Source organism: Chlorocebus sabaeus, chromosome 9 (genome assembly GCF_047675955.1).
Source record: "Chlorocebus sabaeus isolate Y175 chromosome 9, mChlSab1.0.hap1, whole genome shotgun sequence".
NCBI lineage: Eukaryota > Metazoa > Chordata > Mammalia > Primates > Cercopithecidae > Chlorocebus > Chlorocebus sabaeus.
The window spans coordinates 117646063-118703727 of record NC_132912.1 but is presented as its reverse complement, the minus strand read 5'-3'; the positions used below and the strand labels follow the sequence as shown (position 1 = coordinate 118703727).

General features: G+C 36.7%; 2 protein-coding genes and 1 non-coding gene across 5 annotated transcripts; 1 reads left to right on the top strand and 2 right to left on the bottom strand.

The window, feature by feature from the left end:
• Nucleotides 1-93890: 93890 nt before the first annotated feature.
• ATRNL1 (attractin like 1) lies at nucleotides 93891-903619 on the bottom strand. Of its 3 annotated transcripts, XM_007964178.3 has the most exons (29): nucleotides 902900-903608; nucleotides 877026-877109; nucleotides 875470-875583; nucleotides 869566-869694; nucleotides 868045-868253; nucleotides 846947-847121; nucleotides 841563-841650; nucleotides 835916-836171; nucleotides 786653-786836; nucleotides 759033-759187; nucleotides 739741-739825; nucleotides 738001-738209; nucleotides 736568-736686; nucleotides 720846-720978; nucleotides 716410-716591; nucleotides 704538-704751; nucleotides 702716-702904; nucleotides 684987-685205; nucleotides 668005-668142; nucleotides 615342-615435; nucleotides 581309-581361; nucleotides 549356-549450; nucleotides 544127-544205; nucleotides 542030-542187; nucleotides 501121-501182; nucleotides 477167-477245; nucleotides 315016-315123; nucleotides 194731-194845; nucleotides 93891-98245 (listed from the first exon to the last, which is right to left on the bottom strand). In XM_007964178.3, the coding sequence occupies exons 1-29, from the start codon at nucleotides 903187-903189 to the stop codon at nucleotides 98124-98126; spliced, it is 4137 nt and encodes a 1378-aa protein (XP_007962369.1). In that variant the 5' UTR covers nucleotides 903190-903608; the 3' UTR covers nucleotides 93891-98123. The 3 variants fall into 3 exon arrangements, with proteins under 3 accessions (XP_007962369.1, XP_037864747.1, XP_072875490.1); XM_038008819.2 differs by lacking the exon at nucleotides 668005-668142 and having other exon boundaries at nucleotides 902900-903619; XM_073019389.1 differs by lacking the exon at nucleotides 684987-685205 and having other exon boundaries at nucleotides 902900-903618.
• A 109844-nt stretch (nucleotides 903620-1013463) lies between these two features.
• On the bottom strand, nucleotides 1013464-1052655 carry TRUB1 (TruB pseudouridine synthase family member 1). Its single transcript, XM_007964170.3, has 8 exons — nucleotides 1052311-1052655; nucleotides 1048456-1048554; nucleotides 1039777-1039832; nucleotides 1031216-1031297; nucleotides 1020673-1020745; nucleotides 1018827-1018966; nucleotides 1016740-1016796; nucleotides 1013464-1016006 (listed from the first exon to the last, which is right to left on the bottom strand). The coding sequence occupies exons 1-8, from the start codon at nucleotides 1052594-1052596 to the stop codon at nucleotides 1015747-1015749; spliced, it is 1053 nt and encodes a 350-aa protein (XP_007962361.3). The 5' UTR covers nucleotides 1052597-1052655; the 3' UTR covers nucleotides 1013464-1015746.
• Nucleotides 1021548-1021655, top strand: LOC119628176 (U6 spliceosomal RNA). Its single transcript, XR_005244482.1, has one exon. It is a non-coding gene; the product is annotated as a U6 spliceosomal RNA (small nuclear RNA).
• Nucleotides 1052656-1057665: the final 5010 nt, after the last annotated feature.

Genomic DNA, 1057665 nt, shown 5'->3' with positions numbered 1-1057665 from the left:
GCAGAGTACCTGGTAAAAATGACACTTGGTGACATAAGAATGATCAATGTGCTCAACAACATCCCTACTCTATGTCAGCCATGCTTCTCAGGGGGATTCTCTTACAGAAAAAGGCATCGCTCCAACACACTGTTCAGGAAATGAAATTCTAATGGGCCATGCAATTGGGTCCAAGACCTTTATTCATTAGTTGTCTGAATTAATGTAGGTTTTAGGGTATCTTGAGCAATAGCACCCCAGGAGGTATGCAAATGTTTATTTTAAATTTTACCTGCAATATCTTTTAAATATCATAAATCTTTCAAATCATATCATAAATATAATCAAATTACCTCGACTCAAATGTGCTATATAATAAATTCTAACATTTTGGAAACTACTAAATTGATGAATCATGCATCTGGGTTGATGTGTTCTTTTGTAGCCCGGACAATGAGGCCCTTACCATACTGGTTTAATTGAAAGGTTTCCTGAGATGGCCAGGTACACTGTGGAAGAAATAAGTATTGCCAAGTGTACCCTCTTATCTATGTGAATTGTGACATTCTTAACCCACATGAACAAAACCTAATGTAGTTACAAATTAGATGGGAAGGTGGATGTTAGAACGCGGCTGTCCCCTTAACTCTTAATTTCAGTTTTGGAGTCATTAAAGCAACCTCTTTGACTAGGAAGACATAATAACTAAATGCTATGTGGTTCTCAGATCCTGGAGCCAAAAAAGAATATTAATGGAAATACTAGTAAAATCTAAAGAAAGTCTATAGTTTAGTTAATTTTATTATAATAATGTCAGTTTTGAAAGTGTACCAGTTATATAAGATGTCAACATTGAAAGAAATTGGTAAAGAATATACTTCTCTCTATACTATCTTTGCAAATCTAAAATTATTGCAAAATAAAGAGTTTAAAAACACTCTCATTGTTTTCATTTATTAACTTTGTAAGAGCATATTATACATTTGAGTTAACAACATGGTTACATAATACATTACAATGCCATGTGACTCTGTTTCATATATTAATGATCCATACAAGATTTCATTTGAAGAAAGGATTCTGTGGTATAAATTTGATAAATTGTCCTTCCCCTTTACCAATAATTTAGTCCAAAAGACATTAGAGGGAATTGAGCAAGGAAGGTGAGCTTGCCAATGTGGTGGGGGGAGCCTGGGTGGTGCAGGACATGGGCAGGGTGTCAAATGACAGCTGGAGTAAGGAGGATGTTCACACAGAGGGGCAGCTTTGTGCATGGAGTCAGGTCCAAGTGGGGAAGAAACGCTACCCAGTGCAGAACGTCAGAACTGAGAGGAGCAAGGGGAGATTTCACGTGCAGGGGTGGCTCAGCATGGAGAGTCAATGCTCAAGAGGGTTGAGCAAAGCGTCCATGCAAGCAGGCAGGATGGGGGTGCACCCTGGTGTGGGGAAGCAGAGGCCAAACAGAGTGACCGAGGAGAGCTTCTGTGTAAGGGTGCAGCCAGCATGGGGAGTCAGAGCCTACATACGGTGAGCAGGGGCACCCCAGCAGAGGACTTTTGTATGGCAGGGCACCATGGCAAGGGGACAGTTAGAGAGGAGGATGAGGCCAGTTGGAGAGGAGGCCATGCTTGGGATAGGGGTGCAGTAGGCACCAGTGACAGGAGACTGGATGCATACATGTTACTCATCAAAGAAGTTGATATACTAAGGATAATAAGAGTCAAGTTTCTTATTGTCAGAGAGTTACAAATAAAGGGAGACAATTAGAAGGAATTTTGTGGTATTACATCAGAATTGGAAGTGTCACTGTAAACTCTTGTTTTTCAACATACAATGTTGAAATAAATAAAAATGTAAATATGCATGTGTCTGTATTACACATACATATAACCCCTTGCTCTGTCCATGAGAAGGCTGGGAACAGCAATATCCCAACAGCCGTGAATACACCTACTGGTCAGACCTCGTTTTTGAAATACCATCCTCTATTAAAAGAAACCAGGCATCCCTGGAGAAACAGCTGATTCTAGGGCTGGAAATGCGAGGAGTCTGGAATATTTTGTCATGTCAAAAGTTAGGAAATAGTCAAAGAATAATGGGAATGTGTCAAACGAAAGGGCAACCACTGGTCACATCTGGAAAATTTGGATATCAAAATATATAAATAGGAATAAAATAGGAAACTATGGGCCCATACTGGCTTAACTACAGGAATAAATTCAAAGTTTGATACAGAGTGGGGTGTTTACATAGTTTCAGAGAATGTCTCCATAAATTAATACTTTCTAATTACAAGCAAGTGTCAAGGGAGTAACTTTATACTAGAGAACCTTGACAGATACCTTAAATAGTGATTTAATTTAACACTGTTAGAAATAGGAGGAGTCAACATTTGGAGTCACCTGATTGGAGGCTTAGGAAGAACTCATTGTTGCTTCTGTAACATTCCCACTGAAGATGCATCGCCTAAATCTAATCATAAGGAAATATCAAACAAACCCAAATTGAGATACATTCCCCAAAACATCTGACCTGTAATTTTCAGAAGCTTCACTGTCATAAAAGCTTCAGAAAGACTAAGTAAAAAGACAGCAAAAAGGCAGGACAACAAAATGCAACACGTGTTCCCGAAATTAATCTTTTTGCATAAAAGACATTATTGGGACACTTCACAAAATGTGAATGAGGCCTGAGGATTTGATGGTAGGAATTTAGCAAAACCAACTTTCTGATCTTGTTGGTTATATTGTAGTAATGTGGAAGAATGTCCTGATGTATAGGAGGTGCACAAAAATGGTATCCAGGAGTGATGGGGTATTCATGTCAGCAACTTATTCTCAACTCTTCAGGAACAAAAAAAACGTATTTGTAAAACTTTTCAGTAGGCTTGAAATTGATTCACAAAAATATGTGAAAATCATTGAGGTAGCAGAACAGATAAGATACACGTCAAGGTCCCAAACCTACAAGAGGAGGTCACTCCATCTCTACTCAGAGATGACCATCTGAGTGGACATATTGCAGAATGAAGAATTCCTTAGAGTACACCCCAAAAGATCTTCTCTTACAGACCTATAGATACTGATGAGTTTCATGTCATAGAGCATAATTATGATCATCTTATCTTAGAACATTTTTGTAGTAAGAGAACTATACACCCACCTTATCCATAGGAATGCACCATTGAAAGGTCCATGAAGTACAAGGCTGATGGTCCCACCTACAAGAGCTACTTGCCAAAACTGATGCCAAGAGGACTGAATGAGGTGAATTGCTGAAGTGTTTATTAGCTATAAAGAAATTATTAATGAGTTTTGATTCTGGCAATAATTAAATAGCAGGGGCAGTTGTTTATGAGATTAGATGAGATCATCTGAATCCATTAATCCAAGTAAGTGCTGAGCATGGTGAATGGTACAAAGTACAGGAACACCACTGTCGTCACCATCCTCATTACGATTATTATTATTGCTGTTACTGGTCATCCACAGCTAGTAACAGCAAACTATCTCCATGGCAAATTTTTATATTATTCATCACAGGTGTGCATACTCCAAGCTCATTCAAAAGTAGCATGCAATCACCAAGAAACAAGCTAACAACTGTTTCCTCAATTTTTGAAATCATTAACTGATCAGCCCAGCAACGATTTGTGCTGAGACAGTGATTTACGTGGGGTTATCCCAGTGCAAGCCTCAGTAACTGGGGGACAACATTATGTTCACACACATTGGCCTATAATTGGTTCCAGCCAGAGAGTCAAAGGCGAAGGAAAGGTCTGTGAAAACAGCAATCTAATAGTGCTTCTAGTTTATTTCTCCATCTGAAACTCCTGTAAAACACTGACCTAAGAAATTCAGGCTAGCTGTGTACTGAGGATAAGACAGACAGAGTCTTAAATGGCACACCAAATAAACTAATTTGTTTGTAACTGGGAAAAGAACAAAGAGGTAACTCAATATCTATGCTAGCAAAATAACAAACTAGGTACTTTGACCAATTTTCTCACTGAAAATAACTAAAAATGCTGGCAAAAATGGTAAACACCTTCTGAAGGGCATTGATGAGCTGGCAAGGAAATAAGAAACATTAAGAAAAAAAGTAAAGTGAAGGTCTGAACCCAAGAATTAGGCAGAAAATGGACTAGCTTTCACCCTGGGGGCATTTGCAGAACCAAGAATATTGAGCTTAGAGTTTCGCAGCCTCACGAGGCACCAGAGAAAAAATACAAGGTCCACCTGGGATGAGAAAGTCAAATAAGAGACCTTAATTAGTAAAATCCGGATCCCACAAGCAGGATTTTCAGAGTAGAATGGATTATATGTAAGTCCACTACCTCTTTACCACCAATGGGGCTACCAGAAATGTTACCATTCTTGAACCTCAAAACAGAGGAAAAAGGGAAAACAGTCCCTGAGAACTGATACCCACAAGCTGGCCCTCACTCAGGTTTGCAGCCTAAATTCTTATGACCTGGGAGTCTGAAAATCCTGAAACCAACAATTTAAGTGGTTCTACAGTAGTAGTGATCCCAGGCATCCAGCAGAAGCTAAATGAAATCCTCTCTGAAGAAAACCATCTTCATCTCACAGATAAAGAATTGCCACAAAGTTCCAAGGAAAATGAGCAAGTCTTGCTCAGCACACAGGAAAATAAAGGACCATAAATAAGAATCAGCAAGAGCAAAAATCAGTAACGACGACTTCAGATCCTGAAATTAGCCACAGAACATAAAATCATTGTTCATAGAAATTAAAGATAAATTTGAATATAAGCAGAGACAAAGAAACTGACAAAAATATAAAACTATAAAACTTTGTAAACATAGACTATAAAAATAAACTAAGAAAGCTGAAGATAGAAGTAGTGAAGAAATTATCCAAATTTCTGTTCAGAGATGACAACAGTTTGGAATGCACGAATGAAACATGAAGAAACAGGAAACACGGATTAAAAAGTTTAAGATATGTCTAAATGAATGGTGTTCAACCAGGGGCAACTTTGCCTTCCAGGGAACATTTGGCAATGTCTGGAGACATTTTTGGTTGTCACAGCTGGCAGGGGTGGTGGGTGTGTGCTACTAGCATACAGTGAATAGAGGCCAGGAATGTTGCCAAACATCCTACAATATTTTGGACAGCCCTGCACAAACACGAATTACGTCAACAGTGCTGAGGTTGAAAAATTGTGGTCCACGTGGAGTTCTGGTATTAAAGTATCGTGAAAATGGGGCAAAAATATCTGAAGAAGTTAAAAGAATCAATTCCACTGAATCCCCCCCAAAAAGATATACATAAAAAATACACATATAAAACTTTAATACATCAAAGGGAAAGAGCAAATGTTTTAAGAACCAGAGTACACTAGGGGTCTTTATACTATTCTATGTTCTCAAAAATGTTCCATATTAAGAAGTTAAAATTTTTTTGTAAGACCAGCCAAAGAACAAAGACAGACTACCTTTAAAGAACTGATAGCTAACTTTTCAACAGCAAAAATGAAAACAAAAACGCAATAGAATGATATTGTCAATGTACTCAGAGAAAGATTTTACTGTCAACTATAATTTCATACCTCGTGAAAATATATTTCAAGATTGAGGGAAAAAGCACTTTCAGATAAACAAAAATGGAGTTTTTTGACTACAGACCTTCAATAAAGGAAATTCTGAGGGATATACTTCAGGAAGAAGAAAAGAGATTCCACATAGAAGGCCTGAGATCCAAGAAGAAATAGAGGGAAAAAATTTTGATTATTCAAAATGATAATAATAATAATAATTCCCTGAGGGTTAAACTGTCACCAAATAGTTACTTGAAGAAAGTTTGTGTATAAAGCACTGCACCAGGCAAATGCATAATATGTATTCTTTTCAAATGCACATGAAACATTTAAAAATTTGATCACATACTCAGCCATAAATAGGGTAAGATACATTGTAGTTTCAGGGTAGTATCAATTGCCTTAACATAAGGCCGGGCTCGGTGGCTCAAGCCTGTAATCCCAGCACTTTGGGAGGCCGAGACGGGCGGATCACGAGGTCAGGAGATCGAGACCATCCTGGCTAACACGGTGAAACCCTGTCTCTACTAAAAAATACAAAAAAAACTAGCCGGGCGAGGTGGCGGCGCCTGTAGTCCCAGCTACTTGGGAGGCTGAGGCAGAAGAATGGCATAAACCCAGGAGGCGGAGCTTGCAGTGAGCTGAGATCCGGCCACTGCACTCCAGCCTGGGCGACAGAGCCAGACTCTGTCTCAAAAAAAAAAAAAAAAAAAAAAAAACATCTCTTGCCTTAACATCTATCTGTTGTCATAGATAGCAATCCAAAGACCAAGAGATCCAAAGACACATCAGAGATAAAATGTTAAAATAAAAACACAAAGGCAAATCTTAAAAGCAGAAAGAGGAAAGAGACTCGTTACATATAAAGGAACCTCAATGAGATTAATGGCTAATTTCTCATCTGAAACAATGGAGGTCAGAAGTCTGTGATATGACATATTTGAAAGGCTGAAAAAAATTTTAAATTGTCAACCAAAGATTTTATGTCTAGCAAAACTATCTAGCAAAAATGAAGGGGAAATGCATTCCTAGATAAATAAATACGGAGATAATTTGTTGCTAGCAGAACTGCCTTATAAGAAATGCTGAAGTTAGTTCTTCAACTTTGCTGAGAGCAAGTGACCTTAGATGGTAATTAGAATCAATGTGAAAAAAATAAAGAATGTCAATAAAGGTAATTATGTATGTAATTATAAAAGACAGTATAATTGTATATACTTTCTACATTCTATTTTAGACTAATATAAAATGTACTTGTATAAACCATGTACATAATTGCATTGTTGGGGCTACAACATAAAGAAATATAAAATATTTGACAATAACAGCTCAAAGAAGTGAGTGGAAACAAAGCTGCATCAGAGTAAGAAAATGACAGCAGTTAGTCAAATCCACAGGAAAAAAGAAAGAGAACCAGAAACAGTAAGTAAGAAGGTTAATATAATCAACTCTGTAAATATATATTTGTGATTCACTCTTATTTTTAAGGACATATTATAAAATTATTACAGTATATTGCAGAGTTTATAACATAGATGTAATATGCATAATAATAATAGTACAAAAAAGCAGAGGAATGAATAGAGATATCTAGGAGCAACATTTGTGTATCTCATTGGAATTTAGTTAGTATAATTGTGACATAGGTTATAAAAAGATGTATATGGCAAGACCTAGAACAACTGCTAATAAAATAACCTTTAAAATATGGTAAAATAAATCATAAAAAGAGTTAAGATTATACACTAGAAAATATTCACTTAATGCAAAAGAAATCAAAAGGTGGAACAGAGGAATAAAAAAGGCATAAGACATATAGGAACAGAAATCTAAATGGCAGACATATATCCAATTATGTCAACAGTAACATTAAATGAAAATAGACAAAACAATCTAATCAAAAGGCAGAGGTTGTCGGACTGGATAAAACAGACAAGATCTATTTGCTGTCTATCTACAGAAGACACATTTTAGGTTCAAAGACACAAAGAGATGGAAAGTTAAAGGATGGCAAAAAAGATATAATATAAACAACAATTCCATGAAAGCTGGGGTTGCTAGACTACTAGCAGGCAAAGTAGAATTTAAGACAAAAAAAGTTACTAGTAATAAAAAGGGGCATTTTATAATGTAAAAAAGTCAATCCATCACAAAGATATAAGAATTATAAACACATACGCACTTGACAACAAAGCCCCAAAATAACTGAAGCAAAAACTGACAATAATGAAGGGAGAATAGACAGTTCAACAAAAATAGCTGGAGACTTTACTACCCCACTTTCAATAATGGATAACATCTAGGCACAATATCAGTGAGGAAACAGAAGATTTGAACAACACTATAGATAAACTAGATATAAAAGGCATCTGTAGAATATTCTACCCCAAAATAGTAGAATATACATTTTTTTCACAAATGCACATAGAACATTCTTCAGGATAGAACACAAGCCCTGATATAAAACAAACCTCAATTAATTTAAAATGATTGCAATCACACAAAGTATGTTCTCTGACTGTAATGGAATGAAATTTAAAAGCAATGATAAAAATAAGTTCAGGAAATGTATAAGTATGCATAAATCAAACTACAAACTCCTAAACAACCAATTGATCAAAGAAATAAATCAAAAAAGAAACCTGAGAATACTTTGAAATGAATGAAAATGAAAACACAACATACTGAAATTTATGGGATGCAGCTCAATCAGTGGTTACAGGAAAATTTATAGCTCTAAAATGTCTATATTTTAAAAAAGGAGAAAGACTTCAAATCAATTATCTAACTTACCACCCTGAGACACTAGAAAAGAACCAAATAAACTGATAGCAAACAAGAGGAAAGAAAAAATAAAGATTAGAGTGAAAATTAATAAAATATTATGGAGTTACTTCTCTGTTTACAGCCTTTCTGTGTCTCCTCAGTGCTTTTAGGATAAAATCCAAACTCCCAGGTCATTCAAATCTCTTCAGAATCTGACCTTTGCTGACCTCACCGACATTATCTCCCATCACTCCCCATTTTTATCCTGGGACTCAGCCATCCTGAGTGAGTTATGAGCCATCTTTCAGATACTGTATATTGAAGTGTAGTGGTTAAGTATAATCTCTGAAGAAGTGAAGAGTGATTGCTAATGGGTACAGAATTTCTTTTGGCAGGTAACAAAATATTCTACAATTGATTGTGATGGTGGTCGAACAACTTTGTGAACACACTAAAAGTCACTGAATTATACACTTTAAATGAGTGAATATGAATATGAGGGATGTGGCAGCAGACCCAGAGCAGAGCCACACAGTCCACAGGGATGAACTGCCAACAGATGACTAGCTGGAGAGCCATAAGGCTCCTTCACCTGTTCTCTGTGTACTGTCTTTAGGGGTTGCATAGAGGGGATGCCCACATTGGGTATACTTCAGGAGGCATCTGACCTTCCTGTAAGTAAAGGTCCCATTGGGCAGGTCTGGTTCTTCACCAGTGTATTCCTCATTATGGCTAGTTGAAATAATTACCAAATGAATGCAATGTCAGGTTAGAGTTGAGGATTCCTGGGGAAACTGCCTCCCCCTACACTGACAGACCTTCCCTAATGACTTTCCAACCTGAGCCTCCCCATAGCTCACATTTGAATACATGCTATTTGCTCCATACTATCTTAGGAGATTTGTAAATATCAACTCATGCAATCCTCAAAACAACTCTAGGAGCTAGATATTATTCTTATCCCATTTATGCACGAGGAAATTGAGGCACAAAGAGGAAAATAAACATGCCCATACCTAAGAAGTGGTGAATGTGAGATCTAAACCTAGACGCACTAACTCTGGGGCCCATGTTTTTCACTTCTTCACAGTGCCTGCAATTTTACTATGCAAGATTGTGTTTCCAGATTCCTCTGCCTAGGGTTTTTTTTTTTTTTTTAATCTTAGCAATATTCCTAAAGACTAACATATTAAATTGTTACCTATTCAGGTTTACTCTTTTTTTTTTTTTGAGATAGAGTCTCGCTCTGTCGCCCAGGCTGAAGTGTAGTGGTGTGATCTCAGTTCACTGCAACCTCTGCCTCTAGGATTCAAGCAATTCTCCTGCCTCAGCCTCCAGAGTAGCAGGGATTACAGGCACGCACCACCATAGCCAGCTAATTTTTGTACTTTTTGTAGAGATGGGGTTTCACTACATTGGCCAGGCTAGTCTCGAACTCCTGATGCCAAGTGATTCACTTACCTCGGCCTCCCAAAGTGCTGGGATTACAGGCATGAGCCACTGCGCCCAGGCCAGATTTACTTTTTTGTTTTTCAAGGACCATGTCACTTAAGGAGGCCCAGGGAGAGTGTGGGCAAGGGACCCCTGGCACAGTTAGTGTCATCTTAAGGTGGACTGAGCCAGAGGGTAATTATAAATTCAGTCTTTAGTGGGGAGGCAGTGGTCAGAAAGGTTGTATCAGTTCTGAGCTTTAAAGGCTAGGGCAGGCTTAGCCTATTGTTTGGTGGGGTAGATTAATTGCAAACATGGCCCCAGTTTGCCATGTGTCCCATGTATGTCCTTTGTAAGGTGACTTTGTAGCTTCTTCATCAAGAAATGGCATCTACTTCTTCACAAGAGCTGGTCTCGTGATGCACTTTAGCCAGTAGAGCTTCGTGGCTCAAAGTTCTGAGTCTAGGCTTCCAGTGGCCTTAAACACTTTAGCACTCTCCTGGATGTCTGCCAGCTGACCCACACACATGGTCAGCTGGCCTGATGGGGGATGACAGATCATGTAGAGTTCAGTTGTTCCAGCTGAGGCCATTCTAGACTAGCAAGACCCCAGCTGACCTATCAGCTGACTGCATGAGTAAGCCCACCCAACACCACAAGAAGTATCCAGTTGAGACCAGCCCAAATTACCAACTGCTAATAGTAATTGTTTTCTGCAATCATGTAGGGTGTGGTTTGTAATACAGCAACATTTATTTGATCCCATTGGTGAGGAGCAAGGTTTGGAAGTGGGAATATGCAGGAACAGAACAGGAAGTGAGGCACAGACTGAGGCCCTATGGGAGGCTGAGGACCCAGCCCCTGCAATGTGGGGTGCAGTGGGAAGCATTAGAAGGGAAAAATCCCAGGGTCTGGGTTCAATTTTCTTCCAACTGGATGGACTGCAAGGATCTGATATCCTCTCCAAGGTGCACAAGAACAACTCTAATGCTGGTCTGGAATCTTCAGGAAATAGAGTGCTTAGGGCAGGGAAGTGGGAGGATATGGATGGGATGGCAGAAGCGGATGGACGGGCAAAGACTGAAGCAACTCCTACTTTCCAGATGTGCCACAGGCAGACTCTATCAGATTAACCTCCCCCAGCTCCAACCCTGGGTGGAAGACCTGCTGGATATGCTAAGTGGAGGCTGCAGAGAGCCAGGGGCCAGGGACGCCACCCGTCACTCATTCAGGGGCGCTTTTCCTGAAACTAGTGGAATGGAAATGTGCTACTAACAATCAGCAAGATCAAAGGAGGAGGTCTGCCCTGTGCAGGTGCTCTTCTGAAGTGCCATCTGTTGGCCCTGGCTTCTCTTATCAGGGCAAAGCATTCCCACAGAAAGGATTGCAAAGAAGTGGAACCTGGAACATATTTATGATCTAATGCAAACAGCAGGTGGGGTCTGTCAGTTCTGTGAAGCCCCGAGGAGCAAGGGGAAGGACAGGCCAGGCTTCTCATTTGTCCCCAGACAATGGCAGCTGGGGATGGGGGATAGAGGGTGGGCTTAGCCAACATTCACAGGTACCAGCCTTAATTTCCCAGTTCTCCCAAATCCTCCTGTGGACAGCAAGCCCCCTGGGGCTTCACTTCTCTCCTTTACAACTCTGCCCACTCCCAGACACCAAGAAATCCACATCAACAAAATTAACCCAATATTCATTCATCCTGGAGTCAGACAGACTGGATTAGAATCTTGACCCAACCAGATATTTACTGAGTGACACTGGGCAGGTTACTTCTCAGGTTCTGTTTCCCTTATCCAACAAAGGACTTGGAAGATGGCAGTCCCTCCACCTCCTGGGGCTGTGGTGAAGAGGTGACATGCTCAGCACAGGGTCCAGCACGGAGTAAACCTGCCCATAGTAAGTATCCTTGTCATTGTCATCATTCAAACACTCACTGAACATCTGCAGAGGGCCAGGAATTGGGGGCTTGGGGTGCATCAGAATGGCTCCTACTCCTGAAGGACTCAACAGAATGAATGAAAGGTTTACAAAGCAGATAAGAGCACCTTACCCTCAGAGACCTCAGAATGGTAACCAGGCAAGGGGTTCCCCTCATTCCTGGAGCAGAAAGAGCAGATGGAGCCTTTCCATGAGGCCATCTCTGTTTCTCCTCTGCCCTCTCACTGCTCATCCCCCAAGAGTTAAAAACTGGCGGAAGCATCATCTCTACAAATTAAAGTCACCTAAGTACACTATAAAGTTTTCCTGCACATTATACTCAGGGAAGCAGGTCCAAGCCGAACTTCCTCCCTCTTGGAGAAGCATCCAAGAGGGAGGAAGCTTCCCAAAACATCCGGAAGATTCAGCTGCTGAGGATGAGGCTCTTAGAGCAGACAGAGGCAACAGACAATTCCAGAGGCCTGGTGGGGGTCTATTAGAGAAGCCGCTTCTCAAACGTGAGTGTGCTCAGGAAGCACCTGGAGCTCTTGTTAAAATGCAGATGCTGATCCAGTAGGTCTGGGGCAGTGCCTGAGAACCTGCATTTCTAACAGACTCCCCTGTGAGGCCAGTGCTGCAGCTCTGTGGACCACACTTTGAGTAGCTAGTGTTTATCTAATCTAGGCTACAAGAGAATCACCTGAGAAACTTTTTTTAACAGCTTTATTGGGGCATAATTTACGTACAGTGTGTACAAAGAGACACATTTTACCATTCATCCATTTAAAGTGTACGATTCAATAGTTTTTAGCAGATTCACAGTTGTGCAATGATTACCATAAATAATTTTAGAACCAATCTTGGGTTGGGCCAAGATTCTAATCCAGTCTGTCTGACTACCCTGGATGGGTGAATATTGGGTTAATCTTGTTGATGTGGGTTTCTTGGTCTCTGGGAGTAGACAGAGTTATAAAGGTGAGGTGTGAAGCCCTGTGGGCCTGCTGTCCACGGGGGGATTCGGGAGAACTGGGAAGCCGAAGCTGGTACCCATGAAGGTTGGCTAAGCCCACCCTCCATGTCTCATGCCCAGCTGCCATTGTCTGGGGACAAAAGAGAAGCCTGGCCTGGCCTTCCCCCTACTCATCAGGGCTTCGCAGAACACCTGACAGATCCCCGCTGCTGCTTGCATCTACACAGCAAGACCCAAAGAATATCAGTACCAGGTGGTGTTTGTCTAGGTGGCACAAATAGTCTTACATTCAGAGCAATTTCATGTGCTAAGTCACCGCCACAGCCATCCTATGGTGCACCCCAAAAATAAAACTACTCTTTTTGTTCAAGCATCTCCTTCCAATTTTCTTTCAGGCCTCGGTAGTCACTAATCTATGCTCTGTCTCTACAGATTTTCCTCTTCTGGACACTTCACATAAATGAGTAATACAATATGTGTCCTTCCTGTTTTGCTTCCTTCGCTTAGCATAATATTTTCAAAGATGCATCCATATTATAGCATGGATCAGTACTGAGACCATCTTTATCGCCAAATAATAGTCCATTGTACAGATATACTATGTTTTACTTATCCCTTCATCAGTTGATGGACATTTGTGTTGCTTACACACACACACAAACACAGAGTACATATGATTTTGGAGGCTTTGCAAGTTTAAAATCTGCAGGATAGGCCAGCAGGCCAGAGACCCAGGGAAGAGTTTCAATTTCAGTCCAAAGGCCATCTGCTTATACAATTAATTTTGGCTTGAAGAAGTCAGTCTTATCCTATTAAGTACTTCAACTGATTAGATGAGGCACACCCACATTATGGAGAGTAATCTGCTTTACTCAAAGGCCAACAATTAAATTAGTCTCATCCAAATAACACCTTCACAGAAATATCTGGTTTAGTGTTTGACCAAACATCTGGGTACTGTGGCCCAGACAAGTTGACACATGAAATTAACCAATACAGGTCACTCATTCATTACGAAGCTACAATAACGAACCCCTTACTGTGAACTGCCCCAGGCACTGGGGATACTGAAATGGAGACATGGCCCCTACCCCCAGGAAGGTCACAGTGTAAAATGGGGACACTCACAGTGCCCACCTCACTGGCAGACCATGAGGAATAAATGGAAAAATAATGCATGCGTAGTAACCAGCATCGTGCCTGGCATCAGTAGGTGTCCAGAGCAGCATCCATACATCGGAACCCACAGAATATCAGTACCAGGTAGTATTCTCTTAGATGATACAAATAGTCTTACATTCAGAGCAATTTCATACACGAAGCCACTGCCACAGTCATTCCCTGGTGCAGGGTAAGACACCCTCACTCGAGAGAGATTTACTGCCATAAAAAATATTGCCCTGCTGGCCAGGAAAGCCGCAGTGCCTGCTGTACCCGTCGGAGGCCCGCTGCCCACGGCCACACACACCAATCTAAGCAGGATTATTAAAGCATAAATCCCTATCGCTTGTCTCCCTCTCATTGGGCTGAAGCATCGCCGTGTTCATTAACAGGAAATGTGAGGTTATATAACGTAATTTTTATAACTCTCCAAGGATAGTGCGGGTCATACATTAGGCTGAGATTTCAACCTTTAAAGATAAGGAGAATGTCATTTTTATTAAAAAGGACCACAAAGCATAATGAGAATTATTATCCCAAATAGCCAAAATAACCCAGAATCCATAGAAAGGAATGCTGATAATTCTGTCTAATACTATGGTCTCTGAAGCAGGTGTGCAAATTAAGCAGCTCAAGGGCATTTGCCAGGGATGCCCAAACAGCACCCAGCCCCACACACAGATGGAGGGATGTATGGCGCCATGAATCCTGATGCCTGCTGGCCAGGGACTGCCCAGGCTCCATCTGCATTCCCTGCCTGGGCCGGGGAGGGGTAAATCCTGTGGCTGCCCTGGCTACCCTCACCCTGGAAGACCTGGGCTGGCACCAAGGAACACTCAGCCTGAAAAACCCAGGTGGCTCAGGAGAGAAGGCCAGGCCTCTGTGACTGCTCTAGATCTCCAAGTTTGGGTGCTTGACTTCTCTCCCTCCCCTAGATGCTCCTCTCAGCCCTCTGTGAGCTGCCAGAGCCAATGACAGTGCACCAGGGTCAGACGAAAGTGCTCTAGGGTCCGAAACCACCTCATACACATGGACTCTGAAGCATCAGCCAAAGTCACCAGCACTTGCCCCATCTGCCATATATTTAAGGGATCCCAGAATAGGTTTACAGGGGCTGGGTGCAGTGGCTCATACCTGGAATTCCAGTGCTTTGGGAGGCCAAGGCGAGAGTATTGCTTGAGACCAGGAGTTCGAGACCAGCCTGGGCAATATAGTGAGACCCAATTTCTACAAAAAAAATTTTTAAATTAGCCAGATGTGGTGGTGTGTGCCTTAGTCTCAGTTACTCAGGAGGCTGAGGTGAGAGGATTGCTTGAGTCCAGTAGTTGAAGGCTGCAGTGAGCTATGATCATGCCACTGCACTCCAGCCTGGGCAACAGAGCAAGACCCTGCCTCTCTAAAAAAGAAAAGAAAAGAAATGAAATAGGTTTCATGGCACATTAGCTGTGTAGAGAATGGGCCATGGGTGGCCAAGATGTTCTTGACTACAGAGTTTCAAGAGATTTGAGAAAACACTGAAGAGTCCAAAGTTTTGACCTGAGATTGCAAATTGCTGGTTTCCCTAGTAAGCCCAGTCTCCCTAGGTCTGCATACGGTTAATGCCCCGCCATGCTCAGGATGTTAAGTGTTCCTAGCTGGGCGGTTTCCCTCATTGACTCTTCCTGTCTCCTGACCTCCATCCTGCAAACAGGGATTGGGAACTTCTGAACTGGAGTCTGGCTATTCACTCACCCATCCCTTTGCTCCAGGTACTCCTTGGTCCTCTGCCTACCTGTCTTTGAAGATGTCCTACTCTGTGGGTGAAATCTCTTCCTGGTTCCCACTGCCTGCCCTTCCCCTTCTTTGCACTTTCCTGCAGCTCTGCCTTGGGGGTAAGGTTGCTGTGCTGCCCATGGCTTGACCCCTTGGCCAGATGTTGAGGGCAGACACACAGTACCCAGACCAGTGCCCTGCATCGTGGAGAAGGTCTCAGTCACTCCTTCAGAATCCATCGCAGTTGCACAAATAGGAAGTGAGGAAGCCAGCCAAGCTCCTTCAAATTCATTTTCCCACATGTCCAATTATGCTGGAGACAGTAATGACCCATCTACTCTATAGCTCAAGGAGAAGTTCAAGGCCCAAAGAGAAGAAGGGATGAAAATCTGAAGACACACAGGCCCCATTCAGAGTGCACCCCCAGCCCCTCACCCTCACCAACAAGAGTTGCTCAGGCAGGAAGTTCTGCTTCAGCTAATCTCAATCTTTCTTGTTGCAGTTTAAGCCAATTTCCTGGGCAGCGTGATGCACTTTTCATCAAGGACACATGGGTGGATATTATCTTTGAGAGTGGCTATTACGGGTAGGCTTAGCGGATGACAGCCTTTTAAGTTTTCAGAAGTGTGTGTGTCTTTATTCTATCCCATATGGACTTCCTGCTTTGTTGTTCTGCATATTTAAAAACTCATCTTCTAGCTTATCTATTTGAAATACATGTAATTCATTGGAACAGTCAGGACATCAAATAAAAACATGTTTGCAGTTTCTGATCAATACCGCAGCAAGGGAAGTACTTAAGCAAAGACGACTTACACTACAACCTCAGAGCAAACCTCACTCAAGAATGTTCCAAAGCTTCACTTCTCCAACTCCCTAAAATCCTGAACTCCTGAGATTTCTGATAAAACACAGAAACAGGTGTTTATAATCAGGTTGTTTTAAAAGTATGTTTAAAAAAAAATTGTGCAGTTTTATCGATGTTTGTAATCCGGTATCCTAAGCTGGAAAAGTGTTTCCTTAAGACAGTATGTGCAATTTAGATCATATATTCTTATGTATGATTTAAAATGTCATCCTTAGAGAATGACTGTAGCTGGGATTTTGGTAGCTCCTTTCTTGTAAAGAGCTCCAGGCCCTTGAACTTAGACCTTGTGGAAATAAACATTGAAGGAGATGCTGGTATTACGTTATCTTTACAAAATACCCATAGTGAAACCAAGTGTTAAAAAAAGTAATCAAATCCTTAACACAGATCTGGATGGAGTACTGAAACTTTAATTAGAAGTGGCTCCTCCACCCCTCATTTAGTACAGGAGGCATTTTTCTGTGTGTGTGTGGTCTGATTTGGGATGATATTAACTTTTTATAAAATGTGCATATGGGAATGTCCTCTCTTCCTATAACCTTCCAGTTCTCATTATGTTGGGCATGAGTAAAATACTTAAGTTTTAAAATGCCCCTCTGAGGAAGGAGGACAGACAGCTCTTCGCTGATGTATATCAAATCTTTGCTTACAATTAAAAACAAGGAGCATGCAGATATTTCAAAACAAGTTGTGGGGGTTTGCCAAGGCAGACTTTCAATTTCTAGATGCTAGATCCGACAGACCCTCACAACAAGGTGCTCTGCTACAAACCGTGGGGCCCCAGTAGGGCTGATGACATCCTGATAAGGGAAGGTCTTCTTAGGGTCATGGAGAAGTGCTGTGGGTCATGGAGAAATGACATGAGACACTATGGTGGCAGGGGAGAGGCTGGTGAGTGGTTTTTGAACCCCAGTTCTGGGACTTGTGGATCCCAAAATGTTCCCTAAGTGAAAAGCCAGAAACACAGGTATCTGCAGCTTCTGTGAATGACTGACCCATTCTCCTAATGATTCCATGGGAACAAAATGCCTATGGAACAGTGGCAGAAAGAAAACTAATTCTGAGCAGGAAACCGAGGATCTCAAAGAGTTGAGGGAAAGAACAGAAATTCATTATTTTCCTAATGGGGCAAGAAAGTATTTTTCATCCAGTTATGACTGATAAAACAGACAACCTAATTGTTATTAAAAATCAAAGGATTCATTGGCCTCTGGAAAGGCACAATTGCCATGTTTCAGATCTGAACAAAAGGGTTTGGTCTTCATCATTTCAACTGACATGACAATTTTTAACTTCAGTGACAATTTTTTTAAAAATATGTATACTGTCCAGATTTTCCTTTTAATTTTCAATGCTTTTTCTATCCTCAGAATGAGCACAAAATCAACAGATATTAGAATCAAAAATTCACTACAAAACCCCTTGAAAAACTGAATGCATTTTATTTTTGTCAACTCTCTAATAACTAAATCTATTTGCTAATACAAATAGAAAAATATTAAAATAAAAATCATTATATACCAAAAGATTCCATTATTTTCTCTCAGCCTCACCCCCCTTCCATTCTACTTTATTGTCTTTATTATAATAAGCACCGGAAGATAGAAGATGTGAAAGCAAGAAATCCTGGTTCCAGGGAGGCAATTGCATTTCCAAGCACAAGAATTGATCATCTACTTTTCCTATTCATGCTGTTCAAACTCATATTGGTCTTTCTAATTTTAACAGCAAAAGTCAGCTTGGAAAGAATGATTTTGTGCGTATTTTCCCAATATGTTAACAATTCCAACAGTGAGAAGTCAATAGCTACAGCATATATCATAATCATCAAGACTGCATTAAGATGGGATAATTATGAAAGAAAAAATATATATTACTTGTGTCTAATAGCATCTCTGAATGATGAGAATAGGGCCTTGCTCATGAGAACACATGTTGGGTAATTGAGCTCTCATTTTGAAGATTAATTGTTCAGTGACAGCTGTCTGAGACACAGTCTCTTATCACTGATGGAAAATGGTCCCCCTGAGTCAGTCCTTCTGGAGTCCTAGGCTGGGCTGACAATATAGGAAAAGTAAAAAGCTCAGGGCTGTGGTTCTGTAAGGGTGTTCGGTCATGGTTCTGCCTCAAATAGATCAATCCTTCTTAAGAAATTCAATCTCCCACCAGACTTAGGGCTGTGATTCCCCAAAGGGTGCTTTGTATCCCAAAGGTGGCAGGTAAGTTCATTTTAGGTGAGATAGATGTGGAATTTATTTTAATCATTATGTAGTTACTTTCTTGTGTATTATTAAAAATACAATTAGCACATTCAAATGCAATTTTAGAGGTAGGATTACTTAGAATGAAGCAGAGTGACAGAAGTCAGTGTATTTAGGTACATGTAAAGAATAACAATAAGTACAGCTGCCCTTGGTATACGTGGGGTATTGGTTCCAGGTCCCACGTGAATACCAAAATCTGTGCATACTTAAGCCCTGCAGTCAGCCCTGTGGAGCCTGCATATGCAAAAGTTGGCCTTCAATATATGTGGATTTTGCCTCCCCTGATTATGTGAAAAAGTTCATGTATAAGTGGACCTGTGCAGTTCAAACCCACATTGTTCAGGAGTCAACTGTAAATTATAATGCAGGCATTGCTCTGATATGGCAGGAGACAAGAAGATGGTTTGCAAATGACTAAGGTTTGGAAACCAGGCTGTGAAATTTTATTTCTTCCTACACAGATAAGACAGAAACCCTGACTCTTTTCACCGGAAGAAAGGTCCAGAATGAGGGGAGAGGGTTTTGACTGCATATGTCCAACACTCAAATTGAATTCAGATACAGCAATGCTCCCTAGTGGGCTTAAAAACAACACAAGTTTATGTTTCCAGGGTTCTCCACATGCAGTCCTCAAAATTACAATCCAGCCTTCAACTTTGGCACAGAAGTAAGAAAGGTAGAAGCTAAACAATGTGCACATCTCTGAATTCTATGCCTTAAAAGTCTCCCAAGCCCTGCTTTTAAGAATCCTGCTGATATGGTTTGGCTGATATGGTCCCTATCCAAATCTCATCTTGAAATGTAGCTCCCATAATTCCCCATGTGTTGTGGGAGGGACCTGGTGGGAGATAAATGAATCATGGGGGCAGCTTCTCCCATACTGTTCTCATGGTAGTAAGTCTCACAAAATCTGATGGTTTTATAAGGGGTTTCTCCTTTTGCTCGTCTTTCATTCTCTCTTGCCTGCTGCCATGTAAGATGTGCCTTTTGCTTTCCACCATGATTGTGAGGCCTCCCAGTCAAATGGAACTATGAGTTCATTAAATCTCTTTTTCTTTGTAAATTACCCAGTCTTGGGTGTGTCTTTATCAATAGTGTGAAAATGGACTAATACACCTGTTCTCTCAGATCCAAAGACTTGGAATTATAGATACTACTGGGATCTGCAACAACCACCACCACCACATCTGCACTGTCCATGCTCAGGTCCTGTTCCAAGATCTTGACCCAAATTATCCCATTTCAGCCTCTAACACTCCTGGGGGATGAATTATTATCCCCACTTTATAAACGAAGCAACTGAGATGTGAGGAACTAACAGCTAGCACAAGAAGCTAGATTTGGACCCATGTCCAGAGGCTGACCTCTTAACTGTTACAAATATTATAGTGCCTTGAACTTTCTATCACTCAGTGCAATCCCATCATCAAACACTCTGGACTATGAAGATTCACAACAAAGACCAAGTCCAGAGAGATTGAGCCAGGAACGTGGAGGTTGCTGAAATATCACCTCTTCACCCAATTGCTTGCTCCCTCTCCTGAAGGTTGTGGCCCTAGCTTGCCATCTGTTTTTGAGAAAAGAGTAAAGGTGTTGTCATTATAAAGTGAGATGCTTGTAAGAAACTGATAGGTAATTGCTTTCTTTCATTTTTACTTAAATTTCTGGTAAGAAAGAAATGTAATGTTCGGTGATAGCATGGTAGAAAAAAGTCTGATCACTACATCTCAACTTGATCACAGAAATGAAACACTTTTAGTCTTTTCTTTTTTCAAACTTGATCTTCTCTCCCAGGCTCCATCACTTCAAGATCAGATATGCCTTATGAGAAAACATGATTGAAGATAGTCTACTCATCATTTCTCAGCCTTCCTTGGTTTTTCCCAAAGAGAGCGCCTGTTAGGATGCACAGAGGTGATTTTTCAAATCTACTGTCAAATTGCCTATGAGAACGACTCCTCTTCTCAAGGTCAAATTAGTCTTTGAAGAATATTTGGAATCACTGAAGGAGAATTACTTTTAGGCATCATAATGATAGGCAATAGCGAAAGAACTCCAATCCCTTTTAGGGTGATTATGAGAATTAATCAAATGCTAAACTCAGAAAATGAGAAAAATATGCACTGTGTGAAGACAGACACACATTATTTGAGATGGGTAGGGTGCGGGTGTGGAGTTTCTTCTGCTTTTTTGCCGATGCTACTTAATGCCAAATTTCTGACGTACGTGTGGGAAAGCTGCTAGGTCAAAGGCCCTGAGTGTGTTTTCCAGTTACAATAAACCCTGTTAAGTTAGGTTGCAAGAAACACATGTGTACTTAGCATGGGAACAAGACAGAAAACCATCAAACACTGCAAGTGCCAGCTCCTTCTCCACGTCTGAACAAAGGCACGAAAAGAATACTTAACACTTGAAAAAAGCAAACTGTATAATTAAACAACCTAACAGGGACATCCCCAAAATGAAACCACTCAAAAATTCAACCAAGCAGCTTTTGACACTGTCATTTTTTCTTTCTCTTCTATTATCTCCATTAGGCCAGCACCAAAACCAATGGCAAACCCAGAACCACCATCTGCAACTCCAGCTGGGATCTGGGGGACAACCAGCTATAGGACAGGCCTGAGTGAAGGGCATGGCCACATTCCTGTCTCTAATCCTGACTGACACCCTATAGAACAGTCATTACAATATCCCGTCCCATTCACATTGGAGTTTCAGAACAACAAAAACCACGGGCGTCCATATTCTCTAAGTCATGAACTAGATCATTCAAAGAGCCATCACTAACCCGCTGTATACACTGCAGGCTGAGAGCTTACCAGAGCCATCTCGTCCACTTCAGGAATGACTAACGGTGACTGGGCACTCACTGTGTGCCAGGCACTGTGTTTGCAACTCTGCTGTGTCTTCTTTTGGACAGTGAAGATTCTCATTTTGCAGGTGAAAAAACTGAGGCTGGGAGAGGTCCACCCGGCCAAAAGGCATGTAGATAGACCAGCCCTGGCCCCTGGGTGAGGCTGCAGACTCCATACCTCATGCTGTCTATCCTGGCTAGTTCAACTCCTGCTGAAGCTGGGCCTCTGAAGTTGATGCTGACAACCACCACTCTGCTGCACAAGTCCCTCGAGAGGGACCCACACGAAGGGGAAAGCTGCCCTGAAAAGCATGCCTTTTCATTCATTAATTTGGCAAATATATGAGCACCTCCCATGATCCAGACCTGTTTTGGACACTCCAATAAAGCAGTGAACAAAAGAGATCAGCTCTGTAAGTTAAGGAGCTTATATTCTAGTGAGGGGTGGCAGACATACCCATAAACAAATAGGAACTTCGGTGGTTAGTTTTAGGGAAGAATGAAACACAGTGTTATGTGTTGGAAGGGTGTTATTTCATACAAAATGGTCAGGAAAGTCCTCTCTGATGAGAGGACTGAGTAGAGACCTGAAGGAAGCAAGGGAGAGAATCATGCAGACCACTGAGAGCAGAGTATTCCAGACAGCGGGGACAGTGAGGGAAGCCTCTGAGCATGGGTGTGCCTGGAGGAACATCAGGAAAGAACAACTGGGTTTAGGGGACAGGGAGCAGTGGGAATCTGACAAACACTCATTTAGTGGAACACACACTGAGAACCCACTCTGAGATACCAGGCCCGGGGAAGACACAAAGAAGCAATCCCAGCCTTCAAGGAGGTAATAATCCCATGGGTGATTCAGGATACCTGAAAGAATTACTTGGAGAACAAGAGACAATGAAGCAAAATGAGCTGCAAGGGGAATGTCGAGGAGACAGAAGCATGTCGAGGAGTCACAGAGCATCTCTGTGGCCGGGGAGCATCTGAGAAGGCATAAGAGGTGCAAATGTCTCTTGGCCTTCAAGAATAGCAGAATTCAAAAAGGTAGGGAAACGGGGGAGGATTATTTACTCCACAGCACGTGCTGGGCACATAGCATTTACTCAGTGAATCCTGGTCACACAAGCAATAAATTATCAGCAAATAAGGAAGCAGTGGGAGGTGAAACTGGAAGGCTAATTGAGATCATACCTTAGAAAGAGCTGAATACCATCCTACAGGAATTCGTGGACAATTAGTGTGTTTCCTGCATGTTCTCGCTTATAAGTGGGAGCTGAACAATGAGAACACATGGACACAGGGAGGGAAACAACACACCCTGAGGCCTGTCCAAAGGGTTGTGGGGGTGGGGGAGCATCAGGAAAAATAGCTAATGCATGCAGGACTTGATACCTAGGTGATAAGTTGATAGGTGCAGCAAACCACCATGGCACACATTTACCTATGTAGCAAACCTGCACATGTACCCCAGAACCTAAAATAAAATAAAATAAAATATTTTAAAAAGAATTGGCATGTTTGTGTTCATTCTTACCTTAAGAACAATTATAAATGCACTATGTAAACTGCAGCCTTATTTTTCATTATCAACCACTTTGGAACACATTGGCTTAACTTCGATGGAGCTAAGAAGATACAGAGTACATAAGTTTAAATTTTTCTTTCACTGGCTTTGGCACCAGCCAGCCTGACATTAACAAGACTGGTCTATAAAAGCATGTCATCAAGTTGCATTTTTCACAAAGAGATGGGAGGCCAGGCAGAGCCTAGATCTCCTGAAGGAGAAACTCAAAAATTCACAGGTAATTGCTTCAGTAACCCCAGATTCTTCCTAACATTACGGATGCATGCCAATGTAGGTTTAAAGTGCTAATGGGCTTGTTTTGTTGGGAAATGTCTGAAGAATTTTCACACAGCCCTATTGCACTAAAGCACTTGAAGGAGACTAGTAAATGACATCACATTGGTTGGGGAAATTTTGTTTTTGTTGTGGAAAAAGTCTCAGGGTAGGTGAGCTGTTCCATTTTTTTCCTCAAGAACCAGGGCAACATGTACACTTCAAAAATGGACTATCCACGTCCAACTGTCAGGAGAATCAGTTTTGATGTAAAATTGCAATTCGAACTGAAGACCAATATCTTGCATGCCATATTAAATAAAACATCACATGAAGCTTAGAAGCAGTAGGATAGAGGGGAACAAAGTTTGTAAAAATTTAGCAGAGTCACAGATGCCAGTGAAACCCAAGACAGAAGCTAACTTCCCAAGACACTGTATTATAGCCTATTGCTTCTAAAAAGGAATGCATAAACAAGTGGAATTAAGCCACCATAGAGCTAGCAACTATTATAGGAAAAACTGATTTGTTTATTTGATCAACAGAACTCTAACAGCAGCATCTGTGCTGCAAAAGGTAATTCACAATCAACATTGCTTGGCACCATTGCTGAATTTATTACAAATTTCAAATATATCAACCTTTGTCGGCTTCTACTGAGAAAACAAGACTGGGGTTCAGAATTTCCAGCTTGTGAGGTGGGGTGACCATGACAGCTCAGAGAGAATTAGCCAGGAAGGGCAGAGCCCTGGCTTTAATTCCCCCTTCAAATCCATTGGCTTCTTCTGCCAGAGTTTACCTAACCCAAGCCCACCCTGGCAGGCTAAAATGCACACCATCCCCAAGATGGTGGCATGGGTGCAGATGGAAGTGGGGGAAGTTGTCTTTTTTTTTTTTTTTTTTTTTGAGACAGTGTCTCACTCTGTCACCCAGGCTGGAGTGCAGTGGCATGATCTCGGCTCACTGCAACCTCTCCCTCCTGGGTTCAAACGATTCTCCTCCCTCAGCCTCCCGAGTAGCTGGGATTACACCATGCCCAGCTATTTTTTTTTTTTTTTATTTTTTATTTTTTTCAGTAGAGACAGGGTTTCACCATGTTGGCCAGGCTGGTCTTGAACTCCTGACCTCGCGATCCACCTGCCTCAGCCTCCCAAAGTGCTGGGATTACAGGCATGAGCCACCATGCCCGGCCAGGTTTTCTAGTCTCTTCCTTTAATCCTACACACTCTTTCGTAAGCAGCCAGTCAAGGTGTGGGAACTTATTCCCTGTTGTGCACCACTGCCCCAGCAACAGCACAGGGATGCCTGGAAGTGAGGGTTCCACAGGTGGTGGAAAGCTTGATCTGCCTGGGAAAGATTAAGTATCTCCTATTTTTTCAAAATTTGCATTAAAAGGCCAATGAATGGACACCTCCCTGTACCTCCTCAGGGCAATGACTCAAGCCCTGAAGCTGGGAGACACAAGTTTGATGAATTTTCAGGAGATGAGAGCAGTAGCTGCTGTGATCGATATCCCAGAACCATGCATCGTGTGGGATGGAAATGGTCATATTTCCTGTGCTCTGATGAGGACTTTATCTTCTCAGGTCCAGGAGGAGGAAGAAAAGCTTGACTGATCTTTCTGATGACTGCATTATTAAAACTTCCTATCTCTCACCATTCCGTTTCTTTCTCATAGTCTGGTGACCTTTGTTATTAGATGGTGAAGACAGAGCCTCGTTGCCTTAAACCTATGATCCATTGCCTCGATTTAGTATTCTATTTACTCAAAAGCGTATCTATGGCCCAGAACCTCTGGCAATGTGTTGGAAATACAGATGGGAAAAATATGACTCTTATCAGCTTAAGTGCTTGGTTTAAAAAATAGCCCAGAGCATTATCTAGCAGAAAATATCAGACAATAGATGCAATGTGTTGTATCCCAGGCAAAAAGGTTAAGAAAATGGGAAGGTGGCCAGGTATGGGGCTGCTATGTTTACCAAGGACACAGGTAAAGTCCAAGTACTGAGAATACCAAAACTGAAGGCAAGGATTGAAGCCCATGTGGGTAAATCTTTATTTCCCAATTCTTCCCTCCTTGATGCAGTTGTCCCATTTACATATTGGCTTTGATGAATTATAATAATGGCTCTGAATGGTACAAGAGTGCTTGCAACACGTATTTATAGAAGACTAATTTATTCAACACATAGTCTCCAGGGAAGAGGGCTTGACTGATGGTGTGTAAATCTGCACATGTGAACAAGCAGCTTTCTTTTTCCTCGTAATGGAAAAGAAGCATGCATTTCCATAACTGACATATGGACTCTGAGGTCCCAGGTAGAGAAATGCAACTTGAAAGGTCCACCTCCTCATAAGAATATCTTCTGTGGAATCTAAAACTTGGAAACGTGTGATTTTTTAGTCCATTTAGTTGAACTTCTGGTGACCTCAGAGAGAGAGCCAGCAGGCCCAGATCATCATAACATCCAGGTCTAAGGGAACCGTGGTCTTCAGGGGCAGCCATGAGGAAATGAAACCAAAGACTCTAAACTCCTGGAGGTTGTCAAGCTTCTGTTTAACATCAGCTCTGACAAGCAGGTCTCAAGTTCTTAAATGCCTGCGGTAGGAGGTGCTGTGAAAACAGAACTTCATGGCTTTTATCTTTGCCGTCTTGGTGATTATAGTGTTAGAGAAAAATGTACTGAGGTTTTCGTTGGTGGTTTGTTTTTCCCTGAATTAAGATTCCGCAAAGAGCTAGGGAAGGACTTTTTGTCTCAGACTTCTCTTTGTTTTTGTTTGTTTGTTTTTAACTGGCTGGCCAGCTATCCAAATCATGTCAGGATCTAAGAAGCTAGCAGTAGTCAAGAAAAACAAGACCATTTTTGGCAAACATGAGTACTATTCCAGATTCAAGGCAAGTTCATGAGCCAGCTTAAAGGTCAAAAAAGAAAGAAAGAAGTTAGCTGCAAGTACCAGGAGTTCTAAAAAGTGATGGTATGGAACCAAAAAGGTGGCATGCAAACTAATCACTGTCCAGGGTTTGTAGCAAACCTGCACTCCGTCTAAAATACTGGGTGACATCAGCACCAGTTTGGAATGTTGAGCTGAAACTCCATGTCTAGACCTGAATCCTTTGGTATGCACATTCCTTCAACAGGGAAGGGTAAGACCCGAGACCAGAGGTTCGCCTGGCCTTCCCACCAAGATTGCAGTTAAATCTAAAGCAGGCGAATCCTTCAGAAGAAAAGCACATCTGACATCAAAACCTCTTTTTGGTAGGTATATTTAAGGGGCTGCATTGAGAGGTGGAGTTCAGTTTCCCTCACCTGAACTGGGGCCCTGTGACTGCTTAACCAACAGAAGGCGTGGAGGTGAAGCTCCTGAGCCCTTTCTAGCCTTCAGTAGGGCTGGCATCTTCAGATTCTTTCCTCCTGCAATGTGTGTGCTTGAGAGAAGCTGGGCTTTCATGTACATAGTCCAGCTACCGAGCTGGAGAGAACATGCAGAAACACTGTGCAGAGAGAGGCCCTGAGACCACACAGAGAGTGAGAGAAGACCAGACATCCCAGCATCTCAGGTGGCCTCCAGACAACTCCTGCCCCATTTTACTTCAACTAGCAGGAAGATCCAAGTAAGATCAAAATAACTTCCAGGTTGAACCAAGTCTAACCCCAGAACTGTGCAATATAAGAAAATGTTTGTTGTTTTAAACAGCTAAACTCTGGGGTAATTGGTTATATAACAGTGAATAACTACAACACAAAAGCATCTGAATGTATTTTTCATCCACGTATTGATTTATTCATCTATTTGTCCATTTTAACAAATACTTGCCTGATTCTCTGCAATAGACCCGGCACTCTGCTAGTTACTGGGGAATCAGTAGGAACATGACATTCCTGGTTTTTTTCTCCCTTGGAGCCTCCAGCATCAGAGACAACCATGACCTTCAAACAAGGAATTATAGCCATGATGGATGGCATAAAGTGCTAGGACCAGGATGCTGTGATTGGAGTACAAAATAGCCAGCACCAAACAATTGGTAAAATGTACAATGCCCGGCATCCACTCACAAATTACCAAGCATGTAAAGAATTCGAAAAAAGTAACCCATATTGATGTTGAAAAACATCAACAATTAAAACAGACTCACAAATGACACAGATGATTGAGTTAAAAGGCAAGAGCATTAAAACAGCTATAATTATATTCCTTGCCAAGGCAAGACATGGAAGGAAAAAGAAAAGACCCAAACTAAGCTTCTAGAGATGAAAACTACCATGAGATGGAAAACACACTAGATAATATTAACAGCAGATTAGATAGAGCAATTGGGAATACATAAAATGAAGCACAGAGAGAGAAAAAAGATTAAAAACAAAACAAACAAAAAGCAGTGATCTGTGGAACAATATCAAATTCTCTGGGTTGGGGGAGATGGATACAATATTTGAAGAAATAATAACCAATTTTCCCTGAATGTGATGACAACTATAAATCTACAGATCCAAGATGCTCAGGAAATCCCAAGCCCAAGAAATATGCAGATAATCTTTGACTTATAGTGGGTGTATGTCTTGATAAACCCATCCCAAGTTGAAAATATTTTAAGTAAAAAATGCATTTAATACACCTAATCTACCGAACATCACAGCTTAGCCTAGCCTACCTTAAACATGCTCAGAACATTTACGTCAGCTTACAGTTGGGCAAAATCATCTAATGCAAAGCCTATTTTATCATAAAGTATTATTGGGAACAGGCCCCCAAATCTGGCCATAAACTGGCCCCAAAACTGGCCATAAACAAAATCTCTGCAGCACTGTGACATGCTCTTGATGGCCTTGACACCCATGCTGAAAGGTTGTTGGTTTACCAGAATGAGAGCAAGGAACACCTGGCCCACTAAGGGTGGAAAATCACTTAAGGCATTCTTAAACCACAAACAATAGCATGAGTTATCTGTGCCTTAAGGACACGTTCATGCTGCAGATAACTAACCAGAGCCCATCCTTTTATTTTGGCCCATCCCTTTATTTCCTGTAAGGAATACTTTTAGTAAATATTATGACTGGCTTGCTGTCAATAAATATGTGGGTAAATCTCTGTTCAAGGCTCTCAGCTCTGAAGGCTGTGAGACCCCTGATTTTCCACTCCACACCCTATATTTCTGTGTGTGTGTCTTTAAATCGTCTAGCTCCACTGGGTGAGGTCTCCATGATCAAGCTGGTCTCAGTAAAGTATTGAATATCTGATATAATTTATTGAATACCATACTGAAAGTGAAAAACAGAATGGTTGTATGGGTTCTCAAAGTATGGTTTCAACTAAATGTGTATTGCTTTTGCACTGCCATGAAGTTGAAAAATCATAAGTCAATCCAGCATAAGTCAGGGACCCATCTGTATATAAAAATATATACCAACATATTTCATAATCGGATTGTTTAAAATGAGTTATACCAAGAAAAATCTTAAAACTAGCCAGAGGAAAAAAATACGTTATGTACAGAGGAACAAAAATAAGACTAGCAAAAATAAGAAATAGCAAATTTCTTGTCTAAGTAATGTAAGACAGAAGATAGTGGATTCACATCTTTAAAGTCCTGGATGAGGGTGGGTATGAGAGACAGGACTAGCTGGATTTCCTAGGTGGACTAAGAATTCCTAAGCCTAGCTGGGGAAGGTGACCACACCCACCTTTAAACATGGGGCTTGCAACTTAGTTCACACCCGACTAATCAGGTAGTAAAGAGAGCTCACTAAAATGCTAATTAGGCAAAAATAGGAGGTAAAGAAATAGCAAATCATATATCGTCTGAGAGCACAGGGGGAGGGACAATGATCGGGATATAAACTCAGGCATTCGAGCGGGGAGTGGCAACGCCCTTTGGGTTGCCTCCCATTGTATGGGAGCTCTGTTTTCACTCTACTAAATCTTGCAACTGCACACTCTTCTGGTCCATGTTTGTTCCAGCTCAAGCAGAGCTTTTGCTCACCGTCTACCACTGCTGTTTGCTGCTGTCGCAGACTCATCATTGACTTCCACCCCTACAGATCCAGCAGGGGCACTGTGCTCCTGATCCAGCGAGGCACCCATTGCTGCTCCCAATCGGGCTAAAGGCTTGCCATTGTTCCTGCATGGCTAAGTGCCTGGGTTCGTCCTAATTGAGCTGAACACTAGTTGCTGGGTTCCACAGTTCTCTTCTGTGATCTATGGCTTCTAACAGAGCTATAACATTCACTGCATGGCCCAAGGTTCCATTCCTTGGAATGCATGAGGCCAAGAAACCCAGGTCAGAGAACAAAAGGCTTGCTGCCATATTGGGAGCAGCCTGCCCCATCTTGGGAGCTCTAAGAACAAAGACCCACCTGTAACAGGTGGAAGGAAGCTCCAAACTCCCAACCTAGAATTCTATAGCCAGCAAAAATATCATTCATAAATAACAATGAGAAGCTGAGTCAGCTTTTCACCTCACATTTTCTGGATTCATAATTTAATTTGGTTGTCCAGAACTGACAAGTTGATTGTAAAATTTATATAGAAATGCTAAGGACCTAGAATAATCAAAATTACTTTGAACAAGAACAAAGTACGAAGACACACTAAATTATTTCAAGGCTTATTATAAAGTTATGATAATTACAACAATGTGGTACCAATATAAAACAGTTAAAAAGAAATGATCTAGGCAGATAGTGAGGGTAAGGAAGTCCTTGGTAAGGTTTCCCTTTTAATAAAAAGCAGCCCCAAAATTACTTCTTTTCTAACAAAAAGCAGCCTGTAAAATTGAGCTGCAGACATTGATAAGCAAGCTGGAAGCCTGTACGGGTGAATGTCTGCAGGTATGACCATAAGAAAAGGCTACATGGGGGCATGTTCAACATGGCGGCCCCATCTTCCCTTTTCTCTGTCAACTAAAGGAAATTAAAGGAAATTTTTTACAACAACGTATACAATAAGAAGCAGACAACATGGTGCCAACCAGGTAGAAAACTCATTTGCATAATAAAAGATTAGGGTGGGGTGGCTAGCTTCTTCACATGCTACATACACATCACACCTGGTCCAACCAATCTTTGGGCTCTATGTAAATCAGACACCGCCTCCTCAAGCCAGTCTATAAAATCCCACACACTTCACCACAGGACCAGAAGACCCACTTGGGAATTCCTCTCTCTCTGCAGGAGAGAGAGCTTTTCTCTTTCTCTCTATTAAAACTCTTTCTCCATTAAGCCTGTGCTCTTAAACTCACTTCTTGTGTGTCTGCATCCTTGATTTTCTTGGTGTGAGATGACGAACCTTGGGCATTTACCCCAGACAATGACATTGCTTCAGTACTGGTGCAAAATGGAAATACAGATTAATGTAACAGGATACAGTTTAATTAAAAAGCACTTTATTGGTAAAAAAAATTGAACAATCATGTGAACCTTCAAGGAGTTATATAGTCTTTTTGCTGGTGGAGGATCTTGCCTCAATGTTGAGGGCTGCTGACTGATCAAGGTAGTAGTTGCTGAAGGATGGAATGGCTATGACAACTTCTAACTTTTTTTTTTCGTTTGAGACAGTTTCACTCTTGTTGCCCAGGCTGGAGTACAATGGTGCCATCTCAGCTCACCGCAACCTCCGCCTCCCAGGTTCAAGCAATTCTCCTGCCTTAGCCTCCCGAGTAGCTGGGATTACAGGCATGTGCCACTGTGCCTGGCCGACAACTTTTTAAAATAAGACAGCAGTGAAGTTTGCTGCATTGATTGACTCTTCCCTTCAGAAAATCTTTCTCTTCAGCATGCCATGCTATTTGATAGCATTTCACCCACTGTAGAACTTCTTTGAAAGTTTGTGTCAATCCTTTCAAAACTTTGCTCCATTATCTACTATGTTTATGTAATATTCCAAATTTTTTGTTGTCATTTCAACAATATTTATAGCATCTTCAGTAGGAGTCAATTTCATTTCAAGAAAACTTATTTTTGGCTCGTTTGTAAGAAGCATCTCCTCATCCACTAAAGCTTTATCATGAGATTGAAGCAACTCAGTCACATCAGGCTTCACTACTAATTCTTGTTAACCTTGCTGCTATTTCCACTACATCTGCAATTACTTCCAAGTCTTGAACTCCTACAAGTCATTCATAAGGGCTGGAATTAACGTCTTCCAACTCCTGCTAATGTTGATATTTCAACCTCCTCTCATGAATCACAAATTTTATCAATGGCATCCAGAATGGTGAATCCTTTCTAGAAGGTTTTAAATTTACCCAGATCCATCAGAGGAATCACTAGCTATGGCAGCTACAGCCATATGAAATGTTTTTCTTTTTCTTTTTTTTTAAGAGACAGGGTCTGACTCCATTACCCATGCTGGAGTATTGTGGCAAAATAATGGCTTGCTGCAGCCTCAAACTCCTGGGCTCAAATGATCCTCCTGCCTCAGCCTCCCAAGTATCTGGGACTATGGGCTCACACCACCATGCCTGGCTGATTTTTAAAATTTGTCCTTATATTTTTTAGAGAGAAGGTCTCACTATGTTGCTCAGGCTGCTCTTGAGCTCCTGGCCTCAAGCAATCCTCCTGCCTCAGCCACCCAAAGTGATAGGGTTATAGGTATGTGCAACCATGCCTTGCCAATATCTATTTCTTAGATAACAAAACCTGAAAGTCAAAATTACTCCTTGATCCATGAGCTGCAGAAGGAATGTCGTGTTAACAGACATAAAAACAATATTAATTTCCTCGTGCATCTCCATCAGAGTTCTTGGGTGGCTAGGTGCATTGTCAATGAACACTAATATTTTGAAAGGCAACCTTCCTTCTGAGCAGTAGTTCTCAACATTAGGCTCAAATTATTCAGAAAACCATACAATAAACAGATGTGTTGCTATCCAGGCTTTGTTGTTCCCATTATAGAGCACAGGCAGAGTAGATTTAGTGTAATTGGTAAGGGTCCTAGTAGTTTTGGAATGGTGAATGAGCATTGGCTTCAACTGAAAGTCACCAGCTGCATTTGCTTCTAATGAAGAGTTAGCTTGTCCTTTGAAGCTTTGAAGCTAGACATTGACTTCTCCTCTCTAACCATGAAAGTCCTAGATGGCATCTTCCTCCAAAAGAAGGTTGTTTCGTTTACACTGAAAATCTATTGTTTGGTGTAGTCACCCTCTTCAATTATCTTAGTTAGGTCTTCCAAATGACTTCATGTAGCTTCTACATTAGCACCTGCTGCTTCACCTTGCCCTTTAATGTTATAAAGATGACTTATTTCCTTAAACCCCCTAAACCAACCTCTGCTAGCTTAAAACTTTTATTCTGCATCTTTACCACCTGTCTTAGCCTTCACAGAACTGAAAAGAGTTAGAGCCTTGCTCAGGATTAGGCTTTGGCTTAAGGGAATGTTGTGGCTGGTTTGATCTTCTTTCCAGACCACTTTATATCAGCAATTAAGTCATTTTACTTTCTTATCATTCATGTGTTCACTGGAGTAGCAGTTTCAATTCCCTTCAAGAACTTTTACTTTGAATTTACAACTTGGCTAACTGCTGCAAAAGGCCTAGCATTTGGCCTACCTCAGCATTCAACATACCTTACTCACTAAGCTTAATCATTTCTAACTTTTGATTTAAAGTGAGAGATGTATGACTCTTCCCTTGAACATTTAGAAGCATTTGTGCATTGTTAGTTGACCCAATTTCAATATTGTTGTGTTACAGGGAATAGGGAGGTCTGAGAAGAGGGCGAGAGACAGGGAAATGGCTGGTCAGTACAGCAGCCAGCACACATGCAACATTTATCTATTAAGTTTATCATGTTATATGGGCATGGTTTGTGGCACCCTAAAACTATTACAATAGTAAAATTAAAGATAACTGATCACAAATAACCATAACAGATATAATCATCATGAAAATGTTTGAAATATTGTAAGAATTACCAAAATATGACTCAGAGACACAAAGTGAGTACATGCTGTTGGAAAAAAATGGCACCCATAGGTTTGTTCAATGCAAGGTTACTACAAACCTTTAATTTTTAGAAAATGCAATATCTGTGATGTGCAAAACAGCAAAGTACAATAAAATGAGTATAAAATGAGTATATAAAATGCCTGTTTGTTTCACCACAATAAGAAAAGGAAAAAGCTATTCATATAAGATATCCCTTGCAGTGTTGTGTGTAATAGAAAAACGACCAAAAACAATCTAAGTACCTGTGGATTGGGGGCTGGTATAAAAATTATAGCACATTTTTTAAATGTAGCTATTAAAAATAATTAGATGGTTTCCTATATATAGGAGATGCTCCCCAAAGCTTATTTGTAAAATAGACATAAGCAAGACACAGAACAGTGTGTGCTCCCAATTGTGTAAATAAAAAGGAAGAAGGAAGGGGCTAGGATTATGCACATACATCCAGACACACACAGTTGCATATGCATAGGGTATTTCTGGAAAGATATATAAAGAACTGGCACCAACAGTTGCCTCTGGAAAGGGTGAGAGAGACACCTTTTAATTCTCTGAATTTTTACCATGAGCATGCATAACTTTTTCATTTTAAAAAGTTGTTAAAACAACTGGTCACCTACGCACTAGAAGATTTCATCCTTTTGCAGCTTCCAGTGAACATCACTCCCACACCGAGCTCCTCCCTCTTCAGTAACTTACCCAGCTTATTCCTCACTTCAAAGCCTCTCCTCAAATCTGCTGCCTCCGAATCTGCTGCCTCCTGTAGAGATCCTTTCTCCCTTCTTCCTCTTCCTGATAAGCCTCTGGAAATGGTGGTGATGCCTGCCATCCCTGCTTTCTTGACTGCCAATCACTCCTCAGTCTTCTGCCCTCTCGCTGTCCCTGACTGCTGTCACTCCATGCCCTGCAACTACTGCCTTCTTGCCTAACTCAAATGCTTTCCTCACTGCTGCTTTTCCTCACTGACTTCCTGGCAGTATTCAGTAATGCTGATTGCTTCTCTGTCCCCAAATTCTATCTTCTTCCCTTCCTAAACCATAGCACCATGAGTCTAAGAGCTGCTTGATCACCACCGCCCTATCCTTGGTACTACACAACACCTGGCGCACACCAGGAGCTCAATGCATGTTTCCTGAATGAACTGGCTCTCCTCCCCCTCCTACTTGTCCACTTACCCCTTTTCTTCTGCAGACTCTTTTCTTTCTCCCTAACTGTGCACATTCTTCAATGCTCACACTTTACCTTTCTGCTCTTCTCTCTGTTGACACAGCGTACCAACAGACACAGCGTACCTACCCAGCCATTGATAAAATATTCCCATATGTTGCTTATTCTCCAACTCCTACCTCCAAGACTTTGTAGAAAACATTCCTTGGATGGCATACCACCAATTCAGAGTCAGGAGCTTGTTTGAACTCATTTGCTTCTCCAAACCGGTCACCTCTCCACTTTTCAGCAATTTGTGATTGTTAATTCTCACTTATTCTTCTATGTAGTTGATAAGGCTGACTGGCTCTTCCTAGAAATGTGGCTGCCCCTTCCTCACTCACCTCGCCCCACTGCTGCATCCCTGATACAAGCCTCACCCTCTCAAACCCAGTGCCCTACAGCAGACTTCCAACTGGCCGTCCTATCTTGTATCTCTTGCCTTATTAATATCCTTCACACAGCCATCAGATTACTACTTTAAAAACTTTTTCTCAACCACAACTAAAAATTAAGCTACTCGCTTAAAAATGGTTAACTCTATGTTATGTGAATTCACTTTAATTTTAAAAAATCAATTGCTGAACCATTGTAACATCTTACTAGTTCCCTCATTAATTAATGAGTAAATAAAATCTCGAACAGGTATTCATTAAAAAATTAAGCCACTTTACCCTCATGCAACCTGCATAAAATACTGTAAATGGTTCTTCAACACCCTCATGAAAAAGTCCATTTTCCTCAGATTGGAAGTCAGCATCCTGGGATGTCCATTAGAACTTTCTGCTGCGAAGGAAATGCTCTATAACTGCAGTGCCCAATAGAACAGGCACTAGATACATGTGACTATTGAGCACTTGCAGTGTGACTAGTGCAATCAAGAAACTGCATTTTTATTTGTTTAGTTTTAATTAAGGAGACTTTAAATAAAGATACGTGCATTCTGACTCTCATTTTGGACAGCACACTCCTAGACAATGTGAGGAACCCTGGTCTTTCCTTCTAATGTTTTCTCCCACTTGTCTTCAGTGTGAACTCCCTTTGCAGCCAGGCTGGTGTCTTCTTTCTCTTTGGAATGGGTTATGTCACTGAAGATTTTCATTCTTTGCTTATTCCTTTCCTCTATATCCCTTCTTGCTCTCTTTCACTTATCAAAACCTTCTCCACGTCCAATCCTTATCACATCTTCTCCTGGAAGCTTCACTGATGGTCAACAGTGCTTTCCTTGGCTCAGTTCCCTGGAGATTCCATCTGCAGTGCTTACTCTGGTGTTCAATGAAACTGCTCCTGAAGAATGGCATCCTCTGGGTTTGTCTAGATCCCCTCTCTAGATGGTGAGCTCTTGATCAAGAATACTTTGTATTGTTTTCTTGTCTCCATCTCCAGCTCATCTTATGCCTCACCCATACTCAAAGCATGGTAACAAGACAGCAGCGAAGTGACCAGATGACAACAGTGAGACCATATGCTCACTTCTCCATTAACATTGGCCACTGTGATATTCAAATGAGCATGAGCTGATAATATGAGAAGACTTGCCTGAGCTTTCATATCCAGGAGGAAAAATATTTTATAGTATCACACATGGTCTTCATGTTTTTTTCCAGTGGAAGATTTCTCTTTCAGTCTAAACCCCAAAATTTGTTGAACATATCTCACCAATCGTGTCATTGGGCCATGTAAAGAAAACAAAGGCAACTCAAGGGGACTTAGGTAGAGTTGTGTATCAAGCCAAGAGAGTGAAAAGCTGTGCCTGGAGTAATGAGATAAGCAGGCAGTGGCACTTTGGAAGGGTGTTTTTGAGGAAAACCCAGTTTCTTGTGCAATGGAATTGATCACTCTATACGTAAATTTGAGCAAGTTCAAACACAGAGGCTGAGTGTAAGCTGCTTAGTATGATGAAGTAAAATCCGAGTGTTAGGTAGGAAAACATAAGCGCAGATTAATGCATAAAGAGAGAATCTGAGAACTCGGACAGTGCCTGAAAATATGTACCATGCTTTGATAATAAACTCTCTTCTCTTTTTGGCCATTTTTGTTAAAAAAAATTTACCAGTTCTTTAGTGTAAAAGAACTAGAAATTAATCAGACCCTGGCTATATACTACTGCTAGTAACAATACTAAGGAGGAGGAAAAAGAGAAAGAAGAGGAGAAATAAAAAAAGAAGGAAGAGAAAGAGGAGGAGGAGAAAAAGGAGGAGGAGGAGGAAGAAGGGGAAGGGAGAAGGAAAGAAACAGGAGGAAGAGGAGATGGAGAGAAGAGACATCAAAAATAGCAGTGGTAATAAATATTATAATTGACTATGATAAAATATATATAGTTTTCCTCCGCACTGTAGTTTCAGTTGTTCTCCACTAATTTGTTGGGCTGTCTTTGTAAAGCCTCCAGTGAAAGAACATTTCTACTTGCTGTTACAGATAAGTATCTGAACTGAGCAGACCTTGCCTGACTTTGCAGTCAAAATTATAGTGCCCAGAGCAGATAAACGCAGGGAAGCAGTCAATTCCCCTACAGAATTGTGTCTTAACAGAGCTTATTTCTCTGTGGATAAGTTCAGCTCAGGCTAGAAGTGAGTGGCCCCAGAATATAACGGATCATTCCCGCAGTCAAAGACCTATGTCATGGGTATAACAATCCTGCGCAACTATTATAAAGACTAGAGAAAATGAACATAGCTTAATCAATGGTGGAGATGATAATGACAATGAAGATTATAGGGACTTGGCAAAGGAGTGGTAAAGGCCTTTGTGGCCTGAGATCCTGGAGAAACGGGCCAGCTCTCTTGGCTCTGAAGGGTTTGGCCAGGCCTTCCTCATGTTCTGGGACAGGGGCCAAGCTATAGAAAGGATCTTCCATAGGGAGAAGGAGTCTGCCTCAATCTTCCTCCCTCCCACCCAGGGCTACATATAGGTGCCATTGTGGATGGAGACATGGAGGTTGGACCAAGCTTCCAATGCAATTATAGCCCTACAAATGAATGGAAAACTAAATTCAAAGAAATACAGAAGAAATACAAATATTGTGAAAAATATTATAACCCCCAGGGCTCAGTTTCTGTCTTAGAAACACAAACATGGCCAGGTGCAGTCGCTCACACCTGTAATCCCAGCACTTTGGGAGGACAAGGTGGGCGGATCATGAGGTCAAGAGATCAAGGCCATCCTGGCCAACATGGTGAAGCCCTGTTTCTACTGAAAACACACACACACACAAATTTGCTGGGCATGGTGGTACATGCCGGTATTCCTAGCTATTTGGGAGGCTGAGGCAAAAGAATCACTTGAACCCAGGAGGCAGAGGTTGCAGTGAGCCGAGATCACGACACTGTACTTCAACCTGGTGACAGAGCGAGACTCTGTCTCAAAAAAATAAAAATAAAAATGAAAAGAAACATAAACACACACACACTCTCTCTCTCTCATATAAACACACACATACACACACACACACAGTGATTATACCAGAATGATCATTCCCAACACTCCTTTTCCTTTCAGTAAAGAAGAATTGCAGGCCATACATTTCTCTAGCTGGGTTATTGATTTTTGAAGACAGCAGTATGACAAAGGGAGGGCCTGATCAGGACTGAGGTGATCAGAAATATGGTTGAGGTACAAAATGGACAAGCCTGGAAGGAAGAAAGCCATGTATCAGCTGAATAGTCCAAGCGACCCTTTCCACCCAAACAAACAGGAGCTACCTCTGACCTGGCTCTCTCCTCTTCTCTAATATAATTCAGGTTTGAAAACATCTGACCATGACCAGAAAGAAGCATGCACTGTACCTGCTAACGCTGCCTATAACAGAAACCAACTCTTCTTTTTTCCGGTTCTGAACAATAAACAACAGTTAGGGGGCCAAGGACTCCATGTAATCCTGTCAATTGCCTTAGGACGTAGGTATCACTATTGTCCTCATCTTTCAGATGAGACAAACCTACTCAGAGAACTTAAACCATTTACCCAAAGTCCACACATGCTAAGTGGCAAAGCCAGAATTTATACCAAAGACGACTGGAGGTGAAGCCCCTGCCTGTGACCACTATGCTGTGCTGCATGCAAGCAATGTCTCCAAGGGCTGTGGTCACACTGGCCAAGTCCTCAGCATCTCCCTGTATGGAGAGGTTGCCCCCGACTACTTATCATGTGCCCAAGGCATTCCCTGGGCTGCAGGGAAGTTGACTCAGGGTTGAGAGTGTATGGGAGGGAGGGAGTCCTACCTCAATTTCTCTGGCACTGGAGATGCTACTGCTTCCAGCCTACATTATAGTTTCCCCTGTCCTCTATCTGTGATTAAATCATGGCATCTTCTATGTCCTGTCTCCTCTGGAACTATTTTGGTAACTCTAGTCGCCAACCCCTATTGCCTTAATCGTTTCTCCCTAGTAATTCAATCCAGGAATGTGTTGTCTACATCCCATGCTGACTCAGCACAATCCTCCTTCAACCCTCACATGGCTATTCTGGACACTGAGCGGGTGGGGCCTTGTATTAGTCTGTTTTCACACTGCTACAAAGAAATATCTGAGACTGGGTAATTTATAAAGGCAAAAGGTGTAATTGACTCACAGTTCCTCATGGCTGGGGAGGCTTAAGGAAACTTACAATCATGGTGGAAGGGGAAGCAGGCATGTCTTACATGGCAGCAGGCACATCTTACATGGTGGCAGGCATGTCTTATATGGTGGCAAGCAAGAGAGAGTGAGAGCAGGGAAAATTGCCTTATAAAACCATCAGATCTGGTAAGAACTCACTCATATCACAACAACAGCATGGAGGAAATCACCCCCAGGATCCAATCACCTCCCTCCCTCGACACATGGGGATTACAATTCAAGATGAGATGCAGGTGGACACACGGCCAAACCATATCAGGCCTGTTAACTTAGAAATGGGCTGCCCAACATGGTAGCCACTGGCCACATGTGGCTCAAGAGCACTTGCAATGTGGCTAGGCTGACTTGAGATGTGCTATCAGTAATAAATGCACAGAAGTTTCCAGACTTCCTACAAAAAAATTAAAATATCACGTTAATAATGTGTTTATATTTATTCCGTGTTGAAATAATATTTGAATATATTGTGTTTCATATGTTATTAAAATAATGTCACAGATTTCTTTTTTACCTTTTTATGTAGCTGTGAAAAAAATGCTAATTTCATATGTGGTTGATATTAATTTTCAACAGGGCAGCTGTGACTTTAGCCTTGGCATCTCCACCATCCCCCTACCGGCCCTGGCTCCCAGTTCCTGCTAGGTGAGTGTTTGAAGACCCGACTCGGTTGTCACAGCCTTGCCCTCTACCCTGGGAGTTCAAGGGGACAGACAGCTCAGGGTGACAGGCCCCTAGGGCCAAGAAATTAACCTAAAGCACTTTTAAGGGGCAGCTTCCAGGTTAGCTTGGCTTAAGGTCCCGTTGGAAGCTGTTTTCTCAGCACTCAGAGCCAGAGGGGAGCAATGGGCAGGGCAGCATCTGGTTAAAAACCAGAAAAATCCACCTGAGGCTCTCACAAACTTTGTCTCCGAAGGAATTTTGAATAATGAACAAGGGAAATAAAAACTCAATTTTCAAAAATAAAAAAAAACAGAGTCAAATTAAACTAAATTGAAAAAAAAAAAAAACAACTTCTCGGAGCCGTCAAACAACAGAAGAGAATTTGCGAAAACATATTATTCTTGTTTCAGGGGTTTACCAGATAGATTGATTTGGTGATAAGGGGCTCCGAAAGCTATTTTCTCAGCTTCAGCAGAAGTTAACCACCTCAGAATGCCTCAGTATTTAGCTCTGCAGCTGACAGCAACCATGTCGGGGAAAAGCAAGATAAATGAATGAACATACTGGATCAGAGCCCCTAGCAATCTGTACAGCTCTGTCCCCGGCGGCCACGATTAACATCGAGGCCAGTTTAGAAGTCTCACATTGTTATTCCGGGAACAGGACGGCAGCCAAAGTTCAGTGACATGGAACCTGTTGTCAGCAGCCCTACAAATGGCCAGGAAAGTTTTAATTGGTTTTTCAGCCAGAGAGACAAAGGGGGAAATGGGGAGTGGGGGCGGGGTGGGGACAGACATTTTTTCTAATGTTCTGCTGTAAGCAACTTCCAGCCTCCAGGCTCCAACCCCCAAAACATACACACGGTTTTCACTCGTTTTTGCTCTGGGTGCAAAGCAAAGCAAAATCGTTTATTTATGTTTCTCACCATGAGACCGAGCCAATGACACACTTGTAAACATTTGTTCTTGCAGGGAAAAAGAGAAACCTAATTTCTTGTGTGACACTTGTACAACCTCACTGTGTTTGGATATTTTTGAGACAAGCAATAAAGGCTCTGTCTTCAAAGACTGGTTTGTTCCTGCCGTTTCTGAAAACAAAGGTGTTCTCGAAAACATGTCTAGAAAATGCTCCCAAATTCCAGGTGGTGCTTCTGTTCTCTCTTCCCTCCCCCTGCTCAGCTTCCCTGAGGCCATTACTAATTTCCCGTCACATCCCAAACCACAGATATATAATATTGCTGTTCCAGTCACCGGGGAGAAGGAAATGCCTTTTATTAAAAGCTGATAAATAGAAGTGACAGATTGGAAGGTCTTGATGGGATGCGCAAGTCAGAGTGTGTCCCTGGCCCGGTCATTCTGTCGGCTCAGGAAGGTTGTCGTTCTGACCTCTGTCTGACCTCAAGAATATATCAGAGCAAAATTCGCTCAGCTCCATCCTCCATCAATCAACAAACTCACACGGAGTGACAACTGTGTACTGTGCTCCTGGAAGAAGACACCGAACAAGCCAGCCAACCTCCTGTGGTGGGGTGGGCTGTGCAGGGTGTACAGGCTGGGGCCCCGGTGGTTGAGCTTGGACACCAAGAGCTCCCAGCTCGGGCCAAGGAGTACTGAGGTTTTTACAATATATGTGATCCTGGTAGACAAAACATGCACACACACCTTCCTCTATCAGCCCGTGGGTGGCTCTACTCTCTTGTTTGGAATGAAAGTACACTTAGTCATAAATTTGAGTGACAGTAAAATGCAGCGGTCATATGTATAGTGTCTAGAGCCAGACGGGCCTAGGGTCAAATGCTAGCTCCTGCAGATACTGACCATATGACCTCAAGTCATTTGTTAACCTCTTTGAGCTCAATCGTCCTCACCTGCAAAATGAAAATAACACCTGTGATTATTGCTATACTGCAGTTCTATCCAACAGGAATAGACTGAAAGTCACCAATGTAAACAATGTATGTAATTTTAAATTTTCTAGTAACAACACTTTAGAAGGTAAAAATAAAACAGGTGAATTAAATTACATTTGTATCTAACCCAATAGATCCAGAATGTAGCCTTTCAAGTCTTTGAAATTCAGTGTCTATTTTATACTGAAAGTGCATCTCAATTCAGATTCACCAGTAGTCACAAGTGGTTAGTGGCTACCATATTGGATAGCTCAGCTCTAGGGGGTAAATAAGTCAGCACAAGCCCAGATGCATAGAGAATGTTCAGCAAATGCTGGTCACTATGACTGTTATTAACACATCTGCTTAGGAAACCATAGATGAGGAAGTCAGAACTTTCTTCCATCATGGCTGCACTGAGTTAAAGCTCGTTCATTCACAAGTCAGCCAGCAAGGGTTTGTGTGGTATATCTAGTGTGCTTTGCACCTGGCTAGGTCTTACAGGGTGAATATATACCCATAACCAATAAATCCATCATTCCTGCCTCCAGGAAACTTGCAGATGAGCTGATCACAGGAGTTAAAGTATCACAGAAATGTCATTAAAGATGAAAAAATAGAGCTAGACAGGGGAAGGGACTAACTTAAGGAAGCAAAAATAGCCAGGACCAATGATCTCCATGTATGAAACGATCAATTCATTAAGTGCTTGGTGAAAGGCTTAGGGCTATAAGTCGGAGAGGGTAAGGTCAGACAGGGCTGTAAGACTCTGGAAAATTTCACCCTTGAGGCATGAGGAGAGGGGCAGGCTGTGCCAGCAAAAGTCACTTAGGTTGAGAGCACATGGATTCTCCTTTCATCAAAACTCACCTATCCTAGCCTTATACTGGGGCATGCCTTGGCACTGTATGGCGAAGGACCAATGACTTCAGCAACTATCCCAAATATAAGAACATATATTTGTCCCTCTCCACAAACATGATAGCCCATTAATGAACCCCAAATCTCACCATGTTAGTGAGAATTCTGTCCCTGTTACAAATCTGTGGGTGGTATGTCTGGGGTGAGGGAGAGGCTACAATCCTGTTCCATGGTTTGCTACTCTGAGAGGCCCAGGTAGGTCAGCAGGCAGGCATCTTCCTCCGTACCTGGAAGGTTAAGCATCACCTTCAATGGGGGTCAATGCTCTCTTGAATTCCTGTAAGTCCTGAACAAATAATGATGCCTTACCAGCAGCCAACTACGACGACCAGGCAAATGTGAAAAGAGACAGCCAACACAAGAAGAGAGTGTAGACCATTGATGATGCTACCTGGTAAGGGTGTATTCTGCCAACCACCAATTCCTTATATGTGCACAGCATCTTGTAAATTGCAATGGGTTTTATTTGAGCCTCACAAACACTTTGTTTGACAACGGAGCAGGTAATGAGGACCTTTTTAACTCCCACATCTTCTGGCTCTGACTTCCAGTCCTCTAGTCATGAGTCAAATACATGTGTAATTATATTGAATGATACATATAATAAGCTTTATTGAAGAGTGAGAATAACCTAAAATCAGGGCTTTCCTATAATAGCCATGCAGTAAGACCAGTTCAGGATGTCACAGGGCAGTGGATAACCATCTGCCTGACTCATCAGCCCAGCAAGTAGCACTCACTAAGAGTCAGGCGATCTCATAACTGGGGATAGATGAAGTTGTTAAAAGGTGATTCTCCTGAGCCAAGGTCAAGGTAACCATTGCCAGAAGCTCACACAGACCCAAATCCTTGGGGAGAGGTCTTCAAAAGGCCCCTTCTGACAGATCTCCAGGCCTACTCTGCACTCCCTTTTCTTCCCTTCTCTATTTGTCAATTAAAGGGAAGAGACTAAGTCAGGAATAAGGCACTCAGATCAGTGAGGTCTCCTTTTGACATGGTCAACAAATTGAATAGAAAAACCAGAGGAGCCCTGAGTAGAAGTGCTGTCCAGTCACCACCTCATCTCATTGGTGAGTGCATAGTGGCCTTGAGAGCTCAGCAGCAAGGTGCAGGCTAGACTCCAGATGATGATAACCCAGGGCTCCTGAGTAATCCCTGCTCAGAGGCCAAATCACTTTTCCAGGAAATTTTGTGCTTTAAGCAAGGGCAGGCTCCTGAGTGACTGGATGTATGGCCCGGGTTGGGTGACTTGAGCTGCCTGGCATGTCTACCATGTCCTACCCTACAACTCCTAAACAACGATAAAACCCAGTCTTTCTCACCCTCCCTGACTCATCCTATGCATTCACTGTCCAACCCAAGAGCATTTACTGGACATCAACCATGGGGAGCTCAGGATCGCGTCCCCAGGGCTTCTGAGCTCATTTCTGCCCCATCTCTTCTCATGCTAAACACACTGTATAATAGCAACAAATGGATTTCCTAAAATACTTTTGTTTTGCCACTGTGAAGTTTGAATTTTTCCTATGTTCTACCATAAGAGTTATTTAAAATATTAGAATTCCTTTTTCAAACAACTTCCTGTAGAATCCCAATAGATTATGGACTTGGACCTTGAATCTCCAGCCTTGTGCTCAAGTCCCTCCGAACTTTCCCTCATGGGCTGACCGTCTCCTAGCCACAGGGCCTCAGATCCTGTCTAATGGACTAGGTGAGCAACAGATGCCATGACACCTCCATCATTACAAAATCAGCCCTGGCCTACTCTTTTGTGTCCTGGGGCTATTGTAACAAGCACCACAAACTGAATAACTTAACAGAAATGTGTTGGAGGCCAGCAGCCTGAATTGAAGTATCAACAGGGCGATGCTTCCTCTGAAGGTTCTTGGATAGTATCTGTCCTAGTTTCTGGTAGTTCCTTGGCTTGTGGCAACATAATTGTAATCTCTACATGGTGATCTCCCTGTGTGTATGTCTTATTTCTGTCCCCACATTTCCCCTTTTCAGGAAGAAGCCAATCATATTGGAATGGAATCTATCCTAACAATCTCATCTAAACCAGAGCAACTCCATCTTGAATAGGGGCTGAGTAAAATAAGGCTAAGACCTGCTGGGCTGCATTCCTAGGTTAAAGGATTCTAAGTCACAGGATGAGATAGGAGGTCAGCACAAGGTAAAGGTCATAAAGACCTTGCTGATAAAATGGGTTGCAGTAAAGAAGCCAGCCAAAACCCACTAAAACCAAGATGGCAATGAGAGTGACTTCTGGTCGTGCTCACTGCTATACTCCCACCAGCACTATGAGAGTTTACGAATGCCATGGCAACATCAGGAAGTTATCCTATATGGTCTAAAAAGGGGAGGCATAAATAATCCACTCCTTGCTTAGCATATAATAAAAAAACTATAAAAATGGGCAACCAGCAGTCCTTGGGGCTGCTCTGTCTATGGAGTAGCCATTCTTTATTCCTTTACTTTCCTAATAAACTTGCCTTCACTTTACTCTATGGATTTGCCTCGAATTCTTTCCTGCACAAGATCCAAGAGCCCTCTCTTGGGGTCTGGATTAGGACCCCTTTCCAGTAACATCTTTCTGGTGACCACAAAAGGTACAATACCGAGAAAACCCCCAACCCAAAGGCTAACTTTGGGTAAGTGGTGGGGTCTGGTAACACCTCTGTGAAGACCCTATTTCCAAATTCGCTCCATTTGAAAGTACAGGAGGTTAGGAATTCAACATATATTTTGGGGGACATGATTTAATCCATAATATCTACCCAGAAGCATCTTTGTGTCTGCCCCCGGAACCCAGGCCAACTTCCCTCTGTGCTCCCAAAGCAGTTTTTAGCTTCTTAAAGCCACAGCTTGAATCTCAAGCATTTCCATTTCAGAAGAGAGTTTTGTCTTGACATTTCCATAACTAAAGGCTCCAGTTTGGTGTTTTTCCAAAAACAAAGAAACCATTTAGCCCATCACCACTTCTTATAAGATGGCAAGTTTTGGCTTTTTAAAGGCAAATTGGGTTTCCTTCTTTGCTTTTTTAGCTTTAGCCCAGTAAGATTTCAAAAATTTTAATGTCTGTGTTTCTGCTTAGGTACTGTGCAATATTAATATACATTTATTTCATGAGTTCAAATGATTAAATGTTTGTGAATATAATGAAGTCAGTCAATGAGAAAAATGAACCTAAAACTTTGAAATCTGGGCCTATGGAAGAAAATGGCAATCTGATATCAGCCTCAACATGAAGTTTATTTGTATATGTGGTTTAAATTGTACAAAATGGAAAAAACCTTGATTCGCTCCAGTAAAACTGGGACCATTTACAGTTTAATAGCACATACTACAATCTCAGAAGTGCCTTCCATTAAACAGTTATGGCCAGAGTTTTATTCAGAGAGCTGTTCTAGTAGCACAAGTTAACCCACTGGAGGTCAACAATGTGTTAGAATTTAGTGTAAATCAAATTTGCATGTGCCAATGTAATTGTATTACTGTATAAAATATGTAATTTGGAAAATTAAATTTAAATTATTTACAGAACTCCTGAAGTGCCTCTGTGGTTCTCTGGGCTTCTTTGGAAGAACATAATTAGAATATCTCTGACCTACTCAGCCAGATCCAAGCTCCTCTGTGTCTTACCATCCCCTTCCACCTCATTCTCTTTTGCTCCTCCAACATGCAGCAGGCACATCTAGCTTCAGGCAGATCAACTTCTCAAGGATCCTGGTTCAAGTTCAGTGTTAAGTCTTTTTCAAGTGTTTTGTTTACTCTGTTACCACCCCAGCTCCACCTATGTTCCTGACTCTGTTTCTTGACTTTTGAGTCCTTTTCACTTTTCAGTGTCCACTTACCCCTCCACCAGACATCTGCTGCAAACTGCGATGTACAGAGTGTGGCTATAAAGACAATCAGACCACAGTGCTATCCTGTGGAGCTCCAGGGGCAGGTGCAGGGGAGACACAGTGTGAACAGGACATTAGAATACAGTGAGGTTGCTGGTGGAATGAATGGAGGGCAGGCATCTGCAGGATCACAGAGGAGCAAGGAATTCCCTTGGAGGCCTCCAGTATACCCTGGTTTCTGTCATTTATGAACATCATGTTGCTGCCAGTTTTCATTTTGTTGTTCATGAATGTGTTCATAGGCATTAGCTCTGTTTTCCCCCATCCCAATTCCATTAGAGACAAGCCTCAAACACCTTTGCAAGCCCCTCAGTGCCAGGCACAAGGATAGGCACATAAACATTCAGGAAATGTATGTTGGTTGATCAATAAAATAAATAAAAGGATAAATGTAGATGAGGTCAGAGGAGGGGAAGATTGTAGGCAGAAAAGTGTCCAGGGGTGCCCATAAGGCTCTACAGTATAGCGCAGAAGGTCATATTAGCCCTGCCAGCATGGCATCCTGCAGGGACCATATGGTTGTGCATTTAGCCCTGGCCCCAGTGATGATGTGGCCTTGTTCTGGTAGCTTTCTGCTGTCACTCCCTGGAACTGCAAAGTAAGACTTTGCACCTTCAGAGCAGATGTGACTGGTCAGGCCAAAGCCAATAGTGTTTTGCTAGAGGATTAACAAAAGCTCTGGTTTATAACACTTGCCAATTGCTGTAGTGTAAATATTCCCATCATGGTTAATTTCAAGCTACCAATGTGACTTCACTGAACAGGGAGCTGAGAAGAAATGCACACAATTGGCCAGTATGAGCTAGCTCAGATACAACATTGCTTGAAGTTAATGTTTCATGCAAGGGATCTCATTCAAGGATGGCTCCTATAATCAAATAGGACATCCTGTCTTTGATTAATTTCTATTTCACTGTCAAAATTAGAATATACAAGAGCTTATTCATAGTACAAGACAGAAAGACAGCCGAATGCCTCCCTTCCTTCTAACTGTCTGTTTTGATGAGTAAATAGTGATTGACTGGCTTACAGATGAGACAGATCAAAACCAAGAACAAGATGCTATGCTTTGCAGGACTCTGAAGGTTCTGGCTCCTGAGTGTCTCATTACATTTGCATTCCAGAAATAAAGCCCATCCTAAGATCCTATGCAATGTTTCTAAAAGTAGGGTCTGCAGACCAGCCTATGAAGCTGTGAAAATGAAGATTTTAGTCCCATTCAAACTCCACTCTCAGATTGCAATGTGATAGCTCTGTGGTAAGGCCGCTGAATGAGCACTAAGGTATAAAAACTATTACTCTACAAAAGATTTTGGGGAGAGATGCAAGACTGCTCAGGCAACAACTTACTATGGGCCAGTATCTGTTCTAGGTGCTGGGCAAACAATGACAAACAAACCAGATGCAGCCCTTAAACTTTAATGGACAGGTTTCCCCTTTCCAACTTACCTCCCACACTCCCTTCCTCTCCTCACTTACCCCATCTATTCTTATTGTAGGATCCTTCCTCCCCAGATGACAGCTGATCTGCCTTCCCAAGCCATAGGGCTAGACCTGGCACGTGTGGCCCCTTGGAGCTAAGACCCTGCTCAGGGGAGGGAGCAGAGGGTGTGCACGGCCCTTTAGACCCTCCATCATCTTACTGTGGGCATTGGGGTAAACAGGAATCTCAGACTCCAGAATACTAGAACATTTCAGAGACACACACCTTGGAAAAGAGTAGAACTTTGTGAATGCCCATCCATCTGTCAAAGAGGAACATTCTCTCAGAAAGATCCTGTGACCCCAAAGCCTCAGTGTCCCCACCTTTTACTAGGTCAGCATAGTTCTTTTATTAGTGTCATCATTCTCCTTTCTCAAGGTCACCAGTTTCCACTCACTGGGAGTAGCTTAATGGGCTGACATAAGTTCAAAGGGATAGGGGTCTCTTGGCTACGCTTTAGTACCAAATTTATGAATGCTGTATGTCAGTAACAGTTGTTGCTTTGACTGATTAGCCAGCCTGTAAGAGCAATGAGTAAAAGTGACTTTCATGAGATAGTTATTCAAACTTCTCTTCCAATTCCTGAGCCATGTCTGCAGTGACTTTGAAATGCAGATGGTGGACATTATTGTTCTGCATCCAGATTCTCTCCTTAGAGAGCCTGGTGGATTTGCTTTTCCTGCCATGGAGGAAGAAACACTTCTCTAAAGTGCATGCATTGGAAGCCCATCTGTTGGAGTCCTCTGACAAGCATCATGGGGGTAGACACCCCTAATTTGCCTCTGTCTTTGCCACTGCATGGTCCGAAATTCATGAATGGGGTTCTTTGCTTACCTCTTGTAATTAATCTATGTCTCATTGGGAGAAAAACCCAGCTAGCAAAAGTGCAGCTTGTGTATCTGCAGGCAGCAGACATTACACCTATTAGAAGTTCATGCACCAAGTTTATTTTTCCATCATTAACTCTTCAGGTTTCTAAAACCAGACAGCTGGGTGAGCAAACAAATGAGCCTATGATTGGCAACCGGGCCACTTGGTGTGGTCTGGGGGAGGACACCGGGTCAGTGAGCAATGAATGGGATGCATCAGGTCTAAGGGCTTTCTGTTGAATGCCTGCCCTAGGGAGCACTTTCCTCCTCAGCAAGTGTCTGCAGTTGAGTGGAGTGGTATGACGAGCAGCCTTTTTTCAGAAGCAGGCGACCACAGCTCCCTTCTGCGTGTAATGGTCTCTGTTTTCCCCTCCCTATTGGCAATTAATACTGATGCCACACTGGTTTTTAGGAGGTGCCATTTTCCTTAAGCGGGCTCCATCTGTGAACTTTGCTGAGTTCTGGCACCCTCCATGGGGGCTGGGAATAGCACCAGGCTTGGCCATTAACTTCCTTGTTGGCGATTTCTGTTCTCTGCTGTTCTGCAGAATTACATATGTGATGGGAAGTACAAGCACACATGGCCCTACTCCAGAACTTGGTTCTCAGTGGTTTGGACACTGTATTAGTCCATTCTCACACTGCTATAAAGAACTGCCCAAGACTAGGTAAATTATAAAGAAAAGAGGTTTAATTGCCTCACAGTTCCGCAGGGTTGGAGAGGCCTTAGGAAACTCACAATCATGACAGAAGGGGAAGCAAACATGTCTTTCCTCACATGGTGGCAGGAAGGAGAAGAAAGAACTGAGCAAAGGGGGAAGCCCCTTATCAAACCACCAGATCTCATGAGAACTTACTCACTATCATGAGAATACCATGGGGGAAAGCAACCCCCAGTTACCTCCCACTGGGCCCCTCCCACAACACATGGGGATTATAGGAACCACAATTCAAGATGAGATTTGGGTGGGGACACAGCCAAACCATATTAAACACATCTGCTTTCCTGGTTTGTGGGTGCTGGTCTCCTTCTAGATGATGCTCTAAGTGGAATCTCTTGGCTTGTGGTATCTTAAGAGCAAAACATATGGGGCATAGGTGAGAGGAGGGGAAAAGAAGCAGGCTTTTCAAAATGTGGATGCTCATTACTTGAGGCCAACACATGCAAATTACCTTTTGGATGAAGGTTAAAATACAGTTTTTAGAGGAAGTGTTCACCTCCTTAACTTCTGTGGGCCTAATGTACCTGTGGTTGTGGGCACCTGTTCTTCTCTCTCGCTAGCCATTCCTTCTCAATTTTTATCTGAAGACTCACTTGTTACTGCCTTGGTAGCGCGGCTTACCCACTGTAGTCTGAATGTGTCCCTCCAGAATTCATGTCCACTTTATGGTGATATTAAGAAGTAGAGTCTTTGGGGAAGTGATTAAGTCATGAGGGCTCCGCCCTTATGAATCAGATTAGTGCCCTTATAAAAGCGGTTTAAAGGTGCCCCTTTCCACCTTGTGAGGATGAGCCTAGAAGATGCCATCTTTGACAGCCCTTATCTGACACCAAAGCTGCTGGCACCTGCATCTTGGACTTCCCAGCCTCCAGAGCAGTGAGCAAGAAATTTCTGTTGTTTAGAAATTACCCAGTGTGAAGTGTTTTGTTACAGCAACCCAAATAGACTGAGATACTGCCTAAAACTGAGTGTACAAAAATCATTCTGTATTTAAATCAGAGTGAAGATCTCTGTGCTTTCTCTTTGTGACCCACCAGATTCATCAGCACATACATGCTCTGGGTAGATGGGTTGACTTCCAGACATTTGTTCCATCCCTGCCTCAATCCCCCTACCTGATGATTGGTCCAAGAAAGTCATACTAATTCATTCCCTTTGCTATTGACTGGTTCAAGAACAGGTTTGTAGCCCAATCAGAGAACAAAATTTGAGGGGATGAGAAAGCTTTAGAAAGAAGCAGTTTCTTCCCTACATTCATCCAAGTTTCCACCCTGGTCAGCCAAGATATCCCCGTCCAAATCTACGTTTTTAGTCTGTTTCTTTCCTGAGCTCCAACTCCCTGTATCCAGTTGCCCACAGGAATCCCAGTGCGGTGGAGTGTCATGAGCAAAGCCCTGGGTAGGCATTCAGGAGAACTGTTGTTCCCTGACCTCCGAAACTGTTGACTTATTGGGTTGTACCACATGACTCATGCTAGGTAAGATTCAATTTTTACAACCAAATTTGACTCCAACCTTCTGAGCCCTGAGCCCCTAAAGTAGTTAGCTGCTCCTCCTGCCTACCAACTCTATTGGTTAATATCATCACTAGTCATCCTGTAATCAGGCTGCAAATGTCAGATTTACCTTCAATTCTGCCTTTCTTTTATTCTACCACTTGCACTAAGCTATCCAACCAGTGCCCTTTCTCATAATTCAGTCTTGCTCCTGCCCCTGCCTGTGGGATCTGCCTCCTTGAGTATAAGGAGGATAATTATATTAGTTCCAGATCCTAGGTGCTTTGTACAGTCTCTTTCCTCTGAATTGATCTACCATGTGGATATCACACAATTTCTAAAGGTACTGATTTAACTCCCCCTGCCCTCTGCTCAGAAAGATGAAAAGGCAACTGATTGCCTTTAGAATAATTACACAACTTTGGCCCACTGTTCATGGATCAGCATGATCTAGCACTAAATTCAATTTTCAGCCTTATGACTCACTATTCTCATGTTTTCTTGATGCATATTTTACAGAGCTTGGATTGGGTTAAATTGTATCCCCCCAAAATTTGTTTCTACCTAGAATCTCAGAATGTTCCCTTATTTGAAAATAGGGTCTTTGAAAATGTAATTAGTTAAGATGAGGTCATACTGGATTACAGTGGGTATTAATCCAAAGACTGGTGTCTTTATACAAAAGCCATGTGGAGACACAGATACACACAGAGGGAAACACTGTGTGCAAATGGGGGCAGAAGTCAAAGTTATGCTTCCACAAGCTAAAGAACACTAAGGACTGCTGAAAGCCACCATAAGCTAAAATAAGCAAGAAAGAATCCTCCCCAACAGGCTTCAGAGAGATTATGGCCCTGCCAACACCTTGATTTTGCACATCTAAATTCCAGAATTATGAAGTTAGTGCTCTAGGCTAAATTGCTACTATTTCAAGTCAGTTAGTTTACGTCATGGCAGCCCAAGGAAACCAACATAGGGCCTTTCCACAAACTATTCTCTGTTGTCCCATCTCCATGCCTTAGTCCACATTTCCAAAAATCCCTTCTCTCACCTCTTGTCCTTTGACATCCGTAGATTTCTAGGAATTCAACTGATAAGTTACCATAAGCAGCCCTACAAGGCCTGGAAGGGATTCTCTGCCCACTTGTCTCACGAGTACTTTGCACGATGGTTTTCCAAGCTATCTCCCCCTAGACTGGGAATCAGATAACCCTAACCTGGTGCTCTTCCTCTTTGGTGCTCTGCCACCCAATGCAATAGGCCATGGGCCATGGTAGGATCTCAAATGTTAAGGGAAAGATGGAAAGAATGAATGAGTGAATGTACTCCTTGACAAAAGTTTGTACTGGACTTCCTTTTGTGGAAAAGGGAATGGCATATTTGTGAGGCAGTTAGCAAGCTGGGGAGGGCTATGCCCACTTGTTTATTCTTCCAGGTGAACTTTAAGATAATATTTCAAACTCATAAAAACATACATGAGGACTTCATAAGAATTCCTGTCTTTACATTATGTATTCAAGTATTCTTTTTATTAAATTTTTCTAAACAGCTTTGAGATATTTTGAGATGTAATTAACACATAATCTATACTTTTGTTTTTTTTGGACAGGGCCCCACTTCCTTTTCCCAGGCTGGAGTGGGGTGGCATGATCACAGCTCACTGCAGCCTCGACTTCCCAGGCTCAGGTGATTCTCCCATCCTAGCCTTCTGAGTAGCTTGGACTACAGGGGCACCCAACCACGCCCAGATAATTTTTTGTATTTTTAGTAGAGATGGGGTTTTGCCATGTTGCCCAGGCTGGTCTTGAACTCCTGGGCTCAAGCCATTCACCCACCTCACCATCCCAAAGGGCTGGGATTACAGGCATGAGCCACCATGCCCAACGAAAATGTACATGTTTAAAGTGGCATTCAAATTGATGTTTTGACATTTGTATATAGCAATGAAATCATCACTATAATCAAGATAATGAAAAAAATTGCCCCATAAGTTTCCTTGTGCCCGTTTAAAAAATTGTGATAAAATTTGTATAACATAATATTTACCATCTTAACTATTTTTCAGTGTCTAGTTCAGTGACATTAAGTACATTCACATTGTTGTACTGCTACCACCCATCTCCAGAACTTTTGCATCTTCCAAAACAGAAACTCGGTTCCCATTAAATATATCACTTCCATCCTACTCCCCTCTAGCCTCCAGTAATCACCATTCTACCTTCTGTCACTATGAGCTTGACTACCATAGGTACTTCATATACATAGAATCATACAATATTTGACCTTTTGTGACTGACTTGTTTCACTTAGTATAATGTCCTCAGGGTTTATTCATGTTTTAACCTGTGTCAGAATGTCTTTCATTTTTATGGCTGAGTAATATTCTATCTTATGCATATGCCACATTTCCTTTATCCATTCATCTGTCAATGGATACTTGTGCTACTTCTGCCATTTGACTATTGTAAATAATGCTTCTGTGAACATGGCTATACAAATATCTGTTTGCAACTCTGCTTTCAATTATTTTAGGCATATACCCAGACATGGAATTAAGGAACTGTTACTTGTGTCCTTATGAAATTCTACTCTTCAGCTCCCTCAACCCCCATTCCCAGGCAATTGCTGATGTACTTTGTCACTATAGGTTAGTTTGCATTTTCAAGAATTTTAAATAAGTAGAATAATACAGTATGTGCTTTGTCTTCTTTCACTCAGCATATTTATTTTGAGGTGCATTCATGCTGTTGGGTTTACCCCCTCCTTTTTATTGCTAAGTAGTTTTCCATTATATAACTATATCACAATTTCTTCATGTATTTACCTGTTGAAAGCCATTTGGGTTATTTCTAGTGATTATAAACAGAGCTGGTATGAATGTACATGTACAAGTCTTCCTATGGACATGCTTTCGTTTCTCTGAGGTAAATAGCTATGAGTGGAGTAGTTGGATCACATGATAGGTATATGTTTCACATTTTAAGAAACAGTCAAACTATTTTTTAAGTGATTGCATCATTTAACATTTCCATCAAGGTATGAAAGTTTCAATTGCTCCACATTCTTACCAACACTTGCATTGGGTGATCTTTTAAATTTAGGCCTTTCCAGTAGGTGTGCTGTGGTGATATGGTTTGACTGTGTGTGCCACCCAAATCTCAACTTGAATTGTAATCTCAATTGTAATCCCTACATGTCAAGGGAAAAAGGGAGAGAACCGGTAGGAGGTGATAGGATCATGGGAGCATTTTTCCCCATGCTTTTCTTATGAGATCTGATGGTTTTATAAAGTACACTTTCACCCGTGCTTGCTCTCTCTCTCTCTCTCTCTCTCTCACCTGCTGCCACGTAAGATGTGCTGGCTTCCCCTTTGCCTTCTGCCATGATTGTAAGTTTTCTGAAGCCTCTTAGCTATGCTTCCTGTTAAGCCTGTGGAACTGTGAGTCAATTAAACCTCTTTTCTTTATGAATTACACAGTCTCAGGTATTCTTTATAACAGCGTGAAAATGGACTAATACAAGTGGGATCTCACTGAGGCTCAATTTGCATTTTCCTATTGACTAATAATGTTGAACATCTTTTAATCTTTATCTGCCATCTGTATGTCATCTTTGGTGAAGCATCTGTTAAAGTCTTTTGCCCTTTTAATTGGATTACTTGCTTTTTGTATTGAGTTTTAACGTGTCTTTATATATTCTGGATGAAAGTCCTTTAACACATATATACTATTTTCTACCACTCTGTGACTTGTCTTTTCATTCTCTTTACCGTGTCTTTTGAAGAGCAGTAGTTCTTAATTTTTATGAAGTCTTATTTATCAATTTTGCTTTTATGGGTCATCTTTTCAGTGATTCATATAGCTCTGTCTAACCAAGGTAACAATTATTTGCTTGTGTGTTTCATTCTGGAAGTTTTATAGTTTCAGGTTTTACATTTTGGTCTGTGATCCACCATGAGTTAATTTTTTTATATAGTGTGAGGTAGGGATCCAAGTTTATTTTTTGGAAGGGCCTATCAAATTGTTTCTGCAACATTTGTTAAAAAGACTATTCTTTTTCCACTGAATTGCCTTTGTATCTTTATCAAAAATCAATTGACAATAAATATGTGGGCCTTTTCCTGGACTCCTTTCTCTGTTTCATTGATCCATTTATCTATCTTTACACCAATACCATACCATCTTGGTGAAGTCTTGAACACAGACAGTATATGTCTTCTTTGTTATTTTTTAGGGTTTTGTTTTTCCCTTTTTCCGATTCTAAGGTCCTTTGAATTTCCATACATATTTTAGAATCAGCTTGCCAATTGTATTAGTTTTCTATTATTTCTGTAACAAATTACCACAAAATCAGCAGCTTACACCAACCTAAGTTTATTATCTCACAGTTCTTCCAAAGCTTTACCTGCATCCTACTGGGCTAAAATCAAAGTGTCAGCCAGGCTGTGTTCCTTGTTAGAGACTCTAGGGAATGCTCTGCTTCTAAGATCATGCAAGCTGCTCGTGGAATCCAGTTCCCTGCATTAGGAAAAAAGCTCCCCACTGCCTTGTTGGCTGTCATCTGGAGGCTGCCCTTAACTTCTTTATGCCTCTCTCATTCTTTCCACATGGGCCTCTACATCTCAGAGCCAGCAATGGTACACTGAAACTTTCTCATGTCTGGAATCTCTCTGACTTTTCCTTTTGCCACCTCTTTCTACTGTTGCCTCTTCTTTCAGTTCAAGACAGTTATTTGCTTTTAGGAACACATGTGATTAGTTTAGATGGGCCTGTGGCTGGAGAAGAGGGTTTGGGGACAGGGAATATAAGAACTTCCTAGAAGTAAATCAAATGGAAACACTTCAGCTATAACAAGAAATATCCTCTCCATTTACATAGGGTGTCTGCCAAGTAAATGACTTGTAACTTTACTTCACCCACTTCATTTACATAAGGTGTACACCATGTAACCAGTGGAAACCTATAGAGGATGTTTAAACCCAAAAAAATTCTGTAACAGGGCTCTTGAGCCCCTGTGCTCAGGCCTGCTCCCATCCTGTGGAGTGTACTTTCATTTTCAATAAATCTCTGCGTTTGTTGCTTAATTCTTTCCTTGCTTTGTTTGTATGTTTTGCCAGTTCTTTGTTCAAGATGCCAAGAACCTGGAAACCCTTAACTGGCAAGAAGTCTACCTGAATAATCCATAACTTCCCTACGTTAAGGCCCATAACCTTAATTATATATAAAAAAATCCCTATTGCATGCAACATAACATATTAATCTAGGGATATGGGCATTATTGAGGGGTTATTCTGCCTACTCAATTAAAAAGAAAAGCCTGTTAGTTAAGATTTTGATTAAGATTGCATCGAATCTATGTTTCAATTCGGGGAGAATTGACTTCTTAATGACATTGAGTCATCTGATTCGCTAACAAAGTATCATTCTCCATTTATTTAGGATTTAATTTCTCTCATGGATGTTTATATTTTCAGTATACAGGTCTCACACATCTTTTGGTAAGATTTATCCCTAAGTGTTTCATGTTTTGATGATGTTATAAGTGACATTTTTATTGTAATTTTAATGATTTGTTCCTAGTAATAACAATCTAATCAATACTTTATATTGACCTTGCCTCTTGCAAACTTCCTATACTCACTTATTAATTCTAGCAAGATTTTTTGGTTTTTTTGTTTCTGGTAGATTTCTTAAGGAGATAATCATATCGACTGTGAATAAAGACAGTTTCAGTGCTTCATTTCTAATCTGAATACCTTTTATACTCTACCTTTCTTGTGTTATTGCACTGGCTACAATGTCCAGTACAATGTTTAATAAAAGTAATGAGATCAGTCATCTTTGCCTTGTTCAAGTGTTAGGGGCAAACAATCATTCTGTCACCATTTAGTGTGATGTTACCTATAGGTTTTTCGTAGATGCTCTGTTATTCTTAGTTCGTTGACATCTTTCATTAGGAATACTGGATTTTGACAAATATCTCTTTTTTTGCATCCACTGAGAGGATTAGTTTTCTTTTCCAGTCTGTTAATATGATGAATTAAATTGATTAATTTTCAAATGTTAAACCTATCTTGTATTCCTAGTATAAATCCCACTTGCTGTGATGTATTATTCTTTTGATATATTGTTTAATTCTATTTGTTAATGTTTCGTTAAGAGCTTTTACTTATATGTTCATGAGGGATATGTCTTTGTCTAATTTTGGTATCAGAGTAATGGTGGTTTTACACAATGATATGGGAAGTAGTTCCTCCTCTTTTATTACCTGGAAGAGTTTGCATAGAATATAATTTGTTCCTTAAATGTTGGGTTATAATTCACTAGTGAAGCCATCTGGGCCTGAAGCTTTTGATTTGCTTTCTTATTACACATTTAATTTATTTAATAGATAAAGGACTATTCAAAACATCTATTTCTTCCTGAGTGAGCATTGGTAGTTTGTGTCTTTCAAAAATTTTTTCTGTTCATCAAAGGTGTTACATTTATTGGCATAAATTTGTTCATAATATTCTTTTATCTTTGTAATATCTAGTAGGATCTATTATAATATCATCTCTCTCATTCCTGATATTGGTAATTTGCGTTCTCTCTCTTCCTCTTTCACCTAATTAGTCTAGCTAGAAGTATATTCATTTTATTGATGCTCTCAAAGAACTTGACTTTTATTTTATTGGTTTTATTGTTTATCTGTTTCCTATCTCATTGATTGCCACTCTGATCTTTATTATTTCATTTCTTCTGCTTATTTTTTGTTCAGTTTGCTGTTATTTTTCCATTTTTTAAGGTGGAAACTGAGGTCATTTATTTTAGACTTTTCTCTTTTTTTATGTATTTCATGCTACAAATGTCCTTCTCAATAATGCTTTAGTTGGATTCCACAGATTTTGTTTGTATTTTTATCCTGTTCAAAGTATTTTCTAGCTTCTATTTGATTTCTTCTTTGATCTGTATGATATTTAGAGGTGTATTATTTAGTTTCCAAGTATTTGGGAATTTTCCAAATTTCTTTTTATAATTGATTTCTAATTTAATTCCATTGTGATCAGAGAAATGCTCTGTATGGCTTGAATCCTTTTATATTTATTGAGACTTGTTTTGTAACCCAGAATGTAATTTATCTTGGTAAATGTTCCATGCATATTTGAAAATAATTTGTATATTTCTATTTGGGGCTCAAGTGTCCTATAAATGTCAACTGGGTCAAGTTGGGTGATATTGTTGTCTTTTATATCTTCATTAATATTCTGGATTTTTTTCCCGTCTTCTAACAATTATTAAGAGAGGGTTGATGAAATCTCTGCCAATAACTGTGGATATGTCTATTACCTGCAGTTTTTTGGAGTAAGGGGAGTATGGAGGTCAGGAGGCTGAGCGCTATCCCTGGCCAAGAGCTAAGAACAAAGCATCACAGTTGAACATAGCAGAGAAGGGCAGCAGTTTGACAAAAAACAAACAAACAAACAACAACAACAACAACAAAAACCAGGGAATCCAAAGTACAAGAAGGGGCCCTGTTACAGTGGCCAGGATAGAGGGAATGTCTCTTCCAGAAGGAAAGATGCTCAGATGGACTGACCTCTTCGCTAACTTCCTCTAACACAGAGGTTCTCAGACTAAGGTGTGAATCAGAATCACTAAAGGCCTTGTTCAAACTGACTGCTGAGCCCTACCCTTAGAGCATCTGGTTCACCGAGTTTGATTTGCTTGTGATGCTGGTCTGGGAATCGCCCTTTGAGAAGCACTGCTCATGCAGCAGGCTCTGCCTTCACTTTGAGTCTTATACCTGCTCCCCTCTGTCTTGAACACTCCTCTACCCCCACAGCCACCCAGCCCTGGCTAGTATTTCATCAGCTTCTCCAATTCTTCATAACCAGGTTAGTTGCCTCCTCTGGGTGCTCCTAAAGCCCCTGTACATCTCCTTGTCACATTCTGCAGTGATTGCTATCATCCACCATCTGTCCTCTCCCCCCAGGGCTGTCAGATCCCTGGAACAAAGGCTCTGTCTTGCTTGTTCACCATCGTACTCTCAGAGTGGAGCACTTGCTCAAATATTCACTGCACAAATGATGTGTAATTCCCCAACGTTTGAGTAGTCACACAAAGCCTTACCTGAGCTTTCCATAAATTCTGTGAACCAAATAAGAATTATAATGTCGACACTATAAGCTATCTGGGAATGGGACCAGAGTCTGCGGAGACTTTTCTTTCCTTCTTGGGTGTTAGACTTGGGAAAGAAATACACAGAACCAAAGTGGAGGTTTGCAGTAATTTCAAATGTGCCTTCTCTTTGCAGTTTCTTCCTGGAATACACACATAACAAGTCACAGGGTGCTGTGGCTCCCTCTCAGAGGAGCTGTTTCTGTCATTTCTTAGCCCTTCAGGGCGGCATCTGCTTTGTGTTGGTGGCAGCAGCCAGGTCTAAAGATAAATGATCCAGGTTCTGCCTTGATGGATAGCTGTCCCCAACAAATTGGCATATGATCTGCAGAGGTATTCTTTAGAAAATGTGACAAATGGTGACAGATGAGGAAGGTGAGCTGTACTTCTGTTGCCAGATACACCAGCTCTGAAGAAACTTCCTGTAGTGGATGAAAACTCGCCCACCAAAGATTTAAAGGCGGGGGGGAAAAACACCTAGTTCGAATCGCGAAATTAGGAACACAATGAATTTGAATAATTTTGCACTTCTCAGAGATGCTTTCACTCAATTTTTAACATTACCCAGTGAGAGAGTCTGGAGTGGGGGTAGCATTTCCATTATTCTGATGCACAAATTGAGGCTAGAAGAGGTTCAATGTCAACCCCAAGGTCACAGGGAGCAGAGACAGGGCCACAGACCATTCTTTGCGATCCCGCATCCAGGGCTCGTCTTAAACACTAACAAGGCAGTGGGGTGAGGACAATGCTTTCATTTATGTTGCTACAAAGTAGTAAAGGAAAGGCTGACTGGTAAGAAATGTTTGTGTACACATGCTTTATTCTTGAGGCTGATTTATGGGAGAAAAGCATCGTGGGAAAGCATATGGTTACAGCTGAGAATGAAAGAGAATCGTGTTTTTTGTCATTTCAGGTACTCGGGCATGCCACATTGCCCAGCAAGCCCGAGGTGCATGGCGGGCGGGTGGTCTCTGCTGAATGCCTTTGATGCAGCTTTATCCCCACTGTAAAGGGGCCTTGAGGAAGCCGCTCATCCACTCTCAGACTGAATTGTGACATGCATCACTTTAGGGGACAAAGCTGGGGACCATGTACCAGCCTCGGGCCAATTAAGCCTAAAACAAATTCTTAGGCTGCCAGAGCACAGATTACACTTGAAGTGCCGTGGACTCCAACCCACAGTGTAAAGCCTGGACGCGCCCCAGTAATTGGGCTGATGCACCGGCTCCATCAAAGGCCTCCCTAATGACCAGTAGAGCTGGCTGTTTGTTTAGGAGCATTTAAAAGCGAAAGTACTAGAAAATGCAGTCAGGGAGCCCACAAGCCTGCCCCCCTTCACTTCCCCGGAAGTCATTTGCTGGACACACACTCTGGATTTTTCTATCAAATCTAGGGACATGGGTAGAGGAGCAGAGATGAAAGGTCAGAGAAGCCAGAGTTATTAAAGCAAGAGCTGAGAAGCCTTCCAGTATGAACAGCAGCCTCAAATCAGGTGGGAGAAAAACCATGGATTTTTCATCAAGAAAATACAAGCTCAGCATTGAAGAGGAAACAATTATTCATGAAGTCCACATGTTGTAAATGCACGACCCCTCGTCCCATTGGGGAGAGATTCCAAATGCCTAATAGCTTCAGGATGATTAATTTGGGCTAGATTAACTTTGTGTTATAAATGGATCAAATCCACACAGTTTAGAGGTTACAAAGTAGTCCCTTCCCTGCAGTGCATTTTCATACACAGAAATAAGAAAGTGAGACTCAAGGAGGAGATAACTTCACCTGCTGGATTCCACAGATGTTTTCTGAGTGCCTGCTATATGCCGATGAGGAATACGCCTACCCCCAGGAAGACACAATCTCCTAGGGGTTTGCCCCTTGGGCAGGAGATGCACAGTGGCCAAGTTTCTGGATCAGAGGGGTCCTAACAGTCATCACTGTCTAGACTAAGGGTTGCACACCAAAACACACAGACTGGCTGGGTATGGTGGTTCAAGCACTTTGGGAGGCTGAGCAGGTGGATCCCTTGAGCCCAGGAGTTTTGAGACTAGCCTGGCCAACATGGTGAAACCCCGTCTCCACTAAAAATACAAAACTTACCTGGGTGTGCTGGTGCACACATGTAATCCCAGCTACTTGGGAGGCTGAGGCAGGAGAATAACTTGGACCCAGGGGGAGGAGGTTGCAGTGAGCCGAGATCATGCCTCTGCATGGGTGACAGAGCAAGACTTCGTCTCAAAAAAAAAAAAAAAAAAAAAAAAAAAAAAATACACAGGCTGCCTCTCCCTCTGACCCAACCAAATTTGAGGCTGGTACCAGACACGTGTGTTGTTAAAAAGCTCCCCAGGTGAATCAGTTGGAAACCAGCCTAGTCTAATTCTCCCATTGTCCTGATGAAACTGAGGCCCAGACTAGGGAAGGACCATTCCTGGCGTGAACCGCAGCCCTGCTGGGGTGAGGAATCCACAGCTCCCAGCATCCCCAGCAATGCTTTTTCTCCTGTACCTTCTGGTCACTCACTGGTCATCAGGAAGATTATGATGTCCACAGAGGTGTGCCCTGGCCATGGATAACAATCATTCCAACTGGGCAGATCTGGGAATGTTTCTCGGCAGAGGTGGGATCTGAGCTGAGCCTTGACACATACGCAGTGATAACAACAACTTGTTATTACTAACAACACCTGCCTGTCCAGCCCCCGGCCTCTGTTGGATTTCCCCTCCCCTACATCTCTGCCAACACCTCTGCTGACAGGTGGCTCTCTCCCTCCCTCTTCCTCTGATTAGACAGAGATAATCTTCTTAATAGAAAACCATCCTCTGGAAATCAAGAAGGAAACTAAAAACAACCACTCAACTAGAAAATGGACAAAATACATGAACATCTAAATCACAGAAAAAGAAGTGCTAATGACTTGTGCACCGGTACACTTAGGAATAAGAGAAAGATTGACATCATGCCGGGGAAACCTCTTCTTCCCTAATAGGCCAGGAAATCCCAGACCCTGAAAGCAGTTGGGGAACCTGTGGTAAAATAGACATTTGAAGGCTTTTTTTTTTTTTTTTTAAAGACAGGGTTTGCTCTGTTGCTCAAGCTGGAGTGCACTGGTGCAATCATAGCTCACTGTAGCCTGAAAATCCTGGCTTCATGTGATCCTCCTGCCTTAACCTCCCCAGTAGCTGTGATTAGAGGTATGCACCACACTCAGCTAATGTTTTCATTTTTTGTAGCGACAGGGTCTCACTATGGTTCCAAGGCTGGTCTTGAACTTTTGGCTTCAAGCAATCCTCTCACCTCAGCCTCCCAAAGCGCTGGGATTGCAGGCAGGAGCCACCATGCCCATCCTGAGTGCATTTTTTATGGGAGTACAAAATGGCACAACCCATGTGTAGTCAATCTGGCAACATCTATTAAAATCACAGTATTGCTTTAACTTGTGATTCAGCAACCCCACTTTTGGGTCCGAATCTTTCTAATCTCCACCCCCTCCAAACAGATACAAAATCACACACATACAGTCAAGGCAATGGGTCCACGGCAAGTCAAGGTTGGGTAGTGAAGCATTATTTGTAGTCATAAAAGACTGGAAACAGCTAAAGAATTCGTCTATAGAGAACAATGGAATCATGGCACGTTTGCCCAGTGCATCTACCACATTGCTAAGGAAGAATCAAGAATCTCACATGGAGAGATCTCCAGATATATTTTAAGAAATGAAAGGGAAAAAATGTGTAAAACAGTACATAATGCATGCTACATTTTGCATTAAAAGGGGGAAATAATACATATTTGTGTTTGCATGTGTTTGCACGAGGTAGCACTGTGAGAATTCTTAATAAATTAATAAAAGTCAATGTGGGTATGGTAGACCCCGTGTGACAGACAAAGCAGGTGTGAGCACAATTTGTCTGTGTATCCTTCCTTATGTCCTCTTTGATTTTTTGAACCTTGTGAATATATCACTTTCTCCAAAAAATTAAATGTAATGTTTACAAGTTCTTCCTCACATTCAGTCCACACCTGTGCCCCCAACTTCTGGCGCTGCCCAGCTCTGACGCTGAGCAATGCACACATAGCCCTTCAGAACCTGGGGTGGATGTTAGGGTCCCTTTTCAAGGCCTTCCTCACACCGCCCGACCAACTCAAGCAGAGAGGGTCCCTTTCTCACCCACTGTGTGTCCTCAGGGAATCGTTGGTGTTCGCATCCACTTGCCTTTATAATTCTAAGGCTGTTCCTTGACTTGGACCCTGTGAATATCATTAAAGAACCACCCTCGGAGCCGATATTTACAGAGCCTTTGCTGTGTGTCAGGACCACTGAGAGCACTCACAGCATCACCTCATTTCATCTTTGCTGCAGTCCTGTGGAGTAAGTATGATGCATATACCAATTTTGCAGAAGAGAAAACTGAGGCCTGGAGAGTTCAATCACTTGTCTGAAGACACAAAGCCATCTCAGCCCCGAGACAGGGCTCCTGGATGCTGTCTCTGCTGTCACAGTAACCTTCAACCCGCCTGCATCAAAATGAATGATAGTAAAAAATAATAGCCAGGACCTGCCAAGAGTCACTATTCACCAAGCTCCGTGTTAAACACATGTGTTCCTTCATGTCATCCTTAGAACAAACCTGAGCAGTGGACGCAGTCTCCCTTGTACACAGGTGGAAACTGAGACCCAGAGAGGTTAAGAAATGTGCTGTGGTCACAAGCTAGTGAGAGCAGAAACTGCCTGGACTTTCAGTCTCCTGGTGCCCGCTACACTCCCCCAATTTCAATGTGCTTCTGGTTTCTCTTTCTATACTCCAGCTCATGATGTTGATAGGATTATGGGCCTTTCTCCAAGTGTCATCTGCCCCCCACCTGTGTCATGTCCCCACATCTAGTGAATTCTCAGCACACAGGCGGGCAATCAAAGGTCTGTGCCCCTTCTTGCTACCTCTTAATCACTACTCTTTTACTGCCTCCCTGACGCTCATCTCCCGTGCTGGGAGTGAGACAGGAGGGAGAGAAGGAAGAAATCTCTTTTGGCTACTTGCATTGGCTTGGATGCGTGGGAAGGACTGAGTTTAAAGGGTCACCTCTCCTCCGGGACCTTCATCTTTTCTGCATCTGTGTCACAGTGACAGGGAGCAGCCCCTCCCAAAGGAGACCCCAGGGCAGAATTGGGATCAATTGACTTTTGAGCTGGCCTGTTGCACCCACAGTTTTCCGTGGTGGCATAAGGTTTTATTGTTGTTTTACTGCTCGGACATTAAAGTGTTTATACACAGAGCCTGGCTGGGGCAGCCCCAGTGCACGCAAGGCTCATTTCTTCTTTCTTTCTCCATTTACCATCAATGTTCTAAATTGCAGTGACCCATTAGGACTATTAGGACTGAAAATCAGAAGGAACATAATGTAAGTCTTTCCCATGATCTGGGACTGTCAAAGTCAGAGCCACAGCAAGCTCCAAGCCCATGAGAGCAGAAAAAACCTGGGGACACAGAGTCAGCTTTAAGAAACGAAATTCAAGAAAAAGCCCAGCGTTAAGAGAAAACTGCATTTGTTAGGAGAATTCATGGGGAAAGAAAAAAAAAAGTTGTCACAGGAACATTTTTTTTTTTATAACTCAAAATTTTCCAAGTTTGTGGAGCTCAGTGTCTGATTCTCATCCAAGGGGAATTTCAGAAAGTGCTGGATTAGGGAAACGCGACTGAGAAGCAGCAGAGCTGCTGGGAGGCTGCTGGTCATTACTGAGGCAGGAGATGGAAGGTGTCAGGGATCAGAATATCATCTGAACAGCTTGGGAAAATCTCAGAGGGAAAGAGGTGTGTGATCCCTTCACTGGCACACACCCCCACCTTCCTCCACCTCTCCTGTGGCGTCTGGTGTGGGTGTAGCTCAGCAGCCCAGCTGTGCGAGTGGGGGGCGCTTCTTCCCCTGTGATGCGCAGCCCGAGGGCAGGATGCACACACTGAAGTCTGCAGTGAAGTTGCTGGTTCCACCCAAGTCAGAGGAGCTCATTGTCCACAAAAGCCCTACCAGCCAGGGATCAGACGCCATCCTAGCCACACACTGAGGAACCCCGAGAGACCACTAAAGCTCGTAAACCTCTGTTTCCTCATCTGCTAAGATTCCTTACAAGCAATCTCTGCTGGGCAGATGAAAAGAGGAAATGCGAAAGCCCTTGACCCAATACCTGTCCCTTCCAGAAATTCAGTGTCCATCAGTTCATACGTTCATTCCTTGTCAATAACTTAACCATCTTTATTTCACTCATAGAACCCTGCAGTGCATTCTACACACAAAGGTGCCAAATAAAGAAGTTAAATTGATAGAAAACTAATCAACTAGAAATAAACCAAACCTTATACAAAACCCTCCCTCCCAAAACACAGCCAAAATCTTAGGCAATAGGTGAGGTTGCTTCAAACTTCGCCATTCTCCCCAGTTCTTTTCTGACTTCAGCCTGTCTTTTTTGCATATCTGAAATTAATCTGTTGCTGAGCATAAAAAGAATAAGAAGTGCTTCTGTTCGTCGAGTGCTGCCCGAGCTATGTATCCCCAAGCCCTGTGAGTTGCCTGCCAGTTACTGATGGGGAAACAGAACGGGCAAAATTTGAAGATTCACTGCCTCACCCCCCATGAGGAAGTCAGCAGCCCAGATTCACAGCCGGTTTTGCAGTGGTCCCTCTGCCCCACAAATGCTCTGGCCTCCCTGAGCAGAGTCATCTTATAGGGATGCAGGAGTGTCAGACTAGGAGTGGATTCTTTTCTCTCTCCCAGTAGCACCTACTTAACACATCCTTAACAATAGCACTTCACAACTGGTTTCCAACACAGAGGGTGAAACTGATCACATTGTTGCATCTTTAAATCTCTGTTTGCAGATCATTAAATACTTAATCTGGGGTGAATTGGAGATGTTCTAAACAAATAAAGCAACAGTCAGACATTTTCCAAAAAATAAATCTGACTCCATAGTGACAACAAGATACACTCACGCATGGAGAGGACATTGTATTCTGCTGTTTGTTTTTAATGTTTGATTTACTAGATAGAAAACACAGCCCTTGTGGGTGTCTCCAGGGCTTTGAGGGGGGGTCTCCCTGTAGCCCTAATCCCTGGCCCTCACCAACCTGCCCAAGATTCAACGCCCCCCTCCCCACCAAGGCCAAGACCGAGCCCCCAGCCTGCCCAGGGAAGCTGCTTTTGTGCCACCGCTGCCCCAAGAAGGGCCTTTGAAAGCCCTCGAGCTGAGATGCACTCAGAGCCGCTTGAGACTGCTTCACAGTAAGGGTTTATAAAGCCCTTTTCCCAGAGACAGGCATAGCCTGAGAAGTGTTTCCAAAATTGGTGCAATTTGGGACAGTGCAATGTTTAGTCTAACAGGCCCTGCTTCTCACGAGTCCGCTTCCAAAAGTAGGGAAGATTCTGGCTGCCTCTAAAAGGGCCTGCTGTAGGCTTTCTCTCCCCTGGGCTCCACATTCTTCCACAGTAGACAGGATCCTTAGAAAGAACTGGAAGGCCCTTACCCTACAGCCCCCATGGTGGCCCCAAGCCCTCTGATCTCTCTACAGAGTGGAGGGAGGCCGCTCAGACCGGGCAGGGAAACAGGTAAGCAGGAGGCAGCAAGGGTCAGTTTGGAGAGGAAGCAGAGCTAAGCCCCCTCCTCCAGCAGAGATGGGGAGCCCAGGGACCTGCCAGAACCCCAGGCCTCCCACTGCCCAGGCAGCTGCCTGACGAAAAAGAAATTAGTCAAGGGCAAGAACTGAGGGCTGGAGTCTCCTGCAGTCCATCAACAAGCACTTTTGGAGCATGCACTAGCATGTCAGGGACCTTTCCAGACACCCTGTCCTGACGGAGTAAGACTGAAACTTGTAAGATAAATGAAGACCATTTAAATGAGAACAGGCAGAGGCATGCAGAGCTTGCTAGAGCAAGGGAGTCAGCCACTGACACTGGTGTTTGGCAGAGGCTCCAAGGCAGGCAGGGGAGTGGGAAGGCTTTACAGCAGAAAAGAGGAAGGCATGCTTGGATTGGAGGCTATTGGTATGGGCAAGATGGAGGCACCTAGAAAAGAGGCATCCTATGCAACTGATTAGGGGTGTATTCTGGGCTGTCTCTGGTTGGTCCTGAGTTGGAGTTTGCACTCACAGACCAAGTCCTGCCCAACCTTGGTAGGTTGCTGCAGAGGCTGTGGGTCAGAGTGCTATTGTCATGTATGGTCTGGTCACTGTCCATTTGTATATTCGGTCTCTTAGGAATCAATGTCTAATGATGGGACCATAAGATACTACTACACACCGGTTAGAATGGCTAAATACAATGAAACAAAAAGTGACAACATGAAGTGCTGATGAGCAGGTGGAGCAACTGCAGCTCGCATCTATTGCTGGTGGGAACGTCAAATGGTACGACCACCTTGGAAAAAAGATCGTCGGAACCCAACTAGCCCACTCCTAGATACCTATCCAAGAGAAATGAGGACGTATGTGTACACAAAAACTTGATCACAAGGGGTTATAGCAGCTTTATTCATAGTCACACAAAACTAGAAACAACCCAAATATCCTCAACAGAGAATGGATATACAAACTATGGTATATGTTTGCAACAGAATACTATGCAGCAATCAAAAGGAATGAACTACTGATACCCAGCAATGTGAATCCTGCATGTATTATTAAAAACTTTTTAAAAGGAGATGGGAATCTTGCTGTGTTGCCCAGGCTGGCTCAAACTCCTGGGCTCGAGTGATACTCCCACCTCAGCCTCCTGAGTAGCTGGGACGACAAGCGTGCACCACCACACCTGACTTCCCAAATGCATTATTCTAAGGGAAAGAAGGTATACTCAAAATGCCACATACTATATAATTCCATTTATATGATATTATGGAAAAGGCAAAACTGTAAGGACAGAAAAGCAATCTGAAAAGAGAGTGGTTATTAAAGGGCTGGGAAGGGGCTGAGTCCAAAGGGGGGCAAGTGCATTTTGAGGGCGATGGAATTGTTCTCTGTCTTGATTGTAGTGGTGCCTATAGGGCCGTGTGATTTTGTCAACACCCAGAGTAAATTTTATTGTACATAGGTTATATCAAAAAGATGAAAAAAATATAATTATGGGAAGTTATAACTGCTCTGAAGAAAAAACAATGCAGAGGCCAGGCTTGGTGGCTTACGCCTGTAATCCCAGCACTTTGGGAGGCCGAAGTGGGCAGATCACTCGAGGTCAGGAGTTTGAGACCAGCCTGGCCAACAGGGTAAAACCCTCATCTCTACTAAAAATACTAAAATTAGCTGGGTGTGGTGGTGGGTGTCTGTAATCCAGCTACTCAGGAGGCTGAGACAGGAGAATCACTTGAACCTGGGAGGTGGAGGTTGCAATGAGCTGAATCAGAAAAAAAAAAAAAAGTGAAAATAATGCAGGGGAAAGAGGAGGAGAGAGATACAGGGGGTACGGTTTAGTTGGGTTTCCCGAGAGGAACTGGGAAATGACATTAGATCAGAGACATTTGATTTGGGGAGGATATGACTCTCTAGTGGAGACTGTTCTGGGCTGAGGGACACAGGATAGAGGTGCGGACAAGTGTTGCAGGGAGGTGAGTGAGAGAGGGGACACCGGTGCTGCAGGCACATCATGGGGCCTGAAACCCAGGACACACTTTAGATTTGAAGGTGGCTGGGGAATGCCAGAGGGTTTTATGCAAGAGAAGAACTTGATCCAGCGGACACCTGCCAAGGCTGGCCCTGGCTGAAGTGTGGAGTGTGGAGCACACGGGCAAGCCGGGAGGCCAGCAGGTGTCCATGGCCCATGTCCAGGTGGCGGGTGATGTTGGCTTCACTCAGCAGGGGACTGTGAAGGCCTGAGCTGCAGTTCCATTTGGGGCAGCTTGGGCGATAGAGACAGTATTTGCTAATTGATTCTCAATGAGTTGTGAGAAAATACAAGAGAAGGGCATCTGGGGTGAATTGAATAGTGAGGCAGGCGGGCCCAGTTGAGTGTCAGAAACAGTCAGAGAAGGAGCCATGAGATATTAGATTGGTACAAAAGTAATTGTGGTTTTTGCCATTGAAAGTAAGGGTAAGTACTACAATTAACTTTGCAGCAGCCCAGGGAGAGCCTCTGGATTCCCAGGCTCCTGGCTCCACAGACCCCCTCCCTTGACAATCCCTAAAGAAGCTTGGAAGCCCTCTGTCCCCAGGTCTCCACCTCTGCCTCTGCCTCCTCCCATGGCTCACCCACAGCCTGCAGTTCCTGCGCAGCCCTGGGCCATAGACCACCTCTGACTGCACTGCCAGCTCTCTGTCCCGCGGCTCCCACACCACTCATGCTGGAGCCTCTCCAAGGGCTTTGTCCAGCATCCTGGCCTGGCCTCTGTCCTGGCTGCACTGTCTCTCCACTATTCCATGCCTTCCTTCCATTTCAAATGTCTGTCTCTCCATTGGCCACTCTCAAACTGGTCTGGCTTCTTGCCTATCAGCTGCCTTGCATTTCCTTCTGCCTGTAAGATGCTCCTTGGAGCCTCTCATTTAAGAGTTTGAAAGCCAAGCCAGTTGTCTTTTCTGGTGTCCCTCTCTGTGATGGGTGTCCACTCAACCCACATTAGACACCTAGGGCCTCTCCTGCACCGAAAAGTTCCATTGTCACCTCAACTGGCCTCCGGGCATCTCTCATCTAGAGCCTGGCTCCTTCCTGCCATTCCCACTGCCATTGCCTAGACTCTGGCTACGACCTCCTCTGCCCCCAGTGGAGTCTCTCTGTCTCCTTATTTTCTTCTCCATCCCCCTCCTCCATGCTACTGGGACAACCTTTCCAAAGCTTACATGGCTATCGGGGCCTTCCTTATAAGCTCCAGCCATCCCCACCTGCAGGACCAAAGCCTTGCTCTTTGGAAAGCACCCACTGCCCCCCCAGACTCTTTCTGGCACAGGGTGATCATGGAATTTATCATCTAAACCAGGCCACTTCTGAGCGCAAAGGTCACTACTAGAAGTCACGCTGTGACAACGGGCACGCATTGGGACATGTAGGGTCCTGGCTCTGGCCTCATCTGCAGCCCTGTTTCCCACCTCTAGCCCCAACATGATGCTCACAGGGTCATCTCATCAGACCAGTGACACCTCAGGCCAGCCTTGGTGCCCATGGGCTGTGTTTTTCCTTTTGTTTGAAATGACATTCTTCCTCCCCAGCTAAACTCAACCTCGCTTCTCACTCAGACACAGCTCTCTCCCCACTTGTCTGGAAAAGTCTGCAAAAACCGTTAAGAGTGCCCTCAAAATCCATCCTGCTCCCTCTGGCTCTGTATTGGTGAGCACTCCAGCCCTGATGACTGGCAGACAAAGCAGCAACTTTGAGCAGTCCCGTAAGATTCATCTCAGTTTCCAAATCCGTGAAATGGGTATAATTGCATTACATGTCCCATTCTCACGCAGGCTGCTGTGGGCACTGAATAAAGGGTACGAGGGAGTCACCCAGTGCTGTGCCTGATGGATGGGAGCATTTGGGTCCTCAATTCAATTGTTTTCTCGTGGTATTGTAGACAGCAGCTTCCCTCATTAAAAAGTAAGAAGTGGCCAGGCACAGTGGCTCAGACCTATAATCCCATCAGTTTGGGATGCCCAGGTAAGCAGATCACTGGAGGTTAGAAGTTTAAGACCAGCCTGGCCAATGTGGCAAAACACTGTCTTTACTAAAAATAAAACTTAAAAAAGGCCAGGCGTGGTGGCTCATGCCTGAAATCCCAGCACTTTGGGAGGCTGAGGTGGGAGGATGACCAGGTCAGGAGATTGAGACCATCCTGGCCAACACGGTGAAAACCCATCTCTACTAAAATACAAAAAATTAGCCAGGCATGGTGGCAGGTGCCTGTAATCCCAGCTACTCAGGGGGCTGAGGCAGGAGAATCGCTTGAACATGGGAGGTACCACTGCACTCCAGCCTGGTGACAGAGCAAGACTCCATCTCAAAAAAAATAAAAAAGAAACAATAATAATAATAAAAAAATAAGCTGCGCCAGTGGTGCGCTCCTGTAATCCTAGCTACTTGGGAAGGCTGAGGCACGAGAATTGCTTGAACCCAGGAGGCAGAGGTTGCAGTGAGCCAGGACTGCAGTATTGCATTCCAACCTGGGCAACAGAGTGAGACTCTGTCTTAAACAAAACAAAACAAAACAAACAAAACAATACAACAACAACAAAAAAAGAAGAAGCATAAAGTCATGGTTTCCTCTTCTCTACGACCCTAGGTAAAGGCCCGACTTCTCCGCAAGTGCCCCAAAAACATCTGAATAATGGATGACACTGGAGGACGAGCAAAGAAGGCCGGCATCTGAGCAATTTAGAGACATGCTCCAGGGCCAAGCAGAGTAATTAGCTACTCCTTTGCAAGGGTCCCCAGGAGAAGCCAGGCTCCTAGGAAGGCCTGGGGAGAAGGGGCGGCCCAGCCGGTGCAGGCTTGGATGAAAAGTCTCGCAGGATCACTCCCGCCCAGGCGACAGAGCCGTCACCTCCTCTGACTCCTCTTCCAAGTGTTGCGGCTGGGTGTACTGTGAGCTCATTAGTAGGAGGCTCCTGTCATCGGTCTTTAATAATTGAGTGTTTCCCCACCTCCTGGCACATCTTGTATACGTGTTAAACTCCCATTGAACACCACGCTTGGCTGCTCTGCTCTTCAGCAGCCTGTGCCAGTGAGCTGGAGTGAACAGAATTTGGGAGCATTTCGCACCAACTCCTGTCTCCCCAAGCCCATTGTGTCTTAGTGGGTTACAAGGTGTCCAGTGCATCAGGCCAGTTCAGAGGCTGGTGTCTTGACAGTTCCGCATCGCCATAGACCACACAAACCCCCTACCCCAAAAGAAAGGGAAAAAAGAGAGCACACGGAGCTTTAAATAGAACCAAAAGCTGTTTGCTATTATGCTGAAGCTGGAACAAGGGGGTTTCTTTCACGGAGGATAAAAGACTAAAAATCGATGGCAGGGTTGTCTGAAGACTCAGGTTTCATTTCATTTCAAGGGGGGAAGAAACCAACAGGAATCAGTTATTCCAGGATTTCTCTATTAGATTTAGTTCAAAGATACCACTCATGTTGGCAGTCAAGTGGTATAGGCTATTTATCTGAAGGATGCTTGATGATCCATTTGTTTATTGATTTAGTTAAGCAGGTGTAGGTAACCTTGTTTACTTGGAAGAAAAAGAGGTCTTGCTGTGAGAAAGAAACTGTGTATGGGTTAAAAAAGAGTTCTGCTAACATAAATTAGAAAGAAAGTTGGAGTAGAATAACAAAACTTAGTACTGTCTAAGCTCTCAGTCAATTCAGAAGAATCTGAAATATTATGTCAAAATGATGGTTTGCAAAGAGGGGGAGACGTTCTCCTAAAACCCAGAGGTGGAGAAAAATGAACCCAAGCGCCTGGAAGTAATGGGTAGTCAGGGAGTTAGAGAGAGAATGGTCCATGTGTTTTGTGTTTGATGCCTGCAGATTTGAAACCTTGTCAGGAACACGGGAGGGAGTTGGAGATTCAACCAGAAAGACGGCTTTTTATCCTCAGGCAAACAGATATGTTAGTGTATACAAAAGAGGGAGCATGCTTGAGGAAAACCAGGGCGTCTTCTAAAGAGTCAGGTATTTTAGGGAACAATGGGTTTCTGGTTGCTTACAAAACTCTAGGACAAGGAGCTAAACATGGACAGAGTTATAAGTTGGTACTTCAGACATGAGCAGATAATCTTACAAACAAATGTGTAACTATGAAAGCAGTTGTGGTGCATAAGCAGTAGGCTCTCTCGGAAGAAAACCATTTAAAAAGGTACTCTCCAATCTAGCTCTCTCTCTGGAGCCTTCCAGGGTAATTTTCCTGTTTGGCTGGAGGTTGGCAGCTGCAGTCATTGTGGCTACCATGTGAAGGAATGGGCCTTGCACATGGCACAGCACATGCGAATGTTTTTCTGTGCCCTCCTGACAGGATCCTGCATTCCTTCACCACCGGAGGCACCACTTCTGATGTCACAGGCCAAATGCTTGGTGACTTCCCACCAGCACGACCACATGGGACTTTCAAAATCCATCCAGACCTAACCACCCTTTACCACTCAGACTGCTTCCATTCTGATCCAATCAACCCTCACCTCCCCCAGATTGTCCCCAAGCCTTGTCATTCATGTCCTATGTCCATTCCTGTCCTTTGGCACTTTTTAATCCATACTTAACTCAGCAAGCCAGAGTGGTTCTCTTAAAACATGTAACGGAACTCAAGCTAAACAGCACATGTCTTGATACCACTTGGAAATGTGTGCACAGTCCCCTGAAAACCTGTGTAAGGATGCTCATGGCAGCACTATTCAAGAGCACTCAACAGAGCCCATTAACAACAGAACGGATACACACATAGATATGGTTTTGCTCCACATCTCATCTGGAATTGTAGTTCCCATAATCTCCACATGTCACGGGAGGGACCTAGTGGGAGGTAACTGAATCATGGGGATGATTTCCACCATGCTGTTCTTGTGCTAGTGAGTTTTCACCAGATCTGATGGTTTTATAAGGGGCTTTTCCCCTCCTTTGCTCTGCACTTCTCCTTGCTGCTGCCATGTGAAGGACATGTTTGCTTCCCCTTCTGCTATGATTGTAAGTTTCCTGAGACCTCCCCAGCCATGCTAAACTGTGAGTCAATTAAACCTCTTTCCTTTATAAATCACCCAGTCTCAAGTATGTCTTCATTAGCAGTGTGGGAACGGACTAATACACACACTATAGTCCTTCTGCACGATGACACAGCACGGAGAACAAACCACTCCTCGCCACAACATAGGTGAATCTCACGAACATAATGTTGAGCAAAAGAAGCCAGACAGGAAAGAGAAAATATGTCATCATCCATTTACATGAAGTTTACAAGTAGACCAGTCTAGAATATGGAGATAGAAGTCAAGAAAGTAGTTACCCTTGGGTGGGAGGCAGAGTAGCAACAAGGAGGAAGAAGTCACAGGGTTGCTCTGGTGAGGCCAATATGCTGATTCTTGGTCTGGTCCTGGCTAAAGAGGCTCGCTTTGAGAAATTTCATCCAGCTGTACTTTAATTAATTACATGCTTTTCTCTATGCTATACTTTAGTAAAGTGTAAAACATTTCAGATAGTTGCATAAAGTGAGATTTAAGAATGGACAGTAATGAAGATCATGAGAACTGTTTTATATGCTATGGGCATAGAATATTTAGTGCAAATTTTGAGTACTTTGTATTGGTGATATGAAAGAATTACTGTTAAATTAGAGCCGTTAAAGGTTATAAAAGAAAATTGGTACTGATATTACCATCTCCACACCATTTTTTTCACCAAAGGTATTTGGTACTTGTATTCTAGATAAAGTTTTTAATGGAAGTTTTTGAGGTTGTTTTATACTCTTCAATTGAGGGCATAGTAAGACCAACTTATGGATATCTTTATCCCAAATATCACCGGTACAGTGGGGAGCAGGTCAGATAATACAACTGTTATCTTCCAAACCTTTCAATGGTCCCATCTCACTCAGAGTCAAAAGTTAAGTGCAAAATGTCCTCAAGGCCCACAAAGCTCTGCTTGGCCGACATGCCCTCCCCTTATTTACTGGGCTTTGGGCACACCAAAGACTCCAGCACACCAGGTGTACAGTAACCTCAGGGCCTTTGTACCAGTTGCCTTGCCATCTGGCTGTCCTTCTAGAACATTCTTCCAGATGAAGGCAAGCTTTGTTTCCTCACCTTTTTCCATTTTTGTTTAAATGTCACTATATTAGTTCATTTTCACACTGCTATAAAGACATTCCTGAGACTGGGTAATTTATAAAGAAAAGAGGTTTAATTGACTCACAGTTCTGCATGGCTGGGGAGGCCTCAGGAAACTTACAATCATGGCAGAAGGGGAAGCAGGCATGCCTTTTTATACTTGGTGGCAGGTGAGAGACATCCAGCAAGAGCAGGGAAAACTGCCTTATAAAACCATCAGATTTGGTGAGGACTCACTCACTATCATGAGAACAGCATGGGGGAAACAATCCCCATGATCCAATAACCTCCCTCCCTCAACACCTGGGGATTATAATTTGAGATGAGATTTGGGTGGGGACACAGCCAAACCATATCAGTCACTGTCTCTGTGAGTCTCTTCCTGACCACCAGCCATCCGCACCCTCCTCTGCTTTTCCTCCTCATAGCACTTACCTTTCATTACACTACATTATTTAGTTACTTATATTTATTATCTGTTTCTTTCCATTAGAATGTAAACTCCATGAATAAATGAATTTTCATCTATTTTGTTCACTGCTTATGTCCTTGTGCCTAGAAAAGGACTTGGCAGGTAGCAGAATTATCAGGGGAATCTACCCCTGATGATTCAATGTGAGTCCTTTTCTATTTTCCCTAAGTGTTGGTCGGTCTGAGAAATAAAGGGAAAGCGTACAAAAGAGAGGAATTTTAAAGCTGGGTGTCCGTGGGAGACATCATATGTTGGGAGGTTCCAGGATACCCCCTGAGCCGTAAAACCAGCAAGTTTTTATTAGCACTCTTCAGAGGGGAGGGGGTGTACAAATAGGGTGTGGGTCACAGAAATCACATGCTTTAAGGGAAACAAAAAATCACAAGGCAGAAGGTCAGGGCAAGATCACAGGTCAGGGCGAAACTAGAATCACTAATGAACTTCCATGTCCCACGGTGCACACAGTGTCATCTTAACACGGTTCAAAAGCAGAGAACCGGTCTGACTAGAATTTGCCAGGCTGGAATTTCCTAATCCTAGGAAGCCTGGGGGTGCTGCAGGAGACTGGGGCGTGTTTCATCCCTATCTACATTTGCATAAAGGCAGACACTCCCAGAGCGGTCATTTTAGAGGCCCCACCCTGGGAATGCATTCTTTTCCCAGGGCTGTTAATTATTAATATTTCTTACTGGGGAAAGAATTCAGTGATATTTCTCTTACCCATATTCAGTAATGAGAGAAATATGGCTCTGTCCTGCCCAGCCCACAGGCAGCCAGACTTTAAGGCTATCTCCCTTGTTCTCTGAAAATGGTGTTATCCTGTTCTTAAGGTGCCCAGATTTCATATTGTTCAAACACACATCCTCTACAAACAATTTGTGCAGTTAACACAATCATCACAGGGTCCTGAGGGGACATACATCCTCAGCTTGCAAAGATGATGGGATTAAGAGATTAAAGTAAAGACAGGCATAGGAAATCACAAGAGTATTGACTGGGGAATTGATAAATGTCCATGAAACCTTCACAATTTATGTTCTACTGCCATGGCTTCAGCTGGTCCCTCCGTTCGGGGTCCCTGACTTCCCTGACTTCCCACAACAGCAGAAGTTTAGTATTCCATGAATGCAAGGGTGAAGGAATTAATGAATTTACAAAACTTGCTTTGAATCCCATATGGTGTGAAGCAAACTAGAAATGCAGGCAACATCCTGGTCAATAAAACTCGGTTGTAGGAATTCCTCGAGCCAAGTTTAAAGTCAGATCAGGACTAAAGAAAGGGGGAAAGGCTTATTTCCCTGAATATTCCCTGCCTCCAGTCTCCCTGTGTTCTTATTTGGGTGCACCAGCTCACTCCTTCATTCACACTAAACAATATTGGTGCACCTACTATGTGCTAGGCTGTGCTGGTTGCAGGATCCCTGGTTAAATGGCATCATGATGAAAGATGATGAAGGATAAGAATCATTTTTAAGGTTTAAGCATTACTGGTATTATCTCAAAACATCATCACTGAAACCATCACAAGAAACTACTATCTCCTAATTTTATATCCTAATTTTACAAAGAGGCTTTCTGAGGTTAAGTGACTTGCCCAATTTATTGGCGCCAGGAAATGGTAGAATGGGGATTTGCACTAGCCTGCTGGGCTCCAGCCTGCACTCTGCTTTCTTCAGTGAGAGACGAGACTTCAGCCAGAGCTCATCAGGACGTGAGTGTTTAAACCAAATCACACAAGCACAGACCAAAGAATCAAAGCACTGGCCATGGGGATGTTGTCAGGACATGCATCATGGGGCCTTTGAGGCGATCCTAAAAGACCGGCTGCATTTTGGCAGGTAGGGCAGAGGACTGGGTGCAGAATCAAGGAGGGCAAAATCTGAGCAAATGGATTGCAAATGAGTCAACCACAGGGAAAAGCAATTCAAGGAACTTTCTCTGCCACCCATCCTACGGCAGACAAGATGATCAAGCTCTTTTTCTGAGACTATGATGGTGGATGTGAAAAGGGTCTGGGATATACTAGGTTTGCAATAAATGTCAGTTTCCCCTCTTACTATGCCCAGGGGTTGGGGAGTCATAGAAAGAACATAGACATGGAGTATTCTATTTCTTCTAAGTAGGCCTGGCTCTGACAAACTCTTTAGACTGATTGCATTTCCACAATAGTGATGTCACAATCTTCTCCTTGCTGGGGATAACCCCCCTCTGCTATAATCAAAGAATCACAGTGTATGAGGACTAAGAGTGGCCCCAGCTCTCCCAAGACTCTCCTCTTCAGAGTAAGACAGGAGAGGACAGGTAACTGTTTCCTGATCACACAGCTAGTTGCTCAGAAGTAACTAATTTATGATTACACAGCTAGCTGCTGGCACCCTGAGAACTATACTAGGTGGTTCAAATGTGTGTGCACGCAAATGATGGCCACCAGGGTAAGGGAAAGGTCATTTGAGGGAATGATGCCCTCCCGCCTTGCCCTTTACCCCACAAACCCCCTCCCTCACAGCATCCCTTAATAGCTATGGTTAGGAAAGTCAGCTGTCAGTGACAGTTGGGCCATGGCTGGTTCTTTCTCCTGCAAACAGCATCTCTTTGGGATTTCTGGGTTCACAGATAGTCAAAGAATAAGATGCATAGTAGAATACTAGATTACTTGACTATCTGTGGGCTTATGATTTTCCATGTGACATGTACTTAATCAGACTATTCAGTGCTCTGGAATCTGCTATTTACTGATTATGCCTCATTTAAAATCATTTTCTCCACTGCCATCTACCAGACTGAATTCAAGCCCCTGGAGAGGCAGTTCCCCGGGTGGAGGCATATCGAATGTCTCTGGGGAGTCTAATATTTTACCTACTTGCATAAACTATTGTGAGTGACTTTTTTGAAGTGGCTTTCTCAGGAGTGGGAAGAAAATAAGCTGGCTAACAGTGGGATCTCAAATACCACCAGGCACAACTGAGAGACTGTCCTGAACAATGAAGGAGGAATAGAGCTGGAAAGAGGGTCAGGCAGTGAAGTGTGGAGTGGCTGGGGTGTAAGCATCCCTGACACAGAGAAAGGAGAAACACCCACGGAGTCAGGGGAAGGCCTGACGCTTTGCCATCTGGCAGACCTGGGTGTGAATGTAGCCCCACTTACCAGCAGGTGGCCTTTGAGAGTGACTTAACCCCTTTGAAGTTTCTGTTTCTTTCTTTATACAAATGAGGCCAATGATTCTGCACACCGAGTTGTCAGGAGGGTGAGTAGAACTGAGTCTGGCATGTAGTAGGTGTTTCACTGAGCTGGCACCCTGCCTTCCATGTTAAAGCAGATGACACCATTTACCAGCCTTGGCTCCATTAGCCTGGAAGGTGGATTGATTGCCAGGAAAATGCCTCAGTTCTCCAAAGCCTCTTGAATAATTATCTCAGAGCAAATGAGGTCTTGCCATACTGTTTCCAAAGAAGCAAAACAGGGATGCATTAGAGGCCCATTTTATTCAAGAGACCTTCTTTTACCACCAGACATCACAGAGTAATGGGGAAACTAGGTTTGGAGTTAAACTATGAACTGGATTCTTGGGGAAACTTTCCCAGCTTGGATAATGATGAGAGCTAATGTCTTTACAGCACCACCATGTGCCAGGCCTGTCCTGAGTACTTTATGCCTATAACTCATGCGCTCATCTCCAATTGTAGAGAAGTCTTGAAGTAGATACCATTATTATCTGTGTTTTGCAGATCAAGCAACTGAAGCACAGAGAGGCTGAATCACTTGCCCACAGTCAGTCCAGGACATGAACCCAGACTACTTGGTTCCACAGGTCACGAGTGCAGCCGCTGTGCCACACTGCCTTCCAGTGCCTCAAAGGGCACAGGTTAAGTGACCCAGATTGGACAAATCTGAGGGTTCAGCCCAGCACTCTGGGCTTCTATGCTATCTGAGGACTGCCAAGGATTTCAGTGCCAGGGAATAAGCCCGGACCCTCTTTTCTCCAGGAAGAATGGGGGTTCAGGACCGAGGGCTGTGGTCCCTGCACCCTCCAGGGTCTGTTGCCCGCGTGCCCTTTCAACATCAGCTCTCCGCCTTTGCCAAAGCAATTTGATGGCTATGTTTTTAGGGAGGAAACGGAGGCACAGGGAAAGTGGTAGTCAAAGGTTAAATTCATTTAGAGCCAGCATTTTCTGCCTTCTAACTCTTAGGTCTCTTATATATCTTGTATTCAGTGTATTTCTTTGTTTATTTGATGAGGCAGTTCAGTATGACAAGTGCACCCTTGGGGAGGTACTTCTTCCTCCTCTGTAGGTGGAGAATATGGCAGCCACATCACAGGTGACAAGAGAGAACTGAGTTGAGTAAGGTTCTACATACCACATCCCTAGGACAATGCACCACAGCAAGTATTTAATGAGTGGTAGTCCTTTTTGGATGGTGTTTATTTGTATCATAAATAAATTTAGTCACGCATGAACCATATTCAATGAGTCTGCGGGATGAGTGAGATCATTCATAGGAAGTCATCATTGGTTCAGATCAGCTCCACTGGGAATGACAGAGAAGGAAGTAGTAGTGAATAAAATGTCCAAGCTAAATCCCTCCAAACAATGAGCTGAAATCCAGAGCTGAAGGTGTATTTCTAGTTCATGGCAGGCTGAATCAATTTGGCATATTGGCTATATTTCACAATCCACATACCCAAATGTGAAAAGAAAATATTCTCTAATTGAACCATTTTCTTCTCAACCTTCCACTCCAACTGTGGCAGGATAGTAGGCAAGAAAAGAAAACTCAGCCACTTGAAGGTTTCCCTGAAGGTTTCCAGTCGTTTCAGCCCTCCACTCTTCCCTAAGCCACATCTACATTCTTGTGGGGCAGGGTGATGGCAGAGATGGGGGTCGAGCCTCTATATCATTTGGGAAGGTGTTTCCCGTTCCCACCAACTTTTGTCCATAGTGGCATCTCTGGTGATGGCCACTGCATGGTTTTGCTCTGATAATCAGCCTCTGTCCCCTTTGGTATCTGTTGAGACAGCTGGGTCCTTCACTGGCCATGGGCTTGCAGAATCTACAGGCTACTTCCAATAGCCAAGACCTCAAGACACCCCAATTTGCACGTGCACATACACCATGCACACACACATCAAACACACACACATATGTATCCCCCTTGGTGTTGGTCCAAGGAGAGGGGCAAGGGGGCAGGGCCTGGACTCCCTTCCATACATTCTTCCTGCCTCCATCTGGCCATCTACCATCATCTCTTTCCATGACTAAGAGGAGTGGCCTTTGGCTAAATATTCTGTTCAACCTATTGCTTATGCTAGGACTTGGGCCTTTGTAACCTCAAAATCCAGAATTGAATATTACTGTATTATTTCTTTTTGTATTTTAACTTGGGCCTTCTTTCTTTTGAGATAAGGAGCCAAGCTGTGGTTTTCTTGAGGATGTGTTTTATTTTCAGAGGGGCACCACCAAGATGATGTAAATAAGGGGAATGTTAAAGTGCATGCATGCACACAGGTGTAAACACACACACACACAACCACTCTAAACTTCATATATCAGTCCTCGCCATTGGCAAAAGGTTGCACCACAAGGCTCAGATGTACCAGTGAGGCAGTGCTGAATATTCCTTTATTTCCAAATAAAGAAGTCAAGGGCCAGAGGATCAGGCTCTGTACCCAGCAGACCTGGAGGCGGAAAAGATGGCTCTGCAGCACGGTGGCCCCCCAGCAGCGGAAAGAGCCACAAAGGTGGCTGCGTTGCAATGAGCACCATTTAGAAGAACATGAGCAGCTTAGGAGCAGACGGCAGGTCTGCGAGCACATTTCTGAGAAGAAGCTGTGCTTGCAAGATTGTGACAGCTTCTTCCCCCTCCTTCCCAGCAGTGAAAACAATTATTCTTCACATTAGTCTCCCTCAGTTCAGACCCTCATCCATCTCTATCCAAATGGCCTGAGATGAACAGTCCAAAGAGCTTCTTTAAAAGCCTCCATCAGCACAAACGTGCCAACGCCAGGAATGGCTTCTTCTCTTTCTTGGAGGTCAGGCCTTCCCATCTGCAGAATTATGGCCTCCCCCGGGCTGGCCTGAGCTGTGGCCTCTGCCCATGGCCATGGCTGTGCATGAGACCTTCCCGTCCCCTCTGAGTCTTTTCCCGAGTCAGCTCGTGTCCCTTCAAGGTTGCTAATGGCTGCCCTTTATTCACTCCGGCGGCACGTTTAGTCTCCTCAGAGCTGGCGCCTTGACCTTTCTCTGTCTTTATTGTCCTGTCAAATGGTTTTGGTGGAGCAAAGTACAATTTACTCAAATCACTGTAGAAAGGAATCAGAAAAGCATCTGTAAAGTTGGTTGACTAATTGTGCTCCTTCCTTTCTATTCTATGAGCAGCTGAAGTGAAGCTGTGTGTGTGTGAGGGAGGAGGGGTGCGAATCTCAGGCCCACCCTCCCGTTACCACGTCTTGCAGGTGGGCAAGGTAATGATGGTAACCAATGACCTGCAAGTAAGATGGCGCAGGACAACTGCCTCTGTGAGCTTCCTGGAGTCTAAATGTTATCCTAACCCAACTGGGACTGTATTCTAACAGGTTTTGAATGTCTTGTCAAAAAAAAAAAAAAAAAAAAAAAAAAAAAATCTATATAATGTCATTTGTATTTATACTAAAATAATTAAAAACAACATTGCTGGGTTTAAAGTTGTCAAATAGGGAATGTCGAGGGTTGCAACATGGGCATGTTCATTTCTTGGTGGCTGCTGTAACAAATTATCACAAACCTAGTGGCTTAAAACAATAGAAATGTGCTCTTTTATAGCTCTGGAGGCCAGAGGTCCAAAATGAGGCTAAAATTAAATTACTGGCAGGTCTTGTTCCTTCTAGAAACTCCAGAGGAAAATTGATTCTGGTTCCTTCTAGAAACTCCAGAGGAGAATCCATCCTGTAGCCTCTCTGGTGGCTGATGACATTCCTTGGCTTATAGTGTCCTCACTCCAGTCTTTGCCTCTGTTGTCGCATTGCCATCTCCTCTGCAGTCAGTCAAATCTTCCTCTGCTTCACTCACAAAGACACTTGTGATCACATTTAGGGCCCAAGTGGATAACCCAGGTTAACCTTCCCATCCTCATATCTTTACCTTAATCACATTTGCAAAGTCTCTTTTGCCATATCTGCTAACATCCACAGGTTCCTGGGATTAGGACATGAATATTTGTCCTAATATTCCATCTGTCATAGTGAGGGGCCAGTTTCAGCTTGGACTCTATTCAGAAAGTGATGCTTCCTGCCAAAGGGAGTGGAAGACACATGTGCCCTTTGTCTCAGCACCCAGAGAATACTAAAATGGTCAAAGTGCCAGTAGACAGGGGACATAGCTGCAGGGCCATCCAAGTGCACCAAAACCATTCCCTGGGTTAGCAGTAACATAAACAGCCAGTATTTTGCAGAACATTTTGGAGAGAAAAGTAGTGGTTGCCAAAACAGGTGACAATCCCAGTCTAAGTGATGAGGAATTTTAAGACTGCACAGGCCAGGCGCGGTGGCTCAAGCCTGTAATCCCAGCACTTTGGGAGGCCGAGATGGGCGGATCACGAGGTCAGGAGATCGAGACCATCCCAACATGGGCTAACATGGTGAAACCCCGTCTCCACTAAAAAATACAAAAAACTAGCCGGGCGAGGTGGCGGGCGCCCGTAGTCCCAGCTGCTCGGGAGGCTGAGGCAGGAGAATGGCGTGAACCCGGGAGGCGGAGCTTGCAGTGAGCTGAGATCCGGCCACTGCACTCCACCCTGGGCGACAGAGCGAGACTCCGTCTCAAAAAAAAAAAAAAAAAAAAAAAAAAGACTGCACAGACACTGATGGGTTGCCTACCCTAAAGCCATTTCCACTTATCTTGCTAACATAATCTTGATTTTCCCAAGTTGCAGTGTGCTAAGCCCAGGAAACAACTCCTTTGGATCACACTTTGGATAGAGAGGGTCTAGACTGATCCCATTCCCCCTTGCCAGAAGAGTCATTGGTCTAGGGTAAGCATGTGGCTCAGTCTCAGCTCATGAAAGCTAAAAGAGGATATGCTGAAGGGCAGGTGGGCTTCTGAAGATTTCCCTTCCTGATGAAAGACAAGAGGGTTTTAAAGAGAAAGCAAGATCGCCCCTTCCCTGCCTTCTTGCTTTGCACAGTCATGTGAGGAGGTAAGGCCCAGAGCCATGGTGGCCATTTTGTGACCGAGATGGACACATTGGTGGATAAAAGCCAATCCACTGAGGGTGAGAAGCAGAGCAGGGAAACACCTTTGAAACATCAAAACAACCTCAGGACTGCCCACTGCCATATTGTCTTGTTAAGTGAACTATAAATTCCCCTTATGGTTCATTCCACTACTACTCAAATTGTCTGTTATTTGGAGCTCAATGCACCCTAAGTGATGAAACAAACATAAGGTCCTCAGAAGGAACCAACAGAACAGGGACAAGGCACAGAAAACTGGAGTTCAGATGCAGCCTCCTGGATACTAAAGACCCACCCATTCTTCCCAGTGAAGAGCAACCTTACATTGCTGTCCGAACCCCAGTGCATGGCAGTGTATCACTAAGCATCTTCCTGAGGAGTTACTATATGGCGATGTGCCTAGAGCACTCACTCTTGAGTTTGTAACAGAATCTTAAGAGCCCTTTAATCATCTTCAAATGTCACAAACTCAACATTCCCTTCAAGTGCCATGATACCTGAATTGGGTAGATGCTATTGATAATAGTTAGGACTCTGATGCTTACACTGAACTACTAAACTAGGTAAGTCTCATCTCCTCAGCCCCTCCATTTAGAGATACTTAGGCGTGTCCTTTTTGGGATACTTATTTCAGGCTGGTTATATCACGTCTCCTGCACGTACCTTCCAAATCAGAGGGATGTCCCTCAGCTCCAAGCATCACAGCAATCAACCACACGATTAATTAATCTTGAGTGTAACTTAAGCTACTTTAAAGCAAATTCCAGGCAAACAGACATAAAATACCTATCTTTCTTGCTGAATTGCTTGTTTCAATTCCCTCATTGATATCAGACTTAATTATGCAATATCTTAGAAATACACAAACATCTGCGATTTTATTTCAGAGCGTATTTGAAAGACAAAGATTTCAATGCCCTGTGTGGTTTCAGGCACATGATGGATCTTACTGAGGCTGAGGTGGGGAAAAAAGAAGAAGAAATAAACCAAACTCCCTTATTCAGGTGAAATAGAATTCAAGCTATGTCGAATAATCTAAGGAGGACGACACTGACTCATTTCACAATGTAGATTCTAGGTCCTATACTGATTTTTAAGGAATACACCTTTAAAAAGTCACCTCCTCTGTTGGGACATGGTTGAAGTATGTCTGTACCACTGATTAGCTACATAACTTTTAATCTAGGAGGTTACTAATTTGTCTGACAACTCCCTGACCATCCGGCTCTGTCCTTCTTTTTTCTGAGTCAGCACACTCACTCTTAGAGAAGCCTGCATCTTGCAGAGCTGTCACTTCTATCAAACACAATGCCCTCAGGGTTTATGCTCATCATTAAAGAAAAAAAAAACTTGTTAGAGTATTAGCCAGACCCAGTGCAGCGCCGTTAAATTAATTTTAGAGATGTATCTAGGTCAGACATCTATCTGCATGTTGCATACAAACACACCAGCTAGTTACTTAGTATTTGCATGTTTCTAGGCTGTTAGGGCCATGCTTGATGGAGAATTACCCTTTATTTTGGCCCCAGATGGAAAAATGGTTGTTCCTGTTCAATATAACCATAAAGTAATTGTGGTATTTCTTCTGAAAGTTGGCCACCGCAAAATATTTCCAATAATCTTTTTAGAAGACTGTTTCTACAGGGCATCAACATTCCTGTCTCTGTTAACTGGCAATTTTTACACAGAATCGTTTGGTGCCCAAATAATTTATGAATCCTCCACATCTCATTTTATCTTCTGTGTGGAAAGAATGTGTTTCATAAAATCCCTTTAGAGGTAACGAAGTTTCAACACAAAGCTGAGATGATGAAGTTACAATATACAGTCCTTTGGCTACCCAAATTGAGCTTCACTGAGAAATAAGAATTTAGTATTTTGGTGCTGGTGGATAAAGAATATTTAAAGTATGTATGATGCAGAGGATCTGTATGAGAAAAGATAAAATCTCTGAGAAGAGTCTGCAATACCCATGTTCTTTCAATATGCTAGGATGCCAACCCAAGCATAACCAAAGGAGACCAAAAATATTACAGAAGGAAACCTTTTGACCTTGCACATCACATTCCTAGGATGACTCGTGTGCCATTTTAAGAACATGTATTTCTTGTGGAATTGAATGAAGCTGATAGGTCCTCACAGTCTTCTCAGAGCTATTTCATAAAAGCCATGGCAATGCAGGTAAGCACAATAGCATTATCACCAGCTGAGAATTCAGACAGAATCAGCCAGTATGTCCTGAAAAAGGCCCTTGTTAGACAAATGAGGAAACCAAGGTTGGGACAAAAAAAAAAAAAAAAAAAAAAAGGTAAGCGACCTAGTCCCACAAGCATGCTTTAACTGAAAAGTGCTGTGTGTGAATTCCTGTTAGTATGCAATCTGTATAAAGAAGACCTCCATGCTTAGATAGTGTTTATGATAGCAACACTAGAGTTCTAGGAAGGAATGTTAATGCCTTTCATAACAACTTGTACTGTGACTTGACCCGATACAAATACTATCTAGAGGACACATGATAACTGGTGCTTTGTTTCTCCAAAGCTTAAGAGTCGGGGAAAAGCTGGGTAAATGACAGCAGAAGACACGGTCCACTGCTCAGTAAGCCCAAGGAGTAGAGAAGGGAGGTGTGCTTAACACTATCCAAGGTAAGTAATAACGAAGCATAAGTGTCACTAGATTGGACTATTGTGCTGATGACTTTTTACACTGGACTGAAACAAGCATTGCAACTACAGCCTAGAGATCTGAAAATCCCAACGACGTGGAATACGGACGAAATGATGGCATCAAGATATAATAGCAAGTCACTTTTGATTAGATCACTAGCACTTTTGTGACCCAATGATGTGACATGATTAGGTCTGAAGCCAGCCCAGGAACACGCACAGTGATGACTGTGTGATTAACCAGGCTGACTCATGGGCATGGTGGGTCACGGGCAACTGAAAGTCTAAGACTTCCGGAAGCTGGAGAGAGCTAGAGCTCATTTACTTCACATGGGAGACTGAGGACAACTTGAAAAATGAAGGGTGCCAATTAGAAAAGGGAGACTATGTCTTGGATTAAAAAGGTTTCTGTCATTGGAAAATATGATAAAGGAATGGTGGTCAGAGTTTCTGACATCATTTTTTCTGACACTGTATGAAGGTTGTATGTTAATCACAGCAGGTTTGGGGGAAGCAGCACATGGTGGATTTTTCCCCTGTCTGCACTTGCTAGCCATGTGAGCTTAGACAGGTCAATGCTCTAAGCCTCAGTAAAATGGGGACTCTAATATTCTTCTTTTACTGGTTATGGGAGGATTAAATAACATGGCATGGTGTGTAGCCCATAGTAGGTGCTACCAAATACTCGAACTTTCAGAAGATGCATTTCACTACAGGATCATCTTTTGACTTGATTGCATGTCTACTAATTAATTCTATGTCCACTAATGAATTTTAAGGGCAAATGTAAATGCAATTAAATAATCAATGAAACCAGTATGAGGACCTTCTCACTTCTCACTCTCGTAAAACTACCTACGAGAGTCAGAAAAAAATAAACCAGCATTGACAGAACAAAAACGAGTCATAATTGAATGTATCACACTGTGCATGAAGATTATACAACTGAGAGGCACACTGGGCCAATTCACAGCCACCAAGGAAATTATGCCACACGTCAGGGAAAGCCCCAGCAGAGGAGGTTAGCGTGGGCAGCAAGGGGGCACGTGCCCCAGACAGAGGCTTGATGTGAATGGCCTTCTCCCTGAAGCTCCATGAGCAATTTAGCAACTCCGTGAAGAATAGTTCCAAAGAAAACCGATTGCGTCCTTCAATAGAGCTCCCCAAACTTATCTGTTAAGAATCAATTGCAGCCTTATTTAAACTACTCATGTCCAACAGAACACCAGATCATTCTTATTAACAGCAGGGCTGAGAAATGTCTCCCTGGTCTAGCTTTTCACAAGTCAGTTTGGTGCTAGCATTGCCCATTTGCACAGGTGTACCACGACACTATTTCCATTTAAAAGTTTGTTTTCAGGTGTTTGTTATTCCAGCAAAGCCCTCCAAGGAGCACTCCATGAATTAAAATACAGACAATAACGTCATCCCACTTACCCAACTCCACCACTTAGCCCCTGCCCAGAAATTCACCCTGGAGCCACTTCAGAGACACACGAGGACTGCCTACTTTCTGGCAGAGACCCTGTGGAAAATATGCTGAAATATATGAGGAAAGCAGATTCTTTGCTCAGTGCTGCATTCAAACCACGCCCGCCTTATTTTTGATTTGTTTCTAACAGTTCTCACATGGTGATCCTCGAGTTCCAGCATCACTTGAGAATTTGTTGGAAATAAACATTCTGGCCCAACCCCAGACCTACTGAATGAGAAACTCTGGGAGTGGGCCCCAGCAATCTGTTTTAGCACACCTTCAGAAGATTCTAACGTACTCTAAAGTTTGAGAGCTACTGGTTAAAAAACAGACAAACAGGCTGGGCACGGTGGCTCACGCCTATAATCCTAGCACTTTGGGAGGCCGAGGCAAGCAGATCATTTGAGGTCAGGAGTTGGAGACCAGCCTGGTCAACATGGTTTCACTGTCTCCACTAAGAAAAAAAAAAAAAAAAAAAAAAATAGCTGGGTGTGGTGGCAAGTGCCTGTAATCCCAGCTACTGGGTAGGCTGAGGCAGGAGAATTGCTTGAACCTGGGAGGTGGAAGTTGCAGTGAGCCGAGACTGCACCATTGCACCCCAACCTGGGTGACAGAGCAAGACTGACTCAAAACAAAAACAAAAAACAGACAAACAAAAAAGCAGGCCATTTCCCCACTTATTTCAATACAGCGACCCACTAAGTTTGTAACTAGTTAGGCCTCCCAAACATTTGTTGAGATTTTTCTACATTCAGTTAGAGGAAGGTTAAAAAAAATAAACATTATTTTCACATGATTGGCATTCTGTAAAGTAGCTATGATTTGAAAACATCAGAGTGAGACAAAAGCTGATCATTAGAAAAGAAAAGCAGTTTTTCTAATTTCACCACTTTGAGTATTTACTTTCGTAAGGGCAAAGTCACCTGGTGAAGTCATTTTTCACACAAACTAGGATCTAATCAGGCTGCCATGCCTCTTCGAGGCACAACGGCTGCAGAACTTATGAATGTTTGTGTACATTGTAGGGTTTGATTTTAGCTGCTCAAAATATGAACAGTCACTCAGTGACAGTTGTCCAAGGGATAAAAAGAATGTTTTAAATGTAATGCTTATTTGTAATGTATCCTCCAGCATTCTTTCGCTATATATATATATGTATACTCTTACATACATGTTTCCTACTTTTCCTAGTGTATATAACAATTAGGAGGATTAAGATGTATGTATAAACATATTCTATATACAGAGAGAAATAAAGGTTGAATGTAAGCAGGCTTTAAATGGGAGAAATTGAAGTCCATTATATTTACACACAAATATATAAGGAAAAAGTGTACTATGGAATACAACATACTCTATTTCTTAATTCTCGCATTGGTTTAGAAAACTCAAAAGAACACAGTTAAATGAACAGGAATTGAAGGCGCATGATGGATGCATCCCTCATAGCATTTAAATCTCTTCCACTTGATTAAAAATTCCTAGTTCCTCTTCACTGAATTGTTTAGAGTTTTTGAGAAGCCTCTGCCCTGATTAAAACAAATTAGCATCAAAGATCCCCTGTTGAATGAGAAATCATTAATTGAGAAACATGCAATGCTCCTTAATTACCTTTAGAACAGTGAGAGAACAAATAATCTCAGGTTCCAGGGGGCCCTGCCTGCTCTGCACCGTGGACTCATTTCGTGTAGCTGTTGGAATAAAACTCAAGCAGCAAACACTATTGGGGAATATCAATGCAAGCTTCAGTAAACACACTGTAGATTGTTTATCTAAAAGAAAAATATCTATCTAGGTAATGACTAACCGGAAGAGAGGAAAACGTTTTAGTCCGTTATTTCGACGAGAGCTTTAAAAGTGTTTTTTACATATGCCAATATTGATTGAGAAAGAATGTGAGCTCTTTCTGATACAAATTTTAATGCTTTGTGTAACACACTTCATTTATGCAATTACCTGATAAGATTTCAGATTCTTAGGTACAGATGTGTAAACTTTATCATTTAACAGTGGAACGGAAAGCTACAAAGTGTTAAACTGTACAAAATCCAGCTACAGATGGAAATTCAAATTATGATAGGGCACCATATTTCTTCCTTCCTTTATATACCAATATAATGATTATGATAGCTTAGGTAGGTCAGTGATAAATGATGCATCCCTCCACCTTTAAAATCTGGTAAACCTTTCAGAAGACCCCATGGGAACGTCAATAGAAAATCTAATTGTTACAGATATTATGACAATGTAAAGAATGTTGCTGAATGCTTGTACACACAGTGCCATATGGAGAGGCCTCTGACAAGAGGGGCTTGGCACTGGGTGTGAGGCTGTGAAGATTCTAGAAGCACATTCCTCCCAAGCACCCTGGCAGATAGCAATGTTATCATTTTTCTACATGGGGTAAATAAAGCATAGTAAAATATAATTATTCAGCTAAGGGTAGAATTTTGGTTTTATTCTAGTTTTCCCAGGCCTCCGTTTTAACCACTAGATCATGCTTCCTCAGCAGTCTTTGAAAAAATTGACAGAATTGATTTAACGATCTCTATTTTTTGGATATTTTGGTTCACCATACAGTTTACAGACTGATTCAGATAAAATAAAGCACAAAACTTCCCAAACAATGTTGCCATAGAAGATCTATATTAATGTGATTAAGATCCAATTTGGGGAATTTGCATTTTTTAGTGGCATGAAGTGACATATTTTACAAGTTGAATTACACTTTTTACCAACAGTCTTAGATTTCAAACTTTGTAGAGATTATTAATCACTATTCTTTGTCTTGCATCCCACCAAGACAATAAACTTGATGTTGCTACAATCTTTGCTAATATCTCAAATAGTCCCTTAGTGCCTACATTATAAGGGCAATTATCAAGACTCCATCAAGAATATGTACACAAAGTAATTTGCACCAAAAAAAAAGAATGTTATTAACTGTCTTAATGCAGTATAGAGGACTATAAACATGGTCGTAATATTTTGAAACAGTAGGGAAATTGTTTTTTCTCAAAGGGTTCCCAGGAAGGTATATGCTTTTTGGGATATCCACAATAATGATCAATCCAGTAATGTGCAAAATGAAAATGGTTCAGATATATTATCACTTATAAGAATTACTAAAAAAAAAAAGGCCATCACATAACTGTCTTCTACACATTGCGCATAAAAAGAAAAATCATTTAATTTAAACATTGCACATTATGTATGAAAACACAACCAAGGCATCCTTCTACGTCGTTACAAATTTCTAGTTTGTAAAGCTCATCATAGACACAGCCTCCTGAGAAACTATTCTGTAGTTCTCCCTTCTAGAAAGGCTGCTTCAGTTAACAGCCTGCACTGGTAGAGTTTTGGTTTTGTTTTGTTTTTGGCTTTGGAAGGTCACATTGGAGCTATCACTTCAGAAATCAACAATGAGTGAACACTGGATTCTCAGAGTTTTTTCCCTCTTCTGATTAGTTCATCTGCCCCTAAATGTTTGGGGAGATCATATTCTTTTATCCTTACATGGAAACAAGTTTCAAAGGAACTTGGAGATCTGACTCTCAAAAGGGAATAGTCTTGATAAGTAGCATATCCTGTTTGCCATTATCTATTTGTGTTGCAAGGTAATTCATTTCAGGTTGAAATCAAATTGCTTTAAGCTGAGCTGGTGTTTTTATTGGTGTCCTTCCAGTCGGCCTTCCCTTTTAAGTGCCATCGTATTTCAAACAAGCTGATCTAAAGGAAAAGATTACTGCTGCCAACGTGCATTGTAACAAGGGAATGAAGATGTGTAAGACCTATTTGATGTTATTTATTTATATTTAAAACATTGGTAGAGGTATGAGAGAACTAGTCTGCCACTGGGGGAATGAGCTGACTAGTTGGTGAAGGGTTAGGAGAGGTGTGTGAAGATGAGAAAGAACATCGAGCACAATTTGTTAGTATTTACTATAAAACTGTCATTTAAAGTTGAGGAAGGTAATATTTAAAATATGTAAGAGACATTGTAAAAATCTTGAAAAGCACAACTCTAAATCACCAGGCAACACATACCATTGGTTCCAATTGCAATTGAATTATTTGGGAACTTTGGCACGTATATGCACTTTAGTGTTACTGCCACAAAAAAAAAAAAAAAAAAAAGGGAAAAAATCAACGCTCATGATTCACTGAATTTAAATGTGGACCTTTTCATAGTAAAAGGAGAGAACATTTAACTATGATCTACTTATCATTTCAAAAACAACAAAAACCCATCGCAAAGCCTACATGAGGTAGTGAGTATTTTTATCTTAAAAATTTAGATAACTGGCCCATGGCATTAAAAAAAAAAAAAAAAAAAAAAAAACTCAGCATTTAAGTTAAAATTCGAGTATTTCTTCACATAGGACCTGTTCTAAGAAAACGTATATGTCACTGGAAAGAACAAAATTTAAAATATCTTTGGGCAATAGAGGCTATAGAAAGACAATTATAAAAGAATGTGCTCGCTAATGCTATTTTCCTAGGCAGATTTTCTAGAGTGAGATTTCCTGACTGTGCACACAGCCAGGTTAAAGAAACTTACGTTTAAACAACCATCTTCTCTGAGCGAAAATACCACTCAGGCCAGATACCACTTCTGCCAAAAATAACCAGAAAGTACCACTTCTGCCAAAAATAACACGGGTTAAAGCTTTTGAGGGTGAGAAGAATACAGTGTTCCTGCAATGGTCTTTCAAGCGTTTGGTTTCTTGTTCAACTAAAACTACTCTGTACCTAATCCCTGAAGAGTGAGAAGGTTGGAATGGGAGTCAGGGTGGGGTGGGGGTGTAGTTTACAGAAGCTCATTTAAAATTATACTGTTGTTTCATATTTGGAAAACAAAAAAATACTAGCTGTTTTCATAGTAGGGCTGGAGAAAGTAAAGCTTGATACTATCTTGGCTGCCATGGCCATGCCAGATACCCTGATTCTAAACAATTGAGGAAGCATGTAAGAATCTGGAGAGGGAATTGTGTGTTTACCAAAAGGGTTATAGGTTGGAGCTGAAAGAACGCCTATCACACACACCCGCCACTCACAGGTGATTTCTCTGAGCAAATCCTTTTAGGCCAGAGAAAAGTCAGTTTTAAGCTCAACTCTCCGAATCTCGTTATAACCACTGATCCACCATCAAAAAACTGAAAAGGAGAGTAAGGCTTAGATGTTCACAGAGCAGCTGCTGCTCTCTGTTGCCACAGTCCACCCATCACCCTACCTACTTTGGGCACATCTTCATCCAGGACCCTCCAAAAGCTTCTTTCTTCTCGGACGTTCCTGGGAGACGGCAGCCAGGCTGGGCGTGTTTCTCAAGGTTCGGCGGTCCTCTAATCTTCCCAGCCCCTTCCTGGCCTGGCCTCTTGGAGGTGGGATGGGGAGGAGACCACCATTCCATCCCCCGGAGCACAGGCAGAGCCAGCTTCAGGGTTAGGGCTCAGGTCAGGTTCTTGGCAGAGCCTATTTGAAGCCCTGAGCCCAGGAAGTATCCCACGTGCTGGGCCCAGGTGCTGTGGGGGAAGGAGGCTGGAGAGAAGTTTAGATCCTCCTTGGTTTTCTCCTTCTCGGTGAGACCTGACAGAGGCCTAGCAGAGCCACGCCACTGAAAGAAGGCTGGGCCCCAGATGACCACATGGGGACCAAGCCCAGAGCTTGCCAGAGAACGTGCAGGCTTTCCCCAGAAGACCCAGCTATGCCAGAGCTGCCCTTGTCTCAGATAGCTGACTTTTACTCTAAGAGCAATTTCTATAACACATGTCCTGTGGCGTAGACCCTCATTATAGCTAGAATCTCAGCTGCTAGGCCTTGTGAGTTTTGCCTTTAATTCTCAGGAACATTCCAAGTGCTCAGCACGCCCTTCACAGAGAACATGCAGGAAAGGTCAGTGCAAATCTGGTGAAGAGGAGAAGAGGGGAAAATGTATTTTGAATGTCAAAATTCAGTAACAAATTTTATAATCACCTCTTCGATGAAGAGAGACTTTTTCAAGTTCTCAGAGTGCTTTTTCCTGTGCGACCATGAAAGGATTAAAAGAGAAAAAAAAACTAAAAACAAAACAAAACTGCATTTGGCAGTGGGGGTTGGAAGAGCCAATGTTTTTATTTCAATAAAGTCCTGATTAACAGCACATTATAACATAAAATGTTGGCTTTCTAAAATGGGCTTGAACTTTTACACAATCTGTTTTTAACCCTGGCATGCACACCGGCGTACATATGTACTGATAGGAGCTCTGGTTCTAATGCTTAATTTCAAAAACTTTTGATAAAACGAAAATGTTAAATGTACACTCTAATGAAAACACTGCTGTAACACCAACCAGATGGCTTGTATTCCTTGGAAAATTCTTTAACGCATTTTGAATTAGAGCAATAACTTCGTTATTTAAAGAACTCCCTCTAATGGTCGATAAAGGCAGCACTTTGACCCAATGCCGTTTCCCTAATTTGCCTAATGGTAAGAAGCACTGAGGAGCTTATTAAGAGTACTGCTCTCCAGGGCCTACCCCAGTGTTTCTGAATCTAAATCTCTAGAGGTGAAAGTGGGAATCTGCCTGATCCCAAGCAATTCCTGTAATCAGGTAAATTTCAATCTCACCCTAGTGTATGAAAAACGGGTTTTGAAACTTGACATTTAAAAAGAGCATAGGCGGGTAGAAATAGTTCCTTTGATCAGTTTTTTTTTTTAAAAAAGATTTTTTAAAAAAGATTTTAAAATCTTTTTAAAATATAAGACACCTTTCAAATCATAGTTTTATCTTCACTGAAAAAAGATGTATCATGTATAACCACAAAATGTAAGCACGGACCCTGTCTTGCCTAATTTGTATGTGAAAGGTGATCATTGATGCTCTTGTCTCAATGTCATCAGTCAGTAATTTTATGAAATACTCTCCTAAAACTGTAGAGATTTAAGAAGAGTTTAAGTCTTTATTGACCAAATGTCAAATTCGTTTCGTAGAAATCCCTGTATCTTAGATATACAGGAACTTAAGTTATTCAGGGAGTCTTTTTGAAAAACCTGATTGACCTTTACCTATGAGGAAAAGACGGATGAAAATTAATAGGTGGATTCATAAAACAACTGGTAGAAAAAGAGTGGCCCGGTGTCCCCACAGTTGTTAATGCCAGCTATGCTGCATCAAGGTCCCAGTGTGGGAGCTTTTTGTGTGTTACCATCTAGCCTCGCAATGCCTCGAAAGGTGGGCACCATTGCCGCCCTTTACAGATGGAAGGCTGCGTTTCAAAGGTGAAACGCACCCAGCACCACACACCTGAAAGCTGGGTCCCGTGCCTGTTTTCCAGCCTATGTGCCAGTGTGCACCCTAAATGACCTTATGCCATGAACTGCAGTCGTACAGTCACCCCTATCTTACTGCAGCCAAAAGAAAATGAGATGTTGGGAAGTAAAGCAAGGATCAATTACCTTTTTAAACATGTCCTATTTGAAGTTTTCCTATTGAACATAATACTATAGTATATGGCATCTCTGTGTATCACTAAAATGTATTTTCATTTAAAGCAATTATGAGAATCTTAATCCTCTTAAAATTTATTAGCTGAATCTGTATGTGCAAATTCTTTTCCAATAGGAATTTTCTAGTTCAAATAGAATCCTCAGGTTAATTTTTTAAAACTCCATTGTATTTAACCAATTTTTTTTTCATATTTGGTAGAATAAAACATCCTAAAATCTAAGGAATTTTTCAAAGTCATTCTGAACTGAAATGTTTACAATTCCATTAAGGTTAGTTTTCAAGAGAATCAGCCATTTAACTGAGAAATTCTGGGAAAGTATCTGCATATTTGTGTGGTTTTATTTTTAAAAAATGAAAACATCCAAATTTAAAGTGTCTGGAATGTAGGGGGAAAAACCAAGACACAGACTCAAAGTGATTATCCTTGATCCTTGATGTCTTTTCAATCCACTTCACCTGAGGGCAAAGAATTTATTGCCAGTAAAAAGCTTTGATAAGTTGAGAATTAATTGCATAATTAGCCACAGAGTTAGCAATATTTGGCCCAGAAAGGTATAGTATGACTTTAAGTTAACATTGCATTGTGTCTCATAATCCTCTACAATTTGAATTTTCAAGTTTTAAGAACCCAGTGGGATTTGAGGTGAATAAAACTTGATAATTCTTCCACAGTAATACCATCTGCTTAGCCTCCCTAAAAATATAACTGATATAGATTTTACATCTAAATCTGTATGTTTTTATATTTTTATTATGTATGCTTTCTCTTGTGACAATTGTTAGAGAATTAAATACATTGGGCCATCACTTTTAAAAAATGATTATATGTTTGTAATCACTAGTTATATCAATTTATTTTTTAATGGGAGAAGTCAACATTTAAAGGGTCCAAAAGAAGCTAATAAAATTACTTGATTGTTTTTAGGAGACATTTACAAACTTAGCTCATTCCTTTACTGAGAGAGAAAATATCATAGGGAAGTAGAAACAACCAGTGGCCTCCCCCTCCAAAACCCCCCACAGATTATAGATAAAATTACTAAAATTATTCTAAGAATTTGTCTTATTTTTAATGCATGGAAAATAGCAAAATTATCATGCCAACATGAGGAATATATACTATAATTCATAAATGCCTAATTATCAAAATAATGACATAGTCATGGTAAGATGCAACCTAGCAATCTTATATAAGATGCAACTACATATTGTATAATCATTCCTGTTATATATTACATTCAATCCTCATCAAATTAAGCTATGTATAGATGGCATTATGAAATAAACATTTAATATCACGATAGGGTCGTAGTCTGCTACTGTACAACCATGGCATGCAAGTAACTATGCATTAGCTGTAAACAGTAAGGTGTCATTACCTTCCAGAAATCCAAAGAATGTGAAAAGTACATATATAGTACTAAACATCAATTGTATTTAAATGACCTTCATATTTAACAAAGCTATATCATATACAGCAGCTTTGGAGATTTCTGTCACTGTTATACATACCTTGTCGTCACCCTGAAGTTAGGAAAGTGCAATTCCAAACTACATCTGTTAATGCTACTGAGCTTTAGTGAACTGTGGTCAGTATTAGGATGTAAATGATTCTATGTTCTAGTGTGAAGTCTGTTTTATTTTTCCCTTCTGCCATAATTCAGAATTTTGAGTCATTAAGGGTATGCTGACTGTGGGCAACCATGATCATATTTTCTAAACCACAGACTTTTTCTCATGGCAGGGATGTGCTCATGTTAGGAAGAAGACTCTGTTGATGCTTGCCAGCCAGTGCTCTTCTCTACTTGTATTCTACGTGGAACAGTTGGCAGGAAGGAACTCAGGTCATCTTGAGAGATGTTGCCTCTAAAATACATTTTGTAACATTTGTAAAAGGTAGTTCAAATCTAGCAGCTAGGAGAGGAAGGGCAAAGAAAGATCCATTCTTATAAAAATGCAGATGGATCATTTAGGTCTGATCCAGGGATTCTTAGGCAACTAAAAATTATCATACTGGAGCAGAAGCTTGTATGCTGTAAAATAACCATTTCGGCTCTCTTCAGGTCGTGGCATTGGAGGCTGTTTTTGGAAGGAGGGGAACAACTGACTGCTGGACAGGCTTTTCCATGCTCTATCAGCTCTGATAATGAGTTAGGCAGTTGGCATGGATGACAGGAATGTCCTCTACACTGAGCATTCTAATAAACCTCCTGTGAAGTTGCACAGAATGAGTTGAACTCATTCTGATCTGCATTCCAGTTAGATGGAAAGCGGTCACATTCTCAGACTGAGTTTGGACATGATATGGTCATGTGAAATATTTAAATACATTACCTACATCCTACTACATCAAAATCTTGCCTTCACATTTACGACGAGATAAAAGAGCATTTAAAGCCATTGCAATGTGTTCATTCCCTATTCATATACAGGTGATTCAAGTTGGCTTATGAGGCAAAAACTATACAATTCTCAACATTCAGGCATTAAAAAATGTCTTTCTTTAAAGTCTTGGGATATAAACAGTTGATTTATATGAATTACATATTTTTCATCTTCATTAAGAAACAATATACATCTTTTTCCGAGTAGTTTAATGTTAGCTATAATAAGCCTAAGATAGTGGTAAAAACAGACTTTATCGCCTGTGACCATCAATACTTTTATAAAACTCATGAACATTCTTTGGCCACCTGGGTCACTGCCCATTTGGAAGGAAACTGTACTCAGGCTCGGGATGATACAGAGATTTGCCTCCATAAAATCCGAGGCCACAGAACAGCTTTAACAGAAGCCCAGAGTAAAACAGTACAGAATATACAGGAGCGGTTTCCATTTCTCAGACACAAGTTCCTTGACGTGTTGAAAGGTGTTTTCGATTCCGGACTCCAGAAGTCTTATCTTTACTATCTGAAGCTTTCTGTTGTGAAATATCTATTAGGGCACTGGCAATTGCAAGGCCTGGAAGAAAAGAGAAAAGCATTTAAATGCTTGCTTAGACATTTCTGGGATGGCAACAGTGGTGGTGAAGGGCCCTGTTTGTTAGTGCTTTTCATTCAGTCATCATACATTTGGCTGTTACTGGAAGTTTTCAAGTAGTTTGCCCTTCACCTAAAATGTTTCTTGACTTGGGCATGTGAACTTCACAAAGGAAGAAGAACAAAGGTCTAAGAAAGTTAACTGACTCTGACTTAGAACAATCAAATCAGTGTTTGACAAATTATCACATCTAGTTGTGCATAGGACCCTAAGCCTTCCTCTCTATGTCTGAACACAAGTTTGCTGTGGAGGTACTAGAAATTTTCAATGTTACTATTTTTTTTGGAACAAAACTAGTCATGTTAAGATTTTTAAAAACATTTCAAGCAGTTTTAGGTTTACAGAAAAGTTGAACCAATATTGAGATAAAATTACCAACTAAAGTCCATCATTTAAATTACGGTTTACTCTTTCTGTTGCATAGTTCCGTTGGTTTTGACAACTGCATAATGCAGGGTATCCACCACTAAAGTATCATACAAAATAGTTTCACTGCCCTAAAATACCCCCGGCACTTCACCAATTTATCCTTCTCTTTTCCCAAGTCTCTGGCAACCACTGATCTTTCTTTAATGTCTCTGTAGTTTAGCCTTTTCCAGAATGTTGTATGGTTGGAATCACACAGTACATAGCCTTTCAGATGGTCTCCTTTCACTTACAAATATATATTTAACATAGCTCCATCTCTCTTTTTTTGGTTTGATAACTCATTTCCTTTTATTGCTGAATTATATTCCATTGTGCGGATGTGCCATAGTTTGTTTATGCACTCCCTACTGAAGGACATCTTGATTGTCCTTGCTTCCAATTTTTGGTAATTGTGAATAAAGCTGTTAAAAACATCTGTGTGCAGGTTTTTATGTGAACATAACATTTCAATTCATAAGTACCTAGGAGCCTGATTGCTGGATAATATGGTAAGCTTATGTTTTTGTTTAGTAAAAAAAAATTACCAAACTGTATTTCACAGTGGCTGTGCCATTGTGTATTTCCACCAGCAATGAATGAGTTTTTATTGCTTCACAACCGCACCAGCATTTGTTGTTGTCAGTGTTTTTGGGGTTAGCCGTTCTAATAGGTGTGTGGCAGTATCTTACGGTTGTTTAAATTTGCAGTTCTCTAATGACATATGATGCTGAGCAACTCTTGATATATTTCTTTGCCAAATGTATATCTTCTTTAGTGAGGTGCCTGCTCAGATCTTTTGCCTGTTTTTCATTGGGTTGTTTGTTTTCTTTCTGTTGAGTGTTAAGAGTTCTTTGAAGATTTTGGATAACAGTTCTTTACCAGATATGTGTTTTGTAAATATTTTCTCTCAGTCTATGGCTTGTCTTTTCATTCTCACAAACTGTTTTAAAAAGTATAAAAGCACTCCATGGATAGAGTTATGCTATGTACAAATGGACATGGAAGAAAGCTCACTTGACATGTAGCTGACAAGTGTCTTAAGTATTAGAAACGGACCTTGAGTATTATTAACAGAACGTGACCACAAACGCAGAGCTGTAGCTATCATAGGTAATTTTAAAAGTATATTGTTTAATTATGTTGATCTGCTTTGTTACATTGTTTGTCCAATGATGGACAGGAACACTTGGTAAGATGCTCAGGGATAGTAAATTTATATTGAAATTTATAGAAGCAATGGCTCAACCAGATAATTTGGCTTATCATAGCTACATATGAATCATTTTCATATATGTTGAGTCCCATGTAATTCTCGGGTAAAACCAAATGTATCAAATCACCATACTAAACCATGAGGCCAGATTGTTTGGCCTTGCTTAAGAAAAGGCCACAAAAGGACTTTTGGCTGATTTTCCTTTCTCCAAGATCTTGAAGACCTGATTTTGAATTGAGCTGACCTCTTCTCCACATGTTACTCTTAGAGGAAGATCATTTTCAGATCTTATCCTACATAGAATATCATTGAATTATTTTGTTCCTGTGGGTCGGTTAATTCTAGGTAAGATTCACATATTTCCTGGCAGGAACAGAATTCAGAGATTCATGGACAGAAAGAAATGCCAGTAAAGGGACGTGGGCACGGTAAGAGGAAAGCAAACTAGCCTAATGCAGTGTTGTGGGAGTCAAGGGAGGGCCAAGCCCATGGAGTCTGTAAAAAGTGGCAAATGGGCCAGCAGGGTAAGGCCTGTGGCAAAGGCCATTAGACTTCCTCAGAGAAGATTCTGGTGATCTTTGAGTCATTTCTGTATCTATCTGAGGATGGAAGCCTGAAAGTTAAGCAAGGAACGGAGTGACGGGAAGTGCGGCCAGCAGGCGTTAAGTTCCATGTTTAAGATGCTCAGCAATGGGAAGAGATAAGTAAGCTTATCTACATAACGGAAGTAGCAGTGTCAGATGGAATATATGTGGATGCATGGGATTATGTAAGTGTATTATTTAAAGGAAAAGGGAGCCTTGGGTACATTTGAAAACAGAAGAGAAGAGATTTGTGGAGAAGGAGAAATTTATGGTGTTAGCAAGGAAAGAAATTACAAAATTACAATAAGCACTGGCTAACCTGATAAATGTACAGATTCACCTGTAAGGGTTGCTCTTAAGTAATTTGCTCTTTCAGGATATTAAATATCATCCTGAATTTTTTAGAGTTATTACAAGTTCAAAGTTTAAATAAAAACTGTTTTCTTGACCTTTGAAGAGCACATGGGAACTTCTGAAGAGTCCAACATAGATGTTTTAAACACTTATTCTGCGGTAGTTAATAATTATTTCATTATTTGTTTAATTAACGGAGTCGAAGGACCTTGTTGTTATTTTTAAACTCACAGACTGTGGTGGTGCTAACTAAGAGTTCAAGCTGACCATAAGTTTCCACTGATCTTCTGGCACACTTCTGTCATTATTTACAACTTCCTGCTATTTTATTCCTGGCACCAACTAATCCAGAGACAGCCAAGCATGACAACTAATATATGTCTCCTTTAATGTGGACAGAGACTACTTACACTAATTTCAATGATCACAACATCCAAGTATGAAATCATGTTATTCATTAAACTACTGCATGATGTAGTCCAAATAAGCTCTGAAAAAATAATACTTTCCGTTTACATGTGAATGCAAATGTTTTCGTTACAGAAGATATATCATCAGGAGAGGAGGAAACAGTTTGAGTTGCCAAAACAGGAAATTCTATGCTAATTCAAAACTGCCACTGTATCGCTGTATTTCATGAAGTCCAGAACCTAATTGAAGCAACGTCTCTCACAACATGTCCTGGGTTTACTAATGATTCTGAAACTTGGAAACACATTCAGTTGAAAATCATAAATCATATTTCAGTTCTTAATTTACAAATAAAATTGCAAATCATACTTATTTTTAATGTGACAGCTTTTTGTCATTTCTTATGAAAATGTAACAATCAACTGCATTTTCAGATCCGTGTAAATGGCAATGTGTATGTAGAAAGACTTGCACTTCTCTAGGCAGAGATATTTAAGTGTTCACCATGGTGCACTCACAGAGAACACTCAGGGCCACTTGCCCAAAGTCTTGTCTGCCCATTTGATGGGTCAAACGACGTTTCATTTGGCTTAGGTCCTTTACTGGACCCCACCGCTTGTGGCCCATCATGAGTTACTCTTCTTTATAACTCTTGTAATTTAATTATGAACAGGATAATAATCATAATAACTGCATTTATATGTGTGTGTGCCTTAAATATCAAGTTATTACCACTTTTGCATTTCTTCATGTTAAATATAAGGTGAACCTTAAAAAAAATTCAGAAGTTGCTATGTTCTTGTTCAACCTACAAGAGAACCTAGATACAAGAATGAAAAAAAAGAGACAAAGCCCCTATCTTATTGAATTCGATAGTGTGTATGGAAGACTCACTAAAAGAGAGAGAGAGAGAGAGAGAGAGAGAGAGAGAGAAAGAGAAAGTAATCGCTGTCATTGCCTTTCAGCACATTTTGTTATTGTAGGGAATCTACTTTTCTTAATTGATAAAAAGTCAAGTCAATAGCTTTTTTACAAAGACAGTATTACCTCCCCTATCCCCTAAATGTAGCAGTTATATTCTGGTAAGAGACTGAACATATAGATAATGCCCAGACCATGTATAAATAGAATTCTGACCCACAACTTGTGGCAACCTGCTCAGGAAACCAAGCTATGATCTGCAATAACCAGCCCAGGAAGCCAGCTTTCTATGTCTACTTGTAAGAAGTCAGACTGCTATCTCTAGTAATAACTCACGAAGTTAAACTGTAATCCCTGTCATGAATGGCTCCAAATGGCCAGGACTTGATTAATAAATAACAGCTTCCCTAATTTGTGTCCTCACTTCCAGCCAGAGGAAGCCAAATATGTACCCCTAACCACGTAGGATGCCCCACTTCTAGTTAGCCTGTCTACAGCTCCCACAAGCCAACAGCCTCTAATCACGGCACACCTGAAGCTTCCCTTTTTTCACGATAAAGCTTTCCCACTCCTGCCTGTCTTTGAGTTTCCACCAAAACACAAGTGAAAGTGGTTGACTCTCTTGCTATAGCAAGCTCAGAATACACAGCTTTTGCTTATTTTCATTTGCTTGGTCTTGGTTTATTTTCACACTGGCAGTGAAGACATAAGGGTCGTTTGTGATCTCTTCTGGGTTTTAAAAAAGATACGTATCAATAAAAGAAAAGCAACCTATCAATAGGTTCTTTGTGTTGCCATTTTCGGCACACACTTTCTCTTGTCTTTCCTGAGAATTTTTCCCAGTGAGAGGTCCTCTGGGGATGATCCCGCACTCCTTGTGCCATAGGAGGAAGCGCTTCCTCCTAGTCGGATGCTGGGCAGCGGCCCATGCTGCATGCCACTAGAGTTCCGTTAAAATCAGGTCACTCCAGAAGATAATTTTTCAAAACGTCACACAAATCATCTGATGAAATTCACTTACTGGGTTCTCTAGGCCTAGCACAGTTCCGTGTTATCAAAGCAATACAATTAACTGGGGGAACAATTCATTATTTTAGACTGGTGGTCCAAAGGAATTTCATTTACCATCTAAAGATGATGCACAGATGCTGCAGGCTAGCAGGATTTACATAAAAATATATCAGTAGATTTAAACAAAAGCTGGGGTTTCAATAGTTATTATAAGCTTTACCTTTTTGTACTTTTAGTGCTTAAACACCAGACACTATGACATTTAGATGATTAAAATAGGAAGTATAAACCGCATAGGAAGGAACATACCATCCCTCTGTTTCCTGTTCCATTATCCATAGTCTCTTGGTGTTTCAAACTGGTCCTTGCTAACAGAGAGTAGCCCCAGTGACTGCTCTTGTTCACCCAGGGCAGGACAAGCCCTAAAGAAGCAGGCTCCTTTAGGACCATAGTAATTTCCCTCAGAAAATGGGCACAACTCAGTGGTCCCTGGGTTGGATGCCAAGACTTACCACAGCTATTTTTAAACCTTATTTTTAATTGACAAATAATTGTGGATATTTATGTGATACAATGTGGTGTTTTGACCTATGTATATGTTGTGGAAAGATTCAATCAAGCTAATCAACATATCCATCACCTCTCCAACTTACCATCTTTTTTTGTGGTGAGAATGTTAAAAATCTATTCTTTTAGTAGTTTTGAAATATATAATACATGTTATTAACTGTGGTCACCATGTAGTGCAATAGATCATTAAAACTTACTCCTCCAGTCTAACTGGAGTTTATACCCTTAGATCAACACCTTCCCTTACACCATCCTTCCCCCTTCCCCTAGCCTCTGGTAATTAGCTTCCTACTCTGAATTTCTGAGATCATCTTTGTTAGATTCTACATATAAGTGAAGTCATACAGTATTTGTTTTTCTGTACCTGGCTTATTTCATTTAATGTAATATGCTCCAGTTCCATTCATGTGTTGCAAATGACGTAATTTCCTTCTTTTTAAGGCTGTATAATATTCCATTGTTTATAAAGACCACATTCTCTTTATTTATTTTTTCCCTTTATCCATTGATGGACATATAGCTGCTTCTATATCTCGACTATTGTGAATAATGCTGAAATGAATGTGGGAGTACCCCACAGCTATTTTGTAAATAAGTAGAACATACACCAAAATCAGACCTGCACTTGCAACCTTAGGAAAAAACAATATATGACTCCTGAAATTTAAGAATTTTATTTATCTTTAAACATGTGAAAACATGACCTGAAGAGACAGCAATGTAAATAACAGCTAAATAATTAAATGGTAAACATGTCTTTTTAAACCACTAAATTTGCAATGAAAACCACCAAGGAGAAACATCAGGAATTTAGTTATTGTTAGCAAAACTCTAGTTTTCCCTAATGGAAGTGAAATGGTAATAGTAGACTTCAGCAGTAACAATCTAATCATAAAATTACTGATGTGTGTTTTTTACAATTATGCAGAACAATTAATAAGTACAGTAATAAAATACTGCACATCAAATGAAATTGCCTTGGAAAGAACATTCCTGCTTTATATACAAACAGAGCACTTCCATTTTACATTTGAACAAAAGCCTCAGAAAAGTCATTCATTTTGAAATGCTCTCCTCCGAAGCCTGTGTAAAAGCAGGCACCACTATATATTTTAATTTTCCAGGAAAACAGCTTCATTAGGCGTGAAAGGTTAATTGTAGGTTTAAGTGGAGTTCAGGGAATGGTGCCGGGTCTGTAGTGAATTGTACAGTCTGCTTCAGGACGACTGAATGAGTGCTATAAACTGTTTGCCCTGCCGAAATGTTTTACTACCTCATTTACTATCTGTCTTCTTTTACTGCTTGTATTTGTAGTTCTTCTAAACCTTTAATGGCTACAGTTTTATTTCACTGTAATCAGATTTAAATGGAAATACCATGCTGGGATGTTTAAATGTTTTTCCTCTGATCGTATATAGCTGCATACTACTGATCAGAGTCTTGGCTATCCTTCACATGATTAAGAAAGTGACTTTGGGAAACTTTGATGTTACATAGACTCTAACTATTGTGCAGACTTAATTTAACATTCAGTGTGGCCACCCTCGCCAATATGCAACTAAGGCTGGATGCATAATTAGAAAATATGCATTTCCATTTTCATTTTTCTGTTGGAAGGCCAGCACAAGTGAAGTCATTATTAGGCAAAACTCCAAAGGTTACATTGTTGAACAAAAATGGAAAAACTTCAAGTGCCGAAGACACTGGAATGACAAGTGCTCTAGTCAGACTTGTCTGATCATTTGAAGAGGTACTTCCCCTCACCTACTAAAAACCAGCTACAGATGCCAATGTTTACATATAAATGATCATTGTATTCTGGTCATAAAATTTTGCTTGGCCTTTAACATATCATAATATTTTACAATTTCATTTAAAGACACACTGTTCAAGTTATAGAAAATGTTATCCTACTCTAGCACCACAGACACTTTATCCAACACTTTCTATAACATTGCTGAGCACTCCCTCACTTTGATACGAATTGTTCTCTCATTGAGTAGAATGTGCTGAGTAAATCATGACCATGACTGTCTCAAATCATTGTTTTTAATGCAAATCCTCACTGTTCTTGGCAAGTGATCTCATCAGTTCTATTTTCTAATTACATACTCAAAACTTCACTTGGTTTATTTAAAACATTTTGTTGCCATTGATTTTGGAGACACAAATACTTACCAGAATCAGACTTGCAGCTACCTTTCCAGATGGTTAAGTAAATTTGGAACTCAAATGGAAATTCCTTCTTTCTAAGCCAAGTGGAGAAATATTTTCTAGTATTTTCTTCTTTTAATTAAAAAAAACCCAACAATTCTGATACTTGACAATCCTTATTGTAAACCCTAGTCATTCTTAATTTAAATGCTTACTGCTCATTGAAGAAATGGAATGATGGTGGTATTGTAATAATGGCTATGTTTTATTTTTCATTTGGTAGAGACATCGTATTTCGGTGTTTCTAGTGGAAAAATGTCGTTGGCTGCTTTAAGTGAGGTTATGTATGTGAAAGTGTTTTATAAACTATAATGTATTATATAAATTTAGTTAATAATTTCAATAATAATCTGTTACTACCAATAAGCAATCACAGTCAAAATATAAATGCTCAGAAAACTCCAAAGACTTGAGGATTAAAAAATCATTTGAGAAGTAACTTCACTCGACAAGTGTTTCCTGAGCACCTGCTATATGCCAGGCGCTGCTTTAGTCCCCAAGGATTTATCAGTGAAAAAAACCGATGATATATGAAAGATTCTGTACCCCTTGGAGTTTACATTATAGTGGATCTAGCACATGAATTCTTTTGACCAAGTCATTATGAGGATTAAATGTAAAAGGGCTTAAAAATGCCTGGTATATAAGAGTTCAAAAATGTCAATCTTCATCATCATCATCGTCATTCTCACTAACATCAAGTGAGAAGCTTGAAGTCAAATAGGAAATAGTAGACAAAACTCTAGGCACTCAAAGATTTTGCCTGTATCTGTGAAAGCCTTCATTCATGCAAAAATCAGTATGTCTACCATGGGTTGAAATGCCGTGTAAGGAAAAAATTATTAGAAAGATAGACTCAAAGACAGACAATGCCAATTTACAGCAACATCATCAATGAGGTGATTCTGTATACAGCCCTCAAAGCAGAAATTATGTGATGCCTGGGATGATGAAAATGAGAATTTGTTCATGCGGAAATACATGACTTATGTGTGTTGTCCACTCATTAGGAAATGCAAAAATAACCGAAAGTGATAATGGCAAAAAAAAGGAACAACAACATTCAACAGAGAAAGCATTTGTTTAGACTAATATTGCCCTCGTCATTGGAAATACTACTAATCATGGACTTTTATCATTTTTCAGAGTTACAAAATGCTTTTACATTCATTATCTAGGTTGTTTCTCAAAACTATTCTGTTGAAGTGGGTCAGGAAGCTATTTTTGTCCTGATGTCACAGATGGCCAAAATGAGGCAGGGAGCGGTTAAATGACTAGTTCATGCCCACACAGCTGGTGACAGTGGTGGCACCTGAACCCACGACTCCAGATCCCTTGACCTGCACTCTGCTCATTTGCAGCCAGAAGAACGAAGTCGCTACTTTGGTGCAAATGTCTCCCACGTGATTGTGAAACAGAAGAAAAAGAAAAACAAAACTTAGTAGAGATGTGAAATCAGCTATGGTCAAAAACATTGAGTAATTGCTGATAGTAATAAAAACAGTAATGATAACAATACAACAAACCATGATTGATTCTGTTAACATCAACTGAATGCTTGCAATAAGCCAGGCATTACCGTCAGCACTATATATGCATTATTTTATCAAGATATGCAGTTAGGAGTGGGTGACAATACAGGTTAAATTGAGAAACACGTATTGAGGGCATATTGCAGGCAGTGTTGTTGTAGCTGGCTGTTCTCAAAGAACATCAAACTAGGGCAAAGATGCAAGAGCTCCTAGATTTGCTGACAATGGCGCAGAGACTAACTCTGTGAAGTAGGCAGAAGCCACAAGGAAAAGAAAGATAGAGGTGTGATCTCTAAGGGGAATGTGGAGGTTGACGATTCCCAAGAGACATGATCTCTGAACTGAGATTTGAATGATGAAGAGGAAGAAGTACACTGGCAGGAGGGGTGTAATGTGTTCTGGATACTGGAAACTGCAAAATCAGCAGCATGGAGAGAAGGAATATTTGAGAAACTTCGGGACATACGTTGTAAACGGAACGATGGGAGAATGGTAAGAGAGAAGACAGAAGGTCAGCAGCAAAGGGTCCATAAAGCGGCCTTAGGTGTTACACTAGGACTTTTATTTTTAATCTGCAAGGCAGAAAGAGCCATGGAAGGATTTTAAGGAGTAGAGAGGCATAATCAGATTTTCATTTCAAAGAGACAGTGTAGCATGGAGGACAGACTGGAGTAGGGGGTGAGGCTACTATTATTGAAACCAGATAAGAATATGGCAATAAGGATAGATAAAGGGGATGGACAGGATAGATATTTAGGAGAGAGTACTATGGGAGATAAAATAGGGCACTCTTGAGTGCCTGGGTACATACAATTGGTATTCACAAGCATATGATGGAACAGGAATGGCCAGGGTGTGTGGGAAAGCAGTGGATCATTTGTTTGGCTTCAGACATACTGAATTTGGTAACCTGCAGGTCATTATAGTGGACCTGTCTACTTGAATATGCAGGTGTGAAGCTTAGGAATAAAATCTATGCCAGAGATGCAGAATTGGGAGTAATTAGCATAGATGGAATCTGAAGATTTTATAATTATATAGGTGGGGAATGCTAGCTGTTGCAATAGTTAAAGCCTGAAATCTCAAGGGTTTAACAAAATCGAAGTTTGTTTCTCATGACGTAAAGTGTTCCTGATTGGTGGCAGGCTGTCTGGAAGGGGATAGAGAGGAACACAGCTTAGCTCTGGTCTATGGCATTATTTAGGGTCTCAGACCGATGACACTTCTGTCATCCTTATTCCAGGGCATCCACCAATGCGTTGAGCGTTGGCATCTACATGGTAGGCAGAAGATAAGCAGGTGGAAAAGGTACCCCCACTCTAAAACACTTTGTTCCCATGCCATTAGCAAGAACTGCTGCCGGGCAACACCTCTCCACCATTCAGCTGGGGCGGGGGTGTGTGTGCAAATCTTGGGTGGAAAACTAGCACTCTGCCATTAGAGTGGATGAGGCTTCCCTAGTAAAAAGAATAGAGTAAGAAAGGGAGAATACCCAGAGGAGGGCTGATGGTGAAGAACACAGGAAAATGAAGAGAGGCAGGAGAAACCAGGAATGAGACTGTCCACAAGCTCTATAACACTGGTCAGTAGCTAGTTATAACCTGTGGATCCTGTTTCTGTTTGCAGCAAATAGTCCCAAAATTCCATGGCAACTGTAAGCCAGCTTAGTTTGTGGCTTCCAAGCTGTTCTTGACTTGAAATTCAGCATGTCTCTTGAGAAATTTCTCTTGGAAACCAGTTAGAGTAGGTGACTGCTAAGGTCACTTCTGGTTCTACGAATTCATGACTGCAGCTGCCTTTCTTCATCAGCCCATGGGCGAGGACCATCCCTGATGGCTTCCCCTCCATGTGCGCTTGCAGGCGGCAGCAGAGTGGGCTGCCACAGCATTGCTGTGAAGTCAGGGGATTGGATGGGCTCAAGGACTCCCTGGCTAGAAATGTGCATTTGGTCTTGTTAGTTAATGACTTGAGAAGGACTGAACATAGTTCTACAAGAATGAGAACTGCACTGGTAGTATCAGCTATGGTTTGTATTTATGGTTAGGTGCCGTTTCTATGATGCCAAAAACACTAGTGAAGAAGCTGACTCTAAGTTTCACATTACAAGAGTAAAGAGACTGGGCAATGTCAAACACCTGGCTGGGACTTGATCTTGTGTTTAGCCATCTCTGAACAGCCTGGTTGTTTGTTTGTTTTACAATTTCCTTTTCTAATTGGAAGTCCCACCATAAGCGTAACTCAGTTCCTGAAGGAATTGCTTGCCAAATGGAAGAATCAGTTCACCTTCCATATGAGTTCTGATCTCTTTCAAGGGATCTGTGCAAAGTTAGAACCAACAGGAATGTGTTCTTATTTGTTGTTTTTTTAAGCTCAGATACCTATTTATAAGAAATTATATTACAATTTTAAGTCAAGGCTAAAGTGTTGGGTAGGGATGCACATAATAATTTCCCATAGTATTTATGTGAGGATATAGGAAAGTATAGGAGACAGATACAAGGCTTATAATATTACATAGCACAGATATACCACAATGAATATTAAAAGACAAGGTATCAACTAGAAAAAATGAATGTTAGTATTTTTCAAAGTGATATTTCTGCTCTCTTAAGTTCCTAGCAGTCAATATTTTTAAAAGTTTGACATCAAAATAAATAGAAAATATACAATGATCTCTGCAAAGTCAAAATATTGTTTTAACAAACTCCATTGGTAGAACAAATTTGTGACTTCCATATAAAACTAGATCATGGCAAAATGGGAGGAAAAAAAACTAGAAAAAATTATGCAAACACTCACTTGTAGCCATTCAGATGAAATGGAAGGAAAAATGCTGTAGAGAATCATGATTTTTTTCTATTAATATTATTATAAATTGCTTAGACCTTACTGAAAGTTATTATAGATAATGTAATGGCCAAAGGCATTTTAACGAAAACAGGTATGTCTGTAGCCAAATTGATCCTTGATAAATCTCCTTTGCTGAAGGAAAAAGCAGTAGACTTGGACAGTACATTTCTCAAAACAGACTTGAAACCTTTCCTCTGATGTCTGCTAAGTGATCCGGGACCCTGAGAGTACACATGCTCTCCAGTAATTCAAAACAGGGACTTTTGGAAAGTTGTTTGATTAAATGACCTCCTTTAATCTAACAGAGGATTCTCTGAAGCAATTTTGAGAATCTGACTGAGTATATCCCATAAATGCTGGCCCTTTTGAGTGAAAAAAGTGTTATGGTGCCCCATTTTGCCTTTGGGAGCAATCAAAGTGGCCTCTGAGCTACTATAGATTGAGAAGTGTCAGAAAGAGTCAGCACTAGTGAGGACCTTTCAAACTCCACAGGCAGGTAAATCATAGAGAGAACAGACTTCAGAGTGATCTGGAACTTTCTGATGTTATATCCAGGGGGGTAAATACTGCCCTGCATCCACTCCATGGTATTTTCAGACACAAAGTGAATTCTCATAGATTGGTTCCACAATCCCTGCCGGCATGTTTCCTCGGTCATTTGACATGTGTATCTGCAGAAAGGGGCCCTTGTTAACCATAGGTTCCCCATAGGATGGCAACATGATGAGTTAAGGGATGGATGGAGATAGAAACTATTAGCACATGTCATTACAGAATGTTATTTGTGGGGAGAGATGGAAAACTTGATTCTCTTTATTAGGCATATTCACTTTGGATGCTGTGTACCTACTTTCAGTAAGTGCCTTAGCTGGCATGAAGATGAAAACACCTTTCTTTCAGGTCAATAAAGGGAATCTCTTATGATCAATGGCTGATTAAAGCAAGATCTTCTGAGCAGTAGGCTCTGGGCTGTGTTCTGTAAAGAGTTTTCAAATTAATCTTCCTCTGAGGTCTGGGCAAGGGGCCAGTTCACCATCCAGCTGTCTCTGACTTTCAGCCCAATGGTACATGAGTTCCCATAATTAGAGTAATCATTTTATTTTTAAATAAAGAAAAGAAACTTATATTATCATTATACTTTAGAGGCATTAAAGCTAAGACAGTGCAGTGCAGCAGAAGTAAGGTACTGTCAGGTTTCAAAAAGTATAATTTAATCAGATTTAGTTTCATATTCTCTTAAACCCAACTTTCACTTACTAAAATTGGAGAAATGCAGATTACAATTTGTGTTTGCAAAGATATTTATCATTTGCCCTACAGCAATGTAAAAGCAAATCTTGAAAAGACAAATAAATGGCTTATAATTAACCTGGATGTTCACCTCTCCCCCCTCCCTTAGTAAAAGGCTGTAAGACTGTTGTTAAAGCATTTGACAAATTGGGATCCTCATTATAAGAACAAAAGCAAATCCTCTGTGAATAACTGCATATTTAAATTAATTATATTTTGTCCCTCTTTCACTTTTAGGAGTTGGAAATAGCAGACCAGTTTTCTTTGTTCAAGTGCTAACTGAGAAGAGGATGGAGAAGTAAAAATACTGACCCTGAGCCAGTGAGCCACAGTGCCAAAGGGCTACCCATTACTTCTAGAGAGTTAGAATAATCTGCAAAGATGAAAAGTCAGTGAACAAAAACACATTAACTCATAATGCTCATGCCCAGACATTTACCATCCACCAGTATGACTCTTAGTTGTAATTTTAATGCACTCTTTGTAGCAGATTTTAAAAAATGCTATCTTTAAAAATGTTGAGTGAGATGCCTGAGATAAAATGTGGTTATATCTTTGTGCAGAATCACTTATGTGACCAAAATTGACTCAGGTGAATATTTTAGCTAAGCCAATTATACCCCAAATTTGATTTTCATTCAAATAAAACCAATAGTTGAATTGTAGGCGGCTGAATCGCCTGGCTGTTGGACTGAACTGTTCAGATCAGTATCAGTTAAGATGCTCTTCGTGGGATGTATGACTAGTTCTGAAGCTTATGTATGGCTAGTTCTGAAGTTTATGGGATGTGTGACACGTTCTGAGGCTTATGATCTGACCTGAAGAGGTTTACACTTCAACTCTGAGCATGGTCTCTATTGAGATGTGCAATCAAAAATGATCGAAGCAACTTCTGGGGAAGGAAAAAACCAAATAAATCTCTAGAATGACTGTGGTTAAAAACACAACGTTTAGTAATTTTAACTAATTTGGGAAAAGTACGGCTTAGAAGAAATAAACAAGGCATTCAATGTCACATTAAAATAATGTTAAAATACAGACACTGGCATTAAAGTGTGAACTGGGCGTAGCTTATCAACCATAGCTACAGCCCCAGAGTTCAAGTTCAGAGGAAATATTTCCTAAACTTCCTAGAATGTCAATATTTTAATATGTAAGCATCTATACCACATTCTTTGGAAAGATTTTAGGAACTGCACCATCAAATTTCAAATGGTGCTTCTTTCACAGGTTGCTTAACCTTCCTCAAACATTGAGATTGGGTTAGTATTTGAAAAGAAGGTGAACGTAGAGAAAAAATATTTTTATATAGGAAAGTAATCTGTTCAACTTCCCATCTTTAACATATTGGCATATGTTTTGTTCTAGTATTAGTCAAAATTAGCTTTGAGAGTTCATATGAATTATCCCATAATGTAGCCTAATCACTGCTGACATTTTGAAGGAAGATGTTAAGGCAGCCAAGATAAAAACTAAAAAGTGGACACAAAAATATTACACATGTTCATCACAAAAATTATAATGGTCCTCCGTGAAGTTATTTTTTCTTAAAGTAAAATCCGAAAGTGACCATGTCTGGAGGATGGATAAACTCATCGGACCCTCTGACCTACCCAAGCCTTGGGTTCCTTCATACCTGGCATGTCTCTGGTTTGTAAGTAGATAAGGCAAAAACATTTTGATATGTTTCAGTTTCAATTTTATTGTTTTGTCCATTTTTATGACTTTTAATATGACATAAATATAAGATAGAATGAGTCAAAGGATGTATGCTTTAGTTTTCACTTTTTCAACTACAAAGATTAGACCCAGAATTAAGTGAACATTAACTCCAATCAGGCATTACCTTCAGAATTTGGTGAACCTTGCAAATTTTAATGTTAAAAATGAGAAGTGTTTATTATTACACAAATTCCTAAATACCAGTAAGAAATAAGTGTAATCAAACATAGCATCTATAAATTTTTCCTTTTTAAAAACATAAATTAGCCCCTACAGTTTGTTTATTTAGTCAATATAAAAAGTTGAGATTTCCCCTTTTTGAAATGAGTAAAAATGCAATCATGATGCAAAAATCAAAAGAAAACACAGATTTCAATTCTCTCATGTTTTCCCGGATCAGTATTCAAAATGGGATTTGTGAATAGTTACACTAAAGAAGAATATAAGGATTCAGTGAGTTTGAAAATAACTTTGTTTTGGACAATCACATTGAAGTGAACTTAAACAATCTTAAAAGTATGAGAGAATCAAGTTTAAAGGACATGTTTCTAAAATCATTCTTAAAATCTTATTCCCAGTAATAAAGGTGCTTTTCATACCCACATACATGAAACACTGATTAAGTACTATGAACCAAGAAGTTGAAAAATATTTTATCATATGTATACTAGTACTCTTTGTATTATCAATATGAACAGAAGCAAAATACATCTCTATTTTTTAAAAAATCTGTTTTACTTCTGGTTTTGATCAGAATATTCAAACAGGAAAAAGATAAGAAAGTGATCACCAAAAACTGAACCTGGGACCCTTGGTTTGAGATAATTAACTAATCAATAGACAATTCTTCTCTCCAGGGAATGCATAGAAACAGACATTTATTCAGTAACTTTTCAGACTTTCATACAAGGTAATTAATACAAGCTTCACATAGAAAATTACATTTTAATGACTTTCTGTTCAAATTACATGAATTTTATGTAAGGAAAAGCTTATGAAGTCTAAGATTTTCTTTCCACCCAAGTTATTAAAATTTGTGTTTGAATATACTTCCTTTCATTAACATTAAATCAGTTAGCTTTAATTTATAAAAAAAGACTGCTAAGTTTTACCACAATAGTTTGCACAGCTTTAATTTGCATTCATGAAAAAACACAATAAATTAATTTGCTACTTGGAACGAATTTGACAAATGCATTAATCATGAAGAAACCAAATTCAGTTTTCTTTACTCTTTCTCACAAAGATAGATGTAAGATACAAGACTACTGATGTTAGCATTCTTTAAGCAAAATGAGATGTAATGATAATAATGAGGATATTCATAGAACTAGAGAATTGGAGAGCTGGAAGGAGCCGTAGAAATTTCCTGGTTTAACAAATGGGAAAAGAACAATTCAGTCTCCCAAACAGTCCATAGAGCCGAATTCTGAAGAGGGATTATTTTCATTTTCTCCATTGGAAACCACCACAAAAGTTAGACTTTTTCAAGTACTGACTAGTTTGGCTTTGAAATTACTTTGGTTCTTCCTGAACCGTGCTACTTCTTGTCCCTAAAGTTTTGAGAGTACAGTTTGAGCCCAGAGATTATGCTAAATCATAACATGAAAAACTTACAGCAAAATTTAGGTTTTTTAACAAATAGCATGAAAACAGCACTAAAACGATTCCCAACACCTACACTGTGCACTGATTCTCTTGACAAGTCAATAAAATATTATCAAACACATTTACAAGTTTGTATCTCTGTGAAAGGTTTGGATAAAGAAGCATTTAACAACAATATACTGTATTGCAAATATTTCTCTTATTTGCTAGTTGTCATTTCATGCTTATTTTTTAAGCTTCAAACTTTTGCTTTTATATATAGTTCAAACTAAAGATCATCTAAATGTTTATATGGTGTTTGGAAAGGACTTCCCTACTCTTAGATCATAGCAAGATTCTCCCATGTTATCTTCTAATGTTTTTTTTTAAATTTAATTTTTTGGTATTATTGAGAAAATTCAAAGGAAGCAACAGTACTCACAGTACTGTTACTGAAAACAACAGTAATCACAGTATTCTTAGCAAATGTTCAAACATTATTAATCATTTTTGAATGAAATAGACTTCTACCAGTTTTCAAAGAGAATGCTTCCAGGTTTTGCCCATTCAATATGATACTGGCTGTGGATTTGTAATAAATAGCTCTTATGATTTTGAGATATGTTCCATCAATACCTGAGAGCTTTTAACATGAAGGGATGTTGAATTTTCTCAAAGGCCTTTTCTGTATCTATTGAGATAATCATGTGGTTTTTGTCTTTAGTTCTGTTTATGTGATGGATTATATTTATTGATTTGTGTTTGTTGAACCAGCTTGCATCCCAGGGATGAAGGTGACTTGATCGTGGTGGATACGTTTTTTGATGTGCTGCTGGATTTGGTTTGCCAGTATTTTATTGAGGATTTTTGCATCGATGTTCATCAGTGATATTGGCCTAAAGTTTTCTTTTTTTGTTGTGTCTCTGCCGGACTTTGGTATCAGGATGATGCTGGCTTCATAAAATGAGTTAGGGGAGGGTCCCTCCTTTTCAGTTGTTTGGAATAGTTTCAGAAGGAATGGTACTGGCTCCTCTTCGTACCTCTGGTAGAATCAGGCTGTGAATCCTTCTGGTCCTAGGCTTTTTTTTTTTTTTTTTTTTGGTTGGTAGGCTATTAATTACTGCCTCAGTTTCAGAACTTGTTATTGGTCTATTCAGGGATTCAACTTCTTCCTGGTTTAGTATTGGGAAGGTGTATGTGTTCAGGAATTTATCCATTTCTTCTAGATTTTCTAGTTTATTTGCATAGAGGTGTTTATAGTATTCTCTGATGGTAGTTTGTATGTCTGTGAGGTTAGTGGTGATATTCCCTTTATCATTTTTACTGTGTCTATTTGATTCTTCTCTCTTTTCTTGTTTATTAGTTTAGTTATGGTCTATCTATTTTGTTAATTTTTTCAAAAAACCAGCTCCTGGATTCATTGATTTTTTGGAGGGTTTTTTTGTGTCTCTATCTCCTTCAATTCTGCTCTGATCTTAGTTATTTCTTGTCTACTGCTAGCTTTGGATTAGTTTGCTCTTGACTCTCTAGCTCTTTTAATTGTGATGTTAGGGTGTTGAGTTGAGATCTTTATAACTTTCTGATGTGGGCATTTAGTGCTATAAATTCGATTTGAGATCTTTATAGCTTTCTGATGTGGGCATTTAGTGCTATAAATTTCCCTGTTAATACTGCTTTAGCTGTGTCTCAGAGATTCTGGTATGATGTCTCTTTGTTCTCATTGGTTTTCAAAAAACTTCTTAATTTCTGCCTTAATTTCATTATTTACCCAGCAGTCACTCAGGAGCAGGTTCTTCAGTTTCCATGTAGTTGTGCAGTTTTGAGTGAGTTTCTTAATCCTGAGTTCTAATTTGATTGCACTATGGTTTGAGAGACTGTCATGATTTTAGTTCTTTTGCATTTGTTGAGGAGTGTTTTACTTCTGATTATGTGGTCAATTTTAGAATAAGTGCCATGTGGCACTGAGAAGAATGTATATTCTGTTGATTTGGGGTGGAGAGTTCTGCAGATGTCTATTAGGTCCACTTGATCCAGAGCTGAATTCAGGTCCTGAATATCCTTGCTAATTTTCTGTCTCATTGTTCTAATATTGAAAGTGTGTTAAAATCTCCCATTATTATTGTGTGGGAGTTTAAGTCTCTTTACAGGTTTCTGAGAACTTGTTTTATGAATCTGGCTGCTCCTTTATTGGGTGCATATATACTTAGAATAGTTAGCTCTTCTTGTTGCATTGATCCCTTTACCATTATGTAATGCCCTTCTTTGTCTTTTTTGATGTTTGTTGGTTTAAAGTCTGTTTCATCAGAGACTAGGATTGCAACCCCTGCCTTTTTTTTTTTTTTTTTTTTTTTTTTTTTGCTTTCCATGTATTTGGTAAATTTTCCTGCACCACTTTATTGTGAGCCTATGTGTGTCTTTGCACATGAGATGGGTCTCCTGAATACAGCACACTGATGGTTCTTGACTCTTTATCCAATTTGCCAGTCTGTGTCTTTTAATTGGGGCATTTAGCTCATTTACATTTAAGGTTAGTATTGTTATGTGTGAACTTGATCCTGTCATCATGATGCTATCCGGTTATTTTGCACACTAGTTGATTCAGTTTCTTCATAGTGTCATTAATCTTTATATTTTGCCCTCTCTCACCACTCCTATGCAACATAGTATTGGAAGTTCTGGCCAGCGCAATCAGGCAAGAGAAAGAAATAAAGGGTATTCAAATAGGAAGAGAGGAAGTAAAATTGTCTCTGTTTGCAGAGGACATGATTTTATACTTAGAAAGCCCCATCATCTCAGCCCCAAAACATCTTAAACTGACAAGCAACTTCAGCAAAGTCTCAGGATACAAAATAAATGTGCAAAAATCACTAGCATTCCTTTACACTAACAACAGACAAGCAGGGGACCAAATCATAAATGTACTCTCATTCACAATTGCTACAAAGAGAATCAAATACCTAGGAATACAGCTAACAAGGGATGTGAAGGATCTCTTCAAGGAGAACTACAAACCACTGCTCAAGGAAATAAAAGAGGCCATAAGCAAATGTAAAAACATTCCATGTTCATGGATAGGAAGAATCAATATCATGAAAATGGCCATACTGCCCAAAGTAATTTACAGAGTCAATGCTATTCCCATCAAACTAACATTGACATTTTCACAGAATTAGAAAAAACTACTTTAATTTCATATGGAACTAAAAAAGAGCCCGCATTGCCAAGACAATCCTAAGCCAAAAGAACAAAGCTGGAAGCATCACCCTACCTGACTTCAAACTATACTACAAGGCTACAGTAACCAAAACAGCATGGTACTGGTACCAAAACAGACACATAGACCAACAGAACAGAACAGAGACCTCAGAAATAATGCCACACATCTACAACCATCTGATCTGCAACAAACCTGACAAAAACAAACAATGGGGAAAGGATCTCCTATTCAATAAATGGTGCTGGAAAAACTGGTTAGCCATATGCAGAAAACTGAAACAGGACCCCTTCCTTACATCTTATACAAAAATTAATTCAAGAATGATTAAAAACTTAAATGTAAAACCCAATCCATACAAAAACCCTAGAAAACCTAGGCAATAACATTCAGGACATAGGCATGGGAAAAAACTTCGTGACAGAAATGTCAAAAGCAATTGTAACAAAAGCCAAAATTCACAAATAGGATCTAATTAAACTAAAGAGCGTCTGCACAGCAAAATAAACTATCATCAGAGTGAACAGTCAACCTACAGAATGGGAGAAAACTTTTGCAATCTACCCATATGACAAAGATCTAATATCCAGATTTTACAAGGAACTTAAGCAAATTTACAAGAAAAAAAAAAACCCATAAAAAAGTGGCAAAGGGTATGAACAAACACTTCTCAAAAGAAGACATTTCTGCAGCCAACAGATATGTGAAAAAAGCTCAACATCAATGATCATTAAAGAAATGCAAATCAAAACCACAATGAGATACCATATCACGCCAGTCAGAATGGTGATTATTAAAAAGTCAAGAAACAATAGATGCTGGTGAGGCTGTGGAGAAATAGGAACGCTTTTACACTGTTGGTGGGAATGTACATTAGTTCAACCATTGTGGAAGACAGTATGGCGATTCCTCAAGAATCTGGAACCAGAAATACCATTTGACCCAGAAATCCCATTACTGGGAATATACCCAAAGTAATATATATCATTCTACTATAAAGACACACATATGTTTATTGTGGCACTATTTACAACAGCAGAGTCATGGAACCAACCCAAATGCCTACTAATGATAGACTGGATAAAGAAAATGTGGTACATATACACCATGGGATACTACACAGCCATAAAAAGGAGTGAGATCATGTCCTTTGCAGGGACATGGATGAAGCTGAAAGCCATCATCCTCAGCAAACTAACACAGCAACAGAAAACCAAACACCACATGTTCCCACCCATAAGTGGGAGTTGAACAGTGAGAACACTTGGACACAAAGTGGGGAACAACACACACCAGGGCCTGTTGTGAGGGGTTGGGCGCGAGGGGAGGGAACTTAGAGATGGGTCAATAGGTGCAGCAAACCACCATGGCACAGGTATATCTACGTAATAAACCTGTACATTCTACATATGTGTCCCAGAACTTAAAGTTTAAAAAAAATAGAATTCTAATTTTTGATCTACTACATACATATATACATATATGTTTTGTGTATATATGTGTACACACATATATTTTGTTGCTGGGTTACATGAAGATATTGATACAATAATTTAAATCAGGAGATCACTTCATTAGAGCCACTTCACTGTTATTAGAAACACTTCAATCCTTCAGCTAAGGCTTGGACAAGAAGATACTGTAAGGGACTACAGAATAATCTTTTAAAAATTAAAAATCTTTTGGAGACTTATACATTATGTTGATTCATGGAAATTATATTCCCCCTTTACTGTGGGCTAAAGTAACACTGATATCTTAGGAATAGGAAGAGAATAACCCATCTGCTACCTCACCATGCATGGTATTTTCCGTGTGCTAAAAATTCTAAATTCTTTTGATCCCATTGGGTCTTTGTTTCTGTAGAAATAAATTTATTTCTTCTCCTCTTAACGTATTGTTCTTTCCTCTATACATTGTTTTTATATGAAGAACTTGCCTTACTTATTTTCTTATTAGATTTTAAAACTTAAAACATGTTCCTGTACTACTACATATGTCAGATGGGAAAACTCAGCATTGATGGAGTATTTCTGCTAAAGATAATCTTAACTGACTTATGAAAATGAAAACTATCGCAGGCTTCCCAGGCTGGGTACAGTGACTCATGCCTGTGATCCCAACACTTTGGGAGGCCAAGGTGAGAGGATCACTTGAGCCCAGAGTTTGAGGCTGCAGTGAGCTTATGATTGTACCACTGCACTCTATCCTGGGCGACAGAGCAAAAACCTGTCTCTAAAAAAAGAAATTAAAATATAATAAGTTTTAATAAAAAGAGATTGAAGATTGGGGTGATGAAAATGTTATGGAAATATATAGTGCTGATGACTGCACAATTGTGACAATATGAAGCCACTGAATTGTACAATTAAAATGGTTAAAATGGCAATAAATAAATAAATAGGTAGATAGAATGAAAACTATCCTGGTTTCTTATTTATTTATATGAAAGGATTTTATTACTTTATGTTAAGTATATTTAATTTTTCTGGGTTACTCATAATCAGAAAATGTAAATGACATGAAATTTTAGCTAAGTGACTACATGCAAACCACCCTTTATCTGCTTTCTTTATTAAAACATACAGATCCCTGTTGACAAGTGATAGTTTTTCTAAAAGACAAGTATTAAAATCAAAATATTTTCCCATACTCAGATAATGTCAAACTGTCCATATGTATTTAGAGTATTTCTTCACTTCAAGCAGATCTTAGTGCTGAAAACCAGTGAACATGGGGGCAGGGTTCAGAGTAGTTTCAGGCCCTGGTCTGGCACCTCCTTGACCTACAGCCCTGGGTAATGAGGCTGGCAGCAGTCTCAATAGCTGAGCTATCCTTCATCCTACAACTGGAGGTGAGTCAACAATCCCTAAGGCAGGGAAGCCAACTAATGTTTAAGAAACATTTTCAGTCATATGTTTAAAATACAATAATTTTTGGTTAACTCTCGATTAGTCACAATATTAAGTTAATCTGTTTTTATTTTCTAATACTTGAAAATGTGGTGTTATAAAAAGGTTATGTAAATCGGGATAATCCCATGTAAAAATGAGTGGATTCACCAACACTTTATGCTAACACAATTTTTAAAAAAGATTAGCTACTACATGAAGTGAAATTGACTAACATGGTATTTCTTCTGGGATTAATACTGGGTATACTAATTGTTCTCAACACCTGAGCAATCTCCTTAAGAATCAAGCCCTAACAAGGAAGAAGAGCTATAGCTCAAAGGTAAATTAGGGCTGTATTATCAAACTATAATACAGTGAAAACCAGAAATATGGGGGTAAGAGGTGTAAAAGAATGTAAGAACCTTAACAGTTACTGTAACTGGAGCCTCTTTTCTCATCCTTTAAAAAAGGTGCTAATTCCTAGAGTTTTCTTCTTTATCTTTTTTTAAAAAACCGCTTTATTGAGGCATGACTGACATACAAAAAGTTGTACATATTGCTTCTTTACCCTTTAATACATTTTAGTTCATATATAAACTTCTGAGACAAAAAAATACTGCTTAAATGCAACCTACCTCCATATCCTTTAGACTCTCTATAATTAATTTTTTCTCTTCTTTTTGTCATTTATTCTTCCTCTGTCTCTTTTTAAACCACCCCCTTTAGTTCCGAGTTTCCTTTACTTTCAAAAGCAGGTGGTGTGATTGCTGGTATTTGACATTTTTGATTAAATAATAGCATTATCTAAACCATCTTCTATTCTTCAGGGACCTCCTTTTGTGAAACTCCAAAAATGTCTTCTAAAATCTTCCTAACGCTATCTTATTCTGTGAGCAACTCAGACTGTCATCATGATTTGATACTGTAGAAGAGAAGGAAATTTCAGATGATTTCAATAACTATTTCTGTTATTGTACTATTTCTAACTTCTCATTTTAGTTCACAGATAATTTCCATTTAAATATCTTCTATATATACATTAGTTATAGAAATAAGTGCTGATATTTTGATACTTCTTAACTTCTTTTTTCTCTTAAAAACTGTTTTTTTGCAATTTTAGTGTTAATATCTATGTAATATTGGGTTTAAACGACCTCTTTTTATGTGTATTGACTAGAAGAGCTCCTGCTTTCATTAATGGTTCTATCTAATGCTGTGAAGGTGACTGTTGTAAAAGACACAGTAAAAATGAATCCAGATTTTGGTTAACCAGGCAAGGTCATTTCAAGGGACAGCTTAAATCTATTCCACGCACTTTTGGGCTCCCCTTCTCCTTATACAAATCCACCTGGGGGCCTTTAGCAAATGAGTCTCAAGCCAGATCTGGCTAGATGGGGTCTTGTGCCTCTCTTAGATTCTGGGTGTCTGTAACACAGGTAAACAATTATATTATTCCCCAGCAGGGGATGGGTGACTGTCTCACAATTACAGTCTTCATATTACTCCCTCTTGCTCACAACCAGTCATTTGCCATTTCTTTGGAGGTGCTTGTACGAGCTCTGGCTTTCCTGGTCTGAGTTGCATGAGTAGCAGCAACAATGACAGAGGTGAGGACAGAACACATTTTACCACAACTCCACGTGCCTGATATGATCAGAATAAACTGGTAAGGCAGAGTTTAGAGTGACCTGCTGGACATCCATGAAGGTGAAAATAAAAAGAGCTCAAAATATGTTTGTTTACAAAATCATGAGTCTAACATAACATGGGCATGGAGTAGTGGGGAATAATGTGGCAAGAATGCTGTCCATGAGTCTAAATTTTGAGTTGTTAGGAAGGATGAGACTGGACTTCAATGACAAGAGGATACTGGGGGACACAGGCAGGTGAGCAGACTCTTAAAACAACGATAAATTTCAATTTATAGGGTTATGGAGTGAATATGTCCCCCCCAAATCCACATGTTGAAATCTTAGCCCACATGTGATGATATTAGTAGGTGGTGCCTTTTGGTGGTGATTAGGTCATGAGGGTGGAGCCCTCATGTATAGGATTTGTGCCCTTATAAAAGAGATTCCAGAGAGCTTTCTCACTGCTTTCCACCACGTGACAACACAGCAAGAAGACAGTATCCATGAATCATCAAGAAGGCCCTCACCAGACACCAAATCTTCTAGCACCTTGATCTTGGATGCCTCAGCCTCCAGAATTGTGAGAAATAAATGTTTGCTCTTTAAGCCACCAGTGATATTTTTGTTGTAACAGCCCCATGGACTAAGACTATATATATATATGTGTATGCATCATGTACATATGTATACATATTAATTATGTATACACATTCAGTATGGCATCTATAGCACAGAATGTTAATACCTTCATCATCATTTTATCTAAAGAAAACCAGCCAACATTCACTGTGATTTTTAAATGTTTGTACTTTTTGATAGACTTAGTGGGAAATAATTAGACATGTGGGAAGTTTCCAATATGCCTTCTGTACCTATCACTGAGGAACTTTGAGCTGAGATCATAATGAGTAGAGCTATATTAGAAAACATTCTCCATTCTGCTGCACTTCCTCCGGGCTGAGTGAACACACCGCTTCTTACTGAGTATGTTTCATTTAGCATTTCAGCCAGCTTTCCAATTTAGCTAACTTTCAGGTTCTCTTGTTAACGTATTTACTTGTGTGCCCAAGTAGAATTGGAACACTTCTTTTGCATAATCACAATCAGTAGAATTGGAACACCTCTTTTGCATAATCACAATCTGTTGACCCCTTATCTTTTGAAGATCTGATGCACAAACTCAGGGCAATGCTGGTTCCCACTGGAAATGTGGACCTCAGTGGTGGTATTTCTTCTTCCTATGGGGTTATGTCTGCGAAATTTTATTGCTGAGTCAGGGCTTTGAGATGGGTTTTATTATGTCTAGAAGTTTTATTGCTGAATCATTTTAGGCAGTCACAGTCAAGTTCTTAGTTTTGCTAGTTATTTGGAAATACATTACATCCTTATAATGTGAAAGAATTTGCAGATTCCCACTGCAGATCAGCGGTATTAAACACTAAGGAACATTTATTATCTCTGCCTATCCAAATTCTGTTCATCCCTTCAGACCCAGATCAAGACCCAGCTTCACCAGCAAGCTTCTCTGATTACCAAAGACTGCACTAAAATTTCTCTCCTTCTGAACTTCTTTAGCACCTAAAGCCCATACTACATAATTCGACCCCTGGTGGTTTTGTTGTTTATTGCTGTTTTAGCAGTTACCACTGAAGAGGGTCTGGCTGTGTGTTTTATCCCCTTTTGTCATTCCCAAATCCCTAACCCCATTACATCTCTACTATATAAATACTTATTGGTTACTTCTAAAAATTCTAATTATTTCTTCAAAGTTACTGAAATAATTGCCTCAAAATTATTTAAACTTTTCCTGGGAATTTCTTAACCTTATATTCCACAAGGAATGTAGCTAGCACTACTTCTTGATCTGTACAACTACTTAGAAGGCAAAGAAAAGACACTAAAAAGGCCGGGTGCAGTGGCTCATACCTGTAATCCTAGGACTTTGGGAGGCCGAGACGGGCAGATTACCTGAGGTCAGGAGTTCAAGACCAGCCTGGTCAATATGGTGAAACCCCGTCTCTACTACAAATACAAAAAAATTAGCCGGGTACAGTGGTGCATGCCTGTAATCCCAGTTACTGGGGAGGCTAATGCAAGAGAATTGCTTGAACCTGGGAGGTGGAGGTTGCGGTGAGGCGAGATTGTGCCACTGCACTCCAGCCTGGGCTACAGAGCAAGACTTCATCACAAAAAAAAAAAAAAAAAAAAAAAAAAGAAAAAAAAAGACACTAAAAAATAGATTGCTATAAGCTAGGACACATGTCACATAAATCTGAGATTTTTTTAATTCTACAGCAAGGCAATAAACATTTTGAAATGGAGTTTAAACATGATATAAATCTTATTTCTGGGACCTCTTATTTACTATTTTAACAACTATTAGAAATAGAATTTTACAAAAGGAAAGCCAATCATCCAAAGAATACTTGTTAATAATTACAATAGCAGTGACTTTTGTTGCCCCCACTTATTTTGTTACTTGTTAATATGGAAAATACCAGGTGAGGGAGTGCTGAGTTGACCTGAAATACTGTAGTAAGAATCAAGCCCTACAGAAAATTTTCATTGGAGCATAATTATGAACAAAATGTGGTTAGCATAAATATCTTAAATATCCGGTGAGCTTTTTCAAGGGGTCATTGTTCCTTACAAAATGAACTATGAGAAAAGCAAATAATAATTTTTCCTTCAAAATATTAATCACATATGAATTTTTACTCCATGGTAAGGATGTTTAAAGAACCTCTCTCATTGAAAACACCACAAACAAAAATCCAAAAACCACTACATAGTGAGCAGACATTTTGCTTACTTTGTCTAATGTCCACATGATCACTCTAAAAGGTGAATATCATGGCCCTGTTTTACAGAGGAAGAAAGTCAGGATCCAGAGAGTGCCCGAGATAGCACAGCTACGAAACTGGCAGTTAGAGTTAGACGCCATCTCAAAGCCCTGACAAGGTTCAGCTTTGGCAGTGTTGCCACATTTGTGATTTGGACTGTACGACCTCTATGGTTGTATATAGCAGCTCTCTTCACTTGCATTGCAAAAGCGAAAACTTGGAACTTAATTTTTGTACCATACCTAGAGGCAGTTCCTGACGGGGGGCCGATCCTGAGCCTGGTCCTCCTAAGCAAAATAAATACCCAGACAGAAGGAAAAGGGAGATGTTGGAAACACAGATTCAGGGTATCTCAAAGTGGGATACAAATAACTTTTTCTTGGTCAGAGAAAGAGCTCCCAGTAAACAGAAGACCCTGAGCTCCCAAGGCTGCAGCTTGTATCAGCACTGAGACGTCTGGACAGACGCAGAGTAGTTGGGGAGTTGGATGTCTGGCAGTCTACATTGTCGGGATCTTTCTCCTGAAGAAATATTCAAATAAGACTTTCATGAATTCTAATGCATGTGGGGTTACACAATGAAAATCAGGACAAAAATAGGATTTGCTTTACAGAAATTTACCGTGCAGTCACGTGCTATACCTATATAGTCCGTGAGACGAGGGAGAGCTGAAATCATAGCACGATGTTCCCTGTCTGTGCAAGTTCACTTGCTTTAAGCGTTCTATTTACAGCCATTTTGCTTCTTTGCCTCTGCGTTGGTGCATGACCAATAGACCGAGACTATTTCAAACAAAAGGTCTCTGAGGGCCAAGGCTATGTAGACTTGACTTGATGTGTGGAACAGCAGTCAGAGCCCAACAGGCCTTGTAGGAATTTATAATGTTATTTGGGGCTGGTAATCATGATTAGGCTACAGCTTAAATCTGAAGCAATTTGGCAGTAAAGTTGTGACCAAAACATGGAGTCACTGCCTTCCAGCAGTCACAGTCCAGTATGCGGTGCATGAGTATGATGCTGCAATTTTAGGGAAGATGACTGCCCTTTAAGATGGTCCATTCAAACTGGAAAGCCTTCTAGACAATATTGTGAGAAGGAGTTGACTCACCAATGTGCCTGCGAACACTTTCAAACTATACTTTAAACGATGCTTTGCTTTGAACAAATCACTGGCCCAATTCTTCCCTTTCTCTGAGTCTGTAACTCCCATTGAAATCAATGAGAACTGAATATTCAAAAGGGACCAGAGAACAAAGTTGCAGGTTGAATTAATGGGAAAAAGGAATGCAGATCTCTTAAAGCCTCTGCAATTAAATTGTGGCCTTATACAATCCTCTAGGGTCACCAGCAATTTGCTGGCCTAGGAAAGCCAGCTGACTTCACTTTTAGAGGTGTCACAATTTATAGCATGCATTTTCTTAGACATTAATGCATGATCCTTCTTAGCTCAAAATCTACCTCCTCACTTTAATCTCTTTAGAACCTGATACCTTGGAGTCTGGGATTTCATTCACATGTCCTTATCACCAGCTAAGATAATCAATCAAGAGGCAAGACATTCATTTAAAAGTGCACAGCTAAGCACATGTGGATATACTATTTTTCTATGCATATATTAGTTTATGTATCTTATCTATATCTGTACCAATACATATATTGATATATACCTATGTATGTTAATTATCTGATGTTTTTCCCAACTAGAATCAAAGCTCCAACTGACAAGAACTTTGTCTTATTTAATCATTACATCCTTAGCACTTGGCTTCACTGTAACTGTCAAAGATTTTTGATCATCGAGACATTTACAAACATATTTCACTAGATATTCGTAATGCCACAAGAAGAATATTTCAGTAATTCTCTTAAATTTTTGTCCAAAGAGAAAAACAGTATCACTTACTAACCATATACTGTATTCTAGCTTCTTTCCAGTATTCCGAAGAAATACTTTTCTTTCTCAGTAAATTTTTACAACAGTGGAATGTGATGTAATATTTTTATATTTTTGTTACAAATAGTTTAGAAATGGAGGTTTAGAGAAATTAAACAACTTTGCCAAGGACATAGAACTAGGAAGGGGCACAGTAGAAGGATGAATCCTCTTCTGATTGCAAAGCCCATACTCATTTCCCTTATGTCACTTCTTAACATTTGAACAATTGGGAAAAGAAACATACTTATAAAATGGAAAGGTCTCCACCAGTCAACCATAAGAAATAGTGATGACTATGAAGTGGCCTTCAGTATGGGGAAATATGAAGTAGGTGTCCAGATAAGCTGAAAGGGAATGAAGTGACAGGAAGGAAAAGTCTGGGACTTCCTCACCAGCAGAATACACCAGGCACCTGGAAGTCCTTGCTGGTTACTTGCTCACTGCTCAGGACAAGACCACTCAAGCTGGGTACGTATGTGGCATAAACCAATCTCCATCTGCCTTGACTCATTTGGTGGCCTATTCCATACAACCAAATCTCTGCTCTTTGGTCAACATGACCTCAGAATCCCATCATTTTCACAGGTGTAATAGACCACACCAGATTTCTTCCTCTCTATCCTATCCTTCTCTGGTGATTTCTATCTTCCCTGATATACCATCTGTATTAGGTCATTTTCACACTACTATGAAGAAATACCTGAGATTGGGTAAATTACAAAGAAAAGAGGTTTAATTGACTCACAGTTCTACATGGCTTGGGAGGCCTCAAGAAACTTACAATCATGGTGGAAGGGGAAGCAAACACCTTCTTCCTCACATGGTGGCAGGAGAGAGAAGTGCCAAGTGAAGCAGAGAAAACCCCTTATAAAACCATCAGATCTCCTGAGAACTCACTTACTATCACGAGAACAGCATGGGGGAACTTCCCCATGATCCAATCACCTCCCACGAGGTCCCTCCCCCAAAACGTGGGGATTATAATTTGTGTTACAATTCAAGATGAGATTTGGGTGGGGACACAGGGCTAAGTCATATCACCACCCCTTCCAATATCTTCATGAAGTGTTTCAAATGCTAACTACATTCCCAATTTGTACCTATTCCCAAAACCTACATCAAGGTAGGTTGAGATGCCCCCAGTCACAGTTTGGGGGCATCCATGAGCAGTCTGGATAGCCCCAAAGGCTGTGAGCCATGCATTGTGACTCCATCCATGCTTTCTGCACCGGCTGACATTGTCCTACACTCTGGAGGCTGCTTCTATTGCCCTTAACCAAACATGTGAGCAGTGCTGGGAGGCACAGCATTGTGTAACTGGAAGCTGAAAGCCATCTATGAGTTAGAGGCAGTAGTAGTAACAAAACCTACCATGTACTGTTTCCTCTGTGCCAGGTATTGCACAGATGATTAAATGAAATAATCCAAATAAAAGCAATCCAAATAAAAGCTTACCACCCCAGGAGGTAGAAGCTGCTATCCCCATTTTATAGTTGAGGAAACTGTAGATTTACAGTAGTTAAGCACTTTGGCTAAAGGTTTGCAACTGAATGTGACAAAACTGGGCTTTGAATCAGGTCTTCTGGCCCTAGAGCTAGTCCTTTGCCATAGCGCTACCCTGCAGGGGTCTAGGTGATTTTTGGAGCCACCTTTGGGGGCTGGTGTGGATGGGGATGATCAAACGACTTGGGACTGTGTTGGTGGAGGACATCTGCATAATTAGGCAATTGGAATGTTTAAGATACTGAGGGCAGCTGGGGATATGAATGTTCTGTATGTGAAAAAGAATGAAAATTTGTAATCAGTTAAAATATTGCTTTAGACACATACTGCAATTTAGTTCATAAAGTACTTTTGCAGCCTGTTATCCATCCCACTAATCGTTTTTTCTCTCCAGTGCCTGCATTCTATGCTACCAGCAGCAGCTGCCCCAGCTTCTTTACCGCATCAAAGTTTTCATACACATTATCTCACAGTTTGTCTGCTGAGGCAGGTGTAGGGGACACTGGGGGGAATTGGGAGCTCCGGGCAGTCTAGTGACTTTGCCATGGCCACACAGTTAGTAAGTGGTGGCAGCCAGGTCTGGTCCTCAGTCCCATGCTCCCTCCCTGACTTGTGTGGAGGAAGACCCTTGTCACTTCACCATTGCTACCATATGAAGAGTGATGACATTCTTCCAAGATTTCAGGAGAATTAATTGTGGTTGACATTTTGTGACATCCTTAAATATTCTTTGCATTACTATGATATAGCACAGAGCTTTGTGATAATTCAAGGAATTTTTTTTTAACCATTCATCTAAGCTGTCAGTTTTCTACTTTTATAAATCATGTTGTGTTGAGCATTTCTGTTTTGAGTATTTGACCAAATTTCTAATTATTTCTTTAAGGAAATTCCTAAAAATGAAATTACTGGCCAGGTGCGATGGCTCACGCCTGTAATCCCAGCACTTTGGGAGGCCGAGGCGGGCGGATCACAAGGTCAGGAGATCGAGACCATCATGGCTAACACGGTGAAACCCCGTCTCTACTAAAAATACAAAAAATTAGCCAGGCATGGTGATGCGAGCCTATAGTCCCAGCTACTCGGAGGCTGAGGCAGGAGAATGGTGTGAACCCGGGAGGCGAAGCTTGCAGTGAGCCGAAATCGCGCCACTGCACTCCAGCTTGGGTGACAAAGCGAGACTCTGTCTCAAAAAAAAAAAAAAAAAAAAAAAAATTGAAATTACTGAACCTGAATATGAACTCTTTCGAAGCTCTTGATACAGAGCTCCAGTTGCTTTTACTGAAAGACCTATCACACTGTTCCTCCACCAGCAGTATTTAAAATGTGCCTATTTCATCACATGCACACACACACACACAGATATATATATGTATTTCACTAATTTGACAGGCGAAGATTATTGTTTTAATATCGATTTTATGGACTACTAGTTAGACTACATTTTGATTAGTCATTAGTTTGTTTATCAAGTTTATATTTTGTCCCTTCATTGTATAGATATGTTAATTTCCTTCATTGATTTCTGTGAGCTTTTCCTATAATCAACAATCAATGGTTTATCATTTGTTTGTAGTATTTCCCTGGATTTCCCCCTTGCTTTGGCGGCATTGTTGTATCTTCATTATTGATGATGACTTCTAGAACTCGGCTGCCCTGTCTCCTGTAGTTCTTCCCCGCAAATGCTTCTCGATGTCCCAATGTGTGGGAAGCTGTTTAAGCCACAAGCCTGAGATTCAATCATTAATAGTCTTGTGTTAGTACATGGTGTAGCGGTGAGAAACATAGTACATAAAGGAAGCACACCATACAGGGTTCTATTAAGGTATGCAGACGCAGGAAATGAATCATAAATCATGGCTTTCCAGGCTTCAAACCTTCCAAATGGGACTACAGGCACGCACCACCATGCTCGGCTAGTTTTTTGTGTTTATACAAAAATGGCAGCTGCCTGCTAAGGGCTTGGTGGAGGATGAATAGATGGATGACCATACTCTTCTCTCCTGATTGCCACGCCCACTGGCTCTGTAACTTTAGACAAGTCAATTGCCTCAACTGATGAAATCAGGCCTCAATTTCATGATCTATAAAATGGGTTTTAGTCAGGTGCGGTGGCTCACGCCTTTAATCCCAGCACTTTGGGAAGCCAAGGTGGGTGGACCACCTGAGGAGTTCGGGACCAGCCTGGCCAACATGGTGAAATCCTATCTCTACTAAAAATACAAAAAATTAGCTGGGCATGGTGCTGGGCAACTGTAATCCCAGCTGCTCGGGAGGCTAAGGCAGGAGAATTGCTTGAACACAGGAGGTTGCAGTCAGCCAAGATTGAGCCATTGCCCTCCAGCCTGGGCAACAAGAGTGAAACTCCATCCTGAGAATAAATGAATAAATAAATAAATAAAATAGGTTTTAGGCCGGGCATGGTGGCTCACGTCTGTAATCCTAGCACTTTCGGAGCCTGAGGCAGTCGGATTGCCTGAGCTCAGGAGTTTGAGACCAGCCCAGGCAACATGGCTGAACCCCGTATCCACTATAAATACAAAAAATTAGCCGAGCATGGTGGTGCGTGCTTGTAGATCCAGCAAAGGCTGAGGCATGAGAATCGTTAGAACCTGGGAGGCGGAGGTTGCAGGGAGCTGAGATCGCACCATTGCACTCCAGCCTGGGCGATAAAGTGAGACTCTGTCTCCAAAATAAATAAATAAATAAATAAATAAATAAATAAATAAATAAAAATAAAATGAGTTTTACGCTGGGTTATTGCCAAGATCCACTGAGATAACGAATATGAAAACAACTTGTAAACTAGAAAGCAAAAAAGGAAATGTCAGTCATGCATTTTAGTAGAAGTTTTGCTGTAGTTATTTGCTATCTTATAGGAAAAAAATACTGGCAGGCAGGATGAGAAGTTAGGATTTTTCTCAGAGGGTTACTCTCGTTTCTTTGTGTGCCCGTCTCCCTGCTATGGTGTACATTCAAATGTCTCTAAAAGGCAGGCACCGTAGTCATTTAACTTGATTTCTATGGTGACCAGCACAGCCCAGTGACTGAAATATTTTCATGAAAAGTCTGCAGGAAAATTCTGTTCTACACACATATATGTCCTGTATAGTCCATTAAAGGTTAGCATAAAATATTAATGAATGGCCTTTCCTTGCTTGTGTTGGGCGTGGCAGCCGCTAGGAAGAGCCTCACAGATGGGCTGCTGAGTACGGACAATGGGCAGGAACTGCCTGGTGAGCACATAAAGAGGGTGGGGGGTGGCTCAGTTACTGGAACAGCATGTATAGTGGTCAGGAGGTGTGACAGGGTGACAGGGCATGGCCTGGGTCCCAGAAGGCTTCTCTGAGATGGGGAGACAGATGTTGACAAAAACCACCTATCAAAAATTCATGCACTCAGAATAGTCAAATTGAGTGCCCTTGACACAGCATTTAAGAAGTAAAAGAGGTCTATGTAAAGGGTATCACGACCAAGAGTGCGGCTGGGAATGTGGTAACAGCAGCCTCTCCGCTGACCTTGTGGCTTTCAGTCCTGTGGGTTTAGTCATTCTTCCTCCATATGGAGGTGACTTGGGGAGGATGTAATGTCAATGGCCCTTCTCAGGCTGGTTTCAGTTGCTTTCTTACCACCTAGTGGTGCTAAGGGATCAGGTGAATAAAAAGTGGAACCCTTCTGGAGTGCCAAGCCCTGTCCAGAGGTGAGAGTTCTCATGGTCTCCTCCTCCACTCCTCCCCAAATCAGGTTGCAACATCCCTAGTAACAGCCAACTTTCAATTTATTTAGTTACTCCTAATGCCCATTGAGTAAAATGAGGACTCAGTTATTTGTGGGTATCCCATTTACTTTATTTAGGGAAAGTAAGATTTAATAATGCCAAAAACATCATTCTGATTGGAATTATTGACTGCTAGAAAGTTATCTCTGATTAACTGTATGTTGTAAAAGGAAATACACATTTAATCTGAATTTAAACATATTCAGTATATGTCCTCCCCTTTTTCAAGGCATGATAATTCTCCTTGGGAGTTCTAGAAAATCCCTCTCTAACACTGGCTGGCATTTGTCCTCCCACCACATTATCAAAGTGGAAAAAACCAAAACAACAAAAAAACATGAAGCTAACCTGAAGTCGTGTTCTGTCTTCAGTATGTCTGGCGCCTGGCAAGCAGATCTGGTTTGGGGAGGGTGAGATGCAATAGAAGCAATGGAAGACGAAGCTGGAAGGTCAGGATGGGATCTGATTTGGAAGAGCCCTGTATCTATGCTGAGGAGTTTAGCCTGTATCTTATAGGGGCTTTGTCTTAGCCTTGATGGCAGTTTAAAACTCAAATGAAATACTGAATCCTGAGTACAGTGTGAAGTGGAAAAGCTGCCACTATTTGCATTTAATCTATAAAGAAACTGACGCATACAGAGATTAAGGAATATGCGGAGGAGGATATCACAGCTGCTAAGTGGCAGATCTGAGTCTGACAAGTCTATGCTACTGTTGCTTCTTGTACCTTTAACTGACAGGGCACGAGGAGGAAGGGGAGGGGGATTGCGCCTAGGGAGAGAGAGAAAACAAGTTCACTACAGCCGTGTAAATTATTATTTCACACAAAGTCTTGAATGAATTCCTTGCATGTGGCAATTCTCTAAAGAATATATGTCTATTTTCTGAATAAACAGTAGTGAAAACCCAGAGGTAAAGATGGAAAATAAAAATGACAGGGGTGTGCAGGCATGACGTGCGCACGTGTGCCTACATCCACTGCTCTGCCCACCAAGGGTCTACCGCACAGGGCATTATTACCAAGAGAATCAAAGGGAGGTAGTGAATCATACATTCCCTGTTATTAGGTTTAAGAAAAAAGTAATGAGTAGGAAGAGAGGCAGCAGCAACTTTAGAAGCAGAATGTAAGGTGCATTAGGGAACCAGTAGCAGGAGCAGAGTGAGATGAACCGAATATACCTCTGAGAATCACTAACAGCGTGTGCTAGGCAGCAGCTTAGGTGCCCTGAGAAATCTATTCTTCTAGATTTTGCCATGTGCCTCTGTGGCAGGCAAAATAATGGCCCCTCAAGGATGCACATGTACTAAGCCTTGGAATTTCTACATGGCAACAGGGACTTTACAAAAGTAAAGTGAAGGCCCTTCCAATGGAGAGATTATCCTGGACTACCGAGGTGGGACCAATGTCATCATAAGCATTCTTCAAAGTGGAAGAGGGAGGCAGAAGAAGAGGTCAGAGGGGTGCAGGGTGAGAAATCGACCAACCAGATCCTGCTAGTGTTGAAGATGCAGGAAGGTGGGCATGAACTAAGGAATACAGGCAGCCTTGAAAAGCTGGAAAAAGGCAAGGAAACAGATTCTTCCCCAGAGTCCCCAGAAAAAAAAAATGAAGCTTTGCAGATCCATTTTAGACTTCTGACCTCCAGAACTGTAAGGTAATACATTTGTGTTATGTTTGAAGCTGCCTAGGTCGTGGCAATTTGCTAGGGCTTCCTATATCCCCAGAATTGTACTCCATGGAGAGAAGGAGTCAAGGAAGATTCAAAATCAAGCAAGCAGCCAAAGGGTTCTGGTCTTATGTGTTCACAGAATCTACATTTCCTCTTCTCTGCTGTTTCTTGTAGGAAGTAGAGCTCAAAATGACCAAATCAGAAAAACGAGAATTAGAAATAATTCAGGAATTTGCATGGTAATGGATAGGAAAAATAGCTATTACTTTTAAAAAGTTGATTACTTACAAAACTCATAAATAAGACAGTGTATGCTTTCTCCTTTGCCTTGTTCAGTATACCTAGTGCGTACAGAGAAGTAGGTAGGCAGCTTGCTGGTTAGTTTGTCAAGGATTAAAATGAAGTAAATCCTAACAGGGCCTTTAAGACCTTCATCAGATCTTCAACATGTCATGTCAGAGTAAAAGGTACTCACATTAAGTATAACATTTTATTATAAAATATTTTAAAAGTTTTTTATAATTTTATTTTAAAATATTTGCTCTAAGTATCTTATATAATGTATGATTGGTTACGATTATTCTGCAATGATCCTGCTTACTTGGGAATTCTAATGAAGTGGGCAATTAAACATACAGACTACAAGTGTATTGAAATGTGTATGAAAACTACACTTAACAATAATGTGGGCATTATATTACATGTTGTAGCTATTAAATTAAGGGATTTCTTAATTTTAATTTTGCTGCTTTCTTATTTTGGAGTAAAAATTTTGTTTTCATTCTCAAACATGTTCATAGGCCCATGGCCTTTTGCTCATAGTGCTTGATGGATAAAGTAGCCCTGTGAGATGAAATAGCAAAACAACACCTGCAACTAACTGAGCTCAACTGTATGAATGAGCACATACCGAAAGGGAAGAGTTAAGGTTACCATAGAAACTGTAATACGAAAATTCTGGAGCTAAATTATTACCAATCCAATCAGCTTGCTACCGCAGCTTCCTTTTTGATGATGATAAGCATTGTCATTAACGGGAGGCAGAATGGTACAAGGATGAAGAGAATGGACATTAAAGCAAGACAATGATGAGCTCCAAGCCGGACTCTACCACTTAGAAGATGTGTAACTTTGGCCAGGTCACTTGGACTCTCTAGACCTCAAATTCCTCATCTAGGAAATGGGGATTGTAACAGTACGGGTTGAGCATCTCTAATCTGAAAATTCAAACTCCAAAATGCTTCAAAATCTAAAACCCTTTGAGCGCTGACTTGACACTCAAAGATCATATTTAAAGGAAATGCACATTGAAGCATTTCGGATTTTGAATTCCTTGATAAGGGATATTCAACCTGTACCAACCTCAGGGGATTATAAGGATTAAGTGAGTTAATATTTACAAAGCACTGGTACATAAGTAGTTTTATATACATGTTTCTGATTTTTTTAAAAAAGTATTTGTTCAAAATTTACGAAGTTCAACTATATGGCCTTCACTGTAAAGATGAAGTCTAAGATATAATCCTGTACTCTAGGCACTGAAATTCTAGGGGGAGGCATGTACTGGAATCCAGGTATGAATAAAGTAATATGAAAACTTTGAAGAAAGTAGTCAATTCTAATAATGAAAACTGTTTAACCCACTTATAGTTAACATTGTTTAATTAAAATATATCCAAATATTGAAAAATGAAATTAATCAGCAGATTTACTAAATGTCTATTTTGTCTGTAGGCCTGTGTAATCTACTGTGACTGTTTGGAATAAAGGCATTTGTTAAGAGAGGAGGAAAACAAGACAGAGGGCCTGCTCTGTGCCAGGGCCTTTTAAGATTTTCTTACTGAACTTTCTCAATCCTGCAACAAACTTTGAGGTATGTATAATCATTCCCATTTTACGAAATAGTTACCTGGGTCTAAAATATGTTAAGGCAGAGAGAAATCTGAATCCAGATAAAATTCTCACCCTCAAAGCCAAATTTACTTTTGCCAAGCCAGTGTTTTCAAACTTCATTAGCAGAAACCGAGCTTTAAAATAAAATCATGCATTGTTAAGTGTATTATTTTATTAGTGTAAATATAAGTTATGTTTATAGTTTTTAAAACAGAGTCATAACAGTAAATATTTACTTGTTGTAAAGTCAATCAATGAGAATAATGTGGGTATAGTGATTAACATAGAAATTGGAAATCAAAGGTTATGGAAGTTAGTTGCAGTTATGCTAGTCTCAGAGCTTGATTTATTTTTTTGTTATTGTTACATAGTATTAAGAAAACCCTGCATCACACAGTTGTAAATTTTAAAAGAGTTCACCCTATAAACCAGGCTATTCTTCAACTAAGCTGATATAGAGGCTTGAATGACATGAGTAGGAATTAACTTCTACTAAATTCTATTTCTTTCTTTTTTTTTTTTTTTTTGAGACGGAGTCTTGCTCTGTCGCCCGGGTTGGAGTGCAGTGGCCGGATCTCAGCTCACTGCAAGCTCCGCCTCCCGGGTTTACGCCATTCTCCTGCCTCAGCCTCCCGAGTAGCGGGGACTACAGGCGCCCGCCACCTCGCCTGGCTAGTTTTTTGTGTTTTTAGTAGAGATGGGGTTTCACTGTGTTAGCCAGGATGGTCTCAATCTCCTGACCTCGTGATCCGCCCGTCTCGGCCTCCCAAAGTGCTGGGATTACAGGCTTGAGCCACCGCGCCCGGCCCTAAATTCTATTTCATAAAAACAATTATTTATCACGTCCCTCCTTTATGTTAGGCATGGGGCTGGATGCCAGGGATTCCATGGTGCTCATGACAGATGTGGTTCTTGGCCTCCAGATAAGTGCTTTGAAAGAGGAATAACCAGGTCCAGAACATTTACTGGAGCTGACCATTTTCAAGAACATTTACTGGAGTAGACCATTTTCAAGAACATTTACCGGAGCAGACCATTTTCAAGAACACTTACTGGAGTTGACCATTTACATGGATGGCTTTTTCCCATAAATATAAATATAGGGTCTAGTTAACCTCTTACAGAAAGATTTCTTTCAGTTGAATTTATATTCACAGGTCATAGATTCTTGGCATCAAGTACAGCCTGACTGGAATTATTGGAAGACTAAAACCAGCCAGGCACAGTGGCTCAGGCCTGTAATCCCTGTACTTTGGGAGGTCAAGGTGGGTGGATCACTTGAGCCCAGGGTAACATAGGAAGACACTGCCTCTACAAAACTGAAAAAAAATTAGCTGGGTGTGGTGGTAAAGGCCTATGGTCCCAGCTACTCGGGAGGCTGAGGTAGGAGGATCACTTGAGCCTGGCAGGTTGAGGTTGCAGTGAGCCATGACTGCACCACTGTACTCTAGCCTGGATGACAGAGTAGGACCCTGTCTTCAAAGGAAAAAAAGACTAAAACCAATATTTTCTCCCTCTACTCTCCTTCACTCACTTAGCACTCAATCTCTGCTACAGTTTTAGTAACCCTGGGCACTAGACTAATTACTTTAGTAGCTGGGGACTAGCTCACTTTCTCGTTTGGGTAAGTGCCAGGCCAATAATAATCTTGAGATTTTTAAGGATTTATTTTGAAGTCTTTCAGACTTCAGCTGTAATTTATGAAGCACTGAAGGGACTACATCCATGCGAGTGACAGAAACTCCAGGCTGAAGCTGCTCAAGCAATCCTAACTCGTCCTATGTATCAATAACTCCAGTACCTGGCACTCAGAAATTATCACAAATTGGAGAGAATAAACTGTGGATATATATTTTTAAAATTTAGCTCACTAGGACAAGAGAATCTGATGGCAGACTTGATGTTCTTTGGACTTTAATTTGTAAAGTGATTGAATATTCGGACTTAAATTTCTCTCCAGGAATTTGAAAATGGTAGGGAGTTTGTATTCAAACTTAGGGCATCTTTATGTTGACAGTCGATTAAGTATCTTAGCTTATTCAGGTTGTTTGATCTCTACAACCTGTTATGCTGTCTTTTAGAAACATGACTATATATAATTTGAAATGGGGAACAGGAAATAGATTTTGAGCCTTGGCCACAGCATAGTCTTGGAGCTAATTTCATGGATGTACAGGTGTCATTAATCTCAGAGCTTGCGAGGGGGAAATCTACACTGTCTATAGTGATCCCATGGTGACTTCCAAAGCAGCATTAGTTGGCACTGGGAGAAGGGCCAGGTTACTGATCTCTTTTCCTGAGGGCAACAGCCACACTGCAGGTAGGAAAACAAACAGCTAAGAGTGGTGGCCTAAAAAGGTGCTAATCAGATTTCCTGTGAAGGTGAACATAGTTGACTCAAAACCCAAATGCCACCCCTCTGGATCCAGCACCATGTGCAGTGCTGCCAAATTCTTCCAGGATGGTCCCAGCCAGTGCTGAGCTTGGTGGGAGTAATGGTACAGGTCCATTCCTGCCTGATGTGGCACTTCGCTGGCAGGTGATTGGCTTGAGGACTTTCCATCAGTCTTTCCGAAACTTTCTTAGGACTGCACCATGGTACCCAGTCATTGTTCCTTCCTTTAGCCTTCCCCCTACTGCCTCCCACAGGTGCCAGACTTACATCCTGCTCTGAGGCTGTCCTTACTTACTCATGCTTCCTCCCTATACCCTTCGTAGGCATGTCCCCCAATAAAGCTCTTGCACATTTCACCTCATCTTGGTGTCAGCTTCTCAGAGGTCCTGAACTAACACACTAAAAAATCTTAGAGGGATGAAAGGATTTTTAAAATGCAAAGTTAAAATGAAATGCTTATGGGATCTCCTCGCCATTACCTTCTCCTTCTCCTCCAGCCCAAGTTCCTCTGGATACATTTTGCAAACCACTTCACAACATAGGAAGTATGGAGGAAAATGCGGTTTTACTGTGAGAAGAAAAATATAGATGATTCTTTAGGAAATTCTGACGAGAGGAGATGAAGGCTGAATTGGATCCCAAGACAGGAGAAGGTATTAAAGCTGATAAATATAACACAGGAAAAGTCACGCTTTAAGCTGAACAAAGAACTCTGGCTAAAGGATTTGAATCTCTTTTGGCTCCAAAGAAAGTTGCAGGTAAGGTTCTGAAGCAGGGAGTTTGTCATAGTTAAGAAAGGAAGCAATTAAAGTGAGAAAGTATCTCAGAAGCATTTTCCAGGTCAGTATGAATAGTAACAACATTCCAGAGATAGTGCTAACCAGACAGGGGGAGGGAGAGACTGGAGGCAAAATATAATGCTCCTGAGCCTGATTTAAGCAGCTAAAGCAAAGTCCAGGCCAGGGAAATGGAGGCCAGTGACAAGATACCACAGAGAGGTTTGTTGCTCAGAAGACTGTTTGTATTTTTGAAGTACATTTTCAAAGGGTAAAAAGCAATTTGAACTTAGCACCCACCAGATGCAAAATGAATATATCAATATTTTAAAACAATATACAGCATGGAGAGCTAGTCACACTTTAAATAATTCATTTCCTGGTAATTAAACCAAGAATGATATGATAAAAGAGAAACTTCCCCAGTTTGTGTCAGATAATGTATGCTTAAAATTTAAAACTTTCCTAAGGTACACAAGGGGGCCAAGAGGATCACAGATTCAGAGGCTATCCTGAAAAGTCAGAAGCAGTCTCCAGATTTTGATAGATTTCTGGAAAGAACTGTCAAAAGATCAGCTTGACACGGACAGCTGGTCTTCCTTGAAAATTAAGTTTCTGTGTACAGCGTTCTTTGGGTATCCAATTTCTACTCTCACCTCTGCCTCCAAAAGCAGGTACATAGGACTCCACTGCAGCAAAGACCTGTCAAATCCCCCCGTTGCTTTTCATTGCTGAGTTCCTCCTGTAAGTTGTGTCATTCGTGTTACAATAACAAATTCACATCCAATTGATTTTTGAAGGAAGGAACTGCCTCCAAATTATTCGCTGATTTTCCTCAATATACAAACAAGCAGAAAGCGTAGGGGGAAAACACATTTGTGAATTGAGCTATTTGCTTTTTGTGTAGCTTCTGTCGTCAAAAACGTGGGGACATTCACTCCAGACTCTGCTGTTTTCACTTTCTAATATGAGGTCTCCACTCATCTCCATGCAAGTATTTCCCTTCCATTAATGTTAATGGAAGTCACTCTGGTGTATCAAGGGGAGAATAGATCCCTTTGTCTTTTTAATTAGTCCTATAAAAAATAAATGAATGCACTATGTGAGTTCTATCGAGAAATAAATTTTGGCCATCCACATTATGCTGCTTTTAAAAAAACATTTTTTTTTAAAGAAGATAATACGTAGCTTCCTGGTTGGACACTAGCTAGGAACCAAACACATAAAAAAGTACATCAAGATTAAAGGGATAATAGGTAATTTTGTTCTTTAGGAAGATGATGTTACTAAGTGTGTCTGCAGAGCATGGGGCAGAATACAAAGCACAAGGCGCCTTTTAAGATGAAGCAATTGCAACCGCAATTTAATGGAGGACAAGAAAGCAATTAACAGTGTAAAGTCATTGATGCGAAGGACAGACCTCAGGATTAGAATCTTATTAAAACAAAGGCTGTACAACTTGATTATAATGAGCTAAGTTAAAAGATCTCCAAAACAATCTCAGCATGCAGATGTGAAAAAGAAAACATAATTTACGCTATTATTACATTTTGGGCCCTATAAGGTGTTGGTAAGCACTGAGATCTTTCACAGGTCAATCTCTGACAAACTGGACAGCTGCTGTTCACACGACTTAATTCTTCAGGACTGAACTGAGGGGATAGAGGGCATTTTCTCGCTATCATGATTATCTAGTCAAAACATGATAGTTCAAAGCATGATGGTTTTTAGCACTGATGTTAGAAACTGTTCTAGAAAAGCAAAGCTTCCCCCCGCCCCCCCCCCCCCGCCCCCAGTTCTGTTCCTCTCTGGTGTTTTTATAATAACATCACTAAGACTGTCCTGCTGGTCAGTGTAAAGATAAGCTGTGGTTTGCAATGAACTAATCTGTAATCTTCTGACACTTTCCTTGCTGATTTAATGTTTTAAGATAAAAGCATACAAGGGACAGTGAGAAATGAGACAAAGGGCACCATATTAAATGAAAAAAAAAAAAACAACAAAACCCCACTGCCTAAAAACCTGCCATCAATTAACAGTTACCATTTTGATTTGTCAATGTCTCCAAGATGGAATAAAAATCTGTCTTAAATAGGCCCTTAAGAACAAGTTAAATAATTTTTTTCACTCAAATATGTACTATCTTTTTAATCAAAATAGACTTGAGTGAGGATCATACTTTCCTTCAAGTTTTCAAGATGAATTTTATATTTTACAAACCATTTAATAAACTCCATATACATATTTTATCAATTGAGACATATTTGCTTCTATTTTTAATAGAACTGTTTCATGTGTCCATATGGGAGAAAAATGTGACCTAAAGAGATGACTTTTTCCATAAAATTTTTACATAGTAGGACTAAAATATAAATTCAGTAACTCTTAAGAGAATGATGACATTAATATAGTTGTCAATCTATGCTCCTTCCAGCAGTGTAGAGGAGTCCATATCTGTGCCATTATTTCACACTGGCAAGGAAGCAGACTCTCCTACATCATTGTAAATCAGGTGGATGTAAAGTTGTAGCTATAATTTGCATTTCACTGATTACTAGTGAAATTGACTACTAGTCATATATTTACTGACCATTTATTTTTCTTCTTCTGTAAAATGACCCTTAAATCTTTTGCTATTTTTTCACTGTACTGCTAGTCTTTTTTATTGTTGATTATAGGTGCTCTTCATATATTTTGAATGATCATCCTTTGTTTAATATAGCTGAGGCAGTATAGTGTAATGTTGGAGTGATTAAAATAACAGACTTTGAAGCCAGTCAGCCTGGGTTCCAATTCCAGCTCTGCTACTTCCTAACTACATGGGCATGAGCAAGTTCCCTAACTTCTTTGTGCCTCAGTGCTATCTACAAAATGGGAATGACAATACTACTTGTCTCATGGGTTTGTTGTGAAATTAGCTGCATTAATATATGTAAAAGCTTAATATAGCATCTGACACATAATAAGCACTCAAAAATAACTAAATATTATTTGCCTTTTGCAGGTTTTAAAAATATTATCTCCTGTTTTGTAGCTTATCTTCTAAACTTTTTAAATGAAATCTTTTGATGAACAGAAGTTCTCAACTTCAATGTAGTTGAATTAATTTTTTCATGGTATGAGATTTATATTAAAGAAACCTTTCTCTTCCTTTAAAGTCATTAAGATCTTTTGTAGACTGTCTTCTAAATGTTTTATGATATTACCTTTCATATTAAAATTTTAAGCCAAGAGGCATTAATTTTTGAGTTATAATGGGAGGTATGGGCCCAATTTCTCTTTTTTAAAAAATATGGACAACCAATTTTCCAGCACAATTTATTGGAAACTGTTTCTTTCCAACTTGTCTACAATGCCAACTACATCATGAATCAAGTTTCTGGATATGTGTAGACTCTCCACTTTTTAAAATTGGTTCATATACTTGTATTATGCCAGTAGCACATTGCCTTAATTAGTATAGCTTTACAATAATTCCTGAAATCCTGATAAGCAAATCTTTGCTCTTTGATCTTCATTTTCAGGAGTGCCTTGGCTAGTCTTGGCTCTATAATCAAGTTTTTATGAGATGAAGATATTTACTTTCTTGAGGGTGAAAAATTATTCTGGTGGAATCATTTTATGTTCTATATGGCTCTTGAGATCCTTTTAACCATCGGTCATGTAGAAATATTAATTTCTTTTTACAAAGATGATTTGTTACAGGAAATCAAGGATACAGGAAACTGGAAAAACTAGAGTAAAATCTGTCCCAAGTCCAGCGTCTCAAGACAATCACTATTAACAATTTTGCATATCTAACAGGCTTTTCTTTAATGCATCTAGCTATATGGAGGTATATTAATATGCAACATTTTACTTTAAAAGTTTTATATAATGGCCCTGGCACAGTGGCTCACACTTGTAATCCCAACACTTAGGGAGGCTGAGGTGAGTGGATCACCTGAGGTCGCGAGTTCGAGACCAGCCTGGCCAACGTGGAGAAACCTTGTCTCTACTAAAAATACAAAATTAGCCGGGCGTGGTGTCGCATGCCTGTAATCCCAGCTTCTTGGTAGGCTGAGGCAGGAGAATTGCTTGAACCTGGGAGGTGGAGGTTGCGGTGAGCTGAGATCGCACCATTGCCTTCCAGTCTGGGCAATAAGAGTGAAACTCCGTCTCAATTAAAAAAAAAAAAAAGTTTCAGGTTATGTATTCTGTTTTGCTGCTTATTGTTTTCCTCCACTCAGCCATACAACGTAGAGATCTTTTCATGTCAGTGAAAATTGCCATATTTTAAACAATTTTAAAAATTAGTCAGCTTTGCTACAATAACAAACCCAACAGTTTCAGTGACTTGTAACTACAAGTATTGATTTCTTGTTTACACAACATATCAGGGGTTGGTCATTCATTACGGTTCTGCTTCATGTGCTATCTCTTTCCAGGATTCAGGTGGTCCCTGTTTAGGACAGAGGCAGAGTGTGGAACAGCAGAGTAGAGACCTGTTATAGCCTTAAGGTCTCCTAGACAAAGTGTGTGTCACCTCCACTCATATGTGTTTGGCCAAAAGGAAACACATGCTTGGCCCCACATTAACAGGCTGGGCCAGTGCAATGCTCATACAGCAGCACTGCTAGGCACACAGTAGAGCATGGGGTAGACACTCCTGTCTCGGAGATGGAGAAGCCCATGCGGGGGCAGCAGAACAGCCTGCCACAATGATGGCCTGGAAGTCTTTCACTGCAGAAATCACATGGTGCGAACCGGATTTTGAAAGCTAAATTTGGCATTTGATTAATTAATTTTAAAGTAAATTTGTCAATAGGAAACTAAGAAAAGGAAGTGAATAGACAATTCACATACATACATACATACCTATCAAAGAAAAAAAAGGGGGCTGGGCATAGTGGTTGATGCCTGTAATCCCAGCACTTTGGGAGGCCAAGGATGGTCTTGATCAAGACATCCTGGCCAACATGGTGAAACCCCATCTCTACTAAAAATACAAAAATTAGCTGGGCGTGGTGGTGTGTGCCTGTAGTCCCAGCTACTTGGGAGGCTGAGGCAGGAGAATCGCTTGAATCTGGGAGGTGGAGGGTGCAGTGAGCTGAGAGCATGCCATTGCACTCCAGCCAGGTAACAGAGTGAGAGACTCTGTCTCACCAAAAAAAAAAAAAAAAAAAAAAAAGTAACGCCCTATTTGAGAATATATTTAATGTTGCTAATAATTTTAAAGAAATGCAAGTTATGACTAACATGAACAATCACTTATGACATATTAGATAAACAAAGAAGAAACAAATTTATGATATCCAGAGTTGGCAAAAGTATTGGTTATATATATGATCCACATTGTGTTTTCTTTTATATTTTAGTTTAAAAATCCGAGGACTGCATCCTCAAATTTCGATTTTCAACCTCTCTTCCACAAAAATCTGGCAGCCTGGGCTCATCATTCCCTACTGGTGACAAATAGCTGGAGCAGAGAGTGCCTGTCCCTTTGTGAGGACACTCCCTGATTCTCTATGATCCCATCCCTCCCTATTGTCTTCCACCTGAACTATTCCTTCATTTAACTAGCTCCATGATCCCCAAGCATTTAAGCCTTGTAAGTCTGCATAGATCAACTGTCTCTCCTTCCGATTCACATTGAAAATATTTCAATTTTCATTAGGATCAAAAAAGCTGAAATCAATACCCTTGAATACTTCTTCAGATATCTTTAATTCCTAAGAGTGGTTGCTAGATAAAGTACCTTCCAAATTTAGATTAAAAATTACCCCACTGTCCCTGCAACAATGCATGAGCATGCCCGTTTTGTCAGATACTGCCAACATATGATATTATGGATTTGTTTCATCTTTAATCATAAATGATAATTCACTATAGCCATAACTTGCATTTCTTCAATTATTAGAAAGATTGAATATATTTTCATGTTCATATAGGCCATTCCTATTGCTTTCTTTGGGATGTATGTATGTATGTATGTATGCATGTATGTATGTATGTATAACTGCCCATTCACTTCCTTTGCCTAGTTTCCTATTGGCACATTAAAAAAATTAGTTAATCAGGACTCTTTATGTTAGGGATACTGATTCTAAGTGATATAGTGTGCTAGTTTGATTTAGTCTTTCACTGAGGTTTTGGTTATAGGATTTATGTGTCAGTGTTGCAGTCACCAGCGATTAGCCTTTTTCTTTGTGGGTCCTCCTTATTACGAGCTTCTAAAAATGTTTATTCATATTTCGATCTTATGTATTTATGTATGCCTTTTTATAGTACACTATTTTATCTATCTGGAACTTAAAAATTAATATAAAGAGTAATGGTTGAATTCATATTTTTTGAACAGCTTCTAGCCAACTCTCCCCATACTATTATTGAAAAGTCATCCTTCTTCCATTTATTTTATATTCTTTATTATGGCGCTAAATTACCACATATATTTGAGTCTATTTCTGTATTCTTTTTCTTTTTAACTAATTTGTGTAGTGAGGCCAAGGCCCATATTGTTTTAATCTCTATAGTTTTATGCTTTAATATCTTGGATAATTATTCATGCTCCATTAGACTTTTCATTATTATTTTTTCCAGACTTTTACCAGATATTTTTATACCTTTATTGTCTTGAATAAACGATATCACCATTTTTTCAAGGCATCGTTTTACTGTGCTATCTTTGTCAGGTTTTGCATTCTATAATAAAAGTGTAACTATTTACACTTGCTTAAGAAAACATTGAGTTTTTTCTCTATGCTGGGAAACTGTTTAATTAGCACAGGAATTACTGATTTCTTTGAAATATAAAAAAGTGATATCCTTAAATAATTTTGTGATTATTGGTCACTTTCAGCTTTCCAACTTGTGAATCATTACATACTTTATAATTTAATAGTACAGGCAGAACCATAATCAAAGAATACATATTAGGAAGACAGCACATTACTGAATCTTCATAGAATGGGCAATACGGTTTTACAGTTCTTTTATAAAATCAATCTGCTGAACGTGTTAGAAGAATTTTACAAACATGGTTTGATGATGATGATGATGATGATGATAATGACAGCGACAACAATACAGAAAACGCTAACGGGGCTCCTTGTACATATCCCCTTCTCTCCTTTTGTATTCCTTTTCTTGGATTAAGGCAACCTCATTCACCTGGTAGATCAAATTAGTAAACACAAAGCCATCCTTTCCACATTCATATATTTTCTTTCCCCTGTCTGCTACTATCTTGACTTCTCATTTGAACCAGTTGGCAAATTCCTTGCATCTTTCTAGACCCAGTTCAAACATCAGCTCCTCTGTAAAGGCCTCCCTGATTCCTCTTCTGTACATCACTCTTGGATACAATTAGGCGTTCCCTCTTTGATTAAGAGTTCTTACACTTTATTGTAATTACTTGTCTAAATGTCTGTCTTCTTCACAGGACATTAGCACCTTTGAACACAGGGCCCACGTCTTACTCACTTTTACATCCCTGGAATTCAGCAATGTCCAGTATTCAGTGGATGTTCCGTAACTGTTTGCTGAATGCACAAACAAGGTCTGTGGTTTTCCTGAGTGGAGGGGGACTGTGACAGGTAGAAGATGTTTCACTGAGGGTTTGTCAGATGGAGGAGTCATAGTCAAGAACGAGTAGAAAGCAATTATAAATGTGCTGGAGCTTCCACAAGGCTGGAAATAATGCATTCACACTAGAACGGCAGGATGAGCACAGTCCGTGTGCAACACGCTGCTGTATGCCTAACCCTGCGGCAGCTGAGAAGGTACTGCTACTGCACCCGAGAATACTGAATGACAACAAATACCTCCAGGTTATTCAGCTGTATCCCTGGTAGACCAGTGCAGTGTTGTTCCTTCAACACACACGACCACCTTGGACTGTGCACCTCTTGTTTAATTGTAGATCATGCAAATATCTGATTATTTGTGCTAGTTATGAAGGTAAAATATTCTTTTTATTTTTTATTTTTTTTAGAAATGGTCTTTGGAGGAACCAAGAGAACATTACCAATATAATGGCAACTTAAAATACAAAGCTTTTGATGAAACTGCTTTAATTACATAGCCCACTTCAGCATACTTCAGTCTTGATCATTATTCTGGATCTCATGCACACGGCAATTTGAGTTTTACTTAAGAAAACAAGTAAACTAGAATCACCACACACAGCTTGTGAGTGAAACCACAGTTACAACTGAGCGATTGAGAGCCATGTAATTGACCTAGAGGTATAGTAATTAACTACCAGGGGATAAACTAAAAGCTCATTTTGTAGACTCCAAGTGTTTCTACAGAGACCCCACATGTTATTTCAGTCTGCCGGAAGCAAAAGCCATTATGGTTGCCTTTGTACAAACAGAAGGAGGGATATATTTGTGTTGGATTTTAAAGAACTGATATTGTCATTCTCTCCGTCCAGGATTGTTATTGTGGGTAGCATAACAGACACCCTGCAATTTTGCTGCTAACTTAAACAATTATGATAAAAATGTCTTTCATAAGAATATATTCTAGATCTTTACAAGAATGCAACAATGGTCAATATCTTGGCACCAATTTCAGAAACTAATATTCCTTGGGATTTTTTGGTGCTTCCCAGCACATTTATGTTATAACTCCAGCAATTTTTTTCAAAGGTCTGGTAAATATTTTGTTATCTTACAGAAAAAAAAAATTCTCTTGGGTGCTACCTTCCTTACATACATTGCACCTGTATGTAGCCAATTTCAAAGCTCTTAGATTTCTGTAAAGGTGAGAGTAAAACATTGCTTACTGGATAAATTGTGGCAAGGCTAGCAAGTTCATGACCGATGCTCAGGAATTAGGGAAACGCAACACAAGAGCCGAAATTCTGCTGCAGTCATTAATTGAATGTCCTATAAAGAAAAGAAACTCAGCCATCATCTCAGTCCCATTCCTCCAACCACTTTGTGGACAGTGGACCTACAACAATGACCTTTGGTACATCTTCGATCAAAGATTATGCTAATTAGCATCACCGATTCCATGTCAGTTATGTTCAAGACACCTGGTTTTATATGTGGTCCAGGAGTCAGCTCAGGGCTTCCTTGCCACCTGAAGTCTCATTGAAATTTCCATCTATTCCCCTTGCCTCTTTCCTCATCCTGTAGAAGCACAAAGTCTTTCCAAAGACTTTTTTTTTTTTGGTTCATTTTTGAATAACAAGTTGTGATGGTCTTTTGAATTTTGTCTTCCCTGAGAAACTTTCCTTTAACCTACTGACCCTGGCATGAAACAAAGGTCCTTAACTGGCTCCCATTATATCCACACCAAACATTTGTGAGTTCAACAGAAATTATTGTTTGCATGGGGGCCCTGTGGAAGTAGTCACGTTTCATGCCAGGCATCTGTCTCATTAGCTAGCCCTTCACTGCCCACTGCCACCTCTGCTACCCAGCCGCAGGCTCCTGAATCATCGGGAGGAGTGGCTGGATCTCTGTTCTCTGAATCCAGGGCTATTCAGCTTTTCCCAGGCCTGCACCCAAAGTGCTTATGCTAACCCATCAACATGCTCAGTAGAATACAGTCTTCCAACAGAAGATAAGATATAAAGAAAAAGAACAAACTATGCTATATCATCTACATTTAACTTTATTCACCCAAAATCTTTTGAGTCTTATATTATTTCAGTTTTATAGAAGGAGCAGCTAGATGCTCAAGGGTTAAATACATTACTAAAAGGCACACAGATTGCAAACCCAAAACCTTGCTCTTTCCTCTGCATCATACTCATTAAACACCTCTTGCTCTTTTAAAATCTTTTTCTCTCATACATATTCTTTTAAAGTCCTTCTAGCGATAGACTATCAACTTCTCCATAACTCCTTCCTCTCCACCTCACCTGGCTGCTGAATGATGCCACACAATCATGATCTTCATGTCCTGTCCCCATTTCCCTCCACCTCATGCCTAAAATCTTGAAATCCAGCCTTTGCCCTTATCTATATGATGAAACTTGAACCTGCACTGTCAGCAGTGGCTCCTGAGTTGCCAAGCCCATGGCCTCTTCACATTCTTTATTTTCCTCCTATTCTTGAGGCACTGGCACACAGTGGAGCATAGTCTGTTTATGGAAATTCTCTTCTCCCTAGGTTTCCATGACATATATGTTTATAAAGAATTCAATAGCAGTTTTTAAAAGCAACTTGTCTTGAGTCTCTCTAAAGTATTAATATAATTTTAATAGAAACAACTTTTGAGCTAATATTTTATCAACTTATGGAACATTTAGTTAAATTAGTTCATTTAATACAGTACAAATATAATTAGAGTTACAATCACAAACACCGGGGCATAAGCAGGCTTGTGAAACAACTCGATCCCTTCTCTTTTCCCAGCTGCCTGAATTTTCTATATCTAGAGTAAATATTCCCTGATCATGAATGATTTCAATCAGAATTCAAATCCATTATGTAGTATGCAGTGCTATGACTTAATAAGATGGGTGACTTGAGGAAACTCAGGCCCTCTGTAATCTCTAATGCATGCAGTAGAGTTTAAATTATATGCTTGCTATGCCTGCTTTCAAAAAGTTCATAGTCTTACAAGATATGTATCATCAGCATGAAATATTGCTAGCCTAGAATCCACTATTCTTATTAGAAGGTAACAAAAAGTGGTGTATCATATAAAAGTTTTTAAGAGCAACTATATATATTAAAATCGCTGGTAGCTACACAGGACAGAAAGTATATTACTAGATATATACATAACATGGGGAAACTGAAGATTGTTTTTATATTACACTTTTGGAAACTATAAATCCCCCCTTATTGGGTAAAGAGTGTCTTACACAAAAATTTACCATATTCCTTCTAAAGGAAATAGTAACTGTGTTTGCACTGTTTGGCAGGTCTCCTAAACAAAAGCCATCAAATTTTGCTTTAATAACAGTCACCATTACAATGTCATGAAATTCCAGAAGTATCTTTCTGAGGAGACAAAAAAGCCTCAGATGCTTGATTTTAAAATAAACAGAGTAATATAACAACAACAACAACAAAAACCCAAAATATTTGAAAGGGTTTCAGCAGACTCAGTAGACTCTTCTCCATATTCACCTTAATATATATCTTGACCACAGATATCATGAAGCTGGTTTTGCTTTTCTTACCCTGCATCTGTCATTCAGGAAGTAAATGTGTGAGCATTTGTGCGGCACCTTTGTAATGAATTGAGGAACTGGATTAACAATGTCCTATTTAAACTGCACAAAATTTAGAATATACAAGATTGTTTGATTAAATGCAACAAAAAATCAGTCTTATTAAGCAAAGACAAACTTTTACTAGCTTACCTGACTGAGTTAAATCAACCTCAGCCAGATTATCTAACTGGTAAAACAAAAGAAAACTAAAGCTACCTTTTCTTGTGATATTTGAAGTTCCTGTCCATTTCGAAGATACAAATTCTCTACAAAAAGGAACTTCTAGTATTTGGAGAAGAGTCATTTTAAAACAGAAGACATTGAAAAATAAATGTATAATGACTAGATCCAGGGCAGAGGAGTAACTGACAGATGATTCACGATCATTCTACCTTGAAACTCAGTCATCTGCTCCAAACATGGCATTATATATGCACGATATAATTTGCTATACTGTTCACATGAAATATTTGCTTGAAGATAATTAAGTATTCCCTTATTTATTTGCCAAACTCTGTATTTCCAAAGAGAAAGACAAAGCTAGTGAGCCTGGTTTTTGGATGTTCTGTTCTTAGATGAAGTTCACAGGCATAGGCAGTTCAGAGATAACAATTGGCCTCCCTTTTCCTTCCAGAACACTATCTTTTGCATTCTCTGCTTCCTGACCCCACGTTTTCCTTCTTTTATAAGTGTCCTCACTCTCGATTTTCTTCTGTGGTTGCCCAAGTTTTGAATATAAAGATAAATGCTATTTTACAGGTTACAAGCTTTCATTTACCACTAAAAGAATCTGTTTAAAATAAGATGAGCATATGATATTTTTTTTAACCTGGGGAAGATAGAACATACTTCACAAAATAAAATGTCTGTTAATGCTGTAGGCAAGAGATGCCTACTCACCTGCCCACACATCTTGATTTGCACCCTCACAGCCAAACAAGAGTTTCTTGGGCATTTCATGAGTCCCCAGTCAGTCTCTGCAGTAAAAGATACCATCTGAGATAGACCAGGCTGACCGCCTCCAACTTGACGGCCATGACTCTAATATCCAAACTGAATATTCTTCTCATCGGAAACCTCCCTCAACACTAATTTGGCACAGAAGCAAACAGGCCATCAAGCAGACCTGTAAACTGAAGGTGTCAGACACTAAAAGGTACCATTAAGCTGATAAAATATCTCTGCATATGAGGAGGCATCATTTTGGGGCTATATTTCTTAGTACCTAAAGTTTATTGGCTCATTCTCCAAATCTGACAGTGTCCTTCATGAACTATCAAACATATCATAACACAAGCTATTAAAGGAAATAGAAAGTGTACGTTTCTCTAAACAATCTTTTCCCGTTGCAGGTAAACTTAATGCACTTGGAAAAAAATGTGTGAAATAACAAGCAGCAGCAGTTTTCAAAAGATGATCTGAAGAAAAAAAATCGTATTTTATAGGGACTGTGAGTCACATAAAGGCCCTTTTATACAGCACCATTACTGCAAATTTTAACAAAGATTTGGTGAAAATAGGTGATGAATGAGAGTGGTAGAGAAAGATTCATACTACTAAGTGCTCAATCAAATGTCTTTGTGTTCAATAAATAGCTTTAAAGATTAACCATGTTAGAGCTGGTGAAAAATGGAATCCTTCAACTTCTCATTCTCTGCTTAATAGGTTCCACATTCTTAACATAACACAGACTGCCACTTGGTCCCCATGTGCTCTGATGGTCTACCACCCACAGTGAGCTGGATGTACAGACAATGATTTATAAGGCTTACGAGGGCTTCTTTGGTTTTCCTGTGATGAACACCTTCACGATTTAATGTTTGTACTGTACATAAAACTAAGCATAAAGCCAAAAGCTAGTCTTATTTGTGTAAACATATATAAGCATATGTATCAATGGAAGAAATGACAAGGTACTTTGAGGCCATTGTCTCATCTGGAAACCACCACTCCCTCGATGCACACATGACAGAAACATTATCCAAATTGCTCATCACCCTAGCTTTAGAATATGTGACTTAATTAAATACACATATATTCTCTGGAATTTGGCTACTGTCTTGGCAAAATTCTACAAGCGTTTCCTTAGAGTCTATTTCCAAGGCTAAGTCACAGGGATTATAATGGGTAGATTAATCACATTACTTACATGTGCTCATTCTTGGGGTTGATAAATACTTGGATGTTTAATAAACTTCATTGTGGTATCGTGGTTAAGAACATAGGTTTTAGAGGCAGACAGAGTTCAATGCACATTCTGAGGCAGAAAATTGTGAGTTCTGTGACAAGAACGCCTGTACTGCAGAATTGTTCAAAGAATTACTGTATAGCAGTATATGTAAAACACCTTGCACACTGTTCAGCACAAGGGCGTTATTCTGAAACGTTTCAATAATATCACATATAGGAAGCCATGCTATTACAACAAAAACTGACTTTGGGCCATGCATGGTGACACATGCCTGTTTTCCTATCTACTCGGGTGGCTGAGGGCATGAGAATTGCTTGAACCTAGGAGGCTGAGGTTGCAGTGAGCGCCACTGCACTCCAGCCTGGGTGACAGAGCAAGACTCTGTCTCAAAAACAAACAAAAACCCCAAAAAACTGACTTTGGGAGGTGGGGGTGGGGATGGGGTCTTCTGTTTATCAATTTAGTTAACACTGCCCAAAAGTGTGTCAGTAGCTGAAACAAACAGTAATGGACTAAGAGAGAGACGCTGTCTTCTCGCACTGCTCTGTATCTGCCTTTTTGCTTCTCTCTGCTTTTGTCGCCCCTCTTCTGAAATCCTGAGCCATTCATTGAATCAGCAATTTGTATTAACTGGCAAACATGGGAGAGGTTGAGTACTTCAGTGTTCTGAAAGTGACTCGGGCTTAGATCTTGTCCTCTTTCAAGAGTTTACATACAGCTTGGTAGAGATGACGAGTTTTCACTCATAGCTGGCTCTGTGCATCCTCCTGGGCATGTAGGAGACTACATTCCATGGCACCATTCATTTAGGAGGAGTCAGATTACTAGTTCCAGCCAATGAAATGCCATTTCTGTGCCCCGTCATTGAAGAGACTGTGAGTCCTCTCCATGCTTTGTGGCTGCCTTATGAGCCACATGCGAGGCAAATGGCCTAATAAGATGAAGGGGGCCTAAGAGTGCTTCAGTTAGCCCATGTTGAACTGGGTGTGATTGAAATTCAACTTCTGTTTATCTTTTGCAGCAACTAATGGTTACTTACATTGATTGATACAGAGAGAGAAAAATGCATAGTAATTATTGTAGAAGGTAACAAGGACCTTATAAGAGGATTTGAAGAGGACTTCAGCCAGGAAGATCATATTGAGGAGTTGTTCCTTTAATTCAATCTTGAAAGACAGGTATTATTTATTTAAGTGACAATGGAGGAAAAGGGCATTCCATGTGGAAGAACCACTCATGAAGAGAGCCAGAGCAGTAAGAACCTGTAAGACATCACCTGCCATCCTCTAGGCCCCCAAAAAAACAGATGTGGTCTCTGACCTAATGAAGCTTGCACTGTCTTGGGGTGTCAGATATTAATCAAAGACACCAAAAATGAATGCTGAGTTACAACAGTGATAAAAACGCAGGGGAATAAGTGGTATAATTTGAGATCACAGAACAGGAGGAATGAATCTAATTAGGGAGATCAGGGAAGGTTTTCTGAGGAAGAAATGATTGAGCTACAGTCTAAGGAACAATAGAAGTTCACTAGGTAAACTGAAGGGTGAGGAGAACACAATGAGAGAGGACTGCTACCTTACAGAACTCGGCACGGGACAAGTCCAGAGAGCAAGCAGGACTCCATCTCGTGGGACCATCTTACAGATTTCTGTCTTTATCATGAGAGCAATGGGAGGTCCTTGGGATGTTTTAGGCAAGCTGGTGATAAGTTCCAATATGCCTACCCAAAAGATTACTCTTTTCCACAACTTGTTGTGGAAAATAAACTAGAGGGGATAAGAATGGAAGCAGGGGGACCAGTTCAGAAGATACTGCAAAATATCCAGGTAATACACAGGAGTAGCTTAGACAAGGATGGTGGCAGTGGAGAGAAAGAGCAAAAAAATAGGAGGGATGTGAGAGATAGTGAACTCGGTGATAGATTAGATATGGGGGGTAAAGTAGAGGAAGGTTTGTGGTTTGCATGAGAGAGTGGATGGTGATGCCACTCACTGAGATGAGGAAAACTGGAAAAATAAATAGGTATGGTGGAAAAAGAACTCTATGTTGAGCATTGTTCATGGTCTGAATGTTTGTGCCCCTCCCCGCCCCCTAAATTCATGTAGTGAAACCTAATCACCAATGTGATGGTATTAGGAGATGAGGCCTTTAGGAGATAATTAGGTCACAAGGGCAGAGCCCTCATGAATGGCTCTTATAAAAGAGACCTCAGAAAGCTGTCTTGTACCTTCTACTGTGTGTCGTTACAGTGAGACATCCATCTAGGAAGAAGCTGCCCCTCACTAGACAGCAAATCTGCTGGTGCCTTGATCTTGTACTTCCTAACTTCAGAACTGAGGGTAATAAATGTTTGTTGTTTATAAGCTACCCAGTTTATGATATTTTGTAATATTTTATAATAGCAGCTTCCAAAACTAAGACAAACATATTGTGTTTGGGGTACCTTTGAGATGGTCAAGAGGAAGTGACAGAGAGACAGTCTACCTCCAGGTCTAGTTCTTAGAACAGTGCATCTCAAACTTGGATATGCAATCGTATCACCTAGGGATCTTGTGAAAATGCAGATTCTGATTCAGTGGGTCTGGTGTGGGGTCCATGATGATGCATTTTTAACATGTTCACTAGTCAATGCCAATACATGATGCCTGCACATGGTTAGCACTCAATAAATATTTGGCAAACTAGAATGAATGTACTACTGCAGAAAGTATTACAAATGAAGGGTAAACTAAAGGGAGCAAAGTAACTTGAACAGTCTGTACTCAAATTTAACAGAAACATCAAAAGCCTTAGAATGTTTATAACATTTGACAATAATTTTATGTTTAAGAAATTTCCCTAAGGAAATAATTTATTCCAAGGCTATGCATAATGATGTAGTTATGAGGACAGTGTAACCCAAATTGAGAAAATGTATGGATCTGTTTTAAAATGAAAACTTCTTACAGACCCTCATTTTTGACTTAAATTAATTTTACTGTTACCTAGATGTGTGAAAATATGAAATTACATAGTAGCTGTTTAGGATTATGGTTCTTATACAACTATACAACCCAAACAAACGTAAAACAAATCTACAAACTAAATACAACATTTACAAAACACATGACATTCAAAACAACAACATTAATTTAGGGTTACTAATGTTTTTGTTCTTGTTTTTGAGGCAGAGTTTCGCTCTTGTTGCCCAGGCTGGAGTGCAATGGTGCAATCTTGATTGACTGCAACCTCCACCTCATGGGTTCAACGATTCTCCTGCCTCAGCCTCCCGAGTAGCTGGGATTACAGGCATGTGCCACCACAGCCGGCTAATTTTGCATTTTTAGTAGAGATGGCGTTTCTCCATGTTAGTCAGGCTGGTCTCGAAACTAATGACTTTTATGAGAGCCTTGATTGCTGTCTGCTGTGAATATGATATCAACTTATTGGGTTTCTATTTTCTTTTTTAGTTTTGAGTTTTATGTATCTCTGCTACCTCCAAGTGATGGCTCAGTCCTATCACTGCTTTTTGGTATTTGAGCTTCCATTTGTTCTGCATACTATAAGGTCTTTTGGTTTCACTTGGTGGAACCAACTATATGATCATTTACTTATTAAGCAGACCTCTGTCCTTTCTCATCAGCTCACAACAATGAAAGCGACACACAGCACAGCACACTGTGAATACAGATGCGAACGCAGGCACTGGCATTGTCACAAGGTAATAATTTAGAATGAATGACCTTTAATATGTTTTCATGAAAACAACATTTAAAAATTCTTTTAGAGAACCCTCACATGGTGAATAGTAAAATAATAGCAATTAATGTTGAAAAACTAGCCTAAATGTCCATCAAAACTGGTTAAATAATTTAGGGACTATCAACATTACAGAATATAATGGAGTTGTGAGAAATATGATAAAAGACAATAATACTTCATTAGAATGTTTACAATATACCGCTTCTAAAAAGCAGGTTGCAAGAAGTATACATATATATGTATATACAGTGAGATTCATCTACAAGAGAGACTGACAGCATATATGGACAAAAGTTAACATTGATAAGGAATTACAAGTGATTTCTATTTTCTTCTGTGTGTTTTTCAATATTTTACAAACTTTCCACAATGAATATATATTAGCATTGTGATCAGATGAAAACATTATTTTTTAAAAGAATTCTTGCACAAAGCATCTGACATAAAACTACTGGATTTCGTAGCTTAGAGACAGGTCAGATTTAGTAAGACAGTATCTAAGTACTTGTTATTTGATGCACGCCGAGAAAAATACCATGAGACTTGCTTGGTGCCGCTCATCCCTGGTGGTAAGATGAACCACAGTGGGCATCTTCCTGACAGAGGGGCAGGACTATCATCTTCCCACCTTCAAGGAGCTAACAGTATTATTATCAATTCTTGACATGCTATACAATCTCCCTGAGAACAATGGAATTTCAAATGAGACATGAGTCTTTGAACCTGTTTATTTATTTATTTTTGATAAGACACAAATTTTACAGAAGTACTCTCTACTTATACAGTCACTGTTCATCATTTAATTACATAGCTAATGCCACGGATTACAATAGTGAGTGCACAAAGATGTAATTATGGGATAAGTACCTGGTAATTTCTATTCTCTAAAGTGAAGACTGAATGTTAATTAGCTTTAAGCATATTACAGTAGGTGCAATTATCAGGTAATCTTTGGGAATGTGTACTTTTTGGATCAGCATTTATTAAGGAAGTCCCATGCAGTTACCAAGGAATGCTACAAAAAGCTGCAGACCTTTGTGCATGGATAAAAAGAAAGTGTAATTAGAGAAGTCGATTCCACTGTCACCTGATTGGTATTACTGCATTCCCATTGTTCCCTTGTAATTCTGTCCCTGCAAATGCTCAGTTATTCACTATTCGCAGGTACCTGGGATATTTGGAAAACCTGTACATGTGATGCATAGCTAAGTACGAAATGCCTGAAGAAGCCAAGTCCATCAAATAGAACCTCTCTTCTGTGGTTTTTTTGCATTTAAATATGAAATCATAATGAAGTGTCCAGGTGGCAGAATTTTTTGCTCCAGCAGCTGCAGTACCGACTCAGGAATTCGAAAGCAGAAGCCCAACAGATTAACGATTCCCCATAATATTATCTCTGTAACATGCAATTTGTTCTCAATGATAATTAGATATTTAGAGAGAGACATAATTAGGAAGAAGCGGCCTAATGCTTTTTGTTGTTGTTGTTGTTTGTTGAGAATCTCCTGACAGTCAGATGATCCACTATGGGAGCAATGTGATTCCGGTATTGGAATTTGCAGTAGCTGGCTATGTTGATATATGGCTTCAACATTCTGCATGGTGAAATAAAACCACCCTATATTCAAACCTTCCTAGAGTTAATTGGTGTGTCATATCTCCCATTCTTGAAAATAGGCCAGGATTCTGCTTATAAGGGCTTCACAGCCATGGATTACCAAAAGAAATATTGGGCCAGATATAAAGAGAAATGAGGTAAAATGTGATTTCAAATGCATTTTGGAATGCTGATGGCTAAAACAGCCATGTAAAGGTAAGGTCCAGATGGAAACTGCTATTATGACAGCTTGTTCCCTTTTTCCTCAGCTCTAGCACTGTTGCCACAGAAGCCCATATTTAAATGCATGCCATTCCTTCCTGAAATTTTACTTACTGAATCAATCATTAAGTCCCTTCCTATGAGCAGAGTGGACACCAAGCTATTCAAAATACCCTTCTTCATATCCACTCCCAATGCCCCCACTGCAGGCTGAACGGACAGTTTGCAAAGGCTGCCTCTGCATCTGATGAATGTAGGCCATTTCTGAACTGCTCAGAGATTCTTACCCAGGCAGAAGGCCTTCGTCAGAACATTCACCTCCAAATCAGTCATTTCTACACCAAAGCTCTAGAAGATCCCCTCTGCTCTCTCCTCCTGAAATATAACTACTAAACGGACTCCTAGCACTATTAATTAGTTGTCCTTTTAAAAAACTTCATGTGAAACCATATAGTTCATAGTCTTTTGTGGCTGGGTTTTTTGGCTCAACCTTATGCGCACAGGATCCATCTGCACTGCTGCATGTAGCAGTAGTTCATTCCATTACTATATACCATACCTGGGTATCAGTACACTACAGTTTATCTATCCATGTTGTTATTGATGGTTATCTGGATTGTTTCCAGTTTTCAGCTATAAAAATTATGCTGCCATGAACGTTCCTTTGGTACACATATCCACCCATTTCTGTGGGGTGTTTATCTAAAGATAGGATTGTCCTGCTCACTCCCAACAGCTGTAGCTCATTCACTCATCTGCACAAGAGCTTTGTTTTCCTAATAGAAGAGTTTTATTAAAGACAGGTCTTAGATGGAGTGGGAAGGATAGTGGGGGAAGAAATAGAACCTATTCTCCATTGGAGTTTGCAGACTGGATGTGCAGGAGGGGTAAAGAGGTTCTTGCATGGGTGTTGTTCTTGGATGGGTGTAAAGAGAGTTGTCCAGGGTCCAGAAGGTGCACTCCTACCATCTGCGCAAAGCCCTGCCCAGCGCTGGTGCCTTAGAGAACAGGAGTTTGGGATTATCAAGAGGCTGCAGGCTTGGATAGCTACTGGCATCTGCTCCCCTGATAGACCATGGCAGTGGTGAGGCATCTGTAAAGGCTTTATGGGCAGGGAACATGGGCAAGGATAGCTAGAGCCAGAAAGTTCAAACAGCTGGAATTACATCGTAACTGGTTTATTCCTTCTAGAAATAACTAGCGGCCCACTGGGAGCAGGGAGCACTAAAAGCTTGCTCTAAGGCCAGGCTGAAGTACCTGTAGACATCTTTCTATTTTACAAAACTAGTCACCATACAAAGTGGCTAATGCCATTGCAGCAGAATGAGCAAAGACCCAAGAGCCCTGGGGGGAATAGATGCCATTCTACTCCTAATCCTGCTTCGCACTCTCCAACTCAGACTCCTTCTTTACCAAAACATTCTCCCTTTCTCTATAAAACCACAAAGGAGAGTTGTAACGCTGCCTACAAGGAGTCTGGAAGGCTTCACAGACAAGATGACAATAATGTGTGACCCTGGAGAGGGGAAAATTTCTCCAGGTGACAACAAATCTTACAGGCTGAAAACATAGCACATGTGCAGGAATGGAAGTACGAAAATACAGGGTACCTACGGGAAAGAACAACTAACTCAATGTGACTAGGAAGTGCAGTGTGGGTGTCAGAGCCTGGGATGGGGGCATCTTAAGGCCACTTATTTGGGCAGTTCGGTGAAAATCTTCCCAGCAGCCCTCAGTGGGGCAGACCTGACCATTGGCCTTTCTCCCAAAGCCTGCCACACCCCTAACTAGTCTGGGCACCCCGCAGGCATTCTAATGCACATGCTTATTTGTTCAGCTCTCAGTGTTTATTCAAGGCCTTTTGTGGCTCAGCTTTCCCACCCACAAATCTCTTCCCCAGAGACAACAACTGTTTTTGAATGCTGAGTGTCAATCATGCAACATCTTCCCATTACCATTTATGCCCAGGGCCTGGATGTGTTGGTCTCAGTCTGATGGTGTTGGAGATGGGACATGAGTGTTAGGAACCAAGGCTGGGGAAATAAGTAAGGGCTGCATATGACAGGCCGGGAAGGGTGAACTTTACCTGTCAGAAATGGCTAGTCCTCAAAGATCTACAGGTGACAGAAGAGGTGGTATGCATTTAAGGGAGCCACCTCCAGCACCAGTGTGGAAGATAGGCTGGTGGACGGAAAGTGCGAGGTTGGCAAAGCCATTTAATGGTGGGTCCTGGAGCAGATTGATGAGCACAGTGTGATGCAGCGCAGGTGAGCCTGGAATTTAGAAGCAGACAGACCTGGGTAGGCAGCACTTACTAACTTGGGGCCATGATACTTAAACTCTCCCAGCCTTGCTTTCCATGTTTATGAAATGAACACAACGGATGAGGAAGATAGCCTATAATGAGTAAAAGAGACCTAATATGGCATATGGCAGGGCTCTGTCAATGTTACTTCTCTCGGTTTTTGAACTACAGAAATAGTCTGAGAAATCAGAGGTGGGATCAACACTAGTATTTAACTGAATGTAAAGGTTGAGGGAGGAGTCAAAGAGGACTTCAATATTTTGGTTAGGTAAGCCAGAGAGAATATAGGAAACAAAGCTTTGTGGCTGAAAGCTGTTGAGCTACAGAGTGGATGTGTTGGAGCACCCCTTCATCACCATCTGGCAGAAACAGAAGCAATCCACAGGGGCACAGCAAACTGCAAATGGCTGTGCGAGTTCCTCACTGCACAAGACTCCCGGCTGAGGGCTGGGCGCCGGCTGCAATGCAGATTCCACTCGGTGCCAAGCCATAAACTCTGGAGCAGGACAGCATTTGCTCAAAGGCAATGAAAGCTACTGGTGGCCCTGGAACTATGGTACTCCCATGTATTGCTGGGTACGCAGCCTAGCCTCAGTGGAAGTACCCAGAGATAGGCTCATGTTAGCTAGGCAATGCCCTGAGCACAAAACAGAGAAAGCCCTTCATAGCAAGAGGCTGAAGTCCCAGAAAAGACAGGCCACGCATTGAGGGCACATGCCCCAGTACAGCTCCACAAAAATACAGTAGGTAGCACCTGCCTCTGTGAGTTATTTTCACCCTGGGGGGATTAGGACATTCAGAGACTCATAGAATGTTAAAGTGGGAAGGGGCATTGCACCTCTATTCAAAGCTTGTTCTTTTTGGTTTCTCAAGGGGAAAACAACTCTTATGATTCCCTGCTTCTCCTCTTTCTCTTCTAAAGCAGTCCTTTCAAACCTCATTGACTACCATACATTGCAGCAAGGTAAATACTTAAGAGCATACAGGGTTTAACTACTTTTACATGCACAAAAGACTCAGGATGAAAAACCCAATACTGATTAGGTAAATGACAGGGGCACAATTGGCCTAGATGTTCTACAGCATCCATCAAATTCTTCCAGGCTCTTCCAGTTCCACAGTACCAGTCCTTTTCTTTCTTTCTTTTTTTAAATTGCTTTTGTTTTTGAGATGGAGTCTCACTCAGTCACCCAGGCTAGAGTGCAGTGGTGAGATCTCGGCTCACTGCAACCTCTGCCCCCTGGGTTCAAGCGATTCTCCTCAGCCTCCCAAGTAGCTGGGATTACAGGTGCCTGTCACCATGCCTGGCTATTTTTATTAGTAGAGACTGGGTTTCACCACATTGGCCAGGCTAGTCTCGAACTTCTGACCTCAGGTGATCCACCCACCTTGGCCTCCCAAAGTGTTAGGATTACAGGCGTGAGCCACCGCGCCTGGCCCCTTTCTGTTTATCACAGTTCTTCTTCTCTAGCCAAAGCCTGGGATTCCTTCACTTTTCTCCATAGTTCACCCTCTCCCATGGCCAGGCTCAGGTTGACCCCAGTGTCTCAGATCTCTGGGTCCTTGTAAAAGCAGGCTTTTCAGTTAGAGCTACAGCGTGCTTCTGCTTCTCCTTGGCTGACAGCCAGTGCCAGTTGAGGTGAAGCACTCTCCTGAAAGGCTCCAGCAGGATGACTTTATCCTGGGAAATAACTTCGGTTCCTAGTCCAGCATAGAAGCTGCTTCCTCCTGTCTGAAGCTGTTCTTGCCTTGTTTCCAGGTGCTTTTGGCATCATCTCTGCTGTGTTGGCTTCTACCATCTGGTGACTTTTGATTTCTAGCTTCTGAAACATTTCCTGGCTCCTGAGCTCAGCTTTTACTGCTCCACCCTGACCCCAGGCTTCTGCATACTGTTCTTTCAACTTGTTCCCCTCCATCACCCACAGCCTCTCCGAGGCTCCCCTGATTTCCTGATGCCCGCGAATGACTGCAGCCTCTGCTGCTGGTTGAAAATGCTTTTCTTGCAGCCACTTGAACCACAGTTGGACCAGAATCTCTAGTATTCCCTTCAAAAAAACTCACAGTGATTATCATTGTATCCACCATCTATTGCTAACAGGGGATTTAAAGTGGCTAAGTGACTACTATTGTTTTTATTTTGTTTATTCATCACAGTCAGGATCTCGCCCAGTTCAGCTTCCATTCAGCCCTCTATTCCTTTCAAAATTCTCAGTTCCCTTTCTCACAGCTCCTTTTACCCCATTATACAGATTCACTGAGTCTACACCCACCTTTTGGTTTATAAAGAAATCTTCCCTCTATCTGCATGTAGGGCTCTCCTATGGCTGCATAGTCCCAGGCTTTGAGCATTGACTTGACAGCTGGACTGTCTGGGTTGAAGTCCTCACTCTGTCACTTGTTAGCCATATCATCTTGGCCAAGGCACTTTACTTTGGTGTCCGGAATCTGTACAATTTCTTTTTCTTTTCTTTTTCTTTTTTTGAGATAGAGTGTTGCACATCACTCAGGCTGCAGTGCAGTGGCATGATCATGGCTCACTGCAACATGGAGCTCCTGGGTTCAAGCAATTCTCTAACTTCAGCCTCCTGAGTAGCTGGGACTACAGGCATGCATCACCATGCTGAGCTATTTTTTTTAAAATGTAATTTTTAGTAGAAACAGGATCTTGCTATGTTGCACAGACTGAAATTTCAGTAAGTATGTTTATCCCATGGGGTTGCTGTAATATTTAGATGAGTGTGTGAATGCATATACATAAACCTTTTTAACACTACCTGGCATAGAATATGCAACACATATGTGATGCCATTATAATTTTTCTCTTCCTTATACTATTTTTATGCCTACACATTTTCATCTTTTCTGGTTCCCGTCACTGGAATCTCTCAATTCTCCAATCAAACAATCAATATTTAAGGGGTCAGGAGGTAAATTTTTCTACAGGTACAGACCATGTTGCTGCTGGGTGAAGGAGCTATTTGTATGCCTCATTTATACACAGTATCAGGGGCACTAGTATTACATGGTATTAACGGTATTAACAAAACACATGCATTATGCAGCAGAGTCTTGAAACTGTAAGGCTCCAATACAACATCAAGCAGGACTTTCTTGCTCTAATTATAAATGAAGCAGATCCCCAGGTCCCTGTTTTGCACAGAGGAAATGCAAAAGGAAACTGCTTGTAGAAACAACAACAACAACAACAACAACAACAACCACCAGAGAAAATACACTCGTACCCCGGATTAATCTACCCAGACTAGAGATGCACTGATATGTCTAATTATCTGATACTCTGCAAGTCCAGAACCCTTCATGAGGTTCAAAGTACTTGGCTGATGTGTGTGTGTGTAGACAGGTAAGTATATTGAGGCTTCTTGTCCACATCTATTTATTTCTTATGGTTTCTTATAATCTATTTATTTCCTGGGAGAAGAGTCTTCCTACTGGCATTCTCTCTGGCCTAAGCTATGCAATAAGTAAATTATGCCTTTCATTGTAATGAGCAAATTGTGTGGCTTTAGGTTGGTTGGAATGAAGGCTTTTTCTTGCATGTGTGTGGCCAGTATGGCAAGGCTGGCCAGTAAGATCTGAAACAGATTTAATACAAATGAAATAGATTCAGCAAAGATTCTTCTATTTTTCTGCACATCAGAATCATATGTAAAGCAATCTTCAAACTAGATCTGCAGAGCCCTACAGAGGAGCTCTAAGAGTGCAGCGGGGAGAAGGGGAGTGGCAGGTCTCCTAGCCCTGGGCCACTTCTACCAGAGCTGTTCCCCTCTGATCAGGGAGTTGTCCTAAGAGGGGAGGATACTGCAGACAGAATACTGAGACACTATTTGGTTCCTGTCTGAATCCCACACAAGACTCTTAAGTGTCCATTTAGTGCAGGGCCGTTTGGCACTAGTGCCTAGCACAGTGCTTAGGAATTTTCTTGGACTTAGTTAAAATTTTTGAGTAAATGAATAAAATATATGTGAAATCCACCTATCAAGAAAAAAATATTGCCAAGTCCCTAGAGAGATTAAACGAACATAGGATTTATATAGTTATGAGGTTGGTTGAACTATTTAAAGTTAATTGTAAAATTTGCTTACTGTTTGTATTTACTAGGATTTAAATATTGCCAAACAATGCTTTTGTTCCCAAAATCTAAATAAAATAATCTCATCCAGGTATTATTGCAAGGGAAATATTTAAACATCAGTGTACTTTACCCATTTATTGTCACTAACCTATTTCTGATCTACCTGTTTATACAAATAAGTAAAGCTTTTATGTAGGTAAACGTAGGGACCCTCTGGAGTGGGCTTTCCCAAACTTCCATATTCTGGAGAAGCGTAAGGAGAGGTTCCAGTAACTCCCATAGATGTACTTGATTTGAGCAAACCTGTAGCTTCCCACTGCGATGACCAGAACAGCGTCCTAGGGCCTGATCAGATTCAGGGAGGTCTAAGGCTATATGGGTAGCTTTGTTTCTAGCCTTGTGTATAGGCTGTAGATATTTTTTTTGCAGGCTACATTCGAAAGAGAAGTGATATCTCTTTTCACATTAATAGCAAATAAAATGACTGCCTTTCTACCTAAAGTGAAGTACAATGCAAGTAGCATCCTAGCTTCAATCAGATAAATGCCTTCTTCCCAATTTCGTTCTCGTGCTTCTAAGAAAGCCGGAAAAGTATTCTATGGTAATAGCAGCTCAAAGCAGAGTCTATTACAATATACCAGTTACTCATTTTCATTTACAATTGCTTATAAAGCACAAAAGTTCTATGGTTTTTGGCTTGGATCCATAAGGCAGAAAATTTACTGTACTATGCTTCTAATTGTCTGCTATTCCTTTTAAAGGGAAAGCCATTCTAGATAAATTGTTTGGCTGAAATGCTAGAAATGTTTTAAACAGAAAAAATGTTTCCTTTCCTGGAACTGTCAGAACATTTCTCTGATTAAAACATGGTAGATTTATAGTTAAGAGAATATTCAGAGAACAAAAGGTTGCAATTCAGTTTACTAACAACTTAAAAACACCAATTACTAAAAAATGCTTTAAAATTATTTTTTAATGTACATGATCTTAGCAATTAATTAACTATGCTTATCACTGTCAAATCTCTATAATTATACAGTAATCATTCATTCATCAAATCTTAAGTGAGCACACACTGAATTCTATGTCTATTTACATATGAATCCCTTAACCCTTTCCCAATCTGGAGACTTCACTTCAGAGAGCCTCAAAGATATGAAACAATTACAAACCAGGAAATAGGTGGAAAAGACTCAGATAAGAATCTGAGCAGCAAAGAAAATGCCTGTTATAAAGTTTCTACATTTTGCTAGGTATGTGGGTATCTTCATGTTGTTAGGTCTCCTAGCCCTGGGCCACTTCTACCAGAGCTGCTCCCCTCTGATCTGGGAGTCATCCTAAGAGGGGAGGATACTGCAGAGAGATGCAGAGATCCAAATAAATATGAATTAAATAGAATAACAAAAGAATTGGTGACATGCGAAGAAGAGCATATATTGTCTGTCAGGTACTGAATTAAGTATATTATAGACATTATCTCATTTGAGCCTTTCACAATCCCCAAGAGATAAGTAGTATTAGTCCCATTGTACAGATTGAAAAATTAAAGCTAAGAAAGGGCAAGTGTCTTTCCAGGATAAAACACCCAAGAAAGGGTCCACATTCATCTAACTGCAAATCCAATGTTGTGATGTTCTGACCATTAAATATGCTGCCTTTTTCATTTAGCGTGTGTCTGTAGGTTCTGAGCTGGGTAATCTGAGGACAATTTGTAATTACATCCATTCCAAGTTCCAGTTTCACCTTGTTCCAAAGCTTAAGCCAAACACCCACTTCCTACTCCAAGATTCCCAGTATTTGATCTACTTTGCCTTTCAATGTACCCAACACTGAACCTTTTAGTCTTTGCCTGGCTAATTCCCAGTCACCCTTCAAAGTTTCTGCTAGAATATTATTTACTCAGGAACACCATCTTTGACTGTGAAATCTAAGTGGGGAACCCTTGTTATACTCCCATGCCACTCTATATTTCCCTTTACTGCAATGGTCACAATTTGTAACTAAGTATGTATTTGTATAATTATTTGTTCGATGACTATCTCCCATACCAGAATATAAGCTCCATAAGGGCTAGGAACATACTTGCTATGCTCTTTGCTCAGCCAATACCTAGTAAGTACTCAATACATACAAGTAAAACCAGTGACCTATGCAAAGCTTTCAGCACGGAAGCAGGTACTCAATGCACATAAGTCATATTATTTCATTAATGAATGGACTACTTAGATCCTTGAATCTGTATCCTCATTTCATGTTCCATTTTGTCTCAGAGACTGATGTCTTAGTTGGGGGAATTTCTTTTGGAAGCCCCCCTCCTGTTCTTAGAAAAAGTGCCCCTGAATTTGTTTCTCCATTTGTCCCTCAGGATAACTTAACCACAAAATGGTATCTGATCTGGCCAGTCCCTCTGGACTGCCTCCCCAAACTGGGCAATGACAGCAAGCTTCAATTGTCTAAATATTTTATTTATTTAGACTACCTAATTGTAATGATGCCAGATAAATGTGGCCTTGCCTACTAACATCTTTAGGGTAAATCCAACAGCCTTCCAACTGTATTCAACCAGAAAAGAGCTCTCAAATCAACTTACATTAAAAACTTTGCTATTAACATAAAAATCTCTTTAATGAGTTCACTGGTGGAGATGTAGAATGCTGAGATGCGCAAAAGAATAAATGATTTATTAGTCAATTTAATTCAATTTGTCACGAAGTCCTATCAATTTCCACTTTGCAATAACTTTTGAATTCATCAGAGTCTCTCCTTTTCTGCTGCAATCTAGACCCTCACCTGCCTGGATTACTGTAATTTTTCCTAGCTAATCTTTAGTTTCTGATCCCACTCTTTTACAGCTGAGTTTGTATACTCCAGAAAAGTAAATTTTCTTAAAACTGTGCATTATAAGCTTGGGTCCCTGCTCAAAAATCCAAAATGGTTTCCCAATTCCTACCAGATCAAATTCAAGCTCATCTTGGAAGTAAGGGCCTTCCTAGCATCTTTGATCTTTCTCAGCAACCTCCTACTTCCAAAGAGCTCTGATTTCTGAGTCTCCTTTGCTCATGTGACTCTCCACTTAGATTGTCATTGTCCCTCTATGCTGCCTGTCCAGGTTTCCATCATGTGAAAATCTCAGGTTCTGCTGACTCCATTTAACTTTTAGTAAGTGTTCTTTCTCTCTCACCTACATTTTTATCTTTTGTAGAAATGGAAGATACCCATATTATCTGTTATCTGCCTGAAGAGATTGTAGTTTCCTTCAGAGAAGTGATTATCTAAATGTTCTTTTGTATTCCTGCGGTTTGTATATAATTAACATTAATTTCTTTCTCTGATAGTGCCTAGTACTTGAGAAACAAACTCAAGAAACACCTGTAAAGAAAAACAACATTTTATAAATTCTCAAGTTGTTACTGGATGGCAACCTAAGACAAGGCAGGGACCTGATTACCAGTAGGTGATGCTATCTCCTTCAATTAGTATTGGTCAGTGTGAGAATGGAAACTGCAATGGAGAGGCAGGGCAATCAGGGAGGTCAGCTTCAAGCTGAAAGGACTCAGCCCAGTGAGCTCAAGACTCCTCCAGCTATGGATGCTGCTTTCTAAGAAAGCCACAGAGCAAAGCCCAGTTGTGGCAGAAGACGTCACTGACTGCCGGAAAAGGCAACAGATCTTCTCCAGCAGGCTGTCAGAAGGGCATCAACCATGACTTTCCCCAAGTTGACAAGCAAGAAGAGCTGTGGAGGAGATAGGAAGATGGAAACAGTGAAAGAGGGGAGAGTGGTGGTGCCATTTCTGGGTACCAATTTTGATCCTCTCAGACCTTCTGTCTCGAGTAATTCCTAGTACATCCAGAACCTTGTCATTAGTCATTCCAGCAGTTAGTTGCATCTGGATCAACACCTTTAATTGATCGATGCAATTACTGAAAGGCTTCTTCGAGAATTCTCAGTATCATTTCTCCTGCCTGAACACTAAAATTAATGAAGTCATTCAATAAAATATTAGAGAATAGTCCATAGGTATTGTCTCAGTCTCACTGGTCTTTGAATACATGACTGAAAAGTGGACAATATATTTCCCTCTGCCCTTTTGACTGAAAATCAAAATGCTAATCTAAATAGACAATCAATACAGTAAACCACAGACCAAAGCTTTGGAGAAACGAGGTATCTTCTCCTTCTGGTCCAAAGGGTCCTCACTCCTCCCTTTCTGAAACCAGAAATCACCTTAAAGAAAGGGTTAGATAAACTATATATACCTATATGTTAAAAGGTTAAAAGCTTAAGACAAATAAATAAATTGTTAATCATAGAATTTCAGCAAGTTAGAGCAAGTATTTTGTGGTTGACTAGGGTGGTAAAGACCAAAAGGCACAACTTTTAAAATCATACAGTATATAGCTTCTCACTCTGAACAAGAGGTTGAGTATTTTTCAATCCTAGTAACATTTACTTTTGGATGAATTTAGTAGGTTGTGAGAGTACTCCCAGGAGACACTTCCCCGCAATGTTTGCTACTTTAGGGTCTAGGTCCTGGTTCCTTGTCATCCTTGCCTTGGCAATATTTTTCTTTCATTGTGGCATCACCAGTGACACAAAAACAGCATCTCTGCTGACAGTACAGGTAGAAGTTATATGAAGGTCACAGGAAGCAAACAGGTAGACAGACAAATGAATATCTTTCTGAAACCGGCTATCTGGCATGTAAATCTCAATTGATTATGCTCAGCTACCGCATGGCTATTGTCTCCCATTTCAGGGTACTTATCTTACTATGAGGAAAACAAAGAAAGGAAACTGTGAAATATGATCGGAAAGATCTTCTTAAATGCTCAATAAATAGTGTGTACAGCTAGAATTTCACAAGGAGCAGCTATGCTGTAATTCTTGAAGATTCCCAGAAAACCTGGGTTTCCCAGAATTCTGGCCTGATTTACATAAACAAATCAAGGAAATGTTTTCCTGATGGGTTCTTCATTATTTCTCTGACAAATGCTAAAAAAATTGGCAAACTGAAGCATCTGCCTGATTTACAGTTGCTCTTTCTCTGGGGCTCCTGCAGTCAGGATATAACAGTATCTCCCGGAAACTGCAAATATTCACTTTATTTCAATTAGTTTTCTCCACACAGTCCACTGCTTCTTCAGCCAGCTCAGAAAACATGACTTTTAGCCTTGCTTAAGCTGCTTGACTTGTGAGATAAGCACTGGACTTCTACCTAGTCATTCCCTAGCAAGATTGGATCCTTTGTGTCTTATCAGTTTACCTGCTGGTATTTATTTAACACCGTTTGTGATGAGCTCTCACTTTTTTTGTCCGTTTGAATTTTGACTTGATATTAATTTATCTTTATCTTCTGATTAACACAATTCTACCTTTGTGACCTAGAGTCAAATTTTTCTTTGAATAGGCTAATCTAAACACAAACGTTGAAATTGGACAGTACCCACTTTTGAATAAGACCTTTAAGCTGACATAGTCCCTATTAGGCTTTTGAACTTTTAACAACAGAAAGCACTGACATCTTTCTGTCAACATTTTCCTGAACCACAAATTGTGCATACATTAGAAATTCTCTAGAAATGACACAGAAAGGCTAGGAAGCAAATGTATTCTTGTAGTGCAGGTTTGCAAGTCCGGGTAATTTCAGAATATACCACATAAGCTGAAAAGATGGCAGATGCAAGAATTGGATTTAACCATAGATGATAACCCAATTTTCTTCATAGCACTGTAACTCAATAAGTCTTTAATGGCTTCTTAGATAAACAGATGGATGTCATCAAAAGGCACAGGATGATAAATCTGATTGGTGTCTGAATAATTTGCACTGCTTCATCCCCAAAACAAGTAGCAAGAGAAAAATGGGAGAACACACACTTAAGCCGCAGCATGGGAGTTTAAATTATTTGATTAGAAACAGTTGTATTTTCCCAGTGGCATAATATTGAAAACAACCAGAATGGCAAAGTCCAGGAAGTGCAATCTATCTTTTTAATTAGGGTTCTTCTTTTGAAGATTTATATTGTTTAGTTTAGCTGTGTTTATTCTTATTTAGTTGACTCGGTTTATTTTCACACAAATTTTCAAATATCCAATTAAGCCCTTTGGAAAACTATGACTTTCAATTATCCATGATAGCCCAGAGTTTATAGACCCTCATGTCCATGGTCCAATTTCTGCTGGTCAAGCAGTTCCTGCTTCTTTGAGTAGTTCCTTTCCTTGGATGCTTTTCATTTAGCTTATGTATTTATCTGGATCATTCAGTGGAATTAGATTTCAGATGGTTCATTGTCAAAAGTCACATATATATATATAATCTGACCAGGTCTTTCCAGGACTGGTACTGTCGAATTCTAGACACACTCTGATAACCTCAACCTATCAGTGAGATTTATCCAGATGAATCCAAGAGAAAGGCTATGGTGCCAAAAAAAAAAGTCCTAAAAGGAAATATGCCTTTTGTTGTCATTGTCATTGTTATATCTGGGTTGTAAGATTATGGGAAAAATGCCTTAGTGTAAAGGGGAAAGTACCAGATGGGTGGTAATGCTAATGGTCCTTGTCCCCAGTATAAGATACTGCTTTCAAATATGTCTGAGAGATTCAAAAGTTTACTAACTACAGTCATTCCAAAAAAAAAAAAAAAAAAACTTTTCAAGGACGGAACTGAAATATAATTGAGATCCTAGTTGAAGAAAAGCATTCCTTTTATTCCCCAAGCTCAAGCAAATGCTTTAAAATATTTGCATTATCCAATGTTAGTTTCTCTGCTGAAGTTAATTCTTAGCAACTTGAAATTATAATAGTAGGAAATTTGTATATAGCATTTACTATGGGCCTGATATTGTTCCTAGAACTTCATATATTTTAACTCACTTATTCTTCATGACAACTACAAAGAAAAGACTATTATTATCTTCAATTTATGGATGAGAAAACTAAGGCACAGATAGATTAAGTAACCTGCCGAAGATCACACAGCTACTAAATTGTAGAGCTAGGAATTAAATCTCAGACAGCTTGGCTCAGAGTCTATGCTCTTAGCCAGTTTAATGTTTTCCTGCTTTTCATAAAAGCTTGATTGATGTATAAAAATATCCATGATATTATCAGAAGTAATGTCAAAATGGATTGGTTAGGTCACACTGAATATGAGGATAATAATCTCTGCTTTGGAATCTGGTTACTTAGTCGTGCAGGCTGGGGAGTTCAGGGGTTAGTCCTTCAGGAACAGCTGGGTCCCAGATAAGCAGTGCTTACCTCAAATGCTCTTAGGACGCAGGTTATGCATCAAATAATGAACTGCATATTCCAAAAGCACTGGCTATATATTGGTACCCTTTGCTACCTGGTCCTTCATATGCAAAAGGGTGGCCTTGTCTTAATTTCAGATGATTTCTGCTAGACTCTTCCTCTATTAAGCCTTTGCCAGGCTTCTGGTTTGCCAAAGGCAGGAGCCAACAGCTAGTCAATTGTGATCAACCCCTTGATTTGGAAAATTGGACTGCCTTTCTATGTCCCACTGCCATTTTCTTTAGGGAGAGAGTATGACCAATTACCACGATTTACTATAGTGGTTTTTATGACATTCAAAATACCTCAGTTGGCTGAAAACACTTGGTAAAATTTTCCTGAAAAGCAATTTAGCAATATGTATTGATAAACCTAAGTATGGTTCATACATACTAGCTTCAGAACAAGTATGTATCCCAAGGAAATAATCAGAGATGTGGACAAAAGTTTTACCCAGAAATCTTTTTCACGGCGTTATTTATAACACCAAAAAAAAAAAAAAAAAAAAAAAAAAAAAAAAAAAAAAAAGTCTGGGAACAACATAAATAGCCAAGAAGAGGAGAATAATTAAGAAGTTTATGATACATCCATAAAATGCAATATGCAGTCATTAAAATTATGTTTCTGAAGAATTTTTAATGACATGGAGAAATACTCATTTTATAACATTCAGCAAAAATGCAGAACACAGAACCTCATTAAAAAACGATGCCACTTATGTAAAAGGAAATCTAAATATGTCTAAAGTCCTGAATAAAATATGTGTTTTATTGGTTATCTCAGGGTTGTAAGATTTTTGTTTCTGTTTTCTAAATTTTAAACAATGAAAACATTAATTTTATAATCAGAAAATCAATCTATAAAACATAAATAGCCATGAGCTATGGGGGGGACTAGCAGATGTTTGTGTGTGGTGGTGGGAGATGAGTGGAAGTGAACAGTAGAAGAGAATGGGTCCTCCTTTCCCACAAGGAATATCCCAACTCCCCTGGCCCCTCTTCCACCTCCACCATCCATAGGACCTGTGCATGCAGGCCTGCACTCACAGGCACACACACGCAGACAAACATCTGACTGCCCAAGGAGCCTAGCTCTTTCCCACTCATGTTGGGGATTCCTGGCTACTACAGATGAGAAGAGAGTCAACGCCTCCCATTGTATATTTTTATGCAAATTGCTCTGGCTAATAATGCTCCCACTATGAGGTCTTAAATTATTTAGGCTAAAAGTAGACTGAACAGCTCTTTTAATACCCCTTTGCAGAGATTGTAATGCCTTATAGGTTGTGACACATGTGTGTCCTGGTAGCTTTAGGATAATTCCAAAAATAAAACCCACCAACTAAAAGAATAAAGACTTGCCACCAAATATATTCAATAGAATATATTGTGGGCTTTGAAAACAATTTAAAAGGAGTCAAAACCTCTTTTGAGCACACACATCAGTATTATATGAAACCAGTTGACACTGGCCTGGGAGTTAGGAGACCTGAGGTCTCATGCTGGTTTTCCTAATAATCAGCTGTATAACCTTGGGCGAACTGCATGCCTTCTTTAGGGCTTCTGTGTCTGTATGTGTAAAATGAGAGGGGGAGAGTATGCATTCATTCATTCATTCATTCAGTGAAGCATTGAGGGTAGGTGATATCAGGTGTGTGCTGGACATAGAGGATACTGTGATAAAGAAAGATGGCCCTCGTCTCCATGGTGCTCCTAGTTTAGTTAAGGAGGCAGATGATAACTCTTAGTGTAATGAGTGGGCTGGAGAAAATGACAGTGCACCCAATTGTCCCTATTAAGAGACATGGAGGTCACAGCTAACCTCATTGGTGAGAGTTTTAATAGGGAAGTGAGTGCTGAAGTCAGATTACAATGGGCTAGGGGATAAATGAAGATGGCAGTAATAGATGCTAATGTAAGAAATTTTGGAAGAAGATGAAAGAGAAGGCACAGGAGCTAAAATAAGTTGTAAATCTCAGAGTCTTCTCTGTACCTAAAATACTAAGGTGCATATCACTCAAACATGTACATTTAACCTTCCAAGGTAACAGTCTTGAACACGGCAGCAACCAATTCAATGTATAAGCTCTATGTTTGTATAAAAGTCACATGATGGTCTGGGCATGGTGGCTCAAGCCTGTAATCCCAACACTTTGGGAGGCTGAGGAGGGTGGATAGCTTGAGGCCAGGAGTTCAAGACCAGCCTCACCAACATGACAAAGCCCCATCACTACTAAAATACAAAATAAATAAATAAATAAATAAAATATGATAAAATAAATAAATAAATAGCTGGGAGTGGTGGCACACATCTGTGATCCCAGTTACTTGAAAGGCTGAGACAGGAGAATCACTTGAACCGGGAGGTGGAGGTTGCAGAGTCAAGATCGTGCCATTGCACTCCAGCCTGAGTGACAGAGTGAGAGTTTGTCTCAAAAAATTTAAAAAAGAAATTCACACGGTGGCCTCATTCCAAATACTAAAAGGAAATTAAGCTGTGGAATTATTACTGTGAGAAACTGTGTATTCTCAATCTGTGGCTATGTTAAAAAATACAAGATGGAAGCAGCACAAGACAGAGGGCTGAACAAGATGAACTCTAGTTGTCTGATCCTGTTATGCTAATGACACTGAACTTGGACGAGAGGAAAGAGGACCCCTTCAGTGAGAGGAAAAAGCATACGAGGAACCCTAAGAAGCCTGCCAGGCTGCTGCTTCCAGTAAGGAGACTTTGACCTTGGCTCGTACCATTCTTTTCTACTGAAGATGGTATAAGTAAATGGAAACTTCCTCTTATTATATGACATAGAAAAGACATTAATGCTTAAGCAGTTAGTCGCTTGGTATTCCTAGATGTGTTATCAAGATGACATTAAAGTCCACAGTGACAGCATGGAATTCTATTGCTCTAAAAAAAGAAATGCAAAAATTGAATTTAATTCAATTTTTGATAAAACAGTTAATATTTTCAATTAAAATTTCTAGGTAATTCTTACATTACCAGTTTAACATTAATACTTTCTTAAAGGACAAATATGGTTTTATTTTTTAAAGAAAAAATATGTTTTTTACTCTGTGAAAAATAAGACTTTCAGAAAGGCAGTTACATTCATCTCTACTGGTCAGAATTCAGATTTATTATGGTAAAGGTTTGAATTTATTTTCTCATTAGCATTTTATCAATTGGACCAATTAGTCTGAGCAAGACTGAAATTCCCAGGATTTCCTAAAACTGACATCTGTTCCCTTCTTAAGCTGCTGGTGACACACATGATGTAAATTTACCAATTACGGACTCAGAGGCGGATACGCATCAGCAGCAGTGAAGCCTTGGGTTTGAATCTGAAGGGCTCTGGGACAAAAGATAAAATCATGTTTGATCTTTGAATTACTCTTTAAAATCCCTGGTAGCTTTTCTTAAAAAAAAAAAAAAAAACTCATAAAACAGCAGATTAAATGTAAGCTTAACATATTTCATGTTGGTGCCATTTTTCCTTCTTAGTTTTCTATGCTGTATTTCATGCTTTCCTGTCAGGAAACACTAGAGTACTGTACAAGGATTAAAGGCATAAACTGTAGAGTAAACACAAAAATTAGGTTCATATCTTGGTCCTGTCAGTTATGAGCTCTCTAACTACTGGTAGGTTTTTGACCTTTGATTTTGCTAATTTGTAAAATACACACAGCAGTATACAGGGTTACTCCAAGATTAAATGAAAAAACATAAGAATATACGTATGATAGTGATACCTGATAAATGGTGGTTTTTGTTTGTTTTTGTTTTGGTTTGTGTGTATCTTTTGGACAGTTTCATAGACTACTTGAATATATTTTCTAAGTTCAGAAAAAGTCATAATAGGAGTGACATTTGCATTAGGAGCCCCTCTCCTCATAATTGTTCAGAACACCATGTTCATGTCAACATAATTTATGAATGTTTTAATAGGAAAGAGCTTCTTACTCTAATATTATAGTCTTGAGATGCTTAATTATCCAAAGCATTTAGAAAATTTTAACAAAAATATGGTAGCACATTATAAGCACAGTAGAATGTAGTAAATATATATCATCTTGTTTTATAATTTTATTAACTTTGCTCCAAATGTTGCATTAGGACTTCTACACTTTTTGATTTATCTATAAAATATGGTTTTAAAACGGTAGGCATAATTAGAGAAAAAAATCCACAAACTATTTAAAAGCCAATATTTTTAAAAAAAGGCAATTCTCATAAACAAAATAAAGATGAACATTTTGTTCAACAATCCAGGAAAAGAAAAAGAATCAAGGGAAAGATTCCAGAGGACAGCACAGAAGCGTCCATAAGATTTGCTCATTTTCAGCGGCTAATATGTGAGTGAGTGGCCTAGCAGACGAAGCCTCATATACCTCAGTATGGAAACTCAGCGTACGGCATCACACAGACCTGGCTCTAAAATCAGGTCTGCAACTCGCTTGCTCTAAAATCTTAAAATAAAAAATGTGGGGCAAGTAAAGAAACCTTTCTGTAACCTCATTTCTTTACCTGTAAGATAGGGGTATTTTTCTATAATGGGAACATGGCTATACTATGTTATGTTCAAGAGTACAGTGAGACTACTTAATAAATAGAGATACACATACATATATAAAAATTGTAGGTGAAGTAAGCTTTTGAGGCTGGCCCAGAAACCATACAATGAAATAAATATGATTTCTATGAAAAAATAGAGCCTGTAAACTATAGATTGAACTTTGGAATATGACCAACTTATAAAAGAGTCCTGACAAAATACTTCTATTAACTTTTTACTTTGAGATAAATTTAGACATACGGGAACACTGCAAATGAGTACAGAGATCTCATTTGTTCTTCATTCAGCTTCCCCAAACGAAAACATTTTACACAACCAGAGTACAATGATCAAAATCAGAAAATCAACATTGATATACTATTATTGAATAATCAACAAACCCTATTTGAATTTTACCAGTTTTCTCAGTTATGTCTCATTTTTGGTCCAGGATTTAATTCAGGATTTCATTGCATGTATATGTTATTAGACTCTAATGTGCTATTTCCTCAGTCTTTCTTTGTCTTTTATGACCTTGGCACTTTTGAAGAGTTTTGGTGGTTTGGTTTTGTAAACTGTCCCTCAATTTGGATTCATCTGGTCTTTTCTTATGATTACATTGGTGTTACACATTTAACAAGAATACCACAGAAGTGATATTTTGCTCTTCTCCATGCAGTATGTCAGGGGGCATATGATTTCTCTGTTTTATTACCAGTTATATTGACCTTGGTCATTTGGATAAGTTGTGTCTGCTGGGGTTATTACAAATTTACTGCTTTCCCCTTTGTAATCAATAAATGTCTTGTGGGAAGATACTCTGACTATACAAATGTGTTGTTTTACAACATATTTTGCCCTATTAACTTTATATTTCATCAGTGGTTCTTGCCTTTAACAATTACTACTGTGGTATTTGTCTAATGGCGATTTTTCTATTTCCCTTACTTCCACATCCATTAATTAGAATTCTACTATAAGAAAGTACTGCTCTCTTCTCTCCCACTTCTTTTTTTTTTTTTTTTTCCTTGTGATACTGGGCCTCACTCTGTTACCAAGGCTCTGAGGCTGGAGTGCAGTGGTGCAATCTCAGCTTACTGCAGCCTCAATCTCTTGGGATCAAGCGATCCTCCCACTTCAGCCTCCTGAATAGCTGGACCTATAGGCACACGCCACCATGGCTGGCTAATTTTTGTATTTTTTGTAGAGACAGGTTTTTATCATATTGACCAGGCTGGTCTCAAACTATCTATTCTTTATCTATTCAATCTTTCAGTGTGGACTCATAGATCTTACATTTATTGAGTACTAATCCAATACTATACTTATTTATTTTGTTCGAGTTGTTCCAACTTTGGCCGTTAGCTGCTCCTTCAGGTTGGCTCCTAAGTCCTTTTAACATGTCTTCGTAAGTTTTTGAGTACTTATTTTCTGGAACCATTAGATATTCCAAGCTTATCTTGTGTTGGCCCTTCTTAGCCCTGGAATCGACCATATACTCAAAAATCCTGGTTCATTTTATTGGAGAATGGTGTTAAGAAACCAAGAGATGAGTGCTAAGTACATTTATTGCTACTGAGATATCATTGCTTCTAGGACCTCTCAGCAGGCAGCATTAAGAAACATACAGTTGTATACCAATACATACGCATACATCTATATTTCTGTGTGCATCCACCTATATGTGAATAAACTCATACTGATCCCTCTAATTCCAAGCCAGCGCCACAGGGTTCATTCTAGTCTTCTCACTTTCCTCATATGTATCATTTTTCTCTGACAGTGAGAAAACTAGCTCTCATCATCCAGAAAATATTTACTTTGTTCCATCCTAGCATGGACATTAAATAGTGTTAGAATTGCTGGTCCATGCTCCTGTTTGTAGAAGCAAATATACAACTATAGTACATTCATATATATATTTTTGGTTGCCTTTAGTGTTACAGTATATAGTCAAAATAATCATTTTCTAAAGATACTTAGGTTGCTCTTTTCTTCTCTATACCCCTAGCATAGTTATTTATTCATTTGAATCCATTTAGGTTCATGTTTTACAGTTTGTATTTCATTTTGGGTTCTCCCACATCCTAACTGATTGGGTAGGTGAAAGGTCAGGTTTTTTTAAGGGTCAGAGTTATATACAAAGGTGTACTCAAAGAAGGGTCCCTCCAACTCCCCCTTTCATTGCTCCATTTTTATACTCCATCTCGCTTTATTTCCTGTAGGTAACCAGTCTTGTTGGTTTCTGACTTATCTTTCTATACATCTTTTGCAAAATGAGTAGACATTTGTAGATTTCCTTATAGTCCCTATTTCTTACATTAGGGACAGACACTCTAGATATCTGTATGCACTTTACTTTTCTCACTTACTACATTTTGAAAATAATTTCATATGAGTGTCTCAAGGTCTTCCTCATTCTTTCGTACAGATACATTATATTCCATTTATGCATGCATCAACTTCATTTTACTGCTTCTCTATGTATGGTCATTCAGGTTATTTCCAACATTTTGTGATTACAAAAAAGTACTAAAATAAATAACTCATGCATATGTAGTTTCATATTGCTGGAGGTGTATTTTAGGGTAAATTCCTAGAAGTGGGACTCCTGGGTCAAAAGAGTACAAGTGAGGCTGTGTTAGGTTTTGTCAAATTCCTCTCCAGCAGGGTTGCTGTACCAGTTTGCATTCTTGCCAGCACTAGGTTGCCACACTTTTTAAATTTCACCAACATAAGAGGTAAAAATAATATTTCAGTAGTGTTTTAATTTGCATTTCTGAAAAATACTTTTAACGCAGATGAAAAAAGCTGGTTGAGGGAAAGTTCAGATGGACAGGCAAGAGCAGCACAAAGAGTTAAAATGGAACTTAGGAGTGCTCTAACAAGACTATAAGTCACCTAAGAAGCCGAGCAAAACACAATGATTCTGAAGCATCAGGGAAGGTGAAAAGCAATAATGAGAGAACTGAAGTGATCCACTGGAAACATAAAGGGAAACTGAATATAACCTGTAATGCAGTAGGCACTAGGTTTAAAAATTTGGCTTGTTTTTATATGTAACAGAAAATAGTAATAACAAATAATGCTTAAAAGAGACTTTCAAAGTGCTTGAAAATTTTCAGTCTTAAAGAACAACTGTGATCTAAAAATCCACAACAAAGGATACAGGAGCCAGATAGCCTAGCAAGAATCAGCAGAAACTATAAATGGACGGTCCAACCAGCAGAAGCACAGTCTGGTGACTCATACCTAGGCCATCAAGAAAAGTGGTAGGAGCTCTGATCCTGCTTAAAGCACTGATAATAAACAATCTATGAAACATTATTTTTTTCTTTTCTAATTTTTGTATAGATGGGTGTCTCACTATGTTTCCTGGGTTTGTTTCAAACTCCTGGCCTCAAGCCATCCTCATATCTTGGCCTCCCAAAGCACTGGGATTACAGGTGTGAGCTACTGCGCCTGGCCTCATTTTTGAGAAAAGGAAAAAGAATGGTGTTAAAAATGATCAAACAATGATCTTATGAATGACCAGAGTATCAAAGTGGTATTTTTATATCTGGAAAAAAATAACAAAAGACTGAAAGAAATTTGTTAAACATAGAAAAAATCATGTATTGCAAAATGACTACTAAGACTTGAAACAAATAGGTCACAAGGATGGGGCTGAGACAACAGGCCTAGTTAGTAATAAGGAACTGATTTAACCTCAACAAGTTTTCATTTCTATTTCATAAACCAAATTGCAGGCCATAGATTAGGGTGGTTTATCATTTTTAAAACCTGAGAAGCATCTATAATTAATTTATAGCAAGGTACATGACAAAGGGCAGTAGAAAGTGTGAATTTACAGCTAGCTTAAGCGTTGGACTCTGGGAAGGTAGCACCAACACGCACAGGTGAGTAAGAGAAGTGGGGGAAATAATTAAGCAAATATACTGGTCTTTTGCTATGTTGTTGGCACCATTTAGCCCCTACAGATATAATACGGGAAACATCCCTGCCCTTAGCTCACCTGGGTGGGACGGAGACAGCGTAAGAAAAATTTTATAACAGTAAATGAAAAAAAACAAAGCAGAGGACTGAGGATGGGTACACATAGGGACAAGTTTCATGAAGAGGTGACCTTTTAATTCGAAATACTCTTGGTGCAAAAGGGGAGGTGTGTATATTGGAGAGGTGCTGATGGGTAGGACAACCTAGGCAGAGGCAATGGTACCTGCAAAGGGACAGAGGTATGGTGCATTCATAACAAATAGCATTTTAAAAGTCCCTTTGGAATCCAGCACTGTGAGGCATCAAACATCTCCCTAAAATTATCGTATTTTCAGAAAATATCAAATGGGTCACAGGGCACTAGAAAGGCATTTAAAAGGACAGGATTAAGCTTCAAATATGACCTTGAAACATAAGAGAAACTAACAAACTAACTGCTCCCTTTTTTTGTGCAAGAAAAACCGTGGGCATAGATACACAATGCAGAAAGGCAGAAAAGGTCAGGCAGGGACAAAGGAGTCCTACCGAACTGCAAGTGGGGAAGTGGCCAACAGGTCAGGGCAGCTGGTTGAAAAGAGAGGTTAGGCACTGAGAAACAAATAAGGAGAGGAAAGCCCAAGAGGGCTCTTGGATTGGCTCTTCCATACAGTAGATGGTGGACTCCGAGGATATCTTTGGAGATCTTTTCCGATAAGCCCCAGTTTCCTCAACTGTCAAACAAATGGACAGAGTCCCTTTGTACTTCATGTCTCTTGAATCGATAATATTTGGGAAGGTTGAAGAGCATTCTGAGAGTCACCAGATGACTCAAGCTAGAAGCCAGGCTCTTTAAAGGCCCAGATGGAAGGACTGGGAGTGCTGTATTGAACCTGAACTGAAGGCTGGGTGGTGATTTCAAAACTGCCTTCTACCACATGATGGATTATTATAGGAAGTATAATTAGCTGTTCTCTATTTCTAGAGAGATGAGAACAAGAAGAAAGAGAACAAAAGAAAATGGAATAAAATTGCAGTGAAGACTGTTAAATAACAGAATGAATTGGTCCCGGAAGTCATCAGCATGACTTCTGGGAATGTCTTTAGAAACAGTCTGTCTGTCCAAGATGATTCTGGACAGGGTCGCCAGCTGTGACTGCACACAGTTGGAGGAGCCGTATGTCATTTCAGTGCCCTTCCTAGCTCTGTGTTTCTGCAGTTGTATAATATTATGCATAAATAGAGTAATATCAAATTACCCCATTTATACATTTTATGTATCTATTAATATGGACAACAGCTTCCTTTCCATTTTACCAGTAAAGTTTTGAATACAAATGTAACTCAGCCTCTCTCCATTACAGCTCTGCCTTCAGAGTTAATTGCCTTGCAGAACACTTAAGGAGTCATTTTTCATTGTGATGGTGAGCAAAGGGAAGGCAGATGGCACAGTCATGTTATTGATTTGATGATCCTTGCCTGGCTTGTTGAATAAATGGAACTGAATGTACGGTCACTGCATCCAGACTTTTAGGGGCTTCAAGGCTCAATTCAAATTATATCAGACAGCAGGTTCAGAGAACAAGAATCCATTTATTCCCTCAAGGCTTCTAAATGATGATCCCAGGGACCATGTAGGATTCTTCAAACCACCTCCCTGAAGTCCTATGGACCAGTTTCAGTCCCAGCTCCTAAGGAAGAGGATGAGCTCTCTCAGGTTTATTCCAGTGCTTTTACCTGCATGAAAGCTTTGGATATGCCACCCATCAGGGAGAGAAGCCTGCTCAACTTGCATGGGCTATGCTCACTTGCAAATTATAAAGTGGATAAAAGGAGATAAATTACTCTCTTTTCAGTGGGCCATTAACTTTTTCCCTACAAGCTCTTAGAGAAAGATCACTGTGGCCTTAAGGAGTTAATATAATTGTAATCAACATTTACCTTTTATAGAATTACATTTCTACTGCTGGCACTTGCTCCTTCACCAGGACTTTCATTAAGAGTAAGGGGATATTCACACTCAAAAATGCCTTCGGTTAGATAATATGACGCCATTAAACAGTCTATGGCAGGACCCAAGATTAAACCAGCTATCAGTATAACATGGAGTTTTGATCAAAATTTGACCACACTTCTGGATTTGCTGAGGGACCACTGGCCCTATGAGGTGACCCCCAGAAAAATGTTTCTGTGACTAGAAGGAATTTGCAGGGCCACTTACCCACTCTTAACCTTTTACATATTTTCTCAAGTCACTGAATTTTCCTTTTTGGATCTAAGGAGTTCCCCTCTGTCTGCCTTTTGAGGGCTCTGGGTGGCAGAATTGTGCAGTACTGCCTGCTGGTGAATTATATTATTTTCTTTCTCTGGTTAGGTTTGTGCAACATGTTACAATAAATATGAAGGAGGGGTAATATGAGCAGGGACTAGAACCAAGGTCTCTGGATCTCACACTCCCTGCTTGAGAGATTCAGATACCTTGGTTCTAGTCATTCTGAGACTCAGAACCCATCCATTCTTTTTAACTACAGAAGGAGGCTGCTATGGCCTGAATGTTTGTGCCCCGCCTCCTGCCAAATTTATACATGGAAGCACTAATCCCTGATATAATGGTATTTGGAGGTGGGGGTCTTTGGGGAGGACTAATTAGGTTTAGATCAGGTCAAAAGGGTGGAGCTTCATGATGAGATTAGTGCCCTTATAAGAAGAAATCAGAGTCCTTTCTCTCCGCTATGTGAGGATATAGCTAGAAGGTGGTCATCTGCAAACCAGGAAAAGGGCCCTTACCAGACACCAAATTGGCCAGGCATCTTGGTTTTGGACTTTCCAGCCTCCAGAACTGTGAGAAACAAATGTTTGTTGTTTAGATCACCTAGACTCTAATATTTTATTTGTGTCTATAAGCAGCCTGATGTAATGAAGGCAGCAACCTTCTTTTAAATTCTCCCAAACCTATGTAAAGCAGGACCATTTAATTCATAACCAATTAAAAGTAATTTTTTTTTTTTACTAATTGGCAGTTTTATATAAACCAAGGTGTTAGCTATCACAAGAAATAATGGAGGAACTCACAAACTTACCCTTAACATTTATATTATTTTATTTTAAGTTCTGGGGTACATGTTGCAGATGTGCAGGTTTGTTACATAGGTAAATGTGTGCCATGGTGGTTTGCTGAACCTATCAACCCATTACCTAGGTTTTAAGCCCAGCATGAGTTAGCTATTTTTCCTAATGCTCTTCCCCCACCTTTCCCTCCCCCAACAGTCCCCAGTATATGTTGTTCTCCTCACTGTTTCCATATGTTCTCATTGTTCAGCTTTCAGTTATAAGTAAGAACATGCAGTAATTGGTTTTCTGTTCCTGTGTTATTTTGCTGAGGATAATGGCTTCCAGTTTCATCCATGTCCCTGAAAAGGACATAATCTCATTCCTTTTTATGGCTATATAGTACTCTATGGTGTATATGTACCACATTTTCTTTATCTAGTCTATCATTGATGGGCATTTGGGTTGATTCCATGTCTTTGCTATTATGAACAGTGCAATGAACATATGCATGCGTGTATCTTTATAATAGAATGATATATATTTCTTGGGATAAACACTCAGTAATGGGCTTGCTGGGTTAAATGGTATTTCCGGTTCTAAATCTCTGAGGAATTGCCATGCTGTCTTTCACAATGGTTGACCCTTAACATTTTATTCATACCCACAACATTCTTGTTGTATTGTTTTGTTGCTTCAAAGGCAGCTTGGTTATTGCAACACATTTTGATTTTCCTCTTTGGTTTTGTAAGTTGTCTTGATGAGTTCTAATTTTTTCCTATTTTTCTCTTTGACCACATTAATTATTTGCCAGTCAATTCCAGCAATACCAGAAAGAGGTGGCAGGTGGGAAAGAAGAAAAAAAAAAGAAAAATGTGTTGGTCATGTTTCAGTGCTGGCGGTCTCATTTTTCATTTCCATGAATTCTGATTTTTCATGTGAGTTTGTTTCTAATTGCTCAGCCTTGAAAGTATTCTTGAGTTAACTTTTAAGACTGACTTATTTCTGCAGCATGTTTAATTAGCCATGTTCATTATTCTTTTTTTTTTTTTTTTTTTTTTGAGACAGGAGTCTTGCTCTGTCGCCCAGACTGGAGTGCAGTGGCGTGATCTTGGCTCACTGCAAGCTCTGCCTCCCGGTTCACGCCATTCTCCTGTCTCAGCCTCCCAAGTAGCTGGGACTACAGGCACCAGCCACCATGCCCGGCTAGTGTTTTGTATTTTTAGTAGAGACAGGGTTTCACTGTATTAGCCAGGATGTTCTCGATCTTCCTGACCTTGTGATCCGGCTGCCATGGCCTCCCAAAGTGCTGGGATTATAGGCGGGAGCCACCGCGCCGGGCCCATGTTCACTATTCTTTAAGCTTCTCATCCTTATTTTCGTCTTTGTTTCCTTTACATATTAATCAATTTCTCACAATTAAAAGTGACAGAAAGATAAATTTAAAAGTCTGAAATGGGAGGACCATGAGCATGTCATTTTACAGCGACAGTGGTCAGTAAAAGAAAACCCTTGTGCTATCCTCAAAACACAAACAGCTAATGGTCTTTCTTATAGCTAAGAAATGAAAAAGCAAAACAAAAACAAAAACACCTATAAAAAGCACTGTGATGTAAAACTTTCCTGGTTTTAAATTCTTGCTCCATAATTCTTTACTATGTGGCTGTAAGCAAGTTACTTAATATCCACGAGTTCATTTTTCTCATATGTGAAAGAAAAGTGGTAACACAGTTGATCTTTGAACAAGACATTCAGGTTAAAGTCCCTGTATAACTTTTCACTCCCTGAACACTTAACTACTAATAGCCTACTGTTGACCAGAAGCCTTATGAACAATATAAACAGTTGATTAACACACATTTTGTATGTTGTATATGTTATATATTGTATAATTATAATAAAGTAAACTAGAAAAAGGAAAATGTTATTAAGAAAATCATAAAGAAGAGAAAATATACTTACTATTCATTACGTGGAAATAGGTCATTATAAAGATTTTTATCCTAATTGTCTTCATTTTTTAGTAAGTGGAGGAGGAGGAAAAGGAGAGGCTGGTCTTGGTGTCTCAGGGTGGCAGAGACAGAAGAAAATCTGCATATGAATGAGCCCACACAGTTCAAACCCATGTTGTTCAAGGGTCAACTGTACCTACCTCATAGCAAGGACCTCCAACCCCAGGCTGCATGTCAGTACCAGTCTGTAGCCTATTGAGAAGAGGGCCTCACAGCAGGAGGTGAGCCATGGGTGGGCGTGAGTGAGCATCACAGCCTGCGCTCCACCTCCTGTTGGATCAGCAGAGGCATTAGATTCTCATAGGAACACGAACCCTATTGTGAGCTGCACATGTGAGGGATCTAGGTTGCAAACTCCTTATGAGAATGTAACTAATGCCTGATGACCTGAAGTGGAACAGTTTAATCCCAAAACCATCAACCCTGCCGCTGATCCCCAGGTCTGTGGGAAAATTGTCTTCCATGAAACCCATCCCTGGTGCCAAAAGGTTGGGGTTTATTGCCCTGTAGGGTTATAGTAACTCAAAGAACACTATGGTGCAAAGAATAGATTCACAACAAACAGTATTTATGGCTTTTTTGTTTTTATGTTTTGTTTTGTTTTGTTTTTTGGGACGGAGTTTCACTCTTGTTGCCCAGGCTGCAGTGCAATGGCACGATCTTGGCTCACCGCAACCTCTGCCTCCTGGGTTCAAGCATTTCTCCTGCCTCAGCCTCCCCAGTAGCTGGGATTACAGGCATCTGCCACCACACCTGGCTAATTTTTGTATTTTTAGTAGAGATGGGTTTCACTGTGTTGGCGAGGCTAGTCCTGAACTCCTGACCTCAGTAGATCCACCCGCCTTGGCCTCCCAAAGTGCTGGGATTACAGGCGCGAGCTACCACGCCCAGTCTTCCAACCAGTATGTTTTAATGACAACACCAACAATTGATGCTTTTTATTTGCCAGTTATCTTTTGTGAGGTTATCTGTCCTGAGTATAACTAATATGTGGACATTTCCATGAAATTCAAAGTAATTTATTTTTCTGGTCATAAAGGGTAGAACTGAGTTGGGCTCTTTCAAACTTAAATAAAATAGTTAAAAAAATTACTATCCAAGGAATAAATCAGTATTCAAATCATGAAAACAGAAGATCTCTATGATTGGTTTCAGACATGCTACATTGGAAATATAAATTGCTTTATTGTTTTGTGTCATCTTTCCCTAATATTTTCATGTTCATTGAACCTTAAACCTAAACAAGTTAGTTTTCATAGATGTATTCCATTGAAAGTACAGTTTGGGGCTTGATTTCTATCCCTGAGACATGTAGCTTGATCCATCTTACATGAAATATAAAAACACAAAATCCAGTCTATAGGGGTTATGGGCTTGAAGCGAAATTTTACGTTGTAAAGTAGACATTTGTGGAGTATACATCTTTTGCATATCTTTTTTGGTGAAGAGTCTCCAAAATTGTAAGATAATTTTATTCATCAATTAAATATTTATCAAGCAACTATTAAGTACCAGAAACTTGTTAGCAGCTAGGGATTCAAAGATAAAATAAGATACAGCCACTGCCTTCAGAGAGCTTACTACCGGGGAATAATGAAAAGAATATAACAAGTTTGATATATGTTAGAAGGTGCAGATATATGTTAGAAGGTGTGGGATTTCAAGACAGTGAGGTCACATTTATACGGAGGGGACTGAAAAGGTCTCACGGAAGAGGAAATACCATTTGAATCAGGCTTTGAAAACAAGCAGCTAACAGAGAGGATTTCAGGTACAAGAAACAACAGTATGGCAGACCACACCTGCACTCAGAGAATCATAAGAAAAATATGTATGGAATGATAGGCCCAGCAGCCATCACAAAGATATTTATCTAGTCATTTTTCTCATGTTGTAGATGAAGAAACTGAAGGCCTGAGAGTTTAAAATAATTGTCCAAGGACCCCCATGTAGTCAGTGGTGCTGCGCAGGAAGGCTTAGGACTCTGAGGTGCTAAACCCGGACGGGAAGTTGAGGAGAGGTCAGAGAGGACCCTTCATTCCAGAGTAAACGTCTGGACCTATTTCAACAGGCAATGAAAAGTCTGCAAAAGTATGAGGAAGTGGTATGATTAGAGCTGTGCTTTCCTTTGGGAGCAACCCAGGTGAGAAGCAACCACTCCCAGAACAAAGCATGGAGGGAATAAGAATGGAAAAAATAAGATGTCTTCTCTGTCCGCTCCAGGGATAAAATCTATGGAGCTTCATGATCACTGAGATGTAAAAGGGCAGAAAGAGAGAGAAGACAGGCTAATTTGAAGGTTTCAAACTTGACCCACTCCAAAACAGACTTTACAAAAACAGGCAAGTCAGGGGAGAAGAGCTGGTCTGGGGAATGGTGGGAGGTGATAGAGGAAAGGGGGAAGGAAGGCTGACTTTTTATCTGAACGGGAGGAAATCCAGGTTGAGATGCCGGTGCTCAGCATGTGAGAGGTGTTGGCTGAAGACCCACAGGATTGGCAGTTAGCTGCAGAGAAGTTTTCCCTAAGTGAGTGGAGAGGGCAAACGAAGCTGGCTAAGGATCAGACCTGGGGGAAAGCCTGTATGCAAGGGGCAGACGAAGCTGAGAATGCACAGAAAGGAGGTGCTCTACAGCCATTGCCGCTAAGTGAATTCTAAGTGGGTACCTGTGATGGGTCAAGGCACAAAACAACAGAGGAAGGGAAAGTTTCCAGAACGTGGGGAGGTGAAGTGGGGAATAATTGACAGTCAAACACTACAGAGATGTTAGAATTGAGGAAAGGGCATTTTAATGACTATGTTTATCACTCGATTACTGCTGTAGACAAATATTAAACTTAGCAATTGTACATCTGTTTTATTTCACCTCTCTATTCTTTGTTCATAGCACTTTAACACAACTTGTAAGTATGAGTTGATTTGCATGCGTTGATTTGCATGAATGTTTGTCTCTGCATAGGCTGTAACCTCTAAGAGGGCAGGAACTCTGTTTGGTTCACTATAGTATATCCAGTGCTGCCATATAATAGATACGTTTACACGTTTCTTGAATGAGTAAGAGTAGCAAGGGAGGATTCACAATAACTGTATTTTGGAAACAAGGGAAAATTATTTCCTTCTGTTGATTTTAAGGTCTTTTAATATCAGATATTTTTTGACACAGAGTCATATTTATTAACAAGAATCTCAGATATTTGTTCTTATCTCTGTTGTTTCCTGGGCTATCTGCCTAATTTTCTAGTTTATTTTACCATGAATGCCACTTTTTCTTTCTTCTTTGTGAAGACACATACACTGGCTATAAACAATATTTGTATTTGAGGTTAAAGGGCAACTAACATGCCAGATTTTTATAATGAAGTTTTGATGTAATTCAGTAGTTCTATTTCTTATTCTAGCCACCTCTAACAAAGAAAGTGCTAAGATCATATCAACAGATGTATTTCTACAAGTGTGAAGATATGGTGGCAGAATTATAAAAGAAAAACAAAGTCTGAAGGGATAGAAATTTCAGAGGCTGCTAGAAACTGGAAATTTGCTTTAAAAAACTGTCTTCAGAGGAGAAAGTACTACACTGTGAGCCAGCAGACCTGGACTCCATTTCCCATCCATCTCTGAGATTACGGGAAATGTACCTCTCACTGGTAGTGTTAGCTTCTTTTTACTCACTTTGAAAATGGGGGCACTCTAAACCACCTACCTCTTTCAAACATGCTAAGATTTCATTAACACAATTTTAAGATTTTTTTAAATTTAAGGAGCAATGCTAACTATTTTTAGTCACTAATAATCAATACATATGAAAATAAAGTTTCCCAATGGCTCTGAGCAGCTGAAAAGATAAAGTACCACTCAGACGCGAGTTATTTGCTCTCCCCACCCCAAACTGGCATGACTTAGCATAATTTGCAGTATTAAACCGTGCAATGGGGTTAGAGTGAAACGCATCCTAGGAATCTAATCCAACCCCATCATTTTTTGCATGGGAAAACAGAAGACCCAGAGACTAAAAGACTTGCCCATGGTCCCACTGCTAGTTAGTGACAGAGCTAGGTCTAGATCTTAGGGCTTGTGGCTCCAAGTCCAGAGCTCAGATGTACGAGTTTAATTTCTTTTCCTGTGAGTTCATGGGCTTCTTCCTATTACATATGCTGAGTCATAGTTTCATTAGTAGATGCGCCATGGCATGCAGAGATTTGCATTTTACCAAATTTCTGAAGTCACCGGCAAAGATAAAATTGTCCTTACTACCATAAGCCCACTGCTTAGCAGAGACCCTCTAGGGCCTTCCTCCTTGACTTTGGGTTTAAAGGTTTTTTAGGAATAAGGGCTATGCTCCATTATCTTTATCCACAAGAGCACAGTGACGAGGGAGAGTCACACAGGCTGAGGAGCCAATGTCCCTGGGTTTGAATTCTGGCTCACTCACTCACTAGCTGTATTTACCCTGGGGAAGTCATTTAATCTCTCTAGAGTTTTGGTTTTCTCAATAGTAAAAGTGGGATAATCATCTCCACAGAATCATTAAGAGGGTTACACCAATGAATATATAAAGCACTTAATATAATGCCTGGTTCTCTTTCCTTTTCCTCTTTTCATGAAATTAAACCAAAGTTCTCTTATTGTTATCATTATAAACAAGAAAGACATCCATGACACTGTGGGAAAACGATTATTTTAAACATTATGTAATATTTCTAGATTATTCAAAATAATCTAATCATCCTGCCCAAACTTCTAAGGCTAATGTAGAAAACTTAAAAATTTCAAAACCTTAGACTTTCTAGTAGTATTCTTTTGGTAATGGTATAGTCAATCATATATGAGGCAGGATCATGGCAAAATTCTACTTCCAGTTGTAGCACATAGCTTCTTTTCAGCAGTGGAGATTTGGGCCATTGGGATTTTTGATCCAGTGAGAAAAGTTAATCCGCTTCTCATTAGGAAGAATCCATAAACTATGAAATCCATAATCTTCCATCACAAAGTGACAGCAATCATTATCATTTTCAATTTATGCTTCTGAAGAGCTCTATTTACTCTGTCCACATTTCATCTTAATGTGCCTCTAAAACGCTCGGGGACCATGCTGTCCGGGGTGACTGGAGACATGCTTGGTTGTTTAGTGTCATGCAGGAGAGTTACTTAATGTGTCCTGTTTTCATGGAGATGTCAATCTTTCAACCACTTTGAGATCAGAAGACAAAGTGGCCGCACAGTGAACACAGGCATAAACAACAGCATAAATCCCACCTTAACCAAAGAGTCTGGCATGGCTGCTCACAGAAAATACAGAAATGAAGCAGCAGGTTTACTGGGCGGGGGAGCAGGAAACCTAATTAGTCCAGCTCTAGGAATGCCAAAAAACCTACTTAATAACTTTTGCCTTACTATTCTAAGCCCCCTAAAGGGAGAATTTCTCCCAAGCACCTAAATGTATTATATTAAAAAGAGATTAGTGCATGGGTAATCTAAGGGATGAGTCGGCACAGTTTTTCTTTCGACCTCTGGTTAAGACAAGAGCCATAAAGAAGGGAGTTCACACATTTCAGAAAGAAACTAAAATGGCCACGTCTAAGTATTACTTGCCACATATTGCTGAAGCAATTGCTGGTGGAAAGAAAATCAAATCCAAAGATAATGCTATTTTTTAAATTAAAAAAAAAATCACTAGCTGCTCCTGAAAAGAGATGGCCAAAGTAGTTCCTGTGCATTTCTGTCACTCATTTTCAGGGTTGAAATGCACTGTATGAGAGAAATCCACCATGCTCATAGGATGCTTCTGCCTTTGCCGATCCTCAGGCTCAACCTTCTTAAATGCTCTTATTCATGCCAACGGAGAGTACACATGACACTGACATTTAGTAAGTTACATTTCAAACAAAGAGTCTGATAAAAAAAATTTAGTAAGCTACATTTCAAACAAGGAGCCTGATAAAAAAAATTTGAGATTATGCAAAGTACTACAAGAAGACTTTTAATCTATAAGAAGACTCTTAATGAATGCTAATTTAATAACTGAACAGAAACACTAACATTTGGAGAAATAAATAGCTCAACAGCCAAGAGAAGACCCCTGGCACCCTGTCCTTCACACAGTGGGGGTGGGGTCAGGAGCCTGCCAATGAAGCTCTGCCTCTACCTCCTCCTCAACTCCCCCAACCTGTCACCCTGCACAAATAGTGGAGGAGGTTCAAGAGAACGCAGGGTTTCTAGTAGAGGAATCTGGGAAAGGGTAAATTAATTTGACCCAGTCGCTCATTTTACTGAAATTAACTGAAGCTCATAGAGTCAAGTGGTTGCTAAAGGTCACATTTCCCAAGCCTCCTATCATTGTCATCATCATCACCAAAATAACCTATGAACTGATTTCTATGTGTAGGGCACTGGGATAAGCACAGGCATATACAAGGACTTTCTGTAAAGATATAGAATAAACTAAACTTCAACAACGAGATAACCAGTGTCAGCATTTGGTTCCCAAGAGCCAATATGGTTCCCAAATAATCATTGGAATATATTTCCTCTCAAATGTGTTAAGTTTTAATTGGCTGTGTATACACTAAATGTTTGGATGAGGAGTGAAAAAATAGTCATTTAGTTCATATATCGGTGTCAGTATTTTTCTTGTTCAGGGAAAACCTAGATGATGATATTGGAAAAAATTTTCTCTACAGATACTGCCTTTTTTCTTGCAGTGAAGTCAAGATATTTTATTTTATTGTTTCCCAACATTTTATTATTAAATATTTAAACATGTATCAAAGTTAAAAGAATTTTATAATGAATACCAGTATTCCTAGCACCTAGATCCTACCATTAACATTTTACTTTACTTGCTTTATGACATATCAGTCCATCTACCCATCTTACCCATCTTCCAAATTGATGGAGATAACAGATAATGCTGCAATTTAAAGAGTAGAACCACTGTCTTACTTCTGTAAGAGCTTGAAAAATCTACTAGATTGTTTTTAGAAAACAAAGAACAAGCTCATCCTGAATTATGTACACAAATACTCATCATAGTTTAATCCTCAGGCTCTGTAAAAAGTATAGTAAACTATTTCAATCTTTTGTCTAGCTCTATCAACCCTGTAGACATTTTCAGTATTCATCCAAATGCTTGCTTTTGTAAAGACATGGGCTGTTTATTATAGACAGGCTCTCTGCTACAGATCATCAGGAAAAATTACCTGGAATGCTAGCAGTAAGTAATTTTTATTCTTTTGCTCTACACTCTAGTATCCTGTCTCCCAATTATTCCTTGAGTGCAGATATACAGTGCTTTCTACATCTCACTCCCCTTTTATAACACCTATCTCACAGCCCTGTCATGAGGATCACATGTGAAAAATAGAAGAACATTTTAGAAAGAGTAAAGTACTATGCATGTCTAAGATAACATTACCATTAGTAATCATAATCCAGTTGTTAGAAAACACAGCTGAGGTAATGGTTCTCACTGCTACTTGTCTCTTTCATATAAGTCAAAAAGGACTTCAAAGGTTAAAGGGACAGAGAATTGGCAGTTGCCTTCAGTCTGCCCATCTCATGAAGGATCGAGAAAAACCTTGATGTATATCACACAGACTTGTTTTCATTAGTGAAGTGTTTGTTTTGGAAATCATCCCAGTTTTAAAACAATACTTCCATTAGCTGTGCAAGTACCTATAATTATCCATCTTATCTGACCAGTGCCAAACTATTTTACTTATTGCATCCCATTTACCTCGGAGGTGCTGAAAGGAAAAGAACAAGACATTCATTCAATGTATGAAAAAGTGCAGAAAATGTTTATTTCTTTGAATAAACATCCATAAATGAACTTTGGATAGAAATTCCTGCAATAAGATATCATCAGGTACCATGAATGATGAATCTGAAGGTGTTGGAAACTCTCTGCTCCCATATATGGGAAAAATTCTGTTACATGAATACCTAACGTTTACAAGGCATAAAGTAGTACATTTTTCATTTTTTGTGTCTGGTTGGACACAAGTCAAGAAAGTGAGGAACAAATTCAAAGCCAAGTAGGGAAGTAAGAAAAGATAAAATAAGCAAGGAGGCCAGTTCATCATCAATTACTGTTATTGAGAACTTGCCAGATTGCTGGCATTTTATTTTATGCTTAAGGGGAATTGAAGAGAAAAACAGATTTGAAATCACCCTTGCCCTCAAAAAGCATTCATTCCAGAGTGGTTGGAGAGAGAAAATAATCAGGAGACAGAAAAATTCAAAATTATAAAGATGGAATAGTGTATGCAAAAAGAGAGAAATAAGTGTGGTCTGCAATTTAAGTATGATTTATATTCAACATTGAGCATGCTTAGAATGTGGACAACACCACCACAATGAGCAGACGTCTAAGAGGACAGGTATAATTATCCTCAAATCATGCTTTTCCTACAGGAAAAGGCTCAGAACAAAGGCTGGCTGTGCCCACCTAAGACAGAGGGTTCCCCTGGCCCATGAACTCCAGTTGGTGCTGAAAGCAAGGGCATATCTTAAACCTACTGAGAGGATTGCATGAAGCTGTCATCCTCTGATGCCACTCAACATTCCAAACATACATGTTCCCTAGTTTGGTTCCATATTCACAAAGCAAATTTCTAATCATATTTATAATTTGGTTTCCAACATGCCACACATACTGGAAGAAAGGAAGCTGGCTGGAAGGATCTAGAACACGGTGGCCCTGCTAATGAGATTTCTCATTGGAATTCCAGCAGTTAATGCAGGTGTATGTGTGAACATTCATACTTGTGTGTATTATACAGAAATATACACATATTCAACACGTGTTTTTCAGAGAAACACTGGGAAATCTCCATTTATAACAATGCAGATATTTAGATAGTTGGATAAAAGTTTGTATTCTCATAAAATTTTACCATGCTCTAAATTAGAACCCTGTAAAGATCCTTACTGTGCTATTTAGTGGTATTGTTTATTTCTACTGTTCAGTCTACAAGTTCTGCTTAACTGCTGAAGCCTCCTCATTTATCATACCTGACTGCCCAGGGGGAGGGGCACCTGATGATCCTCGTGGTAGACAAAGAAACACAGTCAGAACAGCAGCTCTGTTCCCAGCACAAGGTTCAATGGCGATTGGCTTGGGTGCCCCCTGAAAAAGAAAACCAACTTTAAGTTTGCAAAATTGACATAGCATTGCTATTTTAATTTTCAACTTATCTATCCTTTAGGTAGCTGTGCTGTACATTCCTACTTGTTCAGGACATACCATGTGTTATTTTAACACTAGCTCCTTGCACACGATAGATGTGCACTTGGCCTACATATGAATAAATCAACAAATTTCACTATATTTGACGAGCAGCTTGTGAGCCACAAAGTTATGCAACTTTTGTTCCTTTTTCCCAATTTTTTCCTCTCACCAATGATGTACAACATAGCGTAGTTTATCTAAGTGATCACAATTCAAAACACGCTGTTGGCATATCTTAATTTTCTTATTTTTACTGTCTACAGAGTGTACAACATGATGTTTTGATATATGTATACATACTGAAATTATTACTACAGTCAATCCAAGTAACATATTCATCACCTGATACAGTTACCTATTTTTTGGTGGGAAGAGCACCTAAAATACACTTTCTTAGCAAATTTTCAGTATACAATACAACAGTATTAACTAGAGTCCTCCTGCTTACATTAGATCTATAGACTTATTAATCCCACATAAGTGCAAGTTTGTACCCTTTGACCCACATTTCCTCATATCCTCCCCCTCCCTGTCCCTGGTGACTATTGTTCTATTCTCTGTTTCTATGTCTTTGACTTTTTTTAAGAATCCACATGTAAAAGTGAGATCAGGTTGGCATATCTTTAATACTGTTTTATTGAAATACCTACTTACTAATCACCCACCAAGGCACTTGTATAAATAACTTTAGAAATAACATAGAGTAAATATATAATAATAATAATAGCAATAGCTAGTATTTTATTAAGTTGTTACTATGGATTAGGTGTTCAAAGTGCATTACATATATTGACTTATTTAAACTCACAACAACTCTGTAACATGAGAACACTGAAGCAAGAGGTTAAAAAAGCTTGCTAGGATTCATATGGCTAGGAAGAAGTAGTTGGGCTAGCATTTAAGCTCAGGCAGGTTGCCTCCTGAGTTCACATTCTTAATCACACAATGCATGCTTATGACATGTGTGCATATGCAAACATGCACCTCCACACATGTATACATAAATGTATGCACAAGTACACACATGTGTATACAAATCCACATATGAAATTTGGAATTAAACACAATGTGATCTTTGGAATAGTGAGGCTATCAATTTAGCCTAGGGATGTTAGTTTTGGCCATTATTTAAAGAGCTGTAGAAGAGACATGGTTGATATATCAAAGCAACATTACTGAGTAAAGGCAAAATTAAATGGAAGAACAAGTACCACCACTTTAATTATTAGAACAAATGATTTGTTCAGGTTTTTTTCATTGATGATATTTAAACTTTTCAGAAGAAATACAGACATATGCAGTCATTCACCTAGAATATTCTAGAATACTGCCGTTTCTAAAAAGTTTAATGAGGCATTAAAGATAAAATATGTCTGCTTTCATGTAAAACTTAGACTGAAATTTCTGGTGACAACGGTTTTATGTGGTTATAAAGGATTTCTCCTTTATAGCAACATAAATCTCATGTTTTAAAATTACCCTCATATAGATACATTTTGGGAGTATTCAATATAAAGGTGAAAGTGGACATGGTGGTGGAAGTAAAGGGCATAAAAATGTTCCAAGAAAATGCTGTAAGCCATGTTGCAATACTTGTATCAAGTTACATGATCTATGGTTTTACACTTTAAAGCTTACATTTAATTTAACAGACTTATTTTTGAAAATGTTAAGTCAAAATCAGCATAAGTACATAGATATTCTCCAATGATGTAAATATTTAGAGAATAGGTTTGTCATATTCCAAGGCTAAAAGAAAAATACTATGAAATGTTTCCAATCATATTTACAGGCTACTAAAAGTTATTTTAATGTAATAAATGCAAACAATATATAAAGGTCAATTGATTAAAATATACTAACAGAACATAAAATAAACTCAGGGTTTAAATGATAGTGATATATTGGAAAAACCATACCTAAGAAACAAGCAATCATTTCTACCAACGGGCAAGCTTTTCTTTGTTTTTCTTTTTAAACTCTCAACATATTAACTGATACTATTCAGCATATCCAAAGGCATGTTAAAAAAAAAAACTTGACTGCAAAAATTAGAACAGTAGAATTATATGTTTATATAAAAAAGTTGAGAAACAGTGGGTCTTGCTTTAGGAGACTGAGCAAAACAACAAATGGTTCAGTAGTACATCACTTTGATCTTTTTGCCAGGCTATCTTTCTGCAGCTTTTAACACAAGCAGAAAACATTTTAAAACATCAACTACTGGTGTTTAAACATCAACAGCATCAATGGAGAAAAAAATTAATAAAAAATAACTAATCTTCAGGTGGAATATGGCCTAATGAACACTTTAAACTTCAGAGACTTAGCAACAAATAAGGACAGTGCAGAAGAATATCTCAAAAGTGGAAAGGAAATTATGCCTGCATAAAAGCTACTTCTATAAAATCTTCCTTTAAAAAATTACTCTCTCATTCTTAGTTCTACTGCTATTGTAAAGAAAACATTCAGAAATTTCTGTATATTGATAAACTATATAAAAGGAGATTATACTTCTATTTAAAAAAATCAAATTGACTTACAACTTGGTCTATTTTTAGGTAAAAGAATTTTAATAAAAGAATATTAACAAAAATGTGAATTATTCATCCTTTTTAAAATATTAGTTACTAGCTCAGCTCTTTGATAACTTCTGGAAGAAATTCACATAATTTAAAAATTATTTCCAGAGAGTGTGTGGCAAATATCACTTTCAATACAGAATTTTATATACAAAAAAACCAAACAAATCACTTTATAGCACTTGAATTTTACAACAGAAAATAGCAAAACCCCACGAATGATAATGTTTCTGATACCCTGAGGTTTGTCAGTTGTTTCGTGATAACTACATAACCATGAATCAAAATCATTTCACAATGACATAACATGTTCACTGAGCTGTGCAATTTATCATGTACTTTCCATTGCTGCCTTTCAAAGAGATAAAGCCTGGGTTTGTTTGCCCACAGCACTCAGCAACTGTGATTTACTTCGAGGCATTTTCATATTTGTTGTACTGCAAGAAGTTGGTGTTAGGCTCTGCCAGAAAACATCACTGACAGTTATGTAATTAGCAGTCCTTGTGTATTAAGCCCACAGCACTTTTAAAAAGACTTATTTTGTTCACTCTAGTGTTTTTAAAGCTATTGTACTCTTATTTTCAAGTTGCTGTTTTAGGGGCAAAAATTCTATATTAAATGCTTTCCATTTTTCAGCTCTTACAAACAGAAAAAAAATTACCAGAGAAGCTTCTAGAGTCATGGAGATTTTCAAGATTATAGTTCTTAAAACTCATAATAATTTGTTATGAAAATGAGGCCTTCATTTGAGCTCAAGATCAATCCTGGGAAATTGCTGCTACGTGAATCACTGCACCTTTGGAAAACATCAATGGGTAAAGCTGGTTACTTGCTTCTTCTTCCACTGGCCCTCTCCAATGGTGAGTGAGGGATTCACTTCTGTAAATCACACTGAGACCCATCACTAGAAACCATATTCCGGCAGCTGAGGGCTTAACAGAATTATCTGATGTCCTTGGACCAGTCATTACAATTTAAGTGGGGTTTAGTAGAACATTCAAGGACTCAAGATTAAAAAGATGTCATATCCTTTCTCAAAAACGTTTTCCGTAGTTCCAAAGTAGAACTTGTAAACTAAGTCACTTCAAGGCACAGGTGGGTAACAGAGTAATAATAGTTAACATTTATTAAGCACTTACTATATGCCTGGTGTCAATACCTATCCAATGAGGCATTGACTATTTCCATTTTACAGATGATGAAACTGAAGGTCTAAGAGTTCAAGTGACATAAATAAAGTTGTAGACCTAATGGTGGCGTAACCAGGATTTGGACCAATGTAGTCTATCTTCTGAGCTTGTATGCTTAACTTTATGCTATATTACCTGTAATAGGTAGGAAGACTGACTTATCCTCTAGAGTAAGACAATAAAACGTAGTGGGTACTAACTAGAAAGTATAACTTTTTAAAAGACATTAATTCTTAAAATGTGTGCTGACCAACAGAACATGTCTGTGGGTCAAAAGAGGCTTGAGTCCAAAATGACATTCCCTACATACTCATCTAATCACATCCTTTATTCTGCACAAGCTCTATGTTTTAGTCAAATTAAGTGCTATTAGTAACTGTTCAACAACTGTTCCCAGGATTTTCAGAGTCATCTGTGCCTTCTTCACTCTTAGTCTTCCTACTGTCTAAGGCATCTTTCCCACAGGTCTCCAATGTTCCTGATCTTACGCATCCCTCAAAGCCAACTCGTGTCACTTCATCTATAAAGCCTTCTCTGATCTGAGATATTTAGTTTCTCCCTCTTTAGTTCTTTAACTTTACTTTTTGTGGCCCTCTTTATTTTCTACTTTGAATAACAGCTGGGTAAATGTCTATTTCCCATTGCATCAAGCTCCTTGAGAACAGGTCTTGTTCCTTATTCATCCCTATATCCCCTGTGCTCACTTCCTTTCTTTGAAATGTCCAAGCATGGTGCTTGTGCCGCCTTTTTGGGACCTATGTCTACCAACGTTTTATTGTACTTATTGATATACATGTTGTATAGCCCTGCTTCTGCAAGGCATATATTATGTTAGATTTTTCTTTGTCTTACCTATAGCATCTACTAGAGTGCATTGCACATGGTAAGTGAAAGAGTCAATGAATGAGTAAATCAAGTTGTCACAGAGGTCACATGGTGAAATAAGCGATAAGGCATGACCAAGTTTCTCTCCAAATTTGGATATTAAAGCGATAATAAAACACTAACAATAATAATATGTAACGTTTACTGAGTGCTTACTAGATGCCTAGTGCTATGCTAAGCTTTTTACATGCATTATTGTATGTAATCTAAATAGCAACCTTATTAGCAGGATACTGTTATTTTCCATTTCCTATAGATGAAGTAATTGAAATTCAGAGAGGTCAGATGGTATTCTCAGGGTAAGACAGCTAGTGAGGGGCAGATCCAGGATTGAAACTCTGATTCTACAATCTAGGCTTTCAGCCACTGTACAATATTACTAAAAAATATAGCTTAAGAAGCTAAGGAGTCTCTCATTCTATCGGCCTGACTATTAACAGTAAAAATCAATTTAGAATACCAGTTATAACAATTATATGCAGATACTTACCCCGTTTCTGACTAGTGATCAGAACATATGAGTCCTCAGACTAGCTCTCCCACTATCTAGCTGTGTGATCCTGGGCTTGTTACTAAGTCAGTTTGCCCAGTTGGAAAACTAAGTCAGTTTTCCCCAACAGGTAGGTTGGATGATTTTTAAGGTCCCTTTCCTCTTTAACATTCTGTGACTATGGTTTATGGAAAACCTCCAGAATCTGTGACATACCAATATCTAACAGTTTGTCTAAGTATGGTGAAATTTAAAATTTCCATTCCTTAGTATTTTTTTCTTCCTGCTCAGTTACTTTAAATGGCACATCTAATTTTTAAAGAACAGTTTTATACCATATGATGAATACATCACATAAGACTAAATGGCCACCATCGCATGCCAAAAAAGCAATTAGAAAATTGAATCAAGGAATTAAGGATTAATGTGGGTATGTTATACCTGTCAGCAGTAAGAAGTATTTTGACAAGAACAGAATAAATTCTGACAGTATGCACAAATACTAATCTGATAGATGAGTGAAATATTAAAAATGCAAACAACTACACATTAATCACTCTAACATTTCCCTACTAAAATACTTTTAATGCTATTCTTATCAGAATTCATCTATAAATAAAAATGAGTCTTTTTCAACAGCTTGCATGACTTGGTATTTGCGGTTTAATGAGTGTTTATATTGATACGAAATTTAGTTTTTAGTCACATTAGTAAAACTGAATGAATTTACTGAGTATTGTATTAAGTGAGCCTGATGGCTTTTGGCTCGCAGCTAATCAAGCGTGCTGATTCCATAGGATCAGCAAATACTAAGATTCCAGATTTCAAAAACAGATTCTCTGATTCCATTGTTTAGGCTTGGGGAAAAAAATGAAAGCGAAAATCACATTGTTTCCTTATTTACTTTTTGTTTTGCATGAACTGATGAAGGAGAAAAAACACATTAGCTGGGTTTACTCAGTAGGAAGGAGAAGAATTCATATTAATAAAAGAAATTAAGCTGATGGACACTCTCAAAAACAGGGTTAAATTGCATTAGAAGCCAATTCAAAGAGAATAAAGTATTACATGTGGGAATAGGTAAAGGAGTAAAACATAATCTTCATGGAATCAGGATGCTGCACTTGAGGTTCTGAAGGTATTCCAACCATAAACTTCATTTTCATATCCTACTAAATATCTCTCCTTGCTAAAATGCCTCCATGTTCAATCTGTGTTCAAAATTTCTAACTAAACACACGCATGCACACAAACACAGACACTCATATATACCCATATTTAAGGATTATCTTTATAGTATACTATCTAGATAAAATGAGTTTTGTAGTTATTTTAATTGTATGGCACTGACTTTGGGAGTCAAGTGGCTGGATTGTGACAGCTTCAGTTTTATCATGTATTTTTCCCTAGGTGTTTAGGTACCAGAAAGTAAAATGAGACAACACTACCTCTTCTTGAGCTATTATACAATCAAAGTTGATTCCTGTTAGCATTTTTCAAAACTTTAAAATAGATTTTCTATTAAATCATTATCTTAATTAGATTTGTAACAACCTGTACTTTTCTCCACAACTCAGTGCAAAAAGCAACCTAACCACTATACTTTATGTATGAATTTCAAAATTGAGAACATCCTTTCTGGCCTTGAGAAGTACTGTTAAGTGTGAGAGACAACTGTGCCTGCCAAATCAGTCACTTCTCATCTTGCTCATGCCCAGACTTAGGCTTTTTTTCAGGCCCCTCCATTCACAGAGACTTCTTGCCAACATCTACCATTCCTGCCATATTGGCTTAAACCTCTCTACCTGCAAGAAGCTATGCCAGGTCATGCTAGGCCACTCCAGGACCTCTTTGCTCTACTCTCTCTCAATACTTCCGAGTAAATCACTTTTCCTTTCTAACCATTGAGAAGAAGTGCAACGTGGTGGTTATGAGAACAACCTTTAGCACCCAACTTCCTGGGTTCAAGGCCATGCTCTCATCCAAGCATGAGTTTGGTTAAAGCACTTAACCTTCCTGTGCCTGAAGTTCTTCATCTGTAAAATAGAGCTAAAAATACCTTACTCATATTGTTATCATAATGATTAAAGGAGTAATATATATATACATGAAGTATAGCACACAGTAAGTACTAAGTCAGTGATTATTATTACACCATTCTGTCCAGTTTTCACTTTGCTTTAGAGTTGTTCTTTGTTCTGTATGAAGAATATGCTCAACTCAAAAGATAGATATCTGAGGACACAGACCATATTTTTTAAAGTCTCTGTTAATGGCTTGATATGAATTAATCAAGACATTCAGCCTTGAGGAGAGATTTTTTATTGATGGTTTTCAGGGTAGGAAAAATCTAATCCCAATGCCAAACTTCCCACACTTCCACATCAATACTGCCCCTGAACGCCTGCCTGTTCTTCCCATTTTTGTTCCCTGCTTTTATCAAGGAATCTGACCTGACTGCAAGCATTATATGTTGCAGAGAATAGACTTTCCCTGGCACCTAAGACTGAGGCATTTAAGAAATATTTTATGAATACATGGATATTTGTTTTCCCTTTTCCAAAGTGTGCACAAGGTAACTCTCAAAGATAGAAACAAAATCTCATTCTAGAATAGATAGATGTAAACCAGCAGGAAAGTTAGAAAAATCAAGATCTTGGTATTACTTCCCAGGCTAGTCCATTCTAAAACACGTTATGCCATTCATTAATGTAGAATGCTACCATAAGAATATAGCTGGTAGATAAATTCTTTTTAAAATGTAAATGTGCTCATTACTGGTGGTTGAGTGCTATATAGGCACAGTACCCACTCTGGTGAAGCATCATTTTAAGCTAAATGCAACCCTGACTAATTTAGAGCCAAATGCACTGGAAGAATTATGCACAGAGTCCTGGGGGTAGTAGCGGAGGGAGGCAGGCAGGAGAGGGTATGTGAAGTTCTGGAGAACTTTACCTTGCAGAAGATGACTAGGAGTTCACCAGGAGAATGATGAAGGAGGATTTCTGGCAGAAGTAAAGGCATGCACACAGAGGTGCAAAGACATATGGGTTGTATTGGAAACTGATAGAAGTTCATTGGGGAGGTTAAGTGTTAGGAAATATTCTGTAAAGAGGGATGAGAAGAGGCAATAGAGCAAGACTGAGGCCCTTCAAAATATCCAGGTTCCCCGTTAGCCCTTCTCATCCTTCCTGACCATGGCTGGAATTCTCACTACCTGCTTAAAATGCGCTGAGATGCCCAGACAGAACCTGACATGTGCAGCACACGGTGGGTCATGGGCAGCCTTCATCGAGACGTGGTGTGCATCATCCCTCATGAACACGAGCAAACCTCTCCCTATTAGGAACTTGCGGTGTCCCTTTATTAAACTATTAGTCAAATCTGTTATACTGAAGGAACATTAAATTAAAACATTTATTCCTGAAACTTCAATCATAAAAGTAAATCAAGAAGCACTGTGAAAACTAACTGTCAGCAGAAAGAATAAAAGTGCAGATTTGGCAATATTCTTAATGAAGAATCAGATGTTCATAGATTCACATAATAAATGACTTGCTACTGTAATTATCATACCAGTCGCAACCTATTATAAGTACAAAAGCATGGACAAAACTTTGAATGAAAGAGTTTAATATGACTTGGTACAAAAGCATGTGTGTAATTACCTGGATTTCTCAGAGAATAAGTCATTCTGGATTGCAGAGTTTTCCCAGAAAGCTGAACATTAACTCTACAAGAGCTAAAACTTTGCCGTTTTAGGGTATTAAAAAAATACTGCAAAGTTGCTTGAAATAAATATCATTTTCTCTGCTTCTCAACAAGTCTGTAATATATTAAACATAATTTTACATTGTCTTGATGTTCCATGATCAACATTATGAACATCAGTTTTCACAGAATGCTAAAGACACACAGAGTTGCAAATGTGTGAATGAATAAATATGTTACAGCTACAGCCCTAGGGGTTTCTTTTCCCTCCTCTTCCCCAGTCCCAGAAACCACCAATGCCAGCTTGCTTGTTACGTATTTGTTTCTTTACATAAATGCAACCTAAAACTTATGCAGCTGCCAGTGGATAAAGTGACTGCTTTTCTGTAAACCCCATCAGTGATACAAATACTGAAATGACCTTCTCAAGAGGTTGTCTTATTTTCCACAACATCTTCTTCCCTGTTGCTGTCAGTGTGCTGTGACCTGTCAGTAACATTCAAAGTACTGCCTAATTTCTACATTACCAATCCCATGTACCACAGACATCCTCTTGACAGTCTGTAACCATCCTCCTATGTCCCTTGAAGTTCGTAGACAGAGTAGCCTTTGCAATTTCAAGAATTTTGACAATAGAGTTTGGAAATAATCTTACTACAAAGTCTAGAAATACTTCAGCAGACCCAAATGACATTACTTGACATGAAGTGGGTGGGGGTTCAAATATTATGGGATTTTGAATAAATTACTGAACTTTTCTGTGCCACAGCTTTTCTATATAGAAAATAGAGATTATAACGCCAATCTTGCAAGTTTACATTGAGGATTATAAAGAATAATATAAGATTAAGGCAGTTAGTATAGAGCCTGGCAAAAAGTAGTTGTTTAAATACAATTTTATATTAGGTCAAATCACTTGCCAATGCAATTTTTAAAAGTCAAAACCAACTGAATATCAGCAATTTTATATGGATCAATGTTAATAGTTCCCTTTCCCTTCCTTCCACTTTGCTTTGGTGATTGATGGCAGGTAAATAAAGGAGGCTTACACATCAAGATCTTTTCTTATCTTTCTCTCCTGGGTGATGTCATTCTCTCAGGATTGGTCCGAAAGTATGGTTCCAGTATTCTAGTGTCTGGTCTAGAACTGAGTTCCAAGTTCAAACATTAGTCTATTGTGGAGAAGATGATATTTGATCAACGCTAGTGTTAGAAAGCTCAGAGGCCAAAGCCATTAAAAAGGACATATTCTACACAAACCTTTCAGCTCACACAGCAAACAGAAGAATATTTTATGGATGGATAGGCATAGAAACGCCTCCTAAGGGTGTTCTGGTGTATCTGTGTGTGGCTTGGGAAGCCTCTTTGCTCACTGGCTGTCTCCTCATTATTTCCTAAATTTAAATATCCCTAATTTTATATTCAAGTCAGGTCAGAGGGAAAAAATGAGAGAAAGGATGGTAGTAGACAGAGGATGCTTTTTGCAGGTTTCTGGGGTCTTCCTGCAGGGATCAAAGTTATTTCTAGGTTCTCTGGAACTCACAAGATAGGACTTGCTACCCTTGCGTATGACCTGAGATATGTAGAGTCCTTGTGTGGCCAAACTAAATATACTTGTGTGGCATTCCTTTAGGTCTTTTCCTCAAATTATCTAATATGTGATTGTGTGAACTCAACTACCACATGAGAGGTTGCTTTAGAAAATGAAGTAGATGAGAGTGAATAAAATATCTCTTCAAATCTGTCTTTTCCCCAAAGCTCCTTTTTCAGTATGACTAAAAATTAATGGTCAGAGTCTGTGTAACGATCGTTTCCCTGGTTTTACTTATGCTGCTTTACCAACTCCCTGTTGGTCCTACTAATTATCTAATTGATTAAGCCTTCAAGGAGCCTTCTGTCATTGGGTGGCGCCCACTGCACACATCTGGCTCACTGTATTTTCTTTTAAAAGGACAACAGTTAATTAAAAGATCCACAGCACAAATGCAGGTATCAACTGGGAAGCAGACGTTGGTTGTTTCCTCAGTTGTTCTCTGCAGAGGGTTGAATAGCATCTCCTAAAAGTTCATGTTCATCCAGAACCTCAGAATGTGACCTCTTGTGGAAATAGGTCCTTTGCCAATGTAATTAGTTAAGATTAGGTGAGAGGTCGTACTCCATTAGGGTAGGCCTGGCCTACTTTTGATACAAGGAGATTCCACACGGGAGAGTCACTGAAGAGTTCACCATATGAAGACAGAGGCAGAGACTGCAGTGATGCATCTACAAGCCAAGGAGCACCAAGATTTGCAGGCAATGCCAGAAGCGAGGGGAGGGGCACAGAGAAACACTCTCCTTTAGGGTGTCAGAGGAATCAACTCTGCCAACACCTTCATCCCAGACTTCTGGCCCCAGACTGTTTTTTTAAGCCACCAACTTTGTGGTAATTTAGCCCTCAGGAGCTACTACAGTCTCCCTAGTCACAAACCAACCTTTAACAGAATGGCCAAGGAGTATTGATTGCTCGCCATCTTCCTCTTTTGTTTTGGAAACGATCATAAGTATAATACGGTAACTTACCAGTCTCAACACCTCAGAATATTTCCCCTCTTTGGGGGCGATTCAAGCCACTTTCACTTCAGAAGTTAGCTACGTATCACATAGCATGGCAAATGCAGCTCACACAAAGGTCAATGGGGAAATTCACTTAGTTATGGGAATTTTGTGATCATTGTATGATTGATGATGTTCCTAAAATGGAAAATGGTGGTAATTGCTCCTTAGAACGAAAATGTAGTATATGTTGTATGTTGAATTCCCCAGGAAATAGATTCTGAGATTCTGAGACATGTGTGCAGGAGGTTCATTGGTAAGTAGCCACAGGAACAACATCGGTGTGGGGTGACAGAGCAGAGCGTGGCAGAGGGTGAAGTTCACCTGTGGTGCGGCAGCCTCTGCCCGAGTGGGTGGTCCTTTAGAGTTGTATCACATTGAGACAAGAGGCTAAGCCTTTGAACCTATCCATGGATGGAGGCTGTCCTCGGGGGGCGGGGAATGACCATTGTGAGTGGCAGCTTCTGTTAGCAGCGGGTGATTCCTGGAGAAGGACCGGGCTCAGAGCTGGGAAAATGAGAGGCTCAGTCTCGAAGTGGGAATGCAGGCAGCACATCCCAGTCGTACTATAATATTCACAGTTCTGAAGAGAAATTTCCTTATTAGCTAAGAGTGACTGGGCCAAGGCCCGATTTAATATGTTATGGTCTAGATAAGGTTATTGGTCATTTATACTTTTGTTCCTCACCAAGCTTCTGAGGCCGCTATATATTGCCCTTCCTAATTCTCCCATATGAGTGTTTGCTCTTCAGGACTGTAACCTTCCTCTTCAATTTTCCTACCTTGGCTGGCAACTCTGATGGTGATTTTTATCTTCAAGAAAGGGCAGAAAGTATGATCTGGTGCTAACTCCATGGCTAGGTCAATAGTCTAAAGAACTGAGTAAGCATTACTCAATATTTTATTCTTCACAGTTGGTATTCAAATGATTCAATGTATCTTACTTTTTGTTAAGTCATGGAGCTTTCAGAGGAAGAGGTCACCTTTCCTCTGAAATGAGGTCACCCTTATTTTGCATTCAGGGACAGTGGAAGATGAGTAATTAATTAATCTCACCAAGGTTCTGTAAGAAGTCAAAAGGGATGGCAGAGAAGACGCCAATATCCTCTGTTTGCCTGTGAAGTCATATTCTGTCTTGGAAAACGCAAGTTTATATGTCTTTTCTCTAATAATAATAATGTCAACTATTATTAATTGAGCATGTATTATTTACTGAACACTCCCTTGAGAAGTGGAAGGTGAACTAAAAGCAGTTGCAGGACACTGTACTAATTACTAATACATGTTCCAAGTATTAGCAAGATTACAAGGTTTTTGAACCCAGAACATGAATATGTCATATTAGTTGTAAAAACTGCTGCAACAAAGCAAACTAAACCCTTTGGATGGAACATTTACATCAATACTTTGAAGATCAATATTTGTCCTTATCACACTAAGGCAAGAAAATACACAGCAGAGAAGAATTCATTATCTTGAAGATTAACACAGGGTGGAAGGTACTAGGGGAAGGTGTGAGGTGACAACACTGCAGTTCTACATGTAGACATCCCATTGGAGTACAAACCAGGAAGATGCTTTGCTAATACAGATTCCAAATCCGTCAATAGCTGCCTGTTTGTTGGCAATCTCATTCTATTCAAAACAAGTAGAAACTGATCATGTTACCTAACCAGAGCAAAATGGTAAAGGGAACATTCTAATTGGTTGAAGAGACCAAAATATAGGGGTTTGCCTAGAGACAGGCAAACAAGCTTTGAAAACGAAGTGGAAGAGTTTGAGGGGCAAAGGAGAAGTAGGCAATTGGGTCAGAAGAGAGGAGTTGTGGAGCCTTATGGATTCAGACATATACTAAACTTAGGAAAGTGGGTTTCAAAAAGTTCAGAAAAAAAATACAGGTATAATCCCACCACTACAGAATCTAAAATAATATGGTGCAAAGGACAGGAAGTTTTAAAATATCTTGTTGAAATCCAAAGTGACAAAATAAAAAAGGAATATTGGAGCCACAGAAAGTAGTTTCTAATGGGATGCCAGTAGAATAAGAGTATACAGGCTGGGCATGGTGGCTCACACCTGTAATCCCCGCACTTTGGGAGGCCGAGGCGGGCGGATCACAAGGTCAGGAGATTGAGACCACGGTGAAACCCTGTCTCTACTAAAAATACAAAAAATTAGCCAGGCATGGTGGTGGGTACCTGTAGTCCCAGCTACTCAGGAGGCTGAGGTAGGAGAATGGCGTGAACCTGGGAGGCAGAGCTTGCAGTGAGCCAAGATAGCGACACTGCACTCCAGCCTGGGCGACAGAGTGAGACTCCGTCTCCAAAAAAAAAAAGAGTATACAACCTCAGACTCACAGGCCTACTGTGGGCAGCAAGTTCTTGGAGTGGACTAAAGGTGTGGGGAATGCAGGGATATGATAGACAACTGGCTCCTGAGAGCATAGTAGTAGCCACCAAATTAACTGTAGATAGAAAGACAGTCAGTCGCCGGCATTCCATTGAGGTAGAGCAGTGAAGTGCTCCAGTGGTTGCGCATAGCACAGTCATGGAAAACATTCCGTAAGAAATGTTTGCTCCAAAGGATCCCCATCAGGGAATTATCCAGACTGTGAACACATATGGTGAAGAGCAGGCCCTGTTGCTTATGAGGCAGACCTTTAAACTAAAACTTTACAAGATAATGTACTTTATATTAGAATTCAAAAGAATTACAACACAGGATTAAATTAGGCAGTTTGTATTGGATACAGGGTAAACATGTGGGCTCTGGTACAATACCACCTAGAATTAATTCTTAACTGCCACTTATTTGAGCATGTTTCTTAACTCTCTGTGCTCAATTTCCTCATCTGTAAAATGGCAATAATCATAATATGTACTTCACTGGATTGTTGTAAGGATAAACTAAATTGATACTTACAAAGCATTTAGAATACTGCCTGGCATAGGGCAAGTGTTCAACAAATGTCAGTGATTATCATTTAATTTTATCATTTTTAATGGTCTGTTTAACTTAGCATACATTTTTACTATAATAATAGCTTATTCTTATAACTTAGCCTATATCTTCTGATTCATGTTAGAATAGCCCAGGAGCTTATATGTGGCCCTGGTGTGACACAGACTTTGAGGAAACTCTTGCAGGCAGGTTCTACATTCAGTACACTATGCCATGAAAAGTAAAATCAAGTTTGAATCTTGGCTCTACCACATACAGATCACGTGACTTTAGGTAACTAGACTAATCTCTCTAGGCCCAGGTTTCTTCACCTGTAAAAGAGAATAATAATAGTGCTAATCACACATAAGGTTTTTGCAACGAGTAAACTCAATAACTTATTTAAAGCACCTGGTATATTGCATTGCATAGAGTAGGCATTCAATAAATAGCAGCTATATTATGATTTAGTTCCTTTATCGCCTCAAAAATATATTTAACTTTCCTGCTTATTACAAATGAACACCATACATTCTTAGTTTGCTATTTCAATTTCTTTTTTTTCTCCTCTTATATGTCCTGAAGGAATTTTTTAAAGTATCACTAAAAAGAAATACTGAGACATAAAAATACTTGTGATGGTCATTTTCCATTTAGAAAGGAATTACCTTGATACTTCACTGCATCTCTTCACCATAGATCTTTCTACAATGAAACTCTAATTCACGATCTTGTCAGAGCTGGGGCAGGGGATTCAGGGGTGAGTATCAGATAAAAGATTGAGACAGAGATGCAGGATCAAGAAGGGGTGGCTTTGAAGAAAGCAAGCAAGCAAGCAAGGACGGCAAAAGTAAAGGGTTAGAGAATGGATAAATCAGTTGTGGGTTCAGAAGTGACATACATAATAATAATGGCCATTTTTGAATACCTAATGTTTCCTTTACCTGTGCAAGGAAAGTGGAAGAGTTGAGACTTGGACTCAGAGTTATCATAATTCCGATGCCTAATTCTTCCCTACTTTCCATACTAGCATCTAGCAGTAATGAGATGCCACGGGAGACAGACAGACACATGTATCGTAGTTCAAGGTCTGAGACTCAGAATCCAGAGAGTCTATGAGATTTGAAGGAATGAAGTGAGAGCAAACACAATATCAAATGATGAGCAAGTATAGAAGAAACACAACAGAAATGGTTTTCTATCCTTCCCTTAGCATTCTGCTCTGCTTCTTGGTAACAGAAGTCAATCTTCCCACATAGGTTGGTGGAGGCTCTGCAGGTGAGAAAAGGTGAGTGGCAGCTCCTGACCAAGATGAGGCCCACAAGGCAGGAGTCAACAGCACGAGTGAATGGTGGGAAAATCCTGGATTCCTCCCTATTTTACCTTGGCTATCTGATAGCTTTCTGACCCAGACTACAGTTTTAATTTGAAAAGTTCCCCTTTCCACAGAAACTAAACAGGTTTCAAAGCAGAAATATAAATTAATTTTGCCAATCCTGGCAACCACTAACCCTCAAATTTTCTATGACCTTAGCTTTTTCCCCCTTTATTTACCTCATAAAAGGGAAGTTAGGACATATTAATCTCTGTAAATAGCTCCATATTTTCTGAGATCACCTCAGAAGAAGACTATTTGAGTAAGATGAAATTACTATTTGTCAGGGAATTTAATCATACTCTCTTTCTTGGTGTTGGTTTTCAAGTTTCTTAATGCCTTTAGTTAATAGCAGGTAGCTATAGCAATTTTAAAGTATCTCTTTCAGTTATAACACTCTCTGTTGACTTTTTTAAAGCACCTAACAATTGACAAAACTCTAAAAATCTCACTTGGAAAAAAAAAAGGTCTCACTTGGAAAAAAAAAAAGATCTCACTTGACTGTTGCAGCTACTATGTGAGGTAGTGAGAGCAGCCTTTACTACCCAAACTTTACAAATGACAAAACTAAGGTTTTGAGAGTTAACAGACTCGCTTGAGGACACAAAGTAGCTATGTCATGTTAGCTGGTGCAAGAAGTGAACATCTAAACACTGACTCCTGGGCTCTTCGTAATACAGGGAACACCTTTGCAATTGGTTTGCTTTCCATGCTCCACTCCACCCTCACCCCAGCGTGCTTTTCACTGGGGAGATTTTCTCATGAGCTCAGGTGGGCTCTGGGCTGTAGCGTGCTCATCCATATACACTCATCTATGAGATGCTCATTCCTCTTTATTAAGGAATTATGACAAGTATAATCTGTTGAAAAAAGTTCTAGATCTCCAGTTCTCTCTCCTCATATTTGAGAGTTCTGTACACTCTTGCAAATATGAAAGATGTAAGATTGAGAGATTAAAGGGAAACACATACAAGGAAGGAGGCCAGGAGGTGCTAGGAGGGGAGAGGGGTGTGAACAGGCCTCCTCTGGCCTTCACATGCTCATTCTCTCCTGGGAGCAAAGAGTCAGCGATGCACTTAGGGACAAGGGAAGCAAACTGGCCAATACCAACAAACCAACCAGGCCATCTGTGTTTCTGGAAGAACAAGGGCAGGTGGGAGTATTTATCTCAGGAAATTGCTTTTCTTGAATTTTTATTTTTTTATTTTTTTTTTCAGAAAACGTGGAAAAATCTATGAAGAATGTGGGACAGGGAAGGGAGCAGAACACAAGAGAATGTATGTGGCTAAGGACTGGTGTCCACGGCCGGGGGATAAAAAGGCAAGGCCTGCTCTGTGCTGTAAAGCTGTAAAACTTTCCTTCTGCATATTTTCATATGAACTGGAGAAAAGTCACTCAGGCCCTGAGGACTGATGGACAGAAATTAGCTGACATCAGAGAGGCCAAGAAGTTATCTTTGCACAACTGGCCAAAGGCACATAGTTTTCCATGGGAAATGACCACTGAGCTTTGGTCGAGGTTCCCCAAGAGGAAAAGCTCAATTGTGACAGCTTCTTCAATATGCCGCCAAGTGCTTGTGGTTCCATCAGAAACCAACAGTGCAAAAACAGTCACACCTCTGCACCTTTTATTTGAAAAGTAATACATTTTCAGATAATGCTATTTTTTTCTAACAGAGGGTCTACATCTGAACACACTTGAATTTTAGGAATTGGTGAACACAAGTTCAATGTGAACTATCATCACGACTCACCCCAGCCAAACAGATGGTCCGACTAAAACCCCTAAAGCTTATTGCTACAAAGTCTTGGTAACAAGACAGTCATTCAATAAATGTTTATTGAGCATGGCCTATGTGCAAGATACTGTAGCCATGCCAGATTTCTTATTACTCAGTGTGCTGCTCCATATAATGAGAAGGTTGATCTTGCTGAATTTCTAATGAAGAAATACATCAAATCTTACCTCAAAGGTTGCCAATGATCCATTTATAAAGAGCAAACAAGAATTTATTCTGGTTATAACTTTTCTCCTACATATTCTTAGGTTATTTAGCCAGATGAATTAGTTTCTGCTAAAAAACAAAAACAAAAACAAAAACAAAAACAAAAAAAAAACAAAACCAAAGCCCTTTGTTCATTTGTATATCCACAAACAAAGTAATATTGAGATCCGCCAATGCACCAGGAACTGCATATATGCAGCTAGGACTGCAGACTTTAGGTAGTATTAGGGCAGGAGAATTTTGTAGTAACAAAGGACTCTCTTGTTGCAGGTCTGCAGATTAAGTAATAGTAGCTAACACTTACTGCACTTACTGTAGAATAGTGTCAGCCCCTACAGTAAGTGTTTTGCACTGCACAGACCAAGATAAAGGTGAGTTCCTATTATGTAATTACAATTATGAGACATTAGTCACGTAAAATCCTGAAAAAGTGGGGCTAAAAAGTGGCAGTGCTGTGTTTGGAAACGCCTAAGGAACTCTCTCAGGGCAGTCAGACGAGAGGTAAAACCATTAAGAGTACATCTTCTGGGGCCATCTAGTGTTGATTTTTTTCTGGTTTAGCTCTTGGGGAGTCTCCAAAACCAAAACGAAAAGAAAATCCCTTGATGCTGCAACTACTGAAGTGGAATTCCTTGGTGGCATAAGACAGAGAAGGTCTTGGAAAAGGGTATAGCTTTTTTTTGGCTTAAAAGAATATGCTAGCTCAGGAAGGGAAATGAGTTATAAATACCAAGAAGCGCTGTGCTGCTCAGCTCGCATGGCAGATAAGGAATACTTTACTTTCTTTTTTTTTTTTTTTTCTTTTTGAAAAAGAAAATTTAAAAAGAAAGCCTACTGAAATTTCCTGAAGAGACTGCAAAGTGAAAATCGACATAAGCTTGATCATGTAATACAGAATTAATCTTCCTAAAAAGTTGTTTTTATCTACCTATGTGTCTTACCTGCTTAAAATCTCTTTGCTCTCTTCTCTACATAAACTCTAACCCAGTCATGGCTGGTCTGCTCTACTGGTCTTCGTCCTGACACCTCTGATGCTCTCAACTCCTATCTGCCATACATTTCCCTTTTCTTTTCCTAAAGTAGAAATAATCTGTAGAGATAAAGGATTATCTTCCTGTAGGTCTGGTCATTCAGTGCATTTTTTTTTTCCCTCAAATGCTATGTGGCATATCACTCTTATGATCAAAATATTTTATAAATCATCACTTATGGCTTTTGGTCTTCATGTGATATTTATGGAGGGAAATTCTACAGATAGGAAAACTGAAGAAAAGGATGATTATAAAATATTGCCCATCTGCAGAAGTTAGGACTCTTTATCTTGAATCCAAGGCCCTTTCCCCTAAAAATGCTATCAGCACGTAGACACCTTGAGGTTTCTAATGACATTGGGAATTTGGAGAGAGCTAATAATGGGACATTACATTTTTTAAAGAGGAATTTAGTAATGCTCTTTTAAATTTATTTATATTTTAAATTTATTTATAATGTTCTTTTAAATTTATTAGGAGACTCTTAGATTTGTCCTGCACAGGCTGAGAAATGCATACTTATTTCACTACTTGCACAGACTAGATCAAGGTGAAACTTGGCAGCCATTTAATAGACTATTCAGAAGGTTAGATTTGCAAACAACTCCCCCTAGTCCACTGAAATAGTAATAAAATTTAGGGAGGTAAGTATAATGATTATAATTTGAGCTTGTCTAAATAATACTGAATATAAAACATTAATTAAATCCTAAGGAATTAGAAAACAACAACAACAAAAACAGGTAGACAACTGCCACCATGCTGTGTACCAGAGTGAGAAGCAAACATCATACTGTAGCTACCTGTCTATTTAAACCTTTCATTGCAATTGAAATATCCTTTAGAGTAAAATAACTGACAAGCCATGAAGAATCTCTGCTTTATTTCCTTGATTTCCATTTTCCACAGTGCCTTTCCACACAGCTTTAACAGCTGCAGGCAGTCTGCTCTTCCAAGCCTTGCACCAGGCTTGGTGTTTCTTTTCTTTTCTTTCTTTTTTTTTTTTTTTTGAGACAGAGTTTCGCTCTTGTTGCCCAGGCTGGAGTGCAGTGGCATGATCTTGGCTCACCGCAACCTCTGCCTCCTGGGTTCAAGCGATTCTCCTGCCTCAGCCTCCCGAGTAGCTGGGATTACAGGCATGTGCCACCACGCCCAGCTAATTTTGTATTTTTAGTAGAGACAGGGTTTCTCCATGTTGGTCAGGTTGGTATCGAACTCCCGACCTCAGGTGATCCGCCCACCTTGGTCTCCCAAAGTGCTAGGATTACAGGCGTGAGCCACTGCACCTAGCCTCAGGCTTGGTGTTTCTTGAAGCATTCATTCCATTCCATGTGAGTTGGGGCCTTTGTTAATGGATCTGCCCTCGGCTCCATTTGGGCTGCTGCAGTTCTCTGTGGTCCACTTGTCTCGGGTGCTGAGCAAGAAAGAGCTCTGGGGTACTGCCTTCAGAGACAGCCCCATGGAAACATTCTTTAGCCATGATTTCATTGTGATCACTGCTTAAGGCTAGTCTATTTCATGCTCACTGAGTCCAGGAAAGCTCCCTTGTGTCAGTATTCAACAACTGCCTTTGTTCTTATGTCATCTCTTACCTATGCCAACATGCGGCACGTGGAGCCAATCTGTTGACAAGGCAGCTCTCATCTCTTCTCTAAATTTCATATCTATCCCAGGCAGAAGTTTGGTACAGTCGTTAGGATGTTATTAGAATTCTTTTGTCCGTATGAAGAGTGAAACCCCCATCACATTGTGTAATATGTTCATGATGTGGTCATTCTTCTGGATAATCATCAACATTAAAATCGACCAATATCCTGCCTGTGACCTCAAAGGGATTTAGACTGATGCAACACAACATGGGACATTGTCTGAGACACCTTATGTCCTGCCAGCATTATCTGCTAAACTGGTATAGGCTTCCTTAGATAACACATTAATCATAGGCACTAATCATGCATATTTTAAACTGTGAAATCTCAGCACACAAGCCAATGTTATGACTGTTTTATCCAGAAACAGTTTGCAGGGGGTGTGGCCTGACTGAGCTGTAATACTTCGGCTCTTGCCTCATGGGCTTAGTTGTTTATAGTTTTTATAAAGAAATGAGTTAGAGTCAATGCTCTTGGACTTTCAGACGTTGGAGGCTCCCTCTATGGCAGGGACACTGTCATCTAGAGATCTGGCTTTGGGCATGTTTATGGTCTGTCACACAGCACAAGACGGCCAGTCATGATGTTCACTCCCATCCAGTTTTGCAAAGGAATCTGTCTGTGGGGAAACACACTTTGATAATATGTAGCTTTTTGATGTATGGGAGGTGATAGAAACAGGAGACAGATTTCTAGGCAGACAGGGATGGGTCCCTGGTGAAACTTGACCTATAAGCCAAGGATCCTCTGAAGTCTGAAAACCAAACCACCAATTCTGGATAGAGTCCATGGACTAGAGTGAGAACTTCTATTCCTGTTACCCACTCTTTCCCAATTGGTTCTTTCTGAATAATGCTATTTAATCAATCGAATGTTGCCTTTTCCAAGATTACCTATAGCCTGCACTTCCTCATTCCAAATGCATATAAAACCCCGGACTCAGCTTCACAGATGGCTACCCATTTTCAGGTGCCCACTTACTGTCGAGAGCTTTTCTTTCGCTCAATAAAATTCTATTCTGCCTTACTCACTCTCTGGCGTCCATGACCTCATTCCTCTTAGTCATGGGACAAGAACCCAGAACTTGTTGAACGGTGGGAGCAAAAAGAGCTGTAACACCCCTGCTCACCAAGCTGCAGGAGGTGAGAGTAAAAGGGTTGTAACATTGTTTCCCACACACCAAACCACGGGAGTTACAAAGCTGCTGGGTGCCACTCCCTCCAGGTCACCGAGCTGTAGGCAGCGGGAGAAGCCACTCCTTCCTGCTTGCCAAACTGTGGGAGCAAGAAAGCTGCAACAGAGGGTGCCAGTGTCCAGCAACTCAAGAGAAATTCAGAGGGAAATCGATTTGAAAAAAAATGGGATAGTATATTGTTTGATCCATTTCCAAAAATATACTGGAGAACAGTCATAGCTAGCATGACCATCTATAGATTCCCCAGGAAACAGCTCTCCAAGGAGGTAGTTTTTATCATAGGTGTATATTTCATGTGAGTTCACCCTTGCAAAAACTTCAAGATGTATAACACTAAATGACCAAAAGCTTAATTAATAAAAGCTAAAATCCCATGTCTACATATATAATACCAATTTCTGTTTATAGCACTCATTCATTCAGCAGTGCACCACTGTGCTAGGCACTGAGCTTAACAGCTGGAATAGTTCATGTGGGAAAGACACTAAGGAAAAAAAAAGGTCACAATGCAATGATACATAGGCTATACAAGCTTGCACAGCTTGATTAAGTATACGAAGTTGACTAACTGCTAGAGCTAGGAATCTTCCAGGAGAAGACAGCATTTGGCCAGAAAGCTGGGTCACAAAGGATTAGCATTTATTATTGTTTGGGAAGTCCAGAGAGAGTCTGTCATGCAGCTTGACATGGTTAAAACACACTGACAATTAACAGGAAAAAGTTGAGAGATACAGACAGAGAGGCACAGTGTGGACAGATCTCAAAGGGCCTGTGTGCTATTTGTCGGTAAAGGATTTGTAACTTTAAGCATATTGTAGGTAGTGAGATGCCATGTTGGGGGTGGGGGTGGCAGATTAGGGCAACTTCAAGCACGGGTGTACCAAGTTAATAATGTCTAAATACATAGAAAGTCTACTATATGCTAGGTCCTTTATTATTATTATATGTTAAGTTCCGGGATGCATGTGCAGAACGTGCAGGTTTGTTACATAGGTATATACGTGTCATGCGGTTTGCTGTACCCATCAACCTGTCATCAACCCGTCATCTACATTAGGTATTTCTCCTAATGCTGTCCCTCCCATAGTCCGCCACCTATCAACAGGCCCTGGTGTGAGATGTTCCCCTCTCTATATCCATGTGTTCTCATTGTTCAACTCCCACTCATGAATGAGAACATGCGGTGTTTGGTTTTCTGTTCCTGTGTTATTTTGTTGAGAATGATGGTTTCCAGTTTCATCCATGTCCCTGCAAAGGACAAGAACTCACCCTTTTTTGTGGCTGCATAGTATTCCATGGTGTACATGTGCCACATTTTTTTATACAGTTTATCATTGATGGACATTTGTGTTGGTTCCAAGTCTTTGCTATTGTGAATAGTGCTGCAATAAACATGCATGTGCATGTGTCTTTATAGCAGAATGATTTAAACTCCTTTGGGAATATACCCAGTAATGAGATTGCTGGCTCTAGATCCTTGAGGAATCACCACACTGTCTTCCACAATGGTTGAACTAATTTACACACCCACCAACAGTGTAAAAGTGTTCCTATTTCTCCACATCTTCTCCAGCATCTGTTGTTTCCTGACTTTTTAATGAGTGCCATTCTAACTGGCGTGAGATGGTATCTCATGGTGGTTTCGATTTGCATTTCTCTAATCACCATTGATGATGAGCTTTTTTTCATATGTTTGTTGGCAGCATAAATGTCTTCTTTTGAGACGTCTGTTCATATCCTTCGCCCACTTTTTGATGGGGTTGTTTTCTTCTTGTAAATTTCTTTAAGTTCCTTGTAGATTCTGGATATTAGCCCTTTGTCAGATGGATAGAGTGCAAAAATTTTCTCCCATTTTGTAGGTTGTCTGTTCACTCTGATGGTTTCTTTTGCTGTGCAGAAACTCTTTAGTTTAATTAGATCCCATTTTTCAATTTTGGCTTTTGTTGCCATTGCTTTTGGTGTTTTAGTCATGAAGTCTTTGCCCATGCCTATGTCCTAAATGGTATCCCCTACGTTTTCTTCTAGGGTTTCTATGGGTTTCGGTCTTATGTTTAAGTCTTTAATCCATCTTGAGTTAATTTCTGTATAAGGTGTAAGGAAGGGGTCCAGTTTCAGTTTTCTGCATATGACTAGCCAGTTTTCCCAAAAACATTTATTAAATAGGGAATCCTTTCCCCATTGCTTGTTTTTGTTAGGTTTGTCAAACATCAGATGGTTGTAGAGGTGTGGTGTTATTTCTGAGGCCTCTGTTCTGTTCCATTGGTCTATATATTGGTTTTGGTACCAGTATCATGCTGTTTGGTTACTGTAGCCTTGTAGTATAGTTTAAAGTCAGGTAGCGTGATGCCTGCAGCTTTGTTCTTTTTGACTAGGATTGTCTTGGCCATACGGGCTCTTTTTTTCATTCCATATGAGATTTAAAGTAGTTTTTTCTAATTAAGTGAAGAAAGTCAATGGTAACTTGATGTGGATGGCATTGAATCTATAAATTACTTTGGGCAGTATGACCATATTCACAATATTGATTCTTCCTATCCATGAGCATGGAATGTTTTTCCATTCATTTGTGTCCTCTCCTATTTCCTTGAGCAGTGGTTTGTCATTCTCCTTGAAGAGCTCCTTCACATCCTTTGTAAGTTGTATGCCTAGGTATTTCATTCTCTTTGTAGCAATTGTGAATGGGAATTCACTCATGATTTGGCTCTCTGTCTGTTATTGGTGTATGGAATGCTTGTGAGTTTGGCACATTGATTTTGTATCCTGAGACTTTGCTGAAGTTGCTTATCAGCTTAAAGTGATTTGGGGCTGAGACTGGGGTTTTCTAAATATACAATCATGTCATCTGCAAACACAGAAAATATGACTTCCTCTCTTCTGAAATGAATACCCTTTATTTCTTTCTCTTGCCTGATTGCCCTGGCCAGAACTTCCAATACTGTGTTGAAGAGGAGTGGTACGAGAAGACATCCTTGTCTTGTACCAGTTTTCAAAGGGAATGCTTCCAGCTTTTGCCCATTTCAGTATGATACTGGCAGTGGGTCTGTCATAAATAGCTCTTATTATTTTGAGATACGTTCTATCAATACCTACTTTATTGAGAGTTTTTAGCATAAAGGGATGTTGAATTTTGTCAAAGGCCTTTTCTGCATCTACTGAGATAAAGATAATCATGTTGTTTTTGTCATTTGTTCTGTTTATGTGATGGATTACGTTTATTGATTAGCATATGTAGAACCAGTCTTGCATCCCAGGTATGAAGTTGACTTGATCGTGGTGAATAAGCTTTCTGATGTGCTGCTGGATTCAGTTTGCCAGTATTCTATTGAGGATTTTCGCATTGACATTCATCAGGGATATTAGCCTGAAATTTTCTTTTCTTGTTGTGTCTCTGCTAGGTTTTGGCATCGGGATGACGGTGGCCTCAAAAAATGAATTAGGGAGGAGTCCCCTTTTTCTGTTGTTTGAAATAGTTTCAGAAGGAATGGTACCAGATCCTTTTTGTACCTCTGGTAGAATTCGGCTGTGAATCCATCTGTTCCGGGGTTTTTTTTTTTTTGGTTGGTAGGCTATTAGTTACTGCCTCAATTTCAGAACTTGTTATTGGTCTATTCAGGGATTCGACTTCTTCCTGGTTTAGTCTTGGAAGAGTGTATGTGTCCAGGAATTTATCCATTTCTTCTAGATTTTCTAGTTTATTTGCATAGAGGTGTTTATAGTATTCTCTGTTGGTAGTTTGTATTTTTGTGCAATCAGTGGTGATATTCCCTTTATCATTTTTTATTGTGTCTATTTGATTCTTCTTTCCTTTCTTCTTTATTAGTCTGGCTAGTGGTCTATTTTGTTATTCTTTTCAAAAAACAAGCTCCTGGATTCATTGATTTTTTGAAGGGTTTTTCTTGTCTCTATCTCCTTCAGTTCTGCTCTGATCTTAGTTATTTCTTATCTTTTCCTAGCTTTTGAATTTGTTTGCTCTTGCTTCTCTAGTTCTTTTACTTGTGATGTTAGTGTGTTGATTTTAGATCTTTCCTGCTTTCTCTTGTGGGCATTTAGTGTTATAAATTTCCCTCTAAACACTGCTTTAGCTGTGTTCCAGAGATTCTGGTATGCTATGTCTTTGTTCTCATTGGTTTCAAAGAACTTATTTATTTCTGCCTTTATTTTGTTATTTACCCAGTAGTCACTCAAGAGCAGGTTGCTCAGTTTCTATGTAGTTGTGTGGTTTTGAGTGAGTTCCTTATTTGATTGCACTGTGGTCTGAGACACTGTTTGTTATGATTTCCATTCTTTTGCATTTGCTGAGGAGTGTTTTACTTCGAATTATGCAGTCAACTTTAGAATAAATGTGATGTAGTGCTGAGTAGAATGTATATTCTGTTGATTTGGGGTGGGGAGTTCTGTAGATTTCTATTATCTCCACTTGGTCCAGAGCTGAGTTCAAGTCCTGAATATCCTTATTAATTTTCTGTCTTGTTAATCTGTCTAGTATTGGCAGTGGGGTGTTAAAGTGTCCCACTATTTTTTTGTGAGAGTCTAAGTCTCTTTATAGGTCTCTAAGAACTTGCTTTATGTATCTGGGCACTCCTGTATTGGGTGCATATTTATTTAGGATAGTTACCTCTTCTTGTTGCATCAATCCCTTTACCATTATGTAATGCCCTTCTTTATCTTTTTTGATCTTTGTTGGTTTAAAGTCTGTTTTATCAGAGGCTAGGATTGCAACCCCTGCTTTTTTTTTTTTTTTTTTGGCTTTCCAGTTTGATAAATCTTCCTCCATCCCTTTATTTTGAGCCTATGTGTGTCTTTGCACGTGAGATGGGTCTCCTGAATATAGCACACCAATGGGTCTTGAGTCTTCATCCAACTTGCCAGTCTATCTTTGAATTGGGAGCATTTAGCCCATTTACATTTAAGGTTAATATGGTTATGTGGAAGCACTAAAAATGGAAAGCAAAAACTGGTACCAACCACTGCAAAAACATACAAATTGTAAAGACCATTGACACTACAGAGAAACTGCATCAACTAACTGGCAAAATGACCAGTAGCATCATAATGACAGGATCAAATTCACACTAGGTACTTTTCTAAGAAAGATTGAATAACACATATTTAATCTTTGCAACTATTTATGAGGTAGGTGCTTTTATCTCCTGTATTAGTCTGTTCACACACTGCTATAAAGATATACCTGAGACTGGATAATTTATAAAGGAAAGAGGTTTAACTGACTCACAGTTCTACATGGCTAGGGAGGCCTCAGGAAATTTATAATCATTCTGGAAGGTGAGAGAGAGGCAAAGCCATGTATTACATGGCAGCAGGCTTGGGAAAGTGACTGAGCAAAGGGGAAAGAGCTCCTTATAAAACCATGAGATCTCATGAGGACTCACCCACTATCATCAGAACAGCATGGGCAAACCACTCCCACGATCCCATCACCTCCCACCAGGTCCTGCTCTAGACACTGGGGATTATGGGGATTACAATTCAAGATGAGATTTGGGGGGGGACACAGAGCCAAACCATATCATCTCCCCATTATAAAATGAGGAAATGGAGGCACAGTGGGGTGAGACAGAAGTGACAAAGTTAGTCTACGATAGAGCCAAGTCGGTGCGACTTCAGAGTACGAACTCTTTACCACGACTTTGTACTGCCTCTCAGATGAGGACTGAAGGGGTGCTCTAGAGACTGTGAGAAATGGACTGAATAGAGAAAACACTGGAACCAGAGCCCTTTGTCTGACAGGCTGTAGTCACTGGATGTGATATAGTGCAGGCCGACCTGTCTTCATTAGGAAAAAACAAACTGTCAGAGATCAGTTTTTAAATCATGAATATCCAAAGTCTTGATATATGTTGCAAAAACGTGCTTAGTAATTTCCCCCAAAGATGGTTCCATCTCCTTTCTGTATCCTGATGGAGGACTTACTTGAAGCATTACAGTTCTGGACCACTCAGGTAATGGGGTTCCCTGCCATAAACACCGTGTAAAGCTGGAGATATGTATAACTAGGAAAGACAACCAATATACTCTATACTCTAATAACAGAAACTTATTAATCAGTAGTACAGGAAACTTGATGGGCATGAAGATGACATTTACTTATGTGTGACAGAATGAAATGATGAAGGGGAAAATTAATATCATGTTCCAATAAATTATGAAATTTCTGGCAATGTCAAAACTTCAGTGATTTTTAGAGTAAGGCTCAGAGAAAAAGCTGTGTCCTACTCATTCTTTGAAAGAAGATGTACATAAATGATAAAAAGAGAGCAACCTAATATTGAGCTGTTTTTTGAGGCCATTTTCACAGGTGGATTTGGGGCTGTAGTAACATAGCAGTGTTAGAGCATTTCCTGGTTTCATCTCCAAGGAAACACCCTCACTGCCACCTCTCCCACCTAGTCCTATTCCTCCACTTTAGCCAGGTGTTAGGATTTTTTTTTGACTTATTTCTTGGAAATAGAATTCTAGTTTATAAATGAATGAAAGGGGTGAGGAGAAAAAGACCTGCTTTGAGATAAGGCAATGTTTCAGGTTTAGTTTAGTGTTTAGTGGCAAGGGCCAGTGACTTGGAGTGGAAGAACATGAAAAACTCTGCCTATTTCAAGAACTTGCATCTATACTGGGTATTTTATGAAGTAAAACTTAATTTTCATATAAAGTATGGGGTGCTACTCAGAGAGAGAGATAGAAACAGTGATACAGAGGCAGAAACAGTATGTCAAAAGTATGAAAGGGCTTGAATTAGGCAGAATGATAATAAAAAAGGGATGGATTTGGTGAGAGAATTTGGTGGTATAATTTGCAGGACTAGGGGATCACTTGAATAAATCATACTAGTGGTGAGGAAGTCAGAAGAGTCAAGAAAACCTCTTAATTTACTTAACAGACATTTTGAATTCCTAAATTTCTTTAAACCTAGAGATATAGGCCTGATCAGAAAAGTTCTCCATCCTCACAGAACTTAGTAGTGAAAATATTCTAGGTAGATAGTAACGCAATTAACCAAGATATCAAGTATTACTGGAGGGGGAAAACAGTATAAAGAGTACACATATTAAAGTTAATGAGTTCAATTTTGAACAAGCTTCATTTAAGATGCCAAAGGGACACTGAATGGGAGATGTCTAGTGAGCTGGTGGCTGATGGGCTTGTAGATTCAGAGAACCGGCATCACAGGCATATGGAGTGTGGCTGAAATCTGAAGAGGAGCTGAAATTATCTGTAGAGAACAGGTGGAGTGAAAAGAGAGCCTAGGAGGGATGCAACAGTCATCCTTAATACAAGGGACAAGCAGCCAGCAAATGATACTGTGATAGAGAAGTCTGATAAGGTAGATAAAATCTGGATTGAATATAATCATGACATGAAAGGGAAGAGAGTTTTGTGGGGTGTAATTGCCTGTTTTCTTTGAATCTGTCACTGGACAAGAGACTCTGTGTGGGCGATGACCATGGCTCTCTTGCTCACCTTGTCTTCCCAGTGACTAGCATGGCATCTGGTACAAGGGTAGGACTCAATATATATTTTTGAATGACTTAGTGAAGGAGGAACTGGAAGTACAAAATGCTACAGTCGGTCAAGTCAGATAAGGACTGGAAAGCCTCTTCCAGATTTGCCAATTAGGAGATTCCTGGTAGTGCGAGGAAAGTGGAATTTAAGTGATTAGAGGGAAAATAACATCATAAATATCACTGGCTTTTAAAATATTAGAGATGTGAAGAACTGTTAGGAAGGGCACAGCCAACATAGTTTCTAGAAAATAACCTTTTTTTCTGACAACAGTTTAACTACAATGGAGTCGCGTCATATTAACGACTGCTGATTGCTAGACTAACATGAGAGCAGGATGCAGATTAAAATCCTTATAATAAAAGTATTAAACATTTTTAAATAGGGCATTAAGCCATCAGTATAATGCCAAGTCATTTTAAAATCCTGAATAACACAACAAGCCGAATGAGTTCCAACTGTTGCTTAACCCGAAAGCAGTTTAGGGACAGAACAGGCAAGCCTTGCTTGCAGTGTGGCTTCACGGTAAGAGAAGTCTATTCCTTTTCAGAAAGCTCAGCAGCTCCATGCTTCTGGTACTTATTCACAGAAACTGAAACTAGTGAGTACAGTATTGGCTGACTATCCAAAAAAAAAAAAAAAAAAACAAACAAACTGAATCAAACCAACCCTGGACTTTAGCTTGGACTTAAGAAAATTTGTTTCCAAACAAGCACTTAGAAGCCCTGGAAAGCAATAAAATGAAAGGCAATTTGCACAGACTAATGGAGCAGCTAAAAGAGGAGGGAGTGGAGAATGAGTACTGTGTAATAAAGGAAAAGTTTTGTTTTGGAATTTTGTTGTAAAATAATCTCTCCCTGATGATAAAACACTGGCTAATGACATCTAGAATTTTCTATTGGAGCCATGATAACTTCAAGTTTGTGTGACTAAACATGAAAACAGAAAAAAAAAAAAAAAAAAAAAAAAAAAAAAAACCACAACATAAAATCAAAGCCATATGTTAAAATTTTGTATTTGGGAAAGTAGCCGATGTCACAAGCTCTATTAAAATAGCTCTCAATTAAAAACAAACACAACAAAAATCTACTTTTTTATGGGCCAGTTAGCATAGACATTTATTGCTAAGTGTTAATTCAGCACATGAAACATCTTGACAGTTTCTTTTCCTTCTTGTATAAGAGATGATTTATTTTTCCTAGTGAAACAAAAAGGTAGAAGAAGGAAAATTAAGATTGCTAAGCTGTACCTCAACATAATCACCCTTAAGTGTTTCTCAGTGGGTCCACACAGGTGGCTCACTCTTCTTTCATGTCCTTCTATCATATATGGATGCATCTGGCTTTATTATATTGTAAATAACTTTCAGGTAAAAGGCTGTGTCTCTTTTTCCTTTTTTGCCTGAGCCCTAGTGCTGTATTTTATATTTAGTGCTTAATAAATATTGGTTAAATAAATTATGGTCTTTCAGGTGCTAGAAGTCTTCAGAGAATTTAGTCTCATGAAACTCATGCTGGGAATGTAAACCATGTTTATCATGACCTCAAAAATAATTTCATGATTTTTTAATGAAAAATTTTAAAATAGTAGTAGTACAGGATAATCATATTGATCCTCAATTCAAAGAGTCAAGGAAAACCTATGTTCTTGGTTATTCAAATCAGACCAGGAGATGGAGCTTAAATTCTTGGTTTTAATGAGGATGTCTTTATATCTCTATGTTTCACTGGCTCTAGGGCCAAAGTTGTGTAAGTAAACACGCAGACGGAGGCCTAGGGAATGGGGATGCTGAAGGGTCTAAAAGCTCTTTACTTCCAATCTAGCCTGAGAGTTGGGTTTAGGGAATCAATTTTCTTGCAAATTATCCAGCAACGCAGTAGGAAAAGGAACAGTTAGGTTAAAAAGTAGAATTTTTATTTGATGAAATAGAAAAATAAGGTTTGGTAAATACCTATTCTAACCCACATGTAGCTCCAGACATGATTCTATTCCAATTGTTGCTAAAAGATTTCAGAGGCATAGTATGGATCAGAGTTACCAGTTTTCTTTCTTCGATTCCTCACAGTGATGAGGGCATATGATACAGATGAAAGAGACAGGCATTATGTCAAGAAACACCTTAACATCTTATAAGGCGGTTCTGCTAAAAAATAGGAAAGTAGTTAAAGTGCCTAGTAGAGGACAGAAACTTAACAGGTAAGGCTGTTTTCTTCCTTCGTGTGTGTGTGTGTGTGTGTGTGTGTGTGTGTGTGTGTGTGTCTGTCTATAAGTGGGTCTAAACAGGTTGCTTACTCTTCTTCATGTCCTTCTGTAATATATGTATGTGTCTATCCCTGATGATAAGACACTGGCTAATGACAATATATGGCCTTACTTGTTAGGTATATATACATTACTAATGATGTCAAATCTATAGAAATTCTTATGAGTGCCCCAGTATCTGGCACAGAGTAACTTCTCCCTAGGTATTTGTTGAATTAATGAACTAATGAATGAATGACTTATATAATATCTGATTCTTAAGCCAATGGAATGTTTCACTGGATTTCTCATTGTTTAGCAACATTCACGTGGAGTAAGAGCTAAAAGAACTTAGGGAAACAATGTACGCAGACTTTCCTTGCAGAACAAAGTGGCCGGCTGTGAGAAACTGCGGTTGGCAGATCACATTGTGTGACCATAGACTCAAAGAATCTGACCAATTTGGAAGGTAGAGCTAGATGTGCAGTGATTAACATCTGCACTTGCTGAATTTCAGTGATAAGATTGACGTTTCTTATGTTCTAATTAGAGAGGGTTTTTTTTTTGTTTTTTTTTGTTTTGTTTTGTTTTTTTTTTTTTTTTTGCTTAAAATTGTCTTGGTTAGTCCTAAGACTGTAATTCACTGAATGTGTTTCTGGACAGTGTTTGCAGAGAACATAATCAGGCCCCAAATGCATGCTTATGTGGGACAATACTAAAGGTTTTTGAAATCAGACTGGTTTCCTGCTTATTCTCCTCTCACTTGGCAATTTGAGGCTGTAAGGGATTTTTTCAAACAATGATAAGGCAGGAAATCACTGAGAAGATAAAATATATAGTACCTATTCAGGGTTCTACTATTTTCTTATTTTTCAGCCTTTCTAAATAGACACAGATCTAGAGGCTTTTCCCACTACTGCCACTTATTCTTTGCACACATTTCTACTCCTGGATACATATACTTTTGTTACATCTTTCCTGATAAAAGACCAAAGAGAAAAGATAAATTAAAAAAGGAAAAACCAAAGCCTGTGTTCTGAAGTCAACCTCCACTTGAAGATAGTCCACTAACATTGACCTAAAGATGGTAGAATATTTTGCAGCTAGGTTAGTGTTTTTGGATATCTGTTAAGCTTTGCAAAATTTGTGATTTAAGAAAAGTACTGAAAAAAACACAATGGAAACTTACAAATTTAGCATATTCTATACTAGAATACACACACAGACAAACACACACACACACACACACACACACACACACACACACACACCCCACATACCAGCATCTGGATCTGTGGTGGTAAAACTCAATAGTAACTTCATTTTAGGTACTTTAATTCAAGTATTAATACATGAACAGAAGAGGTCTATTCCTCTCAAATAATAAAACCTGACTTTTCTACAATGTAGAGCTCTCACAATACGGGAGGAGATCCTTAGCCCCAAGTCTTAGCTTGTGAGTCTCTATTATATTCAGTTAGAAGTGAGAATAAGTGAAGCCTGAAATAAGTATAGAAATAAACTATGCATTTCATACTACCATTACCTGGGACTAATTTTGTGGTGTTTGTTTATTTGTTTAGCAGCTACTGTCTATTCATATCAGAAATCTGTAGGTGGGTTATCTTGGAAATGTGCTCCTCAGATTTTCTTCTAACTTGATCGGGTATGTTAACTGAAACTAAGATATGTAATACTCTTTGCCATTTGAAAACGTTCATTTCACATAATTATGGAATTTAGGTAGCATAGTAATTCTGTGGTGTAGACATTACAATCATCTTTTTAATGGATTGAGCCACTGGGGCCCAGAGAAACTTGGTAACTTGCCACAGATTTTATACCAAGTGGCTACAAGAGCTGGAACTCAAACTCAGGTCCCATGACTAACTTTTTGTGTTTTCTGACCAAGCTGGACAGTAAGATGGGCTGCATAAAATGAAAGTGCTTTGTCAATGACCAAACCAGTGCTGCTTCTTCCTCTCGGTCTTTCTGCCTTACCCTCTCAACTGAAGCCCTTCCTGAGACATGAACGTTAAGAAGAAACCCTTAGGAAGAAAACATTTCGTCTGCCTTGTCCAGTAAGCAATTGCTCATTTTAATACTTGGATCTCTGTGGGACTGGTAACTTACTATCACATATGTCTCTATAACTGAAATTCTTCTTGTACTTCAAAAATTTATTTTCAAAATTTAAACTTTCGCTTTCAAAAGTTGAACTCTATCATTTGATTATAATGAGTGTATAAAAGTATTATTATTAAAGGAACCACTGGAATATTCTGATTTTCAGCCAAGAATGAGTCTTGAAAATTCTCTTTGGAAATTATTTTTTACTTAAAAACATTTTGTGGGACAAGTAACTTGCCATTGCCTACCATATCAAGATCATGATATTTTCTTCAATACAGTTACTATCATGACTCAAGGTTAAAAGTATGAACTGATCCATTAATTTTACTTTCATATGTGCTCCTTAAATTGAAATACAGGAATATTTAGAAGGCTGAACATTAGGTCATTCACTTACTTAATCTTACATTTATGTGATGTCAGGGAGTGAGCTGGGTGTTGACCTAATTTACTCATTTTTTAAACAAGACATAATTTTAATTTTCTTTCCACAAAACAAAACACAATGGTAGATTCTTAGCACCAACATAATGAGATTCACTGTCATTATGTCAATGAAAGAAAATGAAAAAAGATAACTTATAAGGTTCTTCTTTTCAGAGTGTACTTGGTTGTCAAATAATATCTTTTTGTAGGTACAAGATGATCTATGAATGTCCAAATAAACTTCATTAAAGGAGAAATGAAAAATATTACTTTAAAATGTCTGCTATAGTTAGCTTTTCTATAAATAGACCAACCACATTTTTTCATCAATACCCATTACTGTTTATCTTTTAAGGATTTACAAAAACTACATATTATTATTCAGGCATCTATTCTATTATTTAATACCATTTTATAATTGCCACTAACTTGATATTTTAATGGTGATGAACTTTGTTGTGGAAATTTAAAAAATTAATTTAGAGAAGGCTATTTAAATGTTAGTGATAATCTAATGCCAAAAGAATGTTTCATAAGCATACCAAGTACAACCAGCAGCTATCTTATTGCAATAGCATAAAATCAGTTTTTGATATTCTGCCAGTGATATAATCCGGCAACTATTAGTGAAAAACAACAGCACGGTATTTTCACCATCTCAGCTTCAGTTTTCTAAACTTACAGACATGCTTTTTTGGTTTGATACATATAGAAATTATGTGAAATAGACCCCTCTTTTGGGTATTAATCTCTAAGAAACAATGAAACACAAATGCAACATTATAGTTGAACAGACTATACATAATAACTTACATCCCTGCAGGGATGTCAGGGACCTCTCTCATATTTTTAAGTGAGATGATCCCAGGCAGGGTGGGCAAAAGAACCCCAGAGAGGCGCTTCAAAATGACATTCTAACAGTGTGAAAGAATGGTTTGCTGTCACGGCAATTTGGCTAGGGCATTCTCCGTTTAAAGAGGAAGAGAAGACATCCACATTCACCCTCTAGCATACTTTCTTCTATTCACAGTTTAAACTAAATAATTAATATTGATGTTAATTCTATTAATTCTAGGGATGGTGAAGCAAAAGTAGGAAAAGACACTTACTCTAGATTTGAAATATAAGAAAAACTTCTTAGAGGAATACAATATACTGAGATCTGAAGGATGAGCAATAACTCGTTAAGTGTGGTTGAGAACAAGGGGAAGTGTGGTTGTGAACCACAGTGGTTCACGCCCATAATCCCAGCACTTTGAGAGGCCAAGGTGGGTGGATCACCTGAGGTCAGGAGTTTGAGACCAGCCTGGTTAGCATGGTGAAACCCCGTTTATACTAAAAATACAAAAAAATTAGCTGGGTGTGGTGGTGTGCACCTGTAATCCCAGTTACTTGGGAGGCTGAGGCAGGAGAATCACTTGAACCCAGGAGGCAGAGATTACAGTGAGCTGAAATCGTGCCATTGCACTCCAGCTTGGGTAACAAGAGGGAAACTCCGTCTGCTTAAGTAGGCAGAGAATAGCTTGTGAAAATATCAGTGGGGTATAAAAAATCGGCCCTGTGAAGGTATTAGAATAAGCTTATGAAGGCTACATATAGAGTAGAAGAAAAGAAGTGTGAAATATGTGAGACTATAGAGATTGCAACAAGATCCAAACGAGAACCTTGTAAACAAATAATAATGTAACAGTACTATACTGATAGTTACACTAAATGCAAATGGTCCCAACAGATGAATTAAAAGGTAGAGATTGCCATTTTGGATACAAAAGTAAAAGCCAATTATAGTTGTCCATATGAAACCCATTTTAAATAAAAATATGTAACATAGATTAAAAATAAAAAGGTAAAAGAGAAATTTCATGCAAACACAAAAGAAAGCTGGAGTGATGGATGTGCAACATTATGAATGTATTTAATACCACTGAACTGTATGCTAAAATAGAATTAAGATAGTAAATTTTAAGTCATGTGTATTTTATCATAAAAATAATACTTTTAAAAATAAGTATATACACCAAGTTGTTAACAGTGATTACTTTTGGGTAGTGAGCTTATGGCTGATTTTATCTTCCTATTTTTGATTATCAGTATTTTCAAATTTCACATATTTTTATAATTAAATGTTTGTTACCTGTATAATAAAAAAGAAATCTAAAAATTTTTAATTAAAGAAAGAAAGCTACAGTGGCTATTTTAAAGGCACAAAGAGACAACTTCAGATCCAGGAATAGTACCAGAAAATACATAACATTATATAATGATAATGAAGTCAATTCATCAAGAAGACCTATCAGCTTCTAGCTAACAGTAGACAGCTAAATGTGTATGTGCTTAAAGATAACAGAGCTTCAAAACACATGAAGCAAAAACGGATAGAATATAAAGCAGAAATAAGTAAGACTACAATTATAGTTGGAGATTTTTAACACTTCTCTCTGAAGAAGAATCAGTAAGAATGTAGAACTAAGTATGTGGAACACATAATGGCATTATCAATGAAACTAATCTAATTGACAATTCTAGAACTCCATACAAGAGCAGACACCTTCAATTCAAATCTACATGAATTTTTCACCAAACAGTCCATACTCTCAGCCATAAAACAAACCTTAACAAATTAAAAAAGATAAAAACCATACAATAGTATTTGCTGACCATAATAGAAATAAACTAAAAATGAATTTAAAAATCTGGAAAACTGTGAAACGTTTAGAAACAACACACTTGTAAATAATGTACAGATCAAAGAAATAGTCACAAGGAAAATTGAAAAAAGTTTTGAATTGAATAAAAATGAAAATATAACAAGTCAAAATTTATGCAATGCAGCTAAAGGGTGCTTGAAGGGAAATTTATAGCTTCAAATGCTTATGTTAAGAAAGAAAAAATGTCTCTCATCAATGTTCCAAGCTTCCCTCCCAGGACACTAACAAATAGTAAATTAAACCTAAACAGAGAAAAGGAAATAATAAAGATACAAATATCGATAACATGCAAAATAGAAAAACAAAGGAAAAAAAATCGATAAAGCCCAAAAGCTATTTCTCAGACAATATCAATAAATATGATAAATCTCTAGCCAGACAGACCAAGAAAAAGAAACAACATATATCAAGAATGAAAGAGAAGACATCACTATAGTTCCTATAGACATTTTAAAAAATAATAAGGGAATATTTAAAAGATAAGAGACTGCCAATAAATTTGACAACTTAGATAAAACAATAAATTCCTGGAAAATCTAAAACTACCAAAACTCATTCAAGAACTATGTAACTTGAACAGCCATAGATCTACTAAAGAAATAGAATTTATTAAAGAATATCATATATATTCACATATATAAACACTTGTGTTTTTACTTCCAAGAATTAACAAGTATTCTTTTTTATGTTAAAGGTGCTTTAAATCAAGCTTACTACTATAATTGCCACTTTATTATCTTACAAACACTGTCAAAATCACCCTCGCCGAAGGTTAATATGTCAAATAAAAGCCATCAAGTTCTTTTATGGAAAAACAAAAGAATATGTCATTAAAACTATTCCACAGAGAACCCCAAGGACTAGGCAGCTTCGGTGGGCAATTTCTACCAAATACATTTGAGGATGATATAATACCAATTCTATGCAAACTCTCCAGAAAACAGATGAGGAGGAAATATGTCCCCAGTCATTTCATGAAACCAGCATTCTTCTGATATTAAAGTTGCAAAAGAAATGGCAAGTAATAAAAATTACTGACTAGTATACTTTATGAACATCTCAATAAAAATCCTTTTACAAATTGACAAATTGAATCTAGCCATGCACAAAAAAGATATGTCATGACAAGTGAGGTTAATCCTAAAAAGGCAATGTCAATTTGACATTGGAAAAACCAATCAATTTAATTTACCATAACAACAAACTATATGAAGTAAAAAACCACAAGATTTTCTCAAAAATAAGAAAAAATAATGTTAAAAGTCAATATCCATTCCTGAAAAAAAATTGCAGCAAACTAAGAATAGAAAATTTCCTAAACTCTGATAAAGACCATTTTACAAAACCTAAAGTTAACATCATACTTAATGGTAAAAGACTGAATGTTTCCCCCCAATATATGAAAATAAGGGTATCATTTCAATTCAACAGTGTACTAGACATCCTAGTCAGTGCAACAAGGCAAGTAAAAGAAATAATAGGCATACAGATGGAAAAGGAAGAACTAAAATTCTGTTTATTTGAAGATGACAATGTTGTTTCATAGGAAACCCTAAGGAATATACAAAAAAGCTATTAAAATTAATAACTTGAGTGTTGCAGTGTCACAAGATAAAAAGATAAATACACAAAAATTAATTGCATTTCAGTATTGAGTGGTAACAAACAATTGGAAATTGAGATGAAAAAAGCTACCATTTATAGTGGTATCAAAAATTTAAATAGGTACAAATTTATTGAAGTAGTTCACTAAAAATCCATTACTGACAGAAGTTAAAGAAAATCTAAATAAAAGAAGTAACATTATTTAACTTGTAGATTAGTAGAGACACAAGACTGAAGATATCAATTCCCCCATATTGATCCATAGATTCAACCCAATCTCAATCATAATCTGATTTTTTTTATAAATTGAAAAGTTGATTCTAAAATTTATATGGAAATGCAGAGGATCTAGAATAGCCAAAACAAATTTGGAAAAGAAGTACAAATTGGAGGCTTCACACTACTTTAAGACCGAATATTAAGTTACAATAACCAAGACACTGTGGGAGTGGTATTAGGATAAACCTATAAATTGATGAAACAGAATGAAGTCAACAAATAGAATCATACATATATAGTTGATTGATTTGCAACAAAGTGGTTAAGGTAACCTAATGGGGGCAAAATAAATGCTGGAACAATGAGGAATTCTTATGGAAAAAAACCCTTCAGCCCTTATCACATACAACATTAAGAAAAACAAACAGACAAAACACATGTCAAAATACAATACAGACCTAAATGTAAAAATAAAAGCAATAAAACTCCTGGAAGGAAGCATAAGAAAATCCTTGGTACCTTGAGTTAGGCAAAAAATTATTCAATTTGACATCAAAGCATGATTCATAAAAGGAGAAAAAGTCAATAAACTGAACATCATTAAAATTAACAGACACATTGCCAAAGTTGTATCAGTTGTCAATAAGCAAATGAAAAGATGCTCAACCCCGGAAGTCATGAGGGAAACGGAAAAACAAACCACGGTAAGGTACCCAATAGAATGGCTAACATTAAGAATGCTGACTAGTTCAAGAGTTAAAGGTGTGTGGAGCAGCTGGAAATTTTGCAAATTGCTAGTGGGAATGCGTAGTGGTGCCGCCCCTTTGAGAACAGTTTGGCAGTTTCTCATAAAGTTATACGTATACCTAGTCATACAATCTAGCAGTACTATTCCTGGACTTTTACCCAAGAGAAATGAAAACATGTGTCTACAAAAAGACCTATAAACACATGTTCATAGCAGCTTTTATTCATAATAGCTCCAAACTAGAAACAAGCCAAAAGTCCATAAACTGATGAATGAATGATGAAATATTCATAATCAAGATATTTTTGTTTACTTATAATAAAAAGAAATCTACTTTCTTACAATAAAAAAATTTCTTCCTAGCACTGGTTTAAGTATTCTACACTGAAAAAGACATCATTTGGAAAAAGTCGTTTATGTCATTTCCAACATGAAAACATAAATTTGCAACATCATTTGAATAATGTCTTTCTCACTGTAGTCCACTTAAACCAGTACTAGAAAGGGGGGAAAAAACAGATAAATTTGTTACCAAATATATTTTAATCATTTTATTAACATTTGTTTCAATCACTTATTGTTACTTAATGAAAAATAATAGCTGAATAATACACACAGCAAGGATAAATTATATAAGGTGGAATGATAAAAAGTAGTACTCTTCCGACTGCCTTCTCCCCAACTTCACATACACACAAAAAGAACAAACCTCTGAAAACTAGGGAGCCTGTAATTGTAAGGGAAACCTTTAATTAACTTGGGAAATTAAAAACGACTTTTATAAGGCAGTCCTAGTAACAAGACATGCTCAGATGAGCACATAAACACATAATAAAGAACAAGAAGCTATTTCAGGTATGTCATCGACTAGGCGGCATTTACATGCAGTTCAAAGGAAGCTAGAACTAAAATTTGTTAATGCTATTAACTAGATAAACAATAGAGTCAAAGTAGTGGGCCTTAATTCTATCTTGCATTATGTCTTTATTTAAGTGGCAATACATATTGATTGTAGAATGAACATAAGCATGACAATGAAGAGGCAACCACATTCTGAAAAGCCTGCCACCCTTTCAATGTGGTTGAGGTGCAGATTTAAATGCGAGTAATTTCTGTGTTTCTTTTTATATCCTGGTCAATTGCTAATATTCTTCCAAATATTTTCTCAATAATTTCTGAAATCTCAGTAAGAGAAATCCTTTTACTCATGTGGTAAAATTATCAGACACTTGGAATTTGGTACCCATAATATTCATTTAAAAGTACATTGAGTAGGCCAGGTGCAATGGCTCACACCTGTAATCCCAGCACTTTGGGGGCTGAGGTGGATGGACAGCTTGAGGCCAGGAGTTCGAGAACAGCCTGGCTAACATGATGAAGCCCCGTCTCTGCTACAATTACAAAAATTAGTCAGGTGTGGTTACACACACTTGTAATCCCAGCTACTCAGGAGGCTGAGGTATGAGAATCACTTGAACCCAGGAGGCAGAGTTTGCAGTGAGCTGAGATCACGCCACTACACCACTGCACTCCAACCTGGGCAACAGAGCGAGACTCCATCTCAAAGAAAAAAAAAAAAAAACCTGAGTACAACTACATGCGTCCGTTGGAGTTAATGGTAACTCACTTAAAAACGACTCAGAAAAATGAAGCAAAATTTGCGAATATTTTAAAAACTTAAATTTGTCATCTTAAGATTTGACTCCAGAGGTTGTAGAAGGGAATAGCTAAAGTAAGGTGATTTTCCTTCAATTTTAATACTGAGGAAAAAACAGATGCTAATTGCCATCAATGCCTATGTAGTACTTTCTATATACCAGGTACTATGCATATTAACTCATTTAATCCTCATATCAACTCTATAAGTGTTATTATAATTTGCATTTTAAACATAAAGAGGTATAGCAGGTTAAGTAAATTGTTCAGTCTCATGCTAGTAATGGAAGAGCCAGATTTTAAACTCAGGCAGTCTGTTTCTAGAATCTACCTTCTTAACCATTAAACAACACTGATCTGACAAATTTCATATTCTAAACAATTAATTAATGTCTTGTATATTATATAAAAGTTGATCATTTTTAGATAGCCCTGTTTATTTGTCAAACTTACCTTAAGAATTGAGAAGCTTTATAGAATTAAAAAAAGGAAACCTGTGCAGTTTAATTTATTCTGATGAATTTTAGTGACTTGCAACCGTAGCATATATTTATTCTTGCCGGCCACCCCCTCTTTCATTTTATTAATTTCCTACAGGAAATTGCAAGTTAATAGAAAAAGCAGCACTGGAACTGCCTCACATCCTATAGTTATTAATTAAAGCAAAGTCTGGTTCAGTAACTTTGGATACTAAAAATATAGAGTTAAACAAAGCTGACTGCCTCTTGAAATGAAATTTCAACTTCAATAGTCTGTCTAAAAAATTTATGCATTAAAATTCACATCTTCCCTTAAAGAAATTCTCCACAAAATATTTAGTGAATACAGCAACTCAATATCTGACCGTTCCTCACTAAGACTTCAGAAGTAAAAGGAATCCAAGAAACACAGAAATACATTACTGAAGTTTAAATAAGTTCTTTTAAAGGCAGTTAGGCACATTATTCCACTATATTCCCATCTACAGGTTATTACCCACAATCAATAAAGCAAGGAACTGTATAAACTATCTTATTAATTTTATATAATGGTTAGTAAACTTTAAAATACTGTACTATAAAACTTTTAAATGTTTCTGATGGCTTTAGATCACACTAGATAATTTATCGTTTTATGTGGCATAAAGTGTTAGGTAAGTGGATACCATGCTGGGGAAAATGCGCGTAATTTCTGAATGCAAAGATCTATTCCATTGTAGAGTTTTCTGACATGATTTGAGGTTATTATTGGGATGATTTTTAGAATCTAGTTCCATAAAAGTCCCTAAGTGACAAACATGCCAGATACAACTTTTAGTCACACAGGCTGCCTACTTGTGCTTGTATTATCTTCCCCACAGCCCCCAACCCTAACCCTGGTTTCTTCTACAGCTGAAGAAACAGGACCCTGACAAGTTTAAGGTGCTTTTTGGTTCTGTGATATTACATAGAACTAAGCTCCCTGATGCCCTCTCACTGAACTCTTAGCGTAACAGAGTCAAGTAGGTGATGCTGTCATGGAGTGAAACAGATGGAAATAGTAGTAAATGTTCGATTTAATACAAGTAAAATATGAGTGGCAGTAAGTTCCAATTTATGTAACCATTGTTTTATGAGTTTATGAAAACTTACCTTACGTAATTCTAAATGGTGACAGAGAATGGACCTGCACAAGTGGGTCACTCCAAGACGTAAAGAAATGAAAAAGTCATGGCATTGTTTTAAAAAATGTATCATCTTGAAATCAACACAATTTGCTTTCACAAGTGAGTGAATTATCCAAGAATAACCTCAGAATGGCCTCTTTGGGGACAGGCAAAACTTCCCAATATCAAGGGAACAGATGGACTAATATGATTACAGATACGGCCACATTGGATTCTTGGGCTAAATAACCAAGGGGCTTCTTCTTCTACGATTAGGAGGTAGACGGGGAATGTTTGGGTGTAGAATTGTACCCCTTGAAAAATAACTCCTAGAATTTTACATATTTACCTAAGACGCATGCCGTGCTGCACTCGATCTTCACCCACTCAACACACAAATATAACACATACACACAGTTTGCAAATTATTCTTTAGACTTAACCAAAATGTTGTTAGACTAACCTACAAAACTATAGACTATAATTTAGACTAATCTTCTTAAAAAGAAATTAAGATATATTCCCAAGAAGTTATAAAGAATAAATTATTTACATATGAAATAATATTTAAAAGTTGACTCCCCAGTGATCTTAATACATTTCCCACTTGGGAGAGGTATAGATGAGAGGAAACCTACCTCCACTACATGATGTTACAACCCACTCAAAGTCTTGGTTTTTATTAAGGATCCTTGAGCCTTTGCTGTTTGTGGTATGCATGTGTCTTCATCAGTTCAGGCTATCATAACAATTTACCATAAACTGGGTGGTTTAAACAACAAACATCTATTTTTCACAGTTTTAGAGGCTGAGAAGACCAAGATCAAAGCACCCGTAGGTTCGGTGTCTTGCAAGGGCACTTGTCCTACTTTGCACATGGCTGTCTTCTCATTGTTTCTTCACGTGGCAAAGAGCAAAGAGCAGGAGCAAGGTCTCTGTCTCTATCAGTAAGGGCACTAATGCCATTTATGAGGTCCCCTACCTCATGACCTAACCACCTCCCAGAGGCCCTGATTCCTAATGCCATCACATTGAGGGTTGGGATTTCAACACATACACTGTAAAGGGACACAAACATTCAGGCCATGGTAGCATGAATTCAGTATTTTGTGTGTCCTGGGGAGATGTTAATCAAATAGATAATCAAGAAAGCAAGTTTAAAAGGCAATGCATCAAAGTAGTTAAGAGCCCCAATTGGGGAGTAGTATACAAACTTGGATCTAAGTCCTGGATATTTTTTACTTGCTACATGTTTTGGACCTTCTATTTAACTTCTCTAAATGTAGTTTTGTTCCTTTCTGAAGTACTGATAACAGTTACTGTAAACATTAAAGAAGGTAATTATGCAACATTCTCGTATGTACCTGGAACATAGTAAAAACTAATTAAATGTCAGTGGTATGAGTCAAAATCATTTACAATGCATAACAATTACTAATTATTAAACAGATGTACCCTAGTCCATAGATATCTCGTCATCTTTATGTGTATTGGTCAGGCCATGATCCCAAGTACCAAGGAGATGTTAAGGTGTGCAGAAAAACACAAGACATAAAACTGGAATAAGTTAATATGTTCATAACAAAGTATACCCATTCTGACTTTGCAGTTAAAAGAGTTTATTTATATGTTAGTAACCATGGTTGAAATTTCCATAAAAGAAAAAAACATGCAAAAATGGCCTATAGTGAGAATTTCACTAGGATTCAATCTGTAGTAAAGAATGCACCTAATCAAAAAGATATATAAAATGCCCATTTGCTTAAAATGTAAAACAAAAAAAAAAAAAAAAAAAGAGAAAAAACCCAAACTACTAAAACAAAAATTATGCAAGAATAAACTTCCCTCCATATCTCTAGCGGAAACTACACCTCAGGAGAAACTAAAAATAGAATGTGATTCTACTTGTCCTCATCAACAATTTACACAGTGATGTTTACCTGCAAGGCCACATAAAATCATCAATGTAGTCTATATAAAATGCAGTCCTTATTCATATTTCAGAAATGGCTTAATTTACCTTTTACTTTCATGGCTGTTGTAAATTTGTGTTAATGCAATATATTATATCCTTCGGGAAAAAAAAATGCACCATTTAAAAATATTAACATATAAATTTTATTGAATGAGGATTTGAACCAAAATAATCTTGCAAAATTAATTTAGGTAAGTATAGTAGGTAAATAAATCAGCACCCTTTTACTTCTAGAAAGCATTCCAAGCAATTTCAAGTCATTAAAAATACTTTCAGCTGCAGCATTTTGCCTTTTAGTGTGGTCTTAGTGGTTACATGACAGCATTTTTTAGTACTGGCTGTATGGCTTTTATTATGTCCTGATAGCAGCAGCATTTTAGAAAACTACAAAGAAAATGAAAATCAGGTATAATTTTGGAACAAGTCTTCTAAAATTGTTAAATCAAAAATGACATAAATGTTGTAAGCTCTTGAAAATTCTAATTTCATATATTCTTTTTGCCTGTCAATGGGAGATGAACCCTTCCTAAAAGGACATATAAAACAGGTAACAAATTGCAAAGGAGTAAGGAGCCCCTGGATAGTATTCTGGAAAAGTTTTACTAATTTATCTGATTTGCTGATTTATGGATTAGCCTTATAGGCTTCTGACTTAATTTCTCTTACGTTAACAAATGTCTCATATAGATGAATGTCATTTTGTTTCATATCTATTTAGATTAAAAGCCAAGTCCCACAAGGCAAGAGATAGTCAATTATTTTCATTTTATACTGTTATTATGAAATATTGCCATTTTTAAAATGTACTTCTGGAGAATGAGATTTGTTCACCAACGTATTTTAAAGTGAATTTTAGGTGTCTAAATGCCAGAGAGAAAATAATGTAATCTCAAAACAGAACTTCAAATGAATTGTATTTATAATGATTTTGTAATTTTTTTCACTAAGTTTTCCCTGACAAAAATGATCAATTCTTTTTTTCCACTTCTGTGCTTACTATTATAAGCTTCTGAGAGTTAGCATCCCTTCTTTCCAAAGAAAAGTATGATGGACATATGGATTCTATATGATAAAGCAGAGAAAATTCCTCCCTGGGCAGAATCAGACCTTTAGTTTACTTTCATAAGTTTGAGAGGAAATGGCTTCAATCACTTGCCTGCTGAATGGTAGCTTTCCCAAAATATCAACATAATCAGCTTTTTATAGCCTATCATATGACAAAGCTGAGTCCATTGTTTACCACCATAGGGGAGACAGCTTCCTTGACATGGCCTTAGTACTCTCTGGGAAGAGGAAGGCAAAGTTGGGATATTTAAGAGAATTTGGGTTTGGGTGTGTGTGTGTGGTGGGGGGGGGGCGGAAGGCAGACATTCTGGTTTTTTTATTTTTTATTTTTTTAGGTAGGTTTTTCCATAGGGGAGCATTTGATTGTGTGTCACTAATGTTGTGTCACTAATAATAATTTAAGATTGGAAGACACACAAGATGAAGGTTTCACAATGAATTCTGGAGCATAAACATTCATCTGATGCTAACTGTGAAAGTAGAATTATTTAATATTCCTTTAAATGAATTTTCAAAAAGTTTCTGAAAGGGACAAGAAAATCATTTGCACTTTTTATCTTCCTAGGCAAGAGTTTCTCGGAATAGTAAAATCATGTTGATGAAGACAGTAGAACAGTAAAGTCATGTTAACAAAGACAGCTAAAAAGTAAAGTCATGTTAATGTTGACACTAAGCTGTGTGAGTGTAGATCATTTTGGTTTATAACCAATATAGTCCTAAACAATATTCCCCATCCACAATTTAAACACTTACAGAGTTTATAAAACGAACAATAGTTAACCACATAATTTGCATTTCAAAGACAACAATACCCCAATATTTTTATTGCAAATAAAGGGCAGAATAGTTTGTTGGTTTATTAAACACAGTTGGAAGCAAAATAATTTGTTGAAATTTGAGAACTTTGTATACTACTAGTTTGATTTTTCTCTTCCTCTCACTGATCTTTACTCTCTTTCTCTCCTCATTTGTTTCCTCTGTGGCAAGGTACCCTATTCCACCTTAAGGTTTTTCAAGTGGCCATAAAGATTGTAGTTCCTAGTGGACTCATATTTCCTCAAGGTCAAAACAAGCAATCATTTAAAGTCAGATGAGACAGGGGGTTAACTAGCATACCATTACCAGAGGTCTGAGTCACTAATGAATGGAAAATACAGGGTGTTAAAGCAAGAGAGGAAGGGTTATCCTCACCAAAGAAAAGGAACAGACTAGGACTACAGATGGGCAAGCCTGTGTTTAGGTGCAGATAATGACTAGGAAGACAAAAACTTTTCCATTTAGGTCAATGACTGGAAGATGGGGATGTGAACCTGTTTCTGAAGACAGGTTTGAGAAGAAGACCTCTATTTTCCTTAGAGAATAACAAGTTAACAGTCTTCACCTGCTCTGACTGCTACAACACAATGTCATAGACTGGGATGGCTTAAACAACAGACATTTATTTCTCGCAGTTCTGGAGGCTGGGAAGTCCTAGGTCAGGGAACCTGTGTGGCTAGGGGCTGGTGATGACTCTCTTCCTGGCTTGCAGATGGCTGCCTTCTTGCTGTGTCCTCACATGGCAGAAAGAGAGAGAGAAAATTCACCCTCATGACCTCATCTAAACCTAATTACCTTCCCGAAGCCCCACTTCTTAATACCATCACATTGGGGATTAGAGCTTCAAGCTATGCATTTTGTGGGGACACAAAAACTCAGTCCATTAATGGTCATGGTAGGAGCCTCTGGTGCTGGAGATAAGCAGGGCAGGTGCAGAGATAAAGGACAGGCTAGAAGCAGCTCTTTCCTGGGGGGGAGTCAGACCTCTGGGGTTGAAAAAAACAGATGGTAACATACTTCATTTACTTCTCTTTCAAACATATATTTCTCCCCTTCTCTTTCTGTTTCTTTCCCTAATCATCTTCTCAACTGTCTCTTTCCTTCCTTTCTTTGATCATTAAACTGAAGTACAGTGGAAATATGACAAGTACGGCATTAAAGTCAGACAGGCTTGAATGTAATTCTTAGGTCTGTCACTTGTAACTTAGCTGTACAAGAGACAGCTCTTGGGCAAGAGACATTTCTTCTCTTGGCATCAGATTTTTTTTTTTTTTTTTTTTTTTTTTTTTTTTTTTTGAGACGGAGTTTTGTTCTTGTTGCCCAGGCTGGAGTGCAATGGAGCCATCTTGGCTCACCACAACTTTTGCCTCCTGGGGTTCAAGCGATTCTCCTGCCTCAGTCCCTGAGTAGCTGGGATTACAGGCATGTACCACCATGCCCAGCTAATTTTGTATTTTTAGTAGAGATGGGGTTTCTCCGTGTTGGTCAGGCTGGTCTGGAACTCCCGACCTCAGGTGATCCACCCGTCTCGGCCTCCCAAAGTGTTGGGATTACAGGTGTGAGCCACCGTGCCTGGCCCAGATTCTTTGCTAAAAGAAGAAAAGTATCAGTACCTATTACCTTACAGGTTACTGTGAGCATTAGAGATAAAGCCTGTAAAGTGGCTGGCAGAGTATCTGTATTGTAAGATTTTAGAAAATGATATAACAAAATTCTGCCATAATGCAATAAGTAGTGCCCCAGAAATTCAGCTGTGTAAAATGTAGGGTTGTGTTATTATGAGATTAGCTAAATGGTAAAGGTCAGCCTGTGCAACTGGCTGTCTGAAGTTCTGAGTCTATTTGATGCAAATTTCACCTACCCTGGGCTGAAGTTCGGCGCCACCTAGTGGTGGCTGCTCTAACATAAAAATTGATGGGGAGAATTCTGGGGCCTGGCTGGGACTTCTGGGAGAGCAACTGTGATTCCAGGAATCTCTTCGTTAACTGGTGAATGTTTTGTTGGCCTGATCCAGAGAGAATGGGCTGGGAGAATACGGGGGACCAACCCCCACCTCTCTGCTTCCTGAAATAGGATTGTCTGATTTTTCCCTGTCCAGCACCACCATGAGGGAGAGGCCTCCATGTTCCCTTCTCCTTCCTGAGAAAAGGAATCTGGTAGAGGACAAAAAGCTGCTGGTCAATCATTCTATGTTTGAATTCAAGCTATTCTAATTTGCATCATTGCCAGGTGTGTTACTGTAGAATTTACTACTATTACAATTAATAATACGAGTTGCATTCATAACATTAAATTCAACAAGCGTGTATTAAGTCCATATTGTGTGCAAAGCAAAGAGACAGGTATTGACAGGATCTCTGACTTAAAGAAAGCTTGTTACTGGTGGTTCATGCCTATAATCCCAGCACTTTGGAAGGCTGAGGTGGGCGGATCACAACGTCAGGAGTTCAAGACCAGCCTGGCCAACACAGTGAAATCCCATCTCTGCTAAAAATAAAAAAATTAGCCAGGCATGGTGGCATGCGCCTGTCGTCCCAGCTACTCGGGAGGCTGAGACAGGAGAATCGCTTGAGCTCGGGAGGCGGAGGTTGTGGTGAGCTGAGATCGTGCCACTGCACTCTGGCCTGGGCAACAGAGCGAGGCTCCAACTCAAGAAAAAAAAAAAAAAAGCTTATTACCTGGTGGGCAAAGAGGTATTTAAGTAAAACTAAAACCAGGTAAGTAGTTTATTCTAATTGGAGAGATCAAGAAACATTTCAAGGAGAAGACTCAATAGTTCTGCAACTGAACAAATATCCTCCAGGATGAGCAAAGGCATGGAGGTGTAGATGAGCAGGTGGTGGTCCGTATCAGGACAAAACCAGTTTGGTCAGCATATGGGGCAGATCATTTTATGGCATTTCTGAACATAACATAGGGTCCTAATACTTCTGCATTTTGGTATGGTACAAGAAAGCCACACAACAGGTCTTCTGAGTGAGAACACACAGTCAGCTACGTTTGAGACTTGAGCTCCAGCAGTGATGAGGGCAACAGGCAGTGGTATGGGGAGCAGACAGCTTTGAGGCAGGAAGTTAGAAGCCTCCTGTAACAGGTGACAGATAGCAGGAATCTCACCTAGGCTAACTAAATTTGGAAAAGAGAAGATGGAACAAATTCCAGAAACAAGATTAGTGACATGGGGAAAGGTAGGTGGGGGGGATGGAGTAAAAAAAAAATCTGAGAAAATTGGACTGTCTCACTGAAGTATTTGCAGCACTGACTGAGAAGAATTTGCATTTGTTCCTCCCTCTGCTTGCAACATGCTGGCCCAGAGAGCCCTCTGGTTGGCTCCTGTACTTCTCCCAGATCTTTGCTTGAATGTCATCTTATTAGTGAAGCCTTTCCTAACCTACTTTAAATTGGAGCCCATTTCTATCCACTACACTGAGTACTTTAAACCCCACTTTCTTGCTTTGTTTATTGATTGTCACAGGATTTATCACTACCTAACAGATACTACAGGCACATGGACACAATTTTTTTTTTTTTTACCTGAGTCTTCTGCTGACATGTACATTCCATGATGCAGGGACTTTTTGTTTGTTTTGTTCATTCTAATATCCCCAGTGTCAGTCCAAAAACTGGCAGAAGAAGCCTTGCACTTGATGGGCTGCATAGGCCTGCACCCCAGCCCCTCCTTCTGCCCCAGGTGAGCCTCCAGGTGCCTATAAAAGTTGGTATCTGCTTGGTGAGTATCCCAGTGCCTGAGTGTAAAATTGAATTGCAAATTAAAAAACACTGTTCAGGCTGAAAGAGAGGCCACGGAAGAAAGGAAAAGGTGTTATATTTTAGGACTTTTAAAGGCCTATTTTTCCTACTTTTTGAACAAGAGGCCCTGCATTTTCATTTTGTACTGGGCCCCACAAATTATGTTGTTGGCCTCAGTTGTCTAATAATTACATTTTGAATAAATGAACAAACTTCCCAGAAAAGATGCAAATAAAAGCTTGTTCCTGCCATTAACAGGAACGAAAAGTCCAGGTCCCTATATTTTAGAATAAAGCCTTTATGTTTGTTATTCCTATGTAATGCTTCAGTTCAAATATCATTTAATTCTCTTTTCATTTATTATATTTCTTGGATTACCTATAAGGTTGAAACTATATAGAAACTACTTCACTTGCCTATATTATGAAAATGGAAGAAATAAGGCGAAATTCTGGTCAATGATTTTTGATACTAATTAAGAATAAAAACTCTACATTTAATGAACATTGCTCTTTTTAAGTTTATGATTTCAAAATAAATCAATAGATTTAATTTATATTATTAGCGAATTGTATATAGAAGGGTTAGCCCCCATGAAAAAGCTTCATTTTGTTATACTTTTTTCAGAAAGATCCTCTTTGGAGGACAACTGGCCAAACTGCTTATGATTTACTTTCCTTTCTATAATAGTGCTCAAAGGGTTTGACTGAGATCACTGATAAGAGCCAAAGACTGGAATTGCTTAAGTTCTCAGCTTTCCACTTGAATGAGGTTAATTTAACAAGCATTTATTGCATTGCTACCTACCTCTATGTATCAGATACTTTGTTAAGAGCTGAGAATAAAAAGATGGAAAAAGTGTGGTTCCTTCTGCCATGAACTTCAGTCTAGTGGGTGAGAAAGACATGTTAATTTAAAATATTGCGTGAGCTTTTCTCCTTCCTCTTCTCTTTTGCTTACCTGTTTCAACAATGTAGTCCTAAAGCCATTGGGGCAGCAGAGCAAGGTAGGTGTCCATATTAGGGGGAAGGGGAAACCATGGTGTGCCAGAACAGGGCATTAGAGCGCCAGTGGGGTGAGGAGGTACTTGTGAAGGAGGGCAGATGTGGCATCAGAACATGAGTGGGGTGAAAAAGGCATCCACATGTGGTAGTTGCCTGGTTTAAAGCTGTCCCAAGCAGGGTGATGATGGCATCTCCAGAGAGAGGCAGCTTGGCATGAAGTGTCTGAGAGCCAGCAGAGTGCAGCATGTTGTGGCCCATGTGGGGATCCAAAGCCTGAGTGAGGTGAGACATGTGCGCATTCAGGGGGACATCTCTGCACAAGGATTTGGAGTTCAGGTGCCCAGGTAGAGTGAGGAGGGAATCTAGATGTGGGAGTGATCTGGCACTCAGCACAAGGGCATTAGCAGGATAAGGAGGAATCTGTGTGGGGCAGAAGCCAGCCCAGCATGGGTGCTGGAGATTGAATGGGGGATGATATGGTTTGGCTCTGTGTCCCCACCCAAATCTCATGTTGAATTGTGATCCCGAGTGTTGAAGGTGGGGCCTGGTGGGAGGTGATTGGATCATGGGGGTGGTTTCCAGTGGTTTAGCACTTTGCATCATCCCTCTAGTGCTGTCTCATGATAGAGTTTGCAAGAGACCTGGTTGTTTCAAAGTATTTAGCATCTCCTCCTTTGCTGTCTGTCTCCCTCTCCTGCCAGTCACGTAAAGATGTGCTTGCTTCCCCTTAGCCTTCCACCATGATTGTAAGTTTCCTGAGGCCTCCCCAGAAGCAGAAGTCTGTATAGCGCACAGAACCATGAGCCAATTAAACTTCTTTTCTTTATAAATTACACAGTCTCAGGATGTCTTTATAGCAGTGTAAGAATGGACTAATACATGGGAGACTGGAATCTGTACTGAGGAGGGGAGGAAAGCTGAGATCAGGAGACTGGTCACATCAAAGGAGGCTTTATTTTTGACTCCATACATTAAGGATAATGGAAACCAGGTTCATCACCTAGTTAGGTAAAGGAGTTATAAGTATGAGAACAGATAAATGAACCTTGGATTCTGGATCAGAATTTTAGCCATTTATATATACTCATGGTGTTCAGTATATAGACAGAGAAATAAATATACATGTAAATGTATATATACATATGTTTTCCAGCTCTGTCTACAGAGAGGCCTGGGAGCAGCAATACCTCAATAGCAATGAGCACACCTAATGTCAGATTGTGGCTTCTAAATACCATTTTCCACTAAAAGAAACCAGGACTTTCTGGAGAAATCACTGAGGCATAGAAGTACAAGATGAAAGTGGAATATCTTGTGCCAGAAAGTAAAGAGGGCAGATGAGGGCAGATGTGAGATGTGGCCTCAAAGAATATAGAGACTTTTCAAAAGGACCCAGAAGCCATCTTAAATGGGCCTCTCAGATCTGGGACAATTTGAGCATCAAAATAATGATAGTAACAGATTATTTTTCAGTGAATAAAATAGGAAGGTGTCATATAAATAAGGAAATATTAAATTGAAAGTTTGATAAGGAATGGGAGGTTTACATAGTTTAATAGTACTTCCCATAAAGTACTTATTAATTGTACAAAGGAAAATAATAATTTTATATTGAAGAAAACACTACCTTATGCAATGATTAAAGCAAACATCATCAGCAATGCACAAGATGAAACTGTGCACATCCCAATAGGATGCAATGAAAAGAATATAGAATCACTTTTGCTGAAGTGACTGTCACCACTAAAGATTACATTACCTGGATATAATCATGAGGAAACACTGAACAAATCCAAATTGAAGGACATTCTAAAATCCATTATAAAATAATTATTCAAAATTATCAAGCCCATGAAAGTCAAGGAAAGACCAAGAAACTGTTCTATACTGAGGAAACTAAATGCAATGCATGATTCTAAACTGGATTCTTTTGCTATAATTTTGCTGTAAATGGAAAAATTGCTATAACTTGAATGGAGTCTCAGGACTAGGTGTAGTCACACATTATTGTTAATTTCTCCATTTTGATGGCTACATTTTGGTTATGTGGAAAAATGTTTTTTTAGGACATGCCCATTAAAGTATTAGGAGATAAAAGCGTGTCAAGTGGCAAATTACTCTGAAATGGTGTGAGGAAAAATATTCTTTACATATACTTGTAAATACTTCTTTGTAAATTTGTGATTGTTTAAAAACAAGCATGCATATTGTGTCACAAAGCCTGAGTTTTCTTGTGCATGCAAAGGACAGCAAATGTTAATCCCAAATCCAAATAGTCCGACTTCTTTAGGATTGTCTCATAAACTGTTTGATGCACACTTGCCTACTTGTTCAACACTGACTGAGAGCCAATAACTTTATGATCAATATCATTATGACATTGTTGTCTTCCATCAATAAAGCTTTGTTTTGCTAAGTAGCTTTACTGAGATTTAATTCACATACCATAAAAATCAACGTGTTTAGAGTGGATGCACATAGTTCATTGATTTTTAGTACAGTCACAGAATTGTGCAACCATTTTTGTCATCTAATTCTAGAACATTTTCATCACTCACCACAAAGAAAAATTCCACACTCATTGGGATTATCAATCAGTCATTCCTCATTTGTACCCTTATTCATCGTATTTTTAAAACTTTATTCAGTTTCTACTGGTCCAAGGTGTGATGGTACATAAATATAGTTGGTAGTCAATAAATATTTGATGAATGAATCAATTGCCAACTAATTGGTATTACAGCTATTCGACTGGCATCTTTATGGTTCTTTCTCATCTGCTACTTTCCATGTTTTTATTAAAACCAAAGTGGTCCTCAAGCATCTTATTACTAAATTAAATGAAGCTTTCAGCTTCTTCAAAGTTATTTTATAAAATCCATGGTATTAATATTAACTTTATTGTGGTTTAATAGAATATAGATGATGAGCTCCTATTATATCAATGTATTTTGGAAAGTGTTGAGGTCACTTTAACACAGATAATAATCATCAGCATATCTAAACTTACAGCCTTTGCCACATGGGCAACCTACCACCATTTTCTATGATGAGAGACTACATAAAATTCTTCACAGGCTGGATAAATTTATTACATGATTGAGTTGAAGTCGAATATATAAAAGAAGATGTTTCTTCAAATATAACCTTATGACCAAAAATCAGTAGGGGTACAGATAATGACTAACCATACAATTATTTTTTTAAAAGCTATATTTTATTTTCATTGAAGTCTTGCAACAAGACTCTCTTTTCATAGTCAGTTCAGTGCAGAACCCTTAAAAATGGTGAAATTATTATTTTGTGGTAGTGATGAAAAAGTGTTTGAGCCTCTTCTTTAAAGTATCTCCTTAAAGTTTTACTACCTATATGGAAACAATCATTTGTATATTTGTATTCTTCCAAATACTACTTATTCTAAATACCTGGCAATAACATGTCTCTCAAAGAACTGGATCAGTTTGCCACTGAAGCTAGGTACCCTCTAGAAAGAATGATTATTTTTTTCAAACTGAAAATAGATATTTCAATTATATTTTTAGAAGTAGAATTTTGTGTATATTTTTGCCTATTTAAACTTAGCCTTTTTGAGCAGATGATATAGTAGTTTTAGCTATCAGTTAAAAACCTGTTCGAAGAAAGAAATGAAAAATGCTGAAGCTAATAAGTGAAAAAACTACAGAAAAAGTTATATTTTTTCATATAACATTTTGAATATCCTTTATCAAAAGAGCTTCTAGACTATGTATGGATAATTCATTGCTCCACAACTTTTGTTTCTGGTAAAATGCAGTCAATGTAGAGAAAAGGCAGAACACTGAAAAAATGCTACAAAAGACGTTAATTTAGATATATACTAACTGCACTTACTGCATACTGCTTTAGATAAGTAAAATGGCAATATTCTCAACAGAAGATTTAGATGCTACACCTAATATATGTTGATAGTTTAGTGATTGTCCAATCTAAGAATTCATTTCAGGGGCCAGTGACACAGTGATTACAGCTATTGTAGAACTCAGATTATAGCTGAATGATACATCTAGTTCTAACAACATAAAAAGAAAATGAGTACAGTTCTTTGGACTCTGTAGCATACAAAAGAAAGGTGGACATTGTTCCACTGAAAATTCTGTAGAAGAGAATAATAGCTAACTTCAACTAGATGAGGATGAAGGATACTTGCAAATAGGCAGCAGTCCCAATGATGATAAAGTTTCATTTGCATAACCTCTGATTACTCATTTTGATTGTATATGAAATGATTGAGCACATTACCAAAACAAAATGAGATCATCTGTGAAGCAGTATGCTTTCTGAAGTCTTTGGAATAGATCTAAATGGAAATTGTACATGGGATAATTCTAAGCAAAGCAAAGTCACTCTGAGGATTGTACCAGAGAACAAAAAGTTTGGCTGTCCGGATAAGCATGAGGCTTTCTGTTACCAGAATAGGTAACAAATAGCAGAAACTCTGTAACCATTGAAATTTGTTTCAGGAATGAAAGAAATTATCTGCTATTTTCAGTAAAATTCGATTACCTTGGTCAGTTGATTTTGACTTATGTCAAAAGTGGAGACTGTCCTGTTAAGAGAGTTGGAGAAGAACCTAAAAATCTAGTAGGGGTATGCCAAACTAGGGAAGGAAGGTTGGAAAGAGATGGAAGGTTGGGGGTAAAATAGACAGAGCTAAGAGAGCTGGTGAAGGAAGAGGCAAGTTGATTGGGCTGAGAATAAGTTTTGGAGTATTCTGGAATAGGTCTAGGAACTCATCTATATATAAAGAGTGCTAGATATCTTAGCCTGTTGTTTTTACTAGAATAAATGACTAAATTATATATTATTATTTGCAAATATACATAATTGAAAAAACAATATGAAAACATAAGGGAATGACTATCATAAAAGTTGGAATAGTGGTTACCTTTCAGAACACCGAGGGAGCTTTTTATTTCTTAACCTTTAACCTGGGTGGTGATTAGACAGGTGTTTGCTTACTCAGGTGTTTGTTCTAAACTGTACATATGTATTTTGTATACTCTCCTGTACACACGATATATTTCACAAATAATAATGAGAAAAGGCATAGGTAAGATGATGATAGATGTTATGGAGAAAAATAAGGTAGGAAATGTTGGTGGTTAGTATGTTGGCATGAGGAAAGGGAAAATACAATTTTAAAGGGTCTGGCTCTTCAAGGCCTCACTGAAAAGGTGACATTTGAGTAAAGACTTGAAGCAGGTAAGGAAGTAAGCTATGTGGACCTCTGGGAGAAAAGATTTTCAGCAAAAAAGAGAAGGATATTAAAAAGTCCTGAGACAGGAACATGTCATAATATATTCTTCCAAACATCACCATTTTCATTAGATTCTAATTACCATTGATGGAATTTTAGTTTTTATTTATGTCTCTGACTCTTCTGGGTTATCTCATGTAAATCATATAGAAACTGCATTGGTTTGGCAGATGGTAGAGTAAGAGAAAATGTGTTCAGTTCAAAACCCCCGAACATTTTTAATGCTAACAAGCATCTACATGAAGCTCGAAGTATGTGTAAGAAACTGAGTAAAGAAAATAGGCACCTTTTAATTCTTTCTATTTAAGCTTATTAAAATAAAGCAGTAGAAGATAGAAAAAGGAGAATAAAGCTAGAAAAGCAGACGAAATATTACCTTAGGTATGGAATTTCTAAAAGCATTCTGGTCTAGATCTCTCTGACACCAATATATTCAGTTTAAAAGGGTTTTTTTTTTTTTTTTTTTTTTGAAGTCAAATTACAAGTTTTTAAAGCTAAATGAGGCAGAATATTTCGTTTTCCTTCCCTCTCTCTATCCTCACCCAAATTTGAATAATGTTCCTCTGGTTGGACATAAGCTTAACTGAATTATTGTTTGGTCACTGTTTAGGAACAGATATTAAATCAGCTAAAATTCAATCGTAACAGAAAGGCCGTAGAGGCCTTGGGGATTTGGAGGAAAGATTTAGTATATGAGCCTTTTGATATCTGAGAGGTTGCCATTTTTTCAGGGTCAGAACCTCCCTGTGGCAGTTTTGGGGAATAGAAACTGTGGGTGGAAGTTACAATGAGCAAGTCAATTCAAGGAAAGAAGGCTCTTTCAAATAATAAGAGATTTTTTTTTTTTCTTTTTAAACTAACAAGGCTGCTTTGGGGGCCACCGCTGGGTAGAGGCTGGGTGCCCACTTGTCAGATTGTCCTGCTCTGGAGAGGCAGGGTAAATGACAGACCACGCAGTCTGTGATCTCAGAACTGATTTGGGAAACACATCCCAAATGTGTTCTCCCAGAACGCACAAGAAAATGTGTTTGAAAAAAATACAAGCATGGAATATTTAATGGAACAAACATATCTTTATTCTCTGGCTAACAAAACTGTTTTATACTACATTTTAAGAAAAGTCTGCTTATTCTTTGTCTCTTGTATAATTAATGCCTTTAATCCTTCTTCTGCACTATCCTTCAATCATGGTTCATTAAAAAAATAACCTCTTGGTTGTATGTTTATGTTGGATACCCTTTTCCAAAATTTAATCCTCACTTGTGCTGGAGCATTTAAACTGCTCAACTCTAATAGCAGATTTGCATTTGTTTTGACTTTTACTTCGAGGCAAAATTTTCCCATAGTTCTAGATATTTTGCCCTGCTTAGGAAGCAGGGGGTCCTGATTAAAGTAAATGACTAAGACTGGGCAGGAGGAATGATGGGAAAATACAGAGTAGGGCAAAGAAATTTTAAAATAGGAAAAAATGACAAAAGCATTTTCCCAGTGAAATCATTAATTCTTCTGGCATATTTGCTCTGTTCTTGGAAACTCTGACCTAACAGTCCTTTGCTCTCCCAGGCAACTATCTGTGCACAACCCCCACAGTTGAACCCTTTTAGCAGTAGTGCTTGCTGCCCTGGGAGGAGCGCTGCGTGCTGTTATCACCAGCACCATCAAGCACACTATAATTTGTGCTATGTATCCCCATTTTGAAATGTGTCAGGAGATGCAGCGATTCAGGCTTTTTCATTTCTCTTGACAGCAGATTTAAATTTTTCAGACAGAGTACCAACTTTCTCAACAAGTTTTATTTTCTTTTTTCTTGAGAGCTAAATTGTTTGACATGCTGTCAGATAAAACAAATTTTCCTATTTCTACCCTTTCTCATTTACATGGGATAAATAGTTGGGTAATAAAGAACAAAGAGCCCAATCAGAAGCTTAATCGGGCATAAAACCTGCAGGGATTTCGACAACAAAACCTGCTAACCACAGGAAGCTTTCTGCAAAGATGAATTCACTGAAACATTTAACTGAAGTTCTGTTACTTAAAGAACTGGTCAGATGCAGTTGAAAAGCAACTAAAAACGAGCAGTGTTCCCCACAGAATCCTGTATTTTATAACGTGTGAAAAATAGATACTGATAACACAACATCATAAAAAATGGCCACTCGAGAATGGATTTCATAATACGTTATTTCTAGGAATGAAAGAACTTTGAAGATCACAATGCTCCTGACAGGGATACAAGTTCATGTGCAGGTTATTACTGGCAATAGGGAAACTGCCCCAGCTGCCGCCCTTTGCCACAGTTAGAAAGGCTTTTGACAGCCCTCTCACAGGAGGTTGCTTATAGAATATGTAGGTCTAGTTGATTATTTGTTTTACTGCCTGCCATTCTAACACTGCCAGATGCATTAAGTCTCCTGTCACTTTCCAGAGACTGGTTTTCTGCCCAGTAGACAGTGGTACCATTTTGGTGGGGACAATTTTCATTCTTGTAATTAGCTGTGGGCATTACTAATTGCTTTACTAATTACCTGCTTGAGAATGCCAATTATCTCTTTGCCCCCACAAAAGCATATGCAATTGGCTAATTAGACCTTCAAGTAGGCAACTAGAAATATAATTAGCCATTTGAGAGAACAATTCGTTGTACCATCAATTTTGCACCCATAAAGGAGGGAAGCTTTGGTTTAATCTGTAATTTATGATGTGAAATGAAAACTGAACAGAAGTTGAGGCTTTATAAAGAAATACGAATGTTTACAGAGGGGGCAAATCAGAAATACACTATTTAGATAGGAAAAGATGTGCCTCGTTTTAAAAGACATCACTGAAGTAGTCTCCCAATTTAAAAATCTATTCTATGGGGAAGTTCAGAATTAATTTGACAGGTTAAGTATTTCACTTAAGGACAAAGTGGAGGAATGTTACCTGAAACCCAGTATCAACTCAGAGGATGCGCTTTCTGCATAGAACTACTGAGAAACATAACTACTACATATAAATCCAGCAGCCTATTACATTTTTGTTGGGAGCATGGTGTATCTCATATTTTCCAAGGGAAAATGTTACATACCTGTATTATTTTCCTGAGGCTACTGTAATAGATTACACAAATTTGGTGGCTTAAAACAATAGAAATGGATTTTCTCACAATTTTGGAGGCCAGTGATTAGAAATCAGTTTGTGTCTAAACTGCTCAAATCTCTGCATCTACTATCATATTGCCTTTTTCTTTTCTGTCTGTTTTCAAATCTTCCCCTAACTCTTCTTCATAAGGACACTGGTGATTGCACTGAGGATTTATGTAATAATCCAGGTTAATCTTCCATCTCAAGGTCCTTAACCTAATCACATGTGCAAAGATTCTTTTACCAAGTAAGATAATATTCACAGGTCCCAGGGATTAGGACATGATATCTTTTGGGGCAAATGGGGGTGCTGAAGAGGATTTTTTTAGCCAACAACAAACCCAAATGAAATAGGAGCTCAGATCATATTTTCAAAATAAACTTCAAGAAATAACACTCCAATACAGTTAATAAGTAGTGGGACATGAAGTTTCTGAATACAATATCCCTAGTATGTGGATTACTATGAAGGTAAGACAAGTAAAATCTTACAAGTATATGATGAGAAAAAAGCCTGCACAAAAACCAAAAGGATATTGTTTCATAAGTTTCAAAATGATAAAATAGACATATCTTCTAACAGCCAAGTAAGTAAAGAATAGTATTCCTGGAATTAGCTTCATCAAGTGAAAATAATTAAAGCTATGAGTATCAGGCTTAGTGGCCCGAATGGGTAAAGCCTGGCTATGTATTGATGTTGCAAATCTCTACTCTCAAGAGCTTAGAAAGTACAATGAATTTACAGTCTTAGATATCATTCTTTTCTTAAAGAATGACCTTCAATCACAAATAAGGTACAAGACTATTGAATACAAAGATGCTTCCAAAATCACTAGCAGCTTACACATTGACTTTGCAATTGATTGATGTGTTAAAGTAACAAATCCCAGGCTGGGTAACCATGGCAGACCATGTATTAAATATCAATTCACAGAATCAGTTAAAGAACTTTTGATATTTTCAACTTGAGCATGTAATTAACTATGAATAAAAACAAACATTATTATTTAACCACAGTTAGTAGCAGGCAGACATATTAATCCAATAACTTAAATACAATGTTTTACTGTTTCTGACAAAAAACAAAATGGCAAAAACATAATGTTTAGATTTCTGTGGGTGTTGCCGCAGTCTGACATAGTAAAAGTTTAACATGTAAGAAACACATTTGGAAAAGAAATAGAATGCAGATAGTAGGTCAAATAAATAAACTATCACCATAGCAACTTAATATTAGTGTCTTGTCACCAAAAAGAGAAGATGAGGAAGAATTAGAGGTCTATAAGAACTCAGACTGGGTTGAATAGTGTCCCCTTTAAAATTCTTGTCCATCTAGAACTTCAGAATGTGACCTCACTAGGAAATATAGTCTTTGCAGATATAATTCATTAAGATGAGGTTCAATTGTGTTAGGATGAGCCTTAAATCCAATGACTTACATCTTTGTAAGAAGGCCATATGAAGACACATAAGGAGGAAGAGGAAGCACATGTGATGATGAAGGCAGAGATGGGAGTGATACAACTACAAGCCGAAGAACGCTAGGATTGCCAGGAACCACCCGAAGGTAGAAAGAGGTAGTGATTCTTCCCTAGAGTCTTCCAAGGAAGCATGGCTGACACCTAGATTTCAGACTTCTGGCCTCCAGAATAGTGAAACCACACATTTCTGTTGGTATAAGCCACGTAGTCTGTGGTAATTGGTCATGGCAGCCCTAGGAAACTAACACACATTTTGGTATCAAGTAAGGGGTAATAATACCTTAAAAAAATCTGCAAATGGCTTTGGAATTTGGAATTGGGTAATGGGTGGAGGCTAGAAAAATTATGAAGCACATGACTGGAAAAGCCTTGATGACTTAAAAAGAATATTAGTAGAAATAAAAATGTTAAAAGTGATTTTGGTGAGGGTTCAAAAAGGAATGAGGGAAGCTGTAGAGAAAGCTTCTATGCGCTTAAAGAATATATATATATATAGTCATGAACAGAATGTTTCTAGAAATAAGAACATTAGAGGTGCCTCTGATAAGGTCTCATATAAAATGAAGAACATATTATGGGAAACTGGAGGAAAGTCAGTACTTGTTACAAAGAAATGAGTTGTGTTCAACTCAATTGTGTTGTGTGGAAGGTGAAACATGTAAAGGATGAATCTGGATACTCAGCTGAGGAGATTTTGAAGCAAAGTATGAGAAGTCTGGCCTGCTTTCTTCTTGTTGCTTATAGTAAAATGCGAGAGGGAAGAGGTAAATTGAGGCACAAACTGTTAAGCAAAAACAAACCAGCACTTTATGATTTGGGAAATTCTCAGTGTATTTGGATAGCAAAAGATGAGAAAACATGCTCTGGAGAGAATGTGAAGGCTGTAGCTGGATGTTTTGTTGAAGAGATTAGGTATGTGGTTAACAGATCTAATAACCAATCTCAGCAGAAGCCAGCAATAGACATGAGGTCATCTAGAAAAGATCTGTGGAGGACCTTCTTGCGTAATGGCATAGATTCCCATGAATTGCATGAGCAATCAACACGGTTTTTGAGAATTTTATTCCAGCAAGCACTGCTAGGCTTGGACTGAAAGGGACACAGATGAGAGAAAACGGAGGAGGAATGACTCTAAGGGTGGAGCCACGGATGAAGAGGCCATACAGGGTGGGAATGCCCCAACAAGGGCCCACAAGATAGAATATCGTACGAGAGGATTATTCCCAAGCCTTGAAACCTGATGGAACTTTCTCTGCCTGGTTTCAGATTTGCTTGGAACCAGTGATCTCTTTACTCCTTTCATTTTCTCCCTTTTGGAATGGGAATGTCTAAATCTATGCCTCTCTCACCATTGTATTTTGAAAGCAGATACTTTGTTTTCTAGTTTCACATATCCACCGATGGAGAGGGGTTTTGCCCCAGGATAGATCATACTCACAGTCTTACCTACACCTGATTTAGATGATGAGATTTGGGACTTTTTGAATTTTTAGATGAAAATTTGGATTTAGATTTAGTGCTGGAATGGGTTAAGACTTTGGGAGATGTTGAAATGGGGCGAATGTATTCTGCACATGAAATAGAACTTAACTTGGGGGAACCAGAGGTTGAATAGTGTGCCTCCAAATTTCATGCCCACCCAAAATGTGACCTTACTTGGAAAGAGGTCCTTTGCAAATATAATTAGTTAAAATGAGGTCATACCAGATGAGGGTGGGCCTAATCCAATGACTGCTATCTTTATACGAAGGCTGTGTGAAAACACATAGGGAAGAAGGCCATGTGAGGACTGATGCAGAAACCGCAGCTGTAAGCTAGGGAACACCAAGGATGCCCAGAAACCACCAACAGCTAAGACAGAGGCATGGGATGGTTTCTCCCTCAGAGCCTCCAAAAGAAACCAACCCTGTTGACATCTTGATTTTGGCTTCCAGGACTGAGACAGGACACATTTTTATTGTTTAAAGTCACCAAGTTTATGCCAATCTGTTATGGCAGTTCTAGAAAACTAACACAGAATCCGCCTTGCAAATGATACACATCTAACTCATTTGTTTTACCTGTGGAAATCTTTTTGGATTCTACTACTACTCCATGAACCTTGGGCATACCTGTATCATGGGAATTATCATTTTTTATTGACATTATGTCTTAATATGTGATTCCCCCCACGATAGTTTATGGATTTGAAGGCAAGACTCATGTCTTTTCCTATGTATCCACAGCATCTAGGACTATGCCTGGCATGCAAAATAAATCTTAATCCTAAGAGCCAATAAGCCCTGCGTGTAGTGATTATATAGTCTCATTGAAGTTTTACAACACTCTATAAGGCATATTATTCCAATTTTACAGAAAAGAAAAGTAACATTCAGAGAATTTAATCTCTTGTTTTAGTTCACAAAACAAGAGATAAAGCTAGGTCTTCAACACAGTTCTGACTCAGTATCTTTTTTTTTTTTTGAGATGGAGTCTCACTCTGTCACCAGACTGCAGAGTGGCACGATCTCCGCTCACTGCAACCTCAGCCTCCCGGGTTCAAGTGATTCTCCTGCCTCAGCCTCCCAAGTAGCTGGGACTACAGGCGCCCACCACCACGCTCGGCTAATTTTTGTACTTTTAGTAGAGACGGGGTTTCACCATGTTGGCCAGGATGGTCTCAATCTCTTGACCTCGTGATCTGCCTGCCTCGGCCTCCCAAAGTGCTGGGATTACAGGCATAAGCCACTGTGCCCGGCCCCAAATCACTTTATACTTCTTTCTCCTTACTATCTGAGCTAAAGAATTCCTGCCGATCTCCTGTAATTCACTTACAAGAATCAGAGAAAGAGTAACTACTCTATGAGCCTAAATGACATTATATTTGAATGTGAAAACCCAAAGGTTATCTCAATAATATCTTAAATGTGTAGGTACTTTGCAATTTATACATATTTTAACATTTATTATCATACTTAATAGTCACAGTAAGCTCTTAGGTATTATTGTTCTATTTTTCCAAATGAACCTGCTGAGGTGAATGGAAGTTAAATGACATGTTCATAGTTATTTAGCTAGTAAGTCTAAGGGACTTGAACCTCTACTTCCATCTCCAAAATTGAACTCTTTTTATTTGATCATGACAGAGGCCCATATGTCTATGGATTTTTATCAGTCTAATTTAGAACTTTAAAAGCATTTTTTGTCTCTTTACTACAGGCCCTTAATACACACTTAAATGTGTGTGTGTGTGTTTGGCATCATATAGACAAATATGAATCCATAGCCTCTAGTTTTTCATCCTGTTCATAAACTATTGAGAGGGGCTAACAATTCACCATCACCTCTGCAGTGCTATTAGACTTTAGATGTCCACAATACATTATATTCATTGTCTGCTTTTAGAAAAAAATTAATCCATGCTGAATAATACTGACCAGATCACCAAGCACTTTTAATATCCTTAAATGAAGTATTTAAGATTTGAAGACATTGTTTAAAAGAGGCTGAGTCATGTGTACTGATTAATAAAAATGCCCCTAACAAATATACTTGATCAATAAACATGACAACGCTCTCCAGAATCTTTCGTAACTGTCCTGTCCGTTTAAAAAATATTATGTGGCAAAACGATTTGCCCCAAGAGTAAGCTCCTAGAAACCCTTTTATATAGTTATCATCTTATCTTTTTATGACTGCTGCTATGTTAAAAGTCACCATTCAAGACATTTCACTGCCAAGGGTTATTATTAAGTTACAGATTGAAACTCTGAAGGTCAGAGAGGTAAAATGATTTTCCTAAAAGATCCAATAGAGTGACCAATAGAATCAAGAACATGACAGACTCCCAGTTTCAACTTCTCAGCCCTTTTCTCTTTTCAGAGCACTAAAGAGTCATGCTGTAGGATAGGCACAGCTGCTTTACAGGTGGCCTACTACGGCCAGGTGAATGAAATCAGCCACTTAATAATCAATTAGATGATGTGAGGCGGTTTAACAAAATGAGGAGGCTTAACAATTACCAAAATGTCAAGTTGTGATTACATCAACCTTTTTTCTTTTCATCATAATTATTTAACAGAAACTACAATCAACATTAGGGATAAAATAATGTTAATTGAATGTAAAAGTTCAATTTCATTTTGCCCTGTTTATTTCTTTAAAAACAGATTTTGCTGTGCCTGCTGTTAGTTTCTAAGGAGCTTGGTTAAATAAACCATAAAGTTGAGGTGGTTAAGGTTTGAAGCAGTTAAGAAAAGCTAAAGATCTTACCTGCTTCAGATTGAAGAATGTTTACTGGTTCAAGAACATCTGGACTCTGTGGCATATGGCCTCCTTACACACCACTTTATATAAGTTAAAACAGTGTAAAGACACTGAGACATTTGCAGTCTTCCCATTTTCAAAAGCATAGTGATATTAACTCTTTCTTTAATCCTTTCTTGGGTTCATGGGTCATCATTTGGAACAAATATCCTAAATTATCGAAATATATCCATGGAGCTACAGGAATTACCATTCAGGGTAAAAAGCGAAGAGAATAAAAAACATGGTGGATAAGAGTTGATACTATATAACAGCTGACAATAATTACCCAATCTGGCTGATTTCAGCCAATGGAGAAAGATTACTTTTCTTTAAATGGATGGGTTATTATTGAAATATAGCTTATACGGAAAACTGTAAAAATATTAAATGTATAGCTTGGTGAATTTTTATGAAGGGAACAGACCTACATAACTGTTACCCATATTAAAGGAGAAAAATAAAAGATTTTCATCATCCCAGAAACTTGCCTTATTCCCTCTTCCAGGCACTTGCCCCACATTCCCCAGGGTAACCACTATGCTAGCTTGTATTATCATAGATTAGTCTTTCCTGTTACTGAATTTGATATAAGTAGGATACTCTTTTAGTGTCTGGCTTCTTTCGTTCAACATTATGTTTGTGGGATTCACCCATATGGTTGCATATAGTTGTGATTTGTTCACTTCAGTATTCCATTATGTGACTATACTAAAATATATTTTTCCTAATCTTGATTGACTTTTGACTGTCATACAGAGTGCTGCCAGAAACCATCTCGTACATGGTTTTTTTTTTTTGGTGAGCACTTGTACTCATTTCTGTTAGGCTTATATCTAGGAGAATTGCTTGGTCATAGAGTATGTATATGTTTAGCTTTAGAATATACGACCAAATTGTTTCTCCAAATGGTTGTACCAATGGATATTCCCAAAAGTAATGTGTGAGATTTATGGTTGTTTCACATCCTTGCTAGGATTTGGTGATGCCTGTCTTTACTTTTAGCCATTCTTGTGGATATGTAATGACATTGCCTTGTGGTTTCAATTTGTTTTTCTCTGATGACTAAACGAAGTCGAGCACCTTTATATATGCTCATTGGCTATTTGCAGATCCTCTTGCGAAGTGTCTCCTCAAGTATATTGCCATTTCTCTATCGAGTTGACTGTGCCTTTTAAAAATTGATTTGGAGTTTACATATATAGATGTATATGAGAACTCGCATACATATTCCCTCTTCCGGTCTCCCTCCACTTTTCTGAAGCGGAAGTCTCGCATTGTAGCTGCCACAGCTGGGAATGTGCTGGGTCTCACCTGAAGCCAGTACATCTGAGTCTCTCTCAAAGCCCGTAGCATTCTACCCAAAGCCCACAGCATCACTGCTGGTTTTTAAGGGCCCAAAGACTCTTTAGTCAGCAGGTGAGGAATCTTGTCTGGCCTGGGTCCTTCCTTTCAAGGCCAGCAGGTTCCCTTCTGGCCCAGGATATATCTAGAAATGTCATCCAGGAGCTAGGGCCTGAAAAGGTGGCCTCATGACTCTGAACAATGCCCTACTCTACTGTTGCTGAGCTGGTAACCAAGTTGCAAGACAAAGTCCTCTTTACTCTTCCCTCTCCTCTCCTCAAACAGAAAGGAATCACTTTCATTGCCATGAGCTGTGCAGCCTGGGGTTTGGGGAGGGATGGCACAAGCGCTTCCTCAGCAGCCCCGACTAGTGTCTCACTAGGTCCTGTGCCCCCAGCCAAGGTCTACTGGCCCAGCACAGCACTAGGACTTGCCTAGGAATTGCCGTCCTCGCGGCCTAGACTATGTTTTAAGTTTGTTGGAACCCCAGAGCACTTCAGCCTGTGGTGTTGAGGCTTGCTAATACTCAAGTTCTGACCACTGGAACAGGTGATTCCCCTCTGGCTAGGGCTGGTCTAAATGCCCCCTCTGTGGGTGCTGGTTTTTCTGCATCCTGTGACAGAGCAGCACTGAGTTCAATCACTGCGCTCTCCTTCTCCCCATCAAACAGATTCTCCATGCATGTGGCTGCTGATGAAGGAGGAGTGGCAGTGGCAATTTAAGACTGTATTTCCTACTCTCTTCAGTGCCTCTTTCAGCAATATGAAGTTAAAACCAGCAAACGTGATTGCTCACCTGATTTCTGGTACTTAAAAGGGTGCTCTTCTTGTGTGTAGAAAGTTGTTAAATTTGGTGTTCCTGCAGTAGGGATGATCAATGGCCATCTTGCTTTGCCCCTTTCAAAGAATCATTTTTCCAGGACATATCATGTGTGTATAAGACAATATGTTTCATACTAGTTTTATAGACTACATTGGCATTTTCTAAATGTTTTATACGAACCCTCGAGGAAGGCTAAGGCAGAACATTACCTTGTAAATCATTGAGCGTATTTCCTGTAAAAGCTAAGTTCTAATGTATTCAGTGTAATCTATTTTCTGATATTTATGGTTATTTAGACACAAATAATTAAGTTGTAGTGATAGAATTTAGAAAAAATAAAAAAGGATATATGCACAATCCTCCTAATATTAAGCTTTTAAGTGCCAATTATCTCAACTATTTTTGGCAGGAGCCTAAAGGAAGGAAATTCAATATGGAAATTTCTGGTAGGTGCCCTTCATTGTGTATATTGAGTATTGTTTGCCTTAAGATCCACTCGCTTTACAGACCAGATATGTGAGTGACATTGTAGATACTCAATTATAAATATTAACTCCCTCAGAGCTAGAGGCATTCCACTAGCCTTAATTACCACCTCTAAACAGAGGACTCGCTGACCTAGAGCTCTGTCCTAACTTCTCAGCTGACTTACATCCACTATCACATTGAGAATGTTAGGCATTATCAATTGGCCAGCCAACCACAACTCACATGTATAAAACTGAACTCATTCCCAAATTTGCTTTTATCTTCCTGATTTCCATTTCTGTTAGAAGCACCATCAAACTCCCAGGTGCTAAGCTTGAATTTCTGAAGCTTCTTTAAGTGCTTCTACTTCCATGCAATGGCCTACCAGGTGGGGGACACTGGGAGCAAGCTGCCGTGGGTGTAGGCAGCAAAAGGATCATTGTTTCCAGGGAATTTAAGAACAATAATATAACTAAAAACTTGTCAATTCTAAGCAATGTCAATATTTTACTGAACCCCACTTTGGTACACTCTGCTGTCCTGTTGCTCTTGACACTGAATTGGTTGCAAGGTTATATCATTTTATCCTCTGAAATAGCTCCTTCTATGTCCTTGGTTCAGGTCCTCATTGCCTTGAGGTCATTTTGCCTCAAGATTTTTCTTCCTCCAGTTCCTCCTACACAAGCTACCAGACTAACACCAAACAAAAAAAACAAAAAAGCTCTCAACTTTTCATTCCTCAGGTCATAATCCTTTAATGGCTTCCTGTTGCCAGCAGAATAAAGCCCAAGACACTCAGCATGGTATTCAAGGCCTAGGTGATCTGGCCCAATTTCCCTTTCAATCATCCTTCTCTCCATACAGTCTGCACTGTAGCTGGAAAGAATCACATATTCGATGTAATGCCTAAGATTTAGTTTCATTCACTGGATCATTCTTATCCCTTTCCTTACTCTTTTACTATATCTCTGTTCACAATCTACTCATTCCTCTTTAAAGACCAACTCAGTGCTACCTCCTGCATAAATACTTATCCTCCTTTACACAACTATAAGAAAACTCTTCTCTGAATTCACTTTGCATTTTATCTGGTCTTTATTACAGTTTTTTTTTCCTTACCTCTTCTAATAGGGCATAAACTTCAACTAGCCCAGCATACTCTTATCATCTAGTAGATAGCTCTTGTTATTGTTACTCTTAAACCTCTTGAAGTTAGGGTCAAATTTCATTCATAGTAACCCTTAGCACCTATCTCAATGCTTTATATGAAGCAGACAATAAACAAGCACCTCTTGAAAGGAAGAAAGGTTGTAATATTCAGCTACAATTTCTAGCTGATTGTGGCTAAAAGTTCTGTTTTTATTCTTCCCTCTCTCCATAATTCTCAAAGTCCTGCCTCTGAACATTATTCTTTATTCAACTGGGTTTTGTCTTCCATCAAAACCACATGTTCCCAATAAGTTTCTTTCATGTTCCAAAGGGCTTAAATAGGCAGTGAAACTCCCAAACTTTTCATTTCAAGGCCATAATGATTTTTTTCATCTTCTGAACTCTCAGCTCATATTATCTATATTATTCACTTGATTCTTAATCATTTACTTCTTTGTTACATTTAATATTTTTAACTCATGCATTGTTCCTATTTTCCCCAAGGGTTGCATATTTCTTCCTAACCACATTGAAAGTCTTTTGTGGGTGAGGGCCTTGTGTTAAGCAGCTCAATTTTCCCTCCCACAGCATCTAGCACAGGGCCAGTTTTTGTTAAATGAACTGTTTATTTGAAAACAGTATATTCAGTTAGAATTGTATGCTGGATATCTTCTTTCTCGTGTTAAACTAGAGTTAAATTTAAATTTAGTAAAACTCATCTTAAAATACATCTAATATTATGGAATTTGGGTCAATTAATTTTTCTGAGTGTCACAGGATTATTACTGAATTTCAAGATCTACTATAGGAAATATACTATTTGCTTAGCAAGACTTTACATTTCTTGATATAACAAAGTCAAAATTGGTATACTAAAATTAATATTTTAGAAGAATTTTTCAAGAAAATGAAGCTGTATAAATATTTCATTCGGTTACTAGTAAATATAAAACTAGTGACAATTTTAAAAACCTTGTACTTTTTGAATGTTTACTAGGTGTCAAACACCTCACATCTTTGTTTTTCACAACATTTCATAAAGAAAATGTTCAAGCATGCAAAAATGTAGAATTGTATATTAACTACCATATGCCTGTCACCTCAATTCTACAATTCTTAATATTTTGCTACATTTGCTCTATCACAGCCTCATCACAGATCAGTTTGTTCCTTTATTAATCCACCTTTTCTTTTGAGACAAGCACATTTCATCCTTAAAACCTTCAGCATGTATTACAATTAATGTTTATGCTTATCTGTACCGAGAAGAACTCCTGGCCTCAAGTGATCTGCCCGCCTCAGCCTCCCAAAGTGCTGGGATTATAGGTGTGAGCCACTGCGCCTGGCCCTTCTCATGCACTCTTAAGATGCTAACCACTGCTGCAAACGGCGGCGGCAATCAATCCCAGAATTCCCAATACAACTGAATCTAATTTGAGTAGGGCTTGGAGGTGTGGCTCATCTCTCAAGATCTTTTCCAAGATATTCCTATGCCTAGAATGGTAGTGCTGGCTGTCAGCTGTCAGCTCATCAAGGGCGGTCAGCAGGGACATTGGTTCCTTTCCACATGGGTCTCTTCAAACATGAGCTTCCTTACAGCATGATAGCTTAGTTTCAAGAATGAATATTACAAGAGACAGGAGGGGAATCTGCCATTGTCTTCAAGCCTGGACCCCAAAACTGATAAACTTCACTTCCACTATATTCTATTAGTCAGACAGTCAGATCCCACCCAGATTCAAGAGGAAGAGACCTAGACCCCACCTCTTAACAGAAGAAGTGTCAAAGAATCTGAAACCACCTTTAATCTGCCAAAAGAGGTAAGATTATCTAGCAACTGTACATTATTATGAAAGATTCTTTATTCTTCATCAGGTCACATTTTTCCAGGGAGGCCAAATGGCACTTGGTAGTGGCATATACTATCTAGCTACAGATACTCCATGTCCAGATTAACATATGCTTTACATACTTTGGAGAAGATCCTAGCGACTGATTTTGGTACTGAATTTACTTGCTAGATAATATACCACTTATTCCTGAACTATCTCATTTATTTTAAATATGTATCATCTTCCATTTGTGATTAAGCTCGATATCTGCCTAGATTACAAACTAATTGGCTATGTCATCAAGAAAGCAGACAGCCTATAACAGTGTTACCTCTTGTATAATGGAGCTGCTTTAATAAAAGAGTATTTAACTTTTCTGTAAATTCATTTTCTCCTTTTTTTTTTTTTTTTTTTTTTTTGAGATGGAGTTTCATTCTCATTGCCCAGGCTGGAGTGCCATGGCATGATCTCGGCTCACTGCAACCTCCATCTCCCGGGTTAAAGCAATTCTCCTGCCTTAGCCTCCTGAGTAGCTGGGATTACAGGTGCATGCCACCATGCCTGGCTAATTTTTGTATTTTTTTTAGTAGAGTCAGGATTTCACCATGTTGGCCAGGCTGGTCTTGAACCCCTAACTTTGTGATCTGCCCAGCTCAGCCTCCCAAAGTGCTGGGATTACAGGTATGAGCCACCGCGCCTGGCCCATTTTCTCCTTCTTAAACATTTATCGTAACTTAAATAAAATTGTGCTTTTAAAAAATTATTGCACTGACTCCTTAAGATATATTACATATTTTGAAGTCCATATAGGATATTTGTCTTTTTAAGTTCAAATATTACAACTTTTGCTATAGAGTTTTGGTTTCATGTTAATTTTGTTATATTGGGTAATAATTGGAAGGCTTTAAATCTTATAAAGATTCAATTCAGAGGAATAACCCAATATTTTCTAATTGAAGGAAAAATGTTGTTTCTTGAAGTCAAAGTAATCTATTAAGAAAGAAAGCTTTGTATACAATAAGTTGAGGTTTGAAAATGAATACTATTTTACTTAGGTGTTTTCTATAAGTAAGATGAAAGGATAATACTATTCTAAAAAATCCGGCCAAGTATTGCAAAGCTGATTCAACATATTTTAACTTAAGTATTGAAATTCAATGCCAGTAAACTGACAAGCTAAAGCTGTATGTTTTAGAAAGGATCATTCGGGGGTAAACATTTCAGAAGTATGCAGTGAGAATTACATTGGACAGAATGTAGTTACTCAAAATATATTACTTTTAAAATAAGTTTTTTAATGAACAACTCATGAAAAGCAGGATTTATTATTATTTTCTAAAGTATAATCTTAAAAATTAACAGCTGATCATTCAGAACCTCAATGGTATTCATTTCTTAGCTAACATCTTATGACTATTAGTCAATGTCACAATAGCCATTCTTTTATTTAACTTCCTTTGATGCCTGTGGGATGGTGGTGGGAAGAAGAAAAGATAGCTTTTCATTAAATTAAAAAAAAACATGACTTCATTTACTCCAAATATAACTGAGTGAAATATTAGCAAGAAGTGTTATCAGTGCTACCTGATCTTGAAAAAAAATATAAGAGAAAATATTCTGTCAGTGGTAGGAATTATGTGATACTGATTATAGTGCTGTGTGAACAAAAGATGAAGAGGGAGATTTTAATAGAGAATACGTATCTTATTGTTGGACTGTACTAAAGTTGAAATAGATGCTAAGAGAAAATAAATCTTGGCTTAAACCACAGCATACTCAAGATTGAATTGGAATATAAAAAGTGTTTTTTATAGTTTAGGTGACCAAGAATCTTATAGGCTTAATTACCCTATTATATAGGCCCTTAAAGCACCTTGACCAAAGCTACCCCTAGCTTTCATTAATCTTTTTTTTTTTTTTTTTTTTTTTTTTTTTTGAGACGGAGTCTCGCTCTTGTTGCCCAGAATGGAGTGCAGTGGTGTGATCTCAGCTCACTGCAACTTTCAAGGCCTGGGTTTAAGCTTCTCCTGCCTCAGCCTCTTGAGTAGCTGGGATTACAGGTGCCTGCCATCATGCCTGGCTAATTTTTGTACTTTTAGTAGAGACGGGGTTTTGCCACATTGGCCAGGCTGGTCTCAAACTCCTGACCTCAGGTGATCTGCCCGTCTCAGCCTCCCAAAGTGAATCTACCTTTAGTGTTTGGCATAACCAGGTATTATCCACACTCATCCTAACTATAAACCTGGGGCTGGGGAAATTATTGGTTATTCTAGGATGAGTGCTGGTTTGGGGTGTCTGTTAGAGAGCAGTCTTTGGCTATTTTCAGCTAGATGGTTCATGAGTTAGGAATAGAAAGTGAAGATTAGGCTCTTGAACCTCAGGGTTAAGGGAGAGGGGACGAGGTCCAAATCTGAAACGATAATGTGGAACCTCATAAATCCTATACCTTCCCATAGAAGATCACACGAAAAGGGAGGCATACAGGAAAAAATAGTTAAATTTAATGATTTGCAAAGCCTCTAATTAACCCAAAAAGAATTTGGGTTTGAATTTCCGGTGTTAATATTAGTGTTGACCATTCACAAGCCAAAATATTTAGGTAATCTGTAAGGAAACACTTGCGTTAACTAAGTTTGGAATTCACTCAGTCCTCTACTATCAAATAAAATGAAGGCTGATTTCATGAGCATGTGATCTGTACAGGTGCAGGGGTCCCCAGTCTTAGAAGGGCTCTCAGCTTGGCTGAATGCTCTGCTGACATTCTTAATAATTTGTTTAACAAGTGGCTCCTACTTACATTCTGTACCATAGATAACACAGCCACACCTGAATAAGATCCACTGTGACTGGGCTATATCTTATATATTACTAGTGAGACAGAATAAAATAAATATTAAGCAAAAATGAGGTGTTGGCTAGCATAAGCTGTATAGTAATCTTTTTTAAACACTTTATTTTCCTGAGGCCTGATCTTCCCAAAGCAATTTTCTTGTGCTCCCTTTGTAGTCCAGATAGGAAATAACTTCATGTAGGAAGATTTTTACTCCTCTGGGCATATGAATTTTAAGGGCAACTGAGGAATGAACTCAATGAAGAAATCTAAAAGGAATGAATTGCTAATGGTAGACATTTAGGAGAAAGTTTTTGGGAATGGATTTTTTGCCACTTTTCCTTTTATATACAATGTGCACTTCCCTTCAATATTTGAGCTGACAGCTGTTAAAAAGAGCCATTCTCCCTGCTCTTGCTCCCTACTGCAATTTCATTTCTCATAGGAAAGTCCCTCTTTTTCTGCTTCCCTAGTAGTTTTCTTCACTAAAATTTCTCTAATGTTCTTTGTATAAAGAGGGTAGCAAGAAAACACCTCCCCAGTCAAATATCAGTTGAAACCGCCTATTGGCTGTGGTTGATTTTTACCTCAGTCAGTAGCCACAATTTCCAAGACAATTTCCCTCCATGCTCTTTTATACCACACCCCCAAATTTCTCTGCTCACAGCATTATGAATCTCAATACAGCTGAATCATGCAGGTCTGATTTAGCCTGCAAAAATGTCAGTCAAAGCAAGCAAGAAGTACTCTTTGGCCTTGAGTGCTCTAAGCTGCTATGAATCACAGGTTTAGTTTTTGCCAAATGAAAAGCAATTTCACTTGCAAAAAATATCTGTAGGGATACTTACAGCTTTTAGCTTATAGGGAAAATGTACTTAAATTGTCCGGGAAAAGGAGTTTGTGTAATACACATACACACACACACATACACACAAACACGGAGTATATATTTTGTATATTTATACAGTATATATACAGAATATTGAATATATATTCAATCTTTTATGAAACCAGATAAAAGCTAGCATTTACTGCATTTGCTTTTAATTAAATCTTTTTCATTTTTGAGCTTCATCTATATAACCATTAGACTAATAAATTGCTTCTTCAGATGGACCATGTCAATGAGTTGATACCTAATAAAGTTCACGTTTTCGTAAGGGAACACTTCAGTGAGACTTGTTAATCGAGAATTTTGTAATTAGTTGCCAAAATATTAAGCAACATGATATTTTCTCTGACTCCTATTTAAAAGCACCAGGCACAGTATGAAATGCCATTGTGAATATTGTAATCAATAATTTTGGAATTTCTGTTCTTGAGGGAGAAGGATTTTACACAAATTGCTAACCTTCTTTTTCACCTTGGAATTCAATTCCACAAACTGCAAGCTCTGTTCTGTAGTGTGGCACTTCATCTCTAGCCACAGAACACCTATAATGGTCAAAGAAGCAGCTTTCATTTCTTGTAAGGACTGTCTATCCTGACTTAAAGTACAACTTAAGATGGTGTTCAATATGTTCAGTCAACACTAGCCTTCAGCTAATCCAAGACAGCTCTAAACAATGGTTATCCAAGACAGTGGCAGCCCCATTAAGCTGTCTAAAACATCTCATCTTATTTTTCCCCCAAGATTGTTCTTGTTATGAACAATTTTTGTGGTGTAGAAAAGAATGTGAAGAAGTAAGCATTTCGGATAACATTTCAGATTAGGCTATTATAGTAAAATTGAGCATCCCAATCAAGTCATTGAGCTTCTAAACTGATTTACCACATCTGTGATCTCTTATGTTTTTAACTATTGGGAAGAGACAGAAAACTATAACTGATTTCTCTCCTGAAAGTGTTCTCAAGGAAGGAAAGCATAGAAAAGGGTAACGCTGGTATATTAGATTCACAATCTGCTATAATTCAAAAAGCATTTTCTAAATATGCTGAGAGATTTTGACCTAACAGGATTAAGAGGCAGAGAAGAAGTAAGAATTCTATGAATTCTAGTCCTGGTTGTAATAGTAACTTTGGTAAAGTCATTTAACCCTGGTTGCTCTGATATTTCTTTGTCTGTAAAATGGGAATGATGTTTCTTATCATAATGCCAGGGAAACATATTTGATAAATGGTAGCAAATCCTTTCTGTTATTAACTGTGAGCTTCAATTTCTACATTTGACTTCCTCAAAAGTTAATATTGTTTGTTTCATAAAATTGCAATTTTGTTTTAAGATGAAACAATGTTAATATACTTTATATATTTTGAGTAGATATATACTTTTCAAGGGGAAGCCACATTTTTTTTTTTTTTTTTTTTTGAGACGGAGTCTCGCTCTGTCGCCCAGGCTGGAGTGCAGTGGTGCGATCTCTGCTCACCGCAAGCTCCGCCTCCTGGGTTTATGCCATTCTCCTGCCTCAGCCTCCTGAGTAGCTGGGACTACAGGTGCCTGCCACCACGCTTGGCTAATTTTTTTGTATTTTTAGTAGGGATGGGGTTTCATCATGTTAGCCAGGATGGTCTTGATCTCCTGACCTTGTGATCCGCCTGTGTCGGCCTCCCAAAGTGCTGGGATTACAGGTGTGAGCCACCGTGCCTGGCTGGAAGCCACATATTTTAAAAGCACCTGACTTAAAAATGCTTTGGATATTTTTCATATTTTATACTGAACATGTAGTTATAATGAGAAAATCAATAAATTCTTTTAAAGAATGAGATGAGCAATGCAAATTACAAAGTATTTTTACTGGTTTTATTAAGGTTTTATTCAAACTTACCAACTGATGTTACCAGAAAAACCTTGAAGTATTTTTTTCTGAAAAATTTGAAGCTAACCATTTTAAATATGAATATATCTTCTGTGAATTACAGTGCATTTATATAATACCAGAGTTTGTTTTATTGATTTCAATTATGTAATTTTCTCAACTTCAATTTTTGCATGTGTGAGTAATGGACATTTAATTTATAATTTGTTGGAAGATTTATGCCTCAATATGCTTTTGACACAGTCTGCCTTGAGGAAGACAGATATTTATTTTGAATAAACTTAATCAGTTACCTTTCTCACTGATTGGTTAAAACTATGTTTTTTTCTTTTGAAAAGTAGCTTAGAAAATATTGAGTATATAAAATTACATAATTCTATATCACTGATTACATTTCCTTTGAGTTTTATTGCTGTACTCAAGTTATCTCTTATTTTCATTGTTTAGTATGCCATTTGTATTACTGGTAGAATCATTTTGAAGCTGAATGTACAAAATAGAACTTACAGGATTTAGGCTTAAAATAGCAATTTAATATAAATATTGCTCTCAATATATTCATTTGATGGTATACATTTTTGTGCTTCTTTATAGACTTTCCCTTGATTTTTTTAGTTAAAAAAAAAAAAAAAACCCTTCAGGTAGTAGTATAACCTAGACCCAGGTTTTCTGGAACCTGAAATTTTTGGAGCTTCGGAGGTCTTCTTTAAGAAAGAGAATATAAAATTAAGAAGAGTATTAAGTGTTAGTTTGGAAGGGACTTGTGCAAATGAGGGGCCCTTTGGCTTAAGCTGCACTAGCTTCAAAGTCAATATACTCCTGGCATAATAGTTGTCTGACCCTTCCACATTGTTCAAAGGCATATTTATAAAGAAGTCAAGAACCTAAGACACAGTTTTCAGCAGTAAGAATAAGAGTAATAAGAGCTACTACTTATTGAATGCTTATGCTATGTAACAGGCATTGGAAGCCCTTTATATGTATGATCTTATTAAATCCTCAGAACCACCCTATGAGGTTGTTGTTATTTCACTTTAGCTTATTGTCAAGGAAACTAAGTTCAGAGAAGTAATTTGATCCAAATCAGCCGGTTATCAGATGATAGATCTGGAATATAAAAGCAGGCATGAATAACTCCAAAGTCAGTGATATCCTGTCTCTACACAATCTTCTCAAAACAGCATAGCCCATTACTACGATGTATGGAGCACTATGTGCCAGGCACCATGGTGAATGCATGTAATCCTTTCAATAATTTTATAAAGTAAGTATCAATATATTCATGTTACGGATGAAATGAGAATCAAACATATGTCTTTTTGCCTCCATAAATATACTGTAAGAAAGGTAATTCACACAAGGTCTCAAGCACTTTCATTTTAATTCTGAGCCCACAGTATTGTTGAGATCTGTATAAATTGCAGCTACAAATATTCAGGGAACGGAAAATGTGCACTATTTAGCAACACTTTTTCTTTAGCTTTGACTAATTTACGGGAGCAACTAGCATGATTAATAGGCATTCCAAAGAAACCTATACAGTTTCTTGTTTTAGTGCAGGAGAAGATAGCCTCCATACATTACTTTTACAACTTCGAAACTAAAAAAACAGTATAAATGTCCATGGTTGAACAAATAATTTCTTTCCTTTAATTGCTCTGGAAACTTTCTCCGGTCTTATGATTGACAATGTGCCACTTTGGTTAACTCCTTTTTTATTGTTTTCATCTAACTTAATGAAGACAAGTTATTAATTAATACTTTCTCGTTCATATGTCTATGTTTTCATTTAATAATACAATTTAAAGTTTTTCACTAGTAAGAAAAAAAAAAGATTTAAAAGTGACTCATTTAAAGATACAGAACTTAATAATAAAAATAATTTATATAGGAAGTGTCTTTTGTGGAAACAAAGTACTTTATGTTTTCTTGCTGATCACAGGAGCACAATCTATGTATGAGTCTAAATTTAATAGAATAGTATTATATTCCTTTAATTTTAAAATTAAATGGGATAGTTATAAACTATGAAATTAAAATGAGCTAAGTTAAAAATAAATATTCTCTTTTAAAGTACAGTTAGGAGGAAGAAACACCTACTTGGCCATGTCAGGTAAAATAAAGAAGATACATAAACTTAGTGTGTTCATGGCTTGGAGTTGCTGCTGACAAGAAAAAACTGTAATAGTGCATATTCTCTTATAACCAAGAAAACAGTCAGTAGAACGATGATCAAAAAATAGAATACTCATTTGCTCCTTAAAATATGAAATTGTAATTAGGTTTCAAAGACATAAAAATTACATAGTGATTTGACAGGGCCTTGATATCCTGTCTTCTTAATTCCAACAGTAATATAAATAAGTAAATCTACTAAGTCATAAAATAGCAAATCATAAAGCAAGAAAGAAAAGGATTTTTTTTAAGAATCTCTGCAAGAGCAGAGAGACTATATAATATTAATAGTAATAAAAACGGCCACCATGTAGCTCTGATGATTTATTTACATTAGCTCTACTTCTCATAATAATTAGCAACATATATGTTATTATTCTCACTTTACATATGAAGAAACATGAGCCTGAAAGAGATTCAGCAATTTATATGAAGTCACGGAGCCAGAAACTGGAAGAGGCAGGACACAACTTATAGGCTGTGCAAGAAATGAATAAGAAATATTTTTATATCACACTATCAGTTAGTCAATTATTGAGCAATGGGTATACTGATGTCTTTGACATTCTTACTACCAGTAAATTTATAAATCTGTGGTCTGGAAGAGAAAAATGACCTGCTTAAAATATCCATGAAGATGTTCAAACCACTCAGTATTAAAATTATAATGACAAAGCTCTGTCTAGAATTAGAATCCTCAATCACGGTCCTGGGATTATATTAAGACAACAAAGAAAACTCTACTGAGGTGTTTCTGATATGCAGTCAGGATTGGGATTCACTATGATACATTAAGTTAAACTGACCAATAACAATGAGTGAAGTGACAAAAGAGATTAGAGTAAGCTAAACTATTAAGAAAAAGAGAAACATAGAGTAATAGGGATGATAGAGGTCTTGAAAGTTGGTGCTGGTTGATAGGTAAAGGAACAGGTGAAGAAAATTCTAGGGAGAAATACATGATGAACAAAAACATAGGTCCAAGAATGACTCTGGTAAAAGGAAAGAAAAAGTAGTTAGGAGAATATGGGTAATAAGGAGTGCTACTGAAAAATAATTTGGATTTGATGTGGCACTCAACAGGGGACTCTCAGCTTATAATCACAAGAAGGGACCTGTAGTCCACAGTAGTCTACTGTAACTAATCTGGTTGTGGTATGCAGGATCCATGGGACAGGGAGCACAAGCACAGTCAATGACTGCAAAGTTCCCACCCTTAAGACTAGAATAATGATGGCATTGACAAAAATGGGGCTGTTGGGAGGAAAAGGCAGTTTGGGGGAAGACAATGGTACTTATTTAAGGAATGTTGAATGAATGATGAGTCTACCTGGGACTTGTTCAGTTAGGAGGAGAATTGTTCTGAAATTATTTAGGCAACAGAGGTGGAGATATGGCAAGGGTATACAATGCCTGTGTTTAATAAATAAATGAGTGAGAATAGTTTGAGGTGATTGCAGAAGCACTGAGAAGAGATAAACTCTCGGGACACTGTGAGTCATGAGATAAAGCAGTGGGTCATAAAACCTTCATAATAATTATCATAAACCCTTGCAATTGTGAAAGGCTTTGCAGTCTAAAAAAATAATTCTTACAATAACCCAGTGATGTAGAGAGAGCGAATGTTATTATCCACAATTTTCAGATGGGTAAATTACAGCTCAGAGTTTATGTGACTTCCCCAAGGTAACACAACTAGTAATTAGGAGAGCCTGCACTCAAATTCCAAGGCTTTTGACTCCAAATTCTGTTCATTAATCAAGGCCAGTTTATATAATTCTAGAGAAGATTCAACCCATGAGTGCATAATGGTCTGAAGATAAGAAAGGATTTATAAAACAGATATTTTAACAAAGAAAAATAAGGGCAAAAAGCCCTTTTTCTACACTTGATTGTGGATTTCATATCTTCACTCTATCCACTTCCCTCTACAATGGAAAATCAAACTTACCTCCATCATTACAATGTGCAGTGCTGGGGATTTGTTACAGCCAAGTTCCATCAAAATGTGAATTCATAATACTAGTTAAAACTATGAGATACTACTTTTCTCCATTAGATTTTCAGAGTGAACTGTTTCCTAAAAGATGATATTGGCAAGGCTGTGGGGACATTTTCATAATTGTCAGTAAGAGTCAAAGGTTATGTAACAATCGGTGCTTCCTAACAAGGGACATTTAGTAATGTCTGGAAACATTTTTGATTGTCACAACTGGAGGATCTGTTAAACAACCTACAGCACATACCTTCACACAATAAAGAATTATCAGGCCAAAATGTCAGTAGTGTCAAGGTTGAAATACTCTGTTCTATAAAGATCAATTTGGCAATATCTGTCAAAATTACAAATGCCTATCCCTTTTGAACTAGCAATTTGACTTCTATGATTTTTTCCTCTAGATGTACTTGTGTAAGAGGCATTCAATCAACAAATATTCACTAAACACTTATTCTATGAGCTAGGATTACAGTAGGAAACAAATAAAAAATATCTCTGCTTTTTGGATCTAACATGCTAGTATGTGAAAGGAATGAAGTTTGATAATGAAAGCAATAAAGAAAATACATAGTATGTCAGATGATGATAAGATCTTTAGTGAGCAGGAGGGGAAAGGATGGTTAATAAGGAGAGCTGGACAAAAATATTCACTGTTGCATTGTTTGCAATAGCTAAAGATTGGAAAAAGTCTAATTGTACATCAATGGGAGACTAGTTGAATATAGTACTGTGGAACACTATGCAGTCATTAAAAATGAGGTAGTACCCTCCACAAAAATTAACTCAAAATGAATTGTGGACCTAAGTGTAAAATGCAAAATGTTACAACCTGTAGAAGATAACATAGGAGAAAACCTAGATGACCTGGGGTACTGTAATAACTTTTTACATAAAACACCAAAGGCTTAATTCAGGAAAGAAATTATTGATAAATTAGACTTTATTAAAATTAAAGATTTGTGCTCTGTGAAAGACAATGTAAGAGAATAAGAAGATAAGTTACAGGCTGGGAGAAAATATTTGCAAAAGACATCTGATAAAGGCATGTTATCCAAAACATATGAAGAACTCTTAAAACTCAACAATAAGAAACAGTGGGTGAAAGACTGTTAACAGATACCTTACCAAAGATGATACACACATGGCAAAGAAGCATATGAGATGATGTTCTATAGATCAGAGAAATGCAAAGTAAAACAGCAGTGAGATACTATTTCACATCTCTTAAACTGACCAAAATCCAAAACACTGACAACACCAAATCCTGGCAAATACATAAAATAACAGGAACTCTCATTCTTTCTTTGCTCATGGGAATGCAAAATGGTAAAGTCATTTTGGAAGGCAGTTTGGCAGTTTCTTACAAAACTAAACTACCTTGACCCTATGATCCAGCAGTTGTGCTCCCTGATACCTACCCAAAGGAGCTGAAAACTTATATCCATACAAAAATCTGCACATGGATGTTTGTAGCAGCATAATTCATAATTGCCAAAACTTGAAGCAACCAAGACTCCCTTTAGTAGTTGAATGAATAAGTAAACTGTGATATATCCAGACAATGGGATATTATTTAGCTCTAAGAAGAAATTAGCTATCAAGACAAAAAAAAACATGGAGGAGACTGGGCACGGTGGCTCACACCTATAATCCTAGCACTTCGGGAGGCCAAGGCGGGCGGATTGCCTGAGGTCAGGAGCTCGAGACCAGCCTGGCCAACATGGCGAAACCCCGTCTCTACTAAAAATACAAAAAATCAGCTGGGTGTGTTGGCAGGCACTTGTAATCCCAGTTACTCAGGAGGCTGAGGCAGGGAGAATCACTTGCACACGAGAGGCGGAGGTTGCAGTGAGCCGAGATTGCACCACTGCACTCCAGCCTGGGCAACAGAGCGAGACTCCATCTCAAAAAAAAAAAAAAAAATGGAGGAAACTTAAATGCATATTTCTCTGTAAATATACATTTAACAGTCTGAAAAGTCTACATACCATCACAATAATCATAGAAATGTATGATTCAAACTATATTACATTCTGGAAAAGGCAAAATTATGGAGACAGTAAAAAGATCAGTGTTTGCCAGGGGTTGGTGGGAGTGGGGGCAGGAATGGGTGTGGGGATGATGCATAGGCAGAGCACAGAGGATTTTTAGGGCATTGGACATACTCTGTATATTATAATGGTAAATACATGTCATTACACATTTGCCCAAACCCACAGAATGTAAAACACAAAGAGTGAACTCTAGTGTAAACAATGGACTTTGGATGATTGTGATGTGTCAATGTGGATTCATCAACTCTAACAACTGTATTACTCTGGTGGGGATGCTGACAATGATGAAGGCTGTGCCTGTAGAGGCAGGATGTATACAGGAAATCTCAGTACCTACCTCTAAATTTTGCTGTGAACCTAAAACTGCTCTAAAAAAATAGTATTTAATTTTTTAAAAATGTAGTAGTTCCATAATTGCTGATATGGAATTATCTAGCAAGGTGAGAACACTGTATCTATAAAGGAGATAACACAAATACTAATACCTATATACAATACCTCAAAGGAACACAAAAATCCCAAAAACAGTGATTGCCTCTAGGAAGGCAAGTAGGTGACTAGAAAATTGAGATGGAAGAATGGCTTGGTTTTCATTTTCACCGTATCCTCTTCTGTTTCTTTTGAACTTTGAATGTAAATGTTATGTAGTAGGCATTTAATATCTACTAAAACAATTCAGGATTTTTTCTAAAACTGTTTTCATGCTATAGAATTTTTAAAAATATACATACACGTGTATATGTCTGTATATATACATTAATGGATATTGTGTGTATACGCACACATACACAGACATCTTTCTAAATACATGTAACAGATACACACACATTTTCTTAATTTATTAAAAACACAACCTGACACAAAGATTTCCCTAGGAACCACCCTTATCCTGAATACATGACTGAGGTCAGGTGGGAAAAGAGTCCCTGAGGCCTTTCATGCATAGGATATAAAAATCCATGAGCACAGAAATTGTGTCTGCTTTTTCAAACTCTAAGCAAATATCTGTTGGATTAAATAATAAATAAATGAATAGTCATTGGTTACTCCTATTTCTTCTCTGACCTAACTCATAGCATCCTACCATTTTTCTCTGCCTTCTTTTTCTTCCAATATATTCCCCATAATATCTCCAGAGAGTTTTATTCAAAACACATATTGATTGTGCTTAGAAGTCTTCTCCAGTTCTCCACTGTCTACATGATTCAGAATCTGTGTGTCCATCCCCGACTCCCCTCCCTTGCCTCTCATTTTCCTCAGGCTCCATGTCACAACTAGGCCAACTAGACCATGTTCCCTCTTGAATGGAATGCCCTCTGCTCACTAGGGAAATTTATCTTTTTTTTTTTTTCTCAAGATTCTGCTCAAATACTGTCCTCTTATTGAATAATTACCCCACTTATTCTGAGCATAGTTTCTATTTTCTTTTTGTTCACGAGAATACGTACATTCTCTATGTATGTACTATGTCACGTGGTCTAGTATTTGTGTCTCTCCCTTAGTAGACTAGAGAGTCTCAGGGGGAAGGCCTGTGTTATATTCATGTTTGCAATTCCAGATTTAACATAGAACTTGGTCTAAAAGAGTTGTTCAATAAATATTTTTGAATGATGGATAAATGAATGAATAAATAAATACATTAATTCATGGATTAATCTTAACCTTTGATACAAACTGCATAGAGTAATAGGATTAAAATATACATGCAAAACAAAAAAACTCACTGATAAGAATTTGAGTATATTTATTGCAATGATAACTTTTATAACTTATATAAATTATTTAAACCTTCCCAATCCACCTGAAATTTTATGAAATATTATACAAATGCCATAAAAAGTGATTATCACATTTTAACATACCTTTATATTTTATCTATTAGTGTTTCTAAATAATTTTCATTTAAGGTAAGAGAGAACATTTCAAAAATTTAAACAAAAATGAGTAAAGATATTTCAACAGTTAGAAAAATTATATGCTTTCATTTTCTAAGCCACCGAAGAAATTCAAAAGTAAAGTTATGAAAGAATAATTAAGCCGGGTGCGGTGGCTCACACCTGTAATCCCAGCACTTTGGGAGGCTGAGGCGGGCGGATCACAAGGTCAGGAGATCGAGACCATCCTGGCTAACACAGTGAAACCCTGTCTCTACTAAAAATGCAAAAAATTAGCCGGGTGTGGTGGTGCACACCTGTAGTCCCAGCTACTCGGGAGGCTGAGGCAGGAGAATAGCTTGAACCCGGAAGGTGGAGGTTGCAGTGAGCTGAGACTGCGCCACTGTACTCCAGCCTGGGCAACAGAGCGAGACTTCGTCTCAAAAAAAAAAAAAAAAAAAAAAAAAAGAATAATTACGTTAATCATTAACTAGTTACATGTAAAACTTTATGTCATTAGAATCTGTCAATGTAAATTATTGATAGTAACTTCCTAAAGCGTGGAGTCATTTGTATTATTATAATTTATATGTTATATACTATTTTTGGGAGGTTAGTTTTAGGTGGGATGTAAATGTACCCTTTCTCCCCAAATCATGTTACAATCTAGATAAATCACATGGCAGATTTCAGTTCTCCAAGTTAATCCTTAAGAAAATAATTCATAAGTCCTGATTAGTTTTTAAATACTGAGTTCTATATTACTGTGTTGTTTCTTTTCACATTAAATGTCTGTTCTATCAATGAATTTTTAATTTTGAACTTTTCATTATTTTCTAGGATGTACTAGATTTTCTGCATTAAATTAATCTGACCCTTCTATATACTTTTAGCTATCATAGATGAGGTCATACAAATCCTAACAAATCTGCCAAAAGACCAGGCAGGCTTTCTGAAGAAGTCATCAGTGCAGTCTGAGCCAGGAGGAATAAAACGTTCAGGCTTACTGACATACCTATTAATAGGTTTTGAAACAGGAAGAAAGAAGGAAACTTAGTTTTTTGAATTCCTTTTTCCAAGCAGCAAAGAGCCTTCTGCTGGGGCTGGGGCGTGCCAGCTACTTCTCCTCTTCCCCAGAATTCATGTGTGACGTGTCATACGTGGAGCAAGTGCTCAAAGAATCTTTGGTGAATAATGAATTCTGACAATGGTCAATTCCTTTTTTATATAATTTGGATACTTTTATTGTGATCTTAGATACTTAAAAGACAATAAGTTGACAGAGAAAGAGAAAAGAGCCCTTGTGGATAAGCTTCCTTAAAATCTCCATCTTCTTAAGGGAGGAAAAACCAGAGGGAAATTAGTGGTTATTGCTGAGCCCCGACTTTGTTTCAGGTAGTATGCTAGGTGTTGTACCTACTTTAGCTCATTTATTTCTCACAACAATCCTGAATTAGTCATTATTGTGCCTGATTTTATTTAAGGAAACAAAGTGCAAAGAACTGAATTAACCTACCCAAGTCAACATCTTATAAGAGAAAAAGCTAGGATTTTTATCCAAGCTGGTTTGACTCCAAAGTTTATTCTAACACACCACTCACAAAACCCAACACCAACACCACCAGCAACAACAAATGTGTTGTTATTTTGTCCTTTCTTTTAATTGTATGTCATCTCAATTCTTTTTTGGAAGTAGGTGAGGCCATAGTAATAAATGCTGTCAACAAGGGCATCACTCTTCAATCCTATTTTCTCAAATGAAGAATTTAATTGCAGCAATATTTAACCGGGGGGAAGTTATTTATGATTTTTGTGTCTCCACCATCCACATATCTGGATCAGCAGGTGGTCCAATGAGGTCTTAGAGCACTAGAATGTGTGTTCTAACTTTTTGCTTATCTCGTCCAATGTCTATGCGTCTCCTCCACCTCTCAAATTATTCCACAACGAGATGACAAAGAGTGCCTACAAAGAGGCAAACTTACAAAGTGCAATTATTGGCTTCTTTAATATGTGTTTTAACAGTATTTGAGGCCAATTCCAAGCACTTCACATAATGCGTTATTATTACAGAACAAAAGTTTTCTTATAAAACCAGCCTTTTGCTATTATTTTCAGCTTTCTTTTGATAACGTGATTTGATTTTTTAAAAAAGGGCTCCAACAGTGCAGTCTTTGAAACTCTACCTCAAATAGGTCAGAGTCTGACTTCCCTAGTTGTGTTGTGCAGCATGAAAGGCTGCCTGTGTTTTCTCATGACTTTACTCCTCAGGAGACCTCCCATGGATCATTTCTCTTAGTAAAAAAGAATCTATTGACTGAGCCTATCCTAAAGCTAGCAAACTGGGCTTTCCATGGGGAAATAACAGCAAATTGAGTGCAGCTATTGACCAGCCTTCTGTAGTTAAAAATACAACAAACTATACCTTGTCTGATTTACTTTTAAATTACTGGTCATTTTCATGCTCTGCTGGCATTACTTACTACTTGACAACCTTTCAGACAAGTAGAACAAAAATACTGGACACTATCTGCTATCTGTTTTTGTCATCTGATATCCTGTGTATATGTACTAATGTATTTATTCATAACTGATAAAAAGAATATTGTGTTATATATGTGTGTGTGTGTATTGTTTCAGAAGAAAGATGTTTAAAATTCAATGGTTTCATTATACCAATAATAACCCAACATTTATATTTATCTTTCAATCAGGGTAATAGGATAATAGGAAATAATGTGTTCTACTAAGTCATATAATTAAACTCTAAACTGTTTTATTCAATTTTTAAAAGTCTGCTAGACATACTATTTAGGAATGTTTAAAATTAGTTATAAATCATTTTTATTTAAAATTCAGTACCAGTGAATATAAAAAAATATATTTTTCATTCATCTGCTATCTTTTTGAAGGAGGAAAATGTCATGTCATCACAATAAAATTTATAGAATATTACATGTACTATAGTAAAAAATAAAACTAACTTCTTCCCTACTAACATTTAATCAGTATTTGTAAAACCAAAACGGCAACCATTAAAACCAAAACCACAAATATATTTAGTACGAGTTTAGTCTTTTTTTTTTCTGGAAAGGGGAGTAATGAACAGTGTTTTGTAGAAAGTGTTAATTGAAATCATATGTAATGAGCTATATGGAAATACATATATTATATATCATTCTCTTTGTTCTGACTAAAATTCACATTTTTCTTTCTGTAAATTTTATCAGATCAATGTAAAATGTTCACAATTAGAAACTTTTATTTACTCAGGCTGGATGCAGTGGCTCATGCCTGTAATCCCAGCACTTTGGGAGGCCAGGGTGGGCAGATCACAATGTCAGGAGTTTGAGATCAGTCTGACCAACAATGTGAAACCCGGTCTCTATTAAAATTCAAAAAAAAATTAGCCAGGTGTGGTGATGCATGCCTGTAATCCTAGTTACTCAGGAGGCTGAGGCAGGAGAATCACTTGAACCTGGGAGGCAGAGGTTGCAGTGAGCCGAGATCGCGCCACTGCACTCTAGCCTGGGTGACAGGGAGAGACTCTGTCTTAAAAAAAAAAAAAAGAAAAAAAAAAGTTTTACTTACTCAAATATTTAGTGACTATACCATAAAATGCTTTAAAATTATCATCTTTACTTTTTAATACAAAAGAAAACATCAGTCAAAACCTAACTAATTAAAATTTTGCTCTACTGTAGTTTAACACATCTCACTAATTCTCACTTTTTCCTCACTCACTTGTTCTCACAAATGTACCCTGGTCACTTCCCCAGGGGCCGTCTGACAATACGTGTAGGAGACATTTTTGGTTATCACAAATGGAGCAAGTGGGTTACTGGCATCTAGTGGGTCGTGGCCAGAGAGGGTGCTAAACATCCTACGATTCACAGATCGGTCCTCCACAACAATGGATCACCAGTGCAAAATGTCACTACTGCCTATGTTTTCTCATAGAACAACCCAAATATGTATTCACTAGTGCCAACTGTCACTAGTGTCACTAGTTGAGAAACCCTGATTTAAAGAGAAAGGTAAATCAAAACAGAAATTTATTTAAAAATGCCAGTTTCCTCAAGACAAAATACATTCAGTCTAACCCAGACTTCCTGCATCTGTATAAACACAATAATACAATAAAATCAGCACTAATTTTTGTATTTCTGAGCTCCTTTTATTGCTCTATATGATTAAGGTAGTATAAATGCCTATACTAATGGGCTGTTGCAAAGACTGAATGAAGTATTTTAAAATTGTAATACAAATATTTTGTTATTGATACTATTACATAACAAAAAGTGTTTTTATAAAAACAAAATTGATTCTGTTGCATCTGCTCTACATAGTAAAGTACAAAAATAAGCTAATGTATTTTAACATTTATGTACAACCATTAGAATTAAAAGTATTCTGCCATTGCTGAGGCTTGAGTATGTGATTTTACCCTTACAGTGCGGACAAAGCCCCAGGAAGTTCGGACTGGGTGGAGCCCACTTTAGCTCCCTGGGACAAAGCACCTGGGGAAAGGTGCGGCTGTGGGTGCAGCTTCGGCAGATTTAAACATCCCTGCCTGGCAGCTCTGAAGAGAGCAGCAGTTCTCCCAGAAGAGCGTTCGAGCTCTGATAAGGGACAGACTGCCTCCTCAAGTGGGTCCCTGACTGCCCCCTCCATGTATCCAGACTGGGAGACACCTCCCAGTAAGAGCTGACAGACACCTCATAGAGGAGAGCTCTGGCTGGCATCTGGTGGGTTCCCCTCTGGGATGAAGCTTCCAGAGGTAGGAACAGGTAGCAATCTTTGTTGTTCTGCAGCCTCCACTGGTGACACCCAGGCAAACAGAGTCTGGAGTGGACCTCCAGCAAACTCCAGCAGACCTGTAGCAGAGGGGCCTTACTGTTAGAAGGAAAACTATCAAACAGAAAGGAATAGTATCAAAATCACCAACATCAAAGACCAAAGGTAGATAAATCCACGAACATGGGGAGAAACCAGTGCAAAAAGGCTGAAAATTCCGAAAACCAAAATGCCTCTCCTACACCAAAGGATCACAACTTTTCGCCAGCAAGGGAACAAAACGGGATGGAGAATGAGTCCGATGAATTGCAGAAGTAGGCTTCAGAAGGTGGGTAATAACAAATTCCTTTGAGCTAAAGGATCACGTTCTAACCCAATGCAAGGAAGCTAAGAACCTGTAAAAAAAAGGTTAGACAAATTGCTAACTAGAATAACCAGCTTAGAGAAGAACATAAATGACCTGATGGAGCTGAAAAACACAGCATGAGAACTTCGTGATGCATACACAAGTATCAATAACCAAATTGCAAGTGGAAGAAAGGATATCAGAGATTGAAGATCAACCCAAAGAAATGAAGCAAGAAGAAAAGATTAGAGAAAAAAGAGAGAAAAGAAACGAACAAAGCCTCCAAGAAATACGGGACTATGTGAAAAGACCAAATCTACATTTGATTGTTGTACCTGAGAATGACGGGGAGAATGGACCCAAGTTGGAAAACACCCTTCAGGATATTATCCAAGAGACCTTCCCCACCCTAGCAAGGCAGGCCAGCATTCAAATTCAGGAAATACAGAGAACACCACAAAAATATTCCTCGAGAAGAGCAACCCCAAGTCACATAATTGTCAGATTTACCAAAGTTGAAATGAAGGAAAAAATGTTAAGGGCAGCCAGAGAGAAAGGTTGGGTTACCCACAAAGGAAAGCCCATCAGACTATCAGCGGATCTCTTGACAGAAACCCTACAAGCCAGAAGAGAGTGGGGGCCAATATTCAACATTCTTCAAGGAAAGAATTTTCAACCCAGAATTTCATATCCAGCCAAACTAAGCTTCATAAGTGAAGGAGAAATAAAATCTTTTACAGACAAGCAAACGCTGAGAGATTTTGTCCCCACCACACCTGCCTTACAAGAGCTCCTGAAGGAAGCACTACACATGGAAAGAAACAATTGGTACCAGCCACTGCAAAAACATACCAAATTATAAAGAACATTGATGCTATGAAGAAACTGCATGAACCAATGGGCAAAATAACCAGCTAGCATCATAATGACAGGATCAAATTCACACATAACAATATTAAACTTAAATGTAAACAGGCTAAACGCCCCAATTAAAGGACACAGACTGGCAAATTGGATAAAGAGTCAAGAACCATCAGTGTGCTGTATTCAGGAGACTCATCTCATGTGTAGGGACACACATAGGCTCAAAATAAAGGGATGGAGGAAGATTTACCAAACAAATGGAAAGCAAAAAAAAAAAAAAAGCAGGAGTTGCAATACCAGTCTCTAATAAAACAGACATTAAACCAACAAAGATGAAAAGAGACAAAGAAGAGCATTACATAATGGTAAAGGGATCAATGCAACAAGAAGAGCTAACTATCCTAAATATATATGCACTCAATATAGGAGCACCCAGATTCATAAAGCAAGTTCTTAGAGACCTACAAAGAGACTTAGACTCCCACACAATAATAGTGGGACACTTTAACACCCCACTATCAATATTAGACACATCAATGAGACAGATAATTAACATGGATATACAGGACTTGAACTCAGCTCTGGACCAAGCAGACCTAACAGACATCTACAGAACTCTCCACCTCAAATCAACAGAATATACATTCTTCTCAGCACCACATTGAACTTATTCTAAAATTGACCACATAATTGGAAGTAAAACACTCCTCAGCAGATGCAAAAGATCAGAAATCATAACAAACAGTTTCTGAGACCACAGTGCAATCAAATTAGAACTCAAGATTAAGAAACTCACTCAAAACCGCACAACCACATGTAAACTGAACAACCTGCTCCTGAATGACTACTGGGTAAGTAACGAAATTAAGGCAGAAATAAAGATATTCTTTGAAACCAATGAGAACAGAGACACAACATACCAGAATCTCTGGGATACAGCAAAAGCAGTGTGTAGAGGGAAATTTATAGCACTAAATACCCACAAGAGAAAGCAGGAAAGATCTAAAATTGACACCCTAACATCACAATTAAAAGAACTAGAGAAGCAAGCGCAAACAAATTCAAAAGCTAGCAGAAGACAAGAAATAAGATCAGAGCAGAACTGAAGGAGACAGAGACATGAAAAACCCTTCAAAAAAATCAATGAAACCAGGAGCTGGTTTTTTTGAAAAGATCAATAAAATAGACAGACCTCTAGCCAGACTAATAAAGAAGAAAAGAGAGAAGGATCAAATAGACACAATAAAAATGATAAAGAGGATATCACCACTGACCCCACAGAAATACAAACTACCATCAGAGAATACTATAATCACCTCTATGCAAATAAACTAGAAAATCTAGAAGAAATGGATAAATTCCTGGACACATACACCCTCCCAAGACAAAACCAGGAAGAAGTCAAATCCCTGAATAGACCAATAACAAGTTTTGAAATTGAGGCAGTAGTTAATAGCCTACCAACAAAAACGTCCAGGACCAGACAGATTCACAGCCGAATTCTACCAGAGGAACAAAGAATAGTTTCCTTTTGAAACTATTCCAAAAAATAGAAAAAGAGGGAATCCTCCCTAACTCATTTTATGAGGCCAGCATCATCCAGATACCAAAACCTGGCAGAGACACAACAAAAAAAGAAAATTTCAGGCCAATATCCAAGATGAACATTGATGCAAAAATCCTCAATAAAATACTGGCAAACTGAATCTAGCAGCACATTGTAAAGCTTATCCACCACAATGAAATTGGCTTCAACCCTGGGATGCAAGGCTAGTTCAACATACACTAATCAATAAAGGTAATCCATCACATAAACACAACCAATTTCAAAAACCACATGATTATCTCAATAGATGCAGAAAAGGCCTTTGAAAAAATTCAACAGCCCTTTATGCTAAAAACTCTCAATAAACTAGGTATTGATGGAACATATCTCAAAATAATAAGAGCTATTTATGACAAGCCCACAGCCAATATCATACTGAATGGGTAAAAACTGGAAGCATTCCTTCTGAAAACTGGCAGAAGACAAGGATGCTCTCTCTCACCACTCCTCTTCAACATTGTATCGGAAGTTCTGGCCAGGGCAATCAGGCAAGAGAAAGAAATAAAGGGTATTCAATCAGGAAAAGAGAAAGTCAAATTGTCTCCGTTTGCAGATGACATGATTGTATATTTAGAAAACCCCATCGTCTCAGCCCAAAATCTCCTTAAGCTGATAAGCAACTTCAGCAAAGTCTCAGGATACAAAATCAATGTGCAAAAATCACAAGCATTCCTATACACCAATAACAGACAAACAGAGAGCCAAATCATGAGTGAATTCCCATTCACAGCTGCTACAAAGAGAATAAAATACCTAGGAATCCAACTTACAAGGGATGTGAAGGACCTCTTCAAGGAGAATAACAAACCACTGCTCAAGGAAATAAGAGAGGACACAAACAAATGGAAAAACATTCCATGCTCATGGATAGGAAGAATCAATATTCTGAAAATGGTCATACTGCCCAAGGCAATTTATAGATTCAATGTCATCCCCATCAAGCTACCAATGATTTTCTTCACAGAATTGGAAAACACTACTTTGAAGTTCAGATGAAACCAAAAAAGTGCCCGCACTGCCAAGACAATCCTAATCAAAAAGAACAAAGATGGAAGTATCACGCTACCTGACTTCAAACTATACTACAAGGCAAAGCAAAACAGCATGGTAGTGGTACCAAAACAGATATATAAACCAATGTAACAGAACCAGAGGCCTCAGAACTAACACAAACATATGAAAAAATGGTCATCATCACTGGTCATTAGAGAAATGCAAATCAAAACCACAATGAGATACCATCTCACACCAGTTAGAATGGCAATCATTAAAAAGTGAGGAAACACAAGATGCTGGAGAGGATGTGGAGAAAGAGGAATGCTTTTACACTGTTGGTGGGAGTGTAAATTAGTTCAACCATTGTGGAAGACAGTGTGGTAATTCCTCAAGGATTTAGAACCAGAAATACCATTTGACCCAGCAATCCCATTACTGGGTGTATTCCCAAAGGATTATAAGTCATTCGACTATAAAGACATGTGCACACCTATGTTTATTACAGCACTGTTCACAGTAGCAAAGATTTGGAACCAACCCAAATGCCCATCAATGATAGACTGGATAAAGAAAATGTGGCAGATACACACCATGGAATACTATGCAGCCCTAAAAAAGGATAAGTTCATGTCCTTTGCAGGGACATGGATGAAACGGGAAACCATTATTCTCAGCAAACTAACACAAGAACAGAAAACCAAACACTGCATGTTCTCACTCATAAGTGGGAGCTGAACAATGAGAACACATGGACACAGGGAGCAGAACATTGCACACTGGGGCCTGTTGGAGGTGAGGGGTTAGGAGAGGGATAGCATCAGGAGAAATACCTAATGTAGATGACAGGTTGATGGGTGCAACAAACCACTATGGCACATGTATACCTATGTAACAAACCTGCACATTCTGCACAAGTACCCCAGAACTTAAAGTATAATAAAAAAGACACTTCTGGCCGGGTGAGGTGGCTTACGCCTGTAATCCTAGCACTTTGGGGGGGCCGAGGCGGGTGGATCATGAGGTCAGGAGATCAAGACCATCTGGCTAACACGATGAAACCCCGTCTCTGCTAAAAATACAAAAAATTAACCAGGTATGGTGGCGGGCACCTGTAGTCCCAGCTACTTGGGAGGCTGAGGCAGCAGAATGGCACGAACCTGGGAGGTGGAGCTTGCAGTGAGCTGAGATTGTGCCACTGCACTCCAGCCTGGGCGACAGTGTGAGACTCCGTCTCAAAAAAAACCAAAAACAAAAACAAAAAAACAAACAAGGGACTTCTAGTTAAAGAGAATTTTTATTATCAAAAATATGAAAAATATGTGAATAACATAAAATATTCCACATTTGCATCCCATTTCATGTTTACAACATCACTGAACACAGGTATTATTATTCCTATCTTCTAGATGGAGAAATTGAGCTGTAGGTAAACTAATTCACCTAGTGTCATGCCACTATTACATGGGATGTAATAGTGAAGGGAGTCCCCCAAATTTGACCTTAGCCTTTGACCAAACTCACGCAGAACAGTCCTCACGCAATATAGGACAGCTTAATTGACAAAAGTGTTGGAAATACTTTGTTTCTATGGAATTTCATTGGTAAAGTAAATAAAATGAAAGAATGCTACTTACTTAAAATACTAGGCATAAATATATCAGAGGCTGGACAGTCTAAGTACAAAATAATTGCTAACATTAGTTTGCATAACTCTATCATTTTCTTGTCTATTTATGGAGCACTCACTGTCTATTAAAGTGCACAATATACTGTAAGCTCTATAGAGGCTTCTTTAAAATAGGTATGATATATCATACAGCATAGTACTTGCTTATGTAAATGTCTGTCTTCATCTAGGGGGACTATGAATGTCCTGGTGATAGGAATGTGCAGGCTCTTGCCATGGTCAACACCTATCTTCACTACACCAAATGTAATGGTCAATTCTCAGTTCTTCTCATCTTTTATTTATTGTCTGTTACCTTCATTCTTATAAGAATGTAAGCTCTATGAAGGTAGCAGTTTTTGACTGTTTTAAAAATCACTGAACCCTACTGCCTATAACAGAGTTTGCTCATAGTAAGTGCTCAGTACATATTTGTTGAATACATAACTAACTCAATGAGCACAAAATCTTTCTTAGTCTCCTAGGTGGAAGTACACTCTCATTTCTCTGAAATCCCTTTAAATCTCTCTTTCAGATGTTTCACCATCTTCCTTGCAGTATAACTATATATCATCTGATTCCCCTACTTGATGATGAGGCCATAATGAATTCTGAATAAATATTTTTAACGAACTCCATCCTCTATCAGTTTTGAAAACTGCTTTCTGTAAATTAGGAAATTCTCATAAGATTCAGTCATTCATATTTATATTCATTCACATATTAATTCTAACTTTCGCACATTTCAAATATTTTGACTTCCTAAATCAGTAAAACTTTATAGCTGTAATACATTCATAGGGCTATAGGGTCAGATCTACAAAGTAAAGTACACTTAGATCTACCTACCATCCCTCCTTCCTTTATGCTGTTCTTCTCAGTCCTATGAATAACCACCAAAAAAGAAAAGAAAACCCAAATAATACTTTTTAGTTTATCATTTTATTGTTAAAAAACATATATATATGTAAGTAAATGTGTACTTATAGTCTCCCTCTTCTTCGTGAAATAGTAATATACATTTGTTTTCAACTTGCCACTTTCACTTAACAATATTGCCTGAGATCATTCCACAGCAAAATATGAAAACTTTAATATTTTTACAACTGCATAGTACAACATAATGCCACACTTCATTCAACCAATTTCTATTAATACATATTTGGGTTGTTCCCAGTATTTTTTGCTATTACAAACATGGCTGAAAAATATTTTTACAATATTTGACAGTGACAGAGATGAGTTTGTGGGATCTAAGTATTTACATATACACTCACGTATATGTAAACACAGTAAAAATTTCCTCCATAGAGGCTGTACAGTTTGCATTCCGAACAATAAATGAAAGTGCCTGTTTTCTCACAACCTTCCTCTTAAGAGTATTGTATTTGTCGTCTAGTGCTATAGCAACAAGTTACCACACATTTAGTAGATTAAAAACACAAATTTCTTATATTACAATTGTGGGAATCAGAAGTCAAAAATGGTTCTCACAGAGCTAAAATCAGGGCGACAGCAGATTTGTACTCCTTTCAGAGGCTCCAGGAGAAAATCCATTTCATTGCCTTTTCCAGCTTGTAGAGGTTGCCCACATTCCTTGGCTTGCAGCCCCCTTCTACCTTCAAAGGCACTGACCACACCACTCTGACCTCTGCTTCCATCACCAGATACATCTTCTCCTCTGACTGACTCCTCTTTCACTGGTAAGGACCTTTGTGATTACTTTGGTCCCATCTGAGTAATCCAGGATAATCTTCATCTCTCATAATCCTGAGTTTAATATATTCAAAATCTCTTTTGTCATGTGAAGTTCTGGGAACTAGGATGTATGTGTCTTTGGGGGTCATTTTTCTGCTGACCACAAGTATGTTTTCAATCTTTTGTACTTTTGCCAATCTTATTGATAAACAATAGTAATTTCAGTGATTTCAATTAGCACTTTTATGAATGAATTGGAACATCTTTACCTATATTTAAGGGCCCTTTGCATTTATGTTATGCAAACTATCTTTTGATGTCTCTTGCCCATTTTTATAGAGTTGTTGGTCTTCTTTTAATTTTCAAAGTGTTTTATATTTTAGGGATAACAACGCTTTGTTTATGACAAAAATTGCAAATATTTTCCATTTGTTATTTTGCATTAACAAGTGGAAAATATTTGCAATTCTTTTAGTACCAAAATTTTTTTTCTAAATTTTCATATTGTCACCTTTGTTAGCCTTTTCCTTTATTGCTTCTGGATTTAGAATCATGAGGTTACAGAGTAATTCACCTTTGTTTTCTTCTAGTAACGTAACAGCTTCTGAATTTAAATGTTTGATCTTTTTAGAATTTGATTCTGTTACATTTGGAACAGATTCAGTTTTCTCTTTTCCTGTAATAGCTGTTCAGCTATCCCAATACCACTTGCTGAGAAGCCCATCTTTTTCCTACTGATTAATGCCAATTTTTTCATTTACTACATTTCCACACTTAATTTGATCTATATATATTTTAATTCTGTTTTTATTAATAGATCTTTCTTTAAAACTATTATATTTTATTATAAAACAACTACTTAGAGTTGGCAAACATTCTATTAACAACCTGCCAGTTAGTGACTGTAACTGAAATTAAAGTATTTTATTATGTGTTCACGTGTTCTTGCCCATGAGGATTTGAAGTGTTTGGGTACTACCTTAATTCCCTTTTATTTCCCTAGTGTCTAGCAGTGCTCTTTGCATATTGAAGATAATCAATAAATCACTATTTAAAATGTACAAATGAAAATGGTGGACAGTAATTCCCTGCTGGAATACTTTATGTTTAGATAACAATGTTGAGTTTTCCAACTAAATGTACAAATCTTGTTTGATCCAACAAGAACTCTGAGTGCTAGGCATAGAAGGTATTTCTTGCTTTGACTTTATAAATGAGAAACTTGAAGCTCAGAAATGCTTAAGTAACTTTCTCAAGGTCACATAAGCTAAAAGTAGAACTGGAACTGAAATTGTGACTACAAATTTAATTTTTTTTATGTTAGAGATAAGATGTTTGGCATGATTTCATCCCTTTTTAGATATCTCTCTTTCCATTCTGAAATAATTTTCATCATAGGGATGTACATGTTACTAAGGTCTAAAGCTGACTAATAATGAGATGAATCAATTATTCTCCACCAAAAAGAATGCATGAGAGCTGAAATAACAGCTATAAGAGATCAGTTTTAAACATTATTCTGAGGATAATATTAATTACATGCCTGAGGGTGGTATTAAATAATAAAAACATGTGAGTTTTTGTTCGTCATCTTTACTATACACGTCTTTTACCTGTTTTTCTACTTTACTTATTTTTTTACTAATATATAATGAAAACTATGTATAAATTTATATGTTTAGATATCAGCACAAGGCTCTACACAAAAGCAGCGCAGGAAATGTCAATACTGTATTTCTAAGTACAATTAACAGGACAAAAAGGAATGAACAAGAACAAAAAGAATTAGTAAGTTTTCTTTGTTTTGGAATTATTGGTTTATTGTTTCTAATGATAAAGAGAGAAAACAAAATATATACAATAAAAATACATAAAATTATTATAAAAAGATGGTTGAAATCCACTATGTTCTTGTACTTAAAAAGTTGAATACCTATTTAACAAAATTGCTCTGATAATATAGTATTATATTCTAGTTTGTTTGGCAATATATTAACTAACTGATTAACTTAAGAACATCAATTTTGTACTTGAGCTCTGTGGTTCATCTTGAAAGATTTACAGTAATATTTTTAATTTAAACACATTTCATTGTGATTATATTGAAAATCATCATAGACCCTAGTAAAATGTCTTACACATTTCATTGTTACTCTGGATCATTAAAAATATATTATTTAAACTAAATACATTTGCATTTAATAAATAAGCATTCTGAATCTAGATAAAATGTTCATTTCCAGAATTAAGATTCCTAAGGGAGAACACAAAATTGCTGCTCTGGAAGCTAAACATAATGCTCTATAATCGATTGGTTCACTAAAAGGCATCAGCCACGCTCCCTTTGATGACAGATTAAGTAAATATGAGAGTAGACAGCACAAACATTATGGTATTCTACAACATATTGTAGCAAAGACTATGAACATTGGTCATGCTCTATAGCAAGCAATATGGGTGAAAATGTTTTATGAGAAATGTGCTTATAAAGAAATTGAGGAAAAATATTTACATTAATGATATAAATGGTGAGTAAATAGTGATATACAGCAAAGGGTGATTGAAATCAAAATGGTCTCCAGGGCTTTCAGAGACAGAGAAAAGTTCGACTTTTAAAAATAACCACAATGATCATAAAGATTTATTTATGTAAAGAACAATCTCCACTTGCATGTATAATGGAAAAATCCAAAGTGAACAAGAAACTACAATCCCTACCAATTTACAACAGAGAGGCAAAATATATGCAGCTGACCACTAACATTAATCAAATGAATTATAGATCAGGGAAGCATGATGGCCTGTTATCCTTCCTTCGTTGTATAAAACAGCCTGGAAGCTTCAGGAGAGGTCAAATTGTTATCAACATTGCTGGCTGCCTTGGGAGTAGGTGTCTTTGTTAAATAATATCAGAAAAGCAATAGCAGTACATTCTACATGACTTACAGGCTTCACTAGCAAGGCCAGTAGATACAGCCACTGTAGGAATGGTTACATGCTTACAGGCAACAAAGAATATGTAGCTCCTGCTATAGTCTGAATGTTTGTGTCCTCCCCCAAATTCATATGAAATCTAATCCACCAAGTGCTGGTGTTACCTACCAGGTGAAGTCTTTGGGATGTAATTAGGTTGTAAGAGCCAGACTCTCAAGAATGAGATTAGTGTCCTTATGAAAGAAGGCCAGCGGAGTGTTCGCACCTTTCACCATAAGAGGATACAGCAAGAAGGCACTATTTATGAACCAGAAAGTGGGGCCCTCACCAGATACTGAATGTGCCAGTGCCTTAATCTTGAACTTATCAGACCCTGGAACTGTGAGAAATAAATTTCTGTTGTTTATAAGTCAACAGAAGTTTACGGTATTTTTGTTGTAGCAGTCCAAATGGAATAACACACCTCTCACTAGTTGGAATAGTGAAGATCACTAGTGGGAACAATAAGATCAGAGGAAAAGAAGGCTGTCATTCCAGAGTCAAAAACAAGATCATGTCACTCTCTACCACTCTAGATTCAAAAACAAGAGCATGTCTCATACAACCACAATGAATGATACCGTATTTGCGTTCTATTCATTACATATTCCTTGGTTAAAATCGGCCTCCTGAATAAGCATTTGGTTGATCTTTCAAGTAATCTGAATCTGTTCCCAGTATTACCACTGAATTATTGACCCAGTTTTACCTGCAAGATGCGGCCAATATCTTGATTGCCTTTCTTTCTTAACCAAGATGTGATGAGAGCAAGTAAGATAACATGCTGTCAGCTATTTGGAAGAATGAAGCAATGCAGAATTTGAAGGTGTTCTAATTGCATATGTAAGATAACAGGATCATCATTCTAGCACAGGTTGGGAGAATGAGTAGAAATGAATTGGAACCCAAAGCTGTTATCAATAGAGGGTGATATGACACAATAAGAAAAGGCTGCAGGCTGTATTTTGTTTCTTTTCTATCTATGATAACTATGTTCCTTATCAAAGTGAATCCCAACTCCTATTGCTCATTAAAGCTGTCATGTTTTCACAGTCTCATCTGCCTTATAATTGAAATTCTTATTTTAACAGCATTATCTTAATGTTATTGCTAGCTATGGAATGTCTTGTGAAGAGTGCAACATTAAAGTTAATTTGGCCCTACATCTTTGGTAATGTACATTGTCTGGAATATAATAAACTACAGATACTCATACTTCAACTGAAATGTGTCAAGGTTACTTTCTCAATTATTGTAATTTGTTATAGGTGACCCCTAACATGGTTAGTTATCATTTCTCACATCTGACTAATCTCACATTGCTTGTGGTCTTTTTTGTTAGAGCAGCAAAAATCAGAATTCCTAATGATGTGAAGTTTTGTTTTCTTTCCTTTTTTTATTCTTAATTAAAACCTGTTATGCACTTCAGCTGAGCTTCCCAGTAAGAAAAATTAGATCAGTATTATAAGAATTAAGAAAGTACTCCTAGGATTATAGTCAATATGTAACTCAAAAATACAACATAGTGAATAAAAAATAGGGGCCAATATTGTTAAGTGGCAACTTCTATTAAGCAAAACCTACAGTTCATATAATTTAATGTTTATTAAGTGCTATTAAAGAAACTATATACACAGTATGCTAATAAGCAAAACAATCTCACTTAATGAGCTTTTATTCCCATTCAGGTATAATGATTTTCCTATTGCTTATTGAATAAATGCCTGGACTAGCAAATACTTCACATGTAAACAGGTCAAATCAAAAGACTACTAAAACCTTAGGGATTAATACTAAAAGTTTAAAAATTCAAACATTTTAAGATAATTATTTCCAATATTAATATGATAAATCAAAATATCTGAGATTCAATTAAAAGTTAATCTTTGATGCCTGGGATTTGCTTCAAAATAATCAATGCTGAAGCTCGGGGTAAGAGAGCATAAAGATGAAACAAGATTGGCCATGAGTCAGCAATTCTTGAAGTTGAGTGATATGATTTATCTCTCTATTTCTATGTATGCTCAGTTTTCTTTCTTATAAAAGTTAAAAATTAACCTTTGATATTAATATTTCCTTCCTTATTTAATGGAGTTATTTCACTAAGAAGGCCTCATAAGAACTGGAAAATACAGCCGTTTATTTTATGAAGATATTTTCCAAAATTCAATTTTTGGATTCTTGTTTTATAAGTACATATTATATACCTCCTACCCCTTGTCTTTCATTAAAGAATATTCCTCAGTTAATATCTATGCATATATAGCTATGGTAAAATTAACATTTGAAGATATGCATACCTATAAATGGGTAGCCAGACCTCACCAATGTTGGAAATTAATTTAGGTCTCTTCAAAATCAAATTTTGGGTTGGTGCAAAAGTAATTGCAGTTTTTGACATTACTTCCGCACCAATCTACTACAACAAGATACCATCACACAGTCATTAGAATAACAAAACAAAAGACCAAATCTCAACAATACCTAGTGCTGGTGAGGCTGTGAAGCAACTGGAACTCTCATGTGTTGTAGAGAGAAATACAAAACGGCATATACACTTTGGAAAATTGCTAAAGTTAAACATACTTTTACCACATGGCCCAGAAATCCTATTGATAGCTTTTCACCTGAGAGAAACAAAAATATATTTTATTAGAAAGACCTGTATACAAACATTAATGATGGCTTTATTTACAGTAGCTCCAGGCTGGGAAAAATACAAATGTCTACTATCTGGTGACTGGATAAACAAACTGTGGTGCATATCCAATGGAATAAACTTAGCAATAGAATAAACTACTGATATATTTAATGGCATGGTTGGAGCTCATTGAAAGTCTGTGCTAAGTGAAAGAAACAAGACATAGAAGTCTGCATAAAATGTGGTTCCCCAGGAGGCAGAGGTTGCAGTGAGCCAAGATCATGCCACTGCCCTCCAGCCTGGCAACAGAGTGAGACTCTGTCACAAAAAAAAAAAAAAAAGGTTCCATTTTCATGATGTTCTGGGGAAAGGCCAAACTATAAAGACACAAATAAGTGGTTGTAAGGGTCTATGGGCACAGGGATGGGCCTTGCTTTCCATGGTGATGAGCACATTGTATATCTTGATTGGTGTGATCACTATATGACTGCACACACTTGTAGAACAAAGAGTGATGGAGTATGAATGAGGCTTTTCATTTGTATAATATATTTTTCTGTATTTTACGAAATTTTACAATTAAGATATATTAATTTTCTTAGAGAAATTGCTAACATTATTTAAAAATTAATAACCGATGTTATAACTATATTGCTTCATAATTCAAGAATATGTAGGAAAATAATTATTGCAACAATCACATTGTCCTTCGTTGCTTGATGAAAACTGTGTATATGTATTATGCGTGCATTTACAAATTCATACATTCACATTACATTTAATACAGTGGGAGGCTGATTGGAGGTATCTAGTTAATCAAATATTATGGTGAAAAGAGGGTTTATATATTAATATAAATATAATGAAGTATCTTTATTACTAATTATACTAACATTAAACTTACTTAGATGAATCAAAAGTATTCGAGATCCTATGGTGCTTTGGGTTTATCATTATATGCATGTTAATATAACACATGAGAAATAGTGTGTAGTAAGAGAACTAGACTGAAAGAGAATGAAATAAGAAGCAGTAGTAGAAGAAGAAAGAGATGATTCAAGGAGTGATATAATTAATGTCACTCAACAGCAGATTCTAAGTTATTCTAGAGTATCAATTATGTCATAAGCACCTTGTGCTATCTGGAATGTCTAGTATAGTGCACTGTACATTTTTTTGCTTAAGGAATGAGGTCATCAAAATTTAATGTACTTTTAATAAAATGTTATTTGGAACTGTTTGAAATTCAATTTATATAGGCATAATTATTCTATTTTGTGAATGTAGTTTCTAAAAATTTCCAAAATTCCTCCAAACACATAGATGTTATAATGTATCCTTCAAAGAGATTCAAGAGGCCACATATGCAATACATTTTTATAAGTTTTGAAAGAATGATTCTTCTAATAGGAAGTTATAATTTATGTAAGTTTATTAATACTCAATATTTACTCACATTTATTCAAGTTGAATACATATTCATTTATATTTACTCTTAGAATAAAAACATATGTGTAGATGTGTATAATATACTGGCTGAACAACTTCTTTCAATGTGGTTACCAAAAGATTTTTCCTGTTCACTTAAAATCTGTATTTTTTCTAAACAAATTTCTTTTTATTTTTTTAAGTCTGAGGTACTGTATGTGTATTTTAATGTACATATATTTTATTGCATTAAAATACAATAAGCTGCAAAATTGAGCAATGAAAACATAGATTTACCTAATTGAGAATAATCAATAAATAAAGAAAAATCAGGCAGTCCTAATTACTTTGTAACTCAAATATTTTTTAAGATCTTAAACATCAGTTTCCCCCTCACTTCTACTTGAATTGTTATTCACAAGAGTAGGGACTATGCTCCTACATAATTTCTATATCCTCAATACTTCACTGTTGCTCAGCAATCCTTTTTATCACCTTAAGATAATGTTTCTTATTCATTTTTTCTTTATTATTTCTTTCTTTTGTTTCAAACTTCAATAATTAGTTAAACTCTACTATTTTAGGCAATTTCCTCTAGGACAAGAGAACAACAGAGACTGACTCAGAGGCAAGGGCAGGGATGTTACGTGGAGTCAGTTTATTGGGGTGAAATAAGAAATGGCTGGATAGGAATGGTGGTATCAGATCCATGTAGGGTATATAGTATATTATGTAGAGGAGTTATATATATACATTTTTTTTTTTTACTATAAGAGATAGGAAGCTAATATGGTTTGGCTGTGTCCCCACCCAAATCTCATCTTGAATAGTAGTTCCCATAATCCCCATGTGTAGTGTCCTGGGAGGGACCTGGTGGGAGGTAACTGAATCAGGGAGCGGTTACCTCCATGCTGTTCTCATGATAGTGAGTGAGTTATCATGAGATCTGACGGTTTTATATGGGACTTTTCTCCTTTTACTCGGCACTTCTCCTTCCTGCTGCCATGTAGAGAAGGACATATTTGCTTCCCCTTCCTCTTTGATTGTAACTTTCCTGAAGCCTCCCCAGCCATGCTGAACTGTGAGTCAATTAAACCTCTTTCCTTTATAAATTACCCAGTCTTGGTTGTCTTTATTAGCAGCATGACAATGGACTAATACAGAAGCCATTGGGGAATTTTGAGCAAGGTGATATGAGAAGATTTGCATGCTAGAAAGATCACTTTAGTAGCAATGTGGAAAATAGCCTGGAAGAGTGAAGGCAGGGAAACCAGTAAGGAGGATAATGTAACAGAGCAGAAAAAAAAATCATGAAGGCTTGAAACATAGGGCAGTAGTGAGAATAAAGAGATTCATTTAAGATATACTTAGGCTGTAGAACAGACAGGGCTCAATGTCAGATAGAAAATGAAGAATCGAGTAAAAGGAGATGGATAACTCAGTTTTTGTCTTAACCATCACAGCCTTTGAAACAAATGTTCTACATCTCTTACTACTCTTAAGCCTCAACCTTATACATCAAGTTCACTCTCTGCAAGTGACCTTACTTCTAAATTATCATGAAAAACTAGGAGATCACTGAAGGTAAACTCCTATCAAATAGAACGGCTCAAAATTTCCTTTGATCTTTACCCATCATTTTATTATCCTTTTTCATCTTTCTAAAATTAATACTTACACTTGACTTCTTGACACCTTCTCTGCTTTCACCTCCCCTTTATCCTACTACATATCTTTTCCCTTGAATATTTCTTCCCCCAAAAAACTTTCTCTTGAAACCGCCAATTTCTTAAATTACAATCTCACATCCTTCCTTCCTTTAAATATTGTCAGTTTCGAGATGGTCATCTATCCTTGTTGCATCCACTTTCTCATTTTCACACATCTCTTGTGGTCTGGCTTCTGCCATTCAATACAAACTACTTCCTTAAAAGCCACCGATGACTGCATAATTACCAAATTCCATCTTCTCTCCTAGTGCTTGTCTTCATTGACTGCTTTGAAATGGATGACATATTTTACCACACCATCCTTCTTGGCGTGCTGTCTTATTCTTAATTCTAATGGTTCTAAAACTCTTCAATCTTCTTAATTCTGTACTCTTTCTCAGCCTGTCATTTGAATCTTTGTTTCCTTATAGCAATTTTCCTAGATTCTACCTTCAATTCTCTTTTCTCATTCCCATGACTTCAAGTACATAGGAAGAAGATCCAACCTTCTGACCCCTCCCTCTTTTTGACCCAGACTATCCCTATATTCAGTTACTTACGTTCTGTATATTCTACATTGTCAAAGTTTTCAGTGATATTTGCACCTTAACATTTTGAGAATCACTAGTTCAGGGCCTGCCCTTTCAAATTGTTTCTCTACCTCAATTATTCTTCAATCCAATTGATGCTACAAAATGCTGCCAGTGTAATCTTTCTAAAATTAATCATAAAACTCTTCTCAAAAACCTTCTGTGTGATCCTCAGCATCTTGTTTAAATTGTCTTCCATGATGTGCTCCTACATTTGCTACCTTAACTCTCACAGCTGTTTCCTCACTGGGTGAATGTGGCCTTCACACTGCCTCACTCACATACCACCCTGTTTTCTCTCTCCGTCCCTTGCTCACCTTGCTCTCTCAACTTGGCATGCTTCTTACTTGTCTCCATCCTCACCTATTTGTATCTCTGCCTACTGACATTTTATGTACCTTTAAAGGCCAAGATAAATTACCACAACCTTTCCTGAAACATTCAGCAATACATTGAGTATTGTATTCCTTTTTCCTCTTCTTCATGCTTATTGCCCTTTTGGTATTAATAACATATTTTTATTAGAGGTATTTTTACAGTTACATATCTTTCCTGTTAGTCTGTAAGTTTCTGAAAGGTAAAGATAACATATTTTCCATATCTACCTCCCATACTGCTTTGCATATAGGTGAATATTTGTGGAGCCAATTGTTCATAGTATATAGAGTTTGTTTTTAAGGTAGAATTTGCAGTTTAAAATATGGAAAAATAAAACTGAGCTGTTGTAACTTTTATTTTCTAAGATATGCTTGGATGAATGAAAAATCAAGAAATAAAAACTCCTTCATAAACAATTACACTTAAACTTTACATATTTGATAGTCTGTTCCATAACATTGTGTGTGTGTGTGTGTGTGTGTGTGTGTGTGTGTGTGTGTGTGTTTAAAGACATAGGATTGGCTGGGTGTGGTGGCTCACACCTGTAATCCCAGCACTTCGGGAGGCTAAGGCAGGTAGATGACTTGAGGTCAGGAGTTTGAGACCAGCCTGGCCGACATGGTGAATCATCATCTCTACTAAAAATACAAAAATTAGCAAGGCATGGTGGTGTGTGCCTGTATTCCCAGCTACTCAAGAGGCTGAGGCAGAAGAATTGCATTAACCCGGGAGGTGGAGGTTGCAGTGAGCCAAGATTGTGCCATTGTACTCCAGCCTGGGTGACAGAGCAAGATTCCATCTCAAAAAAATAAGATAGATAGATAGATAGATAGACAGATAGATAGACAGATAGACAGACAGATAGATAGGATCTTGCTATTGCTCAGCCTGGCCTGGAACTTCTGGCCTCATGATTCTCCCACCTCAGTCTCACAAGTAGCTGGGACTACAGGTGTGTCCCGCTGCACACAACTTTCTGCCCCACTTTTATATGTCATTAATGGTAAATCCAGAGCTTTTCTCTACAAAGCAAATTTTAAAAGGCATATAATAATATAAACAAAATTATCAAGTGTAAATATAAGAAAAGGTCTCTGGTATGAAATAGGTAAGAACTATGACCTTTGATGAAAAAAATCTATATTAAGATTTGAGGTAATTTGCATATTTAATACTCTAAATTTTGACCTAGTTGCTATTTTATTTTCTAAGAAAGTAAAATATGGGAACACATGAAAATATTTATTTAGCTAAAGTATAACATTATTGATTTCTTAGATTCTACATATAAAATATCTAGCTTTACATTTTTAATATCTGGTATTTCACTTCATAAGATTCTATTTGATTTAACAGCATTTTATAGGATTCTTACAGTCAGTTATTCCATTGAGGATATAAACCTGATGAGATTATCTCCTACTGCATGTAACAGAAAAAAGGAAATACAAGTTAAGTTAGTAACTGATTTTATGTGAAACATGAGCAAAAAATATATTAAACAAACTCATAAATTTAGTGTAAAAGTAACTGTTATAGGCAACAATAGCCTAATAAAATATTTAAACAAAAACTAGGAAATAACTACTGCATACTACCAGACATACAATGAATGCTTCAAGACAATCTTAGAAAAAGGTTTTTCAAAAAGTTAGAAAAAGGAGCCAAAAATATGACTAGCTGATTGCTGTTACTGAGAAAGTTGTATTAATTAAGATGTTAATACTAGTTTCGTGTTAATGATTTAAACACAATCATTTAAAAATACATAGGAGTATCCAAAGGGTTTGACAATACTCAAATTTACCCTACTATGTTTCATAGCTTGTGGAATGTTCTTTGGTGCAGGAGATACAATCTGCCAATTCTGTTGAGCGCAGTTATTTTTGGTGGATTCAATATGTTACCTCTTTTATCTGAGAGTAGGTGAAGGGTGGAGGACAGTGTGGCAATTCAGTCTTGTTTATCCAAAGCTATTAACACTGTTCCCAAGCATTGTTAAAACTGTATTCATAACTTTCCAATAAAGGATATTATAATCTTACTTTACATAGCCATTTATTACTTGCAAGGATACTATATAAAAATAGTTTATGCTAGATTGATTCAGCTGTGATATGACCATAACCTTAAATAATACATTATTCTCTTGAATGGCAGCCAGTATGAATAAGGTTGATCAGCCTTTTGTACATCCAAATGTTTCTATTTATTATGTCAGACACAGTGAAGAGAAACCAGTTTTTTGTTGTTGCTATTGTTCATTTTCATCTTTACATTTTTCTCCATCATAGATTATATTCATCTTAAATGATTTAAGATAAGATAAAAATAATATTTCCATAGCATCTTAAATGATTTAAGATAAAAATAAAATTTCGATAGCACAATGAAAAATTTCATTTGTAAAATTTTAACTTGGGATGTATACAATAATTATAAATATATATATTTAGCTTTGGACACAGTGAATTCTGAATGAAAGATGCTAGCAGTATTTTACTTTATAAGGACAGTTAACCTAGGGCATTTATCAAATTATTTATTAAAAATGTAAACAAATGACTTTTATCATGCTTAAACTTTGGATTATATTAACTTAAAACCATGTAGATTTCAATAATTTCAGTAATACATTATATTCATACCATTTTAATAGTTCTATTTATATCATGTTAATATTGAAGAAGCACCATTACTTAATTCTTATTTCATGCTTCAATCAATCATGAAACTCATGATATTTATGTTACTATTACAAATCTGACATCTTCAAAAAATTTTTTTCAAAACATTGTCTGCTAAATGGTTTTGGTGAAGAAAGGTCTTTTTATAATTTTAAATGAAAGATGAAGAAAATTCCAAAGTGCTGCTGGGAAACTAGATCTTTCCTCACTTCAAGAACAAAAGGTGTGCCTATAAAACTCTCTTATTTATTGTCAATAATTTTCTTAAAATAAAAAATCGTGGCTGGGCACAGTGGCTCACATCTGTAATCCCAGCACTTTGGGAGGCTGTGATGGGTGGATCACCTGAGGTCGGGAGTTCCAGACCAGACTGACCAACATGGTGAAACCCTGTCTCTACCAAAAATACAAAAATCAGCTGGGTGTGGTGGTGCATGTCTGTAATCCCAGCTACTCAGGAGGCTGAGGCAGAAGAATTGCTTGAGTCTGGGAGGCAGAGGTTGCAGTGAGCTGAGATCATGCCACTGCACTCCACAGCCTGGGTGACAGAGCAAGACTCCATCTCAAAAAAAAAAAAAAAAAAAAAAAAAAATCTTCTAAATCATTTATTACGAAGAATTTGGTAATTTCCTTACAATTTCTTTCTGTCTACTACCAAGTGAAAATCAGCTCCCTCTCTTAAGGAAAATGGCTAATGGGGCCTATAGGCAACTATGTGCAATTAGGGATTGGGTCCTATAGAAATTCTGGTGGAGGGAACTTATGCCTTACTTTCTCCCCTTTGGACTGGCCAAGCGCATAGAAACCAGCATCAAGACCCAGTGTAAGAATTTTACAGAGGCTTGCTCTAGAGAGAACTGTAAACACCAAGAGAAAAGTCAATATAATTCCTAAAAGACTGTACGTGGACTCTCTGGTCCCCAAGAGGCTTAGAAAAAAGCAGAATTGAGGGTCTGGATCCTCCTTTTCCCTGAAACTGGGGGAGTACCAAAAGGTCAGTAGGAAATGGGTGGTGTGACTGTTTCTATGCCACTAGCACATTAGCAAGTGAAGAGGACCTCCCTTCCCACCCCTTTCGACTTGCCAAAGCCTGAGTCTTAAATCGGTGACAATGAAAATACCGAGCCAAGGCCAGGAAGAGGAATGGCAATCCAAAGAGAACCTGTGCTCAGTAAAATAGAGTTGCCAGAGGAGACAGCTATAGATAGCGTAAGCAAGGCCTTCCCACTTCAGAATAACCAAATGCTTAATGAAGTATGCTTTTTTCTTTGTTTTTAGACAGGGTCTTGCTCTGTTCAACCAGGCTGGAGTGCAGTGTACGATCATGGCTCACTGCAGCCTCAAACTCCCAGGCTCATGCACTTCTTCCACCTCAGGCTCCCGAGCAGCTGAAACCACAGATGCATGCCACCATGCCCGGCTATTTTTTTTGTTTTTTTGTTTTTTGCATTTTTTGTAGAGACAGCGTTTTGCCATGTTGCCCAAGTGGGTTTTGACCTCCTAAGCTTAAGGAATCCTCCTGCCTAGGCCTCCCAAAGTGCTGGGATTACAAGCATGAACCACCATGCCTAGCAAATGAAATATACCTTGTAATGTATTGCAGAGAATGCAGCCAGTAAGGGAATGCTCCAAGGCAACCAGATAAAACTAGAGAGGGTGCAATGAACAGCAAGCAAATATGACAGCAGAGTGGCCCTGAGGGTAAAAGCTAATATCAGCAACTCACACGGTAAGAAAACTGAGTTTGAAAATACAAAAATTAGCCAGGCATGGTGGCGCACACCTGTAGTCCCAGCTACTCGAGGGGCTGAGGCAGGAGAATCGCTTGAACCTGGGAGGCAGAGGTTGTAGTGAGCTGAAATCGTGCCACTGTACTCCATCCTGGGTGACAGAGCAAGACTCTGTCTTATAAATAAATAAATAAATAAATAAATAAATAAATAAATAAAAGGAAAACTGAGTTTGAGATTCCTGCCCTATTCCAGAAACCCTGGAAGAAGAGACTAAAGAATAAGGAGAGGCCCTTGGTTTTTAGTAGAAGCAGTCCTCTATGAAGGAAAGCATTATTTAGGTCACTGGCAAACCACAAAATAAGATCAAATAGGAGCTCATAAAGATCACCAGATACACAAGGAAATCAGTCATAATGAGTGAGAGCCAGCAGAAATAATCAACAGATTTAGATTTCCAAGGATTTCAGATATTGAAATGATCAGATACAACGTAAAAATAACTTTGTTTGGAATGAAAAATGAAGTAATGAAAATAGTAAGGAAGAAGAGACTTTCAAAAACTGTCAGACTTAAAAAAAGAACCAAATAGAACTTTAAAAAATAATAAATAAATCATAAAATATAACTTTAAAAAGTAATACAAATATGTGTTGAAAGTAATCCAAATGGATATAGTAGAAAGCAGGTCAAAAACAGATTTTATACACTTAAAATAATTAGTGAATTGGAACAATGTTCAGAATAAGCAAAAGAAACAGCAGAGAGAAGTAAATAGAAAACAGAAGAGAAAGACTCAGAGATTGTGAAGATGGAAAGAGGTTTAACATGTATCTAAGAGTCTTAGGAGAGGAATAAAGAAAATGGAGAAGAAAATACAAATGGGATAATGACTCAAGAATTTTTAGAAATAACCAAAGACTTGGATTCTCAAATATAGGAAGCACAAAATATGCCAAGCTGGTTAAATATAAATAAATGTATACTTTGTTCAATTGTCATAAAACTGCTGAACACCAAACCCAGGGAATTTGGAGAGAAAAGCTAGATTATAAAGGAGTGACAATTATACTGAAGGAAAGTTTTTAGTACAGTAGTTTTCCCTTATCCATGGGTTCACTTTCCATGGTTTCAGTTATCTGTAGTCAACTGTGGTCTGAAAATATCAAATGGAAAAATTCCAGGAGAAAAAGATTAAATTGCACATAATTCAGACTTGGAAAAAGATGCGAATCATCTCTGTCTAGCATATTCAGCCTGCATCTACACTGTACAAACTACTTGCCCATTAATCACCGAGTAGCCGTCTTGGTTATCACATCGGCTTTGTAGAATCACAGCACTTGTGTTCAAGTACCCTTATTTTATTTAATAATGGCCCCAAAGTGCAAGAGTGGTGACGCTGGCATGTTATTATAATTGTTCTAGTTTATTATTAGTTATGGCTGTTAATCGCTTGTTGTGCCTAATTTATAAATTACACTTTATTGTAGGTATATATGTCTCGGTTTGGTACTATCCCATATTTCAGGCATCCACGGGGGCTCTTGGAACATATTCCCTGGGGAAGGGACTTACTATAGCAACAGTGGAAATCAGAAGCCAGCCATTGTTTTCACATGAACACAATGTTTGAGTATGGTTCTCCCACTGAAAGATAACTAGAATGCTTGATAAAGTATATTTTAAATAATTTCTTAGATTGTAAAGAGTAAGAGGATACTGAAACTGGAGACGGGAATAGGAAGACTAAGAGTTTATAATCAAAAGACATATGCTAAAGGGATTTCTTAAAGACACAGAGCAGGAAAGTGGAAACATTTTAAGAGGAAGCTCTGAAGGCAAAGAACAACTGTGAGCAGAGATGTGTACACATGCAACAAACCTGCATGCTATGCACATGTACCCTAGAACTTAAAGCATAATAATAATAATTAAAAAACAAATAAAATAAAATAGACAGTATGTCAGTAAATTTAAACACATATTGATCATATAATACAACAACAATAATATTTAATTCAAGGGATGACAAAACTCATAGAACTTAACAAAGGTAACTAAAACAATGAAAACTGGAAGCAAGATTTAAATTGTTCTTACATGGGGAAGAGGGAAAAATGTTCATTAATTTTTGACTTAAACTATGCCTGTTAAAATGTTAAGAATAACAACTAAAAGAAAAGAAATACAATTTTATAATCCCAGCACTTTGGGAGGCCGAGACAGGTGGATCATGAGGTCAGGAGATCGAGACCATCCTGGGTAACACAGTGAAACCCTGTCTCTACTAAAAAATACAAAAAAAAAAAAACCCAAAAAAACAAAAAAACAAAAAACTAGCCGGGCGAGGTGGCGGGTGCCTGTAGTCCCAGCTACTCAGGAGGCTGAGGCAGGAAAATGGTGTGAACCCGGGAGGCGGAGCTTGCAGTGAGCTGAGATCCGGCCACCGCACTCCAGCCTGGGCAACAGAGCGAGACTCCGTCTCAAAAAAAAAAAAAAAAAAAAGAAATACAATTTTATAACATCAATTGAGGAAAAAAGGGAATATTTTTTAAAGAGGGAAAAGTAATAGGAAATTCAGGATGAAAAGAAAGCAAATGGTCTTTGCTTTGGTCTGAAAATATTACCAAAAGACACAATAAGCTGATTAATTAAAGTAGAGAAAATACAGCATTTAAAATCAATATCCAAAGACAGAAAACATTTATAGCAGGTAATTTACAAATGTTTAATATATTTAATCTAGAAGTAAAAAGGCAAGGAATGTTCCAATAGAAGGATGAAGAAAGATATCAAATGAGTTATTCTATCATTTCTAATTTTTCTAGAATTAATACAGTATTTCTTATATAATCAGATGACTATCAATAAATGCTATTAAAATAGAAAAGGATAAGAGAATAATGGTCAACAAATGAACATCTAGGAAAAATACAAGTGGTTACTGACAATACAAAAATACTCAATTTTACTAACAATAAAAATTTGATTGAAAGAAGAAAGAAGGCAACATTTCTTGTATCAAATTAATAAAGTTGTAACAATGCTAAACAATCATGTCTGACAAGGATGCAGGAAAATAGAAATTCTCATACTTTGCTAAAGATAGTGTGAACAGAGACATTTCTAGAAAGTAAATAAGCAATATACCTCAAGATCCTAAAAGTTAATAACTTTCGATTCAGTAGGTTTTTTTCATAAACTAAGGTCGAGTTATATACAAAAATTAAGTACAGTCTTATTTATAATAGTGTGAAATTAGAATAATGCTAATTGAAAATAAAATAGGCAAGTAAATGATGATATACCACAAAATAATTAAAACATATTTTTGAATCAAACTTAGAAGTGAAAAATGTTCTTATTCTAATACTGACAAAAACAGAATGCAAAATCACATATAAAATATGCTCTTAATTTTGTAAAAATACAAATATGCAAAATGAAAATGTTATTGGAAGGAAATAAATGTTCTGGCACTGAATATTTATGGGTAATGGGATAACGAAATATTTTAATTTGTATTGTATCTGCATTAATATTTATCTATAATGAGGATGTATTCTTTACATAATCAGAACATTGATAGTAAATGATAATAATTAAAAATATAAAACATCACAAATCAGTTATAAGAAAAAAGGAAACCTGGGGAAAAGTAAATAAGCTAGCTTAGGCCAGTCACTGGAACTACTGTCCATGGATATGGCAGGACAAGAATGAGGAACCAGGGGGACCTCTGGCTGTGCCCAAGAGCAGAGGACTGGGGTCATCCTGCTCTAGGAATGAGGCCAGCAATGCTCTTAACAGGACAGCTGCTTCACTTCGACTGCCTTAGACTTTAACAATGTGTTTTTCACCTTGGGAGAGAGGTTTCTTACATAAGATATGAGGTTGAACTGTCCCAATAAACAGAGAATGAACTTCAGTGTGATGTCAAAATTAGTAGTTAAAACTACCAAATAGAAAGTAGACTCCAAATTAATTTTTTCTAGGTTAGGGGGCATTGAATTCACGTATGCTTCTCCATTGTCCAATGCCTTTTTGAAAACTCTACTTTATAGCACTCTTTATATGTGGAGAGAATACAAACATTACAAATTTGTAAAATGAAAATTCTGGTATAAAGTAGTTAAATATATACACAGAATACTAATGAAATTATTAGTCTGGTAAAAATTAATCATGCTGTAAACATTGTCTTTAAAATTATTAATTAGCCTACTTGACTATAATTACCAAATAAAACCATCTTAAATTACTTTGTTTCTACAGAACTCTGTTACTTTATTAGCATAGCAAAACTACAAAAGTTATTTTTATAAGAAACTTCTAATATAAAAATAACAGAAAGCTTGTGTGCTGAGTTTATTGCAGTTTAGTAAATCACTTTGATTTCTTTATAGCAATTTAGATTACAATGGATAACTGCTGGAATACTCTGATATACTAAGAGAGCCTATAACTTTCCAAGTGAAAGTTCTTCCTTAATATCCGCAATTATCTATGACTATTTGAACACCTGGAATCAAAGTATGCTATATGAACTTTAACTCTATGATTTAAGGAACTCTATTCTTTACCAAAAAAATTCTATAGATATATTAAGGTCTAAGATGTATCAATTTGAACTAAAACCAGCACATATAAAAAGTAATGTGGGAAAGAAACCCTTGGGCCAATATGAGATTTGAACCCTGGTTCTTGCTCTAGGTGACCAAAATTGTGATCTTCAGCATAGGTCTGAAGCTCTCAGAGTCTCAGTTTCCTCAATAGTAAACAGAAAATAAAAGATGAAATATGCTCTGCCTATTTTATATGATTGACTTGAGACTCAAATGAGATTGAGATAGTGTATGTAAAGGAATTTTGAAAAATAATGTTTTAAACTCAATTTAAACATTTCGATCATTCCCAAGACCTAGCAAGTTCAAATTCAACCTCCAAAACAATCTTTAAAAAGAACAAAGTTGGCTGTAATCTCAGCACTTTGGGAGGCCGAAGTGGGCGGATCATGAGGTCAGGAGATTGAGACCATTCTGGCTAACAGGGTGAAACCCCGTCTCTACCAAAAATACAAAAAATTAGCTGGGCGTGGTGGCAGGCGTCTGTGTCCCAGCTACTCGGGAGGTTGAGGCAGGAGAATGGCGTGAACCCAGGAGGCGGAGCTTGCAGTGAGCCCAGAGGGCGCCACTGCACTCCAGCCTGGGCGACAGAATGAGACTCCGTCTTGGAAAAAAAAAAAAAAGAAGAACAAAGTTGGATGACTTACACTGTTCGATTCCAAAACTTGCTACAAAGGTAGAGTCATCAAGACAGTGTGGTACTGTCATAAGAATAGATAAATAGATTGGTGGAGTAATATTGAGAGTCCAGAAATAAATCCTCATGGTTATGGTAAATTGATTTTCAACAAGGGTCTCTAGACTATTCAATGGAGAAAGAAAGTCCTTTTCAACAAGATATAATCCAGCAATTCCACTCTTAGACATATATCCAAAAGAAATGTAAACATGTTTATACAATGTTTTTACACAAATGTTCACAGTGGCACCATTCATAGTATCCAAAAAGTGGAAACAACTCAAGTAACCAACTAATTAATGTATAAACAAAGTGTGCCACATCCATACAATGGAATATCATTTGACAACAGAAATGACTGAAGCACTGACACGTGCTACAACATGTATCAACTTTAAAGACATTATGCTAAGTGAAAGAAGCCAATCACAAAAGATCACATTGTATATAGTTTTATTTGTATGAAATGTCCAAAACAGTAAAATCTATAAAGATAGTAGATTAATTCTTGCCTAGGGCTAGGAGATGGGTGTCATGGGGAGGGGCTGAAGAAAAATGTGGGGTACGGGGACTGCTAAAAGGCATAGGATTTATTTCAGAGGTGATGACAGTTTCCAAAATTTACTTTGGTAGTGGTTACATAACTGTGTATACCAAAAATCACTGCTATATTTCAATAAAGCTATTTCCATAAAAATACCATATATTCATAACTAGATCTTGATCCCCAAATATAAAGGCCTTTCCTAAATGAGAAGTTACATGTAATTATTTTTCCTTTCACATACTCAATTGAAATTTCTGAAAAAGAGGGACACAAAAGAAATAGAGGCATGCCAGTTATTAAGAGAACTGAGTAAAAATTAAAAATAGTAAGAATTCCAACAATTAATATAATGCTTTATGTTGATACCAAGTATTTGCAAAAACGGCCCCACAGACAACAAAACAGTAAATCGGAATGAGTCATTTGTTCCCTCTCCTGATTTTAAACATGGAGATAAGTTCTCAAAGAGAATGTCATACAAAGTTTCTCTCTCTCTCTCTTTTTTTTATTTTTGAGGAGTCCTACTCTGTTGCTCAGGCTGGAGTGCAGTGGTGCAATCTTGGCTCACTGCAATTTTGGCTCACTGCAACTTCGCCTCACTGCAACTTCGCCTCACTGCAACTTCCATCTCCTGGGTTCAAGCAATTCTCCTGCCTCATTTTCCAGAGTAACTGAGATTACAAGCGTGCACCACCATGCCCAGCTAATTTTTTGTATTTTCTGTAGAGATAGCGTTTCACTATATTGGCCAGGCAGGTCTTGAACTCCTAACCTCAAACGATCTACCCGCCTTGGCCTCCCAAACTGCTGGGATTACAGGAGTAAGCCACAGTGCTGGACCCAAAGTATCTGTTTGAAAAAAATCTTTTAGAGAGGTTATCTTAGTGAAAAATAAAAGAAATGCATGAGCAAACAACTAGATATCAAAAGTAAAGGAGAACAAAGAAAGTTCACTGTTCTTTACATAGGCCATAATAAAGAAAGAAGTGCATCCATAATGTTTGGATAAAAATTACAGGTGGTACTAATATACGGAAGGAGAAACAAAGGGAAGTTGAGAGCATGTTAAAGTATTAATTTTATTTGAGATGGGCAGTGGAGGAAAATGTTTTAAAAAGCTTTAAGCATAGCTAGGGAAAAATCACTATGAATCTTGATAAGGAAAGGGTAGCTATCAGCAACATAAAAATAGAATATGCAATATTCTGTTTAGTAGATGAAAATCAGTTTATGGACAGAAGCTGGGGAAAAAACCCAAAAAGAAGCAAGGCTGGTAACAACACACACACACACACACACACACACACACACACACACACACACACACAAAATGGGGTAGCTGAAATAAGCCTTGGTAGAACAGTAGTTCATGTTAGTGTTAATATCAATTAAAAAAAAAAAAAAAAAAAAAAAAAAACAGGCCTGGCGCGGTGGCTCAGGCCTGTAATCCCAGCACTTTGGGAGGCTGAGACGGGCGGATCACGAGGTCAGGAGATCGAGACCATCCTGGCTAACCTGGTGAAACCCCGTCTCTACTAAAAAATACAAAAAAACTAGCCGGGCGAGGTGGCGGGCCCCTATAGTCCCAGCTACTCGGGAGGCTGAGGCAGGAGAATGGCGGGAACCCGGGAGGCGGAGCTTCAGTGAGCTGAGATCCGGCCACTGCACGCCAGCCTGCGACAGAGCAAGACTGTCTCAAAAGAACAAAAAAAAAAAAAAAAAAAAAAAAAAAAGGCTAACAGTTTTTTTCCAGAAAGTACAGGTGTAAAACAAAACGATATAGTGCAATTGGAAATGAAAGAATGAAATAAGGAATATCAGAGAATATGAACTAAAAATAAGTAGGGAAGTAGGGCTAGACTTTTTTTTAACTCTACAAAATAAAATTTAACGTTAAAAATTCACAATGATAAAGAAGGAACCAAAATTTGGAAAAAATAGAACATGAAGATGTAATGATTATGAACACATGGGCACCTAACAATACATTATTGAACACTATTAATGTGCAACTGACAGACTATGGTGACACAGTCTGTGTCATATTTGTTCCTTAAGTTTGTGAATTTTCTAGTTCTTTGATTATGTCTTTTCTTCTTTAGTCTGTGCATTACAGACATTTTTTTCTCTTGTTACTCGATTTTTAGCAGTATTTGAGAATGTTTTAAACAGATGGGGAAAAAAAAATTTATAATAGTCCAAGAATAGTCTAAGTTTTCTCTGTGTTAAAGGTTTTTTACAAAAGTTATCTGAAACAAGGAACCAAAATGAAATTAGAGCACTTGCTGTACTTTTCATTTAATCATTCTCTTTTGTAATTTTTCCCCAAGAAGATATACACATACATTTCCTAATGTTCTAAGCTTCCATGGCAACCTGTGATCTAGAGTAGTAAAAAATCAAAATGTCTTAAAAATCATAGGGGAACATGCACCCAATATTTCCTTTCCTCTAAAAACTGACCCTTTGTGCATCCATGAGTTGTGATTTTGTCTTATTTTTTCAGAAAAACCAAAAATGCTACAGAGAGAATCAATTATATGTATACCTAGGTTTTTGAAGGATTCTATTTTTCCATTCCTTATTTCCCTTGACAAAAAATAAAATCTGAAAATGGCAACATAAAATTAGTCAAATAAACGCATTTTTGGCGTTCCGGTCATGGCATGACGCAGGGATTGGCCAGCACTTAAAAAAAAAAAAAAAAAAAAAAAAAAAAAGCATCTAAAAAAGAATAAAATGCTTCAATTCCACAGTTTCTTAACCTTTCTACTTAAATATATTTTACCACATATAAAATGTAAATAAAAGTAATAAACATACAATTAAATTAGTATGCATCATAATGCTTTGAATTTTGCACCTTTAGGGGTTATTATTTTCAGAAACCACTTCATGGATTACTTTTGGATTCTAATACCATATTTAGTTGCATATGATTTCTTTTTCATCATACTCTATTTCTGCCTTTGCAATAAAGGAATGTAATAATACAGCAATTAACCACAAATAAAAATATTCATTTTATATGTGAGAAACATTCACTTTTCAACATTCAAAAATGAAGCTATGTAATTAAAATGCAACTCATCTCCACCCACGTTTTCTAAGTAAACTTTGTTAATAAAGATAGATGTGAATTGTTAACTAGGGGCACAGAGTACTCCAAAGACTAAATATAGGTGCTTTGTTTCTCCTATCATACCTATATCTTAAATTCCCTCAGCTCCTATCTGTCAGAGAACGGCTGCCAGGTGAGCAGTCTGTCACTCTTGCCTAGGCTAATAGATTCTCCAGTGGCTTTGGTTACAGCTCATGTCATACTATTAAAACTATGTGCCTTGAAAATGGCATAACATATGTAGCTGAATCTTGTCAACTCTAGATAATCAGACTCTGTTTGGCTTCTTAAGCAGATGTAGATTAGAGAAGCAATATAATAAATATGCAAACACAGTGGTCCTCTTTCAGCACCGCTGTTCCTACCTCTAATGGCCCTCGCAGAAACTCTGTTTGTTCAGCTCCCACTTCCAGAGCTACATCAACAGAAGCAAAGGGACGGCTGGCCATCTGCTGTCGTTCTCGAAGCAGTTGCTGGAGGGGGTTAAAAATGATTTGTCTTAAAATAGGTTTAAATGCTCATGAAATTCAACAATATCTGGTTCCCTTTTTTAACAAGTGGCATTGAAAAGTTAGGAATCATGTTACACGCATATCCATATCTCGAGTACTAAAGATGAAAATTACTTTCTCCCCATGGCCTCAGTTATATGTCCACAGAGGCTTTTAATGTATGGTGCCTACAAATAACTTTTCCCTTGACCTCCATCCTGTAGGTCTAATACAATGTACTCAAAACCACTTTGAAAGTCTCAGGTGAGAGGTGCTACTTGAGTAAAAAGCGTTATTACAATGATGGCTATGCCAAATTTTCCTACTCAAAAAAACTCCTACTTTTGTCTTAGCTTGAAAAGAAAAAAACAGTAAAAATATTTAAGAAAAGATAATGAAAAGTTGCCAAAATGCATTAATAGAAATTAAAGGAACATATACCTGACAAGGCTAAGTTTTGTAAGTCATCAGAATCTCCTGTCAACTGCTATGGAACCAGAAGGAATTATTATTGGCAGTGTTTATAATTTTGGTCAAAGCCTTTGTTTATTATTCAAAATGAGGCATGATTAGTAAGTTGAGAAATTGTGTGCAAGAACTTCTACAGCACCCCCACATACTTGTTTCTTTCTCTTTGTGACTATTCTGGGCTTTGCCCAAGCTAAAACCAATAAACTAGCAAGTCCCAACCAACTACTAAGCTAATTTATCTTTTTGCCTCTCTTTGTAATTATAATATTCATTAAGTCATGATAAAAAAAAATTGATGACCAGCACTAGATATTGCAATTTTTGCCCTTCTCATTCTATACAGCTAATAAAATTATTAAATATTAAAATAGGACATGTGATGCAATTAAATACTCTTTAAAATGAGAAGAAAATTATATTATTGAAGAAAGGCAAAATTCTTGAACACAACGAATGGCTTCATTATTCACAGATATTTTTAAAGATTCTCTGTCATTAACTTAAAATGTTAACTACTCATCTCTGAATGTAAATGGATGTAGTGCTGTGAGTGAACATTCATAAAACTCCCTTGTAGATGATAAAGGAACACGGGCCAAATTATTTAAACACAAGTTTATTTATTTAAGCAGAAGTTTAGATAATAAACTGCCATCACACTTTATTATTTAAAATTTTTGTTTTAATACCTGGTTTTTATTATTAAAAGAGAACAGTCACATGACAATATGGGATAGAAATAATGCAACTGTTAATGAGTAACAATTTAAGTTTGTAGATTACATTTTTTTGAAGTAATAAATTCATTTTAAAAACACATATTCAAAGTAAAAAGTGAATGTGATCTAAATTTTCAAATTATTCACTTTAATATAACTTCAAAATTATATTATTAAAAATACAGTTCCTGGCAAATAGAATCTGTTTCTGCCTCTCTCAATAGGAATGGGTAATTGATCTGAATAGTATTTCTATGCAAAATGCAAACATAATGTTATTTCAGATGCTGAGGGATAGTAAATGCGGAAGACACCAGGTTCTTCGTCTTTGGTAACAACACATACACCAACATGCCCAGACAACACACACACGAATATACAATCTACCCTTCCTATGATCATGTACAAATAGTCTTGAGAAAATTGTAAATTCCACTTTGTGTTTGAACACAATTTTCTAAGATTTGTATTATCAATTTTCTCCATTTGTATTAGCTCTCCTCAGCATACAAATGGCATCTCATATGACAAGTGATTGCTAGACAAAATAAACAGTTTCTTTTTCCTCATCTTGCCTTTTCCTTACATCTAAAAGTAAAAGGTCTACAAAATAGAATTAATGAATACTCAATATCACACATTGTAATATAAATCAACAAATATTCCAAACTCACAATCGTTGACAAAAAATAGAGTGCCATGGACTATAATCTGTTACTGTGCCTCCCAAAACTCATAAAAAAAATCAGTGACTGATACTTTTGTTCAATTTTTAAATTTTTAGAATGTAAAAGTATATTTAAAAATTCTAGTTTGTTTTCTGAGCTTTGTGTTTCCATCACTTTTTAGGAACAGAATGTCTACTAAATTACTTTATATAAAGAACAAGAAAAATATTCTTCCTGCCGAGGACTTTACTACTATAGCTTGTAAAGCAAGTCTGGTAAAATGGAAATAATTAGGGCACAATATAGAGTATCAGTAAAGTTACAAATAAAGAATTAGACAAATAAATTTATTCTGGGTCACCTAGTGAAGACTGGCGAGAGAGCCCTTGCTGAAACAGCTGAGTTTCTGCCTCTGGGAGACTAATGCAAATGTTCTTACTGTGAAATTTAGGAAGAGAAAATCATTTTCCCCTGTAACACTCTTGCTTTAGTGTGATAGCCCTAAAATAATCAAATGGAGTAAATTGTGATTATCTTTGCAAATGATTTCTGCCCTCCTCCCCTATTCTTAACAATTGTCCTACTTTTATATACCAGTCTCTCCACTTTTTAGCTGTTTGAGCTTAACCAAATTATTTAGACCTCTCTAAGCCTCAATTTTTCTCATCTATAAATAATAACAGTACCTACACTATGCCTATACCTTAGAGGACCTGTTTTAAAGCCCAGCTGTTGCACTTACTAGCAATTGGATCATAATCTCATTACTGAGGCCTTTCACTCATTCTTTCTCTCTATAAAATGGGAATAGCAATAATATCTTTAAGTCATAAGGTTGAGACTAAAGAGATCACACACTTGGGCTGTTCCGCACAGAGGCTGGCACATTGTGAGCACTCAATAACTGCTAATTGGTACAATTATAATGTTAAATTTCAAGCACTATTTTTGTCTCCGAAGATGGCACACTAATTACCACAGGCCCATTTTCTTCAGCAATAGTGACACATTTTGCTCTACTAGTCTCCCTTTTAACAAATGTTGCAAATTTATGAGACAGTTGGAAAATGTCATTATTGTGGTAAAATGAATTTAGATTTGGAACTGCCTTCCACCATTTGTGACTAAGAGTGATAAAAACTCAACCTGAAAATTAGGAAAAAATATAGAGTATTTTCTTAAGAAATTTTGAAAATTAATCTATTCTCTAGGATTATGTTTTATATAAAATGAAGTTTAACATTTTGTATACCCATAAGAAGCCATATAGCAGATGCGTCTGTTTTATAACTAATCTGCTATTGCCAATTATTCAGCAGAACAATAAAGCCAAGAGAACAAATTGATCATAATACAATAGATTATAATCATACTGCCATACACATTGTTGTGAAGAAAATTTAAAAATTAAAGAGATGTTAGTATCTTATTAGTTGTACATAGTAACTGTTTTGCTATTCAAAATCTCATATAAAACAAACCATGGAATTAAAAATGATATGAAAATCAGGCTGGGTGCAGCGGCTCACGCCTGTAAGAACTTTGGGAGGCCGAGGCAGGTGGATCACCTGAGGTCAAGATTTCAAGACCAGCCTGACCAACATAGTGAAATCCTGTCTCTGCTAAAAAATAAAATAAAATAAAATTAGCCAGGCATGGTGGCACATGCCTGTAGTCCCAGCTACTCAGGAGGCTGAGGCATGAGAATCACTTGAACCCGGGAGGTGGAGGTTGTAGTGAGCCGAGATTGCGTCATTGCACTCCAGCCTGGGCAACAAGAGCGAAACTCTGTCTCAAAAAAAAAAAAAAAGAAAAAAGAAAAAAAGAAAAGAAAAGAATATCTATGCTTAAATTTGACTACCGGGTAGAGTCGTTGATTCTATCAAACATGAATACAGATAATTCTTCAACTTAATACTATTACTTCAAATATGGTATCATTCCCCAAACTTCATACTCGCTACCTTTCCAAATACCACAAGGCATACAACTCTTTGAATGACTTTAGGATAATAATCCTTAAAACTACACATACATAAAAAACAAAGCAGTAACTAACTCTGCCTGCAATTGTCTTCTAAAATGTTAATAGCATATATAAGTGATATGGGTTGACTGTGTCCCCACCCAAATTTCAACTTGAATTGTATCTCCCAGAAATCTCCCATGTTGCAGGAGGGACCCAGTGGGAGGTAACTGAATCGTGGAGGCTGGTCTTTCCCGTGGTATTCTCACGACAGTGAATAAGTCTCATGAAACTGATGGGTTTATCAGGGCTTTCTGCTTCTGCTTCTTCCTCATTTTCTCTTACCGCCACCATGTAAGAAGTGCCTTTGGCCCCCACCATGATTCTGAGACCTCCTCAGTCATGTGGAACTGTAAGTCCAATTAAACCTCTTTTTCTTCCCAATCTCAAGTATGTCTTTATTAGTAGTGTGAAAATAGACTAATACAATAAGGTTATATATATGTATATACCCATGCATATATAGTACATGTTCATGTCAATGTATGTAGAAAGTATAAGCATGACTATGCATATACATTAAGTAAATTACCATTGAAAGTAAATATATTATCACTCAAAGTAAAATTAAAACAAAAAGGCCAAAATAAGGGATTAAATGATGTCAACAAATGAGGGTCTTGTTGGCATCTGGATAACACTGATTATATAATTCATATGACCAAGACACAGTCTCCACAGATTTTTAGACCTGGCAGGAACCTCACAGATCCTCTAGGCAGGAAATTCTTCAACCTGCAGATCAAGGACCTCTAAAGGGCAAATAGATGAGGACTAGAAAAGTTATGAACCTGTCACTAATAGATGATACTTTTAATTTTTTCCCTGTAATTTCAGTGGATTAAATCATCAACTTACTGCTGTCTTCAGAAGTTAACAGCCCCTCATCCTGAACCAAAATGTAACTCTACTTCCTTAAATTATTTCAAGAAATAAATCAATCAACTCATATTAATGCTTAAAAATAAAACAAAAGGGAGTAAATTCTAAAGGCCAGCAAAACTACTTTAGATTTACTGACACATTCCTATTTGCTAGACAAGAATTTGAAAATTATCTTCAAGGCAGAATTAGTTCAAAGCTCAGACATTTAATTGGAAACATTTCATTTATTTGTTTTCTTCATGTAGCTCAGTGGTTCCCAAACTTTGTTTTTTCTGTAAACTGGCGTATATGCAATGCCACCCATACTCTATACTGAACGATCTTGTTTCTTAAAGATACTAGCCTTACATACTGATTGTAGATCATATTTTGATCATAGATCAAAAGAAAAGAAAAGAAAAAAAAAGGGGGGGGTGGGGGATAGAATTTTACCAAAATTTGAATTTTTCTCAACACAAAAGCTGTGTCTTGAAGCATATCACAAAGTTGTTAATCAAATCGGTTACGCTTTATATCTTTGGATAGACCTTGGTAAAATCATTTTTTGGTCGGGGATATGATCATGCTAATTTGCAGTGTGGAGCAAACAAAGAAAAGTAAAATAATATCCCTATTTAATTATCACATCCATTCCAGAAATTTCTAATGTTTGCTAACACTGAGTATTTTGAAATACTTCAACGTAAAATTAGTCTCCTGGAACTCTGGAAATTGTCAATATTAACAAGAGCAGGGGGCTACAAACTATATGACCTGATAGCATCAACATCATTTCCTTGTAATAAGGTATTTTTAAAAGGTTTCTACTGACAGGAATTAAATAAAATATACCTTACTTTTATAAGTATGGTCCTTTTAAGCATGGACTGTCATTGTTTAGGTTAATTCAGGAAATGTCAAAGAAAATGAATAACCTTCATTAGCAAATCTTCCTTATCTTTACATATCCATGTTATCCATTCCTACTTACACATCATGGGAGACAAAACAGTACTTCTTACAAGGGCAATTCTTTGTAATTAAGTTTTGAAGTCAAGAAAATGGAAGGGGTGCCTGACATCTGTCCATTGATAAGTCTTCGTGAAAATAAGTTTAATTTAAAAGGGATAGGAGCCAGACACAGTGGCTCATGCCTATAATCCCAGCAGTTTGGGAGGCCAAGGCAGGCAGACCACCTGAGGTCAGGTGTTCAAGACCAGCCTAGCCTAGCCAACATGGCAAAACTCTGTCTCTACTAAAAAATACAAAAAACGTATCCAGGCCTGGTGGTACACACCTGTAATCCCAGCTACTCAGGAGGTTGAGGTAGGAGAATGGCTTGAATCTGGGAGGCAGAGGTTGCAGTGAGCCAAGACCGCCACTGCACTCCAGCCTGGGACAACAGAGCAAGACTCCACCTCAAAAAAAAAAAAAAAAAAAAAAAAAAGAAAAGAAAAGAAAAGAAAAGAAAAGAAAAGAAAAAAAAAAGGGGGGTGGGGGATAGAATTTTACCAAAATTTGAATTTTTCTCAACACAAAAGCTGTGTCTTGAAGCATATCACAAAGTTGTTAATCAAATCGGTTACGCTTTATATCTTTGGATAGACCTTGGTAAAATCATTTTTTGGTCGGGGGTATGATCATGCTAATTTGCAGTGTGGAGCAAACAAAGAAAAGTAAAATAATATCCCTATTTAATTATCACATCGATTCCAGAAATTTCTAATGTTTGCTAACACTGAGTATTTTGAAATAAATCAGGAAAGGATTAGAATTTCATCATTTCTTTTTAGTCTAAGTGAAACACTAACATGATCCAGCATAGACAATCCCTGGTTTTTCTCAACTGTGTGCTTGCTGACTTCTCATTAACAAAGAATTCCAACTTGTGAACACTTTTCCAAAAGAAAATCACTTAAATCTTCATAATACTGAAGAGTTAATATTGCATGCAAAACTTTGATTATGCAGATGATATACCTGTGTATACCTGTTTTTATCTTATACCTGATCACATACCTCATTTTGTTCCCTAATGAGAAATGAAGCTCTGTATGTCATGTGGCACATCTCTTCATGCTTTAGCAATAAGAAAATAATTTTCAGTAAAGTCTTAATGCCTTGTCAAGAAACTTCATTAAGGACTGGAAGCAAATTATGACGTTCTTTACTTCAAATTCCAAAGGATGATCTTGAATAGTTTAGACTAAAATTCTAGGAAAAAAAGAATTTTTTTCCTTTTTTAAAAAAAAAATAAATAAAAGCCTATTTGTAGAAAAATTTGATAGAGTTTGCTCATATCAAGATTTCCATGGTGAATAAGTTTGCTTGTAATAATTAATTGAATGAATTTTTACTGAGCTCTAACTGCATGCCGTTTTTCTAGGAACTGATGTATAGGGTAACCCTTTTGATTCTATTCAGCAAGCTTCTCCATGCCAGCAAAAAAAATACCAGGGACTCTTCTGAACCTTGTGCCAGGAAACTGGAAGTTGGCAAACTGGCAGATAGTATAGTCTGATATTGCAGGAAGTATTTATGTAGCCTGAAGTTAAAAGCAACAAAGCTATTTGTTAGTGGATGAAGACCTCCATATATGTAAAAATATTGCAGAAGTTTTGAAGGTGACTCTGAGAAATTTTAAAATTAAAATATGGACTCGAAATATTTTCTGTGTTGACACAGATAGCATCACTGATAAAGACTTTGCCAAAGATGATCTCATTTCAGGATAAAAGAAATAATGCAAAATGGATTTATGTAGGAGAGTCTTATAAACTGTGCTATGGCTTGATACAGGCTATGCTTCCTGGTGACCAACAGGAAATTCAATGGGCCTTTGCAAGGTAGTATTTTACCTTGCTTTTTGTACTTGTTTACATTAAAACGAAATGTTGAAAAATGAATGCTTATTGACAACTTTAAAGAATACTCTGGGCACTTAAGAATCATAATTAACAGCACATGGAAGTCTTGTTTGTTTGACATTGACTTACATAAACAAATAAATAAAAGTATTACAGAAAAAATTGCTGTGGGAAACAAAATGGTCAGGGGAAAGGTACCGTGCAGAGAGAAAGTGCTTTAGATGGAGTGGTTACAAAAGGGAAATGATATTTGCCCTGAAACCCTAAACAGTTAATCAGAATAGGCACACATCCCCAAAAGCTCAGTAGTTGAACACAGTAAAGTTTATTTTTTGCTCACACAAAATCCTCTGGTCTAGGTAACTTCCCATCTGGTAATTCAGCAATATAGATTGCTTCAATCTTGTCACTTTCCACCTCAACCCAAGACTTCCCGAAGAATCATGGCAGAAAAGGGACTAGTGAATTGTGTATGGACTTTTCAGTGCTTCAGCCCACAAGTGACATACTTCATTATCAGAAATAGTCACACAGTCCAACCTAATTACACAGAAGTCAGAAAATGTATGGTGGCAAATGGAATATTAGGTGAATGGAACAAAGGACGCTAGAAAAGAACTTTTCAGGCAGGGTCCGGGGGCTCATGCCTGTAATCCCAGCACTTTGGGAGGCCGAGGCAGGCGGATCATGATGTCAAGAGATCGAGACCATCCTGGCCAACCAACATGGTGAAATCCCATCTCTACTAAAAATACAAAAATTAGCTGGGTGTAGTGGCACACACCTGTAGTCCCAGCTACTTGGGAGGCTGAGGCAGGAGAATCGCTTTAACCCAGGATGTAGAGATTGCAGTGAGCTGGGATTGCGCCGCTGCACACCAGCCCAGGTGACAGAGTGAGACTCCAATTCAAAAAAAAAAAAAAAAAAAAAAAAGAACATTTCAGGCAGAGGGAAAAGCAAGCGCCACATTTTGAGGCAAGCCTGAGCTTAAAATATTCAAGAAACAGACAGAAAGAAGCCGGAATCTTAATAAGCAAGATGGTGAAGGGCAGACTGGCCAAAGGAGAATATTGGGTTTATCAAGATTAAGATACACTGAAATCACATCTGTAAATCATTAGGCACATAGGAGCTAAATAAATTCGATTCAATGTTTTCTAAAACATAATTTTCTTTGTATTTCTCAGACAGTCCATTCCTATGGTGTTAGAATTAGCTTGGAACAAAATGGCACAAGAAATAGGTTTTACCATCCTCAAGTAAAGTTATTTAACACATCATTCAGAAAACAGCAACAGCAGTTAATCTCAAATACAATGAACCTAGCTCTCTCAATAAGTATCGAAAGGTCAATTTTGTATGTAACCTTTTTTAATACAAAAGGCCAGGTGGTTGTAATTTATCTGAGCAAATCAAAATGAGCAAAAGGATGAGTACTGAAAAGGTCATTTAAAAGCTAGATCCTCAGAATGGATTTTAATACATATTACTCCTCAAAGAGTAAAAATGAGAACCTGGTTAATTTCAAATTTTGAAATCTGCACTTGAAAAAAATTTTCACACATAGAATACCCCCACAGTCATACTATGGAGTATATTTCTTCTCAAACTTAGAGGTTTAAGTTGTGAAAGAAATACCTGTCCTGCTCTCAAAGAGAAGGACAAATGAATGCTATGTCTTTGACATCCAGGAAGTACACAATATGATCAAGTCAACCTTGACAAGTGGAAATATAAAAGCATCTGACCACAATAGAAATGACACACTGACTTCTGCTGTGTGCCAGTAATTTATGACTTGAGGCTCTTGCTACAATAAAGCTCAGATCAATCTCTCAGTAGTTCTCCCCACCCTAAGAAGTAATTTACTAAAGAAAGATTTCTTTTCTCCCTGATTCTGGGAATTAATGCAAAGCTAATGATTCAATTCTGAACCACAACATGCTAGTTTCTAGGTTAAAAAATTCTAAATGCAACATAATCCAGTTAGCTTTTACATTTAGTGTATAAGGAGTTCGTGTTGAACATTTCAGTAGTTTATGACTATAATTTTGAAGTTCTTCAAGAGGTTCTTAAATCTTCCTGGCTACGTAAATGACCCAAACACTGGCATTTTCCATTTAATCAATACATATTTTTTTCTTTGAGGAAATGGGATTATTTTGCTATTAGCTAATGGAGTCATTTTTAGTTCAATATTGCAAAATGCTAAGAAATGGTTCTTCAGTAAAATGCTCCTTTGTGAAGACATCTGCTAAACATAATTTTTTAAGTCTCCAATGGAAGATACCTATAATGACCATTGACTAACTGGTGTGATAAATGAATAGGCAATCTGACTTGTTTTCAATATTTTGTGAGAGGAGACATGACAGGCATTTTTTATAAAAAATGAATTTCAATTGTTTGAATTTTTTTAATGTGAAGGGCAGTTTGATGTAGCATAGATTACTCATGACTGATAAAAATCAGCTTTCTTATGTACTTGGAACAATGTGTTAAACCACAAAAATCAAAATGTGAGAAAGTCACAGACTCATTGGAATAACTCATTCTCAGATTTGGAAGCAATACTGGAGCTTACTTAGTCCAATGTTCCTATTAAAGCAGGCTCAGAAGTACTGTGACTTACCTGACAGATGGTCATCTAGGGCCCTTGAATACCCTGATATGAACTTTGATCAAGACAAGTCTTCTCTATTTAGCATGTCTATAAGTAAATTTTTGAAACTAAATTCAGAACTTCACATTGGTATTTATTATAAATTTTTCATGTTTTACTGTTGTGATTGTTTGTAACCTATTTTTATTTTTATGGAGTGCAGAATTCTCTTTGAACTTTTAAACTTCCAATGTGTTAGTTATCTCTCTGCATGTGGTCTTTCACGTTGACCCCATTCCATTTCCCTGAACAGGTCAGTGCCCTTTGGGGGCAAAGAGAATAATCAAGATAGTGAGTTGCCATACTTGCTAGTAATTCAACTCAAATCATAAAAGCCACCACAAGAATGAGTTTTGCCTTTTCATATTCCAGGGTTCCCTCCATGTAGTATATCAAAAGATAGGACAGATAAGGTATATGGATTTAGAAACATTCAGTTTATTTTCAAACACTATGTCCACTCAAGGTGGCAAGAGGTATGTAGGTACATGATACCCAAGAAGTTCCCTAGCTAGCAGACTGGGCATGTTTTCCCTTATTTTCAAACTTCATGAAACCATCTTTTGTACACTGCAAAACTTCTCCAAAACTTAACACTACTTAGCCCTTGCCCTGGAATACAACTTTTTGGACCATATATTATTGAATTCTAATTTCTGTACTTTGTATACATTTTTATAAGGAGTGGGTTCTAAACTTGGGGCAACCGAGAAAGGCATCTGTGTATTTCTGACTTAGCTGGCCCCTCTCTAACTGATGACCAGACAGATTTCTCGGCTCATTCAACTTCTCGTGGTCCAATGATGCTCCCAAGAACTTTGCAGCCTCTTCCTCTATGTCTTCTCTGCTTCACCAATCAACTGGTACATTTTTCTGAATGTGTTGGCTTATGATATATTCCTGCTAAGAAGACACATCTAACCCTACAGTTATCTTCCCTTTACCAAAAGCATTTTAACTTTCACCAAATATATTCTATATACTTCACACTTAATCTACAAATTCCCTTTATTCTAATATATTTCCTTTCTATGAATTTTCCCATAAATATCTAAATTTGATAATCAGGCCATTTATTTCTCGGTTGATGAAAATTTTAAGTGGATCAGAGAAAAGAAATAAATGCTTCATTACCCTTTCTCCAGAAATGGACACTTACCTAGCAATCAATAATGAATTTATTGAACTGTTGGGGGTCTCTGATAAAGTTTCTATTATTAAGTAGACCTTTCTCATCTGCTTGAGACTCCGAACAAGTTAAAAAGTAAAAAGTGAAGATAAACAACATAATATCATTGAGACAGCCACGTAAAATAGGCCGCCTGGCAGAATCTCTGATAGGCCTGCACAATGGGAGGAGTGCACACTGGGTGGAGCCTTGGGAAGTTCCTGCTGTTTGCAGCTGGAGAAACCTGGCCTCTCCTGTTCTGGGGTGGTACCTGGGAGTCAATTGGTGAGATGAGGGCCTGTTAACAGGAAATTCTCTCACTTTGCTGAGTTTTTTTTTTCTTTTTGCCCAATAAATTCCATTTTTCCCACCCTTCAATGTATCTGTGAGCCTAACCTTTCACGGTCATGGGATAAAGATCCCATTTTTAGCTGAACTAAAGAGAAAGTCCTACAACATCATCTTTATTACTGATGCTGTTTATTTCACTTAAATTTAGAAATCAAATAAGCCACTCCATTTCCTTAAGGATAGAACAAGTAACGGGGCAATCCAGAAAACAAAAATGAAGATCACTGGACTTCAACTAGGGCCAAGGCCTTAATTACTGTTTACTATGCAAGTGCAACTATTCCTAAGCTTCGTGGAGGCAGTGACTTAATTATATGGAAAAAAAGGCTTTGGAAATTGTTGAGCAGAATATTTGCTGTTATTCAACATATTAAACTACAAAGAAGTTCTAAATTTATAGAACTCGAATTTTAATTTTTGTACTTTGTATACATATATATGAGCAGTGAGTCCCAAACTTGGGGCAACTGAGAAAGGTATCTGTGTATTTCTGTCTTAGCCAGTCCCTCAGCAACTGATGACTAGACAGCTTTCTTGGCTCATTCAATCTCTTATGGAGAGCTGATAGATAGATAGATACATACATAGATACATAGATAGATAGATAGATAGATAGATATAAAATAGAACCCGAATGAGCTTTAAATGTTTACTGTGTATATAAATATGTATCTGTGTGTATATATATAAACAGAATGTGAATGAGCTTTAAATGGTTAGTGTTAGGCTTAAGTAGCCAACACTAGTTCCTTTACCTAAAATTTCATTTTCTACTTCTTCCCTGATCACCTCAATTAAAATGCCAATCATCTTCACATAGACACACACACAAACACACACACACTGCCACTTTCCCTCTTCCTTGCTTTGTTTTTCCCCACATTATTCTTTATCATCTAATATGCTATATATTTTGCTTATTTGTTTAAAGTTTGTCTCTATTGATAGTATTGGGATTTTTATATATGTTAATCTCAGCATCTAGAAAGTATTTGGTAGATGGAAGATATTCAATAAATATTTATTGAATTTAAAAATTAATTTAGGACCAAGATAGGGCCTATGGATGAAACTTACAATCATTTAGTTTGAACACAAGCTCAAGGTCACTCTCTACCATGTGGTGTTAGATTGTCTCTGAATTGGCTAATGACAGAGGAGAGACAAATACTTCCTGGGAAGTGAAGTCATAGAGACATATAGTGGCAACAGCCACAGCAAAATACGACTGAAATGCCTTCTGGTTAGTCACAAAAGCATGGGTGCTATTCACCAAACACAGTCACTCTCAATTTAGAGTTGGGATATATGGAAACCAAAAAATTCTTAAAATACTGTCTTGGAGGAGAAGGCTTGAATAAGATGTGCTTGGGGCTGACATAATTACAAATTTCTAATTTTTTTCTTTTTCCTTTTTTTTTTTTTTTTGAAACACTGTCTTGCTCTGTCGCCCAGCCTGGAGTGCAGTGGCACAATCTTGGCTCACTGCAACCTCCGTCTCCTGGGTTCAAGCGATTCTCGTGCCTCAGCCTCCCGAGTAGCTGGGACTACAGGTGCATGTCACCACGCCCAGCTAATTTTTGTGTTTTTAGTAGAGACAGTGTTTGCACCATGTTGGCCAGGCTGGTCTCGAACTCCTGACCTCAAGTGACCCACCTGCCTTGGCCTCCCAAAGTGCTGGGATTACAAGCATGAGCCACTGCGCCTAGACACAAATTTCTAAATTTTGCAAGAAGGCAGCAATGTCTCTCTAAGAGATAAGTATGCATAATACCGAAATCAACCATTTGCTTATGGATTTCTCCCACTGAGATTTAAACTCATAGCTCATGAATTCTGGACAACTTGTATAGACTTATAGGTATCATGGCAAGATGAAAATCAGGGTTTCACAATCTACCCTTCTTTCCTTAGACACCACTGAGTCTCTGTTATGGTGTCTGGCCACACTAAGAACTAGGTTTAGGCATATCATTTTGCCTGAGATAACTCATTTAAAGGGTAAAAATTGGTCTGTTTTTTAAATTTGATGACTGCGTGGCCAGTGCTCTGAACATTTTCCATGTATTATTAATAATTTGTATTATTTAAAATTAGGTCCATGGAAGGCTTGGCATTGAACTAATATAGCAGTGTTGACGCTGAAGGAGCTTTATGCATTCTGGTGAGAAACAGACAATCCCAACTCTTCCTGTGAATGGTGAATGCTTATGGCTGAGATTAATATTGAAGAATGGTTAATATTTTAATAAGAAATATTGAAGAATGGTTTTGGAATTTATTTGAAGAATTTTTAACTCACAAAGGCAAAATAATTTTAGACTTTACTTATGGTTTTAACTTGCCAACAAATATAATCTTTTAAACTTTAATGACTGTTCCCTGGAAATTTGATAAAGTGAGGAGATTTTATTTAATTAGGGCATTTCTGTGTTTTTGGAATTTTATTACTGATGTATCTTTATGCATTCTAGTATTAGAGTTATTTAATATGGCCATAGAGTTATATATAATTTAAGACAAGAAACAAGTTGGTGGTAAATTTCCAGCTTCGGATACAGAGTGTCATTGAAGCTGATTTGATATATGTCCTGTTTCAACCCATTTCAGAATCTTCTCAATGTAGAATCAAAACTGACCACCATGGATCTCAGGATAATGCTCAAAGCAGCTGACCTTAGAATTGGCCTCCTGCCCAAATAAACTGCTGATCTCCTCTCTCACATAGTTGACCACAGGCTTTATGGTTAAACTCAGTGGCCTAAGAGAACAGATGCAAGGCAAAGTTAGAGGGGAAAGAAAACCTTTTGCCCTTCCTAATTTTGATGAGTGGGTATTTTCCATAGTCTCCTAGCTTCTCTCCTGCTCTTACTCATTGTGCTCCAAGGAGGTGAAGTGATTAATTCTACAGATGAATCTGCCTGTCTTCCTTTTAGAAGCAAATCTGCCTGCAGATGATGTGAATTTGATTTGGATCCTCTCTCTCATAACTTACCTGGGAAGGCTACCCACAGGAGGCAGCATATCTTAATGTATTATCCATGGCAGGTGACAAAATCTACCTAATTCTGGAGTTCAGAATTAGCAAAATAATTTGGTTCATGGACCCGAAGTTATGTCCTTCAGCATGAGTTTTATCAATAATAAAAATGATATATTGACCAGTATTTTCAAATTAACTGTTTAGTTCCTATTTGTTTAGAACCCAGAGAAAGCAAAGAGTGCTAATTATTGGCCCCTCTCAGAAGCCACCACCAACAACTATGCTATTACCCAGTGTCCATTTTTCGATCAACTTCAAAAGAACACCAGATATTCATAAATGCCATTATAAAGTTAGGATATATCATATCTGCAGCATAACATTGCTGTATCAGTCAGGTTATCCTTACAAAAAAGAACAAAAGTTCATTTTGAAGCCTTAACTCACTTGTAGCTTTACACTTTCTAACACCATTACTTAAACTGAATAAATGAATGAACAATTTATTGGGGTATTTTATTTTAGCTCTCTTGCCACAGAATCAAAATAGCTTTCCTGTAAACATTTTGGAATAAAGTTGCTAAAATCTGGGGGTATGTAAATGCTTCTCTTCGCTATTCTCTTTCCTTTCTATTCTATACTCTCAAATGGCATGATGGTTTTCTCTCTCCCAGGACTCCTACATCCCCCGCCTGTTGGTTGTTCATCTTACTATTCTCTCTGTCTTCTCAAAGTTAGAGCTATTAGCAAAGCAAATCAAGAATGGATCACATCTTCAGCTTTCAGTGGAATATCCAGACAGTTTCTGCTTCCCTATAATTACTCTATCTTGATGCAGTGCCAATTTTGTAACCTGTCTGTGGGACAAAGACAATGTGTCACAGGTCATGCAATTATGACTACACATACTTTCAGCTCAAGGGAGATCTTTTGGAATTAATTCAAGTGCAGTACTCACTGCAGTCACCATCTCCAAAATGTAAATAATCTGATTCATGTACCCCTTTTCTATTTATTATACTCTTTCTGCCAATACTATCTTGGCTTACACTGATCTTCCATGTCAGGACTATCACATAAACAAAGTAAATAACTTACTGATGAAATACATGTTCCAAAGCTTCTAAATTTCACCCAAGTCTCTGCATGCTTTCAGTGTTATTTTATAGTTTTCTTTGAGTATAGGATAAATGACTCTTTCATTTGAAAAATGCTGTATATTATACTAAGTCATTAAAGAATTAAGATCCCTCTACAATGCAAGATGCTTTGCTAAAACTACAGAAACTAGTAAGAAATAGGACAGAGTGCTTGTCTTCCAGATTTGTATCCTACTTGGAAAATTGAGATTTAAAGCATAAAATGTTAACTTATAATAGAAGATTTTAATCACAGAACAATTCAGAAATGCAAATGTGCAATCAGTTGTCAAGTAAGTGGCATAAACAAGTGATGAGATTTTAGGAAAATATATTGTCATGGACTGGACTGGTACTAAAGGCCTTAGATGTCTGTGAGACAAAGGATGTGTAGAATTTGAATAACAACATTGTAATAATTAAATAATAATTTGGGTTACAATAATTCTTTTATTATACAATTCTAGTTTTGTGAGACTAAATGTACCCTTTTATCCTTCTTCTTTATACTACAAATTCCTGTTCATTATTTCTTCTCATTTGTCCAAGTCTATACATTGCTCTTCTTTTCTAACTTCTTTTTCTTCAAATCTCTCACATTTTCTCATCTCTGAATCCCATAAATCTTTTCCTGCCCTGCCTTTTCCATTCCCTTTTAGTTACAGTAACCACAGGAACAAGATTTTACTCTTCAGATATATTGGAATAAGTTTGTGATACTAGAATTAAAAAAAAAACAGAACTACATTTGTGTCAATCATTTACTTGACACAAACTTTGCTCACTCAATATGTATTTTTCTCACTATATTTGCTCTTCATTACATATATTTCAGTATGTAATAGTTAGACATGCAAGGTATCTGAATGTGTGACATGCCAACAAATACCAATTGAATTCTAGCACTGTAGTGAGTGTTTTGGGCTTTCTTCAGAAACTGCCTTATATTCACTGACAATTCTAAGGCCAAGTAGGTCAAAATTCAAATAAATATGCAAATTATTATAAAGTGAATGAATTTGTAAATATTATTAAAATAGATCTGAACGTTTAACTGGTCTCTGCTACCTTTTAACCAGGTCTTCTTTCCATCAGTAATAAAAAAGTAATGAATAAAGGATAAATTATTATTCAATCTACTGAATGCCACTGTTGTCAACAAAGCACGTGTGTTCCCTTTCTAAGAATCCTAAGTAAACAATTATAATTTATTTTCCCGATTCATTGCTTACTTGCTTCAAAAAAAGTGAGATGACTAACTAAGCAAATTATATTCTAATTTAAATTTTGTCTTGACCTTAAAAGGATTGACCAAAACTGTATTTTAATTCAAGTTAGAAGTCACTGTAAGCTCGTCAAAGTAATATACACCACAGACATTAGCAAATACACAGAACCAATAAGAGCTTAAATGATATCCTTTACCAATTTTCTTGCTAACACTTCAGCTTGAACTTACAATAACATTTATGATAATTTACTGTATACTGCTGACTTAAAACATTTAATTGGAAATGATGCAAGCATACCTTCAGAGAATGATGCATCAGATATGGCAAGGCTCTCTCTAGTGCAAACAAAAGAGGAACAGGAAATATAATGTCACTGGAAATTATGTCCCCTTCCTATACAAAGAACTTAGCCGTTTCCAATAAACAGTATTAACAATGAAGAGTTTACACATTTTCATATGTTTTAAAATTATCAACGTATGTAGATTTTGTTAAAACAATAATTCCCTTTAGGAAGATCACACTTTTTAAAGTGATTGTATCTTCCTAAGAACCCTGTGAGTTCAGGCTCCAATTTTCTCAGGGAAAAGAAGCTACAAAGTAAACACGGGACTTACTAAAAGCTAAAGGCACAAAATATTCTAGTTAATAGTGCTACTTTTATTCTCACTATCTTTCTATTGCAGTATTGACAACACTAATCTATGTGAAGAAAGAAGCCAGAGAACCCTATTTTAAAAGATAAAGAGGACTCTGAATTCCATCCGGTAATTCCTGCCACCTTTAGAAATTATATTCATCATCCCAAATGCTTATGTTCCTTTTTAATAGTGCAGTAGGCTGGATAATGATGATTTTATATAAATTTCATTATATATAATTTACATACCTTAAAAGGAAAGGGATTCATAAGATAAATTAGTAAACAGGAGCACATCAAGGAATATTTTTACCTAGTTGGCAAAAATTAAATTAGTGAAGCACTTTGGCAAAAGTATTATTAAGAGAATGCCACTGGTTTGGCCCTTCGGGAAAGCTATTCGCTAACAGATATCAGAAACATCAAAAGTCCACATATCCTTTGACCTAGTAGTTCCACTGCTAGGAATCTATATTAATGAAATACATAATGAGAGATATAAGCAAGATTTAAAAGTTTCTATGAAAGTGTCATTTATAATAGTGAAAAATTGGAGACAATTTGGTCTATTTGGCTAAATTTGAATACAAAAAAGATAAAATATCATACGACCATTAAAAATTTTTCAAGGAATTTTAATAACATTGGAAAATGTTAAGAACATAATTTTTTGAAAAAATCAGAATAATAAATGAATGTGTATATATATGTATATGTAAATGCACATATATATATAATTGCATATATATAAAATAAAAATAAGATTTGGAATAATGTTTATTTTGGCTTGAGGGATACAGGGAGATGGAATAGGGTAGGGCCAACAAACTTAACATGATATTGTGAATGAGGTTCAAAAGAAGAAAAAACTCACTGTAAGAATGATCCCAATTATATTTCTATATCACTGATGTCCACATCTATACCTATATCTTTATGCCTGGGAAATACAAAAAGTGTTATCTTTAGAACACAAATTTTAATTTACTTAAATATACATTTTCTGAACTTTTCTATAAAAGTTTCTGTAAGAGGGAAAGAAGAAGAATATTAGCTGTTATTTTGATATCTCTGAATTGTTTAGACTGATACCATAGAGTGCAATGATTTTGGAAAACAGTAGAACAATAAAATAATAATTTTTGCTATTTTAGAAAGCTGCCTTATTTGTACCCATTATTTATATTATATATTATGTGATACTACAGGATAAAAGTGACATGGATTAGTATCTGCCTGAGTTGAATTCATTAATGAAACAAGTTCTAGGAGAAATCCTGTAATAAAGTAATTAAAATTGAGATGAATAATTCATCATATCAATTAAAGTTTAGAATTTATAAGAAATTACCCAAAAACTAAGAGAGATAGTGTTGGAAGAATTTTCTGTGAAACAGAAGCATGCTTAGTTGATGTTAGAGCTAGTTAAGGAAGTAATCTTTCTCAGAAACCATTAAAGTAGCTCAGATTAATATCTGATTGTGTGTAGTTGTTCTCATAAAAAATGATCTAGTGTGACAAAACTTCAGTTGATCTAAACTGCATGGCACTATACGGGACTTTAAATTGGCATATTTAACTACTCAGGCTGTCAAATTAATTTAGATTAGGACTAAAAATATAATGATAAAGTTTGCCATCTGGTGGTCAGTGTGATAAAAGTCGGATGTCTGCACTTAACATATTTCTATTTCAGAGTTTTGAACTGAGTGTAAAAATCTGAAGACAATATCGGTATTAAATAAATTCATGGATGAAATTAAAGCTGTGGCAGAGAAAAGTGCATTGTGTGATTTGGTCAGATAGTAGCTGTGGTGGGCTGAATAATGCCCCCCAAAAATCTCCAGGTCCTAATCTCTAGAATCTGTGAAAGTTTTTTCATATGGCAAAAGAGATTCTGCATATGTGATCAAATTAAGTCTTAAGATGGGGATATTTTCCTGGATCATCCTGATGGGCTCTAACTGTAATCACAGTGCCCTTATAAGATAGAGGCATAGGGAGATTTAACTAGAGAAGAAGTCAAGGTAATGTGGCCACTAAGGCAAGATGTGATAATACTGGTTTTGAAAAGGGCCAGGAGCCAAGGAATGCAAGAAATGTAGTTTTAGAAGCTAAAAAAGGCAAGAACATGAATTCTCCCCTACAGCCTCTAGCAGAGGCGTGGCTACAGAGACCTTGATTTCAGCAAGGTAGGACTAATTTCAGACTTCTGACCTTCAGAACTGCAAGGGAATAAATTGTTTTAAGCCAATGAGTTTACAGTAATTGTGTTGTACTAGTCACAGGGAACTAATACGACAGCTAAGTGGAAGACAGCTTGAGGCCGGGATGATATACGAAAATAAAAGAAGTATGAAAAAATTAACTCTGTCCACTAATTAGATGTTAAATATGACCACGTCTGTCAATAAGTAATGCATTAGCACACAAACTAATTTTTTTAAGCCTAGAAAAAGTTAAAATTGTTTAGAAAGAAATCAAACAGAATGCACAAAAATAAACTACTTTCTGCATAATCCCTGTGGTCCGACCTGATAATTCAAAGGCACAGAATAGTGAAAGTATTTTATTCTATAAATCTTTTGGGAGATAGTAATCTTATAGTACATGCATATTTTACTGTGACAGTAGTCTTATAGTAATCTTATAGTAAAAGTAATCTTATAGTACATGCATAATTTTATAGTGACAGTAATCTTACAGTACATGAATATTTTGCTCACCAGGGTAATGTGATATATTTTAAAAAGTTAAATATTAACCAAAGCAAGGAGCTCTCCTGTAGTAGAGAACAGATTTAGAGTAAAATGAGGCTTGGGATAAAATTCACTAAGGAAAACGAAATGAAAAAACACCACTGATCTGGGAAGTAATAAATATACAGCATATTCCCTCCTTTTTTAAAAAAATAAATACCTCTATTATTTTAACCAACCTTGTTTTCTGGGAAGTGAAGAAAATCTCCAGATATAATGCTAAAATATCTGTTAGTATTTGAATCACTATAATGTGTACTTGTGCTTGAAAAACAGAAGCATACAGACAGTATTTTTACTTCTCAGGATCCAGAGGAGGCAGGTAATCTGATGGCCAAGGTCATAGTCAGGCATAGATAAAACATAAATGAGATATTTATGGTTTGGTTCAATTAACATTTACTGAGTACAGATCAGATTTCGGGGACCATGCTAGGCATTGAGATTCTCTGTCTTCAGTACACATAAATCAAACAGGCAATGAAAGAGAAATCCACATGCAGCCATGGGAGCCAAAGAGGAGGGCTGTCTCATATGAGAGCAACTGGACAGTGGGGCCAGGAAGGCTTCCACGTGAAATGTGAGGCAGAAGAAGGAGTTAACTAGGAGAAGAAAGAGAACGAGAAGAGGGTTATGGAAGAAGAAAGGAGGAGAAAGAGAGACAGAAGAAGAAAGATGAGGACATAATAAGCAGAAAGACTATAATAGGAAATAGACACCAATATTTCTATAAACTAGCATAGAACAGTCAATATTTTGCTTTCCTTTGAATATAAGAAAATGTATTGGGAATGAAGCTATATAGGTAGGCAAGACCTTATACCCCATATCACAAAAAGTATTCTATAGGGATGGTGAATGTAGGTGTGTTAGCTTTTATTTTTTATCTTAAAAATTTTAGTTCAAGGCACAAAATAGTTATTGTTCATATTTATTCTGCTTAATATTTTTCCTAAAAATAAAATTAGTAAATGTATCCTGAAAATAGTACATATAACTCATACATACAATTTAAAAATAACGGTTACATGGGTTGAAAATACGTCTCCCCAAAAAGGTAATGTTAAAGTCCTAAACCCTAGTATGTCAGAGTGCGGCCTTATTTGGTAATAGGGGTATTGCAGATATAATTAGTTAATACAAGGTCACAATAAAATAGGGTGGGCCCCTAATTCAAGGTGGCCAGTTTCTTTATAAAGAGAATTCAGTCTAGAGAGACAGGGACATAGGGAGAATGCCACATGAATAAGAAGGCAAAGATCAAAGGGATGCATTTGTAAGTCAAGAAATGTCCAATATTGCCAGCAACCCACCAGAAGCTAGGAAGAGGCACACACAGCTCTCAGAAGGAATCAACCCTACTGATATTTTGATCTTAGACTTACAGTCTCCAGAATTGTAAGATAATATATTTCTGTTGTCTCAAATATTCTCCTATACTTTTTCAAGTTTAAAAATTGTCTTTAAGTCAAAACTGATTGTCTTTAATAAATCTGGGATTCATTTTTGTGCATGTGCAAATTGGGATTCTATTTCATTTTTTCCACAGTGAGTTGTCCCACCATCATTAATTAAATATTCTATCATTTTCCCACTGACTTAAAAATTAAGAAAACCTAAGTGATGCCATTCAGGACATAGGCATGGGCAGGGACTTCATGTCTAAAACACCAAAAGCAATGGCAACAGAAGCCAAAATTGACAAATGGGATCTAATTAAACTAAAGAGCTTCTGCACAGCAAAAGAAACTACCATCAGAGTGAAGAGGCAACCTACAGAAGGGGAGAAAATGTTTGCAATCTACTCATCTGACAAAGGGCTAATACCCAGAACCTGTAAAGAACTCAATCAAATTTACAAGAAAAAAACAACCCCATCAAAAAGTGGGCAAAGGATATGAACAGACACTTCTCAAAAGAAGACATGCATACAGCCAACAGACACATGAAAAAATGCTCATCATCACTCGCCATCAGAGAAATGCAAATCAAAACCACAATGAGATACCATCTCACACCAGTTAGAATGGCAATCATTAAAAAATCAGGAAAAAACAGGTGCTGGAGAGGATGTGGAGAAATAAGAATACTTTTACACTGTTGGTGGGACTGTAAACTAGTTCAACCATTGTGGAAAACAGTGTGGCGATTCCTCAAGGATCTAGAACGAGAAATACCATTTGACCCAGCCATCCCATTACTGGGTATATACCCAAAGGATTATATAAGTCATGCTGCTATAAAGACACATGCACACGTATGTTTATTGTGGCACTATTCACAATAGCAAAGACTTGGAATCATCCCAAATGTCCATCAGTGACAGACTGGATTAAGAAAATCTGGCACATATACACCATGGAATACTATGCAGCCATAAAAAAGGATGAGTTTGTGTCCTTTGTAGGGACATGAATGCAGCTGGAAACCATCATTCTCAGCAAACTATCACAAGAACAGAAAACCAAACACTGCATGTTCTCACTCATAGGTGGGAATTGAACAATGAGATCACTTGGACACAGGAAGGGGAACATCACACACTGGGTCCTATTATGGGGAGGGGGGTGCAGGGAGGGATAGCATTAGGAGATATATGTAATGTAAATGACGAGTTAATGGGTGCAGCACACCAACATGGCTCATGTATACATATGTAACAAACCTGCACATTGTGCACATGTACCCTAGAACTTAAAGTATAATAATAAAAAAAAGTTTTATTTTAAAAAAAATCAAGCCATAGATCAAATTTCCATATAATGAACATCCATGAACCTACCACTTAACCTAAAAACTAGAATGTTACTAGATCATTCGTCAACCTATGTGCTACTTCCTCATTTTATCTCCCTGCTTATCACTCCAGAGATAACCACTGTCATAAGTAGTTTTGGTACTTTTTGATATTTTTAACAATGTTCTCTTTTGCTGTGCAGAAGCTCTTTAGTTTAGCTAGCTCTGACTTGTCAATTTTTGTTTTTGTTGCAATCGCTTTTGAAGACTTAGTCATAAATTCTTTCCCAGGGTCAATGTCTAGAATGGTGTTTCCTAAGCTGTCTTCCAGGTTGTCTTCTAGGATTCTTACAGTTTGAGGTCTTACATATAAATCTTTAATTCATCTTGCATTAATTTTTGTACATGGTGAAAGGTAGGGGTCTGGTTTCATTCTTCTGCATGTGGTTAGCCAGCTATGCCAGCATCATTTATTGAATAGGGAGTCATTTATTCATTGCTTATTTTTGTTGACTCCGTTGAAGACTACAGGGCCATAAGTGTGTGGCTTTATTTCTGTGATTTCTATCTTGTTCCACTGGTCTATGTGTCACTCTTTGCACCAGTACCATCCTGTTTTGATTATTGTACTCTTGTAGTATAGTTTGAAGTCTATAGTTTGTTCTTTTTGCTTAGGATTGCCTTGCCTATTTGGGCTTAATTTTTTTTTTTTTTTTTTTTTTTTGTTCCATAGGAAATTTAAAATAGCTTTTTCTAATTCTGTGAAAAATGACTGGTAGTTTGATAGGAATAGTGTTGAATCTGTAGATTATTTTGGGCAGTAGATATTGATTCTTCCAATCCATGAGTACAGAATGTTTTTCATTAGTTTGTGTCATCTATGACTTCTTTCAGCAGTGTTTTGTAGTTCTCCTCGTAGAGATCTTTCACCTCCTTGGTTACGCGGATTCCTAGGTATTTTTTGTGTGTGACTATTGTAAACAATATTCTATTCTTGGTTTGGCTCTCAGCTTAATGTTACTGGTGTATAGAAATCCTGCTGATTTGTGTACATTAATTTTGTGTCCTGGAACCTTGCTGAAGTTGTTTATTAGTTCCAGGAGCATTTTGGTGGAGTCTTTAGTGTTTTCTAAGTATAGAGTCATTAGTGTTTCCTAAGTATAGAATTATATCATCAGCAAAGCAAGGTGATTTGACTTATTCTTTTACTATTTAGATGCCTTTTATTTCTTTTCCTTGCCTGATTGCTCTGGCTAGGACTTCCAGAACTATGTTGAATAGGAATGGTGAGAGTGGGCATCCTTGTCTTATTCCAGTTATCAAAGAAAAAGCTTCCAGCTTTTGCCCATTCAGTATGATGTTGGCTGTGGGTTTGTCACAGATGGCCCTTATTATTTTGAGGTACGTTCCTTTGATGACTAGATTTTTGAGGATTTTTATCATGAAGGGAAGTTAGACTTTATTGAAAACTTTTCTGTGTCTGTTGAGATGATCATAAACTTTTGTTTTTCATTCTGTTTACGTGGTGAATCACATTTATTTATTTGCATATGTTGAACCAACCTTGCATGGCAGGAATGTTGGTACTCAATTGTGGTGAATTAACTTTTTGATGCGCTGCTGGATTCAATTTGCTAGTATTTTGTTGAGGACTTTTGAATAACTTTCTTTTTTTGTTGTGTCTCTTCCAGGTTTTGGTATCAGGGTGATGCTGGCTTCATAGAATGCTTAGGGAAGAGTCTCTCCTGCTGTATTTTTTGGAACAGTTTCAGTAGAATGAATACCAGCTCTCCTTTGTATGTCTGGTGGAATTCAGCTGTGAATCCATCTAGCCCAGGGCTTTTTTTGGTTTGTAGGTTTTTATTACTGATTCAGTTTTAGAACTCAATATTGGTCTGTTCAGGGTTTCATTTCTTCCTGATACAATCTTGGGGAAATTGTGTGTTTCTAGAAATTTATCAGTTTTCTCTAGATTTTCTAATTTGTGTGCATAGAGGTGCTCATAATATTCTCTGAGGAACTTTTATATTTTCGTGGGATTGGCTGTAATATCATCTTTGTTATTTCTGATTTTGGTTATTTGGATCTTCTTCAATTTGTTTGCTAATCTATCTAGCAGTCTATCAATCTTCTTTATCCTTCCAAATAACTTTTGGTTTCGTTGATTCTTTGTATGGATTTTTGTGTCTCAACTTTATTCAGCTATGCTCTGATTTCAGTTATTTCTTTTCTTCTTCTGGCTTTGGGGTTAGTTTTTGTTTTTCTAGTTCCTCTAGCTGTGATGTTAGATAATTAATTAGAGATATTTCTAATTTTTTGAGGTAGGTTTTTAGCACTATAAACTTCCTGTGAATACTGCTTTTGCTGCATCCCAGAAATTTTGGTATGTTGTATCTATATTTTCACTTATTTCCAATAATTTTTTGATTCCTGCCTTAATTTTGTTGCTTATCCAAAAGTCATTCAAGGACAAATTTTTAAATTTCCATGTAATTGTGTGGTTTTGAGAGATCTTATTGCTATTGATTTCTACTTTTATTCTACTGTGGATTGAGAGTATGGTTGTTATATTTTCAATTTTAAAAAATTTATTGAGACTTGTTTTATGGACAAGCATGGGGTTGATCTTAGAGTACGTTTCATGGGCAGATGAAAAGAACGTATATTCTGTGGCTAATAGGTATAGTTTTCTATAGATATCTTTTAGGTCCAAATGGCCAAGTATAGAATTTAAGTCCAGAAATTCTTTGTTAGTCTTATGCCTTGATGATCTATCTAATCCTGTCAGTGGGGTGTTGCACTCACCCACTATTATTGTTCAGCTATCTATGTATTTTCATAGGTCTAGAAGGACTTGTTTTATGACTCTGGGTGCTCAATGTTGGGTGCATATATATTTAGAATAGTTAAGTCTTTTGTTGAATTGAACTCTTTATCAATATATAGTGCCCTTCTTTGTCCTTCTTTACTGTTATTGGTTTAAAGCCTGAAACTATCAACAAAGAATAACAGAAAACATACAGCACGGGAGAAAATATTCACAAGCTATGCATCCAATAAAGGTCTAATATCCAGAATCTTTAAGGAATTTAAACAATTCAACAAGCAAAAGTCAACTAACCCCAGTAAAAAGTGGGCAAAAGAGGTGAACAGATACTTCTCAAAAGATGACATATATGTGGCTAAAATACATACGAAAAATGCTTCCTATCACTCACCATCAGAGAAATGGAAATCAAAACCACAATGAGATACCATCTCACACCAGCCAGAATGTATATTTTTAAAAAGTCAAACAACAGTAGATGCTGGTGAGGCTGCAGAGAAAAAGAAACACTTATATCATGTTGGTAGGAGTGTAAATTAGCTCAGCCACTGTGGAAAGCAGTTTGAAGATTTCTCAAAGAATTTAAAACAGAACTACAATTTGACCCAGCAATCCCATTACTGGGTATATATCCAAAAGAAATAAATCATTTAACAAAAAAAGGCACACACATTTGTGTTTTTATTCCAGTACAATTCACAATGGTAAAGACATCGAGTCAACTTAAGTGTCCATCAATGATGGATGAATAAAGAAAATGTGGTACATATACATCATGGAAGTCTACATAGCCATAAAAATGAATGAAATCTTGTCCTTTGCAGCAACATGGATGTAGCCAAAGGTCGTTATCAGCTTATTAAGTAATAATAACATAGGAACAGATTAAGCAAATTAACATAGGAACAGAAAACCAAATATCACGTGGTCTCATTTAAAAGTGGGAGCTAAACATTGAGTACTCATGGACATAATAGTAGCAGCAACAGACACAGGAGGCTACTAGAGATGAGAGGGGAGGAGGAAAGGGCTGAAAAAGTAACTATGGGATACTATGCTCACTACCTGGATGATGGGGTCAATGGTACCCCAAACCTCAGAGTCATGTAATGTACCCACGTAAGAAACCTGCACATGTATCCTTGAATCTAGAATAAAAGCTGTAATTATTTAAAATAAATGATAAATAAACAAATCAATGTTCTCTGACTGTGAATGATCCTTTATATCTTACTTTTTTCACTTCACCTTAGGTTTCTAACATCCATTTATGTTTCTGTGTGAAGCTCTCATTTATTAACTTTCATTTTACTCCCAATAATTTGCAGTGACACATATCAAGTTTTTAATTCTGTGTGAGTTTGTTGTTGAACTCTTTATTCTGTTTCTTGATCTAATTGCCTATCCTTACACAAAAACATCACACTTCTTAATTACTCTAGTTTTATTTTAAAAAAAAAAACAAAAAAACTTGGTATCTTGAAAGGCAAGTCATCTAATCTTATACTTCCTGGTCAACAGTGTCTTGGATATTCTTGATACTTTGCTTTTCCATGTAAATTTTAGAACTATCTTTATATTTTATAAAAACCTGTTGCAATGGGAATTTTTTAAATCTATAGATCTATTTGATAACTTTACTACACTGAATCCTCTTAGATTCAGTAGAATTGATAACTTTACTATACTAGATCTTCTTATTCATAAAGTTGCTATTCCTCTCCATTTGGTTGAGTCATCATTAATGCCTCTCAATAAAGCTTTACAAAACTTTATAATTTTATAACTTCATAATTTTCTACATAACAATCTTGAGCATCTGTTAAAATTATTCCTAAATAGCCATTTTTGTTGCTAACATAGATATTTTTTTTAAAAAATCACATTTACTATTTGTTGCTGGTGTATGTATATATGAAATTTCCTTTAATGTATTTAGTTTATCTGCCTACTTTGTTAACTTTTAAATATTACTAAAATTTAATAATACAAAAAGCACTGAGAAGAATATTGCTAGTAATGGCCATTTCTGGATAGCTGCTCTTTTTTATTTTTTTATTTTTTTTGTCTACTCACATTTCTTCTTCTTCTCCTTTCTTCTTTCTTCTTTCTTCTTCTTAAATGAGACGGAGTCTCACTCTGTTGCCAGGCTGGAGTGCAGTGTCACCAACTCGACTCACTGCAACCTCTGCCTTCCAGGTTCAAGTGATTCTCCTGCCTCAGCCTCCCAAGTAGTTGGGACTACAGGCCTACACCACCACGCCCAGCTAATTTTTGTATTTTTGGTAGAGATGGGGTTTCACCATGTTGGTCAGGATGGTCTGGATCTCTTTACCTCGTGATCTGCCTGCCTCGGACTCCGAAAGTGCTGGGATTACAGGCTTGAGGCACCGCACCCAGCCCACATTTCTTCTTGACACTAGTAACAACTGCAGCATCTTTACGTTCAACTGAACTCTATCAGTGTGACATACGTTAAGAAAATTCATTGTGTTAAAATGCCTCCATGATTTCCCCTGTCCTTACTTGTAAATTCTCCATGTATTCTGGTTCAAGGGCATCAGATTTAGCAAAATTCACAAAAATCATGTGGATACAAATCCACTATTTTACTTGGACTTAATTTGATTTTTTTTTTCTGTTACAGTTGCTTGTTTTCATATCATTTAACTAGTTGCATTAGCATTAAATTAGTAAGCCTCTTCATTACATTTCATCTTATTATTATTTAATGCTTATTCTGGTAGTATATTTAAACTGGGTCCATTTCTCTGATTGTTGTGCAGCCAAATATACATACAGAAACTATGAAAGTATCCCTAAAGAGTTAATTCCCATTTCTCTATCACTACAATGAGTTTTTCAGTATTAATGTGACAAAGAATATAAATCAAAATACTCTGTCTGGCATTTTAAGCTCTACTTAGTGTGCTTCAAAAGGGAAAAGTGGAACAATTTAGAGTTCATCAATTATATCGCATTAAATTAGCCTCCATCATTGGCTTGGCTCGACAGCCTTCATCTATTTTAATTTATAACAGAAAGGACAGCCAAGTACAGAATAGTAGCAAAGACACGGTCAAAAGCAGGCTCTGTCTTCTTAGTTATAAAAAATGCTTTGTTTTTATAGCATTAAGATAGGCATTAAGATAAAGACCTCTAACTCAAATGACATTCCAAAATAGCATATCATATATGTCATAATATTTACATTAATAAAAGTAAATTATAATAGAATTCTATATGTAACACACATAAATATTTTATTGATTTAAAAAATAGGCCAGGTACAGTGGTTTATGCCTGTAATCTAATACTTTGGGAGGCTGAGGCAGGTAGATCACTTGAGCTCAGGAGTTTGAGACCAGCCTGGGCATTATGGTGAAACCTTGTCTTTACAAAAAATACAAAAATTAGCTGGGTGTGGTGGTATGCATCTGTAGTCCCAGCTACTCAGGAGGGTGAGGTGGCAGAATCACTTTAGCCCAGAAGGTGGAGGCTGCAGTGAGCCATAATCACTCCAGCCTGAGGAACAGAGCAAGACCTTCTCTCAAAAAAACACATAATATGCTTGTATGTAAAGTATAAATTCCAACTGTGATATTCTGTTAACATGGCAGAATATATTGGTTCTTTAAACAAATTTATAAGGAAAAAAACACACTAAAAAGTGGGGAAAGGACATGAACACTTTTCAAAAGACATACATGTGGTCAACAATTACATGAAAAAAAGTTCAACGTCACTGATCTTTAGAGAAATGCAAATGAAAACCACCATGAGACACCGTCACACACCAGTCAGAATGGCTATGACATAGTTTGGCTTTGTGTTCCCACCCAAATCTTATCTCAAATTGTAATCCCCACATGTCAGAGAAGGGGCAAGGTGGGAAGTGACTGGATCATGGGGGTGGATTTTCCCCCTTGCTGTTCTCGTGATAGTGACTGTGTTCTCATGAGATCTGACGGTTTTAAAGTGTGGCATTTCCCCTCCCAGCTCTCTCTCTCTCTCTTGCTCTGACATGTGATGACTGCACCTGCTTCCCCTTTGCCTTCTGCCATGATTATAAGTTTCCTGAAGCCTCTCAGCCATGTGGAACTGAGCGTCAATTAAACCTCTTTTCATCATAAATTACCCAGTCTCAAGTAGTTCTTTATAGCAGTGTGAAAACGGACTGATACAGGCTATTATTAGAAAGTCAAAAAATAACAGATGCTAGCAAGGTTGTGGACAAAAAGGAATGCTTATACACTGTTGGGAGTGTAAGATAGTTCAACCATTGTGGAAGACAGTATGGAGACTCCTCAAAGACCTAAAAGTAAAAATATCATTCGATCCAGCAATCCTGCTACCGGGCATATACCCAAAGGAACATAAATCGTCCTATTATTTTGTTTTGTTTTGGTTTTTGAGACAGGGTCTCTTTCTGTCAACCAGGCTGGAGTGCAGTGGCACGATCTTGGCTCACTGAAACCTCTGCCACCCAGGCTCAAGCAATCCTTCTACTTCAGCTTCCTGAGTAGCTGGAATTATAGGCACCAGGTCCAGCTAATTAAATCATTCCATTATAAAAACCATGCACACATATGCTTATCACAGCACTGTTCACAATAGCAAAGACACGGAATCAAACTAAATGAGCATCAGTGCTAGACTGGATAAAGAAAATGTTATACATATACACCATGGAATACCATGCAGCCATAAAAATTGAATAGAGTTGTATCCTTTCAGGAACATGGATGAAGCTGCAGGACATTATCCTTAGCAAACTAAACTAATGCATTCATTCTTCAACTATTGTGATGTTACCATTAAATGGCTGAGAATAGTCAAGGAATTTCTTATTATTTTATAATCTTTATCATTACCTAAGCATCAACAGGTAAATGTTCTTTATTTTTATTCAATTTAATATCCTTAGTATTTTCTTTGTTTATAGTATAGAAAATGATGATATTGTTCTAACATATAAGGTTATCAACATAATGAATGTGCAATTCATACTGAATGTAGATTACAATACAAATCACATTGACTCTTCATGCGTTTTAGAATGACATCATGTTAGGTTTAAAATATTGAAAGTTTGGACTGAATGCTAGGAGATTCAAATAATAACTTACCCATTACTAACTTCACCTTCCATCTTTGAAAAAAAAGAATGTTGAAATATTATTTATAAATACTTCATACTTTTCAGAATAAAACTCCTATAAAAATAAGCAGTAGTATTATCACATTATTGAATTCCAGTGCTGTTTAAATTCCTAACTTTGATAATGGCTCCTTGAATTTGGACCTGACTGATGAGCATAAAAAATTCTCCTTCAGATTTGTACTAAATAGCCAAAATTGAATTTGGGAGAACTCAGGGTATTGACAATGGTCCTTTTCTAAATTAATAAAGGGTTTGGAATTTTTCGTTTTTGTTTTTCTTTTCTTTAAAAAAATGTGTTAGTTGATTTTTCTCTGAGCACTGTTTTGAAAGTATCACTCTTATTTCATGAAAATCAGTATTCTTTCGGTATTTAGGAAATATTAACTAAAACCAAACCATGTTTCTCAACCCCTTTTATCTCTAAGGATTCATAAAAATGGATGAAGATTGTGTGTGTGTGTGTGTGTGTGTATGTGTGTGTGATAACATTTGTAAAAAAAAAAAAAAACAGGAAAAATAGAATGCACTCAATCACTTGAAATTACATTTCTACCATCCTCCACCCTCCCAAAATAAAGCAAGAAAAAGTGAATCTATTATTTAGACTAGTCATAGAAAGTGCCTTATTCCCACCTGGGGAAATGCCTTACCAAATGAAGCTTCATTTTTATAGTATCATTGTGTTCCACTCACAATTTTGTTAGTTGTATTGAACATCAAATCATGTTTAAATAAGCTTTAGTACTCTCCAAAATATCATTTATTTGCTATCAAGAATCTAAAAGGATGTCAGAAATAACATTCAGTATACACAAAATGGATATAGCAGTATCTGTGTCTTTGAAAATGTATTTTATATATAAATTCAAAAGTCATGCTTTGCATAGCTGTTTACATTATGAAAAGTTTTAACACTGCTACCTGGATTTTACTTTAATTAAGTTATTTGTATAGTATTTACTTCCTAAGAACTCATCCACATTAGTTCCATAATGTTAGAACATCTAAAGCCTTTCTATAATAAATTTTATGTATTCAGAACATGCTTTTACATATTAAACGTTTTATTTTTTGAATTCATATATGCCTATATTTTTCAGTAACTTATTACTATAAATATGAACATATTTGTATACACAACCAATCACCAGACAGGTCTAGTTTTTATACATAGAGTGGGAAGTGTGTGCGTGTGTGCGTCTGCATAGACTGTGGGAGTAGAAGTGAAAAATAGGGAAGTTATGTTTGGGAACAGAAAATGGCAAATAGAAAGAGGCATAGATAAGGAACAAGTACTATGACTTAGGGATTATACAGGGGTTACTATACAGATAGTCATTTAGGTATTATGAATATAGGTATTATGACTTCATACTATATGGATAGTCATTTGACTTACATTATATTTTTCATTCATAGGAGAATTAAAAGCCAGTAGGCTTCTGGCCCCTTATGCCTAGCACCCTCCTGTCAAAGACAGCCATGTGATGTTTAATTATGTTTCTGGTCAATGATGGACTGTATATATTACAGGGCTCCTATGAAATTATAATGGAGCTACCCTATGTATGTGTGCCCAATTTTTATCTTATATAATGCATTATTGCATTTTTACTCTACTTAGTTTTTATATTTAGATACACAAATACTTATCATTGTGTTCTAATTGTTTACAGTATTCAGTAGAGCAACACGCAACACAGGTTTGTCGCCCGAGAGCAATAGGCCATACCGTATAGCCTAGGTGTGTAGTAGGCTATCCCATCTGAGTTTCTTCAAGGAAACTCTATGATGTTCACACTATGATGAACTTGCCTAATGAGGCATTTCTCAGAAGGTATCTTTTCATTAAGCAATGCATGATTGTATAGCGTTTTTAATGTTGAAATTGTCCTACATTTCAGCTTGTGAGTAATTTGGTTTGGACAAAAGATACGGAAGCTAACAAAAAGCATGAAGCCAATACTCTGTAGAAGAAACGTAGAACAGCCATTGGAAAAATAGATTTGCCTGGTTCAATAGCTCTGCTAAATCTCAGCCAATATTTGCTTACATGAAATAGTGATGCATTTAGAACTCTTAAGACTATTGGTAACAACCTGAATTTAAGTCCCATTTCATTTCTGCCCATAATAGGATATTAAACCAGAAATATATGTAAAAACATTTTTAAAAAAGTGGTTACCTTTCAGCCATTTAAATAGTAGCAAAACTATTACTATATATAATCATAAAGGGGCTGGTGAAATGCCCTTATTTGAACGAAATCTTTCCTTTTTATTGTGTTACATATAAACTTATCTAATTAATTTAGGGAAGAATTTTCCACAAAAATGCTCTTCAGTACATAAATATATCAAATATCAATGATCTTGCTCAGTGCCTTTTTAAAGATATGGCGACTTGGAAGCAATATCGCCTATTATAAAGAGGGAGTTTGCATTCAAAAGAGGTTATAAAAAAACAAGGACTCTTCTTTACTCATAGGTTATATCTTTGGCCAAATGGTAATGATCTTAGCATCACACATACATTGAACAATAAGCTAGAAATACTCTGTTCTAAAATATCAACGTCTTCTACAACTATGACTTGTTTTTTATAACTATTTTCTACATATTATTTATACTGGATTTCAGTATGTTAAAAATACATTCTAAATAAGTAAATAAAATGTTTTAAAAATACATTCTATGAATCTCTTATAGGATTATATTTCATTTTATTTCAAATTTTTAAAAAAATATTTTATGGATTTAGGAATACAAGTGCTATTGTATGACATAGATATGTTAAGGGATCATTTTTAGAGTACTAGAACAATCTAACATCTGTTGTCAAGTTAAACTTTTCAGGGCCCATAGGCTCATAAATGTAATACAGTGACCTTCACCTGTAATGTACCTAGAACAATATATGCTTTGGGTTCATGGCTCCTGACTGAAACTTTGTATACTTTCAGTGATATATGTCAATTTATTCTTCCTGCACAATCTTGTTTGCTAATCATTATTCCTGAACTCCTGCTTTACAAGTCTAGTAATCAAAGAATAAATAGTTCTGTGTGCAATTAGATCCTCAAAGCAATAGGGTCCCATCAGGCACCTATTAGCTTCACACATTATTAACAAGAGTTCAGTTGTTTAATAGCCAAAACTTTGCCTTACTATAGTTGGAGGAAATAGTTTTTCTTTAATTTGTTAAAGAATTAGGGATTTAAATTGTATTATTTGATTCAACTCTAGGAAAAAGTTTCAGAACCTCACCACATCAAAACTGCCTCAATGGTGAAGTGAAGAATTTTATATTTGGCTTTGTCAATGATTTCTTGGAAACGACACAAAAGAGCACTGGCAACAAAACTAAAATTGTCAAGTGGGATTACATCAAACTAAGAAACTTCTGCACAGCAAAGGAAACAATCAGCAAAATGAAAAGGCATAGTTTTGGAGAAAATATTTGCAAACTATGTATCTGGTAAATGACTAATATCCACAAAATATAAACAAAATCGACAACTTAATAACAAAAACAACAACAAAATTTAAAAATGAAAAATAAGAAAAAAGAAAAGAAATTTAAAAATGAACAAAGGAACTGAATCGATTTTTTTTTTTTTTTTTTCAGACAGGGTCTGCCTCTGTCACTCAGGCGGAAGTGCAGTAGCGTGATGATGTCAGCTCACTGCAACCTCTGCTTCCAGGGCTCAAGCCATCCTCTCAACTCAGCCTCCCAAATAGCTGGGACTACAGGCATGCACCACCATGCCCAGCTAATTTTTGTATTTTTATAGAGAGGGAGTTTTGCCATGTTGCCCAGGATGGTCTCCAATTCCTGAACTCAGGTGATCCACCTGCCTTGGCCTCCCAAAGTGCTGGAATTACAGGCGTGAGCCACCACACCCGGCCTGAATAGATATTTTTTCAAAGAAGGTATACAAATGGCCAAAATGTATATGAAAGGGTGCTCAACTTTAGTACCCATCAGGGAAATACAAATCAAAATAATGAACTATCACCTCATACCTGTTAGGATGCCTATTACCCAAAAAGCAAAAGATAATCAATGTTGGTAAGGAAGTGGAGAAAAAGGAACCCTTGTACCTTGTTTGTGGGAATGTAAATTGGTACAGGCACTATGGAAAACACTATGGAAGTTCCTTAAGGTTAAAAATAAGAACACTGGTTCAAGTGGGCTAACGACAGACATTGGACACCTGTTCTCTCCAGAAGAAAGCACCAAAATTATGAATAGTCATACCTTGAATAGAACATCTAGGAAAGAACACTAATGATCAACAGAGATGCCACAGGAAACACCTGAGGCAGAGAAGGAAAAGGCACCCAGCAGCCAGATCAGAGAAGGTCGGCTTGGGAGCCCCAAGGGGCTTAGTATTACAGGTAAAGAGTAATTCAGCAGTCCACATCTCTACTGTGGACTGCTGCAATTTGAGCCATGGGAGAGTTCTTATACCCACACAAATCCTGACACTAGCATGGGGAGTGATTTGCAGGGTCCATGAGGGCAATGCTCCAGAAAAAGGACTTGCACATGGTCACTCATTCCTGTCCCTGCCAAGACCTAAGCAGCAGCAGCAGCTGGGCACACTTGTGAGGGCACAGTTGCCATGGGACTGCATCCTGCTCTGGGCATCATAGCCCCCATATCTCTACATCCCATGAGCCCCAACTGACATCTCTCAGTGTCCACCCAGAGAACTAAAGTGACACAGTGTTGGCTGGATCCAAAGATTCTGTAGAGTCCCCAATACTCTGGTCCAGACGTCTCCAACCTCTGGGCCACAGGCTGGTACCTGACCATGGCTTGTTAGAAACCAGGCCACACAGCAAGAGATGAACAGTAGGTGAGTGAGCATTACCACCTGAGCCCCACTTCTTGTCAGATCAGCAAGGGCATTAGATTCTCACAGGAGTGAGAACGCTATTGCAAACTGTGCCTTTGAGGGATCCAGGTTGTGTGCTCCTTATGAAAATCTAACTAATGCCTGATAATCTGAGGTGGAACAGTTTCATCCTGAAAGTATCTCCCCACCTACTCATCCCCATCTGTAGAAAAAATGTCTTCCAGGAAAAATGTTCCGGGTTCCAAAAAGGTTGGGGACCGCTGCTGTAATCCACAGGGAGCACTATTACCTGGGGGAAAGGATGATACAGCGTACCATCCGTGGGGCAAAGGAAACAAAGCACATGCTTTTCAGAGGCCAAGACCTCCATGTCTGGGACTATGAGAAGTGACTCTGTCTCCAGCAGTAGTGCAAATTTTGTACTTGGCCTTGCAAGCAGAGAGTGAGATCCCCTCTCACCAGCAAAGTGACCTCTCTGCTAGGGCTCATATGTAGGGAGTAGGACACCTTCTTTCCCTCTGCACACTGTTACAAGTACAGCCATTGCTGCTGCCACTGGAGGCTGAGGTGCATGAACAGAGGCTGCCTGTGTGGGGCTATGAATGGCAACTGTGGTCCCACTGATGGTGTGGCCCCAGTGTCCAGGACAGCGTGTGACATGCAGGGTCCCTCCCCACCTCTACAGCATCATTGCTGCAGAGAGCAGGACAGCCTGAGAGATGTGTGTCTGGGGCTATGAATGGTGACCCCACACTACAGCCACTATCAACACCAGTGCACACTGATCAAGACCCAGAGATACATACTTTCCTGGCCCACTGCTGCCACTACCAGCATCCAAGCAAGCAGCCACCTAGAGGCCTAAGAGTCAATCTGTCTGGTCCTGCTAATACTGGTGCCAGTGTATGCTGCTCTGTGGTCCAAGATCAAGCATGCTTGTCCCACTGCTGCCAATATGGGCATAGCAAGATGAGGACAGTTCTTAGAGGAAAATTTCTTTAAGCAAATGCAAATGAAAACATAACATATGAAAGCATAACATACTTTGTTTTGTGGGACACAAAAACAAAGCAGTGCTAAGAGGCAAGTTTTTAGCAATAAATGCCTACACAAAAAAGCCAAAAAGATTTCAAATAAACAATCTAATAATGCATCCCTACAATCTAATGATGCATCTCAAGGAGCTAGAAAAGCAAGAACAAACCACACAAAAAATCTGTAAGAGCCAAGTTGATGGCATCATATTACTTGACTTCAAAACACATTATAAGGCTATGGTAAACAAGGCAGCATGGTATTGGTATAAAAACAGACACATAGACCCATAGAACAGAATAGAGAACCCAGAAACAAATGGAAATATTTACAGCCAACTGATCCTCAACAAAGCTACCAAGAACATACACTAGGGAAAGGATACTCTCTTCAATAAATGGTATTGGGAAAGCTGGATAACTGTCTGCAGAAGAAGGAAACTTACACCCCTATCTCTCCTCATACACAAAAGTAAACTCAGGCTGGATTAATGACTTAAATGAAGACCCAAAACTATAAACTACCAGAAAAAACATAGAGAAAAATCTTTAGGACATTGGTATAGGCAAAGATTTTATGGCAAAGCCCTCAAAAGCACAAGCATTAAAAGGCGGGGGGGGGGGGGGGGGGGGGATCATCCTAAATTTAAAAGTTTCTGCATAGCAAAGGAAACAATCAGCAGAGTGAATAGACAACCCTTTGAATGGAAGAAAATATTGGCAAATTACTAACTGACAGGGGACTAATATACAGAATATATAAGGAATTCAAACAACTCAACAGTTTCCAAAAAAAAAAAAAAAAACTCATTAAAACATGAGAAAAGGACATGAATAGTTGTTTCTCCAAAAAGACATAAAGATGGCCAATGGGTATATGAAAAAAATACCCCAGCATCACTAATCATCAGGAAAATCCAAATCAAAACCACAATCAGATACCATCTCACTCAAGTTAGAATAGCTATGACTAAAAAAACAAAAAATAATAGATGCTGGTGAGGATACAGAGAACAGGTAACTTATATATTGTTGGTGGGGATGTAAATTAATACAGCCACTGTGGAAACAGTATAGAGGTTTCTCATAAAACTTAAAGTAGTCCAACCTTATAATCCAACAATCCCACTACTGGGTATCTATTCAAAGGAAATCAGTATATCAAGGGGATACCTGGACTCTCACGGTTACTGCCAGCACTGTTCATGATAGCAAAGCTACAGAATCAACCTGCATGCTCATCAATGGATGAATGAATAAAGGAAATGTAATATATATACACAATGGAATACTACTCAGCCATAACAAGGAACAAAATCATGTCATTTGCAGCAACATTGATGGAATTGGAGGACATTATGTTAAGTGAAACAAGCCAGGCACAGAAAGACAAATACTGCATGTTCTCACTTACGGAAGATAAAAGACTTGATTTCATGGGCATAGGGAATAAAACCGTAGATACCAGAGTCTGGGAAGGGATGCAATGGGGAGCGGGGGAGTGAATGAAGACAGGTTGATTAGGGGTAAAAACATACAGTTAGATAAAATAAGTTCTAATCTAATATTTGGTAGTAGGCTAGGGTGACTAAGCAATAATATGATGTATATTTGAAAAAAGTACAAGAGAGAACTAAAAGAATACCAATACACTAAAAATGATAAACATTCAAGGTGACTGATACCCCAATTACCCTGAATTGAACATCACACAATTTTTGCATGCAACAAACACTTCCATGGACTCTGTAACTATATAAATTATGATATATCAATGAAAAGGGAAAAATTAAAAATAGAACTATCATTTGATGGAGCAATCCTGCTTCCAAAGGGGCAATGAAATTAGTATCTCAAAGAGGTACCTGTATTCCTATGTTTATTTCAGCATTGCTTACAATACTAACAACCATGTCCATGTCCAACCTAAAGGTCCATTAAATTTGAATGGATAAAGAAAATGTGGTATATACACACAATGGAATATTACTTAGCCTCAAGAAATAAGGCAATCTTGCAATTTGCAACAACACAGATGTACCCAGAGGATATCATGCTAAGTAAAATAAGCCAGATACCAAAGGACAAATACTACATGGTACCACTTATATGAGTAATCTAAAATGGCCGAACTCATAAAAGCAAGAGAGTAGAATGGTGATTTTCCAGGAAATGGGGGAAGATGGAAATGGAGAAGTGTGAGTCAAAGTGTACAAAGTTTCAGTTAAGCAAGATGAACAAGTCCTAGAGACCTACTATACAACACAATTGTATGTATAATTATAGCATAATGTGTATAATGATAAAGTATTATACACTTAACATTTTGCTAAGAGACTAGATTTTACATTGCATTATGTAAAACATCATAATCCAAATCAAAATTGTTAACCATCAGGAAAATCCAAATCAAAACCACAATCACCTAAATCAATAAATAAATAAGGTGGAAGGAAATTTCTGGAGGTAATGAATAGGTTTATAGCATAGATTCTGTTGATGGTTCCATGGCTGTATACTTATCTCCAAACTCATCAAGTATATACATTAAATATACACAGTTTTTTGAATATGTCATCCTTAAATATAGTGGTTTAACAAAACTTTATATTATTACTCAATAAGGTGCTTAGCCAACTTCTACTCCAAATGTAGTAGTCAAGGTTTCTTATCAGTTTTTTAATAGGTGTAATGCAAAATGATGGAAGATAACTTGGATATCAAGCCTAAGAGTGTGAAACATGAATTAAGTGACTCATTTGATACATGACTCCTTAAAAGTAATCATATATTTGATATGTGCTGGTTTGGTTAGCTGACTTGAAATCTGTTCAGTTTACAAATGCTCACTGAGCACCTATTAATGTGCCTTGTAAGCATCATACTAAGTAAAAGTGATGAAAAGATAAATAAGATAGAGTATCTGCCACTTAGATTTTACATTCTAGGAATGGGATTTTGTTACTGTTCTAAAAACGCAGATACATGAAGGTTAATAGCAGGTCCTACCAAACTCTCTCATTTTCCCATAAAGACAAAGGGTAAATCTTTCACGTTTAGAAAAAGTCAGACTGAGGTTTTTAAGTAGGTGTAGCTCAAGAAATGGTGAGGCTAGAATTCTCTAGAACTATCTAAGGAAGCAGAGTCTTTTGCTGTAAGGAACTATTTGCAGTACTGTACTGTTTTCTTTCTCAAAAGGCAATGCTTCGTCTTCAACCATTTAAACGTGGATGTACTTTTTGCTTACAGTGTGGCATTAATAATTCAGAATTTAGATAAAAATAGCACTTCCTTCTGAGAAAAGAGAATAAATACTATTCATATTCAAATAAAATGCTAAGCTATTTTAAAAACGTTATTCAATTATTGGATAAATAGTAAATAAATAAATAAATTATAAACATTGTTCTAATTTTCCTAAACATCTATAAATAAAGTTTATAGAGGATTCTAGAGTTCTATGTACGGTAACTCAAAAGTGAACAAAAGTGATACTTGATGAGACTGTGACTTAAGGTCTACAGCTTCTGAGAGCTAGCAGTTGCCAACTATTTTGTTCCTTTAGAGGGAGAGTTCCACTGGTGGAGGCACAAGAGCATGCAGGTAGGAAACTGGTTGGTTCTCCTATCATCATCATCATCATCATCATCATAGATATGCATTATTATCTATTGAATGTTTACTATCAAATAGGTACATTTCTATACAGTTTACAAATAGGCATTATTTGGTTACCATAGCAACATATGAAGTATATATTCCTTTTTGTTTGTTTGTTTCGTTTGAGACAGCATCCTACTCTGTTGCCCAGGGTGGAGTGCAGTGGTGTGATCTTGGCTCACTGCAACCTCTGCCTCCACACTGGTTTCAAGCAATTCCCCTGTCTCAGCCTCCTGAGTAGCTGAGATTACAGGAACCTACCACCACGCCAGCTAATTTTTGTATTTTTAGTAGAGATGGGGTTTCACCATGTTGGCCAGGCTGGTTTTGAACTCCTGACCTCAAGTGATTCACCCGCCCTGGCCTCCCAAAGTGCTGGGATTACAGGCATGAGCCACCATGCCCGGTCCACATTCCTTTTTTTTTTTTTTTTTTTTTTTTTCCTGTTTCACAGATTAGGAAACAAAGGCACAGGATCATAAGGTAATTTGCCTAAATCCACACAGTAAGTTGTGGAACTAGGGTGAGACCTGTGTTCAGTTTATCTATCCTGCTAATCAAAGGGAACAAGAAAGGAAAACCCAATAGACTTATTTTCATAGCTAGAGTAAGAACTGGTGTTAGACATCTATCAAGTCTAAAACAGTCTTAAAAAAAAATCACTACAACTATAAAGGGCTGCACACCAAATTCACACCTTGTTTGACCATGAATCCTTTACTTTTAACCACTGCATTGTATTTCAGGATCAATTTATGGTAATGTGTTTCAGAAAAATTACCTACATTTCTTTTACATGTCACCTTTATCCTTACACAGCAAAAACAGTTACCAATATAACCAAGAGCAGTGGTTCTCAAAAAGAGGTGGCGGGTGGGATGGTGTATTAAAATTACATGAACGTTCTTTTTTAGTTATATATTCACCCAGGTAAATATGTGAGAATGAATGACCGACTCTGAGGCAAGGGAGAAGAGCAGGCAAAAGATCTACGTAGCTTGGAGAATTCCCCTCAGTTGACTATGACATGATAACTACTGAGTTACAGTCTAACAACACAAATACACTCTCAGATGGTTTAATTTGATGATCTAATAAAAACATAACCTTCTATCATATGGAAGGAGACTAGTATACAGCTGGAATTAAGAATGTGGTCTTTTGGAGTCAGACTGCTTGGGTTTGAATACCGGTCCTGCTACTTTTTGTGTGACACTGGGTCAGCTGCTGAACCTACTGCTATCAGTTCTGACATCTTTAAAGTGGGGATAATAATTTTACTGCCTCATTGGATTATTATGAGAAATAAATGATATAATGCAGGTAAAAGTCCTTACATGATAACTCAATGAACAGCATTATAACTACAGCAACTTTGTTCAATACTTACTCTGTATTACTTTTGATCTATTAACTTTTCAAGCACTTAGTCTCTAATTAACACATGACATAGAAGGACCAAACAAATCTATTTTTAATAGTCCTATTAATTGACATTCAAAGCTAGATTTTAAATCCTTCTATTTCGTATATGAGAAAGATGTATTCATCATAATCCATTCCCTAGTAATAGCAGAATCCCATTCCACATGTCTGGAAAGAGGTATGTAATGTAAATTTTGATAATTTAAAAAGGGATATTATTCATAGACTGCCAACTAAAGCAGAACCACACTCGACTTCAAATACGGATACACTATAGGTATAAATCATTTCTCCTGAAACACAAAAACTGCTATGGCAGGTCAGACAAGTGTTCTCTCAAGTCCATCATTCAGTCTAATAAATGTCCCAAGAGTCTCCCTGTTAAAGAGTATGGTATTCACATGATTATCTTTCCAAAGCTCAAGGATACACTTCAAGGATACCACTTGTTTTCTAGAGTCCACTTGCTATATATATAGCTATTGCTTTGAATACATCTCTTTTGTGAATGTATTTTAAAATTTGTGTCCACATCATTCTTTAATGTGTTTGATAAATATATTATTAACCCACTGAAAGAAGAATTAGTTTTGTTTATCTGATCTAGTGTTCCAAGACTTCAAAGCTCAGGATTTCTAACAGCTCTGGAACTATAGCCTTAGCAAATACATACAGCCGTTAATTTACATAGACTTTTCATAACTGCATATACTTTAATAAGAGTTTTCTCTGCAGAAGAGACTGCAATGCTCACCAAATATTTCATATGATCTCCTATAGTTACTAGGCATCTTCAAGTTAGGCAGGGCCATGTAACTAATTTTGCCAATAAACTGTGAGTGGAAATAACATCTATTAATTCTGGGTCAAAGCAGAGAAGATGTCAACTCTCCATGCACTCTCTCTACATCTGCTTTGGTGATCAATGAGGATCTAGATGTGGCTCTTCTGTTAGCTTAGGTCTCTGAGTAACTAGATGGAAGAGAGAACCTTTGCTGATCTGTCTTACATATGCCTTAGAAGTGAGATATAAACCCTTGTCATATAAAGCCATTGATATTTCAAGGTTAATTTGCCATCACGGCATAACAAAGTCTACCTTGACTAGTCCAGAAATTGGTATCAGGAGTAGAGTGTGCTGTTACAAAAACCTAAACTACGTGGCATTGACTTAGCAGGCAGATTATGAGAAAATTGATACTGGAAGCTGAACAGCTAGCAATCTATGTTATGCAGTACAAAAACATTTGGTTAAATGTTGTCTTTGATGAAGTGGGAGACAGATCACATATCTCATGTGTTTAAGTTCTAGGAGAAGATAGTGGAAAACAGAATATTAGTAGAGTATGTTGACTACTTTTAACAGGGTATTAAGGAAAGACCTTTAATCAAAAAGTATGTCAGTTTGCAAAGAGAAATGAAATGGAATTCAGAGAGTCCAAAAATTTGAGGCCTTGCAATTTTGGAAAAGTTAACTACTGAAGACCCTAAACAGTAGCTGAGAAAGACTTTGAATGACAGAAGCCCATTAAAATTTAATCAGTACCAAAGATATGATTAAAGGTATAGCCTTCATGCCTATTGTTAAAATTGTTGAGCTCATTATGATGTCTCAGGGCAAATACCAAATTAGGGGTTATTACCCAGAAACATTTCAACTGGATAAAATGACTCAGGGTAAAGATCAGAATGAAAGTTTAACCTTTCCACAGAAGTCAGATAGTCTCAATGTAACTCTCACTGAGTCTAGAGAGTGAAGCATGGGGAGCGAAAGCAAAGCAATACAGCAGATCTGAGAATTACATCTCTAAAAAAAAACCTGCAGGCAGGGTAATTGGCACATAGGACTCACTGTAACCAAACAGATAAGAAACTCAGTGAGTTTCAGAGAGAGTTGTACTGCAAAAGGAACAACAAACTTGTAATTGTTAAAACCAACCAAACAAACAAAAACTAGTACTGTTCAAGATTTAAAATTACACTTGGGCTACCAACTTGCTTTAAGCAGGAAGTAGGAAGAAAATCCTTCAATGAAGCCCCCAAGTAAGGGATATTCCACCACACGTACTTCAGATATGGCCAAAGAGGATAATAGAAAAGAAGTACCTTCCAGAGAGTACATGCCATGCAGGGACTCTAGGAAACAGTAAGGGAAGGACCTTCTCCCAGGCATCAGGATCCTTCACTTTCACTGGTGCCTGCCATTTTTCCCATTTTTGAATGGAGGTTTTACAGCATTTAACCTATTCCTCTTCTACCATTGTCTATTGGGTATGGAGTGAGGAGATACTTTCTTTTATCAGTTCACAGGTTTCAGGACCAAGAAAACCAAGTCAGAACATATTGTGCAGACTGTATCATATGACCAGGTTTCTAAACTTGAGCCAGTTGCAGTGACTGGATGGGACTTTTGGGTTGTTCTCCCTTGCTGGCATCTATGATATGCGTATGACATCTTTAGTAACAAAAATGATATAAATAACCTACAGGCACTTACAGCATTTGACTTAATATTTAAGTTCCTTTTGGAAGGAGACAGATAATATAAGATAAATATAACCTTTTGTCTTTAATGTTAATACTTATTATTATGGTATGTGCATAAGAATGATTATAGGTATTCAAATGATATTAAACACAGTTACAAACTGTTTCCCAAAACAGAAGCCAGAACTGAGTTTACCTAATGAGCAGAGTGGTAATAAAAGAAAATGTAATGATGATTTACTTTTCTTCAGAGTTTAATTCATTTTAACTACTCCACATAAATTTTTAAAATATTAACAAAAGTGGGAGAGTTCATTTCATAATCAATTTTATAAAAAGATTCGTAGTTTATTTCTTACCCTATAGAGATTGGTGTTTATTGTTCAGTTGTACTTACATTAGTTAAATCATAGAAATGATCCTTAATTTTTGTACATGTACAGTGGTGTACACCTGTTTCTTAATGTAATGTTTTAGCTTGATGTGCCTGAAGAAATTTAGTATATGAAATAATGCTTGGTAAAAGCCAATAAACTCACTTCCTCTCTTTGTTGAATTATTATTTTTTATATCATGCTTATTTATTGTTACATAAATCAGTCAAAGACGGCACCTGTATATTGGTCCATAGATTGTTTATTTCTTCACAGTAGGCTGAGACCTGGTAGTTCAAAAGTAAACCTGTACCAAACTCAAATTTTCATTCGTTTCACTATGTTTTCAACATAGACTAAATAAGTAGATATTTAGGTAGTTAGAAGTAGCCTACTTTGCATACCCCATGAAACTGTGCCCAATATCTCCTGGCCCCAGGCTATAGATAAGCCCTGGGCTATAAATATGTCAAGCCACTGATGCCCTTTGGAGCTCTCTGACGAAGAGACTCAATGTAGTGCTGCTGAGGAAAATCACTTAGACAGGTAAGCCCCCTCCCTATCCTCCCCCTCCTCTGGGAGTTTCCTTGCTGTATTAGTCTGTTTTCATGTTGCTGATAAAGTCATACCCAAGACTGGAAAGAAAAAGAGGTTTAATTGGACTTACAGTTCCACATGGCTGGGGAGGCCTCAGAATCACGGCAGGAGGCAAAAGGCACTTCTTATATGGTGGCAGCAAAAGAAAAATGAGGAAGCAGCAAAAGCAGAAACCCCTGATAAACCCATCAGATCTCGTGAGACTTGTTCACTATCATGAGACTAGCATGGGAAAGACAAGCTCCCATGATTCAATTACTCCTTGTGTCCCTCCCACAACACGTGGGAATTCTGGGGAGACAATTCAAGTCGAAATTTGGGTGGGGGCACAGCCAAACCATATCACTTGCCATCCTCCCCTACTGAATGGTGGCTCCCATGTAGTAACTTCTGGACAGTTCCGTGCTATGAGGGACTTTTCTGTATGCAAACCTGTCAAAGTGCTAGCAAAATAAAGCTTATGTATGCTACCTCTACCTGTGGCCGTATCTTTTTCATTGACCAGTCCTGAAATTCCTGGAACCCTTTATATTTGCATTTAGAGCTTTTAGCCCATGAGACTACATATACACATCAACAGCCCTCTAGTGACTTGTTTTCTTTTATTCATTCTTTCATAAATGCATTTATTCAACAGTTATTAACCAAATGTGTACTATATGTAAGACACTATGCTGAGTACTCAGAAATAAGTAACACTGCCAGAAATAAAACCAAGTACAGCAACAGAAGAAGTACTGTAAATAAGAGGTATGTATCAGGAAACATAAACGTTTGTTTGTCTTTTGTCTCTGCTTTCTTTAACTGAGACGTTGGTCATGGGTGTTGTAGAAAAAACACAAACTCAGAAGTAAGTTCGGTATTTAAGCATATCTGACATGATGTTCCCTGTGAGTGTCTCCATTCAACAGATGCTGTAAGTAATCAGCCATCCTGCTCTGCTTGTTTATCCATTTCCTGTCCCTCTTTCTCCATTGTTACTCCTTATTTTCATTCCCCCTCCACTCTATATGCTCCTTTCCCCCTGACTTATGTTTGCCTCTTCTTCATCTTTTTTTAAAAAAATACATTTGACACAGCATAAACTGGACATTAGATGTTAGAAAGTTCAGAACTGTGTTCTTAACTTCATACTTACTGAATCATAGATACATATAAAGATACAGTTGTAGATAATACAGATATACATACCGGATATAGACAGAGATCTCAGTCACTCACTCCAGATTATATATAACAAATCTGCTGTTTTTTCTCATTTGGAAAGTGAAGTTGCATGTGGATTAGAATTACTTAGACAACTGAGTATATAATTCTACTAAATTTTGCATACAAGATATGTATTGCAGACTGTTATGCCACGGTATTGCTGAATAAACATACACTTCTCCAGAAGTATTATTGACTGTTTTCTTTAATGAGTTAAGCTATGGTCAATCTCTAGTAAAATGTACAATATCTTTGAAACTGTTTTTGTGTTTTCTCCTGCCATGATTACTGAGAAACTTGCTTTCTTTAGTTTTTGTGATTAAAGTTTTGTGCATCACAACATCCTTCCCTTATTGTCACTGTATATGGTTTCATATGCTAGAGTAAATTTCATCTAACATTAAGAATTATCCTTAGGAAACTATAATTAAATGGACTGTTAACTTTTGGCTATTAACTATATATATTATTAACTATTATATATATAGTTAACTATTATATACACACATATATAAATATATAATATAATATAGTTATCTATCATATATGTATATATGTGTATATATGTGTGTATATATAGTTAACTATATATATAAAATTAACCATTATTAACTATTGGTTAATAGTCACTGAAACGACTATTAGATTTTCTTTCCAGATAGATTGATTTGCAAAACTTTGTCCCGTGTTATTTAGGAACAACTACAAAGGGCTTGGAACTTCCTTTCTTGCTGAGAGCATTGCCAGCACAGCTCTGGAGACAGACAGCCTGGGATCCTGCAATCTTGACTTACTGTTTTCTAGCTCACTAGCTTTTTGACCTTTCTTTATGCTTCATCTTTAAGATATGAGCATAATAATAACCTATTTAATAAGGTTGTTATAAGAATTAAATTGAATATATGTAAAGTATATAAAAGACTATCTGGCACACAGTAAGCAAACATTAAATATTACACCATTATTAAAAACATCTTGCCAGGTATGTAATCACAGTGGGTACCCAAGTAGAAGTCCTATGGCCTTCTGCATTTTTCCATTCTTATTTGCTGTAATAAAAATAACTGCAGTGAATAAAATGAACACTGAACCCTGGAAGATAGCATGCCTAGAGAAATATCTGTTAAAAGGACCTTCATTACAATGTATTTCTAGAGAAGCAAGAACATAAGGCAAGACAGAAGCTCCTAAAATGTCTGTCTGGCTTAAGCAGATAAATAATATACCCCATGACAGAAAATGAACTTTTCTTCTTCTTCTTTTTCTTTTCTTCTTCCTCTTCCTCCTCTTCTTCCTCTTCTGCTTCTTGTTCTTCTTCTACTCCTTCTTCTTCTTTTTTAAGAGACAGGGTCTTGCTCTGTTGCCCAGGCTGGAGCTGGAGTGTGCAGTGTCACAATCATAGCTCACTGCAACCTTAAACTACTGGGCTCATGAGATCCTCCTCTCTCAGCCTCCCAACTAGCTAGGACTATAGGCTAATCTTTTCAGTTTTTGTATAGATTAGGTCTTGCTATCTTGCCCAGGCGGGTCTCCAATTCCTGGCTGCAAGCAATCCTCCCACCTAGGCCTCCTAAAGTGCTGCAATTACAGGCATAAGCCAGCATGTGCAGCCCAAAATGAGATTTTAAATGCATTCTAAACTGTGTGTAGGTTCAGCAGAAATAAGTAAGTAGTTCTTGTTCTCAAGGAACCCACAGTCTAATGGAGAGAGAGTAAAAAGAAATGAACATAAACTATCACTAAGGTTTTAGGAGAGAAATGTATCATATTTGGTGATACAGTCATGACATATTTCATAAAGAGGTGGTATTTTAACTGGGTTGTAAAGGCTGGGTTGAATTTTGATGAACGGAGATAATTTACATCATTTTATGCAAAGTTGCTAGCATATGCAAGAATCACAGTGGTCTAGAAATACAGTCCATTTTTTTAGAAAAGTGAGATTTGTGGTGTGGTTGGAACTTGTGAAAAATAATACATGTATGACAAGCAAAATCAGATTTGAAAGGCTTTGCATTCCAGGCTAAATAATCTGAATTTTCCAAGAATATCTCTTTTGGAGAAAGTCTATAAATGGGCAAATAAACAGTCAAGTACTTAGAAAAAGTTCACCACTAGACTTGGAGCTCCTTGAGAACTGGGACTACATCTTATTCATCTTTGTATTCCCAGGATGTAGCTGACATGCAGTAGAAGCTCAGTAAGTGTAATAAATCAATGATTAAGTAAAATGGAATTTTTAAAAAATGAAGAAAGTATATTATTCAAGAATAGGCCAGGTAGTAAAATAACTCCAAAATCTCAGTGGCTTGCCATAAGAATGTCTATTTTTCACTTACACTACATGATGTCTAACAGGTGGGCAGGGCTTTCTCTTCCACATAGTGACTTAAGGATCTAGGCTATCTAAAATTCTGGCATCAGAAATGTCATGTTTATTCATACTTGATCTTCTCCGTTATGGTTGGGAAGTGAAATTTATCATGAAGCTCATAGCTTACTCTTCAAGAATAATTACTTGGTCTCAATAACTGCAAAGGGCCTAAAAATGTGAAGGTGTGCATAGAATATTTGGTAAGCATTATTGTCTCTGCTGCAATATATTATTCTGGCCATCGAAGATCTCTTTGCTTTCTCCTTTGCACATAAAGACCTTCACTCGTAAGTCTAGCACCTGAGTTGGGATGACTTGGAGGCTGGGCCCAGTTAGATATATTAAGTGTAGTGTTGGCTTGTAGCCTTTTTATGTAGCCTGGGGTTCTGACAACATGGCAGCTCCCATGAGGAAGCATGCTGAGGGGGAATTTTCCAGAGAGACAGTGTTACAGAACAGTACACCAAGGACGAAGTTACACATCTTCTGATCTAGCCATGGAAGAAACACACATGACTTCTTTTGCATCCCAATGGTTGTAAGTGAGTTGGTTAGTCCACATTCAAAAAGAGGGGAATAAGATTACCTGTTTATGGGGAAGTAGCAAAGTCACACTACAGAAGAATATATGGGATAGGAGATATTGTGGCCATTGCTGGAAAACATAAACTGTCACAGATGTTGAAATTGGTTTTATTAATTTGCTTTACTTTTATATTATCTAGTGTTTGGTTGCATATAGTTCTTGATCTTAACATAACTGTACTTGACTTAAAAATCACTGGTATATATTAAGGGCCTCTCCTACCATTCCAATCATCTTTACCAATGGAGGTACCACTAATTTCTAGAAAATGCTGCTGTCACTGGGACTCAGATGCCTATCTGATATTGCAGTTCAGCAACCCTTACATGCCAGCTATTACTGTAGTTGCTTCTGACTCTGGGATTTGCAAGACGCTCATGGGGCCAGTTGCCCATCAATGGTAGACTGGATGAAGGAAATGTGGTACATATATACCATAAAATACTACACAGCCATAAAAAAGAATGAAATAATGTCTTTTGCACATTTCTTATTTTTACTTCCCTTAAAGGAGGGCCACTATCTCACTCAGATTTGAAACTACTGTCTTAAATAGGATCCTAAATTCTGACCTCCCAGGGACAATCTCAAACACCTGCTGGGTATCTCCATCAGAATGTCCTGGTAATACTTCAATATCCACAAGCTTTACTGAACACTAGAAAACAACACAAACTTCTGGGACACGCTTTAGTAAATAAGGGGACCATATTCATTCCTAAAATCAGTATGATAAAAGATGAGCTGGATTGGATATGGGAGTGGAAAAAAGGGAAAAGTGGCAGGATTTGGCAATGAACTAAGTTGCTAAAACAAGGTGTGGTGAGGGTGGAGGAAAAAATACTATAACGTCATACACTGAAGAAATAGTTATTAGTTTACTATGAATGTAAAACTTCAATGTGTATGGAGATTCAGAAAGGAAATTCTTTTGCCTTTTTTCTTTTTTCCCCCAAATGAGATAGAAACATTAAGATTAAAAGTAATTTAAGAAATACAAAAATTGGCCAATGTAACAACTTAGTAAGTTGGTGAAATTAATGACAGATAATTAATCTTTTTGTAGTAATAAGGATCATACATAAAAAACACTTTCTGTAATAAGACAGGTTATTATTTTGAAAATCTAAATCTAAGAAGCCTATATTCTTAACTTCTCAATGTACAGCTTACATTTGCCTAACTTAATACTATTGCCTTGGGCTATTTTTATTCTCTTAATCATTTTCTTTGCACCAGTCCAAATGTTTTCCACTTTTTTATACATTATATTCTAAAACACTGTAATTTAAGTTTCAATTTATGAGACTATAAATATCGAATTAATAGAAGATGCTTCTATGAGTAATTCCTAAAGTAAGTTTTGTTCTTTCAAAAGGAATACAATAAGTTGGAAAAAGAATAGACTTCGGAGGCAACCTCAATTGAAATTCCAGCTCAGCAACTTCCTAGGTTGTTTAATCTAGGGCAAGTCACTTAACCCCTGAGGTTCCTTTTTCTAATATTAAAAATAAGGCTATCAATATCTACCATGTTTCAAGTTACTGTCAGGGTTAGATCATATAAATGCATTTAGAATATATCCTGCCTGGGCATATATAAATGCTAGTAGTAATTGGTTTTATCATTAAAAGTACAATGTGTTATATACAATTATGTTATTTGTTTTTCTTTCAATTATTGACTTGTTTAGAGGTTGTGACCAATAATATTTACAATTAAAATGTTATTTAAAGTGAATATTATGTAAAAATCTAGTGGCAGTGTCCCTGTATTTTGTTCATTTCTTTATAAATCTGTATGCAAAATTTATTGGGACATCTTGTTTCTCTCACCTTATGGGGAGTGTCAAGATAATATCATATCCAAAAATAACTCTATATACCCACAACTTCAACTCAAATAGATTGAAATGAAATACGGAAGTTCAGAGACACTTTCTTAGGATAAGAAGAGAAGGGCACATTACTTACAAACAAACTTTATAAAAAACCTTTAAATCTCTTGCCTCAAAGATCCCTTTCCTTTGGAGGCTGCCCTAATTGTTCCCTGCCAAGGCAGTGGTCTGGCTGCCCTCACCTATTCCACAGATTCTATTACTCAGGCTGTCATCTTTGTCCTTACCAAACAACCTGATTAGGGAAACAGTGGAACTCTTTCAGATAGCTTGAGGAGAAATGTAGATACTTTCCTTGATAGATGTCTTTCCTCAACTAGTTGAAGAATCTCAAAGACAAGGCAGGTCTAATCATGATTGGAATGCTATCAAAATGTGTAGCGCAATAAATGTTAGTTAAAAATATCAAATATTTTTCCTTTTTCTTATATAGCACTCAGCCTATTGGAAATCTTTTATATTAGAAGCATCTACTCTATCCATTGCTTTTTCTTTTCTTCTCTTTCCTTTAGGCTGTATTCTGGAGTCTATCTTGGAGAGTAAGGATGAAAAGGAGATACAACTGAAATCTGTTAATTTTGACATTTATTAATAGTTCTTAGAAAAATACTTGATAGAAAATTTGTCAAAAGGCATTGGACCAAAAGAAGACTTCTAGGTCATCTTTTGGACACCATGGATCTGACCTCTAGGTTGGATCACTTCTGCCAAATGCAGCCTGTGTTTCACGACCACACAGTCCTTCTGAGACTTGGCTAGAAATCATTGTCCCTCTCCCTAAGCATGTACATCAGCATGTTCTGCAGTACTCCAACCCCACTACCATAGAATGCATATTCAAAACCAACTGAATCCTTAACCTCTTCAGTAGGATAAAGGTAGAGTGGCTTCAATAATACTGCTTTTTATTTCTGTAATATTTTCAGCATCTAAAGTGTTTAATCATTATTTCTCATATTTGATTTTTATACTAATCACAGAATTAGCTGATAAAGAAACTGTGAGTCACAAAGGTAAGAGATCAACATAGCAAATAAATGGCAGTGACCTTGACCTGAACTCAGGTGTTCCATACCTTATTGAAACACAGGGCACTCTCTCCTTCTCCCTCTTAAAGAAATATATTTTATAGTCAAATCAAGGTCTTAGTCTCTAATCAATGTGAGAAACAGTAAAGTATTAACCTTATATGCTTTAAAGAGTAACATGTATATGGCACCCACAAAATGGGCTGATTGCAAAGAGACTACTTGCTTAGTAGTTAAGAGAGTGATTTACTTTGTCTAGTTAAGAAAGTGTTAGAGTCTCTAAGACTAGAGACATTGCTCACCAAAGTTGTTATTAAAGTCCCAATATATCATATATTATGAAATATTGTAGAATATGTTATATATAAACTTAAAAATGCAACTTAAAATATCAAATAATGGCAAAGGGATCCATTGCATTCTTTTTCACTGCAGGAAAAATTAAATGATATACATTAATAACAATGATTGGAACTCATTAAATGAGCAAATGTGCTTTCATTTTCTTTCAACAGCAACAATGATAGCAAACACACCAAATGTATTATATGACAGTCTTTTTTTAAGCACTTTACATATATTAACTCTTAATCCTCACTATAACTTTATAAAGTATGATTACCTCTATGTATATGGATATTATTTCCATTTTAAAGATGAAGAAATTGAGGCATTGAGACAACATGTACAGTATTAAAAGCAAGTAAGAAACAGAGATGAAATATAAAACCCAGTTCTCTGGCTCCAGAGTCTGAGCTCTTAACCACTATGCTAGAATAATCCCTCTCAAAGTATTCAATTTTTTACATATATCGAATGTGAAAAGTTCCAGGAGTGTAACACATTTCTAAATCAAAGAAAAGGGAAGTGACAAGTTATGAAATTGGAGAGCTGTTAAAAACACCTCTAAGTAATAACACCTTTTCTTGTTCTGAGTTTTTACATTCAGCTGGGAATTCAGGTGAAAAACCTAACAATGTATATTGAAGTTCACAAACACCATCATATATGGGAATTAAACACCCGAAATTTTACCAAAGTTGTAGAAGAAAGGGCATTTAATCAAAATCTCCCTACTAGAATACCAATTTTACCTGGTATATCACCAAAATATTTTTGTGCTCCAGTGAATATATACATGATTTATTGCTTGGCAGAATGTACCTGGTCTACTGTTACAAAGTAATGCTCTGTTGCAAAGCTTCTGCGCTTGCAGTATGTCAATAAAAAAGTCACTGTAGTTCACAAGAAAGGGATTCTCCCAGGAAAGGAAATGATGGGAATATATCAGGAGCACAATGAACCTGAACATAAAATGTCAGTTGCAAAGAAAAAAGATAAATTTTGCAAAGTTGGCATTTACCTTATGATAAGTCATAAAAATTTATGATAGCTGCAATGAAATATCACAGTAATGTGATCTCAATATTAGAAATCTAGTATTTCTATATCAGATACACTGTAACTCTAGGGTGTATCATATTAATGGGTTGCATCTGCTATATTCCCATTTATAAATATTACATATCCTTCAGACAGCTATCATGTTCTGTCAGAAAAATAAGTAAAAAAGTAAAAATTCATATTTTCAATGATATGACATATTATTAAATTTGTTTAGTATAAAATTTTCTTAAGTCTCGGGGTAGTAGGCCACTTTAAATTTGCTAAAGCCTTTTATTTCTTTAAACAGAATCAAAAATAAATTATAAAAGAAAACAACATGGTATCAGATATCTACAAATAATCATTTGGAAACCCATTTTAGGTAAATTAAAGGTGGAAAGCCCTCTTCCTTCTAGAACAGGAAGCATTTTTTTCTGGATCTAGTTCTATAAACCTTAAAATAATTTAATATCAATAAATCAGTATGTCTGAGGGGAATAATGAAATTTAGTTTTTAAAATCCTCAATCCTGAAAAGACTGAGCAATCATATGACCATCTGGTTTAAATCTCAATTGTTAAAACAAGCTCATTAATTTATTAATAAGTCAGAAGAGAAGCATTGATGAGAGTAGCAAAAGTAGTGAATTCTATTGAACATAAATGATATAAAAAGGTTAAAGTTAAATGCCTGGTGAACTGTTTAAGACACAAATGTAAAAGATTTATGTAATCCTAGAAAAAAATGGACATTTTAATATACTACTGACATTGAAGCTGAACACAGAACTGAGTCATACAATTAGAGATTGTTATTCTGGTCACTGGAGGTTGCAGATGCTACCAAAATCAGAAGATTTCATTTTGAAATATGGTTTACAGATATGTTAGTTAAATTTAATATTCATTCTCCATTCTCCATCAAGATTAAATCCTAATGTAAGAAATCATAAAGACTAAATGTAAAGCTAACTGAGTAAAACAAAATTTTAAATGCTTTGTGATTGCAAAAAAAATTAATAGAATATTACGGAAAATTTCAGGCATAAGGTAGTAATATAAAGCAATATAAATAATTTTTGAGAATAGATGAAATAAGATCAAGCAGGAAAATAATTCTCCATTCAGGTATTTTGAAGTTAACAAAAGGACTATTGACCATTGGGGTAGACAGGCACAGGAAATTCACAAGGTATAATTCAGTAAGAACTGGGGAGTCACACCACCCCTAAGCTTGGAGGGGTAACGGGAACAAGTGGTTACCAAGAAATCAAAAGCAAGAGAGTCATGTACAAAGGTCCCTAGACAGAATCCGTGACTTTGAATGGTGGAGATGGCTACCAGCAATCCCTCCTGTATTTGTAGGTACATGCTACTTCTCCCATTAAGTCTCATCTCCATCCTTTGAAACTAAGTTGATTCATGACTTGCTTTGGCTAATAAAATGCAGTGGATGGTCCAGGTGTGGTGGCTCACACCTGTAATCCCAGCACTTTGGGAGGCAGAGGCAGGTTGATTGCTTGAGCCCAGGAGTTTGAGACAAGCCCGTGCAACATAGTGAGACCTCGCCTCTACAAAAAAAAAAAAAAAAAAAAAAAAAAAAAAAAAAAAATTAAAAAATTAGCTGGTCATGGTAGCACACACCTGTAGTCCCAGCTACTGGGGAGGTTAAGGTAGGAGGATAACTTGAGCCCCCAGTAGTTTGAGGCTGCACTGAGTTTTGATCACACCACTGCACTCCAGCCTGGGTGACAGAGCAAGACCCTGTCTCAAAGAAAAAAAAAAAAAAAGGAAGATGCAGTGAATGTAATGTTGTGGATGTAATGCTGGATCAGTTCCAGGCCTAGACTTTCAGAGGCCTAGAAACTTGTACTTTCCTCTTCTTGAACCCCTGAGCAATGATGTAGTGTTATTCAACTATAATAATACATAGAGAAAAGATCAGCCACCCTGAGCTGTTCTAGCTACTCCAACTGAGATGCCAGACAGGTTCTGACTTCAGCTGACCTCCCAGTTTAACGTAATCGCATAAGCCAACACAACACGGAAAAGAGGAACTTCTCAGGTTATTTATTAATGCAGAAAACCCATCAAATTGTGAGAACGAATATATTACTGTTTTAAGCCACTAAATTTTGAGATGGTTAATTACACCACAATAGGTAACTGATATACCTTGGGTTGTGCAGCACAGTCAGCCTTTGAGACCTTGCTAAGAAGGGAGTTGGAGACATAATATCCTGATCTCATACTCTATACCAAACCTACTGGAAGAAAAAGTGCAACGAAGTCTATTGGCACAGTAACTACAGTCAGCTTCTGGGGCAGAAAGCAGGGTAGACAGGGGTGAAGAGTGGACCTGGAGGGGCATGCAGAATATACCTAGCACACTACCAAAATGTACATATTCATATAAAAGCTGTGCTATTCATCTATAGTCATCCATAGTCCCTAAACTGCATGTATTTGAGATAATGGTTAAAATACAAGCACTGTACTTTCCCTTAGATCCTAAGGAAAAATTATTTGACTATCTTTATTGTTGGCAAATTCTTTTACCCTTTAAAAGTGGATGTGAGTATTGCAAATAATTAAAATAATTAAAAGTTCTACAGACTAGTCTTGTGAATAGGGTAGGTGATCATTCTAGATGAGTGCTGTCCAATAGAACTTTTTGCTTTACATTTATGCTGTTTAATATCGAGAGGTTAAATACCAAGTATTTACTGTGCCTACTGAGGATTTGATATGACGCTGGTATGACTGGGGAACTAGATTTTAAGTTGTATTTAATTTTAACTAACTTTAAATAGCCATATGTTGCTAGTGGCTGTCATATTGGATGTCTCAGATCGAGAGATCATTTTGGGGAAAAATATGAGGCATAGTTATAGCAGTGAGGCTAATTTCTTTATGTGTTTTGCCAATTACCCCTGAAGGTAGTTCCAAATAATAAGTCTGAACTCTATTTTAATTATAAAAGTATGGAGTTGTAGAATTGCAGAAATACAGCTTTCCACAGCAACCGAGCCAACTCTCAATAAACTCAGGTAATGGGAGTCAAGGAAGCTATGAATAATCCAAACACAGAGTAAAAGCATAAAACACACACATAAAAGCAACAACAAACTACTCACAACATGATACACAATGAATTGAATATAAACTTCATCAGGTAATCATAACAGCCGATATTTAGACAGTATAAGTCAGTGTTTTTCAAACCTTGGATAACCTTTAAAATACTCTGGAAGTTTCTTTTAAAATTGTATATTCCTACATCAGAATTTCTGAAGATGAGGCTTAAGAATCCATATTTTTGTGAGCGCAACTTTTTACAGCTATCTTTCCACTTTCTTATAGGTGTCCTCTGAATTTCACTATGTCTTAGAACATTTAACTTTATTTATATTTATCACAATCAAATTACCATACCAATGTTATTTTCACCAACTTTTCACCCTGAAACCTAAGCAAATAAACAAAACCAAAACTGCAAAACAGAAGATGCCTCAAAGTTACAACCCATTTAAGAATCCTTAAGATTTAATGAGTCTGACAGTAAGGACCAGGTACCACTTTCTGAACAAAAATATACAGGAAGCACAACTTATTGAAATCGAGTCCTAGTCACAGGGTGGGGCTGCTTTGGTCCAAAGTCTGCCTTATTCGGTTGAATCTTTCTAGATATGACTCTGTACAGGTTGCTCTGGATGAGCAACAGTGGTCAAACTATGACTTAAGGGCAGTCACAAGTTATGTTTTTGTTTGATTTCTAACATTTATTTAGTAATTCTTAAATATATGCGGTGAAGAAAGAAAATTTCCAGATAGCAATAGATTTAAATTGGTGTCCATTTTTTATTAGAAGTTGTCACTGATTCTCAGTAGCTTTTTCATGGATTTCTTCTTCCTCCTCCTCGTCATCTGCCTCTTCCTCCTTATATATTTTTCCCAAATATTTGTGCATATTAATGCTTATGTAGGTTTGCATTCTTTCAAAGGCCAAAAGAGTACTGGCTGAAAGTCATGAGATGACATCCTAGTCTTGGCTAATTATTAATTTTTTGGATTATATAGGGTTAAGTCACTTACTTTCTTTTTGCCTTAGTTTTTTCTAGGAAAGTGAGGAGTGATCTTTGTATTAGTAATCTTTAAATATCTTCATAGTTTAATAATCAATGACTCTGTTATATATTTCTATTAAAAATAGTGCCTAAAAGCCCTCTCCCCAACTCCTGTCTCCCAACCTACATCAGTAGTCTTTACCTTCTTGATTACTTTTATTTTAATGCTGGCCACAACAACAAACATATTGCCTCTTCTATTGAACTACATTCTCTGGATTAATGAGAAACTATTAGATGTTTTCCCATCTGGTCTTCAGTTTCAGTGGCCAAATGACCAGGTAGTAACAACATTTCTGGGATAATGTTCCTATGTTGAACCATTTTATCTGTGGCTTCAAAATTAAATAAACACAAACTCAGAATTTAATATCAAATGACATAGATTTTTAAGTACAGAAACAGTTAAGAAGTGGAATAGCTTGACATAGGGCAAGGTGACCCTGATCCTGTAGATTTTCACTGCTGGATAAAATTACAGTTAGGTAAATTTAAAAGTAAGCATTAAAAGAAATACCTACAAATGATTTGGATTCTAATTCTAGAAGTGAAAACAAGAAAAAAAATACTGAAGTTTTTCTGTATCTAAAAAATAAACTTTAAAATGTGAAGAGAGCAGAGTCTTCTATTAAAGTATTTAAATGATAATTTTCATGTACTGGAAAGTGATTATAAACCTTGATAAAAATAGACTAACTTGAAAAATGTATAACTATTTTATATCTGAATTTTATTTTATTGCAAAACATTCAATTGTTTCAAAGTGGTATGCTTATCTATACACAGTGATGACATTAATAAGCAAAATACTGACTCATTATCTTGAACACAAATATTTTCTTTTCACATATATATTATTCATAGCAAATTAAAAATAGAAATTATCAAAAGCCTACATATATCCTCATAAACTATTATTGCTCATATCTAATAGCACAGCAAGAAAGAATACATTTGGGATTCATAATGGTGTCACGATTTACTGCCTTTCTTTGCAATGCTTTTGCTATGGTGAAGCTGTTACTGCTTTTAAAACACAAGTTCTGAATATCTGACTCAGCCATGGAGAACACAGCATAATACTGACTGTGAGGCTTCCTACAGATTGGTACAGGGAGTTAGTAAGTTCTAGAAAAGTCAGCCACAGAAGCTGTGTGGAACATCTCTTCAGTGGAGAACAGTGGCAAAGGGACCAGGAAGGTAGTCTCAATGAGAACAGGAATCAGGGAAGGATGCTATTGTAGGAAGACTGGATTTAGGTGAGAGCATGGTGGGAAAGACCATCTAGGATGAAACTCAGGGAAAGGGGGAGCTGTGGGAAAATGGTATGGGTCAAACAGTGGGATTTGCCAGTGAGCCAAGGCAGGTGCTAGAATTCCAAGTAAACTTCTTTGGCTACATCAGAGAAATATAAAGCAGTCATAGGGCATACAGATTCACAGAGGCCACTGTGCCTGAAAATAACACTGTGGTATTTTCAGAACCAGAAAACTCCCGGCGCTATTCAGTTTTAGAGAAACCCTACTCCTAAAGCAGATGGATCTCAGCAGGTCCAGTTTGTGTGTGCACAAGCCAATGTGATTATTTGGCATCTATCCATGTTTAGTCCTCATCTCCCCCAAGAAGCTCTACTTGATGATATATGCCTACATTGAACTCATTTTTAACAAAACTCCTATAGGATTTGCGGCCTCTAACACACACTTTTTGTATATTATACTATTATATGATAAAGTATATCATACAATTTGAATTATATCACTCACTATTTTATTCATATATGTCATCCTTTTCCAAGCAGAATGAAAGGTAGATAGCATATTATACATGCTTGTAAATCATAATTCCTATAGCTGTTCTAGGCATAATAACAGGTACCACATATTCTTTTAATGAATTTAAGATGTATAAACAGATATAGCCTATTTGATTATGTATGCACAAATATTACACTTAAAGTATAGTAAAAATGTTGCAAATGGCTGAGATTATAATATACATAGTAAGGGTTTAGTGCATGGGCTTTCAAGTTAGAGAAAACCAGATTTGAATCGTGTTTTGCCTAGTTACTAGCCTGTGAGCATATCAAGTTATCTAAGTTCTTTGAACCTCAGTTTACTCACTGGATAAGTGGAAATAATAATAATTCATAGTATTGCATAAATTAAATAATACAATGTATATTGAGTACTTAACACAGGCCTTGGCATATACTAACCAGTTACAAAGGGACAACCAGATTTTAAAATTACACTAAATTTTAATTTATATTACAATTAAAATTTGAATAACTCTTCAGAAGAGATAACAGTAGATATTTCCTTACTTGATAGTTTTCATGTTTAACATTATTTACTTTAGATGTTAATATAAAGTAATCTAATTTTTAGTAGCAGATGTCAAGGATATATCAACTATTTCCTTTTTCCCTTAAATACTTTGAACATATGAATTTTAAAGTTTGTATAAGATCAATGGCAAAATTATTATGATTTTAAGTAAAACTTTTCTATTTGGAGCATCATTTTTTATAATATATGAAAGTTAATTTGCCATCAAATTAATAATGCTGCCTTTGGAATGATCAGATAGGTGAAATTTATCTTCTATCATTAAAAATTAATTTTTAAAATGTATTTTGAAATTCTATTATGAGGGTTATCATATAAATTCATGAATCAGATGTTACTGCCAACTAAGTATTCTACCAAAAATTCTGAAAAGATAAAATATCTTTTAAAAAATATTCAATAAGTTATAGAAATAAAGTATGACAAATTGGCTACAGGTGACTGGTCAAAGAGTACACATCTGACTACCACCAGCATAATTAGATAAAATTTAATGTTAATTGAGTCACAGCCAAACTCTACAGCATATGTCATGACTTTTATTATAGAATCTAGATTACTTCTGATCTTAAGTTTGACATTTTAGTATGACAGAAAACCATGTGGCTGGTATATAGTCTAATCTAATGTAAACAGATTCGAGTCTCTTGAAATATAATCAACCAATAAAAAAGAACAGGTGAGATATAGGGTCACAAAAGCAAAAGCTTTCTGCACATAATCATCTTATGACTGGAACTTATACATTGAGGGAGTTATTATCACATATCATAGTGATATCACCATAGAAATAATGCAGATTCTTTAGTTTGAATTTAATTAAATTTAACCATATTGATCTAACTCATCTCTCCCATTTATCATTTTCTGTTTTCATTTAGTATATATCAGGAGAGCACTTAAATGGCAGTTAGTACTAATTCAAAATTATTAAAACTGTTATTTAATGTCCAAAAGGGATCATTTAAAAAACATTTCTATGGATAAAACACCTAAAGGACAAATTTTTGATAGTTTTTAAAGGCAGGATATAATGCAAATGTTGGTTGAGGATCTTGGAAGAGTTCTGAGGTAAATTAACTATTTTATTTTAGCAAGCTATTATTCCTTTTTCCTAAAACTAAAATATGGAAGATCCCAGTATTCCCTAGGTAATGTCTTAGATGCTGAGGATACAAAGAAATATATAGTCTTTGCCTTTTTAGGGATCAAGCTAGTAAGAAAGAACAATATACATTAATAATAATGATCTTGCTCCTATCCTACCTTCCTATAAATCTAAATCTAATGATTATTCTCATTTCCCTATACCTTTAATCCACTCCCTACTGCCTGTTTCCATCAGCATTTAAACCACTTTAAGAGACCCCCATTAACATACATAGAATTCTACTCTTCATATGTGTACTTACATATGTAAATACATGCATGCATGCAATCCATGCCCCCCAGCCACCACCATATTTACCCAAACTACAACCTTTTCCCTTCTCTTTCAGGGAGAAAAATACTTGAAAGAGTTATTTATACTCACTCTACTTTCTCATCTCTTACTTCTCTAATCTAGGCTTTCTTCCCCACTTCACCATGGAAACTGTCTCAGTTAAGGTTTGTCATCTTGTTCATTTCTTTCTCTGAGCCCTTCTCAGTCCTTACTTATGTGTCATCCTGAAGCATTCTTAAAATATCCTTGCCTTAGAATGTGATACATTATAGTCTGACTTACCGCCCCCACTGCTTCATCTTATCTCCTTTGCTTTAATGGTCAGCTTATGTTGATGACTTCTAAAACCATACTACCAATACTCATCTCTCTCATAAAACTCAAGCCCACTTATCTATATAATTAGCAGACATCTCCACTTAGATTTATCTATTGCCGCCTTCATGGTTTCTCCTCCAAAACTTGCTCACGGTTCACCCTCTCTATTTTGTTGACGATCACTACCAGCCAACTGGTTGCCTGGTCATAAACTTGGAGGTTTAGCCTTGAAATCTCCCACTGTCTGTAGGATGAGGGATTCAGAGCCCCAAATACCAGTAAATTACCCTGTCTTGTAGGTGCTACCTGTAAAACCTCTCTGAAATCTGATCAGTCTTATTCTTCCCCACCAGGTGAATATACATTGGTTCAATCCCCTATCATGGCCATACATCCAGTCTCCCTCCCTCCATTCTTATTCTCCTCTTACCTATGTTGTACAACTAATCAGAACAACATTTCCAAAATAACAACCTGTTCATTTCATGCTTCCTGCTTCAGGGGATCCTCATTAGAATAAAGGTAAACTTCTTAGCACAGTTTATAATGTCCTTTATAATCTGACCCATATTCTCCAGACTGATCTCTTGAAACACCCTCACTCATCATAAACAAGTCGTCTGTTACTTTCCGTTACTCCAATATGCCATGTCTTCCTGTTTTGGTTTTATAAGTATGTTTTTCTTGAGCTGGAACACTCCCTTCTCACCGTCAGCCCTCTCTGCAGGTCTAATTCTTACTCACCTTTCTGGTCTCAGCTTAGATTTCACATTCTTTGAGACAATGTCTCCAATGATTATGCGTAAGTTAGGAACCTTTTTTTTTAAAAATAAAGTTCCATAGGACTATAAACTTCTGTATGTGTAGGACTCATTACATTAAATAACTGCCTATCTCAATAGCATATAACTGCCTAACTAATGCCGGCATAACTTATATGGATATATTTTCCATGTAGGCCCAGGAGACTGCCTGGCACTTAGTGGATGCACAATAAATATATGTTGAATTATGTAATAAACAAATGAATAAAGAAGCTATATGCACAATATCATGGGAACACCAAGCAGAGAATTAACTGTGCCTGGGGGTTATATCAGTCAGTGCCTAAGAGGAAAGAGATGACACATTCAAATTAGGATAATTTGAGGAAGGTCCACAAAAGGATTATTTACAAAGGTGTGGGCAGAGTGCAGGGAAACTATATTGGGTTGTGTAGGACCCTTCACAAGCCAAAAACAGAAAAGGAGGGAGAGGTTATTAGAAGCTAGAGGAGAAAGTTGTGTAGAGACGGAGATATGTTCTGGCTGTGTCCCCACCCAAATCTCATCTTGAACTGCAATTCCCATAAACCCCATGTGTGGTGGAAGACACCCAGTAGGAGGTAATTAAATCATGGGGCAGTTTCCCCCATGTTATTCTCGACAGTGAGTACATTCTCATGAGAGCTTATGATTTTATAAGCGGCTTCCCCCATGGCCCAGCTCTTATACTTCTTGCTGCCGCCATATGAAGAAGAAATGTGTTTTCTTCCCCTTCTGCCATGATCGTAAGTTTCCTGAGGCCTCCACAGCCATGCTGAACTGTGTGTCAATTAAACCTGCTCCTTTATAAATTACCCAGTCTTGAGTATGTCTTTATTAGCAGTATGAGAATGGACTGATACAGATGGCTACCTTGAGAAAGACTCTGACCTTATAGCAAAGGACACAGCCAGCTTGAGGCAACCCTGCAGGGAAGAGGCAGACGGAATAAAACCCTTATCTCACTAGTGTGCTTTACAAAACTCCAAGCTGATGCCTGACCTGATATCCTCCTGAGCACACAGGGAGGATATTATACCCCCTGGTACTCTCCCTCCTTCAGTGGAGAATGCTGCTAATTTGAAACACGTTGCTTAAAAGTTTATCAAATTATTCCTACCATTAAAAAAGGCTGAAACTTCCAAGACTCATAATTATCCATAGAAGAAGGATACTAATAGAATAGTCTGTTTTTCATTCATTCAACAAATATAACAAATACCATAAACATATATCTACCTATTTTGGGTAAGAGACCCCTAAAGACAAAAATCTGCTCTTTCCCTTAAGGGGCTTTGTATGATTACAAATGAGTAGACTCATATATCGATAGAAAAGGAAAAAAATTACTAAGAGTATAAATTGAGAATTATAAAATATGATGAGTAACATTAGTTAAAAGGTATAATATTAAAAATAGGGTATAGTTTAACATTTATATGTCAAGATTTATGTATATAGAATATATTTGGTAAGACAGTTCATTAAGAAAGAGTTACGATTATGTTATTACATCAGTTTGATAACATTTTGTGGTATGTTCAGTTAGGATACATTTTATGTATTAATCCAGAGAATTCAGGAAACATGTACTGTCAGCAAGATACCAGGGTAGAAACAGAAAAGATAAAAAAGAAAAGCGAGAGTGTTTAAAGCAAAGATTTTTAATTGGTGAAAGTGACATCCCAAAGGGATGTTATGGAAATTTCTTGTGTGTGTGTCAGTGAGGGCGTTATGACAATGAATAGGGAAACAGCTGGGCTGGCATTTAATGGGCTGGGAATTCTAAAGATCCTGCAATGCTCAAGATATTTCCCCCACCGTGAACCGTCTTGACTCCTGCATGACATTCAAATGTCTAACCAAGTACTCACCCATTCATAATTATCTAAATCCAATCCCTAACTATATTTTTATGTAAACACTAAGTACATTTTGCACAGTTATTAACAGTGAATTTTTGAAGAATGCAATTGCCATGTGAATTTTAAGAGAAGAAGACTTCCCTTCACTTTATTTCTAAATTTATCATGAGTCATTTATCCTTTCAAAAAATGTCACTGTACTGCAATGCTGCCCGTGGTGGATGAGTCATCAAAACAACAAGCATCTATTTGTCAGCATCTGTAGTCATCACATTTCTGCTAATTCTATGAATAGAAGCAAGCATCTAACTATATCATTATGTCTATAGCACAGTCATATAAGCATTTAGCTATTAAATATATATTGATTTATTATAAATTACCTTCATTTTATGTATCTTTTACATTAGGGCACTTTACTGTTATTTTTTAAATCATGTATATTAAGTCCTCACCTAACATTATTGATAGGTTCTTAGAAACTGAGTTTAAGCAAAAATGATGTATAATGAAACCAACCTTACTGTAGGCTAATTGATATAAACAAGAGTTAAGTTTCTGTGGTATATTTCTAATTACATAACATCATCAATTGTAACTAAAGACCTCAAACACTTCTAATATTAAACATTGAAACAAATGTGAGCTATATATATATTTAAGAAGGAGTAATTAAAGCAAGTAAGATAATGATTTACCCAATTTTTCGTGAGTCAGTGAGTGACAGTAATCATAGTGGTGGCAGAATATATCAGGGAATAAATGTTTGTGAAGTGAAAATTATAAGGAGAACCTCCCACCACCACTCAGTTCAAAAACAAACCATCACAAGATGGGGGGTCAGTGAACACTCTCCTACCACATCATGTACTGCCATACACTTGCATGACTATAGTAAACTTTATGAAATTTTATTTTACAATCATTTTTATTCATTCATTCATTCATATTCCAACCAACTTATTCAAGTTCAGGGTGGTGGGTGGCCAGAGCCTATTCAGCTCAGGACAGCAATGCAGGTACCCACCCTGGACAGGGTGCTATCCCTTCGCAGGGGACACTCACACACACACCCATACTTATTCAGATTGGGACTAGTTAGACAGGCCAATGAACCTAACATGCACATCTTTTGGATGTGGGAATAAACTGGAGTAGCCAATACATACCCATACAGATATGGGGAGAATGTGCAAACTCTATAAAGATACTGGCTTCATCCAGGAAGTAATTTTTTTCTCTTTAATATTATATCAAAACAACATTGAATGAAAAGAAGTAATTTTAGGAGCTATATATATATAAGTCATGCTGGTGATGAGTTTCATTTCATGCTAATAAACAGGACATTGCAAAGTATTTGTTATAATGGCACGTAATTCAGAATCACTGGTTTACATTCATGGAAGCACAAGAGTGAAACGAGCCAATAATACTGTTGGAGATCAATTAAGTATAGCAGAAGGCCTGGCTAATATCAAAGAGCAGAGGTGCTAATTTCAGTTGTCCTGGTCATGGGGATCCTGATTTATGTTAATAACATAATAAAGAGAAAACTTATGTGCAAATAAAGAGTATTTAGGGGCAGCAGCACATATGGTCACGCTTATTTTCCTATTTAGCACATGGTGCAAGTAGGAGTTTGGGGAGGAAGTTTTTGCAGTAGACAAAGGACAAAATAACAGGGCAAAGATCTTAGTTATAAATTAGAGAAAATATATTGACCCTAATAGCTCAAAGTATTCTTGCTTCTCCTATTGACATGATCATTGGTAGGATAAATAAACAGAACTTTGATTAAGTCACATTTGAATTAATTTTAAGTTTTAAGTTTTATTCATTAATGTATGGAAAAACTTAAACTGATTTGGATTAGTAGCTCTTTGTAGTGGCTTGTTGTTCTTGCTGCCACCTAAGTGAGCTGGGCTTGCCCAAAAGGTAAAAGTAAGCCTAAAAAATCAACACGCATATCAAAAAAACTGTTTACAAAATTTAGAAGAAGTAGTTATCACAGAATGATATGATCATCTTGAATTCTACTTTATTTACTAAAATTTTATTCCTTAGGGTCCTTCAAACATTTTCATGTCAATCTATGAATAAAAAATAACTTGAATAATTAATTAGTAAGGAATATGAAAAGAAATTTTGGCAACATATGCCTATTACCAAGGATGCTCAAGATGTAATTCACAATCCACTCTTTATATGTACTATTCATAAATTAGAGATTAAACTTTGTTAAACTTCCGTATTTGTATAAAGTGATCGCCCTTTTTTTCTGATTATCAATTGCTTAACAAACCATACCCATAGTTAAATCACAACTGTGAGTCAGGAATCTTGGAAGAACTTGGATAGGTGGTTCATCTTTGACTCATGTCGTGGCAGCTAGAGAAATGAGGACTGGAAAATCGACTCCCAAGATGGATTCACATTCTTCATTCATTTATCTGGTATCCTGGTGTCCTTGGTCTCTCTCCATCTTTCTCTCTCCCTTCTCTTTTCCCTCTTTCATTCCCCCTCACTCAGGGAAGATAGACTGCAATACATGGTAGCTGGCTTACCCAGAACAAACATTCTAAGAGCAAGAGCTCTAAGAGACAATAAGTGGAAATTGTCAATCTCTCAAGGTCTCAGCTAAGAAACTGGCACAGCATCACTTCTACTGTACACGACTGGACAAAGCCTTCTTAGAGTCCCTTAGGATTCAAGGGTAGGGGACATAAATCTCACCTTTCTTTGAGAGTAATGTCAAAGAATCTGTGGTCATCTCAAATCCACCACATCTGGTCTGCAGCAATAATAAAAATGACTCTATTTCCATCAATAATTTTCATTACTCATCCAAACATGAACACCAACACCATGTACAGTTAAGGAGCTATGTAAAACACAGTCTCCTAAAGGAATTAAAATTTTTACTCAAAAAACGTAAAATGCAACTGTTGACAGTTAAACAATCAGTTTCCGAGGTAGCATTTTAAATTAGTCAATGAGAAAAGAAGAATGATGGGAATGATAGTCGCTCATGTCTGTAATCCCAGCACTTTGGGAGGCTGAGGCGGGTGGATCACCTGAGATCAGGAGTTGGAGAGCAGCCTGGCCAACATGGTGAAACACCGTCTCTACTAAAAATACAAAAAAGAGCTGGGTGTGGTGGCCGGTGCCTATAATCCCAGCTACTTGGGAGGCGGAGGCAGGAGAATCACTTGAACCTGGGAGGCAGAGGATGCAGTGAGCCGAGATCGTGCCATTACACTCCAGTCTGGGTGACAGAGCCAGACTCCAACTCAAAAAATAAAAAAAAAAAAAAAAAAGGAAATTCACAGATTTTCATTCTGTCTACAATAGCAATGCCAGTCTCTCAAATAACTGGAAAACACTTCCTGTTTTGAGAAAACGTCAATAATGAATATTTTCAGACTGCATATATTTCAATATATATTCCAGACTGCATATATTGTATTTAGTTCTGAGGATAAAATATAGTTTTAGAGACAAATATGGTGGGTTATTTCACTTTCTCACAGGAGATACCTGAGATAATCATATTTAATATCAGTATTCATGGTACATTGTTAATTCCAGAAGTTACACACAAAAAAGGATGTGATCACAGGCACATTTAAGATTTCATTTGTAGGTGAACCTCATGAGTGATTTTGTTTGACAACCACTAATGAAACAAACATTTATTTTGTGTCTGCTATGAGCCAGGGCACTATGCAGGATTGTTTTGGAGATAAAAAGATAAATAAGACACAATATTTGCAAACAATGAGCTTAGAGTGTTGGGGAGAGAAATGAACAAACAGGAAATTCCATAACAGCATGACCAGTCGCATCACAGAGGTAAACACAGGCTGCTAGAGAACACAGAGAAAATACTTAGCCTGGACTGAGGGTTAACGTGCATTGGAAGACCTTCCAGAAAACAATGATAACCAGAGGGCTAAAGGTCCATCAGAAGAATATTGGTACTGTTGTTTGAAAATAGGGGCCAGTTTTTGGTAACAGAGAACTTAGCAAACATTCCAAACAGAAAGGCAAAGTTTGCAAACAGATCTAGAAAACAAAAATCATGGTGGGTTCAGGGCAAAGGCAGTTGGGGTGAAGAGAAAATCTGGGGCAAGAAGTCACATTGAAAGATAGGCCTAGGGAGATTCCTGTGATCACATCACTTAGTGCCTTGTATTAGATGCTAATGAGTATGGATTTCATACTGAAAGCCACGAGGAGGCACTCATGACCAAAATAAATGTACACGATAATTTCAGATGAATACTTACATGTGCACAGCTACATATATAAAAGCTATTTGTAAACAGCCAATATAAGACTTTTGAAAAGTGACATATCAGAGCTTAAAAATAAAAGCATGTGAAAGCCTTTTACATTTAATGTCATAAATCTGAAGGGTTTTACTTACCAGCCAAATGTGTCTTTTCAGTTGCTTACATTTATTAGATTACCTATTGATTTAGTTTACAGTTTTAGTGTTGTAATTATTTTATGCAATGACAAATAAAAACTATTATTTAAAAAGTAACTAAATCAAAATCTTCAGTTCTAGTTTTTAACTAGAAACTACATAACTGACAATATATAAATTAGTAATAAACTTTCCTTTTTACTAAATTGAGGGAAAATCTACATGCATTATACATCTCTTAATAATTCATGTATAATAAATGACAAATATTTAGTTAAAAAATAAGATAACCTCAGAAAAATTATTTTTATCCAAGTAAAATTTAAATAAATAGCAAATGTTCTCTTGTCTAATGGCTTTTAGGATTAATAATATACAATGTTCTCTTAAAAGTAAAATGTATGCAGAATGGTATGCGCTCATTCTGATGCTTTTACAATATATGAGACTTCAAATATATACTGCTTCTTTAAGGTGCTGCCCTCAAAAAAGATCAATGACATTTTCTTATCAATTAATAGTAAAGGTTATTAACATGTCCATTTCTTCTAGTTATCATAAATATGTTCTCCATTCTTTAAGCCATCTGTTAATGTTCACACTGGTTTGGTATATCTCAGTAATAATTCAATAGAAAATAGGTATGTTATTAATATGTTAGGGATAAAATGTGCATCAGAACTTCTTATTATTGGTCAGTGCAAGAATTTATAGGTATCTGGCTTTTAACTCACATGGAATTCAGTAAATTACTTTCTAGTAATTGAGAATGATGAATGATTTTGTCATCTCAAATATAATGAGAAAAATACAAAATAGAAAAACTGCTAACTTTCCTTACACTATGTCAGTCTAATGGGGACAAAAAAAATGATTTCTGGCAGGTATATTTGGATAGAGAAATGCTAACAATCCCCTTTACAGCTATGAATATAGGAAAAATTATATACAAAATTAAAACTGCATAAATCTTTACTAACAATTATTTAGGATTCTACTTTGCAGCATAAATTTACTACAATCCATAACAAATTTGTGAACAAAATGGTCATTTGATGTATAGAACAATTCTTTTTTTTTTTTGAGACGGAGTCTCGCTTTGTCGCCCAGGCTGGAGTGCAGTGGCGAGATCTCAGCTCACTGCAAGCTCCGCCTCCCGGGTTCACGCCATTCTCCTGCCTCAGCCTCCGAGTAGCTGGGACTACAGGCGCCCGCCACCATGCCCAGCTAATTTTTTGTATTTTTAGTAGAGAACGGGGTTTCACCGTGTTAGCCAGGATGGTCTCGATCTCCTGACCTCGTGATCCGCCCGCCTTGGCCTCCCAAAGTGCTGGGATTACAGGCGTGAGTGACCGCGCCCGGCCTAGAACAATTCTTATAACCTATTTTATAAATCCTTTAAACAAGGAAACTACAGTTGTTTTCATGATCATAATAGTAGTTAACTAAACAGTTCATTCTAACATATATTTTCTACGAGTATCTTTTCGTTGGCCGATTACATATTTATTTACTGTTGCCATATAGGAGGATGATAAATTTATCACTAACCAATCATCGGTAAACAAAAAGCCAACCTCAAAATACATAATTAAAGCAAACTAACCAAACATGCCATTGCATCTTCTTATTAATCCCAATAGAAACACATTTAATAACTTCTAGCAAGATGCTTATGTAAAGATCCCCCTCTCTAATTTCTCATAAGTTGTATTAGTTTCACGAATGCTGGGCTCACATTTTTATTTTCTTTAAATTCCCAAATTTATTGAAGAACGTTAATCTACACATCCAGGAAGCTAAACAAACATGAAGTAGGATAAATGCATAGAGATCCACATATAGACACATCATGATTAAATTGCTGAAAGTCAAAGAAAGAAAAGGAGAAAATCTTGAAAGCAGTAAAAGGAAATGACTTGTCAGTTACAACTGAAACCCAACAGTATTAATGACTAATTTCCTCTTTTTGATATTAGTATTTATTTATTTTTAAAATAATTTCAACTTTTATTTTAGATTTAAGGGGCATATGTGCAAGTTTTTGTTACATAGGCTAATTCGGGACGCTGAAGTTTAGGGAACAAATGATCCCGTCACCCAGGTAGTGAGCATTGTACCCAATAGACAGTTATTCAGCCCTTTCCTCTTCTCTCACTCACCGTCTAGTAGCATGAATAAAAAGACTGGATCACATTTTCAAAGATACACTGTCTTTTAATTCATGCAGAATCTAGGAACATTGATCACCCCTTATAAATTAAGTGGTGGCCAATAGCTGAATAGGGCTTGTAGTTGTGTGTTTCCAAAGCAAGTCAGCAGAACATTCAAATTGACTCTCATTCTGCCTAGAACTACGTATATGTATTGAAGCACGTGTAGATATTCTTAGCAGCACATATTCCACAAGGGGCAAATGAAAATATATTCAGAGTTATAAATTAGGAGACTTACTTTAGTGATTGGTACAAAAAGCCTCCTGCAGAAAGAAATTATTCAAGTGGGAATAATCAATGAACCAAAACGCAGAAATGCCTTTGGGACAAGTCAATAAGGAAAAAATAAAACATAAAAAACACAAAAAAATGAACAACAAAACATTCTATAAGCTCTTTCTCTTATTTAGCAGAAGTCAGTGCTTCTAAAATGGTTGACTTAAGTATGCCATTTAATTTTTTTTGGCAAAAGAAAGCAAAGTGATAGAAGAAAAAAAAAAGGAAGACAAAACAACAAATTCAATCCCCTTCCTCTCCAGTTTCTCTGAAAATCTTTTTAAATCGACATGATCAGTTTTTCTATTCAAACAAACGTATCTGTGTGCATGGGTGTGCATTTCACTGGAAGTTACTTATTTGTTTTGCTTTACCATTTCATTAGGTATCAAATTATCATCCAGATTTGATGCCTCCATAATCATTAATAATTAGTGCCTTATACTCAACCAGTAATTTGACTTGGGAAAGTCTTCTGACTAATAAAATTTTATTTATATATAAATCATGATAAACAATATAAGATAAACAATGCCTCCATGATTTGAACAAACAGCATCTGAATTACCAAGATGTTGAGCAATCATGTCCAATCGTGTCAGCTCTGCATACACTGAGATTTTGACATCTTTGAACATATTGGGAAGAAGGTCATTGAACTGATTTATCCTGCATGTGCACAGCTTAAGTACTATAATAATGAAATCACGTTTGCTTGGAAGAAAATTGCCCAGTGTTAAGTTGCCAGTGGCCATGTTAATAAGGCTTTCTACCTAACTTAGCTGATAGAAGCTTCCAGATCCAATACTATATATTCAGTAATTGTAAAACTCATAAGCGCAGAAATGAGAAAAGATACTTTGTAAAGAAACATAGATAATTCAGGTCTATTGTTGTTCTTTACAACAATAGAGCTTTTAGTTCTATTCTCTAATTTACTGTCACTTTATCACTTTTATCTTCCACTTTAAGTCTGTTTCTTTTATTGGACTATCTATTCAACTGATAATTCATTTAGACTTTTGAAGTTCCATGCCATAAAAACTCCACTTAAATGCTTCCTAAACGGTGGTTAATCTGCACAAATTTAAAATTTGACCTTAATGCAACAGCTTATTTCTGAAGTTATTAGGACACTGGGAAAACAGATCATGTCCTTACGAGTGTACTTATTTTAAAGGTTTTCTTCTTTTCATTCACAAAATGAATTTTGCACAGAGATATTTGCAAAGTGCCTTTTACAATAAAATGCACAGTCATTTTCCCATTTGAATTCCATCTAGACAGTTCAGAATCTCACTCAAGCATCAGATGAGGTGTCAAAGTGCTTTGTTAACGAACTTATTTCCCAGATGCAGATAGAACAAGGACAGAAGGCTCAAATGCTCTAACATACCTAACAATTCAATTACAGTTATCTTATGGTGCCATCACATATTTTTCTTCAACAATCAAACAACCTCAGCTGGAAACCTCTAGCAATAACATAAATAAAGGACCATCTGGCTAGAATAATTAAGGAAGGCTGGAAATAAAACATTAATTAGTGCAGTATTTCAAATGACCTTCAGAGGCCTTATTATGAAATTATATCTAAAACAGGTAATCATTTATTTCATGTTGCTATTAAATTTAACTAGGCCTGAATAAATACAAATAGCAAATTTTTACTGTATTAGTGAGGACTGTTGACTCAAAATGATAACATATTTCTTAAGCACAATAATTAAAGCAACAAATAAATAAAACAAAATGTCACTACAAATTTTATGATTTATGTAACTCAAATATCATATAATTTTAACATTTAAAGGTCCTTTGGGGATCATAACCCCTTATCTAACCTCCTTGATTTATGGATGAGGAAAGACAGGCTCAGAGAAATTAAGTGATTCCCTAAGGCCTCACAACTAGAGAGTTACAGAGGCTAGAGGTGAACACAGACCTGATTCTCACTCAAGAAATACTCTGCATTGCAATGAGAATTCACACACAAATGTTCTACCGCAAAATGGCACAAAACAAAGTGTGGTGGTTATTTTGCCACTTCAGTGAATTAAAATACAAATTTCACAAAACCTACCAACATATTAAATTTCAGGGCCACATAATGAAACACCACCAAAAGTAATAAACTACCTTAAATGGAGTTTGTGCAGAGATGAATAGCTATTTATCAATGGTTCCCTTTCTTTGGGGAGGAGTTAATGGTAGGAAGTAGTTGCCTAGAAAAGGACTACATATCACTGAGGGCTTTTTTCTGTTCCATTGGTCTATATCTCCATTTTGGTACTAGTACCATGCTGTTTTAGTTACTGTAGCCTTGTAGTATAGTTTGAAGTCAGGTAGTGTGATGTCTCCAGCTTTGTTCTTTTGGCTTAGGATTGTCTTGGCAATGTGGGCTCCTTTTTGGTTCCATATGAACTTTAAAGTAGTTTTTTCCAATTCTGTGAAGAAAGTCATTGGCAGCTTGATGGGGATGGCATTGAATCTATAAATTACCTTGGGCAGTATGGCCATTTTCACAATATTGAGTCTTCCTATCCACGAGTATGGATTGTTCTTCCATTTGTTTGTGTCCTCTTTTATTTCGTTGAGCAGTGGTTTGTAGTTCTCCTTGAAGAGGTCCTTCACATCCCTTGTAAGTTGGATTCCTAGGTATTTTATTCTCTTTGAAGCAATTGTGAATGGGAGTTCACTCATGATTTTGCTCTCTGTCTATTATTGGTGTATAGGAATGCTTGTGATTTTGGCACATTGACTTTGTATCCTGAACATCTACAACCATCTAATAAAAACAAGAAATGGGAAAGGATTTCCTATTAAATAAATGGTGCTGGGAAAATTGGCTAGCCATATGTAGAAAGCTGAAACTGGATCCCTTCCTTACACCTGATACAAAAATTAATTCAAGATGGATTAAAGACTTAAATGTTAGACCTAAAACCATAAAAACTCTAGAAGAAAACCTCAGCAATACTATTCAGGACATAGGCATGGGCAAGGACTTCATGACTAAAACACCAAAAGCAATTGCAACAAAAGCCAAAGTTGACAAATGGGATGTAATTTAAAAAAAGAACTTCTGCATAGCAAAAAATCTACCATTAGAGTGAACAGGCAAACTACAGAATGGGAGAAAAATTTTACATCTGACAAAGGGCTAATATCCAGAATCTACAAAGAACTTAAATTTATAAGAAAAAATCAAACAAGCCCATCAAAAATTTTTGCAATCTACTCATCTGACAAAGGGCTAATACCCAGAAACTATAAAGAACTCAATCAACTTTACAAGAAAAAAACAACCCCGTCAAAAAGTGGGCAAACGATATGAATAGACACTTCTCAAAAGAAGACATTCATGCAGCCAAGAGACACATGAAAAAATGCTCATCATCACTGGCCATCAGAGAAATGCAAATCAAAACCACAATGAGATACCATCTCACACCATTTAGAATGATGATCATTAAAAAGTCAGGAAACAACAGATGCTGGAGAGGATGTGGAGAAACAGGAACACTTTTACACTGTTGGTGGGACCATAAACTAGTTTAAACATTGTGAAAGACAGTGTGGCAATTCCTCAAGGATCTAGAACTAGAAATATCATTTGACCCAGCCATCCCATTACTGGGTATATACCCAAAGGATTATAAATCATGCTGCTATAAAGACACATGCATACGTATGTTTATTGCGGCACTCTTCACAATAGCAAAAACTTGGGACCAACCCAAATGTCCATCAATGATAGACTGGATTAAGAAAATGTGATACATATACACCATGGAATACTATGCAGCCATAAAAAAGGATGAGTTCATGTCCTTTGTAGGGACGTGGATGAAGCTGGAAACCATCATTCTCAGCAAACTATTGCAAGGACAGAAAACCAAACACTGCATGTTCTCACTCATAGGTGGGAACTGAACAATGAAAACACTTGGACACAGGGTGTGGAACATCACACACTGGGGCCTGTCGTGGGATGGGGGGAGGGGGGAGGGATAGCATTAGGAGATATAACTAATATAAATGATGAGTTAATGGGCATAGCACACTAACATGACACACGTATACATACGTAACAAACCTGCACATTGTGTACATGTACCCTAGAACTTGAAGTATAATAATAAAACAAAAATTCATAACATGCTATTCAGTGAAAAATAAAGCAGATTATAGTATGAATAGTATTATGCCCTACCTAATACACATGCATGGATATATATATATATATGTATTTATTTATTTTAGTCCATAGGGAAAAGTATGGGAGGGCTTATAATAAAATATTAACAATGGTAATCTCAAAAAAAAAGAAAAAGAAAAGGACTACATATCTCAGTCCTCTTCCAATCAGGTATGACTATATGCAACTATTTCTCGTTGCTGAAATGCAGCAGATGTGGTTATGAACCAGTTCAAGGCCATAGTTTTTATGAAGCCATAGAACCAGATGTCTTCTTCGCTGTCTCTTTAACATTCTGCTAGTCACAGAGTCTAGAAAATGAGGTAGTCATAAAATGGAAAGAAAAGGTGTCTTTAACTTACTCTCTGGAGGAAAACATCTTACTGGTGCGAACATCCGCATTAAACTGGTCCATGAGAAGTAAACACATTCCTTTGGTTATTATAATCAGTATTACTATAGTATCTAATAAAGGGTCCAAAGCAGACCTTATGGACAAAATGTTCACACTACAGCAGCAATTATTATAAAATAATATCAATGCACAGTGTTAAATGAATATTAGAATAAAGTTATTCTTCGTTAAAAAAATCGTATAATTTTAAGACTCTTTCAATAAAGATCATCTCCTTTATACAGATCATCCATAACTTCTAGTATTCCCTTGGCTTAAATGGGTGTGTGTGTGTGTGTGTGTGTGTGTGTGTGTGTGTAAATTTTAAAATTTTGTAAAAACATAGCAAAGATGATGAAATGGACTAGAGCAAGGTATAGGTGAAAGAATATGGGATCTAAAGGCTGATATCTGGTTTCAAGTACCAGTTTTGCCTTGAGATGCCAAGGACTAAAACATGTCTGCGTTCCTCTTCACCATCTTATAACACTTTAGCTTTCTACTTCAAATACAATAGGGATGGCGTGTCAGGAAATGAGTGGAGCTTCAAGAACAGTAACAATGAAGTTCAACAACAGCTCCAGACTAACTCCATTCTGAATCACTGCCAGAGACAAACAGATTAAGTAAAACTAGTAAACATTCAGAGTATGTTTCTAACGTCTGTTATTGTCAATCCTCTTAGCAGACATACTAGGGATCCACATGGAACAAACACATCTATTCATCTAAATGGTGTGCCAAGAACTCAGTTTGGTTAAATGACAAAATTCTTGGCAAATTCTGTAGTGCTTCTATATGCATTCAAAAAAGAAGAAATATCCAGAGGGAGATATATACACACACACACATATGTATATATACACACACATGTGTATATACCTGTATATATGTGTGTATGTATATATACACATATATAGTGTATATATATATACACATATATAGTGTATATATACACTATATACATATACACACACACACACATATATATATCCCCTATATATATTATATATATAGAAAACCCATTGAGAATGGAATAGGAACAGTGTAGATGAGGAACAAGGGAGAAAGATCAATTTTCACTGCATTAGTTTTTGGAAATTTTTTTTTCAAGAAAGACAATGTATTTAAATGAAAATAATACATGTGTTTAAAAAATGAGTCATGGGCTTAAACAGAAGTATCCCATACAGTTTCTCATTTATATTATAAAATATCATGTAAGGGAATGAACTGGACAAGCTTGATATATACCCTTCTATTTTTGAACACAGAACAGACAGTAAACAATGCAAACCTTAAGTGTGCTTCAGTCTCTTCGAAAAATAAACTATTTCAGCTTGTCCATTAGTCTTGAGTAATGAAGCAAAATCTTGGTATCTTGATAGCATCTCTGACCATATATGCTCCAAACTCAACTGAGAATGAGTGTCAGAAGTGATATACGCCATTCTATCTTGCAAGTGACTGGTTCACAAATGGAACTGTTTCACAAGAAATTTTAGATAGAATGCAAAGCACATTTTGAGAATGAACTTACTGGAATCAAAGAGGTTTCCCCAATAAAGCATGTTTAACAAGTAAAATAATAATAATTAAAGCTAACAACATCCCAGATACATTGCTTCTAAGCACCTTATATGTAGTTTTATAATTACTGCAAAATCCCTACTATGTATACAGATGAGGAGAGGCACTGAGGCATAATAACAGTCAGCATTTATTTAGTGTTTACTTTGGACCAAATTGTATATCCTTTTATTTCTTAAATTCTCACAGCACTGTGAAATAGCCATATCCAAATTTATCTTTCACATCTATCAAATCTTAAGAGGAGTAAATTGCTAAACGAGGATTTGAACCCAGGTCTGTCTGACTCACAACCCTATAAATGGCAAAAGTATACAGACTTTGGAATTGATCTGAATACAAAACGTTTGGGCTATGTGACCTTGAGCAAGTTACTCTATCTCTTTGAGATTCATTTTCTTCTGTAAAAATGAGTTTTAAATGCCTACATACAATATTGTCGTGGGAACTAAATGTGAGAGTGCAGCAGTGTTTGGTATACATTGTGCGTAGTTAAGGTAAAGTTGGCCATTGTAACAGAGGCCTCCAAGAACACACAGACTAAAGAGCAAAAAAACGTTTTTCTGTAACACAAAACAAGCTCAATGTGATTGGTTCAGGCTGCTAGGGCAGCTCTTGTGATCATTCAGGATCCCAGTTTCTTTCCAAGTTCTTGCTCTTTCACTTCCTTGAGCAATGTTTCTCAAACTTTTTGGTATCTGAATCCCTTTTTCCTCTTAAAATACGCAGAGGATCCCAAAAGAGCTTTTTAAAAAATGTAGGTTATTGCCATAGCTTGATAAATCATTCCACAATGTATACATATATAAAGACATCACATTGTACCCTGTAAATATATACAATTACTTGTCAATTAAAAATAAGTTTAAATAAAAAACATTAAAAATGAGCATCTAAAAATATTAATTCATTTAGAATAACAATAATTTCTAGTGAAAAACTATATTTAACAGAACCAAAAATTTGTGTCAAGAATGGCATTGTTTTATGTTCGCAAATCTCTTTAATGTCTAGCTGAATAAAGGATGATTGAATTCTCATATCTCTTTCTACTTTCAATGGTTATGAAATGTTTTAATTGAAATAGATGAATAAAATTCAGATACACACAGACATGTAGTTGTAAAGGGGAGGAAAGATTTTACTTATTTCATTTTTATTTTAATAAAATAGAGGACATTGGATGAGGTGTAATTTTTGTTATTATTTAAATTTTAGGGTTGGTTTTCAGGTAAAACTAACACACTGTAACATTCACTCTTTATAGATTTATGAATTTTGATAAACATATACAGTTGTCTAACAACAACCATAATCAAGAAACACAAAAGTTTTCTTCCATCAAATATTCTCTCTCTCAGGGACCATTTTTAGCTAATATGTCTCTATATGAGTCCCTGGTAATGACTATGTATTGAATATCTATTTTTGTGGCCATAGTTTGTCTTTTCCAAATTTTCATATAAAAGGAATCAAATAAAATCTTCTGAGTTTTTAAAATTTTGCTTCTTTTGTTTAGTATAATGCATTTGAGATTCATCCATGCTGTTATCAGTAGTTTAGTTCATTTTAGTACCAGGTAGTGTTCCAGTAGGTAGATGTACCACTCTTTGTTTACATATTCACCAGGTGATGAATATTAGATTGTTCCCAGGTTTTGGTGTTTATGAATAAAGCCACTCTAAATGCTGACATACAGCTTTTGTGTGCACATAAGTTCTTGCTTGCTTGGGGTAAAGACGAAGAAATGAGATTATGTCATTGGTACGTATATACTTAACTATACTTAAAAACTGCCTGTTTTTTCAAAGTGACTGTATCATTTTGTATTCCCAAAAGCAAGGTACAGGAATTGTAGAAGTTCTGTGTTCTCATATGGTATTTTAAGGGGCTTTTGTTTGCTTGTTTGTTTCAGGGTGTGCGTGTGTGTGTGTAGTAGTAGTAGAATTGGGAGCAGCAGTGGTGTCATACTGCATTCTTAATTTGTATTTGTCTAAGACTAATGATATTGAGTACCATCCTATTCTTATTGGTCATCCATGTATCTTCTTTGTTGAAGTGTCTACTCAAATCTTTTGCCCTTTTTAAAAACTGCATCATTTTTGTTTTCTTGAGATTTGAGAATCCTTTATAAATTTTAGATTCAAGTTCTTTGTCAGGTATGTGGCTCCACACATTTTTATCCCTGTCTGTGGCTTATTCATTCACTTTTACTTTGTAATTCTAATTTATCAATATGTTCTTACAAGGATCATGGTTTTGACATCGTCTCTAGAAAGTCTTTGCCTGGCCCAGGTCACAAAGATTTTCTCCTGTTTTGTTTAGGTATTTTATGATTTTCAGTTGTATGTTTAGGTTTATAATCAATTTTGAGTTAATTATTGGATATGAATGTGAAGTATGAGGTTAAAGTTATAATTTTTTCATTTGCATATTTCTACCCAATTGTTCCAGCGCAATCTGAAGGGTTTATCTATTCTCCATTGAAACATCTTTGCATCTTGGTTAAAAATCAGTTGATCATATATATGTGGGTATATTTATGTTTTATTGATATATGGACCTATCCTTTAATGAATGCTGCACTGTCTTGATTACTGGAGCTTAGACCAGGGTTTTTCAACTTTGCCAATATTAACATTTTGGGCAGGATAATTTGTTTGAGTGCCATACTTTGCATTGCAAATGTTTATCAGATTCCCTACCCTCTATCCACTAGATGCCAGTAGAAACCTCGAAGCTATGAGAAGCAAAATGTCCCCAGACATTGCCAAATGTTTCCTGAGGGTGTAAAAGAGTCCCCTGTTGAGAGCCACTGCTTTAGAATAAGCCTCGAAATCAAGTGTTACAAATCCTCCAACTTCATTCTTTCTCAAAATTGTTCAGGCTATTTTCATTCCTTTGCATTTCCATATACATTTTATCAGCCTACTAATTCATAAAAAAGAGGTCCTTCACATCCCTTGTAAGTTGGCCAGGTGCAGTGGCTCATGCCTGTAATCCCAGCACTTTGGGAGGCCAAGGAGGGCAGATCACCTGAGGTCAGGAGTTCGAGACCAGCCTGCTCAGCATGGCGAATCCCCATCTCTACTAAAAATACAAATAGCCTGGCATATCGGCGGACACCTGTAACCCCAACTACTAGGGAGGCTGAGACAGGAGAATCACTTGAACCTGGGAGGCGGAGGTTGCAGTGAGCCAAGATTGCACCATTGCACTCTAGCCTGGGCAACAAGAGCAAAACTCATCTCAAAAAAAAAAAAAAAAAAAAAAAAAAAAAGCACTAGAATTTTTATTAGGAGTATGTTGAATCTATTGATCAATTTGAGGAAGATTAACAACATTAATTCTTCTAATTCAAAAAATGCCTATTTCTTCATTAGTTAGGTATCATCAGTGTTTTGTAGTTTTCAGAACACTTTATTAAATTCATATGTAAGTGTTTCCTATGTTAGGAGGTATTACGAATTGTACTCTATTGATTTCAATTTCTTACTGTTCATTGTGAATATATGGAAATACCCTTGATTTTATATTTTGGCCTTGTATTTGCTACCCTTGCTAACGTCACTGAGTTTGAAAACTTTTGTTATTATGCTGCACAATGTAATTTAAAATATTAGTAATATTATGATACTAAAATCTCTAGGTTCAAATATATAGTAATAACTCTATTTCTCTGTGTGTTTATTTTATAATAGTGCCAGCTTACCTTATAGTTCACCTGTTTAAGTAATTAATTACGTACTTTTCAAATATTCTATAGAGAGCTCATGAAATGATTATAATAATCAAGTTGAAATCAGATTGAGAAAGGAGTCTATGATTATTACATGGGTAAAGAATATTAAAATATTTTATATATAATAATTTTATAATTATCTACAATAATGAATTACCTTGTTTTTCTGTCCCTTCAATAGATATGATTGAATATCTAATAAATATGTTTCTTATCTAGTTGTATTGGCTTATCTTACAGAACAGTGCAAAATTAAAACAATTAATTGTAACATAAAAGGTTTAAATAAGCATGTTGTTAGCTAATGTTTTATGAGAAAATTATGTAAATAGTTAAATGAAATAATACAGAATTTAGTAGAGTAGTAATATCACATAGGTGCAAACAATCCTCCATCTGTGGAGTCTAGTTTTTTTATCTAGGAACATCTTCCTCTTAAACAACCTGATTTGTTTTCTCAAATATTAAGAACCATATCTACAAAGATGATTGGTTTTGGCACTGTAACAATATTTCAGGAACTTAACTGGACAGTTTAACTAGGGCAATGTGTGACTTCCTTAGAGTAAAAGCTTCTCCTGTGAAAGCATGACAGAAATAGAGACTCTCAAACAAGTAAATGGTAGCTCCTATTATATTCCAGTCTGGAAGGGTACAGAGAAGTCATCAAATGATTACACTATCAAGTTGAAATCAGACTTAGAAAGGAGGCTATAATTATTCCACAGTCAAAGAATTTTAAAAGCTTTTATATAATGTTATAACTATCTACAATAATGAATTATATTATTGTTTTGCTGTTTCTTCAATAGATATGATTGCATTTCTAATAAATATACTTCTTATCTGCTTGCATTGGCTCATCTTCCAGACCAGGGCAAAATAACAATAGTGGTTGTAAGGAACTACATTTTGTTCCTACCTTTAAAAGCAATGTAAAGGAAGGGATCCAGTTTCAGCTTTCTACATATGCTAGCCAGTTTTCCCAGCATCATTTATTAAATAGGGAATCCATTCCCCATTTCTTGTTTTTGTCAGGTTTGTCAAAGATCAGATGGTTGGAGATGTGTGGTATTATTTCTGAGGGCTCTGTTCTGTTCCATTGGTCTATATCTCTGTTTTGGTACCAGTACCATGCTGTTTTGGTTACTGTAGCCTTAGTTTGAAGTCAGGTAGCATGATGCCTCCAGCTTTGTTCTTTTGGCTTAGGACTGACTTGGCAATGCGGGCTCCTTTTTGGTTCCATATGAACTTTAAAGTGGTTTTTTCCAATTCTGTGAAGAAAGTCATTGGTAGCTTGATGGAGATGGCATTGAATCTATAAATTACCTTGGGCAGTATGGCCATTTTCACGATATTGAATCTTCCTATCCATGAGTATGGAATGTTCTTCCATTTGTTTGTGTCCTCTTTTATTTCGTGGTTTGTAGTTCTCCTTGAAGAGGTCCTTCACATGCCTTGTAAGTTGGATTCCTAGGTATTTTATTCTCTTTGAAGCAATTGTGAATGGGAGTTCACTCAAGATTTGGCTCTCTCTTTGTCTGTTATTGGTGTACAAGAATGCTTGTGATTTCTGCACATTGATTTTGTATCCTGAGACTTTGCTGAAGTTGCTTATCAGCTTAAGGAGATTTTGGGCTGAGATGATGGGGTTTTCTAAATATACAATCATATCATCTGCAAACAGGGACAATTTGATTTCCTCTTTTTCTAATTGAATACCCTTTATTTCTTTCTCCTGCTTGATTGCCCTGGCCAGAACTTCCAACACTATGTTGAACAGGAGTGGTGAGAGAGGGCATCCCTGTCTTGTGCCAGTTTTCAAAGGGAATGCTTCCAATTTTTGCCCATTCAGTATGATATTGGCTGTGGGTTTGTCATAAGTAGCTCTTATTATTTTGAGATACGTCCCATCAATACCTAATTATCACTAATTTAATAATGGACTTTGACAAAGATATGTTCTTACTTTAATATGGTCCAGGTTATTAGTTTTTTCTTTTATGATTAATGATTTGAAAAGTCTCATTTAGAAAACTTTGCCTATTCTAAGATCATGAAAATATATGTTGATAAATATTTTGTTTTCACATTTAGATTTACAAAGTCTTTTAGAGAATCTAAGATAGCATTTATTAAAATTTCTACAGGAAAATATAACTTTATTTTTGTAATTTTTTCAAACTCTTTAGGCCCTAAGGCCCTTTTGTTCTAGTGGATACAGCAATTGTTATAACACAGCTTTTGAAAATTCCAGGTTTTCTAGGAACTACACTATCAGGTGGTGGCAGACCAGATGCCATCTTGCTGGCACATCTAGAGACTGACAATATTTGCATTGTAGACTTATAACCTCTTTAGAAGTGATCATCTATTTTTAAACTCTTGAGCATGTTTATTTTTATCTAGTAAAATATCATATAAATATTTTAAACATTTTAGATTAAGCATTTTTCTAAGTTACATTAAAACAGTAAAGAACTAAGCATTTTTCTAAATTATATTCAAATAGTAATGGGTGATTATCCAAAATAGAATTCTACTTGAATCCTTTGGCTTATGTGGGATATAACTCCATTAGGCTTAATGGACTACTAAATTATATGAATTTTTGACATTTTATTTGCATACTGTCTAGTGGTCAATTAAACTCATTGTTCCAGTATTAATTTCATCAGTCATAAAATACATTACCTTTTACCAGAATCTAAGACTATCAATATCTAAATGTATGTATCACCATTCTTTGAACCATCCTGTAAATAGGTCAGTTCTTAATATGGTTGATTGAATTCAAGTGCCATTATAGACACTAATGAATTGCCACTGTGTAGCATGAAGTGGAAAATCTGTTTCATTGTAGTGACCTGGAAAATCGTAAGGATAATTCGGCAAAGATATAAAAGTGCATAATAACCATGGTAGGTTGTATATATCAAAAGTTGATTTTAGATGTTTTAGTGAATAACATTAGTTTGGCTTACTTTTTCCATAGATACTAATTTTAATTTTCAGAGTCTGGTATCAATATTTCCTTATAAAGATGTTACATATAACACTTGCTTTTTTATTCTTAAGAGTAAGCAAAATTTCAAAGTTCTCAGACTCAAGAACCCTCTTTTCCCTATGATAGTACTGGCAATCCACTTGAAGATAATAAAACATAATAATTATAATAAAGGTAAATTTATTTTATAATAAAGGAATTTACTTACAGCTATGAACAAACATAGCCCTGCTAATATGTCTGTCAAGGGAAATATCAAATTGCTCACTTTCCAAGAAATCATTGGTGTCAAAATACTTTGGGATAGCTATGTTTTATTATTCTTAGAAATAATCTATGATCAAAGGACTTGTTAGATAGCTAAACGTGTTTTAAAAATTCCATATTAGATATTGCTTTCAGTATCTGTAACTCTTAAAATGCACATGTCACATATCCAAATAGGATGGTTTGGGAGTCAATAATGATAAACCATTACTAATTGCATTTATCTTGCAAAAAATTAACGACAAGTTAATTAACAACTCATAGCAAGTAACTACGAGTATTACTGACTGGACTTATTTTTGAATGAGAACCCATGGTTATGTAGTCTTCTATCAAAACATTTCAACTCATAACTTTGAAATTACTATAAATTCTTACAGAAGAAAATAATAAACTTGTTTCCTTATAGTGTAAATCTATAGACAAAATTCAAACACACAGTAAGAAACTGTCCAAGACAAGTCCCAAACAATCAAATGTACAAACTTACAGTGATAAAAATACTTACATTAGCACAGACAGAATCAAGACTCACATACCTTTATTTCATGATAGAAGGGGTTATCCCATTAGAGGTATGTGCATTTTTGCAATGACAAATGGGCAAGAAGATTGTCTCTTAAAATGCTAACTTTAGGCCAGGCACAGTGGCCTATAATCCCAGCACTTTGGGTGGCCGAGGTGGGAGGATCATTTGAGGTGAGGAGTTCGAGGCCAGCCTGGCCAACATGGTAAAACCCTGTCTCTACTAAAGGAAAAAAAAAAAAAAATATATATATATATATATATATATATACACACACACACATACACACACACACACACAAATTAGCTGGGTGTGGCAGCACATGTCTGTAATCTCAGCTACTTGGGAGACTGAGGCATGAGAACCATTTAAGCCCGGGAGGCAGAGGTTGCAGTGAGCTGGGATTGCGCCACTGCACCACACCAGCCTGGGAGACAGAGTAAGACTCTGTCTCAAAAAAAAAAAAAAAAAAAGAGAGAGAGAAAAAAAAGAAAGTTAATGTTAGGTCCTAGAATTTGTATTTGTAATATTGACTCTTTTTTTTTTTAAAGTTAGTTTTACATTATTCGTGTATTGTGACTTAGCAAAAAATTTTGTGTTTGTGTGTGTGATAATCTCACCAGTCTTTACCCTCTAGGATTTTCCAGTATGATGAATAACAAATAAATAATGGAGTACATTCATTCGCCTGATGCATTTTCCTTTTATATTATTAGTTCTTTAGACCTCTCACAGAATATCAAGTATATCACGACATGTAAAATTAGGTTGCTTGTCAAGATAATCAAAATCTGCTACATATTTGAGTGAAATTCGTAAGAGAAAGACAGTTGTTGTCCTTTACAAAATAGATTCTTTAAAACTCTAAACCATGTATTTTTAAAAAGAACCATCCTCTTTCTGATCCCTATTATTACTGTTAATATAACAGGAGTTCTTATTTACAACCAACTTGATTATTCACTGAAGATCATATAAAAATAATCAAGCATTGATTTTTATTTATTTCTTTTTTTTCCAGTCATGAAGTTATAGTGCTGCTTTCCTTGCAACATTTATTGGATCCACCCAATCCTTTTCAGCTCCAACCTCATAAGTCTCGTAGCATTATTTATTACTTCACATCTAGATAACTGGATTACTTGCCTATGTGGTCTCCTTGCCTCTGCCTAGTTCCTAGGCTAAATAACTTTTGTTGGGGATTTATATAATTCCACAGTTAATTGTTATCCAGAATTAATTCTTCCTTCCTTCCTTTTAGTAATAAAACATCCTGAGTTTTAGACAGGTACAAGGATGCAAAACTAAAACCCATGCTTCCCAGAATCCTTTTTAGCTAGCATTTAAATTTTGGTCAGCAGAGTATGAACACAGTGATGAGTACAACTATTGATATATATTCTTGATAGATGAATTTCCAAAGTGCCAAAACTTATTTCCCCCTAAATATGGGTTGGAATATAGACTTGACTTGCCATTGTTTTCAGATTACCACTATTCACAGCTCAGTCCTAGAAAACCACTGAAAATGGTCTCTAGGCATTTTCTTCCTTTCAAAATGTGATCTTGATAATATCAGAAGGTATCAATATCTTAGATCTGGTAACAGCACTGTAGTTTACAGATTTAATACGCTACTATAGGCAGTAATTAACTAGACCATACCATGATCTGTTTATTATAACTTTGATGCTTTGAAAACTCCTCAAGGTGTGGTATCAACACATCTGGCCTCAACAATTATATGCTTTTTAAATTATGTTGCTGTTGAGTTACAGCATTTCCAAGTGTCTCTCCCATCTATTCCCCTGTATTCAATTATCTTCCTAAGAGGATTGATGTGAAACCTAGAAAACACATTACATATGACAGCATACATTGTCTATTTCTATATTCTATTATCCTATTTATACTGTAAAATCTTTGTTACCGTGTATAATATCTTAAGACTCTTTTTACCATTTGTGCTTCCTATTTAATTACTGTTCATTTATTTTTATAAAATTTATATGTGTTTAAGGTATGTAACATATTTTGATATACATAGTGAACTACAGTCACGCTAATTAATAAATCTATCCTTTCATGTAGTTACCATTTTTTTGATGTGGTAGGAACATTTGGGATCTAGCCTCTTAGTAAGTTTCAAGTATAAAATATTAGTAACTATACTCTCCATGCTGCACATTAGATCTCTAGAATACAGTCATTCTAGTATATGAATCGTTGTGCCGTTTGACCAACATCTCCCCATTTCCCATACACACTCCCTCCCCACCCCTGGTAAGCACAGTTTTACCTTCTTCTATTAATTAGACCTTTTTTCTTTCCACATATAAGTAAGATCCTGCAATATTTTTCTTTGGTATCTGGCTTATTTCACTTAGCATAATATACTCTAGGTTCATCCAGGTTGTTGCAAATGACAGGATCTCCTTTTTCAAGGCTGAAAAAATTCCAGTGGGGGGGTGTGTGTGTATAATATATATATTATATATCTATTAAATATAGAGGTATACTATATATTAAATATATATAAAATACAGATCTATTAAATATAGTAAATATTAAATATAGATACATAATATCTATTAAATATCTATTCAATATGGATATATAATACACATACAAATACTAAATTTATAAATACATATTTAAATATTTAAATATATATTCTTTATCCATTCATCTATCAATAGACAAACGGGTTGTTTGCATATTTTGACCATTGGGAATAACGCTGTAATGGGCGTGCAAATATCTCTTGGAGAGACTTATTTCAGTTCCTTTGAATACATACCCAGAAGGAGATTTGTTGGATCGTATGATATTTTTATTTCTAATTTTCTGGGGAATCTCCATATTTTTCCTATAATGGCTGTACCAACTGACACTCACTAACAGTGCTTCAAGTTTCCCTTTTCTCCACATCCTCGCCAACACTTGTACTTTTTATTTTTTGATAACAGGCATCCCATCATATATAAGATAATATCTCATTGTGGTTTTAATTTTCATTTCCCTGATGCTTAGTAATGTTGAGCACATTTTCATATACCTATTGTCCTTCTGTATGTTTTCTTTGGGAAAATGCCCATTCAAGTCTTTTGTCCATTTTAAAATTGTTTTTGTATTAAGTTGTATGAGAACTGAAACCATAAAATTCTGATAATTAAACAAAGGGAAAAAGCTCCTTGACACTAGTCTTGGTAAAGATATTTTGGACATGACACCAAACACAGCCAACAAAAGTAAAAATAAATAAGTGGGACTGTACCAGACTAAAAGGCTTTTGCACAGTACAGGAAACAAACAAAATGAAAAGGCCACCTGTAAGTTGAGAGAAAATATTTTAAAAATCATGCTGCTTCTTACAGTACCTCCTTCTGTCTTTGATTAGCTAACTACTACTTGTTCTTTAATATTCAATTCAAAAGTCAACATTCAACCCAAATACCATCTTCTCTGAGAAGCCATTTAAGTATTCCTTAATCTCATTTAGATGTACTTCTAATACTGTGTTCCTTACAGGATTTTTTATCTTCAGGAAACAGAATTCCATGTTTAAACTATAATAAAGAGTTAAGGATATGATAAGTTCACATAAAAGGAAGACTAAAGATGGCTCTGACTTCAGAGTTGGGTCAGGCAAAGATTCAGTGATGCCATCAGAAGATAGTTCAGTCTTGACTCTCTGCAGTCTCCAGTATGGCTTCATACAACAATTACCATTTTGGAACACATTTTCTCATTTATTTTCACTGGGAAGAGAGAAGCTTCCTATCGCTTTCTCTTAAGAGCAATAAAAACATATCCAGAACTCCTCAGTAACCTCTCCTGGGGACTCTCATGGCTTAAATTGACTTAGGCATACCTATCCTTGAAAAAATCATGCCTGGCAAGGAGAATAGGGTTCATGATTACTTCAGACTAATTACTTGGAGTAGAATAGACACTGGTGAGTACCAGTTATGTCCCCTACACTCCTATAACATCCTGTATTCTATTTGAGCATTTATCAGACTGAACTTAAATTGTTGATTTACTAATGTTGGACCCGCACTAAACATTAAGCTCTTTTTTGAGAGTAGGGACAGTATCATATTCAGTATCATATGTTTGTTCTACCTAGCACAGTGCCTACAACATATTATCTACATAATTATATCTTAATTTTAAATTCCAGATTAATCATTTAAAAACATTTTGGATAATGCCCAATTCCTAGCTTATTTAGCTTTGAAATGTTTGTAAAGATAAACATATAAAGTAATGGAATAAAAGTGAGAGTCCAGAGATAAACCCATACATCTACAGCCAATTGATTTTAGACATCAGGGCCAAGAATATTCAATCGGGAAAGAATAGACTCTTCAAAAAAATTGTACTGGGACAACTGGATATATTAGATTGCTGCAAAAATAATTGCAGTTTTTGCCATAAAAGTAATACCAAAACCACCATTACTTTTGCACCACCCAAATACTAATGCAAAAGTAAAATGAAGTTGGACTCACACCATATATGAAAATTACCTCAAAGTTGATCAAAAACCTGATTACAAGAGCTAAAGCAAAACTGTTAGAAGAAAACAGAGGGGTAAATCTTTATGATGTTGGACTTGGCAATCAGTTCGTAGACATGGCACCAAAAGTACAAGCAACAAAAGAAAAAAAGTATAAACTGAACATCATCAAAATTTAAAACCTTTGTGCATTAAATAATATGTTTAAAAAAGTGAAAAGACAATCTACCGAATGGGAGAAAATACTTGCAAATTATTTATCTGATAGGGATCTAGCATCTAGACTATATAAAGAACCCTTACAATGCAACAACAACAAATCATCAGTCCAACTAAGAAATGGGCAAAGAACTCAAATAGACGTTTCTGCAAAAAAGATACACAAATGGCCAGAACCATATTAAAAGATGTTCAACATTATTAATTATTAGGGATAGCCAAAATGAGATACGCCTTCACACCCATGAGGATGGCTGTAAAATTTTAAAAATCAAAAATAAATGATGGCAAAAATGTGAAGAGATCGAAACTCACATACATTGCTGGTGGAAATACTATAAAATGATTCTTTTCTTTTCTTTTCTTTTCTTTTCTTTTCTTTTCTTTGTTTAAGACAGAGTCTTGCTCTGTTGCCCTGGCTGGAGTACAGTGGTGCGATCTCGGCTCACTGAACCTCCGCCTCCTGGGTTCATGCAATTCTCCTGCCTCAGTCTCCCAAGTAGCTGGAATTACAGGTGCACACCACCATGCCCAGATAATTTTTGTATTTTTTTAGTAGAGACTGGGTTTCACCATGTTGGCTAGCCTGGTCTCAAATTCCTGACCTTGCGATCTACCCACCTCAGCCAACATGATTCATTTCGAACTGTGGAAAACATTTTGGTGGTGTCTCAAAAAATAGAACAACCATATTAACCGGCAATTCCACTCCTAGGAGTATACCCAAAAGAAGTGAAAACAGGTTATCAAACAAATACACTCGTGTTCTTAGCAGCACTATTCACAATTGTCAAAAGATAGAAACAGCCCAAATATCAATCAAGGGATGAAGTGACAAATAAATTGTGTTATGAAAATACAATGAGGTGGGGTGTGGTGGCTCACGCCTGAATTCCAACACTTTGGGAGGCTGAGGGGAGTGCATCACTTGAGGTCAGGAGTTCCAGACCAGCCTGGCCAAGTTGGTGAAACCCTTTCTCTACTAAAAATACAAAAAATTAGCCAGGCACAGTTGTGTGTGCCTGTAATCTCAGTTACTCAGGAGGCTGAGGCAAGAGAATAGCTAGAACCCAGGAGGCAGAGGTTGCAATGAGCTGAGGTCTTACCACTGCACTCCAGTCTTAGAGACAGAGTGAGACTGTCTCAAAAAAACAGAAGTACTAATACATGACATAATCTGAAAAAACTTCAAAAACATAAAGATAAGTGAAAGAAGCCAAACACAAAAAGTCACATATTGTGTAATTCTATTTATTTGAAATATGCAGAATAGGTAAATACAAAGATACACTTCAGGTTGGTGACTGCCAGGGATCTGGCCGAGGAGAGAATGAGGAGCAACTGCTTAGTGGGTAGAGGGTTTTACTTTGTGGTGCTGAAATGTTTTGAAACTAGATGGAAGCAGTGGGTGCCCATCTTTGTGAATACACAAAATGACACTGGGCTGTTTAAAATGGTTGATTTAAAGTTTTGTGAATTTTATCTCACTAAAAAATATTTTGTAAAAATTACCTCATTTATGTGCCTAATTATATTTCTATCATCTAATCATAAAATATGGAGGTTATATGCAGGCAAAAATCATATCAAATATTAGGAGACAGAAATATATATGTGCTGAGGATATTCACAAGGCTAATCAACAGCATACCCTCTCTGTTGATGATTTCTGCATGAGGAAACAGCTCATATGCAGATGCTACTCTGGAATTCATATGTAAATCAACAATAATATAATAACTTGAGTTAGAAAAATAAATTTTATATATCTATATGAATAAGTAATAAATATTTTCTTTTCTGTGACAATCCACCTATTTTTCTTTCAAATCTAACCTAATGTATTCCGTAAAACACGAAAAAATCATTTGCAAGTTCATTGCTAGTATCGAATTTGAATAAGATGAAAAGTAGATTAAGAAGCACTTAAAACGATTTAAATTGCTGCCTGTCTAAGGAAACATATTAAACATTATCCAAGGACTACTTTGAAAATCTATGGTATTAACTTACTGTAACAGAACCAAATATACCCAACATGAACCAGAACATATTGAAACATTTCAAAAGCTAATTCATGGACAGATGCTTAAGCAATATAGAGACCAAAAATGAAGTATTTGAGCCAAATTACTATTACATCTAAGTATGATAATTACCAGAACAGCTGATGTTTAAAATGAACCTATGCTGATTTGGCCACTGAGCAACATATAAAATAAAGAATAATTATTCATAATTCCCTCTTCCACCTTCCAGAAACAACAAGTGACATGGGAAATGAAAACAAATACTTCATCTGACAATTTATAGATTACGTATGCCATTGTTTTTAAGTTCTCTTTATTTTCAACAAAGTGAGTGTATGTATATGAGTGTGTGTGTGTGTGTGTGTTATAAAAATGGTGAATGATAAGTAACCAAACTATCTGAGAAGGGTTTAATATTTTGGAGTATTTTGTTTCAGGTCAATACCAGTCTTAGGGGTCACAGAGCTACACCATGTGGTAGAAATTATTATTAGAAAAATATTTACTCTGCAAGGCAGGCTGGAGAAAATTCAGGAGATGATGGGGAAAGTGTGAGGATTGATTAAGTAAGGGTATAGATTCAAGGATAATCTTCATACTGACAGCAGAACGAACAAGTTGGGGCTGCTTGAGGGGCTTAGATTCACAGGCTTGGAAATGTCATCTAGAGAAAGAAGAGTTTGTTCACTGAGATTGGAAATACAGGCATATAGGGTCATTCCTATGCACCTTAGCATCCAATTCTAGGTTCTTGATTAAATTGCATGAATGGAGTTCTGGGAATAGGTTCTTGATTAAATTGTGTGAATGGAGTTCTGGGAACTCAGGGACTGAATGTGTAAAGTTTCCTTTCTTTCAACCCTCATTTTTCTGTATTTATGTACAGATAAACACTTGCAAAGGTGTTTCCAGAATGTTATGTATAAAAATTTCCAGATAGAATATTTGGGTTATATTTTTTCTTTCTTTTCTAAACTTTTTTGTTTGAATATTTTCAATAAACATGTATAATACTTTTCAGTAACAATAGTGATTTTTCTTAACAAAAAAGGTATAAAATTACAAGCAACTATGCCAAGAAAGTAATAGCATTAAATTATGAATGTGGAAATACAAATTATTATTTGCTTCTTAGTATTTTTGAAAATTTCTGAAGTAAAAAATTCAATCAGAAATTTCTATAAGCTCAACAAATTTACAGTGACAATTCTTCCATTTTGAATTTCACCCACACAATTTCGAATGAAATTCTAATAATCAATGTTTGCGGCTACCAAAGAACCTTGTACTGAAAAACAAAATGTACTGTTCCAGATATATTTATATTTTCCTTATTAAAGGCAGCATCCACTAACACTGTGAAATATCAAATAAGACACTGTTACAAAACTCAAGATCTTATTCAGCTTTTAGGGAAGGTATATAATTTTTGTTTCTGCCAGTCTACACTGCTTGTTTTCCAATCTCCCTTCCACAAAGTATCACACTGAATTTTAAAGGCCATACCTGTTTTGGTTTTAATTTAGTATTGTGATAGTAAAATAATATTGCCTGAAAACATTTGAAATCATCTAAGCGGAATTAAAAAGTAATTCTGGTTACAAATTCTAAAGATACTGCAGATCCAACTTAGAAACTTAAAGAAAAGGAAATATATCCTGTAACGATGAGTATAAGCTATACAAAGATAATCTCCTATCACCCCCTAATTATTTTATATAGGAGTATTATAAACACTACTACTACTTTTATGTATCATATAGTCCACACAGTGATGTGGTAGTAAATGTTTAACAGCCAGCTGTCCAAACAGTGGGTAGGGGTCCTGATTTGCTGGGTTTGCAGGTTCCTATGTTGTAAACCCTCTCATTATGGCCTACTTCAAAATATCAAGGTGATGACACTGAAGACAGAGTTGGGAAGAGGTGCACACAATAGACTCCTACAAATCAGCTCCATGCAGCTTCTGCATACCACTCTCACATTGCTTTTATATCTTATTGTTAAGTTTTATAACAGAAGATGATATTGCTTAGCTTTTCCAAAACAATTATGTCATTCCAATAATGTTAATATTCAAGTCTTATATTTACAACTATGTAACATATATGCTTCTTGCTGACAATTTGTTTTGCTGTAAAAATTAAAAACTGATTCTTAAGAGGACCTTAATAAAATATGGTTTAATATTTTTCTATCTTTAGAAAACATAATTTAAACGTGTAGCTGCAAAGCATACTATGAGGCATAATTATATTATTATAAAATCATATAATATATATTGTACTTAATATAATGAGGTATTTTAAAATTGATTATTGTATGCTATTGAATTCAGGGCTGTATCATGACTTTAGTAGGCCCAAAGCACTTTTGCCTTTGTTAGCTCCTTCTTTCCTAAACATATATTAAAAATAAATACATAAATTCAACAAGAGATATAGAAAAATTATATTTCATGACTTTGTAGGTATAGAAACAAATATAATCCTGCCTGGATTCATTATTAGATATTCATTATGATCATATTCATTTTTTTTTTTGCAATTTGAAAAGTAAAATTAAATCCTTTCATGAGTCCCTAAAAATATCCTGAGCCCTAGGCCCTGTACCCACTATGACTAATAGACTGCTTGGCCCTGTCGAAATGCAGCAAATTTGTAAACACATTATTTCATTAAATATCTATATTTTTATATTGTAAGAGTCAAGAAAATGCATAGTATTTTACTATGTTTACCTTTTCAAACCTATCATTAATTATGTATACCTTCTCTTTCATCTCTTTAATAATCCAGCCAGTCTCTCTCATATATTAGTATTTTTTAAAAAACTGATTGTATTATTTGTTTACCCTCTCTATTTAATTTTTTAAAAATTTTTGTTACTTCATTATTTTTTCTTTGTAATTTATTTGGGTTTATTTTGTTGTTCTTAAATTTCATACATGAGATATACAGCTCATTAATGTTCAGCTTCTGTATTTGTTTTAAATATGAACAGTTAAGACTATAGAGTTTTCTTTAAGTACTGGTACTGCTTTTTCCATATTTCAGAAGGTTTGGTAAGTAATATTTCCAGTATTATTCAACTCCAAGTATTTTCTAATTTCTACCTGAATTACCTCTTTGTCATATTAGATAGTGCTTGCATTTTAAAATTTGCTAACTCCTGGCATTTCAAGTTAAATTTTTTAATGTCAGTTTGAAACTTTTTGCATTACACTAACAGAATGCGGTCTGTCTGAAACTGATTCTTTAAAACATTCAGAAACTTGCCTTTTGGTGTCATATATAGTTAATATTCACAAATGTTGTATGTGCACATACTTTTTTTGTTCCCTTTTTGATCAGGGTTCCATATACCTCATAAATCAAGGTGATTCATTACATTGTACAATTTTTAAATGATTTTTATATGCTTGACCTATCATTTACTGAGAAAGTTATATCAAAATTTCTCACCAATGGTAGATCTAATTTTGTCATTTTTAAAAATACAATGAGGCTATGCTATTAGGGAATTATAAATTATAATTTATTACACCTTTGTGATAAAGACAACCTATTAGCAGTGAAGATTTTCTATCTTTGCTTTCTGTTGTAAATTCTATTTTACATAATATTAACACCACTACATCCATTTTCTTTTGCTTAGAATTTGTTTGATATTGTAAAAGTTATCAAACTCAAAATGGAGATGCTTGGGTCAAACCCCAACAAAACATAAAGATAAGAGGTTAAGAAGGGAGGACCCTCACACATACATGCTTATGATCAGAACAATTACAAATGCCTGTAACAAAAACTTTTGCCAATGACTTTTCAAACTTGAGCTTGCCACATGAGTTAAAGGACAGCTAGCTGGATGTATAAGAACACTTGCCTAACACTGTCTCCCTAATGAACTGGTATCAACTACTGAGATAAGCCCTTATCACCAATACTCTCTTTGCTTCAAAACAAATTACATGTTCTTTTTCCTTTTGTCTTTAAAAGTTTATCCTTCCCTCAATGTCTTTGGATAGGTCTATGAATCCTACAGCCTGCATATCCTGGAAGTGCAAATTCCTTGCACACTCCTGAATAAACTCAGTGTTTTTGGAGACTCTCTCTTTGTCTTTTATTTAAGTTGACATATCTAGAATCAGAAGTGGAGCAAGATTACCTGCAAGGAGACCCTCTGAAACTGTTGCTATGGGATAAAAGATGAAATGCTCCTGATTATTGCAAGTACAAAATTGCATGTAGGATTGTGTAAAGACAATGCCAAGTTGGACTGCCAGAATGAGCCAACAGTGCGTGACATGCTTCCCCCTGCAGAGAGCCTACAAATGGACGTACAGTCAGGGAGGTTTCACATCACCAATATTCCTATCCCAGAAAAGCAGATGTTCATAGCTCTGGGAATGGAATGCGACCCTAGAGGAGAGCCTATAAATGGACGCGTGAGGGGCGTCTGTCCTTGTGGATAAGATAGGGCTATAAACGCCCCCATCTCGCCACAGCTCTTCTAGGCCTCTTTAGGGTTAAGGCATACTTCTTTCTGAGAATTTCTGGTCTAACCAGTTGTCTAGCTTCATGTCCTGTTACTATGGATTGTTTGTAACCAGTTTTTGCTGCAACTTTTACTGCTGATTAATATCTTGCTAATCATAGGTTATGGAAAGACTGTGTTTCTGTTTTAAGGCTCTGTTAGAAATTACTGATGCACATACTATATTGTAAATTCTTACCTCTGTATACTGTACTTCTGCATACAGATGTTATGTTAAAGAACTACTTCATCCCCATGTGACCATCTCACCTCAAATCAAATGATTCTAAATCCCTCACTAACCTACCCCTGCCCTCACTAAACTTAATAATAAATGCTGGCATATCCAGTGCATTGTGGGCACCACGGAACCAGAAGGCGGTGACCCCCCTGGACCCAGCTTTCACTATCTTGTGTGTGTCTATTAGTTCTCGACCTGCCAATCCGCCTGGGAGCAAAGAGAGAGCCCCATTGCATTGCAGGCTGCTGGCCAGACCCCGCAATTCTTACCTTTGGAAAAAAGCAGTAAATTCTTAAAAACAGTATGCAGCAGTCACCTGAGCCCTCTGCTCTCCCCTTCCACACCTCACCGTTAGTGTCTGGTGAGTCTCCTCTTAGGCCAAGATGCCCTATTTTTGGTAGATGTTTCCTGCTGACTTTATTTTAGATCTGATTTAGATAAGCCCACTTGAATAAGGAACCTGCATTTCTCCTAGGATGACAAAAGACTTTTTGCATCTTTAAAACAAGTCCTTTCTATTACAAGGACATTTTGAGTTTCTGGTAAGTATACACTTTAAATTTTCATACAGCAGGGAAAATGATTTTCTTTGCTCTGAAAGATTAATAAAGATATTCAAATTCTAAAGGCATTCCAGAACAACCTTCCTTCGGGGATTCTAGGAGGGCTATATTATAGCACATTCTTGTACACATTTTTAAACTGATGAGGAAATTACACAAGAAAAATCAGAGCTTGTCCAGGAGCAGTGGCTCACACATTTAAACCCAGCACTATGGGAAGCTGAGGTGGGTGGATTGCTTGAGCCCAGGAGTTCAAGATCAGCCTGGGCAATATGACAAAATCCCATCTCTACAAAAAATTCAAAAATTAGCCAGGCAGGGTGGTATGGGCCTGTGGCCTCAGTTACTCAGCACACAGGAGGAGGATTCCCTGAGCCCAGGAGGCCAAGGCTGCAGTGAGCCATGATTATGCTACTTCACTCCAGCCTGGGTGACAGAGTAAGACCCTGACTCTCTGTCTCTGTCTCTCTCTCTCTCTCTCTCTCTATATATATATATATACATATATATATATTTTTTTTTTCAGAGCTCAATGGCCATTATTTGAACTCTATAAGAAAACTGCACCTATAAGATTTACATGTAAGGCTTTCAAGTCCTCTATGTATTGATTTTCTTCTGCCTACTCTGAATCTGATTTTTTTTTGCTTGTATTAAAATAAAAACTGAATGCTTCAACAGTCTTTGTAGTTACAAATTTAAATAAAAACAAGGAAAATCTCACTCAAAGATTGTTTTTCTAATGGCATTCCAATGATAGAAGGTGGCAAGGAATTAACCGCTAACTCATTTGAAAAAGAAAAAAAGGGGAAATGGAGTAAAATATGCATTTTTTTAGAAAAGAATTTCTATGAAAACTGCTTTACCCAAAATTTGGTTTACAGCCATGATAAGATTACAGATCAGGACATATTAATATCTCATGTCTAAAATTCTAAAATGAAAGCTATAATATCTTTGTGTGTATATGTGTGTTCATGTGTGTTTTACACTTGTGCTATGTTGTGTCTACAGGGTAAAATCTAGCATAATTGGTCAGAAATGCCTTAAGAAATTCTATTAAGATTGGTTTTAATAAATGAGAACTCATATAATTTAATACTTAAGACTTTTAAAATATTTACTAATTTACCCAAAAGCCTTTTAGTTCACATGCTTTGAGTAAATCTTTAATAAATAAGGTGGCTTTAAAATTGTTGGTAAAATAAAAATAAAATTATCTTTAGAATTGTTAGCATATATTTTTTAGCCTGGGTGTAATGGCCAGACAGTTTTATATTTGTCTCTAAAATGTTTTAAGGTCATAAAATTATATAAGCAGCTTAAAAGCAAAATGATCATCCTTTATGCAACTCCTTGATAAGCAAGACTGACATATTTTGGATATCTGTCCCTCCACTTCTCTGGTGAAATGTGATTTTCCAGCGTTGGAAGTGGGGCCTGGTGAGAGGTACTTGGGTCAAGAGGGTGGATCCTTCATGAACGGCTTGGTGTCCTTCCTGAGGTAATGAATTACCATGAGATCTGGTTCTTGAAAAGAATTTGAGACCTCTCCCACTCACATCTTACCTATGTGACAGGCATGCTTCCCTTTCCTCTTCTGCCATGATTGTAAGCCTCCTGAGGCTTTACCAGAAGCAGACGCTACTGTCATACTTCTACAGACTGCAGAACTGTGAGCGAAATAAACCTCTTTTATTTATAAGTTATCCAGCCTTAGGTATTCTTCTATAACGTAAAATGGATTAACAAAAAGACTAATTAAATATTGCTGGCTTAATGAAAACACCTCTATCTTATTAATTATCAGCAAAATACCAATACATTAAACCTTAAGATTCATACTTGGGTGATAAACATCTGATCTTGACAGGCTGTAACAAAAAGATAATTAGAAATGATGACTATCTTTGTCTAATATCTCAGTTTTTATAAGTAATCCAAGTATAGTTGTTAAAAATAAATACATCAGGTAAATATAAATGAGATAAACTTTATAAATGAACTTTTTATGTAATTTAAAAATTAAAGTTACATTAAATTAAGCAATAGATATTCATAAAAAGTCTGGGTCATATCCAAATGAAATAAAATACTGAAAAATAAATGGTTAAACACAAAGTTAAAATTTCTATACTTTTAAATTCATATTACAAAAGTATCATAGCACCCATGCATGTTGCCCAGAGGCCTCAGGATCAGACTGCCTGGAGTCTGTCAATAGCACTATGGATGCCTGCAAGTGTGGCCTAGGGGCCTGAAGACTGGCCCACCCAGCACCCACTCCTGACACAATCAAAGCTCATGTGTACTCACCAGGGGCCTGAGAATCAGTTTGCTCAGGGCACACAGTCCACTTCACTGGTGGAGCTGCTATGAACCTGTGGAACTAGGGGCTGTGGGGTCAGCCTGCACAGGGCTCACAGTGGACCCTCCAGTGTTCACATGTGTCATTGATGGCCCCATGGAATGGCTCACCACACGTGGGACTCACCACTGCTGCTACCAGCAAACCCACCCTCTTCAGTAGAGGGGCAACCACGTACTTATACATGACCTCAGAGACCCAAGGATTGGCCTGCCTGATGTGCCTGTCCCCAGCAAAACCACTCCACGACCTACACAAACAACCATGACCTAAACCATGAGGAATACACAGACATAACTGATGTTGATTACAGCCAAAGAAATCATATGAAGAGTACCTTACTGTACAGTCACAGAACCAAAGCCAAAGTACCCTATTCAACTGACACTATAAATACATCTAAAGGAAAAATACATCCTATGAAAGCTATTTCATAACACTGGAAGAAACAACAGTTACACCAGATGCACAGATATCCAGGTATGAACACAAGAAACATTAAAGGGCAAAGAAACATTGCATCACCCAAGGAACATAATATTACTCCAAGAACCACAGAAGAAAATGTCTTAAATGCATGAAAACCAAATAACAATCTTAAGAAACCTCAGTGAGACAAAGGAGCAAAAAATTACCCAATAAATAGAAATCAAGGAAGAATTGATGATCTAAATAATTCAACAAAATAATAGATATCATTACAAAAATCCAAATCTTGAAAATGAAGAATTTAATGAACAAAATAAAAAATACAAAAGATAGCTTCAACAACACTGTAGATCAAGCAGAAGAAAGAATTAACTATCTTGAAGAAAGGTATTTTGAAATAAACCAGTCTGAAAAAAGGAAAAGGAAAAAAAAAATTTAAAAAGACCAATGTGACATATGAGATATCATTATTCAAATAAGTTCAAATATTTGCATTAAGTGAGTTCCAGAAAGGGAAGAAATGGAAAGCTGCATAAAAAGTTCTTATTTAATACAGTAACAACTGAATACTTTCCAAGTCTTGGAAAAGATACAGATAATCATGGCAGAAGACAAAGGGGAAGCCGAAACTTTACAAAGCCAAAACAGGAGAAAGAGAGATAGGGGAGGTGCTATACACTTTTAAAAGACCAGATCTAATGAGAACTCACTATCACAAGAATGGCAACAATGAGGAAATCTACCCTATGATCCAATAACCTTCCATAAGACCCCACCTATAATATTAGGAAGTAGTTTTCAAGATGAGATTTGGGTAAGAACACAGATTCAAAGAAAGTAAGTCCACCCCAGGCCCTCCCAAATCTTATGTCCTTCTCACATTTCGAAATATAGTAATGCCTTTCCAACAATCTCCATGCTTTAACTCATTCCAGCACTAACTCAAAAGCCCACAGTCCAGTCTCATCTGAGACAAGGTTTGTCCCTTCTGCCTACGAGTGTGTAAAATAAAAACAAGATAGTTGACTGGGTGTGGTGGCTCATGCCTGTAATCCTAGCATCTTGGGAGGCTGAGGCAGGTGGATCATGAGGTGAGGAAATGGAGACCATCTCAGCTAACATGGTGAAACCCCGTCTCTACAAAAAATACAAAAATTAGCTGGGTGTGGTAGCACATGCCTGTAATCCCAGCTGCTTGAGAGGCTGAGGCACGAGAATTGCTTGAACCCAGGAGGCCGAGGTTGCAGTGAGCCAAGATTGCATCATTGCACTCCAGCCTGGTGACAGGGCAAGACTCTGTTTAAAAACAAAACAAAACAAAACAAAAAACCAAAAAAACAAGTTAGTTACTTCCAAGACACAATGGGATTATAGGCACTGACTAAATACTCCCATTCCAAAATGGAGAAATTGACCAAAAGAAAGTGGTTACAAGCCCCTTGCCAGTCTGAAGCCAAGTAGGACAGTCATTAAATCATAAGACTTCAAAATAATATCCCTTGACTGCACGTCTCACATCCAGAGCACACTGGTGCAAGAGGTGGGCTCCCAAGGTGGCTTTTCAGGAGTTAGTCCACATGACTAATCTCATGGGCTGCTGTTGAGTGTTTGTGGCTTTTCCAAGCACACGGTGCAAGTTACAGTTGGCTCTAACATTCTGGGGTCTGAAGGATGGTGGCCCTCTTCTCACAGCTCCCCTAGGCAGTGCCCCAGTGAGGACTCTGTGTAGGAGCTCCAACCCGACATATCCCCTCTGCAGTGCCCTAGGAGAGTTTCTACATGAGGGCTCCAACCTGCAGTCCAGCCAGCTTCTGCCTGGACATCCAAGCTTTCTCACACATCCTCTGAAATCTAGGCAGAGGCTCCCAAGCCTCAAATCTTGCACTGTGTACATCTACAGGCTTGAAACCATTTGGAAGCCACCAAGGCTTATGGCTTGCACCCTCTGTAGCAGTGGCATGAGCTGTACCTGGGTCCTTTTAGCCATGGCTAGAGCTGGAGTGACTAGGATGTGGGGAGCAGTGTCCCGAGGTTGCACAAGGCTATAAGCCTGGGCCTCACCCATGGAAGCACACTTTCCTCTTAGGCCTCTAGGCCTGTGATAGGAGGGGTTTCCATGAAGGTCTCTGAAATGCCTTTGAGGCATTTTCCCCATGGTCTTGGCTACTAGTAAGTGGCTCCTCTTTACTTCTGCAAATTTCTGTAGTCTGCTTGAATCCCCCTACCTGCCCAAAAATGGGTTTTTCTTTTCTACCACATGGTTGGGCTATAAATTTTCCCAAATTGTATGCCCTGCTTTCTTTGTAAATATAACTTCCAGTTTCAAGTCATTTATTTGTTTATGCATATGAGTGTAGGTGATTAGCTGCAGCCAGGCCACAACTTGAATGCTTTGTTGCTTAGAAATTTCTCCCACCAGATAACCTAAATCATCATTACAAAGTTCAAAGTTCCACAGATCACTAGGGCAGCAACACAATGCAGTTAATTTCTTTGCTAAGGAACAAAAGTGAACTTTGCTCCAGTTCTCAATGAGTTTCTCATTTCCAACTGAGATCTCATCAGTCTCACCTTTACTGTCCATATCACTATCATCATTTTTGTCATAACAGTTTAAAAAGTCTCTAGGAAGTTCCAAACTTTCCTTCAACTTCCTGTCTTCTGAGGCCTCCACACTCTTTCAACCACTGCCCATTACCCAATCCCAAAGTTCCTTCCACATTTTCAGGTATCTTTATAGCAATGCCTCCTTTGATACCAATTTTCTGTATTAGTCCATTCTCATATTGCTATAAAGAAATACCTGTGACTGGGTAATTTATAAAGTAAAAGGGTTTACTTGGCTCATAGTTCTGCAGGTTGTACAGGAAGATTGGTAGCATCTGCTTGGCTACAATCATAGCAAAAGCTGAAGGGGAACTGGTGCCTTGCAAAGCTGAAACAGGAGGAAGAAAGACAGTGAGGAGGTCCTACACATTTTTAAATGGCAAGATCTCGTGAGCACTCACTATCATGAGTATGGCACTGATGAGGAAATCTACCTCCATGCTCCAATCACCTCCAACCAGGCCCTACCTCCAACAATGGGGAATACATTTCAACATTAGATTTGGATGGGGACACAGATCCAAATCATATCAAGTATCAAGTCATATCTAAAGGAATCTCTATCAGACTAACAGCAGATTTCTCAACAGAAACTGCACACTCCAGAAGAGAATGAGATTATATATTATATATATAATTATACATTATATTCAAAAGAAAAAAAAGCATTCAACCAAGAATATTATACCTGACAAAGCTGTCTCTTCAGAAATGTGCAGAGATTTGCTTGTTGATAGCTCAGACAAGCAAAAACTGAGGGAATTCATCACAACTGGACCAGCCCTACAAGAAATTATTTTTAAAATCCTATATCTGGAAGCAAGAAGACAATATATATTATTATAAAAACACCCAAAAAGCGTAAAAAATACTGGTATAGCAGATACCCAAATGAGAAAGAAAAAGGAATCAAATGTTATCATTGCAGAAAACCACCAAACCACAAAAATAATAAAAGGAAGAAAAAAACAAAGGATATACACAATAATCAGAAAATGATTAACAAAATGACAGGAATATGTTTCAACAGAAAAGTAAAAACCTTGAATGTAAACACTTTAAATTCCCAACAGAACTGCTGAATTGACTTAAAAAAAAAACAAGACCCAACAATATTATGGCTATGAGGAACTCACTTCACCTACAAAGGCACACATAGACTTAAAGTGAAGAGATGAAAAAAAGATATTCCAGGCAAATGGAAAACAAAAGCATGCAGGAGTACTATACTTACATCAGACAAAATAGATATTTTAAGTCAAAGAACAAAAGGGACAAATAAGGTAATCATATAATGATAAAGAGATCAGTTTGGCAAGAAAATACAACAATTGTAAATGCATGCACACACACACACGGGAGCACACAGATGTATAAAGCAAATATTATTAGAATCAAAGACAGATATAGACAGCAATATAGTAACAGTTGGGAACTTGAACACTCTACTTTCAGCATTGGACAGATTATCTAGACAGAAAATCAAAAAATAATCATCAGACTTAAACTGCATTATAGACCAAATAAACCTAACAGACATATACAGAATATTTCAGCCAAGAGCTGCAGAAAACAATCTTCTCTTCAGTGCATCAAACATTCTCCAGGAGAGAACATATGTTAGGCCATGAAACAAGCAGCAACAAATATTGAAAAATCAAAAATCAAAATCACATCACATATTTTCTTAGATCACAAAGGAGTAAAACTGGAAACGAATAACGTGAAGAACTCTGGAAATTGTAGAAATACACTGAAATTAAACGACATGCTCCAGAATGACTGATGGGTCATGGAAGACATTAAGGAGAAAAAAAATCTTGAAACAAGTGAAAATAGAAAACAACATCCCAAAACCTAGAGGATACAGCAAAAGCAGTACTATGAGGGATGTTTATAGCAATAGAAACCTACATCATAAAAGTAGAAAGATTTTAAATAAATGATGTAGAGATGCACCTCAAGGAACGAAAAAAGCAAGAAGAAACCAAACCCCAAATTAGTAGAAAAAAATAAATAATAAAGATCAGAACAGAACTAAACAAAAGACAAAAAAAAAAAAAAACAAACCACATAATACAAGATCAGCAAAACAAAAATCTGGTTATTTGAAAAGATAAACAAAAATCAATAAATTATTAGCCAGAGTAAGAAAAAAACAGTGGAGATCCAAATAAATACAATCAGAAATGAAACAGGAGATATTACAACTGATATCATAGAATTGCAAAAACATCCTGTAGAAAAAAATATGAACTAGAAAACCTCAAGAAAATGAATAAATTCTGGGACACATAAAACTTACCAAGATTGAACCAAGAAGAAATAGAAAACCCGAACATATATAAAATCAGTAACTGGATTGAACCAGTAATAGTCTTCTAATAACAAAATACTCAGTACCTGATGGGTTCACTGCTGATTTCTAAACAAACTTTAAAAAATAACTAACACAAATTCTTCTCTAATTATTCCAAAAAACTGATGAAGAAGGAATTTTTTCTAATTCATTTTATGAGGCTAGCATTAGCCTGAAACTAAAAATAAACAAGAATACAACAAAATAAGAAAACTATAGGCAAAAACCCCTGATGAATACAGATGCAAAAATCAATAGAAATACTAGCAAAGTGAATCTAACACAGCATCAACAAGATTATACACAATAATACAGTGGGATTTATATGAGGGATGTAGGGGTGTTTCAACATGTGCAAATAATTAAACATGGAACATCACATCAGAGAATAAAGAACAAACAACACAATAATCTCAACAGACATAGGCAAAACATTTGATAAAGATATCTCTTTATTGCCTGTCTAACATCTGCAACAGCAAGACTCCTAATAGAATAATATTGGTTCAGTTTTGTTAAAATGATAGCCAACACCTTTGGAACTGACAAAATGGTACTTCCCAATAGACTTCAGGCAAAATTTAACCAGAGATCCACGGCTTTCAAACATCCTTGTTGCTCTATTTTGCTAAAATGTTTTTAAAACTGACTCAAAATTTGCTGACCATCCTCACTGATGTGAGACGAGATGAACAATCAGGACAAGATCATCGCAGCACTGAGAAATAAAACCTAACTATGAGATGCTTGAGATGGTTGATCAGCAACGCTTTTAGAGAAAGACCTTGATCAAATGAGGAAATGTGAAAGTTGTCAGGATCAAAATGGAGTCATTTGTGTCAAACTTGGACTCCACAAATGGAGTCATTTGTGTCAAAAATCAAGCTGGTAGGTTAGGAAAGGAGGGCCCTCATGCACGCATGCCTGTGATAAGAACTATTACAAATAACATCTGAAAGTCTCTTACTTATACATATGCCTGTAACAAGAACTTTTGCCAAGGACTTTTCAAACTGCATCTTGCTATATGAGTCACAAGGACAGCTAGCTGAATACATAAGAAGACTTGCCTAACACACTGTCTCCACAGTGACCTGGCATCAACTCCTGTGATAAGCCACTGTCATCAATATTTTCTTTGTTTTAAAACAAATTACGTTCACTTTTTCCTTAGAAAGTTTCCTCTTGTCTCAAACTCTTTGGCTATGCCTATGATTCCCCATAGTCCACATATCCTGGATTAGCATCTATACTGCACACTCCGGAATAGAATGAGTATCTTTAGATAATCTCTGTTATTTAGGTTGACAGTATGTTAGTAAACATTGCAGCAAGAAAAAAGTTGCACACTAAAACTGGTTATTATGGTGAGTTTATTGAAAGAACAGTTTTAACAAAGGCCAAACTTCCTTGCTTGTCTTTTTTTTTTTTCTTTTGAGATGGAGTTTCACTCTTGTTGCCCTGGCTAGAGTGCAATGACACAATCTCAGCTCACTCAACCTCTGCCTCCCAGGTTCAAGCGATTCTCCTGCCTCAGCCTCCCAAGTAGCTGGGATTACAGGCATCCACCACAACACCTGGCTAATTTTTTGTATTTTTAGTAGAGATGGGGTTTCACCATGTTGGTCAGGCTGGTCTCGAACTCCTAACCTCAGGTGATCCACTTGCCTCGGCCTCCCAAAGTGCTGGAATTACAGGTGTGGGCCACCGTGACCAGCCCTCAGTTGTTTTCTTATTTTCCAATTCCCCCTTCCTCTTAGTTTTTGGCCTTGTAATTACTATCTCTCTTGTCAATTTAGTTCTTTGATGCTATTAATAAATTTTTAAAAATTGCATCCAGTATTTTAAAATTTACTGGAAAGGTTGCTCTGATTAACGTATCCCATCAATAAAATTCCCTACATTACTGGCCTTGATTTTTTTGGGATGAAATATTATCCTAAATTATAAATTATGTTTTGAAGAATATTAATCATCTTAATATTAATAAACTTTCATGTCTATATGCATTAGATGACAACTGATAGCATTTAAGGAAATATATCACACCATTTAACTATTAAAATTGGCTTTTTAAATCAATTAAAAATGAGTTATAAAAAATACTTATTTCCTCACTACAAATATCTTCACAGTAGAATATAAACACCTGAAAGACAGTAGTTAATAAATAATTTATAAGTTTACTTAATATATATGCTAAACCTATTGAATCATATAATCCTAAGAGGAAACAAGATAACTATTCTATTGATTTATGTTTTCTAAAATATCTAACTCTGTTTAACTTTAAATGTTCTATTTTGACAATACCCAACCAATAATATCCGAAGTAGAATCTAAACAAGCCAAGATAAGTTAAACAAAAATTGCTCTCCAAAGGAAATGTATGTATTGTGTAACCCTGAAATACTCCTTATAATTAAGGATTGCACATTAGATATAAAATTATTTTTCCATTGTTCTTATGATTTACCTTATTTATGTCACATGTATTAATCTGCTTATTTAACAACTCAATTTCATGGGCAATTAAACAATACCCACAGAGGTATACAAATGTCCAGTCCAGTCAGTTCCATTTTAAGCTGTTCTTTCACTAATTTTATCAAGAGGTATATAGTTAAAAAAAGAAAAGCCCTTTGAAAATTACTGTGTTGGCTGGAAAAGATTCATATTTTGAAACTCTAAATTTGTGTAATATATCATGTACATGTTTAAAATTTTTGAACAAATTAATGTTTATATTTGTTATTTTCCCTTCAGGGTAATCTCTATTAATTTAAAAAGTTATAATGATAATAGTCTTCATTCTGCCATTTTGAAGGTTCCTTAAGTATATAACTCAAGTCGATGATATTTAGTTGAACTTCAATAAAAAAGAATCAACTTTGGTTTCCTTAGCTTTGACATGCAATCCGATTTAACAATAATTGCTAAATAACATTTATCATGTGCTTAGACAAGGTAAGCACTGTTCTAAGACCTCTACATACAACAATTTATTTATTGTTGACACAACTTTATAACTGAGGTACTATTATTTTCCCTGATTCATAGACTTAAAAAATGGGCATAAAAGACATTTAATAACATGATTGAAAAACTGGTTCTAAGCCACCATGCTATTCTGTCTCTATTAAAGGTTAATCATAACCAAAATTAATTCACTCATAAGAATAAAATTATAAATAGCTGCAAGTATCATTCTGGGGAGTGCTCAGGCAAGAAATGAAAAATTCTTGATGAGGCACTGACTCACCACTTCTATAGAAATAAGCTACCAAGAGAAAAAATAAAGGTTTTTTTTTTTGTAGTCATATAGATTTGATAATGCAAAACTATTATCATAGAAATCAATTGCTGTCATTCGTTTATTAAATTTCCTCTATTTGCTACTAAAATTTGGTTTTACTGCAAGTTTGGAAAGGCCACAGACTGTATGAGAGTGTAGCAGTTAAGAGCATAGTTTCTAAAATAGTGACACCCTGGGTTTGCATTGTGGTTGCTCCATTACTACCTATGTTATCTTGATAGTTACATAACCTCTACAAGCTTCATTTATAAAATGAGGATAATAATTTTATTCATCTCACAAACTGAAAGTTTTAGAAAGTTGAAAGAAAAATGAAAGTTTATTTTAGAAAGTATTTAGCATAGAATATAGCATAATACAAGGTAAGAGTAAGTTTATTTCTATTGTCAGTTATCTATTCTATGGTCAGTTATCTTATGTCCACATGATTATACTCACAAAAAATACATCTCACAAAATCAGCATCCATAAACCTACTTGTCCCAAATGTACAGAGTGGGCCACAGATATTGTAAGAACAAATCTATCCTCCTTCCACTTATGTTGAGGGATCTACAGATGCCAGATCTTTTACCCTTTACCTCTCCTCAGTGTAACCAACTATTTGAATCTCAGATTCACTCCTTTCTGTCTCATATTAACAGTGCCAAAATTTGAGATTTTATCCCCTGCTTCCCCCCACAACACACTGCCCATTTCCCTATTTTCAGGCACTGTGTTAAAAAAAATGAATAGGAGAAAGCAGGCAAAATAATCACACTTGTGCAGAGTAGGTGTAATAAAATACATTTGTGTAAGGCTGGGCGCGGTGGCTCAAGCCTATAATCCCAGCACTTTGGGAGGCCGAGATGGGCAGATCACGAGGTCAGGAGATCGAGACCATCCTGGCTAACACGGTGAAATCCCGTCTCTACTAAAAAATAAAAAAAACTAGCCGGGCGAGGTGGCGGGCACCTGTAGTCCCAGCTACTCGGGAGGCTGAGGCAGGAGAATAGCGTGAACCCGGGGAGCGGAACTAGCAGTGAGCTGAGATCCGGCCACTGCACTCCAGCCAGGGCGACACAGTGAGACTCCGTCTCAAAAAAAAAAAAAAAAAAAAAAAAAAAAAAAAATACATTTGTGTATATTTCAGAACATAGAAAGAAAAAATGTGAGTTCTTAAAGGACTAACACCATTTTAATGATTATTACAAAATAGTGATTCATAAAAACAAAGATTTATTTGGTTATTTAATATTTTTAACTCTAAATTAAGCATTCTTAATTTATAATAATGGCCTATATTACTTCTACTCAGGAGTCAGGGTAAAGTTCCCTGTGGGTGTAACTTCCGGGGCTTCACAGCAGAGTGTCTTTCCTTGAAAGTTCCTCAGCAGTGCTCTCAACTGCATCCATCCTGGCTACTCCGCTGACAAATACTCAGTGTACTCCACATCATGTCAGCAGGGTGCGGGAGAACTAAAGAAACGGTGATGCTTCTGGAGACAGCTCTGTAATTTTGACCGAGTGAAGACTCTACAGCCCTATTACAATTATAGCTTTAACAAATAATTCGGAATTTTCACCAACCATAACTCACATGAATTAGTGTTAACCCATTTTAATAACATTAAAATAGATAAACATTTCAACTTAACTTGCGTATTTTATTTAAAGATATTTATTAGCAATAAAATATTTAAATTAATAATACAAGTATAGTATTTAGATATACATAATCAGTAAGCTCATGCTATCCAAACAATTGGAAATTTAAAAATAATCCCCAGTAACTATTACAATTTGAATACAGCAAAGTAAACAAAAGCTTGAAGCGATTTTTTTTTTCAATTTTGTCTACTAGGAGTTATAACTATTGAGGAACTTACTATTTCCAAATAAAAGTCCAAAGCGTATTTTTGACAGTGAGAACAGAGAAAAGCCAAAGTTGTCTAGCTTTAACCTGTGGGTACTCTTGCTGAACCTAATCCTTTTAAGAACTAACGTTTTCATAACAGGTAAATAATTTTAATTTTCCAACAATGAAAACACTTCTATTAAGTGGCAGTGATGTATATTCTTGATATATTATGTATTTTACTTTACATATCCTTAATAATAAAAAATCTAATGATTATCCATGTATGATAATTAAAGTGACCGAAAATATGAATGCATACTTTTAGTAATAACCATGAATCCACTGTGATATATCTGGCCTACTATAACATGTGGTTATAATAAACTTTTGTCCAAAAGTATGGTATGTGGTGTTTTTGATTCTTCTTATTTGACCTATAAAAATTTTTCAAAATCAAAATTCTGATACAGAACTTCATAGTTCAGATCTGTTTTTCAAATGGTAGTAGCTCTAATAATCTGGAGAATTTCTGAACACCAGAGTTCAGATTTCTGAACTGTACATTTTACTCTTTAAGACTCTTTGTAGATGAGTAGCTATCGGTTATGGATGTGAACTGATGTATATCACATTGCTAGTAACACAGAATTTAAAAGATTTGCAGAGTTTTCTTGAAAAATATCACTGAGTAGTGTAACTTTCAATGCAAATTACCATGTCCTTAAAAACTCTGAAAATGCTAAGGGGAAAGAATAAAGACAATTTACGACATATAAAGGTGGGCTCCAATTGGAAAGGCAGTTGCTACTAAACCAATAGCATATATACTGGTTCCTATTTGACCAATAAAATGTAATTATCCCATGTAAACATTTACAATCAATATGTACCCTCCTAGGTGAAATTAGATCAACTACAGTAATTGAAAATCTATGAACAATGGCATCTCTAACCTGAGAAAATATATCCAGTGGAAGAAGATGGTGATTTCCATATATGAAGAAGGAATAGGGTTGGCAATGAACCACGAAGTTTTGTGAATAATGAAATTACATCACTAGAATGGTGACTTAGAAATGCTAATCCAAAAGCAGTGAATATTTAATTATATTAGCAGTAACTTAGTTATTCTATAACACACTGCAATATTTATATCAGTGATATGCAATCTGCAGAATCTCTATAAATATGAATAAGAATGGAATTGAAGAAAAGATACTGGAATTGGGGTCCAAAAGTCTAGATTTCAGTTCAGTATCTGTGACCTTAGGGTACTAACAACAATGAGCTCAATTTCCTCAACTGTAAAAAGAGGGTTATATTTCCTAAACTCTCTACCATATAGAATTGGTATTAGGGCAAACATAACTATTGCTTGTGAAATCAAGCAATTTAAAGTTGTAAATGTTAAAGGATTATATGAATAGGACACAATTACTAAATACATAGCATGAATGGTTATCATATAATGATTATCATTTTTTAAGTAAGTTTTATATCCAGAGATCATAAACAGAAAGAGAATTCAAATAGATCAGAGAAATCTAGAGTCTATCTCAAGTTATATTTTCATAGGTAGCAACAAAAAGAATAGTAACTAGATGCTATTTTATTTATTTTAAAAGATGAATTGAAAAACAATAGTTGGTTATTTAAAATACAATTAAATGTAAAAATATGACAGCGTCTTCTTTAAATTTTAATATACATTTGTCTCGAATTTAAAAATGTACCTTAAAAACTTGAAGGAACAGGCTAAGATGACAAGATATTGATTAATAAACAAATTATTGAAAAGTACAGATGAATTTCATCATTTTGACCTTGAGTAGAAAGTCATTGAGAAATATCATCACTGCATTAATACATTTAGCAGTGCAAGAAGACAATGTCCCTCATACTTTATCATGCATCACTGAACTGTAACAAGCGCTGACAGTTAGAGAGCATATCTCTAAACATTATGACACCATCTTAGTGACAGCTGAAGAAGAAAACTGAGTACAATCATTGTTTCATATTTACTAGAACAGGCATGGCTAGAAAATATAAAATAAACTGATTTAAAGCATTTGGATAAACGTTTTTAATTCTGGCACTGTAGAAATAAAAATGGTGGGTTCATTTGTTTCGTCTTTTACCATCAGCAATTTATTTTCAAGTCTTATGTATAATACTGTCATGGAAACATCTTTTTAAAAAGTAGTGCTCAATAACCTTGCCCCATTACAAAGCAATTCATGACAAAGATCTTTTGCAGTAGCAATAATATTTGCATAATAATTGCAAGCAAGGAAGAAAAGATTGAAATGCTACAACTGTATTCTAAGAGTTTTCTTTTTCATAAATTAAATTTTCCCAAAAAGCACTTCAAAACCTCATTATTTTATTTCTGAAATTTGTTACTTAAACATTCACTTTTAATGGAATATAATATTCTTGTGTTATACCTTGAAAATGAAAAGCAGATAAGACTACTTCTTAATGAACATTATTGATTGAATATGTTGAACAAGAAGGGATATATTTTCAATGTAGCAATAAATCCAGCATGCAGCTCCCATTAACAGTTTGGCAGCTGTGCATTATTTTTCTATGAGTGTGTTGCTGAAAATGTACATTCCTAGAATCAAATATGCAAGCCTAATGTGTACAATTGCTATCTGAACTTTTGCCTCTCAATTAAAGCGTCTATATGAAAAATATTTGCAAAATATACAACAGTGTACATTTGCAAAAATAACAATCCAAATCATCCCTAATACATTTCAATTCATGTCAGAACAATGTCAGAAAATGAATCTTAGGCTTCTGATACGTAGGAATACAATAAACTCAGATAAAAATATCCTTAATTTTCTTCTTTTTCTCCCTATCCCCACATTTTTTGTTCATTATGCATGCATCTTTCTTACTGATATAGTAAAGATCATCTCACTCATATTTTTGTTTCCAAAAGCTAAGTTATATAGTAACTCAGTCTGTAGGAATTAGGATTACAAATGTTGGAAATACTTAGCATAGGATAAACAGATTGAATTATTATTATTATCATTATTTTGAGACTGATTGTACTCTGTTGCCTAGGTGAATACAGTGGTGCAATCATGTCTTGAATATTTTGATGAATGAGAGTCACTGATATTTTTTCGATCAATTTCTGTATGTGCATACTAAAAGGCACATGTCTATTTAATTATTCACTGTTGTATAATAAAACATGCTGAAATATAAGATGATCTTCGACTTACAATGAGGTTATTTCCCAATAAACCTGCTGTAAATTGAAAATATTGTAAGTTGAAATATATTTAATGCCCTCATAAACCCTTTGCAAAGTCGAAAAAATCAGAAATCAAACTATCATAAGTTAGGGGTCATATGTATAAACATGAAAATAAATGGAAGTAATCTATGCAAAGGTGTATTATTAAAATATGTATGCTAACTGTAGTTGCAGAAATTTCTATTATTAGTTGTCATGTTTGCACATTCCTCAAGAAGTAAGCTTATTCCATCATCAAGATCTAGTATATTATTTGTAAGTAAGAAAGACAAATTACTAACATCAGATGGAGAGTGAAACCAAAAATCCTGCTCCATTTCCAGGGATCAGAACAGATTGCTCCTCGTGAACAAAAGATGATAGCAACATTGGACGCAGAAAAACTTTGGCAGTCGAGGTATTATAAGGAGATAACTGTAGTAAAAACATTTAAATTGATGGATGCCTATAAACTTTGTAAAAATGACACTAAATATATATAATCTACATTTGGTATGGAGTTGTTATGCATAATTAGCCATCTTCTAATATATCTCTCATGTTAATTTACGTTAAAATTTAATATTTTAAATAATACAAAATGTTACGATCCTCTATTACTTAGGACCTGTATAAAGCTCATAATTGAGATAAATATCTTTGGTAACATATATTTCAAGTACTCATTTAAGAAAGGAAGAAAATTGCAAATACAAAAATGAAGCAAACTAAGATCTCCACATCTGGCCTTAATTGAGTAACAGAGATCAGATTTAACCTCCTGCCATAAATAACTAGAAAAGTGGAAAGCATCTATGAAAGGCTTGCTTCCGGGTTTTGGACAATAGGCAGAGAAGCACAGTGATTCTTTAGAGAAGGGAAGCAAATAAAGTGAGTCAACAATTGGCCTAGTTCTCTGTCTCGCAGCATGGTACAGCCTGTGATGTAGGAAGGGTAGCCTAAATGGGAACTGACTTAAGGAGTAAAAAGGTCTAAGTGCAGAAAGGCTGAGTTGTAGGGTGTCAATCAGAAGAGGAGGGATATATGCTGAAAAAGAGCTCTAAATCTCTCTTTGAATTTTTACCGAATCCTAAAAGGCACAAAGGCAGACAAAGGGTGACCAAAAAATGGTGACTTGCACAGTTTCTGAGCTCAGAAAGGGCAGGAAGACAGTGGAGCTCCAACTAGCCACAGTGGAGTCTTTGCTGATCATTCAGAGTACTCAATAGAGTACTTTTGCTGATCATTCAGAAAATTCAAAAAGTATATACCTCAATAGTAGGCTGAATTCTAGGAAAAAAGGACAGTCAAGGCTTTCAAAAACAAGCCGCAAAAGAATTAAACCTAATCACAAGTAACTTCACTGTCTAGCAGAAAAAAATTCAATGCTTATTAAAAATACAACCAAAATCATACACTCAGTAATGCAATGTAAAAATATAGAATGTCTTGAATCAAATAAAAGTTTCTTTGACCAAGAAGCAGGAAATTGACTATAATGAGGGAAAAATAAATCAGTAAAAAAAAATAGACCCAGGAATGACATCTAAAGAATGACATATTATGTGCAGATGAAAAGATACAAGATAGAAGACATTTTTCAAGAAAAACTAGACAAAGATGAAAAAGAAAAGACATTTTTAAGGACCTCCAAGAGGTCTGCCTAGAATTCTATAATAATAAAAATATCTTTGAAAACTGAAGGCAAAATAAAATATTTTCCATATTAAGTGGAAAGAATCTGTTGCCAACCTATCTGAACTAATGAAAACACCAAAGAAACTTTTTCACGAGTAAGGAAAATGATTCTAGCTAAAATCATTTTTAGCTGGACAAAGCAATGGAGACCAAAGGATAGGGTAAATATTTAGATAAATATAAAAACTTTTTCATCTCAAAATTTCACTTGAATGAGATTTGATGCCTGTTTATTATGATGCTTGTAACACATATATAAGTTAAACGTATGACACAATGGTATAAGGTACAGGTGGGCGAAATAAATTGTCAGAAGTTTAATACACTGAAATGTAAATAAATTATAAGTTTCTTACAATTTTAAATATGAGGGTAGACTCTAGTGATATAATAATAAATATGTGTAAAATTTTTTACACATATTGACATTACACCATAAAACTCTTGTAATTTTTTAAGTGATATGGGTACTAGAAGCATCGCTTGCTCTAATGTTTGGTCTTTAGCTATAGTACCTAAAACAGCTTCTAAAATCCTTATAATTTCCTGATTGATGGGGTGCGGGAGTGTCTTAATGTAAAGCTCCTAAATCCCTTGGTATTTCCCAGGTGATATTAGCAGCTTTTGTTCTAATGAAGTAATTCTTGGTGGGCTTTTGGGTAACTTCAGGAAGGCTGGTCATGAGAATGACTAACTTATCATTAGCTTGTAATTTTCAGTCCTATCCCCTGTCCTCCAGGGAGGGCAGCAGGGCTGAAGACTGAGTTAATTCATTATGCCTATGAAATGAAACCTCCATTAAATCTCAAAACTGCACTTTAAAGAGCTTCCAGGTTGGCGAACATCCACGTGCTGGGAGAGTGGCACACCCCCACTACATGGAGACAGAAGCTACTCCACTCAGGAACTTTTCAGACCTTGCCCTATGTACCTCTTCATCTGGCTGTTCATTTGTATCTGTTTTAATATTCCTTATAATAAACCAGTAAATTTAAGTAAAGTGTATCCCTGAGTTATGTGAGTCATCCTAGCAAATTACCAGATGATAGAAAGGGGCTATAGGAAGTTCCAATTTATAGCCATTTGGGACTGGACTTGTGATTGCTATTTTTTTTTTTTTTTTTCTGAGACAGAGTCTCACTCTGGCACCCAGGCTGGAGTGCAGTGGTGCGATCTCTGCTCACTGCAAACTTCACCCCCTGGGTTCACGCCATTCTCCTGCCTCAATAGCTGGGACTACAGGCGCCCACCACCACGCCTGGATAATTTTTTGTATATTTAATAGAGACGGGGTTTCACTGTGTTAGCCAGGATGGTCTCGATCTCCTGACCTCGTGATCCACCCACCTCGGCCTCCCAAAGTGCTTGGATTACAGGCGTGAGCCACCGCGCCCAGCCATGATTGCTATTTCAAGTGAGGGGCAGGCCTGTAGGACAGAGCCTCTAACCTTGTCGAGTCTGACACTAATTCTGAATAGCGTCAAAATTGAGTAAGCATATAAAACACTAAGTTGATGTCCAGAGAGTTGATTTCTTTGTGTGTGTAAACAAAAAAATCCCAAACATTTAGTGTCAGAAGTATTGTGAGTAAAGAAACAGTTTTCCTTTTACTTTGTTTATTTATTTGAGACTGAGTTTTGCTCTTTTGCCCAGGCTGGAGTGAAGTGGCACCATCTCGGCTCACTGCAACCTCTGATCCCAGGGTTCAAGAGATTCTCCTGCCTCAGCCTCCCAAGTAGGTGGGATTATAGGTGCCCACCACCATGCCCAGTTAATTTTTGCATCTGTAGTAGAGACGGGGTTTCGCCACATTGGCCAGGCTGGTCTTGAACTCCTCACCCTAGTTGACCACCTGCCTCAGGCTCCCAAAGTGCTAGGGTTACAGGTGTTAGCCACTAAGCCAGGTCTCCTTTTACTTCAATAAGTTCAAAATGCATGTTGTAAACTCTAGAGCCACTGTCAAAAAGAAAAGTAGATCTAGTAAGAAAATAGTAAAAAAAAAAAAAAAAAAAAAAAGAAAAAATCCAAACAGTACTTAATTAGCCTGAAAAAAGGAGGGAAATGAGGAAAAAGTGAGCAATGAAAACATAGAGAAAAAATTCAGATGGGAGACACATAGTATTGATAATTACATTAAAGTGATGTAGTCTAAACACTGCAATTAGAAATGCAGGTAGAAATTACTGTGCTGGAGTAACGAAAGAGATACAATTATAAGCTGTCCATAAGAAACTACTTTTAAATTAAATAAACAGACAAGTTAGAAAGAAAGAAAAATGATATGTTGTGCAACTAGCATAAAAAGCTAGTTGGTTACACTAATATCATAAAAATAGACTTCAGAACATGAGTTAATACTACAAATAAAAAGGGATATTCATCATAATAAGATGTCAAATCATAAACAAGTCATACCAATCCTAAAACTGCATGCATGCAATAACAAAACTTCAAAGTACATGAAGCAAAACTGACAGAACTGAAAGGAGCAATAGATATATCCACAATTATAGATGGATGTTTCAACACTTCTCTGTCACATTATAGAATAAGCAGACAGAACATTAGCCAGAATACAGAAGACATGAAACTACAAGCAAACATTGTCTAATCTAATTGACATTACAATAATTAACCCAATAATTGCGATTTTTCTAACATATATGGGACATGCATGAATGTAGATCATATTCTGAGCCATAAAACACATTTCCAATAGCAATGCGATGATATGTATATGGTCTATGTATGTGGTCTATGTATGCAGTCTAATACAGAACTAATTAGAATTCAAAAGCAGAAATATATGTGGGAAACAATGTCAAATATTTGGAAATTATACAAAATACTTTTAAGTAAATAAATCATGAGCCAAAGAAGAAATTAAAAGGGCAAATATAACTTATTTTGAAATGAAAAAAAATGAAAATGCAACATATCAAAATTGTGAGATGCTACAAAAGCAGAAAAAGAGCAGACTGTAGGAAATGCAATGCGGAAAGGATAATGTTTTCCACAATGGTTCTGGAAAATGTGGACATCCATACAGAGCAAAATAAATAAATAAATAAATAACCTCAATCCTTACCTTATACCAGACTCTGAAATTAACTTGAACTAATCATATACTCAAATATAAAAGCTAAAACCATAAAGTTTTAAAAATGGGAGAAACATCTTTGTAACCATCAAATAGACGTTTCCTTAAGTAGAACAAAGAAAACACAAACCACAGAATATTTTGTCAAATTCATCAAAATTAAAACACCTGCACTTTGAAAGGTAGTAAAAATATACAAAGCAAGCATACAGACCTGGGGGAAAACACTTGCATCGCATAAAACTGACAAGGGATTTATAACCCAGAACATACCATATAAGAGCCCTTTACATCTCAATAATAAGAATACTTCGCCAATTTTAAAAATGAGCAAGAAAATTGAAGACATATATGACAAAAGAGAAACAGATGAAAAGATATACAATATCATTAGACAACAAAAACTGGAAATTATAACCATGAGATACTAGAGTAAAACTACTAGAATAGTTACAGTGAAAAATACTGAGAATACTACATGCTGGCAAGGATGTGGAGAAACTGGAACTCTCACATGGAGTAGGTGAAATGTGGTATTATACAATCCTTTTGGAAGAGGGTTTGGCATTTCTAATAAAATCAAACACATATTTACACTAAAATCCATAAATTCTACTATTAGGCATTTACTCAAGTTAAAATTTTTAAAATGTCACAAAAGGTTCTAAACAAACATTTATAAGAGTTTTGGAAGAGAACTTGGTGAAATAAATGAATGAAGTGGTATAACACATAAAATTACTTACATATCTCAATATCGTTAAGGTGGGTCAAAGAAGGGAGACAGGAAAAAATACACACACACACATGCTGCATGGTTCTATTTAAATGAAACTCTGGGAAAGACAAAATAAAATCCTTAGTGATAGAAAGCACATGCATGGTTGCCTGGGTGGAGATGGGAGTGAGGAGTGAATGAAAAGGGTCATGAGGGAATCTTTTGGGATTATGAAAATGTTCTTTACCTCGATTGTGTTGGTGGTTAATTGGATACATACTTTTGTCCAAATTCATTAAGCTATACAGTTAAAATTAATTGCTTTATCGTATATAAGTTATATTTTTATAATACTGATTTTTGAAGTTAGCACATTGCTATAGAGCGACAGTTTTCGTAGTGTAGACAGTGGGTGTTGGGGAGTTCTAAAGAATCTTTTTGAGGTTATAACTAAGTCAAAACTATTTTAATAGTCATTCCAAATTTCCATTTGCCTTTTGCACAGTGATGACGTTTGCCATGATGGTGAAAAAGCAATGATGGGTAAAACTGCTGGAACCTTAGCACAAATCAAAGCAGTGTTAGCAAACTACTAGTAGTCACTGAATTTTCACTGCTAAGCCCCTGTAGAATAACAAAAAAATCCAGGTTTACTTTACTTAAAAATATCCTTGATGCATCAGTAAAATTATTAATTTTATTAAATCTTGACTCAAATACACCAAATGGGAAGTACAAATACAGCACTTCTGTAACTAATGAAGTGTCTCCTGGAAACGCATTTATGAGACTGAGTTGCATGCTGATTTAGCTGCCTTTTGTGAAGCACCATTTTTAGTTGAAAGCACAAGTGACACAAACTATTCACACTAGATATTTTACAGATATTTTCACAAAAATGAATAAAGTCTGTCACTTGAAGAAAAATAACTGACTGTATTTGTCGGCAATGACAAAATAGGAAGGTAAAGCAAAAATCACAGTTTGGGAAAAATTGTATAGTACACTGTGAGCTTGATAGCTTTCCAATACAGTACTTAAAGCTTGTTCTTATTATATTGGTGGTGATTTCTTGGTATTACAAAATGAAATGGGTCAATATTCAGAAGACCTGCATAACTTAGTGAATCAATATTTTCCAGAGGACCAATGCATGATGCTAGCAAATCTTGCATGGGTACAAAAATATGGAAATAAACTTCAAGAAATTACCACTTGTCAACTTTCAATAAAGTATAACAGAAAACTATCCGCAACTATGTGTAAATACTTTAAAAATACTCCTCTCTTTTCTAACTATGTATTTGTGTGAGGCTGGATTTTCTTTATACACCTCAACTCGACGAACATATTAAAACAGATTAAATGTGAGAATCAGGTATGAGAATTTAGCTGACTTCTATTGAGCCAGGTATTAAAGAAACTTGTAAAGAGTGAAACAAAACCACTCTTCTAGCTTTAAAAATATATAGTTACTTTTATAAATAATATGTTATTTATTATAACAGATACGAGTTTTTCATTATTTTAAAACTGATTTTTACTTTGAGAGGTTGAGGCAGGTGGATCACGAGGTCAGCAAATCGAGACCATTCTGGTCAACAGGGTGAAACCCCGTTTCTACTAAAAATACAAAAAGTAGCCAGGCATGGTGGTGTGTGCCTGTAGTACTGGCTACTCAGGAGGCTGAGGCAGGAGAACAGCTTCAGCCTGGGAGGTGGAGGTTGCCGTGAGCCGAGATCACGCTTCTGCACCCCAGCCAGGGTGACAGAGAGAGATTCTGTCACAAATAATAATAATAATAATAAATGTTTAAAATAAATAATGTAAAATGTTCTCAATTTAAATTTCCAAAATAGTAAATTTCTAAATTTCTAAATTTAAATTTCTATATTTCTAAAGTTGTAAATATCTATAGTTATACCCTCAGACCATCCAGCTGCTATACTGGATAAAGGAATATTGCTGTTAATATGCTGATGCTATTGCTTATTGCTTGCCTGGGCTTGCTCTCAGCCTGCTTCCCCATTTCTTCCTTCCTCACCTATGATGCAACAATTATATAACTATTCACCTCTAGTTAACTTACTATGTTCAAATTAGGTCTATTGCTCTTAGTCTTACAATTTTTCAATAGCAGCTAAATATCTGGATTTGTATGTGAAGATTTTAAATTTTTAAAACACTGTTTAGGCCAAAAATAATCTACGTATCGTGAGTTTAGAAGTTCAGTTATATGAACACACCTCAATTTACTACAGAAATGAACAGCAATGTTGTTGAAAACGTCTTAATCTAAAGAGTTCACATAGTGGCCCAGCACAGTGGCTCACGCCTGTAATCCCAGCACTTCGGGAGGCCGAGGTGGGCAGATCACCTGAGGTCCAGTCTGGCCAACATGGTGAAACCCCGTCTCTACTAAAAAATACAAAAATTAGCTGAGTGTGGTGGTGGGCACCTGTAATGGAAAATTGCTTGACCCAGGATGCGGAGGTTGCAGTGAGCTGAGATCTCCACACTGCATGCCAGCCTGGGTGACAAGAGTGTTACTCCGTCTCAAAAAAAAAATAATTAAAATTTCATCATTATTAACCCACACTTGTATTCAATTGCCATTTTAATTCACACAACAGATATTTAGTAAACCTAAAAATACAATTCTCTAAAATTGTGTCATCAACAAAAACAGGTACATAGATAGACACTATTGTATATTACATTTACTTTATTTCTCAACCTTTCATAAAATTAAGAATTTTGTGTAATTATGAATAAATTATAATTTGAACTAGTTTTAAAATTTACTTATGAATATTTGTTACAGAACTTACATGATTCACCACAGCCTTGAATTATTTTGGTATTACGGAAGAGAAGAACTAATTTCATTTCTCTACTGAGGAAAAAATTTTAGTAAGCATAGAGAAAAATTATTACCTTACATTTAAAATAATTTAATGATGTATCCTTTGAAGTAAATATAATCAAAATGTTTTACCAGACTATTTAAACTAGAAGAAACTCATTTAGGACTGACATATTTTGTTAAATGCAAGCTGTGAATACCAAAGGAAATTAACAATATAGTGAAGGATTTTTTTTACTTTTTTGGTTGTTCATAATTATTGGCAACCAAAATAAATAGGAAATACATGTAACATTATAAATCAATTATTGTAGTAACAATAAATTTCACTTGATTTTAGGATACCAATAATTAGTCCTATTTGATAAAGATTGATGTCTCAGATTTATAAATAATATTCTTAAACTAATATTCCTAAAAATAAATGGATTTATAACAATAAGTAATACTCGTATATTACCTTAAGGCTTAACAAAGTACATTTTCACATACAATCTTCCCATAGTCTACCATGTTAAATGTCAATTAATCTGACTGTCACGGGTTTCCAATACTGTCCTAGCTCTACCTTTTAGCCAATTCCAACTAAACACCCCTTCAGCTCACTGATATTTGCCCATTTTCCCTACTGTAAGATGTCAGGTGAAATTACTAAGATAAAAGCACAAAGACCTTCCTTTCCATTTGTGACTACTTTAACTTGTTCATGATAATAAATGAATGTCATTGTGTTTACCATAAGTTGAAAATTGTATGTAGTCATATATTTATTTAAATGATAATTTATGCCAACTGATTCAAATGAGAATAAGGACTGGGCCGGCGTGGTGGCTCATGCCTGTAATCCCAGTATTTTGGGAGGCCGAGGCAGGTGGATCATTTGAGGTCAGGAGTTCAAGACCAGCCTTGACAACATGGTGAAACCCCGCATCTACTAAAAGTACAAAAATTAGCTGGGTGTAGTGGCAGGTGCCTGTAATTCCAGCTACTCAGGAGGCTGAGGCAGGAGAATCGCTTGAACCCAGGAGGCGGAGGTTGCAGTGAGCCAAGATCATGTCATTGCACTCCTGCTTGGGTGACAAGAGCAAAACTCTCTCAAAAAAAAAAAAAAAAAAAAAAGAATAATGACATAATTTGGGAGTAACATTTCCAAACACCAATATACATACAAACCATTATGTAACTTTTACTAATAACACTTATTATAGCTCATAGCTGTTTTCTAGTTACGAAACCATGGAGATGAAATCTTGGAACATACCTTTAAAAGTTGTTATCTTTTGACTTGAGATGAAGTAGTTATGACTGGTGATACATTAGTGAAATTATCAGCCAATTCAAGCAATTTCACAATAAATATAATGACATTTTGATTTTAAGTTCTAATGATTAATCGCTAATGCTTCATTATAATTAATCCTAACCTTTCAAATTGAGACCAAATTGTAACATTTCAAGTGAAGAATAATCAATCTATAAAATACTGAGTCATAAATATAAAAAACTGAACAACTGCCATATTGCCATTTTCATGTATAAAAAGATTCAAATGAATCAAATATTATTGTGCACTCAGATCTTAAAAGGAAAAGATAATAAATAGATCCAGCCACTCAAAGTAAGTGTGAGTGTAATATATGAGCAAACAAGGAAATGAAAATCCCTGTTTTTCTTTTTGCACAATTAAGCTCTTAACTACTGCCTTAATACATTTAACATATTAAGAGAAAAATGTAAATGGAAAGTAAATTACCAAACTCGAAGTGAAAGCACAACAGCTTTCAATAACTATTTTCACTAGTTAGTATGTAATATTACAAATCTCATGGCAGTCTATACTCAAAGTAGAAATATAATTCATGTGTGCTTGATATTTTCCAGTTGAAAACTAGTAATTTTATATAGATTATATCAGTGTCTCACACTTGACCCCTTTTAAAGCTAAAGAGAAGTAAGGAAAAAGGGAAGGAAGGAAGAATATGAAGGAAGAAAGGAAGCGGGGAGGAAGGAAAAAAATTCAAACACCCAAAGTAACCCATAGAAGACTTTAATTAAAATGTCAGAACGGCTATCATTTTGGACAGGCCTGTGATTGGGAGGAGACTTAGTGGATCTTCCATGATGCTAGTAAGTTTCTATTGATTTACACAAATGTTTATGGATGATGGTTACACAGAATTGTCCATTCTGTGAAAATTTATCAAGCTATATATTTCTGATTTGTTTACTGTTCTGTATGCAAATTACACCTCAATGTTTATCTAATGAAAAATTTATGACTAGAGACTTGAAAAGAAGGCTCAAGAAGGATGTCATGTGCCTCTAAGAGCTCTGTTTGACTTGGAGCCACAAACCACCTGATCTCTTTAGAGACACAGAGAATTTAGTTGAAATAGTGTTACTGGCCTGGTGCGGTGGCTCACGTCTGTAATTCCAGCACTTTGGGAGGACAAGGCAGGCTGATCAGTTGAAGTCAGGAGTTTAAGACCAGCCTGGCCAACATGGGGAAACCTTGTCTCCATGAAATATACAAAAATTAGCCAGTTGGTTGTGTACGTCTGTAATCCCAGCTATTTGGTAGGCTGATACAGGAGAATCACTTGAACCCCGGAGGCGGAGGTTGCAGTGAGCCATGATCGTGCCACTGCACTCCAGCCTGGGTGAAAGAGTGAGACACAGTCTCAGAAAAACAAAACAAAACAAAAAACAAGTATTAGTGAAGAATTATTTTCTTATCCTAGAGTTCCTCATTAGGATATGCAAATTAAGACCCACCCATAGTCACACTATACCTAACTCAAATTTTGAGTTCTTGAGCAAGTTTATTAAAGCAAAGATGAAATTTCCCAGATTAAAAAAGGAAAGCTCATAAAATCTGCTTAAATTTAGCTTAAAAACACATCAATTATATAATCTGTAATATGTGAGAAATATAAAATATTAGGTAATGATTTATAATATAGAAGTCACATATGATATGCATATATATGTATAGATTATAGTACTTAGAATTCTTGAAGTATTATTGCTTTTGGATATCAAAGAATAATAAGTGTTTCTCCCTCTTCCAAGAAGAATTCTAAATCACTCATAGGTATACAAAAGTAGAGTTTTATTTCTTCTGAATCAATAAAAGAAATATGAATTATGTCACAGCTGATAGAAATAGATCAAATATAAAGATATCTGAAATTTTACTGACGTATTAATATGTTTTAGAGTTTATTTTCTAGCAAGGTATGAAAACTCATCTGTCTTGGGTCAGTTAAATAGATTAAATAAAGTATATACATTTGGAAGAAAATAATTGTACGCTACCTGTAGAAAAAACAAGATAATTAAATTTTCATTTTAAAACAGGATAATCATAATAAGTGTAAGCAAAATTCTTATTTAAACAACAAAACTACCCATTTGACAACCATCTCAGAATTATGACAAGGAAGTGTCTACACTAATTTTGTTTCAATGCAAATTTTAGATATAATTGTTCAATTATATCATTAAAATAGAGATGAATTGAGAATGTCTATGATATAGTGTTAACTGAAAAAATACTATAATATCCACACATACAATGATCTCAACAATGTATTATGAGGTACAAAGGCATTTGTGGTAAAGTGATAAAATAAGAGTCCAATTTCGTTCTTCTCCATTTGGGCATCAAGTTTTCTCAGCACCAACTAGTGAAGAGACTGTCCTTCCCCCATTGTGTGTTCTTGTCACCTTTGCCAAAGATCAGTTGACCATAGATGTGCAGATTTACTTAAGGGATCTCTATTCTGTTCCATTGGTCTATAAGTCTGCTTTTGTGCCAATATCATGCTGTTTTAATTATTGTAGCTTTGTATAGATTTTGGAATTAGGATGTGAGAAGCCTCAGCTTTGCTCTTTTTGCTCAAGATCGCTTTGGCTATTTAGCATCTTTTGTGGTGATTAGGTCATGAGGTCCCTGGCCCCATAAATAGATTGATGTTGATATCAAGGGAGTGGGCTAGTTGAGTTCAGCCCCTTCTGGCTCCCTTACTCTTGCATTATTTTGCCCTTCTGCCTTCTGCCACGGGATGATGCAGCAATAAAGCCCTCGCTAGATGCACACTCCTCAACCTTGAACTTTTCAGGCTCTAGAATTCTAAGAAATACATTTCTACTCATCACAAATTACCCAGTCTGGGTTATAGTGACACAAAATGGACATAGATAGATAGATAGATAGATAGATAGATAGATAGATAGATAAGAAAGAGGGACAGAGAAACAGAGAAATCAGGAACTCACATTCCCTAAAAAGAATTGCAAGCAGGCACATGTGGCTGACTATAATCAAATATATAGAGTTTCAACAACAAAAGCAATTATGTTTTGAGGAAGCTGTGCTGTTAAAAGTGCCACCATCCTGGATAAATAGAAACTGATTGCTAGAGAAAGAAAACAGATGATTTGTAGTATTATTTGGCAATAAAATGTACTTGGATCAATGTTGAAAATATACCAAGTGAATAATGCTAGTCATAAAGGACCACATATTATATGAGTTCACTAACATGAAACGTCCAGAATAGGCAAACCCATAGAGGCAAAAAGTAGAGGTGGCTACCTAGGACTTAGCGGGATGGATCAAGGTAGAGATGGGTGGGTCTGCTAATGGTTACATTGTTTCTTTTTAGGATGATGAAAATGTTCTGAAACTGTAGTGACAGTTGTAGAGTTGTAGAACTTTGTGACTACAGTAAAAGCTGCTGAATCGTACACTAAATGAATAAAATGTATGGTGTATAAATTATATTTTAAGAAACACCATCATTGGCAATCTCGTTTGTTTGTTTCAACTTTTAGATACAGGAGATACATGTGCAGGATTGTTCCATGGATATATTGCACAACGCTAAGGTTTGGGGTATACTGATTCCATCATCCAGGCAGTGAGCATAATACCCAACAGTTTTTCACACCTTGCCTCTCCATCCCTCACTCCACCCCGGTAGTCCCCAGTATCTACTGTTGCCATCTTTATGACCTTGTGTATCAAATGTTTAGCTCCCACTTAGAAGTGAGACTATCCAGTATTTGGTTTCTGTTCCTGTGCTAATGAGCTTAGGAAAATGGCCACCAGCTACATACATGCTACTGCAAAGGGTATGATTTTTTCTTTTTTATGGCTGCATAGTATTCCATGCTGTATATGTACTACATTTTCTTTATCTACTCTAATTTTGATGTGCACTTAGGTTGATACTATGTCTTTGCTATTGTGAATAGTACTGTGATGAAAATAAGAGTGCATGTGTCTTTTTGGTAGAACAATTTATTTTCTTTTGGATACATGTGCAGTAATGGGATATATACCCAATCATCAAATGGTAGTTACAAGTTATTTGAGTAATCAGCTACTTTCCATGTAGTTGAAATAATTGAGATTTCCACCAAAGTATATAAGCATTTTGGACCTTCTTTGGACCAATGTTATAGGTAGAGGAAAGGTTGAGAAAGCTACACAGTGTCAGGAGACAATGCTCCATGAATATTTCATGTTTCTGCATGGTCAGAGCTTCCTGAACAAAAATTCCAAGTAACATGGGTTAAAAATGATTGGACAGCAAATAAGTCTTGTACAATAAAGATAGAAATTTCCAAGAAAATTTATGGACATCTCCCTCAGAGAGTTTTATTTACACTCCAGAGTGGTGAAGTAGAGATCTCTCCATCTTCTCCCCAGAGAGGACTTGCTTACATTCTAGAGAAGGTTCCCTCTCTCTAGAGGGAGTATGTCCCTCTCTCTAGAGGCAGTAGGGCCACATGTGCCAAGTACCCTATATAGGCTCCAAGATTCATAATTTCAGAGTTCCTCTCCTGTGTCATAAACCCCATTTTCTGGGCACGATATATCTGGTACTATGTTATCTTGTGGGAAACTGAGGTATAGGGAAGTGACACAGGTTACTTTGTGAGTAAAGAGTCTAGCTCCAAACCAGAGGTCTCAAGATATTGCTAATATGTGTGTGTGTGTGTGTATTTTTGTGTATGTGTATTCATATATGCTAGTGTGTGTATTCAACATATGTATTAATATATACACGTATACGTGCATATCTTATATGTGCAAGTACAGTGGTACCTAGAACCTTTCATGGTTTCAGACTCAGTGCTCAGATCCAAAAAAGGCAGATTCTCAGATGCCCTGTTCAGATATAAGGAAGTGAGATAATTGAAACAGACGGATTTGCCAGAGGCCAGAGCCAAGAGTCATGAACTATAACTAGGGAGTTGTTCCCAGAAAACCTAAGCAAAGATTTCCCACTCACACAGGAAGGGGGATGGTGAAACCTCTGACCAACAGAAGTTCAGAAATGCTAGTATTCAGGGACTACTATATGCATCCATCCTTCTATTTCCAATTGAAGTGTTTATTATTATTATCTTCTTCTGTTTCCCCATTGAATGTTGAATGTGGTGAGTGAGGAGCCAGATAACTTGCATTTTTACTTCAAGGCTATTAAGATTAGACAATTAGATGAGATTTTGAGTTTCTTCCTGGAGGAGGCAGGTGGGAAGTGACTACATTCTATATACAAAAGGAAGGAAAGTATGTATGATAAAATAGACTGTAGTAGATTTATTAATATTCATAAATATTCCTCTTCCCTTCCTCCACTCCATAGTAGTAGTATGTTTTCTTCATATATTTACTTACTGGACAAGCAATGGACCTAGAACACAAATAATAAAGAGCACAAGCAGAAAAAAATATTAAATGTGTACCAAAGCAAACAATAACTAGACAACCAAAGGTTAATACACAGAAAGAAAGCAAACTGCTAAAGAAAATAACTTTTAAGATGATGATTAAAAACAGGTTGACACTAAAGATTCAAGCCTCTTCAACATGAAGAACAAAAGTCAGTCATGTGCTTAATAAGCCTACTCATCTTCTTAGGCTATGTATTCGTTTAAAATTCGTTAAAATTTCTGCATCTCTATCTGAAAGAAGCACTCAGACCTTTTAAATTTCTGTGGCCTATGGCAGTAAATGATCGTTATCTTTTAACGATCAGGCTCTACAATTCAGATTTATTCTTAAGGCTGGAGGAGTCAATGCTTTTAATGTAACTAACACTACATTGTAATTATTTTGCAGCAGTATATTTTGCATTGTGAATCTGACAATGCTAAAACAAACTGCTATATTAAAGCTAACTTACAGAGAACCATCACAAAGGTGTGTCAGATAGAATTCAGTTTCACACAGAAAATAATAAACAAGAGCAACGAAGATGCCCTCTCACCAGCGGAACTGTCTGACAAAACTGGTACTAACCATGATGAGCTCCTGACCTTTCTTGTGGAAGACTAACAGTAACCTATCGTTAATAACCAATTCGACATTTCTCATGAAAAGACTTTTGGGAAAAATTATGTGTTATATAAATAATTTTAAATCAAAGCAATGTAATTCAAAGTTACAATCAAAATTAATGAGATTTGCTAAATTTTTGTCAAAAATTATCGCTAAAAAGACAGACATAACTGTGTATCATGATCTAGGCCAAGGAAATATACCATCCTAACACTCAAACAATTAGGGGGTGAGGGAAATTTTATTTGTGTTTTTGGAAGCATTTGAAAGTAGACTTTGTACACTGAGAATTTAAGCTTTGTGAGGTCTGGAACTCTAACACAATTACTGTCAAAGGAACAGATATCAAAATATAGTTCCTGTAACAATTTAATGTGTTTTCTTTATTAAGCAAATGAGAATCCAATGACAAAGCAAGGATAATTATAAAATACTGTGAATAAATAAAATATTTTCCATACTGATATAGTAAGCCCTAAGAACTTTTTGACCAAGATTATTGATCAAAGAGTAATTAATTTTAAATAGGTTATTTAAATATTCCTCCAGCTTTATATAAGTAATAACCATTGCACATAATCCCTGAAATTATTGGCAGAAGTTAGTTTATGTTTTTCTTTTGCTTTTTGTTTTTTGTTTTGAGACAGTCTCGCTTTGTTGCCCAGGCTGGAGTGCAGTGGTGCGACTTCGGCTCACTACAAGCTCCGCCTCCCGGGTTCATGCCATTCTCCTGCCTCAGCCTCCCGAGTAGCTGGGACTGCAGGCGCCCACCACCATGCCCAGGTAATTTTTTGTATTTTTAGTAGAGACGGGGTTTCACCATGTTAGCCAGGATGGTCTCAATCCCCTGACCTCATGACCCGCCCATCTCGGCCTCCCAAAGTGCTGGGATTACAGGTGTGAGCCACCGCGCCCGGCCTCAAAAATATCTTAATATGTTATAGTCAAAGTCTAATTATATCCTAAATTATTCTTTCTTTCCAGTATCTACCATCACAAATCATTGAGATATGCATTTTTATTATATTTCTTATCAAATCTCTGTATCTTATCTATTTGCCATTCTCACAACCACTACTGATCAATATATTACCAGCTGGAATGATAGTCATAACTTATTTAGCACTGAAAATTCAGTCTAATCCTCTGAAAAAAATGCTAAACATGGAAAATGCAACAACTGCAAGGAAATTACATATACTTGTTTTATATCTACCATTCTGTTCCAAGGACATTTGCAGTGGTAATATCTGCAAGATGGAAGAATAGGAAGCTCTTGATTTTCCCTCCTTCCATAGATGCACCAAATAAATATCTACACATTGGTCAATCCCTCTAGGAGAAAACCAGAATCTAGTTGAGAGACTTCTACATACTGGGAAAATAAGAATATACCCACATCAATACAGGTAGGAAAATCTGGGACACACTCACACACAAACCTTACCTAGGGATAGTTAGTACTTTATGACCGGGAAGGAATCCTGAACTCCCAGCTTTTCCGTGAGTAGTAAAGGGCTTAAACCACACATACAGCACTCCAATTTTAGTTGTTTCTCCCAAAGGGTTTGGTTCTTAAAACACGTAGCTTTGAAAGCAGAAAGAACTTTGCATTCATAAGTCTTCCTGGGCCACAGAATACTGTGGAAGGCCATCTTACTAAATTTGTGGCTTTTGACAGAAGAACACAGATACTGCCATTCTGTGTCTCTCAGGAAGGGACTTGGGAGAACAATGCTCTGACCTTTCTATCTGCCAATTGTCTAAGCTCCAGAGTGTGTCCCCCACCGGTTGAGACCATCAGAAGCTGCAGGGCAAAAGAGGCTCATTGATGTAGTCCACAGATAAATCACCATCCATGGCACAGAGCTGAGGTCAGAGTTGGGGGTAGGAGAGGGATGGGAAGGGAGGATGGTCTAGAATGGTTCTGGAGAGCCAAACTGATCCTACATATTGGATTTAACATTTTCCATCCTTTCATTTTCAACAGTACTGTCTCTTTATGTTTTAGGGGTGTTTTAGTAAAAAAAAAAAAGAGGCAAATTTCCATTTATTACCCAGTCTGATAGTCCCTGTGTAACCTAGTGAATTTGCATTTATCATGTTTATATTATGCTTGAATTTGCTTTTCATTTCTTAATCCTTTCTCTTTTTTTTTTTTTCATTTCATTTGAATTAATAAATTCCTCTCCTTTCTCCATTACTTCTTCTATTCTATTTCTTTTCTCTACTGGTTTGGAAGATAAACTTTGTTATTTTATTGGTTAAAATGGATATTTTTTACATCTACTTTAAAAGTTTAGTGTCAATGGTTTCTTTACATACCTTCCAAATTTTGTAAGAATGGAAGACCTGTTTACCTTGGATCAATCTCTGTCCTGACTTACATCTGATTATTATCCACTACTTTAGCTATATCCTTTTTACAATAGTTTGAAATTATCATACATATACACACATATATTTTAATTTATATATATCAAACTAGACTTTTCATATTTAATTTTTACATTTCTATGAGTTTTACTGCATGTGATTTTTGAATGGGTGCACTTCCAATAGCTATGCCGCTAGGTCAGAGTGTGTAGTTCAAATGAGATGCAGGAATTTCCCACAGATCCTCTTCCTGGCTTAGTGCAGAATGAGTAAGGGGTAAACTCCTGTCCTCAGCTTCTCCCTGAGAATACACATCTAATATGCCAACTTTTCCAGATACATCTCAAGGGACTGGCTTCTATCTTGTCTGTCTTGGGGCACTGACAAAACTTGGCACATATGAATTGGGGATCACTAAAAAAAAGATAGAGATGAAGATAAGCATAAAAGTTGGGGCACCTAGAATCTCTTGCTGATTAGTGAGGTACATCTCTTACAAGACACCAGTCTGATAACACAGGGAGAGACAGTTGTCTTAGCGAATGTGCAGAAACCAACACAGGGTGTCAATAAAAGTGAAGAAACAAAGAAATATGCTCCAAATAAAAAACCAAGAAAAATCTCCAGAAACCAGCCTTAATGAAATAAAGCTATGTGATTTACCCAAGAGAAAATTCAAAGAAACAGTCATAAGGGTGTTCACAACAAGGTCAGGAAAACAATGCATGACAACCTGAGAATTTCAACAAAATGATAGAAAATATTAAAATGCACCAAACAGAAATCATAGAGTTGAAGATTACAATAACTGAACTGAAAAAATCAATAGAGGAATCTATTGATCAGCAAAACTGAAGACAGGTCATTGGAAATTAATCTAAGTAGAAAATAATGAAAAAGACTGAAGACAGCTTATGGGAAACAATTATATAAATTATAGGAGGATGAGAAGGAGAAAAAAAGAAAAAGGGACAAAAAGAGGATTCAAAGAAATAATGGCTGAAAACTTTCCAAACCAGGGAAAGAAAACAGAAATCCAGATTCAGGAAACCTAAGGCACACCACATAATATGAATCCAAAGATTTCCACACTAAAACACATTGTAATTGATTTGACAAAAGTTAAAGACAGAGAGAATTTTGAAAGCAGTGAGAGAAAAAAGGCTTGTTACTCAGAAAATGCCATCAGATTATCAGTTGATTTTTCAGTAGAAATAATGCAGGCCAGAAGGGAGCAGAATAATATATTCAAAATGCTAAAAGAAACAAATTGCCAACTAAGAATTCTATACCCAGCAAACCAGCCTTTCAAAAACAAAGGGAAGATAAAGACTTCCACAGACACACAAAAGCTGAGGGAGTTTATCACCAGTAGACATGTCTTATGAGAAATGCTGTAGGAAGTCACTGAAGTTGAAACAGCACAATGCTGAACAGCAACATGAATGAACACCAAAGTATGAAACTTATTAGCAAAGGTAAATATATAGGAACAGAAAGAATATTGTATTACTGTAAGAGTGGTAGATAGATATATGGTAATTTGCTATAAAAAGTAAAAGAGAAAAGTTTCAAATACAACTATAACTAAATTGGGTGAATGGTTCTACAATATAAGTAGTTGTAAATTGTGACATCAGCAGTGTATAATGTGAGGAAAAGAAAAGTAAAATCAGTGAATTATGGCATGCAAGTGAAGTTAAGTTGTTATCAGCTAAGCACAGACTGTTTTAACTACTAGATATTTAAGCCCCTTGATAACCACAAAGAAAATACCTATAAAAGTTACACAAAAGAAAAAGGAACTGCAATTAAAATCTAGCAATATAAACAATAAAACAAAAAAGAGGCAGGAAGTAAGAGGAACAAAAGAACCACAACACAAAAAGAAAACAGTCAACAAAATGGCAATAGTAAATCATTCCTTGTTAATTATCACTTTAAATATAAATGGTTTAAGCTACCCAATTAAAAGATATAGACTGGCCGTATGAATTTTAAAATCCAAGATTCAACTATATTCATCTATAAGACACTCACTTTTGATTCAAGAACACACATTGGCTGAAAGTGAAGGGATGGAAAAAGACATTTCACACAAATGGAAACCAAAAGAAAGCAGGGAAGCTAAGATAATATCCGACAATAGATTCTAAGTCACAAACTGTAGCAAGTGACAAAGAAGATCAATGATAATTACAGAAAGTCAATATAATTATAGAAGGTCAATATAATAATAAAGAGATTATTCCATCAAGAAGACATATTATACACATATATGCATCTTAGATCAGAGAATATAAACATATAAAGCAAACATTAACAACTAAAGAGAGAAATAGACAGCAATAATGATAGAGAACTTTGATACTACACTTTCAATAATGGATAGATCATCCAGATGAAAATTCAATAAAGGAACATTAAACTTAAGCTATACCTTAGACTTAATCAACATATATAGGACATTCTATTCAACAGTAATGGAATACACATTCCTATTAAGTACACATGTAATAGTCTCTAGGATAGATCACGTTAGACCACAAAACAATTCTTAACAAATTTAAGAAGATCAAAATCATATCAAGAATCTTTACTGACAACAATGGTATGAAAATAGAAATCAATGAGAGTAGAAAAATGGAAAATTCACAAATATGTGTAAATGAAACCAAATGCTTCTGAAAATGCAGTCAAGAAAAAAACTCAAAAGTATGTTGAGACAAATGAAAATGGAAATACAACATAAGAAAACTTATGGGACACAGCAAAAGCAATCTAACAAGAAAGCTTAAAGTGAAAAATGTTTACTTTAAAACAGAAGAAAGATCTCAAACAACACACCTCACATCAAGAAACTAGAAAAAGAACAAATTGAACCAAAAGCTAGCAGAATGAAGACACTAATAAAGACAAGCATAGGAATCAAATAGAAAATTGAAAAACTATATAAAATATTAACAAAACTAAAAATTTTTTGAAAATATAAACAAAACCAATAAACCCTCAGCTAGAAGAAGAAAGAGAGAGGATGACATTAAAATTAGATATGAAAGAGGAAACATTATAAGGGATACCTCAGAAACAAAAAAGGATTATAAGAAATATTATGAACAATTACTTGCCAAAAATTGGATAATCTAGAGGAAATAAATTCCTGGAAACATACAACATAAAAAGACTGAAGAGAGAAGAAATAGCCTGAAAAGACCAATGACAAAAAAAGTGATTGAAGTGGTAATCGAAATCCTCCTAACAACAACAAAAGCCTCAAATCAGAATTTACAGCAGAATTCTGCCAATTATTAAAAGAAGAATTAATATCAGCAATTCTTAAACACCTCCAAAAAATGAAAATAGAGGGAATACCTCCAAACTCATTTTATGAAACTAGTATCACCCTCACATCAAAGCTGACAGAGACACCATGAGAAAACTATACGCCAATGTTGCTGCTGAACATAGATGCAAAAATCTTCAACAAAAAACTCGCAATCTAAATACAACAACATATCAAAAAGATTATTCACCATGACTAAGTGGAATTTATTCTTGGGAAGCAAGTGTGCTTTAACATACATGAATCAATACATGTGACATACCACATTAAAGGATGAAAGATAAAAACCACAGGATCAAGTCAAAGATACAATAAAAGCATTTGACAAAGTCAATACCTGTTCATGATTTTTTTTAATCTTAAAAAATTAGGTACAGAAGGAAATGTCTTGAACATAATAAAGGTCATTGATGAAAAGCCCAAAACTAATATCATAATCAATGGGAAAAAACTGAAAGCTTTGCCTCTAATATACAGTACAATGTAAGGATTTCCACTGTCTCTGCTTCTATTAAACATAGTACTGATAGTACTAGCAGGAGCAATCAGACAAGAAAAAGAAATTAAAGGTATCAAAATTGAAAAGGAAGAATAAAATTATAACTGCTTATAGACTGATCATGATTATACATGTAAAATACCCTATAAGACTACACACACACGCACGCGCGCACACACACACACACACACAACCTGTTAGAACTAACAAAACTAACAAATTCAGTAAAGTAGTAGCATACAAAATTAACATGGTAAGATCAGTTGCATTTCTTTATATCAACAATGATCTATTAGACACACAATTAAGAAAACAATTCCATTTATAATGTCATCAAAAAAATAAACTACTTAGGAATAAATTAAACAAGAAAGTAAAAGATCTGAACAATAAAAACTATAAAATATTGATTAAAGAAACTGAATAATAAATGGAAAGTTCTGTGTTAATGGATTAAAGAATTAATATTGTCAAACTATCCATACTACCCAAAGAGCTCTGCAGATTCAACAGAATCCCTATTAAAATTCCAATGATATTTTTCATAGAAATAGAAAAAAACAATATCAAAGTTTGACTAGAACCACAGACTCTAAATAGCCAAAACAATCTTAGAAAGAAAAACAAAGTTGGAAACATACCACTTTCTGATTTCAAATTATATTATGAAACCATAGTGATTAAATATTATGATACTGGCATTAAAACACACAGACCAATGGAACCAAAAAGAGAGCTTCAGAAATAAATCCGAGCACATATAGTAAGTTATTTTCCAGAAGGCCACCAAGAGGACACAATAGGGAATGGATAGTCTCTTCCATAAATGGTGGTGGGAAAACTGAATGTCAACATGCAAAGAAATGAAAATGACCATTATCTTACAGCATTCACAAAAATCAACTTAAAATGAATTAAAGACCTAAATACAAGACCTCAAACTGAAAAACTCTTAGATGAAAATATAAGGAAAACCTCTCAGATATAAACCTAGGAAATAATTTTTTGGGGTATCACAGCAAAAGCTCAGGCAACAAAACCAAAATTAAGAAATGAGACTAAACCACAATGAGATACCATCTCACACCAGTTAGAATGGCGATCATTAAAAAGTCAGGAAACAACAGGTGCTGGAGAGGATGTGGAGAAATAGGAACACTTTTACACTGTTGGTGGGATTGTAAACTAGTTCAACCATTATGGAAAACAGTATGGCGATTCCTCAAAGATCTAGAACTAGAAGTACCATATGACCCAGCCATCCCATTATTGGGTATATACCCAAAGGATTATAAATCATGCTGCTATAAAGACACATGCACACGTATGTTTATTGCGGCACTATTCACAATAGCAAAGACTTGGAATCAACCCAAATGTCCATCAGTGACAGACTGGATTAAGAAAATGTGGCACATACACACCGTGGAATACTATGCAGCCATAAAAAAGGATGAGTTTGTGTCCTTTGGATGCAGCTGGAAACCATCATTCTTAGCAAACTATTACAAGAACAGAAAACCAAACACCGCATGTTCTCACTCATAGGTGGGAACTGAACAATGAGATCACTTGGACTCCGGAAGGGGAACATCACACACCAGGGCCTATCATGGGGAGGGGGGAGGAGGGAGGGGGAAGGGATTGCATTGGGAGTTATACCTGATGTAAATGACAAGTTGATGGGTGCTGACGAGTTGATGGGTGCAGCACACCAACATGGCACATGTATACATATGTAACAAACCTGCACGTTATGCACATGTACCCTAGAACTTAAAGTATAATAATAATAATAATAAAGAAATTTGGGAAACAAAAAAAAAGAAATGAGACTATATCATACTAAGTTACTTCTGCATAGCAGAATAAACAATCAACAAAAGAAAAGGCAGCTAAGGACTGGGAGAAAACATTTGCAAACCATGTATGTGTAAGCGGTTCATATCCAAAATATGTAAGAAATTCATACAACTCAATAGTAAAAAAAAAAAAAACACCTAATTTTAAAAAGGGGAAAGAACATAAATAGACATTTCTCTAAATAAGACATAGAAATGACTAATGGATATATGGAAAGGTGCTCAACAACACTAATCATCAGGGAAATGCAAATCAAAACCATAATGAGATATCACCTGACACATGTTATGATGGCTATTACAAAAAAGACCAGAGATAAAAATGTTGGCAAAGATTTGGAGAAAAGTGAACTCTGTACACTATTAATTGAAATGTAAATTAGCACAGCTATTACTGAAAACTGTATCGAGATTCCTCAAAAAATGAAAAAAAGAAATACCATATGGCTCAGAAATCTCTCCACTTTGTATATGTACATCCAAAGGAAACGAAATCAGCACTTCACAGAGCTATCTGTGATCTACGTTCACTGCGGCATTATCCACAACAGCCTGGATATGGAAACAACTCAGGTGTCCATCAATGCATGAATGGATAAAGAAATTGTGGTGTATATACCACGGAATATATTTAGTCTTAAAAAAAGAGATACTGGCATTTGTGGCAACATAGATGAGCCAGGAGGATATTATGCTGCGTGAAATGAACCAGACACAGAAAGAAAAGTACTGCATGATCTCACCTATATGTGAAATCTAAAAAAAATTCAAATATATACAAATAGGGAGAATAACAGTGGTTTTCAGGGGGAGAGAGGCAGAGCAAAAGGAGAGATATTCATCAAAGTACAAACTTGAAGTTACATAGGATGACTAATTATAGAGATCTGATGTATAGTTGAAGAATTATAGCTAAAAATACTGTATTGTATATTGAAAAATTGCTAAGAGAGTAGATTTCAGGTGCTCTTACCACAAAAAAGGTGAGAGCTTACTTATAATAATCATTTCACTATGTATATGTATATCAAAACATTATCTTATACACCTTAAATATATGCAATGAAAAATAAATAAAAAATAAAAAATAATATTTGCAAAAATGCAACTGTGGCAAGTAGGTGACATTAGCATGCAGAAAGAAAAAGGTTTCTAACACTTGGGAAACACTAACAGAAATGGCAAATGACTATGTGATGAACAATGAAATGAAAGTAAAACACATTATAAAACATGTTGAAAAACACTCCAGATGTCAACAACACTAAAACTTCAGACATTCAGATAATAAATGCAAGAAAGTATACAGAGTTTACTTCTCAACTTAATCCTAGTTAGGGCAGAATTCTGACACTATTCTCTGCTTCATTGCAAATGAGCATGAACATTCTTTAATGCAATGCATTCTGTTTTAAAGGTTTTACTACACACATAATTGCTCAAATCTCAGTTCTAGCTTAGTAAACAAAATGACTTGAAAGTCGATGGTCCATTAACAACACATATTTTCTAAAACTCAACATTAAGTGGTAAAAGATGAATATATATTACATGCTCAACTTAAATCATTTTTAAAATATGATATTTTAAAATAATATATTTTATAAATTCTTGGGATAAAGAGTGTTTAAGCACTTTCCATTATAACAACGAGTTTAAAAGGTGCAAGGAAAAAGCAACGATGTTTACTAAAATTCTATTTTAAAATATCTATAAGTTCAGTTACATCATATTATGCACATTGAGTCAGACCTAAAATGCCATAACCTGTTTTGAAATATTGTCTCAACCAATTTCCACAAGTTATAACCATTTCAAAGTGATTTACATTTGTCTATTAGCAATTTTATTTAATTAAGAGATGTTTCTAATATTTTACAAAGAAAATAGGCTAGGTTTAACATTAATAAGTAAAAAGGCAGAGAGGTGGAAAGTTTTGTGCCAGCACCCTATGTGTAGGAAATTGGTAGTCAATAACAGGGCTGAGCAAACCTTAACTGCCTTTGGTATCAGCAATGGCCAGAGAATTTCTAGGGCTCCTGAAATCAGCATGCAGAAATCAACTAAGGAGCATCTGGTGCCCAAGTAACATAGGATTTAAATGTGATTGAGACGGAAGTAGATGGGAACACATTTAGCAAGGAATTTCAGCCAAATATTCAGTACAAGTTGCGGCAAATATAAAAGATTAAGATACATGGTAGATTTGATATTAAATATTTTTGATAATGAAATACTAGTTACTGTCTTTTGATATAAGTTCCTAAAAACAAGTGAAGTAAATTTGAAGGAATTAGTTTTAGTGGAATAGCATTGGCAACTACAGTCTTTTTTCTTGAATAATTTCATTCATGCTTCATGTGTGTGTATATATACATTTATATATATGTAGTTATATATATAACTACATGTACATATGTAGATATAGATATCTGCATATAGATATAGATATACATGTACATATGTAGTTATGTATATATAGCTGTAGTTATATATATATAGCTGTAGTTCTATATATAGCTTTCATTATATATGTATATATAGATACACAATATATGTATTATATACAATTATATATAATGGCTGTAGTTATACATATAAAACTGCAGTTGTAGTTTGCTAGTTTGCTTTTTATCATAAGCAAGACAATGGAATCATGATTTTGCAAGAAATAATTGAGATAACCACTTCCCAAAGAATGTTCTGCTTTAAGTGGTTTACACAAGTTTAGGTTACCCATTTCTTTCCTGTCACAGGTTCTCCTACAATCAGACACAGAAGTATCTTTTCAGCTTTGTCTTTCAGCTCTTTTCTTAATTACATACCTGGCATTTGATCATTCAGTATTTTGAAAACAATGGTACTGTCATAACTGCTAGTATTTTCCAAGTACCTTCTCTGTGCCCATACTGACTTTTAATAACATCCTAACCAATTTATCCATCGAGCAAAGGGCTACATATTCTTGATAGTTCAAATGGCACCTATTTGATGAGGGCTATTCTAACCATCTACTTTCACCTGGTGTAGGAATTTAACACTTTGTGTTACCCATTGATCTTGCTCACTGAGTTGTAACATTCCCAAGGACACTGTGACTTCTGCTCTGAAAATGATAGACAGGAGACAGGGAAATACTGGGTAGAAGAGGGCAGTTTTCCGACAAAGACCCTACCCTCAAGCCTGGATACCCGTGGCCCTAAATGAGAACAGGTATTTCTGTTTTCGTGCCCCAAAAGTCACTTTTGGCCTGCCACACTCCCTATCCTACCCCTAACCATGCCCCCCATCCTGCCCCTATATAAACCCTGAACCCCAAGCTCCAGAGCAGACCAGCAGGTGAGGAGATGAGGAGGCAAGCAGACAGACAGTGGAACAATGTGAGGGAGAAAGAGAGAAGAGGGACATCTGAATACTGAGAAGAATTTGGCTGGGGGAAGTCAGGAAAGAGTCCGGCCACTGGGTGGCCCAACTCCAGAGGAAGATCACCTTCCCACTCCATCCCTGTTTCCGGCTCCCCATCCTTATCACTGAGAGCCACCTCTACCACTCAATAAAACCTTGCATTCACCTTTGAGCCCACATGTCTTCCAATTCTTCCAAGATGCCTGGCAAGAACTCAGGATACAGAAATCTGTCACACTGGCTCTTTACCCTGGCAATAGGGCAGAAGGTCCATTGAACTGATTAACACTCAAGCCTTCTGCGGAAGGCAAAGCTGAAAGAGCTTGGTGACACTGGGGTTGCAGACACTCCCCGCTAGACACTACAGTGGAGCTGGAGCCCAAAGCGCTCGCCTGGCCTCTGCATCTGCCCATCTGTACGCTCCCCTTCCTTCAAGGGGTCTGAGCTGCAGGGCGACCAAACAGGCAAGCCACACTCCAGTCATACATCCTGCAAGGGGAATCAGGGAACTCTCCCATTTCCAAAACAACTCCTGACAAACAGTATTTAACATTAATCAAGACTTAGACCTTGAATATCAATTTTATGGTATTAATTAGGAAAGTTATAGATTCAGCCCAGACCTCTCTCTGGAAACCCAGACTTGTATATCCGAATGTCTTTATGTCCAACTGCTATGTGAACCTTCTCCCCCTGCATCTCTTTTAGGCATTTCAAACTTAACCTCAAATAATGCTCTTGGCTGCTGTCTAACTTCCCTCACGTTTTTGTCTTTCCCAGTTCTTATGGTTTAGGTTAAGGTACCACCATGTATCTAGTTGTTGAAGGCAAAACCCTAGATTGTAGAGTGAGAATTAGTCTTCTTTTTCCCACCGATTGCATCCAGTCTATCAGCAGTGACAATATATTCTACCTCAAAAACAAATCCTAAATTTTCCTCTGTCTCTCCACCTCTATTGCCACCTATGTAGTCCAAACAACTATTTTCTCTTATACCCTAGCCTCCAAATTGTTCTACTTCTTCCCTTGTTCCCCTATAATCCATTCTCCACACTGCAGCCAGAGCTATGATTTTCTTTTAACAATTTTACTGTAATACCATATCTAGGGTAAAATTTACTGTGATGTACAATGAAATGAATTTTAGTATATTTAGAGTCATATAACTGTCATTACACAATCTAATTTTAGAACATTTCCATCACCCCCAAAACCAAACTTCTGTCCATTTGCAGTAATTCTTTATTCCAACATCCATCTCTAGGTAGTCTCTTTATATTTCCCTTTTTCTTCACATTTCATATCAACAGTATCATATAATACATGGCTTTTTCTATGTGTCTATATAAACTTGAAAGAGAATATACAAAACCTACTTGCGGAAAACATTTTTAAATTCCCTAAAGTCACAAAAGTAGAACAGAAGGTAAGACGTAGAAACACGTCTTATATGAATAGGAATATTTTATAATTTTATAAATAACATTTTATAATAGAAATATTAGTTTATTATGAATAGTAATAGAAATACATGAATATGAATTAGAAGGTTCAATATCATAAAGGTAATAGTTGAAAATAAGTTAATTTATAATTTTAACTCTAACAATAAATATACCAACAAGCTATTTTCTCCAGAAAGTCACACTCTTTATAAAATCTATTTAGCAGAATAGTTATAGCAAAATAATACATAATAAAATTATGCAAGCAAAAAATGAGAAGGAGCCAGCCTACTAGAGAGAAAATATATTGTAAGGTCTCAATACTTACAACAATGTTGTAGTAGTGCCTGGATGGGTAATCCAACAGAAACTAACAGCCCCAAAATATATGGGAATATAATATGCAGTAATAACAGCATCTCAAAATATGGGGGTAAAGAATGTATTAATAAATAAATAGTGTTAGAATGACCTAATAGCTATCTGGAAAACAGTAACTTGAAGCAAATATTTAAATGTGTGATGGATCAAAGATAGAAATTCTTCATCACTGCTTCCGTCCATGAAAAAATAGGACAATCCATTTTTCCATACTTTTATGTCTGAGCTGGTCCTATACTGATTTTGCCAATATAATACAGGTACAGGTGACACTGTGGAAATTATAGGTCTAGTCTATAAAAGGACTATAAGCTGCCACTTCCCTCCTCTTAAAACAGCTGCCATGGTATAAGAAAAGCCAGCAGCTATATGGATAGACCCATATGGAGGAAAATTGAGGTCCTTAGCCAACAGCCTGAGCTGAACTCTTAGTTAATGGGGGTAGAAGATTCTCCAACTCCAGTGAAGCTGACCCAGCTGATGCCAGGTTGGGGAGAGATAAGCTATCCCTGCTGAGCACTGTTCAAACTATGAATAAACCCTATACTTGGGTTGCTCGGGATGGCTGAAATCAACCAAAGGCTCAAATGAGAGCTCATGTGGAGTCCTAACTGAGAGTTCAGTTGAGGTCACTCTCTAGTAGTGTCAACTCTCTGGATATAGGCCTCTTCACTGAGGAAGCCTTCATACATGGTAGCTAGATTCCAAAAAGGAGCATCTCATTAGTAAGCTCCGAAGAGGGAAGAAAAAGAACTGTCAGTATAATTAAGGGCTAAACGTAAAACTACCAACACATCACTCCAACCACAGTTGACTGGTCAAAGCACTCACAGCCCCCATCTACAGTCAACATAGCACAGATGGGCATGAAAATCTGGATATTGAGGTCACTGTGGGGTGACCAAACTAACAGTATACACAAAATGTAAAAATGAAGCCGTAACTGGGTAAAATCCTGTGTAAACTTGAAGTTAGCTGAGTCTTTCTACCTATGACTCAAATTCCAGAAACCATAAAAGAAGTTTACAAAATTTGAAATCAAGCATAAATATATCTTCATGTTTGCTATGATCAGAAAGTCTGTATCCTTCAAAATTTCATATGCTGAAATCTTAATCCCCAGCGTGATGGTGTTAGGAGGTGGGGTCTTTGGGGAGGTGTTTCGATCATAAGGGCAGAGCCCTCATGACTGGAATTAGTGCTTTAATAAAAGAGATGGCAGAGGCCAGGTGCGGTGGCTCATGCCTGAAATCCCAGCACTTTGGGAAACCGAGGTTGGGGATCACAAGGTCAGGAGTTCGAGATCAGCCTGGGCAATATGGTGAAACCTCACCTCTACTAATAAAAAAGAATACAAAAATTAGCCGGGCATGGTGGCATGCACCTGCAATTCCAGATACTCTGGAGGCTGAGGCAGGAGAATTGCTGGAACCCGGAAGGCGGAGGTTGCAGTGAGCTGAGATCGCACCACTGCACTCCAACAGAAAGCTAGCTAGCTCCTTTCACCATGTGATGATACAGCTGTAAGGTGCCATCTATCAACCAGGAAATAGCCCCTCGCCAGACACCAAATCTGCTGATGCCTAGATCTTAGACGTCCCGCCCTCCAGAACTGTATGAAATACACTTCTGTTTTTATAAGCTACCCAGTTTATGGTATTTTTTTACAGCAACCTTAATAGAGTAATACATTGTTTTTAAAAAAAGTATTTAAAGAATTAAATGGTAAACTGAGAAAAAATATTTACAACTCATACCAGAGACAAACGGTTATCCTACTCAAGGTTAAAGAGCTTCTAGAAATAAAGAATAAAAAGATCAACAATCTAAAAGAAAAATGAGTAAAGGACATGAATAGTTTGCAGAGAAAGAAAATACTGCCCTAGAACACTGGAAAATATTTTTGGCTTTGCTCTTCTTCAGGATGTGCAAATTAGAACCACTTCAAAACATCATTTCTCACTTATCAGATGGCAAAAATCCAAAGTTTGACAAAATACTCTTCATGCAGTTGGTAGGAAAATAATGTGGTAAAACCCTATAGAGGGCAATCTGCTAATAGCTATAAAAATTACAAATATATTTTCCATTAAGCAAGCAATTCCATTTGCAATATATCCTATAATTATATCTGCACACATACAAAATGAACAATGTACAAAGTTCATAACAATGAAAAAGAAAAACATCAAGAGTCTGTTTATAGGGACTAAATAAGTTGGGGTATGATCATACTGCAAAATAGAATGCATTTATAATAAAAGAAACAAAAGAGGTTGGCAATGGAAAGATATCCAGTTATACTGGCAAGTCACAAGAGGAATGTGTAGTAGATGGTACATACCATATTTCTTCAACTCTAACAGATGAGGTTTTTCACATTTTAATATTTCTAACATTGCAATGTACTTTATAATCAATGTTGTCACCCTTTAATTGCCAAGACTTTTTCTTTCTTCGTGTTACATAAAAATGTGCAAATTGTCTGAACTCAGGTTTAATGAAATAAGGAAATATATTATTTTTGTATAATAAAGGAGGGATACAAGTTTACATATTTGCATATGTTGATATTGGAATATGCAATATCATGATAAAGGAAACCTGGAAGGATAGATAATAAACAAGTGTTTATCTATGAAGGCAGGGAGGGAAAGTGTGGACTAGGTTATAGATAAATGTAAAACTTTTAAATTTATAACTTTTTATTTTTTCCTAAATTTGAATTATGTTAATATATTACTTATTTTAAAAATTAAATTAAATTGAAATAAAATCTAACACTCCAAAATCAAATTTCGTTTTTAGAAATCTAGTATAGAAGAACCTACATTTGTTTTTTATGTACTACCTCATATTCTAGCTAAGATGAAAGCTGAGTTTTTTCCAAGCATTAAGAACTTGCTGAGAGCTTTATATTTAGAATCTAAATTCTGGCAAAGATATTTAAGATAGTATCCAGTTCACGTAGACACGAACATATATGCTTTATGATCAATATTACCTGAAAATATTACTACCAAAGTGATGTTGCTGGCATTTAAAATCTTTAATAAAGCAAAAAGAACATAGCTTTAGTAATTGGGCATCCTATTTTCAATGGATATACTTAAATTGTTTAGTAATCCTGTATTCAGGTAATTAAATTAACGTTAAATATTAAATTTTTAACATAAAAAGATGAAGCCAATTATAATTTATTCTGTATCTTGTGAATTTCAATATTGAGTAAGGACTTCTCTTTTTCCTCTAGCTGAAATAACACATATCAACGTGATTCAATAGCCTGAACAAAAGTGCACTGGCCACTTACTATGTATGACAATAACTTCTGCCAGGCGTGATTCTATGTACCCACATTCACAAAATGTTTTATTCCACTGTTATCGTTAACTGCCAGCTTTCAGCAACAAAGTCACCTTCATTGGAAATCCAACAAACATTTATACTAAGAAAAAATAGGAAGTAATTCTAAGCACAATAATTAGACATATTAAGTAGAATAACAACTAGATAAAGGATGGCAGTACTCAGGCTGCCACCAAATATTTCACTCATCAGGTAGCAAAACTATACAGGTTTTATAAAGGTTAAACAAAAAGAGATCATAGACATTGTGACTGTTGCTTAATGCATTATTCTCCTTGCCAAGATTTTTCTGGAGAGTGTATTTAGTTTTCACCATTCACATTAAACTAACTGTTATTAAAATACCTCCTAGTTGTTCACTAATGAGCAGGTAATTCACTAATTAGGAAACATTAAAAATAAGTACATTTTAACAAAATAAAAATGTTCCTGCATTATTCTAAAATTACATCTCAACATAGAATTTGAATCAGTATATGATTAAAATTTTGGATTAAAAATAGACTAAAACTATCAACAATGACAGCAAAAGTGAAATGAATCTTAAAATTCTTCATTTTTTTAATAGGTTGCCAGCATGCATGGCATCCCTCGCTAAATCATGTGATATGTACTTTTAATTAATATAAATTTCTTTATAAAATAGATCTGCAAAATTAAGTGGAAAACAGTTTTCACCAGGCAAACTCTAATTTTGAATTCATCTTCAGGACAAAATGAGATACATTTTCATTTAGAAAAACTTATTCCAATACACATCAAAGAGTAGCTAAAACACAGTAGTTCACTTTACCACACATATTAAAAGGAAAAGAAGGACAGTAGTCTAAAAAAGCATTACTTTTAATTTGTAAAATATTAACCTCACTAAACTGTGATTTAATACATTAAGATTCTGGATAATAATCAACTAGCTACATAACATTTCACAGCTACCATAAGATTCCACACTCAATCTTTATTATAAAATTAGGAAATTTTCAGTTTTAAAACTAAATACAACAGTTGTTTACTCAATATTGGGTACTTGCTGAACAAGTGTGTTAAGCAAATAGGAGGTTCTTGACAAGTACTTATTGTTTGTCCTGGCTGGACAAACAGGTATATCATTTACCATGCCTTCTACAAAACTGAATTTCAGTTGCTAGTAATTGGAATATGATTCATTAACAAGTGTGCCATTAAGTGATTATAAATGTGTTGATACTCATTGTTCTTGAGCAGCCTCCTGGGGTGTGTGTGAAAGCCCCTAGGCAGAATACCTACAGCCACAATCAGCCTCCTCTACTAACCTTAGTGTATCTTGCAAACATTATTTTAATATGTACCTTAATGTGAAATTGTCTAGGTATCATAATACAGTAACAATTGCATTATTTCTAAATATAGTATATGTAAAAAAAAAAATTCAATCATCTAAGTATCTAGGCAGTTTTTCTTGTTTCAGCTGACTGCTAAAGTAACCTAAAGTAGTCCACAGAGGTTATAATTTAGCTTTCTTACATACTCCACTCAGATTCCTAAAATATTCATAATAGTCTCCATAGTATCATTTAGCAACTCAACTGTCCTAAAATAGTGCATTTTAATTAGATTTTACATTTCAAAGCACATTCTACATAGAAAACAATTTTATGCAACTTATATCAATACCCTAAGATAAAAGAATAGCCAAAGGTTATATGTAAATTACTAATTATCTAAAGGAAGCAAAACTGATTTACTGCTTAATTTATGTTAGCTCATCTGTTAGGCAAATAACTATTCTGAAAGTAATAATAAATTGTCCACACCTACAGGAGATACGTGTTTCATATTAAACGATATAATACAAAACCAGCTTCTAAGAATAGCATATTTCTTGCACTATGATTAGAAAACTACGGCTCTTGCCCAGGTGCAATGACTTACACCTGTAATCCCAACAATTTGGGAAGCTGAGGTAGTAGGACTGCTTAAGCCTAGGCGTTCAAGACCAGCCTGGGCCATACAGCAAGATACCATCTCTAATAATAATAAAAAAGAAGAAGAAGAAAAAAGAAAACTATAGCTATCATATAGAATTGTTTAAACAATTATGTGTTTTCTAAAAGTCAAAGACAGTTTACCAATTATAGACCTCATTGGAGTTCACAATGTCAGTACTTCAGCATGAACAGAAATAAGAAATAAGAAGCTGACATTTTTACTCAAACAATTTTAGAGAAATAGACTGAGTAGAATCTTGCTAACCTGTATGTTTAAGGAAATTAATGTTATTTTATGGCAATAACCTGGCATTTTTAAGGACAAAATATACTTTTATACTAGTAGAAAAATTTAGGATGGCAATAATAAATAATAAAAATAATCAAATGGTAAATTTGCCAAATATATAATGATTTTTAAAGTTTTTAATTATAATCTTATATACTTTGATTGAAAATACTTACCATGTATAGATTTGAAATTTGGATGCTATTGTACCATAAGCTATTACTAGTTGATGAGTGTGTGCTTCTAAGTCATTCTAAGTCAATTTCCAAAGCAAGCCATTAGGACCAAAGTAGTAAATATTAATTGCTGTAAATGCATAGGTGGAAAGCTAGAACTTGAAGGCTCTAAGTCTGTACCGTTACTTAACACAATAATACAGTACAAAATTTACACTTGCATAATACAATAACCATGCAATTACATAGTCTTTCTACACTAATATAAAAAGCAGTTACACACACACACACACACACACACAAACTCACACACACAATTCGTTTAAATGAAGGAAAAAGTAGCAGAAGACTTTCTTTATTATTTTATATTAGTCATATTTTATAGAATTTATAACATGATCTAAAGCAGTTTGCCAACATTTTAATTTAATTCTCTAAGACTGTAATTTAGCTTGCTGTGTCTTAAATTTCCTACTGAAATTCTCAGTCATTTTCCTTATATTACTGTTATAAACTTGAGTTAGAGCCATGTAGTTTTTGAGAATACTCCACTGTAGTGTGGTTCTAAAAATTATTTCTCAGAATTACATAGCTGGATTGGTATCCTGGAATTCTTTTTTTTTTTTTTTTTTTTTTTTTTAGACGGAGTCTCGCTCTGTCGCCCAGGCTGGAGTGCAGTGGCCGGATCTCAGCTCACTGCAAGCTCCGCCTCCCGCGTTTACGCCATTCTCCTGCCTCAGCCTCCCGAGTAGCTGGGACTACAGGCACCCGCCACCTCGCCCGGCTAGTTTTTTGTATTTTTAGTAGAGACGGGGTTTCACCGTGTTAGCCAAGATGGTCTCGATCTCCTGACCTCGTGATCCGCCCGTCTCGGCCTCCCAAAGTGCTGGGATTACAGGGTTGAGCCACCGCGCTTGCTGTGTCTTAAATTTCCTACTGAAATTCTCAGTCATTTTCCTTATATTACTGTTATAAACTTGAGTTAGAGCCATGTAGTTTTTGAGAATACTCCACTGTAGTGTGGTTCTAAAAATTATTTCTCAGAATTACATAGCTGGATTGGTATCCTGGAATTCTTAAAAATATCTCTCTAAAAGACTATTCTAAGTGCATTAGAAATGCTCCACTGTAGAAATGAATAGTAAAGAGAAATAAAGATATAAAGTGGTCAAAATGTGACTATAATGAAAAAAATACATTTTTGGCTTCTCATCAATAGATGTGAAATATTTTTATGTTGCTAAATAATTCAGAATTATAACAATTTATTAGAACTTTACAGTTACAATAAAAAATATACAAAAACAGGGTATAAAGAATATGTTATTATTAGTGTAAGTAATGTAGAAAAAGATGTGTATTCATATTGCTTCGATATGTATAAAATAACTTCAGAAGAATGTATCACAAAAAAAACCCTGATAACACTGATTGGCTATAGAGGGGAGGGAATAATTGAGTGGGTGGGTAATGCTGGTGGAAATGTTGAACTCTGAAACCTACAGACATAGCACCTATTAAAAATAGATATGAAAACATGTACAAGGTATAAAAATAATGCTTGATTTCATAGCAAACTGTCCATGTTTATTTCTAATAAAGAGGAGATGACTTCTAAAAATCTCTTCCATTAATAGAATAAAGTTTTATAATACCAAATTGCCAAGGAAAGGAAATACATAAATCTATTAAAAAGAGATATAAGAAAAAAATTATCTTCAATTCTAGCTACTCTAGGAACTAGAACAAATTGGCCACAGCAAATGAGTTTGAATGGGCTGTGGGAACACAGAATCAAGCTCTGGTTGACTGCCCCTGTTCAAAGTATTGGTTACAACGCTTCATAATTGTTACAATATAATAACAGTCGATTTCAGACTTGAAATAATTAATATACTATAATAGTTAACATTTTCACTACTACATTCATGCATGAATCTAATACCATGTTCATTCAATATACTCTAATAATGCTTTACCTAAATATCATGGCTAAAGTAAATGAATCATTTCAGTGAATGACAATAAACTAAATTAGACCATAATTATGCTGGCATCAAAATGATTTAAAAATAAGTAAATATACTATACAGCAGGAATACCCGGTAATTTATAGATAAGGACAGTACAGGCTGAACACCAGTTCAGCATGATTTCCAGTACAGATGTGATTCTTGGACATGAGGAGAACAGGATTACTTATCTAATGGGGATATCAAAATCAACCAGACTAGGCTTCATTTTCTAATTATATTTTAAGACATCCTCTTTGGTTGAGAACCACTGTTATAGTGAACCACTGCTAGTGATGGAGTATGCACAATATCTATCATTCAGTACATTACCTATTTCCATGTTCCTTATAATGTGATTGAATTATTGTGAAAGCCAATTATCCAGGATGCTATTATTGCAAACATATTTTTATTCTGAGATAAAATACCAAATAGTTACTAAGACAACTACGTATTGTTAAATGACTAAATTTATTTTCAGAAAATTAATAAAGCATTATAATAACTATGTTCAAATCACAGTAAAATTATTTTGCTTAAGGTTTTTTTTTCCTTAAATTAGAACCAGTAGAATATATTTTAAAAGTTCACATGACAAGAAACTTTAGTTCATAAATAATACATACTGCTGAATTCTGTATTAGGTTTAAATCTGTATATAAATGCCTAACTGTTAACAGTATATACCTAGCAAACAAATTCCCCTGCAAGGGGAGGTGGGTGGTGGTAGGAAGAGAATTGCTCAACACGGATGTGCGAATTATGGCATAATTCTTTTTTTTTTTTTTTTTTTTTTTTTTTTTTTTTTTTTTTTGAGACGGAGTCTCGCTCTGTCACCCAGGCTGGAGTGCAGTGGCCGGATCTCAGCTCACTGCAAGCTCCGCCGCCCGGGTTTACGCCATTCTCCTGCCTCAGCCTCCCGAGCAGCTGGGACTACAGGCGCCCGCCACCACGCCCGGCTAGTTTTTTTGTATTTTTTAGTAGAGACGAGGTTTCACCGGGTTAGCCAGGATGGTCTCGATCTCCTGACCTCGTGATCCGCCCGCCTCGGCCTCCCAAAGTGCTGGGATTACAGGCTTGAGCCACCGCGCCCGGCCGGCATAATTCTTTAAATGAAGGAAATTCTATATTTTAAGCAACAATTTACAGAATGATGACTGAAGTTAATATGGAATGTAGGTAGCATTATCACCTGCAAACTCAACTTTTAACATGTCAAATCCTGTCAACAAAATTCAGGGAAACTATATTACTATCATTCCACAATAATTTATGCAATATAAAGAATCTTACACTATTGCTTTAACAGGCGCTCACCAGAAGCAGATACTGGTCCCATGCTTCTGGTACAGCCTGTGGGACCATGAGGCAAATAAACCTTCTTCCTTTAGGTATGGTCCTTCATAGCAACACAAAAGAACTAAGAAATATACTGTGTAGCATAATAATACCATCTTGATTACCATAACTTTGTAGTAAGTTTGAATTCAGGAAATGTAAATTTGTTCTTTTTCAAAAATGTTTCTGCTAGTTAGGGTCCTTTGCATTTCCATATAAGTTTTTGAATCTACCTGTCAATTTCTAGAAATGCATTAGCCCATTCGCACACTGGTTATGAACTTAAGCCCAATTTGTGCAAGACATACCTGAGACTGGTAGAGGCTTCATTGACTTACAGGTCAGCATGGCTAGGGAGGCCTCAGGAAACTTACAATCATGGCAGAAGGAGAACCAAACACGTCCTTATTCACATGGGGACAGGAGAGAGAATGAGTGCCCAGTGAAGGGGGAATCCCTGTATAAAACCATCTGATCTCAGCCGGGCGCAGTGGCTCATGCCTGTAATCCCAGCACTCTGGGAGGCCGAGGAGGGTGGATCACCTGAGGTCATGAGTTCAAGACCAGCCTGACCATGGTGAAACCCTGTCTCTACTAAAAATACAAAAAATTAACTGGGCATGGTGGTGTGTGCCTGTAATCCCAGCTACTCGGGAGGCTGAGGCAGGAGAATCACTTGAACCCAGGAGGCAGAGGTTGCAGTGAGCCGAGATCACGCCATTGCACTCCAGCCTGGGCAACAAAGGTGAAACTCTGTATTGGAAAAAAATTAAAAAAAAAAGAAAAGAATAGGAAAAAAAAAAAAAACAAAAACACCATCTGATCTCAAGAGAACTAACTCACTATCATGAGAACAGGATGGTGGAAACCTCACTCATGATTCAATTATCTCCATCTGGTCCCTCCCACGACATGTGGGGATTATGGGAACTACAATTCAAAATGAAATTTGGGTGGGACACAGACAAACCATTTCAACAAAGAAGCTTGTCAATTTCTACAAAGAAATTTGTAAATCACCCATTTAGAGCATAAGATTCAATAATATTTAAATTTTTCATAAAGCTGTACAACAATTACCACAGTCTAATTTTAAAACATTTTCATCATCCCAGAAAGAACCCATGTACCCATTAATAATCATTCTCCATCTGGCCCCACATTCCATCAAATACCCAAGCACAGCCCAAGGCAACCGTGAATTTACTTACTGTCTCTTTAGATTTGCCTAATATTTTCAAGGCTCTTTCACTGTTATAACATGCATCAGTACTTCACTCCCTTTTAATGTAGAATAATATTCCATTTACATATATATATATCACCTTTTATTTGTCCATTCATCAGTTGCTGGGCATTTGGGATATTTCTACTTTAAAGCTGTAATGAATAATGGTGCTATGAACATTAATGTAAAAGTTTTATGTAGACCTATGTTTTCATTTTTCTTCAGTATTCACCTAAGAGTGGAAGTTTTTGGACAACTGATAACTCTGTTCCTTTTTATACAGTGTTTCCTTGGCTTCCAGAAGCTCAGGGTTTTTTTCCACCTTCATTTGTAGTTGCTTTCCAGTATTCATGCTGGTTGCTTGTCTTCTCTCTGACTTCTTAAATTTGAATGCCTCAGGGCTTAATCCTCCTCTCTGTGTAAATTTATCTAGTCCCAGGGTTTCAAATGCCATCTACATGCTGAGATTCCCAAATTTAACTTCCTACTCAGCTCTGTTTCCTCATGCCAGATGCAACTCCTGCCTCCTCGATAGATCTAATTAGATGTCTAGTAGATGTACCAAACTTAACATTAAAAATTAAACTCCTTTCCCTAAACCAATTTTACTTGGACTAACCACAGAAGCACAGTGATCAGCTTAAAATCAGATCCTTTTAACTTAGATATCTTTACAAGTTTGTTGGAAACCCTTCAATAGTTCCCAGTTCTGTCAGAGTAGAAGCTAAAGCAGTGTTTCTAGGCCAATAGTGCATATTAGAACATTTGAGGGCTTTAAAAATAAACACACTTGGCTGAGCCTCACACATAGAAATTCTGATTTTGTATATCCAATGGGGATGGAACAGTAGAATGGCATGCAAATACACACACACACACACACATACACGCACACACACATTTTAAAGATCCACAGGTGATTCTCAAGGGTCTACTAGATTGAGAACCATCGCATTACAGTAGAAATGGAGGGGGAGTCCAAGATACACAGGAGTTGTTAGTAATATTAATGTATAATGCTGATCATTCTTTGTATGACATATCAATTACAGCTAACATTTATTGAAGTCTGTTAGGTAAAATGCAGTGGGGTTATGCATTAATTCGCTTAGTCTTAAACACCTTATAAAGAAAGTTCTACCATATTTGATTGATTCTAAGAAACATTATTTCACATTTTAATATCTCTAAACTCTAATGTGTTTTAAAATCAATGACATTGTATAATCACTGCTGGCCAGATGACAGTTGTGATGTAGTTCTCATTGCCTGCACAGACATAAACTTGATTATTGTAGTCAATGATACTATGTGAAACATACAATATATTTAGCTTAACTCAAAAAGTGATTTTTAAAACTTGGACTATGAAGGTGAATACGTTATAGCAAAACTTTACCCAATTTATTTTGCTTTTATTTTCCTCTCTGTATAAATATGAATGACATACAACAAAACTATATCTAAATAATTACATAAGAGCTCTTTCAATATGTAGAAAATAAATATTCTCAGTGGGAAGTGAACATTGTGCAATAGTTGAATAAGTGTCATGTTTTCTTTGTAACTGGTACATCAAATAATGATTGATCGTGTCATAATATTAGATGAAATACAACATATTTCCTGTACAACAAACAGATGCATAAGTTACATTATAAGTGGTCCATTATGAAACCAACTTGTTCAAACTCAGGCTATCTGTAAAGTTCTCTGTATGATTCAGTCTGACAGACTTGGTTTTAAGTTACAGCTTCTTCTTTTACTAGTTGTAAGCTTTGAGCATTGCACTCTAGTCTCCTCAAATTCCTTATATAGGTAAAGGGCAAATATACATATTTTTAGTGTGAAAATTAAATACTATTTTTATTAAGTGCCTAACTTAAAATGTTAGGTCATGTTCTCTCAACTTGCCCATTATTTGACTATTTGTTTGCATTATAGTTATCAAATAACATAGTCATTCTTCTTTATCAAATACCAACAGACCCATAATTTCCATGCACGTTATGCTTGTGCATGTGTGATTGATACAAATAGCAACATCAAAAAAACTATGTCATGTATTTTCCAGTTAATAATATAGATTTTCAGATCTGTAAACATTTTTGAGGGCTGGGATTTTATTTGGCTTGTTCATTGCTGTACTTGTCTAAAAATGTGCTTGAAACAACAATAGTTGTTCAATAAATATTTGTTGAAGGAAGGAATAAACTAATTTAATATTAACACAAATATGTCTCATTCTTTTTTTCAGTTACCTAATAAGAACACAGAACTTCTTTCTAGAATCTTTTTGAATGATATGAAATAGTTTTGATATACAAAAATCTCTCTGTAAGTATCTATAAATGAGTATACTCTGAAAAGGTAGGCAGGTACACATCTTTAAGATATATTTTCAGAAATCTAACTAGTGAGCCAAAGAGTTTTTAATTTTGATAGATAATATATGGAGTAAACATCTTTTATTTTTGCTTGCCCAGTATAACTCTCCCTTATTTTGAAAACAAATCAAGATTCTACTTTAGAGAATTATTCCTTTTTACTTCTCTCTGAGTTCCTGTGGATTTTATGAGGTTGAACCCACCCCTGAGCTCCAGGGTGAGCATTTGTGTTGAAAATAAGGTTGCCAGATTGAGCAAATAAAAATACAGAACACTTGGTTAAGTTTGAATTTTAGATAAAAAATGAACTTTTTAGCATAAAAACACATATATACACATAAACATCAGACACATATATCGAGATATACATTCGTTTGAGTATATAAGACAGATAAGATGTTGTGGTTAGTGAGACTACATTTTTTAGAATAAATCAATATAATGTTTTAGTCTAAGTGACTGGGTCTAAATATAAAGATAATAGCATAAAATAAAGAAAAAGTGATTTGAGACAAATCTGTTATATTGCACATATAGTAAAAACAGTGTCCAAAGTTTTTTGGTTTAGGGTTTTGTTTTTTTTTTAAATTAATCCTGTGTATAATTATGAAACAGTTCACATTTACTTCCATTACTAATCTGATTTCCAGAAAACTTTTCAATATATTCTATCTCCCTATGCATGACATCACAATAAAGTAAATCCAGGTGCTCCCCTAAGAACTCTGTACGTGTATGTGTATGTGTCTGTCTGCCTCACGGAAATGTTTTAAAACTACAAATTCCCCAATAATGGGGTCAATGTCTTTTTCTTTATATCCTCAGTATTTATCAATTTGCTTATAATATAGCAAGAAACTGATATACCTTTGTTAAACAGAGCAAAATGGAAGCACTATATTTACCATAAGGTCTTTGGAAACAGGTTTAAAAGGCATATATCAGTTATTTTTCAAATCTCAGCCCCATACATATTTGACTTCTCAATTCAAGTTATTTTAAAGTACATTTATGTTAAAATTTTCAAAGTATGATAACACAATAGGCATGCTGAAGACCTGTAATTTCTGGTCTCACAGGATAAAGGAAGAAAATTAATACAATAATAATCATTTTAGTTTGCAATTCAATAAAAAGCAAATGACAAGCAACAGTAAGTTGACATTGTGGCCATTAACTGCAAAGACATTTATTTGAGCGAAATATTTACTAATGAGTTTTAAAAAGTATGTGTTTAATGGAAAGCTTTATCTATATGTTAAAATGTTTAAACATTTACAAAATACAGAGCTTTGAAGTGCTATGAAACTCTACAAAAGGTTGCAGGCAGTACCTAATGAGTTAATTTGAATTTATCCACCTAAAATAACACTTTGTTTCCTTAATGTTTTTATTCCGTGCCCAGTCCTCTTTCTGTAAATATATTTAGTGTCTCAGGAGAAAAGAGTAGTTCAATTTGTAAAACACGGCTACATTGCATTAATATTACTTAGATGAGAGTCTATTTACCACTATTTACCACGTCAGAGAATATTTTATAACTAATTGGTTTATATACCCATAAAATGTCATTATTAAAGTACAGTTTAATATTATTACTTATGTCTGGTTCTGTAACAATAAAACAGGTATAGAAGGAAAGAACTAACATATTTACCTCTGGAAAACTAGTTTGTTACTCAAAGCTACTAAAACTCTACTTGTGGATATTGGTTTATTATTTTTAACTCAAATTTAAGGGTGATAATAAAAAATACAAATCTAGGTTTATGCTTCATGATTACAAACTGTGCAGGGAGATAGGGTATTATGAACATAAATGCAATCCCTCATTGGACATGTCTTATCCTCCAAATTCTCCTGTATTGATTTTGAAGCAGAAGAGAAGTCTAATATGTGAGAAATAGTAAAAAGTAGTGTGGTCGCCCGGCGCGGTGGCTCACGCCTGTAATACCAGCACTTTGGGAGGCCAAGGCGGGTGGATCATGAGGTCAGGAGATGGAGAGCATTCTGGCTAACACGGTGAAACCCCGTCTCTACTAAAAATACAAAAAAATTAACCAGGCGTGATGGCGGGCGCCTGTAGTCCCAGCTACTCTGGAGGCTGAGGCAGGGGAATGGTGTGAACCCGGGAGGTGAAGCCTGCAGTGAGCCAAGATTGCACCACGGCATTCCAGCCTGGGCCACAGAGCAAGACTCCGTATCAGGAAAAAAAACAAAAACAAAAAACGTAGTGTGGTAAAGTTCTACATTAAAATATTTTTAAACTTTAAAAAACTTTAAATTTACAAGAATTAAAAAGGAAAAAATTGCTATCACATGAAATGGAGTGATCATTCAATATGAAGTTAATGCAAAAATAACCCTTCCTTTGCCTATGGATCTTTTATTTTACAGATTTTGCAGTTAAAGTTTCACTGAGACATGCTACAGTTAAACAACTCAAAATGGAAAAAATTAGCTTCTTGTAACTATTAAAATATGCATCATATTTGCACACATCATAGTCAAATGTATGATCAAATCTCTTCATTGCAGTGAACAATTAAATATCTTCAACAATTAAATATCTTTACACCGTATGATACCTATTAAAATTCAAATTTCAGATTAAGAATGAAGATTATCGAGCATAAAAACAACTCAATAGACTCCTTTTTACATATACTTGCTCCTGACAAATATTTTAATAATGTGATGACTATAACTGAATGTGCCACTGAAGCTAAATGTTTTTAACACCTCTGTAAAAAGGACAAGCTATATAAATGAATTCATCTTTCTAGTGTATTATAATATTTCCACTTATCAATATACACTTATTGTTTCCATTCATTAGCGCATCCCAAAAGAAAGTTTTCATCTTTTTAACAGGGTTACCATAGAAATTTGTTTGGGGTTAGTGTATGAAGGGGTCATATCAAAACTGAAGCCTTTTGTAGTTTCATTTTTTTTAATGTGTGTTTAAGAGCCCCTGAATTCTCAAGGGTGTTATTCAAAAGTCATCACATGACTGTCCTCTGAATTTAAAATTATGCCACAATAAGTATATCTGTGTTTATGAGAAAACAAAACTTTAGTTAAAAAAGTAACACACCTAGTTGAAGGAACACAATATGTTAAAACATTTCCAAAGATTATTTTCATTTTAAACTTTCATTACATTTGGAAATGCAACTAGTACAACTGCTGTAATAAAACTAAATAAATTCTAAAAAGAAAGAATCCTTTAAGTAACTTTCATTTACTGTAACACATAAACTGTCATTTTACTAATCAAAAGTGTCCTCTGAGCTTTACAATAATTGATCTCTTCAATGTTTTGAAGAGACAGTAACATTCACATAAAGAAATAATAGTGGGTTATTTTCCTTTTGGAAATACTACAGTTAATCTAATATTTAAAACTGAATAAAGAGAGGATGAGATATAAACATATTTTTACCTCCACTCACATGAAGTCTATAAATGGAATTATCACATAACTACAACTAGTGTGGTTAAAAATCTCCGGGTCTCTTAAGACCAAAATGAAAAACAATTTCTTAACATAGTAGTTCCCCCTTAAATATGTTTCAACACACCCAGGAGATGCCTAAAACTGTAGATACTGCTAAGCCCTATACAGACTATGTTTTCCATATACATACTAACCAATGATAAATTTTCATTTATAAATTAGGTACAACAAGAGATTAACCACAATAACAATGAAATAGAACAATTATAATAATATGCTGTACTAAAATTTATGTAAATGTGGTCTCTCTCCCTGTCACTTCCCACCTCCCCCCAACATTTCTTTTTCTCAAAGTATTTTAATGTTTTTGGACTCCAATCGTCTGTGAGTAACTAAAACTATGGATAAGGGGGGATGACTGTAATATAAACATTACTAGCTAATAGCAGCTCTCTAATACTCATCAAAGTCAATGTCATCTTTACTTTGAACATCAATAGATAAATACTTTCTAAAATATTTAGGATTTTACATTTAAAGGAATTTATTAAAACTATATTTGAGAAAATTCCTCACAATATTTTTTAACATGTAATGCTATAGCATAACATAAACTCTCAAGATACGTTTTCTTTTTCAGAAGCGGTAGCAAATTAAATGCAAACACTATTATACACTTTAATAGAAAGAAGCACTACCTGGATGAGTTTTGGAAAGAAGGGCATTATATTAAAGGAATTTCCAGAGGACACAGTAATATTAATAATACAGATATAAACTGGAAAGCGATCCTAATCTAGCTCCCCTCTACTATTTCTCTTTTATCCTTTCCACATCTACCACATATATTGAATGATTCTGACTTCCAAAAGATAAATTTATATTAATATCTTAAAAATTAAAGTAGTATCAGCTTTCCAGAGCACCTGTTTAGTACGTAATAAACAGCATTACTACACTGAGATAATACAATATTAGCCAAAATCAATTTGTCATTTTGAGAAGTATGAAAGTTTTATAGCTAAACTATTCATATCAGTTTTAACAAATATTAAATATCATTTTTAAACTTTAGTTACTACATGTAGACATTTATAGGGCTTGAAAGATGAGACCACAACTGAGAATTAACTCTAGGGTACAAATCCTTCTTTTAAGAGGTAAGGAAATTTAACTAGACCACTTACTTATATTCAGCTGCCAATTAATGGTAGAGTAACAAATCGATATTATCACAATGCTATATTTACATAGACACATTTTATAAAGTTTAGAGATCAGATATTTAAATAGTGCTCCTCATGATGCAATGGGAACCGAGGATCCCTGATTGATTCAGCCTTATCTTCTAATGATTAAGGACATAAATTGTCACCTGCCCTATTCCATTATGGAAGGAAGGCCTTCACACTACCTGCCTATAATTATGATTTTTCCTTCCTGAATCTATAATTTCACTGTAATAGATCATCTAACATGTCTAGATGATTGTTTACCTCTGCAGAGAATTTGACTTCTTGCCAAATATTTATATATTTATATTTAATAAGCTCTTTTTCAATTGGATTACTTTTTAACATGCAGTCATTTCAAGTAAACCCTCACTGATGTACACTGGCCATATACAGAAAATCAGAGAGGCAGAGACTATTAAGATGAATGATTTATTTGAAGGCAGGGAGGGACTCCAGTTTACAAATATATTATACGTAAGTACTGATCTTTGATGGGTGCTTAAAAATAGACTAAGAAGAACGCATGTCACTTACTAATTCTATAGCTTAGAACACTCTGGATTATTTTTACATCTTTAAATATTATATTTTTTTACGTGGAAAAAAGAAGGTAAGCAATTATACTGTTGTTTTATATTGTTACAAAAAAAAAAACAACCCATATAGAAATACATGGAGAAATGCAATAGCAAATAAAATACTAAGATTAATACTAATAGAATACAGTATAATAAAATACTGATAAAAACAGAAACTAGCTTTCTGAATAAATGAGATATAGAAAAATAAATCTACTGCATACTTTTGCTCCTCAAATGATTTTGTTTCTTCATTCCTGTCAATTAACGAATATACACAATTTACATAATCAGTTGTTCTTTTGTAAGAATATTATTGTTTTCATCAATTTTAGGATTATAAGAAAAACAATTAATTCTAATACAGAAATTTATCCAATGGATGTGCTCTTTAAACATAGTTGGATTATTAGATAATCAAAAAATGGAGAAGATTTGATTCCCAAAAAGAGAATGTTATAATAAATTTCTAGGCTATAAAATCTTTTTCAAAACCAAAAATATTTATCACTCAGAATTTTAAATTTCAACAGACACTTATGAAAAATAAATTATGTCTTTATAGCATAACTAAATGCCTAAGTTAAATATATTACACAATCATTTAAACATAATAAATAATTGTATTCACTATAAATTCCAATACCATTTTTAGAAACTGTTTGCAACACACCAATGCTTTTACAAATACTAACTTAAAATTACAGTGATAAAGTTTGCTCTACAGCTTAAAAAATACTAGAGTGATTTTTGAATATTAGTATGTAAAAATGATTTGAAATTCTGTATTCCAAGACAGCATGTTAATTAACAGACAATAGAGATTCATTTATTTGCTTAAATCTTTAAACAAAAGATTAAATAATATTACTGATACCTCTCTCCGTCGAGAAGCCCAACAAGTTTGTTTGATCTTCCATACCACAGCAGCCACCAGCAATAAGGACAGGAAACAACTGGAGAATAAAACACAAATAATTTTTGCTCAAAACTTATTTGAACTATGTAATGAAAAAAAAGTACATGAAAGACTCAAAAATATATGTAAGTAATTACTTTGTCTAGATAAACAATCAAAAATAGGACAAATTTCCAATGTTTAAAATGTTCTCTCAAATAAAATAAAAATGTACAGGTAGAAAAAATATTTATATTTCTTGCTATAGATTATGGTCAATATTTAGAATTTTCTCTGTCAGAAGGAATATAAATTTATAATTCCATTGGTCTTATGAAGCAACAGAAATCACAACCAAAATCTATTTAGAATTGCTATTATGAGTCATAAAATACGGAAATTTTATAAAACCAAATGTCACACATGTACATTTATATTATTTTTATCACTAACTATTTTATATATAAACATATTCCAGTGGTTCCCAACCAAAGATTATTTTGCTCCCTCCCGCTAGGGATCATTTGGCAATGTCTGCAGCCATTTTTGTTTGTCAGAACTGGGAGAGGAGTGCAGGGGTGTTGCAAGAATTCTACAACGCTGAAGACTGTCCCCAGCAGCAAAGGATCAGCAATACGAAATACCAGTAGTACCGAGGCTGAGAAACCCTGGCATATGCCAATGTTTACATTAAGAAACAAGTCAGTTACAATGTTCATACATGTGGTCTAATATATTAGGTACTATATGCAATAAACTATGATAATACAGGGTACTTTGTTAAAAGGAACTCAAGCCTGACAAATCTCAAAATGACAGAGATTTACATGAATCTCATTAATCAATTGCAACCCTGTATCACTGTTTACTTTCCCCTTATTTGCTCTGTAGTCATAGATTATGCTATGAGAAGACCCAGAAGTGAACAGAACTGGGCCATTACAGATTCACTGGTCACTGGATACCACAAGAAAAACCTGGTACTCATCCTTAATTGATAATCACTGTGTTCATCACTTGAGTCACTCATAAGCAGTGGCAATTTTTGACACTTTCCACTCTTGTCAAGTCTTCAATATATTTTTTCTCCTTGCCTATGCCTCATTCATGCAGAAGACCTTAGAATATCCTTCAATGACAATGATAACAACAATGTCAATTTTAACATCTATCCATTGAGTGCTGCATACATTCCAGATGCTGTGCTGGATACGTCACACCGATGATTGGATTTAGTCTTAGAAATCCTTCAAGATAGCATATATTATTCTTATTTGAGAAAAGAGGAATCCAATCCTCAGAGATTTTGAAGTTCATTGCTTATAGTCACACATGGAGTAAGTCGTAGTATCCAAATACAAATCCAGCTACTTAAGCCTCAAAGTTTTTTCCTTTCCATATGCTGGCAGCTCTGAGTGTGCCCACTATCTCATAATCATTCTGTTTCAATATCCGTTCTCTAATCCTGCCTGCAGAATTAAAGGAAATCTATTTTTTTAAAAGTCAGTGATACTAACCTTTCCAACCATAGAAGTGATTTTAACATAGGTACCCTTTATGTAATATTCAACATTTTAGGGGACACTTTTCTCAGAATTTGTTTTCAACAGAAAGTCACCATGATTTTATAGAAATTATATAAACTGGTGTTTTCTCTACTATCAGACTTTAACTTCTCAACTGACAATACTAATCATTCATTAAAACTCTCTCCTGAATACTTTCTTTCATTTTGTTTTGTTTTGTTTTGCTCAATACTTCCTAACTCAATATAGGTTCAACGAATATAGGTTACATTCCAAATTCCCTCTTTTAAATTATAGACATTCCTTAAAATTCACTTCATGCAATTGTGCTCTTTTCTCTTGCCCTCAAAGAGAAAGTGCAGTTATTTTCATGATTTCAACTATGACCTCAATTAAAATGATTTCCAAATCTGCATCTTTACATCTGTCAAAATGAGAGCATCTTATCCTTGAAAGGGATATAAAAGATTTCTTAGTTCCAAGTCCCTCCCAGGAAGGAAGTTCCCAGTACAGCTCTGATAGTGATCCAGCACCTAATTAAATACTCATTGTAGCTGAGAAGTTGAGAAGTTGCTGACTCACAACTTAGTGCATTCTATTTCTAGTTAATTCAAATTTTGAAAATATTCTTTTTTTTTTTTTTTTTTGAGATGAAGTCTCGCTCTGTCACCCAGGCTGAAGTACAGTGGCACAATCTTGGCTCACTGCAACCTCTGAACCTCTGCTCCCGGATTCCAGCAATTCTCCCACCTCGGCCTCCTGAGTAGCTAGGATTACAGGCATAGGTTACGTTCCAAATTCCCTATGGAATTTGGCTAAATTTTTTGTATTTTTAGTAGAGACTGGGTTTCACCATGTTGGCCACACTGGCCTCGAACTCCTGACCTCAGGTGATCTGCTGGCCTTGGCCTCCCAAAGTGCTGAAATTACAGGCATGAGCCACCATGCCTGGCCAATATTCTGACTTCTATCAATCAGTGCTGTGTCTGCCTTCTAGGTTAAACAAAATCAGCCCGCTGCATGCTAAAACGTCTTTATATATTTAAAGAATAGACAGGTTTTTTTGTATGGAGGATTGCCTCAAGTCCAGTGTCTCTCAACAAGGAATGTTTTTGTTCTCCAGGCGATATCTGGCAGTGTCCAGAGACATTTTTGGGTTTCACCACTTGACAGGCATCTAGTGGAATGCTACGTAAATATCATACGATATATAGGTCGCCTTTCCAACAGCATTTTCCCAGCCCAGAATGCCAATATTGCCAAGGTTAAGGAACCTTTCTCTAGTCTGAATTATCATCATAGTGGTTATAATTCTGTTGTTATACCCGGATTAATAGTGTAACTTTTTTTTTTTTTTTTTTTTTTTAAGAATCTCACTCTGTCACCCAGGCTGGAGTGTAGTGGTGTGATCTCAGCTCACTGCAGCCTCTGCCTCCCGGGTTCAAGCAATTCTCTTGCCTCAGTCTCCTGAGTAGCTGGGACTACAGACGCGTGCCACCACACCTGGCTAATTTGTTTTGTATTTTTGGTAGAGACGGGGTTTCATCATGTTGGCCAGGATGGTCTCGATCTCCTGACCTCGTGATCTGCCTGCCTTGGCCTCCCAAAGTGCTGAGATTACAGGCATGAGCCACCATGCCCAGCCAGTGTAACTCTTAAGATGTGGTACTGAGAATGGACGCTGTAGATATGGTTGGAGGGTTCATTTATCTGAATTTCACTCAGACCATGATACCCTTAAGAATTATGACAAAAATATTAATATCACCTCAAACCTACCATGTCCAAGCTTAACCATTAATAATGTTCATGATTAGAAAAGCAACTAACATCTATTGAGTAATATGTACCAAGCACTATGCTGAGTGTTTTACATGAATTATCTCTTTAATTCCTATAATTACAGATGATAAATCATGTATACTGTCATGTGGTCATTGAAAACATGGGAAAGCTAAGTCACAGAGAGTTGAAGTAAATCCTCTAAGGTTCAAAGTATTAAATTGCAAGTTGTTCCCTTTGCCCTCACTTCTCTGTTTCACCATTACTTTCCAGCTAAAATGTTAAAAACAACTTACATTTCAACTATATCATCCCTTACACACAGATACCAGATCCTGTCAACTGTTTCTTTCAGAATATCTGTTGTAGTAAAAATAGTATATATAGAAAAGTTACTTATATTTAGTAAACCCAACTTAAATACCAAAATGCATTTTTATTTGATTAATAATTCACAACATTCCTCTTCCTTAAGAGTTACATAATAAAGATTCAGTTTGAGACGGGAATACTAGTTGAATTTCTCATGAGGAGCTTAAATTTTTTCTTATCTAAACTTTATGACTCAAGTGAACATCATTTTGTAATGACATTCAAGGACAGCATAAAATATACAACTTTCATAATTTCACTTCGTTGGAACAAGGAGTTATATACTTTAAGGGTTCGTATCAGATGCTTTCTATGCTAATTCCTATTAGGTTAGCAGTAAAAGAGCTAACATGATGTAAAAACTTGGCTGCTAAAATCAATAAACAGTTTAAGAAAATACTTTTAAAATAATATTCTCATAATTTCCAATAAATATCAAAAATCCAGTAAAATATATCTTACTACTTGGCATATAATAGTTGTCAATACATTTTTACTAAATAAATGAAATTTTTATTTTATTTTATTTTTTTGAGACAGAGTCTCGCTCTGTCGCCCAGGCTGGAGTGCAGTGGTGCGATCTTGCCTCAGTCTCGCGAAATTGCTTTTTTAATTGATTTGAATAACATCATTTTTTCTAATACTGAATGTCTCATTTGGCATTATTATCCTTATATAGGGTAATACTTTATCGATGTTCTTGATTTCTAATAAATTACATTGCAAACAAAAGTGACAGTTCTCTTAAAAAATATACGTACAAACAAAAATCAGTTTATTAAGAACACTTGCTTTGTTAAAAAACAAAACAAACAAGCAAACAAACAATAAATATTTGTCATATTTATTCAGCATAGTTAAAAAGTCACATTCTTCCTTTGGTGACTACTAGAGAGTCTCCGTCTTTATTGACAATCTTGGACACCTGAAGAATGACAGAATTTCCATCATCTGAATTTCTTGAATGACCATGTGAAGCAGTGTCCTGTATTCCATGCTATCCCTTCTGATATAGTTTGGATATTTGTCCCGACTCAAATCTCAGGTTGAATTGGGTAATCACCAGTGTTGGAGGTGGGGCCTGGTATTCGGGTCGGGGAACAGATCCTCCATGGCTTGATGCTGACTTCACAAAAGTGAGTGAATTCTCCTAAGATCTGCTCATTTAAAAATGTGTGGCACTTCTCCTCCCCTAACTCTCTTGCTTGCTCCTGCTTCCGCCATGTGACAAGCCTGTCCCCCCTTCGCCTTCTACTATGATTGATGGGACAGAGAAGCTTTGCAAACTTTTATTGTGTTAAATGACAGATTTGTAGGTTTGTGTATCCTAGTTAGCTTTTCTCTCTCTCTTGAATCAAAGGGTTTAATGGGTAACATTGAACATTAGTATCTTTTAATTTGGTATTGTGGCAAATTTGTCAGAAAAAAATAAGTATTTACGGCTTTCTTTCAGGTCTTCTTTTTCTATTATATTATGCAAAAGTTTTTATGCTACATGATATAGATATTGGTGGGATAACTGGGCTTTCTTTTTTTAAAAAAAAATATGTTGTATGATAATAATATCAAAAGATCTGAAAGGTTCAACACCCCTCAGTACAATCCGCCCAAAGGAAATAGGGAGTAAAAAGAAGAAAGAAAGAAAGAAAGAAAACAAATATTAAAAAGAAAGTACATCAGCTACAGTAATAAAAAAGGGAAGCATAAAAACTTAGGGAGAGATATTTCAACGATTTGATTTTATTATTCATAAAATGGTCACTTTGAAAGGACTGTTAATGTAAAACAATTACATTGTTAAAGTAAAAAAAAGGATTGTTAATTGTTAATGTAATAGAAGATGGAACTTATTAGGTAATCTTATTTAGGTAAAATTAAAAGAATTCAATATAAGTAACACAGTGTGCTGTAAGGTTACATTGTAATGCAGGTTGCTAGTGACAAATAAATACCCTCTGGTGGTAATCTAGTTGGCCAATTGCAAAAAGAGATAATATTGTCGCTATTTTATAGCAATTTGAGGTTAACTGATCATAAATGTCAAGTCTTAAGTACATATTTTAAAAGATGGTTTGGACATATTATTTTATTTCACTGAAAAATGTTAGAAAATGAAGAAATTTACCTCCTAATAACTGTTATTCCACAAAATGTCTTTAAATTTCATACCTTCACAACATTTAATGGATTTTTTTCTTACCGACTAAAATATTAACAGAATACACTTCTAACTTAAAATGCAATAAAAGCTATGAATATTAAAAAGAAAAAAATTGCTTATATGTTCAAGTCATCAGTTTGAAAAAAGATGAAAAATCAAAAAAGCCCAGTGGTTGAATGTGGTAAATAATACACTCATAGAAAAAATTGGTACAAACTTCTGAGGGTTGTTAAGCAAGAGTTACTGAACCTTAGGAGCACTATCAGTTAAGATTATTTCAAATGCAAGTAACAGAAAACCTAACTCGAACTGGTACAAAGAAGAGATCTACATGAAGTTTACACTCTCTGGTATGAACTGAATTGTGTTCTCAAATTCATATGTTGAAGCCCTAACCCCCAGTGTGGCTGTATTTGGAGAGAGGGCCTTTAGGACATATTTAGGTTTAAATGAAGTTAATAAACATGGGATCCTGATCTGATATAATTAATGTCCTTAAAGGAGAGGCACCAAAGAACTTGCATACTCTGCCTCTCTTCCTGCATGCATGGAGGAAAGGCCATGTGAGTACACAGTGTGAAGGCAGGCATTTGCAGAGCCAGGAAGAGAGGTTTTACCAGAAACCAATAATTGGCACCCTGATCTTGAACTGCCTACCCTCCAGAACTGGGAGATAATATATTTCTATTGTTTAACCCACTTAGTCTGTGTTGTTTGGTTATGGCAGCCCAAGCAGACTAAGACACTTCCCAAAGTCCAAAAGAAGAAAAGTTCCAGGTTTGGTCTGATCAGGGTCCTAGATACATTTTCTTATGATTCTCTGGACTATGCATAACACTACACACCAACTTTATTTTCAGGCTTGTTTAACTCTTAGGAACAAAAATGATTGCAGCAGTTCCAGGGTTTATATAATACACTATTATACATGCCCACTCCTTACCAAACACTGACAATGCAATAAATGGCACTGGCACAACCATGAAGCTGGTGAGAGATAAATCCCATTCAAATTGGATGGTTTGCTACACATCCACATGGAGGGAGTTAAATGAAGGCTGGAAAAGAATACAATCCACTAGATATCATTTATGAAAAATTTATAGAAGACTACCTAAATTAACCTCCCTGCCACGGCTCTGTAACAGATTTTGAGTCTACAGAGCATCTTTAGTAACTCTTAAATATTTTCCTAAACCTCTATAGAAAATAGAGTAGTCTCAAGCCTCATCTGATGGAGTATTAGAAAGACTCATATCTAATAAGGAAAATCTTCCTGGGTAAGTCCTATTACAAGTAGCCTACCTGGATAATACCTTATTCTTTCAAACTTGCAACAAAAAGTGACAAAGGACAATGTATACAGTGTTTCTTCCTACAATGTATACAGTGTTTCTTCCTACATTAAATGTGTTTTGAAACATATCTTTTAAAACCATATAGTTAGGACAAAAGTTTTAATTATTTCGAAAACCTTTTCTAAATCATTAGTGTATAACACAATAGAGAAACCCTAAATATATAGCTCAATAAACTATCACAAAGACAATATACCCTTGAAACCACCAGCTTGAAAAAACAGAACTTAATTCAATCTCTCCTTCTCAAAAAGAACTATCATATTTATTTTTAATGCTATATCTTAGTTTTGTCTATTCCTAAATTTTTTACAAATATAACACTATCATATTTATTTTTTTGTTTCTGTCTCTATCATTCAACACTATGTTTGTGTTACCTATTTTGATCCTTTGGCATTCGTTTTTTTCCCCCCCATTGCTCCATATTATATGAGTATATTTTTCCATCCTATTATTTTTGGGTATTTTGATTATTCCCAGTTTGGGGCATGTAAAACATGCTTCTATAAATATGGTTCACATGGCTTTGATGACATGGAATTGTTGGGCCATAGAGTATATGTAAATTCAACTTTAGAATATAATGTCTACTTGTTTTCAAAGCCATCGCATCAATTTCTAGTGTACTAAAAGTATTAATAGTTCCACATCCTCTCCAACACTTGGTATTATTTGTCTTTTTCTTTTTATCCACTGTAGTAGGCATATAGTAGTATGACATTGTGGTTTTAATTTGAAGTCCCAGATAAAAATTAAGTCGAGTGCACTTGCGTATTTTGTTGGACACTTGGATGTCTTCTTTTGTGACGTGTATGTCAGTTTGTTGTCATTTTTGGAGGAGTTTTCAGACTATTTTTAATTGATTTATATGAGTTACATAGTGTGAATATAAGGCCTTTGCCTTTTATACAGTTTGCAAATATTTCATACCACTGTGTGACTTGACTCATTATAATGTGAATGGTGTCTTTTGATAAGAAAAAGTGGTTTTTTTTGTAGTCTAATTTTGTTATAGTATTTTATGTGTCCTGTTTAAGAATCCATTCTATATTCTAATGTTATGAAGAATAATTCCTACATTACCTTCTAGATGCCTCATTGCTTTTACCTTTCCTCCTAGAATTTATTTTATATTTGAAGCAGGGATCAAATGTCACTTTTCCCATATGCATAGGTAATAGATCTAGTACCTGATGAAAGTTTTCTTAAAGTACTAAACATTGAGAGATAGTCCTTGACTTGGTAATTAAGAATGACTACTTCCATTAGAGCCCTCTCCACTGTTCTTTTTTTTTTTTTTCTAGATGGAGCTTTGTTCTTGTTGCCCAGGCTGGAGTGCAATGGCATGATCACTACAACCTCAGCCTCCCGGGTTCAAGCGATTCTTCTGCCTCAGCCTCCTGAGTAGCTAGGATTATAGGCATGTGCCATCGCTCCTGGCTAATTTTTGTATTTTTAGTAGAGATGGGGTTTCACTATCTTGGCCAGGCTCATCTCAAACTCCTGACCTCATGATCCACCTGCCTCACGTTCCCAAAGTGCTGGGATTACAGGTGTGAGCCACCACGCCTGGCCTCTGCTGTACCCTTTAATCCATCTCTCTTGTACTACCTTGACTTTAAAAGGGATTGAGGTCTTGTTTATACTCTATACATAATGTTGATATTCTCTATAGAGATATTTTGTTTTATCCATCTGGAGGCTATGGTCACGATGTATCCAAAGCTTTTGAAGTGCTTCTTGAGTCTGTCCAGCAGGAGGGTCACCCACTGTTCAGTCCAGGGCCAAAGCAGAGTTCTACCTATGAGCTCAGTTCTCAAATTCTTTGGTATGATAATGTTAATTAGGATCAGATTAGCACACAGGCAGCTCAGGGGTGATCCCAGAAGTTTATAAAGCATCTGATGGGAAGGCTTTTCTATCTCCATTATCTCTCAGGTCCTTTCTGGTTTTGTGGGCTCTACTTTTCCATCATATGGCCAGAAACTACACCCTTTTCCTATTGCGCCACGTTTTGTGCTGGGAGGACAGATAAGAAGGAAATCAACAGGGTTTATCTTGGCTCTCTGTGACCAGAGCTCCCCTATGATTAGAAGAATATTCCTTTCCCTTGGGATTTTGGTTCTTACAGCTTCCTGCTGTGAGCCATTTTGCTGCTGCCCATGTTCCTGCTTCAGACTGACTGCGGTATGGGTGAGTGAATTGAGGAAAGGGAAAAATGGAAGGGAGGTCTCCCTCATTCTCTATGACTTTAAGAGTTCCCTTTTCTACATCATGGGCCAGAACTAGAGGACTTTTCCCTGTCCAAACTATAGTAGTTACTTTCAAGTTTCAAATTGCATTGACTTCAAGGTCAGGGGGCACTAAAGGGGAAAAATGGCAAACTTCTAGACAGTTCAACAGTACTTTGAATTCAGGTGTTCTCTGCTCTGCCTGCTGATATCATATACCAAATAGCTGCCCATGAATTTTGTCCAGGTTTTATGGTTGAGTTCAGTTAGAGAAAAAGAGACGTGTGTTTACACACTCTTACCCGGGACTGGAACCCTATGGTGAATGTTTGACAAAGTTGCAAAAGCATTTCAAAATGGAAAGGATAGTTTTATAACAAATCATGGCGGAACAACTGGATATCCACATATGGAATAATCAGCATTGAATTACACCTCAACATAAACAAAAAATAACTGAAACAGATCACAGATCTAAATGTACAACATAAAAATACAGTCACGTGTCACTTAACAATGGGGATATGTTCTAAGAAATGCATCATTAGACAAATTTCATCCCTGTGCAAACATCTTAGAGTGTGCTTAAACAAACACTGATGGTGGCCAGGAGCGGTGGCTCATGCCTGTAATCCCAGCACTTTGGGAGGCCAAGGCGGGAGGATCACGAGGTCAGGAGATGGAGACCATCCTGGCTAACATGGTGAAACCCCTTCTCTACTAAAAATACAAAACACTAGCTGCGTGTGGTGGCGGGCGCCTGTAATCCCGGTTACTTGGGAGGCTGAGGCAGGAGAACGGTGTGAACCCAGGAGGGGGAGCTTACAGTGAGCCAAGACTGCGCCACTGCACTCCAGCCTGGGTGACAGAGCGAGACTCTGTGTCAACAAACAAACAAACAAAAACACTGATGGTATACCCTACTACACATGAAAGCCATTGGTATAGCTTATTGTTACTAGGGTACAAACCTATATAGCATGTTACTGTATTGAATACTGTAGGTAATTATAACACAATGGTTTTTGTGTATCTAAACATATCTAAACATAGAAAAGGTACAGTAAACATACAGTAATATAATCTTATAAGTACTATCATATATGTGGTCTTTGGCCAAAATGTTATGTAGTGCATAATTGTATAAAACTCTTAGAAAGAAATCTATGTAAACTTGAGTTAGGGAGAGTCCTTGGATATGACATCAACAGCATAATCAATTTTTTTAAAAATGCATTAAATTGAATTTTATAAAAACTTAAACTTTTCACTACATTAAAGATACCATTAAGAGAATGAAAAGACAATTCAAAGACTGAGGGAAAATATTTGCAAATCACATCTGGCAAAAAGAGTTGTATCCAGAATATACAAAAAACATTCAATATTCAAAAATAAAAAGCAAAACTAAAAAGCAATTAAAAATAGGCAAAAGATTTGAAAAATACTTCACCACAGAAAATGAAAGTATAACTGATAAGCACATGAAAACATATTCAATGTCATTAGCCATTAAGGAAATGCAAATTAAAATTACCACTAGATACCACTGCACATCTATCAGAATGGCTAAAATTAAAAATGTTGACAGGACCAAGCACTGGCGAGAATGTGCAACAACTGGAACCCTGAGCTTTGCTGGTTGCAACACAAAATTGTGCAGTCACTCTCTGAAAAACAGTGGCAGTAATTATAAAGATGAATATATATCCACCCTGTGATCCAGCAACCCTACTTCCAGGTATTTATGCTAGAGAAATGAAAACTTATGTTTGTGTAAAACTTGTATGTATGTTGATCATGCAGCATTATTTATGAATAATAATAAACAAAGTGTTTATTATTTTTTTGGATTTTTTGGATAAACAAAGTGTGATATATCCATATAATGAAATACTACTGAGCAGTGAAATGAAATGGACTATTGATACAAAAAACTGCCTTGGATTAATCTTAAATGCAATAGGCTAAGGGAAAGAAGCCATTTGAATGACATTCTGGAAAAGACAAAACTGTGAGAACAGAGATCAGGTCAATGGTTGCCAGGGTGTATGGGTGGGGAGAAAGTCTAACTGCAAAGAAGGTATGGGGTATTCACTGGGGCTTTGGAATTATTCTGTATCCTGGGAGAGCCGGTAATTATAACAAATGATCCATGTGTTAAAACTCACACAACTGTACTCCCCGCAAAAGGAATTTTACTGCACAGAAATTTTTAAAAGCTTCCAACAGAAGTAAAAAACAAACAAATAATAAGGACCAAAAATATGCTGGAAAAAAAGGCAAGTAATTAACCACTGCCCCCTCTAACAATGAAAAAGGGACCGGTATATTAGGTATGAGAATACTCATGCTTTGAATTATAAATGTAAAAGGAAGCTTTTAAACAGTGGAGTTAATAATTTATGTTTAAAATAACCACTTTGGCTAATTTACATACAATATATTGATAGAAAGACAGTAGAACTGAGGTTCATGTAGAGCATTAAGGAAAGAGGATTTCAGTGAGTCCCAAGTATTCAAGTGAGTTAAACAGTGATACCTATAACTGAGCTACAGAAAACTGGAAAAAAAAGACACTGTTTGCCAGTACAGTAAATTCAATTTAAAGCATGTTAAGTTTGAGGTGTAAAGCAATATTTAAGTCAAAGTGTGAAGTTATTAACATGACTCTCAGAGAAATCTATTTCAGCATCTAGCACACTAAACCTCAACTTTGTAAAGTAGATGGGGAACACTGGTTTGACTAAGTTGCAAGAAAACGTACCGTCACTAGTTTGCTCCCACTGCATTAAATATTTTGGTTTACAAGAACAGTTCGGTCCTAAATATCTACTTTATTCCACAACAAAACCATGGAGAAAATTGCTAAGTAAACTTCCAATACTGTAAGAAATCATGTATTGTTTCTACTTAGCAAAATCCATACCTTCAGGTCTCATTTCCATTAACATATCCATCATTATAATCTCATTTTTTAAAATGGAGACTTACGTGTATTTGTAATTCTTCACAGTGTCTTTACACATTTTTAAAAAACTTTCTGGCAAACATACCAGGATTATACCACTTTGATATAGAGATTCTGTGACTAAATTAGGTTTACTTTTTTCTCTAGGGAGTTACATTTTCTTCTTTTTTCTCTTTCAGAATATCTTTATGTACAACATGATTAAATGTCTTATTTTTCCCGAATCATGAACACCATACTTAGCTTTGCATTATTCTGCCCATGTGCATGCTTGCTTCCAGGTAGCCATCTTTGATTGTTTTTTTCAAGTGCTTAACTCTTATTATTTCTTTGCCTGTTGTATTCTTTAGATTCTTTTAATCTTTCATTTTTAATTCATCTAAATATGCATCATCTCTCACCACTTTATGCCCACTAAGACGGCTATAAGAAAGGCAGTTAATACAAACTTTAGTAAGAATGTGGAAAAACTGAATGTCTGATCCTTGCTGGTAAGATTATAAAATGATACATCTTCTTTAGAAAAAGCTTGGCAGTTTATCACAGTGTTTAACCTAGAGTTACCATGTGATCAACAGTTCTACTCCTAATTATATACTTAAGAGAAATGAAAACATACATCCACATAAAAACTTATACACAAACGTTCATAGTAGTATTATTCACAACAGTGAATAAAGAGCCCAAATAACAATCAGCTAATAGAGAAATAAAATGTGTTATACACATAAGATGAATTATTATTCAGCAATAAAAAGAAATGAAGTACTGATCCATACTATGTTATGGATAAGAAACATTGTGCTAAATGAAAGTAACCAGTCACAAAAGAACACGTATTTACTGTATGATTCCATTTACGTAAGATGTCCAGAATAGGCAAATCTATGGACAGAGAGTAGATTAGTGATTTTTCAGAACTAGGGGTATGTGAGAGGGAGGGGAGTGACTACCGATGAGTACATGGCTTCTTTTGGGGTTGATGACATGTTCTAAAATTGATTGCGATAATGGGTGAAGAATAACTGTGCACTTTCAATTGGTGGATTCTATTATATGTGAATTGTATCACCAAATAAAACACAAATTAAAATTAGAAATTGGAAAATATGTTTAAAAATTACACAATGATAAGTAAAAGTAAAAATGTTAAAGATTTTTAGTTCTCCTATATGATTCAGGAGGATAAAAGAGATACCGATTAATATTATTGTTAGGTAGGGAAATATGCTTGTTAAAATTTAAGAGTAATCATTAAATAAAAAATATAAAACTATAATTCCTAAACTGCTAAAAGGAAAATAAAAGAATATTAGAAGCTCACTCAATTAATAAAAATCAGAGAGAAGAAAAAAGAAAATTTCCATTTATTTCCCTGTCACATAAAATTAAGAGATTCTCAAATTATTAAAACAAAACAAAAACATCCAGATATTTTTGGTATAAAAGAAACACACACAAAATATAACAATAGAAGAAATGTTAAAAGATATGCAAAAAGACATAGACACATTCTAATAAAGAAATACTATATTGATGCTAAAAATGTTCTTTAACACAAAAAGTAACAATAGGAACAAAGAGAAATCCAAACAATTAAAACAATAATTCAACTCCACTCTCAGTAAAGGATAGAACAATCAGACAGAAGATAGAAAAGGAAACAGAGGTCTAGAGCAATGAAATAAATCACCAAGATCTAATAGATATATACAGGATACTCTATATAAAAACAACAGAATACATATTCTCCTGAAGGGCACAGGAGACATTCTCCAGGACAGAATATATGTTAGGTAACAAATTATATCTTGATAGATTTTAAAAGATAAATGTACAAAGTATCTTCGCCACCCACAGTGAGATAAAGTTAGAAATCAATAACAGAAGAAAAACTTGAACATTAAAAAATATATGGAAATTACCAACACACACTTGATCAATGGATGAAAGACAAAATCACAATGAAATTAGAAAATATTTAGAGAAATGTGAAAATTAAAACACAACATACCAAAACTCATGGAACCCTGTAAAGCAGTGATAAAAGGGAAATTTATAACTATAAATATACTAAAAAAGAAGAAAGATCTCAAATACACAACTTAACTTTACAACTTAAAGGACTAGAAAAAGAAGAACAAACTAAATTCAAAGGTAGCAGAATGAAGGAAATCATAAATATTAGAGCAAGATAAACAATAAAGAAAATAGAAAAACAATAGAGAAAATCAACAATGCCAAAAGTTGATTCTTGAAAAAGAGCAACAAAATTGGCAAACCTTTAGTTAGACTGACTAAAAAAAATAAAAGAGAAGAAAACTCAAATTACTAAATTTAGAAATGAAAGTGGGGTCATTATTGCCAATTCTACAGAAATAAAAATGATTACAGAAGAGTATGATGAACAACTGTACACTAATAAATTGGATAAGCTAGGTGAAATGGACAAATCCCCAGAAACATAAAACCTACCAAGGAATAGAAAATGGAATAGATCTATAACCAGTAAGGAGATTGAATCAGTAATCAAAAATACCACAACAAAGAAGCCCTGAACTCAATGGCTTCACTGATAAATTCTACCCAATCATTTAAAAAATAACTGATACCAATGCTCAAACTATTTCCAAAAAGTGAAGAGGAAGGAACAATTCCTAAATCATTCTATAAGGCCAGCATACTACATATTAATGTCTACAGAATGCAGCTGAAGCAGATTATTTTTAGAAATAGGAAGGGGAAGGAAGGAAGGAAGGAAGGAAGGAAGGAAGGAAGGAAGGAAGGAAGGGAGGGAGGGAGGGAGGGAGGGAGGGAGGGAGGCAGGCAGGCAGGGAGGCAGGGAGGGAGGGAGGGAGGGAGGGGAAAGAAGGAAAAAAGGAAGGAAGAAAGGAAGGGAGGTAGGCAGGGAGGGGAAAGAAGGAAGGAAGGAAGGAGAAGGAAGGAAGGAAGAAAGGGGAAGGAAGGAGAAGAGGAGAAAGAAGGAAGGAGAAGAGGAGAAGGAAGGAGAAGAGGAGAAGGAAGGAAGGAGAAGAGGAGAAGGAAGGAAGGAGAAGAGGAGAAGGAAGGAAGGAAGGAGAAGAGGAGAAGGAAGGAAGGGAGGGAAGGAGGGAAGGAAGGAAGGAAGGAAAAATAGGCAAAATTCTCAATAAAAGGGTAGGCACAATTCTAATATAGAAAAAACTTCAGAGTATTAATATTGAAAATATGTCAATGAATTTGTAAAATGAAACAAAGAGGACAATTTCCATTAAAAAGTCAATTACCAACTAGGTCAAGAAAAAATTAAAAACCTGCATAGACACAAATATTACTGAAAGTTAGTCAAATTTAAAAACCTACCCTCAAAAATATAAACTACAAAAAAATAAATACAAACACATTAACAAAATCATTTTTTACAGGTTTTATACGTCAGTTCTATCAACCATCACACAACAAATAACTCTATTGTGCCAACCACTAAGATATACTTCTCTGGCCAGGCACGGTGGCTCACACCTGTAATCTCAGCACTTTGGGAGGCCGAGGTGAGCGGATCACTTGAGCTCAGGAGTTTGAGACCAGTCTGGGCAACATGGCGAAACCCTGTCTCTACCAAAAATACAAAAAAATTAGTCAGGCGTGGTGGCATGCACCTGTGGTCCCAGCTACTCGGGAGGCTGAGGTGGGAGGATCGTTTGAGCCTGGGAGGCAGAGATTGAGTGAACTGAGATTGTGCCATTACACTCCAGCCTGGGAGGCAGAGTGAGACCCCATCTCAGAGAAAAAAAAAAAAAGTACCTATTTGATCCCTGATGGCAAAGAGCATAACTGATTAGTGGCCCCAGCTACTGCACTCTGAAATCCATCATTTTATTCACACGGAGCCCATGCTTCCCAAGGGCTATCCTTAGTCAAGGACTAGACATGGCAGAGATACCAAGGCAGGCCTGTTCCTGGGAGATGGAACACTCCTCTGATGGGTGACCTTTGCTCAAGGGTGCACCACTGGCATTAAACATTCTTAGAAGTGCCCTACATTCTCAGGTTCTTTCACTCACCTTCCCTTTCTTCCTTCTCTCCCTCACAAAGGCAGGTAGGCATTGTGGTCTAAAGGTTTCCCATTATCTCCCCTCCTCTCTCCCAATTTCCCCTTACAGGAGTTCCCCTAACACATTTATTGCTTATCTTATCTCATCTTGGCTTCTGCGTCTCAGAGGACTTATGGTCCAAGAAAACAGAAAGTAAGATGGAGATGAGGAATTGATTCACTCACTGATTGGCAGGCTAAGAGGACAACATCCATCTTGGTGGGTGGAACACACTTCCTGGCAGAAGACTTAACTTGCTGGATTTCACTGGTAGTGACCTGAGAAAATGCCCTGATAGAGAAAAAACTTGAAGGTACAGCAATTCAGGCATTTGGAAGATGGGGAAAACACCTTCAAAAGAGAGTGGAGTAGACTGATTATCATTATGTTGTACTGATACCTGCAGAGGGATAATGAGAGACTGAAGGCCATTAAAAAACCTTACTGGCTAAATAAAAGAGCGAGTGGGTCTCTTTCATAGCTTTAAATGAGGCCCTGATGACTGACAGCAGAAATACCAACATGAATGACCAGCAGGATGATGATCTAATTGTTATAGAATTGCAGAGCTCTGGAGATGACAGAATGCTAAGCCAAAGAAGTGTTATGCAAAAGGGCCATGGTTTAGGAGACCTAGGAACCTGAAATATGGGATAGGAATATCTGAATGAATGCTTCTGAGGATGTTGGTTTTACCACCCGCTTTCCTAGTAATACTTAGCATTTTGTTATGCTGGAAGACACTAAAGAGTTCTCTTCTCTCTTAGGTAACAGGTGCCCCCTCACAAGCTGTCACCACTTCTTTTCTTGGCTGCCAGACTGATAAGTGGGATTAAATCACAGCATGACCCAACTGAGCCTGATAAGAAAGAAAATGGATTGCACAATTGAAGCAGGTGCAAGATTTAGGGAGCATGTACTGGCAGGAGCTGTGGAAGTATGACCAGATTTAAATATTTGATAAAGGGCAACAAAATGTTAAGACTGGATAAATAAAAATTCATTGATTTTGGTGCACATTTTCAGGACCACAGAGATGTAATAGCCTACTGAGGATTCCAGGGAATAGAGCAAACTTGTTGCTAGAGTGACTCGTAGAAGCCTGAAAAATGCAATGTCCAGTACAAGTGAAATTGAAATGCCTGAGTTTTCCTGGTTTATGGAAGAGAAAGTTATAAAAACACTGAGAGAAGGGGATACGCTGGAATGGTTCATATTATATGAGGCCAGAAGAACTACCAGGTTGTGTTCCATGGGAGGACTGAGAGGACACCCTACGCATTAAGGCTGTTATGAATATGCTGATGAGAGAGGCACTAGTATTATAAGGAGGCTTAGAGTTGGCTCTCCTCTTCAGAGCAGGCCTGAAAATAAGAGAGAGAGTGACAGGGCTAGGTTTGTTAATTGCCATAAAAAGATGGAGACCCAGAGTTAGAGGACAGGTGTCAGTGCTTAACTGCCAGAATCCAGAAACCACAATTACCACAATTAGATCAACAAGACTGGATGAACTGCCAAGGGGGTTGGCTCACAAAGAGTTGTAAGAATTCTTAATAAACCATGGTATTCTGAAGGGCAAAATAGGTGGGCAGCTAACAGTGGTACTATTTAACATCTGGTTTCCTTTTAAGCGAGAATGAAGGAACAGGAGACTGAGGGTTGTTGCTTCAATGGAGGGCCATGTTTCTCTTCACAGTTCCCAGATTTCAGCTAATTTTCAAATTCAAAACCTATTAACTAATCAGGTGACTGAGTCCATAGAAGGAAGTTCCCTGAAACATTTTGAAAAGTGGGTAAAATGATCCCTGAAAATACCTACACCATATACTTGATTATATACACAGGTATACGCATGAGAATATATAGACAGTACAGGAGGAATAAGCAGACATTTTAACTTTTATTGGACATGAGGGTAGAAGTGACAGAGACAGCCAAGCATTCAAAATATCATCCTGGCCTCTTACTAGAGTTGGGGTGTTCAGGGGGTGGGGGCACATAACAAATTCTGACTAAATTCTTGCTCACAGTGTGCCCACTATGTCAATGGATCCACCCTTTGGTCATTTCCCCACTCTTTAAGTGTATAAACAGACCTGATGTACAAGGTAGCTGGAATAACCCCTACACTGTGTCCAGGGTTATAGGATAAGATCAGTCATAGTGGAAAAGACCAACTGGTAATCTCTGAAACTATCCCCAACTGGACAAGTTAATAAATGCAAAATGTTATGTCATCCAGTGATATAGAAAACTAATGCCACCATTAAAAGTCTGAAAGGTACAGGGATAGTAGTCTCTACCAAATTTCCATTTATTTCTTTACAATAAACAATTCAGACTTTCCTGACTCAGATACATCTACTTTTCCATTTTACAAATTTTAAAAATAATTCTTTTCAATTTTTGAATCATTTACTATATTATTTCACAGCAACAACAACAACAACAACAAAATCCTTTAGTTCAATAAATAAAAGGACTGAGATTTAGAGAAGCTAGGTGACTGCCATAGTTTGGATATTTGACCCTCCAAATAAAACGTTAAAATTTGACACCCCATGTTAGAGGTGGGGCCTAATGGGAGGTGTTTGGTTCATGGGGGTAGATCCATCATGAATGGATTGGTGCCATCATTGTTTCTCATGTTCTCATGAGAGCTGGTAATTTAAAAGAGTCCGGAACTTCTCTCCTCTCTCTCTTGCCTACTTTCTCACCATATGATCTCTACACATACCAGCTCCCCTTCCTTTTCCACCATGAATGGAAACAGCTTGAGGCCCTCACCAGATGCAAATGCCAACACCATACTTCTTGCACAATCTGCAGAACCATGAGCCAAGTAAACCTCTTTCCTTTATATATTACTCAGCCTCAGGTATTCTTTTATAGCAACACAAATGGACTAAGACAGAAAATTGGTACCAGGAAGTGGCATGTTGCTATAAAGATACCTAAAAACGTCAAAGTGGCTTTGGAACTGGAGTGCTCATAAGATAGGAAAATGAGGGAAAGTTTGGGACATCTTAGAGATTGGTTAAGTGGCTGTGACCAAAATGCTGATTGAAATATAGACCGTAAAGGCCATGTTGAGGGTCTCAGACTGAAAGGAGGAAATAATTCAGAACTGAAGCAAAGATAACCTTTGTTATGCCCTGTCAAATAACTTTGCTACATTGTGTCCATGCCAAGCAGCAGTGCTAAAGAAGTGATGTGGCTGCTTTTAACAGCTTATGTTCACATGTGGGAGCAAATGAATAACCTAGAGTTGGAATTTATAATCAAAAGGAAAGCAGGGGATAACAGTTTGTAGAATCTTCAGCCTGGCCATGTGGCAGAGAAGGAAAGAGTGTTTTCAGAAGAGGACACCAAGAGTGCTGGGGTAGCAAACACTTGTTAAAGAAAGTAGCATGAATAAAAGGAGTCAGGTACTATTCATAAAGACAATGGGGAAAAGACCCTGAAGGCATGTCACAAATCTGTCACGCTTCTGGGCTTCCCATCACAGACCAAGAGACCAAAGAAGATGGTATGGTTTTGGATGACAGGCTTGGGACAACAATGTCATGCCTCATCTCTAGAAAGCGTTCCCCACATCTCACTGCTCAAATGGCCGCAGGTATTGCTCCTGCTGCCACTGAAGGAGGCTAGAAAGTATGAGTAGTAGAGGCTTGGCAGCTTCCACTGAGATTCCAGGGGATGTACTGAAAAGCCTGAGTGCCCAGCCACAAGCCTGCCATAGGGGTGGAGACCCTGCAGACAGATGCTAGTGAGGCAATGCTGAGCAGAAATATGGGGTTGGAGGGCCTGAATAGAGTACCCACCAGGGAAATGCCTAGTAGAGCAGGGCCGTGGTGCATCCATGTTCCCAGGGTGCAGGACATGGAACCAAGGGAGATAATTTTGGAGCTTTAATATTTAATGTCTTCCCTGCTAGATTTTGGATTTTCATGCAGCATGTTATCACTATATTTTGACCAATTTCTCCCTTTTGGAATGAGATGTTTACTCAATATCTGTTCCAGCATTGTATCTTGGAGATAAAAAACTTGATTTTGATTTTACAGGCTCACAACTGAAAGGAACTTGCTTTGAGTCTCAGGTGTGAGTCTGGACCCTGGACTTCTGAGTTGATGCTGAAACAAGTTAAGACTTCTGGGAAGTATTGGGATTAAATGATTATAATTTATATGTGAGAAGGACATGAGGGATTTGAGGGGCCAGGGATAGAATGCTATAATTTTAATATTTGAACCTCCAAGCCACATATTGAAATTTGATGCCCAATGTTGGAGGTTGAGCCTAATGAAAGGTGTTTGAGTTGCAGGGGCAGATCCCTCGTGAATGACTTGGTGGTGTTCTCACTCTATGAGTTCCCATGAGAGCTGGCTGTTTTAAAAGAGTCTCTGGCTCTCACCTCTTCTCTCCCCATGTGATTGCTACACATGCCAGCTCCCCCTCCTCTTCTGCCATGCGTGGAAGCAGTTTGATACCCTCACCAGATGCACATGCTGGCACCCTACTTCTTGTACATCCAGCACAACTATGAGCCAAATAAACCTCTTTTTATAAATTGCCCAGCCTCAGGTATTCCTTTTCAGCAACACAAACAGATTAAAATAGTGACCTACTTAAGATGGCACAAAACATGAAGAACAGAGCCAGGCTATGTCTGGAAGTGATCTCCCTAGTACTGGCCCAATTACATTGAACTGTCAGAACTACACACAACATAGAGGTAAAATCTAACAAAGTTTGAGAACTGGCCCCTACAGAACTATGGCTAAACTGCAAAGCTGACACACTCAGCTCTTTTACCAAAATAACAGCAATAACAGTAAAAATCGCCTGATTGAGGGGTCTCCATAAATGTTAACCTGTTTTAAAATCTCTTAAAGTTTAGCATTAACTTTATAAAACTTAATAATTAATAAGCTTCAAAATATCCTGTCCATATTTTTCTTAACAATGACGTATTTTTAAGTGATCTAATTTACATTTCACTACTGGAAGAATTTAAATGACAAAAAACCCATCAAATACATTTTATCACACACAAAGATTAGAATATTTTATTTTACATTGTCAATGATGACAACATAATAAATAGGATCATCTCTAAGACATGGTACACATTAACAGTAATTTTCTTTTACTTAACAAAAGAGCTATTGAATTTAAATATGCACACAAATTCAAAAGCTTAAAATAAAAAACCTCAAGATTCAAATAATTTACATACATATTCAACTTTGTGAAATTTTGCACTTAACCAAACTTCCAGTGAATTTCCATCAAGACTATTCTGCATCAAAAAAATTTTTTTAGGCGAGACGTGGTGGCTTACACTTGTAATCCCAGCAATTTGGGAGGCCAAGGTGGGCAGATCATCTGAGGTCAGGAGACCAAGACCAGCTTGGCCAACATGGTGAAACCCCATATCTACTAAAAATACAAAAATTAGCTGGGCGTGTTGGCAGGTGCCTGTAATCCCAGCTACTCAGGAGGCTGAGGCAGGAGAATTGCTTGAACCCAGGAGGTGGAGGTTGCAGTGAGCCGAAATAGCACCACCGCACTCTAGCCTGGGTAACAGGGTGAGACCCTGTCTCAACAACAACAACGACAACAACAACAACTACTAAAGTTATTTTAATGCATTCAATAATGCTTGCTCAATTGTAACTTCTAGTACTTTCTAAAACCATATTGTAACTTTGTTAATAGCCTTAAAATTCATTTGTTTTCTGAAGTAAAAAGTTGTAAAATATTAAACATATTTGAGATGTTTCCTCAAATTTCATGTTATGGAACAAATTTAAAGTACAAATGAACTTTTTACACATATTAGGGATAAATATGTTTATCGAAATACATTATAGAAATTATAGTATTTTAAGGTGCATAGACGAACATGATTGTTTTCAGAGTAAACTGACCAATATGGCAAAGGTTTCTCTTATCAAGAGAAGTAGAAAAATGAACAAGGAATGTGTGAATTGTAGAAAATAGTTTACAAATCTGAAGGGCTGCAAATGGAAATGAGAAATTGAAATTGTTATATATGGGCCCATATGGAGGAATTAGGAGAGATATCAGAGGAAGACAGATTTCAGCTCAATTATAAAGAACAATTTGTTATCTGATGATAGAAAATGCTATCTGAGGAGCTGGTGAGCTTCCTGTCATTAAAGGCATTCAGGCATAAAACTGATCAGTGGTTGGGCAAATTATGTCCACAGGCTGAATTCAATCCACCAAGTGTTTTTATAATAAAGTTTTATTGGAACACAGCCACTCCCATTTGTTTCCATATTGGCTTTGTCCACTTTAACACTATAGAAGAAAAGTTGCATAGATGCGATGAAGACAATACAGCCCACAAATTTTAAAATATTTACTATCTGGCCCTTAATGGAAAATGTTTGCAGACTCCAGTGAATAAGGTATTAGAAATTAAAATACTTTATGGATGTCTGGACAAGACAATCAACAAGATGATGGTTACTCTGTGTTTAGAAAAGTTCCAAATACATCATCTGTGCTAAGGACTGAGTTGTGCAGGTCTTTGCTGTATGACAACCCAGCCAAGTGGGTGAGTGTTGGTTAAAATTCACACTGCGCTATTTTCAATGTTGTGTGCCATGATGTGGGCTTTCTCTGCCAGAAAAAGAAGTCATACTTGTCTAATTTGCACAAAGCCACCCAAATGACCAGCATAAAATTCAAACATGAATAACAATGTTAACAAAAATAAGATCTCTTCCAATCCAGAGGATCTACGATCTCATAACACAGTCATTCTATAACTTTAACTCCTAACCCAGAGTCTCTATATTTACATCCCATGGAAATGAAAATAAATGTTCCCTGAAAACAGTTTTCATGTTTTGAGAAATGCTACAAACTATAACCTCTACTGCAGAATGACACATTGCAAATTAGCATTTTAAAAGCTCTGAGAAAGACTGCCAGTTGAAAACCAACCAAAAGAGCACTATTTAACTTTAGGACACATAGCATTTTACAAAGTTGCTTCACTGTGGAACCCTTTTTATGAACCTACAATGAATATGTCACACAATTAACAAAATTATCTAAGAAATAAACAAATTAGTTTAGTTCTTGTAGATGTAACTAATCCATGTGATGCAGGCATTGTTAATTTCATTAATTAAAACAGGCTATACTTATTTATGTGATGGGGGACACAAAGTTATCAACTTTCCACTGAATCCATTAGCCATTAAATAGTGTTAGCAGCAAAATAATCTTGCACAAGTACATTTCAGCTATGTTCCCTCTGCTCTGTGGGATATGTTTAAGCATATAAAGCTATTCAAGACACACTCTATGATACTTTAAGGTTACAGAATTGGTCGATTATCTAACAGATTGACAGGACATATATCAGAATATAGGCTTGACAAGTTCAAAGTCAGTCAAAGCAAACTTTTACCTGAAGAAGGTGACAAAAAACTGCACAAGGTCCATGATTGTATTGTGTTGTGAGAATGCAATCTGAAAAATCAAAATAAAAAAAATTGAAAGTATGTTCTTCTCTAAAACCTGTGGTGATATTTCGTGACATCTGTAAATATAGTTTTTCTAAATCACCAAGACATTTGGATTGTCATATTATAAATCAAATATGTGATGGAATCAAAACTTCATCTAGAATACCTAATATATCCAACTGCTAATGATAGTCATAGCGTAGAATATGACATGAAATATTTTAAAAACTATTAGAAAATTACTTTAAGGATATATGCTAAGAGTTTCATGTGAAATACTATGACAGATTAAATATGCCTAACCAAAACACCCAAATTTTCAACTCAGTTAAGAAAACAGGGAATTCTCTCCCTATATATCTTCATCTGGAGAAGCTTCATATATATATATATATACACACACACACACACACACACACACACAAATGTTTTGTTACACACCATTCAAATAATAAAATACGTCACATCATTTTAAAACTTGTTAATGTTAATAAGAAGTTAATTTTAAAAGGTGAAACTAGCCAAAAAAGTTAAAATCATTCTCCATTTCTGTTAACATTATAGAGATCATACTATAACATCTGCCTTGAGGAAGAGTATTATAGTGTATCATTCAACAATATAGCATCTGGATAGAGAATAACTGATGGTGTAATGTGGCTTTTCACTTACTAGCCCTGTATATTTTGAAAAACTAGTCTATTTCTCAGTTTCCCCATATGCGAATGGTAATAATAAACGCATCTACCTTATAATGTTATAGAAAATCTAACTGAATTAATAGAAATTTAATGATTACCATAATTTCTGGCATGTAAAAGTTACAATATAAACATTATTAAACTTCTGTATCATGTATAAATGAGATGTCAGTATAAGTGAGTTTTCTCACATTGCTGAAGCTAAACCATTCAGGTATTAAAATCTCTTTTTCTGTTAATAATATTTTATGAAAATCTTTCAAAAACATAATAGAATTTCTACTGAAAAGGAATGAGTTTTCTCTCCTGCTGTAAACAGCTGGAAAACCAGGTGAAGAATATGAAACAACCAATTTCAGGCATTGGACAAGTGGCCGGAGATTATGATCCTTGAGTGAAGAAAAACAAAGGAAATGAATCCTATAATTGTCCCAGCTTTCAGTGCAAGGAAAGAACACTAAGGAATTTAAATGGCATTCTAAAATAAGGGATGTCAGTATTTCTTATGTAAAGAATTACAGTAAGTTGAGAAAATGATTCTTTGGCATGTACATGTAAGCTTAAATATAGTAATATTCATTTCCTACGAGCTTCTAAGCTATTGAATTATGAAACACTTATACAAAGGCTGAAGAAAGATACTGGCATAGGAGATTAGTTATAGGTGAAAATATCATAAAAGATTAAAGAAAAAACATCTTTTAAAGTTTAAAATAATGAATTTTCTTCCCAGGTGATTGTCCATAAGAATGTCATAGAAATGAAGCTTATCAAAGAATATTGTCAACAAGAACTTAAATCCATGGTAACAGAATTCTGGAAACAATAATTAAGAACTAACAGGAAAATCTTCAAAATGATAATATTTTGAAATCACAATAAAGAAAATTAGTTTAATTAAGCAACAGGAGGAAACCTTATACAGTGTTGATAAATATAAATGAAAAGGGGGTATAAGGAGCTTGAACAAAGGCTTAAATAAATTAGCAAATATATATATAAAAAAAGAGAACAGATGAAATAACAAATAAAATAATAAATATAACATAAAATTAACTGAATAAGATAAAGTGCAATTGCAGTAAATGTCAACAGGCTGAATCCACATTGAAAGACAGACATTTTTGCAGTAGATTAAAATATACAATTCAGCTTTATGTTTTTAGCAGAAAACACATATAGATCAGTGACACACTTTTATCCAAAATATAAAATACTATAAGAAGATATAATAGGCACTTAAAAACAAGAAAACATGTAAACCAATATTAATGGCAAAGTGAAATTCAAAGTCAAAACCTGATCAAATAAAACACTGAGACAAAGAAAATATAACAATAATAAAACAATATACATCAAAAATACAGGCCAAATAAGTAAAAACACAATGCCTGGACATATAAGGGGAATTTGATAATGACAACATTTTGGAAGAAATTATTAATATGCATATCTCTTTTAAAAGTTATCTGATCAAAGAGACACAAACTTAATCTATTTAAATCATTTAAATCATGTAAAACTATTCACGAAATAGTCACTAAACAAGTTCTGTTCTAGGTGCTAGTGATACCATTGTAATAAGACAAAGCTCCTATTATTTTGGTGTTTGTTTTCTAATAGCAGGAGGGAGAAAATAACCAGGTAAACTTGTAGCGGGATATCATAATTGTTGACAGTGGTGTTTTTAGTGGGAAAAAAAAGATGATATGGGCTAGGAGGATTTGCGGCTAATTTGGGTCAGGTGGTTAGAGCTGCTGGCCACACTAAAGGGGTGATATATGAGCTAATATCCAAATAAGAAGTTTAAAACCACACAAATGTCTGTTGCTAGAGGTTTCTCAAGTATAAAGATGATGATTAGGTTAGACATGTTTATGAAAAGTCATAAGATCTGGAATATTGTGACCAAAGGACAGAGTAGTTGTAAATAAATTCGGACTAGAAAGCAAAAAGCAAGACACATAGGTCATTGGCCATGACAAAGAGTTCAGAACATATTATAAGAACAATGGGAACCCATGGAAAGTTTTGAGCTATCGGAATGACATGATCTAACTCTCAACAAAAATATCATTCTGGCTGTTGGGTGAGAAAGAAATAACTGGGGGAATCCAGAAGATAAGAGAGGAGGATATTTGATTTTTCTAGTCATAAGGTGATAGTAGCTTGCAGAAGAGTAGCAGTCATCAAGACAAAAATAAGTAGTTGGGAATATAATTTAGAGAGAGAAGTGAGGAGACATGCTGAAGGATTAGATACGACAGGTGAATGAAGGAGAAGAATCAATCACGACTATTGCAGTTTGCTCTCACAAGAACAAGTGGAAAGATATTTCTACTTACTGAGAATAGAAAAGGGCCATGAGGATCAAGGGAGAAATAAGAAAAGAAAAACTTACTTAGAATATGCTAATGTGAAATACCTATTAAATGTTCAAGAGTAGACAGTAGCTACTAACTTGAAGCTCAGAGGAAAGGTTAGATTTAAAAATTTGGAAATCAAAGGAACATAAATGTCATTTTAAAATCACGTACTTGTATGATAGTCCCTAGGAAACAGAATAGATGCAGAAGAAATTATCTCTAAGAGGATATTCAGGGCCACCCCATCATTAGCGCTTAAAAGAAGAACTGGAAAGGTAGGTGGGAGGAAACCAGGAAAGGGTTGTGTCAAGACGGTCAAATAACAGAAATGTTGCAATAAGAAAGTAGTGGTTGATTTTGTTGGTTAAGATGAGGAGGAAAATATGGCTACTGGATTTGACAACATGAACTTTACGAGTAATTTACACAAATGAAGTTTCAACAGAATGGTGGGGATGTTAATATAAACAGAATACTATATGGAGAATGTGGAACGTGACAAAGTAGAAACAAACTACAGGCTGAACTTTCAAGAATTTATGTTACAAAACAGAGCAGAAATCAACAAGAACACAGACGATTTAAAATGTATTTTTAATCCATAGAACATTTTAAAAAGAAGACAGTAAACACTGTACAGAGAAAGTATTTTTAAAAATCTAAATGGTAGCTTTTATGAGCTGTATTAACATATTCCAATAAAATAAAATTAAAACTATAATTTCAAATATGCCCAAAACAAGCTTAACTACTTAGAAATTAACAAATGCAATCCATGGGACAGAGTTCTGAGTGGGCAGTGGGAGTAGTAGGATAGTTTTTTTATATCCTTGACTTCCAATATTAAAATATACAGCAGCTAAATTGAAAAGCCAACAACAACAACAACAACAATTCTAACAAAAGTAAGTGGCAGATTATCCCCTTAAATGCCAAAACACAAACAGGTATGGGTAAATGACAAACCCAAGGTGTATATGCTACCAGTGTCTATGAGGCAGGAAAAAGAGGGAATCAACAGGAAAACTCAAAAGTTTCAAAAAGGTATTCACTGGAACTAGGCCAGTCCAATTTGAATAAGGAAGTGAAAGCAGAATTGTAGAACTGCTCAATACAAGAGTAGGTTAGTTCAAAGGGATCCTGAGGAAGTTCTAAAGAAGCCTGGAACAGCTGGAGTACATGAATTTTCAAAAGCAACCAGTCAAATCTCTATCCCAGGGCCGGTCTCATAATGAGGAGAAACTACTAAAAGTGAAAATGAAAATTAAGCAGAACAAAGTAAATATAGACAAAACAAAGACGGTCCAACAAAAGTGGGGAAAGGAACTGAGATGGAAAATTTTCAAAGAGCAAGTGGCACATTTGCAGGGGAAAAAAGTATTGATTATTAACATATATAATATTCAAATATGGGTCTTCACTAATCCATTTGTGCAGTCCCTATTGAACTCATTATTATCACTCCCAAATATCTGTCATTCTTTAACATATAAAAAGATTTGGCATTTCTTTAATGTAAACGGTGAATAAGTAGTGGGAGTAACCAACAGAGTAACGATACACTTAAACTGGTGAAGCACACGATTCAGGCTGGAATGGCAGACTTTTATTATAGTTTACCTGCCATCTGTGGATCCATATAACTAAGTACCTTATAAGAAAGATCATGATTTCAGGCAAGTAAGCAAGACATAGACACACATGAAACATCTCTATATATATTTTTTTACATCTGTCCAAAGAATATTTTAATAAATAAAGTAGCCAGGGGAAAAATGACTACTTCTTCAAGTAAAAGTCATAAAGTAAAGAACCAAAACATTCTAAACCTTGAAATAATTATATTATCTATCTTTACCTATTAATAAATATAATAAAGACAAATGTAAAGAAATATGAATGTTATTTTGATTCCAGCTTGTTTTCAGATAATAAGCTGAAATACCACTTCTGGGGGGTGATGAGACACTTGGACTTCCCAAAATTAACACTATTTTTTAAATTATCAAAAATAATAGCTGCAGTTCAAATTAGGTTACACATGATACTTGAACATTAAGTAAACTACTGACTGAAGACCTCAACCAACTCCTGCTACAGATAATACTCTCCTACCTTTTACAATAAGGACTATTAATGGTGGGATGAAGTTTATGGGTAAAGTCTCTATAAAAAGTACCATCTGAAATATGGACTTTCTTAAAAACTGATGCAAGGGACACTCAGAGTAACTAATCTGTTAAAATAAATGGCACTGAAGAGTAAATGTAGACTCAGCACAAGTAGTTTTTGTACTTGGAGTCCTATCTGGGGGCTACAGGCTAAGGCTGAATATATTACATACTGGTTATTCAACAGAAGAGTCAGTACTACAATTTGTTGTACAAATATTTCAAAATGTTCCTCCACCCGAGACTTTCCATAGAAAATTCCACAGGAAATTGCCTATGGGAAATACTGTTGCAGTCCATTGTCAGGTACGTACTTTAAAAATAAGATGTAATTGATTATGGAAATGGAAGGCAGATCCAAGGATGATTTGGTAAAATTAGAAAGCAATGCCAAGCAGACACTAACTCAATCAGATTCTCTTTCAAGATTCCCTCTTATGGGGTATACATTTATGCATATATCAAATAAATCACGAAGTATCTATTATGTTCCGGGCATTGTACCAGGTGCTTGGATGTATCAGAAAAAAAAAAAAGCTAGCAGTGAAAAAATTCTTACTGGGAGAGCAGATAATAAATGGTGATAATAATAAATTATATAATGTGTTGGAACTCAGTAAGTGCTATGAGAAAAAGGAACATGAAAAATATCCTGTCTTTTACTATTCACATGGGTGGGACAAGAAATCGCTCTTTAACGTCTAAAAATATGCAGAAGTGCTGAGATCAAACAGAAAAATTAGATACAGAGAGCAGAAAGAAATGAAGCACAGCATTAGGTTCAAGTGTATCTGGCTATTCTCAGTTTTTCTCTGTCTATAATAGCATACAGCAATTCCAGTACCCTTCTAATAAAACTGGAGGGTGCAGGGGTACCCAATCTTTTGGCTTCCCTGGGCCACACTAGAAGAAAAAGAATTGTCTTAGGCCACACATAAAACACAGTAACACTAACGATAGCTGATGAGCTAAAAACAAAAAGCAAATCGCAAAAAAATCTCATCACGTTTTAAGAAAGTTTACAAGTTTGTGTTGCACTGCATTCAAAGCCGTCCTGTGCCGCATGTGGCCCGCGGGCTACAGGTTGGACAAGCCTGTTTTCTAGGAAAAGGAATAAGCACAGACAAAAGAGAATCATTCTTAAGTGATGTTTGGCAACTGGTCTTCACACGGTTTGCTCTGTATCATATAGGTCTCACCATAAATATTATACTTCTTAAAGACACTCATGTAAAGTAGTTTACTGCTCCCTTACTCTATAGTATTGCATAAAACTATGTTTTTCTTTTCTTTTTTTTTTTTTTTTTTTGAGACAAGAGTCTCGCTCTGTCGCCCAGGCTGGAGTGCAGTGGCCGGATCTCAGCTCACTGCAAGCTCCGCCTCCCGGGTTTACGCCTTTCTCCTGCCTCAGCCTCCCGCGTAGCTGGGACTACAGGCTCCCGCCACCCTCACTCGGCTAGTTTTTTGTATTTTTTAGTAGAGACGGGGTTTCACCGTGTTAGCCAGGATGGTCTTGATCTCCTGACCTCGTGATCCGCCCGTCTCGGCCTCCCAAAGTGCTGGGATTACAGGCTTGAGCCACCGCACCCGGCCAAAACTATGTTTTTCAAACTACAATCTAAAATTATTTTATGTTACTGGTTGATGATTAGTTAAAATGTCTTTTTCCCACTAAAATATAAGCTCCTCAAGAATAGTAGCCTTGTTCATACCGTTCACAGCACTCTTTCAATGACTAGAACAGTAGTTGGTAGACAGTATATAGAAAGCATTCAATAAAACTATTGAATAAATAAATTATTATAAATAAATGAATATAATTTAGAAATATGTATAAATATAAATAACTTCAAGAAATCTATTGAATTAAATAGATTCAACAGCAAGATTTAGCACAGGAGTATTCTTAGGACTTCATATATCCTTATTAAGAGCTATGAAAGGAAGAAGGTACAGATGTTATTGTGTCTCAATTAGGTGGCATTACGTGAAATATTATTTCTTAATGTATTTAAAATGATACCATTTTAAAAGAATGTTTATTTAGCCAACTGCTTTTAAAAAACAGTGAGACAAATCAATAACGGCAACAATATTCTAAATATGTATTTTCTATGAAAGTATATCTTCTCAGGGCATGGGATATTTATGATTGTAAAATCTATTATGGTCTAATTAGGAAGATTCCTATTTGTTGATGCCATGGCTAGAACATGACTCTTGCAAATAACATTTTCCATTTTAGTTCTGTGGTATTACCATGAAAAATATATGTTTACACAAGTTACATTTAAAGTTAGTTTTAAAACTTAAGCCAGTATAACTGCACCTTTGTAATTCTGTCTTCTGTAATAATTTCATTCAATATCCAGTGATTATTCAAAAAAATATAATCAAAATAAAAACTGATCAATGATACAATTTCATATTCTTATCTTCCCCATATGTTTAAAGAACCCCAAAATAATTGATAAGACAACATGCTAAAAACTAAGTTAGTTGAAACTACAGTAACCCTGATAATACATTTTGTCAATTCAAATGTAAATGTAAATTCATATTGAAAACATGTCCAGAATCTAAAACTTGAATTTAAGATATGTTATATTTTTCATGAATTAACAATAATGATGAATATTTTAAATTTTCTGATTTTATGAAAAAGTTACATTAAATGCATTTGGACAGAGAAGTAGATTAATAGAATAGCTCGATATTTACTACAAAATGTCAAAATTTGTGAGAGAAAAATTCTTATTTTATGAAACATAAATTGATGTTTTTGTGCAAAATATCAGCTTGCCATACATCATAAACTCTGATATATTTAAGATAAACAAAAATGAAAATATAATATAAAAGAATGTGCTAAAATTATCAAGTTCATCTAATAAATTGAAGGGAAAGAGAGGGTCTTGCAAATCACTGTTTGGATTAAAAAGCATAGTTACATAAAGGAAGCTAGTTAACTAGTCATATCTTAAAGACAATCGGACTGCTTCAGGCAAGTAACTTGAGATCTTATTAGGTTATATTCTTACTTGTTCTTTTAAAAAATATAAATAAATTCAAATTGGAGATTAAATTAACTGTTACTAAGATCCACTATGATAATCTATTCCATATAAAATTGCAACATATAATTAACATAATGATATAATAATATGTATAATTCAGACAAGGTAATATTTTTTAAAATATGGTTACACAAAAAATAGACAATTTCAAAAGACAAAATAAAACATATTTCTGAAATAAAACATAAGGAATAAATATACCAGACAGTTCTGCCTAAGTATCATAGCATATTATTCTGATGATAAATCCTTGGATATTGTTTATAAATATTAAATAGTTTAAGTTCTTTCTATAGCAAACACATGCCTAATGAATGAAGGCACTCATAACTTTCCTCATGGTTTAATACACAAACTTAACTGACAAAATGCTCTCTTTAATCCCAAAAGAGGTTTCTGTAATTATCCTCCAAACACTTCTTAATTCCCTTGCTGAAATTTCCTCAGTGTTTCTCCTTCACTTTTAGTTTGACGTCCAATCACATTAACATATCATATACCAATCTTAGAAACTTAGCCCTTGCTTCTTTCTCTGCTAATAGCGTTAACACTGCAGTCAGATCACAGTACAGGCATATGTTAGAGATGTTGCAAATTTAGTTCCAGACCACCGCAATGAAGTTAATATCACAATAAAGTGGGTCCCAAATTTTTTTTTTGGTTTCCCAGTGCATGTAACAGTAATGTTTACACAATGCTGTAGCCTATTAAATGCGCAATAATATTATGTCTAAAAGAAAATGTACATAAAATACTGCATTGCTAAAAAATGCTAATGATCACCTGAGCCTTTAGCATGTTATCTTTTTGCTGGTGGAGGGTCTTGCTTCAATGTTGACGCTGCTGCCTGATCAGGGCAGTGGTTGCTGAGGGTTGGAGTGACCGTGGCAATTTCTTAAAATAAGACAACAATGATACTTGCAACAATGATTGACTCCACCTTTCAGGAAAGATTTCTCTGCAGCATGTAATGCTGTTTCATAAAAACTGACTAACAGAACTTCTTTTGCAATTGGATCGAATCCTCAAATCCAGCTGCTGCTTTATCAAGTTTATGTGATATTCTAACTCATTGTCATTTCAACAATGTTCACAGTATCTTCACCAAGATATGTTTCCATCTCCAGAAACTACTTTCTTTACTCATCCATAAAAACCAACATCTCATGAATAAAGTTTTATCATTACATTGCAGCAATTCAGTACATCTTCAAACTCCACTTCTAATTCTATTAATATTACTCATGCTATCTCTACCACAAGTGCAGTTACATCTTCCACTAATATCTAGAACCCCTCAAAGTCATCCATGAGGGTGGGAATCAACTTCTTTCAAATTCCTGTTAATATTGATATTTTGATCTACTCCCATGAATCATGCATGTTATCAAAGGCAACTAGAATGACGGATTCTTTCCAGAGATTTTTCTTTGCCTAGATTCATCAGAGGAATCATTATCTATGTCAGCTATAGCCTTACAAAATGGATTTAAATAAAAATAGTATAAAAAATCAAAATTACTCCTTGATCCACAGGCTGCCAAATGGTTATTGTAATTAGACCATTCTTGCATTACTATAAAGAAATACCCAAGACCGGGTAATTTATAAAGAAAAGGGGCTTAATTGGCTCATAGATCCACAGGTTGTACAGGAAGCATGATGCTCGCATCTGCAAGGCTTCTGGGGAGGCCTCAGAATCATGGTGAAAGGTGAAGGCAGAGCAGGCACAGGAGCAGGAATGAGAGAGTGAAGGAGGAGGTGCTACACAATTTTAAACAACCAGATCTCTCAGGAACTCACTCACTATCAGCACCAAGAGAAGCACAAAGGGGATGGTGCTAAACCATTCATGAAGGATCCATCCCCATGATCCAATCACCTCCCACTAGGCCCCCACCTCCAACATTGGGGATTACAATTGAACATGAGATTTTGGTGGGGACGCAGACCCAAACCCTATCAGTTACTGTGTCAGCAGGCAAGAAAACAACATTAATCTCCTTGTACATCAACATCAAAGTTCTTGAGTGACTAGGTACATTGTGAATGAGCTGTAATGTTTTGAAAGAAGTCTTTTTTCTCTAAGCAGTAGGCCTCAACAGTGGGCCTAAAATATTCAGTTAACCATGCTGTAAATAGACATGCTGTCATGCTGGCTTTATTGTTCCATTTACAGAGCAAAGGCAGAACATATTTAGCACAATTCTTAAGGGCTGTAGGATTTTCAGAAGGGTAAATGAGCACTGGCTCATTACCAAGGCTCATAATCACCAGATGCATTAGCTCCTAACAAGAAAGTCATCTTATCTTTTGAATTCTGATGTCAAGCATTTACATGTCTTCTTTGCTATAAAATTCCTAGGTGGTATCTTCTTTTAGAAAGCTGTTTCATATAAATTGAGAATCTGTTCTTTGGTGTAGCTACTGCATCAATTAAGTTAGACATGTATCTTCTATATCAGCACTTACAGCTTCACCTTGCACTTTTGTTATGGAGATGGCTTCCTTACTTAAACCTCATAAACCACCTTCTGTGGGCTTCCAAATTTTCTTCTGCATCTTCCTCAACTCTCTCAGACTTTGTAGAATTGAAGAAAGTTAGGCTCTACTTAAATTAAGCTTAGGTTTACAGTAATGTTATATTGGTTTTGATCTTATATCCAGACACTCAAACTTTCTCCACATCATTAATAAAGTTATTTCATTTTCTAATGATTTGTGTGTTCACTAAAGTAGCATTCATTTCCTTCAAGAATTTTTCCTTTGCATTCACAGTTCAGCTCATTCTTCGGACAAGAGGCCTAGATTTTGGCTGTATTGGTATTCGACATGCCCTCCTCACTAACTTAATCACATGTAGCATTTGATTTAAAGTGACAAGACATGCAACAATTCTTTTCATTTGAACACTGGGAAGCAACTGTAGCATTATTAAATGGCTTAATTTCAATATTGCTGTGTCTCAGTGAAAAGGAGGCCTAAGGAGATGGAGACAAGAGAATGCCCAGTGAATGGAGCACTCAGAACAAATACCACATTAATTAAGCTGACTTGTCTTACATAGGTACAGTTTGTGGCACCCCAAAACAATTACAAATGTAACATCAAAGAGCACTGATCACAAATTGCCATAATCTATATGATAATTTTAAAAATATGTTTTTAAAATAACCAAAATGTGGTACAGAGACACAAAGTGAGTACACGATGTTGGAAAAACTGTACGAACAGATTTGCTTAACCTACGGTTACCACAAAACTTCAATTAGCAAAAAAACTACTACATCTCTGAAGTGCAATACTGTGAAGTAAAATATAAGGTATGCCTATACTGGTAGTTTCAAAAACTTGACATACATTAGCAAACCTCTGTAACTCTGTTTGGCACAAACTTTTCCCTCATCCCCTTACACCTTCCACCCATGGGTAACTCTTACTCTAGAATCATTGCCTACCAGTTCTAGATCTTGTCTAAATGGCAATCCTCATCTTACTCCTGATTTCTCTACATATACTTCTACAACACTACTACTAAAAAGAGCTGATATTCATAAAGTGTTTACTATTTCCCAGGCACTGTGCTAAGTACTTTTTGTACATTAACTGACTTATTACCCTGAATTACCTCATCAATTAGGTAATGTCATTAATTTCATTTTATAGATGATTAATTAAGGCTTAGAAGATTACCCAGTCAATAAGCAGTGAAACTGAAATGAAAATTTGTGCATTCGGACTCTAGTTCTCAAGTACTACACTTTCCTAACAACAATTACTCACAGTGTACTATCATCATTAGTTTATCTGTCCTTTTTCTTCATTTGACTTTATAATATTTGCAATCACGCATTTGATTCTTATTACATTTCTAGTAACTAGCAAAAAATCCTAGCATTTTTACTTATTGAATTGCAATATCTACTAGAGATGTAACACTTGAGAAAGGAGAATAAATCTGAGGGCCCTCAAATCACTAAGCTAAAGGGAAAAATCAAGTAAGGAACTGCTTAGGGCAAACCTGCCTCCCATTTCATTCAAAGTCACCCCTCTGCTCACTAAGATAAATGCATACCTGATTTCCTCCTTCGGAGAGGTTAATCAGAAACTCAAAGGAATGCAACTCTTGTCTCTTATGTACCTATAACCTGGAAGTCCCCTCCCTACTTCAAGTCTTCCTGCCTTTGCTTCAAGCTGTCCTGCCTTTCCAGACTGAACCAATGCTCATCTTACGTATGTTAATTAATGTATCATGTCTCCCTAAAATGTATACAACTAAACTGTGTTCTAAGCACCTTGGGCTCATGTCATCAAAACCTCCTGAGGCTGTGTCACAGGCGCATATCCTCAATCTATGCAAATTTTCTAAATTAACTGAGACCTGCCTCAGATTTTGGGGGTTCATATTTTGGTAACTACAAAGGGATTCTGACTGGAGATGTCTCTGACCTCTCACAAATCTCCTACCGGTGCTTGGTATCAGCATGAGTGAACATTATGGCTCAAACAAATACGACAATTTGCTGAGGTCTGGGAGCATACTGTCCAGAGAATCCCTGATCTCCCAAAATTTGGTTGAGATCTGAAGTTTATTTTGCTGCACAACTTCCCTTTTTTGAAGTTTTACTTGCTTCCAATAAGGAAGGCAAGATTTTCTGTTTCCATGATGATGAAAGGCAGATAACTCCTTTACGGAGTTTGAGCTCAGTTGCAGCAGGGAAGATGAATTCAGGTTTTTGTTTTTTAGTTGTTTCTTTCCCCAGCTTCTAGAATGGTAGAGTACAGACTTCAGCCTGAGACCCATCCCTAGGTAAGTAGCTAAATTGCGGTTTTTCTCTTGGCTAAGTTTAACAACCAGCTGGTCTTAATTTCTCCTTACCATTACAATATTCAGTAATCATATAACTTGTTTGTTTGTTGTCCTTTGTTCGTTTAACTGCTTTTTTGTTGTTGTATGTTTGTTCCTGTTTTTGTTCTTCCTTTGGTCTTTTTCCCATTGGTTTTAACCAACTCTATTGGACTTGATAAAATTTGAAGGAAAATTTCAAATTATGGGGAACAAGGCCTCTGAAGCGGCTAAATTCCCCCTCACCACCCCGATGCCCTCCCCTCCCTGCACACACACATAAAGGTGGAGTGGTGGGGGAGAAAATGGACAGCAAAAGAAAAAAAAAGGATTTTTTTTTTTTTTAATTTTAACTACTAAAGGGGTTTTATTTACATAACAAGGCCACCTTTTGGCTAGCCAGGTCAAACTGAAAGAATAAGGTTCTGCCTTCTTTTTTTATTTTCCACCATGACATGCTGGATTTGGTTCCTGAATCCAATCCTTTATGGTTTGATACTTGGTACTTCTGAAATAGCAGCAATTTGTCCTAGCTGAAATATGACAATAAGATTTTAAATTTTTTTAAAGGAGCTCAATGGTTAAGCTTAATTAAAAGTTAACAACCAAGATGTGTGTGTCTGTGTGTGTGTGTGTGCGCGCACCTGTTTATATTTAAAAGGCATTCATGTTTTTTTCTCTCCTAGAACCTTGCCTTTTTTTGAGCAAAAGATTTTTTCTTCTCAGTTAACTGAATTCTGTTTTCTTCATTTACTTCTGCTCCCTCTCCTTTCTCTTGCACCATCTACTGCTTGAGGGACCTAAAATAGTTTAAAATAGCTTGGGGGTCCTTTAAGAAATCAAAGAAGGTACCAGGTTCCCTTTTGGGGAGAAACGTCTCTTTTTGTTTGTTTTATGGAATACCAAGAGAATAAACAGACAAGTTTGTCTTGGCTCTTAAACTGCTGGCTTTTGTATTTTGTAACCTGATTTTTTAAATTAAAATACCTATTACAACAGAGGCTACTTTGGGGTTTTAAGGAAGCGTGCAGTTCAGACACTTAGAAATGTCTTTGTTTAAAAAAAATTATTTTAAGAGCACTGCAAAAGCATCACATAGTTTAAGATCATAATTATTCTCCCTTTTTGGAGACCCAGGATTCAGTGTGGGCTCTGCCCAGAGCTCAAAGATCCAGTTTAAATATAGGTAGTCTGTATCTAAATAAAATTGGTCTCCTTATACAATTCTGTGATAGATTTCTATAATTTTATATGTAATTTGGCATCCATCTTTAATCTTCCGCTAGCATCACCAGACTTTTTGTTTCAATACCTTATTATGTTAATTTTGTAATTTGATTTTCACTTGAGTTGTTTCCTTTAATATGCAAATTTACGGCTATTTAGTTGAAAACTCCTCTGGGTTATAAAACAGGTTATCAAGAATCTAAAAGTCTAAGATAGAAAAAAAGTCTTTATAAATCTATAAATCTAAAGATGTATTTGTATCGGCATGCCCAATACATCTATGCATGTTTGTGTTGTGTATACAATGTTTCACTACTGAAAATATATAAAAGATCTCTAATTGGCTTAGGAAAATAAAAGTGCTGAAATCAAATACTTTATCATGAAAAAAGAAAAGGCTAGTCAAATACTTTTTCAAGTTTATTTAACTTAAGTAGAATCTTTACTAAATAAGCCAGCTTTATTGGTAAAGTAATATTTAAAATGTCTTAAGAGTTGCCAGCATACATTTTTCTTTGCATTTATTAATCAAGCAATTTCATACTTATTCCTGCCAAATACTATACAGTGTCAAAATTTGACATAGGGTTTACAAAACTATAAGCCCAGCCCAAGACAAAATAATCTTTGCTTCTGTAATCTTTGGTAAATAAGACATTAATATGGATTTAATAAAAATAGATATATCTTAAATTTAGTAAGATTACCAAAACTCCTAATTCTGTGGCTTTAGGTGGACTAGTCCACAGGCAATACGGTTTGTTTCAGGAAGGCACTGTTATCTTCGTCTTTGATTCAAAGCTAAACTATAAATTAAATTCCTCCTAAAGTCTGTTCAGCCAACATCCAGGAATAAACAAGAATCAAGATGAAGTCAGTTAGGTCAAATGTTTTTTCTGTCTCAGGTATAATTTTGCAATGGCAGTTCAATAAATAATGACTATCGTCGTTTTCAAAAACAATCTAGGTAAATGATAAAAGGAAAATAATTAGGTAAATGTAATGAGATAAATACTTGTAAACTAAAGTGTCATAATTTAAAATCTAAAGTTATATTAAATTAAATAATAGATATTTCATTATTTGGGCATTTTCCAATAACATGTTTGTATGAAAACATTCTAAAAAAAAATTGTGTCCTTTTTGAAAAGGTGAACAAATTTTGTCTAATTTAAAGGTTGTATTATAAGAAGGTACAAGGAACCAGGAAATAAGAAAGATGTAAAGGAAGTTGTAAAAATAAAAAGGGTTTTTTGGTAAAAAAAATAAAAAAAAAAGCTTAACGAAAAATAATTTAATACAAAAAAAAATCCTGTAGGGTAGATTTAGTTCTATAATAAAATAACTGGTTGTTTAAGAAAAGGGGATGATCAGGACAAACCAGAAAGTCCAAGTATGTCAGTAATAGTCTGTGTGAGTCACAAGAAGATAATTTGTTTAAAAAAAAAATAAAAACTTTTACATAATAAAGTTGTCTATAATTAAAGGGAAATTGTAATGGTCTTTCTAAAGACTGGGCTTGATATATACAAAAACATTCATACACTACATAATTGGTTAAAACAATGAAATTTTCTTAAGGGATTGATTTACTCAATAAATTATATGAGATTGGAACTTGTTTTTAACACAATGTTTAACTTTTATTGCATCTCACCTTTTTAGGTTTTGTCTCCCCTTTTAAGGGTGTAAAATAGCAAAAAATCTCCTTCAACACATTTTCAGCTCATATAAGTTTTTTTTACTCATGTTTTGTTTGTTATTGCCTAAGGCTAACAATGTTTTAAAGACAATGTTTTCTTCCAACATAATGTTGTATGCAGTGCAAAAGGCCTTTTCTTTTCCCTTTGGTAACTGTCCTAAAAGATTTTACAGTTTATTGAAATGATTCCTATGCCATTATTATTAAGTTTTGGTTTGCTTAGGAAAATAACTACAATTAATTTTTAAATTAAGGTTATTACATACGTATATCCTTCTTTATGTGCTTTTAAAGTCCTTGTAATATTAAGTTACATGGTTTTAACTCCTGAGTCTAAAAAGGACACCAAGTCCTGCTAAAGCATAAACACTAAAAACAGTTAACGCCTTATCTTCAGGCCCAGTAAAAGATGCCAGTCAAAATAAATTGCATTCCTGAGACATAGGGCCAGAAATTAAAGCTATTCAACTCCTCAAGGCCCAAGAACTATCACAGAGGAGGTGGGGATGTGAGACTGTTAGGGCTTTTTTAAAAAAATTATACTTTTAAGTTCTGGGGAACATGGGCAGAACATGCAGTTTTGTTACATAGGTATACACGTGCCATGATGGTTTGCTGCACCCATCAACCCATCATCTACATTTGGTATTTCTCCTAATGCTATAGAGCCATTTTTAAAAGATAAAGTTCAGGTTCTCTATAAATCAATCATTAATGTCAAAGGCACACAAAGGCAATACCACCATATGTGCAGCTGTGTCAGATTAACAAGGTTTTCTTAAAGCATTAACTGACTCCTTAATAAATGTTATAAAAGGATTATGGAAGTTATATCCTATGGTCAAGATTAAATTTTATAAATTGTTTATAAAATTTTAAAGAACAAATTTAATTGGCTTCATGCTATTTTTATTAGGGCTTCTTGTTTGGAAAATTAAGTCTCCTCTCTCAAAGAATAAGGGTTTTTGCCTCTTATTAAAAATCCTTGAGTTATCACTTTGGTTGAAAGTATTATCTAAAAAAAAAAAAAGTCTTACCTGAAATTCCTTCTATGAAACAAAGTTCCATCAAAGCCAATTTAAAAGCCTATGTAAAAATATTATTATTTGGGTCAGGCACGGTGGTTCATGCCTGTAATCCCAGCACTCTGGGAGGCTGAGGCAGGCAGATCACCTGATGTCGGGAGTTCAAGACCAGCCTAATCAACATGGAGAAACCCCGTCTCCACTAAAAATACAAAATTAGCCGGGCGTGGTGGCACATGCCTGTAATCCCAGCTATTCAGGAGGCTGGGGCTGGGAATTGCTTCAACCTGGGAGGCAGAGGTTGCAGTGAGCCGAGATCATACCATTGCACTCCAGCCTGGGCAGCAAGAGCGAAACTCCATCTCAAAAAAAAAAAAAAAAAGCTTATTCTTGCTGTACTTTATACAAATAATCAGGCCAAGTATAATAAAGCAAATCAGTCCTACCATGATTTGTCTGTAATAAAAATGGGAAACTGGAGAAAAAAATATATTTCAAAAACTATAGGACACCTGATGTTAGATTCTAGTCTTGCCTAATGTTTTTCAATTTTTATTATTTTCTAAGATTTGGACAAAATTCTAATTTTTATTGACTACAAATCTGCAAACTAAAGTTTTCAATTTGTTTTCCTTATTTTTTCCCCATTTTTCCTAATTTGGAGTCACCAAAAACCAAGCTGTGCTTTTGTGAAGCCCTGCAAACTAAAGCTAAACAACTTAAACTTCAGAAAAAAGTAACAGCAATCTATTTACATACATAAGCCACATTCATACCTGCCTACTGATATATGGACTTCAAAGTACTGTGGCCTATGTCAGTTATCCAGGATTTTTCCTTTGTTTGTCGTGGTTTTTCTCCCTTCCTCCCCCTATTTTCTCTTCATAAACGTAAGTCTTCAAAACCTGCAAAAAATAAGCTTTCGCAATACTCGGAACCTACCTGTCTAGGAATAAACCATCCAAGCCATAAGAGATCAGACAAAACCTCAGACCAGAAACTTATTTTCTTCTGAAATGCTTTCTCCAAAAGATTATTTAAAGGAAAAGAGAGCAAACGTTAAAGGAAAATAAACCTTGGTGCCTCCAAATCACTAAGCTAAAGGGAAAAATCAAGCTGGGAACTGCTTAGGGCCAACCAGCCTCCCATTTCATTCAACGTCGTCCCTCGGCTCACTAAGATAAATGCATATCTGACTGCCTCCTTTGGAAAGGTTAATCAGAAACTCAAATGAATGCAACCATTTGTCTCTTATCTACCTAGAACCTAGAAGCCCTCTCCCTCCTTCAAGTCTTCCCGCCTTTACTTCCAGCTGTCCTGCCTTTCCAGACTGAATCAATGTTCATCTTACATATGTTAACGTCTCATGTCTCCCTAAAATGTATAAAACCAAACTGTGCTCTAACCACCTTAGGAACGTGTCGTCAAAACCTCCTGAGGCTGTGTCACAGGTGCATGTCCTCAACTTTGGCAAATAAGCTTTCTAAATTATCTGACACCTGTCTCATCTTTTCGGTGTTCACACACTCAATGTTCAAAGTAAAAACTCTTAAAATGGTTTCATTTTAGCTAAAGGTCAAGCTGTACTAGAAAACAAGCACTACTCTTTCACAAAGATTATATCAGTTAAAATATGTAGAATTTTATATCTACATTAAAATTGTGCCCAATCTCTTGAGTTAGTTTCTTGAAGAGTATAATTTCTTGAAGATAAATGTTATTTTTGTCAAAAACAATATTGTTATAAATGTTAAAAAATAAAACAGAACCTTTAAAATGACAAGATAAAACTTAGTAAGTATAATGCTACCTGTATTTAATTATAGTATTTACATATTTATGAGATTTCTTAAAGATTCTCAGATTTCAATTCACAAATCAAAGATTCATAATAGCAATTCATACTTTTAACACCATTTTATAGAAATTATAATTTTTTCATAACCTATCTTTTCCTGCACACTGTGTTAAGTAGCCGAAGGTACTCATTTTGTAAAGGAAATGCACTAAATCGACTTTATCATTCAGTCCTGTCTCTAAAACTTAGAAATCTGGGTTATGTCTAAAAGCAACAGTCTAAGAGTAAAGCATGTTCTACTAACCAAAACATCAACTTTTTAATGAATATGTATTCCTATTAAATGAGTAATAAAACATTTGTATTACAAAAATACATTAATAGTTGTTAAGGAAACAAAACTATTAAAATTTGAAAATATTGATATCCATATTTATAGTTTGTATATTAAAGCACATACTTATATATAGAAAGTATCTAATTTTTAAGAGATAGTTGCTATTCTGTTGTGACTGTTAGACTAATGAAACAGAATGTAGTAAAAGTGAGGTGCTTTCCAGAAGAAAAATCTTACAGAGATGATTTATTAGGTACCCCACAACTGCTGATATTTTTCCCTGAGGCATAGGTTTCCATTAATAAACTACATCAAAAACAATGGCATCATAGAGCTTAAGACTCATTATAATCAAAACACAATAAATTTTTAAAACCCACGTTGAAAGATCATGGCTTTTTGATTTTTTTAAAAATGAAATCTTACGATTATCCAATATAGCTAAAAACAAAGTTGAAAGTCATGTAATGCCATATATAGTTTACAGTAATTTATTTGTAACTTTAAAAAAATCTTCTCTATCCTGTGGTATTTAGAATGCCTTTTGTACCAGAGTATATAAGGCAAAATAATAAGAGGCAAAGAAAATAAGTATCAGACATATATTAAATATAGTACTTAAAATATTATTTTCTTAAGTCATGGGTAATTATTATATTTAAGTTAAATATAATGTTGGAAATAAGATGTTGCTGAGGACTAGTGAAATTCAGATTTGGTATCAATTTAATGGCATAAAGTAATTTATTCTTTGAGAAGATTCTTTCTAATGAGTTTTCATTCACTCATAGATAATTTCATGCTTTGCTGATTTTTCAAAAGTAAACTAGGCCAGGCGCGATGCCTCACGCCTGTAATCTCAGCACTTTGGGAGGCCAAGGTGGGTGGATCACGAGGTCAGGACAACATGGCGAAACCCCGCCTCTACTAAAAATATAAACATTAGCTGGACATGGTGGCACACGCCTGTAATCCCAGCTACTCAGGACGCTGAAGCAGGAGAATTGCTTGAACCAGGGAGTCGGAGGTTGCGGTGAGCCGAGATTGCACCACTGTACTCCAGCCTGGCAACAGAGCGAGACTCCGTCTCAAATAAAAAGAAAAAAAAAAAAGTAAACTTAACTTACACTGAGACTTTACAAGACAGCTAATTAGAACCAATTAGTGTGTACCACTTTGATGGAGAGAAGAGAGTGGTAAGCAACACCAGCCCTTCAAATAGAACATCTAGGTGGACACATTGGGATTCATCAGAGAAAACATGTGACCCATGGAGAACAGAAAAGAGTGAGACAGAACAACTGCCCACCCAAAAGTGGCAATGATCCAAGGGATGTCCTCCACCATGAGGAAATGATAAGTGAGTGATAGTCCCCATGGACTCACATATGTGCCACAGACTTTTGCACCCTGCCCTTAGATCCCCTACGAAGATCATAAAGATTAAGGAGATTCAGGAGAAAGATGAAACCCATCCATAGACTTTAAGAATTTCAATAAAATAATACAGAAGCTGACAGATAAAATGGCCATTATAAGAAAGAATGAAACTGATCTGATAGAGCTACAAAACACACTACAAAAATTTCATAATGCAATCACAAGTATTCACAGTAGAACAGACCATGCTGAGGAACAAATATTAGAGCTTTTAGGATGGTTCTCCAAAGTAACTCAATCAGGAAAAAAAAAAATTTTTAAGAATTAAAAAAATGAACAAATCCTCTTGAGAAATACGGGATTATGTAAAGAAACCAAATCTACAACTCATTGGTGCCCCTGAAAGACAGGGAGAGAAAGCCAGTAACTTTCTTCCCTATCCTTGCTAGAGAGGCCAACATTCATATTCAGGAAATGCAGGAAATCCCAAGAGATACCTCACAAGAAGACCATCCCGAAGACATGGAGTCATCAGATTCTCCAAGGTAGAAATGAAAGAAAAAATGTTAAATGGAGCTAGAGAGAAGGGGCAGATCATCTACAAAGGGATGATCAGGCTAACAGTGGACCTTTGAGCAGATGCCTTAAAAGCCAGAAGAGATTGGGAGCTGATACTAGGCAATTTTAAAGAATAAAAACTCAAGCCAAGAACTTCATATCCAACCAAACTAAGCTTCATAAGAGAAGGGAAAAGAAGATACTTTTCAAACAAGTAAATAACAGAATTCATTACTTGCCTTATAAAGGTCCTTAAGGAGTGCTAAATGTGGAGAAAAAAGACCACTACTGTCTACCACAAAAAGACACTTAAGTACATAGATAACTGAAACTATAAAGAAACCGCACAAACAAGTCTGCATAATAACCAGCTTACATGCTGACCCATCTTATGTGCAATGACATCCATAGGCTCAAAGTAAAAGGATAGAGAAAAATCTACCAAGCAAATGAAAAACAGAAAACAGCAAGGGTTGCTATTATAGTTGCAGACAAAACAAACATTAAGCCAGTAATGATCAAAAAAGACAAAGATGGTTACTATACAATGGTAACAGTTACAATTAAAGAACAACTAACTATCCTAAATAGATATGCACCCAACACAAAAATACCCAATTCATAAAACGAGTTATTAGAGACATACAAACAGACATACATAACCACACAATAACAGTGGGTAATGTCAACATCCCAATGGCAATATTAGATAGATCATCAAGGCAGAAAACTAACAAAAATATTCAGAACCTGAACTCGACATTTTATCAACTGGACCTAACATACACCTACAGAACTTTCCACGCAAAAACAAAAGAATATATTCTTCTCATCTGCAAATGGCACATAGTCTGATATTGATCACACAATTGGCCATAAAACAATTCTCAGCAAATTAAAAAAAAAAACTGAAATCATGCCAACCACATTCTCAGACAATAGTGCAATAAAAATAAAAATCAATACTTAGAAGATCACTCAAAATTATAAAATCACATGGAAATTAAACAACCTACTCCTGAGTGACTTTGGGGTAATCAATGAAATTAAGGCAGAAATCAGATAATTCTTTGAAACCAATGAGAACAAAGATGCAAAACACCAGAATCTGTGGAGCACAGCTAAAGCAGTGTTAAGAGGAAAGTTTATAGTGCTAAACATTCACATCAGAAAGTTAGAACGATCTCAAATTAACAACCTAACATCACACCTAGAGGAACTAGGTATACAAGGGCATACAAAACCCAAAGCTAGCAGAAGACAAGAAGTAACGAAAATCAGAACTCAACTGAAGGATATTGAGATACAAAATCATACAAAAAATTAACAAATCCAGGAGTCCATTCTTTGAAATATAAATAAGGCTGATAGACCACTAGCTATACTACTAAAGAAGAAAAGAGAGAAGATCCAAATGAATACAATCATAAATGACAAACAAAACATTACAACCCTTCCCACAGAAATACAAAACACCCATAGAGACTACTATGAACGCTTCTATATACACAAACTAGAAAACTTAGAATAAACTCCTTGAAACACACAACGTCCCAAGATTGAACGAGGAAGAAATTGGCTGCTGAACAGACAAATAATGAGTTCCAAAATGGAGTCAGAAATAAAAAGTCTACCAACCAGAAAAAACCCAAGACCAGACAGATTCACAAACAAAATATATCACTTGTATAAAGAGCTGGCACCATTCCTATTGAAACCATTCCAAAATTTTAGAAGGAGGGACTCCTCCCTAACTCATTCTACAAGGCCAGTGTCACTCTGAAACCAAAACCTAGCAAAGCCACAATGAAAAAAGGAAACTTCAGGCTAATATCCTTGATCAACATCGATACAAGAATTCTCAAAAAAATACTAGCACAGTGAATCCAGCAGCATATCAAAAATCCAATCCACTACAATTAAGTAGGCTTTATCTTTGGGATGCAAGGTTGGTTCAACACACCTAGATCAATAAATGTGATTTATCACATAAACAGAGCTAAAAACAAAAACCACATAAGCATCTGAATATATGGAGAAGAAGCTTTCAATTAAGCCAAACATTCCTTCACGTTAAAACCTTCAACAAACTAGGCATTGAAGGAACACACCTTGAAATAATAAGAGCCATCTAGGACAAACCCACAGCCAACATCATACTAAATGGGCAAAATCTATTAATAGCAGCATTCCCCTGGAGAACTTGGACAAAACAAGGATGCCTACTCTCACCACTCTGGTTCGACATAGTACTGGAAGTCCTGGCCACAGCAATCAGGCAAGAGAAAGGAAGCCCGGGAGGAACAATGCACTCCAGGCCAGATACTGCGCGTTTCCCTCGGTCTGTGTAACCAGCAGACCAGGAGATTCCCCTCTGTGTCTATGCCACTAGGGCCCTGGGTTTCAAGCAGAAAAACTGGGCAGCCATTTGGACAGACACCAAGCTAGGTGCAGGAGTTCTTTTTCATATCCCAGTGGCACCTGGAATGCCAGCCAGGAAGAACCGTTCACTCCCTGAAGCCAGGGAGTGGTCTGGCTCAGCTGGTCCTACCCCGACAGAGCCCAACAAGCTAAGATCCACTGGCTTGAAATTCTCGCTGCCAGCACAGCAGTCTGAGGTGGAACTGGGATGCTCCAGTTTGGTAGGGGAGTGGCATCCACCATTGCTGAGGCTTGAGTAGGTGATTTTGCCCTCAGAGTGTTAACAAACAAAGCCACTGGGAAGTTCAAACTGAGCTGAGCCCACTGCAGCTCAGCAAGGCCACTGCGACCAGACTGCCTCTCTAGATTCCTCCCCTCTGTGCAGGACATCTCTGAAAAAAAGGCAGCAGCCCCAGTCAGGGACTTAAAGATAAAACCCCCATCTCCCTGGGACAGAGCACCTGCAGGAAGGGGTGGCTGTGGGCACAGCTTCAGCAGACACAAATATCCCTGCCTGACAGCTCTGAAGAGAGTAGCAGATCTCCCAGCACAGCGTTCAAGCTCTGATAAGGAACAGACGGCCTCAAGTGGGTCCCTGACCGCCGGTGTATCCTGACTGGGAGACACCTTGCAGTAGGGGCCAACAGACCCCTCATATAGGAGAGCTCTGGCTGGCATCTGGCAGGTGCCCCTCTGGAACGAAGCTTACTGAGAAAGGAACAGGCAGTAATCTTTCCTGTTTTGCTGGCTCCGCTGGTGATACCCAGGCAAAAAGAGTCTGGAGTGGACCTCCAGCAAACTCCAGGAGACCTGCAGCAGAGGGGCCTGACTGTTAGAAAGAAAACTAACAAACAGAAAGGAATAGCAGCAACATCAACAAAAAGGACGTCCACTCAGAGACCCCATCTGAAGGTCACCAATGTCAAAGACCAAAGGTAGATAAATCCACGAAGATGGGGAGAAACCAGTGCAAAAAGGCTGAAACTTCCAAAAACCAGAACACCTCTTCTCCTCCAAAAGATTACAACTCCTTACCAGCAAGGGAACAAAACTGGATGGAGAATGAGTTTGACAAATTGACAGAAGTAGGCTTCAGAAGGTGGGTAATAACTAATTCCTCCAAGCTAAAGGAGCATATTCTAACCCAATGCAAGGAAGATAAGAACCTTGAAAGAAGGTTAGAGGAATTGCTAACTAGAATAACCAATTAAGAGAAAAACATAAATGACCTGATGGAGCTAAAAAAACACAGCACGAGAACTTCATGAAGCATACACAACTATCAATAGCTGAATCGATCAAGGGGCAGAAAGGATATAAAAGATTGAAGATCAGTTCAAAGAAATAAAGCAAGAAGACAAGATTAGAGAAAAAAGAGTGAAAAGAAACGAACAAAGGCTCCAAGAAATAAGGGATTATGTGAAAAAACAAAATCGACATTTGATTGGTATAGCAGAAAGTGACAAGGAGAATGGAACCAAGCTGGGAAACTCCCATTCACAATCGCTACAAAGAGAATAAAATACCTAGGAATACAACTTACAAGGGATGTGAAGGACCTCCTCAAGGAGAACTACAAACTACTGCTCAAGGAAATAAGACAGGATACAAACAAAGGGAAAAACATTCCATGGTCATGGATAGGAAGAATCAGTCTTGTGAAAATGGACATAGTGCCCTGCTCAAAGTAATTTATAGAGTCAATGCTATCCCCATCAACCTGCCATTGACTTTCTAAACAGAATTGGAAAGAAACTACTTTAAATTTCATATGGGACCAAAAAAGAGCCTGCATATCCCAGACAGTCCAAAGCAAAAAGAATAGAGCTGGAGGCATCACGCTACCTGACTTCAAACTATACTACAAGGCTACAGTAATCCAAACAGCATGGTACTGGTACCAAAGCAGATACATAGACCAATGGAACAGAACAGAGGCCTCAGAAATAATAGCACACATCTACAACCACCTGATCTTTGACAAACCTGACAAAAACAAGAAATGGGGAAAGGATTCCTTATTTAATAAATGTTGGGAAAACTGGCTAGCCATATGCAGAAAGCTGAAACTGGATCCCTTCCTTACACCTTATACAAAAATTAACTCAAGGTAGATTAGAGACTTAAATGTAAGACCTAAAACCATACAAACCCTAGAAGAAAACCTGGGCAATACCATTCAGGACACAGGCATGGGCAAAGACTCATGACTAAAACACCAAAAGCAATTGCAACAAAAGCCAAAATTGACAAATGGGAATCTAACTAAACTAAAGAGCTTCTGCAAAGCAAAAGAAACTATCATCAGAATGAACAGGCAACCTACAGAATGGGAGAAAATTTTTGCAATCTACCCATCTGACAAAGGGCTAATCTCCAGAATACAAGGAATTTAAACAAATTTACAAGGAAAAAAAAAAAACAACCCCATCAAAAAGTGGGCAAAGGCTATGAAGAGACACATCTCAAAAGAAGACATTTCTGTGGCCAACAAAAATATGAAAAAAAGCTCATCATCACTGGTCATTAGAGAAATGCAAATCAAAACCACAATGAGATACCATCTCACACCAGTTAGAATGGCGATCATTAAAAAGTCAGGAAACAACAGATATGGAGAGGATGTGCAGAAATAGGAACATTTTTACACTGTTGGTGGGAGTGTAAATTAGTTCAACCATTGTGGAAGACAGTGTGGCGATTCCTCAAGGATCTAGAACTAGAAATAACATTTGACCCAGCAATCCCGTTACTGGGTATATACCCAAAGGATTATAAATCATTCTATTACAAAGACACATGGACACATATGTTTATCGTGGCACTGTTCACAATAGCAAAGACTTGGAACCAACCCAAATGCTCATCAATGATAGACTGGATAAAGAAAATGTGGCACATATATACCATGGAATACTATGCAGCCATAAAAAAGGATGAGTTCATGTCCTTTGCAGGGACATGGATGAAGCTGGAAACCATCATTCTCAATTCTCAGCAAAGTAACACAAGAACAGAAAAAGCAAACACCGCATGTTCTCATAATTGGGAGTTGAACAATGAGAACACATGGACACGGGTGGGGGCGGGGATCACACACTAGGGACTATTGGGGGGTAGGGGGCTGCGGTAGGGATAGCATTATGACAAATACCTAATGTAGGTAACAGGTTGATGGGTGCAGCAAACCACCATGGCACGTGTATACCTATGTAACAAATCTGCACATTCTGCACATGTATCCCAGAAATTAAAGTATAATAAAAAAAGAGAGATCTTCATTTCTAATGTGTAACACTAGAAGATTCAAATAATTGTAGCAATGCTTACAATAAAATAATTTATAAACTAAGCCTTTAAAAAAATAGAGAGGTTGAGTGATTGAGGAGGGGGTTTGGAGGGACATTGGTTAAAGGATACAAAATTAAAGTTACATAGGAAGAATAAATTTAACAGATTTATTGTACAGAATGGTGACTAAAGTCAATGATAATATGCTGTATTCTCAAAAAATGTTGAGAGAGTGGATGTTAAACATTTGCACCACAAAAATGACAACTATGTGAGGTAATGCATATTTTAATTAGCTAGATTTAACCATTACAAAATGTATATATACTTCAAAATATCATGTTTACATGATAAATACAATTTTATCTGTCAATTAGTAATAAATAAATTTAGAAAACAATAGCTTAAATGGAAAAGATTCCATAGACGAAATAGAGGAAGTTATAAATAAATTACTCTACAAAAAATACCAGTACCAGAGGTTGCATAGGGAAATTCTAGTACGGTTTCAAAGACCAGGTAGTTTAAATGTTCTACATATTTTTATAAAACAATAAAAATGAAGGAACATTTTTTAATTCTTTCTATAAAGAAATTATAACACAGATGCCACATCTGACATAGACAGTACAGGAAAAAAAAGTTACCAATATCACTTATTAATATCAATGCACACCTACTAAATATTAGCAACACCACACAAAAAACAGACCATGATCAAGTGATGGCTCATTAATAGCTTACACTCATTTTTGCTCACACAGTGATTCTTGCCAACTCCTTCTCTCAATTTCATGATTAATATTCTCCCTATTGCATGCTCCTGATTTTTACCTAATTTAAATTATTTAGGTCAATAAATACCTTATATTTCTTCTTAGTCTCCCCCACATAATTAGCACAGATAGAGCAAATTTAAAGCACTAAAACAAACATTTTATTTGAACAGTCTAAAAACTGAAAGATTTTTGAACTATAAAATATGGTTAACACTGAGAGAAATTTGTAGTCTTCCTCAGCAGACAACTACAGGCAATTCACGTATTGTATATTCAAATATTAAACATAGAGTTTATGTTCAAATACTATAAAAATAAATATAAGCTAAGATGCCATGGGAATTCAGCGAAGGCAAATATCAATGAAAGTGGTGTTAAAGAAGCACTTATTGGGAAAATAAGATGACTCTTAAAAATTGTATGACTTATTTAAATACATCCTAAAAAGTATATTGTATATAATAAAAGTATGAAGACTATAACTTGATACCTTATCCTATTAAGATAAACTAAATATTCTGCCACCGCATTTTATATATATGAATACACTGATTCTTGGTTTTTTTAAATTGTAAAAGAGTGAACACAAACAAGACCTGAGATAAAATCTCAAGATTAAAACATAAAATAGCATAATCTGTAAGTAGAGAGTGAATTGGAAGATTGGATTATTCAAAGTACGATAAAACAAAATGAAAAAAACATATTTAGGAACACCATTCAGTAATTTGCAGAATACTTCATAACCTAAAATCAAGGAGATATAGATTTAGAATTTTAAAAGATATCAAAAAGATCTAAGATTTGACATTTAGTGAAAAAAAAAAGATAATCAGAAACAGAGTCTCTTCAATGGCAGTTCAAAATTATTACCATTATCCCAAGAAAGGGAGTATAAGGCACTCTGCTTTTGAGAGACCTAGTGTAGGATTATTCGACTGTATTCTTACAAATTCTTACAAATGCTACCTGAATATTTTACTTGAGTGGTGGCCCTCTCTCTCCTTCTTTACAGTCTCACAAATAATTAGCCTAAAAGCATGTCAAACTCTAAAAACATGGGCAAATATGAGAATGATTCCTTCTTAAAATGTGCCAAAAATAATGAATATTTCAATACGTTTATTTCATCTGGACTCTATCAAAAACATTGACCTAGCATACAAAATGTTTTAAAAATCAGAAGCAAAACAGAATCGCAACACTTACATTTAGTTAATCATATTTGTATTAAGTTTTAAAGTACAATGTGTAAATAATTAAAACAACATGTACATATAATAGTTTACACAATTTCTTCTACCATCTAGATTTTGTGAAAATTAAGTATGATACAACTGATAAATCTAAAGAAATAACTGAGTTACAATTTATAAATTAGGTCTGTACATATATTCAGGTGGTATATGTCTTCATTTCTATATTTTTTGTTACATCAAATTATATTAAATATATTTGGCAATAAGTCAAAATTGTATATGCACAAATGACCCATAAAATGTATGCTGAAAGTTGAAGGAATTAAAGAATTAAATAAAACATAAGCAACGAAAATCTGTATTTGTTATCTCTCTAGTCATTATGAAACAATATCATTATAATTTACTAAATTTGCTTAAAACTTCAATCAAGATGCCCTCTCTTTCTAAACAATTTTTTTCCAGCATGAACGTTAGAGAACAGTTCTTTATGTAATACAAGTTTCTGGTGACTTCTTTCACTATCTAAAAAACTATTGTTGATTTATGAAGGCATATGAAATAAATGATGGAACTAATTTCGTATCTGACTTGTAAGATGCAGATGTCTTTTTATAGGAGATCAACATGCAATGAGTTTTTTTTTCCATTAGCACTCGGGTTAGTAAATTAATAATTATAAATAACAATTTTTATTTATAATTTGATAGGACTGAAATGTTTTAGGAAAAGCAAAAACTGTCCAGAAATGTTAAAATATACCATTGTATTTATTTAACAAATAAAATATATGCTCTTTTATTAGCAAACAGATTATCCATTACTCTTTCTTACCTTATAGTTAGTATAGAACTGGGAACCTAAGTAAAGAATATGTAAACAAATTACTCAACATCTGGGTATATGCTAAAACAAAGAATATCTAAGACCTTCACCGCTAACTTCTTTTATGCCTAAATTTTAGTTACTAACAATATTCAGTACTGAATAAAGTCTGTTTTTGTATACATTTTGGATTCTACTTTACAGTTCTCTGAGCTTCCTACATGAGGCAACAAAGTATGATTCTTAAATAAAGCTCTAATTCTTGGGACAGATTCAAACTTTATTAATTCTTTTTTAATTTTTTATATGTATTTTTACTATAATTTATTAGACTACACAAAGTGAATAACTCAATAAATGCTTATTAATGAAGAAATTCATTACTACATAATTAATTAAAATTATTATATTTGTTTATCCAATCATCAATGTACAAATAAGGAGAAATATATGATTCAGTATTATAAATCTATTAATAAAAGAAACATTTTTATCAAATTACATAAAAGTTAAGAGATGGAAATTTCAAAACTACTACAATTTACATTATCTTATATAATCATGTACTTTGCCATTTGAATGAGCAACCCTTGTTGAGCAATTACAAAAATAAAGACATTAGTAAAAATTCTAAATTTCAACCTACATCTTTCTACATAGAACCCACTGCGTGCTGAATATTCATTTGTAAGGCAATATTTAAAGAATTGTTGTAATCCTCTATTCTGTATTAATTCAATATTTATTTAGGGATTCTGGTAACATTACATAACAATATGAAACAAGAGTCCAGAGTAGAAGTAGAAGTACAATTATATTAATATTTTATTTGATCCATTATTGTAAACATACTGCTTTCTGAGATTATGGATACTGATGAATTCTTAAAGATATGCAGTAGTTCACAAATCAAACCCAAAATATAATACTCATACTTTAATATCTTTGCCAAAAATTAAGTCATTCTTTTTTTAAATTTCTGAAGTAGAAGTTCTTTACAAACCTCAAGAGGTAATATTTAATTGTAATTGCAAACAAATCAAGTATAGTTCTATTTTAGGATTATAGGCTTGAGCCACCACGCCTGGCCCACATTTATATTTCTAATTAGTATAGTTAATATATCTTTAACTGATAAAATTAACTATTTCTAATACTACCTTTTGAATTTATGTCACCTTGGTTGGTTTAATGACAAAAAGAATTGAAACCTTTTTAGAAAAGAAAAAAGTATATTTGAAAATATATATGATAACTTATTGAAGCATATAACAATTTAAAAGACAAGAACCACAAATAGCAATATAATTCTTCTAAGTGTCCTCATTTGAAAAATATACATATACAAGGGCAACTTCATCAGCACATATTTATGATAGCCTTACTTTTCAAATCATATGTATAAGTTAAAACATCCTCTTTAATATCTACTTCACCAGTAGTTTTCTGTTTCGTGTGTGTGTATGTTCAAATGACTCATCTATGTTGAAAATGCTAATTTATTTGTGATAAAATTTTATAGACATCAGCATTAGGATTCATTCCTTTTTCAATTTTCTTCTGTATAACTTAACCAATATTAGTAAGGAAATTAACCAGTACAGAACGGAAATTAGAATTGCAAATTGGAGAATAATTCCCAGCATCATTCTCATTAAAAAAATATAATCTACATTATGACATCACTTTGCAGATTGACATAATAGTGAATTGTCAAAACCAGTTTGCTCAGAAACAGGTAATTTAGAGTCAATTTAATTTAATTTAAACTGTGCTATATAAATGTTGATGAACAGCACCATTGTAGGAGAATACAAAGTACTGAAGTTCAATACACTTTTTTTGAAGTTATTAGCACAACCGCTATAGTACTAATTTTTTTCTATTGTTTATTGTCAAGATTTAATTGCATGGCATTATAAATCATGAAGAACAAGTGCTACCAAAATAAAATCTCATATTACAAACATGCAAATGAACTCAATGGCATGATTCCCAGCATTTCAAAACAAAAAGGTTTTTTCCCTGTTTAATTACTATATTATTGGAACATTTATCACATAACACTGCTATATGTCTCACAGTTACAATTAAAATTTCTAAAGGATCTTAAGGATATTTAAATGCTAAAGAGATTGGCAACCTAAAACATAAACACTCTGTTGAAGTTTGAAGACAATGAAGAAAACTTTTGATTTACATTAGATCAAAACAGCTTTCCAAAGTACATAAATTAATCAAATAATATGTTTAAATGGTAGAAGATCTCAATGGTTAAATTAATGTCTGATTAATTCTGTACAAATAGCTGCCAACTTAAAATTTCCTACTCTAGTAAGTATATTATGCATTTGACATTTTAAAACATGTCTTGATTTCTAGAATTCCATTCAGATATAAAAGACTATGGTACTAGAAGAAATGTTTAAAACATATATAATTTAGGAACAGTAAAAGAAAAAACTTCTAATTAGTTATCAAAAACTTGGTATAGTATTAACAAAAAAATGATAAAAATCCTTAACAAAGATATTTATTTCTCAAACATCTGTATAATTATAAAGAAAAATAGAATCAGTGAATTTTGGCAACAATGATGCTACTAGACTGAGAAGATAAAACTTGCCTTTTAATTAAACAGTTATTATCACTGTCTTTACCCACATGCAGTCTTTATACCATAATAATTGCTTGATTGGCATGTAATTCACACTAAAATGTTTTATAAAGTAATAAATTTATAAAAATAAAATTAAAATCTAAAGGGTTTACAGAAGAAAGGACAGGAGGTAGGTAGTAGGAGTGAAAACATATTTGATAATATAAATTGTAAGAAAATTTATTTTATATAAAAAGAACTATTTTGATAAAACTATAATACTATTATTTCAGTCAATATCTTTACTATATTTTCATATTACTTTAAATAACTTTCCATTTTTTACCCTAATTCGAAAGATAAACATATACACATTTCTAATATTTTAATTCAATATATGTTAAAGCCTTTCCCTTAAGTATAAGTGGAATCTGTGAATACAATGGAAAATTCACTCCCTTGATTAGGTTACATTATATGCCAAAGGTGGTAGAATGGTCACTCCTATGATTATTGAATTTTATCAGTCTCCATTATAACAGACTGAACAAAGAGATTTAAAGGAAAAGAGATTGTATAACTGGCCTAAAAGAAGCACAGTGTCATATTGTAGAGAGGGCCATGTGGCAGGGAACAGTGGCCATCTTCTAGGGGCTAAGAAGAGTCCCTGGCTAACAGTAACTAGAAAAACCTGAGACCTACAACTTCAATGCACTGAACTCTGCCAACAACTAGTGACCTTGGAAGAAGTCCTTCTGCCTCAGACAAGTCGGTACCTCAACAGACCATAATTTCAGCCTTGTGAAACCCTGAGGACAGGGTTTAACACAGGGCAGTTAATTCATGCCCAGATTCCTGACCAACAGACACTATAAAATAATAAATAGTTCTTGTTGTAACCTAATAAGCTTGTGATAACTTGCTACACAGCAAAAGAAACTAATAAAGGTAGGCAATATTATCATCTCCCATTTGACAAAGGAAGAAATGGAAAGACTGTGACTTAAAAAACAAACAAAAACCTTCCTCTCAATCGTATCACTTATAATTTAAGAATTTCAAATTGAGGTAGTAGTCTGACTTAGAACCCGTGTTCTTAATACCTACTGCTTACTGACAATGAGAAGGCAAACAATTGTAACCTGGAAGCAAGATAAGAATATCTACATTAGAACTGGCATTGATGAAAATGTTACATATAATTCACTTTGCAGCAGATTAATTGCATATTTTTTAAAAATCACAATAACTGAAGCCTTCTTTCTTTAATATCAATTACATTATTTTATAGTGAAGTGTGCATTATTTCCCTAGAATAAGGAAATACTGATTTCAGAAAGATATTCTTATTTATTAGATAAATAAGATACATGCTTCTACCAAGGTTATCCATGATAACAAGAATTTGTTGACTTTTGATCACCAAATATCTCCCGACCAAACGAAGAATTATTTCTTCAGATTTTTTCCTTATTGGGGTTGTGAATCCAAGTCCCATATCTTCTAGCATAGAAGCCTAAAAACTGCTTTCCAGGACAATTTTTTTTTTCTTGCACCATTATGGGTCAGGAGGAAGTTAGGCAGGTGTCCTAAATTTGCCAGTTGGATTTATTCACTTCAGATTTTAGATCTCTGCTTATTGAAAACCTGATGATTTATTCTTCCCTTTCATATTGTTAGCAACACCTTATGCTAAGAATACATTTCCTTCTGTTTGTTAGTCATGCATGATTTCTGTTTCTTATAAAAAATATTAACTAACAAAACAACTTACTATAAAATTTCATTTTGGGAAAAGAAAGAATTTGGGTTATTATTAAATAAGAAACCTATGTGACTTTTGTAAATATAAGGGAGAAATCTCTTATTGTACTAATAAACTACATTGCAAGTTAAACTCTTTTAAGAGTATAAGAAAGCATATTTTATCTGTACATTCCTTTCTCCAGAGAAATATACGACTCATCTCTTAATTTAAAAACTATTCCTTTAGCTACCTCAGCTAAGTACTAAAAATACAAAAAATTATATAGTTTCTTCTATAAAGGAGTTTAAGGGCTAATAGGGGATAAATAAGTGGAAACAATAAATATAAATAAACTGTGATAAGCTGAAGAATATGCCAGTTGTAAGAAAAGAGTAATTTCTAGTAGTTAGGTATAAGGGAGGTTATATTCACAATTAGACAAAGGCTAAGCAAGAGTTGAAAACAAGGTTAAGGCCATAAAGGTCATTTGAAAGAAAAAAAATACAGAATAAAAATAACCAGCAAAAAGAAATCAATGAGAAAAGACAGATATTTGGAGAGTAGAAAGTAGTTTGGTATATAGATTTAATAAAGACAAAAAAGAACATTTCATAAAAATAAAGGGGTCAGTAAAGGGACCTTTTCTATAAATGTATATACACAAACTACTACAATTTCAAAACACAAGAAGAAAATCTGACAAGATTACAAAAAAGAAACACATCACCAAAAATAGTTGGAAATTTCCAAAATATTCTCAGTAATTGATAGAAAAAGTAGAAAGAAAATCAGCAATAATCTCAACATTGAATAACAATCAAATAAATATCCAATCAAATCAAAAATAACAATCAAATAAATAAATATTGGGGATACAATCAAGAATTTCTAAAATCGCCCTTTTTGAATAATTACAAAATAAACAGTTCTTTAACGATGAGTTTGTGTCCTTTGTAGGGACATAGATGCAGCTGGAAACCATCATTCTCAGCAAACTATCGCAAGAACAGAAAACCAAACACCGCATATTCTCACTCATAGGTGGGAACTGAACAATGAGATCACTTGGACTCAGGAAGGGGAACATCACACACCAGGGCCTATTATGGGGAGCGGGGACGGGGGAGGGATTGCAATGGGAGTTATACCTGATGTAAAAGATGAGATGATGGGTGCTGACGAGTTGATGGGTGCAGCACACCAACATGGCACAAGTATACATATGTAACAAACCTGCACGTTATGCACATGTACCCTAGAACTTAAAGTATAATAATAATTTTTTTAAAAACCCAGTAGAATGACCAAAAAAAAAAAAAAAAAAAGAAAGAAAGATCTCCACATTCATGGAAAACTAATAAAATGTGTTCGCTTTTTTCTTGTTAAAAAAAAAAAATGTGCTGAAAACTGTCCATAATTACTTTGTGTTTATATAGCACTTGATTTTACTTAGTGGATGCTTTAAAAATGTATGCATCCACCACCAGACTCAAGACACTGAAGAGTCCTAACACCACCAAGATCTCTGGTGATACTCTTAAAAACCTCTATATCTCCCTTTCATACCTGCTCTATTTCACCCACAACAGTCCCTAAACTCGAGGCATCTATTAACTCGAAAATAATGGCTCAAAACTTCCCAAATCTGATGAGAAATACAGATGACTAGATCCATGAAGCTGAACATCACTAAACAGATTAAATCTAAAAAGGACTTCACTAAGATACATCATAATCCGATAGTAAAAACTCAAAAAGAAAATTGCAGAAGAAGATAAAGGTGACCCATCGCATGTAAGATAATACTTCTAAGGATATCAACAGATTTCTCAGAAGAAACCTCACAGGTGAGGAGTGAGACGATATATTTAAAGTGCTGAAAGAAAAGTACTGCCAACCAAGAATACCTTACCTGGCAATACTGCCCTTCAGAAATGAAGGAGACAAAAAAACTGATAAGGCTGAAGAAGTTCATGACAACTAGATCTACCTTACAATAAATGGCTATAGAATTGTTAAACCATGAAGCCCAAAGTTAGCAGAAGGAAGGAAATAATAAAGATCATGGCAGAAATAAATGAAATACAGAAGAGAAAAACAATAGAAAAGGTAAACAAGCAGTTGGTTTTTAAAACAATTTAAAAAATTGACAAACCTTGCACTAACGAAGAAAAAAGAGACATGACTTAAACAAATTATAAATATATAAGGACACATTACAACTGACACCATAGATACCAAAAGGTCATAAGAAACGACTGTAGGGAATTGTATGCCAAAAAATTATATAACTTAGGAAAAAATGAATAAATTCCTAGAAAACTACAACTTGCCAAGACTGAATCATGTAAAAACAGAAAACTTGATCACACCAAAAATAACTAAGATGATTGAATCAGTTATAAAAAGCTTTCCAACAAAGAAAAGCCCAGAAATAGATAGCTTCACTGGTGAATTCTAACAAACATTTAAAGCATTAACACCAAGTCATCTCAAACTCTTCCGAAAAGATGAAGTAGAGTGAACACTTCCAAACTTATGCTGTAAGGCCAGCATTTCCCTGACACCCAAGTCAGACAAGGAGACTACGAGAAAAGAAAATCAATGGCATTTCAGAGATGTTGGTAAAAGGACACAAAATTTTAGTTAAATAGGTGGATTAAATTGAAAATTTCTATTGTAGAACATGGTGACTATAGTTAATAATGCTGTATCCTGTTCTTTAAAAAATAAATAAAATAGTAACAGTAAGAGGGAAAACAAACAAATAAATAAAAATGAATACTATTGTACCACAGCTTACCATAGGGAAGATGGAAAAAAAAGAAAAATTACAGGCCAATGTCCTTGATGAACATAAATGCAAATATCCTCAACAAAATGCTAGCCAACCACATCTGATTCAACAGTACATTGTAAGTATCATAAAACATGATCTAGTGGGATTTATCCCAGGAATGCATGGATGGCTCAACATATGTGAATCAAAATGTGATATACCACATTAACCGAATGAAGGACAAAAATTATATGATCATCTCAATAGATGCTGAAAAAGCATTTGACAAAGTTTAACACTGTTTCATGATAAAAACTTCCAACAAATTAGGTTTAAGCAGAACGTACATCAACACAATAAAGAACATACACAACAACCCAATAGCTAACATCCTACAGAATGGCAAGATGCAGAAGGTTTTTCCTCTAATTTTAGGAAAGAAAAAAGAATGCCCAGTTTCACTACTTCTATTCAACATAGGACTAGTAGTCCTAGACAAAGCAATTAGACAAGGAAAAATAAAAGGCATCCAAATTGGAAAAGAAGAAGAAAACCTGTCTCTGTTCGCAGAGACATGTTCTTATATACAAGAAACCCTAGACACTCCATCAATAAACTGTTAAAAAAATAAAAAACTCAGTCAGGTTGCAGGATACAAAATCAACATACAAAAATCTGTTGCAATTCTATACATTAACAATGAACTCTCCAAATCAGAAGTTAAGTAAACCATCATATTTACAAGAGCAACAAAAAGAATAAAATACTTAAGAATAAGTTTAACCAAGGAAATGAAAGGCCTGTACACTGAAAATTATAAAGTAATTTTATGAAAGAAATTGAAAACATCAAAAATAAATGGAAAAATATCCTATGTTCATTGATTGGAAGAATTAACATTGTTTAAATGGCCACAATACCCAAAGTGTTCTACAGAGTCAATACAATTGCTATCAAAATTCCAATGACATTTTTCACAGAAATAGAAAAAATTCTAAAATCCAAAAAGAACCACAAAAGACTGCAAATTGTCTAAGAAATTTTATGAAAGAAGAACAAAGCTGGAGGCATCATACGTACTGATTTCAAACTATATAATGAATCTATAGTAATCAAAACAGGAAGTTGCTGGCATAAAAATACACTAATACCAGTGGAGCAGAATAGAGAGCCTAGAAATAAACCCATAGACAGGGTCAACTGATCTTTGACTCAGTGCCAGGAATAAACAGTGAGGGAAACACAGTCTCTTCAATAAATGGTATTGGTAACACTGGGATATCTATATGCAGAAGATGAAATTAGATTCTTACTTTATACCATATACAAAAATCAACTCAAAATGGATTAAAGATGTAAATAAAAGACCTGTAATTATAAAAATCCTAAACAGAATAAAGGGACTAAACTCCTTGACATTGGCCTTATCAATCATTTTTTTGGATATAATACCAAAAGTGGAGGCAACAAAAGCAAAAATAAACAAGTGGGACTGCATCAAACTAAAAAAAGCTTCCTTGCACAGCAAAAGAAACAACAAACTGAAAAGGCAACCTACAGAAAAGAAAAAAAAAAATTTGCAAATGATCTATTCAATATGAAGTTAACATCCAAAATATGTAAGAAACTCATGGAACTCAATAGCAAGAAAACAAAAACCTAATGTAAAAAATGGGCAAAGGACCTGATTACACTTTCTCCAAAGACGACATACAAATGACCAATAGGCATATGAAATGGTGCTCAGCATTGCTAATCATCAAAGAAATGCAAATCGAAACCACAATGACACATCACCTCACAGCTGTTATGATGGCCATTATCAAAAATACAAAAGCTAACAAGTGTTAGAATGGATGTGGAGCAAGGGAAATTCTTACACACAATTGATGGAATGTAAATTGGTATAGCCATTATGTAAAGCTGTATGAAGATTCCCCAAAAAATTAAAAAGAAAACTACCAATGATCCAGCAATCCCACTACTGGGGATATGTTCAAAGTTAATGAAATCAGTATCTCAGAGATATAGCTGCACTCTCACATTCTTTGCAACATTATTTCCAATAGCCAAGATCTAGAAACAAGCTGTGTCCATGGATAGATAGATGAAAGCATAAAGAAATTGTGATTTATATCCATATGTTTCATATACATAATATGTATATATTTATAAGCATACATACACACACATAACAATGGAATATTATTCAGCCTTTAAAAAGTAGAAAATCTTGCTATTAGTGACAACACAGAAGAAACTGAAGGACATTATGCTAAATAAACAAGTCAGTCACAAAAAGACAAATATTGCATGATATCACTTATAGGTGGAATCCAAAAAACTTATGAACTTACTGAAAGGGAGTACAATGATGGCTGCCAGTATTTAAAATCATAATTAAAATAATTTTACTGTGTTTTGTTTAATATTGTAATTTAAAGTTTATTATAGTCTTATAAATAAACACATATATTAATACTTCTATGCTTTAATGTAACATATTCCTTAGGCATAATATAATGAGTTTAATAAAGAGGAGAAATTAGGACCACATATCTTGTCCATCTCAATTATTTTCCACACTGTATTATTTTGAGAGAGTGGAGTATTTCAACCTCATTACACAAATTTTGATTTCGCTTCAGAAGAGTAAGTTCTCAAAAAAACCCAATGTAGAAAGTTAATTCCTAGCCATTAAGTATTCAAGAACATTCTAAAATAACTATGTAATGGTTTTTTCAAAATTATATAAACAAGAAATAAAGGACAGGAAGCAATTTAAAATATAATCATGTCAATTTTAATAACTAATTAGTAAGTTCTATAGATGAACCCTTTTCCATTTCAATCATAACTGAATAAATGAAGTGAAATTTGATAAATATTTCTCCATGAATCTTAGGAAATAAAATTATACATCCTCAACGTTAAAATTTTAAAAACAAATATTTATGGCATTTTTCTGACTATCATCTTCTAAATCACTATACAATGAAGAAGTAAATTTCTCAAATTAATTCTTAAACATGTACTGAATAGTAATTTATACTCATATTTCTTGAATAGTTGAGTAATTACCATAATTTAAGTGTTACATCAACCTTAAAAAGAAAAAGAAAAAATTTTTCCAGTAAACATATTATTTTTAAAATCACTCATTCTTTCCACGAATCACATAGAAATTGATATAAATAAAACCTGCAAACATTTCTAGTTACAGAGCATATGCTGTAATTTACTAATATATAGGGAAGGGATGATCTGAAAATCTTTAAAAGATTTTTAAAACATAAAAGCCATGAACAAGGATTGATATATATAAGCTATTCAAATAACTAATGTAAATTCAATCTAATCAATCAGTTGTAAAGGAATGAACAAATCCCAACATCCCAATAGATAGGTTTTCTTTCATGAAAACATAAATTAAGAACACAAACCTTGACTACAAGATAGAAAGAATATTCCAATTCTTTCCTAGTAGTAAATCTGAAGTCTTCAGTAGCCTACCTCTAACCATAACAAAAATGAAAAGTAAAACACATATATAGTATAGATTAGGAAATTAATGATGAGAGGTAATTACTTAAAGAGGTAACTTAAATACTGCTAACTCAAAATCTTTAATGAAAGATCAGATTATTTTCAGAATATGCTAAAGTAAATTCAGAAGATTACTCAAACACAGAAAATAATTTCAAGTGGCTTTATATGAGAACAGTATTTATTTAACCCTCAGTTAAAGTACAGAATTAATCAGAAAATCAAAATATTTCAGTTGGATGTACAGCTTAGTATATAATAATCATTGAAAATTTTAAGTATAGAGTTTGTTGATTCCATGAGGGTTTTTACGGAGAAATTCATCATCACAGACATTCGCAGACATTTATTTATCAAAGGTCAATACATGTTTTTGTATTAGTCAAGAAATGTATATATATCATCACTTTGGACAAAATCATCATTCTTTTCTTAATGATATAATGGTCATTAGAAGTAAATACTCTTAACACTTACCTGTATTTTAATAGGCCAGGAAAAGTTGCTGACGTACACATAGAATGTAATGTTAGGACTGCTTCTAAAGTTAAATTTTTCATAGGAAAAACTATCTCTGTATTCCTTTATGTTATTCTTGGAAACTATAGGAGTCTCTTCCCCAGATATTGTTCCAGCTAAAATGTAAATAAATAATTAATATTAGGAAATATCTTTATGAATTTAAAAATGCATATTATACTTAGTTTTTTATAATTGCTCTTATAAAAATACAATTATCAAAATATACTCAGGCTTATAATTTTGAATTAAAGAAAATAGGTTTGCCATAAATATAATGGAAATAAATTTAGTATAAAAATTATTTTTAAAAATGCTACCACTGATTAAGTGCAATGTGCTAGGCACTGGCTTAGAGACTTAATATTCTTTTTTAAAACCAATAATATCCCAGAAGTATCATCACCTCCATTTTTCAGATTTCAACCTGAGCCTCAGAAAGATTAAAGCACTTGCCCCAAGTTTATAGCTACTAAGCAGTAAACTCCTCTTTGAAACTCAGGTATATGTGGCTCTAGAAACTGAGCTCATTCTGTTTACAATGCTACAGAGCATTTCAAAAGAAATCAGACCATATTTTCGTATGTCTCAATCCAATTTAAAAATGGGGAAAAAATCAATTTATTTGTCTTACAAAGATTGAACAATCACTGCTTTAAATAAATTGGGTGGAGGCCATAATTTAAAACATGAGCTAAATGCTCAATTAGTTAAACACATATTGAGTGCTCAGTAAATATTTACTGAAGTTAGTAAAATAGAACAAAGCATTTCCAACAATCTTAGCAAACTTTCACCTTAATGAATAGTAAAAATAAGTAGAATTAGTATACTGCGTAATTGAATTAACTAACCACTTATTACATAATCACCTTGTGTGCTTTTATAAAATGCAGATTCCATGACTTCATCTCCAAATCTGATAAATAAAAATTTCTGAGATTTGGACTGGGAATCTGAAAGAACATGTGATTTCTTGCATACTAAAATTATTGTTCTAAAGTGATTAGAAATGTATTGTAGACATTTTTGTAGACACATTTTTAAACCCTTATAGTTTTTTACTGGTCAGAAATAACTTTCAAATTAACAGGACAGGTTATTATGAAATTTTTCCTTAATGAAACCTATAGTGCCAACATTTTACTATATGTTTGGCACTAATGGTAACAAAATGCCTATTTGCCTGAATTTTCATTTTTTGAATGTAATATATAAATTCTGGAATTGCAAAAGATCTCTTAATTCTTGAATTAATATTCTACATATTCAAATATAATATTCTACATATTAAAATAGCATAATGACTTAATTTTCAGAAGTCAAATATAAATTTCCAAGAATCCCTAAATTTTCTATAAAAAGGAAACAATTTCCAGCACATCTATGCAACAGTATACCTTTGATATAGAAAATAGATGCCAATAAAATTTTTAGAATAAAAGTAAAAATAAAATTAAGGTAAGAATACATTTCATAATTCAACATAAAAATTTGAACAGCTTCTCAGATATACTTTTTAAGCCAGTAATTTAAATTTACTAGCCTTATTATGAAACACATATTATGTATCAGTTTTTTAACTCCTCTGAGCACTGAAGCTGACAAGACGGATTATATTTTCTAAGCTTGACAATAATAGATGTTTACTTTAATCAGCATGTACAGAAGAATTTCATTGTTTTATATAAATATTAAGGTTAATAATTGAAATTTATAGTTTCAGTAGCAAATCAAACAATTGAAATTTCAGTCTCTTTAGTCATTAAACAATTTATCTAAATTAAAATCACATTTTATAACACTGCCATTTAAAAATTTAATTTAGTGTCTAGTATTTGTTACCAATCTAATTTTAATTGAATAAAGGAGAAAGTTAACAAAATAATGAAGCTCTATTCATTTTTCTACTTATTATTTTTATCAGTAACAGCAAAATAATTATAGCATATAATATTTTTTAAATTTCATTTATTTAATTAACAGTAGATCATGTTAGAACAACTTCCAGATAGGAACACATGTAAAAGAGATATGACATCAACATTTTTTTACCTGTTGAACCGACAGACCACGTAATGTTGAGATTAAAGTTGTTTGATGCATTAATTGATATATCCAGATTTTTGTTCGACTACCAGAAAAGAAAATATTAACGTTAAAAAATAAAAATTACACTCTGATTTAATTATGGCTGCTTTATTCCTTAAACTCTACACATTTTGCAAATATTCAACTGAATATATGTAGATGCCATTTATACATTTTAATGAAGAAAATGTGTAATAAATTCAAAGGTAGATATCAAGTTCCACATTTATCTTCTCTATTGTAATTTGGTCTTTTGTATATAAGCCAGAGGCTCCTATAATTTAATATTTTTATTTGGATCCTCTTTAATTAGTTGTAGTCTAAGCTTAGTTTAAATTTGATATTTGTATTTTGATTCTTTTTGCTAGGTTTAAATGATACAGGTTTGGATTAGTCCCAAGCAATTTTATAACAATGTAAGATTATTTTGTGGAAAGACTTCTTCTTAGGTGTATATTTTTATTATTACACCCATATTTTCAAGTGGGAAAAACTACATAAACTAAACCTTTCAGGTAAAAATGATGAACCTACTCCAAAAAAAAAAAAAAAAAAAAAAAACCCAGCAGATCATATTGTTTACACAGTTATACAACAGAAACACTGAGTATTTAATTTTATGTCAGTCAACCCACTTCTTGTCATTCATTAATGGAGTACAGACTCTTTCCATTTAATTTCAGGGAAATATGCCTAAGAGATTTCTTTAAATGTTATTTGTGATTTTCAAATAGTTTCAATAGTTGTATATTTACAACTATTTGTTCCTGTGGTAAGGCAAAGAATGATGGTCACAATGGGTAAGTTTAGCTTCAGATACTGAGTGTATTATGCTTATTTTAAATATTCTCTACAAAGACTTGTAGAAAAATCTATACTGCTAAGATCTAGCTAGTGAAACACAGTAAGAGAGATAGAGAATATATTAATTCCTTAGTTTTACCATTTTTCTAAATATGATAAAGCAGTTAAGCTAATAGAAAATATATTACCAATTTTCTGAGTGGCTCCTAGGAGAAAGTAAATATGGAAGCAACTAAATTCCCCTTTTCTGATATAACAGTCTTAGGGGAAAACTGACAAGGAAATGGCCTTTCCCTGATGAATAGCAGGAGAAATAAGGAACATCATAAAAAGCAAAGGCTGCTGGATGATGTGTGCTGGCCATTCCATTTGGCAGACATATAAGCCCCAATCTTATACCTCCAAATAACATCTACTCTTAATGATTTCCCTACATGGAAGAACAGCTTAGTCTCTATGAAGAACTCTTAACAGTGTTCCATATCCATCAAATGATATTGTCACAGTTTCCAGGAGGCAAATAAGATTTCAAGAAGAATGATCATCTTGAAAGAGCATGTAAAATAAAATTTGTTATAATAAGGTTGAGTGATTGTCATGCATTTTTTTAGAGTAGTACACAGTAATATTGTGGAGAAAGCATTTGAGAATTTGAAGTAGTCAAAGAAAACTAAAACCTTGGATTTTAAATACATAGAGTAAATCAGAAGGCTATTACATTAGGCATCATAGTGATATTCAAAAAAGGCCATGAATATAAGAAGGAAGTTAACTTCCTTCTTATTTTCTATTGATTATCAAATAATACTGAATTCTATTGACAAGCTGTTAAGAACCCTTCTGCAGTACATGCCACAAAACTGTCAAATATATTGAGATTTTCCTATTTCTTTTAAGATATAAGTGAACACAGAGTTGGCATAAATTAAATGGAAGGCCAGAAAAAAAACTGAGTAACTCTTTGACTATAGCAATAAATGCAGAATGCTTTTATATCAGCATGCAGATAGGGACTATTCAATACATTATATTGTTCAGTTGTGGTATACAAAATATACTTCCAAATATACACAATGTATTCCTAAGGAAAATCTGGATATTAAAGGCAGATATCTGGTAGCAAATGTTGATTTATGTCATCATAATAAACAAACCATACTTGAATCCAATAACGGTTTCATATACAGTAAATCATTTTCATGAAGCAATGAAAAGAATTAGTGAAAAGTCAGATAACCTTAGATTGAAATAGTAGGTCTTTAATGTACACACTGATTAATTAGGGGGAAATTACTTTTCCTTTCCAAATATCACTTTTCTAATCTCTAAAATGGGGATGTAATTACTTCCCTCAAGAAGTTCATGTGAGCATTAAATGAAGTAATTTCTGGAAAAAAACTTTGGTTTCAGCCCATAGTGCTTATAATTATAGTGTTGCTATCATTATTAGGTATAGTACAGGGTATATGCTTTTTCTTCTTTTTCTTCATCTTCATCTTCACCCAGAGGATTGGGAACTCAAAAAAAGGACATGATCTGAGGAGTGGATTTTTTTTTTTTACTACGAATGAAATGGATCCAAAAAGTCACTTTTTAATGAAGTAAAGCATGGTGAAAACAGTATATCCTTGAGGAGGCTTAAATCTTTATTTTCTCTTGAAATTGCCTCTTCTTAATTATGTGTACCTTATGCAGGATGAGATTAATATGAGCATAACCGTTGTTGCTAAAACGTCACACAAAATTTCCAATTGATATTAAAAAAACCATAAAACTCTTTTTAAACTTTTAGTTCATTCTCTATCAATTCCAAGTTTAGGCAATGCTGAATTAAATGGTACCATAACTAAAGCCATATAAAAAGCATTTAGGGTTTAAAAAGCTGTACTGAAAAAGTGACACTGTAGTTATTCCAGTAAGTGATAAAATCAGTGATTTAGAACATTGTTTGTTAGATATGGATAAGTTTGGCAAATACTGTTATACAGAAACCTGTTCAGAAATCGTTCACATGAAAGCACTGGCTAGAAGTGATGGATAGTGAGTTAAAATTAAATTTATTTTTCAAAATGTAGGAAATGTATAAGTAGTTAAGGTATCTACTTTTTATTATTATTTTCTTATAGAATAAGCCTTGCCCAATAATACATAATAATTTCAGAGATTATTCCCATGTGAATATATCTTTAATTAAAGAGGGTTACACAAAACGACACTATAAGCATTCTTAGTGATGCCTCTCATGACAGTTTTGCATCCTTAAGCTTCACAGAACACTTTTCTGGTTTCTTGACTTCAAGTGGACAAGATAGTAGAAAGTAAAACAAAGCTGGGACATTGGAAAGCACTTGGGATTGCTAGAAATTGAAGGAGAAATTGAAGGAGAAAAAGAGAAGCAAACTAGAATTGTGGCTTATCTGGACATAAGTGTATGACACTATGGACAATACTGTGGAGGAATATTATTCACTCTCAAATTGTGAGTCAGACATACCTCTTACATTAAATTTTGTAGATCTTTAAAGAACCCCACAGGTTTGGAATTACTATTAAATAATCAAGAAGCCAAAGGTAAAGAATGACCTCTGACACCTGCTACAACATGGATGAAACTTGGAAACACTATGCTAAGTGAAATAAGCCAGATACAAAAGGACAAATGATTACACTTATATGAAGTACCTAGTGTGAGTCAATTCATAAAGGCAGAGAGTAGAATAAAGATACCAGGGGCTGCAAAGAAGTGTGGAATGAGGCATTATTGCTTAATAAACACAGAGTTTCTGTTAGGGATCATGAAAATGTGGATGATGGTGATGATTGCACCACACTGTAAATATACTTAATGCTATTGAATTATATACCTGAAATTATTAAAATAAATTTTATTTTATGGCTATTTTACTAATAAAAAGTCAATGGTAATTATAATGCAAGTATAAGAACTTTATCACATTGATAAATGTAGTTTCTGAGATTATTAATGTATCTATATATAAACAGATAATCAGTGAAGGACGGCTTATATTTGAAACAAATATCTTTTAAATTCTTATTTAAAAGTCAAAACTTTAAATGTATTTCCCAAGAATATAGTCATTCTTAAACTCTAGGGAATAAAGAGTAACATAAAATGTAAAATAAACTGTTCTTTTTTTTGGTGATGGGGGAGGCAGAATGCTATTTTACTGGAAAAGAAAAATTTAAGAAATTATATTAGTTGTCAGCAAGTCCAATGAACTACATTAAAAGGAAAGAAGCTGGAAAATGTCAAGGTAATAATATATTTAGAGGTTCCACCTACTTGAAAAAACATTAAATATATGATATGGATTTAACAATATGGATTAATTTATAAAAATAATTATATATATATATTTAACATAACTTCATTTCAAATGTATGAATGTTAGTTTTAAAAGAACTAAAATTCAACCCAAATAAACCCTATGTTTGATATTTCCATTCTCAGGATTTTCAACTTAATAAAGTCTCAGATGGATAGCAAAATATGTGTGTTATTTCAAGACAACTTAGGAGTCTTTACCTGAATTGATGGATTGAAATTAAAATTCACAATTAATCTTTCATATATTTAAACTTCAAAAGCTTATACATGATATCAATGATGTAGTCATTTCATTAAAGAAGCCATCATTCATATAACTCAGATAAACTACTGACTTAAAAAAAGGACAATGAAAACCTATTACTATGGAATGGTATAAAGGAAAGGAAAATATACTTAATATAGTATGCTTTGAATTCATTAGTTTTATTTACTTATTTATTTATTTATTGAGATGGAGTCTCACTCTGTCGTCAGGCTGGAGTGCAGTGGTGCGATCTCAGCTCACTGCAACCTCCGCCTCCTGGGTTCAAACAAATCTCCTGCCTCAGCCTCCTGAGTAGCTGTGACTACAGGCGCACGCCATCATGCCCACCTAATTTTTGTATTTTTAGTAGAGACGGGGATTCACCACATTTGCCAGGATGGTCTCGATCTCTGGGCCCCATGATCCGCCCACCTCAGCCTCCCAAAGTGCTGGGATTACAGGCGTGAGCCACCACACCTGACTGAAATTTATTTTTAAATAAGAACAGTCTGTGTTTGCATAATTATAGGCATAAATTTTGTTACAAGAATACATAAAGGGAGAAATTATATATAATTTAAAATATAGGGCTATTTGCAAAATCTGAAATATCAAAATCACAAATTATTGAATCACGAAGACAGAAAAAATTAACAGGATTAGTAGTTTCTACAAAGTCCCTACAATGTGATAATTCTGAGAAGAGGTAAAATCACAATGAAATACGAAAAAAAAAGTTGTATCCATTGACACTAGGATAATTACACTTTAAAAGATAACAATCTTTCCTCACCTGTTCTGGGTTTGCTATAAAGTTTATGGCAGTATGGTGGCGATCATCTTCCTGTAATAAGCTGAAGGTAAACTGATAATCAATCAAAAGGCTGTCTGTTGGGAGGAAAAAAAGTACAATCCTGATATGTACTTTAAAAACTGTCTAAAAAGCAAAATTTAGGTTACAATATATTGTACACTGATATTAAAAATGATTATCGTTAAATACTAGTGGTATATTTAAGTATAATAAAATACAAATCTTCGTCCTCAATCAACAAAAAGCAAAACATAGTTATGGAAGAAGTACTAATTCCTTAAAAATTACATTTATTATTTCTGATGCTATTATAAAGTTAAAACAAACATTATAGACATTCTGGAAACTATACAAAAGAGAATAAAATAAAAATTATCTATAATTTTATAACTAGAGGGAAATAGAGTTAACATTTTGGTACATTTTATTCCAGTTAGAATTCTGTAGCTATAAAGATAAGACATTTTCATAAAACTTCATAACTTTCATAAACTCAAAATTCTTTGAAAACATGAAGTTTGATAGCTAAATAATATTTATCATATACTGTAATGTATTCACTTGTTTTTCAATTGTGTTCACTTCTACTTTTAGTAATTTTTAAATGATTCTCTGATAAACATCATTTTACAGATATGACATTTATTCACAATGATACAAGGAATTCTGGGAAAAGATATTCTTAATTTTGTCCACACATAATGCTGAAACCAAGGTGAAACATTTAAATGTTATAGGTCATGAGTGGCTATGCATATTACATGAGGGTGACGTATTGCTAATAACATTAAACTGCTACATTTATAAAAATTATTTCAAATTATTTTAAATAAATGTAGATTACTTCTATCTTTTGGATACATACCTTTCATATTATACCCTTAACCATTAAAAAGTATTAATATAGAATGTACAGATTGAATTACATTAAATGAATTTATTTTTAAAACTATTAAGGCATTATTCATATGCTTACTTGTATACTTTATAAGATTCACCCTATATATTTATTGTATAATTCAGTGTAAGGCAACATTTTGTCTAAGAATTTATAGGTGTCCTTATACCTGATAATGAGAATTATGCAATAGGTCATAGTTTCAATTTTCATCTGACTGCAAAAAAATTGCAGAGGAAAATTCAATGTGCCAGTGTTCTAGGCACTGCAGATACAATAAAAAAATAAAAATTTTGGTCCTCTTGCAACTTATACTCTACTGAATGAACATCAGTCTTTTGGAGAAGAATAAACCAGTAAAGAGGAGGGAGATACTGTTAGGTAGGAGTATGCCTCCAGCTTTGAGAAGAAACATTTAGAGAATTGAGATAGTAAATGAATATGGAATTTACCAGAAAAAAATATTCCAGGCACAGAGGACAAGTACAGAAACCTCAAATGAAGAGCAAGCCTTAACTGTGATTCTCATAAAGCCTGTGCCAGTAATACAGGCAGGAAGTAATGGAGGCCAGGGTAACAGCAGTGAAGGTCACAGGAAGTGGTTAAATACAGGGAATGCATTCTGAAGGTACAGCAAACAGGATTAGCTAAATAAAAGAACGTAGCCTTTGTAAGAAAGAAAGGCAAAGTTTTTTTTTTTAATTTTTTTCCTAAGACCAAGCAAAAATCACCACTAACTTAAACGGAGAATAGTTTGACTATGATGGAACTTGGGGGAATAATTAGGAGCTTAATTTTAAAGATATTCCTGTCTGTCTTTTTTTAGGAATTTTAAAGATATTCCTGTCTATGATATTCCTGTCTAGAAGCTTAATTTTAAAGATATTCCTGACTGTCTGTCCATCAGTGACAGACTGGATTAAGAAAATGTGGCACATATACACCATGGAATACTATGCAGCCATAAAAAAGGATGAGTTCGTGTCCTTTGTAGGGACATGGATGCAGCTGGAAACCACCATTCTCAGCAAACTATCGCAAGAACAGAAAACCAAACACCGCATGTTCTCACTCATAGGTGGGAACTGAACAATGAGATCACTTGGACTCGGGAAGGGGAACATCATACACCGGGGCCTATCACGGGGAGTGGGGAGGGGGGAGGGATTGCATTGGGAGTTATACCTGATGTAAATGATGAGTTGATAGGTGCTGACGAGTTGATGGGTGCAGCACACCAACATGGCACAAGTATACATATGTAACAAACCTGCACGTTATGCACATGTACCCTAGAACTTAAAGTATAATTAAAAAAAAAAAAGAAAGAAAGAAAAAGAAAATGGACTAAAAAAAAAAAAAAAAAGATATTAAGTTTGAGAAATTTATTGAATAGCCAGATGTTGAGTCAGGCTCAGGAGCATGTGTAGTAGATAACAATTTGTAAGTTATCAGAAATTACATGGGATTGAAAGCCATGAAGGCAGGAAATAGTCTTTGCAGACAGACAAGAGGTCTGAGAGATTAGCTCTGAGGCCCACCAATGTTATAAATAATCAGAGCCTGAAGAGAAACTGGCAAAAGAGACTGAGAAATGGCTACTCCAGGAGAGAAAAAGAAACCCAGAATTTAGTGCTATGGACATCAAGCAAATACAATGTTTAAAAGACCAAGTAGTGATCATCTTGGGCAAATGCAGCTGAGTAGATTCAAAAGTACGGCTGCAGTCTTGAGAAACAGAAAATGTATTTAGAATGGAGAAAAAAATATCACTAAGGAAAAGCAAGCACTTCAAAACTATTTCCACAAATTCGTCTGCTCAAGCATCTTTATTTTTTCAAGACTGCAACTAAGCATTAAGAAGTCAGGAAATGAATGCCCTTTAGGAGGTAGGAACTGGGAGACTTCAGAACCTGGAGCAGTCCTGAGTAAAGGCTGCAATGCCCCAGACCTACAGACATTTTTCTGCCTATATAGACTCCAGCATCTGCCACAAATATGCCCAACCAAATTCTTGTCCAGGCATTCAAGCACGATTTTCTCTCTTCTTATATTTAATAGAGTTGAAAATACTAGATCAGTGTGAAGTATCTTGTGTATGGTAATGATCAATCCTAATGTCAATTGGGCTAAAAATATAAAGCTGAAATCTAGAACAAAATTAGTATGAGTATTAATCAATTCAAGTGTCTAATAAGAATACCAATCAATGAATGTGAATTACCATAAAGAAAGAAAATGTAGACTTCTACACAAAATGTTTCCTTTTAAAGCTGCTTAGAATGAAAGTCCTCCAGAAGGCAACTACACAATTTTCCACTTAACTAGGAGATTATATATTTCTCCTCAGAATTTCAAAAATCATGATGGTGTATTTGGTTATGAATGAATAATTTACCTGGCACTTAAACATGTAACTTAATGCTGAAATATGCTCTGAACTTCTTAGCGAAGTAGGTACAGGATATAAAACATTAAAATTTAAAATATGTCTCAAATTTATCCATAAATGTATATAACTTGAAAATAAATTTTTATGCTGCCTTAATGAACTACTCTATTATGGCATAAAGAAATGACAACATGATTGACTGTAAATCAATTCAAATAATTTATTGCTTTATTGATAAATACAGATAAATGACAAATTAGCATGAAGAATATGATCAAGACATGTAAGAAAACTTCAGTTTTAGATAGGGGAAATAACACAATTTATGCTGATTGGAAAAAAATTAGTAGAAAAGGTAAAATTGCTAAGAGGAGACAGGGAGGAGGACTTTTGGAACTATTTCCTGAGGTAGGTAAAAGGTGATGAGATCTTGTGAAAAAAACATAAAGACTGAATAAACACAACATGCAGAGAGGAGATCATATTGAACAGAGAGCAGGAAGGGAAACGTGGTGGTGAGATCATATGCAAGTGCCCTTTTGATTGCTTGCATTTTCTCAATAAAATCAGAAAGGCCATCAGCTGAGAAAGAGAATGGAGGATGAGGGGTTGGGAAATGCGAGGGCAGAGGAAACATCTAAAATAGTCATCAAAAAGAGGGAAAGTAAATAGACGGAGGAAATATAGTATTTATAGTGACAGGAGACAGACAAATTCCTAGGTAGACATGGACAGGTCCCTGGTGAAAGCCAACCTTCAAGCCAAAGACAGCCTAAAGCCTGAAAATTGAACTGCCAGTTCCAGATAGAGTCCACAACTGGAGAGATACTTCTATCCCCAACCCACCCACTCTCTCTTGATTCCTTCTGTATGATGCCTTTTAACTAATTGAATGCTGCTTTTTCCAAGACCACCCATGGACCAGTTAGAAAGTACCACCCTCTTCCTGCCGATTTTAAGCCCATAAAAACCCAAGACTCAGCCTCACAGAGAGCTACCCACTTTCAGGGTCCCCTCTGTCCACTGAGAGCTTGACAGCTTTCCTTCTGTTGCTCAACAAAATTCTTCTCTGCCTTACTCACTCTCCAGTGTCCACGTACCTTATTCCTCTTGGTCATGAGACAAGAACCCAGAACTCACTAAGCTGTGGTGATGGAAACAAAAGACCTGTAACCCTCCCATTCACCAAGCCGTAGGTGGTAGGAACAAAAGAGCTGTAACCCTTCATTCCACTTGCTGAACAATGGGAGCAAAAAAAGTCATTGCACACCATTCCTTCCTGCTCGCCAAGCAATGGGAGCAAAAAAGACACTGGGTTCCACTCCCTCCCACTCGCTGAACTACAGGAATGAAGAAGCTGAAACAGTATGAGATTGGTGAGTATGCATCTAAAGTGAGACTGGTTAGTATATTTGTATGTTTTTCTACAGCAGAGTGTTCAAAAAAAGCTTAGAAGTTAGTTGATATTGTATTAAAGTATTGTCTGTTGATAGAGGATGAAGTAAAAACAGGGCAATGAAGTTGAGAATATATTCATAAGAGAGTATTATATATATATTACTATTCAAAAATTTATTTTCATTATTATTATACTTTAAGTTCTGGGATACATGTACAGAACGTGCAGGTTTATAACACAGGTATACATGTGCCATGGTAGTTTGCTGCACCCATCAGCTGCAGATGCTGTCATCTGCATTAGGTATTTCTCCTAATGCTATCCCTCACCTTGCCTGTCACCCCCTGACAGGCCCCAATGTGTGATGTTCCCCTCCCTGTGCCCATATGTTCTTATTGTTCAACTCCCACTTATGAGTGAGAACATGTGGTGTTTGGTTTTCTGTTCTTGTGTTAGTTTGCTAAGAATGATGGTTTCCAGCTTCATCCATGTCCCTCCAAAGGATATGAACTCATTCTTTATTATGGCTGCATAATATTCCATGGTGTATATGTGCCACATCTTCTTTATCCAGTCTAACATAATGGGCATTAAAAACAATGCATAGATTGTTTTTAATCATAAAAACAAAAAGATACAAAAAGTTAACATTTTTGCTTTTCTTACATTATTTTGACTTGCAATGGTAAGAAGAGAAAAAGAGCAAAATCTCATTTTGATACTAATAGATGAAGTAGATACAATTAATTAAGTACAGTGTTTTTTTAGTTATTTAAAATACCCATGGGAAACATGTCAAGAGAAAGATAAAATCTAAAAAACTCTGACTCCACGAAATTAAAGATGAAAAATGAGATAATAACACCAAAGATTACAATAAAAAGAGAGCTGAATAAATTACAAAAGGAAAAACAAAAAAGTAATAATGTAATGGCAAAATTTAAAAAGTTAATATGAGAATCAGAAAACAGAATAATTAATACATCATAAGACCAAAATAGCGTTATGTAGGTCAAATATGAAAAAGCCTCCCAAAATAGAAATAGAGATGAAAATCACTCAAGAGAAATGATACACAGAAAAATTCACTGTATGCATGACTACTGCAGTTAGAGCAGAGATCATAATGAGATGAAGGGTAGCACATATAATATATTAAATAAAGAAAAAAATCTGATGATGAAGAAAACCTAAATATTTAAAGGAAGTATCTTGTATAAATATAAAAAGCATATTATATTATACCAATATTATTAATAATAGACAAAATGTAAAAACAACCTATGTCCATCAACTGAATGGTAAACAAAGTGTGATATGTTCACACATAAAATGTTATTTTGTCATAAAAAGAAATGATGTAATGATATCTGCTGTAACATGAATAAACTTCAAAAATACTGTGCGAATGAAAGAAATCAGTCACAAAAGACCACATATTCCATAATTTCATTTGTTATGTCCAAAATAGACAAATCCCATACAGAAGATAAATGGTAGCCACTAGCTGGTGAAAAAAGAATGATAAGTGACTGCCGATACATACAGGTTTCTTTTTGGAGTGATAAAAATGTTCCAAAATCAGTGCAGATGGTTGCACAACTGTGTATATATTAAAAGTTACTGAATTGTACACTTTAAAATGGCGACTGTCATGATTTTTTGAAAATATCTCTATGAAGTTATTGTTAAAAAAAAAAAAAAAAACACAGAAATCCAGGCATGTCCATGTAGGTATGTGCAGGCACACACACACACACACACACACACACACACACACACACTCTCACAGAGACAAATGAGTTATTTACAGAGTAGGATTAGGCAATATGCCAAGTGTACTCTTTTTTGAGATGAAATCTTGCTCTGTCACCCAGACTGGAGTGCAATGGCACAATTTTGGCTCACTGCAACCTCCGCCTCCCGGGTTCAAGCGATTCTCGTGCCTCAGCTCCTGAGTAACTGGGATTACAGGCGTGTGCCCACACATCCTGCTAATTGTTTGTGTATTTTTAGTAGAGATGGGGTTTTGCCATGTTGGCCAGGCTGGTCTCAAACTCCTGACCTGAGATGATCTACCCGTCTCAGTCTCCCAAAGTACTGGGATTACAGGCGTAAGTCACTGTGCCCAGCAGCCAAGTGCTCTTAAGCAGAAATAAATGTCAAAAGAAAAACAATGAAGTAATATTTTTGGAAAATACATACTCAGCAATGCTGTCCCCATTCATGAACAACATAATAATAATTTCAGGGCCGGATGCAGTGGCTCAAGCCTGTAATCCCAGCTCTTTGGGAGGCCAAGGTAGGCAAATCACCTGAGGTCAGGAGTTCGAGACCAGCCTGGCCAACATAGTGAAACCCCATCTCTACTAAAAATACAAAAATAGGCTGGCATGGTGGCACACGCCTGTAAGCCCAGCTTCTCAGGAGGCTAAGACAGGAGAATTGCATGAATCCAGGAGGCGGAGGTTGCAGTGAGCCAAGATGGCACCACTACATTGCATCCTGGGTGACAGAGCAAGACTCATCTCAAAAATATAAAATAAAATAAAATAAAATAAAATAAAATAAAATAAAATAAAATAAAATAAAATAGTAAAATAAAATAATATAAAAATTTCAAGTAAACAGATGTCCCAAAAGGACATAACCTACATACCAACTTTGAAAAAGAAAAACTCACACATATTACAACTAAGAGACAAATACAAATACGAAAATGGCAAAGACAAAAGGTGAATAGATGACAGAGGTAAATTACAAAAATATAATTACACAGAAATATGAATATTTTTAAAAAGAAAACAAAGTTGTCTCTTTCTGCCTAGAATCAGTGTTTACCAAGAAATTAATATAAAACAACTAAGAAGCTATTAAATAATAAACAATTCAGTAATGTAGCCAGATAAGACTTAAATGTCAATATATAAATACCTACAGCTTTTATTTGGAGACTATCTTATTACATCAGTGACTATGCCTATCCCTGCGACTAAAATACAAGACGAAAACAACTCTACACTGCCTTAATTACTGTAACTCTCTAGTTAGCCCTAACAGCTGGTAGAGGAACATGTCTAAGAAGGCACTTTAATATTAATCTTGTCTCCAACAACCTGACAAACATTCCTGTTATTTCTGATAATCTGCATGTAGACACTTCGATTTCTTATGGAAACAATTATATCATCTGTAAAATAAATGCAAATTGAAATCCTCTTTTTAATCTTTATGGCTATAATTCATATTTCTATTAACTGTGTTCTTCAGATCTTTGATATTCTTTCTGAATTTTGTCTGCTTGATCTATTAATACTCTAAAGAGGTATGTTTAATTTTTTATTGTAGCTTAATCAATTTTTGCTCCACATATTAAGTCTACTTTATTAGTTGCATACACTCAAATATGAAGGAATAATAAATACTCTGAGGCATACAGACTTCAGAAGCTTTGACATGCAGACTTCCGTTAAAACAATTTTTGATTAAAGACTTAAAAAGAGAAGAGATAAATATAGAATGTGTAGCAAAAAGTATATCAAGAGATACGGACATAGGGCTGATAAGGGCTGATAAAATACCTTGGTGAATTTGTTATCTTTGTAAAAATTGCAATGACCAAAGAAAAATGCATATCCATAATAACCAAGAATAGAAAGTCTAGAGAATATCAAAACACTGTGATTTTATACAAGAATTCCAAAAAAAAAGTTACGGAATGCTAAAATGCTTATCTTATAGGAGGGGGATATCAGTATGTTTCCACCTCCAAAAAAGCTATAAAAAGCTTAAAAACAGAGGGCGGAGCAAGACGGCCGAATAGGAACAGCTCCAGTCTCCAACTCCCAGCGCGAGCGACACAGAAGACCGGCGATTTCTGCATTTTCAACTGAGGTACTGGGTTCATCTCACTGGGGAGTGCCAGACGATCGGTGCTGGTCAGCTGCTGCAGCCCGACCAGCAAGAGCTGAAGCAGGGCGAGGCATTGCCTCACCTGGAAAGCGCAAGGGGGAAGGGAATCCCTTTTCCTAGCCAGGGGAACTGAGACACACAACACCTGGAAAATCGGGTAACTCCCACCCCAATACTGCGCTTTAAGCAGACAGGCACACCAGGAGATCATATCCCACACCTGGCCGGGAGTGTCCCACACCCACGGAACCTCCCTCATTGCTAGCACAGCAGTCTGTGATCTACCGGCAAGGCAGCAGCGAGGCTGGGGGAGGGGCGCCCGCCATTGCTGAGGCTTAAGTAGGTAAACAAAGCTGCTGGGAAGCTCGAACTGGGTGGAGCTCACAGCAGCTCAAGGAAACCTGCCTGTCTCTGTAGACTCCACCTCTGGGGACAGGGCACAGTAAATAATAACAAACGCAGCAGCTCTGCAGACGCAAACGACTCTGTCTGACAGCTTTGAAGAGAGCAGTGGATCTCCCAACACGGAGGTTGAGATCTGAGAAGGGACAGACTCCCTGCTCAAGTGGGTCCCTGACCCCTGAGTAGCCTAACTGGGAGACATCCCCCACTAGGGGCAGTCTGACACCCCACACCTCACAGGGTGGAGTACACCCCTGAGAGGAAGATTCCAAAGCAAGAATCAGACAGGTACACTCGCTGTTCAGAAATATTCTATCTTCTGCAGCCTCTGCTGCTGATACCCAGGCAAACAGGGTCTGGAGTGGACCTCAAGCAATCTCCTACAGCTACAACCTACAGCTGAGGATCCTGACTGTTAGAAGGAAAGCTATCAAACAGGAAGGACACCTACACCAAAACCCCATCAGTACATCACCATCATCAAAGACCAGAGGCAGATAAAACCACAAAGATGGGGAAAAAGCAGGGCAGAAAAGCTGGAAATTCAAAAAATAAGAGCGCATCTCCCCCGGCAAAGGAGCGCAGCTCATCGCCAGCAATGGATCAAAGCTGGACGGAGAATGACTTCGACGAGATGAGAGAAGAAGGCTTCAGTCCATCAAATTTCTCAGAGCTAAAGGAGGAATTACGTACCCAGCGCAAAGAAACTAAAAATCTTGAAAAAAAAGTGGAAGAATTGATGGCTAGAGTAATTAATGCAGAGAAGCTCACAAACGAAATGAAAGAGACGAAAACCATGGCACGAGAAATACGTGACAAATGCACAAGCTTCAGTAACCGTCTCGATCAACTGGAAGAAAGAATGTCAGCGATGGAGGATCAAATGAATGAAATGAAGCGAGAAGAGAAACCAAAAGAAAAAAGAAGAAAAAGAAATGAACAAAGCCTGCAAGAAGTATGGGATTATGTAAAAAGACCAAATCTACGTCTGATTGGGGTGCCTGAAAGTGACGGGGAAAATGGAACCAAGTTGGAAAACACTCTTCAGGATATCATCCAGGAGAACTTCCCCAACCTAGTAGGGCAGGCCAACATTCAAATCCAGGAAATACAGAGAACGCCACAAAGATACTCCTCGAGAAGAGCAACTCCAAGACACATAATTGCCAGATTCACCAAAGTTGAAATGAAGGAAAAAATCTTAAGGGCAGCCAGAGAGAAAGGTCGGGTTACCCACAAAGGGAAGCCCATCAGACTAACAGCAGATCTCTCGGCAGAAACTCTTCAAGCCAGAAGAGAGTGGGGGCCAATATTCAACATTCTTAAAGAAAAGAATTTTCAACCCAGAATTTTATATCCAGCCAAACTAAGTTTCATAAGTGAAGGAGAAATACAATCCTTTACAGATAAGCAAATGCTTAGAGATTTTGTCACCACTAGGCCTGCCTTACAAGAGACCCTGAAGGAAGCACTAAACATGGAAAGGAACAACCGGTACCAGCCATTGCAAAAACATGCCAAAATGTAAAGACCATCAAGGCTAGGAAGAAACTGCATCAACTAACGAGCAAAATAACCAGTTAATATCATAATGGCAGGATCAAGTTCACACATAACAATCTTAACCTTAAATGTAAATGGACTAAATGCTCCAATTAAAAGACACAGACTGGCAAACTGGATAAAGAGTCAAGACCCATCAGTCGGCTGTATTCAGGAGACCCATCTCACACGCAGAGACATACATAGGCTCAAAATAAAGGGATGGAGGAAGATTTACCAAGCAAATGGAGAACACAAAAAAGCGGGGGTTGCAATACTAGTCTCTGATAAAACAGACTTTAAACCATCAAAGATTAAAAGAGACAAAGAAGGCCATTACATAATGGTAAAGGGATCAATTCAACAGGAAGAGCTAACTATCCTAAATATATATGCACCCAATACAGGAGCACCCAGATTCATAAAGCAAGTCCTTAGAGACTTACAAAGAGACTTAGACTCCCATACAATAATCATGGGAGACTTCAACACTCCACTGTCAACATTAGACAGATCAACGAGACAGAAAGTTAACAAGGATATCCAGGAATTGAACTCATCTCTGCAGCAAGCAGACCTAATAGACATCTATAGAACTCTCCACCCCAAATCAACAGAATATACATTCTTCTCAGCACCACATCGTACTTACTCCAAAATTGACCACGTAATTGGAAGTAAAGCACTCCTCAGCAAATGTACAAGAACAGAAATTATAACAAACGGTCTCTCAGACCACAGTGCAATCAAATTAGAACTCAGGACTAAGAAACTCAATCAAAACCGCTCAACTACATGGAAACTGAACAACCTGCTCCTGAATGACTACTGGGTACATAACGAAATGAAGGCAGAAATAAAGATGTTCTTTGAAACCAATGAGAACAAAGATACAACATACCAGAATCTCTGGGACACATTTAAAGCAGTGTGTAGAGGGAAATTTATAGCACTAAATGCCCACAAGAGAAAGCAGGAAAGATCTAAAATTGACACTCTAACATCGCAATTAAAAGAACTAGAGAAGCAAGAGCAAACACATTCGAAAGCTAGCAGAAGGCAAGAAATAACTAAGATCAGAGCAGAACTGAAGGAGATAGAGACACAAAAAACCCTCCAAAAAATCAATGAATCCAGGAGTTGGTTTTTTGAAAAGATCAACAAAATTGACAGACCACTAGCAAGACTAATAAAGAAGAAAAGAGAGAAGAATCAAATCGATGCAATTAAAAATGATAAAGGGGATATCACCACCGACCCCACAGAAATACAAACTACCATCAGAGAATACTATAAACACCTCTACGCAAATAAACTGGAAAATCTAGAAGAAATGGATAATTTCCTGGACACTTACACTCTTCCAAGACTAAACCAGGAAGAAGTTGAATCCCTGAATAGACCAATAGCAGGCTCTGAAATTGAGGCAATAATTAATAGCCTACCAACCAAAAAAAGTCCAGGACCAGATGGATTCACAGCTGAATTCTACCAGAGGTACAAGGAGGAGCTGGTACCATTCCTTCTGAAACTATTCCAATCAATAGAAAAAGAGGGAATCCTCCCTAACTCATTTTATGAGGCCAACATCATCCTGATACCAAAGCCTGGCAGAGACACAACAAAAAAAGAGAATTTTAGACCAATATCCCTGATGAACATCGATGCAAAAATCCTCAATAAAATACTGGCAAACCGGATTCAGCAACACATCAAAAAGCTTATCCACCATGATCAAGTGGGCTTCATCCCTGGGATGCAAGGCTGGTTCAACATTCGCAAATCAATAAACATAATCCAGCATATAAACAGAACCAAAGACAAGAACCACATCATTATCTCAATAGATGCAGAAAAGGCTTTTGACAAAATTCAACAGCCCTTCATGCTAAAAACGCTCAATAAATTCGGTATTGATGGAACGTACCTCAAAATCATAAGAGCTATTTATGACAAACCCACAGCCAATATCATACTGAATGGGCAAAAACTGGAAAAATTCCCTTTGAAAACTGGCACAAGACAGGGAAGCCCTCTCTCACCACTCCTATTCAACATAGTGTTGGAAGTTCTGGCTAGGGCAATCAGGCAAGAGAAAGAAATCAAGGGGATTCAGTTAGGAAAAGAAGAAGTCAAATTGTCCCTGTTTGCAGACGACATGATTGTATATTTAGAAAACCCCATTGTCTCAGCCCAAAATCTCCTTAAGCTGATCAGCAACTTCAGCAAAGTCTCAGGATACAAAATTAATGTACAAAAATCACAAGCATTCTTATACACCAGTGACAGTCAAACAGAGAGCCAAATCAGGAATGAACTTCCATTCACAATTGCTTCAAAGAGAATAAAATACCTAGGAATCCAACTTACAAGGGATGTAAAGGACCTCTTCAAGGAGAACTACAAACCACTGCTCAGTGAAATCAAAGAGGACACAAACAAATGGAAGAACATACCATGCTCATGGATAGGAAGAATCAATATCGTGAAAATGGCCATACTGCCCAAGGTAATTTATAGATTCAATGCCATCCCCATCAAGCTACCAATGAGCTTCTTCACAGAATTGGAAAAAACTGCTTTAAAGTTCATATGGAACCAAAAAAGAGCCCGCATCTCCAAGACAATCCTAAGTCAAAAGAACAAAGCTGGAGGCATCACGCTACCTGACTTCAAACTATACTACAAGGCTACAGTAACCAAAACAGCATGGTACTGGTACCAAAACAGAGATATAGACCAATGGAACAGAACAGAGTCCTCAGAAATAATACCACACATCTACAGCCATCTGATCTTTGACAAACCTGAGAGAAACAAGAAATGGGGAAAGGATTCCCTATTTAATAAATGGTGCTGGGAAAACTGGCTAGCCATAAGTAGAAAGCTGAAACTGGATCCTTTCCTTACTCCTTATACGAAAATTAATTCAAGATGGATTAGAGACTTAAATGTTAGACCTAATACCATAAAAATCCTAGAGGAAAACCTAGGTAGTACCATTCAGGACATAGGCATGGGCAAAGACTTCATGTCTAAAACACCAAAAGCAACGGCAGCAAAAGCCAAAATTGACAAATGGGATCTCATCAAACTAAAGAGCTTCTGCACAGCAAAAGAAACTACCATCAGAGTGAGCAGGCAACCTACAGAATGGGAGAAAATTTTTGCAATCTACTCATCTGACAAAGGGCTAATATCCAGAACCTACAAAGAACTCAAACAAATTTACAAGAAAAAAACAAACAACCCCATCCAAAAGTGGGCAAAGGATATGAACAGACATTTCTCAAAAGAAGACATTCATACAGCCAACAGACACATGAAAAAATGCTCATCATCACTGGCCATCAGAGAAATGCAAATCAAAACCACAATGAGATACCATCTCACACCAGTTAGAATGGCGATCATTCAAAAGTCAGGAAACAACAGGTGCTGGAGAGGATGTGGAGAAATAGGAACACTTTTACACTGTTGGTGGGATTGTAAACTTGTTCAACCATTATGGAAAACAGTATGGCGATTCCTCAAGGATCTAGAACTAGATGTACCATATGACCCAGCCATCCCATTACTGGGTATATACCCAAAGGATTATAAATTATGCTGCTATAAGGACACATGCACACGTATGTTTATTGTGGCACTATTCACAATAGCAAAGACTTGGAATCAACCCAAATGTCCATCAGTGACAGATTGGATTAAGAAAATGTGGCACATATACACCATGGAATACTATGCAGCCATAAAAAAGGATGAGTTTGTGTCCTTTGTTGGGACATGGATGCAGCTGGAAACCATCATTCTTAGCAAACTATCACAAGAACAGAAAACCAAACACCGCATGTTCTCACTCGTAGGTGGGAACTGAACAATGAGATCACTTGGACTCGAGAAGGGGAACATCACACACCGGGGCCTATCATGGGGAGGGGGGAGGGGGGAGGGATTGCATTGGGAGTTATACTTGATGTAAATGACGAGTTGATGGGTGCAGCACACCAACATGGCACAAGTATACATATGTAGCAAACCTGCACGTTGTGCACATGTACCCTACAACTTGAAGTTTAATAATAATAAATTAAAAAAAAAAAAAAGCTTAAAAACAAATATATAAAAAGTAAAAATATAAAATAAAAAATTAAAATAGTAGAAATTGATTCAAAGATATGAATAATAACACCAAAAATAAATGGATTCAACTCATCATTAATCACAAAAATTTACAGATTAGGAAAAAGCAAAATCAACGTCTTCTATTTTTAAGAGATATGCCTATAATAATAGAGCCCACAAAGACTGAAAGGATGAAGGAAGACACATCAGGCAAATGCTAATCAAATGAAACAGGTGTAATTATATTTATATCAGTTACAGACTTTGAGACCAAAAATGTGTCATTAATGACATCACTATAAATCATCAATATAATAATTTGGTGATGTCAAATCACCCAAAAAATGCAAAAACTTAAACACATATAATCATCAATAGCTTTTCTTTTACATCAATAGAGGTTTTACATTCAACAGAAAATGTAACGGTTGAAAAACACCATTCCAAATAACAAACTAATAAAAATTTCCAAGCTAAATGAAATCCCAGAAATAAACTAAATAAATCTTTAATTTACAAAACTACAAAATCTATTTTAGGTCATAAAAGAAGATGTAACTATACATGATAAATAGATTGCTAAGGAACATTCTAAATTTTAACACTTAAAAAAAAATATATGTTCTCCTCAGATTAATCTTTTAAATTAACAAAACTCCAATCAGAATTATAGACACATAGAAGAGAGAAGTGAGGAATCAAAGACCTTGTTCCGATGGAGTATGCATTCTATTAATAGATGAGAAAACCAATAATAATCACACAAATAAGACATTTTAAGAGAGTGGTATATGCTATGAAGATAGCAAGGTTATGATTGGAACAGGTGTTACAAATTACTGCCCGCAGACCAAATCTGGTCCACAGCCTGTTTTTGTAGATAGTTTATGATAACACAGCTACCACCAATCATTTACACATTGTCTATGGTTGCCTGTCTGCTACATTGGCAGAGTTTAGTAGGAACAATAGAGACCATCTGGCCTGTCATGCCTAAAATATCTATTATTTGGCCCTTTACAGCAAAAGCTTACCAATCCATATTATAGGTTCAAAAAAGGTTGCTTTACAAAAGGCACACAAAAGGAAATAACATCTGAAATTATAAATGAAAAATGAAAAGCAAGTCATGTAAACAATTAGTGAAAAAGTTCCTGGCCAAACACACACACACACACACACACACACACACACACACACACACACACACACAGAGAGACAGAGACAGAGACAGAGACAGAAACAGAGAAAGAGAGCGAGCGCAAAGACAAATGAAAATGAGGTTGCGCTGTTTGAGGAAAAAAATAATTCCACTGTGCTTAGAATGATTTTTGGAGGGTTGTAAGAGACAAAGTCAGAAAGTAGGTAAGGGCCACATCATGGAAAACCATAAGAAGACCTCAAGCTGGGGAGTGAGATGATCTGATTTTTAATTTTTAAATGTCACTCTGGTGGCAGATTGGAAAAAGTCTGAAGAAAATCAAAACTGAAAATGGGAAAACTACTCAAGGAGGCTTCTAAAAAGGACCAGACTCAAAATGACAGTGCCTTGGACAGGGTGGGAGAAGTAGAACAAAGATATATATCTTTGGGATATATTGTATAAGGAAATCCAACTGAACTATTAAACACCCTCACAAAGTAAGGGGAGGAAAGAAAGGTATCAGAGAAGGGGACTCAAAGAAGGTTTTCGAATCAGGAATCAAAGGCTTTCAGATATTTGACAAAAGTAAGTATATAGGCATTATGTACATTTACTGAAATGAGGAAGTCGAGTAAAGAATGAAATTTTGGAAAATGAGGAAAAATCAAGAGTTCTGTTTTGAAAATATTTAATATGACTTTCTAATAAAATATCTAAATGATGATATCAAACAAAGTCAGAGAAATCAGTCTGCAGCTCAGAAAAGTGATCAAAACTACAAGTTTTGGAACGTCAAAATTTAGATGCTACTTAAAACTATGGGAACTGATAAGGTCAAGTGGGGAAAAAAGTAAAAAAGACTAAAACGGTGCAGTCAGTGACAGAGTAGGAAAAATTGGAAAGTATGATAGGAAAGTCAAGAAATAGACTGTTTCAACTGTTCGATTCTGTGGGATGCTTCCTTAGAAAAGCAATGTCTATGGAGTTGTGGGGATTGAAGAGGAAATGGGTGGTACAGATTTGGTGACAAGCTTAGGCAACTATTTTGGGAAGGGTTGATCTGAAAGAAAATACAGAAATGGTGCTATAGTTGGAGAAGTACAAGGGGAGTAGAAAAATTTTATTTTTAACATAAGATATATTAAAACATGTATATGTGTGCTAAGGAAATTGGTCCAGTAGAGTCTAAGCAATTGTTGATAAGGGAGAAATGGAAGAGCAAAGGCCCTTATAGTGTTAAAGGAATAAAATTTAGAGCAAAACAAATTGAAAAATAGGCTTTTGTTAGGAACAGAGGCATTCTTTCCTTGATAATAAACTAAAGGCAGGGAAAATAAGTGTAAGTACAAAAAAGTTTGTTGATTGTGGTGGTGAAAAAAAATGGGGATATTCCCATCTATTTGCTTATGTTTTCTCAATGAAGTAGGAGGTAAAATTATTAGCTCGTGCAGATAAAGGTTTGAGAATAGAGATGAAATTTTTAAAACACTTATTTGGAGAGTATTAAAAGGGAAATGCAGGAAAACTACCAGGTAGTTTTGCATTTTCCTTTGATAAAGTTCAAGACCAACCAGTCAACACAGCTATATGATTTTTTCCCCCCAGCAATGTGAGGGTGAAGAAAGTCAGACACAGAGTAGTGAAGAGTTGGGTTAACCAGAGTCTGAGTTTTGCTACACAAATAGATAGAAGAAACAGGAGTGGGAAGAAAATATGCAGTATTAGCTAAGGACTGATAACTATAATGGACCATAAAACCTCACGTGGTTAAGGGTATAAAAGAAGACAGCAGGGCACTAGGAAAGGGTGAAAATGAGAAAACAAGTAGGGTTAATGAATAACAAATTTCAATGAGTTTGAATAATTATGGCATGGGTACTTAGTGAGCAAGAAGGACTAAAGGTGGTAAGATATTTGAATTTGATATTTCATAGGTAATGTTATTAATGACAAGGTATAGGGTAATAACATTGTTATACCCTAGTGCATGGGTCAGGAAACCCATAAAATTTTTAAAGGAAAGAAAGAATAAAACCCTAGAATCAATGAGCATATATAATTCCCAATTTTGGTTTCTAAATATTATTCTCCAATATAAGAAACCATGGCATCTTGGGGAAATGGGAACTAGTTGATACCAGGGCTGGAAGACGGAAAGTACAAGGTAAGCCTGAAATATCTTGTAGTGCTAGAAAATAAGGATGCACTCAACAAATGATGGAGTCATGTTAAAAAACACAGAAGCCAAATTCAGGGGGAATCTTAATGACCCGCTACGGAAAAATTTGAGCTATAAAATAAATAAAGTAATTTCATATATATCATAAAATTAAATAGATATCCATGAGTCCATACTGATATAAATAAATAATTAAACAAATTAATGAGGAGGGAGAAGGAACAGCTCTCCCTTACAGTTAACAGATGTAAAAGAAATGATGAAATAGAAAATAATCATTTGGTAAACACATTAATAATAATTCTTTCATATAAGAATAATCAATGTATGGTAAAAGTTGCCTTTTCCAGCTTCCAAAGCCTGTCCTCATTTGTTGGTTCATGGTCCCTTCCCTCACATCTCTCCACTTGCTTCCATCATCACATCTTCTACTACTGTAGTCAAATTTCCTCCGCTTCCCTTTCCTAAGAATACTTGTTATTCTTCCCTTATGAAATACTTCCCTTTCATAAGAATACACTGAGTACACCAGGACAGTCCAGAATAGTCTCTCTCAAAATCCTTAGTTTAAGCATATATGCTAACTTCCTCTTATCATTTAAGGTAAGTATGTATCACAGGTTCTTGGGAGGATGTAGACATCTTTGGGGATGCATTACTCACCCTAACACAGAGTATCAGTAGATAAATAAATGACTGGAAAACTAATACAATTTAGTAACCATTTTCTCTAGGTAGAGAAATTAGTAATTTTTATTTTTATTTATCTCTTTTCTAGAACGAACAGGCAGTATTTCTACTATTGGGTCAAAAAAAAAAAAGTAAACCAGTGTTCAGAGTTTCTTTGTTTTAATCCTTGATCTTCAACATGTTTTTCACATGATGTATACCTACATATTAAATAGATTGATATACACATGACCCTATACAACACAGGTTTGAACTATGCAAGTCCACTCATATGTGAATTTTCTTCCACATGTGCCACCTCTGAGACAGGAAGACCAACCCCTCCTCTTCCTCATCCTCAGTCTACTCAACATGATGACGCTGAGAATGAAGACCTTTATGACGATCCATTTCCACTTCTACTTAAACATAGTTTCTCTTCCTTATGACTTTCTTAGTAGATTTTCTTTTCTCTAGCTTACTTTACTGTAAGAATACAGTATATAATGCATATAACAAACAAAATATATGTGAATCAACTGTTTATGTTATTGGTAAGGTTTCTGGCCAATAGTATCCTATTAGCAGTTAAGTTCAGGGAGAGTAAAAAGATATATGCAGATTTTCGACTACATGCAGGGTTGGTGCCTCTATACCCCATGGGGTTCAAGGGTCAACTGTATTTATGTTTCTCTCCAAAAATGGCATATTTCATTCCTAATACACAAACTTCTCAGATATAGGCTAACAAAAACATACAAGATAATCAGTCTCTCATTCTAGTCTTACATGACCAGAATATGCCCAGGGTTAAGTTTCAACGTGCAGAAGTTAATTTTTTTAAGGTTGTTTAGTCAATACTGGTCCAGCAGCCATAGTGCAAAAAAGTGTCTGCTATTTACTACAAGAACAAATTATATACTAAATTAAGCTGATGAGTAAAACACATTGCATGAAAAAGGAGTTTAAGCAAAAAAATGTATATATAAAGAGAAAAGGCTTTTAACCTATACAAGATGTTTAAAGAAGTCAGATATTAAAAACTAATGATTAGCTGGTAAGTGATGACTAAAAATGTATATGCATAAAAAGACATTTTGAAAGAGAACTTTAAGAAGAAAGTTTCTTTCTTATGATTGGAATGATGAACAGCAAGTAGTGAATATTTAAGATTTGCTTTACTCTTGCAACAAAATCTGCAGGAAATAATGTATTTTTTAAGGAGATAGTAACCAGTGATAAAAAATCATCAAGGTATATATTGGAAATATCTTTATATCTGAGATGCAAGATGGCAGGCATGTTAGAATAACAAATAAAAATAAGCCTGATTTGCATATGCTATATCAATGGCACTACTCATGTAAATTTCAACTAATTGGAAACAAGAATCTTAGATATAAATTTTGAATTGTTTCTGAAATTTTATATTTGAATTTTTTGAGAAACAAACTGCAGCTTAATAATTTGCTTTTTCACTGAGTTACTGTTTCCGTTTTAATTTAGCATCATCTATACCATTTAAGGAGATCTTGGTTGTAATCTCCCATGTAACAACTAAGTTATTTTATGCAAGTTAATTAAGTTCAACGAGACCCAGTGGTACAACAGGGATAAAACCGCCTATGTCATAGGATTACTCTGTGAATTAAACATAATTATGTGAGTGTGTATTTGGCTTAGAGAAGACTGTCTGATAAAATAAAGGCATTCAATAAAGTTATTTTACTTCCTTATTCACTGTAGTTATTTCTGAATGAATTCTGAAGGATTTCAAAAGTTAGATTCTCGTATGTGTATTTATATTCATGTGTTTGTTAATAAACATATGTTTATGATCTTACAGTCAGCCATCCTGAGGAGTCTGTAAAGGATACATACAGATTTTGACAACAATATCAAGAGTCCAAAAACGTTTAAACAATGGTACGATTATAAATATAAGTATCTGAAAACTTAGACTATTGTTTAGTAAATGATAAAAACCCATGTGAATAAAAGCACAAGTATTTTAATAGTCTCAGTGTGCTGTAGTGATATTTTACAGATAGCTCTAGGAACATACCTCAAAAAATAAACCAAAAATGGTCTCTTTTATGCTGTATTGCCCCCACCAAGCTGCTTTACATACTGAAAGCAGGCTGATTATTTTAAAAGCAAAATGTAACATTTTTCTCTCCTCTAAATATCCTTCAATGGCATCCTATTTTTCTTATGATAAAGACCATATCTTACATGTTCTATAAAGCACAGCATTGTTTGGATCTTGCAGATCTCATAAGCTTCCTATTTTTGCTTTGTATATTCTAGGTGTTTCAGTGTTGGTTTTCTTTTAGTAACTCAAACATTCCATGTTCTTTCTAGCCACAAATCTTTGTACATGCTGTCCCTTTTGGTTTTACTTCTTCCTATCTATCCTCATACTATCACATCTTATCAAGTCATTTCTTCAAATCAAAACTCAATCATTCCCTTACCTCAACTACTCCCTATCCCACAAATTAGGTCAGGCCCTCTTGTAATATATTCCCTAAGCTGTATAAAGTTTGGGAATACATTCCCAAAATTCTACAATTCTCATTCAGAGTTCTTATGAAAATCACACCTAAGAAAATCAAATAACTGGTTTAATATTTATTTTCTCTAGTAGTGTATAAGCTTCAATAGAGGAAAAACCATTTTGTTCACTTTGTTATCCAGAGTCTAACAAAGTAGCTAGTCAATAAACATATGTAGAATGAATAAACACAAGTCAGTAAATGCAAGTAAATGACAGTCTCTCCAAGCTCTAACAGTCAAATCCTCCAGAAAGTAATTTAATGAGAAAAAATATGTCACACTTGGGAATACTGAAATTATTAGAAATTATTAATATAAAATTGTTTTGTATGTAAATATTTAATAAATACTAATTTTTCCTTGTACTATCAACTGTACTATCCATGTTTAAAATTATTAAGAATTTCTATTGAACCTGAAACATTTAAAACAATTTCAAAAATAAAATCTATCGCACAAGTTTTGCAGGTTCAATATTTGCTGGATATCATATCATAGCAAAAAACACAGTTGTAATCCAGACTCTGAAAACTACTAATTGTCTGACCTAAATACACATTTAAATTCATTCAGTCTTACAAATAAATTTTTTACGTAAATAAATAAAAAAGAATAGATGATTATCACCAATGCCATACATTAATTCTTCTAATTTATGGGATTTTTAATAATATGCCATGACCTACCAGAAGTCACCTTTCTTTTTTTTTACTTCATAGTAGCTCAAAATCACTAAACTTTCAATTATCCTGCAATGATGAATGGTCATCTATTTAGTTTCATTTGAAATAAATGTTCAACAGGTTAAGAAAACAAACCTTGAAATTCATTTTTCTTCAAATAAAAGACTGATGCTTAAAGTTTTTCAATGATATAATAGTATTACCTTATGTCCATAATAAACTTAAAGCAACTTTTACTTGATAATCTACAATATGATCTCTAGACATTTTTGCTCAAGTACCCCAACAATAAAAATGCTTGCACAAACAGCTACAATAAATGTATATTCACTTATTTATTAATAATTTATATGAGTCTACTAGCATTAAACATAACTGAAGGTCTGTTATGAGTCATACAGATTTCTAAGTATGGAGATCCAATAAAACAAGGTCCTGTGTTCAAAGAATTTCTTTCTAGTAAAATTTCATTTTACTTAAAAACCTAAATTCAAATTAAAAACAGAAAACAACTGAGATAATTGTATACTATGTAAGTGTTAGGATGGAAATAAAAGGTTTGTGATATCTGGAGAAGTCACTTTTGTTAGGGTTGGAATATTAGCTGGGGATAGAGTACTTGAGAGAGAAAAGTAGTAAATGCTATAATCTATCATAAAGTTTGAGATATCTAAGAAAAAGCAAATTAATTAAAGACATACAAATAAAATGACTTGCCATATGTCTTAGTCTGTTTTGTGCTGCTATAACAGAATACCAAAAAATATCACATACTGGACAATTTATAATAAATAGAAATGTATGGGATCACAGTTTTAAAGGCTGGGAAGTAAAAGACCAAACAGCTGGCATCTGGTGAGGGCCTTCTTGCTGTGTTATGCCACGGCAGAAGGCCATAGGGCAAGAGAGAACAAGAGGGGACTGAACTTGCCTTTCAGTTACAGCACAAATCTCACCTATGAGGGTGGAGTTTTCAAGGCCTAGTCACCTCTTAAAAGTCCCGATCCCAGCACTTTGGGAGGCCAAGAAGGGTAGATCACGAGGTCAGGAAATCAAGTCCATCCTGGCTAACACGGTGAAACCCCGTCTCTACTAAAAATACAAAAACAAAATAAGCCAGGCATGGTGGCAGGCACCTGTAGTCCCAGCTACTCAGGAGGCTGAGGCAGGAGAATGGCGTGAACCCGGGGGCAAAGCTTGCAGATAGGGCCACTGCACTCCAGCCTGGGCAACAGAAAAAGACTCCATCTCAAAAAAAAAAAAAAAAAAAAAAAAAAAAAAAAAAAAAAAAAAAAAAAAAAAAAAAAAAAAAAAACAACGGTCCATGTCTTAATACTGTTAAAATGTCAATTAAATTTCAGCATGAGTTTTGGAGGCAACAAGCATTCAAACCATAGTACCATATAAATTCCCAAATTATCAGGAACTTAATCTTATACTCCATCTTGTTCATAGATTTAGTGGCATATTCTAATACAAGTATGGGAGCCAGTGGATGCAGTTACAGTTACAGTTTGTTTGGATATCTATTAAAGTACGCATTTCTTACTATTCTTCCTGTTTGTAATCTATCTGAATACTCTAAAAGTGTATTTTTAAATTTGAACCTTAATGTAATTTATTGGAATGAATGCCTTTCAGAAAAACTCAGTTGAATGAAATTCTATAATGGAATTACATAAAATTTTTATATCAATTTTGGGAAGTTATGATATCTTTGGATGAAGATTTCTTATTTGAAAACATGGTATGATTTTTTAATTGTTTAGATCCTCTTATTTCCTTCAGCATAATGTTTTTATTCTATTCATATAAAAAGTTTTTGCTTACCCATACTACTAATTTCCACTTCTTTAATGGTTAAGAGGGTTGAAACCTGCCTTTACTATTTCCTGTGTGATCTTATACAAATTAGCTCAGCTTTCTCTATCTCTGTTTTCTTATCTATAAAATGGGAATAATAAGCACACCCTTCCCATTTGAGTATTACATAAGCTAATACATATAAAAAGCTGAGAACAGTCTAGTACAGTAAGTTCTCAATAAGTGTTAACTAGTATGATCGTTATTTTAAATTCTGGTGGTTGTTCTTTACCAGTTTGGGAAAAATTATGTTTTATTTACTAAATTCTAATAATGAGCTATATATCTATAAGAAAAAAATTCACAATAAGAATACTATGCATGTTATGACCTCTACGACATAAAATCATTCTCAGGACATGATGCAGAGATTTATTTAGAAGGAAGGCAGTCCTTTCAGTAGGTCATTCAACATTTTATACACAAATAAAGAACTATTTACCTCTGGCTCAAGGCAGACACAGCCCCACACTAGGGTACATGGCTTAGTGAGAAAAGTAAGTACAGCATATCAGCTCTCAGTCTTGCTCTCAGCTGAGTACCCTTACAAAGCATACACACTACACAACTCAACTTGGGGGACCCGGTGGGAGGTTTATGGACATTTTTATTTCCTTCCTTAAACTTTTTCTTGTATTATTTTTACAGTGAGTCTATGATTTTTTTTCCTTTTAGCTATCTTAAATTTTCTTAGAATCATGTTTATTATCCTTCATTTTGGATATGCTAAAAGAGTAAATAATTCTGAAATAAAAATCTAAAAGTACGGGGATATAGGCTTCAGAAAATTTAATAAAAACACTGATGAGTCAAAGAACAAGGTCAAAATGCCAAAAATGTGACTCATTTACGTCTTGTCAGATACTGTTCAACCCATCATGTCTGCAATCTGTTAAATATAAGAATTTAGATTCTTGGTTTTTATTAAGGTCACTCTGCCCCATTTGCAAAGGAAACAGCCAGATCCTACTTAAATAGCAATTTATATCCAATGGTTAAAAAGTAATATAAAACATTCACTAACAACATGTTCAGTTTAAAACCGGAAAAATATTTTATTCAGTTGTAGAAAACCAGGATAATTCCATTAAATATAAGGGTCAATTCAAGTTTTAATTGGTTTCATTGTTTTCTATTACATATTATTGTAAGTAATTAAACTGACATACTATTTTAAGTCATCTTTTTCATCTTAAATTTCCTACTCTCAAAATAGGTAGTTTTATTATTACTACAAAATTCCACCATGAACTCTAAATGAAAGAAACCCTAAAAAAAGAAATTCAATGTAAAACAGTAATTTTTTTTTTTTTTTCTGAGACGGAGTCTGGCTCTGTCGCCCAGGCTGGAGTGCAGTGGCCAGATCTCAGCTCACTGCAAGCTCCACCTCCCAGGTTTACGCCAAAAACAGTAATTTTTTAAAGGGTAACAGATGAAATAAAATGTGTTCAATTACTTGGAAATATATTAAAACACAATAATTAGTGGTGTGAGCATTGCAAATTACATGTATTTAAAGAATTAGCAAATTCTACATTTTGAAATATATCATCTATATAGCATTTCCATAGTCTAGTCTTTCATTTTAAGGTTTTCTGTGTTAAGATTGTTATTACAATTAAAAGAAAGCATTTAAGAAAAAAAAAAAAAAAACAGTAGTACTTTGTGATACTTTGTGACTACTACTTTTTGTATTTACTAAGAATATATTGAGTAATTCAATGTTTACAAGGGCCAAATTAGTTAACACTGAATGTTTTTCCTCCTTTGTGAGGCATGCTTTGGTTTTTGGTTTTAAATTGAACTTTGAAAAACTACTAAGTAAATAGAGTACAACTGGTGACATATTGCTTTCGGTTAAGTTAATACCACATTGCACTCAATTGCTTTAAGTTACAATGTGGACTTGCATCTTAAATTTCGATCTAATCTTGAAAATTAGAATAGTTTCTATTAACATTATTACAAGAGTTATTGTCCTTTTCTTTTTAAAGCATCATTTCCTTTCAAATATTAAGCTTTAAAGGTCTCACAACAATCCCAAGAGTGCCACCTAGCGTTTTATGGTTATACTTTTGATATATCTAAAAGAACGCAGGGGCCCTATATAATCTAGAGAAGAGTTGTCCAATAAGGTCACCACTACCATATGTGGCTATTGACTAGTTGAAAAGTGACTGATTTGAATTAAAATGTGATGTAAGTATGGAATGTAAACTTTGTTTCAAACAGTAGTACAAAAAAAGTAAGATATCTCATTAATGATTTAATGACTTTTAAAACTGATTACACATTAAAATGAAAAAATTTTAGATATGTTAAGCTAAAAAAACTTTTATTAACATTAATTTTACTCATTTTCTATAACTTTTTAAAGGAAGCTACTAGAAAATTTTAAATTACATATGTGGCTCACATCGTATTTGTATTGGACAACATTGATAAAGAAGAAAACTTATGTTAGTCTTCAATATAAAAGTGTTAGACATTAGTATATTTGTAATAAACAGAGATTATATAATGTGTTCATAATGGTAACTAGTTACTCTTATTTGCTTTGGCAAATAAAAGAAACTAAAGGCTCAAAAAGATAGAAGAGGAATTTCTAATTTTAAAAAATCAAACAACAAAATACATTCCTATAAAATAAATCCAGGATATTTTAAATAAGAAAAACAAAAATGATGTGGAAAAGCTAGAGAATGAAGACAATTTAAATGACATAGTAATTGGACAGTCTGAGCATCAGTGGGAATAATAATTGCACATGGATTAAAACATGTATGAATCTGTAAGTTCATTAGTGACAAAAACTAATTGTCATTTTTGAAAGATATTGAATGAACTTTTTATTTTAAATAAATACATACATGCATAAAAGTAAGTAAAGGGAATAAATAAAAAATACAGGGAAAAACTATAACTTTTATTATGCCTTTCCTACGCGAACTGTAGCAATAAGTAACCAAACAGCTGATGAAAGAAAATTTGTTTTTACCTAAGTATTCAAAACAAAACATGAAGAAGAAATTGGAATATTATAACTTTTCTTTGCTTTTCTTTTTTCTTTTTCTTTTTTTTTTTTTTTTTTTGAGTTTCGCTCTTGTTGCCCAGGCTGGAGTGCAATGGTGCGATCTCGGCTCCCCACAACCTCCACCTCCCTGGTTCAAGCAATTCTCCTGCCTCAGCCTCCCATGTAGCTGGGATTACAGGCATGCACTACCACGCCCAGCTAATTTTGTATTTTTAGTAGAGACGGGGTTTCTCCATGTTGGTCAGGCTGGTCTTGAACTCCCCAACGCAAGTGATTCACCTGCCTCAGCCTCCCAAAGTGTTGGGATTACAGGTGTGAGCCACTGTGCCCAGTGGAATATTATATCTTTTCAATCTTGATCAATTAAAATCTAAACATTGAGCATCAGTGTATGCCAAGAACATAAGAGACACCAATAGACATGATATGGCTCTTCTAGACAAAGAAAACCAAACCATCTACAATTACTATTTTCTCCAAAATCAAATACAAATTTGATTAAGCCTCTAAATCAGGGTTTCTCAACCTCAATAGTGTTGATATTTTTGGCCACATAAGTCTTTGTTCTGGGAAGGTTGTCCTTTTCATTGCAGGATATTTACCAGCATCCCTAGCCTCTACCCCTGAGATGCCCATGGCACCCACGTCCCACTCCCAAGTTGTGACAAACAAAAATGCCTCCAAACACTGTCAAATGTGTCATAAAGGGCAAAAATGCCTTAACAAAATTTGGGATTTTATTTGCCACATTCTCAATAAAATATTTTAAAAATTAAGAATAGCTAAAAAATGTTTTGTGGATTGGAGGAGGGTGAGGATCTGAAAACTACCTATCAAGTACTATGCTTATTACCTGGAAGATGAAATAATCTGCTCACCAAACCCCCACAACTGCAATTTACCTATATAACAGGCTGCACATGCAGCCCTGAACCTAAAATTAAAGTTAAAAAATAAAAATTACTTTAAAAAGCAACTAAGAACATAATTACATTTTTAAAGATAAAACTAGAATTCATAAATTCTGTAAAAAATAATGATAATTTAAAAATCTTATAGCAAATGTGGGCAAAACAACAGCAAACAGTATATAAGAGAAGGAAATTATTAAACACAAAATCTGAAATTGATGAACTAAAAAACATGATCCACAGAAAAGATAAATAAAACCAAAAGCTAATGCTATGAAATAGCAAAACATAAACAAAAATAACCACCAATTAAAAAGCACTAGACCCATAAATTTTTGTTGAAATACTTAATTTTTATTTAAAGATTTAACTATTCCCGTTTTAAAAGAAGATATAGCACTGTTCCAAATTCATTTTAAAAAGCTATTACCACAATTGCAAATAGAATGGAAATTTTCTTTTTTTTTTTTTAGACGGAGTCTCGCTCTGTCACCCAGGCTGGAGTGCAGTGGTGCAGTCTCGGCTCACTGCAAGCTCTGCCTCCCAGGTTCACGACATTCTCCTACCTCAGTCTCCTGAGTAGCTGGGACTACAGGTGCCTGCCACCACACCCGGCTAATTTTGTTTTTGTTTTTTATTTTTAGTAGAGATGGGGTTTCACCGCATTAGCCAGGATGGTCTCCATCTCCTGACCTCGTGATCCACCCTTCTCGGGCTCCCGAAGTGCTGGTGTGAGCCACCGTGCCCGGCCGGAAAATAATTTTTAAAAACTGCAGTCATAGGCCATTTATTTAGAAAAAATAACATACAAAAAAGACAGACCATCTTCATTCATACTAAAAATATTCTAAATTAAAATATAAACAACTAATATTTAGCAGTATCCAAATACTAATATGCCATGACTAAGTTTGGTTTAGCCCAGAATGAAAAGATGTTTAACATGAGAAAATCTACTAATGTAACTCAGTATTTAATAAGGTAAAATAAAGTTATTCATGATATAACCTTGTCACAAAATACAATAGGAATTTGCTTAATTTGATACAAGGAATATTCCATAAATTATAATAAACATCCTACCTGATAAGGATATCTATTATCATCACTGTGATTCAGCCCAGAAATAGAGGTCTCAACATCCCAATAAGGGGGAAAAATATTGAAAAAGGAATAAAACTGTGCTTATTTGCATGTAATATAATTAACTGCATTTAAAATCCAAGCATATCTACAAACAGAATTTAGTAAGCATTCACCAAAGTGAATGAATATAAGATCAATATACTAAAATGAATTTTATTTTTATATGTCAGAGTAGGAAACAAAAGTTTGAAAAATACAATTTAAAATAGCAACAAAAAACTGAAAAAATAGATAAATTTTACACACCCAACAAATCATTTTCAAGGCATGAACACATAAAATAAAGTTCAACATTATTAGTCATTTCAGAAATACAAAACAAAACCACAAAATGCCACTACACACACTCTAGAATGTCTATGATCAAAGAGACAGACAATGTTGTATTGATGAGGACATCAAGGAATGAAATTTCTAGTATCAAAATTTTCTAGTGTAAATTTTAAAATGTTACCAACGTTCTGGAAAACCATTTGGCAGTTTCTAAAATAGTTAAGCAAAAATTTATCATACAACCAAACTATACACTGCTAGGAATATATCCAAGGAAAATAAAAACATATGTTCACATAAAGACCCTATGAATGTTGATTCACTGCAGCATTTTTCCTAATAGACAAAACCTAGAAAAAATCCCAAAGTCCATGAACTTACGAATGGACAAAAAAGATAGTATATTCACACAATATATACCGTTAACTAAACTAAAAATACTAAAACCACAATACTAACAAAGTAAAATAGAAATTTCTGATAATCATATAAATTAAGGCAGGAAATGCACTGGACATAAACACCCTTTTCTGATAAAAAAAAATGTACAGCAAAGGAGGAATAGAAGGCAATTTCCTTAACCTGATAAAGACAGTTAGCAAAAACCTGCAAGATACTTAATGATAAAAGACTGAATGTTTTCCCTCTTAGATCAGAAACAAGACAAGAATAAATACTTGCATGTTCACATCTTTTAAACACATTATTAAAGGTGCTAGCTATAGCAATAAGGCAGAAAAAAGAAATAAAACCATCAAGATAGGAAAAGAAGAAATCCAACTGCCATTATTTGCAGAAAACATTGTATGTGTAGAAATTCTGAGAGAATCAACAAAAAATGGTACTAGAAGTAAAATGTGACTTTTGCAAAGCTACAGGATGTAAAACCAATATAAAATCAATTATAAATGCCAGAAACAATCAGAAATGAAATATTTAAGCTATGATTATCAACAGCGTCACAAATTTAAAATACAGAAGGATAAATCTGACAAAAATGTGAAATGTGTAGTTATAATTATAAAATATTAATAATAAAATTTAAAGAATTGAGAAAAAATGAAAAATATGATAATTCCAGACTCACTACAGTTAACATGCCAATTCTCCCCAAATTCATCATAAGTTAAACAAAATCACAAAACAAATTATAGCATTTTTTTGAAAATTGAAAGGCAGATTCTAAAATTCACTTGCAAATGCAAAAAAAAAGGAGTAGTCAAAACAAGTTTGAAAAGGAAGAACAAAGTTGGAGAATAAATACTAACCAATTTCCAAACTTATAAAATCACATTAATTGTAATGTCGTGTCTGGACTCTTTTCTGTTTCATTAATCTATTTGCTTATTTTTATGCTAATGCAGCATATATACAAACAAGTGTTTTTCAGCAAAGATGCATAGGAATTCATTGGTTAAAGTATAGTCTTTATATAAAGTGTGCTTGAATATTTAAATATTTACGTGGAGAAAAAGAACTTCAATCCATCACCTACTATATATACAAATATTAATTCAAAATGGACCATATACTTAAATAGAAAACTTAAAAATGTAATATTTCTACCAAAACCTCGGGAAAATCATAGTCACCTGTTAGGCTAAGATTTCACAAAAGAAAAAACTGATAAGTCAAGCTTCATCTAAATTAAAATCTGTTCTTCAAGAAAACAGTGTTAATAGGGTAAAAAGACAAGTTACCACTAGCAAAAAATATTTGCAAGTCATATATCTGATAAAGGACTTGTATCTAGAATGAAGTATGTGGAAAATTCATTAATATAAAAACAATCTAAAAAGTGGGCAATGGATTTCAACAGACCCTTCATCTAATAAAATATACAGATGGCAAACAATCCTATGAAAAGATGCTGAACATCATTAGTAATTAGGAAAATGCAAATTAAAATGAGAGTTAGATACCATTCCACACCTATTAGAATGGCTAAAACTTGGACTAACTCTGAAAAAGGCTGTGAAATGTGGAAGAACTGAAACTCTCATACACTGCTGATGGGAATGTAAAATGGTGAAAACATTTGGGAAACAGCATTTGGCTGTTTCTTTAAAAGTTAAAGATAGGCTGGGCGCAGTGGCTCGCATCTGTAATCCCAACACTTTGGGAGGCCAAGACAGGCAGATCATGAGGTCAGGAGTTCGAGACCAGCCTGACCAACATGGCAAAACCCCATCTCTACTAAAAATACAAAAATTAGCTGGCCGTGGTGGCAGGCTCATTTAATGCCAGCTACTCGGGAGGCTAAGGCAGGAGAATCACTTGAACCTGAGAGGCAGAGGTTGCAGTGAGCTGAGATCGTGCCATTGCACTCCAGCCTGGGCCACAAGAGCAAGACTCCGTCTCAGAAAACAAAACAAAAGTTAAATGTATACCTATCATATAATCAGTACCCAATGAAAGTATCTGTTGGTACAAAATCAGTGCAGCCTTTTAGTAATGCCCAAAATTCTGCAAAATATCTATTATAAAATTCAAGTTCTTCAAAAATCCATCATAATGAAAAAGATTACATTAAAATCACATGAGTCTACTCAAGTTCTATACTTTGTTCTATGTTCAGAATAAAATCTATTGCTATTTCACTGTTCAGAGTAGAAAAAAATGCACCAAATATAATTAAGATAATATATTTCTTAGCAATATACATGAAGTTGTATTATAAAACTTAAGAAACAGAAACTGTAAGATATTAATGACAATTTTAGTTATTTAAGATGACCTTAATTATTTGAAACTAATACTATGTACCAATTATTGAAAATGAAGAATATACAAATACTTACAATAACATGTTCCTCTAAGTGGATTACCAACATAGCGATTTTCAGAGTCACATCTGCAGAAACACAAAAACTCATTTACTATTAAACAATGCAATGCAAAAGCCTCATGTTTTTCTTCAAGCAAAAAATTATTTATATTCTACATCAAAACATACTTAAAACTATACCATTATTTGAAATTTCAAAAACACATCTTCGAAAGATGTGTGTGAAATCTGAATTAATTGTAGAAAGCTTTATATATGAGAAAAAGTGAGAGATGAAATAGTGAAGAAAAAGAAAAACATACATGATAGGCATATAAGGAATGTTAAAAGGCAGATGAAATATAATTATGAGCTTTGGGATATGTATCCTGCCTTAATAAAAAGAAGAAGAAGTGAAAGTCTGAAATAAGATACAGAGATATTTTTAGGTAGAAGAAAATTCAGGGAATTCATAAATCCACATTATTTTCACACTTGTGATTTTTTTTTTTGAAATTAACATATTTTCTCCAGTTTCTCCACGAATTAGTCTTTTTTTTTTTTTTTTTTTTTTTTTTTGAGACGGAGTCTCGCTCTGTCACCCAGGCTGGAGTGCAGTGGCCGGATCTCGGCTCACTGCAAGCTCCGCCTCCCGAGTTCACGCCATTCTCCTGCCTCAGCCTCTGGAGTAGCTGAGACTACAGCTTTTTGTAATTTTTAGTAGAGACGGGGTTTCACCGTGTGAGCCAGGATGGTCTCGATCTCCTGACCTTGTGATCCGCCCGTCTCGGCCTCCCAAAGTGCTGGGATTACAGGCTTGAGTCACTGGGCCTGGCCAATCTGTATTTTTAAAAACAGATCTCCTCCAGTAAATAATGGGAAAAAAAGGTTTCCCTAATTAATCCAAAAAAATTGACTAACATAGATTAAATTCAGGAGCTCAAACTTTGAATTCACATAAACACATTTTTAAAAAGTGAAAGAACATATGAGCATTCATACTCATGTACTCTTATGTTTAATACATAAAAATATAGTTAACTATAGTAGTGGGAGAAAATCATAAGTATTTTCAAAATTTTTCAAGTTCACAAAACCTTGTTTGCCAAATAAAATTGACAATGTCTAATACAGATATAGCATGGTTTTACATAATGGTATTTCTTGGAACATCCTCCAAAATAAATTATTATAAAATTTATGCACCAGGGTAACTTAATAAAGTGACTTAATATTTAAATAATAAAAATTATATTTGCATATAGTTTAAATAATTATTCATGAATATTATATATAAATATGTTACATATATTTCAACTCTAGTTAAGTTTAAGGAGGTAAAAGTCTAAAATGTGTTCAGTTTTTCAGAAGAGTTCATAAGAACAGAGGAATAGTAGAATACATATATATAATGAAGAGTCAAACAGTGAAAAATTAGAGGCTAAATAATCAGATTACATTCCCAACGCATTTTTCAACCATGTGCTAGCTAGTTTTTACATTCATGGAAAAAAAATGAGTTGAAGAGTCAATTTTACTGTATATTAATTATAAAATTAAAGTCAAAATATGATAATCCTTTAAAACACTAACTTGGAAAAAAAGGACTCTATGAAACAAAGGAAGTTTGGGTGTCAGGTTTTCTGTGACATTTCCTAACACCACTTTTAAGATTTTGTTGTTGATGGTAGTTTTCTAGTTTTAGAAATAAGCAATAGAGCACCAGAAAGTGTGATTCCTATCGAACTGTAACTTTGTATAAATAGATGACCAATCTCTCCCCATTCCACCCTCCCCATACCCTCCCAAGCCTTTCAAAATCCTCCACAGCCTCTCATAACCACAATTCTCATAACCACAATTCTACATTCAACTTCTGCGAGTTTTTTTTTTTAATTTATTATTATTACACTTTAAGTTGTAGGGTACATGTGCATAACGTGCAGGTTTGTTACATATGTATACTTGTGCCATGTTGGTGTGCTGCACCCATCAACTCGTCATTTACATCAGGTATAACTCCCAATGCAATCCCTCCCCCCTCCCCCCTCCCCATGATAGGCCCCGGTGTGTGATGTTCCCCTTCCTGAGTCCAAGTGATCTCATTGTTCAGTTCCCACCTATGAGTGAGAACATGCGGTGTTTGGTTTTCTGTTCTTGTGATAGTTTGCTAAGAATGATGGTTTCCAGCTGCATCCATGTCCCCACAAAGGACACAAACTCATCCTTTTTTATGGCTGCATAGTATTCCATGGTGTATATGTGCCACATTTTCTTAATCCAATCTGTCACTGATGGACATTTGGGTTGATTCCAAGTCTTTGCTATTGTGAATAGTGCTGCAATAAACATACGTGTGCATGTGTCTTTATAGCAGCATAATTTATAATCCTTTGGGTATATACCCAGTAATGGGATGGCTGGGTCATATGGTACATCTAGTTCTATATCCTTGAGGAATCGCCATACTGTTTTCCATAATGGTTGAACTAGTTTACAATCCCACCAACAGTGTAAAAGTGTTCCTATTTCTCCACATCCTCTCCAGCACCTGTTGTTTCCTGACTTTTGAATGATCGCCATTCTAACTGGTGTGAGATGGTATCTCATTGTGGTTTTGATTTGCATTTCTCTGATGGCCAGTGATGATGAGCATTTTTTCATGTGTCTGTTGGCTGTATGAATGTCTTCTTTTGAGAAATGTCTGTTCATATCCTTTGCCCACTTTTTGATGGGGTTGCTTTTTTCTTGTAAATTTGAGTTCTTTGTAGGTTCTAGATATTAGCCCTTTGTCAGATGAGTAGATTGCAAAAATTTTCTCCCATTCTGTAGGTTGCTTGTTCACTCTGATGGTAGTTTCTTTTGCTGTGCAGAAGCTCTTTAGTTTAATGAGATCCCATTTGTCAATTTTGGTTTTTGCTGCTGTTGCTTTTGGTGTTTTAGACATGAAGTCTTTGCCCATGCCTATGTCCTGAATGAGAGCCAAATCAGGAATGAACTTCCATTCACAATTGCTTCAAAGAGAATAAAATACCTAGGAATCCAACTTACAAGGGATGTAAAGGACCTCTTCAAGGAGAACTACAAACCACTGCTCAGTGAAATCAAAGAGGACACAAACAAATGGAAGAACATACCATGCTCATGGATAGGAGGAATCAATATCGTGAAAATGGCCATACTGCCCAAGGTAATTTATAGATTCAATGCCATCCCCATCAAGCTACCAATGAGCTTCTTCACAGAATTGGAAAAAACTGCTTTAAAGTTCATATGGAACCAAAAAAGAGCCCGCATCTCCAAGACAATCCTAAGTCAAAAGAACAAAGCTGGAGGCATCACGCTACCTGACTTCAAACTATACTACAAGGCTACAGTAACCAAAACAGCATGGTACTGGTACCAAAACAGAGATATAGACCAATGGAACAGAACAGAGTCCTCAGAAATAATACCACACATCTACAGCCATCTGATCTTTGGCAAACCTGAGAGAAACAAGAAATGGGGAAAGGATTCCCTATTTAATAAATGGTGCTGGGAAAATTGGCTAGCCATAAGTAGAAAGCTGAAACTGGATCCTTTCCTTACTCCTTATACGAAAATTAATTCAAGATGGATTAGAGACTTAAATGTTAGACCTAATACCATAAAAATCCTAGAGGAAAACCTAGGTAGTACCATTCAGAACTTCTGTGAGATCTTATAACCACATTTCTACTCTCAACTTCTATGAGATCAGTCTTTTCAGATTCTACATATAAGTGAGATCATGCAGTATTTGTTCTTCTGTGCTTGACTTATTTCACATAATATAATGTCCTCTCGGTTTGTCCATGTTGTGTCCCAAATGACAGGATTTCATTATTTTTTATGGACAAAATACATTCCAAAAATATATCACATATATTTATCCATTCATCTCTTGATAGAGACTTAGATTGATTCCATATCTTGGCTACAGTGCATAGTGCTGCAATAAAGAGAGTACAGATATATCTCTAAAATACGAATTTCAATTCCTTTGAATAAATATCCAGTCGTGAGATTATTGGATCATATTTTCATTCTATTTTTAATTTTTTGAGAAACTTCCATACTGTTGTCCACAAATAGCTGTATTAATGTGCATTTCCATCAACGTTGGATAGAAGATCCTCTTTCTCCATAACCTCTCCAGTTTTGTTATTTTTTGTCTTTTTCATGATAGCCATTCTAACTAGCATGAGGTGATAACGCATCATGATTTTGGTGTGCATTTTCCTAGTGATCAGGGACGTTGAGTTTTTTCTTCTTATATCAGTGGGCCATTGTTATGTCTTCTTTTGAGAAATGTCTATTCAGATCTTTTGTCTACTCTTTATATTTGTGGGATTTTTTTGCTATTGAGTTGTTTGGGTTCCTAACATAAGGGATATTAATCCCTTGTCAGATGCATAGTTTGCAAATATTTTCTCCCATTTTATAGGTTGTCTCTTTGCTCTGCTGATTATTTCCTTTGCTGCGCAGCAGCTTTTATTTTGATGTAATCCCATTTCTCTATTTTTGCTTTTGTTGCCTGTGCTTTTGAGGTCTTTTCCAAAACAAGCAAACAAAAACCTTCCCCAGAGAAATGTAATCAAGTGTTACCTCCATGTTCTCTTCTAGTAGTCTCACAGTTTGAGGACTTACATTTAAATCTTTAATCCATTTTAATTTGATTTTTTTAAGCGGTGACAGATGGGGTCTAGTTTCATTCTCCTTAATGAAACTTTTCCCCAGCATCATTTATTAAAGAAACTATTATCTCCCTAATGTGTATTCTTGGCACTTTTGCCAAAAATCAGATGGCTATACATGCATGTATTTATTTCTGGGTTCTTTATTCTGTTTCATTAGTTTATGTGTCTTTTTAAATTTTTAATTTTGTTTGTTTTTGAGACAGAGTCTTGTTCTGTTGCCCAAGCTGTAATACAGTGGTGCAGTCTCAGCTCACTGCAGCCTTTACCTCCTGAGCTCAGGTGATTCTCCCACCTTAGCCTCCCTAGTAGCTGGAAACACACACCACCATGCCCAGCTAGCTTTTTGTATTTTTATTAGAGATAGGGTTTTGCAGTGTTGGCCAAGCTGGTCTCGAACTCATGAACTCAAGCAATTCACCCACCTCAGCCTCCCAAAGTGCTGGCATTACAATTTTGAGCCACTGCACCTGGCCAATTTTTACCTTTTAATGTTTATGGGTACATAGTAAGTGTGTTTATGTATGGGGTACATGAGATATTTTGATACAGGCATACATTGTATAATAATGACATCAGGGTAAGAGGGACATCCATCACCTCAAGGAGTTATTTCTTTTTGTCACAAACTTTGCAATTACACTGTTTTAGTTACTGTAAAATGTACAATAAATTATTGTTTCATATCATTTTTCTTAACTTTTATTTTAGGTTATATTAGAGGTACATGCGCAGGTTTGTTACATAGGTAAATTGCGTGTCACAGAGGTTTGGGGTACAGATTATTTCACCACCCACGTAATAAGCATAATACTTGATAGGTGTTTTTTCTAACTTCACCCTCCTCCCTTCCTCCACCCCCTAGTAGGCCCTGGTGTCTGTTGTTCCCTTCTTTATGTTCATATGTACACAATGTTTAGCTCCAACTAAAAAGTGAGAACATGCAGTAGTACTTGGTTTTGTGTTTCAGTGTTAGTTCACTTAAGATAATGGCCTCAAGCTCCATCCATGTGACTGCCAAAAACATGATCTTGTTCTTTTTCATAGCTGCATAGTGTTCCATTGCTGGGTCAAATGGTAACTCTGCTCTGAGTTCTTTGAGAAATTGCTAAACTGCTTTCCACAGTGGCCAAACTAATTTACATTCCCACCAGCAATGTATAAGGTTCCCTTTTCTCTGCAACCTTGCCAGCATCTGTTATTTTTTTTTAATAATTCCCATTCTGACTGGTGTGAGATGGTATCATATTGTGATTTTGATTTGCATTTCTCTAATGGTTAGTGATGTTGAGCATTTTTTCACCTGCTTGTTGGACACATGTATGGCTTCTTCCGAAAAGTGTGTGTTCACGTACTTTGCTCACTTTTTAATGGGGTGGGTCATTTTTTGCTTGTTGATTTAACTTCCATACAGATTCTAGATATTAGATCTTTGTGGGATGCATAGTTTGCAAATATTTTCTCTTATTTTGTAGTGTGTCTGTTTACTCTGCTGGTAGTTGCTTTTGCCATGCAGAAGCTCTTCTGCTTAATTAGGCGCCATTTGTCAATTTTCTTTGTTGTTGCAATTGCTTTTGGCATATTCGTCATGAAATCTTTGCCGGGTCCTACATCCAGAATAGTATCTAGGTTATCTTTCAGGGTTTTTATAGTTTGGGGTCTTACATTTAAGTCTTTAATCCATCTTGAGTTGACTTTTTATATGGTGTAAGAAAGGGGTCCAGTTTCAATCTTCTGCATATGGCTAGCCAGGTTATTACAGCACCATTTATTGAATAGGGAGTCCTTCATCACTACTTGTTTTTGTCAGCCTCACTGAAGACCAGATAGTTGCACATGCACAGTATTATTTATTGGCTCTCTATTCTGATCCATTGGTCTATGTGTCTGTCTTTGTATACATACCATCCTGTTTTGGTTACTACAGCCTTGTAATATAGTTTGAAGTCAATTAACATGATACCCCCAGCTTTATTCTTTTTGTTTATGATTACATTGGCTCTCGAGCTCTTTTCTGATTCCATATGAATTTTAAAATAGTTTTTCTAATTATGTAAAGAATGTCATAGTTTGATAGGAATGCCATCATCCTGTCTTGGTTACTCTTGCCTTGTAGTATATTTTGAAGTCATGTAGTGTAATGCCTCCAGTTTGTTCCTTCAGCTGAAGATTGTTTTGGCCATTTGTGGTCTTTTTTGGTTCCATATGAATTTCAGAATTGTTTTTTCTATTTCTGTGAAGAATGTCACTGATATTATTATAGAAATTGCACTGATTCTATAGAATCTTTGGGTAGTGTATATATTTTTAAAACATTACTTCTTTCAATCTTTGAACACAGAATGTCTTTCCACTAATTTGTCTCATCTTCAATTCCTTTAATCAATGTTTTACAGTTTTCATTGTAGAGATCTTTCACCTCCCTGACTAAATTTGTGCCTAGGTAATTTTTTAAGTATTTTGGAATTTTTTTAGATATTTTAGGTGGAATAGCTCTCTTAATTTCTTTTTCAAATAGTTTTCTATTGACATATAGAAATGCTACTAAATTAGTCCCAGCTACTGGGGAGGCTGAGGCAGGAGAATGCCATGAACCCAGGAGGCAGAGTTTGCAGTGAGCCAAGATCACACCACTGCACTCCAGCCTGGGCGATAGAGCGAGACTCTGTCTCAAAAAAAAAAAAAAAAAGAAAGAAAAAGAAATGCTACTAAATTCTGCACATGTATTTTGTATCCTGCAACTTCACTGAATTCATGTGTCAGTTATAAGTCATGAAATTTGTATGGTTTTCTATATATAAGATCATGTCAACAGTAAACAAACATGAACAATCTGAATTTCTCCTTTCTAATTTGGATGTCCTTTCTTTCTTTCTCTTTCCTAATTGCCCTTGCTAGGAATTCTAGTGCCATGTTGAATAGAAGTAGTTAAAGTAGGCATCATTGTATTGCTTCAGCATTCAAAGGGAAAGCTTTCTACTTTTCCCTGTTTGGTATGACGTTAGCTGTGGATGCATATATGTGCATATATGTTGAGGTGTGTTCCCTCTAAGCCTAATTTTTCAGGGGTTTTATCATGGAGGAATGTTAAATTTTATCAAATTCTTTTTTGGCATCTATTGACATGATCCTATGGTTTTTGTCCTTCATCCTAGTAATGGAATGCAACACATTTATTGATTTTTGTGTGTTGAACTATACTTGCATTACTGGGATGAATTTCACTTAATCATGGTCAATGATATTATGATATGTTGTTGGATTCAGTTTGGAGTACCGTATTATGGGTTTTTGCATCTATATCCATCAGGGATATTGGCCTGTAGTTTTATTTTACACTTTTGTCCTTGTCTGGTTTTGTTATCAGGGTAATGCTGGCCTCATAGAATGAGTTTGGAAAAATGATCTCTACTTCAATTTTTTGGAATAGTTTGATAAGAATTGGTATGAGTTCATTTTTAAATATGTGCTAGAATTTAGCAATGAAGTAATCAGGTCCTGGATTTTTTTTGATAGGAGTCTTTCTTTTACTAATTCAATCTTGTTTCTCATTACTGGCCTGTCCAAGTTTTCTATTTCTTCATGATCCAATCTTGGTAAGATAAGCTATAAGAAATTTATTCATTTCTTCTAAGTTTTCAAATTTGTTCGTCTATCATTGCTCATTATAGTCTCTAATAATCCTTTGTATTGCTGTGGTATCAGTTGTGATGTCTCCTTTTTCATCTTTGATTTTATTCATTTGAGTCATTCCTCTTTTTTTCTTAGGCTAGCTAAAGGTTTGTCAATTTCGTTTCTTATTTCAAAAACCAACTCGTCATTTTCCTGATGCTTTGTATTTTTTTATTCTCTATTTCCTTCATTTCTTCTCTGTTATTTATTATTTCTTTCCTTCTCATAATTTTGGGCTTAGATCATTCTTGTTTTCTAGGTCTTTGAGATACAACATTAGGCTGTTTGAGATATTTCTACTTTTTCAAATAGGTGATTATTGCTACAAACTTTCCTCTAAAAATGGTTTTTGCTATATCCCATAAGTTTTGGTATGTTGTATTTCCATTTTGATTTTTCTCAAGAAATGTTTTAATTTGCTTTTTAATTTCTTCATTGACTTGTGTAATCTCCATGTACATATACAGTTTCCGAAGTTCCTCCTGTTACTGGTTTTGGTTTTATTCCACAGTGGTCAGAAAAAAAATACTTGATATACTTTGATTTTTAAAAATTTGAGGCCAGGCGCCGTGGCTCATGCCTGTAATCCCAGCACTTTGGGAGGCTGAAGCAGGTGGATCACCTGAGATCAGGAGTTCAAGACCAGCCTGGCCAAAATGGTGAAACCCTATCTCTACTAAAAATACAAAAATTAGCCAGGCATGGTGGCAGGCACCTGTAATCACAGCAACTCAAGAGGCTGAGGCAGGAGAATTGCTGGAACCTGGGAGGCGGAGGTTGCACTGAGCCGAGATCGTACCACTGCATTCCAGCCTGGGTGACAAGAGTGAGACTCCATCTCAAAAAAAAAAAAAAAAATGTTAAGACATGTTTTGTGGCCTTACATATAATCTATCCTAAAGAATGTTATATGTGCTGTTGAGAAGACCGTGCCTTCTGCGGCTGTTAGACGGAATGCTCTATAAATATCTGTTAGGTCCATTTGGTCAAGAGTGTGGTCAGACACTGAAGTTTCTTTGTTGATTTTCTGTCTGGATGATCTACACATTGCTGAAAGTGGAGTGTTGAAGTCCCCTACTACTATTGTATTACAGTCTATCCCTCCCTTTAAATCTATTAATATTTGCTTTATATATATAGGTCCTCTGCTATTGGGTACATATATGTTTATAATTGTATCCGCTTGCTGCATTGACCCCTGCTATTATTATATAATGGCCTTGTCTCTTTTTACAGTTTTTAACTTTAAAGACTATTTTTTTTTCCTATAATTACAGCTACTTCTGTTCTTTTTGGGGTTCCATTTCCATGAAATAGCTTTTCCCATCCGTTTACTTTCAATCTATGCATGTTATTTTATAAGGAAAGTAAGTCTCCTGTAGGCAGCATAGTTTGGTCATGTTTTTCTATCCATTCAGCCTCTCTTTTAACTGAATAATTTAAACCATTTACATTCAAGGTAGTTATTGATAGATAAGGGATGACTATCACGATTGTGTAACTTGTTTTCTAGTTGTCTAGGTATTTTTTTCCTTTTTTCCTCTCTTAAAGGTTTCCTTTGGGGTTATGTGATTCTCTCTAGTAATGTGTTTTATTCCTCTCTTTTTTAGTGTTATCTATTATAGCTTTTAGTTTTTTCATTACCATGAGCCTCACAAAAACATCTTATAGTCATAATAAGTTATTTTAAACCAATACAAACTTAACTTTGATTGCAAAGGAAAGAAGAAAACAACAAAAAATAGTATATTTTAACTCATTATCCCTCTGTTTTGAATTTTGATATCACAGCTTAATTTTTCATACTGCCTATCTCTTAACAAATTATCGTAGTTTTTATAGTTTTGTTGTTTATTCTTTATACAAAGATAAATGTGGTTCATACAACACAATTACAGTATTAGCCTAACAATCAATGTAAGTATTCTTTTCATTAAGTTTGAAGAGCTCTCTTTAGCATTTCTTGCAGAATTGGTCTGGTAGCCATTAAGTCCCTCAGCTTTTGTTTGCCTGCAGAAGTCTTTCTCTCCTTCATTTTTAAAATACACCTTTTCTGCCTATAGTATTCGTGGTTGGCAGGTATTTTCCTTCCACATTCTGAATATATTGTCACTGTCACATTTCCTACTGCCCTGAAAGGTTTCTGCTGAGAAATTTGCTGCCAGTTACATTAGATCTCTCTTTTGTGTTTTTTGCTTCTTTTTTCTCACTTCTCTCTAGACTCTCTCTTAGTCATTGATCTTTGTCAGTTTAATTGTGACATGCCTTATGGTATTCTTATTTGGATTGAATTTGGTGACCTTTGACCTTGCTATAATTGGGTATTCACATCTTTCCCCAGGCTTGAAAAGTTTGCTGTTATTATTTTTAATAAGCTTTTGGCCCCTTTGTCTCTCAACTCCTTCTTGAATTCTAATAACACAAATGTGTTATTTTGATGTTGTCGTATAGATCTGGTAAGCTTTCTTTGGCCATTTTCATTCTTTTGGTTCTTTCACCTCTGACTATGTTCTCAAATAGCCTATCTTTGAACTCACTAATTCTTTCTTTTGTTTGATCTATTGTGCTGAAGATGCTCTCTATTCCATTTTTATTTCATTCATTGTATTTTATTTCGTTCATTCATTTCATTCACCTCCAGGATTTCCATTTGCTTTTTATTATTAATATTTCAATCTCTTAAGTTTCTTTCATGTATTTCTGATTGCTTCTCTGAATTTTACTGAAGTTTGAGCTTCAGTAAATTTATTAACTTTCTAAAAACAGCTATTTTGAATTATTTGTCTGAAAGACCACATGTCTCCATCACCTTAAGGCCAATCTCTGGTACCTTATTTTGTCTGTTTGGTGAGATCAGATTTCCCTGAATGATCTTGATACTTATGGACATGTAACAATGTGTGTGCACTGAGAGATCAGGTGTTTATTCCAGTCTTCCCAGTCTAGCTTTGTTTTTGCTCATCCTTCTTCAGGGCCTTCCAGAGTTTCTAAGGGGACTGACTGTTGTGTTCCCTGAGCCCATGACCACTGCAACTCCCTAAACACCAGAGGGCAGTCTAAGCCCAGAGCTGCCACAAGTCTCAGGAGGGCTCCAGTGTTGGCAGGGCTCTCCAGGGCAGATGGACCTAGGGAAGATCCAAGGAGGGTAACTGGGCTGTATGGGAAAGCTGGCCAGGAAACCTAGCCCAGAAGACTATCCCAGTGCCCCAGACAATCATGCCTCCCAGGAGGTCTCTGAACAGATTAGATATGTCACCAACTGCAGCAGGAGGGGCCAAATCTGAGGCTGGGTCCCCTCAGGATCTACTGTGGGACAAAGGCTAGAGAGCCCACCTCAATTCCTCAGATGGTTGCACATCTCCTAGCAGGTCACTGCACAGATATGATAGTTACCTGACTACAGTGGGAGAACTGGGGGTGAGACTGGATCCTTCAGGATATGCTGTGAGATGACAACCTGGGATCTACTGAAAGATAAGTTTGGCAAGCCTATCAAGGAGGCTCAGACTCACAGTCTGCAGGATATGGGCAAGTCTCCCTCTGGGATTTTGTGTGAGCAGTTCTGTGTTGGGAACTCAACTGAAGAGGGCAGGAGTCAAGCCACAGGACTACTTCTAGGTTCACTGCTGAGACTGATATCAGTGGCCTCTTACACTAGTATACACGATTCCTCCTAGACCCCTTAGAAGATGATTTTAGTTGCGGGTTCAAGGCCAAACAGGGCTGTAGTCAAATCCCTTGGGGATTAGGGCCATTTCTGAGCTTGAACCTGGAAGCAAAATTAATGCATCTGTCACCTGGGTGCCAGTTCGCATTCTCAAAACAACCCTCTTGAGCCTTGGACTCCACTGGGCTTTCACATCCTCCTGCCTGACTCCTGAGGCTCCTGCCAGTGACTTTTGTCAGTAGATGGGTGCAGAGTTCTTGTCATTGCGAGGAAATATTAGCAGGTTATCTCCTATTCTGCCATCTTGCTGGCATCACTCTCCCTCAAGTGTTTTCAAAGTGATAATACCGACTTTAAAAGCTCAAGGATACAAACTCATTTCTCTAATATGCAAGTTATAGTATTTTCTTTTTTGTTAACAATATTGGGTTTATTCAAATTATATAATCTTATATTGAACTGAAAATTACTATAATATATTTACCTTCAACACAGTATAAGTTTTACAAAGGAGTGGTTGAAATTTTATTTTCTCTAAACTACAAATTTCTTGAAAGGATGATATTATATGTTCTTGTGTAGGAAGTAACTTTGGCATCCCAATTTTAAGCTTTCGATAGTCAACCACAGAAAATTAACAGAAATAACAAATCAACACCACCTTGTTAAGAATTAAATTGAAAGGCTTTGCAGAGTTTTGGAAGGTGTCCAATACAAGAACTACATTCTCTTTTAAATATTTATAGCTCAAAAAATCAAATTAGAAACATATATTATCTAAAGTGGTTTATATTAACAAATAATAATTTTTGAAATAATTCTGAATATATTAAAAGGGTTTTCAAATTTTATGAGTTAAATTTAAACACAAATTTTTGGTAGTTTAATTCCACGTGTCATTTAAGGAAACACAGGTACCTCCAAAAAGTTAATGAAATAAATACTTTCTATAAAAACATAACAATATGATTTTGGGCATGAAACTCAGCTTGAAAAAGACAAAAGTAGATGTAAGTAAATGGAAAGACATTATTTATTCTTTAGTGTGACCCCTCAACATCATCAGAATAGCAATTAATTTCAAAGATAATCTTTAATGTGATTCCATGAAAACTCCAATGAGATTTTATAGGAGCTAGAAAAGTTGATCTCAATGTTCAGGGACAAAAGTAAACATACAAGAACAGTTAGAAAAATACTGAAAAAGAAGAGCTTTGAAGAGAGGTAGACTTAAAAGATATTAAAATATACTCAAAGTCTCTACAATTAAATAGTATGGTACTAGCACATAAATAGACCAAATGTATACAATAGAAATTCCAGAAACAGGCTCAACTATTACATACTAAAAATCTAGTAAATGATAAAAGTTGTCTTAAATGACTGGAGTAAGACAGTCCTCATAATAAATTAAGACAACTTGATAGCTATTGTAAAACTATCAAATCAGATCCAATCCTCATACTATAAACAAAATAAAACTCTAAATGAAGCATAAATCTAAATGTAAAAAATAAAATCTTTGATATAGTAAAAAAAAAAGGATAGGTTAATTACACAATAAAAGGCTTCCTAACCATGAATAAAATTCCAAATGTAATTTTTAAAAGACTAGGAAATATGACTACATTAAGAAAGCAGCACAGCAAAAAAAAGTACAATTAGTACAGTCAAGAAACATGACGAACTGGGAGGAAATATTTGCAACTTATGTCTCACTAAAAAAGAGCTATAATCAGTAATTCATAAAGAACTCTTTAAAAATAATGGGGAAACGAATAATTTTATAGAAAAACTGGCAAAAGTCATGAAGAGACAATTCACAAAAATGATATAAAAATGGCTTTTAACCACATGAAAAAATATTCAACTTCACTTATAATAATGGAAATATAAATTAAAACTACACAAATTATTCTCCACAAGATTGGCAAAATTTCAAATGCATAGCAATATATCCTGCTTATGAGCCTGTAGATAAATAGGCTGCCCCATATATGGCTGATGGGAATAGAAAATGAGAAAATTCCTATGGAGGACGACTTGACAATATCTAAAAAACTACATATGCATGTATTCTTTGACCCAACAATCCCACTGAAAGGAATTTGCTCTTGAGAAAAACCTCCAATATTATAAAACTACACACATACAAGTTTATTCAGTGTAGCATAATTTTAATTGCAAGATATTAGAAAAATGTCTAAATGTCCTCGAATAGATTTGTTAACCTATGGTACATATACCTAATGGAGTACTATACATCTGTAAACAAAACAGAACCAAAAAAATGAACATCTTTATGAACTGATATTAATTGAGCTCCAGGAAGTATTATAAAGAAGAAAAAAATGTAAAATTCAAAAGAGTATCTAAAATACATCTAATAATATGTTGGCTTTTGTGTAAGAAGGTGAAATAATAACTATTTCTCTAATATAAGATACATACATAGACAGAAACACACATAGCTCATACAGCTTTACTTTTATGAAAGGAAACACAGGAGGATAAACCAGAAAACAATAAAATTGGTTACCTACTGGAAGAGGGAGAAAGAAATGCGCAATAATCTCTCTGAGTATACTTTAAGTAGTTTCAGCTTATTAATGTTCAACATATTTAATTAATTACTTTAATACAATAAGAATGGGAAAGGAAAAAATTCATAAAATGAGAAGTAAGTAGAAATAAATGAGCCTAATAAACTTTAAGTGAATCCTATTTCCATACTGATGGAAAAAGAAAGTAAAAAAGGAGGGAAATAGGAGGAGAGGTAAGGGGAAGAAGAGAAGAGGGAAAAAAGGAAGGAAAGAAAAAAGGAACGGAGGGAGTAAGAAACAGGGAGGGAAGCAAGATTCAAAGTAACTTATGAATCCAAAATTTGACTACATACTCTGAATTGGTGCAGGGCAACGTGGAGGAAGGAAGCTTGAAATCAGATTTCAAAATCTTTTATGTAGATTTTATTATTGAAGTGATATAAGCAAAGTAAATCTGAAACTATTTTAGATTATAATATAGAATTGAGCAAAAAAGGAAATATGTTGATGTCATTGGAAGTTAGTGTTCATTTACTGTAGAAGGAGGAGCAAATATTGAGCTGGAGAAGGTACAAAGGCCTTGTAGAAATAGATCTGAATTGGAAGTTTTAGCATGAAGAAATGTTTTATAAAATATTTATATGTGTATATATACATGCATATGTATCCATGTATGTGCACATATGTGTATGTATATGTGCACATGAATAAATTATTATTTCCTAACTTTGTTCACCAGACAACCCACTAAGTAAAGACACCTCAAAGAGCAAAGAGCATACCTAGCACCAAGATCTTGGTCTCTAATATGCTATTCCATTACAAGGAACTAGAGCTCCAAAAGGATATAGCGCTGATTCCACAACTGAGGAGAAGAGGAATAAGATAAGCCTGAAATATGTTCTTATACCAGAAAGTAAGAAAGTATTCACAAAATTACAGATGTGTCACAAAAACAAAAGAGCTAGTTGAAGCCTCTCCTACTGGCCAAATCTTGGACAATGTGAGTGCCAAAGTGGTTAAAAACAGTAGTGAATTATAAATCATTGGGAAAAAAATAGGAATTCATGAGTCCATTCCAATAATAAATAGATAAATAAATGGGGTAAGAAACGAGGGCTCTTGCTTATAGAAAAATGTTGAGGTCTGTCTGGTAAATGTGAAGGGGTCTACCATAGGAGTTGGTAAGCATCATCATAAAAATTAAGATTAGGCAAGAATAAACAAATTTTTCATTTTGTTAATGTCATGTCCTGTCAGATAAATTTATTCCATGTTTAATTCACTTTAAAAAGACAAAAGAGAAAAAAAGTGCAGGCCTACTGGTCATGCCTACACTCAAAATCCAAGATTCTCACAGGCTAGCAAATTCAGTCTAAAAGGAGAGTCATCACTCGTGGGAAAATATCTCATTACAAAGGATAAAACAGATGAAATCCCAAACAAATGTATAAAATATTACTTATACACAATGCAATGCTATGTAAACCAATGACCCCCCACCTCATTTCTCACATGCCAAAAATAAATTGATAAAACTATGCTAATCTGTTATAAATATAATAGCTGATATTAAAACATTTGGCATATCCCTTATGGATTATGATGTAACCTAATACCGATATGATCCAGAATCAAGATTATCATAATCCATCAATTTCATTGTAGATCTCCCAAAGAAACGCAAATTAAGAAATCAGAATGGAGGATCTAACAACTATTTTCAACATAAGAAGAAAACAATATAACAAAATTATAAATACCTTATTAAGGCAATTTTGCATATAAATATAAATGACTCCGATCAATTAAAATAGTTTAAATCATTTATTCTATAACAGTCTACTGTGTTTATTTACACAAAGGTAAAATTTCTTCAGAAACGTTCTGTTTTAGGAAAAGTCTTAATCTGCATTGTTGAAATTATTTTACCCATTCAAGAAAATATCTATCAAAGACTAGAAATCTCCTTCACAGTCTGAAAACACTTAAGGAATATATTATGTAAATATCTAATATAGAATTGTATAATTCGGTAAATAAAATACCAGAGTACTTGGATATAATATTTGAACTAGTTATCTATTCCTCAGTAAAAATACATAAATTTGGTAACTTTAATCAACACACATTTATTATATCACAGTTTCTGTGGATCAGGAGTCTGAGCATGGCATAACTAGGTTCTATGATTCAGAGTCACAGCAGACTGCAATCAGGACACTGGCTGGACCTAGGGTCCACTGTAATCCTGCAATCAGGTGTTAGCTGGGATTGGTTTTAAACAGAGGACTAACTAGGGATATGCCTTCTTCTATTTTCAGTCAGGTTATTGGCAAAATTTATTTCCTTACCACTACAGGACTGAGGGCCTTGGTTTCTTACTTGCCATTGGCTGGTGGCTATCCTCAGCTGCTAGAGGATACTCTCAGCTACATTTTTCTCAGAGCCAGCAAAAGAAAAAAATCACTAGAGCAAGTTTTCTGGCAAGCACAGACTTCACAGCATATTCACAGAGTGAAAACCATCACTTTTACCATGTAATGTAACAAAATAATGGGAGTAATATCTCATCAACTTTGCATTATTTTCTGGTTTAGAAGCGAGCACAGGTCCTGCACACACTCAAGGAAGGAAACGGAATTACACAACGGTATGAATACCAGAAGTCATAGATAATTAATGGTCAGTATAGGATCTGCCCAACGTAATATTTTTGTTATAGATAGAATTTTGTAATATAAAATATTTCAATATATTTACTTGAGATATGAACATGAACCACTAATCTAATTCACAAAATAAAAAAGCAAATTGAGACATTAAATTATTTTAGCAAGTTCAACTTCAGATTACAAAGGGTAAATAATATGTAAAACATTTAAATATAAATAATTTCTTAAATTGATAGTGTACAACATAAATCACGTTAATATTTCTGATATTTGAGCTAAATAATATTTTAAAAACTCAGAACCCTTCAAGACTGATACAAACATTAAAAGCCTTTAGAAGTCTTCTGTATGGCTTAAACAAAAATGTAACTTCAAAGGATTTCTGTGTCTAAGGAAAGAGATAATCATACTCTTCCTCCACTAAGCAAACTAATCAAGCAGCTGGACTTTTATGGAAAAGAGATTTAGGCTGAAGTATATATTACAGACTTTGAAGAAGTAAATAATCTCATTAAATGTCACCTAAATAATGATTATCATTTATATAAATGCAAACATTATGTAATATACATTTTGTATAAAACAAAATATAAAGTAATTCTACATTTATAAGTTTTAAAATATTTTCAATTTAAATGTTTAAATTAAAATTTTAAAATTTAAATAATTTATTTAAATATTTGAATTTATAATACAAATATTTAGATATTAAATATATTAAATATATATCTAAATGTTTAAATATATACATATACTTTGTCAAGAGACATAATTTTTTTACTCACAGACTAAAATAAGGGGCATGTAACAGCCATAATTTTAAAATATGACAGATTATTTAAAACAGCGAAAATCTGCTAAATAATTTTGCATTTTTATGATTAAATATGAAGGGATAGGCCAAGTGTGATGACTCATGCCTGTAGTTCCAGTACTTTGGGATACTGAAGTGGGTGGATCACGAGGTCAGGAGTTCGAGATCAGCCTGGCCAACATGGTAAAACCCTGTCTCTACTAAAAATACAAAAATTAGCTGGGCATGTGGTGCACACCTGTAGTCCCAGCTACTCAGGAGGCTGAGACAGAGGAATCACTTGAACCCACAAGGCGGAGGTTGCAGTGAGCCAAAATCACATCACTGAACTCCAGCCTGGGTGACAGGTTGAGTGAAACTCTGTCTCTGAAAATAAAATAAAATAAAGAAAATAATACTTCTTTTTAAATGAAGATATAAAGATATAAAAGGTAAAACACACTTATTTTGCTCTTTTTTTTCCCTAAAGAAACCCATCAAAATGCTATCATATAATATTTTTAAAACAGAGAGAGAGAGGCCAGGTGTAGTGGTTCACACCTGTAATCCCAGTACTTTGGGAGGCCAAGGCGGGTAGATCATGATGTCAAGAGATCAAGACCATCCTGGCCAACACGGTGAAACCGCATCTCTACTAAAAATACAAAAATTAGCTGGGCATGTGGTGCGCACCTGTAGTCCCAGTTACTCGGGAGGCTGAGGCAGAACTGCTTGAACTCGGGAGACGGAGGTTTCAGTGAGCCAAAATTGTGCCACTGCACTCTAGCCTAGCAACAGAGCGAGACTCTGTCAAAAAAAAAAAAAAAAGGAGGGGGAGAGAGAATGGAGAAGTAGCAATTTTTGCAGAGAAATGGCTAAACTTTCTGTAATTCCCAAACTGATAAACGAAAAAATAGCAGTAAACAAGAGCATCATAGTAAAACAGGAGTAGGTTAACCCTGATACCAAAACCAGATAAGGACACAACAACAAAAAGAAAACTATAGGCTAATATCTCTAATGAACATTTTCAAAAATCCTGAACAGAATACTGCAAATCAAATCCAATGATATATAAAAAGATAATACACTAAGATCAAGTGGGGTTTATCCTTGGAATGTAAGGATGGTTCAACATAATGCAAATCAATAAATGTGACATATCACATCAACAAAATGAAGGAAAAAAACCATACGATAATCTCAAAAGATGCAGAAAGAGCATTCGACAAAATTCAACATCTCTCCATGATAAAAAAAAAAAAGAAAAAAAAACTTCTCATAAATTAGGTATAGAATGAAAGTACCTCAACACAATACAGGCCATACATGACAAACCACACCAAACACTAGTTTGAATAGGGAAAAGCTGAATGCTTTTGTTTTGTTCAGGACTTTTGTATACATGTTCATCAGAAATATTAGCCTATAGTTTTCCTTTTGTTGTTGTATCCTCGTCTGGTTTGCGTATCAGGGTTAATCTACTCCTGTTTTACTATGATGCTCTTGTTTTTTTTTGTTTTTTTTGTTTGTTTGTTTGTTTTTTCAGTAAGAACTAAAACAAGACAAAAATTCCCACTCTCACCATGCTTATTCAACATAGTGTTGAAAGTCCTAGCTGGAGCAACTGGGCAAGAAAAAGACAAAAGGCATCCAAATTGGAAAAGAGGAAGTGGACTTGTCCTGTTTGCAGATCACATGATCTCGTGTACAGAAAATCCTAAAGAATCTGCCAAAACACTATTATTTAATTGAACTGTTGAATGAATTCATTAAACTTGTAGGTTACAAAATTAACATTAAAAAATCAGTAGCATTTCAATACACAAACAACCAAGTAGCTGAAAAAGAAATCAAGAAGAAAATCTCATCTAGAATAACTAACAAAAAAGTACCTAGAAATAAAGACAACCAAGGAGGTGAAAGAATTCTACAAGGAAAACTACAAAAGAAACTGATAAAAGAAAATGAGGAGAATGCAAACAAATAAAAAGACATCTCATGCCCATGAATCACAATATTGTTAAAATGGCCATATTACACAAAGCTATACAGATTGAATGCAATTCCTTTCAAACTACCAATGACATTGTTCACAGAAATAGAAAAAAATAAAACAAAATTTGTATAGAACCTCAGAAGACCTTTAGTAGGCAAAGCAATCCTGAGCAAAAAGAACAAAGCTGGAGGTATCACACTACCAGACTTCAAAATATACCACAAAGTAGTACTAACCAAAATGACAGGTACTGGCATAAAAACAGACACATAGATCAATGAAACATAATGGAGAACATAGAAATTACATATCAACAGCCAACTGATTTTTGACAAAGATGCCAAGAACAAAGATGACTTGGAGAAAAAATAATCTCTTCAATAAATCGTTCTGGGAAAACTGGATATCCATATGCATTAGAATTAAACTAGACCCCTCACCTTTTGCCCTATACAAGAAACAACTGAAAAATAGATCAAATACCTAAATGTAAGGCCAGAAACAATAAAACTACTAGAAAAAAACACCAGGGGAATGCCTCAGGACATGGATCTGGGAAAAGATTTTACGAATAAGACTTCAAAAGCCCAGGTTTACTAAGGCAAAAATTAACAAACATAACTATATCAAGATAAAAAACTTCTGCACAGCAAAGGAAACAATCGACAGAGTAAAAAGACAATCCATAGAATGGGTTGCAAACTATTCATCTGACAGGATGTTAAGTGCCAGAATACATAAGGACCTCAAACATTGCAATAGCAAGAAAACAAACAATCTAATTGTAAAATGGGCAAACAATCTGAGCAGACATTTCTCAAAAGAAGGCATACAAAATCGCCAGCAAGTCTATGAAAAAATGGCCAACATCACTAATCATCAGGGAAATGCAAATCAAAATCACAATGAGATATCATCTGACCCCAGTTAAAATGGCTGTGTTAAAAAGACAAAAATATAAGATGCTGGTGGGGATGTGGTAAAAAGGAGCTCTTATACATTGTTGATAAGAATGTAAACTAGTACAGCCAGTATGGAGAACAATATGGAAATTTCTCAAAATACTAAAAATAGAACTACTATATATATGATGCAGCCTTCCCACTACTGGGTATTTATACAAAGGAAAATAAATTAGTATGTCAAAGGCATACTTGCATCCTCATATTTATTGCAATGTTATTTGCAACAGCAAAGATATGTAATCCACCTAAGTATACATCAATAGATGAACAAAGGAAATGTAGTGTATATACACAATGGAATATTATTTGGCCATTAAAAAGAAGGAAATCCTATCGTTCATGGCAACATGGATGGAACTGGAAGACATTATATGAAGTGAAATAAGCCAGGAATAGAAAGTCAAACACTGCATGTCTTTACTCATGTGGAAACTAAAAAAAAGTTGATCTCATAGAAGAAAAAAGTAGAACAGAAGGTACTAGTGACTGGGAAGGGTGTGGGGAAAGAGGAATAAGGAGAGATTTGCTAAAGCATATTAAATTACAACTTGATAGGAGGAATAAGTTCTAATGTTCTATACTACTTTAAGAGGACTATAGTTAACAATAATACACTATATAGCTCAAAAGGCTGGAAAGATCATTTGTGTGAATGTCCCCAACACAAAGAGATTATAAATGCTAATTGCCCTATCTGATCATTAGGCACTGTATGTACTGAAACATCATTATGAACACCATAAATATGTATCATTATTATATGTCAATTTAAAAATAAAATCAAATTTAAATAAATAAATGAAAATATTTTAAAGGAAAAGAACAAAACAGACACTGGAAGAAACAAAAATCTGACTAGTTTATCTCTTTCAAAGACATAGGATGAAAGTTAAAACCTTCAGGCCAAAAATAAATTCCATCACCAACTGGCTACCTGAATACTACTTGATAATGGAGAAGAGAATGAATTTTTAAACAGAACCTAAAAAAGGACTAACCATATGGAAAAGATGGATATATTGGATTATATTAAAATTAAGAATGTCTCATTATAGATATATAAATTGGTATGAAAGTCCAACCACAGAGTGACATTTACTAAACATATCACCAACCAAAGATGTGTACATAGCATGTATAAAATATTACTAAAAATGATTAAGAAAAGGATAATCCAGCAGAAAAATCACAAGAAACTTGAGAGAACACTGTTTCGCAAAAAGAGAAAATCCCACTGGTGATTAAAGAGATGAAACCTTTAAAGATTAAACATAATAAACTTTTAAGAACTAAGAAATTTTTTAAGCTAAAGAACATAGCAATTACACACCCATCAGAAATGTCAAAATTAAAATGCCTTGGAATACCAACTCTCAGCAAAGATGTGGAGCATTAATAAAATTCATAGAGACTTGGAATGGGTATAATTTAATATAATCACTTCACAAAATAGTTAATTTTCTAAAGTTGAAAATATGAATAATGAATACACACTCAACAAAATGTATGCATTTGTAAGCCAGGAAACATATAAGAATACTGATAAAATATTAACGGTAATGGTGAAAAAGAAAAACAAAACTGGAATTATCAAAAAAGAAAACAGGCAAATGAATGAAGGAAGAGTGTTATAATTATATAATGAAATATTCTACAACACTGAATAGGATCACATTACAGCTATCTGAATGCAGCAACTTGGATAAATCTTAAAACATTATGTTGAGGTGAGAGGACAAACATTATTAACAATAAAGAAAGGATATCATATTTGCACCTGCAAATTGCCAAAACAAGACAAAAAAGAAAATTGTTTTAAAAAGAGATTACACTGAAATATGTTCAGTCACTTACCATTTTTCCATAAAACTAAAAGTGCTAAACTGTACAACACAGCCACTACACTGGAGCCCCCAGAAATAAATCAAAAGGACGTACTAGTGTATAGCAGTAGTTCATCTTATAACACACATGCATTTGACATGAGTCCATATTCTGATAAAACACCTACACATATACCAGATATATTCTGCATTTAAATGTTAAAACTTTATTTCTTCATACAACGTTAAGTTGGGACACATTTGGCTATTTATTTCATCCCCTGATATTTCAAGATAACTGAATAATAAATATATAGAAGACTGATCAAAGTAAAATAAATGCTTAAAGTGCTGTCTCTTTCTTTGACACACACATCTGCTTCTTTTTCTAAGTTCTTCCAACTTGTAGCTAGTATATCCTAAATCTTAACTTGATACCCTGTTCTTTACTGTGCACTTTTCTTTTTTATTAGCAATTCCAACAATTCTATAATGTATTAGGAACCATTCTGACCACCTAGAGTTAAATAAAGTCATTTAACTTTTATGCCTTATGTGAATGTAATAATCAAGTTGGAAATCATGGACTCTGCTAGTCTCAAAATAAAAAAAAAAAGCTTTAAATGAGAACAGCTTTGATTTAAAAAAAAAAAAAAAGGGGGGGCTGGGAGGTTTTTGCAAGTTTTAAGAGATGAATGGGGATTAAAGAACAAATTAACCCTAAATACCCCCACACTGTTCAATAACTTACTCCAGCAGTCACACTTAATGAACAGGACCCTTAAGGTTATTTAAGTGAAAGTACGGTAATTAAGGATGTCAAGCTAGATGCTAAGGGAATACTAATTAATCATGAAAAGATAGGCAACTCCAGTAAGCAACCTTAAAATCTCAGTAGTTCTATATAAGAAGTTTAATTCCAGCTGAAGACACTATCCAGTGTGAAATAGAGTTGGAGAAAAGGTCTTGCTCCATGCCATCTTCCAGGATCTGGGCTATTCCTAGCCTCTGCAATCTGTCAGATCCTCATCTTCCTCTCCACTGAACTGTTGAATGAGGAAACAGAGGGTGTATGGCACATGAGGTTTTTAAAAGCCAGGCCTAGAAGTGCTGGGTGTTACTTCTGTCCAGTGGACAGAGCCCAATAACATGACTTCCAACCTAACTGCAATGTAGGCTGGGAAATACAGCTGGGTTGTGTCCACAACGTTTTCAAAATTGGTGATGAAATGACATTCAATCTAATACAGTTTTGAGGGACAAGGTGTTGGTATAGAAAGACTGATGAGAGAACATTTAACTTCAAAAGTACATTCCTAAAATCCAAGAGCTTCAAATTCAATAAGTCATCCTCCAAAAGAACTCAAACATTTACCCGACATAGGAAGTTATATGCTCAAGTTAGACTTGTTACCAGAACATATTCCTCAAGGGTAGAAATTGGACAAAACCATATATGGTTTCACACTGGGCAAGCTTAAGATTAGTAACATGCTTTCTGAACTGATATTTTCAGATGTATGGCTTTTGCTACTGTCTCATAGCCTCTCAGTGAATAAATGTTTACAGAATAAAGCAAGCATAAGAGTTCCTCAAGTATCTTATATATTCGACATCAAGGCTGCTTAACTCATTATCACAAGGAAACCATTAGTCTTATCAGCAGTTGCAAATACAGCAACAAAACAACCTAGAAAAATCTTAACAATATTTAGTGTTGGAGGCCGGGTGCAGTGGCTCATGCCTGTATTCCCAGCACTTTGGTAGGCCGAGGTGGGTGGATCACTTGAGGTCAGGAATTTGAGACCAGCCTGGCCAACATGAAATCCCGTCTCTAATAAAAATACAAAAGTTAGCCAAGTGTGGTGGTGGGTACCTGTAGTCCCAGCTACTTGGGAGGCTGAGGCATGAGAATCGCTTGAACCCAGAATGTGGAGGTTGCAGTGAGCCAAGATTGTGCCACTGCACTCCAGCCTGGGTGACAGAGCTAGACTTTGTCTCAAAACAAAAAAAAATTAGTGTCAGTATTTGAAGACTATAGTCACTACTTATCCAATTGTGCTTATAAAGGTGATAATCTATGTGTAAGCAGGCTGTACAGCAAATTATTCTCCCTCTGTAGTCTCGATTATAACAATGTAGATTAAGTCACATAGAAAAAAGATGTACTTTTTATCCCCATTCCCCATATAGCAGACCAAAAAAAAAAAAAAAAGATGAGAGTAATTAGGAAAAATAAAGATTCAACAGATATTTTTTAAAATATAAAGTCCCTACTATGTGCCAGAATCTGTTCTAGAAAAGAAGGTACAACTTTGATCTTCCTAAAATGGAAAGGAATTCATTGGCATGATCATCAAGGCAATTTCACAAAACAAACAAACAAAAGAGACTTGATAAAAGATGGAGAAAAATGGGTAATAATCTTAGATATTACTGGCCTAAAGGTAAGCCAAGGAGGAAAAAAATGTTCAGGAAGATCTTCCTATGGCAACATTTCTCAAAATGTATCAAGAATTTTTATTTCACTATTTACCTATTAGTAGAATTTTGGTTCCCATCCCAGGAGTTTAGTCACCATATCCCAGATTTTGCTGTGCCCTAATTTTGAGAACCAGGGTCTAAAGCCTGAAATAAGTAGTTATGAAGAAGTTGTAAGATCAGTAAATGGCAAAGGTATAAGGAACAGAAAAGGGGAGCCAGTTATAAGTTAATTAACACAATTAAGATCCTGATTAATAATATTGCTATATATCTTAGGGAATTGTATTTTTAATTCCAAATGCCTTTGACAAGTTTATCTTCAATTGACTGTGAACAGAACGTAAAACAATTTTGAATCAACTCATCAATTTTAACTAATCTACCAACAAAATATCTAAGAGTGCCATTTAGAGTACTTTTCACCAGAAATCAATAAAAGGATCTGAGATCTTATATTAAACAGTGAAACAATCAACTTTTTTTGGCTAGAGAAAAACACTAATTTTTAAGGCCAGTGGTTCTGAGTGGGGATAAATTTGTGAGTAACAATTCATTATTTCCATAATTATGGAGTTCCACTGGGGTTTACTGAAAGGAATGAAAGAGAAACCAGGGGTGCAGACATCCTATAAACACACAAAGTAATTCCACAAAATAAAAAAGTGATCAAAATCTCATATAACTTTAGAATAACATGGCAGATGTTTAAGTAGGTGAAAAATGTGCTCATAAATATTTGAGCCTGGAATCTAACTCCATTTTACATATAAACACAAAATAGTTTTGCATATTTATAACACATATTGAATTTTCTAAGACTGCAACTATCATGTAAATTGAAAATCTACCTTTTATAATACCATTCAGAATTTGACCAAGATTTTCATTTTTTTTTTTTGTTTTTTTTTAAATTTATTTATTATTATTAAACTTTAAGTTGTAGGGTACATGTGCACAATGTGCAGGTTTATGTTTACTGCAGCACTATTCACAATAGCAAAGACTTGGAATCAACCCAAATGTCCATCAGTGACAGATTGGATTAAGAAAATGTGGCACATATACACCATGGAATACTATGCAGCCATAAAAAAGGATGAGTTTGTGTCCTTTGTAGGGACATGGATGCAGCTGGAAACCATCATTCTTAGCAAACTATCACAAGAACAGAAAACCAAACACCGCATGTTCTCACTCATAGGCGGGAACTGAACAATGAGATCACTTGGACTCGGGAAGGGGAACATCACACACCGGGGCCTATCATGGGGAGGGGGGAGGGGGGAGGGATTGCATTGGGAGTTATACCTGATGTAAATGACGAGTTGATGGGTGCAGCACACCAACATGGCACAAGATTTTCATTTAAGAAAATCTCATCACCAATAGCTATCCTGCTCACACACATCTGTGACTATACAATGTGTGTGGAGAATATTTGAGACACCTCTTAAGAGACTAAAAACAAAAACATATTAAATTAGTGCCAAATTTGAGTACTACTGAATTTCATAATATAGGAATTAAAATTATCATATTATTCCTGTCCTACATATTTGTTAAAATTTCATAGTGCTATAATATAAAATGTATGTAGTAGAAACTACATGGTAAAATTACTGTGGGGTAGATTGCAATTGTTTTTAAATAGGGGACTCTGATAATGTTCCAGAGGTCCACAATATGACTTGACTGGCTCTTATATTATTATTTCCTTTTCAAATATGTCCCCTGTTTCCTAAGACATGATGTAGTCTCTACAGTCTTTTTACATACTAGAAACAGAACGTATACATTGACATGTGGTAGGATTTCAAGAAAGAAAATATATTTTCTGTTAGATTTTATCACAATTCTGTCCATATTTTAAGCTAGGGAATTATTTTGGCACTACACTTATAAATAGGATCCAGCTCATATTTGAGAATATTATAATCCCTCATTTTCTCCATTTCAACAGCCTGCTATTTGTCTTGACATAAGATCTCTGATTTGCCATCTTGACTGGGTCCAGAATGAATGGAATTAGTTTCATGGGTTTCTTTCTCTTGGCCCCTCTCTACCTTACTGGCTCTTTCTCCACAGGTCAGGAAGCCAATATGAGAGATCTGCTGGCTGCTACATACATCCATTTTAATTATGAACTAAGGAACAGGGAAAATGACTACAGAGTGAGTCTGTAGATTTACTGTCTTCAATGAAACATATTTGGACTTAGATTTTATTTATTTCCTGGTCTCCATAAGTGCCCATTCTAATAAGGGGCTGTGACTATTCATCCTCTTATGCCAGTAATTAATTATGGCATAATTAATTATTAGAATAATTAATTATGAAAATCCATGAAGTTCTAGGGGGTGTTATTCCATCTCCACCAAGAACCACTAACCTAATAAATTGATGTTTCTCTTTTTCCATCCAAAATACATTTAGTTAGCACACTTACTGTGTATAAGACACAACAATGTTTTTGCTAAATTCTGTTGGAAATTAAATATTTTATGGTAACCTTAAATGTAAATGGGTTAAATGCCCCCAATTAAAAGACATAGAGTGGCAAACTGGATAAAGATCCAAGACCCATTGCTATGCTGTCTTCAAGAAACCCAATTCACATGCAATGACACACATAGCCTCAAAACAAAGGAATGGAGAAAAATCTACCTAGCAAATGAAAAAGAGAAAAAAGTGGAGTTGTAATCCCAGTTTCTGACAAAACACATTTTAAATTAACAAAAATCAAAAAGGCAAAGAAGAGCATTACATGATGGTAAAGGGTTCAATTCAACAAGAAAATCTAACTATCCTAAATATATATGCACCTATACAGGAGTATCCAGATTCATAAAGCAAGTTCTCAGAGACCTTTAAAGAGACTTAAGCTCCCATATAATCATAGTGGGAGATATTAACACTCCACTGACAATATTAAACAGATCACTGAGACAGAAAATTAACAAAGATATTCAGGACCTGAACTCAGCACTGGATCAAACCAAACGGACCTCATAGATATATGCAGGACTCTCCACTTGAAAACAACAGAATATACATTCTTCTCATCACTGCATGGCATATACTCTAAAATCAATCACATAATTAGAATTAAAACACTTTTCAAGAAATGCAAGAGAACTGAAATCATTACAGTCTCTTAGACCACAGCACAATCAAATTATATAGTTTTACATTTAAGTCTTTAATCCATCTTGAGTTAATTTTTGTATTAACAGTGTAAGGAAGAGGTCCAGTTTTAATTCTCTCTAATGATCAGTGATGTTGAACTTTTTTCATGAGTTTTGGCCACATGTATGTATTCTTTTGAAAAGTGCCTGTGTCCTTTGCCCAGTTTTTATGGGGTTGGTTTTTTCTTGTAAATTTGTTTAAGTTCCTTATAGATGACAGAAATTAGACTTTTGTCAGATGTATAGTTTGCAAAAATTTTCTCCAATTCTGTATGCTGTTTACTCTGTTGATGCTTTATTTTGCTGTGCAGAAGCTCTTTAATTAGATCCCATTTGCCAATTTTTGCTTTTGTTGCAATTGCTTTTGGTGTCTTCATCATGAAATATTTGTCCAGGCGTATGTCCTGAATGGGGTTGCCTAGGTTGTCTTCCAGGAAGTGTTAAGAGAGAAATTTATAGCACTAAATGTCCACATCAAAAAGTTAGAAAGCTCTCAAGTTAACAACCTAACATCATAACTAAAGAACTAGAGAACCAAGAGCAAACAAATCCCAGAGCTAGCAGAAGACAAGAAATAAACAAAATCAGAGATGAAATGAAGGAGATAAACACACACACACACACACACACACACACACACACACACACACAATACAATAAAAAGATCAATGCATCCAGGAGCTGGTTTTTTGAAGAAAATAATAAAATACATAGACCACTAGCTAGACTAACAAAGGAGAAAGAGAAGATTCAAATGAACACAATCAGAAATGACAAGAAGGGCACTACCACTGACCCCACAGAAATACAAACAACCACGAGAGAATATGATGAACACTTCCATGCACATAAACTAGAAAATCAAAAAAAAAGGATAAATTTCTGGACACATAAACCCTCCTAAGACTGAACCAGGAAGAAACAGAATTCCTGAACAGACCAATAATCAGCTCTGAAATTGAGGCAGTAATAAATAGCCTACCAACCAAAGAAACCCAGGATATGATGAGTTCACAGATGAATTCTACCAGATACACTCTCCTCAATAAAAAATTGAGGAAAAGGGACTCCTCCCTAACTCAATCCATGAAGAGAGCCTCATCTTGATATCAAAACCTGGCAGAGACATAACAAAAAAAGAAAATTACAGGTGGATATCCTGGATGAACATTGATGCAAAAATCCTCAACAAAACACTGGCAAACAATTCAGCAGCACATCAAAAAGCTTATCTACCATGATCAAGTAGGCTTTATCCCTGGGATGCAAGGTTGGTTCAACATAAGCAAATCAGTAAATGTGATTTATAATATAAATAGAACTAAAGACAAAAAGCAAATGATTATCTCAATAGATGCAGAAAGGGCTTTCTATAAAATTCAACATCTATTCATGTTAAAAACTCTGAGTAAATTAGGTATTGAAGGAACATACCTCAAAATATTAAGAGCCATCTATACCAAACCCCAGCCAACATCATACTGAATGCACAAAAGCAAGAAGAATTCTCCTTGAAAACCAGCACAAGACAAGGATGCCCTCTCTCACCACCCCCATTCAACATAGTATCTGAAGTTCTGACCAGGGCAGTCAGGCAAAAGAGATAAACAAAGTGCATCCAAATAAAAAGAAGGGAAGTCAAACTATCCCTGTTTGCAGACAACATGATCTTATATCTAGAAAACCCCATAGTTTCGGCCCAAAACTTCTTCAGCTGATAAACAACTTCAGCAAAGTATCAGGATACAATGTGCAAAAATCAATAGCATTTCTATACACCAACAACAGTCAAGCTGAGAGCCAAATCAGGAAAGAACTTCCATTCATAACTGCCACACAATTATGTGTGCCTAGGAAAACACCCAGGCAAGAGAAAGATCTCCACAAGGAAAACGAAAAACCACTGCTCAAAAAAATCAGAGCTGACACAAACAGAAATTCATTTTTAAGTTACAATTTTTGATGATCAGCTGTGTTTTGGGCCAAAACAAGATTGAGAATTATCATTGCTATGGCAAAATGAATAATTTGGTGCTCATCTAAATGAATATTTTGACTGTACTACTGATGTCCTGCCCACTGTGGCTGCCAATCCCTTCCACAAGGTACAACACAGGGAATGCTCTCTTGAAATGTTCACTTTTTTCCCCTAAGCAACTGGTGGAAGGGAATGGCAGCCACAATAGGTGGCTTGAAAACTCTACAAAGAGTATGCTTCTCCATACTCTTCCAATTTCTGTGGCTCCCAGGAGCTTCACACTATTGACAGTGTATACCTAATCCCTGCCAAATATCAACCACCCTAGCTGATCTCCTCTTATCAGTTTCCAGATGATTTCACTCCAGGTAAGCCAATGTTCATGCCTCATCTCTCTGCAGTCTATTGTCTCTCTTTAGATTTGTGGCCATTTGATTACCCTGTTTTCTCAGTTCTCCAATGGTTTCAAGAAAACTCATGAATTTGCAGTTTATCCAGCTTTTTTCCCTTTCATTGTAAGGGTAGAAGCGATATTTTTCCAGCTCTAAACATTCTTGAGCAAAGACCGGAAATGCTATGGTCATGTTCATTTTTACTTCTTTGCTTTTATTGATGCCGTTTCCCCTTGTTTCCTATTTTCTTTTCCCAGAAAGTTGATTTTATTACTCCTTCAGGTTCCAGTTCGAACATCCTCTGCTTAAATTTCCTTATCCTGCCAAAATAAATTAATACTTCCCTTTTCAATGCTCCATCAATACCTTCTTCATTCCATTCTATTAAATAAATTTATTGAACACTTACACTGTGGTATTGTTGCAGTGGTCCCCCCAAAACTTCACTCTAGTAAAGGATACAGACAAGTACACAAATAATGCAAGAAAAGAAATGAACAGATATGAAGAGAACCAATTTCAGTTTAGGATGGTTATTAAGAATATGTAAGGTATGACATCTGACTAAATACTTAAAACCAAACAGAAATTATCCTAATAAGTGGAAGGGGTTCATAAGCATATCAAATCACTAATGTAAGAAATTGATATAGTGTATTTTGGTCAGTGTCTTCACTGCTAGTCTGAGATACTTTCAGCAAAAACCATATGTTATTCATCTTTATTAATAGTATCAAGTACTCACTTAATAATTGTTTACTGATTTGAAGGACTAGCTCTCCTTCCTAACCTTTTTCTTTTTTCAGGTATAAGCACATTATAGCAATTAATTGCTCTAAGTATAATGAGCCTATTCTTTACTGTTTCATACTCAAAAGCCAAATAAACAAAAAAGTAAATGAACGGAATTCTGTGTACAAATACCACCTACAAAATACTCTTTACAAATTAGTATTCCATTATTATCCTCCTCATAAAAAACCATAAATGAGAATGGGGAAAATGTACTTTTATCATTAAGAACTACATAATTGATTTTCTAATATTTTGCACATATGCCAAATCTTATAATTCTATTTTAGCTAAGCTTACAAGCTCACTATTTCAATGAATTAAAATTCTACTTTCTTTTGTCTGTAAACAAAAATATGTTACTGTAATACTGTATCACAGAAATCATTATTATGGATAGTTATATGGCTATACTAGTTATGTAAAACTATACTAAGAAGATTGTCAGTGTTTACTATCATGGTAGAATCTCATATATTATTTTTATCTGTAATACTGCCACTATGGTCTATGAAAAATATTTTCATTGCTGCACACTGCTATCCGACCAACACATTTAATAGAAGTTAATCAAGAGAAACAACATTACTTATAACCAGAACCTGCTATTATTACATAATTTGAGGGAATAGGAGAGGATTGCACGAAAGAAGAATGTAGAGTTCCTGTTTAAAAGTTATTAAGAATTTCAAGACCATGATAGCAGAACACTAAACGAAGTGTGTTGTCCTTGTAAGTGTGGGAATCTGTATAAATTCACAGGCCACATGCCCATGAAGTTGGCCTTACTTATAATCAAGTTTTAGTGTTGCAAAGTATTAGCAGCATCCTTGATCTTAGAACAGAAGATTATGATTTAATTTCATTGGTTTTAAGACCAAAATGGCCTTCCTTAATAGGAATTTCGCCAAGATCTTTTGCTGTGAACTTGTATTTAATTTCAGAGACTATAGAGAAGGAATAAAAACTGATTGTGCTTACCTTGTCTGAATTTGAAAATCTGTAATACTTAGGTGGTTAGGCAAAGACATAATCACCTAACTTGAAACATTTAGAATAACTCTGCAACAAGTAATATATTTATTTTAAATAAAAATAAAAGGATCATTTTCCATGCTTAATAGACTCTAGGTATAAGTTTTTATATATTTATAGTTTTGAAGAATTCTTTATTAAACTTTCCCTATGTTTCTGTAATTATAATTGGGATTTATTATTTGTGTCAAATACAGTACATATATACCTAATATAAACATGTATTTGTACACATATAATTCAAAACCATAAAAATTTGATTTTAATAATATACATAAACCAGAAAAATAAAAAACAATTTAAATAGCCTAAAATGTTGCCTTTTAAAGTTAATTTTTGAAGGAAAATAAAATTTTAGAATAACAACTAAATGCTAAGACAAAAATCATTCATGAAAGTACAGAGAGGAGAGTAGCAATAGTGGGTTCCTGCATACTGAAAGAACAGAGAAAAGAGAGGAAGATGAACGTAAGGAACCAGCTGAAAGGGTTAAAGGACAAGAATTATCAGAATTAATAATAAATGGCTGAAAAAAGAAGGACATAGAGACATTATATTAGGCATAATGTGAAAGAAAAGTGTAAAGATAACAATGTAGATTTGATACATAAGATTAAGAATGCTTCTTTTTCTAGAAATGCAAAAGATAACACGTTCTATGGGTTTGTTTTAAAGCCTCAACAAAATTGTTATTTAAAAGGTTTAATTTTTAAAGAGAATTCATTAGATGCAAGTAAATTCTCAAAGGAAAATAAATCATTCTACCAAAAAGACACATGCACCTATATGTTCACTGCAGCACTATTCGCAATAGCAAGGACAGGGAATCAACCTAAAAGTCCATCAACAGTGGACTGGATAAAGAAAACGTGGTCCACATATACCTTGGAATACTACACAGCCATGAAACATGAAATCATATCCTCTGCAACATGGATACATTATCCTAAGCAAATTAACGTAGGAACAGAAAACCAAATACCACATGTTTTTGTTTCTAAGTGGGAGCTAAATATTGGCACATATGGACATAAAGATGGGAACAACAGACACTGGGAACTACTAGAGAGAGAGAGGCAGGAAGGGGAGAAAGCACTTTAAAATTATCTATTGGGTACTATGCACATTATCTTGAGATGGGATCAATCATATCCCAAACCTCAGCATCATGCAATATACCCATGTTAAAAACCTGCACATGTACCCTCAAATCTAAAATAAAAGTTAAAATTTGTAATAAAGGTATGCCTAACTAGCACAACACTAAATTAAAAAGTAAAACATAAAAATTACTTCAACAACACAAATTCAATCCACCAAAGTTCTAAAATGTCATTCTTACTTACAATTGACATTGGTCACCTTTTATTCCTTTAGTTGTGCAGAAACATTTTCCTGTGTGTAGATGACAGATATTTGCATGGCCACTGCATGTACAAGCTGTAAGTCAAAACCAAAATGATATTGAATATTCTACATCACAAACATGCACATTTCACATTTCAAGTATTATTATTACCTTATTTTTATGTCCTGTAACTTCCTCATGCCATCCAAAAGCTAAGGTTACCAGATAATATAAATTATTTTTAATTAAATGGAAGTAAATTCACTTTTCTGAAAATTTTGTGAAATTCCTTCAAGTCTTTTGGGGATATCCTGAAGTCTACTATGGATCTAAGTATTTATCTAATTCTTCTTTGGGCTTCTCTCCATTTTCACTTTGGTATATTTCTTTAATAAAGTGAGTTTCAAAGCGTTAGTGCAAGAGCTTTGGACTCAAACAGCTTGACTTCAAAATTTACATCTAAAATCACTATATGACCTTGGACAATTTACTTAATCTGTTTATGCTAAATTTCTTCATCTGTAAAAGAAGAATAACAGCACTTAGCTTTCAGGATTGATGTGAAAATTAAATGAGGTAATGTAATTTAAGACACCTAACACATATTGAGCACTTAATAATTGGCAGGTATTACTTCTACTGTTATTACTACTGCTAAGATACTGCTAAGAATAATACAAATATAGCTATAAATTGTGTTTTAAAAAAGAACATCTATGTATTTCCTTTAAATTCACCCTTTTAAGCTTCTGAGATCATCCTCATCCTTTTAGAGTATCCTTTTAGATCATCCTTTTAGAGTACTAGATGAAACTTTCCATTTTGTAAAAGTTGCATGATTAATTTGGTACATATAAACTTGTCTCCTCTCACTTTGCAATCCTTTCTTAAAGAGCACTGTTCAATTATTTAGGACATAAACCTCACACTTTATTGTGTGCAACATCCAGTCAATTGGTAGATTTTAATTTCTACATGTATAATCTCTCTTGTATCTGACCCCTCCTTTTCATTCTAACAGCCACCACAAAGTATTTTCATCCACTTTCTTTTACTGACAACAATATAATCACATAGCAGATATCTTTGCCTTCAATATTTCTAGGTTACAATTCATTCTCCAATCCAATAACACATTCTATAGAGACAAGGCTGATGGTGTCACTAACCCTTTCAAAAACACCTAATGAGAACTACTGCTGTTCTTGTACACTGCCAGTTAGCTAAACCATTCTACTGACAAAAATGAAATGATATGATCTTTTCCTGAATTGTATAGACACATAAAATTAAGTGAATGAGTCAAAATGTCCCAATGTTCAACTTTTTCATTATTTTTCTTCCAATATCAATAGTAACTCTAACATATATGCTAATGAATTAATAAATGCAAACAAATGTAACCAGATAATCATATTGCTAGTTCAATTGAGTCTCTGAAAGAAAATAGATACTGTATACCTAAGTGACGTATAAGACCAATATGAACATTTTCAAAAGAAGAGACTAAAACAAAGGTCAAAACTAGTAATCTTTGAATCAGATAGAGTCAATAAAAGAGGCAAAAAGAGTGAAAGGTGGAAAGACTGGAGGAGGATTATCAGAAAAGCCCACTTCAGTGTTAGTAATCCAGTTTTCTGCCTGCCAAGGAAGTCGTTGTCTGTCCTCTTACACAAGCCTAATGAGTGGGACTTCACAGAAGTTTTTGAAGAGTCTGCTGTGGGTCCCCTTAAAATTGAGGTTGTATATTAGAGGAAATTTTGAATTAGGTGTGACCAGCTATGGCTATTTAACTGAGGTAGAAGGACAAATAGAAACAGTTACTTTTAGGAAGCATTTGTACTAACACTGAAGTCAAGAAAAAGAAAGTATATTTCTTCCAGCTAGCCAGCATCTACTTAATATTCTGACCAAGAGGATTGTCTGGAAGCACTGGAGGACTTCAAATGAAAACCAAAGTAAAAGTTGCTAGAGCAGGAAGAAAGTATGTGTCTCCCACACATCATGAGAATTGCCTCTAGAAAGGTCAAAACTCAGAAGAGAACCCAAAGACACCTACGTGAGAATGGATCAGCCATTGTGCATCTCTCACATAGAGGACCTTAACTAAATATGACAACTATTCTTCACACATAAGACTGTAATTTTCTCCTCTCCCCTAGAAAGATAAAAAAATTATTGAGTCAGGAAAGGAGGAAAATCCTAGGTTAAGAATGAAAGAACATATAGAATAGAGGAAAAGAGAAAATTTGGCTTCAAAATATGTTCAGAATTCTTACTTTTATCTGATCTAGATAATTTTAATTATTTATTTACACACGTTTGCAAATTAATTTCTCTGGAGTTCCTTATATTAACTAAGAGTGAGTCTAGGATTTCATACAAGATCAAGGGAAAAATGTATTGCACTGAATACATTTTAAAAGGTCAGTGACAGAGAAAACTATTGTATTTTGATTATACTCTATGTCTGGCTTGGGAATGATATAAATTGCATTTATATAAGAAAAAATCTGAAAAAAACATAAATATTGCTTATTATTTTTGTGAAGACAAAAGATTATGGTGGTGATTTTAAGTGGCATGTATATTTTCTGCTTATAAAACTGTTGGTAATTTATATAATGGGATAATTAAACTATCTAATTTAAGGACTAGATTTCTAATGCTACCACTTGTATCGATCTGTGTGTTGCTCCCTTAACCTATCTTACTGCCTCTTCCTACCAGAAGTAGCCACTAGCCTAAATTTTATGTTCATCAATTCTTTGTTTTTAAAAACCAGAATATATAAATCATTTATAATATTTAACTTGCCATTAGCAAATGAAGATTACTGCAACAAATTCCTAAAAATAGTACCAAAAAATGGGTCCTGATGACAATACAATTAAGTCAAAAATGAATAATAAACAAATAAAACTCTACTAAAACCCCCATATATCTGGATAAAAAAAAAAAAAAAAAAAAAAACTCTAGAGGAGTGATTTTAGGAAGATAGTGGAATAAGACTTTCTAGTGTTCATCTCTCATAGAAACATCCATTTGAAAAACTATCCATGCATGAAAATACCTTCCCAAAAGCTAAGGAATCCAGAAGTCCAAAAGAAAAAAAAAATGCATTGAAGAGGGTAGAAAAGCCAGTTTAACATTATCCATATTACCTCTCCCAAAAGCCCAAGCAGCATAACACTAAGCAAGATATCCGCAAGTCAGGGAAGAAGAATGAAATAAGCACTCAACTTTTCACTGGACGGCAGTACCAGGCCTGCCTCTCTGCACCCAGGGCCAGGCATGACCCCACAGTCCCAAGCTCTATGCTGGCCAATGCAGTATCAGAATCCAGACTCATCCCACTACCCGACTAGTCCCTGCATTGTCAGGCTCCAGGCCTTAACACAATAAAGGTCACATATTCCACAATTACTTTTGCATCAACCTATGATATGCCCACAGCTAACATCATACTGAAAGGTAAAAAGTTTTAAGTTTTTTTCTATAATCAAAAAGAAGAGAAGGATGTCCCCCCTTACCACTTCTGTTCAATGTAGTACTAAAAGTTCTAGCCATAGCAAACAGATAAAAAGAAGAAATAAAGGGCATCCTAATAGGAAATTAAAAAGTTAAATTGCTTCTGTTTGCCGATGACATGATCTTGTCTACAGAAAACCCTAAAGATTCCACCAAAAATATGTTAGAACTGATAAAGAAGTTTAGTAAAGTTGCAGAAAACAAAATCCACATACAAAAATCAGTAATATTCCTTCACACTAATAATGAACTAACTGAAAAAGAAATTAAGACATCAATACCATTCATGATAGCATAAAAAATACTTTGAAGTAAATTTAACCAAGGACTTAAAAGATTTAAATACTGAAAACCACAAAGCATTAAGGAAAGAAATAGTGAGTGACTTATATAAATGGAAAGGTAGCCCATGTTCATGGATTGGAATAATTAATATTGTTAAAATGCCCATGCTACCAAAAGTAATCTACTGATTCAATGCAATTTCTGACAAAATGCCAATGGCATTTTTCACTGAAAGAGAAAAAGCAATTTTAAAATTCATATGGAAATTAAAAAGATGCCCAGTAGCCAAAGCAATCTTGAGCAAGAATAAAACTGAAGGCATCAAACTATTTGACCTCAAAATATACTACAAACCTACGTTAAACAAAACAGCATAGTATCAACATAAAAAAAAGGAACATCAACCAAAGGAACAGAATATAGAGCCCAGCAATAAACCCAAGTACTGACAATCTACTGATTTTTGACAAAAGTGTCAACAACACACAATGGAGAAAAGACAGATTCCTGAATAAATTATGCAGGGAAAACTAGATATTCACACGCAAAATAATGAAATTAGACCCTTATTTGATACATAAAAATCAACTCAAAATGCACTAAAGACTTAAAGGTAAGACCCGAAACTGTAGAAGAAAACATAAGAGAAATGCTACATGACATTGATCTGGGCAAAAATTTCTTGGTTTTCCCAAAAGTACATGCAAAACAAAAGCAAAAATAAACAAATGAAACTGCATCAAACTAAAAATCTTAAGCACAACAAAGGAAATAATTAATAAAGAGACAATCCACATATTGGGAGAAAATATTTACAACCCACACATCTGGTAAGAAGCTAATATTCAAAATACATTAGAAATTCAAGCAACTCAACAGCAAGAAAATAAAGAACACAATTTTAAAATGGACAAAGGACCTAAATAAACTTTTTGTAAAAGCAGACATACAAATGGCCAATAGGTATATGAAAAAATGTGCACTATGACTAATCATTAGGAAAATGTAAATTAAAATGACAATGAGTTATCGCCTCACACCTGTTTAAAATGGCTATTATCAAAATGATGAAATTTAACAAATGCTGGCAGGGATGAGCAGAAAAAGAAACCACGTGCACTGTTGGTGAAAATTTAAAATAACCGTCAATATGAAAAGGGTTTGGAGAGTCATCCGAAGAGTAAAATTACAATTACCATATGGTCCAGTAACTCCTCTTCTGGGTATATATCCAAAGGAAATGAAATCAGTATGCCAGAGAGATAGTTATACTCCTGTGTTCACTGTAGTACTATTCACAATAGCTAAGATATAGATGCAACCTAGGTGTCCATCATTGGATGAAATATATATATACACACACATACACACACACACATTTGAATACTATTCAGCTTTTTTCTTTCTTTTTTTTTGAGATGGCGTCTTGGGCTGAAGTGCAATGATGCAATCTTGGCTCACTGAAATCTCCACCTCCCCGGTTCAAGCAATTCTCCTGCCTCAGCCTCCCGAGTAGCTGGGATTACAGGCACCCGCCATCGCTAATGCCCGTCTGGCTAATTTTTGTATTTTTAGTAGAGACAGGGTTTCACTATATTGGCCAGGCTGGTCTTGAACTCCTGACCTCATGATTCGCCCTCCTTGGCCTCCCAAAGTGTTGGGATTACAGGTGTGAGCCACTGCACCTGGCTTCAGCTTTTAAAAAGACAAGATGAATTAATGCTAAATGAAATAAACCAGGCACAAAAAGACAAATACTACATGATCTGAATTATATGTGGGATCTAAAAAATATCAAATTCATAGAAGAAGAGAGTAGAATGATGATTACCACAAGACAGGGTTAGGAGAGATGGAAGGGGAAAGAGGAAAGGCTGATCAAAGAGCACAAAATTTCAGTTAGGGGGAATATTCTTTAGTAATCTACTGGACAAAATGTATGTTTCAAAATTACTAAGAGTAGATTTTAAATGTTATTAACACAAAAATAATTAGTTTAGTTTCATCCTTCCAAAATGAAAACATATATCAAAATGCCACATTTTACCCCATAAATATATAATACATATAATTATTATTTGTCCATTAAAAATTAAAAATTAAATTCAAAACATAAAGAACAAAGGTGAGTAATGGAACACAAATACAAATCTCCATAAATCTAAATATTATTTTTTAATTAAAGAGCAGAGAAACACATCACAGAGAAATAAGCACAACAAATATGATACTCATTATAAATAATGTGTATATATAACATACATGAGAAAAAATAACCTATCAATAATAACAATGAAGATGAATAGGCTTAACTTATATATTTTGTCTCATAAAGTACAACCAGCTACATGCTCTAAAGTAGACCCACATTTAGAACCAAGTGACTCAGAAAAACTAAGAATAAGAGATAGAAAAGGTTTACCAGGCAAACGGAAACCATAAGAATGCAGAGATTACAAACCTGGTATCAATTAAATTATAATAAAACTTAACCCAAAAAGGCATTAAATATGACAAAGACCTTTTTAGTACCAAAGCTAAAAGTTACCGTGAATATACAACAGTTATGAATATTTCAGTGACAGATAACAAAGCAACTATGTTTACAAGCAAAATCATAGAAGATATAAGGAGTAAGGAGACAAATAAAAAGACTTTAGCACACCACACCAAGTAGAAACCAGCACACCACTCTTAGTACAAAACAGTAGATACAAAATATGAAAAACTGTAAAAGGCCTAAAGAAAATAATCACTAAGTTAGATATTATAACAAGATAGCCGAACAGATTTCAGGCTTATGCCTTGATACTAAACAATACACCTTCTTCCCAACTACACATAAAACATTCACAAAACATAATCATGTATTATGTCACAGGAAAACACCAGTACCTTACACAAAGTGGTAACGACGCTTCATCACACAGTAAAACTAAAAATGTACAATAAAACACAGATTTGATGTGTGATGATGATGATACTATATATCATAAGGTAAGTAGTAGATTTATAGTAGTGATATGAGTGATCAGATTCACAATAGGCAGTAGTCAGTAAGTGGAAACAACCCAAAGGCCCATCAACTTATGAATGATAAAATATCCATACAATGGAATATAATTCAGCAATGAAAAGAAATAAAGTACTAATACATGCTACATAAATGAATCTAAAAACAAAATGCAGTGAAGAAAAGCCAAACACAAAAAATTACATATTGCATGACTCAATTTATAGGAGATATTTAAAACAAGTAAATCCATAAAGTCTGAAAGCAGATTTGTAGCTGCCCAGGGCTGGGTTGTTTAATGATTATCGGTTTTCTTTTGCAGTGATGGAAATGGTTGGAAATTGATACAGGTGTTGCCTGCACAACACTGTGAATGTCCTAAACGCCACTGGATTGTAGACTTTGTAATAGTTAATTTTGTGTTACCTGAATTGTACCTCAATAGAAAACAATTATATTAATAGAGTAATAACATGCAACTAGAAATTGAAATTAACATTTGTTGGGGCTCAATCGGCTGTGGGAAAAATATTAGAGATTTTATATAGATAAAATTTATCTATCTCTATAAAATGTTAGAGATAGAGATAGACACAAATCTTGAAAGGCCAAGAAGTTTGCATAGCTTCGGTAATAGAACTGGCTGGCTAAAGGTGACCTAGTCTCTTTACTGTTAAACAAATTAAAGTAGCAACAAAGGAAGGCAGGGTAGTTTACCTAGCTAGCTTGTTTACTCATGTGATATTAAGACTAACCTTTCATGTACCTTGGGTGCTTAAGTGCTTTTTACTGGAGAAGTCCACAGTGTCAATTACCTTCTACTGGTGATGACTCAAGCCTTTGTTAATCAGTCTTACTGAATAAATGCAAGTCTCACTAGCTGATCAAGGCAGTTGCAACTGTTTACAGTACTCGGTGGGGAGTGTGTAATCAGCTTGAATACCCTCAGCTGGATTGGCAAAGCAGAATATCTCTGTCAAGTATATGTTATTCATCCGTCACCCGGTCAGGGGTCTACAAGGGACAGACCCCCGGCAGCTGGTACCCCTGTGAAAGGAGCGCTGCTGCAAACATTAATGTCATTTATTAGCAACAAGTTGTGAAATATTTAGAGAAAAATTTAACAAAATATGAGCAAGCTCTATACACTGACAACCATATCTACTGAAAGGATTTTTAAATATCTAAATAAGTGGATATACCATGCACATGAATTGGAAAATTATATATTGGTAAAGTATCATTTCTCCCAAAATTTATATAATAAATTCTATAAAATTTCAATGAAATTCCAGCCAGCTTTTTTGTAGAGACTTGCAAGCTACTTCTAAAACTTATATACATCTTAAAACATGAAGGGAAAAAAAGCATTTAAAAAAGACGAAGACAGAAGCCTTGAAAGACATAATTTCAAGATGTGCTTTAAAACTATAGCAATTAAGAAAGTTTGGTAATGACATTAGGCCAAAGAGAGTGATCAAAGGACCAGAAGAGAGAAGACAGAAACAATCCTACACATATTCCATCAATTTAGTTTTCAACAAATGTGCTGAGGTAATTCAATGAGAAAAGAGTTGCCATTTCAACAAATGGTGCTGGAACAACTGGATATCTGTATGGGAAAAAAGGAACCAGTATCACAACCTACACACAAATTTTACTCAGAATTAATCACAAATTTACATGTAAGAGTTAACACTAAACAATCTCTGGAAGAAAAAACAGAGAAAAAAATTTTGCATCCTTGGGGTAGGTAACGATTTCATGCATGTGATACAAAAAGTATAAAATACCAAAGAAAAAATCATATATTATAATTTATCAACTTTAAAATGTCTTCATTTTATAAGAGATACTCTTAATAAAATGAAAAGTGAAGTCATAGGCTGAGGGAGATATTCACAATCCATATATCTGAGGGAGATCTTTTATCTGAAATATTATAAGATCTCTTAAAATTTAACAGAAAGGAGAAAACTAGACCAGTTTTTAAAAGGAGACAAAAAATCTGAATAAATACTTCACACACACAAGCAGAAAAGACAGACAACTTGCTAATAAACACAAGAACAGATATTTAATGTCCTTAGTCATCAGACAAATATAATTGTAAATCAACAAGACATATCATCAAACACATATTATAATGGCTAAAATGTAAAAGATTGATAATACTAAATGTTGACAATAAAATGAAACACTAAAATCCTTATAAACTGCTGGCAGAAATATGCAATGATACAATTACTTTGAAAAACAGTTTGACAATTTCCTATAAGGTGAAGCATAGCTTTACAAATTTATGATGGTACAAAAAGCAATTCCACTCTAAGGTATTTACCCAAGAGAAATGCAAGACATGCACACATACACTTACACATAAATATTAAGAGTAGTTGTACTGCTACTTACTAAAAACTAGAAACAAACCAGGCGTGATGGAATAAACAAAATGTGGTATATCCAGACAATAAGATACTACTCAGCAAAAAAAAAGAAATTAAAATGCTGAGTGAAAGAAATCAGAAACAAAAGTGTCTATTTTATTTTATGTATGCAAAACTTTAGAAGTGACAAATACAGTCACTAGCAAGGATCATCAAACTATGCATGAGCCAAATCTAGCTTGTCTCATATTTTTGTATGACCCACAAGCTTAGGGTAGACTTTTAAAATGTTTAATGGTTGAAGAAAAAAATGAAGAAAAATGCCTAACATGAAAATTTCATGAAATTCAAATTTTAGTGTATATGAAATAAGTTCTACTGGAATATAGCCACATTCATTTGTTTAGATAATACACATGACTGCTTCCATTTTATAGAAGCAGAGTTGAGCTGCTGCACACAGACCAAATGGCCCATAAAGCATAAAATATTTTCTTAAAAGAAAAAAATACCTATATTTGTGACCAAAAAAAATTAAAAAGCAGGCAGTATTTGGCTGCACCTTGGGGCAGGTGAGGAAGTGATGGGGAGGAGATACAATGGAAACTTTTGGGGTGAAAAAAATGTTTAACTTGATTGTGGTAGTGGTTCCTTGGGTATACAGAATTTGACAACATTTACCTAAGGGCACTTTTAAAGAACATGCACTTAATATTTATAACTAATTCTATAAAGATAAAATATATATAGTTATGACAACATGATGTTCCTTGGTAGGGAACTGAGAGAAGTTAATATATTTATGTTCATTCGATTGCATAGGTTTTGCATCATTTAGTCCTTTAATAACATAAAGTCACATTTTTTCAAATATGAAATGAAGATAATACTAATTAAATAATTTTAATTTTAAGACCTGTACTGTTAGATTGTGCCTATTTATAAATGCAAAATAATATATTTTAAATTAGGTTACTTTTTGATATTTTCCTTGCTTCTCAGTCGATACCAAGTCAGCTAAAGTACAATTATTTAAAGGGCATCAAAGAAAGTGAAACTTACATAAAATAAACAAAACTGCATTTTTTTAAGTCTGTATTTGGAAAAGGTAACTAAATTTTACAGTATTTGAACATACATCATGCTGTCTTTACTTCATTTATTTTGTCAACAAATATTTATTATCTTAATTTAAAAAGTAGCATAATTTGTTATAAATAACATTTTATGATAGATGCCTCACATATCCAATTTAAAATATATTTCTGAATATTTGTATATTTTTGGAAGCAGTACCAAGTATGATATATTCAATGCTGAATTTTGCAATTTTCTTATGTGACCCTTGATTTGAAAAGGTATCAATCTTATGCCTATAGCACAACTGGAAATGTTTCATTGATAACATACTCAATTTTATAAATATAAACTTACAAACATAAATGCAGTAAGGGGAAAATGTCTGCAAGTCTTACACACATATATAAATATCTAACTATACAAGTAGTTAATCTAGCATGCATATTACTTTTCTGAAATTACATACAGACACAAACCATACAGACACACAAAGATATGAAGATTTTCTCACCCAGTCATAATTATTATTTAAAAAAAATTTTTTTTATTATACTTTAAGTTCTAGGGTATATGTGCACAATGTACAGGTTTGTTACATATGTATACATGTGCCATGATGGTGTGCTGCACCCATTAACTTGTCATTTACATTAGGTATACCTCCTAATGCTATCCCTCCCCTCTCCCCCCACTCCACGACAGGCCCGGGTGTGTGATGTTCCCTTTCCTGTGTCCAAGTGTTCTCATTGTTCAATTTCCACCTATGAACGAGAACATGCGGTATTTGGTTTTCTTTCCTTGCGATACTTTGCTGAGAATGATGGTTTCCAGGTGCATCCATGTCCCTACAAAGGACACGAACTCATCCTTTTTTATGGCTGCATAGTATTCCATGGTGTATATGTGCCACATTTTCTTAATCCAGTCTATCATTGATGGACATCTGGGTTGGTTCCAAGTCTTTGCTATTGTGAATAGTGTCGTAATAAACATATGTGTGCATGTGTCTTTATAGCAGCATGATTTATAATCCTTTGGGTATATGCCCAATAATGGGATGGCTGGGTCAAATGGTATTTCTAGTTCTAGATCCTTGAGGAATCGTCACAGTGTCTTCCACAATGGTTGAACTAGCTTACAGTCCCACCAACAGTGTAAAAGTGTTCCTATTTCTCCACATCCTCTCCAGCACCTGTTGTTTCCTGACTTTTTAATGATTGCCATTCTAACTGGTGTGAGATGGTATCTCATTCTCATTTTGATTTGAATTTCTCTGATGGCCAGTGATGATGATCATTTTTTCCTGTGTCTGTTGGCTGCATAAATGTCTCCTTTTGAGATGTGCCTGTTCATATCCTTTGCCTACTTTTTGATGGGGTTGTTTTCTTCTTGTAAATTTGTTTAAGTTCTTTGTAGATTCTGTATATTAGCCCTTTGTCAGATGGGTAGATTGCAAAAATTTTCTCCCATTGCATGGCGTGAACCTGAAAGGTGGAGCTTGCAGTGAGCCAAGATCACACCACTGCACCCCAGCCTGGGCGGTCAAGTGAGACTCCATTTCAAAAAAAAACAAAATTTCTCCCATTCTGTTGGTTGCCTGTTCACTCTGATGGTAGTTTCTTTTGCTGTGCAGAAGCTCTTTAGTTTAATTAGATCCCACTTGTTAATTTTAGCTTTTGTTGCCATCGCTTTTGGTGTTTTAGACATGAAGTCCTTGCCCATGCCTATGACCTGAATGGTATTGCCTCGGTTTTCTTCTAGGGTTTTTATGATTTTAGGTCTAACATTTAAGTCTTTAATCCATCTTGAATTAATTTTTGTATAAAGTGTAAGGAAGGGATCCAGTTTCAACTTTCTACTTATGGCTAGCCAGTTTTCCCAGCACCGTTTATTAAACAGGGAATCCTTTCCCCATTTCTTGTTTTTCTCAGATTTGTCAAAGATCAGATGGTTGGAGATGTGTGGTATTATTTCTGAGGCCTCTGTTCTGTTTCATTGGTCTATATCTCTGTTTTGGTACCAGTACCATGCTGTTTTGGTTACTGTAGCCTTGTAGTATAGTTTGAAGTCAGGTAGCGTGATGCCTCCAGCTTTGTTCTTTCGGCTTCGGATTGTCTTGGCAATGCGGGCTCTTTTTGGTTCCATATGAACTTTAAAGTAGTTTTTTCCAATTCTGTGAAGAAAGTCATTGGCAGCTTGATGGGGATGGCATTGAATCTATAAATTACCTTGGGCAGTATGGCCATTTTCACAATATTGATTCCTCCTATCCATGAGCATGGTATGTTCTTCCATTTGTTTGTGTCCTCTTTTATTTTGTTGTGCAGTGGTTTGTAGTTCTCCTTGAAGAGGTCCTTCACATCCCCTGTAAGTTGGATTCCTAGGTATTTTATTCTCTTTGAAGCAATTGTGAATGGGGGTTCACTCACGATTTGGCTCTCTGTTTGTCTGTTATTGGTATAGAGGAATGCTTGTGGGTTTTGCACATTGATTTTGCATCCTGAGACTTTGCTGAAGTTGCTTATCAGCTTAAGGAGATTTTGGGCTGAGACGATGGCATTTTCTAAATATAAAATCATGTCATCTGCAAACAGGGACAATTTGACTTCCTCTTTTCCTAACTGAATACCCTTTATTTCTTTCTCCTGCCTGATTTCCCTGGCCAGAACTTCATCATATCTCTGATGAACATCGATACCAAAATCCTCAATAAAATACTGACAAACTGAATCCAGCAGCACATCAAAAAGCTTATCCACCATGATCAAGTGGGATTCATCCCTGGGATGCAAGGCTGGTTCAACATACGCAAATCAAAAAACATAATCCATCATATAAACAGAACCAAAGACAAAAACCACATGATTATCTCAATAGATGCAGAAAAGGCCTTCGACAAAATTCAACAGCCCTTCATGCTAAAAACTCTCAATAAATTAGGTATTGATGGGACATATCTCAAAATAATAAGAGCTATTTATGACAAATCCACAGCCAATATCATACTGAATGGTCAAAAACTGGAAGCATTCCCTTTGAAAACTGGCACAAGACAGGGATGCCCTCTCTCACCACTCCTATTCAACACAGTGTTGGAAAACGTATGTTTTAATCAGGAATGAAAGAGGAGACATCACTACCAACTTTACAGAAATCTTCAACAAATTATTAGCAAAGCAAATTTAGGCAAACATATTGAAAGATTCCCACCATAATCCAGGGGGCTTTATCCTAGGAAAATAAAGTTGGTTTCACATACAAAAATCAGTAAACACAGTGTACCACACTAAAAGAAAAAAGACCAGTAGAGAAAACAAAAAGAAAAAAAAAATAACCCAATAAATACAGAAAAATTATTTTGAAAAATCCAACATTCTTTCATCATTAAAAATACTCAACTAGAAATTAAAAAGAACTTCCTCTCTATTTCAATTAAACCCACATGATACTGGCATAAATATACAATGCATATCAAAGGAATGAAATTAAAAGTCCCAAAGGAAACCATTACATTTATGGACAATTGATTCTTGACAAGGGTACACAAATATGGGTACTTGATAAATAACATGGGCGTTTTTTTTAAAACTCACATCTAACCTCATGCTTAACAGTAAAAAACAGAATCTTTTCTCCCACTGCAATTAGGAACAAGAAATGGATGCTTGCTTTTGCCACTTAGTTTCATTCTTGTACTGGAGATTCTTACCAAATCAAATAGCTATTTAAAAAAAAAGCAAAGAAAACAACTAAAAGTATCCAGACTGGAAAGGAAGAAGTGAAGCTATCACTACTCACATATGACATGATCTTGGATAGCCTAAAGAATCCACAAAAAGTCTATTAGAACTAATAGATTAGTGAAGCAAGGATACCAAATCAATGTATAAGCAGGATACAAAATCAATGTAGAAAAGTCTATTGTACTTCTATATACTAGCAATAAACAATGTGAAAATGAAATGAAAAAGACAATTTAATATAAAATAGCATTAAAACAAAATTCTCATGATATAATTTAATAAAAGAAGTACAAGATGTACTGTGAAAAATTATAAAATATTGTTTAAAAATTAAAGATGGTATAAATAAATTGAAAGACAGTCCATGTTCATGGATAAGAAGAATATTGGTAAGATGACTTATAAATTTAATCTATACATTTCAGGTAATCCCTAGCAGAATTTGAACTGTCTCATTTGTAGAAAATGACAAGCTGATTCTAAAGTACACATATAAGTACAGGGAGTTTCATATAGCCAAAAAATTTTTTAAAGAAGAATAAAATTGGAGGACTCAGCCATCCCAATTTCAAACATCACTACAAAGCAACAATATTAAAACTACATAATACTGGTATAAATATAAAATGTGTATAAATGGAAGAACACTGAAAGTCCAAAAATAAACCATTACACTTACGGCCAAGTGATTCTTGTCAAGGGTGCCAAAATAAGTAAATGGTGGAAGAATAGTCATTTCAACAAATGATGGCAGGACAACTAGATACGCACATGTTTTAAAAAAATAGGGTTGGACTCCTACACATCAGACTATGCCCTAAACATCACTCAAAATATGTAAGACATATAAACATAAGAGTTAAAATTATAAAGCTCTCCATAAAAATGTATAAATAAAACTTTGTAACCTTGAGTTAGGTAATTGTTTTACTATTAGGAGCACACAAAAAACAAAAGTATAAATTGGACTGGATCAGTCTTTAAAAATATTGTGCTACAAATGATACCATCAAAAAAATAAGAGGACAATAAAGAATGGAATAAAATTTTTTGCAATTTGTATTTCTTATTTGTATCCAGAATATAAAGAACTCTTCTATTAAATAATAAAAAGACGGCTGGGCATGGTAGCTTGCACCTGTAATCCCAGCACTTTGGGAGGCCAAGGCAGGTGGATCACCTGAGGTCAGGAGTTCGAGACCAACCTGGCCAACATGGTGAAACCCCATGTCTACTAAAAATAAAAATAAAAAAATAAAAAAAACAGCCAGGTGTGGTGGCATGTGCCTGTAGTCCCAGCTACCCAGGAGGCTGAGGCAGGAGAATCGCTTGAACGTGGGAGGCAGAGGTTGCAGTGAGTCAAGATTGTGCCATGGCACTCCAGCTTGGGTAACAGAGTGAAACTCCGTCTCAAAAAATAATAATAATAAATATAAACAAAAAACAAATATAAATGCCCAACTAAAAAAAGTCCAGCAAAATATCTGAATATTCCAAAGAAGATTATTCCAAAGAAGATTTACAAATGACTGATAAGCACAGAAACAGATATTGAAAATCATTACTCATTAGGGAAATGCAACTCAAAACTCCAATGAGATCACTTCCCACATACTAGCATGGCTATAACAAAAAAGACAGATAATAATAAGAGTTTGTGGAATGTGGAGAAATAGAAACACATATGAACTGCTGGTCAAGACGTATAATGATGCAGCTATTCTTGGAAACAGTTTGGTAGTGCATGAAAATATTAAACATAAAATTTACATATAACCCAGCAAATCTACTTCTAGAAATATATACCGAATTTTTTTTAAATGTCCACAATAAAACAGACACAGAATGTTCATAACAGCATTATTCATAATAGCCAAGAATGGAAATAGGTCAAAAGTCCATCAACTGATGAATGAACAAAATGTGATATAGCCATATTTAAATTGGATATTATAATTGAATTATCTGGCAATAAAAATTAGTAAAATTAGTAAAGTCCTGGTACATAATAGATCACATATTTCATGATTTCACTTATATGAAATTTCTAGAAGAATAAAACCTATAGAAATAAAAAGATTATTGATTGCAAGGGCTACCAGGGGCAGGGCTGGGGGACAAGGGAGGAAGGTGAATGGCTGCTAATGACTGAGGGCTTTATAGAGGGGGGTGATGAAAACATTTTAAAGGTAGATTGTAATTATGTTTGCATGACCCTGTGAATATAGTAAAAACAACTGAATTGTACACTTTCAAATGGTAATTTTTAAATGTATGAATTATATTTTAAGAGATGTTTGAAAAATCATCAGCACTTGTCATATTATGAAATACTGTAGAACACTAAGTTTCTTATTAATTGTTTATGATTATTACTTTTGAAAAAATAGATGATTAAAATAAATACACACATCTCCATATGCATACATAAAATTACTTTTGATACTAGAAAAGTTCTAAGAACCTGTTTTTCTACTAGAATACATTTCATAAAGGTGTAAAGTTGGCCAGGCGCCGTGGCTCACGCCTGTAATCCCAGCACTTTGGGAGGCCGAGGCGGGCGGATCATGAGGTCAGGAGATCAAGACCATCCTGGCTAACACGGTGAAACCCCATCTCTACTAAAAATACAAAAACAAAATTAGCCGGGTGTGGTGGCAGGCACCTGTAGTCCCAGCTTCCCGGGAGGCTGAGGTGACAGAATGGTGTGAACCCAGGAAGCGATACTTGCAGTGAGCCGAGATCATGCCACTGCACGCCAGCCTGGGAGACAGAGCGACACTCTGTCTCAAAAAAAAAAAAAAAAAAAAGTATAAAATTTACTTCATAAAGAATATTTAAATAAACCTACAGTGTTTTCATTAAGTTTGTAGAATTAACTGTGGGAACATAAGACATGAGAATTACAGAGTGAAACACAAGGCAGAGAACTGCAGGGAATAAAGGAAACCGTCATCAAGTAGTAAAGACACACAGTGGTATATTAGTAATATGTAACTTCAAAAATAATGAATATATCATGATATCTTTTAATATTAATCTGCACAGTTTCATATTAATTCTGTCTCATATTCAGAGTTGCACTAAAAATGATGCATATTAATATTTTTGAACTTGGATAAACCTTTTGTTTATCTGTTATGGCAAAACCGGATACTAGTTATGCTTGCAGCATTTCTTAAAAGAATTACCATTGTACAGTAACTTGAATAATTTCTCAGACAGTACCTTTTTGTGAACTCATTTTGAGAGAATTCCCTTGTGGCACTGTATTTCAGAGTAAAATAGCACAAATGCGCTTTAAATTCAATTGTTTAAAATTTATACTTCATGACAGCGTTGAAATTATTCTGTTGTTGTCAGCATTTGTGGCTATCTTTTTATGCTGAACCAGCACCTATGAAGGCATTATACAGTGGCCTTTGTTTAAAATTTTATATATGATGATGATTTTACAGTGTAGATATACACTAAAGGAACATAATGAGGCCACATATTTCTGCCCCCTAGAATATAAAGTTGCAGTATCAACTTATAAGCAAAACCAAAGAATAAGGCTTTAAAAAGATGCAAAAAACGTTATTCAAACAAGTTGTTTATATTTAAAAAAAAAAAAACACCTTAGAAACATAAAACAAAAGAATAGCCACTGATAGTACCTGTTTTAAAATCAGTTTATGTTCCTATGCCCATTCTTGCTACATCATTATTGCCTTCCTTGCATCATCATCACCTGTCTGTCACATACCTGTAACAACTCCTAGAGGTTAGGCTATCATGAAATTTAATTTTCTTTGTATCCTTACAGCGTAATTATACTTAAAGAAACTTAATAGATGTGTTATAGATTAGATTTCAAATATAGTAAGAGGTCTAACAAAGACAAAAGTTCAAACAGCCCATAATTTAAAATTCTGTGCCTCAAAAACACTGGGAGACTTGCTGATCAGTGCCACTGTGACAGGTTTGTTGGCCTTATCCCAGGGCAGATCCCAAACAGTTCCCCAATCTCTGCTCCAGCCCCTCTCTGCTGTGGTCTAGAAACAATCCCACACACACAGGGAACTGCTGGGAGACTAACTCCTCTGCCACTGTGAGAAGCTTATCAGACAGTCCCACAGCACATCCTGGTACAGCCTTGAATCTTGATCCCAGCATCTCTTATTTGTAGTTGTAAAACAGTTCTGTCTAGTCAGGGTCCCACTGGGAAACAAGCCCATCTGAGTCCCCAGGACAGGCTTATCAACTTTAGTTCCACAGTAGAACCTGAAATGGCCGTAGATCTTGGGCCTGGCTCATCTTGACTGCAGCCAGAAATCAGTTCTGCCATCCCATGGACCTACAGATGGGCATGTCTGTTACTGCCCCTACAGGCTAACCTGTTGACATTAGTCCCACCGTGAATCTTGAAACGGCCCTATAAATCAGTTGTATCCCCTAACTACTACAATCTGAGAGCAGGTGTGACTACCCAAGAATGCACTGGTAAACATATATGTATGATACTCCAGAGACAGTTATGAAGACCTTGGCCTCAGTATAGATCCTGAAGCAGTTCTGTGACTCAGTTCCAGTCCATCTAGGACACAGACCAGGGAAGTGCTGTCTGTCTGCTAAAGGACCCACCCAGAAATCCAGTAGCAGCCCTTACAAGAATGCAGAAGAAGCTATAGTAGTCCATATATATGGTCATAGACCAAATGTTTGTTAACTCTGAACTCTCATCTCAGTGTAACAAACCAAATCTTTGTTAACTCTGAACCCTCATCTCAGCCCTACAAACCAAGGTCCTGGAGAGACTGCAGTCCACCTAGGGACCGGAGAGAATTCATACTTGCTAGAACCACAGTAGCAGGGTCATCAGCCTCAGTCCCTACTGCAGAAATAGCATCAGCCACATGAACCAACTACAATTCCATTCAACCATAATTCCAGAGGCAATTCCTTCAGTCCAAGGAACCAATAGGAGAAGGACTTATAAAGACATATACAGACTGTCAAATATTGTAAGGATCGGAAGAGGTGTTTGCTCCTTAATTGCACAGACACTGGTACAAGGCTATATTGTTAAGAACAAAATCAGACAAATATGATACCACAAAAGGAAAGTAATAAAGCTCCAGTAACTAATGCCCAAAAGTGGAGAAATAAAAATTGCCTAAAAAAGAATTCAAAATAATAATGCTAAAGATGCTTTATGAGATGCAAGGAAACAGACAACTGTATTAATCCATTTTCACGCTGCTGATAAAGACATACCCGAGACTGGGAGGAAGAATAGGTATAATGAACTCACAGTTCCACATGGCTGGGGAGGCCTCACAATCATGGTGGAAAGTGAAAGGCACTTTTTACACGGTGGCAGCAAGAGAGAATGAGAGCCAAGTGAATGGGGTACCATCAGACCTCAGGGGACTTATTCACTAACACAAGAACAGTATGGGAAAATCCGCTCCCATGATTCAATTATCTCCCACTGGGTCCCTCCCACAACATGAGAAATTTTGGGAACTACAATTTAAGATGAGATTTGGGTGGGGACACAGTCAAACTATACTAACAATTAAATAAAATTATAAAAATAATGCATGAACAAAATGAGAAGCTTAATAAGAAAATGGAAACAATAAAAATAACAAAACAGAAATCCAAGAGCTACAGAATATGACAGAAATGAAAATCACAACAGAGAGCTTAAACAGCAGACTCAATCATACACAAGAAAAAAAATAGTGAACTCAAAAGATAGATTATTTGAAATTAACCAGTTAGAAAAACAAGCAAAAACTGATTCTTTTTAACATGAAGAAAGTATAAGGAATCTACGTGACACCATCAAACATACAAACATATGAATTATGGGATCACCAGAAGACGTGACAAAGAGGGAAAAAGCTTACTTATAGAAATACTGGCTGAAAACTTTCCAAATATTGGGAAGGTAACAGACATCCAGATTTCCAAGCTTAAAAAATCTCAAGTAAGATTAATCCAAAAAAGAATACTCTGTGACATAATATAAAAAAATTGTCAAAAGTCCAAGACAGGACTGGGTGGTTCATGCCTATAATCACAGTACTTTGAAAGCCTGGGGCAGAAGGATCACTTGAGACCAGGAGTTCAAGATCAGCCTGGGCAACAAAGCGAGACTCCATATCTTCAAAAAGTAAAAAAGTGGCGGCAGGCATCTGTACTCCTGGCTACTTGGGAGGCCAAGGCAGGAGGATTGCTTGACCTAGAATTTGAGGTTACAATGAGCTATGACTGCACCATTGCACTCTAGCCTGGGCAACAAAGCAAGATCATGTCTCGAAAATAAAGAAACAAATAAAGTCAAAGACAGAGAATCTTCAGCAGTAAGAGATAACGGAATCATCACATATCAAGGACTCCCCATAAGGCTACTAATGGAAATCTCTACCCCCTCTATAAAAAATAACAACCTTACAAAACAGGAGGAAGAAGGATGATGTATCCAAAGTGCTTACAGGAAAAAAACACCACCAAGACTTTTACATCAGCAAAAGTGTCCTTCAGAAGAGAAATAGAGAAAAACACATTTCAAGACACACAAAAAGCTAAGAGAGTCCACCACCACTTGACCTGATTTACAATAAATACTAAAGAAAGTTCTTCAATTTGAAATGCAAGTATGATAAGTAACAACATTAAAAATATGAAAGTATAAAATTCACTAGTAAATGTAAATACATAGTCAAATTCAGAATACTGTCATACAGTAACAGTGGTATATAAATCACTTTTAACTGTAGTATAAAATTTTAAAGAAAAAAGTATTAAAATATCTATAGTCATACTACATTTTCTAAAAACAATATAAAAAATAAGTTGACATCAATTACATAAAATGTGATGGAAAGGTGAAAAAGCATAGTTTTTGTATGTGATTAAATTCAAGTTATTATTAGCTTAAATCAGAATATTATATTTTATGTATGCTCAATGGTAATCATGAAATAAAAGCCTCTAGTACATGCACAAAAGATAAAGGAATTAGAGCATACCACTATAAAAATATAACAAATCACAAAGTAAAAAGCAAGGTTGGAGGAAAGAAACAAAAGAACTACAAAAGAGTCACCAAACAATTAACAAAATAGCAAGATTAAATACTTATCAGTAATTACTTTAAACTTACATGGATTAAATTTTCAAATAAAAAGACACAGATTAGCTAACTGGATTTTTTTTAATGATCCAACAATAGACTCCCTATAAGAGACAAATTTTAATATTAAAGGCATACATAGAAAGCGAAGGGATGGAAAATGATATTCCATGCAAAGAACAACCAAATGAGATCAGGGTGGCTGTATCAGACAAAATAGACCTTAATCTAATGTATCGGTAGACACAAAGAAGGTCGTTAGGTAATAAAAACAAAATCAACTCATTAAATGGATATAACAATTATAAATATATATGCATCGAAACCAGAGTACCTACATATATAAAGAAAATGTTAATAGATCTGAAGGGACAGATAAGACTACAATAAAATAGTAGAAAGGTACTTGAATACCCTTGCTTTCAACACTGAACAGATCATCCAGACAAAAGTTTTATTTAAAAAAAAAAAAATGGATTAGACCTATGCTTTATATCAATGAACCTAAAAGACATATAAAAAACATGCCATTCAACAACAAAAGAATACACATTCTTCTCAAACACACAAGGAACTTTCTTCAGGATAGATAACATGTTGGACCACAAAACAAGTCTTAAAATTCAAGAAGACTGAAATCATGTCAAGCATCTTTGCCAATCACAATGGTAGTAAATTAGAAATCAGTAACAGGAGGAAAACTTGAAAATTCACAAAGATGTGAAAATTAAACTACCTGTTCCTAAACATAAAGAATAATTCAAATGAGAAACTTAAATACGTCTTGACAAAAATAAATGTGGAATCACAACCTACCAAAAGTTATGGGTTGAACAAAACAATTCTAATAGGGAAATTTATGCAATTAATGTCTACTTCAAAAAAGAAGAAAGTTCTCAAATAAACAGCCTAACTTTACATCTCAAGAAACCAAGAAGAAAGAAAAAGAAAGAAGAAGAAAGAGGAAGGAAGAAGGAAGAATGAAGAAGGCAGAAGGAAGGGGAAGAGGAAGAGGAGGAGGAGGAAGAGGAAGAGGAAAAAGAAGAAGAAGAAATAGTAGTAGTAGTAATGGTGGTGGTGGTAGTAGTAGTAGTAGTAGTAGTAGTAGTAGTAGTAGTAGTAGTAGCAGCAGTAGTAGTAGTAGTAGAAGAAGAAAGTTGAGTCCAAAGTGAGCAGAAGGGAGGAGGAAATAATAAAAATCACACCAAAATAAACAAATAAATAAATGAAATAGGAACTAGAAAAACTATAAAAAAGATCAATGAAACTGAGAGTTTTTTTCTTTGAAAAGATAAACAAAATTGACAAACCATTAGCTAAACTAAGAAAACACAAGACTCATATGAAGAAAATTAAAGAAATATTACAACTAATATCATTGAGGATTATGAGACTACTATAGGCAATTTTACATCAACAAATAGAAACACCTATAAGAAATGAGTAAGTTTCTAGAAACATACAATCTACCAAAACTGAATCATGAAGAAATAGAAAATATAAACAGAATCAAACAATTTAGAAGATTAAGTAAATATTGAAAAGTCTACCATCAAAGAAAAGCTCAGATCCTGATGGCTTTCCTGCTGAATTCTGCCAACATTTAAAGAAGAATAAATATTAATGCTTCTGAAACCTTTCCCAAAACATTAAAATAGGAAATGTTTCCAAACTCATTTTTATAAGACCAGCATTACCCTAACCCTAAAGCCAGAAAAGAACACTAAAAGAAATTACCAATCAATATCTTTAATAAACATAGATGAAAAAATAATCAACAAAATATTATGAAACAAATTCAATCACTTTAATAATCCTTTAATGAAAAAAATCATTCATCAAGATCAAGTACGATTTATCACAGGGATGCAAGGATGGTCCAACATACGTAGATCAATAACTGCTATATACTACATTAAGAGAATAAAGACTAAAAATCACGTAATACCAATAGATGTAAAACAACTATTTGACAGAATATAACATTCTTCCACGATTGAAAAAATGCTCAGCAAATTAAGTATTGAATGTACTTCAACATAATAAAGAACTTAGATAAAAACCCATGGCTAACATCATACTCATTAGTAAAAAGTCAAAAGCATTTCCTCTAGAAAATAAATAAGACACGGTTACTCACACTCACCACTTCTATTCAACATACTGCTGGAAGTCCTAGCCACAAAAATTAGAAAAGAGAAAGAAAAGCTATCCAAATTTTAAAGAAATAAGTAAAACTGTCCCTGTTTGCAAATGACATGTTCTTACAGAAAACCCCAAAGACTCCACCAAAAAACCATTAGAAATAACAAATCCATTAAAGTTCCAGGATACAAAATGAACATACAAAAATCAGCAGCATTTCTATATGCTAACAGTGAACTATCTAAAAACAAAATCAAGAAACAATCTCATTTATAATAGTTATGAAATATAAAATACTCAGGAATAAATTTAACCAAAGAGGTGAATGACCTATATACTGAAAATTATAAAACATTGTTGAAAAAAGTTGAACAGGACACAAATAAATGGAACAATATCCTGTATTAAGGGGCTAAAAGAATTAATTTTGTCAAGATGTCCATATCACCCAAAGTGATCTACTGATATAATACAATCCCTATTAAAATGCCATTGGCATTTTTAGCAGAAACAGAAAACACAATCCTAAATTATGGAACCACAAAAGAGCTCATATAGTCATAGCAATAATAAGCAAAAAGAACAAAGCTGTAGGCATCACACTAACTTATCTCAAAATAAGGTACAAAGCTATAGTAATCAAAACTCCATGATACCAGCACAAAAACAGACATATGACTGATGAAATAAAATAGAAGGACTAGAAATAAACCCATAAACATACAGTCAATTGATCTTCAACAAAGGTGGCAATAACACACAATAAGGAAAGGATAGCCTCTTTGACGACTACTATTAGGAACACTGGATATTTACATGCATAACAATGAAAATGAAAATTTCACCTTATACCATATTCAAAAATAAACTCAAAATGGATTAACAACTTAAAGGTAATCCCTGAAAATTATTAGGGAAACACATAGAAAGCCTTCTTGACATCACTCTTGGCAAAAATATTTTGAGCATGGTCCCAAAAGCACAGACAATTAGAGCTTAAAAATAATAGACCAAAAAAATAGACAAATGGGATTGTTTCCAATTAAGAAGCTTCTGCAGAGCCAAGGAAGCAATTCACACAGTGAAGAAACAACTTATGAAACTGTTGAAAATATTTTCAGATCATATACCTGGATGAGGGGTTAATATCAAAAAATATAAAAGGAACTCAAACAACTCAATAGCAAGAAAACAAGTAACTTGATTTTTAAAATGGGCAAAGAACATATATTAGCCCGTTTCCATGCTACTGATAAAGACATACCCAAGACTGGGCACAATTTACAAAAGAAAGAGGTTTAATGGACTCACAGTTCCACGTGGCTGGGGAGGCCACACAATCATGGCAGAAGGTGAAAGGTATGTCTTACATGGCAGCAGACAAAAGAATAGAGCTTGTGCAGAGAAACTCCTCTTTTTCAAACCATCAGATCTCATGAGACTTATTCACTATCAAAAATAGCATGGAAAGGACCTGTCCCCATGATTCCCTTATCTCCCACCAGGTCCTTCCCACAAAACATGGGAATATGGGAGCTACAATTCAAGATGAGATTGTGGGAGGGGGGGACACAGCCAAACCATAACATTCTGCCCCTGGCCCCTACCAAATCTCATGTCTTCACATTCCAAAACCAATCATGCCTTCCCAACAGTCCCCCGAAGTCATAACTCATTTCAGCATTAACTGAAAACTCTACAGTCCAGAGTCTCATCTGAGACAAGGACAGTCCCTTCTGCCTACGAGCCTGTAAAATCGAAAGTAAGTTATTTATTTCCTAGATACAATGGGGGTACAGGCATTCAGTAAATACGGTTGTTCCAAATTGGATAAATTGGCCAAAACAAAGGGTCTACAGGCCCCATGTAACTCCAAACCCCAGCAAGGCAGTCAAATCTTAAAGCTCCAAAATGATCTCCTTTGACTCCATGTCTCACATCCAGGTTATGCTGATGCAAGAGGTGTGTTCCCACACTATTGGGCAGCTCTGCCCCTGTGGCTTTACAGGATACAGCCTCCCTCCCAGCTGCTTTCACAGGCCAGTATTGAGTGACTGTGGCTTTTCCAAGTGCACGGTGCCAGCTGTTGGTGAATCTACCATTCTGGGGTCTGGAGGATGGTGGCCCTCTTCTCAAAGCTCCACTAGGCATCGATTGCCCCAGCAGGGACTCTGTGTGGGGGCACCCACCCCACATTTCCCTTCTGCACTGCCCCAGCAGAGGTTCTCCATGAATGCCCCACCCCTGCAGCAAACTTCTGCCTGGACATCCAGGCATTTCTATACATCCTCTGAAATCTGGGCAGAGGTTCCCAAACCTCAATTCTTGACTTCTGTGTACCCGCAGACTCAACACCACATGAAAGTTGTCACGGTTTGGGGCTTGCACACTCTGAACCCATGACCAAAGCTGTACCTTGGCCCCTTTTGTTCATGGCTTGACAGGCTGGTACGCAGGGAACCAAGTCCCTAGACTGGACAAGCAGAGAGACCCTGGGCCTGGCCCACAAAAAAGTTTTCCTCCTAGGCCTCCAGGCCTGTGATTGTAAGGGCTGCCTGAAAGTTCCCTGGCATGCCCTGGAGACATTTCCCCCATTGTCTTAGTGATTAGCATTCAGCTCCTCATTACTTATACAAATCTTTGTAGCTTGCTTGAATTTTTCCTCAAAAAATGGGATGTTCTTCTCTATCATATTGTCAGGCTACACACTTTCCAAACTTTTATGCTATTTTCTAAACGTTTAAAACTGAATGCCTTTAATAGCACCCAAGTCACTTCTTGAATGCTTTGCTGCTTGGAAATTTCTTCCGCCAGATACCCTAAATCATCTCTCTCAAGTTCAAAGTTCCACAAATCTCTAGGGCAGGGGCAAAATGCTGCCAGTCTCTTTGCTAAAACATAACAAGAGTCACTTCTGCTCCAGTTCCCAACGAGTTCCTCATCTCCATCTGAGACCACCTCAGCCTGGATTTCATTGTCCACATCATTATCAGCATTTTAGTCAAAGCCATTCAACAAGTCTCTAGGAAGTTCCACACTGTCCCACATCTCACTGTCTTATTCTGAGCCCTCCAAACTGTTCTAACCTCGGCCTGTAACCCAGTTCCAAAGTTGCTTCCACATTTTCAGGTATCTTTTCAGAAGTGCCCCACTCTACTGGTACTAATTTACTGTACTAGTCCATTTTGACACTGCTGATAGACATATTAAGACTGGGCAATTTACAAAAGAAAGAGGTTTAATGGACTTACAGTTCCACATGGCTGGGGAGGCCTCACGCAGAAGGTGAAAGCCACATCTCACATGGCGGTAGACAAGAGAAAAGATTTTGTGCAGGGAAACTCCCCTTTATAAAACCATCAGATCTTGGGAGACTTATTCACTATGACAAGAATAGCATGAGAAAGATCCACCCCCATGATTCAATTATCTTCCACAAGGTCCCACCTGGGATTTACAGGAGCTACAATTCAAGATGAGATTTGGGTGGGGACACAGCCAAATCATATCAGGACATGAAAAGACACTTCTCAAAAGATTAAAAAATGGTCAATAAATACATGAACAGATGCTCAACATCATTTATCATCAGGAAATTGCGAATTAAAACCATAGTGAGATACCACTTCACATCTGTTAGAATGGCTGTTATCAGAAAGACAAAAGATAATAAGTGTTAGAGAGGATGTGGAAAAAGGGAACCTTTGTACATTGTTGGTGGGAATGTAAATTAATACGGCCATTATGGAATATAGTATGCAGGTTTCTCAGAAAGCTGAAAATGGACCTTTCATATGGTCCAAAAATTCCCACTTCTGTGTATATATATCCAAAGAAAATGAAATCAATTTTCAAAGAGATATATGCACTCCCCATGTTTACTGCAGCATTATTCACAATAGCAAAGACACAAAATCAACTTAAATATCCATCAATGGATGCATACTACCCAAAAATGATCTACTCATTCAAGCCTCATCCTTTCACAGAACCCCAGTCCCCCTCACAGAATCCCTCATCCCTCTCATGGAGTACCATCCCATTCACAGAATCCTATCCCCTTCACAGAACTCGCATCCCCTCATGGAACCCTCTTCCCCCTCACAAAACCCCAATCCCCTTCACAGAATTACCCCATCCCCCTCACAGAACCCCTCACCCGCCTCACACAACCCCTATCCTCATCACAGAATCCCCCATCTCCCACATTTTCTCCACATTATATGCATAGTATTTATATACATAGTATTAATAATATATATATTTTTAAAATGAAATATTCAGCCTTAAAAAAGAAGCAAATCAATATGGAGTATTGCTCAATAAGAGTTATGAGAATGGGAAATCATCTGTAATAATTAAAACCAATCCTCGGCTGGGCGCGGTGGCTCAAGCCTGTAATCCCAGCACTCTGGGAGGCTGGGCGGATCACGAGGTCAGGAGATCGAGACCATCCTGGCTAACACGGTGAAACCCCGTCTCTACTAAAAAAATACAAAAAACTAGCCGGGCGAGGTGGCGGGCGCCTGTAGTCCCAGCTACTCCGGAGGCTGAGGCAGGAGAATGGCGTGAACCCGGGAGGCGGAGCTTGCAGTGAGCTGAGATCCGGCCACTGCACTCCAGTCCGGGCGACAGAGCGAGACTCCGTCTCAAAAAAAAAAAAAAAAAAAAAAACAACCAATCCTCATTCAGAGCAAATATAATATATACTTTGGAACTACCAGTGTTATCTCACTGTTGGCTCAATTGCTGAAAATAAAAGCAAGCAGAATAATCAATACTTTTAAAAACAGGAAGCTACTTTTTGCCTCTTCCTGTGAAGTAAAAATATTAGTTGAAACTAGAAAACTAGTTTGCTAGGAGGGCTAAATAATATTTTATTTTAGATAATATAAAAATGATTAAAATAGGTGAAACAAATATTATTTTGTAGTAATATTAATAGAGCAAAATTCTAACTATGTACTGAGTACAGTACTACCCATGTAGTGAGGAAATAAGAATGTAAAAAAAATACAAAACAAATGAGACAAAAATTCTCTCATAAAGATGTTCACATCCTGCTAAATAGACAAGTAAATTGTGACTTAACAAGAACGCTGATGGTAACAATCATGGAGGCACAAGCCTGCCTGAAGTTAGGGGGGATATTATGACAAGTTTTTAGGCTGGAATTTTATCAGAGCTGAGATCTGAAAAACAAGTAATTTGAGTTCAAAGGCAGGGACGTAACACTCATTTAAATGGGCAAAGACCTGGGTTTATATAGAGGAGTGGTTGGATATGAAGTAAAAACTAGACAATATTGTGGAAGTCCTGGAAACAGAATAAAACACTTATTAAAAGATCTGTTTAGAAGCTAATATAACAGTCAAGGCTAAATAATAATAGACATAAGTAGGACAATGGATATGCAATATTATGGCCTTAAAATGGATAAAAGTTGGCCACTAGTTGCATGTGAGATTCAAAGAAAATATAACAACATACTGGTTTAGACCACTGTTAGAATCAGGTAGTTCAAGGTTTCAATTATCATAGCACTTAATGACTTAACCTTTCAAAAAGGGTGTAGGCTTATGTACTTGGTTTACTTATTTGTAAAATAGGTATAATAAATAATTCTAAGTATTAATTAAAATACTTATTTTATTTAATATTTAAATATAAAATTATAAAATTATAAATATAAAATATAAAACTATAAATATTTAATAAATAAAATATTTATTAAATGCTTAGAATTAAATCAAAAACATTTAGATTAGCTTCTTAGCAATGTGCCTGGCATAATCAATAAATATCCACATTTTTAGATGTAATGCTTGGAGCTTAACTGACAAGGAAAATGTTAGTATTATAGACTAAAATGTGAATTGCAAAACATAAAAAAAAAAGATATGATAGAATATGAAAAATATAGTAAGACATAAAGCAAGAAAAGTTATCCGAACTCAGCATAAAAGGATTTACAAGCCTTTTAAAGGAGCTTTAAATGTACTTCATAGATAATTTGCACGCAACAAATATTTTAGAAATGGTAATAAAATCAACTTTTTCAATGATTTTAGGAAGAAAATTGTCTCTTTTTTCTTTAACTATGAAGGAAGTATAAAGGTGGATTGTAAATGGAGTCTATACATACATAGTGAGAGCATTCATGCATTAGTTCAACAAATATTTAATGAGAACTTATACCATGTCAGGTAATCTGTAACATCTAACAAGAACACAAGAGAAGCAGGATCATGGAGGCCTAAACTAATAGGGGCAATGAACTGCAAAAAGGGAATAAATATCACAGATAGTGCAGAGCCAGGATCAGTTTGGAATTGAATATACTGGTAGAGAGAAAAGATGGAATCAGAAGATGCTATTAAAATTGAGCCTAAAAGGGTGACAGTATCATTAACTAAGATAGGGGTGGAGAGAGAATATTTTTAAAATAATAACAACAATGAATTCCATTTCTTAACTAATTAATTTGTATAGTAGTGGGCCTTCTTTGGAAATGTTCAGCAGAACGTTAAAAATTTTAAATTGCCTAATAAAATAGGCTGTACTGTTCAGCAAATATAAAATTAAATGTTTACATACTTCCTTTAAAGCATAAAAAGATAGATTATTACTATAAAATCAATAAATTGGCCATAAAGGTAAGATAAAAGATAAAGATAAAAGTATGTGTAACTAAGAGAAAAGTAAATATTTGGATCCATGTCCTATGGCATATAAAAATGGGTCTTTGAGAGAAAGGCACTTCTTGCTAAATAACATATTAAGAAGGATGTTAATGTGTTTATGAAATATTTATAAACGATATTTATACTGAAGCTTTCCTACACCTGCTCTAAGCATGACTAAAATATAATTAACTTCTCCACCATCACTAATTAGTATTCATGCACTATTTGAGCAATGCAAAAACCAAATTGGAATTTAGCTTGGTTTTGCTTTTTGAAAAAAATGTACAAATATCAGAATAAAACGAAAAGTATGTTAAAAGTTTCTTAGGTTAACCTATAATCTTCTGAACTGTACTAAATAAATGTTTTATATGTATTAGAATATAAGTAGAACTATGCCCCACTTTAAATTTATCTTTTCTTCACCCTAAGCCTGTCATTTCAAGCCAGTAGGAATTCTTCAATATTTGTGAGTAGGCATAAGAGCCATTTTTATTATTAAGTTAAATCATAATATCTTACATCACTTTTTAAAAAACCAAATAGTGCCATATTCTTGTAATGCAAACCTCAAGTGATACATTATAGGGGTTAAGCATCACAACAAATAAAATTAAAGAGAAATATTGAACCCTTAGACAAAATAAAGTTTCTCTCTGGCCCAAATAGTATTCTACCTACAGAACTAAAACTATTGAATAGTTTTCAAAATTCCATAGAGATATATTAGTCCACTTTTTCCTGAAAAGAAAGCATGTAAATGACACACTTCATTGTCAAAAACTTGTAAACCAGAGATGAAGATATTCTATAATATCAGATCTAAGGGCCTAAAAATCACTATACAAATAGCAAAAGTTGAAGTAATGTTTAGTCAAAGTTTGAAGAGGTAGAAAATAAAACTTTGTGCAAATAAAAATTAGAAGAAGAGGTTCTGAGGAAGGGAGTAGGTCTGATAAAGCCATGGCAAAGTTCCCCAGAGGAACTTTGGTAATTAGCCCACAGATAGTTCTTTTTTAAAGCATCTAACAGAAATAAATAATAAACTGCATCTTCCAGTAACCCATAATGAAGTCATGCTAAAATATATGACATCAGGGCCAAACAGTTTTCATAGCCTCAGTTCTTCTCACTCTTGAAATTCCTTTTATAAAAACAAAAAGAATGAAAACAGCTCAAAAAGATGGAGATTTTTATAACCTAAGGTTACTAAGCATTGAAGTTAGAGACACTTTCACCAAAGAAAACAAGGTTTTGAAAATTGGTTTAGCAAGAAGAAAAACTAGCTAAAAACATCATAGAAGCTATGCAATGAAGATCTTTTTAATCATGCAGTTGAAAGTAAGCAGCTCTGCTTTGCGAAAAGACTTTCTGGCTTTACTCAATATGACTGACTTTATTAAAAAACGTTTTTCTGTAGAGATTATTTATCAAAGTGTAACTTTATGGCTATATCACATACTAAATATCTATATATAGTTATATTTTGGCCCACATAATTCATGTAATGGCCTCTCTTTGGAATATTCAAAATCTCAAGTTGGCTTTCCTGTGCTACACAGAATGTAGTATGTACTGAGAGAATACAAACTTTTAACATTGTTGTGTCAAAAGAATAAATAGAACCAATATTTCCATCTCAAGTGATTTTCATTTATCTGCAGCTTGAGATTTTTCAGGTCAATGTTCCTAATTTGAGAAAATTAAACTTCCTACACTTATTTTAAGAAATGCTCAACCTCATTTAGTAATAAATTTTCTGCTTCTCTGAATAATCTACAATGCGTGAGAATGGTTTAAAATGAAAAATTTCCTCATCTTAGAAGAGAGAAAAAAGTTAATTCATATTCCTCTTTACTACCCTTGAGTCTCAGAGAGTGGTTGGGTCACATCCTAGTTTGTTAATTAAAGTATTAAATACTTCTGTAAAACTCTGCTATGAAGAGATAGTCATAGTATGCCAAAAAGAGAAACATAAGGTTTGCTGATAAGAAAAAAAGGGAAAAACAGAATTGTCAGTATGTTGAAATAACTATTTTTTCCCAAAACCCAAAAATTAAAAAGTTTATCACTGTTAAAAACTTAAAATATATAGAGAAATTAAGAAAATCAGATATGCCTACTATTCAAAAACCTATAAAAAGATCAACAAAATGAACTAAAACATAATATATATAAAACAGACATTACCAAATTCAAATGTAATGTTAAGTGGAAAAAAATGTATTCCTAATACCAACAAAACCTATTAAGCACCTTGCAATAAACTTAACCAAAAAGAGTAAGACCTAAATGGAGGAAACTATTAGTTATACGGGATTGGAATTTTTTTTAAAATGTCTGTATATTTCATGATTTGAAGACGTATTTTTCTTATAGTACATTTTTTGTTTTACAAATAATTGGATACAAAAATATGTAGATAAAAAGTGCCCGTGTCACCCCTTCTCCAACTCCTGACAGTCCAGGGTAGAGAAGGGCTCCTTATGCTTGTGGAAAAGACAGAAAGGGACTTTGCCTGATAACAAAAGGAATTCTACCTTCACTTTCAGAAGTCTACCCAGGCTATGTATGTAGGAGTCTGCAAGAGTTCAGCATACCTGGGCTTAGGGCTCCCTCTAGTGCTAAAATAACTGCAGGGACAGAATTAAGTAATTTAACACTCAATCGCATTTGAATTCTCAGAAAACTTTCTCAAGGACAGGTATAAACAATGCCAGACTGCAAAAACTGGAATAAATAGCTTCATTTTTAACTCTCATACATCATCAAATGTCCACAAGCATCAAGAATATCCAGGAAAATGTTACCTCATCACAAGGAGTAAATGAGGCACCCATGACCAATTCTAGAGTGGCAGATTTATATACTCTCAGACAAAGAATTCAAAATACTTGTTTTGAGAAAACATGATACATGTCAAAATAAAACAGATAAATTTAACAAAGACACTGAAATAAACAATAAAAAAATCACTCGAGCTGAAAAATTCAACTGACTGAAAACTTCATCAAAATCTCTCAAAAACAAAATTGATCAAGCAGGAAAAGGAAATATTTAGTTCAAGGCATGCTATATGAAAATAGATTAAAAAGAATCAAAAAGAATAAAGTATGATTACAGGATCTAAAAAAGAGCCTCAAAAGGTAAAATCTAAGAGTTATTGGTCTTAAAGAGGATACAAAGAAAAAGACAGGGGTAGAAAGTTTATTCAAAGAAAGGAATAAGAGAACTTTTCAAACCTAGAAAAAGATATGAATATTTAGGTAAAGAAGGTGAAAGAACACCAAGAAGATTCAATTAAAATAAGACTACCACTAGGCATATAATAATCAAAATATTAAAGATCAAAGATGAAAGAATCATCCTAAAAGCAACAAGAAGAAAAAAGCAAAAAACATATAAAGGAGCTCTGATATTTCTGGCAGCAGCCTTCTCAGCAAGAAGTTTACAGCCCAGAATGAGCAAGATAGCATATTAAAAGTGCTAAAGGGAGAAAACTTCCAACCTAGAATACCGCATACAGGAAAGATATCCTTCAATATGGAGGAGAAATAAAGACTTTCCCAGACAAACAAGAACTGAGTAAATTCATCATCACCAGATGAATGCTGAAGAGATTTTACCAAAGATGCTGAAGAGATTTTATCAGTCTGAAAGTAAAGGCTGCTAACATATAACAAGAAAACATCTGGTATGAAATTCAGTGGAAAAGGTAAGAACAAAGACAAATTCAGAATACTCTAACAGGAGAGTCCAACATTAGAAGAAGAATTGTCATGGGCCACATATAAAATACACTATCACTAATGATAGCTGATGAGCTAAAAAAAATTTTATAATGTTTTGAGAAAGTTTACCAGTTTGTGTTGGGCCATATTCAAAGCTGTCCTGGGCTGCATGTGGCCCACAAGCTGCAGGTTAGACAAGCTTGCTCTACTACAACAATTGTGGTGTGTAAACGGCTCATATTTTCAGCATGAGGACCAAAAGAAAAATCTGTCAAAAATAATAACTACAACAATTTTTGAAAGATAGACAATATAAAAATACATAAATAGAGACAACAAAAAGTCAAAAAGCAAGAAGGGATTAGAGGAAAAGTTAGAGTACAGATTTGTTTTTAGTTTTTTCTTTACTTGTTTTCCTTTTTTTTCCTCTTCTTTGAGATTAAGAGTTTTCATCAACTTAACATTTTTGGCTATAAAATATTTTTGCAAGCCTCATAGTAATGACAAAGCAAAAACCTATAATGAAATTGAAAAAATAAAAAGCAAGGAATTAAAACAGCCAGAGAAAATCACTAATCTAAAAAGGAAGAGAGGAAGAAAGGAAGAGAAAATTTACAAAACAACCAGAAGAAAAATGACAAAATGGAAGTAGTTAAGTCCTAACTCTTTAACCATAACATTGAATGTAAATGGACTAAATTCTTCAAATAAAAGACAAAGAGTGGTTGCATTGATTAAAATAAGACTCAAATATATGCTGCCCACAAGAAATTTACTTTGGCTCTAAAAACACACATATACCAAAAATGAAGGAAATGAAACGAAATATTCCATGCGAATGGAAACAAAAAACAACAAAAATAGCTATACCTATGTCAGATAAAATAGATGTCAAGGCAAAAACTGTAAGAAGAGTCAAAGAAGGTCATTATATAATAATAAAACGGTCAAATTCAGCCAAAGAATATTAAAATTGCAAATACTTCTTGCACAAAACACTGGAGCATCCAGACAATATAAAGCAAACATTACTAGACCTAAAGAGAAAGACAGACTCCAATATAATACCTGGGGACTTCAACACCCACTTTCAACACTGAACATATATTTTAAATAGAAAATCAACAAAGCAACATTATATTTACTATGCACGATAAACCAGATGGACCTAATGATCATTAAGAGAAAATTTCATCCAACAGGTGAAAAATTATACATTCTTTTCATCAGCACATGGAATATTCTTGAGGACAGATTATCTCTTAGGCCAGGAAAATAGTCTCAACAAATTATTACATGTCAAAATAATATCAAGGGTTTGTTTCTGTTTGTTTTTTCTTTGTTTGTTTTAAGACAGAGTTTTGCTCTTTTTGCCCAGGCTGGAGTGCAATGGCACGATCTCAGCTCACCAAAACCTCCACCTCCCGGATTTAAGCGATTCTCCTGCCTCAGCCTCCCGAGTAGATGGGACTACAGGCATGTGCCACCACGCCCAATTAATTTATTTGTATTTTTAGTAGAGACGGAGTTTCTCCATTTTGATCAGGCTGGTGTCGAACTCCCAACCTCAGGTGATCCAGCTGCCTTGGCCTCCCAAAGAGGGTATCAAGTACTTTTTCTAACGACAGTGGAATTGACTAGAAATGAATAATGACACATCGGAAACTATACAAATATATAGAAATGAAACAATATGCTGCTTAAGGAAATAAAACATTAAATTTCAATTAAGCAATTAACAATAAAACTTTAAAATGGCTTGAAACAAATAAAAATAGAATCACAACATACCAAAACCTATGGGACACCACAAAAACAATACTGCCTACATCAAAAAAGAAGAAAGATTTCAAATAAAAACACTTAATAGTGTACCTTAGAAAATAAAAAAGCAAGAATAAACTAAACCCAAAATTAGGAGAAGGGAAGAACTAATAAAGACTAGAGCACAAATGAATAAGTTATAGACTAAAAAATATATATAAAAGAACAAAGTAAGTTATTTGGGAAAAAATAACTAAAATTTACAAAATTTTAGCTACACTAAGAAAAAAAGAGAGAAGATTAACATAATTAAGAAATGAAAAAGAAGACACTACAATTGATACCACAGGAATTCAAAGAATCATTAGAGACTATGATAAGCAACTAGATCCCAATAAATTGTAACGTCTGGGAGACATGTATAAATTCCCAAATACATACAAACTACCAAAATTGAACCATGAAGAAACAGAAAAACTAAACGGACCAATAATAGCAAGTTACGAAATAGAAGCAATAATAAAGACTCCCATCAAAGAAAAGCCCAATATCAGATAGTTTCACTGCTGAATTCTATAAATCATTTACAGAAGAACTAACAAATTCTACTTATTCTATTCTACAAAGTCAAGGATGAGAGAATACTCTCAAATTCATCCTATCTGGCCAGCATTATCCTGATACCAAAACTGGACAAAGACACAATTTTAAAAAAAAGAAAAAAAAACTACAGGCCAATATCACTCATGAGCAAGATGCAAAATTCTGTAACAAAATTCAGCAAACTGATTTCAACAACATATTAAAAAGACAATTCATCGTAATGAAGTAAGATTCAGCCCAGGGGTGCAAGGATAGTTCAACGTACAAATCAATAAATGTGATACATCATATCACATTTAACAAAATATAGCATATTTTGCTATAACATATAACAAAACAAAGGTCAAAAATCATTTCAATGATTGAAAAAGCATTCAATGAAATTCAACATCCCTTAATGATTTAAAAAAAAAAAAAAAACTCTCAAAAAACAAGGGATACAAGAAATATAAGTCAAAACAATAAAGGTCATATACAACAAACCCACCAGTGGCATTATACTGACGAGGGAAACACTGAAAGCCTTTTCTCTAAGATCTGGAACACGACAAAGATGCCCACTTTCACCACTTTTATTAAACATAGTACTGGAAGTCCCACTCAGAGCAATTAGACAAGAGAAAGAAATAAAGAGCATCCAAACAGAAAAGGAAGAAGTAAAATTATCCTTGTCAACGGATGATACGATCTTGTATTTCAAAAAACCTAAAGACTCCACCAAAAACCTATTAGAACTGATTTAAAAATTCAGTAGAGCTGCAGGATACAAAACTGACATATAAATTCAGTAGCATTTCTATATGGCAACAGAGAACAATCTAAAAAAAAACAAAAAAGTAATCCCATTTAAAATAGCTACAAATAAAATAAATGGAATCAAAGTAGTAAAAGATCTGTACAATTAAAAATATAAAACATTGATGAAATAAATTGAAAAGGACATAAAAAAGAAAATATATATCATGTTCATAAATTGGAAGAATAAATATTGTTAAAATATCCATACAACCCAAAGGTATCCACAGATTAAATGCACTCCTTATCAAAATACCAATGACATTCTTCTCAGAAAAGGAAAAAAAGTCCTAAAATTCATATTGAACCATAAAAGGCTCAGAATAGCCAAAGCAATCTTGACCAAAAAGAACAAAGCTGTAGGCAGCATATTACCTGACTTCAAATTATGGTATACAGCTACACAGTAAACAAAACAGCATGATACTGGCATAAAGATGGACAAATAGTCCAATAGAATAGAGAGCCCAGAAATAAACTCACACACTTATGAACAACTCATTTTCAAAGAAGGTGCCAAGAACATATGCTGGGGCAAGAACAGTATCTCAATAAATGGTGCTTGGAAAACAATATCCATATACAGAAGAATGAAACTAGACCACCGAACTCTCAAGATATATATAAATTAAAACAAAATAGATTTAAAACTTAGATGCAAGACCTGAAACTTTGAAACTACTAGAAGAAGGCATTGAGGAAATGCTTTTTTCTTTTTTTTTTTTTTTTTTTTTGTGAGACCGAGTCTCGCTCTGTCACCAGGCTGAGTGCAGTGGCGCAATCTTGGCTCACCGCAACCTCTGCCTCCCGGGTTCAAGCGATTCTCCTGCCTCAGCCTCCCAAGTAGCTGGGACTGCAGGCATGCATGACCATGCCCAGCTAATTTTTGTATTTTTAGTAGAAACAGGCTTTCACCGTGTTGGCCAGGATCATCTCAATCTCTTGACCTCGTGATCCACCCACTTTGGCCACCCAAAGTGCTGGGATTACAGGCATGAGCCACTGCGCCCGGCCAACAGTAAGGAAATTCTAGAGAACATTGGTCTGGGCAAAAATCTCAAGAGTAAGACCTCTAAATCACAGGTAATGAAAGCAACATTGAAAAAATGAAATCGCATCAAGCTAAAATGCTTCTGCAAAGCAAACAATCAACAAAGTAAAGAGAAAACCTACAGAATTGAGAGAAAGTATTTGCAAACAACTCATATGACAAGGGATTAATAACCAGAACACATAAGGAGCTCAAACAACTCAATAGCAAAATAATAATAACACATTTAAAAATTGAGCTAAAGACCTGAATAGACATTTCTCAAAAGAAGACTTAGAAATGGCCAATAGGTTTATGAAAAAATGCTCAACATCAGTAATAATCAGGGAAATGCAAACCAAAACCACAATGAGACATCACCTTACCACAGTTAAAATGGTTTTTATCCAAAAGACAGAACATAACAAATGCTGGTGAGGATGTAGAAAAAAGGGGCATGCTCTCACACACTGTTGGTCAGGATGTAAATTAGTACAACCACTATGGAAAACAGTATGGAGGTTTATGGAAGTTCCTCAAAAAACTACAAACAGAACTACATATGACCCAGAAATTCCACTACTGGGCATATATCCAAAAGAAGGAAAATCAGTATATCAAAGAAATATCTGCATATCCATGTTTATTGCAGCATTATTTGCAATAGGCAAGATTTGGAATCCATGTAGGTGTCCATCAACAGATGAACAATGAAAGAAAATGTGGTATATATACAAAAATGGAACATTATTCCACCATTAAAAAGAATGAAATCCTGTCATTTGCAATGACATTGATGGAACTAGAGAACATTATGTTAAGTGAAATAAGTCAGGTACAGAAAACAAATGTCACATGTTCTCATTCACATGTGGGAGCTAAAACAATTGATCTCCTGCAGGTAGTGAATGAAATGGTGGTTACTAGAGGCTGTGAACACTAGTGAGGAGGTGAGGATAAATAAGAATGGTTAATGGATATAAAAACACAGAAAGTAAGAATAAGATCTAGTGTTCTACAGCATAATAAAGTGACTATAGTTTAAAATAATTTATAGTATATTTCAAAATATCCAGAAGAGTAGACTTGGAATGTTCACAACACAAAGAAATGTTTAAGGTGATGGATATCTCAATTACCCAAATTTGATCATTACACATTATCTATTTGTATTAAAATATCACATATACCCCCTAAATATGGACAACTATTATATATTCAATTAAGGTTTTATTAAATATTAAAGAAAGACCTTCCAAGACCAGATTCTTCAATGAGAATTAATCTCTTTGCCACTAATTCTATCACTCAATTTCTTCATAACACTATAATAGCACCCACACAATGTAGATAAATTTAAGTACTAACATTCTTCTTTGCATTTATTAGGTATTCAATAAGTATTTATGGAGTTCAAGGATATTCCTTCATTGCAAATAACATAATTTGTAGTGTATTGAGCCATTCTTCTATTCAGCTAAACATTAGTTTCTTTTCCTACAGTTTATAAATCAGCTTGGAAATAATATGACAAAAATAATACTACTATAAAAGTTTGAATCATACATTTTAATCAAAATACTAAATTTATTGATGTTATGAATAGTAATAATAATATTACAATAATAGCTAGGATTAGGGAGTTAACATTTGCCAGGAACATATATTACATAACATATAAAGTACCACATTTACGACTTACTATTATACTATAAATTAAATTAGCTGCATTTTGCAGATGAGAAAACTAAGACACTAAAAAGTTAAGTAGGCCAGGCGCGGTGCCTCACGCCTGTAATCCTAGCACTTTGGGAGGTCAAGGCAGGCAGATCACCTGAGGTCAGGAGTCCGAGACCAGCCTGGCCAACATGGCGAAACCCTGTCTCTACTAAAAATGGAAAAATTAGCTGGGTGCGGATGTACACGCCTGTCGTCCCAGCTACTAGGAAGGCTGACACAGGAGAATCCCTTGAACCTGGGAGGCTGAGGTTGCAGTGAACCAAGATCACACCACTGCACTCCAGCCTGGGCCACAGATCAAGACTGCATCTCAAAAAAGAAAACTAAGTTAAAAGTTAAATAATTTATCCAGGTGACAGTGGCATTGCCAGTGTCAATTGCAGTATGATTGCAGTATCAATTGCAGTATGATTGCAGTATCATTGCAGTATGATTCCAAAGCCCAAGCATTTAACATTGTTATATTTTTCCATAGCCATAAAGATTACATATACCTATATAAACACTATACATATATACACACATAAATATTATATATATCTCCAAAGCAAGTTTTTAATCAGAGAATCTTCTTGAACATTATAAATAAAATTTTAATAATAAAACATTTTAGGAGTAAATTATAATAACTGACTAACTATAATATAATTGACAGTCATGTTAGATTGGCTTTATTAGGTTGGATTTTTGAAATAATATATATGCTGTAGTATACTTAAAGTTTTCCCAATCAAACATAAATTCATTTTCTACTTTCCCTTAATATCGGCATGGACTTTGAATTTTAATAAGTATGTTTACTAGTTTTAAAAATGAGCTTTTCCAATAAAGTGAACTAAAAATGAAAGAATAGTAATAAATGTTTAATTTCCATGCCTTATAAATTGATTTTAGATATTACTACATTAAAATAATTCATTAAATGTGACATATTGTTTATTATTAGGTAGCTAATGTGGCCCCAAAAAACAAAAATGACTTTTACATCTCACACCACAATATAAAAGTGATAGACAGCAAAACATTTCCTGCCAACTTTAAGAAACATAGAAACTCTTAAAGAAATATTTTAAAAACTTTATAAACCACCAGAGAAAGTATAACAGTGAATATAATAGGCATCTATTATTCACTCTATTTAATTTTTCATTGCCTTGTACTTTGGCTTGTCAAATGTATAATGTCAGTAACAAAAATTAATGTGAAATAACTAAACTAGTCTCCAACCTAGCAGAGAAGTATCATCCTTAAAGGGGAACATATTCCTAAAAGCACTCTGCCTGTTAGAATCATAAAACTTATCATAATAATTTAAAACATTTTGTACCTAATAGAGCCTTTTATATATTCCTTTTGCCTATGTTGGCAAAAAAAAAAAATCATTGTGATGTTACATATGACGATGGATTTGTAGATATGGCACCAAAAATATAAGCAACAAAATAAAAAAATAGATAAACTATCAAAATTGAAACTTTTACGTTTTAAAGGATACCATCAAAAAAGTGAAGACAACCTACAGAATGGTGGAAAACACAAATCATGTATCTGATGCGAGCCTCGTATCTAGAAGATATATAGAACTTTTACAATTCAACAAAAAAAAAAAATTTAAATAAGCAAAAGATTTGAATAGACATTTCTCCAAGGAAGATAAAGAAGTGGCTAATAAGCATATGAAAAGACACAAATACTCAAAAAGATAAGTGTAAGCTATATTCTTAGCAGCATTGTTTACAACAGCCAAAAGGTGGAAGCAACTCAAGTGTCCATCAATGAATAAACAGACAGACAAAATATCATGTGTGTAAGAACTAGATAAAGGTGACAGCTGTACAACATTGTGAATGTTCTAATACATAATGAAACGTTATTCAACCTTAGAAAGGAAAGACAGTCTGATACATGCTATAACATGAATGAACCATGAAGGCATTATGCTAAGAGAAATAAGCCAGCCACCAAAGGACAAAAACAGCATGATTCCACTTACACGAGGTATCTATAGCCATCAAATTCACAGAAACAGAAGTAGAATGGCAGTTCTCAGGGTTTGGAAGGAGGTCGGGGGAGTGGGTAGCTATTTTTTAATGGGTATAGAGTTTCAGATTTACAAGATTAAAAAGTTTTACAGAGGAATGAAGATTGTGGTGGCAAAACAATGCACATGTCCTTAATGCCACTAAACTGTATACTTAAAAATGCTTAAAATGGTAAATTTTATATTGTGTATATTTTTCCAAAATTTAAGAAAACAAATTATTTTAAACAGGCAAAGTACTTGAATAAGTATTTCTCCAAATTAAGATACAATGGCCAGCAAGCACATCAAAAGATACTTAATATTTAATCATTAAGGAAATGGAAATCAAAACCACAGCATTATTCAGCTGTAAAAAGGTATTAGTACTGGCACTCGCTACAATGAGAATGAACATCAAAAACATTGCATTTGGTGAAAGAAGGAAGTCCCGAGATGTTACATATTGTATGATTCCATTTATGTGAAATATCTAGAATATAAGTAAATTCACAAAGACAGATAGCAGATCAGTGGTTGACAGGGGCTGGGGTGACTCCTTAATGAGTACACAGTTAATTTGGGGATGATAAAAATGTTTAAGAAATAGATAAAGGTGATAGAGAGGCAGAGCAAGATAGCGGAATAGAAGGTTCCATCAATCATCCCCCCCAACAGGGACATCAATTTACAACTATCTAAAAGAAAAAACACCTTCATAAAACCAAAAATCAGGTGAACCCTCATACTACCTGGTGTTAACTTCTATCAGTGAAAGAGGCACTGAAGTGATTTTTTTAAAAAGTCTCCAATTGCCAACATCAGCCCTCTCCCACCTCCCTGCAGTGGCATCATACGGTGCAGAGAGTATCTCTGGGCACTAAAGGAGGGAGAAAACAGCAATCCTGAGGGACTGAACTCACTGATGTCCTATTATTATAGTAGAAAGGAGAGAACTGAACAAAACTCAGGGGACACCCACCTATAGAGGGCACATGTAAACCAACATGAGAAAAAGGAAAATTGCCAATCCTAGCAGTCTGAACTTCAGTTTCCAGTGACCTCACCACCAAGGGCTAAAATGCTCTGCGTCTCTAAGTGAACCTGAAAGGCAGTCTGGGCCATAAGGACTACAACTCTTAGGCAAGTCCTAGTGCTGAACTGGGCCCAGAAACAGTGACCTGGCAGGGCACAGGACCTGCTGGGACAGCAGAGGGGGTGACTAAGGGAGTACTGGCATCACCTCTCCTCTAACCCCAGACGGCACAAATTGTGGTTCCAAAAGAGACCCCTAACTTCCACCTGAGGAGAGGCGTGGGAAAAGTGGAGAGGACTTTGTCTTGGCACCAGTCAGAATGATGAGGCCCTCCTTCCAGGTCTTAGCTTCCAGATGACATTTCCACACACATACTGGGCCAGAAAGGAACCCACTGACTTGAAGGAAAGGACCCAGTCCTGGAAGCATTCATCACCTGGTTAACTGAAGAGTACTTGGGTCCTGAATAACCAACAGCAATACCACATTCTATGTTGAGGATCTTAGGTGAGTCTCTGAGACTTGCTGGCTTCAGGTGAAACTCAACACATTACCAGCTGTAGTGGTTACAGAGCAAAACTCTTCTACTTGAGAAAAGCATAGGGAAAAGTAAATGAGACTTTGCCTTGCACCTTAGGAACTAACACAGTCACAGGTGGATGGAGCACCAAGTGGGGTTTTGAGGTCCCCAATTTTAGGACTTGATTTTTGGACGGTATTTCTGAACCTACCCTAGGCCAGAGGGTAGCCCACTCCCCTGAAGGGTGAGTCCCAGGCCAGGGAGCATTCACCTTAAGCTTACTTAAGAGCCCTTGGGCCTTAAGGGATCATCAGCTGTAGTCTAGCGGTACTCCCCATGGCCTTCAATGGCAGTGGCTACGAGGTAAGGCTCCTCTCCCTTTGGAAAGGGGAGGGAAGAGTGGGCAGGACTGCATATTGTGGTTTGAGTGCCAGCTCAGCCAAAGTACAACAGAACACTTAAGTAGACTTCTAAGGTTTTTAACTCTAGTCCCTAACTCCTGTATAGCACCTCTGGACCCACCAGGGGCCTGAAGGAACTCATCATCCAGAAGGGAAGAACACAGGCTTGGCTGGCTTTGCTACCTGTTGATTGCAGAGCCCCAGGACCTTAGGCAAACACAGGAAGCAACCAGTGAGTGGATACAGCAGGCTGTAGTTAACATCCAGTGTTGTGCTGGCTTCATGTCTGACCAGCACAGTCATACTGGTGGTGGCCACAGGGGTACTTTTGTCACTCCACCCACCCCCAGCTTTAAGTGGCCCAGAACAGAGGGAGAAAGTCTGTTTGTTTGGGAGAAAATAAGGGAAGAGAACAACAGTCTCTGCCTGGTGATACAGAATTCTCCCAGATCTTGTCCAAGACCATCAAGGCAGTCCCTCTATGAGTTTGTAAGTAAAGTGTTACTGGGCTTAGGGTCCCCTCTATAGCAGATACAACTAATACCATAATATCCCAGTCCTTTCAAATATCTAGAAAGCCTTCCCAAGAAGGACAGGTACAAACAAGCCCAGATAGCGATGGCTACAATAAATACCTAACTGATCAATGCCCAGATAATGAAGAACATCTACAAGCATCAACACCATCCAGGAAAACATAACCTCATCAAATGAAGTAGATAAGCCACCAGGGACCAATCTTGGAGAAACAAAGATATGTGACCTTTCAAACAGAGAATTTAAAATATCTGTGTTCAGGAAACTCAAAGAAATGCAAGATAACAAAGAGAAGAAATTGAGAATTTTATTAGATGAATGTAATGAAGAGATTGAAATAATTAAAAAGTATCAAGGAGAAATTCTGTAGCTGAGAGATGTAATATAGAAGAATGCATCAGTCTTTTTATAGCAGAATTAATCAAGCAGAAGAAAAAGTTAGTGAGCTTAAAGACAGGGTGTTTGAAAATACGCTGTCAGAAAAGACAAAAGAAAAAAATTAAAACCAATGAAGCACATCTACAGAATTTAGTGAATAGCTACAAAAGTGCAAATCTAAGAGTTTGTGGCCTTGAAAAGGAAGGAGTGAAAGAGATAGGGGTAGAAAGTTTATTCAAAGGGATAACAACATAAAACTTCCCAAACTAGAGAAGAATATCAATATCAAAATACAAGAAGGTTATAGAACACCAAACAGAATTAAATCCAAAAAAGACTACATCAAGGCATTTAATCAGTCAAACTCCCAAAGATCAAGAATAAAGAAAGGATCCTAAAAGCAGCAAGGGAAAAGCAACAAATGACATACAGTGGAGCTCCAATACATCTGGCCACAGACTGTTCAGTGGAAACCTTACGGGCCAGGAGACAGTGGCATGACATATTTAAAGTGCTGAAGGAAGACAACTTTTATATTTGAAATGTGTGTATATATATATATATATCCTAAAATGTATATATTTGAAGTGTACATATATCCTACAAACATGAGGGAGAAATAAAGAGTTTCCCAGACAAACAAAAGCTGAGTGATTTCATAATCACTAGACCTGTCCTAAAAGAAATGCTAAAGGGAGTACTTCAAACAGAAAAAAAAAAAAAAAATGACATTCATCAGCAATAAGTAATCACCTGAAAACACAAAATTCACTGGTAACAGTGAGTACACATAAAAGCACAGAATATTATAACAGTGTAACTGTGGTGAGTAAACTGCTCTTATCCTACATAGAAAGACTAAACAATGAACAACTCAAAAATAACAACTTTTCAAGACTTGACAGTAAAATAAGATATAAATACAAACAACAACAAGTTAAAAAGTAGATGGATGAAGTTAAGGTATAGAGTTTTTATTAGTTTTCTTTTTGCTTGTTTATGCAAACAGTGTCAAGTTGTCATTAGGTTAAAATAATGAGCTATAAGATACTTTTTGCAAGACTCATGGTAACCTCAAACCAAAAAACATACAATGGATACACAAAAAATAAAAACTAAGAAACTATATCATATCACCAGGAAAAAAATCACCTTCACTAAAGGAAGACAGAAGGGAAAGAAAGAAGGAAAAGAGGACCACAAAAAGTGTCAAGTTGTTATCAGCTTAATGTAATGGGTTATAAGGTACTATTTACAAGTCTCATGGTAACCTCAAAACAAAAATAAAACATACAATGATACACAAGAAATGAAAAACGAGAAACTAAATTATATCACTAGAAAAAATCACCTACACTAAAGGAAGACAGAAAGAAGGAAGGAAGAGAAGAACACAAAACAACCAGAAAACAAATAATAAAATGGCAGAAGTAAGTCCTTACTTATCAATAATGGCTTTGAATGTAAATAGACTAAACTCTTCAATCAAAAGATAGAGAGTGGCTGAACGGATGGAAAAAAGAACACTCAATAATCTGTTCCCTGCAAGAAACATACTTTACAAATAAAGACACATGTAGGCTATGAATAAAGGAATGGAAAAAGATATCCCATGCAAATAGAAACAAAAAAGGAATAGGAGTAGTTACACTTACATCAAACAAAATAGATTTCAAGATGAAAAACAAAAGAATAGACAAAGAAGGTCACTATATAATGATAAAGGGGTCAATTCAGCAAGAAGATAAAACAATTTTAAATATATATATATATACACACACACACACCGCCAACAATGAAGCACCCAGATATATAAAGCAAATATTATTAGAGATAAAGAGAGAGACAGGCCACAATAAAGTAATAGCTGGAGATTTCAACACTGCACTTTCAGCTATGGACAGATCTTTCTTCGAAGAAAACCAACAAAGAAACATGAAACTTAATCTGCACTATAGACCAAATAGATCTAACAGATATTTACAGAAAATTTCATCCAACAGCTGCAGAATACACATTATTTTCCTCACCACATGGATCATTCTCAAGTATAGACCATATGTTAGGTCACAAAACAAGTTGTAAAACATCTTTTAAAAACTGAAATAACATAAATCATCTCTGACCACAATGGAATAAAACTAGAAATTAATAACAAGAGGAATTTACAAATACATGGAAAATTAAACAATGTGCTCCTGAATGACCAGAGATTCAATGAAGAAATTAAGAAGGAAACTGAAAATTTTCTTCAAACATGATAATAGAAACACAACATACTAAAACCTATGTGATACAGCAAAAGAAGTACTAAGAGGGAAGTATCTAGCTATAAGTGCCTACATCAAAAAAAGAAGAAGAAAAGCTTCAAATAATCTAATGATCCATCTTAAAGAACTAGAAAAAGAAGAGCAAACCAAACCCAAAATTAGTAGAAGAAAATAAGAAAGATCAAAGCAGAAATAATAAAATTGAAATGAAGAAAACAATAAAAAAAGACTTATTAAACAAAAGGTTGATTTTTGAAAGGTTAAACAAATAGAAAAACCTTTAGCCAGACAAACTAAGAAAAAACAGAGACACAAAATACAATCAGAAATGAAAAGGAGACATTTCAAATGATACTGCAAAAATTCAAAGGATCACTAGTGGCTACTATGAACTACTACATGCCAAAAATTGGAACATCTAGAAGAAATAAAAAATTCCTACACAGATACAACCTATCAAGATTGAACTAGGAATTAATCCAAAACCTGAACAGACCAATAACAAGTAAGGTTATTGACGGTATAATAAAAAGTCTCCCAATAAAGAAAAGCCTGGGATCCGATGGCTTCACAACTGAATTCTACCAAACATTTAAAGCAGAACTAATACCAATCCTACTCAAAATATTCCGGAAAACAGAGGAGGAGGAAATACTTCCAAACTCATTCTACAAGGCCAATATTACCCTGATATTAAAAGCAAACAAAGACACACACAAAAGGAAGGAAGGAAGGAAGGAAGGAAGGAAGGAAGGAAGGAAGGAAGGAAGGAAGGAAGGGAGGGAGGGAGGGAGGGAGGGAGGGAGGGAGGGAGGGAGGGAGGGAGGGAGGGAGGAAAAAAGAAAAGAAAGAAAACTGGTCGGGCGTGGTGGCTCACGCCTGTAATGCCAGCACTTTGGGAGGCCAAGGCAGGCGGATCCCGAGTCAGGAGATCTAGACCATCCTGGCTAACACAGTGAAACCCCATCTCTACCAAAAATAAAAAAAAAATTAACCATGCATGGTGGCACGTGCCTATAGTCCCAGCTACTCGGGAGGCTGAGGCAGGAGAATCACTTGAACCCAGAAGGTGGAGGTTGCAGTGAGCTGAGATCGCACCACTGCACTTCACCCTGGGCAACAGAGTGAGACTCTCAACAACAAATAAACAAAGAAAACTACAGGCCAATATCTCTAGTGAATGTTGGTGCAAAATACTAGAAAACAAAACTCAACAATACATCAGAAAGATCATTCATAACCAAGTGGGATTTACCCCTCTGGAATGCAAGAATGGTTGAACATATGGAAATCAATCCATGTGATGTGTCATATCAACAGAATGAAGGATAAAAAAGATCTAATCATTTCAATTGACAGTGAAAAAGCATTTGATAAAAATTCAACATCCCTTCATGATAAAAACCCTCAAAAAACTGGGGACTGAAGGAACATAACTCAACCTAATAAAAGCCGTATATGACAGACCCACAGCTAGTATCACACTGAAGGGGGAACAATTGAGAGGCTTTCTTCTAAAATCTGGAACAAAGTAAGGATGCCCACTTCCACCACTGTTACTGAACGTCCTAGCTAGAGCAATAAGAAAAGAGAAACATATAAAGGGCATCCAGATTGGAAAGGAAGAAGCTAAATTATCCTTTTTTCCAGATAATATGATCTTATATTTGGAAAAACCTAAAGACTCCATAAAAACCTATTAGAACGGATATCAGTAAAATTGCAGGATACAAAATCAACATACAAAAATAAGTAGCATTTCTATATGCCAATAGTGAACAATATAAAAAAGAAATTAAGAAAGTAATCCCATTTATAATAGCCTCCCATAAAATTAAATACCTGGGAATTAACCAAAGAAGTGAAAGATCTCTATAATGAAAACTATAAAATACTAATTAAAGAAATTGAAGAGGACACCAAAAATGCATTGGAAGAATCAATTCATGGACTGGAAGAATCAATATTGTTAAAATGTCCATATTACCCAAGGCAGTCTACAGATACAATGCAATCCCTCTCAAAATAACAATAGCATTTGTCACAGAAATAGAAAAAATATATATTAAAATATATATGGAACCACAAAAGACCCAGAATAGCCAAAGCTATCTAAAGCAAAAAGAACTGAAGGAATGACATTACCTGACTTCAAGTTATACTAAGGAGCTATAGTAACCAAAGCAGCATAATACTGGCATAAAAACAGACACACAATCCAATGCAACAGAGCAGAGAACTCAAAAACAAATCGACACAGCTACAGTGAATTCATTTTCGACAAAGGTGCCAAAAACATATACTGGGGAAAAGACAGATTCTTCAATAAAAGGTGCTGGGAAAACTGGAGATCCATATGTAGAACAATGAAACTAGATCCTATATCTTGCCATATATAAAAAGCATATGGTATAAAGACTTAAATCTAGGACCTCAAACTATGAAACTGCCAGAACAAAACATTGGGGAAAAATCTCCAGGACATTGGTCTGGGCCAAAATTTCTTGGACAATACCCTGTAAGCACAGGCAACTAAAGCAAAAACGGACAAATGGGATTATAACAAGTTAAACAGCTTCTGCGCAGCAAAGAATACAACCAACAAAGTGAAGAGAAAACCCACAGAATGGGAGACAATATTTGCAAACTACCCATCTGACAAAGGATTAGTAACCCAAATATATAAGGAGCTGAAACAATGCCACAGGAAAAAATCCAATAATCCAATCAAAAAGTGGGCAAAATATTTGAATAGATATTTCTCAAAAGAAAACATATGAATGACAAACAGGCGTATGCAAAGGTGTTCAAAATCATGGATCATCAGATAAATGCAAATCAGAACTATAATGAGATATCACCCCAGTTAAAATGGCTTATATCCAAAGACAGGCAATAACAAATGTTTGTGAGGATGTGGAGAAAACAGAACCCTTGTACACTTTGGTGAGAATGTAAATTAGTACAAGTACTATGGAGAAAAGTTTTGAGATACCTCAAAAAACTAAAAATTGAGCAATCATGATCCAGCAATCCCTTGGCTGGGTATAAACCTTAAAAATAGGACATTGGTATATCAAAGAGATACCTGCACTCCTATGTTGCAACACTGTTTACAATAGATAAGATTTGGAAGCAACCTAAGTGTCCATTAACACAGGGGTCCCCAACCCCTGGGTATGGACTGGTACCAGTCTACTTCCTGTTAGGAACCGGCTGCACAGCAGGAGGTGATCAGCGGGTGAACAAGCATTAAGGCCAGAGTTCTGCCTCCTGACAGATCAGGGGTGTCATTAGATTCTCACAGGAGCTCAAACCCTGTTGTGAACTGCACATGTGAGGAATCTAGGCTGCACACTCCTTATGAGGATCTAACAAATGCCTGATGACTAAGGTAGAATAGTTTCATCCACAAACTATACCCCATCACCATCCCATCCGTGGAAAAACCGTCTTCCCCAAAACCACTCCCTGATGCCAAAAGTGTTGGGGACTGCCGTATTAACAGATGAATTGATAAAGAAAATGTGGTATATATTTTTTATGGCATTCACCCATAAAAAAGAATGAGATCCTGTCATTTGCGACAACATGGACAGAACTGGAGACCACTATGTTAAGAGAAATAAGACAGGCGCAGAAAGACAAACATCACATGTTCTCACTTATTTGTGGAATCTAAAATTCAAAACAATTGAATTCATGAACACAGAGAGTAAAATGATGGTTACCAGAGGCTGGGAAGGGTAATGGGGTGGTGGGGAGAAGGTAGGGATGCTTAATGGGTGCAAAAACAATAGAGGGCTGGAGGGCAGGGGGTATAGTTAAGGGGTACAAAAACTAGGAAGAATGAAGAAGACCTACTATTCGATAGAACAATAAGGTGACTATAGTCAATAGTAACTTAACTGTACATTTTAAAATAACTTGAAATAACTTAAAGAGTATAATTAGATTGTTTATAACACAAAGGATAAATGCTTGAGCAGATGGTTACCCCATTCTCCATGAAGTGATTATTTCACATTGCATGCCTGTATCAAGACATGTCATGTACCCCATAAATATGTACACCTACCATGTACCCACAAAATTAAAATTTGAATTTTTTTTAATTAAAATTTTTAAAAAATGGCCGGGCATGGTAGCTCACACCTGTAACCCCAGCACTTTGAGAGGCTGAGGCAAACGGATCACGAGGTTAGGAGTTCAAGACAAGCCTGGCCAATACAGTGAAACTCCATCTCTACCAAAAATACAAAAACAAATCAGCCGGGTGTGGTTGTGGGTGCCTGTAGTCCCAGCTACTCGGGAGGCTGAGGCAGGAGAATCGCTTGAACCCAGGACGCAGAGGTTGCAGTGAGCCAAGATCACATCACTGCACTCCAGCCTGAGCAACACAGTGAGACTGTGTCTAAAAAAAATAGAAAAAAAAATCAGATAGTTGCACAACACTGTAAATAGTTAAGTGTCTGTTGTGGGTTTCACTTTGTTAAAAAGTCATTCTCTAGAATTGGAGTTAGGTTAGAAGCATTATATAAATGCCAACAAATATATTAAGTAAATTACAGAATGAACTAATTACATACGGGCATGAAAATACGTTGAAAAATATATCTAAAATAATTGTAATAAAATTAAAATAAAACATACACAATTTTATATTAAATACATGACAGTTTACAGAGACATACAAATTGTAATGTGAATGAAAACATCTCATACTCTGAGTGCATATTAGAGTCACTTGGGAAACATTTAAAAAGAACAATTACCCAAGAATCACCCTAGAACCACAACCCAGAAAATGATTTAATTGTTTTAGAAAGTGGCCCAGACATCCATATTTTTAAAAGCTTTCCAGTTGGTTCTAATATGCAGCTAGTGTTAAAAAAAAAAAAAAAAAAATTATCTAACCAAAGTCAGGCTCCACTCCCTCAAATACCTCACATTTTCACAGTCAATGATGTATTTCTGTGGGTGCTATGTAGGCAAACTCCATTTAGAGACGGTAGATTAAAAATTTAAACCACAATTTCCAATCTAGAGATAATGAAGGATTTCTATTAAATTCTACTTTAAAAGGAAATTATATTTAAAAGTCAAATATCATTTACAAAGTAGGAGAAAGAAGTGGCAGAACAGAAAGGAAGATGGAGGAAAGCAGGGTTTAGTAAACAAGAATGTGATGATTATGGCTAGCATTTATAATGCTCTTTTTTATGTGCTTCAATTCCTAAGGCTGATATTACATATAATCTCATTTGATCTTTACAACAACTCAGTGAATTATCATCATCTGCATTTTACATATGGGAAAAATAAGACAGTCAGAGGTTAATGAAACAAGGTCATGTATTTGAACAGTGACAGAGTTGGGATTTCAGCCCAGAACTGGTTCCAAACCCATACTCTCCTAAATACTACTCCATACTATCACCCTATGCAATAAAAATTTTACCTGATGTAAGTTAAACACATTTAACTTTTAATTATTATTTCTAAAGTCAAAACAATAAACTACTACTTATTAAAAAACTATCAGCAATTATTATTTTTGAATAGTGAGATAGTAGTTTTTTTCTTTTATCTATATTTGATAAATTACAGTAAGAAACATGCCTTCATTTTGAAATAAGAAAAAGGAATATTTTTGAAGCAAGCATATTACAGAATTTTTACAGTTCACAGTTTCTAATACATATTACTTTAGAAAACACATCAAAACTGAATAAAAACTGTTCTGTAGTAATATATATTCTCCACAACAGGCGCTGCTTTTTAAATTATCTTTTCCTTAGTAAAAATACACTAAAATTTGCTTAAAAGAAACTTACCTGTGCACTGTCCTCCATTGGTTGGATCTCCATAATAACCTGGCATACAATCTTGACACTGCTTTCCTGTGGTGAGATTTTTACACTGTTCGCACACATTATTATTGATGCAAGTGCTATGTCCATTACACTGGCAAGCTAAAGGAAACAGTAAAAAGTATTACAAATATCTAACATAATATCAAGTATAATAGTTATCAAAACAAAGAATGTATCTTAAAAAGCTGGATTGTAAAAATGTCCAAAAGGCATCTTCCAAGTGTTGCTTAAAAATTAATAACACATATAGCTCAGAGTTTTATGCAAGATAATGTGTACCATAAATCATGTGTTGAAATTTTACCTTAATCTCTTTACAATGCTGTGGTTAAAGATGAACTGGAACATAAAAGTTATAGCTAAAGAGGGAATAATCTTTAGCATAATCCTTAAAAATTTGTAAGAATGGTATGTCTGCTAAGTTATATAAACACAAGGCTAAATACTATAACTTTGATAAAGAATGCTAAAATTCATCTTTTATATTAACATATAATAATAAAGAATCAATCAATATAGAAAATTGTGTGGCAACAGATTCTTACTAGAATAAAGTAAACTAATAGTAAAATTATTAAAAACAGTACTTTTGAGCCAGGCACAGTGGCTCAAGCCTGTAATCCCAGCACTTTGGGAGGCCGAGGCGGACAGATGACTTGAGGAGAGGAGTTCAAGACCAGCATGGCCAACTTGGTGAAACTCCATCTCTACTAAAAATACAAAAAAATTGGCCAGGCATGGTGGTGCATGCCTGTAATCTTAGCTACTCGGGAGGCTGAGGCAGGAGAATCGCTTAAACCTGAGAGATGGAGGTTGCAGTGAGCCGAGACTGCGCCACTACACTCCAGTCTGGGCAACAGAGCAAGACTCCTTCTTAAAAAAAAAAAAAAAAAAAAAAGTACTTTTGAATTAATTTGCATAAATGTGTATCTTCTTTAGGTAAGAAAAACATCAAGGCTTAACTGAAAGTCTATTTAAGTTTGAACTACACAGAATGAAATATAAAGTATGAGATTGTTTCTATATCTGTATAACTGAGACTTCTATGTTTCAATTTTAATATTACAGCAGACTACAAAAATTTCAGAATAAAGTTCATATATGAAAGCTCCTGCTTTTTGTGCCTATTTGGGACGTAATGTTAACTTAGTCTGGTAACTGCTTGGCCAAAAATCATCTTGTCAACTTCATGATTATTTTTACTTATTACAACTATGATAGCAACTAGCATTTAATAGAGCTCTCTCTCACTCCATGAGGAAAGCCAATATTCTGCTGGCGCCAATTGTTTGTAGTTGGTATCTGTTCTGATTGGTAAGTGCACATAAGCATCAATTTTTAAACATTGTAAACACCATGCCTTGGCCAGAAAGAGGACCAAATGGTACACATGAATTTTATTATTTAATCTTCAAAACAATGCTATGTGGAAGTTGCTGTGTTTAGGACTGATTCTAAGATGGGGAAATCTGGGTTAAGCAACTACACAAAGTGACACAGCTAATCAATGACAGAAACAAATACATACATGGAACTCTGAATTTAAAAAAAAAAAAAAACAGATACTAACTAGCATGTAAAACGGCCTCTTATATTCAGAAAATCTGAAAGTGAGAGGAATTCCCAAGAGGCTAGCATAGGATCATCAAAATGAATTAGCATGTGAAGAAACAGACATACAAAAGAGTAAAACCAAATACTTTACACAAATTCTTAGAGGTGCAACTCTATTGCAATGCATTATAGAAAGAATATGCAGTTATGGAAAAAATGCTCACATCCTCTTTATGAAACTGAGAAAAATTATAATATGTTTTTAAACTTCATATTACATTATGAAACAATTATGAGAAAATTTAATAACAAGGAATAATGTTCATGACAAATCAAGAGAAGCAATTAAAACATAGCATTATATTTACAAAGATCACAATGTTAAACTCAAGGAAGCAGAGCAAACAGCAAAACAGGTTTCTCCAACAATCACACCCATGAAGAAACATCAATTTGAACAACCACCCACACATACAATCGCTTTCAAAAGCGCTAAAAAAAAACCCAGAATGCACAAGTAAGGCTGTGAAGCCTCTCTGGACTACAGACTAGTAAAAGTATGGTTCATAGTAAGAGAATCAGTTTTCTGTGACCACAACACCCCATCCCCAAGCCCTTAGAGTACAATACACAGAAAGGCCTCCAGGACTCAGGGATTCTACACTCAAAAGAAGAAGCTGGAGGTAGGCATTATGCTTCTCTACCATCCTGAACCCCTCCATGGGAGATTTGCTTCTGCATCATCCCATAAAGAGCACCACAAGTACAATGGGGTTGAACCACCTGAGGCCACCTATGGAAAAAAAAGAGAGTAGGCCTAGTAACAGGCAGCACAGAGAACTTGGTAGTGGCTTACCATCCCTGGCAGAGAGGATGCCACACCACAGAGGATGTTTGTGAGTGCCACAATGTCAGATGGATGGTCTACAATCCTTCATATGTGAGGGTCTGACCCTGATCTCTTACATGGCCTGGGCACCCAATGTGGATCTCCCATGATCACAATGAGTTTGGACCCTGCATTAGACAATCATGTCAAAGCTGGGCTCAGGGCACCTTCTAGCACTAAAATGAAATACAAGGGTCAGTCTGCTCAGACTATATCAACAAGCCCACCAAAATAGAACAGTCACAAACAAATTCAGACTGCAATGACTGGAAAAAAAATACCTAATTCATCAAGACACATACAGAGACACATGTAAAGAAGAAGAAAGATTAGCTTGGAAAAGATGGCCTCATGAAATGCCCAAAACAAGGTGCCAATTACTAATCCTAAACATATGCACATAAATCATAGGCAATCAAAGAATTAAAATATAGCTGCTTTAAGAAAAATCAGCAATGTCAATACAACACAGCGCAACAAATGAAGAATCTGTTAAAGAAATTCAACAAATTGAAATACTTTTAAAAATCAAACAGTAATCCAGGAGCTAAAAAGAATAATAAACAAAATGAAAAACGAAGACTTGGCGCAGTGGCTCATGCCTGTAATCCCAGCACTCTGGGAGGCCGAGGCGGGCAGATCACAAGGTCAGGAGATCGAGACCATACTGGCTAACATGGTGAAACCCCATCTCTACTAAAAATATAAAAAATTAACCAGGCATGGTGGTGGGCACCTGTAGTCCCAGCTAATTGGGAGGCTGAGGCAGGAGAATGGTGTGAACCTAGGAGGCGGAGGTTGCAGTGAGCCGAGATCGCGCCACTGCACTCTAGCCTGGGTGATAGAGCAAGACTCTGTCTCAAAAAAAAAAAGAAAGAAAGAAAAGAAAGAAAAGAAAAGAAAGAAAGAAAGAAAGAAAGAAAGAAAGAAAGAAAGAAAGAAAGAAAGAAAGAAAGAAAGAAAGAAAGAAAGAAAGAAAAGAAAGAAAAGAAAGAAAAGAAAGAAAAGAAAGAAAAGAAAGAAAAGAAAGAAAAGAAAGAAAAGAAAGAAAAGAAAGAAAAGAAAGAAAAGAAAGAAAAGAAAGAAAAGAAAGAAAAGAAAGAAAAGAAAGAAAAGAAAGAAAGAAAGAAAGAAAGAAAGAAAGCAAGAAAGCAAGAAAGTGCATCAATAGCAGAATGACAAAGCAGAAGAATCACTGATTTCAAAAACGAGCTATCAGAAAATACACATTCAGAGAAGAAAAAAGATAAGCAATGAGAAAAACACAGAGGTTCTATGAAACAGTGTCAAAAGAGCAAATCTGTGTATCACTAGTGTTCAAAAGAGAATAAAAAATGAAAATGGAGAAGAAAGCTTATTTAGAAAAATAACAGAAAATGTCCCAACCTGAAGAAAGATATAAATATTCAAGTACAGAAAGGTGAAAGATAACAAAACAGATTCAATCCAAATAAGATAACCCTAAGACATATATAACCACTCTCTCAAAAGTCAAAGATGGAGAACACTGAAAGCAGCATGAGAAAAAAAAAAGCAAATAACACATAAAAGAATTCCAATATGCCTGACAGGAGAGTTACCAGGAGAAACCCCACAGGCCAAGAGACAGTGGGATGACATATTCAAAGACAACAAAACTGCCTGCCAAGAATACTGTATAGAGCAAATTTAATCATTAGAAATAAAGACATTCCCAGATAAACAAAAGCTGAATAAAACCTTTGCAACTAGAACTACATTACAAAAAATACTGAAAGGAGTTGTTCAAACTAGAAGAAAAAATAATAATCTTAATGTGTAACAAAAAAAGTTCAAAACTATAAAACTGACAGGTAAAAATAAGTATCTAAACAAATTCAGAATACTCTAACATGGTAATCATGGGTCAAGAAATACTTATATCCCTATTAGGAAGGTTAAAAAACAAAGCAAATAAAAATAATAACAACTAAAATGATTTGGTTAAGGGATAAGCAAAATAAGATATAAATTATGACCTCAAAAATGCAAAATGTAGAAGAGTAATGAAGTTAAAGAATAGAGTGGGTTTTTCCTTTTCTTCAGACCAAAAGTAACTTATCAATTCAAAATAGCCTTTTAAAATGATAAGATTTTTTTTTTGTTAGGCTCAAGGTAAGCAAAAACCAAAAGGCTATAATATATACACTAAAAATAAAAAGCAAGAAATCAAATCATATTGATAGAGAAAAATCACTCAACACAAAGGGTGGCAGTAAGAGAAGAAGAAAGAAAGAAAAGTTCTACAAAACAACTAGAAAACAAGTAACAATATGGTAGTACAAAATCCTTACCTACCAATAACTACCTTGAATGTAAAGGGCTTAAATTCTCCAAATAAAAGACAAACAGTGGGTCAATGAATAAAGAAACAAGACCCAACTACATACTGCCAACAAAAAATTCAATCCACTTTTAAGAATATGCATAGACTTAAAATAATGAGATGCAAAAACATATTGCATGCAAATGGAAAACAAAAGTAGGTAGGATTAGCTATACTTCTATTAGACAAAATAGACTTCAAGTCAAAAACTATAAAAAGAGATAAATTAGGTCAATATTTACTGATAAAGGGATCAATACAAAAGGATAGAACAATTGAGAATTTATATGTAACCCACATTGGAGTAACTTAATATAGAAAGCAAACATTAATAGATCAAAAGGGAGGTATAGAAAGCAAAACAATAGTAGTAGGGGAATGTTAACACCCAACTTTCAGCAATGGACAGATCATCGAGACAGAAAATAAATAAGGAAACACTGGACATAAACTGAATTTAAGACAAAAATGACTTCACATATGCAAAATACTCCATCCAAAAGCTGCAGAATTCACATTCTTCTCAAATGCATATGGAACATTCTTCAGGATAGCTAATACGTCAGGAAAAAAAGTCTTAATGAATTAAATATATCAAAATCATACGATGTATCTTTTCTGACCATAATGAAATGCAACTAGAAGAAAAGAGAAGGAACTTCAAACACTGTACAAATAGATAGAAATTAAAGAACATGCTCCTAAACAGCCATGAGTAAATTATAAAATTGACAGTGAAAAAAACAAATGCTGGCATGTATGTGGAGAAAGGGGAACTCTAGACATTTTTTATGGGAATGTAAATTGCTACATCAAAAACAGTTGGAGGTTTCTCAAAAAAATAAAAATATAATACTATATGATCCAGCAATTCCACTATCAGGTGTACATGCAAAGGAAATAAAATCAGTATGCTGAAGAGACATCAGCACTCCAATGTATTAATATATTGCAGCACTACCCACAATAGCCAAAATATAAAATCAACCTAAATACCAAACATGGATGAATCGATAAAGAAAGTGTGAATAAATAAATAAATAAACACACACACACACACACACACACACAATGAAATATGTTTCAGCCATGAAAAAGGTCATAAAAAAATAAAATCCCATCATTTGGGACAACATGGATGAGTTTTAGATGACATTTTCTTAAGCAAAATAAGCCAGGCACAGAAAGACAAACACCACATGATCTCAGTCATGTGTGGTATCTTTTAAAAAACCGATCTCATAGACATTAAGAGTATAATGATGATTACGAGAAACTGGAGAGAACAGGAGGAGGGGGAGATATGGAGAGGTTGTTTAATGCATACAATGTTACAGATAGGAGGAATACCTACTATGCAATAGAATACAAGAACAGTAGCAAGGTGATTATAGCTAACAATAATGCATTGCAAATAGCTAGAAAAGAGGATTCTGAATGTTCTCACAAGAAAGACATTATAAATGTTTAAGGTAATAGGTATGTTAATTACCATGATTCAACCATTATACAACATATACCTGTATTAAAACATCACATTGAACCCCATAAAACATGTGCATACTTTGTTTCAATTTAACATGATGATGACAATTTTGTGATGAAATGTATAAATATGCTTATGGAAAAGCTGATGGGTATCTCACTACAGTAAGATTTTTCTGTATTACCAATTGTCTATAATAAATTAATATTATAAAATAATGCTATTAAAAACTTTAATTTTATAACATTATCCTTAAAAGCTTAAGGTATTGTTTCACAGAAAATTTACTCTGTGACACCACTAATTAATTCACTCAGGTAAAAACCAAATGTATTGAGTGCCCACTACATGTAAAGACTTAACAGAAGATTTAAAGTAAGAAATGGGTTGCTGTAACAACTTCATGAAATTTCTGGCCATTTGGAAGAATCATTTAAAAAAAAAGTTTTCACATCTGAATGAGACAGCTAAATTTAGTACTCATATCTAACATCTCCCTCACAGATTAACAGTAAAATAGAAAGTAAATGTACCAGCAATGATAGGCATCAGGGTGACCTACATGAACAAACCTAGAAGGTATTAATCTACAATACCTCTTGATGATAAAAGAGGTTCCCTGGCAAAATGCCACTCAACCCTCCTTTCCTGAATAAGAAAAATTCTGAAAACAAGGTTACTCATAGGGCAGTCAAGAAGCATATCACTGGTATTCTTTCATCCATCTGGTGGAAAGTGTAAACCAAGGAAGCCTGACATGGTCTATATATGATGCAGAAAGCCAGTATACTTTAGCCTAACTGCAGAAAAAATATCTGGTGAAAAAAGTCTGGTAATTGTCACACCTTATAACTAGTATGGTAGCAAAGGCAAAGGAGAAAGTATATTATAGGAAAGGGACCCAGGCATAATGGCCGTATCAAATACCAACAGGAAAATGATATATTAGTAAGCCTATGATTATGTTCTATTCCCCACTACCAAAAGAGTGTTAGATCGACAGGAAATGTAAGCTTGCACATAAGAGTCTGTTGAGGTTACATTGTTGCTTGAAAGGTTCTAATATCATCTAATATCTCAGTAGCTATGGAATACGAATAAAACTAAAGAGAAGTCATCCATTCTATTTTCTCTAAATTTTAAAACCACTCCAGATGGCTCCTCATTTATGGACACACAAACAGGAAAATATCAAAATAAAATATAATGACAACTCAGCATTTGATATGCAAATAAGTACATAGTTTAGAAAAATAGTTGCTCTGCAACAGATGCGCAACATTTAAAAATATCTTTGTGACAATCTTAATAAATTGTAAAAATATACACAGAAATTTAAGACAAAAATTTACCCAAAGCATTTTTTCAATACATATTCCACTTTAAAAGAAATGGGAATTATCAGATGCTAGAAATGAAGAAGAGATTCAAAGTAAGAATAGTAAAGCTAAGTTTGAGCTAGCGACCAAATTTTACTATACATGGAATAGACTAATAAGAACTAAGAGGCATGGGTTCCAAAATCCAGCAGACCAAGAAGATATAATTCTTGGCATCCTAAAGGAAGCAAGCTAAACTGAACCATGTTCATAAAGTGATCCTATCAACTGGAGATACTATTTATGAAAAAGGTATTAAAACACTTTACAAGCTCTGCAAAAAGCAGAAAAGAATTTTAAGTCGCCTAGGATATGCGTATGAAAGAAAAACATCACTTGTGAGAACTTAAAGGCTATGTCAGGCTTATATGGTAATTTTAAATTCACATCACACATTTGGTGAACAACCCACCAAGTAAAACATTAATATAAACCTGTGCTGCAAACAAAAAAAAACCCCACAGATATTGTAAAAGCAGATGTAAATGGCCCTTGTAGATACATCCACAACCCAGGTCATACAAATATACTACAAGAAAGGAATTGGTAAAACTTTTTTTACATAAAGGACTAGACAGCGTTTTATGCTTTGCAGGCCAACCTCTGTCACAACTATTCCTTTCTGCAACTGTAGTGCAAAAGCGAACAAAGATAATACACAAATAACTGGGTAAAGTTGTACTTTGAAAAAAGTTTCTTCACATAAATCTGCAGCAGACCAGATTTGGCCTACTAACCTTGGTTTGCCAAACCCTGACAAGGAAGATAAAAAAAAATTCTAAATTAAATCTCAAAATAAAAAATTCAAAAACACCATAAAAAACAGGAGATTAAAAAAAAAGAGAGAGAGAGCTGATTAAAACAAAGAATACACATAAAAGATAAAAATAGGTTGGGCACGGTGGCTCACGCCTGTAATCCTAGCACTTTGGGAGGCCGAGTCCGGCAGATCACGAGGTCAGGAGATTGAGACCATCCTGGCTAACACGGTGAAACCCTGTCTCTACTAAAAAATACAAAAAATTTAGCCGGGCGTGGTGGCAGGCGCCTGTAGTCCCAGCTACTAGGGAGGTTGAGGCAGGAGAATGGCATGAACCCGGGAGGCGGAGCTTGCAGTGAGCCGAGATCGCACCACTGCACTCCAGTCTGGCGACAGAGCAAGACTCTGTCTCAAAAAAAAAAAAAAAAAAAAAAAAAAAGATAAAAATATTCAAAAATAATTAAAGATATAAAAAATAAGAGGTCAGGCACAGTGGCTCATGCCTGTAATCCCAGCACTCTGGGAGGCCGAGGTGGGCGGATCACCTGAGGTCAGGAGTTGAAAATCAGCCTGGCCAACACAGCAAAACCCTGTCTCTACTAAAAATACAAAATTAGTCAGGTGTGGTGGCAGGTGCCTGTAATCCCAGCTACTCAGGAGGCTGAGGCAGGAGAATTGCTTGAACCCAGGAGGCGGAGGTTGCAGTGAGCTGAGATCGCGCCATTGCACTCCAGTCAGGGCGACAAGAGTGAAACTCTGTCTCAGTAAATAAATAAATAAATAAATAAATAAATAAAGACAGAGGGAGGAAGGGAGGGAGGGAGGGAAGGAAGGAAAGAAGGAAGGAAGGAAGGAAGGAAGGAAGGAAGGAAGGAAGGAAGGAAGGAAGGAAGGAAGGAAGGAAGGAAGGAAGGAAGGAAGGAAGGAAGGAAGGAAATAAATCATGTCTGAAGAAGAAAGGTATGATGACAATGTCTCATCAAATAGAGAATATCAACAAAGAAATAAAAATTGTGAAGAAACGTACAATAACAAAAAATACACTATAAAAATTCAACAGAAGATCTGAACTGGTAGAAAAATAATCAGCAAGATTAAAGAGAGACTGACAAATTATGTAATCTAAAATACAGACAGAACTAGGAATGAAGAAAAGTAAGCATATATGTTTGGAAAAACATATGGGACATCATTAATTTTACCATCATATGAATAATAGAAACACTGGAAAGAGAGAAGGGAGAAAGAGAAAATAAACTAAAAAGTATTTGAAAACACAGTTTCTGAAAATTCAAATTTGATGAAAAACATTAACTTACACATGCAAGAAACCTAAAAAACTCTAAATAGGACAAACACAAAGAGATCTACAAAAAGACCCATTATAATTAAAATGATGAAAGCAACAACAAGGACAAAATCTTGAAAGAAGAAAGAGATAAAATCATTTCTCACTTACAAAAAAGCCCAGTAATATTAACAACTGATTTTAAATCAGAAATAATAGAGGCCAGTAAGCAGTACAATAATATATACTCAAAAGGACAATGCCAACCAAGAATCCTCTATCAAGCAAAGCTACATTTAAAAAATTAGAGAAATAATGACATTCCTAAATATTAAAACATTAGGAGAATTAGATGCTGGAAGGCTAGCCATACAAGAAGTACTAAAGGAAGTTGTTCACAGGAAAGCAAGTGACCCAGACGGTAATTCAACTCCATGCAAAAAGAAAAACAGTAGTGGTAACTATTGTGTAATAATAAAACCAGGAAATGCATATTTATTTTCCTTTTTTCTATTACCTGATATTTTTAAAGAATTATTTTTTAATATATGTATATAATAGTATTATTTGTCCTATAACCATAAAAATGCAACATCTTTACCAATAAAAGCACAAAATAGGTGAGTCAAGAAAACCTGTGTTGGGCTAAAGATACGATATGATGGTTTGGAGCCACAGGAACAAATAAAGAAAATCAGAAATGGTAAAAAGATTAATATGATAAGAGCTATAAATATATGCTTGCCCTCCTTTCATCATTCAAATTCTTTAAAAGATATAAAATTATATAAAGTAATAATTTTAATAAAGTACTGTTGGGTCCACAACACATATGGATGTAGTAGTAAAAATAAGACAAAAATGAAGAAAAAGAATAGACCTATATGAATAGCATTATTATATCTCACTGGTATTAATATAAATCTGAAACATATTTTAACAAGTTAAAATGTATATGTTAAAGGTTTCTAGGTCTTTCATCTCCTTGGTTAAATTTATTCCTAAGTATTTTAATTATTTGTAGCTACTATAAATGGTATTACCTTCTTGATTTCCTTTTCTCCTAGTCATTGTTCATGTGTAAAAATGCTACTGATTTTTGTGTGTTCATTGGGCATTCTGTAACTTTACTGAATTCATCTGTCAGTACTAACAGTTTCTTGATAGAATCTTTATGCTTTTCTACATATAAGATCATGTAACCTGCAAAAAGGTACAATTTGACTCCCTTCTTTCCAATTTAGATCCATTTAATTTCTTGCTTTTGCCTAATTGCTCAGTCTGAAGACTTTCATGACTACGTTAAACAAGAGTTGTGCAAGTGGGCATCCCTGTGTTGTTCCAGTTCTTTAAAAAAAAAAAACTTTTCAGCTTTCCCTCTTCGGTATTATGATAGCTATGTTCAGACAAGCAAAAACAGGGAAGTCATCACCACTAGACACTTCAAACCACTAGAAACAGACACTTCAGGAAGTGAAAGGACAATATTTGTCATTATAAAAACAAATGAAAGTATAAAACTCCCTGATGAAGCAATGACACAAGAAAGAGAAAGGACTCAAATGCTACCACTACAGAAAACTAAAAAGCCACAATGATAAACAAGAGAGAAAGGAACAAAGGATATATAAAACAACCATAAATCATTAACAAAATGCCATAAATAAGCCCTCACATATCAATAGTAATTTTTAATGTAAATGAATTAAACTTTCCACTTAAAAGACACAGACTTGCTAACCCTCAAGTTTAGAGATCCCAGAAGAAGGAGCAGGCACCCATCTGCGCTATTCTCCAGTCTCCTTGAGTGATATCTCCAGATGCAGGAGCGAAGCAGATGAATAGGGGCTGAAGTGAACCCCCAGCAAACCACAGCAGTCCTACATAAGAAGGACCTGATCATCGAAAGAAAAACAAACAGAAAGCAACAACAACAAAAAAAGTCCCCACAAAAAACCCCATCCAAGGGTAAACAGCCTCAAAGAAAACAGACAAACTGAAACTCAAACTCAAAACTAGACAAACTCAAGAAGATGAGAAAGAATCAACAACAACAACAACAAAAATGCCAAAAATGCAAAGGCCAAAGTGCCTATTCTCCTCCGAATCATCACAACATCTCTCCAGCAAGGGCACAGAACTGGACAGACAATGAGATGGACGAATTCACAGAAGTGGGCTTCAGAAGGCAGGTAATAAAAAACTACACTGAGCTAAGGGAAGCTAAGAACCTTGATAAAACATTACAGGAGCTGCTAACTAGGATAACTAGTTTAGAGAGAAACATAAATGATCTGATGGAGCTGAAAAAAACAGCACAAGAACTTCACGAAGCAAACACAAGTATCAATAGCCAAAGTCACAATGCGAAAGAAAAAATATGAAAATCACGTTGCTGAAATAAGGCATGCAGACAAGACTACAGAAAAAAAGAATGTAAAGAAACAAAGCTTCCAAGAAACATGGGACCTTGTAAAGAGACCAAACCTGCAATTGATTGGTGTACCTGAAGTAGACAGGGAGAATGCAAACAAGCTGGAAAACACACTTCAGAATATTATCCAGGAGAATTTCCCCAACCTAGCAAGACAGGCCAATATTCAAATTCAGGAAATACAGAGAACACCACTAAGATACTCAATGAGAAGATCAAGCAAAGACACATAATCATCAGATTCTCTAAGGGCGAAATGAAGGCAAAAATGTTAATGGCAGCCAGACAAAAAGACCAGGTCACCTACAAAGGGAAGCCCAACAGACTAACAGTGGACCTCTCAGCAGAAACTCTACAAGCCAGAGGAGACTAGGGACCAATATTCAGCATTCTTAAAGAAAATAATTTTCAACCCAGAATTTCATATCCAGCCAAACTAAGCTTAATAAGAGGAGAAATAAAATATTTTCCAGACAAGCAAATGCTAAGGGATTTTGTTACCGCCAGGCCTGCCTTGCAAGAGATCCTAAAAGAAGCACTAAATATGGAAAGGAAAAGCTGGTACCAACTACTACTAAAACACACCGAGATATAAAGATCAATGACACTATGAAAAAACTGCATCAACTAGTGTGCAAAATAACCAGAGAGCATCATGATAACAGGATCAAATTCACACATAACAGTATTAATCTTAAATATAAATGAGCTAAATCCCCCAATTAAAAGACACAGACTTACAAACTGGATAAAGAGTCAAGACCAATCAGTGTGCTATATTCAGGAGACCCATCTCATAGGCAAAGACACACACAGGCTCAAAATAAAGGGATGGAGAAAATTTTACCAAGCAAATGGAAAGTTAAAAAAAAAAAAAAAAAAAAAGCAGGGGGTGCAATACTAGTCTCCGACAAACAGACTTTAAACCAACAAAGATCAAAAAAGAAAAAAAAAGCATTACATAATAGTAAAGAGAACAATTCAACAAGAGAGTTCAACTATTCTAAATATATATGCACCCAATTATAGGAGCACCCTGATTCATAAAACAAGTTCGTAGAGACCTGTAAAGAGACTTAGACTCCCACACAAAATAGTGGGACACTTTAACACACTCTACTGTCAATATTAGACAGATCGAGACAAAAAATTAACAAGGATACTCAGGACTTGAACTCAGCTCTGGATCAAGTGGACCTAATAGACATCTACAAAACTCTCCACCCTAAACCAATAGAATATACATTCTTCTCAGTGCCATATGGCACTGATCCTAAAATTGACCACATAATTGGAAGTAAAACACTCCTCACCAAATGGAAAAGATGTGAAATCATAAACAGTCTCTCACACAACAGGGCAATCAAATTAGAACTAGGGATTAAGAAATTCACTCAAAACCACACATTTACATGGAAACTGAACAACCTGCTCCTGAATGACTCTTGGGTAAATAATGAAATCAATGCAGAAAGCAAGAAGTTATTTGAAAACAATGAGAACAAAGAGACAAAATACCAGAATCTCTGGGACACAGCTAAAGGATTGTTCAGAGAGAAATTTATAGCACTAAATACCCACATGAGAAAGCTGGAAAGATCTCAAATTGACACCCTAATATCACAACTAAAAGAACTAAAGAAGCAACAGCAAACAAATCCAAAAGCTAGCAGAAGACAAGAAATAACTGAGATCAGAGCAGAACTAAAAGAGATGGAAACATGAAAAACCCTCCAAAAAAATCAATGAATCCAGGATGTTTTTTTGAAAAATTAACAAAATAGAATGCTAGCTAGACTAATAAAGAAAAAAGCAACAAATAGACACAATAAAAAAATGATAAAGGGGATATGACCACTGACCCCACAGAAATACAGACTACCATCAGAGAATACTATAAACACACCTATGCAAATAAACTAGAAAACCTAGAAGAAATGGATAAATTCCTGGACACATACACCCTCCCAAGACTAAACCAGGAAGATGTTGAATCCCTGAAGAGACCAAATAACAGTTCTGAAATTGAGGGAGTAATTAATAGCCTACCAACCAAAAAAAGCCCAGGACCAGACAGATTCACAGCCAAATTCTACCAGAGGTACAAACAGGAGCTGGTACCATTCCTACTGAAACTATTCCATACAACTGAAAGGGACAGACTCTTCTCTAACTAATTTTATGATGCCAGCATCAACCTGATACCAAAACCGGGAAGAGACACAACAAAAAAAGAAAATTCTGGCCAATTTCCCTGATGAACGTCAATGTGAAAATCCTCAATAAAATACTGATAAACTGAATCCAGCAGCACATCAGAAAACTTCTCCACCAGAAGTCAACTTCATCCCTGGGATGCAAGGCTAGTTCAACATATATAAATCAATAAATATAACTCCTCACATAAACAGAACCAAAGCCAAAAAGTACATGATTATCTCAATAGATGCAGACAAGGCCTTTGATAAAATTCAACATCCTTTCATGTTAAAACTCTCACTAAACTAGGTATTGATGGAACATAGCTCAATAATAGGAGCTTCTTATGACCATCCCACAGCCAATAGCATATTAAATGGGCAAAAGCTGGAAGCATTTGCTTTGAAAACCAGTATAAGGCAAGAATGCTCTCTCTTACCACCCCTATCCATCATGGTACTGGAAGTTCTGGCAAGGGCTATCAGGCAAGAGAAAGAAATAAAGGGTATTCAAACAGGAAAAGAAGTCAAGTTTCCTCTGTTTGCAGACAACATGATTTTATGTTTAGAAAACCCCATCATCTCAGCCCAAAAACTACTTAAACTGATAATCAACTTCAGCAAAGTCTCAGGATACAAAATCAGTTTGCAAACATCACAAGCATTCCTTTACACCAACAATACACAAGGAGACAGCCAAATCATGAATGAACTCCCATTCACAATTGTTACAAAGAGAATAAAATACCTAGGAATACAGTTAACAAGGGATATGAAGGACATCTTCAAGGAGAACTACAAAGCACTGCTCAATGAAATAAGATAGGACATAAACAAATGGAAAAACATTCTATCCTCATGGATAGGAAGAATCAACATCGTAAAAATGGCCACACTGCCCAAAGTAATTTATACATTAAATGCTATTCCCATCAACCTACCATTGACATTCTTCACAGAATTAGAAAAAACTACTTTAAATTTCATATGGAATCAGAGAAGACCCCCGTATAGGCAAGATGATCCTAAGCAAAAAGAACAAAGCTAGAGGCATCATGCTACCTGGCTTCAAACTATACAAGACTACAGTAACCAAAACAGACATACACCAATGGAACAGAACAGAGACCTCAGAAATAACACCACACATCTACAACCATCTGATCTTCAACAAACCTGACAAAAACAAGCAATGGGGAAAGGATATCCTACTCAATAAATGGTGCTGGGAAAACTGGCTTACCATATGCAGAAAACTGAAACTGGACCCATTCCTTACACCTTGTATAAAAATTAACTCAAGATGGATTAAAGAGTTAAATGTAAAACCCAAAACCATAAAAAAAAACCTAGAAGAAAACCTAGACAATAACATTCAGGACACAGGCATGGGCAAAGACTTCATAACGAAAATCCCAAAAGCAGCTGCAACAAAAGTCAAAATTGACAAATAATATCTAATTAAACTAAAGAGCTTCTGCACAGCAAAAGAAACTATCATCAGCATGAACAGGTGACCTACAGAATAGGAGAAAATTTTTACAATATACCCATCTGACATAGGTCTAATATCAATAATTTACAAGGAACTTAAACAAATTTACAAGAAGAAAAATGAACAACTCCATAAAAAACTGGCAAAGGATATGAACAGCCACTTCTCAAAAGAAGACATTTACACAGCCAACAAACATATGAATAAAAGCTCAACATCACTGATCATTAGAGAAATGCAAATCAAAACCACAATGAGATTATTAAAAAGTCAAGAAACAATAGATGCTGGCAAGACTGTGGAGAAATAGGCTCATTTTTACACTGTGATTCCTCAAGGATTTAGAACCAGAAATACCATTTGACCAAGCAGTCCCATTACTGGGTATATACATAAAGGAATATAAATCATTCTACTATAAAGACACATGCACAGGTATGTTTATTATAGAACTACTTGCAATAGCAAAGTCATGGAACCAACCAAAACGCCCATTAATGATAGACTAGATATAGAAAATGTGGTTCATATACACCATGGAATACTGCATAGCCATAAAGTAATGAGATCATGTCCTTTGCAGGGACATGGATGAAGCTGGAAGTCATCATCCTCAGCCAACTAACACAGGAACAGAAAACGAAACACTGCATGTTCTCACTCCTAAGTGGGAGTTGAACAATGAGAACACATGGACACAGGGAGGGGAACAACATGACCAGGGCCTGTTGCGGGGTTGTGGGTGAGGGGAGGGAACTCAGAGGATGGCTCAATAGGAGCAGCAAACCACCATGTCACACATATACCTATGGAACCTGCATGTTCTGCACATGTACCCCAGAACTTAAACTAAATAACAAAATATTTAAAAAGAAATGAAAGCTAATCATGATATTCCATTAATTCATTTAGCCTATCTAATGATTCTAAACAGAATACCAGCTGCATAACTGAGATAGATATAGTCTATGGAAAAATTTTTTATCTTTGACATTTTAGTCTCATTTTCATTGTTCTTTTCTTCTAAAGCTAAATTTCCTTTATTCTAAGAATGGAAAGCTCCTTCTAGGATCCCTTAAGCAGAAACTGAAATTGTTTCCATCACATTATTATTACCTGGACACTGGATAAAGGACCACTCATAGCTCTTTTCTTTGGGGCAAAGATTGGTGTCAAGAACCATCTCATTGTGGTGCATTCCAATAAGCTTCATTGGTCCCCGTGAAGAACCTTCAATGCAATGTCCTCTTCCTGTATTACTAGGATCATTGCACCAGCCACATCCAGGCTGTTCCAAACACTGTCCACAGGTTCTCAATCCAGAACAATTTTGAGCTGCGTGACAGGAACATTGACAAATATGTTAACCTGACTATACATTCAAACAGAATTATAGGCTAATAAAAAAATAAATATGATCATGATAAAAACAATGAAGGGTCATCTATAGTTAATATAAACATTTTTGCAATAATACTTACAAGACAGCAATTACTAAAAGCAAATAAAACATATATCACAAACAAAGAGGAGATAAACAGGCCGCCATAGGAGTGAAAAAAGGCGTGGTTAACCATGACATGGAGAAAAATAAAATCAGTATTGAAGACTCCTGAAAATTTTGGCAGTACTAGAATTTTTGGGGAGCTCATCTAGGGCCCTACAAACCACCTTTATTATTGTCTGTGATATAAAGCCATGTTAGCCATTCTTGTTTTGCCTCGTAAGAACCTTCAACAAAAGAACTCTCTGTATTCTGCCTGTGGACATCCATTGTAAGTGATGTCTGCCCATTTCCTGAGATTGCTGGGCTATATTTGGACTACCTGTTACAGATAATGCTCCTCACAAGGGTCCAAGATACTAGTATTTGGCTACTATGTGATGAATATAATTAATCTCATCCAAAAACCCAAGCTGGATGGGAACATGAAAACCTGGTACTCTCCTTCAGCCAGGCAACCAGAGCACACATTCTAATTTTCAGGGCTATAAAACACTCCATGACTCATTTGCTGATACTCAACCTTTGTTGTTGTTGGTTTTTTGTCTTTTTGTTTTTTGATTCAGGTATAACCTATGAGACTCAACAAAGCCTACGAATATGGTAATGTTTGTCAAAGATAAGCAGACATTATAGTCAAAACATCACAGTCATAGCCATTGCTATGAAATACTTTAAACTTTGACTTAACAACCAAAGCATCTTACATTAAGCTGAGAGACTTTTCATATTTACATAGTTACTTTTACTATTATTTAGCTAGGAATAGTATATTTTGTCTTGGGGATTATTTATAAATAGAAGATAGTGACAGACATACAAGGCATATGAATGATGTCTTCTGGTCACATGAAAGAAAAAACAATGGAAGAAAAAAATGGTAGATTTCTGGCAGACTCAATTTCATTGTATGTTAATGGCTTAGCTGCCACTCAGTGTTTAATGCTACTGGAAACAAAAACGTTCCTAAGAAAAACTACAAACAACAATGGCACAAATTTCTCAGTGAACATCAGGAACTTGATATCGTTGACTGTGCACAGATAATAGAATATTGGATTTAAAAATTTACCAATAATAACATTATTTGTAGTTGTCAATCCTTTGAGGGGTAAGGATCTCATACCTTCATAGGAAGGTAGAGACTAAGTACCATCTCTTGTATTTTCTTAATAAGAAATAAAAAAGGAAGAATACTCTTTGAGTCATTAAATAAAAGTGGCTAATGTTAAATTTGTAGATAAATAATTCATTGACACAGAGTCTTCCTTTAAAATCTTACATTTTTTCAACAGTACACAGTGCTAAATGACACAATTTTTTCAATCCTTAGATAACTGAACATTTACTATTTACCATATCCCTCCTTAGTTTTGTTGGTTTAAAATACTTATCATATATCTATGGTTAGTTAACCCACAGTATTGCTAACTAGTTTATTCTAATTGTTTTCAAAAGTATATTGGGTTACTATGCTATCAATAGGACACAAGGGAAAATATCTAATTAGTAATATTGGCTTGGCATTCCAATTATTTACTATCATGTAATGATTTGTATCATATATCATGTGAGGAGAAAGTAAATCTTTAGTGAGACTCACCCTTAATAAATCAAATTTTTTAATATTGTTATACAGGTATTTCCTAAGACAGTAAATTTTATTTTAAAACTACCTTTTTTTAAGAAAGGATCATGATACCTGCTTTAGCAACAGCCAGATTTTACCTGCGGACACCACCTATTGACCTAAAGTCTGAATTGTTCAACCCAGTGAATAAAACACTGGGGAAAGAAAAAATAAATAAATAAAAAAGTCACACCACTGGCAAATGAAATAAGCTTCATGATACCTCTGCCATTCCAACCCCACAGGAGACAGTGAACCTGCTTATAAATGGAGCACATCACTACTACATCCAGCATCTGAGAAAGCCACCATGAAAAGGCCCTCTATAACCAAGGAACTCATACAGAGTCTTCACGACTAAAAGCACCAAGAGCCAAATTAGATTAAAATAAACTACAAACATTAAAGTCACATCCTCAAGGGGAAAAAAAAAAGAAATGGAAAAAGCATAGTTGAATCAAAAATAAATTCAAAAATAATTATAAGAGCCCACAGAAGTAAGAAGGGACCAGAAAAATAATTCTGGCAATACGAAAAACTGGGGTTTTATAATACCACCAAAAGATCAAACTAGCTCTTCAGCATAGATCCAAACCAAGATGAAATCCTTGATTTGCCAGACGAAGAATTCAGAACTACTATGTTACTCAAGAAGATGAAAGAGAAAGGTGAAAACCAACATAAAAAAATTTAAAAAAACAATTCAGGATATAAGTAAAAATGTTAACAAAACATTAAAAAAAAAAAAAAAAAACTTCTGGAAATGAAAGGCACATTTAGAAAATCACAAAATCTAATTGGAAAGTTTTAACAATACTTTGTCTTAGACAAATACTACTCTAAGACAAAGTAGAAGAAATAATTTCAGACCTCATAGACAAAGCTTTTGAATTATACCAATCAAACAAAAATAAAGAAAAAATAATTTTAAAAAGGAACAAAGTATCCAAGAATATGAGATTAGGTAAAACAGCCAAACCTGGCCGGGCGCGGTGGCTCAAGCCTGTAATCCCAGCACTTTGGGAGGCCGAGACGGGCGGATCACGAGGTCAGGAGATCGAGACCATCCTGGCGAACACGGTGAAACCCCGTCTCTACTAAAAATACAAAAAACTAGCCGGGCGAGGTGGCGGGCGCCTGTAGTCCCAGCTACTCCGGAGGCTGAGGCAGGAGAATGGCATAAACCCGGGAGGCGGAGCTTGCAGTGAGCTGAGATCCGGCCACTGCACTCCAGCCTGGGCGACAGAGCAAGACTCCGTCTCAAAAAAAAAAAAAACAACAACAAAAAAAAAAAAAAACAGCCAAACCTAAGAATCACTGGTGTTCCTGAGGGAAAAGAAAAAGAAAAACATTTGAAAAACTTATTTGAGGGAATAACTTGAGAAAGACATCCCTGGCCTTCCTAGAGATTTAGACACCCAAATACAAGAAGCTCAAAGAGCTCCTGAGAGATTCAGTGCGCAAATGACATTACCAATGTATATAGTCATCATTCTATCTGAAGTCAACATGAATAAAAGAATTCTAAGAGCACTAAGACAAAAGTATCAGATAATCTATAAAGAAACACCTATCAGACTAACAGTAGATTTCTCAGCAGAAACCTTACGAGCCAGAAGGGATCAAGGTTCTCTATTTACCCTCCCTAAGCAGAATAACTGCCAGCCAATAATTTTGTATCCAGCAAAACTAACTTTCATAAATGAAGGAGAAATAAAGTCCTTTTGAGACAAGCAAATGCTAAGGATTTTGTCACTAACAGACCAGCCCTACAAGAAAAGCTAAAAGGAGTTCTAAATCTGAAAATGAAAGGTCAATATGCACCAGAATAGAACCTCTTGAAAGTATAAAACTCACAGGGCCTATAAAGTAATAACACAATGAGGAAAACAAAGTAACTAGGTAACAATCAACACGATGACTAGAAATGTACCCCACATCTCAATATTAATGTTACATGTAAATGGTATAAATGCTCCACATAAAAGACATAGATTGGTAGAATGGATGAAAAACCACAAACGAAATATCTGCTATCTTCAAGAGACCCATCTAACATTTAAGATTCTTATAGACTCAGGTAAAGGGGTGGAAAAAGATGTTCAATCCAAATGGAAACCAAAAGCAAGCAGGAGTAGCTATTCTTGTATCAGATAAAACAGACTTTAAAGGAACAACAGTAAAGAAAAAAACAAAGAAGTTCATTATATAATGATAAAAGTATCAATGCAACAAGAAGATATTACAATCTAAAATATATATTCATCTAACACCAGAGCTCCGAAAATCATAAAACAATCACTACTAGACCTAAGAAAGAGATAGACAGCAGCACAATAATGGTGGAGGACTTCAACACTTCACTACACAGACCATCAAAGCAGAAAGTCATCAAAGAAACACTGGACTTAAATTACACTCTAGAACAAATGGACCTAACAGATATTAACAGAACATTCTACCCAAGAACTGCAGAATATGCATTCTTCTCATCAGCATATGGAACATTTTCCAAGATAGACCATATGACACGCGACAAAACAAGTCTCAATAAGTTCTAAAAAATAAAAATCAGCCAGGCGTGGTGACTCATGCCTGTAATCCCAGCACTTTGGAAGGCCAAGGCGGGTGGATCATGAGGTCAGGAGTTTGAGACCAGCCTGACAACCATGGTGAAACCTCGCTCTACTAAAAATACAAAAATTAGCCGGGTGTGGTGGCATGTGCCCGTAACCCCAGCTACTCGGGAGGCTGAGGTAGAAAAATTGCTTGAATCTGGGAGGCGGAGGTTGCAGTGAGCCGAGATTGTGCCACGGCACTCCAGCCTGGGCCACAGAGCAAGATTCTGTCTCAAAAACAAACAAAAAAAAAAACTCAAAATCATATCAAGTATCTTCTCAGACCATAGCAGAATGAAACTAGAAATCAATTCCAAAAGGAACCTTCAAAGCTATGTAAATACATGGAAATTTAACAATCTGCTCCTGAATGATTTTGGGGTTAACATTAAATCAAGATGGAAAGTTTTAAATTGTGCAAAAAGAACAATAACTGTGATACAAGTTATCTAAACCTTGAATATAGCAAAAGCTGTGCTAAGAGAAAAGTTTATAGCACTAAGTGCCTGCATCAAAAAGTCTGCTAGATCACACACTGACAATCTAATGTCACATCTCAAGGAACTAGAGAAATAAGAACAAAACAAACCCAAAGCTAGCAGAATAAAATAAATGACAAATATCAGACCAGAACTAAATAAAACTGAAACCAAGAAAATACAAAAGACCAATGAAATGAAACGTTGTCTTTTTGAAAAGATAAAATTGATAGACCATTAGTTAGATTAACAAATAAGAGAGGATTCAAATAAGTTTAATTAGAAATGAAAATTGAGACATTACAAACAACATCACAGAAATACAAAATATCATTTGAGACAACTCTGAACACTTCTATGCATACAAACTAGAATATCTAGTGGAAATGGAAAAATTCCTGGAAACATACAACTCTCCTAACTTAAATCAGGAAGAAATCAAAACCCTGAACAGATCGATAACAAGCAGTGGGACTGAATCAGTAATACAAATTTGCCAGCCAAAAAGTCAAGGGTCGGAGGATTCACAGCCGAATTCTACTAGATATTCAAAGAACTGGTACCAATCCTACTGAAACTGTTGCAAAAGACTGAGAAAGGAAATTTTTCCTAACTCATTCTATGAAGCCAGTATCACCCTGACAGCAAAGTCAGGGAAGAAAATAAGAAAACCACAGACTAATATCCCTGATGAACATAAATGAAAAAATCCTCAACAAAATACTAGCAAGCTGAATCCAATGGCACGTCAAAAAGATAATTCATCATGATTAAGTAGGTTTCATCCCAGGGATGGTTCAACATATGCAAGCCAATAATTATGATTTATCATATAAAATGAATTAAAAACAAAAGTGATATGATAATCTCAAATAATTACAGGAAAAGCACTCATTAAAATCCAGCATATCTTTATAATTAAAAACCCTCAACAAACTAGGCAGAGAAGGAACATACCACACAATAATAAAAGCCATATATGACAAACCCACAGCAAACATCATAGTGAATGGGAAAATGTTGAAAGCATTACCTCCAAGTACTAGAAGAAGATAGGTAGGCCCACTTTCATCACTTCTATTTAACATAATACTGGAAATCCTACCCAGAGCAATCAGGCAAGAGAAAGAAATAAAGGGCATCCAAACAGGAAACAAGGAAGTCAAACTATCCTTTTTTGCCAATGATATGATTGTATACCTAGAAAACCCTAAAGACTATGATGTGATTTTATACTGTATACCTAGAAAACCCTAAAGACTTTGATATGATCATATACCTAGAAAACCCTAAGGAGTCCTTGTCCAAAAGACTCCTAGATTTGATAAATCAATTCAGTAAAACAATGTGCACAAATCGGTAGCACTGCTATACACCAAAAATGACCACCCTGAGAATCAAATCAAGAACTCAACCCCTTTTACAACAAATAAAGTATCTAGGAATATACTTAACCAAGGAGGTAAAATATCCCTACAAGGAGAACTACAAAACACTGCTGAAAGAAATCATAGATGACAAAAACAAATAGAAACACATCCCACACTCATGGGTTGGAAGAAATGATATCATGAGAATAATCACACTGCCCAAAATAATCTACAGGTTCAATGCAATTCCAGACAAATCACCAACATCATTTTTCACAGAATTAGAAAAAATAATCCTAAAATTCATATAGAACCAAAAAAGAGCCTAAATAGCCAAACCAATCCTAAGTAAAAATAACAAATCTGGAGGCATCATATTACCTGACTTCAAATTGTATTATAAGACTATGGTAATCAAAAGATACATAGAAAAATGGGGATATACAGAAAAATGAAACAGAATAGAGAACCCAGATATAAAGCCAAATACTTACAACCAACTGATTTTTTGGCAAATTATACAAAAACATAAATTGGGGAAAAGACACCCTATTCAATAAATGGTGCTGAGATAACTGGGTCAACACACGTAGAAGAATGAAACTGGATCTATGTCTCTCGCCATATACAAAAATCAACTCAAGATGGATTAAAGATTTAAATCTAACACCTGAAACCATAAAAATTCTGGAAGAAACCTAAGGAAAACTTTTCTGGACACTGGCATAAGCGATTTTGACTAAGACCCCAAAATAAAATGCAACAAAAACAAAAATACATAAAAGGAACCTAATTAAACTCAAAAGCTTCTACACAGCAAAATAGATAATTATCCAAGTAAGCAGACAACACACAAGACAGGAGAAAATATTTGCAAACTATGCATCTGACAGAGGACTACTATCCAGAATCTACAAGGAACTCAAACATATCAGCAACAAGAAAACAAATAATCCCATCAAAAAGTAGACAAATGACATGAATAGATACTTGTCAAAAGATAATACACAAATGGCCAACAAAAGTGAAAAATGTTCCACATCACTCATCATCAGGGAAATGTAAATTTAAACCACAATGAGATATCACCTTACCCCAGACAAAATGGACATTATTAAAGGGTCAAAAAACAATAGATGTTGGCATGGATACGGTGAAAAGGGAAAGCTTATACACTGCTGGTGGTAATGTAAATTATTACAACCTCTATGAAAAACAGTATGAAGGTTTCCTGAAAAACTAAAAGTAGATCTACCATTCAATCCCGTAATCCTACTGCTGGGTGTCTACCCAAAGGAAAATAAGTCATTATATCAAAAAGATACCTGCATACATGTGTTTATCACAGCACAATTCACAACTGCAAAGATATGGAACCAACCTAAGTGACAATCTAGTGACAAGTGCATAAAGAAAATGTGTTATACGTACACCAGGGAATATTACTGAGCCATTAAAAAGAAGAAAATAATGTCTTTTGCAGCAACTTGGATGGAGCCAACAGCATTGTTCTAAGTGAAATAACTCAAGAATGGAAAAACAAATAGTATGTGTTGTCACTTATAAGTGGGAGCTAAGCTATGGGTTCACAGAGGCATACAGAGTGGTATAATTGACAATGAAGACTCAGAAGAGCAAAGGAGGGAGATGAGGGATAAAAAAAAAAAAAACTGTATGTTGGGTACAATGTACACTACTCAGGTGACAGGTACACTAAAATCTCAGACTTCACCAGTATACAATTCATCCATATAACTAAAAAACAATTGTACCCCTACAGCCACTGAAATTTTAAAAATTAAATTCAATTTAAAAAATAAGACCAGGCGCGGTGGCTCATAACTGTAATCCCAGCACTTAGGGAGATCGAGGCAGACAGATCACGAGGTCAGGAGATCAAGACCATCCTGGCTAACACGGTGAAACCCCGTCTCTACTAAAAATACAAAAAAATTAGCCGGGCGTGGTGGTGGGCTCCTGTAGACCCAGCTACTCAGGAGGCTGAGGCAGAAGAATGGTGTGAACCCAGGAGGTAGAGTTTGCAGTGAGCCGAGATGGCACCACTTCACTCCAGCCTGGGCGACAGAGTGAGACTCCGTTTAAAATAAAATTAAATAAATAAATAAATAGTCCTTATAGGACTAAAATTTCAAAACCAAAAAATAGAAAAGACAATCATTAAAATCTCTTAAGGTGCATTACGGACAAATTAAATCTGAACTGTTCTCAATGCAACATTCTTATTCATGTTTCCAAACAGCTGGGGAAACCTTAGCTTACATACAGAATCCTGGGCTTTCCGTACTGACAACGAGAAACTATTAATCCTCTAGTTCTGCTTATCTATTAGATTTAGCCTTTAATAATAAGTTCAAAAATGTCAAGTTCAGAGCAACATCATAATTCTCTTAGATTTCATTTCAGATATAAAGATATTAAATAAGGTAATGCTGACTTTGTTTTTCAAGAGTAGAAAGCAACATGCATTTTAACAGAAAGTTAATTACTATTTAGCAGGGACTCAAAAACTGACATATGCTAATTTTTCTTCTCTTTCTTATAGAAAATAAGATATGAGAAACCTTATGCAGGCTATGCTATTGTTCCTAAAGTTACGTGTGGTATAAGGACTTGTATGAAATATGGGTAATTGGAGCAATCCTGTTTATTTTATTTACTTTTGGCTTTTCAAAAGATCAAGTTTTAAAATATCCAATATGGTTTTTCAAACGGGTAAGAATATTAAAAAACCAACCTGTAAGAAATTGTCATCAAATTTTAAAAATGATTACCTTCCTTAATTGTGAAAGTGTTTAAATTGAACACATAAACTTACAAATAATTGAAAAAAATATAGATTTGTGAGATAATACCTTATCCTCAAGTTGTGTATTATTCTATTTTACTATATCAATTTAATTGCATTTTCATTTGAACCTTTATACACTTAGGACTAAATCTCCTACTATTGCTTTAAACATTGCCCTGGAATTCATTTTCACAAGTAGAATACCTGACTATCCAAAATATATCAATTATTAATAATGCCAAATATTAGCAAAGTTTTCTCAGAAACCATTAGTCAAAAATTGTCTTAATATATATTTCCTCTCTTCAATTTGTGAATTTTAAACAATGATATCATAATATTATAACTGAAAAATACTGGAAAATATTGCAAAATCCTATTTGTTTCTCCTTTCCAAAGAAAAATTTCCCTTAATTTCTATTTACCAGTAAACCTCAAATGAACATTGAGGCAACTTCCTGAAGGCAACTAAAAGACCACTTCCAATACAAAGTTTTGTTGGTAAGCATAAAAGTATTTTAAAGACTCAAATGTTAAATGAATAGACATGTGTAGTAGAAAACGATAATGTAAATACATATAATTTATCCTGAAAAGTTAAAAAGTTAAAGTCAACAGCATACTAAAACCATTGCCGAGAAGCTGACACCTATGAAAGAGTAACACTCAGCTACTTTTAAATTGTATTTTGAACAAGAATGTCATTGTACTCCCAGTCCCTATTGTATTTCCTGGCATTTCTTCACTACTCTACAAATGTTTGTTGGTTAAAAACATGGGAAAAATTAAACAATGAAGGAGTTCGTTATTCACAGATAGCGGATCACTGCCAGGTAACTACTACTTCCAGAAATACAAAGTCTCCTTGAGGCAATGTCCAATGCCCTTCTTCCCCACAACGACACACAGGTGTATAATAAAAAAATCTGTGGAGGCCGGGCGCAGTTGCTCACACCTGTAATCCCAGCATGTTGGGAGGCCAAGGTGGGCAGATTATTTAAAGTCAGGAGTTCAAGACCACCTGGCCAACATGGTGAAACCCCATCTCTACTAAAAACACTAAAATCATCCAGGCATGGGGGCAGGCACCTGTAGTCCCAGCTACTCGGGAGGCTGCGGCAGGAGAATTGCTTGAACCCAGGAGGCGGAGATTGCACTGAGCCAAGACTGTGCCACTGCACTCCAGCCTGGGTGACAGAGCAAGACCCTGTCTCTAAAAAACAAAACCAAACAAACAAACCCTGTGGAATAGAAATAACTGTTAGAGTAGTCCTGGACATTATCAGCACAAATGATCTATACACAGCTTCCGGAAAGGCGAACTTGACAACAGAACAGAGAACGGAACTACAGAGAAGAAAAAATAGCAAACTAGACTACCTGCTCAAGGAACAAATGGTAGAAGTAGACAATGAAGCCTCTATAATAATCAAGAAAACAAAAGAAGCAAAAGATCAAAAACAAGAGACACAATGACAGACCTGAAGATCTGATGTATGCTTGCCTAGCTGACAATTCCACCAGCAGTATATAGTTATCATTATTTGATTTGTCAGTGGTAGAAATTTAATTCATACCTGTGTTAAAATAGTGAATTATGTTTCACTAACCGTCTCAAAAAAAATCAGTTACAATTTATATATTTGTACTATATAATTACAGTGTTTGCAAAAAACTTATTTCAACTAAATAAAAAGTCCCAAGTAAAGGATTATAAAAGGAAAAATAGCTAAATATTAGCAAACAAAAATACAAAAAATACAAATAGAGTTAAGAGATATTAAGATATATCTAGACGTTCTAGTAACTATTTTAATATTTGTAACAAGAGTAAAGATAAGAAAACATGTATTTTAAGACATTACAGAACATTTTTAGCAGATGAAGAAACAAACCACTCTTCAGATTTAAAGAGCCAATGAGAAAATCTAAAAAATCTAAAAATGATTTTCTTCAATGAAAAACTGTAAAAAAAAAAATTAATTTTAAAGAACCACATCAATCACTGAAAAACTGAATTAAAACCATGAAAAATTTTAGAATGCCAACAAGAAAGAAAAAAATCTTAAGAGCTCCCAAAGGGGGAATAAAAAAGATGTTTCACAAAGGAATGAAAATTAGATTGGCATTGGCATTCTCATCCACAACACTGAATGCTAAAGAGGTTCCAAGGAAAAAATTACTTAGAATACTACATTTAGCCATTTTATCATTCAAGTGAAAATGAAAAGTATACTTTTAGACATGCAAAGACTCAAAAGTTTATGTCACAAATTTATTTGAAAAAATTTACTAAAGATTGTTTACCAATGGTTAAAATGGTATAACTTACGTTATGTGTTATACCACCAAAAAAAATTGTGAGAAAACAAAAAAGTAGAACAAATGAGAAGGAATGGGATGTAAGAAAAACTTGTGAGAACATAAGCTTAATTCTAAATAATTTTTAGAAAGTTGTTAAGAGAATAAGAGCTTAGACTTTCACAAACCACTTTTTCCCTACTTTTTAGCCTTTTTTATTGTGAAATATAACACATATACAATTACATAAAGAAAAATATAAGATTAATAAATTATTATACACACACACTCTGGACCTGCACAAAGCCTAGCAGTGGATCACTGCCTCTCTTGTCTCATTTCCTAATCGGCACCTCTAAACTTCTCCCAGCAACATCCTCTAGCTGACATTTTTGAGAGTAAACTTTTGCCTTACTCTATAGTTTTACCACCTAAACACACATTTCTAAACAACATAGTGTAGTTCTGACTATTTTTGAACTTTATACCTAAATGTAGTCAAACAGTATGTAATCTTTCATGCTAGCTTCATTCATTGAACAATAATGTTTGTGGAGAGACCCATGACTATCGAGGCAGGAGAAGGCGCTCATTGTCTCATTCCCCACAAGTCTTCAACTCTTGTATTCAACTCTCCTGGGCAGCTGGCTCCCAGTTTTGAAATGTTCTGCCGTGCTAAAAAGGCCATTTTATGCCTGAAACCACTACACTGCCGCACACTTGATCAGGTACAATATCCCCATTCCTTATCACAATCCCTAAAAAGGGATATCAACGGGGAGCTCAACCCATAATACATCCAACCATTCCCATCCCAGGCGTATCTCTCCACTTGATGCCAAGAGCCTGAAGGAACAAATGAACACAACAGCTGCAGCTGGGATTCTAGCCTGCATTGTGTTACTGTTTTGCCTTAGCTCTTCAAGCAACAGTGGTGCCCACTATGGACCAAATACATATTTGACTGGGCCACTGGGAGTGATGAAAGGCCTAGAAAGTCAGTGAGTCTCTACGTGCATTGCCTTAAGTAGTGGCTACCTCTAAATGGGAAGATGACTCATCTGGGCAAGAAGGACTAATATCAACTGGGTGACCATGTTGTCTAAGGGCCATACACTTATAGGCTTCAACATAGTAGACTTACTACCAACAGGGATCTCAAAATTATGAAGTTACTGTGAGAGAAGTTATTAAGAAATTATTTAGGTAGATAGAGAGAAAAGGGATCCTTGGAAAGTTTTCATTTCTTTTTAAAACACCTCCAAAAGCGTTGCTTGTCTAACAGAAAAGTCCGGGCTTTTAGAGCCAAGCCACAACCTTTAGTATGCATACGCAAGCCATTAGAAACTGGGTCCACTCAACATGGCGATTCCTACCTTTGTCCTCTTGCCCTTGCCCCACATATCCCCACGTGTGTAGAACATCATGGTGCCCTGCATTTGCATATTAAAAGGCTAGGGTGGGAAGGCCAGTTTTTTTCCCAGGGCTACATGAATGAATGCCTGGTCAAACCAATCCCCTAAGCCCTATTATGCAAATTAGACACGGACTCCTCCAGCCTCTACATATACCTGCCTGGTATGTACCACACTTGGGGTTTCCTCTTTGAGCTGTGGAGCCCCCATCCCTCTGTCTCTGTAAGGGCGAGCCTCTTCCTTCTGCCTTCTCTTTTCTTTCTTGCCTATTAAACTCTCCGTTCCTTAAAACCACTCCACGTGTGTCTCTGTTGTTCAATCTAATTCAACGTGAGACAAGAGCCCTGGTGTTCCTCCACTCATGGGAGCCATATCATTACTATAATTGCTAACTAGAATGGGTTGCCTCTCAGAGGAAAAACAAGAAAGCTCAAAAGGAGGGAAGGAAGAGTGGACAGGCAGAACAAATATTGCTGCTGGGATAGTAGTTTGTATTTTCATCAGTCAGGCTGCCAGTGGCTGCTCCTATGGAGGGACTGCAACAAAGTCAATGATCTAGTAAGAAAGTCCTGAAGATACTTAGGAAGGTTATAGAAACAAGCTGTGTTATGGCCTGCACTCCTAGGAAAACTCCAAGTGACTGTTTCCTGGAGAGAAAGGGACACAGGGAAACCAGTGGACGGATACAAAAACCTAAAATGGACCTTTGACCTTTAAAAGTTTCAAATATGACAAAAGAAGAGAGATGATCATAGTGGAGAACTTAGGACTGTTAGGAGAAAGGAATTAGAATTGCGATAAAGATCCCCTGGAGAGAATTCCTGTGTAGAGATGGAAACTGTTGCTTTCCCTATCTCATTGAATACATTTCAACCACAACATATTCCTGAGTTTAATAGATACACTGGACTGCAAGTGGCTGTTATTTTGTCTCCTTTGACTGAACTGTAACTACAATTTCTTTGGAACCTCAAACAAACATACCAACATGTTAGATTCACTCATTTCAAATCCTGTTTACTGCAGGTTAAAGTATTGGAAGAAAAAAAAAAATCTAAGGACTTTTGCTCCTATTTTCTTTGTGAGCTTCCTAGACACTCAGATGTTGAGAAGAAGGGAATTGAAAAAGAACCAAAAGAACTTCTCATTTTATTTGTCTGTTTGGACTTTAACAAGTAACTGATATTTTGCTTTGTTCAAATCAAAGCATCCTCAATGGACATAAACTTGGATATCAGCCAGGTGCGGTGGCTCACACCTGTAATCCCAGCACTTTGGGAGGCCGAGCCGGGCAGATCATGAGGTCAGGAGTTCGAGATCAGCCTGGCCAACAGTGAAACTCCATCTCTAAAAAAAGTACAAAAATTAGCCGGGCATGGTGGCGCATGCCTGTAGACCCAGCTACTTCGGAGGCTAAGGCAAGAGAATCACTTGAACCAGGGAGGTGGAGGTTGCAGTGAGCTGAAATTGGGCCACTACACTCCAGCCTGGGCCACAGAGCGAGACTCCATCTCAAAAAACAAACAAACAAACAAACAAACAAACCTGGATACCAACTTTATCTCAGGTGGTTCTACAGCTTTCTATGGTGGTAGAATGGTAACTACTGGGCCCCTGAAAAGTATATTATTCCCAAAAAAAAGGACATAAAGTCTGGATTAATTACAAGACGGACAGATACCAATAAGTGGGATATGAATGAATGCAACCAACATTGAGAACAGGTCATGAGAGCAGCAGGAATAAATACTACTTTCTACTTTTTTGTTCCAAATCTGAAATTCCAATTAATTCAGCTGAAAAGGTGTATTTTTGATGAGCAGCAGTGTCAAAGAGTGGACTGTGGAAAGATAAACCATATTCTCTGCTATGAAGAAGCTAGCTAAGATCAGTACTTTCTTCTGCCAAGCAGAAAGTTTCACATGGTCTCAAGTTCCAACAAGGCTACCATGTGCTACCAGTAGCATTATGCAATTCCCTTGGCACCTATATTCTGATGCCATTTGTGTTTGTAAGCAAGGACACTCTCACCACATAGTACCCAGTATTAAATATTCATTCAGGCAAACCGAATCCAGCAGCACATCAAAAAGCTTATCCACCATGATCAAGTGGGATTCATCCCTGGGATGCAAGGCTGGTTCAACATATGCAAATCAATAAACGTAATCCAGCATATAAACAGAACCAAAGACAAGAACCACATGATTATCCCAATAGATGCAGAAAAGGCCTTTGACACAATTCAACAGCTCTTCATGATAAAAACTCTCAATAAATTCGGTATTGATGGAATGTATCTCAAAATAATAAGAGCTATTTATGACAAACCCACAGCCAATATCATACTGAATGGGCAAAAACTGGAAGCATTCCCCTTGAAAACTGGCACAAGACAGGGATGCCCTCTCTCACCACTCCTGTTCAACATAGTGTTGGAAGTTCTGGCCGGGGCAATCAGGCAAGAGAAAGAAATCAAGGGTATTCAGTTAGGAAAAGAAGAAGTCAAATTATCCCTGTTTGCAGATGACATGATTGTATATTTAGAAAACCCCATCATCTCAGCCCAAAATCTCCTTGAGCTGATAAACAACTTGAGCAAAGTCTCAGGATACAAAATCAATGTGCAAAAATCACAAGCATTCTTATACACCAGTAACAGACAAACAGAGAGCCAAATCATGAATGAACTTCCATTCACAATTGCTTCAAAGAGAATAAAATACCTACGAATCCAACTTACAAGGGATGTAAAGGGCCTCTTCAAGGAGAACTACAAACCACTGCTCAATGAAATAAAAGAGGACACAAACAAATGGAAGAACATACCATGCTCATGGATAGGAAGAATCAATATTGTGAAAGAAATCAATACCGTGAAAAGGTAATTTAGTTTAATGAGATCCCATTTGTCAATTTTGGCTTTTGCTGCTGTTGCTTTTGGTGTTTTAGACATGAAGTCTTTGCCCATGCCTATGTCCTGAATGGTACTACTTAGGTTTTCCTCTAGGATTTTTATGGTATTAGGTCTAACATTTAAGTCTCTAATCCATCTTGAATTAATTCATAAACTAAAGAGCTTCTGCACAGCAAAAGAAACTACCATCAGAGTGAACAGGCAACCTACAGAATGGGAGAAAATTTTTGCAATCTACTCATCTGACAAAGGGCTAATATCCAGAACCTACAAAGAACTCAAACAAATTTACAAGAAAAAAACAAACAACCCCATCAAAAAGTGGGCAAAGGATATGAACAGACATTTCTCAAAAGAAGACATTCATACAGCCAACAGACACATGAAAAAATGCTCATCATCACTGGCCATCAGAGAAATGCAAATCAAAACCACAATGAGATACCATCTCACTCCAGTTAGAATGGTGATCATTAAAAAGTCAGGAAACAGGTGCTGGAGAGGATGTGGAGAAATAGGAACACTTTTACACTGTTGGTGGGATTGTAAACTAGTTCAACCATTATGGAAAACAGTATGGCGATTCCTCAAGGATCTAGAACTAGATGTACCATATGACCCAGCCATCCCATTACTGGGTATATACCCAAAGGATTATAAATTATGCTGCTATAAAGACACATGCACACGTATGTTTATTGCAGCACTATTCACAATAGCAAAGACTTGGAATCAACCCAAATGTCCATCAGTGACAGATTGGATTAAGAAAATGTGGCACATATACACCATGGAATACTATGCAGCCATAAAAAAGGATGAGTTTGTGTCCTTTGTAGGGACATGGATGCAGCTGGAAACCATCATTCTTAGCAAACTATCACAAGAACAGAAAACCAAACACCGCATGTTCTCACTCATAGGTGGGAACTGAACAATGAGATCACTTGGACTCGGGAAGGGGAACATCACACACCGGGGCCTATCATGGGGAGCGGGGAGGGGGGAGGGATTGCATTGGGAGTTATACCTGATGTAAATGACGAGTTGATGGGTGCAGCACACCAACATGGCACAAGTATACATATGTAACAAACCTGCACGTTATGCACATGTACCCTACAACCTAAAGTATAATAATAATAAATAAATTTTAAAAAAATAAAAAATAAAAAATAAAAAAATAAAAAAGAAAAGGTAATTTATAGATTCAATGCCATCCCCATAGTACAACTCATAGCAAGTCCAGTACTGCTGACATAACTCTACGTGATGTCAAGACTGTGCATTCTATACTTGTAGCAGATATACCAACATTGATACGATATTCTTGCCCCAAAATGCTTTCCTGAACCTAATTATGAGGGAAAAATTAGACAATCCAAATTGAGAAACCTCCAAAACAACTGGTATAGGTTATTCAAAAATATCAAAGTCATGTAAGGAAAAGACATGGGAACTGTATTAGATTAAAATACACTAAAAAGGCTCACCAAAGCAATCTGTGATGTTTGAGGTGAACACTCTCATGAAGTGTTATGCTGTCTGCAACATACACACAGTTCAGGGAAAAGGGGCTGTACATATGTGGCAATATGTTAATATTTAGGGTAAGATAGTGGAATGCAAAATGATGATATAATCAAAATCAGAGATTAACAGTACCAGTTGGTTTCAAAAGTAGCTGTAGCAATATTTTTTCTCATTTTCTGAAACTTCTTCAAATATTTAATTCTTCTTTACATCATAGAATAGTAATTTATGTTGCTGTCAAATGAAAAGCACTCTAGATAAATACTCACGAGAGCAGGTGGCAGTTTGCCACTCTAGACATTGTCCATAGGGAAAAGAGATGATATAGGCATTAGAGTCAACACATCGTTTCGTACTGCTGCACCACATACACTCCATGCCATTGCTTGTACAGTTGGAACATGATGTCCTTAGAGAGCATGGCTTTTTGCATGGCCTCGCATTTTGATTTGGACTAACTGGAATAAATAAACAAATACAATAATTTCATTTTTAACTTCATGTTAACACAATTGTATGGGTTTTCTTTGCTTTGCTGTTCAGAGCATGTTTCAATTAAGCCAACTTTGGCATTATAATATGATGAGGTAAATAAAAACAAAGGTGATATATCAATACTTCTCAAATGTTTTATTAAATTTGAAAATGTACAACTTCTTTGATATTTTTAATTATTTACAAAGTAAAGTTGTATAATTTTAAATATTATAAGTAGTAATGTAATCTATGACCTAGTTTGTATACTAGCAGTGTTTACTTTCCCAGCCACAATGTTTTCCCAGCCACAATGTTTTCCATAACATTCCACATCTTACAAAGTAAATGTCCCATAAGTGAACACATCTCTGATATAAACAAAGAATAAAAATACAGCTTATCATAAAATATTACACAAGATACAATATTTATCACAGCCTTTAGGATGACTATTATTTTAAAATAATAGGAAATAAATATTGGCAAGGATGCAGAGACATTGAAACCTTTGTTCACTGCTGGTGGGAATGTATACAGCCTCTGAGAAAAACAGTATGGTGATTCCTCAAAAATTTCAACACAGAATTGCCACATGATTTTGCAATTCTGCTTCTGCCTATATACCCCAAAGAAGTGAAAGCAAGAAGCTGAACAGATGTTCATACATCCACATTCATGGCAGCATTACTCACAAGAGCCAAAAGGTAGAAGCAACCCAAGTATCCACTGATAGATGAAGGGATGAACAAAATGTAGTATATACATATAATGTAATACTGCTCAGCCTTAAAAAGGAAGGAAATTCTCATACATCCTACAACATGGTGAAATACTAAAGACATTATGCTAAGGGAATTAGCCAGTCACATAGGACGTATACTATATGATTCCACCATATGAGGTATCTGAAGTAGTAAATTCATAGAGACAGAAAGTAGAATAGTAGTTGCTAGGGACTGTAGGGGGTGGGGTGGAGGAAACACAGTTATTGTTTAATGGGTACATATTTTTAGTTTTGCAAAATGTAAAAAGTTCTGGAGATAAACAGTGATGATGTTTGTACAACAGTGCCAAAGTACTTAATGCCATTGAATTGGCATTAAAATACATTTAAAATGGTTAAAATGGTAAGTTTTAAGCATATTGTACCATGATAAAAATATAACATTTAAAAGAAAATAATTTCATATTCCTTTCTCACTTAACAAAAATCCATTTCAGAAGATGTAACAAAAATGTTTCTTTTTACTTGATAACTGAAATATGTCTACAAGAGTAAAAGGAGTCCCAATTAAACAAATCTTCTTCCCAAACACTATCATGATAAGTGAAAGACATTAATGAATTAAGAATAGATTATTGCTATATTGTAAGTAACTACAACCATATATTCATAATCTCACTATTTGAACCAACAGAGATTGCATAAAATAATAATATTATGTTATTTTCACAAGTTAATGCTGAGATCACTAATAGTAAGTGGGGAAGAATGTGTATAAAAATAAAATTTATATAAATATCAGAGAATCAGACTACACCCTAGAAGGAAGGAATGAGAAGATGGATTGGAAACATACTTTTAAAGGAATGCTAATTTACTGGACTACTTACCAACAGGTTTTTCACAGACAAAGCCATTTACCATAGATGTACAAGGATTAACTTTTAAGCCTGCCACTGCAGCCCTTTCTAGATATGCACAAAACCCAGAATCATTGGGTTCACCAGGAAGCCACTGTAGTGTTGTGTTTGTAAAAGGAGACATGTCTTCCCATCCCCAGTAGGATACATTGATCTTGCGCAAGCCTACCCAAGGTGATACTTTCTGTAAACAACAGGAAAAGGGGCATTCAAAGAAAGTTAGATGTAAAAATATGCCATGTTCCTTAGCAAATGGTTCATTATTATTAAAAATTATATTTGAAGATATATATAAAACTGCCTTTCTAATGAGTTTTAGTACTAAGAATAATTAACAATTATAGCATAGTTTGGAGAATGATGTAGAATAGAACACTGTTTTTAAAACACAGGTTTTATGTTTAGCTACATGATTGGCATCATTTATTTAGCCTTCGCGAACCTCAGTTTCCTCTTCTATCAAATGGAGATATAATTATCTATCTGATAAGGCAGGATTATTTAAAAACTTAACATATTGTTATTGCTGCTGCTGCTTCTATTACTATTACTACTATCAATGTAATCAGTTGAAGGATTAAGATTCTAAAGATAAATTGTCATTATCTGCACTGTGAAAATAGAAAATAAAATCAACAAACAGTATATAGAGTCTGAGTGAAGTCTTCATAACAAGACTTAGCAAAAAGACTTAAAGAAGAGTAACTGCCTCTCTCTTAGCTTAGACCTCTACATATAAATTTGGGCTTCTATATGATTTTTAGATAAATTAATGTCATATAATTTTATTAATAAAAAACTAAAATAATAAAATATGATGCTTGGGCCTAAAATTTAACTAAAATTGACAAATACCACATAACTATTCTTAATGCTGTAAGTAATATTTCAAAATTAGCTTGAAATGAACATCTTTACCATATTTATAACCTTAATAATTACTCAATTTTAAAATGTTATTCTTATATTAAAAAGTGATATATTCATGATCCGAATTACTAATCTTTATAAATTTTTTTAGATTATAAACACCTCTATTTTAATATATATATATACACATATTTTCCTAAATACTAAGCTACCAATATTATATTACAATGTGAAATGATTTCAAAACTCCCCATTGTTCTTTTTTTTTTTTTTTTTTAACATTACAGAGTATCAGGACAGAGAAAAATGTTTCTCCACCTTGCACATTAGCAACATGGAAATAAGATATTTGTATCCAGTATATATTCTAGTTATGATGTGTATATGGTCCTAGAGATCTTAAAAGATAGCCATACACCTAGAAATGTGTGCAGTGTACAAATACAATAAAGTTCACATAGTAAACACTCGACAAATGTTTCTTGAATAAAATTTAAATATAAATTCTTGTTATGACAATAAATCTCATATTGCCCAAGTACTGTACACATAGTAGGTAATCAATAAATTTTGCTAAACAAAATTCATTAGAATAAAGATTGCTATCTTCCATCATCTGCACAGTGCCTGAAACAAAGATGGTGCTTAATAAATAATGTTTCTAATTATAAAAATACACATGCTGCTTCACATTGTGATCAGTATATATTTCATATATTATTCTGAAAAATATTTTGATAAGCAAAAAGCTAAAACATTCTTACAGCTCTTGATAATAACAGCAGGAGTCAATTCAACATAGATATTTCAGATTAACAACTGTGTTTCACATGACAGCAATTCTGCCTATATCCCTGAACTATCTATAGTCAAGACAAGTCATTCAAAATGAAATATTACTCCCTAACTCATCATGATAAAAATCTGAGAGGAAGAGGAGGAAAACAGAAAAACAAAGCTGCTGATAAAACATTTAAAGTAACTATTACTCAGTAAATGAACTGGATAGGCAGTTCATTATCTTATGTAAGATAAATAACTATATCATGAAAATTTCCTGCAGCACACCATAAATCACTGTAACATTTCATTAGCCATTTCCGATAAGTAAATGATCATTTGACCCAAGATATCTCCATAAAGTGAATGAATTTGTCGATCTTTATTTGCCAAAGAAAGGTTGTCTTAAGTTTATATAACTGCAATGACTCAGAATTCATTTTATATAAAGATATGCATAATTGAATGTCACCTTGCAGAAGTCTCCACCTTTGAAATCTTGCTAAAGCTCAGCTTTCTGATAAAGCAAAACATTCTTCATTTACAGGATGCTAGCTAGCATCACATTCCTTAGCAAATGAAACTTTTGAATGCGTGATGAACTTATCAAGTCTAAGTTCATCACGCATTCAAAATAATTATTAGTTCCATCATTATTTTTCATAATAATAGGCAAGAAAAAACGAACACTAACATAAGAATCTTGAAATATGCAATCTCAAAAAAGTACATTTCAAGGTTATATTGTAAGAACTAAAAACAATATGTCTTAAGCAAGAAAAAAAGCAACAGAATTATAATATCAAATACCAGTACTTTCTAAATATCAGGAAATTTGAATCTGCCAATAATAAGCTCTGCATAAGTGGAAGGTAGTGAGAACTAATTTTCACATGTTCATTGGTAATAGCCCCTTATTTTTTGTAGTAAAAGAAATAAATTGGCATCACAAGAATATAGACAGATTTTAACTCATGTTGTTTGTCCCATATGCTAAAGTAAAACTTTACAAATACACCTTGTCACATTCTTCAAAAAAATATTATAAAACTGATAGGTCTCTCCTACATGCTACCTCATATATCTTATCCTCTAGCCATGAAGCCGGCAGCTCTCAAGACAAGTTGAGAGAAAAGACATAGGCATTTCTCTGGACTCTTTACCAATATTTTCATGTGCTGGCCAACTCTGAATCCTGTGAGACATAGCTAGGGCACTCCTCTAGGAAATTATTCTTAGGTCCACATTACTGGTTAGATGCCTACCCCTTATCTTCATATATCACCCTATGTGCATCTGTCATTGCAATTATCACATTTCAGTATAATTGTGTTTGTTTCTCTCTCCACTAAGCTCTTTGAGAACAGCAATTGTCTTTTGATCTTTGTAATCTCAGAAAGCAGTAGATTGCCAAGTACACTGAAAGTGCTCAATAAATGTATACTAAATGAATAACTACTGGTCTATCCTTCACAGAAAAATAGTTACAGTTCACAGAGAAGTAGTTTTCTGAATCAACTAATATGATTAGTATAGTTTTTCTTTACCCTATTAATGCCAGACCAAAAAAAAAAAAATTGTATAAGGCCAAGAAGTACCGTATTGCAATATCTACCTCAAAATATTTGAATATTTATAAAAGTCAAAGGATAAAACTAATTCATCAGTTTTATTCATGGGGAAGAGGGCTTTGGCTGTACAGACAGAAACTGGGGATAGAAATTAGATTATCCATTACTGATATTCATGAGAAATATACATGCTAATATTAATACATTTCATCACAAAAATTAGGGTTGGCAGTAACAGTGGATTGAGTGTCCATACAAAAATTTCAGGAGTGATGTCAGCATCTTGTCTGACTAGAGACACCTGGTACTCATCCCTTCCACAGGAGAGGATTGAGACAATGAATAAAGAGCTACGCTTTGACTGGAGTGTCGAAGGGAGAGTGCTGGAGTGCAGTGGGGGAGTAGAGATTCACCTGCAGTGAATGCAAGTCCAGAAAGGCAGCGTGGAGGCACCCAGCCTTTGTCCTGTCTTCTCCACCTGGATTGGATCTGTTCAGGATCAGCAGTGACTTCCTGTTATAGGGACTAGGTAAGCAGATGATCTCCACTAGCCCCCAGTGCTACCACAAACACCTACAATCTTTACTACAGAAGAATCCCACAGTCCTTACAAGTTCTGAGCCCAGTTTAGAAAGCTGCCAGGAATTCCCTCAGCTGCACTGCCCTCAATTAAGAATACAAGGTGTGCACTTCTCATTCCCTACTCAAGCCCTGTGAGCCAAGATGCCGCAGCATGGTGCCATCTTGAGACCAGAACCACCTCTGGAGTGTACCTTGCTCAAGTGTCCAGTAGCCTCTGCACCTCTCCAGTACTGCAGTTCATTTTCATTCCACCAAGCCCACACAGGTGGCTGAATGCCACAACCCCAGCTGAATGAAGCCTAGGTCCAGGATTGGCTGTGACTCTGGTCCTACACAGTAGGGAAATCAATCCCCACCACTGCACTTTTGAGCCAAAGGAATGGTCTGGCAGTCCCACACAGGACAATGCGGTCCTTGAGCCAGCCGAGCCAGCCAAACCAGTGCATGCCCTCCCCCAAGCAGGAGAGGCCCTTGAGCCTCTGTGCAGCTAATATGCCCCTAGGCTAGAGGAGCGGCTACATGCCTGCACTCAGGGCCTGAGAAACAGCCACACTGCAACCTCTCCAGGCAGGCCCTTGGCCTGCCTAACAGCCCTACACTGGCAATCAGGGCCTAGAAACAGTTCCACAGGCTGCCACTGTTGGGCATGCCTCCATGCAATACAAGCAGCCAGAAGTCCACATCCAGCACCTGAGAAACAGCCCTACAGGCCACCCCTGGCAGGCACACCCACAGGCTAGCCAGGAAGCCATATAAGCATATCCTGGGCCTGAGACACCCCCATGAGGCATTCCCAGCAGATATTCCCCCAAGCCAGCCGAGCAGCAATGCACCTACATCCCGGGATTAAGAAATAGCCCTGTGGGTTGTTCCTGGCAAGCAAGCCCCCAGGACAGCCAAGGAGCCTTGAACCTGTCTCCTGGGCCTGAAAAACAGGCCCAAAGGCCATCCCTAGAAAACATGTTTCCAGGCCAACCGAGCAGCTATACACTCATATCTTAAGCTTGAAAAACAATCTCATAGGTTGTTCCTGGCAGGCCAGCCCCCAGGTCAGCCAAGTGACTACATGCCTATGCTCTCACAGCGAGAGTCCTGTGGCCTCAACCCCAGCAAGCCAGAATGCAAGTTGCCCTACCCACTGTGGGTACTCACATGCCCATGACCTGAGAAACAGCAAGGTGAGCACACTCTCCAACAGAGCCACACCACCACTGCTACAAACTGTCTTTGCTAAGGCTACTAAGACACTTGAAAATGTCACTAGTATGTCACTAGTGTGGACTAGAGCTAAAGAAACTACATGGAGACTACACTACTGCATCTACCTAGAACCAATACCAATACACCCCATTGAACTAATACGCCAAGACCCATTCATACTAATAACTCTTTCCATACAAAACCTACTCCATAAAATTGGAAGAATTTTATGTAGGAATTCCTACATAAAATGTAGGAATATATCAAACAAGAAAAAGCAAAAAAAAAAGGTATCTCCAAAGGAAAACAATATTTCTCCAGTAATAGAACCCAACATAAGTAAACATATGAAATAGCAGAAAGAAAATTCAAAATAATCTGAAGGAACTTCAGTGAGATATAGGAGAATACAGATAGATAATTCAACAAAATAAGGAAAACAATTCATAATTTGAATGAAAAATTCAACAACAGAGATATCAGGAAAAAAAGAACAAAATAAATCCTAGATCTGAAGAATTCAATGAATAAAATTTTTAAAATGCAACAGAGAGCTTCAACCACAGACTTGACTAAGCAGAAAAAAATAATTACTCTTTCTTATTTTTAATAGAGATGGGTTCTTGCTATGTTGCCTAGGCTAGCCTCGATCTCCTGGGCTTACAAGCGGTCCTCCTACCTCAGCGTCCCAAGTAGCTGGGACTACAGTTTCACACCACCATGCCCAGCTAGAAGAATTACTGGACTTAAAAGCAAATAACACAGGCAACAAAAATAAAATAGAATATGGAGTGAAGAAGGCCTACATTTATAAGAAACCATTTAGTGAAAACCTATTTGTATTATAGGCACTACAAAAAGAGAACAGAAGGAAACAGGTGTCTAGAAATATTTAATAAATCACTTGAAAATTTCCCAAGTCTTCAGAAAGAAATGGACATCCAGGTGGAGGAAGCTTAAAGAACAACAAATAGATTCAGGCTATACAGGTCCTCTCCAATGTACACAATCCTCAAATCATCAAAAATCAAACACAAAGAAAGAATTCTAAAAGCAGCAAGAGAAAAGCATAAAGTCAGATACAGGAAAATCCCCACTACAGCAATAGTAAATTTCTTAGCAGAAACCATAAAGGCCAAGAGGAATGGAAAGATATATTCAAACTATTGAGAAGAAAAATAAAACTGTCAACCACAAATATTATACCCAGCAAAGCTATCCTTCAGAAATTAAGGAGAAATAATATCTTTCACAGACAAAATCTAATGAAATTCATTACCAATAGACTAGCCTTACAATAAATGCTCAAAGGAGCCTAACATCTAGAACCGAAATGATGATAACCACCATCATGAACACATACAAAATTATAAAACTCACTGGTAGAGCAAATATACTAAGGAGAAAGAGAAAAGAAATAAAACTGTATCACTACAGAAAGTCATGTAAACACAAAAATAAACAATAAGAGAGGAAGAAAGGAACAAAGAATAGAAAGGATATACAAAGGAAGAAAAGATGTACGAAAATCAGAAAACAACCAACAAATCGACAGGAATATTTTTCACCTTCCAATAATAACCTTGAAAGTAAATAAATTCCCTTACATAAAAGATATAGACTGTCTGAAGGCATTTTTTTTTTAATAACTAACAATATGCTGCCTACAAGAAACTTATCTCACCTGTAAAGATACACATAAATTAAAAGTGAAGGGATGAAAAAAGACATTCCATGCAAACAGAAAGCAAAAGTGAGCAGGAGTAGCTACACTTATATCAGACAAAGCAGACTTTAAGTCAAAAGCTGTAAAAGAGATAAAGAAGCATATTATACAATAAGAAAGGGATTAATTCAGTAAGAGACAATAAATTGTAAATATACATGCACCCAACGCTGGAGCACTTAGATATGTAAGGAAAATACTATTAGATATAAAAAGAGAAATATGCCCCAAAACAATAATACTTGGATACTTCAGCACCATGCTCTCAGTACTGGACAGATGATCTAGATAGAAAATCAACAAAGAAACATCAGATTTAAACTGCAGCATAAACCAAATGGACCTAACAGACATTTACAGAACATTGTACTGCAGAACACACATACTCTTCATCAGCACGTGGAACATTCTCCAGGAATGACCACATATGGTAGAACACAAAACAAATATCAACAAATTTTTAAAAATCAAAATCATACCAAGTATCTTACATGACCCCAATGGAATAAAAACAGACTTTAATAAAAACAGGAACATTCAAAACAATATGAATAAATTAAAATTAAACAATATAGCCCTCAATTAACACTGGGTGAAGAAAGAAATTAAGAATGAAATTTAAAAATTACTTGAGACAGCTGAAAATAGAAACACAACATAGCAAAGCCTATAGAATATAGCAAAAGTCATACTAAGAAGTTTATAGTAATAAATATATACATCAAAAAAAGAGCAATTTCAAATAAACACCCTAATGTTGCATCACAAAGAATTAACAAAGTAAGAAAAAAACCAAATCCAAAATTAGAAGAAGGAAAAAAAAAAAATCACGGCAATCACGATCTTTATTGAAATGAAATCAGGACTAAAATAACACAGACGATCAATGCCAGAAAATGTCGGTCTTGTTCAAAAAATAAAGAAAACTGATAAACCATTTGCTAGACTAAATAATAAAGAAAGAGAGAAGACCCAAATAAATAAAACCAGAAGTGAAAAAGGAGACATTAAAATAACACAGAAACATAAAGGGTCATTAGAGACCACTATGAACAACTATATTTCAAGAAATTGAAAACTCACAGGAAATGAATAAATTTCTGGACATATGCAACTTAGAAACTGAACCCAAAAGAAACAGAAAAATTGAAAATACCAACAAAATTCATGATTTTGAATGAGTGATGAAAAGTCTCACAATAAAGAAAAGTCCAGGACCAGATGGCGTCACTGCTGAATTCTACCAAACCTTTCAAAAACAATTAAAACGAATTTTTCTCAAATTATTTCAAAGAACTGAAGGAGAGTGGATTTTCTTAACTCATTCTATGAGGTCAGCATAACACTGACACCAAAACCAGACAAGGACATTAAAAAAAAAACCTAGAGGCCAAAATCTCTAATGAACATATGCAACAATGCTCAACAAAATATTAGCAAACTAGCAAAATGAATCCAACAACATCAGAACAATACACACCACGACCCAGAAGAATTTATCCAAGGGCTATAAGGATGATTCAACCTACACAAATTAATGAACATCAAATATCACATCAATAGAAGGACAAAAACCATACGATCATCTCAATAGATGCAGCAAAAGCAATCAACAGAATTCAACATCTCATCAAGATAAAAACTTAAATTAGGTATTTATATAGGAATTACCTAATTTAGGAAGGAAATGAATAAATAAATACCTTTATTTAGGAAGGAATGTACCTGAAAATAATAAAGGCCATGTATGACAAACCCACAGCTAACATCATACTGAACAGGAAAAGCTAAAAGCCTTTATTCTAAGAATTGGAACAAGACAAGGATGCCCATTCTCACCACAATTATTTAACATAGCACTATAAGTTCATGGCCAGGGCAGTTAGGCAACAGAAGAAATAGAAGACATTCAAATTGAAACCGAAGAAGTCAAAGTGTCCCTGTTTATAGATGGCATGATCTTATACAGAGAAAAACTTTAAGACTCTTATACAAGAGCCAGAAAGAAATTATTTAGGCAGATAGTGAGAGTAACAGACTCCTCAGCAAGCCTTCCCTTTTAACAAAAAGCAGCTCCAAAATCATTATTTTTCTAACAAAGAGCAGCCTGTGAAATTGAGCTGCAGACACAGATAAGAAAGCTGGACGCTTACACGGGTGAATGCCGGCAGCTGTGCCAATAGTTTGTAAAGGCTACCTGGGGGCCAGGCATGTTCATCATGGAGACTCCATCTTCCCTTTTCTTTGTCAACCATGTGTACAGTAAAGGAACAGGCAACATGGCACTGGTGCAGTAGAGAACCCATCTGCATAATAAAAGATTAGGGTAGGGCAGCCAGCTTCTTCACTCACTATGTAAATGGCACATCTGGTCAGATCAATCTTTTGGGCTCTATGTAAATCAGACACCACCTCCTTAAGCGTGTCTATAAAACTCCATACATTTCACCACAGAACCACAAGACCCATTCTGGAGCCCCTCTCTCTCTGCAGGAGAGAAAGGTTTTCTCTTTCCTTCACCTATTAAACCTCTGCTCTTTTTTGGCTAGGGGACTGCAGTTTCATTCTTGTCCCCCAGGCTAGGGTACAGTGGCGCAACCTTGGCTCACTGTAACCTCCGCCTCCCAGATTCAAGCAATTCTCCTGCCTCAGCCTCTGGAGTGGCTGGCATTACAGGGGCCCGCCACCAGGCCCAGCTAATTTTTTGTTTTTTTAGTAGAGATGGCGTTTCACCTTGTTGGTCAGGCTGGTCTCAAACTCCTGATCTCAGGTGATCCACCCGCCTCAGCCTCTCAAAGTGCTGGGATTACAGGCGTGAGCCACCATGCCTGGCAACCTCTGCTCTTAATTTCACTCCTTGTGTGTCCCCGTCCTTGATTTCCCTGGTGTAAGGCAAAGAGCTTAGGGTATTACCATAGAGGAATGACACCACTTCAACTCTACCAGAAAACCCTTAGTACTACTGATAAAGTAATTCAGCGAAGTTTCAGGATACAAAATCAACACACAAAAGTAGCACTTCTATACACAAACAACAAACTATGTGGAAAATAAATCAAGAAGGTAACACCATTTACAATACTATAAAAAATTAAAATACTTAGAATTAATTTAACCAAGGAGGTAAAAGACCTCTACAAAAAAAAAAAAAAAAAAAAAAAAAAAAAACTACAAAACACTAATTAAAGAAATTGAGGCCGGGCGCTGTGGCTCACGCCTGTAATCCCAACACTTTGGGAGGCCGAGACGGGAGGATCACGAGGTCAGGAGATCAAGACCATCCTGGCTAACACGGTGAAACCCCGTCTCCACTAAAAACACACAAACAAAAAATTAGTGGGACGTGGTGGCTGGCACCTGTAGTCCCAGCTAGTCGGGAGGCTGAGGCAAGAGAATGGCGTGAGCCCAGGAGGCGGAGCTTGCAGTGAGCTGAGATGGCGCCACTGCACTCCAGCCTGGGCAACAGAGTGAGACTCCATCTCAAAAAAAAAAAAAAAGAAAAGAAAAAAAGAAATTGAAGAGGATCCAAACAAATGGAACAACATTCCATGCAAATGGATCAGAAGACTTAATATTGTTAAAACAACCATGCTACTCAAAGCAATCTACAGACTCAATGCACTACCTATAAAATACCAATGACATTGTTCACTGAAATAGGAAAAGCAATCCTAAAATTGTATGGAACAAAAAAGAGCCCTAATAGCCAAAGCAATCCTGAGCAAAATGAACAAAGCTAGAGCTATCAAACTACCAGGCTTCAAAATACACTACTAAGTTGTAGTAAACAAAACAGCATGGTACTGGTATAAAAACACATACACCAATGGAAGAGAATAGAGAAGCCATAAATAATTCACATAGCTGCAGCCAGCTGATTTTTGACAATTACACCAAGAACATGCATAGGGGAAAAGATAATATCTTCAATAAATGGTGTTAGAAAAACTGAACCTCTATATGCATTAGAATTAAACTAGACCCCCACCTCTTACCTACACACAAAAAAAAATGGATCAAAGAACTAAATTTAAGGCCCAAAGCAATAAAACTACTAGAAGAAACCATAGGAAAATCTCCAGGAATGGGTTTATGAAAAGATTTTATGAACAAGACTTCAAAAGCACAGGAAACAAAAGCAAAAATAAACAAATGGGATTATATAAAAATAAAAAGCTTCTGCACAGCAAAGGAAACAATCAACACAGTGAAAAGACAACCTACAGAAAGGGAGATTATATGGTTTGGCTGTGTCCCCATCCGTATCTCATCTTGAATTACCATCTTGAAGTACACTTGCTACTAAGTTGTAGAAATAAGCGTATGTCCAGATTTTATGCTCTCCACCATTTTGATAGGCTATCTACAACGCTTCTTTAAAGTAAGCTGTACCAAGCAAGTATTAATTTGTTTCTATATAGCAAGTAATTGGTAACATAGTCATCTCTCTCTATCCATGGAGGATTAGTTCCAGGTCCCTTGTGAATTCTAACATCCATAAATATCACATCCCTTACGTGATATAAAATGGCATAGTATTCCAAGTAACCTATCCATATCCTCCCATATACTTTAAATCATCTCTAGATTATTACTGAATACAACATAAATGTTACTGAATAGCTGTTATGCTGTATTGTTTAGGGACTAATGGCAAGAAAAAAAAGTCTGTACATGTTCAGTACAGACACAACCATACTTTTTAAAAATATTTTTCATTTGCAGTTGGCTGACTCCATGAATGAGGAACTCACAGATACAGAGGATCGACTATAATTGCTCTGAAAAGTTTTCAAGCAAAAATTCTTTCTGCCACACTATACCAAGTGGAGTTATAATTCTTAAATTATACATACTCTTTAAGTGTATTTATTCATATAAGATGACTCTGGTAAGGTAATACAGTGGTGTGCTCTGCAAAAAGTGATAATTTATAAACCATTATTACCTTATTACTTATACAAAATAAGTCTTCTGTCAATTCACTTGAGAAATCAATTTTACTTTTATTTCCAAAATTAGCAAAATAATGTATTTAAAAAAAAAAAACATTTCAAATAATTATGAGATTATCATAGCATATTTCCATAATGTAAAAAAGTAGAAATGTTACCTGTTGTGTATATTTCTGTATTTCATCCAGAACAAATTCTACTTCTTTTGAGGTTGTTAATGAAGCAAGATTTCCACTAAGACTATAGCAATAAAGTTTTGCATTGTCATAGTTTTCTCCACTGGCATTGATTCTAAGACAAGCATCCCCAATATGACTCCATCCTTCTCCACAAAGATGAGCTAGTAAAAAAAAAATATGTCTCAGTTTTAGATGACCAAAAATCAAATGTATTTTTCAATCATTTCAGAATACTTCTGTATTTAAATTATTTTTGAAATAAAACATATTAAATATCTCAATATAATATTTCAAATAAATTTTTTCTAATAGTTTGATAGAGAATGAAAGCAGAACATCCCAATTTTTTCTTTAAATCTTAAATATGAGATAAATCATGGCTCTATGACATCTGTTAAATGTGTTGACTGCTAGGTTTTCTGTGTAACATCTGGTATATTGGCATATGGTATTTCAATAAGTAAAATCACTACTATATTTATGTCCCAAGGTCTAGTTTACATAAGACAAGATTACTTTAATAGAAGAACAACAAGCTTATACCAAATGCAGTTTCAAAGTTACTCCTATAAGTAAAGCTAATTGACCTCTAAATCTAATTTCCATAGCTCAGGTGTATCGTTGTGATATAAGTTGGGTTCTCTGATTCTTTCATAAGTATGGGTAGAGAAGTCTCATTTCACTTATGATTAGTAAAGGAGCTATGATCTTTCCTTACTAATGTTTATTTTTATACAATTATTCATGTCTCTCTAAAGATGAAACATATTATTCAGTAATAGTGGTTTATCTATAGAATCCAAATTGAACTTGAAACACTGTTTTCTAAAACACAAGTTTATATAATAAATACATTAATAAGGCTGAACTGTAGCGTGCACTAATTAACAATAGTGTTTCATTAATATACTGATCTATAAAGTTAGACTACATTTTAGTTTCTACATCACATGAAATGTATTCGCACCTCTGGCCCTGTGTGAAGGACCTTGGATATACTGCTGCAACTATTATAAAATTGTTTTAAAGCAGCTGTTTTAAAATTTTTGGTCTTTAAGTCTTAAAAATTATTGAGGGTCCCACAGAACTTTTCTTTATGCATGCTATATCTACTGATTTGGAGCATTTTAAAATGAAAAATGGTTTTAAAATTAAAAATGGTAACTTTAACAAATACAAGTATTTATTTAAAATAATAATTTTAAACCCCACTATAAATTCACTCTTCAGCTGCTGAGATGTCTTGCTCCCTATGGTATACAAATAGGCCCAAAGGAAATGTATCCTCAAATTCTCTTCCTGAGGGAAAGTAGCTGACAATTCAAATTAGACCTCAGCATCAAAAAATAAAGGATTAATGAATGAATAGAGGATGGAGAGGCAGAGAGATCAGAGATAACACAAAGAGAGCAATATGTTAATTGTAGAATCTAGAATGTAGGCGTTTGGTGTACTCTCCACAATTATTTCTGTTTTTCAATATTTGAAATATTTCAGAACAAAATGTTGAAGGGGAACATTGAAACTTAATAGCATATTTTATTTTTATTGTTTTATGTTTTTGTAAATGTCTTTTAATATTTGGCATTTGACAGCTATATTCTCATACCTTCTTCTACATTCATTTTATAGGAATAGCATACATCAGATAGCCTTTATAAAACTCCATGGTAAACCCATAACAAATGGAGAATTTTAAAAGCAAATAATGTCTCAGTACTACTAGTCTTCACCAAATAGACCCACTCAAAAGCACGTTGGGGACTCCTGTTCGTTCATAGTTGCTGCTCTAAGGATTAAATTGGGTACCATGAATAACTCACAGCAGCTGGAACATAGTAATCCCTCAATAAACTATAATTATCATTCAATAAGACTGTGTACTATTTCCTGGTTTTCAGTTTGAGGCTACATGTGTTTCAATTATTCCAGTCATTTTAAATCCAAAATACCAAAAAAGTTCTCCTTACAATGCAAAAGTTTTCTTAAATTATGTTTTTTTCTCACCTCACTGACTCAAGGAAGAATTTAGATTATTATTGCCTGTCTCCTCATTTATTTTTTAGTGAGAACAAAAATAGTTAATTGACAAATCATTCAAATAAAAACAAATGCATGGGCCTTTGTGGCTAAACTAAATTATATTACCAAACCAAATATTTTTATACTTCAGGCTTTTGTAGTATTGAGCATCAACTTAGCAGTGGGGTTTAAAGGAAGGCAATTAATTTATAATGAGTTTAGTGAGATAAATTCAAATTGCCAAGCTCATATATGTAAAAAAAATGCAATACACCAATTGTCATGGAACTGTACAATTGCTCTACAGACTGGGCCCTCTATTTAGAGCATTCACTTCCTTGAGATAAGCTGAATGGAAATCAAACGATATATAGCCAGTTGGCTGCTTAGTAAATATGAATTAAGAAAAGGGAATTTGTGTATAATATATTTCATTGTATCTCCAAAATAACAGCCTGGTCAAGTGCAGCCTTTATAACAAAGCAACATTTTTTTCCCAGGGAATGAATAGATGAGTACTACCAAAAGTAACTTTACTGTCATTTTTCCAAACTTCCACTGGCAACTAATTTCCATTCTTATCAAAGTAATATTCCTTTAAATATATACATTCCTTCATTCAAATCTTGTTTTGGTCCAAGACTAACCTTGTCATTTTAAGGAAACTTTGTAAATATTTTCATTGATCTACATTTTCATTTTATAGTTTAATTCTTAGAGATCAACACCACTTTCAACTTCTTAGCATCATCTCACTGTTGCTTCTTAAATCCTGCCTACTGCATTATTAATACTATCTTTCTCAAAATAAGCACACATGCACATCACACTGTTTAAAAGCTTTAAAGGCCAGTATGTAAATAAAATTCAAAGTATGAATGACATTCCAGTGCCTCAATGGTGTGTTTGTTTGCTTGCTTTTGAGACAGAGTCTCACTCTGTCACCCAGGTTGGGGTGCAGTGGCGTAATCTCTGCTCACTGCAACCGCCACCTCCTGGGTTCAAGTGATTCTCCTCCCTCAGCCTGCCGAGTAGCTGGAATTACAGGTGCCCACCACCACACCCAGCTAATTTTTGTATTTTTAGTAGAGACAGGGTTTCACCATGATGGCCAAGCTGGTCTTGAACTCCTGACCTCAAGTGATCCACCCACCTCAGCCTCCCAAAGTGCCAGAGTTACAGGTGTGAGCCACCACACCTGGCCTCGATGGTATTTTTAAAGGAAAATAATTTTGATTTTATTACATAAACTTGTAAGAAAGATTCTCTTTTAGACAAATTCTGTGATGGAATTTTCCAATGTGTTTTAGTATTACATAGGCTCAGAAACTTTTCTTTAAAAAAAAAACAACCCTGGGATTAAGAGAGGCAAAATACTAAACACAAATAAAATACCTAGTTAATAGCTACAACTCTGTCATTTACCAGCCACGTAATTTTGAGCATATCACTTAACCAGCATGGATCTCAGTTTATTTGTATAAGAAGCAGAACTGGTTAAATGCCTGTATTACCTTTCAATTTTCTCATTTTATCTTTTATATTTCAAAGGAAGAGTACTTAGCATCCACTAGCAATGTTAACTGTGAAAACATGAAATTACTTTTAAAAATGAGCTTTGCTGTCGTTTGTAAAATTTGGATTCTCATAAAAGCAGATATTTATTATAAGAAATCTATTTATTATAAAAGTATATTATATATAGGATATGTTATATAAAAACAATTTATATTGTATTATATGTTATAAAATATAATGAACATATAAATTTATGGTTTAAATTTATTAAACATATAAATTATATATTTATATCATTAAAATTACTAGATATATAATTTTAATAAATATACTATATGTTACATATTATGTAAGTAATATACTTATGTATTTATTTTTAACATATTATATATAATATTTTTAAAACCCTGGGATACAGAGAGGGAAAATATATAATATATAATAAATATGTACTATATTATTATTTCTTTAAAATATTTTTTATAAATGTTATAATATATAATTAAAATATGCACTGAGTTTGGAAAATAAAGGGCACTTAAATAAAATATGACAAAATGTTAATATTTGTTAAATCTGAATATCAAGTCTGAGTGCTTATTATTATCTACATTTTTAAGATTTTTTTCAATGAAAAGGTATCTAATCAATTCAACAGTATAGTAAACATATGAACACCTTAAAATAATTGGAAGCAAATATGCAATCAAAAAACTTTTCTTGTAGAAACAGTGCTATTAGTACTACAATGTTATAGGTTGATATTTGTTATGACTTTAATTTTAGAAAATGTAGTGTCCTTACTAAATGTATTTTTCTATGTCAGTATTTATCTATATACCATAAACTCATTCACTAAATTTTGAAATCTTTACCTGGTAAAGCCTGGCATTCTTGCTGTCTCTGATCCCACTGGCAATTCAAGTTTAGTGAACAGCTTTTACAGCTGGTAAGTTTGTTACAAATCTGCTCATTTCTCACATGACATTTGGTGTAGTTCTTGACAGACTAGAAAATTTAAAAAGCATGTTATTTTTCACCTTTGTACAGCAATGATTCTTAAACTTCAGTGTATATTTAAATCCTCTAGTGAACTTTAAAATAAACATTTCTAACTCCAAATACAATTCAACTGAATCAGGCTCTCTCTTATTTGTTTCATTAGTTTATTAAATTAGATTAAATTTGGCCTAAAGCTGCCTCTATAAGTGGTGAACTACAACCTAATTTAGGATGTAAACAAACTGCACCCTAACTTACAAGCATATTCTTGTAACAGATGGTTGAGTCTCAGCCAATCATAGCAATAGAGGCATATGTTTCAATGGACAAACTGCAAAATAGTCAAATAAGGTATTATAAACACAATGGCAATAGGCAAAGCTAACTACACGGCCTTGTTCAAAGTTATTACAAATTAAAATGGCAATCATATTCACTTCCACTGGAAAACATAGATTGATCCCTTATAAAATGGTTACTGGAAAGCCTATGCTCCTAATAATAGAACTTATGTATCTCCTGCTTTTACAAACTCTGACATGACTTGATATTGCAAGGCTTTAATGTATTTTGCCAAAGTATATTTTCACCAGATAGAAGAAGCCCCCACGAACTGATGACAACCAGACCTTTCATGGTCTACACCCTGGAGATTGGCTCTTTTCAAAAGACACACCAGAGGAAGACTGCCCTTGAACTCAGCTGCAAGGGACTACACTAAGTTCTGCTCTGCAGCAAAACTTCAGGGCCTTGAGCCTGAGCCTTGGATTCACATTTCTCAATTTAAGAGGACCCGTCCAGCCTCGGGCCAGTACACCCACTGGAAACTTCAAGGCAAAATTGACCAGGGACATTTCTCCTCAGAAACAAATGACATCCCAGACATGAACAGCTTTCCCAAGATGACAGATCAAGACTTCTTTCCTTAGTCACCATGAAACTATGGTCCTTTTCCTCTTTTCTCTGTTTTTATTTTTTATGTATACCCAGGAAGATAACATGCTTATTATGATTTCATAATCAATAGCTTTTGCAGGGAAAGTAACTAAATGTTGGATATGTTATGTTGAACCTAAATCCTTAAATGATCTTAGAGATTCTCTGCTTCACCTTCTAACAAATTTCTCTGATGTTCTAAGAGCAATATCTGGTCCTTTGTATAGGGTTAGGCTTTTAGATTCATACATTAGGTTCTTTGTTTAAATCTAAGAGTAGTCAAAACCTATAATGAGGGATTTGTAGTTACATTATGCCAGAAATTGAATAGGATAACCAAAAGCAAGCTAATTCAACAGTTTCTCAAGAAATTTATCACCCTAATCCCTTTAATTGTCAAGATCCTTCAACCATGCAATGATTTCATAATGGAGCCTTGGAGAAATATTACTAGTGCTTCTCTACTGTAGCCCCTAACACACACAGCAAGGAACCATCTGTCGTACCTCTCCAGAGTATATTTTTATCTGTATAGGATTTAACAACCAACCATATATATGAGCAACTCCATGTCTCAATAAGTGGAAAATGTCGATTAGGGATTTTAACAGTAATACTGTTAGAATTGTCATGATTATTTCCAATGGCCAACTGGAAATTGAACATTGGTCCACATCTCTTAATTTACACTAAAGAATAAAGAGGAGTTTGCCAGCAAGTCTAAGTATCCATAAATGGGCATCTTTTGGTAGAATGCTCCTCCCTGGCTTGGCATAAATGTAACGAGACTACGATTAGAAATCTGTCTCAAACATTAGCTACTATAGCAGAAATGGGCTACAGTTGCCCGTCAAACATCTTTAAATTCTCCTGCTACAGTTGTTTTAGATAACATGATTGCTTTGGCCTATCCGTTGACTGATAAGGGAAGAGTGTGTGCAACAGATAACACCTCCTATTGCCCTTGGAAAATTATGTCTGACATGATAGAAAGTCAGTTTTAAGAAATCAACAGACAAGATGATTGATTAAAACAAGTAGATTCCTCTTCTGGCTTGTTGTTGATATATTTGATTTTGACCAGTTTGATTCATGGGAGCACCTACTAAGAAGTATACTTCAGTCTCTTAATATTACCCTCCTGATAGTCATTATAGTCTCCTTAGTATGCCATATCCTCTCGATGCCTTTTTTTTTTTTTTTTTTTTTTTTTGAGACAGAGACTCGCACTGTTGCCCAGGCTCAAGTGAAGTGACGCGATCTCAGCTCACTACAAGCTCCACCTCCCAGGTTCACACCATTCTCCTGCCTCAGCCTCCCAAGCAGCTGGGACTACAGGCATCCACCACCACGCCCGGCTAATTTTTTGTATTTTTAGTAGAGATGGGGTTTCACCATGTTAGCCTAGACAGTCTCAATCTCCAGACCTTGTGACCTGCCCACCTCGGCCTCCCAAAGTGCTGGGATTACAGGCATGAGCCACCGCGCCTGGGCCCTCTCAAGTCTTAAATGTTCATATGTAGCCATCTGTTATACATCAGATGGTCTCACTATAGTTAAAATAATAAAAACACAAAGATAATATAAAAAGTCATCTAACTGACTTGACATTGGTAATTGTGAATTCCATATTCAGACCAAACAAGTCCATTATGATGGTGACAGAAAGCAGTATTAGTGCCTAAGGTTTGTGGTCAATTTCTCAAAAATGACAGTTGACCAAAAGGGGAGATTGAATTAAATTTGGCCTGATTTAGTATGTAAACAAACTGCAACCTAATTTATGAGTGTATTCTTATAACAGATAGCTTAGTCTCAGCTAATCACAGTAGCTGAGCTTCAGCCAAACACATGCTGCCAACTGATTAGACTATTTCCATACAAGGCAAATGCCTCATCTCACCATGCCCAAATAGGGCAAATGGTGAGCTGTAGCCAATTAAGATGCTCCTAAATGTCACTTCCTTTTTCTGTCTAAAAATACTTCCTGCCCACATTGATAGCTGGAGGTGTCTGAAGCTCTTCTTTCAAAGTGCTGCTTAATTCATGAATCAGTCTTTGATCAAATAAGCTCTGCTAAATATATTTTGTCTTAAGTTTTTCTTTTAACAAGTTAAATCACTGTTCTTGGAATTGGAATGAATGTTTATTAAAAAATAAAGTGTGTAAATTACATAATTTGAAACAGGCACCATCTAATGAAAACTTTTTCCAGTGAATTCAAAAACAGTCTTCCAATTCAAAAAATAAAATCATGCACAAAGTCATTTCCATTAATGATGACATGAAATGGTTCTCGTCTTAATAAAAGTATCACGCAGACCCTTGGGAATGAGGCAGAAATTAAAAGTAGTAAAAGGTAAAGAGATGCTTTATCAAAATCCAATACAATATAAAAAGATAAATGACTGTCACAATAACTCAAACTAATTTTACTTCCACAGACACTAAATGGTTTTGGTTAATTGAGATTTCTTCTGTATATATCTGTCACATTTCCTTCACTGAGTCTTCAAAGAATCTGCAAAAGTTTTATTTTATTTCCAAATCTCCATAATATAATCATATTTCAACTAATCCTGGCATTGAGAAATTAAAAGTTAATTTTCAAGTAAGAAAAAAAATAAGACAATATACAAACTTTGATGGTGGTTCCTTACATATACCCAGGTTCAGATAATTGACATATTATCAATACCTATAATAAAACCTACCTCATGAAAAATAGATATTAAAATTTTTGGCTCAACTTTTTCTGTGGCTCTACTTTATAAGAAAAAAAAATACAAAGTATTTAATGCTAAACATTGAGCCCCCACCTCAATCTTTTTGTTTTGTTTTGACTATAGTTACAAACACCTGAGGCCTTCTCATGTAAGGGAGCTAAATATTTGTTTTCACTCAGTAAAGTTCAGAGTTAAAATTAAGTTATACCTATCCCATAGATAAAACTTATTGAAACAATTTTTAACCACTTAGAGACTTTAAATGTCATTCACCAAGTATTTATTTATAAGCCACTTCCTTCATAAAATACATTGCCATCACCTCCATTCCAAAGGTGTTAATTTCTATTAGAGCATATTACATTTACTGTAAACTAACAGATAAAAAGTACCCAGATATAATTTTTATCTTTATTCATCCTAAAACATTGCAGAAGATACATTTTTGTAAATTTCAAATCACTTTATGACTTTTTCAACCACTCCATTTTCATTAGAAACAAACTTTCTTATTGTTATTTTTTCTGATTCATAATTTTTTGCTTTCATATAGTATATAAATATTAGCATTATCCTATATAATCATTACAGTATAGTTCTAAACATTCGATAGCTAATTAAAATAATTAAATTTACATGAATTATCAGATAAATAACCTATAAAAATGACACGAGAATGGCTAAACATGTTAGAATAAGAAAAAGAATAATAGTTTTATGTGAATCTTTAGAATAACAATGGTAACAGAGTTTCCATCCAAATAACTCTACTGCTCTTCATTAAGAAAAAACAAAGATCAGAGCAGAACTGAAGGAGAGAGAGACATAAAAAAACCCTTCAAAAAATCAATGAATCCAGGAGCTGGTTCTTTGAAAAGATCAACAAAACTGATAGACTACTAGCAAGACTAATAAAGAAGAAAAGAGAGAAGAATCAAATAGATGCAATAAAAAATGATAAAGGGGATATCACCACCGACCCCACAGAAATACAAACTACCATCAGAAAATACTATAAACACCTCTACGCAAATAAACTAGAAAACCTAGAAGACATGGATAAATTCCTGGACACATACACCCTCCCGAGACTAAACCAGGAAGAAGCTGAATCCCTGAATAGACCAATAACAGACTCTAAAATTGAGGCAATAATTAATAGCCTACCAACCAAAATAAATGTCCAGGACCAGATAGATTCACAGCCGAATTCCACCAGAGGTACAAAGAGGAGCTGGTACCATTCCTTCTGAAACTATTCCAATCAAAAGAAAAAGAGGGAATCCTCCCTAACTCATTTTATGAAGCCAACATCATCCTGATACGAAAGCCTGGCAGAGACACACACACAAAAAAGAGAATTATAGACCAATATTCTGATGAACATCAATGCAAAAATCGTCAATAAAATGCTGGCAAACCGAATCCAGCAGCACATCAAAAAGCTTAACCACCATGATCAAGTGGGATTCATCCCTGGGATGCAAGGCTGGTTCAATATATGCAAATCAATGAACGTAATCCAGCATATAAACAGAACCAAAGACAAAAACCACATGATTATCCCAATAGATGCAGAAAAGGCCTTTGACAAAATTCAACAGCCCTTCATGATAAAAACTCACAATAAATTCGGTATTGATGGAACATATCTCAATAAGAGCTATTTATGACAACCCACAGTCAATATCATACTGAATGGGCAAAAACTGGAAGCATTCCCATTGAAAACTGACACAAGACAGGGATGCACTCTCTCACCACTCCTATTCAACATAGTGTTGGAAGTTCTGGCCAGGGCAATCAGGCAAGAGAAAGAAATAAAGGGTATTCATTTAGGAAAAAAGGAAGTCAAATTGTCCCTGTTTGCAGATGACATGATTACATATTTAGAAAATCCCATCGTCTCAGTCCAAAACCTCCTTAGGCTCATAAGCAAATTCAGCAAAATCTCAGGATACAAAATCAATGTGCAAAAATAACAAGCATTCCTATACACCAATAATAGACAAACAGAGAGCCAAATCATGAGTGAACTCCCATTCATAATTGCTTCAAAAAGAATAAAATACCTAGGAATCCAACTTACAAGGGATGTGAAGGACCACTTCAAGGAGAACTACAAACCACTGCTCAATGAAATAAAAGAGGATACAAACAAATGGAAGAACATTCCATGCTCATGGACAGGAAGAATCAATATCCTGAAAATGACCATACTGCCCAAAGTAATTTATAGATTCAATGCCATCCCCATTAAGCTACCAATGGCTTTCTTCACAGAATTGGAAAAAACTACTTTAAAGTTCATACGGAACCAAAAAAGAGCCCACATTGCCAAGACAATCCTAAGCCAAAAGAACAAAGCTGCAGGCATTATGCTACCTGACTTCAAACTATACTACAGGGCTACAGTAACCAAAACAGCATGGTACTGGTACCAAAACACAGATGTAGACCAATGGAACAGAACAGAGCCCTCAGAAATAATACCACACATTTACAACCATCTGATCTTTGACAAACCTAATAAAAAAAAGAAATGGGGAAAGGATTCCCTATTTAATAAATGGTGCTGGGAAAACTGGCTAGCCATAAGTAGAAAGCTGAAACTGGATCCCTTCCTTACACCTTATACAAAAATTGATTCACGATGGATTAGAGACTTAAATGTTAGACCTAATACCATAAAAACCCTAGAAAACCTAGGCAATACCATTCAGGACATAGGCATAGGCAAGGACTTCATGTCTAAAACACCAAAAGCAATGGCAACAAAAGCCAAAATTGACAAATGGGATCTCATTAAACTAAAGAGCTTCTGCACAGCAAAAGAAACTACCATCAGAGTGAACAGGCAACCTACAGAACGGGAGAAAATTTTTGCAATCTACTCATCTGACAAAGGGCTAATATCCAGAACCTACAAAGAACTCAAACAAATTTACAAGAAAAAAACAACCCCATCAAAAAGTGGGCAAAGGATATGAACAGACACTTCTCAAAAGAAGATATTCATGCAGCCAACAGACACATGGAAAAATGCTCATCATCACTAGTCATCAGAGAAATGCAAATCAAACCCACAATGAGATACCATCTCACACCAGTTAGAATGGCAATCATTAAAAAGTCAGGTGCTGGAGAGGATGTGGAGAAATAGGAACACTTTTACACTGTTGGTGGGACTATAAACTAGTTCAACCATTGTCGGAGACAGTGTGGCGATTTCTCAAGGATCTAGAACTAAAAATACCATTTGACCCAGCCATCCCATTACTGGGTACATACCCAAAGGATTATAAACCATTCTACTATAAAGACACATGCACTTGTATGTTTATTGCGGCACTATTCACAATAGCAAAGACTTGGAACCAACCCAAAAGTCCATCAATGATAGACTGGATTAAGAAAATGTGGCACATATACACCATGGAATACTATGCAGCCATTAAAAGGATGAGTTCGTGTCCTTTGTAGGGACATGGATGCAGCTGGAAACCATCATTCTCAGGACACTATCATAAGGACAGAAAACCAAATACCGCATGTTCTCACTCATAGGTGGGAACTGAACAATAAGAACACATGGACACAGGAAGGGGAACATCACACACCGGGGCCTGTTTTGGGGTGGCGGGAGGGGGGAGGGATAGCATTAGGAGATATCCCTAATGTAAATGATGAGTTAATGGATGCAGCACACCAACATGGCACTTGCATACATACGTAACAAATCTGCATGTTGTGCACATGTACCCTAGAACATAAAGTATAACAAAAAGAAAATTATAGTCATTTATTGATACTAAACAAGTACAAAAAATGAAATTATGTTTCAAGCATACATAGAGCCAAGTTAATCAATGGTAAAAGAAAGCTGTTATTCTGAAACATAGCTGGCATTTCTGGCCTAACGAACCAGACACACATTATGAATAGTAACCACTATTCTACTGATCTTCACTCTAATATACTGAGATGTACATTTTAAATGAAAATATGTGAGAATAAAGCACATTGTTTGACCTATATGAAATAGGATATCAATGCACATAATCTAGACTGAAATCCCAAAGAACTCTCTGTATCCATTAACATTTGGTTTCACTTAATCACAAGACATTCTGATAAAACTGTCTAAAGGACACATGACATCAAATTCTAAATTTCAAATGAGTACCATCTGCTCTCTTATGCTACCTCACCCAATGCTTTCCTTGTTAACACATCATCATCAAAAATAAAATATAAAGCAAAATGCCACTTTATAAATACTTGATAGCAATTTACATAATACAATTTTTAAGAATATCTGTTTTCACTCAGATATGTTGTATTTTCATATGTAAATGTCTGTCATGGACTGAATGTTTGCATCTCCCAAAATTCGTATTTTGAAACCCAATCCCAATGTGATGTTATTAGGAGGTGCAACTTTTGGGAGGTAATTTAATCATAATGGTGGAGTCCTCATATGTGGGATTAACACCATTATAAAGTGCTGAAAACACAAGAGCTCCCCTTCTACCAGGGGAGGAAGCAGTGAAAAGACATCTTCTGTGAATCAGAAAGTAGGCCATCACCAGATACCAAATCTACTAGCACCAAGATCTTGGACTTCCCAGCCTCCAGAATGGTAAAGTATGGCAAAACGATAGACAAAACATAAAGTTGGATCAGGCAAAATTTATTGATATAGGCTAAGCAGACATTATACATTTAATGTTATAGGTTGGAGAGTCAGAAAGGGCTCTTCCTGTTGGTTAGCTAAAATGTAGATCAAAAGGTGGCCTACAGTGAATGATTTGGAAATGCTGGATCTGCCTTGGTTTAACATAGAAGACATTTAATGGCTTAGGGAGATTGGAATGTTAGAGTGGATTTGTCCTTTAAGATCTGTCACCCTCCGTGAGAGGATCTAGAAGACACACCTTTCACCAATATTGAAAGGAATAAACTTGGGAGGGGAGCACTGGCATCCTTGAAGAGCTCCATGACTGCTCTTCTCCATATGCCCTGCCTTGTAGTGGGAAGTGCAGCCACTGAATTGGGAAATATAAATGCAATAGGAATAATTGGATCTAGGTTGGCAGGGGCCAGGTAGCAGCACTCAACTACCAAAGGCAAGGTGGGTGTGGTTACTATGATGAACAGCAGAGTTAAAGCAGCAATTGGAATAGTCTGAGTTGCTCACATCTATGGCATTGGTGAGTTGAGCATGAGGTTGTTCCTAGAAGTAAAATATATAGAAATCCTACTAAATTCCTAATAGATTTCTATAAGCAGAAAAGTTCTAAGTAAAGAAAACTCTAACCTGAATCACAAATACAGAGAGTCAGAGCTCTTCAATTAAGTTCCAAAACTGAGCCAGTTTACAGACCCAAAGGCCTTGAATGAAGGGGATGCTGGGTCCCCTTAAGGAAGGACCTCAACATACTACCAAAAAGGTATATTGTTCATCTTTCTCCTTGCCTTTCTCAAAGGGATTTACGGTGTTTACCTGAGTAACTATGCACTGAGGAAAGGGAAATAATCAGTGTCAGTACTAGATGCTGGTTCTGAACTGACATTAATTCCAGGAGACCCAAAACATCACTGTGAGCCACCCGTCAGAGACTTATGACTGCCAGATGATCAGTGGAGTTCAGGTCCCTCTCACAGTGGGCCCACTGGGTCCGAAACCCATCCTGTGGCTATTTCCCAGTTCAAGAATGCATAATTGGAATAGACATACTCAGCAGCTGAAAGAAAACTCACACTGGTTCCTTGACCTGTGGAGTGAAGACAATTATGGAGGGAAAAGCCAAGAAGAAGCCACTAGAACAGCCTCTATGTAGAAAAATGGTAAGCCAAAAGCAATACTCCATTCCTGGAAGGACTGCAAAGATTAGTGCCACCATAAAGGACTTAAAGGATGCAGGGGTGGTAATTCCCACTATATTCCCATGAAATTTGTCTATTTAGTCTATGTAGAAGACAGATGGATCTTGGAGAATAACAGTGAATTATCATAAGCTTAACCGGGTGGTAATACCAATTGTAATTGCCTTATCAGATGTGGTTTCATTGCTTGGGCAATTAACACATTTCCTGGCAACCGGCAAGTAGCTAAACATCTGACAAATGCTTCTTTCTTGAAACTTGTTAGTAAAGATCACTAGAAGCAGTTTGTTTTCAGCTGGCAATGGTAGCAATACACCTTCACTGCTCTACCTCAGGAGTATACCAACTCTATGCTCCTATGTAATAATTTAGTTCTCAGGCATTTAACTGCCTTTTCACTCCACAAGACATCACACTGATCCATAATATTGAAAACACACAGATTGGACCTAGTGAGTAAGATGTAGCAACTAGTCTAGACTTATTGGCAAGATATTTGTGTGTCAGAGGTTGGGAAATAAATTCATCTGAGATTCAGGGACCTTCTAACTTGGTGAAATTTCTAGGGGTCTAGCAGTATGGGGCATGTCAAGATATCCCTTTCAAAGGTGAATGTTAAGTTGTTGCCTCTGGCCCCTCCTATAACCAACAGAAAAAAGAGGGAGAATGTCTAATAGGCCTCTTTGGATTTTGGAGGTAACACATTCCTCACTGGGGTATGTTACTTTGACCCATTTACCAAGTGATCCAAAAAGCTGCTAATTCCAAATAGATCTCAGAATAAGAGAGGGTTCTGCAGGTCCAGACTACTATGCAAGCTCTGCCAGTTGGGCTACATGATCCTGCAGATGCAATGGTGTCTCAAATATCAGTGGCAGACAGGATGCTCTTTGGAGCCTTTGGCAGACCTCTATAGGAAAATAACAGTGCAGACTCTTAGGATTTTGTAGCAAAATATCACCATCCTCTGCAGATAACTATTCTCCTTTAACAGAAACAGCTCTTAGTCTGCTACTGGGCATTAATAGAAACTGAATGTTTAACCATGGGCCACCATGGTGATTTCAGCCCATCATGAACTGGGTGTTATCTGACCCACCAACCCATGAGGTTGGGTGTGTACAGTGGCACTCTATCATCAAATAAAAGTGGTATATACATGACCAGGCTCAAGCAGGCCCTGAAGAAGCAACTAAGTTACATGAAAAAGAGGCCCAAATGCCCATAATCCCCACTTCTGCCACAGTGCCTTCTCTCTCCTAGTCTGCACCTATCACTTCATGAAAAGTTCCCTAGATCACTTGACAGAGGAAGAGAAGACCGGTTTCATTTACAGATGATTCTGCACAATATGCAGCCTCTACCCAAAAACGGACTGCTGAAGCTCTGCTGCCCCTTCCTGGGACCTCCCTGAAGTACAGTAGTGAAAGGAAATCTTCCCAGTGGGCAAAATCAAGCAGTGCACCTCATTGTTCATTCTGTTTGGAAGAAGAAATGGCCAGATGTGCAACTGTGTACGGATTCATGGGCTGTGGCCAATGGTTTGCCTGTATGGTCAGGAACTTGGAAGGAACATGAATGGAAAATTGATGACAAAAAAAATAATTTGTGGAAAAGGGATGTGGACAGATCTCGCTGAATGGCAAATAAGTGAAGATACTTGTACCCAGTGTAAATGTTCACCAAAAGGTGACATCAGCAAAAGAGTATTTTAACAATCACATGGATAAGATGACCAGTTCTATGGATACCTTCTTCCCTAGCCACCTGTGTCATCACTCAACATCATGAACAAAAAGGCCATGGTGGCAGGGATGGAGATTATGCATGGGCTCAGCAAAATGGACTTCCATCCACCAGGGCCATGACCTTGTGGTCATGGCTATGACCACTGCTGAGGACCCAACACTGAGCAGTAACCAACACTGAGCTCCTGATATGGCGCCATCCCCCTAGGTAATCAGCCAGCTACCTGGAGGCAGGTTAACAGAGCTTCCATCAGGGAAAGGGAAGCATTTGTTTTTACTGAAACAGACATTTATTCTGGCTACAGATTTGCCTTCCTTGCTCACAATGCTTCTGCCAAAACTCCCATCAGTAAATTTACAGAATTCTTTTTCTACTATCTTGGTATTCCACACAGCATTGCTTCTGACCAAGGAACCCACATCACAGCACATGAAGGACAGCAATGGGCCTATGCTCACTGGTCTTATCATGTTCCCTACAATCATCAAGCAACTTGTTTCATAAAACAGTGGAATGGGCTTTTGATGATTCAGTTACAGTGCCAGCTAAGTAGTAATACCTTGCAAGGCTGAGAGAAGGGTTCTCCAGAAAGCCATATAAGCTCTGAGTCGGCATCCAGTACATTGTGCTCTTTTTCTCACAGCCAGAATTTATGGGACCAAGAATCAAGGGTTGGAAATGGGAGTGGTACTACTCACTATTGTCCCTAGTAATTCATTAGCAAAACTTTTCTTCCTGTTCTTGTGACCTTACTCTTTGCTGACCTAGATGTCTTAATTCCAGAGGAAGGAATATTTTTTTCCAGAAAACACAACACTGATTCCATAGAATTGGAAATTAAGACTGCCACTTGGCCACTTTAGGTTCCTTACACCTCTAAATCAACAGGAGCAAGAGTGAGAGTGGAGGTGGAGATGCCACACACTTTTAAACGACCAGATCTCAAGTGAACCCAGAGCGAGAGTTCACTTATCAACAAGCGGATGGCCCAAGCCATTCATGAGGGATCCACTCCTGTGATCCAAACACCTCCCACCAAGCTCCACCTCCAAGACTGGGGATTACATTTCAACATAAATTTGGACGGGGACAAATATCCAAATTATATTACCCTGTGATTGAGATCAGTGGAAAACTACAACAATCCAATTCAAGCAGGACTACTAATGAAGAATGACCCTTCAAGAATAAAGGTTTGAGTCACCCTAACAGGTAAAAAACCACAAGCAGGTAAGGTGCTTGCTGAAGGTAAAGGAAATACAGAATGGTTAGGTAAGAATATACATATAATCCAGTCTATCATTGATGGACATTTGGGTTGGTTCCAAGTCTTTGCTATTGTGAATAGTGTCACAATAAACATACGTGTGCATGTGTCTTTATAGCAGCATGATTTATAATCCTTTGGGTATATGCCCAGTAATGGGATGGCTGGGTCAAATGGTATTTCTAGTTCTAGATCCTTGAGGAATCGCCGGGGCCTGTCGTGGGGTGGGGGAAGGGGGGAGGGAGAGCATTAGGAGATATACCTAACATAAATGACAAGTTAATGGGTACAGCACACCAACATAGCACATGTATACATATGTAACAAACCTGCACGTTGTGCACATGTACCCTAGAACTTAAAGTATAATTTTAAAAAGGAATATATGTATAAATAGTAGCTACAAACACGCAATCAGTTACAGAAATAAGGACTGTAATTGTATTTCCTCCTCATTTTGCTAAGAATACATCTATGTGTGTGTTTGTGTGTAATATCTTTGTTTTCATTCCCCTCTTATTCCCTCATCATGTAACATAAGATGCTCATATCAGAATTTAAGCACTGTTGATTTTACATCATAGTATTTAAGTTATAGAATATCAAGGAGAGGAGCAAATATCACTCAAGGACTTTACCTCCTTTTCTGAGAAAGAGATTGATGTGTTTTCCAGTTGTACACAGGGTACTTGTATCATGTTAGGTAGAATATGACCTAGTTATTATCTTCATTTGAAAATTAAGTATGGTTTATGTAGCTATGTATAGGTGCCAAGTTGACAAAGGGTGTAGATTTGCAATGGTTAATTTTATGTGTCAACTTTTCCAAGACATGGGGTGGTCACATATTAGGCTAAGCATTATTTCTGGATATGTCTGTGGGGAGTTCTGGATAAGACTAAATTGGTAAGCCAGGTAAAGTAAAATGCTCTGCCTATGGTGGGCATCATCCAATCCACTGAGGGCCTGAAAGAATGAAAAAGTAGAGGGAGGAAGAATTTCCTCTCTCTGCCTTTTCTTGCTCTTGGACTGAGACTTACACCATCTGCACTCCTGGTTCTCAAGCCTCCATACGTGGAGTGGAATTTACATCATCAACTTTCCTGGGTCTTCAGTTTGCAGATGGCAGATCCTGGGACTTCTCAACCTTTATAACCACATGAGTCCATTTCTTATAATAAATCTCATTATGTACATACATATTATATATTTATATATTATATATAAACAAATATATATTTATATATCTACAAACTGTGTATATATGTATATATATAGACAGATTCTGTTTCTCTGAAGAACTGTAATACAAGTCCCTGATTCCCATGTCTTATTTTATTCAACTCCCACTTCTACTAAAATAACTTCCATTAGATGAATATTAGTGGGTATCTTAAAATGTAATTTAAATTTGCAAAACATAACCATGTTATATTAATGTTAAAACTCAAATAAAATTGAAGTATATCTTGTTATTAAAACAACTTGTATCACTGGAAAGTACACAACAACAGAATATGTATGAAAACAAAAGGGTTCAATCTAATGAGTCAGTAACTGCAAATTTCCCTCCATTTTAAGTTTTGAATATTAGATTAAAATCATAAAACTTACATATTTTGAATTATTAATTAGTGGAGAAATTTTTTTAATTATACAATCAAATTTTTTACTTAGTTTCAACTCCCTTTTCTTTGCCTTTTAGCTCTGCCTGCTATCTTGAAAAACAAGTAGATACTTTCATTAATAAAAATTCCAAAAAATAAAAAATAATACATTATATTCAGTTGGAAATATGTATCCACACTATTTATTTTTACTTAAGCTATAGGCCCATAAAAGAATCTTTAGGCTGGGTACAGTGGCTCATGCCTGTAATCCCAGCACTTTGGGAGGCTGAGGTGGGCACATCACTTGAGGCCAGGAGTTCAAGACCAGCCTGGCCAACATGGTGAAACCCTGTCTCTAGTAAAATATAAATTAGCCAGGCATGGTGGTGCTTGCCTATAATCCCAGCTACTCAGGAGGCTGAGGCATAAGAATCACTTGAACCCAGGAGGTGGAGGTTGCAGTGAGCCAAGATCATGCCACTGCATTCCAGCCTGGGTGATGGAGCAAGACTCTGTCTCAAAGAAAAAAAAAAAAATCTTTAATCCTACTAAATACTACTTTTTTAAATTTTTCCTTTCAATTTGTTGATATCTTCTACAAAACATAGAATGTTTAGATGCTACCACTTAAAATCTTAATTTTTGCTGCTCTTAATCCATTTTCATCTGCCATAAATATTTTATAAGATTTTTTTAAATTCTGCAATATATAGAACAGCTCTCCCACAACAAATAAACAAATAATTATAGGGCTTAAAATGTCAATAGTGCTAAAACTCTACTTTAGATGTAAAAGGCCTTTAAAAAATCTTATAAAAATTATAGAATGTTTAGCAGCATCCCTTGCTTCTACCTATTAGATGACAATAGCAGCTCCACATTTGTGACAACCAAAATGTCTCCGCGAAATGTCCCCTGTGAGATAAAATTGCCTCAACTTGAGAACCACTAATGTATAGACAGTTAAAAGAGAAGCTACTACTACCAACAGCTCAGGCTAAACTTACACACAAAGTGTGAAAACAAAGCACTAGACCACACGACCACTAATGCATGTCTGACAGGAATCCACTGGGAATTATTTCAATACCTACCTATATAATCTTATTTTCATTAGGACAGAAGATAATATTTACAGTTATAGTCTTTTTTAATATCAGTTTTTAAAAAATGTTCCCAGTCTCATCTATGAAAAGAAGTAAAGTTGATGGATCCAAAATGGAATCTAGACTGACAAATTTGAACAACAAACCAGCCTAACTTTACAATTTACTAAGAAGTGAATGATTCCCTATATACTTTCTAAATGTCTTAATGTGTAAAGTGCGTTTTTTCTACAGTGCTATTAAATGGTAAGCTAATGATCATAAAGCAGCAGTGTGTTATAACTACAGCACCATTTACCCATAAATACTGACCATACTACAGTTGCTATTTGCCGAAATGCATTTCTTGTCATCACACCATTGGCACCCATTTGTATTGGCAGTACAGCTGGCACAATCTGCATATCTGTAACATCTGTCATCAGAAGCAGCTATAATACAAATGGGAGACAATATATCAGCACAAAAAAGAAAACCTTACTCTTCTTAATTTACAATATCTATTTAAGAATCATTAAGAATCACTAAGACATTTTTTAACCAAAGAAATGACCTTCGGTTTCAAAGTAAGTTTTCTAAAGATTAAGACAACATTTGTAGTTCAACTGTGTTTACAGGATTTTCGAGACCTTTTACCCTCATTTTAATTATTCAATATACAAGGATCCTACAGTCACTTTAAATTCACACATTTGGGCCAGGCGCGGTAGCTCATGTCTGCAATCCCAGAACTTTGAAAAGCCAAGGCAGGCGGATCACTTGAGGTCAGGAGTTGAAGACAAGCCTGGCCAACATCACGAAACCCATCTCCACTAAAAATACAAAAATTAGCCAGGTGTGGCGGCACACGCCTGTAATTCCAGCTACTCGGAAAGCTGAGGCAGCAGAATTGCTTAAACCCAGGAGATGGAGTTTGATCACACCACTGCACTCCAGCTTGGTTGACAGAGTGAGACTCTGTCTCAAAAAATAAAATTAAGTAAATAAATTCACATATTTTAGAGAAGATCAAAGGATTTACAGACATTTTATTGAACAAAGGGTATTACTATATATACAAAAGAAAACATCATAACAAATTCTGTTTATCATCCTTTCTAAAGATATCAAAATACATCTGAATTAATACACATTAGTAAAACTTAAAAATACATTTACTAATTATAGCCTCAAAAATGTATAATAACTCCCATCATTTAAAACACCAAATAATATTTATCCAAATAGTTAATTAGCTAACTGATTAATAATTGACTGGTAACTTTTCATAAGTCTCATTTATTTATTCACCATTCTATAAGAAATGTAATACCAGAACATTAGTCATGAAATGCTAGAAAATTTTTTTACTTTATGGTGTGGTTTAGCAATAATTCAGGAAAAAAAAATACTGCATGGAAAATAAATTATTTCATTTTATTTCTTTAAATCTAACAATATATCTTAGAAATGATGTATTGGAAAGTATTTTAAACTTATATTAGAAAATAATTCATATATATGACCATGTTATATATATTGATATATATATACTATATATACAGATTTCAAAAATAAAACTAAAAATAGCTAATAAAGATATTAAATTATTAATCACTAGGTTCAAACATTAGAATTCCTAATTAGGGTATTATAAATTTTTCATTTCTGTAGCTACTAAAGTAATTCTTATAAGCAGAAGATATTTCTACTTCTGTAGAAGAGAAATTTTGCTGCCAGAGAGAGGAAAAGAAGAAGAAATTTACCTGTTTTAGGAGGGCACTTTGCTCTAACAATATTATTAGTATTCCCAGATTCCCAAGATTCACAGTGATTTTTATTCCAAACACATTTTATCCCTGGACCAGCATTTTTACAAAGTTCTTCATCTGTGAAAGCCTTGCAATTTGGAGGCTTGTATACAAGGATATCATTAAGGAGTACACTAGAAAATCCCCCAAATATATACATGGACCTATTAAAAACAAAACAAGAATCTTAAAGAAACACTGTTAAAAGTCTCTATCTAATGATTTAGTTATAAAAATAAGCACAGATTTAAATATACATTTTATACTATTTTAAGTACTTCTGTTAGTTCTGTTCTTTAAGATCATATTTCTAGCATACAATATGATATAAAAACACCAGAGGAAGTACTATATAATTTCTTGAAGACTTTCCAGACAAAATATGAAATATTCTATAAATCTTAATATATTAAGAAAACACTAAGTCTTCAAAACATGTTTTATTGTTAATACAAGAAAGGAAAAAAAAACAAGGATTATATACAACATCCCTTTGTCAGAAAAATAAGTGTTGTTTTTAATAAGGTAGTAAACAATATTTTTTAAAAAAGATAATAGCTGTACATAGACAAGACACACTTTAGAACTGCTATTTGGAATTATAACTTTTCAATATAGACACAGAATTCTGAAATTAGACACAGAATTCTTCTTATGGTGTTTCATTCTTTTAAAATAAGAAAACTAAGAGTAAAATAATCAAAAAGATTTTTAAAATTTCAGTCTGGAAAGAGATGCCTAGACAATACTAAATTAATTCTAACCAGTGCCAAAAAAGGTTGAGATGCCCTTAAAACAGCATATTTTTCATGTCAAAAATATTATTAACATAATAAATTGAATCAGCCAAAAAAGGCTTCCAAAATGTATTTTATTATTTAAAAAGGTAAAATAAAAATCAACCAGAGAACCCAAGAGGTTTTATGTTTCACAGTTTTCATTTATTACTGTTTGGACAGCCAATTGATATCACTTACACAGTTTCATTGTGGTCAAGTCATTTTGTGGCAATAGTGGAGAATTTTTACATATTTAGGATAAGGTGGTAATAAAAATGGGCTTATAAAAAGGTCATTCTGATTTACAAATGTTAAGCTACTAAATGAGCTAGCAGATTGTTACCTGTCACTGGATTCCAAATTACCAAAATTTTGAGATAGAAATACAAAAATTATATTAACTTAAATGGGGAAGGCAATGTAATGACCATCGAGTCCAATTTCTCAATGGATATAAGGACTGTAAGGTCCAGAGAGGTTAAGAGACTTGTCAAAAATCACCCATTTCGTAAATGACAGAACTAAAATGAGAATCTAATTCTTCTCACTTTCCTTGTTCTCCTTGATAGAAATATGGGGCTAGCCTCTCTATCATTTCAGTTCCATCTTTTTAAAAGAAGAGTCATTCCTTATCTGATCTCTGGAAAAAGAAAAGAAGGCAGGATGACATAGAAAGGTATCTGATGTTTTATCTCGGCACCTTTCTTTTACCTATTCCCATGTCCCTTAAATATATTAAACAAGAAAGGAAAAAGATATGATTAACAAATCAAAATGTATTCTATGGTAGAGCAGAGATGCATAAAATCCAATACCACTAAGTACCAACGATAATTTTCAAAAAGAATACCAGAATATGAGGATAGTATGACTGATATCGGTGACCCTCTAAAAATTGGAAATGTGCTTCTTTTACCCATTAATGACTACTGCAGAGTGTCCAAATCTGTTGACGTCTCTATGAAGATTTGGTTTTGGTAGTATTTTCCATTCATCACAAGCTAGAAAAAAGAGAACAGAAAACCAAAAACTGAAATAAAATAATAAACTAAGACAAATAACATAAAAACATCATTGGCCAAATTAAAGATATACTATGCACAAGCAGGAAGCCAAAAAAAAATTCTCACTAATTTTCCATGACCTTCAATTTAGCATAATTACTCAACTAGCACTATTCCTTAAATAAAAATGACTCTTGCCAAGAATTCCCATAAATAATTTTAAGCATATGAGAATAAGAAAATGAAAGGAATGAACGTAGAGGTATTTTATATTGGAAGATAATTTCAAAGACATATCTTTATTAAATATACCAGGTAAAACTTATGAATGTCAGTATAGGGCACACCTATTTGAAAGTTAAATACTGAATCAAATATTACATGTATGCATACAAAAGTAAATGGCATATATAATGTCCGCTGAAATAATACCTAAAAATATAATCATCAGGATAAAACATTTAAATCACTTTAATGATTTGATATTTCAAAAGAAAAGTTTTTTTATGTAGAAGGGAATTATTTTAACTGCAAAATTTCTAGATAAAAAATGAAAATCATAAATAATCTATGAACTATATAAAAACTATGGAAAGTGGTTAAGAAAAATGTGTATTTCAATATAAACTCAAAATTGACATATATACTAACATAAATTTGAGATTTAAAATAATTCATCATTCAATGACTAGTAACATTGTCAATACAGTGTTTTAGATTTCACCTTCTTAGAAATGTCATATCTATAAAGGCATGCCTTGGTATTTCATAAAAGCATATAGATATAACAAGATCTTTTAAAACAAATTAATTTTGTTTAGGTAAAAGCCTTTATGGAACAAGAAAATAATCTTAAGTATAGTTAGTTGTAAAAGTTAAAGTAATGAATTACTTGTTTTCTTATTTAAGTAATTATATCTATAACAATAATAAAATAAATTTGGTTTCAACTCAATATTTTATTAATTAATATCAAAAAGTTATAAAAACCAAAACTGTAAGTTTAGAAAATGATGTTGAAAGACTGAGAACAATAAAATACATGTTGACTTGCATATGCTAAAGTATACTCCAGGAAACACAAATCTCCCCCAAAAAAGTGTATTCATTTAGTTTGTATAATCTGTCTTTTAAGTCCACAAGGTGTATCTGCCTATTAAATACTCTCTAAACAGAGAGCGTAAAGGTACAAAACCTAACCTAACTTTATGTAACAGTGTTTTCCCAATGTGTTGTCCAAAGGAGCACTTTTCACATAATGCCTATTAAGATCCTCAAGAGTCAATGCTCTGAAGATCACATTTCAGAAAATATTATTATAGAGGCCTATGATAAAGAATAACAGACTGCCAATTTTACATGTTAGAGTTAATTTAAGAAATGTACATTATATGTGTGTAGTACTATTAGGTTGGTGCAAAAGAAATTATATAAAGTATAAATTGTATACTTTTATATATAAAGTATATATAAAAGTTCCAAAGTGTTTTCATCTGCATATCTTAAAATGCTCTTTATAAGAATCCAGTGAAATTGATTAAGCAGGTACTACCCTATGTTAGAAATGAAGAATCAGACCTATGGGAAGGTAAATAACTTGTATGAGGTCCATTTGATTAATGGATCATACAGTAATTCTGTGTGTAATTTTTTAAGAAACTGTCATTCTGTTTTCCATAGTAGCTGGACCATTTTACATTTTTACCAGTAATGCAAAAGGAACAAAAATGTTTCCATGTCCTCGTCAACCCTTGTTATTTTCTGTTTTTTGTATCATAGCCATCCTAATGAGTATGAATAAGTATACCACTGTGGTTTTGACTCGCATTCCCTAATGATTAGTGATGTTGAGCATCTTTCCATGTGCTTATTGGGCATTTGTATATCTTTGGAGAAATGTCAATTATACAGCTCATTTAAATTTATAGATATTAAGTGGTACTGTGCAATCATTGTAACCATGTTAGAGTTTTCCATGTTATGACTATGTGAAATATTTACCCATTAAACTGTCAATGATTAGCCTTTTTAAAGATTTTTTCCTATTACAGGTCATGTTGGTATATTCACTGTTATATGTATCTTGTGCATATTTTGAAGGTTTCTCCAGATTTCCAAGAGGTATAAGAAAAGACACAACTTCGATTTTACTAGATTTTCCCAGTTTGCTCCCCAAAGTAGTTGTGTTGACCCACATTAGCAGTGTACAACAGTTCCTCTTGTTTTATATTCTCTACAATATGTAGCTCTATCAGACTATAAACTTTTACCAATCTGATAAATGGCTTGATTTTGCATTTTTCCAGTTACTGGTGAGTCAACTTATTTTCACATGTATAGGTTATTTGTTTTAGTCTTCTATGAGATCACTGCTCAAGACATGCACATTTTTCTATTTGCTTTTTGTCTTTTTCTTAATAATTTAAAGAATTCTTGATTAAATACTCTGGATACTAATCCTTTGCTGGCTATATGTATTACCATTTATTCTTCCATGCTACAGCATCTTTTTTTCACTTAGTTTATGAAATCTTGTTTTACAGAAAGTTGGTCTTACTTTTAGGTTACCTTATGATCTGTGCTTGTTTATTCAGCAAACAGATTTTAAAAATAATCTCTAACTTTCTAGTAAAGGTTTTCAGTTGGCTTTTACTATTTTGGTCTTCAATCTTTTTGGAACTTATTTTTGTATATCTGGTAAGCATCAAACTTAATTTTTCCCATATATCATATTTTCCAGATGGAAATTTCCAAGTATATGTCCATGCACTAATTTTCCCAATTTTTGAACATTTATCCTTGACCCACTAACGTGTGCATCATTTAATTTCTATACTGTTATAGTTTGCTTTTATTATTTTTAAATATATACATATGTGAAGCTCAAACATCCAATATTTCTACAAGGTTTATCAAAAAAAAAATCCACTGCCCCCTATCTTCCCAAAGCATATTCCAGAATCACAGAGGTAAGCACTTTTAATTCTAAATAAACAGCTAGAAAGAGTTTGTTTTTGTTTTTTTGTATTTTCATCTGTCCTAAACAGCATGCCTCGTTCCCAGTTTCAGATAATATGTCTGACTTCCTTCTTCAGACGGTGAAGCTCTTACATAGACTTACACACACATACTTTCTCTCCCTCCATTCTTTATACCTTTATATTATAATTTTTTAGAGCAATATTCAGTTTCTTATTTGCTTTTTGGAGACGTGGTCTTGCTATATTGCCTAGGCTGGTCTAAATTAATTCCTGGTCTCAAGCACTCCTCCTGCCTCAGCCTCCAGAGTTTCTGAATTACAGGTGCACACCACTGCACTTAGCTAAAGTTCAGTTTTTACTATTTCTGATAGTATATATCTGTGATATTATTTACAGATAAGCCAGGTAGGATAATACATTTTTATTCTTAAATAACTTCAAACTATACTACACACTACCTGACTTCAAACTATACTACAAGGCTACAGTAACCAAAACAGCTTGGTACTGGTACCAAAACAGAGATATAGACCAATGGAAAAGAAAAGAGGCCTCAGAAATAACACAACACGTCTACAACCATCTGATCTTTGACAAATCTGACAAAAAAAAGAAATGAGGAAAGGATTCCCTATTTAATAAATGGTGCAGGCAAAGCTAGTTAGCCATATGTAAAAAGCTGAAACTGGATCCCTTCCTTACACCTTATACAAAAATTGATTCACGATGGATTAAAGACAAATGTTAGACCTAAAACCATAAAAACCCTAGAAGAAAACCGAGGCAATACCATTCAGGACAAAGGCATGGGCAAGGACTTCATGACTAAAACACCAAAGCAATGGCAACAAAAGCCAAAATAGACAAATGGGATCTAATTAAACTAAAGAGCTTCTGCACAGCAAAAGAAACTACCATCAGAGGGAACAGGCAACCTAGAGAATGGGAGAAAATGTTTGCAATCTACCCATCTGACAAAGGGCTAATATACAGAATTTACAAAGAACTCAAACAAATTTACAAGAAAACAGCAACCCCATCAAAAAGTGGGCAAAGGATATGAACAGACACTTCCCAAAAGAAGATATTTATGCAGCCAACAGACACATGAAAAAATGCTCATCAACACTGGTCATCAGAGAAATGCAAATCAAAAACACAATGAGATAACATTTCATGCTAATTAGAATAGCAATCATTAAAAAGTCAGGAAACAACAGATGCAGGAGAGGATGTAGAGAAATATAAATGCTTTTACACTACTGGTGGGAGTATAAATTAGTTCAACCATTGTGGACGACAGTGTGGTGATTCCTCAAGGATCTAGAACTAGAATTACCATTTGACCCAGCCATCCCATTACTGGGTATATACCCAAAGGATTACAAATCATGCTACTATAAAGACACATGCACACATATGTTTATGGCGGCACTATTCACAATAGCAAAGACTTGGAATCAACACAAATGTCCATCAATGATAGACTGAATTAAGAAAATGTGGCACATATACACCATGGAATACTATGCAGCCATAAAAAGGATGAGTTCATGTCCTTTACAGGGCCATGGATGAAGCTGGAAACCATCATTCTCAGGACACTATCACAAGGACAGAAAACCAAACACTGCATGTTCGCACTCATAGGTGGGAATTGAACAATGAGATCATTTGGACACAGGGCGGGGAACATCACACGCCAGGGCCCGTTGTTGGGTGGAGGGCTGCGGAAGAGATAGCATTAGGAGAAATACCTAATGTAAATGATGAGGTGATGGGTGCAGCAAACCGACATGGCACATGTATACCTATGCATCAAACTTGCACATTGTGCACATGTACCTAGAACTTAAGGTATAATAATTAAAAAAAAAAAAACTGCCCTGCCAACCAATGATGAACATGTATAATAGGTGAAAAATAAATTTGTATTCGGTGTTAATCATCTGAAGTTTGGATATTTCTGGTAGACATGGATATATGCTGCCCAGATCATCATTCAAAAAAACAAATTTGTTGTCTGGGTTGCTAGTAGTGCTGTCAGTGAATGGTCAGTTGCAAGCTACCTCACAAACTGCCTGAGGAACACAGGCCCACTTCGCTCAAGGGCACACCCTTCCTAGAATGACCCATATCCAATGACTGATAAATGTGGCAGTAAAAAGGCCTGGCCATTCCAGCCCAACATGGGAGAAGTATGACCAATTATTTTGCCTTCAGTCAATCCTTACAGGGTTGTCTAAGGTTATCTGTCCATATCACAACTCAGCTTCTCCCTTTGTCCAATTCTGCTTCATCCCCCTACCTCTTGCAAAGGCATTGATTGTAAGTGTACTCCCAATTAACATCATGAATACTAAACTCTGCCTCAGAGTCTGCTTTCTAGAGGACTCAAACTCTGACTTGTTTCAGGAATGGTATAAGAAAGTAAGAAATAAGTTGGAGTTTGAGAGCTGGATCATACATTGCCAGGCTAGCAATGAAAAACTCATCATTGGTGGTAGGTGGAGCACAGACAGCTCTTGGCACAAAGTGGCCATCAAGTAACTGCAAAAACTTAAACTAGTGGTAAATTAGGATGGCATGCCAATAGAAGGGAATAGTATAGCAGGAGTGAAGTACTAGATGCTTGAAAAACATGAGGAAGGGTAACTATTAAGATATTAGAATTGCATGTCTACTGCTTAGCCCCAGTGTGCTCTAAAAAAAGATAATGAAAGGCTGATAAAGCCAGAGGGTCTCCTCAGTACCATATAAAAAGACTGCCAATTATAGAAGATCTGCCATTTAAGAAGGTCAAGCCCCAGAAGAAAAAGGACTCTGACAGACAAAATGGGAGTATCAGAAGTTGATGCTCCTTAAAATCTCCCCAAATTTTGAATTCTCAGATTTTCCTGAATCATCTGACACTGCAGAAATGATCCACCCTACCCTCCTAAAACACAGATAGCACTCTGCCTTTGCTTAAACACCACGTAGAGGTTACTCTCCAGCAAGACCTGTGGCCCAGGTCAGGATCTGCTCACATCTTCAGTACTGGCCAGAGGGCCTATAACTTGGGTTGGGTATCAACATAACTCATCCAGGTACATGCTGGGACTGCTAAGGAAAGAAAGAGAGTATACCACCAAAGAATCTGTAAGACCTTCGCCGGTTGCGGTAGCTCACGCCTGTAATCCCAGCACTTTGGGAGGCCGAGGTGGGTGGATCACAAGGTCAAGAGTTCAAGACCAGCCTGGCCAACATAGTGAAACCCCCGTCTCTACTAAAAGTACAAAAAAATTAGCCGGGTGTGGTGGCAGGTGCCTGTAGTCCCAGCTACTCAGGAGGCTGAGGCAGAATTGCTTGAACCCAGGAGACGGAGGTTGCAGTGAGCCGAGGTCACGCCACTGTACTCCAGCCTGGGCAACAGAGCAAGACTCTTGTCTCAAAAACAAACAAACAAAAAAAAACCTAGACAGCTAGACAGTACATGTTGGAAGGAGATGGGAGAGTACAGGTGGTATACGGTTCAGAGGGGAGCTTGATCAAGCAGTCCAGAACCTTATCATTAGATTAGGGAGAGTTTATTGATTTGAAAGCCTTCTCCCAAGATGCAGGATTTACCTTTCTGACAAGGATGCCACAAGAGGTGATGTTAACTTGCTATCTGGATGACTCCTAGAAACATGAAAAATATACCCCATGCTAAGTAAGGTCAAAATGCCGGAACTGCCATAGCAAACAGTAAAGGCAGTGATTAAAAGTCTAAAAATGTGCACATGCTGAAACCAATATACTATATAATGCCAGAAAACCCACCAGGCCATTTTACCTATGGAAAGGGCCAGATGATATGACAATTACCAAAGCCATGAAGAATATGATGGTGGGAGAGACACCAACTAGCATCACTAAGAATTTCGTGGGTCTCCTCCATAGAACAAAGCTGATGATAGAAGAAACTGTAACAGAACTGAGCCCAATGATGGGAAACAACAGGACAACAGAGGCCAGCTGGTAACACTGAAGTAACAGAAGCCAGTCCAAGTAGAGGGTAATTATTGTAATGAGCAGCAAGGTCAAAAGTATCAATCAAGGGAATTAACTTATAAAGAATTATAGAGATATTTAACAGAACATAGTATCCCTAGAGGCAAAACAGATAGTCAACAAGGGTATTCCCAACTTACATTATCAAAAGAAAACAAGGATGGATGATCAGGAGGCTAACTGTAGATGCTGCAATTAAAAAGTCACAATGTATTGCTCAATTTCTGGGCATGAGCCATTTTTGAAATCCAGAGATGATAAATTTTAAATTCTGGGGTGCAGGAAGGAGGACTCTTAAATACCACAGCAAGTGTATGTGTTATTAATTTCCCTAGCTATTCCTCAAAAACATCCATAATAATTTTATTGGTTAAATTGTAGTCTAGAAAGAAAGGCATCACAAACATTTCAAGTACTATTGAACACAGAGTCTGAGTTGACACTGACACCTGCAGATACAAGTATCATTATTGCCTCTTTTTATAGTAAGGATATATGGGGATGAGGAAACAAAAGGAATCCTGGACAAGGTCCAGCTCAAAATGGGTCCACTGGGTCACAGACTCACCCAGTGAGTCGCTGGATACAGAATTGGAATAAACAGACTTAGTAAATGGCACAACACCTACCATATTTGGTCCTTGGTTATCACAGTGGAGGCCTCTGGGAGCTTTTATCCTCTGGGTAACACAATAAATTTTAAAATACTATCACATTCCAGAGAGAGTGGATAGAAGCAATTAGTATCACCCTAAAGAATCAAAATAATGCCAGGATAATGGACCTCATCAAATCTCCATCTAAACCATCAGTTTGGCCCAAACAAAGTTTAAAGGATAGCAGTCACCTACCACCAAGTAGAACTAAAATTGCAGGTGCTATGCAAGACGTATATGTTTTATTAGAGCAAATTAACATGGCCATGGAGTTGGCAAATGTGTTCTTTGCTAACTATCGAAAAAGAGGATCAAAAATCGTTTGCATTCTCATGGAAGGGAAACTAGTATACTTTCACAATTTCACCTTAGGATGATATTAATTCTGCTCTCTTTTGTCATACATAGTCAGAATACATTTGATCCCGTTGAATATCTTGCAGAACATTACGTTGTCCTACTACATTAACACCATTAGCTAATTGGGCCAGATGGGCAAGAATAATGCAACAGAGACCTTCTTAAGACATATGCTTCAAAGGGTGGAAAATAAAATCTACAAAGATTCAGAGACTTTCATGTTGGTAAAATATTTAGTGGTCCAGTGGACAAGAACATTCTCAGACAGCTTATCCGAATTAAAAGACCAATCATGCCTCTTGCAACTCCCATTACAAAGAAGAAAGCAAATCATCTGGTAGGCCTCTTTGTGTTCTAAAGGCAGGACATTCCGCTCCTAGGAATACTGCTTCAGCCCATATACTGGAAGACATTAAAGGCTGCCAGCTCTTTCCAGCCAGGGTAGGAAATAGCTCTGCTGTCAGTGAAGTCTACGCTGCATGCAACTCCGCAGCTAGGGACATATGACCCAGTACATACTATAGTTCTTGGTAGTGTCACTGTTGGAAAAAGTAGTATGTGGAATTTATGGCAAGCCCCAGTGAAAGAATCACAATGCAGTCTTCACACACATGTCAAAGACCATAGCATCTGCTGTGGAAAGTTATATACCTCTATTACTGCCTTGCCATTGGGTCCAGATAAAAATAGAATGCTCAACCATGGGTAATCAAGTGACTATGTGTTGGGAGTTTGCAATCATGAGCTAGTTCTGTTACCAATAACCCTAAGAATATGAAATGGAAGTGGTACCCATGATCAAGTATGAGCAGGAACACAGGGCACAAGCAATCTGTATAAGTATGTAGCTCAAATCCTTATGTCATCCACCACTGCTACATCAACACCCCTCCCTATGGCCATATGGGAAATTCTCTGCCGTCCAGATAACAAGAGGAAGAAAACACAAAAACGTCAGCTTGATATGTGGGCATAAATCAAATGCCTTAAAGCTCAATACTAAATAAATATAATGTGTTTACATGTAGTCTAAACCAATTCTTACACTAAAAAGTCTCTTACATTTTTAATCTGACTACAATTTATATTTCTTGCCAAGAAGAAAATATATTTCTGGAGTACTTAGATTATTATCACTTCATAAACAGTTCAAGGCCAAACAAATTAAAGCAAATTCCATAGTTACTGACATCATGAAAATTACAGAAATAATATTCTATACTAACAAAACAGCCACAATGAAAAGAATGAAGACCATGGTAATATACACTCTCTGGAATACAGGCTTAAAAAAATAAAAAATAAAATAACACACCTGTTAACTTACTCATTATTTAAGGTACTAACTATTAATTATGAACTCAATACACATAAGATCAAAAACTTAGAGTTACTGTTCTCTCAAACCCAAATTTGAGCAAACAGTACTATACCATCAAAACTATTTACACGTGAGGGATAGAAATTATATTAAAACTCAAGCTGAAGGGAGACTGATTTATTTTAACTATTATACAAAAAAATTGCAAGTGGAAAATGTAAATTCACTGGCTTTTTCCATAAATGCTCATGTTTTTTCATTATATATATACATATACATACGTGTGTGTGTGTGTGTGTGTGTGTGTGTGTGTGTGTGTGTGTGTATAATCTGTATTACTGTAAAGACACTTTAAAAAATCTTTTGGCCAGGTGCAGTGGCTAATGCATGCAATCCCAGCACTTTCGGAGGCCAGGCAGGCAGATCACCTGAGGTCAGGAGTTGAAGACCAGCCAGACCAACATAGTGAAACCCTGTCTCTACTGAAAAATACAAAAATTAGCCAGGGATGGTGGCGGGCGCCTGTAATCTCAGCTACTCAGGAGGCTGAGGTAGGAGAGTCACTTGAACGTGGGAGGCAGAGGTTGCAGTGAGTCGAGGTCGTGCCATTGCACTCCATCTCAAAAAAACAAAAAAATCTTTTACTGTTTCACTTAGAATGCCAATTCATAAGTCAGTCTTAATTGCAAATTTGAAATAAGACAGAACGTACACACAGGTTGTATGTAAAAGGCTCATAACAAGATGAATATAAAGAAAAACCTATATCGGCCATTTCAATACTTCTATAATAGAAAATTACATTCTGGATGTTGCCAAATATCTTCTCCCACCTGCCTCTGAAATGATGGTACTTTACTGGGGTTCTGTTTTTTGGCTCCTTACTTCAAAACTTCTTTTAATATTCTGAAATAAGCACAATTTACTCTAGGTTATCTCATTCTCAGTTAAAAAAACTCATTCATACCCATACCTTCTCTTAGGATTTGTCCCCTAAGACATTAAATACATATTTATTTAGTTTTTTACTTTCTGCCAGGCAAAGTAGGCATTACTTTTTGACACCTAATCTTAATTGAAATGATTTTATAATGTTTTGATATACAATTATATGTCCTGTTGCCTTAATAGTTTTGAACTAATAAATTATAATTATAGATTCCCAGATAATGAATCACAGTTGAATATCTAGAATGAACCCTATTTGATCATAGTTTATTCAACTTTTGAAATATGGTTGGATCCTACCTGTTAATATTTTATTTTAAATTTTTCATTCTACATTCATGACTTCTTTGTCCTTCCTCCTTCTTCCCCCAAGAGGTAAGATTTTTTTAAAACTTTTTTCCTTTTTTACATTTTTTAACTAAGAAATAATAATTGTACATATTAATGGAGTAGATAGTGATACTTCAATACATATAATGTATAGTGATCAGATCAGGGTAATTGGCCTATCAATCATCTCGAACATTTATCATTTCTTTTTGTTAGAAATATTCAATATCCTCATTCTAGATATTTGAAACTATACATAGTAGCTAACTATAGTCATCTTACAGTGTTATAGAACACTACAACGTATTCCTCCTATCTAGCTGTAATTTTGTATTCTTTAACAAATCTCTCTGTGTAACCTACCACTTCTCCCTACCCTCCTCAGACTCTAGTATCCTCTGTTCTACCTTTTTCCTCTAGATCAACCTGTTTTAGCTTCTACATATGAGTGAAAACATACAGTGTTTAACTTTCTGTTCCTGGCTTATTTCGCTTAGCATAATGTCTTCCAGTTCCATCATGTTGCCACAATGACAGGACTTCTTTTTTTTTTTTTTTAAATTTATTTTTTATTATTATTATACTCGAAGTTTTAGGGTATATGTGCATAACCTGCAGGTTTGTTACATATGTATATTTGTGCCATGTTGGTGTGCTGCACCCATCAACTCGTCAGCACCCATCAACTCGTCATTTACATCAGGTATAACTCCCAATGCCATCCCTCCCCCCTCCCCCCTCCCCATGATAGGCCCCGGTGTGTGATGTTCCCCTTCCCGAGTCCAAGTGATCTCATTGTTCAGTTCCCACCTATGAGTGAGAACATGCGGTGTTTGGTTTTCTGTTCTTGTGATAGTTTGCTAAGAATGATGGTTTCCAGCTGCATCCATGTCCCTACAAAGGACACAAACTCATCCTTTTTTATGGCTGCATAGTATTCCATGGTGTATATGTGCCACATTTTCTTAATCCAGTCTGTCACTGATGGACATTTGGGTTGATTCCAAGTCTTTGCTATTGTGAATAGTGCCGCAATAAACATACAAGTGCATGTGTCTTTATAGCAGTATGATTTATAATCCTTTGGGTATATACCCAGTAATGGGATGGCTGGGTCATATGGTACATCTAGTTCTAGATCCTTGAGGAATCGCCATACTGTTTCCCATAATGGTTGAACTAGTTTACAATCCCACCAACAGTGTAAAAGTGTTCCTATTTCTCCACATCCTCTCCAGCACCTGTTGTTTCCTGACTTTTGAATGATCGCCATTCTAACTGGTGTGAGATGGTATCTCATTGTGGTTTTGATTTGCATTTCTCTGATGGCCAGTGATGATGAGCATTTTTTCATGTGTCTGTTGGCTGTATGAATGTCTTCTTTTGAGAAATGTCTGTTCATACCCTTTGCCCACTTTTTGATGGGGTTGTTTTTTTCTTGTAAATTTGTTTGAGTTCTTTGTAGGTTCTGGATATTAGCCCTTTGTCAGATGGGTAGATTGCAAAAATTTTCTCCCATTCTGTAGGTTGCCTGTTCACTCTGATGGTAGTTTCTTTTGCCATGTAGAAGCTCTTTAGTTTAATGAGATCCCATTTGTCAATTTTGGCTTTTGCTGCCGTTGCTTTTGGTGTTTTAGACATGAAGTCTTTGCCCATGCCTATGTCCTGAATGGTACTACCTAGGTTTTCCGCTAGGGTTTTTATGGTATTAGGTCTAACATTTAAGTCTCTAATCCATCTTGAATTAATTTTCGTATAAGGAGTAAGGAAAGGATCCAGTTTCAGCTTTCTACTTATGGCTAGCCAATTTTCCCAGCACCATTTATTAAATAGGGAATCCTTTCCCCATTTCTTGTTTCTCTCAGGTTTGTCAAAGATCAGATGGCTGTAGATGTGTGGTATTATTTCTGAGGACTCTGTTCTGTTCCATTGGTCTATATCTCTGTTTTGGTACCAGTACCATGCTGTTTTGGTTACTGTAGCCTTGTAGTATAGTTTGAAGTCAGGTAGCGTGATGCCTCCAGCTTTGTTCTTTTGATTTAGGATTGTCTTGGAGATGCGGGCTCTTTTTCTGGTTCCATATGAACTTTAAAGCAGTTTTTTCCAATTCTGTGAAGAAACTCATTGGTAGCTTGATGGGGATGGCATTGAATCTATAAATTACCTTGGGCAGTATGGCCATTTTCACGATATTGATTCTTCCTATCCATGAGCATGGTATGTTCTTCCATTTGTTTGTGTCCTCTTTTATTTCATTGAGCAGTGGTTTGTAGTTCTCCTTGAAGAGGTCCTTTACATCCCTTGTAAGTTGGATTCGTAGGTATTTTATTCTCTTTGAAGCAATTGTGAATGGAAGTTCATTCCTGATTTGGCTCTCTGTTTGTCTGTTACTGGTGTATAAGAATGCTTGTCATTTTTGCACATTAATTTTGTATCCTGAGACTTTGCTGAAGTTGCTTATCAGCTTAAGGTGATTTTGGGCTGAGACAATGGGGTTTTCTAAATATACAATCATGTCATCTGCAAACAGGGACAATTTGACTTCTTCTTTTCCTAACTGAATCCCCTTGATTTCTTTCTCTTGCCTGATTGCCCTAGCCAGAACTTCCAACACTATGTTGAATAGGAGTGGTGAGAGAGGGCATCCCGACTTTATTCTTTTTTATGGCTGAATAGTATTTCAGCATGTATATATACGACATTTTTCAAATTCATTCATCTCTTGTTAGAAACCTAGTTGGTTCCATATCTTGGAATACTCCATATCTTCGAACCAACTTTAAAATATTTTAATATTCTAAATTTAGTTTAGAATATTTTAATATTCTAAAATAAGCACAGTTTACCCTATCCATATCTTGGATGTTATGATGTGTACTGCAATAAACCTGGAGGTGCGGGTGTCTCTTTAATATACTGATTTTCTTTCCTTTGGATACATGTCCAGTAGTGGTATGTAATAGTTCTAGTTGTAGTTTTTTGAAGAACCTCCACACTGTTCTCCATAGTGGCTGTACTAGCTTACATTTCCACCAAAAACGTTTCCCCTTTATTCTGCATCCTCACCAGCACTTTCTACTTTTTGTCTTTTTGATAATAAATATCCTAAATGGTGAGAGATGATACTTCATTGTGTTTTGATTTGTATTTCTCTGATGATCACTGATGTTGAGCACGCTGTCATATATTATTGGTTATTTGTATGTCTTCTTCTGAGAAATGTCTGTTGAGATCATTTGCCATTTTTGTTAAATATTTACAAAATGGTGTGTTTTTGTGTTTACACAAAAAGTATTTACAAAATGGTATAATTGTTTGGCGTGGTTTTTTTTACTGTTGAGATTTTCTTAGTTCCTTATATATTCTGGATGTTAATCCCCTGTCAGATTTGTTTGCAAATATTTTCTCCCCTTCTGTAGGTTGTCTTTTCACTCTGTTGATTGTCCTTTGCTTTGCAGAAGCTTTTTATTTTTATATGATAGCATTTGTTTACTTTTGCTTTTGTTGCCTGTGCTGTTGTGGCCTTTTTCATAAAATCTTCTCCAGACCCATGTCTTGAAGCATCTTTCCTGTTTTCTGTTGTTTTATTGTTTTGATCCATTTTTAGTTTAGAGGGGAGTGTGTGGTTTCATATTCCTGCAAATGAATGTCAACTTTTCCCAGCACTATTTATTAAAGAGTCTGCTTTTTCAGAGCATTTTTTCATTAATCTTTATTCAGTAATTTTTGTATTCAATACAGTCTGTCAAAATGGATGTAGACTTGTTAAGAATAAGAGAGATTCATTATCCATTATCCTTTTTTTTTCTCCTAGATTTTCTATCTTGAGGTCACTATTTTCCAATCAACTTATGGAAGGGGGACAGGTAGAGTGAAATTCAAATACATCTCAGAAATATGATTAAATCTATTGATAAAAAACTATTTTTGAATGTCTTATTACACTAACAAATTCTTTCCAACTAAAATTCCATTTTTTTTCCTGTTAAACCAGGAAAAAAAAAATATCATAGTGTATAGTGCTGGTATCAAAATGACTCTGAATGTAGACTTAACTTTAAATTCTGAATACAACATCTTATAGCCTGTGTGACTTTGGGTTTAACCATGGTAAATCAGTGTAGTCTTCTACAAATTAAATATACTAATTTACACTACACAGATGTAATAATAATTATATTATAAATCACGTGTGACATGCCAAGCACTATTGAAAACATTAGATAAATGTTAGTTCATCCTTCCCTCAAAATAAAAGGTTATTTTTTCTTTTACTGAGTGGCCTCTTTTTAAAAAAGAATAAACTACTATTTCTTATATAGAATCCCCCAAACAAGAAAGAGAACACCTTAAGCAAAGGATATAATGAAGCTTAAAACAGTTAACAGTTGGCTAAATACATTGAAAAAAAAATGTGCGAATGATTCTAAGGATTTTCCTGATCTACAAAGAAACTGTTTCTTTCATGTGGCCAGCTAAGTGGTACCACTTTCATCAAGAAAAAGCCCTAAGAGTTTAACAAAATGCATAGAGAAATACTGATAAACAGAGAGAGGAACTAATAAAATAACCTCCAGAAAATAAAAATAACTATAAACATGAAGAGCAAGCAGATTGGAATTTTCATAATCTTGCCTGAGTATTCCAAAAAATTAAATAACTAGATGGCTTAATTTGAATATGATTTTGCTATGAAATTATATGCCTTACCAAACTATATGTATTATATACGTATACATATATATCACTCCAAAGAGTCGGGCGAAATCAAGTATCCTAGGCTTCATTAATAAGCTAAGTGAATTTTTTTTTTTTTTTGAGACAGAGTTTCGGTCTTGTTGCCCAGGCTGAAGTGCAATGGTGCGATCTTGGCTCACCACAACCTCTGCCTCCAGGGTAAAAGCGATTCTCCTGCCTCAGCCTCCTGAGTAGCTGGGATTAAAGGCATGCACCGCCACAACCAGCTTTTTGTATTTTTAGTAGAGACGGGGTTTCTCCATGTTGGTCAGGCTGGTCTCAAACTCGCGACCTCAGGTGATCGGCCTGCCTCAACCTCCCAAAGTGGTGGGATTACAGGAGTGAGCCTCCATGCCCGGCCAGTTAAGTGATCTTTTAAGAGTACACAGAACTGCAATTTCACTGTATAATAAAATGGTTAAGAATATACATTATTATATACTGCCAATTAAAATATTACTTTCTCAAATACAAAATTACTTTTCAGTTTTTACTGATTTAGTTTTTAAATAATCACCTATAAGGAAATTAATGTCATAAGTAAACCACTATGTTCAGGGAATTTATTCTGAAAACTCAATTATTCTTTCAATCTCATTTGAAATTTTGGCTATTCTGCTTTCTGCAAGATATAGTTCTTATACAAATCCTATTCCCTACCCATTCTTAAATAATTTAACTCAGGAAATTACATTTTCATGTTTATATTATCCTCTATTATCTTTTTGATGAAGAAAAATACGGTCAATAAGTTGTTTTGCATCTTGTTTCAGAATTCTCTGTGAATTCTAAATAGAAGGTTATCTTAACCAGAAAGTTCTTGTTAACCTTGAAGAAGGTGTCATGGTGGCTTTCTGAAAGTAATAATAACAGTGCTAACAATAACAAAAAAAATTAAATCTGACCTCAAATTAGATTTACAAACGAGAACATTAGGAAATGTGTCACGTCATATGTTACAGTCAAATTAAGAAATGTGTCATGCTATGTGTTATACTGAACCTATCTTATTCACCATCCTAGCTGTATTATCAGCTGCACTTTAGTCACTTTTTAAAAACATAGAAGCCCAGTATCTAATCTCAAAGAATCTGATTATATAAGTTAGTTTTTTTTTTCCAGCCAACCTCCAAAGAGGATGCCAAGGTATGGCCATGTTTGGAAATCACCAGCATATGCCTTCTACATCCATTATGCAATAATAGAATGGGAACTGTGAAGGCAAGGTTGTATACCCAAAGATTAGCGATATTGACTGTGTAAAATGTACTATGGCAGTAAGGTTGACATAATACATTTTGCAACAATAAAAAATTAGAAATGGTACAAATATTCCTATTTCTTTAAACGTCATATAACACAAAGCAATCAGCTAAGTTTTTAAGTGCCTTCCATAAATGCACGAAAAAAGTCCTAATGCACCACAGTGAAAAGAAAAATTAGCAACATGACATTTTTTCTGTTTCCTAATTGGTTTATTATACAACGCTTATATCTATTTCCACAAAAACATACTCTATAAGCAAAACAATTATTTTGAAAGACATTTGTTGAAGTATAAAGAATAACATGAAAAATACCTTTTCCCAGGAAAATAGTCCAACATTTCATACTACAAACCCAGGAGGATAAACACAGATTATCTTAGAGAACCTTTTTGAGAACTACCTACAAATAATCAAATGAGATAAAGCCAAACAGTTTTAATCTATGTTGAATTGTGGAACTGTCTTTATGTTTTTGTTGTCAGTGTTAGCACAGGGGGAAAAAAAAAAACTTTGTTAAAATATAAAATTGTTTAAAATACGCTATTCCTTCCTCCAGTCTGAACAACTTGCTTGAAAAAATGGAACTCATACTTGCTTCTATATTTCCACAGCATTAAGAAACAAGCATTACTAAGAATAAGGTAATTTGTTGCCATAATTAAGAACATACAATGGGCCCAACTAATCAGCATGATGTAGTCAAATAGAAAGACTACCATAAATTTCAGGAGTTAAAAAAGTTATATCTACCACCTACTACCTGCATGGCTTTGGCAAGTTCCTGTTACTGTCGTCTGTTTAATCTTCTGAAAATTAGGATAATAATATCATGCTACAAGATAGGTTAAAGATTTTGTATACAAATTACTTAACTTAGTACCTAGCACATAGAAGGAAATTAAATAAGAGTAATAATTAGAATCATCATAATCTGACATCTTTCTATTTCTGAAACAAAATTCTCCAAATTTTTTCACCTAAGTTTTTTGACATATAAAACTTGATATATCATAATCTTCAACAATATGAAAAAATAAAAATACATTCTCATTATGTCAGCCAGAAAATAGCTCAACCTTAAATTCTTCATCCAAGTACAGACATTGTGTGGAAGCTCCTTGAAGAACCTTTTGCAAAAGTTCAAAATTCCACTTCATGGATTTTTAACAATAACAACAACAATCTATACTTTTTGTGGGACTTTTTCCCCAGAAGAAAAACAAACAAAACTTTCATCAACTTCCATAAAAATAAGCGCAGTGTCTTATCACCATAGCCAAAACAAATACATATTGACAGGCCCAACCTAGCAATGAGATAAAGTCACTGCCAGCCTAGATTCAGTACTTCATTCAACTCATTGGACTAATTTCAAACAATGATTAATGAGCCTCCTAAAAGCTAAGACAATCCCATATTCATCAGGAGTTATCACTTCAAATTATTATTTCAAAACAAAAAAGATTAAATTATTAGTATGGAATGATTAATCACAGAATGACATTCATTACTTAGATTTAAAAACCATGCTTAACTTTATTACCAGGAATTTCCTTTGAAACAACCGTAATAGTAAAAAGATTAAAGTGCTTATTAATAGTCATAGTTTCCTTTACATGATTCTACTTGAAATCATTTACCAAAGCAGATTATGTGCCTTTACAAGGTTTAAGAGAAAAAGTATACTTCTTACATCTATTAAATGTGTTATTCTTTTATTTTTACTTATAAAAATGTTTCCTAATTGCTTCAAATTGGTATAATACTTTATAGCCTCAATAAAAGGTGCTCATAAGTACTGATAAGTATATTTTAAATATCAACTAGGTTTTATATATAGTTTGATACATAGAAAAACAATGTTTTCACTACAAGGGTCTACTGGATACCTAAATTTAGTATTTCAATAAATACATTCACTTAAATATTCAGAAATTGATAAGACTACATTGCATAACTAAAACTGGTGAGTCATATAAATGCATTCTGTTTTTGGTTCTTTGGGAAAACATGCTTATGTAGTTGTTTCCCAGATACATCTGGGTTTCCATTTCGTCTCAAAATCTTATTTCTTTAGCTCTACTATCTCTATTCCTTTCTCCAGTTCTATCGGATTCCTATACTTCGTAGGTATATGTGAAATGTTTAATATAAAATATATTTTTGCTTATCCCTTAAAATCTAAAATGTTTACATTCCTACTATGTATAAAAATTTACATAATTTGACAGTATTCCATATCTACCCATTATCAAAATTAATATGTAGCAAACACAATAAACTGATAATAGTGTTCACAAAGTGAAACAACATAAAAAGTCGTCAAAAAGGACATCCAAATCTAGCTTTTTGTACTCCTCTGTATCTACCACTACTTCTGCTCAGTACTTGTTCTCATGGCTCTATTACTATAATACTACTATGCTGAAATTAGAAAGAATTCCATTCATATTCTATCACTTATCTCTAAAATGACATATACACATGCTATCAATTAATGTATTTGAGAATATCTATACGGAAAATTTCTGATATTTCCTACTTTGTACAATCCTAACAGATACATACCTATGTCATATGCCAGGAAATCGGCAGAAAAACATTTTGCACCGTTACTCAAGGAAGTGTCATTATGGGTATTTCCTCCAAAAATAAGCATAGCTCCATTGATAAGAACAGCTGAATGAAGGTATCTGGCAAACCCACTTTCTTTCAAAATAGTCCTACAGAATAAAATTTAAAAATGTATTACAAAGGATAAAATGACCTCCCTGATTTTATATATGTTATATAAAGGGTGTACTTTGCATATAGAGTTTTCCCTGGAATTGTGGTGGGAAAAACATATTTTTTAACAATTTATAAATGACCTCTAAACTTCAATATTTCAAAAAAAATATTTTGAGGCTCATAGCATCTTAAAATGCTTTGAGGAGACACAATATCAAAAAGAATTTTTAATACTTATAATAATTTATGTTATAAATTATTTTTTCAGTTACAAAGATAGGAAACAAGCCATCTTAAAACTAGAGGCTCAAAACATAATTTTAAAATACCAAATAAGTAAAATGTTAAATGTAGTAAATTTAGTCTAAACTGTATTTGGTTAAAACTGTATAACTCATACGGACCCCATGATAAAATGTTAAGTTTTTATTTAAGTATAACATGCATAAAACTGCACATATCAGAAGTCTAAAACTCAATGATTTTTCACAACATGAACACAACTAAGTAATGAGCACTCACCTAAGAAACTATAAGAATATTACCACTATTCTAACAGCATAAATTCATTTGTTGTTTTTGTACCTTACCTAAGTGGAGTCTATAGATTGTACTCATTTATGAATAGGTACATTTGCTCAAGATATATATATTTGAGATATATATTTTGTGTGTAATCAAAAATTACAATTGCAATGCATCTTGTGAAACATTAAAATTAATATAAATGTTTTTTTAATTAAAGTATAATTCTGAGAGAAAGTATTATAAATATATGCTCACAATTTATAACTGATCTGAATGAATGGATATGTAGTAAAGGTGCATGGCAATATAAATAAATACTAAATAACTACTCTAATACCCTGATACAAACAATTAGAAGTTAGAATTATTATATACATAAACATAGCTAATATGTAAAGTATAGCTAGTATAGTATATGCAATAGCTCTAAAACCATGATTATAATACCAATTAATTCCTAAAGAATAGGAAGCTCAACCAGGTGTGGTGTTGTCTCACGCCTGTAACCCCAGCACTTTGAGAGGCCAAGGCAGGTGGATCACGAGGTCAGGAGATCCAGACCATCCTGGCTAACACAGTGAAACCCTGTCTCTACTAAAAATACAAAAAATAGGCCGGGCGCGGTGGCTCAGGCCTGTAATCCCAGCACTTTGGGAGGCCAAGACGGGCGGATCACGAGGTCAGGAGATCGAGACCATCCTGGCAAACACGGTGAAACCCCGTCTCTACTAAAAATACAAAAAACTAGCCGGGCGAGGTGGCGGGCGCCTGTAGTCCCAGCTACTCCGGAGGCTGAGGCAGGAGAATGGCGTAAACCCGGGAGGCGGAGCTTGCAGTGAGCTGAGATCCGGCCACTGCACTCCAGCCTGGGCGACAGAGCGAGACTCCGTCTCAAAAAAAAAAAAAAAAAAATACAAAAAATTACCCGAGCATGGTGACACACGCCTATAGTCCCAGTTACTCGGGAGGCTGAGGCAGGAGAATCGCTTGAACCCAGGAGGCAGAGGTTGCAGTGAGCCAATATCGCACCACTGCACTCCAGCCTGGGCAACAGAGTGAGACTCTGTCTCAAAAAAAAAAAAAAAGAAGGAAAAAGAATATGAAGCTCACTTACAGAATGGTAACATGAGGAGTTCCACAAACACTCCCACTAGGAAAAGAATTATAATTGGTAAAAATTATAAAAAGCAACCATTAACCTTCTCAGAAAATATTACTAAGAGCAACACCAAATAAAGAAACATTTACTCAAAAAGAACAGCAATAGTCAATGGCAATAGATACATTACTTACCCCAACCCCCTCACCCCTGCCTCACACACACACAATCAGTTCAGCATGATAGAAATTCTACCACAGGCAAGTAAAGCCAAGAACATAAGGTCCCTTCATCCCTCAACTCCCACTCCAGGCCAGGGATATCTCACTAGGAGTGGCAGGATACCAGCACTTCTCATTCCCTCTAGCTCTGGGTTACAGAAGCTCTGTTCTGGGAAGATCATGAGAGGTCTGGGTGCTCTTCCTCTGCCCAGCTGCCACTCATACGGTGGTAGCTATACACCAATTCCTGCAGATTAACAACATTGGACCCAAAAGTCTTCATGCCACCTCACTCATAAGGCAGAGTGTTGCATGCCAAAAGACCCAAGTTGAGAAGACTCCAGAGACTACTATCTCCATCTAGTGCTCTGTGCATAAAGTAGTGGTGTCACTCTAAGAGGAACAGGCCACTAAGCCCACCAACCTACAACTCCAAAGCAGTAGCTCAGAACTTTTCCCCAGGAGGAGAGGTAGGCTAAGAAAAAATACAGCCCCGGCCGAGCATGGTGCTCACGCCTGCGATCCCAGCACTTTGGGAGGCAGAGGTGGACGAATCACGAGGTCAGGAGTTCTAGACCAGGGTGGCCAACGTGGTGAAATCCCGTCTCTACTAAAAATACAAAAAATTAGCTGGGCGTGGTAGTGCGCACCTGTAGTCCCAGCTAGTCAGGAGGCTGAGGCAGAAGAATCGCTTGAACCCGGGAGGCGGAGGTTCCAGCGAGCTGAGATCGCACCACTGCACTCTAGCTCAGGTGACGGAGTGAGACTCCATCACAAAAATAAAATAAAATAATCTCTGGTGTCTAATTTTTCTTTACAAAACGAACAAGAAAAACTATAATCTAGTGAACAGTAAATTAATAATATGGATCAAAGAACAAAATATTCTCTACTAGAGCAATATTTAAGCTAAGATAATTTAAATACAATAATGAAGCAGGTAGAACTTATTCCAAGTATGGTAGGCTGGTTCAACATTCAAAGTCAATTGATTCAATCCATCATGTTGATAAGCTAACAAAGAAAATCATATGATCATATCAATAGATGGAGAAAAAGCATTGACAAAATTCAACATTCAGTCATGATAAAAACTCAGCAAACTAGAAATAGAGGGAAAATACCTCAGCTTGATAAACATCTATAAAAACATCATATTTAATGGTGAGAAACAATGTTTTCCTTCCAAGAAAAGGAATAAAGTATGGATGTTTCATCTCACCATTTCTATTCAACATTTTTGTTGAAGTCCCTGCTACTGCGATAAGACAAGAGAAGGAAATAAAAGTTATACAGATTGGGAAGGAAGAAATAAAACTGTCTTTTTTCACAAATGATATGACTGTCTACAAAGTAAATCCCAAAGAATCAACAACAACAACAACAAAAAGCCCTCTAGAACTAATAAGCTAGTATAGCAAGGTTGCAGGACACAAGGGTAACATACAATTGATTTTTTTATACACCAGCAGTGAACAAGTAGAAAAAACACAATACCATTTACATTAGAAACCAAAAGAAGACAAATACTGAGGTATAAACCTAACAAAATATGTACAAGACTGGTATGAGGAAAGCTACAAACAATAAAAGAAACCAAAAATCTAAATAAAGAGATAGAACATGAACACAGATAGGAAAACTAATACTGGCAATATGCCAGTTCTTCCCAACTTGATATACAGATTCAGTGTAATACAAATCAAAACCAGTAAGATTTTTAGTAATAAATTTACTAAATTTATATGTAAATGCAAAAGACCTAAAATAGCCAGCACAATATTGAAGAAGAACAAAGTCAAAGATTGACACTACCTGGCTTTGGGACTTACTATAAAGCTACAGTAATCAAGTCAGTCCCTGGGACTGGCAAAACAATAGACAAATAAATCAACGAAACAGAATAGAGAGCTCAGAAATAGACACATACAAATATAGTCAACTGATCTTTGACAAAATAGAAAAAACAATTCAACAATGAAAAGATTGTCTATTGGACAAATATTGCTGGAACAACAGGGCATCACAGTAGCAATAATAGAAATAATCATCTAGATACAGACCTTACATCTTTTACAAAAATTAACTCAAAATAGATCACAGACCTAAATGTAAAATGCAAAATTATTTAATATAAAACTCCCAGAAGATAACATAGGAGCAAATCTAGGTGACCTTGGGTTTGGTGATGACATTTTAGATACAGCAACAAAAGCATAAATGATGCAAAAAAAAAAGTCATAATTTGGACTCTATTAAAATTGAAAACCTCTCCTCAGTGAAAGGCATTGTTATGAGAATGAAACAACAAGCCACAACTTGGGAGAACATATTTGTAACATAAAGCTGATAAAGGACGGGTATCCAAAATATGCAAGGATCCCTTAAAAGTCAACAACAAGCTCAATTTTTAAAAAGGCAAAAGATATGAACAGACACCTTTCCAAAGAAGACATATAGATGTCAAATAAGCATGTTAAAAGATGTCCCACATTACATGTCACAGGGAAATGTAGATTAAAATAACAATGGGATACCACTACACACATAATAGACTAGCTAAAATCTAAAATGCTGACAAAAGATGGCAAGGATCTAGAACAACAGGATCTCATTCATTGCTGCTGGGAATGAAAAATGATACAGCCAGCCACTTTGCCAGTTTCTCACAAAACTCAACATAACTTTATCTTACCATCCAGGAATTGCACTCCAAGGTATTTACCTGAATGAGCTGAAAACATGTACACACAAAAACCTGCACACAGATGTTTATAGCAGCTTTATTCATAATTGTCAAAATTTGGAGGCAATCAAGATGTTCTTCAATAGGTAAGTGGATAAACAAAAGATGGTTTCCATACAATGGAACATAATTCAGCAATAAAAGGCATAGGCTATTATGTCATGAAGAGACATAAAGGAACTTTACATGCTTATTGCTAAGTGAAAGAAGCCAAAATTAAAAGCCTATGTAGTACATGATTCCAGCTTTATGACATTCTAGAAAAGGAAAAACTGTGGAGACAGTAAAAATATCAGTGGTTGCCAAGAGTTTGGAGGGAGGAAGAGACAAGCAAGAAGAGCACAGGTTATTTTTAGGAAAATTAAAATATTCTGTATGAAATGATCATGGTAGGTACATGTCACTATACATTTGTGAAAATCCATAGAATATACAGCACAAAAGTGAACCCTAACATAAACTATGGACTTTAGTTAATGAGTAATTTATCAACACTGACTCATTGATTGTAACAAATGTACCATATTCACGCAAGACACTTATAACAGAGGACCTGGGGATGGGGCGATAAGAGAGTATTTGGAAACATTCTGTACTTTCTGCTCATTTATCCATTTAACTAAAACTGTTCTAAAACATAAAGTCTATTGTTAAAAAAAAAAAAGGTGGGGATTAAAATTACATCTGCTTTACCAGATATGGTATATTAAATGGAAAAAGTAAATCTTATTCCTCATACTTCATATACAAAAATATTTTGTAATGTATGAATCGTAAAATGGAAACCAAGTTTCTCACTGGCAGAAGAGATTTACAAATGGGAAAGAGGGGAAGGCAAAAATGATCCCTGTAATGATGTATGGCATCATTATGCAATTTAGACAGACAGCATTCAAGCACAGACACATATGTAGAGCTACAGATATATGATCAGATCGATAAATGGATAAATGGATATAGAGGGGTGTGTGTGTGTGTGTGTGTGTGTGTGTGTGTGTGTGTGTGTGTATTTTCTGGCTATATCTGCTGAAACGGTCTGGGGAAAAATTACATCAAAACAGCAATAAGCATGTCTAGTTCTCTAATCTTAGTTTTTAAATAACATTCTCCACTAAAAGAAACCTAGGTTCCTTGGGGGAAATGACTTATTCCAGCACTGGGGCAGGGAAAGTACAAGATGTGAATCAAATTTTTGTGCAGAAAGTAAAGGAGTGCACAGAGAATGATGGGGACATATCTAAAGAATACAGACGCCTGACTGAAAGGAGCTCACTGGGCAAATCTGGGACAATATAAGCAAAAAGAATAGAGAATAGCAATTGATTATAAAACATTAAATAAAATAAAAATACATGAATTCATACTGATATAAATGAATATACAGGCTGGGGAGACTAAGAAGGAATAATGAAATACAACCACGTAGTAAACATCATAGTAATAACTCTTTCTAGTGAGAATCATCAATGGGTATTAAAACTATTATGTAAAGGTTTAATAAGAAATAAAATATTTACATAATCTGAAAGTATCTCCCAATAAGGCAGTTATTAATTTAAAAGGAAAAATAGTATCTTTACCATTGAGAAAACTAAAATATACCACTTTTACCAAGATATAAAACTTAATCTTTACAGAAATATTCACAGCAGCCTCATTTTTAATAGTCAAAAGTGAAAACAACCCAAACGTCTATTAATTGACAAATAGATTTTTAAAATATGGTATATTGAGATAATGGAATATTATTCAGACATAACAAAAACAATGAAGCACTAATACATGGTATAATATGGATGAACTCTGGGAAAAAATCACAATAAGTGAAAGAAGCCACACACAAAAGGCCATGTTTGTACAATTCCATATATACAAAATATCCAGATTGGCCAAATCCATAGAGAAAGAGAAATTAAATTAGTGGTTGCCAGAAGATGGAGATAGGGAGAATAGACACGTATGGAGTTTCTTTTGAGGCTGATGGAAATATTCTGGAAGTAGTGGTAATAGTTGCACAATATTATGAATATACTGAAAACCACTAAATTGTACTGTTTTAAATGATCAAAATTAACAAGTTTATGTTATGACTTTTATCTCAATAAAAAATGTTTTTTCACAAAAAATTTAACTTCACCAGCCATGGGAGAAGAATATGACATTTTGGTATTCCTAACAAAAATACAAAATGTGTGTCTAATCATGTAGAAACATCAGATAAACCCAAACCAGGCACACACTTCAAATGAAAGAACACGACTATTCCAAATTAAAAGAGACTAAAAAGACATGACAACTAAATGTCTGCATGCTCGTGGATATAATCCTGGATCAGGAAAAGATACCCAAACTCAGTAAGGAAAAAAGTATCAAAATCTGAGAAGGAGAGTATAAAAAGTGAAAACCACAGGCCAATCACATTAGTGAACATTCATGAAAATTTATTAAGAAATCAAATCTGGCTCATACCAGTAATCCCAGCAATTCAGGAGGCCAAGGTGGGCGGATGGCTTGACCTCAGGAGTTCGAGACCAGCCAGGGCAACATGGCAAAACCCAGTCCTAATAAATACAAAAATCAGTCAGCCCTGTTGGCACCCATCTGGGGTCCCAGAGACTCAGGAGCCTAAAGTGAGAGTATCGCTTGAACCTGGGACGCAGAGGTTGCAGTGAGCCTAGATCACACCACTGCTCTCAAGCATAGGCAACAGAGCGAGATCCTGTCTCAAAAAAAAAAAGAAAAGAAAAAGAAAAAAATCGAATCCAGCAACTTTAGTAAGTTATAATTTGTAAAAAATATTGGTACAATTAAAAAATTAAATAAGTGTTAGATTATAATAGTCTATCCATGTTATTTTCTAAATTTGATCCTATGTAAGAGAATATCTTTGTTTTTTAGTAAATACATTTTAAAATATTTATACTTAAGAGGGCATCATGTAAGCAACTCTGTTCAAAAACAATACATAGCTATATAGATATAAATAAATGTAGTATTAAAAATAATTAAAAGGGAACACAACTATAGATATTGCAGATATTAAAAGGTCCAGATAGAATATATGAACATCTTCATAACAATTTAACTGAAGATATCAGTTTCATGGATAAATTCCTTTAAATATATCTTACCAAAACAGACTCAACAACAAATAGAACATCTGAATATTCTTATGACTACTATATTGAATTCAGTAGTTAAAATTCTATACACTGAAGAAAAGGTCAGACCTAGTTGGCCCAAAGTTTATTATTTTAAAATAGGAAAAAAAATTCCAATCATATATACATTTATATATGTTTTAAATGTTCCAGAGTATTAAAAAGAATACTCCCTAACTCATTTTAAAAGCCCAAAGTAACACTACCAAAGAGCTGACATGAATAACTCGAAAAAACCATGTGCAAATCTCACATATTAACATCAATGTGAAAATCCTTATAAAAATACTAGCAAACTAAAAACACACACAATACATTATAACTAAGTTTGATTTAACCCAAGTTGAGTTAATAATAAAGTAAATTAAAATAATATTCCACATTAAATTATTTAGTAGAAAAATCAAGTAAGTCATTCCTAAAACAGCCTTTGGCAAAATCCAGCATCCATTCATAATATAAACCCTTATTAAACCAGGAAAAAAGAGACCTTTCTTTATAATGATATCTAAAACACCCACAATGAACATCATTCTTAGTGAAGAAACACTGAAAGCATTTTTTAAAAGCTCAGGAATAAAACAGATGCCTGTTATCACACTTCTATTCAACAATGAGCTGAAAGTTATAGCAGAAATAAGACAAGAAAAATATAAAGCTGTAAGACCCAGAAAGGAAGAAACAAAACTGTCATTATTTGTATATAATCTGATCAACTATTGTTAAAAAAAATAAAAATGAATAAATAAATCTACACATAAATTACAAAAATTCAGCAAACTGTTAGACATACGAGTAATATAAAAATCAATCGCCTCACGCCTGTAATCCCAGCACTTTGGGAGGTCGAGGTGGGTGGATCACGAGGTCAGGAGATCGAGGCCATCCTGGCTAACACTGTGAAACCCCGTCTCTACTAAAAAATACAAAACAAAATTAGCCGGGCGTGGTGGTGGGCGCCTGTAGTCCCAGCTCCTCGGGAGGCTGAGGCAGGAGAATGGCGTGAACCCGGGAGGCGGAGCTTGCAGTGAGCCGAGATCGCGCCACTGCACTCCAGCCTGGGCGACAGAGCGAGACTTCGTCTCAAAAAACAAAACAAAACAAAAAAACAAAAAATTCAATTGCCTTTCAGTCTATCAAATCATAAACAGAAAAAGAAACTAAAAGATATTGTACTGGTTGAATGAATACTGTCCTCCCAAAATTGTTCACCTGGAACCTTGGAATGTCACCTTAGTTTGAAAATAGGGTCTTTGCAGATAGTTAAGTTAAAATAAGATCACATAGATCTAATACTAAACCAGTATGGGTCCTAAATCCAGTGACTGTTGTCCTTTTGAGAAGGCCACATTCAGACACATACAAACACACAAGAAGTAGTCCATATGCAGTCCAAGACTTTTAGACTGGAGTAATGCAGCTACAACTGAAGTATGCCCAGGAATGCCTGGGGCTGCCAAATGCTGGAAAAGGCTGGAAGGATTCTTCCCTGCAGGCTTTCAAGAGGGCATGGCCCTGTTGACACCTGGATTTCAGACTTTTAGCCACCAGAACTGTGGGAAGAGAAATTTCTGTCGTTTTGAGCCTCCAAGTCTATGATAGTTTATTATAGTAGCAGTTGGAAATGAATACAGATTTCACTTTAAAAAGCATACAAAATATTAATCACCTGGAAGTAATTCCAACCAAAATAACTATTAGTATTGCAGACCACTAATGGAATGGTCTTTTCAATAAATAGTTCTAGGAGCACATTAAAAAAAAAAAAAAAAGGTCCTTATCCAATTGGGTTAAAGACTAAAGACTAAATGTGTGGAAGGCAATATTGAAAACACGAAGGTAAGTAAGTATTATTTAAGCAAGACACAAAGCAAAATCCATAAAATATTGACAACTTCTGCTATATTAAAATTAATAAGTTTTGTTTATCAAATATCACACAAAGAGTAGAAAGATGATCCACAATCTGGGAGATAAAATGTTTGCAAAATGTAAAACTAACAAAAAGTTATTATCAAAAAAGTGTACACAAACAACTACATATGACAAAATGGGTGAAAATTTCAAAGGGTAGCTGTTTGGCCAATAAACATGAAAAGACGTTATACCTCATTAGCAATTAAGGAAACACAAAAACCAAAATAGGAAACCATTTTATATTCACCATATTGGCAAAAAATATTCAAAAATGAAAAAACATCAAATCTTAACGAGATTGTTGAGAAGAAATGGGAACTCTCATTCACCACTGGTAGAAGTGCAAATTAGTAAGATGAGGTTGGAGTATAGTTGGGTAAAGTAGAGCATGACCAAGCATTTATACTATTAAGTAAATAGCTTAGACAAACTTGTCGTGAAACAATAGAAGACAAAATAAGAACATTTTTGCTACAATTGCTCGTAATAGTGAAAACTGAGGACAGTTCCAGTATGCATCCACAGTGGGGCAGAAAATATAAAAAGGATCTGTGTTCGCACATTAAGGTCTCTTACATGGGAAAATTCTGCCAAGGGTCCTACTACACTTCCCTAACTCATTCATTCTTCCTTCCTCCTAAATGATCATTTCATACTTCTCTTTTCAAACCTCAAGCTTCCACTATCTTCTCACCCTCAACTGATGACTCTACTTCCTACTTCACTGAGAAAATAAAAAGAATCAAAATTTTCAACAGTTCTCCCCACCTCTACTTATTTACCTGTATTTGTATTCAAATAACCTGACTTCAAATCTGTTCCTATGAATAAAGTGCCCATGCTCTTCCTAGGTAAGGTTTACCACTCTGTTTGTTCACTAGATCCCATTGCTACTTGTTTTCTTAAGTACACCCCTCTAGCAAATTATTCCCTTTATTTTTTGCATTATTTCTTACATCTTCTTGATCTTTCCTGTCAAGCTACAAACATAATTATTTCTCCAAACTTTAAAAAAAAACTCTTGTCCCACATCCCTTACCACTTGTTAGTTACCCTGTTTCTTTCCTTTCCTTATAACTCCTCAAAAAAGATGTTAGTACGTTTCTTTAATTCCTCTTCTCGTATCTTTATTTGACACATGCCAGTCAAGACTTCACTTCACCACCCGCTGAAACTTCTCTTGTCAAGTTCAGCAAAAAGCACTGGTTTGCCAGATTCCATGACCATTACTCAATCCTCATATTAGTTTACCAATCAGCAGCTTCTGACAAATTCTCTCTCCTTTGAAATATGCTCTTGGCTTCTAGAATACCATATTCTCCCAGTTTTCCTCCTAACTCATTAACTGCTCATTCTCAGTCTCCTTTTCTGGTTGTTTCTCCTCATCTCTTTGACCAGAAAATTAGAGTGTCCAGATCCTGAAATTCCTACATTCAGCCACCTATTTAACATATCCACAAACTGTATATAATATGTATCTCAAATTAAACATGTCTAAAACCAAGTTTCCATTCTTCCTGACACCAAACCTACTTCTCCCACAAAATTCATCATCCCAACTAATGCCAACTCCCTGCTTTCAGGTCTTCAAGCCAAATGCCTGCTTCATCTTTCATTGTTCTCTTTCTCTCTCTCTCTCTCTCATCCACTCTATATCCAGTCCCCTAGTTTTTTCAATTCCTGTTGCTTCTACCTTGAAAATATAATCAGAATCCAACCAATTCTCACTACCTTCACACTGGCCTCTATGGTTCCAGATACCGTCATCTCTTTCTTAGATCATTAAAATAGCCTCCTAAATGGTCTTCCTGCTTCTGCTCTTGCATCATAATTATAACACTGCTCCTGTAAAAATCTAAGTCAGAGCATGTCACATATGTCAGATATGTCACATATCTGTTCAAAACCCTCAAAGTCTACCCATACCAAAATAAAAGCTCTATAATGTTTTCTAAGGCCCTACATGATTGGGTTTCCAATTATTTCTCTAAGGGAAGATAATTTCCATCCTACTCCAAGACACTCAACTACACTAGCCCCTTTGCTGTTCCAAATGACAAGGATGTTCCCATCTCAAGTCTTTTGCACTAGCTGGACCTCCTCCTAAAACACCTGTCCCCCAGCTATTTGCATGGCTCACTGCCTAACCACCTTCAGGTTTTATTAAGATGCTTTATGAGGTCTTCTCTGGCCACTCGTTTTAAATGCAACAATCTGAAACTCCCTATCCTCCTTTCATGCTTTCTTTTTTCTTCATAGCCCATATTATCATTTAAAATACATTTTACTTATTTCCATATTTATTGCCTGCCTCTCTCCATTAAAATATATCTTCAGAGCATAAAGTTTACTTTTTAAAGATCTCTGAAGAAAGCATACAATGATAAACAATATATGCAAAATTTAAAAACAGAAAAACTAAATGAAAGGTTTGCAGCCAAATACATATATGGAGGGTAAAAACGTGCAATGAAAAGCAAGGAAATAACACAATATTAAGAATAATGGAGGGGGATAATATAAGGGGTACAATCATAAAGGAACACATGGGGGCTTCTAGTGTATTGTAATGTCCTCTTTCTTAGCATAGGTAGGCAGGGAATTCATTTTATTATGGTTTTGAAACTATATATACATACTATCATACAGTCTTTTGTCCATATGTAATATTTCCCAATTTATAAAAGAGAACTAGTAAAAAATAAGTACTACAAATTTTTTAATCACTGTGAAAAGCAAAGCTACAGAGATAAGTACTTATTTAAATTATCCCTGCACTCTAGCCTGGGAAACAAGAGCAAAACTTCATCTCAAAAAAAGAAATACAATTGAAGTCGTTTTTCCCTCACTGGAAAAAAAAATTTAAAAAAACACAAGTCGATAATTACAGCTGAAAGTTATAAATGGTAAAGTTTAATATATTCTTTATGTGTTAAAACTTACTGTGCTTTTTCACAGGCACAACAATTGAGGAAAGGACCTAAACAATAGGCCAAGAAAATCTGAGGTCTCCACTATCAGAGAAATGTCTTCACATAGTAAAATAATGAAGATGTAGGCTCCTATTATCAGTTGTACAAACATATGTAAAGAAAGTTATGAGATGCCTCATTTAACAAAGCTATAAAATCAAGATCACAATGACCCCAATACTCAAAATCATTACACCAAAGTTAAAGTCCTTGAGCAAAGATAATATTAATCAGCAAAACATACCAAAAACATAAAAGGAATCATTTTTGAGCATCAGGAATTCCTATAAGTTCAAGATGTTTATTTCTTACTTACTAAATGTAAAGAAACCAGATGCAACTACTCCTAAAGGAGTGGGACAGCAGAAATGTCTGAACTTTTATGTCTCCATCCTTTTCTAACACTGAAAATAAAAATGTATTTTGCTAACTTTACATAATAAATTGACCGTCTTTTCATATGTCAAATTATCATAATCTTTTAGCATATAATAAGTCAAATCAAACAGATTTACAGTTTTTAAATAAATTTTATGAAGTATAATATATATGCCAAAAGTATAAAAATCTTAAGTTCAATGAATTATCACAAAGTGAACACATAACCACTCCTGAAGCTTTGCTGCTACTCGTTCAAATCACTACACAATCATAGGCAATCCCTATCATAACTTCTAAGCCCATAATTCTGTATTTCCTGGTGCTGAACTTTATATCAACAGAATATACTATATTTAATTTTATGTCTGGTTTACTTTATTTTTTGTTCCTGCATTGATTTGCTTAGGATTATGGCCTCCAACTGCATCTACGTTGCTGCAAAAGAGAAGATTTCTCTCTTCTTTATGACTGCATAATGTTCCATGGTATGTATGTACCACATTTTCTTAATCTAATCTACCACTGATGGGCACCTGGATTGATTCCATGTCTTTGCTACTGTGAATAGCACAATAATGAACAAACAAGTACATATGTCTCTTTGGTAGAATGATTTCTTTTCCTTTGGGCATATACCCAGTAATGGGATTGCTGGGTCAAATGGTAGTTCAGTTTTAAGTTCTTTAAGATATCTCCAGACTATTTTCCATAGTGGCTGAAATAATTTACATTCCCACCAACCAGTGTCTAAGCATTCCCTTTTCTCTGCAGTCTCAACAGAAACTGCTGGCTTTTTATTTTTTATTTTTTATTTTTTTTGACCTTTTAAAAATAGCCATTCTGACTGGTGTGATATCTCATTTGCATTTCTCTGATTAGTGATGTTGACCATTTTTTCATGTTTGTTGGGCACTTATATGTCTTCTTTTGAGAAGTGTCTGTTCATGTCCTTTGCCCATTTTTTAACGGGGTTATTTGTCTTTTGCCTGTGGACTTAAGTTCTCTATAGATTCCGGATATTAGGCCTCTGTCATACGCACAGTTTGAGAATATCTTCTCCCATTTTGTAGGTTGTCTGTTTACTCTGCTAATGGTTTCTTTTGCTGTGAAGAGCTCTTTAGTTTGATTAGGTCCTACTTGTCAATTTTTGTTTCTGTTGCAATTGCTTTTGGGGACTTAGCCAAAAATTATTTATCAAGGTCAATGTCAAAAAGAGTTATTTCCTTGATTGTCTTTCAGGATTTGTATCGTTTGAGGTCTTACATTTCAATCTTTGATCCATTTTGAGTTGATTTTGTATATATTGAAATGTAGGGGTCTGGCTTCAACCTTTGGCATATGGCTAGCCAGTTATCCAGCATCATTTATTGAATAGGGAGTCCTTTCCTCATTGCTTGTTTTTGTCAGCCTTGTCAAAGATCAGATGGTTGTAAGTGTGTGGCTTTATGTTCAAGTTTTCTATTCGGTTCCACTGGTTTACATGTCCATTTTTCTATCAGTACCATGCTGTTTTGGTTACTGTAGCTTTATAGTACAGTTTGAAGTCAGGTAGTGTGATGCCTCCAGGTTTGTTCTTTTTGCTTAGGATTGCTTTGGTTACTCAGGCTCTTTTTTAGTTATATATGAATTTTAGGATAGTTTTCTTTTTCTAATTCTGGGAAGAATGACATTGGTAGTTTGATAGGAATAGCACTAATTCTGTACATTGCTTTGGCCAGTATGAACATTTTTACAATATTGATTTTTCCGATCCATGAGCATGGAATGTTTATGTTCTTACTGATTTTTTAGACTTATAAATACAGTTCAGTCTATCATTTTTCTTTTATTAATAATACTACTCAAATTTCATTTTAAAAATCTTTCTTTATTCATGAATATGAAGATATTTGCCTGTGTTATATTCTAGAATATTATTGTACTTCCACATTTAGATCTAAAATTGATCTGAAACAGATCTTTGTTTATGATGATGTGAGGTAGGGCTCAATATTCATTTTTTGCAATTGTACACCCAACTGGCCCAGAACAATTTATTAAGAAAAATTGCTCTCTGTAGTTCCACCTTTGCCACAGATCAAGTGTCCATACATGTATAGGTCTGTCTGTGGAATTCCTATTTGCTGCATTAGTCTATTTCCCTATCTTTGCAACAACACTTAATTATTGTACCTTCATAAGTGATGAGATCTGATAGAGAAGTCCTCCAGCTTTGTTCTTCTAAAATTTGGATAGAAAAGTCCTCCAGCTTTGTTCTTCTAAAGTTTTTCTTTTGGAAATTGACATGCAGACTCTAAAATTTATACAAAAATGACCCTTCACATTTTTGTGTAAATTTTAGAATCACCATGTCAATTTCCAAAAGAAAAACACCTGCTAAAATTTTGTTTGGGATCACATTAAATCTACAGATCAATTTGGGCACAATAGACATCTGCATAACATTGAGTTTTTCAAACAATTGTCATAATTTGGTCTGAGATATATTTAAATTTTATTTAATTTCTCACAATAAGATTTTATAGTTTTCTGTGTAAAGATCTTGCATATAAGTCATTAGATTTATTCCTTAGGTTATTAATGTTCTGACAGTAACATAAATTATATTACTTTTAAATTATCAGTTTAAACTGTTCTTGGTATACAGAATTACTCTGGATTAATTTTTTTATATTGATGTTATTTGCAGCAACTGATTACCTACATTGTATTATATTATATATCTGCCTTATTATACTGGCTGGAAATTCCAATACAATGTTGAATAAAAGTAGTGATAGTGAGCACCCTTAACCCATTCCCAATCTTAGAGGGAAAGCTTTCTATATTTCACCATAATGCTTGTAGTAAAGTTTTCATGTGTCTTCGTACATTTTACCACATAAATGATTTGCTTCCATTCCTAGTTCGCCAGAGGTTTTATCATAAACACATGTTAAATTTTATCTATACGTTTTTCTGCATCTTTCAAGAAGATTACAGATCATTACTTCTCTATTTTCTTATTCAAATTTTGTAAATTTTAGCTAACCTTATATTCTTTGAATGAACCCAAAAAATCTATTATTTTCTTTCTAATTTGCTGGGATCGTCTTCATGGAAAAGATAATACTAAAATTTTCCTTACCTGTAACATCCTTTTCATATTTTTATATCAAAGTTATGCTGGCCTCATAAATCTCAACATAATTATTTCTGTTTCCAGAAAGTTTGCAAAAGATTGATGTTATTTATTTCTTAAATGCTTATCTCTTAAATATTTGGGAAAATTCACCAGTAAAGTGATCAGGGCCGGGAGAATTTGTTTTGTTTTGTTTTTATTTGTTCATCTGTATGTATGCTTCTGTATTTTGAGGCAACAAGGTTTCAATTTAAAATTCTAGTTATTTGACATAAGATTATTTCAATGTTCATGTGTCAATTCTGGTAAGTTTTGTTTTTCTAGAAATTTGCCATAGTTCATCTACTTTTTCACATTTACTGTCATACAGTTGCTTATCATATATTCTTATTAACTTTTAAACTCTATATGATCTGTCATGACATCCCTTTTCATTCTTGGCATGGATTATTTCAGTAATCTTTGTTTCTAAGTCTCTGTGGGGATTTACCTATTTTATTACTTTTAAAAACAACCAACTTTGTTGAGTTTTGGTGGCTTTATGGATCATTTCTATCACATGTTTCCTATTTCATCAATTCATGCTCTTATCTCATGTTCCTTTCCTTTATCATGTCTTTATTTTCTTTATCCTTTATTTGGGATCAGTCTGCTGTTCTTTTTCTAACTTCTCAAGGGGATTCTTACACTATTGATTTTCAGACTTTTAGAAAATCACTTCTAATAAATGCATTTAGAGCTACAAGTGTCCCTCCTTAGCTGAATCACATGCATTTTGATGTGTCATCGTTCAGTAATTTTAAGTATGAAAATTTTCAGTATGAAAATTATACTAGGGTTTTTTGGCCAGGCACGGTGGCTCATGCTTGTAAACCCAGCACTTTGGGAGGCCAAGGCGGGTGGATCATGAGGTCAAGAGATTGAGACCATCCTGGCTAACAGGGTGAAACCCCACCTCTACTAAAAATACAAAAAATTAGCCAGGTGTAGTGGCACACGCCTGTAGTCCCAGCTACTCAGGAGGCTGAGGCAGGAGAATTGCTTGAACCCAAGAGGCAGAGGTTGCAGTGAGTCGAGATTGTATCACTGCACTCCAGACTGGGTGACAGAGTGAGATTCTGTCTAAAAAAACAAATAAATAAAATTAAATAAAATAAAATTAAATTATATATATATATGTGTGTGTATATATGTATAAAAAACGGTTTTTCTTATTATTTTTATGGAATCACCAAAAGTTACTTTTGTGTTTATTTCACTGTGGTTTATTAATTTGTATTATTTCAATCCTTTTAAATTTGTTAAGACTTGCATTAAAACCCAGAATACAGTAAATTCTGGGAAAGTTCCTTTGTTCTTGGAAACAATGTATATGCCTCAATCATAACATATTATGTTCTCAAATATCAAATGAGACAAAATTGTTCATTGTGCTATTCAAATGTTTTATATTCTTGCTGGGTTTTTTTGGGTCCCCTGGTACTACCAGTTACCAAGAAAATTGGGTTAAAAACATCGCACTATGTTTTGTCCTCTTTTGTTTGGTCAATTTTACATTATTTCAACACTATGTTATAAATTATACATAAATTAAGAACTATTATGCCTTCCTTTTACTTCCAACTTTTCTAAATATTTTTATTTAAGGTTTATCTTTTCTAAGCAGCAAATGGCTGTTTTGTTTTCATATCCAATTCAAAAATTCTTTGCTTTTAACTGGAATATTTAGTCTCTCACATTTAGTATAATTGGAATTTTTGTTTGTTTGTTTTGTGAGACAGAGTCTCTGTCACCCAGGCTGGGGTTCAGCGATGCAATCTCAGTTCACTGCAGCCTCTGCCTCCTGGGTTCAAGTGATTCTCGTGCCTTAGCCTCTCAAGTAGCTGGGACTACAAGCACATGCCACCATGCCTGGTTAATTTTTTATGTTTAGTGGAGATGGGATTTCTGCATGTTGGCCAGGATGGTATCAAACCCCTGACCTCAAGTGATCTGCCCGCCTCAGCCTTCCAAAGTGCTAAGATTACAGGCATGAGTCACCGTGCCCGGCCAACTTTCGGACTTTTTAACACTGATTTACCCCTCTTTCTGACTTATGTGCTGTTAGGGCCATGTATTTAAATTTTGTGTATATGTAAGCCACTATTATTACCGTGGCTTTATATGATAGTCATTTAGAATCATCTCTATAATTTCATTACATTCCATCCAGTATCTGGGATCATTTTTCTTCTACTTCAATGGCACTTATTGTAATTAGTATTTCCTTTACTGAAAGTCTACTACTGTCAAATTCTCTCAGTTGTTTTTCTAAAAATGCTCTTATTTTGCTTACATTTTTAAGAATATTTAATTATGTAGAATTTTAGATGGATGATTATTGTCTTTAAGCTATTTGAAAACATGTATTCTGGATTCCATTTCCTCAGTTAAAAAATTAGTTGTCATTCTTCATGCTCTTCCTTTAAAGGAAATATGCCCTTTTTCCTCTATCTGCTTTGAAATTTTTGTCTTCATGTTTTGACTTTCAGCAGTTTTACTATAATATTTCCGAGTTTCTTTGTACTTATGCCCCTTGGTGCTCACAGAACTTCTTTAATCTGTGGCTTGATGTCTTTGTCACTTTTGAAAATTTCTTATTCATTATCACTTCAAATAATGTTCTACATTTGTCTTCACTCTTCTCTTTTTAGGATACCGATTACACATGTGGGTTAGACAATTTCCACATCTTCCTAGTATTTATTTCTGTCCTTTTTTGGTCATCATTTTGTCTTTCTTTACTTCATCCTGGATGCTTCCTTCTGATCTCTCTTCCATTTCATATTTCCCCCTTCAGCTGTGTCTAATCTGCTGTTAATTCTATCCAAGGAATTCTTAATTTACTCAATGTATTTTTCAGTTCTAGAATTTCCATTTGATTGAGTATCCAGTCCTGTGCTAATATTCTCTCCCTTACATTTTAATTCCTTGAACATACAATAATTATTTTAAAGTTTGTGTCTAAAACACTCGATTATCCTATATGTATGTTTCTAATGGATTTTTTTTTCATATCTTATCTTCTTCTAAGCTTTTTTTTAGTTTGTGCCAGATATTGTATATGACATATAGAAGAAATACTTTAAGGCTCTGTATGATGTTATCTCACTCAATAAAGTACTTACTTTTTATGCTGCCATCTAACTACATTATGAGCATTTCACCAAAATCTAATAAAAGATTGTGATGATTCAAAGGTAAGCTAATTATCACAGGTAAGGTTTAGAACCTCAGGGGCCAGACTAAATCCTTAAGTATGTACCAAGGCTCCTCTTTCTTGGCACACCTGGGAATCTAATTTTGTTCCTCCATAATGACTGACACAAGGACTGCTCAGTGTCTCAGGAAGTTTCCAGGATTTCTAACTGTCTCAAGGTTAAAATTACACAAAATGCCAGTCTTGTATCCCTTGACATTGTACCTCTCCTAAATCTTTGACAAATTCTCATGGTTTTGATAGTTCTCTCAAGTTTTAGGCAAATAAAATTCCTAATTTTTCTCAGGGGAAGTAACAGTCCAAAAGAATTCATTTCACCACTGAAAAAGAATAAGTCCTCAAAACACATTTCCTAGTATCTCAGCAAAGTGCCCTATCTGTGTAACCGTGTCTACTAAAAACTGAAACCAGTTCTGAGGTGGTAAAAAGTAAATATAGGTCTATACAGTGGATACACAATGCTGATACATAATAGGTACATAATGGTGACATCACATACAATATAATCCAGGGGTTCTCAACACCCTGCTAGGAACCAGGCCGCAGAGCAGGAGGTGAGTAGCAGGTGAGGGAACACAGCTTCATCTGTCTTTACAGCCATTCCCCATCACTCGCATAAATGCCTGAGCTCCACCTCCTGTCAGATCAGCGGCAACATTAGATTATCATAGGAGTGCAAACCCTATTGTAAACTGCACATGGGAGGGATCTACGTTGCATGCCCCTATGAGAATCTAATGCTTGATGGTCTGAGGTGGAGCTGAAGTAGTAATGCTAGGGCTGGGGAGTGGCTGTAAATATAGATTAATGTTAGCAGAGAGGTTTGACTGCACAGGGACCACAATAAATCAATTGCTTGCAGACTCATATCAAAACCCTATCAGTGAGTGAGTGGCAAATGATAATAAAGCTGCATCTGGTAGCAGGCTTCATAGTGGCAAGTGAGGTGATGTACTTCAATTGTACAGTTGCATCTGGTAGCAGGCTTGAAGGCAGAATCTAATACTTATTTTAGTCCATGCGGGCACTGCGCACCCCCCCCCATTATTTTATTTACCATTTCTGTCCACACCTCTTTCCCACACTGCACACTTGTCTCAGTTACAGTTTTAGTAAGTCCACAAACAAACCTCAGACAAACTGAGTAAAAAACAAACGTCAATGTAGAGCTTCTTTGAAAAGGGGGAATGATGAGACAGCAGAAGACTCTCAGACTGCCTACAAAAAGAAAGCTGCATTTCAAAGAAAATACTAAGAATCCTACTTAAATTATAGGTTCATTACAACAGGTGATTCACATTCTCCAAGTCCACTTTGTATAATACATGGCAACCAGCCATCCAATGAAACCATGAAACCTTCAAAACTGCTTCACCACAAGGAGACCAAGCACTCTGCATTAAAAAATAAGCCTTTGGAGTTTTTCAAAAGAAAAAAAAAAAGTGAACACAAAGAGCCAAAGCAATTATTGAAAGCCACCATTCATCAAATGGTCTGTACTGAGAGCATCATTCTTAGTAGCTAACAGCATTGCTAAACCTTAGAAGCCCTTTACTATTGATGAAGAGTTGATCCTGCCTACTGCTAAAGACATTTGTAGTCTTTTAGAAGAGGCTACAGTTCAAAAGGTGACACATGTTCCTCTTTCAGCTAGCACCATAACTAGATGAACTGACGGAACAGCAGAGGACACTGATCAGCTAGCACCATAACTAGATGAACTGACGGAACAGCAGAGGACACTGATCAGCTAGCACCATAACTAGATGAACTGACGGAACAGCAGAGGACACTGATCAGCTAGCACCATAACTAGATGAACTGACGGAACAGCAGAGGACACTGATCAGCTAGCACCATAACTAGATGAACTGACGGAACAGCAGAGGACACTGATCAGCTAGCACCATAACTAGATGAACTGACGAGACAGCAGAGGACACTGATCAGCTAGCACCATAACTAGATGAACTGACGGAACAGCAGAGGACACTGATCAGCTAGCACCATAACTAGATGAACTGACGAGACAGCAGAGGACACTGATCAGCTAGCACCATAACTAGATGAACTGACGGAACAGCAGAGGACACTGATCAGCTAGCACCATAACTAGATGAACTGACGAGACAGCAGAGGACACTGATCAGCTAGCACCATAACTAGATGAACTGACGGAACAGCAGAGGACACTGATCAGCTAGCACCATAACTAGATGAACTGACGAGACAGCAGAGGACACTGATCAGCTAGCACCATAACTAGATGAACTGACGGAACAGCAGAGGACACTGATCAGCTAGCACCATAACTAGATGAACTGACGAGACAGCAGAGGACACTGATCAGCTAGCACCATAACTAGATGAACTGACGAGACAGCAGAGGACACTGATCAGCTAGCACCATAACTAGATGAACTGACGGAACAGCAGAGGACACTGATCAGCTAGCACCATAACTAGATGAACTGACGGAACAGCAGAGGACACTGATCAGCTAGCACCATAACTAGATGAACTGACGAGACAGCAGAGGACACTGATCAGCTAGCACCATAACTAGATGAACTGACGAGACAGCAGAGGATACTGATCAGCTAGCACCATAACTAGATGAACTGACGGAACAGCAGAGGACACTGATCAGCTAGCACCATAACTAGATGAACTGACGGAACAGCAGAGGACACTGATCAGCTAGCACCATAACTAGATGAACTGACGAGACAGCAGAGGACACTGATCAGCTAGCACCATAACTAGATGAACTGACGGAACAGCAGAGGACACTGATCAGCTAGCACCATAACTAGATGAACTGACGGAACAGCAGAGGATACTGATCAGCTAGCACCATAACTAGATGAACTGACGAGACAGCAGAGGACACTGATCAGCTAGCACCATAACTAGATGAACTGACGGAACAGCAGAGGACACTGATCAGCTAGCACCATAACTAGATGAACTGACGAGACAGCAGAGGACACTGATCAGCTAGCACCATAACTAGATGAACTGACGGAACAGCAGAGGACACTGATCAGCTAGCACCATAACTAGATGAACTGACGGAACAGCAGAGGACACTGATCAGCTAGCACCATAACTAGATGAACTGACGGAACAGCAGAGGACACTGATCAGCTAGCACCATAACTAGATGAACTGACGGAACAGCAGAGGACACTGATCAGCTAGCACCATAACTAGATGAACTGACGGAACAGCAGAGGACACTGATCAGCTAGCACCATAACTAGATGAACTGACGGAACAGCAGAGGATACTGATCAGCTAGCACCATAACTAGATGAACTGACGAGACAGCAGAGGATACTGATCAGCTAGCACCATAACTAGATGAACTGACGGAACAGCAGAGGACACTGATCAGCTAGCACCATAACTAGATGAACTGACGGAACAGCAGAGGACACTGATCAGCTAGCACCATAACTAGATGAACTGACGAGACAGCAGAGGACACTGATCAGCTAGCACCATAACTAGATGAACTGACGGAACAGCAGAGGACACTGATCAGCTAGCACCATAACTAGATGAACTGACGGAACAGCAGAGGACACTGATCAGCTAGCACCATAACTAGATGAACTGACGGAACAGCAGAGGACACTGATCAGCTAGCACCATAACTAGATGAACTGACGAGACAGCAGAGGATACTGATCAGCTAGCACCATAACTAGATGAACTGACGGAACAGCAGAGGATACTGATCAGCTAGCACCATAACTAGATGAACTGACGAGACAGCAGAGGACACTGATCAGCTAGCACCATAACTAGATGAACTGACGGAACAGCAGAGGATACTGAGGCACAATGGTTAGAGAGAATTAATGAGTCACCTCGGTAAGCAATCCAGGTTGATGAGTCGACCGATGTTGGCAATAAAACAACAACGTTTGTTTTTGTGCAATATATTTTTCAGGAGGATGTGCATGAGGATAAGTTATGTGCACATTTCTCTCTCCCCCTCTTTTTTTTTTTTCTTTGAGACAGGGTCTCACTCTGTCACCCAGGCTGGAGGACAGTGTCACGATCTCAGCTCACCACAGCCTCCATCTCACAGGTTCAAGCAATCCCCCCACCTCAGTCTCTCAAGTAGCTGGGACTACAGGCATGTGCCATCATGCCTGACTAACTTTTGTATTTTTAGTAGAGATGGTGTTTCACCATGTTAGCCAGGCTCGTCTCAAACTCCTAAACTCAAGCAATCCACCCGCCTCTGCCAAACAAAGTGCCGGCATCACAGGCATGAGCCACGAAGCCCACACTATTATGTGCACTTTTGTTGACAACCAACACAACAGCTGCAGAAGTATTCAAATCTTTGAATGATTACATATCAGGAAAACTGAATTGGTCATTTTGTGTCAATATATGTACAAGTGGAGTGGCTGCCATGACTGGACAGCTTTCTGGTTTTACTGCTTGGGTCAAAGAGGTTGCTTCTGAATGTCAGTCTACTCACTGTGTCGTCAATAAAGAAATGCTGGCTAGGCGAAAAATGTCACCTGAACTTAACAATGTTTTGCAAGATGTGATGAAAATTATCAACCACATTAAATTATGCGCCCTCAACTCACATCTGTTCACACAGCTCTGTGAGATGGGTACACAGCACACATGTCTTCTCTTTTTTTTTCTTTTCTTTCTTTTTTTTTTTTTTTTTTTTTCTTTTTGAGATGGAATCTCACTCTGTCACCCAGGCTGGAGTGCAGTGGCACAATCTCGGCTCACTGCAACCTCCGCCTCCCAGGTTCAAGTAATTCTTCTGCCTCAGTCTCCTGAGTACCTGGGACTACAGGCATGCACCACCATGCCCAGCTAATTTTTGCATTTTTTAGTACAGACAGGGTTTCCCCATATTGGCTACGCTTGTCTCGAACTCCTGACCCCACGATCCGCCCACCTCGGCCTCCCAAAGTGTTGGGATTACAGGAACGAGCCACCGCACCCAACCACATGTCTTCTCTTATACACAGAAGTGAGATGGCTTTCTAAAGGTGGGTCACTGGTCAGAGTTTTTGACTTACAAGGGCTATTGCAGAGATTTCTTTTAGAAAAACTGGCAGCACATTTCAGTGACACAGAATGGGTCGCAAAACTTGCTTACTTGTGTGACATATTCAACCTGCTCAAGAAACTCATTCTGTCACTTCAGGAGAGAATAACAACTGCATTCAAGCTGGCAGGTGAAGTGGCTGCATTCAATGCCAAACTGGGATTATGGGGCGACAAGTAAACACTGGAATTTCTGACATGTTTCAAACATTAGAAGAGATTCTTTCTCCCAGCACCTTCTTCCTCCCAGCTGGTGCATGAACACCTATTACAGCTTACAAAATAATTTCAGCATTACTTTCTAACTACAAAAGGCCCCCATACTAGGAAGGAATGGATTCGCGGCCCATCTCAAGTAAGCCAGGTGAATCAACTTTGTCCATGCTAGAAGAAGATCAACTGCAGGAGATCGCAAATGACAGTAGCCTTAAAAGTATGTTTGAGACAACTTCAAATCACTATACATTGTGAATTAAAGTCAAGGCAGAATATCCTGAGATTGCCACAAAAGCACCAAAAAGCCTGCTTCTATTTCCAGCATCCTATCTTTGTGAAGCAGAGTTTTTCTGCAGTGACAGCAACCATAACGAGATTACAGAGTAGACTGAACATAGGCAAAACATTTGAGGTGTCACTGTCTCCCATCACCCCCAGAATGGGACCATCTAGTTGCAGGAAAACAAGCCCTTACTCTACATTATGGTGAGTTGTATAACTGTTTCATTATATATTATAATGTAATAACAATAGAAATAAAGTGCACAATAAATATAATGCACGTCAATCATTAACAAACCATCTCCCCTCCCTGTGTCTGTGGAAAAATTGTCTCCACAAAACCAGTCTCTGATGCCAAAAAGGTTGGGGACCGATGATATAATCCATATATAATAGCAAACTTGACAAATAAGCTAAAAAAAGATCAAAACTTAAAGAATACTACAAACTTTAAGGATAATGAAAAAATCAATTAGTGCACACTGATAACTTTGTGTGCTTAAGAAATTTAAGACACATTAAAATATTAAAGCATCATACATCTACAACATATTTTTAATGAGGTATTTAAAATAATTTACAAATTGTTTTAGTAAATTGTTTAACAATATAAATATCCACTGCCATTTGTGCACATACTAAAATTGCCAAGGCTGATAAATATATTCATCTAGGCAAAACTTTCACTACGTAAAGTTTTCAGGTAGAAAAGCGTGGAAAATTTGAGAAAATTTCATTCAAGTAGTGAGCAACAACTAAATCTCTCATTTTGACTTTACACAAATAACATCCAATTCTGCTCTCTTATCCATTCACTTTTATTAAGAGTCTTCTTACCTGAGCATTGCTATATCCATTATTATTACTATGAACTACACTGCCTCCTTCACACAGAAGTTATTCTTCCCTTTTGGTATGATATAGCATTTAAAATACATTTTTAGGGCCAGGCATGGTTGCTCACACCTATAATCCCGGCACTCTGGGAGGTCGAGGCGAGTGGATTACCTGAGGTGAGGAGTTCAAGACCAGGCTGACCAACATGGTGAAACCCCATCTGTACTAAAAATACAAAATTAGCCAGGCATGGTGGTGCATGCATGTAATCCCAGCTACTCAGGAGGCTGAGGCAGGAGAATCACTTGAACTTGGCAGGTGGAGGTGGCAGTGAGCTGAGATCACGCCACTGCACTCCAGCCTGGGCAACAAGAGTAAAAACTCCGTCTCAAATAAATAAATAAAATAAAGTAAAATACATGTTTAAAATGTGAAACAGACTGATAGTACCTTAATCACTATACCACAATTCCACTTGCTAACATAGCAAAATGTCAGAGAAAAATGTACAAATATTAAATGTAAGAAAGTAAGATGCTATTTATGAGTTACACAAAATAAAAATGAACATAAAAATATAAAGAATAAAACTGCATTTTATTAGACAAAAAAATAAGAATTAACGTAATTACCAAAAGAAAAAAAGGTGTTATAATTCTATATTTTTTTAAAAAGTAGAAATTAGGATATATGTATGAAAGTGAAGGGGGTAGAAGAAATCGTGATTTGGTGGAAACCTTTGTATTTTCTTAGATCACATAAAGTAACTTCATGCTGTAAGTTTAAAAGAATGTATAGTGCCTTAAAAGAAAAAAAAAGTCATTTCCCAGATTTTACAAAGAAAAATTAGGATAACAAAAATTTTATTTTAAAAGTTCTATACCCAAAAAATCAATAAATGAAAAATTAATAATATTTCAGTCACAAAGAGAATATTATGGATATTAATTGGCAATTCACTAAACAGGAAACAATAGTAAGTGAACACATTAAAAAGATGTTTACAATAGTAATCAGGAAAATGCACATTAAAATACTATTCACTCCCGTCACCTTGGCAAAAGTAAAAATTCTCAAAATTTTCAAGTGTTGGTGAGAACATGAAGAATCAGAGACACATACCCTGTTGGTAGAAGTATATATACATTACCACAGTGACTTGAAAAGCACTTCGGCAGCATGTGATAAAGTTGAGGATATAAATACTCTCAGATACAACAATCTCACTTTTAAGTATGCACCCTAGAGCAACTCTTAAATATGTACATGAAAAGACCAGTATAAGAAGTGCAGTGCAGCATTGTTTATAACAACAAAAGGTGAAAATTTACCTAAATGCCATAAGCTCTGTAGTTCACAGGAAGTTAGATGATCAAACTAAATAAATGCTTTTTAAAAAATACAGATGACAAAAAAACATGAGTGCAAAGAAGAGCAAATCCCTGAACAGATGATATTGAAGTCATACTGGTAAACAAAATTACTCATCTGAAATTAAGACAGTATCAGCATTTATAATGAATGCATATAAAGTAAGTATTTCTATGTCAGAAACCATTTTAAAGTCAATCATTCATAATAATAATGGCAACATAGAAAATGTGTTATCTTGTGTACTCACCAAGTCTTAGTGTTAACTTCATATTTATAAAGATCATCAACCAATCCATATTTGTTGCCTGGCAATGCTTTATACCCTCCATGAACATAAATGGACTTTGTTATTTCATCATACACACTGGTATGGCCATATCCACCTTGTACAATAGCTCCTTTAGTTTCTGGAACAAGCCAAGTGTTTGATGCTGTAACAGAAAGAAAATGCATTGTAAATTTCAAGTAGTATTTTTAAATATAACTAATATATCACCAGAAATACCAACAAGTTAATTCTAATGACATATTTTTATGAGTAAATATCACAGAGTTAATATTAATTTAATCAAGAAACACTTATTAAATATGTGCCAGGTTAGGTGCTGGGGTTGAAGTTGAGTAACACTGGTCTTTCCATAGATGAAGTTAAACTCTGAAATACTAAAAAGAACATTTTGTGTGTTTGCAAGAGAAAAAAGAAAACTTTATTCTTATACTACATAAATAGCTCTGAAAAAAAATTTTAACAAATATTTTATGAGAGCCTACCATGTGAGTTAGTCACTGATATTACAAAGATAAAATGATGAGATCCCTACCCTCAGCAATCTAAAATTAAATTAATTGAACACATTTTTAGTACTGTGCTGGTCCTTTATTTGTTGGATATAAGCCCCACTTTCCTTTTTATAAAGTCCTTTGCATTGCGGAGGATGAAAATCTAAACAATAAAATTTTCAAGACTCTCTTGACAATTGTGTTACTATTAGGTTCCATCAATGGGAGTACTAGTATGAGATTAAAGGGCAAGAGGAAAGATTCTGATTTTGCCTCTAGCAGCAGGAACAGGAAGGCAATTACAGTAGGTAATGGCAGTGCTGGCTTAATAGGTATTCCCTGTTCAGTAGCAAAACTGGTACGTTTAGTTGCTCACTGGCAAATGTGATCATAGACTCCAGCCAAGGTATGTAGCACTTCTGGATTTCTGGGTGATCCCTTCCCTTTGGTATCTAGTCCTTCTAACACTTTTGTAACTAATTTCCGATATTAAAATCCCACTCTGCTTGATGTATCTAGAAGAGATTCATTTCCCAATGCAGTTTCACTAATAAAAACACCAATCATATGCAAGGGATGCTCTTTTTTTTTTTTTTTTTTAATTATACTTTAAGTTCTAGGGTACATGTGCATAACGTGCAGGTTTGTTACATATGTATGGGATGCTCTTAAGAAACGCATATGAAAAATCCACAATTTCTTGGCCTTAGAAAATTTACTCTAAAAAGCAGCTATATAAAAATATGTTATTTGTTTTTAATTATGCATATAGATCATATATCCATACTTCCCCTAACCGGCCACCTAAAATGTGGCTTCCTAGTCAGCTCATTGAAAATACCGAAATCAACTAATAGAAAATGATAATGCTTAAAAACTCTTTGCATTTACAAAATTCTAAGGTAGTAAAGAAAATGATTCTACAATGGTCATAAAAAATAGAAATATCAAAAAAAAGTCATCCAAGCCTCTGGTACTTTACCTGTTAAGAAACTTTGTGGTACTCATATGTAACTAATGGGCATTACATTTTGGAGTTAATTTCCAAAAAATGATGTAAAAGACAACTTATCAGAAATAATTTGATTAATATGCTTTAACCACTTATTATAACTATATATATAAATTTGAACTAAAAGATTTTCATATTTTTATTCATTTTCTTTTAATAAAGATGAACTGGATCCTTACAAAAAAACATTAAGAGGTATAAAATGTAAAAAAGTTACCCTTTCCCCCAACCCACTACCTAGAGGTACTTTCCACAATTTGTTATGTACAGACTATTTTCAAACTACAGTTCTGAATATTTTAGTATACATAAACCACATGTATATGATGTACATAGATATGTTTATGTATATGTGTGTGTGTGTATATATATTTGTACCCCTAAAAAGTACTATGTTGCAACTACTGTTTCACTTAACAAGATATTTGGGGCATCATTCTGTGTCCCATTTATTACTTTTTTAACAGCTAAATTCCATTGTGTTGATAATACATAATTTATTTAAATAACTCCACATTGTTACTTATTTGGGTTTCAATTTGCCCTTAGAAACAATGGTGCAATAAACAACCCTGGAATCAACAGCAGCATCATTCTCTAATAGAGCACAGTTCTCAGTAACTCCTCATTATCTCATTTAATAATAACCTTTGGGGGGTTATATTATTGCTATCTCTTCTTTACAACTTAGGAAATTCAAAGCTAGAAAAATTGAATAACACATCAAAAGTTTAAAAGTTAATAAGTGGAACAGGATAGTGTAGACTGATTTTTCCCTGCTCCTACCCACAGACCTTAGAAATTGTGTAAGAGACAACCAAAGAAAAAATCTAAAAAGTGTAAAGAGTAAGGCAGACTGGCTAGGGACTGGAGGATGTGTGTCGCATGACACTCACTCACCCAACAGAAGAAGGTTACTCAGGCCCAGCATTTCTCAACCCACATCCTTACAATAAAAGGTTACTTGGATAGGCTTATTCCTTACCCAAATTGAACAAGAGTCCCATGGACAACACCAGATGACCGGAGCAGCACTAGCAAGAGGGACCCGCCAAATACTACTTATAGTTAAGTATGCAGGGAAAGCACTCCCCTTCCCCACAAGGCCTAAGACTGGAAAGGGAGATCTCACCACGAGAGCTGAAGGCAAAACCCAAACTAGGTGACTACCTGCTAAGATAAAAGATTTAAAATAGGACCCAGAAACTCCCATTATAAAACCCAAAATGTCAAGATACAATCAAAAATTCCTTGTCATACCAACAAGAAGAAAAATCACAACTTGAATGAGAAAAGACAATCAAGTAATACTGAGATGAATGGATCAGATGTTAAAATTATCTAAAAAGAATTTTAAAGTAGCCATGATAAAAATACTCCAACAAGTAATTATAAATATTTTCAACTTTTATTTTGAGTTCTAGGGTACAAGTGCAGGTTTGTTACATAGATAAATCTATGTCATGGGAGTTTGTTGTACAGATTATTTCATCACCCAAGTATTAAGCCTAGTACCCATTAGTTATTTTTTGTGATCCTCTCCCTCCTTCCATGATTCACCTCCAACAGGCCCCAGTGCGTGTTTTTCACCTCTATGCGTCCATGTGTTCTCATCATTTAGCTCCCACTTATAAGTGAGAACATGCAGTATTTGGTTTTCTGCTCCTGTGTTAATCTGCAAAGAATAATGGCCTGCAGCTCCAACCATGTCCCTGCAAAAGACATGATCTCATTGTTTTTCGTGGCTGCATAATATTCCATTGTGTATATGTACTACATTTTCTTTATTCCGTCTATCATTGATGGGCATTTAGGTTGATTCTTTGCTATTGTGAATAGTGCTGCAATGAACATATGTGTGCATGTGTCTTTATAATAGAATAATTTATTAATATATTTCTTTGGATATATACCTAGTAATGGGATTGCTGAGTTAAATGGTATTTCCGTCTTTAGGTTTTTAAGAAATACCACAGTGTCTTCCACAATGGTTGAACTAACTTACACTCCCACCAACAGTGTATAAGCATTCCTTTTTCTCTGCAACCTCACTACTATTACAAATTATCTTGAAACAAACAAAAATATCTCAGCCAAAAAAAGAAAAGTTTAAAAAAAAACTACAATAACAAATAAAAACTAACTGCATAGGCTCAATACCAGAGTGGAAATGACAAAGGAAAGAATTGTTAAACCTGAGGATAGAACAATAAAATTTATCGAGAGAGGGAGTGGGACAAGGGGTGAAAAAGTAACTATTGGGTACTAGGCTCAACACCTGTGTGACAGGATCAATCATAGTCCAAACCTCAGCATCATGCAATACAGCAACAAACCTGCATTTGTATTCACCCCCCTGAATTTAAAATAAAAGTAAAAATTATAAAATTAAACAAAAAATTAAAAATAAAAATAAATTAAATAAATAATAAAATTTATCCAATATGAAAAATAGAGAAAACAGACGGGGGGTCAGGGAAAGTGAACAGAGTCTCAGAGACCCTTAGGACAATAACAAATGATCCCACATTTGTAGCACCATAAACCCAGAAGTAGAAGAAAAAGAAATGGGGCTTACAGAGTTTTTAAAGAAATGATGGCCAAATACTTCCAAATTTCGTAAGACATAAACCTACAGATTCAAGAAACTAAGTAAATCTTAAATAGGTTAAACCCAAAGAAATCCATGCCAAGACACCTCATAATTAAACTTCTAAAAACCAAAGAAAAGGAAAAAAATATTGAAAGTAGCCAGAGTGAAATGACAAATTACCTAGGAAAACAATAATTTTAATAATAGTGGACTTCTCATGTGAAACCATGGAAGCCCAAAAGAAGTAACACAACTGTTTTCAAATGTTGGAGAGAAAAAGAACTGTAAACTATAAATTCTATCTCCAGTGAAACTATCCTTCAGAAATTAAGAAGGAAAAAAAATTCTTAAATTTAAAAAAACTAAAAGAATTTGTCATTAGCAGTCTCTCCTTAAACAATGGTTAAAGGAATTTCTTCAAACAGAAAGATGAAGGAAGGAAGCCTGGAGCATCAGAAAAGAAGTCAGAATTACAAATAGAGCAGAAATATGAGTACAAACAACAGATTATCCTTCTCACGGATGTTTATTAATAATATATGATGGAAAAAAATTATAACACCATCTGATACTCAAGATAATGATATTTAAAAGTGAGAAAAGTAAAGGTAAAGTGATATAAATGAAAGCAAGGTTTCTACGTCTCACCTGAGGTGGTAAATCATTGATGCCAGTAGACTGTGATAAGTCAAATAAGTGTATTTTAATACCCAGACTAACCACTAAGAAAATTATACAAAAGATACTACCAAAATCATACAAAGAGATACTATAAAGAAAACTATATAAGTGCATCAAAATGGAATCCTTCCTAAAAATTATTCACATAACTCACAGGAAGCAAGTAAAGAGAAAAAGAGGTACGAGAAAATGAAACAAACAGAAAACAAGTAATAAAATAGCAGACTAGGTCACTAACATATCAAAATTACCTTAATTGTAAATGATCCATTTATAAAACATTCTTGGAATTACAAAATTATAAAAATGGTGGTGCTGAGGTGGTACAAAATGGTGGTACAAAATGGTGGTACAAAATGGTGGTACAAAATTACAAACTGGTGGTGCTGAGGAGCCAGGGTAGAAAGGAGGTAGGTGTGGTTAAAGGGGCAATGAGAAGGATCTTTGGGGTGAAGAACTACTCTATTTCTTAACTGTGATGGCAGATACATGAAACAACATGTGTGATAAAACTGCACAGAATGAAATATGCACACACACACACACAAATGAATACAAATAAAACTGGGGATATCTGAGTAAAATCATAGGATTATATCCATGTCAGTATCTAGACTTAAAATGTTACACATTTGTGCAAGATGTTACCATGAGAGAAAACTGTGTAAAGGGTATACAGAATCACTCTCTTATTATTTCTTACAATTATATACCTGTAACTACATCTATCTCAAAACAAAAAGTTTATTTTAAAAATATAATGTTCACCCTACTAGTAATCAGCATAATTCATTATGAAATAAAGTATTTCACTTAACTACTTGACAAACATTTTTTTAAAAACTTTTGGAATTGTAAGAGCCAAGATACAGGTCTAACACCAAAATGTGCATTCTTAAGTACTACCTCAATGTTTCTCTAGGTTCAGTTACTAGCAGTTCAGGCAAGGAATTCATAAGTGGTATAGTAGTTTCAGATGAAAAATTAAGGACACAATTGTGTTCCCATACAGGAGACAAATTTTAAAAGTAAGATTAATTTGATTCACATTATCATATTCTTCTTAAGTTTTGCATTTGGAAATGTGTATATACTCTAAGGAACCAGCTGGTCTCAATAAACATGCAAGGTAACAAAATATAGATCACCTCAGAAAAAGTATTTTCTTAACCTCTGTTGTTATTTGAATATGCATGAATTTTTTTTCAGTTTGGTAGTGTGCTTTATCATATTCTCAATTTATAAAAAAGTAAATCAATGGTTCAGAAGTAGGTCATTAACGAGAAAAGACAGTGGTGAAAACAGATGCATGAATACATGAACTCAGGATACTACTGCAAAAGTAAAAAGCAAAAATGACTCAAATATACCAAGAGTTCTTCATTAGTCCATGATAGAGTAATCTGGAAAGCATTTCCTGCCACAAACAACTCAAAAACCAGGAAAAACAAATAAAAATAAAAATAAAAAATGCTTTACGAATACTGGATACCAAGTAGCATAAGACTGTTATCCTGTGACAGCATAGGACTACGACTCTAAAAGAAACAGAAACAACATAGGCTCTATGATTGCCAGAGCATACTGTTTGTAGGCAATACCCTGGCCATGACACAAGATGGGGGAAGTAAAGAGAAATAAATAAACTTTTTAGTGTGAAATATTTCTCTTCTTTAAAGAGAAATAAATAAATATTTTACTTCGGCTTGTTATCCAACATCTGTGAAGCATTTTTCATATATTTTTTCTGGTTTTTGAGTTGTTTATGGCAGGAAATCCTTTCCAAATTACTCCATCATGGCCTAATGAAGAACTCTTGGTATATGTGAGTCATTTTTACTTTTCACTTTTACAGTAGTTTTTGCTTTTATAGTATTTTAAGTGAAATACTATATTTCATAATGAATTACCCTGATTACTTGTAAGGTGAACAGAAACTCAGTGAGATCCAAAATAGAGTGGTGATCTCACTAACTTGAGAAAACAAAGATTAGAGTTTAAAGAAATCATGTACCCTAGAACTTAAAGTATAATCACAAAAAAAGAAAGAAATCAAATCAGCTCACACACAGAGAAAACTCAGAGATCTGCAGAAAAGTCCCAAATGTCTTTAGCTGAGTACTGATCTGTAAGTACAAAGGGGGAAAAACTACTTAAGGCTATGGAAAGGACCAAGAAAAAGCTAGTAAACAACTCTTGACTCTTACACAGCGCTGGGAACAGTTTGCGCTCCAAGCAACAATAGAAAAATGACCTCATACTACAGGAGGCATTAGGTAGAGACCTGAGAAGGGCTGTAGTACCAAAATAAATCAGCAATAAACTTAAAGTTGCCCTGGATCCACTCTAACAAGACTAAGGAGCAAACTCCCAGAATGTTCAAACTGGTAAAAGGCAACTTAACTGCGTGTCAGTACAAAGTCCAACACTTCTTAAAAGAACACCACAAAACCTAATTAGCCAACAAGTTTAAAATATGCATGTCTAAAATGTATGAAAAAAATTAACAAGTATAGAAGGCAAAGAAAATATAATTCATAACAAAAAGAATATCATTCAATAGAAAGAGACCCAGAAATAAAACAAAAGATAGAAGTCGTAGAACAGAATGTTTTAAAAAATGATTAGAAATATACTCAAATATGTTTAATAATGTTGCAGAAAACATGAATATGATGAAGAGTAATAGAAAATTTTTTAGAAACTAAAATAGAATGCCTATAAATGAAATAGAATGCCTATAAATGAATGCCTCAAATGAAAAATACATTTAACAGAATTAGCACAAGATTAGAGAGTATAGAATAGTGAACTTATATAGAAATAGAAACTATCCAAAATGAAGCGCATAAACAAAAAAGATTTAAAACCTATATAACAATATCAAGTAGCCTAATCTAGAGTGATAAGAGTTTGAGATAAGTGATGGTGATGTGGTGGACAGAAATATTATTTGAAAAAATAGTTTCCAAAATTTAACAAAATCTATAATTCCACAAAACCGAGAAACTCAAAGAAATACACACAAGATTAGGGGGTGGGGGGCAAGTGGGAAATATAACTCACACCAAGAATTTCATGAAGTGATGAAGACAAAAAAGCAGAAGAACAAAGATAAAAATGACAGCTGACTTTTCATCAGAAACCACTTGCAAGTCAGAGGACAGTGGAGTCATATTTTTAAGCTAGAAAATGTCGGGGCAGTGGGGGCATGGGAAGGAAATGGCAACAGATAATTCTATATTAAAAACAAAGGAAAACTATCAAAACAGAATTCTGCACTCGGCAAATTTTTTTTCAGAAATGAAAGTGAAAGAAAAATTTTCAGACTAAAAGAAAAAAAAAAAAATCAGAGACTTGCCTTACAAGAGATGGCAACAAAATTCCTTGGACTGAATGAAAATTATACCTGCTATTGCCAAGAGACACATGAAAAAATGCTCATGCTCACTGGTCATCAGAGAAATGCAAATCAAAACTACAATGAGATACCATCTCATGCCAGTTAGAATGGCGATCATTAAAAAGTCAGGAAACAACAGATGCTGGAGAGGATGTGGAGAAATAGGAACACTTTTACACTGTTGGTGGGATTGTAAATTAGTTCAACCATTATGGAAGACTGTGTGGTGATTCTTCAAGGATCTAGAACTAGAAATACCATTTGACCCAGCAATCTCATTACTGGGTATATACCCAAAGGATTATAAATCATGCTACTATAAAGACACACACATGCACACGTATGTTTATTGTGGCACTATTCAACATAGCAAAGACTTGGAACCAACACAAATGTCCATCAATGATCGACTGGATTAAGAAAATGTGGCACATATACACCATGGAATACTAGGCAGCCATAAAAAAGGATGGGTTTATGTCCTTTGCAGGGACATGGATGAAGCAGGAAACCATCATTCTCAACAAACTATCACAAGGACAGAAAACCAAATACCACATGTTTTCACTCATAGGTGGGAGTTAAACAACGAGAACACATGGACACAGGATGGGGAATATCACACACCGGGGCCTATCGGGGAGTGAGGGGCTGGAGGAGGGATAGCATTAGGAGAAATACCGAATGTAAATGATGAGTTGATGGGTGCAGCAAACCAGCGTGGCTCATGTATACCTATGTAACAAGCCTGTACGTTGTGCACATGTACCCTAGAATTTAATGTATAATTAAAGAAAAGAAAATTATGCCTGCTATTATACAGAATTTGGATTTATACAGATGAATAAAGAGAATAGAAAAAAGTTAATATTTGGATAAATATAAATCATCTCTCATTTTTATCTCTCTAAAATGATAATTTACTGTTCAAACATTATAACAATTGTGTTGTTTATAACATATATAGATATGATATTAGCTCAAGAGAAATAATTTTAAAAATAAGGTATACTATTTTAAGGTTCTGACACTATATATGAAGTGATTAAGGTAGAATCTGATAAGCTAAAGATGTATATTGTAAATAATACAGCAACCATTTGAAAAAAAAGATGTAGTTAATAATAGTCCTACAGATTCAGGAACCTGAGCAAACCACAAACAAGGTATTTTTTTAAAAATCCACACCAAGCATATAACAATTAAACTGTTGAAAAATAAAAATGAAGAAATCATCTTGGAAGCTGCTACAAAAAAATAACAAATTATATAAGGGAACAACAATTTAAATGACTATGGTTTTATCATAAGAAATCAGAAAGGCCAGAAAGAAGTGGCCCAACATTTCTGAAGTGCTAATAACTACAACTCAGAATTCTATATGCAACAGAAACATCCTACATGTATAAGTGTGACATAAAGGCATTCTCAGATACAGAAAAACTAAGATAATCTATACAGTCAGTGTAGCTGCTCTAAAAGAAATGCTAAATGAGGCTCTTCAGATAGAAGGGATATGAAGCAGAAGGCAACTTGGAATGAGGAAATAACAATATAAATGGTAAATTTCTGGGTAAATGAAATTCACTGCTCTTCCCTTTTTGAGTTCTTTAAAGTATGCCTGATGGTTGAAAGCAAAAATATTAACAAGGCCTTATGGGATTTTCAATGTTTGTAGAAGAAATATATAAGAAATGGTAGCATATGAAAGGAAAAGGTAAAGGTACCTGTAATGTGGTAAGGTTTCTGCATTCCAAACCACGTGACAAAATATTGATTCTTAGTACGCTCTAAAAACTATTACTTTTTAATTTATGGAGCAATCACTTAAAAATTACAAAGAGATAATAGTAAATATCACATTAAGACCACCCAAATGTCCATCAATGACAGGCTGGATTAAGAAAATGTGGCACATATACATTATGGAATACTATGCAGCCATGAAAAAGGATGAGTTCATGTCCTTTGTAGGGACATGGATGAAGCTGGAAACCATCATTCTCAGCAAACGATTGCAAGAACAGAAAAGCAAACACCACATGTTCTCACTCATAGGTGGGAACTGAACGATGAGATCACTTGGACACAGGAAGAGGAACATCACACCCTGGGGCCTGTTGTCAGGTGGGGGGAGGGGGGAGGGATAGCATTAGGAGATATACCTAATGTAAATGACGAGTTAATGGGTGCAGCACACCAACATGGCACATGTATACATATGTAACAAACCTGTACATTGTGCACATGTACCCTAGAATTTAAAGTATAATAAAAAAGAAAAAAAAAGAAAATTTTTCAATAAAGATGTTTAATATGAAAAAACGATTAAAATGGAATACTAAAAAATGTTCAAATACTCCAAATGAATACAGGAAAAAGGAAACAAGAATAAAAATCAGGAAACACAAAGAACTGAATAATAAAATAGTAGACCTAAGTTTAAATATATCAACAATTACATTCAAGAAGTTAATAATGGAGAAAAAATGAAATCGTAAGAGTAAAAAGAAACTAATAGAATAATTAAAGGGCAAAAATCCAAACAGCATGATTAAACCCAAGCATATTGATAATTACATTAAATATAAATTGTCTAAAGCTGTCAATTAGAAGGCAACATCTGTCACATTGAAAAAAAATAGGTAAAGTCCTATCAGCTATCAAAGAGACTAAAATATATGAAAGTATAAAACTCACTATTAAAAGTAAGGACACAATTCAAAATATTCTAATACTGTAATGGTGGTGTGTGAATCACTATTATCCGTAGTATAAAGGTTAATAGACAAAAGTGTTAAAAATAATAGCTACAATAATTTGCTAAGGAATATACAATAAAATATATAAATCATGACATCAAAAACATAGAATGTGAGGGGCAGAGTTGGCATAAAAGTGTAGAGTTATTTTATGTGATCTAAGTTAAGATGTTATCAGCTTAAAAGAGCGTTACAACTATAAGATTGAATCACTAATCAAAAGTTTTAGAATCATTAATCAAAAACCCCCCCAACAAAAAAAGCCCACGAAAAAATGAGCTTCGCTAATGAATTCTACCAAATATCTAAAGAAGAATTGACAACAATCCTTTTCAAACTTTTCCACAAAATAGAAGAGGAGGGAACACTTCCAGACTCATTTCTCAAGGCCAGCATTACCCTAAAACCAAAGCCAGACAATGACACTATAAGAAAAGAAAAATGAAGGCCAATATTCCTGATAAATACGGAAGGAAAAATCTTCAACAAAATACTAGCAAATAAAAATCAAGATCACAGTAAAAGATTCATTCACTGTGATAAAATGGAATTTATCCCAAGGAAGCAATGATGGGTTAACATGCAAAAAATCAAATAATGTGATACACCACATTAACAGAATGAAGGACAAAAATTCTATGATCATCTCAATAGATGCAGAAAAAGCATTTGACAGAATTCAACATCTTTTCATGATAAAAGCTCTCAGCAAATTAGGTATCAAAGGAATATACTTCAACATAATAAAAGCCATATGTGACAAGTCCACATCCAACACTACAGTGGTGAAAAGTTGAAGGCTTTTCCTCTAATATTAAGAAAAAGACAAGGATGCTCATTCCCACTACTTATATTCAACATAGTACAAGAAGCCCTAGCCAGAGAAATTAGACAAAAGAAAGAAATAAAAGACATCCAAATTGGAAAGAAGTGTTGCCTCTGTTTGCAGATCACATGATGTTATATGTAGAAAACCCTAAAGGCTCCACCAAAAAACTGTAAAAAAAAAAAATAAATAAACAAATTCAGTAAAGTTGCAGGATATGAATAAACATACAAAAATCAGTAGCATTTCTATATGCTAACAATGAACTATCTGAAAAAGAAACCAAAAAACGATCCCACTTATATCAAAAACTAAAATAAAATACTTAAAAAGAAGTAAGGATTATATCTCCAAGATATTATTTACCAATAAGACTATATATTCTTTACTTGATTATGTCTATATTTTTAAATTTAGAAATATAGTAATTTCAACCATAAGATAAATTTTAAAGTTAACCCAATCTAGGCCGGGTGCAGTGGCTCATTCCTGTAATCCCAGCACTTTGGGAGGTCAAGACAGGAGGATCACTTGAGGCCAGGAGTTCAAGAGCAGCCTAGTCAACATAGTGAAACCTGTCTCTACTAAAAATACAAAAAAAAAAAAAAAAAAAAAAAAAAAAAAAAGCCAGGCATGGTGGTGCACATCTGTAGTCCCAGCTTCTCAGGAGGCTGAGGCACAAGAATCGCTTGACTTCAGGAGGCATAGGTTGCAATGAGCCAAGATCGTGCCACTACACTCCAGCCTGGAATGACAGAGCAAGACTCCATTTCAAAAAAAAAAAAGTTGGCCCAATCTAGTTTTATACTTTTAAGAATCCTAAGCGGCTCAAAAGTAAATTAAATGCTCAAGAAGAGTACATTTTATACTTGATCACGTACCAAGAAATGACCAGATCATGGGCTTGTTTCCTAGCTTGCCTTTCCATAAGCATTCAGTTAGACAGTTAAGACACGAGGGGGCTATTATTTACGGTGAAGCTGACATAGAGTGTGTTTTTTCTCTAAGAAGTCATGGTAGATGTCTTCAAAAGATTCCCTTCAACAGCTTACATGGCAAACACCAATCTCTATTACTGCTCTAGCTTTGAAGTTTCACTTGTTTACATTTGTTGGCAGAGTACAACCACTTTTTTGAAAACTTTTATACTTATAGATGCCATAATAAAAGAAACTCATTGTTGTTAGGGCTTTTGAACCCTGCCTCTGGTTGTAATAACAGAATAGCTGTGTATTAAAATACAACCATTTCAAAATTCCACAATGACCAAGCTATTCTCTAATTCTAATAAACAAGTAACAAAAAAAACAATTTTTAAAAATTTGTGGCTAACCCCAAATTGTTGGTATTATCTAAATTCAGCAGAAATGAAATAAATGTGATAAAACTGAACTGTATTTGTTCTTTGTATCTTCCTTTAATGGTTTTTTTTTTAATCACTAGATTAGTTCATTATTCTTGCTAACACAGAAAAATATACTCCGGTCTACTGAACACGCCATGCAAACATTAGTCTGAATTCCCTCCCTGATGATGCCCTCTCAGCAATTAAGCACAAATCTGATTCATAGGAAATTAAGTAATTAACTGTTCACCTATCAACAGAGATGACTTCTAGATGTCTCTTTGCTTTAATGTAGAAAGAATAGAAGCATTCTGAATAGAAGCATTCAAACATTTTTTTCTCATGTTCTAGTCCTGTTAATTCTTCAAAATAGTTTACTGAAAAAGCAAACAAACAAGTTTACATTTTCCCACTAATGCCAGTATAGCTAAATTTCCACAATGTCTCATAATTACTACCACTTTAGCTTGCTAAGAAGTCTCCACAACTCCGCTGCTATTCATGTACCTAATCCCAACCCTACTACATTATCTACACAGATATCAGGATATTTTTATAAAAAGCAGATTAATCAAGTTTCAGTCACACTTAACTATTGAAACTGTTTTGTTTTTTTTTTGTTTGTTTGTTTGAGATGGAGTCTTACTCTGTCGCCAGGCTGAAGTGAAGTGGTGCAATCTCAGCTCACTGCAACCCCCACCGCCCAGGTTCAAGCTATTCTCCTGCTACAGCTTCCTAAATAGCTGGGACTACAGGCACGTGCCACTACACCCAGCTAATTTTTGTATTTTTAGTAGAGACGGGGTTTCACCATGTTGGCCAGGATGGTCTCGAGCTCTTGATCTCATGATCCACCCGTCTTGGCCTCCCAAAGTGCTGGGATTACAGGAGCCACCACACCTGACCGAAACATTTTCTTTTACTGTTCATTTAAAAAACTGAAAATCATTGAAATAAATAAATAAATGTAACCAATGAGGTGAAAGATTTGCACAATGAAAACTATAAAACACTGATGAAACAAATTGAAAAAGACACAAATAAATGGAAAGATCTCACATTCACAGGGTGGAAAAATTAATATTGTTATAATGTCCATAATACCCAAAGTGATCTACAGATTAAGAGCAATCCCTACCACACTCTCAATGACATTCTTCACAAAAATTTTTTTAAAAATCCTAAAATCAGTATGAAACCACAAAAAGCCCCAAAGAGCTAAGGCAACCTTAAGCAAAAAGAACAAATCCAGAGGCCTCCCATTAGTTGATTTCAAAATCTACTATAAAACTGTAGTAATGAAAACAACATTGTACAGGTATGGTACTAACACAAGACCAGTGGAACAGGACAGGAGGCCTGAAAATAGATTCACACATTTATAGTCAATTAACTTTTGATGAAAATGCCTAAACACACAACAGGAAAAGGAAAGTCTCTTCAATTAAAGATTCTAGGAAAATTGCAGAAGAATAAAATCAGACCCTCATTTCACACCATACATAAAAATCAACTAAAATGGATTAAAGACTTAAAGACATGAAATGGTAAAACTACTAGAAAAAAACATAGTGGAGGCTGGGCGCGGTGGCTCACGCCTATAATCCCAGCACTTTGGGAGGCCAAGACGGGCGGATCACGAGGTCAGGAGATCGAGACCATCCTGGCTCACACTGTGAAACCCTGTCTCTACTACAAATACAAAAAATTAGCCGGGCGCGGAGGGGGCGGCCTGTAGTCCCAGCTACATGGGAGGCTGAGGCAGGAGAATGGCATGAACCCGGGGGGCGGAGCTTGCAGTAAGTGGAGATCGCACCACTGCACTCCAGCCTGGGCGACAGAGCGAGACTCCATCTCAAAAAAAAAAAAAAAAAAAGAAAAGAAAAAAGAAAAAAAATAGTGGAAAAGTTAATGACATTCATTGGGTAAAGATTTATTGGATATGATGCCAAAAGCACAGGTAACAAAAGCAAAAGTAGACAAATATTACATCAAACTAAAAAGCTTCTGCATAGCAAGGAGACAACAAACTGAAGAGATAACCTATTAAATGGGAAGATACACTTGCAAATCATGTATCTGTTAAAGGGTTAATATCCAAAATATATAAGGAACTCAACAGCAAGAAAACAAATAACCAAATTAAAACATGGGCAAAGGACATGAGTGGACATTTCTCAAAAGAAGATATACAAATGCCCAACAGGTATATGAAAAAATGTTCAACGTTACTCACCATAAGAAAAATGCAAATTAAAACCAAAATGATATATCATTTCACATCTGTCAGAATCGTTATTATCAAAAAGACAAAAGAGAACAAGTGTCGGCAGGAATGTGGAGAAAAGGGAATCCTTGTATCCTGTTGGTGGAATTGTAACTAAATACACCCATTATGGAAAACAATATGAAGCTTCTTCAAAAAATTAAAAGTAGAAACTACCATATGGCCCAGCAATTTCACTATTGGGTATATACCTAAAGAATATGAAATCAGCATGTCAAAAAGATATCTGCATTTCCATGTTCATTATAACATTAGTCTTAATAGCCAAGATATGGAATCAACCTAAGGGCCCATCAACCTAAGGGTCCATCCAATGGAATGAATAGATGAAGAACATGTGGCATATTGATGATGCTTGAATAACATGGGTTTGAACTTCATGAGTCCACTTATGTGTGGGCTCACTTATATGTAGATTCTTTCAACCAAATGCAAATAGAAAATACAATATTTGCAAGATACAAAACTTGTGTTTAGGGGGAGCCAACTTTTCCTATACAGAGAGGGCCAATTTTTCCTACATGTGGGTTCCCCAGGTCGACTGCACTGACTTTGGTATGGGGTCCTGGAACCAATCCCCCATATGTACTGAGGGACAACTGTACATACACAGTGTAATCTTATTTGACCTTAAAAAGGGAGAAAACCCTGTCATTTATGCCAAGATGAAGCTAGATATCTCTACATCTATTAAAGAAAATACACACATAGTTAAAAATCATTCTCACAAAGTCCTGGAACAGATAGTTTCCCTGATCGAATTCTATCAACCGTTTAAAACAGAAATAATATCAATTCTACATAAACTCTTAAAAAAGATGAAACATGCTTTAAATCATTTAAGATTACAAAACTATATAAAGATATTACAAGAAAAATACATACTCTAGTATCTCTTATGAATATAGACATAGAAGTCTTTAAGATATTAGCAAATGAAATTCAGCAATATATGAAAAGGATAACACATTATGACCAAGTAAGCTTTATCCAAGAATGCAATGGCAGTTTAACATGTAAAAGTCAATCAATATCATTCACCATATTAAAATATCAGAAAAATAAAAAACAAAAGTTTTTCTCAAAAGATACAAAAAAAAAAAAAAACTATTTTGAGGAAATTCAACACTGTTCATAAAAAAAAGTAAACAAACTAGAAATAAAAGTAAATTTCCTCAACCTGGTAAGAGTCATGTTAAACACATTGGTAAGACTGCCTATTTCCCTACTAAAATAAGGGAAAAGGCAGGAATATCTGCTGTCACTACTTCTACTCAGTAGTGTACTAATGATCCTAATAATACAAGACAATTAGTAAAAGGCATATACATTGAAAAAGAAAGAGTAAAACAATGTTTATTACCACACCACATGAGCATCTATATAGAAAATAAGTTGTTGACCAGTGGGCTACAGGGATTACTAAGTGTGTTTAGCAAGGTGGCATGATACCAAACCCATATTTGAAAATGAATTTTTTCCATAGACTAGCAATTGACTATTGTAAATTTAAAATTTTTAAATACCATTCAGTAATATTAAAAATATGAAATATTTAGGAATCTAGCAAACTATGTATAACACCAATACATTGAAAAATATAAAATACGGGGGGCGGAGCAAGATGGCCGAATAGGAACAGCTCCAGTCTCCAACTCCCAGCGCGAGCAACACAGAAGACCGGTGATTTCTGCATTTTCAACTGAGGTACTGGGTTCATCTCACTGGGGAGTGCCGGAGGATCGGTGCTGGTCAGCTGCTGCAGCCTCACCAGCGAGAGCTGAAGCAGGGCGAGGCATTGCCTCACCTGGGAAGCGCAAGGGGAAAGGGAATCCCTTTTCCTAGCCAGGGGAACTGAGACACACAACACCTGGAAAATCGGGTAACTCCCACCCCAATACTGCACTTTAAGCAAACAGGCACACCAGGAGATCATATCCCACACCTGGCCAGGAGGGTCCCACACCCACGGAGCCTCCCTCATTGCTAGCACAGCAGTCTGTGATCTACCGGCAAGGCAGCAGCGAGGCTGGGGGAGGGGCCCTGCCATTGCTGAGGCTTAAGTAGGTAAACAAAGCTGCTGGGAAGCTCGAACTGGGTGGAGCTCACAGCAGCTCAAGGAAACCTGCCTGTCTCTGTAGACTCCACCTCTGGGGACAGGGCACAGTAAACAATAACAAACGCAGCAGAAAGCTCTGCAGACGCAAACGACTCTGTCTGACAGCTTTGAAGAGAGCAGTGGATCTCCCAACACGGAGGTTGAGATCTGAGAAGGGACAGACTCCCTGCTCAAGTGGGTCCCTGACCCCGGAGTAGCCTAACTGGGAGACATCCCCCACTAGGGGCAGTCTGACACCCCACACCTCACAGGGTGGAGTACACCCCTGAGAGGAAGCTTCCAAAGCAAGAATCAGACAGGTACACTCGCTGTTCAGAAATATTCTATCTTCTGCAGCCTCTGCTGCTGATACCCAGGCAAACAGGGTCTGGAGTGGACCTCAAGCAATCTCCAAAAGACCTACAGCTGAGGGTCCTGACTGTTAGAAGGAAAACTATCAAACAGGAAGGACACCTACACCAAAACCCCATCAGTACATCACCATCATCAAAGACCAGAGGCAGCTAAAACCACAAAGATGGGGAAAAAGCAGGGCAGAAAAGCTGGAAATTCAAAAAATAAGAGCGCATCTCCCCCGGCAAAGGAGCGCAGCTCATCGCCAGCAACGGATCAAAGCTGGACGGAGAATGACTTCGACGAGATGAGAGAAGAAGGCTTCAGTCCATCAAATTTCTCAGAGCTAAAGGAGGAATTACGTACCCAGCGCAAAGAAACTAAAAATCTTGAAAAAAAAGTGGAAGAATTGATGGCTAGAGTAATTAATGCAGAGAAGCTCACAAACGAAATGAAAGAGACGAAAACCATGACACGAGAAATACGTGACAAATGCACAAGCTTCAGTAACCGACTTGATCAACTGGAAGAAAGAATGTCAGCGATTGAGGATCAAATGAATGAAATGAAGCGAGAAGAGAAACCAAAAGAAAAAAGAAGAAAAAGAAATGAACAAAGCCTGCAAGAAGTATGGGATTATATAAAAAGACCAAATCTACGTCTGATTGCGGTGCCTGAAAGTGAGGGGGAAAATGGAACCAAGTTGGAAAACACTCTTCAGGATATCATCCAGGAGAACTTCCCCAACCTAGTAGGGCAGGCCAACATTCAAATCCAGGAAATACAGAGAACGCCACAAAGATACTCCTCGAGAAGAGCAACTCCAAGACACATAATTGCCAGATTCACCAAAGTTGAAATGAAGGAAAAAATCTTAAGGGCAGCCAGAGAGAAAGGTCGGGTTACCCACAAAGGGAAGCCCATCAGACTAACAGCAGATCTCTCGGCAGAAACTCTTCAAGCCAGAAGAGAGTGGGGGCCAATATTCAACATTCTTAAAGAAAAGAATTTTAAACCCAGAATTTTATATCCAGCCAAACTAAGTTTCATAAGTGAAGGAGAAATAAAATCCTTTACAGATAAGCAAATGCTTAGAGATTTTGTCACCACTAGGCCTGCCTTACAAGAGACCCTGAAGGAAGCACTAAACATGGAAAGGAACAACCGGTACCAGCCATTGCAAAAACATGCCAAAATGTAAAGACTATCAAGGCTAGGAAGAAACTGCATCAACTAACGAGCAAAATAACCAGTTAATATCATAATGGCAGGATCAAGTTCACACATAACAATCTTAACCTTAAATGTAAATGGACTAAATGCTCCAATTAAAAGACACAGACTGGCAAGCTGGATAAAGAGTCAAGACCCATCAGTCTGCTGTATTCAGGAGACCCATCTCACACGTAGAGAAATACATAGGCTCAAAATAAAGGGATGGAGGAAGATTTAACAAGCAAATGGAGAACAAAAAAAAGTGGGGGTTGCAATACTAGTCTCTGATAAAACAGACTTTAAACCATCAAAGATCAAAAGAGACAAAGAAGGCCATTACATAATGGTAAAGGGATCAATTCAACAGGAAGAGATAACTATCCTAAATATATATGCATCCAATACAGGAGCACCCAGATTCATAAAGCAAGTCCTTAGAGACTTACAAAGAGACTTAGACTCCCATACAATAATAATGGGAGACTTCAACACTCCACCGTCAACATTAGACAGATCAACGAGACAGAAAGTTAACAAGGATATCCAGGAATTGAACTCATCTCTGCAGCAAGCAGACCTAATAGACATCTATAGAACTCTCCACCCCAAATCAACAGAATATACATTCTTCTCAGCACCATATCGTACTTACTCCAAAATTGACCACGTAATTGGAAGTAAAGCACTCCTCAGCAAATGTACAAGAACAGAAATTATAACAAGCGGTCTCTCAGACCACAGTGCAATCAAACTAGAACTCAGGACTAAGAAACTCAATCAAAACCACTCAACTACATGGAAACTGAACAACCTGCTCCTGAATGACTACTGGGTACATAACGAAATGAAGGCAGAAATAAAGATGTTCTTTGAAACCAATGAGAACAAAGATACAACATACCAGAATCTCTGGGACACATTTAAAGCAGTGTGTAGAGGGAAAATTATAGCACTAAATGCCCACAAGAGAAAGCAGGAAAGATCTAAAATTGACACTCTAACATCGCAATGAAAAGAACTAGAGAAGCAAGAGCAAACACATTCGAAAGCTAGCAGAAGGCAAGAAATAACTAAGATCAGCGCAGAACTGAAGGAGATAGAGACACAAAAAACCCTCCAAAAAATCAATGAATCCAGGAGTTGGTTTTTTGAAAAGATCAACAAAATTGACAGACCACTAGCAAGACTAATAAAGAAGAAAAGAGAGAAGAATCAAATCGACGCAATTAAAAATGATAAAGGGGATATCACCACCGACCCCACAGAAATACAAACTACCATCAGAGAATACTATAAACACCTCTACGCAAATAAACTGGAAAATCTAGAAGAAATGGATAATTTCCTGGACACTTACACTCTTCCAAGACTAAACCAGGAAGAAGTTGAATCCCTGAATAGACCAATAGCAGGCTCTGAAATTGAGGCAATAATTAATAGCCTACCAACCAAAAAAAGTCCAGGACCAGATGGATTCACAGCTGAATTCTACCAGAGGTACAAGGAGGAGTTGGTACCATTCCTTCTGAAACTATTCCAATCAATAGAAAAAGAGGGAATCCTCCCTAACTTATTTTATGAGGCCAACATCATCCTGATACCAAAGCCTGGCAGAGACACAACAAAAAAAGAGAATTTTAGACCAATATCCCTGATGAACATCGATGCAAAAATCCTCAATAAAATACTGGCAAACCGGATTCAGCAACACATCAAAAAGCTTATCCACCATGATCAAGTGGGCTTCATCCCTGGGATGCAAGGCTGGTTCAACATTCGCAAATCAATAAACATAATCCAGCATATAAACAGAACCAAAGACAAGAACCACATCATTATCTCAATAGATGCAGAAAAGGCTTTTGACAAAATTCAACAGCCCTTCATGCTAAAAACGCTCAATAAATTCGGTATTGATGGAACGTACCTCAAAATAATAAGAGCTATTTATGACAAACTCACAGCCAATATCATACTGAATGGGCAAAAACTGGAAAAATTCCCTTTGAAAACTGGCACAAGACAGGGATGCCCTCTCTCACCACTCCTATTCAACATAGTGTTGGAAGTTCTGGCTAGGGCAATCAGGCAAGAGAAAGAAATCAAGGGGATTCAGTTAGGAAAAGAAGAAGTCAAATTGTCCCTGTTTGCAGATGACATGATTGTTTATTTAGAAAACCCCATTGTCTCAGCCCAAAATCTCCTTAAGCTGATAAGCAACTTCAGCAAAGTCTCAGGATACAAAATTAATGTGCAAAAATCACAAGCATTCTTATACACCAGTAACAGACAAACAGAGAGCCAAATCAGGAATGAACTTCCATTCACAATTGCTTCAAAGAGAATAAAATACCTAGGAATCCAACTTACAAGGGATGTAAAGGACCTCTTCAAGGAGAACTACAAACCACTGCTCAGTGAAATCAAAGAGGACACAAACAAATGGAAGAACATACCATGCTCATGGATAGGAAGAATCAATATCGTGAAAATGGCCATACTGCCCAAGGTAATTTATAGATTCAATGCCATTCCCATCAAGCTACCAATGAGCTTCTTCACAGAATTGGAAAAAACTGCTTTAAAGTTCATATGGAACCAAAAAAGAGCCCGCATCTCCAAGACAATCCTAAGTCAAAAGAACAAAGCTGGAGGCATCACGCTACCTGACTTCAAACTATACTACAAGGCTACAGTAACCAAAACAGCATGGTACTGGTACCAAAACAGAGATATAGACCAATGGAACAGAACAGAGTCCTCAGAAATAATACCACACATCTACGGCCATCTGATCTTTGACAAACCTGAGAGAAACAAGAAATGGGGAAAGGATTCCCTATTTAATAAATGGTGCTGGGATAATTGGCTAGCCATAAGTAGAAAGCTGAAACTGGATCCTTTCCTTACTCCTTATACGAAAATTAATTCAAGATGGATTAGAGACTTAAATGTTAGACCTAATACCATAAAAATCCTAGAGGAAAACCTAGGTAGTACCATTCAGGACATAGGCATGGGCAAAGACTTCATGTCTAAAACACCAAAAGCAACGGCAGCAAAAGCCAAAATTGACAAATGGGATCTCATTATACTAAAGAGCTTCTGCACAGCAAAAGAAACTACCATCAGAGTGAACAGGCAACCTACAGAATGGGAGAAAATTTTTGCAATCTACTCATCTGACAAAGGGCTAATATCCAGAACCTACAAAGAACTCAAACAAATTTACAAGAAAAAAACAAACAACCCCATCCAAAAGTGGGCAAAGGATATGAACAGACATTTCTCAAAAGAAGACATTCATACAGCCAACAGACACATGAAAAAATGCTCATCATCACTGGCCATCAGAGAAATGCAAATCAAAACCACGATGAGATACCATCTCACACCAGTTAGAATGGCGATCATTCAAAAGTCAGGAAACAACAGGTGCTGGAGAGGATGTGGAGAAATAGGAACACTTTTACACTGTTGGTGGGATTGTAAACTAGTTCAACCATTATGGAAAACAGTATGGCGATTCCTCAAGGATCTAGAACTAGATGTACCATATGACCCAGCCATCCCATTACTGGGTATATACCCAAAGGATTATAAATCATGCTGCTATAAAGACACATGCACACATATGTTTATCGCAGCACTATTCACAATAGCAAAGACTTGGAATCAACCCAAATGTCCATCAGTGACAGATTGGATTAAGAAAATGTGGCACATATACACCATGGAATACTATGCAGCCATAAAAAAGGATGAGTTTGTGTCCTTTGTAGGGACATGGATGCAGCTGGAAACCATCATTCTTAGCAAACTATCACAAGAACAGAAAACCAAACACCGCATGTTCTCACTCGTAGGTGGGAACTGAACAATGAGATCACTTGGACTCGGGAAGGGGAACATCACACACCGGGGCCTATCATGGGGGGGGGGGGGGAGGGGGGAGGGATTGCATTGGGAGTTATACCTGATGTAAATGACGAGTTGATGGGTGCAGCACACTAACATGGCACAAGTATACATATATAACAAACCTGCACGTTATGCACATGTACCCTGCAACTTAAAGTATAATAATAAATAAATTTTAAAAAAAAAAGAAAAATATAAAATACTACTGAAACAAAAGAGACCTAAATAAATAAGTGATATACCATGTCTATGCATTAGAAGACTCAATATTGTTAATACTCAATTTTCCCCTCTCTAGATCCAATGCAATTTCAATTAAAATCCTTGCAGCCTTCTTTCAAAAATTGACAAGTTGATTCTAAATTTTATATTGCAATATGAAGGACCTAGAATCGCTCAAAACTTTTTAAAATGGACAAAAAGATGGAAGACTTACACTGCCAGATTTAGAGAGCTATGGTAATCAATAGAGTGTGATACTAGAATAACCATAATACACATCACGGACCAGAATACAGTCCAGAAATTGGCTCACACATATATGGCCAATTGATTTTTCAACACAGATACTAAGGTAATTCAATGGAAAAAGCTGGAACAATTGGATATTTATTTATTCATTCATTCATTCATTTAGGCACAGGGTTTTGCCTGTCTCTAAATGACAGGTTGGAGTGCAGTGGCACAGTCATAGCTCACTGTAGCCTTGAACTCCTGGGCTCAAGCAATCTTCCCACCTCAGGTTTCTGAGCAGTTGGGATTATAGGTGAGAGCCACTGGACCCAGCCTATTTTTATAAAAATCTCAGCCCTTACTTCACACGATATATGAAAATTCACTCAAATGGATCACAAATATCTGAGGACAAGGGCCAAAATTATAAAACATCTACTAGAAAACACATGAGAAAAATCTTTGTGACCTTGAGCTTGGCAAAGGTCTTTTAGATACAATACAAAAAGTACAGACATTTTTAAAAATAATAAGTTATAATTCATCAAAATTTACAACCTCTGGTTTATAAAGAAGATGAAAAGTTATCCTAAAGAGTTACTGGCCTTAATTAGTATATAGAAATAAAGACTGAGCTAGAAAATTTACTCAAAGAAATAATAACTGAGAACTTTCCAAACTTGTAGAAAGATATACATATCCAGATACAAGAAGGTTATAAAACACCCACAGATACCTCAAATAAGACTACTTCAAGGTATATAATATTCAGACTCTCAAAGGTCAAGGGTAAGGAACAGATCCAAAAGCAGCCCAGAAAAGAGGCAAATAACGTAAAAAGAATCCATGACATATCTGGCAACAGACTTCTCAGTAGGAAACTTACAGGCCAGAAGAGTGGGATGACATTTTCAAAGTGCTGAAGGAAAGAAAACATCCAACTTAGAATGTTATATATATATCCAGCAAAATTATCCTTCAAACATAAAGGAGAAATACTTTCTCAGAAAAATAAAAACCAAGGAATTTCATCAACAACGTGTCTGTCTTACAAGAAATGTTAAGGGAGTTCTTCAATGTGAAAGAAGAGGATATTAACAAACAACAAGAAATCATCTGAAGGTATAAAACTCACTTGCAATAGTAAGTATACAAACATACATAGACTACTCTAACACTATAACTGAAATACATAAAACACTCATATCTGTAGTAGAAAAACTAAAAAACAAACCAATCGAAACTAAAAACTACCACAACTTTTTAAGGTAGACTGTATAAAAAGATATAAATATAGACAATAAAAAGTCAAAAGCCAAAGAGAATGTATAGAGGTTTTTTTAGTTTTTTATTTGCTTATTTCTTTTGTTTTTTTCTTTTCCTTGTAATCAAAATTAACTTGTCATCAGTTTAAAATAACTGGTCACAAGATTTTATATGCAAACCTCATGGTAACCACAAAACAAAACCCTAAAACAGATATACAAAAAATAAAAAGCAAGAAATTAAAATATACTACCAGAAAAAAAATCACTTTTATACAAAGGAAGACAGAAGGAAAAAAGAAAGACCAACAAAATGACCAGAAAACAAATAATAAAATGGCAGTAGTAAGTTCTTATGTATCAGTAATAATATTGAAGATACACAGACTACATTCTCCAAGCAAAAGACGTAGAAAAATGGATTAAAAATAAGACCCAACTACATGCTGCCTAGAAGAAACACTTCACCCATAAATACACATAGACCAAAAATAAAGGGATGAAAAAAGATATTCCATGCCAGTGGGAACAAACAAACAAAAACAAAGCAAGAAGGAGTAGCTATACTTCTATCTCATAAATAGATTTCAAGAGAAAAAAACTGTAAAAAGAGACAAGGTTATTACATAGTGATAAAGGAGTCTCTTCAGCAAGAGGCTATAACAATTGTAAATCTATATGTACCCAACACTGGAGCACTAAAAATATAATGCAAACATTATTAGATCTAAAAAGAGAGACAGACCCCAAAACAATAATATCTTGGGACTTCAACAGCACATTATCAGGATTGGACAGATCATCCAGACAGAAAATAAACAAAGAAACATCAGATCAGACCTTAATCTGCACTACAGACCACATGGACATTTACAGACCATTTCATCTAATAGCTGCAGAATCCACATTCTTCTCCTCAGCACATAGAATATCCTGCAAGACAGACCATTCATTAGGACACAAAATATGTCTCAAAAATTCAAAACAATTTAAATCATATCAAGTATCAAGTATCTCTTCTGATCACAACAGAATAAAACTAGAAATCAGTAGCAAGAGGAACTTTGAAAACTATAGAAACTCATGGAAACGCTTCTTTAAAAACCACTTCGGTCAATGAAGAAATTCAGAAGTAAATTTTAAAATTTCCAGAAACAAATGAAAATGGAAACAAACATACCAAAACCTAAAGAATACAGCAAAAGCAGTTCTAAGAGGGAATTTTATGGCAATAAATGCTTACATTAAAAAAATAGAAAAACTTCAAATAAACAACCTAATCATCCTAATCATATATCTTAAAGAACTCAAAGAGCAAGAGCAAACCAAAATTAGTAGAAGAAACAAAATAATAAAGATCAGAGCAGAAATTAAATCAATAATAAAAAAATACAAAAGGTCAATAAAATGAAAAGTTTATTTTTGAAAAGATAAATAATATAGACAAATCTTTTATCAGACAAAGAAAAAAGAGAGAAGAACTAAATAAAGAAAATCAGAGATGAAAAAGGAGACATTACAAGGGATACCACAGAAAATCAAAGAATCATGAGAGACTATTAGGAGACAAAGTGCCAATAAACTGTAAAACAGAAGAAACAGACAAATTACTTGCAACATACCAAGATTAAATCATGGAGAAATTCAAAACCTGAGTAGGTCAATAACACATAGCAAGATGGAAGCACTGATGAAACGTCTCCCATCAAACAAAAACCTAGTACCTGAAGGTGTCAACAGAATGAAGAGCAAAAATCATATGACCATTTCAATTCGTGCCAAAATGCATTCAATAATTCAAAATCCCATCACTACAAAAACTAAAAAACTGGGTAAAGAAGAAACATACTTCAACAGATTAAAAGTCATATACAACAAACCCACAGCTAGTATCATAATAAATGGGGAAAAACTGAAAGCCTTTCCTCTAATATCTGGAATATGACAGGATCCTTTCGTCACTTTTATTCAACATAGTACTGGATGTCCTAGCTACAGCAATTAGTAAAGAGAAAGAAATAAAGGACATCCTAATTAGAAAGGAGGAAATCGAGTTTTTCCTTGTTTCTAGATTATATGATCTTATATTTAGAAAACCTAAAGACTCCAAAAACTATTGGAACTGATAAACATATCCAGTAATGTTGCAGGGATACAAAATCAAGGACAAAAAAACAGTAGCATTCCTGTATGGCAACAGTGAACAATCTAAAAAAGAAACCAAAAAAAAGTAATCCTATTTAAAATAGCTACAATTAAAATAAAATGTCTGGGAATTAACCAAAGAAGTGAAAGATCTCTACAATTAAAATTATAAGACACTGACGAAAGAAATTGAAGAGAACACACAAAAAATGGAAATATCCCACGTTCACGGATTGGAAAAATATTGTTAAAATGTCCAAACTACCCAAAGGATCTACAGATTAAACATTAACAGCATTATTGCCTATCAAAATACTAACGACATTCTTCACAGAAATAAAATAATCCTAAAATTTATATGAAACCACAAAAGACCCAGAATAGCCAAAGCCATCCTGAGCAAAAAGAACAAAACAGGAGGCATCACATTACTGGACTTGAAATTATATTACAAAGCCGTAGTAGTCCAAACAGCATTGTACTGGCATAAGAACAGAAATATAGACCAATGGAACAGAATAGAGACTCCAGAAATGAATTCACACATTTACAGTCAACTCGTTTTTTACAAGGGTGTCAAGAACATACATTGAGGAAAGGACAGTCTCTTCAATAAATGGTTCTGGGAAAACTGGATATCCGTACGCAGAAGAATGAAGCTAGACCCCTCTCTCTCACCATATACGAAAATAAAATCAAAATGGATTAAAGACTTACATCTAACACGTGAAACTATGAAAATACTAGAAGAAAACACTGGAGAAACACTCCAGGACATTGGTCTGGGCGGATTTCTTGAGTAGGAACTTAAAGGCACAGGTAACCAAAGCAAAAAATGGGCAAATGCATTGCATCAAGCTAAAAAAGTCTTCTGCACAGCAAAGGAAACAATCAACACAGTGAAGAGACAACCCGCAGAATGAGAGAAAATATTTTCAAAGTACCCTCTGACAAGGGATTAATAACCAGAATATACAAAATTGTCAAACAATTGAAAAGGGGAAAAGGATCTTATTTTTAAATAGACAAAAGATCTGAATGGAACTTTTCTCAAAAGACAACATATGTTATTAGCCCATTTTCACACTGCTATTAAGAACTGCCCAAGACTGAGTAATTTATAAAGGAAAGGGGTTTAATTGACTCACAGTTCAGCATGGCTGAGGAGGCCTCAGGGAACTTGCAATCATGGTGGAAGGTGAAAGGGAAGGAAGGCACCTTCTTCAAATGGTGGCAGGGAGAATAATGAACACAGGAGGAACTACGAAATACTTACAAAACCATCAGATCTCATGAGAACTCACTCATGATATACATAATGAGAACAGCATGCAGGAAGCTGCTCCCATGATGTAATTACCTCTACCTGGTCTCTCCCTTGATACGTGGGGATTGTGGAGAATATGGGGATTACAATTCAATTGAGATTTCGGTAGGGACACAAAGCCTAATCATATCAATATAAAAGTGGCAAACGGGTATATGAAAAAATACTCACTAATCATCAGATAAATACAAATCAAAATTATAATGAGATATCATCTCACTCCAGTTAAAATGGCTTTTATCCAGAAGACAGGCAATAATGCTGGTAAGGATGTGGAGAAAGGAGAATCCTCATACACTGCGGGTGGTAATATAAATTAGTACAACCACTATGAAGAACAGTTTGAGGTTCCTAAAAAACTAAAAATAGAACTACCACATGATCCAGCAATACCACTGCTGGATATATATCCAAAAGAAAGAAAATCTGTGTATCAAAGAGATACCTGCATTCCCATGTTTATTGCAGCACTATTCACAATAGCAAAGCTATGAAAGCAACCTAAGCATCCATCAACAGATGAACGGATAAAGAAAATGCTGTACATATACACAATGGAACATTATTTAACCATAAAAAATTAATGAAATCCTGTCATCTGCAACCACACGGATGAAACTGAAGGGCACTGTTAAGTGAAATAAACCAGACACAGAAAGACAAATATCACACGTTCTCACTTATATGTGGAAGCTAAAAATAGTTGAATTTATGGATATAAAGAGTGGAATGATAGTTACTAGAAGCTGGGAAAGGTAGCAGAGAGCAGGGGATAAAGTGAGGCTGGTTAATGTGTACAAAAATACAGACAGAATGAATAAGAGCTAGTATTTGGTAGCAAAATAGGGTGACTACAGTTAACAATAATTTATTGTATATTTTTATTAGGTTGGTGCAAAAGCAGTAAATAACTAAAGAAGTAGAACTGAAATATTCCTAACACAAAGAAATAATAAAGGGTTGAAGTGATAGATATCCCAATTACCCTGATGTGATCATTACATATTGTATGCCTCTATCAAAACATCACATGTATCTCATAAACATATACAACTATTATGTGCCCATAATAATCAAAAATAAAAAATGTTGTAAAATAAGTACAAATTACAGGGAGTGCATATTTCTTCCAAATAAATAAAATGTTTAAAATATATAAAATAAAAGAATGGCTGCTTTTTAAGGCACTGATATGTCCATCAATGAAAGAATATTAAGCAGATACAGAAAAATGAGAATTTTCTGAATATGAATGCACATTAAAACTTTTTAATATAGTCAATGCAAATTTTCAAAGATACGTATTTTATAGTTCCTGAATAGTTTAAAAGCATATGGTTTACTAATTCACTCAGTAAAACTAAAAACATTTAGTAAGTAAAAAAAAATTGTATACAATTTTAATTGGAGCCTTTGTCACACTGGCAAAGCAGTTTGCTAAAATGATACAGTCATGTGTTCCTTAACAACAAGAATACGTTCTGAGAAATGCACTGTTAAGCAATTTCATCACTGTGTGAACATCACAGAGCATACTTCTACAAACCTAAATGGTATAGCCTACTACATACATAGGCTGTGTGGTATAGCCTATTGCTCCTGAACGAAAAACCCGTACAGCATGTTGTTGTACTGAATACTGTAGCTAATTAGAACATAATGGTATTCGTGTAGCTAAACATATAGAAAAGCTATAGTAAAAGCGTGGTGCAAAAAATTAAAAACGGTATACCTGTATAGGACACTTACCATGAATGAAGCTTGCAGGACTAGAAGTTGCTCTGGATGAGTCAATGGGTAAGTGGTGAGTGAATGTGAAGGCCTAGGACATTATTGTATACTACTATAGAATTTATAAGCACTGTATACTTAGTCAACACTAAATTTATTTTTAAAATATTTTTCTCCTTTCAATAATAAATTAACCTTAGCTTACTATAAATTTTTACTTATAAACTTTTTAATGTTTTAACTTTTTGATCCTTCTGTAATAACAGCCTAAAACACAAACATATTTTACAGCTATAAAAATTTTTTCCCTTATATCCTTATTATATACGCTTTTTCCTATTTTTTAATTTTGTATTTTATATTTTTTAATTTTTTGCTAAAAACAAAGACACACACACATTAGCATAGGCCTACACAAAGTCAGGATCATCAATATCACTGTCTTCCACCTCCACATCTTGTCCCACTGGAAGGTCTTCAGGGGCATTCATATGCATGGAGCTCTCATCTCCTATGATAATAATGCCTTCTTCTGGAATACTTCCTGCCTAAGGCTATTTTACAGGGTTTTGTTTTCCTTGTAAGTAGAAGGAGTACACTCTAAAGTAACAATAAAAAGCAAACACATAAATCACTAATGTAGTTATTATCAGCATCAAATATTATGTACTATAGATAATTGTATGTGCCATACTTCTGTATGACTGGCAGTGAAATAGGTTTCTTTACACCAACATCACCTCAAACACATGAATAGTGCATTGCACTATGACATTTTGACAGCTACATCATCTCCAGGGATAGGAATTTTTCAGTTCCAGCATAATCTTATGAGACCTCCATCATATATTCAGTCTGTGATTAACTGAAATATTATGCATGGCATAACTGTAATTTTACTCATTATATTGATACTGTTTTATTTTACTTAATTATTCCTAAAAAGGTCTGCACAAATGAAACTCTACCATAAATGCCTAGCCTAATTGCAACACACAACAAAATTTTGCTTTTTGTGATTCCTATGATTGAACTGTTTTTAAACTGGAGATTTCTCCTATTAAAAACTCCTATTTCCCATCACTTAATACATCTGTTCTATGGATCTATTTTCAGACACCAGTGTGCTAAAAATCAACGCCCAATCTACACTTAAAATTCACCACAGAATTTTTAAAAACATGTGATATTAAGAGCAGAGGAGAAACTCATAGTATCACTAAATTTAATTTTAAAAATACCTTTCTGAAAAAATCTAATGATTTTTAGATCAAAAGGAAAAAAGTTAACATTAAATGACATTAATAATGGCTTCCCAACTATACCTCCAAAATTCTTAAAACATGAAAAATACTAAAGCAAAACATTAATATTATACTCACCTTGAGACTCACATTGAGATTCTTAGAAAGTTTATGAGGTATTGCTAACCTAAAGTGAAATAAATTTCCCTCAGGACCAACCCAGAAGAGCTTTATGGTCCAAGTTAGTAAAACCATCCACATAATTCCCCTCTGAGATTTGTAGATTCCCTAAAAGCCATAACTCTAAGTATAACAAAAAAGGACAAACTGACATTTCCTTTACTGCCACAGCAAATTCAAGGGAATTCTGAAAATCTTCACTTAAATATATATTCCACATAACCAAATATGAAAAAACATGTATCTACTTCTTCTATTTTTACATTTTATTTGCAAAGAATTTCAAAAGTGCAAGAACAGCCAAAGAACTCCCCATACACATATACCTGTCATTCAGATTCCCTAAGTGTCAACATTTTTCCCGTTTATCATTAGTCCATTCTCCCTCTCTCTCTTCCTTCCTCTCCCTTTCTCCCTCTCCCCCCCTTCCCCTTTCCCTCCCCTCCCCCTTCCCCTCCCTGTGCCTCTCCCTCCCTCCCAGTTGTATACATCATTCTTATTGCCCCAATACTTTGGTATGTATTTCTTAAGAACAGGCTGGATGCGGTGGCTCCACTGCCTATAATCCCAGCACTTTGGGAGACCGAGGTGGGTGGATCTCAAAGTCAGGAGATCAAGACCATCCTGGTTAGCATGGTGAAACCCCATCTCTACTAAAAATAAAAATAAACAAACCGGGCGTGCTGGCGCGCGTCTGTAGTCCCAGCTACTCAGAAGACTGAGGCAGAAGAATCACTTGAACCCGGGAAGCGAAGGCTACAGTGAGCCAAGATCACTCCAGCCTAGGCTACAGAGGAAGACTCTGTCTCCCAAAAAAAAAAAAAAAAAAAGCACCCTTTCTATTATGCATAACCATATTGCAGTTATCACCTTTAAGAAAGTTAACATTTGTACAATACTTTAATGTATCTATACATTTTAATTTTGTGAACTGAGTGCATAATGTCCTTCATAGCGTTTTTTAATTTTTCATCCAGCACAGAATCCAGTCTGGAATCACCAGTTCTCATGCATTTGTTGTCACCATGTTGTGCACCAGTGGTCAACAACCAGTTGTCATGTCTTGTAAGCGTCCTTTAATCCGGAACAATTTTTCAACCCTTCTTTCTCTCCCAAAACATGGATATTTTTGAAGAATAAAGCCAACCATCCCTCTTTTTACATGGCATATTCTTTATCTGAAGTTTGTGATATTGCTTCACGATTAGCTTCAGGTTAGGCATTCCTAGTCACAATACTGTAAGGTGGGGGTTGGCAAGCTATGTCCTGTGGGGTCAAACCTACTCTGCCGCTCATTTTTTTAAAAAGAAAAAAAAAAAGAAAAAAAAGAAAAAAAATTATTCCCACCAATAGTGTACAAGGACTCCCTGTTTTCCACATCCTCACCAATACCTGCTATCTTTTGTCTCTTTTATAGCCATTCTAACAGGTGTGAGGGGATAGGTCATAGATAATTATAGTTTTAATTTGCATTTCCCTGATGACTAGTAATATTGAGCATTTTTTCATACACCTGTTGGCCATTTTTATCTTTTGCCTTATAAATTTTTTTATTTTTAATTTTTATGGTTACAGATGTATATATTTATGGGTTACATGAGATGTTTTGAAACAAACATACATTGCATAATAATCACATCAAACATTTATTCATTTCTTTGTTACAAACAATCCAATTCTACTGTATTATTTTAAAATGCACAATAAACTGTTGTTGACTAGTCACTGTTGTGCTATCAAATACTAGACTTTACTCATTCTATATATATTTTTTGCACCCATTAATCATCCTCACATCCCCACCAACGACCCTTCCCAGCCTCTAGTAACCATCATTCTACTATCTCCATGAGTTTTTTATTTGTAGCTCCCACAAATAAGTGAGAATATACAGTTTTCTTTCTGTGCCTGGCTTATTTCACTTAATGATTTCCAGTTCCATCCATGTTGCAAATGACAGAGTTGCTTTCTTTTTTATGGCTGAATGGTACTCCATTGTATATATGTACCATTTTTTCTTTATCCATTCCTCTGTTGATGGACACTTACGTTGCTTCCAAATCTTGGCTATGATGAACAGTACTGCAACAAACATGGGAGTGTAGGTATCTCTTCACTATAATGATCTTGTTTCTTTTGGGTATGTATCTAGCAGTGAGATTGCTGGGTCATTTTTAGTTTTTTGAGGAACCTCCGAACTGTTCTCCATCGTGGTTGTACTAATTTACGTTCCCACCAATAATGTATGAGGGCTCCCTTTTCTCCACAACCTTGCCAGCGTTTCTTATCATTTGTATGTCTTCTTTGAGAAATGTCTACTTAGATCCTTTGCCAATTTTTCAATCAGGTTGTTTTAAGTTGTTTATATATTTTGGATATTAACCTCTTATCAGATGTTTAATTTGTGAACATTTTCCCCCTTTCCATAAAACGCCTCTTTGTTCTGTTCACTCAGTTACTTATCTATGGCTTGCTGTCACCCTATAATGGCAGAATTGAATAGATGAGACAGAAACTGCATAGTCTACCAAGTTCAAAATATTTACTATTTGAACTTTTACAGAACGGGTTTTCAGAACTCTACCACATGTAATGTCTCTTTCTGTAGGTATTATATGCAAAGGCACATAGTGTCCAATTCCCCTTAGTTTGTGATGTTAATTTTGATCACTCAGAGAAGTTATTGACAGGTTTCTCTACTGTGTAGTTATGATTTTTCTCCTGCACCTTATCAGCAATCTATAGGGGAGACTTAAATGCCATGCACATCTCATTAAAAAACTTCATACCCACTCCCACAGAATTAACATCCATTGACGATTCTTTCCCATACCAACTTTTACTACGACTTTTACAAAATGATTTTTCAACTCCAACTATGACAGTCTGCATTCTATGTACAGGCTTCCCTTCTCTGTATTTGTACCTGTCTGCTCTCAGTGTAAGTTTATGCATTCCTATTTTTTCAATATTTTTTAATGCACTTCATTCCTAAATTATTTTAATGCTCAAATTGTCCCATGTTTTACCAATGGGATCCCCTAGAAGGTGACTCCTGTGTTCTTTTGACATGACCCATCATTTTCTTGAGCCCTTCCTTAATTTGATATAACAAGATATACTCAGCTTATCTTTACTTTCCTTCTCTCAGTCATAGAATAAGCAAGTCCTCCAAGGAGCCCTGCTTCCTTTTCATAGGAAATATTACAAACCAGATCTGGGAATATGAGTGTTCTGTGTGCTCATGACTACTGGGGTGTCTTAGCTTCTGGGCCCTTTCAGAAGAATCTACATCTATGTATTAACCTATTTATTTATGCATCTACACATCTATGTATCTATTTATCTAAGTAACCATAAACTCATACTGATACCTCCTATTGCAATCCATCCAGGGCAGGATTCTTCCTTGACTTCCCCATTTCATATCTGCTGGTCTCATCTTCCACTTGGAGAACTCTGGTTCCCAAAAACAATACATTTACTTATTTTCAGTCTAAAAATATATCTAAAACAATTTCAGAATTGCTTCACCTAAACCTTCAAAAAACAAACCTGAGAGATTTGTTTACAGTCCTTCCTCACATCTACACCTAGTCTGAGAGCATATAGTCAAATACTGTGTTCAAAAATCACTTGCATTAGTTCTGTTCACCCCCTTTCGGAATGATTATCCTATTCATTTGAAACACAGTTGGGTTCATTTGTTTCAGCTTACATTGTTTTATTTTTTTCTTCCTTTATTTAATTGTTCAATATGTAAATGATTAATATGCTTCTAAAAATCAATGCTTCTAAAAGTCAAGACTATTTTTTAAAAGAGTAAACACAGGTAAATATACTTTCATATAATATATTTACCATACCATTCTCTACCACCACTTGTAAATAACCAACATATTTGTTTTCTGGTTTATCTTTCCTGTGTTCATTTTTGCTCAAATAAGCATGCATAACTATATTTTACTTCCCTTACACAAAAAGTAGCACATGTATATATATTACTACTTCATAGTTAGTGTGTATATATATATATAGTTGTGTATATATAGTTATATGCATAGTTGTGTGTGTATGTGTGTGTATAAAACCTTGCACTGGAGATAGTGCGCACCCTTGTTTTGCTCTTGAAGTCAATAGAAATGCTTTTTTCCATTATGAAGTAAAAGATGCTAGCTTTGGGATTGAAACATATTTATTATGTTCATATAGTAGCCATCCATTCCCATTTTCTCAAGTGTTTTTATTAGAAATGTGATTTAATAACAATGGAAATAACCACATCATTTTTCTTCTTTGACCTACTAGTATAGTGAGTTTTATTAACATATTTCATAATAGTAATCCTTGGATGCCTGGTTATATATCCCACTTAATTAATGATCCTTATCTATTAATGTGTATTTTATTATTAAGTGGGATATATAACCAGGCATCCAAGGATGGTTATTATAAAATACATTAATAAAACTCCACACACATTAAGACAAGAATGTGTTGGAGTATTCATTTTATTTAGAATTTTGTGTTGATATTTAAGGGGGAAACGTTTTATTTAATTTTTAATCATATAGATATGTAAATTTTCTATTTCTGTGTAGTGGGTTTAAGTGGTAATGTTATACTTCCCTTGTAAAACAAATTTGGAAGTTTTCCTTCCTTTTTTATTCTCTGAAACAACCTACACAGCATTGAGACTATCCTGCTATTAAGATTTTGCTAAATTTATTCTGTGGTATCGTCTAGGCCTGGTGCTTTCTCCACTTTTTCTATGGAAAGTGTTTTATGTAAACTTTCTATATGTATTGGGTTCAATTTGGAAAATTGCTACTTTCTATGAAATAATTCATTTCTTCAACATTTTCAGATTTAACTGCATTGGTGTACAAGATAGTCTATTCTTTTAATATCCTATCAATATTCATTCTCCCTTGTCATTTCTTCTTCTGTGCATTTGTGCTTGCTCTCTCGTTTCTTGATTAAATGAGCTGCTGGCTTGTCTATTTTTTTTTTTTTTTTCAAAAAATTAATCTATTTTTCTGTTCTTACATCATTAATTTCAGTTCTTATTTTTATTTTCCTAGTTATGTAAAAAGTTACGAAAAGTCTTTATTTGTTGTTTTAGCTATTCTTTTTCTAGCTTTTTGAATTGGGAATGTGGTGCATTTATTTTCATTCATATTAATATAGTTGTTTAATATTATATATTTCTGATAACTGCTCTAAATGTATCCCATAAATTTTTATATGTGTTGCTTTTACCATCACTATTTTTCAGAAATTCTGTAATTTTTCCTTGTATTTCCCCATTCACCCAACAGAAAGATTTTATTTAATATTCAGGTGTTTATTTTCAATACTTCCATTCTTGGGAAACGACTAATTTTTTATATAGTCAGTGAATTTTTGTGGGTTTTCCATGTGCACTTGAAAAGATAACATTCTCTATAATCAGGCTGTATTGTTCAATATACATCCTTAACTTCAACTTTATTAGTTACATTGTTTAGATTTTTTTAGGTATTTTCTTATTTTTATCTTGTCATGTATTGACAATAATGATGGACTTGTTTTGTACTGAAGTGACACTGTTTCTCTTCACTGCCTGTGGTTTCTGTTTTCTATAGGTGGTTGCTGGGTTGTCTGGTATATAGGTAAATTCTTCTAATACATATGATATCAATTTGGTGAATTGTGGGTTTTAGTAATTATAAGGTATTCTTGTCTCGTATGTTTCAATATTCCCTACTGTCTTATTGTAATCATTCACCTATGAAATCCTTATCTGTTCATTTTCATCGTTTCTGAATCAATGTTATAAATGTCTCCTAAATAATGCATAGATTTGGGTTTTGTTTTATGCAGCAAGTTGAAATGTTTTGTTTTAATAAGCAAGTTAATCCCATTCCCATGTACTGATATTATGGTGAATCTCAACTCTGTCACAGAATTTTATGTTACAATTACTGTGTGTATTATAACGCATTTTTCTGAGTTTTTTTCCTATTTGATATTTGCTTTTATTTCTTTTGGTATGTAAGAACGTTTATATCTTTGTTACAGTGTTTTTCTTTGTGTATATACCTTGCATAGTGCCCTTAATTCTCATCTTTCTTACCTAATTTTATTATCTGTTCTGTCAGTTTTAATCCTCAATATACCTAGAACAATAGTTATCAGCATTTATCATGGTTCAATGGTTCCTTTTAGTTGCTTTATCACATCATGTTATAAGTAATTTACACAATAAAAAAGTGTCAGTCAAAACTACCTTTTGCAGATTCCAAAAAGAATTTAAATATAGCAAACCTCTTTGTATTAAAGAAATGTTGGGGCATATAAACATAACAAAAAATGAAACCATATTGTTTACTCATTGAATCTTTGAATTTTAAAAAATTCATTTAGGATATTGTTTCCTGAAGATCCATAGTCTGAGATTGAAGTAAATGATCAATTACACTATCACCAGAGTTTACAGTGTGCTATCTATCTCTTTGCATTGTTATTTGTCTCTTTGCATTCATCTTCTTCTTTGTCTAATAACTGTGAAAGATCTTTCAACTTTTTACTAGTATGGGCAGAAAATGAAAAATTCTAAATTCTCAACTGTGTTCAACAAAAAATAAAAGTGGGCTACAATGATGGTACTTTGTCTTCTTGTATGCCTTCTTTAAAGGTAATAAAATACTTTGGGCACTAAAATAATACAACTAAAGGATGACAGTTTTTTTCACTGTGGCATCATCTTTCTAAAAAGCTTCTGTTTTATTGTTAATTTTTAGCATAGTTGGAAATAACTGATAAGCAATGAATTCGTTCCTAAAATGATAAATAGCAAAATGCTTCAGAACATAGAAAATAACAACATTTAAATTCTACAGTGTATCTTAGATTTTTAAAAGAATGCAACAGACCCATCTGGTAATTACAGACAGAACATTTTATTCTGATTTTTTAACAAGTAAATGTTCTCTTTGTTCTTTGAAAGACTTCTAAGAAAAAATAAAATGTATAAAATAATAGTCTTCACAAATAGGTGGGCCTGCTCAGAAAACAAACTAAAAACTAAAATTGGGTCCAACAGACCTTGATGGAATATCAAGTGTTAAATGGCATCTTTTGATTCCTATCTATTACACATGCAGCTGTCGATGTTCTTATCTTTGATTTCCCCTTTCCTCTCCCTTCTCTCATTTTTAACTGCATTGTTTCTACTTGGACAGAATGTGTAACATTTGCACACTTAGTTGTCTACCCATATTCCCACCGTTATTTTAGTCTTAGCTCTAAAATTAAGTATGTGAAATGTTTTCCAACAATCTTTTACCTGAAGTGTTCCCATTTATCTGTTCATTAGATGAAGCTCATTCTCCAGGACAGGGATTGGAAAATTACAGCCCATTAACTCCACCAATTGCTTTTGTAAATCAGGTTTTATTGGACATAGCCACACTCACCCTTTTATGCAATTTATACTGTTTGTATACAGTTTCAATGGAAGAACTGAGTAGTGACAACAGAGTCAACAGAATTTAGCAGGGTACAAAGCCTAAATTACTTACTATCTGAACCCTTACCTAAAAACATCTGCACACCTCTACCCTAGTATATAAATTTCTCAGGTAAAGGCACACACATACAGTATTAACTGAGTTTTTCTATGTTCAAAATTAGTTTTGATAGCCTTGACACCTGAGGTATAATTTGGCAAGACATAAAACCCTTGGTCTATACTTTCTTAAGTCTCTTGAAAATTTTTTTCCATGGTTGCTTTGATCTGTATGTTGCTTTTGAAAAATCTGATACTAGCCTAATCTCTTGCTTGTAAGATATTTCATCTTTCTGCTGGAAAATCCTAAGGATTCTTTTCTTCACCTCTTAAAATGCAATAGTTTATCAGGATATGTCTCAAAATGGCTACGGTGGATATATTTTACCAGGTACCAAACCCAAAAGCTCAAAAGCAAGGAAATGGGTAAACAAATTGTGGTAGAGTTATACAATGAATAAAATACTAAATATAAAGAAGTTAACTGCAGCAATATATAATGACATAGATGAATCTTGGTAATAATCGTAGTAAACAAAATCAAAGAAAGCCTGAGAAAATGGCATAAATACGACCTTTTTATAAAGGTCAAATACAAGCAAACCAGATGATATGCGCATGTATATGTGATAAAGCTACTTTTAAAAACAAATATACAACAAGAATTTCTGGATTTCAGAATAATGGAAAGTTGAAAACAAAAAATTCAACATTTTTTTTAATGAACATGATTTTAAAGAGAAAACTTAAAGGAATACAGCAAATGGGCTTTTTAAAAAATAAATATCCTCCCATCAAATACACTTCAGGGGTATTTTGCTAGTAAGATACAATTACTTCTACGTTGATAGCATAATAACCAACAAAAGTTGAGTCTGAGTTAGCATAATTCAAAAAGAAATTTAAAAGAATATACAACAAAAAGATTTTCTTTAATAAACAGGAAGACATACATAAATAAGGGTGCTGCGTATTAAAAAATTAGAACAGCTACTCTTGAAAGATGATAAATATATCAATCTTTAGCATTAAGAGAAAATGCAACATTAAAGATGACCGTGTGATATTAAAATTTAAAAATTCAAGAATAAGCATAGTAGAAATGGAGTGAAGGACCTAATTCTGTGCTATTCTGAAATGTTTATACTTCTGCCAACATTTTTCTCCACTTGTGAAATCCTCTCACAAGACACTTCTTCCTCTCAACTTCCAGAATAAGAACATATTAAGGATCATTTTGGTCAAAAGTTATATTTGAATCTCTAAAAAGTCAATAGTAGCTACTATATCAGCCAGGGTTCTGACAGGAAATAAATAATGTGCTCAAAATAATTATAAAGTATCTAATAAAAGGCTATTTATAAAGGTATGACCAGGGCAATATCCTGAGACCTACCACAACAGGAAGCCTTTACCACCCGTTGGCCTTAAAAAAGCAAGAGGAGGGAGTGTTTCCAGAATTCCTAGAGAATAGCTATATGAAGACACCTGACAGTTCAGCCTTCAATAGAGCAACACAACTAACCCAAAGTTATCCAGCAGGGAGAAAGTTGGTGGAATAAAATACCTCAACCCCACTCATCTCCCACCATCAGATCTGCCATCACTGGCTCAGCCTACCTGGAAGCCAGAGGGCATGGAAACAGGATGGAAAAAAATAAAAGGTGGATGTGGAGAGACAAATGGAGAACATCAAGCACAGCATATTATGAGTCACCACTAGAAGGAGAATAATAATTATGTATAGTACACAATTTAAATAAGTTGGTTAATATACTAAAAACAAAGTGTGAAACACAGATTCACACTTTTAAGGAAAGTATGCTGAAAACCCTATTTATTCATCCACAAATATTTATCAAGCATTTAATATATGGCCCTTTACTAGAAAGTATACACACAGGAGGTATGTTGCAGAATTCCTGCTCTAAAACTTTTTAGAAAAAGAATATAAATTTTTTTAGAAAAAAGAGAGTACCCATATAAACCAGCATATATGTAATTAATAAACAATGGAAATTTATTTCTAACAGTCCAGAAACTAGGAATTTCAAAATCAAGGTGCTGGCAGATTTGGTGTCTGCTTCAAGATGGTGCCTTGTTTGCTATGTGCTCCAGAGGGGAAGAATGCTGTGTCCTCACATGATGGAAGGATGGAAGGCAAAAAGGAGCCAGCTAGCTCCCTCCAGCACTTTTTGTAAGGCACTAATCCAGTCATGACAGCAGAGTCATCCTGACTTAATCACATCCCAAAAAGCCCCACCTCTTAATACTACCACACTGGGGATTAGGTTTCAACATGAATTTTGGAGGGGACATACTCAAACTGTAACATGTCATATGCATTTAAAAACAAAAGGACACAGGAGCTTAGAGGAAAATAAAACATCTTCCAGAAAATGAAAAATGCAGGAAATAAAGCTGTGGATTAACAAGTCTTTTCATCACTATACAATTATGAAGGCCACTTCCACTGTGTGACAAACAAAAGCATGTAGAACCTTTACTGCAAGCTGATTCCTTCATTATACATTTTCTGGATTTTTCCAATAATTTTGAACATAAATCTTGTTGTCACTGTCACACCTAAGCACTTGATAACTCGACATCACTTTTAGAAGCTGTACTCTAGGATGCTCTCACAAAAAAGTTCCCTTCCTTGGCCAGGCACAGTGGCTCATGCCTGTACTCCCAGCACTTTGGGAGATCGAAGCAGGCAGATCACTTCAGCTCAGGAGCTCGAGACAGGCATGGCGAAACCCCATCTCTACTAAAAATGCAAAAATTAGCTGGGTGTAGTGGTGCATGCCTATAATCCCAACCACTTGGGAGGCTGAGGTGGGAGGATCACTTGAACCCAGAGGCAGAGGCTGCAGTGAGCTGAGATAGTGCCACTGCATTCCAGCCCCTGTGACAGAGTCAGACTCTGTCTCAAAAAAAAAAAAAAAAAAAGGCACAGCTCCCTTCCAGATTTATTTGTGTATGCTTCACACAAGCTATTTTCTTAAGTATTCTGTTGTCTTACCTCTATAAACATTTTCATATTAATCAAGCCACACCGGATGACACAGTACTTTGTAACCTCAGAACTTTGGGATGTCAAAACAGGCAGATCACTTGAGCTCAGGAGTGCGAGACAGGCATGGAAAAACCCCATTTCTACTAAAAATGGGTGGGTTCCCTACTAAGAATGGGTGTGTTTTGGAGACATAGTCCATGGGACACATCAACTGAGAGGGTTAATAAAGAAGAAAATTTCAGAGATTATGTGTCAATTATAGCCTAGACCCTTAAATGGCTGCCTTCTCATCCTTGTATCACCTCTCAACTCCCCTAACAGTGTTACCTACACTTTCTCAAATAAAATTATTTCACTGAAATCTTTGTCTCATTGTCTGCTTCTGTAAAAATCCAAGCTAAAAAGGATCCTACATTTCTTGACAGTTTCTGCTCACTTTGTGCTTTCCTTTTCAAACACATTTCCTTGAAAGAGTTGGCTCCACCCATCATTTCCACTTCTACTCCTCTCATTCCCTATTAAATCCAATATTGTGAGACTTTCACCCCACCAATACACCAAAACTGTTCCTGTCAAGATCACCATTGACTGCACAGTGCTAAATTCAATGATCAGTCCTTAGTAACCATCGTGCTTGAAGCATCAGCAGAATGTGGCTCCGTTGATTACCTTCCCACTTCATATTATTTCTGCACTTGGCTTACACTTCACCGTACTGTTCCTTGCTTATCTTCCTTTTCTCCCCTACCTCTTATTATTCGGGGACCCTATAGCTCAATCCTTTTATTCTCCTTTTTATCTACAACCACTTCATTAGTGATCTGATCTAGTCTCTTGGCTTTAAGAACTCCCAAGAACTCCCAAATGTACACCTTCAGCCCGTCGTTCTCTCTAGGACTCCAGTAAGAATATGGTACTTTACTAGAAAGTATACACACAAGGAGGTATACTGCAGAATTCCTGCTCTAAAACTTCTTAGAAAAAGAATATAAATTAAAAAAAAAAAAAAGAGCACCTGTAGCATCATATATATCCAACTGTCTGCTTGACATTTTCTCTTTGACATCTAGTAGCTATCTCACGTACAATATGTCCAAACTCAACTTCTCATCTTCAAAACACCTTCACCCCAAACCTGCTTCACAATCTTCTACATATCAGTTGATGGCAATTTCATCTTTCCAGCTGCTCAGGCCAAAACTTTTGCAATTACCCTTGGTTTCTCTCTTTTATCTCATACTCTACACCTAAACCCTCAGCAAATACTATTGGCTCTACTTTTTTAAAAAATCAAACAAATCAGCTAATTCTCACCATCATTTTTGGACCAGATTACCATTAACAACTTCCTAACTATCCTCTTCCTGTTCTTTCTTCCATAAAGTTTATTTACAACATGCAGCCAAAACAATTCACATAAAAATTATCTCATTTGCTCTGATCAAAATCTTGCAGTGTCTCCCCATTTCACTCAGATGAAAGAGAAAGGCCATACAAAAACCTGGTGATCTAGCTCCTTATTACTTTTCTAATCTCATCGCTTAAGTTTTATTCTCCTGCTCTCACTCTTCTCTAGACTCCATATTATCCCTTAAACATGCCAAACATGTTCTCACCTTACAGTCTTTGTACTAGCTGTTCCCACTTCCAAGGAACACCATTCTCCCAGATATCTACACAGCAAACTCCTTCATTCCTTTAAGTCTTTGCTCAAAATTCACTTTCTCATTGAGGCCTATCCCAGCCTTCCTATTTTAAAATGTAGCCACCTCCCACCCCCAGTAGTTTCAACTGCCTTACCTTGCTCTATTTCTAAAAAACATATTATCTACCAACAAATCATATGCATGCTTATTATGTTTATTATATGTATGCCTGTGCTAGAAATAAGTCCTGCAAAGATAACGCTAAATGCCTGATGCACCATTTGCTGATATCCATTACTGCATGTTCCTAGAATCAAATAGAACCAGAAATGTACTCCTATAAGCCACAAACTCAATCCAATGTTTGGAGGTACTCCTTAGATCAATAGACACCCTAAAACACATGAAACAGTGATGTCAATGCCATAAACAGCTATAGATATCTACAGTCTCAACAGTTAGAAAGTATTCTCTAGTATCTTAGATTATTTTAATGCTAATGTGTAATGCTCAAACTAACATAATTAAAGATAAGTAAATCAGATGGTTTCTTTGTTCTAGATCAGATTATGACAAAATCTCCAAGGAGATTTCATAGTACTGGTACAGAACCAGCAATACCTCACAACTATTTGCAATGTTATTAAAAGTTGAATAAGTGATCATTTTGAGGTATATTAAGTGAAAATTTATCTCTTTTTAAAATGTCTACATTATGGTGAAATCAATATCCTTCATCTTAATATATCTCAGAGTAAATTTTTAATCTAGTAAAATACCCTGTTTTCATGAATTACCCTGCTATATTTTTGGCTTACTTTTCAGTTACCTTCCCCACAATACTAGTTAAAAAGATAATCTGTTTTTTAATATAAAAACATTTAGGTTCTTCATTTTCTAGAAACTTCAAACATGTAAGGATATTTAAAGTAAATCCAACCTGCATTTGGGTAGCTGATACCATTAAAATCAGTCAGGAAGAAGAAGCTAAACTAGCATCACAGCACAGTAGTTCTAAAAAAAAAAAAAAAAAAGGGGAAAAACACAAAAAACTAGTCTCTGTGGAGATAACAAGCATTTACCTTATAACTAAGATAATAAATCACCCCCTCGTTATATTCAAAGCAGCCCTACTTAATATAGTATCATTCCCTAAAGTAGCACTTTTCTGTAGTGAACTTAATTATTCTGACAACATCTTTAAACTACATTTACCCATCCTTTTGTACTCTTTTCTTTGAAAGTGCTATAGATTATCTTATGACACCACATACTTTCAACATGTAAGCAGCAAATTCAAAATGCATTAGGGATAAGTAAAGTAATATATTAATTTTTCTACTGAGAAATAATTTTACAAAAAATTTGTTGGGTTTTGCTTTGTACTTCGATAATTCACAGAATGTTAAACTGCTCATGGTTTATCTATTATTCTTATAAAACTCATCAATAATGTATCCTTCCCATTTTCATCTTACACTACATTCTTAAGTATGCCTGACAAGTAATACAGTTAGTAAGACAAAAATCAAGCCAAAAATACCCTGCTGATAAATTTATTTAGACACAGTATTTTGGTTGTGGAATAAGCCAAAAGAAACTCAATATAAAAATATGTTTAGATTATCTAAAACAGAATTGGCATTCTGTAATCAGATTATCCCAAATCAAACAAAAATCTACCAGCAGATGAATATATCAGCTAACAACCTATATCAATATTTATCACTAATAGTTGATCAGAATAAACCCATCGTGCTTTCCTGGCCACCCTCGGAAAGCATAACCACCATTACGTCTGATGGCTGAATGAGACGAACATTCAATAAAAGAAACTATAAAGCACATGAAATATATTTGGCAAACTGTGAATTATATACTATTAATTTATAATTCAGTAAGGATGACATATACTAATCAGGTGGCCTAGAGATTCCATTTTAATGGCCAACATTGAAGGTGGGTCCATGTAGGTATAAGATTAGAGAGTATCTATATAAAGTCAAGATCCTTGAAGATGTACATCCTCAATGAAAAAGTGAGTTTTTAAAAATATGCTCCGTGGAGGCAGACAGATAGCATGTATTTCAGCCTTGGTTCCACATAAACAAAACAACTGTTCCCCCTGGGAACTTTGGGCCATTTACTAGATATCACGCTACTTTGGGGCATGAATTTTCCCTATATATAATGTCCAAAAAAAAATTAAATGCCAAATTTCAATTTAAGTTGGATCAGGGTTGCTAGGGCTCTAGAAGCATACTCTCTCTCTCTTAAGAGCAGGTGTAGGCAGAGTAAGGCCCAAAGGCTAAATCTAGCCCACCACCTGTTTTTGTAAATAAATTTTTATTGAACATAACCATGCCCATTTGTTTATGTATTGTCTATGGCAACTTTCATGCTACAAGGCAGAGTTAATTAGTTGTGACAGAGATTGTATGACCAACAAAGCCTAAGATATTTACTATCTGGTCCTTTATAGAAGCCTTTTGCTGACCCCTGTAAATAAATGTACTACTTACTGTTTAATTTATTTATAATATAAAATGATATAATTATCATTATATCATTGTGTTTGAAACAAAACAAAAATAACTAAAACAGTGAAAAACAGTATCCTATAAATTGGAGGCTGATCAAAGAATAAGAGTATTGCTTAACTTTAGACTAAGTTAAGTACTCATTTTAAAATTTCAAAAGTCAAAACCTGTGTTTCAAGGACAAACATGGTGACAGTTTAGTTCTGAATCTCCCCCATCCTCCCTGGAAAAAGAAATGGAAAACAAAAGGAAAACACGGGGAAAGTGGATGAAGTGAAAGGAAAAGAAAATTACATTTCCAGAGAAATTATGAGGGTAAAAAAAAAAATTCCTCATGAAGTCCAGATTAGGTATGAATGTACAAACATCAAGTGCAACCAAAAGAGCTAAACAAAAGCAGCCACAAAATTGCTGAAAGGGTGATGAGAAACAAGTAGCATAGAGGAAACTAATGGAAGCAGATCTCAAAACTTACCATACCCATCCCACAAAAAAATAAAACAAAGTAAGGGGAAGGGGAGCCCTAAACATGTGAAGAGGTATAATTAAAAACAAACCAACAAAAAAGGCAAGAATGACTTTTGAAAATATAAGACATGCACAGAAAATTTACAAAAGAAAAGGAACCACAAAGCAAAATTCAACTCTCTCTTGTATGCAAGAAATACATTTTTTTAAAAGTGATTCTAAAACACTAAACAATCATAACCATAAAGGGATGAGCAAAGGTATACTAGAAAAAGACTGACCAAAAAAACAAAACAATGGCAATATTAATAATGGATGAGGTAGAATTCAGGTCAAGAAAACATTAAACAACAAATCACTTTATAATATTAAGTAATACAATTTACAATAAACACATAACAGTTATTAATATCTGTAATAGCAACTTCTATAAAACATAAATTCCAGAATATATAAGGAGAAATAGGAAAAACAGACTAACACTTTAAAATTTTACTTCAACTTTCACAGCAAGATAGATTAAGAACAAAAAATACTAAGTAATAGAAGGTCTAACAATATAATCACTAAAGTCAACATTATAAATAAATAATATCAAACTCCATACCTTGATATTATTGGATTTATCTTCTTCTCAAGTACCTATCAAATATTTATGAAAACTGAGCCACAAAGAAAATTCCAATAAATTTAAAAAGTAGAAATGATACCAACAATATTTCCTGAGCACTATAAAACCAAAAATTAATAGCAAAATCAGAAAATTGTCTTTCTACATAGAACATCTGTTAACTGATTCAAAAGTTGGAATAACTCAGCCACACATCTGCCTCAACATTTTCATGAGTTTGTTATGACAATAATGTATGTAAGCTTATTAAACATTACCCTCCAACATGTTCCCATCAATAGCCATTCTCCTCTGATTACTTCTATTTTCTCAGTAAAATAAGAACTAAGGTCATCAATTGAGAGTGATGATAGAGAAGGAAGTGTCTGAAACTTGAGGAGAGAGGAAAAGGTATGAAGTAGTCATCCAGGAAAGCTGGGAGAGAGACCAAGCTAGACTGGCAAAAGTTTCAGATGTCATTAAGGGCCAACTTGACATGAGTAATTATAAACCTACAGCTAAGTAAGTACCAGACATCATTTTAAAAAAAACAACTTGAGAATGGTAATTACGAAATTTAAAGCTGGGTAGGTTTAGAAGTATGGGTAGGGTTAGAAGTACGGATAAAAAAGGTAGGGTTAGAAATATGGACAAAAAAGAGTGAGAGAGTGGAAAAACTGATAGTCTCAACAGACTAAAGGCTCTGGTAAGGTCAAAGAATTGTCAGAGTGTGGGCACTAGAAATAGTAAGCTGGAGAGATCAGTGGTACTTGAAAAGTAAGGTATTTCAAATGGAAATTACGGACTCATTGTACTGGAATAACAAGGTCTAGAACGTAACAATGGAGAGAGTGGCTCAAGGAGGATGGAAAACAAAATCTTTGGTAGATCAAGAAATTGAAAGGCCAGGTAGGAGAAGTACTTAAGTGCATATTTACAACATAAAAATATCTGCTTTATGTATTCTGGACACAGTGACAGTAAGCCAGAAACTAAAATCCTCAAGAAATAAAACACAGCCATCTGAGAGCAAAAGATGAGTGCAGGAAGGTGAAGTAACAGGTGTTATATTCTGATGATGTAAGAGTCAAAGCCAGGCAATTTAAAGGAAGAGGAATTGAGAATAGAGTGAAAATGGCAACAAGAAGTAAAGGGGATATATAACCCACCTTCAACCCAGCTGTACTGAGAATATGTAAACAAAAACAGCCATCACTTGAAAGGACTGCAAGGGAAACAGTGGAATATTTTGAAGGGGAGTCTCGGTCAGGAAACGAGTTTTCCCATTAAGTCTGCACAAGGACTCTAAATAGTTGTATATATAGTTGTCTATACACAAAAGAGCCAAGAATTTGAGTTCATAACACTGGCCAGTGCCAGAACAGAATTATTTTCTTGAATCTGAATAACCACCATGGGGTATATGTTTGTAAACAAACTAAAAACAATTAAAAAGGTTACCACTGTTTTAAAAAATGTTATAAATAATTCAAAAAAATGATGTACCAGAAAAACAAAAAGGAGTAAAGGTACAGAAACTCACATGTAGATTGCCCTAGTCACCTTCACCTTCACGTAACAGATAATAATCTCTTGTAGAAGCCAGCAGACTAGCCTTGAGAAGCTGACTTTAAAGAAGTAATACATACATAAATATATAGCAGTAAGATTAGAAATAGAATGCTAAAAATGAAAAATCCTGAAATCATGCAATGCATAGTAAACAGATTGGGATAGTTTCATTGCTTGGTTCATAAATAAAATCCAAAGAAATAGCACCACCTACTGGAATTTCACATATTTTTTTAAAAATTCACAAATCTTAGAAAATGAGACTATTATGTAATATTTCCCCTCATTTGGTTAGAAAGGTAACCTTAAATATTAAAGAACAAAATCTAACATAATCTAAAAAGTTTATATTAAAAATTACCAATTCTCAGCTTATAATTTCAATCTCAACTCACCATTTTGACTAAATTAATACGAAGATTTTATTAAAGAGAAAAACATTCCCAATCAATAAAAAAATTACAATTTTTAAGTAACTCACAGATATGGTATTCCTGTATGCTGCTTGTATAACCATATATTGCAGAATATCCAAATATTATGATCATGACAACATCTCTACTATCCAACTCCATAATATGCGCTGAATGTCCCTCCACAGCATACTGCTGACCATGTCCAAGAACAGTAGGAGTTTTTGTACTCCATGACTGACTATGTATGTTAAAAACCCATAATTCATCTGTGACATTGCCATCATTTGTTTCAATTCTGCCTCCATACATAAAGATGTTTTCCTGTAAATTAAAATACATATATTAATAGACAAAATAATGTTATATCATAACACATATTAATTAAAAATAAAGGTTAAATTTACATAAAATTTTAGTAATTGCTCACAACATGCATAAGGCATTTTTCTTATTTGTAAAAAGTAATAAGAACACATGAATAATGACAACTAATGCTTTTACATACAAAAAGGGTGGAAAGAGCAAAGCTTTCAAAAAGCTACTTTAAAATACATTTTTTAACTATTACATTATATATTCAATTAAGTATACTTTTAATTATCATATAGGAAGAGAACACTAAACTACTGCTTTAAGAATGGAAAACACAATAAGCTAATCAAGAACTTAAAATTTATGAGTGAGGTAGTCCTATAACAAAGAATAATGTATTCCTCCCATATAACTGAAGAGTAACAAACAAACAAAGTTGCTGATTAATGTTACTCATAGTCTTTTCAATATTCGAATCATCTGAGTCCCCCCCAGTGGTTACATTTGAATTTTACCATCTACTTGTACTGCTTTGTGCTATTCGCAGTTATGTACTGTTTTCAATAAGTGCTCTTCACCAAAAAGCATATCACATTTGTGCATCACATAGAGTACACCTCTGTTACCATTTCTAATGGCTATGGACAGACACCACATGCCTTCAGTTCACCTTTGGTAAATCCTTGTAGAACTTTTAAATTATACAAATTATTTCAAATGTATATGATGGAAATAAATGGTACATAAACGATGTAAATTATCATTATTTCAACAAATTAGAAATAGAAAAAGAATTTTCCAACCTGACAAAAGATATTTAATGGAAACCCACAGCTAACATTATACCTAACAGTGAAATACTAGATACATTTCCCTAAGGTCAGGAACAAGATAAGCATGCCTGCTTTTGCCACTTATATTCAACTTTATACTGGATGTTCCAGCTAGAGCAAAAACTAAATAAAGACATCCAGCTTGGAAAGAAGAAGTAAAATATTTCTATTTGCAGATGATCTGATCTGGTATATAGAAAAGTCCTTAAAAATTAAAAAAAAAAAACACTTAGAGCTAATAAATCAATCAGCAATATTACAGAACATATGATCAAAGTACAAAAAGTAAATTGCATTTCCATACACTTGCAATGAACAACCCAAAAATGAAATTGGGAAAATAATTACATTGACAAAAGCATCCAAAAGAATAAAATATTTATGAATAAATTTAACAAAGGAAGTCCAGAACTTATACTCTGAAAATTACAAAACACTGTTTAAATAATTTTTAAAAGACATAAATAAATGAAAAGACATTCCATGTTTATGGGTCTGAAGACTTAACATTGTTAAGATAATACTCTCCAAATTGATTAAGAGGACAATACTCTCCAAATTGATCTCAGATTCAACACATCCCTATCAAAATCTCAGCTGGCTTCTTTGTAGAAACTGACAAATTGATTCCAAAATTCATATGAAATTGCAAGGGATGCAGAACATCAGAACATTCTTGTAAAAGAACAAAACCGGAGTACTCACACTTCTCAAAAACTTACTGCAAAGCAAAAGTAATCAAGATAGGCTGGGCATGGTGGCTCATGACTGTAATCCCAGCACTTTGAAAGTCTGATGAGGCAAGTGGATCACTTGCGGTCAGGAGTTCAAAATCAGCCTGGCCAACATGGTGAAACCCCATCTCTACTAAAACTACAAAAAAATTAGCTGGGCGTGGTGGCAGGCACCTATAATCCCAGCTACTCAGGAGGCTGAGGCAGGACAATCGCTTGAACCCAGGAGACGGAGGTTGCAGTGAGCTGAGATTATACCACACTGCACTCCAGCCTGGGTGATAGAGCAAGACTCTGTCTCAAAAAAAAAAGTAATCAAGACAGATTGATACTGGGATAAATCAATGGAATAGAACTGAGAGTCCAGAAATAAACCCATACATATAAGGCCAATTGATTTTTGACAAGAGTACCAAGACCATTCAAAGATAAGAAAACAGGTCTTGGGAACAAGTGGTGCTAGAACTGGATAGTCACATGCCAAAAAAAAAAAAAAAATGAACTTGCACCCTTACTGCATACTATATACAAAACTTAACTCAAAATAGGTCAAACAACTAAATGCAAGAATCAAAGCTATAAAACTCTTAAAAGAAAAAAAATTGGGTTAAGTCTTTATGACCTGAGATTTGGCAGTGAATTATTAAATACGACACCAAAACACAAGCAATAATAGGAAAAAAAGCTAAATTGGACTTTATCAAAATAAAGTCCAATTTTTTGTGTTTAAAGAGATAACATCAAGAAAGTGAAAACAGCACACAAAATGGGTGAAAATATTTGCAAATTATATACCTGATAATGGCTTGCATCTAAAACATATAAAGAATTCTTACAACTCAATAATAAAAAGACAACCTAATTTTAAAATGACGTGAATAGACATTTCTCCAAAGACAATATACAAATGGCCAAAAAGCACACAAAAAGATGCCCACATCATTAGTTAACAGGGAAATACAAATTGAAACCACAATGAGATAACACTTCACCCCACTAGGATGGCAATAATCAAAAAAGAAGATACTATTAAGTGTTGGCAAGGATGTATAGAAATAGAAACCTTCATATATGGCTGGTGGGAATGTAAAATGATGCAGTAACTTTGGGAAACATTCTGTCAGTTCTTCAAAAAGTTAATTTGACCCAGTAAGTCCACCCCTATGTATATACTCAGAAGAAATGAAAACATATGTCCAGACAAAATCTTACACAGAAATGTTGTTAGTAACATTATTCATAATAGCCAAAAGGTGGAAACAACTCAAATGTCCTTAACCGATAAATAAACATGTTATATATCCATACAATGTAATATTATTTAGCCATAAAAAGGAATGAAGAAGTATTGATACATTCTACAACATGGATAAACCTTGAAATTATGCTAAGTGAAATATGGTAATCATAAAATATATAGTATATGACTTCATTTATATGAAATGTCCAGCATCAACCAATATATAGAGAAAGAAAGTAGCTTTGTGACAGCTTAAGGCTAGGGAAGATGAGGAAGTCTGGGGTGATACCTAAAGGGTACAAAGTTTCTTTGTGAAGTGGTGAAAATATTCTAAAAGTGATTACACAACTCTGCAATCTTACACAAATATGCAACAAATGGTTGCACAACTCTGAATATACTAAAAACCACTGAATTGTACACTTTAAATGAGTGAATTGTATGGTATATCAATTATATCTCAGTAAAGGGAAATAACGAAAAAATAAACCAAGACAAAAAATGTATGTATATGTTTTCATATGTAGAAATATTTTTATTTTACTTTTAAAACACACAAATGCATGGATAAACAGGTGGTAGTTTGTTCTTTATACTGCTCTCATGCTTTCCAATTTTTTTTTACAACAGCACAGAAAACATATAAATTCATATTTAGATGGCCTAGCCAAAGGCCACAAAATATATGAATTTTTATTGATTCAAAATGAAAACCAATTAAGTGTCCTGTCATTTTAATCATGCTAAATTTATGAATCCCACAAATACATAAAAATAACTAATGTCAATACAATCCCTGTCAAAACCCCAACATTTTTGCAGGAGTAGAAAACTCAACCCTAAAATTCATACAGACTTTCAAGGGGCCCTGAATAGCCAAAACAATCTTGAAAAATAAAAACAAAGTAGGAAGTCTTACACTTCTTAACTTCAAAACTCATTAAAAAGCTACAGTAATCAAAATAGTATGGTACTAGCATAAAGACAGACATATAGATCAATAGAATAAAATAGAGAGTCCAGAAAAAAATAAAAAACCCTCATATATAGTCAAATGACTTTCAGCTAGGGTGCCAAGACCATTTAATGGGACAAAAGCAGTTTTTTTTAAAGAAATGATGTTGGGGAAACTGGCTATCCACATGCAAAGGAATGAAAATGGACCCTTACCTCAGACACAATTAACTCAAAATGCAACAAAAACCTAAACCTAAGAACTAAAACTTTAAAACTCTTAAGCGAAAATATAGAGGAAAAGCTTCGTGACATTGGATCTAGCAATGATTTCTTGTATATGACACAAAAGCATAGGTAACAAAAGAAAAAATAGATAAATTAAACTATATCAAAATTAAAAATTTTGTGCATCAGAGGACACTCTCAACAAAGTGAAAAGACAGCCCATAAAGGGGAAAAATATCTGGAAATCATATTCTGATAAAGTGTTAATACCAAATTATATAAAGAGCTCCTCCAACTCAACAACCAAACAAAACAACCCAATTCAAAACTGGCAAAAGACCTAAATAGACATTTCTCCAAAGAGGATATACAAATAGCCAATAAGCACTTGAAAACATGTTTAACATCATTAATCATTAGAGAAATGCAGATCAAAATCACAGTGAGATACTCATTAGGTCGATTATCAGAAGACAAAAACAGAAAATAACAAGTGTTGACAAGGCTGTGGACAAACTGGAACCCTTGTGCACTACTGGTGGAAATGTAAGATGATGTAGTCATAGTGAAACACAGTATGGCAGTGTTAAAAAGAAATTAAACATAGAATTACCATATGATTTAGAAATTCCACTTCTGGGTATACACCAAAAAAAAAATGAAAACAGAGACTCAGATAGTTGTACACACATGTTCACAGAAACATTATTCACAATGGCCAAAAGATGGAAGCTATCTAAGTGTCCATCAACAGATGGATGGATAAACAAAATGTGGTATATACACATAATGGAATATTTACTCAGCTTTAAAAGGAAGGACATTGTGACACATGATACAACATGGATGATCCTTGAAGATAGTGTGCTAAGGGAAACAAATCAGTCATAAGAGGACAAATAATGTAAGATCCCATTTACATGAGGTACCTAGAGCAGTTAAATTCACAGAGACTGAAAAGTAGATTGGTCGTTTCAAGAGGATAAGGGAAGAGGGGAATGAGAAGTTATTGCTTCAGTTTTGCAAAATGAAAAGTGTTCTGAAGATAATGGTGGCCATGGTTATACAACAATGTCAATGTACTTAATGCCACTGTACTCTATACTTAAAAATAGTTAAAATGGTAAATTTTATGTTACATTTATTTCGCCATAATTTTTAAAGTGATTGACTAGGCATAAAGTAATAGACAAAAACTCAATCTTCATTTCTTTACATGTCATATGGGGGATTGTTCTAAAATCTACTCTTTTACTAAAAGCATAAGAGTATGTGGTATCTCAAGTTATTATGACCCATATAATCTATTGTTCTCATTTAATGTTTGAAATAAATCTGAGATTTAGTATTTTTTACCCTGTAGTAAAATATCAAAATCAAAATCTGATTAAAATTTAAAAATATACCATACCTGATATAAAGCAAGAGAGTGTCCATATCTCTGGAGAGGTCCCCTTGATAGAGTTCCTACATTCCATATACTGCTTTCTAAATTGTAACTAAAAGCAAGAAAAGAAAATAACTTCATAAGCTAAGATTCATTTTTGTTTTTTTAATTTTCACATGCTTTTTATTCACTTGTGTCCAAGTACTCCTTAAATTCAAAGAGTTACAACTAATAGATTCATAATTTATGTGCCATATTAGAAATTTTTAATAAAGACTCATTCAAGATATACCTACACTAAATTAGGATTCAATCTCCTAAATGTATAATATACATTAACTTGACTAGGTATTTATTACTGGAATTAATTGTCCAACTGCCTTTAATAATTTCAATCAATTGATTAAGCTAAACAATAGTGAACTGACTGTATTTTTTAATTTTTTCTTAAAGCCAGGTTTCCTTCTTGGAAACAGCTGAAAATTCTCTCCATTTGTTTTAGGTATTTATCTTTATTCCTTTTTTTTTTAGTCGGCCTGATACTTACATAAATTTTTTAATGACAAATTTAAGTTGTACATATATGTTATACATATGATATTTTGATATATGTATCGAATGTATAATGATCAAATCAGGGTAATTAGAATATCTATTACCTCAAACATTTATCTCTTCTTTGTGTTGGGAGCATAACATTTCTTCTCTTCTAGCTATTTTGAAATATATAATAAATCGTTAACTATAATTTCCCTACTTTACTATCAAATACTAGAACTTATTCCTTCTAATTGCTTTTTGGTACTCATTAACCAACTTCTCTTTGTCTCCTTCTCCCCGCTTCCCTTCTCATGCTGTGGTAATCACCATTCTACTCTCCACCTATATGAAATCAACTTTTATAGCTCTGACATTTGAGTGAAGACACACAATATTTGTCTCTCTGTGCCTGGTTTATTTCACTTAAAATGACTTCCAGTTCCATCCATATTGCTGCAAATATGAGATTTCATTTGGAGGGGGCTAAGTAATATTCCACTGTGTATATATACCACATTTTCTTTATCAATGTATCAGTTGATGGACACATGTTGATTCCATATTCTGGCTATTGTAAATAGTGCTGCAATAAACATGAGAGTGCAGATATTGCTTTGATATACTGATTTACTTTCTTTTGGCTACATATCTAGCAGTGGGTTTGCTGGATCATATAGTAATTCTATTTTCAGTTTGAGGAACCTCTGCACTGTTTACCATAATGACTGTGCTACTTTACATACCCACACACTTATCTTAGCATTATATAAATTAATCAATAAGCATCTATTTCCTATGCACAAATATAGCTTGTTTACTGATTTTTTTAAGATTGTATAAAATGAATTTGGTAGTATAGAAGCTTCCATAAAAATAAGTTACTGTTGGATTATGTAACATAAAAAGAAAATTTGTGTTTTCTTCTACTGGTGTAATACATATGAAAACAGAAGTCCCAAACTATGAATCTCAAATGCTTATACTCTATGCTCAAATCTCCTCCATTTGCTAAAATATACAAAAGGAAGCATCCAGCCAAGAAATAGGGGCCTGTTTTAAGTTAAGAAGCTTGCTATCAATTGTTATCTCCCCACTTCTCTTTCTTCCTTCAATGAATTAGGAAAGGCAAGGAAGTGCCCAAGTGCCCCTTGACAAGAAAGGTAAGGGTTACCAAATTTGTCTGCAGCATTGTTTATTTCCTACCTTGGAGTTGTAAAATAAATGTGTATGATACAAATGAGGAAATATAATCAGAACATAACTTCCACAGATTCACACCACTAGTCCACTCATCTACCAGTATCTGCAGCCAACATACTGCTTTCCAAGTTATCATAAATCAGGGCTGTACAAACTATTTCTGTAAAGGGCCAGACAGCAAATATTTTAGGCTTTGTGTGCTACAATGGTCTCACATATTCTTCATTTTTTTCACAGCCCATTAAAAGTACAAAATCCAGGCCAGGCATGGTAGCTCACACCTGAAATCACAGCATTTTGGGAAGCCAAGGTGGGAGGATCACTTGAGCACTGGAGTTAGAGACTAGCCAGGGCAATATAGGGAGACCCTGCTTCTACAAAAAAAAATTTAAAAATCAGCCAGGCATGATGGCGCGTGCCTGTAATCCCAGCTACTCAGGAGGCTGAGGTGGGAGGATCACCTGAGCCCAGGAGGTCAAGGCTACAGTGAGCCATGATCACACCACTGCACTCCAGCCTGGGTGACAGAGCAAGACCCTGTCTCAAATAAAAGAAAAAAAGCAAAAACTAAAAATGCTAAGAAAAAATTCTTAGCTTCCAGGCCCTGAGCCCCTACTCTGCAGTTTGATGAGCCCAAGAATAGCAAGTGATTCTTCTTCCTTGAGCACAAGATCTCTTTCCTACATCACCATGTTTTGTCTTACTAGATCTTTGCCATCAGCACACAAACATGGTGTTATAAACCATTAATAATAAAAGAAAAAACTCTTGACCACACTCTCCCTTAAGTTACTCCCCCATTTCTTTATTACCTCCAACCCCACCCCACTTTCCATTCTGTCTTAAACTAACTCCAGACATGCTTTTAACCCCACCACTCCAGTAAAACTGCTTTTGTTAAGGTCAATTTCCTCAAGCTAAATCTATGACCAGTTTTCAGTCTTCATTTTCCTTGACCTGGATAATTGTCAGCATTTGACATTATTAATTATTCCTTAATCCTCACATACTGTCTTTCCTTGCCTTTGAAGATACTGTACTCCAGGTTTTCCTATCTCACCAGTCATTCTTTTTCAGTCTCCTTTGATGGCTTCCCCTGTTCTCCACAACCTCTTAGTGATGTGGTGCCTCAGGCTCAGTTCCTGGTCCTTTTCTCTACCTAGAATGTATTCCTTTGATAATTTCATCTTAACTCAAATTCTGTTTCTACTCTTCCTCCTAATCCCCAGTATATCATCAATAAACAGCCATGGTAACACTTTTAAAGTAGGGATCAACACATGCTCAAAACCCTCCCACAACTCCCAAAAGATCTACAACATCCTACATGATCTGTATCTCTCCTCTGTTATCACTCTAATTTAATGTATCCCTCTCATATATTCCATGCAAATTGCATGGGCCTGATTGTTGTTCCTCAAACAACTCAAAGAGTTCCTATCTTAAGTCTTTGATCTGGCTCTTTTCTGTGCCTACAAATAACTGCAATCCCCTGATCTCCTTCAAGTTTTTGCTCAGTTCTCACCTTTGTCATGAAGCCTACCTTAACTATCACATTGATAACTGCAACTCTCTCTTCTTTGGCCCTCCTGCTTTACCTACCCCTACTATCCATCTATATCTATCCATTCATCCATCCCATCTATGTCTCTATATGTATATATGTTCATATCTATAAATTATTTTGGTAATTATGTTTTTTTTTTTTTTTTGGTCATTGCCAGCCTTTCCTCACTAACTTTACAAAAACAGGGGCATTTGTTATATCCAATGATATATCCCAAGCATCAAGCACGTAGTGTTTTCAAAAGTTTGCTATCCTCATGAATACATGTTAATTTTCATTAATGTCAATGTATACATATTCTGTAAAGGTCTTTCTAATTTAATAGACACTAGCACAGACCTTTTATATGTAGTGAACAATTTGTCTTAAAATGTAACATTTCCACCCCAATTAAATTCCACTATAGAAGATGATTAAATCAAGTTATGACTGATCCTATCACTTCTGAAAGCTGTTATCCTTACCTACAATTGAACTACATTCAGAATGATGAAAAGTATTCTCTAACCTGTGAAAACAGCAACACAATTATTCTACTCTGATACCTCATTTGTTTATATAAACAAATCTATATAAACACTGTAACCAAAATACCCAGATTTCAGACCAAAAAAAAGGTTGGCTTAAATAGTTTATCTGGTTCCAATGGAAAATATACAAATTTAAAAGAATATCAAATAACATTCATCATTTAATTTTCAATATGCTACTCATCTTGCAAAGAACATAAACTTAAAATTTACAAACTTCCTTGTTGACAATTTTGCTCTTTGTCTTCACAAACTCAGCTTTGGAAAATCACAATTTAATTCAAAGTTCAACTCTACTTTCATAGACTTTTCATTTTCTTTAAACATAGTTAATTTCCTTTTAATTTTCACATTTAAATATCATTATTTCTTCAGGTTTTTATCTTAAGAATTCATTTTAATCCCACTAACTCTCTTTCAATTCTTCCTTCTGTATTTTATTCTTCATATGTTAAAAAATTCTAATTTGTCACTTAAATACTTACATAAAACTCCCTCCTTCTCTCCAGAATTTATTCGATTTTCTAATTTAATTCCAGTCACATTCAATCATAGTTTTAACGCAATCTCCTCTTAGGGAATTTCTGAAATTTTCCTAATTACAAGGGTTAATATATTCAGTGGTTAGGGTTGGCAGATAAAATACAAGATACCCAGTTAAATTTGTATTCAGATAAACAACAAACAATTTTTTTGTTGAAGGATTACCCATGCAAAATTTGTAAAAAACAAAAATAGACATACAGCAAAAGGGCCTTCTTATACTAAAAATGTACTTGTTTTTTTTATCTGAAATTCAAGTTTAACTGGGTATCCTGTATATTTATCTGCTAAATCTGGCAATCCTATTGGGTATACACCATTACGGTATACTGTCCAGGGCAAGTTTTGATTGTTTGTTGCCCAAGCTATTCCAGTTGTTACATAATACAAACACCACCCCTGGAAAGAACATTAAATATCAAATGATTCTCCCTATTACCTTTTTTATTCTATTACTAAACAGTTCATAAAAAATAATCATTAGCTGAAAAAGAAATTAGATAAAGCTGCCATCTATATGATTCCCCTTATCCAGTCATGCAGAGACCAATTTGTTGAGCCAACAGTAAATCAATCATCTCTCTCATAATACCAGAACTGTTCTCCCAGTGAAAGTTTGTAAAGTACACACAAAGTAAAAGTTCAGGTAAATTAAAATTTACAGAACAAATTGAGAGGATTTTTTTTATGTGATTATACTTCATTGAAAAAAAAGATGGCATGATTCATTTTATCCATTATAGGCAAGGCCTGCCTGTATTTGAAGTTAATATTTTCTTACTCAGAATTTATTAAAAGCACTCTAGAGAGGTAATAACATTTCTATATGAAGCAAACTTCTATGTAGAATGACAAATCTTTAGCTATGGACATATTGAGTTCATATATTCACAAATCAGTCTCATTAGCAAATAGATACTACCACAAAAATAACCACTTTTACACTTGGACAACAATTTTTTAAAAAAAGACATTTTGGATAAAAATCCAGCTTAAAAAATAGCGAGAACCTGAAAATAAATACTTACTTTAGGACCATTTGAAAAGAACTGTAGTTAAAAGTATATCCACCAATCACCCACATAAATTTCCCATGTAAAACTGCTTTATGTGAAGCCCGACCTACAGAAGGACTGAAGGGTTTAACATTTGGCAGAATCCAGTAAGACTCAGTAGAGGGAACATTCAAAGAACAATCAGGACCTATTAAAAAAAAATCAAACAACACACTAGATTAAACAAAGCCCTCAGATTATAGAAATACAATATATGGATTAAGAGAATTTAAGAATTCAATGTTTATCATATTAACAAATATAACATATATATAATAAATTATCTGAAATATAATGTACAAGAGTAATACAGCAAATGTAATGCTTGGAGGCAAAAAAAGTCATATACTCACAATCGAACTTGGATGTTCAAATAAATTTCACAATTTTAAAGAATTATTTAAATAATATAAAATGTCAGATTTACTTTAGCATGCTACAAGAGTATTAAAATAGAAAACAGTGTACTCAAATATCAGTTCTGTCAGGCAAGTATGTTTACCTCTTTCATCATCAAGCTTCCATCTACAGAAATGGATATGATAATCTACTACCAAGGGTTATAATAAATATTTCTTTTTTTAAAATAGTGGAAGTAAAAGCATTTAAAAATTAAAGTTTAAAAATTATTAACTATTAAACAAATATAAAAACGATTAAATTTTTCTTAGCATTATTATTAAGAACAGCCAAAGTCTGCTTCAGTAGAGAGTCCTCAAAAAGAAAAAAATATTATCCATCATAAAATAAAAATTATGCATGAGATAAAAATTATTAAATCAGTGCAGAATAATTTCAAATCCTATGAAATTGAAAACACAGGCTTTTTCCTATCCATATTCATGATGTTACTTATAAGTCTTGGTTTCCTCATCAGTGTTTCTCAAACATAATAGAAGGAATCCTCCTAAAAGGAATATATTTTCATCAAACTTTAGGGCTCACAAATTATTTTAATCGTGATGAAACTAAAAAATTCTCAAATACTAGACATAAACTCCTATGGTTAAATTTCTTTTATAAGCACAAAACCAACATACATTTATAAATTATATATAAGCAAATTTATAAAACTAATATTTACTGAATATGATGATACTGTTTTGCTTAAAGTAAATAATGGGTCCCAAGTTAAAAATGATACTAATTCTCACAGCGCCTTTTTTATATAATTTTAGCATACCTATGTTATTTTGACAACATAACTCTCCCACCATTTTTCTTCAACCCACTTTTTACAAATCTTTTAAATTCATATACTATGGCATATAATCATTTACTCTTCACTTGTCACAAAAGTATTAGTACACTTCAGTTGTATTGTTTTTAGCCTACAATAATTAAAGTGATACTTAATCCCAACTTTAAATTATCAACACAACTGCTGGCATTACAATACAGTGGCACTACTCAATTATGAGATCAGACAGTGAATCTTCAATTTGCTTATATCAAAAGTTTTAGATTATCATTTAATAACAAAATTTTAAAACTCCCAAGCAGAGTCTGATTTAAGAAATACTGGCCCACAAAGTTTTCATTTCTTCATTTGTTCACTCACCCAGGTAATAGTTGATTCATCTTCAAGATTTTTTTCAATGCTTACATTGTATGGATCTGTATTTTTCAGGTACAAACTAGGAAGTATCTCAGATTATCTCTTTGATAATGATAATATTTTAAATCAGCTATAGAAAACTATTATTTCTGAGTGAGAAAAGACTGTGAACTATTCCTTAGTAATTAGAGATATTAAAGGAACTTCTTTTTTAATTTAACTACTGTAACTTAGAAATCATTTAATGGTTTTATTAAAACACAGCCATGGTCATTCAGTTAAGTATTGTCTATGGCTGCTTTAGCAGAGCTGAGTGGCTGCAACAGAGCCATGTAACTTGCAAAGTAAAAAATATTTACTACCTGGCCTTTTACAGAAAAGTTTGCCAACCTATAATGTAACTGAAAAGACATGAAATCATATAGAAATTATATATAATGCATCTATTGGTATAAATTTTGTATCTATTTTCATAAAAGGAAATATAGATTTTAACATGTAAGTCACTTATACCAAAGCAAATAGAGTAAAATGTTAATAGGTGAATCTGGGAAAGGGCATTCAGATAGTCTGTACTATTCTTATTCTTGTATAATAAGTTTTCTAAAACTTTAAAATTATTTCTAAATAAAACATTAAAAACAGGCCACCAACCAAAGGCACAGAGTTGAAAGCAGTCAAGTAATATACGGGTATTACTTGGAAAAGAGTTTGATAGAGAACGATGGCATGAAAAAATCTTGAAAATTGGGTATATTTTTAAATCACCAATATATTTATCAAACCTGCATTAAAGCAAAATACTGCAGAGCAAGTTTCCAGTAGGCTGAATAAAGGTATCCAGGTCTTAATCACCTGAAGCTTTGGATTTTACCTTATATGGCAAAAGGAATTTTACAGATGTATTAAATTAAGGATTGTGAAAACTGGGAGAGATTATCATGGATTATCTAAATTGGCTCTAAATATAATTACAGGTGTCCTTATAAGAGAGGGAAATTTGACTGCAGAAGGAAGCAATGTGACTATCAAAGCAAGATGCTGTACTCCTGGATTTGAAGATAGAGGAAGAGGCAAGGAGACAAAGAATGCTGGGAATGCAGTTCCAGGAGCTGGAAAAAAAATCAAAGAAACAGATCATCTCCTTTACCTTCCAAAGGAGGTACAACCCTGCTAAGACCTTTATTTTGGCCCAGTGAAACTGATTTCCGATTTGTGACCTCCAGAATGGTAAGGGATTAACAAATGTATTTTGTTTTAAGATACCAAATTTGTGATAATTTGTTACAGCATCTGTAAAATACTAACACTAATAATCAAATTTATTTAATTTAACAAAATATTGCTATTTAATACAGAAAATAAGCTTCTAATGATTTCAATTCTGTACTCTAAAATACTTAATTTTCCACACAAAAAAAGAAAATAATCAAAATTCTTCCTATCTTTGTTACTAGTAAATTTTATGTAACTTGTGGAAACTACTAGAAGAAATGGTCTGTAGCCCAATCTACATGTTGTCGTTATTTTACTCTAAATTAATTCGTTTATAAATAGAATGACAAGATTTATAAATATAACTCAAACATTTTTAAAAATTAAATGTCTTAATTTGAAGCTTTCTGTATTCTATAACCAAAATGACTTAAAATGTAAATTAATAAACTGAATATTAATTTAAAACACAAACAACTACACGAAGACTTCCTCAGCCATTAAATATCTAACACTAATATCTACACTTAAGGCCATCTAAGCAAGACTCCTTTTAATTTTATTTCTGCTACTGAACAATTATACACATTTATGGTCTACATGTGATATTTTGATACACGTTATACAATGTGTAATGGCCAAAACAAGGTAATTAGGATATCTATTGCCTCAAACACACTTGTGCTGTAAACATTCCAAATATTCTAGCTATGAAATATATAATAAATTATTAACTATAGTCACCTACTGTGTTATTGAACACTAGAACGTATTCCCTCTGTCTGACTATATTTTTGTACCCATTAACCAACCTCTTGTCATCCCTCTCTCCCCGAAACCTTTCCCAGCCTCTGGTAACCATCATTCTACTCTATCTCCATGACATGAACTTTTTTAGCTCCCACATATGAATGAGAACATGCCATGTGTGCAAGACTCTTTTTTTATAAAAATATATCCATGAAAAATCTTCTACCACTTCATACTTTAGTATCTCATGCAACATCTCCCCATAACTCTCTTTGCATTACTTTTCTCAATCAATATGGCAACTTCTCAAGGTAGTATATCTCAGCTTTTTTTTAAAGGGTGTAATAAATTCGCCTTATAGTCCCTTTTCATAAAGAATCTTCTCCACAGGTTATGTATAGTTTTAAAAAAACCAAAGAGGATAAATGAATTTCTAACACTATAACTTTAAGCGTTAGTGTTGGGCTGCTGAGAGATTTTTGAAGGGAAAAAGCTACCACATAATCAGAGTAGAATTGTACTCTGATATATCCCAAATGTGTATGTCCAGCCCCACGATCTCTCATGAATTCAAACTACTACTTGCCATTTCCACTTGGATATCCATAGAGGGTCATCTCAAACTTTACATATGTAAAACTAAAACCTTGATTGTTTCCTCCCAAACCGATTCCTTCACCAGTGTTTGCCATTTGAGTAAACGGCACTTCCATTCATCCAGCTGCTCAGGGTAAAAACTTTGGTGCCGTTCTTAAGTTGCCTCTTTCTCCAACACCCCATACAAGCAACCCACAAACAGATTGAATATTAAGTAGGTATGCAGGGATTACAGTCTTTCCACATGTTAAAGTATAAATGTTTCAATGATTGTTGGTAAGTAGATGTACCTCAGCAACCCAAGTATCAGCCTTGCTGTCCCAGTTCCCCTGACTCCTCACTTGAGATAATTCAGACCTCCCTACAATAGATAACTAGAGGGGTAATGTTGGCACAACATGGCTCATCAAGATCTTACTATAGTCCAATGGCCACAATCCATTTTGACTGATGTCTGGTCTGTACCTTACTAATTATAAGCATTTTTAAATTCTAGCACCCCACCATACCCCAACCACTGATCCCTTTCTCTACAACTACCATTTCAGTCCAAGCCACCATCCACTCTCACCTGGACTACTGCAATAGTCTACAAACTGGTCTTCTTATTTCCATTCTTATCCCTTTCCTATAACATTCAACTATCCAGAATGCAACCAGAATGATTAAAAACATAATTCTACTCCTATCATTCCCCTACTAATAATCCTTCAGTGACTTCCCATCATATTAAAATACAATGAAAAGTACTTAACATAGTCAATAACTACTACATGATTAGCCTCAGTATACACTTACGGAATCAATCAATCAATGGATGGATGAATGAAAAGCACCTTAAGCTGTAAAGGAGTAACAGCATGAGCTATGCAGTCAAATCTAGCTTTCCTACTTACTAGCTGTGAAACCTTGGACAAAGTTACTTAATTTCTCTAAGCTTCAGTTTAATTGTGGAACTTCCACCTAGAATATACAATTTTTCTAAAGATAAAATGAGATTCTATGTAAAATGCTTAATATGTAATACTATAATAAATGCTTCATAATAGTAACTTTATCGTTATTATTAAGACAACCTTCTCATTTTATATACAAAGAAATTAAGTATAATTAAGTCCCATACATAAATACTAACCTTGATTGTAAACAAATTAAACCTTCCACTTAAAAGACACAGACTGGCTGAATGGATTTTTAAAAAAGAAAAACAAAGAAAAACATGATCCAACTGCAAGAAACTTGTATCACCTGTAACAAGGTATAGAGGCTGAAAATAAAGGGATACAAAAAAATCCATTGAAACAGAAACTAGAAACTAGCAAGAGCAACTCTACTTAAATAAAACAAGTGTTAAGTCAAAAACGATAGAAACAAAAAAGGTCATTTTATAATGATAGAGGGATCAATTCAGCAAAAGGATATAACAATACTAAACAAATACATAGCCATCACTGGAGCACGTACACATATAATGTAAATATTATTAAATTCAAAGGGAGAAATTAATAACTTTAAAGGTAGAAATTTAAAGGGAGAAATTGGCCCTGAGCCAATCTTTGGGTCTCGGAGTGACAGTGGCAGTCTAAGAGTGCCTGTCTTGGGCTCCCTGGCACCATTTCTTGGCACCAGTGTTATCTGATCCAATAAAATAACAGTTGGGGGCTTCAACACTCTACTCTCAGCATTAGACAGATCATCTAGACAGAAAAAGAAACATTGGATTTAAACTGTACATTAGACCAATGGACCTAGCAGACATTTATAGAGCATTTCAATCAACAGCTACAAAATACACATTCTTCTCAACAGCCATAAAATGTTCTCCAGGATAGACTATAGGTTAGGACACAAAAGAAAACTCAAAAAAATTTTAAAAGTCAAAATCAAGCCTTGTGAAACCACAATGAAATAAAACTAGAAATCAATGAAAAGAAGAACTTTGGAAACTGTATAAATACATGCAAATTTAAAAACATGTTCCTAAATGATCAAAGGATTAAAGAATAAAGAGAAAATAAAAAAAATTTTGAAACGAATGAAAATCAAAAACTAAAAGCTATGGGATACAGCAAAAGCAATGCTAAAAAGGAAGTTTACAACAGTAAGTACCCATGTCAAAAAAGCAGAAAGGTTTAAAATGAACTAATGGTGCACCTCAAAGAACTAGAAAAGTAAGAATAAACCAAACCCAAAATTACTAGAAGATAAATAATAAAGATCAAAGCAGAACTAAATGAAATAGAGGCAGGAAAAAAAATACAAAGGATCAACATGAAAAGCTGGGTTTTTAAAAACATAAACAAAACCAATAAACCACTTGCTAGATTAAGCAATAACAACAAAAAAAAATTGAGAAAACCGAAATCAACAAAATCACAAATGAAAAAGGACACATTACAACTGATACCAGAGAAATACAAAAGATTATCAAAGACTATTATAAATAACTACACACTAACAAATTGGAAAACATAGAGAAAATCCACAAATTCCTAGACACATACATCCTACTAAGATTGAATCAAGAAGAAATATTTAGAAAACTGAAACAGACCAATAACAACTGAAGAGATTCAAAGTAGTAATAAAAAGTCTCCCAACAAAGGAAAGTCCAGGACAGGACGGCTTCACTGCCAAAGTCTACCAAACTTTCAAAGAAGAATTAATGCCAATTCTCTTCAAGTTAGTCCAAAAAAAAACATGGAAAAGGAGACAATTCTCCCTAATTCATTTTACATGGCCAGGATTAACCTAACACCAAACCCAAATAAGAAAGCAACAAAAAAAGGAAAACTACAGGCCAACATCCCTGATGAACACAGATGCAAAGATACTCAAAAAATACCAAATCCAGCAGCATATTAAAAAAATAATAAACCCTGATAAAGTAAGATTTATCCCAGGGATGCAATGATGGCTCAATATATGCAAATCAAAAAAAGTGATATATCATATCAGCAAGATGAAGAACAAAAACCGTATTATCATCTCAAGAGATGCAGAAAAAGCATTTGATAAAGTTCAACATCCCTTCACAAAAAAATGTCTCAACAAACTAAGCATGAAAGGGACATACCAAGATATAAAAAAGGCCATATATGACAAACCCACAGTTAATATCATACTGTTACAGGAGTTAAAAAGAAAGTATTTATAGGCAGTTAGTAAAGATAAAAGAGTTCTCAATGGAATTTCCTTTTAATAAAAAGCCCCAAAATCACTTCCTTTCTAACAAAAAGCAGCCTGAAAAATCAAGCTGCAAGCACAGATAAGCAAGCTGGAATGCTGGAAGCTGTGCCAACAGAAAAGGGATACCTGGAAGCCGGGTATATTCAACATGGAGATTTTCTCTTCCCTTTTGTCGCCATGTGTGCAGGCGTCTACGCTAGCCAGGTAGAGACCCCAACTGTGTAATAAAAGATTAGATGGCCAGCCTCTTAGTGCACTATGTAAATGGCACACCTGTTCCAACCAATCCTCTGGGCCCTATGTAAATCAGACACCGCCTCCGAAAGCCCCTCTATAAAACCAACCATAGCCAGGCACAGTGGCTTACGCCTGTAATCCCAGCACTTTGGGAGGCCAAGGCAGGTGGTTCACCTGAGGTCATGAGGTCGAGACCAGCCTGGCCAACATGGCGAAACCTCGTCTCTACTAAAATATAAAAATTAGCTGGGTGTGGCGGCGCCCACCTGTAGTACCAGCTACTCAGGAGGCTAAGGCAGGAGAATCACTTGAACCTGGGAGGCGGAGATCGCAGTGAGCCAAGATCACTTACTGCACTCCAGTCTAGGTGACAAAGTCAGACTCTAAAAAAACAAAAAAAAATACTGCATCCGGTCTCAAAGCAGAAGATCCATTCGGAACCCCACTCTCTCTGCTCAGGAGAGCTTTTCTCTTCTTTACTTTGCCTATTAAACTTTCTACTCTTAAACCCACTCATTGTGTGTCCACATCTTTGATTTCCTTAGCGCAAGACAACAAACCTCGGCTATTTCCCCAGGTCACTTCAATACCAAATGGGGAAAAACTGAAAGCTTTTTCTCTAAGAACTGGAGGAAGACAAGGACGTCCACTTTCCCCATCTAATCAATATACTACTTCAAGTCCTAGCCAGATAAATTAGGCAAGAGAAAGAAAGAAAAGGCATCCAAACTGGAAAAGACGAAGTCAAATTGCCACTCCTTGCTGATGATATAATTTTATATCTAGAAAACCTATAGACTTCACCAAAAAACTCTTAGATCTAATAAATGAATTCAGTAAAGTTGCAGGTTACAAAACCAACATACAAAAATCTGTAGCATTTCTATACACAAATAATGAACTAGCTGAGAAAGAAATCAAGAAGGCAATATGATAGCTACAAAAAAATAAAATACCATGAAATATATTTAACTAAGCATGTGGACAATCTCTACAGGAAAACTACAAAACACAGAAGAAAGAAATTGAAGAGGACACAAACAAATGGAAAGACATCCCATGTACATGGATTGGGAGAATTAATATTGTTAAAATGACCATACTACCCAAAGCAATCTACAGAGTCAATGCAAACTACCATAGTCATTTTTCACATAATTAGAAAAAACAATTCTAAAATTCACATGGAACCAAAAAAGAGGACAATAGCCAAAGAAATCCTGAGCAAGAAGAATAAGGCTGAAGATATCATACCACCAGACTTCAAAATATATTATAAGGCTATAGTAACCAAAACAGCATGGTACTGGTACAAAAACAGACGCATAGATCAATGAAACATAATAGTGAAAGAATAAATCTATATATTTATACTCACTGATTTCAAAGACACCAAGAACATACATTAGAGAAAGCACAGTCTCTTCAATAAATTTTGCTGGGAATACTGGATACTCACATGCAGAAGAATGAGACTACACCCCTTATCTCTCACCATATACAAAAATAAACTCAAAATGGATTAAAGACTTAGAACTATCAAACTACTAGACGAACACATAGGCAAAACGCTTCGAGACATTGATCTAGGCAAAGATATTTTGGCTAAGACCTCAAAAGCACAGTCAACATAAACAAAAATAGACAAATGAGACTACATTCAACCAAAAAGCTTCTGCACAGCAAAGGAAACAATCCACAAAGTGAACAGACAACCTGCAGATGGGAGAAAGTATTTGAAAACTATGTTACTGACAGGGACCTAAAATCCAGAATATACAAGGAACTCAAACAACTGAACAGTAAACAAATAATCCTACTTAAAAGTGGGCAAAGGTCATGAAGTCATTTCTCAAAAAAAGACTTACAAATGGCCAACAGGTACATGAAAAATAGTTTAACATCACCAATCATCAGGGAATTTGCCAATCAAAACCACAATGAGATATTATCTTAGTTAAAATGGTTATTACTAAAAAGACTAAAAATAACAGATGCTGGCAAGGATTCAGAGAAAAGGGAATTCTTAATACAGTGTTGGTAGGGATTTAAATTAGTACAGCCACTATGGTAAACAGTATGGAAACGTCTCAAAAAACTTAAAATAGAACTATCATATGATCCAGCAATCCCACTACTGGGTATTTATCCAAAGGAGACGAAATCACTACAACAGAGAGATACCTGCACTCGCATATTTATTGCAGCACTATTCACAATAGCAAAGATACGGAATCAACCTAAGTGTCCCTCAACAGACAAAGGGATAACGAAAATATAGTGTATATACATAATGGAATGCTACTCAGACACACAAAAAAAGAGAATGAAATCATGTCATTTGTAGTAACATGGATAGAACGGGAGGTCATTAAGTGAAATAAGCCAGCCACAAAAAGACAAATATCGTAAGTTCTCACTCACGTGTGGGAGTTGAAAGAGTTGATCTCATAGAGGTATAGAACAGAATGATGGATACCAGAGGCTGGACAGGGTATGTGTGTGGGTAGGTGGGGAGGACAGACATTGGCTAATGGATACAAACACATAGTTAGAAGATACAAATTATAATATTCAATGGCAGTGTAAGGTAACTATAGTTGGCAACAATGTATTGTATATTTCTAAGTAGTTAGAAAAGAGCATTTGAAATGCTCCCAACACAGAAATGATAAATACTCAAAGTGAAGAATACTCCAAATACCCTGACGTCATCATTACACATTCTATGCGGATAACAAATACTCACATATACCCCATAAATATGTAAAGTATTATGTATCAATAAAAAATAAGTAAAAGGCAAAGGAAGCAAAAACTAATCTTACTCCAAGATTTTAGACTTTTTGACGCAGTTTTGGCTCATACCCTTAATTTATATTTAATCTATACTATCATGAAAAAGCATTTATTTTACTGTTAAAGTGGTACATGTTGAAAGAGCCAACTATATTTTCTTTTTGCAGTTTTCAACTGAACACATTAAATAAATTGCTAACTTTGAACTATATCAAATGCAGGTTGTTGATATGATTTTGGGTATTTTAAAGAAGTCTAATAACCACACACACACAAAAAAACATACTCTAACAGTATCTCTAAGGTGGTACTTCAGTTAGTTTTCTTACATGCGAGTCACAGAAATTAATTAGGCTAGCTTAAGGGAAAATGGGACTGTATTGAAAAAATTATGTAGAAACTCAGAGAGTTTTTCAAAGAGGAAAATCACGCTTAGAATAGACAGGTACCTGGATTTTTTCATCCCAGCAAGACTATGCTACGTTAGCAAAAGACAATTTCCCAAAAGAAACTGGATTATTAATAAGAAGGGGAAGATATGCTGGAAAGAAAGACTTTAAGAGCAAGACGGGTAAATGTAGCTTATTGTAATCATTCCAGAAATAGTCTTATGATTTAGTGTGTACTGAAACTGAAGTTCTCCAATAAAAATCAAAACCAGATTTCAATGCAAGAGTTCTCTCTTCTAACATCATTTAAAAATTCTGATTTTGTTACAGTATCCAAAGTATTCTACACATGTTCTAGACCCATAAAATCAATCTCCAAAGGCCAGGTATTACCTTTTGTGTATTTTAAATATCCACAACTATTCTGACAATCTGTTAATTTTATAAGACAATGAATTGTGTGAGTGGTAATCATTATACTAGATCTGTTCCAAGAATACTTGGTTCTTAGAGTTTAGGTCAATGATGCTATTGTAGCACGGAAACAAATTGCCCTCTTGTTTAAAGATCAGTGGTTTCCAATTTACTCTTTTTGGGCTGTGGAAGGCTTAAAACAAAGTTTTACAAGGAATCTCAATATTTAAAATATTGCAAAGTGATGACACTATGGTTGAGGCAGGAAAGAGTCACTTATCTTCCATCCTATCCCCACCCATCTCCTTATATAACCCTTGCAGCACACATTTTGAAAACTCCTGGTATTATCAAAATATGTATGCTTAGAAAAGACTAACTTCAAAAATTTTGAAGACCAATTTTTTTGAATAATCATAACCGTCAAAATTATATTTCAAAAACATCTAAAATAATAAATTATAAAATAATGAATGCATGTATGTCAAAATTTCTTCTAGGTACAAAAGTTAAACTGCCCATTTTATTAGACTGGTGAATGTATAATGCTCACAGAATATCTAAATAGTTGCCTAATGTATAAATATTATTTACAAATTCAAATTCTTTATTAATAAAATGTACTGAACCCCACTGCAAAGAGAAGATTTTACTAAATTGAGCTATTACAAAATATCTACTTACTAAAAAGGAAACTGCTAGTGTAATATCAGCCAGTCAAGCATATACAGCAAGACACTATTTCAATTCACTTTGATCCAGCTAGCATCCCAAGACTCAGACAAGGGCAAATAATCTCTTTGTATAAATACTGAAATTTATAACCAGATAGTTAATTGACTTTCCCAAGATAACTTTAATTGTGAATAGAGAAGAGTTCCTCCATAAATTGAAATAACATTAAGAAACATTCATTCTAAGAATTTTCATGACCCGGGCACGGTGGCTCACATCTGTTATCCCAACACTTTGGGCGGCTGAGGCGGGCGGACCATGAGGTCAGGAGATTGAGACCAGCCTGGCCAATGTAGTGAAACCTCGTGTCTACTAAAAATACAAAAAATTAGCCGGGCATGGTGGCAGGCGACTGTAATCCCAACTACTTGGGAGGCTGAGGCAGGAGAATCGCTTGAACCTGGGAGGTGGAAGTTGCAGTGAGCAGAGACAGCGCCACTGCACTCCAGCCCAGGCAGCATTGCAAGACTCTGTCTCAAAGAAAAAAAAAAAAGATTTCTCATGTTATGGACTGAATGCTTGTGTCCATTCAAAATTTATATGTTGAAACCCTAACTCCCAATGTAGTAGGTGGGGCTGTGGACAGGTAATTAGATTTAGATAAGGGTAAGATTATCAGGGTAGGATCCTCATGGTGAGATCATTGCCTTAAGAAGAGAGACCAGAGAGCCTGCTCACTCCAGCTCTCACATGTTCGCACTCCCGCGCGCGCTCTCTCTCTCCCTGGCTCTCTCCTGCTCTTGCTCACTCCTCCTCCCCTTCTCTCTGCCATATAAGGATAGAACAAAAAGGCAGTCATCTTGTTCTATCTTTATGTGGCAGAGAGAGAGGGCCAGGAAGATGGCCCTCACCATGATGGCACTCTGGTGCTGGACTTCCGGTCTCCAGAACTGTGAGAAATAAATGCCAATTGTTTAAGTGACCTAATCTGTGGTATTTTGTTGTAACAGCCTGAGCTAAGACATTATGCTTTGAAGAAAATTGATAAACCATGTTAAGAATATGGACAGGTCAATATATAGTATTTAAAAAGCAACTGCAAGAAAGATTTAAGACCTTGGTTCTGATCAGCTGAAAATGACAAACGTAGAATTAGCTATATTGAGAGAATGATTTGCTCATTTTACATTGTCCTACACAGTCAGAGGCAACAAAATCTTATAAAGTCAGAGGCAACAAAATAAGTGGCTATAAATAGTTCAACCTAAGGCAAACTTATCTAAGAAAGGAATTTATATGCCTAGCACAGAATACTCTGAATTTTGTTGTGACCCTAGTTCAGTCATTGGTTCTATTCTCTCTCTATGCTAACTTCCCTGGTAATCTCATCCAATTTCATCAATGGTTTCCAACTTAATATTTAAGCCAACTAACCTCCAAATTTATATCTACAGTACAGATCTCTCTCCATCAATTTCCAGATCCATATATCCAACTGCCTCCTCACTATCTCCTTTCTGATATCTCAAAGACATCTCTAACTTGGCATACCATAACCAAATATTCTTCCTAAAATCTTCCTCATATTAGTTGATGACAACTCTGTCTTTCCATCTGCTCAAACCAAAAAACCTTAGTCATCTTTGACTCTTCTTTCCCTCACCCCCCACATCTAGACCATCAGCAAATCCTATTAATCCTGCATTTAAAATCACATTCAGTATTCAAGCAATTGTCACCACCTCCACAGCTATCAACTTGTCCAAGCTACCATCATCATCATCTCTCACCTAGTTTATAGCAGTAGCCTCTGAACTGGTACACTGCTACTACAGTCTATTCTCTGGTAGAAACTAATAGGAGCTTTATAAAACTAAGCCATATAATATTAATCTTCTGCTCAAAATCCTTCAATGGCTCCCTCATTTCACTTAGGGTAAGAGTCAAAATCCTTACAATGGTCTACAAAGCTAAGAATATTTAGCTGATATAGCTCCATCCTTCACTGATCTCCATTCCCCACAGCAACCCCTTAATTCCACATCCCCAACCATCTCCCTTGTTGTGTAACTTCTCTGAGTTCATATCTGACAAATCTCCCCATCAGTAATTCAATTCCAGCCACAATGGCCTTTATACTGGTCCTCATGCACACCTGGCTTGCTCCTACCTTAGGGTCTTTGAACTGACAGTTCTCTCCGCCTAGAATGTTCTTCCCCTCGATATCTATATGGTTGAACTCTCTCACTTGCTTGAAGTCTTTTCTCACATGTCATCTTTTCAATAAAACCTAAGCATATCATCACATTTTAAATGTAACCCCCAGATCTTTCTATTCCTCTTTCTCTGTTCAACTTTAATTTTTCATTGTACTTATCACCTTCTAATATACTATATAATTTATATTTATTATTTAGGGTCTGTCTCTCCTAGCTTGAATGTAAGTTCTACAAGGATCTTTGTCTTCTTTGTTCCGTGATGTATCCCAAGGACCTAGAGCAGTGCCTAGCACTTAACAGAAGCTCAAAAAAAATTTTTTTACATTAATAAATGAAAAAAATAAATAAATGAATTCATGAAAGAGGGCTGTCATATACACATTTTAATGCTACTTTTATTTTTAAACAGTCAACATTCTTAGTAGGTTAAGAGTAAAAATTTAATTTTATTAGCTCTCACAAAAAAAGTCAGATCTGCTGTTTTTGTTAAGTGGGAAGAATTTAATGGAATTAAATGCATTACCTGTCACTTCTCCCTCCTCAAAGTTAAAAGAGAAGAAACAGATTGACCGTGTTCATTATTATTATATTTCTAAAGGAAAATGTAAGCTACTTTGTGAATTTCAAGGCAACCTATAATCTCATGTGTACTTACATACTATCCTAAAATAACTAAATATGTCCTTATATGTTATATGACTAACCCAGATAAAATACCTCAGATAAAATATTCATAAATTTGAGTTGAAAGATTTTACATTTTTCTAAGTCAAACAAAACTACCAAGTTTTTACAATTTGAATGCCAGAGTTTAAGTGCGTTTTCTGGTAGTCAATACTGCCACCCAATGGCAAATGTTAAAATCTAAAGCCAAAAGATTGAAACAAAATAAGACCAAGATTCCAAGAACTAATGCTTGATAAAGTAACATTTTAAATGTTCAAATTCAATTGCTTCCCTCAATGTTCAGAAGTAATTATACACGAAGCAAATAACATAATTTATTAGAGTAATAATCTTACAAAATATCTCTAATTGAAAGTGTATATATCACTATACTAGTAAACTAATACATTTCTAATCCATTCATTCAACAACAAACAAATTCCAGTGGCTAGTACATGCCATGCACTATATTAGGTCTGGAAACGCGAGGATGATCAAAACATAATCATTCTTAACTTCTTGGAGTTTATATTCCACTGGGAAAGATAATCAAAGAATCACACAAGCATATAATTATAAACTGTGATAAATGCTATAAATTTAAAAGATAGGGTCCTATGACAGCATATTACAGGGGGATCTGACCTGGACTTAGAATATAAATGGGGTAAGGGTTTTCTAGGAAGAACTTTGGAATTAAGAAAGGTCTTCAGATAGTGAGGGACAAAGAGCATCTGAGAAACTGGAGTAAGTTACAATAAAGTGTGACTTTAAATAAAGATCAGAGGCACTATGCAACAAAACTATTAAATTACATGATTTACATTTCCAGATCCTATATTTCAATCAATAATTTAAGAGTTTAAAACAGTGAACTTCAATCCTTATATGAGAACCGTACCTGAATTGAATTAAAAAGGAATACTAAAAACATAAAAATGTCCTGAAGACATTTAAAAGAATCGAGCAATAGGATTGAGCAGGACATTCTGGAATAGAAAAGGAACAGGAATAATTTGATAACAGTTAAGCAACTGTCTTATATATAAATGATGGTGACCTATTTTTCACTGTTCTCTGTAGAATAGGGAAAAAAAAAATCTGTTGTAATACATTAAGAAAAAATTGTATGCTGAAGCCTGCTGGTTTGTCACTTCACCTGTCTACCCCTACATCTAGCCCACACTGCAAAGTTCCTCTTAGTAGACATGAGAGAACAAATTGGCCCATTCCTTGTTAATTATGGTAACAATCTAGAGTTAAAAATATATCATTTGAATTTTTTGTTTGGGAATCTCAATCATTTGAATCCCCTTTCCTATGTTTGGGAGAATCCTTTATTGTGTGAATTTTGTTCAGAAAGAGAACCTCTTTCACTACAGATAACAGAAAAGTTAAATTCCCTATTTCACATCTCTAGGCACCCATGGTATGGACAAGACCTAGGTTTAGCCAAGCAGATACTATTAAGCAGGACTCAGTCTTAATAAGTGATGCAAAGATGTAAAGACAATTTACAATTCTTTCTCTCCATTCCTGTAGCATGCAGTACCTACTTTAAGGGTGCCAGTGGTAGTAACCCAGGATCCTGTGGCAATGACAGGAATGTCCTACTCAAACTTTCCTTTGGCTTCATCTTTGCTGTAGGCCTAGCCTTTCTTTGTATCTGGCCTCTTTCCAACAATGGTTTATCCAGTCTTCTCATTTCTCCTGTGAGCTACTCAATATCCTTTTGTATTATTTAGAGAACAGGTTGAGAGAAGCAAAAATAAGTTGTTGAAATAAGGTGAAAGCTTATTTCTCTCTAATGAACATTCTAGAGATGAATGGGCCAGTGCTACTTATTATAGTTTATGTCATTTATCAGCCACAGGAAAATATCTGAATGATCTAATATTTGCATCCAGATTTCATATTCACATCCTACCAATCTCAACTTAGTAACTGATATGGTTTGGTTGTGTCCTCACCCAAATCTCATCTTGAATTCCCACGTGTTATGGAAGGGACCCGGCAGGAGGTAACTGAAACATGGGGGCAGGTCTTTCCTGTGCTGTTCTCGTGATAGCACGTAAGTCTCACAAGATCTGATGGTTTTAAAACCGGGAGTTTCCCTGCACAATCTCTTTTATCTTGTCTGCCGCCATGTGAGATATGCCTTCCACCTTCTGCCATGATTGTGAGGCCTCCGCAACCATGTGGAACTGTAAGTCCATGAAATCTCTTTGTTTTGTAAATTGCCTGGTCTCTAGTATGTCTTTATCAGCAGTGTGAAAACAGACTAATACAGTAAATTGGTACTAGTAGAGTGGAGCGCTGCTGAAAAGATACCCGAAAATGTAGAAGTGACTTTGGAACTGGGTAAACAGGCAGAGGTTGGAACAGTTTGAAGGGCTCAGAAGAAGACAGAAAAATGTGGGAAAGTGTGGACCCCCTAGAGACTTGTTGAATGACTTTGACAAAAATGCTGATAATGATATGGACAATGAAATCCAGGCTGAGGTGGTCTCAGATGGAGGTGAGGAAGACCTTGTTGCCCAGGCTGGAGTGCAATGGCGCAATCTTGGTTCATCACAACCTCCACCTCCCGGGTTCAAGTGATTCTCCTGCCTCAGCCTCCTCAGATTTTTTTAAAGTTATATAAAACAGAGAAACATACAACTACTCGGAAGGCAGTTGGTGGGAGGAACATCATACCTTGGAATCTACTTTGAAAATTACTGTTCTATTGTATTCTTTGCACATGAACATGAATTCAATTTGTTATATGTTGCTTTTGATGTCTTATAAAAATTGATCATCTATCCCAATGTTTGGAAGCCATTTTAAGAGATCAGTGCTTTTCAAAGTTGCCTTTTTCCCTCAGGTGACTTATTAAAATTTAAACAAATTTTACAGAAGCAACCAAGATGTCCTTCAGTAGGTGAATGGATAAACTGGTACATCCATACAATGGAATATTATTCAGTGCTGAAAAGGAATTAGCTATCAAGCCATAAAAAGACATGGAGGAAAGTTAATGTATCCTGTCAAGTCAAAAAGACCAATCATAAAAAGCTACATACTATATGATTACAACTATATGATATTTGGGAAAAGGCAATAGTATGGAGACAGTAAAAAGATCAGTGGTTGGCAGGGGTAGGGGGAGGAAAGAATGAATAGGCAGAGCATAGGGGATTTTTAGGTTAAAAAAACTATTCTGTTGATGATACTATAATGGTGGATACATGTAATGATACATTTGTCCAAACCCACAGAACGTCCAACACTGACAGTGAACCCTAATGTAAACTATGACTTTGGTTAATAATGATTTGTCAATGTGAGCTCATGAACTGTAACAAATATACACTCTGGTGGGAGATAGTGATAATGAGAGAAGCTGTGTATGCTTTGGGGCAGGAGGTAAATGGGAATTCTCTGTACCTTCTGCTCAATCTTCCTGTGAACGTAAAACTACTCTTAAAAATGAAGTCTATTTTTTCTATTTTACTGTCATAGAAGCAGACGAGTCTACATAGGTCCCTGTACTTTTAGTCATATATTTAATATGTATATATCATTATCTTTGACAACTATACATTATGACAAAATTAAGTATTATACAACAAACTTGTGTGCCCTCAAGTAGTCCCAGCTACTCTAAAGGCCAAGGTGGGAGGATCACTGGAGCCCAAGAGTTTGAGACCAGCCTGAGCAACACAGAAAGACCTCATATCTACAAAAAAAAATAAAAAATTTTAATTAGCTGGGAATGGTGGTGTGCAACTTGTGGTGCCAGCTACTCAGGAGGCTGAGTTGGGAGGATCATTTCAGCATGGAAGGTCAAGGCTGCAAAGAGCTGTGATCATGCCACTGCACTCTAGCCTGAGCCACAGAGTGAGATCCTATCTCAAAGAAAAAGAAAAACCAAAGAAAAAAATGACACACAGAGACCAGGTAGGTTAAGCAAAAGAGAAATGTTAGGAAGGAACGCAAGACTTAGTATAAAGCTAGGTTTTTCCTCTGTGTTATCTTAATAAAACCCAAGTTTCTAGAGGGTAACTCATTTTTTAAAAATATACATTAGCATAGAGGCAAACAGAATAAGTCAAGCAACAACAAGGGATAAAATATAATGGAGATAACAACAATCTGTTACTCTAACCTAAAGAATCCAGTTCCAAATAACACCTTGTACAAAACTACCAGATTTTGAACCTCATAAAGATCGCCTTGGCAGTGCGCATTTTCAAATGTCTCTCATTCCTTGATCATTCCGCATTTGTCCTAGAAGCAAATCTATCTCTTCTTACCTCACTGATTCCTTCCCATTCTATATATCTGAAATAAAAACATCATTTTCCCCTAAATGATTTTGCTCACAATCCTACCTACTTTGGAGCTATCCTTAAATACAGAATCAGGATCAGGTTTGAGGCACAAAGTAACCAGTCTGCACATAATTTGTCTCGAAAACACCATACTATCTCATTTACCAGCCCTCTACCTTCAAACATATAAATTGAGAAATCATTTCCTTAATTATTAAGAAAATGGTATAAAAATTGGTCTTATTTCTGCATTTTATAATTTACAAAGGACTTTCACACTATTCTCCATAAAAAATGTATATGTATTTATAAATAAATGTGTATATATGCATACACACTCACACATACACATACATAGAGATGCATTTCTTAGATTATTGCTATTATAACTTTGCTTTTAAAGTGAACATACCCAGTATTTGCTTCCCCATTTCCATTTGCTTATAGACATATTAGATTCAGGAATTCTTATGATTTAGGACATTACTGATGAGAATAATAGGATATGAAAAGGCCAAAAATCAAAGGCCAGAAAAAAACTCATAACGCTTTGAATCAGATCTATATTACAAGACTCACAAAATAAAGCATTTCAAAGAAGGACTAATGAAAGTAAATAAAAAACAGAAAAGGGGACAGAACTGTTCAGAGAATGTTATACAAATGTATCCCTCATTTGCTTTTAAGACTGCTGAAATGAGGTGCAGACTAACGGCAATTGAGGACCAGTTTGAAAAATACTGTGTGTATGAGCTATATTTCTATTTATCAGGCCTTAAATTACATATAATATGGATAGACCATTGTCTCTATAGAAAAGACAGTTATTTTAGTTTCACGTCAGAAATGAAAATAAAATTACAACTCAAGGCACTTTTGGGGGGAAGAAAAGTCACAAATGATTAAAAGAGTCACTTAAAATACATGTCCCTGTAATTATAGAACATTTAGAAATTTGTATCTGTCATAATTGTAATTGGTAAGCAAATTTGATTTAATAAGAAATCATAGATCTTTTGTGCAGTTGACATACCTAATATTTTTTATGACCTAACATGAGCTTAAGACAGGCATAATTTATACAAAGCCTAAAATAATTCCTCTAAGTAAGTACTGAACATACTCAACACCACTTTTTTGAAAACATCATCTCAGCAATAATGAATACAACTATATGAAGAGTATGTTCTCTTTGGTTTTTAACTTGGGAACTATTGCTACTATTTATTACACTGTATTATAATAACACATAATCAAGTACTTCAGGTTATGTAATTATTGAGTCAAATGTCCCTATATCAACAGGATTAATATGTTGGCACAAAGGAAGCTCTTCATATGTAAATGCAACTAGCAAAAAGTAAACTCTAGGTGGGTAGGTGTATGTATAACTAAGTGTATCTCTTAATTTCATAATGACAATATTTATTATTTTATATCCAGATAAACAAGTAAGCCAATATTCTTCAGTATAGTGTAAACTTAATCTTTGATGATAGATATTTATAAAAATTACTTAGATATTCTTTCCTAGGAATCTGACTTTTGCAATAGGCAGCTAAAATACTTTTAAAAATATTCCAGTTCTTTTTAAAATAGCCACAAGATGTCAGCCTTTCCTAAGAAATAAGTTTCATATACTGCAGTACCTTGTAAGATGGGCATTTATTTTTGTAATATACTATTTACATTACCCTTATAAATCAAATTTGAATGCACCACATTAAATTCAGTGAAGACACCAAATTTGGGGAGAGTCGACAACAAATTACAGAAGACCATAATGATCACACACCTAACAATTCAGTTTCATATATCACTTCGTTTAGTCTTCAAAGTAGTATGGAGACAAAATCTCTGCCAATTAATTCTATTTGTGACAAAAAAATTAAGAAGTTGATTATTAATCTGAACATTCTAAAAATAAAAGTAAATACATGAGGTTTGGGTGTGCAAACTATAATGAAACAAATAAATGTGGAATTTGTATTAATCTATTATACATATGAATCAATGTTTCAAAAGCCATCACACCACACGTGCTTACCTTGCCAACTATCATTGCAGACACATAATTTTTCTCCCGTTAGGTCACAGTAACCATGATCTGGACTACCGCAATTGGCTTTACAGTAAGGAATATCACAAGCTTCACCCTTCCAGTATTTATCACATTCACAATATACTTGACTTGGAACAGAGATACTAGTTGTACACTTCCCATGACCAGAGCAATTGTTAGGACAAGAATTGATTCTGTAAAATATAATTCACATATATTCAAATTGAAAAAGAATTTCGGTTGATACATCATAAACTTTATAATTTTTATACTGTGTCCTATGTGCTTATAAATGTAACACAATTTCACAATGTAATTCTTTACTCTGTATCCTCTTACTCTTCTGAAATTGTTAGTATTTATTTGCAGTTGGTCTTAGTTTATTCAACAGATTTACTTTGATACCAAGACTCCAAATGTCTAATGACTATATGCTCAACATCTGCAGGATCTGTACAGTTCCAAGCAAAATGTTTTGTAAAGACTTAAGTGCTCAAATGTTTTGAATGTATATTTTACATTTAAAAAATTAAATTCATGAATATTCAAAACTATATGAGAAGTCAAGACATAACTTGGCTGTATAATATTTAAAGAGCATGCTATTGCCTGTACACTCTGACGGAAGGAAAGGGATGTTTATCATATTTAGTTTTAAGACTCTTTAACTGATTATATTCTACTATATATTTGTTATCCCTTGCATACATACTTGGATACATTGTAGGATAAATAATTCCATAATACATTGTTAATTCAAAGATATTTAGAATATTTCTGGTGAAAAAGTCTCTGGTTATCAATTTTTACATTCTGAAGAAAAAAAATAATATACAGACTTCCTCTCTAGCCATTCCTGTGAAAGCATCTGAAAGCATCTCTCGTTACTTTATCCTCAATCTTCTAGATATAAAAATGTTTATAAAGTGTCAGGCATATAATAGATTCACAATGAATATTACTTTTCTTATTTTAGAGGAGATAGTGGTATGCAGCCACGTATCTCTTAAGCCACAATTTCCTCATGTGTAAATGGGAAATATACCCACCTGACAGAACTGAAGGTAATTAAATGACATAATGCATATACAGCATTCAGTACAGTCTCTGCAATAGAGACTACAAAAACTTAGCTCCCATAATCCTCTTCAAATTACAAGTGATATGCCTTAAAGCACTGAAAGGCAGTTCACAACTCTGTGTAGTCTCACACATCTGTTACTACCAGTAAAGTTACACTAGTATTTGTTTACTTAATCACTTGCCAACAAACAATTGTAAATTTCATAATTAATTTTCAACCAAACTTACAGGCTTAGATCACATTTTGTGGCATACTATTAAGATTTTATGTCACTTAAGAAGGGGTCCTACATACTAATTTGAAATTTTACACAGTAGTCTGCTTCTGGTATATAAGACATTAACAAAAATAAACCAAAAAAAAACTCTTTTACATTAAATTACAAGAATCATTAAAACATGGAATTTTAAAAAAATACTTACGAATAGAAAATGTTGAAACCAGTTAGATTATATGCAGCATCGCTAAAAAAATGTAACAGTGCATAGCCAGATGTAGTAACAACTTCAGGCACAGTTTCATTGCCCCTTATTTCAGGGACTATCAAACCACTAAAAGAGAACAAAACTGAGTATTGTATGTGTAGATATACATAAGACTGTTAAGCACATAAAATTTACTCAGAAATATTCTTACCAGGAGCAGAAATGCTTGTACATCAGAATGGGCAACTAAAAGCAGAATAAATCTGAAAGAAGTTCCTCTCCATTTCTCACTAAATTAGTTCTACTACTGCTGCCAATACATTAAAATCTACTCTCATGCCACTGTACCCCATTTTTTTTCTTATCATTATTTGTAAGGCAGTGTCTCATTTCTCCTTTTTGTCCTGCTATCCATCCTGTCATAATACTACAGGGTACTCTTTCCCTTAATTCATATAAAACTTCACTTAAAGTCACCTTGCTACTCTAATAAGTGACCCTGTACCTTTACTTATTCTGATTGGTTTAAAAATCCGATGAAGCTGAAGACACTCTACATCAGGTAAGCAATTACAATTACATTCTAATTATAGCTGTACATTTCCAATACATTTATCTAGGTGATTTAAAATTAAATATTTTTAAAAATTTAAAAATACATACTTTTATGTTTTTCTAATTTTGCATACCTATGCAAATTGCATTAATATATTACTATTATATTACTATTCCAAAACGACTATTGCTCACATAAGCCCATAAGCACACAAACAAAAATTTGGGGTGGGGGAGATATAAATGTACAAAATAGTTTTAAACTAGTAACTTGTACTTCGTTTTAAGACTACTTGTTCACGAGAAAAATTACCTATCTTCATTTAGTTTTATGTTCTAGCCTCTCTAAATCTATGAAAACATGTAATAGGTGAAAGAAAAGAGGCTGCTAACAAACAAATTACATAACCCGACACAGTGAATTCCTTTAGAAAGAGTTAAAATTATGTCTAGGTACCGCTAAGAACTGAATTCCCCCATTCAAATCATATTTGACACATAAATGAAATACTATAGTCAAATAATTTATTTGGAAAATACATTCTCAAAGACAAGTTAAAAAGTAATCAATTCTTGATTTAACGCTTTAGTAATTATTATTACATCTACTAGCTTATGTTTGTGAAGCAACAAATGATTTTAAAATGAGACTCTCAAAATAATACAAACCCTATGACACCAGTCTTCGTTATACACACATATTGTTCATTGTAATAAAATTATATAAAGGTATTACTAAAAATAATAGGTCTTTATAATAGATACAGCTAGTCTCTGAGAGCTCTCTGAAAGTGATAAAAAGAATAGGTCTGGGCTGGGTGCAGCGGCTTACGCTTGTAATCCCAGCACTCTGGGAGGCGGAGGCGGGTGGATCATGAGGTCAAGAGATCGAGACCATCCTGGCCAACACAATGAAACCCCATCTCTACTAAAAATACAAAAAAAATCACGTGGGCGTAGTGGCACACGCCTGTAGTCCCAGCTACTCGGGAGGCTGGGGCAGGAGAATCGCTTGAACCCGGGAGGAGGGGGTTGCAGTGAGCCAAGATCACACCACTGCACTCCAGCCTGGTGAAAAGCAAGACTCCATCTCAAAAAAACAAACAAACGAACAAAAAAGAATAGATCTGTTTGGTTTTTTTAAAAAAATATTTTAAAAACAATAAATAAAAGAGAGTTTCTACTTATTGTATAATACACCAGGAAATTTGGACCAACTGAAGTCTAGTAAAATGACAAATTATATAAAAACAAAAAAATCAGCTTGAAGGCCTGCCCAGGCATTGAGGCCACTTACCCTATTGGCATTTGCTGATTTCAAGGCTGAAGGTAAGACTTGAGGGGCTAAAAAAAAACTGAAGGATTTCAAGGATTTCACAGAGTAAGGGAAACAACAAGTGAAACCCAGGGCCTTCATATTGAACTGAGATTTCAATGGTTGGAAGTAAAAGCAAACTACCTAAAGTTGGGCCCTCCAAAAGACTGCACTGCAGCTGAGCTATGAATTACCCCAATATCTGAGTTTGGATTGAATTGAATATGGATTGCTAGTGTCCCCAGGTAGTCTCTGCAAGAATATAATCTTTCTAGGCCTCAAATTATTACTATATATGATTTTCCAAACACAACATCTAACACACAATTGTCCGGCACACAGTGAAAAAAAAAACACTTCTCCATTCCAATCCATTCTCCACATTCTAAAAAGTCTTGCCTACAGAATAAAAGTCCAACTTCTTTAGTGTGGTGTACAAGAAAGCAGTATTACAGTGATTAAGGGATTAGGATCTACAATTACATAACCTAGATTCATTTTCTGACTTACTAGCTAGGCAACCTTTGGGCCACTCACAGAAAATCTCAATTCTGTCTCAATTCTGCATTTGTAGAATTGCAATATTAATACCTACCTAAAGGTTACTTTGAGGATTAAATAAACTAATACTTATAAAGAACTCCTGCACATTGTCTGGCACAAAAGGAACACTAAGTAAATGTCACTGATTGCTGTTTTGGAGGAATGTGACTCCTACGTATCCTTCACATTTCCTACAATAAAGTTACTCAAAACTTTTTACTATTGCACTAAAATATAATGCTCTTTAATGTGTCTATACCTTTGTATATATGCTTTTCTCTCTCTAGAATGTCCTACTTGACCCTCCTATTTCATTCTTTTACTTATGATGAAAGTCAACATGAAGGATTATTTATTTTGAAATTATGTAGTACTCTTTCATAACCTGACTGTAACATTAACTAGGCTGTGTGAAAAATCTGTTTACATACCCCCACTAATGCAGGACTACTGCATACTAAAGAATTGGCTGGCTTTTGTCCCCAGTTCTTGGGATATAACCTCTAAATTCTTGAAATTTCCTGAGTGATAAGAGTGTCTTCCTATTCACAGTGAGCCCTGAAAATTTATGCTAATGAGGTGACTCATGTTGGGCCCCTAATTAATTTAAGCTAAAGATATAATTGAGAATAGGGGATGGCCACTCCAGAAACACTAACCATGTGATGGAAGTGTTGGCGCCATATGGTATTAGCCTAACTTCCCAAGAGAGAAGGAGATGGGAGGGGCTAGAGATTTGAATTCAGTCTCACGGCCAATGATTCAATCACTCGTGGGTACATAATGAAACTTCAATAAAACTCTGGACACCTGAAGCTCAGATGAGCTTCCTTGTTGGTGATACATGTTGATGTGCTTGGTGGCTAACACATTCTGAGGACCCAGAAGCTTTGCATTTATGATCCTCCCAGACCTCACTCTATGCATCTCTTTATTTGGCTGGCTCTGATTTCTATCCTTTATGATAAAACTATAGTCATAAGTGTAGAACTTTCCTGAGTTCTATGATAATTCTAGTGAATTATCAAAATTTTTGGAGAGAGTAGGAACCCCTAAATATGTAGCCAGATGGTCAGAGTAGGTGGGGACCACCAAGCTTGCAGCTATTGTCTGAAATGACAGCAGTGTTACAGAGCAGCAGTCCCCAACCTTTTTGGAACCAGGGACCAGTTTCATGGAAGACAAAATTTCCACAGACCAGGGGGAGGATGATTTTGGGATGATTCAAGCACATTACGTTTATTATGCACTTTATTTCTATTATTATTACATTGTAAAATATAATGAAATAATTATACAACCCACCATAATGTAGAATCAGTGGAAGCCCTGAGCTTGATTTGCTGCAACTAGATGATCCCATCTGGGGGTGATGGGAGACAGTGACAGATCATCAGGCATTAGATCCTCACAAGGAATGAGCAACCTAGATCCCTCACATGCGCAGTTCACAACAGGGCCTGTACTCCTATGAGAATCTGATGCCACCGCTGATCTGACAGGAGGCGGAGCTCAGGCAGTAATGCAAGCAATGAGGGCAGCTGTAAATAAAGATGAAGCTTTGCTCACTTGCCTGCCACTCACTTCCTACTGTGTAGCCCTGTTCCTAACAGGCCAAGGACTGGTAAGGGGATCTGGGGTGGAGAGGAGACCCTTGTTGTAGAGGACTGTGCTCTTAACCTAGGAAATCTGTTTTAGCCCAACTGCAGGTAGTTGGTATCTAAAGTCACTGCAATAACTATGCCTTCTTCCTTACTATGTACTCTAAGCCTGTGACAGTCTCTGGAATTAAGTGTTGAGTAATAAATATTTATACAATTGAAATAATTCAAACATATTAGATTCTGAATTCTTAGCAAGATGAAGTACAAACAGCATACGCTTTTAAATCAGGAGATTGAAGTTCAAGTCCTAATCCTAGCTCTACCATCTATTAGAAGCAAATAACTTCTCTGAATGTCAATTTTCTCAACTGTAAAATGGGGATAATAGTACTTAGTATTTCCCCAACAAGATCTTTGTGAGGATTAGATGACATTTAAACTGCCTAGCCCAGTGCTTAACATCAAGTGGATATTCAATATCAATAAACATGAGTTTTCCATTTCCCTTAGGAGGGCTAACAAGAACACTTGCTAATGAGAAATCACTAATTCCATCTTCACAGCCATATACTAAATCCCACCTGCTAATTATCTTCCTTTAGTAACAAGAAAGTGTTGGTAAGAATGCTAATGGATGAGTATTAATACGAAGTAATTAGAATTACTAGATAAACAAATGAACAGGCACACACCTAAATGATGGTCAGCCAACGGTATCATAAAAATAGAGTTAAGATAGCAAAGTGATGTTTAAATTGCTAAAAATAAATGTATGAACTGAGGATCAAATTTAATTGTTACAATAAATTGTCTTACAACCTAATTGTTTGCAAGGCTCCACTCTATTTTCTCTCTATTGTCCTTAGATGAAGGACTGCTTATGGCTATCCCTTTTCTAATGTTCAAACAACTCAAAAATTTAAGCAATAGCAATATCACAGAATAAGTACCTAAGCTCCTAAGGAAATACAAGTCCTTACATTTTTGTCCAAAATAATAATTCACATTCCTGATAAAATAGAACAAAATAAAATGTATTAGAATGGAATGAAATAGAACATTTGCCACATGAAAAGTAAAAAGAAAAATTGGAAAGAAAAAATTTTGAAGGGACCAATAAGCTTTTATCCATACTTAAATTTTCAATGACAGAACATATAAGAGATATTGTATAAATAGCAAAAGTAAATAATATGAGTAACTTATCAACAATCATGTTAAATTGTATACAAAATCTATACTACATGTTCATAATTTTTTCTGTGTCTAACAGATTTTCTCCTATTCATGAAACTTTTTATAATAATGTAAACATATGTAAGATTTTTAAATTGATACAATGTTATAATTTTAAAATTAATAATCTACCATACTACTAACAATAAAATATTTTGAAGCAAACAAAATTCTCATATTTTCAGAATTGGTAGAAACTCCATCTTTATTAACCATTGCACAAAGCATAACTTAACTCTTTTATGCAGAATTTAAAATTTTACGATTTCACTAAAATAAAAAGACAACTATTAAAAAAAAAAACTTGTCTATTCATTTGTCAGCTAGAACTCACTCTAATATATCCAAATAGATAGTTCTGAAAACATATTCAATCCACTTTAAAAGAATAAACTAAATACAATGAGAATAAAAAAATATTTAGAAAGAAATCTATATTTCCAATATAGTACTTATCTGTTATTTCAATATTTACATAATTATTACCTAAATTGACGGTTACAGCAAATAACAAAGTATTATAATCATCTGTGAAATGTAACTATCAATACCTTTACTAAATTTATTTTGCAGTACATATCAATATATATTTAAAGTTAAGGAATTATAGAGTCACTTTTCTGCAACTGATTAAATATAATTACTCACCTAAGTACAGCTATTAAAGGTGCATATATTGAATCTCCATCATAAACATACATATGATCCCAGCTACATTCTGTAGCAAAATGATTGAATCTTAATCTTAACACTGCATTTGGACTGAAAATGAATATGAAATATTTTTAAAATTAAAATATACAAAGCACAGAGTGAATAAATACATAGTATTTATTATATAAGATACAAAGCACAGAGTGAAGAAACTTTAGATACGCTATTTTATTAGAAATCTGTTTACAGATAATTTTGCTATAAATCCTTATATCATCAGGGTGAAAGAATGATAAGCCATCATATCTAATTTGTACAAATAAAATGTAACTTTCAAAATCTATTAACAGGACATATGTATGTATCATTATTTACTTAAAATGTAGTCAATAAAAAATGTTCAGCCAAGCGCGGTGGCTCTTGCCTGTAATCCCAGCACTTTGGGAGGCCGAGGCAGGCGGATCACGAGGTCAGGAGATCAAGACCATCCTGGCCAACATGGTAAACCAGTCTCTAATGAAAATACAAAAATTAGCTGGGCATGGCAGCACACGCCAGAAGTCCCAGCTACTCGGGAGGCTGAGGCAGGAGAATTGTTTGAACTCAGGAGGCAGAGGCTGCAGTGAGCTGAGATCACAACACTGTACTCCAGCTTGGGTAACAGAGTGAGATTCTGTCTCAAAAAAAAAAAAAAAAACTTCTATGTCTTGATTTAAGGTAGAGGTTACATAGAACTGTATACATCACTGAAACCTTGTGGAACTGTACACTTAAAATGGGTGCATTTTGTTGTATGCAAATGGTACTTAAATAAAGTTGATTTTTAAAAATCAACACTCAAGAAGCCACTATTCTTATTTTTACAGAACCCCTAAATGGAGGCACTAAAAAACTATTTAAATTTTAATCAAAATTCTCAATGTGATATAATGTTGACAAATAAAATGTAACTACAGGTGCACAGCAGAGAATGAACAGCGTTTAAGTTAGAAAAATTTAAATAAAAAATTTTCCAAATATACTCTTTAGAAATTATAAAACAGTTCAAAAATAATTCATATCTATTCTTTTATGCTCCACTCACAATACACTTAAATAGATTCTGTTTCAAGCCCTAATTACTGAAAATACCTCTAAATGAATAATTAACTCTCTCTTCTACAAAATGTTCTTTTAAAAAATGCTATTAGAACTAAAATGCTAAATTATATGAATAGCATAGCTCAGCATGAAATATTTTTATAATTTCTATGAAGTTTTCAAATTTCATAACAAGATGTTCAAAATAAACCCAAAAAATGCCTACTGAATTTAATACCACAGTAGCATAATTCAAAAACAAAATATATATAAAAATTAAACTATTGTCACAAGTGAAGAGGTAGTGTAATTTACATTAAATATGATGTCTAGAAGTTGTAAATGTTATCTAATAATAAACAAATAAACTAAATGACAAAGTAATTATACTTTAATGCTCTGACATTAATATGATCACTTTTATCATTTAAGAATAAAATACATTAATTTGACCCAGACTATATACTTACTAGCCTTCAATGAGCCATGTACATTTAGTTTTATATTTATAGTTAATTGGGCCATCTGTTAAATATCCAGAAGGTTCTGTTAACCTGGAAGAGAAAACAAAATAATGAAAATAATTATCTTAAACTAATTGTAAGACATAGAGCAGGATAAGAAAATTTAAAAGTCATTAAGGAAAAGGAACGGGACATAACAATTTTCAAAAAGGAGGATTTATTTACAACTTTGGAAAATTTCAAAGTGCTGTATTTTTCTCTGCATCTCAAAAGATACTTATTTTGGATTTCTTTAAACCTTAATATATCATGACCACTTCAATTTACGAAGCGAAAAAAGACACTGAAAGATTGAACATGGTACTGAAGGATTCAATGTTGATGCAAAATAGAATAAGTTAAACTTCATCTGCACAAAAATTAAGTTGAGGCAGAAGAAAGAAGATCAAATACAAATCTACAGAATAGAGAAATAGTATACATATGTTCCACTTTGGGGAATTACGATGTAAGCTATATTTTTCTTCATGCACTGGTATTGCTAAAATAGGTGTCACCAAACTTTAAAAAGAGTTCTGCTATAAATATATTTTTTATTATCATTTTCTCCTGTCTATGTTACATCTAGTCCAAGAACTCAATTTTTAAAATAGGACAAATTAAAAAAAATTGTATCTTCTATTTTATGCATAAAAAGAAAAAGATATTTGGAAAAACTCTCTATTTTCAGAAATTAAAAATATTTAAAACAAAAATCTCAATTTTATTTTATTTTGTTTTTCTTACTTCCAGCTCAATTATTTTATCAAGAGACCATATTTTAAGTAATTAAAATGTTTTCCCATTTAACATTTATATACTATACTTATATATGTATATACACACACATCACAGCTAATCAGTTTTTATATATTCACATAAACATACACACACACATATATATCAGGGCCATTACCAACTTTTAGATAAAATTAAATGTGCCTTATAGTATAGAGCCTTAAATACATTAGGGGGGAAGAACTTTAATTTACCTAAATCAGGGTTGACAGAAATGTCAGTCAATGTTAATGTCATCTGTATGTCTTTCATAATTCCTGCAAATTACTTCAGTAATAAAGTAGCTAATTGATGCTTAGAAAATCTTTGAAGAGCAACAAACAAAGTCCTATATTCTCAAATAAATGTAATAATAACGAGCATTTTCTACATGTCAGGTACCACTATAAACACACAATGTGTTGTCCCATTTAAGAATCTCAAAAACCCTATAAGATAGTAAGTAATTAATAACTCCATGTTATAGATGAGAAGTCTGAAGCACATTTTAAATAACAAGTTAAATAACTTGCCCTGATTTTTCACTTCCAATAATATTAATACCAAGTGCAGTAATTCAGAAAAACTCTTCACTGAAAGTTAAAGGACAATTTTAAAATCTTACAAGTAACAAAATGATAAAATGTACGAAGCCAAGATCCAGAAGTTGCAAATTCTTTAAGAAGAGGTAGGCATTCAGAGATGCTTTTGTTCTGAGAGATCTGCTTATTTAGAAGAGACTGCCAAAAGATTAAGAGTGCACTTGGTAGCCTCAAGGAGAGAGGAGGACAAAAGTTGGAAGCAACAACCCACAAAACATAGGGGCTCAAAGAAACAACAGGGCACTTTGACTTGGGACATAATGACTTGCTATTAAAAAATGGTATACCAGAAGTTAACCAGTCTTTACCTCAACTATAGGTTAGCTATGAGTCATCTGAGCAACAGAAAACTCCCAAGTCTTAAAATCGGCTTATGGTGCTGCCAGAACTGCCAATATGCCAAGTATCCTAACAGAAGATACATGATACTCTCTAAAGAAAGATAACATTATCCTGGGCCTCAAATTATTTCTATCAGTAATTTTGAAATAAAATGTCTAGCATAATAAAAGACAATTAAGCATATGAAACTACAACAAGAAAACACTGGGGAAACTCTCCAGGATATTGGACTGGGCAAAGATTTCTTGAGGAATAACCCACAAGCACAGACAACCAAAGCAAAAATGGACAAATGGGATCACATCAAGTTAAAAAGCTTCTGCACAGCAAAGGAAACAGTAATATGAAGAGACAACTCACAGAATGGAAGAAAATATTTACAAACTACCCATCTGACAAAGGATTAATAACCAGAATATATAGGGTGCTCAAAACAACTCAACAGGAAAAAAAAAAACCAACAAACCAATTTTAAAAATGGGCTAAAGGTTTGAATAGACATTTCTCAAAAGAAGACGTACAAATTTCAAACACGTGTATGAAAAGGTGCTCAACATCACTGATCATCACAGAAATGAAAAGCAACACTACAATGAGATATCATCTGACCCCAGTTAAAATGGCTTATATCCAAAAGACGGGTAATAAGAAATGCTGGTGAGGATATGGAGAAAAGGGAACCCTCTTATACTGTTGGTGGGAATGTAAATTAGTACAACCACTATGGAGAACACTTTGGAGGTTCCTCATAAAAGTAAAAATTTAGCTAACATAAAATTCAGCAATCCACTTTTGGGTATATACTCGAAAGAAAGGAAATCAATATACTGAAATATCTGCATTCCCATGTTTGTTGTAGCTCTGTTCACAATAGCCAAGATTTGGAAGCAACCTATGGGTCCATCAACAGATGAACAGATAAAGAAATGTGGTACATATACACAATGAATTACTATTCAGTCATAAAAATAGTGTGATTCAGTCATTTGCAACAAAATGGATGGAACTGGATGTCATTATGTTTTGTGAAATAAGCCAGGCACAGAAAGAAAAACATTGTATGTTCTCACTAATCTGTGGGATCTAAAAGCAAAACAATTGAATCCATGGAGATACAGAGTAGGAAGATGGTTATCACAGGCTGGGAAGGGTAGTGGTAAAGTAAGGAGGAGGTAGGGATGGTTAAGGGGTACAAAAAGAATTGAATGAATGAATGAATAAGACTAGTATTTGAAAGCTCAACAGGGTGACTATAGTCAATAATAATTTAATTGTACATTTTAAAATAACTGATAGTATAATTGGATTATTTGTAACACAAAGGATAAATGCTTGCGATAAATACCCTATCTTCCATGATGTGATCATTATGCGTTGCATGACTGTAACAAAATATCCCACATACCCCATAAACATAAACACCTACTCTGTACCCACAAAAATTAAAAATACATATCCCCCCTCCTCCAAAGAAACATATATTGTAGGAGTTACCACAGTAATCCTTATCTCCCTCTTATAAGAAGTGATATGAAGGAACTGTTATGCCTCCCCACCTAAGCTAAACAATAGGAGTACCTGAAAACTACACTCCCTGTCCCATCCTATTCAACTTCAGTAGTAACAATTTCCCAAACTTAAAAGGAAACTACTCACCACAATCCCCAAATTCCTCATCCTTAGCACTAAAGATCCTACCAAGAGCCCACCTTTTCCTCCACTTACTACAAAAAGGTTTCCTCTTTGCCAATTCCAGTCCACTGGAAGCATGGCAGGATGTCACCAATCAAGGTAAAAGAAATGGAAAATTCCTTCTCACCACCAAAAGACATGTGTAAAGGGGAAAAATCTCCTGCTACTTCTGTAATAAAGACCAATTCTCCTTCTGCAGTTTCATGATCTCTTCTTAAACTCCAAGAACCTTCACCTACATGCCACTTGGGCAAAGCATTCCCATTACATACATTGGACCTCTTCACAATCTAGAACTGTCCTTCTAAAATTCAGAAGTCTTGCACTCCAGGACCATACTCTAACCATAAACACCTAGTTTTCTATTTACTTTTTTTACTTCTTACTACTAATACCCTTACATTCCAATTGTGTGGCGCTCTCCAGAAATTAGCTAGCACATAGTTCAACTTCCTACAAAAAGTAAAAGAGGCTCTTACATAACTATTTCTAATATTATTTCTAAAATGTATTCTAAGTTTCAAACAACTGTTTTAAAACTTTCTATCATTCCTCTTGAACTGAGAACCATATTGACTTATTCATCTAGATCAGTACTACATACACTACTAGCCTACTGTCTGTTTGTGTAAACGAAGTTTTATTGGAACACAACTACACTAGTTTGTTTAAATATTATCTAAGATTGCTAACACACTACAAGGACAGAGTTTAGTACTGGCAACAGAGACCATCTGGCCAACAAAGCCTAAAATATCTACTATCTGGCCCTTTACAGAAAAAGTTTGCCAATGACTTGTCTAGATGCCTGCCACATATCCATATGCCTTGTCAATATCTCTTTCTAGCTGAAAGTGCCTAATGCAGAGTGCTTAATTAAAAGCATGCTGGGCTGTTTATAACACAAGGTTTGCCATTAATAAATGCAGGAAAACCAGCACAAATATTAGACAGTACTAAAATTAAATCTAGTGGGATGTTGTTGTCTATCCTGACTATGGATATATAATTTAACACATTATAAAAATAAGAAAGTGTGACAGTTTTAATATTATAAAATCTCTGAAACAATAAATCCTGTTTATCACAGAATATAGGTTTAGTCCTGGCATAACCAGCCTACAAGGAATAGTCAGATCCACTCAGGGATAGTCTTTATGCAGGGTGGCTTTTGTAAGCCTTTTTCACACAAAAATCTTTTTTAAAACAGGCTTTCTAGTTAAAATACTATTTATCAGCTTATTAATTCCTTTTTATTTTTTATTTCATCTTTATTGACAAATAATAATTGTATATATTCATGGGGTAAAATGTGATGCTTCAATACATGTATACATTGCAGATTGAGCAGATCAGGCTAATTAACGTACCCATCACCTCACATACATATTTTTTGTAGCAAAAGTATTTAAAATCCACTCTATTAGCAATGTAGTATATGAAATATACAATGCATAATTAGTAACATTAGTCATTTCATTGTACAATAGAACAACAGAATAATAGAACACTTATTCTTCCTAATTTAAACTTTGCACCCTTTGACCAATATTTTTCCTTTCCCTGCCCAACCGACCCCCACCTGCAGCTTCTGGTAACCACCATTCTACTCTCTACTTCGATTGATTCAAATTTTTGGATTCCACATTTAAGTGAGATCAGGTGATAATTGTCTTTCTAAGCCTAGCTTATTTTGCATAGCCTAATGGCCTCTAGTTTCATTTATGTTGTCACAAATGACAGGATTTTGTCCCTTTATAGGCTGAATACTACTTCATTATGTATATATACTTCTTTTTTTTAATCCATTGATCCCTTGGTGGGCACTTAGGTTGTTTCCCAATATTGGCTATTATGAATAATGCTGCAATGAACATGCGAACGCAAACATCTCTCCAACATACTGATTTCAATTCCTTTGGATATATACCCAGACTGCTGGATCATATGGTAATTCTATTTTCAGTTTTTTGACGAACCTCCATACTGTTTTTCAAAATGGTTGTACTAATTTACTTCCTGCCAACAGTGTACAAGAGTTCCCTTTTTGCCATATCCTCACCAACACTTGTTATCTTTCATCTTTTTTATAAGAGCCATTTTAAGAAGTATGAGATGACATCCCATTGTGGTTTTGATCTGCATTTCCCTGATGATCGATAATGTTGAGCATTTTTTCATATATGTGTTGGCCTTTTGTATGTTTTCTTTTGAAAAATATCTATTCAGATTCTTTGCCCATGTTTAAATACGATAATTTGTTTTCTTGCTATTGATTTGAGTTCCTTTTATGTCTTGGGTATGAGTCCCTTATCTGATGTATGATTTGCAAATATTTTCTCTCAGTGTGTGGGTTGTCTCTTCACTCTGTTATTTCCTTTGGTGTATAGAAGCTTTTTGATTCAATACCATTTGTCTATTTTTGCTTTTGCTGCCTGTGCTTTTGGAATCATGCAAGAAGTCATTGCTCAGACCCAAGTCATAGCTTTTCTCCTATACTTCCTTCTAGTAGTTTTAGTTTCAGATCTTCCATTTATATCTTTAATCCATTTTGAGTTGATTCTTGTATAAGGGATAAGGGTTCAATTTCATTCTTGTACATTTGGATACCTAGTTTTTTAGAATCATTTATTGACAAGACTGTCCTTTCCCCAATGTGTATTCCTCGAGCCTCTGCTGAAAATCAGTGGACTGTAGATGTATGAATTTATTTCTGGGCTCTCTATCCTGTTCCATTGGACACTTTGTCTGTTTTTATGTAGGTATCATGCCGTTTTAATAACAATGAGATGACTTTAAAAGTTCATGAAAAAATAAACGGATAAAAATAAAAAATATACACTTTATTTCTCAACGTAAGTTCCATCAAAGTCAAGAAGCTTTTGTAAGCAATGATATCAGTCATTTAGTCCAGCCCTAAAGAGCTGAAGGTCCTGTGAATTTAACCATGTCAATGCAGTCTTGTTTACATTATTAACTGAAGAAAAACAGGTGCCCTGAGAAAACATTTTAAGGTTAGTGTATTAGCATCCATTTTCATACTGCTGATAAAGACATACCTGAGACTGGGCAATTTACAAAAGAAAGAGGTTTAATGGACTTACAGTTACACATGGCTGGGGAGGACTCACAATCATGGTGGAAGGCAAGAATGAGCAGGTCATGTCTTACATGGATGGCAGCAGGCAGAGAGAGCTTGTGCAGGGGAACTCCTCTTTATAAAACCATCAGATCTCATGAGACTTATTCACTATCATGAGAACCACATGGGAAAGACTTTGCCCCATGATTCAATTACCTCCCACCAGATCCCTCCCACAACACGTGGGAATTCAAGATGAGATTTGGGTGGGGACACAGCCAAACCACAATCATGGGGCCAAGTCTACTTTTGCTTTGATTGAACCCCTTCTACCTCCTGGTAGCCATTGCTTTGATTGTGCTTTGTCTTCAGAATTGTAGTGGTAAAGTCATGTTTCACCTATTACAATTCTTCAAAGAAATACTTCAGGATCTTGATCCCACTTGTTTATAATTTCCACTAAAACCTCTGCTCTTATCTGTAACCAATCTGGTCCGAGTGGTTTTGGCACCAATAGAGTGGAAAGTTTGGTCAACTTTAATTTGCATTCAGAATTAAGTTGAATTAATTGAGATGTCTATGGTGTTGGCTGTTGTTTCTGCTGTCAAACATCAGTCCTCTTCAATTAGAGAATGAACAAGATGATTTTTTCCTCACAAACTGATGTGAATAGTCTGCTGCTGCAGGCTTCATCTTCAACATCCTATCATCCCTTCTTAAAATGAGTTACCCATTTGTAAACTGCTGATTTCTTTCGGGCACTGTCCTCATAAACTTTTCACAAAGCATCAATAATTTCACCTTCTTCCACCCAAGCTTCACCAAAAAATTTGATGTCTGCTCTCGCTTCAACTTTAGCAGAATTTATGTTGCTCTGACAGAGGCTCTTTTCAAACCAATGTCTTATCCTCCTTAGTGTCTCAAACTTGATCCCATTGTTACAACAATTTGGTATGAGTTTATTTTGGTGCAAAAAAAATTTGAAATCCATGCAGATTTTTCATAATACACATTTTCCATTAACTTTTTAAAGACAAATCAGGTAGTGGAATGCCTCTAGCTTTGTTCTTTTTGCTCAACACTGCTTTAGCTATTTGGGGTCTTTTGTGGTTTCAAACAAATTATAGGATTTTTTTTCTATTTCTATTTTGATAGGATTGCATAGAATCTGTGTATCACTTTGGGTAATGTGGACATTTTAACAATATTCTTTCACTTCATGAATACACAAAGTATCTATTTGTGTCATCTTCAATTTCTTTCATTAATGTTTTCTAGTTTTCTACATATAGATCTTTTACCTCTTTGGTTAAACTTATTGTAAGGTTTTGTTTGTTTGTTTGTTTTGATGCTACTGTAAATGGGACTGTTTTTCCTAACTTCTTTATCAGATCATTCACTGAATAGTCATTCAGACTATTCTAGGCACAGGAAATGCATTCTGACTACTATATTCCACTACTGCTGTCCTACCCGCAATACAGACCAGCAGTTGCCTAACTTGGCCCGTAAATGAGTGGGTAATTTAATTTTGAGGTGAAGTATTAGCCCATTATGGCCACACAAGAAAATCATGTTCTCCAATTCAGTATTGATATAGCTGACATTTTAACCATTATCTATCTGACTCTGAGGTCTAAATCTCAACTGCTATGATTTGAATACATGACTGCTCCAAACCTTACACTGAAATTTGATCCCCAATGTCAGAGGTGAGGCCTACCCAGAAGTGTTTGAATCATGCAGGCAGATCCTTCATGAATGGCTTGGTGCCATCCTCACAGTAAAGACTGAGCTCTCGCTCTATTAGTTCCTGAGAGAGTTGGTTATTAAAAAGAGCCTGGCCCCTCCCACCCCTTGCTTCCTCTCCTGCCATATGATCTCTGCAGACACCAGTTCCCATTTGCTTTCTGCCATGAGTAGACGCAGCCTGAGCCCCGCAATACAAGCAGATGCCGGTGCCATACTTCTTGCACATGCTGAGGAATCATGAGCCAAACGAATCTTTTTACTTTATACGTTATCCAGTATCCAGCCTCAAGTATTCCTTCATAGTAATACAAATGGACTAAAACATCAGCTGATTCTGAGCTCTATAATTCTAACTAGGACATTTCCAAATAAGATTCCAGCTCATTAATACATTTTTCCTCAACATTCCCTTAAGCTACTGAGATAACTATACAAGTCGAACATTTTTTATTCATGGAGTACTTCTCTTGCACATGGTAATCATTATTTTCAAATTAATCTACTATCTAATGACAAGATCAATCTCTTCCCCTTTTGGCTAAACTGCATCACATCTACTGATCATTTCATAACTTTATGCTATCTGTAAAACATTTCTCCTATTCTCTTTTTGGCTCAAATGGTAGACTGGAAGTATACTGTGCATCAAATAGGGTCAAATAAATCACATATCTAAAATGCCAGAGCATCTTCCTTTCATGGATCCAGACAGCAATTAGTAACCTTATACCAAACATTTTGAGCATTAATTCTAATCATTCATGGCAGACCAAAGAAATCAAAGACAGGTACACAAGGTGTTATAAAAAGCTTAAATTAATAAATCATAATCACCTTGTATTATTACTGTTAAAGATAATAAAACTCAATTGACCATCACGTTTAAATAATTAATTTTCTGGTTAACTTAATATCATTGACTGAAATTCAGTCAGAATAGCTTTTCTCAATGATTTGTTGGTAAATATGCCCCTAAATTTGTTTTTACTGCTGGTAACAAATTACCATAAACACAGAAATTTAAAAGAACATCCATTTATTATCTCACAGTTCTATAGGACAGAAGTCCCTACAGACTCAGATGGGTGTTAGCTGAGCTAGGCTCTTATCCAGAGGCTCCAGAAAAGCATCCACTTCCAGGCTTATTCACGGCTGGTAGAATTCAGTTCCTTCCAGTTGTATGAATGAGGTCCCAACTTTCTTGCCAGTTGCTGACCAGGGGTTGCTCTCAGCACCAAGTGGCCACTTTCTCTAGTACTTTCAGGCATGGCTCCCTCCATCTTCAAACCAGCATTAGCACGTCAAATCCAGTTTACACTTTGAGTCTTTAGCTTCCTCTTCTGCTAGCACCCAGGGGAAACGCTCTGCTTTTAAAGGGCTCATGTGATTAGAGTAAGAAAACCCAGATAATCTCCCTTTTGACAAATGACATAACATAATCATAACAGTAATACCAGGGATAAAAGTCAAAAGGACCATCTTAAAGTTTTGCCTACCTCAGTTTATTTCCACATTTTTGGAAATTATAATATGCTTTGATAACTCAGGATGGTAAAATACTGATATAATAATGATGTTATAATAAAACATCATTATAAAAATTCATTTGTATACATCTAAAGTATAGATTAGTTTGATTTTATACTGACTATATAAGATACCCTGGAAATTATTTTTTAACAAGTCACAGATACCAATTTGTTTATATAATTTGGCTCTTCAGCCTAAAATTAGGTAATGGTGATGGTTGTACCACTCTCTGAATATGCTAAACATAAGTGAACTGTACATCTTTAAAAGGTGAATATGGTGAGGTGTAAATTGTAACTCAGTAAAGCTCTAGTTGTTTTTTGAAAAGTGAGCTAGGTCATGTGTGCTGACCAAAACAAGTTGATTACCTCCTAAAACAGAATATTTAATTATGAACCAGAGTCTCTGCTATGGTTTGAATGTGCCCCCTCCCCTCCCCTCCCCCCCACCAAAAAGTGTTGAAAACTTAATCCCCAATGCAACAGTGTGGGGATGTAGGGATAAATGAGAGGTGATTAGGCCATAGGGGCATAGCCCTCATGAATGGATTAATGCCCTTTGTTATTGCAGGAATTAATTCCTTATAAAAAGGTAAGTTCACCGGCTCTTGCCCTCCTCTTTCTCTCTTCACCCTCTCTTTGCTCTTCTGTCATGAAATGATGCAACGAGAAAGCTCTTGCCAAATTCTGGCCCCTCAATCTTGGACTTCCCAAGAGAATCATAAGCCAATAAATTTTTATTCATTATAAATCACTAGGTCTCAAGTATTCTGTTACAGCAGCACAAAACTGAGTAAGACAAAAAACTGGTATTGAAGCATAGAACGTCGCTTTATCAAATATCTGAAAATAGGGAAGCCACTCTGAAATTCAGTAATAAGTAGAGGCTGGGAGACTTTGGAGAAAAAGGCTAGAAAAAGCTTGTATTGCCATGAAAAGAACATTAAGGATGATTCTGATGAGGGCTCAGAAGAGAACTTCAGGGAAAGTCTAAAACTTCGTAGAGATTACATGAGTGCTTGTGATCAGAATATTGGTAGAAATGCGGAGAGTAAAGGCAATTCTGAGGCGACCTCAGACAGAAATGAGGAAAGAGATATTGCAAACTGGAGTTAACAGCCATCCTTGATATGAAGCAGCAAATAACTTAGCTGAATTGTGCCCATATCTGAGTGCTTCATGGAAGGCAGAATTTAAGAGCAATAAGCTAGTATAATGGGAGTCAGAAAGGAATTACTTAGATAACAAGGGCATGGGAGTCCTTGGTAAGACTTTCCTTTTCAATGAAAAGCAGCCCCAAATCATTTTCTAACAAGGAGCAGCCTGCAAGCTGGGAACTTGCATGGATGAATGCTGACAGGAACCAAGGACTAGACATTTTCAAAATGGCGGCTCCATCGTCTCTTCTCTGCCAGCCACGTGTATTGTAAGGAGCAGACAAGATGGCCCTGATCAGTTGCAAAGTCCATTTGCATGAGAAGATTTGGGTGGGGCAACCAGCCTTCTCCATGCACTAAGTAAACGTCATACCTGATAGAACCAATCTGTGACCCCTACATAAATCAGACACCGCCTCCTCAAACTGGACTATAAAACTCAGCACATTTGACACCAGCCAGTCCTTTCCAATCAGAGACCCCTCCCTTTATAAAGGAAGCTGTTTCTCTTTCTCTTCTCTTCTATCAATTAAACCTCTACTCCTAAATCCCTTGTATGTGTCCATGCCCTAAATTTTCCTGGTGCATGATGATGAACCCCAGGGTATATGCCCCAGACAACGTAACTGCTTCACTAAGATATCTGGTGGAAGAAATTTCTAAGCAAAATATTGAAAGAGCTGTGTGGCTACTTTTAACTGCATATAGTCAAGATGCGAGAGGGTAGAATGATTTAAAAACAAAACGTATTATTAAAAGGGAAGCAGAAAGTAAGGATTTGGAAAAGTCATAGTTTGCATATGTAAAGAAAAAAGCAAAGCAAGCAAGGGTGTGGCCAAGTAACCCTTGCATAAAGAGATTAGCATGGATAAAAGGAAGTCAGGTGCCAGTCATCAAGATAGAAAGAGATCTTGAAGGCATTTCAGAGGTCTTCTGGGCTGCCCCTCCCATCTAGGATCCTGAGATCAAAGTTTCCAGAAAGGCATCTATGGGACCTCAGCATTCACTGCTCTGTGCTGCCTCAAGTATCTGCTCCCTGCATTCTGGCACAGCTCCCCTTAACCTCCCCAGTCACTGCTCAAGCAAACCAGGGTGTGTCTCTGGCTGCAGCTCTGGGAAGTATAAGAAATACGCCTTGGTGGTTTCCATCCATGTGGTGCCAATTCTGCAGGTGCACAGACTGCACAAGTTGTGGAGGTGTGGCTACCTCAATGTAGATTTGAAATGATGCTACAGCAACAGAGTCATCATAAAGTACTTGCTAGAGCAATGCCTAATAGGGCCATGGGAGCAGGGCTGCCTCTGAGAACTCAGAACTACATAGTCACCCATGTGCAGCCTCAGACTAGAAGAGCGACAGGCATGAGCCTCCAACCCATGAGAGCTGCTATGTAGGCTCAACCCAGCAAAGCCTAAGGGCTGGGCTGCCTGAGGTCTTGGGGGCCCAATCCTCATCCCAGTGTGCCCAGAAGGTGAAATATGAAGTCAAAATAAGATTATTCTCTAGCTTTCAGATTTCACACTGTTTGTTCTGTTGGGTTCTGGACTTATTTGGGGTCTGTTACTTCTTTTTTTTCTTTTGGAACAGGAATGTATACCCTATACCTGTCTCACCATTGTACTCTGGAAGTAGGCAACTTGTTTTGATTTCACAGGCTCACAGCTAGAAGGGAATTTGCCCCAGGATGAACTGTGTCTTGAATCTCACCCATATCTGATTTAGAAGAGACCCTAGACTTCAGACTTTTGAGTTGGTGCTGGACTGAGTTAAGACTCTGGATTAGTGTTGAGAGGTGGGGCATAATAGGAGGTGATTAGACCACGAGGGCACTAACGCTGCTACCCCAAGAGTGAGTTCATTATCAGGGGAATGGGTTCCTTATAAAAGGATGAGATTTGAATGTTTTTGCCTACCCCTTGACCCTCTATTTACCCTCTGCCACAGGATGATACAGCAAGAAAGCCCTTACAAGATGTCAACCTCTTAGATTTCCCAGCCTCCAGAATCATGAGCCAATATATCTCTATTAATTATAAATTACCAAGTGTATTAGTCCATTTTCACACTGCTGATAAAGACACACCCAAAACTGGGAAGAGCACGAGATTTAACCAGACTTACAGTTCCACGTGGCTGGGGAGGCCTCAGAATCATGGTGGGAGGCGAAAGGCACTTTTTACATGGCAGCAGCAAGAGAAAAATGAGGAAGAAGCAAAAGTATAACCCCCTGATAAACCCATCAGGTCTTGTGAGACTTATTCACTATCAGGAGAATACCACGGGAAAGACCAGTCCCCATGATTCAATTACCTCTCCCTGCGTAATTCCTTCACATAACACATTGGAATTCTAGGAGATACAATTCAAATTGAGATTTGAAAGGGAACACAGCCAAACCATATCATTCTGCCCCTGGCCCCTCCAAATCTCATATCCTCACATTTCAAAACAAATGATGCTTTCCCAAAGTCTTAACTCATTTCAGCACCTCCAAGGTCTCATCTGAAACAAGGCAAGTTTTTTCCATCTATGAGCCTGTAAAATCAAAAGCAAGCTAGTTACTTCCTAGATACAACGGGGATATAGGTATTGGATAAATGCAGCCATTCCAAATCAGAGAAACTGGCCAAAACAAAGGGGTTACAGGGCCCATGCAAGTCCAAAATCCAACAGGGTAGTCAAATTTTAAAGCCCCAAAATGATCTCCTCCGACTCCGGGTCTCACATCTAGGTCACACTGATGCAAGAGGTGGGGAAGGTATTGGGTAGCTCCGACCCTGTGGCTTTGCAGAGTACAGCCTCATCCTGGCTGCTTTCATGGGCTGGCATTGAACATCTGCGGCTTTTCCAGGCACACAGTGCAAGCTGTAGGCGCATTTATGGTTCTGGGGTCTGCAGGACAGTGGCCCTCTTCTCACAGGTCCACTAGGCGATGTTCCAGTAGGGACTCTGTGTGGAGGTTCCAACCCCACATTTCCCTTCCACACTGACCTACAGAGGTTCTCCATGAGAGTCCCACTCCTGAAGCAAACTTTTACCTTCAGGTAAAAGTTTACATCCAGGCGTTTCCACACATCTTCTGAAATGTAGACAGAGGTTCCCAAACGTCAATTCTTGACTCCTGTGCACTCACAGGCTCAACATCACGTGGAAGCTGCCAAGGCTTGGGGCTTGCACCCTCTGAAGCCACAGCCTGAACTACACCTTGGCCCCTTTTAGTCATAGCTAGAGCAGCTGGGACACAGGACACCAAGTCCCTAGGCTGCATACAGCATAGGAACCCTAGGCCCGACCCACAAAACCATTTTTTCCTCCTATGCCTCAAGGCCTGTGATAAGAGGGGCTGCCCTGAAGGCCTCTGACATGCCCTGGGGACATTTTCCCCATTGTCGTGGGAATTAATATTTGGCTTCTCATTACTCATGCAAATTTCTGCAGCTGGCTTAAATCTCTCCTCAGAAAATGGGATTTTCTTTTCTATCTCATTGTCAGGCTGCACATTTTCTAAACTTTTATGCTCTGTTTCCCTTTTATAATGGAATGCCTTTAACAGCACCCAAGTCACATCTTGAATGCTTTGCTGCTTAGAAATTTATTCTACCAGATACCTTAAATCATCTCTCTTAAGTTCAAAGTTCCACAAATCTCTAGGCAGGGGAAAAATCAAAGAAATTGAAGAAGACACCAAAAAAATGGAATATTTCATGCTCATGGATTGGAAGAATCAATATTGTTAAAATGTCCATACTATCCAAAGCAATCTACAGATTCAATGTAATCCCTATCAAAATGCCAATGACATTTTTCACAGAAATAGAAAAAAAAAAATCCTAAAATTTATGCGGAACCAAAAAGACCCAGAATAGCCAAAGCCATTCTGAGCAAAAAGAACAATACTGGAACTATCATATTACCTGACTTTAAATTATACCACAGAGCTATAGTAACCAAAGCAGCAAAAAAAGATACATAGAACAATTACAGAAGAGGAAACCCAGAATAAATACATACTTACAATGAACTTATTTTTGACAAAGGTGTCAAGCACATATACTGGGGAAGTAACAGTCTCCTCAATAAATTCTGCTGGGAATACTGGATATCTATATGAAGAATAATGAAGCTGGACCCCTCTCTCTCACCATATACAATAAACAAAGACTTAGAAATCTAAGACCTCAAACTATGAAACTACTACAACATTGGGAAAACTCTCCAGGACACCTGGAGACTAGGCAAAGATTTATTGAGTAATATCCCACAAGCACAGGCAACCAAAGCAAAAAGGGATAAATGGGATCACATCGAGTTAAAACATTTCTGCACAGCAAAGGAAACACTCAACAACATGAAGAGACAGTCCACAGAAGGGAAGAAAATATTTGCAAACTATCATTCTGACAAGGGATTAATAACCACAATATATAATAAGCTCAAAGAACACTATAAGAAAAAAAATCTAGTAATCCAATTCAAAAATATGCAAAAGATCTGAATAGACATTTCTCAAAAGAAGACATACCAATGTCAAAAAGTATATAAAAAGGTGCTCAACATCACTGATCATCAGAGAAATGAAAATCAAAACTACACTGAGATATCATCTCACTCCAGTTAAATAGCTCATATCCAAAAGGCAGGCAAAAACAAATGCTGGCAAGGATATAGAGAAAAGGGAACCCTCTTACACTATTGGTGGGAAGGTAAATTAGTATAACTACTATGGAGAGCAGTTTGCAGGTTCCTCAAAAATTTAAAAATAGAGCTACCACATGATTCAGCAATCCCACTGCTAAGTATATACCTAAAAGAAAGGAAATCAGTATATTGAAGAGACAGCTGTACTTCAATGTTTGCTGCAGCTGTATTCACAATAGTCAAAATTTGGAAGCAACCTAAGTGTCCATCAACAAATGAATGGATAAATAAAATATGGTACATATACACAAGGGAGTACTATTCAGCCATAAAAAAGAATGATATCCTGTCATTCACAACAACATGGACGGAAGTGGAGGTCATTACATTACGTGAAATAAGCCAGGCACAGAAAGACAAACATTGCATGTTCTCAGTTATTTCTGGGAGCTAAAAATTAAAACAATTGAATTCATGGAGATAGAGAGTAGAAGGATAGTTACCTGAGGCTGGGAAAGGTATTGGGGTGGGGGAAATGGGGATAGTTAATGGGTAAAAAGTATAATTAGTATGAATTGTGTATAACACAAAGAAAGGATAAATGCTTGAGGTGATGAATACCCTATTTACCCTGATGTGGTTATTAGGCATTGTATACCTGTATCAAAATATCTCATGTATCCCATAAATACATACAGCTATAATGTAACCACAAATATAAAAAATAAAGAGACATGGGAGAGGAAATATCACCAAAGAGAGATTTCCGAATGTTTAGTCAGCCTTGTACTACTGGGATAAGTCCTACTTGGTCACAATGTATTATGTTTTTTATGTATTGCTGGATATGATTTGCTAATACTTTGTTAAAGATTTTTGCCTCTGTGTTCATGAGAGTTACTGCTCTTTTCCGGTAACGTCTTTTTTTGGTTTTCTTATCATGGTAATGCCAGTCTTGCAAAATAAGTTACAAAGTATTCTCTCTTATTCTGTTTTCTAGAAAAACTTGCCTAGAATTAGTATTACTTGTTTCTTAAACATTTGATAAAATTTACCAGTGATGCCATCTGAGCCTGACATTTTCCTTGTATGAGGTTTTGCAATTTGAATTCAATTTACTCAACAGACATAGAAATATTCTTTTCATTTACCTCCTCATGAGTGACTTTTGTTAATCTGTATGATACAGGGAATTCGTCCATTTCATTTATTTCAAATTTATGGGCATAAAGTCATGTATAATCTTCCCTTATTATTTTTTCAAAGTCTACAAACTGGAAATTGAAATTAAAAGAAATACTACCAACTACAACAGCCTCAAAGAACATAAAATACTTTGATATAAAATCGAAAAATATGGCCAGGCGTAGTGGCTCACATCTATAAACCCAGCATTTTGGGAGGCTGAGGCAGGCAGATTGCCTGAGGTCAGAAGTTCAAGACCAGCCTGGCCAACATGGTGAAACCCCATCTCTACTAAAAATACAAAAAATTAGCCAGGCGTGATGACAGGCACCTATAATCCCAGCTACTCAGGAGGTTGAGACATGAGAATCGCTTGAACCCAGGAGACGGAGGTTGCAGTGAGCCAAGATCATGCCATTGCACTCCAGTCTGAGTGACAGAGCACAACTCCATCTCAAAAAAAAAAAAAACCTAACTAAAAATATATACCCAGAATCTGTATCTGATAACTACAAAAAATGTTGTAAAAAAATCAATGAAAACCCAAATAGATGAAAAAACATACTGCAATGAAGAACGAGATAATTCGATACTGTTTACATGTCAATTCTCCTCAAAATGACTAACTGAATCAACACAATCTCAATAAAAATCCCAGGAAGACTTTTTTAGTTGACAAATTGTTCTAAAATGTGTATGAAAAACAAAATGAACAAAGTAAATTTTCAAAAATAAAAATAAAGTTGGGGGAATCTCGTTATCTAACTTCAAGATTTACTGTAAAAATATACTAATCCCAGCATTTTGGGAGGCCGAAGTGGGTGGATCACCTGAGGTCAAGAGTTAGAGACCAGCCTGGCCAACATGGCAAAACTTCATCTCTACCAAAAATACAAAAATTAGCCAGGTGTGGTGGCACGTGCTTGTAATCCCAGCTGCTCAGGAGGCTGAAGCAGGAGAACCACTTGAACCCGGGAAGCGAGATTGCAGTGAGCTGGTATCACGCCACTGCACTCCAGCCTGGGCAACAGAGTGAGACTCTGTCTCAAATATATATACATATACACACATACATACACTAATAAAGTAAGTGAGGAATTTGCAAAATGATAGAGATATGGATCAATGGAACAGAAAAGAGTCAAAAAATAAATATACATAAAGATGTCCAATTAACTTTCAATAAAGGTGCAAAGACATTAATGAAAAAAGGATAGTCTTTTCAACAAATGGTCATTGGATAATGATAAAGGCTCTGTTTATCAGGAGGATATAATCCAAAATTTTATGCACCTAATAACATAGTTTCAAAATACATGAAGGATAAACAGGTAAGACTGTAGGGACAAACAGGTAAATACAAAACTATAACTGAAGATACTCTTCTCTCAATAAGTGGTAAAAACAGACAGAAAATCAGAATGGTTGTAGAAGACTTGAACAAGACTATCAACCAAGTTGAACTAACTGAAATGTATACAACACTCCACCCATCAATAGAAGAATATGCATTCTTTTCACATGCACAAAAAAATACCAAGATAGACAATATTCTGGCCAATAAATTTTAAAGGATTCTAGTCATATAGCCTTCTGTATATTAAATAAGTTGAACTTATATTAATAAAAGTCAAATTTGGAGTTAAAGAAAACTTTAGGCCTAGAGGGCTTCAATGGTGAATTCTACCAAACACTAATGAACAAATAATGCCAATTCCATAAAAACTCTTCCAGCAAATGATCAAGAGTCCCATGGGGCTCATTATAGGAGGCCAGCATTATCTTGTCACCAAAACTAGTCATATATTATAAGACAAATGCAGACTAATATCTCTCATGAACACAGATACAAAAATTATAAATAAAACTTTAACAAACCAAATCCAACCTAAAACAAAAAGGAAAGCATATTGTGTCAGAGGAAGTTTATCTTAGGAATGTAAGGTTGGTTTAACATTCAAAAAGTATGTACATAATTCACCATGTTAACAAACTTGAAAAAATCATACGATTATCTCAACGGACACAGAAAATGCATTTAATACAATCCAGTTTCCATCACTGGTAAAAACTCTTGGCAAACTAGGAATAGAAGGGAACTTTCTCAATGTGATAAAAAGCATCTAAAAAAAAAAAAACTTACAGATAACATCATACTTCATGGTTAAAGATCAAATATCTCCCCCTAAATCATGAGTAAGATTGACCACTCTCATCACCTCTATTCACCACTGTAATAGAGGTTCTGGCCAGTGAAATAAGGCAAGAAAAAAAAAAAGGCATCTAGATTGCAAAAAAAGGAGTCAACATATCTTTATCTGTAAACAATATAACCACCTAAGTAGAAAACCATAAGGAATCTACAAAAATCTACAAGTAAGTTTGGCAAGATTGTAAGATAAAAAATCAAATATACAAAAATCAGTTGTATTTCAGTATGAGAGCAACCATCGAAACTGAAAGTTTAAAAAATGCCATTTACGATAGTATCCAAAAATATTAACTACTTAGGGAAAAATCTGACAAAAGAGGTACAACACCTATTCACTGAAAATTTAAAAACACTGCTGACAGATTAAAGAACTAAAGAAATAAAGAGATCTACCATGTTAGGAAACTCAATATTGACAAGGTATTCATTTTCCCCAAAACTGATCTATAGACTCAACATAATTACAAACAAAATCCTAGTAGGCTTTTTATAGAAACTGACAAGCTGATTCTAAAATTCATATGGAAATATAAAGGACTCAGAGTAGCCAAAATAACTGGAAAAGAACAAAACTGAAAACCCCTCCCTGAATTCAAGACTTACAAAGAAACAATAATCAAGACATTGTTGTACTGATATACAAAGAGATCGAGAAACAAAGCAGAGCTCAGAAATAGAAACACAAATATATGAATGGTTTCAACAAAGGTACAAAGCTACTTTAACAGAGAAAGAATACTCTTTTCAACAAATAGTGCTAAAACAAATACCTATATGTCAAAAAACTGAATTTAGATCCATACCTCTCCCCATATATAGAAATTAACTTAAAATGGACCATAAATCTAAATGTAAAATCTAAAACTACAAAACTTCTAGAGAAAAAAAAATAAAGAAAATCTTTATCAACTTGGTTTAGGCAGTTTTCTTTTTTTTTTTTTTTTTTTTTTTTTTTTAAAGACAGGGTCTTGCTATGTTGCCCAGGCTGGAGTACGGTGACACAATCACAGCTCAGCTGACTGCAGCCTCCAATTCCTGTGTTCAAGTGATCCTCCCATCTCAGCCTTCCAAGTAGCTAGGCTAAATGGGCACACCACCATGCAAGCTAATTTTTCAAATGTTTTTGTAGAGGCACAGTCTTGCCTTGTTTCCCACGCTGGTCTCAAACTCCTAGACTCAAGTGATCCTCCTGTCTCAGGCTCCCAAAGTGCTGGGATTACACACACGAGCCACAATACCCAGCCTAGGCAAAGTTTTCTTAGGCACAACATGAAAAGCATAATCCATAAAAGAAAAAAAATGGTAAACTAGAATTAATCAATTTAAAACTTAGATTCTTTGAAAAATACTGTCAAAAGACTTCATTCTCTTTTCATTGTGTTTTCATAGACAAGCCCCAGACTGGTAGAAAATATATGCAAATGATATAGCTCATAAGAAGCTAGTAATCCAGAAAATGTAAAGAACTCACAAAAATCAATAAGAAAATTTTTTAACATGCAAAAGATTTGAATAGATGCCTATTAAAGAAGATACACAGATGGCAAGTAAGCACATGAGAAGATACTCAATATCATTAGTCACTAGGGAAATGCAAATTAAAAACCAATAACATACCATTCACTTATTAGAATCACAAAAATTTAAAAGACCATACCAAGTATTGGTATGGATGTGAAATTAACTAGATAGAACAGACTCACTGCTGATGGGAACATAAATGATACAACTACTTTGGAAAATAGTTTGTCAGTTTCTTTAACGGTTACATATATATTTGCCATATGATCCAGCCATTCTCAGGTATTTCCCCAAGAGAAAGGAAAGCATATATCCATACAAAGATACAAAGACTTCCACATGAAACTTCATAGCAGCTTTAAAAGGAACAGCCAAAAATTTGAAACAATCCAAAGGTCCCTCTGCAGTTGAATGGATAAACAAATTATGGTGTATCCAGACACTGGAACACTATTCAGCAGTAGAATAAACTACTAATACACCGTGATTGAATCTCAAAATAAACATGCTGTGTAAAAGAAGTCTGACAAAAAAGAAGTATATAATGTATGATTCTATTTACAAAAAGTTCTAGAAAATGCCAACAAACCTATAGTGAGAGATCAATAGTTGCCCTGGGACAGGAATAGGCAACTGGAAAAGGGAGGGTTTACAAGGGAAACACATGAAAACTTTCTAGTGTGATTGATATTTTTATGATTTTGATTGTGGTGATAGTTTCAAATGCAAATACATATGACAAAACTTATCAAATTGTACAATTTAAATAAATAAGCTGTACATTTTAAATTGTGCTGTTTATTTTGACAATTATACCTCAATCTCTTAAAAATTTTGTTGAAATAACTATCAAAATTATAATTAAACACCTCATTTTTGACAATACTAAGACGGAAAAATAGTGTTATCAGGGCAGTATATAAGGGGTAACCCAGTGTGAGAGTCAGACAAGCCTCCTTTAGAAACTAGTATTTAAGGTAAGATTAGAAGGATGATCAATAATCATCCAAGCAAAGACCAGACAGGAAAGAGTTCACAGAAGTAACTGTGTATAAAATGCACTGAGGCCAAAAAGAATGTGACACTTTCAAGGAACTTTAAAAGACCAGTCGGGGCAGGGAGGCGTGAGTCGAATCAGCTAACGGGGCCAAATCATGCAGACGCGTGTTCTTGAAAACCATGCTACTACAAGTAACTTACCTTATCAATTTAGAATCTAAGAAACACTCAATTTAAATTATTTTAAATTCCTACTGTGTGATTATATACTTTAATAATGTAAAAATAATCCATGGATATAAATTATTCATTAGAATAAAACTTTGAAATAAAGAAGTCTTAGGGACAGGGAACATTCAGTTTAAGTTTATAGTTACTGTCAGTTTCCTTACAAGTAAAAAGGATTCCAAGTATATATGTATTTACATATGCATATATATGTTTTGCTTTGTTTTTGTTTTTTGTTTTTTTGTTTTGAGACAGAGTCTCACTCTGTTGCCCAGGCTGAAGTGCAGTGGCACGATCGATGCTCACTGCAACCTCCACCTCCTGGGTCCAAGTGATTCTCCTGCCTCAGCCTCCTGAGTAACTGGGACTACAGACGCATGCCATCACACTCAGCTAATTTTTGTAGTTTTAGTAGAGATGGGGTTTCACCATGTTAGCTAGGATGGTCTCCATCTCCTATCTCAGGATCCAGCCGCCTCAGCCTCCCAAAGCACTGGGATTACAGGCATGAGACACCACGCCAGGCCATATGCATATATTTTTAACAGCTTGGGGGAAGAGTTCACACACTTAATTCTGCCCCTTTTTGTTTACAATAACAACCTAATTCCTGACATTATATCATTATATCTTCATTTTGCTGTAACTACAAATAGAATGCTTCACATATGTATATATAAAATTTTGAGAAGTCTTGCTCTGACACCCAGGCTGCAGCGCAGTGGCACGATTACAGCTCACTGCAGCCTCAACCTCCTGGGTTCAAGTAATCCTCCCGCCTCACTCTCTCTTGTAGCTGTGACCACAGATGTGTGCCACCACGCCCAGCTACTTTTTTAACATTTTTTGTAGAGATGAAGTCTCACTATCTTGCCCAGGCTGGTCTCAAACTTCTGGCCTCAAGGGATCCTCCCATCCTGGCCTCCCAAAGTGCTGGGATTACAGGCCTGAGCCACAGCACCCAGCATACTTCCATTTTAAATGTGTGAAATGAAGTATCCAAATTTGACTAACCTAAGAGGGGTAAAAATATACCCCTTAATATTTGACTAATATAAAGAGCAATACTCTTTATATTTATATAAATTTACATAAATCTCAACTACTCTACAAAATTCTCAAGAACTCCCTTCTAATAGAGAATGTCATTCAAATAGATTATAGCAAAATATTTTCTTGCTTAACATTATACTGAACTATTCAAATAAATACGATTTGAATTACAGTCTGTATCTTTGATTATTATACTTCAAATATATTTTCCTATTCTCAATCCCAAATCCTTTAGTCTAGCTTTGACTGAAAAATCAATGTTCCTTTTGTTTTACCTGTGTAAGGAAGGAATGACTTGTTATTCTGAGTGCTTTATTCTTTTCAAATGGAAACAGAAGACTGGAATCAATGCTAAGAGAACTGAAGTACCACTTTTGATACTACATTTGCTTCTGTATTTCTTCCCCCAACTATCAATCTTCTATCCTCAAGAAGCATTTGAAGAACACTTTTATTCCCTGGCAAAATCCCTATAGTAGGAAAAGAAGCTAAGTTACCATGGAGCCAACCAATTAATTTTGACACCTGCTTACCAAGATTGATCAATCATTTTTGATGTCTGTTTGTAAGGTTGCTATACTTCAGTTTAGAAAAAGATTTTCAAGATAATTAGTGAAGTGAGATTTTCTAGTTAAAGTCTTTCCCACTGTGTTATTACTTCAAATGCCAGGTAAAACAAGCTACTATCTTCAAATAAACCTTTCATAGGTTTATTTGCATGTACTTTACCAAGAAGAATTATTTTCTACTAAATATAATCCTTCGCTTTAACATTAAATACCAATGCGTTCTTTATCCCTAAGAGTATACATAATAAAACACAGATAGTTACACCAGTTATATTTACTCTAATTAATAGCTTGTATTCCACAGAGAAATGCAAAAGCATTTACCCAGTAGAGTACAATGAGTCCTAGGAAATAATAGCTTCCAAGGAAATGACGAATACTCAAATGATTAGCTCAAAATTTATCATTATTTAACAATATCTACATCAAATATCTATTCTTCTACTCACTAATGTATTTTGTTTATGAACACCACCTCTCAATGTTATTTAAGCTAGTTTTAACTTGATCTGTGATCTTTTTAACTGGGACGACATCTGCTAGTGAGGTCACAGGCTGCTGATCCAGCTGATTAACAGGTTCCGCTACTTTAAAATGTATTCTAAATATGAAGCTTCTCAGGACTGCAGCAATTTTTGTCCTCTCTAGACAAACGGAGCAAACCCACCCACACAAAGGCCAATATCCCTAAATTACATATAAATCAGGCATTCTCCCTATTTATGTAAAAAAATGTAAAAAATGGATGAGACTTTTTCACTGCTGATGACCAGTTTATATGTTCAAAATTCTCTCTTGCTAGGAAAAGACGCTGAATGCTACTGTGTCATAGCAAACGTTTAAGAACACAAGCAAAAAAAAGCAACTAACAAGCAGAATTCAGTAAGATCTCTTTCCTCATCTTGAAACACTTTTTAAACTTTTCATCAGCATCTCTCCTAATTTTTTAAAAAGTATTTTTAAAACTACATTACATACTAACTTTAAAGTATAAACCCTAGAAAAATTTCAACCTATTGCATAAATTTCACAAAACTTCACTTTAACATTTCACTTCCAAAACCTACTAGTTAATTTAAATCATAGACTCTACCTAAAATTTTAAAGTGCCATTTTAAAAATACACATTTTTACATTGAGTTTTAAGGGACATTTATTTTAATCAGCAACAGTAAGTTTTTTTTAAAAGAAAAAAAAAAAGGAAATATGCTGTGTTTACAACTCCAGGAAATTGTCCTAGAATACATTAATAAGGTGAACCAGTCTTACCTTTGCCCTAGAGCCCAAGAGAAATTTCACCTAGATTTTGGCTATCAGCCTAACAATATCAGTAATCTACAATATTCAAGAGCCACAAACCAGCCAGCAAACTTCATATTAAGTATCTAGAAGACTAAGAAGCTGACTTTCTTAATGACTGTTACCCTCATGTTCTTAGAATCCTGCCCCAATGTTAACTGACTTTTGCTACTCCCCTACACTGACCCATTGCTTTTTATATCAGGCAAGAATGTAATAAACATCAACCAGTGCGAAGAAAGTACCTTCACCTTAGCAAAGCAAACTTCTTAGGCTCCTTGAGCTTCAGATAAGCCAAAGCGATGTTCCCGCACAAAAGCTGATAGTGAATTAACCGATTAGAAAAAAATCCATTATCCTCACCACATAAAAACGTCCGAGTATTTCATCCTTCTATCTAACCTAAAGTAACCTTTGTATTTCTCAATTCAAGATTGTCCTAGCAAATTCAACACAGCAAATTCGTTAAAAGTACACATTCTGGAGTGTGTACTGGCTCCAGAATGTGCCAGTTGATTTGGAATCATAACTCGGCCCTTACTACTGTGTAATCCTGGCCAAGTTACTTAAATGTATCGCCTCGATTTCTCTCCGTAAATCCAGCATAATAATTCAGCAACTCATAAGAGCTGTTGTAAGGAATGAATGAGAAAATCGACATAAAGCGCTTAGAAGAGTGTCTGGCACTTAGCAAGCCCATCATAAACTCTACTTATTAAGATCACTATGATGACTAAATAAATGTTAGAAGGGGTCACCTCCAGAGAGAAGAGGAGGATAGGGGAAGACAGAGGTACTGGTGGATCATAACTGAACCTTTACACTTTTGTGAATTTTTCACAATGCGCATGTATTTCATGAGTAACTTAGATAATTTCCGACTTTAAAATATACTCCTAAGAAAATGGTGCTGGGCATCGTAACAGATTGTGAAAATGTTCGTGCTGAGCAGCGGATCAGAAGTCGCTGCGGACATCTGGAACGCTCGAGAAAGGTTTAGTCTGTCAGGACTCCCACGCGGGACCAAGCGTTCCCGGGACGCCCCGGGGCTGGAGGGGGCGCGGCACGGGCCCTACTCCCGCCCGCTCCCGCCGCGCTGCGGTTCACTCCCTGCCGGGGGATCCGAGGCCGCGACGGGGGCAGCGTAGGCCGCGAAGGGAGCGAGGCAGGGCTGGAGGTTCGGGGTCTGGCGAAGGCACTTACTTGAACCTGCCCTGGCAGTGCTGGCACTGGTCCCCCACCCAGCCCGGGTCGCAGAGGCAGGTGGAGTTGACACAGCGGCCAGAGAAGCAGGAGCCGGTCCTCTCGCACGGCTTGGACTGGGACACCTGCGCGTAGAGCGCCAGGTAGAGGAAGCCATAGCACAGCAGCCAGCTGTTCCCGTCCAGCAGCCAGGAGGAGGCGCCCCCGCCGCCGCCCGCCGGCCGAGCCCTCCACAGCCCCGGGGTCGCCGGCTGCGGGGCACCAGTGCGGGCCCGGCCCCCAGTCTCCATATTCCCCGGCGCCCCTGCCCGGCGAGACTGCGCTCGCGGGCGCCGACAGGGATGCAGTTGAGGGAAATTCCGGCCGCAGAAAACCTCTCCGCCGCCGCTTCTCCTCCTCACCGGCGCCCGTCCCAGTCCCGCTCCCCGGTCAGGAGGGACAGATCCCAACCGCCGTCGCCTCCGCTCGGCTGCCTCCAGTCGCACTTGGGCATCGCCGCCACCCAGTATCCTGACCTTGTCCTTAGCGGGCCGGCCCCACACCCGCGGCGTCCCGGGCCGGGCCGGGCCGGGGACAGGGAGCGGGAGGCGCAGACTGCGCCGGGCGCTCCTGAGGGGACCTGACCGGGAGGAGGAGGGGACCCCGCGCGCGGCCCCGCCTCGCCCGCGGCCCGCGCCAACTGCCTCGGCTCCGAGCGCCGCGCGCCCGGGAGGGCGGGGGCCGAGCGGGAGCCCAGAAGTGGGCGCGCCCAACGCGGAAGGGGGCGATCGGGGAGGTGGCGGTCAGCCCCGCCTCGCCCGCCCGGCGGCCAGCGGCGCCCCGGCAGTCATTCTGTCTCCAGTGCCTCGAACCCGCAGCGGCTGCAGCGCCTGGAGCCGGCGATGCGTGGGGCCGCCCCCTGCCCTCGCGCGCGCCTACACTCCCCCCCCACAGGCCCGGCGCCTTGGTCTCGCCCCGCCCCTGACAGGGACCGGGGACTCCCCCCGCGCGCGCCCACCCCGCCTGGCCCGCGCGCTGACGGGAGACAGGCCCCCCAGGTGTGGCCCGCGTGCCCGTCCCCCCGGCGCGTGCGGGCACCCTGGCCCCACTCGCACCCCGCGTCCCCGGAGTCCCACAAATGAGAGATCGACACGGGCTTCGCAGCTTCAGCAGAAAAGAAGCCCTTCCCGTCCGCCGTCTGCAGCTGCAAAAGTGCAGCGCTTTTTCCCTAGCGCTTCCCCCTTCCTCCGCCCCATCCTCCTGCCTATTTCTTCTTTTTCTCTTAAGAGAGAAAAACTCCAACAACACACAAAGAGCTGAGCATGTGCAGCAGGCAAAAGCCTTAAAGGCACCGCAGTCCGACCACGTTGTGGGGTCAGCGAGGGCTGGGAGGGGCGGGGATTGGGGACGGCGAGAGGCGCGAGGCGGTCTCCGTGGAGGGACCTCCGAGGGGGAGCCATTGCTGCCTCGGAAATAAGGAGGCCCCCGCCCCCAACAAAGAACTGCACGGCTCGGAGCCCCGCGCTCCCCACCCCTTCCAGATGCTGCCTCGAAACCCCACGTCTCTCCTTTTCTGCTTGTCAGTGCTCTCTCCTCCATCTGGGACGATATTCTGCCTTGAAAAATATTGCAGCATCGGGGCTTTTTTTTCAGAAGAGCAGAAGTGATGACCAGAAAAGAGCCGTTTTCCTTCCTCAGCAGCACTTTTTTTTTTTTTCAGATGACTTTCCAAGATTGGCTGGCATATTCTGAGATTTTTGTTTTGTACTTTTTGTACCTTCTCTAAACAGTTGCCTTTTTATTTGACCCCCTTGAGAAAGGAAGCCAAACACACATTGCAGCCATACATCCTCGAGTTACAGCAAGCTGGAGTCCCACCAAAGAACAGGCAGTATGAAAAAAGAACTCGAAATCCACCAAAGGCATTTCTCACAGGAAAAAAAGAAAGAAAAGTTTGTTGTAACTACACAGTCAAAATATTATTGTTAGGATTCAACTCGTGTTTATTTCGCGTCAGTTCTTTTCATGCCTCTTATCCCCACTTGCAGATGAAATCCTCCATTAACCCCATTTTGCAGATAAGAAAGAGCAACTCAGAAAGGTTGAAATATTGGCCAATGGCAGATTAGGAGTAATGAACTGAGCTTTAGACACGAGGCCTCTGACTGCTTTGCTTTTTCCACTGCTTCTATTAGCAGATGCTTTGTTCTTCCTTTGGTGAATAAAATATACGTGCTGGCTTGGTTTACAAATACCTCAGCAGTGACTTAAAGAGGAAAAAATAAAAACAAAGATCCAGAAGGAGTTGGCTCCTTCGCAATGAAAAAAGCAAAAGGAAAAACCATGATTCTCATTGGCATACAGAACAAATTATAATTTCCATAATTTCAGGGTTTTACCAGTACCAAAAATGTCCTTATCAAACCTAGAATTAGGATGCCCCCTTCTTCCCTTAACATCTTTTCCACATCAGGCTGCCCCTTAGAGACTTCCTGAAATGAGTGAAGAAGCAGAGGAGAGAACACTGCAGACACCAGTTAAAAGGAAGATCCTTTTCTGGATCACATCTCTTCATTTCAATGACTGTGAAATCCAGAAGAATTCTTTCTAGTGTCAGCCATGCATGAACATTGTCTGCTGCTTTTCCATTCTTCTCCATCTGCCAGCCAAAGTCAGCCGCATCTTTCTCACATCTAAGGTAGAGTTGCTTTCAGGCGTGGGGAAAGTGACCAAGCTCTTAAAACCGTCAGTGAGTGTGAAGGTAATTCAAAGGGTGCGCTATAGTCCCTTTGACAAGAGAGATCACAGCTCAGTCACAGACTGTAGCCTGTATTTGAGCAGAGCTTGCCCATTAAAAATATACTCGTAAGTGGGAGTTGAGCAATGAGAACACATGGACACAGGGAGGGGAACATCACACACCAGGGCCTGTTGGGTAGGGGGCTAGGGGAGAGATAGCATTCGGAGAAATAACTAATATAGATGACGGGATGATGGGCGCAGCAAACCACCATGGCATGTGTATACCTATGTAACAAACCTACACGTTCTGCACATGTATCCCAGAACTTAAAGTATAATAACAATTTAAAAATACATATCTTTTAATTGAATAACCACTCTAATCAGCTCAGTACTTCACATTACACTGAAGAACATGTAGCCCCACAGGCCTCCTCTCAACATTGCCTTTAGAATCAAGCTGAATATATTAAATTTATATGAATTATTCTCACGAGGATCTCAGAATTTTCACTCACCCAGTATTGTGTTTCTCTCTCAAACACTTTTAGTCAACATTTACTATTATGAATTTAAGCGAGAGAAAACAAGTGTGAATAAAGCATGACTTCTACCCCAGATTAGCTTATCTTCTATCAAGCTCACTAGACTGTGAGCTCATTATACAGTTGAGTGTCATATACTTTACAAATGTAGACACAGAAAACTTAAATGATTTAAAATGGTCACACAAAAACTCAATGGCAAAGCTTGCCTAGAATCATGACTTATATTTCAGTACCTTCCATGATCAAGACATTTTAAAGCTCCAACATATTTTCTTTTTTTCCAATAAAGTAGTCAGCCTCCTAGAAGCACTATATCACACTAAAATAATTCATAGTATTTGTAATAGCAGTCATAAATCTAGCAAAAAGGTGAAAATTTACTCCAAAGACATAGTGGGGGGAAATTCATTCTACTGAAGTGGATGAAACTGTTAAGAATTATCTATTTAAATTTATCCAAGGGGAAAGATAAGAAAATATTTGTTTTCTTTGGCCTTATATCAGGATCGTTAGATATTTTGAGGTGTATGTTTCATTTCCATTCATACTACTCAATGATGGTGTTATAATATGATGGGCAAAAATCTGATATCACCAAACTGTTAAAGGAAATTTAAATAATTTTTTAAAAGAACAAGAGAAATGATAGATTCAATATCTTTTGATTGCTACTCAAAAAGTAAAAGATCTTATTCGGGCTAATGAACCAAAGCAGACTCTTCTCAGTTGCTTAATTTAAGAATCTCTGCTCTCTGGTTATTGTTCGCCCTTTGGCTTATATGAGGCTTCTGAAAGCAACCAAGATAATGAGAGCTGCAGATAGCCTGGCCTCAAGAGCTAGAAATGCATTCACTCAAAGGGACCCGCAGCGAAACTGGGGCAGTATTCTTACGACACTAACAGATGATGAATGGTCTGTAACGTTAGACAGTTAAAAAAAAAAATCAAATTTAGGTACTTATTTAAAAATTATTGATGATATTTAAAATGTTTATATGGCTATGGATCTGAACCACCACCACCCCCCCAATCAAAATCTAACATTCTGCTTTCTCTTGGATTCATTCTTTTCTTCCATCGGTTTCCCTTGCTGTCACAGTTTCAAACACACACATACACTTCTGCCAATTTTTCTACTTAACACATTTCAAACATATTGTTATAAGTAAATCCAAGGAAATAAATCCAAAGATTATAAATTCACTATGCTGGGCTACTACTTTTTTTTTTTTTTAAGCTGGGAAATAAAATGAACATCCTTAAAGTTTTAATCCTAAATATTCAGTCTTGTCACTAAAAAAAAGTTGATTGCTAATAGTCAATTGCAGAAACTTGTCTTTTGTGAAATCTAATACAATAAAAATATGGGCTAGGACTTCCTGATAAAGTAGATCAAGTATGTGCATTTACCTCTGCTCCCTCTGCAAACTCTACCAACATGACAGGAAAGGTTTTGTTTATTTTTTGTTTGTTTTTTTGTTTTTCAGTTATAAACTACTAATGATAAAGAAAAGGAGAAAACAGCCAACTTGTAGATGAGAGGTGACAAGGCATTTGGAAGTATCAATGAAAGAGGAAAGTGAATGGAGAAGTAATAACTAAAACATACACGCCATCAGAGGTGAGTAACAACAAGAAACAAATCTGTTTCTCCCAAAGATACCCAGAAAGCCTCAGGACTCAGATGCAAGAGTTACCAGGAAAGATACCCAGAAAGCCTCAGGACTCAGATGCAAGAGTTACCAGGAAAGATACCCAGAAAGCCTCAGGACTCAGATGCAAGAGTTACCCCACCTACCAGAGGTGGGGCTCTAGGATAAAAATAAGGGGAGTGGTTGAGAGCAGAATAAGGACCCCATAGTCTCCCTCTCATCCCAAGAAGCTAAACACTACCCCAAACCCAGCCCTGACAGAGGTTTAATCTCTTGGGAAAATGAATCGGAGGCTCTAGACTAGGAGCACCAGGCACAGTAGAAGGAGGGAGTGAGGCACACAGCTATAACTTGAGAGACTGAGTGAAAATCTACCTATTGAATGGTAAAATTTCCCTGCCATCTTTTCCTCCTGTTCCCAGAACATCAGTAATCAAATGAATAACCCTCAGACAGAAAACTGAAGGATATTTATCTGCAAAAGTTTAATGGTTCCAAGACAAAAGATACTGTCATTTGGCGTCTTCCAACCACATGAAAATCCAGCTTCTGGATCACTGTACAGTGAAGCCTGATAGTCAATAAGCTTTGCCCAATCCCTTTTTCCATAATTTCCTCCTAAATAAGGTCAATAAATGTTCACTAGACATAAAAGATATAAACAAACAAAAAAAAAAAAACCAAAGAAAAGGAAATTAAAGGAAACAAAGTCAAATGATACAGAAAGATTGTGCACCATGAAACAAAAGTGGATATTCTTTAAAAAAAAAATGATAAAGGAACAATCAGGAAATAAAAATATAAATAAACAGTAACCAAACTTAAAATGCAATAAAATTTGGGAAAATAAAGTGTAGGAAATTTCCTAGAAATTATAAAGAAAGGGCAAAGAAAGTTTCTCCTTTATTATGAAGGAAAAACTAAGAAAATTAGAGAATTCATTAATATATACTATTTTAAATTAAGCATTTATACTATTAATACATGTATTAATGTGAGAGTTCAAGAATACACAAAATATATAGGAGCAGACAAAATTTGTTTATATCAGTTCATCCTAGTATTAACATAAGGAAACTTCCCAGAACTAAACTGAACCTTCAGATGAAAGGCCCACTGCAACCTAAAACACTGAGTAAAGACTCACAAATTGAGGGGAAAAAGACAAATGCAATGTATTGGACGTAAGAATAGCATTAAAATTCTCAACAACAAACCTGAGATATAAGGGAAAAAGTAGATATATCAGGGAAAATTATTTTCAACCTAGAATTCTATACCCAGCCAAGCTATCAGTAAAGTATGAAGATAAAGACATTTATCAGCAAGATATGAGGATAAAGACACACAAGCATTTATAAAATTTATCTCCCAGTGTGCCCTTTTTTAGGCTACTACTAGAAAATAGAATAAAGGAAGAGACAAAAAACAGAAGAGAATTGTGCAGGGACATCTCAGGATGACATACAGCTGTGCCCCAGGCCAACAGGATAACCAGTCTAACCTGGAACAGAGGGCTAGGGAGAAAGGTATCCATGAAGATCATAGATATGAGTTGATATGATTTGGATCTCTGTCCCCACCAAATCTCATGTTGAATTATAATCCCCAGTGTTGGAGTTGGGGCCCAGTGGGAGGTGATTGGATCATGGGGGTGGAGGTATCATAAATGGGTTAGTACCATCCCAACAGTGCTATTCTTGTGATTGTGAGTGAGTGAGTTATCATGAGATCTGGTTGTTTAAAAGTGTGTGGCACCTCCCTGCCTCCTCTCTTCCTCTTGCTTCAGCCGTGTAAGACATGCCTGCTTCCCCTTCTGCCATGATTGTTAAGTTGTCTGAGGCCTCCCCAGAAGCAGAAGCCACTGTGCTTCCTGTTCAGCCTACAGAACTGTAAGCCAGTTAAACCTTATTCTTTGTAATTTATCCAGTCTCACATATTTCTTTATAGCAGTGTGAGAACTGATTAATACAGGAGTATTTGGAATGTTTGGATTTTTGGAAAGAAGATTAACAAGATGTGACAGATCTTGGAGTATTGGGGGAAGAAATAGAATAAACATATAAGAATTTGAGAAAATGAACAAAATAAGGCAATTGTGACTAGAAAAAAATGTGGAAGATGTGATCAATACTTCCTTACATAGTCATAATAAGGTAAACACTGACCATCGATTTAACCAAAAATTAGAATTACCTATTTTTAAAAGATAGAAGCAGGGAAACAGTAATGTTAAATCCTAATTTTTTAGTAAGAAGTCATTATATGTCCAAATTGATAAATCCAGAAATAGCAGTATAATCACACTACATTGAAGAAAAGATTTGAAAGCTGCTTACTCTGGGGCATAGGAAAGAAGGGCAGGAGATGTACATTTTATTATAAGGCTTTTAGTACTCTCTGATTGATTGAAAAGTAAAAATTAATTCTAAGACAGATAAAAATAACAAATAAATATGCGCATTCATAATAAAATAGGGAGTCATGGCACCTAAGACTCATAAAAATCTGGGTTTGATTCCTAATTCTGCTGTTGATATGTTGGTTACCCTTGAGTGATCCATTAACCTCTGCGCCTTAGTTTCCCAACACATAAAATTATAGTCAAATATCTATCAATGTCCATTTTAGGACTGAGATGAGGGTCCAAAAAGAACATATGAAAGCACCTAGTAAATGATATGAAGCACTAAACAAACTTTGATATTTAATGTTCACCAAAAATTATTATTAGGTAGAGAATTAATTATATTCACATGTGAAGGAGAGGATTACTAAAAGGGATTTGGGGCAGTACACACACACACACACACACAGAGCTAGAAGAAGAGGAGATAATTTTAAAGATGGATGTAGCCAAAGCTCCTTATTTTCTAAGGTTCAGTAAAGTTAAGTGACTTGGCCAAGATCACATAAGTAAGTAGTGGAGTAAACCAAACAAAAACCAAACAGCCAAAGCACAAACCTTGAACCAAAAAGTCAGAACCAAATGAAAGTTCACCAGAAGGGTTAAAGGCATAAATTAAAAGCCCAGCCCAGTCTGTAACATAGCAGATTATCAATAACATAATCTGCTATATTGCTATATTAACTGGCTGATTACAGTTCCTGCTTAAACATGGAGAGAAGAGCTAGAAATAAAATAGACATGCTTTAAAAAGAAAAATAGCACTTAGACAAGCAGAGTCAGCAACAGAATATTTCTCTTGAAAACAGAGATGTGAAAATTGGACTCATGGAATCAGGAGAGAGTGTCAGAAAAAGGAAAGGAAACAAATGAAGAAAGGGCATGGCCCAGTGATTGACAAAATGTGTCGAGAAGTGCCTGAATCTGGAACTCTTGAAGCTATTGCAAAACAACTAATAGGCTTCCCCATTCTCTCCTCCTTGGGATAATGTTGAAAGGGATGAGAGCGTGAGGAAGATAAAAGGGTCAGGGACCCTGTTCCATACAGGAAATCATTTGCTGGCACTTTTCTTCATAAAAGGCCAGGGGGCGGGGGGTTGCTGGGACTCTTTTTAAAAATACAGTTCTGTGAATTAAAATGAACAGAAGTTCAATTTGAATCAAGTAACAAAAAAGAAAATGTCATATTATTTTATTTTCAGAAGTCATAAATTTTCCCTAATAAGAGTTACCTTTTTCTAAAGGTAACTCTTATTAGGAATCGCTGCATTGTGTTGTATCATCTTAAATCTAAATAAACCAATTTTAAGTGTCATTGAACATAAAGAGAGGCACTTTTGATTTTGAGAAACAGGATCGTTTTGGTTGTGAGAACATTCAACGACTGCTACAATAAGGCATCGCTCACATGTAGATAAACCAGGTAAAATTTTCTATAATCCTTAAACTGAGGTTTGTTTCATGTGCTCTCTGTTTAAAGAAAAAGTCAGTCACAGGAAGTACTTAAAAAACAAAAGCTCCCAAGCAAAATAAACAATTCATAAGAACAATAACATACTGACTTTTAGAAAGCTGCTTGGGGTTCTGACACGGGAAAATATGTTTATGTTTACAAGGAAAGGAGCATGAAAGAGAATTATGGACCCTCTCAAAGGAGAGACAAAGCCATCAGGATGCAACAAGGTTTTCTTGAAAAGAGCTCAGAGACAAAAAGGAACCACAAAACGGCACACACATAAAAAAAGAAAAATATCTGACAAATGATAGCCAGACCCCACAAATCCCGATAACACGACATTCCACTTATTAAAACCATCAGTCTTGGAAGACTCCAAGCACAGTAATTTTGAAAATGTACACAAGTAAATTAAAACCAGGCTTATGATTCTTCTCATTTTAAGTCCCTCACTCGTACCCCTCTGCAAAAGCTGATGTGACATTTAAAATTAAATGGAAAAAAAGTCAACAGGAACCTTGCTGATTTTAAGCAAGATCCCCACGTTTTACATTTTTAAATCGGAACGTAGTCTAAAAGTCTCTCTGCACATGAAAAGGAAGCATACTCTCCTAGGAAAATTTGTTCCGGGTAAACCGAAAATGCTATACCTACAACTAGGAAGCATGTGTGACAGTTTTATTTATTAAGTTATCTGAGCCACTTGGTAGCGGATATTTTAGGACATGTTTTATGGTCATGTTCTTTATTACTGGACACGATCCTTTATGGAGGTAGCAGGAGGTAGTGCCAAGAGAACTGGACAAAGAGCCAGCAGACCCAGTCCCAACAACCAAACAGGGCATGCCTCATTCACCCTCAGTTTCTTTATTCGTAAAACAGCAAAAAATAGTGGCCCTCCCTGAACATTGTTGGAAGAATCCAAAGTCCAAATAAGATGTCAAAATTATTTTTAAAATAGTGAAACCTTATTGAACTGTGTCAGCTTCGATTCCTTTCTCTGCACAAGGACCCAGTGGGGCCATATGACACTAGAGAACCATAGAGCAAGCTCAGTAATTCCTCTGCAGCTAGGGCCCCCATTGCCTGTCACTGGGACAGGGAGTGGTGGGGGAGCAGCAGCTTCACAGCCCATTGCTTTATTCCTAGGCAAGGTAAGTGACCACCTGTGTAGGGGGACTGAAGCGACCATCAGAAGACCCCAGAGAACAAAACACACTGCCCCCACACTCTTGCTATAAACTTGGAATTCCAGCTAGGGATTCTGTCCTTCAGGCTAAGGGTTTGGGGGCACTTATTCCATTGCAAAAGTCTTTGAAGGGCTAACACATTTCGTTTGGTACATTAACATCTTACCATGAATGACTTTGTACCTATTCTTGAAGTAGTTTTCATAATGAATATAAGAAAAATATAAAGATGCATCACTTCTACTGCCACCAACAACTCCCCCCAACCCAGCACACACACAGCACATACAGGGTGAACATCCTTTGTTACCTGGCCTCTTAGAGGAAACATGAATATGAGAATCACTAACACCTTCTAGTGATCTTAGCCTAATATCTCATCCATGGAGGGAATGCTTATTTTTTAAAAGCATACCAAAAGAGGGAATGAACACAAAGGAGTTAAATGCTAATGGTGAGATTTGAGACAGAGTGGCTCCTGGATGAAAGATTTGACATATATCTCAAGTCAGTTATGGTAGGTAGCTGCTCACATCCCCTAAGTGGAGATCAAAACTAGCAGAGGAATTTTGGCATCTCTGACTACACAGTGAATGAACCTAAGGGGAGAATTAAAATGAAAGGTTAGGTCTTCACTGGGAAACACTCTTCCTAAACTCAAGTCTGGCAGATATCATCAGCAACAGTTCTGCTATTTTTAATGGCTAGGAGGGTGCTTAAGGAAATGTCAATCTCTAAGATTATCCCAACTCTCCTCTGCATAAATAATAACATCATTACCGACAGATTCTTGGCTCAAACGGTCTTCTTTTAAACATGCAGACTAGTCAAAATGAAATACTTATTAGAGAAAGATTAGAAAGGGTAAAACTGAAAATGATCACTCAAAATTAGAAAAAAAACAGCCTCATTAAAAGGGGAAAAAATATGGGCATTTTGAGCTAGCCAGACACCAAAAATATGAATGAATAAACAGCAAAGCAGCAATACTGTGTTGGTAATATGGCCTTTGAGGGTGCAATGACTCAAAGGAAACCACCAGAGAAGCCAGTGCTAACCCCCAGTACATGCTCAGAGGCTTGTAGATCTCCAGCAATCCTGGCAGGTCGACAATATTACACCAGCTGGGAACATTTCCTCTGGCTTACGCTCCGTGTATGCCCTAAAGTCTCAGGACTTTCTAATGCTCATTAATTTTAACTCTGGTGCTGGAAACCCTATCCTCATTCCCATGAATGCTTAATCTTTCTGAATCATTCTAAACTATCTGTAGCAATTATCCTATGATTGAACTTATAAAGTTAATTGTTAAGTTTGAAAAAAGACTCATGAGTTTTAAATTTTTCTGCCTTTTCATTTTATCAAGTGTCTTTTTATTCCCTTATTATTAGAAAATGTAAATAAGCATCCAATCATCCTTCTCTTTAACATTTATTATTTTATAGCTCTTATCAAATTTCTACTGTTTTTCTCCCAACTTAAAAGTCCTAGTCGTTCACCTGTGGGCTCTATCTTGCCAGTGTAATTTTTGTAGCTGACCTCCTTTACACTATTTCTTGTCTAGCTCAGTCATTTTTAAGATGAAGAAGATAAAATGGAACAGGCCTTTCAAAATAAGGGTTGGTTATATACCCTGTAAAAACGAACATAAATGTATCATATTGTTTTCTATAACCCTTTTTAACCAGAATAGTTTCTTATTTACTTAATTATCACTGCTCTTTAAAAAGATGTATTCTTTGAACTGTCCATAATGGTGTCTACATGCTTTTCCTGAAGGGTTGTAACTAACTTAGTACCCATGAAGATATTATTTAAGTTATTTCCTTCTGAGATGCATTAGAATCATAGACTCTCAAGGTAAACTTCTGCCTTTGGTGTGTTCATCTACCTGGTTAAGTAAAATATCTAGATGCTTCTAGATTTTTAACTCCTTTACCATCTGTACTAGATAATTATGATGGGAGACAGGCCCTTAACACTTTCTGAGGAAAACTGTCCTGTACATGTCCTCCACTGATAAAGCCCACTTATGCAGCTGTGTTTTGTACACATGATTCTGCTCTCCTCAGCTACTGATTACAACAGAGGCAAGCACCAACCCGCGAGCAGCCAATCCCTAGGCTCACTAGCAGTTTTACAAGTTGATTGGCATGACAGTGCCAATCAAACACTGGGATGCACTGGGACACCCAAATTCTCACTTTGGGGAATTTGAATTAAGAAATATAGAAAGGGCCGGCCGGGCGCGGTGGCTCCAGCCTGTAATCCCAGCACTTTGGGAGGCCGAGACGGGCAGATCACGAGGTCAGGAGATTGAGACCATCTTGGCTAACACGGTGAAACCCCGTCTCTACTAAAAAATACAAAAAACTAGCCGGGCGAGGTGGCGGGCGCCTGTAGTCCCAGCTACTCGGGAGGCTGAGGCAGGAGAATGGCGTAAACCCGGGAGGCGGAGCTTGCAGTGAGCTGAGATCCGGCCACTGCACTGGAGCCTGGGCCACAGAGCGAGACTCCGTCTCAAAAAAAAAAAAAAAAGAAAGAAAAGAAAAGAAATATAGAAAGGACCAAGTGTAGTGGCTCACGCCTGTAATCCCAACAGTGTGGGAGGCCAAGGCAGGCAGACCACTTGAGGTCAGGAGTTTGAGACCAGCCCGGCCAAAATGGTGGAACCCTGTCTCTACTAAAAATACAAAAATTAGCCAGGTGTGGTGGCGTGCGCCTGCCTGTAGTCCTAGCTACTGGAGAGGCTACTTGGGAAAATCGCTTGAACCCGGGAGGCGGAGGTTGCAGTGAGCTGATCGCACCACTGCACTCCAGCCTAGGAGAGACAGAAAGCAAGACTCTGTCTCAAATATACATACATACATACATACATACATACACACACACACACACACAGAAAGAAGTAATTAAAATCAAGAACTGAGGCTAAAACTTTGTGCAGAAAAAGAGAGATCATTAGATAGGGAGGGGCAAAAAAAGACCTGAGTAACAGTTACAAGAAAGTAAAAATTATGAGTAAGAAGAACTTGTGGATTAATAACAACTAATGACATGGAGACATAGAGTAGAAGATGAAGAGATTTCTGTCTACTGGTGATTAGACATAGAGAAGCAAACACTGGAGAGTTGTTGAGTCGTGTTGCTAGCTAAGCAGTAGAGATTCAGGAACTCTTGCTGCGGAGCATTTTAGAGCTGCCTTGGATTCAAAATGGCTGTTGAGTTCTAGTTTCAGTCTCTGTTTCTTAAAAAAAATTATTTTAATTAATTAAAACAAATTTTTTTGAGAGAGGGTCTCACTCTGTGACCTAGGCTGGAGTTCAGCAGTATGATCATGGCTCACTGCAGCCTCAACCTCCTGAGCTCATTCTCATCCTCCCAAGTAGCTGAGTATATAGGCACGTGCCAACATGCCCAGCTAATTTTTTTCTCTCTTTTTAAGACGGAGTTTCGCTCTTGTTGCCCAGGCTGGAGTGCAATGGCGCAATCTCGGCTCACCGCAACCTCCACCTCCCGGGTTCAAGCGATTCTCCTGCTTCAGCCTCCTGGGTAGCTGGGATTACAGGCGCCCAGCATCACACCTGGCTAATTTTGTATTTTTAGTAGAGACGAGGTTTCTCCAAGTTGGTCAGGCTGGTTTTGAACTCCCGACCTCAGGTGATCCTCCTGCCTTAGCCTCCCAAAGTGCTGAGATTACAGGCGTGAGCCACCACCCTGGCCTGGAATTGTGATCTTAAGTAATCAGGGAAGTGCCCACTGATAAAATGACATCAGAGCAGAAATCCAGAAGGAAGGGGTGGATGAACCAGACAGTTGGAGGAAGAAGGTCCTAGAGGAGAAGAACAGCAAGTGCCAAGACTGTGAGCTGTGAGTGTGTGTGGTGTGTTTGAGGAGAAGGCCAGAGCACCCGGAGCAGAGTGGGTTGAGGGATAGCATAGCAGAAGATTGAAGTTAGAAAGGAGGAGACTAGGAGTAGATGACATAGGGTCTTATAGGCCAGTGTAGAGACTTTTAGTTCCATGACCAGTCATTGGAAGGTTTTGAAAATACCTCCATGCTGTGGCTTACAATTTTAAAGGTTTGTAGGCAACCATTCTGGCTGCTTCATTAAGATTATATTGTAGGGGAAACAAAGGTGGAAGAAAGGGTGGAAGAAAAGGTGGAAGAAAAATTATTAAGAAGCTGTTACAATAATCCAAGAAAGAGATAACAGTGGCTTGGACCAAAGTGGTAATTGCAGAATGAAAAAAAGTGGTGAAAGTCTGAGTATATGTTGAAGATAGAGGCATCAGAATGTGGTGATTGATTGAATGTGGTGTGTAAGAAAGAGAAGAGTCAAGGATAACTCCCAAATTTTTGACATGAGCAATTAGAAGGATGGAATTCCCACTTACTGAGATGGGGGAAATCCATGAGACAAGCAGGTTTGGGAGGGAAGATTAGAACAGAACCTCACTTCTGAACATGACCAGTTTGAGATGCCTATTCGAAATCCAAGTGAAGATATTGCATAGGCAGTTGGATATTAGAGGCTGGAGGTTAGGAAAACAATTGGGGATGGAGATATTAATTTGGGGATTATTAATATATAGAGTTATTTAAAATATGTTCAATGATGACACTGGATGAAATCACTCAAGTGATGATAGAGGAGAGAGGTCAAAAGGTTATATAAAATAATGCATATAAAAATCTGAATACAGTAGACGTAGACTTCTACAGGTTTGGCACACTTCCCAACTCCCTTTTAAAAATTAGGTATTATAACCTGATTAATCAGATGGCCAGAACACTGACTGGGAATTTATACTAGTGTTCAGAATCACCATGTGTTTAAAAAATTGCACATGTGGATATGGCAGTCCTTTCCCCCACTGTTTCTCTAATCAAGTAGCCAGATCAATAAGAGAGCCACTTTCTCATGAAAATGAAAGAGGGAAACGTCATCATCTCTCTTTCCTCTTTGATCAAGTGTGCTTGGATTCTCTCATCAGTTTATTTTTTTTTTTTAAATCTCAATTGATGGAGGGTTTGGGCTTAGGAGGAGCGAAAGATTTCCCTCTTTACCTCTTATCCTGACCTTTGGACCTTGTCTCTAAGTCCTGTAATCCAGTCCGTTTTACCAGCATATTCTGTAGTGAAGTTTAGGGCACAAGTTCAGATGATAATAAAGTGATACTTTCATCATGCCACTGCACTCCAGCCTAGCAACAGAGCAAGACTCCATCTCAGAAAAATTAAATAAAAAATGAAAATGAAAAATAAAGTGATAGGTTGATTTCCTATCTTCCATTAGCCCTTGCACATATATCTATACCACCTTGGTTACCTCAAGGAGAATGGTGGCTCTACATTGAGGTAGAATTTTGGCATTCCTGGACCCCATGCCATAACAGTATCAAATTAGTATTAACCCCAATCAGTCGGCACTCAATAAGCATATGTTCTTTCGCCTTAACATGTCGATAATTCCTATTAGAGAGACATGGACCCAAACATCAAAGGGAAGGTTTGTTAATAAATAGAAGGCTGACGATTCCCTTAGTCCTTCACTGTGACACCAAACCCATACTCAACTTGCCTGCAAGGTTGACACCAGAGTCAACAGAGAAAGAGAAGAATGACAGATGTTCAGGTGAAGAAATTACAGGAAAAGTAGGGAAGTGGATATATGCAGGCCTGCTAGCTGGTCTGATAATGTATATCTAGTTACTTGCACATAAGAGTGTGGGCAAATCTAGAAAAAGAGGTGCAAGGATCATGGAAGAAAGGTATAAGGAACGTTCTGAGGCATCACTCTGTAGAAATCTTTCATCAGGAGCTATAATGGAGTGGATGCTAGCAGCCAACAGAAGGAAAGCAGGCCCCTGCTGCTCCAGTCATTTCTGCTGTGCTTACCTGCTGACTCCCAGGACAGATATCTTGCTGCCTTTGAGGTTAATTCACCAAACCCTGAACTGTCTGAATTCTGTGCAAGTGAAATATATTGAGGTCCTGACCACGGTGCCCAGCCCTGCTGTAGAACTATGTGGATCATTTTCAGACTTGATTCAATTTTCTGTTTCATAGAGTCACTCACTCCAAGTTTTGATTCTCAATGGGCCACCAGAGACAGAGAAAGCAAAATATGTTAATATGATTTATCAACATGTCCTATTTGTGGAGCCATTCCAATAGCTCACATTTATAGCAGATACTCATCACCCTCAGTCCTTCCACCCATCTCCCCACCCAGAGACTCAGCCCTGTCCCAGATGCCAGACAGGAAGGACTTGAGCAGCCTCAGCTTGTCAGCCTACAGAGCTTAGTTATGTAGATTTAGAAGCAGTGTCCCAGCAGGGATCACTAGGCCTCCACACTGGGCCCTAAATGCCACCCTTCTTATGAGTCGAGATGAGTTGAGATGAGTCCTAATCAGAACTAACAAGCTCATGCCAAATGTGGTCAGTTGATACGTGGGATAACTGCAATATCCAACTAACTCATAGAACATCTGCACTTCAAATTTAGTTTTAATGTCATGTATAGTTGAGCCTGCTAAGACTCTACCTCCTACCCTGAAATCCCACAAATTCCATCATCTTTAGTAGGTACCTCTGATAGAACTACCTAGGACCTGTAGCAAAGATTGTTCGACCAAAGGACAGCTGATATATTTGCTCTTAAGCCTAGAATGCAAATGTATGTCCCAGGCAGGACTCTGAGTCCTCCCTTCAGTCTATGCCTCTGAATGTGAAATCTAACCACTCCTGAGAAGTTTCTAGTCCTCTAAGGTGCTCCTGGTCCCATCTTTACTCTCTGTGATGTAGTAACAATAATAAGACAATGTTTGTTTATTTTTCCTGTTTTAAAAGACAAAAAAAACAAAACCCTGCTATATGCCCAGAATAAGAAATGATGAAGAAAAGGTAGTGTGTGGAATAAAATGCAAATGTTTTCAATGTACATTAAAATTTTGATGTATTGATCTTAGATTTAAGAGGTTAGATGTGGGTGGTTCCTTGCTCTTCTCTTTTTTTTTTTTTTTTTGGAAGGTCATTTACTTGTGAAATAATGGATTTTGACTCATATTAATGGCTTTTTTTAAAAATCAAAATTTAGCATGGAAATTTCTATGTAACCAAGAGATATCTTGAGATTAGTAAGAATATTTCAATTATCTGAACTTTGACTTTTACACAGGTGAGTATTCAGTGATTCCTGTTAAATGCATTCTGTTTAATATTTCTGTTTTCTGACACCACAGTTTAAAACATCTTTCACAAAAAATGCCTAATATAAGTAACATTCTTTAAATGCAATTTAAGTTCATCTATTTGAAGAGGATTAATAAACACAATATGCTTACCAGAGATTTTTACGTTTTGCTACTACTGTCAGCTCTTTGCTTGTTGGTCAGCCCTATGGTGATGACACTGGACATAATTACAAATAATACTTAAGAGTATCCAGTTGATTGATAACAGTAATATTTAAGATCTTTGCATCTTTGTTAACATCGAGAACATTTTCCAGCCACATAGGAGATGCCTCAGGACTTGGCTAAAAGTAACATTTTATATCAAATTCAACAAACAAGAAGAATCTTTTTGCTATGCTAAAAATATAGATAACCAGAAGTTTTCTAATAAAGTTTATAAAAATCTCCAGATGTGAACTTGACTTTAGAAGACAGTCTGTTCCTAGTTTTAATGGATTTGATTTTTTTTTTGCTTGTTTTACTGCAGAAACAAATTTCCCCTGGCAATCATGATTGATATTTTCTTGAACTAATTTTTTCTTAATTTTTTCTGTGAAGGGAGAACTATTTTAATTGACATTTATCACCAGACAGACTAAGAATCATTTCAGTTCTAAAATTTTGGAAGAAACATTTCCCATCTGTTTCAATAACCCAACTGGCTAATTACATTGCCAAGAATAATTTGTCACAAACAGAAAGACCATTCTCTGGGGTGGGGGGGAACTCTTACTGCTTTATCTTACATCACATACTGATTGATGAGCAATTATAGAAAACTTATGATACTAATTTATGCCATGGATGTATTCTGTGAATGAGATTCTGAAAGGAATAACAGAAAGCTGGTTAATCATTTACATTACTTAAAAAGAGGGGATGGAGTCTCTTGGTTAGTTCATATCAGATAAGGTACGTATATTTACCTTTATATCCTGCCTTTAAGGTGTGGACCACTGAGGTATGAATGGCTCAGCCTAACAAGGAGGAGATAAAATGCAGGCAGTGTGTCTGCAGTATCATCACTATCCTCTGCGATTTTAACATTGCAGGTGGGTAGTCCACCAGTGTGGTGGTGAAGAATGTGGGCTCGGACACTAAACTGCCTGTGTTTGAATTCCAACTTTAGCAGTTACTTGTTTGTCAAATTATGTAGATTTTTGGTATCTTGAATTCTTCATCTGTAGAAGGGCTATATTAATAATAATAGTAACTGCCTCATAGAGTCATTGAGAATTAAATCAGATAACACATTTAAAGTTCATTCAATGTTATTAATATTATGATCATTATTAATATTAGTATACCTATTTGGGTATTAACAGCTTTCTGGTCTCAATTCTGGCTACATATTGGAATCGACTGAGAAGCTTTAGATTAAAAAAAAAAACTTGCCCAGGATCCACCCAGAAGAGACTCTAATTTAACAGGTCTTAGTTAGGGCCTAGGAGTGCCCCCCAACCCCCATGCCAAACATTTTTTTTTTGTTTAGTTGCTCAGGAGTTTTCTAATGTATAGCCAGGAATCTTAGCAAGAAAAGCTAAAAGTCAGCAGGGTGAAAACCTTAGGAACACGTATATTAACACTAGGAAAGACAAACAGACAGGAAAGACTGAAGACCAGGACAATAAGATAAGTTAGGGTGGAAGGGCCTCTCCAGTTTGTCCAGGGAGAGCCATGCTAAAGTGCTTGCTTCTTAGGGCTCATTCTACCATAATTATTTCTTTATGAGGCCCTAAGATTAGGCTTGACAACCAACTTCTCTGGTGACCTCTGCCCTTTCCTGTGTCTTCAACCGCATATCTGACTTTACCTTTTGGTGGTGCCCCTATTTTAAAAGCATCAGAATCCTCCTTTGAATATTTAGTTTGTAAATTTCAACGAGGAACCCTATTTCCTTAGTGATAATGTATACCTCAGACAGTTTGAATGTAGTTATGGTGATGAATGGTTTCAGCTCAAGAGACTCTTAGCCACTAAATAGATATGTTTGTTCTTTGGAAGGAGTAAGAGGCTCCAAAATGTGAGGATGAACTAGGCTGTTGTTCTTGTTCTATAATAGCTTCAAAAGCTCGCTTTACTTTTAACTAAAAAGAGAAGAGGCAGGAGAAAGATGAGGATAATACCCACATTCAAAGAGTCAGAGAAATGGGCCATGCAGTAACAGAAAAAAGTCTTACATTTCTGATGCTTTATAAAAACCTGAAATTCTGAGTGATCTTATCCTTTCATTTCTGTCTTTGCCTCGCATATTCATTATAGGAAAATTCCAAATGGTAGTGAAAAGTACAAAAAGAACTTGAAAATGACTCATAATTTCAACACTTGTTTCCTTCTTTTACTTTTAGTTCACAAAATGAAGAGTAAAAGTCTACCTTCTCCATGTCGCCAAAGGTAAACTCTTGAAAAAATGTTTTATATTTATGTGTATGTATACATCTTAGCCCTATCTTATGTTTCAGTTACTATGTTAAGCAATGCATGGGAATGACCTCATTTAATCTCTACAATAACCACTGGAGGTAGATCTATTAATATTTTTCTTACTCTCATTTTAGAGATGAGGAAACAGAGCCTTACAGAAGTTGCTTTACCCAAGTTCAACTCCCATTTATTCATTCACTCCATGAGTATTTATTGAGTCCCAACTATGTGCCAAGCATGATGCCTTAGCATAGGGGATATAAGAGTGAATCAGCCAGACACACTCATAATCCATCTCTTACCTACTCTGCTGCTGTCACTCAGGTCTAAGCCACTATCATCTCTCACTTGGATTGTTGTAACAGTTTCTAACTGGCCTTCCCACTTCTATCCTTATTACCCTGCGGTCCATTCTAAATACAGTCACTCCTCTACTCAAACACCTTTCATGGCCCTTCATGTCACTCGGAATGGAATGAAACCTGGAGGTCTGCCAGTGGTCAATAACATGCTGCCTGATTTGTACCTCCTGTACCATCTCCTCATCTCCCACCACCCACACCCTCATGCTCTGCTGTCATCCATCCCCTTGGCTTCCCAGATGTGTCTTGAATATACCAGGCATGTTCCTGTCTCAGGGCCTTTGCATTCCCAGTTTCTTCAGCCTGGAATATCCTTACCCCATGAAGTGGCTCAGAACATGCCACCTCAAAATATGCCACTTTGGCACCATCATTATTTTGAGCTGAAGGCACCTGAGAAACAATAAGGGCAGGAAGAGCTCTCAGATTTCCCCTTTCTACCTAAAAGCAGGTCATAAAATTTCCCATGAGAAAGGTGCCCTCCTTGTGTCAGGAAGAGAATAATAGTATCACCAGAGACAATTGGAGTTATCACTGAAATGGACCTGTAAAAACAAACTGAAATCATCCTCATTTTCCAGTAGTTTCACCTGTATATCCCTTACTCACTGTCCCACAACTTACTGCTTCTAGCCCAAGGCCTTTTGTCTTGTCACATCTCCACAGTTTATCATTCTTTGTGTAAAAATGTTTGTAAGCTTTGGGGCATAAAGTCTTCTTGGGGTCTTCATTTTCCTCTGAGGACTCCCATGTATACATAAAAACATTAAATAAATGTGCATGCTTTTCTCTTGTTGATCTATGTTATTTTAATTCTTAGGTTAGCCACCAAACCTAAGAAGGTAGAAGGACATTTTTTCCTTCTCTACACCCAAATACCCACATGGCTCATTTCCATACCCCCTTGAAGACTGCTGAAATGTCATCTTTTCAATAAAGCCTCCAATGACCATCCTATTTATAACTGCAATATCTGCCCCCACCCCATGTTTCCCCTCTTCATTTTTATTTTACATACATACCATGTAGTTTGTTTTGCTTATTTTTCTCTCTTTACAATGTAAGCTTTATGAGGGCAGGCATTTTTCCTGCTTCAGTCACTGCTCTTTGCAGAATGGCTATTTTGCTTTTCGTAGCATTTAGTTATTTAACAAAGACTGGGCACTTAATATGTTCCAGCAAAACCAACTCAATATTCTTCTACAAATATCAATTCACTTAATCCTCACAATGTCTCTATAAGACAGGTATTACTGCTACCCCTATTTTGAAGATACCAAATCAGAGGTCTACAAGGAGTAAGTAACTTACTACAGGTCGCACAGAGAGTAGTGGCAGGACCAGGATTTGAGTTCAGGCAGTTTGGCCCCAAGGTCCAAGCTTTTACCTACTTTACTAGGCAGCCTCATCTTCAAACCCATGCTCTCCTGTGAGCAACAGTATAATCCAGGACCTTAATACATGGGCTATCCCTTTCATTGCTACAGTAACCATGTTCTTCAAATCCAAAATATGGACATACAAGTTCACTCTGTTAACTAAAGGATAATTTGAGAGCAAATGAAAATAAAAATACTAATTTTACTATAATTTTGATAAGAATACAATAAATAAAACATACATTGTATCCTCATACTTGCAGGTAAGGTTTACAGAGTCTCAGGGATTTCCTCTTTCATCAACACCTCTTACTTCTAAAGCAAGGAAAACTCAGGTTCAGAACTGTACATGTTTATACATCATGTTCAACATAAAAAAAAATACAGCATTAGTCCTCCATAGTTGACTGCAATGTAGGTAAAGGTACTGTTTAATGATATGAGGCAGGAACAGAAGATTAAATTTAATGCCCAAGAATTGAATGAAGTACTTCAACAGTGTTACAGATTGTTCCAAGAACTTTCTATTTACAAAACATGACATGTGCAAGAGATGCAGATTGGATCACATTTTACTTTTAATATTTGGGGATAAGCCAAGGCTAGTGAGCATATAAACTAGACTTAGGTTCATCTGGTCTGAAGTCCTTTAGCTCTGATATTGTTCTTTTGTTGATTTTTTTTTTATAGTAAACTTGAAGCTGCTGATTATGACAAAAATGCATTTAAGAAATATATCGTCGGGCACGGTGGCTCAAGCCTATAATCCCAGCACTTTGGGAGGCCAAGACGGGCGGATCACGAGGTCAGGAGATCGAGACCATCCTGGCTAACACGGTGAAACCCCGTCTCTACTAAAAAATACAAAAAACTAGCCGGGTGAGCTGGTGGGCGCCTGTAGTCCCAGCTACTCGGGAGGCTGAGGCAGGAGAATGGTGTAAACCCGGGAGGCAGAGCTTGCATCACGCCACTGCACTCCAGCCTGGGCGACAGAGCGAGACTCCATCTCAAAAAAAAAAAAAAAAAAGAAAGAAATATATCGTAAATTGGAAGCACAAGAGATATAGGATATCGTGCTTTTTTTCCAAATTTGTATTTTATATAGAAACCACATTAATATATATGAAATAAAAATTTTTAAATAATCACCCATATCAAAGCACAGTAATTCTTCTTTTTTTCTGTATCTTCCTCATCTGTGTCTATGAACCCACTTACAAAAATCAGTAAATCTCCAACTAAAGGAAGAATTGGGTCTTTTGTATAGTTGAGTTCAGTCACTGCCACACTCTTTCTAGGAACACTCCCTAAATATAGCATATATTTGAAATGCTGAAATCAGGGTATGGTGGAGCTGGGAGGAACCTTAGAGATTATCTGAATTCAACCCCAGCATTTTAGTGGTGGCTGTATTGTCAGTATTGTCAGTTTTGGTAGTAGCTATAATAGCTGCTGCCATTCCTTCAACATCAGGAATATGTGCTGGATACTTTCTATGTCTAATCTTCCTGACAATTATGAAAGGAAGAGTGAGTAGAAATGATTTGGGTTTGAGTCCCGTAGCATAGGAACAACAATGCCTCCGACCTCCTAGGGTTGTAAGGAAGAGGAATTGAGGGGAAATACGTAAATCACTTGGCATGGAGCCTAGTTATTTTTATCATCATCATTCATTTTTCAGGTGAGGAAAATGAGGCTCAGAAAGAACTTGGTCACACAATTTTGTGCTTCAGTTTCTCACAGTCAACTAAGCCAGTGCCTAGGACCTAAAGTTAATGTTTCATAGGCATACTCAGTAGACCCCATGCTTCAAAATCACCTGGTGTGAATAATAAGGATTCCATTTCTTAGGCCCTTCCCCAAGCTAACTCAATTAGACCCTCCGGAAGTAGAGAACAGAAATACACATTTTAGAATTTCACTGGCTGTTTCTGTGCACTAAGATTATAATCATTGCTGTTCAAGCTTTCCAAACTCACCAGCCAAGTTCCTGGGCCCTAACCCAGGTTTCCCCCTCTGTGAAATGGGAATAATATTACTGCCTATCAAATTAGTTGGAAGGATGAAAATAATATATTGTATAGGAAAGTGCTTCGTACACTGTAAAATAATTATTGTTTCTCTCTACTTGAATCAAGCTCTTACCAAATAGGGAAAGACAATATCCAATGTCTCCATCACAAATTAATAGCACCATCACAGATACAGTTCCTGCTAGGTCTAACCAGGTAGCCAGTGAAATTGTATTGTATTTGTTTTCTCTCATTATTTAACTCTTCGTCCTAAACATATAGGCACTGTTCTGAAAACTTGACGTCATCCCTTTGCATCCATCACTGCCATGGCCTCTCCTGACAAAATTAGACATCACCACAACTGATCTTAAATACCATTCTTCACTGTGTTCTTTCCTCACCTGTTCTAATAGAATCAGTTCTATTTGTCTGTGGGTGACTAGCAAGCCTGCAGTTTTCTGAAGAGGTCTTCTTACTTCATGTTTTGTATCTGGAGCTATTATAGTGTGTCTGACATTCTTTTCGAGGTATGTGATTATGAGTTAAACCAGCACATAATCAAACCAGGCTACTTGCCTAATCTCCCTCTTACTAGAGTAGCTTTTAGGGAAGGGAATATAAGCAGCATGCAAAGGAAAAAGAAAAAGCCCAGAAGCAACAAGAGTAAGGAATAATGTGTGATCCGTGGGCAGGACTGGACTAAAGTAGCAATAAGAATGGTCCCCAATGAAAAACAGCATGAGTTGTTTCTTCCCACTCTCTCCCACAAAGCTAGCCTCTCCATGGAAACTCCCCTCAAAGAGAATGGAAAAATTTTAGCTAGAAGAACGTGGATTTCCATCTGCCTAAAGGGAAATGTTCAGGTTCACCTAAGCTCTGAATATCTGGATTCCCAGAACCATATACTATAAAGCCAGTGGCGATCTATTGATTTCTGTTTGATGAGTTCCTACTTTGCTCCATTTTTGTGAGATTTGTGGAGCCACAATCCTAGTTCTGAATTCCCCTATTCAAAGTGAGTTCTCCAAGGTTAGACATGCAACTCAGGCCTAGCCAATAAATATTTTGCCCTGGGATTCTTATTAAATTTTGAAGCTGGAGAAACAGCAGCTTTGCATTTTCGGTCACAGAGCTAGAAGGGTGAGACTGAAGGAATGTTGTTGGTTATCATCACCACTGTGGATAGAAGGTCTGCTTGTGGAAAGAGAATAAAACTATACAGAATTCAAGAGAATCTGGTATGAGGGTGGACACCCTGCTCCCTGGTCCCTGCAGTTACCTAGTGCCTTTGTAATAAAATCTCCTATGGCTTAAACTCGTCTGAATTAGCTTCTGTACCTTGCAAACCAGAGTTCTTCCTAAGTACAGCTGTGCCCTCAGTTCCTTCTTGTCTTCTCACATACAACCTGGATACACAGTACTAACCTCAGATCCATCATAAATCACATCTACATCTTCCTCATCTTGATAAACCATCCCTTTGGGAAACAACATGAAAGGGCTAGTAAATTAATCTGCCTGAGGTAACTCACGACTGATCCTGCCTTAATGTGCTACCTTTCCCAGGAAATCATGCATCTTCATACAATGACTACTGCTGCTACTACTACCAATAATAATAAAAACAACAACAATAGCATTGAGCGGCAGGTACTGTGCTAAGCACGTTATATACATTAACTCATTTAATCCATATAACAACTTTAATATTCCCATTTTATAGGTAAGGGAACTGACATGTGGTGGTGAAGGGACTCTTCAGCCAAAGAAATAATCCCCAATAGTATATTTTCAGGAATGGTATCCAGGAGTTACATGCGCAGCCATCCTTAAACCTATGTTACCACCCATATATAGCTCCTCATGTGCAATCAGCCAGGGGTAAGAAGTAGCGCTGGTCAGCAAGTCTCATATTTTGCTTTTTATCTGGAGATATGAGGCTTAAGAGAGGCCACAGTTCAGCATTTGCCAGATAAGAAGGGAAGTCAGATATTATTCGTTCAAAACAAGCAAGGAGCAGGCTGGAAGCCAAGGAACTCTGGCCAAAAGAGACTGAGGCAAGAGAATATTCATCATCAACTCTGATCCATACAGTGAACACATGGTTGAATTACTCCCCAGGGGAAAGGAGTCAATGACACTGGGAATATGGTTCAGTGAGCTAAGCCAGTGTTTTCTAGTCAAGCCCCTTGCAAGACTGATCTTTACCAAGCTTAGGAGTAAGACAAGTTCCATTCCAGAGTTTCTTCCCTCCTATCCCTCCCTCCCTCCCTCCCTTCTTTCCTTCCTCCCTCCCTTCCTTCCTTCTTCCTTCCTTCTTTTCTGTCTTCCTGTCTTCTTGCCTTCCCTCCTTCCTTCCTTTCTTCCCTCCTTTCCTTCTTCCTTTTCTTCTTTCCTTCTTCTCTCCTTCCTTTCCTCTATAGATATTTAGTGATTCTCTGTGATATATTGAGATAAGATTCCTGCTTTTGGAGAGGTTATAATTCACAGGAAAAACAGGTAATAAAGCCAAAATAACAATAGAGTATGGGATATGTGGTGATATTGTAAGAAAAGCATAAGCTTAGGAGCCAAATAGATTCAGCTCAGAATCACGACTCTGCCTCCTACAAATAGATATGAATTTTTTTTTTTTTTTTTTTTTTTGCAAGTTATTTAACTACGTGTGCTTGGCCCAGTGCAGTGGCTCATGCTTGTAATCCCAGCACTTTGAGAGGCCGAAGCGGGCAGATCATCAGGTCAGGAGTTTGAGATCAGCCTGGCCAAGATGGTGAAACCCCATCTCTACTAAAAATGCAGAAATTAGCCGGGCATGGTGGCACATGCCTATAGTCCCAGCTACTTGGGAGGCTGAGGTAGGAGAATGGCCTGAACCTAGGAGCAGAGATTGCAGTGAGTCAAGATGGTGCTACTGCACTCCAGCCTGAGTAACAGAGCGAGACTCCATCTCAAAAATAAATAAATAAATAAAAGTATGTGAACCTGTGTTTCCTCATCTGTAATATGAGGATAATGATCATATATATTTACTAGTGTTGTTGGGATGATCAAATTAGGTATATTTAATCATTGTGTAAAAAAGTTGACATGTAAAATCCAAGTAAAAAAGTTGGCAGTACAGACAAACTGGTAAAGCAGCCATTCTTCATTTCTGATTTCATTCAACAAGCATTATTAAGAGCCTAGCAAGAACACAGTATCTAGGAAAAATCAAAGATTATCAAGCTCATGTTCTATAATCAAGCAAGTTATAAACTAGCAGAAGAACAAGACAGATGAATAAGAAACCATGTATTTTTAAATGCTAAGAAGTTCGATTCAAATAATAAATGTCCCTGGAGGACCAGAGTGGTCAGAAATGTTCCATAGAATTGGTGGGTCTGAACCTGGGCTTTGAAAGAAAGATAAGATCGCTTCTCAGCCTTTTGGCTAAGATCAAGATAAGATGTGGTGAGGAGAAGGAAGGTAATCACGGCAAGGAAACAGCATGAGTAGGTACTGTTCTGGGATGAGGCAGACCAGTCTTGCTAGGGTTTGCTTCCTATTGGGAATCAGTAGGTCAGAAGGCTGGAAAGGATCATTGGGTCCTGTATGACAAGCTGGGGAGTGTGAACTTGTTCTTGAATTCAATGCGTAACCATGAAGGTTTACATTTTGGAGTATGGCACAGCATTAGTGCTTTATGGGTAATACTGATGGCTCCATGCATGCAGGGTAGATTGCTGGGGACCAAATGCCAAGGGGGTGGAAGTGGGGAGACCAGTTTGGTGACTACGATTGTCTATACACTGAGCCATGGAGAACTGAATATGGCTGTAGTAGCAGGGAAGACAAGGAAGCTGACTACAACAGGCTATTTTAAACTTTTTTTAAAACGGCGATAACATATACATAACATAAAATTTACCATCTTAACTGTATCTAAGCACACAGCTCAGTAGTGGTAAGTATATTCGTATTGTTGTGCAACCAATATCCGCAACTTTTTCCTCTTGCAAAGCTAGAACTATAACCATTGAGCAATTTTCCATTTCCCTCTCCTCTTAGCCCCTGGCAACTGTCATTTTACTTTCTGTATAACAGACATTTCATATCATTTAGAACTCTTTAGAATTTTAAGAGCAAAAGACAACTTAAGCTAACACGCAAAGGGGGTGACAAGGGATTTATTATTGATTTACGAAAGAGGATCACGATGCTTCCAGACAGGAATGCGTCTGGGCCTCTGAACTGACTGGAATCTAACCAGAAAGGTGTCAGACGTCTCTGAGTGTCTGCTTCTCTCTGTGTGCTACTGCATTCCGTCTGTGCAGACCGGCTTCCTCTGCTTCTCTCTCTGCTTGATAAAATATTGCATCTCTCTAGCTCTGAGTTCATATGTTACAGTTCTAGCCACGAACAGAGCCGACATAGCTGTTTCTGAATCTCAGTTTGAGATTTCAGAGAGCAAAAGAGAGAGAGAGAGAATATCAATACGATTGGTCCAGCTTGTGGCAACTGTCTGTCACTGTAATAATCAGCTATTGTCTCAGAAAGGGTCATATGGAACACACATGGCAGCCGGGCGCGGTGGCTCACGCCTGTAATCCCAGCACTTTGGGAGGCCGAGTGAGGCGGGCGGATCACGAGGTCAGGAGATTGAGACCATCCTGGCTAACACGGTGAAAACCCGTCTCTACTAAAAATACAAAAAAATTAGCTGGGCGTGGTGGCGGGCACCTGTAGTCCCCGCTACTTGGGAGGCTGAGGCAGGAAAACGGCGTGAACCCGGGAGGCGGAGCTTGCAGTGAGTTGAGATCTGGCCACTGCGGCCCACTGCGCTCCAGCCTGGGCGACAGAGCGAGACTCCGTCTCAAAAAATAAAATAAAATAAAATAAAATAAACCATATATGGCTGCAAGGACAGATTTCCAAAGAGGGCAGGGGTCTTGGTGAACTGGGCAAATACCCTAAAAGGAGTCTACTACACATTTCAGAAAAAGAATTACAACGGCTTGGTAACTTGTCGGGCAGAAGAGCGGCTGAGGAGATCAGGGAAGAGTGAAAGACACACTGGCTGCCTTCAGGCGGCTCACAGCCTAACTGGGAAGACAGATTATACAAGAACCATTCAACTCAGAGATGGCTGCAAAGAACTCACCCATTTTCAAAGTAACTATTATTGCTATCCCCTTTTGGAGGCACTGCTACAATCTCGTAAATTTAACAAGATATTACTAGACTGGGAAAAGAAGTTAAAATAAAACATTTACATTTTTTCATGAAAAACAGAAGAAAGAGCACCTTTACCTCTAGGGTCATTGCAGAAGGACAGCGGACACATCTCAGGCACAACCCAAAGGCTGAGAATCACTGGCTGTGATTTATAAAACTGCCTCTAAGATCAAGGTAGTTTCAGAGGCTTTCTGGGGAGATTTCTGCAAAGGCACAGTTTGTTCCTATTACAGTCATGCACCGCATAATGTTTCAGTCAATGATGGAACTGCATATATAGCAGTGGTCCCATACGATTATAATACTGTATTTTTATTGTACCTTTTCTATGTTTAGATAGGTCTGGATACACAAATACCAGTGTTACAGTTGCCTACAGTAGTTAGTACAGTAACATGCTATACAGGTTTGTAGTCTGGAAGTAATAGGCTCTACCATATAGCAGAGGTGTGTAGAAGGCTATGCCATCTGGGTTTGTGTAAGTACACTGTGATGTTTGCACAATGGCAAAATCGCCTAATAATGCATTTCTCAGAACATATCCCTGTCATTAGGTGGCACATGACTGTATTAAGCAACAACAACAACAACAAAAAAAACATAAGAAGGCGGAGTTCAGAGGAACTAAAGTTAAAAATAAAATGCAAATCAAATCAGTCTCGGATACATCCTGAGCACCTCCCACAAACCATTCTAGACTTTGTTATCAGCAGATCGGTGACTCCAGTTGTACTTAAAATGCAATAAATATAATTAAATACGGCATTCAAAAGGATAAAGTGATATAGTCACAAAGCTACAGGAGGCTTCCTTTCCTCAAAATATTTAAGATCTAGCTTCTTTAAATTTAATTTTACCTGAATATTTCAAGAGACCGGTTGAGTTCTTTGAGATTACATATTCTGTTTTAGATGAAAGCTGAGTGGTTCAGTGAATTGTATTTCAACTTATTTCTCTAGACATCAGTTACCAGAAACCCTTTAATGAAAGCTTTGAGGACTGTCTGTCCATTATGCTACTAAGGCTCCTGAGTCAGCAAGCTCATTCAGATTTAAAAATTTAACTGGCCCTCATCCAATCGTTAATCAAAACCTAATGCACTTTTCCAACCTAAGTCTTTTGCAGTCACTGTCTAGAAAGGATGCCGAATAAAATGTTTTAGGGAAACAGCTGGTTCAGTATGCAAGCTGCCATCACGGTTGTGTTGCAATATTGTTGTGAGTATGTGCATGTGTGTATTTTTTCTTAAAAGGCATGACTTATAGCAGGTCCTCACCGTTATCGAGCATTAACGAGCCTTTGTCAGGTCAGACTTGCCACAGATGCTTTTTCTCCTGCCCTGAAAATGGAGCAAGGTGGACAGAATTAACAACTGAATCAGTTTGGCTAAGGGCAGGGAAGTTCTTCAAAGAATCTAAGTTCCTTCCCTGGAAGAACTCTGTGATAAGGCTGAGTATATCCCAGAAGGCAAGAAGTTGAATATTTAATTCCCTGTAGTGGAACTAATCACAAATGAGAGAAAAATTATCCATGTTGGGCCCTAGGACAACATTTAATGAATCGGAAAAGGTAACTACCAGATAGAATTCTAGCAGAATGACTTCACCAAGGATGGAGGAGAAGTTCTCCCAGAGGAATTTGTTTATCCCCTTCAGTTCACTGAAAGACTAAAACAGAATCCAGCATGCTTTAAAGAGCAAGCCTAGGCACTTAATTTGACACCTGTGCCATGTAAGACTTTATGGCAAAGCCTCTTTTCTACGTAGGCACCAAAGGCCAAAAAGCTCACCACTGTCCACTTGAGTCAAGATAGTTCTCATTACAAAGAATCCAAATACTTTTTAATAGATTCTCAATAACCTGATTAAACAAATGCTTTGGCTTTCACATGGTTTCTTTTTCTTATTTTTATATTGAGCAAAACCAGCTTGTTCTTCTAATTACATAGATTGTATTTTTTGTTCCTTAGCTAATGACTTCCTTATGATAAGTCAGCACAGAAATTGACAGATCAGTCTATTTCAGCCAATCTAATGAATGCTTTACATATGAGAACTGTGGAGAAAAGACTCCTGTATCACATTGCTCAATACCCCTTTTATATGTAAGCCAAAAGCCTTAGTGCACATGAAACATTTACACTTAAGAAGCACAGCTCTCATAATAGATATGTATTAGCAAAGCCAAGCGTTGCATGAGAGGGAATTGTGTGTAGATGACTTATGGGAAAATTGTAGAAATTATCAGTGAATTCAAAATAATTATGTAGTAAAATTAGGGGGCTTGTGAAAAAGCAGGCTTTACCTGAAGAGCTCAGTATTCTCATTTCTCTCTTACGGTATGTCACACGCTTTGGAGATCCAGCGGTAGACGCCTTCTAAGATGGTCAGGAGCACTTACTACTCCAGGTGGTGGTCTGAGGATTCAGGACTGGCGTTCCTATGGAGACTCAGCAGAAAACACAGCTGACTTCTGAAGGAAGAAAGGCTGGACACACACAAGAGGTCAGTTCCACTCCTGAGGCTGCACTGCATGAGACTAACTCCATGGACATGACAAACTTAGTGGTGTTAATTTCAGTGTTGTGCCCTAAGTAGTGGAGAATACGTTAAGTGCCCAAAATACAGCTTTCTAGAACATCCCATATTTAGGAGGCCACCCTACCTTCCAGGAGCAGCTTAGTTGGTGTTGGTTTCCGTAGGGGAATGTTTTAATTACAAAATGTGAATAGATTTTACAACATGTCAAAAAGAATCAATTGCTAGAATGTCTATTGTTAACTAGGCCTTTCCTTTTCCAAGAGTGCTTGACCTAAACTAAGGTGAAGAGCCCTGGGAACATGGTCCAGTTGGAGGAAGAAAAGCCTGGCCAAGTGGCTATAGTTTATTTGGTCTAGGATAACCTGAAGACATTGTCCCCAGGATAAAAACAAAAGCAAAGCTAAGGCAGTCCATGCAAACAGCCACTAGTCCCACAGGTGAGGAAAAGAGAAGATCACTAGAGTGAGGCAACAGAAAAGGGAGAGCCATATAAGGAACCCAGCTTAGGAGAAACCCTGCAGATGCTTTTACAGGGCATATGGCCTCAGGTCCAAGCAGTGAGTAAGCTGTGAAAAGCAAGTACAAGGCTTAAGATACAAGCACCCACCAGTAGAGTCCCTGTGTTCTTTTTCCTATGTGCTACTTTGTTGAAAGCATTTGTGAAATTAAGGAAGACATCAAAGAAAACCATTTTTAGCATGATATAGTGGCCCTTGCGCTTGTTTGCTTAGCCCTACCTTCATCCTAACATGCACTCCTTCCTCCCATAAGACTACCATCGCTACTACCACCTCAGGAACAGGAAGGTGACCCATTCTGGACTAGTCCTAGTATCTCATTCCCTTGTTCCCACAGCCCCTTCCATCCTGCCCTCTCTGTGAGAAGGTTACATGAGCCAATATATTTTCCTTTTGACTTAGGTTGGTTTGAATTGAGTTTCTGTCACTTGCAATCCAAGGGTTCTGAATAATATACATGTTAATCTATTTTTCACTCTTTTCTTTTTCTCATACAAATAAAGATGTGCTTATCCTAAACAAACACCAGAATACTCAGTATTCTCACTCTTATAATTACGTAAAATGATTTTCTATTTATCTAGCCCTTTTACTATGGGGCTTAGTCCTCATAATCCTAGCACAGGTACACAGTGTAGGTTGGGGAGGAGACGATCAAGCAAAAACCCTCAAGCTGTGGAGCATCAGAAGGCTGAGGTCCTGATAACAGGACAGCATTTAAACATGTTTCTCTGGGTCCTCTTTTAGCTACTATGGGGATAGAAACATTGCTGCAAGTAAAGCTACCTGCTTTCTCTGGTACTCTAATGGAGATGTTTGAAATTATTGGGAAATGCTGGGGATAAAGAAGGAAAAAATGGAGCAATGAATCAATAATGCCAGTTGTGTACTTCCTCTGTGAAAGACACTGCTAGGTGCTGTGATATCTACAGATGGATAGAACATGGGCCAACATGCTTGAGAAGACCACATTTTATTTGAGGAAACAAGACATGCATATAAACAGACAATTACCCAATAGAAGGAAGCAAATGTTAAAGACTAGTAGGTCAGGGCCAGGTGCGGTGGTTCACGCCTGTAATCTAAGCACTTTGGGAGCCTGAGGAGGGCGGATTGCCTGAGCTCAGGAGTTCGCAACCAGCCTGGGCAACACGGTGAAACCCCATCTCTCCTAAAATACAAAAAATTAGCCAGACGTGGTGGTGTGCACCTGTAGTCCCAGCTACTCAGGAGGCTGAGGCCGGGGAATTGCTTGAACCCTGGAGGCGGAGGTTGCAGCGAGCCGAGATCGTGCCATTGCACTCGATCCTGGGCAACAAAGCGAGACTCTGTCTCAAAAAAAAAAAAAAAAAAAAAAAAGACTAGTATGTGGATTAGATAGGAAGTACTGCATAAGTTTGGTGGAAGCAACATGGAACATTAGAAGCTGGTGTTTTGCATGTTCTCACTCATAGGTGGGAACTGAACAATGAGATCACTTGGACTCGGGAAGGGGAACATCACAGACCGGGGCCTATCATGGGGTGGGGGGAGGGATTGCATTGGGAGTTATACCTGATGTAAATGACGAGTTGATGGGTGCTGACGAGTTGATGGGTGCAGCACACCAACATGGCACAAGTATACATATGTAACAAACCTGTACGTTACGCACATGTACCCTAGAACTTAAAGTATAATAATAATAAAAATAAATAAATAAATAAATAAAAAGCTGTGTTTTATTTGTTCTTTGGTTGGAGATTCTGGCCAACTTTAGCCAAAATAGAAACTTATTGAAAAGGCAGCTTGTAGGACTGAAGACAGAGTTCAGCAACAAACCTTCAGAAGGATCAGAACGAGGGTAGCCCCAAAAGACCTTAGTGGTCATGATAATAGTGTCAGCTGAATAATAAGTGGCTGGACTTAGTGGGAGGCAGTGAGAAGGAAAAAGGGGCAAGAAGAAAGGCATCTGAAAGTTCTCCCGTCCCCTCAACCTGACACAATGTGTACTTATCACTCTTGGAGACTGGAGACAGTTGATTATATAACATATATATCTCTATGATTCAGGGATCTGAGAGACGGAGGAAAGACATATATATTGGGGGCAAAAATATCACAGCAGAATGTCAGCCATAACTAAATTCTCCAGGCTCAGATTAAAGACCAGCTAGGGATTTTAACCACTTAGGAACCAAGAATAATATTCTAAAATTGACTGCCTGGAAAGCCCTTCTGCACTGAGAAATCTGACTCAGCAATCAGTATGCAGAAGGGAACGCTTGGCCTTCTGGCTTTATTGAGCGCTATTGACAGGACCAGGCATCCATGACAGCTAATCACAAACTTACAATTAGCTCTCGTCATCTCCTGCCCTTCCACAGGGCATCTGCTGCCCAAATGAGGCTGGCACTCACTTTGGCCTGGATGGGACCCCACAGGGAAACAGAGAGAATAAGCTGCCCAAACATTGTGAAAGGGTTACATCAGAGAGCAAATAATACAAGGGTTCTGACATTGAGCTGTATTTTATAGAAACAAAACACATTTTGTTTTTTAAAGGGAGTCTTATGACCACATGGTAGGGCGTCAAGGAGTGGGTGTGGAATGACAAAGTTGACAATATCATATGCAGCAGCCACAGATGGTTCCCTTCCACTCAGCCAAGTAGGAGGCAGAACGAGCTGAGGAAATACTCCCCATCATCCTTGTAAGCGATTTCCTATTACTAATAGAGCTGGGGATTCTTCACTGTTAAAGGGAAGCCTTATTCCCCCAAACCTCATATTCCCATAAAGAATTCCAGGACAAACTTGGGAGGAAACTGCCCTCTCTTTCTCCACACCACCTCGCTGGCTTTGTCCTGAATGAATTACGTGATTATTTACTTAGGAAGGGGGACCTGACCAGCTGGTGCCTTTGGTGCTCTGCTTTTTGGAGTAGCCTGTTCTCGGTCGACTTTTTTGTCCACCTTCATGCAGTAAGAGGTTGTTCTGTGGGAGAGACACAGAGTGTCCAGCCCTGCCAGTGACTGGGTGAGAAAGCTTGTCTTCTCACCCAGTCAGGAAGTGTTAGGAAGCCCATTGTGGCCACTCAAGTAAACAACATTCCAACCCAGTTGATATTTTCAACCTCATCCACTGGACGTGCATATATATCTCAAATGCTTCACAACTCAGAGCAGACAGAGAGGAGTGGGTATCCCAAGGCCCCAGTATTCTTTGTTATTATTATTATTATTATTTTCTATTTTTTTAGAGACAAGGTCTCACTCTGCTGTCCAGGCTAGAGTACAGTGGTGCAATCACAGCTTACTGCAACCTGAAACTTCTGGGCTAAAGTTATCCTCCCACCTAACCCTCCTGAGTATCTGGGACTACAGGTGTGTGCCACTACACCTGGCTGCCTTTTTTTTTTTTTTTTTTTAGAGAAGTGGTCTCACTATGTTGCCCAGGCTGGTCTTGAACTCATGGCCTCCAGTGATCCTCCTGTCTCAGGCTCCCAAAGTGCTGGCATTATAGGAATAAGTCAATGTACCCGGCCCCAATATTCTTCATGACCCCTAAAAGCAGTCAGAGACATTCATCCATGGTGTTCAGGGATCTAAGTAATCATGCTAAGACTTGACATCTGTATAGCACTCTTCCACATTATCTCTATGTGCCTCATGAAATCTTATGATGTAGGTAGAGCAAGTATTATTGTCTTAGTTTTAAAGATTAGAAAATGAAGATTCAAAGAGGTTGAGTGAATTCCTCAAGTTTGTCTGGTTACTAAGTGGTGAAATTGTGACTCCAATCCAGCTTTCTAACCTTAAGTTCTGTAAGAATAAGATGGCTGAGATGCAGTTTTAGAATGCAGGTTTAAAAGCCATGTAGATTTGGGTTCTGGCTCTGGTATAGCCCTTGGGAAAATCAGTCATGTTCTTGAAGTCTTCCTGTCCTTACTTATAAAATAGGAAAAATAGTAGGGTCATTTTGAAGATGTCATAGAATAATACAAAGCCCCTGGCAAAGTGCATATTAAACATTCAGTAAGTGTCATCTTTCTATTATAGATTTAAGCCAGTTGAATAAGCAATTTGTTTAACCAACCTAGGTTTGGTGCAGATCATCTATAAATGTCTGTTTGGCCATAACTCTAAGGATTCCATAAATAACCCAATGAAATTATTTTAAACTGAAAACATTCTATGTTCTTATTTCAAGTACTTTATCATCTCTTACAAGGTCCTTCTGAACAGAGAGACAAATTTTTGTAATATTTTTTCAGTAGTACTTTCTGTTATATATAATACAAAATGTAAACTGGTATAATCCTCTTAAAAAGCATTTGCACAATTTATATTAAGAATCAGAAAAATGTTCATACCTTTTGACTAAGTAATTCCACTTCTGAGAAATTATATAAAATATATAAAAAGCTACATCCATACAAACAGGCACACACAAAGATGTATATCACAGAAGTATTCAAGATAATAAAAATAACCGAAGTGCCTAGCAACAAGTCTATCATTCAGGGTTCCTTGGTTGCAAAGAACAGAAAACAACTCTATCTTCTTTTCTGACTATCTGTCTTCTGGTTCCTTGGTTGCAAAGAACGGAAAACAACTCTATCTTCTTTTCTGACTATCTGTTTTCCAAAGACACTGTTGGAAAGACTAGGTAGTTCCTCAAATGAATGGCATCAGGAAGAATGTAAACCAGGAATATCAGTATAAAAGCCTCACTGACAGTATTTCTTTGGGGTACAGGTGTTAATTAAAATGACACAGCTTTAGTCATCTTCTGCTCATCTCCAACCAAGCCTTGAGTGGGGTGATACTGTGATCAATACGGTAATTATCTGAAGATCCTTGTAACTGGCCTGGCTTGGGTCTTCTGCTTACCTCTTGGTGAGGCAAAATGGGGAGTGAAAACACTGTGATCAACAGTTCCATCCAGATCCCATGCAAAGAATGGGTAGCATTTCCCTAAAAGAAAGACAGGTGCTGAGCGGGCAGAATGACAGGTGTCTGCTACTTGGCAATAAATTATTATTAATATATATCGACGATTTCAGACTATTTTATTGTCTCAATCATGACCATTATAGAGACTATCCAGAATGTTTATCCTGTCTTTTTTTTTTTTTTTTTTTTGAGACAGAGTTTCACTCTTGTTGCCCAGGCTGGAGTGCAATGGCAAGATCTCGGCTCACCGCAACCTCTACCTCCCGGGTTCAAGCGATTTTCACGCCTCACCCTCTTGAGTAGCTGGGACCTGCCACCATGCCCGGCTAATTTTTGTGTTTTTAGTAGAGACAGGGTTTCACCATGTTGGCCAGGCTGGTCTCGAACTCCTGACCTCAGGTGACCTGCCCACCTCGGCCTCCCAAAATGCTGGGATTACAGGCATGAACCACCACTCCTGGTCCTATCATGTCATTTTAAATAAAAAGGCAAGATATTCAAATATGTGTGTAGGTGCATGGTTATATTTACCAAAAAAAAAAAAAAAAAAAAAAAAAAAGGTATTAGAAAAACAATGGAAGGAAATTCACCTAAATCCTTGCCAACAACCAGGTTTCTGTCTGATCTAGGCTCACTCAGTAGGGCACCTGCCTTACAAACTAAAACCAGAGAGAGGTCTGGGGCTTGGAGCTAGTTCTGAAAGAGTTGTCTCCAGTTGTTACAGAAGGTGAGAGTCAGGGAGTGAGAGCAACTAGAGGGAAAGAGAACTAACCACTTAACCTGATAAAAGAAACCAGTTCCTAGGATTTGAGCAGAAACAAAGCCCAAAGTCAAGGGCTGAGAACAAGGTAGAGGGGAGGAAGCCGGAGGGTCAATGGCTTTCCTGTGACCAAGAGTGGATTGCCCAGACCTCCCTCTGTGAGGTGTGACTGCTCAGTAAATTGAGGCCTGGGCCTGAGGAAAAGGCACAGATTTGAAGGAGATCACTGGGGAGAGGAAAAGCAGGTAATTTTCTGCCCCTTCCTTCTTTCAAGCCTTCTGTGATGATTTTTAAATTGTATGTGAATAAGGGCCAGACTTGATGGCTCACGCCTGTAATCCCAGCACTTTGGGAGGCCGAGGCGGGCTGATCACTTGAGATCAGGAGTTCGGGACCAACCTGACCAACATGGTGAAACCCTGTCTCTACTAAAAATACAAAAATTAGCCGGGGTTGCTGGCGCACGCCTGTAATTGCAGCTACTCAGGAGGCTGAGGCAAGAGAATCGCTTGAACCCGGGAGGCAGAGGTTGCGGTGAGCTGAGATCGTGCCACAGCACTCCAGCCTGGGTGACAGAGCAAGACTCCTTCTTAAAACAAAACAAATATATGTGAATAAGGGAGATGAATAAAAAACACATTATCGTTTTCAATTGTTGATTCATTCTTCTTAAATGCCGACTGTTATTGTACCTCTATTAGGACAGCAAAGGAAGCTTTAAATTTGGAATGTGAGAAGTCTATTAAACTCAACTGCTATCGATATTCCTGAATTGTAAAATTTTACTTGTTTGACTTACAAGTTACCAAGCTTTATCTAAATTTCAAAATGCAGGCTTTCTATTCTTCTATAACTTAATGATCCAAGAGGAGATTTTGCTTATGCTTAGATGTAATGACTTCACGATTGGTTCTCTTACAGGTTCAGTAATCTGTTTGTTTTTATAACTCCCCAAAGATTCAGGGATGAAAACATTGCCTAGAGCTTCCTTTAAAATTTCTACAGTTTTTCCCTTGATAATATGAGGACAAGGAAACTGTGAATAACAAATTACTTTAACCAAAGAGAATGACCTCTTTGCAAAACAAAGTAAAAAAAAAAAAATACAGCTTCAAGATTTCATATATTTGGTTAACGATACAACACACTTTCTTTCTTTCATCTCTGTGTAATTAAAAAAAGACATTGGTCCTGGTGTCATGTAGAAAAATTTCAAAGTTTCTGGGAGGGAGAAGAAGAAATAATCTGTGGGAAAAAACATTCATGATTAGGTACAGGTTTTTGAGGACTTTGAAAACAAAGTAAAAAAAAAAAAATACTATTTTCTGACTGCTAACATTCACATTTTGAAATATACACTTTCTTTAGAGCAGGAGGAAAAAAAACTGTTTTACACAAAGATTGCCAACCTTATTGTACAGATCTATTTAAGACTTCCATGAGGAAATGATGTGTCTGAAGTCAAATGAGCCTCTAAAGTCATATCGTGAAACTTCCTTTGATGTAAAACTGTATCCTCTATTTTTGACATGTCCTTCAACCACAGAAGAATTTTTCCTTCAAAAAAAACTTACAGAACATAAATAGAATATCAAGAAATACAGGTTATGAGACAGAAGGAAGCCCAAATATGCATGGAATCCTTTGCCGGACTAAGAACATCTTGAGAAGAGCCACACACTTTAAATCTTCAATGCTGTCATCTTTTCGTGATGAAAGCCTAAAATCTTAGAGCCCAAACCAAAAGGTTCCAAGGAAAATTAATTGTGAAATTAGAAAGAAAAAAAAATCCAGCTTGTCATTTGAAATAATGAATACCATAATTCAGTACTTACATGATATGCACTAGACTTGAATATGCAAACAATACCCATTACGTTTTGAACTTAACTTTTATGCTAGCTGAGCTTTCTTTTTGAAAAAGGAATGGGAAAAATGTAAGATAAGCTTATTTCCTGTCTTCCACACAAGGTATAGACCCCAAGTCTGCATAGGAAACCCCTACATTAACCAAGTTTCTGAAGGCCCGGTCTACACTTTAAATCCTCTCTGAAAGCTGACTTCCAAAGGATTTAAAAGGACGTTCAGGAAGCCTCTGACTTTCCTGGATGCTCTCAGATAAGAGATTTTTCTTATCACTTCAAGCTGCAAAACATGATCTTAGTTTAATAATTAGTATATCTAGTCTCAACATTGTCAAAATTTAAACTGTTTTAAAATTAAATGATACTGTTATGTTTTCAGTTTTAAAAAGAATCCTTCTAGGCTGGGCATGGTGGCTCACGCCTGTAATCCCAGCACTTTGGGAGGCTGAGGCAGGTGGATCACGAGGTCAGGGGATTGAGACCATCCCAGCTAACACGGTGAAACTCCGTCTCTACTAAAAATACAAAAAATTAGTTGGGCGTGGTGGCGGGCGCCTGTAGTCCCAGCTACTCAGGAGGCTGAGGCAGGAGAATGGTGTAAACCTGGGAGGTGGAGCTTGCAGTGAGCCGAGATCGTGCCACTGCACTCCAGTCTGGGAGACACAGTGAGACTCCGTCTCAAAAAAAAAAAAAAAAAAAAAAAGGAATCCTTCTTCCTGATTCCCCAGCTCAGGCCTAGGACGAGGGAGAATCCAGCAGCTGACAAAGGAGAGAAAGCTGCTCTTTTTTCCCCACCTAACACTTCTCCTCCTCTCCCCATCTTGCTAGCCACTAAAGTTGGAAGGCCAAGAGGAAGAGGAAGGAAGGGAATCAGGAATGTTCTTACTTGCCAGGTACCCTGGTAAGTTAGTATCTGAGTTTACTAGGCTGGGCATATGTTTACAGCTGACTGGTTGTATGTGATTTTCTTTTTCTTGGGGGTCAGGGCAGGTGGGTGGGTAATTGTTAGAGACACCCCCACTCTCCATCACTGGGCATCTTTCCTATGTAATTCACTCCCAGGTGGGAATTAATCTAGGTTCCAATTCAGCACTGAAGGTACCTCCAGCTTCTCTCCCACTGAGTGTTTGTTCTTCCAGGGATCTCTTAGACTAGACCTAAGTCAACACTCATGAGGCTTTTCAATGTAGGCCATCTTCTGGACTCCACCATCACAGCAGCCAGCCTGTCTCCCTGACTTAGCTGTGAGTCAGAAGCTAGACCATAATGCCCCCCTAAGCAACAGTCTCCACACATTAGACTCTTGAATCGGTTTGTTGAGGTCCTTTTCCAACTATGCTTGAAGAGCACAGGCTTCTCCTACCCTGCCTCAGCAGTAGTAGGGGTGGATTCATTCATAGCACACCGACATTTATCTTTAAAAATACTCTCCAACTGATTTCCAATATATATAGTCTTGTCAAGGGTGAAATACTTAATCATTGTAAAACTGATTTCCCCCTACCTCCTCCTATCCCACACAGATATATGTTAAATATATAGAATACATACACATATATATATGTATAGATATTTAAATCCTGTATGGTGTTCTGGCATTCATTTTAGACTATGATATTTTTATTGTCTTCAGTCTTCAGCAAAACTTTCATTTTAATATCTTATTCTGATGTTCATAAGAATGTTCTAGTTCTGCCCTAAGACTTCAGAGAATGCACATATATGTCAGGTATTTGATATGTAAAAGTTATAGATCCTCAGTATAACCCAAAAGTAATACAAATGTGAGTGCTGGTAAATTCAAAATGTAAAAGAAATTAAAAGAAAAGTAATGCCTACAAGCTATCACAGTTCTGCTGTTGTCATATTAAGCAAGTCAGTATCAGAGAAAATATGCTGAGAACATTTGAACTGCAGAAATTATATACTTTTATCAAATAGCCACGGTTTTCATGCCTGTTCATTTTCTTAACACTATATTTCCTGCTTCTTCAGATCTGCCTAGTCAATTACATGGGCTTCCTTTCACACTTACATCAAGGCCAAGAGTAAACTGTTCCAAGCACAATACAACAGCCTGTTTCTTTTGAAGCAAATAAAATAGGACCATCGTTTTCAATCTTTTTTTTTTTTTTTTTTTTTTAATTTTGCCTGAAAAGTGACAGGATAAGAATTAGGCTAAAGAGAGAAGCATGAAGAAACCTTTTCTTCCAGAAGGCTGAACAGTACTGCATTAACAATACACTTCCTGATGGGTAAGTGGTGTGTTCTTTTGTTTACTAAAATACCTCAATCAATTTTTCTTTTAACGACTTTCATCACCACTACCTACATGTGCTGAAGGACATTTCAGCCCTGTACTTTACTGAATGTACTTTACCGTTCAGAACAAGCACACACCATGGTCATGTGATATTCCTTGTTAGCGTAACTGAAGCTTAACGGATATAATTAATGGATTATTCCAACCCTCTCTTTAGTTCCTCAGCTCCTTTTATTCTTAAAGAGATGAATTCTAATAGGGGCTTTATCAGATTCTAAATACAGGAGAGACATATTAGAAGAATGAAATGCTCCTTATGACTCACCGTGTGGCTTATTGTAGTAATAAAATAAATGTCCATCCAGAGGGATATTCTTAGGTTTTAGAACTGCTCCCTTGATTCTTTACTGAAGACTTGAAATTTGGTTCCAATATCCTCCCACGCCCCTACTAGCTGTGTGAGAGTGGCAAGTCACTTCTCTCACTAATGTCATCCACAAAATTAACCCATCAAGAAAATGTCTAGCTAGATAATTTCTTAAGTCAGCTACCCTTCCCCAAACTTTAACTTTCAATGCTGCACTCTATTTCTGGTACTTATCCAAGGCTAATTTGTTCAGGGTTTAAAAAAATCAGAATGTATGGTACAATTATGGGTCATTTTAAATTTATTCCTTCACTTGTCAATATTTTCTATGGTTTCTCCATTGAACATGAATTACTCTTATAACAAAAAAAGTTATTTAAAAGAGGACAAACCAGAAAAATAAAAATTAATAAAAATATATTTGGGATCTTACATATCCCCAAGCCTTTGTCAGTTATGTGTTAAAACCCAAAACAATTTGATCACCATGTGATGTAGAGATCACCATGATACACTTAAGAAATCTAATCACAACACTCTAAATGTAGCATTGTATCAAATTTTCTTTTTTTAATTTTTTAATTTTAATTTTATATCAGATTTTAAAAACATTCATGTAGCATCTGTAGGTGGAAAAAGCATATGAGAAAAAAAAATCAAAGACAAATCACATGTTATCCCGTTTCCCAGTAAGCCGACAATTTTAAAGTGCTCCAGATTATGATCAGATATTCTGGGTTCATTTACTTCTGTTCAACCAACATTTACTGAGTTCAAGGCATTGGAGATTGAAGATGAATGAAGAGATTATGATACAGTGGAAGGGACAGATATTTAAGCAACTTCAAAATTAGTCAGACTGGCAAACATGCTAAACTGTCAGAAAGGGTACCCTGGAAAGTTCTAGTTCATTCTGACTGAGGAGATCAAAGGCCTTGTATACTCTGCTAAGAGGTTTGCGTTCCAGTACAGTCTGTACTCAGTGGTCCTTAACAAATTGTTTGACCTCTCTGGCCATCTGTTTTCCCAGATGAAAATTAATGAAATTGAGTTTTGAAATTTCTAATGCTATCAGCTATAAAATTCTAGGAGTCCATAATTTTAGGTTATGACAATGATGAGGACTCTTTATCTAAGGCTTTTAAACTTCTTTGTCCAGTCTCCCTGACCCCTTACTACTATTGTTACCGGAAAGGGGTCCTGATCCAGACCCCAAGAGAAAGCTCTTGGATCTCTTGCAAGAAAGAATTCAGGGGGAATCCATACAGTAAAGTGAAAGCAAGTTTGTTAAGAAAGTAAAGGATAAAAGAATGCCTATTCCACAGGCAGAGCAGCTGAGCTTCTGGCCTAAGGATACTTACAGTTATTTCTTGATTATATGCTGAACGAGGGTGAATTATTCACAAGTTTTCCAGGAAAGGGGTGGGCAATTCCTGGAATTGAGGGTTCCTCCCCTTTTTACACCATAGCGGGTAACTTCCGGAAGTTGACAATGCACCTGTAAACTGTCATGGTGCTGGTGGGAGTGTCTTTTAACATGCTAATACATTATAATTAGCATATAATGAGCAGTGAGGACAACCAGAGGTCACCCTCATGGCCATCTTGGTTTTGGTCGGTTTTGGCTGGCTTCTTTATTACAACCTGTTTTATCAGCAAGGTCTTGTGCTGACCTCCTGTCTCTTCCTGTGACTTAGAATGCTTAGCCTCCTGGGAATGCAGCCCAGCAGGTCTCAGCCCTGTTTTACCCAGCCCGTGTTCAAGATGGAGTCGCTCTGGTTGGAAGGCCTCTGACACTATTGCCATTCTCTATAGCTCAATCAAGTCTGGGATTATACCTCTCCTTCCGTTCCCATCTCTCTGTGGCTATCAAACTATGGAAGCACTCAATTTACAGGTAGAGAACTCTGCATTCGAGCTGAGCAGGTACAAAAAAGCAAATTTGGTTCAGTGCTTCCCCTTCTTCGCTTTCTCTTTAAAGATTATTGACTATATGCTACTTGGAGAAAGAAGCAAGTTTGAAAACCTCTTAAATTAGCTGTTTTTATAATTAACTGGTTTTGGCTGTCATTCCAATTTAAAGGCATGCAGCGAGTTGATACTTTCTTTTTAGTCATAGTGATTTTTCAAGTTTCTGTAAGTCTTACACATTAACCTTGAAGCCACATGCCTTTCTGACATTCTTCAAATTCTTTAAATCGATCTGGTGGCTTGGATTCAGGGCTGGCTTCTATTCACACAAGCATTACATTCTCAGCAAATAATATCCATTTAATTTGTTTTCAGAAGAGCGTTATTATTAGATCTATTCACAGGAAAAAGCATGTAGATTGCGTTTGTGTTTGATGATCCACTCAAGACATATACAAGAACAATTTATATAATATAGCCATCTTCCCATTATTTACTAAAACACATGCGAAATTAATGTTTTGATCTATTCACCATTTAATTTAAAAATATTTTATTAAGCTCTTGCTATATGAAAGGCAAAACATCATTAAACAAAATGATCCATCCTTTCATGTGAATGTATTTTTTTTCTTGTGACATTAAAATGATTCTATTTTTTAAAAAATTTCAACAAATTGCTGGGGAAAGAGGCTGCTGGATGAATCCTAATGCTGAAGGGACAACAGTTGACCAGAATGGAGAAGGGAAAAGGAAGCTAGAATGAAGTTTCTCAACTTTGGCACTATTGATATTTGGGGCCAGATAATTCTTTGTTGTGGGGGACTGTCCTGTGTTTTGCAGGATGTTTAACAGCATCTCTGGCCTCCACCCACTAGATGCCAGTAGCAACCCACCCACTCATTCCCCAGTTGTAACAAATAAAAATGTCTCCACACATTGCCAACTGTTCCCTGGAGTCAAATTCACTCCTGGTTAAGACCCACCGAGCTAGAAAGATTCTTTCTCTGATAATGTGTCAGTCCCTCCTCACTTTTGCTTCTTAGAGATGAAAACAAACCCTTGCTCTTCAATCTGTATGCACTGAGATTTCACAGAAAAGCAAATTCCATTCTCGTGCCTCTATTTTCGCCCCCATGAGTGATCCCTTCATGAAAGAGACTGAAAAGGTGGCTACTGGCCTGAAGTCAGGGTTAGAACATAGTTTTCCTAAACAGGGATACATTTGTACTTACATAGCTACATTGTCTCATGTGGTCTCCCTTGCCTTAGTTCGGGCGCTATAACGATGTATTAGGTTGGCACAAAAGTAATTGCAGTTTTTGTCATTAAAAGTAAAGACAAAAATCGCAAATACTTTGCAGCAACCTAATATTGTAGCCTGGGTGGTGTATGAACAATAGAAATTTATCATCTCACAGTTCTGGAGGCTGAAAGTCTGAGACCAGGTGTCAGCATGGTCAGGTTGTGTGAGGGCCCTCTTCCAGATACCAGACTATCAACTTCTCACTGCCTCCTCACATGATGGAAAGAGAGTGATAGAGCTGTCCTTCCAAAGGCACTAATCCCATTCATGAGAGCTTGATTTTAGCTGCAGAAGGCACCATCTCCTAACACCATCACATTGGAAGTTAAGACTTCAACGTATGAGTTTTGGAGGGACACAAACATTCAGTCCCTAATATCCCTCCTGACTAGAGTGTGAGTGGTATAGGGGTACCACAATACAATGCCCCCAGAACTTAAGACTTCCAATGTTTGGAGGGACACAAACATTCAGTCCATAATCTACTTCCTAACTAGAGTGTGAGTGGTGTAGGGGTACCACAATATAATGCCCCCAGAAACTTAAAAATGCAAGTGCTTTGGGAGTTAAATCTAGAAGTCAATATTTTTTGTACTTACTGGAGATATGAAAAGAAACCTTCAAGCAGTGGTCCTTACACTATGGTATATGCAGAAACTACCTAGTGATTTGTTGAAAATACAGATTTCTGGGCCCCACCAACAGAGATTCTGATCTAGTAGAACTGGGGAAGACCTAAGCATTTTAATATACATCTAAATGATACAGATGCATATGGCCCATGAACTTCCCTTTGAAAAATACTGCCCTGAAGACAAAAAATAGCTACCAGCCTCTGATTAGAGGCACTGTCATGCGTCAAGAAAGGATAATTCCATCAGTAGGGTAGAAGGACAGAGTCAGCCACAATCATGCCTGGAAAGGAGAGTCCTAGAGCAAGACGGACCATGACAATCTAAGGTCCTCCCCAAGGACTTGCCTGTCCCTTCCTTAAGGCAGCAGGTGTCTCAGTTGTGGAAATGGATATTCTGTGTCACCTTACCCTAATGTCATTAAACATTAAAAATGTGCAACTAGCTCTTTTTGCCTTCACTTGGGGAATGGCCTGGGGTGGCTTTCTCCATTGTAAATTAATAAATTGATATTCTGAAGGTATATATCAGGCTTTGCACTTGGGTAATGTGAGTCCTTCTTAGAAATAATGGCTCTATTCTCAGCTTGCTGACAAATCCAGGTTTCTAAGTCTAGGTCAGAACCTGGACTTGGTAAATTACAAAGGTAAGACCAGTGGTGTATTGGTAAATTTTTAACAGACAACTCTCCAGGAGGGGGAAAAAAAATGTCTGGATTTGTAGCCTTGACCAAGCCTCATGGTACAAATACTCCCACTCCCACTGTGGCCAATTTCAAGCTACTACTAGCCTGACATTGGGCTTTATAGAGTTATGAAGAGAAGCGCACCACTTACATATGAATAGTATTATCACCATATGGATAAAATCAGTGTAAATAATCCCAAGGCACAGATAGTAAAATAATTAGGTAGGGAAGAGTTTGGGGATAATTAGTACCTTTGTTTTTATTTTAACTTATTTTATCTAGTATTATTATGTTTGTTTACATAATTTAATTTTAAATAATGACTATTTTTAACCAGCAAACAAAATTCCTAAAAATGTAACAACTGGCCCTCATGAGCTGGTACAGTTAGTTCCAGCACACCACTGGAGACTGATGTTCATGAACTGGTTTGGGTGAGCAGATCACCTTCCCCAGATGATACCTGTGTTTCAAATGTGCATATTCTTTAGAGTTTCCATGTGGTCACAGAATAGAGTCAGTCTTACTATTTACTCCATGCTTAAAATCATCAACCTGGTCTCATTAATCCCTTAGATGTACGGTCCTTATGTAGTATACAAAGAGCTTCAATGCCCATAATTTCAACTGATTTTTAGAGCCACCTTGTAAATAGAGTATAACAGTTATTTTTCCTTCTTTACAGATGAAGAAACTAAACTGAGAAGAGGTAAATTACTTGCTTATGGTTAACCAGCTATTATGTGGCAGAGCACAGAATCAAGGCAACTACCATTTATGGAAGGTCAACTGTAGACCAGAGACACTGTTCTACAGCGTCTGTTACAGACTTCTTGCCTAATCCTCAAAGCAGTCCATGTGAAATAGATATTATTGAGCCTATTTTAAACATGAGAAAACTGAACTCAGTAAGATTATGTGACTTGTTCATGATCCCATGCCTGATAAGTCAGGGTCAGCTACCCAGTGGTTGTCAAACTCTAAGGCACATCACAATCCCAGAGAGCCTGCTAAAATACAGATTTCAGGGCCCCACACCTACGGATTCTGATTCAATGAGTTTAGGGATCTGCAGTTCTAACAGGCTCTCTGAGGATACTCTTGATGCTGGTCTGGGCACCACACTTTGAATAACCTTGAGCTGCACCGTGCAACCTATTCATTGCTTCCTAGGAATCCAGACATCCTGACTCCCAGTTCTATGCTCTGTCCACTACAACACACCACAGTTTGTTCTAACCTCTAAACTAACCAGACAAAAGACAGTATTGTATATATGTTTGTAAATATACATATTTTCTTTTAAGCAGTCGATATAACGTGTGGTATTCTGAGTTTTTGTATGAATTGACATATAGAAAATTTAATTGTCAAGAAAACCATTAGATGAAAACATTTTAGAAACCTTTCATCAAGGTTTATTATGATTATTTTATTTCATTGTTTGGTTTTTTTTGAGACAGAGTCTTGCTCTGTCACCCAGGCTGGGGTGCAGTGGTGCAATCTCAGCTCACTGCAACCTCTGCCTCCCAGGTTCCAGTGATTCTCATAACTCAGCCTCCCTAGTAGCTGGGATTACTGGCATGGGCCACCACACCTGGCTAATTTTTGTATTTTTAGTAGAGACAGGGTTTCACCATGTTAAACAGGCTGGTCTCAAACGCCTGGCCTCAAGTAATCCACCAGCCTCAGCCTCCCAAAGTGCTGTGATTATAGGCATGAGCCACTATGCCTGGCCCAAGGTTTGTTATTAAGGTTCTAGTCAACTCTGGAAATAAACATTCTAAGTCCAATTTTGTTGTAAACAGCCCATGTAGGGGAAAAAAGACATTGTGTGTGTTATGGACACTCCGGAATCAAGTATTACAATATAAGCTCCCAGAAATCGCATTTACAAATTTCAATTTTGCTTCAGGGAAAATTGACTCCTTACTCAGCTGATATTTTTAGTTGGAAGATCTGCACTGAAGCAATACTTAATGATAACATTAATTATAATATTTATAAGACATCTTTCCATGAGGCATTTACAGTCATGTAATCTTTTTCTCAGTGTGGGCTCAAGATAGAGATGGAATGATCAACTCTGTCTTAGAGATGACAAGCCTGTGGTTCCATGCAGACCTCAGGTGTCTTGGCGAAGGACATTCACAGAAAGATCCAGAACCTAAGCCTTGGGAATCCCAGCTCAGGATAGTCATGGTTACATAACTGCTCTTTAACAGATGCAGTCTCTCCACTGCGGGGTCAGGGAAACAATGGTAAGCCTCAAGCCAACCAGTGTGGTTACTTGGTAACAGCTTAGCTAAAAGGCTAGGAGAGAGAGGAGAATCAAGCTATTGGATAAAATTAAATGATTGCTTTGAATTACACATTTCTCTCTTATTTCCCAGCACCATAGAAAAATAGGAGTTGGCATTCGTTCTTCATGGCTTATCAAATCTGACCTGGGAGAATCTACTACAGCTTCTGAAAATTGATGTTTTATTAAAACAGCTTAAGTTTAATGTATTATATTTGCACACTAACAATTAGGAGGCAATTCACTTTCAAATAATGAGGGCTCCATGAGTATTTACTCAATTAAAATGATAATTTAATTATCTTCAATTGCCATATATGATTGGGGAATCTATTTAAAGTTTTTGCACCACCCCCACTATTCTTCCCTTTGCCTTCTTTTTAAAATACCACGTATTCCTGGTGAGTATTCATTTTGCCCTGTTCAAGGGTGATACATCAACTTACTGTATCTCCCCGGAATGTTCATTTCATGGATGAATAAAAATAGTGATGCTCATTGTATTTCAGGAGCTCTACCCCATCTAAATGATGAGCAGCTTTATGAGTAGGGGAACTTAGAATTGTGTTATTGTTCAGATCTCCACAGTTACTAGAAAGCCTGAGTAACATTCCGGAAGTTCCAAAATCCAGGCTTTACGTTGTTGGGAGTCCCTATTTATTAGGAACCCGGGCCAGTCCCTGGAGGCCCAGGAACAGTCTGGAGGCAAATGCATAGGTACAGCATTGTGTCTGAATTTGGGAGGAGGAGGTTCAGTCCTCAGGCTTTGGTGAAAACCCCCCTTAATTCTGGTCACTCTTAAAAATACCCCATTAATACTGACTGGTACAGGCTTCCATCATATTGAATGTGTGCTATGTGCCTAGCACAGCCCCTGGCCCATCATAAACTCTCAAATATTAGCCGTCATTTTGCAGGCTTTTAAGGCCATGCATCCTCTCCCACTTCTAATCAAGTTTCCACTCGATTAGAACATAGCTGTCCTCAGGTTTCTCCCCTGCTCAATAATGTTCAGTGACTATTAGTTCCACCAGTGCGTCTCAGAGTGTATTAGAATCACCTGGGTTGCTTTTTATACAATTGCAGATTTTTAGGCTTTATTCCAAACCTACCGTATTAGACCCTTGAGGTGTTGGGTCTGGGAATTTGAATTTATTAACAAGCTCCACAAGTGTTTCTTACATACTCTACCAATAATTTGGGATTCCCCTACATGTCGCATAGTATGCATATACCTTTACGTGGCATTTATTACCCCTTAAAACCTGGCCCCAACCATCCTTCCAGTCTTACTGCCTGCCATACAGTATGTTGACATTCCCTTATCAGGAAAACTTGTGAAAGACTTTGAAACAAGAAAAAAACATTCTGGATGTTGTACCTATCATACCATTCTGGGTTATCTATGCCTTTCATTGTATTTGAGTTATTTTGTAATTCTGTGAGTTGTAGAAAATTGATAATGATGCAAACAATTCCTTCTGTAGAAAAGCAACTGAATTTTGTCATGTGAAATGCAACTGATTATTTCCCTGTGGATAAATCAGTTTGCATCTATTTTTAAATTCATTTCAGCATTCCTTATTGCCTATATATGTGCATGAATTTCTTTGAACTATCCTTTGTGAACCAGCTGTAACATCTTACAGGTTCCCTCATTAATTAATAAATTAAATAAGATCTTTGACATGTGATCATTTTATATTTTCATGAGGTTATAAGTTTACCTTAAAGTAATTATCCTTTACACCTGAACACACTGTAGTAGCTACAGACTCTCTGCTGTGGTACAGTTTCCTTTCCCTCCTTGTCGTGACCCTCCCGTTTCCCTAACCACTAATTTCTCTGGTGAAGTCCCTCTAACAAGGTCCCACAGAGTTACCAAGCACCAGCTTTTCTGTCAAACTGTTCTTCATGCTCAACTCATTCATCCTTCCAACCCCAACTGCCCAACTCAGACTCAGTACCTCCCAACCCCTGACTCACACCTTGTTAGAGCATTTCTCATACCAGATTCCTGTAGCAGTTGCTTCAAAAACTGAGAATGCAAGTATGGCCATTTCTCTACTTGACCTCTCTGGACTTCAGTTTCCTGATCTATAAAATGGAGGTAATAACAGCACTGACTTCATAGGGCTATTGTTAAGATTAAATGAGTTAATCCATGTAAAACAGTTAGTGTATTGACTGGTGTATAGTAAGTATTGAATGAATATTAGTTGTCAATATTCTTGATTATATTTTTCTTTCCTTTCTTTTTTTTTTTTTTTTTTTTTTGAGACAGAGTCTCACTCTGTCACCCAGGCTGGAGTGCTGTGGCGTGATCTTGGTTCACTGCAACCTCCGCCTCCCAAGTTCAAGAGATTCTCCTGCCTCAGTCTGCTGAGTACTGGGATTACAGGAGCATGCCACCACACCAGGCTAATTTTTATATTTTTAGTAGAGATGGGATTTCATGATGTTGGCCAAGCTGGTCTCGAATGCCTGACCTTGTGATCCACACCCCTTGGCCTCCCAAAGTGCTGGGATTACAGGTGTGAGCCACCGTGCCCAGCTATATTTTTTCTAATTAATTGCTTGATAATCCACATGTCTCAGGTGCAAAGACTACTGTCTACAAAAACTGTCTCCCTTAGATTACATTTCCTGGCCCTGCTTCCAGCTAGGTTTGATCAGAAATGCCCTATGTGCATCTCAAGCCTGGTCCATAACAATTCCCACATGTGCTCTTCCAAACCATCCTCTGTTTCCTTAAGGCTGCAATGGAGACCTCAGTGACTGGAGTAACTCTGGAAGCCACAGATCAAAAATACAGGTTTCCTATTGTGTCCAGAATTGGTTTCTTCCGGTGAGTTCTTGGTCTTGCTAACTTCAAGAATGAAGCTGCGGACCCTTGTGGTGAGTGTTACAGCTCTTAAAGATGGTGTGTCCAGAGTTTATTCCTTCAGATGTTCAGATGTGTCTGGAGTTTCTTCCTTCTGGTGGGTTCGTGGTCTTGCTGACTTCAGGAGTGAAGCCGCAGACCTTTGCAGTGATTGTTACAGCTCTTAAAGGTGGCGCATCCGGAGTTGTTTGTTCCTCCCAGTGGGTTTTTTGTGGTCTCACTGACTTCAGGAATGAAGCTGCAGACCCTCACAGTGAGTGTTACAGCTCATAAAGGTAGTGCGGACCCAAAGAGAGAGTAGCAGCAAGATTTATCATGAAGAGCGAAAGAACAAAGCTTCCACAGCATGGAAGGGGACCCCAGTGGGTTACCGCTGCTGGTGCCAGTGGCCAGCTTTTATTCCCTTATTTGACCCCACCCCCATCCTGCTGATTGATCCATTGTACAGAGAGCTGATTGGTCCATTGTACGGAGTGCTGATTGGTCCATTGTACGGAGTGCTGATTGGTGTGTTTATAATCCTTTAGCTAGACACAGAGCACTGATTGGTACATTTACAATCCTTTAGCTAGACACAAAAGTTCTCCAAGTCCCCACTCAACCCAGAAGCCCAGCTGGCTCCACCTCTCACTATCAGCCTGCATTCCTGAATGACCATCTAAAGCAGGCACTCCTCCATGCCCCTCTTCCCCAACCAACATCCCAGAGAGGGCCACCACTTCCCTCAGATGTCACAGGCCCTTTCCTGGTGTCTTTTTTGTAGTCTGATCATGCCTTTTCTAGTCTACGATGAAGACGCAAATGTAATGGTTCTCTATAAGAGGAGAGCCCTCTCTGTTGCGGTTAACCTTAGTCAAGGATATACTACAGGTGTTTCTAAGATTCCAGTTGTTAGTCATTAGATCTTGCAGGTTATGTACACAGTTAGGGGCACATAGTTAGGTTATGTACAGAGTTAGCTCCAAATGTGGCTCTCATTTTCATGTCTACCATCTGGCAGAACCAGGTGTACCAGGTACCCTTTACCTGGGCCACTTTTACCTGGCTACCCTTCCCCCGGCTTTTTGAGTCCCAGAGAGCACAAAGATCTTTTTATACTTTTCTTGAGGCCTGATCATCTAACATGTATACAACAAACAGCAGCCACTTACTGGCCTTTCCTTGAACCAGAAGCTTTGCTTCAGGGACAGGCAGTCATCACTGTGATGGCGGAGAGACTGGAGTTGTTAGTCCAGCCTTTAAGGAATACCACATGTGGTCACTGTCTGGACTAGCACCTTGTTACATTAGTAGTACTTTATATGGGCCAGGTGCAGTGGCTTACACCTGTAATGCCAGCACTTTGGAAGGCCGAGGCAGGTGGATCACTTGAGGTCAGGAGTTTGAGACCAGCCTGGCCAACATGGTGAAACCTGGTCTCTATTAAAAGTACAAAATTTGGCTGGGCATGGTGGCGTGCACCTGTAATCCCAGCTACTTGAGAGGCTGAGTCAGGAGAATTGCTTAAGCCCAGGAGGAGGGAGTTGCAGTGAGCCATGATCATTCCATTGCACTCCAGCCTAGGTGACAGAGAGAGACTCCATCTCAAAAAAAAAAAGTAGTAATTTATATGTTTTTATTTTACAATGAATATGCCTCAGGGATAGGGTTTGTAGCAATATGTATTTGAAGAAAAGAATATACATTACTGTGTTTGCAGGGGCCCAAAGATTGTAGCTATCCAGTATGTCCTATCATTTTTTGCTTCATGCCCACTCCCTTCTGATACCTGTAAGAAAAGATGTCATCATACGGTAAAGCGTTTAGCACAACCCTTGGCTCATAGTAAACACTCAGGAGCTGTTACTTTCCATTATAATTCTGGGAGCATAGCCATGACCTACAACCCTTCCCTTCACCATTGTCAAGAGCAAAAATGCTGGCCACCATGGCCCGTGTCCATTCTCATGTATCTGTGCAGGAATAAATGGCTCAATCTTATGAATTTCCTCTAATACCTGCACTAGGTCCTTCTGAACTTCTGGCAAGTTATAATTTCAGAACAGTTACCAAAGGAGTAGGGCAGTTACTAGAGGGATAGATCCTTTATTTCAAGGTCAGTGCAGCCAACATGACCTCCACATACATTTCTTCACCCATCTTTCCTTCACATGACTCTGCTCACTACTGCCCATCACCCAGTCTCCTGAAAGGCAGCCATGTCTTGCTCAGAAGCTGTAAGTGTTGGGGGAGGGATAGAAGGCTGCATTTGACAGGACTTAGCAGGAAACTTTCTATTTTATTTCGTGTAAAGGACTGCTTCTGCCATGCCTTTCAGCTGTGCAAAGATAAAGGCATAAAGCATTGTCTCCGTGATTAAGAGCAAGGCTAGTCAGCACCGCTTCCTCAGATTGAGGCTTTTCTTTCCAAGAAGTAAAGAAGCAACTCTATTACTGTTGGCAATGAATAGGGTGTGTGTGTGTGTCTAGAGAGAGAGAGAGAGGTGGGGAGACAGAGACAAAGACAACGACAGACAGGTGGGTGTGGAGAGGGATGGAATACATGAATGTTCCCTGCAATGAATATAAAAAATTTAAAAATCCTTTCACAATCCAGTTCCACACCTAAACACTGAGTTCTCAGAAGTCAGACTTGGCTGGGTCCTTTTTCTCTGTGAGCATTTCATTTTCTCAGTCTGCTGGGCAGTTACTTGAAGAGCGTTTTCCAAAGAGGATGATGCGGCACAGTAAGTGGCCCAAGAGACTGCCCCGTTCAAACCTAAATCAGCTGTTGTTAACACTGCCTGAGAGCTACTTGGCAGTCTCTGTCCAAACATTTCACAGCAGCGGCTGCCCACCTCCTTGTCTCCTTACAGCTCTGACAAAATGGCCAAGTTGGGATGGACTGGCTACTTGGTGCAACAGACATTCAAGGTGAATGGGTAAGTCCTAAACCAGGTGAATCCTTATCCACATTGCCAACCCTGGAAAGCTGTGTCTTCAGAGACCACATAATTTGAACAGGCCCTGTGCCTGACACACCCAAGCTGAGAAAGCAGGTCAGAAGAGTTGGATATTTGGGAATATAAAACTGCCTAGTCACCAGGCACGGTGGCTCACGCCTGTAATCCCAGCACTTCAGGAGGCTGAGGCGGGCAGATCATGAGGCCAGGAGTTCGAGACCAGCCTGGCCAATATGGTGAAACCCCATCTCTACTAAAAAATACAAAAATTAGCTGGGTGTGGTGGTGTGCACCTGTAGTCCCAGCTACTGGGGAGGCTGAGGCAGTAGAATTGCTTGAACCCAGGAGGTGGAGGTTGCAGTGAGCCGAGATCATGCCACTGCACTCCAGCTAAGGCAGCATAGCGAGACTCTGTCTCAAAAAAAAAAAAACAAACAGAAACTACCTAGTCATGGCACCTGTTAGGCTCCCAAAATATCTACTTTGAATCACTAGGCACATCTATAGGCAACACTAGGTGACCAAATACTCTTGCTCTTTTCAAATACACGTATCAACTCTGAGTGGACCAAAAATTTTATACAATTATCTGGAGGAAATTGTCCAGTAAATATTAACTGCATTTAAATTATTGGCATGCAATTTCTCCCAGACACACAAAGAGCTGGTACTAATTCTACAGAGAAAATTCGAGGAGGAGGGACCCTTCCTGAACTCATTCTATGAAGCTAGTATCACCCTGATACAAAAATGTGGTAAAGATGCAATGAAAAAAGAAAATTACAGGCCAATATCCCTGATGAACATAGATGCAAAAATCTTCAACAAAAGACTAGCAAACCATAAGATAGCAGCAAGGGTGAGAAAAAATAATAATTTAAAAAATGCTAGCAAACCAAATTCAGCAGCACAACAAAAAGTTAACACCATGATCAAGTAGGTTTAATCCCTGGGATGCAAGTTTGGCTCAACATGCACAAATCAATAAATGCAATTCACCACATAAGACCCAGAAAAAGCTTTCAATAAAATCCAACATCCCTTCATGATAAAAGCCCTTGACAAACTAGGCATCAAAGGAACATACCTCAAAATAATAAGAACCAGCTATGACAAACCCATGGCCAACATCATATTGAATGGGCAAAAGCTGGAACCATTCCCCTTGAGAGTTGGAACAAGAAAAGGATGCTCACTCTCAGCACTCCTGTTCAACATAGTGCTGGAAGTCCTAGCCAGAGCAACCAGACAAGGGAAAGAAATAAAAGGCATTCAAATAGGAAAAGAAGAAGTCAAACTATCTTTCCTTGCTAATGGTAAGATTCTATACCTAGAAAACACTACAGACTTTGCAAAAGTCTCCTAGAACTGATAAATGACTTCAGTAAGGTTTCGGGATACAAAATCAGTGTACAAAACTCCATAGCAGTTCTGTACACCAATAACATTCAAGCTGAGAGCCAAATGAAGAATGCAATCCCATTTACAATAGCCACATAAAAAATGAAATACCTAGGAGGATCTCTACAAGGAAAACTAAAAAACACTGCTGAAGAAAATAGTAGATGACACAAACAAATGGAAAAATATTCCATGCTCATGGATAGGAAGAATCAATATCATTAAAATAGCATACTGCCCAAAGCAATCTATAGATTCAATGCTATTCCTATTGAATTGCCAAGGTCATTTTTCAAAGAATTAGAAAAAACTATTCTAAAATTCATATGGAACCAAAAAAGAGCCTCAATAGCCAAAGCAATCTTAAGCAAAAACAGCAAAGCAGAGGTATAACATTATCCAACTTTAAACTATGTTATAAGACCATAGTAACTAAAACAGCATGATACCGATACAAAAACAGACACATAGACCAATGTAACAGAGTAGATAACCCAGAAATAAAGCCACACTCCTACAGTCATCCGATCTTTGACAAAGTTGGCAAAATAAGAAATGAGGAAAAGATTCTTTATTCAATAAATGGTGCTGGGATTGCTGGCTGGCCACATGCAAAAGAATGAAACAGGACCCCTACCTTTCATCATATATAAACATTAACTCAAGATGGATTAAAAGCTTAAATACAAGACTTTGAACTATAAGAATCCTAGAAGAAAACCTAGAAAACGCTGTTCTGGGCATCAGCCTTAGGAAAGAATTTATGATTAAAATTCAAGAGCAATTGCAACAAAAACAAAAATTGACAAGTGGGACCTAATTAGATTAAAGAGTTTCTGTACAGCAAAAACAAACAAAACAAGAACTATCAAGAGTAAACAGAACTATAGGATGGGAGAAAATAATCACAAACTATGCCTCCAATAAAGGTCTAATATCTAGAAATCTATAAGAAACTTAATTCAACAAGCACAAAACAACCACATTTAAAAAATGGGCAGAAGATATCAACAGACACTTCTCAAAAGAAGACATATGAACAGCCAACAAACATGAAAACACGCTCAATATCACTAATCAGAGAATTGCAAGTGAAAACCACAAGGAGATACCATCCCATACCAGTCAGAATGGCTATTAATAAAAAGTGTTTTAAAAAAACAAATGCTAGTGAGGCTGCAGAGAAAGGGGAATGCTTATACACTATTGGTGGGAATGGAATTCAGTTCAGCCCCTCTGAAAAGCAGGGTTTTTTGTCTTTTTGGTTTTCTTTTTTTGAGACGAAGTATCACTCTTGTGCCCCAGGTTGGAGTGCAATGGTGTGATCTCAGCTCACTGCAACCTCCACCTCCCCAGTTCAAGTGATTCTCCTGCCTCAGCTTCCCGAGTAGCTGGGATTACAGATGCGTACCACCATGCCCGGCTAATTTTTGTGTTTTAAGTAGAGACGGGATTTCACCATGCTGGCCAGGCTGGTCTCGAACTTCTGACCTCAGGTGATCCGCCTGCCTCGGCCTCCCAAAGTGCTGGGATTACAGGCGTGAGCCACTGTGCCCGGCCAAAAGTTGAAATTATTTTTAAAAACTTAAATAAATAAATTACTGAATTACTGACATAAGAAGGCCTGCAGTAAATAAGAAAGGCATAGAGAGATAGTGTGCAAATAACTAAATAATACAACTACGAAGTTGATTAAAATAAAGATAAATTATGGTGACTGCCAGGAAGGAAATGAACAGAGTACAAAGAGTGAGAATAGCTGAAAGAGGTCAGTTGAGGCAAGCTGAGAAGATATCTGAACTTGGAAGGATGAGAAGCAGGTTTTGTGAAGGGATGGGGGTGTCTCTCAGACAAAGGGATGGATAGCAGGTGTAGGGCCTGGAGGCAGGAGAGGCATGGGTTTGTCAGGACCAGAGAAAAGGCCAGTGTGACTGGAATGGGAAGGTCAGAAGGAGAGGGGGAAGACTTAAAGTGGGGAAGGTAGGAGGAGCCAGGGCACGCCAGCCCATGGCAGGAAGGAAGTGGAGTACATTAACACAATGTGGAGAAGAACGTGCCAGCCTCTGGAGCTGTCCAAATGGAATGGGCTACTTTAGCAGGCAGAGAAGCTCGCATCAGCCAAAACTCGTCTCCAAGGTTCTCAAAAGTGTGTTGCTGGAGTCTTTGGGCCTCGAGTTTGGCTTTGCTTTTATTCTTATCACATTGCATCTTGTTAGAGCCAATCCCTGCCTCCAGCCTGAGGAGCTTTTTTCAGACAAGCACCCAGTGTTCTCATCTGAAAGCCGCAGATAAAAATGTTGACTAGGGCAGAGCTCTTCCCAGCTGGCAGCTAAATCTGCCCTCCAGCAGAGGTTAGAGGACATTATGAGGGATGTAAGTGAGGGATGCAGGCCTTACAGGGGAAGTGGATGACCTTACAATCTCTGCTATTTCTGACAGTTCATGAGATCTGTGGACTACATTACAAAGGACAGCACACACTATGGTGTTAGTGGAAGTTTAGGGGATCTTGTCTTCATGAAGATTCAGGATGCAGATCTGGGAAAAGAAAACTTCTCAGTAGTATTAAAGTAGAACATTTTTACTATAGATGATCAATACTTCTTTTTATGCCAACAAAATACCTCTGCAAGGTTCTGGTATACATGGTGTCTTTTCAGCAATTGCTTTAGCATTTGGACCCTGGGAGATGTTATGAAATATACAAGGCCGCTCATCCACTCATCACTTGAGGAGAAAGGTGTGTGATAACCATTGTGTGCTGGGTCCTTTTTAAACCTAGAAGCAGTTTATATTTTTGCTACTATTAGAATCTTCCTATTTAAGAAAGCTGGGCTTAAAAGCTAACATTTTGAGGAGCTACTTCCCTTTAGCACTGAAGCACAGCAGGCAGAACAAATTCTTTCTGAAAACTTCAGAGCATCTAACAACAGATCAATATTTTTGCACTGTGGCCAAAGTCCAGTTCCATTTGTATTGCCACAAATCACCTAGAGCTGGAAATGTTGAGCTTTGCCGCCTTGATTCCCTAAGTGCAGACACTTATATGCTTATGATTGTTTTTAATTTACAAGATTAGGAAAATGGGATTCATCTTATAATAATATTAATTTTTAAAGCATTTTTATTAATTTTTTAAAAACCATTCTCCTGAAAATACAGAAAAATTAGAGAAGGAAGCTGCTAAGTGTGCCCAACAGTTCCACGTCTGACCAGGACAGTGTAAACACAGCCCTGCTTCAAAGCAGACTGTCGCAGCAAGTCAGAATTCTCACTCTCTATTACAGAAGAGGCCCTACTGAAAGAAACAGCAGGCCAGGCATGGTGGCTCACACGTGTAATTGCAGCTACTAATTTTGAAAGGCCGAGGCAGGCAGATTACCTGATGTCAGGAGTTCCAGACCAGTCTAGCTAACACGGTGAAACCCCGTCACTACTAAAAATACAAGAATTAGCTGGGCGTGGTGGTTCATGCCTGTCATCCCAGCTACTCAGGAGGCTGAGGCAAGAGAATCGATTGAACCCAGGAGCCTGAGGCTGCAGTGAGCTCAGATCGTGCCACTGCCCTCCAGCCTGGGTGACAAAGCGAGACTCTGTTTCAAATAAAATAAATAAATAAATGGGTGAATGAATGAAGCAGCAATCCCAGCAAAAGATCTTCGACAAAAGACCTTAGCATTGCCTTCTTCTCCAGTATTAGATATGCCAGGGAAGAAACGAGATGCAGTTAGAGCCAATTCTACCTGAGTCTATTTCTCCAAGTGTGGGCCCCAGATCACCTGCATAAGGATCATATGAGGTGGGAGGTGAGATGGTTCTTTAAGGTAAAGATTCCTGGGCTCTATCCTGACCTAGTGAATGAGAATCTCTGAGGATCGAGCCCAGGCATTTGCTTGCCTTAATAAGTTGTCCCTGTGATGATTTTAGACATGCTAAAGTTTGAGAATCACTCCAGCCATAGCTGTCTCCTCTCCAGTGGGCCACAGGCACCGCCGACGCCCCAGCACACACACACAAGGGGAATCCTTCTGCGCTCGCAGCTTAAAGGCTTTTCTGGGATGGTCTTTTTGGTATATTTTTAGTCAAGTAATAAAAATAATGGCAAAGAAGTGTTTACTCTGTGCTAGTCATCATTCCAAAAACTTCTATTTTTATATTTACTGACTGTTATAATAACTTTATAAGGCAGGTTTACTATAATCCCCATTTTATAGAAGAGTGAATAAAAGCACAGAGAGGTTAAGTCACTGGCCCAGCATCACACAGCCAGGATTCAATTCCAGGCTGAGCCTGGTTTCAGAGTCCACACTCTTAAGCTACACCAGGCTATTGCATATCTCAGTTTCCTGTAATGTGGCCCCAATCCCTGCGTCTCATTCATCTAGCAAATACTTCATCTTTGAAGACTAACAGCAGTCCTGCCTCTGTGAAGCCTCTCCTTACTCCATGAGGTAGAGAGTCTCTTTCTACTGCATGTGAGAGGGGAGATGGAGACATAGGGAAGTGGTAAAGCTAGAGAGGTAATAAGAGCCAGGCAGGTCAAGGAGAATGTCTTTGAGGAAGAAAGTCAAAGCAAGGTGCCTCTTTGGGAGCTGCTGCATGAATCCAGGCAAGAATGGTGGGACCTCAATGATGGATCACTGCAGCAGTGTGCCTCTTAGCCCCACCCCTGACACTGTGACATATACCACTTGTTAGCATTGTCATCAAAATCACAGTTCTGGTGGGACACGGTGGCTCATGCCTGTAATCCCAGCACTTTGGGAGGCTGAGGTAGGCGGATCACCAGAGGTCAGGAGTTCGAGACCAGCCTGGTCAACATGGTGAAACTCTATCTCCACTAAAAATACAAAAATCAGTGCGGCATGGTGGTGCACACCTGTAATCCAGCTACTCAGGGGGCTAAGGCGTGAGAATCACTTGAACCGGGGAGGTAGAGTTTGTAGTGACCGGAGATCATGCCACTGCACTCCAGCCTGGATGACAGAGCAAGACTCTGTCTCAAAAACAACAACAGCAGCAGCAGCAACCACAGCAACCATCACAGCTCTCAGGTAAATGAAGGTAATCAAACATTATAAGACTCATTGCCATTGAATGTACCTGGCAATCAAACCGTGAACATGCATGCCAGATTTCCTAGACTTGACATAAAATTTCCCCCTATTTGCAAATCAGCACAGGTCAAAGTAAAAGGCCCAAAACAGGGGCCCGGGCCAATGTGCCAGTGACCTCCTAAGGCAGGACCGAGTCTTTCATCATTTTTCCAAATTTTCAGGACAGTGTAACAGTTGACAGATGTTTGTTGAATGAATAAATGAATTCTGTATGATCACATGACATTTTCTGGTATCTCAGTAGAAACATCAGTGCTGGCCGGTGGCGGTGGCTCACGCCTGTAATCCCAGCACTTTGGGAGGCCGAGGTGGGCAAATCAGAAGGTCAGGAGATCGAGACTATCCTGGCTAACACGGTGAAACTCCGTCTCTACTAAAAATACAAAAAATTAGCCAGGCGTAGTGGCGGGCGCCTGTAGTCCCAGCTACTCGGGAGGCTGAGGCAGGAGAATGGCGTGAACCCGGGAGGCGGAGCTTGCAGTGAGCCGAGATTGGGCCACTGCACTCCAGCCTGGGCGACAGAGTGAGACTCCATCTCAAAAAAAAAAAAAAAAAAAGAAACATCAGTGCTGGGGCAACAAACTTCCTGTCCTTCTCAAACTTTCCCTCCCTCCAAACTAGGAGTCCTGCATTGCTGTGGAGGGTCATTACCCTTCCTTCATAATTGGAGATGTACTAAGCAACATGATAATGTCTCATATTTATGTAAAGCTTTCACCCGAGCAGATTGTAAATCCTTTTAAATGGTCTGATCCATCCCACAATAGTGCTGGGAATTGGGCGTTATTACCATCCTCATTGTGTATGCAGAACCAGTTAGACCTGAAGGAAAGTTAATGACTTGCCCAAGGTCACCGCACGTGAGCTGCCCAGGCGACTTCAGAAGCAGGCTTCCTAACTCACAGGCTGGCCTGTTCCATCTTGTGGTCCTTCCCGCTCTCTCCGGCTCCTAAGACCATATGTGGCAGTGAACATCTGCGAGCTCTGGTCACTTATGCGTTTCCTGGTATCTGATACTCTTTCCCTCCCCACCAAGTACATTTCCAGTGTGACAATTACTCCATCAGCCACTCCAAGCAGGAGGATTTGAAAGGAGGGCAGCTATTTTCCATGAGTGCAATTATTCATGTGCACAAATAATTGTGCACATAATTGGCTAATGGAGAGTGCAATCGGCCACATGTGAGCATAATTAGCCACTTGCCCCTCATTTGGAGGGCATAATTATCAAAGCAGGCAATTTTATATCTGAGGATAAATTGTACATGCAGGAGAGAAAGACAGCTAGAAAATCCGGTCCTTAGTTACTTTTCATGTCCTTTTATTTCCAGAAAAGCATTTTAAGCTAAAGGTAACTTTCTGATTTCAATTGCCCATTTGGATCAATCATCAGACCTAGTCATGGAGAAGAGGTGAAAAAACGGAATCTAGGAAAGAATGAGCCAGGATCATGTGGACCAAGCTGAAGCCTGGATCTTCCTCGCCAGAAAAACCCCAGCAACCAATTACCCTGGACGTGACACCGAGGCCCACCTAGTGGTCAGCCATCTGCCTAGGCAGACAGTAAAGCTCAATTTTTCTCCTTCTCCATTATTGTGTATCATTTTTGCTTTAGCGGTTTTAACGTTTTCCTCACTTTGTGGTTTTATCATCTCAGAAATGCCAGTTGGCTTGGCACAGCAAGTGATTTTGTTCGCTGCTGGAAGTGGGTCATTTAAAATGCTTTAACAATACCTTTAGCTAGTCATTCATCTGGGATGTACATAGAATAATAAATCGAGAACACATCTCTTTGTGGTTGTTCCAAGACCTGAGATGGCAGAGATTTTACAGTGTCTGCTGTGCACCCCGCTGCATTCTGGCTTCAACAGCTCTGCAAAACTTTTCCCGCTCTCCCACTCAATCACACAAAAATACACTTGCTAACAGCAGATCCTAAAAATACATGTCACATGCAAGCACAAGGGAAATTTTTTTTAAACATGAATTGACTCTTTAGGAATATGCAGGCTGAATTTTTTTTTTTTTAAAGGAACACCAAATCTCCTATTACACTATCCTTCATTTCCATCAGAGTATTATCTTCTAGGGGAGGGAAAATAGCACAGTGATTGGGGAGACAAGCTGTTTGGTGTTAAAAGGACCCGAGTTCCTGGCTCAGCTCTGGCAGTTGCCAATTGTGTGACCTTGGATAATTTACTGAAACTTTCTGACCCAATTTCCCTATCTGTAAAATGGGTTGTTCTGAAGGTCAAAGGGAATGCAGGTAAAACTTAATGCTAGGCACATTGTAAGTTAGGCTCAGGTAAGTGGGATCTATCATTAATATTAAGAGCCTCATCTTTTAATCTCTAACACACCTTATCGGTACCAGGCACATGGCACTCTAGAGTACCCGTGTACAGCCCTAATTATCCTCACCAAGTGGAGAGAAATGTCTTCTTACACGTCTTTATAATGCACATGGCAAGATGTCCATAGGAGGTCTTCCATAATTGGCAATAAAGGATGATTCACAACATCACGTGACATCCCAGACTGACATGCGCTGACCTTGAGCACAATGTCACACTTGCTTCTATGGCTCCTGAACCTGAACTCCATCTCCACCCTTTCCTCTGTGGTCACCCTCAGAAACTGGTTGCAGGGGTGGGGGTTGGGTGGTGGGGGGTTGCCATTCTAATTTCTGTTTTCACTTCTTCAGCTTCATGACCTCTGCAGTCACCTCTATTTCAGCCACCTCAGCACAACCATTCCCTAGACTTCATCGTCCCTCAGACCTGAGGCACCTCAAAATCTTGAGTTCCCTTTGACCTTGTTGATTTCACCTTCCTTACCTTCCACCTTGCCAGCGAACAAATGTGCACATCTCCTGCCAACCCTGCTTTCAGTGACTTCACATTCATAGCTTGAAACTGGTCATGGTGGGAGTATTTGCACCACAGAAATAAGCAAATATTACAAATCAGGGCTTCCCCTCACCCCCCAGGAGAACCAGCTGTTAACCATTTTCCAGGACAATACTGCTTGTATTCCCATGTATTTCTATCATAACCCTAATCCCTGCACACCTAACTATTCTCCATCATCCCCTATTGATTTCATTTACCCTCCTAGTTCTCCTCCAATGTCAGCGCTTACTGTATTTAATACATGCCATACTGTTCCTCAGTCCCATGCCCTTTGATGGCCCGATGATTCTACTTTTCTACTCTCCACTTATGGGTAACCCCCTTGTCCTCTTCCTCTATCTCACTCTTTCCTCCTATTACCCATCTCTCATCAACTTCTAATCAAGTTCCCACTGCTAATATTGTGACCCTTCAGCTCCTGGTGCCTGTACAGTAGGCAATGCTTTAAATAGGATAGACTCCACTCTGTTGGTGTTTATTGTCCAGATACTCACATTATCTCTCAAAAAGAGAAAGAAAGAGAGAGGTTGTATGCAGGTCTTTTAATGGCTTGCCTGTTCGGTCCCTTTTTAAACCCAGGTTTAATACTACTGTAAACCTTCAGGCGGTGAGTGACATGCGGCATTTGATGCTTCTTTTTCACTCGCTTCAAAGTGGAATTCTTTACTGTGCAACACCACATGACTCTCCTACCCTATCTCAGCCTTGAAGTGTTTACTAAAATTGATATTACTCTTCCCTGAAAGAAGCAAGTCGTAAATATTGTCTTGTTTAAAATTAAAAATCTACAGTGAAGTGCTTACCACAAGAGGAATGTGTCTCAAGGTTGTCTCTAGTGCAACTGCAGTTGACATTCCGCGTTCCTTTACTGAATGTTCATTGAGCCCAGGCTTTGGTCGGAGGAGGTTGAGGGAAGAAGCCAGCCTGAGGGAAGAAGAAAGGTTAAAGAGAGACAGGAAGGAAGAAGGCGTAAAATAAAATAAAAAAGAATTATTATGTAGGGCACTGCACACTAGCCTCTATGACTGCTCTGCACATGGGCTAAGAGACTACAAGCTGATCTGAGAACCTTTGCCCCATACAATCCTCTTGGAAATTTGAGAGATTTTACACTAACATTGAGATTTCTGGCCTTTTCTGAGAAATCTTCAGTACTGGCTACACTGGGCTGCAGTTCTACACGGGAACACAGTTGGCTGGAAATGAGTAGCAGCTGTCCTTTAACACAGGCGTGCACTCCCCAGCTGGAAACCCACCCACCCGTAATTGTTTTCCACCCAGCCAGAATCATTTACTTATGTTGTCAGCTGGGCCTCTGCAGGCATTGGAGTTTGTGACTTCTACGCTGCAGGAAGCCCTGGAGCTTACCCACATTTCTAAAATTTCCCAAGGTGATGGTTTGTAGGAGACAGTGGGATCTCATGATTTTATTCATCTCTGAACTGCCGTAGTGCCTTGTACAAAGTAGATGCTCAGTTAACTAGAATGAAGTGTTCACTGAATTAGATGCGTTAAAGATCTGAGCAGATATAGGTCCTAGGTGGCCCTGCAGAAGCTCAAATGCAACACTGCTGCTGAGATGTGAACAGCAGAATGTCATTCACAGCATTTTAGGCTCTGAGCTCTGGGTAACAGTAGTTGAAGAGAAGTCCCATTTAGCTGTGTGTATGGGACATTGGCCTCTTGAAGGGAACAAATTAGAATCAGTACATTAGGGTAACTCCTTTTACTGGAAAGATTTATTATTGGATCAAAATTTTAGTGCTTAATGAAAGGACCAGAGCACTAGTCATTTCGTCTTGGTTAAGAGAGTTTGCTACTGTGGGTCTCCGTTTCCTCATTAGAAAAACAAGAGTTTGTTGGAAGAGTGAACATTCCGCAGGATTCCATTCTGGCTTCCTCCAGAAGAGGGGGTTGGTAAAATCGAGTTATCTCAGCACCTTCACAGCAACTATCTTTATAATTAGGCTTGTTCATGACTTTAGAATAATTTTTAAAAATTTCGAAATTCCAACTAAAATAATCAGCTTGGCTCTTCTGATGTAGAAAGCAGTGGGAGATTTCAAGAACGTTAGTTTCTCACCCTCTTGACTTGTTCTTTATAACACCTGGCTTGAGTGAGTTAGGGCTCTGTGAGATTGTTCGTCTTCCTGAGCCATTTCCTTCAGCCTAGGCATCATAGAAGTGCAAGTCCTGCGTGGAGATTAATGAAGACCTGTGTGACCACGCCTTCAAAGCATCTGCCTGCTCTCTAAGTCATGCACTGGCTAATTAGAGCGGAACAAAATGGATGCCTTTCCTTTTTGGTTGAAAACTAAAAACCAAGAAACTGTTTCTCTTTCTTTTGATGTGACCTGACACCACTGTGCATATGAAGCATCTCCTCTACTGAAATGAAGGATAAAGAAAATACCAAGGTGCTAATTGAATTCATGTCTCCTCCTCTCCCAGAAGCCAGAAAAACAGAACTAACAAAGCAGTTTGAGTTCTTAGAATCTAAATAACCCAAATGGGCCCCTTCTCAAATGAAAATCTTTTGAAAACATCTGCAACTGTTGCCAATCAGATCTGATTTTGTGTACAGATTCGGTGTATTGTTCTATACAAACTGTTTCTAGGGAGACAATTCCTTAAAAAAGAAGCAAGAATATTATTTTAGCAAATAATTTGTTTATCACATAGCCAGTGACATAATATCTGTGAGGGCTTAATTAAAAATTGCCGGAAGCTCTCATGTCAAGTAAAAATAAACGAACAAAAATGAATTTCTTAAATGAAGATAGGTACAACTCATTTAGACAATTTCAAAGCTTTTGCTTTTGTTGTTACAGAGTCTTGCTCTGTCGCCAGGCTGGAGTGCAGTGACACCATCTCGGGTCACTGCAACCTCTACCGCCCAGGTTCAAGCAATTCTCCTGCCTCAACCTCCTGAGTAGTTGGGACTACAGGTGCATGCCACCACACCTGGCTAATTTTTGTATTTTTAGTAGAGACAGGGTTTCACCATGTTGGCCAGATTGGTCTTGAACTCCTGACCTCAGGTGATCCGCCCACCTCGGCCTCCCAAAGTGTTGGAATTACAGGTGTGAGCCACTGCGCCTAGCCCATTTCAAAGCTCTTGAATAATTTAAGTGTATTACTTTTTAAAACTTTATTAAATCGTTGTAATAAATAACTCTTAAATCTTCAATAGCAGGTACTACTTGTGGAATCCTTATTTCATATCAGACAATATCCTCAACACTTTTCATAGGTTTATTCCTCCTTGAAACCATCATTATTCCATCTTACGTATGCAGAAAGAGAGCTGAGAGAGACTAAGTATGTTTAAGTCCATTCAGTAAGCGGCAGCATTGGGATTTGACTCCATCAAAGTCTGTCAAATATCAGACAGATTTAAGGCCCATGTTGTCTCTTTAAATAATAAAAACATTCAAGATTATGAATTCGACAATAAGTACAGCTTTGACCACATCCCATTCATTAAGAAATTCACTGTTCTTGTTATTTTCCTACTCATTATAGTTTTTATTTCTATCTATTCAGACATATCTCTTGAGATCTTAAATTTTTTAAATGTGTGGCTATAAGTTGTTATGTATAAAGTTATTACCATTTTTGTTTATCAATATGTGTCTTGACTATTTCCTTCTACTTCTGAATATTTCCTGTCAAAAATCTGTTCATCCTTGTTTTACATTCTGCCATTTTTGTTTCATTCAGGACAGGAGAACTAACAGATGGTAGTAAATAATTAAGAGATGCTGAAAGGGTGTAAGGTTTAAATAGACTAAGAAATGAGGAAAACAGTGGTGTTTGTGTGGGTAAGGAAATGTACAAATAACATAAAATATTTTAGAGGAAGTAGTATGGTAACATTTTAAGAATTCCCAGGTTTTCTAATAGCTATTTGTAAATAATACCGATGCATTTTATTTATATATTCATGTGTTTAATTGTGAAAAACAGTATCATGCTTTTCCAATCAAATCCATGTCAAATCCTTGAAAGAATAGCTGTTTAAACAAAGTTAGTAAGCATTCTCTCCATAGCCACTGTGAACACTATTGCTGAATTGTATGTATTTTTGCACTTGCCTGTTTACCTTTCTGTCTATTTACCCAGTGAGCAACTTAAGGAAAGCTACAATGTCTTACTTATCTTTGCGGGCCCTGTGCCTAGCACAATGCCCAACACATAGTTGACACTTGTAAATTCTCTTTGAATGAATATAGCCATTTCCTGGAAATCCCTATTGAGCACTGTATTAGACTCCATGGGCTGGTGTTGGTCAAGGTCCAGCACAAGTTTCTAGGTCTTTCTAGACTCCATGTGTTAAGCTGTGAGCTCCCCTTGCAGACCTGAGACCTGGAGATGAGCCAATTTTCCTAGCTCTGGCCTAAACTACTTCCAGTTTCCTCCTCCTCTCCATCAATATCCCAGCAAGCCCTGGGTAAGAGGATGCATAAATTATAGTACCAACTGTCTAGCTACTCTGAAGACATCCTAAATGAGGGAATCTTGAACACCGAGTAAGGTGCCAAGCGAGAAGCAAGATGTCAAAGGTGGGGAGGTAGGAAGGAGGTGGTCAATTAAAAAGAGAACTTGAGAACTGTCTGTAGATTGGCCAATTATGTTGAAAGGCAGTGGTAATCTTTGCCATATAAGTTAGCAGATGAGAAAATGGAGACAGAGAGTATAAAGATCTGTTTAAAAACCTTTAATGCAAAGGGAAAGATAAAAATAGGATGATAGCTAGTGGGAAAAACCAGGTCAAGGAAGATTTTTGTTTTTGGCTTTTGTTTTAAGATGCTTGGTAACGACACAGTAGAAAAAATCTGGAGCAAAAAGATAAAGCCCCTCGCCTTCAGAACTCCCATTTAAAGAAGGCCATAATAATTTTAAAAGTGATTTGAAGTCAGCCATGACATAACCTTCAAAGATTATAAGAACTCAGAAGGGGAAGCAAAGGCCTTAGAGAATGTGACTCTACAACTAAATGTCACTTTGACAGCTTTTTTCTTGGAGGTACATTTAAGATTATTTGAGTTGTCATTTTCTCTAGGAAGACTTCACTTTAATTATACAAATATTGAATATTTTTCAAGATAAAAATAGTAAAGACTCTGCTTTGAAGTCTTTAGCCTTCAAACACTATTATGTGAAATCCTCGTTGGAGAAACAGTGAGAAATATGGAAATAAGTGCAATCAGGCCTCATAAATAAGGAACTGTGGATGTTAATGGTGTAGTTTTACCACAAACCCTTTAAAGGGCCAACGGAGAGGCTTTTATATTTCAAATATCACAGACCTAAGGGTTCCCTAAGGGAACTAGTGATAAATATTGGTAAAATGCCTATAAAGACAGCAAGGCAGAAATAAGCCAAAACTTTGAGCTGGCCATTTAAAAGCTACCTAACCTTTCATTTAATTGCCTTTTTGCAGCAAATCAGAAATAAGATCTAAAAGCCAAGTGTGATGGTTTCTCCCGAACATGCTCTGAAATATCTGCTGTAAGGGGATTTAAAGTGCAATTGCTTTGCTCTCAGCTTGAGTGCAACCAACTGGGGAAAAATTGAATTTGGGTCTGCTAGTGGATTGTGGCCGTGTGCGTCTCTGGGTAAGGGTGGAGGTGGAGTGGGGAGGGAAGTCCTCAGAGGTGCAGCTGTGTGACGAGCAGCTTGGAAGAGCAGACAGAGCGAGCACGTGCACTTCAATGCTGTCTCTTCCATTATGTGGCTGAGTGATCCCGCGTAAGTTACCAAACCTTCTTGAGCCTCATTTCCCTCATCTGTAAGATGATTATTTAACTTAGAAACCTATAGCTAGGATTAAAAGACAGAATTCATTCGTGCAACAAGTATTTATTGGATACCAGTACATGCTGGGCTCTGTGCTAGACTCTGGGGATACAGCAGTGAACAAAACAGGCTGACATTTTAGTGTGGAAGACAGGAAATGCAGAAACGACGTAAGTCAATATCATGTGGGAAGGGGATGATGAACGCTGTGGAGAAAGTAAAGCAGATGCGGCAAATCAAATTTTTCATACCTAACCACAATACTTCATATCCCATAGGCTCTGATTACAATGTGACTTTGACCCTTCTCCAATTGAGAAATGTGATCTGTGTTCCTCCTCCTTGAAACTGATTGGTTTTTGTGACTTTTCAAACTGTAGAATACATGGAAGTGATGCTGTGTGGATTCCAAGGTTGGGTCATATGAGGCAATACAGCTCCCACTTTGCTTGCTGGAATATTCAGCTGCAAAGCCTTTAGTCACTGTGCAGAGTCCACTGCCCTGAGGACACTGAACTTGAGGAATTCAGACTAGCCCACATGGACAGACCACCTGGAGGAGATGTGAACTATAACAGAGACCCAGCCAGCCCCCAGCTACTAGAACCCTGCTTTGTTTCAGATTTAGCCAGCATCTGTCTCTAACTGCATAAGAGATTATAAAGCCAAAACCTCCCAGCTGAGCCCTTCCAGAATTCCTGACCCTCAGAAACCATGAGAAATAAGATGATGGCTGATGTTTTAACCCACTAAATGTGGGGAGCGATTTGTTACACAGTAATAGTAGCTAGAACAGTAAAGAAGGGTAACAGAGAGTATAATTCTACAGAAGAGAGAGAGAAGACTTCACTGAGACATTTCATCAATGAATTGGGGGAGGCAGGGAGTAAGCTAAGATGTCTGGGGGAAAGTGATCCAGGCAAAGAGAGTGTGCCTGGTGTATTCAAGGAACAGCGAGGAGACCAGAGTGTGCCTGGAGTCAAGCAAGGGAGGGAGAAAGGAACAACAGATGAGGTCAGACACCGGATAGCATAGGCTCTTGGAGGCCACTGGAAAGATGAGTTTTTAACTTTGAGTTGGGAAGCCATTGAATGGTTTGGGGCAGAGCAATGACAGGATATGATTTAGGTTTTAATAGGAACACTCTGGATGCTCTGCTAAGACTGATACCTTATTCCTTTCATTACAGTATCTCTTTAAAAATCCAAAGTTGGTTCAGTAAGGCTAAGAAATGTATCCAAAGCCAGTAAGCTACTAATGGCAGAGATGGGATACAAACCCAAGTTATCTTTTTCAAGTCCTAAGAAAATGAGCTTTAGAGAAACTTAGCATCCTGCTATAACTTCCGGAATGATGCTGATGGTGGCCATCACCTCAGTTCTTCTTTTTTTTTGGATGGAGTCTCACTCTGTCACTCAGGCTGGAGTCCAGTGGCATGATCTCAACTCACTGCAACTTCTGCCTTGCAGGTTCAAGTGATTCTCCTGCCTCAGCCTCCCAAAGTAGCTGGGACTACAGGTGCCTACCACTACACCCAGCTAATTTTTGTATTTTTTGTAGAGACAGGGTTTCACCATATTGACCAAGCTGGTCTCGAACCCGAGCTCTGGTGATCTAACTGCCTCAGTCTCCCAAACTGCTGGGATTATAGGCGTGAGCCACCATGCCCGGCCCACCTCAGCTCTTCTTGTGCCAACCCCTTTTTTGGGGAAAGCATAGTAGTTACAAGCTTAGGTTCAGGAGCTAGACTGAGTTCAAAGCCTGCTTTACCATATATGAGCTATGTCACCTTGGGTAAGTTACTTCTCTGTGCCTCAATTTCCTCATCTGTGAAATGAGAATAATAACTGTACCTGCCTCAGAGGGGTTTCGCATGGGATAACAGACAAAGCATCTCAGGTACTTAGCCCATTGCCTGGCACTTAGTAAGTGCTTAACCATATCAGCACAGCCACCCAGCCTAGCTCCCTGCACTCTGCCTCCCTCAACTCTGCATTAGAATAATCACCACTCTCCGCTCAAACCCCTCTTCTCTGCCACCTCCACCCACATTCTCCTTCCTTTTTGGGTCAATAGTGCTTTTCTCCACACTACCCTAGTTGGAAGCTCTTCTAATCTCATCCTCTATGTCCTGAGGAACTCTACCCTGTCCCCTACTGTGATTTCTAACCCAGCTCCAGGACTGCTTTTGTCAAAACCTCCTTAGGAGACCCAGCTTCCCACCACCCCTCTGGACTCTCCTTCTCAGTTTTGCAACAGCGACGGCTCTTGGGTGGTCCCCATCGTTTATATATTTCACCCACTCCCCATTCCCTTCAATGTCATCTTCTGCCTCTGGAGCCTATCTCATTCCCCTGGAGGGTTCCAGACCCTGGCCGTGGTCTATTTTTCTGTTGTTATTCTCGAGAACGTCCATCATTTCTGCCAACGGTGTTCCCCACAGCCCGGTCTCATAGTTCCTCAAACTTGTCATTTTCCTCCCCTTTGTCTTTGCCCCAGTTACACTACAGGTACGCCTCTGCCATTGCTCTCATGGTTTTTCAGAGCTGGCTCACCCGCATGGTCTACGAGGTGGAGGAAAGACTGCTGCCCGAAGAATTCTTTCTTTCTTTATTTTTTTGAAATGGAGTCTCTGTCACCCAAGTTGGAGTGCAGTGATGCAATCTCAGCTCGCTGCAACCTCCACCTCCCGGGTTTGTGTGATGCTCCTGCCTCAGCCTCCCAAGTAGCTGAGACTACAGGCATGAGCCACCACACCCAGCTATTTTTTTTTTTTTTTTTTGTATTTCCTGTAGAGATGGGGTTTCACCATGTTGGCCAGGCTGGTATCAAACTCCTGACCTCAAGCGATCCACCCGTCTCAGCCTCCCAAAGTGCTGGGATTACAGGCATGAGCCACCATGCCCAGCCTGCTGCCCTAAGAATTCAATCCCTGACGTTGCTGCTAATGGACTGGGTGTTTGTTTTCTCCAAAGAAAAGTTCTCTGTACTAGCAAAGCAGAAGGGTCTCCTTTTCTAAGGAGATCCTTTTATTTATTTATTAATTTTTTGCGACAGGGTCTTGCTCTGTCCTCCAGATTGGAGTGCAGTGGCATGATATCAGCTCACTGATATCTTGGCATCCCAGGTTCAAGTGATTCTCCTGCCTCAGCCTTTTGAGTAGCTGGGATTACAGGCACATGCCACCATGCCCAACCAATTTTTGTATTTTTAGTAGAGATGGGGTTCTGTCATGTTGGTCAGGCTGGTCTTAAACTCTTGACTTCAGGTGATCCACTTGCCTCAATTTCCCAAAGTGCTGGGATTACAGGCATGAACCACTGCACCCGGCCTTTCCTTGTCTTAATAATGAGTTTCCTGGGCGATTCTGTGGCTTATAAAAGTGCCAGGCAAGTAGGGATCTATGATCCTAGGTTAAGGTTACATAATAAGTTATTTTGCCTTTTGGTAGGAGTTCTCTCTGCTCTGAAGAACCTTGGGAAGGAGAGGAATACCTATTTATGAAACAGTACAGGGACTCTTATTGGTTGAATTGTTCCTCCAAAATATATGAAGTCCTAACTCCCGGTTCTTCAGAATGTGACCTTATCTGGAATAGAGTCATTGCAGATGTAATCACTTAAGATGAGGTCATACTGGAGTAGGACTGGCCCTTAATCCAATATGACTGGTTTCCTTATAAAAAAGAGAGAGACACAGAGACCTGGAGAGACAAGGGGAGAACACTATGAGACAGATGTTGAAGTAGAGGCAGATGTTGAAGTGCTGCAAGCCAAGCGATGCCAATGATTGCCAGCAAACCACCAGAAGCTAGGAAGAGGAAGGAAGGATTCTCCCCTACACATTTCAGAGGGAGCATGGCCCTAGCAGCACCTTGGCTTTGGACTTCCAGCCATCAGAAATGTGAGAGAATTCATGTCTGTTTTTAGCCACCTGGTTTGTGATACTCTGTTATGACAGCTCTGGGATGTGAATCCAGGGCCTTCTAGAAGTGAAGGAACTCCACCCCTACTCCCTAAGACAGGGGTCCCCAACTCCCTGGCCACGGACCAGTACCAGTCTGTGACCTGTTAGGAACCGGACTACACAGCAGGAGGTGAGTGGTAGGTGAATGAGCAAAGCTTCATCTGTATGGACAGCTGCTCCCCATCCCTCGCATTACTGCCTGAGCTCCACCTCCTGTCAGATCAGCGGTGGCATTAGATTCTCAGAGGTGTGCAAATCGTATTGTGAACTGCACATGCGGGGCATCTAGGTTGAGCACTCCTTATGAGAATCTAATGCCTGATGACCTGTCACTGTCTCCCATCGCCCCCAGATGATGTTGTCTAGTTGCAGGAAAACAAACTCAGGGCTCCCACTGATTCTACATTATGGTGAGTTGTGTAATTATTTCATTATATATTACAATGTAAGAATAATAGAAATAAAGTATACAATAAATGTAATGTGCTTGACTCATCCCAAAACCATGACCCTCACCCTCTGCCTCTGGTCCATGGAAAAACTGTCTTCCACAAAACCTGTCCCTGGGGCCAAAAAGGCTGGGGACCACTGCCCTAAGATTCTAGATAATCCCTGTAGTTGATAAAAGAAAAAATATCCTTGAAATAAAATTTCTTGGAGAAAGAGGGTATCCAGAATGGCAACCCGGCTCTTGTCCAGCTCTGGAGGAGAACTGTTTCAGTGAGCATGTGGCCCAAGCTGGAAGCTTCCGTCGATTCAGCCACTTCAACATAGTGGGGCTACTATGGGAGAAAGGGGCTGACAGACATAGGAACTAAAAAGGACTGTTACCCAGGACTCATAATCAGCTAGTACTCTTCGCAGCTCTGCCAGCTGTTTATGGCTTGGGTTCATTCTCATTATTCAATGTCCATGCCATACCAACATTGAAATACTTTACTCTTGGGCCTGCTATAACTTGCAAGTTAGACATGGAACACAAATGCACCCCAAGGAGGAAACTGATCCAGCAAGAATACCACCATGGAGTGGACAAGCGAGATGGACTGCGTGTTTCTGTCCCCACAGACTCATACGTTGAAATCCTAACCCTCAAGGTGATGATATTGGGAGATGGTGCCTTTGGGAGGTGATTAAGTCATGGGGGCAGAGTCCTCAAAAATGAGATTAGTGCCCTTATTAAAAAGACCCACAGAGCTCTCTTGCCCCTTCTGCCATGTGCCATGACAAAGTGAAAGTCATCATCCATCTATGAGCAAACGGGCCTTCACCAGACACCAAATCCGCCAGTGTCTTAATCTTTGACTTCCCAGCCTTCAGAACTGTCAGAAATAAATCTCTGTTATTTGTAAGCCACGCTGTCTATGGAATTTTGTTACAGCAGCTGAATGGACTAATGCAAGAATCTGAAGATCTACAGAGGACCAATTTTCAAAAGTGACACCGTGAAGATGATAATGGCTCCTGTTAATTCTCTCCTTGATAGTCAGAAACAAGAGTGTTACCTTATGGACCGAGTAAGTTCCTAGATTGAGAAAAGGAAGTTCTCAGGAACATATTGGACTTCTTGCTAATGAGGAAAAGTGGGAATTCAAACAATTAATGAGAAAAATCAGAGAGATTCTGTTCTATTTGTAACCTAAGTTGAAAAAGCAGGTCAAAGTGGCAAACGGAACACAGTGAACAACAAAACTGTCTATATGCTCGGCTGCAAAGGATGAAGTGTTCCAGGAATTATAGATGAGAAAATCTATTATTGGAGGATTAAAAAGATATTTTCTGAAACCTGTACTCCAGTTTGTTGAACCAAATCTCTGAGTGGACTCCAAATGAAATCTCCTTTCTACAGAAGTAAAGCTATTACTCAAAATCAACCAAGAGCAAAAGAGCCACCTTACAGCAATGGAAACTGGTCAGCTGTTTCCATGTAGAACTGAATTCAGAAAACATATCCATTTTCTCAGCAACAGCTCGTCATCAGCTATAAGTTCCGCTTGGAAAAAGCCAAGTGATGCTTTGCAGTCCCACATTACATAGATATAACACAGATGCAGTAGCCACTTCTCCATGAGCAAACAGACAAGCCTGCAAAAGTATGATTAAAGGAATCATTTGCATCATTTGAGTACTCCAGATTGGCATGGCTGTACTTACCTATTCATTCTACAGGCTTCAGCTGGGATCTCGGTGAGATCTGTGGGTGCTGCGTGCGAACACAATGATATACACTCGGTAAGTGCTGGAAGAACACTTACTGTTGATGCTATTGAGTGCGTAGAGGGGACCTTAAAGGGGCTCTGATAATCCTAAGAGTGGTGGGAAATCACTATGATTTTCCTGTGCACAAGAAAAGATCATAACTTTAGGAAAAGTAACAAAGGGTGACAAGGCACCAACTGGGAATCCAAATTCTACAGTCACAACCTGGCAGTTTATGCTCCATTTCTTTGCTATGTCCTTGTTTGAGTTATTAATGACCCAAGTTTTGCATCTATAAAGAGCATAGCAGCCCTTCTTATCTCCAAAAATACTGGAAGCCTTAATGAGTTAACGTCTTTGATGTGAATTCATCAAAATAAAGGTGCAAAAAGGTGAACTACAGACAAAGTGAAGAAGGATTATTACTTACCATTTCTACCTCCTTGGGTATTACTGAATAAACAAAATAATTTGCTTTTTTCTACATATTATTCTTACATTCCCCCTCCTTTTCATGATTTCTCTTGTTCTTTTCTCTTGATCTCTTTTACATGAACACACACACACACACACACACACACAAAAACTGACTATACATTTACTTTTTCTCATTTTGACAGAAACTCATACTGACCCCCTCCAGAGCGAGATCATAGGAAAGCAGATTTGGTTAGCCATTCAACAGTTGTCTAGCCATTGCTTTCTATAGATAAGGTACTATGTTCATTACTATGTGATATAGTTTGGATATCTGTCTCCTCCAAATCTCATGTGGAAATCGATCCCCAGTGTAGGAGGTGAGGCCTTGGTGGGAGGTATTTGAGTCATGGGGGGGTGGATCCCTCATGGACAACTTGGTGCTTTCTTGTTCTATTATTTTTTAAGTTTTTTTTAAATTTTTTGAGACAGTCTCACTCTGTTGCCCGGCTGGAACGCAGCCGGCACAATCTCAGCTCACTGCAACCTCCACCTCCCAGGTTCAAGTGATTCTCCTGCCTCAGGCTCCTGAGTATCTGGGACTACAGGTACATGCCACCAGGCCCAGCTAATTTTTGTATTTTTAGTAGAGGCAGAGTTTCACCACATTGGCCAGGCTGGTCTTGGGCTTCTGACTTCAGGTGATCCACCCACCTTGGTTTCCCAAAGGGCTGGGATTACAGGTGTGAGCCACCGTGCCCAGCCTCTTGCTCTATTAGTTCCCACAAGAACTGATTGTTGAAAGAGAATGGCATCTTCCTTTCTTCCTTCCTTTTTTTCCTCCTCTCTTGACATATTATGCCTGCTCCCCTTTGCCTTCTACCATGGGTGGAAACTTCCTGAACCCCTCACCTGAAGCAGATGCTGACACTATGCTTCTTATATAGCCTGCAGAACTGTGAGCCAAATAAACCTCTTTTTAAAATAAATTCCCCAGCCTCAGGTACTCCTTTATTGCAACACAAACAGACTAAGACACTATGAAAGATAGAAAGGTGTTCAGAGCATCATTTTTGCCTTTAAGGAGTCTAAAACATCTTGGGGGCATATGAGGCATGAACACAAATAACACAAAGCAAGCATGTGTGTAATAAATGCCAAAAAGATTCGTGAAAATGAGTTCTTAGATTTTTAGGTAGAAGAAAGCTCTTTTTATAATGGAATGGAGGTGCTGAACTTTGAGCTAGGTTTTTAAAGTTGGGTATAGAATTCAACACAGGAAGATGAGTACACGACATTCCAGAAAAGGTAATGGTGTGAGCAAAGGCGTGGAAGGGTGGCAAACTTGATTTCCACTGATGACAACTATTAGTCTAATTTGGTTAAAAAGTGGGTTGTCTGTAGTTGGCTAGTAGCATATCGAGCTAAAAAGTCAATTAAGGTTTGATGGAAGAGGCCATTATAAATGTCAGGCTGATGCTAACATAGTGGTTTTCAACTTTTTTTTTTATAGCTTTGTTTTTAAAAAATTAGTATGCAATGGGAGCACAACTGCTCTGGCTAAAATGCTTCCTCCCATCACACTCACATACTCTGATGCTTTTAAGGAGTTCCATGGAACCCTTAGGACTCTAAGAGAAGAATTCTGCAAGAAATGCCTTCTTTTTTTTTCCTTTCTCCAGAGATAGGACCTTGCTCTGTCACCCAAGATGGAGTACAGTTGTGCCATCATAGCTTACTGAAGCCTTGAACTCCTGGGCTTGAGGGATACTGCCTCAGCCTCCTGAGTAGCTGGGACTACAGGGATGCACACTAAGCCTGACTAATTTTGTGGATTTTTTGTAGAGATTGTGTCTTCCTATATTGCCCAGCTCGTCTCAAACTCCTGGCCTCAGCTTCCCAAAGTGTCGGGATTACAGGCATGAGCCACCACACCTGGCCAAGACATGCATTTTGCATAGGCAAGGTGCAGCCATTAAATGTTTTTCATTATTGTTGTTGTTGTTGTTTTGAGACAGAATCTTGCTCTGTCACCTAGGCTGGAATGCAGTGGAGAGATCTTGGCTCACTGCAAACTCCACCTCCCGGGTTCAAGTGATTCTTCTGCCTCAGCCTCCTGAGTAGCTGGGACCACAGGCAAATGCTACAGCACCTGGTTAATTTTTATACTTTTTTTTGTAGAGACAGGGTTTCGCCATGTTGGCCAGGCTGGTCTGGAACTCCTGAGCTCAAGTGATCCACCCACCCTGGCCTCCCAAAATGCTGGGATTACAAGTGTGAGCCACTGAGCCTGGCCCATTAAATATTTTTAAGCTTGGAGATTACAAAATTAGAATAGAATATTCTGAAGATATACATGGCATTGGCAGCACTATTGGATTAATTGGCAAGGGGCAAACTAAAGACAGGAAAACAGAAAAAGAAAAATATACTGGCCAACTGGTATTTAGTGAGCACTGAGTAAATACAGTTGTCTCTCCGTATCCACGGGGGAATTGGTCCTACCAGACTTCACAGATGCTCAAGTCCCTTATATATAATGGTGTACTTGAAATCATTTCTAGATTATAAGATCTATATACTACAATGTAAATGCTGTCGTTGTTATACTGCATTGTTTAGGGAATAATGACAAGAAATAAAATTTGTTCATACTCAGTATAGGTGCTTTTTTCTTCAAATATTTTCTATCTACAGTTGGTTGAATCCAGGAATGCAGAACCCACAGATACAAAAGGCCAACTGTTCTTGCCAGATGAATGATAATAGCAGGGAGGGAAATAGGTAAAGATATTGTCAAGGAATTATTGATAACACTTGCTACTAATTGATTATGGGAGACGAGAGAGGTTATGGTGAGAAATTCAAGGTTTTAAGTCTGGGTTCCTTGGAGAAGCACAGGAGTACTAATAGGAAATAAGAAAAGCTTAAGAGGAAGTGATTTGATGGTAAAGATTATGTGTTAGATATTTAGCAGGTTAAATACATTGGAGAGCTATTCAATTGGAAATGTCTAGGGACATTTGATAACGGGAGACTGGAACTTAGGAGAAAGACCAGAGTTATTGACACAGACGCAATAATGTAATAAAGACTCATGAGTGGATGAGATGTCATAGAGAAGTCAAAGAGGTGAGGCAGATTCTGGGAAACAAGGACATTTAGGGGATGGGAGGGGGAAGGGAAGCTAAATAGATAGTGGAAAGTTTAGAGAGGAAAAAGAAAATCATGATCATTAGTCATAAAAACCAAGTGAGAGACACCTTAAAGAAGGGGACAACAAACACAGTTGATTGCTCCAAAGGCATAAGAAGGAACAGAACTGAGAAAAGGTGACAGTATTTTGGACTTACCAGCTATCCTCAAAAGAGCAGTTTCAAGTAGTAAAAACCAAAAAGAGGTCTGGTTATACCGGTTTGAGGAATAAAAGGATGGGGAAGAAATGGAAATAATGCTATAGGCCAGGTGATATGGTCTGGCTGTGTCCTCACCCAAACTCATCTTGAATTGTAGCTCCCATAATTCCCACACGTTGTGGGAGGGCCCCGGTGGGAGATAATTGAATCATGGGGGCAGTTTACCCCATATTGTTCTTGTGGTAGTGAAAAAGTCTCACGAGATCTGATGGTTTTATAAGGGGAAACCCTTTGGTTCTCATTCTCTCTTGTCCGCTGCCATGTAAGACATGCCTTTTGCCTTCCACCATGATTGTGAGGCTTCCCCAGCCACGTGGAACTTTGAGTCCATTCAACCTCTTTTTCTTTATAAATTATCCAGTCATGGGTATATCTTTATCAGCAGCGTGAAAAAAGACTAATACACTAAGCTTTCAAGAATTCCAGCGATAAACAGAACGAGAGAATCAAGGAGTAACTAGATTGCAGGAAACGTTTTTCAGGTTTTAAAGCCTGAGAGAATCCCAAGCATGTTTCTGGGCAAACAGACAAAAGAGAAAGAGTCCATAGAAAAAAAAAAAACTGATGGTGAAAAAACATTAGTCAAGTTAAATTTTCTGAGTGATTAAAGCCGTACTTATCAAAGCTGAAGATATGGTTAGTGAAAACAGAGTGCCTGAAATTCGAACATAAGTCTTATAAATGGACAATTATTGCATATAAGGCTGTGGTTTAAGAAGTCCCGTGAAATATGCTTTACCTGGAAACATGCTCGTGTGTACCCAATTCGTCATCTGGCAGGAGGCTAAGCAGCAGTTCTTTCAGGTGGCACAGAAAACAGAGAAGTTTATTACCTTGAAACACTGCTATGGGCCATCATAACATTAGGCTGTTTGTATAAGTGCTTGAAAATATTGAGCTGTAATTTCAAGGAAATTATGCTAAAGTTCTCAGGCTCTGCAGAAAGTAGATTAAAACTCAGTCTAGCCAAGAGGAGCCTAAGCAGACATGAAAACTAAATGTGGTATGGTATCCTGAATGGGTTTCTGGAACTGAAAAATGACAGTAGGTAAAAACTAAGAAAATCTGCATAAAGCATGGACTTTAGTAATACTAATATCTCAATATTGGCTCATTAATTTATTTCCTTCCTTCCTTCCTTTTTTTTTTTTTTTTTTTTGATGGAGTCTTGCTCTGTCACCCAGGCTGGAGTGCAGTGGCACAATCTCGGCTCACTGCAACCTCCGCCTCCCTGGTTCAAGCAATTCTTGTGCCTCAGCCTCCTGAGTAGCTGGTAATACAGGCAACCAGCACCATGCCTGGCTAATTTATTGTATTTTTAGTACAGGCAGGGTTTACCATGTTGGCCAGGCTAGTCTCAAACTCCTGACCTCAAGTGATTCGCCTGCCTCTGCCTCCCAAAGTGCTGGGATTAGAGGGCCTGAATCACCATGCCCGGCCGGCCCTGGCTCATTAATTGTAACAAATGTACCGGACGAATGTAAGAGGTTAGTAACTGCAGAAACTGGATGTGAGGTACATGGGGACTCTCTGTACTATCCTCTCAATCTTTCTGTAAATCTAAAAATTTTCTAAAAACTACAGTCTATTAAAAACAGCAACAAAAAATAAACTTGAAAAGCCCAATCCTGACAACAGGGCATAGAAAGCACACCTGAACTCCAGCCATTTTCATTCTGTGAGCAAGTGGAGTAAAACTGTATGGACCACCCAGAGAAGCAGTGGATTTTAACTAGCAGCCTGTGTGCTTCCTGATACCACCTTTCTCTGGCTTGAGACTTGTTTATTACAGTGAGGTCTGATCACACTCTCTCTGCTTTGGCTACTGGAAAACGCAGAATCCGAGTCGTGGCCCACTTTTGGCAATGTTGACAGCGCATGCATTCACTTAGTGCAGCAATTGGGTGCACGGGCTCTGGAGTCAATGATTAGATTCAAATCTTGGCCCCACCGTGATAGCTGTGGAATCGGCCCAGTTGCTCAGCCTCTCTGGGTCTATTCCTTATCTGTAAAATGGAGATGATAATAGTGCCTGCCTCAGATGGTTCCTTGAGGATGAAATGAGTTAATATACATAAAGTGCTTAGAACAGGCTCACGGTAAGAGCTGAGCAAATGTTGGCTATTTATTTGGGGGTGTTTCGTGTATTAGTCTTATCCCTTGCGTTATTCACGTCCCAGCCCTCATTTTTTTTTCCTGTGTCCCAATTTCCTCATTTCTAGACTCCGTTCCCTTTATTTTGTCCTTTTGATATATGTTGTTAAGCCACTTTGAGTCTTTAACCATTGCTGATCTTCCCTTGGCTAACTGACCATTGATTGTGGAACTATTAATACAGTCCTTATTTCTAGTTTTTAAAGCACAAAAATATAAACATCTTATGCATGGCCGGTGTTAGGATGTGGTTCTTGACTCTGAGGTTTAGGACTGCATTTTAATATAATTTTAAAGTGTGTGTGTTTGTATTTTTCCTAAGCAGCTAAAATCAGCCCATTGAAGAAAAGTTAACATCAGCAAAACATATTATTTTGCTAGGCTAAGCCAAGGTCATTTTGATATGCCCCAAATTTTCATTATAAACTGTATCTCTTGGCTCAATAAACAAGTTCAATCATAAAAGTCTCCATACATGTAGTTTACTAATTTTGGTGTTAATGGATGTCAGAGGTAGCTCAAATTTAATTGTAATCCCTATGCAAAGAACTGCCAGTTTCCTGGTGTTTCAGGTGTAAGGGTTAACTTTTACAGGGACAAGAGGAGCAGGCCACTTATTTTTTAAATCTGAGAGACTCCTACATTGAGTGGGGAGATTGAGTTCATCATTTTATAAGTCAAATCCCATATTAATGCTTCTTCAGGGAATCAATGCAAAATTTCTGGACAAAAATTATTTTTAGAATAATATTTAAATGCTTTGAAAAACTGGGTATGTTTTATAGTCTTACATCTTTGATTGGTAGCATGATTGATTCCAGCAGATATCCTTAAAAAAAACTTTTTAAAAATGTAGTTAGCATACACAGAAATCTTTTAGCCATCTCCAATTTATTTAGTATAAGCAATGAACTGCCAGGTGCGGTGGCTCACGCCTGTAATCCTAGCACTTTGGGAAGCCAAGGCGGGTGGATTGCCTGAGCCCAGGAGTTCAAGACCAGCCCAGGCAACATAGCAAAACCCCATTTCTAATACAAATGGAAAAAAAATTGCCAGGAGTGGTGGCACACGTCTGTAGTTCCAGCTACTCAGGAGGTTGAGGTGGGAGAATCACCTGAGCCCAGGAGTGCAAGGTCGCTGTGAGCAGAGATTGTGTCGCTGCACTCCAGCCTGGGCTACCAGAGTGAGACCCTGTCTCAAAAAGAAAAAGAGAAATGAGATAAGGAATAAGCTTACTTCTTCCCCCAATTACTAGACAATTATTGCAATATCAATTATTACAAGATCATTTTTTTCCCCACTGGTTCACTGTGCTGCCTTTATTGCATATCAAATTACTTGATGCATTTGCAAGTCCACATCCCGGCACTTGATGTCTGTCTCATTGATCTGCTGGTCTATTCCTGCACCAGTTCGGATTTAATTACTGTCGCTTCATAATACATTTTAATATTCTGTATTTTTCTTTCCAGCAATTTGATTGAATATTTCTTGGGATTGGCATGCTTTTCTGGGAAGGATTTAGAATGTTGGAGATGGGTCAGAAGCATATTTTAAACCTCCTATAGCACAAGCTCCTTTTTGAACAGAGAAGCTTTTTTACTTTTTCATCTAGAACAATTGTAATTTTAGAGAATGAGTAGTAAGGAATCTTGAGTGTTCTTCCAGTGAGCTCCCTGCTCTCTTTCTCTCATTCTGTCTTTGTGTCTTAATTATATTAAAGTTGAGCCTCAAACACTTCATAGTTTGGAGGAGATCGGCAACCATTCCAGTGAGGCACAGCGTCTGCTATGCTTTTGGATTCCTTTCAATCTCCCCTTAATTTTACCCACAGCTCTCTTTACTCAGAAAGGATCAGTCCAGGTTTCTCTACAAATGTTATTCCATAGACATACACATGACTATACACGGTATCTATTTTCTCTGATGTTGTTCTTCCAATTAATAGGTCATTTAGAGTATTGTTTTGTGTTTCTCTTTTTTCCCTCCCTGTTAGTTTTTAACTAAGAGAAGTATATCTTTTCATTGGTTAGTATACTGCATAATTTATGTGTACATTTTTAACCATTAATTTTTAGCTCTTTTACTAATTTTTTATTCAGTAAAAGGCAAGTGGCTTCCATCTCTTTCCTTTTTCAACAGAGAAGAGGAAGGGGCAGACATTACAGCATAATTAGAATAGGCTCTAAAGACATAGAGCCCTAAAGGCAGGAAAGTAGGAAGAAAGGAAGGAGGGAAGGAAGGGAGGAAGGGAGGAAGGAAGGGAGGAGGGGAGGGAGGAAGGGAAGGGAAACGGAGGGAAGAGGATGGGAGGGGAAGGGAGGGGAAAGGAAGGGAAGAGAGGAAGGAAGGAAGGGAAGTGAAGGGAAGGAGAGGGGGAAGGGAAGGGAAGGGGAGGGGAGGGGAAGGGGAGGGGAAGGAGGGGGAGGGGAAGGGAAGGAGGGGAGGGGAAGGAGGGGGAGGGGAGGGGAAGGAGGGGAGGGGAAGGAGGGGAGGGGAAGGAGGGGAGGGGAAGGAGGGGAGGGGAAGGAGGGGGAGGGGAGGGGAAGGGGGAGGGAAGGGGAAGGGGGGAGGGGGAAGGGAGGGGAGGGGAAGGGGGGAGGGGGAAGGGAGGGGAGGGGAAGGGGGGAGGGGGAAGGGAGGGGAGGGGAAGGGGGGAGGGGGAAGGAAGGGGAGGGGAGGGGAAGGAAGGGAAGGGGAAGGGAAGAGAACAGAAGGGGGGAAAGAGGGAGGGAGAAAGGGAGGGAGGGAGAGTGGGAAGCAGGCAGGCAGGCATTGTGCTTTTCCTGTTGGATGGCTGCCAGACAGAGTCCATCCTCTACTGGAAGAAGATGGACCTTCCATTTGCTCTCTTCTTTCTGCTGGGAAAGGCCCTTGTGTCTCACCTTGCAGGAAAGGTCGACTTCTCAGCACATCTGCGTCCTCCCTCTAAGTCTAAGAGAAGGAGAAAAGACGACCTGGCAAAGATGGAAACATCCTTGAGTCAGAAGCCCTTCTTGTGAAAGCTGCCAGGATGTATTCAGTGGCCCCTGCGTCCTTCCAGTGAACCAGTTTCTGAGTAGGAGATGATGACAGTCCTTTCCTAGCCCTTTGCAGGTTGGTGTGATTGCTCCGCAGAGAATAGGACCTGGCAGGCTTTCGGGCCCCTGAAGGTATTGAAATTTCAGTGCCAATAAATGGACGTGGAAAAGCAGCCCTGGAAAACCAGAAGAGTTGAGGTAGAGTTCCTCTATCAGCTGGCAGTTCAGAGGTTGTTTCCTCCAGAAAGCCCTCCCTGGTCCCTGGTCTAGGTAAGGCAGCTCTGAGTTCTTGTAGCTGCAGCCTCCTCCACCTCCGTATGGATGAAGTTGCATTAGGCACAGCTCTTCCATCCCACCTCTGTGCTTCCTGGACATGGATGATGTGTGTTTCACCTCACGACCCTTTGGAGCCTAAGTCCAGGAACTCTATTACCCATTGCTAAGGAAGGTCCTCCTTCCTTCTAATTTTTGCTATGCACCCATGTCCCTGTTGGGTACATACTATCTTACAGTGCTGTGCTTGGGCATTGCTTTCAGGAAGAGAGAAGGAGTCAGCATGTTCTGTGGAATGTTATAAAGAATCAAAACAGTTAACAGTTTGTCACTGGCATGCAGTCAAAAGATAAGACATATTGGAGAAAGAATCTGTTACAAGCTCTTTATTCTAATAGCCAATTAGACCTAGAGTGGAATAAGAGATCAGAAACTGGATGACAAGAAGTGAACACTATTCAATAACAATTAGGCATAAGACAAATTCTGAGTTAGAGAAATGAATAATTTGAAAGAAACATAACATCAGCTATACGGAACATATTTTTCTAGGAATAAGAAAGGAACCAGAGAATTTTCCAAAAATATTTGATTGTTAAAAACCTTACTTAAGTGCATTACTTCCAAAATGAATAAGGAGATAGAAATGAAGGCTTCAGAAACAAAATATAGGAAACACTCTGAGAAAACAGGCTGGACACGGTGGCTCACGCCTGTAATCCCAGTACTTTGGGAGGCCCAGGCGGGTGGATCACCTGAAGTCAGGAGTTCGAGGCTAGCCTGGTCAACATGGCAAAACCCTATCTCTACTAAAAATACAAAAATTAGGCATGGTAGTGCACGTGCCCGTAATCCCAGCTACTCGGGAGGCTAACAGGAGAATCGCTTGAACCTGGGAGGCAGAGGTTGCGGTGAGCCGAGATCGCAGCCACAGTACTCCAGCCTGGGTGACGAAGTGAGACTGTTTCAAAAAAAAATTAAAAAATAAAAAGATCTGAGAAAACATAATCAAATACTTCTCTGAAGAATTTCAACACTGAAATGGCCTCTCTTTTGTCACACATGGCTAAAAAATCTCCTATATGGGGTTCTGAAGCATTTTCATGGAGCATGATCTGTGAGTTACTGTACATAGCATCGTAAATGCAATTGTTGACAATTATTTTTTAAACGGAAAAAAGCATATATATTCTACCAGGTCTGTGGAGGAATAGAGACATAAAGGCCAACCCTTTAGCTATATCCATACGCGGGGTTCATATTCTGCATGAAAAGCCTATTAACTTTTACATATTTAGGGTCCCCAGTCAGAGCCTCCAGTCTCTTGTGTAAAGTTTGGTTGGGCAATGCTCAGTGACCCATTCCAGCATCTACCATCCCACCTGGGAAAAGGTGATCACTGAAATAACTATGGCAATTGTTCTTTTATCCAATCGGGTGAGGCCCTTGCAAACGTGGATCTTGTTCTGAAGTTCTCTAATTTCATGTTTGAAGCACAAAGCTTGGACCTTGGCTGAGCAAACAACCTCAAGAGGCACTATGGCAACCTTGGCTTCCATCAAATTGTTCTTCCAAGAGAGTGGATGTGGATGCCCAATGCCTTGTTGTAGCTCCTTTGAGTACGAGGTGAGTCCAAAGAATCATTTGCTGTTTGACCCAAAGGAACATGACTGCCAGAGGGAAGAAAGGCAATTGAGCTGAGAAAAGCAGTATTTAAAGACCAAGGCAGGAAATGAAGCAGTGAACAGCTGCTAGAGCAGCAGCCCCTGCACATGATGAGCAAAGTACCTGACCACTGGCACATCAGTGGCCAGCTCTGTTGAATTCCCTATTATAATTCTGATTTCTCTCACTCAGGTCGTCGATTTGGAATTGGGCAGCCAATTCTGTGTTTACCTTGGTAGTAACACTCCTGCATATGCAACAGTGTCAGGAAGTGAGTATTGCTACAAGCAGAACACTGGGTGGAGGAACATATTATCAATCCTAGAATAGATAAAAGAACAACAATCCTAAACCCTCAAATTCATTTTTTGGCTTTCCTGAGAGAACTTAGAATTGTGGGTAACCTTGAGGAAGGAAGGAAACAAGCTTTGCTGAAGCTGGGCTCATTTTCAGCTGCCAGTGGGAAAACACAAGGCTGCACCAGTCTCCGCTGAAAGTCTCCAGCTCGGCCAGTAGTTGTTTTCCAGCTTCTTGTTACCTTTGAAATCCAAACATTTTCGATTTCTTCCTTTCTGCTGTGCCAGCGTGACGGAGCTAAGTGAGAGAGTTTGCACCATGAAGGTGCCGCAATTATGCACTGTGTCACCACCGGACATGCAGCTGGCGAATGTGCAGGGCGCCTGCAGCCGAGGGGCCCGAGTGTGCTTTTGAAAACGTGATCATAGCCACTTTCAGTTCGTCTTGCCTTAAATCAGTGGAGAAAAAGAGGCAGCTGATACTCCGCTTACAAGGGACAGTAACACCATAATAAATCACTTTTTTTTCTGTGCCAGTTTTCTACCTTGCCCTAATTTCGTAGATGAAATCACATGTGTAAAACTGACTTTGCAATTTAGCTCTGAAGTCCAGAAAGGCTACCCAGGGAGCACCGTGCCTTTTTTTATACTTATTCCCTGATATGTTAAATCACCTAGAAAACTGAAGGAAAAAGCTCCCCGGCCTGCGCAAGTGCAAAGAGGGCGCCCTCTGAAGGATAGTCCACCCTTCTAAAGCTGAAAGAAAGTGGAAGGCCTAGGAGTAATAATAATAACAAGCATTATCTTTCTGTTTTTAACCTCAGATGCAGTGAGTTGATTATTACACTCCTCCGCTCATGGCACATTTTTATTGTTACTCCTTCCAATTCCTACTTTTGTTTTGTATATTTATTGAGGTTCCATTCCAGCTTATGGACTTACCCCCTACTCCAGCCACTACCCCATAGGTAACCGTTCCAGTATGTTTAATGTACATGTATTTATTTGTATGTGTTCTTACAAATTGTGTAAGCCTATATTATCAATTTACATAATGGTACTGTGTTATATATCTTTCCCTTTCCTTTTTTACTCAGGTCGGTTTTTAAGATCCAACTTTGTTGTTATGTGTACATTGAGTCTATTGATTCTAATTGCTGCAGAATACTCCATGACTCTAATCTCTTCATTAGGTGATTACTATATGCCAGATTCAGTACTAAGTGATTTAGGCATATTGATAACTTGGATTACCAATAACATTGAGAGTGTGAAGCATTTGTGTTCATCAAAAGGGATGTGAGTTTCTCAGAAGGCCTAAGAGACCTGGCTCTCCAGAGGTATTTTCTTTCTTTCCTTCCTCCCTCCCTCCCTCCCTCCCTTCCTTCCTTTTCTTCTTTCCTTCCTTCCTTCCTTCCTTTCTGGTTTTTTTTTGGGTTTGTTTTAAAACGAAGTCTTGCTCTGTTGCCTAGGCTGGAGTGCAGTGGCGCGATCTTGGCTCACTACAACCTCCACTTCCCGGGTCCAAACAATTCTCCTGACTCAGCCTCCCGAGTAGCTGGGATTACAGGTGCCCGCCACCATGCCCGGCTAATTTTTATATTTTTAGTAGAGATAGGATTTCGCCATTGGCCAGGCTGGTCTCAAACTCCTGACCTCAGGTGATCCGCCCACCTTGGCCTCCCAAAGTGCTGGGATTACAGGCCTGAGCCACCATGCCCGGCCTCTCTGGAGGTATTTTCAAGGGTTAGATCGCCAGCCACTTTACCAGCTCACTGTCTCTGCTGTCATGGGTCTCTCTCTTCTGTACAGTGACTTTCCCTCTTCCTTGCTTTCTTTTTCACGACTGTCTAAACAACTCCTAATTTGCTAGCCCAGGTGGCTCCTTACTTTTTTATTAATTTATTTGGCCGGAGAATCGACTCATGCAGGGAGAGAAAGGAACTCCCCACAGGAGTCCAGGCGACAGAGGTTTGTGGCTTGGACTCGAGTTGTGGCAGCGGAAAAGATGAGCAGTGGTCACATAACCAGATTCTTTTGGCAAGGGATGGGGCGAAGATGCAGACTAGGAGCCAGGAGCCAAAACTCCACGTACATGAGACAGGCAAGGTTAAGACAGAAAGAGTAAATTTCACATCAAAGACTGTTAAGGGTAAACTACAGGGAATGTTATAGGGACCCAAAAGAATGTGTGTTTTGCTGCTTACCATTGCACAGGTGCAGGGAAAGAAGACTCTTAATTAGACAGTTTTTAGGGAAGATGGGTTACAAAGTGAACGGTGTGTTGCGGAAAAGGGTAGACAAAGCCATCACAGATCCCCATAATCAGATGTGATTTCTCAGTCCTCTAAAGTCTTACAGATATATAATACAAATATATACACAAATATGTATATATGTGCGTATATGTACACACATATATACATACATAAATACATATATATATCTCCCTTTTTAATTTTTAAAAATTCTAAGATATTTCAAACATGCAGAAAATTCTGTTACAAATCTTCTTACACCTACCACCTGGCTTTAACTTAGGTACCCTTTGAATTGCACCGACCTATGTAGCGTTGTATTAACGTTTCTTCTCTTTCTCCTCCTATATTATAGAGAGGTGCCTGAGGGCAGGGGCTTGACCTCCTCTTTGTGTCTCAGGAGCATCTTGCACAGCATCTGTATACCTTAGACCCCCTAATTGTTGCTGAATTGAACTGAGTTCTTGAAAGACCTCAAAGAGACCTTCAGGAAAAAGGAAAGTGTAGCAAGCAGCACATACGATTCTCACAGATTTGAGAAGCTGCAGCTATTTTTAAGGTATATTAATTCAGAAGGAATTACTGGAAGTGAATATAGGACAGCTGCATCTTGTGGCATATAACATTGAAAACTTATTTCATGGACGGATATCCTTGACCAATATTTCTGATTCCAGAATTAAAGCCACAGGCAACCCGAATCCCAGCTTTCCATGATTTCTGTGCCCTCCTACAAATGATAAGTTTATTTATTATGAAAGACCTTTAGCTGATAACAATTTACCATCAGGTTTATCATTAGACGTTTATGCCCTTTGTCGAGTCCCAATGGTTTTGTCTTCTGTGCCTCCCTTTACCTGCTATAAATTCAGGAAAGTGTTGTACTGTCTGAAATATTAGAATTCTGCCATATTGCTCGTTGGTACAGAGCTACCTCAATGACTTACCAGAATTTCCAGAATTCAAAGAAGAATTTGCTATATACCAAGGTAAATGAGACCTTGGCAAGCTTTCTAGATAGTGGTAATGGCATCTGGCTTGCCCTGGATGGTCCCAGTTGTAGATCAATGAATTATTTTCATGCTTCCTCTTCACTCTCAAAAGTGTCTGTGGGCCAGGCATGGTGGCTTATGCCTGTGATCCCAGTACTTCGGGAGGTCGAGGTGGGCGGATCACCTGAGGTCAGGAGTTTGAGACAAGCCTGACCAACATGGTAAAACCCCATCTCTACTAAAAATACAAAAATTAGCTGGACGTGGTGGTGGGCGCCTGTAGTCCCAGCTACTCAGGAGGCTGAGGCAGGAGAATCGCTTGAACCTGGGAGGCGGAGGTTGCAGTGAGCTGCGATCACGTCACTGCACTCTGGCCTGGACAACAGTGAGACTCGATCTCAAAAAAAAAAAAAAAAGTGTCTCCGTTTAGTTCATAAATTATATGATCACTCTATTAATCCCCCCATTAAGTTTTTTACATCATAGGACTGCCTTCTGTGGATGGAACTTCCATTTTTAAAATTTCTGCAGTGTCCCATTAAATAAGTGGATTAAATAAGAGCCTTTGATTTGTTAAAGGAAGACACACTAGACATCACAAACCTCTCTTTATTTTTGGCATCCTGCTTTCTGAACATAACAAAAACCAAAATAAGCCCATACCCCCAGATGTTACCATCATGAATCATGCCGACATGACATAGCTGCTTTCCATGGGGAAAATGTAAACCATCAAAAAAAAAAAAAAAAAAAATAAGACTAAAATTTAAATTACACAGTAAAAAATGTTCAACATTTACAGTCCTGGACCATTTACTGAATTTAATTGAAAACCAGCTTAAATTTCAAAAACAGCAACAACAATCCAGGCTGCCTTTTTTTATTACACGTTGGATTGCTCCTTGTCTCTTTGCTTCATCTATATCAGGTCAAAAAAAGAAAAGAAAAAGAAAAAATAACAATACAACCTTGGAATCATGTGAAGTTATAACAATATTTTCAGCCCAGCAATTTCAGCCCAATTTTCAACAGTAATGTTTCATTAGAATCAAACATTTCCTAGATGGTTTAAAAACACAATGAAAATCTGGCACTTTGGGAGCTGATGTGAATACAGCTTTAACTTCTTATTTTCAAAGAAAAATGAGACTTAACATTAAAAAACTAAAGCAATGCCCCTGAAGGTTCTTCTCTTAAAAAAGAAAGGAAGCTCAGCCTGCTGTACACATTAAATAATTCAAATCAATGATCCTTTTAAGCCTTTAGCAATGCATGAACCAATAGGGAGAAGCAATCTAATACTTCATGCATTTAGGGGATTGCATTAGAAAGACTGCTAGTCTGCTTCTGCTTTTATAAATGCAAATGTATGCAGAGCAGACAGATTGGGATCTGTACAATTTAGCAATGATCGAAACTTGTAATTTTTGAAAATAGGACAGATGTCCAGACTAGTTATATTAAGATGCTTCTTATTGAAGAAGAAACCAAACCAAACAAACAATTCAATGCCACCTCCTCTTTTAACTGGAAACAAATAAACAAAGGCATCACAAATCAGAATAAGTTATATATCATCTTGTTTCTTGCATGGATTGTTCAAGTTAAGAGGCAGCTTAGGGTAGTGGAATAAACATTTCCAGCATGTATCACTGCATTACTCATCTTTTCGTCCCTAAAACACAGGAATGAAGGGAAATGTTTCCCCATTCAAGGACCAGGGGTGGGCCTAAGTCTAACTTCCAGAGCAGCCAGGTCTCTGATTCTGTGGACTATGCTCTCCTTGAGCCATAGACAGGAAGGCAGGTCAGAGACAGGACAGTCAATAAATATGTGCTGAATGAGAGCCTTTGTTTACTCACTGAAACTTGTGGAGTGTACATCATCTTTCCACGTTTGTAATATCACAGCTCCAGAGGTTTATTTGATGATGGCGAGTGCCTAGAATGTGCCACAAACTGGAGAAATAAAGGTGAAAACATAGCATTTACTCTCAAAGAGCCCGCAGTCTAGTGGGAAAGACAGACAAGTAAATGTATGATTAAGGTGAGTGCTAGCGGCTGGGCATGGTGGCTCACACCTGTAATCCCAGTACTTTGGGAGACTGAGGTGGGCAAACCGCCTGAGTCCAGGAGTTCAAGACCAGCCTGGGCAACACGATGAAACCCCATCTCTACAAAAATTACAAAAAATTAACTGGGCATGGTGGCACACACCTGTGGTCCGAGCTACTCAGGAGGCTGAGATGGGAGGATTGCTTGAGTCTGAGAGGTAGTGGTTGCAGTGAGCTGAGATGGTGCCACTGCACTCCAGCCTGGGTGATACAGTAAGACTGCTCAAAAATAAAAAAATAAATAAATAAATGTACAAAGGCACGCAGAGGGGCAGCTAGAAGAGTGGGAGGCACTGAGTTATAGGAATTCAATCAAATCTTCATTAGGAATGTCTGCGTGTGGGGCATGGTGTGGGGCACAAGGGATGGAGTCCCTGTAGGTGCTAGGAGTTCAGGAAGGGGAATGACACCCAGCTGTGCTTCAGAACAATCACTCTGGAGGCGAGGCAGAGGAGGATGGTGGGGTTACAGCCTAGAGGCCAGGAGGCTTACCGTGGGCAGAACCAACACAGTGAAGGGCTGGAGAAAAAGAATGCCTGCTTATCAGAGAGACTCCAGCCAGCTTTCCCACAATGCAGCTGCTGCTTCACTTTCAGTCAGCGCCGATGGTTCCGGAGTTCATCCTTTCACTGAGCTAAATCCACCTCACTCTTAACTGCCATTTGCTGGCCTAGATATGCACTCTGGAGAAATTCAGAAATGACAGCTCCTCAAACAGTGGTTTGTGTTCATGCTTGACTGCCATCAGCAAAATCTAGATAAAATATTTATATTTCTCTAACAAACAAAAAAGCAGACATAAGGCATGCATTCCAAAACCTCCCTGGATTTCCCACTCTCAACATTCAAAGCAAGGACGTGAGGTCTTCCTAAAGAGGCTCAAAAGAAGATAGTTCAAAAAATTCTTCCTTAAAAAAATAAAGCCTCAGCTTTATCGATGTTTTCTGGATTTGGGAAGCTTTCACTTAACGAATTACCCCTCTTCTTGCTTCCCAAACTCAATAAATAAGGGGAAAGTGTTGCTCCATTCAAGAAAAATAGGATTTTGCAGCTGGGCGTGGTGGTTCACGCCTGTAATCCCAGGACTTTGGGAGGCCAAGGCAGGTGGATCACTTGAGGCCAGGAGTTCGAGACCAGCCTGGCCAACATGGTGAAACCTCATCTCCACTAAAAATATGAAAATTAGCTGGGCGTGGTGGTGGGCACCTGTAATCCCAGCTACTCGAGAGGCAGAGGCAGGAGAGTTGCTTGAACCTGGGAGGCGGAGTTAAGCAAGCCGAGATCGTGCCATTGCACTCCAGCCTGGGCAACAGAGCAAGACTCTGTTTCCAAAAAAAGAAAGAAAGAAAGAAAGAAAGAAAGAAAGAAAGAAAGAAAGAAAGAAAGAGAGAAAGAGAGAAAGAGAGAAAGAGAGAGAGAAAGAGAGAGAGAGAGAGAGAAAGAAAGAAAGAGAAAGAAAGAAAGAAAGAAAGAAAGAAAGAAAGAAAGAAAGAAAGAAAGAGAGAAAGAGAGAGAGAAAGAGAAAGAAAGAGGAAAGAAGGAAGGAAGGAAGGAAGAAAAGAGAAAGAAAACTAGTGTTTTGCTATTCCAAAGACACCTAGAGCTCTGCTCAGTGTCCAGTGTTTTCCATCAATGAGGGACAGAAAAGCAGGGGGGGTCAGCTGCTAATCATGACCTCTGCCCTCTGCTTTTTCACCTTAGAAGACCCACCTCCTGCAGGTACCCTGAGAGGTCTGCAATTCTAAGAAGTTTCCTGGATTTCTATCTACAACCTTAGAAAGGGCCCTTCAGCCCAGACTACATTATCAGAGCAAGATGGTGAACCACTGTGGTCCCTGGTTGGCCAGAACTCTGCCCATCTGGTAATGAGGCTTTTCTAGTCATGAAGCCCAGGGACTAATATTGCTACTAGGTTTTGATCCGGAAAATATAATTTAAATTTTTTTATTATGAAAGTTGGCAAACATAAGATTGAAGAGGAAAGTGAACTTACATATTAACTTCCTTCAGGTTCAGCATTACCAACATCTTGCCACACTTCATTTACCCTTTGCTTTCTTTTTAACTTATTTTTTTTAAAGACAGGGTTTCACTCTGTCACCCAGGCTGGAGTGCAGTGGCGCAATCACAGCTCATTGCAGCCTTCAACTCCTAGGCTTAATTAAGTGATCCTCTCAACTCGGCCTCCCAAATGCTGGGATTATAGGCATGAGCCACAGCGCCCAGCCTTCTTCCTTCCTTCTTTCTCTTACCTTCTCTTCCTTCTTTGCCTCTTTCTTTTCCCCTTTCTTCCCCTTCCTTCCTTTTGTAACTCTAAAAAATAAAATTGTTCTTAGAGAACTACAATACCGCTATCATACCTGACCAAATTAATAATTCTCAAACATCATCTAATACCCAGTTCCCAAGAAAGTTTTAAAATCATGAGGCTTGAAATTTCTATGGCCTCTCCAGGGAAAGGCCATGCTACAGACAGTCTTAACAGATTCATGATTGGGGAATTCTTCTAGATACTCAGCTGAATTTTCATCCTATGACTGCATATTGTACCCCCATGTATCATGTTAAATAATTAATCCCTCTTTTTAAAATTTACACATTTCAGATATTTGTATACATTTAGCTGGTCTCTCTTTCATCTTGGCTTAGCTGAGCTATACACATTTAATTCTTTTTTTTTTTTTTTTTTTTTTTATTGAGACGGAGTCTCGCTCTGTCGCCCAGGCTGGAGTGCAGTGGCCAGATCTCAGCTCACTGCAAGCTCCGCCTCCCGGGTTTACGCCATTCTCCTGCCTCAGCCTCCGGAGTAGCTGGGACTACAGGCGCCCGCCACCTCGCCCGGCTAGTTTTTTGTATTTTTAGTAGAGACGGGGTTTCACCGTGTTAGCCAGGATGGTCTCGATCTCCTGACCTCGTGATCCGCCCGTCTCGGCCTCCCAAAGTGCTGGGATTACAGGCTTGAGCCACCGCGCCCGGCCTCACATTTAATTCTTTTAATATTTCTTATAAATCAATCCCGTCAGCCTGTTAATCATTTTGGAGCTTTTCTTTGAACTTCCTCCAGCTAGTTTCTATAAGCCTAGTAATGAGTAGTCCAGAACCAGACGCAGCATTCCAAGCGCAGTCTCACCCAAATCAAATCGCTCCCCACTTCTCCAAGCACTCAATCCCAGACCGCGAACGCCTTATTTTCCGTCTCATTTTAACAGAAACAAACGTCTTGTTTTCTGATTTTATTCCTGGTTATCTTTTGGCATCGCAGCCTGTGTCTCATCCCTCCCACTAAACATCCGTGCCTCAGAGCACCTTTCTCCGGATGTGACGTAAACAGCATTGGCGGAACCCGAAGAGTATACAGCTCGGCCACTCCGGCTGCGTGACGCTTGGCAAAACACCTATTCCTCAACACCACTTCAAGTTCGTCACCTAAATAACAAATAAAGATAGATCCTACCTACTTTACAGGATTGTTGGAGGGACAAATAAGATGATGTAAATGAATGGGGTCTACTGGCCAGACGCGGTGGCTCATGCCTGTAATCCCAGCATTTTGGGAGGCTGAAGTGAGCAGATTGCTTGAGCTCAGGAGTTTGAGACCAGCCTGGGCAACAAGGTAACCTCACCTCTACAAAAAAATATTAAAAAATTAGCCGGGTGTGGTGGCGCACACCTCAGCTACTCAGGAGGCTGAGTGAGAGGATCACTTGAGCCCAGAGTGTTGAGACTGCAGTGAGCCACGATCGCACCGATGCACTCCAGCCTGGGCAGCATAGTAAGACCCTGTCTCAAAAAAAAAAAGCGAAGGGAATATTTACTAACTTTAATGCTCTCTCTCTCTGTGTAGACATATCTACTTAGTCAATTTTTGTACACTTACATGCAAAAGGTGAACATCTATATTCTTTAAAGACATCAATAGCCTATTTCGCCATTTCATAATCATTGCTATCAGAAAATTCTGTTTCAGCTCAATTCTTCTTACCAAAACAATAGCTTATAAAGCATCTTTGAAATGTATAATTTGAATCCATACATCATGAAAATTTCAGATTTACCTTTCTCCTCTTGGATATAAATCAGGCATGTGGCATTTGCTTCTGTTTACTGACTGTTTACTAGGTTCTAACAATTAGACTAAACACTATCTGAATGACCTAACTCAGGCTTCATAATTTTATGAAGTAGACATTATTAATAATCCCACTTTATAAATGAGTAGAGCGGGGCTTAGAGAAGTTCATTAACTTGCCTAAGGTTAATAGCTGATGATGAGCAGTAGGGCCAGGAAAATCTACAACACGAGAGCCCATGCTGTCAACCACAGGCATGACTTAGTATTTCAAATACTAACTGGGAACCCCTAACTATAGAGTAGCTTCAAAAGGCCTCCTATTTGCCGAGCACTTGGAGAGAAGTGAAAAGGCATTGTCCTTTTCAAGAGGCTCATTGTTTGGCTGGTGAGGGACTCACAGCTGTTAAAAGAGGAACAAGCATAGTGGGAGTCATTATCATAGGCAATGGTACCAACTAGGCAAGGCCTAAGAAAATGCTGCTCTTAGACCAAAACTCAGATTCACTGTTTTTAAGAAAAACCATTTGATGACTACGGCTAGTCATTTTTCCCCTCTAATTCCATGGCTCTGGATTATCTAATAAATTACCAAATACCATCAATTTTCCTTTAAACTGTCCGTTCAAACATCCATTATCTGGTGATACTGTAGTTTGGTATTTATTGCCTCAATCCTGTATTACTGCACCAGACTCAGTTCTAACTGGGCTCTCTGCATCTCATTTCTACCTATTCAGTTTTTGGCACATGTCACTATCAGATTAATCTTCTTAAAATAAACCTTCCATACGAGCCAGTCCCTTCACTGCGCTTTACTCAATCCTGGCTTTCAAGGGTCTAAATGACGTAATCCCAAATGATGCAAATCCTCCTCTCCATCCAGACCAGTCTGCTCTTTACTGGCTGTGTTCATCTTGTACACCGTCATTTGTGCTGGAACTATTCTCCCCTCCTCAACTGCTCTCCTTTCTTAACCCTTTGAAAATTAAATACTGTTCAAGGCTCAACTCAAGGTTTTTCTCTTCTGTCCTGACCACCAGGCGTTCTGTTCTCCCTCCTCTGTTTTCAGTAGGAGATCAGCAGATGTTTGCAGAAATGAATTATTGCTCTATCAGTAGCACTTTTTGGCAATATCATTCACTGATATGTATATGTGTATTGTCTTGCACCTCACTGCTACTTACCTTTTTTTTTTTTTTTTTTTGAGACAGAGTCTTGCTCTGTCATCCAGGCTGGAGTACAGTGGCACGATCTTGGCTCACTGCAAGCTCCACATCCTGGGTTCACACCATTCTCCTGCCTCAGCCTCCCGAGTGGCTGGGACTACAGGCACCTGCCACCATGCCCGACTAATTTTTTGTATTTTTAGTAGAGACAGGGTTTCACTGTGTTAACCAGGATGGCCTCGATCTCCTGACCTTGTGATCCACCTGCCTTGGCCTCCCAAAGTGCTGGGATTACAGGCGTGAGCCACCATGCCCAGGCGCTACTTACCTTCTTATAGGTACACTTCTTGAGTTCCCATCAAATGGAAGTTTCTTAAAGGCCCAGACTACATCTTTTGTGTGGCGTGCATTCTTTCCCTGCACAGTAGGCACTTGTGAATATTTGAAAACTAACATATTTAATTGATATAAAAGAAAATCACCTAGTTGTTACCTTTAGATTATATTGCCAATTCTGTGAGCCAAAAGAATATTAACGACTTAAGATATCTGGCCTCTAAGTCCTGTCCTTAATAATGTAATAATTGGGGTTAGGAGAGTTTACTTTTCCATACCCCAATTTTCTCATTTATAAAGTGAGAATTTAAAAGTCAGATAATTCAGAGCACCTGAATACATGAATGGGGATTTATTAAATGCTTTGCCATTAGTCAACACCTTGACAGATGATTTTCTAAGAATATAAAATTCAACACAACATTATGGTATCACAAGTCAGTTTATGTGTCTTAACTAGATACAGAGTGTCCCATTTCTAGCAAAAGTAAGTGGTGAGAATAACCTCAAAACAAGTTTCCACTTAGGTATATAAAGTTTCAACTGAATCCATAAAAGCAGGTGTATTAGATATGGTTCTGCAGAGAAACAGAAGTATATTCTGTGTGTGTGTGTGTGTGTGAGATTTATTATTAGATAGGAGGCTGAGAAGTCCCACAATCTGCCATGGGCAAGGTGGAGACCCAGGAATCCAGGTATGAAGGCCTGAGAATCAGGAGTGCCAAGGGCAGGATAGATTTCTCAGCTCAAGCAGAGAGGGGGTAATTTCAACCTTCCCCTGCCTTTTGTTCTATTCAAGTCCTCAACAGACTGGATGATGCCTACCCCTACTAGGGAGGGCCCTCTGCTTTACTTAGTTCACCAATTCAAATGCAAATCTCTTCTGGAGACACCCTCACAGACACACCCAGAAATACTGTTTAATTAGATATCTGGACATCCCATGGCCCAGTAAGTTGACACAGAAAATTAACCATTCCAGCAGCTAAAAAGAGAACAGCTGAGGCCTGGCGCAGTGGCTCATGCCTGTAATCCCAGCACTTTGGGAGGCTGAGGCAGGCAGATCACGAGATCAGGAGTTCGAGACCAGCCTGACCAAAATGGTGAAACCCCATCTCTACTAAAAATACAAAAATTAGCTGGGCAGATGGCGGGCGCCTGTAATCCCAGCTACTCGTGAAGCTGAGGCAGGTGAATCACTTGAACCCGGGAGGCAGAGGTTGCAGTGAGCCAAGATCATGCCACTGCACTCCAGCCTGGGCAACAGAGCAAGACTCCATCTAAATAAAAGAAAAAAGAAGAAAACAGCTGAAATTGTAATGTATTCTTAAAGTACAGGAGTAGCAGTTGAGAAACAAAGCAATCAACAGACACAAGAGAAGTCCACACTTGCTTCCTCGCTCTTCTCCAAGGGTCTCTACTAGGTGCTCACAAAAAAGATTGGGGCAGGGCAGGAGAACTGAGAGACTGTACGAGGCACAAAGGCACAGAATTCCCTCATACATGAGCCCTGCTCTCACATGAAAGTCATAAGCTGCTGGGGGAGAGGCCCAAGAAAAGATGCACTGCCTTTGGTAGAAGGGTGAAAGCAAGAGCTGTCTGCCACTCGGGGAAGGACAGAAAATGAGCTCAGCTCAGGATATTGCACTGATACAAAGCAGAGAGCTGCCACTACTGGGGAAGGGGCCAAATTACTGAGAAATCACTGGATTCCATCCACCCCGGGAGTCTAGGAGCTCAGGGCCCAAGACCGAGGCCGGAGGATGAAAACTAAAAAACACCCTCTTACTCCATGATGAGCTATAACAAGCAACAGTCGATCACCAGGGAAGGTCAAAAAGAGCATGGGTCAGTTTCCTTCTGTGGCACAGATATGAAGACTTGCTGAAATCTGAGCATGGGGGGAAATACTAAGGAAAAACCCTTCCGCAATTCAGGCCTCACACGAAGCACAAAGCAGCAGCAGCCCACTCCTGCAGCGACTGGAAGTCTGGTGCGCTGTAAGTATAGCATCAACAAATCCAAACCTAGTTCAGCCACTGACTAGACTGCCCCAACCTCCCTCCACACTGATGACTGGACACACAAAAAGGTGCCTATTTCTGGATAGAAGAATGACTTATCTAAGTTTATTTTAAAGACAATATTTGGCATACAATCAAGAAATACAAAACCCACAGACAAGAATGAAAAAAGGCTGTTAACAGACTCATAAAGTTATTAACAGACTTAGATTTGAATGTCAGAACTGTCAGACAAGGAATTGAAAGTAACTATGACTAATATGTTAAAGGATTTCATGGAAAAGATAGACAAAATGCATCAAAAGGTAAAACATGTCAGCAGAGCTGGGCACAGTGGCTCGTGCCGGTAATCCCAGCACTTGGGGAGGCTAAGGCAGGTGGATCACCTGAGGTCAGGAGTTCAAGATCAGCCTGGCCAACATGGTGAAACCCTGTTTCTACTAAAAATATACAAAAATTAGCCAGCCACAGTGGTGGGCACCTGTAATCCCAACTACTCGGGAGGATGAGGCAGGAGAATCACTTGAACCCAGGGGGCGGAGGTTGCAGTGAGCTGAGATCCTGCCACTACACTCCAGCCTGGGTGACAGAGCAAGACTCCATCTCAAAAAAAAAAAAAAAAAAAAAAAAAGTGAGTAGAGAGATGGAAACCAGAACAAAGAGTTAAATGAAAATGCTAGAAATAAAAAACATGATATTAAAGACAAAGAATTTCTTCAACAGGCGTTGAGCACACTAGACATGGCTGAGAAAAGAATCAGTGAACTTGAAGATAGGTCAACTGAAATTATTCAAAATGAAAGACAAAAAGTAAGAAAGCAGAGCATCCAAGTGCCGTGAACAAATAAAATGGTTAAACACACCTGTAATTTGAGTCCCAGAAGGAAAAGATGAGGAGAGCATGGAGTAGGATAAATATTTGAAGAAATGATGGCTAAAAATTTTCCAAAATTAACTTTTTAAACTATGATTTTATTTTTCTTTTTTTTTGCAGCTCACTTGAGGAGACAGACCAAAACTGATTAAAAAAAGAAAGAAAGAAAGAAAGAAAGGATCAAAGAAATTAAGAGGCCCCCAAAAGGACAAATACAAAGAAAATCACTCTAGACACATCAAACTGCTAAAAATTAAAGACAATGAAAAAAATCTTGAAGGCAGCCGGAGAAACTATACAAGCCAAAAGATAACAGAGTGACTTCATTAAAGTGCTGAAGAAAAAAGAAGTTATCCAATATGGATTTATATACCCAGCAAAAGTATATTTCAAAAACAAAACACTTTTTCAGACAAATAAAAACTGACATAATTCATTGCTATTAGACATGTACTATAACAAATATTAAAGGAAATTATTTAGAAAGAAGAAATACGATCCCAAAATGAAATTTGATTCTACATAAAGAAAGAAGAAAGGGCACCAGAATGTGAATAAATGTAATAGATATTGTTAAGATTTTTAACCTCTTTAGAAGGTAACTGATAGTGTAAAGCAAGGGCTGGCAAGCTAGAGCAGAGGATAAATATAGTTATATTGGTACACAGCCACACACATTCATTTATGTGTATTTTGTTTTCCTTTTTATTTTTGAGACAGAGTCTCACTCTGTTGCCCAGGCTGGAATGCAGTGGCACAGTCTCGGCTCATTGTAACTTCCCCCTCCTGGGTTCAAGAGATTCTCCTGCCTCAGCCTCCCAATTAGCTAGGACTATAGGCATGCGTCACCATACCTGGCTAATTTTTGTATTTTTAGTAGAGACAGGGTTTTGCCATGCTGGCCAAGCTGGTCTCGAATTCCTGACCTTAAGTGATCCATCCACCTCAGGCTCCCAAAGTGTTGGGATTACAGTCCTCATTTATGTGTATTTTCTATGGCTGCTTTCATGCGATAATGACAGAGGTGAGCAGTTGCAACAGAAACCCTACGGTCTGAAAAGCCTAAAATATTCACAGGCATACCTCCTCTTATTGCACTTCACTTGACTAAACTTCCTAGACACTGTGTTTTTTATAAATTGAAGGCGTATGGCAAACTTGCATGGAGTAAGTCTATCAACACCAATTTTTTCCAACAGCATGTGCTCACTTTGTTTCTGTGTCACACTTTGCTAATTCTCAAACTATTTCAAACTTTCTCCCATGATTATTATATCTGTTATGGTGATCTGTGATCAGTGATATTTGCTGTAACTATTGTAATTGTTTGGGGGCATCAAAAACCACACCTATATAAGACAGCAAACAATTTATTAGTGTTATGTGTGTTCTGACTGCTCCACTGACCAGTCATTCCGCCACCTCTCTCCCTCTCCTCAGATCTCCCTATTCTGAGACACAAGAGTATTGAAATTAGGCCAATTAATAACTGTACTATGGCTTCTATGTGCTCAAACAAAAAGAAGTACACCTCTCATTTTATTTTGAGATAGGGTCTTGCTCTGTCATCCAGGATAGAGTGTAGTGGCGTGATCTCTACAACCTCCACCTCCTGGGTTCAAGCAATCCTCCTGCCTTGGCCTCTTAATGTGTTAGAATTATAGGCATATGCCACTGTGCCTGGCCTACATCTCTCATTTTAAATTGAAAGCTAGAAATGATTAAGCTTAATGAGGAAGGCATGTCAAAAGCCAAGGTAGTCTGAAAGCTAGGCCTCTTGCACCAGTCAGCTAAGTTGTGAATGCAAAGAAATATATCTTGAAGCAAATTAAAAGTGCTACTCCAGTGAACACACAAATAATAACAAAGTAAAACAGTCGTATTGCTGATATGGATAAAGTTTTAGTGGTCTGGATAGAAGATCGAACCAGCCACAACATTCCCTGAAGCCAATGTCTAATCCAAAGCAAGTCCCTAACTATCCTCAATTCTATGAAGGCTGAGAGAGGCAAGGAAACTACAGAAGAAAAGTTGGAAGCTAGCAGAGGTTGGTTCATGAGGTACGAGGAAAGATGCCACTCCATTACACAAGAGTACAAGGTGAAGTAGCAAATGCTGATGTAGAAGCTGCACAAGTTATCCAAGAGATCTAGATAGTATCATTGATGAAGGTGGCTACACTAAACAACAGATTTTCAATGTAGATGAAACAGCCTTATATTGGAAGAAGATGCCATCTAGGAGTTTTATAACCGGAGAGGAGAAGTCAATGCCTGGCTTCAAAGCTTCAAAAAACAGGCTGACTCTCTTGGTGGGGGCTAATACAGCCAGTGATTTAAATTGATGCCAATGTTCATTTACCATTCTGAAAAAGGATCCTAAGTCCCTTAAGAATTATGCTACATCTACTCTGCCTGTGCTATATAAATGAAACTACAAAGTTTAGATGACAGCACATCTGTTTACAGAATGGTGGACCAAATATTTTAAGCCCATTGTTGAGACTTACTGCTAAGAAAAATAATTCCTTTCAAAGTATTACTGCTCACTGGCAATACACCTGGTCACCCAAGCGCTCTGATGGACATGTACAAAAAGATTAATGTTGCTTTCATGCCTGCTAACACAACATCTATTTTGCAGAAAATGGATCAAGGAGTAATTTCAACTTTCAAGCCTTATTACTGAAGAAATACATTTCATAAGGCTATAACTGGCATCGAAAGTGGGTCCTCTGGATGGATGGATCTGGACTAAGTAAATTGAAACCCTTTTGGAAAGAATTCACCATTCTAGGTGCCATTAAGAACATTCATGATTCGTGGGAGGTCAAAATATAAATATTAACAGGAATTTGAAAGAAGTTGACTCCAACCCTCATGGATGACTTGGAGAGGTTCAAGACTTCAATGGAGGAAGGAACCACAGATGTGGTAGAAATAGCAAGAGAACTAGAATTAAAAGTGAAGTGAGGCCTGAAGACATGACTGTATTGCTGTAATCTCATGATAAAACTTGAACAGATGAGGAATTTCTTCTTATGGATGAGCAAAGATTCCATCTCAAGAAATGAGATGGAATCTACTGCTGGTGAAGACACTGTGAAAATTGTTGAAATGACAACAATGGACTTAGAATATTATATAAACTTAGGTTGTTAAAGCAGAGCAGGGTTTGAAAGGACTGACTCCAATTTTCAAAGAAGTTCTACTGTGCATAAAATACTATCAAAAAGCATCACACACTATAGAGAAATCTTTCATGAAAGGAAGAGTCAACTGATGTTGCAATCTTCACTGTTGTTTTAAGAAACTGCCACAGCCACCGTAAGCGTCAGCACCTGACTCCCGATCAGTCATCAGTAAGAAAAGACCTTCCACCAGCAAAAAGATTATGACTCACTGAATGCTCAAATGACTGTTAGCATTTTTTAGTAATAAAGCATTTTAAAATTAAGGTACTTTTTTTTTTTAGAGATAACACTATTGAACACTTTATATAATAGACTAAGTGTCGTATAAGCAAAACTTTTATATGCACTGGGAAGCCAAAAGACTTGTGTGACTCACTTTATTGTGATATCCACTTCTTGCATATTTGTATTATTGTGGTGGTCTGCAACCAAACCCACAATATCGCCAAGGTATGCCTGTACTAGCTATCCCTTTACAGAAAATGTTTGCTGATCCCAGCCAACAGCAGTAAGGTAAAAACAAATAACAACAAACCAATATATTATAGGGTTTCTAACATGTAAAATTATATGTATAAAAACAATAGCATAAAAATTAGGAGACAGAAATGAAAATATACTATTGTAAGGTTTCTACATTACACATGAGGTTGTAAAATACTATTTGAAGGTAATCTGTGATAAGTTAAATATGTATATTATAAATCCTATATAAAACAGAAAAAAATTTTAAGAGGTATAAGTAAAAAGCTAATAGATATAATGAAATACAAAAAAAGTATTCAGTACTAAAGAAAATGGTCAAAGATGAAAAAAGAACAATGAAAAGATGGCTCACATATAAAACAAATGAAAAGATGGTATAGCAAATCAAACCATGTCTATAATTACATTAAATGTAAATAGCCTAAACATTCCAACAAGAAGATTGAGATTATCAGATTAAATAATAAATTAAGACCCAGACATATGCTGCCTGTAAGACACTGACTTTAAGCATAAGGAAACATAACATCTAAAAGTAAAAAAAAAAAAAAAAAAAAAAGGAAAAATATATACCATAAAAACACTAATTTTAAAAAGCCAGAGTGGTTACGTTAATAGCAGACACATCCAGAAAAATATTTAGAAAAAGAAATACTATCAGGAATGAATACAGACATTCATAATGACAGATCAATCTATCAATAAGACATTACAATTTTACATGTATATGCCCCTAATAATAAAGTTCTCATATAAATATAGCAAAAAAAGGTGATAGAACTGAAAGAAGGGCTGGGTGCGGTGGCTCACGCCTGTAATCCTAGCATTTGGGGAGGCTGAGGCAGGCAGATCACTTGAGGTCTGGAGTTCGACACCAGCCTGGACAACATGGTGAAACCCCGTCTCTACTAAAATACAAAAATTAGCTGGACTTGGTGGCTGGCACCTGTAATCTCAGCTACTTGGGAGGCTGAGGCAGGAGAATTGCTTGAACCCAGGAGAAGGAGGAGGTTGCAGTGAGCCAAGACCACGCCACTGCATTCCAGCCTGGGGAAGAGAGTGAGCCTCCCTCTTGGAAAAAAAAAAAAAAAAGAACTGAAGAAGTCCAACACTGTAATTGGAGACTGCAGGTCTCCTCTCACTGTAACTGATAGGCAAAGTAAACCAAAAACAGAAAACAAAACAAAGCAAAACAAACCCCCCATTAAGGCTATGGAAGACCTGAATAACACAAGCAACAAGCTTGACCTAATTGATATTTACAGAATGACCCACCCAACAACCAGGAAAACACATTCTTAACCAATGTACATGGAACAAATTCCAAGGTAGACCATTTCTGAGTCATGAAACAAGTCTTAACAAATTTATAAGAATGGAAATCACATATTTTATGTTCATGTATTTTATATTCTCTCACTGTAATGAAATTAAACATCAACTAGAGAATTTTATATAGAAAATCCTCTAATATTCAAAAAGTAAATGATATACTTCTAAGTAATATGTAAAGTGAAATATCATAATGGAAATTATTTTAAATTGAGTGACAACTTATTGTAACTTATGAGATGCAGCTAAAGCAGTGCTCAAGGAAAAACTGGTAACATTAAATGCTTAAGTTTGAAAAGAAGTGACCTAAGCCTCTATTTTAAAACTAGAAAAAGAGCAAGTTACACCTCAAGCTAGCTCACTGAACTATACACTTAAAATGGTGAATTCCATTGCTTATAAATGTGACGTTAAAAAAATTCCTTTAAAAAATAATTGAACTTAAAAGGAAATTCACCAGGGTCCAAAATAAAGAACACTCTGAAAACCAGAGTGATAAACACACTTGTTGATGCTACAGCAATCCAGGTAGTGGGGAAGGGAGGCAAGATTTACTCCTCTCTGTAACCAAAGGGTTTGCATTTTAAGTGGGGATGGAAATGAAGAGGTAGGTTTTGGAACTGTGATACTCGCACACAGACATAAAACTGGCACCCTTAAAGGACTATACATTTAATATAATGGTAGACTACAACACAATTTACCACAAACATAGGGCAAAAACAAGGAAGCTTTTCTTTATTGACTTAGGCTTTATTAAACAAAATACAACACAACAATAACAAAACGTCTCTGCAATGATCATTTACGATAAGGATTTTGGAACAGCAGTATCTCTGGTGTGCCTAGCAGAAACAATCCCAAAATCTCTCAGGAAGGACACTCTCAACCCATGCGCACACACTCCCATAAAGTCTCACTGAATTAACTCATAATACAAGTTTGCAACACAAAGAACACAAGGTAGGACACAATCTTCCTTGGCTGAGAATGGGGAGATTCAACAAGCAATATTAGAGCATACTCCCTAAGAATTCCAGATAACTGAGTTAACAGAGACTATTAGGACTAAATAGACAATAAGACTAAATAGACTAATAGACTACATAGAAAATGAGACTAAAAAATGCACATAAAGAAAAACTCAAGAAATCAGAGAAAACATCATTAAAACCATATAGTGATAAAGTAAACATGTGCCTAAACGGTTAAGATGAAAATGTAAAGTACTTTGTGGTGATAAGGATGTGGAACCATCAGAATTCTCATACACTGGTGGTACAGCAACTGTGAAAAACTGCTTGCAGTATCTACTAAAGTTTAACATATGTATACTCTGTAACCTAGATTCCAGTCTTAGAAATATCCATCAGAGGCAGGTCATGGTAGCTCACGCCTGTAATCCCAGCATTTTGGGAGGCTGAGGCAGACAGATCACCTGAGGTCAGGAGTTTGAGACCAGCCTGGTCAATATGGTGAAACCCTGTCTGTACTAAAAATACAAAAAACTTAGCTGGGTGTAGTAGCGTGTGCCTTTATTTCCAGCTACTCGGGAGACTGAGGCATGAGAATTGCTTGAACCTGGGAGGCAGAGGTTGCAGTGAGCTGAGATTGCACCATCCAGCCTGGGCAGCAGAGCGAGACTCTGTCTAAAAAAAAAAAAAATTCCAACAGAAATGTGTGCATGTTTACCAGGAGACAAGTGCTAGATTGCTCAGAGTATTATTTAAAATAGTCAAAATTGAAAGCTAACCAAGTGTCCATCATTCAGTAAAATAGATCGATAGTGGTAATAACTGAGTAATACTAAACAATGACAATGAACAGGAAGTGGGGCCTTTGGGAGGTAATTTAGACAAGGTCATGAGGTTGGAGCCACCATGATGGGGTCAGCATCCCTATAAGAGGAGGAAGAAAGACAAAGCTTCCTCCCTCGGCCATGTGAGGACACAATGAGAAGGTAACCCTCTCCAAGCCAGGGAGATGGCCCTCACAAGAACCCAACCACACACTAACACCCCGATCTCAGACTTCCAGCCTCCAACACTCTGAGAAACAAGTATGTTAAGTCACTCAATCTATGACATTTTGTCATAGCAGCCCAAGCTAAGACAGCCAAAATATGGAAGAACCTCATGAATGTAACTTTGTGCAAAAGAAGCCAGACATAAAAGAATACATATCACATACTTCTATTTATATGAAGCACAAAAACAGACAAAATTACTAATCTACATTGTTACATGAAACACTAATCTATAATCTTGATGAAGCAGTAGAGGATTCTGGAGGCCTTAGTGATGTTCTGTTTCTTGACTTGTTTGCTGATTATAGACATGTTTGGTTTGTGAAAATTCACTAAGCTATACAGTTATGTGTGACTTTCTGTACGTATATTAAATACCAAAGTAAAAAAAAAAAAAAAATTTTACTAAAACCTTAATGAAAGAGTAAGACAACACACGAAAAAAGAAGAGGCAGATTTTGGAGGAAAAAAACCTGGTGTAGAAATAAAAACAAAAGGCCAGTTAGGATTACGTCTGTAATCCTAACACTTTGGGAGGCCAAGGTGAGAGGATCACATGATGTCAGGAGTTCAAGACCAGCCTGGCCAACATGGTGAAACCTCATCTCTACTAAAAATACAAAAATAAAAAAATTAGCTGGGCATGGTAGTGCACGTCTGTAATCCCAGCTACTCAGGAGGCTGAGGCAGGAGAACCGCTTGAACCCGGGAGGTGGAGGTTGCAGTGAGCCGAGATTGCGCCACTGCACTCCAGCCTGGACAACACAGTGAGTCTCTGTTTCAAAATAAATAAATAAATAAATAAATATAAAACACAAGAGTGACTGGAATAAATATATGATTGTTAAACAGTAAATAAAAATAGGAAAAGGCATTCATTATCTGGAAAAGAGATTGGAGGAAATTCCCCAGTATGCAGCATAGTGGGATAAATACGAAAGAGTAATTAGATATACAATAAAACAGAAAGACTTAAATAGGATTACTAGCTGGAAGAGATGCAATATCCAAAGAAATGAAGGATGGGAATTCTCCAGAACTGATCAATATAAAAGTTCAGGTTCATGAGGAATGAGTTCCTGAGCAAAATAATTACTAATTATCTACACTTGGAAGCCTAATATTTTAGTGTTGGAGAGATTCTTCGAGATGGACTAGTCTGTCTCCTTTGTTGTAAGGATAAGGAAACTGAGACCCAAACAGATTAAGTGATTCACCTAGGATCAAAAAGTTGACTAACAGTAAAGATAGAAATAAAGTTAATATGCTGCATTTTAAGGGTTATGGATGACAAAAGCAAAAATAATCCCCCAACTTCAACTTTCCGACCAGTATCACTATTTATAGCAGTAATGTGAAGATATGTCTGTTCATAAAGAGAATTTAGCCCACACATTAACAAATGAAGGCACTGCTGATTCAACTGCCTTAACAAATTTGCTTAATAAATAGCATTTAATGAAGAATTAGGACAAACTAGAGCTCTGTCCATACATTCCTTAGAGAAAGAAATTGTTTCAAGACAATCCCTCTTTAAATTTAACTACAAGGCCATTATACTCATTTCAGTGCATAAACCTTATATCTATTATCTTTTCTTCTATTTAAATGTTTCAGCATTTTACAGTGCTTTTGAATTACATCTTTTTCTATAATATATATCATGATATAAGGTAAATTACTTACTTTCTTTAAAACAGAACAATCACCATCTAATTGAACCTCAAAATGTTCATTGTAACTCTGATACAAATTTCAAACTGGTCAGGGGACATAAAATGTACTGAAGATCTGATACAAAGCACTCTTATTTAATACAGTAAATCATTTCTGATGATGAGTCAATGGTTTGTTTTAATTCAAGTATTTAAGAAAAAAAAGACCTAGTCAGTACAGGTAGAGGAAAGTATGTTTAGCCTTTATTCGCATTTCAAAACTTTGAATTTGCAAAGAGCAAATTTCTATTACACAAAGGTCCTGGATTTTAAGACTATAAATAAAATAATTCTATGACTTTTAACAACTTTTAAGACAATATTTTTCAAATATAAAAAATTTAAAGTGTCAAAATGAAGTGATTTGGTATGTTCCAGGTTGAAACATTTTCAGATTTTTAAAACCTTTTACCGTTTTCTTACAAGTAAAACAACTTTATTACGTCATGAAGGTTTAGACCTAGAAAAATATAAGACACAGAAATTTCTTGAATATTTTGACAAAAATGAAAAAAAAAATTGAGTTGGAATTTAAATACCAGACTATCAGGGAAAACTAATTTGTTTTATGAATGAGTCTTGAACTTTTCAGAGTATCTCAATCAGTTTCAACTGCTTGTAAGAGCTGATAAGATTTTAAAGTTTCAATAAATTTTAAACTTTTCATACTTATTAATCTGACAACGATAAAAGGGGAAGAATTATTAGAATTGCAAATTTAGTTAGCAAAAATGAAAATTAAATCTAAAAGGACAACAGACCATGAAAAATCCTTCTATCGGGTATTTACAACACAAATAACTCATGCAAATATGTACAGAAATCATTAAGATATTTATTTATATAAATGAACAAAGTATACATATAAATCACATAAAAGCAAATCAGAAAAACTTTGATTTCTCTCCTATATTTACTAAATTAGAAACAACATATAAAACCCCTACTCAAATGGTAACACTGTAAAATGTTACAACTCTTTGGGAATGCAATAAGGCAAACATAAGTCATAAAGTTCTTCATATTATTTCACTAAATAATCCCCCTCCCAGGAATTTATCATAATAAAATTTAAAACTAAGTATTCAGCAATAGATAAATTAAGAGTATGAAGTAATATAATTAAAATAATCATTATCACAACTAAATACATATAGATAATATCAAATGAAAAAGTCAATTTAAAAGTGTAGGTGCCTTAAGACTATGTGAACAACAAAAAGGAAAACAGCAATATAAAAATTTAAATTCTAAAGTTACTACATTAAGATGGTAGAGATAACAGTAATTTTCCCATTTGGCAAAATTTCCTTCAGTTTTAAATATAAAAGAAAAAGGGTAACTATCATTTTTAAAAAATTGTCAACAATCTCTACTCCCTCTATTAGTAAACTCTATGTGTCAATTTTTAAGTTGAAAAATACAGCAGAAATACCTCCAATGTGTTCTAAAACCTAAGTATTTTTCTATTTGGACTTTAACTTGCAATGGAAGAGGACATACTGTAACCTGTACCATTCCAACAGGCAGGCACAGACACTGCTACCTTTGGTTGACACACTGTGGGGCACCGGATATGAACAGTTTTAAAACTGCACATTTTCATTTTATGACGTTGTGTGTTTGGTATGTTATGTTAATGCATCATGGTATTAGCATTCTTTTCCTTACAATTTTGTCTCATACTAAGAACTGTTTTAATGTTTTCATTTAAAATATGTTGTCAATATGCTGAAAATGCTGTACTGATGCATATATAATATTTTACATTGAGTTTAAATTGGGTTAAGCACAAATAAAACTAGTTTACATATTTTAAATTTCAGAGTTAGAGATGACAAAGCAGGAAAACACCTTTAAAAAGAAAGACAAAGCATAAACATCTAAAAACTTGTATTTTATGAAATTTCTCATGAGTCTTCCTTTTGAAACCGTATTTGAGTAAAGGAAGAGGGATCTGAATGTTTCCACAGACTGGCTGCATAATATATTGCTTTCCCACAACAAAAATACGAAGCACTCATTATATATGAAGTTTACTATTATAATGTGGCTGCATTTAAAAAATTATGGTAAAGAGGGATATGGAACTTTCAGAAAGCTATCTGAATGAAAATGTTTGAGAAGAACTGTTTTTAAATATTTAGAGCAGAAGACATTAGCTGGAAATGCAGGGCAGCCATCTCAGCATCTATAAATATCTCTGGAAAGAGCAAACAAAAGAAACAATGTCACAGGGATAACGCCCTATAGAGGGATTTAAATAAATACTAAAGCATAAAGTTTTTAGTTGAAGACACATTCTTTACATTTTAAAAATGATGGTACTTAATAACTTGGTACAAAGTGCTTAACCATGTTGAAATTACCATGACCATATCTCATAGCTGCCAAAATACAAAACTATAGGAGCTATCTTCTGCTCTAACGGTAGGAAGGTGACTTCAATTATTAGTCTTCTACTTACATCCTGTTAGTGGTAGCAGTAATAATTTGGTTCATTTACAAATATTATCAAAGTTTATTCATTTCCAAGATCTAAACTAACACAGGTATTACTAGATGATGGCCATTTTATCAAAGAAATGTTTTTAATAATAAACTCTCCAAAACACAAGAAAGAGATCAATAATGGCCAGTTTAAACAACTTAAAGAATTTCAATAAAATGAAGCCACCAGGAAGCCTAAATAAAGTAAAAATAACACTAAATTATGTTCATTTTTGTGAAACTAAAACATGGAGCTCACACATTTTTTCTTTGATTAGAAACTTGTTCAACTTTTTCACAAGACTTAAGACAGATCAAATTCAGAAAGTTAATTTTTCTGAATCTAATCATATTCATATTTTCACAATACAAAAAATCCTAAAAGAACATTCCACAACACAGCAAACAACTGAGCAACTGCAAGGCCATTTGTAATGCATAGCAAATAAATTATATGCTATTGAAACTGTAAATGATGGACGTTTTTCTTCATGCAAAAAAAAGAAAAGTTAGAAATATTGTTTGTCTTTTGAATGTAGCTTGTCATTCTGCATCTGCACACAGGATTCAAATGTCAACTAGAAAATGATGATATTCCCAGGTCAATCTCAACACGTCTTAATTACATCATCTTCTCCCTTTGGCTCATTTAGAGTTATATATTCACAGCTCAAAACCTGTTCATTAGACTTCTCAGGTTTTGATTTTTTAAGTGCCAGCTCTGCTGGGAAAAGAGATGAGCAATGCTCAAGAGACTGTGCAATGTCATCAATTGTCCATTTGTCTTCAGGAAGGGCATGTTCTTCTAGCGTAAATGGTCCCTGTTTGGTTCGGGTCAGCTCTAGCACATTGGCACAGGAAGACAGTTCTATGGCAACAAAAGGTGGAGAAAAAATCCAGAAGATAATTGATTCAGTATTTCATAGTCTATAATTGTTCAAATGACCGTACTCAATTCAAATCTCTCAAAATCACCTAAAAGCACGAGTATAATAATCTAAGAACCAAGAGCCCTGAGATAAAGAAATGATTAAGTAGCAAAATAATACTTAATAATCCACCTTATAAGCTGCTTTAAAATCAACAAAGAACTTGCACACGTTTCTGTTATTTAATTCATGCAGCAGCCCCATGAAGATTACCCTCACTTCACAGATCAGATCGTATGACCTGTCCAGTGCAACAGCTGCCAGTAAATGGCACAGCCAGAACCGAAACCTTCTGGCTGTTTATAAAGACTACAGCTTCCAGTTCAAAACAATTTGAAAATAACTTTTAGAAGGTTAAATCTTTTTTTTTTCCCTATCCCTAGTTTGAGTTAAAATCTTTTGTACTTGAAAAGATGTTGGCCCTAAGTTCATTATTCCTGTCTTCATTTTCTGTTCTCTCTTTCTCTTCTTTCCCATTACAAGCATTTCACTGCAGCTGCTGAGGCTGATAATTTCAAGCCAGAAACCTACAATGCTTTTAAAGCTGAAGGCAGCAAGAGTTCAGTTCCTAAGGCCAGTACTCAGAAATAAGAAAAACGGAAAATTCCCTCTTCCCATTGAAAAGGAGTATTGCTCTCTAAATGATAATTCATAATTCATTTTTATGCTTACCTTTTCCAATGTCACTGACCAAGCTTCTGATATAAAAACCTCCTCCACATTCAACATCTGGAATGTTAACAGTGACATAGTAAATTGCTAACCTCCTGTGAAATCCACTTTACATAGAAATGATGCCCCTAAACAAATGTAAAAATGCACTATGCAAACAATTGAGTGATAAAATATTTATGCACTAAAACATAAATTATTCATCCAGTAGCATATGTGTTTGTGAGATTGAAAACTCAGAGTGTGGAGAAAGCAAACAGCAGAAACTCATGAACACATTTTAAATTAACTGGCAAGTCATACCACTTTAATACTTCAGCCTTGTTCATTTAATAGGTTTTAAATAGTTAGAAATCTCAGCTTTGCTATCATGAGCTGTAGATTTTTAAAAATATTTTCAGATTTGTATGCCTTGTTCATTTAATAGGTTGTAAATGGTTAGAAATGGTAGCTTTGCCATCATGAGCTGTAGATTTTTAAAATATTTTCTGATTTGTACATTCAAAAAAAATACAACCAACCAACCAACTAAAAACCCCTTTTCACAGTGACAAGAATTATGTTTGGGGTACTGCACTACACATGAAGAACTCAGTTTATTTAAATGTTCTCTTGGAAATACTCCTGAAGAAATCATAAAACAACTTAAAATTATACAATGTCCCAGAACTGAATGTAAATCTAAATATCTTCTTAACACAAGTTTATTGGTCAAGAACAAGGCTCTCCGTTATTTTTATTCATCAGCAAGACTTCCTAAAAAGAGCTGCCACATTTCCACACAAAAGGACTACATTCTAGCTGCTTCAAGTCTTACTGGTACAAATAAAGTCATTTGGGAGAATTAATCAAAACTCACCACCTGGGGATTTTAATCACCCCCCGCTTTTTTCAGTCAGCTCATGGTTGGGGGCCACTGCTGAGATTAAAAGTGGGCACTGGGATGAAATGCAGGTGTGCTAGCATTCTTGCATGATATTTGGCTTGAGTGAAAAGATAGCTCTTTTGGCCTGTTACGCTCTCCCTAGTCAATAAAGTATTTCTGACTTAAATGCAATCTGAAAAACCTGAGTTTTCCTTGCTTTCATAGAGAATATCTACTCTGCCAAACCAGCTGCTTCATTTTCATGGAATGGAGCACAACCTTTTTAAGTGTGGTTTTTTCATTATCTGTCAAATATTTTAGAAGCAGGAACTTGAAGAGACAAAGTGACTTTTTTTTTCTAATGATACAAAACCATATCCTGCAGAAACATAACATAGATAAAACAATAGTGCCAATCAAAAAAAGCAATACAGTTTAGATTAAAAGATTTGGGGACATTATTTTTAAAAGGAATCCTATTCAATCCACTGTGAAATTAAGGGTAGGCCCAATTTAAAGGAGTCCGAGGATTAAGAACTACAGCTTTGGATTCTTCACAGATCTTACATGTTTACAACTTTCTGCAGCCAGATCATAAAATTTCCAAACAACAGAAATGAACTTTTTAGTGTTTACATTTATTTCAAATATGTATTAGAAATTAAAATTCATAACTTGAATTTAAAATGTGACCATGTATTCAAGAATACATTTCTGACTTACCCATTTTTTCCATATTTGCAGGATCTTTAATAAGTTATAGGTGGTGAAGAAGGGGCTGAGGGATTTCTTGTCCAAAAACTAAAAATGCTTTGTTTTCAATGGAAAACTAATGTCAATTCTAAAACTGAATGTATGGGGTACTAGCCAAGGAAAAACATTCAAAAGATAATAAAAACTAAAATTTAAAAAGTATATACTCCTTACCTACTCTTCTCTATAGAGATCTAAAGTATGTTACTTTCAACTTTCTAGTAAGATAACATAGTACACTACACGAAACAGTCAGCCTAGTTAGAAAGGCATTTCTGAACCTCCCTATAGCTACAGGTGTCTCAATAAATGTATTACCAAAAAAGTATGAAGAAATCCTAACTTTCCTTAAATTCAAATTTTAAAAAATCTCCAACATCCTACAGATCTATTAAAATGACACAAAAGTAGCCAAATACAAATCAAAAGTACATGTAAATACAAATGATTTCAAATTTCTCCATCTTACCTAATGTGAAAAATGGTGGCTGGAATTTTTGAAGGGAGATACTGTACACAGTCACTGGCCTGGCAGGTTTTGCTTCTACAACTTCACCTCTCTTCATCAAAGTCGAAAGTCTCTGTCCATCTTTCTTTAATGCAGAATAGCTTGTGAGATGAGAGAAGGAGAAAGGAAACGAAAGGAGAGCAAGAATTGAGAGGGATTTGGAAAGATTGAGAGATTATAATTCCAGATTTGGCATGGAAAGGAAGGATGACTGGCAGTGCTTGACAATGAAAATCCTTCTGAAAAATGAATGAATTTTTAATTCTAACCTACTCCATAATGCTGTCATGGATAGAGTTTCTAAATATTTCTAAGGCTGATATAACCTCATTCTGGCACACAATAAGCAGTGTTACCAATTTTATTCTTTAATCATTTTTCTGGAGACGATCTATTCATGTCTTGTCCTTACAAGTCCTCATTCTGTGTTAAAGGCACAAGGAATTTAGTAGACTCTGGTCATAATACTCTCAGCTATATTTCCTTGAAACAACCTCTACTATAATATTCATTTTTATATAAGTTACCAAAACATTTCTAAGAAGCTAATAAGCAAATAATCTACTTAGTGTACCTTAGCTTTTCATGATAAAATTTTACTAGAAAACAAAATCCTTGCAATAATCATAGAAAATACTAAAACAATTCTTACACATAAATATAAATAAGCTCAATTTATTTTAACAATGATCCAAAATTATGTTTATGCAGATCTTGCCAAAATTTTTAAATTTTTATATTTGAGGCAAAAATCATGAAAAAGCATCTCCTCAGAGATATTTCAATGTTCCTTAAAAAAACCCAAGCTTTTAAATACAAAATAAATACTAAAATCTAAAAAAAAGTCAGAAACTTATCCTGACATATCCTTTAACCAATTCAGCCATTTTTTTAAAAAAGGCAATTTGCCTGAAATGGTAATGTGCATGAAAATACGGCCACATGGTATTATGATCTGAATGCCAAACCTCCAAATTTATATGCCAAAATCCTAACCCCCAAGGTGATAATATTAGGAGGTGGAGGCTTCTGGGAGGTAACTAGGTCACAGGGTGCAGCCCTCATGAAAGAAATTAGTATGCTTATAAAGGAGGCTCCAGAGAGCTGCCTTGCCCCTTCTACCATGGGAGGATACGGTAAGAAGGTGCCATCTGTGAAGGCATCTCAGGCCTTCACCAGAAACTGAGCCTACTGCACTGTGATCTTGGACTTCCCACCCTCCAGAACAGTGAGAAATAAATTTCTGTTGTTTATAAGCTACCCAGTTTATGTTATTTTTGTTACTGCAGCCCAAACAAAGACAAGCAGTAAAGCAATCTACTTATATTTTTAATGAGTTGTAACTCTCATCGGTTTCGCTGGTTGCAGAGAACAGTGAAGCAAAAGATTGTGCCCAATAGGAATGGTCTCAGCAGCTGACATGCAGTGCACAATAGGACTCCGACTCACAGCTCTGACTTCCCTCCCAGACTGGACTGGTCCCTTCACAACAGTTCTAGGAAAAGAGACATCTCTGGGCTCCAGAACTGCCCTGATGTCTGTTGACAGAATCAGAAAAGCCAATAAATACTGTAATAGCACAGATGCCAGGTTGTGGCCACACTCAGAAACAAAGGAGACCACATTCCACTCCCTCTTAGAGAGTGTTAAAAGCTCCACATCCTGTCTCACCTTTACTTGAACATTTGGCACATCAGATTTAAAACCTGCCTTGCCATATGCTAAGAGGAAACTCGTGTATTTTAACTAGAGTCATTTTACCCATTGGAAAAGAAAACATTTTTCCAAATTTACTAATTGAACTTACAGGGGGGGAACTTGCATTATATTCCCAGTAAATTTCTGTAGAATGCCTTCAATATCTTCTTGTGTTATTTTATCTGCCAAAAATCAACAAAAAAGACACTAAAACAACCACAGAAGTATATGTACTACATTCATAGCACCAACAGCCCTGAAAATTCATTTACAATTTTTTCCAAAAAAGCATGTATTACGGTGTATGTTTTATAGCCAAAATTCTACCTTGTTAAAAAGAATAAAATATACATTAATGAGATAAAAGAGGGAGAAAGTCTTATATTCTCTATTAAAACAATTTCATTTGTTTCAATTTTTCTCCAACAAAAATAATGCAATCATCTTATATATATACTCAGTTGGTTCTGACTATGGCCTTAAGAAGATCTGAGGAAAATCCCACATTAGCTATAGAAATGATCCTGCAGTAATTAATAATGAAGTGATCAGAATACAAGCAGCAAAATAATCCCCGTAAGTTCTTTTCTAAGTTTCTCTAGGGATCAAATATTGTAAATAACTTAATGTGGTACTTAACATTAACAGGCATTATCCACATTTTAAGTTTTACCTGATAAGATTTCAAATCTGTTTTATGTTATGGCAGAAATTTTACACACTCACATTCAACTCTGTTGTCAAGTAAAATTGCATTTATCTGTCCCCTGCAACCTCCCCCTTCTCTATTGTTGGAATTTCTCTCGTTTTACATGAACACTCACAGCCAGCCTCAAAAATAAGCCAGTGCAAAAAAAGAACACACGTAAGCAAGGATTTTAGCATGCTTACTAAACAAGCATTTTTTAAACAATGATTTTAGAAAATGTGAATGAAGACATATACATAAAGCTTTTAATATCTTTTACTTAGTCATGTTTTCAGCTTTTGTTTGGTATTGCTTCAAACAAAATGATGCAATATTAAAGCAGAGTTCTAGCATGGCCCCTGAGCAAGGGTGACATGCAAATTAGTGAAGTCCTCCATATTTTACATATTTTATTTTTATTTATCTTTTTTTTTTTTTTTTTTTTTTTTTTTTGAGACAGGTCTTAATCTGTTGCCCAGGCTGGAGTGCAGTGGTGTGACCTTGGCTCACTGCAATCTCTGCCTCCTGGGTTCAAGCGATTCTCATGCCTCAGCCTCCCAGGTAGCTGGGATTACAGGCGTGTGCCACCACACATTACTACTTTTTGTATTTTTTACTAGAGGCTGGGTTTCACCATGTTGGCCAGGCTGGTCTCAAACTCCTGACCTCAGGTGTCAGGTGGTCCTCCTGCCTCAGCCTCCCAAAGTTCTGGGATTACAGGCATGAGCCACTGTACCTGACCATGTTCCATACTTTAAAAAAAAAAAAAAAAAAAAAAGACAAAAAGTACAGTTCTATAATTTTAAAAACTAAAACCTATGATACATTGAAATTCAGAATTTTCATACTCAAAGATGTCTTCATACGTATTTCATATTTAGTAATAAACTAAATCACAGAAGTATTCTATTATCTGTTTAGTTCACACCCAGTGGTAAGAAATTTCAGTGCTTTTACCATTTTGTAGAAAATTTATCTAAATTTTTTATTCTGGTATATGTGTATTAAATTTGATTTTATTTGAACAATAGCAAATAAAAACGAGTATGCTTTGAATTACTCTTCCAATACCAGAATTAAAAGTCAGCATGGAATACTATGTCCAGATTTTAATATCAACCCAGCAAGACAGTTTTAACCTCAGTATGACCTTGACCCTTAAAAGCTAAACACAAACAAAAGACTAGAATCTACTAGACTCAAACAGACAGAAGAGCTATAAAACTCAAAAGAATTTCTCTAGCACCTAGCAGCTCCAAAAAGGTAGACCTCAGATAGCTGATCTGTTCATACTGTTTCTCAGAAATATCTCATGATACAGATGAGGATTTTTCTATGAAAACATTTTAGTCTATGGCAACATTAAGACATTATTACTAGTGGAACCTTAGTTATACAAATGTAAGATTTCCAGATCTAGACAGCCAATGCTGTCACCAAGCTGGCACTTGCTGAAGGAAATGCCACTGCTGACAAAACTGCAATAATTCACAACTTAGCCACATATTTTTTAAAACAAGGCCAAACAACTTTCTACTTCTGCTAAGCTGGTCTCTTTACTGACACTCCTGCAACTGTGTACTCCTTTGTGCTGCTTTGGTAGCCCTCTTTTGCTGATGTCACCACACACATGATGACAAGATGTTCTTTCTCATTCTACTTCTGCCACATTGTCTCTTTCTCTGACTGAACATGTCAAGCATCTGTGGTTTGTGCTGTTCACTCTATAATTAATCATACATAATTTTTAACTATTCTCTCTTTTTGCATTTATTCTCTCTTCTTTCTACATATTCTATTTCTACACACAACACATACACACACGTAGGTATTATCTCACCAATGAAATTCTAAGCTTCTCAAAGACAAAGATAATTTTTCTTATATAACATACACTATTAAAATGGCACTTAGGACATCTGCTGAATTTAATTTGCTGAAGAATAATAGAATCTCAAGGCTGAAGGGCATTTAAAAGTCACCTAGGCCAATCATCCATCTGATGTTTGAATTACTAGGCAGCCTACACAGCAAGTTATCTTATAATAAAATCTAAGCTCGTGGTACATGAGTATGTAGTACAAACTGGCTATATCCAAAACATGATATAAGTCCAATCAAAATAATAATAATTGTTCTTATGACATAAGTACAAAGACTCTACTTCCAAAGTATTTAAAAAGAAACAGAATAAAATGTCCACAGTAAATATATCCAATAACTAGGCAGAATAAATATATTTGATAAAAGAGGTACAAGTATTGTAGGACTTGGGTAATTATTTTTTGTTTAGTAAATTAATAAGCCATCAAAGTGACAGCATTCATTTGAAATTAACTTTTTAAAATCATTTTCATAAAATGAATATATACAAGATGTTATACATTATTATTTCCTTAAAATTTTACTCTTCCAGTGAACTCACAACATGATAGTTGAGACTTAACTGGACTATAGAGCTAAAACCAATATGATTGAGTTAAAAACTGTATTTGACTATGATAGAGTAACTGTGACTGGACAAATCTTGCCACCATAAACAGCTGTTAAACAGGACAAAATATATTAAGCAACAATTTCTAGACAGACAACAGGCAGCAAGGACCGTAATCCCTGAGGAAAGAGAAACAAAGCAAGTCCCATGATCACTTGCTTTTGTCTGGAGGTGCTTTGTTAACTGTGGGACAGACAGGGGGATAGTCAAAGTACAGTGATCTCACTGAACAGAGATCAGAATCTGAGGAAGTAATGGCAGCTGGAATTTGAGGAAAATACACAGAGAAAGAAATGTCTATCAAGGCCCCCTCGATACTCTGACTAAATTCTAAGCTGTACATACATATATACAGAGTCTCTACAAAATTAACTAAAGAAGTACTACCAAAGTTCTTACAAGGCTGGGGGATGTTTTAATTTTAACCATTCAGAATGAAGAAACTTTGCTGAATGCACAGGTCATTTGACAGACATCCCAGAAAAGTCATGCTTCAGGAGCAGAGCTAATCTAGACCTGGGAAAAAAGTCTACTTTAGAGCCATTCTAATAAAAAATCTATACAAAAAACAACTAGAACAAATAAGTGAGTTTAGCAAGGTTGAAAAACACAAGATCAATCTACAAAAATCAATTCCATTTCTATATACTACCAATGAACTACTAGAAACTGAAACTTCAGAATTTGAGGTACTCAGAGATTTCATAAACAAAGCATGTAAAGATCTGATACTGAAAACTACAAAACTATGGCTATAAAAGACCTAAATAAATGAAGAGAGATATCTTATTTCATGGGTCAGAAGACTCAATATTGTTTAGATGTCAATTCTTCTGAAATTGATCTATAGCTTCAAAACAATCTCAATCAAACTGCCAGGAGGCTTTGAGTGTGTGCGTATAAAAATCGACAAGCTGATTCAAAAATCCATATGGTAATGCAAAGGACCAAGAAAGCAACTTTGAAAAAGAACAAGTTGGAGGGCTAACACTCCTTAATTTAAAGACTTACAAAGCTACAATAATCAAGACAGTGTGGTAGTGGTTTGAAAATAAATACATCAATGGAATAGAATTAAAAGTCTCAAAAGTGTGCAGATATGGACAACTGTTTTTTGACACAGGTCCAAAGGCAACCACAGAAAGGATAGTCTTTTAAAAAATGGTTACAAAACGATGTACATATGCAAAAAATGACCTTGAATCTATATCTGAAATCATATTCAAAAATTAACTCACAATGGAGAGAGGGGCATAACACTTTTATGATGATAAATATGTTCACTATTTTCATTATAGCTATGATTTTAAAGGTGAATGTTTATTAATTTTTAAAATTATATATTTTAAATACAGTATTTCTGTATGCCAATTATACTTCTAGAAAGCTGTTTTTAAAAAATAAATAGGGTCTTCAAACTGAATTGCGGTAATGTATTTGGGGTGGTGGGACATCATGGTTGAGCTTGCTCTTGGGTAATTTAGGAAAAGTTATTTACTCTAAGTTTGATATTCAAAATAAAAGAAAGGTCATAAGGGACTATTAAAAACAATTTTATACCAATATTTTTGAAATTTTAGATGAAATGACAAATTCCTAGGAGAAAAAATTATCTATATTGATATAAGCAATAAAAAATAGTATAACCAATAGCTGGTAGAAAAAAATCCAACCCATAGTTTAAAACCTTCCTAACAAAGAAAACTCAAGAACAGATGTCACCCTGTAAATTCTACTAAACATTAGGAAAAAACAGCAGAAATTCGCCCTGAGAATAGAAAAAATGAGACCACCACCCAAACTCTTGTATGAGGTCGTCATAACTTTGATATCAAAACCAGTCCAGGACATAAAAAGAAAAATACATGGTAATCTCACTCAAACACAGATGCAAAAATCCTAAACTAAATATTAGCAAAACAAATGCAACAATTTATATAAAGGATAACACATTACAACTAAGTTGGGTTCATTCCAGAAATGTAAAGTTAGTTTAATATGTGAATAAGGAGAAAAATCAAGAGATACAGGAAAAAATATTTGATAAAATTTAATGTCTGCTAATGATTTTAAAAAACTAGAACTCAGCAAATTAGGAATAAAAGGCAACTTCTTTACTTTGATAAGAAAGCTATTAAAAAAAACCTATAGGGCCGGGTGCGGTGGCTCAAGTCTGTAATCCCAGCACTTTGGGAGGCCGAGGCGGGCGGATCACGAGGTCAGGAGATCGAGACCATCCTGGCTAACATAGTGAAACCCCGTCTCTACTAAAATTACAAAAAATTAGCCAGGCATGGTGGCTGGCACCTGTAGTCCCAGCTACTCAGGAGGCTGAGGCAGGAGAATGGCATGAACCCGGGAGGCGGAGCTTGCAATGAGCTGAGATTGTGCCACTGCACTCCAGCCTGGGCAACAGAGCAAGACTCCGCCTCAAAAAATAAAAATAAAAATAAAACCTACAGAAAAAAATACGTAAGAAATAAGGTAGGAAGGACTTGTTCTTCCAGATAGCAAGATAGTCTAAAACTACAGCAATTAATATAGTCTGGTGTACATACAAGTATAAACAAACTGATCAATGTAAAAAAAATAGATTTTCTTTTTAAACAACAGCCTAAGTGGGTACTTGAGTGTAATGAAGGAGAGAACACAAGAGTACTGGGAAAGTGCTGAAGCAACTGGACATCCATGCAGGAAGAAAAGGTGGACTGCAGAGGGAACATGAAAGGCAAAGCAATAACAGCTTCTAGAACATAGGAAAATATCCTCATGCTTTAAGAGTCAGAAAAGTTTTCTTAAACAGGACACCAAAAGGACCAACCATAAAGGAGAAGGCCTGATAAGCTGGACTAAATTAAAACTAAGAACTTGTGTTTTTCAAAAGATAAGAGAGGAAAAAGGCAAGCCACAAATTAGGAGAAAATATCTGCAACACACATAACCAAAAGAAGAGAACATATCCAGAGTATATAAAGAACCTACACATCCTCGAATGGAAGGTGCTTATTAAAAAACAAAAACTCATACAAATGTATAAGAAAAAGGCAACTCAAAAGGGAAAGAACAAATAAAAAATGGGTAAGAGACCCGAACAGACAGATAATACACAAAAGAAAATGGCTAGTAAGGCAAAACCACTTGATAAGGTGCTGCATCTCATCAATAATCAAAACCACAATGGAATACAACTACACACTCACCAGAACAGCCACAATTAAAAACACTATTAATAGCTAAGGATGTGGAGCAAGTGGAATGCTTATGCACTGCTAGTGGAAATGCAAAGTGTTCCAAGTACAATCACTTTGGACAACTGTTTGACAATTTCCAGTACAGTTAAATATATACCCATTCTGTAACCCAGGAACACATGCGCACGTGCGCACACACACACACACACAAATATATGACCTATATTCCATTTGGGTATATACCCAAGAGAAATGACGGTAGAAATATGTCTACCAAAAGGCAGGTATAAAATATACACAGCACTTTATTCACAAAGCCCCAAACTGGACAGTATGTGTGTAGTATATTCACACAGTGGCATATTACATAGCAATAAAAAAGTCCAAAATACTCATACATGTACCAACATGGATCTCAAAAATATACTAAGTGGAAGAATTTAGACACAAAAGGACACATAGTGTTTAATTCTATTTATACTAAATTCAAAAACAGGCAAAACTATGCCTTAGTTTTAAAACCATCTCCATAGTGTTGGACGCTAGAATAGTAGTTATCTTTGCAAAAGGAGGACAGGGTAATGACAGATAGGGCACAAGTGTGGTTTCTAGAAATCTTCTATTTCTTGACTAAGGGTGATAGCTAGCTACACAGATATTTGTTTTGTGAAAATTGATAGAGCTGTACCTTTATTTTTTGTTTCATTTTCTTTACTTGCACAACATTTTATAATGAAAAGTTTAAATACAAACAGCTCTGTAAGAATTTTTATACCTAGCTACACACTAGTCCAATTATAGCATATACCCTATTAGTTTACATCACAATTTGAAACTAAATTCAACTCTTGAGCTTACTCCAGGATAAGTCTCAGCAGCCAAACCATATACAGTCCAAAAGAAGCCAGTACTGTTAGATACAACATTAGCTACATCCATTTGAGAAGACCTTGGTAACATCTGATCTCAGGACTAAGGGGTGGTGGTGTTTAGAATAAAAGATTAGCATGAGATTCCACTTTTTTTTCCTACCTTTCTTGCCTCATGGGAGGGACAGGAAAAACTACTCCCATTACAGGGACAGTTAGGCCTTCCCAGACGCTTAGTCCACATCTAGCCTGAGAAGCTGCGGTCCTAGTGTCCTGAGCTCAGTGGAGAACAGATGAGCACACTGAAGCTGTGTGTCCTCAGAGACACCAGCAATAGTAGCAGACACTTCATACCTAGACGTGGATGAGAAGACAGCAGCAAAAGGCAGGAAGATGCTGTGCCTTTCCCGGCTTAACTGCAACCATCTTTTCTGAGAATGCCTCTGCTGCCTATCTTTTTTTTATTCAAACTCTATATGTCATATATGTCATTCTGTATGCTATATACTACACCAAAAATACACTGAGGACCAAAAGAGACATGGTTTTAGCCCCATGGCTGACATACACCTGCATGACTATCTGGCAGACATCCTGAAGTCTGGCAGTACACTGGACAATTCTTCACTGTGTTCTACGATCCTCTGTGTTACAGGACATCTGGCATCCCTGGTCTCCACCCATTGAAGGCAGCTGGTGTCACCACCCCACCCAGTCATTGTAACAACTAGAAACACAGTTTTTAATTGACCTGTCAAGAACAACTGATGTTGGATAAAGTAACTCAGTATACAGTCAATGGCAAATTAATGCTCTTAAGTCATTTTGTCCTATCTAGACAAATACTATTTTTAACTGCTATGTCAGATAGCTGAAGGCTATCTCAGAGGAATAAGAAAATGAGTCTCTGGCTTAGACTCAAACACCAAAGCATGTAACAGGGCCTTTCCCTTTGTTCTCTATCATACCACTCTATTATTCCTAAACAGCACTTTTCACTATTTACAATTATGCTGTATGTTTGAGTGTTGATCAGGAGTTCAAGACCAGCCTGGCCAACAAAGTGAAACCCCGCCTCTACTAAAAATATGAAAAATAGGCAGGCATGGTGACACATGCCTGTAGTCCCAGCTACTCAGGAGGCTGAGGCAGAAGAATTACTTGAACCCGGGAAGCAGAGGTTACAGTGAGCCAAGATCACGCCACTGCACTCCAGCCAAAAGACTTTTAGTGTGCTAGTATCTGTGTGTTTATATATGAATGCACCTACTTTATTATAAATTACTTTTATTTCTTACTTATATTCCATTTACAATATCATATTGATTTTTCTAAATGTATAAGTAAATTCAAGTATCTCTGAATTTTATTTCAGGATAGTAAAGAAGGCATTGTAAGATATTGGTCACAGGTCTCTGTATTAGGTCTCAGAAGGTTGAGAATATTGGTCAGAGTTCTCCATTAGACAGTAAGTTCCTTAAGGACACAGGCTAGGTCTTACATTTATCTATCTTTCCCTTGGTACCTGCTATAGCAGCTTCAACAAATAAAAAAGTATTTGTTGATTTACTGTAAGCACACAGAAAAATCACACCAATCAGCAAAATTCTCTGAGCTCTCATTTTCTATTCAATAAACTGTAGGAAGCTCTACAGTTTATTGAATATTCAAATACTATTCAATAAACTGTAGGAAGCTCTTCTCTTCACAGTCGAAAAAAGTTGTTAGTTTCGCCATGATTTACTGCGTCACTACAATGAGATGATCTAACAAACTGAGCTTTCTTTAAGGTAAGTAAATAAGGTGACAAATTACCTAACACAGTATGGAGCTTTTTAAAATTCTAAAATGCTTAAGAATAGGAAGAAAGGATATGTTTAAGTATTTTTGTCACCCTGGTCCCCTTCCAGCATCCTCAGTGAATTACACCATCACGTAACCAATTTTAAAACCCCAAAACCTAGATCATGGTTGACAACTTCCTCACTATCCCATCCAATCAACTAAAAAGCAAGTCTTGCCAGTTTTACTTCCTAATCATGGGAAATTTTTCTAATAGGAAAACTCTGTCTCTACCACTGGCACCCTGGTCCAACCTACCATCATCTCTGCTTGTACTACTATAAGAGCCTCATGACTTGTCTATGAGACCTCCAAATTCATTCTCCTCCAATCAATCCTCATAATCACACTATGAGGTTGCTATCATTATTGTCATTTTGGAGATGAAAAAACTGCAACATAAAGAGACTAAGAAAATTTCAAATTTACGCAGCTAGATAAGGGCAGAGCTAGAAATTAAACCCAGATTTGTTTACTCTAGTGCGCCTTATATTTTTCACCACGTGGTACCCCCCAGCCTTAATTATATTACCCCAGGACTACTATTCTGAATAATAATCATTCTCCTTATTATGGTTTGGTAAATAGAGTCAGAGAAACAGGAAACTGAATTACATAAGTCCTCATGAATACTTTAGTATACTCCGGAAATCTCTGATGTCCTCTTATTGCCCTATGCCTCCTTAATCTTACAAGTCTTCTGGTTGAAGGTTAAAGCTGGTTTTCAATTAAGTGAGGGTCTGCTATTATATGCTAATAATAATAATTCCAAGAATATTTCAACATCTGTTTTTGAAAAGTCTTGAAATAAATCAGCAATTTTTCTTTTCATTATGTTGCCTAATTGAGCAAGATACTAAGCTACATATAAATGTTAACAGTATAAATGAAGCTATTATGAACAACAAAAAGGTTGTCCTCACTACTGGGGCAATACGCAATATGTAATAAGGATGATCAACACAAAACTATAAGGGGGCCAAATGCTGGCTTGCCTACGACTAAGAGATAATAGTAAACAAACAAACAAACAAAAAAACACAAAGTCCACAAATTGGTGACATAATCATGCAGGTGAACTGACTTAGAAAACTGCAATTGCTGCATTATAAACAGCATAAGCACTGTGAGAGCTGCTAGGAGACCATTTCATTTATCTATCCTTCCTTAGGGTAGTGAAAGATGGGATAGTAGGAAACTTGAGGTGGGCCCCAGTGAGCTCTGCTTTACTTCCAGAGAAATAGCTCACCCTCTGTTCTCTTTTTACATAGTCCAAAAGCACAAAAACATGATGAGTTTTAAAGTACTAAGCCTGGTACATTTATTTCAACAGCTGACAGGTAATTTTTTTTTTTAATGGCAAGACAGATAAAATCTAACAGAGTACCTCCGCTTTGCTGCTCATTTACTAGGGAAAACAATGTAAATCCTAGCCGTAAGTGCTTTTGCAAGCAAGGAGGTTATTTGGAAGAGTAATTCTGAACACTTAGATTTGTTTTAACATTCTACCTTCACAGAAACTTTCCCTAAATGTTAGAAAACAGGCCTACATGAGATGAGCTTCATACCGTAAGGCTTTTCTTCTGTTACCTTCCCCGTAGAATCTAGTGTGTCAGTAGCTTTCCCCAGTTCTCCAATGGCAATATATCTCTAGAGGAAGGGAAACAAGAGAGAAAATGGGCCATAAGCAAAGAAATACTGTTATGCATGCCTTGAAGTTTATACAGAATTTTACTAATACTACCAACCTGATACCAAATAAAGGCTAAAATAACAAGACTGCAATGGTTTTGTTTTTAATATGTGGAAAGCAATTGTGTAAACTGAAGAGGATTCACAAACGTCTCACACTAGCCAATATGAGAAAGAAAACCCTGATTTTATTGATAATTATGGCTTAATTATGACCGTCACTATTGTAAACAAATTTCTCAAGCCACCTTTATACTGAGAAGTTTGTTTAAGGAAAATTTTCAAGTCTATTCATGAGTAGAGAGAATGGTGCAATAGCCCTGACCCCATGGCCATGTTAAGTTTCAAGAATCTTCCCACACATATAATTAAAATTAACTTTAAATAAACCAACTTAGTACTTCTTACATGAAATACTAAGACAATTCTTAGTAACTAGGTCATGCATTTAAACAAAAGCTAGATCTGTAGAAAAAGAGCAAAACCAGTATAGTCACAGAGTTAGGACTTAACTATTACATGTGGGTTTTTTGTTTTGTTTTGTTTTTGTTTTTTTACGATGGAGTTTTCGCTTGTTGCCCAGGCTGGAGTGCAGTGGCCCCTGGGTTCAAGCGACTCTCCAGCCTTACCCTGTGGAGTAGCTGGGATTACAGGCACCCACCACCACACCTGGCTAATTTTTTGTATTTTTAGTAGAGATGGGGTTTCACCATGTTGGTCAGGTTGGTCTTGAACTTCTGACCTCAGGTGATCCGCCCGTCTCGGCCTCCCAAAGCCAAAGTGCTAGGATTACAGGCGTGAGCCACTACGCCCTGCCATGTGTTTTCTTAATAAAGATAAATTACTACTTAAGATCTCAGGAACAAGGATCATTTCTAAGAACCGATCTTTATTCACAAGTGAAGAATTAGATCATTCTTGGTTACGTGAGGACTGTCTTATTTCTCATCTTAGGACACACTTGTAGTATACATTCTTTTCACTACTCTCTTTTGGTCAAACGCAAATTTTATTTGGGGCATCACATGAAGCAGTGAAAAAAGTGCAAGAACTCTATTTCCCACTGAAAATAATTTGTATTTATGTGAGCAATTTTATAAAAGAAAGTTCAAAGTACTTTACAGAAATATAAGCTTATTAATGACAAATTTATTAGGCTAGTGAAGGGACCCAACACAAAAATGAGAAAAATATTAAAACTTCAAGACCTCATAAATATGCAGACATTTTAAAACAGCTTAAGGGTCTTTGATGAAATCACCTTAATATTATACAGCTCAGATTTTTTAAAAAATAAATACAATACAGAAGGGAATATTTCAACACATTTGAATTAATTTTTTTAACGTTTCATAGGTATTGACAAAAATTAGTTTTTTTGTAACTAAACACAGTCTCATCACCTTTTGTAACTAAACACAGTCTCATCACCTGAGACACCCATTCCTGCTTCTGTATTTTGGGACAATCAACCTTGATTAAGCATACCACAGGGAGAAGTACGAGAGAAGTACAACAATGGTAAAAGCACAGGCCCAGGGTCAACTGGCTGAGTATGAATTCTGACTCTACCACAATTTGTAGATCAAGTTAGTCTTTCCTGCTGGAGCTTAATTTCCTTATCTTAAAATGTGGAAAATAATAATGCCTCATGAGAAGAAGCAAAGAGTTTAGAGCAACAATATTTAGCCCTGGTAAATAACAGATAATAATACCATCACCATTTTATTTTCTAAGAAAGAAAATATTGAATGATTCACAGTAACACTAGCTAGAGTTGACTCATCTGGTTACAGTGAGCTCCCATAAGGAAAGCAAAGCATCAAAATGTTTCATGATTTTTTTGCCTTTAGAGTCTGTTTAGCTGCATAAGAAAACCACAGTGCAATCTTGCAGACTGAGCCTTGAAAGTATCTGCACTATCGCGCTCTGTAACAAGATTGAACTAGGAAACTTAACATGTTTCCCAAGTATGCAATGCCCATTCTAGTCTCTGGACTCTTGGTGTTTTGTGCACCTGGGGCACATATGCCACTTCCCTGGCCTTGAACTCCCTTTCTTCTCTAAGGATGAAACCTTATTCAGCTTTCAGAGCCACCCCTTAATCCATCCCAACTTCCAATTACCCACCTCCACAGCATGACTAACAGTAGGTGCTCGATACAAATTCTGTACATAGAAAGAAGAAAGGCCCATATCAAATCCACAAATTCAATCATGTTTCTTAAGGACTATGAATGTCCAAAGTGTTCTCCTAAGTGCTAGGGAAGGACACACAGATACATAAGATAGAGTCCTCTCCCTCTAAGAGGTTACGGTGTAACAGGAAGACTTCAATAAAGACAACTACTGCAGAGGGGACTGGGTATAATGGCAACAACAGACATTTCTGGTTTATCTTACTGAGCTCTCATATCACATGGCTTAGCACATGACGACCTATAGAGATATTCACTGTTTTCCAAGTATATTTTATTGATCCTTACTTTCTTGAAGTATGAACTCTTAGCTAGAGTTTCCCACTGCTGTTCTATTGTGTTCTTTACTAGATAGAAACACAGTAGCAGCTTAATAAAAAGTTGCTGACAGAATGATACACATGCTAGAGAAGTGCCTATGTATGCAATTCTTCACATTTCACCATAGTTTTGAATATCTAGATTTTATCTGCTAAGTCTCAACCCATTCCAGGGTCTGCAATTATATTGTATGTAGCTATGTGTTGGATTCTTTTTAGGGGAGACAATATCTAAATCAACATTCTTAAATCAAATCAAAATGTTCTCAAACATTTTGGTTTCAGCGCCCCTATACACACTTAAAACTTATTGAGAAACCCTGCCACACATTTTTTTAAAAAATGTATCTGCCTAGATTTATTGTGTTAGAAATTAAAGCTGAAAATGTTTCAAACTTCCATTAGCCATCACAGCAATGATACCATGGCACATCTAGTAACCTCTGAAAAACTGTCATGTATTTGTGGGATTGCAAGTTAAAAAGGCAAAACTATGAAAATACTTTCAATTTCAACAGGCACCCTGAAAGAGCCTCAGGAGTCCTTAGACCACACCCTGTGAACCGATGATTGAAATCATAGCTGTTTCCTAGCTTTCCCTTGTCCTGGCATCTAGTAATAATTATCCTTCAATTTTATTCAATTATCCACAAACCACTTAGAAAAATTCACCCACACAGTTAAGCCTCCAGCTGAAACAAAGTCTCACGATCAAAAAGATATTGGGATAGAAGAAAAAAGGCACGGAGATGTATACATTCAACCCTAACATTTTATCTTATGGAGTCTAAAATATTTCTTTTCACTGGCTTAAATTCTACATAGAGTCTGTGCTTTTCCAAATCTGGGAATTGTGAGTTCTACTACTGTATTCATTACAATGTAATTCCACTGCACCAAAGAGAGGTCCTGAAGAACATTCCATTGACCTGTGTACTCTCTGGGACTCATAGTTTCTCACTGGTATTATTCTACTCTCTACTTTACTCATCTTCAAGCTCCCTGAACCCCACAGCAGATATGAGCTAGACATCTCTAGCAGCAAATCAGCTTCTGTACTGTTTAGGAGAAAGAAAAATGTTTCTATTACAGAAAGTATACACAATCATTTCCTTGGATCTCAACTGAGGTGTGATTTTGAAAGCTTGTGATTTAAAACTTCACCAACAAAATAGGGATATTACTGAGGATGAGAAAGAACACTTTTTTAAAAACCTATCAAACCAAAAACATGTGGCTTTGAATGTCTTCAATAAGAAGGAACAGTTCTTTTTTATAGTTCATAAGTATAAGCCCTTTAAAATTTTCAATACAGTATTTCTGAAATATATGAATATTAATAGAGTATATAGAAAAGGTACAAACTGGACTAGCCTCTGGAGAAGACTGATTAGAAATTCTGGAATCTTCAAGAGTTGGCTAAGTTTCATAGGAGCATTATTCAAGTCACACTATAGAGTTCTCATAACTGGTTAACCTAAAAATGTTACTGTGTTCTTGGGGAAAGTTACTCTCCTTTGAGCACACCAAAAAGGGGAAACTTCATTCACTCCAGTGATAACACTTGTTTAATTACTGGAGGTGGATACAAAGTTGCCTTCTGAGGAAATGCTGGCTTCGCCTGCAGGTGCCACTATGGTTTACCTGCACAGAGATATGGAGGTACCTTTATATCTGGACATACTAGTTAGATTCTTTGGGTTTTCATAACCTTTCCATCTGGTTTCTAAAGCATTTATAAAATAACCAACTTTGATCAACAATATAGAAAACTAATAAAGACAGCACTCCAAAACCTCATCAAAGTCTGTTCCTTCAAAGTACAACATCTGGTCTCCAGCTTTTGCTAAATGACTGGCTCAAAGAAAGTGTAATTTAGGGAAGATAGGAGAGGGACTACTGCCCTCCTCTAGGTAAGCTATATTTTATACTTAGATCAACTTAGGCCAAAGGAACACATCAGACTAACCTCTCAGAATAATTTTACCTAAACTGTATTTTACGTAGCTCCATGTCTACATCTGTTGTAAAACTATTTTTGAAAATTGCCGTCATTTAATATCCCTTATTGTCAGAAACTTCTTTCTGAGTTTAATGTCCAAGGAAACTCTGTCTCTCCCTTAAAGAACTGGCATGCTTTCTCTTTCTGATGAGTGTACTATTTTTCCTACATCACCAGTAATCACAAAAAGCAATGAAAAAAAATGAAGTTAACTGTATTCAAGAGTTCCAACAGAACTTGCCTGAGTAAAATTAATTTCAGGAGTCTACAGAACATGTAGCAAGAGAGCTCCAACAGGCCTGGACCTCAAGAGAGAGATTGGGGGATAGGTAAAATACTTGGGAATAGTAGTAACAGTATTTAATGAGCAATTTCTGTATACAAGGCACTGTACAAAAGCTTACATGCTTTTCTTACACATTATACACATAATACTAAATGATCAGAAGGAGGAAAAAAAAGACTTGAGAAATATGATCACTGGCAGAACAAAGCTCACTCCAAGGCAGGAGAGGAAGACAATGAGGAACACAGGGCAGTGGCTCTTTTCTTAACTCTTACCCTGATCTGAATGGGAAGAAATGCAAGAAATGATTTGGGTGGTCTGATGAGTGTCTGGTCTTCATAGATGGAAGCAAAATAGTATGATGGTCTAAAGATTTTATTTAAAAGGCCAGAATTTCACCTAATAAGTGACAGTAGTTGTATGAAGTGGCACTATGTTGAAGAAGATTCTAAGGATGTTTCTTGATTCAGCAAGAAGAAATGTTAGGCCATGTTCAATTAGCGTATCTCCAATTAGGACTGGCTAGGGAGAGAAGGCTGTACTGTAAATACGGCCATAACAAGAACACTGAATATTTGCCATCCTAGAACTAAGTATTTCTACTCTTGATGTAACTCCATCCTACACATACCAGAAGTCTAATTTTACCAGTTGCACTGTGATGCAAATAAAAATTCATCTGTCAAAACAGGAAGTGAAGAAAAAGTGGACATTAGATCTGGGCCAAGTTAGGGGCTGCAGCCACCTTTTTTTTTTAATGAAATAGAAGGAAAAGTATCAAGAATACATCATACATAGGGTTAGAGTTGGATGAAGTTTGGATGTCTGTCCCCTCCAAATCTCATGTTGAAATGTAATCCCCAGTGTTGGAGGTGGGGCATGGTGGGAACTGTCTGGGTTATGATACCGGATCCTGCACTAATGTCTTGGTGCCCTCCCTGCAGCAATGAGTTAACGCACGATCTGGCTGTTTAAAAGAGCCTAGCACCTCCACCTCTCTCTCTCTCACTCCCTCTCTCACCACGTGACATGGCCACAAGTATAAGCTTCCTGAGGCCCTCGCCAGAAGCAGATACCAGCACCATGTTTCTTGTACAGACTTCAGAACCATGAGCCAAATAAACCTCTCTTCTTTATAAATTACCCAGCCTCGACTATTCCTTTACAGCAACACAAACAGACTAACACAAAGTTGTTTGATAAAATTTTTCCTTTTCATAAATGTATGTATCTATAGGGTCATTACATAAAATACGTCTCTTACTATGGGTCTTAGTCAAAAAAATTTTGAAAGTCACTAGGTAAAATGATCTCTAAGATTCCTTCCAGTGCTTTTAAAAAAAGAAAAAAATTTATTAAGTTTTTAACTACTTTTTATTAAAAAATAGTCTTCATCATCACTAAACTCTTAATGATTTAGTTCTTTTAACATGTACATAAAACTAAAAGGATAAGAAATATAAATAGCTAACAAGACAATGATGCCTATTTTTGAAATACGAAATACCTAAGAACTAGGTTTCTGTAACAAGATGCACCTGTGGTATTCTAGTTATGTTATAGTCATCTGAGGATCAGTGATTTCACTGTATGACATTCAGTTTTGTAGCTGAACAGCAAATTGGCTGTTATAAAATTTATACCTGAGTCAGTGATGTATTTACATTTTCAGTCATAATATTTCTGAAAATATGCCTGAAATTTACAAGTAAAATCTTTCAATAATATATAGTGTGCCTGTGTTTGTAGTTTGGGGAAGGAGGGGTGAACAATGAATATCTCAATGAACACAACATATTTTACCTTGGGGAAAAAAACCCAAACAAATTCCTTAATGTAAACATAACATTTTTATTATTAACATAAAAGTGCCTTGTCTATTGTATAGATTTTAGAAAATACCAAATAATGTGGAAAAAAAAATCATCCATAATCCCATATTAAAGTAAACATTGTTCATCTTTGGGAGTATAGAAACAAATATTAAACAACTGGCAAAAACCAGTATCAGAAACAGATTCTAAACTCTGTGTGTCAGTATTTAAGCACAATATACATATTTACTGAGAAACTGTCAAACGCCTTCATTCTAACGCAATGTTTACACTCTAATTTTTCAACACCAATATTTTGAAGATTACAAAGCAAGCCACACTTCATTTATCAGAGGTACTAAGATTCCTTCCAATTGAATGGCACACAGATTTTTATGCCAGTTGATAACCAAAATGAGATATCACATGCAGTATGTTCTCCAGGGCTTTTTAAAATCTATCAATCAATCTATGTATCTATGTACCTATCTACTTACCTACCTACCTACCTTACGTATTATTTATTGAGATGGAGTTGTCTCACTCTGTCACCCATGCTGGCGTGCAGTGGCATGATCTTGGCTCACTGCAACCTCCGCCTCCTGGGTTCAAGTGATTCTCCTGCCTCAGCCTACCAAGTAGCTGGTATTAAAGGTGTGCAGCACCACGCCTGGATAATTTTTTGGTATTTTTAGTAGAGATGGGTTTCACCATGTTGGCCAGGCTGCTCTCAAACTCCTGACCTCAAGTGATCTGCCACCTTGGCCTTTCAAAGTGTTAGGATTACAGGCATGAGACATCACGCTCGGCCAGGGCTTTTATTTTAATACTTAAACCACTACTATGTCAAGTGTTTTCCACAGGCCAGTATCTATAATAAGTTCAGAAAATGAGATTGCATAGAAACTTATTTAGCAATTTTACATTGCCATAATATTTTAATTATATTTTACAAAAGTCATCAATCAGTCCGCAACGAACTGAAAATTGTTTTAAATAGTCTTTGACTACAGATTCTTTTAAAGAAACAAAAGTCATTTTATCAATAATTTATATTACATTTAGAGCAAGAGTTTTAAAACAAAGTTTATTCCAGGAACATAATGAAATTTTTTGCTACCTCTTGGCATACTAATCTTCCTTGCACATGCATTTTCATTGGCCCTTAGTCCCAGCACTTATAACCAGCACCTAATTACTCATATGGATACAGACATTATCTCTTTGAGAGGTGGAAGAGACCCCTTCTACCAGCAGTTCACAGCTTTCCAGCCACTCCTGCCTCCAAATAACCCCTTCTCTCTTCTATCAAGTGCCTAGAAAAGTGCTTTTGGATCTATTCAAGGTTACTTTCATAAATGAACATACTTTATCATCTTAAAGAGGCCCTACTCTTTTCTTTAATAAACATTTTATAACCAATGAAGAAAGCATATTTTTGCTAAAAGGGCGCAGGTTTACAAAATGGTATTGTTTCTATAAAAATTCTAAGGTTTAAAAAAGTCTGCCACTAGCGTTTATGATCTCTAAGTCCCAATCATCTAAGAAATATGATATTTTAAAAGTCCAAATATAATTTTATTAAATGATGAGCACTGTAGCATTGTTTCTTTAAGTCTAATTGGTTTTCAATTAAGAATTTCCAATTTTCAGTCTCGATATTTTCAATCTCAGATATGTTTGTAGACATAATTAATACTCAGGAATGATACCCATTCATGCAGTTTACTCAGTTTATTTTTCTATTTGATAAAAATCCAATACATGTAAGTCATTAAGAACATTAAAGAAAAACAGAACTATTTCAGTATTCTTACCTTGGACCCTGACAACATACTGGTCAACATTTTTGTTCCACTTCCAATTCCAACAACTACAAATCAAAGAAAGAAATATTATGACACTCTGTTCTGAAAACTAGGTTTTTAAAATAGCTATATATTTTGGTCATAATTTCCCAGCTTAGGTAATGTGAAGTGGGAAAGAGCATATATTTAGCAAAATTTCAGGGCTCCTATTACTCCAAACAGTTGAACTTGTCATGCAAATAAGAAACTCTAAAGAAGGGATGAGAAGACCTTTCTCCCCATTCTCAAAGCATCAAACTCAGTAGAAACCTCAACCCAGCCCATTAGATAATGAAGCCTTAGAACAATCTCAAAGGACACACTGGAATTTTATATGGGCACCAGTAAAAAACACATGGCACAATTAACCATGTTCAAGTGGGTATGATAAAGTCTTTTGACAGAATTCATTATTAAACAAAGCAAAAGCCATTATCATAGCTAATGAACCATTTAAAGATGATTAGCACCCAGCAGTATATACAATCAAGAAAAGAGAAACATAACAACTCAGTCTAACACAAAGAAGAATACAAGGTAAAATGAAGGCTGAAGAATGTATTTTAACAGAGACCAAATATAAAGTACAACAATGGCCTACCTTTCTCTTAAATTTCAAACATTATTCATACGACAACACATTTCACTCGGTGAGGGTGAGAGGATTTAGTCACTTCTCTTTTTGTAAGAAGCCACATTTTTGTAAGAATTGAAACATTTGTCATCAACAGATACAACTGTGCATAAGAACACAATACAACCACCACAATTCAGAACTATAAGAGCAAACAAGGAGTACTGATTGGCAAACTGGAAAAAATATCTTAGATATTTACGGCAAATATCATCCAGTGAGTTACCATATATCAGATTCTACTCTAAATGCTCTCCTTTCATTATCCCATTTAATCCTTATAACAACTTTAAAAGGCCAGGCATGGTGGCTCACGCCTGTAATCCTAGCACTTTGGGAGGTTGAAGAGGGCAGATCACCTGAGGTCAGGAGTTCGAGACCAGCCTGACGAACATGGAGAAAGCCCATCACTACTGAAAATACAAAATTAGCCGGGTATGGTGGCGCATGCCTGTAATCCCAAATACTCGGGAGGCTAAGGCAGGAGAATCACATGAACCCAGGAGGCGGAGGTTGCGGTGAGCCAAGATCGTACCATTGTACTCCACTGCACTCCAGCCTGGGCGACAAGAGCAAAACTCCATCTAAAAAAAAAAAACTTTAAAAGATAGTATAATTACCCCTGTTGATAGATGAGATAGATGAGGAAACAGGAATAAGAGACTAAGAACTTTGTCCAGCATCTCACAACCAGTACCTGGTAGAGTTAAGATTCAAACCAAATGGTCTAAGAGCTGACCCCCTTCCTTTCCATTCCCTCTGCCACCTTAACTCACCTAGGCTTTCTTTTCACTGCCAACAGCCTACATCACTGCAAACCTGACAGTTCTACATCCTATCCCTTTCTCTTCCAATTCATACCACTTCTTAACCATTTCTGAAACCCTATTTTTCACATTACAAAGCACCCTAAACAATCCTTAGTAGGGTCCTAGTGCCTACAGTACCAACTCCTTATTAAAGTATTCAAAGTCAATCCTTTGAAGCCCAGCTCAAGCCCCAACTCATTCATAAAGTCTATTCCAACCCCCTCAAAACTTCTATGGCACTCATCTGTATTGATCCAAGTCATATAGTTCAAGGTCTAAGATCAAAACAGTCTGCCCTCAGTAATCCTCTGAAGAGCATAATACTCTTCAAATGACAGAACTTGTATATACTGCTGCTGATGAGGCAAACAGGAAAGATTCAATGCAATTTGATTCCAATCAAATAAATCCCCAAACAATATTTTTTTCAACAACTACTATAAACATAATCCCAACAGGAATACTTCCAATGGAAAAGCAAAGAAACTTGTGACACACTTCCTAACTTCAAAACAGCTTATAATCTCATCAGGAAAATAAAATACAGAAAAATACAGTGCTCAAGAAATGTTGCCTAATGAGTGAAAAATGCTAAATAACAATATGATAGTATATGATTAAGTATCAGAATGAACAGAGAGAGAACAGCTGCCATAGCAAGGCAAAGGTGGGAGCATTCTAAATGACTAAAGAGGCCAGAGAATGCTTCATTCAAGCATTTCAGAGTTTGTATTAGGCCTTTGAAGGATGTATAGGGAACACAACAGAGAGAAGAGAAGCATGTTTTAAAAAAGAAAATAATTGCACAAACTCTCAGATACAAGGATGAGAACAGTGGGTTTATCAACTGAACACAGGGTATCTTAGAAGCAGGCTAACTTAACATGGTTGAAATCCTGAACTCACGATGGTTTCTGACCCAGAAGGATAAAACCCAGAAGGATGGTTAGTGACCCAGAAGGATAAAATTTAAAAGAAGGCATCTTAGAGTTACCCAGCTTAATCCTCTCATTTTATACCTAAGAATAACCAAGTGCCACTGAAGTGAGGTGATTAGTGAAAGCAGAATTTTAGGAAGACTAATATGGTGGTGGCATATAGAAAAATTATCTGGAGTTGGGACCTAGCCAATCAGCAGCTTTTCATTCACAGGTTAGCTTCCCGGACAGAATTTTTACTTAGCATGTTTTGCCTTCAATCACTCAAAATTGTATTCAGTACTTATTGTGTAGGTACAGAAATAAGTAAGACCTGGCTTCAGCTGTGATTTAACAATCTAATAGAGAGACAGATATTAACAAAAACCAGGAGAACAAAATGAAATTTTACATTAGTAGTATAGAAGAGCAAGCAGGCAGGCTTCAAAGGTAGGAAATGGCATTTCAGCTGAACCTGGAAAGGCCAGTAGGACTTCTACAACCAAAGGTGCTGAGAGAGATGAGCAGCTTATAAAAGAAAAACATGAGCAAAGGCACGACGTTTGAAAAGGTGTGGAGAATTTAGAGAGTGGATGAATGACAGGGTTGTCCATGCACTGTTGCACAATCACTACTCTCCTACTCTATCTCCCAAGTGTTCTGTGCTCACTCAAATGTCTTCTCTGTTAAAAAACAAAAACAAAAACAACTATCTCCAAACTTATCCAATGTCCTAGTATCCTATTCTCAAATCAAAAAGATAGAATTTGTTTATGATGAGAGTCTCTCTAGGACAGGCATGGACTCCATACATGTATTTCCAGCTTTCTATAGGATCATCTTACAAGGCCCGTATCTTTCCAATTGTAGGAATCTATTTTAAGAATCTGAAACACCTGGCTGATACAGATGTGTGGGTAAAAAATAAAAACTAAAAACAAAACAAACAAAAAGTTCTATCTAGAAAGACAGCCCTCACAAAATCAGTTCTGATAAAACTCTGGTAATAACCTCAGGGACCTCAAATAGGGAAATGATTAACAAATTGTATTTTAGCCATATGATGGATCATTTTATAGCCATTAAAAATAAAGTTTACAAAGAGCTTATCAACATGAACAATGTTTATGTTCAATGTTAAGTTTAAAAAATGGATATATAAGTACACACAGTGAAGTAGAGCTCAACTTTAAAAATCGCATAGACACAAAGCTACAAGGAAATATGGCAAAAATGTTAACTATTGATGAAAGGTGGAAAATGGATAATTTTTTATTTTCAACTTTCCTGTATTTTCGAAATTTTCCCACTGTTTGTATAACCTCTAAAATTTAAAAAAATCATTTTTGAAATGGTATATAGAAATTTTATTTACATTTTAAGTGATTTATGATAAACAGGTGTATTCCTTTCCTATTGCTACTGTAACAAATTACCAATCTGGCTTAAAACAATACAAACTTTTTATCATACAGTTGCGGAGGTCAGACGCCTGAAACGGGTTTAACTAGGCTTAAAATCAAAGGGTTGGCTTGGCTGTGTTCTTCTCTGGAGGTGCTAGGGGAGAATCCTTCACTAGAGCCCCCCTAGAGGACCCATTTTTTTGCTTGTTTGCCTCCTCCAGCTTTTAGAGGCTGCCCCCATTCTTTGGCTTGTGATCCCCTTCACTCTTCAAAGCCAGCAACCCACATTACTCCAAACTCTGCCTCCACTGCCACATCTCCTCTGACTCTCTCTTCTGCCTCCTCTTCCACTTTTAAAGAATATTATGATTACATTGGGTCTACTTGGAAATTTCAGGATAATCTATCTTAAAGTCAGCTGATTAGCAACATCAATTCCATCTACAACCCTAATGCTCCTTGTGATGTAACCTAATATATTCACAGGTTATGAAAATTAGGACACGGACACCTTTAGAGGGCCATATTTTGCCTACCATCTTTTTTTTGAGATGGAGTCTCGCTCTGTCGCCCAGGCTGGAGTGCAGTGGCGCCATCTCGCTCACTGCAAGCTCTGCCTCCCGGGTTCATGCCATTCTCTCGCCTCAGCCTTCCGAGTAGCTGGGACTACCGGTGCCTGCCACTGTGCCCGGCTAAGTTTTTGTATTTTTAGTAGAGACAGGGTTTCACCGTGTTAACCAGGATGGTTTCGATCTCCTGACCTCATGATCCACCCGCCTCGGCCTCCCAAAGTGCTGGGATTAGAGTCACTGCGCCCAGCCTGCCTACCATGTATTTTTGAGAAACTTGTGAACCCTCTAGCAATCATGCTATAGAATTATAAAACTGAATTTCAGGTTATAATCTTAAATTGTCAGCTAAATTCTTAACTGCATCATTAATATTGCAAAAAAAATGCTGAAAGAAAAAGTGTATTTTTTTTGCACAGGTCCAGTTTTAGTTTGTTTTCTTTTGTTTGTTTGTTTTCAAAAAAGACCTTTTGGCCGGGCATGGTGGCTCACCATGCACTTTGGGAGGCTGAGGTGGGCAGATCACTTGAGATCAGGCGTTCAAGACCACCCTGGTCAACATAGTGAAACCCTGACTCTACTAAAAATACAAAAATCAGCCGGGCATGGTGGCAGTCACCTATAATCCCAGCTAGTCAGGGATTGGGAGTTGAATTTGGGAGGCGGAGGTTGCAGTGAGCCAAGATCACGCCACTGCACTCAAGCCTGGACAACAGAGCAAGATTCCATCTCAAAAAAATAAATAAATAAAAATAAAAAAGACCTGTATACAACACTTCACAGGATAAAGTATATATCTATATACTACAGGTATTTTGTAAGATATTTTTGAAAACCTTTTGACTCAGTTTTGGTAGACATTATCTTCTTTTAAGAGATGAAGAAGCATTCAGTGAAGTTATGGGATTTTCTTAGGGTGTATATAGTTAGTAATTAAAGCAGCCAGTAGCCAGTGTACAAACCGAAGTATGATTAGAGTCCAGTGTTTATTTTACCACACAATCAAAAATCGTCTTCTCATAAGTTTCCAGAACTGCTAACTTGGACAACAAACATCCCTTACTCTGTGACTAAACACCAACAATTTTTTAAACTTTCTCTCTCCTTGGAAATCACATGCATTAGAAGAAAAATTAATACATCTGACATATGAACATATTATATCATCATAAAAGTCCCTGTGTGATCAAATATAAATTAAGCCTCCAACCAGAAAACTGTTTCCAATACAGTTTCTTCCACACATACAAATCTCAGCCCCTTCATAATACTAAAATGGAAGCTTCAACAAGATCCCTTAGGCCAAAGGTGTCCAATCTTTTGGCTTCCCTGGGCCACAATGAAAGAAGAATTGTCTTGGGCCACACACGTAATATACTAACAACAGCTGATGAGTTAAAAAAAAAAAAAATCACAAAACAATCTCATGATGTTTTAAGAAAAGTTTACAAATTTGTGTTGGGCTGCATTCAAAGCCCCCCTAAGCCACATGCAGCCCGCAGGCGAAAGGCTGGACAAGCTTGCCTTAGGTTTAGGGTAAAAAATAAACTTTCATTCACTGTCTTGAATATGACTATTTTCTGCATGCCAATGAAGAACTGCCACTAGAAATTAATAGAATTGATCTATTCATAAATAAGCAACAGATCTTATCCTCTCTTTTCTTGTATTTGTGGTGCTATGCCTGGAAAACAGTAAAGCAGAAGGGTTAGGAACATAGGCTTCAACTCAAAGGCCAACTCTAATCAACTGGTACAGGCTACTGAAGTGCTAAGCTGATAAGAATCATGAAGCCCCAATTTCTGCCAAGAGCACAGGGCATGAGGAACAAAAGCAGGAGCGCCAGGTATCTGCCATCCACAATAGGGCAGATGCTTTGGAACTGAGCAGATCTGGCTCAAATCCTGACTTTGTCACTCACTAATTCTGACAATGAACATGTTACTTTATCTCTCAGGGTCTTCCTTTCTTCTTCTGTAAAATGGGGATAGTAATAACCTCTCTTATAGGTTACAATGAGAATTAAACTATAGAACTTACGAATGCCCAAAACTGAAGACCTTATATACAGTAAGTGCTCAATAAATGCTTATTATTAGCTGGGGTTTTTGTTTTGTTATGCTTGTTTTTTTTGGAGTGCAGTGGTGCAATCACAGATCACTGCAGCCTCAACTTCCCAGGTTCCAGTGATACTCCCACCTCAGCCTCCCAAGTAGCTGGGACTATAGGTATGTGTCACCACACCCAGTTAATTTTTAAATTTTTTATAGAGATAGGGTTTCACCATATTGCCTAAGCTGGTCTTGGACTCTTGGGCTCAAGCAATCCACCCACCTCGGCCTCCCAAATTTCTAGGATTATAGGCATGAGTCACTGTGCCCAGCCTGATTTTTTCTATTTTGTTTGTTTATTTATTCATTTATTTATTGAGACGGAGTTTCGCTCTTGTCGCCCAGGCTGGAGTGCAATAGCGGGATCTCAGATCACTGCAACCTCCACCTCCTGGGTTCACATGATTCTCCTGCCTCAGCCTCCCAAGTAGCTGGCATTACAGGCACATGCCACCACACCAGGCTACATTTTGTATTTTTAGTAGAGACAGGGTCTCACCATGTTGGTCAGATTGGTCTCGAACTGATTTTTTCTATTTTAACCTCAAGTAAAAATATTATTGCCAACATAAACCTATAATTTTAGAAAATACAAAAATCATACAGTTTATAATGTTCTTGAAGCATACCATTTTCTTCACCAATTTTATCCTTTTAAATAAGTACTCATTTACTTTGGATAGCTTAGATCAAGGTTTGCTGTTGTTCCTTTGTACCTAATTTTTGCTGTAAATGAAACTGAATAAAATATAAAATACCAGAGCATGTAAAAAGATGAGTATTGTTCCATAAAAGTTTGTTTCTCGTATGTGAGGAAGGGGGCACTGAGAGGGATCCCAATGTATGCAGGTAGTTCTGTGACTAAGGATGTAGTTACAGAGTAAAATATACCCTAGCCTGTGTATAACACACTTGCACTTCAGAATCTCCACCAGGGGCAAAAAAAAAAAAAAAAAAAAAAAAAAAAACAGATGGAATAAAAAAGGATAAAATATTTTTATTCCCTTTGATCAATTCTACTAATTTTCCTTCACAAGCAATAAAATAGTCAACTAATATATCTCTAGCAGAAAATGACTTCCTCTCAAGCTTCCCCTTCTCAAGAGAGTTGATTTCAGAGATTAGATTAGAGATAGGCAGACAAACAGAGCCTTCTACCTTGTCAGGAGTCCCCAAGACCAGCCCACATTCAAAGATTGATATATAGCTCAGATTTTTACAGTGATGTAGTAAGAATACACAGCTGGACCATAAAAGATAAAGACACAGAGAAATCTGGGCACAAGCTTCCTTATCCTCTCCCCCTCCTGTAAGGGGATGCTTGAGCGTGCTGCTTTCTCTAACAAAAAAAGCGGTAACACGTGTGCAATGTTTTGCTCAGGGAAGCTCATTAGAAACTCAGTGCCCAAAGCTGTGTTTTGTTTTGTTTTGAGACAGAGTCTCCATCTGTCACCCAGGCTGAAGTGCAGTGGTGTGATCTCAGCTCACTGCAACCTCCGCCTCCCAGGTTCAAGCGATTATCCTGCCTCAGCCTACCAAGTAGCTGGGATTACAGGCACATGCCACCACACCCGACTAATTTTTGTATTTTTAGTAGAGACAGGGTTTCACTATGTCAGTCAGGCTGGTCTGAAATTCCTGACCTCGTGATCCGCCTGCCTCAGCCTCCCAAAGTGCTGGGATTACAGGCGTGAGCCACCATGCCTGAGCCCAGTGCCCACAGGTTTTACTGGGGACTTGAGAGGATGATCACTCAGGCACCCTCTGCCTTAGCAGTGGACCAAAATTCCAGATTCCTAGAAGGAAAGCTGGTGTTCCAACCAGCCAACCAGCCTTACCAGACAGAGAAGGGTGGGAACACTCCTAAAATCCAAGTTCCCAGATACCAGCCAAGGGCAAGCTGCGCAAGCAGACCTTTCTAAAGATAGTAATTTCAGGCCTGCTATGTTAACTCTTTTCTGCACAGAGAGAAACCTTTTTTCAAAGTCCCATCCACACATAAAAGTAGCTATTTCTAATAGCCTTGTAGGCCTTGTACGATTTAAAGGCTTCTTTAAAAGATGGCACTATATATATCCAGTAGATCTGAAACATTCCAAAGTAGAGTGAAAAATAGAAGGCTTTAGTCAATCTATCTGTTCTCAACCAGTGTTTCTTTCTGATATTAAATGACAGTGGACACTTAATTTCCTTTCATATCTCTTACCCAGAACTCCTCGGGCTGCGCTGTCTAGAGTCCCTCCATGCCCAATTTTCAAAGTCTGCTTTTTCCTCTTGGTCCATTCTGGAGAAGGCATTCCAGCTTCTATGAGAGTAATGGGGATGAAAAAAAGGTGATTACCACAACAAATTAAGTAGGATTTCCATAAACTTGGGAGGAAGAGGGAATAGCATTTTCAAAACAAATAAAAAGTATTATACAAACTTTACATGTTAAGAGACTATGACCTCATTACTAGTAAAGAAAAGATTTTAAAATGTATATTCCCTAAATTATAAAGAAAGAGTATTCTAAAATTAGCTATCAAGACACTAGAATTCATTCTCTAAGAGAAAAATGGCATTTTTAAAAGGTGGGTAAATATCCAAACTAACCTGCAAAAATCTAGTAAATTCTTGGTAGTGGTGGGCTCTTAGAGAATCATGAAAAGAAGTTAATTTTTATATACAAAGATACTTTTAAAAGTCCTAAATTTCCATTTCTAAATCTCTTCTATGGTCTTTGCTGGTATCTCTAGCTACCTAACACTGGGAGTACATCTCATGCAGGGCTATTTCTAAATACACCAAATTCCCAAACTCCCTGTATTTGCTGTCTCCTCCTCCTCCTAACCAAAATTTTCAATTCATTAAAGAAATGAATCTCAACAAAACATTATGTGGAAAGCAGCTAAGATTAAGTTGCACCTTAACTTCCTAAGCATTCGGATCTTTAAAAAGAGGATGCCAGCCTGGCTTATCTCATATTCCTGTTGTAAATATAAAGTGAGCCAGGCACAGTGGTTCATGTCTGTAATCCCAGCACTTTGGGAGGCCGAGATGGATGGATCACTTGAACCCAGAAGTTCGAGACCAGCCTGGGCAACACAGGGAAACCCTATCTCTATCCAAAATAAAATACAAAAATTAGCTGGGCCTGGTGGTGTGCACCTATAGCCCTAGCTACTGGGGAGGCTTAGGGGAGAGGACTGTTTGAGCTCGGGAGGCAGAGGTTGCAGTAAGCCAAGACTGTGCCACTGTATTCCAGTCTGGGCAACAGAGTGAGATCCTGTCCTGTTTTAAAAAAATAAAAATAAGGCAAAATAATGTTACTTGAAAGTATTTTGGGGAGACAGGGCCAGTGCTTCCTTCTGGGTAAATATAAATTGTTTTGATGATGGCATATAACATATTGAGAGAGTATTGACTATTAGATGTCAAGTGAGAAAGAAGAGAAAAACAGGAACTGCTATATTGATCTATACCTGCCCCCAAGCCCATCAAACCTTCCTTATCAACACTGACGCAGAGTAGAAAGAAAACAAAGCAAAGAAAACGAAATGAGTGGACAGACAAGGGAAGAGGGAAATCAAAGCAACAATGGAAATGCAGAAGCCAGATTAAATGGCCAAAAGAATGCTGGGTGGCTCGGCCTCCCAACAAAATTATCACTCTACTGAGTCAGAACCATGGTCTCTGGAACACCCTGGCATCATTCTCTAATTATGACATCACTGTACTTAGAAGGGTATGGCTGTCTGCTTTGACATAAACTTCAAAGGCCAGACCTCAGTTTCAAACCCTTGACCTGTCACTTGCAACCCATCATGGATCTCTCACCCACAAATTAACAGAAACCTTTTGGGGAACTCTTTGTATTTTCAACTTGACACCCCTTGGAGTAAGAAGGCCCCATAAATATACTATCTTCCCTTTGTGCCCAAATATACCTCCTAACTTGCAGACATACTGCCTCTACTATATAAAGTGGGGAATTTGGTTCACCCCACTGAACTAAGTATTCGTGGATTTTTATTAAAGTATTTTCTAGCTATAAAATTCTGGTACACTTGGGGCTTTGAAGGATCCCAACAGACAAAGATTAGGGATTGTAGTATAACAGGAATCAATGCAAAGAAAGACAAGGAATGGTATTGGAGGGCACAACCACTGACTGTGGTTGTCAAACACAGCTAACATTAGAATGTAGGTATCTTTAAGAACCTTCCCAAGGCCGAGAGCGGTGACTCACGCCTGTAATCCCAGCACTTTGGGAGGCTGAAGCGGGTGGATCACCTAAGGTCATGAGTTCGAGACCAGCCTGACTAACATGGAGAAACCCCATCTCTACTAAAAATACAAAATTAGCCAGAGTTGATGGTGCATGCCTGTAATCCCAGCTACTTGAGAGGCTGAGGCAGGAGAATCACTTGAACCCGGGAGTTGGAGGTTGCAGTGAGCCGAGATCGTGCCATTGCACCCCAACCTGGCCAACAAGAGCAAACCTCCGTCTCAAATACTTCCCAAGTAATTCTGACAGCCAGTTATAACGACATCTGGAAAGCCATAGCCTAACTAACATAAATACAGAATAGGCCAATCACAAACAATATAGAAATCAAGGATAATGAGAATGTCTCTAGCTAAAGATTCTAGCCTAGCAACAGCCTTGAAACAATCATTTTAACCAAGATTCAACAAGAAAATTCAGTTCTTAGAGAGATTAGCCAGAAGGCCAGAATATGGCTTTGTCAGAAACTTGTCTGAAAGAATGGTAATCATTACCTTAAGGATAACAAAAAAAGAAACCCAGAGTTTAGTTAACAAATCAGGAAAGCAGCAGTTCTATATAGGAAAACTAAAAAACTATGATGACACCACAATACACATCCTTGATGCAATTCCTCACTTTGACGTCCTCTGAATGAGTCATCCTTCCAGGCAACAAAGCAAAACTTTAATAAAAGAATGAGTAGTCGTGATACTGGAATTAAACATCTGCAGGAGCGTGCCTGTTTGCCCATAAACATTTAAATCTGTACTGTCAGTTATAATTCCCATTAGAATAATTTGTTTTTGCATTTTTTTTTAAGTGTAAAGTTTTCCACGGGACACTAAACAATGTAAGAAAGTCCCTGTCCTGGTTTAATGGCGAGACAGAATACCGCCAAACTCTGGAGAACCTTGAATAACCTAGCTAACTAGTTTCACCACCACAGGGTGCAGAAACCACTAGGCTGTCAGCTCAGTTAAAGTAAGAGACAGTATCTTTTATCTTCAAGTCTCTATAGGCTAGCACAGACCTGGTTTAGTGTATATGTCCAATGAACTTAAGGATCCTGGATGCTTTATGCGTGAAATCATCCGAGCTGATTAACGGGATGATTCTTTAGGCTTTTCTAGTATTTTCCCAGTATACGTGAATAAACGAATCAATAAAAAGAACACTCTCAGCTTAGTGACCAAGTTATATTTAGTGTTCCTCAAACGTAGTCCATAAACCACTTACACTGGAATCACCTGGAGCAACTATTTAGAATTGCAGTTTCCTAAAACTACCCCAAACCATCCGAATCACAATCTCGGACAAGGCAGGGATTAGGAATCTGTTTTTGTACAAGAGACTCTAAGTAATTATTAGGCCCACTAAAATATGAAAACGACTTTATTAAGTCTTGGTTAACGAAGTATATCTGCATTTCCAATACATTTTGAGGAATGCAACTTTAGGGGTGCAGTGCCAGTACTTCCTTTTGGGGTTCATCCACATGAACCCAACAAAAGCCTCCTGAGGGATCAGATTACAGAAAATAGGTCTGCACGCCCAAAGGCAGGGTTTTATTGTGTAAGTATGGGTTTTTTTTCTCCCACTGAGAACTACAACTGCCAAGTAGGCTACAAGAGTTCGTGCCAGGGCAAGTCCAAGCCCGAGATGCCCGAGATTTCTGTCCAGAGCTAATTCAATGGTCATTTTCCCTTTCCCTTCCTTTTGTCTCTTGAATCACGAGCGTCGCAAAAAGCCTAATGTGCTTCCCCTCTCGTAGCGACCGCCTCAGCCTGGTCCCCACCCGGGCTGCAGTACCTGCCAGCAGCTTCTCCTTCAACCGATTCAGCAGCTCGGCTGAAGTGGGCCCTTTGGGCTTGTGCACGGCGAACACGCCGCTCAGGGACAGCAGCTTGGTAGCCAAAGCGGCCTTGGAGACCCTGGCTTCGGATCCGGTCCTGGCCGCGGCCGCAACCACTGCGGCTGCAGCCCTTGCTGGCGGGGTCGCAGCCATTGCTGCGACCGTTCCTGCAGTTTCAAGGACAGGGCACGTGTCTGTTTTCAAAGACGACGAAGACGTAACCGCCGCCTCAGAAGCGGCCATACTTTTGTAGTCCAAACCTGTTTCATAGTGGAGGCGCACGCTGATGATGCAACAAGAGTGCGCGTGACAGGACCCTCTTCCTCATACCGCGAAGCTGCGCAGAACAGAGAGGTCACAAGGGCTTGCGGGAATTGTAGTCCATGGCCTTCCCATACAGACCAAGAGCTTGCTGTGCTCTTGTGTTTTAAATAGAAAGTTTTAAATGTTGAGTTTTCCTGGGGCTTGTGAAGATCCACGGCTTCCCGGGCTTACTGCTTCATTGACTGTGTTGTGCTCTTGCATTCAGGTTCAGAATTAGAAGACATCCAAATGTGAGCTCTATTGGAGCTAGGAACTTATGTACCACGTTCACTGAGACAACTTAGATGCCTCACACGTTGTAGGCACTTAAATAAATATTGAAAACGTATAAATAAGTATGAATTCTTCAAATTCCCCGAAGAAACCAAGCCAATGGTAAATCACTTGGGCTTATTTTGATGCTCTTCATGCACTCCTGTTCACCGCCCTCCAAGCCCCCACTGCCTCCACTACAATTTTTAATAATTGCTATTTTGAATACCAGCTTTTCTGTAGGTTGCATTCCTTAGTACATATTGCTTAGATATCAAAAGGCATTCTTGCAATTCATAAACTTTAAACTACTTTCCATTTGAGACCTTCTCCCTAAAAGTTATTCACTCCCCAACAAGATTGAGGAATATTGTTTTGATCCCAGCACAAGGCAGAGTGGAGAAAAATTACTTTTGCACCAGATACATTAAATGCTATCATAAGTATTGTGAGACAGATAAAGTTTGTCCTCATTGTTTTTTAGGTTTCTTTACAGCCACTCTTTCTGCTCATCATACTCTTGGACTTTAACATCTGGTATTTTAATGATGCCACTTAGCTGCTCACAATCACCAGTTATATCCCATTTGAACTTGCTCCCATTCGTGCAACAAACACATGGCAGAACAATTTATTAAAAGGAAAAAAAAATATTTGAGGGAGTTTTTTCAGGGTGGAAAGCTGTAACTCCTAGAAGGAAGTCACCTACTCTTGTGGTCTATTATAAAAGCCTAAGCTAACTGAAAAGATTGGCATATCACAAGATTAGTGGACACCTGGCCCTGCTTCAAGATGTTCATTTTTCCAGGAAGATGTCGTGAATTCAGAAGGGATGACTGTACCCCAAGGAGCATGGTGTCCTTTAGCCTCAGGAAAGAGTTCTCTGTTCTTGTGGCATGGAAGCAGAGAGCCAGGGACTTGCAGGGAAGGTTGCAAGGCTTCACCAATGACGACTTGGAGATTAGAGGCCTTTTCCCAATTGTCTGGACATCAGCAAGCCTCCCTATTTCTGTTGTGGCTCTGGGGGTGAAGGATGCAGAGGGATGCAGAGGGAGAGCAGAACTAGGGGTGACAAATGATGCTTATATTCGAATTTTCCATCAGCCCAGTGTAGGACCAGAGTTAATTTGATTTAAACAAAATGAAGAAATTGATATTTCTTGCACGTTTGATTTCTGGGATGCTAGGACACAACTAAATTAATTCTACTCTGCTATCATATCGGCATTCTTGGGATCAGAAGCACCAAGTTTTGTTTTTCTAAGGTAACCAACATCTCCCACGTTGGGCAGGCCTTGAATTCACAGGTTTTCTTGCTCCAAAACAAGTGTGAGTTTGGGCTTTTTGGTTAAAAGCAACAGAAAACTGATTCATACCAGCTTGGGGGGCACAGGGGGAGATGATTTATCAGAAATACACTGGTACACTATTCAGAACCTAGAAAATTCTCTGTCTCTGGCTGCACATCCTTCTTTTATGCTACTCACTTGTGTCTTTTTTTTTTTTTTTTTTTTTTTGAAACAGAGTTTCACTCTTGTTGCCCAGGCTGGAGTGCAGTGGCACAATCTCAGCTCACCACAACCTCCACCTCCCGGGTTCGAGGGATTCTCCTGCCTCAGCCTCCTGAGTAGCTGGGATTACAGGTATGTGGCACCAGGCCCAGCTAATTTTGCATTTTTAGTAGAGACGGGATTTCTCCATGTTGGTCAATCTGGTCATGAACTCCTGACCTCAGGTGGTCCTCCTGCCTCAGCCTCCCAAAGTGCTGGGATTACAGGCACGAGCCATCACGCCAGGTCCACTTGTGTCTTTATTCCTCTTTCCTTCTTCTAACAGGCCTTTTATTCTAACTCTTCATTCCACATCCTTGTTTTAAACCATCCTGTTTTGATCCAATTCCAAAAATCGTCTGGATGAAGTCACTCCTGACCACCTGTAGAACATAATACCTCATTCTTTCTATCCCTCTACCATGACACTTTCCTAGCTAACTTTCTGGCTTTATTTTTTCCCATGGCACATCTCACCTGACATACCATGAATATGATTTGGATGTTGGTTCCTTCCAAATCTCATGTTGAAATGTGATTCCCAGTGTTGGAGGTTGGGCCTGGTGGTAAGTGATTGGATCATGCGAGTGGACCCCTCATGAAAGGTTTAGCACCATCCCCTTGGTGACAAATGAGTTCTCACTCAGTTAGTTCATGTGAGAGCTGGTTGTTTAAGAGTCTGGGAGCTGCCTGCCCTTGCTCTCTTGCTCCCACTCTCGGCCATATGATGTGCCTGCTCCCCATTCACCTGCTATGATTGGAAGCTTCCTGAGGCCCTCGCCAGAATTAGATGCCCACACCATGCTTCCTCCACAACCTGCAGAACCGTGAGCCAATTAAGCTTCTTTTCTTTATAAATTACCCAGTCTCGGTTATTCCTTTAGAGTAACATAGATGGATTAATTTATACCACATATTTTATTAATTTTGTTTAATGTCCAATGCCCTCTATCAGAATATCAGCTTCATGCAGACAGGAATGTTGTATTCATTGCTATATCTCCAAGGCCTAGAATAGTGTCAGACATAGCACTCAATAAATACTGGGTTGTTTTGTTTTATTTTGTTTTGTTTTGAGATGGAGTTTTGTTCTTGTTGCCCAGGCTGGAGTGCAATGGCACAACCTCTGCTCACTGCAACCTCCGCCTCCCAAGTTCAAACGATTATCCTGCCTCAGCCTCCCAAGTAGCTGGAATTACAGGTGTCTGCCACCACACCTGGCTAATTTTTTTGTATTTTTAGTAGAGACAGGGTTTCACCATGTTGGTACAGGCTTGAACTCCTGACCTCAGATGATCCGCCTGCCTCGGCCTCCCAAAGTACTGGGATTGCAGACATGAGCCACTGCACCCAGTCAATAAATACTGTTGAATGAATGAATGAATGAATGAATGAATGAATGAAACTTCTGTAAAGGCTGGTGTGATGGTTAATACTGAGTGTCAACTTGCTTGGATTGAAGGATGCAAAGTATTGCTCCTGGGTGTTGCCAAAGGAGATTAACATTTGAGTCAGTGGGCTGGGAGAAACTGACCCACCCTCCATCTGGGTGGGCCCTACCTAATCAGCTGCCACCACAGCTAGAATAAAGCAGGCAGAAGATGGAAGAGCAGACTTGCTGAGTCTTCCAGCTTTCATCTTTCTCCTGTGCTGGATGCCTCCTGCCCTCAAACATCACACTGTATGTTCCTTGGCTTTTGGACTCTAGGGCTTACACCAGTGGTTTTCCAGGGGTTCTCAGATCTGCGGCCACAGACTGAAGGCTCCACTGTCGGCTTTTGAAGTTTTAGGACTCAGCCTGGCTTCCTTGCTTCTCAGCCAAGCAAACAGCCTGTTGTGGGACTTCACCTTGTGATCCTGTGAGTTAATACTCCTTAATAAACTCCCCTTCATATACGTCTACCCTATTAGTTCTGTCCCTTGAAAGAACTCTGACTGAAACAGCGGGTTAGTGCCTGTTCCCTGAAAAGTGGAGTGCTGAACACATAAAATAATAGATGTGAGTCACAAGTGTAGCTTACCACACCTGACTTCAAATTCCATTATCTCACTTTACACATATGGAACAGAGGTAAAGAGAATAAAATCACCTAAAGTCATATAGTAAGACTCCACCTTTCTAGACCAGCTTCCATACTGCCTTCAACCACCCATGTACCTCAAAGATTCATTAATTAATAAGATTCAAAAATTAGGGACTCCAAATTTGTCACTAGCTCCCCCATGGCTGCATTCCTGGGGCACTTCTCTGATCGCTGTCACCGGCATGTATGCCTGGGAAAGATGGTCTTCACAAAGGCTTGTTCAAATGTTGTTCACTTCTGCAACTTTCTGTGGATGGTAGAATCAGAGAAAGTAGCAATGATGAGTGCTTTTAGACCACATAGTCCAAGTCCTTCAATTAAAAAATGAAGTACAGGCCGGGTGCAGTGGCTCACCCCTGTAATCCCAGCACTTTGGGAGGCCGAGGTGGGCGGATCACGAGGTCAGGATATCGAGACCATCCTGGTGAACATGGTGAAATCCCATCTGTACTAAAAATACAAAAAAAATTAGCCGGGCGTGATGGTGGGCACCGGTAGTCCCAGCTATTCGGGAGGCTAAGGCAGGAGAATGACATGAACCCAGGGGCAGAGCTTGCAGTGAGCTGAGATCGCACCACTGCACTCCAGCCTGGGCAATGGAGGAAGACTCCGTCTCAAAAAACAAACAAACAAAAAGCACAAAAAGGTATTCCTAAAAACCAGGGAGAGAAAGCTGAGTATGCTCAAACCTGTGTGTAGACTTGAGAAAGACATAGTTTTAAAGTCCAGAGAAAAGGATGAACATGTTCCATCTTTTCAGGATTTCCATAATGAAATTTGAGAGAGCTGGAACGCTTTTAAAAATATCTTCTGTTATGCAATTGAAAATTCTCCTAACAGGGAAGAAAATGGTAAGGTAATTAAAGAAACCAGTGGCTGGTTGCACAAGAACTCTGCTATGAACTGAAGAGTCTAAAGGAAATATGATATCTTTAGAAGTAGGTGTCTAGAAAATTTTACTTTCTAAGGTACAAATATCTGTAATGTTTAGATTTTGACCATACATTCCTTCTGTAATTAGGAAAAATAATAGCAACAAAATAAATCTTAAAATTAAGCAAAGAATGTGTTATTTTTTTTTTTGAAAAAGGAAGGGTAGATT

Bases quoted from the DNA above. Each gene is read 5' to 3' on its own strand.
- ATRNL1 (XM_007964178.3), bottom strand. From the start codon at position 903,189: ATGGAGACTGGGGGCCGGGCCCGCACTGGTGCCCCGCAGCCGGCGACC. The intron at 685,206-702,715 runs GTGAGTATTTAT...CCTGTCACGCAG, and splicing joins GCAAACTGCCACCTGCTCTC to CTCAAAATTGTTCTGGATTG. The intron at 477,246-501,120 runs GTAAAAGTTTGC...TTTATTCTCCAG, and splicing joins TTTTTTGTCACCTTCTTCAG to TTGTTTCCTGTCCTTATTGC.
- TRUB1 (XM_007964170.3), bottom strand. From the start codon at position 1,052,596: ATGGCCGCTTCTGAGGCGGCGGTTACGTCTTCGTCGTCTTTGAAAACA. The intron at 1,039,833-1,048,455 runs GTAAGAGATATG...TTTGATTTGTAG, and splicing joins CGCAGCCCGAGGAGTTCTGG to TTGTTGGAATTGGAAGTGGA. The intron at 1,016,007-1,016,739 runs GTAAGCATAAAA...TTGTTGCCATAG, and splicing joins GGTCAGTGACATTGGAAAAG to AACTGTCTTCCTGTGCCAAT.